Source organism: Macaca mulatta, chromosome 15, assembly GCF_049350105.2.
Source record: "Macaca mulatta isolate MMU2019108-1 chromosome 15, T2T-MMU8v2.0, whole genome shotgun sequence".
Lineage (NCBI taxonomy): Eukaryota > Metazoa > Chordata > Mammalia > Primates > Cercopithecidae > Macaca > Macaca mulatta.
In genome coordinates this window covers 47,812,455-48,898,174 of record NC_133420.1, presented here as the reverse complement: position 1 = coordinate 48,898,174, position 1,085,720 = coordinate 47,812,455, and the positions used below count along the sequence as shown (strand labels likewise).

Here is a 1,085,720-nt window from a genome sequence, read left to right as displayed (position 1 = left end):
ATTCTGGTTCTTCTCGCGTGGTGAACAAATAGACAAAAATTCTGTCCCCCCGTGGAGTTTGGGGAAAGAGGGACTGGTGACAGATAAACAGCAAATTAGCCAACTGTGCGTTATATTAGAAAGTGATAAGTTCTAAGAGGGAAAAAGAGCAGGGTCAGGAGGTTTGGGGGTGGAGGTAAGTAGTGAATTTTCAGTGAAGCAGTCGGATAGGGCCCTTGAGCTGATGGGCGGTCTGATCGGGTGACACTGAGAAGGTGATAGTAGTATTTCAGCCACGCAGATAAGCGGGTAAGAGCATTCCTGGCCGAGGGAACAGCCAGTGCAAAGACCCAAAAGGGCGCCGGACCGCTTAGGGAACGGCAAGGAGGCAGAGGAGCAGATGAGATCTGTCACTTTGGCTTTTCCTCCGATTTGTTTAATTCTCATGTTGTATTTCCCTCCTGAATGTCAGCTTTGGGGCTGTAGCTCTGCTTGTCTTTACTGCAGGGACCCCCCTGCGACACCGTCTGGCACACAGTAGGCGCTCAAACATTATTTGTTGAATATGTGAACGAAGGGATGCAGAGATGGCTGGAACCCTCCAGTCGGGCCTGGGTGCCAGGTCCTGGGGGCGGTCGTTCCAGGGATAGACTGAGGCCCCGGCAACCCCTAGAAGCTCATTTCGGTCCTTGTCCCCGAGCCGCATGTCCCGGGATAACGCCGCTGCAGCGGGTGCCGCCCGGGCGTCGCGTCGGGGGGAATTCCGACGGAGCCCGGAGTCCAGGGGCAGGACCGCCCGCGCCCCGCCCGGCCTCGAGTCGCCAGCAAAACCTGGAGCTGCGGCGCCCGCTCAGCACCATTCGGACCGGCGGGGAGCGCACTGGGCATGCTCGGAGCCGGGCGGGGCTGGAGCCCCCGGAAGGAGGAGCCCCCTGGAGGGGCAGGCGACGCCCCCCGCAGAGCTCCACCCAGCGCCCCGGGGCTCAGCGGGTGGCATTCTCTGTGCTTTCCCCGCTGCCTCATCCTCTGTGCTTCAACCATTGTGAATACCTACGCTTCAATCTGGGCCCCAAGTGGAAGTTGAATGAAATAAGGAACGTAAACGTGTTTAGACTACCTTAAAGATCCATTTGTTGAGTGGCTACCTAAATCAACAGTCATCCTCATGCCAGTTTGCCAACTGCTGAGATGAGGAAAACGAGGTCAACGGAGGATGTGTGAATTTTCGAAGTTGTCTTAATTTGCTGACCCCTAGACTGAAACTCCCTTTTCTTTTCTCACAGCTGACAGCCGTCAGCTTAAACGATGCCCTCAAATTCGAGCTAGAAACGTGCTTACACCTAAAGGAAAGACCTAAATATTTTTAATATCATGCATTTTAAATCACCATAACAGAAGCAGGAACAAAATGAAAGAATACTCCCCAAATTGGAAACAAAGTACTCAACAATAGAGGGATGATTAATTAGGTTATGGTATATTAGTTGAAATAATAGCTATCTTATACTAAGTTAAAAAGACCATGTTGCAACAGGGAAAACTTAGGGTACAATGTTAAATGAAAAAAAAAATGCAGAAACCAGGTCGGGTGAGGTGGTTCATGCCTGTAATCCCAGCACTTTGGGAGATCCAGGTGAGATGGTAGCTTGAGCCCAAGAGTTCAGGACCAGCCTGGGCAACAATAGAAACACCCCATCTTTGCAAAAAAAAAAAAAAAAAAAACTTATCCAGGTGTGGTGGCATGCACCTGTGGCCTCAGCTACATGGGAGGCTGAGGTGGGAGGATCTCTTGAGCCCAGAAGGTCAAGGCTGCAGTGAGTTGTGATGGCACCATTTGTACTTCAGCCTGTGTGACAGAGCGAGACTCTGTCTCAACAACAACAAAGCTAAAAACACAAATAGATTGTGTAAACATGGTGTTGACACATTCACCAACACTAGAAGGAAATATGGGAAAATATAACTGGTCATTTTTTTGAAGTAGTAAGGTTGGTTTTTTTCAAAGTTTATTAACGTCGCAATGACATGTTTGCAATAATAAGCATTCGAAAGATCAAATTAGGCCGGGCGCAGTGGCACACGCCTGTAATCCCAGCACTTTGGGAGGCCGAGGTGGGCGGATCACGAGGTCGGGAGATCGAGACCACGGTGAAACCCCGACTCCACTAAATATACAAAAAATTAGCCGGGCGTGGCGGCGGGCACCTATAGTCCCAGCTACTTGGGAGGCTGAGGCAGGAGAATGGCGTGAACCCGGGAGGCGGAGCTTGCAGTGAGCCGAGATCGCGCCACTGCACTCCAGCCTGGGCGAGAGAGCAAGACTCCGTCTCAAAAAGGAAAAAAAAAAAAAGATCAAATTAAAAATTCTTGTCTAGTTATAATAACTGCTATTATCAAGCTCAAGTATGATGAATATTTTATATATATTCTCTCTTTAATCCTTACCATCACTCTACAGAGTGAGTGTTTTAGCTCAGTTTTACAGAACAGAAAACAATCTAGGGGCTGTTCACAACTGGTAAGAGGGTGAGGATTTGAACACAAGTCAGTCTGATCTCAAAGCCAGGGTGTTAGGTTTTAGGACACACTACCTCTGTGTAGTAGATTACTATGTATTGATGATAAGAGAAGCCATATGTCATTTCATTTTGTGGCTTTTTTGCCTTGTTTTCTCTACCCTTTGATGTGTTTGTAGGCTACAGATTACCTTTAGATGTTCTAATCTCCTGTTACTGTTTTATTCTTGGGGCCAAAATGTTAAAGTCCATCCTTTTAAGCTGTTGCACCTGGAGTGACATAAGGTTATTACCAATGACAGTTGATCTTATATCATAAGCTCCCAAACCTTACGTAAATGGGGCTTTTGAATGGACACATAATCTTCTTTGTCTATCGTTGAACCCAGCCAAGTGTAGAGCAAATTAAGGCCCAGCTGGGAATTGAGCTGTACTCGGTCCCAGATCGGCTGGTCCAGAGAGGACCCACATAGATTACTGTCTCTGGGCAATCACGTTGGAGGCAGGATCACAACATGATGGAACCACCTGGTCCATGGACTCCTCAGGGACTTTTCTGTGATGAAATGACAGAGAGCTGACAGTCCTGATGATGTTTGCTGAGGGAAAGCCAGGACCCTAACAGCAGCCCTCCTCCTGCGAAGCTCAGAAATATAGTCAGCTCTCTCTATTAGTGCTGGTAGACTGTACCTGGCTCAAAAATCCAGAAACCATGAAAAACAATAACTAACAACAAAGAAAACAAAAGAGCATCATTTTAATGGAGAGTAAGATACACTACAAACTGAATATACCTCACAGGTAATGGACTATATTCGTACAAGAGGAACAAGAGATGAACATCTAAACATAGTTATTAGCAGCGTTCCCAGAAGCTGCCACCGGGGCAGAAAATCTGGTGCCAGGCACCGTATGCAGGCAATTGGCTAAGGGAATTTATAGGAAGAGTTTCCTGGAAGAATCACTGAGGATTGTCATTCGCATCAAGACTTGGGAAGTCTGCCCTACTTGTACTGCTCCAGTGATTTACAAAGCACGGCTCTGAGCTGAGATGCTAATACTCATCAATTATTTGTGCTGTTAATGCAAGCTTACGAAGAGCCCGATAATCCATAAATACATGGGCAAATGGTGCTGTTAGAATGACATGAAAAGAATATGATGTAAAAGGCCGGGCGCGGTGGCTCAAGCCTGTAATCCCAGCACTTTGGGAGGCCAAGACGGGCGGATCACGAGGTCAGGAGATCGAGACCATCCTGGCTAACATGGTGAAAATACTAAAAAATACAAAAAACTAGCCGGGCGAGGTGGCGGGCGCCTGTAGTCCCAGCTACTCGGGAGGCTGAGGCAGGAGAATGGTGTGAACATGAGAGGCGGAGCTTGCAGTGAGCTGAGAACTGGCCACTGCACTCCAGCCTGGGCGACAGAGCAAGACTCCGTCTCAAAAAAAAAAAAAAAAAAAAAAAAAAGAATATGATGTAAAATACACATGGTATGGTATGTGGGAATTAAGTAGATGGAACTATAAATTGCCAGGCAGGGTGCAGTGGCTCACACCGGTAATCCCTACACTTTGTGAGGCTGAGGTGGGAGGATTGCTTGAGATGGGAGTTCAAGACCAGTCTGGGCAATGTAGCAAGACCCTGTCTCCACAAATAAGAAAGAAATTAGCTGGGTGTGGTGGCACCCATGTGTGGTCCCAGCTACTTGGGAGGCTTAGGTGGGAGGATCACTTGAGTCAGGGCAGTTGAGGCTGCAGTGAGTCACAATTGTGCCACTGCACTCCAACCTGGACAACAGAGCGAGACTCTGTCTCAAATAAATAAATATAAAATTGCCATTTTATGGGTCAAAATGGTTGAACATTGACAACTTCCTATATTTCAAATTAATGCATACACATAGAACAAAAACTAGAAAAACTGCACCAAAATATTATTGGTGGTGTGTCTGAGTATTGCATTTATGTGCAGAGAGGCAAGCTACAGAAGTTATCTTTTACAAAGTAGGTGAATTTCAAGTCTTTGGGCATCTATTTTTTTGCATGTCTTTATAGTTCTCTAAATCTTATGTATGTTTCTTTCATAATCTGGAAAAATGAAACAAATTCAAAAGTTGGCTAGCTAAAGAAAATGATGTAAAGAGAGGGAAAATGGCTACTCCAGAATTGCACAAAAAAAGTGAGAGGCTCCTTTCATGGAGGGTGAAGCCCACCCTGCCTACCGACAAGGAAGAGTCACCAGGTGTGGCGAATGACAGCAAGATGTTTATTTCTGTCCCAGGAGCGAGAGGGTGGTCAGCCAGGAGCATGCTAGAGAAGTGTTAGTCAAATTCAGGACACTTCATCCCCTGTGCCTGTGTTCTGAGCTTCCTGGACTCGATGGAAGTCACTTTGAGAAACACAAACATTTCAGTCTAATGTTTTATCCATTGAAAAATGTCTTTCTCGGCTGGGCGAGGTGGCTCATGCTTGTAATCCCAGCAGTTTGGGATTCTGAGGCGGGCAGATCACAGGAGTTTGAGAACAGCCTGGCCAACATAGTGAAACCTGGTCTCTACTAAAAAAAATACAAAAATTAGCCAGGTGTGGTGGCACATGCCTGTAATCCCAGCTACTCGGGAGGCTGAGGCAGGAGAATCGCTTGAACCTGGGAGGCGGAGGTTTCAGTGAGCCAAGATCGCACCACTGACTGCACTCTAGCCTGGGTAACAGAGTGAGACTCCATCTCAAAAAAAAGAGTCTTTCCTCTGCAAATTATCACTGTAAAAGAGGAGTTTTGTCTGTAAAACTGATAAATTTAGTATGAGTACAGGAGCAGTAATGAAGGGATTGTTGTCAATTAGACATTGGAAAATTCATTCATTAAATATTTATTATGCACCTGTGATGTATCAGGCACTACTCTAAGTGCTTGGGAGACATCTGTGAACACAACAAAAATATCCCTGCTCTCATGGAGCATACGGTCTAATAGAGCAAGCTACAAGGAACAATAAACATCATAAATAAATGAATTGTAAAAAGAGTAGGGTAAGTGTAGTAGGGAGAGGGATGGTGGGCAGAAAGTTGTAATTTTAAATAGGATTGAGAAACAATCTCTTAAGCAAACACTTAAGCAAAGACCTGAAGGAGATGTGGGTGTTATTCTTGCCGGTATCTGGGGGAAGAATCTTCTGGTCAGAGAGAATAGGCTGGGCGGTAACAAGGCCCTTGAGGGAGCCTCTCTAGATTAAAGAAGCTGGTAGGCAAGGGAGAAAACTGCAGGAGATGGAGTCAGAGAGGTATCAGGCACCAGAACCCGCAGGGCCCTCCCTTCATCCTCCAGTCCCAAGAAGGACTCAGCCTTTCAGTCTCAGTGGGATAGGAAGCCAAGCCAACCTTATGGCTGCCAAATGTGCTTGTCAACTCATCAAAAATAAATCCTTTCCCTTGGGGTGGTCAGTTGATGCCAATTTGGTGGTAAACACAGATTCAAATAAGGGAACCAAAGTTATCTAGCAGTACTCCGCTATAAGGGGGTCAGCCAGACAGTCCAGATTATGCACATATTTTTAATATTATCATAGAGATGGAAAGATAACATTAAACAATAAACTCAGATGATTCCCAGACCTTCAAGGACACTTGTGGGAACTCTCAAGGATGGGGGGAGTTTGAAAAACACTCTTTGGGTGCCCACACTGTAAAACTGACAGAGACTCTAATGGACCCGTGGACCACCATGTGGGTTTGCTGTCACATGGGAAAACAGAAATGTTAAGTGTAGGGACTTTAAGATCCTGCTCTGGAAACTCAGAGCATTGAGGATGCTTCCATCGACAGAAGCTGAGACGATGAGACATGCAGAGTGGAAGTTGGTGTCCTGAACTGCAGCTGACCAAATTTAAACAGTGGCCTTCCCTGAAAGGGGTGGTGACATCTTACAAAACCCAGGGAAAATGGGTTTGTCAGGAGTCTCTCAATCACAACTTCAAAGTTCATATACTGAAAACAAAGAGAGAAAAACACCCAGGTAATGTAGAATAGTCATACAGTGGTCATGGCTTTGAAAAACCAGCAATGATGAAGGAAATACTCAGTAATCCCTACCAGAGGATTCTAGGGATAAGAGTCAGTAATAATAGTGAAGGCAGTGTTTCTGGAAGTGTGATCCAGGAGCCATGTAGATCACGGTCACCAGGTCACCGTGGGGAAGGAAGTCCATGTGGAAAACCAGACTCCTGGCCTGAGCCATGAACCTTCTGAATGTGGCACCCAAGCACCTGCATTTTATAATTTACTATGATAATTTTTTTGATACAAAGTCTTGCTCTGTCACCCAGGTTGGCACGTAGTGATGTGATCATGGGTCACTGCAGGTTCCACTTCCTGGGCTCAAGTGATCTTCCCGCCTCAGCCTCTGGAGTAGCTGGGACTAGAGACACACACCACCACACCTGGCTAATTTTTTGTTTGTTTCTTTGTTTAGATGAGGTCTTGCTATTTTGTCCAGGCTGGTCTCGAACTCCCGGGCTCAAACAATCCTACTGCCTTGGCCTCCCAAAGTGTTGGGGTTACAGGCGTGAGCCACTGCACCCAGCCTATAAGAATCTTAATGTACGCCGAAGTTTTATTAACTTCTGTCCTATGACCTCCAACATACTTACACCAAGAACACAGTCTGAGTAATAAACTAAAGGATGTGAAATTTTGCTAATGGTCTTCCAGGTATCGGTGATGCTTGGATGGATTGAACTGAGGATCAGAACATCAACTTTTTTTTTTTTTTTTTGAGACGGAGTCTCCTTCTGTTGCCCAGACTGGAGTGCAGTGGCGCAATCTCGGCTCACTGCAAGCTCCACCTCCTGGGTTCACGCCATTCTCCTGCCCCTGCCTCCCGAGTAGCTGGGACTACAGGTGCCCACCACCACGCCTGGCTAATTTTTTGTATTTTTTAGTAGAGACGGGGTTTCACGGTGTTAACCAGGATGGTCTCAATCTCCTGACCTCGTGATCCACCCGTCTCAGCCTCCCAAAGTGCTGAGATTACAGGCGTGAGCCACCGCACCCGGCCCAGAACATCAACTTTTTGAAGGAGGTGCACATAGAAAGGGTTAGAAGGAGAGGGGAAGAGGAGATGGAGAAAGGGCATGCCCCACCCACAATTAGGGACCCTCAGCTCTCAGGCTCTCTGCCCTTAACCTTGGGTCTCTGATGTCATCCACCATGCTCTCCTGGGACCAGAAGCAAGCTGACCATGTGACTGGAAAGGCAGCAGTAATAGGGATAGTAGTGGTGATGTTTGCTAAGAGCACTGGACCTTAAAATAAACACATCGAAGTATGCAGGATACACACAAAACTGAAACTGGAAAGGTCATCACCTCCTGAAGAGGAACTGTATGAGTGGGGCAGGGAGGGATGGAAGTTTACTGTCTGCCATAAACCTTTTTGTACCTTCTGAATTTTCTTCCTTTATTTTTCTTTCCCTCCCTCCCTCCCTCCCTCCCTCCCTCCCTCCCTCCCTCCCTCCCTTCCTTCCTTCCTTCCTTGCTTCCATCTTTCTTTCTTTTTGACAGGGTCTATCTCTGTCACCCAGGCAGGAGTGCAGAGGTGCAATCTCAGCTCACTGCAGCCTCAACCTCCCAGGCTTAAGCAATCCTCCCACTCCAGCCTCCCAAGTAGCTGGGACTATAGGCGCATGCCACCACTCTTGGCTGATTTTTGTATTTTTTGTAGAGATGGGGTTTTGCCTTTTTGCCCAGGCTAGTCTTGAACTCCTGAGCTCAGGCATTCCTCCCATCTTGGCTTCCCAAAGTGCTGGGATTATAGGCATGAGCCACAGTGCCCAGTCTGAATTTTCTACCATGTGATGTAAACCTATTTTAAATAAAAACATTCTCATTTGGAAAAAAGTAATGAAGCATGCCTAATATTTTTTCAAAATTATTTTGTTTCCCATCTTGGCTCCCTCCAGATTTTGCTGATCAAGTGTAAAACCCAGGTTTCTTAACAAGCCAAGGCTCTAACTATGACCAGGGCACAAGAATGCATACCTTGCTTGAAAGAAACAGCTGGAAGTCAAGAACTCTGACTACTACTGGAAATTCATACGGCTGAGGGATGGAACAGAAGGGAGCTTTTGGATAAGGATAAAAGAAAAGGAAAAATGGTTTCAGTGACCCAGGGATCAGGAATGATGCCTCCCTGATACAGGTGGTAACCGAATGGCCAGAGAAGTGAGATGGAGAATTCCAACTGCTTGGCGCTTTACTGGAAGTCACATCCATGAAAAGACGGTCATCTGAAAACCGATTCTTGCTTGGCTTACCATTTCATTGCTGAGAAACTGGAAACCTGTCCTGGGCCCAGGAGAACACTGTGCTCCGAATTCCTGGTGACATTTTAAGAAAGGGGGATGCTATTCAGCCTGCCCAGTGATCTGGTGCTTCTAGTGTTGCACGGATGACACACCACAGGATTTCCTCAACTGCGCCCTGGCATCCTGCTAGGATGTCTTTCTCATTTTTTCCATGGTACGCACAGTCATTGCATCACAGTCCAAATGGACTGTCCAGCGGTGCCTTTGTAAACATGAGTCATATGTGAAGTTAAAGGGATCCTTGTTCAGCCAGGGACAGCAGAGTTCCTAAGGCACATCATCTTCACATAAGAGGTGCAAATCGATAAGGGTCATAGGACTTCCTGCTGAGATGCCCAAGCAGTGCCCAGGGACTCACTTTGTGTAGCAGTCACTAAGGCCTCCATCCATAACACTCTTCTTCATCCCTATGAAGTTCTCCAGCTATCATATCAGAAAACATGACTCTTTCCCCATTTTTCACCTTCTTGGGTGTCTCTCAGTTTGGTCCTGAATGTTGCTCCCTGTCCAGCCTTGGTCATCCCAGCCCAAGCACAGGCACAAGCCTCTTTCTTGCTTCCCCTTGAAAAATGAAGATCGCCTATATCAGCCTCCCAAAACAACATATTTGACCGTCTCTGCTGTTGATATCCTGGTTAAGGTCCATCTCAGAAACTGCCTCTTCCCAGATTATCTCTGCTGGCTATGAGCTCTCTAATCCCTGCACCAGAGAGTATTTGGTCTGTTTTTCTTTTATACTTCTCATCACATTTTGACTTGCATTGAGTTATCAATGTGTGTGCCCCTTTTAGAAAGATCTTCCCGAAGCCACATAGTCTGTGACTATTATGTCTAAGCAAGATATGTAAAGGGCTATGTGCCCCTTACAAAAAATTGCTTGCTTTTCTGCAGTGAGCAAGAAGGGTGATGTTGTATCTAAAGGTTCTTTGTCAAAAGTCCTTCCAGAATTTTTCTTGCTAGCTTAATAATCAATCAGTAGATAGATAGAAAAGAGATACAGATAGATGTAGAAAAATGTGTCCAGTAGTGTCCCAAATAAGGTATAACTAATCTGTGATTGGATATCACTATGCACTCTAAATTTCTTCCCTATGTGAAACAATTAAGTGAGTTAGGATGTCCCCCCCACCCACCAACCTCCACACCCAAGAGTCATCTAGTTGTGTTAGAAAGTCTACAGGTGGGCAGTGGCTCATGCCTATAATCCCAGTGCTTTGGGAGGCTGAGGTGGGAGGATTGCTTGAGGCCAGGAATTTGAGACCAGTCTGGGTAACACAGTGAGACCCCATCTCTACTTTTTTTTTTTTTTTTTGAGACGGAGTCTCGCTCAGTCGCCCAGGCTGGGGTGCAGTGGCCGGATCTCAGCTCACTGCAAGCTCCGCCTCCCGGGTTCACGCTGTTCTCCTGCCTCAGCCTCCCGTGTAGCTGGGACTACAGGCGCCCGCCACCGCGCCCGGCTAAGTTTTGTATTTTTAATAGAGACGGGGTTTCACCGTGTTAGTCAGGATGGTCTCGATCTCCTGACCTCGTGATCCGCCCATCTCGGCCTCCCAAAGTGCTGGGATTACAGGTGTGAGCCACCGCACCCGGCCTATCTCTACTTTTTTAAAGGAAGATTTACAGGTGAAGGACACATTCCTTTGTTGTCTACCTGCATTGCTGAGTGAGCTAATTCCAAACCAGCTCTGGGGCCTGTGACCTCCATATTTGAGCAGAAGAATTCAAAAGTCAGTAAAATCCTTCATCAAAATTATCAGGAAGTAAAGGGAAGCTAAAACCCTCTTGGTGTCTCACGGTTTTGATTTCATTGCAATCTAGAATTGTATATAGTGCAATATCAATCATGGGAAGCTGCCCCAATGTTGTCAGCCTCTGTGACAATATTTTATTCTCACACTGTAGGGTAAATACATTGTGACAACCTTGATGTTTCTCTTAGTCTTGCACAATTTGCAGTAATCAGCTTTCTTTGATTACGTACGTAGGCTCGGGGGTCTCTCCCTCTGCATTATCTACTAGATTCTCACTTTAACACATTATATACAGTTGTTTAAGTCTGCTACTCCAACTGTTAACTGTCTAACATCTTTTCTTATGCTGGGCTCCTAGATAGAATCTAGCACTTACTGAGAGTGTGATGAGTGAGTGAATTAGTTGACATTGGACTGCCTTATTGATATGCCCGAGTCAGGCCAAGTTCCTTGACTTACCAAGGCCAGTGTATTATTTTCCATTACATTTAGTTCAGTGATATTTTTAAAATGTGCATAATACTAGCACATATTCAAATGCCAATTCACATGAGGGAATAATTTCCCGACAGTGTTATCTAGCTTCTTCTCAAGTTCCCTGGGTGGAGGTCAGTCTTTGTAGTTCATGTTGGGTTCCTGACCCAAACGCAGCTTGTGCCAGTTATGGAAAGAAAAAAAAAAAAAAAGGGCAGTTTTCCATGGTTTGGATAAAGAGGTGACCATGGGAACACGTACAGCTCTGTCTGTTGTTCTGGTAAAGTCACTGAAAACCCACCCCAGCCTGGCTCTCTTATGTACCTGCATGGAAATGGGGATAGACAAGGCCTGTCAAACAAGAGGAAATGGAGCAAAAGGAAAGAGACCCATTCTGCAGAGCCATATGGCATATACAGCAGAGGGAAGTGTTGGTCCCATTCAGGAGGGAAAATATCTTTTTAGCTATTTATTAGGAAACATTGAAGTAATCTTAAAAACTGTGTTATATAAAGAAAAGATATGAACCCAATCTATTCAATGGAAAAATCCAAATGCAGATAAAGGCTTATGAACAGAAATGAGTCATTATAGCACTGCTGATAATTGCTAAAAAATACAAAACAACCAGGCGTGGTGGCTCATACTTGTAATCCTAGCACTTTGGGAGGCCAAGGTGGAGAGATCACCTGAAGTTGGGAATTCGAGACCAACCTGACCAACATGGAGAAACCCTGTCTCTACTAAAAATACAAAATTAGCCAGATGTGGTGGTGTATGCCTGTAGTCCCAGCTACTTGGAAGGCTGAGGCAGGAGAATCACTTGAACCTTGAACCCGGGAGGCAGAGGTTGCATTGAGCCGAGATCATGCCATTGCACTCCAGCCTGGGCAACAAGAGTGAAACTTTGTCTCAAAAAAAAAAAAAAAAAAGGAATATATGAAACAAGCAACTGGATGATTATGAAATAGTATGTCTCACTGATTGTTATGTAATTCAAAATTATTTTACAAGGAGATTGTAATGACGTGGGAAAATGCTAGCACTAGTGATAATGCTAGTGATTCAACTCCTGTTGAATCACTGCATTATTTTAAGATAGTGGTTCTCAAACTCCAGCATTCAAAGAGTGTAAGACAGAAAGTTGTATTCCTGGCCTAACTCTGTAAAGAAAAACACATTTATGAGCAAAAATTTGAAAGCAAATGTGCTAAAAGATTTTTCTAGATAATGCTATGACTAGTGATTTTAATTTTCGTTTTTGTATTTTTAAAACTTCTACAACATATATGTGTTATTCCAAAAATAAAAAGAAAACATAGCAAAATCCATGTAATCAATATCAAACACAAAACTTTAACTTTCCTCCCAGCAACAAATACATAAAATATTTAGGGGCATATTTTTATGTCAAGGTGATTAAAGCACTGACCATGGGAATTTTATGACTCTCCTATGGGAGGTTTAGCCATGGTGCTTAAGATACCCATAGTGTCCTTCTCATCACCTTTACACGAGCTCTGCTTGCAATCCTGCTGAGTCCTAAAATCCCCATGAGTAAGGGTGACTGTGAGCCATCGACATGCTTAGCAAGACCAATTGGATTCCTTCACCTAGGAGTTTAAACTAGAGAACAGTGGGGAAGTGAGAAGATACACAAAGAGATGCCAGGTTCAAGGGGCAGCCACAGTAACTGTGACAGAATGCAGTGACCCCCAAAGAAGTGACTCTCTAGTGTCCACACTCCTGTGAATTCCCCTTTCACGCTGAGGCTGAGCATGGCCCTAGGACTTGGTTTTGCCAGTGTGCCAATGCCTATCAAATATCTACTTGTCATAGGACAGGTAGATATTTGATAGGCATTGGCACGTTGGGGTCGGCCCTCTTGGAAACCTGAAACCACCATGCCCTAAGAAGCCTGAGATGAACAACTTCATAGAGAGGGGCCTAGCCATGCCAGGTTTATCTCAGTCGAACCCAGAGCAGACCTGTAGGAGAATCACCCAGCCAACACATTGCATCATGAGGTGGGGGGGAAAATCATTGTCATTTTCAGCCACTAAGTTTTAGCAGTGGTTTGTTACCAGCAATGGATAACAGAGGCAGTCCCAGTAGGAACTCCAGTTGAATCCCTGTATTATTTTAAGATAGTGGTTCTCAAACTCCAGTATTCAAAGAGCTGAGTCAAAAAGGAAGTGTCTTTAGGGGAGAGACGTTGTTGGCCTCATTTGCCTTCACACCCCAGTGCCTGGAATGATGTTTATCACATAGTTAGACCTGAAGAAATATTTGTAAATAAATGAACAAATGGATCTTGGGAGTTTGTTTAAAATATGCCCACCTCTGGAGATTTCTAATTTGGTAGGTCTGGGTGAGGTCCAGGAAACTGCATCTGAATGATGCTGAGACAGGTGGCTTACAGACCACATTTTTCTCATCAGGGCCTCAAATCATCCTTGCAACCAAAAGAGGCAATTGACCAATCTTCCACCTGGCCATGCAACAGAATTACCTGAGGAGTTTCTTAACGATATTCCTTCTAGATTCTCACCCCTGACCTACCAAATCTGAAAACCTCTGGAGGGGGAGACTCACACTCTACATTATTAAGAAGCTCCTGGGTGCAGCTGGTCCAGCTGGTCCACAGATTGGAGGGCATTTTTTGCTGGCCTAACCAACACAAGTCTCCAAAAGCCATCTGGCAGCCAAACACACTTTTCTCCTGAGAACAAAGAACACACACCTACTCAGTTAAACATTATCACACTAATCTTTAAGGCGTTTTTTGAAAAACAGTTTTCCTTTTTACGTCGAGAAGTGTTTATTAGGGTCTCCTTCTAAATCTCAGTGTCTCATCTGTCAAACAAAACTTGGTAACACCTGCTTCCTGAATGCTATGAAGACTACATGAGTTAAGGTGTCTGACCACACATTGAAACCGGAAACACCAAGCACAGGATTTTTAAGACTTTAATCATAAGTGTGTCATACAGGAGATTAAAATAGTTTATCTATTTTTAGGTAATCATTCAGGGTTCTTTAGGAGGTACCTTGTTCCTCCCAAATCAGGGAGAGCCAGGCCTTTGGGACCTCCTACACAAAATGTTTCAGGGAGGGGAAACTGGACACATTTCTTGTTCCTGAACATGATGTTTAAAGCACTGTATGCTCTGAACTCTGCATTACCTTGTTCTTTCCTCCCCCTTGTCCTTTTTCCTCCCTCCTCCTGCCCCTAATGGTTAGCCCTTCCAAAACACTAATGCAGTATGCTGGTTCACATCTTTCACTAGTCCTGGCTCAAGTTGTGTACTATATCTGAAATGTTCTTAATTTATTAATTATTATTGAAACAGGGTCTCACTCTGTTGCCCAGGCTGGGGTGCAGTGGCACAAACACAGCTCACTGCAGCCTCAACCTCCTGGGTCTAAGCGACTCTCCCACCTCAGACTCCTGAGTAGCTGGGACTACACGTATGTGTACCACGTCTGGCTAATTTACCTTAAATTTTTTTTTTTTTTTTAGTAGAGACAAAGTCCTGCTGTGTTTCCCAGGCTGGTCTCAAACTCCTGGCCTCAAATGATCCTCCTGCCTTGGCCTCCCAAAGTGCTGGGATCACTGGCATGAGCCACAACATCCGGCCTGGAATGTTCTTTATTGTCCATCCCATCCACTTAGGCCTCTCCAGAGTCTTTAATGTCTGTTGCTATCTCCCACCCTCTGGTCAGATGAAATTGATTAGCCCCTGTTTTGAGCTCCCCTGGACATTTGTCCTGGCCCCCCGGAACACCTGGTTGCACTTACCTGAGTACATAACCTTTCCTTCTTCACTGAGTCCAAGCTCTTTGAGGGCAGGGGCTTTTCTTTACTCATCCCCAGGTCTCTAATCCTTAGCGTGCCTAATCCAGAGAATGGACTAGTAAATACTTATTAATTGAGTGTATGAAAGTTAGGGGTTGTCTTTGGTGAATTTAAACTTCTGAAAAAAGAAAGGTGTTTACTCCTGGACATAGTCATGTGTTTGTCTCTGATCCTGATTTCCTGAAGTTGGCCTTTGTCTTTTTCTGCTTTCTGTGCACAGACTTATGAAAATCAAACAACATGCAACAAGCTGCTTGCTTGATCTTTAGCTGGTGGGGGTATCTAGCAGGTTTGGAAGAGTTTGCATATGATATGTAAATATAATATTTGATGTAAATGGCTAATTAAGATATTAATGAGAAATCTCTTTTGAGGGCCAGTTCTGAATTTTTGTTGTTCCAGCTGGGTGTCCCACATGTGCTTCAGACTCAACAAGCCCCAAGCTAACAGATCAACTCCATCCTACAAGCCTGCTCCTTATCCATAACTATCCACCTAGTTGTCTGGACTCCAAGCCACATGTCCCAAGATCTCCCTCTCTCTTGCCAAACAAAGAAATGACACGTTCTCTCCATTCACCACCCGCCTCCCGCCCAAGTATTTCTCACATCCTTCCCAAGCCCCACTTTCTATTTCAGCACCTTCTTATCTCTCACTAGGGCTCTTGCAAATAGCCTCCCAATTGATCTGCAGACTCCTCTCATTTTTCCCCCCAAATACTGGTAACATTTGAATGTTATTAAAGCCTGGATTTGAATAAGCTATTCCTCTGCTTGAAAACTTGCAGTGGCTCTCCGCATGGCCTATGTACTGGTTAAAGTCCGAACTCCTTAGTCTGTGCCATATTTGAGGGTAACAAACCTATCTAATCAGAGGCCTTCTCTTGGGAAGTGAGAATGTGAAGAAGTGGTGAGGGGGTTTTCATTTATTCAAGAAATATTGATTAACACTAACTCTATGCCATGTACTATTCTAGGTTCTGGGAATACAGTGAAGACCTTGACTTTGTGGAGCTTATCATATGGAGGAAAAGCAAAATAGTGTCATTGATATCTGCTTCTAAGATGACCAGGTAACTAGAGCTCCTTCCTGAAAAATGAGGAGTGTGATAGATGCATAGACTGTGTTAATGGCTCAAGTTCTTTGCTCCTCTCTGTAACCATGTTCTTTGCCACGTGACTCTGCAGTTTCTTTCACTGGAGGTAGATGGATTTCCCCCTGCTTGACTTTGGGCTTGGCCATGTGACTTGCTTTGGCCAATGGGATGTTAGATGTGAAGTAATTAGAGGCTTGAAATATACTTATGGGATTAAGCTTAGATTTCTGCTTCTGCCATAAAAGACTGTACAGTAAACCACTGGTCCCAGAAGAATGAGAAAAAATGTGAAATAGAACCAAACTGTAAATAATGTTGTTGTTTTAAGACACTGAATTTTTCGGGTGGCTTGTAATGCAGCATTATTGGGGCAACAGCTGGCGATAGAAGAGAGTTTTCTTTTTTCTTTCTTTCTTTTTTTTTTTTTTTTGAGACAGAGTCTCACTTTATTGTCCGGGCTGAAGTGCAGTGGTGCCATCACTTCTCATTGCAGCCTCAACCTTCCAGGGCCAAGCCATCTTCCCACCTCAGCTTACCGAGTAGCTGGGACTACAGGTGCATGCCACTACGCCTACCTAATTTTTGAAATTTTTTTGTAGAAATGGGGTTTCACCATGTTGCCCAGGCTGGTCTTGAACTCCTGGGCTCAAGCAATCTGCCCACCTCGGCCTCACAAAGTGCTGGGATAGTAGGCATGAGCCACCATGCCTAGCACAAGAAGCTTTAATTCCATCCTCCATGAGATCTACCTGCCGTCCCTGCATTGGAGTTGCTGCTCCAGACGTATTGGGCTACTGCTGAGGGCAGGGAGGGTCTTATACTTCTCCATACAAGAAACATGATCTTAATCTAGCCATTTACATAATCACGTGAGAAACCTGAGTATGTCTTTTCCTTGTAGCCCAAAAGAGCCTAACTGTGTTAATCCATTTTGTGTTGCTATAAAGGAGTACCTGAGACTGGGTAATTTATAAAGAAAAAAGGTTTATTTGGCTCATGGTTCTGCAGGCTGTACAAGAAACATGAAGCCAGCATCTGCTCAGCTTCTGGTAAGGGCCTCAGGAAGCCTTCACTTATGGCAGAAGGGAAGAGGAGATGATGTGTCACATGGCAAGAGAGCGAGCAAGCAAGAGAAGAGGGGTGCCATGCCCTTTTTAACAACCAGCTCTTAGGTGAACCAATAGAGTGAAAACCCATTCGTTACCTTGGAGAAGGCACCAAGCCATTCATGAGGTATTCACCCACATGACCCAGACATCTCCCACTGGGCCCAACCTCCAACAATGAGGATCACATTTCAACATGAGATTTCAGGGAACACATATCCAAACTGTATCACTAATGAAGACAATGTCTCCTCTGTCTACCACGAATTCCTTAAGGGGTGGGTTTGCTCTTGATTACTATACTGGCACAGAACCTGGTGGGGTGTCCGGTGCACTCCACTAGCTGTGAAATAAAATATCACTTCTGTCAAAATTAGCAAATTTAATGAAGCCATCTGCCCTAGGTTCACTCTTGGAAGACACCTTTCCATGCAAGAGGCTCTTACTCATTCAATTGATAAACCAAATCTTCCCATGATGGGAAGATGCTTTGCCAGACACTGGGATACAAAGGCCAATTAGACATGGCTGATCCATTCCTTATAGAGATCATAGACTAAAAGAAGAGACATATCAACTATTACAAGGTGGTGAGATAAAAATTAAAGAAGTGCGAGTGAGATACTGAGGGAGTGGAGACTAATCCCATCTGGTGGGTTAGAGAAGCTTTCAAGGATAAGATGATACTAGAAATGGGTTTGACAGGCAAGGAGGAGTTGACCAGGTATAGAAAGGGGAGAACATTCTTGAAAGAAGGTGAACAAGCATATGCATTTAAGATCCATGGTGAGGGTGTAAGGGTGTGTGCAGGGGGATGGTGGGAAGTGGTAGAAAATGAGGTGGAAACTCAGGCATAGCCAGGTGTACAGAACTTGTATACTGCAACCAGGAGTCTGGACTTGGTTCCAAGGGCACTGGGGAGCATTGAAGATTTTAAGAAGGGGAGTAACACATTTGTATTTTGCATATTTAAAAGACCCTCTGGCAATAATGATTGTGGAGAAGGCAAGGACTCTTACTAGGTCATTGCACTAATAAAGGGGAACAATGAAGACCACCTGGCAGGCTGGTGGGAAACAAGAGACGTGAAGGGATGGGAGAGGTAGACCTGGCTACTGAAGAATGGGAGAGCTCCCAGGTTTCTACTTAAACTACTGGGCAGATGGTGACACCATTCATTGAGGTTAGGGTACTTGGGGGGGTGAGAAGGGATGAAACAGAGGTCCTCTTAGGCACACGTGGATCGGAGGGAACTGTGGAGCTGCCAAGCATATATTCTGTAGGCAGCTGAATACCCAGAACTCAGGAGACGTAGGTATTTGGGTGTCATAGTGTGTAGACAGTGGTTGAAGCCATGGGTTTGATTTGTTAATTTGGCTGTCCATCGCTAGTGCTTGCAGAGGCACTGAAAAGTCATCCTCACATGTTGAGGATGATCTTTGGAGCCCCAGAAGAATCCCTAGATGGCATCTAAGAGTTATCCTAGGAAATCCCAAGCAGGGACCATTTTTATTCACCTTTGTGTGGCCAGAACTCTCCACAGGGCTTGGAAGTCAATACATGCTCAGTAACATTGGATGAATGAATTGAAGTTCCCTGATCCTTTGAGGTCCCCCAGGCCTGGGGAACCAACATCATCAGGTTCCAAAACTTGGAGGTGATGCTATAGGTTCATATTATGAATTAACCAAGTTAAGAATTATTGTAATTCTGCACTTGCAGAGATCCTCTATCGGTACCCACTGCTATACCATCCAAAGCGCCTATTCAAGATAGTGGTTATCAAAAATGCATGTAAATTAGAATCAGCTGGGGAAATGTCCTACAAATATGGATTCTCAAGCCTCATAGGTATTTTGATTTAGTAGGTCTGGGTTGGAGCCCAGGAAGTCTGCTTTTGAAACAAGCTCCTGAAGTAGTTCTGATGCCCATGTGATGGAAGCCATAATTTGGGGAAAGCCTCTGGGGCTGGCTGTTCTCCCTTGCCCATCCAGATGTGCTCTCTACTTCTAATCACTCTGCCCTGTGCCTGCACAGCTGCCTTCTGTGGCCTGGGACATCTGGGCTTCTTTGGCCTCTGGCTTCCATTGGGTTCCACCAGTGGGAGACCCTAGCAGAAGCTGGGTAGGAGGAGAGACAGGGTGGATATTGAGTCTCCTGGCCCCTCTCTGCAGGCTGTGGTTTGGCAATGGCTGCATCCATGATGCCTATCAAGCAGGTCCTCTCTCCTGGCTGCAGCTCTTGCCAAATCCTTCACCAGCTCCCCTTCTTCTCCCCTGCAGGCCTAGGGGTGGTTATGGCTTCCTGCAGTGGCTGGTCTCTGGGTGTTTCGCTATGGTTTCCTTTAACCCTGCTCAGTTCTCTCTAAATAATCTCTTCATTACACACTCTCCAGTTACCTCTTTGTTCCCTCTGCTCCTGCCAAGACAGGAAAACAAAAACATTGACTGGAAAGAGTCAAGAATTCTGGGCTCAGTTCAATTCAATTCAGCAAACATTTACTGAGTGAGGTCCTCTCAGCCAGGCTCTGTGCCAGGAGCTGAGGTTACAGAAAAGAACTCAGACATGGCACCCACCTCCTGCAGAGTTCACAGCTTCATGGGAGGCTAGAGGCCCCCTGGTGTGGCTGCACTCAAGGAGGTAGAGGCTGGGATTGCCATGCCCAGTCCAGTGGGAGGCAGAGAGATGCAGAGAACTTTTGGCCATAGGATGCTCCCCTGGGACAGGTGCCAGTCAGTGTGACCCAGCCTCTAGGTGATCTGTGTGGTCTGGGTGCCTCCTGCCATCTCCCAAACACCATAATTAAGGCTTCCTTCCTTCTAAAGCAGGTTTAATTCACCAGCCTGCCAAGGCTCCCCTGCCTCCATCCAGAGGGGTGTTTGGGAGAAAAGAGGAAGACTTGTTGGATTAATGGGCTTGAGAGCCCCGAGGTTACAACTGAAGAAAAGCTCTAGCTGGTATGTGCCACAGACCTCCCATTCAGGGCTCATAATTCCACAAACCATCTGCATTGACTTTAAAGAAGGACATGATCTTGAGTAAGTTCCTTCTCTGCCCTGGGCCACAGTTTCCTCATTCCTCAAACAGGGATGATAAGGTCAGTGCAGGGAGGCTGACCAGTGCTGTTCAGCCAGGAGATTGAGAATAAGAAAAAGCACACTTTAAAGGAGTCTGGCAAACTCCTGTTCATCCTTCAAAAGCCAACTGAGCGTTTTACTTCCTCCAGGAACACTTCCTGGAGCCCCCTAACTTCTCCTTCTCTTGTATTCATCGTAGTCTCTGGTAACATGACCACCAGCCTGCCTAGTCTTCTTGACCTCTGGATTCCTCAAACATCTGTCTCTTTCTCTCCAGGACCCAGCACTGAGCCTAAGGCATATTAGGGCATCAGAAAATGTGTGTTGAACTGAGTCAAAAGGAATTCTTTCTGCAACGGAAGAAGTAGTGCAGAGGGTTCATGTTACAACTTTCGACTTTACAGTGGTGTGAAAGCAATACACATTCAGCTGAACATCAATAAGAGATACCAATACTTCATTATGAAACAAGCTTTGTGTTAGATGATTTTGCCCAACCGTAGGCTAATGTAAGTGTTTCAAGCACGTTTAAGGGAGACGGGGCTAAGCGATGATGTTCAGTAGGTTAGGTGTATTCAAAGTAGTTTTGGCTTAGTATATTTTCAACTTACGATGGGTTCGCTGGGATGTAACCGCATCATAGGTCGAGGAGCATCAGTAGTAATACTAGTGACCTTATCACTCTTGTTTGAAGAATGAGGAAACTGTGGCCCAGGGCAGAGAAGGAACTTGCTCAAGATCACACAGACTGTAAATGACATGGTAGCATTGGGACTTGAAACCAGACAAACTTGCTGACTGCAAGGGCTGGACTCCTCATAGTGCAGGGAGGCTGACCAGTGCAGGGAGGCTGACCAGTGCTGTTCAGCCAGGAGATTGAGAATAAGAGAACACTTTGATGGAGCAAGTGCTCCTTGCCAGGAACTGTTAAGAGCAAATTTGCATCAATGCACTTAATTGCATCAATGCACTTAACCCTGATGGCCTTGTGAGGTATATGTGTGAACAATTCCTAGTTTTACAGATTAAGATCCAGAGACTTGAGACGATTAAGAAATGCATCCAAGGGCGCAGTGGCTCACACCTATAATCCCAGCGCTTTGGGAGGCCGAGGCGGGTGGATCATGAGGTCAGGAGATCGAGATCATCCTGGCTAACACGGTGAAACCCCGTCTCTACTAAAAATACAAAAAATTAGTCGGGCGTGGTGGCAGGTGCCTGTAGTCCCAGCTACTCGGGAGGCTGAGGAAGGAGAATGGCGTGAACCCAGGAGGCAGAGTTTGCAGTGAGCCAAGATTGCGCCACTGCACTCCAGTCTGGGTGACAAAGCAAGACTCCGTCTCAAAAAAAAAAAAAAAAAAAAAAAAAAAAAAGCATCCTACATCATACCAAGAAGAGGCAAAACTTACATAGATTTATCCAGAGCCCATGCTCTTCACCATTGCATTTTCCCCAGGGATCTTGACTCCAATTTCAGATTTAGGAAGAAAGACAGCACACAGCTCAGTGTTATACTGTACTGTACTTGTAAGAGATTTATAAACAGAAATATGCCTCTACATCATGGCTCCCCTACCTCCCCAAATAAAAATAAAGAAAGAAATGGAAAGAAAAAATAAAAGGAAAAAGAATAGTGCTTCTAGAATCATTCTGGAGTACACGAATTTAGAATTTTGGAAAATTGACAGCATGACAGAGTAAACTGCAGGCGCCTGGCGGAACATGCTTGCTGTGCTGGGGATCAGCTGTGTGATCCTTCCCCTCTCCGGGCTTCAACTGTTTCCTCATCTTTCTTTCAGAGCCTTCTTGACAGTGTTTCCTTTTGGATTGGCAAGTATGGGACAGTTTATGTCAAGCACACAGTCTCTTTGTGCCCTCTACTGTTCAGTTATAGCACTGTCCGTGGCCTGGTTTGTTAAATTCACGTATGTTAAAGTAAGGGGATGGTGAGCCACAAAGTGCGTCCACAGAAGGCTACAATGTCACTAAGCAAAAGCCAGTCCTCTTCCATCCTAGCAAAGAGTCTAAAGTCCTGTTGATCCTGCCCACACAGTTTCAGTTATTTTCCTAAGTGCTTTTTCCTGAGTGCACTTGCACACACGCCCTCTACACCCACACCCAGTACCACCTGTGTTATTAGAGTTATCACATTGTATGGGAATTGCCAGCTGACACGTCTTTTTAAGCATGAGGCCTGGCGTTACTCACCTTGATAGTCTGTCCCTGCTCCGTAGGAGAGTGTGTGACATGTAGACCCTCTACTTAGTGCATGGAATGGAGAGAACAATGAATCAACAAAAGAAGAGATGGCAATCTGGAGAAAGGTTGGGGTAAAGAGTTGCAGTCAGAGGGGGAAGTTCTGAATTCAAAACTTTTTTTTTTTTTTTTTTTAAGGCAGGGTCTCACTCTGTCACCCAAGCTGGAGTGCAGTGGTGGAATCAGGGCTCACTGCAACCTCCACCTCCCAGGCTCGAGCAATCCTCCCACCTCAGCCTCCCAAGTAGCTGGGACCACAGGTGTGCGCCCCCATACCCAGCTAATTTTTTTGTATTTTTTGTGGAGATGAGGTATCACCATGTTGCCCAGGCTGGTTTCGAACTCCCTACCTCAGGTGATCCGCCTGCCTCAGCCTCCCAAAGTGCTAGGATTACAGGCGTGAGCCACCACGCCCAGCCTTGAGTTTGAAACTATTGCATCCCAGTTTCGGTAAGGTTCTCTCTGCCTGCAACATGTCCCAATTCCTTTGCCCAACTTCGCCTTCGTCACACCTCTCTTCCTTGGGGTGTCAGCTTAGGAACGATCCCTTTGGGAAGCCTTCTCTGATTCCCACTGGTCTGAGTGAGATCTGTTTTCATTTGCTTCCTCGCATCCTGAGGTTTTTCTACCAAAATACTTACCAAACTATATTCCAAGTCTGATTTAGCTGTCTTTCTCACTAGACTTGAATTTCCACAAAAGCAAGGACTAGGTCTAGCTTGCTCATCCTGGTACTCCCAGTGCTTACAAGGGTGCTTGTGTTCATCCTTTTATTTGTGGAATGAATATTACGTAGAACTAATATGAATGGGCTAACGAATTCCAAGATGGAAATGAAAATCACAGAAGGGACTCAGGGAGCATCTAGTCTTATCTCTTCATTTTACAGGTGAGGAAACCGAGACTTAAAGAGGGTATGACTGGACGAAGTTCCTAAAGCCTGTCAGTGGCAGAACTGGAATTAGTGAGTTATAACGGGGACTTTCTGGACTTTATTCGCTGTCTGATTTTTCTAAGGAATAAAGGTGTCTTAGGTTCTTGTTACTCAAAGTGTGAACGACAGACCATCAGCATTAACCACACCTGGGAATATGCTAAACTCTCAGGACCTACCCTAGACCAGGAGGGCAGCTATCTAGGCTTCTAAATCATTACAGTTCGCTGCAGGAAAGCCATCTGGTCAAGTGGAAAAGAAATCCTAGCCAATGTCTTGTGGCATTAAGTGCAGGCTATACACCAAAGGCCAAAAGTGTAGGCCCCTCACCTCTCAAAAGTTTCAGACAGTTTGGAAGTCCAGGGCCTGGCCTGATGGAGGATGATGGCCGAGATTCAGGTGAGCTGATGCTCTGAATAAAGAGGCCTCAAATAAAGAGGACCTCCCGGAAGCACAGCAAAAGCTGACTGGCACTCCTGATGCTGCACATTTCCAACCTGGTAGCTATTTCACTAAACAAATATTTTTATAAATGTATATTTATTTATACAAATAATTCCACCCACACTGCTCAAGGTGGTGGTGAAAGTAATATACACGTACCTGCTAGTGGCATTGTAAACTGCAGCCTGTTTGGAAAACACTACAACCACATGTAACAACAACTATAAAGTGATTTATCCCCTCAGACCAAGGAATGCCACTCACAGGAAACCATCCTAAGGAGATAATTCAACACAAGTGAAAAGTCACATGCGTGAGATGTTTATTAAAGTTAAAAGTGGAAAATACTAAATCAAAAGGGAATGGTTGAGCAAATTATGACATGGTATCTTCATGAAGACCATTCAACATTAATTATAATATAATTAATATGTCCCACTTCACCTGCTTGGGGTACAATAGTGATTAAGAACATGATCTGTGGGTTTTCAGTTCTGATTCTACCATTTATTGTATCACCTTGGACAAGTTTACTTAGCCTCAGTTTCCTTACGTGTAAAATGGGGATAATAGCAGTACTTATTTTATAGGATTGTTGTGAGGATTAAATTATTTAATTGTGTTCATTAAAGTGCCTGGAATAGTGCTTCTCTATAAATTTATATATATATATATATATATTTTTTTTTTTTTCTTTTTTGAGACGGAGTCTCTCTTTGTTGCCCAGGCTGGAGTGCAGTGGTGCGATCTTGGCTCACTGCAACTTCCACCTCGCAGGTTGAAGCGATTCCCCTGCCTCAGCCTCCCAAGTAGCTGGGACTACAGGCGTGTGCCACCACACCCGGCTTATTTTTTGTATTTTTAGCAGAGACAGGGTTTCACTGTGTTAGCCAGGATGGTTTCCATCTCCTGACCTTGTGATCTGCCTGCCTTGGCCTCCCAAAGTGCTGGGATTACAGGCAGAAGCCACTGCACGCAGCCTATATCATTTTTTTAAACAGTCAGATTAAATGGTTTGATAGTTGCATACCACCCGGTACAAGAATGCTTTTCTTTCGTCTTCAGAGTCTGACCTCCTGATAAGTCTTGGCCCTCCAGGCATATTTCCCAAGGACTCCTTTGAAGACTCAAGGAGAGAAAATAAGAGAATATCTTTAACTGGGCTCTACATTTCATTCTTTATGGCTCTTGTTGCTATGTTGTGTGGCCATTGAAACAGGTGACATGGGGACCCTCTGGAATTCTCCTTTTCCAGAATTATGCTCAAATGTGGTAACTTCACCCCATACATGCCTAGACTCCCGGATCTTTAGAGCTTACACAAATGTGTACACACACGCACAAACACACACATAGTGTATGCGGCCTTCTGCAAGTCTCTTCCTGAGTGTCCCTGAGTCCCAGTTGCTGAGCATGAATGAGATTCTTTCCTTCCTCTTTCAACCCCTTGGTCTGTTTGCAGTGACCTCTCTGGCTTGATAGTCGCGTACCACCTGGTACAAGAACGCTTTTTTCAGTGGATAACTACTTGGTCCAATGACAATAACAACTGCTGCTGGGCACGGTGGCTTACACCTGTAATCTCAGCACTTTGGGAGGCTGAGGTGGGAGGATTGCTTGAGCCCAGGAGTTCAAGACCAGCTTGGGTAACATAAAGAAACTCTTGTTTCTACAAAAAATGAAAATGTTAGCTGCGCCTGATGGTGTGCACCTGTGGTCCCAGCTACTCAGGAGACAAAGATGGGAGGATCACTTGAGCCCAGGAGGTCAAGGCTACAGTGAGCTATGATCGCACCACTGCACTCCAGCCTAGGAAACAGAGTGGGATCCTGTCTCAAAAAAACCAACAAACCAACCAACCCAGCTGCCATTCATTGAAAGCCCGAAGAGTGCCAGTTGTTTTGCTGCTGTGCCTTTACAAACATCCATCTTCAGAATGAACTTATGAAGGAGGTACTATTATTCCTATCTCACAGCTGGAGTCTCTGAAGTTCAGATACATTAAGGAGCTGGCTCAAGACTCACTACTCATATGTGAAATATCTGAGATTTTAACCTAAGCTTGTCTAACTCCACAGCCTACACTAAGAATCATGACCCTAAACTGCCTCCCTGTGTAGGGATATAAACAAGAAGTTTATAATAAATGGTAACTGAAAAAGTAAAAGCTAAGTTGCATTGCCACATGAATACAATTGTGTAAAAATATGTCGCATGTGGACAAACCCTTGAGAATATTTGCTGTGCAAGACTGATAGGATCATTACTGATTCTTTTCCTTTTGAGTAATTTCCTTTTATGACAGTTATATAGTGTTTTGGTTTTGGTTTTAGTTTGTTTTTGAGATGGAGTCTTGCTCTGTTTCCCAGGATGGAGCGCAGTGGCATGATCTTGGCTCCCTGCAACCTTTGCCTCCCTGATTCAAGTGATCCTCCTACCTCTGCCTCCCGAGTAGCTGGGACTACAGGCATGCACCACTACAGCTGGCTAATTTTTGTATTTTTAGTAGAGATGGGGTTTTGCTGTGTTGTCCAGTCTGGTCTCGAAATCCTGGTGTCCTGGCCTCAAGTGATCCGCCCACCTCGGCCTCCCAATGTGCTGGGATTACAGGTGTAAGCCACCTTGACCAGCCAGTTTATTTTTATTATTTTTTTACGGGGTCTTACTTTGTCACCCAGGCTGGGGTGCAGTGGCATGATCATGGCTCACTGCAACATTGACCCCTCTGGCTCAAGTGATCCTTCTGCTTCAGCTTCCTGTGTAGCTGGGACTACAGGCATGTGTACCACCACACCCAGATAATTAAACAAAAATGCTTCTTTTTTTTTAGAAATGGGGTTTCACAATGTTGCCCAGGCTGGTCTTGAATCCCTGAGCTCAAGCGATCCTCCTACCTCAGTCTCCCAAAGTGCTGGGGTTACAGGCATGAGCGACTGCACCTCGCTGTTACAGACTTTTTGCCATTTAAAAAAGCTACCCTCCACCTGCAAAAATTAACTTCCTCTGAAGTCGAATAGTTCTCAGCCTTGGTTGCACATGAGGATCATCTTGAGGGGCTTTTAAAAGATACCCAATGCCTGGGCTCCATCACAGATCAAGTAAATCAGACTCTCTAAGGGCTGGGCCCGGGGAGTGGTATTTTAAGAGAGTCTTCCCATTGGTTTTAGTATGCAACCAGGATTGGGAAAAAACTTCATGGAGAATCTTGGCCTGCCACCCTCCCTCTTCAGGAGAACCTAGCTGACCTATATTCTGCAACCTCGTGCTAATTAACTCAAGCTTTTCCCTCTGCGTTCAGGAAGGGGCTAGCAAGATGACTTTTTCTCTAGTCATTTTTGCAGAAAGGTACTAGCAGAACTTTTTGGGAGATAGAAATTTTCTATAGCTTGATTGTGGTGGTTACGTGACTGTACACCTTTGACAAAACTCCTTTAGCTGTATACTTAAAATTGGTGAAGTTTGTTATTTATACATTATACTTAATTGGGTTTTAAAAAGTTATGACTCTTGAAAAGGAAGAAATAAAACTTATTTGCAGATTATATGTTTTAATATGAAGAAAATGTGAAATTTATAAAGTATTTGATAAGTAAATTTAGCAAAGGAAGTGAATGCAAGGTCAATATACAAAATTCATTTGTACATGTATTATACACACTAGCAATAAAAAACTAGAAAATAAAATATTTTAAATACCATTTACATTTAAATACCATTTACAATACAAGAAGCCACAAAATATTTAGGAATAAATCTAATGAAAGATTTCAAAGACCAGTACACTGACAACCATCAAACATTGCTGAGAGAAAGTAAAGAAGACTAAAATAAATTGAGAGATAAATCATGTTCATGGATTGGAAGACACAATATTGATGAGATATTAATTTACTTTAAATTGATCTGCAGTTTTAATGCAAACTCAATAAAAATTTCAGCAAATTTTTTTAAAAAGTGGAATTGACAAGTTTATTTTAAAATATATGTGAAGCTGTGTGCAGTGGCTCATTCCTGTAATCCCAACATTTTGGGAGGCTGAGGTGGGAGGATTCTTGAGCCCAGGAGTTTGAGATCAGCCTGGGCAACAAAGTAGTACCTCATTTCCACACACAAAAAAAAGTAAAAAAATTAGCCAACCATAGTGGCACACACCTGTGGTCCCAGCTACATGGGAGGCTGAGGCAGGAGGATCCCTTGAGCCCAGTAGATTGAGGCTGCAGTGGGCTGTGTTCATGCCATTGCACTTCAGCATAGGTGACAGAGTGAGACCTTGTCTCAATAAATAAATAAATAAATAAATAAAATTTATGTGAAAGCAAAGGACCTAGAAGAGCCAAGGCAATAGAAGAAGATGAACAGCGGACTTCTAACATCTGATAACAACTTATAAAGCTATAGCAATTAAGATAGTTTGGTACGTGGATAAATGAGTAGACAAATGAAATAGAATAGAGAGTCCAGCAACGATACCAGCCATAAATGGTCATTGGATTTATGACAAATATCCTACAGCAAGTCAGTGGAGAAAGTGTCAACTTTTCACTAAATGGTGCTGGGTCAACTGGATATCCATAAAAAAAGAAAGAAGAAAGCTAGATCTTTCATACCATACACAAAAAGTCGTAATGACACATAGACATAAAAGGGATAAAATAGTGAAGATTCTAAAGGGCAACATAACAGGATATCCTCATGATCTTGAGGTAAGCAAAGATTTAAAAATAGAATACAAAGAAGTGTAAGTCATGAAGGAAAAGCTTGATAAGTTGGACTTCATTAAAATGGATAACTTCTGGCTGGGTGTGGTGGCACATGCCTGTAATTCCAGCACTTTGGGAGGCCAAGGTGAATGGATAACTTAAGGCCAGGAGTTCAAGACCAGCCCGGCCAACATTGCAAAATCCTGTCTCTACTAAAAATAGAAAAATGAGCCAGGCATGGTGGTGTACGCCTGTAATCCTGGCTACTTGGGAGGCTGAAGAATGAGAATTGCTTGAGCCGGGGGCGGAGGTTGCAGTGAGCAGAGATTGTGCCACTGCACTGCAGCTTGGGTAACAGAGCGAGACCCTGTCTCAATAAATAAATAAATAAATAAATAAATACATAAATAAATAAATAAAAATTATAAAATAAAATATAATGAATAACCTCTTATAGTTAAAGAGAAGGAATAAGTTCTAGTATTTGATAGTAAGTAGGGAAATTATAGTTAACAGTAGTTTCTTGTATAGTTTTCAGAATAGCTAGAAGAATTGTAATGTTCCCAACGGGAAGGAAAGATAAATATTTGATGTGATGGGTATCCTAATTACACTGGTTTGATCATATCACATTGTGTGCAGGTATGAAAATATCATATGTACCCTCAGAACATGTACAACTACTACATATCAATAAAAATAGATAAGTAAAATGAATAACTTCCATTCATCAAAAGGCACAATTAACAGAGTGAAAAGGCAAGCCACAGACTGATAAGGGCTATTAGCAATACACATATATCCGACAGAGGACTCATAATCAGAATATATAAAGAACTCTTACAAATCATTAGGAATACCATTTAATTCAAAAATAGGCCAAAAACTGTAAAGATTACTTCACAGAGGAGGACATCCAAATAGTTAATAAGCAAATGAAAAAGTGTTCAACATCATTATACATTAGGCTAAGCAATTTAAAAGCACATAATATCTCCCCCATTACTTGTCATTAAAAGCATTATAATATCTAGTGTTGGCAATATATAGAACAAACGGGGATCCTTAATGCCTTAATGGTGGATACAGCCATTTTGGTCAATTATTGGACAGCATTTACTAAAGTTTAGCAAAAATAAATCTTATGTCCAAACAATGTCACATGACAAATACCCAAGACAAAGAGTTCTAATGTTTGGCAAAATACATGTATTTGAACATTCTTAGCTGCATCATTTATAAGAGCCAAACTGGAAACAATGCAAATATCCATTAACAGTAGAGACAAAAGATAAACTGTGATATGCTCATCAATGGAATACTACATATCAATGAAAAAGGACAAACTCCTGCTATGCACAATAAAGAGGACCGATCTCACAGATGAGCAAAAGAAGCTAGACATGAAAGTGTACATGATCTCTGATTTCACTTATACGAGGTTCAAAAACAGGCAAAACAGATAAATGGTAAGGAAAGGCAAAATAGTGTCTATCTTCAGCAGTTTTTAATTGGGAAAAAAGCCTTTGGGAGGGCTGGATATATTCTTTATCTTGATTGGGATGGTCATGTCAAGGGTATATAGAGTATAAACAAACATTCACTGAGCTGTGTTGTTAATGTTAGTGCACATATATATATATGTTATGTCTAAAAAAATTCAAATCCGTGTGTGTGTATAACAGCCTCTTTTCCTTTTCCTTCTCCTCCTCCTCCTCCTTCTTCCTGTGTGTGTGTGTATATGTGTGCCTCTAGAGTCTGAAAGTATTAGTTGTACATATTTAATCATCTTAATTCTACTTCCTTGTGTGTTAATTTTCTTTCTTGATATTGGTGCTCTTCTCTGATGTTGACTTTCCTTAAATATTTGGCTACTCCTGGCTGCCTACTCTTCTTTGACTTTAGAAATCTCCGTTAAGCTTATGATTATTGTAGATATGGTCCAAGTAAATGCCTCCCATCATCATGGGGGAGGACAGGCTGCGTGTTGGTAGTTGTTCTCTGGTATGAGGATTCCTTGTCTTCTACCCCTTGAATTTTCTAGGAACCTGGGACCTCCGTATCTATACTCAGCACTTCCACCTGGGAGAGATGCTGCTCTCTGTCTCTCATGGCACATGAAGGAGAAAGAAGGGTTGCAGGTCCAGCAGCTTCTCAAAGTGGTTCTCAAATCTTGGTCTCCGAATCAGCTGCATCAGCACCACCAGGGAACTTATTAGAAATGCAAATTCTCAGGCTCCACCACAGACCAGCTGGATCAGAAACTCCGGGCTGGGGCACAGCAATCTGTGCTTTAACCATCCCTTCAGGTGATACTGATGCCCATTCAAGTCTGAGAACCACTGTCAGAGACTGTGCCCCAGTTAATTTCCCGGAAAATCACTCCTCCTCCTCCTTGATCCTTTTTCGCAGCAGAAATTCTTGTATTTCCAGCAAAGGCTCCTTTATTCCTGTTTCTCCTTCAGTCCATTCCTATCTGTTCTCTATCATTCAGAAACTCCTCATCATTTCCGGTGGGTTGGTAGCAATCGTTCTTGCTTTCTAGACTTCTAATGAGTTAAAACATTTTTTAATTGGTAAAATTCATGTAGTATAAAGTTTACCACCTTAAGCACTTAAGTGTATGGTTTAATAATGTCAAGTACATTCACATTGTTGTGCAGCCATCACCAATAACCATCCACAGAACTTTCATCTTGCAAAACTGAAACTATATACCTATTAAACAACAATGCATCATCTAATAGATTTTTAAAAAGCATATGAAATGGAATGTGTTGGGGGTGGGGATTTACAGTTACTGGATGCATATGCTCTGCATACCATCTTTTCTTATTTATTTATTTTTTGTAGAGATGGGCATCTCACTATGTTGCTCAAGCTGGTCTTGAACTCTGGCCTCAAGCATTTATCCTGCCTCAGCCTCCCAAAGCACTGGGATTATAGGTGCGAGCCACCATGTCTGGCCCGTTTTTCTTTATTTTATTGTGGTAAAATACTCATAACATAACATTTACTAGTGTAACCGTTTGTAAGTTATAGTCCAATGGCATTGAGTTCATTCACTTTGTGGTGCCACCATCACCACTAACCACTACCCATCTCCAGAACCTTATCATCCCAAACTAAAATTCTGTACCCATTAAACAACATTTCCTCATTCCCCAACTTCCATCAACCCTAGGCAACCACCATTCTACTTTCTGTCTCCATGAACTTGACTACTCACATAAGTGGAATCATATAATATTTGTCCTTTTGCGACTGCCTTATTTCACTTAGCATGTTTTCAAGGTTCATCCATGTTGAAGCACGTGTCAGAATTTCCTTCTCTTTTAAGGCTGAATACTTTTCCATTTATGAATATAGCATGTTTTCTTTATTTATTCATCTGTTAATAGGCACTCGGGTTGCTTCTATTTTTTGGGTATTGTGAATGGTGCTGCTATGAACATGTTGTATCAATATATCTTTCTTCTTTCAATTCTTTTGGGAATATAGCCAAAAGTGGAATTGTTGGATCATATGGCAATTCTGTTTTTAATTCCTTGAGGGAGTGCTGTACTATGTTCCATTGCACCTGCATCATTTTGCATTCCCACCAGCAATGCACAGGGGTTCTCATTTCTCCACATCCTTTTCCTAACGTGTCATTTTCTGGGTTTAAAACAATATCCATTCTAATGGGTGTGAAGTGATATCTCATTGTGATTTTGGTTTGTATTTTCCTAATAATTAGTAATGTTTAGGAGCATTTCATGTCCTTATTGGCTATTGATATATCTTCTTTGGAGAAACGTCTATTCTAGCACTTTGCCTATTTTTGAATTGGGTTGTTTTGTTGTTGTTGAGTTTTATGAGTTCTCTATAAATTCTGGATATTAATGCCTTATCAGATGTGTGATTTGCGGATATTTTATCCCATTGTCTGAGTTGCCTTTTTACTCTGTTGAGAGTGTCTTTCAATGCACAAAAGTTTTTCATTTTGACAAAGCCCAATTTGTCTATTTTGGCTTTTGTTGCCTGTGCCTTTTATGTCTTATCCAAGAAACCATTACCAAATCCAATGTCATGAAGCTTTTCTCCAACGTTTTCTTCTGTAGATGTCATCTCAATCCAACCCCTAACAGCAGTTTTCAAGTGTCCACTAGTTAAATCTCAATAATATCTAGCTTTTCCCACCCCCATCCTGCCCCTACCATAGCATAAATGTTGAAAACCTGGCAATTTTGCTGTCAGCTCAGGGTATAGATAGGGTGCTCTCTGATGAAGGGCTAAGACAAGCTGGGCTGAGGTCAGAAATCTGGATGGCCTTGATCTTATTAACCCTGATCATGCCAAAAGGTCATGGGAATAGCAGAAAAGGCAGAGCTGTTGGAATCAGTTGGTTCTTGCTCAAAATCTTTGTTTACACCCACTTGCTGTCACTATTAGCTGGGGGGTCTTGGGCAAGTTCTATAACCTCTTTGGGCTTCAGTTTTGGTTTTATTTTTAATCTTTAAAATGAGGATAGTAACACCTACCTTCAGGTGTAGTTTTGAGAATGAGAGATAATGCATGGTCAGGCTCCCAGAAGCTGGGAGCTCTACTTATATTAATTACATCATGTGAGATATGGTTGTTACCCAGTACATCCGCTCTGCTTGGCCTCTAGCCTGCGAGCATCTCCCCAGGCCAGGCTCGTACATTTTCATCTCTGGATCCCAACACTTGATCCTCAGTCTGGCACATGGTAGGACCTCACTAGACATTTGCCAAGTGATTGATTTGGAGGTTAAAAAAAAATCCCTTGCATTCTGCCTGAAAGCCACATTACTGTAATGGGACACAGGTTTGGAGTTGAGTATGAGAACTCAATTGAAACGTGTTCTACCTCTTGGAATGTATTTTGTTCCACATTATGGATACCAAAGAATGCCTGAGTTTCCCTCTTTCCTCTTCATTTCTGCTGTTAATTTTTACTTTCCAAATGAAATGAGTCTTATGTCTAAGAATTTTAGAAGGAATTTTGGTGGGAGTGAAACTGGGTACCCAAATGTTCCGATCTTAGCACTGAAAGTCCAGGAAACCCCTCCGTCCTAGGCTTTCTGTCAGTACAGTTGGCCATTCTCAAAAGACTAATGGAAGCTAGCTGGCAGATACATTAACTACAAGATGGAGATTTTTTGGAATCCCCTTTGAAGGGGTTTGATTTGATAGGTTCTGTATGGTTCTGGTCAGTTCCATTGAATTTGCTACTTCAGGAAGTATGGAACAGATTAGATTTTCATTCTGGTTTCATTCAGATTTTTATTCTCTGTACAAAGTAATCCCATTGGCTCTTTATTATTATTAGTTAAGACCTTTATTAACAGGTGCTTGCAGTTTGTTGACTTTTTTGAAAACATCAAGTTGTAAACTTTTATTACAAATTAAAAATGAGGCCGGGCACGGTGGCTCAAGCCTGTAATCCCAGCACTTTGGGAGGCTGAGGCGGGTGGATCACGAGGTCAGGAGATCGAGACCATCCTGGCTAACATGGTGAAACCCCATCTGTACTAAAAATACAAAAACTAGCCGGGCGTGGTGGCGGGCACCTGTAGTCCCAGCTACTCGGAGGCTGAGGCGGGAGAATGGCGTGAACCTGGGAGGCGGAGCTTGCAGTGAGCCGAGATCGCGCCACTGCACTCCAGCCTGGGTGACACAGCGAGACTCCGTCTCACAAACAAACAAACAAACAAACAAACAAATTAAAAATGAAGTTATTAAAAATCTCAACCTGACCAGACAGGAAACAATTTAAAAACCTTTAAAGGCATATTGAGAAAAAAAAACAGGCTTAAAAAAAAAACCACATTTGTTATGACCAAAAAGACACATCTTTAGGTAAAAATAATAAAAACCCCATGCTGCTTAGATAATACAGATAGTTCTATTTATCTGGTCAACGGGCAAAAAGCAAGCACTTAAGGTCTTCAGCTGCAATCTTTTGTTCATTTCCTATTGCTGGAATTTGATATTTCTTCTTGTTGGATGACTAAACTGGGTGATGGTAGAGATGGTAAGTCGGCATTTACTCAGCCCCGCCCTGCTCAGCCTCGGGAGCTGACGAATTCTCAGCTGGCAGATGGGCTGCTTTTGTCTCTTTGCCATCTTGTGGTTTAGGGTTTTCTTTTCTTTTCTGTTTTTCTTTTTCTTTTGAGACAGATCCTCGCTCTTGTCCCCCAGGCAGGAATGCGATGGCGCGACCTCTGCTCACTGCAACCTCTACCTCCCGAGTTCAGGCGATTCTCCTACCTCAGCCTTGAGAGTAGCTGGGACTACATACAGGGGCCTGTCACCATGCCTGGCTAATTTTTGTATTTTTAGTAGAGACAGGGTTTCACCATATTGGCCAGGCTGGTCTCGAATTCCTGACCCCAGGTCATCCACCCACCTCGGCCTCCCAAAGTGCTGGGATTACAGGCGTGAGCCACCACGCCCGGTCTGTTTAGGGTTTTCTGGGCGTCTGCATCTGTAATTGAAGTTGCGGCGGTACCGACGTTGAGGTGGCTGCTGACCTTGGGTCTCACCTCTTTGATTTTCTTTATCCTCTTCATTGCTGTCCTCTCTAGGCTGTCTTTGGCAAGGAGGGCCCCTGCAGAATCGTGGTTTATGTCCCTGATACATACTCTGCCGCATCGATCTACCTTGTTCTCCGGCACCCTGGTTGTCAGCATTCTCCATCACTTCTCCCTGCACAGGAGGGTTGGAATACCGTGGCCCACGCCCATAGGGTCTCCGCATCTAGGAAGGTGGGAACCTTCGCCTGCGGTAGGGCCAGCGTGGTGGGGCCTGGCCTTCGGGGGCACTCTCCTATCCCTCGTTCTTTCCCCCACTCTCACTATTCCTGTAATTTTGCTGGTAATTGGGTGGAGGACTCCTATGACGTGGATAGCATCTATAAGAGTTACGGTCTGCTGCATATTTACTACCTTGAACTGGAACACCACCAGGACCTATAATACGTGCTGCCTCCGCACCCTTTTCTCCTTCAACAAAATCAGACTCCACAGTCTCTCCATCTCCTACACTGCGAAGGTACCTCCTGGGGTTTATTCTTCTTTTTGGCAGTCTGGGGTACAAATATATCTTCCTTAATGTCATTCCTGTATGAAACCATATCCGTTCCTTATGTTGAACCATTTTACTGTTTCCAAAACCTTAGTTGCGGTGACCTGCTTGTCCCCGCCGGCAGGTGCCGCTGATGTGAAGCCGCCTGGGCCACCGCTTCCTGCGCCGCTGCCCATAGTGCCTGGTGTTGTGTCACCCGCGCTGAGGGCGGGGACGGCGGGCAGCTGCTAGGTCTCGGCCTTGCTGCTGAAGGTTGCGGCGATGGTGACTGGGGCCGGCTGCGGCAGCTGCGGCTCCTCCCGGGGTGTGATGGTAACTAGCGCCGGAGGCGGCGGTGGGGGCTGCTCAGGGATCTCTGGGGTCCACTCTCCGCTCAGGCTACCGATTGAACTCTTGGCTCTCTTAAAAAGTTAGTGTGGCCGGGCGCGGTAGCTCACCCCTGTAATCCCAGCACTTTGGGAGGCCGAGGCGGGTGGATCGCCTGAGGTCAGGAGTTTGAGACCAGCCTGACCAACGCGGTGAAACCACGTCTCTACTAAAAAAAAAAAAATGGCTGGGCGTAGAAGCTTGCGCCTGTAATCCCAGCTACTCGGGAGGCTGAGGCACTCGGGAGGCTGAGGCAGGAGAATCGCTTGAACCTGGGAGGCCGAGGTTGCAGTGAGCCAAGATGGCGCCACTGCACGCCAGCCTGGACGACAAGAACGAGACTCCGTCTCCAAAAAAAAAAAAAGGTTAGTGTGCAGTCGTTTTGGACATGCTGAAGTGACTAAAATTGAGACTGAGAAAAATAAGTGTATTAATCGTGGATCATAGCTCTTTTTCTAAACCTATTTTTGGACTGCCTTTTGCTCTAATAAAAAACAGGCTTACTTGGTGAAGTATTTGTTCAAAGACAGGTCTTTATGAGTAATCTTTGGAGGAAGATGAAGTGGGTTAATTTTACTTTAAAAGCTCTGTGGGATGCCAAAGCTGGTAGGATGTGCGAAAAGATGGGCTTATGGTATTTTAAAAATCAATTTGAAAAGAGTTGTGACTCGTATTTCTCATCCCAGTTAATATTCCTGAGTTTGAATTTTGTGAAAGATCGTTACAACGACTTAACTGAAACATGATCAGGCAGGTATTTCATATTCTGGTACATCCTTTATGATCATTCACTGGCTGACAGACTTCACATGTCGTTTCCCTGGGTCCAGGAACCTCCCTGCTGTTGTCAGCCTCCACTAAAAAATTTCAGTGTAAAATATAGACCTGATCCAGTCATGTTCCTGCTTAAAAATCCTTACTAGCTCTCCCACTTCTCCTAGAATAAATAAAGTCCAAAGACATTCCAGGCTTGCAAGAGCTGATCGTCAGTTGATCTGGTAAGCTTATTTTCTGGTTTTTTCACATCCTTTTTTTTTCTTTTTTTGAGACAGAATTTCCCTCTGTCGCTCAGGCTGGAGTGTAATCCCGTGATCTCAGCTCATTGCAGCCTCCGCCTCCAGGTTCAAGTGATTCTGGTGCCTTAGCCTCCTGAGTAGCTGGGACTATAGGCGCATGCCATCGAACCCAGCTAATTTTTGGATTTTTAGTAGAGACGGGGTTTCACCATGTTGGCCAGGCTGGTCTTGAACTCCTGGCCTCATGTGGTCTGCTTGCCTCAGCCTCTCAGAGTGCTGAGATTACAGGTATGAGCCACCACACCTGGACACACATCCTCTACTTCCTCTTTTTCTTTCTTTCTCTTTTTAAAATTAAGGTGAAATTCAATAACATAGAATTAACCACTTAAACAAGCAATTTGTGACGTTTAGTACATTTACAATGTTGTGCAACTGATACTACTATCTAGTTGCAGAGCACTTTCACCACCCCAGAAGGAAACCCTGTACCATGAAGCAGTCACTCCACATTCTCTACTCCCTTAGCCCTTGGCAACCACCAATCTGCTTTCTGTCTCTATGGATTTGCCTATTCTGGATATTTCATATACATGGAATAATAATAATATTTGACCTTTTGTCTGGCTTCTTTCACTTAACATAATGTTTTCAAGGTTCATCCACATGGTCACATTTATGAGAACTTTATTCCTTTTTATGGCTGAGTAATATTCTGTTGTATGGATATATCATACAACTTGTTTATCCATTCATCCATTCATGGACATTGGGTTGTTTCTACCTTTTGGCCATTGTGAATGGTGTATGCATATCCATGTATACCGATCTTCAATCCTTTTGGGTATAAACCTGCAAATGGAGTTACGGGGGTGCACAGTAATTCTGTTTCACATTTTGAAGAACCATCAAACCATTTCCCCTCCTTTCTCTTGTGTTCCAATAATACAGTACATTCAAGACAATTTTTGTCAAAGCACAATGATACGACGTCTTTAATTATAACAGGCTGTATAAGTACCCAAGGGCAAGGACTGTGTCATCTGTGAATCTCCAGCATCTGGCACACGGCTGCACAAAGGTGCTCAATAAATGTTTGTGGGATTGGATGGGTTACAGACAGCTTTATCCTTAGGGAAGATATGGTGTATGTAAGGCTTTGAATATGAGAAGAGCTAAGTGTGGGTAGGGGTAGGTAAGGCAGAAAAGACCTTGCCAACTCCTTTGAACAAAGGGAAAGGAAAAAGGTATGGTAGAACTAGTTCCCCTTAGACCTGGCTTCTCTTGCTGGCTTGCCTTTGATGAACTTATTGTAAATCTCTGGGAAGTTAAATTCCCCTCTGTCAATGAGAAGATTGAATATTTTAATGATATTTAATGTTTTTGTTTGCTTTAAGTTGTGGAAATATTCCCCGCCCCTCCCTTCCCCCCAACCCCAATATGAAGTCACAAATGAAAGATCAGTGTGGTTGGAGTGTGCGTTTGAGGGAAGGGAAGAGTGCAGGGCAGGGCATGGACCTGGCTCAACACCCTTCCTCTTTGTAGCCCCAAGGACCTTGGCAGGACTCCAAGACTCCAAGGTCCTGGCATTTTCTGAGCCCCCATCAATAGCCTACAAAGCTTCCATTCTAAAAAGATTAAGAAAGCATTAACAAACACAAGTACATATTATTGTACAAAAAAGTATTTTTCCAAGTAGTAGAGGGGTCTTTGAGGATTTACATAGCAACTTAAACAAGAAAAGAACCAAAAGGTCTTTCTAAAAAAATTATAGTGAGTAGTACCCTTGGCTGAAAAGGCAGTTTCCAACCCCCTCCTCAACTCCTTACACTTAAAAAGAAAAGATGTAGGGCAGATTACTTGAACAGAATTGTCAAACATTTTTATTTTCCTAGCTGAACGGATTCCTGCACCATGAGAGCATTTCCTCTGAAAATGTCCTGCTCTAAACCAAAGCTGAACATGTGAGTGGGCAGGTCGAGTCTTGTCTATATATTCCAGGTTTCCTTTTCTTTCTCTCTGTCTGCCTGGCTCTCTCTCTCCTGGTGAAATGACTTGGAATTATGACATCTACACTCTACTCTCACGTTGTCTTTTCTTTCTAGTTCTTTGCTTCTGAATTAATCTGAAAGATTAGGGCTTAGCCGAGTCCTCCAGATAACTTCCTGACACGCCAATTGTGTTGGCAAGCCTCACTGGTCCCTCAACAATGATCATTGCTGACACTTGACTTCCTTTGGTCCTGTTCAATTCTTTATTTCCACTGAAGCTCATTTGTAGGCAGCCCTTCTGCCCGAACTTCAAAATCTTCTATTTGTTCAGGTTGAGAGAAATTATTCAGGCAATGAGAGCGAGAGATGGTTTACACGGATGTCTGACTGAACCAAAACCACGTTGTTCTTATCATTATCGTTCCCACTTGCTGTCGTAGAAGTGTAGTTTAAGCCATGATAACCACAAACATTATTCATATTCTACCATTAGCCCTCTCATTCACTTTTTGTGAGACTTCCTGAAATTCCAGAATTTCTCCTAAAAGGGAGTTCCTATGCAATGGCTGCCTCTTTTTGTATTAGAGCCGTGTTATAAACATAGAAAGGAATTTCAATTTTAATATAATATTCCTCCGATTTTCCTTCCTTAATGTTGACTTTCACTTCAAAATGGGCATAAATGTAAGCACTGTAATATTTTCATCATTTCTTTAAATGCAGTTTTTGAAAGGAACTTACAGTTTTCCGGAGGATGCCCACAGGATAATCCCTCTTGCTCCCCCATGATGCTGTTGGACTACTGGAGAATCGAATGCTGTAATCCTTTACATAGCACTTAAAAAATGATTTAGAAAAGCTAAAGTCTGCCTTGAAAACCTCAGAACTTGTCTTAGAAATCTTGCCTCAATCGGCTTCCAAAGTGTAATGTAACATGATTATTTTCTTTTGGGGAAACCTGTGAAACAGGTCTTGGAGCTCCATTTAATGTGTCAGAGTTTTAATTGATTCTTTGCCGTGTCTGTCCACCCCATAATAGCAGCGCTAAGCGCAGGACGTGTTTTACAGGAATAGTCACCCCGAGCTTAGCTTGTTGTCACATAGCAGGCAGACAATTTCACAATGAAAATAAATCTGCTTCATGCCCTGAGAATTTCTTCCTGATGAAGTGTTCTTTGCTGATGTTGAGAGTGTGATCATTGATATCCGCCAGTTAACACTGATGTGATGTGGTTCCAGGGAAAACGTTGCTTTTCCTTGCCAGTTCTAGAAAAACAGTTTGGTTGACAAGAGGGGTACCATGGAACTCCGATCCTTGAGTTCATTTACTTTTCTCTTGCTTCTTGGACCACAAGATAGGAGTGATTCCCATGCCCTTATTATAATCTCATATAAAGTACCTTCACATATGTTATCTTACTTGATCCTCATGATAACATTGTAAGGAGGGCAGATCAGGTATCATTATCCCCACTTTACAAACCAGAAAACTGAAGTTCCAAGAAATTTGTAACCTACTCAAGGAACCACAGATAATAAGTGGCCCAGAAAGGACTAAAAAGTAGATGCTCTTTTTCGTAATTACCATTTTCCTTGGAGAGCAGCCGAGACTGCTCCACCAAGAGCTTGCTACAGCAGAACCTCCCTACCCACATTCATTCATTCATTCATTCATTCATTCAACAAACACTTGTAGTGAGTATGAATTTTGGGGTTCAGAATTCAGGTCTGTAAAACAAAGTTAGTTCTCTCTCTCTCTCTCTTTGTCTCTCTCTCTCTGTCTCTTTCTTTCTAGACGGAGTCTCGCTCTGTCACCTAGGCTGGAGTGCAGCGGCGCTATCTCAGCTCACTGCAATCTCTGCCTCCTGGGTTCAAGTGATTCTCCTGCCTCAGCCTCCTGAGTAGCTGGGACTACAGGTGCACACCACCACACCCGGCTAATTTTTGTTTTTTTTAGTAGGGACGGGGTTTCACCATATTGGTCAGGCTGGTCTCGAACTCCTAACCATGTGATCCACCTGCCTCGGCCTCCCAAAGTGCTGGGGGTACAGGCATGAGCCACTGCACCTGGTCATATTTTTCTGTAACTTTAATTAAACTCTTTCTTGGGCACTCATTCCTCCTGATGGCAGAAACTTAGTCAACTCCAGGTTTTCTCATGCAGCTTAGGGATCTGCCCCTCTTCCCTTTCACCCTAGGTTTGTATATAAGTTCAAGCCGTTGAGTATGTGTGTGTTTGTGTGAGAGAGAGAGTAAGAGTGAGACAGAGACAGAGACAGAAACAGACACAGAGAACATCTGTTAATGACTCGTAATATCCCAAATTTATTTACCTAGCATGTTTCAGATTCCTGTTGGGTGGGGGTACACAGAGATGAGCAGCAGCATCCCTTCCTTAAAATGTTCAGTCTAGTGAGAGAAGAAGAGAAAGGAGAGTTTGGCCTTACAGTGGAATGCAGGCTAAGAGAGATCCCATGATCAAAACCAATGCAGTAGGGCTTGACTGATTGAAAGATGTGTAAGGTGACACTTGTACCTTCCTCAAAGATCTAAGCAAAGACTGTATGATTCTACAATTTCCCTGTTACCCAAGCTATTTGGTGTTCACAACATCGGGTAACTTATCAGAGCTCAGATTCAACTGGAAAGCCAAAAGAAACTTAATAATAAAACAATTATAATTTTGTATCTATGATCTCATTGGACCTTCTCTACCTCTGTGAGAACTAAAAAGGTTATTCCTCTGAGGCCTATACAAAATTAGCATTACTCAGTGGCCTCTTCTAGGCACCATTGCATGCTGAGAAATGGCAATCTGGCATTGCAAAATAATTTGAACTTTTACTTCTGTCTCTTAAAAAGGACTGAAGAGAGTATATCATTACATAAACTCTCTCCTCTTTCTTCTTTTCTCTTTCCTTTCTCCTCCCTTTCCCTTCCTATTTGTTCTGTCTCTCATCTATCAACCATCCATTCATCCAATCACCTGTCTCACACCCAGCTTCTCTTTCCCCAGTCCAAACTCACAGTCCAAATCTTTCAAGCTAACTTGGTTTTAAAAAAATAAACATTCCTATTTCAGTTTCCTCTAAAATTCTTTTTTTCTTTTTCTTTTCTTTTTCTTTCTTTTCTTCTTTTTTTTCTTTTTTCTTTTTTTTTTTGAGACAGAATCTCACTCTGTCATCCAACCTGGAGTGCAGTGGCACTATCTCGGGTCACTGCAACCTCCGCCTCTCAGGTTCAAGTCATTCTCCTGCCTCAGCCTCCTGAGTAGCTGAGATTACAGGTGCCCACCATCACACCCAGCTAATTTTTGTATTTTTAGTAGAGATGGGATTTCACCATGTTGGCCAGGTTGAACTCCTGACCTCAGGTGATCTGCCTGCCTCAGCCTCCCAAAGTGCTGGGATTACAGGCGTAAGCCACTGCTCCCAGCTCTTCTTTTTCTTCTCCTTCTCCTTCTCCTTCCCCTTTCCCTTTCCTTTCCCCAAGGAAAGACAGAACTTTCCTTGGTGGATAGAGAAGGAGAAGAGGTATGACTACAGTGTTTGCAAGTGTATCATTTTAGTCTCTCTCCAATCATTTTACAGATGGGAAAACTGAGGCCCAGAGAATAAAATAAACTGCCCAAAGTCACACAGCTGGTAAGTGACCGGACTGTGATTTAAATCTGGATCTCTGACACAAAGTTCTGTGTTCTTTCTACTCACAAGTGGAGTACATTCCTGGTTTCTACATAATATAAACAAGAGGAAAATTCACATAACTGATTTCTCCCCAACCCAAAGCAGTAAAGGAGAAGTCAGTTAATGAAAAAAAAAATACATAAAGCCTAATATGAGAACCATGATTTTGGTTCTTGGTTTGGAGAAGGTGATGGCCACCTGCTGCCAGAAACGAGGCATGAACCAAGAGAGGCAGTGAGATGAAGGGAGCTGAGGGCACTGGATTTCTTGTTTTGATTCGTTTGTGTTTTTTTCTTTTTCTTTTTTTTGAGACAGGGTCTGGCTCTGTTGCCCAGGCTGGAGTGCAGTGGTGCGATCTCGGCTCACTGCAACTTCTGCCTCCCAGTTTCAAGCGATTCTCGTGCCTTGGCCTCCGAAGTAGCTGGGATTACAGGCACGCGCTACCACACCTGGCTAATTTTTGTATTTTTAGTACACTGTGTTGGCCAGCCTGGCCTTGAACTCCTGACCTCAGGTGATCCACCCGCTTTGGCCTCCCAAAGTGCTGGGATTACAGGTGTGAACTACTGCATCCGGCCTGTTTTTTTCTTTTAGATTCAGGGGGTACATGTGTAGGTTTGTTACCTGGATATATTGTATGATGCTGAGGTTTGGACTTCTAATGATTCAGGTAGTGAACATAGTACCCAATAGGTAGGTTTTCAACCCTTCCTCCCCTCCCCTTCCCTTTTTTGGAATCCCCATGTTTATTGTTTCCATCTTTGTGCTTGAGTGTACCCAAAGGGCATTGAGTTTTAACAGTACTGGAATCATGGGTCCCAATAGTCTAGTGAGTTAAGTGTTCCAAGCCAGTGGGAAACTTGAGAGATCTGGGTTACTGATGAAGAAAAACATATCTATACCTGTCAAGCAGTGAGAATAGAAAGCCCCCAGGACTATTTTCTGATTTCAAAATAATACATAGACCTTATTAACTATTGAAATACAAAAGTGTATAGCAGAAAGTAAATAGCTCCTCTAACACCCCAACCCACGTACCAATGAAGGTCATAAGAAATCTTCCATATTTTTTTCCTGTACAAATACAGATACTTCTGGACTTACAATGGGGGTATGTGCCAGTAAACCCATAATAAGTTGAAAACGCAGTAAGTTGAAAATGCGTTTAATACACCTAACCTACTGAGCATCATAGCTTAGCCTAGCCTAACTTAAACATGCTCAGGACACTTACATAGCCTATAGTTGGGCAAAATCATTTATGACATGGTTTGGATCTGCTTCCCTGCCCAAATTGCATGTCAAATTATAATCCCCAATGTTGGAGTTGGGGCCTGATAGGAAGTGATTGGATCATGGAGCTAAATTCTCATGAATGGTTTAGCACCATCCCCCCTTGGTGTTGTATATTGAGAGAGTTCTTGTGAGATCTGGTTGTTTAAAAGTGAGTGGCCCTTCCCCCTCTCTCCCCTCTCTCTTCCTGCTGCTCTGGCCATGTGACATGCAGGCTCCACTTTTGCCTTCCACCATGATTGTAAGTTTCCTGATGCTTCCCCTGAAGCTGAGCAGATGCCAGCATCATGCTTCCTGTACAGCCTGTGGAACCAAGAGCCAATTAAAACTCTTTTCTTTATATATTACTCAATCTCAGGTATTTCTTCATAGCAATGCAAGAATGGCCCAATGCAGTCTGGTAACACAGTTCATGGTTGAGAATCTGTTGTTTACCCTGGTGATTGCATGGCTGATTGGGAGCTGTGGCTTGCTGCCGCTGCCTTGCCTTGTGAGAAAATATTATGCTGCATATTGCTAGCCTGAAAAAAGATCAAAATTGCAAATTTAAAGGATGGTTTCTCCTAAATGCATATTGCTTTCACACTATTATGAAATTGAAAATCTTGAGTCAATCATTGGAAGTCAGTAACCATCTATACTAATATGGTAGTAGAATAGTAGAATATTATTCACAATTTGTCTGAATTCAACTCTTTTAAATTTGTTAATTTTATTCCATGGCCTAGAATATCAACTATCTTGTTGAATGTTCCATGTGAACTGAAAAACAATGTATATTCTTCTGTTGTTGGGTGGCATGTTCTTGGCATGTTCTAAAAATGTCAATCAGATTAAGTTGATTGAGGCCGGGCTTGGTGGCTCACGCTTGTAATCCCAACATTGGGAGGCCAAGGTGGGTGGATCACTTGAGGCCAGGAGTTTGAGACCAGCCTGGCCAACATGGTGAAACCCTATCTCTACAAAAAATACAAAAATTAGCTGGGCATGGTGGTAGGCACCTGTAATCCCAGCTACTCAGGAGGCTGAGGCAGGAGAATTGCTTGAACCCGGGAGACAGAGGTTACAGTGGGCCGAGGTCTCACCACTGCACTCCAGCCTGAGTGACAGAGTGAGACTTTGTCTCAAAACAAACAAACAAACAAACAAACAAACCCAAAATTAACTGGTTTGAGAGTGTTCAGTCTTACTACATCCTTACCAATCTTCTGTGCTTGTTCTATCAATTTCTGAGAGGGAAATGTGGAACCTTCCAAGTAGGATTGTAGATTCATCCATTTCTCCTTTCCATTCTATTATTATTTTTTTGCTTCATGTGTTTTCAGGATCTGTTTTAAATACATGTGCTTTTAGGATTGTGATGTCTTCCTTTTCCTGGTTAAAGTGACCAGTTGACACTTTTATTATTATGTAATGTCCCTCCTTTAGACCTGGTAATATTCTTTGTTCTGATGTCTACTCTATCTGATGTTAGCATAGCCATATTAGCTGTTTTTTGTTTGTTTGTTTGTTTTTGTTTTTGTTTTTTGAGACAGGGTCTTGCTCTCTTGCTCAGGCTGGAGTGCAGTGGTGTGATCACAGCTCACTATAGCCTTGGCCTCCTGGGCTCAAGTGATTTGCATAACAGACCTGGGGAAAAATCTAGTGAAGACAGAACCATTCTTTGCATGCTGGGCATGAGGGGTAGGGTGATGGGGAGGAAGAGGGGAGGAAGAGGTGTGCACCACTATGCCTGGCTCATTTTTAAATATTTTGTAGAGACAGGGTCTCACTACATTTTTCAGGCTGGTCTCAAACTGCTGGCCTCAAGAGATTCTCCCACCTCAGCCTCCCAAAGTGCTGGGATTACAGGTGTGAGCCACTGTGCCCTGCAGCTTTGTTTTGATTACTGTTCTGGTATATGTTTTCCTATTCTTTTACTTTTGACCTATCTATGTCTCTATGTTTAATTTTTTTTTTCTTTTCTGGGTGCTGTGGTGTGTGCCTGTAATCCCACCTACTTGAAAGGCAGAGGCAGGAGGATCCTTTGAGCCCTGGAGCTCAAGGCTAGCCTGAGCAAAATAGCAAGATTTGGTCTCTAAAAAATAAATAATTTAAGTCGGTTTCTTGTAGACAGTACATAGTTGGTTCTTTTTAAAAAATCCAGTCGGACGACCTCTTTTTTTTTTTTTTTTTTTTTTTGAGAGGGAGTCTTGCTCTTGTCTCTCAGGCTGGAGTGCAGTGGTGCAATCTCCGCTCACTGCAAGCTCTGCCTCCCGAGTTCAAGTGATTTTCCTGCTTCAGCCTCCCTAGTAGCTGGGATTACAGGCTCACGCCACCATGCCTGGCTAATTTTTGTATTTTTGGTAGAGACGGGGTTTCACCATGTTGGCCAGGCTGGTCTTGAACTTCTGACCTCAGGCGACCTGCCTGCCTCAGTCTCCCAAAGTGCTGGGATTACAGGTGTGAGCCACCATGCCCCATGACCTCTATTTTTTTTTTTTTTTTGAGACAGCGTCTCGCTCTGTCGCCCAAGCTGGAGTGCAGTGGCCAGATCTCAGCTCACTGCAAGCTCCGCCTCCCGGGTTTATGCCATTCTCCTGCCTCAGCCTCCAGAGTAGCTGGGACTACAGGCACCCGGCACCTCGCCCGGCTAGTTTTTTGTATTTTTTAGTAGAGACGGGGTTTCACCGTGCTGGCCAGGATGGTCTCGATCTCCTGACCTCGTGATCCGCCCATCTTGGCCTCGCAAAGTGCTGGGATTGCCGTGTTTAGACCATTTACATTTAGTATAATTATTGGTATATTTGGATTTAGGTCTGCTGTTTTATTACTTATTTTCTGTTTGCTCTTCTAGTTTTTTGCCCTGGGGTTCCCCTTTTCCTGCCCCCCCCCCTTTTTGGATTATTTAAGTATACTTAGTATTTTATTTCAATTTATCAATTGACTTTCTGGCTATATATATTTTTTGTATCTTATTTGTTTATTTACTTACCTTTTTTTTAGCATTTGCTCTAGGGAGTATAGTGTACATACCTGAACTTTTACAGTATATTTAGAATTAGTATTTTACTACTTTAGGTAAAATGTAGAAACCTTACAATCACATAGTTCTCTTTACCCTTCTCCTTTTATTTTATAGGTATCATATTTATTACATCTGCATATGTCAAAAACCCCACCAGACAATCCTATAATTTTTGCTTTCAATGGTCATGCATACTTTAAAAGATTAAGAGGAAAAAATAGTATTTTACATATCTTTATTTTTACCTTGTTTGTTGCTTTTCATTAATTCCTGAAGTTCCAAGTTTCCCGCTAGTATTATTTCCCTTTAGCCTGAAGAATTTCCTATAGCAAATGTTTTAAAGTCTATATGCTGATGATAACTTATTTTAGATTTCTTTCATCTGAGAATGTCTTTATTTCACTTTAATTCCTTTAAGATATTTTTACTGGAGGCCAGGCACATTGGCTCATACCTGTTATCCCAGCACTTTGGGAGGCCAAGGTGGGAGGATCTCTTGAGCCCAGGAATTAAAGACCAGCCCGGGCAACATAGTGAGACCCCAATTCCACAAAAAAGTAAAAAATTAGCCAGGTGTGGTGGTACACACATGTAGTTCAAGCTACTTGGGAGGCTGAGGCAGGAGGATAGGTTGAGCCCAGGAGTTTGAGGCTACCATGAGCTGTGATTGCTGCTGCACTCCAGCCTGGATGACAGAGTGAGACTCTGTCTCAAAAAAAGAAAAAAAGAGATTTTTCACTGGATATGCAATTTTTGGTTGAAAGTTATTTTCTTTTAGCACTTTAAAGATGTTAATATAGCCACTGTGGTTTATAATGAGAAATCAATAGTCATTTGAATCATTGTTCTTCTAGAAGTAATTTATTTTTTTTCTCTAGACTCTTAAGATTTTACAATATATATATTTTTGTTGGTACAGTAAGTCTTCACAATGTTTTCTTGGAGGTAGTTACTTATAGTGACTTTAAGCAAAATGACATATGACAACATTAATTTTACCGTAGGCTAACTGAAATAAGTGAGTTAGGTTCCTTTGGTATATTTCTGATCACAAAAACATCATCAAACTTCCAAATAAAGGTCAAAACATTTCTAACATTAAACCCTGAAGTAAGTGTGAGCTATACATACATTTAAGAAAGATTAAGTAAAGGGGCTGGGCATGATGACTCATGCCTGTAACCCCAGCACTTTGGGAGGCCAAAGTGAGAGGATTACTTGAGTCGAGAAGTTTGAGACTAGCCTGGGCAATATAGTGAGACATCTCTATTAAAAACTAAAAAAAATTTTGCTGGGTGTGTGGCACACACCTGTAGTCCCAGGTACTCAGGAGGCTGAGGTGAGAGGATTGCTTGAACCCAAGAGGTCGAGGCTACAGTGAGCTGTGATGTGCCACTGCATTCCAGCCTGGGTGACAGAACAAGACCCTGTCTCAAAACAAAAAACAAACAAATGAACAAACACACAAGTAAGATACTTATTTACCCAGTTATTCCAGCTCAGGGTTGCATGTGGTTGGAAATTAACCTGGCAGCTCAGAGTGCAAAGTGGGAGCTGACCCCAGATGGGGTGCCATTCCACTGGAGGGTATATTCATACACACCCACATTCACTCATACTGAGACTATTTAGATATGCCAGTTAACCTAATATGGACAGCTTTGGGATGTGGGAGGAAACTGGAGTACTGGATCAAAAAACCCTGCATATATGGGGAAAATGTATAGATTCCATACAGACAGTGGTCCCACCTGGAAATTAATTTTTTTTCTTTTCAACTTTATGACAAAATGACACTAAATGAAACATTATTTGAGGATGAACTGTATTTAGAAGTTTTATTATGATGTGTCTGGGCATGGTTTTCTTTGAATTTCTCTTGTTTGGAATTTACTGAGTTTCTTAAATCCGTAAATTTATGATTTTCAAGAAATTTGGGAAATTCTGGACATTATTTCTTTAAATGTTTTTTCTTTTCCAATCTCTTTTCTTCTTTTGGGAGTTCAATGACATGAACATTAAATCTTCTGGTATTGGCTTTTTTTGTTTTTTTGTTTTTTTGAGACAGGATCTTGCTCTGTTGCCCAGGCTGGTGTGCAGTGATGTCATCATGGTTCACTGCAGCCTTGAACTCCTAGGCTTAGGTGATCCTCCCACCTCAGTCTCCTGGGTAGCTGGGACTACAGGTGCATGCCACTAAGCCCAGCTAATTTTTTGTAATTTTTTTGCAGAGATTGGGATCTGCCATGTTGCCCAAGCTGGTCTTGAACTCATGGGCTCAAGAGATCCACCTGTCTTGGCTTCCTAAAGTGCTGGGATTACGAGGCATGAGGCACTATGTCTGTCCACCTTTCGATATTGTTTCACAAGTCTCTATGGCTCTGTCCATTATTTTTCAATCTTTATTTCTTCTATTATTCAGATTAGATAATTTCTATGCATCTGTTTTCACGTTCACTGACTTATTTCTGTCATCTCCATTCTGCTGTGGAATCTATCTAGTGAATCATCTGTTTCAGATTACATATTTTTAAATTTCAGCATTTCCATTTGGTTCTTTTTATAGGATTTATTTCTCTGCTGATAATTTTTACCTTGCTGTTAATTTCAAGAGTGTTCACCTTTATCTCATGGACTACGGTTATGATAGTTGCTTTAATATCTTTGTTTGATAATACAACATCTGGGTCATCTAAGGGTTGGTATCTTTTTTCTTTCTTTCTTTTTTTTATTGTAGAATACTCTAAAGTTTATTGTCTTTTATTTTTATTTTTTAAATATATATATATATTTATTATTATTATTATACTTTAAGTTCTAGGGTACATGTGCATAACGTGCAGGTTTGTTACATATGTATACTTGTGCCATGTTGGTGTGCTGCACCCATCAATTCGTCAGCACCCATCAACTCGTCATTTACATCAGGTATAACTCCCAATGCAATCCCTCCCCCCTGCCCCCTCCCCATGATAGGTATCTTTTTTCTTTCCGTTGAGAATTAGACATGTTTTTCTTCTTTTTTCTATACTGAGTAATTTTGGATTGTATTCTGGGCCATTTAAAAATATTATTTTATAAGACTCTGGGTCTCATTAAAATCTATAGAAAATGTTGATTTTTATGTTCCAGCAGATCCCATTAAGTTCAAATTGCAAGTTCTTCATCCCCTTCAATGGGTGGTTGTTCCAATGTAAATTTTTTTTTCAAACTTTGCTGCGGTGTTTTGGGTCTGTCTAATTAATCACTCAAGCCTCATATTAACCCCTAATTGTTTGTGCCACTTAAGGGTTAATATTAAACTTGGGATATTAAATAATAATTCAGTTCCCATAGCCTTTTCTGTGTTGCTCTGGGTCTTTCCTGTGTATGCACAGCTCAAGATTAAGCCTGGGACTTGTGCAGTCTCATACACAGAATTAGGGAATTCCTTTCCCCTTTGACCCAGCTCACAGAGGACCTTTTTTTTTTTTTTTTCTGATGCTCTGGCCAGTAAAATAGGGTTTTACTTAGGGTTTTAAATCCGTTATACCATTGCTGCTGTAACACGGCTCCATGACTGGACCCACAGTGTCAAGGCAAAGAAGCAAAAGGAGAAAGAGAGAAAAACAACAACAGGGATTCTTCTCACATATTTCGACTACAGGGGCCTCTTTCCCCAATTACGCTGGCCAGAGAAACATTTTGGGCTGCCTGCACTGCCACCACAACAGTTCTATGACTGGGCATAAGAGAAAAGAGAAAAGGGAGGGAAACTTGGGAAACATATTTTTGTTTGGTTTCCTGCTCCAAATTTGACTCCCATTCCCTATCTGTATGCTTTTGTTTAGTTTTCAGGTAACTGGTTTTTATATTTAGTTCATAATTTTTAGTTGTAACTAGAGATTAGGGAGAGATAGGATATAGTGGGCTTTCTTCATTTTGTCTGGTACCTGAAGTCCTCCTAATACTTTTCATGTTTCATCTTTTTACCTTTAAAACTTTGATCCTTCTGGAATTTATTTTGGTGCAAGTAGTAATGTAGTGTTATTATTATTAATGTGGTTCTTCTTATTGTTATAGGAAATATTTGGCAGAATAGTAAATTAGGAGCCTTAGTGGAAGGGCAGTTAGAGCAGTCTGGGTTCAAGTGGCTCTACTACTTGTAAGTTTATGACCTTGACCATAACCTCTCCTAATCTGTTTTTTCATTGAGATAGTGGGGATAATGATAATATCTGCCTCATGGAATTGCTGTATTAAGTGAGTATTAAGTGAGACAATGCTAGTAAAATATTTTTTACTGAATCTGGCACCCAGTAGGGGCTTAACAAGTGGCAGTTGTTATGGTCATGACATGGTGATAATTATTGTTATGCTGTGTAATAAGACCTAGTCACCACACTATGAGTCAGGCCACCACACTGAAGCCTTGGAAAGATGTTTCTTAGCTACAGTACATACTTGAAATAAGCCAGAAGCTGCTCTGTATCTCAAAATGTATGTGAAGTCTGAATCAATGAGATAAGTTTGAGTTTGTAGGATCAAGAAATATCACTGGGAAATGGAGGATGCTGTAGATAACACCATTCACACCTCACTCAGTAGATGTTAGTAGATAAGGAAAATGAAGACTCCTAAATTTTCTAAGATAGTGTTTTGCAAAGTGGGATCAGAATCAACTGGTATACTTGTTAAGATGCAGATTCTTGGGCCCTACTCCTGACCTAAGAAATCGTAACTGTGGGTAGAGCCGGGAGACCTGCATTTAATAGGCTTCCCAGGTAATTCTTTCGTGCATCAAAATGTGAGAAATACTTTTCTAGAAAGAAAAGGGAAAACAGTCGGTGTAGGGTGGGAAGAGGAAAAAGAAAGGAAAGAAAGAGACAAAGCAGGAGGAGAAAAAGAGGAGAGGAGGGCTACTACTGAATTAGAGTAGATGAGCATCCTACCTTTCTAAATCTTCATGGGCCCACTGTTAACTACCATAATAAAATATAACCTGAATCCCAGTTCTCCCGATTCACAGATCACTCAAAGATCCATTTAGTTAACCAAAAGTTTTTGAGTCTGGCTGTGTATCAGAATACTGGTGAGAGACAGAGGAAAAAGACACATCGTCTACTGTTGGAGAAGGACTCACACTCATACTCCACAGCCAACCAGAATTCAATATGGTGGTGCTGTGATAGAGATATGCATTGGGCACAAATGGAAGACTGAACTAGTGGCACCAAACTCAGACTGGGGGAGATCAAGAAATGGCTTCTAGGAGGAGAGGTGCCTGGGCTGAGTCTTATGGAGAGTAATCATTCATTAGGAAGAAGGGAAAATATTAGAAGCAAAAGAGGAGAGTGGGAGGTACTCACAGGGAGAAACAGCAGGATATGTCTAGGGAGATGTTGGCTCAGTGTGAGCGGGGAGGCTATATGGTGAGAATAGTGGTCAGTAGCCAACATTCCCATATTAGGAGCCACATCACAAATACCCTGTGGACTGTGTCAAGAAATTTGATCAATGAGGAACCATGAAAGAGCGGAAGCAAAGGGTGACTTGGTAAGCTTTTCATTGGGACTTAATTTTTTTTCAAAATGGAAAAATAGCTTTATTGATTGTTTTTTCTGATTATAAGGGTAACGGACGCCAATTGTAGAAATAAAAAGATAATATAGAAATATATAAAGAAGAAATTAAAAGTCACTTGGAATTCCAACAGCCAGAGAAAACCTGCAAACCTAAATAAGTTTGTTTATCCTTCCAGACATTTCTCTAGGTATATATCCAACCACATGCACATACACATACACATAACACATTAATTTTTTTTTTTTTTTTTTTTTTAGACAGTATCACTGTGTTGCCCAGGCTGGAGTGCAGTGGCTCAATCTCGGCTCACTGCAACCTCTGCCTCCTGGGTTCAAGTGATTCTCTGCCTCAGCATCCCAAGTAGCTGGGACTACAGGTACATGCCACCACACCTGGCTAATTTTTTTATTTTTTGTAGAGAAGGGGTTTCACTATGTTGGCCAGGCTGGTCTTGAACTCCTAGCCTCAAGTGATCGGCCTCTGAAAGCGCTGGAATTATAGGCATGATCCACTGTGCCTGGCCATATAACACATTTTTAAATGAAGTCATTTCACATGTGTTGTGAAATACTGCCTTTCAATCCTTTTTCACTTGACAATATTTAGTGGACATCTTTCCCTGTCAATAAATGTAGATTTAAACCTTAATCATAATTTCTGCTGTCTCTTTTGCTCACTTTTGACTTGCTCCTCATTCCTTTTCCAGGTGTGGGCTTTCCATTTGACCTCACTCCAAGTGTTAGCTTCCTGCTTTGTTCCTTTGTGTCTTCTTGCCCACCACCTCTTCAGTTCCCAAGTCCCTTGCTTTGTCTCCAAAGTCATAGCAATTTTGTTCTGAGTAATGCTCTTCCTGTCCTATTGCTCATCTGCTTAATGCTTCCTTTCTGTCCTAGGTGTTCAGGATGAAGTCTCAGCTTTCGTAGGCTGACCCTGGTAGCTCTCTTGTCAACCCCTCCAGCCTTCTCTCCCATCACCTGCAACCACCTCTCCCTGACTGTTGTCCCTGATTTATGGCACAGCAATGTCGAACTGCTTCTTTTTCCTATTTCTTGCTTCCCTGCTATTCCTCATGCTATTCCCGCTGCCTGCAATTCCTTCATTCCCCAAAGTATCTGGTTGACCTGACTAACTCTGATTCATCCTCTAAGACTCTACCAGAGGTATCCCTGACACAGTGTAGCCTGGATGATCTGCACCTCCTGTGTCCTCCAAGGATACTCTGTTTCTCTTTGTTGTTAGCAGGTTGTATTAGAATTATCTAGTGTGTGTCTGTCTTCCTTATTGGCTTGTAAGCTCCTTGACTCATTCAATTTTGTCTTCCTAGAGCCTCAAATGTAATTGGTATGTGTTTGTTGAATGAAGAAACTTGAGTCTTTGCGGAAGGGATTCTCTGGTGCCAGCTGTCAAACTCTTCCCATGCTACTGGCCCTGGTGGTTCAGATCTCTGTCCTGTGGTTTCTACTTAGACTTCTGCTGATTGCCTCTATCTCCTGCCTACATGGGCACCTGGATCTCGTACTTAGTTTGGATCTTGGCTTGTAATGCTCAGTTCCTGCCTCTTCCTTCGTTCTTGTGCGAATCTAGTAATTTAGTCTTATATGTCTAACCCCTCCCTGTAAACCGATTATCCCCTGTCATCTGGATCTGCCTGAATTTCAAAGCCCAGGACTCTCCATCCAGTCTACTTTGTCACCTCAAAAAAAACCTATCACCTCCAAATTCCCTGGTTATAATCTGCAGACATTAAACATTATTGTAAATTTTATATGAGTATAATAACACCTTGACAAAAACATCCTTCAACACAAAACAACAAATCTGTGCATTTGTGTGGTTATGTGACATTTACAAGATGCTGTTGTACAATTTATTTCATTCAATTCTCATAAAAACTTTGATAATAACTTTGTGAATTATTATCCCCATTTTACAGATGAGGAAACTGAGGCTTACTGCAGTTAAATGACTTGCTTGAGGCCTCCTGGTCAGGGAATGACAGAGCATGGACCTTAGTGGAGATCTTTGACTCTAGGACTTTGAACTCTTTGGAGTTCACCATGACAGTAAAGCATTTGACATATTTGATGAAAAACAGATGTATCTGATTGTGAAGCCTCAAACATGCCCTGTTTAACTTGATTCTCTCTATTACTGTGACACTGTGAGCACAGCTTTTTAAAATTTTTTATTATTTATTTATTTGTTTATTTATTTTTGAGATGGAGTCTTGCATTGTTGTCTGGGCTGGAGTGCAATGGCATGATCTCGGCTCACTGCAACCTCTGCCTCCTGGGTTCAAGTGATTCTCCTGCCTCAGCCTCCCGAGTAGCTGCAATTACAAGTGTGCACCACCACACCCAGCTAATTTTTTTTTTTTTTTTTTTTTTTACTAGAGATGGGGTTTCACTACATTGGCCAGGCTGATCTTGAACTCCTGGCTTCAAGTGATCCACCCACCTCAGCCTCCCAAAGTGCTGAGATTATAGACATGAGCCACCATGGCCTGCCTTGCAAACATCTTTTAACTCACAATCCAAAAGGAGATAGACAAAAATATCAGGGAAGGGCTTTGATTGGTCTCGTTCAGGTCGTGTGTCTGTGCCTGTAGCTGGAGGTCAGAGTACTGCAGTTGAGAGCCCCACGAGAATCCCAAGGAATGGGAAGGTGCATGTCCTCTATAAAGCAGGAGAGTCAGTTACCAAAATAAGGACACAAAGGACTCTGGTTAGACCCAAATAGGACATCTTCTGTAGCCAGAATTTCTCTTATCTTCATGCTTTAAATTTATTAAAACATGGGATTAGAGTGGGGCACAGACATTTACTATCCTAGTTTCTCCTTGGATGTGCTCAAATTTGTCAATATCCCTCTCATAATGTGACCCTCTACTCTGAATGTAATCTGCTGTTCCTCAAGTGGTCTGATATGCACACAGCATAACAGACCCATTGCTGTCCTTGTTCTCAACATGGCTATCATAGTGTTAGGCCCAGAGTAGGTGCCCAATAAATAGTGAATAAAAAGAAGGATAAACGTGATTCTCAGGCCAATCCTGCCTAAACACTTCTCTCAAAGGCAGATAAGGAGGCCTTTGTGAGATCAATAATATGCAGCAGAGGAGATGCGACCAGCTGGACTGAGAATGTGGGAGTGCTGTGGGAGGCTTCAGCTGGCATACCTCACCAGGTGTGCCTGGCATGACTGCTTCCAGGGAGTACTCTGCCCTCCTTTAAACTTTTGGTTCATCGGAATAAACTGTTCCTCCCTAAAGACAGCAACATTGGAAGACGAAGATATTTGTGAAACAAAATTAAAAAAATACATATCCTTTTCTTGTCTAGGACTTTGACTGCAAGTGACAAAAAACCTCAAATGACAGTAAACTAAATATGATAGATTACTTATCATTTGAACAAAGTTCAGAGGTAAGAAATCAAGGCTGGAATGGCAGCTCCACAATCACTGGGGAGCCAGGCTTGCTCTTTCTTGTTTCTCCCATCTTGTTGGTCTGTCCAAGGTGATGGCGTAAGTTCTGACCGTCATGCTAACATCCTTTTTAGTAGAAAACTCAGTTTACACCAGATAAATAAAAGGGATGAAAGAAGAAAGGGGGTGAAGACATGTTCCAGTGGTCTTTTAATACTTCCAGACAGCTTCACAATGCTCTCATTTACATTTCACAGCTGAAACTTAGCTTTAGGTAAGAGGGAGGCTGAGGAGTGTGGTCTTTATTCCAAGCAGCTTAGTGCTCTGCTAAAGTTGGAATCTGTATTACTATGCAAGAGACAGGAAATGGATATTGACCTAGGCAACTAGGATCTCTGTCAATGATTCCAGAAAGAAAAAGGCAATTTAAAAATGTAAAGGCAAAGGTGGGAAAACAGACGTGTCCTTCTGTGGTCTGTGTTACATTCCTGGTGGGGGTTTTGTGAAAGAAGGCTTCATTTCATCAGTCATGCTCCTGCCCAAGGCGTCTTCTACAAAGTTAACCTGATCAGATCCAGGATATGATCCTGGTTTCCTATAAGCGAGACTCCCCAGCATGGTATGCAAGGCATTCTGTGCGTGTCCCAGTTCTACCTCCCTAGCTTTAGCAATCGCCACTCTCCTGCACGACAGCCACACCCAGCTCCTTGTCATTTCAAAACATGCTCAGGCCAGTTGTTTCTCTCTGTATATACAGGCAGTTCCTGGTGCCTGGAATGTACTTTCCTCCCCTCTTTGAACCAAAATTCCCCAGCATCGAGTTTGCAAATTGAAATTTTTCTTATCAACTTGTAGGGGTTCTTTTTATAGTTAATAGAATAGGTGTGAATATAGGCTATCAATGTGTGACTCTTTAGCAAACGTTTACAAATACCTTTTCTTTCAGTCTGCCTTTCTTCCAAAATATTTTCCTCATCCAGCTGCTCTTCCTAGAGGCTCTTGGTCTGATTTTCAGGCAGGAAAACGGACTCTAGTGCCTACTCCTTGTGGTTCCAATGGCTTAAAGCATGTACCAACTTTCTAGTTGGCGAGAAAAGGACTAGAGTCACATGGAAAGAATTTCTTCCTTCAGACGATGTGTCCACTGGAAACCTCCTGTCTGAGTCTGATATGGAAGAGGCAAACCTAGAGGAAAGGAAAAGAGAAGATAACCATGAGGATCCCTCAACTGGCTGGTCACTGCAGCCTGCAGCCTGGAATTACCTGCTCAATGCTAGGTTAGGAAGAACTTTGGCATCTGGACTTCCACTTTATCATGGGCCATCTGGCTAGAAAGCAACTGAAAGCAGAGACAGCATCCTTTCTCCATACCTGGGCAGCGTTGGGGATTGTGGCTGTGAAGGCAGAGGCAACCCAGATTAAATGCCTTCTACATGGAAGACCAGCAGGCCATGTGCTGGGCAAATCCTTTCAGCAGTTTATTTATAGAAAGGAACCACATGATAGCTGATCAGAGAATGAAGGTGCTTTTCCAGACATAAGATTTGAGTGTAGAGAGGCCTTAGGAAAACTTGACCTTTGTTAACCTCTGCAACCCCAGAAGCTAGTAGAGGTCTTGTTTCCAGGGACAATTAGCCACAGCACAGCGTGGGGCCCAGGAGGACACTGATTCCTGAGAAACATCAGCCATGTCCAGGCTGAGACTGAGACAACCTGCCCCTTGGCTGGGGACCTCGCTCATGGCAGTTCTCCTGCTAGATAGCCAGTGTGCACGGGGAGGCCCAAGCCCACACAATCATGTTCTTAGCATGCAAATCTCATTTTTTACTTGTGTCAGTGGTGAGGGGTCCAGTCACACTCTTGGAGACTGGAGAAAGCTGGAAGCAAGGAAAGAAAAAGTCAGGGTAAGCGGCCCTGAAAAGCACAGTGTGCTACTTTAGTGAATGGATTGCGTAGGGGGAGGGCAGTGAGGCGAGGCAGCGGCCCAGTTCCTTGCCCAAGTGTATGAATAACAAGCTTCAGACTACAAGGCTGTTCCAGAAAATTTGCCCTGAGGGTGGAAATGTTTTAAGTCTACGTGCTCTGACGTGGGGGCCACTAGCTACTTATGGCTCTTGAGCTCCTGGAACGTGACTATGACAACGAGGAAGTGTATTTTACATTTTACTTAATGTTAATTAATTTAGACTTCAATATAAATAGCTACTGTAGTGGCTAGGGGCTGCCATACTGGACTGCAAAGTACCAGAGAACAGGGGACAGAAATTTGGGCTTTCGAGTAAAACAGAGAGTCTTGCCTCCCTCCCTAGCTACGCCTGTGAGCTCAGATAAGCCATTAGACCTCTTTGTGCTTTAGTTTTCTCTTATTTAAAACAGGGCTGATGGTACCAGTCTCTTTGCCCTAGTGCCTGCAGGTAGAGGTGCCCAATAGTAGATTGGCTCCTATTTACAGACACCTATTCAAATTCCTACGCACTCAACAACCATCATTTAGACAACTCTGTTCCAGTACTGAGAATCCCCAACTGTAGGTCAAGGTATAGCTGCCGGGAACTTTCCAGGTTCTATAGGAAGCCACTGGGGCTGGAGGCAGGAATGAGGAAATGGTTTCTGAAAAACCAGTCTCCTGTTTGGAAGGATCCAGGTTCATGGACTCCTGTATCTCTGATGATGGAAAAAAGGGTCCCAAGGAGCTTTCCCAGGAAGCAACCATCTTAGGATGCTCAGTTCTGGGCAGACTCCTTTCATGAGATTTGTCTCCAAGACCAAGTTGAGTGCTGCGCAAGAGACTTTGAGAAACTCTAATGAGACCTCAGGGGGCAATTGGACCGGGGGAGGTTGGAGAGGGAGGTGTTGGGATCCATGTCCAGTGAGTCTTACTTGAAGGAAAGGGGCCATGATACCATAGGTTGGAGATAGGTTCCTGCTTCCCAGGCCTGTGGCATTGTCCATGAAACAGGAAGGAAAGACTGATCACAGGCACCCAAGGCATCAGTGATGGTACTAGTCCCTGGCTTACAAAGTGAGCTTCCAGGGCAGAAGGCCTGTGCCCACTGGCTGCCAGGGAGGAGGTGGGTACAGAGGAGCCAAAAGCCTGGGAAGATTTCAAGGTCGAATCCAATTTCCTGCCTCTCACTGTGAACTGGAAAGCAAACGTCTAGCCTGGCTTATTCAGGAAAGATACAGAGAGAGGACAAGATTTCACAACTTAGTGTTTTCTCAAATTTCTGAACTCCAGCCTCATTGCCTGTAGGTGACCTTCAGTGTGTCCCCAGGGGCTGGGAGCTGGGTCCCGTGTTAGGCCCCCATGACTGTGGGAGGCAGTGATGTCACTGGTCTCCTGTTTCCGTATCTTCTCTAATCAGCATGCCTGGCGAGTTTGGTGTTCCCGGGAAGCCATTCCTCTCACGGCACTGCCTGGCAGCCTGCTGTCTCCTCTCGTCCTCATTCCAGGGCGCTCTGATGCTTACATTCCCATGGGGTCCCCAGCCACATATCATACCTCTCATCTCTCCCCTTAGGTCCTCATTCAGGATAATCTTTCATCTGCTATGTTCTCTGCTAAGAATGTCCTTCTTTCCTGAATGCTGTCCCTTTGCTGAAATACATCTCTCTGCTTTTCTGAAAACTTTTCCTACGCTCTGGCCTGAATTCCTCTCTCCTTCCTTGGACTTCTTCAACACTTGTATTTTGACCCTATATCACTCAGGAGGACATTTGGTTCTACATAAGGAAGCACCTCATTAGTCCTGCTGTCATAAAATCCTCCCCGTCCCCACTACCCGTCCACGTCCCCCACCAAATCCAGCCTCACTGAGGGGTGCTGAGAGCCTGCAGATTAGGTGCAGTTTCTTCTCAGGAAAGGGCTTAAAATGTTTCTCCTACATGCTCATGCAGGCTGCCCAGTGAAGCCTCCAGGGTTCTCAGGAAAGGGCTTAAAATGTTTCTCCTACATGCTCATGCAGGCTGCCCAGTGAAGCCTCCAGGGTTGATACCGGGGAGCAAGAAAATCAGAGCACCCTCAGGGGGTTGAGGCAGGAGACTGAGAACCCCCTATGTCTTACTAGATCCTCAGTGTGGCCCTCCAGGACATTGAATCCAGCCAATGCCATCAGGATAAAAGCCCAGACAGTGACAACACCTGGCAAAATTGGAGTCATTGCCTGCATTAGTATACCAAAGACATGGGTCAAAAATGGCAATTTCAGCTGCAAGTTTCTTCTTTTCTCTGGCAGCAGTGTACTACCAGGTTCAGTTGTTTCTTGATCCCAATCCTGGGCCTGAAGGGTAAAGCTACGTTGTCAACACAGAGAAGGGTGTCTGTCTGTTTTCATTAATAGGAGAGCATGCGTCTCATTCGTTAAAAAGTTGTTCACATGTAAGACATAGTATAGCCTAGATCAGGGAAAAGGTTCCCCTCTGCTTTATAATTGATTATGACGGGGTGAGGGTGGGAATAATAATTAGAATAACATTCAGGCTTGGGTTCAAATTTCTCCCCTATTATTTCCTAGTTGGGTGAGTGATTCCATGTCTCTGAGCCTCAATGTCCTCATCTGTAAAATGGGAATAATAATGGTAACTACCTTACAGAATGTTGCGAGGATTAAGTGAAATCATGCATTTCAGACACTACTGAGTACAGTTCTTGGGACAGGGTTAAATGCTCAGTAAGTATTAGCCACTATTGATATTATTGGGAGAGCAGTATCAATCATCAGATAAATCTATGGTATTAGAATATAGACACTTATTAGGTTTCAGCAGTAGGTACATGAAATGTACTTGGTTAGAAGACTGTGCGGTTTTGTCTTTCTTGTGACCACAGAAGTGAAATGAACCAAGGACACCAGTGGAATCTGACCTTAGGGTCTTTGATAAGGACAGATGGCCTGAGTGCCCCTTCTGGTTGCCTGTTTTTGAGTTTCTTCCTTGTGCTAATGACATCATGCAGAGCGAAGCCATGCACAGAGAAGTAAACAGCGGTCAGAGGCTGAGCACCAGGCGGCTCACAGGCCCCACCTGGAGGAAGGGGTTGGGTAGAGTTGGAAGTGGATGGAAGGGGCCAGTGACTGAAATTACCTGAGGAAGAATGTGAGTTCCAGATAAAGGGAAGCCCTGGGCCTGGAGTTTGAAAGCCTCTTAAACAGGTACCTGCCTGTACTTTCTCCTCCAGGCATGGCTGAGACCTGCGAAAATCAGCCTCATTCCCTGGTTCCTCCTGCTTGCCTGTGCTCTGGCGGAAAGAACACTCTTGAGTTGCGAGACGGTAGCAGTTACTGCTCTAGTGGCTCCTGTGAGAGGGCTTAGGTTGCCAGTGACCAGGGCAGTCTGCTGCCTTGTCATGTTCCCTGCCCTTTGCCAGTTCTAAAGAGGGAAAGGAAGCCAACAGTATTATTAGTGCGGCCATTGTTGTTACTGGCACCACCACCACTCTCAGTTGTAACCTGGGCAAGGGCATTGGCTAGATCATAAAACTACCTTCAAGTATTCATATTCGTCTAATTAGATCAAAGAAGAAAAGAGAAGAAAAAAAAACACGAATGAGCAATGAGAGACCGGAATGAACACTGAAGTCCATTTATTCAGAAGCAAAGGTCAGAGAAGGCAATGAGATGTGGTCAAGACAGGAAACTGCCCGGCAGGATACAATACTCCTTGTCTTCCTTGTTTCCTGCCTCCTGGCCTAAGACTATTGTCAATGGGCTACTGCATGGTAGAATTGTCTTATGTAATTCTAGGGACAACCCTATGACCTAGGGGTCATTGTACCTGTTTTACAGATAAGGCAAAGGAGGTTCAAAGAGTGTAGGGGATTTGTCTGTGTTGATTTAGCTAGTAAGTGAGAGAGTGGAAGTTGAACTCAGGTCTGTTTGCATCTGAAGTTCTCTAACTGGTAATTTGGATTTCACCTCCCATGGCTCCACTTTCCTTCTCAGTAAAATGGGAGAGTGAAACTGATTTTAAGGCCATGCTTCTAACCCCCAATGACCATAAGTGGCCATCAAGTATTGGAAAATGGGAAAGTATGGGAAAGAACCATTGTCATGAAGCAGCAGCTCTGTGACTGGGTAGTATAATCCATACGAGAGGTCTGTGACAGAGGCTTGCACTTGGCACCAGCAGTGTTAGGAGGGAGGAGGGAAGTTCTTAGGATGTAGGGATTGGGACATGTAAGACCATTTGGGTCCCAAAGGAAGGACAAGTCTCCTCTATGCCTCTCTACCTGTTTCTCCAGCCATGAATCTTGGGTTCTCACTCCTGTTTCCTCCCTAGGAGAGACTCAGTCCTGTCTAGCTAGCTTTGTGCTACCATACCAGACCCTTAGTTTTTAAAGTTATATCCTCCTTACCCAGGTATTTCTCTTTCCATCCCTCTTTATCACAGCATCAGCATCAGCACCAGGAGGTTCCTAGAAAAGTGGCTGAAGACATGGTCCCCTTGTCCATGTAACCAGGCAGGTCTGGCTTCTCTAAGAATTGTTGGAAATGACCCAAGTACAAAAGTATAAATCAAAGCTCTTCACATGCCTTGAGACCTTCACATTTTCACTGAACTGGCAATATCAGCAGCACTGCTCTATGACCACTATACTGGCATGACTGTTAGGATTTCAAACTATCATCAAAGTCCCAGCAGGAAGGCTTCTCTGACTTCACTGGTGATGCCAAAATATTCTGTGGTCCAGCTCACACTCATATCCAGCTACTATAAGACCCTCCAAAGACAATTCTTCTTCTTCTTCTTCTTTTTTTTTTTATAAAAACCCCCATGGTTCACTTTTGGAAAAAAAACAATTTTATTGAGGTATAATTTGCATATTAAAATGCACCCATTTTATGTGCACATTTGATGACTTTTGATATATTTATATCCTTTAATTTTTCACACAATATAATTGTGAAATAATCGATATTTATGGAACGTTTCTATCATCCTAAAAAGTTCCTTGCGCCCTTATTTAATTTTCCATGCACTTCTGGTCCTGAGCATCCACTGATGTGCTCTCTGTCATAATAGATTTTTCTTTTTTATACTTTCATATCAATGAAGTCGTCGTACATTATGTACTTTTTTGTGTCTGGTTCCTTTCAGAGCAGCATAAGAACGTTGAGATTCATTCATGTCGTTGCATGTAACATAGGTTATTTTATTGTTGTTGGTAGTTTCCAATCTTATGGATAAGCTACAATTTGTTTGGTCATTCCCTATTAATGGTCATTTGGATTATTTCCAGTATTGGGTTAGTATGAATAAAGCCACAATACTATGAATATTTGCATACAAGTCTTTGTGTAGACATGTTAGCATTTTCTTGGTAAATACTTAGGAGTGGAAATTGCTGTCTTGCTGTACATGTATGTTTAACTTTATAAGACATTTGGGTTGTGTCAAATAATTCTTCTGCATCTATTGAAAAAATCATATGAGTTATCTTGTTAAGTCTGTTAATATGGTGAATACAGTAGTTGAATGTCAAATGTTAAATATTCAACCACTTGGTCTGTGATATATTATCCTTTTTATACATTGCTGGATTTGATTTGTCAAGATTTTACAGATTTTTGCATTTATATCATGAAGGATATTGATCTCTGTTTTTTATTTCTTGTGATGTATTTGGGTTGGGTATCAGGGTAATGTTGGTCTTATAAAATGATTCGAAAGTGTTTCCTTCTCCTCTATATTCTGTGAGAATTTGTGTAGAATAGGTATTATTTCTCCTTTAAATGTTTTATAGAATTTGTCGGTAAAGGTAACTGGGCATGGAGATTTCTTTGTCAGAAGGTTTTAAATTATAAACTTACATTTTAAAACAGATATTGGGATACTAAGATTTGCTACTTCTTCCTGAGTCGTTTTTGGTAATTTGTTTCTTTTAAGGCATTTGTCTATTTCATCTAAGTTATTACATTTATAGGCAAAAATTTGTTAATAATATTCTCTTATTATCTTTTTAATCACTGTAAGCTTGACAGTAGCATCCCTCTTTCATTTCTAATATTGGAAATTTGTGCTTCCTTTTTTGTTTCTGATATTGGTAGTTGTATTTTCTCTTTTTAACTTAATCAGTCTAGTGGTGTATCAATTTTATTGATTTTTTTCTAGGAAATTAGTTTTTGCTTTAATAGATTTTTTGTTTGACTGTATTCTATTTTATTGATTTCTGCTTTTGTTTTTATTTTCTTCCTTCTACTTACATTGCATTTAATTTGTTTTTTTTCCCCCTAGGTTAAGGTGAAAGTGTAGACAATTAATTTAGACCTTTCTTATTTTATAATATAAGGAGATAATGCTTTAAATTTCCCTGTAATCATGGCTTTATTTGTATGTACAAATTTTTATATGTTGTGTTTTAATTTTCATTCAGTTCAAAATATTTTACAATTTTCCTTGTAATTTATCTTTTGAGCCATGTTTTCATTAGAAATGTGTTATTTAATTTCCAACTATTTGAATTTTTTTCAGATTTTTTTGTTATTGATTTCTAATTTACCTCCATTGCAATCAGAGAAGGGGCTCTGTAGTATTTAAATCTTCTGACGTCTATTGAGACTTGCCTTATGGTTGAACATGTGATATATTTTGGTGAATGTACCATGTGCACTTGAAAAGAATGTATGTTCTGCTGTTGTTGGGTTGAGTATTCTATAAATATCAACTAAGTCAAATTGATTGATAGTATTATTTAGTCTCCTATGTTCTACCTAATTTTGTGGCTACTTGTTTTAACAATTACTGAGGGAGGAATTTTGACATCTCCAGTTATAATTGCCAATTTATCTTTTCTTTTTTGTCAGTTTTTGCTTCATGCAACTTAAAGTGCTGTTATTGGGTGTATGCACAGTTAGTATTGTTATGTCTTCGTTATAATAAGATGTCCCTCGGTATCTCTTTATCCTGAATGTAACCCTTTCTTATGCTCAATATTAACATGATATTGTCTTTCTTATGCTCAGTGTTAACATGGCATTTTCTCCATAATTTAAATTTTAACCTACCTGTATCTATATTTAAAGTTGCTATTGTCTAGACAATATATAGTTAGCTCTAACATTTTTATCTCACCTGATAATCTCTGTTTTTCTAGACCAAGAATCTTGTAACAGGATTTTTTTCTTTCTTCCTTCCATCCTTTTTACTACTGGCATTATACATTTTACTTCTACATATGTAATAAATCCCACAATATATTATATTTGCTTTAAATAGTCAATCGTTTTAATTAAAAATGAAGAAAAATCTAATTTTATTCATATCATTACTATTTCGAGTGTGCTTAAATTTATTGTGTAGATCTAAGTTTTCATCTGATGTTATTTTCCTTCCCCTGGAAGATGTTCCTTTAAAAATATGTCTTGGCCGGGCACGGTGGCTCATGCCTGTAATCCTAGCACTTTGGGAGGCTGAGGCGGGCAGATCACCTGAGGTCAGGGGTTAAAGATCAGCCTGGCTCATGTGGTGAAACCCCATCTCTACTAAAAATACAAAAATTAGTCAGATGTGGTGGTGTGGGCCTGTAGTCCTAGCTACTTGGGAGGCTGAGGCAGGAGAATCGCTTGAACCCAGGAGGCAGAGGTTGCAGTGAACTGAGATGGCACCACTGCACTCCAGCCTGGACAACAGAGTGAGACTCTGCCTCAAACAAACAAACAAACAAAAACATGTCCTGTGGAACAGTTTAGCTGGTGATGAATTTCCTTATGCTCTGTTTTTTTTCTAAGGAGGTTTTAATTTGGCCACACTTTTGAAAGGTATTTTTACTGGACTTCGAATTCTAGGATTATAGTTGATTTTTCTTTCAGCATTTTAAAGATGGATTCCATTGTTTTCTGGCTGCTTTTATTTCTCATAAAAAGTTACTATCATATCTTTGCTCCCGTCTGTGAAATGTGCTTTTTCCTCCTTTAGCTGGTTTAAAGAGGGTTTTGTTGTTGTTGTCATTTCTTCTTTATTGCTAGTTTTCAACAATTTGATTATGCCTCGATGTGATTTTCTTTAAGTTTTCTCTGTTTGGTGTTTGTTGAGCTTCTTGGATCTGTGTGTTTATAGTTTTCATCAAATTTAGAAGCTATTTGACCACTATTTTCTTAAATATTTTTTCTGCTTATCTCTTGCCCTCCTGCCCCCTCCCCACACCCCATGTGTGACGTTTTTCACCTTTGTAGTTATAACTGGGTGATGCTACGCTTAATACTCTTAATTTGTTTTTCTTTTTATTGACAAGGGAAGCTGGTCAATTACAAAAGGACCCAAAGCTGGTCCTTTTATTGACAAAAGAACCTTCCTAGGTTTTGGACCTAGGAAGGGTAATACTAAAAATATTTAACAATCATTACAGTATGGGCAAAGAGCAAAAAGAATGGTCACTAGCCTAAAATAATAGGCAAGACTGCATGGGGGATCATTGTGAAAAACAGTCATGGACCAGGTTCTAGGAGGAGAGAGGGGTGGGATATACCACCTGTGATCATCCCTCCTCCAACAGCCAGCCAAGAGTTGTCTTCATTTCCATCCTCAGGAGCGGAAGTGGTGGGTGATAGGGCAACAAGTTCTTTTGGTAAAGAGGAGCTGGCTGTCATTCTTGATTGGCTGGTGAGCTGGGATTTTTTTTCTTTGGTATGAGATATTTGAGTATGATTTCTATGGTTGCACAGTTATACTTTTAAAAATCATTATCAGTTAATAAATTCCAATGCATCCTTGCTGCGTGGACATCCAGAGTTGCTCAGGGGTGTCACAGCTCAGTCACCCATTAATTACTCCTTACCACCTGCCTATAGTTACTTTTCCTTCTGCTCCCTTCCTCCTCTTCACCTCCATGTCATCCCCACTTCCAAATTTGATGAAAATGTATCCAGTGATTTTGTGGGATGTGATAGCATATAGAGAAAAATCTTATTTTCATTTATATAAATTAACTTTTAAAATAATTTAAAAAATTAGAAGTAACTCTGTTGTTTGCAGCTATGTATAATTTGTGAATATCCTTCCTTCCAGTAACAACTTCATTAAAAATTTGTCTTCTATTTTCTTTAGTTTGAAAAAAAAGTTATCTAAATAACTCCAGATTGTTGTAAGAGAAAACATTAAACTTTACAAGAATATATAACTCAAAACTGCAAATTCCTATAATCATCAGAGATAATTATTCTTACAGTTAGCTTATAATCTTTAATTTTTTAATGCTAACCTTTTTTCTATTGGTTTTTATGAATGGTTAATATAACAAAATTTATTTATAGTTTTCAGGGTGAAAGTCTTCCAAACTTTCCAGAGCTTTCAATGCCTTCTTTAGAAAAGCCTTTTAATTAACATTTTGCTTTTTTTTTTTCACAAATAAAACATCATTGTTAACCTTTGAAACTGATAGAAATATATACCTTAGGAAGTGAGAATTTCTGCCAATCCAGTTCCCCAAAGATAACTGCCTTTTAACCTACACCTTACCCACCAAAGACACACTAAAGAGCTTGACATTCTTCTAACACATCACATGCCTTTGAACCTGGCATTATGCTCATGGCATTCCTCCGGTCTGGAATACTCTGCCCAGTGTTGCTCACGTGGTAATTTCCTGCTCATTAAATTCCATCTCAAATGCTACCTCCCCCTTAAACCCTCCTTCAGTTCTTCCAATCACAGTTAGCTGTTTTATTCTTGTGTACATAACTCTCCTCTGTGTACATAACTCTCCTCTGGCGTTCATTGACTTGAAAGGATGGAATTTGAATATGATCCTTCTGTCCCAAAGTCTATACTTTTTATTGTGTGTACTCTGCTGCTTCCATGGAGCTTTTCTATTAGGATTTAGAATGGTTATTTGTGATTCTTGATTTGTCATACTCTTCTTTTTAAAAATTGAGAGATAATTTACTTACCATAAAGTTCTTCTTTCAAAAAGTACATAGTTAATTCTAATTATTATAGCTTTTAAATCCCAATTAGTTTTATGGAAAGAATTATACTTACCTTCATATTTCCAATTCCTAGGACAGAACTTAATATTCACTAGTAAAGCACTCAATAAATGTTTCCTGAATAAAAGTCTAAGTGTTTTACTATACACTCTTAGGTAGTACTTTGCAAACTTATAGTGCATACAAATCACCTGGGCAGTGTGATAAAAATGCAGATTCTGACTAGAAGATGGGACCTGAGATCTAAATTTCTAATGGAGAGGAACTAAAGTGGCTGACTAGATAGAGCCAGGAAAAGGATCTCTCACCGAGAGACCAAACCATTAATAAGACTGGCACACTCCAAGCAGATCTTCAGAAGGAAGGCAGTAAGGGTGGAGAGAGGGAGGAGGCAGATCTTGGGCTGGATGGGCAGGAAACTTGGAATCCTGCATAGGGCTGCCGAGCAGTAGGACTCATGCATGTCCCTTAGCAGCTCCTGGGAAGGGGTGAGTTAAATAGGTGAGGAGTGGCTCACTCTTGCCATAAAATCCTAGAATCCAGAATCCTAGAATTTTAGCTGCAGAAGACCCCACAGCCCTCATGGACATTTGGGCTGATAGGGAGAGCTACTTGGAGAGGTGGCAGGGACAAGACTCTAGCCTGTGCAGTGCCCAGTGGAGTGGTGTGGGAATAGCTGCAGCAAAGCACAGCCAGGGAGGCCTATCCCCCAAGGCTTACCATGCTCCATTAGGTGGTGTTGGCCTTTGTTGACTATCTGCTGGAAGTGCAGCCTTGGATGCCCAAACACGGCACTTCATGCGAGCTGCTACCATAGGTCCTTCACCAGCAGACCCTGCCTAACCATGGGAGAGCTCGATAGACAGGCCCACTGATGTGCATCCACCTGCAGCCTCCCCCTACTGCTTTGCCAGTGCACACACTTGCCTGCAGCCCCTGCCTAGTGCATTTGCCCATGTGCATGTGTGCACTCATGGACCTTACTGCCCTTTTGCCACTGGTGCATGTGCATGAACCCTGCTGCTGCCACCCTGTCCCCCACCGGTGTGCACACATGCTGTCTGGCAATACACACATTGCCAGGCAGCGTGTATGTATATGCCACCAGCCCAATGAAGTGCTTTTGCCAGCACCTCCTGCATTGGCATGCTGTTGCCAGTGGACTGGGAACACCTCTGCGTGAGGAGCCAGAGGACAAAGTCATAGGCCTGGTACCAGACCTCCAGGTTTAGAACATGCAACCCAGGAGTGCTGAGCTGAGACTTGCCCCGCTGATATTATCCAGAAACAAAGCCAGCAACTGAACCCAAACTATAGCACAGTCAAGCTTTCAAGCATATCAAGGAATATAAAAGCAAAAAACCCCATCCAAAGGATAGCAACTACAAAGGTTAAAGAAACATTAGCCTACACAGATAAGAAAGAACAACTGCAAAAACTCTGGCAACTCAAGAAGCCAAGTGTCTCCACTCCAAACAATCACACTAGCTCCCCAGCAATGGTTCTTAACCAGGCTGACATAGCTGAAATGACAGATATATCAATAGAATTCAGGGCCTGGATAGCAATGAAGATCATCAAGATTCAGAAGAAAGTCAAAACCCAATCCAAGGACTCTAATGAATCCGATAAAACAATACAAGAGGTGAAAGGTAAAATAGACATTTTAAGAAAGACCCAATCTGATCTGACAGAGCTGAAAAACTCACTACAAGAATTTCATAGTACAATCAGAAGTATTAATAGCAGAATAGACCAAGTCGAGAAAAGAATCTCAGAGCTTGAATACCAGTTCTTTGAATCAACTCAGTCAGATAAAAATAAAGAAAAAAGAATAAAAAAGAATGAGTAAAATCTCTGAGAAATGTGAGATTATATAAAGAGACCAAATCTATGACTCAATGGCATACCTGGAAGAGAGAGAGAGACAGAGAGCAAGCAACTTGGAAAACATATTTTAGGATATTGTCCACAAAAATATCCACAACTTCACTAGACAAGTCAACATTCAAATTCAGAAAATTCAGAGAACCCTGTGAGATACTATATAAGACGTCCATCCCCAAGACATGTAGTCGTCAGATTCTCCAAAGTCAACATGAAAGAAAAAATGTAAAAGCAGCTAGAAATGAGGGAAGGTCACCTACAAAGAGAACTCCATCAGGCAACCACCAGACCTTGCAACAGAAACCCTACAAGCCAGAAGAGATTGGGGGCCTATGTTTAGCATTCTTAAAGAAAAGAAATTCCCACTGAGAATTTCATATTCTGCCAAACTCAGCTTCATAAGTGAAAGAGAAATAAAATCCTTTTCAGACAAGCAAATGCTAAGGGCATTTGTTACCACCAGGCCTACCTTACAAGAGGTCTTTAAGGGAGTACTAAACATGCAAACAAAAGATTTACCAACCACCACAAAAACCCATATAAGTACATAAACCATTGACACTCTAAAGCAACTACATAATCAAGTCTGCAGAACAACTGGCTAACAACATGATGACAAGATCAAATCTACACATATCAATATTAACCTTGAACGTAAGTGGGCTAAACACCCCACTTAAAAGGAACACACACAGAATGGCAAGTTGGATAAAGAAGGAAGACCCAACTGTATGCTGTCTTCAAGAGACCCATCTTACATGCCATGACACCCACATACTCAACGTAAGGGGATGGAGAAAAATCTACCAAGCAAATGGAAAACAAAAAGAGCAGGGGTTGCTATTCTAATTTCAGACAAAACAGACTTTAAACCAGTAATGATCAAGAAAGACAATGAAGGGCATTACATAATAATAAAGAGTCCAATTCAACAAGAAGGCTTAACTATCCTAAATATATATGCATTCAACACTGGAGCACCCAGATACATAAAACAAGTTGTAGATACCAACGAAGAGATGTGGATAACCACACAATAATGGAGGAAAACTTCAACTCCCCAATGGCAATATTAGACAGATTATCAGGGCAGAAAACTAGCAAAGATATTTAGGACCCTAACTCAACATTTGACTAAATGGACCTAACAGACATCTACAGAACACTCCACCCAACGACAACAAAATATACATTATTCTCATCTGCATATGCTTATACTCTAAAATCGACCACATGTTAGTTTGGCCATAAAACAAATCTCAACAAATTACAAAACACCAAAATCATACCAACTACACTCTCAGACCCCGGCACAATAAAAATAGAAAATACTAAGCAGATCTCTCAAAACCATAGAATTACATGGCAATTAAACAACATACTCCTGAATGACTTTTGGGTAAACAATGAAGTTAAGGCAGAAATCAAGAAGTTATTTCAAATGAATAAAAACAAAGATAAAACATATCAGAATCCCTGGGACACAGCTAAAGCAGTGTTAAAGAGAAAAGTTTGTAGTGCTAAATACCCACATCAAAAAGTTAGAAAGATTCAAATTAACAACTTAACATCACACCTAGAGGAACTAGAAAAACAAAAGCAAACCAACCCAAAAGCTAACAGAACAAAAGAAATAATCACAATTAGAGGTGAACTAAAAAAAATTGAGACATGAAAAACCATACAAAAGATTAATGAAACTAAAAAGTTGGTCCTTTGAAAGGATAAATAAGATTGATAGACCATTAGCTAGCCTAATAAAGAAGAAAAGGAAGAAGATTCTAATAAACACAATAGAAATAACAAGGAGGACATTACCACTGACCCCACAGAAATACAAAAAAAAAAAGCCTCAGAGACTATTATGATCATCTCTATGCACACAAACTACATAGAAGAAATGGATAAATTCCTTGAAACATAGAGCTCCCAAGATTGAGCTAGGTAGGAATGGAAGCCCTCAACAGACTGATAATGATTTTCAAAATTGAATCAGTAATAGAAAGCTTACCAACCAGAGAAGGCCCTGGACCAGAAGGTTTCACAGTCGAATTCTACCAGATGTATAAAGAAGAGCTGGTACCAATCCTACTGAAACTATTCCAAAAACGTGAGGAGAAGGGACTCTTCCCTACCTTGTTCTGTGAAGGCAGCATCATTCTAATATGAAAACCTGGCAGAAACACAACAACAAAAAAAGAAGAATTCAGTCTAGTATCTCTGATAAACATAGATGCAAAATATCCTCAGTAAAATAACAGCAAACCAAATCCAGCAGCACATCAAAAAGCTAATCCACCATGATCAAGTAGGCTTTATTCCTGGGATGCAAGGTTGGTTCATCATATACAAATCAATAAATGTGATTTATTACATAAACAGAACTATAAACGGAAACTACATACTCATCTCAACAGACGCAGAAAAGGCTTTTGATAAAATTCAGCATCCCTTCATGTTAAAAACCCTCAACAAACTAGTTGTTGAAGGAACATATCTCAGAATAATGTGCCATCTATGAGAAACCCACAGCCAACATCATACTGAACAGGCAAAAGCTGGGAGCATTCCTCTTGAGAGCCAGAGAAAGACAAGGATGCTCATTCTCACCACTCCTATTTAACATAGTACTGAAAGTCCTAGCCAGAGCAATCAGATAAGAGACAGAAATAAAGGGCATCTTAGGCCAGGGGCTGTGGCTCATCTCTGTAATCCCAGCACTTTGGAAGGCTGAGGTGCAAGGGTGGCTTGAGCCCTGGATGCAGAGGTTGCAGTGAGGTAAGATCATGCCACTGCACTACAGCCTATGTGACAGAGCCAGACCCTGTCCCCAAAACAAACAAACAAAAACAAAAAGAAGGCATCCAAATAGGAAGAGAGGAAGTAAAACTGTCTTTGTTTGCAGACTATATGATTTTATACCTAGAAAACCTCATAGTCTCTTCCCAAAAGCTCCTAGAGCTGATAAACAACCTCAACAAAGTTTCAGGATACAAAATCAATGTATAAAAATCGGTAGCATTTCTATATGCCTACAATGTCCAAACTGAGAGCCAAATCAAGAATGCAATTCCATTCACAACAGTCATACACAAAAACAAAGTACCTAAGAATACCTAATGAGGGAGGTGAAAGATCTCTACAATGAGAATTACAAAATGCTGCTGAAAGAAATCAGAGACGACACAAATAGAAAAACATTCCAAGCTCATGGATAGGAAGAATCAATATTGTTAAAATAGCCATACTGCCCAAAGCAAGTTATAGATTCAGTGCTATTCCTATTAAACTAATATTGAGATTCTTCCCCAAACTAGAAAAAACTATTTTGAAATTCATATGGGACCAAAACAGAGCCCAAGTAGCCAAGGCAATCATAAGCAAAAAGAACAAAGCTGGAGGCATCACACTACCCAACTTTGAACTCTACCACAGGGCTATAGTAACCAAAACCGCATGATACTGGTACAAAAACAGACACACACACCAATGGAACAGAATACAGAACCCAGAACCCAGAAATAAGACTATACACCTACAACTATCTGATATTCAACAAACCTGACAAAACAAGCAATGAGGAAAGGAATCCCTATTCACAAATGATGCTGGGATAACTGGCCGACCATATGCAGAAGGTTGAAACTTGACCTGTTCCTTACACCATATACAAAAATTAATTCAAGATGGATTAAAGACAAATGTAAAACCCCACACCATAAAAACCCTAGAAGAAAACCTAAGAAATATCATTTTGGACATAGGCCCTGGCAAAGATATCATGATGAAGATGCCAAAAGCAATCACAACAAAACCAGAAATTGACAAATGGGGTCTAACTGAATTAAAGAGCTTATGCACCACAAAAACAAACAAAAGTCTATAAACAGAGTAAACAGACAACCTACAGAATGGGAGAAAATGTTTGCAAACTATGCATCTGACAAAGGTCTAATATCCAAAATCTATAAGAAACTTAAACAAATTAACAAGCAAAAGCAAACAACTCTATTAAAAAATGGGCAAAAGATATGAACAGACACGTCTCAGAAGAAGACATACACATGGCCAACAAGCATATGATAAAATGCTCAACATCACTAACCATCAGAGAAATGCAAGTCAAAACCACCATGAGATACCATCTCACAGCAGTCAGAATGGCTGTTTATTAAAAAGTCAAAAAGTAACAGATGCTGGAGAGGTTGTGGAGAAAAGAGAATGCGTACACACTGCTAGTGGAAGTGTAAATTAGTTCAGTCACTGTGGAAAGCAGTTTGGATATTTCTGGAAGTACTTAAAACAGAACTACTATTTGACCTAGCAATCTCCTTACTGGGTATATACCCAAAGGAATATAAATCATTCTATCATAAAGACAAATACATGCATATGTATTTTCATTGCAGCAATATTCACAATAGCAAAGACATGGAATCAACCGAAATGCCCATCAATGGTGGACTGAATAAAGAAAATGTTGTACATATACACCATGGAATATGATGCAGCCATAAAAAAGAGTGAGATCATGTCCTTTGCAGCAACATGGATGGAGCTAGAGGCCATTATCCTAAGTGAATTAACACACATGTTCCCATTATAAATGGGAGCTAACCACTGAGTACACATAGACACAAGGAAGGGAACAATAGACACTGGGGCCTACTTGAGAATGGAAGGTGGGAGGAGGGTGAGGAATGAAAAACTACCTATTCGATACTATGCTTATTAGCTGGGTGATACAATAATCTCTACACCAAATCCCTGCAACACACAATTTGCCAATGTAACAAACCTGAACATGTACCCCCGAACCTAAAATTAAAGAGAGAAAAATAAGTAAATAACTTTCTAACAATCATTTATGTGATGAACTAAGGACCAAACTTTGAATGACAAAGCTCAAAACCACCTACTCTCTTGAATAAAGGTAGTTACCTTGAGCTCTCACAAGGGGGTGCAATGGGCAAACAATTCTATTGCTATTCATAATGCGTTGAATAAATTCATGGGACATGCTTTTTTCCCCGCAGCTGCTTTGTTAATTATTATTTATTCCATGGAGGAGGCACAGTAGATGGCTCAGTGTGCTAAAAATAGATTTTCATTTAAGCCATATTTTCTAAGAATTCACCAAGATTATGCTCACAGAAAAGAAACATTTGATATCTCTGTGATTAAAAGTGTCAAGAATATCACTAAAATTATTAGATATGAAAGATCTGAAATATGTGAAAATAACAATAGTAATAATAAAAGCATAATGATAAGAGCAGTCATTTATTCATGCCTACTAAATGTGTGGTAGAGGACTAGCTGTTTTACTTAGATGGTTTCATTTAATCCTCATAACAACTTTATAAGATAGGTAATCTTGCCTTCATTTTACAGGTAAGAAAACTGATGCTTAGAGAAGTTAAATAAAATGCTCAAGTTCTGGAGGTAATAGTGTAAGGGAAGAATTTAAATATGCTCCATCTTTTCCCAAGTCTACACTCTTTTGTGTTGCTTCCAGGGAATTTTCTGTTGGGATATAGAGAAGTGATACAGAATTATTGATTTGCCATACTATTTTAAAAAATTGAGAGATGATTCACAAACAATAGTGTGCAATTTTGATGTTTTCAGAATAACTATGAGGCTGTGCAACCACCACCACTATCTAATTGCAGAATATTTCATCATCCCTCTTTTTGAGCTGGGACATCCATCTTCTGCTCTTAGATGTTTGAGTTCCTGGTTCTCAGGCCTTCAGAATTAGGACAATTACACAACTGGCTTTCTCAGTTCTCCAGCTTGCAGACAGCATATTGTGGGATTTCTCAGACTCCATAATTACATGAGCCAGTTCACATAATAAATTGCCCTATCTATCTATCTATCTATCTATCTATCTATCTATCTATATCAATCAATCATCTGTCTCCTATTAGCTCTGTTTCTCTAGATAATCCTGACTAATACAATCCCCAGAAAAAATCCCATACTCATTAGCAGCAACTCTCCATTCTTCCTCCTGCAGCCTTTAACAATTACTGATCTACTTTCTATTTCTAAAGATTTTCCCATTCCAGGCATTTCATATAAATGCAGTAATACAATACGTGGCCTTTTTGTGTTTGACTTCTTTCACTGAGTTCAGTGTTTTCGAAGTTTATCCATGTTGTAGTATATATCAGCACTGTACCCCTTTTTGTGTCTGAATAATATTCCATTGTATAGATATACCATATTTTGTTTGTTTCTCTATCAATTGATGGACATTTGGGTTGTTTCCATTTTTTAGCTATTATAATGCTGCTATGAATGTTCACATGCAAGTTATTGTAAGCATATGTTTTTAGTTTTCTTCAGGATATATTTAATAGTGGAATTGCTGGGTCCTATGTTTAGCTTTCTGAGGAACTGCTAGACTGTTTTCCACAAAGGCTGCACCATTCTACATTCCCACCAATGTCTGAGGGTTCCGATTACTCTGTATCCTTGCCAACACTTGTTATTGATTAATCATACTCTTTTTGTTTGTTTGAGACAGAGTCTTGCTCTGTCACCCAGGCTGGCATTCAGTGGCATGATCATAGCTCACTGCAGCCTCAAACTCCTGGGCTCAAGTGATCCTTCTGCCTCAGCTTTCTGAGTACCTGGGACTACAGGCCTGTGCCACTATGCCCAGTTAATTTTTTTATTTGTGTAGAGATTGGGTCTTGCTGTGTTATCCAGGGTGGCCTCAAACTTTTGGGCTCAAGCAATCCTCCTGCCTTAGCCTTCCAAAGGGCTGGGATTACAGATGTGAGCCACTGTGCCCAGCCTGTCATACCCCATTGATAATAAATTAATTAAAGAGAAAATCACCAAATTCTTAAAAACATTTCAAAATAAGATGCCCTTTAATTTTTTTTTTTTTTTTTGAGATAGAGTTTTACTCTGCGGCCCAGGCTGGAGTGCAGTGGTGCAATCTTGGCTCACTGCAACCTCCATCTTCCGGGTTCAAGTGAGTCTCTGGCCTCAGCCACCCTAGTAGCTGGGATTACAGGCGTGCACCACCATGCCCAGCTAATTTTTTGTATCTTTAGTAGAGATGGGGTTTCATCATGTTGGCCAGGCTGGTCTTAAACTCCTGACCTCAGGTGATCCACCTTCCTTGGCCTCCCAAAGTGCTGCAATTACAGGCGTGAGCCACCATGCCTGGCCTAATTTTTTAAAAACAGTGAAGGGACTTCTACATGCTTCTCTGTCTTTGACTATGTGTGGCTCTTTAGATTCTCAACTGTGTATTTGGGATAATAAAATATGATTTGCCTCCCTGGTGGTCCTGCCGTGAAGCGAACACAAAACAGCTAAGGCATGAGAAAGCACTTTCACAAATGAAAGAACTGTGAGTGCCGTCATTGCACGGGCCCTTTCCAAGACCCTGGCCTGGATCTGCTCTGTAACCTTTCTCCCTTTGCAGAGTGGCATGGGCGTGGCCAAGGGCATGTTGAATCAGAGCTAAGTTGAGTTGGCTTCTAAATGACTTGTTTCTAATAAGATGAGTCCTAGATATCAAGTACATCAGGGCAGTATTTCCATTTATTCAGTAACAAACTGTAATGCACCTAGTACCTGTACTAAGTGCTGGGAATACAATATTGAATAAGATAAGTGGAAATTTTAACAGTTTTCTTGGATACCAATGGATAGAGCAGACATAAAGTAAGCAAAGAAAGACACAGAATTAAATAACATTACTAATAAGCCTGAGATAATAGATATATATAATACTTTATATTCAACAAATTGAATATATACATTTTGGGCACACATTATATGTTTATTAAAATTGGCCATGTTCTAGGCCACAGAAAAGGCTCCAATTTATTCCAAAGATTCAGTATCATCATGCAGACTATATTCTGTGGTCGTAATGCAATAAAATTAAAAATCAATAACAATAAAAGATGGTGGCAGGGAATGTTCCAAAAGAGCTAAAATGTTTTCCATTTTCTGGAAACCAACCAACTAACCGACAAGAACCAAATGAAAACTAAAACTTATAAAACGTCCCTTAACTCCTTGGGTTAAAGAAATTATCACATGTCAAAATGCATGAGGCCCAACCAAAGCACTATTTACAGGGGAAATTAGAGTTTTCAATACACTGATCAGAAGACAGGAAACTTTGAAGGAAAATAAGCAACATATTCAACGACAATAGCTGGAAGAAGGCAACAAAAGAAACCTTACCAGAAGAGGATATAGATATTACAGCATAATTAATGCTCTGAATTATACACACACAGGATGCTGAAGGAGCCCACTGCAGGGGCAGTTAACCTGGGAGAGGTGACCCATGAGCTGAGTTTGATGAGTTTGATGAATTAGATGAGGATACGGTGGGAAATTTCTGGGAGAAACACAAACCAAGTACATGGAGGAGAGAAGCAGCTAGTTGTGCCCAGCTTCAGGGAAGGGTCCCTGTGGATGAGTGGTTGGGGAGAAGGCTGTGGCCATGCCAGAAAGCTTCGTTGTGAAATGAATGGTGAGGAATCAACACATTTTTTAAAAAGAATTAAGAAGATCAGCATAAGAAGTAGTTAAGGTGATGAACTCTAGAATTAGATCATGCTGGGTTCAAATCCCATTCTTCCACATATTAGCTGTATGCCCATGGGCAAGCCATTTAACCTCTCTAAACTTCAGTTTCCTCATCTGCAATTAGATAATAATAATAGCTACTGGATAAGTTTATTGGGTATGTAAAGCACTTAGCACAGTCCCTGGTATAAAGTGAGAGTTTGTTTGTTGTTCCAGTGTAATTACTCATAGCACACACCATTTCACTATCAGAGGTGTCTCAGTTTGGCTGATAAATGATATGGCCACATCTGGTTGGCACTGTATGTGATTTTTTTTTTTTTTTAAGAAAGGTCATTCTGAATGCATGTTGGAGAATGGAGTTAATAAAGGGACACTAGACTGGAGACAGAGAGGTCAGTAGGAAGGGCCTGAACCTGACTAGTGGAAACTAACTGGAGAGTTTCTGAACAGAATTTTTTTTAAAAAGGCTGGGCACAGTGGCTCACGCCTGTAATCCCAGCACTTTGGGAGGCCAAGATGGGTGGATGACCTGAAGTCAGGAGTTCGAGACCAGCCTGGCCAACATGGCAAAACCCTGTCTCTACTAAAAATACAAAAATTAGCCAGAAATGGTGGTGTGTGCCTGTAATCCCAGCTACTTGGGAGGCTGAAGCAGGAGAATTGCCTGAACCTGGGAGGCAGAGGTTGCAGTGAGCCGAGACTGTGCCTTTGCACTCTAGTCTGGGCAATAAGAGGTTTTTGTTTTTGTTTTTGTTTTTGTTTTTTTTAAAGAAGCAGCATTGATACAAGTGGTATCAGCACAATGCTTCTAAATGGATATGCCAGTGCTTCTGATTTAGGTGACTGAGGGGATGGTGACAGGGAATTTGCCAAAGTGAAGCCCACAGCACAGATTTGGGATGAAGTCATGTGGGATGGTGAATTTTGGACACATTGACTTTGATGTCTGAGGGATTGCAATGTGAGGAGTTCACTAGAGAATTGGAAAACAGAATCTGATGTTCAGGGAGAGGCTGGGTCTGGAGATGGAGACATGGATCTACCTGTGTGTGTGAGTGAATGAGATCACTCAGGGAGAGAACTGAAAAGTGAGAAGAGATAAGGACTCAAGACCAAGTCCTGAGGAAACTTGGGGCCAGGTAAGAGTCCATGAAGGATGTTGGTACCTGGGAGCTTGCGTAAACCAGGAGAAATGAGGGTCACAGAAACCAAGGAGGGAAGTGTCTTAAGAGGCAGCACATTGTCAATGGTGTCAACGCTACCAAGAGGGCATGCTGTTGGACTCGGCCATCTGCATACCATGGCCTCTTCGAAAAGAAAGCTTGTGTGACTTGGCAGGGCTGGAAGCAGATTGCAGAGGTTAGTTTGAAGGGAAGCCAAGGAGAAATGAAGAGTTGCATAAAGTTTCTCAGAATAGTGTAGGTTCAAGTCAAATCCATAAGTCTGATAATTAAAATAATCCATTAAAACATTTTGATATGGTTCACCTGGCTGACATATAAGCATCCCTAAACTGTTATTTATTGTGCCCTGATATTGTACCTGGCACTTTTGCACATATTGTCTTATATGATGCTCACAGTGACCGCCTGAGGAATGTGCTCCCTTGACAAACACAGAAACTGACAAAGACTCTAAGTGATCTGCTTAATATCATACCACTGCTGAGGGATAGAGCAGCAAGTTGCATTTATCGCTAACTCACTGCTAAGTCCATGTTCATTCCTCCGAACCTCAACTCCAACTTGCAAACGCCCCTCCTTTTTTAAGTATCTAAAAAAAAAGTTCAAAAGCACAAGCTACATGGTGATGATTTAAAAAATAAAAAATGCTGAAACTTCACTTAAGTATCAAAGAAGGCAATCACTTGTTTGTCACAGGACAACTTGGGGACCTCAGAAATATGAAAGGCATTTAAAAAAAAAGTCATTGTGCTTTCTTGTGCTGAGAGTGGACAGTGGAAAAAGACCTGCCATTTCCACCTGAGCCCCACTTTAGGGAAACAAGGAAACTTTGTGTATCTTTCAGTTCCAGAAAAGGGGAGCCTTGTTCCTGAGTTAAAGAGCAACTTTCATCTTAGCCTTCAAGAATGATGCCTGCCAAAACTCATGAGTGGAAAACCAGACCCAAATTACCCTGAGCAGTCTGTACTACTAGTCCCTGCCAAATATGAGGCTCCCTCAGGGGTGTTAGTACACCGTTGTCCTTGGGCCTTCGTACGTGTGTTATTCTTCACATTGCTTGCATGTTATATAGAGCCTTTTAGATGTACAGAACATTCATAATACTTTTCCAAATGCATACTTAAAAATATAAACAAGAAGGTAGGACCAATATTTTCAAAAGAAAAAGAGATAAATTTCCGTGGTAGAAGAATCGATAAAGAAATGGAGTTAATACATTTCATGCAATACTATAGAGTTAAAAGAATGGACAAGATCTGTTTGAACCTAATTGAGTAGATTTTTTTTTGAGACGAAGTCTCTCTCTGTCGCCCAGGCTGGAGTGCAGTGGTGCAATCTTGGCTCACTGCAAGCTCCGCCTCCTGGGTTCACACCATTCTCCTGCCTCAGCCTCCCGAGTAGCTGGGACTACAGGCACCCGCCACCTCACCCAGCTAATTTTTTGTGTATTTAGTACAGATGGTGTTTCACCGTGTTAGTCAGGATGGTCTCGATCTCCTGACCTCGTGATCCACCCGCCTTCGCCTCCCAAAGTGTTGGGATTACAGGCGTGAACCACCATGCCCGGCCCTAAAAAATACATTGTTATGTGAAAATGGCACATTGCAAAATAACATGTACACTATAATATTTACCTAAACGGAGAAAAAAAACTATGTATTTTCTATAGATATAGTCATATGTAAAAGTATGTATTAAGAATCTATGCCAATCTTGCATTTGTGGTTACTTGATGGCTGGGAGGCAGTAGTGGTGCTGGAGGAACTAGGGTTACTGGAGAATTAAGAGAAATTCACCTCGATCTATGACAGCTTTTTTTTTTTTTTTTTTTGAGGCGGAGTTTTTCCCTTGTCGCCCAGGCTGGAGTGCAGTGGTGTGATCTTGGCTCACTGCAACCTCCACCTCATGGGTTCAAACAATTCTGTCTCAGCCTCTCGAGTAGCTGGGATTACAGGTGCCTGCCACCATGCCTGGCTAATTTTTTGTATTTTTAGTAGAGACGGGGTTTCTCCATGTTGGGTAGGCTGGCCTCGAACCCCTGACCTCAGGTGATCTGCCCACCTCAGTCTCCCAAAGTGCTGGGATTACAGGTGTGAGCCACCATGCCCGGCCAACAGCTATTTTAAAAAAGTGTGGTCCCTGGACCTTTAGGAGTTCCTGTGACTCTTTCAGGGGATCTTCAAAGTAAAAACCATCTTAGTCCAGTTGGGCTGCTATAATAAAAGACCATTGATTGAGTAGCTTTGAAACAACAGAAATTTACATCTCATAGTTCTGGAGGTTGGGAAGTCCAAGATCAAGATGCTGGCGCATTCAGTATGTGGTGAGGACTTTCTGGTCCATAGATGGCACCTTTTCACTGTGTCTTCCCATGGTGGAAGTAGGAAGGCAACTCTTTGGGACTTCTTTATTAAGGGCACTCATCTCATTCAGGAGGGCTGCACGCTCATAATATAATCGCCCCTCAAAGCCCCACCTCCTAATATCATTACATGGCCTATTAGATTTCTGATATTTGAATTTTGGGGGAACACAACATTCAGTCTATAGCAAACACTAAGATGTCATTTGCCTTGTTCACTGGGTTGACATTTGCACTGAGTATGTGAAACCAGTGGTGTGTAGTACTGCTGGGGGCCTTAGCAGAAATCAGGCAATGGGGTCCAACTGTGCTGGTCATCACTGCCACAGCACTGCCACACAGTTGAAGTGAAAAAACAAGCCTGCCAATTTCACTTAAAAAGTGTTAAAAAAGTTGCTGGGCATGGTGGCTCACACCTGGTAATCCCAGCACTTTGGGAGGCTAAGGTGGGCAGATCACCTGATGTCAGGAGTTCAAGACCAGCCTGGCTAACATGACGAAACCCCATCTCTATTAAAAATACAAAAATTAGTTGGGCTTGGTGGTGGGTGCCTATAGTCCCAGTTACTTGGGAGGCTGAGGTAGGAGAAACGCTTGAACCTGGGAAGCGAAGGTTGCAATGAGCCGAGATTGTGCCCTTGCATTCCAGCCTGAGCAACAGAGTGAGACTCTGTCTCAAACAAACAAAAAAAAGTGGTAAGAAAATTATTACTTTTGTTAAATTTGGCCCTTGTGTACACATTTTAAAAGGATATTCCGGGTGATGAAGTATGCACAAAGTACTTTTGCTGCATTCCGAAGTACAATAATTGCCTTAAGAAAAAAGCACTTGTGTGTTGGAGTTGAGATTGTTTTTCCATAAAACACTATTTTTATCTGAAAGAACGACTGTCAGGCAAACTGTGGTTACTCAGACTAGGGTATTTGGCAGATATTTTCCTGAAAATGAGCAAAAGTAGCCTGTCACTTCAAGAAAAACAACTGACAGTATTTGTTACCGATGATAAAATACAAGTTTTCAGGCAAAAACTAGAATCTTGGAAAATTTGTTTCTGCCATCATGATCTTGACAACTCAAATACTTAAAGACTTTTCTGGTAAGATCAGTAGTAATATTGACAAATGGGATTCTTTTAATATTGTCTAATCAAATGAGCCAACATTTGGAAGATTTGAATAGCTGGTGAACCAATATTTTCCAAATGATCTATATGTTTTGTTACAAAACCATTTTTTTCTTTGTTTTACTGCATTTTCAACTTAAAGAAATTATTTGCTGCAAGCTTGCTGTTATGGACTGAATTATATCCTCCCCTCCACAATTCATATGTTGAAGCCCTAATCCCTAGAACCTCAAAGTATGACTGCAGTATTTGGAGATAGGGCCTTTAAGGAAGTGATTCAGTTAAAATGAAGCCATTACAGTGGGCCCTAACCAGATATTGCTGGTATCCCTGTAATAAGAGGAAGAGACACCATGGGCATTCCACACAGAGAAAAGGCCATGTGGGGACACAGTGAGAAGGCAGCCATCTGTAAGCCAAGGAGAGAGGCCTCAAAGGAAACCAACCCTGCTGGCACTTTGGTCTTTGACTTCCAGCTTCTGGCACTGTGAGAAATTAAACTTCTGTTGTTTGAGTCATCCAGTGTGTGGTATTTTGTTAGGGCAGCCCTAGCGAACTAACACAGTAGCTTATCATAAGGAACCTAGATTAATAGAACTAAAGTTATTGAGGAGTGGGGCAACAATTTGCAGTATATAAAGCTCCAAAGAAGTTTCTCTAACATTTCCCCCCAATTATTTTATACTTCATCTGCCGTTTCTGTCATTTCCCTCTTTTCCTATTTCCTTCCTGTATTTTTTAATGCCCCAAAGCCAAAATGACAAATCTAGCCAAGGGTTACTGCTGTTGCTGGTGTGTATGTGTGTTGTGTGCACGTGCACATGTGTGCAGGGAATGTAGAATTGGAGGGTGTCAAATAATTACTGTTTTTGTTTTCTTTTTCATGTCTTGGCATTAATACAAACCTTTTACTCTGACCTACTATTAAGAGAGCAACTTGGAGATGAGAGAGAAGAAATTTGATCGAAAGCTTTTGCCCCGAATGTCTCAGGCAGAGGTATTTGAGATTAACATGGAGACTCTTCAAGAAAACAAAGTAAAGAGAAAAATATGCCTCTAGAAAAATAAGGCCAGGGCTATTATTTCTCAAGGAGTGAGGGCAACATCAAATTAATGGGAAGAACATATATCCTTCTTGTAGCCTGATTGGGTGTCTTTGGAAGGATAATTAATTTTTTCTGTTTGCAAGTGTTGTTAGCCTTCTGGTATTTTCAGAAGAATAATTGCCACAGCATGGTAGGTGGAGAGAATTTTTTTTTTTTTTTTTTTGAGACAGAGTCTTACTCTGTCACTCTGTCACCCAGGCTGAAGTGCGGTGGCATGATCTTGGCTCATTGCAACCTCCACCTCCTGGCTTCAAGCAATTCTCCAGCCTCAGCTTCCTGAATAGCAGGGACTACAGGCATGTGCCACCATGCCCAAGTCATTTTTGTATTTTTAGTACAGATGAGGTTTCACTCTGTTGGCCAGGCTGCTCTGGAACTCCAGGCCTCGAATGATCCATCCACCTCGGCCTCCCCAAATGGTGGGATTACATACATGGGCCACCATGCCTGGCTGGTGGAAAGGAACTGCAATCAAAGCACTTACTATTTCTCTGCCTCTTCCTAACTTGGAACTAAACCCACTCCCTCCCTTGCCCAAGGGAAGTCAGCTGAATTGTGAGCTTTAGAGTTGGCCACCCAGAATCTTTTATGAGTGTTGTGGGGGTCCAAGCAAGACAGAGCTGCCCTCCCAAGCTTGGGACCCATGTCTGTCCTGGGACCCATATTCGCTCATGGCATCCCCAGCCAGTTCCCAGGGTCCTGTTGAGTTGCCCTTGTTGTAATAATATCAGCAGCAACTAGTGTCTATTAAATACTCACTGTACACCTGAACTACTTATTGCCTTTGTTAAGTCAACAACAATCCTATAAAGTTATCATCCCTTGGAAGGGACTGGGTAGCTTCTCCCAAACCTGTTTCCCATTGTGGGCACACAGCTAAACTCTATTTCCCAAACTCTTTTACCACTAAGCATGGCAACATGATTAAGTTTTAGCTATAGGCATGTGCGTGAAAGTATTGTGTGTTACTTCCAGGCCTGGGCTAAACAGTGCTCCCATATCTGACTCTCTACGTTCTTTTCTCCTCCTCCGTCTTGTGCAGACAGGCACCAGAATATTGGAAGCTGCAAGCTGGTTTTATAACCACATATTGGAAGACAGCTGCCACCCATTTTGGACTCTATGAGAGCAGCAAATAAACTCCTATTGTGTTAAGCCACTGAGATTTTTAGGGTTTATTCTAATAGGTTATTAGAGTAGCTCATAGTAATACTTAGTAAAATACATAGTAGTACTTAGAAATACATAGTAAAACTTACACTGTAATACATCCCATTTTACAGGTTACAAAGCTGAGGCAGGCTGGGCGTGACTCATGCCTATAATTCCAGCACTTTGGGAGGTCGAGGCAGGAGGATTATTTGAGGACAGGAGTTTGAGACCCCCGTCTCAAAAAAAGACTTAAAAATTAGCTGATGTGATGGCGTGTGCCTGTAGTCCCAGCTGCTTGGGAGGCTTAGGTGGGAGGATTTTGTTTGAGCTTAGGAGTTCGAGGTTGCAGTGAGCTATGATCATACCATTGCACTCTTGCTTGGGGCACAGGGCGGGACCCTGTCTCAAAAAGAAAAAAAAAAAACAAACAAGAATATGCTGAGCCTTGGAACATTTGTGTTGTCCAGACTCTTACAACTAATCAACAGCTGTATGTAACCTTGAATTGTTTGTATTTCCTTGAGTGTGTAAGTGTGTGTGTGTGTGCGTGTGTTGGTGTGTAGCACTGATCTATTAGTGTTTATGGGCACTATAAGGTCCCTCTCAATCTTAAACAGGGAATGAGAAATGTCAGTTTCAGGTACCATACTGTACCCTTGTTAAGCGATGGAGAGCTACACCATATGCTTCTGCTTCAGGGCACTGCTGAGCAAGAAGCAGTGACCCCAAAGTGACTAAAACTCCCTCCCCAGTGTGTCTGCAGCCATGGTGCTGACCGACAAGAGCCCAATTCTTATCTGCAATGTGGAGGGCCTGGCCAAGGATGACGCTGGCTTATGGGAGAATGTAACTCTCTAAGATGCCAGCCTTTCCCAGGGATATCAGTTTCAGGAGCCTGGCAGCATGTGGAAGGAAAACAATCTCAGGTTGTCTTACCGTGCTCAGGGAAGGTCCCCCTCCCGCCTTGCCATGTGGAATCTCTATTGGAGCAGAGCAGAAAACAAACCACCCCCATGCCCCACCATTCCACTTTTTTCTGAGAAATGTATCAGCATAAAATCACGTATTTCAGAAGCCTGGGCAGTGATGTGGCTGGTGTCTGTCTTCCAAGCCTATGCCCAGCTCTCTACTATTTGTAGATTTAGAAACTGTTAGAATGTTGGTGCTCAAAAGAATATTAGTGACTATTTTGGACTGATAACCTCACTATCAGTCCACTATCAGTTCAGAAAACTGAGACCAGAGAGAAGTAACTCAATGAAGGTCACAGAACTTGTCAGTGGCATATTTGAGCCCTTATTACATGCTTAGCATTATCTCATTGTTTCAGGATCGTGTTTCCAAGAAAAGAGACTCAGAGACTCTAAGACTTGTGTGTAAGAAAAGCATTTATTGGATAGCGCCCTTGGGAACACACCTGAGAAGGAGTGAAAGAGGCAGGACTGGACAGAAGGAGAAGTTGAACTGTGTGTAGTAGCAACAGATACCTCAGCTGATGCATGGGGAGCTCTGAAGCTGGAGTGGCCCTTCAGAGATATCCCAAGTTGAGGCAAGAAGGCTGGAGTTTCTACCCCACCTGGACCAGTCACTGCATGTGTGCTGCTCCCAGAAAGGGGTGGTAACCTTGGGTGAGGTAGCCCCCTTTGGGAGAGGACAGTTTCCAGGGCTAGTGGAGTGAGTGCCCCAGTCCTAGGTCCTGGAGAGGATCTGGATGGAAGACCGCAGCACTGGCTGTGTTCACATTTACACTCAGAGCTTAGGATAATAGAAACTGAAGTTTCGGTCACACAGCCACTAAGAGAAAAATTCAGGTCTCTGGGTCTCAGCCTTCAGCTTGAAGGCTCAAAGTCATAAGGAGGCACAACAGAAAGGACAAAAAAAAAAAAAAAAAAAAAGAAAAGAAAAAAAAGAAAAGAAAAGTTGCTCTTGAGGCTGATGGACTTCCAGTTTAGGGAAGCGGCCTCAGGGGGATGCCTGTTCAGGACTGGACTGATCGCTGAAGTGTATACTGGAGGAGAGAAGAGGTCGTGGGGCTGGAGAGGGGGTGTGTAAGAGAAGGAGCTTGGCAGCAGGGGCAAAGGGTGGGAGAGAAAAGATTGGTGCTGAATTCCAGAAATCCTGGTCTCCCAGGAGGAACTGAGGAATCCCTGTAACCACACAGGAATTTCTGTTTCCCTGATGTTAGGGTCTTGGGAGCAACATAGGTTGGGTGAGGTAGAGGTATCATCCTAATAGTTCTTGAAACTTGAAAGAGGTTGACCCCTCCCCAACCAGCAGACCACCACATCCCCTAGGAACATAGAGGCCTTAAGTAATATCTGCGGTAGTCTTAGCACCTGGGAGGCATATATTCTGCAGGGAAAAATTGTGAAAGACTTTGAAATGAGCAAAAAAAGACTACTGGGTGTCTTATCTAGGGCACCCTTCCTGGTTATCTGCATTACCCTGGAGTTTTATTTTGTCACTCTGCAATTTGTAGAACACTGAGAATAATACACATGATTCTTACCCATAGAAATGCAAATGAATTTTGTCCAGTGGAGATGCAGTTGGTTGTTGCACTGTGGGTAATTGACTAGTTTTACACTTATTTGTAGACTCATTTCAGCATTCCAGATTACTTAGATATGTGTGTTCTTGGAATGATCCTTTGACCTGGTTATAACATCTTACTGGCTCTCTTAACGAGTTAAATAAATCTTTGACCCATGCTTATTTAAAAAAAAGAAGGATAAATAAATCCAGGTTCTCTCTCTCTGTTTAGTTGCTCTAAAACCAAGGAAAGTTGAACCACACGATGCAGAGACCTCAGAGACTGCAGGAGGAAGGTGGTACCTAGAGGATGGACAGGGAGAGGTTTGAGAACATCCACTCCACACCCTCATGTCAACCAGAGAAGCTCTACCCTTGTCTACACTGTTCTCTTTTTTCCAGCAGGGGGCATCTGTGTAAGATTTCATTAGAACCAAGTTATCATGGGTTAAATTATGTCCCCACGAAAGTTGAAGCCCTACTTCTCAGTACCTGTGAATGCGGACCATATTTGGAAATAAGGTCTTTGCAGATGGTCAAGTTAAAATGAAGTCATTAGGGTAAGCTTTAATCCAACACAACTGTGTCCTTATAAAAAGGGGATATTTGGACATAGAGATAGGCATGCCCACAGGGAGAGCCATGTGAAGATAAAGGCAGAGTTTGTGATAATACATCTGCAAACCAAGGAATGCCACATTGCCAGAAAGCAACCAGGAGCTAGGAGATCAGCACAGAACAGATTCTCCCTCACAGCCTTCAGAAGGAATCAACCATGCTGACACCTTGATCTCAGACTTCTAGCCTCCATAACTTTAAGACAATAAGTTTCTGTGTTCTATTCACCACGTTTGTGACAGTTTGTTACAGCAGCCCTAGTAAGCTAATACACAAGGTTTCTGCATACACATACAGTGTAAACTGCCAGATTTTGGCTTCTACCCTCTCCTTACCATAAGAAGTGGAGTTAGGCCTGTAGAGTGTTACAGTGCTTCAAGTACCTTAAACATAGCCTCCATTCAAGTGGGGAGGCACTTTATCTTTTTGGTTGTAAAACTCTCCAGGAAAATATGAGATCCAAAATAGCACACCCAGCTGCAGTTTGACATGACATAATTACAGCTCTCCTGTTTGTTGTAGGCAAAAGAAGAGACCCTTGCTGTGTTTTAACAAAAGGAACAGATCGTTGCCTAAAAGGCACCCAGTTACTGTGTCCCCAATTTCCCAATCAGAACTGTCAGAGATTACACTTAATTAAGCCATCTTCTCCCAGCCTTGTGGGATCCGGTGGGTTCCAGTGATAATTACTAAGGCTTCACAGTAGGACTGACTTTCCTGTGCCTCTATGCACACTCTTATGGCAGGCAGGGGTAGTTTGGGCTGAGATGAGATCTTGGCTTTTTTCTCAGCATATTCTGCACCAAGCACTGACTGTTTTTAAACACTATTTTAGTTTAATCTAGGTTGATCTGTCTTTTCAACAAGCATGTAAATACTAAAGAGAACACACCAGGGCTTGAAGGGGGAGTGACCCGTGGGTAGGGCAGGGCCACTTTCTTTTTGCCTTACAAGGAGTTCTCTTGCTGTTCTTTAAGGTGCTTTGGGCAATGAACCTGGAGAATCAGCTTCATGCTTATCTTGGACTGAAGTGTTGTCAGCTGTTCAGTTATCCTCTCTGTTTACTGATCCATTTGATGCCTGTCAGGTGCCTGTGCATTGCTTGCATTCCCTGGGTTGATTATGCATTTGACTCTGATGGGAGATCCCATTACTTGTTTTTCTGCAGGAGATTAAGTAATGTCTAGAGCTGGAATAATGGAGAGGGCAATGAAGGTGAGGCAGGAATAGAGGGTTGAGATTCTGTTTTGCATCTTCCTTGCTTGCTACAGTACATTTGGCATAAAGGGATATATTTCTGTCTTCTGTATTCTGTCCCATTGGTTTATGTATCTTTTTTATGCCAGTACCATTCTGTTTTGATTATTATAGCTTTGTAGTATATTTTGAAGTCAGATAGCATGATACCTCCAGCTTTATTTTTGTTCAGGATTGCTTTGGCTATTTGGGGTCTTTTGTAGTTTCATACAAATTTTAGGACAGTTTTTTTCTATATCTGTGAAGAATGTCATTGGTATTTTGATAGGGATCATATTGAATCTGTAGATTGCTTTGGGTAGTGTGGTCATTTTGACAACATTAATTCTTCTAATCCAGCAATATGGAATGTCTTTCTGTTTTTTGTGTGTGTCTTCTTCAATTTTTTCATCAGTGTTTTGCAGTTTTCATCATAGAGATCTTTCACCTGCTTGGTTAAGTTTATTCTTAGGTATTTGTTTTGTAGCTATTGTAAATGGGATTGCTTTCTTGATTTCTTTTTTAGCTAGTTTGTTACGGGTATACAGAATTGCTACTGATTTATGCATGCTGATTTTGTAGCCTGCAACTTTGCTGAATTCATTTATGAGTTCTTTTTTTTTTTTTTTTTTTTTTTTGAAACAGAGACTCGCTCTATCACCCAGGCTGGAGTTGGAGTGCAGTGACTCAATCTTGGCTCACTGCAACCTCCACCTTCCAGGTTCAAGCGATTCTTGTGCCTCAGCCTCCCAAGTAGCTGGGACTACAGGCTCACGCCACCATGCCTGGTTAATTTTTTGTATTTTTAGTAGAGACAGGGTTTTGCCATGTTGGCCAGACTGGTCTTCAACTCCTGACCTCAAGTGATCTGCCCACCTCAGCCTCCCAAAGTGTTGGATTACAGGTGTGAACCACCACTCCCGACCTCATCTATCAGTTCTAAGAGGTATTTAGGTGGAGTCTTTAGGTTTTTCTATAGGAATGTTGTCTGCACACTGGGACAATTTGACTTTCTCTTTTCCAGTTTGGATGCTCTTTATTCTTTCTCTTGTTTAATTGCTCTGGTTAGGACTTCTAGTACTATATTGATTAAGAGTGGCGAACTGTAGTCTTCTATTTAAGCTTAGAGTTCCCACTCCATCTTTGAGACTTAGCACATGTTCACCAAATTAAAAAAACCCAGTCGCATCTTGTGTCCTGTAAGATCCAACACTTTGGCCTTCAGCTAGTGTTTAATTGAACCTCTCCCAAGTCAACTAACCTCCAGGGCACATCTCATGTGAGTTCCTCCATTGAACTGTCAGCACTTTTGGCCACCTCTGATCCTCTGCCGTGAGTTTCTCTCCTGCCTTCAGAGGAGTCTCTTGATCCCTTTGCCTATGAGGCTTCATAAAGTAGTGTCTCAACTCTGCCACTGCTGTGAGCACTCATGGTGGGATGCTGATGTTCACGGCAAGGGGTCTGTCTCCTAGGGCTGCTGAAGCTTCCAACTCTTGAAGTGCTCCTGTGTTGTCCCTGCACTGCCTGGCAGTGTTTTGGGCAGGAGTGGGGAAGAGGTTTCCTTCCCACTATGGGCCATACTTTGCCTCTGGTCTGATTTTTAGTTCAGGTTTAATCTACAAAGGAAATATGTGCTGGGCTGGCTCAGGCCCAAGCCAACACCAAAGTCTCCAGCCAATGCCACCACACAGTCACCAGGCCAGTGGCATGTTCATGTAGGGGCCTGGATCCCTGGCGGTGGAGTCCTATGACCACAGGGATAAAATGGGCTGAGATGACAGTGAGTGATGGCTCCACTAAGAGCTGTCTCCATCAGGATGTCTGCTCTTCTCATCACAAAAGAGTTAATACACAAGGTATTTGCTTTTCCTGACGCAAAGCAGAAACTATTACTTGAAACTTTCTGACATGCAAACTTAATGGTGCTAGTCACTTCATGGCTGCTTAGTAAATATTTATCCAAAAAATTGCAAGGCCAAAAAATATGTCTGTCTAGTTGCCTGTGTTCTCATAGCAGAAACTTCAATTGCATTTCTGCTTTTGACTGGGAAGAAGGTTTCAGAACAGACAGGCCCATCTCTAAGTAAATCTAGCAGGAAAAGGAGTAACTTAGACAGGGAAAGCTGAAATCACAATAAAAGAATCCATCCAACAGCAACTCATTAATTTTTGGGAGGAGCTAGAGGAGCTACTCTGAGGGAGATTTTCTCTTGTGTTTCAAACAACTTCTGACCCCTGACTTAGCTAATCATTATGTTTCAGTTACAAAAAAACGTTATCCAAGACTGTGGAGGTTGTCTACATCTGTGACTTCTCAGTCTAAGAGGAAATCCATCCTGCATGAAACATGGGACTTAGCGTTCATTCACCTTACCTGGCCCTTTGAACTGCCAATAGAATTTCACCCAAAAAGGAAGTTTACAGCTCCTTATTATGATAAGTGCCAACATATATCAATCAGGGTCCAGTCGGAGACAGAAACCACACCTGGTATTTAAACAGAAGGAATTATTATACTAACAATTCATATTTGCATAGAGCTTACAGTTTAGAGAGCACTTTTCTTATATTTTGCCCCATTTAAAATCATCACAAAATTGGAGTGACATAGACAGAACATTTTTTTCTTTATGTAACTAAGTAGATGTCTAATTATTCGAAAACTTTTTGCATGTGTATGAAAAGCTATACATATGCATGAGAAATATCAAATAGCACAAAAGGGTAAACAATAAAAAGAAACTCTCCCTGTTACCTGTGATCCCTAGTTCTTCTCTCCAAAATTTTGTTGTCTTCCAGCAATTTTCTTGGCATGTATGAGTTTATACACACACACATATCCACACATAAACATATATAATATATACATAGTTATATATAGTCTCCACTAAATAGTTAAAATTAATATAATTCCTTATAATATACACACTTATACTTTTGTATAAATACATCAAAGATTATGTCACATTAGTCTTTTTTACCTTTTTATTTATTTTTTTGTATGGCCTCCTCCGTTCCTCATTCATTCATTTGGAAACTATTTACTGAGAAGCTACTATGTTCCAGGCATTGTATTAGGATGTGGGGATACACCAGAGAGCAAAACAGCTCAACATCATGGTGCTGATGTCTCCTTTCCTTTTTCCAGGTCAGCATGTGGCATTTTCATGCCCCGATGGGGTATCTCAGGCAACCCTTCACAGTTCATGGTATGGCGTGTGTACTCCATTCTATCTTCCTTTTTTGCAAGAATGTGAGGCTTTGCCATGTGTCCCTGAGCCTCCCAGCCACTAGGGTCCAGGTCTAGTTACTATACTTCTATGAGCCATTTGGCTTTCATTTTTGCCCCTCCAGTTGAACTGGGCATCCTTCTTTCATTGTTGGTATCTGTGAATTTCTTTTCTTGCTTTCCAATTCATCTGTGTATTTTAAAACTTTATTTTGAGGAGTCTGTGCATTTTTATTTAGGATTTCTACATGCTGATGGCTGAGGTGGGAGTGAGGAGGTCCTTTAATGACAGGTCACTTTGTCATGGTGACCCAAAGTGCCCAGGAGTGTTTTGACAGATATTGGGAGAGACTGATAGTGAGAGAGGTATGCGAAGGGAATGGAAAGGTATTTTGCTGGGCACTAAAAATGTGATCCTCTACCTTCCACAGAGAATGATTTAAATTGTTTTAAAATTTATTTTATTTTTGTCAAGCTATATTTTAATACAGTTCCATGCACAAAATGGAGTCACACAGGGCTCCAGTTATATTTGAAATATGCCTTTAGATTTCCAGTGATGGAGATGGTGAGTTTATTCATCTCGGTGTTTGCCATGGAGTAGATCCTCAATGCATATTGTGGAACAAATGTATGAATTCATGGATGAATGAATGAGTGTTGATTTGTTAGGATAAAAATCCTGCTATTGAAGTCTTTCATCCTTAATAATTTGACAACTCTAATGATTGGAGGAGGTGCTATAACATTGACCATCAGCCCCAAATTCAGTTAGTGACAAACAATGGCATTCCTGATAGAGGGAGCACAGGAGAAATATGAACGGCAAAACTAGAAAGAGGGAGCTTGAAGAGAAAACATTTCTCCAAGTGTCTTAGTCCTTTTGTGTTCCTACAAAAGGATACCTGGGGCTGGATAATTTATAAAGGAAAGATGTTTATTTGGCCCGTGCTTCTACAGGTTCTACAAGAAGCATGGTACCGGCATCTATATCTGGTGAGGGCCTGAAGCTGCTTCCACTCATGGAGGAAGGCAAAGGGGAGTCTGCCACGTGGTGAGACCAGGAAGCCAAAGGAAAGGAGAGAGGTGTCAGGCCCTTTTAAACAGTCAGTTCCTCCAGGAACAAATAGAGCAGGAGTTCACTCATTACCACAAGGATAGCAATAAGCCATTTATGAGGGATCTGCCCCCATGACCCAAACACTTCCTGCCAGGCCCCACCTCCAACACTGGGGATCACATTTCAGTGTGAGACTGAGCAAGTCAAACAAACTATGGAAGTGATAAGCCATAACATCAAGGAAGTGACAAATGGAAGGCAAGTTAAAAAAAGAGAAACAAATGGCATCGATCACCTTATGGTATAAATGCTTCATTATCTTTGCGGAGAAAAATCAAGTAGAATTTTAAGAGTGTGAAGAAAGGAACCATGGGTTTCTCATTCCACATTGCCTACCAGGTGTAGTGACAGATTTGCCTCAGGGATGTTTTCATGAGGACAGGAAAAGGCACCATTACTAGGGAAGTCACATGCTAGCTGGGCAGCGGTTCTAATAGACTGAATAGCAGGTTCTTCAGAACATGAAACCAACTCAGAAGAAATTTAAACTTAAGTGTTGTGGGGAAATTAAGAAAGAGGCCTTTGATTCCAAAGAGGAGAGAGAGCTTGATAATCACATGAAGCTGGTGAGAATGAATGTCAATGAAGCAGATGTGAGATTAGAAGCTAAATCAATGACAGTTTTCAGTGCACTGCAATCAGAGAGCAAACCCTGGACAATGGACGGAGGAGATTAGTGGACCACACTTAGGAGGGGATGGGTGATATGGTTTGGCTGTGTCCCCAGCCAAATCTCATCTTGAATTGTAGCTCCCATTATTCCCACGTGTCATGGGAGGGACCCGGTGGGAGGTAATTGAATCATGGGGGTGGGTCTTTCCAGTGCTGTTCTCGTGAGAGTGAATAAGTCTCATGCGATCTGATGGTTTCATAAATGGGAGTTCCCCTGCACACATCCTCTTGTCTGCTGCCATGTAAGATGTGTCCTGCTTCCCCTTCACCTTCTGCCATGATTGTGAGGCCTCCCCAGCTATGTGGAACTGTGAGTCAATTAAACCTCTTTTGTTTATAAATTACCCATTCTCGAGTATGACTTTATTATCAGTGTGAGAACAGACTAAAATAGTGGGAAGAGGAAACTTGGGAAGAAGGGACCCCAAAGTGTATAAAAGAAGAAGAGAATGACAAGTCCACAGCTGGACCCAGAGGCTACTAACAAAGGAGGCAGAATGATTCCAATCTGTTCTTCTGTCCTCTCTCTCAAGGATATGGTCTTCAAACTGAAAAGGACAGAACAAAGAGTATGTGAAGAGGAAACTGCAGCCAAATAAAGTTCAGAAAATAGTGAGAACCAGGCCCAGATGAATTATCTTCCACAGATTACAGGAGCTAGAACTATATGAAGCTGTTGTCAATAATCTATGAGAAATTGTAGAAAACTGGTTCTGACCAGCAGATTGGAGCTGAGTCAACATGATTTTCAGCAGAGTGAAGTCTTTATGTGAATTAGAAAAAGGCGCCCCTTCATCAAGATGCTTTTCTTCCATCTGTTGGGAAATTATCATAATATACAGATTTTAAAGAATAGGATATTTCATGGCCACCTGCCGGAAGAGTCTTACAATAGTCAATGCGCAAATCTATGATATCTGCTATGCATATGGTCCCTCGTAATATGTGGGCACTCTTAAGTATATAGCACCTGCACACCCTGCTTGTGCCTCTGAGTTTCAGGACAGGAAAAGGGTGGGTTACAGAAATTATAGAATAAGGCTGGGTGTGTTGGAGGCCGAGGCAAGTGGATTTCCTGAGATCAAGGGTTTGAAACCAGCCTGGCCAACATGGTGAAACCCTGTCTCTACTAAAAATACAAAAGTTAGCCAGGCATGGTGGTGCATTCCTGTAATGCCAGCTACTCAGCAGGCTGAGGCAGGAGAATCACTTGAACCTGGGAGGCAGAGGTTGCAGTGAGCTGAGATTGCATCATTGAACTCCAGCCTGGGCAGCAGAGCAAGACTCCGTCTCAAAAAAAAAAAAAAAAAGAAGAAAAAAAAGAAATTATGGAATAAGAATGTGATGTTGATCCTTAGAAACACTGAACACTCCACAATCCTACTTGGGAACATTTAGAAAATAATGTGCCGATATGAGAATTCATCAAGAATGTTGATTAATGGAGAAGAGTTAACTTGGAGAGAGATTTCTAGGGCAGATTATAGTGCTCTTTGCTTAGTTCTGCCATCTTTAGCAATTTCTAGACAGCATGGGCCTTCAATTTTCAGATGCGATGCTGGGAGTGGGTAGAGGCTGGGTAATAGAACTGGGTGCATAGAACATTGACAGACTGAAATGATGGACTAATCTGTTAAAATTACATTTAATAGAGAAAACTTGTAGACCTCAGCCATTGTACAATGTCATAAGTATAGAACAGGGGAAGATATAGTTTAGTAGAAACATGAATAAGAGAATTCTGCTGCCAGGAACCTCAATATAAATAACTGGTGAAAAGTGATCCCTATAAAAGTTTTTGGGGTCCTAGACCACAACAATGAAAATAAAATTATTAGAATGATAGAGGTGAGGGCCCTATTCTACTTTTTTCAGCTCAGACCATGATTTTACATTTGATTCTGGGCCCCACACCTGAAGATAAATATAACTACCGGGAGTAAATTGAAATGTTTGTCTAAGAAAGTGAGAGAAATGGAAATTATGTTTATATAGTAGTCTAAGGAATTGGAGATACTAGCTTTTGTGACAGAGAAAATTATAAAAGAAAAAGTTACTCATAATTGATAACTTTCCCATTGAGTCATCATGGTTTAACACTCTTTTGTTTGTGGAAAGCAAAGTCATTCTTGGAATAATGGTCTCTGGCTTTCTGGGATTTGGGGAAAAAGCTAGACACCAAATAGAGAGCAGCCAAAGGGAAAGATGTGGAGGAGAAGGGATGGACTGGGTGGGGATTAGTGGACTGTGAATCTTCCTTCCACCACATCAGTAAAATCTTTGGTCAAGTTTACATCCTTTCTTTTGCTTGGTGGAAGGTATTTGTTGCTGCAGGCTGGGATGAAGTGTTGAGTTCTGCTTCAAGATGGATGAGCTTGGTCAGGTGTGGTGGTTCATGCCTATAATCCCAGCACTCTGGGAGGTGAGGGTGGGAGAATTGCTTGAGCACAGGAGCTTGGGACCAGCCTAAGCACCATGGCAAGAACTATCTCTACAAGAATTTTAAAAAATTAGCTAGGAGTGGTAGTGTGCACCTGTAGTCCCAGCCACATGGGAGGCTGAGGAAGGAGGATTGTTTGAGTCTAGGAGGTTGAAGCTGCAGTGGAGCACGACAGTGCCACTGCCCTCCAGCCCGTGTGACAGAACAAGACCCTCTCTCAATGCAAAAAAAAAAAAAAAAAAAAAAAAAAAAAAAGATGTTCCCTTCGGAAAGGAGAATTTTCATACGGCAATAACTTCAAAAGGCTTTAAGTTGAAAGAGTAAACAATCAATGTAAGCCAGTAGAGCCAAATTAAGACCAGTGAGCAAAAGTTCTAGAATGGCAGGGTTGTTCTGTGGCGAAAAGGATGCTTTCTGAGAGGTAATGAGCTCCCCATCCCTGAGGGGTACAAACAGGCTAGATGATTTTTTTTAGGAGATCATTTTGGGGAAGTATTAAGCTTGAGAAAGGAATTAAATTCTCATTTAAACCCTTAATATCTCTTCCCAACTTAAAATCACTGGAGTTGGTGGTTCTAATTTGCAGCAGAGATAGCCTGTGGTTCTAATTTGTTAGACTCCATAGCCATTCTTTTTTCCTTCTTCCATTTAGGCAGGTCAAACAAGCTCCACCCATTATGTTTGACTGATCTATCTTTTCCTCTATATTGAGATGAAATTCATATAACATAAAACCAATCATTTGAAAGTGAACGATTCAGTGGCATTTGATATATTCACAATGTTGTGCACCTCCCACCTCTATCAAGTTCCAAAACACTTGCATCACCCCAAAAGGAAACCCCACACCCGCTAAGCAGTTCCTCTTCTAAGTCTGTGAATCTACAAGTTTTCCTTTCATCTCCTTTGTCATGCCATTTATTTGTGAAAGAAATCTGGTCATTTCTACTGCAGAATTTTCTACATTCTGAATTTGGTTAGTTTCTTCCTATGGTGTTAACTTGTTTTTCTATTCCTCTCTGTCCTATATTTTCTATAGACTGGTGGTTATTTGGAGACCTGGTTGGATCCAGAGTCAGCAGTTACTTTGGCAAGGATAATTCACAGATTTTGCTGCATAGCTCCTAGGCCTCACACTGACACACACAGTGTCCTGATTTTCCAATTCTTTTTTTTTTTTTTTTTTGTTTTGAGACGGAGTCTTGCTCTGTCACCCAGGCTGGAGTGCAGTGGCGCAGTCTTGGCTTACTGCAACCTCTGCCTCTGGGGTTCAAGCAATTCTCCTGCTTCAATCTCCTGAGTAGCTGGGATTACAGGCACGTGCCGCCATGCCCGGCTAATTTTTGTATTTTTAATAGAGACAGGTTGGTATTTTTAGTAGAGAATGTGTTGGTCAGGTTGGTCTCAAACTCCTGACTTTGTGATCCACCCGCCTTGGCCTCCCAAAGTGCTGGGATTACAGGCGTGAGCCACCGTGCCTGGCCCCAATTTTTGCCTTATACTGAGATGAGCAGTGGGTTCAATAGCTATCAGCCTTATTCATTTACATAAGTTTTCCCACCCGCCACCTGTTTATTCAATGATTTTAGTGTCCACCAATGATTGCTTCAAGTTCTAGAGGGGAAGAAGGGACCCCAAATTGTGTAAAAGAAGAAGAGAATTAGTCTTAATGGTTATTCCATTAGGGATTGCTAAGTGTCATTTCTATCATTTCTTCTGCCCATATTATCTGGAATTCTATAAAAAAAAGTGTACCTTTGGCCGTGCGTGGTGGCTCATGCCTGTAGTCCAAGCACTTTGGGAGGCTGAGGTGGGCAGATCACGAGGTCAGGAGATCGAGACCATCCTGGCTAACAGGGTGAAGCCCCGTCTCTACTGAAACTACAAAAAATTAGCCGGGCGTGGTGGCGGGTGCCTGTAGTCCCAGCTACTCAGCAGGCTGAGGCAGGAGAATCACTTGAACCCGGGAGGCGGAGCTTGCAGTGAGCCGAGATCATGCCACTGCACTCCAGCCTGGGCAACAGAGCAAGACTCCATCCCCAAAACCAAAACAACAACAACAACAACAACAACAACAACATACCTTTATTGGCCCAGCACGGGGGCTCACACCTGTAATCCTAACACTTTGGTAGGCTGAGGCAGGTGGGTTGCCTGAGCTCAGGAGTTTGAGACCAGCCTGGGCAACATGGCGAAACCCCATCTCTACCAAAAATACAAAAAATTAGCTGGGCTTGGTGGTGCGCGTCTGTAATCCCAGCTACTCGGGAGGCTGAGGTATGAGAATTGCTTGAACTCGCAAGGAGGAGGTTGCAGTGAGCTGAGGTCAATCACTCCACTGCACTCTAGCCTGGGTGACAGAGCAAGACTTTGTCTCAAAACAAAGAAACAAAGAAACAAAGAAACAAACCAAAAGCATACCTTTATCAACTGTTTGGTTCATACAGTTCATACAGGAAAAACAGGCTAAATGCTTGATCCTAGCATGTCATCAGTTTTCTGAATAGTGAGTCAATGGCCTAGAAAGTTCCAAGAAATGAAGTGCATGCTACTATTGTTATTACTAATTTAAAAAATACCGTAGTGTAACCTGGGTAGCACTCTCAGGGGGTTTTACTATTTCTTTAATTATTGACCACATACCCTGTGGTGGTTTAATCTTAATTCACCAGGCTTCCACTGTTTATTCCTTCATAAAGCAGTTTGGAGTGGGACAGCTGATGGTGGAAGCATCTATTGGGGGTGGTTAAGTGGCCTGGCTTTGAGTTCTGGTCTATCTACATCCAAATTCTGGCTCCAGCACTTAGCAGGTGTGTGGTCTTGACTACACTGCCAAACTTTTCCAAGCTTTAGTTTCTCCTCTGTGAAAAACAGGATAATAGTATTCATGTTGAGTGTTTTGGTGTTAAATGAGATAATGTGTGTATGGTGCTTAACAAAGAGCCTGGCAGGTAGTAAGGTTAGAAAAATGGGAACTATTATCATGAGAAGCCTCTTGAAACAGTCTTTCACCCAATAGATCCATCCAGAAACACAGGAATCCCCGCCAAATGTTAATACTTCCTCACCACCAGTCACACGGGGACTTGGCTTGCTCAGTCTTGGATCTTAATTCAGCTGTAGCTTTATTCACCAGATCAGGCAGCTGAGCCCTCTAAACATGTCCCAAAAAGAACTCACTTTCCACCACCCACTGTGCTCACCAATATTATTGAAGTTATTTACCATCTACTTATCTTTCTTTAAACATAAGTTTTGATGAACTCTGTGCATAAAGATGAAAAATGTATCTAATGGTTGTGGCATATTTTCCCCTTCTGCCTTGCTCTCCATCGTTTACCTGCTCTGTGCTGGAAGGCTGACCATATGGGCCACATGAATGGGCTTCCGTGTCCTCAGGCTTCTGGCTGGGTTTGGCCGATGGGAGGCACAGGCAGGGGGCCTGGAGTAAGGCTGTGGTTTGATTCCTGCAGCTCCCTCCCTGCCAGGTCATTGTGGCTTGGCTGCATTCCCCTACTGCAGGCTGCAGCTTCTGTCTGGCAGCCCTCTCTCTTGCTCTCTGTAGTTTCCAGACATTTTGGCCTGCGGGAGGTAACAGCTCCCCAGCATTTCCAGCCACAGGATGGTGCATCATCTGAGGCTGCTTTTCCTAACTCCTCCCCTTGACTTTGTAAATGGTACTTTCACTAAACTCTGCTTAAAAGTCCCAATGTAAGTGTGCCACTGTGTCCTCCTGAGTGTTATATACAAAGTGTTTGTGATAGTAGAAGATCAAAACAACCTAAAATAATCAAAAATTATAGGGAACTAGCTTACCAAATTATAAGGAACTAGTTTACCAAATTATGATATAATTATCAGATACAGGAATATATAGATATCTGAATTCAAGTTTTATTTGTTTTTTTTTTTTTTTTTTTGGTGACAAGATCTTGCTTTGTTGCCCAGGCTGGAGTGCAGTGGTGAGATCATAGCTTACCGTAGCCTTGTAAATTCAAATTTTTGAAAAAATATTTAATGACAAATGTGTATAGCATAATATTCAGGTTCTCCAATTTTGTAAAATGTAGTGTGTGTCTATGTGTGTTAGCACATAGAAAAAGGTTAGAAGTTGACATTAGTTCTATATAAGATGTAGTTGAATTTAACTTAATTCATGCTTTTTTGTTTCTCAAATTAAAAAATGAAAAGGTAGTTGAGTTTTGTAAGAATAAAATCAATACATTTCATGATTTTTACAGTATTTAAATCAGTTTTCTAGTTACTGTTGTGAATGTCAATTATAGCAACATAGAATAGTTACTTTGGGCAGATGTTTGTTCCTATCTGTATATTGTTATGATATTATTATGATGTCTGTAATTTACTTTAAATTACTTTAGTGTAGATATGTGTATGTATGTGAATGTGAAGGTATGTAGGTGTGTGTGTGAATGTGGATGTGTGCGTGTGTGTGTGAGTGTGTATGTGTTAGTCTGAGCTACTCTCTAGAGGCTGTCACTTTGCCTTAATTAACAGTTCACACTCCAGGGGTGATCTGTGCATCCATACTCCAGAGGCAGCTGCTACTTCATTTCAGTTGTCTACATCTCAGTCACCATCAGAGACTTCATTAATTAACATATCAGCTGCCAGAAAAGCATTTTCATGGATAAAATTTATGTCTTGTTAATCTGTATAACAGATGTTAGATATAGGCTCATCTTATTGAAATTAAAGATTTTCCAGAGGTGTGGATTGGCCATAATATTTTAGAGACAGTCACCACCCCAGCAAGTCGTATAGCCTGTCCTTTTAGGGATAGCACTCGAGACTTAGTCCTCAAGTGGTTTTGAGTTGAGCCACAGTGTGGGATGATTCTCGTGCTTTCTTTGGACAATAAGGGTGACAAAATTCTGCCTCTGAATATTGCGGTGTCTGCTTCAGGCATGAAAGGTGGGGTCAGAGCACCTAAAAAACAAAAGATGTTGTATGATTGGTTTCATGCCTACTCACTAATAAAAATTTGTTTTATTGATATCTGTGGCAGATAGATACATGTGGTATGAGACTTATTTTATTTTTTTCTAATTAAAAAAAATTTTTTTTTGAGATAGGGTCTCACTCTGTTGCCCAGGCTGGAGTACAGTGAAGCGATCACAGCTCACTGAAGGCTCTACCTCCTGAGCTCAATTTATCCTCCCACCTCAGCCTCCTGAGTAGCTTGGACTACAGGCACATGCCACCACACCTGGATAATTTTTGCTTTTTTTTTTTTTTTTTAATAGCAGTGAGGTTTTGCCATGTTGCCCAGGCTGGTCTTGAACTCCTGGGCTTAAGTGACTCTCCTGTCCCGGCCTCTCAAAGTGCTGGGATTACAGGCATGAGCCACTGAGCCCTGGCTGAGACTTGCTTGCATAACAACCAGATAGCAAGGTTATGGGGATTGCTTACCATCTCCTTGACACCTAAACATTTTGGCCAAGACAATGATCCTGAAAGTCTTAGATGAACAAAAAAGCTTAAGTCCATTTGCAACATAGAATATTTGGACTCCAAAGCACAGACACTTTCTAGAAGGTGTTTGGAAGACTCTGAATTGTAAAAGAGCTATTTGAGGAACAAAACAGGATGGAAAGTCAGTCAAAAATGAAATAATTAAAGAGTATGGAGCAGAAATGAGATGTTCATCATAAGTCAAAAAGTTAATTTATTGCCCTTTGTGTCCTGTGACTTTGTAGAGTTCCTGGCACTTACCTGCTCTTAAGACCGGTATGTTGCAGGTAGAGAATAAAACAGAACAGAGCTTCAGTTGGGTAGGATCTGAAGCTTGAATGTGACCAGAAGAAGATGGCAGACCCTTCCAGGTCAGAGGAGGAGCAGAATACTTAGGAAAATAATTTCAGGGTGGGAAGGAAAAATGTGGTCCCTTCTGAGGATCCTTGAGTATCTTCAGGAGACAATAGATAGAAGTTAAATCCTCTAAGACATCAGTGCCTCCTGAAATTAAGAAATAAAATATCAGTAATGGTGGGCTTTTCAAGTCTGTTTGCAGGCTGAACTTGCTTATAATTTCTCCGCACTGTCTAAAGTCTCTCAATCCTTGTAATAAGCATGGAATATGAAGTCACATATAAGCAACATTTTTATTTGCTCAAACTCTGCCTTTGTTCTAAGACATTGAGACAGCTGAATAATATTGCCTATATTTGAGGATACATTTTGTGGGCTATCCTGATACACCTTTCAGATGCATTTCTATTCCAAAGGGTGTCATATGATCAGCTTATTAAACAAGCTCAAATTTTTTCTCACTATTATCCCTTTGAACTTCTCTGTTGACTCATCTTTTCCTGACCCTGGATAAAACTTTGGAAAGCTCCCTGAGCTTTTTCTGTCATGCTCAGGTTAGTATATTGTCTAATTTTCCAGGCATTAAGCCCAGACTGGTTGAATAGCAAACTTCAGTCTTTCATCCCCTCCTGCAGCTTGGACCCATATCAGGTGGGAGACCAGCAGTGGGGAAGGGGGTCGGGGTTGGATCGCTCTCTGTTTTCTCAGTCTTCCACTCTTTCTCTTCTGCTCTGTTTCTCTGGCTTCTCCAGTATTAGGGCTTGAAAGGCAAAGAGGGTGAGGGGCAGCAAATACCTCCTTTGACTGCTGCAGTTGTTATCTACATTGGTGTGTCTGGGGATAGGGCATTGGACAAATGCCAGTCCCTCCTCTCCAGGGCTCTTTCTTGGGTTCCTCAGAGGTCTCTTTCCTGGGGTCCTCCTACTGCAGTTCCCTAATGTAGCATGTTCCTAGGACAGCCTCTGGCCCTCAGTGGCTCCCTGTCATCCCCTCTGCTGGCATCACTTTGTCTCCTGGTAACCTGAGACCTCCTCCCTTCTGATGGAGCCATTCTAACACCTGGGAAGAACATATGCATTTTTGCCTCTCCACACTCTTCAGGTGCACGTCTTTCAAGGCAGCCTTCTTCAATCTGCCACCAATAGCCCCTCTGGCCAGACAGTCAGCATCTCACATTTTGACAATATCACATTTGGGGCAGTTCTAGATTCTGTTTTTCAAACGCTGAAGTATACCTATGAAGGTCTCTGAGACCTGAAACCCATGCTCATGTGGCTTAATATGAGAGTGACTTCCTACATCGGCAGCTGAAATAGCTTGGTTGGGGGAGCATTACACTGGAAAATGATTTCCTACTTTTCTCCCACTTCCCAGTGGGAAGGGAGGGAGAAATGCCACAGCACATCAAGTCTTTTTCTAAAAAGATCCCACTTCCCAATCTCTGTAACAAATCCTCAGGCTTGTCCCACTGTGATGAGTAAAGGACTGCAGCACCTGTCTCACAATGCTTAGCCCATCCTACATAGGTGGTCTCATCCTATTGTTCTCAGCTGAAACTCTGTGATGAAAGGAAAGATCACATTTAATATCCTGTAACTCTAACCACACACACCCATTTGGAGGTAGTTCTGTTCCAACTGAAACATTGCAGAGGAGTCATGATGATTAAGAGTCTACTACAATGGAAGTGGTGGGTAATGCCTGTCAAAATCTACTTGGCCAACGTCATCACACTCTCTGTAACTCACTGTGAAGAATTTGGAGACGTAAATCAAACACATTAAAGACTCAGGGTTACTTGTCTTTGGGAGCTCCCTAGTGACTTCCATTTTGCATTGACTGCCAAATAGTTTCTGTCAATATCCCTAACAAAGTTAGAGCTATGCCAACTGTCTCTCTGTTTGAGACTCAAAGCAGGCCAGAACAGGCAACTCACTGCATGGTCTTTATAGAATACGACCTAACTCCATGGCTTTGCTGGAGGGCCAGTGTGATGAACAACCATAAACAATTTCCTTTTAGCTATATGTAAAATGTCAGAAAAAAAAAAAGCAGGGCTAATGGAGAAATAGCCAGCTACCTTTAGTCTTCCTATAGACATCAAAGTTGTGAGATAAAACTGGCAATCCCAGAGACCAAAAGTAAAATTCATTACCTTACAACAACAACTGTGACAAGAAGAGAACATATAACAAGGAGACCCAAAACTGAAAATTGGCGCATTGCCAGTGATTGTTCTGCCTCATTTTAAGACAAATCCTATTACAAGTAGATAGCCAGACTTTTTTTTCCTGGAATTTGTGAAAATTGTATCTGAGCCAGAATGGAAGAAGAAACAATCAGAAATCTTTATTTTAAATGCCAAGAACAAGAATAGCAATTTAACAGCAGTAGAAAGTAGCCTTTGACTAAATTAGTCTTCCAGTCCCCCAGTCTTCCTCAAATTCTTCACAGCCTAGAGCAGTATTTCTCAACCTTTTATCTACTATAGCTGAATAAAGTGAATAAAGAGCTTGTTTAGACATTTTTCTAATCTCTTCCTGCCTATGAAATCTTAATAACATAGATATAGCTATATATAGATGTATGAGATTGATGTTTATATACTGTAGGTATATCTGTTCTTTATACATAAAAAGAGTAAGTTTTTTTCACCCCCTAGTAAAATTTCCTAGTTAATTTCCTAGGGCTGCCATAAGAATGTACAGGCACACCTTGTTTTATTGCACTTTATTACACTTTGTAGATATTGTGTTTTTTACAAATTAAAGGTTTCTGTCAACCCTCCATTCAGCAAGACTATAAGTGCATTTTCCCAGCAGTGTGTGCACACTTTGTGTCTCTGTCTCACATTTTGGCAATTCTTGCTATATTTCAAACTTTATTATTATTATAATCTGTGATCAGTGATCTTTGATGTTACTCTTATAATTGTTTTGGAGTGCCACAAGCCACATGCATATAAGACAGTGAACTTTATAGACAAATGTTGGTGTGTTCTGACTGCTCCACCAATCGGCCATTCTTCTTTCTCCCTTTTGTCAGTCCTCCTTATTCCCTGAGACACAATATTGAAATCAAGCCAATTAATAATCCTACAATGTTCAAGTGTAAAAAAGGTTTCACATCTCTCACTTTCAATCAAAAGCCAGAAATGATTAAGCTCAGTAAGCAAGTCATGTCAAAAGCTGAGATAGGCCAAGAGCTAGGCCTCTTGCACCAAAAAGTTAGCCAAGTGGTGAATGCAAAGGAAAAGTTCTCAAAGGAAATTAAAAGTGCTAATCCAGTAAACACACAGATGATAAGAAGGCAAAACAGCCTTATTGCAGATATGGAGAAAGCTTTAGTGGACTAGATAGAAGATCAAAGCAGCCACAACATTCCCTTAAGCCAAAGCCTAATCTATAGCAAGGCATTAACTCTCCTCAATTCTATGAAGGCTGAGAGAGGTGAAGAAGCTGCAGAAGAAAAGTTTGAAACTAACAGAGGTTGATTAATGAGGTTTAAGGAAAGTAGCTGTCTCTATAACAGGAAAGTGTAAGGTGAAACAGCAAGTGCTGATGTAGAAACTGCAGCATCGTCCAGAAGATCTAGCTAAGATCACTGATAGAAGTGGCTACACTAAACTACAGGTTTTCAATGCAGACAAAACAGCCTTCTATTGGAAGAAGATACCATGTAAGACTTTCATAGCTAGAGAAGAGAAGTCAACCATGTAAGACTTTCATAGCTACAGAAGAGAAGTCAATATCTGGCTTCAAATCTTCAAAGGGCAGGCTGACTCTTGTTAGGGGCTAATGCAGCTGGCATCTTTAAGTAGAAGCCAATGATCATTTACCATTCTGAAAGTCTCAGGGCCCTTAAGAATTATGCTAAATCTGCTCTGCCTGGGCTCTATAAATGGAACAATAAAACCTGATAATAGCACATCTGTTTAGAGCATGGTTTACTGAATATTTTAAGCCCACCATTGAGACTTACTGTTCAAAAAAAGATTCATTTCAAAATATTACAGCCCATTGACAATGTACCTAGTCACCTAAGAGCTCTGATGGAGATGTATGAGATTGATGTTGTTTTGATGCCTGATAACACAACATACATTCTGCAGCCCATAGATCCGAGAGTAATTTTTACTTTCAAGTCTTCTTATTTAAGAAATACACTTTATAAGGCTAGAGCTGCCACAGTGATTCCTCTGATGGATCTGGGCAAAGTAAATTGAGAACCTTCTGGAAAGAACTCACCATCCTAGATGCCATTAAGAGCATTTGTAATCCAGCCAGGCACAGTGGCTCATGCCTGCAATCCCAGCACTTTGGGAAGCCAAGGTGGGCAGATCACAAGGTCAAGAGATAGAGACCATCCTGGCCAACATGGTGAAACCCCATCTCTACTAAAAATAAAAAATTAGCTGGGCGTGGTGGCACGCGCCTGTAATCCCAGCTACTTGGAAGACTGAGGCAGGAGAATCACTTGAACCTGGGAGGTGGAGGTTGCAGTGAGCTGAGATCGCACCACTGCACTTCAGCCTGGCCACAGAGTGAGGCTCCATCTAAAAACAATAATAACAAAAAAACCCCAAAAACCAAAAAACAAACAAACAAACAAACAAAAGAACATTTGTAACCCATGGGAGGTCAAAATATCAACATCAGCAGGAGTTTGGAAGACGTTGATTATTCAACTCTCATAGATGACTTTGAGCAGTTCAAGACTTCAGTGGAGGAAGTCACTGTAGATGTGGTGGAAATGGTGAGAACTAAGAATTAGAAGTGGAGCCTAAAGGTGTGACTGAACTGCTGCAATCTCGTGATTAAAACCCGAATGGATAAGAAGTTGCTTCCTATGGATGAGCAAAGAAAGTGGTTTCTTGAGATAAAATATACTCCTGGTGAAGATGCTGTGAATGTTGTAGCAATGACAACAAAGGATTTAGAACATTACATAAACTTAGTTGATAAAGCAGCATCAGGATTTGAGAGGATTGACTCCAAGTTTGAAAAAATTTCTACTGTGTGTAAAATGCTATCAAGGAGCATTGCATGCTACATCTTTCATGAAGGAAGAATCAGTGTGGCAAACTTTATTGTTGTCTCATTTTAAGAAATTGCCACAATCACTTTAACCTTCAGCAACCACAGCCTTCAGCAACCACAACCAGAAGCCATGAACAAGACCCTCCACCAACAAAGATACTGCAAAGGTATTGTATGACTTGTTGAAGGCTCACATGATTAGTTTTTTTTTTTTTTTGTAGCAATAAGGCATGTTAAAATTAAGCTCTGTACTTTTAGCAAAGATAATTATATTACAAACTTAATAGACTACAGTATAGTATAAATATAACTTTTATATACACTGGAAAACCAAAAAATTAGTGTGACTTGCTTATTATGATAATCATTTTATTGTGGTGGTCTAGAACTGAACCCACAGTGTCTGCAAGGTGTGCCTGTATCACAAACTTCATGACTTAAGGTAACACAAATAAATTCTCTTATGAATCTAGAGATTAGAAGTCTGAAATCAAGATGTCAGCAGGGCCATGCTCCTTCCTCCCTCCCTCCCTCCCTCCCTCCCTCCCTCCCTCCCTCCCTCCTTCCTTCCTTCCTTCCTTCCTTCCTTCCTTCCTTCCTTCCTTCCTTCCTTCCTTCCTTCCTTCCTTCCTTCCTTTCCTCCTCCCTTTTTTCCTATTATTCAACAAATATTTGTCATATGCCAACTATGTGGCAGAGACTGAATTCGGAGAATTAGGGAGATATAGGCGGTAGCTTTTAGCTGTTTAAGAAAGGACTTTATAATGCTTAGATCTTCCCAGAGACAACAATTACCATCTGTGCTTACTTGTGTGCACATATGACCTTATTTTGCCTTCACAGCAATGTGCAGTGGTAGGCATTATTATTATCTTCATTAATCAAGAACCTGAGCTTGAACAAGAATTTTAGCCAGGATAACTTAGTCAATTTTGTGCTGCTGTAACAGAATACCTGAGACTGGGTAATTTATAAACAACAGAAATTTATTCTCTCACAATTCTAGAGGCTGAGAAATCCAAGATTAAGGCACCAGAAAGTTAGAGCCTGGTTTCTCTGTTTCCAAGATGACACCTTGAATGCTGTGTCCTTCAGAGGGGAGGAATGCCATGGTCTTAAATGGCAGAAAAGCAAAGAGAAAGAGAGAATGTCTACTCCCATGAGTTGTTTTTATAGCAGCATTAAACCATTAAAGAGAGCTCTGCCTAAACACTGCCCATTAGACCGTACCTCCCAATACTGTTGTTCTGGGGATTAAGTTTTCAACACATAAATTTTGGGGGATGTATTTAAATCATAGCAATAACTCAGCTGCTAAATGAGGATACGTGTTGTCTCATGTTTTTCTGGTTTTAAACCTTTTGTATGACCTTTCCATTACCTAATATGCCCCACCACCTATCCCTTCCCCATTCCCTGTGTGATGGGCATACCCTGTCTATCTGAATATGCTCCATTTCACTCAGACAAACTTTTTATTCAGAATGTGAATAACATTTCACATAGTGTCATTTCTATTTTTATTCTCTGTGACTTAAAAGCCAACAGCAATATGCCAAATATATTCCTGCTTTCATGCCTCAAAGGTTTGTTTCAGAAGACAGCATCTTGCATACAGGGACCACATGAATACTGGTTGGAAAACAGGTGGCTCAGTGTGGCAGTCCCTCAACACTGCATTAGATGCAACACAAAGTTTTTCAGTCACCACACACCACCAGACCTCTACCTGGGAGGTGAGCTCTAGTTTGCTTTTCATGTATGAGCATATTGTGTGTTGTCTTAGAGAAGGTAAAGCCACGTGTCCTGGAACAAAGCTAGTGCTTGTTACAGTGTGCCCCAGTAGCAACTATTCAGGCACTTCTTTCTCCAAAGCCAATATAAACTGGGAGAACTTTATTGATTGATTGATTGATTGATATGAAGTTCCACCCTTGTTGCCCAGGCTGGAGTGCAAAGGTATGACCTTGGCTCACCACAACCTCCACCTCCCAGGTTCAAGCGATTCTTCTGCCTCAGCCTCCCAAATAGCTGGGATTACAGGCAGGCGCCACAACGCCCAGCTGATTTTGTATTTTTAGTTGAGACAGGGTTTCTCCGTGTTGGTCAGGCTGGTCTCAAACTCCTAACCTCAGGTGGTCCACCTGCCTCGGCCTCCCAAAGTGCTGGGATTACAGGCATGAGCCACCGCGCCTGGCCATTATTATTTTTTGATGGTGGGGTTGGGGAGCTTCCTCACTATGTTCCTATTTAGCATGGAAAAATAAAAATGTCTAGGCATTAATTTATTTGAAGGTAACTTAAATCATCTCTTTTTTCCTTTCCTTAATCTCATCTTATCTTACTGAAATTCCTCAAAACTATGACTTGTGGATGACATTCTTCCTTAGCTTTCAGAGAGATGCAATTTCCTCCTATTTTAATGGTTCTTTTGTCATTACAAAATGTAAACCCCTGCATGTGGTGTATCAGTCATGGAAAATTAGGTTGTACTTGTGGTAATCTACCTCAATAAACAAAAGTTTACTTCTTGCCTGTGGGTCAACTAGTTGATTTGGTCCTCATTGTCTTTACTCCAAAACCCAAATGGATAGAGCAACTACAATCTAATAGGTGCAGGTTGCTGTGGCAGAGCGAAAAGGAATGTCACAAACTATGCACTGACCTTAAAACTTCAATTCACTGAAACAAATCACAGGACCACATCTAACTTCAGAGAGCAGGAAAGTGTAAGTCCATTGTATGCCCATGTGGAAAACTTGTACTGTCTGCTGAAGTGAATTAGATACCTGCGCTACACTCGAATCTTATCTGGAAATTTCAGCATATATAATTTTGGCAAAAACCATGGAAAGTTCTACTAGGATTTTGTAATCTGGAGACTTACAACACAGGGAGATTCCATCTCTACAAAAACAAAAAACAAAAAACAAAAAACAAAAATTAGCCAGGCATGGTGGCATGCACCTGTGGTCTCAGCTACTTGGGAGACTGAGGTGGGAAGATCACTTGGGTCCATATCTCCAAGTGGGTAGCATATTTGCCTCTCAAAAACTAGTCCTTTGTTATTATCATCTTTCATTCACTAAACACTAATTAAAAGCATCCAGCACTGTGCTAGTGACCAAGCTAGTATGGATGCAAGATTAATAAGACCAGCTTGCCCCTGAGCAGTTGACATCAAATGGAGGAGACCGTGATGCAAGTAACAATGCCATGTACATGTTAGAGATGTCTGAGAAGTATGTCTGAGTGTCCTGGCACTGTAGACAAGGGGAGCCTACTAGTCTTTGGAGGTCAGGAAGAGTTTCTAGTATGAGATAAAATGCACGTTGAATCTTGAGAATGACCAAATGGCTGTCAATACAGAGAAAAAGAATTAGGGGCAGAGAAATAGAACATATAAAGATCTAGAGCCTCAGAAGACTTTATGTTATGAAATTTGTGTAACTGGGGTCAGGATGCCCTGCAGAGCTAGAAGGGCAGGCAGGATTATCTGTGTGCCAGGGAGGCCCGAGTCTCACTCAGAACCAATTACCACCATCCTGAGGGGGAGGGTCAAACAAAAGTGTAATATATATGCATGACAGCTAGGGTTGCAGCACAGAGAACGCTTCCAAAATTTCCCTCCTTTTTTTCTCTACTGCTCCTCCGCCTCCTGCCCAGCCTCTAATTCCACTCCCTGGGCTCTGGTTCCATTGAGCTGCTACTCCTTACAGTGAAGCCCAGGACCTCTCTATTCCTTTGGTCTGAGGTTGCAGAATCTTGGGAAGATTAACAGTGGCTCCTTGCATCCTTCAGAACAGGGCACCAACCAGAAAAATTCATCTCTCTCTTGCTAATGCTCATTACCTTGAAAACTTAATTTTAATTCATTATTATGCTAAAGTAATTTATTCCCATAAGGGAAGAAGACAGGAAGAGACAAAGCACGCAAACAATGCAGAGAGCCACATCTGTTTACTTTCTGAGGAGGAGATGACAGTCTCAGACATCTTTGCAGCTACATCTTTGCATTTGCTCTGCTCATGGCCATCTCTGCCGACTTCCTCTTATCATGGTAAGACAGATGAGCCCTGCTCTTGGGACAGGGAGATACAAGTTCAAGAGCTTATTTAGCCAGCTCATTCCCAAGGACAAGATTTCTGTTAGACTCTTCCATGTAGTATAAACCAATGGTGTGGAACTCTGACTTGGGGTAGGCAGAATAAACCAAAGAAAAAGTCAGTTATAATGACTTGGCAAGGCATTTGGTGTTAGAACATTGGCAATTGTTCTTTGGAATGTTGAGAAAGGCTGCAGGACTAGTTACCCCTGGGCAAGGGTTCTGTTCTTTTGCTTAGCTCCAGTCCTAACTAACAAGTGTTAAAGGCTGAAATGATCCTAAATGATTCTCTGTATTTTTAGCCAGGTCCCAGCTGGTCATTTTCTGTCAGTTGTGCCTGCTGAAAATGAAAAAAAAAAAAAAAAAAAAAAAAAAAAAAAAAGTGCAGCTGACCCATATTACAAAGGCTGCTGTATTCTTAGAGATTTGTTGATCTGATTTTAAAGTCCCGGAAGCTAGCACTGCATTTTGAAATGGCACATTGCTTGACATGAGATTTAACTTCATTTTGGAGTGAACTCTTCACCTTCTGCCCAGGTTCTCACTGACATGTCCTTGAAGCAGGTATCAGAGTGAGTGCTGCTCACGTCTTTCCCCCATGATATGGTTTGGCTTTGTGTCCCCACCCAAATCTCATCTTGAAAATTGTAATCCCATAATCCGCACATGTTGTGGGAGGGACCTGGTAGGAGGTAATTGAATTATGGGAACGGTTTCCCCCCATACTGTTCTTGTGATAGTGAGTGAATTCTCATAAGAACTGATGGTTTTATAAGGGGCTTCCCCCTTCACTTGGCATTCACTTATTCTCTCTTCTGCTGCCCTGTGGAGAGGTGCTTTCTTCCATGATTGTAAGTTTCCTGAGGCCTCCCAAGCCATGTGGAACTGTGAGTCAATTAAACCTCTTTCCTTTATAAATTACCCAGTCTTGGGTATTTCTTCATAGCAGTGTAAGAATGGACTAATACCCCCGACATACCATTACATTGTCTTTCAACTTGCTACTTTGCACTGTGATCAAATTACGCAGTGATTATAACTGAATAATATCTGTTTTCAAATTTCTCCCCTCTATGCCAGCATTTAGGGCAGCCACTATGACTCCTTTGCTTACCAGTAGGTTTCTAATTCCACCACCATGCCTGGTACATAGTAGATGCTCAATAAACATTTGTTGAATGAATTTTATATAACGTCTCTGCTTAAAAATTTTCAATGGTTTCCCATAGACTTCCTGCTGACCTAGGCATAATTAAGAATCATTTTGTGTGGGGTGGGGCAGAGGGATTAAAAGGATTTCCTTTGACCCCCTTGGGTCATAGACCCAAGGCTTCCTTTATTACTCCTAAATACTTACAGGATCTAATAAAACTAGGAAGGCTACCCCACCTCAGGTCCTCTCTAGCTCTCACTTGAACTATTATTAAGCCTCCTTGCCTCCTGACTCTCCCTCATTTTACTCACTCAGCCTCCATTTCCTGAGTTAAGGAGCAGTCACATAATTTGCAGGGCCCAGTGCAAAATGAAGGGCCCCTTTTTCAAAAGTATTGAAGCTTTCAACACAACAGCAGTGTGTTAACCAAGCGCAAGGCCCTTCTGTGCGTAGGCTCTCTGTGTCTATATGACTGCACTGGTTGCATATCCATGAAGCCAGTCCTTTCAGAATTCAATTATTTTAAAGCACAGTTTTGGTCACGATAAGCCCTTGCTCAAAAACTTTCAATAGCTCCACATTGTCTAGGGTTCTAACTTTAGGGTCCTATGAATTCTGATCCCAGTCAACCTTCCTGCTTCCTCTCCTAGAAGTCCCTTTATATGCCTTATATGCCTTCCAAACAGAACTACTCAACCTTCCCCAGAGGTATCCTTTCCTGTATCTGTGTCTTTATTTGTACTATTCTATTACTTAGAATGTGGAGCCTCCCACTTCCCATCAACACAAATCCTTTACGAAGTCTTCCCCGATGCTTTCATTTTTCAGAAATCTTTTCTCCATTTGAATTTCTAATAGAATTTTAGCAGAGTTCTTTTTGTATTCATTCTTTCCCTAGTGAGCTCTCAAGATTGTGCTAGACACCGTGGGAGGTACTGAGACGAGTGCTGTCTATTCTGTTCTGTGACTTTGCTGCTAGACTCCTTTAAGCTCCCACGGGCAGGTTTTGCCTCGGTTCGCCTATGTTTGGCCTTCCAGTCAGTGGGTGCGTACTCACTAAATATTTGTCAATTCAATAAAAGAATGAATAAATCAATGGTTGCCAGATGACTTTCAAGGAAAAGGCATACCAAATCAAACCCACAATGAGATATCACCTCACATCTGTTAGAATGGGTATTATCCGAAAAAGTCAAAAGATAACAAGTATTGATGAGGGTGTGGAAAAAAGGGAGCCCAGTCCACTGTTGGTGGGAATGTAAGTTAGTACAGCCATTATGGAAAACAGTATGGAGGTTCCTCAAAAAATTAAAAATAGAACTACCACATGAACCAGCAATTCCTTCACTGAGTATATACCTAAAAGAAATGAAATTAGTGTCTCAAAGAGACATCTGCACCCTCATGAACATTGCAGCATTATTCACAATAACTAAGATATGGAAACAACCAAAATATCCATTGATGGAAAATGAGAGGAGAAAATGTGATACATGTATATATCACAATACGTATACAATGGAATACTGTTCAGCCTTAAAAAAGGAAAATGCTGCAATTTGCAACGACGTTGATGAACCTAAAGAACATTATGCTAAGTGAAATAAGCCAGACACAGTAAGACAAATACTACATGACCTCACTATATGTGGAATCTCAAAAAAAAAGGACACATAGAAACAGAGTAGAACTGTGGTTTCCAGGGATGGGGAGGGGAAGGAAATGGGAAGCTGAAGGTCAAAGGGTACAAACTTGCAGTTATATAGGGTAAGTCTAGAGATCTAATGTACAACACGAGGACTACAGTTAATAATATTGTATTATATATTAAAAGCTTGCAAGAGAGTAGATTTTATGTGCTTTTACCACACAAACACACATGTACAACCATACACACACACACACACACACACACAAAGTTTATTATGGAAGATGATGGATATGTTAAATTGCTTAGTTGTAGTAGTCATTTGAGTATGGACACATATCAAGACACCATATTGTACATCTTAAATTTAAACAATAAAAATAAATTTAAAAAGAAAATGGCATAATTCATTTGTTAAGTATTTATTGAGCACCTACTATGTGTTAGACTCTAAGTGTTGGGAATATAGAAATGAAAAAGGCAGATTGGTCCCTGTTTGCATGAAGCTTACATTTTTATGGGGGAGGCATAGAATAAACAGACAAAAAATCAAAGAAACAAACCAGAAAATATTAACTTCAAAAATAATCCAAGTGTGTTGGATGTCATTATGAATGGATAGTGTGTTTGAGGGTGTCTGAGAGATTCTTTTGGATTGAATTATCAGGGAGGTTGATACCACCAGGTGACATTTAAGCTGAGCTCTGAGTATCCAGAAGGAGAAGCTTTGGGAAAGTAAAGAGCAAAGGGTTTAATGCAGAGAATCTGGGCATTGAAAAGTCCTCAAGGTGAAGATTAGCTTAGGGTATCGAGGAGGAGAAAGGCCAGAGTGGTCAGAGCAAAGTGGACATAGCAAGAGAACTGAGATGAGCTGAGAGGCAGTCAGAGTGGGCACTTAGGGCTCTACAAGCCAGAAAACGAGTTTTGATTTTTATTCTAAGTGTGAGGGAATGCCTTTGTGGACTGGGAAGGTTGGGCTTAAGCACAGGATGAATGATTGGAATTCCATACTATGGCTTGTGAAGTGGCAAGAATGGAAACAAGGAGATTTTAGGATGAAATAGTCCAGGTGAGAATCACTCGTGGCTTGGACTAGGGTAGTAGCGACTTGATTACCCAGGTGTCTGTGCTGTTCTGGGAGATAGAGGAGATTAGGAGGGATGCTACAGAGAAGTTCCACCAAGCAGATGAGGAAAGTCTACATGGGTGTGGCATGCAATAAAGGATTAACCTTGCCCCCAGAGCAGGTCTGGTGTGTGTCCTTGGCCACTGGGAGGTAACCCCTAATGCCTTGGAATGTCCTACCTGATTTGTTTGCCTGGGAGCCTTGGGCCATGCTAGATAGTCCATGCTAACCATATGATTTATAGTGGGGGACCTTAGGCCATGCAGTATCAGCTCATCCTCTGGAAGGGCTGGAGACTAAGGTCAGTTAAGGGGGCAACCAACCATGTCCATGTTACTGAGCCCCAGTAAAAACTTTTGGACACCAAGATTCAGATGAGATTACCTGGTTGGCAATACTCTGTGTGCATTGTTATACATCACAGCTGTGAAAGTAAGCACTAGCTGCACAACTCCCCTGGGAGAGGACAACTGGAATCTCCATACTTGGAACTCTTCTGAACCCTGCCCTATGCCCCTCTCCCCATGGCTGCTTTTAATCTGTATCCCTCTGCTATGATAAATTGTTCTTGAGTGTAGTGGCTTTCAGTGGGTTTTACGGGTCTTTCTAGCAGATTATCAAACCTGAGGATGGTCTTGGAGCCCCCTGAACTTGCAGTTGGTATCATAAGTGAGGGTGGTCATGGGGATCCCCAAACTTTGCAATGGGGGTATGAAAACCTGAGAAAGGGAAGCCTTGAGTAACCAATGTCAGCTTGTATGTCATTGGTCAGCTGAGTCTTAGGAGGATTGAGGAATGAGAAGAGAGTAAAGAACCCTGCTGTCCCTTGGCAACTGTCTCAGGGAATTTTTTTCTCCTCTACACCCATGTTACATTGAGAATAATCTGAACTCTTCTGGCCAGAGAGCTGTCTATAGTGTGACCTGGAGAGATAGCAATGAAGGACAATGTCTTTAGTCATTGCCTATGTGGATATCTGTGGGCAGAAGTAGCATTTTTGATAAGCCAACCACCAACATGGTCTTCATCTAATTGAATTCATTCACTGCTACATTAAAAAAGAAGCTGACACAATTGAAGAATGAGTTCGATAAATCTATCCTGCCACAGAGACAGTTGCGTGTGTGTGTGTGTGTGTGTGTGTGTGTGTGTGTGTGTGTTGACATGGATCTCATCCTAAAGAAAAAATAAATCTTGGCTTCAATCAAATGAAGACTCATTTCACATGGCAGCCTCCTCGCATACAGCTGATGGTTGAAGCATGTGGAATTGTTTAAAATTGAAGCCTTTGAAAATGAGGATATGGCACTCAATTTATCATCCTCTTCTCTGAGGTTTAAAGGGTTCTTCAGAACATAAGCCAGGCCAGTTGCTATTTTAATAAAGCTGTAAGTATAATTTCATGGGCTTAATGAGGGTTTCTCCATTTGGCATCTCTCAGCATCCCCACAAACTTGACTGTAGAGGTTGCCATAGATGTGTTGGATAGAGGCTGCTTGGGAAAGTGTGTCTTGTTTCACAGGCTCTACCATAGACAAAGGCAGCAATAACAATTGTTCAGAACTTCGAAAACCAGATATTCCCTCCTGGATACCTCAGCTTGGATCAGGATTGTATTAGTTTTCTACTGCTCCTTAGTAAATCACCACAACATTAGTGGCTTAAGGCTTCTCTGGGTCAATAGTCTGGGCCCAGTGAGCTGAGTCCTCTGCTTGAGGGTTTCTCACAAGGCTGCAATCAAGTTGTCAACCAGGGCTGTGGTCTCATCTGAAAATTCAACTGCAGAAGAATCCATGATCCACTTCTCAGCCCATTCAGATTGGTAGAATTCAGTTCCTGGAGGACTGTTTGATTGAGAGCCTTAGATCCTTGCTGGCTATTTGCTATAAGCCACCTTCACATCTTTTCCATGTGGGCCTCTCCAACATGGCCATCTCCTTTATCAAAATACACAAGTGAGGAAGCAAGAAAGAAAGTCTGCTAGCCAGTATGGAAATTATAACCTCATCACATCCCATCACCTCTGCTGTATTCTATTGGCCAGCCCACACTCAAGGGGAGAGGATTGCACAAGGGAGTGATACCAGGACATAGAGATCACTGGGGACTATTTTAGCATCAGCCTGCTGTGAGGAGGCTGTCCCTGATTGGTGAAGTCACAGCAATATCCTCTTACAAAAAATATGCTGCATATTCCTGAGTTTCAAAAATATTCGTGCAGCAGGCAAATTGCACCTTTGAAGAAACTGTGATGTCCTGGTGGCAAACTTATGTCTCTATATTTTCATTTATCTTCTCATCTTTCTCATGAAATGCTATTTTCTATTCTATCCAGAATCTATTTCCTTTTATTCTTCTCCTTATCACTAACCTAGCTGGGGAAATAGCTGGTCAAATTAGAATCTGGAAAGAGCTCTGATTCCTCGAGGTTGAACAGAGTAGACTAGAACTTAGCTGGTGGGTGGTATTGTGTCTGGGAAGCTTCCTGACCTTGGATTTCACAGTTTCGCCATTTCTCTTTTATGCTTATGAGGCTCTGAATCAGACACCCACACAGTTCCAGAGCTGTTTCCTAGAGCTGTCTTCATGACGAAGCATTTGCAGGGAATTCCATGCTCTATCTTCTGTAGTTTTAAAACATATTGAATCTGTTCCTGCCAGTTTTCCTGGTGGATGTGACTTAAAGTTACAGATGATATTCAAATAGAAAGACCTACATGTCTTTTTCAAATGGTCAATTATATCAGGGATTAGAAAATTGTTGTTATTGTTTTGTTTGCCATAACAATCAAGCACTAGACTAATTCATTCAATCTCTCATTCACGCAGTCACCTTCTATTTATTCAAGAACAGCCATTGGCTGCCCACTGCAGCTGCTGAGAGTGACAAAATGTCAAAGTCAAAGTTACTGCCCTTACTGGTCCTTGCTCTCCCCATCCTCATGGTATTTCTTCTTAGTGCCCACAAACGTGTCTGCACACTGCTCTGCCCTTTCCTAGAGATAGTATTTTATCTCTAATGTCTGATATGGAATTAATATTTCCTTTGTCTGAACAGAGGGAGTCAAGGGCAATTCTTAGGCCCAATCAAATCAGCATCCCCTTCTGCAGGTTCTTCTGGGGACCCAGGTGCTATCAGGAGCCTGCCTGCACTGGGTCTGGATCTGACCCGAGAGTTTGCAAGGTTCCTCCTTTCATAACTGGTTGTGGGTAGAGGATGGAGAGGAGAGGGAAATGGGAGGGATGTTAGGATCTTGTAGGCTAGAGAGGGTATTAGAGCCTTTAGAAGACAAGACAAGATGGTGGATCCCTGAGCCTGTAGGGAGGCCTAGAGGTAGATCTCAAACACGTTAGTGCATGTTAGAATCCTTTGGGGGAAGGTTTTTGTGAAATGAAAATTATCTGTCTCCATTCACAGATATTTTGACTCAGGGACCCAAATATGGCCTAGGAGTCTGCATTTGCATTTTGCATTTCTCATAATTCAGATGCTGGAGGTCCATGTTTAGAAACAGTGGGACTTTGGCAAAATGGATAGATTACATGTAAACCATAAGAAGAAAGAATCCAAGGAATACATTTACTGCTTGTTTTTCCCTTCATTGATTTCAGATATATAATCCCAAACTCAATACAATCTACTTGTTTTTTGACCAGAGGTAGAGTGTCTGCAGTGCTTAATAGATGAGGGAAATCTGAAAGCTGAAATTAAACCAACTGGCTACTTAATTCAGTTATTCATCTACTCTGGGCAAGGAGCAGTCATTCACTTCCTTTCTTTTCTTTCATTCAAGAACGTAGTCACCTATACTTTATGAATGAAAGCCAGCAGCCTTTCACAGCTAGAAAAATAATGCTGGCTTTGGACAACCAGACAATGTCTCCTCTGTATTGATGTCTCTAAATCATGCCCTGAGTACCCACTAGCTGTTATTCTCTCTGAAAGAAAGCAAACCAAAGTTTTGGAATTGCAAAGACTGAGAGTGGGAATTCTATGGGCTACTAAAGAGAAAAAGAACAGGTTTAAGATGATAAATATAATACAATGTAATATAACACAATATAATCAAATATCCATCCATATATGTGTATACATGTTTGTAATATTTTACAACGTAAACTTGTGAGTTTTATCAAATATTATGATATAATATTTTTATGAGAAAAAAAGGTGGAAGAAAAACTCCATGTTGTTAATATTTTTTTTTAACCCTAATTGGGGGATTGGGGATGAAACTGGTTGTAGGAAAATATTACTACTTTTTATATCTTTGTAGCATTTTTCCTAAGGTAGAATCTATATTTTGTATTAAAAATTTTAACAATAGAATATTATATAATAATAATGAGGAATAGGTCCCAGGAATGTCAAAGTTAAAAGAAGAGCCCAAGTTCAAAGTAGATGCACTTCCTAGAGAAGATGTGTTTTTGTTTTGTTTGCAATTTCACTTGAAATCTGGGTTGTCTTGGCTTCCTTTAATTTAAGATTTTATTACCAGTGATTGTGTAGGACTTGGATTTTGTTTAAAAAAAGATTTTAATATGAATGAATAGTTCGAATAAGGAAATGGTGCAGACCAGGCTTAAGTACATAATGCAGAGGTGCTTGTTTTGATTGTGTCAGAGCTAACCCCTCAAGTCTTCTGGAGAATACACAGACAACTGAAATTTCTTCCCATTTGACTGCCCAAGGGCAGAAGCCTCAGACTGGCCTTTTTGCTAGCTTCCAGCTAAACAATGTTTTACCCAGAGCATGAAAATCTAAGTTTATGTTCCGAAGTGATTTGATTTTCCTTCTTCCTTTTCCTATATGTAAATGCTGTGGGTTTTTTTTTTTTTTTTTTTGCCTTGATTAGAGGAAATCAACCTATTATTATTTTCCATTGTATACAAATAAATAGTATGCTAATAATGTTACTGTGTGTTCTTGAGTTATTCTTTGTTATTCTGGAGGTTCTGCTGTGATATAGCCCTTTAGAGAAATGGGCAGATTAGAGGGCACCTGGTCTGAATCTGGTCTGTACCTGATCCTCTTGGATCATTGCCTCATCTTCTCTTGGCTCCTGTGATAAGTCTTGGGTGGTGACTGAGCTCTTTGGCTCTCACACGCTAAATCTGATTCTTGGTTACATCTGTTTCTGCTTCTGATTCTTGGTCTGCTTGAACAGAGCTGATTTAATCCATCATGGTGGCAACTATGGTGGAACCTGGGTTTTCATTGTATGACCAGACCATTGAATGACTTCTGTCAAGTGGCAGCTGACAGGAAATATGAAATCTGGTGTCCGTTAACTTTTTGTTATTTGGCTGAGAATTCTGATGATTCCTGGTCCTTAATAATATAGAGTTGTAAAGTTTTTGGAGTTTTTCTTACTATTGATAGAATTCTCTGTGTTTATATGTTTTGTTTTGTATCAATTTGGATTCCTCTATCTGATTCTAAACCTCAGAGCCTTTTTTCCTTATTCCAAAATTAAGTTTTCATGTGCATTTATTCTAAACCCAATAGTGCCAATGTCTGTAAAGCTGAAATTCTTGCACCAAAATTAAAAGGAAGTGGAACCCCTAGTATTCAATGATTCACTTTTATTTCTCTACACTGCTGAATAATTCCAAAATTCCTCTCTTCAGGACTTATAAAATAAGGCTTATGAAAGGACATTATCACTATTGTACAAATATGGACACTAGAAAAATAGAAAAAAATACCATTTTGGTAAATTTAGAAGAAAATTGCAAAAGCATATAGATTTATCAACAATGATGCTTCCCCAAAGGAATAGTGTTGATTAATTGCATATCTTATAGTATTTGAAATTGAGAATATTGTTTACTTGATCAATATCCTTAATACTGGTGCTCTATATTTCTGCCTTAAATTCTGCTGCTTCTAATTTATAGATTCAATGCTGTTTCTAAATTAAATTAAACTACCATTGGGATACTTCAGAGAACTAGAAAAAAACTATCTTAAAATTCATATGGAACCACAAAAGAGCTTGAATAGCCAAGGCAGTCCTAAGTAAAAGAAACAAGATAGAAACTAGACCCCTTTCTTACACCATATATAAAAATCAGCTCAAGATGGATTAAAGACTTAAATGTAAAACCCAAAAGTATAAAAACCTTGGAAGACAATCTAGGCAATACCATTCTGGACATAGGTATGGGGAAAGATTTCATGATGAAGATGCCAAAAGCAATTGCAACAAAAACAAAAATTGACAAATGAGATCTGATTAAACCTAAAGAGCTTCTGCATGGCAAAGGAAACTATCAACAGAATTGAGCAGACAACCTACAGAACAGAGAAAATTTTTGCAAACTATGCATCTACCAAAGATCTAATATGCAGCATCTATAAGGAACTTAAACAAATATACCAGAAAAAAACAAAAACAAAAACAAAATACCAACCCCATTAAGAAGTGGTCAAAGGACATGAACAGTCACTTTTCAAAAGAAGACATACATGCAGCCAACAATCATAAGAAAAAAAGCTCAACATCACCAATTATTCAAGAAATGCAAATCAAAATCACAATAAGGTACCATCTCACATCAGTCAGAATGGCTATTATTAAAAGTCAAAAAATAACATGCTGGTGAGCTTGTGGAGAAAAAAGAATGCTTATACATTGTTGAGGGGAGTGTAAATTAGTTCAACCATTGTGGAAGACAGTGTAGCGATTCCTCAAAGACCTAAAAACAGAAATACCATTGGACCCAGCAATCCCATTACTGGGTATATACCCAAAGAAATATGAACTGTTCTAAAGATACATGCACACATGTGTTCATTGCAGCACTATTCATAATAGCAAGGACATGGAATCAACCTATATGCCTATCAATGATAGACTGGGTAAAGAAAATGTGGTATATATACACCATGGAATACTATGCAGCCATAAAAAAAGAATGAGATCATGTCCTTAGCAGGAACATGGATGGAGCTTGAGGCCATTATCCTTAGTGAACTAATGCAGGAACAGAAAACCAAATACCACATGTTCTCACTTATGAGTGGGAGCTAAATGATGAGAACGCATGGACACATAGAGGAACAACACACAGTGGGGCCTATCAGAAGGTGGAGGATGGGAGGAGAAAGATGATCAGGAAAAATAACTAATGGGTGCTGGGCTTAATACCTGTGTGATGAAATAATCCATACAACAAACCCCTGAGACATGAGTATATAACAAACCTGCACATGTACCCCGAACTTAATATAAAAGTTTTAAAAATTCTGCTGCTTCTCATAATTAGTTTCTCTTAACTTGTATAAGAGTTGATAAAAATTCCCTCTTTATAAATATAAAATAGTGTCTGAGCAAATACATAGATATACTTTGTCTGCCTCTAGAGAGAGTTATTAGTAACAGATTATAAGAGCTTCTAATATCTAATGGAGCAAGTACCTTTTCCAGTTAGTTTTTATTAAAAATATCAAAGTATTAAGTGGTTATATAAATGTAAGGTAAGATAAATTTAAAATTCTAAATAGATTTACATATGTTGACTATAAAAACTTTTTCTTGCTAAAACTGTAACTCTGGGGGGAAAAAAGTTACACTATAAGTTTCATTAATGACCTGGTTACTAGGTTAGAATTTAAAATACAAATATTTGTTTTTAAACATGTTAGATGATTTAATATATGATAATTCAAAAGTATAGAAAACAGCTTTAAAAATATTCATAATCAAGATGACTGTGATAATTAGACTGATTTAATTAATTTACTTAAGGACAACTTTACCTCTTCCCTCCATGACAGCTTTGAATATATTTTTTCATGAAAAACTTAATCAATTTGATTTTCCTGAATTCTTTCTATTCATAGATAAACTAGCATCACTCTGTTAGATGCCAGATAAACTAACATCACTTTGTTTCAGATTGTAAAATTACAAAATTATGTGTTCAACTAAATTCAATTATAAAAGGTAATTGCTTTATAAAAAGAAATAATGTTACTGTGAACAAAAATAGCTATATAGTCCTTAGTTTTCTGCTTTCAGACTTTCTGTGGAGAAAATGTTGGTTTCTTTGGTTAAAAATAGCAATTAATAAAAATGCTGAGATTATACAGTGTAACACTTTAAAAAATAAATATATACAAAGATAATATGTTTTGTCTTTATCAAGGAAATTGTTACAGTTTATTATGGCAAATATATACAGTCTGATATATTACACAGATTAAACAATTACAAACTTACAGAAAAGTTGGAAATACTACAAAGACCCTTACCTTTTATTTTCTGAGCCATTTGAGAATAATTTATCAACCCAATACCCTATCACTCTGATTACTGTGTACACTATTTTCTACAAACAAAGCTATTCTTGCATAAAACCACAATACAACCATTAAAATTGGGAAATTAACCTTGATATATTATTACCATGAAATTATTACCATACAATCTTTGAATGGCATTCAAATTTCCTAATAATATCCTTGATAGCAAAAGGATCCAGTTCAGAATTACAAGTCACATTTAGCTGTCATTTCTCTCTTACCTCCTTCAATGTGGAACAGTTCTTCACTCTGCTTGATTTTCATGACCTTGACAATTATAGGTTAGTTATTTTATAGAACGTCCTTCAGTTTGACTTTGTCCAATGTTCCCTCTTGACTAACACCGGTTCTGAGCCTTTGGCAGGAATATCATAGAAGTGATGATGTGTTCTTCTCACTGCACTCCTCAGATGGTACATAATGTCAATGTGTCCTATCGCTGGTGATGTTCACTTTGGTCACTAGGTTAAGGTAGCATCTGCCTGCCTTCTCCACTGGAAAGATACCCGTAGTAGTCTGTTCTTAGGCTGCTAATAAAGACATACCTGAGACTGGGTAATTTATAAAGAAAAAGAGGTTAATGGACTCACAGTTCCACATGGCTAGGGAGGCCTCACCAGTCATGGTGGAAAGCAAAGGAGGAGCAAAGGCACATCTTACATGGTGACAGGCAAGAGGGTATGTGCAGGGGAACTGCCCTTTATAAAACCACCAGATCTCATGAGACCTATTCACTATCATGAGAACAGTGTGGGGAAAAAACCTGACCCCATGATTCAATTACCTCCCACTGGGTCCCTCCCATGATATGAGAGGATTATTACAATTCAAGGTGAGATTTGGGTGGGGACACAGAGCCAAACCATATCAGTACCCTTCTCCATAACCCATTTGTCATACAACTAAGCTTTATTCTCTCCCTCATTTCCTTCCTTCCTTCCTTCCTTCCTTCCTTCCTTCCTTCCTTCCTTCCTTCCTTCCTTCCTTCCCTCCCTCCCTCCCTCCCTCCCTCCCTCCTTCCCTCCTTTCCTTCTATTGACTCATGGATTTGTATTTTATTCAATGGTTCATAATCTGCTTCTGTCATTTTTTTTCTATTGCCCCTAATTTGACCCTTCAGAGCAGATCAGTTCAAGTGGGTCCCTATGTTCTTTTGAAATGTTCCATCATCCTTTGAGTACTTCTTTGCTTTCTGGCACAGCTGTTTCAGGCTCATCTTGCACTTTTCCAGTCCTAGTTCTGGAATGAGTCATTTCTCCAAGGAGCTTTGGTTCCTTTTTGTGGAGAATGATATCTGGAAACCCAGATTTGTGGGCCAAGTATCCTCATTTTTATTGGGATATTACTGCTCCTAGACCTTCTCTTAGTGGACAGAACTAGGGAATGTATGTTTGTATGTATATACTACATGTACATACAGATATGCCTACATTTGTTTCTATCTATCTATCTATCTATCTATCTATCTATCTATCTATCATCTATCAATCAATCAATCAATCATCTATCTATCACCATGTGTTGACACCAATACCACTAATTCCAATCCAACCCCACAGGTTTCATTCTAGTTTTTCCCTTTCTGTCTATATAACTCCCTTCTCTGACACTGAGAAACACAGCTCCCATATCCATAATGTATTCACTTATTTGCCCAATCTTCCTGTCAGTAACAAATCTCCCATCTGTGCCACCATCTTCATTTTGATTAGACTGATGTTCAAACTTGTTGATAATCCTAATGTGATATTGTTGGATAATGCTTCACATATGAAAATAAGCAAGGTGTACTTTGTTCTGATATACTATAAATTTGAAATACTTTATTATACATACATATATACATAAACATATTTTACTTATAGCTTATTCCATTCAGATAACCACATTACTAGAGGTTCAACAGTTAACATTTGTACCAATAGTGAATATGTCTTCAGGATTGGTTGTGACTTTGACATGGTGTAAAATTTTTTTATAAAAAGGTAATAACCTATTGAAGATACTTCAACATCTGAAGAAAATCTCAGTTATTAAGATTAAAGCTTCAATGAAAGAAAATGGTCCAAATGAGTGACATATGAACATCTAACCATTGTTCTTATGGACTCCAGGATTCTGTCAAGGCGGAATGAGCTACAGGTATGTAAAATCAAAACTATCTGGATTTCCAGAAAAGCTTATTCATTACATTTAGCTGTAATAATAACAATACAATTGACCCATGAAAACTCCGGTGTTCTCACCCTATAAATGCTTACAGGAGGACCTATTGGACTTCCTTGACTCTTCTAGTAACAAACTCTACCTCATTGGACTTCAATTATGCAACTAATAAGATTCAACATATTTCTTGGGTTTCTTGGGATTCTCACCTTGTACCTCCTCAAGTTTGCTGGTTGTGACTGCAGGCTCTTGCTAATTCTTGTGTCCTCCCTCAGCCCTGCTTAGATGTGGCTGACTGCTTTTGTTTCAGTCCCTGACTTGGCTCTGGAAGTGCTGACTGGGGCAGGGGCCTCTCTCTTTTTCACAAGGGAATGGAAGGCACGTGGCACAGAGCAAAACATATTCTGGAACGTTTTTACCTTGTAGCACAGAGAGTCAAAGCCCAGAAATATTCTAAAAAACATTTAATTTAGATGGGAGAGTCCTGTGATTTGTACAGTGTTAAATTCGATCTGGTCAACCTTGCTCCTTTATACTGTAATTTAATATTCATTTTAAAAAGTGATATTATTTGAGAGCCTTTCCTGGACCAAATTATTTCTCTTGAGCCCAGTCACAGTGTTTGACATCTGAACATCAGAGATTCATCTGATGAGAAAAGAGAGCTTTAAAATATTCTTGGTCCTTAATTTCCCTCCATGGAAATATTAATGTCCAAGGGAGTATTATGAGACTGAGAAAGGTTCTGGAGTTCTTGAGATAAATTTCATGTTTCAGAGCCAGACTGCCTCCTGCCCACTATTTTTGTTTTAACTTCTCAAATACTTTCTAATATTTTGGTTTAGGAGGGCAGTGGAAATGATGCTTACGAATATGAAAAATTAAAAGGGAAGCAGGACAAACACATTTAGTTCAAGTTCATCTTTTAAAGTCATTGGCAGAGAAGCATTTTATCTTAAGTTAAGGAATGCCCAGGAAAAAAAAATCTGTAATATTAAATAGAACCACATGTCAAGGCAGGGTGCCCAGAGAATAGGGGAGCAGTTTGGGGAGGCCTCAAGGATGACTCAGGAAGCAGAATTGCCACACTGAGCAGAGGGTCTAACCATTGGGACAAAGGGACTTCTGAGCACCATCTTGCACATCACACCTACAATCGACAGAGCAGCCTTCAGGGCAGTCATCTCATGGCAGAGGAGCTTCAAGGACTGCTGCCATCCTGAGTCCTGTGAGAAGCACCTCATTCCCCTCCTCTCCACTGATCGGCTCAGAGCCCAGAAAGTGGCATGTCCTGAAACCCTTGACTCTAACAAGCAAACTTGTGTGTGCCCTGAATGCTTTTACTTCCTAACAACTGACACCTTTTAAAGAAGCCCAGCACCTACCTCTTCTAATCCATCATTAAGTAGCCATGGAGTGTATGTAAACTGTGTGACTCTGCGGAAAGCTATGAAAATTGATGTCGTCTGTGAAATTCAAACCCATTGCAGCTGATCTCTTAAACCAGAGCTGACCCCTTAAACCAAAATGGCCACAGGATCCACTGGATTACTTTAAAATTTTTACTTTCTTGTCATTTTCTAGGGGGAGATTTTATATAAAGATAAAGATTTTTCTTATTTTTCTTATTTTCCTGGAGAAAATTCAGGGGATCCGGACACACCAGATCTGTCTATACTCCTGCATGGTGATAGTTGACTGGCCTGAGTAGAGGTACACTGTAGATGGTTTATAGTCTCCTTGTCACCACCGCCATCATTTCCTATGGTCCCTCTACCTGACCCACTTTACTCTTTTAAAATGCCTGACTTCTGTATGCTGAACTCTCAAAACTCATCCCGAATTATCCTGGCCAGGTTGGGGTAAGCTAAGAGAAAATAACTCAGAGGATGAAAAAGGGGTGGGGAGGACTCCAGAACAAAATTACCCTATTTCAAAATGTTTACGCAGGATATTCCCCTGCCTGCAGGCCACAGAACCTTAGCCTGATCTGACTTGGACCTTCTCACCAACCCGGGTTCACTGCCCAGATCTGTGTCAGTGTCACTGGGCGAATATTGGAGGTGGGGGTGGCAGCATCCTCTCTCATTCATTGGAAAGAGGCCAGGGTGTAGTTCATTTTCACAAAACAGCCTTAGAGTTCAGGGACCAAGAATATGGGGAAGCAAGGAGAGAAGCTGCCCTTGTTCCATACCTTCCATGTGCTTCTGCTCCACAAACCTGTGTCCCCAGGGACAGCTGACACATCAGGGGTGGCTGTGAGGGAGACAGCAAGTAGAGTGTGGGAGTGGTACTGCACTGTGCCTTTCCCAGGATTTGATCCTCAACCCAGGAGTACCCTCGCTATTTTCATGTTGCAGTAAGTTTGTAGGTCATGTTCACATTTGGCATGTGAACACGAAATCTGATGGGAGTAGTTGGCTAGAGTACAGTTTTTGAGGTTGAAGAGGTCAAGGAACTTTGAAGGAAGGTTTGCATAAGGCATTCACACGGGCGTTTAAGTCAGTGATATGAGGATGATATAGGCAGAAAGAAGAGTTCTTGGAGTGTTGATGAAGGTGGGCAACTGGAAAAGGAGGTGGGAGGGAAAAGTTGATATAATTCACTTGGTTAAAAGGAAGACATTTAAAAGCTTTATCTGAGAATGGAGGTATAATGGGAAGAAGTTGCAACCGGTAGCTAAAAAACGCCTAGCCCAATTGGCTGATCTTTCTAATGATAGAAAGTTTACTACCTGAAAGCCAAGTTATTTCTCATTGGGAGTGACTTACTTAGTTCTCTAGATTAACATATAACAGAAAATGCAATTTGTGAATAACCAGTTGCATTACTTATCTTCCCCCGAGTCCTCTGATACTATAAATTCACAGCTCTCCAGGAGAGTGTATTGCAGAAAATCAAGTTCAATCAATTCCTCAAACATTCCAGACTTCTTTGCACAGCTCTAATGCAAAAAGCTTGAGATATGTCATAGGTCACATGTAGAACACAAGGTGGTCCTAGTCCAGAGGAAAGTGATGATAAGCTGCTGTTCATTTGCTGAGGTCAGGATCCTCTAGTGGCACCTGTGGGCCTCTCTTGATGCTCTGCAGAGCTCAGTTGGTGCTATCGCCTTTCAAACTGAGTCATTTGAGCCGTGAGAATCAGGCTCAATGCCTTTCTCTTATCCACACATTCTGAGTCCTGGCATATTTCTTGATTCTCTTTCCTTTCCATGCCAACTTTCACTGCCCTAATTTAGGATCTCATCGTTGTTTGTCTAAACTATTGCAGCAGCCTTCTCACTAGCTTTCCTGCCTCCAGTCTTGTGTACACTAAAATTCACTATCTACACTGTACGCCAGTACCTTGTGGACATGACACAGAAGCCATAGCATAAGACTGAGTGGGAGATATGAGGTCCAACCTCCAGATGATACTTTCCTCTACATCACAATATACTGTCCCAGTTTCCCAGGAGGGAGAAAATCTAAACTACTTGAAATGAGGTAGAACATAAATTATGATTATAGATAAAACCAGCTATGGCAATCATGAAACATGGTTCTATTTGTTCTGTATGTGTCTCAAAAATTTCAAGGAAGTAAAAATTATAAACTAAGAAAGACTGTGAGTGTCTCCAGTTATGATAGTCTGCTTGTGATTTAGAGGTGAGCTTAGTTAAGCTTCTACATTCAAAGCCACTTAGTCTCATTTCCAGCGTTAGCTCCAGCCTCATCTTTAACCACTTCCTTCAGGACCACTGCATTGCACAACCCCAGGGGGCACTGTCACACTGTATTTTATGTTAATGGTGCCACTGGAATTGAGCAATCTGTGGTGCTTCTCTGTGCCTCACATCCAAGCAATTGCCAGAAATATGTAGACTTCATCCTACTGATTCTTGTTCCTTGGTCTTTGATTTTGCTGGTCTCTCTTGCATGAGAAAACATTCTCATGACTTTTTTCTAAATTCTTGGACACACAGGCACACAGAGACACACACACACACACACACAGAGACACACACGCAGACACATACACACACACACTCTCTCTCTCTCTTTCTCTCTGTCTTTCCTGATCAAGTATTAAAGTATAGTCTAAGTATCAGCCACTCCTACCTATTTCTCTACTTACCCTCATCTCTGTCATCACTAACAACCTTGAATTGCAATTTTAATCATACATGTAATCAGATGATTTTGATTATATAGATTTATTTAAAATATACATTTATATTTATAGATATATAAAAATATACTTATATTTATATTTATAGATATATAAATATATGTACTTCCCCCACTCAACCCTGAGTTTCTTAGGGGCATGTCTTATGCATCATTGCAGTCCCGTATTCTACTATAGGACCTGACACCATTTTTCCTTTAACCCGGTGCTAACATCCCTCTTGGCGGGTTTCCCAACCTGAAACTGACCCTTTCCCAGAATGAGAGCGACACCATCAACTCCCTTCACTGGAAACCCTGTCCTATCTATAGAGATATGATTTGGTCCTATGGGTTATACATTATACATAATACTTGTTCCCAAACATATTCCCAAAGTCTAGGTTAATTGAGTATTAATACCATAGGTGGAACATTAACAGTCTAGACCACGTCGTATTGCCTCAAATGTAGTTAAGTTCCTTTTCATAGGTTTCTCCAGCATCAAATGAAGAGAAGACAGATTTGCATGTTTTCCTGCATATTGTGCGTGCGTGTGTGTGTGTGTGTGTGTGTGTGTGTGTGTATTCACATGGGTCATGTTCTTGATCCCTTAGCTAGCAACATATACACACAAAACAGATAATACTATACAGGCATAAGGCAGTCAGTGCATGCTTAGAGAAAAAAACATTACTATGGAAACCATCAACTGTAATGACTTCGATTTGATTAAAGAAGCATCTAAGAAAGTACAACTTCTTGGGGTCTGGCTCGGGGAATTTTTTCATTATTTTATTCAACAAATATTTATTGAGATTCTACTATGTGATAGGTACTATTGTAGGGAACGTGTTAATAAATAAAATTGAAAAATAAATCCTTGCCCCCTCAGGGCTTACATTTGAATGGATCCTTGATTGTATTTATAGAAGATGTTCCACTCACATTTTTCCAACAGCTAAATAACATTCTGCCTTGGGGAAAAAACCCAATTTTCCACTTTCCGAAGGGAGAAATGAGTTTTAACTTTCATATTATCCTCCTCAAAAGAGTTTCCAAAAAAATTTGAGGTCCATCTCTGCCACAGCTGCTTTTCATATTGACACTTATCCCATGCGTGGTGGCTCACGCCTGTAATCACAGCACTTTGGGAGGCCGAGGTGGGCGGATCACAAGGTTGGGAGTTCAAGACCAGTCTGACCAACATGGCAAAACCCTGTCTCTACTAAAAATACAAAAATTAGCCAGGCGTGGTGGCAGCGCCTGTAATCCCAGCTACTCAGGAGGCTGAGGCAGGAGAATTGCTTGTACCCGGGAGGTGGAGGTTGCAGTGAGCCGAGATCGTGCCACTGCAATCTAGCTGGGGCAACAGAGTGAGACTCCATCTCAAAAAAAAATTGACATTTAATATTGTATTAGATGAAAGTATCTAACGATGATATATGTAAGCCTCCCTTCAAAGATACCACCAAGTAACCAAATAGCTTCTCCATCCTCATGCGGGATAGCGGAGTTGATAGGACTATCCTGAGTTAAGTATTAATGGCCTTATATCAATTAAACATCACCAATGTCTTCTGGCTCTCAGCTTAACCAATGTGCAGCATATCCGGGTGACACCGCACTTGCCTCTCTCTAATGTGTGGTTAAGGGGCAGCTATTTTCCTCGGCAAAGTCCCCTTGGTGAGTCCATGGTGTCACTGGGTTATCTCTGAGAGGTCATTGTTCCTCTTCCATCATAGGTCAGACTTGGCAGTGGTGAAAGAAATGTTCTTGCTACATCTGTACACACATAATCATGAGCTGTTCTGAACACATACGTCATTTTGTGGATGTGTGAGTGGATTCTCAAAACAAAAAACAAATAGGTCTTTTCAGCTTTCTGAGCTAGAAGAAAACAATAAGTATGCTGCAACAAAGAGGATGATTCCAGGTCAAGTGCAGAAATTTGTGTTGGCTGTGGGACTAAGTCACCCCCAGGATCCCTCCATCCTCAATAGACTATGATTCCAAGAATTACCCAGAGTCAGAAGCCAATGCTTCCAGTGTCTGGTCTGAGCATGCCCATAAATATATAGAGAAATCAATAGAAAGACCGTGAAGGGGAGAGATCAATTTTGCCCATGTTTAACCAAAGAAAAGACCAATTTACATTTTCCCAACATCCTGTTACAATCTATAGACCACTTTTACCTAACATCTGCAGAATTACAAGAGACCATTTGAGTGACGTATTTCAGAGAGAACTTATTAGTGGTAGAAGAATGAGACATTAAGGCTAACAGTGACTCCGTGATATTAACTCCAGCCCTATAACCAAGTGGGAAGTCTACAGATTAACAAAACTCCATCCACTATTTATTTACTTGTTGAGACAGGGTCGTGCTCTGTCGTCCAGGCTGGATGACAGTCACGTCAAGTACTCTAGTAATGTCAGGTAGATGAGAAGACTGCTTGTTTTTATATTTTAATTATTAATCTGATGGTTTGCTTTTGGTTTGTTAATATATTTATATTATAAAGTATTATAAATTTATTTATTTATTGTAACAGGGTCTTGCTCTGTCATCCAAGCTGCAGCGTAATGATTCTATCATAGCTCACTTCAGTCTCAAACTCCTGGACTCAAACAATCCTCCTGCTTCAGCCTCCTGAAGTGCTGGGATTGTAGGCATGAGCCACTGTGCCTGGAACCATGCATTATTGAATTACACCCTCTGACTCCCCTCCACTTTACAGAGCTAGATGAACAAATACCTAATTTCAGTTAGAGATGTTTCTTTTCTACACATCTCTAACAGTAACATTATGTACATGATAATATAAAAAGGCAAAACAGTACATGGTATAAAATGTAAAAAAGTACAGGAAGCTCCATAGGACATAATACTTCCTACTGTAGGAATACAACTGAAATCCACTAATACCTAGTAGATGAGAAGACTGATTGTTTTTATATTTTGATTATCAGTCTAGTGGTTTACTTTTGGTTTGTTAATACATCGGAAGGCTGCTTTGAGCTTGACAGTGGTTGTGCTGGTTTTTATTCCCGTCATCCTCAGATAGACATTTTAAATTATAGTAATATGTCCATTCATCCAACACTGACAAGGAACAAGAATGCCACTTGAACATGGAAATGAATACATTTTCCAAACAACTAAATTTTAGCCTAGTCAAATTGGAAATATTAAGAGCCTAATCTGAATGGAAAATTGCGACAGCCTGTTTGGTTAAACACGGGTGCTGAACGTTGTTACTACTTAATGTTCTCGGGAACTACTGAGATATGCAAGGCTGTGTATTCCACTTTTATTTTATTTTATTTTATTTTTTTGAGACGGAGTCTCCACTTTTAAACAACCTTCACACATGTTGAAGAATGGTCCAGAACTGACGTTTTGGTGGCTGTTGTTGCCTTGTGTGCATTTTCACAGTTTTCTTCCTTGTAGTGGTTACTGCCTGAAGTATCACTTTTCCTGTTTTTCTCCAACTCCTTCTCATGTGTGTTTCTATTTTTAGTAAACCAGAAAATCATTTAACCAAACATACTAAGTGTTATATCTAGTCATATATAGAGTTTTGTTTGTTTTGAATCAGGGAACACTGAGATTGTGGTGAGAGGTGTGGACCCTCTTCTCTATCCCCTACCTCCTCCTAAGCCATAATTCTGTCTATAATCCCAGCCAGATCCCTGATGCCCATCCATAGCCCCCAGTTTAAGAATTTCTGTTCTAGCATGGATATTCTTTAAAGAACTAAAAATAGAACTTCCATTCCATCCAGCAATGCCACTACTCGGTAACTATTTGAAGGAAAATAAGTCACTATATGAAAAAGACACATGCACACACGTTTATAGCAGCACAATTCACAATTGCAAAGATATAGAACTAACCTAGGTGCCCATCAACCAAAGAAAATATGGTGTATATATACACCATGAAATATTACTCAACCACAAAAAGGGACAAAATAATGTCTTTTGCAGCAACTTGGATGGAGCTAGAGGCCATTATTCTAAGTGAAGAAACTCACGAATGGAAAACCAAATATTGTATGTTCTCGCTTATAAGTGGAAGCTCAGCTATCAGGACGCAAAGGCATAAGAATGATATAATGTACTTTGGGAACTTGAGGGGGAAGGTTGGGAGGGAGGTGAGGGATAAAAGACTACATATTGGGTGTAGTGTACACTGGGTGATAGGTGCACTAAAATCTCTGAAATCACCATTAAAGAATTTATCCATGTAACCAAAAACCACCTGTACCCCCAAAACTATTAAAAACTTTTTAAGAAAGTGTTTCTATTGTAAAGCTCATGCATTTTACTTATGTGAAATCCCATTAGGTTTTGCTGTACAAGGTAACTTGTTCTTTGACAGATCAAGAGGTTGAACACTTCAGTTCTGTTGATGAATTTGACTCTTACTACTATGACTTGAACAAGTTTTTAACTACTCTGAACTTAAGTTTTTTTAATCTATAAAATGATGATAATAAATAACTGTCCTATAGGATCATTGCAGGATGAATATAAAACAACATATAGGCAAGGAAGTTGCAAATTTGAGACAAGTAGAACTTAGCCCAAGGTCCATGGACAAGGGATGGGCTTCAGAGCATCAGCAAACGCCCTGATATTCCCAGCAAAATGTAGGTTTGTGCCACCTGTGTGTTTTTCATCAGACATTTATGACCTCAAGAGAGTAAGAATAAGTGCTTCTAGCATGGACTTTGTGATATCATTGTTTTGCTTATTTCCCAATTCTAAACTACATTTCAGACAGGAAGAGCTGTTAATTTACTGACTTCCAGGTAGGAGAGGCATTAATATGTACTTGGTGTGCAAAGGGTCCTCAGTGAACTCAGCTTAATGACTTAACTATGATTTCATTAACCAGTTAATGAATTAACTATTAGAGAATGTGTACCAATGTATCTGCATAGTCATGTACTCTGCTACTTTGTAGCTGATATGGTCTGGATGTGTGTCCCCTCCAAATCTCATGTTAATATGTGATCCCTAGTGTTGGAGGTGGGGCCTAGTGGGAGATATTGGATCATGGAGGTGGATCCCTCATGAACGGCTTAGAGACATTTCCTTGGTGATGAGTGAGTTCTTGCTCTGTTAGTTCATGTGATATCTGGTTGTTTAAAAGAGTCTGGGACCGCTACTCTCTCTTGTTCCCTCTCTCTTGCTCCCACTCTCACCATGTGATATACTGGCTCCCCATTTGCTTTCTACCACAAGTGTCAGCTTCCTGAGACCTCACTAGGAGCAGATGCCAGCATCATGCTTCCTGTACAGTCTGTAGAACTGTGACCCAAAATAAGCCTCTTTTCTTGATAAATTACCCAATCTCAGGTATTCCTTTATAGCAATGCAAATAGACTAACACAGTTAGTGATAACATATAGTTCACAAATGGACTAATGGATATAGATAACTATGCTATATTTACCAACATAATCTATATTATTTTAAGTAAATAAATAGATTACTTGGGCTAACATTCTTACTTCATTAATGCAAATAAACAAATTGGTCTTCTCAGTGTCTTTTACCTGTACTGGTTTCCTTTCTTCAAAGGGATATCATGAAGATAAATAAAGATATAGCTATTAAAATGTTTGAAATTTCAGGGAAAATTGCAGTGTAATGAGAATGATGATGAGGATTAGCTAATTAGAGTTATTGTTTATTAAGTATCTACTAAGTACCAGACTCTGTTCTAGGCATTTAATACACTATGTGTTTAATTTTCAAAACAATCTTTAAAGATAGGTATTATTGCCCTCATTTTATACGTAAAGAAACCTGAGACTTAGGTTAAGTAATAGGTCCAAGTTCACAAAACTAGTAAATGTAAAGCTGGAATTTTAATCAAAGTCTGTTTGACTCTACAGTCTGTTATTTTTTTCCTACAGTTAATATGGCAGAAAATATATTTGTGACTCTTAATAAGGAATAACCCAGCCCTATAAAATGAATTTTTCTTATTTTCCTATTGCATTTGAAAATTGTAATAGTCAGTCTATTAACTTTAAAAAACTTAGGACGTACCTAAAACTCAATTTAACCTTTATATTAAAGTTAAGAAATACCCTTGAAAGGTTTCAGGCAAGGGAATGATATGATCAGATTAGTATTTTTGGAAGTTTGCTCTGGCTGTAGGGTTGAATGGGTTGGCACGGGATGTGACTGGGGGCAAGGAGGCCAAGATGGAGGCTGTTTCAACAATAGCAATGGGGTTGGAAGAAGTGAATGGGCATGATGACTATTTAGAGGATAGCCTGGATAAATCTTGTTCATTGACTGGATATGGGAGGTCAGGATGGTTAGAAACCAAGACAGACACCCAGATTTTTGAGTGAGGCCTTATGTCCTTTCCGGTATTAGGATAAGGGGCAGGTTATTAGGGAGAGATTTACAGGTGAAAATGACAAGTGCTTCTGGGACAGACTGGGTTTGAGGTATTCGTGAAGATGTTACAATGACCTTTGGGTATCGGTTTTGAAATTTAAGAGCATGATCTGGGCTACAAACTTAGTTTTGGAAGTCAGCATCATATTGGTGGTTAAGCCATAGAAGTAGATGAAATTGCTCAGGAAGGGTATGTATAGTGAGAAATGAAGAGAGTTTAGGTAAGAATCTTACAGAACACCAAGATTTAAGAGATAAGTAGATGGCATAGCTAGAGGTGTGGTACTGTATTGTCACAGAAGACTCTTTCAAGATGGAAGGGATGACCCTAAATACTTACCCAAAGAGAACACATTTATTCACATAAAGATCTGTACATGAATGTTTATAGCAGTTTTATTTCATAATTGCCATAAACTGAAAACAACAAATATCCCTCAAGTGGTGAATGGATAGACAAATTTTGGTGCAGCTGTACAACTGAAAGCTATACTTATCAATGAAAAGGACCTACCCACCTATACACACAACATGGATGGATCTCAAAAGCATTTGCAATGTGAAAGAAATTGAACATGAAAGGCTATATACTGTCTGATACCATTTATATGATATTCTAGAAAAAGCAAAATCTCTGAGAACAGAGATGAGACCAGTGGTTGCCAGAGGCTGGAGATAGGAGGAGTGGATCGACTATGAAGGGACTTAAAAGAACTGTTTGGGGGTGATGGTCATGTAATATATTGACTATGGTGGCAGTTACATGATAGCATAATGTATCTAAACTCATAGGCCTGTACACCTACAAAGGGTGAATTCCACTGCATATAAATTATACCTGAATAAACCTGACTTCAAGTAAAAAACCAAAAACAAAAGGGAGCTGTAAAAATGTTCAACATAGCTTAAAAATGACATAAGAAGAGGACTGAGACATGTCCATTTGGCATTGGGGACTTTACAGGGAGCAGTGGCAATGGCATGGGGGAGGCAGAAGCCAGAATGCTAAGCATTGAGGAGAATGGCAAAGATTACTGGTTGTCTGTCCCCCATACCCATTTTCCCCTTCTTACATGGGAATGGAGGCCTCAACTTTTGGATAGGCTCATGACTATGCAGAGTAAAGACTGCTTTGTCTAGTCTCCCTGGAAACTGAATGTAGCCATATGACTGAACTCTGGCCACAGTGTCCTGAGGCAGCTTCTGGGAGCCTTTCTTAAGAGGCAGTTGGCGTGCTTCCTTTACTTATTTTTCTTTCCTCTTTCCACATTTATGTTGGCTGGAATGCAGACATAAGGGCTACAGCCAGAGCAGCCAACTTGGACTGTGAAACAATTTTAGGAAAGGAGACCACATATGATAGAGCAACGTTTTGTAGGAGCCTGAATCTCTTTGCTCTTTCAGGAGTCGAGCTCATAAACTGGCCCAGGACAGCTTATCTCTGATCTTTTAAAAGACAGAAAAGCACATCTTTTTCCTGTTTAAGCCTCTTAATTATTCACACATGAACTTAATCCTATATGCAACTGGAAAGGGACATGGATTGGGGGGAGGGTTTTATGATCTCCAAATTCACATCCAATTTCTCTGTGAAGGGATACCTGGAGTTGGTCCAGAGTCTCCTTCCACAAAACAGCTTTTTGAATCTTCACTGGGTTTGACTTTGCAGCTCACTCTCCAGAGGAAAAGGAGGAGCAGTGAATCCACTGAGAACATTTTGCACGGTTCTCTTTCCAGCCCCTTGACATGTGGAGCTGTCTCCCATCTAGAGTCACCATACAGGCTGTTGGCTGGCCAGAAAGCCCTAGCCCTGTGGCTTGCGTATCTGAGTCCTCTCCCCTTTCAGTCCCAGTCCCTCAGGAAAGCTTTCCCTGAACATCTACCTACGCACATCCACTCCTCTTTTATTCTCCATCAAAGCATGTTTTAAAAGCACATCTTTAGTAAGACATAATTCATAGACCACAAAATTCACCCAGAGTGTATAATTCAATAGCTTTCAGTGTGTTCAGTTGCACAATCATCACCAGAAATTAATTCTAGAACATTCATCACAGCATCTTATTACTTAATTTTTATAGCAATATTTTCAGCCTGTGACGATATGTTTATTTTTGTCTTTATCTGTGTTTTGCCTTTCTACTTTAACCCGTGAGCTCCTGCAGGGCAGGGACTGTGATGGCTATGCCTATGCTTGGTGCTGTGTTTTCAGCACCTGGCAAACACCAACTCACAAAGGGACCCACCTGCAAGATACAAGAAAAGCCTGAAGCTGTCCCGTCGACTCTTCATTGTAGCAGGTGCAGGACACCTGGATGAGAACTAGGTTCTTGCTCTGGAAACCGTTAGGAGTAGAGGATTCTCAGAGGGGGTGGAGGCAGGGAATACGTACTCCAGGTGGCTTATTACTGCGGGGCCGGGGCCGTGGTAATTTGGGAAAACATAGTCAATATAGCTATTGTTTTCAAATAACAGACTAGGGAAACAGACCCTGGACAATATCTCCCTGGCAGGCGGGAACACGCAGAATTTGGAGTGAAACGGAAAGGGGCATGGGGTCACCAAGGTGGTGAAACGCCGCATTAAGGCGCTGCAAGACAGCTGGAGTTTTGCTTGGGAAACTCACAGGGATCTCGCCGGGCCGGCACAATGGCGTTTCCGAACCCATGCCCAGCCCACTGGGGGCAGTCCTTGCTGCTTGCAGAGGCCAGACGCTTCTTGCAACTTCTAAGCGGCGAGAGCTGCCACCTTGCCAGTGACTCACTCGTTTCCCTGTGCCCTTTGGGCTGTGCCACCCGCCGCAGCCTCTCTGCTCCCCCACCCACCCTTCTACCCAGGCTCCGCGCCGCGCCGTCAGTCCCAGGGGAGCCGCCAGCGCACCTGGCGCCTAGGGCGCGCAGCGCTGCTCGCTGGTGGCCACCTCACCCGACGCGCAGCTGCCAGCGCGCTCCCTCCCTGAAACCCTGAAGTGGGGTGGCTTGTCTAGCGCCCAGTGAACAACATTATCCAATTGCTTCCCGTTTTATTCGCAGGCTGGGAGCTGAGAGAGCCTGAGCATTCACTTTCAACCCTCCAGGGGAGGAGGGGGTGCGGGCGGGGAGAGGAGACGACTCCCAGCTCCACCTCGCGCTCAGCGCGGCCAGAGCACTCGGCTCCGGGAGAGGCGAGCAGCGCCGGTGAGCCCCGCAGCAGCGCGCCCGGCCGCCGAGCCCCGCGATGGAGTGAGTATCCCCGCACCGCGCCGGCCGCTGCCCTCCTCTTGGCATGTTGCCATGGTGACCGCGGCTGCAGGCAGATCCCGCTCGGGTCCACGTCCAGGATGGGTGTTTAATTTCAGCCCCATGTGTACGCCTGGTGTTTCTATAGCAGCCGCCGCGGCGGCAGGAGGCAAGGGGTAGGAACCCCGGGTGGCGTGGTTTTTGCGGCTGCCCCTTGGCCAGCAGTGCCTGGGGGGCGAGTGAGGGGAGTAGATGATGTTGCTAAGGACGGAGGCACGTTCTAGGCTTTCCCATCCCTGCCCCAAGCTTCCGCTTATCGGGGAGTTGGCCGCAATAGCCATGACTTCCGATTCCTAACCATGTCAGCATTATTGGACTGCAGTTAAAAAAAGAGGGAGGGGGTCACTGCGGATCGGAAGCAAACGCGGTTCGGTGTGAAGCGTGTAATGGAAGAATGATGAGTTAGTGGGTAGTATGAGCTAGGGCTGCAATGTCCTGGCTACTAGAAACCATCAGAAGACCCAAAAGAATTGATTTGTTCCTGGGGTATTGGAGAAATAAGACAGAAACATATTGGCGGCAGCCCAGAGTGGAATTACAACGTTTGGCACCGTGGACATGGCATGGATGGGTGGGGAAGAGAGGGCATGAAGACAAGAGGCGTTAACCAGAAGAGGCATAATAAAGGGCTCCGGTTGTGGGTCTGGTCTCGGATGCCTCTTTTCTCTGTGTTTTCATCCCTGCACTGCTTTTTGGACACTCTCTCGAGCTGCTGCCGCAGCAGGGCCGCTCTGACAGGCGACAGCCAGCCGCTCCAAGGAAGGGTCATTTTCTGAGCCAGCTATTAGATCCCGCTCACTTGGTCAGCTTCTCCTCTTCCGTTCTCTTCCCACACTACTCCTTGACATTGAGGCCGTCTGAAATCATATTTCAAGTTAGAGATAAAGTCATGTTTTCAGACATCAGGACCTTCATGCCAAACCCAAGAAACCCTAGATGCAGCCTTTATCCCTCTGCATATCTGATTGTGTAGATGCAATTTAATCCTCAGGAAGGCTGCTAAAGCAGAAGTGAGAGATGGTGTGGCATTGTAGGAGTCAGGAGTCATGGATTTCAGGCCCCACCTAGCCTGATACTGGTGTTATTGATTTCCTACTCCAGTAATTGAATGTCTCTGAGCCTCAGTTTCCCTATCTCTGCAATGGAAACAAAGATGTTCCTTACTCACTTTGAAGCATTGTTGAGAGGATCATGTAATATTTGTATCTCTTCCAAAGGGCTTTGTAAATTGTAAGATATGTACAAATTTAAGGTATAGTGTCACGATTAAGAGCTAGGTTCTGGAGTCAGATTGGCTGGTCTGGGCCTTCCGACACTTTGCTGAATGACATTAATCTCCCTGGGCCTCATTTTTCCCATCTGCAAAATGGGAATAATAATAGTAACTATTTCATGTACTTTTTGTGAACATTAAAGAAGTTAATGCATGTAAGTTGATACATATACATATAAGGTTCTTAGAGCCTGGCATAAAGTAAGCTCAATCAATGTCATCTATTATCTATTAATATTATCTATTATTATTAGGTTGATGCAACAGTAATTGCAATTTTTGCCATTACTTTCAATGGCAAAACTCAAAAATTACTATTGCATCAGCCTAATACTACAGTCTACAGCATTTCATGGGATTTCGGATTGGCACCAAGCTATTTTTTGTTTTAGATAGGGTCTCACTCTGTCACCCAGCCTGGAGTGCAATGGTGCTGTCATAGCTCATTGCAGTGTTGACTTCCTGGGCTCAAACAAGCCTCCCACCTCAGCCTCCTGATGGGACTACAGGCATGTACAACCATGCCCAGCTAATTTTTAATTTTTCATAGAGACAGGATTGCCCTATGTTGCTCAGGCTAGATTGCTCAGGCTAGTCTTGAACTCCTGGATTCAAGCAATCCCCCTGCCCCGGCCTTGCTGGGGATTAGGTGTGAGCCACCACGCTCAGTCTTTTTTTTTTTTTTTTAAATTTATAAAGAAATACATGGTGTGGTGGTTCATGGCTGCAAGCTCAGTGCTTTCAGGACAGAGGTGTTAGGAACTCTTGATGAGCCCAGGAGTTCGAGGATGCACTGAGCTATAATTGCATCACTGCACTGGGTGACAGAGCAAAACCTCGTCTCAAAAAAAGAAAGAAGGAAGGAAGGAAGGAAGGGAGGGAGGGAGGAAGGGAGGGAGGGAGGCAGGGAGGGAGGGAGGGAGGGAGGGAAGGAGGGAGGGAGGGAGGAAGGAGGGAAAGGAGGGAAGGAAGCAAGGAAGGGAAAGACAATGCCTGAAGGGCAATTGAAAATAACATAATTCCGAAGATACCACTGTAGATGTGAGAACCAGCAAGAAGCCACAGCAGGCTTGGGTATACAGAGCAGATTCGGCCTGATGCACACTTCATTCTTGTTCTTCACTGTCATTTTCTTAGGCATGGAGACTGTCCTTTACAAGAGACTGAACATAGATCTAGTCATCTCATGGGGTAGGGCTAAATGAGAGCCTGCTTGTTTGCCAAGGCAGCAACTTTCATCTTTATGTTCTCACATGAATAATCTAATGTTTGATGTATTTCTCCCAGACTTAGCACTTGGGTACTCAATAACTGGAACAGCACACAGGACTGATAAGTTTACAAAGGTCCTCAGCTCTTTCCCACATTCCCTCTGAGTCCTCTGGCTAAGGTTTCCTTCCAGGTGTGCTAAGTTCACACCTGGAACTCCTTGTGAACAAAGACCTTCCTCATCACATTCTTTTGGCTCCACAGGATCCAAATTGCTGCCTCAATTAGCCTCCTTCTCCCTAATCAACTTGGCCTCGGCTTTCCCATTCCCAAGTGACATTCCAAAGTTCTCACTTCTTGGTTAACCTTTCCAATTTCCAACTCTGTTTTCTGCCCTAATTCCTTGGCTTCCTTAATGTATTAGGCCGTTCCTGCATTGTTATAAAGAAATACTTGAGACTGGGTAATTTATAAAGAAAAGAGTTTTAATTGGCTGATGATTCTGCAGGCTGTATAGAAAGTGTGGTACAGGAGTCAGCTCAGCTTCCAGTGAGTCCTCAGGAAGCTTTCAGTCATGGAGAAAGGTGAAGCAGAAGCCTGGCAAGTTGTATGGTGGGAGCAGGAGCAAGAGCGGGGTGGGGGTGGGCGGGGGCAGTGTCACAGACTTTAAACAACCAGATCTCAGGAGAACTTATTCACTATTGCGAGTGAGCACCAAGGCCCCATCCCCAGGATTCACCCCCAGGACTGAAACACCTCCCACCAGGCCCCATGTACAACACTGGGGATTAAATCTCAATGTGATACCTGGAGGGGGACATCCAATCTACATCACTTGATATAATGAGCTTTTTCATCTCTCTTTTTTCCCTTTTAGAATATCACCTTTTCCTGTCCCTCCTTGGGTCTCACAACATTTCCCTTGTACCAAATACTGCTCCTTCCCTTCAATCTAAACACTACTCAAATTTCATCCCAGGTAGGAAAGCCCACTTTGAATATGAGTGAAATAGGGACTCCATTCCCCTTACTTTCTGTAACCAACTTTTAAACATTTATTAAAAGAGGGAATAAAATTCACTTATTTTATGTTTTATTTTAACCGACAAATATTTGTTGAGATATTTGTTGGCTTACTGGTCAAAAAAACAGTCATGATTCTCATTGCCTGATGAGAGATTGATGTTAAATCAGTGAACACATGTGTGTGTATACTGATTAAATTTCTCCTTAGAAAGGGGTTTTTCTTTTCTATCACATTGTCAGGCTGCAAATTTTCTGAACTTTTATGCTTTGCTTGCCTTATAAAACTGAATGCATTTAGCAGCACCCAAGTTACCTCTTGAATGCGTTGCTGCTTAGAAATTTCTTCCACCACATGGCCTAAATCATCTCTCTCAAGTTCAAAGTTCCATAAATCTCTAGGGCAAGGGAAAAATGCTGCCAGTTTCTTTGCTAAAACATAAAAAGAGTCACCTTTGCTCCAGTTCCTAACAAATTTTTCATTTCCATCTGAGACCTCCTCAGCCTGGATTTCATTGTCCATATCATTATCAGCATTTTGGTCAAGGACATTCAGCAAGTCTCTAGGGAGTTTCAAACTTTCCCACATTTTTCCTTTCTTCTTCTGAGCCCTCCGAACTGTTTCAACCTCTGCCTGTTACCCAATTTCAAAGTTGCTTCCATATTTTCAACTATTTTTTTAAGCAGCACCCCACTCTAGTGGCACCAATGTACTGTATTAGTCCATTTTCATGCTGCTGATTAAGACATACCTGAGACTGGGCAGTTTACAAAGGAAAGTGGTTTAATGGCAAACTTACAGTTCCAAGTGACTGGAGAAGCCTCACAATCATGGCAGAAGGCAAGGAGGAGCAAGTCACATCTTATGTGGATGTCAGCAGGCAGAAAGAGAGTTTGTGCAGAGAAACTTCCATTTAAAAAACCACCAGGTCTCATGAGACCCATACACTATCATGAGACCAGCACATGAAAGGCCTGCCCCCATGATTCAATCATCTCCCACTAGGTGCCTTCCACAATGCATGGGAATTGTGGGAGCTACAAGACAAGATTTGGGTGGGGACACATTTAGCAAGAAAAATGATTAAACCTCACAAAGTATCCATAATCACACAGACTAAACCGTAAGCTCCTTGAAGACAGGGTAAGGGATATTTTCATCACCATTTATCCCAAGTACCTGTCACAGTGCTTCGTACATAGAAAGTATTCAATAAATATTTGCTAACTAAATGAGTTACTGGATGAATGAATGAAGGCATATGTTAAGAACCTGAATTTATCTGTAACTTTATGTCCCTAATGCACTTATCCTTTCAAACCATATCACCAAGTTTCCCAATTTAAAATGAAACTTAGTGAAAATCAGGAAACATAGTCATTTTTTCGCAAGCATTATTGGTTTTAGTAAAATGAGAGCTTCTTAGTTTAAATAAGAAAAAAAAAAAACAGCCATAAAAGATAATGAAATAATGTCCTTTGCAGCAGTGTGGATGGAGCTGGATGCCATTATCCTAAGTGAGCTAATTCAGAAACAGAACGCCAAATATTGCATGTTCTCATTTATAAGTGAGAGCTAAATGGTATGTACACATGGACCTAAAGATGAAAATAATAGACACTGGGGACCTCAAAACGGGGAGGGTGGGAAGGGACAAGGGTTGAAAAATTACCTATTGGGGACAGTGTTCACTGTTTGGGTAATGGGTACATTAGAAGTCCAGTCCCCACCAGTATGCAATATACCCACGTAACAAACTTGCACATGTACTCCCCTGAATCTAAAGTAAAATAAAATTTACAAAGGGTCTATCTTGGAAAAGAAGAAAGGTCTAATTTCCACCTTAAGAGACTAGAAGAGCAACTAAATCCAAAGCAAGCAGAAAAAGAAATGAAAGAAAGAAAAATCTAGATAATAAACAAGAAAAGAGGGTATTAACTGATTGAAGTTAAAATTTTTCTTAGTGACATGCTCTGTACTGGATGGGTAGAGCAGAGAAGACCTACTGGAAAACCAGAAGGTGGGGTTGGTGTCATGTTCCATACCATGTCGGTGTTCTTGTGTGGTACACGAAACATCAGGCAAGGGCAGGTACATGCTGCCCTCCTGGGTGGGTTGGGTATGAGATCCATGTGTTTGCAGGAATGCACTTTAACACCTACAGTTATTAATTTGATGCCACACCTACAGATTTTGCCCCACACTTCTCTGGAATGGTCTTCAAAACAGTATGGGATTAAAAAGGCACAAATAACATAACACAAGAATCTAAGTTGTTGCCATCCCTGTAAGCCCTGAGGCGCTGACAATGTGGGTGACAGCCTCAGATCAGAAGTGGCATTCCCCATCACCAGTCAGATGCCTGTTCTCACATGGACTTAGGCTTATAACATCCAGGGTTGATCATAAAACATCTATAGTTTGATTTTGCAAATGAACAAATCTGGCTTCATGGAAGAATAAGTGTGGTAGGGACACTGAGTTACAGATAACTTCAGGTTCTTAACATATGCCTTCATTCATTCATCCAGTAACTCATTTAGTTAGCAAATATTTATTGAATACTTTCTATGTACAAAGCACTGTGATAGGTACTTGGGATAAATGGTGATGAAAATACCCCTTACCCTGTCTTCAAGGAGCTTACGGTTTAGTCTATGTGTGATTATGGATACTTTGTGAGGTTGAACTATGTTTCTTGCTAAATCCATCTTCTGATGACACAAAATGTGGCATTTTGTGGGTTCAGCTTATGGAGGACATCAAATAAATGTGTTTAGAAATGTGTAAGACTTTTAGAAGATAATTTCTCTGATGAAAGTAATGTATGCTTTTTAAAAATTCAAATATTATAGAAGTTTATGCAGTAAATATTCCTATTTTCCATTCTCTCCCTCATATCTCAGTTCCTAGGGGTGATTACCATGAACACATGGGAAGCTTCTTTCCAGATTTTTCCATGCAAACATCATAGAGTTGGAATCACTTATATATATAGGTTTAAATATTTATTTTACATAAATGAAATCATACCACATATGTTGTTCTACAGCTTGCTTTTTCCACTTCATATTACATTCTGTGTACTTTTACATATCAATATATGTTAGCATATATAGCTCAGTGGTAGAGCACATGCTTTGAATATCAATATTTACACATCTACTTCATTCGATTTATAAAACTGCTTAGTATTTACTTTTGGAATATCATTAACCAGTTCTTTATGATGAAGAGTTAGACTTGTTTCCACTTTTTGCTAATATTTTCAATACTACAGTGAACATCCTTGTCCACACTGCAAATGAGTCTGCATACAATTTTCTTAGAAATGAAATTACTTGGTGAGTGAATATGCACATTGTAAATTTTGCTATATATTGCCCAGGTGCCCCCAAAAGTGTTGTATCCCTTTACATTGCCATCCATCATGTTTGAGAGCCCCTGTTTCCCCAAATCCTTGACAACGCTAACCACATTATATATTCATATTTGAATATTTATGTTTGACTAGTCTAACTTGAAGTACATCATCACTGTCATTGGCCATGGTCTGTGCTCTTGCTCTCTCTACTTGTCACTTTCTCAGAGAGCCCTAGTAAGCCACAAGGTGCAAATGTTCAGAAGATGGTGAAAATCACTTACAATGACAAAGCTTAAAATATCTCATTGACTTTCAAAAGTGATCAAGTGATTGTTTTACAGTTTGTCAAATGTAGACTTTATTGATAGATTTCTTATTCTTAAAGTTGAGGAAATGAGCGCACATCACTTAGCCCCCCTTTTACCATTTGCTGCAGTTATAGTGTGATATAGTTTGGCTCTGTGTCCCCACCCAAATCTCATCTCAAACTGTAGTTCCCATGTGTTCAGGAAGGGACCTGGTGGGAGGTGACTGGATTATGGGGATGGTTTCCCCCATGCTGTTCTCATGATAGTGAGTGAGTTCTCACAAGATGTGATAGTTTAAAAGTGACAGTTTCCCCTGCTCTTTCTCTCTCTCCTGCTGCCATGTAAGACATGCCTGCTTCCCCTTCTGCCATGATTGTAAGTTTCCTAAGGCCTTTCCAGCCATGCAGAACTGTGAGTCAATAAAACCTCTTTGTTTACAAATTACCTAGTCTCAGGTAGTATCTTTACAGTAGTATGAAAATGGACTAATACATAGTGTTAGTTTTATGTTTTCAAAGTTTTTAGCATTTGCAAATTTGATCATAATTCCCTTAGTTCATTCAATCAACAGATAAATCTTTTTGAATGTCCTTTTCATCCCAGGTACTGCTCCAAGCACTGAGAATACAGCAGTAAATTGTCAAAGAGCAGATGAGCTTATATTGTGTTAGAGGAGACAGACAATACATATATTACATATATACTTTGTCAGGCAGCAATACATGTTAAAAAAATAAAGCACATTAGGAGACTGGAGAGTGATGGGAGGGTTATTTTTGATAGTGTCATCAGGGAACAGGTTTTTGAAGTCACGAGTTTGGACAGAGACTTGAACAAGGTGAGACATGCAGAAGAAGGAACAGCAGTTGCAAAGGTCCTGAGGCAGGGCCATGCTTTGTGGGCTGAGTGTTAGTCTTGGATCTAAATGCAGTCAGAACACCACTAGCCCTTTCATCAATGACCTCCTCTTTTTTGAGCATCTTACAGGTTGATTTAGTGTTTAGTTAAAAGGGTTTGTTTTCAAACAGGGCCAAAGTGTTTTAAATTCCAAATGCCTGTTGGTTGTTTCTATGAACAAATGAATGTGTATAAAATTATAGAATCATGTTTTTTTGCCCCTCATAATTCTCTAAGATATCATTCCATTGTGTTCTGGCATTGACCCTTGCTCTGGAAAAGTCTGAGCTAGACTGACTATTTCTTCTTTGTAGATGGCTTGCCTGCTTCCATCCCTCCCACTCCTGCAATTTTTTTTTTTTTTTTGACTTTGATGCTGATCAAGTTATTTTTAAGCACTGAAAGTTTGGTAACTTCTCTTTGATATTTCTCACTGTAAGTCATTGTGTTTTTTGTTTTTTGTTTTTTTTTTTAATGGAAAATGGTAGTTCCTTTGATCTGAAGAGTCATATTTTCCTTTATTTTTTTGTAAAGATATTTTCATTGTGGCTTTCAAATGCAGAACGTATTTGTTCTGTTATCTACTACAGGGACATCTATTACCTATTGCCCTCCATAACTATTAATTCTGAACATTTTTCATTTTTTCCTGATGTTCCTATGAGTTTCCTTACATTTAAAAGTCTGTCGTACAGATAGTTGACTCTCTTGTTAAGCAACAGTTTCTAAGTAGGCTTCACTTCTGAAATGGTTTTATGGTTGTCTTCAATTTATTTTCTGGCTTGGCTAGCTCATTTTGCACTTATTTTTTAAAAAGAGTTCATATATTCAATTTTTTGAATGTATGGAGAATAATTTATCAGAAAATTATCTGTATTTCTTGGGCTATTTTTCTGAACTGTATTTATCTGCCATTTGCTGATAAGTCTTTCCTTTATATAAAAATAATAACTGTGCACATAGAATCTATGCATGTTAATGGCTTTGCATTTATTATCCATTTCCAAATAGAGGTAATTCTATCCAAACCTACTATTTGCTCAAGAATAGGTAGAAGGGATGGAGACAGTGATTTGGGGGAGACATTAGCTTTAGATTGGATATTTTTTCTCATAAAAAATTCTTACAACTCTGCAATGTCTTCTGTTCAAAAAAGTTGTGTAGCAAGTGAGTAGATCATTCAGACAGATCACATATCCCAACTTACTGTGTGTGAGTTGCGGGAGGGTAGACAGATATTTGGTGCTTTACCACTACTTGTTGACTTGGTTTAGCATTTATGAAGAGTGGCAGGGCAAGTCAACTACAAAGGGAATTGCTCTTTTCCTTCTATTTTCCTACATCTCTTGCCTCAAGATTATTTCTCTATGTTAAGGTTTTCAGTTTTGTAGATAATAAACATGAAGGATTCACACAGTACTCCCATCGACTCCCATCGGTGTCACTTTCTCCATCAGTTCACTCTGGTAGGGAACCAGCCCCTTCACACAGATGTCCCCCACTTTTTGACAGTTCTCCCCACCCAGTGTTGGGCCTTTCTGTATTCTCTCCTTACGTAGAGAGAAATTTGAGAGCCAGTTAAGATCTGTGGAGAACTGTATCACCTTTTAGGGTTGTCCACTGATTTAATAAAAGTTATACTCTGTTTGACAGATAATTCTTATAGCCTGTGATCTGAGAATTGTAGCTCTTTGCTAGTTTCATAGATCAATTTTTTCATTTCTTTATTTTTTTTTTAGAGTTAAAGTCTTGCTCTGTCACCTAGGCTGGAGCATAGTGGTACAATCGTAGCTCACTGCAGCCTTGAATTCCTGGGCTCAAGAGATCTTGCTGCAGGGCCCCAAATAGCTGGGACTGTAGGCACACACCATCATGCCTGGCTAATTTTTAAATTATTTTCATTTTTAGTAGAGACAGGCTCTCACTTTATTGTCCAAGTTGGTCTCAAATTCCTGATTCTTAAGCAATCCTCCCACTTCAGCATTCCAAACTGCTGGGATTATAGATGTGAGCCACCATACCTAGCCTCACAGTAGATAAAATTTTCTTTCCAATTTTTCCTTCTTTTAATTCATTTCAGCAGCTTTGAAGGAGATACAGAGAAGACTTTACCATATCTTTAAGTTAATTAATCAATGAATCTTGTGTTTCTATGAAAATAATATTGTAACTACCAAATGTCATTGTTATTAAAAATCTGTTGTTATTATATATCTTAATTCTCTCTTAATTCTTAGGACTGTGTATGGCAAAAAAAAAAAAAAAAGAGTTCATGAATGAGATTTTAAATACTTTGCAGTATTTTGGAAAGGGTGTACCTGGCAATGTTCTCCATCTCATCCTTCAAATCCATTTTCTACCCTTCCCCTGCCTGTGTACCTCATGAGGCTGTGCTTTGTGCCCTATGAGGCTGACCTCTATGGACTCCCTCAGCTTGCCTCTCTTACTCTTTGACTTCCTGTTGAGTTGGATCAATGGAAGGCACCAGCAGGAGAACCATGGATGGGAGAGAGAAGAGTGAGGTCAGTGAACGGTTTAATCTATGGTTTCTCTTCCTACAGGGCAGTGGGTTGGCCAGGGCATCTTTCCTCTTCTGAAGGCCGCAGCAGCCCCTCCTACAGCTACAGCTATAGCTCTCTCCCACTGCTGGTAGCCACTTCCTTCCTTCGCTCCTCTGGGACTTGATGTGGTGATGGCTCCCTCATCACTTTGTTAGCCCCTGGGTGCTTCACCATTGCTGTGGGTTACTGTCAGCTCTGTCTTTGCCTTTGTAAAGCAGTCTCTTTATTAAGCTTATTTCAGTTATCCAGTTGGAGTATGCCATCTGCTTCCAGCTGGGATCCTAGCTCACACAGCATACGAAGGATAGAAGCACTGAAAGTCTTACAAGAACACGTCTTATTACTGGGATGGAATCTGGTGATTTCTGTTTGTTCATACATTCTGATCATTGGACCTCAAGGCTCCATTATAGGGAACATATATTGAGTGTTGTTATGTGCATACTCAAACATTTGAGAAGGAGACAATCCTATTCCACAGATATCAAAGTGCTCATTTACTTCCCATTGAAAAATGTCATTTTCTTATACATGACTTATAATAAAAATTCCCCAAATTTGATGCCTCAGAGGGAAGACCAATCTCAGTTACGAGTAGGCTTAATCAAAATTTTATTTCATTTAAAGAAATGAAATCTTATTTCTCTTCATTATAGGAAGGAACTTTCCTGGTCAAAATTCTGTTTTTGTAAATAGGTCTTTATAGTATTTGATGTACTATTTTAAAATGTGATAATTTAACCTATTAATAGTATATAAATGGATAGTACCTAAATTGCTGCCAAGTCAATTAAGTCTATACCATCATGTGTAATCTTCTTCACAGATAGTACAAAAACATAAAGTGTAGTCTAATGAAAATGCATGTTTTACAAGTTCTGAATAAATGGGCTATAAATTAAATATATTATACTCCACTGACTTTTATATAGTATTTTGATACACTCTGGATATTTACCGCCCCCCCCCCCAAGATCTCATGTTGAAATGTGATTCCCAGTGTTGGTGGTGAGGCCTGGTGAGAAGTGTTTGAGTCATGAGGGTGGATCCCTCATGAATGGCTTGCTGCCTTCCCTAAAGTAATAAATTAGTTCATGCCAGAGCTGACTGTTTAATGGAGCCTGCACCTCCTCCCCTCTCTCTTGCCATGTGACACTCCTGCTCCCCTTCACCTTCTGCCATGAGTGGAAGCTTCCTGAGGCCTCACCAGAAGCAGATGCTGGTGTTATACTTCTTGTACAGTCTGCAGAACTGTGAGCCAAATAAACCTGTGTTCCTTATAAATTACCTAGTCTCCAGTATTTCTTTATAGCAATGCAAAAACAGACTAATACATATTTCATACTTGAAAAGTAAGTTGTTGTTTAGACTGCTTGCCCTACTTTTAATACCTCAATTTCTATCAATTATGTTTATTTATCAATTCATTCAACTAGTAATTATTAAGTACCTAGTATGTGCCAGACACTTTTATGGGTATCTGTGATACAAATAGGAGTAAGACATTGTCTTTGCCTTCATAGGGGTCACAATCTAATGAGAAACAAACATAGTTGGCCAGGTAATTATAATAAAACATGGTAAGTGTTATGCAAAGGAAAGGTTTGATGGAATACTATCTGTCAGAGGCACATAGTATTGGGGCAGGAGCCTAAATGAAGTTTAGGAGTCCAGGGATTCTAAGATGAGGTCAAAATCCAAGCCTATTTCATAGTCCTTGAAATTAATTTAGCATAAAAAATCTTTAATGTCTGGACTAGTCATCTTACAACTGGTTAAGTCATTTTCTCAAAAAATCAGCAACCCAAATCCTATATTAAAGCTAGTTTGAATAATTGACTTAACCTTCAAATCTTTTTGTTTGCACTTACAAGTCTATGACTAATGCTGCCTCCGTGATCATGGGTGAGGCAGCATTGTGGAGAATGCCTGCCCCCTTGAGGAATCAGAAACTCAGCTTTCAGATGATGGTGCAAAGTGGGATCACAAAACAAAACAAAAAAACAAAGAACAAAAAGGAAACAACACAAAACCCAAAACAGAACAAACAAAATGATATGAAGATTTGGTGGGCCCTGCTATACCCTTTATAGATACTTGGTTTTAGTTACGTTTGCTGAGATCACATCAAAAGCCTCTGAACCTCTGAAAGGCATTCTAAGTTGCCCAACTGCACCTATGAGCCATCCAGAGAAGCATTAAATAAGTTGATCCAAAAACTCTTTTGAAGTCCTCCATCCTTTCAATACTTTTCTTATCTTCTTTGCTTCTGAGCAGGAGATGCAGCATTTAAAATCAAGAACATCAATAAGAAGATCTCATTTCCTAAGACAGCATCTTTCTCACTGTAATGTGCATGTAATCATTTGGGATCACGTTGAAAAGCAGATCCTGATTCTGTAGATAGGGGGTGTAGTTAGGGGGTTCCTGTGTTCCCAACAAGCTTCCCAGGAGGTGATGTTGATGCTGCTGGTCTGCAGACCACACTTTGAGTAGCAACATTCTCAGTGCAAAGATAGAGCCCAGGGCTTTATATAACACAAGAAGTGGGTTTGGAGATTCCTCATTTTTTTACACTTCCCATCCCAAGACAATCTCATAGTAGGTGAGTCTGATGATGAATTGGAGTTCAACAATCTGTGTGTGGAACAGGGAAATACACAGAACAAAACCTGGCTCTTCATTTTCATTGGCACAACTTAGCAGTTAAATGTGGATGGGCAAAGTCTCTATTTTTTGGGAAATCAGAATAGGCTAGGAGTTAGCCAAAAAGTGTATATGAGATATATAAATGCAATATTACCTTTTAAAATATGAATTTGAAAATTTTTGTGATCATAAATAATTTAAATTCTAAAAATATTTTTCTTTGGTCAGTTCTTTAATATTTTAAAAATAGTGAATCTAATTGTTCATGGCCTCATGTGACTGTAGGCCATAATATCTTGGTATAAATCTCCAGTTATGATTATATGAATATGATATGAATATGATGTGCTAGGCCCAAGAAGCTCATGGTATTCCATTTTCTGAACAAGATCAATAAACTCTGGGACCCTTATTATTAAAAGCAAGGGAAGAGTAACTTATTTTGTAAAAGATAATTCAAACATGTTAGTAAGTTGTGTTTTCATTTATGTGAGATGAGAATTATCCCCAAAACTCTTTCATTGTAATGGGAGCTAAGCGTTATAAAGACAATGCATATTTGATGATTAGACTGCACAGAACAAGGTTCAGTTATGGATTCTTGATTGCTTGGTAAAATGATGGCTCTTCAAACCTAATTACATTTCGGTGAGTTAAAGCACGGTTCCGAAGGACTCAATATGTTCACTCCCAGTCCTCATCAGCTGTACAATTTGCTTTCCTGTTAGTTTTACTCCAGATCTTGAAATTAAAAGCATTTTATTATATCAGGATGGTGTGTCTATGACTTCAGTGTGAGTAGAGGAGGAGTGTTCTACCATGGAATAACACAAATTAGAGGTGCATGTATGTATGTGTATGGGGGGTGTGTGTGTATTAAACTTTATACTTTTTAAAGCCTCCTTTTAAAATGCCATCTTTCAGATATGCCTGTGTCTCATTTTGGTAGTTTTTCTTTTCTTTCGTAATTTAACCATCTCTTGGGAATTAGAAAAGGATTCCTAAGATCAAAATCCCCAATTTTCTGGAAAAGCTTTGGCATTTATCACTCTCTCCCCACATTTGCCTGCTTCCTAAGATTGGTCAAGGGCATCCATAGGCCCTCTGGGTGACAAGGAACAGAGATTTATACAGTCCACCTTACAACATATGGATAAAGGGTCTCTTTCTTTCTATATATGTATTTTGTGTGTGTGGGAAAATATACATAGCATAAAATTTACCATTGTAACCATTTATAAGTGTATAATTCAGTGGCATTAACTACATTCATCATATTGTGCAATCATCACCATTTCCAGAACTTTTTCATCATCCCAGACTGAAACTCTCTACCCATAAAACATCAACTCCCTATTCTCCCCACCCGCTATCCCCCATTCTACTTTTGGTTTCTGTGAAACTGCCTACTCTAGGTGCCCCATATACATAGAATCAAACACCATTTATTCTTTTGTGTCTGGATAATTTCACTTTGTGTAATGCTTTGAAGGTTCATCCATGTTGTAGCCTGTATCAAAATTTCATTACTTTTTAAGGCTGAATATTATCCAATTATATGGCTATACCACATTTTATTATTCATTCATCTATTGATCGACATTTGGGTTGTTTCCACCTTTTGGGTATCATGAATAGTGCTGCCATGAACACTGGGGTACAAATATGTGTTTGAGCTTTATATTCTTTTGGGCATAAGTGTTAATAGATATTTATTGAAAGCCTATTATGAGCCGGTACAGTATTTTCTAAAAGTTGAGGCTATTGAGGAAATGAGCAGCATCCCAGCCCTTGTATAAACACAAGAATGATAAATATGTTATTCTAGACACCAATAAAATCCTACCAGAAAAAGAAAATTTAAAAATGCATTAGAGTATCTGAAGTTGGGGCAAAAAGTGGGTATGGGCAACCTCTCATAACATAAGAGGAAGGCGAGCTCCAGGCAAAAGGAACGGCTAGTGCGAAGCCTAAGCTAGAAAGGGCACGATGGTGGTGGAAGGGGATCAAGGGTGGTGACTGGGGTTGATGCTGGGGGAGAAGAGGTCAGCATCTAGGTCAGCCAGACCTTCTAGGCCACTTAGGTCCAGGTGTCACAAGGATCAAGTTTGAAGGCCCTTGCAGAGAAAGAATAAAAACGTATCTTCCTTTTGCAAACTTTACAAAAACATGCCCATTCCATGAAAACACATTACTAGGTCCCTTCCAGAGTTTTCAGGGGCTGTCCAAGTGAGGGCCGTGGTTCTTAAGCTTCAGTGGGTCTGCAGTGATCTGTCTCTGAGTCCTGTAGTAAGAGTCTGGCTTTTGTTTAGATGATGAAAGGAAACGTTTGGGGGATTTTGAGCAGAGAAGTTACAAGATCTGATATGTGGATTAGAAAGATGGTTAGGGTTGCTGTGTGAAGGACAGGCTGTAGAGGACAAAGAGGAATCAAGGAATGAGAGAAGGCTGGAGACCTGTTGCAGGTGAGAACTGATGGATGTGATTGAGGGCTATGCCAGTCCAGATGGTGAGAAGTGGTCAGATTTGACAACAGTCTCTGAGGAGAGAATTCAAAATTGGTACTGCTAATGATAGCCTGATAGACAAACACACTGTGATATTGATGAGAAAGATTCTTCCTTTTCTTTCGTCTTAGGCTCCTCAAGACCCTGGTCTCACCATTATATAGAAGCAATATTGTCAGTCATTTGAGTTTAGGAGCTAAGAGGTCCCTCCCAACTCTATTGAAGCTGTATGATGTTCACCTTGGCTACAGTCAACACCTATTTCTCAACTGAAGTTACACTGCCTTGTGACTAAAAGCTTTGACGTTGAAAAATGTATTCTCTGTAAAAGAGATGTCAGTGTATCACATTAAATGCTAGAGATGCCCCAGGGTCAGAATCTTTGTGGTCCTAGCCACATTTTGTAAGAAAAAAATTCTCAACCACTAGGAGATTGTTTCAGATTCAGGAGCAAAACAACCATTTGTCATTTGCAATTTATTGTTGTTTGTTTCTTCAGGCACCAGCCTGATGGCCTTTCATCTGGACCGTGAAATATCATGACTGATTGGTTTTTTGAGGAGGGAGAATGTTCATACTTTCCAAACCAGCACATCTAGGGGCTAAGAAGGAAGCTTTGCTTGGGAGGAATCAGCCTGTTGTTTAGTGTGGTGGCTTTATGTTTTCTGAGAACAAAAGCAATATGGTGTGTGTGTGTGTGTGTGTGTGTATAAAATCAATGGAGGGTCTTGGGAGCAGGGGAGACAGAGGGAGAGAAATACAGAGGAAGAGAGGATGACAGAGAGAGAGAGAGAGAGAGAGAGAGAGACAGAGACAGAGACAGAGAGACAGAGACAGAGACAGAGAGAGACAGAGAGACAGAGACAGAGAGAACATACCCATAGTGTGTTAACCCCTTTCTAGGAAACAGAAACAAAAAGACAGGTTGGTTGCCCTGGGGGAGGGAGTTGGTATAGTTAAATGGTAGGGTTTGGGTGTTTGAATCTTCAGAGAAGCTCAGGTAGAGGCAGTGATAGTTGGGTGTTTGCTGATGAGCAGAAGGCTAGGTAACTGAGTGCTAGAACCTAAGCTCTCCCTGCTCATAGCAGTTTTTCTTTGGGTCTCAGGAAGTCAGGCAAGAAGTGAGGATGGCTGGGAGCCAGGGAGTGGCATATCATCCCTGGGGAGATGAGAAAGGGTCATACTTGGCATAAGTTTTGGAGATTGAGCTCACAGATTTGTGTGTGTGTGTGTGTGTATGTGTATGTGTGTGTGTGGCAGGTTGTATGTATATTGTGGCAAAAAGAGAGGACTCACAGATGAGGCCAAGGTATTTTGGCTTGAGCAGTAGGTAAATGATGTGCAATTTGCTGAAATAGGGAACCCTTGTTTGGGGGTGGGAAAGTAAGATTTGGTTTGGGAGTGTGTTAAGTTTGAGATACTTTTTAGACAATCACATGGAAATGTTGAGAGGGTAGTTGGCTGTATGAGTCTTGTGTTCAGGGAGGTTCAGGAGTTCAACTGGAGAGTCATTAGTCCATGGATGGTGTTTAAGGCCATGGGATGAACGAGATCACTTTGGTATTGAGTGTAGATAGTATAGACAGAGACAAGATTCAAGTTGATAGGCAGAACTTTCTAGTATTCTGTAATCAGGTTTTCATTACCTGTATCAATAAAGCCAATTTTATAAGTATGTCTTCTGACTTCTCCCAAAATCTTATAAAGATGCATATGGCGTATATATAAATAATATGTGAATGTCTCAAGGGAATTTAGGAATAATGGGTTTAGTATATGAATGTCCATACATAATAAAAAACTCTTAGCAAACTAGAAATAGAAGAAAGTTATTTTATTAGTTCACTTTCATACTGCTGATAAAGACATACCTGAGACTGGGTAATTTATAAAGTAAAAGAGGTTTAATGGCCTCACAATTCCACATGGCTGGGGAGGCCTCACAGTCATGGTGGAAGGCAAAAGGCACATCTTACATGGCAGCAAGCAAGACGGACAATGAGAACCAAGTGAAAGGAGTTTCCCCTTATAAAACTATCAGATCGCATGAGACTTTAACATGGTTGCTAGATACATGATGAATATACAAAAAAAATTTCATTTCTACAGTCCCATAATAAGTAGAAAATCTAATTTTTAAGAAAAAATACAATTTCAACAATAACAAAACCTGAAAAGTATTTATAAATAAATATAGCACAAACATGCAGGAACTTTATGTGAAAAAATAAAGTTTAGTACATTTACAGATTGTTTAAGTCCATGTATCTCTACAGAAAGTTGTCCTTTGAGAGTAAGTAAAGCAAAGATCTTCCAAGCAAACATGAAATATGAATGAAAAAGATATTAATGCTCAATCTCTCTTCATTATGTCAACCTCCAAATACATATTTCATATCCTAAACATGGTAAAAATACTAGGTAATGGGATTTTTTTGTGTGAGAAGGTGGGATTGCTTCAGACAATAGGTTAAACTAAAATAAGCACAATTTTTAACAGATTTTTTTGAGAGATGATTTAAATACCACACAATTAATCTATTTATAAAGTGTATAATTCAATGGCTTTTAGTAGTGTATCCACAAAGTTGCCCAGAAAGTCCATCCACAAAGCCATGTTGCCCAGGCATCCTTCATCAAAATCAATTTTAGAACACTTTTTAAAGCCCAAGAATCCCCCCTACTCCCTTACCCATCACCTCCCAATACCCTATCTTTCCAGCCTTAGGCAGTGACTAATCTACTTTCTATCTATATAGATTTTAAAATTCTGGACATTTCATATAAATGGAATAATACAATACGTGGTCCTTTGTGACTGGCTTCTTTCACTTAGCATAATGTTTTCAAGGTCCTTCTACACCATAGTATATTATCAGTACACCAGGCCTTTTACTGCTGAGTGATATCTCAATGTATAGTAGAATTTTTATAAACATTTAACACTTTGCAAAGATGTGAGTCAGCTCTAAGTAAAACGATGTATCCATAATTATAAATTAGACAGATTGTATTCTAACTAAAATTCATATTGCTCCACTAAAAAACTTTTTATAGAAAATTCAGATAAAATGCTTACACAAAGCATACAACTGTGCATTAATACAATACAGTAAGTGCACTTAGAAAAAAACTTTTTAATTTTATTTATTTTTTTGAGACAGAGTCCTGCTCTGTTGCCCAGGCTAGAGTACAGTGGTGGGATCGTGGCTTACTGCATCCTTTACCTCTCAGGCTCAAGTGATCCTCCTGCCTCAGTCTCCCAAGTAGCTGGTACTACAGGTACACACTACTGCACCCAGCTAATTTTTTGTAGAGATGGGGTCTCGCCATGTTGCCCAGGCTGGTCTCAAACTCCTGGGCTCAAGCAGTCCTCCCACGTTGGCCTCCCAAAGTGCTGGAATTATAGGCATAAGCTACTGTGCCTTACCCAAAAACAACTCTTTTAGAAAAATGTGTGGCTTCTTGAGATACAAACCCCAGCAAAGTATCTTTTATTACTATTACTATTATTATTATTATACTTTAAGTTCTAGGATGAATTTTAAGTTCAACGTGCAGGTTTGATACATAGGTATACATGTGCCATGTTGGTTTGCTGCACCTATCAACCCATCATTTACATTAGGTTTTTCTCCTAATGCTATCCCTCCCCTAGTGCCCCAACAGACCCTGGTGTGTGATGTTCCCCACCCAGTGTCCAAGTGATCTCATTGTTCAGTTCCCACCTATGAGTGAGAACATGCAGTGTTTGGTTTTCTGTCCTTGTGATAGTTTGCTGAGAGTGATGGTTTCCAGCTTCATTCATGTCTCTGCAAAGGACATGAACTCATCCTTTTTTATGACTGCATAGTATTCCATGGTGTATATGTGCCACATTTTCTTAATTCAGTCTATCATTGATGGACATTTGGGTTGCTTCCAAGTCTTTGCTATTGTGAATAGTGCCGCAATAAACATATGTGTGCATGTGTCTTTATAGTAGCATGATTTATAATCCTTGTCAAATGGTAATTCTAATTCTAGATCCTTGAGGAAACCCCACACTGTCTTCCACAATGGTTGAACTAATTTACACTCCCAACAGTGTAAAAGTCTTCCTATTTCTCCACATCCTCTCCAGCATCTGTTGTTTCCTGACTTTTTAATGATTGCCATTCTAGCTGGCCTGAGATGGTATCTCATTGTGGTTTTGATTGGCATTTCTCTGATGACCAGTGATGATGAGCATTTTTTCCTGTGTCTGTTGGCTGTATGCATGTCTTCTTTTGAGAAGTGTCTGTTGATATCCTTTGCCCACTTTTTGATGGGGTTGTTTGTTTTTTTCTTGTAAATTTGTTTGAGTTCTTTGTAGATTCTGGATATTAGCCATTTGTTAGATGGGTAGATTGCAAAAATTTTCTCCCATTCTGTAGGTTGCCTGTTCACTCTGATGGTAGTTTCTTTTGCCATACAGAAGCTCTTTAGTTTAATTAGATCCCATTTGTCTATTTTGGCTCTTGTTGCCATTGTTTTTGGTGTTTTAGTCATGAAGTCCTTGCCCATGCCTATGTCCTGAATGGTATTTCCTAGGTTTTCTTCTGGGGTTTTTATGGTTTTAGGTCTAACATTTAAGTCTTTAATCTATCTTGAATTAATTTTTGTATAGGGTGTAAGGAAGGGATCCAGTTTCAGCTTTCTACATATGACTAGCCAGTTTTCCCAGCACCATTTATTTAATTGGGAATCCTTTCCCCATTTCTTGTTTTTCTCAGGTTTGTCAAAGATCAGATGGTTGTAGATGTGTGGTGTTATTTCTGAGGCCTCTGTTCTGTTGCATTGCTCTATATCTCTGTTTTGGTACCAGTACCATGCTGTTTTGGTTACTGTAGCCTTGTAGCATAGTTTGAAGTCAGGTAGCGTGATGCCTCCAGCTTTGTTCTTTTTGCTTAGGATTGTCTTAGCAATGTGGGTTCTTTTTTGGTTCCATATGAACTTTAAAGCAGTTTTTTCCAATTCTGTGAAGAAAGTCATTGGTAGCTTGAGGGGGATGGCATTGAATCTATAAATTGCCTTGGACAGTATGGACATTTTCATGATATTGACTTTTTCTATCCATGAGCATGGAATATTCTTCCATTTGTTTGTGTCCTCTTTTATTTTCTTGAGCAGTGGTTTGTAGTGTTTGAAGAGGTCCTTCACATCCCTTGTAAGTTGGATTCCTAGGTATTTCATTCTTTGTAGCAATTGCAAATGGAAGTTCACTCATGATTTGGCTCTCTGTTTGTCTGTTAATGGTGTATAGGAATGCTTGTGATTTTTTCACTTTGATTTTGTATCCTGAGACTTTGCTGAAGTTGCTTATCAGCTTGAGGAGATTTGGGGCTGAGATGACAGGGTTTTTTGAATATACAATCATGTAACCCTCCAAAAGGGACAATTTGACTTCCTCATTTCCTAATTGAATATGCTTTATTTCTTTCTCTTGCCTGATTGCCCTGGCCAGAACTTCCAATACTATGTTGGAGTGGTGAGAGAGGGCATCCCTGTCTTGTGCCAGTTTTGAAAGGGAATGTTCCCAGTTTTTGCCCATTCAGTATGATATTGGCTGTGGGCTTGTCATAAATAGTTCTTATTACTTTGAAATACGTTCCATCAATACCTAATTTATTGAGAGTTTTTAGCATGAAAGGCTGTTGAATTTTGTCAAAGGTCTTTTCTGCATCTATTGAGATAATCATGTGGTTTTTGTTGTTGGTTCTGTTTATGTGATGGATTGTATTTATTTTATTTATTTATTTATTTATTTATTTATTTTATTATTATACTTTAAGTTCTCAGGTACATGTGCTCGCGCTGGGAGCTAGAGACTGGAGCTGTTCCTATTCAGCGATCTTGCTCCAGGACCTACATTTATTGATTTGCGTATATTGAACTAGCATTGCATCCCAGGGATGAAGCCAACTTGATTGCGGTGGATAAGCTTTTTGATGTGCTACTGGATTCGGTTTGCCAGTATTTTATTGAGGATTTTTGCATTGATGTACATCAGGGATATTGGTCTAAAATTCTCTTTTTTTGTTGTGTCTGTACCAGGCTTTGTTATCAGGATGATGTTGGCCTCATCAAATGAGTTAGGGAGGATTCCCTCTTTTTCTATTGATTGGAATAGTTTCAGAAGGAATGGTACCAGCTCCTCTTTGTACCTCTGTTAGAATTCAGCTGTGAATCCATCTGGTCCTGGACTTTTTTTGGTTGGTAGGCTATTAATTATTGCCTCAATTTCAGAGCCTATTACTGGTCTATTCAGAAATTCAACTTCTTCCTGGTTTAGTCTTGGGAGGGTATATGTGTCCAGGAATTTATCCATTTCTTCTAGATTTTCTAGTTTATTTGTGTAGAGGTGTTTGTAGTATTCTCTGATGATAGCTGGTATTTCTGTGGGATTGGTGCTGATAACCCCTTTATCATTTTTTATTGCATCTATTTGATTCTTCTCTCTTTTATTAGTCTTGCTAGTGGTCTATCAATTTTGTTGATCTTTTCAGAAAGCAAGCTTCTAGATTCATTGATATTTTGAAGGATTTTTTGTGTCTCTATCTCTTTCAGTTCTGCTCTTATCTTAGTTATTTCTTGCCTTCTGCTAGCTTTTGAATTTGTTTGCTCTTGCTTCTCTAGTTCTTTTAATTGTGATGTTAGGGTGTGAATTTTAGATCTTTCCTGCTTTCTCTTGTGGGCATTTAGTGCTATAAATTTTCGTCTACACACTGCTTTAAATGTGTCCCAGAGATTCTGGTACGTTGTGTCTTTGTTCTCATTGGTTTCAAAGAACATCTTCATTTCTGCCTTCACTTTGTTATTTACCCAGTATTCATTCAGGAGCAAGTTGTTCAGTTTCCTTGTAGTTGTGCAGTTTTGAGTGAGTTGCTTAATCCAGAGTTCTAATTTGATTGCACTGTGGTCTGATAGACAGCTTGTTGTGATTTCTGTACTTTTATATTTGCTGAGGAATGCTTTACTTCCAATTATGTGGTCAATTTTAGAATAAGTACGATGTGGTGCTGAGAAGAATGTATATTCTGTTGATTTGGGGTGGAGAGTTCTATAGATGTCTATTAGGTCTGCTTGGTGCAGAGGTGAGTGCAGGTCCTGGATATCCTTGTTAACCTCTGTCTCATTGATCTGTCTGATATTGACAATGGGGTGTTAAACTCTCCCATTATTATTGTGTGGGAGTCCAAGTCTCTCTGTAGGTCTCTAAGGACTTGCTTTATGAATCTGTGGTCTCCTGTATTAGGTGCGTATATATTTAAGATAGTTAGCTCTTCTTGTTGAATTGATCCCTTTACCATTATGTAATGGCCTTCTTTGTCTCTTTTGATCTTTGTTGGTTTAAAGTCTGTTTTATCAGAGACTAGGATTGCAACCCCTGCCTTTTTTTTTTTTTTTTTTTTTTTCACTTTTCATTTGCTTGGTAGATCTTCCTCCATCCCTTTATTTTGAGCCTATGGGCGTCTTTGCACATGAGATGGGTCTCCTGATTACAGCATACTGATAGGTCTTGACTCTTTATCCAATTTGCCAGTCTGTGTCTTTTAATTGGGGCATTTAGCTCATTTACATTTAAGAGTAATATTGTTATATGTGAATTTGATCCTGTCATTATGATATTTGCTGGTTATTTTTCCCATTAATTGATGCAATTTCTTCATAGCATGTACGGTCTTTACAATTTGGTCTGTTTTTGCTGTTGCTGCTACTGGTTGTTTCTTTCCATGTTTAGTGCTTCCTCCAGGGGCTCTTGTAAGGCAGGCTTGGTGGTGACAAAATCTCTCAGCATTTGCTTGTCTGTAAAGGATTTTATTTCTCCTTCACTTATGAAGCTCAGTTTTGGCTGGATATGAAATTCTGGATTGAAAATTCTTTTCTTTAAGAATGTTGAATATTGACCCCCACTCTCTTCTGGCTTGTAGAGTTTCTGCTAAGAGATCTGCTGTTAGTCTGATGGGCTTCCCTTTGTGGGTAACTTGACCTTACTCTCTGGCTGCCCTTAACACTTTTTCCTTCATTTCAACCTTGGTGAATCTGACAACTATGTGTCTTGGGGTTGTTCTTCTCGAGGAGTATCTTTGTGGTATTCTCTGTATTTCCTGAATTTGAATGTTGGCCTGCCTTGCTATGTTGGGGAAGTTCTCCTGGATAATATACTGAAGAGTGTTTTCCAACTTGTTTCCATTCTCCCCATCACTTTCTGGTATGCCAATCAAATGTAGTTTAGTCTTTTCACATAGTCTCATATTTCTTGGAGGCTTTGTTTGTTTCTTTTTACTTTTTTCTCTAACCTTGTTGTCTTGCTTTATTTCATTAGTTTGTTCTTCAATCACTGATACCCTTTCTTCCATTTGATCATATCAGCTATTGAAGCTTGTGCATGCATCACGAAGTTCTCGTGCCATGGTTTTCAGCTCCATCAGGTCATTTAAGTTCTTCTCTACACTTTTTATTTTAGTTAGCCATTCATCTAATCTTTTTTCAGAGTTTTTAGCTTCCTTGTGATGGATTTGAACATCCTCCTTTAGCTTGGCAAAGTTTGTCATTACCAACCTTCTGAAGCCTCCTTCTGTCAACTTGTTAAAGTCATTCTCTGTCCAGCTTTGTTGCATTGCTGGCGAGGAGCTGCAATCCTTTGGAGGATAAGAGACATTCTGATTTTTAGAATTTTCAGCTTTTCTGCTCTGGTTTCTCCCCATCTTTGTGGTTTTATCTGCCTTTGGTCTTTGATGTTGGTGACCTACAGATGGGGTTTTGGTGTAGGTGGTCTTTTTTTTATGTTGATGCTATTCCTTTCTGTTTGTTAGTTTTCCTTCTAACAGTCAGGTCCCTTAGCTGCAGGTCTGTTGGAGTTTGCTGGAGTTCCACTGCAGATACTGTTTCCCTGGGTATCACCAGTGGAGGCTTCAGAACAGCAAATATTGCAGAACAGCAAATATTGCTGCCTGATCCTTCCTCTGGAAGGTTCGTCCCAGAGGGGTTGCCGCCTATGTGAGGTGTCTGTTGGCCCCTCCTGGGAGGTGTCTCCCAGTTAAGCTACATGGTGGTCAGGGACCCACTTGAGGAGGTAGTCTGTCCATTCTCGGAGTTCAAATGCTGTGCTGGGAGAACCACTGCTCTCTTCAGAGCTGTCAGACAGGGATGTTTAAGTCTGCAGAAGTTGTCTGCTGCCTTTTGTTAGCTATGCCCTACCCACAGAGGCTGAAGGTCTTGTTGAGCTGTGGTGGGCTCCACCCAGTTCAAGCTTCCTGGCTGCTTTGTTTACCTACTCAAGCCTCAGCAATGGCAGACACCCCTCCCCCAGCCACGCTGCCATCTGGCAGATCGATCTCAGACTGCTGTACTAGCAGTGAGCAAGGCTCCATGGGCATGGGATGTGCTGAGCCAGGCAAGAATCACCTTGTCTGCCAGTTGCTGAGACCTTGGGAACAGCACAGTATTTGGTGGGAGTGTCCCGTTTTTCCAGGTAGTCTGTCACAGCTTCCCTTGGCTAGGAAAGGGAAATCCCCTGACCTCTTGCACTTTCTGGGTGAGGTGATGCCCCGCCCTGCTTTGGCTTGCCCTCTGTGGGCTGCACCCACTCTCCAACCAGTCCCAATCAGATGAAACAGGTACCTCAGTTGGAAATGCAGAAATCACCTGTCTTCTGCATTGATCATGCTGGGAGCTGCAGACAGGAGCTGTTCCTATTTGGCCATCTTGGAACACCCTCACAAAGTATCTTTTTAAGTGCAGTTGGAGGTCCTTTGCGCCTCTTTTTGATGAATCTCAATTTGGAAAAACAACTCTTAAATGCTCTCTGTATTTTTCATTAAATGGAAGGATAGGCCCAGGTGAATGAATGAAAATGCTCTTATACTATTATTTTACACAGAAACCAGAGATGATATCACAGTTACGTGTATTTCACATTTGTTGGTTGTAGTAAATTTCACTTCTCTCCCACTCTCAGTTTTGGTGGGCTGACTCCATCCTTTATGCCATTGCTCTTGTTTCTAAATGTCCAGGCTCCCACTTGCTATTTGGATTTGCCATTATGGGTGTCTGCTTCTTTTGGGTCTGGCACCCTTGCTAGCAGAAGCCTTGGGAGTCAGCAGAAGTCTCCCAGTCAATAACCAGGCTGGATTACCAGAGGAAAAAATCATAGCAAAAGCTGGACAAAGGTGGTGACCCAGAGAAGAATCAGGCATAAGAGCCAGCCCACCAAAGAAGCACAACAGGAACAGAGGAGTGAGATGTGTTCTGTGTGTACAGGCAACAGAAGCAAGCAACAGAAACCAGATCTGCATAACTTGTGCAAAAAAGAAATGTTTAGAAAGGATGTTGGGGACCTAACAGCCCCCTTCCTAACAGAGGGAAGAGGCAAAGCATCAATCTTTGGGAAGGACAGAAGCCAAGGCAATGCCAGGTATCTAAGTACCAGGATTAAGTGGACAGTTCTTCAACAGCTGGAATGAACAACCTCCAACAATGTTCAGATTCTGAGCCACTCAATTCAAGATTCATAGACCCTCATCTGGAATCAGAGGGAGAGTGGAGGAGAGAGAGAAATAGGAGAACAAGGAAAATGTGAGCTATGTTGCTAGAAGAAAAGAGAATGATGATAGATAGATAAAAAGAACAACTATCCCCTAAAGGAAGACACAGACACCACCCTACTGACACCCAGAGATGACCTGAAGGAGTACCTAGCTGTAGGCTAGGCCAAGATGTCCTTCAAAAATTACTTTTGGATTTTTTTCCTAATACATAAAGACGGGACAGACCTAGGCCCAAAGATCTACACCAGAGATCATGGTTCAATAATTTTATTCTAAAAGCAAAACAAAACAAACAAACAAGCAAGACCTTTTAAACAAATATAACCCAGCTGGGCGTGGTGGCTCACGCCTGTAATCCCAGCACTTTGGGAGGTCAAGGCAGGTGTATCACTTGAGGTCAGGAGTTTGAGAACAGCCTGGCCAACATGGTGAAACCCCAACTCTACTAAAAAAAAAAAAAAAAAAAAAAAAAACCAAAATAAGCTGGGCGTGGTGGCACACACCTGCAATCCCAGCTACTCAGGAGGCTAAGGTGGGAGAATCACTTGAACCCCAGGAGGCAGAGGTTGCAGTGAGCCAAGATGGTGCCACTGCACTCCAGGCCTGGGCATTGGAATGAGACCCTGTCTCACACAAACAACAACAACAACAACAACAACAAAATAAATATAACCAGAAGCCTATAGCCCAGGATAGGTTAGCTGTAAAATATAAACAAATGGGGTAATATGCATGGAATTATTGTGAACACCTTTAAAAATGATGGCTTTGGTTTTAAAGTAATTGAGCTACATATCCTTCTGCCAACAACTAGAGAGAAAAGCTGGAAACTCACTACTAATCTGTTTATGAAACTGTCATTTTCATATAGAGGAAAACTTAATTTGCTGTTTGTTTCTAGCTGGAGAGCTTACAATTAGTTCATCCCAAAGAGAAAGGAACAAGACACATTCTTGTTTCATCCCATTGGAAAATATCATGCTCTCTATTAAGAAGCCTGTCAAAGCATAACTCAGACTTAGAGCACAGCTGAAGCTTAATCGTATGTATTGGGAGATTAATTATGTATAGATTGTGTCTCTGGGCAAAGGCAAAGTAGAGTGCAGGATACATAAAAGGAAAATGCATTGTTTGGGGAACATATCTGTCTGTCTCTATCTTTTTTCTTTGGTCTGTGGGCAAACTGATTAGCCAACCAACACTATCAAGAAGGTGTATGATGAGGGAAGCCAGTTTTAGTCATATGAGGGCTTCCAGAGAGTGTTGTGATTTCAGGTGTGGAGGGTATACGATGTCCAATGTCTGCTCTCCTTCCATTGGTGCCTCCACCTTGGTTAGACCAGGTCTGCACCATTTTCTGACTGTATCTTAAGCCCTGTCCCTAGACCTTGACTTTCTGGGTATCACTAAGGTGCAGATTCCATGTGAGCGTCAACAGCTGGGACCTATCTTGATACTCTCAAAGCTTAGGTCATCACTGATTTTCATTCCTAAAGTTCTATGGGGTGGAAAAGTATAAACCAGAGATCGTGGGTAATATCGTTGCCTCAAGTCTGCTTAGCACTGGAATGGAAGATTTGACTTGCAATTGATGAATAAAAGTCATCTATACTTCAGGGACATAGAAGTAAGCTTAAAAATCGGTCTACATTTGTGGAGGGTAAAAGATCTGCCCTTTTCACTATTACGTAGGATTTTAGTCGTAGGTTTTTCATAGGTACTTGGTATCATCTTCAGAATGTTCCCATTTATTCCTAGTATCCTGAAAGTGTTTTTTTGCTTTTCTTTTTTTTTTCAATGAATACATGTTACATTTGTCATGTACTTTTTTCTAGATCTAATGAGACAATCATATGGATTCCCTTTGCTAATATTCTGTTCAGGCTTCTGTATCTATGTTCATGAAAAAATATTGTAATTTTTTATTCTTATAATGCCTCTATCAAATTTTGGTTCAGAGTTATGTTGGCATCATAAAACTAGCTCGAATAGGGCGTCTTCCTGTTTTATTTTCTGAAAGAGTTTGAGTTGAAGTGCTATTGTTTCTTCCTTAAATGTTTAATAGAAATCACTAGTGAAATGATCTGGATTGAATTTTTCTTAGTTGAAAGGTTTCTAATTACAAATTCAATTTGTTTAATAGATACAGAACTACTCAGATACTTATATTTCTTTTGGTATTGTTTCAATAAGTTGCGTTTTTCAGGGAATTTTTGTTAATATCATCTACTTTGTTAAATTTATTGACATAAATTTTTCATAATATCCTCTTAATTTTTTATGTGCATAGGAATCTATACTGATGCCCCCTTTCATTCCTGATATTTGTTTTGTTTCTTTTCTATTAATTTTAAGATATTTATTAATTTTCTTAACTATTCCAAGGTACCAACTTTTGTTTTTATTGACTTTTTTATTGTTTATCTTCCATTTTCATTTTTTTCTTTTTTTCTTTTTCTTCTATGTATTTTGGGTTTAATTTTTTCTTTATCTAGCATCTTAAAAACTTAGGCCATTCAAACATCTTTCTCCTTTTCTAATATTAATATTTCAAGGAATACATTTCCTTTTAAGTGTATTAGATGCATGTCACAAATTTTGATTTGTTTTATTTTAGTTATCATTTAGCTTGAAATATTTGATTTTTTAAAAAAACTTTTAATTTCAGGGGTACATGTGCTGGTTTGTTACATAGGTAAACTTGCGACATGAGAGTTTATTGTACAGATTATTTCATCGCCCAGGTATTATGTCTAGTACTCATTAGTTGTTTTTCCTGATCCTTTCCCTCTTCCCACCCTCCACTATCCAATATGCCCCAGTGTGTGTTGTTCCCCTCTGTGTGTGCATGTGTTCTTATCATTTGGCTCCCACTTATAAATTAGAACATGAAGTATTAGGTTGTCTGTTCCTCTGTTAGTTTGCTATGGATAATGGCCTTCAGCTCCATCCATGTCCCTGCAAATGACATGATCTTGTTCTTTTTTATGGCTGCATAATATCCTGTCATGTATCTGTACCACATTTTCTTTATCCAGTCTACCACTGATGGATATTTAGGTTGATTCTGTTTCTTTGCTATTGTGAATAGTGCTGAAATGAACATATGCGTGCTTATGTTTTTATAATAGAATGATTTCTATTCCTTTGGGCATATACTCAGTAATGGGACTGCTGGGTCAAATGGTGTTTCTGTCTTTAGGTCTTTGAGGAATCGCCACACTGTCTTCCACAATGGTTGAACTAATTTACACTCCCACCAACAGTGTATAAGGATTCCTTTTTCTCCACAACCTCACCAGCATCTTTTATTTTTTGACTTTTTAGTAATAGCCATTCTGACTGGTGTGAGATGGTATCTCATAATGTTTTTGATTTGCACTTCTCTCATACTCAGTGATGTTGAGACTTTTTCCATATGATTGTTGGTCACGTGTATGTCTTCTTTTGAAACATGTCTGTCCATGTCCTTTGCCCACTTTTTAATTGGGTTGTTTGGTTTCTTTTCTTGCAAATTTGTTTAATTTACTTATTTATGCTGGATATTAGACCTTTGTCAGATGCATACTATGCAGAAATTTATCTGATTTTGTAGGTTGTCTGTTTACTCTGTTGATAGTTTCCTTTGCTATGCAGAAGCTCTTTAGGTTTAATTAGATCCCACATGTCATTTTTTGTTTTTGTTGTCTTCATCATAAAATCTTTGCCTGTGCCTATGTCCTGAATGTATTGCCCAGGTTGTCTTCTAGAGTTTTTATAGCTTTGGGTTTTACATTTGTCTTTAATCCATCTTGAGTTAATTTCTATATAGAGTATAAGGAAGGGATCAAGTTTTAATCTTCTGCATATGGCTGGCCAGTTATCCTAGCACCATTTATTGAATAGAGATTTCTTTCCTCATTGCTTGTTTTGTCAGGTTTGTTGAAGAACAGATAGTTGTAGGTGTACAGTCTTATTATTGGGTTCTGTATTCTGTTCCATTGGTCTATGTGTCTGTTTTTGTACCAGTACCATGTGGTTTTGGTTACTGTAGCCCTGTAGCATAGTTTGAAGTCAGGTAGTGTGATGCCTACAGCTTTGTTCTTTTTGCTTATGATTACCTTGGCATTTTTGGTTCCATATGAATTTTAAAATGGTTTTTTTCTAGTTCTGTGGAGAATCTCAATGGTAGTTTAATAGGAATAATATTGAATCTGTAAATTGCTTTGGGCAGTATGGCTATTTTAATGATATTGATTCTTCTTATCTATGAGCATGGAAGGTTTTCCCACATGTTTGCATCATCTCTGATTTCTTTGAGCAGTGTTTTGTAGTTCTCTTTGTAGAGATTTTTCACCTTAACACAGCTGTATTCTTAGGAATTTTATTTTTTGTGGCAATTGTGAATGGGAGTGCATTTCTGATTCGGCTCTCAGCTTGACTGTTGTTGGTGTATAAAATTGCTAGTGATTTTTGCACATTGATTTTGTATCTTGAGATTTTGCTGAAGTTGTTTATCAGCATCAGCTTCAGAAGCTTTTGGGCTGAGACTATGTGGTTTTCTAGCTATGGGATCATGTTATTTGCAAACAGGGATAGTTCAGCTTCCTCTCTTCCTATGTGGATGCTCTTTATTTCTTTCTCTTGCCTGATTACCCTGACAAGGACTTCCACTACTACGTTAAAGAGGAATGGTGAAAGAGGGCATCCTTGTCTTGTGCCAGTTTTCAAGGGGAATGCTTCCAGCTTTCACGCATTCAGTATGATATTGACTGTGAGTTTGTCATAGATGGCTCTTAAGATTTGAGTTATGTTCCTTCAATACCTATTTTACTGAGAGTTTTTAACGTGAATCGATGTCGAATTTTATCAAAAGCCTTTTCTGCATCTATTGAGATAATAATGCAGTTTTTGTCTTTAATTCTGTTTATGGGATGAATCATATTTATTAATTTGCATATGTTGAACCAACCTTGCACCCCAGGGATAAATCCTACTTGACCATGATGGATAAGCTTTTTGATATGCTGCTGGATTTGGCTTGCCAGTATCGTGCTGAGGATTTCTGCATTGATTTTCATCAAGAACATTGGCTTGAAGTTTCCTTTTTTTTTGTTGTATCTCTGCCAAATTCTGGTATCAGGATGATGCTGGCCTCATAGAAAGAGTTAGGGAGGAGTCTCTCCTGCTCACTTTTGGGGAATAGTTTTAGTAGGAGTGGTACCAGCTATTCTTTGTACATCTGGTAGAATTCGGGCTATGAATCCTTCTGGTCCTGGGTTTTTTTGGTTGGTAGGCTGTTTATTACTGCCTCAGTTTCAGAGCTCATTATTAGTTTGTTCAGGGATTCCATTTCTTCCTGGATCAGTCTTGGGAGGGTATATGTGTCCAGGAATTTATCCATTTCTTCTAGATTTTCTAGTATAGGTGAATAGAGGTATTCATAATATTCTCTGATGGTGGTTTGTATTTCTCTGAGGTCAGCGATAATATCCCCTTTGGTGTTTCTGATTGTGTTTATTTAAATCTTCTCTCTTCTTTATTAGTCTAGCTAGCAGTCTATCTATTAAGTTTTTCAAAAAAATTAACTCCTGGATTTGTTGATCTTTTGAATGCTGTGTGTGTGTGTGTGTGTGTGTGTGTGTGTGAATCTCTTTCAGTTCAGCTCTGATTTTGGTTATTTCTTGTCTTCTGCTAGATTTGGGATTTGTTTGCTCTTAGTTCTCTAATTCTTTTAGTTGTGATATTAGGTCGTTAACTTGGGATCTCTCTAACTTTTTAATGTGGGCCTTTAGTGCTATAAATTTCCTCCTAACACTGACTTAACTGTGTCCCAGAGATTCTGGCATGTTGTATCTTTGTTCTCATTAGTTTCAGAGATCTTGACTTCTGCCTAAATTTCATTATTTACCCAAAAGTCGTTCAGGAGGAGGTGATTCAATTTCCATGTAATTGTATGGTTTTGAGTACATTTCTTGGTTTTGATTTCAAATTTGATTGCTCTGTAGTCTGAGAGACTGTTATGATTTCAGTTCTATTGCATTTGCTGACGAGTGTTTTACTTCTGATTATGTGATTGATTTTAGAGTATGTGCCACTGGCAATGAGAAGAATATATATTCTGTTGTTTTTGATTGAAGAGCTCTGTAGATGTCTATCAGTTCCATTTGATCAAATGCTGAGTTTGGATCCTGAACATCTTTGTTAATTTTCTGTCTTGATGATCTGTCTAATATTGTCAGTGGGGTGTTAATAGTCTCCCACTACTATTGTGTGGGGACCTAAGTCTTTTTGTAGGTCTCTAAGAACTTGCTTTATAAATCTGAGTGCTCCTGTGTTGGGTGAATATATATTTAAAACAGTTACATTATCTTGTTGAATTGAACCCTTTACCATTATGTAATGCTCTTCTTTGTCTTTTTTGACCTTTGTTGGTTTAAAGTCTGTTTTGTCAGAAACTAGGATTGCAACCCCTGCTTTTTTCTGTTTTTCATTTGCTTGGTAGATTTTTCTCCATACCTTTATTTTGTGTCTGTGTCATTTCATGTGAGATGAGTCTCTTGAAGACAGAATACCAATGGTCTTCCATTTTGATAATTTCTTTTGACCTGTCTTTGAGTTCAGTAGTGTAATTTCATTCAATGAATTTTTGGTTCCAGATACTTTATTTTTCAGTTCTAGGGTTTCTTTTTTTTTTTTTTTTTGTTAGATTTCATATCTCTCCTAAGTTTTCTTATCTTTTCATTCACATATCCATATATGCCTATAGATTCCTTGACATACTTATTATAGTTATTCTAAAGCCCTTATTTGCTAATTTCAATATCTGGGTCATCTGTAAGTCTGTTTCAGTTTACTATTTTTTTCTTTGTGGCTACAGGTCACATTTTCCTTCTTTATATGTTTAGTGATTTTTAAATATATACTGTACATTAAAAATAATATATTGAAGAGACTCAGGATTTATCTTCCTCTGAATGCTGTTGAACTATCAGGCAGTTTAGTTACTGGTGGCCTCCCTTAACTTTGTGGAGGGTTGATTTTGGGCTTCATTAGACTGTCCTAGACTGATGTTGCTCTTAGGCTTAGGGTATGCTTTCTTCTAATGTGTGGCCCTTTTGGGGGTTTAATGGGAAGTCCAAGGTGTTCAACAAGTCCCTTTATAGAGGTCATTGGCAAGAACATATGTAATTATATTATGCGGGAGTCTTGCCACTTAGGCTACTTTCTGTTCCATTTAGGCTCTAGGCTTGGCTTGTTTATTTGTTTTAATCACATATGTTTTTAAGAAACATTTATGAGACTATGAATAAAATAAATATTACCTGAATAGAGGAGACCCCACATCTTAAAAATCAAATACAGATAGTCCTTGACTAATGGTTTGACTTATAATGTTTTTTTACTTTATTATGGTTCAAAAGCAATACTCATTCAGTAGATATCATACTACAAGTACACATATAACCACTCTGTTTTTCACTTTCAGTACGATATTCAATAAATTACACGAGATACTCAACATTTTGTTATAAAATATTCTTTGTATTAGATGATTTTGCCCAAATGTAGGCTAATGTAAGTATTCTGAGCATATTTGAAGCTAGCCTAAGCTATGATGCTTGAGAGGTTAGGTGTATTAAGTGCATTTTTGACTTACAGTATTTTCACTTATGATGGGTTTATTGGGATGAAACTCTGATGTAAGTCAAGGAGTGTCTGTATTTTCTAACCCAAATAGAAAACTTATCATGTTCAAATTTGGTGGGTGAATGCAAGCCCACTGCTCTTTCAATTGCTTTATGTTTTATTTGTAATATTCTCAAGCATCTTAAGCCTATTATCTATTAAAAGACAGTAAGATACTTAAATTTTCTTCTGAAAATATGCATATATCTTTCTAGCTGTTAATTACCAATTTTGATAACTATTGATAGGCTATATATTTATAGGCTAAATGCCAATCTAATATAATAATTGGAAAAGTTCTAAGTAGGCAAAAGTTGCCTCCATACTTGTTTGGCCATGGTTGGCATATGTATTTAGTTTTTTAATCATCTCTTTTTCTTTTTACTACATATTAACAAAATGTCTCTTCATTATGTTAGCAGAATCCTGCCTTTTATTTAGGCACAGAGTTATTCAGCTGTAACATTGCAGTCAACCAGGTGTATTTCTACTTTAGCATCCCAATGATCATTGTTTTAATTATGACATAGAAGAACAAAGATGTTCATATCTCTTTGACAGGAACATTTTCTCATCAGACTTTGCCTAGCCCATACTGTCTCCAATTATGCCTGGACGCAAGTGGGCATTTTGCATACCTCTTCTTCAGTTATGCTAGTCAACACTTACCTATGCCTTGTCCTCCTTTGATGACTCTTTACCTTTACCACGTTTATAGAAGTTTTTCGAATGATGATGGAAAACTGCTGCATTAAATGGTATCCTAAGAGTTCTTAAAGCATGCTAAATGTCTTAATAAAATATCGACAGATACCAAAAACAAAAATTTTCAACACCCCAAATTGAGACAAATGGCCTATTATTACTTTCTAGGAGGAATTTTCACTAATTGTAGTCAGTGGAGTTGGGTAGAGAAAAGCAGTCAGGGTCCTAACCATGCTCTGCTTCAGGAAAAGAGAATAGGTTCACATTCCTTAAAGAGGTGGAACAAGAGTTCCTCACTTCTTCACGCTCTGCTCCTTCATCTGTATTATTCAAAAAAATGGGCAACTTTATCTCTATTTATTTCAAGGCATGTATTCCATGATCTTACATTATACTAGAAGAAAATAGGGAGGAATTATTGTTTGTCCGCTGTAATCTTGGAGTGTAGGTAATGAGAAAAGTAGTCCCGGATAAGGAAAAGAGAGTAGGGTAGATGGAGGCACCTTAATGAAGATAGGGAACATGGGATGGAAGAACAAATTTGGATGAAACACGATTACTTCAGTTTTGTATATACTGTGTTTTATTGCGATCATTGAGACTTGAGGCACTTCACATTTTATCATCGTTGAGACCTTTCACATAGAATCAGGTGAAATAATCAGTAGGAACTTGGCCAGGTGAATAGACTTTAAGGTGGAAGTGATATGGATTTGGGAAACATGTCATAGTTGAAACCATGGATATGGATGAGTAAAGAGAAAAGGACTTGCGTAAATCCCCAAGATGCGCCAACTTTAAATTTAGGCAAAGGAAAAGGAGCAGGCTAAGTTAAGGAGGGACAGAAAGAGAGATGGAAACAAGTCAAAGAGAGACTGATCTCGATCTCTCAGAATCCAGGGGAGAAAAGTGTTTCAAGAAAGAAGGAATAGATCACAGTGTGAAATGCTTCAGATTAGGGTATGTAAGCTGTGTGTACACATTAAGCACGTATTAAATAAGAGTAAGTAAGATAATGGGAAGTGATTGCTGTAATTGAGTATTATTTAGTCATTGATTATCTTTGGCAAAAACATTTCAGAGGAATGGTGGAGGTAGAAGAGATTCCCATGAGTTGAGTGCATTAAAGGGCCGAAATAAGTGTCACAAAAGTCTTTCTAGAAATTTCATTTTTAAAGTAAAATAATGGGCAGTAGCTAGAAGCTTATGCAGGATCAAGGGAGGTTTTTATTGTTTGTGAGAAAGACTTGAATACATTTATATTTTTAAGGGAAGGAAGCAATGAGATTGATATGGGAGAGAGAATAAAGAGCATGTTCATTCTCTGAATCTAGAGAGGAACAAGTATATTTATTGGCAAAGAGACAACTTACTCTGCAATTCACGGGACCCAATTTAGAGATCTTTGGATCCTTGTGTTCTCAAGTGAAATTAGGTTGGTGCTAGGACTCATAGAGGGTTTTAATGTAAAGTTTGACTTGGCTATATAATTTTTGCCACACCAGGCTGGGCGCAGTGGCTCATGCCTGTAATTTCAGCACTTTGGGAGGCCGAGGCAGGTGGGTCACCCGAGCTCAGGAATTCAAGACCAACCTGGCCAAGATGGTGAAACCCTGTCTCTACTAAAAATACAAAAATTAGCCGGGCGCTCTGGTGGGCGCCTGTAAACCAAGCTACTCTGGAGGCTGAGGCAGGAGAATCAATTGAACCCAGGAGGCAAAGGTTGCAGTGAGCAGAGATCATGCCACTGCACTCCAGCCTGGGCAACAGAGCGGGACTCTGTCTCTAAAAAAAAAAAAAAAAAAAAAAAGAATTTTTGCTAAGCCAGAGTGGGGTTGACTTTGTCCTGCATTTTAAAACAGAGGTTTCTTCTGCCTCAAGCCCCTAACTTCAACATTCATCATGGTAGCAGAACCGAGTAGGAATTGTTTCCTTCTGAAAAGGCTTCGAGATTGTTAAAAGAAGCAATACAAATGGGTAAAAAGAAATAGGTGATAAAATCAAGACAAAAGGGAAATTATGTTTAGGAATATTGATTAAAGCTGGGCAAAATTAGAACCCAGTAAACTCATAGCACACTGTTCTGTTCAGCTGTTACAGGGAGTCTGCAAATTGCCTCTAAGCTTATTAGTGGCCTGAGCAAGGAGTGGGGAAAACAATTGGTTACAAGATTCAGAATGTCTAAATGACAAAATCAAACTAGTCATTAAGGAGGCCACACAGCTTTTTCTTAGTAGTGAGGCTTGAGAGAAGGGTTCTTTCGTGGATGTTCTACATTTCTACAATAAATACACATAAGGTTTTCTAGGGATTTTCTTACAATGCTTCTCCCTAAAAGTGGACGACAGCATGACTGGCCACATCACTTTTTGTAGAATGAAGTGCTAGCAAGGGCCATGTAATAGGTACTAAATACTTAAAAGATTCTAATCATTTTAATGGGTCTTATTACTTACACTGAATTGTTCCTCAAACAACATCTGTCCAGTGTTCCACTCTTTTTTTTTTTTTGATTATTCATTAACATATCTGTGCCACTGCAGCTATTTTCTCTTTTTTTTTTTAAATTTATTTATTATTATTATACTTTAAGTTGTAGGGTACATGTACATACTAAGTTGTAGGGTACATGTGCATAACGTGCAGGTTTGTTACCTGCACGTTTGTGTCCTTTGTAGGGACATGGATGCAGCTGGAAACCATCATTCTTAGCAAACTATCACAAGAACAGAAAACCAAACACCGCATGTTCTCACTCATAGGTGGGAACTGAACATCACATCAGTGTTCCACTCTTAATTTTCATTTTCTTTAAAACTCCTGAGATAAAGATGATTCCCATTTCACTTTAGAATGGATTTAAAAATTGTCTCAATTTCAGTTGCCTTTCTCATTGTTTACCATGCTTTACCTTCAAGGTGAGCGAAGCAAGGCACTTGTTACTAGGAGATAACAGCGTTGGATTTCATTTATAATCATTAAGATTTTCAGATAGATGCTGTCTTGGGGGGCACATCCTTATCTAGGAGAGGTGATCAATGGGCCTTTGCTAGTGCCCAGCAGAGGCCAGGTAGAGACAGAGGAAATTAAAATTCTGGGAAGAGGAAATCATTGTTAGCCCCAGTGTTATAGTGTTGTTTTCTTTTCTTTTCTTTTTTTTTTCTGGCTGGAGGTAAGCCAAAATTTAATTACACTCCTGATGGTTTGGGTTTGATAAGTGTAATGGATGATAAGTCATAGGTGGCTAAAAATCAATATGTTTTTTCAGCAAATAATAACATGTTTGCTTTGGAATATTTTATCTAAATGTGAGATACAATGTGCAAAGCCTTTCATATTCCTTTGAGGTGAGAGCTCTGAGAAATGCAATAGGGCAAAGGCAAACTCATGTTTAGGGCTTAGATATGCCCTGGTAGACCGTTGTCTTTGGATAATTATTTTAGAAATCTTCATGCACCAAGAGCTGTGCCTCTGGTTACTGGGGACAAGGTCTTTATGTGTCTGAAACTACGTTAGCTTTCTGCTTGTGCTGCTTCTCATGAGTTTTCCAGGCTGTGGCTGTGTTTCCTGTCAAGAGCACCAACTTAAATGAAAGTGTTTTTATTTTGGAGCTGTACCAGATTAGAGGGAAGGTATTCTCAAAACCAGCAGTTTGCGGAAGTAAGAAGAGCAAAGATTTACAAAGAGACAAGTGGTATGAGAACAAGAGCTGTCAATATGTAGAGCAAGAAGCCATCAGAAGAACTTGGATCTGGTTCCTTCCCTAGCCAGATGACTTTGTTCTCTTCTGTTCCATGGATATAGACCTTGCCCTTCACCAGGTGGGAGTAAATTGCTACTTCCCTTTTAAGACGAGAACCCATGTAAGCCTTAGATCCCAATCACTGAGTTTTGCCACTGAAAACTCTGACTTATAATATGATGTTTGGAAAGTAATTGAACTTCTGGGCTTCAGATGCCTCTTAAGTATGATCTAGACTAATAATATTGGGTTTTTATTACCCCAATGGGAGATGCAGAGCTACTCAAAGCATAGAATTCTAAAGCTCAAAAGTCATCTGGCTTAGTCTAGCCTCAGGTATGTGAGCTCAGAGGTAGGAGCTCTCCATCACAATTGGACCCACACTAAACCAAAAACAAACACAAAAAAACAAAACTCTCCTTTTCTCTCCTAGGGTAAAGAAACTTCCATGGTTGATTATTAGACGATTTTATTAGTCTTATGCAAGTATATTCTCTTTGTTATAAGAAATATGGTTACTGGAGCTGGAAGTAAGATAATATAGATAGTATCCTTTAGTTTGACAAGATGCTTCATTTATTACCCGTGTGACTTGGTAAATTACCTTGATCATTCTGAATTGTTCATCTGTATAATGGAATAATAATCCTACCTCTCTAGATTCATGCAAAAGGAGAGATTTTTTTCAACTCTTATGTGCTAATGTTAGTTTATATTTTGTTCACATTCATTTTGGGAACTAACCACTTTTCATCAATGACTCACATTTGCTTTGTGGTGCACCAAGATTCCCAGGTGTTTCTGGCTACATCTGGGGCCATCCAGTTAATTTCTTCCCACCTGGGATATATATGATTTGGTTTTGATTCAAATGGTACAGATTATGTTTAAACTTCTTTCTCAGAACGAAGCCCAGGCACACATGCAGACAGGCACAGAGATGTGTGCAGATGGGTCCATTTTATCTCACGGGTGGTCAGAGCAGGACAGTCACATGAGGTGCATAGATGTGCGATTTCTCACCTACTCCCAACACATGGCTGTTCCACAGCAGGTAACCCAAAGCTCAGCTCTGTCTTTGGACATTAGCTCAAAGAAAGATCTTAAATGTGTGTTAATAATTGAGAATACTACTCTCAGGGCATAAGAGTTCATAAACTTTTTCTGTGCCATGGATCTCTTTGGCAGTTTGGTGAAGCCTATGGACTCCTTGAATCCTATAAAATATCTAGGATTACGATTTTTTTAAAGAAGCAATTATATTGAAAATTAGTCATTAAAACATTTTAAAAACAAATCTGTGCTATTGTAAGGCATGTATTTTTTATTCACTAACTAAATATTAAGCCAAACAGCAAATAGAATAACTGATTTAAAAGTTGTGGTATGTGTAATAGTTATTTTAACATATCTACAAAAAGTATAATATAATATGAAAGTATCTGTGATTTGTGTTGGTGACAAGGTCACAGGTACTGCTAATCCTTCTGAGGTTTGTTATCTACAATTGCAATTGAGAGAAATGCTAAATTTCTGTTTGAGATTAATGAAAGTAAATATGTAATTTTTTCCTATCCAAGTTCATAGATTCCCCTGGACTCCATCCCAGGTAAAGATCCTAGAGTTAGACAATAATGAAAATAGAAGAAAAGGTAAGTATAAGGAAAATGGAAAGGTTTATTTTTCAATGTACAGTTATCTGACAGTTAATTATATTTCAAACCAATAACATTAAATGAGTTCCAGTTTAGTGATTAGCACAGCTTTTTGCACAGTCTTCTCTCAATAAATATCTATTGAAGAAATTAACAAAAACATTGCTTTGCACTGTAATTATCCATCTACGTGTCTTTTTCTTCCACTGGTCTATGAGCTCATTGAGGACACATTGACTGTCCCCACATCATTAGTTCGGCTTTTTAATATCCTGTTAGATAGGAAAGAGAGAGCTCTCACGAATTTCTGACAAAATTCTGTTCAATAGCTACCACTGGTCATTTATTATAAGTCAGAGATATAATATCATTTAATACTCACAATAAGCTTACAGGTATACATTATTCCAATTCAATGGTGCAATTCAAATGTTGTTGAGGGTTTCCGTGTAGTAAGCCATGGCAGGCATTGCACTAAGCACAATGTCACAATGAGGATGTAGAGATGAAAATGATATAGTTCCTGCCTGCAGATAACATACAATCCAGTAGGGTGGAAAGACTTGCATATGCCTAATTATGAGACAAGGTAAACAAGGGCAGGCTGGGGGATCAGCATGACAAAAGACACTAGGGCAGGATCGAGTATTCATTTTTACAATGGGTTTTTCAGAGAAAGCTGAATAGATAGGCTGAAATTTGAACTGAAGAGCTAAATATTTTAGACTTATTATATAGATAGTTCAAAAATATCACTGCTTCCTTCAAACCACATACCAATTCTATATCTCATTCCAAATCACTGTACACCAGATGATAATGATTTTGTAGGAGCCTCTGAGAAGACCATAATGAATTTTGATGTTTTCAGATTAAGTTTAATCAGCACCCCTCTCCCCATCCCTAATGTAAGTGTTGCTCAAAGCATTCAGGTGACTGGATTTCTCACAGGAACAGAAGTATTTAAATGCCATCTGTTACCAACTCAATAATGCTAATCTGCTTTGCTGTTGGACTCACTGGTTAAGCATCATAGTAGTGGTTCCTGGTAATTTTCCCAAATCAAAAGTTTAAGAGGATTAGTAACATGTAGTAATTTGATCCAACTGTATTCTCTCGGACCAGTCAAGACAATTAAGGAGCCACCATCCATGCTGTGCCTCTGTTTATCCTAATGAGAACTGCCTGGATTGATAATGAAGGCTGGCAGCTTAATGTAGCTCAAAACATAATTTGTAAACTCTAATGACCAGAGTGTTAGCCATAAGAATGGTATAAATGGAACTGCTTCTCAGAATATATGCTGTTTTGATGTTTCTGGATCACTTTGCTTCATTCACTCAAGGAAAAATATTGCCGTGTACATAATGCACTAGGTAATCATACAGTTGCATCTTCTACTGAAAATATGTTTCTCCTAGAATCATCTGTTTATGTACATATTTGGCTTTTGAATATGTAAAGTCATGCGATATTTGAGTAGAAAGGGCTTAAAAGCTCTCTCATCAAATTGCCTTATTTTGCAATTAAGATTCCAAGGCCCAGAGAGAAAGGACTTAACCAAGGCCATTTGACGCCTTACTACTAGACCTGGGATAGGACTCAGGCCCACACATTTGCTCCACACTGAGTAGTTTTTTGGGCACTTGATCTTTTATTATTATTATTATTATTTCTGAGTACCTTATGTTGCACGATAACATTTTTCCCCGTCAGGTTTCCAGAACTTTCTGGCCAAGTGCCATTTTGTATTTTGCACCAAGTGGAGAGATAACGTCATTGATGAAGCATCCTTTCCTCTCCTTTACTTCTCGCCTTTATTTCTGAATGTCCTTCTTGCAGTGGGTTGAATAGTGGCCCTCCACAAAACATACTTATGTCCTAATCCCTGAAACCTGTGAACATGACATTATTTGGAAAAAGAGTCTTTGCAGAGGTAATTATTGTAATCCCCAATATTGGAGGTAGGACCTGGTAGGAGGTGATTGGATCATGAGGGTGGATTTCTCATGAATGGTTTAGCACCATGTCCTTGGTGCTGTTCTCATGTTAGTGAGTGAGTTCTTTTGAGATCTGGTTGTTTAAAAGTGTGGCACCTACCCTCCCTTCTTGCTCCTGCTTTCACCATGTGAAGTGTCTGCTCTTTCTTCACCTTGCAACATGATTGTAAGTTTCCTGAGGCCTCCCCAGAAGCTGAGCAGATGCCACTATACTTTCTGTACAGCCTGCAGAATGGTGAGCCAATTAAACCTCTTTTCTTTATAAATTACCCAATTTCAGTTATTTCTTTATAGCATTGCAAGAATGGATTAATACAGATCTTGAGATGAGATCATTCTTGATTTAATCCAATGTCAGATATCCTTATAAGAGAAGCACAGAGGGAGATTTGAGACATATAAGAGAAGGTCATGTGGAAATGGAGGCAGAGATTGGAGTTCTCCTGCTACAAGCCAAAGGAGAGAAAGGATTGCTAACTTCCACCAGAAGCAAGGAGAGAAGGCAGGAATAGATTCTTCCTCATAACCTCCAAAAGGGCCAAACCTGCTGACACCCATATTTCAGACTTCGGCTTTCAGCACTGTAGGGAATACATCTTTGCTGTTTTAAGTCACCTGGTGTGTGGTGATTAGTTACAGCAGCCCTAGGAATCAAATATGCTTCATAAGCCATTTTCCTTGGGCCCCACTGAGGACTGGGCACTGTAGAGGCCACATGTGTGAGCACTGAGGGGAGCTGACTCATGTTCATGTTCTTGCTCCTACAATGACTGGAGCTATGATGCTGGTAGGTTAGATTACTGCTCTGTGACTCAGGTTTTTCAACTATAAAATGGGGATCATTATTGGTTATGATAATGTATGTTAATTATACATTATAATGTATAATATGCATTATATTATATATTGGTTATATTATAACTGATAATGATCCCCATTTGACAGTTGAAAAAAATGAGATAATGAGATAATATATATCTCATAATGAGACAATGTGTATTAGTGCTTAGCTTGGGTCCTGGAACACACCAAATGTTTAATAATGTGAGCTGATATTATTATAATGTCACCAGCCTCTTTTGCTTGCTTCTTTGCTTGTAGAAAGGGGATTGATAAGCATTTCCTAGCCTGATGAATGGAGTATATGCTGCTGCTTGTGGTGTGGCAAACTCTGTGTAGGAAGGTAGTCCTTTCTGATACATGAGATCTGCCCTCTTTTCTACCAGTGGGTACTCATGGCCCCAACGTGCCCTTGGCCCTGATGAACCTTCCTTGAGAAACTATCTTCCTGCAGCATCTAGGGCATCATACTCATCTCTGGCTATGCATTGGAACCACCTGTGGAGTTTCTAATGTGCTAATGCCCGGGTCCCACTCTAGACCCCTCTGAATCAGAGTGTTTTCAATAGAACAGACTCAGTGAGCACAGGGAGAAGGGCTCAGTTATGGTTCAGGTAACACACCTCATTGGAGTTTCTAATCTGAGAAACTGCAGGGGGCAGGCAAGGAAATAGGAGCTGTCACCTAGAGCAGAGTTTTTCTATCCGAGGTGAATTACCAACTTTAAGAAAATTTCTAATCCATCACAGCCAATGTTAGTAAAATACAATAAAAAGTGAATTACACAAATTCTACCAAATACCCGACCAGTACTCCTCATAAATGAATTACTTAAAAAATAAAATTTAAAACACACACAAAACAAAACCTCTTTTTGATTATTACATTAAACAGACATAAATCATTTTGTCAAATTGCTGAAAAGAGGGTAAGCCTATACTTACTATATGAACTAGCAATTCCATTATGGGTATTTACCTAAGAGAAATGAAAACATATAAGCATACAAAGAATTGTTCAGCTTCATTCTTAAGAATCCTAAACTGGAAATGATCAAAATGTCCATCAGCAGGTGAGTAGATAAGCAAATTATGGTACATCCATACAATAAAATGTGACTGAGCCACAAAAAGAAATAAATTACTGATACACACAAAACATGAATGAATCTCAAAGGATTATACTAAGTAGAGAAACCAGATTTCAAAGATTACAGTCTATATGATCCATTTATGTGCAATTCTAGACAATGCAAAATTATAGTGATAAAAAAGCAGATTAGTGATTACCTGGGTCTAAGGGGTGGTCATAGGAACGGAGTGCAAAGGGACAGAAGGGAGTATTTTGTGGTGGTAGAAATGTTCTGTGTCTGGACTGTAGTGGAAATCCCATGGCTGTGTATGTTTATACACATACTGTGTATGTCATTGAACTGGACACTTAAAATATATGAATTTCATTTTATGTAAATTAACCTTGGAAAAGCTGATTTTATACTTGCTTTAAAACTTTTTAAATATGTACAGTTATACGTCAGAGATATTGTAGGTTAAGTTCCAGACCACCACAATAAAGTGACTATTGCAATAAAGCAAGTCACACAAGTTTTTTTGGTTTCCCAGTGCATGTAAAATTTATGTTTACACTATACTATAACTATACTATACTAAAGTAGTTATAGTATACTATACTGTAACTACACTATACTCTAAAGACTATATAGCCTTTTAGGTGTGCAATAAAATTCTGTCATATATATTTACATATATATGTGTATATATATACACACACACACATTAATTTAAAAAAATACTTTATTGCTAAAAAATGTGGACAATTACTTGAACCCTCAGTGAATTATTACTTTTTTTGGTGGTAGGGTCTTGCCTTGATACTGATGGCTACTGACTGATGAGGGTGGTGGTTGCTAAACGTTGGGGTGGCTGTGGCAGTTTCTTAAAATAAGACAGCAGTGATGTTTGCTTCACTGATGGACTCTTCCTTTCATGAAAGATTTCTCTGTAGCATGCAATGCTGTTTGATAGCATTTTACACATGGTAAATTTTTTTTTCACAATTGGAGTCAATCTTCTCAAACCCTGCTACCGCCTTGTAAACTAAGTTTGTGTAATATTCTAAATCCTTTCTGTGATTTCAACAATGCTCACAGCATTTTCACCAGGAGTAGATTCCAAGGAACCAATTTCTTTGCTTATTTGTAAGAAGCAACTCCTTGTCCATTCAAGCTTGATAATGAGATTGCAGCAATTTAGTTATATCTTCAGCCTTCACTTATAATTTGAGTTCTCTTGCTATTTCCACCACATCTGCAGTTACTTCCTCCACTAAAGTCTTGAACTTCTCAAAGTCATTTATGAGGCTTGGAATCAACCTCTTCCAAACTCCCATTAGCGTTGATATTTTGACCTCTTCCCATGAATCATGAATGTTTTAATGGCATCCAGAATGGGTAATCCTTTCCAGAAGGTTTTTAATTTACTTTGACCAGATCCATCAAAGGAATCATTATCTATGACAGTTGTAGCCTTACAAAATGTATTTCTTAAACAACAAGACTTGAAAGTTGAAATTACTCTTTGATCCATGGACTGCAGAATGGACGTTGTGTTAGGAGGCATGAAAACAACATCAATCTCCTTGTACATCTCCATCAAAGTCTTGGGTGACCAGGTGCATTGCCAAGGAACATTAATATTTTGACAGGAATCTTTTCAGCAGTAGATCTTAACAGTGGACTTAAAATATTCAGTAAACCATGCTGTAGACAGCAGATGTGCTGTCATCCAGGCTTTGTTGTTCCATTTATAGAACACAGGCAGAGTAGATTTAGCGTAATTCTTTTTTTATATACTTTATGTTCTAGGGTACATGTGTACAACGTGCAGGTTTGTTACACTAGTTAGCCGTAAGTAGAAAGCTGAAACTGGATCCCTTCCTTACACCTTATACAAAATTTAATTCAAGATGGATTAGGGACTTTAAATGTTAGACCTAAAACCATTCTTAAAGGCTCTAGGATTTGGAGGATAGTCAATGAGCATTAGCCTCAGTTTAAAGTCACCAGCTACATTAGCCCCCCCAAAAGAGAGTCAGCCTGTCCTTTGAAATGTTGAAGTCATGCATTGACTTCTCCTCTCTAGCTGTGAAAGTGCTAGATGACCTTTTGTTCCATTAGAAGGCTGTTTTGTCCTTATAGTGAAAATCTGTTGTTTAGTGTAGCCACCTTCATTCATTATCTTAGCTAGATTGTCTGGATAACTTGCTGAAGCTTCTACAAGAGCACTTGCTGCTTTGTCTTGCACTTTTATGTTATGGAGACTGCTTCTTTCCTCAAACCTCATGAATGAACCTCTGCTAGCTTCCAACTTTTTTCCTGCAACTTTCTCACCTTTCTCGACCTTCATAGAATTGAAGAGAGTTACCTTGATCTTGATTAGGCTTTGGCTAAAGGAAATGTTGTGGCTGGTTTGACCACTAAATCTTTCTTGATATCAGCAATAAGACTGCTTCACTTTCTTATTATTCATGCATTCACTGGAGTAGCACTTTTAATTTCCCTCAAGAGCGTTTTCCTTTGCATTCACAACTTGGCTAACTGGCAAAAGAGGCCTAGTTTTCAGTCTATCTTGGCTTTCAACACGCCTTTGTCACTAAACTTAGTCATTTCTAGCTTTCGATTCAAAATGAGGGATGTTGTGACTCTTCCTTTCACTTGAACACCTAGAGACTATTGTAGGGTTATTAGTTGGCCTGATTTCAAAATTGCTGTATCTCAGGAAATAGAGAGGCTTAAGGAGAGGGATAGAGACAAAAGAATGGTTGGTCAGTGGAACAATCAGACAACACACAGCATTCATTAAGTTTGCCATCTTATATGTGAGAGGTTTGTAGCACACCAAAACAATTACAATGGTAATATCAAAGATCACGGATCACAGATCACCATAACAGAAAATAATAATGATGAAAAAGTTGAAATATTGCAAGAATGACCAAAATGCGACATAGAGACACGAAGTGTGCACAAGCTCTTGGAAGAATAGTGCTGATAGACTTACTCATCGCAGTGTTGCTGCAAACCTTCAATTTGTGAAAAATGTAATATTTGGGAAGCACAATACAATAAGGTATGCCTGCGTTCTTCATTTCTGTATGTATCCTATTGCAGATGAACAATAAATCATTTGTAAGCCCGTACTGGTCTGTGAACCAACTTTGAGAAGCATTGAACTAGATGATGGAGTGCCCATAGGGTGGCATTCAGAGCCTTGCTCTATCTTGAGGTCCAGTGTCTTAGGAAGTTATTGTCAAGGACTTGAGTGCAAGGACCAAGACAGCAGCCTGATCCTTCAGAATAGTCCTGCAAAGGGTTTGAAAGAGCTGCTCAGGCCCATATTTGGAAACACCAGGTTGGATGTCTGCTTGGCTGCAAATAAAACCCAAGAATAGACATTTAAGCTCCACTTGAATTATGATGGGGCCATCAGACCTCCAGTTTTAAGAAGATATTTAATTTTGACCTCCCTGAAAAGGGGCAGCAAGATTAAGCTTGTAGTATGAGCAGAGATATACTTTATGGAAAGTAGATGCTAATAAATAATTATAGGTTGAATGAAAGGCAAATAAATGCTTGCTTCTAAAAAGTACACAATGGTCCAATTCATCAGCCTGCCAAGAAATTAGGCCCTGCAGAGAAGATAATAAAAGGTTGAAACTCTCAAAGGAGAGGCAACTTCCGTTGTAACCTTTTTGATGCCAAATGTATTTTTCTGCCATAATCGGTTATGTAAGTTTGAGGCTCCAGTTGTTATCATCATCTGGGAAAGATCCCGCAGTTCTTCCATACTTCCCCACCATCAGTCAGTAGGAGGATTACTGTTTTTTTTTTTCAGGGGGGAGGTAGGCTCTGAAGGATCACATTCCCATAAGAGGGCTAGTGGTAATAAGAAGAACTAAGTGGTTCTTAGTGGTTGACTCTGGGTCTTTTAATAACTTCTGATCTTCAATTTTTCATCTGTAAAATGGAACAATACCTTCTTTTTTTTTTTTTTTTTTTTTTTTTTTTTAGACGGAGTCTTGCTCTGTCGCCCAGGCTGGAGTGCAATGGTGCAGTCTCGGCTTACTGCAACCTCCGCCTACCAGGTTCAAGTGATTCTCCTGCCTCAGCCTCCTGAGTGGTTGGGATTACAGGTGCCCACCATGCCCGACTAATGTTTGTGTTTTTAGTAGAGACTGGATTTCACCAAGTTGGTCAAGCTGGTCTCAAACTCCTGACCTCAGGTGATCCACCCGCCTCGGCCTCCCAAAGTGCTGGGATTACAGGTGTGAGCCACTGCTCCCGGCCAAAAACATACCTTCTTTAAAGCCTTGCTGAGATCCCAATGTGAGACGGGTATGATATATATTTCTAAGAGAACACAATAAATAGCACTCCATTACTTGTTACTTGCCTGAGTTCTGAACACATTGAGAAATAGAACAAAAGAATCAATAGGTGGAAAACGAAAGTATAATCTTCATGGTTAATAAAGGCTAAGATGAGCCCAGTGCGAGACTCACATGAGGCTGTAAATCCCAGCCTGGGGAGGACCTGTCTTTCTAGTCTCAGGCCACACTGGACCCTGCTGTGGGGAAGAGCCTGTCTCTGGAGGAGCTGGGTAAACTTCATGTTCTCTATGGTCTGGCCCACTTCCGAGAGGAAGAGGCAGGATTATGCATGTTAAATTTATGCCACCAAGTTCACCACCCAACTGAATGACTCCCAGGGGAGGAGTAAACTGGGAGTGGAACAAGGCTAGGAATGTCATGGAGATAGAGATTCTTCCATACAGAAAGAGACATCAAGAATGGGGAAGAGTTGTTGTTGTTGTTGTTGTTTTTCCTCTTAAACAATCAGGACTAACGCCTAAGGCTGTGCTTATCCATGGAGTGGTTTTCCCCCTGCCAGAGGGGATCAGTGGGTCAGCAGGGCTGTCCCATTCCCATCCTCAAGAGGCTGTTCCCCATACCAGCCACTGTTCACCAGCACAGCATCTTGCCTTGGTTTGTATACAAGATAATACTTGTAGTTTAGTTCACAATTTAGAAATATACACTTTGAAAAGTTCTAATAGTTGGTATAGATCTTGAAAAAAATCAGCTGTAGGTAAATATATCTTGATAATTATGAAGTTAGAGGAATAAATCTTTTTCTTTTCAGGATGTTGGCTAAAAAGGGAGGTTGAGAATTCTCTGTTTCTCTGTCTCTCTCTGTCTCTTTCTTTCCTTCCTCCAAAGGCCCATCTGTTTTCTGCTCCAAATTTATGTCTCTCAATCCCAAAAAATATAGTTGGCTTTAAAACTCTTTATAATTTTGAAATGGTCTTCTATTTTGCTGTAGTTGTTGTAGCTTAATACTCTGCAATCAGGAAGATTGCCTAATGTTCATAATTTGTAATAGATACACAATTGTAATTGATCTTGTATCCACGTTTATGATTTTTCCCTCTTCAAACTGAATTCAAGGATAAAATTAACCTAGGGTGCATGGAGACTTGGGATTAAATGTTTTGAAGTACTAAGTAAAGCTGAATTGGTATAGCTTACAAGTATATAAATTATAAAGACTCCCTTTATGTGCACCCGATACCCATGGGAACTGGTTATTAAGTTAGGATCACATCTTATATCTTTAAAGATGAAATAAGATCTCAGTTTTGCATGTTTTATGTTCTGTGACAGCAATTCTGCTTGTCTGTGATATGTCTCCTAACTTCAGCATATGCACACTGGTCACTTCTCAGCATGAGGAATGGATGTATATGTTTCAGAACAAAAGCTGTAAAAATGGATTTTTAGTGCCCTGTAAAGAAGCCTGGAAAATCTTGAAAGAAACGGAAGGGGGGAAGTTGAAGGGGTAGTGGAAGAATTTGCTATTGGCACTAAATCAGAGGAGGCTAAAACATAACCACAATATAAGATTTGCAAATGTTCTCTTTCAAAAGTGCTTCGATCTCTGAGAAGTACCAATGTTGCATTACTTTGAATTTTACACACACACACACATACACACACACGTGTACACACACAACTTCATATATCCTGCAGCGAACTGTGATCTGCCAGCACAATAGCTGGTATGGAGTGAGAATCAGTATCTGATTTAATAGTAAAGTAGAAAACTTCCTTCCTGTCTTTTTCTTTCCTCTTTGAATATTCTACCTATGTTTGTTTACAACATAGCCTCTTGGATCTTTGAGAGATAGAAGGGACCTTACTTAGAAAGACAGTCTAATTTCCCACCAAATTTAGGAATGCTGTCTCTAGCATTTCAAATTTTGGTCTTCCTACGTGTATTTGAACAGGTCTAGGAATGGGATGCTCCCAAATGCTAAGGACAATGGTGTTCTTTGTAGATGCTGCTAAAAATTAGAAAACTCTTATATCAAATTTGACCTTTCTCTCCCCATAATTTCTAGTCTATGGTCTTCATTCAGTCTTTTGGAAGTTAGGAACCAAAAAGACTAAATTTAGTTTCCCCCAACCTCTCCTCACAAGACTCTTAGATGTTGGAAGTAACCTGTCATATTACAGTAAGCCTGCCCCCACCCCACCCATACTTGTATTCAAATACTGCCCATAGCGAGAAGTGGCATTTCTAGGGGAGAATTAACATCTTAATATCAATTTTCCAATCCAGAAAGATTATACACACACACACACACACACACATATATATATATATATATATATCCCTCTCAGTGTTCATTAATTTGCTTCAGTAATGCTTTTTAATCATTTTAATGTGCAGGTTTGGCATAATTTAGTTAAATGTATCTCTAAGTATTTAATAAAATTTTTAAATTGAGATATATTTCACATATCATAAAATTTATCCCCATAAAGTATATGTCAATGGTTTTTACTATATTCATAAAGTTGTGCAAAATGACTATTTCATAGTTTAAAAATTTTATTGTAAATTTCAATTTCCAATTATTTTCATATAGTATCATAGTTGGCGCTATATAGATATACAATTGAGTTTTGCATTTTGACTTTGTATCTTGAGACCTTGCTAAACTCATGTATTAGTTCTAATAAGGTTTTTCTTTTACATGCCATAGGATTTTCTATACAATCATGTCATCATTGAAAAATAGTTTTAATTATTCTTTTCTTATATCTATCTTTTACTTCTTTACTTTGTATTATTATTAAACTTCCATTAAAATGGTAAATGGCAGTGGTGAGAGCAAGCATATTTGGCTTGTTTCTGATCTTAGGAGAAAGCATTTAGTTTTTCACCGTTAGGTATCATGTAGCTATAGATTGTTTATACATGCCCTTTATGAAATTGTAGTTTCCTTCAACTCTTAGTTTGCTGAGGGTTATTTTAATGAATGGATATTTAATTTTGTCAAATGGTTTTTCTGCACCTGTTGGTATTACCATATGGTTTTCCTTTTAAAATATGTTAATATGGTGAATTACATTAATAAATTAATTTGAAAATGTTAAATGAACCTTGCCTTTGGGGATGAACCTCACTTGGTCATGATGTATTATGCTTTTTGTATCTTGGTTTATTTGATTTTTTAAAAAATGTAAAAGTTTTGGATCTATGTGCAGAAGGAATATTGATCTGTGATTTCTTTCCCTTCCTCCCCTCCTCCCTCCCTCCCTCCGTCTCTCTTTTCCCTCCTTCCTTTCCTACCTTTCTTTTTCTTCTTTCTTTCGCTAACAAGGTAATGATGGCCTTATAAAATGAACTTGAAAGTGTTCGCTTTCGTTCTGTTTTCTGGAAGATTTGTGTAGAATTGGCATTGCACTCCTGTAAATGCTTAGTAGAAATTACCTAGAGAAATCTTTTGGGCTTGGTATTTCTTTGTGAGAATGTTTTCAATGCTGAACTCAATTTATTTAATAGATATAGGTCTATACAGGTTATTTATTTATTTCTGGAGTGCGTTTTGGTGGTTTATATCTTTTAAAAAATAGCCAATTTAATCTTTGTCAAATTTGTTGTCACAAAGTTTTCTTACAATTCTCTCATTATTCTGTCTGTAGGATCTCTGAGCAGTTTTCCTTCTTTCACTGCTAATGTTGGTAATTTGTCGGCTCTTTTCTGATCAGTCTACCTAGTGTTTTATCAATTTTGTTGCCTTTTTCAAAGAACTGTAATTGATTTGCTTTATTCTTTTTCTTGGTTTTTTATTTTACCAATTTCTGATCTTATCCTTATTACTTCTTTTCTTCCACTTACATTAGATTTAATTTACTTTTTAATTCTGGTCCCGCAAGGTGGAAGATTACATAATTTATTTATTTATTTATTTATTATTATTATTTTTTTTTGAGATGGAGTCTCACGCTGTTGCCCAGGCTGGAGTGCAGTGGCGCGATCTCGGCTCACTGCAAGCTCCGCCTCGCGGGTTCCCGCCATTCTCCTGCCTCAGCCTCCTGAGTAGCTGGGACTACAGGCGCCCGCCACCTCGCCCGGCTAATTTTTTGTATTTTTAGTAGAGACGGGGTTTCACTGTGGTCTCGATCTCCTGACCTTGTGATCCGCCCGCCTCGGCCTCCCAAAGTGCTGGGATTACAGGCTTGAGCCACCGCGCCTGGCCACATAATTTATTTTAAACTTATCTTCTCTAATATTGATATTCTATGCTATAAATTCTCTCTAGTCATTAGTTTAGCTGCCTCTCATAATTGTAACACACTGTGTTATCATTTTCATTCAGTTTTAAAGATTTTCCAAATTTCTTTGTGATTATTTTTTTTTGTTCATGCATTATTTAGAAATATGTTGTTTAATTTTTAAATATTTGGGTCTTTTTCAGATATTCTTCTAACATCGATTTCTAGTTAAATTCCACTGTGGTAAAATTTCAGTCCTTAAACTTATTGATACATGTTTTATGGACTAGACTGTAGTATCTTCGTAAATATTTCATGTATACTTGAAATGAATATGCACTCTGCCAGTACTGAGTAGTGTGTTCTTTACCACAACAGATTTCCTTTATTCGTTCCACATCACTTACCACCATAGGATATGATATTATAGACTTATTTCTTTACTTGGCTTGTTTTCTGTTCCCCCAATCTCCCCGTTCCCCACCGTACAACTGGAATGTATACTCCGTAAGGGCAGGAGCTTGACTGTTTTGTTTACTCCAGTATTCCCAGTTCCTGAATGACTAAATAAATGAGTGAATGAATTCATGAACTTTTCTCAAAACATCAAGAAAATGTATATACTAGAAGTTATGTACAGGCTAGACCATAGGACTCAGATGAATACTTTAAAACTTTTCCTCTTTGGTTAGAACAGAAAATGTGAAAATGTACATCATGTACATATTTACCTTAAAAAATCAGTTATTAAGAAAAATAATTTTTATGTGTCATACACAATTACTTCTTAAATTCAGAATTCAAGAAAATACTAACCCACTTCATTTATCAATATTTATTCATAGAATAAGATGGGAAATATAAGCAATAACCACTATAAAATATGATGGAAAATGATCCCATTTACATTAGCAACATTAAAGAAAATCTAGTGATACACTTAACAAAAATTTTTAAGATCTACATGAAGAAATCTCCAAAACACTATGAAGAGATACAAAAGTTTAAACAAATGTGTATTTCTTGGAAAGGAATACTCAATATTATCAGCTGTCTATTCATATTAAATTAATCTACAAAGTTAAAATAATGCCAAAAGAAATACTAAAGTTTTCTCAGGTGTATCAGGAAAAGTAAATCTGCCAGGGTAGAAAGGAAGATTCTGAAAAAGAAGACCAATAGTCAGTGGTGACTAGCCCTCCATGTGTTCAAGTTTATAACTGCTGCAATTTAAACTGTGTAGTACAGAATCAGACTTAGACAATGAATAGATCAATGAAAAAGAAAGGGAGTCTAGAAATACACCTAAATACTTACAGGAACTTACTCTATCCCAAAGACACCATTTCATTTTAGTGAAGAAATGATGACTTAATTAATGCATGGCATTAGGACAAGTGAGATGTCATCTGGAAAAAAAAGTATTATAAAAAGTTGGATTCCTACTTTACTCCTTATACTGCAATAAATTCCAGCTAGATCAAATATTTAAATGTAAACAATAAAGCCATAAATTTCAAGACAAAAATAACCGAATTTTTTTTGTAATCTTGGAGGCTTTGGAAGCATGACACAAAATTGAAATGCCATTAAAAAGAATAACACTTGACTATTAAAATGTTTTAAATTGTCTTATAAAATACCATAAGTAAAGTCAAAAGTCACTTTGGCTATGGTGAATAGTAGCTGCAAAATCATGGGGATGAAGGTGTCTCTTCTATAACTGATTTCCTTTCTTTTGGATGTATTCCCAGCAGTGGGATTGCTGGGTCATGTGGCAGTTCTATTTTTAGATTTTTGAGAAACCTCCATACTGTTTTCTATAGTGGCTGTACTACTTTACATTCCCACCAACAAATATATGAGCATGCTCCTTTCTCTGCATCCTCACCAGCATTGTCATTTTTTTGTCTTTTTGATAATAGTCATTTTAACTGGGGTGAGAGGGTATCTTACTGTGGTTTTGATTTGAGTTTCCCTGATGATTAGTGTTGTTTAACATTTTTCATATACCTGTTGGCCATTTGTATGTCTTCTTTTGAGTAATGTCTATTCAGGTCTTCCTACACGTCCATCAATGAATGAAGGAGTAAAGAAAATGTGTTATATGTACACAATGGAATATTATTCCATGTAAAAAAGAATGAAATACTGTAATTTTCAACAACATGCATAGAACTGGAGGTCATTATTTAAAGTGAAATGAGCCAGGCACAGAAAGACAAATATCGCAAGTTCTCACTCATATGTGGGAGCTAAAAATGTAGATCTCGTGGAGGTAGAGAGTAGAACAGTGGTTACCAGAGGTTGATAAGGGTGGGAGTGATGAAGAGAGGTTGGTTAAGGGGTACAAACATACAGTTAGAAGGAATAAGTTCTAGTGTTTGATAAAACAGTAGGGAGAATATAGTTCACAATAATTTATTGTATATTTCCAAATAACTGTAAGAGAAGAATTGCAATGTTTCCAACACAAAGAACAGATAAATATTTCAAGTAATAGAATCCCAGTTATCCTGATTTGATCATTACACATTGTATAAATGTATCAAAATATCAAATGTACCCCCAAAATACATACAACTATCGCATATACATAGAAAATTACTTTGAAAAAAAACTGTGAATATTTGTGACAAAGAAGGGCTAATGTCATTGATGTCAAGAGCACTCATGTTTCAGCAAGGAAAAAAAAACCCAGTAGCCAAATTTTAAAAATGGGCAAAGGACACAATCAGTTAATCGAAACGGAAATAAAAATAGCTTTTAAACATATTGAAAAATATTCAGAACTTCTCATAGTAAGAGAAATGTGAATTAAAGTTGCAACAAGATGCCATTTTCTGTGTATCAGATTGACAAAGATTAAAAAATTTAGTAGCATATGTTTTCAGCAAGGGTGTGAGGAGACAGAAACTCATGTGTTTTGGGTCAGAGTGTAAATTGGAGAGCAATTTGGCAATATCTATCAGAATTTTAAAGTTTATAGCTTTTGACCTGGTTATTTTGCTTCCAGTCAACACTCAATGTGCTGGCACACATATACAAAGGCATGTATCTACAAGGATATCAGCATTGCTTGTCCTTACAAAATTGGAAAGGACCGAATATCCAATGTGGTGTTCCACCTGCATCCCCTTCCCTGGGCCAGTGCATCTGTGTCCCGCCCCTGTGAGTGTTGGCTGCTGATGGCTCAGAGCTCACCCTTCTCCAGAGAATTACCCTCAACTGACCAGGACCTTCCTGACATGGAAGTAGCTGGGAGGTTACCCAGATGTCCATTTCTTTGTATACTGGCAATATACAAAGCCAATGTCTGTTGTGTATTGTGGTATAAAAACTCAACACCTTTTCCCGGCGCTATGCACGCTCCAGTGCTCCCCATGGGATCAGACTAAGGTTTGACTTGACTAAAACCACATCTTTGCTTAACTTCTTCCCCAGCCTATCTTTTCTCTCTGGTTTCTTTATAAAATTCTCTTGAAAGCATTTCTTGGTAAATCGCTTGCATGAGAGTCTCCCCCTTAGGCTGTGCTTTTAGAGAATCTCACCTAAGACATTCATCAACAGGGTCCTGGTTAAATAAATTACAGTATTCCATATAATGGAGTACCACCTAGACATTAAAAAGAGAGAAGCAACTATTCTCTATATACTGACATGGAAGTCTCAAAATAGAGTGAAAAAAGCAAGTTACAGATTAATATGAATAATATACTACCATTTATGTTAAAATAAAGGGCAATTTACAAATATAGTTGAATATTCATAGAATATCTCTGCATAACAGTGTTTGCTTGTTGCAGAGGGGAAGCCAATTTGGGTCTATGAAATTAGAAGAAAGAAGATAGAGTGTATTTTGCACTATATACTTTTTCTACCTTTTAAATATTCTACTATGTAAATAAATTATGTATTATATTATTTCAACAGTGGTAAAAAAGCATTAGTAGTATCAAATAACTTCAGTTTAGGATAATGTCATTTATCAGAAATCTTTTCCCCTGCCCTCAGGAATAAATTATATTTAAAAAATTAGCATGTCAATACTCTAAATGAAAAAATATGTTTTTGAAGTCCCTAGAGGTTGCAAAAAAACTATCTCATTATCTATATCTTAAGAATTCTCTCTGGAATTCTGTTAATTTTCTTAGTAAACACTTCCCTTATAGATAATGGCATTGCAACTTCCAGTTGGCCCTTTTAAAATGGTCACAAATTGCCATGTATCTTCATTTAAATGAATGTGCTTTTTCTTAATCTGAATTTAATTACCATTCATTTTACTGGTTTAATTATGATAGATTTCCTGCCTCCTTCATACCTGTGGCCACATAGACATTGCACCATTATTAGCGCTGTTGGCCTTTGGTTACAAATTATACACACACATCTGCTGTGAATTGTAGATTACATTAAGAATCAAACATACTGGATTTAGGGCTTCAACACAGAAAGTAGTGTCAATGCACAGTCCTGAAACATGAGACTACACGTTGTCTCTGCCTCATAGAACAGAGATCATGACTATATAAAAAACCATTTTGCAGCTGAGACATGGTTGAAGACATTTCATACATCTCTCACTGTCCATTTGATGAGACCAGGATGTATAACAGCCCCCAGGGGCCTTATCCTTCACCTGCATGTGTGCTACTTTTTCACTCTTTTTCTTTTTTTGAGATGGAGTTTCGTTCTTGTCGCCCAGACCTGGAGTGCAATGGCGCAATCTCGGCTTGCTGCAACCTCCGCCTTTTGGGTTCAAGCAATTCTTGTGCCCCAGCCTCTTTAGTAGCTGGGATTAAAGGCACAAGCCACCATGCCTGGCTAATATTTTGTATTTTTAGTAGAGATGGAGTTTTGGCATATTGGCCAGGCTGGTCTTGAACCCCTGAACTCACGTGATCCACCAGCCTCAGTCTCACAAAGTGTTGGGATTACAGGCGTGAGCCATCGCACCCAGCTGGGTGCTAATTTTTGAGGCAGGCAACACACATCCAAAATGCTTTACCCTGCCATCTCCCCTCCCTGCCTCTCTCTCCTGCCACATTGGTATATCCATTCAAAAACGGCACAGGAAATGCAGAGTGGGAAGGCTGGTACAAATGCTCTTGTGGCAGTGGTGGTCATTTGTTTGTTCATGTGTTCTTTCATTCAATAAACATTTAATGATCCCTGTGTTATGCCAGACACTGTGCTAAAGGAAAGGACAAGCCATGGTGAATATAGTATCTAGCCTTGAGGGGTAGAGATTTACTTTTGAGAGTCAGAGAGTAAATAAATGTCTTTTCAATGTACAAAAAGAAGAGAGGGAAACATTGTGAAATTTAATGCTATATGCATCTATAATTATATATGTAATTTGACTACTTAACATTTAAAAATTCTGTGCACAAGAAATAGAAGAAATAAAGTTGAAAGGCTAAAGATGATAACTTGATTGCAGCACATAGGACATTTTTACGGGCAAGTCGTGCTTAAAAATAACAGAAAGAAAAACGGGCCAAAAGAAAAAGTGGCAAAAGACACAAACAGATGATTCACAAAGAATGATCACATTAAATCAAACACAAGATACCACTTTCACCCACTGAACTGGCAAAATGTTGTAACCGTATTACCTTATGGAGCAAGAATGTAGTTGAAAAGATTCAACACAGCTGTTAGTAGAATTGGTACCCCCTTTCTGATGCCTGTCTGGTGGACAATCAGACAGTATAAATCAAAAGCTTGAAACTAGTTCTTGCCATTGGAATCATAATTCCACTTTTCAGAATTTTATATTGAGGGAATAATCAGAGATGTAAATAAAGATTTTTGTACAAGGATGTTTATTGTAGCATTATTTATAATTATGAAAAATTGCAAGCAATCTAGTCCAAAATTAGATGATTAAATTTACTGACAAAATTATAGGCCAGAACATTATTCCACCATTAAAATCCATATTTTCAGAGTAAAAATATGAGAAAGCACTTAAAGCATATTATTAAGTGAAGAAAGCATGACAACACAGTAAGAACCCAAATGGGCATAGAGAAGAGGAAGCCAAAATATTAAGAATGATTATTCAGAGGTGATTGAATAAGAAGTGATTTTTATTTCCATTTTGTTTTTTCCCCTATATTTTCCAATATCAACTGTCAGCAGCCATTACCTTATTTTTATATTTTTTATTTTTTATTTTTTTTGTCGCCCAGGGTGGAGTGCAGTGGGTGTGATCTTGGCTCACTACAACTGCCGCCTCCTAGGTTCAAGCAATTCTCCTGCCTCAGCCTACTGAGTAGCTGGGACTACAGGCATGTGCTGCCACACCTGGCTAATTTTTGTATTTTTAGTAGAGACAGAGTTTCACCATGTTGGCCAGGATAGTCTTGATCTCCTGACCTCATAATTCGCTCACCTCAGCCTCCCAAATTGCTGAGATTACAGGCGTGAGCCACTGCGCCTGGCCTACTTTTATAATACATTAAAATATTGTACCAAATGGGAAGGAAGAGATAGAAATACCACCAAATTCATTCTGCACTTGGTATGGTTTGGCTGTGTCCCCACCCAAATCTCATCTTGAATTGTAGCTCCCATAATCCCCACGTGTCATGGGAGGGACCCGGTGGAAGGTAATTGAATCATGGGAGTGGGTTTTTCTCATGCTGTTCTCATGATACTGAATAAGTTTCACGAGATCTGATGGTTTTATAAAGGGCAGTTCCCCTCCGCATACTCTCTTGCCTGCCATCATGTAAGATGTGACTTTGCTCCTCCTTCGCCTTCCACCATGATCATGAGGCCTCTCCAGTCATGTGGAACTGTGAGTCCGTTAAACATCTTTCCTTTATAAATTACCCAGTCTCGAGTATGTCTTTTTTAGCTTCATGAGAACAGACTAATACAGCACTCAATCCAATATTTTAAATGATTTTTTGCTCAAACTCTTTAATGATTTCTTATGTCCTTCTGAATACAGCTGCTCCATGACATCTCAAAATTCCTCTAGGATAGGTTCCTTGTTCACAATTACACTTTGTTGTCTCACTGGAAAGCTTGGGCTCTTTCTAAAAACTTACTCTAAAAAGTTCTTGGCATCCTCCCCAAATATTTATCTGAAAATTTTTGCTGGGCTGTCTCTGTCTTACCTGGGGCTCTTTGGAGGCTTCACATCCTTTTAATCCAGGAAAGCAGATGTATTATTTCTGTTTCCTTTTTCACCACTCTCTCATCTTATGTTTTCGAAGTGTGCATTTTAACACCAAATAAAATTAGCCTTTCATTGGAAAGTCAAACATAAGTGTAGCTGGCAAAATGTACATGTCAATAATATGACTGGAATTGTAACAAGAGCAAAGTATGGGATATTGCATAAGATAGGCACGGAAATAAAAGCTGAAATGCAATGTTTTATAGTTGGAGAAGAGGGAATATTTTAAATAATATTTTGCTTTAAGTATTACATTTTAAGAGATAATGTAAGGTTGGGGTATATAAATTATGGATAGAGACAACAAAACGATCTACAAGATACTATGGTTAGAAAATAAATCCTTGGGCATGATGATGTAAGGTTTTTTTTGGTTTTGTTTTGTTTTTTTGCCTTTTCTTTTCTTTCTTTCTTTTCTTTTCTATTTTTCTTTTTTTTCCTTTTTTTTGAGACAGAGTCTCACTTGGTCGCCTAGGCTGGAGGGCAGTGGTGTGATCTTGGCTCACTGCAACCTCCACTTCCCGGGTTCAAGCGATTTTCCTGCCTCAGCCTCCCAAGTAGCTGGGAGTACAGGCACATGCCACCACGCTCAGATAATTTTTGTATTTTTAGTAGAGATGGGGTTTCACCATGTTGGCCAGGTTGATCTTGAACTCCTGACTTCAAGTGATCCACCTGCCTCGGCTCTCAAAGTGCTGGGATTATAGGCATGAGCCACTGTGCCTGGCCTATTTTTTACCATTTCTAAAAGACATTTCCCATTTGGTTGAATTCAGAAATTCAAATGTACATATATATAACTTGGAGTTGTCTTTTGCAATGTTGCTGGTATTCAGGTCAGTATTCTCAGTAAAATGTATTCAGCATAATATAACTTAACATAAAAATATTTTCCAGGCTTTATCTGGCATGATTTCTGTTGTGACTAAAGAGAAGGATTTTTCTTACTATTTAAGTTTTCTATACATAAGATCCTAGAGTGGTTCTCATTCATTCAAAATATATTTATTGCATACTCAGTATGTTTCGGGAAATATGTTTTTATGATAATTCTATTATGTCCTGAAAATGTCTTACAGTGGTATTTTATAATGGCAAAATTTTTGGCAAGGTTCACAAGTATGTACTTTTTTTCAAAATAACTTCTTTATTCAATGCCAAAAAAATAGAAATTGGACAAATCCTCTTGTAAACTTTAATGACTAATTCGGAATCACCGAGAATACCTGTGCTTATTTATGAAAATCAGAAATAAACACATTCTCTAAAAGGCAGGGGGATGGTGTTAGTGTGAAAGATCCTGCAGTGTGGTTGTGTTTCATGAACATAAATAAACGTTAGATATATCAGTTTAATATTTATAAATGATGGGCAGGTACTGAGGTAAAGAAAATTAACCTACTTGAGAATATGTTAACTAATCTACAGAGGACATTAGTTAATGCAATCCTTGGATATAAGAAAATTTGTATTATTTTATTTCCTGAAATTATATTAGTCTCTCTGAGCCTCTACATCTGTCTGAAGGAAATTCAATTTTTGTTTTTTCAACAGTCTCCACTTCCCCGACTGAAGGTCATACAAAAATTAAGCGGTCTTTCATAGTCCAGACCCCTGGAGAAGGATCCACTTGCCTCATTCTGCACTGGTCACTTCTGAACGGCTCCTTGGCCGGGCTCTTGTATCTCGGACCTCACTCTGTGAGCCTTGCAGTTTTAGGACAGTGGCGAGGGGACATCTCTAAGAGAACAGATAGATGAGTTCCTGCACTGGGAGCTTGCGATGGAGTATAGAGCAGAAAAAGTAAGTACTCAAGGGCTGAAAGGAAGAACAGAAGATGCCCTTCTTGGAAAGAAACTTCAGGCCAGATATTTACCAGCTGGGCAGGTGGGCTGGTGCTCAGAGAAGCTCTCAACTATGACCATGAAGTCAGCAGATTCATGCGTCTTCCAAATTTCCCCACTTTTTAGCCTGTAAAGCCACAGCTAAGCCATTTCTGGCTCTGAATTACTTCCCTATGCACGATGTGTAAATGATTGAAATCAGATGAGCCATAGACTGTGAATTCACTTGTATAAATGTGTGAATTATTGACGTGAATCCAATTAAATGGGGAATGGTAGCAAGAAGTAGTCTTTGGTCCTGCATTGTAGGGAGAGAACGTTTTAGAGGGAGAATACTGCAGAATGGAGTTTCTGATGGAAAATGTTTCCGTCCTCACAGATTTTAAATAACTCTTCTTTAGAGAGGTCAGTGAGGCTACAGGGAGCCAGAGGGCGGCCCCTGCTGACTGTTCAAGGCTGTTCTTCTCCTCATCTCAGGCCTTTCACCCATTGGTGTCATTTCACACGTGTGTTAATCTTCAAACCCAGCTCTGCCACCATCTACCTTCCCCATTGCTTCCCTTCTGCCCCAAAGGATTTGAGAACAACATAAAACAATAAACACTCAGCTCCACATGAGCTGCCATTCACTTCAACTTGGCTCTCACCAGTGCTTGACACATCTTCTCTCCATTTCTCCCTGGCAGGTCTCCAAAAGGGCTGCCATAAACCATTCCTCTCTCCTTAGTCCGCAGTCCCACATGCTGGGAGTCAAGAGAACATGTGTGAGAATGTAGGTGTAGGCATCAGATCGAACTCAACACTCACCAGCTGCAGGACCTTGGTTGCATTTCGTAACTACATCTGGAAAACAAAGATGATCATAAATAGAACTTAACCTTTGAAGGTTTTATGAGCCTGAAAAGATGTCTGGAAAGAACTTAGCCCACTAGGACAGGGCTCTGTGAATGTCATCTGTGACTGTGGGTACCCTTCCTTCAAATGAGTGAACAATTCCCTTCTCATTGACTTGGAAAATGAAGTGCCCCTAGCATGCTCCTTCAACTACTTGATATTAATTTCCACACATCACTCACTATTTCCACTTAATCGCCTTTTCCAAAATGTACCTACACCCCTGTGTTATTGGATGCCATTGTTTGTGCCTCAGGCTCCTTGTTGTTATCATTATTCTACCTTCTCTGGGACCTTCCTTGGCTGTTAGGAAAACTTTATACTTTGAAACAAGTGGCCTGAAATGCTGTCTTCTCTTGGATGACCTGACACCATCACTACTATGTGTCACTTGTGTCCGCGACTTCTTCCTGTGTCATCCCCTGTGGTTCAGTTCTTAGTGTTTCAGTCTTTACTTTTGACCCATTCACTCCAAGGGCTTCCAGAGGATGTTGAATTGGACAAAATATTACTATGTGACCCACATTCTGAGAATAGCCAATGACAGTTGGAGCCAGACACCTCCCTATGACTTACCATTGGGAGACAGAACTACCCATTTAAGGAAAGTGGTATTTTTCCAAAGATAGTATAGTGGTTAAGCACACAGATATCTGGAGTCAGACTGCTTGGGTTTGAATCCAGCCTCTGCCACTTATTAACTGTATGCTTAGTTGAGTCACTTAACCTAGGTGAATTATTTAACTTCTCTGTGTCTCTGGTTTCTCATTTGTTAAATAGAGATAATAAAAGTTTCTTACTTCATAGGCCAACTGAATTAAATGAATCCACTATTAAGAACAGCAATGATATCACTATAATTCCCCAATCCTTCTGCCCTGCTCCAAGTCCCACTAAGGGAGGAGAGAAGAAAAGAAGGAGTGAACCATACTTCCCTCTAACTTCAGGTCTCCCCAGCAAGGGGTCAAAATCGTGTAGAAGGGAAGGGGAGGAGAAGAGGTGAGATTTCAATCACATTTAAGATAGAAACGTTTAACTGGTTTGAAATTTTAATGCCTTTTCAAAAAAAAAATGCCTGGAAAGCTATGAGATATGTTCAAGATGTAATTAAGAACTAAAAAGGCTTTATTGCAGTTTTTGAGAAAAATAAAAATGATTTCACATTTTTAAATTCACCAACTTGATTCCTCAGTAATACTCATAATAATGATGCTAATGGTAGCTAGCTGAATTCAGGATATGTTTTCTTGATATTCATTACCATGGCAAACTATCAAACTTAAAAATTCATTTGTAACTCATATCCACTAGGATGGATATTATGAAAAATGCAAATAATAAGTATTGGTAAGGATGTAGAGAAACCCAAATACTCTTACATTACTGGTGGGGTTATAAAGTGGTGCAGCCACTTTGGAAAAAAGTTTGACAGTTTCACAAAATGCTAAACATAGAATTACAATATGACCTGGAAATTCTACTACCTAGATATATTTCCAGGAGAAATGCAAACATATGTTCACACAAAAACTTGTCCACGAATGTTCATAGCAGCATTATCCATAATTGCCAAAAAAGTAGAAACAACACAAATGTCTGTCAATGGAAAAATTGATAAAGAAAATTTGGTATGTCCATAAATAAAATATTGTTTTGCCATGAAAAGAATGACATATTTATACATGCTACAACATGGATGTACCTTAACAAACATGCTAAATGAAAGAAGTAAGTCACAAAACCTGTATATTGTGTGATCCCATTTATTTGAAATGTCCAGAATAAGTAAATCTAGAGAGGCAGAAGTTAGATTAGTGGTTTCCTAGAGCTGAGTGTGGGCTGGGGTGGGAAGTGACAACTAAGGGTACAAGGTTTCGATTTTGGGTGATAAAAATATTCTAAATTTAGATTATGGTGATGGTTGCACAACTATTTTAATATGTTGAAAACCATTGACTAGTACACTGAGTGAGCTTTATAGAGTATATAAATTTATATCTCAGTAAGTTATTAAGAATCAGCTTACTATTCTCTAGTTTTTGAAAACAGAGTCACAGTTTCCCTGACCTTGGGCTTTAATCTTTAGAATAAATAACCTTTGCCTTCTCTCTCTGCATGGCCTCACTTTCCAGTCGGTGATGGCAATGGACATGTGTCATTTTTCTGGCTGCCAGCATTTGAATCCATTTATAAGTTTAGGGAACTGCCCCCGCTACCACCACAATTTATGAGTCTTGGTGGAGTGCATCAGCCGCCTCCCGTTATAAAATGGAAAATGCTGGTACCTGCTTGCTAAAGTTTAGAGGCCCCACCCTGCCCCATATTTGAAGTCAGACACTAGGGACAGATACAAAGAAGCGAGGACAGTGGGAAATCCATTCTGATGGCAGGTGAGCAGTGACAACAGCCAACTTGGTTTCCAGGGACAGTGTCCATGTCCAGTGCCAGGTAGTGCAAGGCAGGGCCCCACTGTGCTCAGCAGCAGTGATCTCACCGCATTGACTTTTGGCTTGATTTTGTCTGTGATAAATGCTACTTAGTCTTCTGGTCCTGCCTGTTTCCACACCTGTTTCTTTAACTTTCCCACTAATTGTGTGAGCTGATTAATAGCCTTCCAATCAGTTCCTTTCCTTCCATGCTCAGTTTCTCTGCTTGCTCCTAAGAAACCTGTTTGATATAGTCAGCAAGGCAGGATGATTTTCACCCCAGTCTCCAGGATCTTTCTCTTTAGATTCTGTAAGCATTTACTTATTCAGTGACTACTTTGTGCCATCCAATAAATGATCCCATAATTGCATAGTGGCACCATTACCAATAGCTCCCATTTCACAGATGAGGAAACAGGCTCATTGAAATGAATAGCTTGTAGATTTAAACCCAGGCCAAGCCCAGTGCCTTTCCCATTAGATATTTCCCATTAGATATATCCCCTTCTCCATTTTCACTGACACCACATCTCGCTTATTATTCACGGAACGAAAGATCCCACTCCTCTGCCTCCCTCTACTATCTTTCTTCTTTAAATCGCTGTGGGCATCATTGTCATATTTCATCATAAGAGTGTTGTTGATTCCTTTGTACAACAGCTGATGAAGACTCCCTATTGTTTAGGTGATCAGACCTCAGGAAGGTGTTTCCTGCTCACATCCAATGCCTCCTTTGTCTGTGGTCATATCTTTTACTAATTCTAAACAAGTCCATCGCATGCCACAAGAGTAAGTTCTGTTTTCTCTTAGTCTGGCTCAACTTACTATAGACAGCAGGACCTCAATCAATATCCTTAATCTGGAGGCAGACTAAAGACAAAATATTGAATTCACTCTTCATGTTTCCATCATAAACCCCAAATTCTATGACAATGATGATTTTGGAAACAATAAATTAAGCATCAAGCATCATATGGCAAAATCTATTGGAATGTGATATTTTTGGCAGGAAATCATTTCAGAGTGGAAAATGTTTGCTAAATATAAACACTGCAAAGCCATGTGTACTGCCAAGACTTTATTATTAGATTCTCAGGGATTTTTATTTAGAAGCTGAGGAACTTGTGAGGCTGTACAATTCCTGGAATGGAATTTAGGTTTGCTTTCTGAAATCAATCTGGGCAAGCCTTTTTGCACATGAGCATTCTTAGAAAGTATTTAAATGTCTATTCTTACTCACTTCTACGGGTGGCACAAAATCCAAAAATAAAACTACCATGAGGTTCTGCTTGCTTCCTGCTTTAGCGACACTGGAAATCCTCCAAGGATAGCTCATGTACTTTGAAAGTTCCCCTTTGCCTCTCTTATTGCCAGCATTGGGTAGTCGAAGCCTAGACTCAGGGCAAGGTCTGGGATGGTGTGAACGTCAGGAAGCTGCGCAGGAGAATTCAGAGGACTGGGCCACAACTGCTAAGGGTAGACTTGGAATGCAAGGGCAATTCACAAAGCGTTGGTCAGCAGGGATGGGGCCAGCCATAGTGGTACTTGAGCCTGTCAAGGCTGAGCAGAGAGGCCTGACCTGACTCCTACCTTGCACTACTCTTCTCTCAAGTGGGGATACTGGGGGATCAAAACAGATCCTGGCCATTAGCAGGAGAGATTGAAGAGACCACAGCCCACATTCTGGGGCACTGCAGCATGTTCCTTTTATTGCTGGATCTGGCTCTAACTTTGGGCCCTGAATGTGACACCCTGTGTAATTATCTTGTCAAATCCCCTTGTAAGGCCCAGCCTAGTGCTTGGATGCCTGACACTTGCGTCTTCTTTCTGTATGCTTCTTCCTGCCTCCCACGTGGCTTTCTCAAGATGTCTATCACTCCATCTTTGTTACTATGAGCTTTGAGCCCATTGGACAACTCCCCTGGATGCTGCTTGCTCACCTGGGCCACTGCCTGTTGTTCAGGCCATGACTTTCCATCAACACTATTTTTTACCATCTCTTGCTAAGTCAAGCCTATACCCTCAGGGCCAGTCTTCCTCCATACAACCCTGTGAACAGACCTAATTTCAGACCCTGACCATGTATTGACTTCACCAGGCTCTACTCCTTAGAGGGGTAGCAGGAGCTGAGGAGGCTGTCAGGGGCCCAGATGTGGGTTAAAGGCTTTGGTAGCATGAATAGAAAGAATGGATCAGAAGCCCAGACTGATGGACACAGGCATCAGGGAATGCACCGAGGATACCAGGGCTTCATCAACTCACAGGTCCCTGTGCTGAAGAGGAAAGCACACTCGCTTTGGGTAGAACAGTGAAAAAAAGCTGCTCTTCCTCCAAGTGTACACATCCTGTAGCAATTTGAATGTTGGCCCCAAAAAGATATGTGTAAGTCCTAACCCTTACTACCTGTGAATATGGTCTTATTTGGAAAAAGGATCTTTGCAGATGTAATTAAGGATCTTGAGATTGAGATCATCGTGGATTACCCAGATGGGCCCTAAATCCAATGACAGGTGTCTTTATAAGAAGAAAAGAAACAGTGAGAAGAAGGCCATGTGATGATGGAAGCAGAGATTGGAGTGGCATAACTACAATCCAAGGAATGCCAAGTATTGCTGGCAGCTGGCAGAAGCTAGGAGAAAGGCACAGAACAAATGCTTCCTCAGAGCCTATAGAAGGACCCAATCTTGCCAACACCTTAGGACTTCTGGCCTCCAGAACCGTGAGAGGATAAATTTCTGTTGTTTTAAGTCAGTGTGTAGTAATTTGTTAAAGCAAACTTTGGAAAGTAATGCACAGCCCCAGAAGGAGAAATGGCTTTTTGGGTAGAGCACAGGCTCACTTTCAGCCCTTCCTGTCCTGCAGTCTGATTTTTTTGTGCAAGGCACAGACTACACCACCATTTATCAAGGCTGTGATGGAGACTGAGGAACCAGAGCCCAAATCCACAGAAAGAATTAAAAGGAGTCAGCATTTGGTAACAGGAAAAGAATGAATTCTGTAGGCAGATAGAAGCCTGGGATTCTGACACTGTCGCAAGTTAGTATGACATTGAGCATCAGTTTTTTTTTTTTTCATCTGCAAGATAGGGGTAGGAAGGGAAGTAGCACTTATTGATCACCTTTTGGGAATGATGATTCCCTTGAATTCACTGGATGGCTCTCAGGATTGGATGACAGAGTATAGTGCTTGGTTTCCCATCTGTCCTCAATAGATATTTATTTCCTGCCCTCTCCTCTCCTTACTTGGGTAACTAGTATTAGCATTGCAGGAACAATAAGGACACTTGAACTCTGCTACAACTTTGCTTAAGCTCAGAAATATTTGGAGACCTTGAAATTGCAGCCAATGGTGTCTGCCATTGGCTCCATGGGCCTTGCAGGGAGAATGAAATTGATATACCTTCTGGAAAAGAAAGAGCAGGGAAAAAGCAGGAGCTACAGTTTATAAATACTGTTTCTCCAATGTGGCCACAATTTGAAATCTACACTGCATATTTATTCTGTTTGTAGCACTAAATACATGCAAAACTGCTTGAAAACAGTTTCCATGATGAACACAAGCATTGTAATTGCCGTGTTGATCTCCATAGGAATTCAAGTGGAAAAAGGGCTCTTTATTCCAGGATGCCCATATTTGGACATTGTTGCCTTTGCCAGACAAGAGAGAATGACTTTGTTTTTATTATTAAAAAAAAGGAAAGGTGGTGCTAGTAGCCTGGTAGTAGTCTTGGTTACAGGATTATGGGTTCACACTTTTCCACCAAGTGGAGTCTGTCTGGCTATTCTGAAGGATAGAGACATTCTATGTCTTCTGAACATAAACAGGAGAGTTTGTTGAAATACAATATTAATATGCACTACTGAGAAGATTTTGATGGTTCATAAAACTCTCATGAATCACAGATTAGAGAGTTACTGGAGTCTCACAGATCAATTAAGATGTACAAAGTGTATACATTTTTCATTTGATTATATTTTGGTGTTGTATTATAGATATTTGGTGGATAAAGTGAATCCACGTATTTATTTATTTATTTATTTAAAAAACTGCAAGACAACATTGGAGGGTGATTAGCGTGTCTGAGTTGAAGGATTATGAGGGCCCCAAGGCTGGTCTCGAGTGTGCTGGTTAAAGGGGTGCTCAGGCACCTGACATAACAGAGCTGGGAGTCCAGCAAGTAACAGGAGAGAGAAAAGGCAGCGTCCTTCTCCCTGTGAAAGTTGCCTTAAGAAAGCTTAGGCTCCACTTATGGCAGAGAGAGCTAAACATGCGTCGGCTTTTCCCTCCAGGGAAAGCCTTCAGGATACTCTGAACACATTTCTGTTGGATTCAACAGGGCCCTTAGTGAGATGGTGTTAGGCTGTCCAGTGACTGGGATCTTCCATTTCTTTCAGAGCAGGAGACAGCAAAATCATGGCTTTTGTTATCTATCTATATATACTTATTAATGAAGACATTCCAAATGAATGGTGACTTCCCGAGCTATCCTTGTGGCATGCGCCTGTCCCTGTGTGCATGCTTGTGTATATGTGCGTGTGCGTGTGTGTGTGTGTGTGTGTGTGTGTGTGTGTATGAGCAAGTCACCTAAAAGCAGGCTCTAAAGTAGGCTCTAAAGGACTTGGCTGTGCCTATTGAACCGACAGATACATGTACTTTATAGAACTGTGAACTTTTCCAACCAATAAAACAGGGGTAATACAAGAGTCTTCTGTATCTTTATATTTCATGTCAGTATTACCAGGAATTCTGAGGCCGAAGTTCATTGCTTACAGGGTAGTTAAATAAAGATGCTAAAGGATTAGCTAAAACATTATCCATGTATTATCCCAGAGTCAGTGGTAATATCTACTAACAAAAGAGATTAACTGCAGAGCTTTTTGCTAAACAGCAAGCTGATGCTCAAGTCACGTTTCAACATATTTCTTTGCAAGAAGGCTGTTTTATCTCTATCCAAGGTGATACTGATAGACTTATGGAATACGTTTTCCTGGTCTCCAGAAGTGTGTCAGCTTTCCAGTGACGTGTATTTTCCAATAATTCAACTCATTAGATCCATCTGAAATCAGTTATTTTGATGCCTTCTGTCTTTCATGTGGTGCCCTAATAAAGGCTGCAGAAGGAATATGGTTTGCAGAAAGATTAAGGCATCCCAGAGATGTATTTAATGCCCTGCTGGCATTCAAACAAGCCAATGGCTTTTTCTTTGGAAATGTAGGTGTTAGTAGAAGGAGGCACAGAGGCTTGGAGTTACAGAATGTTTGGCCCAGAGGAGCTTAGAGATCCCACACCCACCTCTCATTTGGGAGCCCTCTGTGGCTCCCCATTTAGGTGGTCTCCAGCCATAGTTTCTGCACATTCAAAGCAAAGAAAACTCACCACTTCCCCAAGGCAGTCTATTTCCACTGTTAAACCATGATAGCATAAGAAAATTACTTCTGAGCTGAGCTGAACTGAAATATGCTTATGTAACATTTGGTCCTAGTTCTGCTTTCTAAAGCAACAAAGAATAAATCTCTTTCACCTTGATGGGCCACACAGTCCAGACGAATGGATAGAGATATTGGGTTTGACCCCGCTCCATCACTTAAGTAACAGAGCATGTTAGAATCTCTCAGAACCTTGGCTTTCTGATCTCTTAGATGAAGATCAGGATCCCCATCACCTGTGCTATTGTGGAGTTTGGGCCAAATAATATATTTTAACCATCTATCATGGTACTTGGCACATGGCAGGCATTTGTTGAATGCTCCCTTCCTCCTTCTACTTGGCAGCTCTTCAAACACTTGGAGGCAGCAAGTCTATTTTCCTCTGGTTTTCTCTTTTCCCAGCCTTTATGTTGCAGATAAAAGGAATGGAGCTGAAAGTGGGGGCTGGAAAATATCTAAGTCAGTGTTTCCTAAAGTGTGGGCATCAACAGGTGGTAAGAAAGGTTATTTTTAGATAGCACATGCATGATCATTTTACAATTTAAATATAAATCTATCTATCTATCTAAATGATGTATTTCATAGCTGTCCTATATGATGTCAGGAAATACTATTTTTCTATATATGCTGGTGATATAAAGTCTCCTTTAAAATAAGATTATTTAGGAATAAAGGCAAATCAAGTACAGCAAAAGCTGTTATTATTACCTTGTTGAAAATCAAATGAGTTTCCACACAAATCAAAATCTATTTCAAAATCTCATTAGCAAGCAGATCTGAAGAAACGACATGGTGTGTGACTCCAACTATGTGATATTCTGGAAAAGGCAAAACTAGAAAGACAGTAAAAAGATCAGTGGTTGCCAGGAACCTGGAAGGAGGAAGGGATGAATAGGCAGAGCACAGGGGATTTTTAGGGCAGCAAAACTACTCTGTATGATACTGTAATGGTGGATATTTTTACATATCACATTTTTCAAAGCCCATAGAACGTACAACACAAAGAGTAGGTCTAGTAAACTATAAGATATTAATATTAGCTCATCAATTGTAGTACATGTATCATACTAATGCAAGATATTAATAATAGCCGAAACTTGAGGGTATATGGACACTCTCTGTACTTTCTGTTCAGTTTTTTTGTAAGCCTAATACTGCAGAAAGAGTCTATTAATTTAAAAAATTAATTAGCGAGACAACTTACCAGCCTGATTGTTTATTCACTGCCATTTCTCCATCTGTCTTGGGAACATTTCATGTCAAAAACCAAATTAGTCACCTTTCTCTACAGGAGAGTACTGCTATCTAGTTACTTCCAATTGCTAACCTCTGAGATCCTCCCAACCTTAGAGAATATTGTGCTCCTATTCCTCCTTAATTTACCACCTTAGGTTCATTACTAAATCTCTCTGTCCCTCTACACCCTCCCTCTACTGCCTCTGGAATCCTAAACCTTCACAATTTCCACAACTATTGCCATGGACTTGGAGCTCTCATCACTCCAAGCCTGGGCTACTCTGATTGCCTCTTGGGTGGTCTTCTTATCTTTAATTTCTCTTCCATTCCAAGATCATCCATGAACAGCTGTTAAAATCAGGTTTGAATACCAATTTCACCCCATTCCTTCTTTGCTTGAGAATTTGCAAACCTTTGTTTCCAACCATCCAAGTGGGTGGAATGGTCAAAGACCTGGATATTACCTGTGCCCACCAAGTCAGGACAATGACTTGGATAATCAGTTACTAGCTGATCCGACAAAGATAATTAACACAGATAATTATGACCATGTATTGAACACCAGTAGAGGATGCTGTGGTGCATGCCCAGGATGAGGTTCTCATTCCCCCACTCAGTAGCTGGCACTCTCAGGCGAACCCCTCTCTAGGAATTGCCCTCACCTGAAGGCAGCCACCTCCCAGGGCCAGCCCACACTCGATGACTGGTGGATGAGGAGGAATAAGGGCCCCACCTCCTAGTCGTGAAGCAAGACACCTCAGAAGGGTCAGCTGCACAAGAGCTCCCATGGGATGGGCTGCCTCTGTTGTGATGTGACTACATCGAAGTTTAGCTTTTCCCTAACTTTCTCATAGCTCTTGCATCCTAGTGTGCCACCCAATAATCTCCCTGCGCACAAATCCCATCTGGGCATCTGCTTTGTAGAGATTGAGCCTGCAACACCATCCAAAGTCAGTTGGACTCTGAGTTTGTGCTATGTCCACTGATCTACACTATTTTTCAAAAATAGGCATAATAATAGCTGTCTGCTGTCAAATACTTTCTCGGTTCCAGGTACTCTTCTAGGATATTTTTTAATACAAATTCTAATCTTCACATCAACCCTGTGACATAGGCCTGCTTTCCAGATGAGAATGCCTAAGAATTAGAGAATTTGGAAATGTGCAAAAGTGGTCCAGCCAAAAAGATTTTGGGGACTTAGGAAAGGCCAGTCCGTGGCACCAGGGAGGCATGAAATACAAGTGACTTGACATTGAATTATTCACTTAAGACTCATTTACTTCTCCCTACCCAGGGACAGATCCTGAGAGGGGTTAGGAGGGCTGGGCAGTCGTTCAACGTTCCCTACTCATCTCCGTTCTTCTTCCCAGGGATGCATCCTCATTAGCTCTTCTGACTACATGTGAGCGTTCCATTCCGATCCAGCCACTCAGCCTGCCATCTACTCCCTGCAGCGTAACCCAGTCCAGCCACTGCCTTATGTGTGTGCCCTGTTTTGTGTTCTGAAATGCTCATTCCTCAGCCCATGTTCCTTTCAGTTTGGTTAAAAAAGGATCTCCTTCTGAAAGGACTTTCTGGTGCTATTTCCAGAGAAAGAATTCACCTCCCAAGTACTTAAACACTCATTGTGGCCCCAGTTGTTCTACCCTCTTTCATATCCGTTGGAAGTTGTACTTAGAATTCAGACGACTTCTTCTTCTTCTTCTTCTTCTTCTTCTTCTTCTTCTTCTTCTTCTTCTTCTTCTTCTTCTTCTTCTTCTTCCTTCTTCTTCTTCTTCTTCTTCTTCTTCTTCTTCTTCTTCTTCTTCTTCTTCTTCTTCTTCTTCCTTCTTCCTTCTTCCTTCTTCCTTCTTCCTTCTTCCTTCTTCCTTCTTCCTTCTTCCTTCTTCCTTCTTCCTTCTTCCTTCTTCCTTCTTCCTTCTTCCTTCTTCTTCTTCTTCTTCTTCTTCTTCTTCTTCTTCTTCTTCTTCTTCTTCTTCTTCTTCTTCTTCTTTCTTTTCTTCTTCTTCTTTCTTTTCTTCTTCTTCTTTTTTTTTTTTTGATTCAGGGTCTTGCTCTGTCACCCAGGCTAGGCTCCTCACTGTAACTTCAACTTCCCTGGCTTAAGCGATTCTCCAGCCTCAGCCTCCTGAGTATCTGGGACTACAGGCATGCACCACCATGCCTGGCTCATTTCTTGTATTTTTTGCAGATGTGGGACTTTGTTCTCAACATGTTGGCCAGGCTGGTCTCGAACTCCTGGCCTTAAGTGATCAAGTGAACCTCCTGCCTTGGCCTCTCAAAGTGCTGGGATTACAGGTGTGAGCCACTGCACCTGGCCTTGGAAACCTTCTTTTGGTGAGGTTGAAGATTTAGTTGAGGAGAGGGCTCTCATCTGTATTCTGAATCAATTGAGAAAAGATACAAGAAGCTGACTGGAATACTAAATTTATGTTAAAATCCAGAGTTTCTGGATATTAATGTAGAGGAGTTGGCTCTGATCTCCTTTGCATTCCCTGAAATCTGGGACCTGATGCTGGCGTGGTTATCACAGAGGGTAGGAGCACAGCCAGAACCCAGACCCTGTTTGAGTTCTAGCGGGTCCAAAGACAATAAGAGCCAGATCAGTTTAATCTCACAGGCAGGCAGAGGAGCAAGTACAGTGAGGAGGGGTGCAAGTCTGAAATGTTCCTTCAATATTTTGTCCTCATGAGGACTGTAGGGGATGGTCTCTGTCTTCTACGGGAATAGAAAGAATGGGGTAAAATGTCCTCCCATCGCCCTGCTGAGCAGACGTGTGTTCTGACGAGCCAGCTAGAATGTAAGCTTCTGCTGGGCAGCTGATCTCCTCCTCCACTTCTCCTGAGCTCTCATTTGCTGCCTAGCCCAGAAGATTGGAAGTATCTCAAGGACATCACTATGTGTCACATTTCTGCAATGCTCCTTGGAATAACAGACCCTAGAATGCCAATTTTAACCAACTTTGTTAAGCAAATGTACTCTTCTCTATTTATTACCACTTCTATGGTGCCCGTGTGATTTTGAAGTGTTTTGCATATGCCATTAGACCTGGTCTTTTCTGCCAGATTGACTGGAACTGGTAGAACATTTTAGCAGCTGCAGCTGGGAAATCATAGAAGAAATGCCTGAATGTTTTCCTATGTGAGTGATTCTTATCTCAGCCAAAGCAGAAGTAAGATTTTAAATAAGCCAAAACTGTTCCATGATGCAATTCTAGGAGTGAGCCTTGTGTAAAAATCTGGAAAAATAAAAAGTCTAATTGTGATAACTGGAGTTTTATGTGGTAACTCTCTCCTCTTTATGTCGTGTTATACCCAAGAGAATCTTAATATATCTTCCTATGTTTATAACATTATTGAGGGTCAAAATTACATGATGAAGGCATAACTGTGCATGGTTCCTGTAGCCACTCAATCCAGATAAATAGACAGATAAACTCTATGTCCAGAACCAAGGAGTCTATTTTGGTTGTCTATTATCCGGATCCACTCATTAGGCTAGAGAAGGGTTGCCAGATAAAATACAGGATTCCCAGTTACAAGTGAGTTTCAGATAAACAGCAGTATAAGTGTTAAATATCACATGGGCTATACTTATACTGCTGTTTATCTGAATTTCAAACATAAATGGGCATTCTGTATTTCACTTGCTAAATCTGGCATCTGTAAGCTGGCAAGTACTTGGAAAGACTCCTCCTTCCAAGGAGGAAACCGGGTCATGGGTGAAGGCTTTAGTCAGGGATAGGGGGAAGGAATAATTTTTAGTGGTAGTCAAGTAGGTCAAAGTAATGCACATTGTCCCATCAAATGACTTTCTCCCTTAGAAAAACAGAAACAATTACAGGAAGGTGGGCCTAACCAATGATCTGTGAAAGTTGGAGGATGAGACAGTGGGCCCACATGTGTACATCTAGAAAACTGGTTGGGTGATGTGGATAGGTTTGGCTTTTGGTTATGTGGGTATCCTAGCAATATTATGAGTCAGGGAAGAAAATTAGGTTGTGGGGAATCAGAAGGGCAGCGCTGGCTTGCCGGAAGGACTAGCTCCTGATGGGATGTCTGTTTTTTTTAATATCTAGTATCGAAAGTTACAGGGTAAATTTGGCCTTGATTTGGGCAAGCTATACAATTCAGTGAGGTCCAATGTGGCAGGCTGGTTGTGGGAGAAACACTTGGCTCCCATGGAGAGTGCTGGCAAGAGTTAAGGTAAGTGTCACAACTCTTGACCCAGTATGGGCCTGGAGAACATAGAAGGTCATGATGAAAGAAGCTGAAGGCTGGAGAAGGGAGTTAATGAGGACACCAACTTAAAGCTCTTGGACTCCTAGGCTTCCCCCCATCACTCTAAGGATCCTTCTAGGGAAGTCTGTTTGATTCTAGGTCTAGCCTAGGGGTGGAGTTGAGGCAGTTCATGGCCTATCTGCTTTGGTCAGGCTGGTTGAGAGTTCAGGAGGTGGGAGGCCCATGAGATAGACCAAACAGTCAAGATCTGAGTAGCTCACAGGAAGCTAGAGGAACAGCTCCCAAATTGTCTTCATTTGCACCAGGAAGATGTGTGGGGTAGAGAGTAGGCAATGTACCAGACACCACATGAAGGAGCAGCAGAAACAGTTGAAGAGGCAAGACTGATTGAAACAGGAAAGTACAGGCCAAAGAGGCAGATGAGTCATCATATAAAGATAGCACTAGACGCCATACAAGGTCTTCTTCTTTTGAAAAGCAGAAACAATTATGAAAAGTTGGGGATAGTCTTTTGAAGGTTGTGTGTGATCTCTGGCTAGGCTCACAAACCCAGCAGGAGCCTGTCCTACAAAGCCTTTCCCTGAGAAGAGCTTGCAGGTTGGGCAGCCTAAGCCCTTGACAGAAAAGCACATGTTTCCATGAAGTCTGAAGTCTCAAATAATTGCATTTCATGCAGTTTGCCTTGTGAAAAGTCATAGAAATAAATCCAGGTGCACTGTAGGCACCAGAGCTAATAAAGAGGAGAATCTTGTAGACGTGAAAGCAGGAAAATAAGAGAGATAAAAGGAGATATGTGGAAAGAGAGAGAGAGGGAGGCCGTAAACTTTGATGGGTTTTGCCTTTAGTTTCACTGATGTAGGCCTTTTGACTAAAAATTCTGAAGATCAGTGTTTGCTAGACCTTCAGTTACCTTATTTTTCTTTTCTTTCTTTCTTTCTTTTTTTAAATTTTGTTGAGATAGGGTCTCATTCTCTCACCCAGGCTGGAGGGCAGTGGTGCGATCTTGGCTCACTGCAGCCTCAATTTCCCAGGCTCAAGTGATCCTCCCACCTCTGCTTCCCGAGTAACTGAGACTGCAGGTGCAATACCACCATACCTGCCTAATTTTTTTGTATTTGTAGAGGTGGGGTTTTGCCATGTTTCCCAGACTGGTCTCCAACTCCTGAGCTCAAGAGATCCGCCTGCCTTGGTCTCCCAAAGTGCTGGGATTAGAGGTGTGCACCACCATGCCTGGCCCCAGTTACCTTCTTTCTCAATATTTAAGTCCGATATTACACAAAAATGTTTGCAATGTAATTATCAACTTCTACAAGGCATTCCTTCCTTGTTTACTTTGCACTAAGTTGATTTATATTACATTGTTGAGAAGCTCACTGTCTGGATGTGAACTGTGCCAGCCCTGAACACTTGCTTGTCTAACTTCTTTTTTTTTTTTTTAACATTTAAAAAATAAGCTTTATTTTGGAGTAATACTAGATTTGCAGAAGAGTTGCAAAGGTAGTACAGAGAAGTCTCATATGCCCCTTACCTAGTTTCCCCATTGTTAACATCTTAACATTACCAAGTACATTTGTCACAACTGAGAAACTGGCTTGTCTAACTTCTAAATGTGCTTCTAAATGCCCAGGCTTTCAGGAGTGGAGAAATGCTCTACTCAGGTTGATGTTTTTTCTTGCTCCAGGAGCCTGAACTTTCCCACCCTTGGCTTTGGTATCAATGTGTGGTCCCTTTTCCAATGGTGTTTTCCTTTCTTAATTGATTTTTGTATATATCATATCTCCATTTACATTCCCAAATGTAAAATAAACTATTTCAAAATGATTTTTTCATACTTCTAGAGTTGAAACGGAGGCAAAAAATGCATTGTTCTGGCAAGGAAAAATATACTAACAAGAGTAAAATAAAAACAGTCACTTCATATTCAAGGCCAAACTCCGGAATTTAATCATCTCTTATAAAAATATAAACAATTTTTGAAGATTACTTAATCACTGATTGAGTCTGGAAATTAGATATCAAGGAGAAAAACAATAAAACTGTTAGCGTGAAAAGGCCAAAGCATGTTTAGTCTAAGTGTTTAGTCTAAGTGTTTAGACAAACACTGTGTGTTCACTCTAAAATAAGAGATCAGTTGTGAAAGAGGGCTCTAGTGAGTGGGTTAGGAAGGTACAATGCATGGGAGCACTGGGCAGAGAGTCTACTTCCATTTTCTCAGGCTAATTCTACCACAAATGCTTTGTATCCTCCAAGGTAAGTAACTTTATCTCAAGCCCTGATGTCTTCACTTGTAAATAAGAGATAGTTAGAGATAAAGAAGTGGCTCAAGATTTCCCCAAATTCTAGATTCTGATTCCATAACAAAATCCAATTCCCTAAACACTCAGGAGTTTAATTGAGTATTATTGGATGATTCACTTGGCAGTTAGGATCTTGCTGTGGAAGAGGGTCACCAGTATGAATGTTTATTACGGTGTTGACGAAATGTATAGGTGAGAATTCATGGATAGTTGGAGGATCAAACACAAGATCAATGCTTCCAAATCTGCTTTGTGATGTGGCACACATAGAAAACAGGGATAAACAGATGAGGATGCCTAGGCCTGGGGCATACTTAGATTCTCTAAACTATTCTCAGTTCCTCCATGGGCTCATACTTAGATTCCCTAAGCTCTTCCTAGATCCTCCAAGGACTGAGAGGATTGATTTCTTATACCCGGTAATGGCATAGCCTAGCCCCAATAGTCAGGAAGCTCTTGACTATGGACCAGAATTTGCTCTAGAATGGAGAGTGACATTTAACACAATATACACGATAGCTACTAAAGATAACATTCCTTTTATATTTTTATTCTTTTTTTTTTTTTTGAGACGGAGTCTCGCTCTGTCACCCAGGCTAGAGTGCAGTGGTGCTATCTCCGCATCTCTGTTCACTGCAACTTCTGCCTCCCGGGTTCAAGTGAGTCTTCTGCCTCACTCTCCTGAGCAGTTGAGTTTATGGGAACATGCCACTGCGCCCAGCTAATTTTTGTATTTTTAGTAGAAATGGGGTTTCATCATGTTGGCCAGGCTGGTCTCGAACTCCTGACCTCAGGTGATCCACCTGCCTTGGCCTCCCAAAGTGCTGGGATTACAGGCATGAGCTGTGCCTGGCCTATATTTTCATTCTTTAGTTCTTGTAAAAAACAAAATTCAGAATGAATGAGAGGGAACGGATGATGTGAAGGGGGTGGACAGTAAATTCAGTTGGTGACACACTGATTCTGAGATACCTCTGAAGCATCTGAATGTAGATATTGAGACGATTGGTAGATCCTCAGAGCTGGAAGTCATGAGGGAATTATGGGCTGCAGAGAGTTTTGGAAGCCATTAGCCTATATGGATGAGAGTTGAAGCCATGGATGAGGTTTCTCTGAAAGAGAGAAAATGAGAAGAAACTAAGGATAAAGCTCAGGGGAACACTAATATTTAAGGAGCTGGCAAAGAGAAGGAGCTGGCAAAATCTATAGGGCTCATTTGGAGCTACTTACAGAGTGATTTAAAGTCATTTCATGTGTGAAAAACATAAGACCAATGGATATCCACATATAGATATGATTTGTGTTGTGTAAGGATATACACAAAAGCAGGCAAAGGAACCCATATGATGTGGATTTGTTCACTCATTCATTCATTCACAGTGGATGCATTTATTCTTTCAGCCAATGTTTACTGAGTGCTTACTGTGTTCCTGGCATTATTCTAAACACTAGGGATAGAGCAGTAAGCAAAACAGGATAAGTTCCTTCCCTAGCAGAGTTTTGCAATGGCACATACCACCACACACACCACTAAATACTTTAGAGCTTGCTCTCCAAGAGGGAGAGCAGAATGTAGACAGGCCCTGTATTTTTACCTCTCAAGGATCCTGTGTCTTCCTAAAGGATTGCTTGTCATCACACCAACTCATAGCTTTGGTCCTGGTGCTGTATTTGACTTTTATTCACTTAAAAGGTTAACTGGATGGCTGAATTACGGTATTCTAGCCAAAGTATGCTCCCTAGAGGAGTTCCCAGCTAATCAGTCAGCTGAGCTGAGCTGACATCTGTCTTCCATTCCTAAGGAGCTGGGCATCTGCAGACTGAGCTCACACTGCGAAGGCTCAGCAAGAACTTGGTCTCCCTTCACAAGTCATGGCTGAGTGACAGGGAGCAGCAGAGGTCATGGTTCAAATCTGAGATGGCAGATTCTGAGGATAAAGCCTACAGAGACCACTTTCTATTGGAAACTCTCTCATTTTAATCCATTGTCAGAATATTCCAACTCCAGGCCTTCCAAATCCAAGGAAACTGAGGCAAAAATCTACCTTCTATCTTTTTATTTTCCCCAGATTAATATTTTTCTTAAAATTTTCTCAGATAATTAGTAGATCAGAGATTTTCTTTATTTTGGGGCTGGTATGTTTTGGGTTTTCTTTTTTTTTTCTTTTTTTTTTTTTTTTTGAGACTGAGTCTGGCTCTGTCACCCAGGCTGGAGTGCAGTGGCCGGATCTCAGCTCACTGCAAGCTCCGCCTCCCGGGTTTACGCCATTCTCCTGCCTCAGCCTCCGGAGTAGCTGGGACCACAGGCGCCCGCCACCTTGCCCGGCTAGTTTTTTGTATTTTTTAGTAGAGACGGGGTTTCACCGTGTTAGCCAGGATGGTCTCGATCTCTTGACCTTGTGATCCGCCCGTCTCAGCCTCCCAAAGTGCTGGGATTACAGGCTTGAGCCACCGTGCCCGGCTTGTTTTGGGTTTTCATTGGCTAATTAGCCAACTTCATCTCTAGAATTTTCTATCAATATCTATTCAAGGATGTCTCTAATTTCCCTGGTTCTTTAAAGTAATTCCCATGAAGCCCCCCACACCCACTTCTTTCTCCACTGTCTGGTTGAAATCTAGTGGAAAGCCTACATGGCAGTGGACATGGGAAAGTAGACAGTCTTTGGGTGAAAATAAACTCCATTATGGCTAACGAGTTGGCTGTGCCCGTCCTTTTAATTAATGAACTTAAAATAACCTTAGACTCCTTCCTCTTCCATCATCTGTCATATCTAATTAATTATATATGAATTAGATTTCTTAAAATGCTCTATGCACATGCATGCTTTGGCAAGTAACTTTTAATGCATCCCTATTACAGATTGGAACCCAAATTTATTAGCCTATTCTTTGACCTAGTGATGAGTGCTTTCAGGATTTATCTTATAAATAGAGCCATACATGCAAAATGACCTATTTGAAAAATTATTTATTGTAGCATTATATGTAATAGCAAAATACAGGAAGTGATTTAACTGTCCATTTATTGGTGACTGTTAATAAATTATGATTCATCTCTACAGTGGATTACTATGCAGCTGTTTAAAAGGAAATTCTTTATATACTGAAGATAATGACCTCTAAACTATACTGTAAAATGAAAAAAGCTAAAATTTGTGAAAAAAGAATACACACACATACACACATGCATATCCAATTTCTTGTAATATGCACTTAATATCCTTGGAAGCATGCATAAGAAACATCAGTTTCATCAGGAGTGGAGAGTTGGTTAACTGGGGAATAGGAGTGGGAGGGGAACTTTTCACTATAATATGCTATGGGAATTTTTGATTTTTGAGCCATGTAAATTATTACAGATAAATATACAAATAGGAGCTAGAAGAGGTGCCTCACACCTGTAATCCCAACACTTTGGTAGGCTTAGACAGGCGGATTGCCTGAGTCCAGGAGTTCGAGACCAGCCTGGGCAACATGGCAAAACCCAGTCTCTACAAAAAATACAAAAATTAGCCAGGCATGCACCTGTAGACCTAGCTTCTCGGGAGGCTGAGGTGGGGGATCGCTTGAATCCAGGAGGTTGAAGCTGTAGTGGGCCTTGGGTGCACCACTGCATTCCAGCCTGGTAGGCAGAGTGAGACCCTGTCTCATAAATAAATAAACAAACAAAAACACTTTAAATTTTAAAATTCTTCACCTGGCATTTGGAAGCCCCTCACAATCTGCCCTTGATTATATTATCAGGCATACTTCTAGAATATCACATTTTCCCTTGCACAAGCCCTTTGCTCTGCCCACCAAGCACCTCCTGTCTCATGTATGATTCTATTTAGGTCTTTTCAAAGCCAAGTTGCCAGGTTCTAGTTCCAACTCTACCCAACTCACATCTTGTACCTCCGTGAAAAGCACTGTGCCTGCAGCTGCAGGCTATACTCTCAGCTTAGCCTTTCCTCACTTTGTATTCCCTGGGCATGTAAAATCTGTTAGGGCAACATCTTTGATCTTAGACCCTTTTGTGGAGGGGAGGAAAATAAATGGGGTAGAAAGAGCTGACAAAAGCCTCAAACTATCTCCCCTAGGAAACCAGGCCTACCCATTCAACTATGGAGATCTCCCCGCTGACTCCTATAAGTCTAATTATCATGACCCATACCACTGCCCAGCACCGACCTTATGTAGCCATACATTGACACGTGTGATCATGGTGTCCACCCACCAACTCAATACATCTATGTCTTTACCAAATACTTAGTGAACACCACCATGCTACCATGTTACCAGGTAGCAAAAGATGACCAAGACCCCATTCCTGGCGATAATGGAACTCATAGGCCAATCAAGTAACAATTGTACTTGAAGAAATTGTCTCTAAGATAATGCAACATGGAAGTGAGACCTCTGCGCTCTGCATGGAAGACCCAAGAGGGCTGCTAAGAGGATACTGTCCTTGACATGAGTCATTATAACTTTTCAAGTGGAAACAACTGGAAAAAGAAAAAGGCATTTAACAAGAAGGTGTTTCAGGAGAATTCCAACTAATTCAGTTTGGCCGAAGTACACAGCACCTGCAAAGAAGCAAAGGAGGCGAGGGTGGATCCATAGGCATGAGCTAAAACAAATTCCTCCGTGTGTAGGCTCCTTAGTAGCAGAGATTTTTGTCTGTTTATTGATGGATCCTGGGTACTCCATAGTGCCTGGCACAGTACTAAATATATATTTGTTGTATGGGAAAACAAATCAATGTTGGAAATGGATTAATAAATGTATGTCAGGACCAGAAGTTTGGACTTTCACCTAGAGGGTTATTGAGGGTTTAGGCAGCTCAATGTGAGGTCATACATTCATTTCGGATAAGCGCGTAATCAACTGAAAAACAAATGAAAGTATATAAAGGGGCTCAATGTGAAGGCTTACAAAAAACATACAGACATCATCTCTTTATACATATATGTAATGTCCAATAGTGAAATAAATATCAATAAAAATTTAAAACACCAAGTAAAATTAAAATGTGCAAGATGTACATCTTTAAAAACTATAAAACTTAATAAAAGAGTAAAAAGAAGATTTGACTAAATAAAGGGAAACATCATGTTCTTGGGCAGGAAGACACATATTGTAAAAATGTCATGCTTCCCTAAAATAATATGTAAACGTAATACAGTTTAAATTAAAATCCCAGTGAGGTTTTGTGGTACTTGATGAGCTTTTAAAATTCATTTATATGTACAGATGAATGAAGACAGCCAAGAAAAACTTGAAAAACCAATAAAAGTGAGAAAGGGGCTTGCTTAACCAGATCAAAAGACACCAAATAAATTAATGGTAACTAAAACAGTAAGGTATTAGAGCAGGAACACAGAGAAATTGGACAGAATCAAGTATCTAAAAACAAAACTTGTGTGTAGTTAGCAGTGGTAATAGCTCACATTTATTGAGTGCTTACTATGTGCCTGGCATTTTTCTAAGCATTTTGTGTTACTCATTTTATTATCACAAAACCCTCTGAAGGGGGTCTTGTTATTATCCCCATTTTATATATGACAAAGCACACATAGGTTATGCTACGTGCCTGTGGTTTCAGAGCTGGTTAGTGACATCCAGGCTGTCTGACTGAAAAGCCTTCATTTTCAATCATATAAAATGGTCTTTCTTCAGGTAAAAAGCAGAGACATTCAAAACATAAGAGACAAATTTGGCTATATAAATATTTAAAGCATCGATCCTGAAAAAACAGTGTTAAATGAAAAAAGAAAAGCTAGGAAAATATTTGCAAAGTACATGATAGCAAAGGATTACTATTCTCAATATAAAATGAATTCTTACACATCAATAAAATATGAACACCTAAATAGAAAAAGTAAATCATTATGAACAAGACAATTTATACAAGAAAAATGCAAATGGCCAATAAACATATACGATGCTCAATCTCAATAGCAATCAAAAAAAGAAAATTAAAATGAGATGTCATTTTTCTCCCATCAGAATGATAAGAAAGAAAGGTAGGAGCCTAGGGTTGGCAAGAACATGGTGGGAATAGTGTCAAGTCAACAAATACTGGAGCTTGAGGTACAAGGAAAAATCAATAATATTGATTCTACCTTTATTTAAAATGTTGATATTTTGTTCATCATGGACTTTTCTTCCATGAATTTTGATTTAAAAATATTGTATCAAAATATTTGCTTTGATTACTGAGGTTTGTTTATGCCGCATTAAATTTTGTGTCCAAGGAAAAGTGCCTCACTCATGTCATCTTAGTCCCAACTCTGCATGGACAGTCTGCAAATATAAATCAAAATGTTTAGGTATGCTTAGCCACTACTAGTACAGCAATTCTTTTTCTAGGAATTTAACCTAAAGGAGTAACTCATCAAGTGCACAGAGATAAAAGTACAGAGATGCTCATTATTGGTACGACTCGTAAGAAAAAGTTGTAAACAATCATTAAGGGATTGGTTAAAGTATGATATATTTGTACACCAGAATACTATACAGGCATTAAAAATGATGTCATAGAGGTGTGCATATTTAAAGGAAAAGATATCTGTGTTTCATTAAAGAGTACATAAAAAGCAAGAATATGTACAATATGTACAGTAATTCCAATTATGCAACATACACATAACTCCAAAAAAGTCTTAAAAAATAATAAGCTTTTATTGGAGTGACATGAAAAAGTAGCAAAAGGGAATGTCATACTTTACAGTCTTTTTCATCATGGCAGCTGTTTTATTTTCTCTCACAAAACTCCCTTTTGCTAACATACCCTCATAATTTTTTGACATATTTTAATTTCCCCATGGTAGCATGTAGTGCCTCACATGCCAGCATTTAATCTGCCCCCATGTTTCCAATTCTGTAGCTCTGCCCATCACCCAGGAGGATAGTACCTTTAACACATTAGCCTTCTTTCCTACAAGGCAAGTGTAGCAGACATTTGTTTTTGTTAGAAGAATTCCTTGGCTTATGAGTCTGCCTCCCTCTATAGAAGCCAGACTCTTGTTATTCCAGCCTCACTTTCCACTTGAGCACAGACATATGACCTGGGGCCAGTCAATCAGCTGCCCCTGCCCAAGACTTGCAATCAGAAGCTAGTGACTAAAAGCAGCAGGTGCCACGTAGAATCCAGTCTGGTTGTGGTGGTGGCAGCCGATCCCTCCAGTTTTCAGAAGCAGCAATTGCAGGGTTCCCTGTGAAGGCAACCAGTGCCCAGCATCTGCCGGGTCAGCAGAGCATGCTCCTTTACTGTGTTTCTGTGTTGGGGCTGTTGTGTTTCCTTCAGACCAGCTCTGCAGTATGACTGGGACTTCTGTGGCCATGTAGCCTCCATGCCTGGGTAGCTGACCATTCCACAGATTCTGTGTATGACTTCACATTCTTTAACAAATCTCTTTCCTGCTTAAATTAAATGTTTGCTTTCCATTGTTTTCAACTAAGAATACTCACTAATACATAGTTATTTTTGGTACTGCCATATATATGTGTATATGTGTGTAGAAATCTGATTTCAATACCCGTTATAGCATACTCTCCCAAAGAAAAACAAGTGTATAGGTTAAATCAAGTTGATATGCTTGGGGAAGCTTCATTCATCTAGAACTGTGTAGTCAAATACAGTAGCTACTAGGCATGCATGGCTATTCAAATTTAAATTAATTAAAAGTAAATAAAATTTATATTTAGCTTCTCAGCAACACTAGCCACATTTCAAGTGTTGAAAGCCACATGTGGCTATTGGACAGTGAGATTTAGAACATTTTCATTATTGTAGAAAGTTCCACTAGACAGGACAATCTGGAGGGATCTTGAGATTTCACCAACACCTCACTGAACCATCACAGAGAGTGAGAAACCACTTTGGGATACATGCATTGCACTATCTGACCATATCATAGAAATTTTGTGTTAACAGACAAGTAGCCTTGCTAAATAGATTAGAGTGTGTTTTACTTCTCTATTTAAATTATTCTTGCTTTCTTGCTGTCTGCCTCCCAACCTCCTATTTTCTTGCTTTCCTTGCCAGGACTTTGTTGGTGAATTTTTTTCAGGTTACTTGGCCATATGCTATAAGTCTTCTATGATAGCATCTGCCCCACCAACTTTACAGGATTGTAGTGAGCCTAACAATATAATTTGGGAGGGAATTTCATATTCATGATTGGTCTGAAATGAGCCCTGACATTAGATGATTCTATGATTCTAGTCATCTGAATTTGAGCAAATCACTTAACTTCCCTTGACTCCTGTTTCCTCACTAGTTGATTGAAGAGTTGAGTAAGACAATTTCTAAGTTCCATTGACAACATTAAAAAATTATCTTATTTTATATAGAGCCCCAAATACTTTATTTATGATGTCTTCAGCGGAGCTGAGAATAGGAGTTCTGATGCTGGTGGCCAGTGATGAGGGATGTAGAGATGACAGTAATCAAGAATGAGTCTTTATTTAGGATTTGCTGGGCACTAGCCCATTTTACTAGAGGACAAACAGAATATAAAAGGCAGAATAGCAAAGTGAAAGCTTATACTACAACATCTTTCTCTCAAATCACTCAGTGGTCTTATTTTTCATGCACTGTAGTTAATGTTTAAATGCTCAGAAGAGCTTGAAATAAGTGAAGTTTTTAATCTCTTTCTTTTTGAGGTGCCCGGCTTCATGGTTGGCAGCACATTCCTTGCTATGGGAACACAGTCTACCTGAAAATGATTAAATTGTTGTTCTAACTAACTATATGTTCTTCTAAAAAATGTAAACACATATTTCAGAGTTACCCCTTTAGATCAGCACCAGGTCCATCCCAGAGAAAACCTCTTGAGCCTCTGCAAAGGGCTTTCTATTCAGGAATTCAAATACACATGACAGTGTCAAACCATCTTGAGTCTCCTCCACTAAAGTTTCTATTACCAGATTGAAATGTTAGGTCAAAGCTTCTTGACAAGCAAGGGTATTCTAGGTGAGAGTGTGTTAAGGTCTTGCAGGTTGGATAGCTTAGAATATCTTTTTAGAACTTTCTATCAGGAAAATGGATAGTCCTTATTGTTATTAGGGAATTGTGTTATGATAACAACATTCATTAAACATTTTCTCTGTGTTAAGCACTTCATATGCATTATAGCATTCCCATTTTACCGATGTAGAAACAGGGATGCAGAGTGGTTTGGCAACTTGCCTTGCCTTACATCTCATAGTTAATCGATGGTGTGAAGTTGAGAGGATTTGAAACTTGGAGCTGCTGCAACTATCTTGCTCCTACTTCCAGGTGGAAAGTGAGCACAACAAACAGAAGGAAGAAATTAAAGAAGCGAGCTGAGAAAAATCTCATCCTGATGCAACAAGGGAGCCCTAAAATCGGTTGTGCCTGAAGCCAGCTCTATCCCTGCACACTGAAGCTTTGAAGAATCAGTCCCAACCCTTTTCACTTAAGCTTTGGGTGTTAGTTCTCGAGAATTTTACTTGATCTAAACTTGTTTTAGTTAATGTTACCAGTGAAAATATACATAACCTTATCTAAGGGATAAGTTTTAATTCAGGAATGTGCAGAAAAATAATTCAATTTTTTTTATTGTGGTTGAATTTAAAACCACACCACCCCCATTCTGGCTCCCATAAGCTGGCTGGACATGGAGGTTTGTATATCAGACTCACCCCCTACTTCCTCATTCAGGAACCTAAGCCCTGAATTGCACTGGAGAAATCATTTAATGTGGCATTTTACTGAAACATCCTGTGGATATTTTAGGTATTTGCACAGAGAATTTTTTGACCTTTGAATAATGTATGTGCTGAGAAAGGTCTTGGGATATTTTAACAACATGTTAAACTGCGATAGTCCTGATGAGATTTATTTTGGTCTCTGTTGGCTGCTACGTTTCTTCAAATCCCATTGGAATTTTTAGTTTCTATGAGGCCACTTTCAAGATTTTTTTACTGCAGCATATTTCATGCCATTTAATGGCCCCTTTATCAAAAATGACAGGCAGGCGGTTAATAAGCTCTCCAGAGAGTGACTCCTCATAAGGCCTTTCCTCTATTAATGTGCTATAGGTACATTGCTACTGACCTCCCATGGCCACCTGAGCTTCCAGTAGGCCCCTCCAACTTGATGTGTCTTAAAGTGGGTGCTGGGTACTTAAAATGAATACACAATTTTCTAACACTTAAAACCACTGATTAATTCTCTGAAAACATAAGTGCAGGTGATCACAGGCATAAACTAGCCAGTATAGCCAAAGGCATCATGAGGATTGGATCTCTTCCACAGGACATTAGATGATTCTATGATTCTAGCCACCTGACTTTGAGCAAATCACTCAACTTTCCTCGATTCCTGTTTCCTCACCAGTTGATTGAAGAAGTAAATATTAATTAAATTAATTAATTGAAGAAATAAATATGATCAGACTTCCCCCATCAGCCCCTTGGTAGAGGAGGCCAGAAGTAATTCTGTCAGTGCAGTATGACAGACTACAGCTTAAACAGAGGATTATTTGAAGGTGCATGCATTTAGACCAATCTGCCAGAAACACAAGACGCATATTTTCCCAGAATGCAGGATGGTTCCTAGGCTAGGGTTTGGTATCTTTGAAGGACCTGTTTACATTTCTGTGCAATTAGGCTGTCAGGAAATACATTCCTGCCCCAGAGGACCCTTTGTCTCCTAAAGAAAGGAACCTGCATTGTGGAAATTTGTGGGTGAGAATGAAATAGGTTGGTCCTAAATTATGTCAACTGGATTTTCTTCCAGATTAATAAAAGAGCATGGACTGGACCTATTTGCTCATTGCTGAATTCCTGGAAACGATCACATTGTTTGCATACAACAAGCATGTACTAATTATTTCTTGAGTGAACAAATGTGCCAGAGTGGTGAACAACTGTCTTGAGGAGACAGAAGTTACCTTGCAAAGGAGACTTTTGGAACTGAGTGTTAAAGAATGAGTAGGGGCTCTCTTGATGAAAGGAAAGAGGAGTAATAGGAGAAAAAGAATTGTAGACAAGGAAACAGAATGCACAAAGGAATGGAGACATGGATTTCAAGCTTCTAGTAATTCATAGCAGGAATCTATAAGAAAAATCTCACACAAAGTTATGAATGACAAACCTTCACAATAAAAGTGCAAACAAAATCCCAATTCATAAATGTCCTGTGTGAACATTGGTCAGAAGCTGGACTTTAGCCAAAACATAAGCATTATACTAGGTCAATTACCTTTGTGAGGTGCTGAACCATTTCTAGAAGTTGGCAGGGTCCTCTATGCTGGTTTTTATAGGCTATTGAATAATGTCAACCTATTCTAGAATGTCGCCTGAGGCTGCATCACTAGGATTCAAGGATTGGTCAGGAATATACGTTAACCGTCTGTGTTTGATAAAGTGGGAAATTCTTCTACAATTGGTCTTTGGCTGATTGCTGTGTTATTACCAGTATTGTGCTTCTGACAGTTTGGATTTGGCTTAAGAAATCTAAGACAATTTTTAGAAATCACTGTGTCTTAGCAACCATTAAACACATTTATCTCCTTTTATAAGTTTAGGATATGAATAAGAAGAGTCCTTAAGGAATGATAATCACCCTTTCTCAGGCCAATGGGATGTGTCTCAAAAGAGAATGGGGATAATCTCCAAAGATGTTAGGCTGCTGGGCACACCAGAGCATATTCCTTACTCATGCAAGGGTGGAGATGTCTGCAATCTTTCTAACCAACAACATATCTTGAATAGCACTCATTTGCCAATGGAAAAAAAAAAAGGATAACGTAACATTCCTTATACTAATTAACAAACCATCTGGTGCATATTTAGATGACTATTCCTGAAGTGCTTGCTTTTGCTTTCCAACTAGGGACTGTCAAATGCTAACCAACCATTCTGAAGCATGAATTGTGTGAATTTCTTATTAGGAAATGCAGATGCTAAACTAATTACACCTGGAGTGTATCTTGAAGTTAACTTATATACACGTATACATACAGACACACACTGTCTATGCTGAACTATTCTGAAGTAGTTACAGAGGAGATTGTGTCTTAATTCCTGATTTTTTCCTAATGGTTCCATCTCTACCTCTACTGCCAGCAAATAATGGAATCAACAAGGCTGCATGAATGAACCAACTTACATTGGACATGATTTTGCTCTTTTCTGTGTCTAATGATGCAGTTGTCAAACATCTTATTATTGTAGTTTAGTTCTCAACAAATTTATTCATTGTCCTATTGATCTGATCTTCCTACTCTTCTGAAAATGAAGAAAAGTAAACTGAAGAAAAAAACTAGTCATGGCTCCAATACCCTAACATAATCACCTTTTGAATTCAGTAAAAAGAATGGTGAACTACAATGTTTAAATTGAAGTGAAATTGTAAATTAAAATATACTTTTCTTTGCATAGTCTGATTACCTGATTATCTTTTACCTCAGTGGACATTAGGGGTGAGTTATGTTACATCTAATTTATTGCCAATGCTATTATTATTAATAGTAGTATTTCCTGAGTATAAATATATAATTTATAAGTAAATAGTATTGTTTATGAAATGCTGAACATTGTGAAAAATTTTGTAAAATAAACTGGAATAGAATAAGCATGTTATACTCCTAAACCTGTTCTCAGGTGAGGAAATGTTGAAGTTAGCCATGGTGCAGGTTAATATTCATATGTGTGGCATGTGTGTCAGGGGAGAAGAGAGGGTAAGATCTGTGTCTTGTTTTGGCCTGAGATGCTTATGTATGAGATGACCTTGGCTTTGATTCTGCTCCAGCCACAGAGCTGGATGGGGATGGTGGATGGTGCCACAAATAACATCCTGGCCAGATTTCAGCCAGGTCTGCGATTTGAGAAGCTGGGTACTTTCATGCCTTCAGCAGAAGCCACTTTGGCAGGAAGGACAATGAGACAGGAAGACCCCAATGAGACCCATCTTCCTCAAAGCAAATTCAAATTACCTGCTTCATTATGTGCAAAGACCAATGTACAGATCAATGGAAGTGAAAGACATTGCATGTAAGAATAGCATTCCTTCCATGTGTACCTAGCTCTGTGGTTTCCCCAAAGCTCTCAGATATATTGCCTCAGAAGCCTGGGAAGGTACTGTGCTGTGATGGGAATAGCACTAGCTTTGGAGTCAAACAGTCTGAAAGCTCAATTGTGTCTTGACTGTGTCCCTGCATGTTCATTATTTATAATAACGTATCCATGACAAGGTTTCTGTGATGATTAATGAGGTATCTTTGGGGGAAAATAGCTTTTATTTATAATTGATTGCTGTCACCTAAGAAAGGGTGGATGACAGTAGTTGGAAGACTTTTGTTTGTTTATTAGATTGATGGGTGGTGGGCATGCAAGTTTAGACTAGTTAGGAAAGAGCTAAATTGTTTCCACTATTCATTCAACACATGGATATTTTGGATATAGATGAACAAGGCAGACAAAAACCCTGATGATACAGCGATTACCTTCTAGTTGGGGAAAGACAGATAATAAAGAAATAGTCAAATAGAAAAACCATATGTGGGTAATGATGAGTGCTATGGAGAAAAAGAAAGTCAGGGGAGGGGTTAGAGAATGACTATAATGGAAAGGGTAGCAGAGAGAAGGTGTCCATTTCAAGATGCTCAGAGAAGGCCTCTTTCTGAGATGGTGGAGAAAGTTGTGCAAAACTCAGGGTTGAAGAGTGTTCCTGGCAGAGGTTGCTGAGGTGTGAAGACCCTGCAGTGGGCATGGGGTGGGTATGTGTGACAAATTCCTCAGGGAGATCAAGGGATCAGGAATAGAGTGAGGGATACATGGTAAGAGGTAAGTTCTGAGAGGTATGCAGGGCCCAGATAATGTTGAGAGGCTCAGGTTAGGGGTTCAGATTATATCCTATAGGGGCTGGGAAGCCATTGAAATGATTTGAAAAGAATGATTCTGTTGATGTATATAAGAAAAGGGGAGGGATTCCGAGGCCTAGAAGGAAGAATGAGGGAACTAGAATGGGAAATAGAGTAATTTAGATGCATCCTGGAAAGGGGTTGAGGGAAAAATATTATTTTATCTTCCCACTGGCTTGGCCAAAGAGAGTTGTTGGGGAGAAGAGAAGTGACCAAGGAACATTTGTTACATTATTCAAAGTATGGTATATGATGAGAGCTCTTGCCTCTATCTCTTCTACAGAATCTTCAAGAAATGTCACACTGGTTAACAATACTTTAGGGTTAGTAGTTCCCGAATGGTGAGTGAGAGGAAGTGTTGTGTCTAGCTTAACGGCTCGGCAGAGTGAGAACAGAGGCTTGAACACACATGGAAATACCCCGGCATGGTACAAAGCAGAACTCATGAAGTGTCCCTTTCCCCTTCCATAGTCCTTGCTTTGTTTTCAATTTGTGTATAGGGCCACCTCCTTGTTTGTGGAATGACTTTCAACCAGCCTGAGTTCCTTTCGAGGCTGACAGTTTATAACCCTATGGCCTATGGCTTTTATTTCCCAGACAAGGGAACTCTCTAAATGTAACCCTTCCCTCAATTTTAATCACAGCATTTAATGTAATCATTTGGGGGGATCAATCTGAAAATCATCAGGGATTCTTTTTTCTTTTTAGCACTACCATGGATAGTGATTGTGAAACAGAGCTGGGGAAAGACTTTTGTTTTTGATGTTGCAATAGCAGGAAATAGAAAGTTGCTTCTGTCAGCCACTTGGTCAGAATTATATTTCTTTTGCGCCACAAAAGACTTGTAGGAGACTGGAATATGGTTCCAGGTAACCCAACTATACATCTAATGATGTATGTACCACTGCACAGGAGACGTGTGGCCATTGTTGAGTTGAAAGAACAACTAAAACAGATTCTAGATGATTTAACCTTGACTTAAAGGAAGCCGAAGGGGGAGACCATAATCATAACTAACTTCCATTTTTCTTGGCAGAGTCTACAGTCCATTTTGTTTTCATTTCATTTAAAGTATTCCCACTACTGGATTATCTCCATTTTAGATCAATAATCCCCTTCCTTTCCCTGCAGTGGCTTTAAATGTTTTAAGAATTTGTAGTCATTTTTTTTATTTCAGCTATCTCCTGAGGAATCAATCTAGACTACCACTTAGGAACAAGAAATGCATCATAACTGGCATCTTGCAGCTAGTATAAAGAGAATAAATTATGAATTAAATATTGAAACTAACATAGAACTATGCTAATAGGTAGCCAATGGGCACATTTGTCAATTTAAATTTAAATGAATTACAATTAAATAATATGAAAATTCAGTCCTTTATTTGTCACATTTCGCTCAAAATAGCCACATGTGTCTAGTGTCTACCACATTGATGTAATAGATATGGAATATTTCCCTCTTTGCAGACAATTCAATTGGACAGCCTGATTTAGGAATTTTAATAGTTGGAGTCAAGAGAACAGTTCTTTAGAGTGTATAAAGAGGCAGGAGAGTCTTATCAAACAGATTCCATGACATTTTAATTTCATTAAATATGACATCTTCAGCAATGGATCCATGTGTCAGAACCAATTAGCTATCCCAAAGGAAGAAAAGTGAAGATAACTTTCCCACAAGTTCCAATGTGTTAGTGTTGCCCAGATTGTAGGTTACTTTGCAAAATGGCAAAAAGCATTTGCAGTACGTGGAAAGAGGGTCCCTCTGACAAATAATCACAACGACCTTCCCCTCCCTGGATAAATAGATTGAAACCTCTTCCCCTCCCTGGAGAAGTAGATCGAAGCCACTCCACTGCCATCTTTTCAGACATATTTACATTGCTCAACTGACATGGGAAGAAAACAAATTTCCAGTATGAGACTCTGTGGTGGGCCAAGCTGTTTCTCGAGGAGCATTGAGAAATAATAGCAACTCCACATATTACCTTGGGCAAGACAAGGCAAATGATATCCTTAACCTTGTTATCCAAGCATAGTTTAAAGAGTATCTTTTTCCAGTTCTCTGTGTCTCTGACTCTGGCTAGACCCTCAGGGCCTGGCTACTGCCTTGAATACTAAATTCATGGGTATTTTCCTGAAGCTCCTTTGTAGCTCAAGCTGGGCCTGCTCTCCAGCAGCTCAAACTCAAGCAGAGCTTTGGGCCCACCATCTTTTATGATCTCCTGGCACTGTAGGGAAGGACACACTGCGTATATATGCACATTTGCCCACTTGGGAAACATGCTCTCTGAGGGGCTCTGGGAGGTCATGTTCCAAAGGCTTCCTGCATATGGGGAGACTGGGTTAAAGGCAGTTTCGTGGGACAGACTCTCAGCTCAAATCATGTCCTGTAGGGAGCTATGAGCCCTGAGTCCAGTAACTTTAATCTTTAATGCTATGGAATTGGGTAGAAAAAGGCTAAATGAAATGCCTGTAATCATACAGCAAGTTAATTATGGAATCAAAAACTGATTTTTTGGCTGAAATGTCTGTTGCATGATTAAGAAGTTTCCTCTTTTCATTTTGCAGTACTCTTTATAAAGGAGCTTTGTGTGCCCAGAGGGAAAAGGAAGATGGCGTAGATACTAATTTTCACTTAATAGAGTTTCCTTGGGATGTTTGTTAGTTTTGTTCCAAGCATTAATTGTGGTCTGCCTTCATGCATCTTTTCATTATGCTGATAGGAGGAAGAGAAACAGAAAAAAGGATCCTTCTTTCCCTGCTGTTTAAGACTGTAACTTGGGTTTGCCTTCTGTTTGTGTGCAACAGGTTTGGGAAGACAGGCCATCTCTCTGGTTCTCAGGACCAAATGAGAAGAAGAAAGCCAAGTAGGTGTTTCTCCCATGGTAGTTATCATTAGTCTATGCTGACATCATGTCCCAGCATAAGAAAGTTGCCTGCTTATGGGCTTGGGGCCAAATTCACACTAATTCTTGAAGTCTGGAAAATCACCAACCATTCCAGCATCTAGGATCAGACTTCTTCACAGGCACAAACAGGGTTAAAATCCCCTGTGTTTTTGTCTTGCCTTTGTATATTTGTATGTGGAAAATAGGTCCCGGGGGGCTAGTCTTGTACAAAAAAGTGAATTATTATAAATACTCATAATTTGCAAATATATACATGTATGTATAAACACACACTATAGAAGTCTTCTGTAGCAACAAAGTGAGAAAATTGATTATTTAAATTTAAATGGAATGAATTGATGATTTATTGGAAGACATGTTCCAAGAATGGTCTAGGTGTTATAAAAGCACTTAATCTTCCAAACCGAAAGTGAATTCAGATCACCATTTGGTCACTATTGGCCAAACAATAGTCTAAGCAAGATTAGTTATTCTTTCTTTAATTTTAGTAGAAGACTTTGACATAGAGCCAATTTTGCTTCATGACTGAAAACATTTGACTGCCATTTTCTTTTCTAACTTTTATTTTTATATATTTTAAAATTTAATTTATTTTTAAGTTTTTATGTACTTAGGGGGTACAAGTGCAGGTTTCTTAAATGTATCTATTGCGTAGTGGTGACATCTGGGCTTTTAGTGTACCCATCACGTGAATGGTAAACATTGTACCGATTAACAGGTGATTTTCAACGCTTACCCTAACATTCCACTCTGACACCGTCCCACCTTTTGTAGTCTCCAATGTTTATTATTCCAGTCTGTATTTGACTGCCATTTTCTGAAGGCTGGAGAAAGCATCTCTTCCCATGATCACAGCTAACATATGGTGTGAATGTGCAACCCAAGAGCGATTGACAGAAAATAGATAGCCTTAAGGAACTGAATCACTGCCAGTGTAGCCATCTCTTTTGTATATTAAGCTTAGCCATTCTAATCTTTAACATCATTGGGAACTAGAAAGCATTTGAAAATTGATTATAAGGACAGCATAGTATAAGATGATTTTCTCTCTAGGGAGGCATCATCAAGGAAGGTCTTTGCCAAGAAGCATTCTTTCTCATCCTAAATCCTAGGAGGCACAGGTGGAAAGCTAGGGATGAGTGTTCTGGATCAGAAGGCACCAAAGGGATCCCGGAAACCCTGTGATTACAGTGGCTTTCAGAGATGTGGTAGGAAAAATGTGAGCACCAGTGGTCAGCATGACCAACTTACAGGTCCAGCAAACTGGGTGACCTGAATGGTCATCATGATGGGAAAGAAGTGACCCATGGATCTGTTTGTTCTGTGACAGCACAGTTAGGACTGTGCCCTTTACAGTCACGGGAGGTGACTAATAAACTCACTCACTCCATGGCCATGTGGCCAAGGGTGAGGTTCAGCTTGACTGTACAAAGCATCACTCACTCTGCTGAGTGTGTATTTGGAAGGAGAAAGAGGCAAGTGAAATGTTAGAGACAGCAGCAGCCACTGTAAATGGAAATGAAGCATGCCAGGAGACCTGCCACAGATGAAAAGAAGCAAGCCAGGCACACAAGAACAAAAGGTTGAAGGAAAGCAGGACCAGGACTAGAACTAGGGCTTTGCTAATTTTAGCTAGGTGCATCTACTGACCTCATAGTAAGAGTAACTGATAGTCCAATGAGAACAACAACTGATTAGCACACAGTCAATTAATTATTTTTGATCCCACGTTGTTTAGCAAATCTGTAAGTAGTTCACTCATAGGGTTCCAAAGCTTGTGCTTTCAAAGAATCAAATTAAAGAACTATTCAAACATTATTACTAATCTGAAAATGGGCAGTTGCCATCCAGCTTGAAGGTTTTATTCCAACTGTGTTTTTTTGAAACCATCATAACGTTTGGGTGTTGGAAACAAAAGACATTAGGAGAATGGACACCAAAACTGACTTGTATGGCTTTGATGCCTTGGCATGGAAAAATCTTCATTGAGTCTTCCAGATGGCAAGAGGCACAGACAATCATTATATATTTGGCCTCTAAACTGAAAGTGTTCCTGATACCAATATTGAAAAAAAAAAAGAAGTGATATCATTTACTGAACACCAACTATATATAATCTATTGCCCTTGCTATGAATTTCTTTATATACTCTTATGTTTCCCTCACAGTATATCTGGGAGGTAGAATTACTATTCCTCTATTAAAGATAAGGAAACAGTGGTGTAAAGTTTCAAGTGAGATCTTCAACCCATTTTCTCATAGTTGCCCCCAGAGCCTGCCACTGAGAACTTAGAGTTTGGAGAAATGACAGCTGCCACCAGGGGCTTACTGATTGGTGTGCTCTTTTTGAAGAATGAACAGAAGTAAAAGTCACACAGTTAGGAAGAGAGAATAAAACTGTCTTTAGTCACAGAATAATGATTGTTTATGTAGAAAATTAAGAAATCTACAAAAAAATTACTAGAACTAATAAGTGAATTTAGCAAGTCTCAGGATAAAAAAATCAATATAAAAACATCTATTCTATTTCTATACACTAGCAATGGATGATTGAAAAATGACATTTAAAAACATTTCACTTACAGAATTCCTGGAAAGCATTAGGATCTGACTCATTTATCATTAAGGGAGTCTTCTATCCAGAAGAAAAAGGGAGTCAACAGAGAATAGTTGCCAGGAAAATCAAATGTCCACATTTTACATTCAAAGAGTTGAGAATCCTCAGACTCTTTACACCATGCCCAGAGATACTAAATAATTTGCCCAAGTCCACACAATTGATAGGCCCAAAAACTGGGATTTGAATTTTGGCCTCTTTGACTAAAAAAATCTCTAGTTTTTTTCCACAATGCACCTGCCATTAACTAAATTCTCTCCTTGTGTACTCCAAATGGTGGGATACATTATCTACTCTTTATTCCAAGTGTCCAAAGGTTCAAAAATTGTTTCTGAACTCTCAGAATTTCCATTTGGCTCTTGGTTGGCATTCGAAGTCCAATAGTATAATAATACTGTCTGATATTTGAACAATATAGTTTATTAAACTTTCCCACATATTACCTTGTTTGATTCTCACAATAACTTGTGGATAAGGAATGGGTAAAATAATTATCTCAGTTTTATAGCTGATGCATAGCTAGACCCAGATGAAAATCTACTTTGTAAACATCAATTCAGAAAGAGCACCAGACTTTGCTGACATAGACAGGGTTTTGTTAATTCAAGTAGTTCATTGACTTGGACAACATCTGAGCATTGGAGTTTATTTAAGAAAGTGCAGATTGTTATATCCATTTACTTAAAACAGTACTCTAAGAAGGATGGGGAAAAGGAAGTGAGGCCTCATGTTTTAGAGAATGCCATCAATTGTAAAAAGAAATAGGAAACTCATTTGTAATATGCCTATTTTTAAAAAATAGATGTCATGACTGAAGGCTTTACTCATCAAAAGCTGAACTACTCCTTGTTATATAGGTGTATTGATCACTGATTCAAAACATTCAAGAGTTAGAAAGGGATCTTAGAGGTCTCCTAGTTGAACCTGCTCTTTCCTAGTTGAGGGAACAGAAGCTCCAGGATTTTCAATGATTATTTCTGGTCACACCACTAATTAGTAGCAGAATCCAATTAGAGCCAGACTCCAGGCCGGTTCTATGGTACACCCCAAGCTCAGGAATTTCTTCCCATTCTTTTTAATTTCTATTAGACAGTTTTAATAATAACTTTGAGGTCTCTAGTTCTGAGTGGCCATAATTTTGTAATGCAAGTGATGCCAGCTCAGAAACTCCATGCCTGGCCCTCTGTAGACACCCAAAGGAAGGGCTGCAGAACATGGGCAACTCCCAGGGCTTTTCAGGCCCTGGAGCTTCCCACCCAAACGCAACATACACTATCATGTGTCATCTTGCTTTGTGACTTCTCATCTTAAGGACTTGTCAAAGCTGGCCACGTAGGCCTTTGAAAATATCATAGAGTTCTTTGAAGTAGGTTGTTTACTTTTCCTGAAACACATCTGCGATTCATCTTATTTGTATTTTAAAATGCAAGTGTTTTGGCCAGCAATTTGAAAGAGAAGTCCAACAGAAAATCAGTATACCAGTCCAATTTGACAGCTTTCATCTAGTCTATCATCACTTTCTATTCATTTGGTTCACTCATTCATTCAACAATTACCTAATGGGTATTTACTACATGCCAGGTACTGTTCTAGCTGCTTGGAAAACAGCAGTGAGCAAAGCAAGGTCAAGAAGGTTTCATTCCAGGGAAAAGAAACAGATAATAAACAAAGGTATAAATTTATTATGTGTCAGATGTTGATGAGTACTATAGCAAATAAGCAGGGTGAGTGAGGATAGGGAGTGTGGTGTGGATGGTGCTGATTGGGACGGGTAAAAAGGCTTCTTTGCTAAGGTGGCATTTTGTGCAGAGACCTGATGGAAGTGGAGAAACAAGCCATGTAGCCATTTGGGGTAAGAACTTGCAGACAGAGGCAACAGCAAGGACTGGCTCCTGAGGCTAGGAGACTGCTCGGCATGTCCAAGAAACAGCCAAGAAATACCAAGTGGAGTGAGTGAGGTCTGGAATGGTAGGAGATGAGGTCTGGGAGGTAGCAGGGACCAGGTTACATAGGGCTTTATAGAATAATATAAGGACTTTTTTTTTTTTTTCGAGACAGAGTCTCACTCTGTCATCAGGCTGGAGTGCAATGGCTCGATCTCGGCTCACTGCAGCCTCTGCCTGCCAGGTTCAAGCGATTCTCCTGCCTCAGCCTCCTGAGTAGCTGGGACTACAGGCGCCCGCCACCATGCCCAGCTAATTTTTGTATTTTTGGTAGAGATGGGGTTTCACCATGTTGGCCAGGATGGTCTCAATCTCTTGACCTCATGAGCTGCCCGCCTCAGCCTCCCAACTTGCTGGGATTACAGGTGTGAGCCACCGCACCCAGTCAGATTTTTGCTTTTTTAAAAAACTGGGTTTTTAAAATTGAGGTATGATTTACATCCAATGAAATGCACAGATCTCAAGTTATTTGTTTTGAAGGTATCTGGCAATTATATACTCTGTCTATCATGCAAACCCAGACATAGAGGATTTTCATCACCTCAGAAAGTTTATTTGTGGTGCTTTCTAGTCAATTCTCCCCACACTCCCAGCCCAGAGATAACCAGTGTTCTGATTTCTATCACTATTCTGGAACTTTGTAAAAATGAAATTATGCATGCTTTTGAGTCTGGCTTTCTTTCACTCAATGGAATGTTTTAGAGATTCACCCATGTTGTTGCAAACATCCATTGTTCATTGCTGGGTAGTACTCCATTGTGTAATTATATCACCACAAGTTTATTCATTTTCCTGTTGATGAGTAATTAGATTGTTTCTTGGTTTTGGCTATTTTCAATAAAGCTGCCGTGAATATCCTTGAACAGGTCTTATTGTGCATGTATGTTTTCATTTCTCTTGGGTACATACCTAGGATTGAAACTGCTGGGTCATAGGGTGACAGATGGTTTAACTTTACATGAAACTGCTGCACAGTTTTCCCAAGCGATGGAACCATTTTATGCTCCCACTGGCAAAGTGTAAGAGCTTCCATTGTTCCACATGCTCACTGACATTTGGGTATGTCTGGTGGGTTTGTTTGTTTTTGTTCTAATCATTCTGGACAGTGTTCTGTGTAAGAAATATCTGTCTACTCCAAGATCATGAAAGCATTTTATTGTAGAAACATTACAGGTCTTAGCATTTAGGTTTTAGCTCTAAGATCCACCTTAAATTAATTTTTGTGAATGCTGTAAGGTGGAGGAGAGATGCGGATATCCAAGTCCACATTATTTGTTAAAAACACTATATTTCCCATCGAATTGTCTCAGCAGAAGGAGTTTGCTTTTATTCCAAGTGAGGAGAAAGTTGCTGGGGTGTTTTAAATTTTCCTCAAGGCAATAATAGTTGTCTTGCATAATAGTGGTCTACTTTGCATATTAGTTGTCTATTGCACTTTTAATACACATATGCATGTACATTGCACACACTTTGAGAACAGGAACTACATCTCGCTTTTATTTTTATCCTCAACTTCAGTACCTAGAGCAGTGCTTGGCAAACCATAGATAATCAATGAAAGAATGAATGAATGAATTCCAGCAAATGACATAGCTTTTTACTTTCCTGTGTAGCCTGTGGATATACTCATTTGTCTGTGACGTACTCACATGGATGTACTCACTTGTACAAATGAGTATATGTGATGTATTCCTACACACACACACACACACACACACACACACACACACACACAGCCACTGGAATCAACTTAAGAGATCAGAGAAGAAAAGAAGTGAGGCAGCATTCACTCCAACCTAGAAGCCAAGCCTCAGAAGAAGTGAGAGCCTGGAACTATGAGCCTTATGTATGAGCAGCTCTTGTATAAAAGAGAAGTGATATAAAATGGGTCAGGAATCTAAAAGATGGCAATCCCAGTTTACCTTTGCTTTTATTCTACTTCGATCAAATAATGAGTACATGTGATGTACTCTGTCAAATGTACTCATTTGTCTGTGTTTTATATGGCTCCCACACAGACTATGACCATTTCCACTTGAGGTTGTTAGTCTCAGATTTATGGGTCATTGCTAATGTACATGCAGGATTATATATTTCTTATATATACCATATAAACATATGCTGGCCCCTTACATGGTTAACTTAGCTGCTATTTTTGTTTTCATTTCCAAATGCCATATTTGGAGTAGAGAAGATTAAAAAGCATATGTGGACAACACAGAAATGGCATCTGGAAAGCAGCCCTGTTGCAGCTCTCTCAACTTCCCTTGAAAATTTCCAGAAAGACAGAAACAAGAAAAAAAATCTCACCACAGCCACAAAAAGCATGCTTGTCAGACAGCCTATTGCCAAGACCCAGGAGCCGCCTCCCTGAGGGAGGCAGAGGTAGAGGGAGTGGAGAAAGGCTTTTATGCCTCCCTTGGAGTTTTCCATTTACAGAGCCCCTTGGTCTATTCCAGCCAGAAAGCTGAGTCTCCCTCCCATTTTCCAAGGAGCTGCTTCCTTTTAAGGCAGGCAAAAAGCTGCTTCCCATTCGCCCTTCCTTCTTTCTCTATTCACCCAACCTCCACAAATCCCCAAATCCAGTAGGATGAGAAAAGGGAGGGATCTTTTTCCCTCCCTTGAAGCATGTGTAAAGCTTAACTGCATCCTGGGAAGTGTAGTTCCATACGTTCAGCACTTAGGTGGATCCAAGAAGTAAAATTTATGGCAGAAGTATTCTATATACTGGGATTGTAGCGTTACATGCACAGCGTTTTGAGTCACCATCTCAAAGAATCAGACAATGACGTGTAGGAGCAATGCCCCCTCAGGGGTGCAGAGCTGCATTAGAATTTAGAGTTAGGTTAGAAGCTGCACAAACACCTGTTCTGCAGCTGCAGGTGTGAGATCATCATACAAATGCAGGGCTGGCATTGATGAGACCAACACCATACCATGTATGACTGCTGCCTCGAAGTCTCAAGAAAGCTCACCTTATTTAAATATTTATATTGAAGAAGTAAGTTATATGAGAGACTACTTGGAATTGGTGAAAAAATTGTTGCAGACCCCAGGATGTCTATTTCAGGAAGCAGGAGAAAATTTCAAAATTGTTCAAAATATCTTTTGAAATGTAAGCCTTCCTTAGGCAGGCAACACTTTCTACCTTGCATTATGGTTGTTTGTGTGCAACGTCTTAATACACATAGGCATAAACATCTACCCGCACACTTTGATAACAGGAGACACATGTTTCTTTTATTTATATTCCTAACATCAGAGCCCAGCACACTGCTTGGAATGTCATAGGAACTCAATGAATGAATAATGAATGAATTCCAGCAAGTGATGAAATTTGCTCTTATTTTTCTCATTGAGTATGTGGATATTCTCATTTGTCTATGTTCTATATGGCCTTTAAGAAAACAGAAATGGAAAACCACAAGGTCATAGGGATGGGGGTGGGAGTGAAATGAAAATGAAAATGTGAAATGGATAAAATCTGACTGAAAGCTAACAACTCAAGAGCAGAATTAAAATTCAACAAATAACTGAACTAAACCAGTGGAGAACTGAATAATGATTGGAGAGGAAAAACTGGAAATCTCTCTCAGAATGCAGAGAAAAAGGAAAAAGCTATGCATGTGATAGGAGAGATATTGTTAGATGTGGAGGGCAGAGAATGGAGTTCCAACCTCAAAATTATAGGTATTTTGAGTTAGTGAGAATAACTGAAACAGAAATCATTATAAAGACTTTGAAGAAACAATTCTCTGTATTAAAACAAAGAATATGGTTGTCATGCTCCAGGCAAAATGAATAACAATTTTTTTATGACAAAGATAAAGAAAAATATCTTGCAGATCTCAGCTGATATCATTTAGCTGCATGGTGTGGGCAATTTTTGGAGCCAAATTTTCTTCATCTTTAAAGGGGAAATTTTCCAGAGAGTCACTAGATCCCTGCTAGACATGACTGTTTTATGATTTCATAAATGTTTGGAGGACTAGAGGGTCTAAGACAGTGATTGACTATTTTAATATCTCATTTGAGATAAACCAAGCAAAGAATGATTGCAAGTCCTCCCAAACAAGGTTTTATTGCCCCTTAATATAATTTGCTCCAGTGCATTAACTGGGATACCAGGAATGTTCTAAGCACCCCCAGATGTTCTCAGAGTAACATCAGGACCTCACAGCCTCTGACAACACTACTTGTTTTTGACTTCATGTGGAGCAGAAACCTCCTGATCATGATGATATCCGTCAAATCCAGCATTAAGATTTTGATCACTAGGACCCTCCAACCTCCCAGCAGATTTTGGTGCACTTCTTGCTCTCTCCTCTCTTCCAGAAGACTCTAGGACTAAGGCATCTTCTCCATGAGCTCCCTCTAAGTCCATGCATGCCCTCAGCCCCAATAATTTTTGGCTACCAGAGCTCCTTCCTCTCAGCCCAGACACCAAGCAACTTTTCAGCATTTATTCAACGTTTAAATCAGCCTCAACAGTGAATGTAGGCTTCCTTTTTGCTCATTTTCAGAGACCAGCAGTTTCATAGAGTGGCAGGATGGCAGGTCCAGATCATTTAGACCACTGCCATGACCAGCGATAGATATGGGCTCCACTTAAAAATAAGGCTCATAGCCGGGCATGGTGGCACAAGTCTGTCATCCTAGCTACTCAGGAGGCTGAGGCAGGAGAATCGCTTGAACCTAGGAGGGAGAGGTTGCAGTTAGCTGAGATCGTGCCACTGCACTCCAGCCTGGGTGACAAAGTGAGACTCTGTCTCAAAAATAAAAATAAAAATAAGGCTCATAGTTCCAGGCTCTCACTTCTTCTGAGGCTTGGCTTCTAGGTTGGAGTGAATGCTGCCTCACTTCTTTTCTTCTCTGATCTCTTAAGTCGACTCTAGTGGCTGTGAGTGTGTGTGTGTGTGTGTGTGCGTGTGTGAGTGTAGGAATAGACATGAATTGCACTAGCCAGAATGTACACACTTACCCTTTCCTGTCTTGCCATGTCCTGTTTTAGTTATTCAGAATGTTATTCAGTGGCCACATTTGCAGTAATAATAAAAATAGGCAGAAGTCATCAACACTATGAATAGTAAACACGTTTAGAAAAAGGTGGCAGACAATAACGACAGCTGGGAAGTGTTTCAATGGAGTCTTTCCTCACATGAGCACACAGTGGTGTGGCTGCCAGAACTCCTTGGCTTCTGCACTTGATTTACACAATGGTCTGGGTTGCCCTAGTTGTAACCATGCAGTTGGCTCTGGGCTTCATAAATTCAGACCCCAGAATACAGTTTGTTTGTGTTATGGCTCCATCCAAAACGCTGCAAAGAAGCCAACTCCCCTCATCCCATTAAAAAGGTATAATACGTATTTTTACTAGCCCGCAGAGCTTGGCGTTCAGAGGTAACAATATGTGCTTTGTTACTCCACAAGTTTGCCATGAAGTGTGCTGTAATCTTTGCCAGGGGTGTGCTGCTCTCTCCCAAGAGGGTTCACAGCCCGGGAGGAACACTTCAGACTGCTTAACGACTTGCTCGGGCCTTGCCTTATATGGAATTTCTCCTTCTGCACAAGAGAATGACAACCACTTAGAGTGTCAGCCAGCAGGGAACAGATGACAGCCAAAAATCCACTCTGCTCTTGGTCCCAGGATGTCCTATCTGACTTGAACTTTTGCTCTTTAGGCTTGCTCTCTGATAATGAATTTGGGAATGCCAACAGGTTTGGAGGAATAGGAGTCACTTAGAAAAGCTAGCCAGACAACTCCACTTTAGATAGCCCAGGGGAATGTCTTTCCATTAATCCTGGTAAGTTAGTTAACAAGCACAGGGCATAAGACGTCCCCAAATAAATGGAAGAAATGGTGCAAAATGCAAGCTACAAAGTAGGTGTTTGATCATACACATTAATATTTCATCATTTAATTTAATTCAATCTTGAGGTCACAGCTAACAGAAAGAATTCTATTTATTATTGATCAATAATTATTAGAACCATAAAGAAGTATCCTCATACTCAGAGTCTAGTGTGCCAGCCCAGTAGAGAGAGACACCAATGATATCCCCCAGGAGGTTGAAGGGAGGATGGTGTGGATCTGGTTCAGGCACTGCTATAAGTGCTTTAGATCTACTGTCTCAGTGAATCATCACCACATCCCTATGAGGTAGTCCTATTTTATCTTCATTTTGCTGATGAGGAAACCAAGGCACAGAGAAACTAAGAAACTTGCCCAAAGTCACACAGCTAGTTGTGGCTTCTAGTTGGCAGCAGCCTAGAGTTCAAATACAGGCAGTCTGCTCTATGAGGATTTTAACAGGCACAGATGGAAGAGGGCAGTGGATGTGGCAGAGATGTCAGAAAGAACATGAGAAACACATGGAGTAGGGAACGGGGACATGTCCAGTTCAACTGGAGTATAGGCAAGAGGGTGGGGGGAAAATTACACCAGAAACACAAGCAACTGCCATATTGTGGAGCGCCATGAATGCTAATATGAATATACTCTAATAAATATTATTGCTAATAATAATAAAAGCCAATTTTTTATAGTTTTTTATTGTATGTAATATCTGTAATAGTCTAGCTCTGTTTTTACAGGTGCCCAAAAAGGCCACCAGCAGATGGATTTACCAGTCTCATTTCTCTTTGCCCTTGTCTTACAACTGGTTGATGTCAGGCCAGCCCCCAGGCCACCATGCTGATTTTCAGTTAAAAAGTCGCTGGTATTGAGTTTTTCTTTTTAAATTATAAATACCTTCTTAAACAGATGCTTTACTCTAGAAATGTTTTTAAAAATATATTCTATTCAACTTCTAGTAATGGTTAGCAAATTTACCTTGACGTTCTTGGGGTTCCTGTCTTGGCATTCGTGCAGAATTTGGTATAAAATTATAAACACTCATAAGAAGAACCAAAGAATCAAATAGTTCTTCTTGCCAGTCACTTGGAGATCACAGAACAGCATTTATGAGTAGAAGGCATAATCAAATATGATTTCATGGACTGATGCCTATATGAGTTAGAGGCCAAGAAATTTTGAATCATGAAGTAAGGTTCTTCTCATTTCTAAAATACTGTAACTTCAATTTTTTTTCCTTTTTTTGAGACAGAGGCTCACTTTGTCACCCAGGTTGGAGTGCAGTGGCATGATCTTGGCTCACTGCAACCTCCACATTCCAGACTCAATGGATCCTCCCGCCTCAGCCTCCCAAGTAGCTGGGATTACAGGTGCTCACCACCAGGCCTGGCTAATCTTTTGTATTTTTGGTAGAGACAGGGTTTTGCCATGTTGCCCAGGCTGGTCTCGAACTTCTGAGCTCAAACGATCTGCCTGCCTCAGCCTCCCAAAGTGCTAGGATTACAGGCATTAGCCACAGAGCCCAGCTGGCTATATCTCCATAATTTTAAAGATTACAAATGACTCTATCAAAAGTTACTCTGTTGACAGTTTCAACATAATATTTACCAGTTGAAACTGATTTTTATGCTGTTGGAAGCTGGTGGCCACATTCTTATATATATGTTTAGTTTATTTTAGGACACTTAGTTGATTAACCACTTGGAATGAAGTAGAACTGTGTTTTTTTTTTTTTTTTTTTTTTTTTTTTTAACTGTAGCAGAGTGACCAAGCATGCAAAGGAGGAAGAGAGAATATGATCCATGGCAAACACAGATACCCCCTATACTCTTTCCATCTGGACTTGGTGAATGGGCTGCCCTTCTGCAGTTGAAGACACATGAACAGCCCAGTTTCTCATTCCTGAAAGGACACTAGGGTTTGCAGGGAATGAGGCACTACAGGGGGTCCCAAGACAACTAGGGCATCAGCCTTAAACATGAGGCGATAGAAGCAGCTTTTGTACAGAAAAGGAGTGAGATAAAATGGTCAGGAGTCTAAAAGATGGCAATCCCAGTTTACTTTTGCTGATCAAATAATGTGTGACACTGACATCATTGTATTCGAAATAGAATCATGATGCTTCCTAAGTTAAATGGCAGATTGCATGTACTGTCATGTGTCCTGTCATGATGCTGACAGTTACACATTTTTGCTCTGGAAATTAGGACTTACAGTTTGATGTTGGGGTAGGGTGTTGTATTGGTTTGCTAGGCTGCCATAACTAAGTACCAGAGACTGGGTGGCTTAACCAACAGAACCTTCTTTGCTCACAATTCTGGAGGTTGGAAGGCTGAGATCAAAGTGTTGGCAGGATTAGTTTCTTCTGAGGCCTCTATCTTTGGCTTGTGGATGGCCATCTTCTCCCTATGTCTTTACCTGGTCCTCCCTCTGTGCAAGGCTATGTCTTAATTTCCTATTCTTATAAGGACACCAGCCATATTGGATTAAGGCCCACTCTGATGACCTCATTGTGACTTGATTGTGTCTTTAAAGACCTTATCTCCAAATACAGTCACATTCTGAGATACTGGGGATAAAGACATCAACAGATGAATTTGGGGAGGACATAATTCAGCCCATACCAGATGTGCTGTCCCAGAAGTGCCCAGGTCTCTTGCAGTATGTAGCAGGGCATCCCCAGGCTACTCCAACAGACTATGGAAATTAGTCATGTGCCCCACCATATTAGAACCACTTTCCTGGGCATAGGCAAGTCCCTAGTGCTGGGGAATAATCACTGGACCAATGATCAAGAGATCTCGTTCTTGTCTAGATTGCTGCTGGCTTGCTTTTGGGCAAGTCTTTTTCTCATCTGGGGCTGATTTCCTCACCTAAGAAATGTTGAGCCTTATGATTTCTGAGGTTGGCTATATGTGAATTTCCATAGTAAGTGCAAATGTGTTTTTATAGGTTAGAAAAAAAAAAAAAGCCTAAAAAGTATTTTCTAGGAATTGAGAGTTTTAAGCACCTACAATTCTAGAATATACTGTATTATAAAAGTTAAAATATGCAATCCTATAGAAAAATTCAGGACCATTTTGCTGTTGTCTAAAATTAGATGTGTGGTCTCCATCTTCTTAATTTGACAGACATTTGGTATGAGTCAATTCCACACAAGGCACAGTGCTCAGCTGTGTGAGAAGGATGTGGGAATTCAGAGGCTAATAAGTTCTGGTCCCCTGCTCCCAAGGAGTTCAATGTTAACCTGTTTTCATCATTGGATGTTTAGAAGCCTTGGATAATATCAAAGGTATCTATGTTGGAGACCATGGGCTTCAATTTCTGGCTGTCCTTTGGCATTTAGAACCTAAACCTCTCTGGGCTGGTAGACATCACTGACATGACTTTATTGCTCCCATGAGGGAAAATTATGCGTAAGATCAAGAGTAGTGATTTCAGTGTCATCACTATTGAAAAATACAGAAATTGAGATTGTAGGTAAACCCCTAGATCGTTATAGTTAAGGACAGAAAGACAAGGAGTGAAAAACTCCATGAAACAGGAAATGCCAAGAAAAGGCCTATAGCTTCCCTAACTTGAGACAAAGACTGTTGACTGGAATCTCTTGATTCTTAATCCAGTGATTATTGTCTAGCAACAGGGACTTGCTCAAGCACAGGAAAGTAGTTCCGATATGGTTAGGGCACAGGGCTAATTTCAATAGCCTGTTGGAATAGCCTGGAGATGCCCTGTTATATACTAGCATATTTGATTCCTTATTAAAGAAATATAATATATATAAAATTGCAAAATTCATATAACTCTGCAAAAGTAATATAATATAAAGAAAAAAGAGGAAAAATAGTTCTGCTACTATGTTAAAAAAATCATGCAAAACTAAGAATGATACCTGAATTAGAATTGTCAAGGGTGGCCAACCAATGGAGACAAAACTCATTTCCTTCTCATCCTCAGAGCTCTGCCCTAAGTTGTGTGTGTGTGTGTGTGTGTGTGTGTGTGTGTGTGTGTGAGAGAGAGAGAGAGAGAGAGAGTCTGTGTGTGTGTCTGTGTTTGTCTGTGTGTGTCTGTGTGTATACCAGGATGCTAGCCTGTATGAAATTTCTGTGCTAGATGAAAGGGAGGGGTTTGGATTGAGGCAAGTTCTGGAAAATAATTTGGTTTCTTCTAAGGCTACTTGGATCTAGCCAACTGTTACCATGAAGAAATTTTTAAAATGTTGGCAATCAACTTGAGACGTTCTTTTGTAAGATACAGTATGGTCCAAACAAAACCATGCCTTGGTCACTAATTTACAAGTTCTGTTCTACAGCATCTTCCAGATCTTTATGGTTACATTAATGATCTGAGGCAAAACGTACAACTCAGGACAAGTTTCTTTCCCAATGAAGAAATGTCAGATAGGACCTGATGCAGGCAAAGACCCTTGCATCCCACCCTCACCCCTGCTTCTGGCTTCCTAAGCAAACTGTACAATCTACTTAAGTGTGATGTCCATGTGAGTCTTTCACAATATACCTGAATCCACCCAGGCAACCCTAGATTTTCATAGTCAGTTCTGTTTTGTTTGCTTTCAAATGATTTTCTTTCAGTATTCCACTCAGAAAATGTCTAAACTGAGTGAGAAACTGCAGTTGAGTTGGGCATATACAAGGATATTCTCAGTTTGAATCTTCCCTAAATATCCAAAGGGAAAAAACCCCACCTTAATAATAAATTATTCAAATGTGCATTCATTCTTGAAACATTTTAAGGATGTTTACATTGAAACCAGATGCCTGCTCCACAGACAGCCCCCGTTTCTGTTGATTTTACAGCTCTCCTGCTCACTTCAGTTTTCTCAGTAGGGTCTTTGTTTTACTCACTAGTAAAAAGAATGTTTCTTTTGTTTGCTTTTCTTTGCCATCCGCGCTAGCCAGACTCTAGAGGGAACTCCGGCCATGCTGTGATTTGGCTAGCATCCCCTTCATTTTACTACTAAAAGTCATATGTGTACATAATAGTAAATCGTTTCTGAGACCTCATGTGCTTGGGCTTTTCCTAGCTCGTTCTTCTTCCATGTGGTTGGAGTTTTGCAGCAGTTTGAGTAACAGTTCGATCATGCTCTCAATTAAAGAAGTTGAGTCAGTTCAGGAGACCCATCTCACAGAGCAAGACGAAGCTAGGATTTCTAGGGAATTTCTCGCCCTTCAAAAATGTCATCTGAACCCAAAGCTTTTATTTCTAAGCTGAGCTGAATCCATCACCAAGTAAAGAGCAGGAGGGAAAACTCATTTGTTCAAATGCCTGCAGGTATTGGCCTGAGGGAATATGGGGAGAATAGCTATTTCCAAGAATACCCTTGTTCTTTCTTAGTGATTGGCCATTTAAAGTGTAGCAAGAACCAGAAAGGTGAGCTAAGTCTAAGTAAAAGTAAAAGTCATAAAGATAACTAAGCAAACCTTTTCTACTCACACTCTATTTGGCCTGATTGGTCCTTTCACGTATTCATTTGTTTATTCAAAAAACATTTATTGAGCACCTACTCTGTATTGCTAGGTCTGTGCTAGGTAGTGTAGTGCATATCTCTTGGTGGAGGTGGCAGAAGAGTCCAGAAAATTTTAATGTGGTAACTAATATGGAGAGAAACACATAGGATAATGGGACACTGGAGAAAGGCATTCAATGAAGACCAGTTAGAGTGAAGGTAGAATGCAAGAAGCCTTCTGGGAGGAGGTGGAGCCCAAAGTGACTATGAGTAGGACTTAGCAAGCCATAGTTTTCAAACTTTCACATGCACAGAAATCTCCTGGGAATCTTGCTATACTGCTGATTTTGACTCAGGTCTGGGGTGGGTCCAGAGAGTCTGCATTTCTAAGGAGCTCCCATGTGAGGCCAATGCTACTTTGGGTAGGAAGGAACTAAATGATGACTTGATATGGGAAGAGTGAAAGAGGGATTGAAGAAAACATTTCAGGTAGAGGGAATGGGTGTGTCAAAAAACCTAGAGGTGTAGGAGCAGGTGGAATGTTTGGTAAGTTGCAAATAATTCAGAATGGGAGAAGCCCAAGAGGATGAGGGGGAATGATGACCTTGAAGCTGGAAGCAGCCATCAGATTATGAAGGACCTTGAAGGTGGTGCTAAGGATTTGGGGCTTTTCCCTAAGAACAAGAGCAAAGCACTGAAGAGTTTTATATAAAGGAATGATTAGAAACACTTCATTTTGAAGAGGATTACTCCAAATGCAATGCAACAGATGGACTTTGGAAAATGCCACCTAGAGGCAGGAGATCAGTTACTGGGCAATCTTATTAATCCACTTGAGAAAAGATGAGGTCCTGAACATAAAGGGTAGCAGTAAGTAGAGAGAAAAAGCAATTGGCTTTGGAGTATTACAGAGGTTGAATGATGAGGAGTACTAGCTGGTCAAGAAGAGGAGAGGCAAGTTCAAGAACTGCCTGTTTTCTGGCTTTAGATGAAGTTCGCTCCATTTCAATCCTTATCATAGTGTCCCGCTTCCTCAAGATAATGACTGGTGAACCAAGATACCACTTGAAGTTTCCAAGAGAAAATACCAGAGCCAGGATTTGTACTCATGACTTCTTGATTCAAAGCCCATGTTCATTTGACCATACTCCATTGTTTCTCAGTGGCTTTCTCAAAGCCAGAGAGGAGAAATTAGGAAGTTCCCACCCAAGTTGAGTCTTAGAAATTTTACCACTGAGCGCTGAGGCACAGGGGAGGAATCAAGGCTTTAGGGAATCAGAGTGGCTGGGGTATTTAGTGGTTGTTTCCAAAACCATTCCAGTTCTGCTCTAATAATGGGGGAGGAGGGGAAAAGAGGGTGCCTCCTTCCTCAGTTTGTCATCTTCCTTTTCCAGCTTCCAAAAGCATACTTGAGGAAAGCCGTTGGAAACCTGTCAAGCAGTTCCCTATTATTGAAAGACAGTTTGTGACAAAACAGGCATTTCTGCCCTCTTAGGCTTTCTGTGAGTTTCTGAAGATGTTTGCAGTTGATGATCTGCCTGCAGCAAGCCACGTTGACAGTTTCTGACCTGTTTCCAGCACCTTTGCAAATGTGTGTGGAAGCACTGTTCAGATTCATTTTGGATGCTTTTCCGTATATCATGGGGAATTTGATCTGTATATCTCAGAGTCATTTAAAGTTAACTCATCAAGGCAGTAAGAGATTGTGCCCATCGTTTACTAAATTATAAAAAGGATTAACTAAGACTAAAAGCCATCCAGGCATTGGAGTTCTTGACTTATTAAAAGTAATTGAATTCAGCTCTTAACGTTTTAAAAATCAAGGATACTACATTTTTCTGATTTCGAAAATGATACAAGTTTATTGTAGAAAGTTTGAAAAAATACAGAAAAGACTAAAGAAGAGAAAAGAGTAATTATACTTTCACTGCCCTGGTATAACTACTGTTAACACCTTGGCATGTGACCTTTCCATCTTTTTTTTTTTTTTTTTTTTTTTGAGATGGAGTCTCACTCTGTCGCCCAGGCTGGAGTGCAGTGGTACAATCTCGGCTCACTGTAAGCGCCACCTCCCGGGTTCATGCCATTCTCCTACCTCAGCCTCCCGTGTAGCTGGCACTGCAGGCCCCCGCCAACACGCCCGGCTAATTTTTTTTTTGTATTTTTAGTAGAGACCGGGTTTCACCATGTTAGCCAGGATGGTCTCGATCTCCTGACCTCGTGATCTGCCCGTCTCAGCCTCCCAAAGTGCTGGGATTACAGGCGTGAGCCACCGCGCCCAGCCCCATCTTTTAAATAGACCTGCATATATACAACTTTTCAATGATTGATACTGTACTCTGTACATTGCTTCCTCATTTACTGTACATTAAAAGTTTTCCCTTGATTTTTCCTTTATTAGATTTTATCGGAGTGTCAAATACAAAACATGCGGCATGAAAGATAAAACAGAAAAAGTACCTTCTAAGGTATCCAAAGTAGCTTGGACTCTTAATTGTAAAATCAAAACCAGTTAAGCTACTTCTCTAAGACCACATTAGTTAGGAACTGAGCAGAACTACAAAGTAGAACTTATATTAAGTCCATTGTTTTGGTTACTATGAATCCTATAACAGAATCCAAAAGCTGAGAACTAGAAGTAATTTTAGAAATGATCAAATTCAACTTCTTCATTCTCTCTTTTTTGTCTTATTATGGTAAGAACACTTTATGGGAGATCTGCCCTCTTCACAGATTAAGTGTAGTATACAGTGTTGTTAATTATAGTCACAGTGTTCTATGGCAGATCTCTAGAACTTATTTATCTTGCATTTTGTCATTGACTTCCTCCTTCCCATCTGTCTTAGTCAGTTTGGGCTGCTACAACAAATTGCCATAGACTGAGTGGCTTAAACAAACAACAGAAATTTATTTCTCACAGTTGTGGAGGCTGGGAAGTCCTAGACCAGGGTGCCAGCTTGGTGAGGGTTCTCTTCCTAGTTGCCTGATGGCCTTCTGGCCACGTTCTTACATAACTGAGAGGAGAAGCAAGCTCTCTTGTGTCTCTTCTTATAAGGGCACTAATCTCATCATGAAGGCTCTACCCTCATGACCCAATTACTCCCCGCAGGCCTCAACTCCAAATGCCATTACATTAGGGATTAGTGTTTCCACATATGAATTTTGGGGAACACAACTATCAGGCCATAGCACCATCCTAATAAATGGCACCACCATCCAACCAGTTGCAGAGACTCCAAACCTAGGCATCATTGCTGCCTCTAGTTCCTCTTGCCCTATAGCCTGTATATAAGCAAGTCTGCTGGCTCTCCTGCCAACACCAAGGGCTCCTTAGCACCCCCACCTCTGCCACCTGAGTCTAAGCCACCATCACCTCTTAGCTGCACGTACTCATTGGCCTTCTACCTGGTTTCCCTGCTTCCTCTCTCACTCACCCATCCCCACTCCCACACACATAGCAGCCATGAGTATTTTTAAAATGTAAACCAGATGCTGCCACTTCCCTGCTCACACTCCTCCAACAGCTTCTCATTCAACTAAAATCCAAATTCCTTATCCTGGCCAACAAGGCTCTTTATAATTGGTCCTACCAGTTTCTCTTTCCTCACCTCCCACCACTCCCCCTCCATTCATGTTGTTCCAGCCACAGTGGCCTTCAGACACTTTCTGTAATGTTTCCAGCTGGTTCCCATCCCAGACTATTAGTCTCATTGTTCCCTCTGCCTGAAACCTCTTCCCCTTCATCTTTGCATGCCTCACACCTTGTCATTTGAGGATAGGAACATATTTCCTGACACCTCTATTGAAAACAGCCCACAGCCAGGTGCGGTGACTTGCACCTGTAAGGTGGGAAGATCACTTGAACCCAGAAATTCCAGGCTGCAGTGAGCTATGATCATGCCACTGCACTCCAGCCTGAGCAACAGAGTGAAAACTTGTCTTTCAAAACAAAAAATAGAAAAGCAAAATAATCTAGCCCTCAGCTCCCACCTCCACCCCCTCAGTATCCCTTTACCCTGCTTAACTTTTCCATAATGCCCTCATAACTATGTAACATTAAATATTCATTTATTATTTATTTATTATATGTGAGAAGAGCCTCACTAGAATGTAAACCTGATGAAGACCTCAAACCCCCTGGAACGGTGCTTTTGCACAGAGTAATCATCATCAGTACATACTTGGTGAAACACTGAAAAAATGGCAGCACAATCTTTCATCACAGGGATGTACCATGATAACCATGCAGATTGGTTTTGATTTTTCATCACTGCACATGATGGTTTGATGAGCTCCCTTATACATAAACCCTTGTTCCCATCTCTAGTTATTTTCATTACTGATATTCCAAGGGACAGAATCACCTAAATCAATGGGTGTATATAGTTATAACGCTTTTGATTCACATCACCAAATGGTTCGCCAGAAGACTGGAACCATTTATAAACATACGGATACCAACAGTATGTAAGTCTGTTCCTCAAACCTTCACTAATGCTGAGTGTGATTGCTTTTGAAATCTTGCCCATTTTGATAGTCAAAATAACAGCATCACATTTTGTGTTTCTTTAGATATCTGTGAAATGAACATTTCTCTCATGTCTGTTTGCCATATGCATTTATTTGTATGTGAATTTGTGATTGGACCCACGTTCCACTATTAATCTTCATCGTTTTTCTTATTGACTCGTAAGGGCTGAACTGTTGATCTGCTACAGACAGATGTTGTGGATATGTTTTCCTATGTCATAGTGTGCCTTTTGATTTTGATTGTGGTGCTATCTTTTACAGAAATTTTCATTGGCTTTTGGCCAATTTTATCAGTTTGCTCTTTTAGGATATGTCCTGTTCCTTTTATACCCAAAAGTCACTTTTCACCCCGAAATTAGGTGTTTGCTTTTTATGCTTAACTCTGTAATCCATATGGAGTTTATCTGAGTGTCAGTTGTGGGATATGAATTCTAACTGTAGTTGATTTTTCCCCAGAAGTTAACCAGATACTCTATGCACTTTACTGGATATCCCATTATTTCACCACCAGTTGGAATTTCAAGATTTATCATATACTGATTGCTTTCAATCATTTGAGATTGTTTCATGCCTGGTTAGCTTTCAGTAATTCTGACCATCTTTAATTTTTTATTGATGACTACATATTTATAGGGTACATATGATATTTTGAGTACATGCGTAGAAAACTTAATGATCAAATCTAGGTATTTAAGATATGTGTCACCTCAAGCATTTATCGTTTCTATGTTTTGACAATATTTCAAGTCCTCTTTCTAGCTATTTGGAAATGTACAATACATTGCTGTTAACCATAAGTGACCTATTCTTCTATTGAACATAATGTGTTCTTTCTATCTACCTGTATGTTTGTACCTATTCACCAACCACTCTTTGTTCTCACCCACCCTCACATACACCCTTCCCAGCTTCTGGTAACTATCATTCTAATCTCTACCTCCATGAGATTAACTTTTTTAGCTCCCAACATATGAGTGAGAAAATGCAAGATGTATCTTCCTGTGCCTGGCTAATTTTCTTTAACATAATAATCTCCAGGTCCATCCATGTTGCTTCAAAAAAACATTTAGTGGCAAAGAATACTTTATAAGAATCCCATACTATATATCCTTCCTTGATACCAATGCATGGTTTAATATATAATAACCTTGTTTGAAATAAGAGGCTCTGATGCCTGGTACCCTTACCACATATGAAGTAACCATTGGTTTCCACCACTAAAATCTCCTATGGTCACAAAGTCCTTTGTGAAAAAACCCAAAGGCAAAGAGAGAGGCAGGTCTGCCCCATCCAGAAGTTCAAGCTGTGCACTGCACAACTCCAAGGAGTGTCTATCACATAGCAAGTTATATAAGTGGTGCCCCTGAGTTTGATAGTTCACAATATGTACAGTTGTGTGCATTGATCATGAAGAGAGAATTTGTGTTCACATCCCAACTCAGCCCTCAAGAAAACCAACATGAGGTCTTCGAGAGCTTACTAGATCTTAGAGATCAACTTCATTTACAGCAAAGCATGCCAAGGTTCACCAAAAAGATATAGACTTGTCTATGGTCATAAGACTTAGTGATAGAATAGGGATATATACCAGATTTCTCTTTTTTTTTCATTGATTTATCTATGTAACTTTTTAGGTATTTCATTGCTTTATCTATTTCATTTTTTATTTATTTTCAAATAGGTAATATATTCATTCGCCTGGCCCAAAATTCAAAAGGCACAAAAGATTATATATCCACAAAAAGTGTTTTACCCATCCTAACCCCACCCCCAACCTCTCTGAGAGTTCCCATAAACAAACCCTAATACCAGTTGGTGACATATCTTTCCAGGGATAGTCCAGGTATATACAAGCAAACGCAGCCATGCATTCTCCAATCACTCCCCTTTTTAACCTAAATACTAACATACTGCACACTATTCTGCATTTTGACTTTTTGATTTATAATCTATCTTCATGCTTGCTCCTCACCAGTGCATAAAGAGTTTTTCCATCCTGTCTCACAGAGAAGTTGTGTATTATTTTATGATATATAACAATTCGTTTAACCCTATGGATGGACATTCATTTGCTATTAGAAATAGTATGACAGTGAATAATGTTGTTCTCATAACATTTTGAGCATAAATGATCTGTAGGATAAAACAGTGATCTTTAGGACAAAATTTGTGGAAGTGGGATTGCTGGGTCAAAGTACATTTGTAATTTTGATAGACATTGTCAAATGGTTCTCTATGAAGGTTGTTCCATCATTAGTTGATTTTCCTGTATCGTCATTATCACTGCTAGCAAACTTCATACATTTTGCCAGCCCAATGCATACAAGAGAGTGCAGTTTGTGTGTGTGTGTCAATGTAAAGACAAATATTTATTTAAAATAATGTATTTGTATTTTTTTGCAGTGGAATTGGAAATTTTCTCATAGTCCTATTCAGATGTGCAAAGAAGTAGTAGTTTATTTCTATAAGTGACCTAATCATCCACTGTGTACATTTGTCATTTAATGAAATCTCAGCTTCTCCCAGCTTTAGCATATATTCTCATTTAAAGATATAGAAAGATAAAGTAAAAGGATGGGGATCAGATTCTGCCCTTCCTCTATTCTTTCCTACAATTTGAGTCTCATGTTGGCTCTTTTGTTCGTTTTCTTTTCATTGACTCATGATAGTTGTACCTATTTATGAGGTACAATGTGAGATAGTGCAGCTTGCATTTGACTTTCTCTTATTATGAGTATGTTTAAGCATCTTTTCATGTGTTTCAAGCTATTTGTATTTTCTATTCTGTGAGCTGTCTATTTCGTTCCTTTGCTCGTTTTTTAAAAAACTGAGCTGTTGGTCTTTTTGCTTACTAATTAGTAGAAAGAGAAGTAACTCTTTCACTAATGATATTGAAATAGAACACCTTTTCATAGTTTGAGAGTCAGCGTATTTTCTCTCCTGACCTGGCTGTTGGTATACTTTTCCCCTCTCTTCTTTGGGGTATTAATCTTTTTCTTCTTGATGTATGGAGTCGTTTATGAATTATAGAACCCAGATTTTTGGAACCGCATTTCCAGCCTCTTACACTTAGATGTGCTGTATCCTCATTTCTTCATTGCACATTTCGTCATTTCATAGAATGGTAGAATGTATTGTAAGTGTATATTTAAAAGTTAATCAATTCCAGAATCACCACAAACTCAGAAAACATAGCATCAGAACTGTGATTCTTTAAGGTGAAGATAGTGTGAATCATTGAGTCTCTGGCAAATGCATCCATCATAATATAAGACCTTTTAGAATTAGAAAAATAATCAAACCTGTAACAAATTTTGCAAGCAATTTGTAAACAGGTACTAGAATCGAAGATATTGGTGATAGTAGAGAAGCAAACAAACAACCACCACCACCACTACCACCAACCGGTGATTAACTGCAATCTTTCAGGCCCATTTTAAATGCATCCTCCTCCGCGAAATATTTCTTGGTTTCTCTGGACGGATGTTGTTTCTCTTGCCTCTGAATTCCCAGAGAACTTTGTACCTCTCTTAGGGAATTTATCAATGACTGTTTTTTATTATAGTTAGTTATGTACATGAGTATTTCCAGGAGTACTGCCAATTTCCTATATTGATCATAGATTTTTCCTAATGAAAGGCTCAAAGGTCCCAAGGTGAAGTATTCTTTTTTGAAGTAAAGTTGATTGTGGTGTAATTTATATATGGTAAAATTCACTCTTTTCAAGTATACAGTTCAACGTGTTTTGACAAATGTATAATGCTTATAATTACCTCCAAAATGAAGATCCAGAACATTTCCGTCACCACAGTGTTCTCTTGGTGCTTTTGTTGTCAAGCCACCCTCTTCACCCTCAGCCCCTATTGATCACTGATTTGATTTTTGCCCCTATAGTTTTGCCTTTTCCAGAATGTTATATGAAAAGGATCATGCATTCTGTAGCTTTTTGTGTCTGTTTTTACTCTAAACCGCAGTACTTTGAAATTAAACACAGGGGAAATAATTTACTCATTGCTTTGTGGAATTTAGGCTAAGTAGACTTGCTCACCAAAATCATGTCAGTGGTTAGGCAGTGGTCAAAATGAAAGAACAAAGAGGAAAAGGGAAGGAGAACAGAAATTGAGAAAAACACAGAAGGAAAGTTTAATATTTATTATAATATTCTTTACTGTTTAGAAATTATTTTCTATAGAGCACATCCAATGTCTCCAGCATTTTGTGTCATCTTCACGATTACTTTACAAACTGTTATTATTCCCATTCTGCAGATGAGGACGCTGAGGTTCAAATTATTTGACTGACTTGTCCCCAGGCAGAACCATAGAAAAATGAAAAATCAGCATTGAATAAACTCTGATTTGAAGGACATTGTTTTGCGGACTCCTTCAGGCTTCCTCTTCCCCAAATTCTAGTAAAAGAGAGTTAACCAGAAGACCTGTCAGCTCTGGAAGGAAGAGCTTTTTGCTTTCACTCACCATTGTAAACCCAGAAACTAGCACTGTGTTAGCCCACTGTATAAGAGGTGTTCATTATATTGTTAAATGAAGTCACGAAGCAAATATCTATCCCTCAGATCCTTAGAGTACAAATGCACTCAATTGTCCTTCCCAAGAGCTCACTGGGAGTTTTTCTTAACTGTTGCATTTTTCCTCATTTTTTAAAGTTTCCTTTTTTACTCAAAGTAAAACACAAATGATTGCTCAATTCCTGTAACTGTGTGTCAGGGCACATTATCCCAACACAGCCATTGAAGGCACGTGAGTGAGTACCAACTTTTGGGTTGTCTGTCATTTGAATAAAGAATATGGTTTATGTTCATTAAGGACCACTCCAGAGGAAATCTTCAGCTAATCATTTCTTATGTTCTTCATCTAGACCAGTGGAGTAATGATCAAACATAAAGTGATCTATTTGAATGCAAAACAGGCTATACATAAAATGGTTTTAAAATGAAAAGAAAACCTAATCTTATGGCATTTTAAGATGCTGACAAATCAACAGGGTATGTGGAAAATTCCTTCCAAAATAATATGATTGCTTTCTTAAAACCACTCTGAATGTTTGGAGGCAGATAAATATGTCAGGAGTGGTGACAATACCTATCACTTTGTGGATGGTTATGATGTCTGAAAACAAAGATATAATTTTTTTTTTAATTTTACTTTAAGTTCTAGGATACATGTGCAGAACGTGCAGGTTTGTTACATAGGTACACGTGTGCCATGGTGGTTTGCTGCACCCATCAACCCGTCATCTGGGTTTTAAGCCCCGCTTACATTAGGTATTTGTCCTAATGCTCTCCCTCCCCTTGCCCCCTACCCCCCAACAGGCCCTGGTGGGTGATGTTCGTCTCCCTGTGTCCATGTGATCTCATTGTTCAACTCCCACTTATGAGTGAGAATATGCTGTGTTTGGTTTTCTGTTTCTGTGTTAGTTTGCTGAGAAGGATGGTTTCCAGCTTAATCCATGTCCCTGCAAAGGACATGAACTCATTCTTTTTTATGGCTACATAGTATTCCACGGTGTATATTTGCCACATTTTCTTTATCCAGTCTATCATTGATGGGCATTTGTATTGGTTCCAAGTACTTGCTATTGTAAATAGTGCTGCAATAAACATACATGTGCATGTGTCTTTATTGGAGAATGATTTATAATCCTTTGGATATATGTCCAGTAATGAGATAGAAGACATTTATGCTGTCAACAAACATATGAAAAAAATCTCATCATCACTGGTCATTAGAGAAATGCAAATCAAAACCACAATGAAATACCGTCTCATGCCAGTTAGAATGGTGATCATTAAAAAGTCAGGAAACAACAGATGCTGGAGAGGCTGTGGAAAAATAGGAATGCTTTTACACTGTTGGTGGGAGTGTAAATTAGTTCAACCATTGTGGAAGACAATGTGGCGATTCCTCAAGGATCTAGAAGGATAGAATTTTTTTTTAATGGTATTATATCATAGAAACCTATGTAGTTCCCAAAGAGGTCTTCAAGGTGTTTTAGGCCCCTGGAAAGTTTTTGATCTTTTGAATTTCTCCTTTTCTTTTTACATAATTATGTCTCCAAAATGGCTCCTCTTTTGGCAATAAACTTTGATCAATGGAAGATTAGTGGCACCTGGATTCTAGGTTTAAGTTTCCACTTTTAATTTAAATATTTGTCTATTTAACACCCTGGAACTTTCCAATGAAATTCCATCCTAGAGTGTAAGAAAAGTCTTTATTAATCTAGATATGTGGGGCAGTATAGATATTCACCTTTAAATTAATTGATCAATTATGCTTGCTGGCAAATTTGCCACCCCAGACCCAGAGAAGGGATTACCGGGGCTGGCAGTCTCTTGAAATAGCAATGTCCACATGGAAGTGGAGGTAATACAGCAGCCTCTGTGCTCTGTCATTGCAACCCAGGCCAATGTAAGTCACTCACTGTGAGGCAGGAAAGAAACCCTAAGTTATTATAAAGGAGCAAAAGCTACTTTTATGTACTTATAAGAAGTCTCTTGCCTTGGAGCTGAGAGAATGGGACATTTTAAAAAGGAAAATAGGAAAGTGACATAGAGGAAGTGACTTTTTGCCTTGGAAGACATGGCTTTCCTACCCTCCTTTTATCTCAATGCCCCTCCATCCCATTCCCCAGGGGGGTGGAGGGGAGGAAAGAGATGGGAATGCTGAGAACAGAAACCAGAGTAAACATTAGGATTTTAGGGTCAGGAAAGGGCTCAAAGATGTTAAGAGGATGTGGCTAGAGCTGGCCACATGATCAGAGCCAGGCACGTGCCTATGTGGACAGAGAAGGAAAGAGAGACCAGAGGGCAGCACTTTCAGGGAGTCAACAAGGGTAGAGTCCTTTCAAGGACATATGTGGAGAGAGCAAAGGACTCCTTGAGAAGCAGGTCCCAAAAGCAGGGCTAGAGAGTTGGACAGGTTAACATATCCTAGGGGTCACTGTCACATGAAAAACAGAAGCTGATGGAAACTCAGAGGGTGGAGGGACCACAAAAGCCTGAAACCCAGAAGGCTGGCCTTCTCCTGCCCACCCTCCATTGCCAGGCCCTATTCATCATCTCCACCTCTTTAAATCTGCCCTTTTCTCTCCATCCTCATAGAGCTGAGACCACGGGCCATATTCCCAGACTGTCGGTAGATAAGACCCTGCCCTGCCTCCTACTTGTTTTGCAACCTTAGGTCAAATACCTAACTTCTCTGTGCCTCAGTTTCTTCATCTGAAAGATGGTAATAGTACTACCAGTATCCACCTTAGGAATTGTTTGGGGTGCCAAATGAACTGACACTTGTGAAGCATTCACAGGGTACTTAACATTAGTTTGTTACCTATGTTAGTTTCCTAGGAATGCTGTAAGACCTGACCACTCACTGGGTGGCTTAAAACAAGAGAAATTCCTCTCTCATAGTTCTGGGAGTGGGAAGTCTGAAATCAAGGTGTCAGCAGGGTTGGTTCCTTCTGGAGGCCCTAAGGGAGAATCTGCTCCTTGCTTCTCTCCTAGCTTCTGGCAGCTGCTGGAATTTCAGGGATGCATAGGCCCTCAATGCAGTGTGGAAGGGAAGTAGTTGGAGTTCCTTGGCTCATGGACACATTGCTCCAATCTCTGCCTCTGTCTCCATGTGGCCTTCCCCTCTGGGTGTGTGTGTATCTTAAATCTCTTTTTCCTTTCTCTTATGAAGACATCAGTTATTGGGTTTAGGTCCCACCTTAAATTCAGGATGATTTATCTCAATATCCTTAACTAAATTATTTCTGCAAAGACTCTATTTCTAAGTAAGGTCACATTCACAAGTACAAGGGGTAGGACTTGGACAGATCTTTTGGACAACCACTGTTCACCCAGGTACAGTCATCATAATTATTACTTTCAATTCAGGTTCCTGTTGTCTCTTGACTATACTCTCACAATAGTCTCCCTGCCTGCAGTCTTCACACAGGAATCCATTCTCAGTAAAGTAGCCCCAGTGAGCTTTCCAAAACATCTTCCTTGTTTACACCCTAAAGTGGCTCCCTGTCACCTGCAAGGGAACATCTGACATGCTGAACCAGACTGTGACCTGGAGCTTACCTCATCTCCCAGGGCCATCTCTCACCCCCCTCCATTTTGCACATCCTTCTCCAAAACAGGGTGACTCCCAGAACTCTAAACACACTGCACTCTTTTACACCTCCTGGGCTTTGCACAGCTTGTTCCCTCTGCGTATATACTACCTCCCTCCTAACTCCCTTCGAAAGCCTATGCATCCTTGAAATTCAGTTCTTATTTCATCTCCTCTGAGATGCCTTCCTGGACCCTTCTCTGGCAGTTCCCTTAGATCCCAAGAACTGCCTCCTTATCCTCACTGATTCTTGAGCTCACCCCTGTCATCAGACTGTATCGACTGATTCCCAAAGGCCTGTTAATGTTTCTGTTGCCCCTTGAGAGTTGCACCTTATTCAACTCTACCTCACCGATGCCAGTGCAGTAGTGGAAGGTGTTGAATGATGAATGACTGGTGGATGGATGGATGAATGGATGGATGGATGGATGGGATGGGATGGATGGATAGAGGGATGCATGGGTAGATGAATCAATGGATAAAGGGATGAATATTTAAAAAAAAAAGAAGAAGAAAACTCTGAGTCAGGAATCATTTGGAACTACAAGGTGAAACCTGGACTAAAGCTAGGACCGTCTGTGATGAGAAGACCTGAGCAGTTATTAGTGAGGAAGGAATGTGGACACTCAGGATTCATATCTTTGTCATATAAATAATGAACAGCCATGTATCCGAACTGCTCCATAGATGATGCCAAGAGTAACTGCTGAGCAAACTCATTATAGCTCTGATTTTTTTAAATGTCTAAAGCCTTAAATTAAAGAAGCCTCTTTGGGAGTGGATAAAACATGGTTCTCACATCTTACATTTCAGTGTGAATTAGATTTACCTGGTGCATAAGTTTAAAATGTGGACACCTAAGCCCCACCCCCAGAAATTCTGGATGAAGTCAGTCTGAGGCAGGCTCAATGATTTATAGAGAGGTTAAAAGTGCAAATTCTGACTCTGCCACATCTGTGCTCTATGACCTGAGGCAGTTTCTTAATTTTTCATCTCTTAAGTGGAGACAATGCTAGTACTTCTTCACAGAATTGTGATGAGTTAAATAGTAGTAAGAAGAGTTCAGCACATGTAAGTGGGGTGGGAGGGAAGTAATGTTACCTGCAATCATTGCCATCTTCATCACCATCACCATCATCATCATCATCATCATCATCATCATCAGTGACATCTGTGGTTTTTAATCCTGGCTGCATAGTAAAATCACTTAGGAAATTTACAAATGGATCCTGATATAATTAGTCTGGAGTGGGCCTTGGGTAAGGGTATAATTTTAAATCATCCCACCTTTAAAAGTCTGATGTGCAGTCACAGTTGAGACCCAGTAGGCTCTCCATCTGTGCTTCTCAAACTTGAATTGTGCACAGATCACTAGGGCAGTTTGTAAAAATGCAGATTCTGATTCAGAAGGTCTCAGGGTGCTGATAATCTGCATTTCAAACAAACTCCAGGTAATGCTGCTGCTGCTGTCACAGACCACAGTATGAGTCATCCGGCTTTAGGGGATGAGTAAAACCCCCTGAGCCCAAGAGATGCAACCCACAACATGGTCGGGGAGTTGGTATCAACACAGTGACCAACTGTGATGGAGGCCACATGGTTCCTGGTTACGCCCAGGCCTGTCACATGCAAAGTGTCACATGCCTTCCTTCTGGAATTCCCCTGGCTCCTCACTAATGTCCCAGGGAGGAGAGGCAGGCAGGCTGTCTTGGGCTTCTCTGATAAGATATGTCAAGTGTACATGCATTACCCTCCCTACTGTCTGGGGAGTCCTTTCAGAAAGCGCTTAAAGGACATGCTATGCACCGAACACTTAGCTCTTTAGATTGTGGAGCTCAGGGTCATCGTTTTGCCCATAAAAGGGCCACTTGTGTAGGTCAAACTGCCGAGTCAATGACCCCGCCCAGTGGGAATAGTATTATCACCCCTGTTTTTGGCACAAATGATTTGAGTGTTTTTCAAACACCATTAAATGCCAAGGTTCCTGACCCTCAATGTGGTTCCGGTGTAGGGACTCAGAGGCCCACAGCTAGACTGGCAAGGGAGAGGTGGAAGATTAAAATGGGAACGACTGACAGGCATAGGCTATTAATTCTCCAAGGCTGGCTCTGCATCTTCTTGCAGACTCATTGCGATTTCCTCAAAGCAAAGGCCTTCACTGCCTGGTTGTGCATCATAGAGTTCACAGCATTGTGAAATCGCCCTTAAGGCAAAGCTGACAGCATCTTTATTTATTGTGCATGGATTTCATGTTAGCCTCATCCTCCTTTTGCTGCATGTTGATAAGGCAGAAATAGCGAGTCATTTAAATAGCTGATTACAAAGCTATCTGATGTAGTAAATCGACCCTCGAGGTTTTCATTTCATAACCTGTGTATTATTTATCATCCTCATCAGCAGAATAATAAAAGCCAATGCAGACCTTCTCATGAATCCCATAAGGTAGATGTTATTATCCTCAGTTTACCCAGGATAAAATTGAGGCACAGAGAGGTTAAGTACCTTGCCCAGGGCTCCCCCTTACTAATAAATATGGAGCTGGCATTGGAACCCGGAGCCTTGCAGTGCCAATGCTCTTAGCCACTGTCCCCGACCCCTTTTGTGAGAATGCTGCTGACTAGCATTTATGAGAGTGCTTAGTACCTGCCAGACACTGTGCCAGGGGATTTACATGAATTATCTACTTTTACCCTCAAAACACTGATATTAGTTAGGCACTATTAACTTCATTTTCTGATTGAGAAAGCTGATGTGAGAGAAATGCAGTGCTTTTCTCAAGTTTAAACTCACCCTGTAAGCTTCAAAGCTGTGATTGGAACCCGAGGGGTCCATGTTCCCCTTGCTCATGTGTTCTGGCCCCTCCTCAGCTGACTTTGGATTTTTGTCCCCTCCTACATCCCCCTCCAACCCCAGAGTGAAGGTCTCCTGGCTCTGTCCAAACATTAGTTCCATCAGGGCTGCCCCACCGGCCTGTGCCCACCCTAATACCACTTCCTCGGAGTCCCTTTTGCCATTGAAGATGATGTATTCACAGGTTCCAGGGATTAGGGTGTGGGCATCTTTGGGGGCTGTTGCCCCATCTACCCCTACGACACCATTCTGCAGGTCTCTCAGGAATCCTGCAGGATCCTCCTGGTTTCCCTTCCCACATCTTCTTCCCTGCCTCATCCCTGGCAGCTGGAGTGACCTTTTAAAATGTAAATACATCACTCTGCAGTTTGCTTAACCCCTCCCAAGGAGATCTGGTGGGGCCACTCTCTGGCCTCCTCTCCCCGAACCCCTCCCCTTGCTCCCTCTACCCTGGCACAACTCCATTCAGGGTTCTCTGATTGTCACTTCCTCCTCCCATACCTAAACCATCACCCCCATGCCACTCTGTCCCCTTAGTGTTGGCTTGTTTCAGAGCATTCCTAAGTTACAGTGTGCACTTCTCTACTCTTAATGTCTCTCTCCCTTCCCTGGATTCTAGGTGGAAAAAAGGCAGCTGATCTCTAGCACATGGGATAGTACCTGGTTCAAGATGTGGACCAATACATGTGGCAGGATGGAAGGAGGAAAGGTGGGATGGAAGGAAAAGAGGGAGAGAGGGAGAAAAGAAGGAAGGAGAAAGGAAGGAAGGAAGGAAGGAGGGAACAAAGGCAGGTAGGCAGGAAAGAAGGAAGAAAAGAACAAGAGTGAAGGAAGAAGGAAGGGAGGAAAAGAGGGAAGGCAGGCAGGAAGAAAGGTAAGAAGAAAGGAAGGAAAGAAAGAGAAAGAAATGGAAGGAAAGAAGGAAGGAAGAAGGAAGGGAGGGAGAGAGAAAGGAAGGAGAAAAGAAAGTAGGAGGGCAGGAGGGAGTAAAGCAGGCAGGCAGGAAGCAAGGAGGGAGAAGAAGGAAGGAAGGAAGGAAGTCGGCTTAGTTGATTGACCTTTTAATGTTTGTTATCTGAGGCCTTATTCCTTAGAGAAGATGACAGTCCAAGTACTTAAAAAAAAGTATCCCTTTTGTCTCTTTCAAACGCGTATTTTTTATTCTTAAATTTTTTATTGATACATAATATTTGTACATATGTATGCAGTATATGTGGTATATTGTTACATGCATAAAATATGTAATGATTAAGTTAGGATATGTGAGGTATCCAGTACCTCAAGCTTTTATGATTTTTATGTGTTGGGAACATTTCAAGTTCTCTCTTTTAGCTATTTGAAATATACAATTTTTTTTATAATACTGCTAAATGTTCCTGATACTTAAATACTTCCACACTGTCACATACGGTAAACAGTAAGCTCATCACCTGATATTATTACATCTGCCACTTAGAAGCTGTGTGACTGGAAGCACTCTGTGCCTCAGTTACCTCATCTGTAAAATTTGGATAATAATAGTGCTACCCTCATAGGCTGATATGAGGATTACATTAGTTAATATGTGTAAAGCACTTTGAATGAATTCAATAACACAGTCAGCACCATGTAAGTGTTTATTAAATTTAAAAATAGGCCAGGCAAGGTGGCTCATGCCTATGAGGCTTCAAGAGGCCGAGGTGGGAGGATTGCTTGCACCTAAGAGTTCGAGACCAGCCTGGGCAACATAGTGAGACCCTATCTCTATTTATAAAAAATAAATAAATAAATTTAAAAACAACTTAGGTTCAAGACTATCCTCTCCAATCCTCAATTCATACCTTTATTTAATTTAAAAAGACTGTTGGAAACTTTCAAGTTTTTACTCGCGTTAGTTTGTTTCTGCCTTATCAAATCTCAAAAATACTAGTTTTTACTCCTATGAAAGTAAAATGGCAAAAGTGTACCTTTGCCCTTTTTTTTTCCACCAGTGGTCATATTCTTAGCAAATAAACATTTTCTCTGTGGGCTGGGGCTGTTACAATGTTTTTTAAATAGTGGGATTATCAAGTTAAGGGTTTTATTGGCTCAGAGGGCAAGTGTGAAATCTTGAGTCTGTCTGGTGCTGGGGTTTGAAACCTGATGCCCATGTGTCGCTTGCTTTATTAGGTCACCACCTTGGAAGGGCTGCTTCCTCCTTATTAATGAAAAGCCTGCTTCATTTGTTTTGGCTTGCACCAACCTAACAGTGTCTTTAAATCAGCGACAGACTGTTTTCCTTGGAAGCCACAGAGTCCAATAGTTTTGGACTAAGCTCAGATTCTGGCTGGAACTTCCAAACTGGAAGTAAAATGACTTCACCTAACTGTGGTTGGGGGGAAAAGCCAGGCAGGCTTTTGGAAAGTGGATTTTGAATATTGTAGGATATTTGTGAAGGTGCCTGATGAGGTGGACTTAACACTGTTTGAGGGTGATGTGGACAAACCATTTTCTTATTCTATTTCAACACAGTGCTATGTTTTATTTAAATAAGTTTGCAACTTGGGGTCCTGAAATCTATTTTTGTTTTTGTTTCCACCTAGAATAGAAAGCACTTTCAAGCTTATCCTGGGAGGCAACAATAGATTGAAAGGGTAACTACTGTATGTAGATGCAAGGGAGGTACCTTCTTGGGGAGATTGGGTGAAGGCTGTTCTCCCTAGAAGAACTAAAGGCTGGGTAGACATGGAGTCAGAGGAAGCTTTGGTTGGAAGAAAGACAGTGGCGGTAACCCAAGCCCAGAGAGAGGATTCATTGGCATTTGTGCCTTTTCTGTGCCATCAACTGTGAGCAGAACTAGGGAAGGGCAGCTCTCAGAGTTCAGACAACCAATGGTTGGCTAGGTCAGAGGGGCTCTCAGGCTGGGTAGGAGTTGGCCAGAGTTCTTGTGCTCTTCCATTCATACCCAAAGGGAGCTTCCTGGGTCTTGAAGATAAACCCACTTTCTCTTGTTCCTTTCAGTTGCTCTGATATTCTAAGACCCAGAGCAGATTTTTTTTTTTAACCAGGAGTCCATGAGTCTTCTACGAATGTCCTTGGAAGAATTCAAGGAATTCCTGAAACCCCAGAAACTACACATAAAATGCTATATGCATGTGCACTGCTCTGAGCAGGAGTCTATAGTTTTTACCAGATTCTTGAAAGGATTCTGTGAACTCTTCTCCCCTAAAGCTTAGAATCACTGTTCTGGATGGTAGCAAAAACCACACAGTAGAACACTTTGGACTTTTGTCTTCCACCTCTCATAATAAATGCAGAATTTGGCATAGCCAAAATGTTACAAAAAGGTTTGTACAGCATCAAAAGACCTTGGAATGCACATTTTACAGGTAAGAGGCAATGACCAGGTTAGCAACCAGTCAGGAACATTCATGAGCAAATGCTGGTCTAGTCTGAAGGGCCATCTTGGGTACACTTGGGCACAACTGGTGCTGGGATGAACATGACACTCAGGAGTTTTTACTGGAACACAGGCACGTAGAAACACATCCAGAAGGATATAGGTGTCAACATCCAGAAGGATATAGGTGTCAACAGATAAATAGGATTATGCTCATAAATAGAAAATAGAATTCATTGAGCATCTGCAATATGCCAGGAGCTTTGTATACATTATCTCATTTGATTGTCAAAATAATATTGTGAAATGAATACTACTGTCTTTCCCATTTTACAGACAGAATAGCTTAAGCTCAGAGAAGTCAAGTAAATTTCTCAAGGTCATTAAGTGGTAAGAACTGGAAGATAAGTTCAGGTTTGTCCAATCTATGCTTCTTCCCAACTTAAGTAGCTTCATCACATGCAAACAATGATCATGGTGGCTTATGGGACATCAATTAATCTGACAAGAGCTCCTTCGAGGCTGTGACTTTATAATTTTTAGAATTAACTGAAAGAGTGACAAGTTGAGCATTCAATTTGCAAGTCACGCTATGTTTGGAATTAGGAGGGATAACCACTTATCCTTCCCAAAGGGACTGACAAGCATACCCAGAGGGGGTGGGATTTCTGGAACTCTGTGAAGTTAACAAGAAGGGACTTGGAAAGTTAGAAGAAGGAGGGGGAGCTGCATTCCAAGCATAGCTCATGGTATGAGAAAGCACCAAATTTGGAATGGGACGAACAGATGAAGAAGGTGTCAAGTTCTCTGGGGAGGAGTGGAGGGTACTAGACGCCAAATACAGGGTAAAGCTCTGGCAAGATGCGTGGTGACTTATCTGAGCCTAAAAAAAGGAGAACCATCCCAGAATCCTAGAAATCTCCCTTCCCCCAAATCAATGAAGGGAAGTTTCATAATGATGGACAGAGTCCCAGATGGCAATTGACTACTTGTTCTACAGAAAGGTCTTCAATTCTAACAGGGAAATCTCTGATCACAGGAAAAGCTATCTCAGTTTCAATGACTTGTCCACTGATAGAAGATAGTGTAAGAAGGGGTCATTTAGGGGGAGTGAGAAGTAAGGAATTAGAGGAGGAAAGATGGTAACTTTCTTTCCATCTGGGAAGAAAGAAAATCATGAAGGACCAGCAGGAGGTGCCTGGGTCGCAGCCCAGGGAGCATTAATGATCCTACCTCCAGTTATAGGGGCACAATACTTAATCCAACCCAGAAGGTGGAATGCAACAACCTCCCTCTCCTCCCCTCCCATCCCAGAGACATTACCCCAGCAGATAAACAACTGGCATGACCCTCCAATAGAAAGCAAGATCACCTTTGCAGCAGAAGTGGCCCTGCCAGCTGCCCTTCTTCTTTCCATGAGGACAGACACTGTTTTCCTTGGGAAGGCCCAGAGAGCTGCTGAGTCTTCATTTCCTGAAGGGTTGGGTCAGATTTGGGAGCTCATGGGAGTTATGCAATTGCTTTTGCTAATTTACAAGTTCTAAAGTCTTGTTCCTGGTCACTCTCTTCTCAAAAGCGAAGGGCGCAGAGGCTCCTGTGGAAACATCTTCTCTTGTCAAGTCTGCACAGGGTCCTCACAGAGCCTCCGGAGTGGCTACCTTCCATGTACTGGCTCCCACCGTCTTCTTCCAGGGAACTCCACAAGGCTCCTGGCTCCCAGTCAAGCAGCCGCCTTTGTGTCTGCTCTTTTTCCACCCCCACCTCCCTATGCCTTCTTCTCTAGTGGGATAAATTTAGCTCTGAATGAATGCAGAAAGAAGAACACATTAAAGTAAACACAGACCAAACAGCATTCAAATATAGGTTTGGCACACAAACACAACTGACAAAAGATCCAAGTTTTTCTGTTTCCTTCTCTTCTGCTTATCTCTGTTTCTCTCATCTCATCCTCCGACTGCTACACTCTTTTCTGCATGTATTTAAGCTAATTAGATATGTAGATCAGAATGTGGGGCTGTTGGTCTTCAGACCCCATGAAGGAGAAATCACTGAAGTGACTGAGAAACATCAAGGAGTGAATGAGAGCCCCAGGTGGTGCTGGCACTTTCATTTACTGGCTTGATTATCTTAGAAATCCATCCAAAAACTTGAAAGCATATTTTATCTCATGTGTTAGCACAGCCTTTTCTCCTGGTGCACTGAGTCTACAGTGGCTATAGAATGTTGCAAAGTCGGGCCAGGCGCAGTGGCTCATGCCTGTAATCCCAGCACTTTGGGAGGCTGGGCGGGTCATGAGATCAGGAGATCGAGACCATCCTAGCTAACATGGTGAAACCCCGTCTCTACTGAAAAGACAAAAAATTAGCCAGGTGTGGTGGCAGGCACCTGTAGTCCCAGCTACTTGGGAGGCCAAGGCAGGAGAATGAAATGAACTTGGGAGGCGGAGCTTGCAGTGAGCCAAGATCACGCCACTGCACTCCAGCCTGGGCGACAGAGCGAGACTCCATCTCAAAAAAAAAAAAAAAAAAAAAAAAAAAGAATGTTGCAAAATCTTTTTTTTTGATATGGAGTCATCCAAGTTGGAGTGCAGTGGCATAATCGGGATTTACTGCAGCCTCGATCTCCTGGGCTTAAGTGATCCTCCTGCCTCAGCCTCCTGAGTCGGTGGGACTACAACCATATGCTGCTGCACCTGGCTAATTTAATTTTTTTTTTTTTGTAGAGATGGGGGTCTCACTATGTTGCCCAGGCTGATCTTGAACTCCTGGCCTCAAGCTATCCTCCCATTTCAGCCTCCCAAAGTGCTGGGATTGTGGGCATGAGTCACTGCACCCAGCCTGCAAAATCTTCTAAACATCTTCCCACCAACCAGTCAGCATGTCCCTAAGCCCTGATTGTGAAGTATTTTATTTCACTGTAGTTCTTCACTCTCAGAGCATTTGTAGTTCTCAAAGCACTTTCTCATTCATGAACTTCAATCGTATGAGAATCGAATGGGGCTAGTTAGCTATCCCTGTTCCCAGTTTACAGATGGAAAACCTATTCCCATTTTACAAATAGAGAACCTCAGTTCAGAGCAGGCAAGTGACTTGTATGAAGTCACACAGTAAGTGGCAGAGTTAGGATTAGGACCTAGGTTTGATACTTTGTCTTATGTTCATTCCACTCTACCATGAGCTGCTTTGGGGGAAAGGCAATTTGTCCCAGAGGCCCTGGCTGGGAGGGTCACACATTAGTAATGAGCAATTTTTGAGACTGGCTGGCTACTTCTCAGCGAGACAGGCTCAGAGGGGTCCAGGATCCGTTTACTCAATATATGGAGGGTGTGCAAGGGGTGGGCAGGCAGTTGAGACCTCTGTCATTCCCAAAGGTATCAGGCAGGCACAGCATCCATAGGTGGTAGGAGCTGAAGCTAGGCTTTCCCAATTTCATTATTCATTCCCCAGACAGCAGGGTGGACAGGATTTAGTGGGCAGGCCACCATCCCTCCACTGCCAACCCCGCAGGAAATTTCTTTCTTGTCAGCAGTGCTGACTTGCAGAATGTACACGACATTATTGAAACATGGTTAACAATGAAAGTGTTGATGGCCACACTACAAAAAGGGATTCCAAGCTGACGGGGCACATCGTGGTCATTGTGCTAAGGTAAACTAGACTGGCCCCTAAGCTCTCTGAGAAGCCAATGACCCGACTGTGTCTACTGTCATCAAATAACCAGGCTGGGGTAGAACTTGGCCTTCCCAAAGACTTTCTAGTTTGTAGCTAATTCATAGCCAAACTTAGAATTGTTTCTACCACAGAGCACCTTCAATATGTAGGCGTATAACTCTCTTCCTAATACTCAAAAATTAACCTGTTCTTCCCATATTTTCCTAGGATTTAATCTATCTCTTCTTAAATTTTAAAATTCCTTCTTATTTATGATTGTTAGATTGACCCAGTATAAAAAATAAGACTGTAGATGTCTAAGAATCATTAAAAGTAGAGTCTAGTAAAGACATTTCTAGATAATAAATGACATAGGGCAGAATCCTCTTGTTTAAAAGATGGAAAATGAGAAGTATTGACTAATGGGAGGAATGTTAAGAATACCGATAGCTCACCCCTTAAAAAAAAGTCTACATAAAAGTGTGGAGAAAATCAAGTCATTCACTTAACTTGGTCTATGGCATTTTTAATGAAGCAATGATTGGGTTGAGTGATCGAGACCTACCATTTCCAGAGCACCTACCATGGCCAATCACAAGCCTTTTATATCTGTTATCCTTATTTATTACAACATCCCTGTGAGAGGGCTGAGATTCCTTATTTAATATAACATCCCTGTGAGAGAGCTGAGATTCCAACTTGTCTTCAAAGTTCCTGTCTTTTTTGTGTCATACCTACCTCCTACTTCCTAATCCCACTTTTCAAAACTTTTGTCATTAACAGGACTACTACTCTGGACCAACATCTGAATAACACAGTATTTAAACTCATCAGATATGACAACCCAGTGAGACTGGACATCACATATTTTCATTTCCATCTTAATGTAAGGAAACTGTCATTCCAATCTATTATGTAATTTGTCCATAGTACCACAACAAAGTAAATGTAGAATGATCTCTAACCATTTGGCTCTAATTGATTCCCACACACTCTCCTTATCTACCCAGTTTCCTCTAGGGACTCATGTGGATCAACTGACATTGCCAAACCTAACCAAGAGAAAAGGAAACCATCGCAGTGAAGTACTAATATTCATTTCTAGCCAGATTTCCAATTGCTCGTTTTCAATCTGCTCTGTAAAGACCTTAGTCAATATGTACCTTAAGCGGCATTCAGCCTAGTTTATTTTTCACATTGATGCTGTTTTCTGACTTCTTTCTCTGTCTTCTTGCTCCATGGGGACTCCCTATATGAATCTATCATTTGGATCCCATGGAGAAAAATAGCATATACTTGAAATCCCATCAACTTTCCCAAAGAGCTAGCAACCACAGGAGCCAAGAGGACCACAGGCAATGTTCTCCTTTTGATTCTGTGCAGCTATCACATATGTTTTAAATGACCATTTATTTTCAAAAGATCCCAGGCAAAAGAGAACTAACACAAATATAAACATTTGAGGGGATCCTGGCATTCCTTTCAAAATTACTTTTGTCCAAGGGAAGCTTCAGGTTGCTGGGAAATGTCACACTCGTAATGCTCGCTCAACAAGACTGACTTTTACACAACAGGCCTTGGCAAGTCATTTCCCTTTTGGTATACAGAGCTCTTATTTTCCCCACAAGGGAATCAGCTGTGATCATTTGTGATTCTCAAAGGACTCAGGTTCGAAAATAGATTCTGAAATTTTTATTAACAAAACATCTATTTTGCATATCTAGCATTCTGTATCCTTTTCATATAATGCTTTACAATGAAGTGTCTGTCATAAAAAACATTAAACTGTACAGATGGTGCTTATACAACATAATTTAATGTCCCAGCAAGAACTAGTGATTTGTTATATACATTACACACTATTGTGATGTATGCTTCCAGATTTTAAATCTTTGGAGGGCAAATAGTCACCAATATCGTTGTGGCACTAGACTATGATTTTTTTTTCTTGATACCAGGCTGTGTCCTAATGTCTAATATAAAATAATTATACAATATGTTTATTAAATAAATAGCATAGTTTGGGTTTTAAATGCCTGTGTTTGTAATGGGTTCAAAGATTTTAAAATACTAAAATTTAGAGAGTTGAAAGGAGAAGTGCTGGAAGAGGAGAAAAGATTTTCCCTCTGCTCCTTGGTCAACCATCAGGCAGTCATTTCATTTGCCTTCCTGTCTCACCTAGGGTTCTTGGTCCCAAGCAACAGAAATAGATTCTAGTTAATAGGAGCAGAAAAAGAATGAAATGAAATTGTATTAGATAGCTCACAGAAAAGATGGAACATCCAAAGAAGGAAGCTTGGGCAATGGGTACAACCAAAGGTGAGCTCCTAGCCTGAAGAAATTCTCTAAAATGCTGTGTCTCCAAATTTCTTGGCAGGTGCACATGCCTGACTGAGCCCAGATTGCGTACCATACCATGGCTTCAGGGGGATCTGGGGAATAAGTGTCTGAGACCTCCCAGCTTCTACCACAGGATGTGGCTCTGCCTCTCACTATGGCTATAATATGGGAATTTCCCAAAGATGGGAAGGAGTTCACAAATTGGCAAGCCCAAAAAAAAGAAAAAAAGAAAAATGTATATATGAACAAGTCTGTTACATTTCCTACCTGGCCAGAAGCATTTTGAATTTCCTCTCTTTGGCTTTTTGTGATACCTGCTTTGATAATCCTCAACACTGAATAAACACAAGCTTTTTTTTAAATTGTAGGTCTCAGGGCAGTTAAAAATCACTTAGGAAGTACACACAATTGGTCATGAGTCTGTAGTCTATTCCTAGGAAATTCAATTAATACAAAGGCTCTAAACCCATCCCTACCCCCCGCCTCACCCTATAGAAATGTAATTCTGTGCAGGTCTTCAGGAGATTCTGATGCATATTTCTGGTTAGAAATCATGTTTTAGTCTTTCTCATTTCCTACAGCTTCTTTACAAACTATTTCTATTTTTCTGAAGCCCCAACCCCACACCATCAGTCTTGATCAATGACTCTTTATTCAATTGGGAAAACCAGTTCATCTGATGCAAACTCACTTAACCTCTCTCCCGAGACTTCAACTCAAACTTTCTTCTTTTCTTTATCCATTTCATCCTCCTTTCCTGCTTCGTTCTTCCTTCTTCCCAAGGCTAACTGGCTAATGTGATGCTCATCTGAATGTCCTCTTGACTAATTAGAAACTTTGCCTAATATTCACCTGCCTTTTGGCTGTGTCTTTGGCCTCATTTCCCTGTTGTCTAATTTGCTTTGACCCCCAAGTGTCCAAGTCTTGCCTGACCTTAAAACCCTTTCCACTAGACCCTGCTTCCCATAGGCTATGTTCCTGTTCTCCACCTTCATCTTTCACATCCGAAGGGCTGAAAGAAGCAGTTTGTACTCATGGATGCTTCTCTCTGACCTCTCACTCATCCTCCTTTTTGTTTGTTTTATTTTCAACATTTACTTGGTAGCAGTCATTCCTCAACTCTTGTAAGTGCTTCCAAGCTCCTCTTCAGGACACAAGTCACTCATGGCTTCCTGACAGCCATCCAATGACCTCTTCTTCATCTCCATCCCCCATGACCTTTCAGAAGCATATGGCCCTATTGAAGACCTCTTTCCTTCTTTGTGGCTTTTGGTGTAAATCCCTTTGGATTTTTCCTTCTACTTCTCAGACGATGCTTAATCAGTCTTCTTTGCTGGGCTCTCTCCTCTTCTTGCTCTGTTTTCTCATGCTGGCTGTTCTCATTTCTTTAACTGTAACTGCAAAGTAGATGACACTTGGATGTGTGTCCCCAACCCTGATTCTTTTATTCAGAGTTCAGATCTTTCCAACTGTTCACTTCCAAAGGATGCCCAGGCCTTTTTCCTTCTCCACCTCCCCATTCCATTACTCCTTTTAAAAATTTATTGCAGTTAAATATAAAACACTTAAAATTTCAACCACGTTAAAGCATATGGTTTGATGACAATAAGTACATTCACACTGTTGTGCTCAATTATACTTTTTAAATATCTGTATAGCTGGGAGTAGAAGGACCATTTCTGGTTCAATTGTTTATTCCTGGGGCCTGCTTCTATCTCTATATCATTGGCCAAGCCTGGTGCTTAGTGGTTAAGAGCATGGACTCTGGTGAGTGTGATCTGAGTTTAAATCTCAGCTCTATAACTGTAGCTGAGTCGTTCAACCTCTTTGGTCCCATTTTCCTCATCTTGGTATTCTCTACAATCACTCTGCTGAAGCAATAACAACTTTGTTTATTTGTGAGCAAACTCCCTTTAAATAACTTGTCCTGTTGGGGCTTGTGCTGGAAATGAAGAAAAAAGGATGCATTTGAAGAAAAGGATGGTTCTTAGCCAGAAAGTAGGTTTCTGATAAACTGGAGTGGGATGTTGAATCTGGCACTGGCTGGATTTATGAAACGAACAGCTCCACCTACACTTGTTATGAAAAACATGGGAAAACAATCCATCAGTAAATGATTTCGGTGAGTGCTTCCATCCTTGGTCAGAGGAGTAATTGTTCATCAGTGACAGGTGAACTTCTGTGAAAACTGAAAGGGCAATTTAGTTGAAATGGAAGCATTTATTCAGGAAGCAGGTGATTTGGGAAAATTTGATGTACATATATATATATTTTTGAGACAGAGTTTCACTCTTGTTGCCCAGGCTGGAGTACAGTGGTGTGATCTCGGCTCACTGCAATCTCTGCCTCCCAGGTTCAAGTGATTCTCCTGCCTCAGCCTTCCAAGTAGCTGGGATTACAGGTGCCCGCCACCACGCCCAGCTAATTTTTTGTATTTTTAGTAGAAACGGGGTTTCACCACGTTGGCCAGGCTGGTCTCCTCACCTCAGGTGATCCACCCGCCTCAGCCTCCCAAAGTGCTGGGATTACCGGCGTAAGCCATCACATCAGGCCTGATGTGTTTATCTTTTAACACGCCTTTACATCCTGTGGATCTAAAGAGGCCACTTTAGTTATTTCAGTATTTATTTCATTTTATGAAGAAAAGTTTGCATATGAATGTTGGGAATTCTAGCAGGTCCTGCCTTAATGTGAAGAGGCATTTTGTTTGTCTTTGGCATTGATCTCCTTTTGGACCAGGCCTGATCCACTTCTCACATCCAGTCCAGGACCTGTCACAAAAGACTCACATTAGTACCACATGGTATCCTGTTTTAGTAAAGAATAGGTGAGGTATTTTAGTGAGTAGATCCTACTTTTCCTGTCAGATGCAGTGAACAGAAGACCCTGGAAGGATTTCTATCCAGAATGTCACAGGATAATGATAATAAGAGCAGATGTCTGTGATGCCCTTTACAAAGCACCTTTATATACTGTCTCTCATTCATCTCTAATGACACCTCCGTGATCCTCCATTTTTTTCAGATGAGGAAACTGAGGTTCAGAGTGGTTAAGCGAATTGCCCGAGATTTCACAGCTAATACATTGTGAAGCCTAGCCTAGCACCCAGGACTAAAAACTAGCGGCTTCTTTTAAGGCCACATATCGCCTCACCAGGAGGGTGGCCTCTCTGGAGATATACCCTACCCTCGGCTGACTTGATGTTGAGAACTTGGTCATCTTAAGCACGTGGGCCACGTGGGCAAGGCAGCCCTTCCCAAATTGTAAATGTCCCCACGTGGAGCCCAGGCGTCTGGCCGGAGCTAGAAGGTGCCCTGAACACTCAGTGGCCTCAGCCTCCCTGTAACGGCACGTGCTCAGGTCCCACATTCGGTCAGACGCCCCTCTCCACCTGCATCTGCCAGGTGGAGGCGCCACTGCGCTCTGCCTCCGCCCCAGCGAGCGCGTGTCCACCCGGGCGCGCCACGCCAGCCGTGCGCCCCAGCAGCTCGCCGTGCGCCCGCGCCCCAGGTGCCCACTAGCTCGCGCGCCGTCCGTCTGAGCCTTGGAGACCCGCGGCGGCGATCGCTCGGAGCCGCCCTGGACCGCGGCCTTGGGTCCACCACACTCCAGGGGCGGAGCGAGGCACCGAGACGTCAGGGCGGAGAACTAGCGCCGGGCGAGCGCGCCCTCCCGGCGGCTGCCCGCGTCCCACGTCCTCGGCTGGCGCGGCCGGCGGCAGCGGCGACCGGGAGATGCAGTGAGCGGCGGCGCTGGGGCGCAGCCAGGCGGCCGGGAGGGCGGGGGCCAGAGGCTGAGTCCGGGCGAGCCCGCCGTGCGCATAGCTCTGCCCGCCGACCCTGGAGAGGATCCCCAGCCGTCCCTCGGCGTTCTCCCGGGTTCTAGCAAAGCCCCCCGGGGTGCCCATCAGTTTCCTTGGGTGACTACAGCGTGTTTTTTCTTTCCTCTTTCCCCTGCCTGTGTGCCCTTCTCCAGGATGGCAGAGGCGGAATTGCACAAGGAAAGGCTGCAAGCCATAGCAGTAAGTCCACTTTCATTTTATTTTCTTGCTCTATTGTCTGGGGTGGAAGGGGGCCCCCCGAGGGTTTCGGGGCGAGCGGCATGCCAGCACAGTAGCCGCAGGTCGTATGTTCCGGGGACTAAAACTCTGTCAGGGCTCAGCTAGGCTGCCTTTTCTTTTCTATGTCTGTAGATGGAAACCCCCAAGGGCGGGCTTTGGACTGGGGATTTGAATGTGGAAGATTGGCTTAAAAATAAGATGCTTGCTGCTGGACTTTGGGGAAGGACTAAACAGAGGCTTGGGGTGGGGGGAGAACTCCAGGAATATTATCACCGAATGCTCAGACATACGTTGACTTCATATCCTGGAGAACCAAGAGAAGGGTGACCCAAAGGGTGGCTGCCATCCTCTCTGAGGAAGCCGTCCTTCTGTTAAGTGGAAAACCAGGAGTCAGCGACTCAGCCAGCCACGCGGTAGAATCTCCTCCCAGAAACCGGGAATGTTAGTTTTCCCTTCTCTGTTTGATATTGACAAGGGCACTGGCGCAAGCCACCTCCCTGGAGGTCTGGGGACTTCTTACCACTGGGTCCTGGTTATAATATTCCATGAGAGCCTCCTTATGGTGTGGAGTATCTGAAAACCTATTTTCAGCATACAAAGGAGCAGTCAGTTTTGGCAAAGTTCGCAGGCACTTTCAGAAAAGTGTACCCATGTGCATCTTGGGTTTAGAAAAGAACTCTCTGAGACTGCCTAGATTTGAGCAATCTTAACACAGTGTTGCCAATGATCCACAGATGTGGTATTTTTAGTGGAGCCACCACAGCTGGATTATATATTTCCTTTGAGGATGAGGGAATAATTACTGCTACCATATGAAATAGTAACAATTAAAAAAGAAGGTCCGTTAACATATTGGAATAAAAGAATCTCCAGACATTCTTCCACTTAAATACATTTTTTTTTCAGTTCGGAAGTTCTCTGGAAACACATATAAATTTGTTGGAGAAATAGTGTGTAATGTTTTAGAAGCAAAGTATATTAAAGTGTTTTCCAAAGTCTTTTTGGACAGATTCTTCATTGGGAAAATGCACACAGACCCTTCTTTTTTTAGAAGCATTTGACGTGGTCTCCATGGATCTGAGACTCTCTTTCTCAAACGCCTCAAATCTGAAGTGTCTTGGAGACTTCACCACTGAAGTGAGAGAGATGTTTGCTGGCAATATTGAAATGCCATGGTTTGCCTATTAGGTAATCTTTGAACGTGGTGCTCCGAACTCAGGAAGGTTGTTTTTTCTTCTTTCTCTTTCGCCCTGTGCATGTGTATTTTGATGATTTGTGAAGTTATTTGTGGTTTCTAAAGTTGGTGGCAAGGCAGCATGGCCAGTGTGTCATGAACTTGATAAGAATGGTGATATTGAGTTAATGGTGCCATGTAGCTGGTGGGTGTTTTGTGTGAACTGGATAATAGGCTGCTTTAACTGTTGATGCAGGGGCTGTTCCTACTGGCCGCTGCTGAAGGCTTCCAACAGTTGTTACATTTTCTGCCTTTGCACAACCAGCTTTACTGGATGCCTGAGGAACAGCTGAACTCCATGAAAGGACTTGCTTTCCAAACATGGAGCCAGTAGCTGCTAACACTGGGGCTACCCTTTTCCAAGTGCAGTTGAGTAATCCCAGCAGAAGCCAAGTCGATTTTCAAGAAAGATCTAGGCAAATCTTTGGGAATTCTCTTGAGTGTATAAGAATACACACAAATACTCACTCGTGCCTCTTCAGCTATTGAAGAATTGAGTTTATCCTGTGCATCGGGGAAGCTGTTGATTATTCTTATAAATGTGCACCTATACAGTCTGCCGTCCCTATCCATGGGTTCCATATCCACGCCTTCAGTCAACCTTGGATTGAAACTATTGGAAAAAATAATGGATAGCTGAGTCTGTACCGAACATGTACAGACTTTTTCTTGTCATCATTCCCTGAACAAATAAAATCAACTGTTTACATCGCATTTACAGTGTATTAGGTATTATAAATAATCTGAAAATGATTAATGTATGTGGGAGGATGTGAGTAGGTTATATGCAAATATCATGCTATTTTATAGGGACTTCAGCATCCTTTGATTTTGATATCCAAGGGGGGGTCCTGAAACCAATTCCCTGAGGATACTGAGGGATGTTGTCAGGACAGATTTGCTAAGAGTGTGTGTGTGTGTGTGTGTGTGTGTGTGTGTGTGTCTGAGAGAGAGAGAGAGAGAGAGAGAGAGACAGAGACAATTAAGAGACAGAGGGAGTTGGGTGGGGGGACTTATGGCCATATCGATAAATGGTTTTATGCTATGCTTTGGCCTAGTGCTCACTCTCTGAATTCTGCAAACCTGACTCTCTCACCACCTTCCTGGAGTTCTCAGGGGGCCCCGAGGAGCTCACAAGCCTGCCCCCAGAACCTAGCACTCCTGAAGTCTCTCTGGCAATGTGAGGGAAGAAGAGAATAGGTCCTCACATCTTCACCTACTTGGGCTTCTCTCTCAGAGGCAGAGCATCGACTGGGATTCCAGTCTGTGGGGCCTTGGGCAGTCTTTAATCTGGGTCTCAGCGCCTTCATCTGTAGAATGGGCTCATGAGTTCTACCTCCGGGGCTGGTTGTAAGGTTTAGTTAGGATGGAGGTGAAGCACCTGGCAGGTAGCTGCCATTGGATGATGTTGAGCAGAGCCCTTAGCTAGCTTTTGTCTGTATTGCTGTCTTGTCCTGTGGGGGGTCAGAAGCAACATCTCTGAAGTGGAATGTGTATCAATGGCTTTTATTTTTTCTTTAGACAGAGTCTCACTCTGTCACCCAGGCTGGAGTGCTGCCATGATGGCTCACTACATCCTGAAACCATCCTTCCATCTCAGCCTTACCAGTAGCTGGGATTACAGGCGTGTGCTACCATGCCCAGCTAATTTTAAAATTTTTTGTAGAGATGGGATTTTGCCTTGTTGCCCAGGCTGGTCTGGAACTCCTGGCCTCAAGTGATCCTCCCACCTCAGCCTCCTAAAGCACTGAGATTAAAGGTATTAGCCACTATACTTGGTCTGAACATTTTTTTTTTTTTTTTTGAGACGGAGTCTCGCTCTGTCACCCAGGCTGGGGTGCGGTGGCCGGATCTCTGCTCACTGCAAGCTCCGCCTCCCGGGTTTACGCCATTCTCCTGGCTCAGCCTCCCGAGTAGCTGGGACTACAGGCGCTCGCCACCTCGCCCGGCTAGTTTTTTGTACTTTTTAGTAGAGACGGGGTTTCACCGTGTTAGCCAGGATGGTCTCGATCTCCTGACCTCGTGATCCGCCCGTCTCGGCCTCCCAAAGTGCTGGGATTACAGGCTTGAGCCACCGCGCCCGGCCAGTTTTTTTTTTTAATCCCTTCCTTCAACTAACTGAAAGTCAGGGCCCTGATCAGCATCACTTTCTCTAAATGCTTTAGACCGAAGCAGAGATATGACTTGAGGATTCATTCATCCATTTGCTCAGTAGGTATTTACAGATTGCCTCCTCTGGGAAGGTATTGGCAACACTGAGAAGTTTGTGTCCCCAAGTTTCAGCCACCAGAGGCTGAAACCTTTGTTTCACCTTTTGCACATAATTTCTTGAAGGACAGATGTCCTGAGACCTAAGATGCTTGTCACACGAACATCTGTGGAATATCCCCCCCACAAAACTGAATTAAATACTTAGAAACTACAGTGCTTTAATGGAGTCTTCCATTTATGTCCAGGAACTAATCAATGAGAAAAGATGACTCTTATCCTATTTTCTGCCAAAAGAAGAGCAAGTCCATCTTTGACAATGATCTCTATGCTCTCATGCTCCTTTCATCTGTAGGGATACTCCCCAAACTTTACATTTAGAACACGGTAAAAAAGCCTGTGAAACAGCATAAATGAGAATGGTAATCCCAGGGACTAATAACAGCAATTGCCATTTATTTAATATTGTTCATTCAGCAAGGCATGGTGTGAAATACTTTTTGTTTTTCATCTAACGTTGTTTATAGTCTAATGGAAGAAACACAAAAGCACATAAGCAGCTACTATTCAGGAGTACTATGAAAATGAGTACCCAGGAGGAACATGTAAACCAGTCTCAGAGTTGTGACACCATTCCCCAAAGAGAAGACATTTGAGTAAGTCCTGAAAATTGGGTAAAATAAAATATAAAATAACATCATAACCTTCCCAATTACCAGGAGGCATTTGTTTATTTGTTATTTGATTGTTACTTATTCAGGACATTTAGTGTGAGAAAGGGAAAGGCAAAAGCATGAAGAAGTTAAGTCAGTAGCTAAAGACACAAACTCGGAATGAACACTGAAATGCTTTTCAGCATGTATTATCTCACTGAATCCTAAAAAGAAGCTTATGAGGTAGGCACTACAGTTTTACTCATATTTTATAGGCGAGGAGGTTCTAGAACTGGCCTAACATTAAGCTGATAGTATCAAAGCCAGGATTTGAACGCTGCCCACAGCAGGCCATTGGAGCCTTTGCTTTGACTGCTGCCCTGAGCTACCACCCAAGATGGCGGCAGCGTCTCACACTTTTCCCATGAGCACACTGTGCAGGTGGTCTCAGCAGCCTGAGTGTGAGCGCAGGAGGGAGCAGCAGACTGACTCCATTGCAATGAGAAAGCTTGAGACAAGCCAGGAGGCCCACCTGCTTTTGAGAGTCTTTCAAGCCTGGATTCAGTGCATAGAAACACCCAACATAAAATTTAATGGAAAGAGTAACATTCCCATGGGGAAGAAGCTGTTGTGTCTCAATAGAAACCAACCTTGGGGGAGGGTGCTGTTATGTCTGCACATTGGAGAGGAAGATAGTTTTCTTTGGGCATGAGTGAAAATAACTAAATGTTATAGAAATTGTCTTGGGTGAAACTCCTAAGAGCCACATGGACAAGGCTCAGGTTACACCAGGGACCAGCATAAGAATGTATATATATATGTGCAGAAATAGGAAATGCTAATCTAACCTATGCTGTTCTTTAGGGAATTTTGTCATTTAATTAGAACCCACTCTGTGAAGTAATAAAAATGATCTTTGCATTTGTGCAGTACTTTATGAAAACCTTTTTTTGCTACCTTCGTCCTGAGGTGTGTAGGGCAAATCTTATATGCTTCACAGATGAGTATTCAGAGCTATCTAAGCTTACACAGATAGAGGTGGAAGAGTTGTAGTAAATCCCAGCCTCTCCTGACTCCCAATTCTTGTATTAGTACGTTTTCACGCTGCTGATAAAGACATACCCGAGACTGGCTAATTTATAAGGAAAAAGAGGTTTAATGGACTTATAGTTCCACGTGGCTGGGGAGGCCTCACAATCATGGCGGAAGGTAAAAGGCACATCTCACATGGCGACAGACAAGAGAAGAGAGCTTGTGCAGGGAAATTCCCCTTTATAAAACAATCAGATCTCGTGAGACTGATTCACTGTCACAAGAACAGCACGGGAAAGACCCATCCCCATGATTCAATTACCTCCTACCATGACCCTCCCACAACACATGGGAATTCAAGATGAGATTGGGTGTGGACACAGCCAAACCATATCACTTGTGTTAGTGGTACATCCAGCCTTGGAAGGGTGCTTTGATGTGGGCTGAAACTGCCACTAAGATCCTGCTAGACTAAAATCTTCTGACTGGGAGGAGAGAAGTGAGCTTGGATGTGTCTCTTTGGAATATGCCCTTGTTAGGATTTCACTTTCGGCCTCTTTCATTCTTGAAACTCTCACCAAGGGGGCAGCTAATGAGTTTATGGCTTTCATCTGATTCTGTTCTCAGTCCTGCATAGACCTGAGTATACATTGTTGGCCTAGGCTGGCTGTGCCGTGGGCTTACAGAGAAGTGCTCATTGGCTTTTCGTTGGATTTGCCTCTCCATGCCTCTTCTTGCCTGGGAGCATTACAGCCTTGAGTACCAGGCTTGGAATGTGGTGCCAGTGGCTAAGGAGGCCACCAGCCTGTTTTTGATCCAGTCCCTTTAGGCTGGCCTGCCCAGTGTGGGCAAAAGTCCTTGCTATGATTTATATACTATTCAGTCCAGCTTCCCAAGGATCCCTCAGAGGATTTAGAGACCCAAACCCAAGCCCTGTAGAAACAGACACTGATTCATGTGGGGACCATCCCCGTCCATGTCCCTTGTGGACTTGTGTCATTGATATGCAGCTGTGAGAGAACTGGAGAATTTAAGATCCTGGTCGTTCATCTGTTATCTTCTGTCTCAGAGATGCAGATGACACCCTGCTTCTAAAATTCCATGTTAAGGCCTAAAAAATCATTTGCATGGGATATCGGTGCTGAGGAAGGGTTCAACTTGGCTGAGTCTGTGGAGCTGCCCACTGGATAGGTGACACTTTGGGCCCATCCAGGGTCATTGCTGTGTCTGGGAGTGCCAAGGCAGGCCTTACACAGCATGCATAAGGGTCACACACCTCCCTGCTATTTATTTGTACCTCTGAGTATTTCAGTCTTCAGCTTATTGGGACAAAGAGCAGCTGCTCTGACAAACTTTAAAATGCTCTGAGACATAGAGCAGTTATCATGAAAAAAATAAAAGTCATCATAGAAAAAGCTAAGCAAGGGGGGTTGTGGGTTATAGTTTGTCAATATTTAAAGGAAAACCAGGGCCCAGTAGAGTTGTTTCTGTATTTCTTTGGGGGCTACTCAATGCTTTGGGGTCACTGCTGTTGGTCCTTTGAACTCTCCACATTTCATCACTGATCCCATTTGGGAATGTTGATGAACTTACTTGGCAGTAAGAGTTAGTCATTCTGTGGTATGAAATTGACTGAGACAGCAGATGGACATTGATGCACAGAGACGGTGGTCCCAAGGGCTGTCAGTCTGGTAGAGTAGTTACCAGCATGGATTTTGGTGTCAGGAAGGCCTGGTGCGAGTCCTGGTCTTTCCATTAGTATCTGTATGATGTCATTACCTTGGTTTCCTCACCTGTAAGATAGGGTAATGATCATACCTACTTCATCGTCTTGTGATGGTTCTCTTAGAGGTTTCTTGGGAAATGCTCAGAGAAAGCATTCATTAAGCACTTACAAACTTTCCTATTTATAATAAGCAAATCAACAAATCATAACTCACGCATCTGTAAACAGAAAGTGGACACAAAGAGTGAAAGGAGAATTCTATTAGCCGCAACGTTTTTGCCAAACTAGGAAATTAGATAAATACTAGGAAATCAGGTAAATGTTGTAACTCCTGAGTTTTCAATGCATGAAGATAGTATTAATAATAATAAAATGGATTATTCTTCACGGGCAGGAATTGTCAACTTAACAGGCCAGGGGGCCAGCATGCAATGTAAATGAGGGACACAGATTGAGTCAAAAGTATTGGTCCCTAGAGAGCAGATGCCACCTCTCAGTTAAGATGCAGTTAATTTATGCCTTGTGAGAACGTGGGTCTTATGTTGTTACATAAACTCATTTTCAAGAGAAGCCGGAAATCTGATTTTTAAAATGTGAGATCTCCCACTTAAAAAAGAACAGTATTAACGAGTTTAAAAACTTTAAAAAGATTGGCGGTCACAACACAATTCCTTTGGATCAAGAGGCCGACATTTTGTGACCTTTAGATACAGATAGAGCTTTGAACTTTACAGTATGCTTTCCTTATGCATTGATTTATTTGGATTTCATAAGGATACTGTGAAGTAAACCTATCAGCACCCCTGAGATCTTTCATAATGTTGTAATATCTGGTTGCATTTTCACTAGAGCTTTGTGAGTTTGGTGTCCAGATGTTTGGATCATTGGATAAATAGTGCTTATTTGCGATATCTTTTGACATTAAATGAGCCCTTGCAATCACTGACATTATTGAAACTCAGAATACTCACATCCAGATAGTCCAGATAGGTACTTGCTCTCTAACTCAACCAAAAATTCTAAATGACATCAAGTCTTCACCTTAATTTGGGAAACTCCTGTTATTAGAAAAGAATCTTTAAGAACCTATACTCAAGGTAGGCAAATCTGAAATGCAAACCTGATATGAAGCCCAAGACTATCTCATGTCAGCCAGGATGTTTGAGTTGATCCTGATTTATTATTAGCCTCAAGTAATGGGCATTGGAGGGAGATTCTGCTGGCTCAGGTAGGACTCATAGTAGCAGCAACTGCCATTTGACCGATGTTTTTGTCATGTATGGTATAGAACAGTGATTCTCAAACGTTAGTGCATTAGGATCACCTGGAGGATTCCCTAAAACACAGATTGCAAGGGCACACTCCCAGAGTGTCTAATTCTGTAGGTCTAGGGTGATGTGGCCTGAGAATTTGTATTTCTAACAAGTTCCCAGCTGCAACTGCTATTCTGGGGAACACACTTTGAAAACCACTGGTGAAGTGTAGAAGATGAATAGTAAAGGAAGATTATGACCTGGGTCCTGATATGCGTCACATGCCCATTGTGATATGCCCAGGAGTTTGTGTGGTGTGTGTATTCTGAAGAGGTGAAATAGAATAAAAGGCCAAATTTAGTCTTGATTAATGAGAGCCTTAAACATAGCCCAGTTTGGAAGTCATGCAAGCTGAGTGCGGTGGCGCACTCCCATAGTCCCAGCTACTTGGGAGGCTGAGGTGGGAAGATCACTTAAGCCCAGGAGTTCAAGGCTGCAGTGAGCTGTGATCACTGCCACTGCACTCCAGACTGGGCAAGAGTGACACCCTGTGTAGCTGTGTCATTCTCACATTAGATTGGCTAATCAAGAAGAGGTATTTGCTTATCTCAGGAACTTGCTTTAATCTGTTTAAGTAAAGTGAGATATCTGTTGGTTACTTGACAACACCAGTTTGGAAGGTTTGCCCAGGATTGGAAGGGCAGGTTGAGAGAGTTTGCCTGGGATTGACTGACTGAAACTATGGACTACAGAATTCCCTTGGGGAGGCCTTAGAGGACACCTCAGTGAGATGAGAAGTCATGCGGTAGAGGAGATATCCAGCAGCACCATAACAGCCCCATTGAGAGAGGCGTGCCATACATATGATGGTGCTGTAGATGAAGACATCCCATAGCAGATCAGCCCATCAAGCCTAGTGGCCCCTTCTCCAGCCTGCAGGTGCTAATTCACGATGTGACTGCTTCTCACGTGGGCAACTCCAATAGGATGCCAGGAGAAGCAGCAACTGGTGTTTATTTATTTAATGATGGTTAATATTCTACGAAGCCAGTCTGTGTATATACGAGTATGACTTGTTATTGGCATATCAAGGACAAATTTATTCTTCCAAGGATATCATGCAGGCTTCCCTCACCTGTCTTTGTACCATGCGTTGTTTGAGCCAACGCTTCATTTTTGGAAGGATTCTGCCTCACCGGATCTCTTATATATCTTAAAACACAAAGCACAGAGGCTGCACTGTACAGGATGAGGCCTAAAAGAACGTGGAGACTGTAGGGGATGGGCCACACAGCACGGCGGAGTTTGTAGAGGAAAGGTTGCTCGTAAGTGCTCTGGATTTAGGAGAAGACCACACAGCTGAGATCTATTTCTGACAGGAAATGCCAACAGGAGCAGAGGGTGGTGTGGGGCAGTGCATGTTGGAGCTACAGTGCCCTTGGTTAATTATTATCTCAGTATTTTTCATTAGTCTCTTGTTGAATTAAAATGCTCAAAAGGAGATTACTAGATACACACAGAAAGGGAGGCAGACTGACAGACACAGAGACAAGACTATAGCCTATTTACATAATGCTTGAACATCTATTAAAAATACTTTGGGTTAATCTTTGACCCTAGTATCACTGTTTCTATAGGATCATATAAGTTTAGCTTGAAGAAAATAATAGGGAGTCTGTACCTTTCTTTTGCATAAGATCGAAGGGGAAAGAAAAGCCATGTGAGCCCCAAGATAAAAGCCCCAGCTGTAGATGAAAAGACTGTGGGCCAGACGTCAGAACACGTCTTCCTCCATCATTTCCCTTGTGGAAGCCTATTTCATTACCCTGCAGGCTTTTAGGCTCTAGACAGCCTGTGCAATACCAAATATCTTGAAGGCATTTGTAAAACCTACTCTTACTTTTTTCCTGGAAAAAATAAATTATACTGGTTTACTTACTATTCTAGGTGGGTGGGATATTTCCCCCCTCTGCTAAATTATAACCAGTCATCTAAGTATTAACTTTATTTTTAAATTCAGGGCTGAAACTTAAAACCTTGAGGTTACCAAAAAATGTTATTCTTAAGAGAAAAACATGCTTGAAAACTTAACCCCTTTGGTGGAGGGCAGGGGATTTTCTTTGTCTGTGTTTGAGTGCTAATGTCGACAACTTTGAGGCCAATAAATACCAGACAGGGCTCTAGGATTTGGGTAACTGTGATAGTGTGTGTGTCCTGCATGTGACATGAGAGAGAGAGAGAGGCCAGGATTTAAGAAAGGTGCCTCTTGGCTGGGTAGCATGAACTCAGTCTGGTGGCTCTCCCCAGGCACCTGATTGGTCTGGAACGCTGAGTTTTTGTGGCGTGACTTGACATAGATCTTGGGCTGATATCACGTGCTGTTTCTACTGGGGTGGGAAGTGCTTTGAAAATTTCCTTGCTCCAGGGGAACTGTGAGACATATCTAAAAAGCTCAAGGCTAATATGAGTGATGCTAAAAGGAAGCCCTACTTATCCAGGTAATCAAAAGTGTACTCTAGGATAGCAGTGCTCCTGTAACCTGCATGGCCCATTTTTCTTTTCTAGGTGGTATGCAGGCAGTCTTGTTCATGAACATTGATGTCTGAGCATATGTGTTCAAAATTCAGTGTTGTTAATCAAATAAAACTCACCACAAAACCCAAAGGATATTTAACAATAGATGGGATAGGTTTGGCAGGGATGGGTCAGAAGACAGAGGAGGTCCTGGAGGTGGCGGTAGAATGTACTTTCCAATCTTACTGATGACTAGAGATAAGACACTAGTAGCCTATTCACTCTCCATCCTTATTCATACTGGAGTGAGAATGATATATGTCAGGTCAGTATTGGATGCGATGAGGGAGAATGAAGAGAAAATATTGACTCTGAAAATACAGACAAGAGGAGGCGAAGGTGAAAGTAATGTAAACTCCTTAATTACCTGCCTTTCTCTCTTTCCACTGTCATCTCTCTCTACTTGACATATTCCTACTTTTGACTCTGGATGGTTCCATATCTCATCCCCTCTCAGCCTGGGTCCACAGAGAAAAGCAGGAAGCAGCCTGGCATGGCAGTGGAGGGAGTCTTCCAGACTTCCTCCAGCAGAAGTTGGCCCTCTCTCCTATAGGGAGACAGGGCACCCCAGGCTTCCGAAAGCAAGGGAAAGATGATACTTCATCACGTAGTTTTTCTTAAGGGGACGGAGGGAAGGGCTCCCAGTTCCGGAGATGGTCCATGTGCCAGCCACCCTGCTGAATACCTTACATTAGGGAGGTGAGATCTCAGATGTGCACAGGTACCAGGTTGACTTGGCTGAGCTTTTGGAACTGTGGTAGCCAAGAGAGGGCAGACTCCTGAGGGCACAGAGCACTCAACTCCAGCTGATGGGTACTGTGTGGGAATTTGAGCCCAGGGTCTGCTGCTTTTCCAAGAGAACCTGGAAATCCAATTTTGAAGGAAGTCTGTTGATGTTTAAATGCTCACAACAATTTAAATACTGTATGGGCCAAGCCAAGCATAACACAGATTTTAACATGGTGTGGGCTGGATTTGTTCCCTGTCTCAATGACCCCCACCAACCCACAGCCTGGGCCACCAGTTTTCCATGTCTGCCTTTCACAACCTATTTTATTTAATTACAAAGCCAATAGTATGTGGGAATAGGAGTTGGGGGGATGGTACAGCATAAAGCTATGTGAGATGTAGATACAGTTAAGTATGTTGGGCACCTCGGTGGGATGGGCCTGCCAGAAGGCCATTTGTAATAGCAGGGAAGGCCCTCTGGGATCCATACGCTGTAAGAAAACCATAGCCTTGGGTCAGTGTCAGTGCTGCTACTTATATCAGTTCCTTATTCAGCATGCTGGGTGAACTCATGAGTTCTCTGTAAGAAGTAAAAACTACAAGTACTCTTTAAAAAATGAAAATGAATGAAGAGAAAAATAGACTTACTAAATTTCTTTAATTTGGAGGACTGGGTCTCGCTGTGTTGCTCAGGCTGGTCCTGAACTCTTGGGCTCAAGCGATCCTTCCACCTCAGCTTCCTAAGTAGCTGGGAATATAGTTGTGTGCCATTGCTCCAAGCACTAAAATCGACTTTCTTGATGTGCACCTCTCTTCATTTGAACACATGCGTAGATTTGTGCAATCACCACTGCACTCAGGCAATGGAACAGTTCCATCGCCCCCAAAATTCTCCCAGGAAGCCTGATTTTAAAACTCTAACTGGAATCTAAGTAGTTCTGCTTGGTGCTACCTTGTCCCCTAACTTTGAAGACCCTAAGAATCAGTTGAGGGTGGGAGGATTGACCAGAACATGAAACTTTGGTTCCCAGCCATTGGTGGGGAGCTGTTTCATAATGAGCACCCTACCATACCTATATAACAAGTTTTTGCTTCTTCCCAGTAGATACCTTCTGCTCCAGCCTGGGTCATCTTTTCACTATCCCCTACTAGGGTTGTTCCATTTAGCAACTAAATACAAAGGATGCCTAGTGATTCCATGGGAACATATTTGTACTAAAACATTATTTGTTGTTGATCTGAAATTCACATTTAACAGGACATTCCATATTTTATCTGGCAAGCCCATCCTCTTCACATTCATGCCACATTCTAATGTAAGTTCAAAAGCTACTTTATCTATGTTTCACCAAAGGGCAAAAATACTCTTTGAAAATACTCTTTGATTTTATTACACTTAATCTTAGCCAAAAGGCTGAGAAGCGATTGTATGCTTTGATTTTAAATAGTAGCATGTTTATAGGGAGATAGGGCATGTGTTGGAAGGATAAGAGTGCTTTCTCTACACATAAATGGGTTTTCAAGAAATGTTTTGTGAGCAACTGGTTATATCCTTTCCGGAGAAGAAGAAATGATCTAATATGTACTCAAGGAAGGAGGACAACTGGATTTCAGAAATCGGTTCATTTTCCAGCCCCTCCTCTACCCTTTTCTCTGGCCCAACCTTTGAATAATATAAGTCTGAAAAGACTAAACAAAGAGATTGCTCAAACTGGATGAATTTAAAAATAACATTGGAATGCTAGCCTTCAGCAAGCCATATATCTTATACTGCACTGAGCAGGACAGTGCCTTGTGGTGGGTAGAAGATGAGTCACACAGTGATCACAACCAGATCTTTTCCAGCCTGGATACTTTGGTGGAGAGTGGTGTGATGGCTGATTTATTTGTCTTGTTTATTTGTTTTTTCATTTTCCCATTTTACTAGTGTGATTTCAGAATCACAAGGAGGCAAGAAGGAAAATTGATTTTAGATAGCAGTTTCAGAATGAAAAATGAGTGGAAATTCCAATTTTCGGTCTAGACCGGGGACCAGCAAACAATAGCCCGTGGGCCAAATTCAGCCTGCAGCCTCTTTTCATAAGACCTATGAGCAGTGCCTGGTTTTTACATTTTTACATGTTTGAAAAAATTCAAAAAAGGGTCTTTTATGACACATGAGATTTGTATGAAATTCAAATGTCAGCATCCATAAACTTTTACCAGAGTGTAACCATGCCCATTCATGTATGTGTTGTCTATGGCTGAGTTTGTGCTATAATAGCAGAGGTGAATAATTAAAACAGAGACTCTATGGCCTGTAAAGCCAAAAATATTTACTATCTGACCATTTGGAGCCAAACTTTGCCAACCCCTGCTTTCTACATGGCATGTTTCAATGGCTGTATTTGCAATGAAGGTTCCAGGAGTCTTTTATCTAAAGAAATCACTGTTGTCTCATTGCTTACAGTCCAGACCAATAAAGTATCTCAGATATCCTTTTCACTGTTTTCTGGGCTTACCATGATGAGAGATTTTGTTTACTGAAGCTGGCATGTGAGTTTTGCCACTGTGGAATTTTCTCATTATATCCTTTGCTCTCTAAGCCAAGTGCATGTTTTTGTTTTGTTTTTTTGAAAACCAGAAAATCAGATCTCTTAGAGGTAACAGTTTGGCCCATCTAAAATAAGTCCATACAATTAAAAAAATTTCTTTCTATTGACAGGAACTGAGGGTTGAGGGAAAGCACTGCAGATTTTCCAGGTGAATTTTTTTTTTTACTCCCTGGATTTTGCCTGAACCCTCACTTTTCTCTCTCAGGGAACTTTAAGCACACTTAGTGAAAGACTAAAGGTCAGAGAGCACACCAGCCACATTCCCTGAGTCCAAGCAGCGAGCCAGTGAGGAATGGTTTCTGGCCTTCCCTGTTCAGTTACCTCATGGAACCCTTGGGACCAGTGCCTTGATTTACAAATAAAGTGGCCACCAGGTAAAAGCTGCCCATGTCCAGTGGTGGCAGGGTCGACCCTGGTGTCTCTGAATCATTAAGTGCTTCCTTTCTGCCCCCTTCCATTTCTTATTCGAAAACACCAGCTACAATTTTAAGTCTGGTCTGCCTGGAAATTTCCAAAGGGACTTTGGCGCCTTAATAAATATTTTCAAATTGCTCAAGGTTTTGGAAGATAGCAGAGCCATAATTGTGAAATCGGGTTACAAAATGATTGCTGCAGTACTTGCACTGGCCCTGTGGACATGCTGAAGTGGACAGGATTGTGGGCACTCACAATTGCTCACTGCAGATGGACAACCTTTGCTTTTCTGGTCATACCTATGCTTGATCCTGAAATTCTCTAGATGGGCTACTTCTGAGCAGCTGCTTGGAGAATGGGAAGCCAACCCTACAGTGTAAAGTTTCTTTTTTCTTTTTCTTTTGTTTTTTAATTTAAGTTCTAGGGTACATGTGCACAATGTGCAGGTTTGTTACCTATGTATACATGTGCCATGTTGGTGTGCTGCACCCATTAACTCGTCATTTACATTAGGTATAACTCCTAATGCTATCCCTCCTCCCTCCCTCGACCCCACGACAGGCCCCGATGTGTGATGTTCCCCTTCCTGTGTCCAAGTGTTCTTATTGTTCAGTTCCCACCTATGACTGAGAACACGCAGTGTTTGGGTTTTTGTCCTTGCAATAGTTTGCTGAGGATGATGGTTTCCAGCTTCATCCATGTCCCTACAAAGGACACGAACTCATTCTTCTTTATGGCCGCATAGTAATCCATGGTGTATATGTGCCACATTTTCTTAATCCAGTCTATCATTGATGGACATTTGGGTTGATTCCAAGTCTTTGCTATTGTGAATAGTGCCGCAATAAACATACGTGTGTCTTTATAAACATGCATGTGTCTTTATAGCAGCATGATTTATAATCCTTTGGGTATATACCCAGTAATGGGATGACTGGGTCAAATGGTATTTCTAGTTATAGATCCTTGAGGAAGTGCCACACTGTCTTCCTTAACTGAAGTACTATGAACACTTTGGGATAGATAATTTTCTGCTGTCTGCGGAGCCAATCTTGTGCATTATAGGATGATAGTAGCATCTTTGGTCTCTATCCATTAAATGCTAGTAGCACCCCCAACTCTTCATTGTGACAAGAAGGTCTCCAGACATTGCCACATATCCTTTGGGGAACAAAATAACCTCTTTGAAAATCACTGATGTAGTATAACATAAAGGTTACCTGACCAAATGTACTTCCCATTCTTTTACCATTAGGGATTTATTCCTTTAAGTCTTCACTGTTGTCCTTAGGGACTCATTTCTTTAAATGTCAAAGACTTTTTTATTTTCTAGAATCCCTCAAGACAACATCAATTTCTCAAAAATGGTAAAGCCTTAAGCCTGGGATGGCACAAGGTTTTCAGCTCTTATGTGAACTCTAACTGATAGGAAGCGTCCATCTATAGTGCCGCCATGGGAAGATCTTTGAAGCTGCATTTTAGGTATTGGAGAAAGGACGTCAAGATAGATTAGAGCTATCTTCTATGGGCAAGACATGAGGGAGTTGGCATACATGTGTAAGGAACCTTCTTACCTAACATTTCTGTGGAGATTCACTATAGTCAGGCCTTAGGCTGGTTCTGTAGTTCAGCCTTATTGCTGAGCCCTGTGCCATGGCACTGTTCGTGCAAGGCCCCTGTAGCCTTGTGTATTTGTTAGGGCAACTTTCCATCAGGGTTTGAGGAAGGGGCACTTTTTCTAGATCACAGAATGCCATATGGGCAAGCAGAGGTGCCGTACTCTGTTGATGGGAATAGAAGTCAGGGAATAAAAAGAGAGGGGCAAAGAATATAACTTCCTGTCTCTCTCTCCTGCCTGACTGTAAACTTCTTGAGACCAGTAACTATGTCATATTAACCATTATCTACTCTCCACCTGTCACAACACATTTTGCATAGTGTCAAAACAAGTTTAGTGACTTTTAGCAGAGTTCTTGTTCTGTATCTTGGACTCCTTAGCAGCCTTGTAGAACCTATGGGTCCCTTTTCAGAATAACGCTGAAATGCACAAAATAAAATATTTAGGATTAAAAATATAACCAATGAAATTTATATATAGTCAGCAAAATATTAGAAAACTGTGATAGACAATGTGCTTTGATTGATTGATGTACAGTCAGCAAAATATTAGAAAACCATAATAGATAACATGGGTTTTGATTGATATACAGTCAACAAAATATTAGAAAAGTTATAGATAGCATGCTTTTTTATTAAGTAAAATCTAGTGGAAGTTCTAATACTTACTTTAATTGCAAATTATTGATGAATGTAAGTGATATTTTGAGCTGTCTCCAACAGCTGTAATGTTATATAAAAAGTCTGCAATTCCTACTCCTAATAAAGTCATGGCATATTAGTCTGATCTCACACTGCTATAAAGAACATCCCCTGAGACTGGGTAATTTATAAAGGAAAGAGGTTTAATTGACTCACAGTTCTGTATGTCTGGGGAGGCCTCAGGAAACTTACAATCATGGTGGAAGGGGAAGCAGGCACATCTTACATGGCAGCAGGTGAGAGCGATCATGTGTGTAGGAGGAACTGTCAAACACTTATAAAACCATCAGATTTCATGGGAACTCACTCACTATCATGAGAACAGCATGGGGGAAGCTGCTCCCATGATCCAATCATCTCCCACCAGGTCCTGCCCCTGACAGATGAGGATTATGGGGATTACAATTCAGGATGAGATCTGGGTGGGGACACAGAGCCAAACCATATCATATGGGTACTAATGATCTACCTGGGGCTTGTGCTTACATTCATAACTGAAGGCGGTGCTAAATGTTAGCTAGGGGGGTGGTGAAAATAACCTTTGGCTGGGTGCCCTAAATTCTGACTTTTCCCCAAATGCCCTGAATTCTCTCTTCTTTCTTTTGTAACTGGGCCCCTGCTCTGATGGCTTCCTCCTTTCCCTTGCCTGATGCTACCTCTGTCACCTTCTTGGGGTTCTTCCCCAGCAGATTTGTCTAGGTTCTTTTTTCTGCATTCACTTTCCATCTCTCCCAACTTGTTTGTGTCTTTTGGCCCCTTTCTAAGTTCTCACTTAGCTTAGCATGGGAAGGGAAGCTTTCAGGCCCAGCTTGGGGTTATCCTGAGCTTCAGAGGAGTGAGGGAAGTTGGCATATTACAGATACTCACTGAATGCTTTTTGAATTGAAACTGTTGCTTTGCCAACTTCACCTTTTTTATCAGGGGCTCTTCTTGGATGCTGGGACTGTCTTTGAGATCAGTTCACTCTTTATGTCTCCCCTCCGCATGGAAAGCATCCACAATTCCCAGCTAGAGCGTGAACTTGCCATTTGGTTTGCCCAGATCCTGGAAGCCTACAGAGTAAGAACCTTTCCTGGTTCTGAACTCAGAAGCAGCAGTGAGCATGGGACTGCTAGGACCTTTACCAGCAATCACCCACCACATGCACCAGCTCCAAGCAGCTCTGCAAAAGCCATCACCCTCCCCATTGCACACCTTGACTGTGAACCACCTGGGCAGCGGCATGTGTGGGAAGCAGGCGGCCTGCAGATTCATTATTGCTACAAGTGAGTTTTGTAATAAACAAAAACAGGTCATCTCTAGTTTAGTTCCCTTTGGGCATATAGACCATCAGGTCCCAAAATGTCCAGAGTTGGATTAGTATCTGTGGCTTTCACCAGATAAACAGATCAGTGTTCTTCCTAATTTGGACTGTTGTGGCTTCCCTAGTTCTTTTTTCCCTTGGATTGTTATAAAGGCTCTATATTAGTTTTCCAGGGCTGTTATAATAAAGTGACACAAATTGGGTGGTTTAAACAACAAAAATTTTATCATCTCATAGTTCTGGAGGCTAGAAGTCTGAAATCAAGATATCCAGCTAGATTGGTTTCTTCTCAGGGCTGTGAGGGAAGGATCTGTTCCAGGCCTCTCTCCTGGACTTGGGGATGGCCAGCTTCTCCCTGTGTCTCTTCACATCATCTTCCTTCTACATATGTCTGCCTGTGTGTCCAAATTTCCCCTTTTCATAAGGACAACAATCATATTGGAATAGGTCCTACCCTAATGACATAAGTTGATGACTTCTGAAAGGACCCTGTCTCAGAAATATCCTGAGGTACTGGGGGTTAGGACTTCAATATATCTTTTTGGGGACAGGGTCCCTGCATGCTGTCAGATGATACCTGCATCTCACAGTGATGGTCAAGTGCACCCTACTCTGCTTCTGGCTATGGCAGTAGAAATTGTGTCCCAGGGGAATGGCTAAGGGGCCTGTAAACAATGGGTGCCATTTGCCATTAATGGCTCAAACCTCTGCCTCCTCCACACACTCATGTATCCCATAACCCTCTGTCTCCCGTCAAAGCCTTTTATCAGGAAAGGCATGGAACCACATTTCACACTAAGACGTAATAAGTATTAAACATTCCCTCACCTAGCCAGTTGAAAAACATTGAGCAAAGCTGTAAACTACATCACAGGAGTTCAAAATGTCAACTGAGCCACCCCCAGTCCTGTCTGTGTTTTTGCTCAGGAACAAGTGTTGTGTCACTACTCCCCATTGGTAATAAACAAAACATTCCTCATATGTTCACAGCTATTTAAAGTTTACAGAATTCTCTCCTTCTATCAACTTGTTTGTGCCTAAAGGAGCAGGAAAGGTATTATTTTCTGCATTTTATTTCAGAGAAAACAGAAGCTCAGCTGAGTAATTTGTTCAAGTTCATCCAGGCTGTGGCTGGAGCCCACATCATCCATGTCTCTATGCCAGCTGTCTTTCCACTGCTCCAAGCCACCTGCCCTGCTGCCCTCCGTTTCCTCTCCAGGTCACTGTTGTGCAGACCATGCAACCTGAGTCTCAAAGACTCACAGTTCCCCTTGCTGTGCTCCAGGACCCAGTCCCAGCACCTCCTAACCTCCCCAAGAGGGCGAAAAGCAGGCTAGGTCCAGTAAGGGCAGCCAAGGACAAAGGATTATGTTAGTATGCAGGTCAAAGGAGGGGCATGGGCAAAGTGACAAGGTTTCTGATGGAGCAGAGCAGTGTCAGGAAGTGACGTGAAGCTCAGTGTGGTTCGTGGATGTTGAGAAGTAAGGTTGATGGGCCTGGGGTGCTGGATCACAGAAGACCAGTTCCAAGGGGGACAAAGATGTGGTCTGTGAGAGATTGAGAGCCACTGAAGGCCTGTGGTTTATCAGAGACTGCTGTGGTGGTAGAGTGGAGGCAGGATGAGGCAGGGAACCACTCCGGGTTCCTGACTGCCCATCCCTGCCAGTGTGGTACATTACTGAAGGCTTCTCAGTGGCTCTCCATTATTTCCATAGAGGGGTCACCTTTAGTTTTGGGGAGTTTATTTTTGAGATGGGGTCTTACTCTGTCACCCAGGCTGGAGTGCAGTGGCACGGCCATGGCTTACTGTAGTCTTGACCTCCTGCGTCAAGTGAACCTCTTACTTCAGCCTCTCAGGTAGCTGAGACGGTAGGCATGAAACACAATACCTGTTTTTTGTTTGTTTGCTTGTTTGTTTTTGTATTTTTTGTAGAGATGGGGTTTCACCATGTTCCCAGGCTGGTCTCAAACTCCTGGGCTCGAGCAATACACCTGCCTCAGACTCCCAAAGTGTTGGGATTACAGGCATGAACTACCACGTCAGCCACCATTAGTTTTTTAACTGTTTAAGGCATTCTCTTTATAGTGAACCCCAGAAGAAGCATCCTCCCCAGCTTCAGCGGAAAGCTTTAGAGCTGATGGAGAACCAATTTCGAGTTGGAATGTGGAGGCTATTTCTGGCCTTTGTGACATCCTGTTCAACTTTCAGAGGAGCCTGGGAAGAAGGGGGGTGACTCAGACTATAAGCTTATTTTTAGGGAAAGCTAAGAGTTCAGTCAGAGCCATTCAGAGTGGCCTGACATATCGAGTGTGCTGTTGGCGGAGAGATTGCTGGGCAGAAATCCTGTGTTTATAACCTGATTATTACCCAGCACCTCCCACATGCCGGTACAAGGTTTACTGATTTGAGAAGAGGATGGAGATCAATACAAACACACTTTTAAATCAGAGGAGCATATTTCAAGGCATTTATATTTAAAAACTAATTTTAGGGCCAAAGAACTAATATTGTAAGAGCTTCTGTGATTAGGTACTTAATATGCACTACATGTTATGGTAAGTGCTTTGCAAATACTACCGCATTTAATGGAAACAATAATACTCTGTTAGAGGCATTCTTATCACTGTTTTAACAGAAGAGGAACTGTTAACTTGAGGAGGTTTAACATTAGCCCAAGACCAGGTAGCTGAGTTTAGATTCGAACTCAGATCTGTCTGGTTCCAAACCCACGCAAATGACCCCTCCAGGTTTGGCAATTAAATGACTCACATGTTGCCACTCTTTGTTCCTGTGTAACACTAATTTATCATGGAATTATTTCTTACTCAACTCAGATTTGACTTCAGGATCCCTTTTAACACAATGCTACAGGTAGCCACTCCTCCCAACGGAGCAATGGTAGTACTTGAAGTAGCATCTACCTGCCATCTTAGCTTTGTCTTTCTCTGTACTTACTCAAAATAGAATCTTTAAATCTGCAGAGGTTTGTTGTTTTGTTTCTACAGATGTATTTGTAATCTTTTACAGATTAAACACTTGTAAGAAATGGAGTATTCAATACAATTTCCTTTTATGGTCACTGGAAACTCTGCGTGCTTTAATAGAGGATCCTAACTGCCTTGGAGGGAAGAATGACATCTTGGGACTCAAAGCCTTGATACAGGCAACTGGCTTATGTGTCAGTGTGGTGGTGATGAGTGGGAAATGGGGAATCAGCCTGAATAACTCAAGTTGTATAGCAGTAAAGCTTTCAATTAGCCCAGTCTGGTTAATTACAACTGGATGGTGAGGTGGGGTTGGGGGATGTGGTGGGAAGGCTAAAGAAATAAGATGACGGGGTAGATTCGGGGGTTGCATGCATACACGCCTTCAGTTGCTGTGAAGCATTTCAGCTCAGCAGACAGACCTATTGTCCTAAAAGTATAGCACCATGTGGGGCTGTGGGTGCCTCCAGGGAGAAAGGAGTTCCTTAAAGGCAAAGTCAGACAAGCGAATAGGAAAGATACCCCCAGGATGGTGGTGAAGGGGGAACCTAGAACCCAGCCATGCAGGAGGATGAGGTAGAAATTGGTCCAGGAGGAAGTCCATGGACAATATCTAAAACTGGAATGTCAAGAAATAGTAATAGAAATATGTTGCTTAGAAAGGTGGAGGTGATCATGATTTCATGATTCCAGATGATTGAGCTCAAATGGAGTTGGACAATTGCAATGTATGGAAGGTAGTGCAGGTGTATCACCAACACAGATTCATTTGATAAAATTAAAACGCTTTTGTTTTACTTTCAAAAAAAATAAATAGCAAAAAAGTAAGCTCAGGCCAGTAGTAGTCTGTCAGCATGGAGCATGGACCCTAGCCACAGGCCAGGACTTTAGAGCCAGGACTCCAGGACCTGGGAATGGGATGGATCATTCTGAAAGCTGATGATCCAAATGCTGAGGCCAGAGGCCAGGCCAGAGCTGGGCCAGCTGCCCAGGTGTTGATGTGGAATGTGTATGTATGTGTGTGTGTGTGTTTGAAGGGCTGAGAACTGCATCTACTAACATACCCTTTATGTGATGTTAGGGTTAGTGAATTGACCTATAGTAGTACTTGACCTGGAGGAAGGGGATAAAAGTGGGCATCATGGTAAGAAGTTGGGCCAGCAAGCAGCTCCAGTCTCACAAAGCCTTTTCCTGGACTGATGAGAGGGATCATGGGGAGGGATGATCCCACCAAAATCAACCAGATCAAGTTCCTGATGAACGGGCCATTTATGACTCACCAGCTGAACACAAAATGCCAATAAACAACCCAAATGAACACTTGTCAGTCAAAATGCTGCTTTGGAGAGTCTGTATATGCAAATATACCCCATATATTCTTCTCACTGTGGGAGGGAGCAAGAAGGCTCTGAGCGTGTTTCTCCAAAAATGCATAGTAATAATCCTAGTCTTAATTTTAGCCTCTTCTGGACATCTGTAATGGGGTTGCTACAGTTAAAATAATGCTATATAACTAACACGATATTGGGTGTTCAGGTCAGAGCAGTGCTGGCTTTATCAGCACGTGACCTCTGTAGTCACATAGGTTCCCCACTTTGTTAAATGTTCCACAGCCATATTGAAATTCTTAATAACTTTTGGACCAGGGACCCTGCATCTTCATTTTGCCCTGGGTCTGCAAATTATGTAACCAGCGGTGGGTTGTCACACCCCAGAGTCCTAGACACCAGACCTTTGCTGTGTTGAAATTATATAGGGGAAAAATGTAATTTAGAGCATAAATAAACCCCCATACTTTCAGCAATTTAACAGTCTAATGCAGGTATTCCTTGCCAGCGGACAGCTTTCCTCCATGTGGTTTCTACTATTTATGACTCTGCTATCTCCCAGGGTCTCAGAATCCTTTGCCTCCAGCCTGTCAAATGAGAGGGGATGAAGAGGTACACTCACTTCTTAATTGCCTTGGTCTGGAAGTGACTCACATCATTCCTCTTATAGTCTGGACAACTAATCATATGACCACACCTAGGTGCAAAGAAAGCTAGAAAACATGGTACCTGGCTGGATGGTTACTTTCCAGGGGTGCCTCCATCCTATGGGAGGAATAGCATAAATTTAGGTGAATCATTAGCCTTCTCTGCCGCATGGATTGTTCATGAAGGAACGCTGATACAAAAGCAGGCATCTCAGTGCAGACTACTGTGCATGGATCAGGAAAGGTAGGAATCCAGGTCTTTTTAACACAGAGGCCAGTCTCTTAGCCTCATCAGTTCATTATTATTAAGGATGCTTGCTAGTTCCAGAATAGGAAGAAACTAGAATCAGAATAGCCTGTGCTTGTTTGCTTGCTTGCTTATTTATTTATTTCCGAGAACAGGTTTTCAGGAAAATAATGAAATGCTAACACATTAAAATGTACACATTAACCGTAAGATGCATTTCTATTTCAGTAACATTATAATGCGAGGGGAAACACAATAGCATATCTTAGAATTAAGGAAATCTAGTAATTGTCACTGTGAATTATTGGTTTAGTAATTTTTCACAAATCCTTTTGCTAGCTTCATGAAGTCCTTTAATAGTGGTCATAGGGGATAGCCATGTGTTGGCACTAGGATCTGGTAGGTTCAGCCTGACTGTTTTAATCAAAATGCTGTTAGCCAGGATAGGCACCCCCTGTTCAACAGCACACCTTCTTGGTGAATTTGTCTCATGGAGCTTCATTTCTGGGTGTGTCTTATGCAAGCTAGGAGCCCTCAAGATCATCTAGACCCAAGCTGGAAAGAGGTCTACCTTGGAGATGCATTTACATTCCCCCCTGAGATGCTGGTGATTTTGCAAGTAGTGATCAGAGACCTGGAAAGCTTCAAGAACTCTGTAGGAAATATGTCCTGGTCAGTTCTCATCAGCCCAACAAACTGATGTGGCTCCTGAGGGAACCAGCTGCAGGAGGCAGGAAAGCAAGTTAGCATCAACACAAGTGGGCCGGCACCATAGTCCCAATTCTCCTCTTTCACCTGCTTCTCCACCACCTGAGTAGACACCTTGAGAAGACAAGGTAGAGACAGTTGCTTGAAATTCCTAGTGTCTGCCTTTGACAGGTAGGTGCTCCTACAGAGTTAAGGGAGTGGATGAGGTTAACTGTCATCTAAACAAAGGCAGTAGCTGTAAATATATTCCTTGGAGTTTGGGAGCCCCATGGCTATGTTCCAGGCCAGGGAGTCCAAAGAAAATCAAAGACTGCCACTTAACAGCTTTTTTGGCCATCCTGGAAGTCCCCACCTTCTCCCAGGCAGCTCCAGAGAAAGACAACTCCCAGCCAGGCTCTGACAGCTGAATCGAATGGCCCAGTAGTGGCACATTCCCCAAGGGGCTTCAGGTTCAGGATGCAGCCAAGTTTCCTGCTTTATCCTGAGTTAAGCAGAGATCATCACCTGCCTGGATGTTGTTTTGTCTGTGTCACCTCATCACTGGAGAAAACACATTACCACTTCCTGCAGTTTTTTTCACAAAACAGAGCATGGCATCGAGAAAATCAGATAGTCAGCATGGCATCTCGGTGGGTCAGAAATAATATCATCTGTCTACTTTGATTACATTTTAAAATTCAGTTTGCACACAATTGGGGTTCATTTAATTAACTTAACTCTAAGCCGTAATCTCAGTCTGGGTTTGAATGGATCTGCATTTTAATAGCTTCTTCCTCCAAAATATTATTTCTATGGCAAATAAGCAGCCCTTCCTTGTAATGCTGAAATCATAGAAGTTAGTTGTTTTCCCCTCATTTTTGGACAATCATTCTTTTTGCAGTAGTAACAAGATCAAGCAGTTGTCATTTGGCTTTTTGGTAGTTGAAATTAATTTGTCAATTTCCTGCCAGTCTTCTATTACGTGCACATTTTTCTGGTTAGCTGACAAATCAGAATGCTAATGATGGCAGGGCAAAGAAGACTGGCAAATTTTACTTCTGTGGGTTTTACCAAAATCATAAGTGGTTGATTTTTCCTTTAGATTTTCCAGGATAAAGGATTTTTTTTATTTTTAATAATATTTTCTTCATTCTAAAAAAAAAAGTGAAATGTATGAAATGATGGAAAGAATAAAATAACTTAAATGTGCCTGGCATGGGGCCTTACACTCAATCAGTATGTTAACATTTAAAAAAAAAATGCCCATAACCTCATCACCAAACACTTATGGGGGATTTTTTTGGCATAGATTTTACATATTTGTAGTTATACTCTATATAAATTTTGCATCGACCTTTTTTCATTTCACATTTTCATAAATAATTTCTCATGCTGTTATAAGCTCTTCACAAACATAATTTTAATTGGCTATGTAATTGTTTTTTAGAAGTACATTTGGCTGCAAAACCTGCAAACCGGGGAAGCATCAGCTTAAGGGTTTTTGTTTGTTTTTTTCATGGAAGAAGACATTGAGACAAGGCGATAAGGGGTCATTGAGGCCATCAGAGAACCTGCTCTTGCAGCTCTGTCTTTCTTAGTGATGGTGGCTGCAAGCGCCAAGCACAGGGCTCTCCCAGAGAAAACAGGGAATCACTCCTGTCTGCAGACGAAGCCATGTGATCACCCTAGCTCAAAAAATATCTGGGAAGGTGAGTTGATAACTTTCCAGCTTTTGTAGTGGAGGAATATGGGTTTCTTAAAATAAAATGACCTGAATTTGAATTACTGTGTCAAAGAGCAGTTTATTATTTTTTTCCCCGAAATTCCAGTCTGATTGCTTATTTGGTATTTGGTGAAGAGCAGGATTTAAAAACCTGTGCTCCATTTACTACCATCTCATTTGTCGCTGGAAACACAAATGTACAACTAGTCATAAAAATAGGATCAAGCCCAAAACCTGTGGCTATCAATTTCAGGGAGGCAGCTGTCAATGCAGGATAAGGAAAAATTCCTCAATATTTAGAGCTGCCCCAATTTGGAATTAACTACTCCATGGGATGGTGAGCAACCTTTCCCAAGATGCAGAGACTGAATAGATACTTGGTATATAGGCAGAAGAGGTAATTTACACATTTGGCAAAGTAGACTGGGTGACCTGTACCACCTAGGCATCTCCATGATTTTAAAATTAGGGTACATTTGCTAAAATATTTCCCCAAGCACCCAGGATATCCTTTGTATGGTGGAATCTTGTTCCAGTGTTGCTTCAGATCAAACGTAGTTTTAGCCTGAAGTGGGCTGGGCAGAGTAGTTGCATGAAATGGGAAGAATTCACCTCCCAGGCTCCTGACTGCAGGGCCAGGGAAAAGCTCTATATTGGGTTTGGGACCAGCCATTACCTAGGTCAGGCCCATATACCAGCCCCATCCAAGGTTACATATCCGATTTCCTCACTGCCTGTTAACATGACTTTATTATTTTTCCTGATGCCATGGATTTCTTCTTTTGTATCAATCAAATGTGCATGTTCCTTATGTAAAAGGTGGTATAAGTTCTATCTTTGACATTACCCAATTATAAAATGAAGTAAAACATAAAAACAATTTTCTTTTTGATTTATTTGCAAAAGTGGTCTTTCCAAAACAGTTTTACTAGTTTAACTCATTTTATCTGAACTCCAGCTTAAAGCTATGAAGTCATGTGTGATCAATAAACATGCATCTGAGTTTATGTAATTCAGTCAAGAAATATTTTTTGAACATTTTCTATGTTATAGATATATTTGTGAGTGCTGAGAATGTCATGGTAAATACAAGACAGTCTCTGCCCTCACAGAGCTTGCATTCTGGTGGGAAACTAGGGAGGAATAATTTACGAATAAACTATTGAACATATACTATGTTTGTATAGTTTGTAGTACAGAGACTAGGTTGTTCTGGGGAGGGGGATACCTTCATAGAATGTTTAAGAAAAACCTTACTAATAAGCTAGTGTTGGAGCTGTGATAAAAAACAAAGATGTGAGCCATGTGGATATCTGGGGGAAACACACTTCTGGTGGAAGGAACAGCAAGTGCTGTCCTGAGCTGAGCTCATACTCGGTGTGTTCAAGAAGCAAAAGGAAAGCCTAGTGTGGCAGGTGGGGAGTGGGTGAAGGAGAGTGGTAGGAGACGTGAACAAAGAGGTGGTGGCTGGGGCTGGATTATGAAGGCATCTATATACCGTGGTAAGGATGTTGGCCTTTACTTGACATGAGATCAGAATCCAGTGGAAGATTTGGAGCACAAGAATTGCACAATCTGACCTATTTTTTAAAAAGATTACTCTGGCTGATGTGGTGAGATGAGTTATAAGGAAGTGAGCAAGCATGGAAGCAGGGAGACCAGTTGGGAAGATATTGTGGTAATTCAGGGGGAAAAGAGATCTATGCAGGCCAAGCTAGCAGCAGAGGAGATGGTGAATCCTGGATTGATGTTGATAGTACAGTTCAGGGGATTTTTTCCATCAAGTAGATCTAAGTGGAATGTGAGAGAGAGAAAAAAAGTCCAGAATGTGCCAAAGGTTTTGAGGTAGCAACTAGAAGGATGGAGTTTCACTGGAATGAGATGGGGGTCAACGTGGAAGACCTGCTGTGAAGGGAAAATAGGAGTTCAGTTCTGGAGATGTTAAATTCAATTTTTGGAGATGCTGATCTGATACCTAGGTGGAAGTGTTGAGTGGGCAGTGTCTTAGTCTGTTAGTGCTGCTCTAACAAAATACCGTAGACTGGGTGGCTTATAAACAATGGAAACTTACTTCTCATAGTTCTGGAGGCTTGGAAGTCCAAGACCAAGGCATTAGTAGATCTGGTGCCTGGCGAGGGCCTATTTCCTGGTTCATAGATGGAACCTTCTCAATGTATCTTCACATGGTGGAAGGGGCAAGGCAGCTCTCTGGGACCTTTTTGTTTGTTTTGAGAGAATTCCAATATTGTGAGAAGGTAATATAGACAAAGGTAGTACTTTAATCTATTGGGAAAAGGATGAATGATGTAATCACTAGCAATGACATGGAGGGAGAAAATCAATATGAACCAATGGGGCCTCTTTTATAAAGGCACTAATTCCATTTATGAGGGCTCTGCCCTCATAATCTAATCACCCCCGATATGGTTTGGCTATGTCCTGACCCAAATCTCATCTTGAATTGTAGTTCCCATAATTCCTACGTATCGTGGAAGGGACTATGTGGGAGATGATTGAATCATGGGGGTGGTTACCCCTGTGCTACTGTTCTCATTATAGTGAGTGAGTTCTCACAAGATCTGATGATTTTATACCGTGCTTTTCCCCCTTTTGCTGGGCACTTCTCCTTCCTACCACCATATGAAGAAGGTCATGTTTGCTTTCCCTTCTGCTGTGATTGTGAGGCCTCCCCAGCCATGTGGAACTAACTGTGAGTCAATTAAACCTCTTTCCTTTATAAATTACCCAGTCTCAGGTATGTCTTTGTTAGCAGTGTGAGAACAAACTCATACAGTAAATTGGTACTGGTAGAGTGGGGTGCTGCTGTAAAGATACCTGAAAATGTGGAAGCAACTTTGGAACAGGGAAACAGGCAGAGACTGGAAGTTTGGAGGGCTCATAAGAAGACAGAAAGATATGGAAAAGTTTGGAACTTCTCAGAGACTTGTTGAATGGCTTTGACCAAAATGCTGATAGTGATATGGACAATAAAGTCCAGGCTGACGTGGTCTCAGATGGAGATGAGGAACTTGTTGGGAACTGGAGCAAAGGTGACTCTTGTTACGTTTTAGCAAAGAGACTGGTGGCATTTTGCCCCTGCCCTAGAGATTTGTGGAACTTTGAACTTGAGAGAGATGATTTTTGGGCATCTGGCAGAAGAACTTTCTAAGCAACTAAGTGTTCAAGATGTGACTTGGGTGCTGTTAAATGCATTCAGTTTTATATATTCACAAATATATGGTTTGGAATTAGAACTTATGTTTCAAAGGGAAGCAGAATAAAATTTCGGAAAATTTACAGCCTGATGATGCGATAGAAAAGAAAATCTCATTTTCTGAAGAGAAATTCAAGTCAGCTGCAGAAATTTGCATATGTAGGAAGGAGCCAAATATTAATCACCAAAACAATGGGGAAAATATCTCCACGGCATGTCAGAGGTCTTCATGGCAGCCCCTCCAATCACAGGCCCAGAGGGCCTATGAGGGAAAAGTGTTTTTTTTGGGCTGGGCCCAGGGCCTTGCTGCTTTGTGCAGTCTTGAGACTTGGTGCCCTATGTCCCAGCCATGGATAAAAGAGGCCAATGTAGAGTTCAGGCCATTGCTTCAGAGGATGCAAGCCCTAAGCCTTGGAGGCTTCCATGTGGTGTTGGGCCTGCAGGTGCACAGAAGTCAAGAATTGAGGTTTGGGAACCTCCTCCTGGATTTCAGAGGATGTATGGAAATGCCTGGATGTGCTGGCAGAGGTGTGCTGCAGGGGTGGGGCCCTCATGGAGAACCTCTGCTAGGGCAGTGTGGAAGGGAAATGTGGGATTGTAGCCCCCACACAGTGTCCTCACTAGGGCACTGCCTAGTGGAGCTGTGAGAAGAGGGCCATTGCCCTCCAGACTCCAGAATGGTAGATCTACTGACAGCTTTCATTGTGCAACTGGAAATGCCACAGACTTTCAAAAACAGCTGGAAGGGGTTACCCTGCAAAGCCACAGGAGCAGAGCTGCCCAAGGCCATGGGAACCTGCCTCTTGCATCAGCGTGACCTGGATATGAGACACGGAATAAAGGAGATAATTTTGGAACTTTAAGGTTTAATGACTGTCTGCTAGATTTTGGACTTGCATGGAGCCTGTAGCCCCTTGGTTTTGGCCAATTTCTCCCATTTGGAATGGGTATATTTACCTAATGCCTGTACCCCCATTGTATCTATGAAGTAACTAACTTGCTTTTGATTTTACATGTTCATAGGTGGAAGGGACTTGCCTTGTCTCAGATGAGACTTTGGACTGTGGACTTTCGAGTTAATGCTAAAATGAGTTAAGACTTTGGGGGACTGTTGGGAAGGCATGATTATGCTTTGAAATGTGAGGACATGAGATTTGGGAGAGGCCAGGGTGGAATGATATGGTTTGGCTGTGTCCCCACCTAAATCTCATCTTGAATTGTAGTTCCCATAATCCTTGTGTGGGATCATGTGGGAGATGATTGAATCACAGGGGTGGTTGCCGCCATGCTACTGTTCTCGTTATAGTGAGTTCTCACAAGATCTGATGGTTTTATAAGGGGCTTGTCCTCTTTTTGCTGGGCACTTCTTCCTGCCACCATATGAAGAAGGACATGTTTGCTTCCCCTTTTGCCATGATTGTGAGGCCTCCCCAGCCATGTGAAACTGTGAGTCAATTAAGCCTCTTTCCTTTTTAAATTACGCAGTCAGATATGTCTTTATTAGCAGTGGGAGAACGAACTAATACACCCCCAAAGGCCCTGCCTAATATAATCACATTGATAGTTAGGTTTTCAACATATAAATTTGGCTGGTGATGGTGGGGAGGTCATAAACATTCAGACCATAGCATGCAGATAAATTTCGGAGTCTAGAATTCAAAAGAGATGTCTGGGCTGGCTATATAAAGATGGGAATCGTCAATGTTTGGATGGTATTTCAAGCTAGGAGGTTGGATGAAATCATCATGGGAGTTACGGTAGGTAGAGAAGAGGTCTGAGAATAGAGTTCTGGACTGTTATAGGAGATGGTGAGGCACTAGGAAATGAAAATAAGAAGCACTGGCCAGTGAATTAGGAGAGGACTAAGAGAAGTAGGGACTTGGAATTTAAGAAAGTATGTCTAGAAAGGGGAAGTGACCATCCTTATGAAATGCTGCTGACATGCCAAGAAATCTGAGGTCAGAGAATTGTCCACTGGATTTAGTAGCAAGGAGGTTACTGGTGCCCTGGACTGGAGCTGTTTAGATGGAGAGGTAGAGGTGAACACTGGGAGGTCTGGATTTAAGTGAGAGTGAGTTGAGAGGAGGCAGCAGGAGTGTTGACTCCTTCAAGGAGTTTTGCTGTAAAGAGGAAGAAAAAAACAGAGTTGTAGATGAGGGAGAGTGTGGACTTGGAAGGAGATACTTTTAGAGATACGACAGTATGTTTGGCTGCAGAGAATGATCTAGAACCTGGGAAACATTGATGAGGGAGGAGAGAGATGAGACAACTGCTGGAAGGAAGTGCTTGAGTTGGGAAATAAGGAAGGCATTGCGTGCACAAATAGAGAGGCTGTTCCTGTGCAGGAGCTATAGCAGAGCCCACAGAATGAGTGCAGGTGTGCGGGAGCCCATGGTGGCTGGGTCTGTGGATGAACCTTCTGATTGCTTCCATTTTCTCAGTGAAATAGGAAGCAAGGTCATCAGTTGGCAGGGAGGGAGGGGGAAGAAGTGTTGTAAATTTGAGGAGAGAAGAGAAGGTGTGAAATAATCCTCTGGGACAGTTCAGGAGTAATTGATCTAAGGCAATGCAGTCAGATTTCTGGACACCTCCAACGACTCCCCCATGGTTAGGGATCTTGAATTTAAATAAGAGCAGACAGCAGAAATCAGGTCTTGGGTGTGTCTCCAGTGTTTTCAACCCAATAGGTGCAGGTACAGGTAGGCAAAGTATTGGATTTAATCTGAGCTGGGCTTTTGCCAGCTAAGTATGACAGAGAGAGGGGTGCAAGGGAATTGAGGGTGTGGACCATGGCATGATGATGGTTATTGATCATAGCATCTGAAAGCTGGTCAGAGAGGGACATGAGGTGGGTGTGGGGCAGTGAAGAGGTGGTAGAAAGAGTGCTATGCTTTATTTGATTTAACAAACTGGATTCCTTATTATAAATTCAATTACATTTCTAATGCATGGTGGAAAGTTAGTATGTTAAAAAAATCTATAGTACATTTTTATATGTTAAATATCCTATATAATAGTAATAATTATCTGCTGTGTTGCTGTTTATATTATATTCTTTATGTTTTTAGAGATGGAGTCTTGCTCTGTTGTCCAGGCTGGAATGCAGTGCCATGATCATAGCTCACTGCAGCCTTGAATTCCTGGGCTCAAGCAATCCTCTTGCCTCAGCCAACTAAGTAGCTATGACTATAGGTGTGTGCCACCATGCCTGGCTAATTAAAAATATGTATATTTTAGGGACAGTGGCTAGCTATGTTGCTGAAGCTGGTCTCAAATTCCTGGCCTTAAGCCATCCTTCTGCCTCACCCTCCCAAATAGCTGAGTTTATAGGCATGAGCCACTGCACCCAGGTATATTGTATTTTCTTAAAGCAAGTCATGGTATACCTGAAAGAAACCAAATATAAGGCACTGTAGATGAATCCCAGTGCAGTTGGCAGAAGGGACATGGAGGCCACATGTGAACCAGGGGTCACTGGCCCAGCCCCAAAGGCTGGACTTGAACATGCATTTGGTGCCACTGGCCAACAGAACCACAGTCTCGGTCACAATAATAGAACTGTTGACCTATGGGGTTTCTGGTCATAGGGGCAGAAACTGCCAACAGGGAGACAGGGAATGGCAGCTGGCCATCTGAAGCCAGGATCTGTCCAATCCAGGAAAGGAGAATTGGCAGGAGTTGGGGCATCGTGCCATGGGTGAACACTTCTCTGAGAAGGGAGCAGGGAGGAGGCTGCATACAGACAGAACCACGAAGGAGGGACAGCATGGAACCCAAAGCCCTCCTCCTGAGTTGCTGGGTCTGGATCTCGGGGTCAGGGTTGTTTGTGAGATTGGAGAGTCAGCAGAAGTAGCCCAGGTGAAAGAGAAGAACCTGGGTTGGTCTCTTTGCTAGGCAAACTCTTTGCACCACAGTCTGGGCTGCCTCAGGCATTGGATAGGAGTGAGCCTGAGGGTGGGGGTATTCACCCATCCAGTGGTGCAATTTGAGAAGGAAGGGGCAGAAGAAGCAAGGCACGGCTGATGAAGAACATCTGCTCTCTTCCCCCAGTGCAGATGGAAGGCCTAAATGCCAGCACACCGTTTATTTCACTGTGGCAAAATCCATGTTTATTTCATCCCTCACCTCATTGTCTAGACTTAACATAAATCAGGACAGTGTGAATGGAAACCCCAGGTCCTTCTCTTGGCCTTGTCAGCTTTATTCTTCCCTAGGGCAGGTGCACATGGTGCATTAGTGTCGTAAGGTGGCATGAGACTGTACCAGGCCAGTAGTCCTGATTCTAATCCAGCAGCATCACTGCCTTGCTCCGTGATCTCCCCGTGTTTGAGTCACCTCATCCTTGATATGGAAGTGGCAGTACCTGTTTTCTCAGTAGCATAAGACAAGAGATAGGGAAGTGCTTGGGAAAATGCAATAAAAGACGCCGCTGGAAGCCTTCAGCAGTAGGTTGGGATACAGAGGCCCTGGCCTTGCCAAATGAAGTGAGGTCAGCACAGATTAAGCAGACCAAATCAAATCTTTGATGGTTGAGTGATTTTTAAAAATGATTGCAGGTCTGCACAATTTAACAAGACTCCCCATAGCAGCTGAAAACATTTTTCCAGAGCAGATCAGATAAGGCCAAGTTAGAAATTGGTCATTGCTGTAAATCAAGTGGCAGACTATCAATGACCTAGATTACCCCAGTTTTCCCACAGGAAGCGAAAGGAAAACCTCTGTATGGCTGTCGAGGCTTGATTTGCCAAGAGCTAAGAGAGCTACACAACATTAAAAGATTGCCCATTTCTCAGCTTGCCCTAATGAATTGGGACTCATTTAATTCAGAAGCCAATGAGATGTGTAAATCACATCTATAGAATAAGTGGTCAGATTTAAGCTCCAGTTGCCAACAATCTGTAACAGCCTCTGGTTGCATTGTTCATCTCTTAGTTAATAAATGCTTGGCTTTTTGCTGAAGCTGCTGCTTTTTAATGTCTAACACCATGAGGTCAGCATTTTCCCCATTTTCTGCCCTTCCTTTAAGGAGGTAGGGATGAGAAATGATAAGAACATAGGGCTTGTTGTGGGCCTTGACTTGGAAGACCCAGAGTATGGGTCCTGAAGTACAGCCTCAATGGCTCTTTTCTGTCTGTGCTGCAGGTTTAGGGGCCTGCATTTAGACTGGCCCATAACTATGGGAGCTGCTCCCAGCCATCCTAGGCTTCTCAAGAAGCCCGTAACTCTTAGGAAGAACTAAGAGCCTAACTCGTCTTGTCCTGGACTTTTCAGGAAGCCGATAACTCCCAGGTAGAACCAGGAACCCAACTCTACTCATCTTTCCTATGTAGGGTCTACAAGGCAGTGTAACACACTGTGCCCTGCACCCTAACTGATCCTGGTCAGCCGTGGTGACCACAGGATGGTTCATCCTTCTTGCTGGTTCCCAGGGTACTCTTTTGGCACTTACCACTCCCGCATTCTAAACTCCTGGCCCTGCAGTTGACTTTGACCCTACTTTCGGCCCTTTGAATTTGTGCAAATACCATTGCTGAACTGACTTGACTCATTCTCCAGCTCCCACTACCCTTTGCAGTGGAGGTTTGTAATGCCCTTGCTGAAAGTGAAGCTCCCAGTTTCACATTGGGACACAGTGGGTAAGCAAATGCCACACAAAAGAAGGTACATAATGCACACTTATACCATTATCTAACGTCTACATGGTTCTATTGCAGGGCTATACTTTCTTATCGGTAGATACATGGAAATGGAAATTCATGTGCTTTTAAATATGTACTTAATGACAATGATATAGTTTTCACCTGAAGAACATCTAGAGACATCCAAATACAGAGCCAGGCACACTATATGAGCCTGAACGATTGTGGCAGGATTCTAAGAATCTGGATGATGAATCTGAAGAACTCTGTAACAAACAGATGCAAAGATGCCATATTTAGACCTCAGAGGAAGTGAGCCTCCTGTCACTGGAAGAATCCATTCATTCTCCTGATTCACTCATGTAGAATAAGTGTTGATGGCCTGCTGTGTGCTAGGGATTCAAGGATGGTGCAGTGGAAAAGATGGGCTAGTGCGGAGGATTTAGAAGGTGGTGTGGGACAATAAGTACTCTGAGAGAGAAGCATGTGGTGCTCTCAGAAGTAACTTGTCCACAATCACAAACCAGTAAGTGACAATTTAATTTTGAACACATGTATATCTGACACCAAGACTCACCTATCAACCATTAAGCTGTATCATTGCATAAGCAGTTCCCTGAAACTGGATTGGAAGGTTTGAGATAATGGTGAGAATGGTCAGAAAGGATGACGGAGAGATGGACTGTCTTATATGCCATTTTCGGTAGAGTTTGGATTTTATCCTGTGGGTCATGGGAATCTCTCAGGAAGTGATCTAGTTGGATATGCATTTTTGAGAGAGTACTCCACTGTAGTATATGAAGTCATTTGAATTGGGAGGGATGGGGAGTGGGCAGTAAGACCACTCAGAGGTGGCTATCCTAATACTGATCCAAGAATGAAATAGGGATAGCTGGACATGAGAGAGTGGTTGTGGAGATAGTGAAGAAGGCATGGATGTGATAGTTATGTGGTTGAATTGTTGGAACTTGGTACTGATTGAGTAAAGGGTGAGGGGTATGGAGAAATAAAACCGACAGCCATGTTTCCAGCATAGACGAGGAGATGGTTGATATTGAACATGGAAAGAGGGTCACATTTTGGGGAAAGGTGATGAGATTATTTTGGACATGTTGAGATCATAATACCTTTGGAATTATACATGTGAGATGCCTGATGGGAAATAACATGTAGGTATGGAATTCAGGGAGGAGATCTGGGGTTTTGGGACTTCAGAAAAGCTGCATCAAATAATAACTTTAGACATGGATGTGAATGAGGCTATCCAGGGAGAGAATGCAAAATGAAAGATCAACCTGGTGACTCACCGTGCTGAGGGCAGCCAGGGAAGCAGAAGGGGAGTCAGGGTAGGCAGAAACAGGGGGTGGGTGAAGATGAAAGAACTTTCCAGGAAGGAAGGAGTGATGCATGGTGCCAAATGCTGCTGACAGGCAATGGCACACATTCTAAAAAGTGGCCACTGAACATACTAACTAGAAGGTAACTGGTGGCCCTCACAAGAATGGAAAAGTAGGTTCAGTAAGGTGGAGGAGTGTGGAGTTGAGCTGAGAGGAAGTCGGGGGATTGAATTAAGGCTTTGGCTCCCTAAGTGGCATGGCTGTGAAGGAAAGAAGAGAAGTAAGTCTTAGCTAGAGAGGGCACAGGATTTGCATGGATTGTTTTAAGAAGAGGAAGTCTAAATTCTTAGGTGAAAGAGGAGAAAATAGAGAAAGAGGTGAAATGCAGGTGAGTGGAGGATAAATGATGATGTGGGGTCCCTGAGAGGTCAGGGTATGACAGAATTCAATGTACTGATTATTAGCCTTTTTATGTACAAACAAAGAAGATATTGATTTTCTATTTATGCTAAGTGTGGGCTTGTCCTGGGGAGGAAGTATCTTTTACTGAAGCTAGAGAGTTGGCAAGGAACATATACAAAGATCCCTGGACAGTGTTGAGAGCTCGGATAAGGTTGGAGACCACATATTTGTAGTGTCGTTCTCCTACACTCCAGGGCACCCTATGTAGGTGTTTGATCTTGGGAAATGTGATTGTGCTTAGCTCTCATTTGGGATTTTTGCCAGATACCTGGATGTAGCCAAAGGACGAGGAGGCAATATTATTGAGGATATAGGAAGACAGTGCAGTGATTGGAATGGATCGTTCACATCATCTTAGGTAAGAAGACATAAAAATGAAGACAGGAGGGCTATGATGGACTGGGATAAGATAGAGGAAGCTGGAGATTAGAAGATTTGAAAAGACCCAAGAGCAGAAGTCTGAGGACAAGCCAGTGAGAGACAGGGAAAGAGGCGAGGCTGTCGTTGGAGTCTGGGCCATTGCACCTGAACAGTTCCACATTTAGTGATGAGGCCAGATTTCAGCACTAAGTACAGATGGTTGAGGAGAGTGAAGATCAAGGTCATCAGAGTTGTGGTTTTCAGGAAACTGTGGGAATAGGGTTGAATGAGTCATGAACACAAACACTGAAGTCACCCCAGATGATGGTGGGATTTCATGTAGCTCCTGTGAGCCAAGGAATGAAGTCATCAGTGGATGTACGGAAGTGACCAGAAGATCAGCTGGGGACAGAGTTAAGGAAAGCGGGAACAAGGGAACAGATGAGACTTTTTCCATGAGAGCAGAGGAGTCATGGTCTGGAAATGACACGAAGGAGTAAGAAAAGTGCCAAACCCACTTCCTGATCCTAATGCCATCTGGCTTAAGAGCCCATATTCATTGAGTCTGAAATGCAATGGACAACCACCAGTTTGCCTGGAAGTGGTACCAATACTTTTCTAATATTTTTTTTAAAACTATAGGACGTAGTCTATTTTCAACTTTATTCAGCCAGATTTATTCACCCCTATTGAGTTTTCTAAGTCAGTGAATCAGTATTTTAAGGAATAAATCTTAGGCACATAAAATGATAACAATCAAATATGTATTATAAAGCTTCTTTAATCAATACAAGCTATTCTTATAAGTCTATTGGTTAACGTCTAGATTGCCATGCCTACTTAAAATGGGAAAACATTCCAGTTGGCACTTTGTGGACGTTGGGTTGCTACTTGGATACAGTTGCTGGCCTTTTGGTCTGATCTGAGGCCAATTTTGAGCTAGGAGTTTCCCACACATATGCATGATGTCCTACTATCTGTGATATATGCTGGGCATCTGAGCCTGCCTGGTATGCTAATTATCAGACCAGAGAAATACACATCACTGTGAATCACAAGGGTAGCACGTCTAATCTAAAACAATTCAAACCCCTATAATTAAAGAGTTCAGATGTCTTCATAGCTCTATTCCTCAGATTTTTTTTTATTTGAAAAATGAAAGCAAACAACAAACAATCATGTAAAAGGAGACAGTCTAGGCTTGTGTAAATTTGCAGTGGAAATCTGCCTCTCTGATGAGCTGTACAGTGTCTAGGGGTTGAAAAACGAAATTCAGAAAGCAAATAGTTGGTCACCTTGGAGCCCAGAGGGATGCTCAGAATTTCCTAACATCACAATGGTGACTACTGAAAGTTTCATTCTGTTTTGTGACTTGACTTGCAGTGAGGAAGGTAGTACAGCTGTAAACCAGCTGTATTTTATTTATGCTTGGAAACAGGGCCCCTTTGTCTGTTCCAAATGTTCCTGGCCCCCTCCCTCAATTTCATGGACTTAGGTTGTTAGTGGAAAAGTAGTTGTTGAAATATCAGTTCACTCTTGGAACCTGCCACTCACCAGGACTTCTGGCAACCCGTGAGCCTTTTTGTGATATGCAGCAAGGTAAAGAAGTCGTTAAGTGGATTTCCCACATGTTCCTCTGTGACTTCATTCATAGAAATGCGTTGATAACTGAGTTATATTAAACGCTGTCTTCCCAGCTGTCTGAGGACGTAAGGGATGTAGCGCCTCCTAGTGGAAGGAATTTCTTAGCATGCGTTCAACCCTGCATGTTTTTGGAATGAGGCAAGGTATTTAAAAATACTGTACGCTAATGAATGTATTTATTATATATGGGTAGCAGGAAACAAAAAAGGCATAAATAAGCCATTCGAAAAATTTACTTACTACACAATCTCTTTTTTTGACAAATCAGCCCTTGAATACAAATAATCTTTTAATGGTGAAAAAAATGACTGAATCATAGCATCTTATAACCACAGGAGCTATGGGTATTAATAACATGGAAACTGAAGCTGTGGTTATTTTTGAGTGGAAGAAGAGGGATTAAAATTGGCACAGGGCACATGGAGAGGCTTCTGGAAGTGGCTGGCAAGTTCTATTTATTTTTAACTGGGTGGTGATTACAAAGGTGTTTGCCTTATAAAAATTCGCTTAGCTAAACATTGATTTTATGATGTTTTCTGTATCTGTACTGATAGGAAGGTAGAAAAAAACTTTTCATTAACCATACTACCTGCTAAATTTGCTCTTTAAGGAAAAACCTCAAAAATGCTAAGCCATGTATAGTTTACTTTTTATTTTTAGAGATGGAGTCTCACTGTGTTGCCCAGGCTGAACTCAAACTCCTGGGATTAAAGGTTTCTCCTGAGTAGAGGGGACTACAGGCATGTCTGGCATGGTTTTGACATATTATTTCACCGTCCTTTCAAAATAATACTTAGGTACCAGTGAACACCTACACTGACAGGCCTTGTAATATCATTAAAACTTAAGCTTTTATGTTATCTGTGGCACAGGCTCTCTTCTTTCTAGTTCTTCAGAGAACTCCAAATTCAGTATTTCACTTGGAACATCCAGTTGCCGTAGAAATGACCATGTAGGTTACAAGTTCATTTTTGTAACCATTCAAAAGGAAAAACTAAGAATGACAGGAAGGCATCCTTCCTTGGAAAGAATCCTTTGCAGAGTCCCAATTTGAGAAAAATTACATTTTGCTTTAAAGGTGAGAGGCGAACAGATGCATTGGTAATGCTGAAATATTTGACTCCTTCCCCCACAGGGGAAAACTCCTGCAGAGCATCTTATAGGAAAAATTATTTTAGAGTAATATAGGTGATGGCAAATCAACGTTGGGTTGTAATGTTCTATCCAACATAGTTTAATTCTGAGTTATTCAATCATAACTAAATGTATTCAAGACATAGAATACATTTAAAATTCATCTTAAAGGAAATTTCACAATGGCTTTTACATTCATGTAATCCAGATGAGAAATGAAGAGGTGGGGGGAAGCAATAAAGTTGAAAGACCCAAATTGATTCTAGAAGGACTTGCCAAGTTTCTATAATGCCTCATTAGCTGCTTAGGTGGGAGGGAGAGCTGGGAAGAGCAAGAACTCTTTTCTAGGTTCTCAGGTTAGGAAGTGAGATTTTGACATGGCCAATTTGATCTTGTATGTCCATTCATGTCTTTTACCTTACCATGGACAGAGTGACCCCTCAGAAGCACAGGATGCAAGGACAACACACAATTCAGTGGCCGCTCCTTCTACATACATCACTGAGCTCTGCCAGCCACCCAGGGTTTGAACACACACACAGATAAATAATTATATGTGTGTGTATTATATGTATTAAGCTCTGTTTTCTTTCTCCATAACACTACATATATAAAGATCAGCAACCCTGAGTTGAAATAAACTGTCACGATCTGTTTGACATTGTGAGATCACCACTCACCAAAAAGTAAGCTTTTTGAAATGTTAAAATTGAAGCGAGAGCACGAGCACAAAGAAACAAGGACCAGAAGGTGTTTAGAATAAAGAAAAATTGGGAACAATTCAGTAGGAAAACAGGAAAATGGTTAAATATGATATGTCTGGAGTATGGAATACGATGCAGCAGTTAGAAACAGTAAAATAGATCAGTATGTACCGACATGAAGAAAATAGACTTACACATACCTTATGTAAAGGAAGTGAGGAAAAGGAACTTTGGTCTTTTCTGTATTACTAGAATTTGAATATCAAAATTGGATTCATATGTTACTTATATAATTAAAAAATTTAAGTTAGTCAGACTTAGAACTCTTTTAAATCTACTTTTTTCATTTTTTATGAAAAAAAATCTACTTTTTGAAACATGCCAATGTGATTGAAGTTTCAGTGGTAACCTGAATCCTCAGTCTTGTTGCACATTTACTCTGAAGACATTCTCAAAATAGAATTTGAGAGGAAATCCACCCAGCGAGTCCCCTCCTGTATGTCTGTCTGGGATGCTCTAGAGGTGAGATGCCATCCCCTCAGTCCATTGTGTTAGTTTATTGCAATGTTTTAGGGTTCAGTCTCAGCCCCATTCCTGCCAACTGTTAGCTTAAGGCCCTTGGGCAAAGGAGATGAAATTGTTCACGGCCAACAGATCTCAGAGTTTCTTGGAACCTTAAAAGGAGATGACCCCAACATTTCTTATTCAAGATGCCACCAGCTCTACACAGTCACTGAAAGTGACTTGCCACAGAGGCTGGTGATGTTAGCTGCTTCCTTGGCATCTGAATTCTGGCTCGTGAGCAGATCTTATGCCCAATACATCAGAAACCCCAAGTCTCCTTCAGTTGTAGTTGTTGGGAGAATCCATGGGTCGACTGGAGCCTAAGGAAAGCATCAAAAAGTCACTAGGGGCCAGTGGATCTGACCTTTTCCTTTGAACAGCAGTTTGCACAACATATACCAGTGGCTTTGTAGATCTGCTTTTCATTACTGAACTGTTCTATCCTGGGGCAGCCATGGAAGCCACCTGGATATTTCAATTAGTGCAGCAAGCTGGAACTCATTTACTTTATAGTCTACTGCCTGAAGATTCTCCCAGCTGGGCACCCAACTATGCCCAGGAACTTCTAGATATAACACAGCATCCTGATTTCAGTCTAATAAGTGGGTCTATTTTAGTCTTCTCAATTTCTAGTTATTTTGAAAATGCTCCCCTGTTCCCATATCAGGCATGGGCTCCACTCCCGACCTCTGTCACTGTCAGTGGAGGTGACAGCCTTGTGAGCTGCCAGGTGGGACCAGGTACAACCCACAGCAAGGCCACTCTGTGTCTCAGTCTGTAGAGTAGGTGCTTCATAACAGTCTTTGAGAGGCTGACTGAATGTGCATTCATATTATCTGGTCAAATGAATGCCCCCCCACCACCATAGAGCCTTTGTAACTGAGCTACTGGGGTCCACCTCATTTCAGAATCCCTCAGAGTCCATGGTATATCCATTCATGCATTCATTGAGCAATTATTATGTACCTGTTCTATGTTAGAGAATATTTGAAGTGGTGGGAATATAGTGGTGAGAAAGGCATGGTTCTGCCTTCAAGGCATCACCATACAAAAGATATTCTGGGATTGATGGAGGGTGTTGCAGAACCCTAGCAAATTGACAAGGCTGCTTCCCCTGTGTCCTCTGACTAGTCAGGGACTGGTGGCTCCATGAAACAGGAAGCTGCCCTGTGCTGCCCAAAGCTCCAGCCCTGCTTCCTCCTCCACTCCTCACTGGACGTGACTCTGCCTCATGGGGAGCCCATTCTCTTAGGGACCTTTGTAAAGTGATCTTCTCATGTTCAAAAACATAAAATGCCTCAGATTCCATTGCTTATAATAAGCACTTTGGGGCCAAAGGAATTTGTTTAATGAAAAAACCAGTTTTTCATAAGTTAATGTTTTTCCTTTGAGACCCAGATGCCCTTCTCTTATTCATCCACTGCCCATGCTGCTAATCAGATGTGAAGGGTAAAATAATACCGGACTCATCATTGCATGTTACATGAGAAATGTATTAGTTAGGAGTCTGGGGTTCTAAGGCATAGAGACAGCATGAGCTAGCTCAAGGAAAAGGGGAGGGATTGTTATAAGGGCACAGGGGTGCCCCACAGAATCAAAAACAGAAATGTGACTGGGCCTAAGGAAAGCGTCAAAAAATCACTAGGTTTTTTTTCTCTCCTCTCTCTTCCCATTTTCCCTATCCATCTATCCATCCATCCATCCATCCATCCATCCATCCATCCATCCATCTCTCCATCTCTCCATCTCTCTTTCCTTCTTTCCTTCCCAGCTCCTGCCTCTGTATTTCTTCCTCTTTTTTTTCTTCCAACTTTTATCTTAGTTTCAAGGGGTATATGTGTGTGTTTCTTATATGAATAAATTGCATGTGATGGGAGTTTGGTGTACAGATTATTTTGTCACCCAGGTAATAAGCATAGCACCCGAAGGTACTTCTTTGGACCTCACCCTTTTCCCACCCTCTACCCTCAAGTAGGTCCTGGTGTCTGTTGTTCCCTTCTTTTTGTCCATGGTATACTCAATGTTTAGGTCCCATTTATAAATGAGAACATGTTGGTATTGGTTTTCAGTTCCTGTGTTGGATCACTTAGGACAATGGCCTCCAGCTCCATCCATGTTGCTGCAAAGGACATGATCTCATTATTTTTTATGGCTGTGTAATATTTCATGGTGTGTATGTACCACATTGATGTCCACCACTGATGGGCATTTAGGTTGATTCCATGTTTTTGCTGTTGTGAACAGTGCTGTGATGAACATATGTGTGCATGGGTCTTTATGGTAGAATGATGTATATTCCTTTGGGTAGATACCCAGTAATGGAATTGCTGGGTTGAATGGTGCTCTGTTTTAACTTCTTTGAGAAATCTCCAAACTGCTTGCCATAGTCCACCTCTGTATTTCTTCTTCTACCTAGCTTCCTCTGCTTTCTGGTCCAGGAGGTCAATCAAATGGGGCTGCCCCACAGTGTCTAAGTTTTCATGTCACCAGCCCAGCCACATCAGAGAGACTCCCCTCACATCAGCTATGACCAGCGGCCATATTGTTCCACAGTGGCTCCTGGATGCAGATTAACTTCTAGCAAAAAGGGACACATTTTGAGCAGGACAGACATGGCCAAAGCTATCTAATATGCCCAAGTCTACACACACAGACACGTGCCCAAATCCCGCTCATGGCTACACATCTAACTAGAGATGGTCAAATGGACCCTGCCCTGAACCCACTTGGGAGGATGTGGTTCTGACTTGAGCTGCAGGATCCCAGGGCTTGTGTTGAGGTGGGAATAGCCCTGGAACTGAGCCAGAATACTTGGGCTCTAGTCATGGCTTCACCATTAAACAACTCTAGAGTTTTAAACAAGTTCTTAGCCTGTCTGAGTCTTTATTTTCTGCATAAATTGGGAGTCACAGAGGCAGCTTTCAATTATTTAAAAGACCACATTATGGGAGGGGGATAGGTGTGTTACCTGTCTGGTGTTGGAAGGTGAAACCACAGTGGAGACCACAGAGTGGCAGTTTGTGGCTGGAGATACAGAAGAACCTTCTCCCAATCAGGCTGCCCCCCTATGTTCAAGCTGTCTGCCTTGCAGAGAGCTGACTCTCCCTGTCACTGTGGGAAATCCGAGGGGTCTCAGAAAACATCTACAGAACGGAGATACTGGCCCATTTCCTAACAGGATTGTTTGTTTGTGTGGGGGTGGGGGGAGTAAAAACAAGTTTGAGTGCTACATACAAATGAGTATTTTTTTGCACTGTGATCTTAACAAAGAGAAAGAAGTATTTTGCTCCAGTTTGTATATTCTTTCAAAGCCTTTGAACATGCTTTATTTTTTTAGACAGGATCTCACTCTGGCACCCAGGCTGGGGTGCAGTGGTGTGATCACAGCTCACTGCAGCCTCAGCGCCCCGCCCCGCCAAGGTCAGGTGATCCTCCTGCCTCAGACTCCTGAGTATCTGGGACTACAGGCACACAAAACCATGCCTGGCTGATTTTTGTATTTTTGTAGAGATAGGGTCTCACTGTGTTACCCAGGCTGATCTCAAGCTCCTAGGCTCAAGTGATCCTCCCGCCTCCACCTTGCAAAGCCTTAGGATTACAGGTGTGAGCCACCGCACCTAGCTGAAGCACACTTTTTAGTGTGTCTGCCACAAGAGTTTCCAAGGCCACTAGCTGGCAGAAGGATAAGGTAGGAATGTAAATGACATGCCCCTCTCTTCATGAAAACAATGTCAGTTGTTCCTCCCAGTCCCCACCTTAATAGTTTCTGAACTTCTTTCTCCCTTCCTTCACTTATTTATCCTTTCTGCTCCCTATTAGACTGCTAGGGGTGGGGACAGGAGTGATGTCTGGTCACCACTGCCTCTGTGACCATAACCTCTGATACTGTCATTTCTTCTTTCCAAAGTCTTGGCTATCGTTCGAGGAGCTGAGAGAATAGGATAGCTCTGCTCTCACAGAGCATACTAGCAAATACCCTGTGTGAGGCCCTAATGACATATTTGGTCCTTTCCATCTTTGGGGCTGTAATATTCCCTACAGATGGACCCTTTGGTTAAGTCTCCTTCATTGCTTTTAGTTTTCATCAATCTCTGGTTGGTTTTCAGAACTACTAAACGGAGCCATTAGGTCATTCAAAAACAGGCAGATGTATGTATGTATGTTTGTGAGCCATAATAGGGATCCAGAAATATTTACAGAATTTTCATCTATTAAGAGATTTAACAGCTGTGTCTGCCATGTAGTTACTTTAAAATGGAAAATACAAGGTCAGATCTCTTGGGGATACTGTTTTGTTTTTCTTTTCTTATGATTGCTGTTAACGATGTCATGTTTAAGCAAGGAAAGAAGGTTTTGATATTCCTCTAAGAGTTGCCAGCCTGTGGAGGAGTTGTGCTCCAAGATGATCAATAGCTTAGAATTTAAATGTAAAAGTGTTTACCTTCTTAGGCCAGTCATCTGATCAACATGTAATGTAGCTGAATTAGTACACATTTCCAAAGAATTTACAAAACAAGACACCTTGCAAAACTAGCTGTCAAATAAAACAGAACTCTAAAATTGTATTTAAAATACAGTTTTGTTTTGTATCATGAATATTGTTGGTACTTGGGGAAAAACATGTTTAGTCAGACACTAAAGGGGCAGCTGAAGTGCTTGATGGTGATTCTCAAAGGGATTCTTGGACCCCTCAAGAGTTTTAGAAGATAATTATGCTAGTACTTTACTATGTATAATTATACTGGAAAATACATTTTTGATACGTTATAATTACTTCTGTTTATGATTTAGGTAGTTTTTGCCTTGCAAAAGGGCGGTAGGGAAACAAAGTTTACTTAAATAATCGGAAGAAAAGGGGGAATGAGGAGAAGCTAATGAAGATGTGAATATTTGTGAGGAAAATTGCCTGTAAGTGTGAATAGGGTGGGAATGGAGAGTGGGCGTGTCTGGCAGCACCTCTTCTTATGCTTATCGTCTTACTGAGGTGATTGAAGTTGAGAACACATAGTCCTTCACTTCTTTTGTAAATGGACATAATTGATTCAACACAGCATGATTGCATTCTAGTGTAGCAATTCTCAAAATACTGCCTTCTCAAAGATATGGTTCTCCTGATTTATTATGAAATGAGATAAAAATATAAGTCCTTGGTTTAATTAGTGACGAACAAGCCCATAAAATACTAGTTTTTTACTTTTGCTAGAGTAATCTCCTAAGTGAGTTATTAAGGGCCTTTCTGAACTCAAGTTACTGTGTCACCATAGACCCTAATTAGTCTAAGGACTCTAATTAGTTCTACTAAAAAGTCTCACTGCTATTCACTGACAAAGCTCCTAAAATGTGGCATGCATGTAGACAGTTGTAGTTTTCAAAAAAGAAGTAGGTGGAGCATAGGATGCCCAAAGTGGGCAATGATCAAAGACTCTTGAGAGTCATCAGTCTAGGAAAGTTATTCTCAACGCTGGCTGGGCATCAGAATTGTCTGTAGTGCTTCTAAGAATTATGAGTTGTGGCCAGGCACGGTGGCTCACGCCTATAATCCCAGTGCTTTGGGAGGCCAAGGCAGGTGGATTACAAGAAGCTCGAGACCAGCCTGCCCAATATGGTGAAACCCCATCTCTACTCAAAATACAAAAATTAGCCAGGCATGGTGGGGTGTGCCTGTAGTCCCAGCTACTCAGGAGGCTGAGGCAGAAGAATTGCTTGAACCCTGGAGGCAGAGGTTGCAGTGAGCTGAGATTGCACCAATGCACTCCAGCCTGGGTGATAGAATAAGACTGTGTCTCAAAAAAAAAAAAAAAAAATTATGAGTTGCTAGACTGCATGATGACCTACTGAATGATAATCCATTCTGTCCCCAGTAGACTTTTCCTTTATCTCATTGGCTAGCACTCATTCACAGATCCACTCAAGACAGTCACGGACAAAAGGAAACAGGATTGTGAGGATTTAGCCCCATGGGGCTAGAGTGCTGCTACTGAAAAAAACCACCATAACTATATTTCAGCTTTACAGTGTGTAAAACTTCAGTTTAAAAACAAAAGGGAAAAAAGGTCTCTGCCTTCAAATATATGCTATTCATTCAAAAAGCAAACATTGTAAGAAATAACTGGATAATTAATCCATAAACGGCAAGAGAAGTAGAGCCAGTCTTTACTGAGTACCTGCCTACCTGTGTGCTGTGTGCTGAGTACTTTATATATGTCACTTCCTTTAATCCTCATTTTAATCTTCAGAGGTCAGTAATATCACTGGCATTCTACAGATTAAAATACCGTAGTTGAGGGAATTTAGGGGATTTGAATTGCATTACCTCTCTGGAATGGGGTGAGACAGAAGAGGTGTCCTTCTCTCAGGCATCTAGGTTTGTTTCTTTGGCAAGTGTGTGTGTGTGTGTATGTTTTCATGTATGTGGCAGCTTACCAGGCTATCTCCCAATTAATAAGGAGATATATCATCCTCATTCCAGTTTTTCAAATGTGACTTGACCAAAATGCATTCTATTCCTATTCTTTGAGTTTATATGCCAGAAATGGAGTGGGTATGTGTGTCTTCTCAGGACTAATCTATGCATGAAACTCTTCGAATCAGCACAATATTGTACAACCTAGTTGTGTTCTGTTCATCAAGTGTCGGTCAATGATTTATTGACAATGCAAACAAGTGGTCTGTTCATGTGAGTTCATGATGATTTGTGAGTAACAGCATGCTTCCTGCCCATCTGCTCTCTCATTTTAAGTGTGCTCTGTAATGTAAAAATGATAGTCGTACAATAATTCTATTGGGGTAGATCTGTACCACTATCTAGAGATATTTGTTTGACTTTTACTATTATTTTACAAAATGGAAATTTATTTCACAAAGAAGATGAGTTCATTGCACTTTGGCTTTTTGTAAGAGAAAGTGAGTGTTGTGACACTGAGATGAATAAATGAGTTCGTGTTTTCTGATCCCATGGAAAGGAAAGAATACAATAGCAGCACATGGATCTCATAATGAAAGGAGAGTAAAGTGAGTCTTCAGAAACAGACTTAAAATAATCTCAATTCTTTGTAATTAGAAAATGGATCTTGAAAGGGCCTTGCCAAAAGGCAATGATGTGATGTTGGGGTATAGAGCTTTTTTGTTAGTGGACTCTTTTATCACAGAATGTGAGGTGAGGCAGAAGAAATATGATTCATGTTATAGGGCTTTAGTTATTGATTACATAGGAGTTTGCTTTCTCCAGCTCTTGTTCATAGCTGCTAACTGGCATTTAGAGGAAATATTGTTTACTTATTTAAATAATTTTTTAAGATAGTGAAAATTCTGTATGTTTGGTTAAATTAAACTTGGTTGTTTGCGTAGGCTATCTCTTCCTGAGCTGCCCACCTCACTTCTCTATGGGTCAGGGAAGCACATACCCTGTGGAATCACCCCCCTGTAAAACCCCATGGCAACCTCTTCTAAGAATTCATCCTTTGCATTCCATCCAAGTGTGTCTTGTTATATCCATAGCATTTAGTGCATTTATTGTTTCCTCTCCTGCTTTCCTCTACTAGATTGGGAGAGCCTTAAGGACTAGAGAGTGACTTATTTATCTTTGTTTCCCCAGCACCTTGGAGCAAAGAACCCAGCACATAGTAGGTGCTTGTGGTGAATGTAATTCAGGGTATCTTAGGACTATCCTGCTCATTGTGAATAGAGGATAAAAACAGGTTTCTAAGTTCTCCATCTGCCACAAAATTCTGGGAAGAAAAAGTATGAATTATTCCTTTCTGCACACACAGAAGTCTTCCATTTTGCAATTTTCCATCTAGTCTGCTGTCTTTTCTTTCTCTTCTTTATCAGGGCTACACATCCTCTGTCCTGGCCAGAGCATCATTTGAGCCATGCTTATGCAATTCTTGTTGTTTTCAATTAAGGTTCAGGACTGAGATTACCAGCTTGGCTTGGTAACCCTGTTCACTTTTTAAAAAATCAGTCAATCCTTCATTTTTATGAAAAGATGCAATACAAAATAACCTTGATTTAGAATTTAATGAGACTGACATTTGACCTGAGTTCAGTTAGGCAGACAAATGAAAAATGCAGACAAAATTGAGAGAAGGAAAATAATTACCTACTTAAATAGTGTGGGTGATTCTCCATCCTTATGCCCCAGGAGAATATGAAGTGGGAGATGCATGAATTACCTGAAATCTCTTTTAGCCTCTGTTTATGATATTAGCCTTTCAAGATGCAGGTATGTTTTTTATGCCTTGTGGTCCCTAACCACAAGCGAGCTTTCTTTATCTGATGGTCAAAAGAAGTGGTGACCCAATCCATAGTGGGAGAAGAATGTGCCTGCATGGACTCTGTGTGAGACAGTGTTGTTGGATACTTTATGAACACTTTAAGGGATTCTCATGAGTAATTTTGATTATAGATGATTTTTACTTTATGCATTGACTAGGAACCAAATGCGACTTTCTTAGAGAGACACAAAATTCATCGTCCAAATAGACCATAAGGTCAGCAGGCTTTGTAAACATGTTTTGTATGTGCCTAGGGGTTGAGAGCAGGGGCGGGAGAGGGTCTGATCAGTTCACCAAACCAGGGGCTGGTGCTGATGTTTGATCAACAAAACACATCTAGGCCTAGGGCTCTGATCTAGGTCCAACTGCCAACATAGGTTGAGTAAAGCGTTTTCATACCTGCCTTTCCTACTTCAGATAGAGAGAGGAGGAAAAAAAAAATCCTTTGAGGAAAAAAAGAAAGAATAATATTAGCCCAAGCAGTGGTTCTATTCACTTAAGGAGAATGGAGTATGTTTATTTAATTTTAACTGAAAAGTCTTGGCCAATATTTCTAAGCCTGGTTTGGGATAACAGAATGAATGGCCTTGGGGGAGAGGGAGGAGAAAGAGGATGTCTGGTTTTAGTGTCTGCTTTATGGTGTGTGCTGTGTTTAATCCTCGTAACAATCCTAAGTGGAAGGAAGAACTCCCCACATTACCAGTGATGCAGCAGAAGCCCAGGTGTTACTGAAGTTCATGCAGTCAGCATTGACGAAGTCTACACTAGAATCCAGGCCTGACCCAACCCAAAGTCTGTATTTTTTCCCTCTGCAGTCTCTTAAAATTGGCAAAAGGTAAACTTTCATGTGACCCTAGATTTGATTGAAGCAGCAGATTTAGGGGTCATGCAACAGGAGAATGAGTGGATTGTAAGTCTTTGAGTCTGCAGATCTTTGGGGAGAAAACCCAATTCTGTTGAAGTAGGAGCTGTTCAATTGGAGGTGAGATTTTTAGTAGGGGTTTCTAATGTATTCTTTTTTCCCCCCATTGATGGTTGTTAATACTTCCCCTACACACACACGTACACACACGCACACACATATATATAAATAGGACACGTTTTTCTCCCATGTAAGGGCTGCTCTCCCTTATCCCTCCCACTTACAGCAATGTGTGCCTCTCTGTAGCTGAAGGTTGCCTTGTATTAGGACAACTGACTGATGAGTACTCCCCACCAGGGTCCAGAGAGTGTGCTTCATTCACCTTTCAGCCTCTCACAGTTCTAGCACAGGGGAGATAAAGATGTTGATGGTTTGGGGTGCTTTTTGACAAATAACATAGGCAAACACTTGACACCCCTAGGCTACCACCTGTCCTGTTGTGTGGATACATATTCAGTGAAGCCAGATAAGTTTTACAAATCACAATGAATACATCCTTAGCAGAGCCAGTTGCCTGCGGGAGGTTACTGAATCTTCTGGTTGTCGTTTTCAGGTCTTTAGACACTGGGCTCCTTTCTGGACCACCCCCAAACTAGTGACAGATGCAGTCAGAGTAACAGAATAAGGAAGTCTAAAATCACGCAAGCCTCTTAGTTCTTGATAATTGACATGTCCAGCATTTCTTGATCATTAGTGGAAAATACTAAACTTTACAGTGCATAAAATAATCAATTCATTCCTCTGATGGGCCAAATATTTAAGTCAGTATGGAACTCTATCTTTCTGATTGCTGCATTAGAAAAGGTTCTTTGTGTTTATTTTGTTTCTTAGTAGAAAAAACAATCTAAAAGATTCTCATTTTAAGTGACTTGAGCCATCATTTAAATTTTAGAAGCCAAATATTTTGAAGCAGTAGAGCCTTACGAATTCTAAAGTCACACACTGGAAGCCAAACTATCCAGAGTATAAATATTTCCTTTTGAGGGGGATACTGACAGGTTCTTCTATTTCATTCCAATTCCAGTTCCTGCCCTCCACTCACAGACAGGGAGGCAAGGGGAAGGCTCACTAATTGGCAAGGCTGAACAAGCATAAAGGATTCAGTGTATAAAGAATCAAACTCTGATCCTCTCAAGAGGTCACATGCAGAGTGTCTGTGTGCTGGACAGCTTTGGCTGTACACATCAGAAGTGTTCCAGGCTTGAGGTTTTTGGCAAGTCTCGCTGCCTACGTTCAAGTCCTGGCTCAGTCGCTTACTAGTGTGTGAACATAGCTGAGCTATATAATGTTTCTGAGCCTCAGTTTCACTGTCTGTAAAATGGGGATGACAACAACTATACCCACCTCACAAGGATACTGTGTCGTGAGGTGTCAACGAGCCACTTGTGTCAGAACATAGTACAGTGCTGGGCTCACACTAAGCATTCCATTCATGTCAGCTACTAGCTCTTTAGAACTTTTCGACTTTGGTCCCTAGGGCTACATTAACCCCTCTTTCTTGCCAGACAATAATCTGAGGTTGATAGCTGCTTTCAGAAGAAACAGTGTTTGAAAGTTAAGAAAAATGTATCTAGAAATCTAATTTCTAATTTCATTGTCGTGCCTTAACAGGCATTTTAACCCAGATGCCTTAAAAGACTTTTACAAAATGCAAATTTCTGATCCAGAAAACTTCTCAGCCATAGTGCCAAAGAACATTACCAGCCCCAATTCCCTTTATCCCAACAAAACCACTCCCCAGTCACAAATTATCTGACACAATTTCATTGGGGTTCTCCAATTGGCAAGAGTTTGTTTAAAATGCAAACCTCTGAGCGCCACCCTTAGGCCAGCGGGGCCTAGGACTGTGCATTGAACACTTCTGGCGCTAACTCGGGTGCCAGTGGTTGCACTTGGACATATACTACTCTAGGCCTTTGGGCTCCTTTTGTCCCAGCAGCACCTGCTGTCCTCAAGACAGGGGCTCTCTTGTTTTCCTCATGTGAGAGCCGTTGCCCAGCTAGTCCATCCCATTGAAGACAAACTCTGACTCACCTTTTAAGATGTGGTTCTCTGGCCGGGCATGGTGGCTCACACCTGTAATCCCAGCACTTTGAGAGGCCGAGGCGGGTGGATCATGAAGTCAGGAATTTGAGACCAGCCTGACCAACATGGTGAAACCCTGTCTCTACTAAAAATACAAAAATTAGCCGGGTGTGGTGGTGTGCACCTGTAATCTCAGCTACTCAGGAAGCTGAAGCAGGAGAATTGCTTGAACCTGGGAGGCGGAAGTTGCAGCAAGCCGAGCTCACGCCACTGCACTCCAGCCTGGGTGACACAGTGAGACTCCGTCTCATATTAAAAAAAAAAAAAAAAAAAAAAAAAAAGAAAGAAAAAAGAAAAAAAAACCATGAAGTTCCCAACCATGTGCTGTGTAGAGATCACCATGGTGGCCCTGCAGTGTACAAAGGTGAATTGGCCATCGTGTGTGTTGGCATGAAGCTCCCAGTCCAGCTAAGAATACCTTTCAAGGCCAAGCTGGCTCCAACATCCTGTTTCCTAAGGCTCAGTCAGTGGTCCCAGCTTCTGGTCTGTGGGCTCACCTAGTTTAAAGATCCCCTTGAGCCTCAAAGGATGTTCCAAGCATGCTTCAGTTGGGGAATTATTGGCCAACATGGTGGGACAGTTCTTCACTGGGTGGGACTGCCCTACATAGTACAGCGTACTTAGCATGTCTGCCCTCCCAACGTTGAGTACCAAAGGTGCTCCAGAGTCATTGTGACAATCAAGAAAAGTAATGATTGCCACGTTTCTGAATACCCCCAACCTCTGTGGGATAATACTGCCCCAAGTTGAGAGCCTCTGTCCAGTTTAGGTCTTTCTCCTCCGTCCATGCCTCTGCTACCTCCTTAAGGGACCAGTTCCCTCCAAGGGGGATGCTTTCTTAGAAATGTCATTTGTTGGCCGGGCACAGTGGCTCACACCTATAATCCCAGCACTTCAGGAGGCCAAGGTGGGCAGATCACTTGAGGTCAGAAGTTCGAGACCAGCCTGACCAACATAGTGAAATCTCGTCTCTACTAAAAGTATAAAAATTAGCAGGGTGTGGTGGCATGCACCTGTAATCCCAGCTACTTGGCAGGCTGAGGCACGAGAATCGCTTGCACCAGGGAGGCGGAGGTTCCAGCGAGCCAAGATCGCGCCACTGCATTCCAGCCTAGGTGACAGAGTGAGACTCCATTTCAAACAAAACAAAACAAAAGAATGTCATTTGACAGTGTACAGAGTTTATATATTTTAATGTACAAATGAAGTTGACACGATATCAACCAAAGGGAAAGAAGGGCCATTTTGTAACAGGCAGAAACCAGTTGGGATTTAAGAAGCACTTTAATTACCCTTATTTTTTTTTTCTGTAAAGGAAAATACTTTTATTTCTTTCACTGATGTGCCGGTGACAGTCTTAGTAGGCTTGCCTTTGTAGGTAAATATGATGGCACTTCCCAATCAGCATGTGTTGGGATGTGAAGCTGTGTGGAGTCTGAGGCTGACGTCTGGTAGTGTGAGGACCTTGGGGGGTTGCCTTGGAGAATAGAGGGTCCAGCCCAAGGCCCCGGCTCTCAGGGTTGGGGGTTGAGATGAATTTGTCACAGCCCTGCCTGAGCTCACCACACTGGGAAGTCAAGCAGAGGCAACAGCTTCTGTTTGCTAAGTGTTACCACATGCTAGGCACTGTGTTGAGTATTGTGAAGGACCTCTTAAATCCTCAGAACAACCGTTTCAGCATTTTACAGCTGCAAAAACTGAGTCTTAGCAAACATGGTCTTAGAGCCATGAGAATAGACCTGGTACTTAAATCCCAAGTCTAGAGCCTGGACTCGTCCACGACACCATCCAGCTTCTCACCCATCTTTCGCTTAATTCATCCCTTTTATCGTTTATTTTAGGATTCAGTTTGATTCCCCCAAATCTCAAAACTTTCAAGGATGGCAATACTTCTCACACAAACACACTTTCTACTGAATGCCAGGAGGGGTCTGCACTTAGATTCCTCAGCTGTCACAGTGCCATTGAGTCTGAGGGTGCCTGACTGCTTGGTTGTGGTCTTTTGACACCTGGCATTTGTGTTTAACGGCCCCAGTGGTTGAGAAGCGGAGGGGAGCCACACTGGCAGAGATGGAGGGAAAGAGGAGAGGGTGGAGAGATAGAGGGGAGGGTGGAGAGATAGAGGGGAGGGTGAGGGGAAAGAAGGGAGGGTGGGGAGTTGGAGGGGAGGGTGGGGAGATGGAGGGGAGGGTGGAGGAATAAAGGAGAGGGTGGAGAGAAAGAGAGAGGGTGGAGAGGAAGAAGAGAGGGTGGAGAGATAGAGGGGAGGGTTGGGGATGCAGAAGAGGGTGGAGGGAAAGAGGAGAGAGTGGAGGGATAGAGGGGAGGGTGGAGGGAAAGAGGGGTAGGTGTGGGAGGGTGGAGAGAAAGGAGAGGGTGGGGAATGGAGGGGAGGGAAAGAGGGGAGGGTGGAAGGATAGAGAGGAGGGTGGGGGGAAAGAGGGGAGGGTGAGGGGATGGAGGGGAGCGTGGAGAGATAGAGGGGTGGGTGGAAGGATAGAAGGGAGGGTGGAAGGGTAGAGGGGAGGATGGAGGGAAAGAGGGGAGGGTGGGGGGGATGGAGGGGAAGTTGGAGGGATAGAGGGGAGGTGGGATAAAAAGAGGCCTGGAGCTGGTGTTAGGAGGCCAGGGTCTAAACCCCACTTGAAAACCTGCCTGCTGGATGACATGCACAGACTCTCTGGGCCTCAGTTTCCCATTCACATGTAAGATGGGGAGGCCTTCATCCACTTCCCTAAGAGGGTTGTTGTGACAATTCAGAGCAGTGTTAGAGTCCCAAGTGGGGTGAATGCCCCTGGGGAGTGTACAGGGCCATCCTTTGGAGTGTGAGTAGAAAGTCTTAGCATTTTTTATTTTTTACTCAACAAGAAATTAGGTTTTACAAATATTTGATGTAAGGATGGACCATGACATCCACAGTCAGCTGCATGTTCTGGGCATGTCCTCAAAGAAAGAAGGGACTTTGGAAACGGGAAGGGGTTGGGAGCTCTATCCTCATTCATTCCCTTTCAGCCTTTGTGATGCTTGATTGCAATTTGCCACTTCCGGTGAGGTGGGTACACAGAATACAGTATCCAGCTTAAACTCAACAAACCCTGTTTCAACAAACTGAAGAAGTGGCTTAAAAAGTTTTCATGAATTAAAAGCTAATTAAAATCTATAATGAACAATATCCACATAAACCAAAAAATGACAGAGTTAACACTTCACTGGGAAGAAATTCTTGTTGTCATCATTGTTGAATCGGCCCCAGTAAGATGTGGAAAAAAAAACAGACTAATGATATCTGACAAGAAGTTGGCCCCAGAAGTTCAGAATTATCAAGGTCAGGTGCAGTGGCTCATGCTTATAATCCCAGCTCTTTGGGAGGCCAAGGCAGGAGGATCACTTGAGGCCAGGAATTTGCGACCAGCCTGGGCAATATAGTGAGATTCCATCTCTACTAAAAATCAAACAATTAGCTGGACACTTGTAGTCTCAGCTACTCAGGAGGCTAAAGAGGATCACCTGAGCCCAGGACTTTGAGGCTGCAGTGAGCTATGATGGCACTACTGCACTCCAACCTGGGCCACAGAGTGAGACCCTGTCTCAAAAAAAAAAAAAAAAAAAAATGAAGACTTTTTGAATGAAAGATTTACATCTCCTCTCATTAATAGCACTACTGATTTTTATTTGATTTAGCACATTATTTCATTATGTTATTACAAATTATGTGATTTAAATGCCTATTTTGATACATATTCTATAATGTACACTTAGTTCAGTAGTACATGTGTATTGCTTGTATTTATCATGTGTGAATATATATACACACACATGGTATGTGCTCAAAATATTTTACAGATTAGAGGATGTGAAAAAAATTTGAAGACCACTCTGCATAATAAATGTGCGGAGGCTGGCCCATGAGACACGTTTCTCCCTGGAATAAAGTCGGTAGTGTGTGTGTGTGGACCTTGCTGATTAAAGGAGAGTGGCTGATTTGATTTCTGGAACAAGGTGCATCTCAAACTAGCTGGCAGCACTACCTAGGCCTGGCCCCATCCCAGCTGTTCACACCGAGTTCCAGACATTTGTAGGAGCCCGGACGAAGCCAGCTGGCTGCCTATCAGTGGCCTTCTTCTGTCAGCACTACACAGTTGTCACGGCTCACATCTAACCGCCAGACAGCCAAGAAGGAGATGCCAAGATTTACGTCTGCAGTTCCTGACCTTCACAACCACACCCGATTCTTTGGTTGGTCCTAGACAAAAACAACAGTTTTGCAGATTTGGGGTCTCTTCCTCAAACTGGCTTTTGATTATTTATTTATTGGCAAACCTAAATGTGGGATATGATTGCCCTCCTGCAAATCAGAGCTGGTTGCTGTAGCTAACATTTACTGAGAGAGTAGCATACCCAGAGTTCAGCTAAGTGCTTTCTGGAATTATTTTATTTTCACAGCAACCACGTAGAGTAAGATCTGCCACTAGCACCACTTTACAGATAAGCAAATGGAGACTTAGAAAGGTTAAGTAATTTTACTAGAGAAACGTAAACTAAGGGTGAAAGTGAGAAATCTGAGAGTCTCATTGGTCTGACAGCTATATAAGGAACTGAAAGGATGTACCATTGCAAATCTTCAAAATAGAAATACCTCAAGTGCAATGCAGGACTCTGGATTCCATTCTGGAACAAAGAAAGAACATTTGTGGGAAAAAAATAGTGCAACCCAGAGTCTTTAGATTAGTTAACAGTATTGTGTCAATGTTAATTTATTCATTGTGACAAATGCACCCTGGTTATGTAAGATGTTAGCATTATGGGAAGCTGGGTAACGGATAGATGGAGACTTTCTGCACTATGTCTGTAATGTTTTTGTAAATGTAAAATGATTCCAAAATAAAAGGTATATTTAAGAAACAGCAATGCCAAGCGTATGTGTGTGAGTACACATGGGCTTGCACATGTGCGTGTGTACAGTTGTGCATATGTAAGCCTTTGAAACCCATCCTGCCCCTTGCTGCACACCCCCTGCTGTTCTCTGTGTGCTACTCCACTCAAGCACCTGGGACTTACATGGATGTCAGCGAGAGGGAAGCCCACACAACTCACATGTGACATGCCCGCCGTGCTGTCATCATACCTCACCTGTGCTGTAGAACCCCTGGGTCACAGGTGGCAGTCTTGTCCCCCCATAACAAATGCTAGAAAATGATGTGTGTGTGTGTGTGTGTGTGTGTGTGTGCGCGCGCTGGTAGGGGGGTTTCAGGAAGTCATTCGTGAAGACACAGTGTAGCATCCAGAATAAAATAACCAATTTACACCTTAAACGCTCTTCTCCAGTAAGACCAGTACAGCCGCCTCTGCTTACCAAGTGCATTTGAGGAGTCCTCTGCTTTATCCATTCTTTATCCTCCTGAAAAGAGGCACTGACCTGAAAGGAAAGCTCAGGAGCTTCTGGGCCCAGACTTTTGCTTTGTTTCTCACCATGTGCTGTGTCAAAACTGAGAGAATATTTTGATCACCTTTTAGCTAAGAGCTATCTCCTGGGCAGTGGCTTAAGGCTGGAGTAAGGACATTTCACAGTTTAGGAGACAGCAGTCACTCCCCCAAATGACTCTGAGGTGGCCACAAAGTGCTTGACTTGCAAAAAATTAATCCATTAACTAGATTCAGGGATTTTCAGGATTTATGGGCTAGGCTGTGCAAATATTACTGTGGTGCTTCTCAGTATAATTGCTAGAGGCCTCCAGTGAGCAGAGGAATTGTGTGTTCAGTCTGCCCTGGGTGACACTTACTGTGTAGTCCCAGGGAGAGAAAGAAAACCCACTCAATCAAATCCAGGAGGCTACAGAAATAATGTTTGTGGAGATCTCAGTGGGTATCTAATCTGTAACCTCAGTGGGAGAACTCTAGCTGGGCTCAGTCTTTGCTGGAAACAGAACTTACTGGGTGTGTGTGTGTTTACTCACTCATTCATTTATTTGTTTATTTACTGTGACAGGGTCTTGCTATGTTATCCAGGCTGTTTTTGAACTCCTGAGCTCAGGTGATCCTCCCACCTCATCCTCCCAAGTAGCTGAGATTACAGGTGCATGCTACCACACCCAGCCATCATTCATTTACTTATTAAGTGTCCACCATGCACCAGATGCCCAGGTTAAGCATAAAGGATATAGAGCAGGACAATAAAAAAGTCTTAGATTCAGAAAGAAGAGATGGATAAAAACCAGCAAACATCTAAAGTAGATAATGTCAGATTGTGATAAGCACAAATAAGCAGGGAATACATTGATGTGATAGAGAGGGCCGTGTGGGGGGCAGCATGATTCCTTTAGATTGGGCGGATCAGGGTGATGGCTTTTCAGTTGAGATTGGAAGAATGAGAAGGAGGAAGGAGGAAGAATTGGCAGCCGGATAGGACAGCAGTTCTTCTCTGTCTCCTCAATTCTTCTGATGTCCTGCACAGAAACCTGACGGGTAGAGTAGCAAAGGAGAAATCCAAGCTCAGGCTGGGAAAGAAGCTCATGGCACCAAGGTTAGGGCTTGTGATAACAGGGACCTGCTTCAAGAGAAAGAGAGGTGGGGGCAGATTGGTCTCATGGCTGCCACCTACATAATTCTAAAAGGCTCCCAATGGGAGAACAGCCACCCTGGTAAGTGTCCAGCATCATACAAGGAGTCTCTGCCCATTGTGGCTCTTGCTCGAGCCCCCACACTTAACCCTCATCAAGCTTTGTGATTTAGGATTCAGGTGTTAGAACGGAGAAGGCACCAAGCCTACTGCCCCATATCACGGAAGCCTTTGCTTTGGGGGAAACAGAGCCAGGTACAAATACCAGTGCCACTCATTCTTCCCTCCATGCTCTGGACATTCAACCCATCTGAGCTTTAGTCTCTTCATCTGCAAAGTAAGGACCATGCAGTCTTCCTGGTGGTGTTGTAAGACTCAAATAGAATAACCAGACAGTTCCAGGTGCATATGGCACTCAGTGAGAATTCGCTCGCTTCATCCTCCCTCACCCCCTTCCTTCCTCTGGGAATAAAGAGTACACTAGTTGAAGAATATTCTTTTGCCTTCCTTCTTTAGCAGCTCCAATACCAGCCTAACAGCACAATGAGCAACAGATGTGCTTTTTTTGATGTTCGAAATTTGTAGTCTCTGTTGAATGTTGGCCAGGACAGCACTTCATCATTTGAACAATTTCCATTTTCCATAAGCTCTCTGTGATTGATGATCTAACCAGGCACATGGCATTCCAGTCTACCAGCAATGTGGCCAGTGGAGAGATGACTATGTCAGTAACACCTGTTTGTGGTAGACCAACAATGGCGCCCTAAAAGATATATCCACATCAAATCCCTAGAACCTATGTGTGTGACCTTATTTGGAAGAAGGGTTTTTTTGTTTTGTTTTGTTTTGTTTTGTTTTGCAGATGCAATTAGGAATCTTGAGATGCAGAAAACATCCTGTGCTATCCAGGTGGGCCTTAAATGCAATGACTACTGTCTTCATAAGAGATGTATGGTGAGATCTGACAGATAGAAGGGGAGAAGGCAATGTGACCACCACTAGGTAGAGGTTAGAGGGATGCACCCCTAAGTCAAGGAATGCCAACAGCTGCCAGAAGCTTAAAGAGGAAAAGAATGAATTGTCCCCTAGAGCCTCCAAAGGGAGTGTGGTCCTGCTTTTGCCTTGGTTTTGGACTTCTGGCCTCCAGAACTGTGAGAGAATAAATATCTGTTGTTTTAAGCCAACCAGTTCATGGTCATGTGTATAGCAGACCTAGAAATGAATACAGCCTACAAGCACCTTGCCCTACCTGGCTGTAGGTGACTTTTGGTGCCACCATTTTTGTCTCTTGTGGATAAACAGCAGGCTATATTCTTTTTATAAGTAAGTCCAGCTTTTACAAAAAAATTAATAGCCAGGATCATGGTTTTAGAACTCTTAGAATCCACTCCTCTCATCCTCTAGTTCTTTCTCCCACCCATTGGCTTATAAACTTGTTCCCATGAAATAAGTCAGATTAGTTGAGCTTGTAAATGTATCTTGAATAAATGTGTCAGGTGGGGTCACAAACATGCAGACACCTGCCTGTGAGTGTCACTGACCTGAAAGGCTCCCATATTGATGATACTTAACCCTCTGTGGCTCCTCTTCAGCCCTGGGAGCAGGGCAGTGCAGATTTTTGTTCAACCCCTTTTACAGATGTGCACACTGAGGTCCCAGTGTGTCCAGTGACTTGCCCAAGGTCATCAGCCCTTTCTGGTGGAGCTGGGACTCGAACCCAGTCCTCCTGCTCTCAGCTGTGGAAAATGGAGACAGCAGTTGCCCTGGAAGATGTTTCCTGTGCTGCGTGTTTGTGGTTGTCTGAGGATTTGTGAGACGTGCTGTTTTCTTGTGTCCCCTGTCCCTGTGACTTATCTTTGTGCCCACTCAGCCACCACCACTTCCAACACACACCCACACCTGTGGAGAGACTGCAGCCTCCTAGAGCTCGTGTCATGGCAGAGCTGAGGGTGGTAGTCAGTTCTTGGTGCTCTCTAGTAGGGCTCTGAACTGCAGCCTGGGCCCAGCCCATTCATTTATGTATTGTCTATAGCTGCTTCTCTGTAACAAGAATTGACAGAGACTGGGTGTGGTGGCTCACGCCTGTAATCCCAGCACTTTGGGAGACTGAGGCAGAAGGATCACTTGAGCCCAGGAATCTGAGATGAACCTGGGCAACATGATGACACCCCATCTCTACAAAAATAAAAATAAATAAAATTTAAAAAAAATAAAAAAAAAATAAATAAATAGTTGGGTGTCGTGATGGAGGCTGAGGTGGGAGGATTGCCTGAGCCTAGGGGGTCGAAGTTGCAGTGAGCTGTGATTGTGCCACTGTCTCAAAAAAAAAAAAAAATGACAGAACAAGTTGATTCAATTATAGACTTGAGTAGTTGTAACGGAGACTATAAAGCCTAAAATATTTATAGTGTAAACTTTGATAGGACAAGTCTGCCAGCTCCCACACTAGAGGATAAAGATTACGAGGATTGACTCCATACAGAGGAGAGGATAGGAGAGGAAGGAGCAGGGATGGAAGAAAGGAGGGAGAAGGGGCAGAGAGAAAGAAAGAGGGAGGGGGTCACTCAGAGACTTCACAAAGTGTGTTATTTCTTAAAAAGTATAATGCCCAGTATCTAGTGATTACCTGTGGCACTGTCAGTCTTCTGCCTGGGAACAGGAATCTTTCAAAGATCAAATGCAGGGCCTGGAGCCCCAGGACTCTGCATTGGCATTCATCAATAGGTTTTGAAGAAGGCAGACATCTCAAAACCAGCCTAAGCATAAGGCACCCAGCTGGTGATTTGAAGATAGGTATCTTCCCCATTACTAGTTGGCCTTGCTTTAAAAACTTTTGTTTCTTGGATAGCATTTTTCTTTCACAAGTTGGTTGGCTTTCACATGTCAAAAAACAAAATCAGGGCTGGGCGCAGTGGCTCACACCTGTAATCCCAGCAATTTGGGAGGTCAAGGTGGGCAGATCATCTGGGGTCAGGAGTTTGAGACCAGCCTGGCCAATGTGGTGAAACTCCGTCTCTACTAAAAAAAAAAAAATACAAAAATTAGCTGGGCATGGTGGTGTGCACCTGTAATCCCAGCTATTCAGGAGACCGAGGCAGGAGAATCGCATGAACCTGGGAGGCGAAGGTTGCAGTGAACCGAGATTGTGCCACTGCACTCCAGCCTAGGTGACAAGAGTGAAACTCTGTCTCAAAAAACAAAACAAAAAAACAAAAAACAAAACAAAACAAAAAAACCCAAAAAACGGAAAGAGAGAGAGAAAGAGAGAAACACATACCATTGGCCGTATTTGTGATTTCTCATTCTTGCACTATTTTTTAAACTTTTCATTATATTAGACCTTTATCAGATATTAGCATTGGTTCTTTAGTTTTCTCCCTGATCAGGAACTTGCCCTGAAATAAATGCTGGTAAGATCATGGAAAGTTCCCAGGAGAGGGATAGAACAGGCATACCCCAGGGAGGCTGAGCCAGTACAGAGAGACCTATGGGTCTCACATGCCCTCATTAGAACTGATTCCCTCTTCTTGTCTCAGGTTGTTATCAGCCACTGAGCGAGACCAAATAGGGGATCTCATGAGGCTTTGGAGGTGGATGCAGGATCTGTTGCCTGTGATTCAAAGCTGGTGGAGGACTTAGTTAGGTCATGCTAATTGGTTTTCCTCAGCTCTCACCAGATGTCATTCATGGAGGTTGCATAAAAGATACTCATTCTCAGGGATGAGCTTTTTCTTAAATATTATCTTTCTGAATTTTGAAATTTAGTGTAGCAATGAGGCATTTAAACACATTTTTGAAGCAAAAATTTATTTATCCTAGTTCAAAGCCAGATTTGGTTTGACCTGTCTTGCTGGCATTTTCTGTGGTTCTGAGATCCAACCCCCAACTTTGTCCCTTTTGACCTGGTTTATCACCCATGTCCTTGGGTTGAAAATAGTAGTCTAATCCTAAGAGAAGGGGCCTGAAAGGAAGGAAGGAGAAATCAGAGGTCAGCTGGTGAGGATGAGAAATACTGCAACAAGGGAGCAGCGTTGACCCTTGAGAGCTACATGCTAGGTAGGGTGAAGCTCTACCTGCCCTAGGTCAAAAATTTCGTTGACCTGTGGTTAAAGCCCAGACTTTGAAGAGCAAAGAAGGCAAGGATTTAACTGCAAAAAATAGAAAAGTGGCTGACCCAGTGCTGAGGCTTTTAACAAAATTTACCAAATAGTTTATTTCAGACTGAGGAAGAAAGAGCTCAAACAAGCTTAAGCAGCAGCAAATACTATTAGCCTGGACCATGAGATTGCATGTGCCCTGCAGTGATTTTCCACCTTGGCTGACATTAAAAGTGCCTGGTGGTGGCTGGGCACGGTGGCTCACACCTGTAATCCCAGCACTTTGGGAGGCCAAGGTGGGCGGATCACAAGGTCAGGAGATCGAGATCATCCTGGCGAACATGGTGAAACCTCATCTCTACTGAAAATACAAAAAATTAGCCAGGCATGGTGGCATACACCTGTAGTCCCAGCTACTCGGGAGGCTGAGGCAGGAGAATGGTGTGAACCCAGGAGGTGGAGCTTGCAGTGAGCCGAGATCGCGCCACTGCACTCCAGCCTGGGCAACAGAACAAGACTCCGTCTCAAAAACAGCAAAAAACAAAAATCAAAACCAAAAAAACCTACCTGGTGGTGTTTACAGCCTTGAGTGCCCAGACTAATAAGATCAAAATCTCTGAAGGTGGGGCCTGGGTTTAGTGCTTTTTAAATGATCCTCAGGTGATCTTAATGGTCTTCCAGGGTTGAGCACTGTGGGGAGAATTGAGATCAAGATGTGGAGGGATCCAGCTGGCTCATGCATGTTAAGAACTGGATGAGACGGGAAACCAGACATTAGAAATAATGGGGTCAGGGCACTACTTACATGATATTAATAGCCAGAGGTCTTGAATCTTCCTCCAGTCTACAGCCAAGATAGGTATATATGTGGGGCCCAAAGGGAAGCAAAGTTCCACATTATTCTGAGCCAGTCTTGGTATGGACCCCCACCGCCTGCCTGCCATCCTTTCCTCTCCACGGCCGATCTCCAGTTATCTGGGCTTGGGTGAGACTGTCCTCTGTCCTGAACCACTGCCAACTCAAACCTGAGTCTGACTACTGCAGCTACATGGGAAGACAGACAATTCAAATGGGAGAAGTACCTGGGTAGCTTGCTGTGCTGTGGCACAGGTGGAAGAGGAAGACCCAGAGAACCACGCTCATGGGTCTGCCCATTTGAAGGAGGGACCAATCCACCTTTGTGTGCAGGGAATACCCCAGTATGAGCAACTCCTCTCGGGAGTCCTGAGGGTTCAAGGAGGAGGTTGGGGAAAGATAGAAACACAGAGTTCCCCTCTCTTAGATCCCTACAATAAAGCTAAATTTTACAAGGAATTTCTACCAACTATCAACATACCTGAAGTCTGTGTGGGAGACCCTTGTCAGAAAATTCCTGTTCACCCAGACGGATCTGGAACATGGTAAAAGACTGGCAGAAAATTGGAGAGCATCTGGTCCATGGGCGGGAGCTCCTAATGAGAGGGAGGAGAATAGGAATGCATCTCACAGCATGGAGAGTGCTTCCCTCTTGGAGCTGGGCTGGTTTCTGCCATCTAAGAAGGTTCATGGAATGAGATAGGGCATAGTAGCTCCTCATTGCTTGCTCTGAGCAGGGCAGTACTGATGGGCAGACCTGGAAGGGAAAACTGTCAAGGAGACTAGATGGAGGAGGGGAAGAGCCCAAAGTCCAGTAGGAACTTCCTGGGAACTCTAGAGGTGGCTAGAGTGGGCCATATGCTGCAGAGACATGAGTGCCCAGACCAATAATATAAAAATCTCTGAAGGTGAGACCTGGGCTTGGTGCTTTTTAATAATCCTCCAGTGATCTTAATGGTCTTCCAGGGTTGACCACTGTGGGGAGAATTGAGGTCAAGATGTGGAGGGATCCAACTGGCTCATGCATGTTAAGAACTGGATGAGACTGGAAGTCAGATTTTAGAAATAATGGGGTCAGGGCATCACTTACATGGTATTAATAGCCAGAAGTATTGAATCTTCCTCCAGACTACAGCCAAGAGAGATACACATATGGGGCCCAAAAGGAAGCAAAGTACCACACTGAAGCAAAGTACCACATTGAAGCAAAGTACCATGGAAGAACTGATCCCTACCTTTGATGCATGCTAAAGACCAACCTGCCTGCATGGAGATGAAGGCACACTTCTCCTGAACTTCACCATTATGACGACAGTCAAAGCCAGAGCGACAATGGTGATAATCACACCAGTAAATGAAGTTCCCCTACTCTCTTCTGACTCACTTCTAAGTAGCCTGGACCCTGGTGGTTAAGAAAAGTAAACCCCCAAAGCAGTCAGTCATTGTCGGTTTGCTAACTTGAGCATCCTGAAATTAAAGGACTAAGTAACTGGGTCACCTCTATTAGTGGGTAAAAATCTGTGTGGTCTTCATTCACTTCCTCAAAATGCTCCTATACATAGTGGCAAGCAACAGAACTAGCCATGAGGAGGCAACATGGAAACCACTGAAGTCAAGATGTAATCCTACCTGGTTCCCCATCAGTAGGTAAAACAAAGTGGTTATGAGTACAAACTCTGAAGCCAGATGATCAGCTTTTTTTTTTTTTTAATAATTAAAGAGAGAGGGTGGGTTCCAAGGTGGCCGAATAGGAACAGCTCTACTCCACAGCTCCCAGCGCGAGCGACACAGAAGATGGGTGATTTCTGCATTTCCAACTGAGGTACCAGGTTCATCTCATTGGGGCTTGTTGGACAGTGGGTGCAGTCCAAGGAGTGAGAGCCGAAGCAGGGCGGTACATCGCCTCCCCCGGGAAATGCAAGGAGTTAGGAAATACCCTTTCCTAGCCAAGGGAAGCCGTGACAGACAGTACCTGGAAAATTGGGCCACTCTCACTCTAATACCGCACTTTTCCAAAGGTCTTAGCCAATGGCACACCAGGAGATTATACCCCGTGCTTGGTTCAGCGGGTCCCACGCCTATGGAGCCTCACTCACTGCTAGCACAGCCGTCTGAGATCGAACTGCAAGGTGGCAGCGAGGCTAGGGGAGGGGCGTCCACCATTGCTGAGGCTTGAGTAGGTAAACAAAGCAGCTGGGAAGCTCGAACTGGGTACAGCCCACTGCAGCTCAAGGAGGCCTGCCTGCCTCTGTAGACTCCACCTCTGGGGGCAGGGCATAGCTGAACAAAAGGCAGCAGAAACGTCTGCAGACTTAAACGTCCCTGTCTGACAGCTTTGAAGAGAGTAGTGGTTCTTCCACCACAGAGTTTGAGATCTGAGAACAGACAGATTGCCTCCTCAAGTAGGTCCCTGACCCCCGAGTAGCCTAACTGGGAGACACCTCCCAGTAGGGTCCAACTGACACTTCATACAGCCGGGTGCCCCTCTGAGATGAAGCTTCCAGAGGAAGGATCAGGCAGCAAAATTTGCCGTTCTGCAATAGTGGCTATTCTGCAGCCTCTGCTGGTGATACCCAGGCAAACAGGGTCTGGAGTGGACCTCCAGCAAACTCCAACAGACCTGCAGCTGAGGGTCCTGACTGTTAGAAGGAAAACTAACAAACAGAAAGGACATCCACACCAAAACCCCATCTGTATGACACCATCATCAAAGACCAATGGTAGATAAAACCACAAAGATGGGGAGAAACCACAGGGGAAAAGCTGAAAATTCCAAAAATCAGAGTGCCTCTTCTCCTCCAAAGGAACGCAGCACCTTGCCAGCAATGGAGCAAAGTTGGATGGAGAATGACTTTGATGAGTTGAGAGAAGAAGTCTTCAGACGATTGGTAATAACAAACTTCTCTGAGTTAAAGAAGGATGTTTGAACCCATCACAAAGAAGCTAAAAACCTTGAAAAAAAGATTAGATGAATGGCTAACTAGAACAAACAGCATGGAGAAAACCTTAAATGACCCAATGGAGCTGAAAACCATGGCACGAGAACTATGTGACGCATGCACAAGCTTCAGTAGCCGATTCGATCAACTGGAAGAAAGGGTATCAGTGATTGAAGATCAAATTAATGAAATGAAGCAAGAAGAGAAGTTTAGAGAAAAAAAGAGTGAAAAGAAATGGATAAAGCCTCCAAGAAATATGGGACTATGTGAAAAAACCAAATCTACGTCTGATTGGTGTACCTGAAAGTGACGGGGAGAATGGACCAAGTTGGAAAACACTCTTCAGGATATCATCCAGAAGAACTTCCCCAACTAGCAAGGCAGGCCAACTTTCAAATTCAGGAAATATGGAGAATGCCTCTAAGATAAATGTTGAGAAGAGCAACTCCAAGACGCATAATTGTCAGATTCACCAAAGTTGAAATGAAGGAAAAAATATTAAGGGCAGCCAGAGAGAAAGGTAGGGTTATCCACAAAGGGAAGCCCATCAGACTAACAGCGGATTTCCTGGCAGAAACTCTATAAGCCAGAAGAGAGTGGGGGCCAATATTCAACATTCTTAAAGAAAAGAATTTTTAACCCAGAATTTCATATCCAACCAAAACTAAGCTTCATAAGTGAAGGAGAAATAAAATCCTTTACAGAGAGGCAAATGCTGAGAGATTTTGTCACCACCAGGCCTGCCTTACAGGAGGTCCTGGAGGAAGCACTAAACATGGAAAAAAACAGCTGGTACCAGACACTGCAAAAACATGCCAAATTGTAAAGACCATCGATGCTAGGAAGAAACTGCATCAACTAACGAGCAAAATAACCACCTAACATCATAATGACAGGATCAGATTCACACATAACAATATTAACCTTAAATGTAAATGGGTTAATTGCTCCAATTAAAAGACACAGACTGGCAAATTGGATACAGAGTCAAGACCCATCAGTGTGCTGTATTCAGGAGACCCATCTCACGTGCAGAGACACACATAGGCTCAAAATAAAGGGATGGAGGAAGATCTACCAAGCAAGTGGAAAACAAAAAAAAGCAGGGGTTGCAACCCTATTCTCTGATAAAACAGACTTTAAACCAACAAAGATCAAAAGAGACAAAGAAGGTCATTACATAATGGTAAAGGGATCAATTCAACAAGAAGAGCTAACTATCCTAAATATATATGCACCCGATACAGGAGCACCCAGATTCATAAAGCAAGTCCTTAGACCTACAAAGAGACTTAGACTCCCACATAAATAATAATAATAAAAATAATAATAATAGGAGACTTTAACACCCCACTGTCAGTATCAGACAGATCAATGAGACAGAAAGTTAACAAGGATATCCAGGAATTGAACTCAGCTCTGCACCAAGCAGACCTAATGTTCATCTACAGAACTCTCCACCCAAAAACAACAGAATATACATTCTTTTCAGCACCACATCGCACTTATTCCAAAATTGACCACATAGTTGGAAGTAAAGCACTCCTCAGCAAATGTAAAAGAACAGAAATTATAACAAACTGTCTCTCAGACCACAGTGCAATCAAACTAGAATTCAGGTTAAGAAACTCACTCAGAACTGCTCAACTACATGGAAACTGAACAACTTGCTCCTGAATGACTACTGGGTACATAATAAAATGAAGGCAGAAATAAAGATGTTCTTTGAAACCAACGAGAACAAAGACACAACATACCAGAATCTCTGGGACACATTTAAAGCAGTATGTAGGGGAAAATTTATAGCACTAAATGTGCACAAGAGAAAGCAGGAAAGATGTAAAGTTGACCTCCTAACTTCACAATTTAAAGAACTACAGAAGCAAGAGCAAACACATTCAAAAGCTAGCAGAAGGCAAGAAATAACTAAGATCAGAGCATAACTGAGGGAGATAGAGACACAAAAAAAACCTTCAAAAAAATCAATGAATCCAGGAGCTGATTTTTTGAAAAGATCAAAAAAATTGATAGATTGCTAGCAAGACTAATAAAGAAGAAAAGAGAGAAGAATCAAATAGATGCAATAAAAAATGATAAAGGGGATATTACCACCAATCCCACAGAAATACAAACTACCATCAGAGAATACTGTAAACACCTCTACACAAATAAACTAGAAAATCTAGAAGAAATGGATAAATTCCTGGACACGTACACTCTTCCAAGACTAAACCAGGAAGAAGTTGAATCCCTGAATAGACCAATAACAAGCTCCCAAATTGAGGCAATAATTAATAGCCTACTAACCAAAAAAGTCCAGGACCAGATGGATTCACAGCCAAATTCTACCAGAGATACAAAGAGGAGCTGGCACCATTCCTTCTGAAACGATTCCAGTCAATAGAAAAAGAGGGAATCCTCCCTAACTCATTTTATGAGGCCAGCATCATCCTGATACCAAAGCTTGGCAGAGACACAACAAAAAAAGAGATTTTTAGGCCAATATCCCTGATGAACATTGATGCAAAAATCCTCATAATATAAAATACTGGCAAACCAAATCCAGCAGCACATCAAAAAGCTATCCACCATGATCAAGATGTCTTCATCCCTGAGATGCAAGGCTCATTCAACATACACAAATCAATAAACGTAATCCATCACATAGACAGAACCAAAGACAAAAACCACATGATTATCTCAGTAGATGCAGAAAAGGCCTTCGACAAAACAGCCCTTCATGCTAAAAACTCTCAATAAACTAGGTATTGATTGACATATCTCAAAATAATAAGAGCTATTTATGACAAACCCACAGCCAATATCATACTGAATGGACGAAAACTGGAAGCATTCCCTTTGAAAACTGGCACAAGACAGGGATGCCCTCTCTCACCACTCCTATTCAACATAGTGTTGGAAATTCTGGCAAACCGAATCCAGCAGCACATCAAAAAGCTTATCCACCATGATCAAGTGGGCTTCATCCCTGGGATGCAAGGCTTGTTCAACATACGCAAATCAATAAGTGTAATCCAGCATATAAACATAACCAAAGACAAAAACCACATGATTATCTCAATAGATGCAGAAAAGGCCTTTGACAAAATTCAACAGCCCTTCATGCTAAAAACTCTCAATAAATTCGGTATTGATGGAACGTATCTCAAAATAATAAGAGCTATTTATGACAAACCCACAGCCAATATCATACTGAATGGGCAAAAACTGGAAGCATTCCCTTTGAAAACTGGCAATAGACAGGGATGCCCTCTCTCACCACTCCTATTCGGCATAGTGTTGGAAGTTCTGGCTAGGGTGATCAGGCAAAAGAAAGAAATAAAGGGTATTCAATTAGGAAAAGAGGAAGTCAAATTGTCCCTGTTTGCAGATGACATGATTGTATTTTTAGAAAACCCTGTCATCTCAGTCCAAAATCTCCTTAAGCTGATAAGCAACTTCAGCAAAGTCTCAGGATACAAAATCAATGTGCAAAAATCACAAGCATTCCTATATACAAATAACAGACAAACAGAGAGCCAAATCATGAATGAATTCCCACTCACAGTTGCTTCAAAGAGAATAAAATACCTAGGAATCCAACTTGCAAGGGATGTGAAGGACCTCTTCAAGGAGAACTACAAACCACTGCTCAACGAAATAGAAGAGGACACAAACACATGGAAGAACATTCCATGCTCATGGATAGGAAGAATCAATATTGTGAAAATGGCCATACTGCCCAAGGTAATTTATAGATTCAATGCCATCCCCATCAACCTACCAATGACTTTCTTCACAGAATTGGAAAAAACTACTTTAAAGTTCATATGGAACCAAAAAAAAGGGCCCGCATTGCCAAGACAATCCTAAGCCAAAAGAACAAAGCTGGAGGCATCATGCTACCTGACTTCAAACTATACTATAAGGCTACAGTAACCAAAACAGCATGGTTCTGGTACCAAAACAGAGATATAGAGCAATGGAACAGAACAGAGCCCTCAGAAATAATACCACACTTCTACAACTATCTGATCTTTGATAAACCTGACAAAAACAAGAAATGGGGAAATGATTCCCTATTTAATAAATGGTGCTGGGAAAACTGGGAGCCATATGTAGGAAGCTGAAACTAGATCCCTTCCTTACATCTTATACAAAAATTAATTCAAGATGGATTAAAGACTTAAATGTTAGACCTAAAACCATAAAAACCCTAGAAGAAAACCTAGGCAATACCATTCAGGACATAGGCATGGGCAAGGACTTCATGTCTAAAACACCAAAAGCAATGGCAACAAAAGCCAAAATAGACAAATGAGATCTAATTAAACTAAAGAGCTTCTGCACAGCAAAAGAAACTACCATCAGAGTGAACAGGCAACCTACAGAATGGGAGAAAATTTTTACAATCTACCCATCTGACAAAGGGCTAATATCTGGAATCTACAAAGAACTTAAACAAATTTACAAGAAAAAATCAAACAACCCCATCAAATAGTGGGTGAAGGATATGAACAGACACTTCTCAAAAGAAGACATTTATGTAGCCAACAGACACATGAAAAAATGCTCATCATCACTGGCTATCAGAGAAATGCAAATCAAAACCACAATGAGATACCATCTCACACCAGTTAGAATAGCAATCATTAAAAAGTCAGGAAATGGCCGGGTGCGGTGGCTCAAGCCTGTAATCCCAGCACTTTGGGAGGCCGAGACGGGCGGATCACAAGGTCAGGAGATCGAGACCATCCTGGCTAATCCGGTGAAACCCCGTCTCTACTAAAAAATACAAAAATCTAGCCGGGCGAGGTGGCAGGCGCCTGTAGTTCCAGCTACTCCGGAGGCTGAGGCAGGAGAATGGCGTGAACCCGGGAGGCAGAGCTTGCAGTGAGCTGAGATCCGGCCACTGCACTCCAGCCTGGGTGACAGAGTGAGACTCCATCTCAAAAAAATAAATAAAGAAAGAAATAAAAAATAAAATAAAAAGTCAGGAAACAACAGGTGCTAGAGAGGATGTGGAGAAATAGGAACACTTTTACACTGTTGGTGGGACTGTAAACTAGTTCAACCATTGTGGAAGACAGTGTGGCAACTCCTCAAGGATCTAGAACTAGAAATACCACTTGATCCAGCCATCCCATTACTGGGTATATACCCAAAGGATTATAAATCATGCTGCTCTAAAGACACATGCACACATACGTTCATTGAGGCACTATTCACAATAGCAAAGACTTGGAACCAACCCAAATGTCCATCAGTGATAGACTGGATTAAGAAAATGTGGCACTTATACACCATGGAATACTGTGCAGCCATAAAAAAGGATGAGTTCATGTCCTTTGTAGGGACATGGATGATGCTGGAAACCATCATTCTGAGCCAACTATTGCAAGGACAGAAAACCAAACACTGCATGTTCTCATTCATAGGTGAGTGAACAATGAGAACACTTGGATGCAGGGTGGGAAACATCACACACCAGGGTCTGTCATAGGGTAGGGCAAGTGGGGAGGGATAGCATTAGGAGATATACCTAATGTAAATGACGAGTCAATGGGTGCAGCACATCAGCATGGCACATGTATACATATGTAACGAAGCTACATGTTGTGCACATGTACCCTAGAACTTAAACAAAAATAAATAATAATAAAGAATATTTATTTATTTATATTTTATTTTAGATTCAGGTGGTACATGTGCAGATTTGTTACATGGGTATATTGTTTGATGCTGAGGTTTAGGCTTCTAATGATCCTGTCACCCAAGCAGTGAACATAGTACCTCATAGGTAGGTTTTCAACCCTTGATCCCATCCCTCCCTCCCTCCTTTTGGAATGCCCAGTGTCTGTTGTTCCCACCTTAGTGTCTGTGTGTACCCAGTGTTTAGCTCCCACTTACAAGTCCATGTTGCTGCAAAGAACATGATTTCATTCATTTTATGGCTGTGTAGTATTCCACAGTATGTATGTACCACATTTTCTTTATCCAATACACTGTTGATGGGCACCCAGTTGATTTCATGTCTTTGCTCTTGTGAATGGTGCTGTGATGAACATATGAGTACATGCCCTTTTGTAGTATGATTTATTTTCCTTTGGATATATACCAGTAATAGGATTGCTGAGTCCAATGGCAATTCTGTTTTCAGTTCTTTGAGAAATCTCCAAGCTGCTTTCCACAGGGCCTGGACTAATTTGCACTCCCAGAAACAGTGTATAAATGTTCCCTTTTCTCTGCAACCTCACCAACATCTGTTGTTTTTTGATGTTTTAATAGTAGCCGTTCTGACTGGTGTTAGTTGGTATCTCATTGTGGTTTTGGTTTGCATCTCTCTGATGAATAGTGGTGTAGAGCATTTTTTAATATGTTTGTTGGCTGCTTGTATGTCTTTTGAAAAGTGTCTGTTCATGTCCTTTGCTCACTTTTTAGTGGGGTTGTTTTTTACTTGTCAATTTAAGTTCCTATAGGTTCTGGATATTAGTCTTTTGTCAGATGTGTAGTTTGCAAATATTTTCTCCCACTCTGTAGGTTGTCTGTTTACTCTGTTGTAGTTTCCTTTTGCTGTGCAAAAGCCCTTTGGTTTAATTAGGTCCCAGTTGCCAGACTGACAGCTTTGAATTCTGGTCTTAACACATCACAACTGGGGGATTTAGGGGCAATTTGCCTAACCTCTGTCAGCCTCAATGTCCTCATCTGTAATGGAGGGATAATAGAAGCTTTCCCCCAGGGTTACAGTGAGGGTTGATGAGGTAGTTCATGTAAAGCACTCAGAACTGTGCCTGGCACCTGTAAACACTCCCACCCCTAGTACCTTTTCACAATTAGTATTAGGATGATGCTGTTTAGCAGTAATTATCAGCACCTCTCAACTCAAGTTACATTGCTAGTGACAAAACCTTTGGCATTTCAGTGTATAACTTTCCAATCTTTTCCTTAACTGTATTTTTTCTTATAAAAGTGAGATTATACTGAGCATACTCTTTGCATTTTAAACTGACTATATTGAGAATATCTTTCTATTTCATGTAATCTTCTACAGCTTCATTTGTAATGACTGCATAATGGTGCAGATACATCATAGATTATTTAACCAAACACCTGTGGTTTAATGCTTAGGTCTCTCTTTCTCTTTTTTAAAAACAATGCCGCAGTAAATATCATTAAGCGAAAGCACTGCTCATTGGCATAATTTCTCCCTTTAGAATAAATTCCTAGAAGTGAAATGTCTTGTTCAAATAGCATACAAACTTGAAAGTGTTTGTTATTCTATATGACTGCCAAATTATCCTCCGGAAAGATTCTACCACCACCAGCAGGGAATAAAAAGCCAGTTTCCCCTCGCTATACTTGACACTGGGTATTCTAGTTTTTAAACTATAATCTTTTGTATTTGTTCTTGACCTAAAGCTGAACTCTGCTGTTTGGGACTTGGCTTCTCTGAACTTGGTTTAACTGGAGCTTCCTATTGGAGCATCTTAGGTGGGCCCTCACTAGCTCAAACAACCTTATGAAGCTCTTCTTAGTCTTCTAGGACTCGAGTAGGGCTCAGCCAAGCACATGGTGGTGGCAGGACCCTTGGAGCTGTCCCTATACCAGCAGCAATCTTTTGTCTTGCTTGTTTAATCACCCTATCCTAAAGTACGTCTTTGCTAGAAATTTGCTGTACTCAGTGAGAAGCAGTACCTTTTCCTTGTTCCTTGCTGAACCACCAAGGTCACCGTCAGCAGATTAGAGCCACTTCCCTGTCCCTGGGGGCATTGTCTTAGACTTTGGTCACCACCAAAGAGGAGACATAAGGAGAAAGGCGGGGAGAAGTAGCATTGAGAAAGAGCTCCAGATATGCCATCATCAGCTGAGGATTCTGAATTAGGACACATATCTATTTAGGTTTAAACTACAAAATATGCAAGGGTTCCTGTTCCCAGCCTCTCATGAACATCCCTCTGGCCACAGGCAACTGTCACTGGTGATGGTTCCTCTTGGCTTCCACTTATTCTCTCAGAAGATGCTCAGGATCAGGGTGTCTAAGGAGTGGTTCACATGGCTTTAGTTTAATCTGAGCTTGATATATTACATTTTCCATGTTAGCCTACCTAATAGGGTGGGTTCACATAGAAATACTAGAAAACACAGAAGGTTATAAAGAGCAAAGATGAAAACATTCCAAATCCTACCATCTAGATACAAACTATGTTGATATTTAGCATCTATTCAGAGGTAGAGCTGTAGTATGATCATTTATACGCAGGTACATACACATGCATTTACTTTTTATAAAAATGAGATAATACTGAACATGCTATTCTGTAGTCAGTTTTTTAAAGAATGTATCTTTTTTTTTTTTTTTTTTTGAGACGGAGTCTTGCTCCATCACCAGGCTGGAGTGCAGTGGCACAATCTCGGCTCACTGCAACCTCTGCCTCCTGGATTCAAGCGATTCCCCTACCTCAGTCTCCCAAGTAGCTGGGACCACAGGCACGTGCCACCACACCCGGCTAGTTTTTTGCATTTTAGTAGAGATGGGGTTTCACCCTGTTGGCCAGGATGGTCTCGATCTCCTGACTTTGTGACCTGCCTGCCTTGGCCTCCCAAAGTGTTGAGATTATGGACATGAGCCACCACACCGGGCGCCCCCCTCTTTTTGGTAGGGGGGAGAGAAACAGGATCTCACTGTGTCCCCAGGCTGGAGTGCAGTGGCCCAATCTCAGCTCACTTCTACCTTCACTTCCCAGGCTTAAGCAATCCTCCCATCTCAGCCTCCTGAGTAGTTGGGATTGCAGGCATATGCTACCATGACTGGCTAATTTTTGCATGTTTTGTAGAGATGAGGTTTCACCGTGTTGCCCAGGCTAGTCTCGAACTCCTGAGCTCAAGCTATCTGCCTGCCTTGGCCTCCCAAATTGCTGGGATTACAGGCATAAGCTACTGCTCCCAGACTTAAAAGCATTTATCTTGAATGGCTGTGTTTTATTTATACATTTTCAGTCATTCATTCATCAATAAATACTGATTCAGGCCCACTATGTGTTAGGCTTGATTCTAGGTAAGAGAGAGAAACCGTGAATGAGAGACATGGTCTCTGCCCTTGGGGAGGGTATAATGAAGTTGGTCAGTTTTATGCTTTGTGGTTTCTTTCTATGCTTTATGTTTTTAAAGTCCTCTTCCATCCTAAAGTCAGTGACTATATTTTCTCACGTTTTCAGTTTTTACATTGCCTGAGTCCATCTAGAAATTGTTTTGGTGGATAAAAAATTTTCTACTTTTAAACCATTGGAGGACAGCAATGACCACAAAAGGATTAAATCCTCTTTCCTTATAGATAGGTGGGCACAACTTGGCTATGTGATAATTCTAACATTAGCAGTGCAAAGAAGGGAAGTACAGCATTGATTCTTCATGGGAGACTGATGGAGTTATAATAGACTTCTATTCTTAAGGTAGCAAATTATCATTTTTTTTAACCTGAAAAGATAAAGTAATAGTCTATGATAAGGACAAATTACCCCAATATGTTTTTAAAACATTGCAATTATTAACCAAGTGGTAGATACTTTCTTTCATTTAAAACCCCCTTGGGCCCTAAAGATGTAGCTAACAAGAGGAAAAACTGTCAAAACTCTTATTAGTTGGTTGAGTTTATTTTCTGCTCACAATTGAATCATTTAAAATCCTGAGAAACTGTTTTGGAGAGCAATTTGTCCCTATTAGAGTTTTATGTGTTCAAATCCTTGACTTAGCAGTTCTGCTGGTAGAAATTCACCCTATGGATGGAATCACAGAAGTACATCTAAGAGGAACAGAGAGGAAGATTCATTGCAGTCCTGTCTGTAATTGCAAACAAAGCACTGGGAACACCTAAATTATCTGTTAGCAGCAGACTGGTAAAGTAAATTAAGCTACATCTGTGAATCGCCATGCCGTAGTTGCAAAGAATGTGGTGGGATTCCATGTGCTGAATGAAATAGCAAAATCTCTAAGATACATCACAAAGTGAAGAAAGTAAGCTGAAAGGCAGGTCTTTTGTGTTAAGAATAAAAGACCCCAACTTATACCATCTTGGTGTATCCATTTTTTCCGGTAGGATACATAAAGGACTAACAGGAATTGTTGCCTGAAGGAACACAGCTGGTAAGGATGAGGTGAAAAGAGAGTCAAATGTTCATCTTATTCCCGTGTGGATGGTGCAAATTTTTCCACCCTGCACATTTATTACTTTTATTTATATTTTGTAATGCTTACTCCATTTATCTAAGCAGGGAGATTATAGACAATTGGTGTTTCCTTCTTTATACCTTTCTATATTAAAAAATGAATATAGATCAGAAATGTTCACCAGATACTGGCATCTAAGAAACAAACAAAAACATGATTTGTCAAAGTCAGAAAAGGAGTGTATGTCTCTGTTTGGAATTATGCTAATTTCTTGGAGTTTGCGTTCCTTTGTTGTCATCAGAATGCTGCACATTGTGTTCTCTTTCTATTTTTGTGCACACTATTTTGTTTTGCATTTCCAACCACGACAGCTATGTTCAGTTGTACCCCATCCCCTCCCCTGTTCTGCGGCTTGCAGCTCTGAGAACCACGAGCAGCCAATGGGACTGCTGCTTACTGTGAGGTCCATGCAGTGTCCACCCCTACTTCCTGCCCTGAGACATTGCCTCCAGGCATGGCACGTCTTCCTATGACAGGCCTATCAACCCAGTGGATCCCTCTGCCTCTTCCTCCTCCTGTCCTCCAACTTTAGGGAACCATATTCTGATATCCAGAGATCCTGGATTTAGAGCATCTCCTCCGTTCTTGGTAAATTGAGAACCTTCCCAGCTGCTGCCTCATCTGCAATAGTTCCTTTCAGATGAAAAGTTCAAATGGGAGAGAAATATTTTGCATTTGCTCTTTTCATTAGACTATTCGATCCCCATGGAAATATCTTCTACAGGGATTGAAAGAAATGAATATATTGGTTCACCAGACATTGCTGAAGGTTCCAACACAGCCTTGACCTATTTTTGTTTGAAATTGAGAAACGCTCACAAATGTAAGAGACCTCCTTTTTTGGAGATTGGATTTGGAGATTTGGAAGACATCAAGATGTTTTGCGTTTTCAACAGCTCATTTGCTCTGGATGGTTTTTGGCAGATAAATGTGGAGGTGGCGGGGTAATAGGTTTCATGTGTCCTGAGTGGAATTCACTCAGAGCCAAACAAAAGCTAGTAGCACTGAACATGTCTCTTTTCATGGTAAAGTACTCTGGAGTGAGACTGTTTAAGTTTCAACTCCTGTTTGGTCACTTCTTAGCTCAAGGGCACTTCCCTTACAGTAGCTAAATTTTGGTTGTTTTATCCATAAAATGGAAGATATTAAAGTACCTACCTCAAAGTATGATGAGGATTAAGTGAAAAACTGCAGGGCAGTTCTTACTATAATGCCTGACATAGCACGGCATCAATAAACTCAGTTACCTTTATTATTCTTACCATTACGGTTTATACCACTACCATCATTGGGATTATTAGGTTCAACCACTACACAACTGAATTGTTGTTGCATGAGTAAATTGCAGTTGTTTAGACTAAATCCTAAGCCAAAAACTTGGTGTCAGGTAGAAAGGAAGCACCTTCATTTATTAAGTCCCAGCACTCTACCAAGTGATGTGCTTGGTTTCAATCCTGCAGTAGCATCTTGCAGGTAGTTCTATTTCAGTATTTCAGACTGAGTTCCAATTGTTTGATGCTTACTAGCCATGTGACCCTGTCTCTTTATCTTCCTGTGCCTCAGTTTTCTCCTCTGTAAAATGGGGATAATGATAGTACCTAGCTTATTAGGTTGTTGTGAAGATTAAACATGTTAATCACACAGAACAGTGCCTGGCACACAGTGACCACTATGTAAATGTTTGCTAGCATTACTTTATAACTCAGGAAGGGCACATGCAACAGTCTGGAACGTGTGATGTCATTGTTCTCCTTAGCACTGTGGAATGTTAGTGATGCTGGAGGAACCTTAGAGCTAAGCTGGCCCAACCTACTCATTTCACAGATGGGGAATCCAAGGCCCAGAAACAATAAGGGACTTGTCTAAGTCACTCAGGGAGTTAGTGGCAGTGCCCCTACCTGATATGAGATCTCCTGACGCCTAGTGCTCACGGGATTTCATGGTGGGAATAAGGCAAGAGGATGAGGAGAGGCGTGAGATAGAGATCACATTCTTCAGGAGAGTTTGATTCTGTTATTCCTGGCATTTGGGACTTTTTCAGGGTCCTCTACCATTCTGTGTATCTTGTGCTGGATTTTTCTACCACAAGGGGCTTATCAATGTGGTGTCATAAAGCAGGTCTTACTTTCTCATCAGAGCCCATATCAGACTGCTTCCCTTCTTGGTCTTCAGAGGAAACCAAAGGGAAGCACTCCTAGCAAAGAATTTGATGTTATGACCATCAAAGCAAAAGTATAGCTATGTGGTTAAATAATTATTTAAAGGGTCACACCGTGGGCAGACCTTAAAAATAGACTTAAGATATAACCCATATGGGCTATAAAGTATCTGCAAAAGACCCTAAATGGAAACTCTGCTGTGTTGTGCATTTGACTTGGCACTAATAGGCCAGATATATTAACTGTTGGGTGAAATTAATGATAATATTGCATCTAAATTCTATGGGATGTTTCTTAAGGTTTTGGGTGTTAAATTACCCCTTCTAAAAGCCAGTATTGAGGCTCGAACTAATCAGTGTCTTCTTTTTCTTTTAAAAATTCTCTTGACCGTATTGTTTCTATTACAAATGAAAGATGAAGGTAGAAAGTAGAATGATAAGTTATAAGAAGTAGAGAAGGGAGTGTATGTGGTGAAGGATGAGAGAGGTTGGTTAATGGGTACAAATATACGGTTAGGTAGAAGGAATAAGATCTAAGATTGGATAGCACGGTAAGGTGACTTTAGTTAACAACAATGTATTTTATATTTTAAAATAACTAGAAGAAAGGACTAAAAATATTCCCAACACAAAGAAATGATAAATACACGAGATGGTGGATGTCCTAAACACCCTGGTTGTTAGACATCCTATGCATGTAACAAAATATTACATGTACCCAACAAATGTGTACAAATATCATATGTCAATAAAAAATTTAAAAGTAAATAACTACAGAAACAATACAAAACTGGGAGTTCCCTCTTTTACAGATAGATGGCAAGCTCAAGGCCAAATAATCAGTTGAATAAAGGAGAAGTTATATAAATGGAAATGCTGGTCCAAACTAAGGGATGAGGAATAAATAGAGCTGTGGAATTATCCACTTCACATGATGATGTTGCAGGTTAAATGGGTACATGCCTAGGCAGAACAATGTAGAAAACCTACCTTACTTGTCCTTCTGACCAAGCCTTTTAAGGCTATCATTTAAACTGGCTCTGAGTTCTATTCCTTAGTTTTGTAGGATCAGAAAATCACATGCCAACTTAGCTTTCAGTCTATTTATCTACAAACCCAAGTGCCTGTTTATTCATTTTTCAGTGGATGGACACTGCAGGGGTCTTAGCAAGTACCATCTCTCCACTTAGCTAACTACGTAGGAAACCTGAATAGAAATCAGGGTTATGATTGGTGATCTTGAAGACAGAGCCAGGAGAGTGAGTTTTAATATCTGATGGTGTTGAGATGAGATAACTGATCTCGAATAGGGATGTGTCTGCTGAGCAAACTCAGCATTACTTGTTAGCTGAACAGACGATTGGACAAAGCTGAGTGAGCACCTCTTCGATTTTTATTTTAATGCTTGATTATTTAGGTTTTCAGTTTTTAGGCAGACCATTTTTCTTTTTTTTCCCCTCAGACATACAAATAGCATTGACTCTGCCGTAGCATTAAATAGGCAATTATAACCCAACCATGCCTGAGATAACATTGTGATTTCTTAATAGAAAATGCTTGTTGGGTCCCCACTTGCAAGTTGATTTTTCATAATTTAATTCTCAAAATGTCACCCTATTTCTTGGTGTAACCCAGATAAAACCTAGGCACCCTGGCAATCCAGTTTCAGCATGAAGTTATATTCAAAGAAACACAGGCTAGTTGGCCAAAGTAATTTCAGTATCCTTACTGGACTCTTCTGGAGAACATCAGAGGGGATTCATTTTATAAGCCACAGTAAAATATCTCAAGATTCTCTTTTCCTGATTCCCTGGCCTTAATATCTCAGCCTTTTCATTTTAAACTGTTGAACTTTAAACTGTCTCTGACCCCTTTCAGTGCTTTACTTCTTCATCTCTTCTTTCCTTTTCTCGATCATTTTTCCTTCTAAATAGCATCCCCCACCCATTCCCTTTCCAAGTGCAACTATATAAAACAGTCTGTTTCTCACAGTTTTTCAGTATTTTACCTCTTTCTCTGATTCTTCATTGCAAAAGCCTAGGAACCCGCTGGCAAAAAGTCACTTGAAAGGTTTGGGGCAGGGGCACAAGATTCCCTTTAGCTCACATGGAAGGAAGTCAAAGCTGAATTATCTTCATCTATCAATAGAAAGAATAAAGATTGCAATGTTTGCAATTTAATGTATTTTCTTTACCCTCCTCTTGTCTAAATTCTGTGATATCATGATGGCAACAGGGCCTTGAGTAGGTCTTCTGCTCCCTTCCCACTGCTGTGCCCTGGGGTGCTAGCTATCAGTGCAAATCAGAACAGGAGTTCAGTGGAGGAAAGGAAACACCCTATTTCTGCTTCTGACTACCTTCCCTGCTTAGCCTCTTTCCCTGTCTCCCTGTTTCTCACACACTCAGTTGGGACACCCACCTTGTCCGCAGTCACAGCCTGGCACCCCCTAGTGCTCCAGGTGCGGCACAGTCAGCAGGAGAAAAGAAGCAGTCTCAAGGAGCAAAAAGGTGGAAATAGGCTTTCCTAATGGCGGGTACTGATCATATCTGTCTTCTCATCGTATTTATTGAAGAGAGTGTGCTTCATTCTCTATGGGTGCTCTTTAACAATAGTTTATGTGTTCATCATGTTATAACTCTTCCAGAAGATACTTGCCAGGAAAATATATAATTTATAGAAAGCAAATGAAAGTGGCTTGTTAGGCTTCCCAGATAGTGGAGGAATCTGGAAATCTTTCTAATGCATTGAGATCACGTCATTCCAGATGTCTCTTGAGGCACACTGCCCCAAATGGTTGCTACTGTCAGCTCATAATGCTTTTCCCTGGAATTTCCACTTCCTCCAGCCTTTCTCCCCAGAATAAGCTTTCCATGATTCTTTCCCAGAATTAGCCTTTTCAACTCTTTCCTCATATGCATAGCAACAGTAATTTATTTTGTGTGGATTAATGTCTTTAGCATTAGGACACTTCTGGTCTTATGGACTGATGGCCAATGTGTTTTTAATAACGTATTTTGCTTCTATTGAAGTCATGAGTACAAATTCATAATTCATTTGAATGAGGGACATGGACAAACAGGAACACAAGTAGAAGAGAGAAAAAAGAGGATAGTATATTCAGAGATACTCAGTAAGCATGTATTACATGTATTCATCATGCAGTGTTCTAGGCTTTAGAAATGTGTCAGCCAAGATCCTTGTCCTCAAGGAGCCCATAGTTTATGTTAGACAGAGATGTGTAAGTAGTTAAGTATATAAAGTGCTACAGTGCTTGAGGTCTAATGTAGAAAAATCCACAGCCTGTGGGGAGGGGAGAGAAAGGAGGGAGTGATGCAATCTATTTGGAGGGAACAGAAAAATATTCTGTATTTGTCAGTACTCTTTGAGTTGTAAGTGGTAGAAACATCACTCAAACTAGCTTAAGAAAAAGGGAGATTTTTTAGTGTATGTAATTTAGGAAGCCCAGGGATGGTTCTGGCTTCATGCATGACTAGATCTGGGACTCAAACAATGTAGTAGGACCTGTTTTTTCTCTTTCAACTCTGCCTCCCTCTGCATGTTGACTTTATTTTCTTCAATGTGGATGCATTTATTTTATGTGACTTGGAAAAATTGCTACTCAGAAGTACATCATCTCAGCTTAATCCTAGTGGTATTTTTTTTTTCTTCTCTCCTGGTATCCATGTGTCTGTCCCTAGAAATGTCTCTAACTGGTGTTTCTCAGTTCACTCAGTCATCCCTTGGATCGATAGCTATTGCAAAGAAACAAGGTTAGCATGATTGGCCTAACCTGGCTCACATGCAAGTCCTGGTGGCAGGAATGAGCTAACCATGACTGGCATTTCCACCAGAGCCATTTACAGTGAGGGTAAATGTGTTTCCCCAAAGGAAAGAAGACTAGGCAGATCAAAATTGACAGATGTTCACTAAAGCTTCATGGATATTTAAATTGTGCCATCATAGATGAATTGTGTTTTGTCAAATGAAGCAGCAACGGACATCTATTATTGTTAGAGGAAGCAAAACTAAGAGGACATGAACCGGCCTGGAAGATCAGGAGACTGAAAGTAGTCTTTGAGGTTGGATCATGGTAGGGGGCCATGGCTTGAGATGAAGCTGTGAGATAGACAGGAGCCTCATTGGCCATGCTAGGGAACCTGCTCTTTGCACTGTAGGCAATAGGGAGACATTCTTGGTTTTAGGCAAGGGTCGGAGGTGGTCAGATTTCTGTTTTAGAATATCACTCTAGCAGCAGTGTGGAGATTGAGTTGGAGAAGCCAAGAATGGGTGTAGGGAGACTAATAAGGAAACCACTACAGTAAAGCAGCTGGATGTAAGTTCTGTAGTGTGCTAAAGATGCTAATATGGAACAGTCTCCATGTCCAGGTAGGAGATAGAGGAAGGAGTGTTAAGGCAATACTCAAGGTTATAGTGGGGAAGCAAAAGATGTGGAAACTGGCCGGCAGAATCAACATGACTTGGTCTTTCAAGAAAGTAAGTGTCTAGGATGACTTAGATTTCTGACTTGAGTAGTGTCATTTGCTGAGATGAAACATATAGAAGAAGGAACAGGCATGAAGGTAGAGGGTGGGGGATTGCTTGAGATGGTGACTGCATGTGTTTGAGTTTGGGGGAGTGACCATGAATAGTTGGCAGTTCAGTATAGGGATCTGCAGCTCAAAGGAGAGGTAGAGTTGTAGAGTTGATGAGAATGAAGGACCCAAGAGTTACTGGTTTTGCCCTGGTTAAGGGAAGGAGAAATCTGGAAACCAGTGGGCTAGCCAGGGGAGGAGCACAGCTCAGACCTCAGCCATCAAACAAGCGTCAGAAATTGCAAGTGAGTTCCTTAATGGTGTCCTATGCAAACTTGTCATTTGACTCATATCTAATTCTGAGCATAGGCTGGTTGCGTCTTTTCCACCTAGAAGTGACTTTAAGACCATCACTGTGGGCTGGGTTCGGTGGCTCACACCGAGCCGGTGGCTCAGTGGGAGACTGAGGTGGGCGGATCACCTGAGGTCAGGAATTTGAGACCAGCCTGGCCAACATGGCAAAACCCCATCTCTACTAAAAATACAAATATTAGCTGAGCGTGGTGGCATGCACCTGTAGTCCCAGCTACTCGGGAGGCTGAGACAGGACAATTACTTGAACTCAGGAAGCAGAGGTTGCAGTGAGCCGAGGCCGTGCCATTGCACTCCAGCCTGGGCAAATCACTGTGAAAGGGAGCTCAACTAGTCAAAGAATCCTGCAATAGCTATAGATGCACAGTGGGTCCTTGTCATGGGCCCAGGTCCAGGGTCATCAGTCAGAACGCGGATGTAAACATGCTAATGCCGCTGCCTGGTTGTATGTGCTAACAACTGTTCAGTTCCAAATTCTAACCCAATAAGGAGTTTCCTCAGGGGAAATATATGACTATAGCATAAATGGGCTCAGCCTTACTACTTTCCCACTGTTACCCCTTCCTGCACCAGCACTCTTCTGGTCCATGTGACTCAAAGCCAAAACACTGCTTTGCCTCACCCCCCAGATCCTATTAGTCTTGAGTCTCATCAATTCTGTTTCTTGCATTTGTCCTTCTCTTTCCATTTTGATTGGTACAACTCTAAGCTAGGAGGCTTGTTAGTTCATCCATCCTCACTGCACAACCAGGTGAATGGAACATCCTCTTAAGGCACTTAAATGATATTTGAATCCAGAGGTCAGCAAACTAGGACCCGTGGGCCAAATCTGGCCCACTACCTATGTTTGCAAATAAAGTTTTATTAGAACACAGCCACACTCATTCATTTAAATATTGTCCAGGACTGCTTTTGAACTACAATGGTAGCATTCAGTAGTTGCAACAGAGACTGTATGTCCCACAAAATCTAAAATATTTACTTTTGTTTTACAGGAAAAGTGTATCAGCTCCTATTAATCTGCCTTATACATGAATGCCAGATTAATGTTCCTAAAATGCCATTTCACCATATCATTCTGTAGCTTAGAACCCTGCAATGACATTGCATTGTCCATGCAATAAAATCTAAACTTCTTGGCCTGGTATTCATGGCCCTCCATGGTATAGTCCTAGTCAATCTTTTGAGTCATTGATCTCTGTTCCTAAAGGCAAGCCCTGCACCCAGTTAGATTTTCCCCCTCATTGTCCCTGGAATATGCAGTACATTTCTACCCTTGTTCACCTAGTTCCTTTTGCCTGGAATGTATTGCCCATTTGTAGCTACCTACATCCTACTCATTCTCTTTTTTTTTTTTTTTTTTTTTGAGGCAGAGTCTTACTCTGTCACCCAGGCTGGAGTACAGTGGCATGATCTTGGCTCATGGTAACCTCCACCTCCCAGGTTCAAGTGATTCTCCTGCCTTAGCCTCCCAAGTATCTGGGATTACAGGCATGCACCACCACGCCCAGCTAGTTTTTATATTTTTGGTAGGGACGGGGTTTCGCCATGTTGACCAGGCTAGTCTCAAACTCGTGACCTCAGGTGATCCACCCGCCTCAGCCTCCTAAAGTGCTGGGATTACAGGTGTGAGCCACTGTGTGCCCGGCCCTAAATCCTACCCATTCTTAAAGAACTAACTTGAACTCTACATCCTTCATGACCATGTCAGTTACAGCGATCACCAATAAGCCTGCTGCTTGAGCATGTAAAAGTCTACTTCCCATACTGCCTGGTAAGGTTTCTTCTGCTCAGAGAATGGTTCACCAACATGATGATGGGCAACTCTGGAGTGAGGACTTTCTGATGGAACAAAGTCATGGCTGTGGGAAAGCCTGGGAATGATTTGGAAATGACAAGACACGTAATGAGAGCACATGACACTCAATTAATATTTGTGGAAATCTTGAGTCATCAGCCTCTCATATCTATGACATACATCTTGGTTCTGTATTTAAACGTAGGACAACTACATATCTTGATAACCAGTGGGAATGACTGACAAAGTCCTGTAAATCTACTCTTGAGAGATTCTAGAATGTAGAGATAGCAGATGGTCCTGGAAGCCCTAGCTTTATCATGTGCTCTCTCTGAGATGCTGGATAGGTGGGCTGTTCCCACTGTGCCTCACTTTTCCCATCTACTGTCATATGTTATATGGTCTTACACACACTCTGGGATTAAGTAACATCAATTATGCACCATTGATTGGAGTTCTTTGGTAAATGGTACTATGTTTCTAAAATATTCATGCGTCTTACTTTGTCAGGGGGATTATATCCCTGATTTAGATTTTATATTCTAGTGGCTTAAGATTATGAGCTAATATTTTGTAAGGTCTGGGCATTGCACAGAAAACCTTGGTTGTAACACACATTATTATTACATTGATTTGAATAGCAATGGTACAATCATAGCCCCGGAAACATAGCAACTACATAAAATGAAAGCTTCCATTAACACTGAGCACAGCAGCCAGGCTTCCGCATTGTTGTTGTCCCCAGGATTTGGCTGTTGTATTGTCAAATGCCATTATGTCTTGTCTAACAAGTTTCTCTCTGCATATGTGAGTAAACGAAAGTGCTCCAGTATAATAAATGTCTCGGCAAACCACTCCTGTACACTTTGGAAACAGAACATTAACAAGGAAACTATCATGAGAGCAGACCTTTCTGTTCTCATGAATCACATTCATGTGATGTTTATTGTCTGCATTGGAGAAGTATAGAGGAGAAAAATATGGAGGGTACACTGTAATGGAAAGGTTATAGTGGAAATGCAAGGAAAATATATCCCTTTACAACCAGCTTCCAGGCATTACCTATAAGTAAACTTATGACAATAAGACTAAGAGCAAATAACATTGATTGAGCACTTACTCTGTGCCAGGTATTGTTCTAGGCCTTTTACATTACATCCTCTCATTTAATCCACTCCACAACCAAGTGGTTTGTGTGCAGTTATTATGTCCACTTTACGTACAAGAAGACCAAGACCCAGGGAGGTAGAAGAACTTGTCAGAAGTCAGACAGGTAGTGAGTGGTAGAGCTGGGAGTTGGACTCAGACAGACAGATTCCAGACTTCATATTTACCATAACCTCTGCTGCCCCACCCACATGAAATGCCACCCCAAGGCTAGTGGCAGCAAAGGTCACCCATTTCATTTGCATGGTTTGGTATGTCCAACTGGGTGATTTGTCCTACAAAATTTGAAACAATATCTGCTTATTTATGTCTATGATTTTGATCAAATAAATCTCACCCAGAATTTCCCACTGTTTCATTCTATGGTATTTGCAGTTTTAAGAACCTCTGTCTTTTGGATTGAGACATTTTTATTCTTTGTGTCCAAATTAACACTGCACAGAACATGGTTCTCTGTGTGTGTGTGTGTGTGTGTGTGTGTGTGTGTGTGTGTGTGTGTGTGTAGAAACAGCCTTTTCTTTTGGATTAAATTCTTGCAGCCTGGCTGAGTGAGGAGAATTTCTCCCACTCTTCGAGCCTACAGCAGACATGTTAGGAGAATGCTGCTGCTTGCAACACACCCAGAGACGGTGGGGCAGGTGACACTGCGTGTGTGCCCAGTGTCTCTGGAAGTATCTATACAGATGTGTGCTGCTGCTGCTGCTGCTTTCTGCCTTAAAATTTCTGGAGCCAACACCCACCCACTCTTACAGCCTCTCTCTCTTTATTTTCAAGGAAAAAAGAAAGAGGCAGACTGAAATAGAAGGCAAGCGACAACAGCTTGACGAGCAGATACTTCTGCTGCAGCATTCCAAGGTAAGCGGCTGATCCCAGGAACCTATTCCATTATTAGACATGCAGATCACACTCCGGAGAGCTGGGCAGTGCCTGCCCTGCCGTGAAGGCACTGCCGCCAACCAAACCAGCCTTTCTCATTCAATCAGGAAACCATCTCTTGGCTTTTCTTGTGAATTTCTCAAATTCAGGGCATTATTACAGCATTCCAATTTCTGCAAGCATAAGATTACAGTGTGCATGTGGATGGGGTGGAGGGTTTGTGCATGTGAAGTGTGTTGGCTATATATAGAAATTGGATGAGAATACTCCACAGGGTGGGTGAGGCAGCGTTTCAGGATTGTTTCTCCCATGCATAGGTGCTGGGTGTGTTTGCTCAGAGACCCCAAAAGATATATTTCACAGAATGTCCTTTTTCTCACTTAAAAATATTAGTGTTTCCTTTCTTGATCTGGAGAAAAGGGAGATTAAATAATGTAATCTGATAAAACAACAACACTGTGTATTTCAGATTATTCATTTATTTTACTTCTACTTTAACAATTTTGAAAGTGTTCTGTGAGAGCAAGCAGTTGGTCAAAGATGGCTTTGAAATGATTTGACTCAGACGGGTCTCCATGGTACCATCTAAAAAGAGAGAGAGAGAAAGGGAGACAGCACACAAGAGCTATTTATTTTTTCTTTAAAACATAATGCACTTAAGCATCGTAATTGATTACAGCTCAGGAGAAAGCTCTGTCACTGTCACAGGGACCCCACTGGTTGCAGAATGTTGCTTTTCACATGTTCAGAGAATAATGTGACCACATTCCGATGGCCAGCCGGGAGTTGCTGCTTGCCTTTGACTGCTCCTGGGCTTTTTGGTAGGAAAACCTTCTCCTGCTTACCTCATGTTGCTGTGCCGTTGCCTGCACAGAGCTGCATTGCTCAGAGGGCTGGGTGGGAAGGTGGTGCTGACTTTCGGGGTGATGCTCAGTATGAATTATTTGGATTTTTTTCAACAAGATAAACCTTTATGGCTGCTTTTCCTATCCTTTTCTAGAAAACAGGATTGTGCTAAATGAATTCCCAAAATGAGAGCCATCAGCAAGCGAGTTACTGATTGAAAATAGCAGCATGACCTATATCTGCTTAGCATGTTTATCAGTTTTTGCCATTAACCTTAACCAGAGAAATGTGCTTAAAAGGAAGAAAAGCAGCATGATACCGAGGATATTGCCTGTTTCTCTCTGTTTCATCATATAAATTCATTGACAGATCTTTCTTTGTAGGAGCTCACACTGTATCCCCTGTGCTGTTGCTGTTTCTCCACAACGCTCCTGAGGGAGGATGGAGGGCTAAAATTAGTATCCTCTTCTCACAGAGAGGGGGCCTTAAAAACACCTAATAGAACTGAGTGAATTGTTCAAGGTCAATCTGGACAGAGCTAGGTCTCTGGCTCAGGGTATAGTCCATCCAGTACGGTACTTGTAAGAGACCAACATGTACTAAAACCTCAGTGAATTCCTGGTTAAAGGTGAACTTTTAAATAAGAGGACTGAATGAAAAAAAAAGAGGCTGCTTTTGGCTAGACAGCCTCACTTTAAGCTCAATGTAGTCCTTTGCTTTTGTATTCCCTGAATCCAGTCAGGGAATAAACATATGTCAAAACATCAAGAGATTTTTTTTTTTTGGTCTCCCTTCTCATGATCCTGGATGCCAAATAAGATACCAAGGGCTCATTTATTGCCGATGTCCAGTGCAGTATTAGTATATTCTGTTCATTTTACATCTATTCATTTTTGTTTGTTTGCTTGTTTGAGACGGAGTCTCGCTCTGTCACTTGGGCTGGAGTGCAGTGGCGTGATCTCGGCTCACTGTGAGCTCCGCCTCCTGGGTTCATGCCATTCTCCCACCTCAGCCTCCCGAGTAGCTGGGACTACAGGCGCCTGCCACCATGCCCACCTAATTTTTTTTTTTATTTTTAGTAGAGACGGGGTTTCACCATGTTAGCCAGGATGGTCTCGATCTCCTGACCTCGTGATCTGCCTGCCTCAGCCTCCCAAAGTGCTGGGATTACATACTCATTTTTCATCTATGCATCTGTTCATCCATCTTTCCGTCCGCCCATCCATCCATCCATCCATCCATCCAATCAACAGAAACAACAGTAAAAATTAACTTGGTCTTGTATGGGGAAGCAGTGAGGTTTTTCTCAAGGACTTGGAAACAAGGGAATCAGCTAGTTCTTTATGGTTATCTTGGTAAAATTCTTGCACAGTTGATGAGATTGGTTATCTGAGGAATCACCTGACACTTGCACCATGGCAACCTTGCTATTGCAGGGCAGGAGGTGGGTGAGGTGGGGAGGACTGGAGGTGATGGTAACTTACTAAGTGGAGGTCAGGGCATTGTATGCCTCTCTCTGGGAAAGGCTTGTGTGGACAGAATGAGGGTGAGTTATTTGCCTTGAATACTGAAAAAGAAAAGCTCAGAGGTTCCAAAGGTGGCAGTAGTTGTCTGGTACTACATGCAGAAAGACCCCCAGCTTTGGGAGGTCCTGAATTTCTGTATGCTGGTGAGGTGGGGTCAGTGGTAAGGTGAGGAGGGTCCTCAGGCCACAGTGAGGCCCCGGTGAAACTTCCCTCAGGACCTTACCTCTCTTTGTTCTGAATTCATCCTCCCTATAATTATTCAGTTATTTTGATATGAGGAAGGGGTTGCCTGACTGAAAGATATGATCACTTTAGGCACTAGGAAGGCATATATTTCACTTTAAATCAATAAACTGGTGACTGAACTTGAATAGCATGAGACTTTTTCCCTGTAATCATCCAGTTTGCAGTCTCGTGGCCTCACCCCTGAATGGAAGTACATTCGCGGAGGTTGTATTTTCTCCTCTGTGAGCCTCTTCAAGGAGTCAGCCAGCTTTCTGCTACTAGCCTGTTAGCCACCGTCAGTAACAGTCACCATTTTTTTGAGTGCCTAACATGTGCCTGGTACTTTAAACACATGCCCTCAGTAATGACCACAAGACAGTTATTACTCTCTTTGTCTTATAGGTATGGGAACAAACTCATGAGGTCAAGTGATTTGCCCAAGACCATAGAGACTATAAGTGAGGGAGCCTGAGAGAAACTCCTGGGCTGTCTGCTTTCAAAGACTGAGCTCTTTCCAGGCCACTGTTCTCTTTGAAAGAAATGTTTCCTTTGGAGTAATTCATCTAGTGAGATGCCAGTTACTATCATTGCTGTCTCTCTTACTCTAAATATATTGTTATGGCCTCCAGAAAATTCAGATCATGTGGAGACATGCACTGTGATTATTGAAGTTCCTTGAAGTAGAGAATATTAGGAAATATGTCAGTAATCAATATTTATTTCACTAATTTGCAAAATCTCTAGAAAAAAATATTCTTACTGCATTAAAGTTAGTTGTCATGTTTATAAGATATAACTTTCATATTCTTTATATAATTCTCATATTCTATGTCTTAAGATATAATTCTCACATGTGGGAATTATCAAATAGCCTGTGGACCCTTATTCTCATGCAATGAGATGAATTATTTAGACAGATTCACTTGTCCCTGGTCAAAGCAAATAAATAATATGCAAGATAGTAGTTTTGGCATTCATAAATATTTTTAGAAGACTTACTCATTGCAATATTTAGGAACATATAGTGAGCAACTCTACAAAATGGAATATCATCACTTTGTATATGGACTTTGAGTAAATTCTATAATACAATAAAAGACCAAAGTATAAAATGGCAAAATACTAGCTGCTACATCCCAGTGATTAGGAAACCTCAAGACACTTTGAACTCCAGGCCAAATTAACCTCAGATTTATTTTTTAAAGCATCCTTAGCTATGTGTAGTGTGGCATAATAATTTCTAAGCATTACAAGTAGAACTAGTAAGCAATCTTTATAGCTATATTATTTTTGATGATTATAAAAGGAAAGAATGTGTAATCATTGCAAAAACTAAATTTAAAAGTACAGGAAAATATAAAGAAAAAACGTATATACTGTATACTTATCATTCAGATAGAACCCATACAGAGGTATATCCTTCTATACATTTTTCCCCAATGTATTTCTGTAGATTAAGATATGTAACCATCGTTCACAGGGCTCACCAACCTGTGGGTAAAATGAAATTATGTAACATTAGTATTGAAATAACATTAACCTTTACCTCTTTTTTATGTGGGTTCTTTTTAATTCCCATACAAAAATTTATAATTTTTATAAAATCCCATAGAACATTCTTTTACTTTAGGATAACTGACTTTGATGTCATCCTTGAAAAGAATGTCTCCATCTCAAACTGTTAGTTATGATGTTTCTTATACTTCAATAGCATTAATTCATCTAGAATTTATTTACAGATGAGTTATGCAGTAGGAATATAACTTTACTTTTTACTGATGCTGAGCTGCTTGTCTCAATGTGATTTATTGATTAATTCATCCTTTCCCTCGCTGATTTAAATGTCTTCTTTATCACCTACATATTTCAGACTTACATTTGAGTCCACCATTTATGGATTCTTTTTATTCCATTAATCTGCCCATTCCTGTGCCGGTATTGTTCTCATTTAATCCCTATAGCTTTTTAATATATTGTAATATTTCATAAGACAAGAACTATCACTATTCTTTTGAAAAATTGTCCTGGGTTTTTATTTCATGGAAACAATTATTTATTTTTATTGTTTTTATAATGAGACTTGTGATGATATGGACTTTTAAAAAATAAATCAGTTACTATATCATATGAGAGCAGAATGAATTTAATATTTCCTTCTGTCCCTTGGTTGAATTGCCAGAGATTCGTCTATTTTATTGGTCTGTTCAAAGCCCTGGCACAGAGTAGGTACTCAGTACCTACTGCAACATGAATTCCTTGGAGACTGTCAAATTTACAAAGGTTTGCCAGACAGAGTTGGCCCTGTCAGAATCAAATTGCTAATACCACATCTTCAATACATAAACTGCCTTTGAATTACTTATTCATGAGCAGGGAACCCTCTCTAGAGTTGTCTTCTAATCCAAGCTATAAAAATTGTCATTATATTTTGAAGACCACAACCTTTTCTTCCAAGAAAGCTGGATGAAAAAAGATGAAAGGCTGAATTGTGACCCTGTGAAATATTTATTGTCAACCCACTAAGGTCATTTGCTGAAGAGCCTGAAGGTATCAGAAGACTTGCTACAAAGATATTACAGTGTCTTTCCCGGTTTTGAAGACTTAGCACTAATTTTAGACTTTTCCTTGTTACTGGGATGTGTGAAAGGCTTATTTCAAATTTTAAAATATTGAACAGATAGGCATGGTACACAGTGTAAAGTAACTTTAGATCTCCTCCCTTGTTTCCATACACAGAGCTTGAATGGAAGTTAAAACCTGATTTCTTCTATCAGAAGTCTTGGGTTGGCTTCTCCCTGTGTGGACTGAAGCATATAGCAAAATCTCAAAACCTAACTAAGATCTTATTTACTGGGAGTCAGAAAGAGGAAGAAAAGAGTAGGAAGGATAGGGGAAGGGGAAGAGGGACAGGACACAGATGAATATCTGAAAACACAAACACAGCTGTTGCCTCACGCTGAGTTTAACCCATCTTCTGTTAGAAAACTGAATTTAGGCCAGGCACAGTGGCTCATGTCTGTAAACTCAACACTTTAGGAGGCCAAGATGAGGCAGATGATCTGAGGTCAGGAGTTCGAGACCAGCCTGGCCAACATGGTGAAACCCCGTCTCTACTAAAAATACAAAAATTAGCTGGGCTACTTGGGAGGCTGAGGCAGGAGAATCGCTTGAACCTGGGAGGTGGAGGTTGCAGTGAGTCGAGATCACGGCACTACACTCCAGCCTGGGTGACACAATGAGACTCCATCTCAAATAAAAAATAAAAATAAAAATAAAAGAAAATTGAATTTAGCCATATTCCAACCATCATCCACTAGAATAGCCAATATCAGCTTCAGCCAGATTACAAATGAATGAAAGATCGAGAGTAAAAAGTAAAATCATGAAAGTACACAAAGGAATCACAGGCGAATATTTTTATAGTGAGGGTAAGGAAGTCTTATCTAAGTATGACATCAAAGCCAGAATGTGCAAGTAAAAAGATTGCCAGATATGACTTTATAAAAATAACAAACATCTGACCAGGAAACAATTGGAGACTTATTACAAGTTCTGATTCACCTCCTACTTCCCCACTCTGCCTCACCCACCCTCTCCAGACATGCCTCACTATCTACCGGGGTCACCTCAAAAAGTGGTATCTAGGCTGGGCACAGTAGTTCATGCTTGTAATCCCAGTACTTGGGAGGCTGAGGTGGGAGGATCATTTGAACCTAGGAATTTGAGACCAGCCTGGGCAACATAGATTCCATCTCTACAAAAATAAAATAAAAAGTAAAAGAAAGTAAGAAAAGTGACTTCATTACAGTTACCTTAGCTGTAGATGAAAAAGATTGGGTTAGATTATCTCTGTGATCTTTTTTTTTAGCTTTAATGATCCAAGATTTTATATTTGCTAAAGTACAGTGTATGTGCATGATTTTCCAAGAATTCCTCACATGTCAGCCTCCGTGGATGAATAAAAGATATAGCCCTGACTGTGAGGACTCAGAGGCAAGTGGGGGAGAGAGAGCATCAATGTGGAACCCACCAGTAGAGGAGCTGAAAAATAGTTTTCCATGTTAGGAAGTGGATCAGCGGCACTTGATGATTTTGTAAATCCTATTTGAGCCAAAAAAGGATTCTTCAGTGATCTTACACAGAGGCAAGATAGCAGAGTGTACCTCTTGGCTTCAAATCCCAGATCCACAGCTCACTCGGTGTGATACCATGGATAAGTCAGTTAATGTTAGCACCTACCTCGTGGGATGCTTGTGAAAATTAAGTGGATTTACATGTAAAGCACATAAAGCAGTAAGAGTTCTATAAGAATGATCATATTATCACCATCATCACCCTGTACTATGGCTGCAAATACCATTTATATATCTATGACTCCCAAATTGACATCTCCAGCCAATGGCCCTTGAATCCCAGTCATCCACGTTCAACTGCTTTTCTGACATGTCCACTTAGATGGATGTCACTTTCATTTAGAAGCCTCTCAAACTTAACATGCCCCAAATGAAAGATTTTATTTTCTGCTTTTCTATCATTTGTTCTTCTACTATTCCCTGTCTCCAATTGATGATACCACTATTCACCCTTTCACTCAAACCAAATATCTATACGTCGCCGTAATCCTTCCCTTTTTCTCAGCCCACATCTAATCTATTACGGGTCACACTGATTTTACCTGCAGAATGTACCACCATGCCTTTTGATTCTTCTGTCTCTCTTCTGTTTCAAGCTAATATGCTCTGTCACTTGAACCATACAATAAACTCCCATCACTTGTACTTTGTAATCCTGCCCCTTGCAATGTGTTCTTCCTATTGTACTTAGAACACACAGCAAACTCCTTAATAAGGCTACAGAATCCTACCTAATCTGGCCCCAGCCTTCTTCTCCATCTTCAATTTGTTCTGCCCTCCTACCCCAACCTCACTTATTGTGGTCCAACCACTCGGGCATTTGTTCCGGTCCACAAACACACCAAACTCTGTCCTACTGCCAGGCTGGTACATTTGCCAGTCCCTCCACCTGGAACACCCCTCCGGATCTCAGATTTCAACTCGAATATTCAAGTCATCAGAGAGACCTTTCCCACTTTAAGTGTCCTCCCTTGGCCCCCATTTGTCACATTGTCCTATCTACCTCTTCCTAGGCAGCATCATAGTCTGAAATTATCTTGCATCCTTGTTTATTGGGATGAAGGCTTGGGTGAGAGTAGGGACTTGCCTGTCTTCCTGGGCTGTGACTTCAGGGACTGGCAGAGTTCTTGGCACCTAGGAAAGGGATAAGAGAGCCACTGCTCCTGAGTTGGAGACACAGAAGGAGAGGATGAGGAGTTCTTTTAGATTATGGTGTTTGGCCAGCCATTGAGAAAGCTTGTGTATTCTTCAAGCATTTGGATAGTCATAGGTCCTCATGCTGTGCTACTCAAATTGTGGTCCTCAGTCTGGCATTGCCAATGACAACATCACCTGGGAGCTTATTAAAATTCAAATTCCCAGGCCTTATGCCAGACTTAGAGGATCTGCGTCTCCATGGGTGGGTTCTGGAATCTGTCTTAGGAAGTTCTCCTGCTGGTTCTTATGCATACTAAAGTTTGGGAAACTCAGTTCTTGTTTTTGTTTTCCAAAGCTGGCCAGGCCAGTAGAGCAAGAAACAGATTTACTTTGGGAGTTCCCTCTGTCCTCCTTTCAGAAGCCCCTGTCAAGATCCCCTTTGTCCAGCTCCCAGCTCCCCATCTGCTCGTTCCTTGTACTGACTTGTCATGGTGACATTCATTTGACAAATGTGAAGTTTGACAGTCCTTAGCACCTTGGGAGGCCAACTCTGGCCTGAAGTCAGGAGTTTGAGACCAGCCTGGCCGACATGGTGAAACCCCATCTCTACTAAAGCTATGATACTATGTTAGATATGATACTTTTTTTTATGTAATTGGACAATAAAGGCCATAAACAGAAAAGTTTTTTTTTAATTTTAATTTTTTATTTCTATTGAGCTCTGCTTCCACTAAATTCTGAAACACTCGGGCAGCCAATATAAGCCAGCACAGTTTAGGGAACCTGTGCTTCGGATGGCACACTCAGTATACCCCATTCCATTTGGAGACATTTTGGAGACAACATGAGGGGGATCTGGAGTCAGTTAAGGAAGCCTTTTGAGTTGAGTTGGTGATTTCCCGACAGCATGACTTTGGAGCCAAGTGGAAAATCAACTATACATTTTTGGCTTCTTAAAAATATCTAAACACCTTTGTGAAACAGGATTCTGTGAGACCAGGCCTACTGCCTTTTCCAGGTTTTTTGTTTTGTTTTGTTTTGTTTCGTTTTGAGACAGAGTCATGCTCTGTCACCCAGATTGAAGTGCAGTGGCGTGATCTCGGCTCACTGCAACATCTGCTTCCTGAGTTCAAGCAATTCTCCTGCCTCAGCCTCCTGAGTAGCTGGGATTACAGGTGCTTGTCATCATACCCACCTAATTTTTGTATTTTTAGTAGAAATCGTGTTTCACCATGTTGACCAGGCTGGTCTCGAACTCCTGACCTCAGGTGATCCACCTGCCTTGGCCTCCCAAAGTGCTGGGATTACAGGCATGAGCCACCGCACCCAGCCCCACTACTGCCTTTTTCTGTTGGAGCCTCTCTTCCTGGCTTCTCCTGTGGGGATGTTCTTAATGATATCATGCCTGTATCAAGAAAAGAGATGGAAGTAGAGGGACATACACCTCTGGGTGACCAGAGTCACCAGGCTGCTCTGGCCAGAGCTACCTGCTGATGGTGGCAGCTAAATTGGTGAGCAGTAAGGGCCTAGAGCCTTCATGTGGTGGCAGGAGGCACTGTGTGAAGAAAAGGAGAGAGAACATTCCAAGAGCAGCCACTTACGTTGCAAGAAGATGTGGCTACAGAGCATCCCTGCTGGGGTAGAGACAGCCAGGACTGTCCACAGCTGCCTTTCCAGAAGGGTCCACACCAACGCCAAGGCTTCCAGGATATCTGTCCCACAGAATCCTAAGGTTTTTACTCTCTGTGGTTCGGACATCTTTAGCACAGGAAGCACCCTGAAAGTGTGGTCCCTATCCCTCCCAAATAATTAGAGTGAAGGAAAGTTGAGAATTTCCCAGTTCATCCATTTATTCATTCAGTCAAGGGAACTGTAGCCCAGTTCCCTTGAATGAATGAGTAAATGGATGAACTGGGAAATTCTGGGTGACACAGTGAATGCAAAGGTGGATAAAGGACAGTCCCAGCCTTCAAGGAACCGGCAGGCTACAGGGGGGAACAGATGTAAAAAGACAATTTGAGGATACTATGAAAGGGCCATGGAGTGTGTCTCAGAGCCAGTAGAGGTGGAAGGCTTCTCTGGTGGTATTTTACTTGTTCTTTCTTAGGTGAATAAAGCAGAGGCCACGGGAACAGGATGAACAACAATAATAGTAAACATTTCTATAGTACTAAGTGTGTGTGTGGCCCTTTTAGCCCATAAACAACTTCAATCCTCATAACAACCCTCTGAGATGGGCACTGCTATTGTCTCCATTTTACAGATGAGAAAACTGAGGCTCAGTGAGGCGGAGGAGCCTGTTCAAGCTCATTCAGCTGGTAAATGGCAGACTGGTTCCAGATCTCAGGCTGTTAGCCACTGTTCAGCATGGCCTCTTGCAGTCTCTACCCGATTCCTGAGAGTAAATTTTAGAGCCAAGTTATAGGTCAAGAAAAGCAAAGCAATAATCATTCTTCTACTTCAGAATTGCTACCAATTAACAATTTATTTTGTGCCTACACCAGATTAAATATCTGAATAAAAATATAAAAACATTAATTGATTAAAAAAATGGCCTCTCATAATGTGCAAACAGGGTCTGTCTGGGAAATTCTGAGAGGTTTATGTGGAGAACAATGGTTCTGAATTTTTTGTAGAAAGAGCAACCGATTTGCCACCCTTTCCCACTTTCCAATGGAAAAGAATCTCTGATAAAGCTTTGATAAGCAACCAATGTAAACAAATTGTACTGCACTCTTTTACACATGATTTTATATTATCAAACAATGCCCTATAATGTAAAAACTGTACATTTTAATACCTACCCTGGTGGTAGATGCACACTATTTATACAGAGCACATTCAACAGGCAGCATGTTACCAATGATGCATGACTGTTTACACATGTTGGGGTGTGGGGGTGACTCCTGTCTATAATTACTGTAAGAGTATAGTTAGGAATAATTCTATGTGAACAAACTCAAGTCTTTAAGCCTAATTATTAAAAAATTACAGGTCAAGTACCATAAACTTGCCTATGTGCTGCAAGAGTAATCAAACAGATCTCCACAAATAATGATTTGTAATGAAAAGGCAAGAATAACATCAATAAAAACCATGGTCACCTGAACCCACACTGATGATATATTGTCAACACAGAGTCTATCCTGGAAGTGGAGGAATTCCAGGCTGATTGAACTTGTTCCTGGGCATGGAGCAGGGTGTCTACAGCACCAAATGACCCCTGGACTTCTCAATAGAACGGTGAATCAGGACCATTAGTGAAGTCTAACTTACTAATACTAAGTGTTGGTAATTTTTTTTTTATTTTTTTTTTGAGGCGGAGTTTCACTCTCATTGCTCAGACTGGAGTGCAGTGGCATGATCTCAGCCCACTGCAACCTCTGCCTCCTGGGCTCAAGCAATTCTCCTGCCTCAGCTTCCCAAGTAGCTGGGATTATAGGCACATGCTACCACACTGGGCTAATTTTGTATTTTTAATAGAGACAGGGTTTCTCTATGTCGGTCAGGCTGGTCTCGAACTCCCGACCTCAGGTGATACACCCGCCTTGGCCTCCCAAAGTGCTGGGATTACAGGTGTGAGCCACCGCGCCCGGCCCAGTGTTGGCAATTTTTAAAGACTCATCTTGTAGGTTCATAATAAAATGCCCTTAATGCCGCATACAAATGAGAGTCTATGGATTTGTGCATCCTTTGCTCATAAGAGCTTCAGGGAGTCTGCTCCAAGCCTGCATTCCCTGGCTCTCAGTCGTTAGAAGAGTTCTTTCCTTTCGCCTCGCTCACCCTGCCTGATGAGATCAAATGAAATTCTGGACAGAGGTGATGCCAGTGAGCCAGGGAGCCAAAGAGCCAGGTCTTTATTCTGTGTTAGCTGGCTTCATAGCCGTCGCTCCTGCTCTTCCTTTGGTTGCTTACTGTTCCTGGGAAGAGTTGGTCATATGCCCTGCATCCTCACCATGGTCTCCTCTGGTGACCACTGACCTGCCCATGGTCATGCTCACTGGTCCTCAGCCATGAGGCACAGGGTCAGTAGCTGCTGCCGTCAGCCATCTAGGGACCATGTAAGTGGAACCTGAATCAAAATTATGCTCTCACATCTACCTCTCCTTGCTCTTCCTTTTAGGGAATTTCAACGTGCTTTTTTCCTGAACTGTTTTCATTTCCTCTCTTAAAGCAGTAATTGCTGCCTCCAAACCATTGACCTGAAACAAAAGCTTTTTATTCCGCTGTACCGTATTGTAGTATACTTGCAAATGTGGGATGTATAGTTTTTTTGTTTGGTTTTTTGTTTGTTTGTTTGTTTATGAGACAGGGTGTCGTTCTATCACCCAGGCTGGAATACAGTGGTATGATCACAACTCGCTGCAGCCTTGACCTACATGGCTTAGGCAATCCTCCCACCTCAGCCTTCCCAAGTAGCTGAGACTAAGGCATGCACCACCACACCCAGCTAATTGTTTAATTTTTCGTAGAGACAAGGTCTCACTATGTTGCCCAAGCTGGTCTCCAACTCCTGGACTCAATCCTCCTGCCTCCCAAAATTTTGGGATTACAGACATCAGCCACCATGCCCACCTAGGGGCATATGATTTTTATAGCATTTGGAGATTATTGCTGAAGATGATTGGGAGCCATTAAAGAAGGGAGTAACTGAAGAAGAGGCATGACCATCTTTTAAAAACACTTTAATATGGACCAGATGTTAGGTGGTCTTAGAAAGTTTTTTAATTAAATTGCAGTTGCATAGAAAAATGTTCTTAATTTTTAGAGACTCCTACTGACATATTGTTGGGTAAAATACGGTTGTTATTTACTTTAAAATCATTTGATGAAAAATATATGGTGAAATATGGCAAAATGTTCATAATTGTTAAATCTAGATGAGATTACATGGTCATTCATTATACAGTTCACTCTGTTTTTAAATTTTTTTAATAATAGAAAATGATGTAGATATAAATCTCTTTGGGTGTTGGTCTAGAGGGAAGTAGGGAGCCAAGTTAGTGAGGAGGCAAAGGCAGCGATTCAGGCAGCGCTGGTGAAGGGTGAAGCTAAAACAGCACCACTGCAGAGGGAGAGGAGAGTGTGGACTGAAAAGTATCATCTTGTCTGTTGTCTTCCCTCACTCCCACAGTCCAAAGTGCTTCGGGAGAAATGGCTGCTGCAGGGCATACCCGCTGGAACTGCAGAAGAGGAGGAAGCCAGGAGGCGGCAGTCTGAAGAGGATGAGTTCAGAGTCAAGCAACTCGAAGATAACATTCAGAGGTAGGTGGATTCCAGCCAGGGAACCCCTGCAACAGTTTTTTGGTGCAGTAACCACTGCTGTCCTCTAGGTGGCCTTCCTCAATACTGTTACCTTCTCCTGTACTCACAATTTTCTTGCTAAACAAAACACATTGATGTTGTTTAAACTTTTCCACATGACCCAGAGTTATGACACAGAGTACTAATTATTTTTTATTTTTATCTTTAACTTTTATTTTAAGTTTAGGGATACAAATACAGGTTTGTTACATAGGTAAACTTGTATCATGGGGATTTGTTGAACAAATTATTTCACCACCCAGGTATTAAGCCTAGTACCCGTTAGTTATTTTTCCTGATTCTCTCCCTCCTCCCTCCCTTCACCCTCTGAAAGGCCCCAGTGTGTATTGTTCCCTTCTATGTGTCTGTGCATTCTCATCATTAGTTCCCACTTGTAAGTGAGAATATGCAATATTTGGTTTTCTGTTCCTGCGTTAGTTTGCTAAGGATAATGGCCTCCACCTCTATCCATGTCCCTACAAAGGACATGATCTTATCCTTTTTTGTGGCTGCAAAGAATACTAATTATTGCATTGGGCTGTAATACAGCACAGTGATGGCTTCATGGGCCCATGAGGTGTTGTGAGCAGCTTGCCCCTTCAGGTGCTCCCTTTGAGTTCTTATATTAGCTTTCATCTTTTTCCTCCTTTGGGTCAGGTTGTTAGCTGTAATTGCTGCTGTAGTGAGTCTGTTTTCAACATTGCTATATTTGGTCAATTCGAAATGGGAAAACTGTAGTCAACAGTCTTGGGATTAAAACGAAGAGTGTGGATGTGCTGAGTGAGAGCTCGTGGTTATGTGCCCATGCTCTACAAATTCACTTTGCATTGTCTGCTTTCACTGCTCAGAGAGTGGTTTCTTTATGGTTCTCAACCAGGATCTGATCATTTCAATCTGGGAAATAAGCGACCTGTCTGTGGCCAATGACTGGCCAGGCTCACACAACAGCAATAATGTAGGTTTTTACTTGGGAGCTATAGCCACGCCAGGTCCCAGGATACCTAGCCAGAGAGATATGAGATAGGGATGGAAAGTGGTACACATAGATGCTTTAGAACCAAATGTATCCCTCCAACCCATCCCACCAAATTCTGCCTGAAATCTCACCATCTGGAGCTTCATCTCTGTCTTCTGAGCTTATGAGCTCTCTCTCTCTCTCTGTCTTTTTTTTTTTTTTTTGAAGGAATCTCACTCTGCCACCAGGCTGGAGTGCAGTGGCACGATCTCGGGTCACTGCAACCTCCGCCTCCTGAGTTCAAGCAATTCTCCTGCCTCAGCCTCCCGAGTAGCTGGGACTACAGGCACCCGCCACCACGCCCAGCTAATTTTTGTATTTTTAGTAGAGACAGGGTTTCACCATGTTGGCCAGGATGGTCTTGATCTCTTGACCTTGTGATCCGCCCGCCTCGGCCTCCCAAAGTGCTGGAATTATAGGCATGAACCACTGTACCCAGTATGAGCTCTTTTAAAATACAAAGGGTAATAGCTAAACTGCTACCAGCCACTTACAACCAACAGCAAATGAAGACTCTGAGAGCACCTGTAATAGTGTCACTAAAGGGAAAAGCAAGCTGAGTAAATCCCAAAGGCATACTTCAGACTATGTCCCTAATTTGCTTAGGTCCTCATGCATTTTAAAGAGCTTTCAGAGCAGCTTGGCTAAACATTGTTTGTGAAGGAAACCAGCCAAGCAAAAGTTTGGAGGGTTTGTATATACAAATACATATATATACTCACACACACCCATGTACATGCACGTGCTTTTTCTTAGAATACAAAGGATAAAGGCTAAACTGTTACCAACAATTTATATCATACATATGTATATTATATGCATATATATATAGAGAGAGTAGGTGTTATTATAGACAGAAGGCAGAAAGGATTTGGAAAATAGGATAAAGTTAGTTACATGACCTTTCCTATTTTTCTTTTTGTTTCTTTTTTTAAAGACATAAGGTCTCACTCTGCTGTCCAGGCTGGACTGCAGTGGTGCAATCATAGCTCACTGCAGCCTCAAACTCCTGGAATTAAGCTCTCCTCCCACCTCAGCCTCTCAAATAGCTGGGAATAAAAGCTCATGCCACTGTGCCTGGCTTTTTTTTTTTTTTTTTTTTTTTTTTTTTTTTTTTGGTAGAGAAAGAGTCTCACTATGTTGCTTAGGCTGGTCTTGAACTCCTGGCTTCACATGATTCTTCCCTCTCAGCCTCCCAAAGTGTTGGGATTACAGGTGTGAACCAAAGTGTCCATCCTTTTTTATTTTTCTTAAATGGCATTGGGAAACATGGTCTTCCAATCAAATTGGCAGTTTAACCTTGGCTTGAATGCAAATATGTTGTTATTATGGTCCAATAGGTGGTAACTTGCACTTGTAGAATGAGCCATTGCATGTGGAGGCTAGAGTTTTAAACTGAGACTCAGTTTTTGGCTAAATCGACCATTGGAATGAGGTGTTGCAAGTTAGGGGCTGGTTTATTGTTCAGGTGGTCATAATCATACTCAGAAAAAAATTAATAAAGGTCTTTTTATTCTTTAAGTCAATGGAATAAAGAGCTCACTCAATGTATGCAGGCAGTCTTGCCCATTAAGAGCTGGAATCCCAAGCCAGAGGAAGGAAATCACAATAGCCTACAGGGGTGTATGGTGAGGTCTGGATTCAGGGGCCATTTCTTCTGTCCTAGTCATGACTTTGGGCCAAATGGGCACTGGATGTGTGCTGGGATGAACTGTGCTCCCTGGAGCTGCTTTCTGTAGGAGCAGGACTGTGGTGAGCATCATTTCCTCTGCAGGGCCTCCTGAGGGAGGAGTTTCTTCCTACCCTGGAAGTCAGCTTCTGCTTCTCTTCGTCTTGCTGGCATCTTCTCTACCACAATGTTTATTAGTGTCTTTAATCTTCAATCCTATGGGAAGAAACAGCTGTTATCTCTCTTCCCATAAAGGACATTCAGTCACGTAAGACATTTCCCTGTAGTTGAACGTAGCTTAGTTCTCACTCACAGAATGACATTTGAATAGTTCTAAAGGCTCATTGCAAACATGAGTACCCCACAGTGTTACAAAGTCCCTGTGGATTGCCTGGCATGGCTCTGCTGATAGGGCTGAGCTCACCTAAGTGACTCCAAGCTGCATGTTGCCTGAGTCCACTCTTGTTTACCCTGCACTAACAGGCTAACCATGATGCTGTCTCTTTCTGGCAATGGGAGAGGTACAAGAGGACTGAACAGAAACAAGGCCGAGGCTCAGAACTGCCCACAAGCCATCTGCCAAACCAAGTCAATGAGCAAGCCCAAAACCAAGGGAGGAGACAGCCAGCCAACTTTTAGTGGAAGGAACACAGATCAGGGAAGGGTGAAGAATAGGGACGAATAATTCAGTCTTACAGAAGCATGATTGTTGAATTGAAAACTTCATGCATTTGGGAAAATGGACTGGCATTGGAGAACCTACAGAAAAGCCATTTAAAAAGAAAGAGGACTGGTTGGGCACGGTGGCTTATGCCTGTAATCCCAGCACTTTGGGAGGCTGAGGCAGCTGGATCACCTGAGATCAGGAGTTCAAGACCAGCCTGATCAACATGGCAAAACCCCATCTCTACTAAAAATACAAAAATTAGATCAGTGTGGTGATGGGCGCCTGTAATCCCAGCTACTCGGGAGGTTGAGGCACAAGAATCGCTTGAACCTGGGAAGCAGAGGTTGCAGTGAGCTGAGATCACGCCCCTGCACTCCAGCCTGGGCAACACAGTGATACTGCATCTCAAAAAATAAAAATAAAAATAAAGAGGACTAACTACAACAATGCAAGAATGCAGAGAGAAAGGAAGAAGGGAGTAAGAGAATATAAGTGACTTCAAGATGAAAGTTGCGATCTGATCTTTATATAATAGGAATCTTGAAAAGTATAAGATCAGATACAGAACCATTAAATAAAGGAATTTTAAGGGAAACCTTTACTCAAAGCAAAACATTAATCTGTAGATCTTTAGATTTGGGCCCACTAGTCTAAGTCACCCCCAGCAATCAATTAGATTTTCCTAAAGAGATACATCAACTGTTTGCAATCTATAAACTATATTAGTACAGTTGTGCCCTGAAGGTATTTTCATCCTTGTTGTTGAACTAAGAATAGCTTGAAGACACTGAAGGAGAAATAGAGAATGGTAACCAAAGAACAAGGAACATTTCTACAAAAAATGACTAAGGGAAATTGGGTCGTTTAGTTTAGATAACAAAAAAGATAATGGTACCATAACTCAGAACTTCAGGTGTAGGTAGGATCTAGGTCATTCTTTAATTCTTTATGTGTAGGCCATTTTGAATATGGCAAAGACTTCAAATAAAGCATGCAAATTTCTACTTAGACAGATGTCTATTTCCCTAGGTACCTCCTAGAAGAAAGAACATAATCACCTTTTAATTCTAATTCTGTGATTCTTTACAGTGCCAGTAACTGTACAAGAAGTTCCAGGTTTACAGACATGTTTTTTTTCCAAAATGTTATTTATAAATTGGTGGTGGTTTGGAAGGGTGAATGTTGTTTTTCTGCCAGAATTATTATATGTGGTGCTTAGCTTTTGAGGGCAGCCCACAAAGAAGGAAGGAATGGAGGAAGGAAGGATGGAAAAATGTAACTAGGATATTAAACCCTGGGCATTAGAATCACTTGGGAAGGTTTTAAAAAATAGGAATTACCAGGCCTCATTCTAGGAAATTTGGATTTAGTGACCCAAGTAAGGAGTCCTGTAATCTGTTTTTTAAAAGGGCATTCCAGATAATTCTGTTGTATAGTCAGGTTCAAGAATGATTGCTGTAAATGGAAAAATGGATAGATCATAAATGAAATCCCATTTTTAATACCTAGAAACCCCCCAGGAGAGGGGGAAGTAAATCATGTTTATGAGAAAACTGGCTTCACACACAAGGATAAAGGACATCCCAACCCTTGATTCAAACTGTTTCTGAGCCTTCCTACTTTGACCCAAGGAAATGTGAAACCTGCTTTGGGGATTCCTGTAGGTGAGAGTAGCTCTGGCTTAGAACTGAAATCTCTCCTCCATAGGCCCCACAGTAGAGCCAAGCTTTCATTTGAAGTGGATTAGAAACAGCCTTGGTTTATCAGGCTAAGGATGATCCAGGTCGGGAAAACTGTCCACTTTACCAAAGGCCAGAAAATTCTACCATTCTTCCAAGATTTCTTGCTAAAATTCAAAGTAATGTGGTCTTGAAGAGGTGATATCAAAGCAGCTGCAAAAGAAGAGGAAAACCTGGCTGCCACCATGGAGAAATAGGTAGTCATTCTTTTGCACAGCTTTTCCCTGGGTAATGTCAGGAGTATATTTTTGGCTCCCTGGAAACCAGAATTAAAATAGGCTAAATAACATTGGAATTGTTGAAAGCAAAATCTGTAGACGTTTCCTTTTTTGACTTTTTTGAATGTCCACATCTTCTGAATGCATTGCTTCTTGTTGGAGTGACATATTGAGAAAGCCCAAGAGATTGTTTCTGGCTTGGGCCCATTGCCAGCCATTGTCCATGCTGATACTGTGTGTGGTGGGTCCCTGGCGGCCACATGTGGACCTCAGATTGATACTCTTGGAGATTTTAGGTAGTTTGATCCACATAGCCCTGTTTACTTCATGTCTACCCCAAGTATCAAGTCTTGTTGCTTGCCTCGTCACTTTCCCACTTAAGATTCTCTTTCATTTCATTGGGTTTTACTAAAGTGTTTAAAATATAGGGTTTTTAACTTCCTTTTATTAGTGAGAAATATCGGGAAAATTTGTCTCCCAACCTTATCAGTTGGGGGCAGACCAACCTCAATGAAGATGAGAAACTTCATGAGTATTAAATGAAAATGGGATGAGCAGTCACAAAGCCAGGGTATTAATTCTAGCTCTGTTGATCATTTGCTGTGTGACCTTGGGCAAGTCTTTCACTCTCTCTGGTCTCAGTTTCCTCATATCTTCAGTGAGAGATCTCTTAGGATCTTCCAGCTCTGGTATTCTGAGTTTCTCTAATTTGAGGAGTTGGTTAGAGATCTCTTTTCTCAACAATGTACCTGTGCCAAGAAATGTTACTGTTATAGAAGGAAGTGATTTTGCAAACGGGTCAGAGTGGAGGAAAGAGGTTGAGTTCTCAAAAAGCAAAAGGCTAGGTCTAAGTAACTGATTCATCACAGAGATGACTAATTCATCAGAACAGCTGTCTGTTCTAAAATATGTCATATCAAATATTCATTGAATAAAATATTGAAGTCTCAGTTGCTAACCTAGAGAGAGCCAAGCAACTTTAAAAAAAAAATCAGGATACAAGTGTACTCTTCATTTCCACATTGGACCTATAATTCTCTGAGTACCTGTGTGGGTCTCTGGCAAATACCAGAATTCACTTAATTTCCCACATTGTTAGGAGGCTTAAAGCCAAAGACGTAGAGACATCAGGCATAAGCATGTGTATCTTATTAAGCATCTGTATGTTATGTGATGGGGTTTGGCAACCAAGAAGATGACAGTTACTTACAACTGTTCTAGAGAAGGCAACCACTGAAACGTTCATTGAAATCACAAAGGACACTTGCTTGGGATTCATTGTGTTCTTCACATTTGCTATTTTTAACTTGTGATTCACTGTTCTTTTGAGCAGGGAGGCGAGCACTCCACAGTGGCATTCCACATCTGTGCACTTCCAGCCTGGGTCCCCATCCCATGTTCAGCCACATTTGGCAATGCAGCCCAATTATTGTTTCCATTCTTTTGTTTCCTTCCAAAATAAAACTATATATGCTATGTATACAGTAAACTATATAGTAGTGTCACTATATTGTGTAATATTTCCTGGTTTGTCACTCCCTTCTGGATAGTGGCCTAGCTTTTCTACCTCCATGTAATTCATTAGTTTTCTAATTTAAGCCTCATAATACTCCCATGAGGTAGTGATGATGATGGTGATGATGATGATGAGAGAAGAGACGCACAGGAGGTGAAGTAACTTGTTGCCCCCCCCCAAAAACAATCAATGGAAGAAAATACAAGATGAATGAAAAATAATTAAAAAAAATAATAAGTGAAAGAGCAAGTATTTGAACTCAACTCTGCCTAATTCTAAAGCATGTTCTGAAAAATCTCAACAGAAGTTATCTTAAGCTAAAAATTTTTGAGACCTCTGATATTGAGTGAAATTACACTAACGTTCACCTCGTGATGTAGGAGGGACAGATAATGTGATTCTCCCTCCTCAACCTCCACACACACTTCTTCAGAAGACGGTGTGTCAGATGCACCACGACCCTGGAGGTGCCAGTCTTCAGCCTATTGTGATTGGTCATTGTGATGGTGAGACTGCCCCCTTCAGGTTCTTTCATGAAGTGCAGGTTTCATTTTAGGCTTGGCTCCCTTCTGTCTCTTTTGGAAGCCCTTTGTTCCTGATTGTACTTTCTAGCCTGTGTACAGTCTAAACCTCTGCTAGAAACAGTGTGTGCTTCTGAAAAGGGCTCCAGCATAGCAAACTCACGAGAAAGCCAGACCTCAGAGCTTGACCAAACTTGGTTGGAGTCCTAGTTCTGTATTTACAAGTTGTTTGATCTTGGGCAAGCCATGTAAACTCTCTGAACTTAAGTGTCCTCACCTGTACATTGGGGAAAACTATACCCACCTTCCAGTGCTGGTGTAATGTGTAGAGGTCAGATGTGTTTGTGAAGTGCCAAGAACAGCAGGCTGTCAGTAAGAACAGTGCTGTTGGCTGGGCACGGTGGCTCATGCCTGTAATCCCAGCACTTTGGGAGGCCGAGGCAGATGGATCACCTGAGGTCAGGAGTTCGAGACCAGCCTGGCCAACATGGTGAAACCTCGTCTCTACTAAAAATACAAAAAAATTAGCCAGGCATGGTTGCAAGAGCTTGTAATCCCAGTTACTTAGGAGGCTGAGGCAGGAGAATCACTTGAACCCAGGAGGCAGAGGTTGCAGTGAGCTGAGATCGTGCCATTGCACTACAGCCTGGGCATCAAAAGCAAAACTTCGCCTCTAAAAAAAAAGAATAGTGCTGTTGTTATTGTTGTTTCTTCCATCCCCCAGAACAGGGTTTCTTAACAGCTGTGCTATTGACATTTAGGGCTGGATAGTTATTTGTTGTGAGTGGCTGTCTTGAGTATTGCAAGATATTTAGTAGCATCCCTGGCCTCTACCCAATGGTTTCCAGGGGCACCATCACCCTTTCACAGTCATTATAATAAAACATGTCTCCAGACGTTGCTGAATGTTGCCTTGGGGGACAAAATCTCTCCGAATTGAGAACTACTGCTCAAAAGCCTGGCATTATGTGTATTGATACTAAGATGAAAATCTCACCACCAAGTAGTTTCATAATACACAACCCTAAAAAGATTTATGAAGATAACATTAGTGATTCTCAGTGCAAAATGACAAAGTGTTTCAGTTGCTTGAAAATATAGGGTTTCTCTTAAGCACTGAGCCATGAAAGTCTGTTCAGAGTTAAAAAGAAATAGTTGCTTTTTTGGTTTTTACATTCAATATTGTGCTGCTTTTGCAAAGGCAATAATTTTATGACAGTTCATAAAACCATAGAATCTTAGAGTATGCATAACTGACATGTTATGTGGATCAACTCCTATCTAATTCTTGAATTTGCAATGAACATAATGAGTGGGAGTCAAAAAACAGTCTCTCCCCAAAGCCTGAAAGTGACAGGAAACTCATTTACTTGCAAAATAAAACTCAAGTCTATACTGGAACAACTGTCATTATTACAGAGGATCCTTCTTTGGGATGAAAGTTTTGTTCCCTGCAGCTGCTATCCACTCTCTGATCCCTGCCCTATCCTCCAAGGACCACACAGTAAAAGCCCTCTTCGCTGACTGAAAAAAAATCTAGATGCTTATGGCTTGTGGTCAGCTTTGGAAGCTGGCACAGGTAAGGGAGGAAACACTCTTAAATTGCAGTCCAGCATATCAACATTTCATGTGTGTTACTTAGCAACAGTAGCAGAACGCCTGCCAGATGTACCAGAGTCATCGTGCCTCACTCAGGTTTTGTAGGATCCATTATAATCACCTCATTATTGGTCTGGTAAATTGGGTTTAAAGTGCCCAAAACTATGAAAACAGTAGGAGAATTTCTTCCATACACCAAGGCCATGTAAGAGCATTTTACAAATGCAAAAATGCATGCATTTTCCAGCCCTCAGAATAATTGCTGCAATGGAAGGAATGCTGCAAAGTCAACTTTTTTGGTAGCCAGTTCTAGGCTTTTTGGCCTATGATTGCCACACCCCAAGTTTTCTCTCTACAGAATGCTTTGATAATAGTCTTTTTCCAATTTTAGGTCACCTTGCATAGCCCCTTAGCTTGTAACGTGGTCATTTCCAACCCTTCTACATTCTTGATGGAATGAAAACATCAAGCCTCCTGCTGACATACTCTTCCACAGTTTTCATGAATTATGCATTTTGAAGGTAGCAGACAAGATGGTGTCTCAGTCCTTTCCAGCGATCTTCCAGCATGGAGGTCTTATTTGGTACCTCCATCACAAGGGCCCGGAGCCAAGATGATCTCTTGAGCACAATCCCCACTTCGTGTTTCCCCTTTTCACTGTGTAGATCACAGGGAAGAGTACTGTGGGACCTGAGGCTGCTTGATGCTCATCAAGGCCCGCTTCCTCCAGCCTTCCCAGCTTCTCTTTCCCTCAGGTCTAGGCGTGGAGCCCTCCAGGACAGCGAACAGGTGATAAAATACACAAGCCGTCTCTGATTATGCGATTTTGGCCCCTTAGCAAACGCATGCAAGGATGCTAGAAAAGATACTCATCTTCCTTCTGCTATCCTAAAAGCAACTTCCGACATCAAGAAATTTTTTGGATCTCTCACCCAAAGGTATAAACCTTAACAGTGGGAAATGCAGGCCAGGCGAGAGGAAAGGGTTATATACTAAGAGATGACTTAGATTTAGGTAGGTGGATCAGAAGTCTGCCTGCATCCTAGTTCCCGTCCTTATTTTGGGAAACTCTTTCTAGCATAGTTGGAGTACATGTTCAGTTAAACTTGCAAAGTAAAGAATCAGGGAATGGAGGCCTAAATGTGACTCGCCTGAGGCCACACACAGAGTGAGGAGATGCCAGTGTGATTCCTGCTGAAGCATCTCCCACATCTCTGCCAAGCTTTTTATCTCCTTTGAAACAGAATCTCTAATGGAATAAACCACTCCAGGGATCCTAGAGTCTTGTGTTTGTTCCTCTCATGCAGAAAGGCAAAGGAAAAAATTAAATAATATCCGAATACCGCCTAGTGCACAGAGAGTACCTGTGAAATTACAGGGACATTCGGCCAGCAAAGAATGCCCCCTGGACAGGATGCCTGGAGGAAGACTTTTAAGCGTTACCATGCTGTGCAGTATGGGGCTGCCAGCTTGACCAGATTCTAGCTGGAAGGATCAGGCATCTTTAAAGACCAGTAGCATTCAGGGCCATTGCTGGGCCACATGGCTCCTTTGTGCAATTAGAAAATGCAGTTCCACAGGGTAGGCACCACTTAGACAGCCACTGGCTGGACTTCAGCTCCTTTTGTTCCCTTGGCTGGCATCTTGGGCAACAACAATCTGTACAAGCATTCACCATGGCCCCCCTGGCTTCTTGGTCTCCATGTGCCTCCTTCTTGTTGGTCATTAAGGTTATGCCATTTTTCCCCCATTATTAAGTAATGTCAGGTAAGGCCTGAGGAGATGGAGATGAAGATTTTTACAGGTTGCAGGGGAACACTGACATGCCACTCATCATTTTGTGTGTGTGTGTGTGAGACAGAGTCTCACTCACTCTGTTGCCAGGCTGGAGTGCACTGGCACAATCTCAGTTCACTGCAACCTCCATCTCCTGGGTTCAAGCGATTCTCTCCTGTTTCAGCCTCCTGAATAATTGGGATTACAGGCACCTGCCACCATGCCAGGCTAATTTTTGTATTTTTAGTAGAGATGGGGTTCCACCATGTCGGCCAGGCTGGACTTGAACTCTTGACCGCAAGTGATCTGCCCACCTTGGCCTCCCAAAATGCTGGGATTACAGGTGTGAGTCCCTGTGCCTGGCCATCACCCATCAATTTTTAAATGGTGGAATGGCTCCCATGATGGATGTTATGAAAGGGTCTATGGGTGCATATGAAAGGAAGTGATCATTACTACTCAGTCCAGGTAAATCTCCCTGGATGGACGGTGAAGACAATGTGGTTTGAGTTGTTAGGTAAATGTTTCCTTATCATTTTTCATTATATGTTACATTTACATTCTGTTCATCCCTAAGATATAACTCCCTAAGATTACATCTCTCAGAAGTAAATTCCACCAGAGTAAGGACTGTCTTGGTTACCTACTGTAGTCATTTCCTGAGACTGGTGTAACACATTTCTACACACTGGGTGGCTTAAAAGAGTTCCAGAGGCCAGAAGTCCAAAATCAAGATACTGGCAGGGCTGTGCTTTCCCCAGAACGTCTACAGGCAAATCCTTCCTTGCCTGTCTCAGCTCAGTGGGTCCAGACATTCCTTGGCTTGTGGCTATGTCGCTTAAATCTCTGCCTTCGTCTTCACATGGGCTTCTCCTCTTCTCTCTGTGTCTTCTCCTTTGTCTCTTACAAAGACCCCTATCACTGGATTTAGGGCCCTCCTAAATAATTCAGGATGATCTCATCTCAAGATCCTTAAATTAATTACATCTACACAGACCCTTTTATCCACATTAGGTCATATTCATAGGTTCTGGGGGTTAGGATGTGGACATATCTTTTTGGGCTCATCATTCAGTGTACTATATCTGAGTGCCTAGATTACTGTTTGGCACCTATGAGGTTGCTCAAGAAATAGTTTTCAATTTAATGTATCTGTATCAGCCTTAGTTCATCGATAGGATTGCCATGAGGTTCAGAAACCACCATTTATATCCAGAGATGGTGTAAGGCAATGGTTAAGGGCATGAACATCCACATAATACTTGCTGAGTTCAAGTTCAGAATCTCTGCTGCCTGCATAATTTGAGGCAAGCCTCTCTCTACTTCAGTTTCTTCTTCTATAAAAAGAAATAATAATAATAATAAAGATCAACTTTATTGGGGGTGGTGACTATTAAGTCAATATATGCAAAGAGTACCTAGAACCATCTTAGACTTGGTGCCCAATAGGTTTTGACCTTTATTACAAATATAAAAGAATGATATGACAATGTACAATATATAAACAATCTCAAATTGTTTGATTTTATCAGACTCCCTCTCCACTTTCAGAAACAGCTGAGAGGGTTGTCACTGCCCTGAGATTAGCATGGCATTCCAGACCTCAACCTTGGCTGGGCATCCAGGTCCAAGGGTGCCTTGGAGGGGTACACCTCACCTTTGCAGTCCAGAGCAGAGGAAGGCAGGGAGGCTAGGAGTGCAGCACTGAGAGAGGAGTGGCCACTGCCTTACAAGGCCAAGAAGCATCCCATCTTCATGGCAGCTGTCAGGTTCCTTCCTGCCCTGGGAATAGCTCTAATCTGTCTGTTTACCACCTACCTGCCGGCCTTCAGCAGGAATTCCAAGACTGCTGGACCTATCAGCTAAAGTAGAGGATGAAAAAGAACAAATCCAAAGGCAGAAGAAATAGGATAATATGATTGATGGATTTGAGAAGAATCCAGACCAATTGTGGGCAGCCCAAGTTGAATAGGGTGAGAGGCTAGACTTATCTCAGCAGGAGTTTTGTTTTGTTTTTGAGACAGTCTCACTCTGTCACCCAGGCTAGAGTGCATTGGTGCGATCTCAGCTCACTGCAACCTCTGCCTCCTGGGTTCAAGTGATTCTCTCATGCCTTAGCCTCCAGAGTGGCTGGGATTACAGTTGTGTGCCACCACACCCAGCTAATTTTTGTATTAACACCATAGAGATGAGGTTTCACTATGTTGGCCAGGGTAGTCTTGAACTCCTGACCTCAAGTGATCCACCCACCTCAGCCTCCCAAAGTGCTGAGATTACAGGCGTGAGGACTGTACCCACCCACCTCAGCAGGTTATTAAAAAAAAAAATGTTTAGCCTTTGATGGGAACACATGGACACACGGTGGGGACAAACACTGGAGCCTGTCGAGGGGGCTGCAGGGAGGGAGATCATTAGGAAGAATAGCTAATACTTAAGTGGTGGGTTGATCTGTGCAGCAAACCACCATGGCACATGTTCACCTGTGTAACAAACCTGCACGGAATTTAAAATAAAAGTTAATAAGTTCACTTTTCTGCTTTCCAGTTGCTTATTATTAAAAAAAAAAAAAGCATCCAGCTCATGCCATGCCTATAATCCCAGTATTTTGGGAGGCTGAGGCGAGTGGATCGCCTAGGTCAGGAGTTTGAGACCAACCTGGCCAACATGGTGAAACTCCCTCTCTACTAAAAATACAAACAATTAGCTGGGCATGGTGGCCAGCATCTGTAATCCCAGCTACACGGGAGGCTGAGGCAGGAAGAATTGCTTGAACCCAGGAGGCAGAAGTTGCAGTCAGCCGAGATTGCACTCCAGCCTGGGCAACAGAGTGAGACTCTGTCTAAACAAACAAACAAATAAAAGCATCTCAGTTGTCTGAGTGATGCCCTGCTCAAGTCCATAGGGGACTTGCTTTATTACAGAAAAATGGCCAAACCCAGTAATACTCAAAGTATGGTCCAGGGACTGCTTCTGGTCAGACAACTGTTTATTATCAGTCTGTGACAAAGACAGAAATTGCCAGTAAGGTGTTTAGAAACTTTAACAGCAATATGATATCCCAGTGGGTGATCAGTGGACCCATCATACTGAGTAGGGTGGGGACAAGTTTGAGTGTCACTGCACTCACGTGGTGAGCTGCATGTGTCACAGGCTGAGTGCTAGTGTTGGTCTGTGATGGATTGGGATCAGACCCTTGTCCATGACCATAACATCTTGAGCAATATTGCAGCAAGCCAAATGGCAAAGATGACTATGTGCCCCAAGACCACACTTCTTTTGCCTACATTTTTTTTTAAGAGAAACATGGCCTCACTATGTTGCCCAGGCAGGTCTTGAACTCCTAGGCTCAAGCAATCCTCCCATCTTGGCTTCCCAAAGTGCTGGGATTATAAGCATGAGCCACTGCACCAAGCCTCCCTAAATGTTTAAATCTTGTCATTGCCACCATTTTGCAACGTTTACCTTTGGATCTAGAAAAGAATTTAGAGTCCTTCTACCAGGACTATCCCCACACCACTTCCCATTTTAGAAGTGAAGAACCTGTCAGGACAGGCCCCAGGACTCTCAGAATGATGCAGCCAGTCAGTAATTTTCCTGGCACAAAACCCAGTGTTCTTTCAAAGCTACCATTCGTTTCCTGTATCTAATGCAAAAGCAAATCTCAGCCCATGACAGGGAATCACAGATTCCAAATGAGTGCCCTCAGAATGATTGGTTTCCTTGAAAGTAGCTGTTTCATAAACATGACTTCGGGGGCATCTCAGGCCTTTCCATCCAGTGGAGTCTGCTGGTCTTGGGGCTGCTCTGTTAAGCAAAGGATGGGAAACTAAGGTACTGACATTTTAATATTAGCCACACAGATGTCTTGGTTTGTAATCTAGAGAAAATCAGTCAGTGTCCCAGCTGAATCTTTAAATACGAATGAGAATAAGATTTGCTCTCCCTCGGGACAGCCTAAGAATTTTTGTCAGGCTAGAAGAGGTGGCCTGGAGAGATTTATTTGATCTGGGAAAGCAGAAGTCAAACTTGGCTTTTCATTCTGTAAGATCTGCTATGGTTAAAATATGGTCAGAGGGCTCATTCAGCCTCCTACTTCAGGTTGAACTATACTTACTTTCTCTTACTTTTAAAGAAGGAAGGGAGATCCTATAAATGAGTGGCTTTTCTTTTAGTCAGTGCTGTCATATGCCATGATAATATTGTGTTAGTCTAATAAAGACATACCTGAGACTGGGTAATTTATAATGGAAAGAGGTTTAATTGACTCACAGTTTAGCATGGCTGGGGAGGTTTCAGGAAACTTACAATCATGGCAGAGGGGGAAGTAAACACGTCCTTCTTCACATGGCAGCAGCAAGGAGAAGCGCCGAGCATAAGGGGGAAAATGTCCTTATGGCTCATGCCTGTAATCCCAGCACTTTAGGAGGTTGAGGTGGTTGGATCACTTGAGGTCAGGAGTTCAAGACCAGCCTGGCCAACATGATGAAACCCTGTCTCTACTGGAAATACAAAAAATTAGCTGGGCATGGTGGCAGGCGCCTGTAATCGCAGCTACTTGGCAGGCTGAAGCAGGAGAATCGCTTGAACCTGGGAGGTGGAGGCTGCAGTGAGCTGAAATCGCACCATTGCACTCCAGCCTTGGCAACATGAGTGAAACTCCATCTCAAAAAAAAAAAAAAATTAAAAAAAAAAAGAAGAAGAAACCATCAGATCTCATGAGAACTCACTCACTATCACGAGAATAGCATGAGGGTAACCGCTCCCGTGATTCAATTACCTCCCCACCAGGTCCCTCCCATGATACATGGGGATTATGAGAACTATAATTCAAGATGAGATTTGGGTGGGGACGCAACAAAACCATATCAAATATTAATGGATTCTGGCAGGGAGGAAGCATGGCTTCATACTGGTGGTGAGTCAGAAGGGGCATCTTCATATTTCAAGGAAGGTGGCACTTAGATTCCAAGTGTGTCCTGTGTGCAGTAGAGTCAGATGCAACTCTAATAAAGAACATTATTCAGGCCAGCCATGGTGGCTCATGCCTGTAGTCCCAATGTGTTGGCAGCCTGAGGTGTGAAGATTGCTTGAGCCTAGGAGTTCAAGACCAGCCTAGGCAACATAGTGAGACTTCATCTCTACAAAAAATACAAAAATTAGCCGAGCATGGTGATGTGTGCCTGTCGTCCCAGCTACTCGGGAGGCTGAAGTGGGAGGATCACTTAAGCCCAGGAGTTTGAGTCTGCATTGAGCTATGATCACGCCAATGCACTCCAGCCTGGACAACAGAGCAAGACCCTGTCTCCAAAAAATAATTAATTATTTAATTAAAATGTTCAAAAGAACATTACTCAGATGCTCCTCAGGCTTCTCTTCAGATGGCAAAATCTCACTGGTTTTCAGATATCCTAACTGAAATGTTCAGTTCCAGCTATCTTTTGCTTCATCCAGTAATTAGTTCCAAGTTTTTTTGTTTTTGTTTGTTTGTTTGTTTGTTTGTTTTTGGGGGGGGTTGCCTCTCTTTAGATGTGAATCCCATGCTAGGTAACAAATTATAGTAACAGGAAAATGGGATTTTTCCACAAAGTTTAAATATTCACCACTCAACCTTTTAGAAGAAAGCTCTGGGACCAACCTAGTGTAAGTATAGGGTTAAGGGTTAAGAGCAAGCATTCTTCCCTTTGTCACTTATGTGGCCTTGAACTAATTAGTTACGATTTTATGCCTCATTTTCCTCAACTGCAAAATGGAAATAATCGTATACTTTGGGGGTTGCTGTCAGGGGCAAATGAATTAACATGCACAAATTGCTTAAAATAGTATTTGGCGGCTGGGCGTGGTGGCTCACGCCTGTAATCCTAGCACTTTGGGAGGCTGAGGCAGGTGAATCATGAGTTCTGGAGTTCAAGACCAGCCTGGCTAAGATGGTGAAACACCATCTCCACTACAAATACAAAAATTAGCAGGGCGTGGTGGCGGGCGCCTGTAATCCCAGCTACTTGGGAGGCTGAGGCAGAGAATTGCTTGAACCCCAGAGGTGAAGGTTGCAGTGAGCCAAGATTGTGCCACTGCATTCCAGCCTGGGTGACAGAGCGAGACTCTGTCTCAAAAAGAAAAAAAACAGTATTTGACAATGATGATAGCTGCTGTTATTATCATGACCCAAATCCTATATTTGCTTCAAGCAAATGGAATGATTCTCAGACCAAATATTTTCACTAGCCATTTATTAGAAGGAGGTTTAATGTAATTCTGAATTATACTCCGAATCATATTCACTTCGTTCAATATAAAAAGCAAGTATAGATTTACAGTTTAGTTGTTTTGAGACAGGGCAGGATTCCTAATCACACTTTTAGAAATGACTTTTGTGTCTCATATTGTTCATCACCTCACACCAAGATTCCACTGTGTTTCATACCAGCTTGTTCAGTTGGACGAGGTGTAGAAGCCCACTTACTGTTTGGATTAAATGTTTTTATCACCAGTGTATGAGGATTTGCATTAAATAAATTATAGGTAATTACATTAACAAACCAAGAAGACTTACAGTTGAAGAGGGCAAAAATATAATTTACTTAAGTGCTCTATGAAATCTATTTGTGGGTTTCTCTTTTCTCAAAGGAGAATTAATCAGAGAAAAACATTTTTGTTGTTGTTGTTGTTGTTTACGAAAAAAAAGAATTTGAATGAAAGATCACATAATAGCAGTGGTACCCTATTTGCCTTGCAACAGTTGTACTCTTCACACCTGCCCCAGGTGATAGCAACATCAAAGTCAAACTTCCAATATATCAAGTACAAATAAGACTTCACCTGTGCACAAACATGTGCTTACACACTTCTATCCTCCCAAATTTTCTCTCCAGACTGTTTTACAGATAAGGAAACAGCTCTCAAAAGACCTCTCTCAGCCATTTGAGAACACATTTTTTTCAGAGTGCTAAATTCATGCTTCTTATTTTATGTATGTTAGAAATAAACATATAAATAATAAACAGTCTTGCCTGGACTGGTTCATGTTCACTTTCATAGGGGCTGAATGTTCTTTATTAGGACATACTCACCATTGTTTGTTGAATTGTTGCACTTTTAAGAAATCAATCTGAAGATTAAACATTAGGAGTCTTGATAAAAAGCAAGTCTCTATACTTTATGAATATCTTAGGAATTTCTAACTGACTTTGGAACAGCCATTTGTTAAAAACCACTTTCCCATCCCAAACTCGACTGACTCCATTTTTCTTCTGCACTAACTCTCCCTTCCTCCTCCCCTATATTTGGATCAGCATCTCTACCACCCATTCAATCTCCTATACCTACCAAATCACCAGTGACTATTTAGGGGCTAAGTGCAAAGGATACTTCTAAATTCTCACTTTCATCAACTGTTGAGCAGCAATGGAAGCTGCTGAATGCTCCCTATTTCTTCTTGAAATACACTCTCTCCTTATTTACTTGAGATGACACTATCCTTTATCCATCTGGGAAATGTTGGTGCTTTGAGGTTCTTGACTAGGGGCTCTTTTCTTCACTTCTCCCATTCTCTGAGTGACATTTTCTGTTCCCATGGCTTCTGAAATATAGGTATTCTTTGATCTAATTTTTTCTGCAGACCTACCCATACAGCCAACTGCCCTGTAACCATATCCATTTGGATCCCCCAAGGCACCTAAAACTCAGCATGCTAAAAATTCATTAGTCATTACTTTCTCTGACTGCTTCCTTTTCATTGACTTAATCTCATTGAAAAGCATCACTGTGCACCCAGTTGCCCAAGTCTGAAATCAGGAATTTGTCCTTGATGCTTTTCACCCTTTCAACTCCTCTATCTAATCAGTAATTTTATATAATAAAAGGATTCTTGATTCCTTCTACACTTTTTCCTTTCCGCTTCCATGACACTAGTCTAAGTAACCATTATCTTTCATGGAGATTGACGCAAGAGCTTCTCACCTAGTCTCCCTTCCCCTAGTGTTGTGTCCTGACCTAACCTCTGCCACCCAGCAGAAGTATCTTTCAAAGTTCATATTTGATTATGCTACTCTCCAGCTTCAAACCCTTTACCTGTTTTCTTTGGACTGTAAGATAAAGTTCAACTTCCTTAATATAGCTTAGAGAACCTTTTATGATATGACCTCCTCTTACTTCTCTGGCCTTGTCTCTCATAATTGTGTCATCCCATTGCCTGCCACTCCGGCAACTCCCTGCAGTTCCTTGGATGTACCAAGCTCTTTCTGTATCCCATTCTTTGGATCTACTGTCCCTTCTCCAAGGAACATTCTTCAGCTGCTCTTTATGTGGTTAACTCCTACTGAACCATCAAGTCTCAGCTGAGATTCCACTTTCCCTGAGCCCTGAACCCTGGTTTAATGTTTCCTGTGGGCATTTTTACCTTAGAGCTTACTGTGTCATAGTACATAGGAAGCTGATTTCTTTCTCTATCCCCCTCTAGCCTCAGCTCCCTAGGAATAAAGACACTACAGTGTTCACCCTTGTATTCCCAGATCTTAGTACAGTGCCAGGCTTAATGGGTTTTCATACATATTTACATAAAGAAAGGAGAAAACAATGACAAAAGTACAGATGATATGCCCATGGGTACTCTAGACATAAATGCTTATAACATTTCTCTCTGTAAGCATTTCCAGTGGGAAGTTCAGCTTTTGCCTCAATTACTCTGATGGGCATGCAATCATGACAAGAAACTAAAGGAAGGAGATTGTTTTCTTGACATTTACCTAGAAATATAGACAAGTACTGCTATGAGCAAACATTCTTGCTAACAATTCTTGCTCTAATGTGGTTGATATAACGTCCACTTGAATCAAGATGATTAAGTAGGTATCCATTGAGTGTCATGCATAGCAATGGCAAAGTGTTGGAGTTACAGAAAATAAGTAAAATCTTCTCCCTTGCTCTTACAGATCTGACAGTCTAGGCACCCAACAGATGTGTACAACAAGTACTGAGAGATTTCATACTTGTCCTCAAGATAGTAGAAATTCAAGAAAGGAGTAACCATGGAGGACTTTGGGATTTGGGCTTTTACCCCAGTGGTGTTTGGCTGAGTTAATCTTTCTAAAATGTATTCAGCATTCAATCAAATGCTTCTTCTGGAGGCCAAGCATAATTAAAGATACAGAGATGAAAATAACAGTCATTACCCTCACGAGACCTATAATCTACCCAATAATAATGGGAGACAAGCCTTTAAGAGTTTTTTAATTTGGAGTTTTCAGAGATTTCCTGAAGCTTCTGGACTGATGTTTCTATTGTACTTGAGTCCCATCATTTGACATTAGAAGGTCTCCTTCCAAGAAATATTTCTTACCACCAAAAGACAGTTAACTTTGACTTCAGACAGAACATTCTGGTCTGCACCCAGAACTTTTAATACCTGAATCTTTTAAATCAGTGATGGTCCCACTTCTAAAAAGTAAAAGATAAATCAAATTCAGTATGTCTCAATTAATTGGAAGGGAGTTTCAAGCTCATAGGAAATGAACTACGAAGGCCATGTTGGGATATGAACTGAAGGTTGCCATTGAGGTGGAGCAAATGTACCTGGATATCATTAGGTGGAACCAGACTGGAAAATAAGGGTCCTTCCTTGACTTCATTGAGGCTTTGGCCCTTTCAGCCTCAAGCAGTATCCCAGCTCTAGAACTGGACCTGAGTTACTGGATAATGCTGTCATTAGGAATCTGTGACCACCTAGGAGTTGGACTGCTGAACAGGCAATGTCAGCAGGTTGTCACAGATACTCCATGCAGATCAAGCTCATTTGGCTTTTCCCAGCTCAGCCACCTGTTGTAAACAGCAGAGGGGGGCTTAGCTCCACGTGGAGGTTGTCACTATCTTTGGTATGTTGTCTCTCCCTGGGAACGGATATGGGTGTGGACACAGGGAGGACACAGTTGATTCCTGCTTTCACAGAGTCACTCTGTCCATTAGGAGAAACAGTCCAGGCATGGCCAGCCAATGGGTGGTTCTTCTTCGCAGGATCTTCTGTCTCTTTGAAGACGGGATAATCTCAGGCCTAACCACAAAAGCAGTTCTGGAGAAAAGTCAGAATATCAGGTTGGAAGCAGCTTGCGGAGGCCTTTGAATGCTAAGTGGAGGGACTTAGAATTTATCCTAGAGGCCATAGAACACTATTAGAAGTTTCAGAGGTGTAATAAAGGCGGTTGTGAAGTTAGGATGCTGGTTCAATGTCACAATTAGAGCAAGGTAGGAAGTAGAGAAGTTAAGGGTAGACTGGGAACCAACTGGGCAGGCCACTAGTTTTGGTTGAATTTGGCAGGACTGAGGAAGACAATCTACCAATAGATGATGGATCAGGACACCAGAAAGCAAATAAAACAAGTCATTCGAAAATCCCAAGATCATCATGGCTGGGTCAGAGAAAGAATCAGACAGAAGCAGTGCAGGGCTCTGGAGAGTTCCAGGGAGAGGCATTACTGCATCTGCTGTCTCCTTTTCTTTTTCTTTTTCTTTTTTTAAAAATATCAGCAATATCTTGCATTGAATAGAGTTCTACCATGAATTAGGGTTTCTCTTTCCCCAAGGTTCCCAAAGACTGAGCAGGATCTTATCACAGATGCAGCGAAAAGAGTATGTTTCTTAGTATCAGACTGACCTCATCTGAATCTCAGCCTCATATCTCATGAACTACATGGGACCTTGGGCAGGCTACTTCACCCATCTGCAAAGTGGGAATCAATGATATGTATCTCATTTGGCTGTTGTAAAGCTTAATCAAGTTAATATATGTGAAGTGTCTAATCAGTGCCTAGCACATAGTGAGTTCCCAGCTTCTATAGCACCCTTTCATCTTTCCCTCCTTACAGCATCAGAGAGCTTGTCCTCCATGGCTCCTGTTTCTCTCTGGCCAGAGGCAGAGCCTCCATGGGAGTGTGGGAGGGATGTAATCAGAACAGCAGCATTCTTTCGTTATGAAGTCAATTCAGCCATCCCTCAATTTACTGGGTCCCTGAAAGGCTGTACAGTGAGCCATCATTGTAATGAAGTAAAAGTAGCTGGATACTCCAGGAAGCCCTTGTAGTGGCACTTTGTTAGGTGAGATATGTCAGCATTGACTTCTTTTGTAAGTGCTACTTCTGTTGAGTTCAATGCATTAAAAGGTGGAATGCATTGATGAATGTATTCAGTGCCTTGGCCACTCCTCAGTTAGCTTTTAGAGTAGAGGACCTCACGGCCACATGCCAGAGTCTAACTGTCAGTTTCCAGACATTTACTGTGCCCTCGGCCCTGCTTGGACTTTGGAAATCCAAAGGTACATATGACCGATGCCTGCTCTGGGAGAAATTCCCCGTCCATATGGAACACAGCTATGCCCTTCTGGTCCAAGTGAGAAGAGAACATGAGGGAGCAAGTGTGCACACCCATAAAAGCCAGTCCCTACTCAGTTCCCACTCACTTCCACAGATACCCAGGTCTGCTTTATGCCGGTCCTTGTGTTGGTTTCTGGCATTGCTGAGATGACAGAGGCCCCGGTCTCTGGAGCCTCAGAGATTTCATGGACCTCTTTTTCTGCTTGAGCTCATGAGCCAGATATCACTCCTGGCCCAGATCACTGGGTTACCAGAGGCATGGGTGAAAAAGCTGCTCTTGAGCAAAGGGCCTGGGACACACGTGCTGGAGAAGCATGATGAGCCAGCCTCAGGGAAGAAGAGCACTTTGCAGGAGCATGCTGTGCGGGGTCTTGCTGCTGCTTTTCAGAAGCAGGAGAGCCATGAGCCTTGGGGTTCACATCAGCACCGAGACTGACCTTTGGTGGCAGGGAGGATATGTATACTGGGAGGGGTTGGCCATACTGGACCACAGGGCACCTGGTTGGGTTGTTCAAAATTGGTCTTTGGGGACACCTACTGTAACCCATTTATTAGGTGCCCCCTCTAAAGTAATTATCTCAATGAAGATGGTTCACATAGGCCCACTACTTCTAGAAGGCCGGACCTCTGGACCTTCCCAACCACTTATTCTCCCTGTTCCTGGGTTACATGGCTCAGCAGGATATTTTTGCACACAGCATTAAGGGCAAGTGCACCGTTCCTTTGAAAACAACAAGGAAACAAGGAGTTCAGTGTTGTGGACATTTAATGAAGTTTCTCCTCGTAAGTACACAATACCAAATCTGCAGAATCACAGCCAGACGTCTCCTTCCAGCTTTACCTAAATTCCCACACGTGCTACCTCAGGGAACTATGACTTCAGCTGCCACTAGATGGCCCTCCATGCGCACATAAGCCGTTCCCACATAGCGAACTTGCATCAAATTTTCTGGATTTTTTTTTTTTTTTTTTTTTTTTACATGTAGACACACATGTACATACACAATCTTAACTTTTACCATTCTTTAAGCCAATAATCAACACTTTAATTTTCCTTTTAGCATTCAAATGATAGAATGTATTCTCATTCTCTGGAAAATCACTTTAACATCAGAATCTACAGATATTCCTGAATATTGTGCACCACAAAGCACATATTAAGATGAATTTCACTTTATTCTATTAAATAGTATGTTTTGGTTTGTCTTATAAATGCTGTATTTAACAGACTGGTTTCTAAATTAAAATTTTTTAAAGCCCTGGAAGAGAAAGGAAGCACAAACATTTGAATAGGACTTGCTCCATGGAGCCAGGCAGTGTTCTGAGATATTTTAAACATTAGCTCATTTAAGCTTCATAACTTTGATATAGGTATTCCATATGCATCATTATAACCATTTTATAGATGAGGAGAAAATCAGATTGCAGCATGAAAGGTGTTTAGATTCCCTTTCTTCTTCCTGTCAATTTTCTTACCTATAACTTGGGAATAAAATAATCCCTAATTGCTATGAAAGGATGTTGTAAACTCTAAAGCATTACACAAATGTTATTATTATTATACCTTGGGTTTCATGGGAATATAATTTTCATATGTGCTCAGGAGGCTTGTGATCATTCATTCATTCACATGAAAACATATATGTGGGTCCCAGGTCATTGCCTCTGCGTGAGACGTCTCATGCTGAGATGCCTGTACTATTTCTAAAACAGATCTAGTCTGTCTTGAACTCTCTTATAGCTGAGGGTTCCAGGGAAGTTGCTTTGTGCTTTCAGCAGGTAATTCTGCCTTAGTCTCAGGATTTAGAAATGATGGATGTGGTAGGACAACTTCAGGGGTGGGGCCTCTGCTGAACACAGAGGTGGCTGGTGCTGATTTCACATAAGCCAAACCAGTGGGAAGCGGCAGGGCTGTTTTTTAAAATTATTATCCTGGAACACGATGTACTATCTCTGTATCCAAGAGTTCACATTTCAAGTGGCCTATCAGATCATCTCTTTGACAGAGGGCTTTAATTAAAAGCATGAGTCTCTGGATGGATTTTAAGTGGCATTGTTTTTCTTTGGACATTACGCAAGCCACTTCCATGCTATAAAAGGGCTTTTAAAATTTGGCTTAAGGAATGCTTTACCCCTCGGGCTTTGATCCCTACGTGTGAATCATTTTGTATCTGGAGGTTCCAATTTGCAATCTCCTGGTGTAAGGAAAATTCTACCCTCACAGAACATTTTGGATTTGAAAACCGAGAAATCTGCATCATTCTCAACTTAACAGCTGTTGTAAAATAGAATTAGGGCTGAGAAGTCTATAGGGATAAAGTTGACCAAAGACTATTTTAAACTTGATTTTTAGTTTCTAAAGTCTTTGTCTCCACCTCCCATAATAAATGTATTGGGACAGTGACCTGCCCACTCAACTCCTGAAGGTCAGTGTTCTCTGCACTCAGGCCAGGTGGACTCAGCCATCGAGGCCATTGTCCCTGTCCAGCCTCCCAGGGGGTACGCATGAGCCAGGGCCAGGATACGGATGCTTCTGCCTGAACACCGTATGTACCACCGGAAAAGGGCTCCAAAGGAGGCCCTTCTCACTGCCATTTGTAAGGCAAAATGTCTCTATTTTATCTAAGATAGGAAAATGGCAGGGAGATGCCAGAGAGAATGCAATGACTGTGCCCATGAGAAACCAACAGTGCAGGGTGGCGATCCACCCGCAGCACATGCAGGATGCAGCGTTAGATGTTGACTCAGTTTCTCAGCCGTATAGGAGAAAAGTTTCAGCATTTCTCAAACTCCATAACCATCCTTCATTTGGCTACTCCAGGCCCTGTTTTGCTGCAGCCGGGTGAGGGCAGTAATGCAGCTCAATAGGTTAAGGGGCTAGGTTGTCCTTGGGCTTGAGATGATTTCAGTCCCTGGAACATCTTAAATTAGGGCCTCGAGCTTCAGATTCATGCCCTGGCCAACACTTTACCATAAATGATCACAGGGAGAAGAAACAGGCCAGGGATGGTGGCTAGTTCCTGTAATCCCAGCATTTTGGGAGGCGGAGGCTGAGGATCACTTGAGGCCAGGAGTTCAAGACCAGCCTGGGAAACATAGTGAAACCCTGTCTCTACTAAAAATAAATAAATAAATAAACTTTTTTACAAAAGAGAGAAGAATGGTCAGTTTACGTTGCATTTCCTCCTTTTCCTCAAGAAGAGGTGCCCTGTGGTGCCTGGGACAGCTGGGTCATCACATGGAAGTGGCTGAGAGGTGTACTGGAAAGAAGAGGAAAATCCAGGGGTCCCACCAACCCCAGGCAATCTCTAGCCACTGGGCAACCTCAATCTACTTCTGGTCATAGTTTTACAATTTTTGGGGGGTAGGGGGATGGAATCTTGCTCTGTCATCCAGGCTGGAGTGCAGTGGTGCAATTTCAGCTCACTGCAACCTCCAACTCCTGGGTTCCAGCAATTCTCCTGCCTCAGTCTCCCCAGTAGCTGGGATTATAGGCCTGTGCCACGCTGCCTGGCTAATTTTTGTATTTTCAGTAGAGACGGGGTTTCATCATGTTGGCCAGGCTGGTCTTGAACTCCTGACTTCAAGTGATCCACCTGCCTCAGCCTCCCAAAGTGCTGAGATTACAGTCACGAGTCACTGTGCCCAGCAATCGTTTTACAATGTAACGTTGCCGACTTTTTTTCAGCCCAGCCTATGCAGCCACACGAACGCAAAAAGGTTAGCTTAGGAAGTTGTCAACGTCATTATGCTGTAAAAATCGATAAATTGAGCCTTCTTGCTTCCCACAATAGTTCATGCTCAGTTTGGCGTCACCATCCCTTGCTTGGACAACTCCTAATTGTTCTTTGTGATTTCACTCTGCACCCCTTCCACACATCCAAATCCGTTCTTTTCATAGCTGTCTACATGGTCTTTTTAGAACATAGCCAATCCTATCACTGCCTTAAAACATACACATAAAAAGGCAGACAGACAAACAAGAAACTCAAATGGCTTTCTGTGGCTTTCCGGATCAGACGCATTAGTGTGGCATTCAAGAACCGTCACATCCTGGACCTGATCCTCCCCGTCACTTTCTTTCCATCATGAGTGCACTCAGATAGGCCAGTCCTACAGAGGTCCTCATTCACTCACTTGAGCCTGACTTTCACATTTCTGCATCAAAGCCCTTTTGTCCATGTTATCACCCTAGCTTGAAATGCTGTCTGAGGCCGGGCGCGGTGGCTCACGCCTGTAATCCCAGCACTTTGGGAAGCCGAGGCGGGCGGATCACAAGGTCAGGAGATCGAGACCACGGTGAAACCCCGTCTCTACTAAAAATACAAAAAATTAGCCGGGCGCGGTTGTGGGCGCCTGTAGTCCCAGCTACTCGGGAGGCTGAGGCAGGAGAATGGCGTGAACCCGGGAGGCGGAGCTTGCAGTGAGCCGAGATCGCGCCACTGCACTCCAGCCTGGGCGACAGAGCGAGACTCCGTCTCAAAAAAAAAAAAAAAAAAAAAAAAGAAATGCTGTCTGAACACCTCTATGCCTTGATCATTTTTCTCATCATTCAAGATCCTACTGACATGTTCCAAGCCCCTGAAATCTTGCCCTGCCTCCCCACAAGCAGGGTTACTCAAACTCTTTTCTTTGAATTCTGCAGCATTTTGGTCTTGCAATTTGAGCTCCACTGTGCACTGCATTGTGACTGTTCATATAGCTTCCTCCCCCATGAGATGATGAATTTCTCAAAGTAGAGACTGGGCAGCTGTGACTGCATATAGTGCAACACCTGCTTGATAATGCTTGATAAACATGAATGAGTGACCCAGAACATTTCAAACTTCTCTTTCAAGACCAGAAAAACTCACATTTCTGGGTGTTTTAAGCTCTGTGATTTCCGCTCCGGTCCCCTGGGCCAGGAACTGCCTGCCTCTATTTTCATTTCAGGCCCGTCTCTCTCTGCCAGATGCCTTGATCTCTGAGCCGAGTATACCTTGACCCAAAGCCATGATGCAGCCCTCAGCTTCTGAGAGGAAGGGGTAGGGTTCAGTAGTTGTGCCTCTGAGAACATGACAGAGAACAATAGCAGGAAGAGGCCAAGCGGGAAACAATCAGCCCGGCACAACCCATGTGGAGGAGCTTCCTGATTGGCTTGATCTGGTGGGAGCAGGAACTCTTACAATAACTCTGGAATTATCCCAGTGGGATGATGAATTTCTCCACTGAGGAGAAGCTGTCACCTGGTAATGTCAAGCACGGAAAACACAGTTAGCAAAAAAACAAAACAAAACCCAAGACAAAGTTCTCTTAAGGAAGAGCAGTTTGGATCAGTTGGAAGCCTCCCAGCCACTGCCATAGCACCCCATGCCGACCTCCTTCCTAGTCTCTGTTTCAGGTACAAGTAAGTCGTCATCTCTACCTTCCGGATAGATATCACTCTCCCCTCCATGGCTCAAAGGTCAGAGGTGCTGTTTATTCTTTGGTGTCCTGTTGGGTAGTTTAGGGAAATCCATGCTGTAGGTGACCACAAGAGAGAATCTTCCGTTTTAGAACTATATTGATTGAGCACAGGCTGTGTACAAATACTCTAGGCACTGTGGAGGCCATAGCAATACATGCTGTTTCTGCTTTCATAGAGCAGTGATTTCCACATCCTGTGTATCCTATGGAAAGACCAAGCAAGGCAAGGGGTGGAGTGACAGGAGCTCCTAGTCAGCTCTCTCCTTAAACCACAGCAGCTCCCTTTGATCAAGATGTTGGAAATGAAAAATCTATACCAAAAAGAGGAAATGCTGAAAACATTTGGACTGGGAGTGGTTCTATTTGCTCTTAGGTAGGAGACAGCACAGGGTAGCAGTTAATATTCTAGGCTCTAGCTACAAGCAGACCTGGGTTTGAATCCCAGCCCTGCCACTTACTGGTGGAAGGTCGTAAGTTACTTGAACTCTCTCAACCTCCAGTTCTTCATCTGTCAAGTGCAAATAACAGTAGTAGATATTTTACCAAGTGCAAATAATTGAATAATGCTTACAAACCATTTAGTATATCATCTGGCGTTGTTTGTCACAGTAAATGTTCAATAAATGTGAGCTATTTTACCACTATTGCTTGACGTTAATTTTTTTTCAATGAATGACTCATTGAGATACTAACTCATGCGTCTTGAAAGCACTACCAGTCTCTCCAGAGTAACCTCCAATGTGGACAACAGGCAAAAATGTGATTATTCCCAGTTTGGACATTTGTGAAAGCTGTGGCTGAGGCTGTATGGATGTGTGCGCGCGCGCGCGCGCACACACACACACACACACACACACACACACACAGAGGCCGATGGGAAAATCTAACTCAGCAGGAAAGCTATCACAAAGCACTGGATTTAGGCACAGTGAGTAAACAGGGATTTGGAAGAGAGGAATGCACCACATAAACAATTTTCACAATCTGGTATGAAAGCCCAGATGCTTCCTGCATGAAGGGGTGAGCTCAGAGAGAGTCACAGGGCACAATGAAGTAAATGCTGAGACTGTCCATCATTCTGGCCCAATTCCTACATATCTGTGCATCTTCTACTTATGGTTTTATTTAGGTGAGAGTAAATAAGAGTACCCCATAGTAGATAAGAATAGTACATTACACACACATACCCACACCTGGGGTCAGATGAAATTGTATATTTGGGGAACTTGGGGTAAATAGTACAGAGCCACACAGAAGTTACCTTCTGCATCCTCCTGCTTCAGAGAAAGCAGATAAGACCAGTTTCTTTTTAATCTGTTGCTTTTACTGAGTCCAGAATTGATGTTAATTTGAATTTGTTCTTTGAAGATTCATTTTTGACTGAAAAAAATTGAGCCAGAGGGTCTACTTGAGGCTACTTCCAGTTGAGAAACAATTTATGTATTCACTGAGACAGTCATTTACTCAACCAACACTTACTGAGAACTTTCAATGAGGCAGGTTCCTTGCTAGATACAGAAGCAAGCTAGGTTCCTTCCTAGCTAGATGCTAGAAGCCATCATCAAAGAAAGATGAAAAAGAGATGGTAATTATCCTCTAGAGGTTTGTAAACTAGAGTTAGGGAAGGGAGCCCAAAATCCATGAATGAGTGATTAAAGTACAGTGGGATAAAGTTGGTGGTAGAAATATGTCCATGAGATATGGCAGCAAAGAGTAAGAGCACCTTCATGGGAAGGGTGCCAAAGAAGACTTCCATAAAGAGATGATACCTGAGCAGATGCTTTAAAAATAAGTAGTAATTACCCATGGGAAGGGGAAGAGAGAGCACAAGGGCAATCCAGGCAGAGGGGTGGTATGAGCAAAGGCGTTGAGCCAAACAAGGAAATCTTCATTTCTGCAGGTAAATGAGAGGCTGGGAGTGTGTCATATCCATGAGCTTTAGCAGAGAGCCCATGAGGGGTTTTCAGCAGGGGAGCGCTATTGTGGTGTGTCCAGACACATTCTGGATTTTAGGGTGATGGGGCTGGGTAGAAGCAGAGAGATTGGTTAGAAGGTTGTTGCAGGCATTTAGGGGAGAGCCTATACTAGGGCTGAAGAGAAGGAGCTACAAAAAGAGATTTGTGGGGCAAATTGGCTTAGTGGCTAATAAGACACTTAGTTGACTTCGTGACTAATAAGATACGTGTGTGGTGATGGTAAGCAAGGGGCAAGCCAGAGGTGAAGACAACATCCAGGTTTCCCTCCTAAGTAGAATGGATTAGTGGTGGTACCAGCATCTGAGCTAGAGAATAGGGAGGAGCTGCTCTGTGGAGAAAGATGAGTTTGGTCTTGTATAAGTTGTGTATGTGGACCATCCAGGTGGAGACATTCAAAATACAATTATGTGTAGAGGCTGGAGTTCAGGAGAGATGCTGAAGATACAGGTTGGATAGGTTTAAGCATGTTCGGTAGGAATTAAAGCATGAGGCTGGACATGAGTAGCCAAGAATTAAATGTTAATCAATAAGAACAATAAACCAAATAAACTTTTAGTGGTGGAGTAGAAGAAGAGGTGCCCATATGGAGAACATGGCGTCATGGTCTCTTCATCATGGAGGAACAGTGATCAACAGTGCCTTGAAAAATGAAGAAGTGGGCCGGGCGCGGTGGCTCAAGCCTGTAATCCCAGCACTTTGGGAGGCCGAGGCAGGTGGATCACGAGGTCAGGAGATCGAGTCCATCCTGGCTAACATGGTGAAACCCCGTTTCTACTAAAAATACAGAAAACTAGCCGGGCGTGGTGGCAGGTGCCTGTAATCCCAGCTACTCGGAGGCTGAGGCGGGAGAATGGCATGAACCCGGGGGGCGGAGCTTGCAGTGAGCCGAGATTGCGCCACTGCACTCCAGCCTGGGCGACAGAGCGAGACTCCGTCTCAAAAAAAAAATAAAATAAAATAAAATAAAATGAAGAGGTCAAACAGATCCACATCAAAGAGGGTTCGCTGGACGTGGCAGTCATAGACTTGACTAGCAGCAGACGCGGCAGGGTGGTGAGGGCAGAGGGACTGAGGCTGAGGCATGGACTTGACTAGGAGCAGATGCAGCAAGGCGGTGAGGGCAGAGGGACTGAGGCTGAGGAGGGGCCAGGATGTGAGGATGTTGAGGCAGTAAGAGACAACTGGCCTTAGGGAAGTCTGGAAGAGAGATTCAGCAGCAACTGGAACAGGATGCAGGGTCAAGAGAAGTTCACTTATTTTTAGTATGGAAAGAAATTATTCTTGTTTATTGACTAGCAGGAAGGAGGCATCTTGGAGAGAGGTGAAGACACTGAGGAGAGGGGGGTAGTTAATGGGATACCCTCCCAGATCAGTCTGCACAAGCTCAGGTGCACGGGTGGAGGTGCTGGCCTTCAACAGACAGTCTGAGTCAGAGGCTGGAGGTCAGAAGGTGTGGCTGGATGGGACTTTTTCTCTTCCTAGGAAAAAGGGACATTTCTGGGGGAAAAAAGGGGGGTTTAAGCTATTGAGAAAAGTGTTGCTTTGAAATGAAATAATCTCACTTTCCTGTAATCAAAACTCTTTATTTCTGATGAAACAGACTCAAATAAGAATCACAACAAAGAAGTCAGTGCTCAGTTCAAGCCTGGAAATGATTTCCTACACGGAAATCCACTTGCACAGATTCTGATAGTGAGAGTCATGTGATTCCAGATGGAGTAAATACACACAAAAAGGAGAGAAAAGCTGGTGTCTCCATGAGCTGAAGCACACTTAGAGAGAGAGAAATTTTCGTTTATTTGTATTTGGGCTTCAGTGTGATTACATCACCATCAATAATGAAGAGTGCTGCCATGTCCCAGCTGTGTACTTAGATCAAGATATAAATCAGTCCAATATCGATGTTCTTTTTTCTATCTAAATTTGTGTATTTGAGGGGAAAGTAGAAAAACCAAGCCAACATTTTAAAAATTACATTTATTATCACCATCTCCAAGTTACATTCACTATAGAATCTTTTAGAAACATGTTCTTGGGTAGCTTTGCTTTTTATGCACTCAACAAATATTTATTGAGCATCTGTATGTACAGGGAAGAATGTGAGGTACAGTAACACAAAATATATAGTCCTATCTCTTAATAAGTCTGCACTTGGGAGAGAGGAGGTACAGGTAGGTTTGGGAAGGATAAATATATTTTTAACACTTTATTACAAGGCAGAGTGTACCAAAAGTTAGAAATGCTGTGGATAATCAGAATGAATGAACATACCAGGCTGGGGGTGGGGGGGTGTGGCTGGAGGAATTAAGGAAAACATTCCTAAAGAGATGTAATTTGATTTGGTCTTTTATTATGATATCTGTTTCCAGACAATGGAGTTGAGAGTGGGGAGTCCTTCCTGGCTTTGTCAGGAGCAGTTTGAGGTCTTGGCTGAAGACAGGAAGGCATAAGGCTGGAAAGGTGGGGGAGCAGAACATGGAGGGTGTGAACTTCCAGCCTAAGAAGTTTGATGGGGTTTGGGAAGGAGGTGAGAGGGAGCCACCAGGAAAGGATGTGAGCTGGATCTTTGGAATTCTTAAAGGGATCCTTGTCTTCTCTGCCATGTTTCTGTCTCAGGGATGACGTGAGGAAAAAAAAAAAGAGGAGGAAATGGGCTTGAGTTTCCACTGACACCTTACAGTCAAGGAAGGCCCTGTTCTTTCACAAGGAAAAGTGGAAATCCTCTGTTTACTTAAGGGCCATTAACATGTTTTCATATGAAAATACCAAATGATCTGCCGTGACTCCAGATAGACTCATCTAAATAAAAGGAAGCTGGTTCCTTACAAATTGAGTCACAAAGGAAAAATATTTGGGGAGTGCCATAGAAACAAATGCACTGTCTGCCTGAATGTGGAAAATGAATTTTGTAGCATTGATTTGTGGGAAAATAATATTGTTCCCAGTGCTCTACCTAGAATATTGAAATGGGGATATTAAGATAGATGATAGATAGGACAGACAGATTGCTAGAGAGCCAGATTAGATAGATAGATAGATAGATAGATAGATAGATAGATAGATAGATAAGATAGATAGATTGACTGATGAGGCTAAATATTCTTAGGATGGAAGAAGTGGTCAGATAATCACGTCTCAGACAGATCTGGAATTCCAGGAAGCAGGAACTAATGAAGTGGTCTCTTCAGAGTTTTACTATGGGAAGAATTCCCCCCTGATTAGTTTTTATTCTTTGTCACTCCTCTCAAGACAAAGGTCTTTGGGCAAGAGTTCAATTGGCCTAGCTTAAACACATTTCTACTCCTTGGCCAGGGATGTGAGCCCTCTGACCAATAGTTTCACCAAATCTACAAGGAACCCCAGAGAGGCATTTTTCCCAGTGGAGGAGCTGGATGTTGTTTCTAAAAGAAAAGGGCAGAGGGACCCTAGGCAGGCAAAATTTTCAGCTGCCTGCCACCTTAACCTCTGTCCCCACACTTACTTCTGAACCACATGTGATCAGTCTTCTGTTCCCACCACATAACTGAAACTTCAAGGTCGTGGGTGAGCTCTATGTTGTTAAGTCTTATTTATAGGAGCGATCTGCTCACTGCACTGCAAGGCTAGAAAGGTGTTTAAAATGTATACCTAGCCATGTCTTGGCACTTTCTGATATAATTCAGCTGGCAAAGGCTCTGGCCAGAAGCCAGACGGACACAAATAGCACACCAAAGAGATGCTAAGACGTGGGTGATTATAATTGTGCAAGGAGTAGAAACTTCTCCGCTGAGACTTTGGATGTGGCAGGGATTTGGGGAGTAGAAGGGGGGCAAAGCACAGTTCTAGCCAACCCCATTTACAAGCGTTGATTAGCAGTAATGAATTCACAACCTTGCAATTGCTCATTTTTTTTCTTCTTCTGCTGAGTCATGGATAAGACTCTAAGCTCTGATTAGCTGTGGTCCCCAATTCTCAGCACAATTCTAAGAGCATTCATTCAAATTCAACAATATGTGGTAAGTGTCTTGGATGAATTAGGAGTCCATGTGGATGCAAGGAACAGAGACCCACAATAACAGTGACTTAAACAAGATGTTTATTTCTCCCTCCAACAAAAGTCCACAGGTATGCAGTTATGTAAACATCCAGTTTACATACAAACAGCATGTAAACATGCAGTGAAGAGCTGTTTGGTGGCTGTGCCCTGTGAATTCCTTAGGGACCCAGACCTGTTCCACTTTAACCCTAAAGATTGGTCCTTGTTGACAGTGACCAAGATGGCAGTTAGTGCCTCACCTGCATACATGTGCATTTCAGGCAAAGGATGAAGAGAGAACTGGAGAAGAAGGGCTAAAAGAAGATTCTAGGAGCTGACATATAGCACTTTCACTTACATCCCTTTGGCCAGAGCATGTGGCTACAAAGGATGCTGAGAGATGTGGCCTTTATCCTGTGTGGCCATATGCCCAGCTCAGCCACAGGAATGACATTGCTTTGAAAGAAGGGGAGGATGGACACTGAGCACCTTAGCAGTTCCCTTTCCACTTTTACTTGTGCTGAATTCGTAAACATGCAGGCAGCTTTCCTCTCCTCTGAGAGGAAGCAAACACTTCTCCTGAGGTTCTTGTTTTGGCAGGTTGGCCGGACAGGCACCCCACTTGACTGCTCAACTATGAAATTGCAGTTCCAGAGAAGAGAACAGGTCTGAATTAAGCACCCTCAGCCAGTCGGTCAGCATCTCCTTTTCTTCTGAGAGTAGCTGCTGAGATTCAGACCCATGCCAACTGAGTAGCAATGTGTTTGGCTATTGGGTAGGGCGTCCCTCGATAGTGAGGAATTTTGTAAAGGCTCAGCCCATCGTCAGGAACATGCTGGTCTTGCTTAGAGCTGTTCCAGAAGTGTTCACAGGGTCCTGAGAATTTTGTGAGCACTTCTTTACTGCTTCTCTTGCCTCCTCTTTTAGTTGGTGCTGAGTTCACTGCACGAAGGGTCCCAGGAGTCCTCTTTCCCCTTGGTTTTTCTACTCCTTTCCTTTTCTGCTCTTTCTACCACCTCCTACTACTGGGCCTCTTTGTATCTGTGCTCCACCATGGAAAATAAGTTTTGTTTGCCCGAGATCTTCCCATTTCCCAGAGTGGAGCCCTTATAATTTATGATGTTTACTGAACTTGATCTCTGCCCCTTCAAGGGATGGAACTCAGATAATGAAAGATATAGGGAGGGAAACATTGCTTAAATCTGTGAATGGGCATTAGGATGGGCCTAAGTGTCCTAAGAGGGATTAGCTCGCCATGGCAGGTTGTGAGCTCCCCATGTGTGGAGAAGTTCAAGCAGGTGTGAAATAATCATTGGGTGGAGGAGAGTTCAGGGACTTCATGTTTCTGGAGAGCAATTAAGTTCAATGGCTTCTACTCCCAGTCTGACCTGTGCTTCTGTGAGCATGAAAAATATATATTGTGTTGCAATGTGCATTCTTGAGGGAAAGAAGATAAAAGGGCAGGTGGTCATGGGCGGTTGTCAAGGGTAGCGGCAAAGAGTACTGGTTCCCCAGCTAGACCACCAGCATCCAAATTCTGGCTGCACATCATTTCAGCAACCCTGGACAAGTCAGTGCTTTTTCTGTGTACCCATCCATCTGTGTTGTGGGAGTTGCAGATATTTTACTTCATGGGATATTGTGAAGATTAAGTATTACAATGTATGTAAAACACTCATAACAGTTCCAAGCACACAGTAAGCACTCAATAATTCTAATTCTTATGATTATTATTGTTACATATATTAATGTATCTAGGAAAAACAATATTAGAATTGTTAGTATTATAATAATTATTGTCATCATTGATGGGGAAGGAAAAATGAAGCCCACTTGAGTTGACAGGCAAGACCCTCTCCAGACAGTAAAACGATTAAAAAACAAGTTGTATCTGTCTGTGCTCCTTTGGATTCAACTGACTAACACCCAGGCAAAGGAAAAATATATTGGCTTTTTTTTTTTTGAGATGGAATCTCACACTGTTGCCCAGGCTGGAGTGCAATGGCACGATCTCGGCTCACTGCAACCTCTGCCTCACAGCAGTTCTCCTGCCTCAGCCTCCCATGTAGCTGGGATTACGGGTGCCTGCCACCATGCCCAGCTAATTTTTATATTTTTAGTAGAGACGGGGTTTCACCACGTTGGCCAGGCTGGTCTCAAATTCCCAACCTCAAGTGATCCACCGGCTTTGGCCTCCCAATGTATTGGCTTTTGTAGGTAAGAAGGGCAAAGGAGTAGCCGAGGATCTGGGAAGCAGGAACTGGAGATTGAATGGCACGGTGTCCCCAGCAGCCAGCATGCTCTGTCTTCCCCTCTGTTTGTTTGGGCCTTGCAGGAAGATAGGCTCTCAGCAGAGCCTTGAAGGCCAGGTATTTGAGAGCCAGGCATGTAGAGCAGAGGGAGAGCATGAGTGAGCCACTGGGAGTGGGGACAGGAATGGCAAGAACCTATCCGAGGCACCATGCTGAGCTGTGAAGCTGGAGGGCAGAGTGGGTTGTGACCTGAAAAGGCCACCCAAGGCCACATGTTCCTGAGTGACAGGAAGGACATGTGATATGCTGGGCCTTGGCCCACGCTGTCTCCTCTGCCTGTCTCATTTTCTCCTCTTTTCCACCTGGTGAATGCATCCTTCAAGGCCCACTTAATGCATCATCTACTTTGTCAAGCGTTTCTCACCACCCATATCAGTTGAAAATTGCAATCGGCTATGATCACAACAGAGGCTTAAGCCCATAACAAGCAATCTGGAGCTGGACATTCCAGAAGTGGTGTAGTCTTTCCGTTGTGCCCCCTGGGACCCAGGCAATGTCTCTTTCTGCACACTCAGACATACTATTGCCCCTGTGGACACAGGATTACTGCTCTACCTATAGCATCATATACCTTGTGGTAGGTAGAATAATGTACCCCCAGAGATGTCCACACGCTAAGCCTCAGAACCTGTGAATATGGTAGGTTCCATGGCAAAGAGGAATTAAAATTACAGATGGAATTAAGGTTTCCAAACAGCTGACGTTAAAATAGGGAGATTGGTATCCTGGATTATCTGGGTGCATTTGTATAACCACAGGATCTTTAAAAGTGGAAGAGGGAGGCAGAAATCAGAAGGAGGGGTGGCTGCAGGGAAGGTCAGAGAGATGCAACAGTGCTGGCTTTGAAGATGGAGGAAGGGAGCCACAAGGCGCGGAATGTTGGTGACATCAGGGAGCTGAAAAAGGCAAAGAAATGCATTCTCCCCTAGAGCCTGTGTAAGGGAACACAACGCTGCCAGCACCTTGATTCTAGCCTGGCAACCCCCGTGTCAGACTGACATACAGAAATGTAAGATAATAAATTGAGACTGTTGTCAGCCACTAAGTTTGTTGTAGTTGTTACAGCAGGAATTGGAAATGAATGCATCTCTTTAGCACCAGGTCCCTGCACCTGGCAGGAAGGAGGGAAAGGCAAATGTTACTTAAGCCAATGTTCCTTTCCTTTTTTTTTGAGACAAGGTCTCGCTCTGTCACCCAGACTGGAGTACAGTGCTGTGATCATTGCTCACTGCAGTCTTGAACTCCCAGGCTCAGGTGATCTTCCCACCTTAGCCTCCAGAGTAGCTAGAACTAAGGGTATGTGTCACCATGCCCAGCTAATTTTTTATTATTTGTAGAGATGGGTGTCTTGTCTTGCCATGTTGCTCAGGCTGGTCTCGTTCCGCTGGGCTCAAGCAATCCTCCAGCCTCAGTCTCCCAAAGTGCTAAGATTACAGGCATGAGCCACCACACCCAGCCCTCCTTTCCCTTTTAGGGAGTTGTCTGGAAGTCCCTTCTGATCATTTTTACTTACATCTCATTGACCAGAGCTGTCCCGTGACCAGCTTTATCTTCAGTGGAAGTTAGGATACATAATTTTTTCAGGCGGGCACACTGCCATCCCCAACCAAATAAGGATTCTGTTAGTTTGGAAGAGTGGGAGAATTGATACTGAGAAGACCACTCGGCATCCCCACCACACACTCACAGGCAGAACCAACTATTCTACAGCATGTTGTTCTTTCCTCTATTACTGCTATTTTTGGTTTGTATTGTAATTTATGTGTTCACATGGCTGTTTGCATTACTTGACCAAAAAGTCTCATGAGCAGACACTGTGTCTGATTTATTTCTCCATCCCCAGTGCTCAGCACAGTGCCTGATACAGAGAAAGTGTTTGCATGAAGTTGGATGGATGAATGTCTAAATAAACTTTGAAATAAGAACATGATCGATGCACTTCCCAGAGCGAGAGGTCCTTTATATTTTCTTGTGAGGATGATCTATTGGCGTTAGATAGATTTTATAAGACCATTTGGCCATGATTGCAACCTCATCTCCCGTAAATTAAACCTACACAGCTGCAGTGTGTCACCTTTCCTTACGGCTTATTACGGTTTGCTTTTTGCTCAGAAGGAACTGAGCAAGCAGGTTAGAGACTGTTATGTGCACCTGCCACAGCCTACGGATCCTCGATTAACCTTGCGTATAAATTACACTTCCTGCCCAGTCTTTATTTTTAGCACAGCAATATCTATTTGGCTCTTCCAGAGAAGACTGCATTAGATTTCAGTCATGAAACTACAAAACGGTGGCATCTGCAACCTGGTTGGGATGACTGTTGTTAACCCCATGACACTCTGTTCCTTGGGAAGCTCCTTTGCCCCAGGACTCAGGTTTTCCTAAGAAAGAGAGCAGCCTGGACTGACCACACCCTCAGAGCCTGGCCCAAGACCACATGTGAACTTATAGAAAAATCTGCATTGGATCTGACATAAACTCTCCATTTCCTTCATTCATTCCATTTGGGTTGAAACTCGGTGGTTGTTATCACAAAGGTTTCATTTCGTTTCTTTCTTTTTTCTCTCTCTCTCCCTCTCTCTTCGTTCCTTCTCAGTTACACAGTATCATGACCCAAATCTTTAGCACTTGAACTAGATAGCTGAGAGCCTTGAAACCCATAGGGCCAGGGCACGTTGTGGAGACAGGCCAGCCAGTGGGCATCAGGTCGCAGAGAATTCTTCACCACTTGGGGTTGCTTCACTGGAAGAAGTGAGTTACTGAGAGACAGCCATCTTCGGCTTTCGTCAGCCATTTTTAACACGATCTGGTTTGTTTTAGAATCCCCTGTAGTGCCTAGCTCAGAGTCCAACCAAACAAGCTCCGTAAATGTTGGTTTTGAATTTAAATAGATGTTGGGGTGCTCCCATTTCCCCCTCACTAGACATGTGGGAAGATGAGGCCCTGGCCCCTCTTTCATGCCACAGCCTGGGAGATGCTGCCTTCTCAGCAGAAAGCCTCAGGAGGTATTTTGAAAAGGGAATTTATTGTTTTCATTCTGCTTAGACAAGTAATAAATGAATTTTTTAAATTGGGAAAATATTGAAAATTATTTTTTAAAAATGAAATCACCTTTAATTCCATTACTCAGAGACAACTATCACTGATATTTTTCTGTTTTTTCAATCTTAATCCTTTTGAAGGAGTGCCCTGTTTCCCTCCAGATTTCTCAGAGGATTGAGGATTAGGGAAGGGAGGAGAGGGTGCCTTATGTTCTTTCTAATCATTTAGCTTCAGGTATTATTGGGATATATAAAAATACATATAACACACATATAGATATATGTGTATAGGTATTATATAATTGGTATATACATTATTGGGATATATATTAGTAGGATATAAATATATATATATTATATAATGTACACACACTTATATTTGACCTGTACCAGTTCCTTATTACCACAATAATGCTAGATAACACACCCTCAAATTCAGTGGCTTAAACCTAAAGTTATTTATTCTTGCCCACACTTCTGTGAGTAGGCTGGGTATTTGCTGATTTGACTGGGCTTAGCTGAGTGGCTCTAATTTCAGGTGCATCTGAACTATATAGCTGAGAGCCCTGAAACCCACAGGGCCAGGGCACACTGTGCCTATCTGTGTGTTGTCCTCAGGTCTATCCCGTGTGTGTTCTTTCTGCAGTCCACGCTGACGGGGCAGCAGCTGCCCAGATAAGTTATTGTCTTGGCAATGGAAGGGGTGCAAGACGACAAGCTCAACTGGGCAAGCACTTTTCAAGCCTCTGCTTCTGTCTTATCTGCTCACATCCTATTGGCTAAAGCATGTCACATGGCTGCAGCCAGTATCAAGGGACTGGGAAGTGTGTCCCATCCACCATGAGCCTAGAGCAAATCACATGGTCAAGATTGACATCAGTGGCTTAGGGAAGCATGTACTTTTCCCATGGAAGTAAGGGAGGAAGGAAGGGAATATTTTTGAGAATAATGTAATCTTTTTTTTTTTTTTTTTTTTTTTGAGATGGAGTCTCACTCTGTTGCCCAGGCTGAAGTGCAATGGCACAATCTGTGCTCACTGCAGCCTCTGTCTCCTGGGTTCAAGCGATTCTCCGGCCTCAGCCTCCTGAGTAGTTGGGATTACCGGTGTGCACCACCATGCCCAACTAATTTTTGTATTTTTAGTAGAGATGGGCTTTCACCATGTTGGTGAGGCTGATCCCAAACTCCTAACCTCAGGTATCCACCCGCCTCGGCCTCCCAAAGTGCTGGATTACAGGCATGAGCCATTGCAACCGGCCCAAGAATAATATAATCTACTGCACACCCTAAATATCTGCTAAAGTACTCTGTTCTTTGAGATTTAAATCAAATTTACTGAGGCTAGGCGTGGTGGCTCACACCTGTAATCACACCTCAAATAAATAAATAAATAAGATAAAATCTGCTCAGAGCCCACCTGGTTGGTAGTATCATCCAGTCTACACAGGGAACCTCTAGTCCAGAGCTCCTCTACTCATTGAATTAATTCAGTTTATGGATAATTTGACTGTCTCGTGTGTTGTTCCTATTTCACACGCGTATCGCTTTACTTACTCCCCCCAAAATAATTTACACGGATGTGTGTAGAAGATTTTCTGAACATCTGGAATGGCAAAGAAGTTTTATATCTCTGTGTTTGTACCTCTAGATTGGTCAGCCCCACTCCGTAAATTCTCTTTGCGTCTCGCCCACACACAGCCTCTCAAGTCAAAGCTTGCTGAAAAATTCACTCTTGTCTCCAAAATTCTGAAAGTCTGATCTTGGCTGGGCCACACCTTTGTGCAACTTAGCTCAGCTTTTTAAATTCATTCAATGTAGGTGTATTGAGCATTTGTGCCCTCCGTCTGAGGAATTCATAATCTAGTAGGGGAAATTAGTAGTTTACATTACTATTTGGAGCCAGAAAATTCTTTGTTGTAGGGTGCCATCGGGTGCGTTGTGGGATGTTTACCAGCATCCCTGACCTCTACCCAGTAACACCAGTCCCATCCCCTTGAGCTTTGGACAACCAAATTATCTCTAGACATTGCCAAATATCCCCTGAGGGACAAGATTACCTCAGTTGAGAGTTACTGCTCTAGTATATAGTAGACTTGATAAGACTTCTAATAAAACAAAATGATATGCTAAGAAATGTTCAGAGGGGAGTGATGTTATTTCCTGGCAATGAAATCTGTGAACGCCTCATGACAGGTGGCGTCTGAGCTGAGACTTCAAGAATGGTTAGGAGTTTGAGTTGAGTTTCCTAGAGGAGGAAAAGACACAGGGTACATGTGGGCAAATAAGAGTGGTTCTATTTGACTAACGCATAAAGTGAAATAGGCACATTGGTAGAGTGGAGTTGATAGGTACTGGGAGGCTAGATACCATGGGGTCTTATAAGCTGTAGGACTTCTACTTTTACCCTGAGTGAAATGACAAATATATCAGAGCTGTGTTCACTGGGAGGGGGTTCATTTGGATATAGGGCTTGCCTTCATAATCCAAAGTAATTGCTGCAAAGACTTATCCCTCAGAGGTCATTTTTCTGACACCCAGGAAGGAAACAGAAAGGGCCTCTGAGGGGCACAGTATGTCACTAAATAAATTCATGCCTGGATCTTGGTGTTCCTTACCTTTCAGAAAACCCCACTCTGAATTCCTTATTTTACGTCTAAGTCTAATGGCCAGTTCCCAAGAGCAGATTAAAAGATGGAAAAAGAGGGCCAGGCATGGTGGCTCACACCTGTAGTCTCAGCACTTTGGGAGCCTGAGGCAGGAGGATCGCTTGAGCCCAGGAGTTTGAGACCCACCTGGGCAACATAGTGAGACCTCACCTCCACAAAAAAAAATTTAAAATTAGCTGGGCATGGTGGTGTGTGCCTTTAGTCCCAGCTCCTTGGGAAGCTGAGATGGGAGGATTGCTTGAGCCCAGGAGGTAGAGGCTGCAGTGAGCTATGATCGTTCCACTACACTCCAGCCTGGGTAACAGTGAGACCCTATCTCAAAAAAAAAAAAAAAGATGGAAAAGGAGGAAGGCAAGGGAGGGGGCTCATAGGCAGACACAGACTCAGCAGCAAAGCTTCTAGCATGACACGGTGGAAAGAGAACAAAAGAAAATATGAATGAATTAGTGATTGAATGAATGAACCAATGAATAAATTCAGATCAAATAATTCAAGAGGCACAGCAGTCTAGAGTTGTAGCAAGAGAACATTTATCCCTTCATTATTTCTGAAGACATTGCTGCATATCAGTGCCATCCTATGCCAATATATGCGATGTTTAACAAGGTGGGGGATGTGGGGAACACATGAGAACCCATGTGGTGAGAGTTGCTCAATGGTTAGGAGCAGGTCTAGAGTCAGAGCACCTGGCTTGAATCATTGCTTCAGGGCTCTGCGGCAGTAAAGCCTGCTTTACTAGGTTACTTCACCTTGCCAAGCCCTACTGATCTCATCAGTAAAATGGGGATTCCCTACTCATTCCCAGGGTCATTGGGAAGTTTGAATAAAATAATCCACATGAATTCTTAGCTAAGTTCCTGGCACAGAATAAGTGCTCAGTAAACACTGGTGGTAATTATTATCATTTCACTGAAAGAATATGGCTGTTGAGACTTTCCCCAAATCATAGCTGCAGCTGCTGTTCTGGAATATTTCCAGAGTCTCCTGGCAGTGCTGAAATTTCCCTTTTATAAAATACATAGGGTGGCTGTGAAAATTGAGGAAAGTTCCAGAAGGTAGGGGCAGTTGCATCTGTCTTCTTCATTTCTCCTCTTTTTGGCAGTAGAATCCAGGCCACAGACAGAGAGGACAGCAGGCTCCTAAGGGTACTGGCCACCAGCTATTTCTTGGCAACACAATTCCTTTGAGCAAGAATGGCCCTTTACCTTTTGGCCAACCTGAGAGAACAGTTATTATGAGCTGGCCAGGAGAATATGAAGCTATTTTCCTTTTGATGTTATGTCCTATGCTATGTAAATATAATCTCCCTCCAAATAAGAAAGGTGCGCATGCATAGAGTTGGCAGAGAGACATCGAAGCATGTTGCACAGTGGTGGCTGTGAACCAGGGGAGGCAGTGCTATGTTGCTTTCCCTTGACCAATATCTGCCCAGTGGCAGAGCTGGAAACACAGGATGCTATGTAATGGAAAACCTTGGCCTGGCTCCTCAGCGTAATGTAAAACGAAGGCTGCCAGGAAGGTACAAATCGCCCAACAGGAAGAAGCTGCTCTCTTGCCCGTGGATGGCAGGACAATAAAGTAACTTGTCCTTTGTTTGTGTGTTTTCCAGGCTGGAGCAAGAAATACAAACGCTAGAAAGTGAAGAGTCCCAGATATCTGCCAAAGAGCAAATCATCCTAGAGAAACTGAAGGAGACAGAAAAATCCTTCAAGGACTTTCAGAAGGTGAAAAAAACAAACACGATTTCTCGAAGTTATGTCCGTGGGGAAGTAAGGCCTAGCAAAATGGTGCCAACTGGGAAACAGGCCAGTTGGCATTGATGAGAAATCTGAGCCACAAACTCTATGAAATGAGAGGCAGATGTGTGAGGACCAGGGGCCTTCCTGAAGCTGAGCATGGCATATCTTTGGGTGTGGGACCATCTGGCCTGCTGCAAGGCATAGGGAATAGTCATTAGATTACCCCATCTGCCTACTGTCCAGATCCCTGATATACGTTGTGCCTGAAAAGCCTTCTCTTATTGGACTCTAGAATTCTAAAACCAATTCTGATGCAGCAGAATAAACATGCTCTTTGTGGCTATAATTATAGTTTGCTTATTGAGTCTTTCTTTCTAAAAAGGCCAGAAGCAATACCCTATGAAGTGGACAGGAATTCCAAATACAAAGAGTGTAAATACATGAAATTTTAATATATATAAAAACAGATGGTGCCGTGTATCAAAGAGTAGAGTTCGTAAAACCAGTAGGCTCTGAACAAACATCTCAGGACCTCCCTCCATTTTATAACTGTTTCTGCAGTACCTGAGTGAGAGAAAAGCAATCTAATGAAATCAATTTAGGATGGGATTTTCTGATATCATTCTCCAACATGACCAAGGATGTTTGCTAGGTCATTGAAATAAATCTCTATTGGGAGAAATTTAGTATAAGTTGGGAATGGTAATTTTGGAACTCTAAACAAATTGTCCAGAAGAAAAGAGATCATTGCGTTTTCCCAGCACAGTCAAATTCTGGGTCTGGGCATGGGAGAAAGAGGGGTTAAGTCTTTAAAGATGGGAAAAGATGGGCTTGTACCCCCATATGTAGAGTAACGCTCTGCCTTGTTTTTGTTCCTACAGGGTTTCTCCAGTACGGATGGAGGTAAGTGCTCTCTGCCCCAACTGTAGATGAATGTTTTTGTCCTGTTCAGCTTAGGGGGTTTCACTAACAGGGGCTTAGGGAAGATGTACTGTGTTGATTTGTAAAGGCATCAGAAGAAGTAGCAGCACTGGTTGCAGGCCACTGAGGAGGTCCACATTCCAAGCCTTCCCTGCCTCTCTTCTTCAGGAACTGTCTCTTGACTCACTGTTTCTCGTCTCACAAAATTGGCCTGGCTCTTCTCCTTCCCATTAGGTCCCAATGCTCACTGCTTAGGCCTCTCTTGAAAGGTACCCAGCAAAGAAGAGTACTAACATCAGGACCAGGTCCCTCGTAGGGATGAGCCCATTTGTCCTAGTGGTTAGGTCCTCAGGTTGAAACACACGTGAGAAGTTTAGGAAATTTTGGTGAAACATTTGGTGTTTGGGAAACCTTTCTACAGTCTCTGGATTTTCTTTGCTTTCTCTCTCTCTCTCTCTGATCAGACAACTGTAGTTTCTTCCATAGAAACAGGGCTGGGCAAAACTTCCCTCCCTGTGTGAGATAGTTGGTTCAGAGCATAGGAAGGTAGGAGCAGGGTCCTGGCTTCCTGGTGGCAAGAGCAGGTCTTTTGCCTTCTCTCCTTTCCCTACCTTTCCTCTGTCCTCTCCTCTCCTTACCTGGACTGTGGGGATGAACCTGAGATTGTGTATTTCTCACCCTTCACCTTGCTCCGTATCCTCAGCTGCAAACCCATGATTCCTACTTTCATTTGGCCCTCAGCTAGATCTGCTTTACAATGCAGGGACTTGTTGGAAAGACCAGATATTATCTGCTCACCTGGCTATGAGAAAGTCACACTCTAGGGCTGGGTGTGGTGGCTCAGGTCTGTAATCCCAGCACTTTGGGAGGCTGATGTGGGAGGATCCCTTGAGCCCAGAAGTTCAAGGCTGCAGTGAGCTATGGTCACACCAGTGCACTCCAGCCTGGGTGATAGCAAGGTCTTGTATTAAAAACAAACAAGAAAGTTCAGCCTCTAGACTAGGAAGATGATCAGGAGCCAGGATAAGAATTGGCGTCAGTGTTTTCCCAGTGCCATTTGGAAATATTTGGGGAAAAGTTAAAAAATGTGTTTTTCAGGCCAGGCGCAGTGACTCATGCCTGTAATCCCAGCACTTTGGGAGGCCGAAGCGGGTGGATCACAAGGTCAGGAGATCGAGACCATCCTGGCTGACACGGTGAAACCCTATCTCTACTAAAAATACAAAAAATTAGCCGGGCATGGTGGCGGGTGCCTGTAGTCCCAGCTACTTGGGAGGCTGAGGCAGAAGAATGGCGTGAACCTGGGAGGCAGAGCTTGCAGTGAGTGGAGATCATGCCACTGCACTCCAGCCTGGGCAACAGAGTGAGCCTCCATCTCAAAAAAAAAAAAAAAAAAAAAAAAAGTGTTTTTCTGGATTAGTCAAAAATATTTGCATGAAGGATAGTTCTGACTTTGGCAAAAAAAAAAAAAAAAAAAAAAACTGTGATTTTTAATTTTTTTTTCCCTAGCAGGAGACCTGGATTTTGTCTCCCCAGGTGATCTTTAGGAAGGTACTAAATTAAACTTCATGCACTGAGTGCAAGTAGGCAGGGCCAAATCATGTCCAAGCCAGCAAGGACTCCAGGAAAAGCGAACCTACCATAGTTCTAGGAAGTCTCTATGGTGTGACCAAGTCAGGGCACTTGTTCTGTGCTTTGGGGGTGGGGCACAGATTGAGGAAGTGGCCGTGGGGAATTGTGGGTACAACGTGGGGAGGATGGCAGGCTTCCCTGAGTCTGGGAAGACCTGAGACATGCCACACAATTAGCAATAACACAGTGCATGTCGGGCTGGGATGCGGTGTGGGACACCAACCCATGAACACCTACCCAAAGAGTGCATGTTGGCCTTTTACGCTTTCACTTCTTTTTTCCCTTCCCTTCTCAAATCAGGAATTTCCCTAGATGTCTCTCTGATAACTAGGGAAGGGAAAGAGCCTGTATGTCATGTGCCTGAGAAGTCTGTGTGGGGCATGGAGACCTGTCATACTCTATGACTTGTTAAGAAGCAAAAATGCAGCCGCATCATAAACTCTCACCACCTCTCTCATTTTTACCTCAAACTTCTTTCATTTTCTTCTGCATTGCTTCCCATTATTTTCACTCATCCACCTAAGCCGTTCGTAGAGGTGGTAAGAAGCCTAGTCATAACTGAAAAGAGCCTGCAGAGAAAGTTGCCCGCAGACTCCATCCTCCAGGATGGGTGAGCTCAGGCTTAAGAGGATGCAAAAGTCTTAGGGATCTCATTTCTTAGGAAATGGCCCAGGGAAGAGTTTCTGTGGTTTTACCTGTCACCCTGGATTATAATTCCTGCCATCTGTGGTTATCACCAAGCCTGGGTGACCTCTTTATCATACCACATCTATTAGCAAAGAAAGAAGTTTGAAGGTGGGAACACATACATCCCAGAATGTGATTGATGTAGATAGAGCGACACTGTGGTGAAGCACATTCCAGTTGAGGGACTTTGGGATGTCTCTTTATCTTCTCATTCTTCAATTCCAAGGCCCCGAGTTGCCAAGACCCTCTTAGAATCAACCAACTTGCTACAAAAAAACAACAAGATATTATTATAGAACAATGATGACTTAAGAAACACTGTTAATTTCTGATACATGCAGATTACAGAATCCAGGTCCGGTTAGGATTACATAACTATACAGACACTGCAGATAAGCAGCAAAAGCATCCCAACTTACGAGGTGCTGTGAGATACTTGCTGGTGTTTGTGTGTGTAATGACCCCATCTCAGGTACTCTAGGTGTGTCCCTCTATGCATGGCAGAGGAAATAGAGATACCGTACTGCTGGATCACCAGTGGCTTTTGATTACATGATAGCCTGGGCAATCAAGAGCAATTTATTCTACTCGTGAGTAGAATCTCCTGGTCATATACATTCTGACACTCCCTCTCTTCCCCTGCTAATACACATTGTTGTTATATAGCAGAACCCTCATCTATTGGGTGGGTTGTTTTCACTGTCTTAGGCATAATGTCTTGTACAACTATAAATTGAATATAGTATATCTTTGGTGCTAATTCTTCTCTTTACCCACTGAGGTGATGCAAAACTCTTGGCCAGAACAGGCAAAGGAAAATGTCTGTCCTGGGCCTATCTCAGTCCTTGGTGTATGATATTGATCTTCTTAGCTTCCGATCCCATACCAGTCTGTGGTAGCTTAGAGCCTTTCCCACATCAAAACCTTCATACCGGTTATTCACAAACCTCAGTCTTCAGTTGCCTATAAATTATGTGTGTGTGTGTTTGTTTTGAGATGGAGTTTCACTCTTGTCACCCAGGCTGGAGTGCAGTGGCGCAATCTCAGCTCACTGCAAGTTCCACCTCCCAGGTTCAAGCTATTCTACTGCCTCAGCCCTGCAAGTAGCTGGGATTACAGGCGTGAGCCACAGTATCCAGCCTAAGTTACGTTTTAAGAAGAGTTTTCATCAATCTTGTTTCTCTGGCTTTAGCCGTTTCGATTCTTCATAGCTACTGTAAATATTTCAGCAGGATTAGAGCTAAGAAGCAGCACTCATCTTTAATTTCTACTCTATGGTGACTGCTTTCCACCTTCTCTGGCAGCAGGGAGAATAGTGGAAGACTATTCTGACTGTGGCAGGAAGAGGGCAGCTTATTGATTGAGGCCACCTGAAGAAGTTTTTCCCATTGAAGGTTTGGCAGGCCTGTTTGTTACTCTTTATGCTGGTCTATCAGACACTTCCTGTCTCTAAAACCTTAGGGTTTAGTACTTAATGATATATTGAGGGGGCTGCTCTGTCCTCTTTCTGATGCCCCATTCTCCACTCCCTTGTCTCTCTCTCTCTCTTTTTTTTTTTTTTTTTTTTTTTTGAGTCAGGATCTCACTCTGTCACCCAGGCTGGAGTACAGTGGCGTGATCTCAGCTCACTGCAACCTCCGCCTCCAGGGTTCAAGCGATTCTGTCTCAGCCTCCCAAGTGGCTGGGACCACAGGCACACACCAGGCCTGACAAATTTTTGCATTTCAGCAAAGACAGGGTTTCGCCATGTTGGCTGTGCTGGTCTCAAACTCCTGACCTCAAGTGGTCTGCTTGCCTCGGCCTCCCAAAGTGCTGGGATTACAGGTGTGAGCTACTGTGCCCAGCCCATTCCCTTATCTCTTAACAGAAGCCATGTAGCCCAACTCTCCAAGTGCCGTAGACTTCAAGATTGTAGCCAGTAAACATCTGGCAAAGGTAACTCCATCATCCACTCCCATCTGGCAGGGAGCTGTCTCCTGGAGGAGGCTGAGACATAAGTCCTGGGAATCACATGTTCTTTCAGATGGAAAATTCTTTGTCTGTAAGTAGTTGTTTTTTGTTTTGTTTTGTTTTGTTTTTTCCTGCTAAAACATTGAGTATGCAGACACACATGTGACCAGTCCATGAGATCTCACTTGGGCTCCAGCCTCTATCTTATTTGAATGCAGAAAGTCAAATTCACCAAGATCCCATTCCACAGACTTCTGGAAATTATCAGTGAATCTTGGAAGTTCTACAGATCTGCTCTTGTCATCCCTCCTCTCCTAAACTGTCCCTGTAGTCCTAGATTACTGCTTTGGTCTTCCCACGGACAGTTGTTACCCACCTGCCCCTACCCCCTCAGGACCACTGGCCTCAAGCTGCTGCTCTTTCTCATTCTGCCTTGTGCTGGTTTGGGGCACAGACCCTTCCCACAGCCTCCCACAGTGGGAGTTAAAGGAAAGAGAAGACTGTGACCTAAGTTTAAGAATCATGGAGGTGGCTCACGCCTGTAATCCCAGGACTTTAGGAGGCCGAGGCAGGCAGATCACAAGATCAGGAGATCGAGACCATCCTGGCTAACACAGTGAAACCCCGTCTCTACTAAAAATACAAAAAATTAGCTGGGCATTGTGGCAGGTGCCTGTAGTCCCAGCTACTTGGGAGGCTGAGGCAGGAGAATGGCATGAACCAGGGAGGTGGAACTTGCAGTGAGCCGAGATAGCGCCACTGCACTCCAGCCTGGGTGACAGTGAGACTCTGTCTCAAAAAAAAAAAAGAGAGAATCATGGAGGTGCAGTTCAACATGGAGAATAATGCGCAACTTCAGACATGTGGCTACACTCACAGCCCCTGACTCAAATGCAAAACCATCTTCAGGGGGTCTCTGCAGGCTGCTTTCCAGCCATCTCCCAGCCTACCATCATCTCAAAGGCTCCGTTTCCTTCCTTGCAGTGAGTGGGGCCTTCAACCATGTCTGCCTTATCCGAGATCCAAGCTCCAACACATACAAAGCATCTGAGATGGAAAGCAACTTGAGCTTCATTCCACCCTAAGTCCTGCCATCCTAATCTTCCTTTCTCATTCCTTCTCCCCAAATGGCTAATATGGAAAAATCTCTCTTTTTTTTTTTTTGAAACAGAGTCTTACTCTGTTGCCCAGGCTGAAGTGCAGCGGCACAATCTTGGCTCACTGCAACCTCTGCCTCCTGGGTTCAAGTGATCCTCCTGCCTCAGCCCCTCTAGTAGCTGGGACTACAGGCGTGTGCCACCGTGCCCAGCTAATTTTTGTATTTTTAGTAGAGACGGGGTTTTGCTGTGTTGGCCAGTATGGTCTTGAACTCCTGACTTCAGGTGATCCACCTGCCTTGGCCTTCCAAAGTGATGGGATTGGATTACAGGCATGAGCCACCGCGCCCAGCAAAAAATCTATTTTCTTAGAGATACTCTACCTTTGCCTATGAACATAATGATCTGATGTCAATACATTCTGGACTGTTCAGAGTCACTTGCAAGTCAGCAAAAGGTCTGGTTGGTCTAGAAGTGAACTAAGCCTAGTCCAGTGTCTGTTTGCAATCCTCTTCAGCAAGAAATGAAAAAGAAAGCTGCTAGAACGGAAACAGTATGAGTGGGAATGCAGAGGAGGGGACAGTGGTGAGAAATGCGGAGGAGGCAGAGGCTATGGAACAGATTGGATACCAGGAGGGAGAAGAGTGAAGGGTGCTGCTGAGGATCCCAGGTGAACTGTGGTGCTCATGAGCCAAGATAGAGGACAGGAGAAGCAGCAGTTGAGCAGAGATACAAGGTCCATTTTGCACATGTTGAGTTTGAGGTGATTGTGGGATATTCAGTAGAGACATACGGTGAGCAGTTAGATGTAACCATCGATGACTGATGGACGTTCCAGGATTTTGTGATATGGTCGTGATGCAAGGAAGGAATCACATCTCATGGAGCCCAGCTTTCTGGAATTTTCCTGCTTTCACTTTCCCAGTTCTCTCTGGGGTGTACCCAGATTCGTCTTGTCTCACCTCAGGTGTTTCCTCCTTTCCTCTGATACCTTGGCATGCTTGCTAATGTTCATGCTCCCCGGGTCTCACCTCCCTAAAAAGGCTTGTCGAGGTATTTGCCCAAGCAAAGCTGATGGGCTCCTTCTTTTGCACAGCAACATTCCCTGCAACTGGGCTAATGGTGGGCTCAAGAGGTGTTGTCATTTAGAATCTCAGGACTTTATATCTGAAACACCAACCTGCAGTATTGAAAACATGAGATCAATTCTGAAGTCTGTTTATTTGTTGTAATGCATATAAAGTTGGTCTTTTGAATGAATCAGGCTCATAAAGCTATATTGCCAGTTCAGGGAATGAGCCCCATAATAATCAGACACAGAAAGCTTTATTTCTGGTATAATCAGACACAGAAAGCTTTATTTCCGGTTCAGAGAGTGGATCTGTTTTTCAGTACTGTTTAATGTACATTTCTAGTTTGATGTTTTCTATTTGGTCAATCCCACCAAATTGATAATGGCTCCCACAAGCCCATCTCTGAATCTTCCCCCCGTCCCTGAACTCATTGTCCTCCTAGAATCTAGAGATTTCTGATGACTCTTCTGAAACATAGAGCCATCCTGGGGCTTGAGCTCTCTGGCCAGGATCCCTCCTGCCTCAGCTACTCTGCTGAATACCAGTCACTGGGCAAATGCTAGTCTTTGTTTACCCTGATCCTCCTGTTCAGCGGTCCATTATGTAGGGCAGACAAGCTGCTGTCTCGGCAGTGAACCCATTGGGCCTCCCAACACTGTGACTAATTGTATTCCCTGTTCTCTGCTACCAGATGCAGTAAATTACATTTCCTCCCAGCTTCCCGACCTGCCAATCCTCTGTTCACGAACTGCAGAACCATCACCTGGGCAGGACGGGACCAGCAGAGCGGCTGGTAAGTCCTGGGGACCTTTGGATGCTAGGATGTTCCAAGGGGCTTGCATTTCAGTGAGCTTTATTAATGAGATTAGTGCCCTGCTATCCTTACATAGGGGGACAGCCTCAGCCCAGCCTCAGACGCAGCCTTCACAGTGGCCACACAAGGCAGGCACCGGCCCCAGATGGGTAATTGAGTACCAAATGGGAAGGAGTTCTGAGGAAATCATATGGCATTTCACCTCCGACTTCGGGGGAGTCTTTCTTTGGTGTTTGTGGTCCTTCTATCTGTGTTTATTCTCAAAGTTCATCTGTATTCTGCCTCTAGGGATTTTCATTTTCCTCATTGGAATTATACAAATTGAGAGAGCCATCCATGATGGAAGCTGGGTGGGAAATATTTTCAAAGCCTATGGTATCTTTACAGAATCCTTTGGGAGTTGAGCTATTTGTATATTATGAATACATATATTCCTAAGTCTTCCCATTTCTGGAGTTATTTCTTAGCCACTGTGGTATATTTGGGAGGAAAAGAAGCAATTTAAAGAACACATGTTTCTTGCTAATGTTTCTCACAATTGGAAATTTTACAAATACTACATTTATGAGTAAATTACATTTCCTCCCAGCTTCTGAGTGTTGAGTATAGGGAGAACCATGCTTTGCTCTGCTTAATGCAGACATGCCTCAGAAATCAGAACTGGAAGGATGCAAACAATAAATCTCTATACCAGCCCTTATGATCTACACAGAAGTGCTGAGGCCTGGGGGTTAAATGGAAAAATGAATTGCCCAAGGTTGCATGGTTAGTTACAACATAAGTGAATTCAAATATGAGTATCAGATTCTGCTTTGCATATTCTAGGTAAGTGTACGTTTAAAATAAATCACATAATGACAGATTTTATAAGCTAAAACAATCATGGATGTTTAAGCCAGAGGAAATATTTTATATAGGCCAACCTGGATATTTTATGAAGCAAAGAATCCCTCCTTATTTTAATACAAAAATAAAATAAAAGTCAAGTAAGAATTAACGTAGTTGTCATGTCCACTGGCTAATTGAAATATCTGTTGGGCATCTCAGTAAACAACTTAGCAGATTACTAAGTCCCTCCCCTCTGAATTGTACAGACTCAGAGTCCTAGAGATGGGTGGGACCGTCAGTGGTATCTGGTCAATCCAGAGCCAGTTCCCCGTCTTCCTGGACAGTGACAGGATGGATAAACAGGAACCTGAAGCCTGCAGTTATGCTTCAAAGGACTCACTGGCAGTCACTCTAACATTGAACTCTTTAAGTACTCCAGGGTGCACTTCTGAGGTCAACTTAGGTAAAATGTGTTTAAGAGTCACACACATTCCCTCTAGTTATTAGAGACTTGGGTGTTGATGATTCCTGATAGCTGTGGGTAAACAACTTCTCAGGTCCTCTGCACAAATTCCTGCACTTCAAAGGACACGGGATATGATCCAACATATGGATCAGCTCATGGGAGGGTAGGGACAGTGTATGAGAAATAATTTTAAGAGAGAGAAAAAGAATTTGAGCAGTGTGGGTAGTCAAAGAGTTTAAAGTTCAAGAGTAACACATGAATGTGATTGTAGTGATGTGTAAGTAGGAATGCACATTATTTCCACAACCCAGCTCCCTTTATCTTTGAAGATCCTGCAAAACGTAATGATTTTAAAAGCCAATGCATTTGTAAAAGTATAATGTGATCAGAATCTTTTTAAAAGTAAGTTTACATATGTTTCTGTTGATGACTTAAGAGTTAATTTGCGTAAATGCATCTACTGTGGGATTACATATAAGTGGAGCTATGGAAGGAATTGTATTTGTTATGATGAACTCCTTTGTCCAGGCTGTTTAGGGAATGGGATGTTCAGATTCATGATCAATTGTGGTTAACAGTGACTACACAGAGCATGTGTGGCTTACCAACCAAGAGAATTCACTAGAATTCTCCTAGATACAGTCCATCTTGCTTTAGGAATGTCCTTTTGGAAATTTATATAAGTTCAGGGACATTTTGACAAATGTCACTTGTCGTTACTAAGTAGTATAACAAATATCCTGGTTGTTTGGAGTTTGGAAGGTTTGGGACTCTGTATAAATGGGAATTTATTTAGAATCATTACTTTTCAGAATTAGGAGACATCTATTCCAATCCTTTATCCAAACATTGAATCCTTGACATAGCAGCCCTGTGAAGAAGTCCTCAAACCCCAGTCACACACCTCTGTGATCCAAGCTTAATCTTCCTCCAAGTTACCCATTCCATCTCTAGTTGGTTCTGACTATTGGGAAATTCTTCCTCTGATGGAGCTATCATTTGTCTGCCTTCATCTTCCACCCACTTTTCCTTATCCTGCCCCCTGGAGCTATTCAGAACACATCTAAGTTCTAATTTCCCTTCAAGTGTTAGAAAATCACTGTTATTTCCTGTTTTTCCCAGATCCTCACTCTAAATCCCCTTCATGCTCACAGCCCCAGTCTCTCCAGCTGGTATTGAGATGATGAGATTGCCTTTAGACACTCTCCAGCATTCCCGTTCCTCCCATCTGAACGCTCTTCACTTGGTTGCTAGTCTACTTGATGTGTCATGCTTAGAGCTACCCAATGCCTCCTGAGCTAGGCTCCTCACCCCCAAAATAGAGCATGACGCTGCAGACCATGTGGCTGACTTTGCTGGCAACACGTCCTTTCAGCTTCAGTTTTGAAAGGCCTCAAAGTCATTTCATGTGTGCCACATCAGCCTTGCTCCCTTTATCCATAGCATTGTTGTTTCTGAATCATTTCAGCTGAAATGTTCAGTCTGTTTCCCCTAGTTATACATATACTACTTCACCTGCTCATACATAGAAGGACCTACAGAATTCTTTCGTTTTTTAATCTCAAAAGGCAAAACTAAGCATGAGCTATGCACTTTTCTGTCCTTTGTAGATTTGCTATGACTATTAAATATCTTCTTGTTAGTTGTCTCTCAGGAATGTTCGGGGTTTCATGGAGGCACTGAGGAACCACAGCAGGAAGTCGGGGAGGGGAGTGATGTCATGGGATTTGACAGGGCTCTGACATTCCCTCCTATTTCAAACATGCGCAGTTCCTCCATCCTTGTGTTTACATATCATGTTTCCGCATCAGATTTCACTTGAATCTAGGGCTTAACAAGTTTTGAAAGTAGAAAACCCTCTTCTCTATTGTTAGGGTCTTTGTAGCTCATGATTATGGTATCCTCATAGCCTCACTTTGCTTCTCAGTTTAGTACCCCCTCAAACCTGAAAAAACAATCTTTTATTATTTTTTATCATCTCCCTGCTAAAAATGTTGCATGTTGGAACCAAAGTCAGAGCCCTGTGGCACACCATTAGAGATCTCTTGGGCCTTGATAACCCTAAATCGACATCTTTGGAGTATGATCATGCAACCACTAACAAGTTAATTGTCTTAACACCCAAGGCACAAATTTCTGTGTAGTCCACAGGAATATAAGGGATTTTGTGATGATCCAAATACGCTGGATCTTTTCAAATGCAATTTGCCTATTCTTTCCAGAGACCTTGAACAAAAAAGAAAATGAGATTAATCTGCATAGTTTCTGCTTGATGAGCCCATGCTGGCTCTTGGTCATCTCTGTTCTTTGAAGCACAACTTTAGAATTTAGCTAGCCTTGATGTCAAGCTCCTTCTATGTAGTTTAGAATCCCCTCATTTTCATTTTTGAAAATCAGACCTTTGAGTGTCAGCTTCCAGCAGCTTTCCTGGTATTCAAGATTCTTGAGACAAATTCAACATGAGAACCGGGACCCTGATCCCAAAGCACTGACAGCCTTTATATCCCTGCAGTGCTTTATTATTTTCTAAGATTCTCCGCTCGTCTGGGCTTCACTTCCCTTTCTGCCACTTTCTTTCCGGCACTTTACAGGCTGAAAGCTCTCCTTCTTGACCAAAAATAGAAGAAAAATCAGACATAAGAAATTGGCTTTCCTTTATTATCCATCAACATCACAACCTTGCTGACTTAGTTTTGTTACTACTAAGGTGTCTTGGAAAAACAATTGATTCACAGACATTTTTGATCACTTTTTTTTGGCGGGAGTTTTTTATTGATACATAATAATTGTACATATTTATGGGGTACATGTGGTATTTTGATACATTCATACAATGTGTAATGATCAAAAAAGGGTAGTGAGGATATCCATTATCTCAAACATTTATCATTTCTTTGTGTTGAGAGCATTCAAAAATCTTCTAGCTATTTTGAAGTAGACAATAAATTATTGTTGGCTTTAGTCACCCTACTCTGCTATTGAACATTATAACTTATTTCTTCTATCTAACTATATTTTTGAAGTTAGAGATTGCGCTTTGGGATGAGAGGAAGAAGCCAATCGAAATTAATTTCCTCATTTTTATTGTCATTGACATCACAATAGTCATCTTTACATTTCCAGCCCAAAGAGAATATGTGAACACATATGTATATGTATAACCATTTGCTCAGAGGGATAAGACTACCCATATGTATGTTCATTTAACAAGTCAAGCTTGTGTATTGCTTGTTTATCACATGCCAGGTGCAATGCCAGCTCCTGGATGTTTCTTTAACTGAGATGACCCTGACCCCCCATGGATGACACTTACGATCTGCTTCCTTCCTACTGTACTTTACACATCACTGACTGGTGAACCACGCAGGGTGTTCACAGCACCGTAAAATATCAAAGTTGGATACCTTTCATTGTACAAATGAGAAAATGAAGCCCCAAAATGGGGTGTGATCTGGATAGGAATTCTGATCCTATCTTTCTCCCTCCTCCCATCTCCCTGACTAATGACAGCAGAGCATGTGGTGCTTATATTTTGTATATGGGCTCTCAGCCTGTTCCTCCTCCCGTAATCACAGTGAATGAAAGGAACTGAGCTGGGAAAAGCCTGAATCAATGATTGAACTTTCCATCCTCCTGGAATAGTCTTGTTTTGTATACTCTTGGACCGATGCTCAAATGTATTCATGTCCATTGCTCTTCCCGCCTTGCTTGTGTCTGTTACTCTTGTTCCCTCCTCTAGGCTCCCTACAGCCCTTACCATTGCTTTCTCTCTGCCAAAGGTGAAGGCAGCAGGCAACACGGTCATGTGTAGGGCCAGGGGGATAAATCTGAATCAGAACCAAACATTCTGTGCTCCTCAGACCCATCTGTCTGGGCCCTGCAGAGCAATCGCTTCTCTGCTCAAAACTCCCACCTTGGTTTTTAGGTGGGCACCTTCCCCAGAGTCCTCACACTCCACTCCGCACCTGGGTGTTTTCAGAACCTAGAGACTGGAATTCTCAACCTCCACTTAATGTCTGTACTCCTTCAGGGCATTTCCCTACTGATGAAAGAATTATTAGGGAGCAAGAACCAAGAAAACCAAATGAGGAGGCCCAAAATCAAAGTATCCATGCAGTCATTCATCTGTATCCCTTTGAAGAAGCTAGCAACATTGGTTCTTATTCTCTTTAATAAAAAGGGCATATTAAAATAAAATAAAATAATTTTTAAAAAGAGCATATTACTCAGCTGTCTCACTGGCTTCTTGGAAGGAGTAGCAAACGTGTTTTATATACTCCAAGCTCATTGTCATCAATATATAAGGTTTGGAAATCAATAATTAAATACATAATTTAATAAAAGCATACTTCCAGATTTCAGCCAGCCTGTCAGTGAAACTTCCATTGAATTGTCTTCTATTTCTTGTCCTCCTTCTCCAGGTCCTTCATCCTGGAATATTTCAAGAGCTTTCCTTCAAATACTTTTCTGTATGTCCATGTATGTTTCAAGATTTCTTTCAGGGCTCCCTCAACCCTCCACAGCACTCCCTCCTCATTTTTTTAAAAAGATGAACAAAGGCACCCAGCCCTTTGACCCTCATCATTATACAAATTGTAGTGTACCTCTGACATGGAGAAGCTGGAGGGAAGACAGGGCAGGTTAGAGAGTATGCTTTGTGCTTTGTGGTTAGAGATGAAGGGATGATAAGCATGAGAGGCTGTTGGTATAAACATTTGGCAGCAATAGAAAGTAGAAGAGTTTTTAAAATTGTGTGCATCAAAAATAAGACATTGCACTGAAAACGTAAGTCTTATTTTCCTACTGGTTCATGTATACTCTAGTTCATGCTTTTGAATATTATTGGCTGACAGCTGAAGCAAAATATAAGTGCTTACTCATAAAGACGACATTTAAACATTCACACCTCTTGCATGGCTTTCTAAAAGGCCTAGATAACATTCTCATATATGTATCCATGAAGACTAAATATTGCCTTTGGGTTAAGCCAGAGCTTCTCAAAGTGTTCACCTTTGTTACCCTTACTGGAGGAAAGAGTGAATGCAGAAAGGAATGTAGAATCATACTCTTAAGTGTGATTTGTGGTTCCTCTGAAGCCTTATGTTTTATCTAGGAAAAAAATAGATATGCATTTTGTGACATAACATATCTAAGTTTATTTTATTATAAAATTATATAAAAATGCTTAAAATATTCTATGCTCATATTCTAGGAATATTGGAAGAATAGTGTACAACATGTAAATATAAATATGTAACCCTAATAAAACCATGTCACATGTGGTTCAGTCCCAGAGCCATGTCACATTTAAAGAAATACAGCTTAAAATCACACACCAAAAAACCATTAAGAAGGTGTTCTGTTCTTTAACTATTTCTCCTGAAGGATATTAAAAGGGACCTTGGCTGGGTACAGTAGCTCATGCCTGTAATCTCAGCACTTTGGGAGGCTGAGGATGGTGGATCACTTGAGGTCAGGAGTCTGAGACTGGCCTGGTCAACATGGTGAAACCCCATCTCTACTAAAAATACAAAAATTAGCCAGGCATGGTGGCATATACCTGTAATCCCAGCTATGTGGGAGGCTGAGGCAGGAGAATCGCTTGAACCCGGGAGGCAGAGGTTGCAGTGAGCCAAGGTCGCACCACTGCACTTCAGCCTGGGTGACAGAGTAAGACTTTGTCTCAAAAAATAATAAATAAATAAATAAATAAATAGGACCTAATTTATATCTCCACTAGGCAATACTTCTCATATTCGCTTTTCTTTCCTCCACATATCACCTGCTCTAAAACATCATTTACCACCACAAAATACTCCTTCTCTATCCGTATTTCACAGTTTTTACTCTCTCTCCCACGAAACTCCTTTCTCATCAGTGTATATGTGGATGTACTTAACCTTTCCAGCAAAGAACTTTTCATCATCCTCTCTCCTTTCTTCCAGTCTCTGATTCTAGAACAGGCAAAGATTAAAATGAGAGAAAATTGGACCAACAATGATCCCAGCATTCTCATTGGGTGGGCAGAGGGATAGGGACATCTGTAAACATCCCCTTGGTAATAATTTGTATTTTTATCCTATCACATATAGATATAAAAATAGAAATATTTTGTTATATATTCTGTATTGATTGCAGGCCAATGTGTGGATTTGATCACAGATTACTGAATGTTTGCAGAATAATTATCGTACCTACAAACTAACAATTATTACTTTCCTTATTTATAACTATGTCCCACGAGTGTTTGTTCATAGTGATAAGATATAATATTCGAATCCCAGACTGTGCTTTTTAAAATAAGTGTAATATTTCGAGAACAGGCTTTTGGAGTCCATGCAAATTTTAAATACCTATTCTATTCCTCTGATGGCACATTTTGTGAGAAATCAGGAACTAACTGAGATAAATGTTTATTTGGATACACTGTCATTGTGTGTGCCCATGCACCTCTATGACAAATATTGGTTGGCCTCCCATTGAGTCACTTGAAGAAACTTGAGATCTTTACGCTGAACAAGTGAAACTTTCAAAATGGATCTGATGAAAACCAAATATGGGATTTTGTTTAATAATCTTTTTAGTTAAGTGTTAACCAGGAACAGATTGTATCTTATTATGCAAGCAGATGGAACAATATCATCACTGTTATTATTTCAAACAAGTTCAAACATTAATTACTGTGTGTACCGTTTCATTGGTGTCATATTATACCAACTATTTGTTACTAGATTACAACAATCATATTAGACTCTTGAATTATTAGCCTTTGTTTCACAGATGTGTATATTAGGTACCTACTATACAAATGGCTCTAAGGTAGGTGCTGACAGGGAGGGGGCGTCATGGATAGGTGTTGGGCAAGAAACTAACCCTCAAAAGATCCTAAAAATCTATGAAGCTGATGAAACATTCCCACAAATAATTATACAGCTGAGTGGTAATTGTTAAGAGCCTTCAGAGAAGTTTAGAAAAAGTATTGAGAAAATTTTAAGAAGAGAAGGATGACTTAGAGATGGAAGGATCAAAGAAAGTGTATGGAAGAGGAGGCAGTTGACCTTGGCGTTAATCAATGGGTTATATTTGGATATGTAGAAACTCAAAACAAAGGCATTTCAGGAGAAGGGAATCTTAACAAAAGCAGGAGATATTTAAGTCTGGGATGGTGTTATTTGGTTGTGCTAAAGGGAAAACGAGCACTAGAACATATGGTTGAAAAGAGAGTTTGGATCTTCTTAACACAGGGAACTTATTCAGAAAGAGGTAGGGACTCAAGACAATGATAAGCAGACACGGGCTAGATCTCTAGGAGTCTAGAGGAGCAACAGGAGGCTATCTAGGCAGAGGGACAGCAGACACACGAATGAGCAGCCGTGGGAGGAAGTTGAGTGTCCTGGGAATAGTGAGAAGTTGTTATGGCCACAATGTGTTAAGAATGAGAGAGGCCGCAAGACAAGGCTAGAAAGGAAGGTTGCAGACACATCCTGAAGGGAACTATATGCCATGCTGGGGAGTTTGGTGTTTATTTTCTAAAGACACAAGAAACCAACAAAGGGTTTATGACTCAAGTAACTGTGGGCAGGATGGAGCACAGGCTGTCAGGGGTCGGCAAAATTTTTGTATAAATGGCCAGATTTTAACTATTTTAGACTTTGTGGACCATATAGTCTTTGTCGCACATTCGTTGTTTTCTTTCTCTTTTCTCTTTCCTTCCTCCATCTTTTCCTCCTTTTCTCCTCCTCCTTCTTTTTTTTTTTTTTTTTTTAAATAAACACAACCCTTTACAAATGTAAAACCACTCTTAGCTCCTCTGGCCATACAGAAACAGGGTCAGGCTGTCTTTGGCCCTCTGGCCACAGTTTGCAGTCTCCTGGACTAGAGCAAGAAGACAGAAGTGTTAGGTGAAATAAAAAACAAGGCTGTTGTGCAGAGAGCAGAGGAGAGCCTGAACTAAGGCCTTGGTGATAGAAATGGTGGTGAGGAGATGGATGAGATATATCTGAAGTAGAATTATTTACTGTCAGTGAGTGTTTGGCTGTAAGAAAGTAGGAAGAAAAGAACAAGTCAGACGTGATTCTCAGGCCTCTGGCTTGAGAGACTAGGTAGCAGTGCTGCTGTTATTTGGCACGGAGACTGTGGAATAGTTTTGACAGAAGAAGCTGGAGTCAGTTTGGAAGCTGCTGAGTTTGATGGGTTCATGGCACATCCAGATAAAGGGCACTTGGAGCCTGGTGGCTCTGTGGGCCTGGTGCACAGTTTCTTCCCATCCGGGAAGCCTATGAGAAACCAATTTGGAAGTATGAGGTGTCACAAGAGTCTATAGGACAGGAAAGAGCTGTCCTTAGCAACCCCAGACTGGCAGCAAGATTTGGGATGAATTAAAAAGGATACAAGACTGAGAGGCAGGGGCAAGGGGAGGGGGAGACCAGGTAGGAAGTTCTTCCAACAATCTAGGGAAGAGGAATTGAATGTCTTACATTGAGTAGTAGCAATGGAACAAAAAGAAGACAACAGATGGGAAAGCTATTATAGGCAGCAGGACTTGGCGCTCTGTGCATGGAAGATGAAAGAGGCCTTCTGCGATCATTGTCTTCAAATTCCAGTGTCCTATTGTGATGTTACTTCTGTCTTGTGCTTTTCTTAGTTCTTATGTTAGGTACCTAGCTTAGTGACTGAAGTACTCACCGGGCACATAATATGAATGCTCTCATGCCTTTTCAATTGTTGAAAATATTCTATTGTATAGTACAGTGGAGGATAGCCATTTCCCACCTTGAAAAACCTTTGTGGAAATGTAGAGAAAATGAAAACACTTGATGAAAGAGGTTTTTTTATTTATTTAAAATTTTGGAAGTGGAACACATTTAAACCAAGGGTTTGTAAATTGTCTGTCAGCTGGGGAAGGCCTCAATCAAGGTAATTTGCATGTTGCCAGCCTCCCTGAAATTCTTCACACCAAGATCTAAAGTCTCTTGTGCCCTTATTTTAGCAGATCTTCCTTAAATGTGTGAGTGCCATTGAGATATAGCAACTGTGCATCTGTCTTCCCAGTGCATTAAACTGCTGTGTTAAAATACAGATATAACCACCTTTGTTTACAGTGCGCACCTCACTCTAACACTCAAGATGCTTGGCAGTTAGAATAGAAAGGGCACAAAATCTTTTTTTTTTGTCTGTTTGGCAATTAACCATTCACTGGCTTTTTTTGTTGTAACATGCACTTCCTTTCTCTTGTTTTCATTCAAGCTGTGTACGCCATGGAAATTAATGTGGAGAAAGACAAACAAACAGGAGAGACCAAGATTCTCTCTACATCTACCATTGGTCCAGAGGGGGTTCATCAGAAAGGAGTCAAAGTCTATGATGATGGTACCAAAGTAGTGTATGAGGTGCACTCGGGAGGCACCGTAGTAGAAAATGGAGTGCACAAATTAAGCGCAAAGGATGTAGAAGAGCTTATTCAGAAGGCTGGACAATCAAGCTTAGGAGCAGGGCACGTGTCCGAAAGGACTGTGATTGCAGATGGGAGTCTGAGCCATCCCAAGGAACACATGCTCTGCAAAGAAGCCAAGTTAGAAATGGTACATAAGTCTAGGAAAGACCATTCTTCTGGGAACCCAGGGCAGCAGGCCCAAGCCCCCACCGCTGCAGGGCCAGATGCAAACTTGGATCAGCCAGTCACCATGATTTTTATGGGCTACCAAAATATCGAGGATGAAGAGGAGACAAAAAAGGTGCTAGGCTATGATGAAACCATCAAGGCAGAATTGGTCCTCATTGATGAAGATGATGAGAAGTCATTGAGGGAGAAGACAGTGACGGACGTGTCCACTATTGACGGGAACGCGGCTGAGCTTGTGTCCGGGAGGCCAGTCTCAGACACCACAGAGCCCTCATCCCCAGAAGGGAAGGAAGAGAGCCTAGCCACAGAGCCAGCCCCAGGTACCCAAAAGAAAAAGCGCTGTCAATGCTGTGTTGTCATGTGACCACTTCTTTCTTCTCCTTTCTTCTGGGCAGCCTGTACTCTCCATCACTCACGTAGACCTCACTGTACCACTAACTGCAATACTGTGAACTGGAAGCAAACACCTGCCTTGCCTTGCAGTTGGATTGCTTTGATCTCTCTCATTTTTTTCCTTTTCCTCACCTGAGAGACAACGTGCATGTGTGTGCTTCATTCTCTCCAAGAACTTGCTTTTCCTCTAAACCTTTCCTTGTGTCTTCAAGAGTGAATCACTTCCTTCCTGCTCGATTGGAATGGACTCTTCGTATCAGCCAGTGATATGGTAGCCTTAACTCACTTGACTGGAATTGAACCCATTGGCACTGGGGGTTTCATTTTGTAGTGTGTTCCTGTAACGTAGTCACACACTGCCATGTCCCTGGTTTCTCACTTGCCTCCTTTGCTGTGGATCTTTGTTTTTATATCTTGTGTGGCAAAATGCTGTTGGCTCTAGCCGGTTGCTAGTGTAGCCAAAAGTGGACCTTACTTAGTCTGTCTGATCTAGGGTGATGCTTTTTGCTGCCTTACATAAGCTTCCAGATTACAGTATTGTGCATTCGTGACTTTCTTTCTGTTAAAACTGAAATGAAGTCGATGTAGAAGAACCCAGAGCTTGTCACAGCTGAAATGTAGGGACTGATTCCATAACCTGCCCATCAGCGGTTGTCTCTCTTTCTATGGTTTAACCGATGAACCCTTTATATAAGAAGCACCATTTAAAAATTTCTAAGGACATGAAACAAACATTGTTTGAAGCATCAGTAGCAATTGATCTCCAAACTTAGGCAAATTCACAAGCCTTGTTTCTATTCTCTTAAAAAAATGTAAATTTTTATATTGTTTCTTTTTTCATGGACATTTTCTTGTCATGTTAATCTATTTTCAATGAGGGGATCATCTTGAGAAGTATCTTTGCAGTGACCATATTTTTAAAACAGTCTTTCCAACATACAGTGGTTGCCATGATGCTCCCACTTCATCATGGATGGTGCTGTAATGCATTAACTGTTCATCTCATGCCCGGTTGATTACAAAGCCTTGCATCTGTACTCTTTTCTTTCTGGCCCCATGAGAAAGAAAATGTTTTAGGTAACTTCAACTTGTAGGTTTATCTGCCCTTCAAAAAAAAAAAAAAAAAAAAACTTTAAAAAACTTATAAAAATTAGGAAAGACCTGTCTTTTCAATGTTAAACACTTAATTTCATAACAAATATTGAGTGGCACATAGCTGAGCTTATTAGGGCATTGTTTTTGTTTTTAGCTTCTGGAAATTCCAGAAGAGCAAAGAATATTTTTTATCTAGAACACAATGAACAGTTTTTGAAATACCTTCTCAGCACTCCCCCAAAGCAAAAAGCCACAAATGTAGTAAAACCAAAGGGAAACAACTTAATAAAGTAACAATAATATAGTAATGAAATAAAGATATAACATAACTGGTTTTAATAAGAGTTATCTTAACTTTATTTGCCCAAACATTTATAGCATTGTTATGAATTATTCATAAAGTTATGTCCCATAGTATATAGTTTTGAAAAAACATATGATATACTACATCAAGTCTAACTTCTGTGGAAAGTAGATCAGAAAAAAATAAGATAGTCTTGAGAGAATTTTATTATAGAAGCTGTCTAATTTGACCTATTTCGCTTATTCAGTGCTAAATATATATATTTTTAAAATTTCCTGGCTTGAAATTATATTTACTTCAATAGGAAAGGTAAAAACATCAGTTTTTACTTTTCAAAGTTAATTTTCTGAAATAATTGCATTTTAATGAGCACAAAATGGGTCGCTTTATTATACTCATTTTGTTTACACCTATATGTAAACAGAAAAAGTTAAAGAAGAGAAAAATAAAGGAGCTAAGTTCTGCTGTTGAAGATTATTTCATCCAAGGCTTGGTTTTGAATAACTGAGGGAAATATCTCTAAATCTCAAGTTCATCAAAACAGCTGCAATGGAATAAAACTGCTCTTTTATCGAGAAACCTGGTTTGGATGCCTATAAATTGCGCTACTCTCAGCTTCATTTTCCTGAGTACATGGTCGTTGAAGCATCATTTAGACATCACATAAAATGGCCTGCAGATAAACCTGTTTACATAGAGGGAGAACACAGTTTCAATGTCTTGGACAATCTGTTATTTTAATGATTTACTTAAGAAAGAAACAATCTAAAAGTTTACCATAGCTTATCTTTTTTACTCACTTGGGGATTCAAGCTATTCAATGTGAGTTTTAAAAATGTAAGCACAGTTAGTGAGTGAAATGGTAGAATGTAGAACCCTTGAGCTTGCTGGTTGATAAACAGAATCAATCTTCCAGAACAGATGATTCCCTGAAGGGACCTACCCTTGCCCAAGTGAACTAGTTATTCATAAAGAAAATGTTCTGCCCATCTTACTACAACACTACACACAAGAACTAAAAGATTAATGATTATCTGTATTCTCTTCACTAATTACTATTATGGGGGGATAATGATTAGCAAATTATATGAATTCGAGTTCTCTCTATACTTTTATTAGTAAAGCTTATGATTTAATGGACTTTGAAGTAAGATGTGTTACCTTTATTCAAGCTATTTGTAGCCACAGTAAATGAAGGTGTGTTTGAATATGGCATATATATTTGCATATATCCCATCATTTTCCTGTCATAATGGGGGATTCAGGCTTAGCCAGTACTTCTACGGGATGAGACCTAAAATCTCACCTATAGCAGCAAGTAACTACCCTTCGTGATGATAGTGTACATGGAGCTGTGATTGTGAACATGCTGCCTTTCCTGCTGCCGTTGGCATTCTCTCTATAAATTTTATTATGTGTGGTATCACACTCTCCAAAAATGCAGGGTATTTGGTTACATAACCAGACTGATGAAAATATCAGTAATGAAACTGCAAAACCACGATCTTTTTTGAGCTAATGTTTAGTTGGGCTTTCCTTTAAAATCATATAATCAGGCCGGGTGCAGTGGCTTACACCTGTAATTTCAGCACTTTGGGAGGCCGAGGCGGATGGATCACCTGAGGTCGGGAGTTCGAGACCAGCCTGACCAACATGGAAAAACCCCGTCTCTACTTAAAAAAATAAAATAAAAATACAAAATACAAAATTAGCCAGGCGTGATGGTGCATGCCTGTAATCCCAGCTACTCGGGAGGCTGAGGCAGGAGAATCACTTGAATCTGGGAGGCAGAGGTTGCGATGAGCCGAGATGTGCCATTGCACTCCATCCTGGGCAACAAGAGCGAAACTCCTTCTCAAAAAATAAACAAACAAATAAATAAATAATCAGTTCCCTTTAAATAGAAGGAGGAGAAAAAAATAAAAGGAGGGGTATCTCATTTGTATATAAATAGATTTTCAATGGCATTTAATGAAAGATTCTTTAATGGTTAAAATGATAAAGATTAATTCTACATATCTTGAAAAATCTTAATGACTTCTGTATTCTTAACTTCTTAAAAATATTTTCTTTCTTTTAGTGTGCAATAAGACAAACTAAGGGGAATTTTTTCAGCTTGTGTCTCTTTTACCCGTATTATTTTCCTTACATAAGCAAAAAAATAATAATTGCCTCTATAACTGATTTGACAATGTCTAGTGACATCATTTAATATTGGTGATAGGGAGGAAGAGAAGGTAGGGAATGCCCTTATGGCCAAACCTAAAACACAGTTTCCTTGAGCCTTCTGAGCAATCTTAGAATTATTCAAAACTTTCGGGAAACTCAAATTCTATTAATTTGATTTGGTTCCTTTCTGAAATGTTAATAGACATGTATTTGCTTAAAATGTCTACCTATTCCATTTAATTTCCTGCTGATAAATGTATTTTATCTACAAGCAAGTAGAATATTTTGTTTTGGTTAGGGTCAAGTTTTTATAAAAGGAGGGGAAGTATATAAAGAGAGTTTCCTAGAGATACAATATCATCTCTGGAGCAAAATGTTGAGGCCAAGTGTAAAAACAGACTATTTCTCTTTACTTCCTGCAGAATTTCATTTCAAGGGACCACTGCACACCCTTGAAAATTACCATTTATTTAATGCCAGTTGAACCAATGGTAGCAAAAGAGGAGGGAGGGAACATGGTCATAGAGACAAAATCTAACTACTATACCAGGTCTTCCTTTGTAAGAAATATTAGCCCTGTCAATATAAAACGCAGATGGACATAGACAGAATAAGCATCAAGGACTTTTTATTATTGACTTGAAATCTAGAAGCTCAGTTATCTCTGTTCATCCCTGGACCCACTGGAGAGTTTTACTCACTAACAGGTCCTTTCCTGGAACAAATAATCTCATCTCCTGCAATATTAGTTTACAACAAAAATCATTCCAAAGTGAGCCATTTCACATTGTATTTTTGCCATATGCACATTTGCTACTGAAACCATAGATTCTCGGCATATGTAAGACATAGGTGTTTCAGAAACTTCATAAATACACAATCTTTCGGGTGCTCCTCAATTTCTTAATCAAGGTGTATAGAACTCCAGTGATTAGGATAGAACCTGAAAACATCCTTTGTTCTATTGGATAGTACAACACAGCAAGAGCACAGAGTTATTTATATAATAAAACAAGTAATGAGGAAGATGGGATGTTTGATTCCTGCTACCACCAGTTCACTTCACAAAGGCCTTCTTCTGGTATTACCAGGAAAACTTTCCTGCATTTTCTAGGGAAAAAGAAAAGTCGTTTATTAGGAGCACAATGCAGATATGTATCTGTGTTTTCATAGCTTCGGCAAACTTCTTAATAAAATTCCCATTTCAACAGAAACCAAAATACTGATTGTTTGAATGTAGAAAGGTATAGAATAAAGACTACATCCTGAAAGTCGCAAAGGGGAATTTTACCAGGGCTCCTTAGACCAGCGCTCCCCGCATAATTTTTATATAACTTAAGTAAGCCTCTGCTTCCCCTCTCCCTTCTAGTCTACCATAAGAAGGTCGGAACTGTCGCACAAAAGAACTTGCTTTCAATATGAAAATATAATATGTAATTTTGGGGACTGCAGACTTTCTGCATCAAAGATCTGGACAGCCTTAACTTTTATAAAAATAATTTTTCAATGTTCTCTTTTACTAACCAGGAAAACAAGATGTTTTCTGAAATTAATGACTTTTTCTATTTTGTGTCTGTTTTCTAAGTTTTTACAGGTTGAGGTATAAAGGGTTGTCTTCTCCTCATATTGCCTCTTCATAATCACCTGGGGCTATTTTTTGCAAGTCACTGCATTTTTACAAAAAAATTAAATAAAAGGTATATCTCACAAATCATAAAATTCTCCCTAGACTTTAGACAGTCCTTCTGGAGTGAAAGAATAGAAATACAGAAAGAAAAGAATTACAGGGTGGCTTTCTTTTTATTTTCCTATGGTTAATGTACTGTATGGTATATATGTTTACAGAATGTATCTGCCTTGTGATGTTAACAAAATGAATGACAAAAAAATAGTACTGATGTGCCATTTGACAGTTTGCCTTAGCATCACTGTTTATGTTCTTCTTTTCTGTCCTTTTAAAAAAAACGCAGGTTGTATTCCAAAGCTGTATTAACACAACATTCTCTTCCCCACTCCTAGCCAGCCTTTTTCAGAGCTGTGAGTTTCATTACAGGAGCATTGAGGCAGAACCTTGCAGGTGTGGTCCAAAGGGGCTAAAGTGGGCATAGGTTGGGATTTACTTCTGCCTGTCTACCAACCAAACGCGTGTCTGTGTTCTCATACGAGCCTGCAAAATCACACCCTGCCTTTCAGGGAGACAGGCCACATGGAGCGCATGACCTCTTGCAGTCATCTCCTCACAGTCCTTCCCACTGTGAGAGAAGGAAACTTGCAGACACCCAACTGGGTCTGGGAGCATATTTTTAAGCACAGCTGGCATTGCTTGAAAAAGCAAGAGAGATGGACTCAAATTCTATGATTGAGCCATGACTGAGGAATGTGCCCATTCGTTATAGTCTAAGATGAGTAGGATGATATGGGTGGGAATAGGAGTGGCTGTAGAAATGGAATATTTTACATTTATGTATTTTTTTAAGGAATAGTATTTTTATAATGAAATCTATATGCATTATGGAGCTTGAGTTTGAAAACACCCTTGATTGACTGAGCTATTTCTTCATTCCATTAAAGGTAACATTCTGGGGAGTCCTATAGCACTAGGCCAAGCCTTGGGGGCATGAACAAAGGGCCTATCACTTGGCCTTGCACTGCCATTACATGAGATCCAGTGTTTCCAAATAGGCATTGGTTGGAAGATCGAGCTTTCTACACCTGCCATTAGGTAGATTAGATAGACGACTTGATAGCTCTGTGGGCTATACCTTTTAGTAATATATAATAATCTTTGGGAAGGAGATAGCTATTTTAAATGCAAGCAAAGCCCAGAAACTATCAAAGTCTAAATCTTTCACATATTTAAGGAGTAATTGCCACATTTGAGGTTAAGGGACCACTCACTCTGGTGCATTTGAGAAAATATATGAAACGGTGAGTCAGAGCCCTCTGACCGTCTTCAGTCTATACATAAGCAGATAAACCACCAACATAAATCTTACAGGAGCCAGACGTGGTGGCTCATGCCTGTAATCCCAGCAGTCTGGGAGGCCAAGGCAGGAGAATAGTGTGAGCCCAGAAGTTCAAGACCAGCCTAGGCAACATGGTGAGACCATGTTGTTTAGTCTCTACTAAAAAATACAAAAATCAGCCAGCATGGTGGCGCACACCTGTAGTCCCAGCTACTTGTGAGACTGAGGCAGGAGGATCGCTTGAGCCCAGGAGGTGGAGGCTGTAGGGGGCCGAGATCTCGCCACTCCATTCCAGCCTGGGCAACAGAGCAAGACTCTGTCTCAAAAAAAAAAAAAAACAAAAAACAAAAAAACAATTATCAGATATTATTGGCCTTCTACATAACACAGGGCTGCACCGTATTTTTAGAGTTAAGTAGATACAGGAAAAGATTGTCTTTATCCACAAAGGAGATTCTGAATTTTTAGAGTTCCTGAATATTTTCCCCCAAGTTTCTGTCAAATTCCTGAAGTCCCATCCCTATCACACTCAGTTTTCTGAAGCTCTTCCCCAACACCTGCTCCTCTGTCTCGCAGACAGAGTTGTCATGTCTCAGAAACTACTCACCACTCTTGTGAGACTCTCTTCCCAAGCATCATCCTTCCTCAGGATGAGGCCTTTTTCTACTACCCAAGAGATCAAGACCCTTTTTCTAACAAGACAAGGTTATATCTACTCCATTTTTCAAGAGAAATAACTCCTCTGGTTCCCATGCAAATCGTTTAAATTCCTTCATCACCAGAATCTCTCCAACAGGCCCAACTCCAGCCCAGCTGTGAACACTGCTGTCATGGAGACAACTCCAAAAATGAAAGAACTATGCAATTGCCTGAAGGTGCTAATGGAGAGCCAGTTTACTCTAATCTCTTATTACTAAGGAACCTCTCGGTTTTGAGATTAAGTGGGCAGGGAGACATCCAGTCACTTAGTTTTGCAATGACAGGTCTTGATATACACACAGGCCACCAGGCAATGCCTGATCCGAACTATTCTGTATGTAGCTCCAACTCCAATTCTGTGATACCCTATTCTGGCAGGTGGGAAGAGTTCTATTCTTTGCAGGGTTCTGGAACATTCTTTCCTCCTCTCAAGCTCCTGACTTAGGAGAGTCAAAATCATACAGGGGTTCCAGAAAATGTTGTGTCTGATGCAGCTTTTCAGTGAATGTAGGTTGTTGGTGAAATTTTCAGCTTTAGCATCTCACTCGGGGTGAGTGACGTCTCTGTAAATACTTTCATTTGTGGTTGGTTGGTGGGGGTGGGGTGGGAGCCTGTCGTGCTTACTCTGAATTAGCTTACTGGGCTAGCTGCTGTACTTTGTAACCTGAAGTGTACTTTGACTGTTCTGTTTCCTTCAGATGAAAAACAAAATAAAAACTGACTTCAGAAAAGACACTGCCAGCGACAGCTGATGCTGTACTTGTAGCTTCTCTCTGTTCCTCTGTACAGTATTAATAGACAATAAACTGCCTTTTCACTGCATCTACCTCTGTGTGTCTGTGCCCTGATTCTTTCCCCTTCTCACCTGCCACTAGCGGACTTCAGGCCAAACTGTGTTGGGAGCACCTTCTGCTGTTCACTAAAACTAAACACTAACCCAGTGCCTCTCAAACTCCAGCGTGCTTCAGAATCACCCGGGGGTACCTGTTAACAATGTGGAAGCTTAGTCGCACCTCTGGAACTCAGATTCCGATTCCCAGGTGGGGCCCAGTAGCATGCATTTGTAATAATGTCTCCAGGTGATTCTGATGCATTGGTACCTGGACCACCGGTTTGGGTGCCCCTTAGTGGGAATCCTCATGGCCCACCTGTTGTAGTTGGTTTCTACACTAATCCAATTTCCCAACATGTCCTCCCTCTAACCCCGTTTGCACGTCTCTCTCCACACCTGTCATCCTTTTCTTGTTCCTTGCAAGCCCCCAGCAGCAGCCCAGACCGTGATCAAACTTGGGCTGCCCCTTAGGCTAAGTGACAGGGTTCATCTGGTGCAGTCTGCTGTTTAAGAGCATCTGAAGACACATGGGGACTTTGTTTCTGTTGGTCACCTCTCTTTACTTGGAACAGGGTCAGCAAAGTTTTTCAATAAATGGCCAGATAGTTTTGGCTTTGTGGGCCAAATGATCTGTTACAACCACTCAGCTCTGCTGCAAAGCAGCCATACATGACATTTAAATGAATGAGTGTGGCCATGTTCCAATAAACTTTATTTACAAAAACAAAGGCTGGGTCCGATTTGGCCTATGGGCTTATAATTTGCCAACCCCTGGCCTCAAACAGGGCCTGGTCCATAGTAAGTGCTCAAAAAAAAGTTTCAAAAAAATTATCGCATGAAAGAATGAATGAAGAGTAAATGTGATGCCTACCACCTGCAGAGCTGTCACAGAAAATGGTTTTCTTTGAGGATATTAAGTAAATGAATCAGTTGGGAGTTCTCATCTGGTTGGGTTCTATGGTAGTTTTTTTAATGTCTTTATGCATGGAGGGTAACTTTAAAGATGGAAATATGAATGGTGTTTTATAGATTGCTCAAACTGCCAGGTTAAGATTGACAGGAGTTTCAACCAATAAAAAGTGGAGGAAATGCAAGAACATCTTGTCCTCGTAAAAAGTGCTGGGGATACCAGAACTGGGTGCTCCCTATGTACCTAAGCATTTGGTGCAGTTGTTTGTGGAGCTGTGTTTTGTCAGATTCATCTTACACAGTAAATGGCAGGGCTTTCTTTACATTATTCTCTTTGTTAATTGAAATACTTTTTAATGTGTAGGCATGTAGGCTGGAACCATGATAGCACATTACACATCCCAAAGTTCTAGAGCATACCAACGAGTTCAAATGTAGGAGCATATGGAAAGTCGTGTGCTTACATTCATCCCTAGTGTTGTTGTGAAGTTAAAGGAAATCATATTTTTAAAAGCACTTTGTAAGCTGGAAGTAGATGACAAATGTTAGTTTAGTTATAATGAGAAAGTGTCTGTTCCCCAACCAGAGGCCTCATCCTGCCCAAATATAGAGATTATAAGCTGTTCAGGTGTGTTTCAGAACTAGTATAGAAAGGGAAGCTTCTTTGCCCTCCTTTGGATTTGTGACTGCTGTTATAGTACATTCAACCTTATGAAATTGTCATTTTGTAGATCCATAATACTGACTATTGACAGTTCCATATAGTTCAACCTCATAATTCTATTCTGGGGAATTATTTCTCATCATGGTGGGCAAATGATTACCAGATGAACTCTAAATGTAGCAGGAGGAATTAGATGAGAAAATTAGAACTTTGGAAGGGAACATAGTTCAGTACTACCAAGTAGACCTAGGCATTTCACCTGATAGGGTAGGATTTCCTTTAATCTCACATCAACCTTGTAAGGTAGCCATTGAGATTATTGCCCTTTTATACATGACGAAACTGAGTTATAGGGATAGTAAGGACTTTGGCTAATGTAGCAGAGCTAAAAATCTGTGTGGGGTGGAGGAGGGCCAAGTTCCGATCTCAGCTGTCTTTACTTCCTCCCACACGGAAGGCTATGTTATGAAAGTGGTGTGGAGGCCAGATGCAGTGGCTCATGCCTGTAATCCCAGCACTTTGGGAGGCCGAGGCAGGTGGATCACGAGGTCAGAAGATCGAGACCATCCTGGTCAATATGGTGAAACCCCGTCTTTATTAAAAATACAAAAATTAATCAGGTGTGGTGGTGCATGCCTGTAATCGCCACTACTCAGGAGGCTGAGGCAGGAGAATTGCTTGAATCCAGGAGGTGGAGGCTGCAGTGAGCTGAGGCTGCACCACTGCACTCTAGCCTGGGTGATAGAGCAAGACTCTGTCTCAAAATAAATAAATAAATAAATAAATAAATAAAGTGGTGTGGAGATGACCCTGAGACTGGAGACAGAAAGATTTAGATAATGAGGTTATTTATGCAAGAAAGACCCAATGGCACCAGTTCTTATTTTGCACCTTTACCGACTCAAGCAAATGCTCTGTTAATTATACCACCCCTGGAGGCTGGGAGGTGTCTCTACAGCACTTCCTTACCAAAGGTGAAGCAGAGGGTAAAATCACCTTGTTTTCTTATCAGGAGTCCTGTTGTTCTATTTGACAGTTTTTCCTTCGCCATTCATAAAAAGGATTAACACAATTGACTGAAACAACTCTATAAAGTCTAGGAGTGGCACGTCAGTCTCTGAACAAGCAAAGGTAGTTTTGTTATTGTGGCTGATGATGGTATTATTATTTCACCACTGTCGTAACAGCTAAGAGGAACAGCTGCCCTATGGCGTTATGCAAATACCTTTTGATCTAGGCTATATCAGCCTTCTGCAGCTATTAATAGACTACTCCGTCTCCCCAGCAGCCCCCAAGCCCTAGCTCCTGTCCTGCTTTTCTCAAACAGTATCAAATCTTCCATTTTATCAACAGCACAAAAAAGCAAAGATTTGCTATTTAGAAGTTAAGGTTGCAAGATCTTAAGTGATCACATAGGGCAGAAGTCAGAAAATTGTTATGCAGATTCTGGGCTGAATCTGGCCTGTACTTAGGTTAATTTACCTGCACAGTATTTAAAAATCATTTTGAATTCATTGCCAATAATAATAAATTAAGAGAGTTCTTATTTTAAAAGTATATTTCCGACTTCTCTTGAGAATTCAGTCTCTGGCAATAATAGCCTGTTCTCCCCACTGGCAATTTTCTGGAGCTGATGGTGGTTGCTAACCTTAGCGGAGCCATACTCCGTTGTTCATCACCACCACCAGCACCAACACCACCACCTCCTATTATTCTTACCACCTTCTATTATTCTTTTTTTTTTTTTTTTTTTTTTTTTGAGACGGAGTCTTGCTCTGCCGCCCAGGCTGGGGTGCAGTGGCCGGATCTCAGCTCACTGCAAGCTCTGCCTCCCAGGTTTATGCCATTCTCCTGCCTCAGCCTCCCAAGTAGCTGGGACTACAGGCGCCCGCCACCTCACCCGGCTAGTTTTTTGTATTTTTTAGTAGAGACGGGGTTTCACCATGTTAGCCAGGATGGTCTCGATCTCCTGACCTCGTGATCCGCCCGTCTCGGCCTCCCAAAGTGCTGGGATTACAGGCTTGAGCCACCGCGCCTGGCCACACCTTCTATTATTCTTACTCCTGGCCCACTTCCTTTGTATCACCTGCCTGGCCCCTATTGGCATTTGAGCGTGTGACCCCTAATCTATCATCATTCACTCATTTTATGGCTGGGTCAAATAAATACTAGATGGAAATGGAACTTACCCTTAGCAAGATAACAGCAGAGTCAGAACTATAGTCCCCTGAACTCTTCAGAAGAATGAGCCTTTGTACTATGTTGGGATTTGAATCTTCTGAGGGCATTTTTAGTTTTGAACAGGCTACAAGCAGAAAGCTAATGCCAGAATCTAGTGCTTTTGCTATAGAAGAACCAATGTAACTTATATAATGATGAATTAACTTTAGGTTAAATGAACAATGTAAATTTTTAAGGAATTTTAGGGTATCCTGTGTTTCCTGGTAAAAAGTTTCATTCCCAGGAAAATAAACAGAAACTTTGTGGTCAACACCTCAATAGTTCTGGAGGCTTCATGTTCCTTCTTAGCAAAAATAACAAGAGGCAAAGCCCACACGTATTTAAATTGAAATGTGATCTTCCCTCCCTTCCTAATCCTTAGTCTTTGATTGTGTTCCTGAGGTCATGTAGTTATAGAATACTACTATTCTCTAATGTTCACTTTTTTATCTTCCTAAGAGCAATAATCCGCACAGAAGTTTAATGATTCAAAGGACTAGTGAAACAGAGATCTTACTCCCAGGGCTTGTCATAAATCCTGGTCAACATGGTGAAACCCTGTCTTTATTAAAAATACAACAAAATTAGCTGAGTGAGGTGGCGTGTACCTGTAGTCCCAGCAACTCGGGAGGCTGAGGCAGGAGAATCACTTGAATCTGGGAGGCGGAGGTTGCAGTGAGCCGAGATCGTGCCACTGCACTCCAGCCTAGACGACAGTGCGAGACTCCATCTCAAAAAAAAAAAAACAACAAAAAAACTGATACATGATTTAGTGTTTGTTTTTAGTAAAGACTAATTTTTTTTTTTTTTTTTCCTGAGACAGAGTCTCACTCTGTCACCCGGGCTAGAGTGCAGTGGCATGATCTCAGCCCACTGCAACCTCCGCCTCCCAGGTTCAAGCGATTCTCCTGCCTCGGCCTCTCGAGTAGCTGGGATTACAGGCGCACGCCACCATGCCAGGCTAATTTTTATAATTTTAGTAGAGATGGGGTTTTGCTATGTTGGCCAGGCTGGTATCAAACTCCTGACCTCAGGTGATCTGCCTGCCTCAGCCTCCCAAAGCGCTGGGATTACAAGCGTAAGCCACTGCATCTGGCCAAGGCTAATTACATTTAAGATGATAACTGTATTTCCCAACTTTAAAAAGAAATTTGCAAGTCACTGAATATTAAAAACACCAGCTGTGGGTCTATTCTCTTCAGGCCAGGTTTCTCAGGTCAACCTCAGACAACCTGAAAGTGAGATAAATTCTGCAGTCAGTGTGAATTATTCATACTTTCAGAATCTGCCAAATCAAATTCCATTTCTTCAAGAACTTATTTCCAATCAGAGTACAAAGATAGTGTCAGCATTTCTAGTTTTCCTGAAAGACTGCCTAAATTCTAACTATAGCTCAGAGACTCAGTGTGAGGTGCTGTCACACACCTTAACTCAGTTTTTCCTCAAACTTCAGACTTTTGGGTATCACATTAGTTATTTTTGTCCTGTGTGTACCATCTTGCTCCTGTTAAAAGAAGGAAATAGCCACGTTACAGAGGTGTCAAAAACATAGCTCCATCTCTTTAATATAATCAGATGGAAGTGAAAGAGAATCAAGATGGCAGTAACTTTCTTGCTATGTGAGTCAGTGTTATGTAATGCCATGCCCACTTACCCCCAAAATTTGGGAAATACTGTCTTGCCTCCATGCATTCTCTTAAAAAATCCCAATTCCTCCTTTCAAAGAGACTAGGGTTAGAAATAGAAAGTGACTTGCTCAAAGCCACAAGAAGAACAGAGACTCAGAGCTGGGATTCAGACCCAGGCAGGGTGACTTCAAATTCTTTCCGTTGCACCAGGTGCCTGTCATGCTGTTCCTTTTATAAGGATTGAATTGAGTACATCAGCAGCAAACTTAAACTCTCCAGTAAGATCACGATCGTTTAAACAAACAAAAGTAACATCTGTTCCAGCTAAAGAGCTGTCTCTGGCATAAGCAATTTTTCACTGATGGAGGCCAGATCTGATTGGGCTCCTGCTGAGTTATTTGAGCAAAGTTACGTGGCCAGATGTGAGTTTTCAGATAGAAGGGGGAGGGAATGCAATATACAAGCACGTGGGGAGACTGATGGACCCAATGGCTGGCTCCACTATAAAACACTCCAGCCTTTAGCCTTTATTCTGCCTCCTGAGCGTTAGCAAGCTGACTCCTGCACGGAAGACTTCTTGGCTGACTCTTGAAGAGTTGGGGATTTAGTCAATGCAAGCTGTAAACTGGTTCAGCACTAGAGAAGCAGCAGACATAAGTGGCAAAAGGTTCTCCCCAAAACAGCTCAGCTTCACTTTTCTCTTCTCTCTTAGCTCCTTTCTTCTCTCCTCTTTTCTATTGAATAAAATTAAATGTTCTTCAGCTGAGATGCATTCCCACTTGCAAGGTGAACTGAACTTTTAGAAACCTGTTAATTCTCCCAGGAAGCACCAGGCGGCAGCTCTCTGATTCTCATTGCTTGCTTGCTGTGTATTAGAACCTGGGACATTTTCTCCAAAATATAATGCTATGAGGGCCTCACTCCAGAGATCATGATTTAATTGGTAGGGTGAAACCTGGCGCATTTATTAAATGGTTCCAGGTGATTCTAATGGAGATTCAGCCAGTGTTGGAAACAGCAGCACACAGGTGCCCAGGGCAGGCCGCAGTGAGTCCAGGCTATGATTCTTGCCTCAACTCTGCAAGCCAAGAAAAATGGGCTTTGGATTCAGGAACGAGGTAAAAGCCCAAGTCTGTCATTGGCCAGCTGAGTAATCTTAGGCAACTAATTTCAATTCACCAAGCCTCAGTTTCCTCTTCTGTAGAATGGGAATAACACCTACCGTGCAAGGCTTCTGTTAGGGATGTTTTAAAGACTTTTCTTTCTGCTTTCCCCTTCTCCTTTCTTTCCCATTACAAAAGAAATATATTTGAGGCAGTTGATTGAAACACAGCAGAAAAAGAAAGATGGAAAAATTAGGTCAAGAGAAAAATAAGATGAAACTAGAGAACTCGGTCTAGCTTATATTACTGAATGTTTACTTCTCTCACTTGTTTGAGCAATTTGGTTTGTAAAATGTACCACATAATACTACTTTATCAACCAAACCACTTAATTCTAAGATCTTGGGTCTATTTTGAAAACAACAAAAACATGATGTGATAGAAGCAGCATTTTCGAGTGTAAAGGGACCCATGGGCTGAGCTTTGTCTCAGTTATGCCTTCATCATATGACTTAGAGGAAGTCGTGATTGTGGGTGACATTCTGGGTGGACACCAACCTCAAGAGTATCTTTCTATAATTTAAAAAGGAAGGAGAGAAGAAAAAGAGAAAGAAAGAAAGAAGAAGAAAAGGAAGGGGAGAGAGAGAAAGAAAAGAAGGAAGGAGGAACAGAAAGAAACAAAAGGAAGAAAGGAAGGATGAAAGAAGGGAAGGAGAGGAAGGAAGAAAGGAAGGGAGGGAGGGAGGGAAAGAGAAAGACATTAAGAGGAAAGGAGTTGTTCCTTGAAGGTGCTGAAGTCCTTGGCCTTTAGAAGCCATCACATCAGGCATCTGCTGTGCCTGGCCCTGTGGAGTCCCTAGTAAGCCGCCCACCACTGCCTTGTTCCAGGGTCTTGAAACCCTGTGGCTATTTTCCTGTGTATGAAATTCAGCGGGGGTAATACCCGCCTGACCAAAATTTGTAGTTCTCCTTGGTTGAAAATAAGAGTATGAATCTTCCTTTTAAAAATATAAACAGGATGGTCTTTGCCTGCCATCTTTGTGCCCCACTTTCTCCTTGGAGACTTGGCAACCCTCCCCCCACCTCGAGGGGGAATACTGCAGACACGTGCCACTGCTCACCTATTCTAGATGGTTTCTCCAAAGGAACGTTGAGTTTGTGAGCAACAGGCTGACAGTGCTTCTCTCCACAGACAGTGTTTAACTCTGGACAAAATACAGGCTCCTTCTCTTGTTCTCACTTGTGACTCCCTGCTCCATGAATGCCCAGTGTAACTGGATCTGAAAGCAGTAAGCCAGTTCTGCTCTTTAATAGCTCTGTGTCTTTGGGCCTGACACTTAGCCTTTTTGCTCTGTAGTATACCATAGACAGTTGTCTAAGTATAAAGATCCAAATATTTCCATTGATCCAAAGAGTTTTAGAAGTGGTAGATAGAAAGTTAGGCATAGAAGCTCCCAGTTGAATGGGGTTAGTTAGCTGCAGTTTGGCTGAAGAGAGTTTGTTTTCATGTCTTTTCACCTACCAGGAGAAAATTTTCCTCATTGAATGTTGGAAGGAGACATGGGAATTTTTAGATTATTTCTTGAGGCAGTGGCTGGGTAATGGAATCTCTCATTGTGAGTGTACAAGCATCCATCCTCATCACTAAGGCACTCTCCTACTCAGTAAAAACAGAGAATCACTGCTTTGTTCTCTGGAATTCAACATTTGCTAAAATGTGACAACTTCTTCTCCATCATCCCTCTCCAGCAAGCCTTAGTTCCCACTGATTGCCAACATAAATTTTTCTCTTTAATTAAGGATCCCACCCTGACCCTCACTGGCCATATTCACCCCTCCCCTACACTTGGCTCATGCTGTTCTGTGCACACTTGGAATCATGCCCCTCTTCACCTGGAGAAGACTTCATCCCGCTCAGCCCAGCTGCAAAGCTTTCATCTCATACTGCCCCCTGCACCCACCCTCTTTCGCTATCAGCCCTCCTCTGCATGCTGCACTCCTGCTGTCTTTACATATGGCTGACCCTTCAGTGGGGCCCCTCTGTATTCATGTGATATATTTTATCAAATATCTCTGAAGTAGTTGACTTTCACCCTGAGACACAGACTTATACACTATAGATGAAAAATGACAATCGAGATATAATGCACAAGTTGAGCACAGTGGTGTGTGCCTGTAAGTCCCAGCTACTCCGGAGGCTGAGGCAGGAGGATAGCTTGAGTACAGGAGTTTAAGTCTAGTTTGCACAACATAGCAGGACCCTATTTCTTTAAAAAGAAAAAAAAAAAAAAGATGTAATGCTATCTTTTGGTTCCCAAGAGTCAGTAGGAAGGAGGGGTTAGGAGCCTTTGCCAGAAAAGGAAATTGTAGCTTTATTTTCTCTCATGTGTCAAAAGAGAACAGATTGGTGTGGTGTGCAAGCAGCCGTGGGTCTTCTTTTACCAGGCCAGAGGAGAGGCTGAACTCCCCTCAGCAGTTCCCAAGCAAGTTTAGCAGCAGAAGCATAGATAGATTGTCTTCCTATGCCTTTCAGTGTGGGTGCTTGTTTACTATTTGAGGGAAAAGTGTTTAGGCAAACAGATATCCTGAGGGTGACCAGCTGCACAAGGATTAGGCTACTGAAGTACACCAGTTCTGGCTGGTGGGAATGGGACTGGAGCTCCCCAGCAGGGCTGCCAAATATGATTGTTCAGGTTGCATACTGCACAATCCTAGAAGGCTCCATTCACATCAAGGACAATGTGAATGGTGCCCTTAGAGTTCTTCAATACATAACATGCATACTATACCTGCTCAGGCAAAAGCAACCTATCAGTTCTTTGCAACATATAGCTAAAATTCAACCAGAAACTTACTTTATAATCGTAGCATTGCACATATATTAAACTTGCTGTAGCATGTCAAGTTGCAGGAATCAGTTTAAACCCTGAGGACTATGGACTTGACTTCTAGGAACCGCTAATGAAGACATACTTCCAGGGACCAGGCATATTCTTCCTTGATTTTCTCCCGTGAAGTTTAGCATGTTATAAATGCATGGTATGGGGTAGATATTTCATGATGTTGTAGCTGGGATCATGGAGCAGAACGAAACGGCAGAACCAGTTGCTCTTTTCTCAGGGGCAGCATTGCCCAGGCATGAACTGTTATTCAGTGGCCACTTAGAAAGATTTCTCTGACCGGGGTGACCATATGTCCCAGTTTGCACATGTTTTCCCAACCTAATTTTTAGTAATGATCAGTTGGGATGATGAACCATATGGTCAGGTGACCTCTGGCATGGAGATGGGCATCTCTGCTTTGTCAACTACTCCACATCTGCAAGCAGCCTTTCCTTTTATTGATGCCTTGGCAATTCTCCACGATACAGACACAATGCTGAGGGCACGGCAAGACTCCTATACACAAATAAACTGTTCTGAAGGATCAGAGTGTAGAGTGACATTCAGCCCCATCCAGATCAAATCCTTTTTTTCTTCACCATTTTGGTCAGTTTCATGTTCCTATGGGTACTAATGAAAAGGAACAGCAGAACCACTATCAAGTCCAGTACTTACTAGGCAGATAGAGACCCACTGGCTTCTGGCCTGTGCTACTTACTGCTGCCCACACTAATCAGTGGAAGAGAATTCCCTACTAAGTTTTCAGTAGTTACAATTGCCACCAACATTGCATGGGAGAGTGGAGCATGACTTGAAGTCCTTTGCAAATGTACGTTTATCCAACAACAGCCAAGAAGCATACCCAAGACTGTGCAGGTGCTGTCCAAGACCCGAACACATTACTGCACAGTTGCTCAGAGTTCTGGTTCAACTGCTACCTCTTTGTACCCCAGTTTCTTCATGTGTAGAGTGGCAATGAGGGTTAAATCTCTTACAAAGTGTTTTCGACACCGCCTGTTAAATACCGGCAGAACTAAAATATAGCTATTAGTAAGAATAGTAACAGCAGCTTTGAGAGCCAGGGAACAACCCCTAAGAATGGTATGAAGCAGGGGTCAGCAACTATGGCCTTTGGAGCAAATGTGGTCCTCTGCCTGTTTTGTAAATAAAGTTTTATTGGAACAGAATTATGTCCATTTATTTAAGTATTATTTATGTTTGCCTTATTGAGTAGTTGGGAAAAAAAACCATAGGGCCCATAAAGCTAAAATATTTATTGTCTGGTATTTTACCAAAAAAGTTTACTGGCCCCCAATTAAAGCATAAGTAAGATACTCAAAATCTCATTCCTATTCCACTAGCAGTTACTAAGCACTGATTAAATGTCCTGAACTGTACCAATTTTTTTTTCTTTTTTTTTTTTTTTTTGAGACAGTGTCTTACTCTGTCACCCAGGCTGGAGTGCAGTGGCACAATCTTGGCTCACTGTAACCTCTGCCTCCCGGGTTCAAGCGATTCCCCTGCCTCAGCCTCCTGAGTAGCTGGGATTACAGGTGCGCGCGACCAAGCCTGGACAACTTTTGTATTTTTAGTAGAGATGGGATTTTGCCATGTTGGCCAGGCTGGTCTCAAACTCCTGACCTCAGGTGATGCGCCCACCTCAGCCTCCCAACAAATGTTTTAACATATATTATCTTATTTAACTTTCACAAGAAGTGACTCTTCAAGGTTAATGGAAATATCATCCCATTTTACATGTGAGGTTCAGAGCACTTGTGCTTGTGTACAATTGCAGAGCTAGGATTCATACTCTGGTCTCCCGACTCTAAGTCTGGAATTTTAGGAGTTATGAGGACAGACATCCTGGAGGAGTTGGGTTTGCACTTGTTCTTGAAAAATGAGTATGCTTTTCAGTAAGCAAGGAGAAGACCCAGGGGAGGGTATTGCAGACAGAAGGAATTGACTGAGCGAAGGGCCTGAGGTAGGAAGCTTGGGCTATCTCTGGTTGTCTGATTTGTTCAGCCTGAAGGGACTGAAGGAGACGAGGTGAAAGAAGTGGCTCTATGCCAGGATGTAGAGAGACAGGTACTTCCTCGAGGAAGCAGCTATAAACTGAAAGTTCAAGGTCAAGCCCATAGACATATTGTGTTTGGCCTTTACTGTATTGATTCACACAAGGGTGTTTGCTTTGGTTTTCACTTGAATTTATGATAGCACATCCTACATTTCATCTTCTCTTAAAAGATTGGAAGATCTAGCCAGACTCAGCCACATTTCCAGGAGGTGGGAACTAGCTAGAGTTGAGTTTAACTGCCCTCTTTAGATGCAGCATCTGCTTTCCTATGGGCCTGATCAGTATCATCTTAGACCCAAGCAAGCACATCCCCCTTCCTGGGCCCTGGGCTTTACAGGGCCTTACTCTAGTCACACCCTTTTCTAAGGGGTGAGGAGTCTTTGGGCCAAGGCAACTTGCCTGCTCCCTACCCCTATCCCCTGACTGTGCTTCAGCTCCCAAGACTCTGAATTGTCTCCTGAACAGCCCCAGCTCACATCCAGAACTCACATAGGCCTCTTCTCTCCATCTGTCTTCCCAAGGGTGGGCCACACTGAAGGGTGTACCAAAGGGAAGCAGTTTGCCTTGAGGGTAGCGTATGTGTGGATGGAGCTTTGAGGTGCAGGCTAGGGTATCCACCATGGGGGTACAAGGCCTCTAGAGGTGCAGGACAGAGAGAGGGTATGAAGAGAAGGGAAGAAGGTAACAGGCCACAGAATCTCGCTCTGTACCACCAAATCTCAATATGGGACCCACAGGAATCCAAGAACTCACAATTTGAACTTGGCCTTCACAGTCAGTATGAAATATGTTTGCCAACTTAGTAAGAGAGAGAACATAAAGTATTTAATAATTTTTAGTTTGATTTCAGATATTAAGATATACTGTATGTCAGCATCTATTTGTGCACCTGCTCCAAGCCCCAAAGATGTTTGGCGTAGTCCCGGCTGCAGCCCTACCAGTTCCTATTGTCTTACCCCAGAGCTGTGTCTTTCATGGACATGACCTGTCTGGTGCTTACAGGAACGAGAGGTCTTGGCCCTCGCTAAGCTGGTTTAGTGGGGAAGAAAATTGAAGGTTTTTGATCAGGGCAAATTATGCCAAATGGGCTACTGCAGGCAGAGGCAGAGGCAGGAAGGCCAGCAAGGGAGCTACTGCAGGAGACCAGCTGGGAGGTCAGAGGTTTGAACCAGCGGGAATAACAGAAGAAGGGACAGATGCAAGATTAATTATTTCTTTTCCTTCCACAATGATCTTTAGGTTAAGGTGGCCAACTTATCCCAATTTGCCTGTAATTTTCTTGGTTTTTGCTCTGCAAGCTTCTGTCCCAGGAAACCTCTCGGGGTTTCACTGGTCACGCTGAGAAGGCTGGCCCCCCTACCTACCACCTAAACATCAGCCACCATCATATTGAGCTCTTACTATACCTCAGCTGGGAACTTGAGCTCAAGGCTTTGGACCTGAGTATAACTTTGCTTCTGGAAGCAAACTGTCTGGCTATTTCTAGTCCTTGACCCTAAATTTAAAAATGGCAAATAACCCTCAGGCCATGGAGGTTACCTTGGGTGTTACAGCTACAGTTTTTCAAGCCAAGTGTATGTTCAGGACCTAATTAGCTCATCCAGACATTTAGAATCTAGATTCACTCTGGAAGGGAAGAAGATGTCTCCGTGCCCACCTTTGCCGGACACAAGGACGTGTCTGTCATCTTTTCATCTGTTTCTTGCCATTGTCATTACCATCAACATTGACAGAGATAACACAGAACCTTGAACTATGGAATCCTTATTAAGTTAGATACTCATCTCTTCTAGAAAATAAAATGTTTATTAGTAAAAGCAGAATCCTCAGGAAAACAATATTTAAGCCCTAGACACACGGCCTTGGACAAGTCACTTAACTTCTCTGAACCTCATTTTCCTATGGAGTGGAACCAACAATCCCTACCACAGATTTGTTTGGAGAATAAAGTTTCAAATGCCTCGTGCACAAAAGAATTGAGAGCAAGGACTCGAACAGATATTTGTATACCAATGCTCACAGCAGCATTATTCCCAATAGCCAAAAGATGGAAAAAAACCCAAATGTCCATCCACAGATGGATGGATAAACAAAATGCGATATATCCATACAATGGAATATTATTCAGCCATGAAAAGGAATGAAAGTTTGATATATGTCACAACATGGATGGATCTTGAAACATAGTGCTGAGTTAAACAAGTCAGAGAGAAAAGGACAAACATTGTATTATCCCACTTACATGAGATATCTAGACTAGTCAAATTCGTAGTGACAGAAAGGTTACCAGGGGGCCTGGGGGAGAGAAGAAGGGAGAGTCATTGTTTAGTGGGTACAGAATTTCAGTTTGGGATGATGAAAAAGTTCTGGAAATGGCTGGTGGTGATGGTTGCACAACAACGTAAATGTACTTAATGCTACCGAACTGTAAACTTAAAATGGTAAATTTTATTATGTATGTTTTACCACAATAAAACAATAAATGCCTCATGCAGTACCTGGCCATTGAAGATGCGCAGGGGGAAAAAAAGAGCTAAAAAGAGATATTAAGATGTTACTAAATGTTACTGAGTTCAGAAGTGGGAGTTCATACTTTAAACTAAAAGTAGTCAAGGAAGGATTTGCCAAGGAGGTAGGATTTGAGATGGAACTTGTAGGACCAGGCAAGGGAAAAGGCAACCCAGCCAGGAGGAAATGTGTAAACAAACCATGAAGCTGCTGTGTGTGGTGATGGAGACCCGGTGATGATATTGCGATCTGTTCTGCTTTCTGTTGGAGACTAGAGTGGGGATGGGGTTTCAAGGGACTTGGAGTCCAAGTTGACCTGTTTAGGTACCAGGCAGAGCAGAGGCACTAAAACTATCTGGGCAGGGAGGATGATAAGATCAGTGTTGGCAGAAAGATTAATCTGGGGCATTGTAGAAAATGGATTGAATGGTGCCATACCAGAGGTTCAAGGCAGCCAGGGCAGCGTTGCACGAGTCCTAGACTAAACTAGGATGGTGGCTACGCAAAAGAAAGGAAGAGATGGAGACTAATTTCAAAGGAGCCTTGATAGACTTAAGATATCAAGGAAAAGGTGGCAAAGTGTTAAATGTTTAGCAGAATAGCTCACCCCTGGAGCCAGGTACCCTGCATTTAGTGCAGCTAATGTACTAATACCAGTACTGCTGATTATGACCTTGTGTGACCTTAAGTAAATGACTTAATCTTTCTGTCCTGTTTCTTCCTCTATCACAAAACAATGAATGACAAAGTAGTGCGTCTCTCACAAAGCTGTCATGAAGATTAAAGGAGTCAATATTTGTAAAGGTCTTACAATAGTATTCAGCACAGAATATATGCTTGCTATTTTTTATCTTTTAAATCTGGATGGTTGCTACATTGGTGTCTGTTATGTTATTTTTTGGTGTTTGAATATTTTAAAGCATGACCTTAAAATAATGTACTTTCAAAACTGTCTTGCTAAGCAGTGCTTCTTAAACTTTAACATGCATGTGAAATGTTTGGCAGTCTTATGAAAATGCAGGTTCTGGTTCAGTAGGTCTCAGGCAGTACTCAATGGTTGTGTTTGTAAAAGCTCCCGGGTGGTCTGGTGCCACTGGTCTGCCAGCCACTCCTTCAGTAGCAAAGTTGCTAAGGAACGGAGGTCCGTCACGGTGTTTCTAGGATTGTTCTGGTTGTCTTTTGCCACATAACAAATCATCCAAACCTAGAAGCTAAAACGAAAACGATTTATGTTCAATGCTGTTGTTATTATTACTATCATCTCTTGCAGCTCAGCTATGCAGTTGTTAGGATCCGTCATAAGCTGGTGGTTAGATGTAAGTGGGGCAAGAGTCAAAAGTCATCCCGAAGGCTTCCTCCCCTTCGTGTCTGGTGGTTGATGCTGGCTGGCTGTTGGGACCTCAGCTGGGGCTGTCAGCGAGAACATCTCCCCAGGGCATCTCCATGTGGCAAGGGACTCTTCACAGCTCAGCAGCTGTGTCTCAGGAGAGAGAGCCACGCAGAAGCTGTTAATACCTTTTCTAGCCCAGCCTCCAAGTCTCACAGCATTGCTTCTCTCACCTTCTGTGTATTAGAAGCAAGGCACTAAGGCCAGCCCAGATGCAAGGGGAGGGCAGTGAGACTCCATGTCTTTTTTATATTTTGAGACAGAGTCTCATTCTGTTGCTCAGGCTAGGGTGCAGTGGCACGATCTTGGCTCACTGCAACCTCCAGCTGCTGGATGCAAGTGATTCTTGTGCCTCAGACTCCCGAGTAACTGGGACTACAGGCAGGCGCCACCACGCCCAGCTAATTTCTGTATTTTTAGTGGAGGCAGGGTTTCACCATATTGGCCAGGCTGGTCTCAAACTCCTGAATTCAGGTGATCTGCCCACCTTGGCCTCCCGAAGTGTTGGGATTACAGGTGTGAGCCACCGCACTTGGCCGAGACTCCATGTCTTAAAGGGAGGAGTGTCAAAGAATTTTTAGACATGTCTCAAAACCACCACAAAGGCCTACTTAAGGAAGCTCTGGGCGGAGCAGAAAGTGGTGGATGAGTCAACCAGGGAAAGTTGACCTTGTTGTGTTTAAATTTGTGGGTTTGGGGTATCATGGAAGACCATGTGAAGTTATTCTCCAACAGGCAGGATGGTGTGTGAGTATCTCTGTCTCACACTAGATTATAAGCTTCTTGAAAGCAAGGACTTGGTCTTTTTCTCTGCAATAGTTCTAGTGTCTACCACAGTGCTTGGCACACAAAAGTGACCCAAACAATGTTTGTTTGATGAGGGAATGAATGAAGGGGAAGGGATTTAGGACTGAGGCTCTGTGGTCTCAAGAAGAAAGGATACTGGAATTCTGGGAATCTCTCCCAGAACGGGCCTCTCTGGCACTTGTCCCAGGGAGAGGGACTCCTGCATTTGCTCAGAGGCCACCACGGCCCTGGGGGTCTGGCCTGCCTGGTTTACAACTTGGGGCCCTCGCATACCCCATAGCCTGTGGGAGGCCTGGATCTGCTGGGAAACCTCCTTCTTAACTTCCACTAAATGGAAACTGGAATTCCAGGAGAAAGCGAAAATCAACAAGAGCTATTTTGATTATAATGATATCTCATTTCTAAGCAGCTCTGTCTATTTCCTGTTTATAGCCCAAACTGAGAGCAGAAGTGACTAGATCTCTCAGGGAAGGGTTTTCTCCAGAGACTTCTAGCTATATCATCAACAGGAAACAGTGAAGACTCTCCCAAGACAGAAGTCCCTGTCTCTGGCCATTCTGGTGGGTTTCATTGCACCCTACAAAGGGATGCGGGAAACCTGGGTTTCTGAAAGAGGCCCTGATTTTGTGTTCAGCCTTCAGCATCTACCACTTGTACCCAGCTCCCAGTCTCCCAAGTTTCTGGGGACTCCACGTGAAATCAGTGCACAGGAATTGTAGGGGGAGGCCCCAAGGAGTCCAGCCACGATTTTCAGCACTGACTGGGCAGCTACATTTCACTTCAAAACTCCCAGTAAGTCTGCCACTACGACCCCTGGAAAGGCTGGCTGTGTCAGCGCTCTGTCTTCATTAGAAGAATCTCAGGATTTCTTCCAGCAACAGAACATGATCCTCAGATTCCAGGGAGTGACCCCAAACCCAATTCCTCTCCGGGCTACAAAACTGTGGAGTGTGACACAGACAGAGAGTCTGTGGGAATTTAGACACTAAGAAAAAAACTGTGACTAGAAAGCAACTGAACAGCTGCAGGAATGTAAAATGCAAGGCCCTCTGATCTGACAGTCTTTTCCTGCACCTCTACAAATGTGCATGCACACACACACACACACACACACACACACGACTCCCAGAAAGGACCCTCTGAAGACCGGACATGTCAGCTGACATCCGAAAGATGAGGAAGGCAGCCACGCCAAGAGTATTCCAGAAGGAAGGAACAGGGGTTGCAAAGTCTCAGCAGCTCCACAGCTGCTGGTCTGGGCCAAAGAGGGACAGCCTGTGGCTCTCCCCACATCCTGTGCTTCCTTACTCAGCCACTGTGAGTCTCCTCTCGCCTGAAATAGCCTCCCGCCCTGTCCTAACCTTCCAGCATCTTTCTCATTCACTCTGTCTCCTGTCACCCACTAAGAGTAGCAGTATCAATCTTGGTGCACACACTTATGCAAGAAATGCCACTTTGTTTTCTTTAAATCAAATGATATCAGACTCTGTACCCCAAGGCTGCTAGTCTGGCAAGCAGTTCAAACTCAGTCATTCCTGGGACTCTCTCCCACCCAAGGTCATGCAAAGGTGCCATGCTCATCTTGGGGAAGGGCCACCATCACTGGTCCTCACTGGATTTATCCTTGGGTGTGCATTGTCCTGACCTTCAGAGTCCCTTCAGGGCTGAAGTCTGTGGCTTCTGAGCCAAGCTTGGGGACAGGAGCCTTGGCAGAGGCTGGGAGCCTGGAATCAGCATCCAGCTTCCCTGCCTACACCACAGTGTAGCACTCCTACATCCCCACCCCACCCCACGCCAAGTGCAGCCTACAGCCCCTCCGCTCTACTGCTTCTGGGAGAAAGTGCACCCCTCCCCATACTCCACCAGGATGCCTAGCTTAATTTCTTTAGTGAACTTTTGGCTTTTGCAAAAGACCTGAAGGCCCATTGACCAAAAGCAACCTCTGCCCAGGCAAGGGAGCACAAAACCCACTCATCTGCTAGAAATGGACAGGAGAGTACAACACAGGAAATGCCCACACAGATGTTTCCTAGACCTTGCCTTTCGGGTCCCTCTGTTCTCAGGGATGCAGTCCATCCAGCCCAGGGAACTTGGACTCTCTGAGAACAATGTCCCTCTCTATCTGTGGTAAAGGATTGAGTTTTGCTTTTTTTTCTTTTGAAGCTCCCAGTTCATCCCAGAACTGTATTTTTATAAAGTACAATGAAAATGAATGATGAGAAAAGTATACAGAATACAGGTACTAATTTTTTATTATTAGATTCAATAAATTGCTATTAAAGATTCTAAACATATTCTTTCCATTTCTGTACTCACCTGGTCACAGATTAGTAACCAACTGTGGGCCACTCACTTTGAGGAGCACTGCCTTAGAGCACTCAGGAGGGAGCAGGGAGTCCCTCTTCACCTCTAGAAACGTGGAGCTTAGTGAAGTGTAGAATCTTCAAGGGATTGGGGTAGAAGCTGGAAACAGGGACAGCCTTTAAGAAACTAAAATCCAGCCTCCTCTTACAACTACTTACAATGCAAAAAGAAGTACAGTGTACGGCTATGGAGCCTGCCTCTGGGGCAGGCTGCCTGGTGATACCTTCAGCCCTGCCACTTACTGCCTTGACTGAGGATGAGTTAACAGCTCACAGCCTCAGTTTACCCATCTGTCCAATTAGGATAGTAGTACTATCTCATAGAGTTTTTGTGAAGACTGAAGTTAATAAGTGCATAATCACATAGAGTTGCTCTTGGAAAATAGTAAGTGCTGCGAATATTAAAAATTTCCTGGCCGGGTGCTGTGCCTTATGCCCGTAATCCCAACACTTTGGGAGGCCACGGCAGAATTGCTTGAGTCCAGGAGTTTGAGACCATCCTGGGCAACATAGGGAGACCCTGTCTCTACAAAAAAATTTTTTTTAAATTATCTGGGCATGGTGGCATACACCTATAGTCCCAGCTACTCAGGAGGATAAGGTGGGAGGATTGCTTGAGCCCAGGAGGTTGATCACACCACTACACTGTAGCCTGGTCAACAGAACAAGACCCTGTCTCAAATAAAATAAAATAAAATAAAATAAAATAAAATAAAAAAGTTTCCTTAGAATGAAAGCTTCAGGAGGATAGGGATCTTTATTTCCTGATGTTTCCCAAATGCCTAGAACCATGCCTGGCACATAGAGGTGCTCAATAAATATCAGTGAATGAATCCATCTCCTTATCCATGCTGAACTTCAGACTTCCATGTTTATCCCACTCTTTGTCATTTTTTTTTTTTAAACAAAGAAAAGGGGTCTGTTTGCTCTTTGTGTTCATAGTGTTTCCAAGCCCCAGCCCATTCAGAGCTTTTGTCTCCAGTGCCCTACACATTCAAGAAAGACTTGAATTGCCTCTCAGGTGCCTCTCAGGTGCACAAAACACCTGTTTTGTGCAGGGTGTTTAAAACTGGATTCAAGATACATTCTTTTTTTTTTTTTTTTTTTTTTTTTTGAGATGGAGTTTCGCTCTTGTTGCCCAGGCTAGAGTGCAACGACTTGGTCTTGGCTCACTGCAACCTCCGCCTCCCAGGTTCAAGTGATTCTCCTATCTCAGCCTCCCAAGTAGCTGGAATTACATGCGCCTGCCACCAAACCTGGCTAATTTTTGTATTTTCAGTAGAGACAGGGTTTCACCATGTTGGTCAGGCTGATCTGAAACTCATGACCTCAGGCAATCCAACTGCCTCAGCCTCCCAAAGTGCTGGGATTACAGGCATGAGCCACCGCGCCCAGCCAAGATACATTCTTGCAGAGTGTAAAACCAGATCTTGTTGACCTGGCATTTAGACCTTCCAAAATCTGGTTTCCACCTGTGTTTCTAGGCATGTAACCCACTGCCCACTACACAGTCCCCACAGGGACCATTTCTCCCACCCTGAGCAAGCTGTTCCTCCAAGACACACTTCTTTGCAACTCCTGCCCATTGAAAGATGACTCACTCTACCAAGGCAGGCTTAAATGCTGCCTACTCTCTGAAGCTGTCTCTGATATTCTGCCAGAGTTTGTCTCTCATCTGTACATCTACTAATTCTCTGTTCTCGACTTCTGTTCAGAAGACCTTGTAATCAAGTTGACTGTTTGTACATCTGTCCCTTTACTAAGGTGGAACTCCTTAAGGCAAGGGACTATATCTTCAGCAGCTCTGAAGAGCATTGGTGCTTCATGCAGGGCCTCGCCGATAAATAAATCTTCACTGGGTGGGAGTTGTTGGTGGGTTCCCACCTGCAAGCATAAGTCAGCAGGCTTCACAGTGAGTGACCTAATGTAGGTGTGGATCAGAAGGAAGTGAAAGCTTCATTCTAGCTTCCCCAATACTACTTGTCTCTTACCATTCCTTTGTCTTGAGTATTCTCTGGGGAACCTGCTGGTATAGGAGGAACAGTGGCTTCAATCTGAAGGGCTGTGCCAGCATAGAGTGAGTATTACTCAGTCTGGAAGCAGAAGCAGAAGGGAATATGGTTTTGTGGATGAACGTGGGAGACAGCATGGCATGAGGTTAGTGCTCTGAGGTCTGGTGTGTCTGGCTTCCCGTCTAGTCTCTGCTGCTGACTGGCTGGATGACCTTTAGCACGTTCTTCATGCTTTGATGCCTGTTTCCCCATCTGTATACTATGCACAATGTTGGGACCTCCCCTAACCCCTGCCACTAGGGGCATAATTAAGAGGAAGCCACTCGGGGTGCATATGACCCCACCACCAGTCTGCAGGGAGTGCCACAAAGATGCTAGCCTTTGCAAATTCTGGTGCAGTGTTGGCGAGGAGAGAAAGTTCACAAGCATTACCTTGCCCCTGGGTACCACATGACTTGTGTCTCCCTATACCTCCTGCATAATTGCAAGGATTAAACAAGCTAATATTTATAAGGGACTTAGCACCCTGCTCTCCAATAATGGCTTAATAATACTCTGGTTTCTCTTCAGATCATATAAATCTTTCACCTTTTACCAATAATGGCTTAATATACCTTTTACCAATAATGGGTTAATACACATAAGCAAAAGGACTCAGTTAATGTAGGCTATAAGTTGGAATCAATAATCCATGAAAGAAACCCTGGATAGGGTTTTTAGGCCACAGGCACTGCTACACCCTAATAGAATGGATCAGCTTTCATTCAGTTAAAAAAATATCTACTTCTCTTTTATGCCACAAAGTGCCACCTTAAATTTATCTTAGTGATTGAATGTCATACCCAAAAGAATCAAAAGCACTGGAGCAGTTGATCTGGTAGAAACCTCAGGATGTGTTTGTTCATTCTACAAAGGTTTACTAAACCCTTGCTTTGTGACAGGCACTGTGTACCAGTTGGCCTTCTCTCTACATTATGCTGCTGCAACAAGCAACCCCAATAACGGTTTCTTTCTTGCTCATGTTGGGCACTGCATGCAGGGTGACTGGAGCTCTGTTCTATGTGTCTTCATTCCAGGACCCAGGCTGCAGGATCAGCCCCTGTATGGAACATGCCATTCTTATGACAGAGAGAAAAGGGTACTAGGAGAACCATAAAGTGGCTCTTAAAGTCATGCTTGGATGTGGCATGTGTAGCTTATATTCCATTGGCCAAGGCAAGTCACATGGCCAAGCCTGGCACCAATGGGGTAGGGAAGTATCCTCCTCCCATAGAGCAGCACTGCAGGTCTCTTGACAATGAGCGAGGACATATAATCCTCCCACAGGGAAGGCAGAAAAGAATTGAGAGTAATAATACTGTCTGCCACATGCTGTCATGAATGCTATCTAGTTTTAGTCTCTTGATAACTCTGTGAGGTAGGTATTATTATCCTCATTTTACAGAGTGGAAAATTGAGGTTTGGTGTGGCTAACTAACTTGACCAAGATGTTGCCAGTAATAAGCACGGCTGCCTGAATGGAAGCCAGTACCAATGGTATATAACCAGCCTTGGGCTTCTTGAGGACTCATTTTCAGATACATGTTGTCATTCAGTAGACATTGATAAAGCATCTACTATGTGCCTGGTGCTGTGCTGGGCATTGGAAACATAGTGATGTGCAAGAGAGACACTCTTCCTACTCTCATGGAGTTTAGAGTCCAAAGAAAGAGAAAGGCAGACAGGACACATGTAAAGTATGATTGGCATGTGCTTCTATGAGGGAGATGCAGAGTACAGCAAGAGTTCAGGGAGAGAGCATGCAACCAGACTCAGGGCACAAGAAATGGACACGTCTCTGATGACTGCACAGAAGCTGAGAGCTGGAGGACTGAGTCACATGGCTCTTATCAAGGCCCTGCGTGGCAGGGTGAGTGCCAAGGGCAGTTTCTGATTCAGAATTCTAAAGGGCACTCACAAGAGTTCAGTGCAGATGGGCATATGCCCAGCCTGCTGCTAACAGGACTGGACAAACCAGTGGCTGTGTGTCAGGAACCTACCATGTGCTTCCTACTAATAAGTCTGATCCAAAGCTCTTTTCTGGCTTCTTCTGGGAGCGTTGCCTCTGCCTTATCTATACTCAGAGCCATCCACGCTGAAAAAAACCAAAGACCCAAAGATGTCAACAACAACCTGAGAGAGAAAGAGAAACCCAGATTTGATCTGATTTTGAATCGGCAGAGTGACACACATTGCTTAGACTGCCAACGCACGCCGCTCTCACTTCCCTGAATGGTTTCCATTTTAGTGGCATGGTAATAAAAAGAAGAAGGAAAAAAATCCCCTGCCATGGTTTACAAAGTGCACCACAATAGTAAGATATACAATTTTGTCATCACTGCTGCTGCAGTCCCAGATTACGGGGCCCAGCATTAGACCTGTCTTTGCAAGCATGACCAATTACATAGTAAGTGATTGCCCCTCAAACAGAGATGGCATGCGTGCTGGGAAATAGGTCACTTCTTAATGAGGTGAAGCCCCAGCAAGAAGCAAGCACAGATGCAGACTGTTCCTCTTGGGATGCGAAAGGCATCTGAAAGGTGAGCCCATATGTCCAATAGGGGAGCCTCTGGCCAAATGTCACATCTCCAAGGAAATGTCTTTGAAACAGATGACTCTACTTCCAGCTTGGTTATGGACACGTACAACCTTGAAGATTTCAGAAAATATCAGAAAGCCAAATATATATGTATATGCAAGCACCCACACACATACACACACACATACATGTTTATGTATATTAGGATTCTTAAGAAAAGCAGAACCAATAAGACATGTGTAGACATAGAAAAATATTACGAGGGATTGGCTTGCTCAATTATGGAGGTTAAGTCCCACGATCTACTATCTATAAGCTGGAGGCCTAGGAAAGCCAATGATGTAATTCCAGTTCAACCCAGAAGGCCAGAAACCAGGGGAGTCAGTGGCATAAGTCCCGGTCCAGGTCCGATGGTCCAAGAACAAGGGGCACCAGAAGATGGACATCCCAGGTTAAGCAGAGAGAAAATTCACCCTTCCTCCACTTTTGTGTTCTATTCTGGCCTTCAACAAATCCGATGATTGCCCACCCACACTGATGAAAACCATCTTTTTACTCAGTCTACCAATTCAATGCTAATCTCTTTTGGAAAAACCCTCACAGACATACCAAGAAATAATGTTTTACCATCTATCTAGCCATTCCTTGACTCAGTCAAGTTGATACATACAATTAACCATCACAGTACATATACATATATATGTCTCTTCTTACCCTTGACTGTATCTGAAAACTACACATGGACACTAACGGGCTTTGAGTGTCGACTCACTTTAAAAATAGTCTTGGAGCTTGGAAAGGAGCCCTTCTTGGAGACACAAGCAAACTGACTCAGCCCAAGGTTTATGGACAGAGAACCTGCAAAAATTGTGCTTCACAGCCACCATCATACATTCCTCGCTAACTCTGACACAGGTGGTAAAGCGATGAAGAGCTACACGTTGCTGGGGAAGCACAGGGCCTGTGTATTCAGGGTCAGCCGGTGGGGAGGAGGAAGAGCAGGTTAAGCAATTATGTCCCATGCCCCATGCCTCAGTAATCAAGATAAATCATACTTTAATAATGCAGTATTTTAAAAAATCAAATTAGCAAACTATGGCCATGGGCCATCTGCCTGTGTTTATAAATAAAGATTTATTGGAACCATTTTTACTGAAACTATTCCAAGTTTTCCTGGAATGGAGTGTAGTGTGCCTACTTAAATTTTACACCCAAGCCAAGTCCTTACCACCTCATCTTAGTCCTGGCCCTGCCCCATATCCCATTCACTCATCGTTCCCCTCTCATCCAGCACTATGGAGTGCCAGGCACCAGGAGACAGAGCTGACAGTTGCTGAGCTCTTGATATATGCCAAGTACTATCATTAGCAGTTTACACATATTACCTCACTTAATCCCCACAACAATTTCATAGGTAAGTACAGTTATTCGTGCCACTTTACAAAGGAGGAACCTGAGGCATAGAAAGATGAAGAAGCTTTCCCAAGATCAAACAAGTAGGAAGAGGTAGAGTCAGGGTTCATATGAAGAAGCTTGAGGGCTTTGATGGAGATGGATGCCTGGAGGAAGGAAGGATTACTCAACTCTGAGAGGTCATCACAGAGGAGGTGACTTTGAGCAGGGTGTTGCAGGGTGAGTAGAAGTTTGCTAGGCAGAAATAATAAATCTAGGTTGCTGTAGTGTTTCAGAAGAGCAAATATATCTGGAGAGGTTTTCTCTGACTTCCCTAGGCCCAGGTGTTGCCCTAAAATCAGAACAGCAGCAAAATAATACAAATAACCAACATTTATTGAGTGCTTACCCTATGTGCTAGGTACTGAACTAAGTACTTTATATGTGTTATCTCATTAAATCCTCAAATAAACCTGCGAAATGGGTACTACTCTTATTTCTGTCTGACATATGAAGAGTCTGAGGCTCAAAGGAGTTAAGTAACTTGCCAAAGCTATACAGATAGTAATTGGTTGAGCCAGGATGCAAACACAGGGGATGCCACAATGTGAACCCCAGTGGGCACTGCTCATCTTGTAGTCTGTGCAAAACCCAAAAACTTGGTGCCAGAGCTTGAGGCTTAGCAAAAGCAATATGCCACTGGTGCTCAAACTTCACAATGCATCCAATTCACCTCAAGGGCTTGTTATAGAAAGAAAGAAAAAGAAAGAAAGAAAGAGAGAGAGAAAGAAAGAAAGAAAGAAAGAAAGAAAGAAAGAAAGAAAGAAAGATTTCTAGGTTACCTAGAATCAGAGATTCTGATTCAGCAGGTCTGAGGTGAGGCCAAGAAAGAAAAAGAAAGAAAGAAAGAAAGAGAGAGAGAGAGAGAGAGAGAGAGAGAGAGAGAGAGAGAGAGAGAGAAAGAAAGAAAGAAAGAAAGAAAGAAAGAAAGAAAGAAAGAAAGAAAGAAAGAAAGAAAGAAAGAAAGAAAGAAAGATTTCTAGGTTACCTAGAATCAGAGATTCTGATTCAGCAGGTCTGAGGTGAGGCCAAGAATTTTTATTTCTAATGCTACTGGTCCTGGGACCAGACATTAAGAACCACTGTATCACATTGACTCTCAGCAACAACAATAGTACTGTCCTAAGCTGCACCAGGGAATACAACTACAGGAGGTAGTTGAAAGAACATGCTGCTTCCTTCTTGGTATATAGACGATGATCAACCTACTGAGAAACATTCGGCCTCCCTTCTTTTTATTCCAGTTGTCCTTTTCTCTGATACTTGCATCAATTTTCTTGATTGCCTAGGCTCTTAATATTGCTTTCTGTTCGTGTGGGCTTTAATGATTTGCTCCACATGCTAGTGCTTTTGCAGAATTAGGCAGCCCATGTCCCACCACTCCTGCTCTGAGCCTGATGTGCCTCTTAAATTGACACAAACTCCAGCTATCAACGTTGAGAAGGAACACGTGTTTCCTGATGGTTCTCTAGGCTCCACAGGGGCCAAATTATAACAAATAGTAATTGGTTTCATGTATTAGTCCGGAGTCTTTGGGTTGCAAGTGACAAAACCCAATTTGAACTGATCTGGAAAAATTGACATTTACTGCCTTATATATTCTGATCGCAGGAAGAGCAAGGGTGCCACTGGTCTGCAAGCGTGACTCATCAGGGCTTTAAATGCCACTGGGACTCTGCCCTTCACCCCCTGCCTCTCTCTGGGTATCAGCAGCATCCTTTCAGGCAGGCTCCAAACAGCTGCCTTCGACTCCCAAGCTCTGTTTTCAGTCCCACCTTGAAGTAGGGACATAGAGACCTAGTTTCTGGATTCTGGGGAAGGGCTCTCAATGGCCTAGCTTAGATACTTGTCCATCCCTGGACCAGGACCTTGGCCATTTCGAATGTCTACCCATACCCAGTCTGAGATGGGGTGGGACAGGGTTTATAGAACATGGTAGCTTTCCCTCAAACCATAATGTCAGAATGAATGAAGAAGCATTTCCAGAAAAGAGAGGAAGAGATGTTGGGTAGGAAAATAAAGCCCCAGAGGTGAGTGGGTGAGTGGAAGGAGGGATCCATGCCTTCTCAGGACCAGGTGCTGAGTTACCAGAGGGGAGATGGAGAAAGGGGAGAAGGAAAGTCTCAGCCTTCCTGGAGCTCACAGTCTAGAAAGGCCAAGTCATGCCAGAGATGTCAGTGGAGCTTCACAGAAATTTCTGTGGACCGCAGCAGGAGGCATAGCAAATATTTCATCTCAAATATTTTGAGAAAACCTGAGTTCTTCTGGATGGGCTCATCTTTTCACCCCCACCCCCAACTAGTTTTTGAGTATCTAGTGTGTGTTAAACAACATGTCTGCACTCAAGGAGCTGAGCATTAATGGAATGGCATCAAACCTTGTCTCTAGTGGAGACCATCCACTCTGAGGTGGCATCAAACCTTGTCTCTAGTGGAGACCATCCACTCTGAGGTGGCATCAAACCTTGTCTCTAGTGGATCACTCACTCCCAAAGATGCATCTAAAGCTCCCTGAAAAGGAGCATCTGCATCTTCACTGGGTATTGTCCCCACCCTCCTTATGTTGCCTATAAGGACTCTCTTTCTACATCCACTCAGGCTTTCACAGGCCAAGGCTCTACCTCACTTTTGCAGGGTAATCTCACTGAGAAGGAAGAGTCCCCTCGCTGTGACCTTCTATTTTCTCACTCTGGGTCTGTAAGTGGAGATAGTCTTTCTATCCCTTTATGTCATTGCCTTTGATTTTCCTTGGGATTCTCCCTGAGATCCCTTGGCCACCTTAAGCTGTGGCTTCCAGAGCTTTTTATTAAAAAATGAAGCAATCATTGCAAACCGCCCTCAGCCATTCAATAGTGTCACTGGAGACACGCTTGACTCCATTTCTCTGACTGAGCTGGCAGATGTTGACCCTGAGAAAGGACAGGAGGCAGATGCCACTGGGCCCCTGTATCCCTTTCTGTCTTCTCCACATGCCTCTCTGCACCAGGCCTTCTTCTTCTTTCTTTCTTTTTTTTTTTTTTTTTTTTTTTTTGAGGCAGAGTGTTGCTCTATCACCTGGGCTGGAGTGAAGTGGTGCAATCTTGGCTTACTGCAACCTCCGCCTCCTGGGTCCAAGCAATCTTTCCACCTCAGCCTCCAGAGTAGCTAGGACTATACAGGCTCATGCCACAATGCCCAGCTAATTTTTGTATTTTTGGTAGAGATTTGATTTCACCATGTTGGCCAGGCTGGTCTCAAACTCCTGACTTCAAGTGATCCACCCACTTCCACCTCCCAAAGTGGTGGGATTACAGGTGTGAGCCATTGCACCCAGCTTCAGGTTTCCTCTGTCTAAGAGTCTAACCATGAGGGTGGAGGAAGAACACAGCCTTGCTCTGAAGCCCCACCTGTCTAAGAGTGTGAGGGGCAGTGTGGCCTGAGGAATTTATGTGTGGCAACATGGGGATACCAGTTCACTTACTCCACCGGGAATGCCAGTAGCCCCTGTCTCTACCTCTGCGGAAATGTAGTAAGCCAAGTTTAAAGGTGTCTTGCAGCATCTTTGTACTTTCCATATTGGGGATACCTTTCTCTCTGCCTGTCTGCCTGGGAGCTTCTTTTTGGCCTCTGTCTTTACTATCTTTGTTTCCTCAATGCCTAGCATAGTACTTAGAACACAACACGTGTCTAACAAATTACTGATCCCATTAATGGAACTAATTGGGGAACCAGTTCAACCATTCCCTTAAAAGTAAGGGATGAGGAGGAACAATATTGTGGGGGCTTCTGATGTTATTGTTGGATTTGATGAATGTTAATTAAGAGCACCCCTTAAGTTCCCTTAAAATTCGAAATAGATTAAAAAACGAGACAACATGAGCCTTTTTTTGTACAGCTGATTAGCGAATATGATTTATATCTGTGTGCTGAATACATCCTCAGCTTAATTAAACTCTCCCCCCAAGTCACAGACAGGCCTGGATGACACAGGCATCCTCTGGGAATAGGCTGATTTTCAAAGGACACAGGAAAGAAGTGTGCCCTCAGGATATTCCCAAAAAGGTAGAAAGGCCACCCCACACATGCCCATCCCTGTCATAGCTGGGCCTGCTCTGAGCTCCCTAATTCCTCCCTGTGCCCTGTGCCCATAATACGCCACTCCACCATCACTCTTCTTGGTTCTCAAGTTCCAGGAACTTTGCAAACAACAGGTGCTTCCCTGGCATAAAGGAAGGAACAAGTCTTTGGGCCATGGGTCCTCCTCTTCTCAGTGTCCCTGGACAGAGTCACTTAATTACCCTGAGCCTTGCTTTCCTCAGCGAAAGAATGGGGCTGATCTCAACCTTACCTGCCATTGAGGCTCAGATGACCTTCAAATGCGTCCTAAACTGCTCACATTCTTTTGCAAGGAGGGTTTTCTTTCTCAAAGTAAATGGGAGGACCAAGTAAGAGAATTTATACAAGGGCTTTGAAAAGAACTCTGCATGCTCCTTTTGGAAACTGAGGCAAGAGAGCGCTAAGTAACTTTCTGGAGGCCTCCTGGTACACCAGCTGGGATTCAACCTCAAGTTGTGCATGTTGGCCTCCAAAAGCCCTGACTTCTCGCTAGAAGGAGCCTTTTCAAAATGAATCCTATGACAACCTAATGCAGGCTCATAGGTCTCACTCCAGAATACTGAATCACAGCATCTGAGATCGGGGCCTGGAAACCTACAGGTTAACAGGTTCCTCGGGTGCTGCTTACTGCAGAAGCTCAAGCTGTCCCATGGTGATGGGCTGGAGCTGCCACATACAGGCCAATTGTTCTACTCAGTTACTCTCATCTCTGCCATTTCCATAATGACTTAGCATCTGTACCCATCTCTAAAATGTGAAGACACTTTGCCAAACATTGTTTTGTTTAATTGACAGAACCATAGAGTGGTTAAGAAACTAGTTTCTGGAGCTAAGCTGTTTGGTACCCAGTTGCAGCTGGGGCATCTGCTGGCTTCATGGTTTGTGTCTCCGTGTCCTTCTCTGTACCATGGGAATGTGCTTTGCATCCTACCTCATAAGAGTTGTTAGCAGTGAAGACTTCAGTACACTAAAGTACATAGAATAGTGCCTGCTGTGGAGTACGTGCTTAATAAATCTTCATTTATTATTCCTAATGAGGAAATGGAGGATACATTTGTGTAGGACACAGTAAAACGTGGACTGACCACAGCCCACACTCAGGTTTTCTGGTTCTACTTCTATACTTCCGTGAACTTAATCTTTGTTTGCCTTTCAAAGTCACTTAGAATTTAAAGCAGTAGTAAAAGTACCTCAAATGCAGTCAACCAACAAGTATTTATCGAGTTTTACTGGTATGTGCAGGATGCTGTAGGAAGATATGAATGGATGTTATTAGTACACCTAAGCTGCTTAGATGGGCTTGAAGGGTTGAGAGAGCAGAGAAGTAGCGGAATGAAAGCAGCTTTGAATGGCAGGAGCTTGTCTACGGAGCAGAGGCCTAGGTCTAGCTGAGCTGCTCACCTTGTCCCCATCACCCACAAAGGTTTAATCAAGATAAATGATCAGGCCAATGCCTCTGAACAGGCTAATAAGTCATTAACACATAAATGTCACTTAACAAACTCCCTAGCATGGAACTGAAACAGGGACAGTGCTGAGAAGGAGGTTTTGTTTTGTTTTGTTGCTGTTGTTGTTTTGTTTTTGTTTTTGAGATAGGGTCTCCAATGGCAAACAGGTATTTGAAAAGGTGCTCAACATCATTGATGATCCAAAAAATGCAAATCAAACTACAATGAGAATCATCTCACCCCAGTTAAAATGACTGTTATCTAAAAAACAGGCAATAACAAATGCCGACAAGGATGTAGAGAAATGGGAACACTGTTGGTGGGAATGTAAATTAGTACAACCACTATGGAGAACAGTTTAGAGGTTTCTCAAAAAACTAAAAATAGAGCTACAATACGATCCAGCAATCCCACTGATGGGTGTATACTCAAAAGAAAGGAAATTGGGATGTTGAAGAGATGCCTGCACTCCCATGTTTATTGCAGCATTATTCACAACAGCCAAGATTTGGAGCAACCTAAATGTCCATCAGCAGATGAATGGATAAAGAAAATGTAGTATGTGTACACAATGGAGTACTACTCAGCCATAGAAAAGAATGAGATTCTGTCATTTGCAACAATATGGATGGAACTGGAGGTCACTGCGTTAAGTGAAATAAGCTAGTCATAGAAAGACAAACTGTTTTCACTTGTTGTTGAGCACTGAAAACTAAAACAATTGAACTCATGGACATAGAGAGTAGAAGGATGATTACCAGAGGCTGGGAAGGGTAGTGGGGAGGGGGAAGTGGGGATGGTTAATGAGTACAAAAATATGATTAGATATATAACTAAAATGAATAAGATCTAGTATTTGATAGCACGACAGGGTAACTATAGTCAACAATAATTTATTGTGCATTTTAAAATAACTAAGAGTATATAATTGGATTGTTTGTAACACAGAGAAAGGATAAATGGATAAATGCTTGAGATGATAGATACCCCATCTAACCTGATGTGATTATTTTGCATCATATGCCGGTATCAAAACATCTAATGTGCTTCATATATTATACCTACTGTGCACCCACAAAAATTTAAAAATTAAAATTTTTTAGAAAGAGAGAGAGATTGAGAGAGAGGCAGGGTCTCATTCTGTCACCCAGGCAGGAGTGCAGTGCATGATCATAGTCCACAGCAGCCTAGAGCTTCAGGGCTCAAGAGATTCACCAGCCTCAGCCTCCCAAGTAGCTAGGGCTATTGGTGTGTGCCACCACGTCCAGCTATTTTAAATTTTTTGTAGAGATGGGGTCTCTGGTTGCATAGGTTGGTCTTGAACTCCTGATCTCAAGTGATCCTCTTGCTTTGGCCTCCCAAAGTGTTAAAAATATAGGTGTGAGCCACCACACCTGGTCTTTAGTCTGGTTTTTGACAAGAAAGAGCCAGCCAGCTGTCTGCCCATTGAAAGTCTTTGAACTACATGAAGATTAGATCCCATTAGTCTTGGAGAAGGGGCAATAAGAAATAGAAGAGGGCACAGAACTGCACGTAGCCTCACCTACTTCAAAAGTTTCCCCTAAAACTCCTTAAGCACTCAGGAATGGGTGAGAATTTCTATGAGAGTGGGGACTCCTCTATAAAATTTCTGGCTTTCAGGCTACATGACTCACATTAAAGTGTTAGGGGCTAGACTGGAAACCTAAATTGTTTTCCTTGACAAAATGTGCCATAGATGTGAATACCTGATTCTGGTTAAAGAGTTGGTTTTTGCTGACTATATAGTATAGAAAGGAATCTGTTTTCCTCTTTCCTTCTCTTCTACCATCCCTTTGCTTTTTCTATGCTCTCTCCTCTCTCACCATTTGTTCTATTCATGCTCTCTCTTCTTTTTCTTCTCCTTCTTTTTCCTTCTCACCCCCACTCCTCCTTTTTTCCTCCCTCTCTCTCCCTCTTCTTTTTCTCTCTATCTGTTCTTGTTTTCTTAACCCCATATTCCACAAAGCGTTTAGGGTGGCTTGCAGAAATGGAAACTAATAGAGTAAAATGTAAGTAAAACATATAAGATCTGGCTGGGTGCGGTCTCATGCCTGTAATCCCAGCACTTTGGGAGGTTGAAGCGGGTGGATCACTTGAGGCTAGGAGTTCAAGACCAGACTGACCAACATGGTAAAACCCCATCTCTACTAAAAATACCAAAATTAGCGGGCATGATGGCACATGCCTGTAATCCCAGCTACTTGGGAGGCTGAGGCATGAGAATCTCTTGAACCTGGGAGGCAGAGGTTGCAGTGAGCCGAGATCGTGCCACTGCACTCCAGCCTGGGCAATAGAGCCAGACCCTGACTTAAAAAAAAAAAAAAAAAAAGAAAAGAAAGAAAAAAAAATTGTGAGTCAGATGCTCAATGGCATCAAAGAGATAATTTATACAGAAAACAAGTATTCAGGAATGAATTTATTGAATAAATCATCATAATTAATGTATTTTTTCAGGATCAAGAGGTATAAAATAATTTAGGAACAAATAGTTCTGATGAGATGCTAAAAACTCACCTAATGTGTATATGACTTCATCTTTTTTCTTCAGTCTTGATCATTTTTTGGAGCTAACTTCTCCATTGACTTTGAGACCCCTAACCCTATATATTTTTAATAATACTATTGGGGTAGCTAAAATAAATTAGTGCAGTGAAGTATATCTCTAGTCTCTTAAATATATCTCTAAATAGCAAATATATTCCTGAAGATCTCTTCATATTTGTAATTATTGAAGATCAAATATTTTATTTCCATAGAAAACTGACCTTCTAAAGATGATACAAGGTGTCTCTCTTTAGTGTTAAAGAATTTATGCTTTAAAACTTTAGAGACTGGGTGTGGTGGCTCTTGCCTATAATCCCAGTTTTGTGGGAAGCTGAGGTGAGAGGATCACTTGAGGCCAGGAGTTGGAGACCAGCTTGAGCAACAAAGCAAGACCAGCTTGAGCAACAAAGTGAGGCCCTACAAAATAATTTTTTAAAAAGAAGTAAAAAATAAATAAATAAATAAATAAATAAATAAATAAATAAATAAATAAAATTTTAAAAACTTTTCCAGGTACAGCAGCTCATGTCTGTAATCCCAGCACTTTGGGAGGCCAAGGCAGGAGGATTACATGAGGCCAGGAGTTTGAGACCAACCTGGGCAACATAGGAAGTCCCTATCTCTATAATATTTTTTTTTTTAAAAAAAGAAAAATTAGCTGGGTGTGGTGGAGTGCCTTTAATCCCAGCTACTCAGGAGACTGAGGTGGGAGGATCACTTGACCCCAGGAGTTCGAGGTTTACAGAGCACTATGATTGTGCCACTGCCGCTCCAGCCAGGGCAACAGAGCCACACCCTGTCTCTTAGGAAAAAAGAAAAAAAAGACCGGGTGCAGTGGCTCAGGCCTGTAATCCCAGAACTTTGGGAGGCCAAGGCGGCCGGGTCACCTGAGGTCAGGAGTTCAAGACAAGCCTGGCCAACATGGTGAAACCCCATATCTAATGAAAAATACAAAAATTAGCCAGGCATGGTGGCACACGCCTGTAGTCCCAGCTACTTGGGAAGCTGAGGCAGGAGAATTGCTTGAACCCAGGTGGCAGAGGTTGCAGTGAGCCAAGATCACGCCATTGCACTCTAGCCTGGGTGACAGAGCGAGACTCCATCTCAAAAAAGCAAACAAACAACAACAAAAAAAACCAAACCAGAAATGTTGCATATTACCTTTTGTAAAAGCCTGACATATCTGTATGATAATCCCTGCACAAAACATTTGCTATCTATAATGAGGTAAGATGTGCTTGGGCTTTTTCCCCGATGTGAAATATGCTTAATTGTCTTGTAGAACTGTCTCGAGTTTTCTTTTTTTTAAAATTTCAAACAGAGTCTTGCTTTGTTGTCCAGGATGGAGTGCAGTGGTGTGATCTCTGCTCGCTGCAATCTTCGCCTCCTGGGTTTAAGCAATTCTCCTGCCTCAGCCACCCAAATAGCTGGGATTACAGGCACGTACCACCATGTCCAGCTAATTTTTGTATTTTTAATAGAGATGGGGTTTCACCATGTTGGCCAGTCTGGTCTTGAACTCCTGCCCTCAAGTGATCCACCCAACCTGGCCTCCCAAAGTGCTGGGATTACAAACATGAACGACTGAGCCCGGCCTTGAGTTTTCTTTTATTCCGGCTGCATACCTCCCAGTTAATCTGACATCTCTCTCACCTCATTAAACTGGCTCCAACTGGTAATACTTCATCAAATTCAAAAGAAATGCGACCCCCTACCAAAATCCAGATCTGAAAACATTTAACCTTAGGCTGTGGTTCAAGGTACAAAGAAAGCTAATATCTAATAAAGCCTTGGTATAGTGTGTTCCTTGAGTAAACGTTTGAGAAATTGAATGACATAGAGCTGCGTGAAAGCTTAAGGGGAAAAGTGTATTTGATTGAATGTTATTAATGTGTTTTTCTACATGATTTTCTTACATTTCATAGTGAACCTTCCAATTTTACAGTAATTTTCTTGGCCTTGATTTTCTGATGTCTTAATTTAGCTGTCAATACTATGAGTAACAGAATTCAGTTTCATTGATGATCCTTGAAAGAGAAATTCCAAAAATAAAGGGCTATAAGCACCTCCTACAAAATGATTCCTGCAGCTATTTCATCTAATATGGATCTGATAGGTTTCCTTTATGTCCAGTTCTTACTTTCTCAACATTTTCTCTGGTTTTCAGGCAGATGCAAATAGCTTTTTCAGTGCTACGGATTCTCTGACTTATATTTTCTATTTCCCTTGTGTTTGTGCCAATTAAAACAAGACTCAGTCTGTGCCTGTGACATATTTTTAGAAATTCTCATTGTGTAAGAAATATTGATGTTCTCTTGTAGTATTTTCCCTGAGTCTTTACCCACTTCATCACAATTCTTGCCTTTCTTTCTTTTCTTTGAAGTCTGTGTGTTTCGTATGTTTTGAAAACTTCTTTCACATATTTTAGTTATCATAATGGATAATTGCATTGAGGAGAAAGCTCTAAATCATAGGCTTGGAATGACTGGTTCTAGAAGCATTTCCGAAAGCACATGCCCCTCCTCAATAGACATTTCTCTGCCATTTATTTTGCACAGCAGTTTATATTTGTGGCCTGATGCTATCTCTTTTCTCAGACATTTCAATAAATATTTCAACTTGAGTAATCATTTATAGAAACATAATGTAGTGAACATTCAATAATAAACTATTGCCATGACATTGAATTGTTTTATGATCTTTGGTGGAAGCCGTGTGAATATTTACGTTGTCAGGATCATGCACCTGCCCTTTATGTTCTGTCTTCCTTTCTCTTGTCTTTTCTTTTTTTTTTTTTTTTTTTTTTTGAGACAGAGTCTTGCTCTGTTGCCCAGGCTGGAGTGCATTGGCACGGTCTCAGCTCACTACAACCTCCGCCTCCCAGGTTCAAGCGATTCTTCTGCCTCAGCCTCCCAAGTAGCTGGGACTACAGGCATGCACCGCCACGCCCGGCTAATTTTTGTGTTTTTAGTAGGGATGGGGTTTCACCATATTGGCCAGGCTGGTCTCGAACTCCTGACTTTGTGATTCGCCCACCTTGGCCTCCCAAAGTGCTGGTATTACAGGCATGAGCCACCACGCCCAGACTGTTTTCCTTTTTCATAATGTGATTTTCATGTACACATGTCTCTGCGTTTTTCAGCATGAGATAAAACTTGCTATCTTTTGGTCATTTCTTTGATATATCATCTCCAAAGTGACTTATTAAGCCAAAAATATAAACTATTTTATCATTTCCTGGAATGCTTTTGCTACAAGTAACAGAAAATTATATCTCAATTAGCTTGAACAACAAGAAAACAATATAATTGCCCATAACAAGAATTCCTGTGGTAGGGCTGCTAAGGAGATGTTTAATTTTACAACACAGTGACATCCTCAAGGGATGTCCATTTTTTTTGCTTCCATGTTTTTGTTCTACCATCTTTGGGGGAACATCTCTGTCATGAACAGATGTCTTCATGGTCACAAAATGGCTGCTGCAGCATAAGCATCACCATACCTCACAGATATGACAACGTTCAGTGGAAGAGAAGGAAGTTTCTTCACCTGTGTCTCTTTTAGTGAGCAAGGAAATATTAGAGATTCCTTATCAGTCTCTGTTTCATTGTTCATTCAACATTTCTTTGGCCAGTCCCTTTCCTAAACCAGTCCCTGGCAAGGGGCATAGGATTTCTACCATTAATTTAGTACAGGTTCTATTCTACAGAGCAAGGGTGCTTTCTGCTACATGCCTTTTGACATGTGGCCTAGGTTATTATCTCAAGAGGCAAAACCACTTTACAGTACCAACCTACAGTCTAATCAGTGTGTTTGTTTCCTGACAAAGCTAAGTTTCTACATGTTTTTGGTTATTGAAGAGTCCTTGTATAATGAAAATATTTTGTAATTTATGTTTCTTCAGTGATAACAAAGTCATATGCAGTCTTTTTAGAATGAGTTAGTTCATTTTCATTTCCTCTAGTGTTTTACCTCTACTGAATTTGAAAACTCCATTCTAACCAATTTTATATAGTCATTGTGCCAGGATATTTGCCACCACTCGTTATTCTGTAACATTTTTGATTCAGAGACCATATCTACTAAATAAGCCCAAATGCCAAAAGTCTTCCTTATAAGATATTAATATTTAATAGTAGGGGAAAATAAAAGAAAGGAAAGGAGGGAAGAAGGAAGGCAAGAAGGAAGAAAGGAAGGGAGGAGGGAGGAAGGAAGGAAGAAGGAAGGAACGAAGGAAGGAAGGAAGGGAGGGAAGGAGGGAGGGAGGGAGGAGGAAGGGAGGAAGGAAGGAAGAAAGGAAAAGAAAAAGCAAGCAAAGAGGTAAAGGGATAGTAATATGGTTTGGTTGTATCCCCACCCAAATTGTATCTTTGAATTGTAGCTCCCATAATTCCCACGTGTTGTGGGAGGGACCTGGTGGGAGATAATTGAATCGTGGGGGTGGTTTCCCCCACTGTTCTCGTGGTAGTGGATAAGTCTCACAAGATCTGGTGGTTTTATAAGGGGAAACCCCTTTTGCTTGGCTCTCATTCTCTCTTGTCAGCCACCATGTAAGATGTGCCTTTTGCCTTCTGACATGATTGTGAGGCCTCCCCAGCCAAGTGGAACTTTGAGTCCATTAAACCTCTTTTCCTTTATAAATTAGCCAGTCTCAGATATGTCTTTATCAGCAGTGTGAAAACAGACTAATACAGATGTGTCGAGAGGTCAAAAATTCTAGATACTTTGGGATTGAAAGACATATTGAATCTGGAGCAAAAAGGACACCCCTTTAACAAACTGCCAAGTGCCCCTCTCCCAAGGGCCCCTCCCTTCCCACCTTTATCTGAACATCAATTTGTGCCATCCTGTTGTCTTGCCCAACAATGATTGGAAAGGCAAGTGGCTGGGACTGTCTACTCGTAGCTTGTCACAAATGTGCTCCAACTCTACAGGATGGTGCAGTAATTTCTTCCCTTTTTCTTTCGAGTTGTGCTTTCTGCTACTCAAAAGTTCTGCTCTCCTGTGATCAAGATGGTAAGTCCTTTTTCATGCTGTTGCCCCTGTGGAATTGTGCCTCCAAATTCCATTTGCCTGGAACAGTAACATTCTTCAGAGTGATGGGCCTCAACCAAAAAACAGCAACAGCAAAAAACATTTTTCTCTAATATTTGTTACGCCAAATAGGTTATCTTCAATACGTTATTGTGGTAAGAGATTCTTCTCAGGAGTGTTTACTGCTGTCAGGGGTAACATGGTGAAGGATAGAGCGAGCTCTGCCATGCTACAGTCTCAGCTGGCTATGTGGATTCCACCCAGGAAAACCCTGTCAGCTTCTCCTAGTGTGGCTCCAACACAGTCTGTCCATTCTTGTACTGTCTAAGTTGTAAGTTGCCATGGATGGCTGCCCCCTCCACCATTTGCCACATGGCACATAGTCACAGCTCAGTATATCTCTAAAGATCCCCCTCCTAATCTAAATGCTGAACTTTCACTTCAGTTAAGGATTGTTTCTCTAAACACACACCCAAAGGGGAAAACATAGTTACTCCCTAAATTCTTATACTCAGAATGGAAATAATTTCAGGAATAACAAACTCCTTATGTTTACCATTGTTCCACTGTTTAAGTCACTGCCTTCCTTCCTTCCTTCCTTCCTTCCTTCCTTCCTTCCTTCCTTCCTTCCTTCCTTCCTTCCTTCCTCCTTCTCTCCCTCCCTCCCCCCCCGCCCCGCTTTCTTTCTTTCTTTGCAGGGTCTCACTGTGTCACCCAGGCTGGAGTGCAGTGGTATGATTTTGGCTCACTGCAACCTCTGCCTCCTGGGTTCAAGTGATTCTCGTGCCTCAGCCTCCTGAGTAACTGGGATTACAGAGCCCAGCTGATTTTTCTATTGTTGGTAGAGACAAGGTTCCAGCCATGTTGGCAAGGTTGGTCTCAAACTCCTGATCTCCAGTGATCTGACTGTCTTGGCCTCCCAAAGCACTGGGACTACAGGCGTGAGCCACCGTGCCTTGCATGAACGCATTGTTTTCTTAGGGGTTGGCTAGATGTCTTCATGAAGATGCAACAGGCTGCACTTCAGTGAGTCAGAACAGGTGTGGCACAGTGAGCCCACATATTTCTGTATAGTGTTGTCAAAGCTCTTTCCATTAGTGACCCTATGTAAGGGTACCCCAAGTTGATCCCAATCTAAAAAGCAGGGTCACAGGGTGGAGTTCAGAGCCAGGTGTTCAGATTCTTAGTCCTTGCTATAAGAGCTACCTTTAAAATGGCTCAAAAATTCAACTCTCTGTCAAAGTAAAAGTGAAGCCATCTGGCTAGGTGGAACAAAGGCAACTTCGCTTTATTGCAATAGGCATCAGACTAAAGCCACAGATCATTTGGGTATGGGAATGTAAAGCTGCGTCAGTGGCATTGCCAGAAAATGGCACATTTGCCAGAATACTTTGCCTTTTGTTCCTCGTGAGATGAGCATGAGCCCAGAATCCTGTAAATCTGTGGTAATATTTTTACTCTTGGAGAAAAAAAAATTAGAAGACAACGTTGAGAGGCTTTTCCCGCATTTTCCAAATTTCCTTTTGGTGCTGTTTTTTTTTGTTTTCAACTAGTGTAAGAGGGCTATCTTGGGCTAGTAGGGAATTCCTCTAAGTGAGGGCCCAGGGATACGGGCTCCCTAGGGCAATTACCCCTTACCTCTGTTTCTGACTGTTGGGGGATCTTGAAGCAGCTCGCCTGGGGTGGGACTGGTACAGAGAGCAACATTTCTGCATCCCTGGTGGGGAAGGGAGCCAGGTTTTTTTTAAGTGCTACCTGTGACAACACTTTCTCTATGTCTCACAGTTTTTCTTCTTCCTTTAAGAGCTTTTTATCAAAGCCTTAACCATCATCACTTTTTTTTTTTTTTTTTTTTTGAGACAGGGTCTCCCTCTGCCACTCAGACTGGAGTGTGGTGGCGTGATCACGGCTCACTGCAGCCTCAACTTCTAGGGCTCAAGGCATCCTCTTACCTCAGCCTCCCGAGTACCTGGGACTACAGGCAAGCACCGCTACACCCAGCTAATTAAAAAAAATTTTTTTTTTAATTTTTTTAGAGACAGGGCCTCCCTATGTTGCCTAGGCTGGTCTAGAACTCCTGGACTCAAGCAATCCTCCTATCTTGGCCTCCCAAGGTATAAGGATTACAGGCGTGAGCCAGCACACTTAGCCACCACATGTCTTTAAGATTATGAATAAAAAGGTGTCACTTCTGAAGATTCTCAGAGGGAGTAACTCCTCCCCCTAATGCTGAGCTGCAGTCCATCTTAAGCCTTGCTGGTGTACATCTCAAAGAAGAAGGTATCGAGGGTAGCTTGTGCAACGTAGCTCTGGTGGCTGCTAAGGAAAGAGCAAACAGCTCTATGGCTGCAGACACCAGGCTTTAAATGACACGAGGATGGTGAATGACCTAGGAACATAAACAAACGGATGTCTCAGCTGGGACATAATCACATCCTGGAATGCTTGAAGGCTGTTTTGTAGAGGAAGAATAGACATGTGTTTGACTCCAGAAGGCCACGCTAGGACCAGTAGTTACATAAAGTTAAATTCTAGCTCAGTATCAAGAAGAACATTCTGACCTGAAAGTTGCTAAAAATACAATGGGCTGTGTATTGGTTTCCTAGGACTGCCATAGCAAAATACCACATATTGGGTGGCTTGAAACAACCCTGTTTTTTTCTGGGTTGAGATTAATTTCTTCTCTCACAGTTCTGGAGCCTAAAAGTCCAAAATCAAGGGGTTGGCAGGGCTATACCCTCTCTGAAGGTCTAGGGGTGCTTCCTGGCCTCTCTCAGCTTCTACTCCCTGAAGCATTGCTTGGCTTGTGGTAGCATAACTGTCACCTCTGCCTCTGTCTTCATGTAGCCGTCTTCTTGGCTGTCTGTCTCTCTTCTTAGTAAGGACTCCCAGTTATATTGGATTAGGGCCCACCTTGATGACCTCATCTTAACTTGGCTACATCTGCAAAGATCCTGTTTCCACATAAGGTCATATTTTGAGGTACTAGGGGTTAAGATTTCAAAACATCTTTTTACTTTTATTTACTTTGTTTATTTATTTTGAGACAGGGTCTACTTCTGTTGCCCAGGCTGGAGTGCAGTGGTGTGATCACAACTCACTGCAGCCTTCTTGGGCTCAAGTGATCCTCCTATCTCAGCCTCCTGAGTAGCTGGGACTGCAGGCATGCATCACCACCACAACCAGCTAATTTTTGTATTCAAAGTGTCTTTTTGATGAACACAATTCAATCCATAACAGGCTGCCTCTATGAAAGTGAGTTCCTTATCCCTGGAAGGATGCAAATGTAATCAGAGTTTTTCAAAATACTTGAAGAGGTGTAAGCACTAGAGAGAATGCAACTAGATGACTTTAGCATCTCTTCTGACCATAGCATTTCCTAATGCTATGAGTCCTGTAGTAAATGACTCTACTAAATCCTGGGACCACACTTGGGAAGACCACACAGTCTTGGTGAAATGTCGCATGCACGGAAGCATAGTGTAGCTTCCAAAAACCATTCAAAGGAGTTTCAATCTTTTCTTTTAAATTCATATATATATATATATATATATATAGAGAGAGAGAGAGAGAGAGAGAGAGAGAGAGAGAGAGAGAGAGAGAGAGAGAGAGAGAGAGAGAGAGAGGAAGGGAGAGAGAGAAAGAGTTTATTTGGGCCAAGCCTGGGGACTGCAACCCAGGAGCATAGATTCAAGTTGCCCTAAATATACACTCCCTCCTTTTAATTATTGAAGAACATCAATGAAGATCCTTCTTCTGTCCCCTGCAGTTGCTCCTCTTGTTCAGTACTCTTTTGGTCACACATGACAGAATCCTAATTCAAAGTGCCTTTAAAAAAAAGAGAGAGAGAGAGAGAGAGAGAATATCTTCTTGCAAATTTGAAAAGTCCAGGAGTCATTGTTTTGGCTTGGACTCCATTTCCCAGCTTTGCCTTCCTCTCTGTGGACTTTCTCTTCTGGAAAGTGTTTCCCCTAAGAGGTGGCCACCAGAACTCCCAGGCATTATTTAGCAATTGAGCAATTTAGCAAACTCATTGAGAAAAGTTTCCTTTCCCTAGCATTCTAAGGGAAGTCCCAGGGCTAGCTCTCATTGGGTCAACTCTGTCACCTGCATTTATCACATGCCCATCCCCAAACTTGTCAGTGGGACTCTGACCACCTCCTGAGGAAGGAAACTTAGGAATGGAGGCACCTCTGTGTGAGCTGCATAAACTAGGAATAGAAGAGGGTAGCAGCCCAAAGGGAAATTGGAGTTCTATTAACATAATAAGCGGGAGTCAGAGTTGGGAGGGCCAAATGCCAAAACTATCACTGTCTACTCTGATTCCTCCCCTCAAACCACTGTTCTCTCTCTTCCTTCCTCTCCTCATTCTCCCTCCCCTTCCTCTCTCCCTTTCTTCTCTCCCTCTGTTTTTCTCTCTCTCCTTCCCTCTCTCTCCCTCTTCTTTTTCACTTTCTCTCTTCTCCCTTTCTTCTCCTCCTCTCTCTTTTACTCTCTCCCTCTCTCTTTCTCCCCTCACATCTCTCTTCTTCTCTCCCTCTCTCTCACCCTCTTCCTCCTCTCCCTCAAGTCTAGGCAGCTCAACCTCTGCCTTTTTTCTCCTTTCCTTTTCCTCCTGCCTCTCCAGCTTATCTCTTCCTACTTATTTTCCCAATTCAGTATTATAAATACCTAGCTACTGGGCTGGCAAATACTGAACTTTCCCTTAAGGGTAAGGAAGGGAAAGAAATGGAGCCTGCCAGAGCCAGGTTCCTTTAGCAGCTGAGGGGAGAGAGGAGAGGAGGAACTCCCATTAGTAACTTTTATTCCCATTATATATCAAATCATCAGAGTGATCCTGTGGTTATTTTGAGTTGTGAGTGCTTTAAAATTTTGCATTTGTGTCCAGGACAGAGATAGATGAATTTGCACATGACAGTGGAGGAAGACTTGGGGATGTATCCACTCTGATGCTAAGTTATGGATACATCCCAAAAGACTAGACAAACAGGATCTGTGTTTTACTTCCAGACTTCTGGAGTGGGTCCAGCCAAACTCCTCAATGGGATTTTAAACTTGAGAAACTTCAGGCTTTTTTGTTTCCCATCACACAAGCACTCTTGAATTGAAAGCAACACGGGGTCATAAAGCAATATGAAAACTACATAACTAATATCTTTATCCTTCTGCTTTCAGCACATTTAGCCCCACAGCAGTTTAGACTCAAACCCTCTAAACAAACCAACCCCCTCACCCCACTCACAAACAGCCTGCCAAGAGCATTGAGTGTCCTGGCCCTGGACTCCATCCTGACCACCTCCTACTCCCCTGTCCTGCATCACTGGTCTTGCTCTGGTCATCTGTGTTCTCCATTGTGCTGTCTCCCCTCTGCCACCCCACACCCACAGGCTTGGTGAGTTGTCCCCCAACACTCATCTTTAGACTCTCCCTTCCTCAAGCCCCCTTGCTGTCTGACTCTGCTGGGAGGCTCTGATCCCGAGCCCTGCCATGGACCTGGTTCTGGGAGTTGATCTTTGCTCCACACCCATCAGCTGCAAGTCAGGGGCTCTCTTGTTCTATGCCTTGACCTGGTGGTACCCAAGTATATTCATTTGCTAGAGCTGCCATAACAAAATACCGCAGCATGTCTACAAGCTACCAGGGCTTACATTTATAACTCTGGGTGGATGATTACCCTAAGACCCTTCTGGAACTTTCCAGAGAATTATTTTAAAAACATTCTCTTTTATGGCTTCTACTTGATTCAAGTGCGTTTCCTGAATGGCTGGGTGAGCTCCCATAGGTGACCTGACACTACCACAGCCCTCTCCCACCCAGGGACTGGAGAGGAAGCTCTGGCAGAACACCCAGAACTCAGGGTGGAAATGGAACATCCTGGCCACCTACCCAGGAGAGGCGTCATGTAGTAAGAAAAGGGAGAGGAAGGAGCAGTGCTGGAAATCAGATTACCCAGACAGAAAACCACCTCCAAGACTGCCTGATGGCAGGGACTGGGTCTTTCCATCTTAGTCTTTCCAGCCCAAGGACCATGCCTGCCACACAACAGAAATGCAAGGAATGCAGTTGAGGTGGTACATTAGTCTATTCTCACGCTGCAAAAAAAGACATACCCAAGACTGGGAGATTTATAAAGGAAAGAGATTTAATTGGCTCACAGTTCCACATGGCGAGGGAGGCCTCACAATCATGACAGAAGGCGAAGGAGGAGCAAAGTCACATCTTACAAGGCGTCAGGCAAAGAGAGTATGTGCAGGGGAACTCCCCTTTATAAAACCATCAGATCTCATGAGACTTATTCACTATCATACGAACAGCATGAGGAAGACCTGTCTTCATGACTCAGTTACCTCCCACCAGGTCCCTCCCATGACATGGGCATTATGGGAGCTACAATTTGAGATTTGGGTGGGGACACAGTCAAACCATATCAGGTGGGGAGTGATGTGAGCACAGCTACATTTCTGAAAAATAATGATGGTCACAGAATGGAAGACAGACCTGAGCTGAGGACCTTGGAGGCCTGAACTGGTGCACTTGCCATGAGGATGGGGAGGAAAGATGAGGCAGGAAAGATACTGCAGGTTCCAGCTTCTCCATGAATCCAAGGGCTTTGCTCTTCACTCTGCCTTCAGCCTACTGACACAATTAATACAGCAAGAGAAGGAATGTCACAGAACACCAGATGGGTAGCTGACCCTTCCAAGAGCCCAAAGACTCTAAATATGTCCCTATCACCACCTGCTGTTTTAATGATGTTCAATACATCTCCTCTGGATGGAAACTAGATCCAAGACAGTGACTTTGGGTTTTGTTTAATTTTATGTCACATTTTTAGGGAGCAAATGTTAAATATGTTTCCAGCCTAGTAAAATAAGGGTGGCAAACTTAATCATTAGTGTGTGTGGAGGATATAACAGGATCCTTTATTGGACCTCAAAAGGGACCCTACTGAATGGTAATATCTGTGAAATAACTGGAGAGTAAACCAAGTTTTAAGCTCTTAGTTCTCTAACCTTTGAGTAGGGAAAAGTAACAGTCCCTTGAACTTGCTGCAAGTCTCATAGTTGCCTAAAAAGGCTTTAACTTCTGAGGACTGGCACAGGCCAGCCAAAACAAACCATTTCCAAAATTAGTTTGGGCCTCAAGGGTCTTGTAAAACTCATTTTAAACAAAGTACCATGATCCTTTTTTGCTCTCATTTTCTGCAATTGGAGTCTGCTTCCTTCTTCATATATAGAAGGATGTTTAAAATGCACCTTTGAGAGTAGGGTGTTGAAACACCCAGTTTTCTGACCCACTCTCAGATGTTATGACAGAGAAAGGCTCTTTTCCTCCTTCAAGAGAGGTTCAAGCTCCTGAGTGTACTGTGGTAGCTGGAAAGCTATTGCAGCTTCATGCCCAGATATGCATATGTGTGTGCACATGCACATGGGTGTGTGCATGGGTTGTGCACATGTATGTTGTGTGGATTGGCATGTGTACACACAAGCATGCACATAAATGACTGAGAGTGCATGTGTGTGTGCATGTGTGTACATAAGAACATATGGGCCAGGTGTGGTAGCTCACGCCAGTAATCCCAGCACTTGGGGAGGCTGAGGCGAGTGGACCGCTTGAATCCAGGAGTTCAAGACCAGCCTGGCCAACATGGTGAAACCCTGTCTCTACTAGAAATACAAAATGTAACTGGGTGTGGTGGCGTGTACCTATAGTCTCAGCTACCCAGGAAGCTGAGGTGAAATGATCGCTCGAGCCCAGGAGGTTGAGTCTGCAAGTGAGTCATGATCATGCCACCGCATGCCAGCCTAGGTGACAGAGCGAGAACCTCTCTTGAAAAAATAAATAAATATATAATAAAGTAATAAATAAATAAATAAATAAATATTGATTCCATCTCTTGTTAGCTCGGTCATTTTAACTTTTGCAAGCCTGTTTTCTCATCTGCAGAGTGGGGATAATATTGTATCTATCTCATCGTGTTGTATGAGGATTAATACACGTAAAGGCTATAGTACGTCCTCTGGACAGTCTCGCTGTCATTACTGCTACTATTGCAGCCCCGCAGGCCAACAGAGCAAGGGGGTTGAGAAGACATGGGGGTACACTGGCAAGACATTGAGGGTTATATATTTGTGTGTGTGTATATATATATATATATATAAATATAAATATAAATATAAATATATGAGATCCTTTAACATCCACTCAGAGAGGACATCCCTAATCAAGGAGATATAGTTGGGGTTTCAGGAGGTTTCCAATGACCTATGGGTGAGTTTGAGAAAAAAAACTTATCCAAAAGATGGACCTTCCTGTTTCCCAGTGAGCTTTCCTCAGAGAGTGGAGCAGAGGGAGAGGGATTTACCCTCTAGCACTTTGGAGGCCCCAGAGCCTGGTCCTCACAGCTATCCCAAGGAAGAGAAAGCTCAGGACCAAGGAAGAGCCACTACCTGGAGTGGGGAGGGTGGGACGGGGTTGCATCCTGCCCTCCTCCTTCATATCCGGGGCAGAGCTTCCCATCCAGAGGAAGCAGGCCCCATCAGCTGATCCTGGGGTGAGGCTTCCTAAAGCCAAGTGTTTAAAGGCGAATCATTGTTCTGAAGTTCCGCTAAGTTTTAATGCCCACCCTGCTGAGAAATCCTCCAAGAACAAAGTGAGATTTAAAAAATCCACAGGGTTACTTGGAGCCAAGGCAATTAAGAGGAAGAGAAATAACTGGCCAAATCTCAATGTGATGGCTCTCTGTGCAGACACTCCGGTGAGGAAGAGAGCTAACTCCATTCTTTCTGTCATGATCAAGCAAGATGATTTCCCAGTGGGTCAATCTTTTGCCTATAAAATGGGGTTGATATGATTTTGTCCAAGAAGAAGTCTGGTTTAGGAAAAGCAGAGGCATTCTTGTCTCCTTCAGTCCCAGCTTAGTGGCTACTGACTGTGAGATCTTGACAACTTATTTTCCAACTCAGAGCTTCATGTCTCTCATTGAAACCTAAAAGGCCAGACTCCAGACTTCCTCAAAGTTCCTTGGCTGTGTCTCTGACAGTAGGCTGATGAGGGTAGAGGCAGGGGTGTGATGAGGAAGAGGATAACCAGGTTGGATAGGAAGGCTGGAAGGCTGAGAAGGGTCCACCAAAGTTCCAGCAAACAAAAATGAACACTCAATAGCCATGGAGGGCTCCTCACCATGTCTTCTCCATAAGCCAGGCTACATAGGTCATCATCTGTGATCTTTTTTTTTTTTTTTTTTCTGAATTGTTTGTTTGTGGCTCAGCTCTTCCTAATACAGTCCTTTCTGACCGGAGAAGGGGAGTGGAGGGTGGGTGGCATGTGCCTGTAGTCTCAACTACTCAGGAGACTAAGGTGGGAGGATTGCTCGAGCCCAGGCATTCAAGACTGCAGTGAGCTATGATTGCACCACTGCCCTCCAGCCTGCGTGACAGTGAGACCCTGTCTCAAAAAAAAAAAAAAAAAAAAAAAGAAAAAGAAAAAGATAGTCCATTCTAGCTGCCCAATATGCATGACCTTGTGAGGTAGTAAGAACCATGACCAGGAAAAGGCCATGTCATCCATCAGGTGACTTTGTAGAGGAGGCTTCTGCCCTGATGGGAGAGTAGCTTAGGCAGCCTCGAGGCCCCTTCCACTTCAATTTGGGAAATATTTAATGAGCTCCTACTATGTGCCAGCCCAGGCTGTGCTGACTAAGGCCTGGGGTGGGACAGCAGGGAGGGAGGACAGTCCTATCTTCAAAGTGCTCAGGGTCTGACTGGGCCCGGTGGCTCACGCCTATAATCTCAGCACTTTGGGAGGCTGAGGTGGGTCCATCACCTGAGATCAGGAGTTGGAGACCAGCCTGGCCAACATGGCAAAATCCCATCTCTACTAAAAATACAAAAATCGGCTGGGCTTGGTGGCATGTGCCTGTAATCCCAACTACATGAGAGGCTGGGGCAGGAGGATCACTTGAACCTGGGAGGTGGAGATTACAGAGAACCAAGATCGCACCAAGATCACACCACTACACCACTTGAGCCTGCGTGACAAAGCAAGATTCTGTCTCAAAAACAAAAAACCAAAACCAAAACAAAACAAGAAAAACGTGCTTGGGGTCTCACCACCCAGACATGGTCTAGTCTAGTGACCACATCCCCACGTGGTTCCCGCCTCTCCAGTTTAGGGGGATGGACTGAGGCCTGGGACCATCTGTTCCCAGTGCCCTCCGCCTTCTCTCTCGTAGCATTCTTCTTTTCTCCTTTGGCACTCTCTGAAGTTCCTGTCGCCCAAACCTGCCTGCCCAGAACTAACACTTCTCATTTAACAGACACTTGGATGAGACTAACTGTGTATAGGCTCAGTCCTGCCCACAGGTGCTTTGCCTGGAGAAGGGCCCGCTGAAGCAGTATTGACCAGGAAACACCGTAAGACACATGTCAGGGCTCTCCCTGCCCAGGCCCTAATTTGTGTTCCGCTAAATGGGGCCATCATGAGAATTGTGAGTTCCCAGCAGAGGGTGGAGATGGAGATGCCACACTGGGGCTGAACTAAGACACCACCATGGAGGAGCTGGCAGCAGAAGGCTGAGTCCCAGGATCCCCTGTGTACTTAGCTTATACAACTTTCAGTGTGGATTATTTCTTTTCTTTTCTTTTTTCTCTCTTTCTCTTTCTTTCCCCTCTTTTTCTCTCTCTCTCCTTCCTTCCTATTTTCTTTCTTTTTCTTTCTTTCTCTTTCCTTCTCTTTCTTTCTTTCTTTCTTTCTTTTTCTTTCTTTCTTTCTTTCTTTCTTCTTTCTTTCTTTCTTTCTTTCTTTCTTTCTTTCTTTCTTTCTTTCTTTCTTTCTTTCTTTCTTTCTTTCTTTCTTTCTTCTTTCTCTCTTTCTTTACAAGATCTTACTCTGTCATGCAGTGTTGCAAACACAGCTCACTGCAGCTTCTACCTCTTGGGCTCAAGTGATGATCCACCTGCCTCAGCCTCCCAAGCCTGGGAATACAGGCTTAGACCTGTGCCACCATGCTCAGCTAATTTTTTCTTTTTTTAGAGACAGGGTCTCGCCATGTTGCCCAGGCTGGTCTCGAATTCCTGGGCTCAAGTCAGCCTCCCAAACTGCTGAGTTTACAGGCATGAGCCACCATGCCTGGTCCTGAGTGTATGTTTCTAACTAAATTAATGAGAACAAGAGAGAAAAAATAGAAATTTATAAAATATAAGTGGTTCTGCCTGCCATTTCAATCTACATGTGCATCCTCTTGTGACAGACCAACTCTACTAGATGCTTAACTGAGGGCCACCTACCAAGCCCTGTCTTTCTTGCTGGTCAAGATCCTGTTTCCTTCCTTTGTTCATCCTCCAGGTGGCTATGTGCTCAGGGAAGGCTGAGACCTTCCTCAATCCAGGGGGTTAATCTCGGTTCATTAACTCCAAGCCAGTTTTGATGATTCTATTCCCTTTCCTTTATTGGTTTAAGAATGGGTTTATGCTGTATTTTTGATCAGTGAGTCTTTGGGGGTCAGCTTTGGTGAGGGCTAGGGGGTGTTTTGGGGAAGGCTTCTTTATTCTTTTTTTTTTTTTTTTTTTTTTTTTTTTTGAGACGGAGTCTCAGGCTGGAGTGCAGTGGCACTATCTCGGCTCACTGCAAGCTCCGCTTCCCAGGTTCACACCATTCTCCTGCCTCAGCCTCCCGAGTAGATGGGACTACAAGCGCCCGCCACCACGCCCAGCTAATTTTCTGTATTTTTAATAGAGATAGGGTTTCACCATATTAGCCAGGATGGTCTCAATCTCCTGATCTTGTGATCTGCCCGCCTCGGCCTCCCAAAGTGTTGGGATTACAGGCGTGAGCCACCGCGCCCCGGCAGCTTCTTTATTCTTAAAAAGGGAGGAGAGGAGAATCCTCCCTTTTCCTATCTCTGAACATTTTCATGACACATGGAACTGCTGTGTCCATCTTGGGACGTCAGAGGAAAGCCAAGAGAATTGCAGAGAGGTCAAACTGAAGCCATCAGGCCATTGAGCCACTGAATTAGCCACCTCTGGTGCCATACTACCTTGGGACTTGTTACATGAGCCAATGAATCCTCTGTTGTTTAACGCTCCATTAAATAATCTTTCTACTACCTGCCGGTGAAAGCATTCTAAATGACACAGCATGTATCTGTTGTTCCAGTACCAACTGTTCCCACAGTTGGTCTCAGCCTCTTGTATCTCTCAAAATCTGAGCATCAACAAATCCCAAGAAATTCTAGAATTTCAAGATATATATTTTTGTACAACATGATTCTTAGTACAAGCCAACAACATCATCTGGTATTTAACATAAGAAACGGAGGTCTGTTCCTAGGCTGGAACTTTGGAGTTTTAGTGAGGTATGACACTATATTGTACTTATTGGGAGATTTAAGGAGTTTTCAAGGGAAGTTTTGACTATGGGAACTTCTGCCTTTTCTCTTTAGAAGCTAATCCTTTACTAAGATGCTACTGTAGGGAACTGAAAGGAACTTTCCCTTTCACCCTGTGAAGGTTCACTGAAAGACCAACTCATGAAAGGCAGATTAATTGGAAAGATATATAAATTTATTTAACATGTGCATGGAAGCCTTCAGAAGGAATCCCCAAAGATATAGGGGAAATTGTCCATTTTTATACATAGGTTCAACAAAGTTTGGACAGCCATGTGGATCTAAAAAGGGTATGATCTAATGTTAATAGAGTGAGGAAACCCAGCAAGGCCTGTCTGTCTAGATTCTTCTTGAGCATGCATCCTCTGAGCATGCATTCCTTCCTTCCGAGTGTGAGGCAGGACCCCCTCTGGAATGGGGGTCTTATGACTTACAGTCAAATTAGGTAGGTCAGATAATTTCTTCATGGCCAGTTGTTACACAGAGAGCTGGTGGGAAATTTCAAGTTATACCTGTAGGTTTCATGGCTGGCTCTGGGGAGAAAGGGTTCTGGTTTCTATGACTCTGCCTTGGGGAACAGGAATTCTAGTTTCTATGGCTAGCCCTGGGGGAGAATGAGACTGAGAGGCAGGAGGACAGAAGAATGTCAGAGAAAAACTGTTGTTTCTGAGGTTTTCATTTTAGGATATGTTTTCTGAGTCGCAACACAACTAAACCATGCAACTGGGCACAGGGGAAACAGGGAGTGGCCCAAAAGAAGTAGAAAGTATGAGCCTTTTAAGACCAGCCTGGGCAACATGGTGAAACCTCATCTCTACAAAATTAATAATAGTACTAATAATTACATTTATTTAATAAAAAAAGAAAAAGAAAGTGTGGGCCATTATAACCTGGTTGAGGAGACAAAACTTAAATGGCAGGATTGATTTTGAGGCTAGAACACAGCAAATTTATGCAAAGGAGTCTCTATCATGGGACTTGGAGGTTGATGGGGAAAGTGAGTCTGAAAGGACTCCTTCTTCTCATGAGGCTGGGCTAGGCTATGCTGGTGTAATAAACAAACCCCAATCCTGTGGCTTCAAACAATAGCAGTTTAGTTCTCGTTCATACTACATGGCCAAGGTGGGTTGCTTGTGTCTCTGGGCTGCATTGCCCTTACACTGGGGCTCAGGCTGACAGAAATGCCACTATCTGGGATTGCCAGTTACTGTGGTAGAGGGGCAGGGTCATGTGACCAGTTCTGGCCAATGGGTGTGGACAGCAGAGACATCTATTACTTCTGGGCTGGAGCATTTAACTGCTGATGTAGGACACCTTGCTGCCCACACCCATTGGCCAGAACTGGTCACATGACTTCACCAACTCTAAGGAGGCCAGGAAGTGAAATCCTGTTACATGTCTGCAAGGAGAAAGAACTGGGAATATTTGCGTGAGCGGTATTAATGGCCACCAGTCACCCTGTTTGTCCAATGATCCATCTAAAATCTGTGTGGACAATGAGCAAGAACAAATTTCCACTCTCTTGCACATTCGGGTCCATTCACATGTCTTTCTTGCTTACTGTGTTTTCACCTGGTGGTGCCTGGTGATTCCAGGGAGTGTGGGTACAGTCAGTGTCCTTCCATGCAGTGCTACTCTCTCCCTCTGAGGCTCTGACCCTTTACTTTTACTTTTATTTAATTTTTAGTACTAACTAAGGTCAGAGCTAAGGAAGTCACCCAGTGATTTTTTCTGGAATGCCGTCCATTACTGCTTCACCAGGTCTCTTTAGCCGCCTGACACCTTCATTGCTTAGTGTCACATTGTCTCCCTGTGTTCAAAGATGCAAAGTTATTTTGTCTACAGATTACTCTACTCAAACCCTCGTGTCTTCCTGCTACCAGCCCAAATCCCTCTCCCTGCAGATCCTCATGTGTGTCCCTGGCTTCTCCAGCCGGGGCCTGAACTCAGCTCCTTTATTTTGGTGGCACACCCCTGTCTGCCCTCACATGTACTCTTCCCAACAGAAGTTAGTACAGAGAGGGCAGCCATGTAAGTCAACAGAGCACGCCCTGTGAATGGAGACACAGATGTTGGTGCTAGGGAATTGGAAGCCTGGGCTGATGGACTTATTCCTCTGACTATACAGCTAGGCGAGAAGGTGTGTAAAAAGCAATAAAAAAAATTTTATGGCAGTTGATTTCATTTATTCCTGAGAGGTCTTTATAAAACTGTCCCTGATGGACTATTTATAAACATTATATCAGCCACAAGTAGACAGATCTCAATTTCTCCTATCGCAGGGAAATGCATACTTATTCTCTTCTGGGTGAAAGATGCTATTTTTTCCCTCAAGGTTTGGTCTTGTATTTTAAAAATGGAATAAAAGCTGTAGTATGTTGCTAGGGATTATAGGAATAATATAAATCTAATTTCTCTTCTCAAAGACATTATAAAATAATTTCAGCAAAGGGAGAAGAGGAATGTAAGAGGAAAATGGTTGTTTGAAAGTACAGTATGTAGAAGTATAAAATATATATTTCCTTCTATATTTAGATAGAATATACAATTTATATATATTATACATACAATATGTATTATAATATATATTATATATAGAATATATAGTTAGTATAACAATATATATGGAATACTTAACAACAATATATATAAAACAACAATATATGGAAAACTTAAATTTATAAAACACTTAAATATATTTTAAAATACTGAAGTATATTTATAGAATATATAAATTCTATATTTCTCTCTATATATATTTCATATATCTCTATATAGAATATATAGATGTATATATGTATAGAATATGTATAATTTTATCTGTATAGAATGTATATGTGAATTTATGTATGGAGAGAATATATATAGGATTTATATATATTTTTATAATATGTATATACATTTTTCCCCAAGTTCTTAGGTCAGGTTCTTTATATAGTTTCTTCCCCTACAACCAGAGGAAACTATGTTTGTATAACTAATAATAGAAATGCATCAACCTAGAATATCTGTCTTTTACAATTGAACATCTAAGCTGTGCAAATGTTGGTACTATAGTTATAAACCATGGATCTTAGTCAAGGGGAACCTCTTCTCAGGAACTCAAACATGAAAGCAGATGTTAAAAGCCATTGCTAAAATTCTAGAGCTGAGAGGATTACAAATCAGCATTCTAAGCTATCCTCCTACCCACTGGTCCAATGCATTACATGTTGGTGGAATGGAAATCACCATTTTGGAAAAGGGAAGTGGCATTTTCAGATGCATAAACATCTTCCTATAAAGAAGTGTCTGCCATTTTCTATCTCCAAGTTCTCAAGATGACAGGGTCTCCTGCCCCTTGGTATCCAAATAAAATTGGCCTGTAGTCTACTGTGTGCAGTATGTGGGTTAAGTGCTTTCACCAAGATTCTTAGTGTTGAGTCCTTCTTAGACTCCACATTCTCAGGGAGCTCCCATGGGCACACAGCTGCTCTCTTCTTTCCATCCCCAAGTCCAAGTGTGGGACGACATTCAGCTTCCAACAGACAACTCTAGCACAAGATACTGGTGTAGAACAGATCTCCACTGTAGGTACGAGAGTGAGGGAAGAATTACATCATGACACAGCATAATAAATACTTTAAAATGAATTTGTAACCATTGCTGTTCTGAAAAGTCCTTTTTAGGCTGGGCATGGTGGCTCACGCCTGTAATCCCAACACTTTGGGAGGCTGAGGTGGTTGGATCACTGGCGTTCCGGAGTTCAAGACTGACCTGACCAACATGGCAAAACCCCATCTCTACTAAAAATACAAAAATTAGCCAGGCGTGGTGGCAGGTGCCCGCAATCCCAGCTACTTGGGAGGCTGAGACATGAGAATTGCTTATGCCTGAGAGATAGAGGTTGCACTGAGCTGAGATAGTGCCACTGCACTCCAGCCTGGGTGACAGAGTGAGCCTCTGTCTCAAAAAAAAGAAAGAAAGAAAAGGAAGGAAGGAAGGAAGGAAGGAAGGAAGAAAGAAAAGAAAAGAAAAGAAAAGAGAAAAGAAAAGAAAAAGTCTTTTTTATTACCCCCTGGGAATTTCATACTGCCAATTTTTGCCCTAACTTCTTTCAATTTCTTTCCCTCTTCTAACTGCACCTCTTCCTTCTTATCTTCCTCCTGTGATGTGGGACCCACATTTTCACACCCAAATGGTCCATAGAGTTGCTTTGTTCTCCAAAATACAGTTTTCTCCTTGGAAGGAATTTTACCTCTAGCTTTTATAATAACATTTCTGTTCTCACAAACTTATCATCAGGATTAATCACATTTTTAAATTAAGATGTTATTGCAAAAATATTTTAAATTAAAATGTTATTACTAAAAACTGCTAAACTAAAACATTTAGCAAAATTTGTAAGACAATAATATAAATTGCAATGACATGTTGGTGTTTTATTGGCTATTACTGCAATGACTGACAAAATAGCATTTTAAAACTAAAATGCTACATCTGTTTTCTCTCACTCTTGTTATGAAATGTTTTCTAATATGAAGTGTTTTCTTGATGGAAGACTAAAATATTGAGACAACATATATATTTATGTCTCACATCTCCTTCTTATGGCCATATAGCCTTTAATAAAGGTAGTGTTGCTTACAAAAGGAACGATTGTATAATGTAGAGAAAAAATACTTTCCAAACTGAAATAATACATAGAGATGAAAACCAACACTTGTAAATGAAACTTTTATATGCAGAATTATGTTTGCATAGTTAAGTGAAGGGGTGGCCTGCCCCTCCACACCTGTGGGCGTTTCTCGTTAGGTGGAACGAGAGACTTGAGAAAAGAAATGAGACACAAAGACAAAGTGTAGAGAAAGAAAAAGTTGGCCCAGGGGACCAGCGCTCAGCATACAGAGGACCCACGCCAGCACCGGTCTCTGAGTTCCCTCAGTATTTATTGATCATTATCTTTACTATCTTAGAAAAAGGAAAGTGGCAGGATAATAGGATCATCGTAGGGAGAAGGTCAGCAGTAAGACATATGAATAACGATCTCTGTGACATAAGTTTAAGGAAAAGTGCTGTGCCTTGATACGCATATGTAAACATCTCCATAAACCTTTTTAGTGCACAAAGAGCAGCATTGCACTAGCAAGTCCCACCTTTCGCCCTAAGGTGGTTTTCTCCCATCTTAGTAAATAGAACATACAATCGAGTTTTACACTGAGATGTTCCATTGCCCAGGGATGGGCAGGAGACAGATGCTTTTCTCTACCTCAACTGCCAAGAGGCCTTCTTTCCTCTTATATTAAGCTGAAACTGGATCCTTTCCTTACTCCTTATACGAAAATTAATTCAAGATGGATTAGAGACTTAAATGTTAGACCTAATACCATAAAAATCCTAGAAGAAAACCTAGGTAATACCATTCAGGACATAGGCATGGGCAAGGACTTCATGTCTAAAACACCAAAAGCAATGGCAACAAAAGCCAAAATTGACAAATGGGATCTAATTAAACTAAAGAGCTTCTGCACAACAAAAGAAACTACCATCAGAGTGAACAGGCAGCCTACAGAATGGGAGAAAATTTTTGCAATCTACTCATCTGACAAAGGGCTAATATCCAGAACCTACAAAGAACTCAAACAAATTTACAAGAAAAAAACAAACAACCCCATCAAAAAGTGGGCAAAGGATATGAATAGACATTTCTCAAAAGAAGACATTCATACAGCCAACAGACACATGAAAAAATGCTCATCATCACTGGCCATCAGAGAAATGCAAATCAAAACCACAATGAGACACCATCTCACACCAGTTAGAATGGCAATCATTAAAAAGTCAGGAAACAACAGGTACTGGAGAGGATGTGGAGAAATAGGAACACTTTTACACTGTTGGTGGGATTGTAAACTAGTTCAACCATTATGGAAAACAGTGTGGCGATTCCTCAAGGATCTAGAACTAGATGTACCATATGACCCAGCCATCCCATTACTGGGTATATACCCAAAGGATTATAAATCATGCTGCTATAAAGACACATGCACACGTATGTTTCTTGCGGCACTATTCACAATAGCAAAGACTTGGAATCAACCCAAATGTCCATCAGTGACAGAGTGGATTAAGAAAATGTGGCACATATACACCATGGAATACTATGCAGCCATAAAAAAGGATGAGTTTGTGTCCTTTGTAGGGACATGGATGCAGCTGGAAACCATCATTCTCAGCAAACTATCACAAGAACAGAAAACCAAACACCGCATGTTCTCACTCATAGGCGGGAACTGAACAATGAGATCACTTGGACTTGGGAAGGGGAACATCACACACCGGGGCCTATCATGGTGAGCGGGGAGCGGGGAGGGATTGCATTGGGAGTTATACCTGATGTAAATGATGAGTTGATGGGTGCTGACGAGTTGATGGGTGCTGACGAGTTGATGGGTGCAGCACACCAACATGGCACAAGTAGACATATGTAACAAACCTGCACATTATGCACATGTACCCTAGAACTTAAAGTATATAAAAAAAAATCCTCCTCAGCACAGATCCTTCACGGGTGTCAGGCTCAGGGACGATCAGGTCTTTCCCTTCCCACGAGGCTATAATTTCAGACTATCACATGGGGAGAAACCTTGGACAATACCTAGCTTTCCAAGGCAGAGGACCCTGTGACCTCTGTGTATGTGTCCCTGGGTACTTGAGATTAAGAGAATGGTGATGAATTTTCATGAGCTTACTGCCTTCAGGCACTTGTTTAACAAAGCGCACCCTGCACAGCCCAAAATCCTTTAAACCTTGAGTCGCCACAGCACATGTCTCTTGCAAGGACAAGGTTGGGGGTAGGGTCACAGATAAACAGCATCTCAAATACAGAACAAAATGGAGTCTCTTATGTCTACTTCTTTCTGTATAGACACAGTAACAGTCTGATCTCTCTTTCTTTTCCCCACAGTTAAAGGTAAAAATACTTGACCCATAATGATTTTCATTTATAATTTTGGTTATAGATTGTATCTATTAGCTATTGTTACAATAATACTGCTTGACAAACCATCCCAAGACTCATTGGCTTTCATTGTCATGCATATGCAGTTGGCTGGGGGTTGGTTGATCTAGACCTGGCTTGGTTTCCAGCTGCAGATTGGATCCAGATCTGCTCTCCAGGACTCTCATTCCCCTGCAGGCTGACTGAGGCTTGTCCTTCTCATGCTGTAGCAGAAGTGCAAGCCTCACCTCTCAAGCCCATTTCAAACCTTTGCTTGCATTATGCCCTCTAACATCCCTTTAGCCAAAGCAAACATCAGTGAGACAGGGAAGACCATTTCTCCCACAGCAGGAGAGGAGGAGAATGAATATTTGCTGAACAGTAACTCAGACTATTACATAAGTGAAATATCGTCTGATTGTCCATCATGCCCAACATCTGTGTCTCTCTGCCAGCCAAATCCAACAGGTATCAAAAGTGGCTTAAACCAGGAGGGGTTATTAGTCGGTTAAAAGCAAAGCATGTCAAGGAAATAACCTATTCATGTAAGAGAAAAGACTTTTCTTCTATAAACATGCATTTAAGATAAAGCTGACAATCTCCTTGCAGCAGTTTCTTGAGAAGAAAGTGTAGGTCAAGGCACAACATTCCTCTGACCCAATTCCTGCAACCTAGTCAGAGAGAACAACTATTTGCACCATGAAATGACTTATAACCCACAGGTCTTGAGTAATTCATTGTGCGTATATCCTATGAAATGAGGCTCTTAAGGACCCGGAATGTAAAATTAAAAAAGCAACCAGTGCTAATACATTAACATTTAATTAATTTCATTTTAGTTTATTTAAAGCATCATGTAATTTCAAGCAATTGTTATTCATTCATCACCTGTTGTTCAGTTGATTCTTACTAGAAATGCTGGAGTATAGCAATGTTACACATCTCTGGGTTCTTGATTTAGCACAGAGGCTGGTAGAGTACATGGGACAAACTAGCTCACTATCTGTTTTTGTAAATAAAGTTTTATTGGAACACACCCATGCCCATTTATTTCTATGTTGTCTGTAGCTGCTTTCACTCTACAAGGGCAGATTGAGAAGTTGCAACAGAAATGCTATGAACTCAAACCTAAAATATTTACTATGTGGCAAACAGAAGAAAAATGGCCAATCCTGATTGAACACAATGCTAGACAGTTGAAATTTTGGAATTTAGGTTATTCACACAGTTCTGGGATGAATATTTTCCTTGAGTTATCCTTAGATAACTCTCCAAATACTTAGAGAAAAGTATTTTTTAGGAAAATCCATAATGTAAACAAATATTACACAGATAATTTTAACCTCCTTAAGAAAATAATCTTTTTAATACGTTAGGTTATGAGCACTTATTTCCATACAGTTATTATACTAATCATAAAATTTGTATTTGCTTGTTAAAGGAGATCCTGAAAAACTCTATTAAATATTGCTTTATTAACCTTTAAGATTATTTTCCTTGCAATAAACCTATGTTTTTTAAAAATATATACTTGCCAGTTGGGCGCAGTGGCTCACTCCTGTAATCCTAGCACTTTGGGAGGCTGAGGTGGGCACATCACCTGAGGTCAGGAGTTCGAGACGAGCCTGGACAACATGGTGAAACCATCTCTACTAAAAATACAAAAACTAGCTGGGTGTGGTGGCACACACCTGTAATCCAAGCTACTTGGGAGGCTGAGGCCGGAGAATCACTTGAACCTAGGAGGTGGAGGTTGCAGTGAGCCAAGATTGTGCTACTATACTCCAGCCTGGGCAACAGAGCAAGACTTTGTCTCAAAAAAAAAAATATATATATATATATATAGCCATTTCTTCAAACTTTTCACCAATGTAGATCATTTTAACTCTATTCCACATACATAATTGCATCTGAATTAGTACAATTTTCCTATATTGTGTTTAAAAATATTTGAAAACATCACACTGGCCCCTGATCTTTTCTTTGATATTAGAAAAAACAAAATCTTGTGTCTTGCCAGGTGTCCACTCTTGGAGACAATTTGGTAGCTTTAGAAGAAAGAAACATTAGCATTTCTAAAGACTTGGAGTTATTTCCAGTAGATATGTGGAATTGAGAACACAGACAAATCTGGAGTCATATCTGTTCGGTATTGAATTAGATGTGTGTATTTCTGTGTTCTGGGATTCGCTTTAAAGCCCCAAATGAGACCTCAATATGAGGCCTGAACTGGAGAAAAAGAAGAGTTCATTCATGGCTGGATGTGGTGGATCACGCCTGTAATCCCAACACTGGGAGGCCAAGGCGGGCAGATCACCTGAGGTCAGGAGTTCGAGACCAGCCTGGGCAGCATGGTGAAACCCCATCTCTACTAAAAATAAAAAAATTAGCCAGGTATGGTGGCGGGCGCCTGTAATCCCATAATCCCAGCTACTTGAGAGGCTGAGGCAGGAGAATTGCTTGAACTCGGGAGGCAGAGGTTGCAGTGAGCCAAGATCATGCCATTGCACCCCAGCCTAGGCAACAAGAGTGTAACTTGGTCTCAAAAAAAAAAAAAAAACAAGACGAAGAAGACGAAGAGTTCATCCCAGCTTTTCTCCACCCTGGGCTAGGAATAGCTCTCTATAAGATATAGGACTTAGACTATGGATTCTAAGTTGGAGATTAGGTAAAAACAAAAGAAGTGCTACAGGACTACACTTCTGAAAGGAAGTTTTCCTGGTCCAGTAACTGCAAGATACTTCAAATGAATATTGTCCTTGAGTTATCCTTAGATAACTATCCAAATACTTAGAGAAAAGTATTCACTTTTTTTTTTTTTTTTTTTTTTTTTCAGGAGTCATTTGGGAGAACGTGCTGCTAAAGGGAGGTGAGTCAGCCTTGAATGCCAAAGAAACATCCGGCCCAGACATGACTATCAAGGTAAGGGATTCTCTTCAGGTTGATTCTCAAAGTGTATCTCTAGAGTAAAGGCAGCCTATGGCAGGTTTTTCTGGGGGCAAAATGAACACTACCAATCCACCTTCCTGGAGTTCTCTTTCTACTCACTGAGGTCTTAGGGAGGCAACATAAGATTTTCTGAAATTTGGGATCTGGTCTACAGCCATACCACCCTGAACACATCGATCTCGTCTGAAACTTGAGATCTGGATTAGGAAACTGCTTGAAAACCAGAATCTAAGATGTGATTTCCAATGGGCCTGTCGTAGGGTCTTCAGTGAATATCTACATGTAAGCTATTTGTAAATGGTAACCCCCATGGGCACAGTGGAGCAAATCTGAAAATTCTGAGCTGAGAATTCAGCCCCACTGTGCATTGTGAGGAAAGGTCAGAGAGGCATAAAGTAGCTTTGATCTTGGCTCAAGATTTCCACTGATGTCAGTGGGAAGGCAGCACATGGCCCACTCCAGCTGAAACGCTAATGGCCAAAGGTTTACAAAATGAGTCATCTGGAAATCCCCTTAACTATCACTGTTCAAATTAAATGCATCAATTTGTAATCATTGGCCTGATTAAGGAATCTGTAGCAAAAGTTATCAGAGGCTCAACCACTTCCCCTCTGTTATGGGATTAGACACAAAGGAATGGTCTTCCTCTCTTAGAACTCTGTTTACGTATTAGCAAAGGATGAAGGTGGGAGGGCTTTCTAACATTCTTGCTTGAATGATTATAATTTGAATATATGCAAATTGTGAATTTTTCTTTGAAAAATAAGAAGTAATGTCTTATTTTATATAGAGCTGTAACTGGAGATATTTCTCTCCTGGATCTATTAGTAGAAGTTGTACAAAAGAATATACAGCATGGATTTAACTGTTTTCTTTCATAATGTGAAGGTTAAACTGTGTTGTCTATGTTACAAATGGCAGAGAGAGCAAGCAAATGTTACCATAGTAAAGCTAAATGAAAGATAGAATAGTAGCCTGATTAGTCAAAAAGTCAACTAATCTAAGTGGTAACTATCCAGTGCTGAAAGAACTATAACTACGTTTAGCAGAATTTGTAAGACAATAATATAAATTGCAATGACATGTTGGTGTTATATTGGCTATTATTGCAATGATTGACAAGTTTGAGTCTATGACCACATCAGACAAAGGAGAATGGGTGCCAATAGTAAAACCTGATGGATTTAGATTTGTTACCTCAAAATCTGTTATCATCTTGAGTATTAGTTTTTGAGATGAGTTGCTAGTGGGAGAGGAGACAGTAAGTTGCCAGTGTAGCTGCAGATGTGGTATAGACAGACATTCAAGTAGTCAGAAAGACTGGAGTTTGTTTTTATAAAGCAAATGGCAATTCTTTTTTTTTTTTTTTTTCAGACGGAGTCTCACTCTGTCGCCAGGCTGGAGTGCAGTGGCGCGATCTCAGCTCACTGCAACCTCTACCTCCTGGGTTCAAACAATTCTGCTGTCTCAGCCTCCTGAGTAGCTGGGACTACAGGCACCTACCACCATGCCTGGCTAGTTTTTGTATTTTTAGTGTAGACAGGGTTTCACAATGTTGGCCAGGATGGTCTCCATCTCTTGACCTCATGATCCGCTCACCTTGGCCTCCCAAAGTGCTGGGATTACAGGCGTGAGCCACCATGCTGGACCACAAATGGCATATTCTAATAGAAGCAAGTCTTGTGCAAATCCAATTTGATATGATTGCTACTTAACCAGGCTACTCATCCGTGGTACCAGGATCTTGACTGAAGTTGTATTTGGGTCCCTCTAACTTAGACATCATTCTCAATCTCCCTTTCTTTTTCTTTTAATGAATACCTGAAAATTTCTCATAAGAACAGAAGATTTATTTTACCCCTGCCCTACCCCAGGAAGATTTTTCATCCATAAGAACTGAACTCATTCTGAGGAATAAATACCATACACTTTAAATAGTTGAGCAAAATAGAAATTTATTTATTTATTCATTTTGAGGCAGAGTCTTGCTCTGTCACCCAGGCTGGAGTGCAGTGGCATGATCGTGGCTCACTACAACCTTTACCTCCCAGGTTCAAGGGGTTCTCCCACTTCAGCCTCCCAAGTAGCTAGAATTACAGGCATGTGCCCCCATGCCTGGCAAATTTTCATATTTTTAGTAGAGATGAGGTTTCACCATGTTGACTAGTCTGGCCTCAAACTCCTGGCCTTAGGTTATCTGCCCACCTCGGCCTCCCAAAGTGCTGAGATTATAGGTGTGAGCCTCCACACCCAGCCAGCAAAATAGAAACATATTTAAATACATCAATAAACCCCTACAAATATTCTGTTGTTCCTCTCTTAATGCCAGTTCCTTCTCACTAAGGAATTTGTGAATTTTCTAGGTGGATATAACTACAGAAAATGCTTCTGTTTCTATTTTCTCCTTTAGGATTCCCAATTATGGAGCAGTCGTTCATTGACTTTTTTCCTTTGGGTATCATGTTGTTTCCCACCCTACATTGCCTTACATAACCATCATGTCTTTGTTTTTTGTTTGGTTTTTGGTTTTTTTGAGACGGAGTCTCACTCTGTCACCCAAGCTGGAGTGCAGTGGCGCGATCTCGGCTCACTGCAAGCTCCGCCTCCTGGGTTCACACTATTCTCCTGCCTCAGCCTTCTGAGTAGCTGGGACGACAGGCGCCCGCCACCACGCCCGGCTAATTTTTCTGTATTTTTAGTAGAGACGGGGTTTCACCATGTTAGCCAGGATGGTCTCAATCTCCTGACCTCGTGATCTGCCTGCCTCGGCCTCCCAAAGTGCTGGGATTACAGGCTGAGCCACCGCACCCGGCCACCATCATGTCTTTGTATCCAAATGAAAGTATTTTTTCTGCTCCACTCCACTAATCAGAGAAATGCAAATTAAAACCATGATGAGATACCATCTCGCGGCTCGGCGTGGTGGCTCACACCTGTAATCCTAGCACTTTGGGAGGTCAAGGCAGGAGTCACCTACTCCCACCTACTCGGGAGGCTGAGGCAGGAGAATCACTTGAACCCGGGAGGCAGAGATTGCAGTGAACCGAGATTGTGCCACTGCACTCCAGCCTGGCAAAAGAGCAAGACTCAAAAAAAAAAAAAAAAAAAAAAAAAAAGATAACATCTCATACCAGTCAGAATGGCCATTATTAAAAAGGCAAAAAGTAATCCTGGCTAACCCGGTGAAACCCCATCTCTACTAAAAAAAAATACAAAAAACTAGCCAGGCGAGGTGGCAGGCGCCTGTAGTCCCAGCTACTCGGGAGGCTGAGGCAGGAGAATGGCGTAAACCCGGGGGGCGGAGATTGCAGTGAGCTGAGATCCGGCCACTGCACTCCAGCCTGGGCGACAGAGCAAGACTCCGTCTCAAAAAAAAAAAAAAAAAAAAAAAAAAAAGGCAAAAAGTAACAGATGTTGGTGAGGATGCAGAGAAAAAGAAACAGTTATACACTGTTGGTGGCAATGTAAATTAGTTCAACCCCTATGGACAACAGTATGGAGATTTCTCAAAGAACAAAACTACTGTTTGACCCAGCAATGGATATCTACCCAAAGGAAAATAAATCATCTTATCAAAAAGACACCCACACTCATATGTTTTCTGTAGCACTATTCACAATTGGAAAATCATGAAATTAACCTAAGTGTTCATCAGCGGTAGATTGAATAAAGTAAATGTGGCATATATACACCATGGAATACTACATAGCCATATAAATAATGAAATCATGTCCTTTGTAGCAACATGGATGCAGAGGAAGGGCATTATCCTACATGAATTAATGCAGAAACAGAAAATCAAATACTGCATGTTCTCCCTATAAGTGGGAACTGCTACACATGGGCATAAAGATGGAAACAGTAGAGACTGGGGACTCTAAAAGAAGGGGCAAGAGAGAAAGGTGAAAGGGTTGAAAAACTACCTATTGGATACTATGTTCACTATTTGGGTGATGGGTTCAGTAGAAGTCCAAATCCCAGCATTGTGTAATATACCCTGTATCAAGCGTGTACATGAACCCCCTGAATCTATAATAAAAAAATTTAAATTAAATAAAAAGAAATTTTTTCTCTCTGTATGTAACTGCCTGAAGCTCATTAAGCACAGACTCCACCTCTTATATTTAGCTACAGCTATTCCTACTTCTAATAGCTACTTTATCCTCACAATATCAGCTATTCCTGCCTTTTGCCCGAGAAAACAAAATATTCTGTTAAAACAATAAAACCTGATACATTGACACTTTTCAAGGGAAATATCAGCAGAAATTACAAAGATAGTTGGGTTTTTTTACATATTGCTCTTATTGTGATATAAGTATCTATCTTAGTATTTAGAAATTTTCTTTCTGAAAAAGGAATACAATGTTTTGAAAGTGCTTGCTTCCCCTTTGCCTTCCATTTCCCTTGCCATGATTGTAAGTTTCCCGAGGCCTCCCAGTCATGCTTCCTGTTAAGCCTGTGGAACTGTGAGTCACTTAAACCTCTCTTCTGGCCTAGCATGATGGCTTATGCCTGTAATCCTAGCACTGTGGGAGGCTGAGGTGAGTGGATCACCTGAGGTCAGGAGTTCAAGACCAGCCTGGCCAACATGGCAACACCCCGTCTCGACTAAAAATACAAATATTACCTAGGCGTGGTGATGCATGCCTGTAATCCCAGCTACTCGGGAGGCTGAGGAAGGAGAATTGCTTGAACCCACGAGGTGGAGGCTGCAGTGAGCTGAGATCACGCCACTGCACTCCAGCCTGCATGACCAGAGCGAGACTCCATCTCAAAACAAAAAACAAAAACAAAAACAAAAAAACCTCTCTTCTTCATAAATTACCCAGTTTCACGTAACTCTTTACAGCTGTATGAAAATGGACTAATACACCTGTGAATGTGACTTATTTGGAAAAAAAGTCTTTGCAGATATAATTAACAATCTTGGCTGGGCACGGTGGCTCACGCCTATAATCTGAGCACTGGGAGGCTGAGGTGGGCAGATCAATTGAGGCCTGGAGTTCAAGACCAGCCTGGCCAACATGGTGAAACACTTTGTCTACTAAAAATACAAAAATATTAGCCAGGCATGGTGGCACACGCCTGTAATCCCAGCTACTCCAGAGGCTGAGGCATGGAATCATTTGAATCCAGGAGGCGGATATTGCAGTGAGCTGAGATCATGCCACTGCACTCCAGCCTGGGTGACAAAGTGAGACTCTGTCTCAGAAAATAATACTAATAATCTTGAGATGAGATCATCCTGGATTTACCAGATGGGCCCTAAATCCAATGACATATGTCCTTGTAAGAGACAAAAGAGGGTACTCATATACACAGAGAAGGCCATGTAAGGAGACAGAGGCAGAGGTTGAAGTTATGCAGCCCAAGTCAAGAAACACGTGGATCCACCAGTAGCTAGAAGAGGCAAGGAAGGAGTCTTCTCTAGAGCCTTTGGAGGGAGAGGAGAGCAACCCTCCTGACACCTTGAATTGGAACTTTTGGCCTCCAGAATTGTGAGAAAATAAATTTCTGTTGTTTTAAGCCACCAAGTGTGTGTGTGGTAGTTTGTTATGGCAACCCTGGGAAATGAATGCACGCAGATTCTGCCAAGAATCACACCTACGCTGCTTGAGTGCTAATGCCATAGAGGCTAATAAACCAATATTACACAGATCCATCATAATTTTCTTATTTTACTCTACTTACCCTTTACAAATTGTTTTTACCTATTCTTGTTTTAGGAAAACCACTAACTTTTTTCAGCCTGTGTTTATCATCCTTCACTAGAAGAAAAGGGTAGCTGTATCTCAGAATGGCTTCTATTTGATACCCTATTCTGTTTTGTTGCTTGTCCAGAGATTGAATTAAAAAAAGAAAGAAAGAAAACAGACATGGATCAGTATTTCTTAAAATGCCTGACCCTGAGAATCACCTGCAGCAATGTAGAAAACAACAATAACACAGCTTGCCAGATTTCTTTCAGAATTTAGATTCAGAAGACTTGGACTTGAGAATTAGCATTTTTAATAAGTGCTCCAAGCGACTTTCATGATTAGTTTCAGAAAATGTTGTCTTAGCACATCACTCATGCAGTATGGGGGTGGCCATGTGAGCCCTACCATTGCTCTTGGCTCTCCAGTTGTCCAACCAATCTGAGGCAGGATTTGGATACTTTCCTATTCAATGCCCTTTGATTACTTCCCATTTCAACACTGAATAAGGCTCAGGCTTCCTCTGGATTCCAGACTTCCTTACTCTTAACTTCAATTTCATTTCTAGCGTTGTCTTTCACTGTGTCTCTCTCTGTACGCATTCTTACCCTCTTTATCCAGTCTACCTGTAGCCTGGATACTGTAGCTTTCTTTTTAAAAGGCCAAGCTGAGCTGGGCGTGGTGGTGGGAAGATTGCTTGAGCCCAGGATTTCAAGCCTAGCCTGGGAAACATACTGAGACTCCATCTCTAAAAAAATAAATGAAAAGATCAAGCTGAGAATGTCCCTCTGCTAAAGCCCTGCTGGCCTTCCCATGGCTCCTGGAACAAAGACCAACTCTTGCAGGCACTGTGTTTTTTAAAAGCCCCTGGCTTTCGTTCACTTCTCCTTTGATCTTCCTGCTCTCCATCTCTCTTTATATTCACATCTTTGGCTCAAATATTCCTTCCTCCAGTGGCACTTTCTTTTCTTTTTGTGTTTCTTTTCTTTTTCTTTTTTTTTTTTTTTGAGACAGAGTTTCGCTCTTGTCACCCAGGCTGGATTGCAATGGCACCATCTCGGCTCACCACAACCTCCGCCTCCTGGATTCAATCAATTCTCTTGCCTCAGCCTCCTGAGTAGATGGCATTAACAGGCATGTGCCACCACAACTGGCTAATTTTTTTTTTTTTGAGAGGGAGTTTCACTCTGTCGGCACGATCTCGGCTCACTGTAAGCTCCGCCTCCCAGGTTCATGCCATTCTCCTGCCTCAGCCTCCCGAGTAGCTGGGACTACAGGTGCCCGCCACCTCGCCTGGCTAATTTTTTTTTGTTTATTGTTTATTGTTTTTTCTTTAAGACGGAGTCTCGCTCTGTTGCCCAGGCTGGAGTACAGTGGCCGGATCTCAGCTCACTGCAAGCTCCGCCTCCCGGGTTCACGCCATTCTCCTGCCTCAGCCTCTCGAGTAGCTGGGACTACAGGTGCCCGCCACCACCCCCGGCTAATTTTTTGTATTTTTTAGTAGAGACGGGGTTTCACTGTGTTAGCCAGGTTGGTCTCCATCTCCTGACTTTGTGATCCGCCCACCTCGGCCTCCCAGAGTGCTGGGATGATAGGCGTGAGCCACCGCGCCCGGCCTCCAATGGCACTTTCTAACAGGCATTGCTTGTTTCACATTCTCATGGGACCTAATAGCTCTCCTTCATAGCCAGTCACATCGATAACCAGAGGGCAGGTGTGGTGGCTCACACCTGTAATCCCAGCACTTTGGGAGGCCAAGGTGGATGGATTGCTTGAGACCAGGAGTTTGAGACCAGCCTGAGCAACGTGACAAAACCCAGTCTCTACCAAATACAAAAAAATTAGCGGAGTGTGGTGGCATATGCCTGTAGTGCTGGCTACTTGGGAGGCAAGAGTTGGGAAGATCGCTTGAGCCCAGGGAGACTGAGGCTGCAGTGACCTGTGATAAAATAAAAATAAAAATAACCATAATTTTCATTGTATAATATCCAGTTGCCCTTGCTACAATATCATTTCCCTCAGGGCCATTTTACTGTTTCATTTTTCACTTGTTAGAGGCTCTAAATTGTAGTTCTTTTTTTAAGAAAACACAACTTTATTAAGGATAAAATTTGCATGCCATATGGTTCCCCCCAGTAAGTGTACAGTTCAATAATGTTTCATATATTTACTCACCATCACACAATCCAGTTTTAGAACACACACAGTTTTAAATAATTTCCATCACTCCAATAAGATCCCTCATGCCCTCTTATAGTTAATCTCCATTCTATCCCACACCCAAACAACCACTCATTCCTTTCTGTTTCTATAAATTTGCCTGTTCTGGACATTTCATATAAATGGAGTCATACAACATGCAGTGTTTTGTGTCTGATTTAGGATGATGATTTTTTTTTTTTTTGAGGTTTATCCATGTTGTAACCTCAATCACTATCCTTTTCATTCTTTTTAATGCTGAATAATATTTCATTTAATCGATAAGCCAGGCTGGGCATGGTGGTTTACGCCTGTGATCCCAGCACTTTGGGAGGCCAAAATGGGTAGATTGCTTGAGCCCAGGAGTTGGAGACCAGCCTGCACAACATGGTGAAACTATGTATCTACAAAAAATACAAAACTTAGCTGAGCGTGGTGGCATGCATCTGCAGTCCCAGCTACATGGCAGGCTGAGGCAGGAGGCTCACCTGAGTCTAGGAGGTGGAGGCTGCAGTGAGCTGTGATTGTGTCACTGCACTCTATCCTGGGTGATAACAGAGTAAGACCCTGTCTTAGAAAAAAAACAAAAACAAAAAACAAAACAAAACAAAAACCACATATGCCAGTGTTTTGGTTTTTTTGTTTTTTGGGGTTTTTTGTTCGTTTGTTTTTTGTTGTTGTTGTTCATTCACAAGTTGATGGATTTTGAGGTTGTTTCTACTTTGTGGCAGTAAGTTTCTACTTTGTTGCTATGAGTAGTGGCAGTAAGTTTCTACTTTGTTGCTATGAGTAGTCAGTGCTATGAAAGAAAAGTCACATGTATCAGGAGATCGAGACCACGGTGAAACCCCGTTTCTACTAAAAATACAAAAAATTAGCCGGGCGCGGTGGCAGGCGCCTGTAGTCCCAGCTACTCAGGAGGCTGAGGCAGGAGAATGGCGTGAACCCGGGAGGCGGAGCTTGCAGTGAGCCGAGATTGCGCCACTGCACTCCAGCCTGGGCGACAGAGCGAGACTCTGTCTCAAAAAAAAAAAAAAAAAAAAAAAAAGAAAAGTCACATGTAAGCCTTTGTGTGGATGTAGGTCTTCCTTTGTCTTGGGATTGTACCTAGGAGTGGAATTGCTGGGTCATATGGTAAATCTGTGTTTAACTTTTTAAAAAGCTGTCAGACTCCTTTCCAAAGCATCTATACCACTTTACACCTCACCTGCAATGAATGAGGCTTCCAAGTTTTCTACATCCTAGCCAACACTTGCTACTGTCCATCTTTTGATTATAACCATCCTAGTGGGTGTGGAGTAGCATGTCATTGTGGTTTTGGTTTGCATTTTCCTGATGGCTAATGACACTGAGTTCTTTTCATGTGCTTATTGGCTATTTGTATGCAGTTAATTTTTAATGACTTGATTTCCTTTTTTGCTATAGTTTGTTCAATTATTAAATTGAAGCACTCTCTCACTGCAGATGACACTGCAGAAAACACCCAGTCAGTGTTTTCTGAGCGAGGGACCCTCTTCTTGACTGTGGCAGGAGGGTGCACTCAACACTCAACTTCCCCTTTAAGATCACTGCCCTCTCCATCACTACCTCCCTCTGCAGGGGTCGCATCAGTCTCTCTCCTTTCTTTCCTCTCCCTTCCCTCCTTCCTTCCTTCCTTCCTTCCTTCCTTCCTTCCTTCCTTCCTTCCTTCCTTCCTTCCTCCCTCCCTCCCTCCCTCCCTCCCTCCCTTCCTCCCTCCCTCCCTCTCTCTCTTTCTTTCCTTCTGACAGGGTCTCACTATGTCACCCAGGCTGGAGCACAGTGTGATCATGGCTCACTGCAGCCTCAACCTGCTGGGCCCAAGCAATCCTCCTACCTCAGCCTCCTGTGTAGCTGGGACTATAGGCATGCAGCACCACACTTGGCTACATTTTTATTTTTTATTTTTTGGGTTTTTTTGTTTTTTGTTTTTTGAGACAGAGTCTTGCTCTGTAGCCCGGGCTGGAGTGCAGTGGCCAGATCTCAGCTCACTGCAAGCTCCGCCTCCCGGGTTTACGCCATTCTCCTGCCTCAGCCTCCGGAGTAGCTGGGACTACAGGCACCCGCCACCTCGCCCGGCTAGTTTTTTGTATTTTTAGTAGAGACGGGGTTTTACCGTGTTAGCCAGGATGGTCTCGATCTCCTGACCTCGTGATCCGCCCGTCTCGGCCTCCCAAAGTGCTGGGATTACAGGCCTGAGCCACCGCGCCCGGCCCATTTTTATTTTTTGTACAGAAGGGGGACTCCCTATGTTGCCCAGGCCAATCTTGAACTCCTGGGCTCAAGCGATCCTCCTTCCTCAGCCTCCCAAGGTGCTGAGATTACAGTGTGAGCCACCACGCCCAGCCATTCTCTCTCTCTTTTCTATTTTCCCTTCACATCTTAGCCTTTTTTCTTTTAACCTAATCAATGCTAATTTTTTTTATTGTGGTAAAATATATATAACATAACATTTACATTTTAAGCACTTTTAAAGGGTACCCGTCTGTGGCGTTAGGTACATTCAAAGTGTTCTGCAACCATCATCATCATCATCCATCCTTCTCCAGAAGTTTTTCAACATCTTCTTCAACTAAAATTCTCTACCCATTAAATACCAGCCCCCCATTCTCACCTACTCCAGCTCCTGTCAACCACCTAAATGTTACATTTTACACCTAAAATGTATTACTATTTAATTTCCTTCTCAAAGGGATTTTTAATACATTATGTTAATAGTAAAAAGCCAGTAAGGCCGGTCATGGTGGCTCACTACTGTAATCACAGCACTTTGAGAGGCCAAGGCAGGTGGATCACTTGAGGTCAGGAATTCAAGACCAGGCTTGGTAACATGGTGAAACCCTGTCTCTACCAAAAATACAAAAATTAGCTGGGTGTGGTGGCACCCACCTGTAATCTCAGCCACTCTGGAGGCTGAGGCATGAGAATCGCTTGACCCCAGGAGGTAGAGGTTGCAGTGAGCTGAGATCGCACCACTGCACTCCAGCTTGGGCAATAGAGTGAGACGCACTCTCAAAAACAAAAACAAAAACAAAAACAGAAAAGCCAGTAAGATGGCTACTCCTCAGAAATAAAGTCGGAAGCTGCTACAAGCTAGATTTTAAAAGAAATTGCTGGTTACAGAAGTTCCTTTCTTCTGTGGCGTGAACTCCCCAGGGCCCTCGTACTGGAAATGTCTTGGCCTTATCCAGCTGATGCCTTGCTGCAAGTCTCAAGTCACACCTGCCTGGCTCTGCATCATTTTCTTGAATTTTGTTTATCCAATGACTAGATAAAATGACATCAAATAATCCATGTTAAAGAAATATCTCTAGGATAAAAATTTTGTGATTTGGGCCAGGCGCTGTGGCTCATGCCTGTAATCCCAGCACTTTGGGAGGCTGAGGCGGGTTTATCACCTGAGGTCAGGAGTTCAAGACCAGCCTGACCAACATGGAGAAACCTTGTCTCTACTAAAAATACAAAATTAGCCGGGCGTGGTGGAACATATCTGTAATCCCAGCTAATAGGGAGGCTGAGGCAGGAGAATCGCTTGAACCTGGGAGGCGGAGGTTGCTGTGAGCCGAGATGGTGCCATTGCACTCCAGCCTGGGCAACAAGAGCGAAACTCCGTCTCAAAAAAAAAAAAAAAAAAAATTGTGATTTGGCTGTCATTTTCATCAAATACATTAACTAAATCCTAAATGCTCTCATTACCTTGCCCTCTTGTCCACATATAGTAAGACTAAAAACTAAGTGTTTGCAAAAAGGATTACAAAAAATTTTAGCACAGCAGAATTTTCTTCAGAATGAAGTCCGATATTCTTATTTACATATGCAATGTTTCTCATTTACGCTTGAACAAGAAACAAGGTTGGTACCGCTTAGGCAAGCTAGAGATTCTGGCTGTAAAACCATTTGAAAAGGGTACAATTTCTATTCAAGGACATGGGAAAGCCACATTTTAGAAAGGATGTTGCTTCCCTACACTTAAAACTTGTTGGAAGACAGATTATCCTCCTAGAAGGGCAGATGTTCTCTATTACAAAAGAGGAAAAGCATTTAGACTCTTCCGGTGGTGAATAGAGGCCACAGGTTACAGCTTTCTTTGGCCTTTGCTTTAAAACAAAACATTCTGCTGAAGGCCTTTTGTTGCCAGTGGTGTCCAGCCAGTTGCCCTTTGTATTTGGTGATGACGACATTGAAAGGATTGTTTTGTGCAGGGACTCTGGACAAAAAAGAGACATTTGGGACAGAAAACCTTTCTACATTGTGTACATACATAAAGATCGCTCTAAATTTGGTTCCTTGCCAAAGGAAATATTTTTGAAGTTTTTTTTTTTTTTTTTTTTAAATCCTTGAAAATTTTCAGGGTAGTGGACCTCAGAGGCGGTTTGGCAGTGGTGGGCAGGAGGCATATCAATACTACATGGGTCAGTTTTTATAATACTTGCGTTTGAGAATCCTTGCCTTGAATTTTCTTGAAAATGAATATGAAGAGCTCTGTTGTAAACTGTAATAAACTATATCATTAATGGTTATTTATTGTTCCTGTGTGCTACTCCCTATTTGTCAAATAAAATAAATGTGAAAGAAATGAAGTCACAACCATTGACAGCTTTCTATAATCTATGTATAGATCAGGAATATTTGTGGCAAGTGAATAATCTCAGGTACCTTCTTCTTTGTCGTTTTATTTCTTTACCATGTTCTCTTGCAAACAATAATAGCTAACATGGGTTGGACATTTGCTTTGAGCTGAGTCCTGTGCTACCCATATACCATCTCATGTAATCCTCCAGCTGACCCTGCTAAGGAGAAACTGTTATTAACCCTATTCTACAGATGTGATGACTGTGGCACAGTAAAGTAACTTACCCAAGATCTCAAAGTGAGTGTGTGGTGGAGCCAGGCTTTGAACCCAGATGGAAGGACACTTTGTAGCCTCTCTGTTTGGGTTTTAATAAATGCAAAAAAATTTTTTTTAATTAGCTAAAGCAGGGGAGCTCCAAGGACAGGGCAAGGGTAGCTTAGCCAGATAAAATATTAGATGCCTGGTTCCATTTGAATTAAATTACATGAGACATACTTATATTAAAAAATTATTTGTTGTTTACCTGAAATTCAGATTTTACTGGTGTTCTGTATTTTTATTTGCCAAGTCCAGTGGCCCTAGGCAAGAGGAGTGTTGCAAAGGAGATGAAGGGAACCGCTTAATGTGTTTTGATTATTGTCCTTTGGGATTATTTGTGGTTTGGGTTGTTTTTTTTTGTTTGTTTGTTTGTTTTTACTTTTTTTCATTTTAAACATGATGATATATTTTATTAAGCTTTAAACCAGAAAGATGTATACTTTAAGGACCTATAATATGCTGATAACCTATCAAGCGACATCCATTGATACGCTTCTTTGCTAGGAATCCAAATCTAATTCATGCCAAGATTTGTACCTCATTGGTTTCTCTAAGAAGTGAAACTATGAGAAACACTACCCTCTGTTTGTTTGATTGTTTTTTCTTTTGAACAACAACAACAACAACAAACCCTTTACCTCAATCTGGGTATATCATGACTTTTTGGAAGCCTTATTCTAGGATCTTCTTTTTAGTTGGGATATCAGTGTTAGCCTAATTTCATTTTCTGCAGATAGCTTCATCATCCCAATTTTTAAAATGTTGATGAAATACTCTTGTGCTTTTACCAACTCCTACTTGGTAAAATCCCCTATCTCTGAGTGGAGTGGTCACCCTAAAATAGATGACAGGGGCATGGATATTCCGAGCAAAAGTTCTGACACATTCACAAATGTTTCCTGAGGACATCTGTCTGTTTCCTTCTATGCACATTTTGAACATTCCAGCAGCGGGAATGACTAATGATGCTAAAGCTCTAGAAATTGTCACTTGTTGCAGTTCAGTATGTCAGAGCCTGATTGCAGATAAGCCTCTTTTCTTAAGAATGATCTGTCCCAATCCAACTAGTTTTGCAGCAAGGCTCATTTGCAAGTACCAAAGTCTACGACTTGTGAAAGAATCAAGCCACACAAACCAAACACGGAACGCAGTGACAGAAACTATTGGTCTTAAGCAAGCCACACAAACCAAACACAGAACCCAGTGGCGGAAACTATTGGCCTTCAGTGCTACTGGAAAGTAGCCAACCTGGTTCCCATTTAGGCAGGGAACCAGTTTGTCTCTCCAGTTAATGTCTGAATAAATTACCATTCATGTCCCTGTGGGTTTGGAATGATTGCAAAATATTTCTGAAATCCTGGGTAGAACTCATGTGGCCACTTACAATAAGCCTTGTCCTTCTGCAACTGGTCAGGTATCAGAGAGGTCTCATAAATCAAGATCGTAGTTATCAGGAAAAGTTGTTGGATTCCTAGAGTAGGAACCAAGGGAAAACTTTCCCTTTGCCCTCTGAAATTTCGTTGAAAAATCAATTGACACTAGACAGATTAATAGGATAAATGGCATAGAAGTTTACTAGTATGCAAAGAGAGAAAATTACACACAATGGGGTACAGATGGTTATATACTTCCTTCTTCTTAAAGGAAATGGAGATAGGAAGTGTGGAGATAGGAAGCAGGGAGGGCAGTAAATGATTTTTAGGGAAATTCAATGGGCTTGAAGAACAAACAGTGACCTGGGACAAAGTCCGTTGGGCCCACAGAACAGACAACAATTTGTGACAAAATCTGTTCAGATTTGACAGACTTCAGTCTTTCTTCCTGCTACATGAGTTTCAGTTAATGAAAACTCGAGGAAGAGACCAGAGGTAATTGTTTTCTTCTCTGGAGGGTAAGATTTTAAGCAGATAAGGGAACTTCACAGAACCACTTCATCCTGTGCTTAGGGGAGAGACAGAGGATTGAGAGATAGGAGTGAGGGGAGGTCACAAAGACCTTGAGGCTTCTTCAGGTTCAGCATATCAAAGCATCACATTTGGGGATATAGGTTTCTGAGCCCTAACAATGGGAAAAATGATCTTTCTGTATCATATGAATACTGAAGATTGTTGAAGTGAGCATCTAGTTCTCCCATCTCGATAAATTATCCAATGCCTTTCCCATCTCTTTCTCCTACCCATTCACTAATGGCCTGCCCCCTTGCCCTTTTTGTTGTAGTGAAAACTTAGTAGTAAAAAACACACTTTGTAAAACTCATGACATACATGTAAATTGTATGTAAAAAGATGACATGCTCCTTGCAAGATGCTTGATTCATTGGCTAGCAGAGCAGGCCACTGATAGGTCTGCATACCACGAGCCGGTCTCTTTTGAGGTCACTTATGCTTACTATCATTGCAACAACTACTTCTTCCTCAGAAATGAGTCAGTGGAGATGTGACATTTATTTTATCTCAGCATTTTTACGTCTGTTTCTGAAAAGGAAAAGGTACCAGCCGCTGCAGGTCCCACTCCGTCTCCCAGAGGGATCTGGGCTAGAGGGTAGGGTATTGGATCTGTCATCATACTTTCCATCTGCTCATGGATTGTGAGGTTTATTTTTGTTTTTTGAGACAGGGTCTCACCTTGTTGCCCAGGCTGGAGAGCAGTGGCGCCATCTCAGCTCACTGCAACCTCCATCTCCCAGGTTCAAGTGTTTCTTGTGTCTCAGCCTCCTGGGTAGCTGGGATTACAGGTGTGCGCCACCATGCCTGGCTAATTTTTGTATTTTTAGTAGAGACGGGGTTTCACCATGTTGGCCAGGCTGGTCTCTAACTCCTGACCTCAACTGATCTGCACACCTCAGCTTCCCAATGTGCTGGGTTACAGGTGTGAGCCACTGCTCCCCACCAGATTATGAGTTTTGATCTCCAACAGTATGCATTTTCTAGTGAAATTCAGTTTAATAAAATGAACAATGAGATAGTAGCTCACATGTATTGAGAACTTCCCATGTGTCAGGTACTGCTCTGGGTGCTTAGGGTATTCTGTTATTTAATTCTTACCACAACCCTATGAGGTGGGTACTAGGATATCTCCATTTACAGAGAAAACAAGGTGCAGAGAGATTAAGTAACTTGTCTAAGGTCACACAGCCAAGGAGTGCTGGAGCCTAGGTCTCACCCAGGCAGCACTAGGTCTTCATGACTATGTCACAGTGCTTCACCTTGGAGAATAAAGAGATGATGCTGGTGTGGAGACATGCTAAGAAGGTCTTCCTTGCCTCACAGTCCTGATCAATATGGGGGCTTTCATGTAGTTCTGTTTGCATTCATTCTTCCAATGCAGAGCTGGAGTTTACCTAGTGGGATAAGATTTGATTTTCATCTCTGAGAATGAGTTGTTCTTCAGGCTTGTCCATGAGTCTTCATCCTGTTAGCATTCTGATTACGTTTCTCATTATCATTCTCCTGCTGTGATTCATGAATATGATAAAACCGAACAGCCTTTTCAGTAAATAAGGAAAGCTTAGCTTACAGTAAAAAAAAAAAAAAAAAGTAGAGCTTTCTTTGAATCTGGAGAAATTAAGGATACAAGTGTTCTGCAGTATTACTTAAGAGACTACTGCACCCATCATACTGGAGCTTAAGACAGTTTCTTCTTTTAGTTTTTTCTAAGATGTCTGCATGTCTGTGTTATGCCACTAATAATACAGCCTTTGTTAACTTTTGGATAAAAAAAAATCAGCTTATTGGCCAGGCGTGGTAGCTTACACCTATGATTGCGGCACTTTGGGAGCTGAGGCAGGAGGATTGCTTGAACTCAGGAGTTAGAGACCAGCCTGGGCAACTTGGCAAGACATCATCTCTACTTAAAGAAAAAAACAAACTAGCCAGGTGTGGTGGTGTGCGCCTGTAATCTCAGCTCCTCAGGAGACAAGTGGGAGAATCGCTTGAGCCTGGGAGGATGAGGCTGCAGTAAGCCCCAATCCTACCACTGCACTCTAGCCTGGGTGACAGAAGGAGACCCTATTTCTATTAAAAATAAATAAATAAATTGATTGATTGATTGATTGATTGAATGTTGTATTATATGTGGCATACCATATTTAAACAGGGTCAAATTTTTGGTCTGACTTTTCAAATTAATGTGAATAAGTCATTTTGAAATTTTGGAGACAAAACCTTATTTAAGTTGAGAAATAGACATTCATCCACTAAGAATTATTCTTTTTATTATTCTTAGTGTGTTTGAGTTGGTTCTTGCAAAGAAAATATAAACAAATCCCAAATATGAAAAAATTTCTAAGTTTATATTAAGTGTATTCCATGAGTGACATAGGAAATCCCTTTTAAGAGAAATGGCATTACAAAAGACACAACAAATCCTTTTCTCTTTTAAGTAAAAATATGCATTCTGTTTCTAAGCATTTTCCAAAGTATTTGACAGTTTACTAAAATGAACCTTTCTCCTTCGTGTGGCTTTTACTAAACTTTCTATCCTATAACAGTCATTGACTTCTTCCTATTTTCTGTTCCTCTCTTTCCTTCTCTCCCTTCACTTCCTTTCTTTTTCCCAGTGTTTACTGTGGGCTAGGCACTGTGTTAAATACTTTACCTGCATTACTCTCTTTAACACTCAAAATGACCCAATGAGATAGGTACCATTTTTTGTCCCATTGTGCAGATGAAGAAATCGACACTTTGAGAAGGTAAAGACTACATCAGGTCACAAATTCTGGAAGAGCAGAGTCAGAATTCAATTCCAGGTTTGTAATATTTCAGAGTCCACAGTTTATTGCTTCTCTGGGTAATGAGTAAATGTTTCTTTTATAATCAAAAATTATTTTAAATAAAATGTAATGAAATGTAATGACAGTAAAATAGTTATGATCCTGGGAGCAAGAATTAATCAAGAATGGACCTGATCTAGGACCACTCTAGTTTTTTGGACAGGCTGTGAACCAGTAGACTGGCACAGATTAATACAGCAGCACATAGCTGTTGAGAATCTAAAAGATATATTCTGTGGCCTTTATAAGCATGAACTTATCCAATGCGTTCCACGAACCCATGAGATAGATACTATACACTTGTTCTTATTTTAAAGACTAGGGATTTCAGGCACAGGGAGGTAAAGTAACCTGTGGAAGGTCCTGCTCAGAATCAGTGGAAGAACAAGGGTTCTGCCTTCATTCCTAGCATTCTTCATGTGGTTAGCATAGTCCCCTAACCACAGTGCCAGGATACCTCTTGTGTGTGGTCCCTAAGTGCTCTTCTGCATGTTTCTTTCTTTTCTTTTCTTTTCTTTTCTTTTGTTTTTTTGAGATGGAGTTTCGCTCCTGTTGCCCAGGCTGGAGTGCAATGGTGTGATCTTGGCTTACCACAACCTCTGCCTCCTGGGCTCAAGCTATTCTCCTGCCTTAGCCTTCCAAGTATCTGGGATTACACACATGCGCCACCACGCCCGGCTAATTTTGCAGTTTTAGTAGAAATGCGGTTTCTCCGTGTTGTTCAGGCTGGTCTCAAACTCCCGACCTCAGGTGATCCACCAACCTCGGCCTCCCAAAGTGCTGGGATTACAGGCATGAGTCACCGCACCCAGCCTCTTTTGCATGTTTCTTGGGGAATGCAGAGTCAGGTAACTTTACAACTAGCCATTTACTTGGAATTCAGATCCACAGCATAGAAAAGACCGTAGTGGATGCTTTCCCTATGGAGAGAATCCAATAACTATCAAGCCATATATTCTTTGTTTTTTTTTCTTTTTCTTTTTCTTTTTTTTTTTTTTTTTTTTTTTTTGAGATAGAGTTTTGTTGCCCAGGCTGGAGTGCAGTGACGCGATCTCAGCTCACTGCAACCTCTGCTTCCCAGGCTCAAGCGATTCTCCTGCCTCAGCCTCCTGAGTAGCTGGGATTACAGGTGCCCACCACCATGCCCGGCTAATTTTTGTATTTTTAGTAGAGATGGGGTTTCACCATGTTGGCCAGGCTGGTCTCAAACTCCTGACCTCGTGATCCGCCCGCCTCGGCCTCCCAAAGTGCTGGGATTACAGGCGTGAGCCACCACTCCCAGCCACCATATATTCTTTGTATAAGTGACATGTCTGAAAATAGCTGTGTTTATGATTACGGAGTTAAAGGGAAAAGAATGCCAAAGATAATAGGAGAGAAAAATGAAAGGCCAGTTGAATTCGCCGATGGCAAATGTTAGAAATTTAAGGGTCAATGTGATCCTTTCAAATGAAACACTAAATCGATTTATGGGAAAATCTAGTTTGTTTAGTGTTTTACAAGTGTATTTTTTTCTGCCTAAAATTTAAGAACTACTTTACCCAAAGGTGCCATATATATATATATAGCTTTGGTGAGTTGGTACTTTGTTTTTTAAAAGAAACTTCCTAGAAGCCCTGATCAAGGGAGTTTTTTTGAACTAGTTAATAAGAACACTTTATTGTAATGAAAATAAGAAGTATTTGGGCATGCACCTGATAATTATGTGTTGAATGCCTTCTAAGGCCAACGCTTTGTGCCATGTGTCATGGCCTGGTACAGCTTCCGCTTCCGGTTATGTCTGGAATCTGATTTCACCGTTGATGTCACCACTCCACCATTACCATTCTGCTTTCAGCCATTATCATCTCTTGCCCAGATTATTACAATAGCTTCTAAGTGGTCTCCTGGCCACTCCTTTCCCTTTCTGTAACAGACTCCACCCAGCAGCAGCCACAGTGATCTTTTAAACATCTAAACCAAATCAAGTCATTTATCTGCTTGAAATAATGCAGTGGTTTCTCATCTTATTTAGGAAAATAAAGAATCCAAAGTACTTATCAAGGTTTGCAAGGACCTTATGGTCTGGCTCACTGCCAGTCTTCTCTCACCCCTCCTTTCTCGGCTCTGAAGTCCTCCTGGCTGCTCCAAAGATGATTTCTCAGGGTCCCCACACCTGCTGTTCCCTGTGCTAGAATGCTTTTCCCCTTGATATCTCCCTGGCTCACTTCCTTCCTTTCTCCAGATCTCTGCTCAAATGTCGCCGCAGTAAAGAGTCTGTTCTTGACCACATTATATAAAATAGTACTCACCTCCTACTGCCATCAATATCTATCCCTTTACTCTGTTTTATTTTTCTTTATAACAATTACCATCTCCTGACACATAATGTATTTCATGTATCTGCATGAGTGAATTCAATTGGCCTTTGATTTTCTTTCCTGCTACCTATGACATTCTTCTCTTGCTTATTGTTTATCTTACCTCATTATCCATGCCATATTAGGATGTAAGCTACATGAACATGGGGATCTTCCAATTTTTTTTCAACAAATATTTTTTGTTTGTTTTTTTGAAATGGAGTTTCACTCTTCTTGCCCAGGCTGGAGTGCAATGGCATGATCTCAGCTCACCACAACCTCTGCCTCCCAAGTTCAAGCAATTCTCCTGCCTCAGTCTCCCGAGTAGCTGGGATTACAGGCATGCGCCTCCACGCCCAGCTAATTTTGTATTTTTAGTAGGGACGGGGTTACTCCACGTTGGTCAGGCTGGTCTCGAACTCCCGACCTCAGGTGATCCACCCACCTTGGCCTACCAAAGTGCTGGGATTACAGGCGTGAGCCACCGTGCCAAGCTTCAACAACAAATATTTAATGAGCACCTACTCTATGCCAAGCTCTAGGTATCTAGAAATTAATAAAAGAGACCAGGACTTGTACTCACGTAGATTACACGTTAGTAGGGTCAGACAGACAAGAAACAAGCAAGTAAATACTATCATATGAAAGATGGTGATTAGTGCTCTGGAGAAAAATCAGAATATTGTAGAATATGGGGTGATGTGGTTATGGCTAAAAGGATGACCTGTCTTTAACAAGGTGGGCAAGACTATAGGAGGAGGAGATTTTGAGAGGAAATCAGGAATCTGCAATATACTTGTAATTTAAAAATGCCTTCTAGGCATCCAGTGGAGAGGTTAAGTGTGAGTCTGGAGTTCCATGGAGAAAATAGGCTGACATATAAATTTGGGATTCACCTGTGCACAGCCATTGACTGGATGAGATCACAGAGAGAATGGCCTGAGGGATAGAAGGGATCAAGCCCAAGTTATTGCTCATCCCAAATTAAAGATTTGGAAACTGAGGAAGAACCCTAAAAGAGGACTAAGAAAGATGGTCAGTGAGACTGGGCACAGTCGCTCATGTCTATAATCCCAGCACTTTGGGAGGTCCTCAAGGTGGCAGGATCGCTTGAGCCCAGGAGTTTGAGACTAGCCTGGGCAGCATAGCAAGACCTCCCTCTCTACAAAGAATAAAAAAATTAGCCAGGTGAGGCAGCACACACCTGTCATCCAAGGCTGAGGTGGGAGGATTGCTTGAGCCCGGCAGGTCAAGGCTGCAGTAAGTTGTGATTGTACCATTGCACTCCAGCCTGGGTGACAGAGTGACCCTGTCTAAAAAAAAAAAAAAAAGAAAGAAAAAAAGGTCAGAGAGCTCTGAGGAGAATCAAGAAAGTGTTGTGGAAGCCAAATGAAGAAAGTAGTTCAGGCCGGGCGCGGTGGCTCAAGCCTGTAATCCCAGCACTTTGGGAGGCCGAGACGGGCGGATCACAAGGTCAGGAGATCGAGACCATCCTGGCTAACACGGCGAAACCCCATCTCTACTAAAAACACAAAAAATTAGCCGGGCGAGGTGGCGGCGCCTGTGGTCCCAGCTACTCGGGAGGCTGAGGCAGGAGAATGGCAGGAACCCGGGAGGTGGAGCTTGCAGTGAGCTGAGATCTGGCCACTGCACTCCAGCCTGGGCGACAGAGCGAGACTCCGTCTCAAAAAAAAAAAAAAAAAAAAAAAAAAGAAAGTAGTTCAAATGTTCAAATGTGACTGACTGACTGATGGCCTGTGTTAAATCCTGCTGAAAGATCAGGTCAGGTGAGTTGGGAGAAATGACCACTGGGTTTGGCAACCTCAAGGTCACTGATGACTTTGACAAGTGGTGTCTTGGTGAAAAACATCTCTTTTAAGAACTTTTGCTTTAAGGGGAAACAGAGAATTGAGGTGGTAGGATCAAGAGAATTTCTCTTAAAAAAAAATTATTGGAGGCTGGGTGCGGTGGCTCACACCTGTAATCCCAACACTTTGGGAGGCTGAGGCGGGTGGATTAGGACGTCAGGAGATGGAGACCATCCGGGCTAACACAGTGAAACCCCGTCTCTACTAAAGCATACAAAAAATTAGCCGGGCATAGTGGCTAGTGCCTATAGTCCCAGCTACTCGGGAGGCTGAGGCAGGAGAATGGCGTGAACCCAGGAGGCGGAGGTTGCAGTGAGCCAACATTGCGCCACTGCACTCCAGCCTGGGCGACAGAGTATGACTCCGTCTCAAAAAAAAAAAAAAAAAAAAAATTATAGACTAGGCGCAGTGGCTCATGCCTGTAATCCTAGCACTTTGGGAGGCCGAGGTGGGCAGATAACCTGAGGTCAGAAGTTCGAGACTGGCCTGCCCAACATGGTGAAACCCCGTCTCTACTAAAAATACAAAAAAATTATGCAGGCATGGTGGTGGGCGCCTGTAATCCCAGCTACTTGGGAGGCTGAGGCAGAAGAATCGCCTGAACCTGGGAGGCAGAGGGTGCAGTGAGCCGAGATCGTGCCACTGTACTCCAGCCTGGGCAACAAGAGTGAAACTCCATCTCAAAAAAAAAAAAAGAAAGAAAAATTATTGTAATAGAAAACACTAATCATTGGCTGGGTGTGGTGGCGGCTCACCTCTGTAACCCAGCAATTTGAGAAGCCAAGGCAGGGAATTGCTTGAGCCCAGGAGTTCAAGACCAGCCTGTGCAACATGGGGAAATCTTGTCTCTACAAAAGATATAAAAATTAGCCAGGCATGCTGGCACATGCCTGTAGACCCAGCTACTCAGGAGACTGAGGTGGGAAGATCACTTGAGCCCAGGAAGTTGAGGCTGCAGTGAGCCATGATCATGCTACTGCACTCCAGCCCTGGCGGCAGAGTGAGACCCTGTCTCAATAAATAAATAAATAATTTTAAGGAGAAAATGCATAATATACAATCTACCCTCTTAAAGTGTTCATTTAGTACAGTGTTGTTAACTGTGTGCACATGAAAATTTTTTTTTGATAGAAGAAATCATAGGATATTTGATAAGGTGAAAGAAAATTCATGTTTTGGGAAGCATAAAATTGCTGGAACAATGTCCTAGAGGAGATGAGAAGGGAGGGATGGCAAGGCTGAGCGATTTTCCTAAGGTCACACAGCCAGTAAGTGACAGGTCAGGATTCCAATCCAGGTCTTCTGGCTCTCTGTTTTTTACTGACATGTTGCTATACCGTAAAATGAGAAAAAAATGGCTTGACCAACATGTAACCTTCCTCCTAGTTCTAACTTTCATGTCTCTAACATTTTGATACGCCTTCACCCATCCCAAGGATGTAAAGAAAATTCCCAAGTCAAACATAGTAGCAGCAGCAACAGCAGTAGCACCTATCTGAACCCACAGTTCTCATCTAAGTGCTCACCCTTGTGCCACTGCACTCCAGCAGGGTGACAGAGTGAGACACTGTCTCCAAAAAAAAAAAAAAAAAAAAAAAAAAACAAACAAAAAAACGTAGTTTACGGATAAATAAGTACAACTGACCCTTGAACTTGTGAAGAGATACTCAAACTCTTCATATTAAAGAAGTGCAAGTGAAATATTGGGCTAATTTTTTTTTTTTTTTTTTTTTTTTGCCTACAACATGAGTAAATATATAAAATACAAATATATATTTTTGGCAAGGGAATGATGAAAATCAAGTGATTATACTTTATTGATGGGCATACAGATTGATAACAAATTGGTAAATCTGAAAGATAATTTGGTGCTAACTCTAGAGATAGAAAATGTTTATACACTTGAACCTGCAATTCATTTTTGGAATTCAGAAGTTTACAAAATCTCTCAAGTTGGATGAAAGACCAGAGTGGTGGAGAGGAGTCAGTAAAAAGAAATTCCAGATCACGGAGAGGGCCAAAAGAAAATATTTACTATACACTTTTAAAGTTGTTTCAGTGTTATGTTGTGATGTAAACACTTCTTGTAACCCCCTACACTTCTGATAACAGCATTTGTCTGGGGCAGCAAAGGCAAGGAAGGGGTTTGTGTGTGAGTTGGTGTGGGGTGAAGACCAGGCATAGGAGGCAAAATGAATGTAACAGTAGGAATTCAGAGGATGAACTCACGAGGACAGAGGGTAGAAGGATGGTTATCAGAGGCTGGGAAAGGTAGCGGGGAGGCAGGGGAGTAGGGATGATTAATGGATACAAAACCATAGCAAGAATGAATAAGACCTAGTATTTGCTAGCACAACAGGGTGATAATTTAATTTACATTTAAATTAAATTAATTGTCAAAAATACTTTAATTGTACGTTTAAAAATAACTAAAACTATAACTGGATTGTTTGTAATACAAAGGAAAAATACTGGGGAGGTGATGGATGCCCTATTTACTCTGATGTGATTATTTGTACATTACATGCCACCTACTATGTACCCACAAAAGTTAAAAAAAAATTTTTTTTAAAGAATTCAGAAGAAATAGGAAATCAGAACAACAAGTGTCTAGGAGAACTAATCCCAACCCATTGTGCCTCAAGATAAAAATCCATAAAAATAGTGGGGTGAGCATCAGACAACCTCCAATACTATGTTCGTAGGAGTGTAAGCAGGAGGATAGGGGATATTTAGTCTACTAATTCCTAGAATCTGCAAAGATCATTTGCTTACTCTAGCTCAACTAGTGGTTTTACACCATCCTTATGGATGATTTGTATGTTTACGGATTTCCAAAGTAAGACATTTCTCAATGATCTCTGGTTCTTACTTAATGGCAAAAAGGTCATCTCTGGATCATCATCCCACTAATTTTTTTATTTTTTGTAGAGACGGGGTCTCACCATGTTGCCCAGGCTGGTCTCAAATTTCTGGGCTCAAGTCATCCTCCCGCCTTGGCTTCCCAAAGTGTTGGGATTACAAGTGTGAGCCACCACACCCAGCCCAGGTTTTTTTTTTCTATTGAGCCAATCATCACTGGCTTTTCTATAGCAGGCATGATCCATCCATAGACTTTTTTTTTTTTCTTTTTTTTTGAGACGGAGTTTTGCTCTTATTGCCTAGGCTAGAGTGCAATGACACAATCTTGGCTCACCGAAACCTCTACCTCCTGGATTCAAGCAATTCTCCTCCCTCAGTCTCCTGAGTAGCTGGAATTACAGATATGTTCCACCACGCCCGGCTAATTTTGTATTTTTAGTAGAGACCGGGTTTCTCCATGTTGGTCAGGCTGGTCTCGAACTCCCAACCTCAGGTGATCTGCACGCCTCGGCCTCCCAAAGTGCTGTGATTACAGGCTTGAGCCACCGCATCCGGCTCCCATAAACTATTTTAACCATCAACTTTCGGAATGCATATGATCTAAGACTGGCATATGTTAGTCTATGGATTGTTTGCATTGACTTACAGTTGTGTTTTACATAATTAAAAACACCCTTCTAAACCATCTCTTCTCCAAGGGATTGGCCTCTCCCTAAGATAAGGTGGTCAGCTTTTAAGATGTAAATTAGTGGTTTCCAGGTTGACTTACATTGGGAGTAGCTGGAGAGCAAGAAAAGAAAATTTCCAGGTTCCTTTCTCTAGGTGATCCGGAGAGCAGGAATCTGTGTTTGCGTAAGCTTTCCATCTGATTCCATGACAGCCTGGTTTGGGAACCACCGGAGGTGGACACAGTCACCCTTACTTGAAGAAAGGACAGAGAAGCAAACACAGCAACATGGATGGTGTCATAAGAGAACACTTGGCTCTCAGACTGTGTTTACTGTGGTTCTTAGCCTAGTTTGTGGTTCCTGCTTTTCCTTTATTTCCTCTCCGGGGTCTCTGGCTTCCTGTGGCCAAGTAAGTTTCTTTTTTTTTTTTTTTTTTTTTTTTTTTGAGACAGAGTCTCGCTCTGCCGCCCAGGCTGGAGTGCAGTGGCGTGATTTTGGCTCACTGCAAGCTCCGCCTCCCGGGTTCACGCCATTCTCCTGCCTCAGCCTCCCGAGTAGCTGGGACTACAGGCGCCCGCCACCTCGCCCGGCTAGTTTTTTTGTATTTTTTAGTAGAGACGGGGTTTCACTGTGTCAGCCAGGATGGTCTCGATCTCCTGACCTCGTGATCCACCCGTCTCGGCCTCCCAAAGTGCTGGGATTACAGGCTTGAGCCACCGCGCCCGGCCTGGCCAAGTAAGTTTCTTTCCTGCCTGTTCCACATTTATTTCCTTTCCCTGCATCTTCACACTTGGCCTCTCCTCTGCCAAACCCTTTAACATAAGGAAATGGTGACCTGATTATATTCACTGCAGCTGCTTGAGGCTCTTTTTAAAAGACATTTAAAAACACCCATAAGAAACATTCCAAAACCCAGGCAACATTTCCCCATGGAATTGTTTACACTGTGTTCCAGACTGTAGCTGGGCTGTGCCTTCTCGACATTGACATAACATTGTACCACCCAAATTGGCCATTGTAATATACATGTAAATGGCACGAGTATACTAATTAAAAAAACACTATTCGAAACTAAAATCTTCAACAACAAAAAGCAGCATGGGCAGACCTGTGTTGGAAAGCGTGAAAAGTGGGTATCTATGTAGGAGAAAGACAGAGTTGGGAAATGAGAAAGAGCACAGAGGACAGAGTCCCTTGGTGAGGAAAGCAAGATGGTACCTTGATTCCAGAGGCCTCAAATCTTGTGGAATAATGACAAGAATGTAGCCATGTATTACTTTGATAATAAACAGGAGCAAAGTCCTATGAGATCCAAGTTCCTTGGTTCTTGGCTGAGACTTTTATCTCATTTAGCAACTGAAGCATTTAAAAAATCTAGTAAACACTCCAGAGTTCATGCCGTAATGGAGAGACAGCATACAACAAGGTACTCTTTAAGCATGGCACTGAAAACATAAAATATGCCTAATATACTTGGAATGTACACAGCTTGTTCATAGATAGAATGCTGGAAAACAGTGCCAATAGTGGTGTGGAGTCCCAGAAGACAGCTTTCAGTGAGTCAACCAAGTGAATTTCTTCTCATTAGGGACCTGCATTTTAAATGCAAATCTATTTTTCTTTTCCGGTGGTGCTTAACTTCTCTTCAATTTTAGATAAAACAGGAAATTATTTTTTAAAAATATTTTTTAAAAAATAGGACCGTAACATTTTTCTAGTAATTTGCAAGTGTTTCCCTCAGAACTTTTAAGCACAGGCTGTTAATTTAAGGGAAGAACCATAAGGATTTTTCAGTCATATTAGGGGGAAAAGGACCAAATCTTGAGATTTTAAATTTTAAGAATTCTGATTCTCTCATGGATGGTCTTTGTGCTAGTCTCTGATTTGCTTGTCAAATGTTTTAGTATTGAGAACTATCCAATGAGAAAATGGACTTTTTCCTTCTAGTATACTGAACAGATTAAATGACTTTCCTAGTGTTAAGAATAAGTTAATTACTTCTCTAAGTAACCATTACAATTATAAGGTGTTAAGATCATTTAAATACGGAGAATAATAATAGCTTCTATAGCATATTAAAAGCCTCTGTTAGATTGGGACCATGGCCAACATAAAATCACTTTAGAAACCACAATAGCTTATGATGCAATCAACTAAAGTACCCATACCCATATTGTTTTTGAAGATTTTCCAACTCATTAACACCTTCTTTATAGCTCCCTCTCCCTCTCCTCTCTTCTCCTCTCCTTCTTTCCTTCCTTCCTTTGTACTTCCTTTCTATGTATTCTCCTGTCTTCCTTCTCTCCTTCCTTCATTCCTTCCTTCCCTCCTTCCTTTCCTTTCTTCTCTTTTTAGACTACTGTCTAGTTAATTTTAGGAGCAAGCATTGCAAACTCAAATACCTTGGAAGCCAGACAGATAACATAAATGAGTAAAACTGCCAGGTATCAGAAACAGTTTGTGACTCCTATAAAGGGCTCAGGCATTGAGGAGTCCAAGTGCTGACTGCTAAGTAATTCATAGAGTTGTTGAATGGCTAATTGTAGCCTTGACCTCCTGGGTCCAAGCAATCCTCCCATCTCAGCCTCCCAAGCAGCTGGGACTACAAGCATGTCACCACACCCACTAACTTTTTTATTTTTTGTAGAGATGGGGTCTCACCATGTTGCCCAGGCTGGTCTCAAATTTCTGGGCTCAAGTCATCCTCCCACCTTGGCTTCCCAAAGTGTTGGGATTACAGGTGTGAGTCACCACACCCAGCCCAGGTTGTTTTTTTTTTTTTTTTTTTGAGACGGAGTCTCGCGCTGTGTCACCCAGGCTGGAGTGCAGTGGCGCGATCTCGGCTCACTGCAAGCTCCGCCTCCCAGGTTCACGCCATTCTCCTGCCTCAGCCTCTGAGTAGCTGGGACTACAGGCGCCCGCCACCACGCCCGGCTATTTTTTTGTATTTTTAGTAGAGATGGGGTTTCACCATGTTAGCCAGGATGGTCTCGATCTCCTGACCTCGTGATCCACCCGCCTCGGCCTCCCAAAGTGCTGGGATTACAGGCTTGAGCCACCGCGCCCGGCCGTTTTTTTCCTATTGAGTTGGTAGTTTTCTTCAGTTTTCTTATTGATTTGCAAAAACTCTTCACATATGAGGAATAGTAACTCACTGTCATATATGTTGCAAATATTTCCCCCAGTTTGTTTATTCTCTGAAATTTTCAGTGGTGCATCTGATCCTATGAGGATCCCACTGGGCTTGGGATTACTGCTAACTTTTCAGTGAACTCACCCGCTGTTTGGTGGGAAAGCCCTAGGGACATAGAGCTATTCATTTGGTGTGAGTCTTTTTGTTTCTGTTGTTCTTTGCTTTTCCTGCTTTTTCTTTTTTTTCTTTCTTTCTTTCTTTTTTTTTTTTTTGAGAGATGAAGTCTCATTCTGTCGCCCAGGCTGAAGTGTAGTTGCCTCATCTCAGCTCACTGCAACTTCTGCCTCCAGGGTTCAAGTGATTATCCTGCCTGAGCCTCCCAAGTAGCTGGGATTACAGGCACCTGTCACCACACCCAGGTAATTTTTGTATTTTCAGTAGAAATGGGGTTTCACCACGTTGGCCAGGCTGGTCTTGAACTACTGACTTCAGGTGATCCACCCACCTTGGCCTCCCAAAGTGTTGGGATTATAAGAGTGAGCCACTGCATCCAGCCTTCCCTCTTTTTCTTACTTATTTTTTTTTTTTTAAATTTTCTAGCCAACCTTTATTATCTGTGGGACACATGTAGCACTTGTGAATTACTCCCAACTTTTTGGTCTTTCGCCTTGCTAGGAGGCGGAAATAGTAAATTCCCTTTTATGATGCACTGTCTTGCCCCTACCTTCTTGTTTTCAGATCAGTTCTCTGAGACACTTATAAGTCTATTTTTCAGCTTCTACTGTTCTCTAAGTTTGGGGCATGTGTCTACTGCTAGATCATTATTATTTGCTGGATTTAGTTCATTTTGGTCAGTTTGGGGAGAGAGGGAGAAGAGCTTCTTTGAACCTGTATCTAGGCTAACTTCTTCCTCAGAAAACTATTCTTTGTGTGTTTTTCTAGAAAGAACATTCTACTTCTTGAGTCCCCTGGAGGCCACTCTTTCTCAGGGGTGTAGTTTAAAGTGGGCCAGCAGCATGGGAGAGGCAATGTGAGTAAAAATGTACACTTAGGCCACAATGAAAGAAATCTTGATTTCCTCTCCCCGCAAAAAAATTTCCATGGAAGATTTGGCGCCCTTGATGGTATAGGGCCTGCGGGAACATGTAATATTTACACGTTCGAGTTATATTTCTCTCACATAATTAATAGCCATTTATTTTATTCAAATATGCTCCTAAAGTACATCTAGGAGAGTAAATATGCTTCTTTTATTATAAAATATTTTCAGCTCTAATAATCGTTATTATGTTAACACACATATGACGTGATGAACCACGAGCAGGCAGTGGGTGATAAAGCTAACCTTGCCCATTGCCAGTGTTTCCCAAACTTTCTTTTTTTTTTTTTTGAGACGGAGTCTCGCTCTGTCGCCCAGGCTGGAGTGCAGTGGCGCGATCTCGGCTCACTGCAAGCTCCGCCTCCCGGGTTCACGCCATTCTCCTGCCTCAGCCTCCCGAGTAGCTGGGACTACAGGCGCCCACAACCGCGCCCGGCTAATTTTTTGTATTTTTAGTAGAGACGGGGTTTCACCGTGGTCTCGATCTCCTGACCTTGTGATCCGCCCGCCTCGGCCTCCCAAAGTGCTGGGATTACAGGCGTGAGCCACCGTGCCCGGCCTGTTTCCCAAACTTTCATGTTTTTTAAGAATCATCTGGCCGGGCGCGGTGGCTCAAGCCTGTAATCCCAGCACTTTGGGAGGCCGAGACGGGCGGATCACGAGGTCAGGAGATCAAGACCATCCTGGCTAACACGGTGAAACCCCATCTCTACTAAAAAATACAAAAAAAAAACTAGCCGGGCGCGGTGGCGGGCGCCTGTAGTCCCAACTACTCGGGAGGCTGAGGCAGGAGAATGGCGTAAACCCGGGAGGCGGAGCTTGCAGTGAGCTGGGATCCGGCCACTGCACTCCAGCCTGGGCGACAGAGCCAGACTCCCTCTCAAAAAAAAAAAAAAAAAAAAAAAAAAAAAAAAGAATCATCTGGGAGCTGTTAATGCAGTTTCATTGGCCCCGCCCCACACATCCAGGTTCAGTAAAGGTAGAGCCCAGGAATGTGCCTTTTTTTTTTTTTTTCTTTTTTTGTTTGAGACACAGCCTGTCTCTGTCGCCCAGGCTGGAGTGCAGTGGCATAATCTCAGCTCACTGCAACCTCTGCCGCCCGGGTTCAAGCGATTCTCCTGCCTCAGCCTCCCGAGTAGCTGGGATTACAGGCGCCTGCCACCGCGCCTGGCTAATTTTTAGATTTTTAGTAGAGATGGGGTTTCACCATCTTGGCCAGGCTGGTCTTGAACTCCTGACCTTGTGATCCACCCGCCTTGGCCTCCCAAAGTGCTGGGATTACAGGCGTGAGCCACTGCACCCGGCCGGATTCTGCCTTTTTAACAAGCACCAAGGTGGCCCTACTATCTGTGGTCTTTAGTACTGGCTTTGAAAAATTCTGGGGCAAGATATCTCAACCTCAGCATTACTGACATTTAGGGCTCAATAATTCTTTGTTGGTGGGGCGCTGTCCTGTAGATGCTGGTAGCAACCCCACTAATCGTGACAATAAGAAATGTCTCTAGACATTGCCAAAATGTCCCCTGGGGAGTTCAATCACCCTCAATTGGGAACCACTGGCCTAGGAGAAAATAAATGAGAAAATGTTAATTAAAAACAGTGTTTACTTTTGCATGCAGCCATTCATACTCTTGCATGGATTTCATTGAACAAATTAAACAACTATTTCTGAGCATCTGGTATGTACCAAGCCTTTTATATTAAAAATATTTAATCATGGCTACCTCTTTAATAATTTGGAAGATGGAAGAAAACAAATGTTCTTATAAATTAGTATCTATTGAGCATATATTTTCCTAAATTAGTATTCCTAATAGGTTTTGAATAATATTCTAGAACTTTAAAATTAATATTAATAAAGCATTGACATTGCTTTAGTAAAGAAGCAATTCAGAATAAAGTTGGTATCTTTTTTTTGTTGTTGTTGTTTTTGAGATGCAGTTTGCTCTTGTTGCCCAGGCTGGAGTGCAATGGCACGATCTTGGCTCACTGCAACCTCCTCCTCCCAGGTTCAAACGATTCTCCTGCCTCAGCCTCCCGAGAAGCTGGGATTGAAGGCATGTGCCACCACGCCCGGCTAATTTTGCATTTTTAGTAGAGACGGGGTTTCTCCATGTTGGTCAGCCTGGTCTCGAACTCCCGACCTCAGGTGATCCGCCCGCCTCGGCCTCCCAAAGTGCTGGGATTACAGGCATGGGCCACCATGCCCGGCCTTGCTTTACTCTTCCTAATAATGAAACTAATTTTGTTTGTAAATTTTACACTTATTCAAATTTAGGAAAATATGAGAAGAGAATGATGAAGTACCTGCCGTGATACTGTTTACAACATCTCACATCTGATGTAATTCTAAAATTCTTCCTTAGAGAGTCTATGGTCCATATAAATAAACAACTGTGATACCCAAGCACACTCATTTTAATGTGAGTTTTTCACATGATATTAAAATGTTAAAAATAGGTCAGTATGTAGGGCACCCAAGCATTTAATTCCTTAAATCGGAGACATGAGGAGAAAAAAATGAAAAGGAAGGAAGAAATAAGGAAAAGGAAGGAAGGAAGACAAAGTTGAGTCAAGGCTGAAGCTCTGTCATCTCTGAGCACTGGCTAGTAAATTCTGTTGAAATTCAACAGTATAAGAGACAAACAGGCGAAAAGGATGGTGAAACCATTTCCAAATATCGAGAAAAAAGAGCCTCTTGACATTCAGGAACCCTGAGAACAGCTGATGTCCCATTGTAGACTTCATCCTCTTGGGTGAAAGTGTGAATAGAGCTCAAGGCAGGGAAGAAGCCTTTTCTCTGGAGGTGCTATTTATGGTGCCCTTAGCCTGGATGGGCTTTCAGGGTAGTTCCCAAGGGTATCATTTCTTTGTATTGGAAATCAGGGACCTCAGTGGGTTAGGAAAGTAGAATCAGTCCATAGCTATTGTCTTTCCCTGCTGTGTTTGACATGTAAAATTGACTCCCAGAAGAGCAACCCAGGGCCTTGTCAAGGGGTAGGGAAAACAGCAGACTGCCCTAGGGTGGAAATCTAACTGAGAGTGCAAGGGCGACTTGCAAAGCTGGGGAGAGAGAATTGCTGGAAAAATCATGCCTAGGGCAAAGCTGAATTCAAGAAATCTAACTTTTGTGATCTTCCTCGGCTGAGAATGAACGCCGCCACCTACAGCAGAGTAAGTCCACAGCTTGCTTTTGAAAAGTGTTGCTCTCTAGGTGGGCTGTTTGTGTGTGCGTGTCCTCTCTGAGGATTTCCAGACGGTTCATTTTCAAAGGGTCATTAACATTATTTAAATATTCATGTGGGGGAGGGGATGAGAGACTGAAATTTCAGACATCTCAAGAGTGAGGGATGGCTGGCCACCCGCCTAATACAGCCCCAGTCTGTGGATCCGCTGCCTCCTTCCCCCTCGGCTGGCTTTGTTAGCACACGCGCTCTGACACCGGGCCACCGGCTGCCACTACACGGAGGGCAGCAGGAAGGCTCTCGCGAGCCAGTGAGTTGGAAGCATCTCTGTCCACACCTCAGCCTCTGAACCCCATCGGGGGAGTCCCCAAACACGCGGCGACACCATTACTGCCACAAAGACGCACTTCGCAACCAGTTTCGGGGTCGCTCTGACCCTAAGGGCAGTCGTGGTGCTAGGTAAGGGACAAGGGGCTCTCTCCCCGCCTGAGTGGGAACTCAGTAGCTCCTGGCATTTAAGCGCACACAGGCACTCACACGCTTCCACATACGCTCATGCGCACATATGTGTACACCAACACACACGTCCACGTGTACACACAGCGACACGCCACCCCGCCCCAAAGCCCCGTGCGCTAACAAGTATCCACATACCCAGACACAGCGCTCCCCTGAGTTAGGAAATACTCAGCTTTGCGCGCCTCATCCATCCCTCCGTCTTTCCCTCCCTCCAGTCTCTCCATTCATTCATTTCTTGGTTTGTCCATAGATTCCGCCGAAGTCGCTGAGAGGAGAAGATGTGGGTGGATGGGGAGGAGAGGGGAGGGGAAGAGAGAGGAGGGCGGCCCCTGGGCTGGGCGACTGGAGGGGAAGCGAGGGGGCGGGGAAGGGGCGGGCCCCGGGAGTAGGCGGGCGGGGCTCCCCGCCCTCCAGCGCGCCCTGAGGCCGCCACTCCCTGCAGATGCGCTGGCCCCAGCCCGGGGCTGCCGCTCGCCTTTCCTCGGAGTCTCCTGGACCCCTGGAGCGGGAGGCAGCGGCCGCGCGGCGCTGGAGCAGAGCCCCAGGACTGCGCCTCCGGGAGCCGGAGCCCAGAGGTGGGTGTCCAAGCTGGGGCGGGGCTGGAGTGTCCTCGGGTGTGAGGAAGGGGTGGTCGAGGAAGGGCTGGAGATCTGGGAGTCCTCGGAAGCACCGCGGGCTTTTAAAGGGCTTTTTGTGGCCCTTGTCGAGCGGAGCGTGTGCTGGGAGAGGGCCCGGGTGGAGGGGCTGTGGCCATGTGGATTTGAATTCCTAGGTTTGTGGGAGGGCCAAGCCTTTGGCTACTTTGTTCAATGCTTATCGCTTATATATGCTTTAAAAAATAAACGCAGGACTCCGCTTCCCCCTGCATACACACAGAGCTGGGCTGTGCGTGTCCTTTTCAGGAAAAGCAGTGAAATCAAATGTGGTCGTGGCCGCGTCTCCTGCCCCGGGAGCTCTGGGAGGTGCAGCCGTTCCTTCTAGCTCGCAAGGAAGGCGTGGGTCCTGCCTTTTGGGTGGCAGAGCCGGGGGCATTTTCGCAAGTCCTAAACTTTTCAGAGAGACTGAAGTCAGGAAGGACCCGGCCCCGGCCCCAGCCGGAGTCTTTCGGAATAGGGTCCAGGGAGCTGAACTCGGGAGATGATGCAGGAGGAGCCAGCAGCCTCTTCTGCCCTGGGAGGAAGAACGCGGTCCGGGTCCGAGCTGAGCCAGTTCGACCTGAGGCTAGGACCTCAGCAGTTAGAATGTGGTATCTTATCCGGGATAAAGCCGGAGTTTGCGTCTCTGTGGGCCCTTCTTGGGGACACTCTGGGGTATGGGAGGAGCAGACCGTGGGGGAGAGTATTGGATAAGCCGTGCCTGAAATGTCCGTAGAGGCGCGCCCGCAAGGGCCAGAGCAAGGAGGCACTGGTGGCCCCGAGAAATCCCAGAGAAACGGAGTGGACGGGAGGGGAGTAAAACGGAGCCCGGGAGAGCCGGAATCCCGCAGCAGGGAGCTGTGGCGCTGGTAGCCGGGTGAGGACTGAAGGCAAAGGGCGAGACGGCGTGCAGCCGGGCTGCCGAGCTCTCCAACCCGGATGCCAGGCGCTCACCAGCCCGAGGGATCCCTCCCGACCCACAAAGAGGGCGTCTGGGAGGTGACTTGTTTAGAGAGATGGTGGATTCCCCCTCTAGACCCAGGAAAGCCAGTTTCCCGTGTAGGGTAGCAGGGGTTTGGCTTTGATAGGCTGCGTGGTCAGATCAGACTTTGACATATCATTACCCTTCCCTGTAGCAGTTTTAAATGCAGCGCAGGTGATTTGGGAAGACTTCCTAAATGTATAATATTTCTCTTTGAAAAGAAACTTCACCTACTCATAAGTCTATACGCCTCTCTCTGTACTGCATCTTGGAATCTGTGAACAAGCCCGTGTCTCCCAGGAAGCGCTCTTCTATCTCAATTCGCGTTTCACAGGCTCCTGGAGACTGCATGAGTACAAACTCCTCTCACCATTGGGATCCCAGGGAATTTGCTTCCTTGTCTTTTGTTCTGATTAGAGTTCATTTAAGCATCACACTTTTCTTTCTGGAAACGTTCTTAATTTAAATTTAACTAAACTTCTCTTTCTTCCAGTCTGGCAGCTTCCCCAACATTCATGAATAAAATTTCATAATAACATGTCTAGAAATGAGGTGTATCCAGTAAGGAGTTTACTCTGTTTCTTTAAACATAAAGACTTGGCCTAAAGAGTGTTTCAAGCAATGCTCCGCTGCCAGCTGTCTCCTCCCCAGTTTTGATCCTTGGACCTTTCTTTTTCTTTCTTTCTTTCTTTTTTCTTTTTTTGAGACGAAATTTCACTCTTGTTGCCCAGGCTGGATGCAATGACGTGATCTCAGCTCACTGCAACTTCCCCTTCCTGGGTTCCAGCGATTCTCCTGCATCAGCCTCCCAGGTTCCTGGGATTACAGGCTCCCATCACCACACCCAGCTAATTTTTGTATTTTTAGTAGAGACGGGGTTTCGCCATGTTGGCCAGGCTGGTCTCCAACTCTTGACCTTAGGTAATTCACCTGCCTCGGCCTCCCAAAGTGCTGGGATTACAAGCATGAGCCACCACACCCAGCCTGGCCCTTTCCTTAAAGGACATCTTCTCCTTTGAGTGGAGGCACACCAAGTTTCCTGCAATTATCTTGGACAGCACCAACAAAATAGTCCTGGGCCAGGGACAACAAAAGTAATGCTGCCTGTCTCCCAGTCCTTTACTTAACAGACTCTGCTGGAGAGTTCATTTCACTTTCTTTTTTTGGGATGCTGAGATGCTAGGATGAGAGGAATAGCTGGGCTTTGAGATGGGACAAACATTTTGAAATACTCATTATCTCATAGTTTTGGCATGACAGTTGGCACCACTTCCTGCCTGCAGAGTTTGAAGTTATTTCACTTTCATAAGTGCCTTATTCTGACTCAGTAGCCTCAGGACCTCAGGCTAATAAAGTGAAGTAGGTTGTCTTAACTTCGTTATCAAATGAGGGAAGAATGAATCCACTGGATTTATTTCTATAAGTTTAAATATTTTCTTAAAGAACTAACATCAAATATTACTTCCAAAAATGTAAACACTTTGGACTTTCTAGTCATTGTAATTATTATCTAGATAATTACAATAATCTAAACAATAACCATTACAGATTTGGTGAGCTCTTAAAATACCCATGTCCCAGATTTCTATCATGGTTATTACCAGCCTCTGCTTATTAAGGTAATGAGAAATGTTTCAAATGAAGATGAAATTGAAATTGAATTTGGATGGAGGTTGTGTTGAGGGATTTTAACAGTTGAAACAGGAGCATGCTAAAAACTTACTTCTGAAGACTACGGATAGACTGTTTAGTTCTAGTCTTTAGTTTTATACACGACTCAGCACCAGTAGAATTGGTGCTTTATCTTGAATTAGCTTTTGGAATGATTGTTTTTGATCTTGCGAAACATAGAAATCACTGCTTAGATTGTTAATCAGGGATTCTGTGTCAGCTATTGGAAGTGTGGAGTAATTGATTAGCATCCTAATGAGCTTCAACAATTTCAGTAAGTTTGGGTAGCAAATTGCACCTTTTTAAAAATTTTTTTTGAAACGGAGTCTCGCTCTGTCGCTCGGGCTGGAATGCAGTGGCATGATCTCGGCTCACTGCAAGCTCCACTTCCTGGGTTCACGCCATTCTCCTGCCTCAGCCTCCCAAGTAGCTGGGACTACAGGTGCCTACTACCACGCCCGGCTAATTTATTGTATTTTTAGTAGAGACGGGGTTTCACCGTGTTAGCCAGGATGGTCTCGATCTCCTGACCTTGTGATCCATCTGCCTTGGCCTCCCAAAGTGCTGGGATTATAGGCATGAGCCATCGCGTCTGGCCCACCATTTTCTTTGTACTATGCAAACTCAACACCCAGAGGCAGAATTTCTGTAAAGCTAAAAATAAAGGAACAGCTTCAACTTCAGATTGTCTCACTGGCATGAGCCTCACCCAGCAGCACTTCGGGTGGCTTGGGCCTCAGGGAAGAATGTTACCATGGATCATGATGGGAGTTAAGGTAATCCATATACATGTGTATCTTACTTTGTAAAATAATCCCCTCTATGAACATGTAACATTACTGTTCACATTTTGGACATTTTCCCTTCAAACACATTTTTCATGAGTATATTATAGGAGAGTTAAAACCATCTCTCTTCTATTTATATATTTATTTATTTATTTTTTGAGATGGAGTCTCCCTCTCTCTCCCAGGCTGGAGTGCAGTGGTGCCATCTCGGCTCACTGCAAGCTCTGCCTCCCAGGTTCAACCCATTCTCCTGCCTCAGCCTCCGGAATAGCTGGGACTACAGGAGCTCCCCACCGTGCCCAGCTAATGTTTTTGTAATTTTGGTAGAAACGGTGTTTCACCGTGTTAGCTAGCATGGTCTCGATCTCCTGACCTTGTGATCCGCCCGCCTTGGCCTCCCAAAGTGCTGGGATTACAGGCATGAGCCACCGTGCCCGGGAAAGCCATCTCTATTCTAAAAGGAAAATCTACCATTTTGCTCAGAGAGAAAGTTACTGAGTTTGTCTATGTGATTTTAAGTAGTATTTGATTAGAGTATTAAAGAAATGGGATACTTCAAGTAACATAACACCTGATATTTAAATTTAAGTTTTAAAAATGTATTTTACCCATTGTTAATGTTGCTAATGAAAGTGTTTCTAAGTCGTAACCCCTGGTTAGCTATTCTGCCTTCTTGCCTTGATAAGTTGACTGGTGGTGAATGTGCTGTTGTCCTTCCAATGACAGCTCAGGATTTTGTGGTCATCTCAGCATAATATTAGCATAGATATGAGTTGTGATTTTATAGGATTATGAAACTATAATTGTGGAACTCCTGCACGGCAGACTCTGGAGGCTAGTTTTTTAGAAAACTAAAATCCCTGGTATAAGCTTAATTTCTGTCATTTGCCTCATTTTCTTGAAAGTTGAGTGCCAGAAGAGAAAAGGATCGAGTCTCTCTTTTCTTTCTACAATAAAACAGAATGTACTTTCTCCAGGGCTTGGTTCCTTTTTCCTGTTGAGGTGGATTCTGAGATTGAGGAGGGGCTGGAGAAAACAGAGCGTGAGGGAAAGAGACTGAGAACATACTCAGGGTGCCCTCGCCTCTTTTTCCCTTTTGTGCTCCTGTCTCCCATCTAGGAGCACCAGGGCTACCAGTCCTTGTGGGAACAAGTTTGAGTAGGATCAAGAGACATGTAACTGGACCAGGCGCGGTGGCTCACACCTGTAATCCTGGCACTTTAGGAGGCTGAGGCAGGTGGATCACTCAAGGTCAGGATTTCGAGACCAGCCTGGCCAACGTGGTGAAACCCCGCCTCTACTAAAAGAATACAAAAATTAGCCAGGTGTGGTGGCAGGTGCCTGTAATTCCAGCTACTTGAGAGTTTGAAGCAGGAGAATTGCTTGAACCTGGGAGGCAGAGGTTGTAGTGAGCCAAGGTGGAGCCACTGCACTCCAGCCTGGTGACAGAGCGAGAACTCTGTCTCAGAAAAAAAAAAAAAAAAGAAAGAAAGAGAGAGAAAAAAGAGTCATGTAATTGGAATTTGTTCCCATCTTGGTGATAGTCTCAGAGTGCCTCACATAGGCCATGCAACTGGAGAAGGTGCCCTGTGGAGGCAGAATGCTGCTGCTGGGGTCCTTAACCAGGCAGAGGGTGGGTATGAGGATGAGATGATGTAGCTTTTTTTGAGTAGGTTTGAGGGGTTGGGTTTTTTTGTTTGTTTTTTCTTCTAAGCCTTGGAAGCATGCATGAACTGGTTGAGGGGAGTGTGACATGAATGCCAGGGAAGGGGAGAGACCCGTAGAACTTACTGGGGAAGGCCACTATGCTTTGAACCCCCTTTTTTTTCTTAGATATGGGCAGGGGCTTTGTGGTTGTTTTTGATGCCTGATTGGAGCAGATGGGGTGGCAAGGCCAAATATGCAGATATTGTAGTGCCCCCTTTATCCAGAACCATGATGTGACCAAAGCACCCTAGTGCCTCAGCCAAGTTCTCTGTGAGATCTTGGTCTGTCACATAAACAAAATCTTAGTTCATTCATCTATACAAACGGAGATACCAAAACCTACCTGTTTCAAAACTTGTGTAAAATCAGATGGATATGGAAGCACCTTGTACATGTTGTATTCCCCCCAAAGTTGGTTGTTCTTAAATTAACCAAAGCCTTCTTTTATCTTCATTACAGATGCAAATGATAAGTAAACAGTTTTTAATTAATTAATTTATTTATTGAGACAGGGTCTCACTCTGTCACCCAGGCTGGAGTGCAGTTGTGCGATCATAGCTCACTGCAGTCTCGAACTTCTGGGCTCAAGCGATCCTCTGGTCTCAGCCTCTTGAGTAGCTGGGACTACAGGTGCATGCCACCATGCCTGGCTGTTTTTCTGTTGTTTGTAGAGACAGGGTCTCACTACATTGACCAAGCTGGTCTTGAACTTCGGGACTCAAGCAATCCTCCCACCTCGGCCTGCCAAGCAGTTCCACAATTACACTCCCAAAGTACTGGGATAACAGGCATGAACCACCATGTGCTGGCCTAAAGTTAATACTTAAAATGCTAGCAGTTGTGCAGCAGATCAATTGTTCATCCTTCACACGAATTAAGTAGCTTTGAACATGGAAATTCTCTAAGCCTGACTGCCCCCTCCCCCGCTTTGGGGGTTTCTAGCTGATATTCTCTTACCCCCGAAGCACTTGCACTATTGGTAATTCTTCCATTTTTCATTACTTGATCCTTCTGTAAACTTTGAGTAAGTCAGGAATTGGTCCTCATTGGGACGATGGACCGCAATTTTCAGAACGATAATCCTGGTTTTTAAATTTTTTTAAAAATTTTTATTTATTTATTTATTTGAGACAGAGTTTTGTTCTTGTTGCCCAGGCTGGAGTGTAATGGCGCAATCTCGGCTCCCAGCAACCTCCGCCTCCTGGGTTCAAGTCATTCTCCTAATGTCATGCCCAGCTAATTTTTGTATTTTTAGTAGAGATAGGGTTTCACATGTCCAGGCTGGTCTCAAATTCCTGACCTCAGGTGATCTGCCCACCTTGGCCTCCCAAAGTGTTGGGATTACAGGCGTGAGCTGCCACACCTGGGGAAGGGGCCTCTTTTAATGAAAAGGTGAGGGCACTACTCCTATTCATTAGTGCTCTACCCTTACGACCTAATCACCTCCCAGAGGCCCTACCTCCTCATTCCATTATATTGGGGGTTAGGCATCAATATGTGAATTTTGGGGAGACACAAACATTCAGACCCTAGCAGGGACCCTGGAAAGGATTCTCATTGTGCAGAGTATGGATAAACAGTGATGCTAGAGCAGTTTTTCCAGGGTTGTCAGAGAGGGCTGAACTAGAAGTTTCCCCACTGTGCCTGGAGTGCCCTGGGTTGGTTGAGTGTAGGGTTTAGAAGATAATTTTGTCAGGACTCTTAAGTTTTTAGTCTTTTATGAGTTAGAAGAGTGTGGATATGTAACTGCCACCACACCACAGCAAGTTCCCACAAGAGAGAGGATTCCTCAGGTGGCCATCCTATCCAGACTCCATGGCTCTTTCCAGGGCATTTGTGGGAAACCTGTGGGGCTAGGACTGAGCTAGACTTTTTCTGTAGCTGAGACTGGTCCTGCAGACCCATTAAAGGTACCATGCCATCCCCTAGTAGGGGACAGAGAGGGATCCTCATTTGCCCCTCTTCCCGCCCAACAGTTGCCTGACTTCAGCCTTAATGCATAGCTCATCCAGGGTCCTCCTGAGCTCCCACCTGGTGAGGCGTGTGTGGAAGGTGTGAGGAGGGCCAAACCACATTTTCCTGGCAGTGGTTAACTGACTGTTTTCAGCCCGCCTCCCAGTGCAGCTGACTGCATCAGCTTATATTATCAAGATGGCATTCCCATGGTGGGATAATACAGCATCTTACTTTGTCTGGAGTGATGCCTCCCGTAAGTTTTTTGATGCCTCCTACAAATAGAGAAAGACACCATTGTTTAGCCATTTTTATTTGGGTGGGTTGGAGGAATGACTTTCCCAAAGGAATAAATCTTAGTTAATATTCCAGAAATTCAAGTACTTCTCAACCCTAATTGAAAGGCACTTTCAATTAAATTAAAATCAAGGTGGAGTTCATGTGCCATGTGCTGTGTGATTCTAAAGCCATGTTTTAGCTTGGCAAATTAGTATTTTGCATCAGAACATTTTATACTTGCAAAGGTTAGCAAGAATTTTCCTCAGACACAATTACAGATGAGCAGAATGTATTCATTTTTGGGGAAAAAGTGAACAGACTGTATTTGGAAACTTAGATCCTATCCAAAGCGCTTGATGATTCCTGTTTGGGATCATTTTTCCTTCAGAGAATAGTTCAGATCAGTATTAAATGCAGGGCAGAGATGGACTCAAGAGTGGGACGCATTGCTTTTGACTGGAATCACAATGTGTATATCATTTTAAATATTCTTTCTGTGGTATGTTTCATTATCAAAACAATCTATAGCTTCCAAAGGATGAAAGGTGTTATAGTGTGAGTGGCATAGAGGGTGTTGAGATAGAGGAATGAAAAGAGAAGAAATCTTTCCCTCTCCACTCACCATTCATAGAGGAACTAAGTTTTACCTTCTAGGGAATTCCCTGTAATTCCCAGGGATGCCTTGTTCTTGAAGTTCCCACGCAGGGTGGTAGGAGGAGCTAAGTGGGAAGGAATGTATATTTCTTGAGTGTCAGCTGGTAAGTTGGTTGCTTTACCTCCAGTTTTTTAGAGACAGGGTCTCACCGTGTCACCCAGGCTGGAGTACAGTGGCGTGATCATAGCTCACTGCAACCTTGAACTCCTATCTCCGCTATTTTACTTAATCTTTAGAGTCATCATCATTTTTCAAATGGAGATACTGAGGCATTTGGAAGTCACGTAACCAGCCAGGTGTCCCACAGCTACATAATGTCAGGTCAGTTTTCCTACCCAGCTCTTTTTTTTTTTTTTTTTTAAGAGAGTCTCGCTCTGCCAGCCTGGAGTGCAGTGGTGCCATCTCAGCTTACTGCAATCTCTGCCTCCCGGGTTCAAGCGATTTTCCTGCCTCAGCCTCCTGAGTAGCTGGGACTACAGGCCCCTGCCACCACGCCCAGCTAATTTTTTGTATTTTTAGTAGAGACGGGGTTTCACCATGTTAGCCAGGGTGGTCTCGATCTCCTGACCTCGTGATCCACCTGCCTCGGCCTCCCAAAGTGCTGGGATTACAGGCGTGAGCCACCACGCCTGGCCCTCTCCTTCTCTTACTAAACCAGTGCTATAGGGGCTTGCTACTCCAAGTGTGGTCTGGGTACCTGCAGCATTCCTGTCATCCAGGAGCATGTTAAAACTAGAGTATCCTGAACCCCATCCCAGACCTACTTAATCAGAATCTGCATTTTAGCAAAATCCCTAATGATTCCTGAACATGTTACTGTGTGAGGAAGCTCTGCTTAGAGGAGGAAGGTCTGGCAATTACCACTATGCATCCTGGCCAAGACTCAGGACTTGAATCCATGGACTGGATCCGAAAGATTGGCCTATCTCAGTGAGGGAGGAAGGGTGCTACTAGAATCTAATAGAGACCAGGGATGCAGCTAAACACCCTACAACACACAGGACACCCCCTTCCACCAACAAAGAATTATCCTGCACAAGATATCAATGGTGCTGATGTTGAAAAACCCTGGTCTAATTGTCTAGATCTAGAATTCACGTCTTGTAGATATGTTTCGGTAGCCTCAGATGTATGCAAATCTCTAGGAAGTAGATCTTAAAGGAGTTGATACAAATTGCAGAGTGCTATGCAAATGGGAATCTTTTTATTGGGACTTGAAAAGAGAAAAAGAGCTTAAATTGAAGCATGAAAGATTTCCATTAGAGTTTTGAGAGTGTCAGACTCTCAAACAATAATATCAAGGATGCAGTGGAAAAGTTTCTAAGCATGTACTGAGTACCCACCACTGAGGGTGCTACAAGGCAACATTCCCTCCCATTCCCAATCCTGCCTGGCAACAGTGCCTTCTGTTTCTTTGTTTTATTCCTAAGACTTGCCCTGGCCTTTATCCTACCTTTCAGTTCTCAAGCAAGATATGCTGGGTCAGTTGTGCCACCTGGAGGCTGGGGGAGGAATGCAAATAAATGAATAATTGGTAAAGGGAGCCAAAGCCTACCATCTTTTCCTACCATCTTTTCCTCCCTGCCTGTGTGGATCCACGCCTCACTGTTTCTTACTCAACTCCTTCAATTCCACGACACTGTAGCCATTTCCACTGGTGGACACCTATCCTCTCTCCCTCCTTCTTTCCCGTGCTCTTTAGATCCTGGCCCAGAACATCTGAAAAGATCTGTCCTCCATCGCCTGTCTCTCTCCCTTTTTTTTTTCTCTTTCTTCCTTTTTTTGAGATGGAGTCTCACTCTGTTGCCCAGCTGGAGTGCATTGGTGCGATCTCACTGCAACCTCTACCCACTGGGTTCAAGTGATTCTGCTGCCTCAGCCTCCCTAGTAGCTGGGATTACAGGCATGTGCCACCACGCCCAGCTAATTTTTGTATTTTGGGTAGAGACAGGGTTTCACCATGTTGGCCAGGCTGGTCTCGAACTCCTGACCTCAAGTGATCCATCTGCCTCGACCTCCCAAAGTGCTGGGATTACAGGTGTGAGCCACTGCACCCAGCTGATGGGAAATGTTTTGAAGTGAAATTATATCCAATAAAGAGCTCCTGTCATTCATCCAGTTGTGAGAGTCCCTTTGAGAGTTGCCAAAAATGTCTACTATCTTGTTTTTACTCTTAAATTAACTTGCTCTTTCTTGAAGTACAGAATTCTAAAACAGAGTTGGTGTTTTTGTTGTTGTTCTATTATGTCTTCCTGCTTTCTTTAGTTGTTTGTACTAGAATAATCATTTTCTACTACTTTTTTGTGGACATTATCCTTGAAATAGGTTATTCTAGACAAATTTTGGAACCCAAACTGGGTTTAAGACCAAGGCATTCCAAGAAAAATAAAATCTTTTTGCAATTTCTATGCATCATCTTTTCATAACTTTCATTCTCCCTTGCAAAGGAAATGTGGGGCTGTGGATGTGAAAGGAGGTGTGGGCAGTGACTGGTCAGCTGCAGAACATTCAAGCCTGGCCTTGGGACTCAGAGGCTAGGGCAGAAGAAGTCAGCGTGCTCGGCTTCTGGCCAGAGTGGAATGTGTCTTCCCAGGACTGGGAAGCCTGTGTTTTTTCACTCACCATCTGATCTGCTCCAGAGGGCTATACATTAGAAAAATAGGGAGCTATGGGGAATGACTGGGGGGTGAGGATCATGAGAGCAGTGTCTATGAAGGATTATCATTTATGCTCAGAAAGGGAAAATTTGGCACCTGGTCATCGATTTTTAGTACAGTAATTGTCTTGAGAAAAGTGTTTGAAAATCAATGTTAGAAACAATTTTTAAAATACATCAGTCTTAAAGGTACATAAACGAGAGGAAGAAAATCAGAGATCAGGGTGTCTGCAAGATGGTCTACTAGGCTTTTTATTATTGTAATTTGTGATTGAATGCCCTCTGTGGGCCAGGTAATTTTTTTTTTTTTTTTGAGATGAGTCTTGCTCTGTTGCCCAGGCTGGAATGCAGTGGTGTGATTTCAGCTCACTGCAACCTCCGCCTCCTGTGTTCAAGTGATTCTGCTGGCTTGGCCTCCCAAGTAGCTGAGACTATAGGTGCGCACCATGATGTCCAGCAAATATTTGTATTTTTAATATTTACCATGTTGGCCAGGCTGGTCTCGAACTCCTGATCTCAAGTAATCTGCCCATCTTGGCCTCCCAAAGTGCTGGGATGGGCCAGGTAATTTTGTTTTAGCCTCACAACTACTCTTTGGGGTCCTTGGATAGTGTTTTTTTTTTTTTTTTTTTTTTTTTTTTTTTTTTTTGAGACGGAGTCTCGCTCTGTCGCCCAGGCTGGAGTGCAGTGGCCAGATCTCAGCTCACTGCAAGCTCCGCCTCCCGGGTTCACGCCATTCTCCTGCCTCAGCCTCCCGAGTAGTTGGGACTACAGGCGCCCGCCACCGCGCCCGGCTAGTTTTCTGTATTTTTTAGTAGAGACGGGGTTTCACCGTGTTAGCCAGGATGGTCTCGATCTCCTGACCTTGTGATCCGCCCTTCTTGGCCTCCCAAAGTGCTGGGATTACAGGCTTAAGCCACCGCGCCCGGCCCCTTGGATAGTTTTTAATTCCATTTTGAAGACGGAAAAGTGAGATGAATTGGTCAAGGTCAGGCCCACAGGCCCTATTTTTTTCCCCTTACATTGTTTCTGTGCTGGGTGAGAACTGGTGCTGAGACAGCTGCTGTCTCCATAACCTCTCATGAGAAAAGAGGGTCGATGGGTCCAGGAGTTTTTGTTTGTTTGTTTATTTTAGATGGAGTCTCGCTCTGTTGCCCAGGCTGGAGTGCAGTGGCACGATCTCGGCTCACCGCAACCTCCACCTCCCGGGTTTGAGCGATTCTCCTGCCTCAGCCTCCTGAGTAGCTGGTAATACAGGTGCCCGCCACCATGCCCAGTTAATTTTTGTATTTTTAGTAGAGATGGGATTTCGCCATGTTGGCCAGGATAGTCTCCATCTACTGACCTCGTGATTCACTTGCCTCAGCCTCCCAAAGTGCTGGGATTACAGCAGGAGTTTTTACTCTAAATATTAAGTTAAGCTTACAAGTTAAGCTACTTGTAAGCTGTCTGAAGGTCTGTTTCCCTGAATGTGCAGTTCCTTAATTTTAAAGGCAATCTCTGCTTGTATGTCTTCTTAGAGACATTTGTCCCATTAAGGTAACCTCCTCTCCCAGCCCACACCTTCTAAAGTACCTTGTCACATCTCATGAACTCCACAAGGGTCTCTTGGGCATGATAATGTGTGTCACCTCTTGCAAGATCCGCTAAACCCTCTTTGCCACATGTTATGCTTTTCAAAGCCTGCCTGGAAATATGCTAACAAGAATCATTGTACAACTAACTTGCAAATACTTGAACAAATACAAATTAACAATTACTGCAGCTTTATGAAGAATGCATCCAAACCAAGGACAGAGTGAACAGAGGAAGACATAATACAATGTATGGGTACAATTTAATAAAACCTTGAACCTTTAACATGGGCCCATTTTCATCCATGCATTGTGATCAAGTTTTGTTCAGAAGGGTGTAACTTAACTTTGAAAAAAACTACACATTTTTATGTGTTTTCAGTGAGTTTAATCTTCCATAAGCACAGATACTCTGTTATAAAAGTGAGTTTAAGCTGCTTATTGATAATGAATGTTGACTGAACGTCAGGCCCTATTTCCAGTGTCATATGTGGATTGTCATATTTAATCCCCATAACAGCGTTTGATAGAGATACCATTATTTTTTACATATATCTTTCTTTCTTTCTTTCTTTCTTGAGACGGGGTCTCACTCTGTTGCCCAGGGTGGAGAGCAGTGGCGTGATCTCGACTCACTGCAACCTGTCTCCTGGGTTCAAGTGATTCCCCTGCCTCAGCCTCCCAAGTATCTGGTACAACAGGTACACATCACCATGCCTGGCTAATTTTTGTATTTTAGTACAGACGGGGTTTCACCATGTGGGCCAGGCTGGTCTCAAACTCCTGACCTCAAGTGATCTGCCTGCCTTGGCCTCCCAAAGTGCTGGGATTACAGACGTGAGCCACCATGCCGGACAAATATTATTATAATTTTTTGTTACAGATGAAGAAACAGACACAAGGGTTTAGGGCAAGGGTACACAGCTAGTGGCAAAGTCAGGCTTGGAATCCCTGTAGGCTAGTGGTTAGAGACAGTCTCATAATCATTCCTGTTTTTATTATGCTGCCTTCTTAGTGCTTAATACAAACTAAGCTTGCTCTCTCCTTTTACTATGGTTGGGGGTATAAATCTCAGTCCATAAACAAAGCCTTACAAAAAATAGCATTTAAATAAAATTTTATTTTAAGTTCCAGGATACATGTGCAGGACCTACAGGTTTGTTACATAGGTAAACGTGTGCAATGGTGCTTTGCTGTACCTGTCAACCCATCACCTAGGTATTAAGCCCCACATGCATTAGGTATTTATCCTGATGCTGTCCCTCCCCACCCCTACCAAGAGGCCCCAGTGTGTATTGTTCCCTTCGCTGTGTCCATGTGTTCTCATTGTTCAGCTCCCACTTATAAGTGAGAACATGCGGTGTTTGGTTTTCTGTTCCTGCATTAGTTTGCTGAGGATAATGGCTTTGAGCTCTATTCATGTCTCTGCAAAGGACATGATCTTGTTCCTTTTTATGGCTGCATAGTATTCCATGGTATATATGTACCACATAAAAAATAGCATTTTAAAACTTATGTAAATTAATTTTATCTCCAAGCCTTCAATCTGTCCCATTACAAGAAAATGTAACCTATTATTTTTAGACACACCCACCCTAGGATTACATGCAGGGCCTAAGGTTTTAGAATGTGCTTGGTTGTGGGAAGTGGTCCATCCAACACCTGTCTACAATGGTTTCAACAGTGATTTCTAGCACATGTGTTATCTTAGTTTGCTAGGGCTGCCATAGCAAAGTACCACAGCCTGGGTAGTTTAAACAACAGAAATCTATTTTCTCATATAGTTTTGAAAGGGAATTAAATGTTGGGACCCCAAACTCATTTAGCCAAAGGGAAAAGTCAAGCTGAGAACTGGGTCACGCAAACCTGCCTCCCCTCTTTGGTTCCTAAATAAGATGGCTACAAGATGCAAAGATACCTGCCTTCCCCATATTTTGCCCAAAAGGAGATTCCTGGTGAGCTGTTAAAACTTCACCATGGCAACGCAAATTGATAACTTATCTTATACAGGTGGTCACCCAGGCCCTGCCAGACTCAAATGCATATCTGATTGTTCCCCTACCCCACTGTGTCTGTGCTATCTTATGTAAAACGCAGATTCTCCACGTTTTTTCCTCTGCCCCTTTTGTTTATGTGAAAACTGTGTGCTTCTCAATATCCCGCCTTTTCTCCTTTAAATTTGGAGTCCTCAAAATTATTTTTGGAGAAAGGCGTAGATCTGTCTCCCAGGCGTGTTCTTAACTTTGGCAAATAAATCTCCTAAAATGATTGAGATTTGTCTTGTCATTTTCTTCCATTGACAGAGGCTAGAAGACCAAGATCAAGGTGTTTGCAGGGCTGATTGCTTCTGAGGGCTGTGAGGAAAGGTTCTGTTCTAGGTCTTGGCTTGTAGATGGGTGTCTTCTCCCAGTGTTCTTCACGCTGTCTCTCCTCTGTGTCCAAATTTCCTCTTTTTTTTTTGGAGACACAGTTTTGCTCTTGTCGCCCAGGCTGGAGTGCAATGGCATGATCTCAGCTCACTGCAAACTCCGCCTCCTGGGTTCAAGTGATTCTCCTGCCTCAGCCTCCCGAGTAGTTGGGATTACAGGTGCTTACCACCACGCCCAGCTAATTTTTTTTTTTTTTTTTTTTTTTTTTGTATTTTTAGTAGAGACAGGGTTTCAGCATGTTGGCCAGGCTGGTCTTAAACTCCTGACCTCAAGTGATCCGCCCACCTCAGCCTCCCAAAGTGCTGGGATTACAGGTGTGAGCCACTGCGCCCGGCTCAAATTTCCTCTTCTTACAAGAACACCAGTCATATTAGAGTCATCCACTCTAAAGACTTCATTTTAATTTAATTACCTATTTAAAGACCCTGTCTCCAAATACCATCACATTCAGAAGTATTTGGGTTTAGGACTTCAACATAGGAAGTGGAGCAGGGGTTGGGGCAGGGGTGCACACAATTCATCCCATAACACGTCTCCACAGCTTTTGACTGTTTCTGTCCACGTGGTCAAGTTTGAGGCTGTCTACCAGTTCATGCAGGCATGGGACAGGTCAAGGAAATCCTTGGTAAGTCTGGGAACCTGGAGCCTGAGGCCTCTCTCTCTCTCTTTTTTTTTTTTTTTGAGACGGAGTCTCGCTCTGTCGCCCAGGCTGGAGTGCAGTGGCCGGATCTCAGCTCACTGCAAGCTCCGCCTCCCGGGTTTACGCCAGTCTCCTGCCTCAGCCTCCGGAGTAGCTGGGACTACAGGCGCCCGCCACCTCGCCCGCCTAAATTCCGGAGAATGTCATCACACGAGAGGCCTCTCTTCTTTGAAGCCTTGCAAGTTCCCTTAGGAGCTTCCAGGGACCAAAGTGAAACACCCAGGGGTGGAGGGGGTAAGGAGCCTTTCTAGAACACCTTGCAAATCTTGTTGATGGCTTAGATGTTTACAAAACCCTAGAAGAATCTTACCTCCTTGATATGAGATCCCGGAAGCAAGGAGTTAAAAGCCTGGCTGCCTACCTAAGGAGGAGAAGGGGGGAGTGGAAGTAAAAGACGACATTGATTATGATATAAAAAATGTTAATAGAAGGAGATTTTTGAAAGCTAAAGAGAAAATTCAACTTGAGTCCCCTAGTAGTGTGTGTGCTCATCTTCCCAAGATGGAAGTGCCTCTCCTATCTGACCTCCTAGCCCAGCCTCGGTCTGGAACACATTGGGTCCTAGGCAGCTAGTAGTGAATTGGCTCAGAAAGTGTTTGAGGGCTCAAGTGAGTCCAGGAATGATGGCTCACACCTGTAATCCCAGAATATTGGAAGGCTGAGATGCAAGGATTGATTGAAGCCAGGAGTTCAAGCCTGTATAGTTAGTGGTATGTCCTCAGCAGAGGCCACAGGACTGTGATTTGAAGAGAAGGATATGGGTTGAACTGCTTCCTACTGCCACAGCAGCTCTCTGGCCCCGGAACTGGGGCAGTTCCTTCATCATCCCACCTCTGTCATTGCAGGAATCCCAAGCTGTCACACTTCTCAGTATTGTTTCCTTTGCAATTTGATGTGGACTTGGCACATTTCCAAGGTGGAAACGACCCCTCATTCGTTATTTTTGGGACCTCGGTGGCCCCATGATAAGGGAAATGATGGATGCCTGGACTTGTGCTCTGGCACTGAGCACCAGATATCAGGGCCCTCTACAGGACCAGCCTGTGAGGCAGGAAGAGGCTGAGGTCTTAAAGACATACTTCCTTGGAGTTTGATGTTTCCTCTTGCTTTCACAGCTCTCAGAAAGGGCTTGTTCTGAGGGTGACCTGCAGATTGCAAGGCTGTGGAAACGCAACGGTGACAGTGTTGAATGGCTTGTCCCCGTCAGTGAGCTTTGGTGTCATACCAGTGGGATGACTTTCTGGTGGACGGCCAGCTTCCTGCACTTCCGTGACAGCAGGCTGACGGCCCCACAGAGGCATGGCTGTAGACAAGACATTTCTGTAGACATTTATTCTGGTTGTTGTCCTTTTTTGTCTGTTATTTATTATTTATTTATTTATCATTATTTATTTAGAACAAGGTCTCACTCTGTCACCAGGCTACAGTGCAGTGGTGCAATCGTGGTTTATTACAACCTTGATCTCCTGAGCCTAAGCGATACTCCCACCTCATCCTTCTGAGAGGCTGGGACCACAGGTGTGCACCACAATGCCTGGCTAATTTTTAAATTTTCTGTAGACAGGGTCTCACCATGTTGTCCAGGCTGGTCTCAAACTCCTGAGCTCGAGCGATTCTTCCACCTTGATGTTCCAGAGTATGGGGTCACAGGTGTGAGCCCTCGTGCCTGCCCTGTTTTTTATTTTAATTGTGGTAAATACATAAAATGTAAAATGTACCTTCTAAACCATTTTTTAGTGTCCAGTTTTCTGGTATTAAGTACATTCACATTATTGTGCAACCATCACCACCATCCATTCACAGAATTCTTTCAACTTGCAAAACTGAAACTATACGCATTTAACAATAACTATCCCTTCCTTCTTCCACCTTCCCCAGCTCTTGGCAACCACCATTCTACTTTCTGTCTCTATGAAGTTGTCTACTCTAGTAACCTCATATAAGTGAAATCACATATTTGTCTTTCTGTGACTGGCTTATTTCACTTAGCATAATGTCCTCAGTGTTTATCCATGTTATAGCATGTGTCACAATGTCCTTCCTTTAAAAAAATTGAGTAATGTCCCATTGTGTTTACATGCCACATTTTGTATATCCATTCATTCATTCATTCGATACGTGGGTTGCTTCCACCTTTTGTCTTGCCCTTGTTTTTGAGAGGTTAATCCATCTATGAGGTCCTCCAGGCATCAAAAGAATTCCCCAGTTCTCTGCTTTCAAGAAGTTCACTATCCCTAGCAAAGATGCAAAGAACAGATACATGAAAAAGTAAATCATGGAGCAAAAGGTGTATGAGACACCAGTTCAAGATGTATCCTATGAGCGTAGGTGTAGATTTGCAAAATGGCTGGCGTGGAGTTTTTGGAAGAGGATGGCTTAGAGAGAGTATGGACTTAAAGCAGAGTTAGGAAGCCCAAGCTCAAATCCTGGCTTTGTGACTTCCTATCCTTGTCGCTTTGAGTGAATTATTGAACCTGTGTAAGATTTAGTGTCCTCATCTGTCAAATGCAGATAATAGTACTTACCTCATAGAGTTGTTGAGAGGATTAAGTGAGTAAATGTAGGTAAAAGATGGGCATGGTGACTCATGCCTGTAATCCCAGCACTTTGGGAGGCTAAGGCAGGAGGATTACTTGAACCCAGAAGTTCTAGAGCAGCCTGGGCAGCATAGTGAGACCTTGTCTCTAAAAACAATTTAAAAACTCAACTGGTCATGGTGGTGCACACCTGTAGTCCTAGCTGCTTGGGAGGCTGAGGTGGGAAGATCCCTTGAGCCCAGTAGTTCTAAGGCGGCAATGAGGTGTGATCACAATATTGCACTCTAGCCTGGGGAAGAGACCAAGACATTGTCTCTTAAAAAAAAAAAATGTAGATAAAGATTGAAACAGCTTGGCACACGGTTAGAACTCAGTACTAAAATATAAAGGAGATAACATATTGCCCACTAACATTTTGGCTATTTTTAATATATTGTTCTTGTCTTTTTAATATGACGACAGATACTCTTTAGTATCTGTTTGCTGCAGTTTTTGCAAGTATTCATGGTCCCTATTATGCCTTTCCTATTTTACCTCCTTTTCAGATTATGATAGTTTTAGCAAAGATAGTATTCAGTTCTAGAGACTCATTATCAAGGAAAGAGAGAGCTCTTCATTTGGTTTTATCAGATAATAGATAATAATAAGTATGACCTGCCTTTCTTTGCACTGGGAAGATAGAGAATGGGGAAGGAGAATGACTATTAGTCATTCTAATGTTAGTCTGTTTTATCGAACTAACGAAGGAGTTAGCTTTCTCCAACTCTGGGCAGATTACCGAGAGTGGGATGCCAGGTTCCAGTCTGTTTTGGGAGAACGGTGCTATCGTGGCTGATCTCTCAATTAAGGACTTCATATTTAGATTATTTGAATCTCAAACATTGAAATACTCTCATTTTTCCAGCAATGATAATTAAGAAAACTTTGTAAAGTTACAAATAAAGTGAAATTGAAAAGGTTTGCTGAATGAAGTATTTCACTATTGAAAGGCCTTCTAGAATGTAGGTTTCAAACACATCGGCTGGCTGGTGCATTACTTACTCTATTCCTGTTTGGCTGCTGCTTGGTATTTCCCACCGAGGAGTTTATTGACTTCAAGGCAATTGAATCCATTATTAGCCAGGAGAAGAAAACATCTGAGTTTCCTTCACCCAACAATAGATTTTTTTAAATGCATTGTGCACAGTCCTCTTAAAAAAGGCATCAATGGGGGGTGGGTGTGAACAGAGGAATTTCCTCCTCCGCCCTGGCTGTTGCTAAGCTGTAAGCTAATATTGTGAGAGACAAAAAGTATCAAGGTCTCAGCTTTCTTTCAGATATTGCTTTGTGTTTCTGTTTACTAGTATTAATGAAAATTTCTCTGAAAATGCTGGTTAAAACTGAATGGTTTGTACTTTAATTTGCATACTTCTGAGCTTTGCTTAGATTAATGCAAGGTGCCTAGGCTTCCTAGACATCTCCTAGAGGTTCTTCTTTTTTTTTTGGTGTTGTCTTTCTAATGGAATTTCTGATCAACAGTTTCCTTTATGTGGACAATTCCTTAATCTGCTGAAGTAGGTAAGGTAGTTGTGCTGCCTTAAAATTTATTTTTATATTTGTCGTTAAAAACAAACATGAAACTTGGAGGTTTATTTTGTCTATTTAAATTTTGACACTTTCATTTTGACAAAATCTTTTAAGAATAATGATGAGGCAGCAGTGATTGAAATACAATTTGTGTGGCTTTTAGGGAAGTGAGCATTTAGCCAGTAAGAATTTCCCATATTGGGTTTAGAGTTGTATTTGCTTATATTCCAAACCCTCTTTTTTTTTTTTTTTCCTGGTAAGATGATAATTTTGAGTATCAGTAGAACTTGGGGCAGATAGAATTACAGAACATGGAATGTATAATCCTTTTGGGATTTGTATCTTAGTTAAGTAAACTTTCATGATAGGTTGGTTAAGGAGGACAAAGTCTCCAACAGATTTCACTTGGCTGATTTTGTTTTTCTGTTCTTTTTCTATTTTCCTGATGAGGCTTCTGTACTTCTTCCTTTAAGGAGGCAACTGAATAGCTTGAAAATAAGGGGTATGGGTGGTGGTAGTTGCTGAGGGGAATGACAATGGGTTTGGTAACACAGCATGCTAATATCATGCAAATAATGAGATATATAGGAATCTCTGCTGTAGTGGTGGGTCTGAGGTTTTCTCTAGTGAGGGCAAAATTGGAGCTTTAAAAAAAAATTAAGTAATTTTTTTTGAGACAGGATCTCTTTCTGTTGCCCAGGCTGGAGTGCAGTGGTGCCAACACAGCTCACTGCAGCTTCCACCTCCCCTGGGCTCAAGTGATCCTCCCACCTCATCCTCCCGAGTAGCTGGGACCACAGGTGTGTGCCACCACGCCTGGCTATTTTTAATTTTTTTTTGTAGAGAGAGAGTCTTGCCATGTTGCCCAGACTGGTCTCGAACTCCTGGCCTCAAGTGATCCTCCTGCCTCAGCCTCCCAAAGTGTTGAGATTATAGGCATGAGCCGCCACACGCGGCCTGGAGCTTTCTTAAAACAGAACTTTCTTGGTTTGCCACACCTCTGGGTTAACAAGGTGCCAGAGATAATTAACCCTTGGTTGGGAGAATGTGGGACTGTTCGCTGTGGAAGGATCTTACAGTAAAGAAACGAGACCCTAATGTAGGAAGGGAGCTAACGTTTTTCAGTGTCACCTTGACTTAATTTGCAAAATGTTTTATTTTCTGAAGCCGCAGTGAAATTCACATATGCACCAAGAACAAAGGTCTCTAAAGAGAAGAGGTTGTAGGGAAAGAGCCCAGCAGAGGTAGGGAGGCCAGAATGAACCACTGAGTTATTCCACCTGTCAAAACCTTGGTTTTGTAAACTGCAAAATAGGGCCAGTAATACCTAGGATTAGCCACTGCTGTTAAGAATTAAGTTCAGTAACAAGTCCGACATGGCTGGCACATGCTGTTTTCAATAAATAGAAATTCTGCTCCCAACCATTCAACATCAAATGAGCTGACCTGCAAAATGTGTTTTGAAAACTACAGATATTAATTTTCATTTGTGTATGCCTGTTAGTTGACTTCAAAGCATTTGTTTGTCCCAGGAACAGAAGAGAAATATCCTTTGATCATGAGACAGGTTCATTTTTAGTGTGTTGAGGCCACTCCATGTCATTCTTGTGGCTTGTTAATGTGGTTAATTTAAACCCTTCCGTATTCTTGATGGGGCAGGACCTTCAGCTGTTTTCATGTTCGTGTTCTGGGGTATAAATTTCTAGGCGATCTTGTGGGCCTCTGTCAGCTCTGAGATTAAATGACGTGTGCATTTGCTTATTGGATTCTTAACTCTAAAACCCTGCGATGAGGACTAGGAAGGAGAGCCAGGAGGCACTGAGGAAACAACAGCTTCCACATGGCCCATCTGCTTTGCAGAACCTGGGTCTTTGGGGCACAAGTGAGCTGGAGGTGGAGCTGCAACAGAGTGAGTCCTCGTGGCCACTCGCATGCACTGGCTTCCGCCTGGTCTGATTATCAGGAATGATGCAAACATGATTCAGAGATAGTTTTATAAGAATTTTTACTTTGGTTAAATCATAATCAGGCAGCTATTTCCGTTTTGCTAATGTCACTTGATTAGCTCAAGATGCCCAACCCTTATTGTCCTGACTAACGGAGGAAGGCTGCTTGCTAAGTAATTGTGAGACCCAGGAGAGGAAGAGGGTTGGCGGCCATCCCCACCCGAGGGGCATCCTGGAAAACTCCAGAGAGGGAAGCCTGTGACCATGACTCCTAGCAGAGCGGTACTGACAACCTAGCCCAAAACCCGTAGTGGAAACACTTTCACCTACTCTCATACATTCATCTTCCCCTGAGAGGAAGCGGAGCCAACATCGTCCAGTCCCATTCTGCACTCAAACGCAGTCTCAGGGAAGCTACGGGAATGGTTGAAGGTCACATGCTTGTATATGGCAAAATTCCAAATGCAGACAGACCGCTAAAATTAGGGGAGGGGGAGACCTTCTCTTCTCTTTCTACTTTAAACTATTTTATATTGTTTGGGTAGTTTCCAAAGAACAATGACTATCTTAAAAAGAATTTTAAAAAGTAAATTTAAAAACTAAAAAGTTTTAGGAACTAAATTTTAAAATCTCTGTTTATTTGTGATGACTCATTTTAGAAGATGATAAAAGAGCCTCATCAGTTCTTCAGTCAAATCCTCTCATTTTTGTAGACCAGAGGACTGAGAAAAGTATAAGTTGGTCAATTGTGATAAGCTGGGTAGCGGCAGAAAATCTGTTTTAAAACTTAGGCTCACTGGGATGATTGAAGCTCTGTGTTCTGCTTAATACATGTTTAACTGCCTGAACTAACTCAGATGACTCCATGCTGTACCATAGAGAGAGGCGCCTGACCTTTGGCTTTGGGGTCTATGAGACCCCAGTCAGAACATGGCACTTTTAATGTCTTCATGACCTTGAGTATGCTACTATTCCTCTTTGCATTTCTGTTTTTTTTTTTCGTCTGTAATTGGGTGTAATAATATCCATCTTGCAAGGTTCGAATTAGAAATCAGAGGCCAGGTGCGGTAGCTCATACCTGTAATTCCAGCACTTTGGGAGGCCGAGGCGGGTGGATCACTTGAAGTCAGGAGTTCAAGACCAGCCTGGCCAACGTGGTGAAACCCTGACTCTACTAAAAAAATACAAAAATTAGCCAGGCGTGGTGGTACGTGCCTGTAGCGTCAGCTATGTGGGAGGCTGAAGCAGGAGAATCGCTTGAACTCAGGAGGCATAGGCTGCAGGGAGCCCAGATTATGCCACTGCGCTCCAGCCTGGATGACAGAGCGAGACTCTGTTTAAAAAAAAAAAAAAAAAAAGAATTGGTAGAACCCATCTGAAATTGCCATTTTTATAAGTCAAATGGTCAAATATTAGGAATTTCATATAGTTCAACTCAATGTTTAGAGAATCTGATAGGTACTCAGTAATAGTTACTATTAGAGATGTAAAAGGGGATAAACATAAAATTCTTATGGCTGCTTTAGCGAGGTCCCAAATGTTACTTTCTCCTCTCTAGGAAATGACTAACAGGAATATAGCTTTTCACTTTTTTAAATTGGTAAAGATCTGTGACTTTGGAAAGCCTGCCATTTACTGAGGGGCCACCTCTACTCATGGCTCCCAGGATGTAGTCTATCTTATTGACATCTTTGACAGTTCACAGCTCAGTTCACTTTCTCCCTCTCTATGCTTAGTCACTTGGATGGATACATGTCCTCTGTAACTCCTCCTTCTTTCAGTTAGCTTTCAATGAAGATCAATTATTTTTCATTTAAGAATCTTTCTGTGCAATGATTGTTCTATGCCCTGATACATAGAAAATGGGCGTATTTTCTAATTACTTAGCACTGCCATTGTTTCTTGTGGGTAAATTTCAGCCAAAATTATGTCTATAAAATTCCCTCAGACTTAAGTAGTATTATTGAGTGATAGGAATCTGGGGGTAATTTGGGAGATGCCTCTGCTCTGCCCGTCACTGTGTTATTAACTAACCTTTTATAGTCTTCATAGGACTTTTTTATATATGTACAAGATCAGTAAGATCATTCTAAGTCAAACATTTGGTTATCTGTGATTTTCTCACCATTTCGTGTTTATAGATAGTGCAGATAGTGTTAGGGAAACAGTGAAAGATGAGTTATTAGTAGTTCATACTATTAACTCATTATATTGGAATTTCTAGTTTTTCCTTCTCAAAGTTTTTCTCTGAACCAATATAACCCTAAACCTAGGAAAGTACCTGCTTAAGCCTGTTGGTAAAATATAGAATCTTAACTACATTCCAATGTAAAGAAAACTGTTGATGTGGGCAGAAATGAGGGGGAGGAGAGGGAGAAAGAAGTGGCAGAGAAAATAAGAAATTCTAAATCTTCATCACTTTCCTTAGGACTTGGCCACGAGGACAAAAAAAGCCTCTCATAACCCAAAGTCAAACTGCCCACTGTTGCTAGGGATGGCGGGCTCTCTCTGGAGCAGCTCTGTGGCTGAGGCTGGCAAGGGGCCCATCAGAATGGAGCGGTCCCTGATCTATCAAAAGTCTCAAAAAACTGCCTGCTGCTAAGCTTGGGTCTTTCCAGAATCATGTGAATGATAGAATTTGCTTATAGTGTCATGCATGGGAAAGGAAGAGAAACTAAAGGCAGACTTTAAAGGAATTACTTATCTCTGCCCTCTAGCATCTCTGAGAATTGTGCTAAGGATTTGTTGCAAGGATGGGGGTAGATGAAGAAGCCATTGGTTTGAGTGAGATTTGGAGTTAGGTGTAGTAATCCTTGGGTGCTGGCGTAGTGTCTTGTTTGAGGGAGCAGTGTTCATAGGGTATAAATGCTATAGAGGTGTCTGAACCACTTGGAGCCACAATCTGTCCGCATGATCTTGCCCTTCAAATGCAGCCTGCATGCCCAGATAACCCACCTTGGGGAGTAGCCAAAACTCAGGCTACTCTGTCGGCTGGCATTCTTTGTCCCCTGACTTCTGCCCCGGCTCTACCTTGGTTGATACCCCAAATGCCCCTTCTCCTCTGGCCTACCTAGCCTGCTTTCTCCCCTTCTTACTTGGTTAACTTTGCATGTGACCATTTTGATTCTCTAAAGAGAATCATTCAATTAGAAAATGGAAACCTGAGGCAATGAGAGAGAGGAGACATGCATCACTGTTTATTTTTATATTTTATATTTTATTTTTATATTTCACACGCACCAAGCCCAAACTGTTAAGCATTGCCTTAGGAAAGGTTTCTACCATTGTGCTTGCCAGGTATAAGAAAGGAAAATTACAATTGATTCTGCAATTTCTTTTGTAATAATCATCATAAATTCCAAAACACAGAATGAGTCTTTAGTGCGAAGCCCTGAAGCCTCTGTCTGCAAGTCCATCTTAATGACAGTTTTTGTTCTGAGCAAGAATGCGTCATTGCTGGTCTTGTGTTTTCAGACAAACACAAAGCTTTTAGGAAATAAGAAGCTTAAGTAAAAAGACTACAGGTTGTTCTCTCTGGGGAGTTCCTGGACGCCCTCTCAACTGGGACACTTGAAGTGAGCCGCATGACCTGAGCTGAGAATTGCCTTGGCTGATACAGCGTTTATAGGGTGTTTTACATGGACACTTGACACTCTTTGGATCACTTTGTGCGTGATCCAGACTCAAGCCAGGGTTAGCCTAGCTTGTTGTTTTATCTCAGTTAAAAGCCTTTTGTTAAGAGAACAAACAAGAAAGTTCAGATAGGTCAAGAAAGCCAGCTCCAAGGATATATCTAGAGGGCAAATCATATTTATTTTTCAAAGTTTCCCCAGGGATTAAAGGTTGCACATCTAAATGTCACCACTTCTGTGACTTTGCAGATAAACATTAGATTTACCTTTGACAAACTGCAGTGACTACATTATGGGATTTCCCTCCCCAGCGTCTTTTCTCTGGGAAAGTTCTGAAAAAGTGTTTCCAGGATAGTATAGTTCTTAAATGTAACTAACTAACTTATTATGAAATTCTGTTAGTTTTTTTCTGGAGGCTGAACATTGATTGCTACTTAGTATACCTTTTTTAATGATTATATCGTCCCATCAGGATACTTATACAGCTGCATGTGTCTTCCCACAAAATACATATTGATGGCAAAGGGAATATAGTAACCTGGCAGTAGAGAAACTTGGCAGATGCCACCCTAATCAAATAATCAAATCTAACACCATCAGCAATTGGACAGATTGGCATTGTGCACCATTTGATGATACGCACAGAGAAAAACACAGCATCGCTTCTGTGATATTCCTGCACAAATGCTTAAGTTGGATCTAATCATGAGGAAATATCAGATAACCCCAAATTGCAGGATGTTCAACAAAATAACTTATCAATAATCTTTAGAAGCCCCAAATTAGCTGGGCATGATAGCTTGCGCCTATAATCCTAGCTACTTGGGAAACTGAAGTGGGAGGATCCCTTGAGGCCAGGAGTTTGAGGCTAGCCTAGGCAATATGGTGAGACCCCATCTCAAATAAATCATGAAAGATAAGTAAAGACCAAGAAAAAATCATGGTAAAGATAAGGAAAGATAAGGAAAGACCAAGAAAGTACCCCAAATTGAAGGAGACTAGAGACATGAGACATGGAAGCCTAAATTGGATCATTTTATTGGTAAGAAAAATCATTGGGACCAAGACTGAAATTTGCATGAGGTCTATGGTTTAGATGGTAGAATTCTATCAATGTTAATTGCAAGATTTTGAGGCTAGACTGTGGTTAGGTGGAAAAAGTCTTTGTTTTTAGGAAATGTACCCTGAAGTATTAGGAATAATGATGCATTATGTCTGCAACTGACTCCAATAGTTCACAAAAAAAATTATAAACACACACATGCACATACATACACCATGTAGTATTCTAATTTTCAGAACCAGAAATGGGTTTTTAAAATATCTCCATACGCCCGGTGTCATGGTTCATGCCTGTAATCCTAGCACATTGGGAGGCCGAGGCAAGTGGATCACCTAAGGTCAAGAGTTCGAGATCACCCTGGCCAACACGGCGAAACCCCGTCTAATAGAAAATACAAAAACTAGCTGAGTGTGGTGGTGCATGCCTGTAATCCCAGCTACTTGGGAGGCTGAGGCAGGAGAATCCCTTGAACCCAGGAGGCGGATATTGCAGTAAGCCAAGATCACACCACTGCACTACAGCCTGGGCAACAGAGTGAGACTCCATCTCAAAAAAAAAAAAAAAAAAAAAGAAGTCACTATAAGAGATGAATTAGAAGAATGGGTTCTTGAATGCAGGCACAATTATTTTTGTTGTCAATTGACAATCTTGAAAACATTCTGGCTGAATATTGGTGTGCCAGCTGTTTCTTGCACTAGACCTGTAGTTCACCCCTACTCTTCTGAGGCTTGAATGGAAAATAATTTCTAATGTGTTGTAAAATTTACCAATTTGGTATTGCTGCTGTAAACAGGATTTTATCTAGGGCTTAGATGCCTTATCTTCAAATTCCACTATCAAGCTAGTACATAAAATTGTTTGAAAACTGAATCAGATTTTTATGAATATTTAATTCATAAAAATGTATAATTTCCCTCTAATGCCTCATTTTTCCTGATTATGAAAATAACACATGCTTATTATAGAAATGTAGACATAAAAAAGTATAAAAAGAAGAAAAGAAAACTCAATCCGAATTTCACCACTCAGAAATGATGTGCCACTGGTAACATTTAGACTTATTTCCTCCGAATATGTATATTTTAAACTACACTCATTCTCTTTTTTTCTTTATTTTTTTTAACCTCTATAGTCACTCGTGTAAAAGCTACCCCTATTCTTGTGATATCATTCTACAATGAACTTTTGTATCCTAATGTTTTTACTCACTTTAGCATAAGCATTTTCCCATGTAGCAAAGTTTCAGATATTTTACTTTTTTATTTTAAAATAATTTTAAACTTACAAGAGTTGCAAGAGTAGTACACAAAGAATTTTTGTTTTCTCTTCACTAATTGTTAACATTTCTCATATTTGCTTGACGTATGTTATATAATTTATATGTCTATATTATATACAGATGTATAATTTTTAATATTTTTTCTGGACCTTCTAAAAATAAGTTGCAGGTATCATGGCCCTTTTTATTACTTTAGTCTCAAAAGTGTTTTAAAAATTCAGGAAATTTGACATTGATACAATACTATTACCTAATATAAACTTTATTTTCAAAATTTGCCAGTTTTTGCAAAGTGACCTCTAGCATTTTTTTTTTTTTTTACCCCCACACCAGGATCCAATCCTGGATCACACTTTGTATTTTGATATCGTCTCTTTATCACCCTCTAATCTGATAAAGCTCATCAGTCCTTTTTCTTTTTTTCTTTTTTGAGACGGAGTCTCGCTCTGTTGCCCAGGCTGGAGTGCAGTGGCGCGATCTTGGCTCACTGCAAGCTCTGCCTCTCGGGTTCCTGCCATTCTCCTGCCTCAGCCTCCCGAGTAGCTGGGATTACAGGCACCTGCCACCGCGCCTGGCTAATTTTTTGTATTTTTTAGTAGAGACGGGTTTTCACCATGTTAGCCAGGATGGTCTCGAACTCCTGACTTCGTGATCCGCCTGCCTCGGCCTCCCAAAGTGCTGGGATTACAGGTGTGAGCCACCACACCCGGCAGTTGAGCCATTTTTTTATGGGTTACTTGTTAATTTGAAATTGATCCTGGCATCTGTCAAGGTAACATTATAGTATCATTGCTTGGGGCTCCCTTTCACTTGCCTGTATGGATAAAGCTTTAATGTTTATTTTATGGGCAATTCATAACCTGTAGCACATGACGGAGGCTGTCACACAGTTTGTACTACCCCTGTGGTAGGCCCAGACTGGCGTTTGTCTCAAACAATTCCAGTAGGCCTTTTATTCAATGAAGTGGATAGATTTGGTGGATACCACTCAGTGAGTCAGAGTTTTGGAATCAATGTTCTCCATAGTTCATAGCATAAGCTCTGGAGCCTGACAATCCTGGGTGTGATTCTCAGGTTAACTACTTGCTGTGTGACAACAAGCAAATCCCTTAACCTGTCTGAGCTGTGGTTCCTTTATCTGTAAAAGGAAGACTGGAGTCGTACTCCTCTAACAGGGCGATACTCTATTAAATGTGGATGAAATACAGTAACACAAAGGAAGCCCTTGCATGGTACTTGGCACATGTGCAAGTACACATTCAGTGATAGCTTTCTAGTACATTCACTTCGAGGTTGTGCATTTACAGTAACCAAAACACTTTAACATCTTGTAATGTGGGCAAGTTCTCCCATTTGACAGATGAGAAACCCTAGACAGAAAGGGAGTTATCTGAACTAACAAAGCCATGTGTCAGGTAAATGGTGAGGCTGGGCATGAATCTGACGTCTCTGACTCATGGGTTAGGGGGTCAGGGCTCTCTTCAGGATATCCACTGACTATTCCATAACTGAGTACATGGCAGTCCAACACTGTTTGGACAAATTTTGAATAAACCCAACGGTTCTCCTTTAGATACATCTTGATTTAGAATAGGCATTAGCAAATGTTTTCTGCAAAGGGCCAGATAGAAAATATTGTAGGTCTTGGCCGGGTGCAGTGGCTCATGCCTGTAATCCCAGCACTTTGGGAGGCCGAGGCAGGCGGATCACGGGGTTAGGAGTTTGAGACCAGCCTAACCAACATGGTGAAATGCCATGTCTACTAAAAATACAAAAATTAGCTGGGCGTGGTGGTGGGCGCCTGTGATCCCAGCTACTCAGGAGGCTGAGACAGGAGAATCGCTTGAACCCAGGAGGCAGAGGTTGCAGTGAGCCCAGATGGCGCTACCGCACTCCAGCCTGGGCGACAGAGCGAGACTCAGTCTAAAAAAAAAAAAAAGAAAAGAAAAGAAAAGAAAAGAAAATGTTGTGGGCCTTGCAGACCGTATGGTCTCTGTTATAACTACACGACAACCTTCTTTTGAGTTCTTAGAGACAGTGAAGAACACTCCAGTACCTTGAGTCTGGCATATAATAGGTATTTGGTCACTGTTTGCTGAATACAGGGAAGCTTCTCTGTCTATATTTTCCTATGGTGAATTTTTCTGAATTTATGTATTCTTATCTATTTGTAAATAACTTTTATTTTAGCTCTTATGAATTTTTAAGTTTTGTTTTTGTTTCATACTGTTCTGAAAGGACATTAAAAGCAGATCGGGAAAAGAGCATTTAGCCCCAAATGTAGGTTTAAACATATTTTCAGATATTCTTAGTGTTTGTCATATATCAGTTTATTTTATTTTCATTCTCTTGCACTGAGGGTAGTTTCCAATAAAAACTCTGGAGAATTTAGACAGCTTTTGTTTTGATTAGGAAGATATTTCACTTGCACTCTTGTACTACTGTTGACTCAAATAATTAACAATCATGGCTGAGCAATTTGTTCTTTCAAAAGTAAACAACCTCCCTTTGTAATCTAGAAAAGAATCAGCTGGTGGATACACATGGAGTGTTTACTCCAAGAACATTTCTCTTGGTGTGGAAAATGGCAGTGGTAGCCTCCTGACTTTCAGGTCGAAATACATTTAGCTGATCTTCGTCAGCAAAGGTGTCAAAAAATAGCAGTTGGTTATGACAATTAATTTTAGGAAACGTGTGTAGTTAATTTGAAATATCGCCCCAGGCAGCTCAACCTTGGCTGAATAAGGATGTTTTCTTTTAAAATCAGTACTTTGCTGCCCTCAGTGATTATTCCCTATTAACCTGCCAAGAAATATTATTTCCCTTTTATATAATTTGATGAAGTGCCTCAAAAATCTCCTGGTTATGGTCAACATTTCATCTGATAGGAAGTGAATGTATCTTTCTGGTATGCAGTGAGGAGTGAGAACACACAGCTTATTTTACTCTTCAAGCTTGCCTGTAAATTCCAGCACTTTGAGAGGCCGAAGTGGGCAGATCACCTGAGGTCAGGGGTTCGAGATCAGCCTGGTCAACATGGCGAGGTCTACTAAAAATACAAAAATTAGCCAGGCATGGCGGTGCATGCCTGTAATCCCAGCTACTCAGGAGGCTGAGGCAGGAGAATCGCTTCAACCCAGGAGGCGGAGGTTGCAGTGAGCTGAGATCGTGCCACTGGACTCTGGCCTGGGTGACAGAGTGAGACTCTGTCTCCAAAAAGAAAAAAAAAAAAAATACTTGCAAGCTGAGATGTTAGGTTAATCTTCAGTCTCCCTAGGTTTTCCCACAGAAATAGTGTAGAAAAGACTCGGGGAAAAAAATCATCATGATTCAGCCAATAACCAGGGCAGGACTGCCATGTCTAGAAGGTACATACGGAGCATGATTCTATGTATCTGTCTTTCTGCGCTTGTTGCCTACTGAGAGAATACAGAGTTTTATTAGAAGGTTGCTGGGCACGATGGCTTACACCTGTAATCTCAGCACTTTGGGAGGCCAAGGCAGGCAGAAAACTGAGGTCAGGAGTTCAAGACCAGCCTGGCCAACCTGGTAAAACCTCATCTCTACTAAAAATACAAAAATTTGCTGGACGTGATGGCAGGAGCCTGTAATCCCAGCTACTCAGGAGGCTGAGGCAGGAGACTCATTTGAACCCGGGAGGTGGAGGTTGCAGTGAGCTGAGACTGTGCCATTGCACTCTAGCCTGGGTGACAGAGTAAGACTCTTGTCTTAAAAAAAAAAAAAAAAAAAGGAAGATTGAGGATCCCTATCTGAAAAATCAACTTTGTTCTTTCTCTTCATCAGTTTTGTCAGCGTACATTCAGCAGCTACTACACAGTAGGCATAGTGCCAGGCAGCCCTGACCGCTGTTAACCTTTCCATAACTATCATTGGTCTCCTGGTGATTTGAAGACTGCATCCCAGGAGACCAATGATAGTGATGAAAATTGGCAGGGAAGGTTGCTTTAAGGTCTTTAGTATCTTCTATTTTCCTAAGAGAAAGAGAACTTTTTGGAGAAGCCATACATTTTATCTCTTTTCATCTTTATGCCTTATGTTATCAGAAAAAGATTTAATAGGAGTTGCCAATAAGGTTGATAATTCTAGACCATCAAAACCATAGAGGTGTGATGTCAGGTGTAGTGAGAGATGGGAAACACGATGTAAAATGTCTGCATGACTCACATGTGCTTAGAGTGCTGTGGCAGAAGTAGAAGTTGCTGTTAGCTAACTGATTTTCTGTTTCTTCTGTCTATAAAAGCTGTGCCCATCGCTAATTTAGTTGATAAGTTGAATTTTTAAAGTTTTTATTTTATTTATTTATTTATTTATTTTTTGAGACGGAGTCTTACTCTGTTGCCCAGGCTGGAGTGCAGTGATGCGATCTCGGCTCACCACAACCTCGGCCTCTTGGGTTCACGCCATTGTCCTGTCTCAGCCTCCCAAGTAGCTGGGATTACAGGCACCCACCACCATGACCAGCTAATTTTTTGTATTTTTAGTAGAGACGAGGTTTCATCATGTTGGCCAGGATGGTCTCGAACCCCTGACCTCAGGTGATCAACCCGCCTTGGCCTCCCAAAGTGCTGGGATTACAGGCGTGAGCCACCGCGCCCGGCCAAATGTTAAAAGTTTTTTTGAGCTTCTCAGAGGAAACCAATGAACTGAAGTTCAATAATCCATAGTTTGTGTTATAGTGTCCTTCCGGAGACTGAATGAAAGATACATATTTAAAGTGAATGCAGTGAGTAGGAAGAGGCACTGCTTCAGCCTGGTAACATGCAGTTAACTGCTTTGAGGGTCTTGCAGAAAGAATATGCACATTTGAGTAAATAGGAGAAAGTGCTTCTTCTGACACTTTTTTGCTTAATTTTTTTACCACTTTCTATAAAGTGTGTATTTTGGAAAAATCAATCAACGTAGTTCAACTTGAAGGTTTTCCTCTCTGAAAAGTGATGTATCCAAAGATATTTTTTCTTAGGAGGAAAAAATTCACAACTCTCACCAGAGCATTTCATTGAGAATTACTGTTGTTTACGATTTGGAATTGACATTGTTAAAAAGAGAAATTTTGGAAAGGCAGGGGGAGGACTAGAATTGTGGCTTGCATGTTGCCTATAAACATACATTCCTTTTTTTAGATGTCTGTGTTTCTTAGTGGATTATGTTCTTAAAATAGAACATACCACATTACTCTCCGGCTTGGCAGGGTGTGGTGTTTTGTTTACTGCTTGGGTCAATGTTCTATGAACACGAATCTTTTCACAGAGAATCCCAGGGCTAAAATAATTCCTAGAGGTTAGCCAGTCGAGGCCCCAGCACCTGCTTCCCAAAGGGTCTTCCTGCCAGCCACCAGGCCTCATGCTCCATTGGCAGTCCAGCCCAAGTGACAGGAAACTCTCCCTTCTTTTAAACTGGAATCTCACACCCAGTGGCTTCTCTACCCGTACCAGGTCCCTGCTGGGGCTTCCCAGAATTCTGTGCAACTCCACTTTCCTGTGAGAGCCCTCATGGTATTAGAGATCTGGGATGGGGTTCTCATGCTCACTCCAAAGCCCTCAACTCACCAAACCTTCTTCACCATGCTAAATAGCCCTGGTTCCCCCATATGTGTTTTTATTTGATAGTTAAAGTTATTTGCCACTGACTTCAGCCTTTTAATGTGTGAAGTAAAGAGAGGAACCTGTGTTCTGGTCTAGAACATCACCTCTCTGTTTCTTTGGTTCATAGTTTTCTCAATATATCCCAAGATAGTGTAAGCAGTGGCTTTTTGTTTTGTATTGTTTCTTGAGAAGGAGTCTTGCTCTTGTTGCCCAGGCTGGAGTGCAGTGGTGCAATCTTAGCTCACTGCAACCTCTGCCTCCTGGATTCAAGTGGATTACAGCAGTGTGCCACCACACCTGGCTAATTTTGTATTTTTAGTAGACATGGGGTTTCACCATGTTGGCCAGGGTGGTCTCAAACTCCTGACCTCAGGTGATCCACCCACCTCAGCCTCCCAAAGTGCTGGAATTTACAGGCTTGAACCACTGCACCCAGCCAAGCAGTGGCATCTTAACATAAGAGGGCCAGGCTCTAAAACACCGTAGGAAGTGAAACCTGATGTGGTATAAAAATCACCCTTGAGATCACCTATAAAATAAAGTATACAAAAACAACCAGTAGTTTTGTGTCAGAACCCTTTGTAATAATTCTTATGTACCCTAAAGTTTAGAACTGCTGATCTGGCCTGAAGAGTAGAAATAAGGGGAAAAATCTCACTTACAAAAGACTTCTGCATAAAGATAGTGGATTGAACTATAAAGATAGTGGAGGCCCGCCTCGGCCTCCCAAAGTGCTGGGATTACAGGCGTGAGCCACCGCGCCCGGCCTTGTTTTTGGTTTTAAGTCTGCAAAGTTTTTTGTTTTTTGGTTTGGTTTGTTTTTTTTCCTACTTATTTGTCTGCTTTCTATCTTGCAAAACTTTGTTGAAAAAAATCCATTGGTTCAAAGAGAAGATCCTGTAAGCTTCCAGGGGGAGAAAATAGATCACATACAAAGAGTCAAGAATAGAAATGGGCTTGACTTCTTAATACCAACACTGGCTGCTAGAAGACAATTGGGGCAAGACCTTTGATAGCATGGAAGAGCATGATTTTAAAACTAGAACTGTATATTCCTTCAAACTCTTGTGAGGGTAGAATAATGCATTTCACACACAACAAGTTTTCGGAAAGCAACTGGAGAAGATGGTCCATTGAAATGAGGGCGTAAACCAGGAAAGAAAACTACCAGCGATAGAGCAAATGGGAGATCCAACCTGAGAGAGGCAGAGGAAATTTCTAGATGCTGAGGGCGGGAACTCCCAGCGTGACCGCTGTGCTCTCGAAGCATGCCAGAGGCCCAGGAAATGATTTCCTTTGTAAGGTGGATTGATAGAATATGTGAGGCATCTTGGTGTCGTGAGAAGAGATTTAGAAACATGATGGAAAAGTTTGGGCTTGAATTAGCAAGACCTATATAAAACACTAAGCAAAGGTGGGGAAATGCTGTTACTAACGCTGAAGAAAACAGTAAGATGTTCAGGAAAGGAAAATTGACCATCATTCACCATGTGGCTTAGCTGAAAGTAATGTTACATTATTATAGTATACTGATCTTTAAAAGTTTCCATATAATTATGTTGGGAAGAGTACCCTCATATGGTGAGGGCATAGATAGGAAAAACCATTAAATTATCATTCTCCATATTGAGAAGTTAATAAATAATGCCAACAATGGAAAGATCACAAAGCAGCAATGTAAATTGTTACCAAAAATCACCTAAAAGAGGTTAAAGTACCAAGGATACCCTTGGTAACTATGGGGGGTGGTTCCAGGAGCTTCCTCAGATACCAAAATCTACAGATGGTCCTTAATATAGAATGGTATAGTATTTGCATATAGCCTATGAATATCTATAGATTACTTATGATAGCTAATGCCATGTAAATGCTATGTAAATGGTTTTTATACTGTATTATTTAGGGAATCATGATGAAAAAAAGTCTGTGGATGTTCACTACAGGTGCAACCATACTTCTTTTGTTTGTTTATTTTTCTTTTTTTTTTTGAGACGGAGTCTCGCTGTGTCGCCCAGGCTGGAGTACAGTGGCGTGATCTTGGCTCACTGCAACCTCCGCCTCCCAGGTTCAAGTGATTCTCCTGTCTCAGCCTCCCAAGTAGCTGGAACTACAGGCATGTGCCACCACGCCTGGCTAATTTTTTTTGTATTTTTAGTAGAGATGGGATTTCACCATGTTAGTCAGGATGGTCTCGATCTCCTGACCTTGTAATCTGCCTGCCTCAGCCTCCCAAAGTACTGGTATTACAGGTGTGAGCCACCATGCCCAGCCTAGATGCAATCATACTTTAAAAAATATATTTTCCATCTGTGGTTGGTTGAGTCTAAGTGTGTAACCAGAGGCAGAGGGCCAATTGTACTTACTCTTGGGAGGAAAAATTGAAGGGAAGCAGACTGAGGTGGTGACCTGTAGGAATTGTTGTTTTCTGTAAAGTCCATAGAACTATTAGGCACTTTAAACTATGTACCTGTATATCTTTAATAAAAAAAATAGTAATTAAAATTAAAGAGAATGTAGATAAAGGAAAGGGAAAGGTACTGAAGGATGTGCTCCAGCAAGGTGAAGCGGTAAGTTGAAAAAGTATAAGAGATGGGATATGGGATGCAGGAAACCAATGATATAGAAACTCAAGAGACTATAAAGTCTAGCAGTCAACTAAGCAAGACTGGAGCAGGAAGACCCATGGCCGTGGGACAAAATGGAACAGGTGGATTTCTTGATGTACTGATGTAGAAAATGCTACTGTGATGTTTTACAGATCTGGAACTTTGGGTTGAGTTAACAGTATATAAATAGGAAACTAAGCAATTGGGGAGTATAGTTAACTTCAGAGGAAAAAACCCCCAAAAATTAGACGAGAAAACATAATATACTCTGTACGTCTTCAGTGCACAAAATTTATATGAACCTAATAATAAACACTGAAGAATTTGTGAAGTAAATAAAAATATTGGGAGGATAAGCTGAGGGGGATGCCAATGGATAATGCCTAAAACTGATAAATAGAAAGCAAGATAGCCTAAACTTCATATTTAGACAAGTGTGCAAGTACCATAAAAAAATAACTACAGGCCATGGGAAGTGGCTTACACCTGTAATCCCAGCACTTTGGGAGTCCGAGGCGGGCGGATCACCTGAGATCAGGAGTTCGAGACCAGACTGGCCAAAATGGTGAAACCCCCGTTTCTACTAAAAATACAAAAATTAGCTGGGCATGGTGGTGTGCACTTGTAATCCCGGCTACTCGTGAGGTTGAGGCAGGAGAGTTGCTTGAACCCGGGAGGCAGTGGTTGCAGTGAGCCGAGATTTCACCACTGTACTCCACCTGGGCAATAACAGTGAGACTCCATCTCAAAAAAAAAAAGAAAAAAGAAGTAACTACAAAGAGTTGCAAGTGGTATAAGACTGAGAAGTGGGAGGGAGTGGGGCACTTGTTTGACAATTTAACCCTTAAACTCTATTTGATTTTTAAAAACTATGTGCTTGCTATTTGCATTTTAATATAATGAAGGTAAAAATTGATTAAAATATTTAAAAAAGCCATCTACATGCAGATGTCTGGGCAGTATAAAGGGTCTAAGAGATGTGCTTAATACTATGATTATTGAAGAAGTTAATGTCTATGAGAGCGCCCAGCACATAGTAGGCACTAAATAAATGTTTGCTGGATTTGAATCTAAAGCATGCTTGATCAGACCTACATAGAGGCAGTTCCTTGAAAAGCTGCAGAGAATGACTTGTACCATTTGCTGACTTTCCAAGATGGGATTTCTTGCTGGCGCTCCACTGATTATTACTGTTGTACCTGTGGGCATTGGGCTCATGACTGCGTAGGTGTGTGTGTGTACATGCACATGCATTAAGTTGCAAAGCCAGTCTAAATTACATGACTATCAACCTGTCTTTAGCAGCCATATCACTTTTGGCCCAGTTGACACCATCAGGTTTCTGGACACAGAGGCAGTATTTTCCATCCCTGTCCTACAGAGTGTATTTGTCTCAAGTGTTATGTACTTTTTCATTTTCTTTGCCTCCAGTAAATCTTTAGGGTCATGAAGATCATTACAAAGCAGATAGTCATTTCATCTCTCTTCTTAAAGCCTCTCCCCATTTGCCCTAGGAAGAAGTCCCCAAACCCTTGGGATTCAAAGCCTATGTTGTCTATGATTTGACCCCGTACCCATTGCTCTGGTTTTATTTCTTGCCACTCCAGACCTCACTCTTTACACTGGAGTAAAACCAACGTAATTTCAATTCTCTGTAAACACTATGCCATTCCATGCCTCAGGTGACTTTGCTTTTGCTATCCTTCCTGCCTGGACTAACCATCTCCCATCTCCCTGTCACACCCAACCCCCAATTCTCTCCACCATGCTAGTCCTTCTCTACCCCACTTCAAGACTGAGAAGCCTTCCTTGATCACCTCAAGAGGAGAAAGGTGTCCCCTTTTGTGCTCTCCATCAACAGCGGCCCAGAACTAACGCATCATCTTAATACTATTAATGTGTCTGATGTGTCGGAGAGGCCCCAAAGGTTTGAGGACCGTATTTGTCTTGATCACTGTGCAGTATTTGACATAGCACATTCCCAGTAGGGCTGGGACCAATCTTGCGGGTCTTCACAGTTGCAGTTATTTGTTCAGAGGTGGCTCTTCCCTGCTCTATTAGAGAAGCCTCATGTCTATTCTTGGAGAGTCCCAAGACCATGGCCTCTAAGGTTCCAGCCTTATCATGGTTTGGAGGCTCCTTCACTTCCTTGTCATTTGAATGCAGAACTGGATGCTGTGAATGAGTTGTAGAACATGGTTCCATGAGTTCTGATTTTAAAAAAGCCATTTACTAACCAAGCTGCATGGATTTCTCTTTTCCCATTTCATCAAGGAGGCACCCTGGCTAGGTGAGCTGGTTCATTTCATTCATTGACTCAACAAATATTTACTAAGTGTCTGCCATACGCCAGTTACTGTTCTAGGCATGTAGGAGATAGTAGTGAGGCAGACGTATGAGGTTTCTGTCCTCAGGGACCTTACATCCTAGAGGAGGGAAGCAAACACAGAGCCATTTGGAGTAGTAATAAGTGCTGAGAGGGGAAGAAAGGGAATGTGGGATGAGGAGGCTGCTTAGATATGCTGATCAAGGGAGGATGTATCTGAGACAACAGCATTTGTATGCACGTTTCTGAATTGCAAAAATGAGCTGTTCAAATTGTTACCGGTGGAGGGTGTCCAGGTTCTTGGCATATTGAACAAAGAATTGGATAAAATGAACAAAGCAAGGAAAGAATGAAGCAACAAAAGTAGAGATTATTGAAAATGAAAGCACACGCCACAGGGCGTGCTCTCACAAGCAGCTCAAGGAAGCGGTTACAGAATTTTCTGAGGTTTAAATACCCTTTAGAGATTTACCATTGGTTACTTGGTGTATGCCCTATGTAAATGAAGTAGTGGCTCATGATTAGTCTGATTGGTTGCAGGAGGGGACCAATCAGAGGCTGAAGTTACAAAGCTACACCCTATGCAAACATCTGATTGGTTGTGTAAAGTGACCAATCAGAGGCTGCAGTGAAGTTACAAACTTATACTCCTTATATGCAAATGAAGATTTGGCCCACGGCCAGCCTGATTGGTTATGGGAAGGGAGCAATCAGAGGTACTTTCAATTTTTCATCTGCCACGCAAAAAAAGGGTGGGGGGTTTGCAAAGGGAGTAGCTCTGGTCCTTTTGTTACTTCGATGTGGAAAGTCGAGGTTTTCCTTTTGATTCAGTTCTAGGTAGTCAGCGTGAATCGGCTTTAGGTTCCCTGCCTGTAGACCCTATTCTCCTGCCTCAAAATAAAGAGCTATATAGCTGCACTCTGCAGCCACTGGCCACAAGTAGCTATTAAAGTTTGCATTTACCTTTTTTTTTTTTTTTTTTTGAAATGGAGTCTCGCTCTGTCACCCAGGCTGTAGTGCAGTGATGCGATTTCAGCTTACTAAAACCTCTGCCTCCCGGGTTCAAGCAATTCTCCTGTCTCAGTCTCCGGAGTAGCTGGGAGTACAGCTGCATGCCACCATGCCCAGCTAAGTTTTGTATTTTTAGTAGAGATGGGGTTTCACCATATTGATCAGGCTGGTCTGGAACTCCTGACCTCAGGTAATCCACCTGCCTTGGCCTCCCAAAAGTGCTTGCATTTCGGACATTAGCCACTGCGCCGGCCTACAGTTTGCATTTAAATTAACTATTAAATTAACTATTTTTAAAAATCAGATCCTCAGTCACACTGGTCACATTTCAAGTAGTCAGTAGCCAGCCTATGACTAGGAGCACCATAATGGGCAGTGCAGAGCAGTGGGGAGAAAGGACACTGGGGAGATGGATGAGAGAAGCAGTAAGAAATGGAAACTAGATCACTTGTTGGAGAGCACATGTATGCATTTCAAAGAACTGCCTCCTTTAATTCCACTTGTTGAAATTGGGGCTGAAGCCAAGACTAGCTATGTCTGATAGAATGTTTTAAAATGGAATGAAAATGATCTCTAGAGATAGTATAAAGCACGTAAAAACCAGCCATGAAAAGATCTTTATTAAGGAATACAGCATGGCTACAGCAAGTCCCGAGATGGAGATAAGTACTAGTTGATTCCAGGGGCCAGTGGATGAGGTCACAGTTACCCCTTGGCCTTAGAAGGAAGGAGCCAGACATCCTAACTGACACCAGGAGCATAATTTACCTAAAATCTTAAAAACAGGACAATGTTAAAAAAACAAAACAAAACAAAAAAACCCTTCTTAACACAATTCTTAACAAAAATAGGATTTTGACTTTTGTGTCTTAGGAGGCTAGAATTGTATTCTCATGCCATTACCAGGAGTGCCTGTGCCTTGACTTCGCTTTGTATCATGTTTCACAAGATGCTCATCCCTTTTTGCACCTGCCTCTTTGCTAAACAGGTTTTCTTCCTCTCTGTAAAGGTGCCTTTGTTTGAACCAATAGTGTTACTTCTCTTTACTGTAAACAGTGTCCAGTGACTCTTCCTTATCGTGGAGAGCCAGCAGCCTTTTACAGGAGGAGAAAAGTCTTGAAGGTCACTTTCTGATGTTTTATTATAAGTCATAATGACTTTACAAAATGAAAACAAAAACAAAAACAAAAAACCACAACTGCTTACTGCTTACCCAGGGCATGTTATCCTATTACATTTGAATTCAAGTAACAGCTAGTGTTTGTCAAATCATAATTGATCTGATAAAATGTAATCTGATCATTAGTAGCTGTGTAAAAATAAATACACTTGACTCCTGTTTCATTTGCCCTTGAAGGCTGTAACATGGTTCCAAAGTGTACCTTTGAATCGGAGAAGTCAGGCCGGTTCACGTTGCAGTCGGTGTGCTTCCTGGGGCAGTGTCCACCAGGTGCGTGCAGGCAGGTACGGGATGCGAGCTCAGTCCTGCTTCACCTGAAACTCTGTGACCTGGCAGAGGGCTGTGTTCCTGTGTCCTTACATCAGATGTCCTACTGAAGAAAGGGAAACCGGGGCGAAGCTGTAGGCACAGTGGGTTCTGAAGATCAGGTATAACTGCGGGAAAGTTAGATCATGATTGCCACCTGGATGCTGTTCTCTCTCTTCACGGTAGGTCTTGGTTACTTTTATTGTGGACTTTTGCTTGCTGCAGAGGGAACTTACACCTCTCATGCCTCAAGCTCATTAAGGCACATTTCTCTTTTATTCTTCAGGGACATTGCATTTATGAACTCAAGGCATTGAGTCACCCAGAGAGATTCCAAACATTTTAGGTTCTGGGAGTTCTAAACAGCTAATACTGTGTTCCCATGGCCAACATTTCTTTAAGAGAGCTAAACCAGAATTACTCAAGGTCTATAAAAATGCTATTCTGCTTCAAGTTCTAAATTTATTGTGAATTATTTCTTTTTCCCTAGTAATTACTGTAATACCTCAGTACCTTCAACTTATATAGCATTTTTCAAGGAGGCAAAGAAAGCATCAGTAGAAATGTTCTCTGGGATTTTTTTTTACCTGATGTTTTAATGCTATAATGATTTCTAAGCCCCTTAGTAATAATGCAGATACATTGTGGAGAAACTAGAGACATAGCTGTTAAGCTGGAAATGCATGAACGGTATACATGCTATGCTTTAAAATCTAGCTCAGTTTTTTTGCATTGACCCTGAACATGCTGACAAGGTAGGTCGGCATGGGTAAAGCTAAAGAATAGACTTAGGGTTTGAAAACAACTACATGAGCTCAGTTTCAGACCTGCTTCTAGTCGGGCAGTTGGCACTTTGCAGGGATTTGGGGCAGGTTTTGTATTTGTGTGCTTCTCTTAGAAGTCAAAGAGTTGGGGAGATAACTGCAATCCTGCCTATATCAGTGTAGTGATAATGCAGTAGTGGAATGAAGAATGGAGCTGCACGTGTGAGCTTTTTCAAGTCCACAAAGATCAGGTATTGTCCATGGTCAATAAAGATTGTTTTTAAAAACCCTCTTATCTAAAGAGAGGTAACTTCCTTTTCAAAACTCTGAAATTTACATGTGCTGACTTATAATGTATGTGATCCCTGTTGCTTTTCTGATCCTTGGTGGTTGGGGTGTGTGTGTGTCTGTGTGTGATAGACTTTTTAATCTTTACGATTTAATCTTTTTTTTTTTCTTTGAGACAGAGTCTCACTCTGTCGCCCAGGCTGGGGTGCAGTGGCATGATCTTGACTCACTGCAAGCTCTGCCTCCCGGGTTCATATCATTCTCCTGCCTCAGCCTCCCGAATAGCTGGGACTACAAGCGCCCGCCTCCACGCCCAGCTAATTTTTTGTATTTTTAGTAGAGACGGGGTTTCACCGTGTTAGCCAGGATGGTCTCGATCTCCTGACCTCGTGATCTGCCCGCCTCGGCCTCCCAAAGTGCTGGGATTACAGGCGTGAGCCACCGCGCCCGGCCAAGATTTATTTATTTTTTACTTACACATAGTGAAGTTCATTCTTTATACTGTACATCTCTGTGAGTTTAGATAAATGCTTACAGTTGAGGAAACATCACCACAATCAAGATAGAGAACAGTTCCATGATCCCCCAAATATATTTTGCTTCAAATTTCCATTGGCATGTTTGAGTAGCAAGTTTACTACCACTTCTGAAGATGGAGCCAAGCCCATTTGTAACAAATAGCACAGCTGTGTCTGACACTTTTCATGTGAAAGTTTGCCTGGAATGTCAGAAGTAAGATCTGGCCAGTTGCGGTGGCTCACACCTGTAATCCCAGCACTTTGGGAGGCCGAGGCAGGTGGATCACCTGAGGTCAGGAGTTCAAGACCAGCCTGGTCAACATAGTGAAACTCTGTATCTACTAAAAATAAAAAAATTAGCCAGGTGTGGTGGTGCATGCCTGTAGTCCCAGCTACTTGGGAGGCTGAGGCAGGAGAATTACTTGAACCCGGGAGGCGGAGGCTGTAGTGAGCTGAGATTGTGCCACTGCATTCCAGCCTGAGCGACACAGCGAGACTGCGTCTCAAAAAAAAAAAATGTAAGATCTGATTGACTTACCCTTTTCGCAAAGTTATAAATGGGAAAATTGCACAATCTGAATAGTTGTTTCTTTGTATTTTAATTAACGAATGTAGAATTGTGTGATGTATTATATGCTTTTTTAAACTCAAAGATACTGAAAGTGAAAAAGTCAATTTTTTGCACTTTAGATTTTTTTTTTTTTTTAAGTGAGCTTAGTTCTGTGTGGTTTTAAGGGCAGTGAAATGCTGTAGAAGGACTGCAAACTGCATAACTCAAACTGGCTTAATAAGGGAAATTTATTGGCTAATATCACTGAAAGGTACAGGGATAGCCTTGAGACGTTGTGGGATCCAGAAATTCAAAGGATGTTATCAGCCTCTCTCTTTCCCCATTCAGCTGTGTTTCCCTCTGTGTTGGTTCTATTCTCTGGTAGACTCTTTTGCTTGCTGTATCAAGGTGACTGACAGCAGCTTCTGGCTTTTATTCCAATTTCTCAATTCTGTACAGTTCCAGCAAGTCTCAGAATGGGGTCTCATGGGCCCTGATTGCTTCTCCTGCTCCTCATGGCCCCCAGGGATGGGGTGGGGGTGAGTGGCAGTGCTCTAATTGGCCAGATTTAGGTCACCTGCTTACCCCTAGAGCTGAAGGGGTGAGAGCTCCCCGTAGACCACAGCGCAGAATGAAGGTAGAGAGTGGCAAAAGAGGTGGTTCTTTAAGGGAAATCGAGGGACATGTATGTCAGATCAAGAAAACACATGTCCTCTGCAGGGACGTTCAGGCCATGTAGCCAGTTGTTGTCTTTGTTTTTAAATAATTTTTATAAACACCTACTCTAGGCTAACTTTCCAAATAAGCAAAAATTTCAGGATTGATGGTTGATTGACTGCTTTATGGCTTATGAGATGACAACTGTTTACTGGATGTGAGATGTAATATTTTGGGAGGAAAATAGTGGAAATTGAGTGACTGCGGAACTTGGCTAAGATGGGTTGATGAGGCACGAGGAGAACTGGTCCTGTGCCTGTCAGGGGATGAATGAGCAAGGGAACATGTCCTTCAAGGACAAAAAAGCCAGGACAAAAGAAAAAGAAGATACCAGTGATTGGCAATTGACCAAAAATTTAGCAACATTATCACTGCTGAAAGAGCTGAAATATTGTCTGAATAGAAATGCTATCAGGGACATTTAATGAGAATTCATGAAGATTCAAGACTGGCATAGCTGCTCTAATCATGTGAAGAGTGATTGCATCTAGAATAAAGTCCAGATTCCTGACATTTGTGATCTGGGGCCCATCTTCCTCTCCAGGCTCATCTCCCACGCTCCTGCCTTGCACTTTACACCAAGCTGTTTGTAGTCTGGAGGGCATCACATTACCCTGTTTTCTTCACTATTCATGCTCTCTCCTCTGCCTGGAATCCCTCTCCTGTTGACCAGACTCATCTTTTAAGACTCAGTTCAGATGACAGGTTCTCTGAGAAGCATTCTTTGATTATGCCTCTCTGGCTTAAGAATTCCTCTTCCGTACTCTCATGATACCTTGTATGTCTTTCCCAGTGGTCTCAACCGAGGGTTATTTCGTCTCCAAGGGCACATTTGGCAATGTTGGGATACATTTTTTATTCTCATGACAGGTGAGTGCTACTGGTTGGTGGAAGCCAGGGATGCTGCTAAATATCCTTCATACGGCACACAGGACAGCCCCAACAAAGAGTCACCTGGCCCCAAATGTCAGTAGTACCCTGGTTACCATCGCACTGGCAACATTGTTGGATGCATCTGTTTTTAGTCTTACCTTCACCACTAGACTGAGGACTATGTATGTGATCCGTGTCTTTGTATGTCTAATACCACAATGCCCACTGTAGGGTAGTTCCTCAGGAGAGAATAGTTTGAAGATGATTGTATACATTTTCTTAGGATAGTGACCAATGAAAAAGGCAACCGGAGGCCCTACTTACCTTTGCACTAGGTAGCCTTAAACTTGAGGCTCTCTGTATTAGTTAGTTCTCACATTGCTATGAAGAAATACCTGAAACTGGGTAATTTATAAATACCAGAGGTTTAACTGGCCACGATTCCACAGGCTGTATAGGAAGCATGATTCTGATATCTGCTCAGCTTCTGGGGAGGTCTCAGGAAACTTACAAACATGATGGAAGGCAAAGGGGGAGTGAGCACCTCACATAGCCAGGGCAGGAAGAAGAGGGGCGGGAGGTGCTACATACTTTTAAACAACAAGATCTTGTGAGAACTCTATCACCAGAATAGCACTACAGGGGGAAATCTGCCCTCATGAAGAATCACTTCTCACCAGGCCCCACCTCCAACACTGGGGAGTACAATCCAACATGAGATTTGGGTGGAGACACAGATCCAAACCATATCACTCTTTATCTTGCCATGCCTTTGTCTTTTCACTCTTCTGCAAAAGGAGCTTTGGGGTTTACTGTAGCAAATAATGGAAAACATTAAAGAAGTATTGTTAGTATAGTTCTTTTGCTTTCAATTTTTACCTGAATTATTGTCCAATTTTACATTCTGAATGGTGAACTGGGTGGCCTGGCCACATTATTTGACTGCCTCTGGCAAAAATTTCTGCCCTCACTTCTGACCATTACATTTTCCCCCTACCATATGTGTAGTACTCTGGATTGGTAACATTTGATGAGAAAGAAAACGAAATCAGAAAGCAATGATTCTGAGAGCAGGAATAAGGAATGTTAAGTCCCCTTTTTGGCTGCTGGGCTTTTTTTCTTATGCCAAGTATCAGTGTAAAGCAGCAGTTCCCTTGTGCCCTGGGACTTTTGCCTAGGAGCAAGGGACTGCCAGAAAATCTCAGAAAATCCCCATGGAGATCACTCTGAAAACCATGTAAATAGGGAGATTGTCTAAGTGGGTCATCCTGAATATATGATGCAAGATGGAAACCTATTTAGTTATTGAATATTTCTGATTAAGAGGACACTGCAGCCTTGCTTTGCACAATCTTGCTAGCTTTGTGAGTTTCATTGGGGATTGGAGGGGAGGCCCGCCTCTAACTTGAGCTTCTTGTGTTTTGGTTGGTGGTGATGCCTTAGAAACAGAAAGGAGCCAGCTCCCCTTCAGCCACCAGGCTTCTGCCTGGGTTTCCTTTTAACCCTGGAATTTCATGTGGACCCTCAGCTATGAAAGCAGATCACATATGTGGCCTGCTGTCAAGCATAAGAATTGCCTTTTTGTTCTTGGGGAATTGCACAAAGCAAGTAGGAGAGGGGGAAGAAGACCTTTTTAAGCAGGAAAATATATTACATTAATTCTTCCCTTCCATTTCCTTCTACCCATCTTGTGCTATTTTCTGGGCACCAGGACTTTTGCTTTCTTCTAGGCTGAATCACATTTGGCCATAGCAGAAGAAAAGTGATAGCTGTTAGGGGTCTTAGAAGGAAGGAGTATTGAGTTCCTAGAGTGGGACCATCTTGGCCAGGCCACTTCTTGTCCTCTTTTGGGGCTGGGACTGCCATGATGTTGAAGTAGCCCATCTCTAAGTCTTCCCCTCCTCCCTGCCAGCTTAATTGTACAACATTATTCAATCAAGTCACTGAATCATCAGCCCTGTGATATCTACAAGTGCTTGCATGTGTCTGATTTCTAATTAGAGTGAAATGAGCTGGGCAGTTCCATGATACCCTTTTCTGTGTATGGAGGGTGAAGTGCTTCTCCTTGGTTTATTGTGACCAATTTATTATTACTGCTCCAAAAAGGAAACTGCATGATTAATGTCAGATTCAGGTCCAAAGGCCTCTGGCTCTGATGATGGCTGATGTGATTTGGATCTAGATTCTGTTTAATAACCTGCCAAAGGCACTGGGCTCTTTCTTGTTTGTTATTGTTTTTTGTTTGTTTTGATTTTTGTCTTTATGAGACAGGGTCTTGCTCTGTTACCCAGGTTGGAGTACTGTGGCGGGTTCATGTGTCTCTGTAGCTTCAACCTCCTGGGCTCAAGCGATCCTCCCATCTCAGCTTCCCAAGTAGCTGTGACTACAGGCATGCACCATTATGCCTGAATTTATTTATTTGTTTATTTATTTTTTAAGATGGGGTCTTACCGTGTTGCCCAGAATGGTCTTAAACTCCTGGGCTCAAGTGATCTTCCCACCTCAGCCTCCCAAAATGTTGTGATTACAGGCATGAGCCATCACGCCTGATCTTGGCTCTTTCTTCTGTCCCCTTGGTGGGGATGTTGGGGTGGCCCATATATGGTGCATGGCAGGTAATGTTCTTTTCATACTAGCCAGTCATCTGTTGTGATTCCACTATGTGTAAGATGTGTCCAAAATGAGGAGATGCATCCCCGCACCTAGGGGTATACAGTCTAGTGGTCTTTCTGCTTTTCCTGCTTTTTTCTGGGAAGAGACTTTTTTTGGGGGGGAGTCCAGGACAGCAAGTTCATCATAAATGCAAATAGGAAGGCTATTGATATTTTTATTCATAGCATGAATGATGTAATAAATGAGGAACTTCATGATGTCAGCCTCTTTTAACAGAATCACAGAATTTTCAAACTGGTTTAGAATGCTGGCTCTGTGGCCAGACTGCCTGAGCTCAATCTCAGTTGACTTTTCTGTAAAATGGGATAATAATAGCACCAATTTCATAGATTTGTAGGAGATGTGAGATTACATTAATTCACTTATAAAAAGTGCCTGATACTTAAAGCCATGTTACCTTTAAACTTCTAATCTATTCATTCATTTATTCAACAAAAATTGCATACTGTGATGGTTGCACAAGCCTGTGAAAATACTGAAAACCAATGTATTGTATACTTTAAAAGGGTGAATTCAATGGTATATAAATTAAGTATATCTCAATGAAGCTGTTATAAAAACATTAATTGATTACCTATTATGTGCTGGACACAGCTCATTTAAACTGAGGCCTAGAGCAGGTGACTTGCTCAAGGTGAGTGAATGGCCGAGATAGTTGTAGAACTCAAGTCCTCTGACACATCAGCCAAGTTCTTTGCAAATTGTCAGGGATCCAAATGAAGATTGCAACCCAGATTGGAAACTAAAGTCACTTTCTGTCCTGGTATAGAACCAAAGTTTAGCTTAAGAAAGAATAGTGATGTGACCTAAGGACCTTGGCATTCTACTCCACCACCTCTTTCCCGCAGGTATGCTCATTTCCACACACCTCCACATTTTCCAAGACTTCAGATAAATATATCACAAATAACCTATATAAATTCACTATATGAAAAATAGGCCAACATTTCCACCCATCCCTCCTCTTTCCCCCAGCTCTGGATATAAAACACGTATTTTTCAGTTAAGTGATTACTTTCAATTCCCCTGTTTTCATTTAAGAATGTTCACTTCCTATTGCAAGACAGGGACAGTCTTTAAAGATTTTTCTGCTCACCACCACTACCAAAAACGAATGACAAATTTTGTCCTCACGGGGAAGAAAATCTTACTCGTTCTCGAGATTTCACAGCCATGTCTGAAGATCTAGGCTACATAAGAAGAGAGGAATGCCTTAGAAATGTAATGTTTTTCCTACAGAATCCATTTCTATAGTAATAGAAACCATGGTGCATCCAGAGTTGCCCTGCAGCCTTCTGTTCCTAGCAGCCTGCTGTGTGTTCTCTGCCACATGCTTGCTTCTGGGACTTCTTCCTTCTACTGACATCTGGTACTTAGGATAAGGGAAAAGGCTTTCCCTGAACCAGTGAAATTACTCTCAGGAAAAAATGACTCAAGTTTCCAGGCAGCTATGAATGGGGTGTTTTTCTGGGCGGTCTGAGCAACTATCTTTCGGAAGGATATGTAAGAAGGTGCAAGCTGTCAGCCCATCCATTCCCCTAAGATGAACTTGAAGCACGTTTTCTTTCAGCAGCCCAGACAGCACAGGCTTTTCCTAGCAGATGGGTGGCATTACCTCACTGACATTTAATGAATAGGTTGCCCCCAGGGGGTGGAATTGTAGCAAAGTCTATTATGAAATCTCATTTGCTTTGCATCAGTCAGTTTAGGAGTCCCGAGAAAACAAAATCGGAAAATTGAAAAGTGGCCACATAGCTTGCTCTCTAACTGCTTGGACATGGCAGGTAATAATCATAGTCAGTTTACGCTTTTATGATGGAGAGGGCTTTCACTTGATTTGTATTTCTTGTGAGTAGGAACAAAGCCAGTTGTAAATACCTTTTAGCTTTGTTCCCTCCTTTCTCATTTTCTAGGACTGTAGCATCTGGGGCATATAATTGAGCTCTGAAAGCCGAGAGCTGGAGGTAGAGGGGATGGTCAGAGGAAAATTATTCAATTCACACATATAACATGCCCATATATATGTGTGTGTGTCTGAAACATATATGCATATGTATGTGTATGTGTGTGTATATATATATATAAAAAACATAAATATTTTATCAAGTTGAGAATGGGAGAATAGATTTCTTTCAGCAAACAACCTCAAGCCTTTTATACATCTGAGTTACAAGGGTGAGAAATTCAACCTTAACCCACGCAAAGGTTTAAAAAGGCAGCATGGGTATTATTGGGCTTAGAAAAAGGTGAAGGCTGCCTTGCTGCTGTCCTGGAAGGTTGAGACCGTGGTAAGGACATGTGCAGCAACCCCCTGCACTTCTAGAAGGAAGCTGATACCTGTCTCCATGTTTCAGCGTTTGTCTCTGAACCTAGTCTTTTCTTGGTCACATAGGGGAAGAAACAGAGGTGGCTTAGTCATAACAATACAAAAGCCTTTAATGAAAAATGGGCTCAGGTTTTGGTTCCCATAAGATGGTGATCCATCCCTTCCCCCACAAAGGCCTTTTGTGTACATGGGGTGGGGTAGGGGTCTGAGAAAGGCCATTGGAAATGGGAAATGGAAGGCTTAACTGCCACTCCTCTGCTGTGTCCTGAACGGAAAGCTCCTTGTATCTAAGAAAGACAGGAAACCATGTCACCTGGCCTCTGATATGTAACAACGCCAAATTATTCCCCGACCCCTTGAAGGCCAGCTGGGCTCTTTTGCATTAGGGGGATTGTGTTTAGAATTTGTGTCAGGTGTCTTTGTAGAGATCCTTCTGGATGACTACTACAATTCTTGGGATGTTCTTATAGTGGGTACAAGACAATGACATGTGAGGCTGGCTCAAACCCCCCTCAGCTTGGAAAAGGAGTGGATTCCCCCAGCTGACTTGAAGATTCTGGTCTGTGGATTCAGCAAGAGACTGACGCCTCTGCTGAGTGAGCCAAGGGTGGTTTCCGGGGAGTGCCTGGAGGAGAACGTTCCCAGAGCCAAGATGGGATGCCTCCTGGTGTCAAAGTGATGTTCAGATTTTTTCCAGAAATCTAGAATAGGATAAATGTGAATAGAGATTAGAGTGAACATCTAGGATTTGAAGCTGTTGAGAGCTACCAAACCTCTGCAATGTGTCTGGGGTCTGTTGTGAAACCGTGTGTCTTTTTACCTGGTCTTATCCCTGCTTCAGCCTTTTCTCTCCTGTTAGGGATCAAAACTTGCTAAAACAGAAATTTTAAAAAGTAAGACACGCAGGATGTGGGGCTGCTCCTGGGAGGTTTGCTGTGTGTGTTTGGGGTCCTGCACCCTCTATTCCACTCCTGAGTGTCCAAGGGTGGATGTCTGGAAATTTAGCCACCTGTTACCATCAGTGTAGCCAGAACCTTTGCTGGGAGTTAATCTCTCTCTCTCCTCATCACTTTCTGATCTGCTTGAAAGACAAATAGAGGTTAGGGAAATATATTAATATCAGTATGTCTCCATGGATGGCCCAGGTCAAAGCAGACAAAGGTAGTCACACGCTTTCAGGGGCTGAAAGACAAGTAGAAGTTAGGGAAATATATCAGCATCTCTCCATGGATGACCCAGGCCAAGGCATACAAAGACAACCACGTGCTTTCAGGTGCAAACAGCTGCCGCCTTTTTTCACTGGAACTCAGTGGGCAGCTGCTGCTGTCATTTCCCATGGCCTCGCTGGAGGGGGAACACAGCTGGCTTCTGTGGGCCGGCCTGAAACCATCTGCAGCTGCTTGCGTGCTTTCAAATGTAATTAAAGGAATTTCAGCAGAGGTTAATCTGGGAAATCCTGTGTATGAAATATTTTCCTTTTCACTGTTCCCTTTCCTTTTGGATATAACATATGACCCACTTACGACTCACTGGTCCCCAAGGAGCTGTGGATGTCTTCCCAGGTTACTCCTGCTACCACCAATGTGTCTACCACCACGGGAGCTGCTGCTGATGGCCACTTCTCTGTGCATGTTGTATATATGATCTCATTTAGCACTGTGACACTCCAAGGACCACACTCTTGTCTCATTTTCGGATAAGGAAGCTGAGGCTCCAAGAGGTCCAGCAGCTTGTCTTACAGTGAACAGGTGCAAAACCAAGATTTGAAACCAGTTTTTGATCTTGATCTTGACGCCACATCCCAGCCTCTTTCTACCTCTGCAGGACAGTTTTGTGTCTCCTCCGCATTTTCAGCCTCCATTGCAAATCTGACACCATCTGAAAGCAGGAATATCCTTATTAATGGAATAGTGCTTAATGGGATCAGGCTTACTTCTGTATTCTAGACAATATTTACTGAGCTGTTAGATGTAATGTGTTCAGAAATAATACAGGGATTTATTAATATGTATTCAGCATTATAAACTTTATCAAGCAGAGAATATATTTGTCCTCCGGTGTTATTGACATTGTGTTTTTTGTTGGTGTTACCCCCAGGGCTGGATTTTGAAAGATTAAGCCAAGGAAAAAAGATCAGATATTCAAAAGTAAATAAATTAGTTTAGGCCTGCCTTTTCTGGAGCCATGGAGTTGTTATCCAAAGTCCTTGCTTGGACCTCTCCTCCTCCCCTCTCCTCTCCTCCCCTCCCCTCCCTTCCCCATTGGGTACTGCCAGGGCCCAATGCAAGTGAAACAGATGCTCGACTCCTAGACTTGTGGAGGCTTAGGCAGACCAGTAAGTCACTATTAGGACAGAAAATAAGACCATGTCATTCCCCAGCCCCATCCCTTATGCTTTCTTTCAGTGACACTTAAAATTTAAGACCCGAACCTACATGGTCAGGCCTCGTCTGCCTTTTCAGACACTTCTTCCCCCTTGAGCCCCTTACCCCATCCTAGCCGCCAAAGCCAGTGATGCCACATCCCAGTCTCTTTCTACCTCTGCAGGACAGTTTTGTGTCTCCTCTGTATTTTCAGCCTCAATTGCTAATTGCCCTCTCTTGTCCTCACTTATTTCACTCCCATCTCAGGGTCTCTGCATGCTGGTTCTCCTGCCTGGAACAGCCTTCTACCCACCCTTTGTGACTTAGTTCACTTCCCAGATTTCAGAGGGCAGCTCAGCTTTTACTGCCTCATGGAAACCTCCCCTGACCTCCCTGGGTAGCCCAAACTCTCCTATTGAAGGCACTGTCTTTCAAAGCGCTTATCATAGATGCGATTTTACATTTGTTTGTAATTCTGTTTTGTTTTTTCACAACAATAAATTTTGAGAGGACAGCTCTATGCCTAGTCCCCACCCTTGTGTCCCCGGTGCCCAGCACAATGCCTGAAGCACAGTAGGTGTTCAGTTGCCTGAGCGAATGAATAAAGTCAAGCCAAGTACAGTACTCAGATCTCAAGCTCATAGTCACTGCATAACTTGTGCTAACCTTGCAGCAAGTGAGACACTAAGCAAGTGAACAGCTTACATTTCTTAGTGGTGGTGTTAAATTTACAAGGAGAGCATGTCACCTCTGACTTGAAGTTTCCACACTTTTAAGCCATTCTTAGTGTTAATAGCCTATGGAGGACTCTTTGAGGAGAGAAAAGGGGAATTCCAAAGATTCAGCTTGATAAATCCTTCATCTTTGACCTCATATATATTCTGCTTAGGAATTAAAACGTAGAGTATGGCTGCTGCTACAAATCTTCTTTGCAGTTTTTCCTCTGGCTGATTTTTCTACTTTACCTGGAATTTTTATCCTGAATTTTTGTCCTTTTTTGAATCCATGTGGCACACATACATTGCCCTACCAGGTTTATTTGTGTTTGAGATCTGAGATGCTATCTGAAGCCAAGACCTCCAGAATTAGATGGGCCTTTGTTCCCAGAGCCCCTTTGAACAAAGAGAAATTCTTTGCTATGTTGGCAAAAGATCCTTCATATCTCTGTCTTTCTTGTTCAGACTTCTCTTTTGGCCACGTGAATGTGGATCCACCTGCCCCCTCTCCTTTCTGGCTTATGCTGTGATCCCTGGAACATTTCAGGTTTGAGTGTCAGCCACATCTTTTTTAGGACCATTCAAGGGTCTGCCTCCAGGAACAGTGGAGTCTATTGAGTGTCCCCCAGGGAGCTCCCCATATGCTGGTTTGTTTGTCACTTGGCCACATAGTTCTGCTTTTTCCTCTTTGTCTGCAACTGAACAGTCTAGGAAACTTACAAGAGTCCTGCTTTTTTGGGGGGGGGGGGATAAGGTGTCATATTTTGAGTTCAATCTGGTTTCAAACTGGATTCTGTGCAGATTTTTGTTGGGATTTCAGATGTTTAGCCCCAAACAAAGTGAGAGTTAAGTTGAAACTGGTCCAGATGAGGTCATGCTTAAGATTTCTCCCACAGCACAAATCGTACCTTACCGGAAGCTACTGTAAGTGCAGTTCTTGAATCTCTGCATTCCCAGTACATACTCATGGTGAAAACAGTTAACAATTAATTCGCTTGTGTTCCAGTGACTTGAAAAATAAGCATTAGCACCCTGGAGACCTCACCTTATCAAGTTCTGAAGGATGGTTTTTATAGCTAGCATAAGCCCTTAGTTTATCAGCTTCACTGGCCTAGAAACCCCTCAGACCTGAATATTTGGGGTCAGCAGAATGGGCCCAGCTTAGGAATTCCAAGAAGGCAGACTCAAGATAGAGGGCTGCCAAAGCTCACAGATGTGGAATGAAACCAGTTTCAAAACCTGATTCTTCTGCTCAGTTGGAATGTACTTTAAAACCCGGACTCACTTGAGATGTTTGCACCTGGTAAGAATGTTGCAAATCTTGAATTCTACTTTGTGTAATTGTCTGTGAAACATAATGATGATAGCTCCAAGCTATCTCATAAAGCTGCTGAAGTCTTCAATGCATTCATTATGTCTTCTAGAGTTACAGAAACACAAAATGGTAACAGGTGTGTCATATGCATCCAGTGACTACCTGGAACTTTTCTCTCTAGAACTCAAGCTCCAGACTTGAGATATTAGTTAATAGATTGATAAATGGACTCAGGTTAAGTGGTATTATTTCTTAGATTATATAGTGTCACCCTGCAGAGTAACCCCATTTTACAGGAGAAACAAAGTTGGGTGGAGGACGAGGCTAGAACCCCCTTCTAGACTGTCAATTCAGGCAGAGCTCTGTATACCTTTTAATGGTTAGTTTTCTAAAGAGTTTTACCTAGAGGCCTAACAAATCGGAAGCTCAAACACATATATTCTCTGCCTTCTTTTTAGATTGACTTGCAAGAAAGCCCTTGGGTTAATTTGTGCCAGAAAGGAGCATGCAGAGTGAACTTGTGACATAATGCATTACTTGAAGTTCCTACATTATAGTTTCCTGATAACATAGAGTTGTTTATATTATTGCTACTTAAAACTTGGTGCTTTGTAGATCTTACTTGGGAATTGAATTAACTTCAGTGAATTTGATAGAAGCTGCATCTTTCTCTAAAGTTTTTGGCAGGTTTTGTCATTGACATTAGGAGGTGATGATTTTAAAGGACTCCCATTACTTATCCAACATGTGCACGCATACTATATATGTGGCATCAGAAATAATTAGGAGTTAATTTTCAATAAGGTCCATTTGGTGTCTACAAATTAATCCATTTAAAACCCCTGATATTTGACCCGATTAATTATATCCTGCTGTTCATTGGTGCTTAACCCGCAGAGCTAATGAGATGCCTAAGTACCACTATTTTTCATTGCTCTTTACTGTAGGGAAGTAGGTCTCTCTTTTTCTTTTTAATGTGAGTGGACATAAAATTTATCAGCAGGCATATCCACAGAGAACTAACTTTATTACAAGTATCCTTTTAGACTTGCAAGCTCCCTCAGCTAGTTAATTTTGCATAAGTCTATGTGATTTTCATTCTAATGTCTTTTGGAATTAAATGTAATGCTGTAAGAAAAGAAGCGTCTGCTCAATAAAGCAAGGCAGTCTAGGCTGTTTTTTATATAAATGCACTATATCCTGTCTAGTCTAGTGCTCCTGTTTTCTTTTTCATATTCTTTCTGTTAGAGCCAAAGTCACTACTCTGACTTTGCATGATATAAATACAGAAATACTTGCTCATTAAGAGCCTGTGTTGTTTTAGAAATTAGTAAGTGGCTACATCTGCATATTTTTGCATTGGTGAGAGTTGGCTTCTTTGGCAAACATGACTTTGTATTTTTGGAGAGGAAAACCTTGGGCCCATCAGGTTAGCCTTTTCTGAGATGGAGACTCAAGTGGGACCACCCCGGATGGTCACAGCAACTCCCACACAATGAGAACTTGTGACTATAGCCTGGGAGAGCTAACTATGCAGGAGGCAAGAAATCCAGAGAGTTGGGTCCAGAGGTAGCTGGCAGAAAGAACATTCTATTACTATTGTAACCTCAGAAGAGCAGCTTCTAAATGTGTGAAATGAGTGCTGGCCTAGAGGGGAGGGGCCATACTCCTAACCACCTCAAGCTGGTCTTATCATTATTGCTGGGGGGATGTGTAAGGCTGCAACCTTCCCTTTTAGGGAGAAGGAAGAGAGGACTCCCTTGTGGGTGTGCACAAAGGAGTATGATGAGAAGAGGGTGGTGATGGGTGCTTGGTGCTTACCTTGTCCCAGCGCAGCTCCATGATTGTAGGTATCTTGAGAGGACTGATGTGCAGCAAGGTAGGAGGTTAGGAAAAGCAAAGAATGCCAGCCATGAGTGGATTTGAGGGTCTGAAGGACAAAGGCAATGTTGCTGTGTACGGGTGCACAAGTGGATGTGTGCATTTAATCCATCAACAGTCCAGAAATTGAATTGCCATTTCAGTTCCCAAACAAATGGCTTGTTTATTAAACTAAAAGCCCTTATCTCCATTAGGAAATATTCAATTCCAGCAATTAGCCCCAGGGTGAAAGAGGTCTCCCTCTCTCCAGTCTGTTTTTGCTGTGTTCCCAAACAATGCTTTGATGTGCAAGGCACTCCTAATGGAAGATAAGTCATCAATTAGCCCAATGGAAGGTTAAGCTGAAAACAGACTTTTCAGGGAAGGGATTATCACTGAGCTGTTAATCACTGATTGACGTTATCTATTGGGGATATATTCTTATGGGAGACTTAATCTCCACCCAGGCAGAAGGTAACAAAGATGCAGAAATATTCTAGTTGTTTGTTTTTTTTAAAAATGAGTGTTAGTGTTCTATAGCACTATAGAATAACTATAGTTAACAATAATATATAGTTTCAAATAGCTGGAAGATGGGCATTGAATGTTCTCCACACAAAGAAATGGCAAATGTTCAAGATGATGAATATGTTAATTGCCCTCATCTGATCACTGTACATTGTATGTATGGAAACATCACTATGTACCCCATAAATATGTACAATTAATACCTAATAAATAAATTTTAGAAATAAGAAAAAATGTGAGTTTAGAAATAGGATCTTAGATTAGTTGAGTCAGGGGTGGAGATGATAATAGTTTTCTTCTTCTTTTTTTTTTTTTTGAGATGGAGTCTTGCTCTGTCACCCAGGCTGGAGTGCAGTGGCGCAATCTTGGCGCATTGCAAGCTCCGCCCCCCGGGTTCACGCCATTCTCCTGCCTCAGCCTCCCGAGTAGCTGGGACTACAGGCACCCACCACCATGCCCGGCTAATTTTTTGTATTTTTAGTAGAGACAGAGTTTCACTATGTTAGCCAGGATGGTCTCGATCTCCTGACCTCATGATCCGCCCGTCTCAGCCTCCCAAAATGCTGGGATTACAGGCCTGAGCCACTGTGCCCAGCCAATAGTTTTCTTTCTAAACAAGTATCTTTTAATTTCTTTAAGAACTGTTGGTCATAATATGATTACATTGCTAATTTATGAAATAAAAGTAAGGAGAACCTCTAATTTTTTATTTTTATTTTTTTATTTTAGGGTGGGGAGACAGTGTCTCACTCTGTTGCCCAGGCTGGAGTGCAGTTGTGCCATCTCAGCTCACTGCAACTTCCACCTCCCAGGTTCAAGCGATTCTCATGCCTCAGCCTCCCGAGTAGCTGGGACTGCAGGTGCCTGCCACCACGACCAGCTAATTTTTGTGTTTTTAGTAGAGACGAGGTTTCACCATGTTAGCCAGGCTGGTCTCGAACTCCTGGCCTCAGGCAATCTGCCTGCCTTGGCCTTCCAAAGTGCTAAGGATTACAGGCATGAGCCACCATGCCCTACCAGAGCCTCTGTTTTTATAAGAGTAAGTTGATATGAACAATATTGTGAATGTAAGCACAGTGCACATGAGGCAAATTTGTAATTCTGTGCTTGAGATTTACAAGTGAAATAAGTTGATTTTTTTTTTTTTTAAACTCTAAGTAGTGGCAGATGAGTGTTAATTTACACACAACTTTTCAGGAAAATATCAGTTGCATACATTAAGCTATTTTGCTGTTATTTTTTTTCTGTATGCCTTTTTTTTTCTTTTTTTCTTTTTTTTTTTTTTGAGATTGAGTTTCTCTCTTGTCTCCCAGGCTAGAGTGTAATGGCACAATCCTGGCTCACTGCAACCTCCGCCTCCCGGGTTCAAGCAATTCTGTCTCATCCTCCTGAGTAGCTGGGATTACAGGTGCCTGCCACCATGCCCAGCTAAATTTTGTAGTTTTAGTAGAGATGGGGTTTCAACATGTTGGTCAAGCTGGTCCTGAACTCCTGACCTCAGGTGATCCACCCGCCTCGGCCTCCCGAAGTGCTGGGATTACAGGTGTGAGCCACCCTGCCTGGCCACCTTTCGTTTTTCTAGTATGCCGATGAGACCAAAAAGAAGATATAATAAAATTAATTGCTAAAATTTTATAAGTGGAATAGGGTAGTTATTCTACTACCCTAATATAATCAATAACTATTGTACTCCCTTCCACTCTTTTTTTTCCTGTTTGCTACAAAGGTGCAATCCATTTACCTAGATTCTGTTTCCTAATTAGCCTCATAGAATGTTTCAAAAATCATGACCCATATTGCTTAATGAGTACAGAGTTTCTGTCTAGGGGGTGATGAAAAATTTTGAAAATAGTGGTAGTGGTTATACAACATTGTGAATATAATTAACACTGCATTGTACACTTAAAATGGTTAAAATGGTAAAATTTAAGTTATATATTGCATGACAATAAAAGAAAGTGTATAAAAATTGTGCTCCTGCATTTAAAAAAATTTTTTTTTTGATGGGGGAAGTAAAGCATTGACAGATTTCAGAGTTTGTCGTGCTAGGAGAAAATTTTAGGGCAGAGTTATTCTCCATGGGGCTCAAAACCCAAAACTTTTCAATACTATTGAATCTTAGCAATAATAAGCCTGTAATTCGAAGTAGCAGGGTGGCACGTTGTTAAAACTTCAGTAACTAGTCTGGCGCGGTGACTCATGCCTGTAATCCCAGCACTTTGGGAGACCAAGGCAGGTGGATCACCTGAGGTCAGGAGTTCGAGACCTTACTTCAACCTTACTTACCAACATGGAGAAACCCGTCTCTACTAAAAATAGAAAATTAGCTGGGCATGGTGGCACATACCTGTAATCCCAACTAGTCGGAAGACTGAGGCAGGAGAATCGCTTGAACCCAGGAAGCGGAGGTTGAACCCGGAAGGCTTCAGAAGCCTTCTGAGGTTCAGAGGTCATGTTTCAGGGTGCGGTATTTGGAGCCCTCCTGGAGACATAAAAGCCTCCCTGGTGACATTCGTAGCCCCTAGGAAGGGCAGTAATGATAGCCCACGACTGACAGGTACTGATGAATAGTTGTTGAAGGCAAACCCTGCCCTCAGGGAGCTCTGACCATAGCCCGGGCATGTCTTCTAGAACTACGTGCATGTCTTCTAGAACTACGTGCAACGTGTCACAGAGCAGCTAATTCTGCCGCGGTGTGGGCAGTCACCAGCAAACTTCAAGGGGGAGCAGGTTTAACCTGAACCCTTGCTGAAAATAGATGAATTTGCCTGGGAGTGAGAGAGGGAAGGGCATGCCTATGTGGAGGTACCAGCAAGGGGACAGATACCAAAAAAGGGTGGCATGCCCCTTAATTCCAGGTTTAAGAGTTTCTTTAGAACAAAAAACCAAAAAAAAAGTTCAGGCTCAAAAAACTAAAAACAGAACTACCATATGACCTAGCAATCCCACTTCTGGGTATGGATCCAAAGGAAATGAGATCAGTATGTTGGAGAGAGGGACTGGCTGGAGGGGAGGGGGATTGGGGAGATATCGGTCAGTGGATACAAAATTTCAATTACACAGCAGGACTAAATTCAAGAGCTCTATTGTACAACATGGTGACTATAGTTAATAATGATGTATTATATATTGTACTTGAAAGTTGCTAAGAGGGTAGATTTTAAGTGTTCTCACAAATATGTGAGGTAACATGTAGTAATTAGCCTGATTTAGTCATTCCACAAAGCATACGTATTTCAAAATATCATGTTGCATACCATAAATGTATACACTTATTTTTTTCTCAATCAGAATAAATAAATAGTCCAAGGGACATTTATCGAGGGCCTAGTTGTTGGGCAGCATCCTAGTCTTCTTTTGGTCTCTGAATGGTGCCCTGGTCAGGGCTTGGTGAGTTTCAGACCCCCAGAAAAAGTCTGTTCTTAGCTTTGATGGGGGAAGGAAGACCCAGAGCAAATCACAGTGGCACCACTGATCTAGAGCACCCTTTAGGGTGGCTGGGGTTCAGATTGCAGACTGGATCACACTCCTAACTTTCTTTACCCCTGAGGCCTCTGGAGTCCTGGACGTGGACGTGGTGTTTATGGTGCATTCATGCTCCTGAATTCTTTTTTTTTTTTTTGAGATGGAGACTCACTGTCATCTAGCCTGGAATGCAGTGGTATGATCTTGGCTCACTGCAACCTCTGCCTCCCGGGTTCAAGTGATTCTCCTGCCTCGGCCTCCTGAGTAGCTGGTATTGCAGTCACCTGCCACCATCCCTGGCTAATTTTTGTATTTTTAGTAGAGTTGGGGTTTCACAATGTTGGCGAGGCTGGTCTCGAACTCACGCCCTCAAATGATCCACCTACCCCAGCCTCCCAAAGTGCTGGGATTACAGGCATGAGCCACCATGCCTGGCCTACGCTCCTGAATTCTTAAATACTGCAAATGATGCGATCTAGGCTTACAAGAGAGGAAGGAGAATTAGATCTATGAATCTAATTAGGCTAAATATTTTAAACAGCTCTTCTCTCAGGTTATTGTTTTTGTTCATATCCCAATTCTGAAATTCATTAGCCTTATAGAAATTTGTTAAACCTGAATTACAGAGTAAAATCAAGAAGCTTTTTTTTTTTTTTTTTGAGACAGAGTCTTGTTCTGTCACCCAGGCTGGAGTCCAGTGATCTCTGACCTCAGCCTCCTGAATAGCTGGGGTCACAGGCATGCCCCACCAAGCCCAGGTGTTTCTTTTTAATTATTTGTAGAGATGAGGTCTCATTATGTTGCCTAGGCTGGTCTTGAGCTCCTGGCCTCAAGCAATCCTCCTGCTTTGGCCTCCCAAAGTGCTGAAAATATAGGCATAACCCCCTACACCTGGCTTCAAGAAGTAATTTTAAATAATGTTTTTCATAAGAAGTTGAGCCACTTTACTGAAATGATGACATGCTGAATGGTGCATTTCAGCATTGCATAGTGAAACTGAGGGGACTTGACTAAGTTGGGAGCTGGCAAACCCCTTGCCACCACCACAGCCTTTGCAGATAAAGTCTTGCCTTGCTTCCCCATCCCCTAATGGCAAAATGAATTGCTAAGGTGAGAAAAAGGAATTTTGCACCATCTGCACCAATTCTGAGGTTTTGCAAGTGGTCACCAATGTAGAGAGCATGGTTCAGGGCTACATGTTTATTTTTATTTTCTTTATTTTTATTTTGCATCCAGCATGCTCAGAAAAACTAAAGAGAAAAAAAATGGAAGGATGAACATTTTAGAATACAACAAAGCTGCACCATCCTCCAGTCAACGTTTTGGTTCCAGCTTCCTTCTAGCATTGCACAGCTTGGGATGTTTGTTGCTTGTGTTCCTGCAGCATTGAAGCCCCCACTCCCACACCCAGCCCCTGTCATTTCCTGTTTTTAGATCCCCACCTTCTGTCCTGCATGTTGGGGAGGGGTCCATGGCCAGAACCGACTGGCAGCTCTCTGCTATTGTAGGATCCCTCCTATTGTGCTTGAACCTGATTATAAGACAGTCATTCTTGGAAGTGACCAGACATTATCTAGAGAATTCCAACCACTCAACTGAAGAGAAAGTCACTCACCTGGAGTATTTAGAGGAGAACTCCAGGCATCTTTAAGCAGATGCAGGTGGGAGACACAGCCCTTGAAGATTACCATCCGAGATGCAGCTAAGAGCTCAAAGTGAATTCTTAGATTCAGTAAGCCATGGCGCATCATGTGTTTTGGAAGAGCAAAAAAGCGTGTCAAGATGTGCTTCTTTATAGTGGGCTTTGGAGAGCTGGACAGGCCAGGGCTTGGCTCTCAGCTCTGCCCCTCCTTGTTTTGTGTCTTTGGGCAAATTACTTAAGCTCTGAGCTTCAATGTGTTCATCCACAAAATAGGGATTAACCCTATTTCACAGAGTTGCCATGAGGATTTATTGAGATAATGTATGTAAATGCCTACATATTGTAGGTATGCAATGACTAATTGTTATCATCATCCATATCATCTATATTTCCTGTCAAGGAAACTGGCATATCAGCTAAGCCAGCAAGCACGTGCAAATAGTTCTAGGACCCGTTTAGAGTATATGATAAAGTAGAAAAAGAATCTTGAAGCCAGTCTTCCTCGATAAGCTTCCAGCTGAGATTGTCCCAGTTTCTACCTTTGTATCTACAAGAGGCAAGATAGTGGTTAAAGGACCTGGGACAGACTGCCTCCAGTTCAATCCTTGCTTTAGCACTTACGGCTGGAGCCCTTGGGCAAGTCACTTAAAACTCTCTGAACCTTGGTTTCCTGACATGTAAACTAGAGCTCTCAAGAGTACTGACCTCCTACACTTGTTTTGAGGAATAAATGTAATTATGCATGAAAATCGCATGGCCTAATGCCTGGCATATCATAAATGCTCAACAAAGGTTATGAGCACCTCATCATCAACTAAAGTTGCTAATACCTTTGAGGACTCTCGGGCCCTGGGTTCCTTCTCCAATTTGACAAGGTACATTCCCATTGCCAGCTCTATGACAGGCTGTCTTTGTAACCTGGCTTCTGCGTACAACAACCTACACGTATGCTTCTGCTCCAGTTGGGCAGTCGATAAGCCTACAGCCTTTGCTACGCTGATATGCCTTTATTCCACAGGTATTCCTTTGCTGTTTCTGTTTTATCTACAGGTTTTTATTTATTTTTGAGACGGAATCTCACTCTGTCGCCAGGCTGGAGTGTAGTGGCGCAATCTTGGCTCACTGCAACCTCCGCCTCCCAGTTTCAAGAGATTCTCCTTACTTAGCCTCCCAAGTAGCTGGAACTACAGGCATGCACCACCACACCCAGCTAATTTTTGTAATTTTAGTAGAGATGGGGTTTCACCATGTTGGCCAGGATGGTTTTGATCTCTTGACCTTGTGATCCGCCTGCCTTGGCCTCCCAAAGTGCTGGGATTACAAGTGTGAGCCACTGCATCTGGCCTTTTTTCTTTTGAGACAGAGTTTTGCTCTTGTTGCTCAGGCTGGAGTATAGTGGCATGATGTTGGCTCACTGCAACCTCCGCCTCCTGGGTTCAAGCAATGATCCTGCCTTAGCCTCCCAAGTAGCTGGGATCATGGGATTATAAGCGCCCACCACCACAACAGGCTAATTTTTTGTATTTTTAGTAGAGACGGGATTTCATCATGTTGGCCAGGCTGGTCTCGAACTCCTGACCTCAGGTGATCCACCTGCCTCGGCCTCCCAAAGTGCTGGGATTACAGACGTGAACCACCATACCCGGCCCTGTCTACAAGTTTTAAAAAGCATGAATATCTTGGGGCAACCTGCCTCTGAGAAGGCTGAAAAAATGCTATTATTAGCCTGTGGCCAGAGTAGAGAGCAACAGTGAACTACCTGGCATTGAAGTCCCACCATGTTCCCATTGTGGGGCTGGCTGCCCTCACATGCTGTTTTTCCGGAAATCTTCATAACAGCCCCAGAAGGTAGGTGTATCCATTTCCTAGGGCAGCTGTAACAAATTCTCACAAATTATGTGGCTGAAAGCAGGAGTAATTTCTTCTCTCACCCTTCAGGAGGCCTGAAGTCTGAAATTACAGATGGCAGGGTTGGTTCCTTTTGGAGGCTTTGAGGGAGAATCCATTTCATGCCTTTCTCCTAGCTTCTCATGGTTGCTAGCAATGTTTAACATTCCTTGACTTGTAAATGAATCATTCCAATTTCTGCCTCCAGATTCACATGGAGTTTCCTCTGTGTATGTATCTGTATGTCCTCTCTTCCCCTTATAAAGACACCAGTCATTGGATTTGAGGCCCGCTCTCACCCAGTATGATCTCATCCTAACAAATTATATCCGTAAAGACTCTATTATTTCCAAATGTTCCATTCTGAGGTTCTGGGTGGACATGAATTTTGGGGCGGGACACTATTTGACTCCCTTCAGTACTTACTATATCCATTTAACAGATGAGGACCCTGAGTCTCAGGGAGGAGAAAATCCCTTGTATAAGCATCATACAATCAGTTTGTGATACCCAAGTATTCACAAACCCTGACCTTCTTTTCTCTAGATTTGTGTACTTCCCACCGTATCACATTACCACATACCACATATAAACAAATTGAGAACAAAGAGTCTAAAAACTATGGCAGCAAAATGGTCAACAGCAGGCAGCCCTGCGATCAAAGAGGGTCTCTGGAGGGTAAACAGGATGAAGCAGAGGCTTTGCAAGCAAATGGGGACCCCTTCCTTGTTGCTGGTTCTCAGATTTCATCCTGTTTCCATAATCAGTATTACTTATTGGCTCTCAACCACCCTGCTCTGCTCCTGGGATTCCACAGTCGGGCAGAGAGATTCTTCATAAATGAGAGAAGGTAGTAGTTGGTTTCGTTTGCATTAAGGGAAGGAGCACATTTCTTTGCTCAAAGCAAAATACCCTCCCGCGACTCCCCACTGCTCCCCGTATCCCTGCTGGCTTATGCTTATCATGCATCCCAGTGGTACGTGGAGAAATTCCACGCTTTCCTTCTCCTGCAGAGGTTCCTTCCTGGCATTCAGAGCCATAGAAGCAGTGGACGGAAACAGGTGGCCAGCCCTCGGCTGCCCCCAGAGTCTGGCTGCCTAAACTTTTCCCAGAGCGTGCTCTAGCAGTGCTGGCCCAGGGTGGGCTTGAGAGAGCAGAGCTGTGAGCAAGACAGGTGTGAGTCCATGTGGTCCCCCTGGTTCTGGCTAAAGGCCGGGGCTGGGGCAGAATCGCGGTCAGAACCAGGGTCAGGTCACTGAGGACCTGACAAGGCAAACTTGTCAAGGGCAAATATCTTGCTTTAAACCGCAAGTGCACCTCTGGTATCGTGCTCAGAATCCCTTGTAGACAGTGGCATCCGTTTGCCGCATGAGATGGGAGAAAAATTAGCAGCCCTGGCTTGAGTCTTCATTGCCCCTTGGCTGCCCGCTGTGTCCTGTTTCTCATCAGGTGACTGTCCCCAGTGCCTGTCCTGATCCAGAATTACCACTTAACCCTAGTGGAGCAGGACTCTCAGACTGATCATCTGGACTTTCCTGGAGTTCTTGTTTCCTGCCAGACTGTGTCAGAGTGAATTGGATTAGTGGTCTGTTTGCCGCACAGCCTGGCTTCACATGTGGCTTTGTGCTTTTGAAGAAACTTGAGACAAAACTGTTCATGAGTTCCTAGAGTGGGTGGCAATTCACAGTGATGCTGATATCCATGACGGTGGGATGGTTCTGTGCAGGGATCTCTGAACCTTTTAGAACTTTCCACCAGTTTCCCTGGAATCAATAGGTAGCTGATTCCATCAGCTCAAACCATTTTCCTGTTGGAAAGTGGTAGCTCCTTTTGTTAAGTGTTCTTAGAACTCACCAATGATTTCGTCGAAAAAGCATCTCTGATGGTTTTTCTTTCTCCTCTGGAATTGTGAACATTGTCTTGGAGAAGTGAAGCTTGCCATGTAACACCTGCTTTGAGCAGGGAAGAGCATGGTGGGTAAATGTACGAGAGACCTGTTCTGTTCCCTGGACTCAGCTCCCAGAGTCCACCACTGACCTTAGACCCTCAGGCTCCACCGGATGGATAGGAATTAAGTAACAGAAGGGTAAGAATCCCATACATAATCGGTATGGAATTTGGGATTGCCTAAGTGCAGAGTTACATTCTGTTCCAAACCCCAGCATTCACTTTAAACATTAATAAGAGATATGGTGCTTTTTGCCTATGGAAGACTAGATTGAACAAACCCAAAATATTATTTTTAAAACTTTACTTAAAATTTTAAAATACTAAAAGAAAAAATGGGACTCAAATTTAATGAACCCGTGTGTGTCTGTGTGTGTGTGTGCGCGCGCGCGTGCGTGCGCACCTTGTAGGTAGGTGAGGAGATTACTAGATTGACTCACCTGTACATTTAAATTAAATGGAATTTAAAAAATGACTATTGTTTAGAATAATGGATAAGCCGGCCTCCTATTTTTTGTTTTCCACTTGACTGATTAGTCCTTGGGAAATTCTTCAATGGGATTTTCCTATGACATATTCTGTCTGTGACATAGTTCACGAAATTCGAAGACATTTGATTCCCAAGGGGGAATCTGGTTACTCACAGTGTGTTTCAAAACTTTTCTGGGAATAGGCAGCTCTAGGAAGGAAAATGTCTATGTATAGCAGTAAGCCAATAACTTATCTTCAGTGAAAACGGAAGGCGATATTGTCATGCAGCTATGTAGAGTGACAGTACTCCTAAACAGATAATAAATCACAGCCAGAAAGCAAAACCTCCTCAAGAGACGGCCAAGTTTTGGTACACATTTGTTCATTGTGGCTGATTAAAGCCTTTTTAATATGTAGATGGAAAATGGAGATCAGAGGTGTTGTAAAACCTAACAAGTAGATGAGCCCTGGCAGTTTAAAAGTCTAAATGTATTTAAAGCTCGAATTTGTAACTTTTTAATTTATGTGTGATACTCTCAGTCCTTGCTTTTCCAATTACAATACTAGTACATGCACCATAATATGCATCTTTGTTTGTTTTTTTTTGTTGTTGTTGTTGTTTCTTGTTTGTTTTTTGAGACAGGGTCTCACTCTGTTGCCCAGACTGGAGTGCAGTGATGTGATCACAGCTCACTGCAGCCTCCACCTCCCAGGCTCATGTGATCCTCCCGCCTCAACCTCCCACGTAGCTGGGACTATAGGTTCATGCCACCATGCCCGGTTCATTTTTTAAAATTATTTTTTGTAGAAATGGGGTCCCACTATGTTGCCCAGGCTGGCCTTGAACTTCTGGGCTCAAGCTATCCTCCCACCTCAGCCTCCCGAAGTGCTGGGATTACAGACATGAGCTACTGTACCCTGCCAATAATTCACATCTCTATGAAATAAAAACTATGGACTCCACTTCAGCTTTTCATCACCCCTTTAGCACTGAGTTTCCCCCATTCCTATTCTCCAGGGTTAACCACACTGTCTTTGTCTAATTTCTGCTGCTAAAAGAGGATACCTGAGTCTGAGTAATTTATCAAGAACAGAGATTTAGTTCTTACATTTCTGGAGGCTGTCTCATCCCATAGAAGAAGGTGAGAGGGCAAAAGAGCATACAACCTGTGAGAGAAAAGAGAGGGCCAGCCTCACTTTGATAATGAATCCATTCCTGGGTTGACCATTCGTGAGGTCAGAGCCCTCATGACCTTATCTTCTCTTTAAGGTCCCACCTCTCAACACTGTTGTATTAGGGATTAAGTTTCCAACACAGGAATTTTGGGAGACACATTGAAACCACAGCAGCCGGCCGGGCGCGGTGGCTCAAGCCTGTAATCCCAGCACTTTGGGAGGCCGAGACGGGCGGATCACGAGGTCAGGAGATCGAGACCATCCTGGCTAACACGGTGAAACCCCGTCTCTATTAAGAAATACAAAAAAAAAACTAGCCGGGCGAGGTGGCGGGCGCCTGTAGTCCCAGCTACTCGGGAGGCTGAGGCCGGAGAATGGCGTGAACCCGGGAGGCGGAGCTTGCAGTGAGCTGAGATCCGGCCACTGCACTCCAGCCTGGGTGACAGAGCGAGACTCCGTCTCAAAAAAAAAAAAAAAAAAAGAAAAAAAAAAAAAGAAACCACAGCAGCCACAGATAAACTTTCTCTCTCTCTCCTTCCATATATATATATACACATATATATATACACACACATATATACACATATATATACATATATATGTACACACACACACACACATATATGAACTACAGAGAGAGGGCAAACTATATATATAGAATAAAGTGCATATATATGTGTGTGTATACATATATATGTGGTTGTGTGTGTGTGTGTGTGTGTGTGTGTGTGTGTGTGTGTGTAGTTCTACTTCCAAGAATTTATACTACAGCCATAGAGGCACATGTAGAAAATGATCTATATCCAAGGATCTCCAATGCCACAATGTTTGCAACAATAGAAGACCAGAAATAACCTAAATTAATAGGGAACTGATCTTTTCATAAAATGGAATATATCTTATATATATATATTCCACATATATATACACAAACATACATATACACAAATGATATCCTTTATTATTTAATTCAATTTAATTTTTGTTTTTGAGATGGAGTCCCACTCTATCAGCCAGGCTGGAGTGCAGTAGCACAATCTCGGCTCACTGCAACCTCTACCTTCCAGGTTCAAGTGATTCTCCTGCCTCAGCCTCCCGAGTAGCTGGGACTACAGGAGCCCACCACCACACCAATCTTGGCTCACTGCAACCTCTACCTTCCAGGTTCAAGCGATTCTTATACCTCAGCCTCCCAAGTAGCTGGGACTACAGGCTCACGCCACCATGCCTGGTTAATTTTTTGTATTTTTAGTAGAGACAGGATTTTGCGACATTGGCCAGGCTGGTCTCGAACTCCTGGCCTTAAGTGATCTGCCCGCCTTGGCTTCCCAATGTGCTGGGATTACAGGCATGAGCCACTGCGCCTGGCCTTCTTGACTTTTAGAGAGTGAATTTATCTCCTCCAGGTGCCTAATCACCCATCGGGGCACCATATTTCCTTTTAGTGCTTTCCCACCTGTCTGTCTCTATTTTTAAGTGCTTAATTCCTTTTTCCAGAAGTTAATATATACACATATTCTAACATTGAAAAGGTGTAGAAAAGAACACAGTGAATAGAAGCTTACCTACACCTGATGTCCAGTGACACCCTTCCCCATTCCAGAGAAAATCTTTGTGATCAGTTTCTTATGTGTCCTTCCAGGGATGGCTTATGAATATGCAAATATATATACACACATACCTACATATATACATATAAGATTATTCATATTCATGTTTGTTAACATCAAAGGTAACATGTTCTTTATAAAATGTTCCATAGCACTTGTTACTCAGTAGATTTTGAAGATTGCTATATATAAATTATTGTAGAGCTGGGAGTTCTTCTATTCTTTTAAAGTTGTATAATATTCCATTTAATGAAAACATCAGGCCAGGCGCAGTGGCTCACACCTGTAATCCCAGCACTTTGGAAGTCCTAAGTGGGCAAATCATGAGGTCAAGAAATCGAGACCATCCTGACCAACATGGTGAAAATCCATCTCTACTAAAAATACAAAAATTAGCTGGTCATGGTGGTGTACGCCTGTAGTCCCAGCTACTTGGGAGACTGAAGCAGGAGATTTGCCTGAACCCGGGAGGCGGAGGTTGCAGTGAGTCAAGATAGTGCCACTGCACTCTAGCCTGGAGACAGAGTGAGACTCTGTCTCAAAAAAAAAAAAGTAAAGGAAAATGTTAGTCCCTTATTAATTTAGGTTATTTCTAGTCTTTTATTATTGCAAACATTGTGGCATTGGAGATCCTTGTGTATACATCATTTTCTACATATGCCTCTATGTCTGTAGTATAAATTCTTGGAAGTATAACTACTGGGTCAAAAGCATTGTGTGTTTTTTGCCAAATTCCTATCCAAGTTTATGGAGTTGGATGAGGGTACCTCTTTCATTACATGCTGATAACTAATTGTATAGGTGGATAATTGATAACTAATTGTATATTGCTCCAATCAGGGATTCCTTCAGGGATTCCTTTGGGTAAACAAAATCCTGTCTTGAATTGTAAGTATTCCCATCTGATTCACATGTAAGTGCAAATTGTTTTAAAGACCTGACTGCATGCTGAGATGCAGGGTCTTTTGGTGACGGGGCTTGGAGGAGGAACCTATCTGAAGGGTAAGGAGGGAGAGGACAAGACTGGGCGTGTGAGGAGGAAGGGCAGTTGTGAGGCCCAGGCTTCCTTCTCTGTGTGCCTTGAATTGGGCCTTGGAGCAGCTTGAGAAGCTGCCCCAGCTTCCCTAAGCGCCAGGAAACGGGGAGGGGAACCTTCCCAGTGCCACCCTTTCCCCTGCACCTGCTACTTTGCAATTCCAGGCAATGGACTGGCTCTTAACTGTGTTTGAAGCCAGCCTCTCTACCCTGCGGGGCTCACTCCTTCCTGACCTCTTCAAACCTATTTTTGGAACTTTATGTCACACTAAGGTACTAGTGACTGGTGACTGTCACAAGTGGGATAGTTGCATTTAGCAGAATAAAATTCTTCCATTAAAGAGACAAAGTTCTGACAAGGGGATTGTCTATAAGCCGCGCCTCCTTCCGGGAACTCTTAAAATCCCTCTCGGCAAAAGTATCACCTGGTTTCCAAGGCAGCTGCTTCTTCTATCGTCTCGCAGGCTTTCTTGAGACTCTGCCCACTCAGAACGAGTTCACCTTTGCCCAAAGTTTATGCTAAAACCACAGAACTTACAGAGATTAGGAGAAGTGAATTGTGAGGGTTTACGTAGCTGGGATCTCATTTTACAGACCAGAAAACTAAGACTCAGAGGGGAAATGAGGCCTTCCCAAAACTCCTAGCAGCTGGCCTACAGTTTCAAAGTAGTCTCTTGCTGCCTTACATTACAGACACGTCTTAAGGTTTTTTGTTTTTTGATCATGGCTCACTGCAGCCTTGACCTCCCAGGCTCAAGTTCCTCCTGCTTCAGCCTCCAGAGTAGCTGGACTACAGGTGCATGCCACTGAGCCTGGCTAATTTTCAAATTTTGTAGAGACAAGGTCTCACTACGTTGTCCGGGTTGGTCTCAAACTCCTGGACTCAAGTGATTGATTCTCCCGCTTCAGCCTCCCAAGGTGCTGGGATTACAGGTGTGAGCCACTGGTCCTGGCCATAAGATTGTTTTCTTTTATTTGCATTGGCCCAAATGCTTCTTGGGTCTGCTCCTTCCTGAGCTGCCTGGTGTGGCTTCCATGAGCCCTGCTGCATTTTGGGGATTCATGGCTTCTAGCCAGAGCTCTGTTCCTAACCAGCAGAGTGACCCTAGGGAATAGGTGGCTGCCATTGGCTGGGGTCTGCCCCTCTGCAGAGTGCATGGTAATCCCCACTTTGCCATTAATGGGAGGATTAAATAGAAGCTATGGAAGGATATGTGGCACAGACAAGGCACACAGTAGGTGCACCACAGATGTTCACTGAATGATGATCATAATGGTATCAATTGTCTTTAAACCCCAGTGGCTAGACCCTTGTAAGTTGAAGTTTACTTCCCAATCAACCAGGACCAAGTTTCAAAATGGCTTCTTTTCCCCTAGGGCAAGGCACCCTCAGAGACTAATGAGATCAGGTTATGGCACCAGGAGAATTAAACCGGCAGTGCAAATTTATTTTCAGAAAACCCACCCCAAGCTCACGGTCTGCGCTTAGAGGGTGTAGAGGTGTGAGCTGCAGCTTCCTGTTACCTGATGGATTCCACACTGGTCATTTCTCTCTAGAGACTCCACTGTCATCAGGTGTAGGATGGCTCCGTTTATGCTTTTGCAGGCTGAGGCTAGCTTGCTGGTGGTTCATGTCTCCCTCTGCCTCTGAGTATAATCCACTTTTCTGGAGTACCTAACTGTGACTTTGCCACAGAGTATTTTTCTAACCTCAACCCTATTTTTGCAGCTTGGGGTTGAGGGAAGACTCAGGGAAGTGTGTGAATGTGTGTGTTTTTGTGTGCATGCACACATACAAATGCATGGGTGTGCATGTGTGAGTATATAGATTAGTTTGCTAGGGTTACCATGACAAGGTGCCACAAATTGGTGGGGGGAGGCTTAAACGACAGTCTCACAGTTGGCAGGCTAGAAATGCAAAATCCTCAGCAGAGTTGGTTCCTTCGGAGGGCTGTGAGGGAGGGATCTGTTCCAGGCCCCTCTCCTTGCCTTATAAATAGTTGTGTTCCCTCTATGCACATCTCTGTGTCTACATTTCCTCTTGTTCTAAAGATCCTAGTCATACTGGATTAGGGCCCACCCTGGTGACTTCACTTAAACGTGATTACCTCTGTAAAGTCTGATCTCCAAATAAGGTCACATTCTGAGGTCCTTGGTGTTAGGACTTCAACATAAGAATCTGTGGAGATGACTCAAGTCAACACACAACGGTGTGCCTGTGTGTGGGTGGAGCATATGTGTGTTGGTGTGTGTAGTGGACTCTGGTGTCTCTGAGATGCCAGGTCATATGCAAACCTACTCCTTGGAAAATAGTACTTTAAGAGCACATACAGTTGTCTTTTGTGGATAGGGCAGATTTAAAACCTTTTTTTTTAAACAAATCTTCCCACGGATGTGGAGGGGCAGGTGCGGTAATGGAGTGGGTCCCGGGTACCCCTTTTGCATCGCTGGTTGAGGGCACCTCATAATGGAAAGTCCTGCCCTGGTTCTTCCTTCTCAAGTGGAGCAATGCCATTGGCATGTGATTTCCCCGCCTCATTTTACTTTAGATGACTAAGTAGCATATTCAGGTGCCTTTGGCTACACAACAGAACATTCCAATTATTCCACAGGGCAGCATCAATTCAGAGTTCCCTTGGAGCTCCCTGGTGACTTGATACCACCAAGTCAGTCACTGAGGAATTCCTCAATATTTCTAAATAAATTTAGAGAATGTTTTTAGCATATGGAAAATGTTGTTTAGATGCTGTAAATATTTGTGAAGTCTACTTTTAGCTTCCTTTTCAAAAGAGCCTGCCTGGGCGCCATCTACTCTGATTATCCCTTCCTTGACTTGTGTGCTTGGGAGGGTCCCAGGAGGTCTGCTGTACTGGCTGGTGGGCAGACCACAGGTGAACCCTGTTCCATCTTTCGGCTTCTCGCCAGGACAAACTGCTCCAAAACTGACCGCAAATGAGCTAGCCCCACAGAACCATGTGTGGCCTTTGTCATCTTTCCCCCAGTTTACTGTAAATCTCAGTTCTCTTTGTCCTCTAAAATCTTACTGAAAAAGTGAGTACTTCATGGTACTGAACTGACCTGGAATTCTGACTGACTTTCTAGTTCCGCCTGTAAGTTATGCCCCAAATTTTCCAGGTCAACGTAGAGTTCCAGGGAACGAGGTGGACAGAATCTGGAGGCAGAGTTGAGCCAGCGGTGTTATCAGGCAGGGAGCACTGATAAACACGCCAACTCCCCGTTAGACTCAGTGTAGTGCTGGGGACCCTATTTTGAGGTGACGCTGATGTCTCTATCCAAGGCAAATGCGCATCTGTTTTCTTGATGGCAGAGGACTGTTGTTAGCCATGGGATGGTGCAGCTACTTACTCCAGACATTCCTTCAAATGAGAGCACTCATTTCAGACTTCAGATGCATCTGTCCACTTTGGCATGGACTGTAATGTAGCCACTTAAAATACATCTTACAAGGGCCGTTAAATAACGTAAAAAGTGCTTGTGAAATGATATGAGTAAAAAAAAACTTGGCACAGAATTGCATTTACTGTCTGGTCTCAATGATATTAAATATGTATTTCTGAGAAGACAATGGAATGAAATGAAATATTAACTTTTTTTTCTGAGCGGAGGGGAATGAATATTTTTTTTTCCAAATGTTCTGTGGTGAGCATTTGTTATCACACACACACGCACACATGCACATACCACATGCATGTACACACGCACAAGCACACACCACAAGCTGTCCTGAAAAGTCTAACTGGAGATTTCTCCAGGGTCTTTCAGATTTTTTGCTGCCTCAATACCCCTGGGATATCAATTCCCTGCTTGTCCCAGGGCCCACCTCTGAATTGCCGAGAAGACAGAGGTATCTGATTCACATCAATGCCACCAGCTCCTGCCTCTCTGTTCAGCCCTGAGTGTGACAGGAGCAGGCTGGGCCTGCTCTCGCTGGGAATGCCGCTGCCCTCCAGCTCCGGCCAGCCAGGGAGGGGCCAGGCTTCTCCGAAGGAGGTTAAAGTCCTTCTTTGTGTGAATGGCCTTTTAGGGAGCAGAGGGAGGGCCCACGGTGACATCACAGTCTTCCGTCAGGAGGCTCAGGAGGAATTTGTCCAGCTTGAGCCAGGGCGCACGCAGGAATCTGTCTGGAAAAAGGCAGTTCTCACTGAGGAGGTTTGAGGCGCACGCTCTGGGCAGGGTAAGCCAAGTCTGCTGACTTATCTTCTTGTCCTTTTCTTTCTAATTTGAAAGGACAGGGTCTTTTTTGAGGCCAGTGTCTTTATGGAGGAGGTTTTCTGAGTCTCTCATGTGTTGTGGAGAGTCCTTTCTTGCTGTAGAGTGGGCAGCCGAGCTCAGACTGGTGTCTTGCTTCTCCTCTCTCTCTCTCTTTTTTTTTTTTTTTTTTTTTTTTTTTTTTTGCAAATCTTATAAAACTCTCAGCTTTTGTGCTAAGAGGAAAAGAGGACACTCAGTCCTGCACATACAGTGCAAAGCTATATGAGTCGTCTGTGGCAGATCATGCTTTGAAGATGGTGTGAGTGTGTCTGAGAATCTGTGTGCCCTTTTCCAGAACAGAACCAAGTGACTGGGTGATTCTGGTGCCTCGTTTTCTAGCCATCCTCTAGTATTTGTTCAAGAGACCCAGTCCTATGGTCTACAGCCAGCCTTCTGTTTCCATGCTGTGGAACTCACCACATTCACAGGGTGGCTTGGGGGAATACGGTTTTTGGGGGAATGTGTGGTACCTGTCTCTTGGAGGTCTCATGGGGATGGAAGGAGACCCTCACCAGCTTCGTTTATAGGCACAGAATCGTCTGTAGACAGAGGGTTAACCACAAATGCGTCTGGCACCGTCTTTCCTTGGGGCTCGGCCTCAATATAGTGGATTCTGCTGGGTCCACAGTGGTGCTTGGCTTTTGATCCCTGCCATGACCTGCTCACCAGGCATGAACCCAAGATCCAGAACTATTTTTAAACCAAGAGGGACACAGCAAATTTATAAAGAATTGAAAAACGAGGCTTGCTTTTGTCTTTACCAGAATCAGTTACCCTAGAAATCTCAGCTTGCAGGAGCCAGAGTTCCCTCTGTGGCCTTGAGCTTGGTTTGTTCTGGGGTGGGGACTACCTTGCAAAATAATCTCACAGTGAAAAGGGCCTTTGGTGAGAAGAGCATCCGAGGGCTCCTTGATAGGGCCCTCCGTATTCCCCATTGAGGAAAACATGAAACTCACATCTCTCCTTATTCACGGGAAACCCGGAAGCCTCCCAGTCACTCCTGTAAGAAGTGGGTCTCCAAGTAACGGAAAGAAACAACCCTTTCATCCGCTGCTGCAGAAAAGGCAACAGCAGCTTCCTTCCTTTCCTCCCCTCCCCACTGCTGACCCCCACCACACACACCATCTTCAGTTTCTTTCACAGAAAGCCCAAGCTGTAAATGTATTCATCAAATAACACCTTAACATTTTCCAGATGTGATTGGAGCCACTGACTTTTCAGCAGGGCTAAGAGGATGTTATTAATAGGCTAAGCTGTGGTGCTGGGGGAGACTCCGTTCTATGAGAAATTGACCAGGTCTCCTTCACCAGGAATGTGGGTCAAGACACAGGCAAGCCTTGTTTCCAGTGAAGAGGTGGGGAGTTCCAGAAGTATTTTCATCCCGTCTTCATACCTGTACCTGAGGCATAAGACAGAGAGAATAGCAGAACGGCGAATTACTCTTTTGACCAATACCGTAGAAGCTTTCAGAAAAACAGGCTGGGCCTGCAGGAGCAGGACTAGGACTCCTGGCCTCCAAAGCGTTGAGTTTTCTTTTTAGAACTGCCCTAGTCACATTGAGCTGTAATGGCTTCATGGCAGGAGATCCATGGAGGCAAACCCAAGAAGTGGTTTTAGTATCTGCCCCTTTTAAGGGTCACAGCATTGACCCGAGCCTGTCGGGTCCAAATTTAGCCTGCGTTTGCCCCAGGAGTGCTTGAGGTCTGGAGTCTGGCCGGCTGTCTTCCATCAGCTAGGAGGGGAGGCTCTAGCCTCCTTAGGGAGTGGCTTGGTTCCCAGTTTCCCACAATCAACAGAGGCCCCTAGTTCCACAGGCCGGAAGAAGCTCTGCCGGGGGCATGGAAGAGGACAGCCTGCTCAGGACTGGAATGTGGCCCAAGTTATCACCCGGGGCCTCTCCTCTCCGCCACTTCCCGCTTCTAAGCTCAGCTTAGAAGCCCAAAGCCTAACTCATGCAGCAAGCAGTTCCCAGACTTTCCTGCTGTCTGTGCCTTCAGGGAAGGGTGGAACGGGTGGGCCCCCTCAGAGTTCCAGCTTCTTCTCCTTCCTGCCATCTTCAGCAGAGAGGGCCAGTGGAGGTGCAGCCAGCCTGCTTAGGAACTTTGGTACACGGCGCTTTCTTCAATTATTTTTGCCCGGCACGATTTGTGCCGTTGAAGAGGGTTGGAAGTTTATTTCCAGCTATTGCTGCAGCCCTTCCTTCCCCTGGTGCTATTTGTTCTTCTTATGGGAACTGGTACTCCCTCCAAGTCTGTTAGCTTCTTGCTGGGGATGGGGGATCACCTTGGAGCTCTGAGGACCTCGCATGGCCCAGGCTGAGAGCATATAGCTGTGCAGGGTCCCAGGGTATGCTTATGGATCCAAGGTAGTGTTGACCTCTTCAACTTCTGTTCCCCTTCCTTATGCCTCGGGTTCCCTCGGTTTGGGGAGTTAGCCTCCCCCAGACCTCCTGACTGTAGCTTTGCCTGGTTTGTCCAAAGCTGATGAGGTTCAGCTGATGTGGTCATCTTTTAGGTCTCTGGGCATCATCCACCAGCCAGGTGCACTTCCTTCTCCCCCCGCCCCCACCCCCACCCCTGCCTGCAGTCCCCACCCCACCCTACCCCTTCTGCATTTGCCTTAGTGCTGGAGACATCCTGACTTAGCCAGAAAGTTAAAAGTTTAGGAAGAACCTCTCTAAAGACAGCCACGCATAGCTCGTGGAACCAGTTCTTCATCATGATTGTCGTTGCGTCTTGTGTACTGAAAACGTGACTTACAAAAGAGAGGCAGGATGAGAAGCGAAAACGGAGATACTCTCTGATTTCACAGCTATGAAGAATTTTTGTTTTATAGCCATGCCTCTGTTCCTAGGCCAAGAGTGAGTTTGTATTTTTGGTGGAACTTATAAATAACTGGATTAAAGGATCGGGTCACCTATTATCTGGAGAAAAGCATTTCTAATTTAAATGTCATGGCTTTAGTAGGAAGTAATCTGGGTTATTCAGAGCAGAGAAACCTGGTTGTACAGCCTGGTGTTTGAGTAATTTGGGTCACACTGTGCATTTAGGCTAGGAGCCTGGGAGGTCGAGATGGGTTAGGGACACTGTCGAGCTTTAACAGCCTGAGGATGGTGGGGCAGAGCGGAGGCTGTGAACACAGTGAACATTGTCCTTGTGGTGAAGGACACCTTTCCGCTCTCTGCCTGGGCTCAGGCAGGCCTGCTAAGGAAAATGCACTTCCTTAAAGTTATCTCTGTTCATGACATGCCTAGCTGTAGGCCTAGGTACCCTGGGCAGAAAGAACACATGGGTGTCTATGCCCAGTGGGTCAGGGATCAGGGCCCTGCTGTTGTGTTTTCTGTGCAAATGTAAACAGGCTTCTAGAATCTCACTTGTGGTGTTGGTGAGGAGTTGCAACCTTTTCTCACAGTGTCCATCACAATGACATGGACATGGGATCTTAATATTTTACCTCTGGCAAGTGGCCAGAGGAAACAGAACCCCTTCAGAGCCCAGCCCAGAGGGTGAAACTCCCAGACTGTGCAAGAAGTCACATTTCTTTCTCTCTTTTTTTTTTTTTGAAATGGAGTCTCGCTCTGTCGCCCAGGCTGGAGTGCAGTGGCGCAATCTTGGCTCACTGCAAGCTCTGCCTCCCAGGTTCACGCCATTCTCCTGGCTCAGCCTCCTGAGTAGCTGGGACTACAGGTGCCCACCACCACGCCCGGCTAAGTTTTTCATATTTTTAGTAGAGACAGGGTTTCACCGTGTTAGCCAGGATGGTCTTGATCTCCTGACCTCATGATCCACCCGCCTCACCCTCCCAAAGTGCTGGGATTACAGGCCTGAGCTACCGCACCTGGCCCAAGAAGTCACATTTCTAGCTAACACATAGAGCAGCAGATATGTCTCCAGAGAGTTAAGTCTCGATGGAGTTCATCTGTCTCTGACCAAGACTGAATAAAGAAGGCAAAGAGATCATTGACTTTTAAAGCTAAATTGTGAGTCTCACATCATCTGTAGAGATTCAAGCAAGTAAAAGATCAACCAAAAAGCCAAGCTAACTCTCTTTTGATCCATCCACTTTTCTTAACATTTCCCATGTCATTTCAAAAGCCTCCTATTATTGAGAATGCATTTTGATATATCAGGATAGAATGAGAAGAACCCACCTTCAAATCCTGGCTAGGGGACTTACTAGCCAGATGATCTTGAGAAATGTCCCTTTATTTCTCTATACCTGTTATTCTGAAGTTTTAAGACTGAAATAAAATTCGTGCCTTTCCCACTTAACAGAGGGCCATGTTTCAAGCATCAGCTGACATATGTATGTGCATGTACTATGAAATGATAAGCTATTAGACATGTGTCAACTAGAAAATGGGGATGCCACGCTTACAGATGCCCACGGGACAGGCTTGTCAGGGCTGTCTCATTCACTCGTACGTTTACTTGGCTAGCTGAGTAATGGAGATGGACCAGGTTCTGTTTTATCCAGTGTGTGACCCCTCCTCTGCTTCTCATGTGACTGGAGCCCCAGGTCTGGTGGTTCTTGACTACTTATTCTACTTACTGCATTTCAGGGCTTAACTTTTAAGGACATTTTGTGAAATTATTCTCTCTGTTGCAGCACAACTGTATCTTCCTAGTTGTGTTCACCTTCAACTAAAATTCACATGTAAGGATCTGGGGTTAGGGAAAGATTAGGGAGATTAGAGCTGCCATAGGTTCTGACTTTGAGTCTTTCCTGGGCCTTTTTTCTTTAATCTTTTCTTGTTGATTTCTTTTCTTCTAAAAATCTCCTGCTCTTTTCCCAAAAGAAATTCAGTCTCCTGCCAGAAAGAATATAATATCAGTCATTTAAACCTCAGTGTAAAATGGCTTAATAATAGTGAACATTTGCATTAACCGTTTTACAGTTTACATAGTACTTTTAAGTACATTTTCTAACTTAATTCTCAAAACAGATTTGGGAGATATTATTAGTCCTGCTTACGAAGGAGTTCTATTCTCAGCAGAATTCCGTAATTATAGTACAAAAAGTCTGGTAGGACTTTTATAGGTAGAGCCAAGAAATGACCCCAGACTCTGGTCTTTGGACACCAAACTCTGAATTACCACATTTTCTGCATTATTTAGGTGGAGACATAGGCACCTGTGTTGTAAATTAAGCCATGTTAATTTGCTTTGCAAAACTATTAAACACTTTTTGGTAGATAAAGGTGACTTTAGTAGCAGCCTGGCTACCAGGTTATATTAAACACAGGTCTCTTGGACCAAATTCTGGCACTCATACAGACTTGTGTTAAATAAACATTTGTAAAAAATGGTATGAAGAACTCTCAGGTCCCTAAGTTTCTAGATGCTACCCCCCCACCTTGCCTGAAGACAGATGTGGGAACTTTATGAAGACAGGATTCTGTTACCATTTTAGTGGGTGTTAAGCAACCAAAGTCCCCTGAACCAAAGGCTAGAAACAAGAATAGTTAGTTCTCAAACCTCAAACACCATCCCTAAGGGTGTATAAACCAAAGGGCTCACTCTATTGGCATATCCCCTTCATGAAAGGGTGAGGAAGATCTCTAATCCACAAATGTGAACACCACCAATTTCACGGGTTTCTAACATTCATTATGCTAATTGACAGGCCACTAATTTCACTAATGAAAACCTATTTCTCACCTTAATTATGCCAATTAACAAAGCTTCAGGGGTTCTCCGGAGTTCAAGTGAGCTAAGTACTGGAGGAAGCCACCTGTGGGGTGTGGTATCTCTCATTAGATCCTAGGTCACCATTTCTTGAGTTTATGTTCCCAGTTAGGGTGGTTGTCAGACCCTGGAATGTAATTTAAACTGATTTCAGAAGCACACAGCTGTATTAAATTGCCCCGACCAAGTATTTGAAAGTAAATGGTAGACATCCTAACCAGCTGTTAACTAGTCTAGGAATTTAGTGGGAAAGGCAGGTTTCTGTGTCATGGTGTTAGAGCTCTACCTGTAGGGTGAGCTGGGCCCATCTAAAAAGCTCTCACAGCCCCTTTGCACCCTAGTTTTTCTCTGACCTTAGAAAACCCAGTTGAATGATTCTTTCATATCCTTCTGTTTTTTTGCATTGGGAAATAGTTCATTTCAAAAAGGACTTTCCTGTTGATTGAATGAATGTGCATCTTATCTAAATCTGGAATCACATTCACCTAATCTGAAGCATGGAGAAAATTCTGGACCTTCTTATCTTCAAAGAGAGCAATAAGCATTTGTTGGTTTAAACAAGACATCATCTGACGATACCAAGCCCAGATTCCTGCCCAATCCGGATAGGTTAGATTTCCAGCCCATTTTTATTTACCTGGTGTAGTTGCCAGTGGCTTTGATTCCATCAGGCCATCATGCATGAAGGCAAATTCTTACTGCTTACAGTGGAACTCAGGAATTCACTCTTTTGTTATCCTTGTTGTCTAACTTTACAAAACCTCAAGACCTCTGGTGCATGATTGTGAATCAGTAATTCAGAGTTGTTTATCTCTTTAAATACTTCCATACCAATTAGAGGTTAAACCTGCTGCTCCCTGAGTAGATGGAATTTAGTGTCAGGAAGAATTTTCTGAATTTATGGGAAAGGGGGACTGGATGCCATATAGCTCACAAGAAGGAGGGCCTCTTTCCTGTTTACACCCACCAGTGTCTAGAGGTTTAAAAAAATGTATTGGAAAGGATTCATCTCAAATTACCCTGGAACCCCCACTAACTTTGACTTTTAACAAGTAACTAGCCTTGTGTGTGTGTGTGTGTGTGTGTGTGTGTGTGTGTGTGTGTGATGGAGTTTCACTCTTATTGACCAGGCTGGAGTGCAGTGGCGTGATCTCGGCTCATTGTAACCTCCTTGTCCTAGGTTCAAGCGATTCTCCTGCCTCAGCCTCTCAAGTAGCTGGGATTACAGGGGCACTTGCCACCACGCCTGGCTAATTTTTTGTATTTTTAGTAGAGACGGGGTTTCACTGTGTTGGCCAGGCTGGTCTCAAACTCCTGACCTCACCTCAGGTAATCGGCCTGCCTTAGCCTCCCAAAGTTTTGGGATTACAGGGGTGAGCCACCGCGTGGGCTGCTGCTTCTTTTTTTTTTTCCTTTTTGAGACCGAGCCTCACTTCCTCACCCAGGCTGGAATGCTCCAACCTCCGCTCTCCGGGTTCAAGTGATTCTCTTGCCAAATAGCTGGGATTACAGGTGTACACCACCATGCCTGGTCAACTTTTGTATTTTTAGTGGAGACGAGGTTTCACCACCGTTGGTCAGGCTGTTCTCAAACTCCTGACCTCAAGTGATCCGCTCACATTGGCCTCCCAAAATGTTGGAATTACAGGCGTGAGCCACCACACCCAACCTTTTTTGAGACAGAGTCTCACTTCCTCGCCCAGACTGGAATGCAGTGGCACTCTCTTGGCTCACTGCAACCTCCGCTTTCCAGGTTCAAGCGATTCTCAAGCCAAGTAGCTGGGATTACAGGTGTACACCACCATGCCCAGCTAACTTTTGTATTTTTAGTGGAGAGGGGGTTTCACCATGTTGATCAAGCTGGTCTCAAACTCCTGACCTCAAGTGATCCACCCACCTTAGCCTCCCAAAGTGCTGGGATTTCAGACATGAGCTACTGCACTCTGCCAACTAACTAGCATATTTTAAAATCTGTTTGACCGATCACAGAAGACATAACTACTTGTAAATTAATTTCTGATTCAAAGATAATGGCAGTTTTATATATTTTTTTCAGACAGCTGCAAAAGTATATTGTCAAATTCTCGTCTTAGATTTTAAAAATTTGGTACCAAAACAACTATTCGTAGTTCAAAAAGAGTGCCTTAGAAAGAGCTGTTCAATTGTTGAGTCCTAAAAAGAAAACATGGAAAGGCATCTGCTCATTCATCATCGAGCACTTGATGTGTGAAACATTCAAGAGAAAGGGACAATGCTGATGTGAGGAGCAGAAAGGCTTCTTGGGAAATGGCTTTGGAGATAAGCCACATCACTCCTTCCTCTGATTAGCAACAAGAGACAAAGAGAGGCAAGTTCTTCATTTGCCTGATTCAGACTAAGAAAACTCTAAAATAGACTTAGGGCTTTCTTGGAAGTACAGGGAACTGGTTTTTTTTTTTTTTTTTTTAGAAAGGGTGTTGTCTTCTGGAGCTTATCGTTGCTGCTAATTTCATTGTGACCCTGCAGAATAAGTTCCCATCATGTTTAATGAAGATTAATTCATTAAACTATAGAACTAATTATTTGCCTTTTAGTTTCCTTTACTATTACGTTGCCCTTCTTCCTCTCCTCAAGTATTCTAAAGCATCTTGTGTTTCAGGAGAGCAGTGTTTTCTAACCATATTTCAGTCCTACCGGCTTCCTACTGTTTTCCCACTCCCCTCCGCCCACCTCGACCCCAAAGCCAAAAAGGATAGAAGGAGAGCTCTGTTGTTCCCATGCAGAATATCAGCAGTGAGTCATTAGCCAAAAGAAGCCAGGGGTAAGGGTGCCATAGGTAATCGGACTCATCTTAGCAGTACCATGAATCTCTCTTTGTCTTCTTATTCCAGTAATAATTTTCCATGGAGTAGGCTAATTTTGGCCTAGGTTTACTTGGAATTGAATGGCCGCCAGTAAGTTTCAGCATTCAGATTTTGTGTAATTCTTAATGATATATGAGTAGAAGTTACCGACAATGCCTTATCCAACAAAAAGTTTAGTTAACAGTTTTAAAAGGGCTGGCCCTGCAGGATGGCTCACGCTTGTAATCCCAGCACTTTGGGGAGGCCAAGGCTGGACTACTTGAGTCCAAGAGTTTGAGACTAGCCTGGGCAACACAGCGAGACTCTATCTCTACAAAAAATTTTAAAAATTAGCCAGGCATGGTGACACCCACCTGTAGTCCTAAGGGAAACTGAGGCAGGAGGATCCCATGAGCTCAGGAGTTGAAGGTTGCAGTGAGCTATGATCACATCACTGTGCTTCAGCCTGGGCAACAGAACAAGAGCCTGTCTCTTTAAAAAAAAAAAAAAAAAAAAAAAGGAAGGTAGCAGCAAAAACTACTATTTAATGATGGTCAAAAATAAAAAATAAAGATGTTAGCAATTATAAATATTGTGTTAAGTATCACTGTTTAACAAAGACCAGACCTAGACTGGAAGAAAATCAGAGAACAGAAGATGTTGACAAAAGAGGAATACTCATTATTCGTGCCTGTTAATGGAGAAGACATATACATTACTTGAATAATTTAAGTCTGAAAGGAAACGTGGGAAATGAAGATTGAAGGAAACCCCCCAGTTCATGGATAACCCGGAGAGTTTTTCAACATTTTGACAGCAATGTAGAGCACTTACGGTGAACTCCTGTGTTTTCTTAGGTCTTAAAAACAAATCCATAATTATCTACTTTTTGGGGAAGGATTTTGAAATTAATTTCCTGAGAATCATCCCAAGGTGGTGCTTTAATATTCTAAGCATTTAAAATTGTTGAAACCTTAGATAAATGAAAATTACACCCTCTTGCAATTTTGCATTGTCCTATGTCAATAATACAAGGCACATTATAAACTTGAGATAGGGAGACAAAGCCGACCTAGGTGTTAGTAAAGTCCTTGAGGGTAACTCTAATTAAATTTATACTTTACTGGAATTCTTTGAGATAAGCCAGAGTCCTTTGATATGAAAAAGAAAATCATCTTATAATTTGAAAATTAATGTTTCTAATGCCAAATAACAAAATTACATAGGCTAGATAACTGGTAGAAAAATAGGATAGATAAGTTGGGCATGGTGGCTCATGTCTGTAATCCCAGCACTTCGGGAGGCTGAGGCGGGCAGATTGCTTGAATACAGGAGTTCAAGACCAGCCTGGGTGACAGGGAGAAACTCTGTCTCTCCAAAAAAAAAAAAAAAAAAAATCAGCCAGGGGTGATGGCACACACCTGTGGTCCTGGGAGGTGGAGGTTGCAGTGAGCCAAGATGGCACTACTGCACTCCAGCCTGGGCCACAGAGCAAGACCCCATCTTAAAAAATAATATGTGTATATATATATATATATATGTGTGTGTGTGTGTGTGTGTGTGTGTGTGTGTGTGTGTATGTGTGTGTATATATGTATGTGTATATATATATGATGAATTTTAAAACATTAAGAAGATAGAGTTTTCTTATTGAATCACAAACTGAAGATATCACATATAAAGCAGTTAAGAAACTGGAGGAGAGGTACCATTGGCCATTAGTTTTTCAAAGCAATGCTGACTTCTTAACTAAAGAGTATTATTTTGATGCAATCCCAGAAAACAGCTGTGCAGTCAGTGGCTTTGGTGATGGTGTTTATAAGGCACATGGTCAGTAACAGCCGTGGCAGTGAGGCACTGTAGCCTATGTGCTGCCATTAAAGAGATCTACTGTTTTCCAGTATTTTTTTCTGGAAAGATTTTCCAAAAAGTTTCTTGTCTCCAGAATAACTGCATTACATCTGGCAGAGAGTCATATGTTTTAAAGATCTGTTCATACAAAAGGACCTTCTTTTTTCAATCCTATTAATAGTCCTATTGCATAGCCTGCAATCATTTCCTACAAAATACTTGGGAAGACTCTGGTACAATAATGATGTAATCCCTTCCACCTTAGTAGATAAAATTTAAAAATGGCACTAGCATGTAAACAAAATGGAATCTGTAAAATAGAGAGGGTTGGGCACCCGTTACTACAAGAAAATGAACATTTAAGGGATTATTAGGAAATTTCTATTCAAAAGAATTTGTCACTGTGGTTTCCATTTTCCTTCCTCTTAGTTATGAGTCAGTTTGTCAGCATTCACATCCATAAGAGATGCAGTATTTAACCCCGACTGTTGTTTTCTCTTTATTCCAGAAGCCTCCCCAGCTTTCTGAGGATGATATCCGGCTAAAAAGCGAGGGAGACGACTATAGTGCCACCCTCCTGGAGCCTGTTACCAGCTCTCTTTCCCCAGATCACAAGAACATGGAAATTGAGGTGTCTGTTGCAGAATGTAAAAGTGTTCCTGGAATCACCTCTACCCCACATCCCATGGACCACCCTTCCCCTTTCTATTCACCCCCACATAATGGCCTCCTCACTGATCACCACGAATCCCTGGATAACGATGTTGCCAGAGAGATCCGCTATCTAGATGAGGTGCTGGAGGCCAACTGCTGTGATTCTGCTGTGGACGGAACATTCAATGGAACATCCTCCCCAGAGCCTGGTGCAGTGGTCCTGGTGGGTGGCCTAAGCCCCGCTGTCCACGAGACGGCCCAACCAGAACCCACTGAGAGAACAGCTAGCCAGCAGGCACCGCCTCACATCGAGCTCAGTAATAGCAGCCCTGACCCCATGGCAGAGGCAGAAAGAACAAATGGCCATTCCCCTAGCCAGCCTAGAGATGCGCTGGGGGACAGCCTGCAGGCCCCTGTCAGCCCCAGCTCCTCAACCAGCTCATGGTGTTCTTCCCGAGACGGAGAGTTCACTCTCACCACACTGAAGAAGGAGGCCAAGTTTGAGCTGCGTGCCTTCCATGAGGACAAGAAGCCCTCCAAGCTCTTTGAGGATGACGAGCGTGAGAAAGAACAATACTGCGTTAGAAAAGTGAGGCCTTCGGAAGAGATGCTGGAGCTGGAAAAGGAGAGGAGGGAGCTCATCCGCAGCCAGGCCGTCAAGAAGAATCCTGGCATTGCAGCAAAATGGTGGAATCCCCCGCAGGAAAAAACCATCGAGGAGCAGCTGGACGAGGAACATCTGGAGTCGCACAAAAAGTACAAGGAGCGCAAGGAGAAAAGGGCACAGCAGGAACAGTTGCTGCTGCAGCAACAGTTACAGCAGCAGCAGCAGCAGCAGCAGCAGCAGCAGCAGCAGCAGCAGCAGCAGCCCCCATCACAGCTCTGCACAGCCCCTGCCTCTTCTCATGAATGCGCAAGCATGATTGACAAAGCAAAGGAGGACATTGTCACAGAGCAGATAGATTTCTCTGCTGCTCGCAAACAATTTCAGCTGATGGAGAATTCCAGGCAAGCAGTGGCCAAGGGCCAGAGTACACCCAGGCTGTTCTCCATCAAGCCTTTCTACAGGCCTCTGGGATCAGTCAACTCAGACAAGCCACTGACTAATCCGAGACCACCTTCTGTCGGGGGACCTCCAGAAGACAGTGGTGCCTCAGCCACCAAGGGACAGAAATCCCCCGGTGCCCTGGAGACCCCATCGGCAGCAGGAAGCCAGGGCAACACAGCCCCTCAGGGGAAGGAAGGGCCCTACAGCGAGCCTGCTAAACGTGGGCCCTTATCTAAACTGTGGGCAGAGGATGGAGAATTTACGAGCGCCCGGGCCGTCCTCACCGTGGTCAAGGATGATGACCATGGGATTTTGGATCATTTCTCAAAATCTGTCAATGTCTCCTTGACCCAAGAGGAGCTTGACTCTGGTCTTGATGAATTGTCAGTGAGGTCTCAGGATACCACAGTCCTGGAGACCCTATCCAATGATTTCAGCATGGACAACATCAGTGACAGTGGGGCCTCCAATGAGACAACCAATGCCCTCCAGGAAAATTCACTGGCTGATTTTTCTCTGCCGCAGACGCCACAAACTGACAACCCCTCAGAGGGCCGAGGAGAAGGCGTCTCCAAGTCATTTAGCGATCATGGTTTCTATTCCCCTTCCTCCACGCTGGGGGACTCTCCGTCGGTTGATGATCCCTTGGAGTATCAGGCTGGCCTCCTGGTGCAGAATGCCATTCAACAAGCCATAGCCGAGCAGGTGGATAAAGCTGTGTCTAAAACCAGCAGGGATGGAGCAGAGCAACAGGGACCTGAAGCAACTGTAGAGGAAGCTGAAGCTGGGGCTTTCGGCTCAGAAAAGCCTCAGAGCATGTTTGAGCCACCTCAGGTGTCTTCTCCTGTTCAAGAGAAAAGGGATGTATTACCAAAGATTCTGCCTGCTGAAGACAGGGCACTCAGGGAAAGGGGGCCCCCCCAGCCACTGCCAGCTGTGCAACCCAGTGGCCCGATTAACATGGAGGAGACCAGGCCCGAAGGAAGCTATTTCAGCAAGTACTCGGAGGCAGCTGAGCTGAGAAGCACAGCCTCCCTCCTGGCCACTCAAGAATCCGACGTGATGGTTGGACCCTTCAAGCTGAGGTCCAGGAAACAGCGGACTTTGTCCATGATTGAGGAAGAGATCCGAGCAGCTCAGGAAAGGGAAGAGGAGCTGAAGAGGCAGAGACAAGTCTTGCAGAGTACACAGAGCCCCAGGACAAAGAACGCCCCATCGCTGCCCTCCAGAACATGCTATAAAACTGCCCCAGGTAAGTGAGGTGCCTCACATGAGAGACATGCCACAGCAGTCTGTTGTTGTTGATTCCAGCTCATGGGTTTCTATGTGGAGCCTCCTCTGTGTGTGTCTGGAATAAGTGTTGGGGGGACACTAGCATGAGAATTCCAGCATACAGGAACATGCCACAAAAGTGTCAGTGTCCTCTAGAAGAACCCTGAGCTTGGATGGAGTTTGCCACTTTCCAGAGGATGCAATCGCTCCTTTTTTGTTGTTCTGCTTTGGACTTGGTTTGTTATAAAGAATTGTTCTCTTTTACTTGAAAGCCTGCCCTTGTATGAAGGAGAGGCTGTTTGTGGCATAGAACCAGAGTGGGCCCGTGTGTGGACTATGTTGGAATCAGTAGCTTGACCCTCAGTATCTGTAGTTAAGTCAAACCCATCTGATTTGGGAGCTGTCCTCTACTAACCCCTTCTGAATGCTGGTTCCCTTCCCAGCAATGATAGTCATGGCTTGGCATTGCAGACTGGTCCATGCAAAATGTTTTTGTTTATCTTCTGTGTAACTGGGTTTTTCTTCTGAAGTCACCACAAAGCAACTACTTTGGAATCAGGGGTGGGCACATCTTTTCTTGTCATGTGACCCCTTTCGAGAAGTTGAATGACTCTTCACAAAGGCAAGTGTTTAATCCCTTCATATTGCCTGGGCAGTCCCTTTTTTGAATACTTTGTGTAGATGGTTGATGTTAATTAGGGTGCTAATTATTATTGCTACCATTTGGATAACAGTATGACCAGTTGTTTTGATTTTCCATGTGGATTTGATGGCAATCAGGGATCCACGCATCTTCAACTGTGGATTTGATGGCAATCAGGGATCCACGCATCTTCAACTGTAGAAAACACTGCTCAAAGCGTGGTCCAAGCTAGTCCAGAAATCATTTGCTACTGGTTCATTCTAAGTTCAGACATTGAGAGTAAGCATTTGAAAACTCTTATTGCAATACGATATTGTCCTGAAATCCAAGCGTGGGATTTTTGCATTTTATAAAACTATTGCTTCATAATGGACTGGTGGGGAGAAACTGATGCTTCACTGGAGAAAATTTCAGAATCATTACCCTAAAGTATAATTGTTGACACTTATCTTGGTCCATACAGATCTTAATCTTATCTTGACACTTGGCTTCCATCAAATCTACAATAACACAAGGTCACTCTTCTCATTAACTTTTTTAAACTTTGAAAGAATCTCCAACCTAAAGAAAAGTTCCCAAGTACAGTACAAATGTCTTTCTATTTTGAATCATTTGAGAGTAAATTGCCAATATGATACCCCATCACCCCCAATTTTGTAGACTGCTCCCTAATGTGGGTCTCTGATGCTTTCATATGATTATTTTCAGGTTGTGCCTCTTTGGTAGGAATCCCACTAAGTTGATGCTGTGTTCTCACTGTATCCAAACAGGTAGCATGTGGTATTAGTTTGTCCCATTATGGGGACAGGTGTCAACTCTGATCACTTAATATTGATTATGATCACTCCATTGATGGAGTGTCTGCCAGGCTTCTGCACAGTAGTTACTTTTTTCTTTTGTAATTCGTATATATTTTGTAGGGCAATACTTTGGTATTATGCAATTTTCACCCCACTTCTTATCAAACTTCATTTATTTATGTTGGTATGATCTCATGGATTCCTGTGATATTCAATGGATTATAATTCATTTCTTTTATTATTTTTATCCTTAACTTGTTCAGTTACTGCTCACAGGAGCCCCTTTTGGCTAACTTATATGTCCTTTGGAGATGTCCCCGTTATCCTTTGAATGCTTCCTCAATTTCTGGCATCGCAAGATATTCCAGTTTCATCTTATACTTTCCCAACCCTGAAATCAGTCGTCTCTCCAAAGAGCACTAGTTTCTGATGATGGAGAATGGTATTTACAAACAAAGATCTGAGTGCGAGCTGTGCTCATTGTTATTGCATTGTCGCTGGCCCCGGGCACTCTCAGTGGACAGAATTAGAAATTATACACATCTCTCTTGAAAACCATGAGTTTGCCCCATTGCTTTTTAATTCTTATATAATAAAAGGCTCATTCATACTTTCTCCCTTTCCATATTTGTAACCACCTTCTTGACAACAAGGTTTTGTTTTTAATAAAAACTTAGTTTTTATTATCTGTAATATGTTTATTATTTAACTAGCCCTCCTTCCCCCTCACTCCAGTATAACCAGTCTCCTGTTTTCCTCACCAAACTTGGGCTCCAATATCATTTCTGGGTGGCCACTGCCACCCCCCTTCACCAACACCCTCCTTACCCTCCCTGGGCTCCAACACTACAGCAGGTACCATCTTATTCAGCCTGGCCTAGTGACTTTTGGACTGAATTGTTTGGGAAGGAAAGGAAAGGGAGGAAGAAGAGGAAGAGTGCAGTGACTTTCTTAATATATGCCATCAAGTTGGTGATAAAGTTTCAACAAATGAATAAGGTGGGGGGCGGGCACAAACATTCAGACCATAGCATTAGTATGTTCAGGTTTCTCTGGCTCTGTCTGTTAATCAAACCCCTCACCATATTACCTCCAACTTTATTTCCAGCACATAAACAATTGTCTAATATAAAGACATTTTAATGCTTTCTCCTGATTCCCCCACCGGCTGTTGTCCATCAGGCTTCCCCACCAGGACCAAGGCTGCCTTAAACAAGTCAGCATCCTAAGGCTTGCCAGTGGCATCTCAGCAACCCAGTATCAATCTCCCCAGTACTTCCCTCCATGCTGATACTGATCTGTTCTCCCATATCCTACCCTCATAGGACTGATTTCTGCTCCCTACAGGGGGATAGTAATTCATCCGTGCAAGTCTGCTCTAGTCTTGATGTCATATTGAGTAAAATCATGATAATGATATGCATGCATGTCATTTCTTCATGTTTATCTGTAGAACATTTAAAGCAGGCACCCGGGCTTCCCAGAATTACAACATGAGTTGAACGAAATGGAATGTAAAATACAATTTTCTTCCTGTTCATGCCTGGAAATCTTTGGAGTATTGCTTGGCTGGCCAACCTCCAAGTTCATGATCAGGGAGAAGGCTGACACATGACTCTGAGCAGCCAAACTAGACAATTCATGACTAGGGTCAGAACTCCTGGCTCCAATGGTTTTGTGAATGGAGATATTACCAAGTTCCTATGGCACATTTCATATTTTATGCCAGAAGAAGTGACTCCACTAGTTTGTTGTGTGACTCAGATTGATGATTGGATACTTGGTGATGAAAAATACAATTTTTAACTTCTCTGGTAGAAATCATGCTGGTGGCATGCTGGAATCCTAAAACCTTAAAGCAAATAAGATCCAAGCCAAGATGTGGTAAGGAAGGAGAAATCTTCTAATTCTTTCCATACAAAAGTCTAGACGGAAACCCCATCCCCCAGGTGTGGAAATGATGTTTGGTTTTGCTTTTAGTGTCTTTGCTTTTAAAAGATGGACAATGAATGATAGAAGTTCTGTTTTGAAAAGCATATAGTCATTGTTAATGACCAGGTATCTGGAAATTACCTTGTTGGTTCTTATTTGACCTTTTTTTTTTTTTTTTTTTGAGACAGAGTCTTGCTCTGTTGCCCAGGTTGGAGTGCAGTGGGGCAAACTCGACTCACTGCAACTTCCACCTCCCAGGTTCAAGTGATTCTCCTGCCTAAGCCTCCTGAGTAGCTGGGATTACAGGCACCCAACACCATGCCCAGCTAATTTTTTTGTTTGTTTGTTTTTTGTATTTTTAGTAGAGACAGGGTTTCATCATGTTGGCCAGGCTGGTCTCTAACTCCCGACCTCAGGTGATCCACCCGCCTTGGCCTTCCAAAGTGCTAGGATTACAGGCGTGAGCCACCATGCCTGGCCCTTATTTGACTTTTAAAGGAAGAAGCTCCACTTTAATAGAATTTGAATGACATTTGTTTATACAGAGGTGAACAAAAATGTGTAGTCCCTGCTCTCAGGGAACTTAATGGTTCAGTAAGAGAAACAACATTAAACAAATGAGGCAGTTTTATGACAGAGAAGCACAGAGACCTGTAGGAGCACAAAACAAGGAAGACCATGTCATTTGGAGGGTAAAGAAAGTCTTCCTTCCTTAGGAAATTACTGTCTAAGCTGAGAAATGAAGGGGTAAAGTTGGGCTCAGGGTGTAGGGGAGAAGGAAAGGCACCTAAGAGAGGCTCAAAAGGAATAGAGAACTTGGCACATTTGAGATGTTTAAGAGTAAGTTAAAGGAAGAGATTTAAAACAAAACAGAAACTGATTTGGAGTCAGACAACCAAGAGCTCTGTCAATCATATTAAAGGTTGTAGACTTTAGAGTTTACACTGTGGTCAGTGAGAAGCCTGTGAGAGTTTTTAAAGGAGTAATTATCTGAACACAACCCCGAGCTGTCCTGCCTTCACTGTGAGTTGATGGACTCGATGTCTTCCTGTTGTAATGAATCCATTTCACAGGCTTGGATTGAGCTCTTCCTGCTTATGAGCACTTTGGAAGGCTGGCGCCGTCTTGGTGAACACCCTGTATGTTATGTGAGGAGCCATGCTCCCAATAGTGTGTACATGTGTGCCCTCTGCTGATGGCACTTAGAGACTAAAAGGAGGAAGGCCGGGGTGGTGGTGCATGCCTGTGATCCCAGCACTTTGGGAGGTGGAGGCAAGGGGATTGCTTGAGCTCAGGAGTTTGAGACCAGCCTAGGCAACATAACAAGGCCCCATCTCTTAAAAAAAAAAAAAAAATTAGCTGAGTGTAGTGACACATGCCTGTAGTCCCAGCTACTTGGGAAGCTGAGGCAAGAAGGTTGCTTGAGCCCAGGTGTTCAAGGCTGCAGTGAGCTATGATTGAACCATTGTACTCCAACCTGGGCAGCAAAGTGAGATCATGTCTCAAAAAAAAAAAGAGAGAGAATAAAGGAAGCACCTTTGCAGGTACATGAGCCTGATTTGAAGGGGTAACTCACACACTGCTGTAAAACACCCTTGAGGAAAGAATTAGGGGGTGGGATATCCAAACATTGTATTGAAGTTGCAGTTTAAGACCTTTTCAAATGTCTTTTCATATTGGTGTTGCCAACAGTTCTCACTTTAGTATCTATGTCTATTATTAGATATCCTGGTTTCACTTCCAAGTTCTAAGCATGTCAGAGAAACACGGTTAGGTGATGATTTGTTTGGTTTTTTGAAAGTTTCTGTTTTCATGCCAGATGTTGAATTTATCTACCAAGTCAGATCATTCACCCCATGAGACCTACATTATGGAGAGTGGCAAAAGAGAAGGTGGTGTAGGTTGCTATTAAGTTCCACAGCTTGGGGTGTCTGTTCATGTCTTCTAATATGTGGAAAGATGTGACCGTTATAAATCTTACTTTCGTAAGATGTACAGGAAGTATTGACTTCTGCTGCTGTCTGTTTAAGATTCCACATGAGGTGATCATTATATTATTATAAAGATTCTTAACTGGGTCTTTGTTCTTTCCCCTTCATTATCTGCAAATATCACAAGGGAAAGTCTTAGGAAAAATATGTTTGTGAGTGTCCACACAGTCTTCATGAAGCAGAGCTTGGTGGAGTGTGCCATGCTAAATTAGAGCCAGATGAGGCACGGTTTTATTTGAGGTGCCCTCATTGCTCCATGGGGGAAGCCCCTTGTGTCGGCATCTGACGGAAGGATTGATGATGAGAGAGCTCTCCATCGGTAGTACTCAGTGCCTCTCTTTCCTGCAAGGCAGGCACCAACTGTGCAGCTTGTAGGAGCCCTGCCGGCTGTGTGAAGCTAGCTAAAGCTTACTGTGGCATGTCCACAGATGGTTATTGTCCACCACCATGTTTCTAGAACATTCTCTGGTGACACAAGTCTAATCATGGTAGTTACAATTTATCAAGGCCTTAAAGCTGCATATAATACTAGTTATTTCACACTTGACATTTCTTATTTTCTCACTGAATCCTCCCAACAGCCCTCTCAGATACAAATTAACCCTTGAGGCCAGATATATTTCTGGATTCAGTCTTTTTCTGATTTTAGAGAATTTATAAAGTACATACTATTATTTAGAAAAGTAATGCAATGAATATACTATTATTTAACACAACTGGCAGGTTCTGGGGCAACACCCTGTGATCAAATTAAATTTCTACTCTAAAACTTGAGAAGAAGAATTAGTTACATTAAGTGGGGAAAGACTAGGAGACCCTCATGTCAGCTCATGTCAGGTTTTGCTGCCAAATGAGTTATGAAAAATCTTTCTTTTCAGACTTTTTTGGATTTGGGAATTATGCATGAAGAGTTGTAGACCTGTAATATTATTCTTTTTCAAAGTATTACTACTAGAGCCCAGAGAGATTAAGTTGCCCAAGGTCGCTCAGCGTGAAAATGGGAGAGTCTGGTTTCAAACTCAGGCTCTCATTTGTCTCCAAAATCCATCTTCTTTCCCCTACCTTCTCCTTCCTGTCTGTTGAGCCTGCTCTGCAAGGTATGCAGTAATAGCTTCTCTCTCCAACCTGTAGCTCAGGTTCCCTCTACCCTTTCCCAGTCTCATGCCCAACCCCTGCATTTTCCTGGGTCCTTCCTGATCCTCCTTTTAGGAGCCACTATAGCTCTGCAATCCTTCTCTTGCAGTGGCCTGGGTATATAAATTTGACTCTCAGAGGCCATGAAACAGCGCTTCCCTAGTGACCCAGGATGATTCCTTTCTGCTTTCAGAACTCAATTCTAATGCCCCAGATTACAGTAGGCAAAATTACTCAGGCTGTCCAAAGATCTGAGCAGATAGCCAAGGGACTAACTTAGTCCACTTCAGCCATCTAGCCTAGCTGCTTTTGTGAGTTCTTTTTGAAAGTTTATTTCCCAGGAAGAAACTCTGCCATTTACTCCAGAAACAGGCTCATTCCTTGAAAACTTTGAAAGAACTGAGTACTCAAGCAAGGAAGCAATTTTTAAATTTGAGGATGAGCAGGGACAAGTGTTCATTATTCTGTTAACTAAACATGAACACTTTTGGTTCAGTGGGGTCAAAGTCAACTAAGTTAGTTGACTGGTGATCATTGAGCACCATTACTACGTACTGTTCTCCTTGCCTTTTAAAAATTGAGCTTTCTTCCTTGGACCATAACTTCCCTGTGTTCTCTTTACCTAAACCCAGCAAGTATGTTTTCTTGAAAAATGCATGCCATTTGGAAAGGAATTGGTAAGAAAAGACTATGTTGAAGCTGTGTTTGGCAAGGGGTGAAGGTGTGCAATGAAATCAGGACTTTTCAAAGTATAGAATTCCACATTCTCTTTAGACATTACCCTTAAAGTTTTGGAAAGGGCAACTGCCATGATTAAACCTGCCTGTCAGCCTCACTCTTGAGATGCTGTGGGCCCAGAAGTCTTTCTTCTGTAACAAGCCTGCGATCACAGCTTCTGGGCAGCAGAACTTTGGAAAAAGCAGAACGTTCCCCACCAGCTGAATTCCCTGGTGTAAGCAGGTTCCGCTGTTCCTGCTGATTGTGCTGGGTCTTCGGATATATCCACATGTCTGGGTTGACTCCTGCTGGTGCTGGGCCACCACGTGATGTCCTCATTGCCTACTTCTGCATGGCCTCTCCATGCCGCAAGTTAGGGGAGCATCTTCTGAGGAATCAAACTCAGCCATGTACAAAAACAGATGCATAGTTTTCAGGTGACAAAGAGGAGGTGAATCAAGAACCTAATTCTTGCAAGTTCCTTGGTAAGAAATAGGAAGTAATCAAAACCAGGCTTGGGAGCAGGATATCCTCTGTGACTGCTGGAGTTCAGGGCAGAATATGACTGTGTCTTTTACTAGCCATGGTTACTTGCTGTGTACTTTGCCAAGGAGATTGGCATTTCAGGTCTATTTGATCTTTGTGTGCTACATACATATGGGGTGGAAAACTAGGGGGTGAGGTGGGTCAGGCAGAGAGTTTGTGGACAGACCATTAGAGCACCGAAGAATACATGTGTAGTTCTTGTAACGAGATTTTCTTTCTCATGGCCTTGAAGGTAAAGTAAAAGGCTTCTCAAAACCTGTGTGTATCTAACTCGCAAGTATTACCAGTCTCTCTTTTATTTCCCATTACTCAAGTATACATTTATATGCGAAGGCCAAGCGAGGTGGCTTATGCCTGTAATCCCAGCACTTTGGGAGCCTGAGGTGGGTGGATCACTTGAGGTCAGGAGTTTAAGACCAGCCTGGTCAACACAGTAAAACCCCATGTCTGCCAAAAATACAAAAATGAGCCAGGTGTGGTGGCGCATGCCTGTAATCCCATCTACTCGGGAGGCTGAGGCAGGAGAATCGCCTGAACCCGGGAGGTTGTAGCGAGCTACAACCCCTACTGCACTCCAACCTGGGCAACAAAGCAAGACTCTGTCTCCAAAAAAAAAAAAAAAAAAAAAAAAAGTGTGATGTAAAAAAGCTGGTCAAGGAGAATACATGCTAAAATGTGACAGTCACTTCTCTGAATTCGTATCTCAAGCTTAATTCCTGACTCCACTGCTTGCTAGCTTTGTGACCAAGTTACTTCACCTCTGTAAACCTCAGTAAAATAGGAATAAAGTTATACCAGCCTCATAAAAGTTGAGACAGGGCCTGGTACATAAAAAGCTCCTAGTAAGAGTTATTATTGTTGTTATTACAACATTACAGTTGCTCTTTTGTTTTAAGAAAAAGCCTAGAGGCTGATCGCTTGAGACCAGAAGTTCAAGACCAACCTGGGCAACATAGTGAGACCCTGTTTCTATGGGAAAAAAAAAATAGCCGAATTTAGTGTTGTGTACCTGTAGTTCTAGCTATGCAGGAGGCGAGGCTGGAGGATTGCCTAAGCTTGAGTTCAACACTGCCATGAGCTATGGTCATGCCACTGAACTCCAGTCTGAGTAACAAAGCAAGACCCTGTCTCAAGAAAGAAAAGTCCAGAAAGCCTTAGTAGAATTATTTAGGAGTTGCTGTTTCGCACAGTTGTGAGCCTGAGATAAATAACAGAACACATATGATAAAATTGCTTTCTATTCTTAGCTGGGATTTTTTTTTCAGTTACTTCCTTAGAATTAACATTTCTGTTGGAAACTTGAGGTTAGGAATAATGAGTTTTCAGTAGTCCACTATGATTTCAAAAACTAAAGAGTAAAAAATCCATCATTAAATGTATTGAGTGACAATAAAATTACATGTATTACCATAAAAATGTTTTCCTTTTGGGAGGAGGTAATCTTCACACAGCCAAGCCTACCATGCTGGTAGAAAAGTATTTAACAAAAGGATCTTGGTGGAGAATTACTATTCACCATAATTTTCATTCTTACTGTTTTAATTAACTTTTTTCCTTTTTGGTCTTAAACTCTGCTTGCCCTGTAAGAGCAGAGCACTTTCTTTCCTTCTAGAGTTTTCATCCTCTTCCAGTTGTGTTCATAGGGATAAACCCTATATCAGCAACTCGTCCAACAACCCGACTTACCTTTAAGCAATAGTATTTGACAGTTTCTCAGACTTGTTTGCCAAGCAGGGGTATTTCTCATTTCTGAGCTAGGTTTATAATCTGAAGATTCATATCATCACATTCTCCCACCCCTGGGGCCTTCAAAGGAGGAGATGAAAGAAGAAGGGACCAGCTCTTGGTGTGCGGGTCACAGCTGGAACCGCACAAGTCCGTGCACTCTGGGGCTGACAAGCAGGATGCTCCCTTGTACTGAGAGGAAACGAAATTGAAATTGCAAGTCTGAGCTCATCTCTTTCTGGTGACTTGTGGGTCGCTTTAGATGTTTGCAACCTTATCCCAATGCTGTGTGAAGAAAGGAGGTCATTGAAGGAGGCCCTGGCTGAGGCGTGTCCTCTGGTGGGTGTTTTTGTTCGGTTCAGTTTGGTTTTTAAATATGAGTGGGTGATGGCTTTTTCTTTTCTTTTCAGAAATGTGGAAACAAAGGCTGTTTGATTTAAGACCTCAGACTTCATGCATAGAGAGAGTAATAATCACCCAAATCATCATATCTGACCAAAATTTTCAGAACTTTTGGAATCCTCATTCTTGGCTTTTTAAAAGTTAGACCTGAAATCCAGAAGGAGGATTTGGGCTGTCAGGGATGACAACAGCTGTATTCTGAGTGCATGCAGCCGTCTCTTGGGTTCTTTGGGTGGGAGGAATTGCAGATTCTTTTCTCTGCCCCCTGTCAGCACAGCTCGCTACAGATGCCCAAGGGAAATCCGTCTTGCTTGGAAAATCCAGAAGCACAGCCAAGGCATGGCTTGCTTTCTCTGGACCACAGTGGTATAACTATTCATGATGAATAAGCAGGAAACACCAATTTATGCTTTCCCACTCATGATGGGAGACACCACTAGCTAATTTGGAGTGAAACTCATTGGCTTTCCTTGCTCCTTAGTCTACCTTGCAATGCTACAGTCTCGTGAGCACCACCATTGCAGAGATGAACAGTTTTTTTCCTTCTGAGCTCCTCTGGGTATGCACTGCCTGGGATGATGGAAGGGCTTGTGGATCTGCCTAGTCCATAAAGGTTAAAACAAGCAGGTTTATCTGCTTTTCTCAGCATGGGCTAATAATATTTACAAGAAAAGTTTTCTGGTTTGTTTTATATTTTAAAATTAATGTGTGCTTATTGTAGAACAAATGTAAAAAGAATCAAGTGATTCATAATCCTACTCCCCCAGGAATAGCCACCTTTCTAGATTTTCTCCATGCCCATAGGTGCTTGGAAGGCAATATTGGGTTGATACTTGCATTTGTTTCTATTGTTGCTGTGACAAATTACCACAAATATAGTAGCATAAAAAATGCACATTTAGCCAGGCACAGTGGCTCATGCCCGTAATCCCAGCACTTTGGGGAGCTGAGGCTGGAGGATCTCTTGAGCCCAGGAGTTCAAGACTAGCCTGGGCAACATAGTGAGACCTTATCTCTAGTAATAATATTTTTAAAAATGCATTATCTTACACATGCATTATCTTACAGCTTTAGAAGGCAGAAGTCTGAAATTCATCTGCTATGGATGAATATCTGACCAAAATAATTTTCAGAACTTTTGGAATCCCCATTCTTGGCTTTTTAAAAGTTAGACCTTAAATCCAGAAGGAGGATTGAGACCCCCTCCCCCAAATTCATATACTGAAGTCTTAATCCTCAGTGTGGTGGTATTTGGAGGTGGGCCCTTTGGGATATAATTAGGTTTACATGAAATCACAGAGTGGAGCCCTCATGATAGGATTAATGCCTTTGAAAGAAGAGACATCAGACGGCTTCTCTCCCCACTGTGTGAGGACATAGCAAGAGGGCAGCTGTCTGCAATCCAGGGAGAGAGCCTTCAGCAGAAACCGACCATTCTGGCACCTTGATCTTGGACTTCCAGACTCTAGAACTGTGAGAAAATAAGTGTGTGTTGTTCAAACCATCCAGTCTATGGTATTTTATGGCAGCTCAAACAAACTAAGACTGGGCTAAAATCAATGTGTCAGCAGGCAGTGTTCCTTCCAGAGGCTCTGGGGAAGAGTTCACTTTCTTCCCTCTTTCATTCTGTTGTTGTTCCTCCATCTTCAAGGCCAGCAGTGCAGCATCTTCAGATCTCTCTCTCTCTCTCTCTCTGACCCTCCTACTTCCCTTCTGCAATTACATCAGACCCAACTGGATATTTCAGGATAGCTTTCCCATTTCAAGTACCTAAACTTAATCACAACTGCAAAGTTCTTTTTACCTGTAAAGCAACGTATTACAGGTTTGGGGGATTAGGACTTGGACATTGTTGGTGAGACCATTGTTCTGCCCACCATAGGAGGCAACATATAGTGTTCATCTTATGCTGATTGAGTGTCTGCCATGTGCCTTGTACTTTTGCCTTCTTTCACACAGTTAATAAGTGGTGAACTAGGATTTGAACCCAGGCAGTCTGGCTCTCCCACCTGCACTCTTGAACTCCTGCAATATCTCTACTTTTGCAATCTGCTTTTTCTCTTAATATATTTTGAATATTTTCTTGTGACCTTAACCATTCCTCTGAGAGTCTGAAACATGATTTATAATGGCTAAATAATACTTCATTGCCTAAATGAGCCATAGCTAACTTAACCATTCTTCAGTAGGAAGATATCTTGCTGTGGTTAAAAAAAGACAGTGCTGAACGTTCTTGTACATGAGCTTTGTGCCCATACTTAATTATTAAATGAACTTGGGCCAAAAAAGTTCCTTGGAAGCTGGTTAACTACTGCACACTAGACAACAGTATTTCCTAAACAGTTTTTCTCCCCCCCCCCTTCTGTATTCATTTACTTACTTTAAAATTTTTTAGAGATGAGGTCTCACTGTGTTAACCAGGCTGGTCTCAAACTCCTGAGCTCAAGTGATTCTCTGACCTAAGCCTCCCGAAGTGCTGGGATTACAGGCATGAGCCTCTGCACCTGGCTTTTTTTCTTGAGGTATTTAATAGATTCTATGAAGTGAGGTTTTCTGGTTAAATAAACTTGAGAAATGCTATACTCCCATTCCTGAATTAGAGCTTCCCAATCATATTAACACTAAAACCAAAAGTCCTCTGGTAAACAAATCCCTCTCTCCTTCCTTGTTTTCTTGAACCCAGTGTGTCCCAAGCTTAATTTGACCAAAGATTTTTTTATTTGTGGCGTCAAGTACTATCTTACAAAGCTAAGGTCACAGGACATAATGTTAGAAACACATCTTTGGAGTCAACCAAGTGAAGCCACTTACCCTCAAACACCTTCAAAAGCTTAAGTCTAAAGCTACTCCAGATGGAATAGTTTGAATATAATCACATTTACGAAATAAACTCAAATGTTTCCTATCCTCCACTCAGAATTTCAGTCTAACATTGTTCTGGTGGTTCCTTATGTTCATTTTAGAGGTCACATTATACCTGTTCCTGGCTCTGTAAATGTTAGGACTGGCCGTCAGCCAAGACCAATACAGGTCTGCCCTGAGGTCTACATGGCACTGTGTGTTCATGTTGTTGTTCAGGGATAGTGACTGAGGTCCTTGAGGAGAGCTGTTCTGGCCAGGCATGGTGGCTCATGCCTGTAATCCCAGCACTTTGGGTGGGCGAGGCAGACTGATCACCTGAGGTCAGAAGCTCGAGACCAGCCTCGCCAACAATGGTGAAACCCTGTCTCTAGTAAAAATACAAAAATTAGCCAGGCGTAGTGGAGGGTGCCTATAATCCCAGCTACTCAGGAGGCTGAGGTGGGAGAATCACTTGAACCCAGGAGGCAGAGGTTGCAGTGAACCAACATTACCGCACTCCAGCCTGGGCGACAGAGCAAGACTCCATTTCAAAAAAAATGAAAGAAAAAAAAGTGTTCTATAGAGTGTTCAGTGCAGGTGAGGAACTGGATGGCAGGATATGCTCATTGAAAATGGGGCAAATGTCAGGTGTCACAGGCTATTGAATCATTCATGAGGTGAATAAACCGATAGCAGAGCAAAGTTTGCGGGAGTAAGCAAAGCTGGACCTGGGGTTACTGGGGAAGTGCTGGGTGGGATGCACCCTGGAGCAGTGAAAAAGAAGTACCAAAGGTAACCATCATGGTTTGGGGAGTCTACTGGGGCATGTCCTCTGGGCCAAGGGACTTCAGGGGGCCTTATGAGGTCATGAAAAAGGATGTGATTGAGCTCCCAGGCCTGTGGCACAGACTATTTGTATCACACTCATGTAATGATCGAGACCCAGACAGTGGTGCTGTCTGCAGTGTCTACTATTGGGGGAAGAGCATCCGGAGTGCTGTCAGCATCCTAATGGAGAGGACCTCTGGCTGCAACTCTGGACCTCTGAGGAAGTTGTCAGGTGTGGAACAGGTTTCTCTCCAGCCTTTTAGTAGCCTGTGTGATTCCTAAGATGGCACCCAGAGTTCTGGTGCCTGGTTTGAACCATACTTGGAGAGGAGCATCAGAGATCACAGGGCCCAGCAGAGAAGCCTGGCTGAGCTAGCTTCCCTTCATACTGACCAGAATGATGGCCGGAAGTCTGGGGATGAGGCATAGTGTCTTCTCTCTCTGGGGACCTGTGATAGCCCCTCCTGAGTGGGTAGATAGAACCAGAACATGGGCTCAGTTATCCAAAGGGACCATTCTCAGCCCCCTTGTCCCTGGCAGCCCCTGCTCCAGAACTGCTAAGCCAGCATTTCTTTCCTGTTACTCCTCTGACCTCTAGTGGCTAGAACTGGAAAAACTTGCTCTAGGGATGAAATCATCAATAAGCAGGAAATGTCTTTAATGTTTAATGGCTGAGCACTTCTCTATAGTCGTCCTTCACCCTCTTTACAGCATTCTTTCTGCATACATCCCATAATTTAATTCAGCCATCATCAACACTGGGTTTGGGCTCCAGACTGTGACTGTTACTATTTCATGTAACTTGGGATGGAGTTGGCATCTGGGCCTCTGTGGTCATGACATCCACCCTAACTACATCCCAGGGTTGTTGCAAGGCTCAGATGACATGAAGCCTACAAAAGTAATGATATATAAATCCGCTTATTACTCCAAAGCCATTGAGCCTGTGATTCTGTAGACCTAAAATGTTTTAATTCATATATTTTGGTGAAGGCATTTAAGCCCTTTCCTCTAATTCTCTGTGGGAGATTCTGTCCCAATCCATAAGCATTTACTTGTGGTTGTTATGTATATTTCATAATGGACTTACTGATTACTCAACAAACATGAATTTCCTACCTCATGCCGTATACCACCGCTACTGCTGGGGTCTGGCAATGACCAGACAGGCAAAGCTCTACTCTAATGGAGTTTACATTCAGATGAATTAAAGGGATTCATAGACAGGTGAAACATACCCCCCTGTCCTCAGGATGACATTATAGCTTAATTGAGAAGACAAAAGCTTCAATAACCAGATAAGATTCAAGTCAGTATGTGAAAATGGCCTTCACAGAAATATAAACAGGAGTTCCACTGTGCTGTGTGTGAAAGGGAGAAGCTAGAAGCAATGAATATAGGCTGTGCTTTCTAGGTGTTTAATGCTGGAAGAATGGCTGCTGGGAAGTGATCCGGACACTTGAGAGGTCAACTGGAAAATGATGAAAATTAACCTGGTAACTGGTGTCTATTTCTGGTCCCAGAAGAGATGCAAAAATTGTATGCAGAATATGCATGAAATTGTTCATCTCACCCTACAGTCATATTATTCTTTGAGATTCCAATTAAATAGTAGCTAGATTCATTAATGCTTTCTGTTCTGAATATTAACCTTATAAATATTAACTTTGTCCTCATAAGAACTATCTGAGGTAGGTACCCCTATCATCATACTCATTTTACCGATGAGGAAACTAAGATATCAAAAGAGTAAATAACTTGCGCAAAGTGATTTGGCTGCCAAGTCATGGGTTCAAGCCCAAACCGGCTGGCTCCAGAGCTTGCATGCTCACCACTGACCTATATTGTTTCTTAAGCCTTCAATTAAAAAGTCAATCAGAATTTTCAGAGATGCATACTAAGTGTGCAGGAGTGAGGTGACCTGAATCTATGATTGGTTTAAAATAATTCAGCAAGTCTAAGGAAGGAAGGAAGAGCCAATTATACTAAAATCTTGATAAATGTTTACTCTGGGTGATGTTTATGTTTATAGGGGTCATTATAGTGTTCCCTAATTTCCATAATAAAAAATAGAAACCTTTTCCAGTGAATTTGGAGATCTCGAAATACTTATTATTGTACTGTTAATATCAAAAGACTTTTCAGTCATCCTGGTAATTTAGATCAAAGCAATGAATCTCACTTTTATTAATGTAATGTGGCTATGAAATGGAGTGCCCTTTTCTGTATATTAAAACCTATTTTCCACCTAATCCCCAAATATGACAGCTGAAAGCTAGGAGAATTTAAGTGATCAGCCCATGATTGAAGTGGGAATATGAAATGATATCTATAGTCAGTCACATAGCCAAGTACTGGAAGAGCAGGAGTTAAAAACCTGGGTTTCCTGGACTCCAGGCCTTTGTAGCTCTCATCAGAAGGAGGTTGCACCAGTAAAGGGCTAGCAGCCCACATAGAAACATGGACACCAGGCTTCACTTGTGATTCCTGCTACACCAGGCAGTTGCCAAGTTAGAAACCTGGGATGTAAGATGAAGAAAGGTGAGTCATCTTCGGCTTGGAACTGGAAGAGGTCAAATGGTCCTTTTCCCTCCCAAACGGGGCCATGCAAGCCCCATTTATCTTGTGTGTTTTCTCCACATCCCTTGTTCACAGATTCTAGCTGTGTCAACTACAAAGGGCATAATTGGAAAAATCCTAATTGTACTTGAAGATACTTCTCAGTAGTGCATTTGGGGCTCTGTGGCAATAAACCCACCCCTTGAAAAGCCAGAAGCCAGGGCCAGGCATTTCTTGGGAGGGAGGGATGGAAATGGTCTTGGTAAGGGTGCGTAGAGTCATCACACCACTGTTGAATTAATCACTGACCTCATCTCTCCATCCTGAGGATTCTTGGAGGACATTGCAAGAGCTAAAATCTCCCCATTCCTAAGGCTGGTGTGCACCTTTTCCACTGCCTTTGTTGGTATACACTTCTTAAGGTCTGGGATGCCTTAAACCCTCATGTTTCAGGACCCCAGCAGGTGAGGTAAATGAATGAAGCTGGCCAGTATAAGACTGGGGTGAACTGAGAAGAACAAGCCTTATCCTTATTCAAAGGTTTTATAACACTGAGCTGTCTGCACAAAATGCCTGGACAGGTCAGCAGACAACTGGCTTCCTCTGCTATAGAGGATAGACCCTGGTGAGGAAAGCAGGAGGCCTGAGTACCATCACTGGCTCCCTGTGACTTCAGTACAGCCTTCCCTTGGCAGAGCCTCAAGCTCTTTCATCTGTTAAGAAGTGGGTCTCTGAGTCTCCAAGGCGCCACCACCTCTGACAGTCTAATTCTATGATCTGTGATAGGATACATGTCTCAAAACAACTGTGTCTGTCTGTCCAACATATATTTGCATACTGTGTGCCGGGCCTGTTTGATCTAACTGACTTTTTGGAACTTGGTGTCCTTGAGATCTTTGGATGGGTTTGTGCATTAACCTTAAGTGCTTTGATCCTGTAATATAATAAAATGGCCTACACTTAACCATCATTCTGGTACCATTCTCTGTGTCAGAGGTTGTTGCTCTTTTATTTGCCAGTTTTCTCTTCTTTCTAAAAGCAGTCATGAGCAGACAAGCTTAGAAAGGGTGTTCTCTTCGTGTTGTTTCAGGGAAAATAGAGAAAGTCAAACCTCCTCCATCCCCCACCACTGAAGGCCCCAGCTTGCAGCCTGACTTAGCCCCTGAAGAGGCTGCCGGAACCCAGCGGCCCAAGAATCTGATGCAGACCCTCATGGAAGACTATGAGACACACAAATCTAAAAGGCGCGAGAGAATGGATGATAGTAGTGTAAGTTTTTCCTCCTTTCCTTTTTCACTTCTCTGAGCGCGGCCGTCGGTGTGGCGTGTGGCATTCCAGTCCAGGCACAAATGTGTATGTGGTTGTCTAGTCAGCATTAGGGTTCCAATATAGGTTTTCAAATATGTGGTTTCACATGCCTGGAACTGGGTTTGGGTTTTTGCCTGTTTCAAAAAAAAAAATGTTGATCATGCAGGGAGCTGGTTGTTTGCAGCCAAGTATAGCTGGAGTTGACCAGCAAGGCTAGTGTGTAAGATGTTTGGTGCATAGAAAGACAGCATGCAAGGGTCACACAGGGAGAGGGATGCAAGGGCCCTGAAATCATCCCTAAACACCTGGGAGCTGATTTCTACCATTGCCCAGTAGAGATTGTATTTCTCTAGAGAAGGATGAAGATGCTGTTCCTTCAAAGCTGACCCTCTAGGCAATCCCTAACAATGTTACACAGTGCTTAAAAGACCGAGTGTATTTGGGACTGTTAACAAGCCCATGTGCATAGCTTGACAGCAAAGAGCCAGTTAAAATGACAGTTGAAAACCACATGGCTACTTTGCTACCCCCAAACCCTAGGAACTTTGCACATAACGTTCACATTAACTGTGAAGGAAGTCATCTGCTCTGTGGTTTCTTTCTCCAGTTAGAGACGTAGGAACTGTTGCTCTACACAGTCCCAGGAGCCTGGAGATCAGCCTCAGGGTTCATGCCAGCCTCCTATGGGTCTTCTGGCACCAGCCTCTTAGCACATATTTAAGTCACCACCTCCTCCCCTGACTGCACTCAAGTCACAAATAGCTTGGGTTGGTTGAGGATCCTACCCAGTTTACCTGAGACAGTCCTGGCTTATGCCCCTTGTGATGCTGGGATTATTAATATCCCCTTTCACTCTTTTGTTGTTGTTGAGACAGGGTTTGTCTCTGTTACCCAGGCTGGAATGCAGTGATGTAATCATGGCTCATTGCAGCCTCGACCTCCTGGGTTCGGGCAATCCTCCTGCCTCAGCCTCCTGAATAGCTGGGACCACAGGCATATGTCAACACACCTGGCTTATTTTTTAACTTTTTTGTAGAAAGGAGGTCTCATTATGTTGCTCAGGCTGTTCTTCAACTCCTGAGCTCAAGGGTATATTCCCACCACAGCCTCCTAAAGTGCTGGGATTACAGGCATGAGCCCCTGCACCCAGCCTGCCTTTCCCCCTTGAAAGTGTCCCAGTTTGGGTGATAAACCATCTGGTCACCTTAAACTTGAATACTATGGGGTTCACAGTAAGAATTTCCTGCTGCTGGCCGGGCACGGTGGCTCACGCCTGTAATCCCAGTACTTTGGAAGGCCAAGGCAGGCGGATCACGAGGTCAGGAGATCGAGACCATCCTGGCTAACCCGGTGAAACCCTGTCTCTACTAAAAATACAAAAAATTAGCCGGGCGTGGCGGCGGGCGCCTGTAGTCCCAGCTACTCGGGAGGCTGAGGCAGGAGAATGGCGTGAGCCCGGGACGCGGAGCTTGCAGTGAGCCAAGATCGCGCCACTGCACTCCAGCCTGGGCAACTGAGCGAGACTCTGTCTCAAAAAAAAAAAAAAAAAAAAAAGAATTCCCTGCTGCTTTATTGCCTTTATATCCTAGCTGGCTAAGTTAAAGGATTTCTGGAGTTGAAGCCCAGATACTGAAAGTTGCTTTCAAAATATATGGTGGTAAAGAAAGGAAGAAAGCAATGGATATCTGGCAGCTGGCTACTCACTTGGCATCTCCCAGGCTTTCCTTTGTGTTTACACCTGAACTGCATGGAGTGCTGTCTCAGTTGCTGTATTAGGTTGCAGCTATTCTACTGGGCTGTTCACTGTATTAGACAGTGGGATGACGCCTGGCCCTGGGTAGCTGCTGCAGACATTTCCACTGCTGAACTTCACTGTAGGGGAGCCAGCAGCTCCGTTCGTGAGCCTGTAGGATTTTCCCCTGGCTCCTCAGTCACTTTCGCCAGCCCTTCTTTGAAGCCCCACTTCAAAGGATAAAGTTTACCTTAAGAATTTTCGGGAGGCTAGATCATTTTGAAGCTTGGTGCTCTAGGTGTCTGGTTTCTTTTCTCCCAGCGACTCTGCTCAATACATCAGCAGCTTTGGCAGAATTTAGCCAAGTGGATGCCCCACACTCTGATGTGGATGGGGAAGAACAAGTAGAACCACTTAGCATGTGACCCATGTGAGTGTTTGCTGAGCACACTCTACTTGTCACTTGTGTGTGTCTTTTGTGTTGGAGTGCAGATGATAGGGAAAAATACTCCATACAGACGGGTAGAGGCAGTTCTCACTCATTTCATAAAAGCAGAGGGCTGGAAACTCTTTCGTGCACACGCTGACACTCTGGCAGCCACCTAACAAATGCCAACCAGGTTGGATTTTTCCTTTGCGTGAATGAAGCTGCTTGGAATCAGTGTTTTAACATGCTGATTGCCCTTCACTTACGAAGTGAAGAGGCAGCCTCCTGTCTCTATATTTCCCAGTAAATAAACATTTTGAAAAAGGAAGAGACCTAACTAATTAAGCTGTTAATATCCCTGGATCTTGGATTCAAAGCCAAATGTTTTGCACTGTTATTGCTGTTACAACAGAACCAAGTTTGCTGTTGTTGAAAATTCTTAGGATCAGGACAAAATCTACCAATCCACTATATGCTCATTTAAGAGTTCAAATCTAAAACAACAAATTCAGATTGCTTCTAAAGCAAACATATGATCATCAGTCAGGCTTCAAATGAGAGCCCTCTCCTAGCCCTTCCAATTCAGGGGACCTTTTCTCCTTTATCTATGTCGATCACTGGTAAATGTGTTGAAGTTTACCTTTAGGGATGAACAAAGATTCATTTTTTTGCTAACTGATCTGTGGCCCCTTTTCCATTTTTTTTCTTTAATACCAGAAGGATAGTAATAGAGAGCAGATGGATTGCTGGGGGGTTGAGTTATGTAACTGGCTTACCTATCCGTAGAAGCGTAAAGTTAATTCTCTTAAAGGTAAAGTAATTCTGGTCTCTAGCCTCCATTTATATACACTATTCTCACGGAGAAACATGGCTTCTGAGACTCTCCACCCTCTAAGCACCTCAGTGGCTCACACCTACATACCCAGCATCTCCCCATGTTATGCAGCATCACCCCTGGTACCTCCATTTGCCAACATTCTTTCCAGTAAGCCACTTGGCAGCGTTTTGGCATGCCCTTTTGGAGATGATAAATCATACCTGAGAATCAGTACCTGTCATATGATTAGAATACAACCATGTGTTTGGCCATTGAAATTAGCAGTTCTTTGTGAATTAAGCAAAAATAATAATTATTTTTTATTCTTTCTAAGGAGAAGGCAGAGTTAAAAACAAGACAGGCACTGATCATTGGAATATGTATAAAGTGCGATATGTTAGACACAATGATATTGAGGAGAGTGAAAGACAGAAGGAGAAGAATAGAACGTAGCTATGGCGGAAGTTTTGCTGAGTGAGAAACACTGATCTTTGCCATCAAAACAACTTCAGTGTCCCCTGAGGCCCCGAGCCCCGAGCACCATCAGTGTTTTGGTGGCCTCTGGGGTCCTGTCCACTGGGACTCAGCTCAGGGCCCTGCTCTCTCCAGTTTTCCACTTTATAAAAAGTCATATGCAGAGAGGCCCCTGGCTTATGGGAGTCAGGGAGTGGTGTTATCCAAAGGTTATCCCCAACCAGCCATATTTGTTACTAACTCAGAACTTGAGCAAAGTACTCCCTTTAGTGGCCACAGTCTTCACCCACCTGGGCTGATTTCTTTGTCCTGCATATTGAAGTCACCAGTGAGTGTCTCCAGCCTCACTTATTAATGGACCTCTTGGCTAATTCTGGGGACAGGAGGATTACTATCCCCACCCCCACCCACTTACCCAGGGCTGTTTACCAACTTATGCAAGGCCTTTGTGTGAATTAGGAAAAAAGTCACCCTTGTTCCTCTATGAAGATGCAGCCCTGCACCAGCCACACATTTTGGGGGTAGAGTAGGAGACTGGGCTTTAGTACCATTCATCCCTTTAGTCTGATGCTTTTGTGCAGTGCACGCACCACACACGCAGATGCAGCAGTCCTATTCATATTGTGGGTTTCTCTTATCTGAAAATGTTCTCTTATGTGGAAATGTCCCCTTATCTGGGTCTCATGCCATTTCTGCTCAGTCATGCAATTCCTAATGGACGAGTGAATCCTAGTTTCCTAAAGGGCTTCTTGATGCCTTGCAAAGGGACTGCCTCCAAGGTGGGGTTGCCCACTCATGGATCTGGAAGACATTTGGATCAGTGGGCACAAATGATGGACTATTTGGATGTTTTTCCTTCAGGCATGAAGAATCCCTTTAGGAAACTATGACTCATCAGTCTGTCCTAAGTGACATGACTGTATTTAAGCAAACAGTATTTTTCCAGCCAATTATTTCCCTAACCTGACCTGAGCCTCAGAAAGTCAGTGATGCTCATAAACATCTCGAGGGTTTGCTTTGCCTTTCTCAGTTGGAGGGATGCTGACCAGAGTCCAAATCACAGCCTTCTGGATGTTCAGCCCCATCTTTACTTCTAGCACAGGATCTGCTCTCAGTGGGGTTTTCCTGTGTGCGCTCTCTCTCTCTTTCTCATCCCGTGACTTAATTACTGAGAGGTCATCCAACCACTCTGTCTTGTCTTAGAACAAGAGAAGACCTCGTCAGTTCTCCTGGGCTGCGTCAAAACTGAGAGTTCCTGCACACATTACCCTTCCAGACCAGGACATGCATTGAGAGTTCTGGCCATCGTCTCGCTCAGTGGGTGAAGGAAGCCCATCTGCCTCCTGTTCCCCCAGACTCTACAGGAAGCTCAGTGATGCCTTGTGCTTCCCTAACTCTCTCTTGGGTTTTCACTCATACCCTAGTGAAGGTGCAAAGGAGAGAGAAGAGCTCCTGACTTGTCAGCCGCCAGCCATTAGCCCAATCATGACAGAACTATAATTCCTAAGTGTTACATATAAGAAGCAGTCAGCGATCACAGATGTGGGATCCCACCTAACTAGTCTATGGCTATCAATGCCCCAAACCAATAAATGCTTTAAATGCCCCAAGCAGTGTAAATGTGTGCTCATTACCATAATTCTGGAGAGGGATGTCCCAAATCGGTCCTGCTATCTCATTTTCCATTGTCAGGCCATTTTTTTCTGTACTTTGCGGAAGACTTTTAGTCACCTATAGGAACAAAAGGATCATTTCAGTTCCTAAGTGCTCATACTAATAATCCTAAATAATCACCCGAAATTGCTATCAAAGGATGATCCCACTTTCAGGAACTTACCCAGGTCCCCAGGGTTCTGACGAGGGAGGCTGTGTGGTCTCCCTAGGCAGGACTACCCTTAGGCCAGTTTCAGAGAATCTGCCTCCACAAACCAACTCCTGTGATTAGGATCTTCTTTTAATGGAACAACAGGTTACACGACGGCTTTGGGGTTTAGAGAAACATATGGGAAGAGAAAGGCTATTTGGCTACAGATTCTAGCAAATCCAAAATGGCCCCCAACGACCTTGCTGGTGGGCAGCTGGTTGTGTGCAGAGGGGAAGGAATCTTGTTAATTCAAAGGGCAGAAAATGAAAGCAACATTTTGAATTAGCAAAGTACGGCTTATCTGATATTTTTATTAGTGAACAATAGGGTATCTAGTTGCTGCAAAGGAAAGACTTATAAACTAATATCAGTTGGAGAAAGTTTTGGCATGGGTGTAGAATGGCCTCCTGGTATTACTTCCCCTCCCATCCTCTTCTGGTGTGGTGCCTGTTCCCGGCTAGGGGGTGTTCTGTAAGTGTGTCACTGCCATGTACTAACCCTGGTCTTTTCCCTCTCTGCCAGTACACTTCTAAGTTACTGTCTTGCAAGGTGACTTCCGAGGTACTTTTCAATTTGTTTGTCTTGGTCTTACTGAATGCATGATCCAGCTGCATGCTGTTGTGGTTTGCCATTTCCTGATGAGTTAAATGAAAATGGCAAGAAAATGACTTGTCTCCATATGTATTTTTTTGTGCCTTTTCTGAACTATGGGACTGCCTCAAAATGTTGGAGTCCATGCAACAGTGATACACAATGGTGTGCTTTGCCGTGCTGTGCTGTGGGGGCGAGTGGGAGGGTACTGGGGAAGACCTTGCCTGCTCACGGATCTTGAAGACGTTTGGACCAGAGGACATAAGTGATGGGCTATTTTGGTTTTTAAAGTTTCTTTAGGCATTAATAGCAAGTATACTTGGTCTGGTTGGAAAACAGTGCAGCTCATGCAGATTGAGCTATTGATTTTCACCCATTCTTTGTTTACCTTAACATAAAGCTAGAAAGCTCCATTTATAGATTTAATATGAACCATCCTAATCTACAAATTTATCAAATGTGAACCATCCCAGGCCTCCCTCCCTCCAATCTTTAAACATGTATTTTTTAGAAACTCTAAGCCTTGATTTCTCCAAAAGCCTCCTTGTTTAAGAGACAAGGTCTTACTCTGTCGCCCAGGGTGGAGTACAGTGGTGCAGTCAGAGCTCACTGTAGCCTTGACCTCCTGGGCTGAAGCGATCCCCCAATCTCAGCCTCCCAAAGGGCTGGAACTACAGATGTGTGCCACCATGCCCAGCTAATTTTATATTATTTTATTTTATTTTATTTTATTTGTAGGGACAGGGTCTCTCTATGTTGCCCAGGCTGGTCTCAAACTCCTGGCCTCAAGTGATCCTCCTGCCTCAGCCTCCCAAAGCATTGAGGTTACAGGTGTGAGCCACTGTTCCCAGTCCCCAAAAGTCTTCTTCTTTCCTTTTACACAGATTTCACAAATATATGTGCTATGAGAAGGCATATTTTTCTCGTTTAATTTTTTTTCTATTTTGTCCAGTTTTTCTTTTTGCTGAGAAAGCACAATATTTTTCATATTTTTATTTCTGTATTTTATTTTGATTTTAAAATAATTATTTCAAATATACAGAATTGTAGAGAGAATCATTCGTTCATTCATTGAACAATTTTCGAGGCTGTACTATGTGTCAGGCATTGTTCTGGGTTCCATGAATACAGTGGTCAACAAAACGAGTTCCTGATATCATGGAACTGGCATTCAAAATAATGTAAGATAATAAAATAATAAAACCTACCCACCCAGCTTTGTCCATTCTTATCATTTCATGATATTTAATATTTTTAAAAGAATACAATTTAAGCCCTCTCGTTACTTCTCCCAGTTCCCTCCTCCCCTACAATCTCGCAGAGGTAACTATTTTTGAGCTTGTTGTTCATCATTTCCGTGCATGGTTTTATACTTATACTATACATGTGTATATACATAAACAACACCTTATTTTTGCATGTTTAAAGACATTCTATAAATGGTAAATCATGTTGCAGTATCTTCCGCTCCTGACTTTGTTCTGTCTGCATTGTTTTTAGATGTGTCCTTGTTGATCACTGTGGCTCTGGTTCATTCTTTATAACTGCTATATGGTATTCCATTGAATGAATATATCACTATTTATTCAATCTTCTATTATGGAAATGTAGACGATTTCCAGTTTTTCTTACCATTAGAAATAATGCTTTTATAAATGTTATTATACATGTCTCTTTATGTACCTATGGAAGAACCTCTTTCTATATCTCGGAGTAGAAGCACTGGCTACTAGCCCGATACATCCTAACATTTACTAGATATTGTAAATTATTTTTCAAGTTGGTTGCATTAACCTGTGGCATAATAAGTTTTTGGTCTCTCATTTAGCCAAAGAATTATATTTAAATATAGAGCTGACCTGCTGATTATCAGTAATTTTCTTTCATAAGATATCAAATGAATACTGAGAATGTCATTCTGTACTTTCTTTAATGTCTAATTGTGATTCTCATCTGGAAGACGGCAGTTTGAAAATTAGGACTTAGCCCGTCTCCCCTTTGAGTCCATTTAAAACAATGAAAATCTGGTCAAATAGATCCAAGGAAGGTAGAGTTGGGCCCACTCTGTCTTCAATTTAAAAGCAGATTGGAAGATGAAATATAAATATTAATATGAATAGGGTGATACTATTTAACATATCTGTCTTTTGTTTCATATGTCCAAATTAAAATTGTCTATATTGATTGCTATTCAAAGTTAAGCAGTTCACTTGAATTCCCTAAGCATTAGAGAGAAAAATTAATATTAAAGGGTTGTGGAGAGAGAATTGTTTTTTATTCCCCACCAGACCTGAATGTGAATTTGTGAAAGCAATAAAACTTTATTTATTGATTTATGTAGTTTACTTTTTTTTTTTTTTTTTTGAGACACAGTCTCACTCTGTTGCCCAGGCTGAATTACAGTGGTGTGATCTCAGCTTACTGCAGCCTCCACCTCCCATGCTCAAGCGAGTCTCGTGCCTCAACCTCCTAAGTAGCTAGGACTGCAGGTGCCAGCCACCATGCCCAGCTAATTTTTGTATTTTTAGTAGAGACAGGTTTTCACCATGTTGGCCGGGCTGGTCTCGAACTCCTGATCTCAAGCAATCTGCCCACCTTGGCCTCCCAAAGTGCCTGAGCCACTGAACCCGGCCACAATAAAACTTTAAATCAGATCCTTTTTTGTTTTCCCCTTTCCATTTCCATGGGGAGTGTTGATTGCTCCTCTCTGATGTGTCTCCTTCTGGACTCCTTACAGTCATTGGGCAGCAATGTAGTCTGGTGGCCTCAAGCATCAACTCTGCACCCAGAGTGCGGAGTTCAAATCTTGGTTTTGCCTTCTGCTAACTGGGTAATTCTGGGCAAGTTACTTAACCTCCCTGTGCTTCAGGTTCTTCATATAAAAAATGGGAGTAATAACAGCATAAATTTTGTAGACTAGTGGTGAGGATTCAAACAGTAACATAGAACTTAGGACGTGAGTATATCTATTATTAGAGCCCCAGAGACATGTGCCTTTTTGCCCAGAAAATAAAGGAATGAACTTTAGAAAGTAAAGTTAATATGCAGTAATAAACTAGTAATAAAAGCTCTAAATTTGCTAGAGATTCACACATGCGCGTGCACACACACACACACACGCACACACGCGTCTGAATTAATTACAGAACAGATGTTCATTCAAATACCTTGGTTTTTGAAACTTCTGAAGACCAGTTGTGGGGCAGCTGTACTCCCAGACAGCCCTGGGTCATAAGCCTTATGAACCCAAAGACAGCTTTATATCCAGGTTGCCAGGTATTTCAGTAATGATGTTTATTTTCTTGTCTGTGCCATTACTAGCGGCTTTAGATTTCACTAGAAATTTATTGTATGGCCATGGTAAGTGATCGTGTGACCATGGTAAGTGGGCATACAAACTAGGGGAATTAATTAAGAAAAGAGAGCTCATTGTTGGTGTAAGTGAATTATTTGAGCTCTTGACAAGTAGACGTCCAAACCCAAGCTATGTTAAACGTTTCCATAGTTATGAATATTATTTTTCTGCCCATTACACTTTTCATCGCTAAGCTCCATGAGGGAAGGGACTATTGTATCCTCAACAAGAAGCACTGTGCCTTATACTTGGTAGGAAACTAATAAATATGGGTAAATTGGATCGATAGATGGCTTGTAACAAGAGTTCCTAAAGAGTAGAGCAAACTCAATTTGCCCAAGTTGTTTGAGAATCAAAATAGGGTTTAAATAACAAGACGAAAAACATTCCAAGAGGATGGGGATCATAATTTTTACAACTTTAGATTTATTTTTAGCTTTGATGTAAACCTTTCTGTTTGTATCTGCAATCTGAAAGGCAAAGAGATGATCCCTTTATACAATGTAGAGTTCTTTATAAAATGCCCGATATTTGTATGCCGCTTCATAATGTATAAATCCCTTTCACGTGATGATAGAAATAATTATTCCATCATATTAGGCTCTATTTGAGAGCTTACTATGCACTGGGAACTATACTTTACATACATTGCCTCATTGATTTCTCTGTCCAAATTTATGCTGTAGTTTTATGATCCCCATTTTATATGGGGATACTGAGGCACAGGGGTAAGTGACTTTTCCAGGGTCACAAGGATTTGAAGTAGACCTGCTGGACTTCAGAGACCACAGTGCCTTCTGAGTAAGCCTGTGAAGTAGAGTAGCTGTGTTCTCCATGTTATAGATAAGAAATGTGAGATAAAAGATGAACAACAGAGGACAAAACTGGAAATAGAGCCCAGGACTTCCACGTGCAGTCCAGTGCTGTTTTTCAGTTCTGTGCTACCACACATTAGACTATTAGAAAATTTCTCTATTTAACTGTAGCAGATTTGGAAGCATGCTTTCCTCCTGCTAATTTCTTATTCTTAGATATCTGTGGATATTGAGTGAGTGACCATGATATGCTTATATGCAAAACACATTATGCAAAACACACATGGCTTATGTGCTTAACAGTGCATCATTCATTCAGCAAACATGACTGAGGAGGAATGGGGGAGGCTTCCCAGAGGAAAACACGTTGAAGCTCTTGGTGGTGCATTTATTTGGCAAAGGTGCAGAGAAGCAGGTTGAGATGGACCCCCTGATCTCCCATCTACCCAGAATCTGCTTATGTCTGGGCTCCCACCTCAGCCTGTAACTGCATCTCCTTGCTTCTCTGGAGTTGCCAACTGTATTCGTCAACTTTCATACTGCTATGAAGAAATAACCAAGACTGGGCAATTTATAAAGAAAAGGAGGTTTAATGGACTCACAGTTCCACATGGCTGGGGAGGCCTCACAGCAGAAGGCAAAGGAAGATCAAAGGCGTGTCTTAAATGGCAGCAGGCAAGACAGTGTGTGCAGGGGAACTGCCCTTTATAAAACCATCAGGTCTGGTGAGACTTACTCACTATCATGAGAACAGCATGGGAAAACTCACCCCCATATTCAGTTACCTCCCACGAGTCCCTCCTGCTACATGAGAGGATTATGGGAGCTATAATTCAAGATGAGATTTGGGTGGGGACACAGCCAATCCATGTCACCACCATCACTGTCCCTTGCCTAACTGATTATATTTAGAATAAGCAATGCCTTCGTTGCAGTTTGGATAACCAACCAATGTTGGCTCTATTGGACTTTTCTTTAAAATCAGAAACTATACGTCCTAAGCAAATGCCAGAGCAACTGGTAAGAATGCCTGGGCTTGTTTTTGCTGCAGTGTCATGATATAGAACCATTTTTCATATGTTGGCAACCTAAATGCCATTAATCTGGAATCTTTTCTTGATCAAACTGAAACTGGAGCAGATAGGCCGAAGTCTCTTCTCAGGAGTCCATGGACTGCTCTAGTGAATGGAAGGAAGGGAGGCTCTCCCTCAGTGGTAGTGAGCCTACTTGTCCTTAATGTTGTCACCTTTCATTTCATTGATTAGCATATGGGGTCTGAAGTTGCATCAGAATGCTGAGATTGCTTTTATTGATCCAATAACTTTTTTTTTTTCATGTAATGGCTTTTTTAGTTTAATTTTGCCCAAGTAGGTTTTGTACTATAAATATCATCATGGCTTATATAGATTTGCAAAGCTTGATGGACTGAATCCACACTGGTCTCATTGTTTGGAATTATTTTCTGGATTGCTTGTTTATGAAGAGACTGAGATCATCTATAGTGTGCTGTCCAATATGGTAATCACTAGTCACATGGAGCTATTCAAATTAAAATTAACTAAAATGAAATAAACGTAAATATTTAGGTTTTCAACCACACTGGCCCTATTTCAAGTGCTCAATAGCCACGTATGGCTAATGGCTACCATATTGGATAGCAGAGATACATTTTCATCATTGCACAAAGGTCAATTGGACAGCACTGATCTGTCGCGTGTAGAGATCTGCTTCATCTGAAAACTTGATGCAGAATCATAGCTAGTTCAAAAACGTGCAGAACATTGCATGAAAATTAAATCTCTCTATAGTGAAAACTAGGAGTCAAGTAGCAGATGAATTTTGGCTGTGAGACGAATGCGTACCCAGAACCACCCATTCCCCTTTTCCAGTGTCTCTCCTGTCTCCCGCGGTACTCATCACTTTCTCCTCTCAAGCTGATAAACAGAAAGGAAGAAGGAAACAAAGAAGTTGGTTTGTGTTCATAATTAACATCCATGAACTCTGCATAATTTTTTCCCCTCTCTTTACAGGTCCTTGAGGCCACACGGGTTAATCGAAGAAAGAGCGCACTAGCTTTGCGCTGGGAAGCAGGGATCTATGCCAACCAGGAGGAAGAAGACAATGAATAAACTTCCTGCAACCCAGGAAGCGTCTGTGGTGCTTGGGAGACCAAGAAACCAAGAAATTTAACAACTGAAAGCATTTTAATGGACTATTTATTAAAGTGCAAACAAACTCAGCAATCCTTATGTAGACCAGAAGCTGCAATACACAATGATGAAACAAAAAGGAAGTCCACCCATCAGACTCTGGACACCCAGGAGTCAAAAGAGAAAGGACTTTTTTTGGTGACTCAATCCCCGTGTCTGGTTTTGGGCCAATCCACAATGGATCCAAAAGGACAAACGATGTTACAAGCAAATCAACATAGTTGCTACAGGCAGAACTGAGACCAGCCTCTCCGGGTGATGAAGGACAATGGTGATGGGGCCACTTAGAGAGCAGTAGGGCCCAGGCTGGTGCAGCCTACATGGCACAGGATATTTCCCTGCACCAGTTTCCCACCTGTCGCTCACAGCATCGGAGGGTGTTGCATTAACTCCATTTTCTCCAGCAGCCATAAAATGAATGGCGTTTCTCTCCATATTTGCCCAGAAGAGGCAGTTATGATTCCACTTCTCTTACATTTAATTATTTTTAATTGAGAACAACTCATGATCACAATTCATAAAATCCATATTTTAAGACAATATTTCTTCATGTTGCAAACACAATCTATTCTACATGAGGAGGCTGAGAAAGGGGAAGAGAAAACCAAACCAAATGGATGATGTTAGCTTTAGGATCGTGTCTGCTTATAATATTCACTGATCTGCAGTTTATGAGAACACATTTTCACAGTTACGTTTCTTCGTAGGAAAACTATATTTAGTGGGCAACAACTATTTTTATGATGGGATGGGTGAATATATACATGTATAGAATCTGTACACATTGAACAACTTGGTTCAAGATGGTGGGGGCATTTTTAGAGTGGCAATAATTGAAAAAAAGGTGAACTCTGCCTTGGAGAGGTAGATGACAAGAAATAAAAAGGTGTTTATAACTATTTTGTTTTATAAAGTGGGCCTTAGAGATAGGAAGAAGAATGATGGATTCTTTTTGGATCAGTCAGAAAGGAAGCAGGAAAGAAAAGTCATGAAGGTAGAGAGAGAAAAAGGGAGGGAGGGAGGAAGAATGGGAACAAAATAGGAGGTAAGAGATACTATTTTTGCTGAGCAACCAGTGTTTTTCAGGATGCTACAAAGAAAAATATAGAATAGAAATTTAAGTACAGGCTTGGAATCAGCTACAGATCCTAAAGATGGGGTGAGTGTGTGTGTGTGTGTGTGTGTGTACACCATTGTGTGTTTGTGTAAAATGCGTATGTTCAGGAGTAAGGGTGTATGTGTGTATGTATGTGGATTAAAATTCCAGAGTGACCATGGCACTTGGGTGTACAGGTAATTCCTCCAAAGCTGTTTGCTGGCTTCAGGAGTGGAGTGAGAATTTCTTTTTTATGAAAAGGGATATAAAGGCACCGAGCTGATGCAGTATTTGTAATATTAAATTGACCTAACAAGGTATTTGCATGAGTCACAATTGCAAAGTTTTGAGCAGTTTTGTAATTTGACATTTAGGAAAGTCTCCTACTTATTCTCATGCTTTATATTCATGCTTAGTATACTATAGAGGATGCCAGCTTTAATCTTTCTGTCATTTAAAGCAATATGATAAGGGTATTCAATAATTGGGTGCCCTAAATTTCTGGATGAGAAAATTTTCAGTTCTGGCCTTGAGAAAAAAAAAAACAACCAGCCTTTTTTTTTTTTTTTCTTTTTTTCTCGTTTGTTTTAAAACTGTGGTTTTTAAAAAAAGCAATAATTAAGTCAGACCTCACTAAAAATCATTTTTGTTTTTATATTATGTCATAAGCTCTAGTGTGTTATTCTAACAAGTAGCAATTTCACAAAATTTGTATGTAGATGTTAATGCACATTTCCTTCTTTTATTAGACTAGTGTTGACTCTGGGGGGGACATGTATTCACAGATGAGAAGTAGGCACAAAGTGAAAAATGGAACCATCTACTAACAAGGATCCTTTAAAACTGCCAAGGGAACCAGTAACTTGAAGCCACATTCTACAGATGGCAGCCAAAAGAGCACATGGGCAATTGGCACCATCTTTATATGGTTCGTTCTCCTGAATATTTTGAATGAATTCTCAACAAAATGTGCTAGCCGCTGGGGTCACAAAACAAGTAAGATCCCTGTTGCAAGAAATTCATTTTATAGTGAGGGAGGCTGGCATGGAGACTAACATTCTCAGGAAAATGAGATCCCTGTTAGATTAGAAGTCCCGACATGAAATGGGAGGACCCAGGAAGGAGGATCGTCTTTACCTGAGGATTTCCAGCCAGAGGTCCCAGATGCCTGGGCTGAGAACCCAGCAATAGGGGGCATTCCCAAAGCAGACACAGGGATAAGAACAGAGGAGGCAGTAGCATTGCACAGCCCCAGGCACAGTGGCAGTTAGGATGGCTGGAGAGTAGGATAGTTCTATGGATTGCACAAAAAATGTGATGTGCTTCATGTTTTCTCTGATTCATGGATCTGGTAGAGACCATAGACATGATATAGACTAACTTCCCCGTTTTTCACAAGAGGAAACCATCCTTATGACTTACCTTAAAGTTTTTTGTTCTGTTTTGAAGGAAACCATGTGCTACATGAAACCTACATTTGACAAGAGAATGTACAGCTAAGAGAAAAGCTTAAGAGGCCACACTATTCATGGAATCGCTTTAGAGGCAGATGAAGTGGTCTTTGACCACAGTTGACTGAACCAGAGCACTTATTGCTTAAAGATACAGAGCTGGGGGTTCTTGGGCCATGCTCCGTGTGTGGATAAGGAAAGAAATGCTTTTTCTGGGACTTTCCCACAGTCACAAAGCTGTTTTCACTGTGGCCCCTACAACTCTTAACTTTTGCTAGTACTCCTGTGCTGCCTTCCGGATTACTGCTGTCTATTTTCTTGCTCCACTCACTGAAGATCCTAATATAATCCCATTAAAATGTAAATTACAGTTTACTTGGGAGAGCCAGATTTTCTCTGTGCTCTTGAGTTTTTTATTCATTCAAGAAACCTTGGGCCACCGCTTTGTACATAGCACCGTGCTAGGCTCTGGGATCCCAACTGGACCCTTTTAACTTTCTGAAGATGGGACCGTCCCCTGGAGGAAAGTCATTCCTGCCTAATCCATCGAGAGAAAGAGGCTTACGAAAAACTTTGCCTCTGATGCTCGGCCCCACCCCCAAATAGCACGCAAGCTTGTTAACCTCACCTCTTACAAAATGTTTAGATTCTGTAGATGTTAAAAGCCTTTCTGGAAGTATTGCATTCTGCCGTGTTTATAGGTGTTCACTTTCCTCCGGAGCTGATTAACTACTGACATGCCTTGGCTTTCTCATCCAGAAATTATGGAAACAGGGTCTGTCAGTGGCAGGAGGCCGGGCTGTGTTTTACTTGGATGACACAATGCAATTTACTTGCCTATTCATACCCATGCATGCTGCTCACCCTAGACAATGACATATAAGCCGTATATAGATCAATGTCCACATATATATACACACACACATATATATATAAAGCGTTACAAGGAACACTAAAACAGTGTTGATTCTTGTCTCTGAAGATGAGTAATTAAACCTTTTTTTTTTCCCAACTAAAGAATGGATTTAATTAAACTAGGTATTGAAAAAAAGTAGCCTAAGTGTTAGAGATGGTGAATATATTCCATTTTAGTTTAAAGAACCAATTTTCTGAATTTTAAGCATTCAGTAAGCTGCCAATTTTGATTTTGTGTTGCTCTTTACCCAAATTATGTTTTCTTTGTTTTTCTTTTTTGGGGGGAGGAGGGGGAAAAAAGCAGCAATACTGTGTTTGGAAATTATACTCTGTATCTGGCTTTCCTGTGTATGTTAACCACTTAAATGTTATTATCCTGCTTTGGTTTTATAGTGATTGTGAGGCATTCAATGCAAGTATACAGTTATTTTCTCATTAAAATCCAATGTGTGTTGAGTTTTTATAAATAATGGCTGCTTGTTTGACCGTGAGGGAGGGTGGAAGACTGGGCCAAACAGTGGCACGCCAGCGTCCTTGGCCGCTACTGTGTGACAGCTTCTGCTTCCTCATGTTTGGAACAAAGGAACCAATCCAAGCTGAGGGGACACTGCTGCACCAGGCTGTTCCCACAGTCCCCTTTTCAATGCTGTCCCCAGCCACCCTGGCTAGATGCCAAAAGCTGCAGGTGCCTCTTGAGGACATAGACTCGAAGTCACAGCAAGAGCTGGACAAACAGCAGGATGAACTGTAAATTCCAGCCTTGCCTGTAGCTTTGGGCTCTAACCTTTAGAATACATTCTGAGCACCTGTATTTGGCTCTCCTCTGCAAGGAATAGCTGATGGCTACATGTTGACATGAAGGACTCCTTTTGTTGTATTCAACATAAAGCCCCTTTCCCCAAACTCTTACTCTGGTTTCTTTATTTTCCTACTCTTCTACCCCCAACTCTTTTTCTTTTCTTTCTTTTTCTTTTTCTTTTTTTTCTAGAGCTTTATTATGGTATAATTTACTTAACAAAATTTACTCATTTCAAGAGCATGCGAAGACCACAGGTTTATCAGGAAGCATCCTCGCCACATTTCCGCCTGTCCTCCCTTCTACTTCCTCCCTCCCGCTTCAGTCTCTAGCTCCTCCATCCCATCACTCAGCCCTGGGCCCCTGGCCCCTGACCATCAGTTTCCTGGTCTTTCCCTCTGCCCCTCCTCTTCCTGGTACTTCCTTTCCAGCTGCCTTTTTCTCTCTCTCCCCATTTGTAACTCTTCCAGCCTTTTTCTCCCCAGGATTTCCAACCATATATTCCTGTTCTGAGCATCTGGGGGTGTTCTGTGGCACCTGTCGGGGCTGACATCTTTCGACCTCTAAGTGGTAAGAGTTCTGAATTTGGAAGTGGGGGCACCCCTTTAAAAATGTGATCAAAGTCTAGAAACAGTGGATAACACTTGTGAATGTCACTGAGAATGTGACAGGCACTCCAGGCTCTCCATGACTGTGATATATTTATATTGATTTCCATTTTACACAGTAGGAAACTGCAGCCCCAGGAGGTTAGTTTTTCAATGCATGGCTTGTAAATGGTAGTGCTTGCGTTTGAACCCGGGCTCTTAACCGCTCTTCCCACAGAAGCACACATTGACAACTTCACATACGAGGTTGAATAAGCCTGTTGATGTGTGTGAAGTCGAAATGGGCTTGTACCATCTCCCCGCACTGTACTGTACAGGAAAGGGGCTCTCAGGGATCAAAGCCAAGGCTGTGATAGGAGCCCAAGTCTAGGGGAAGAGTGGGGTTTTGGTGAGAGCAGCAAAGAACTTTCTTCCTTTGGATGAACTTTCTCTGGGTTCTTCTCTTTGAGATCATCTCTCCCAGGGGATGGTGACAGCAGACGGCCCAGGCATCCCAGTTGCCAAAAAAAGGACCCAAAATTGACTGCAAATAGGGTGATAAAAATGTGATAAAATTAAATTGTGGTGATGGTTGCACAATTTTCAATGTACTGAGAATCATACACTTGAGTAAATTTTGTCAAGTAAATTATACCACAATAAAGCTGTAGCAAAAAAGAAAAGAAAAGAAAAAGAAAGAAAGAAAGAAAAAGAGTTAGGGGTAGTAGAGGGAGCAGAAAAATAAAGAAACCAGAGTAAGAGTTTGGGGAAACGGGCTTTATGTTAAACACAACAAAAGGAGTCCTTCATGGCAACATGTGGACATCAGCTCACTTGCTGATGAAGAAGAAAACTTGCTCTCCAGGCTGCCTCCAAGAACCAGGGGCAGTGGTGCTGTGACCACCTATGGATTCAGTCCTGGTCCTGTTTCCATCCATCACTACTAACATCTGGAGGCTTCAGGCAGAGGTAGGGATGAGATTTGGCAGGCAGGCGTGCTGGGAAGGAAGGAACTCAGGCCATGTGTGAAGAAGCAAGTCTGCTGCAATGGTAGAGGAAGGTGCAACACTCACAATAGAAGTTATTTTTGGGGAGGCTCCAACCACAAAACTACCAATGTTAAAAGGCATTGGCCAGGCGCGGTGTCTCATGCCTGTAATCCCAGCACTTTGAGAAGCTGAGGCAGGCGGATCACCTGAGGTCGGTGTTCAAGTCTAGCCTGACCAACATGGAAAAACCCTGTCTCTACTAAAAATACAAAATTAGCCGGGCGTGCTGTTGCATGCCTGTAATCCCAGCTACTCGGGAGACTGAGGCAGGAGAATTGCTTGAACCCGGGAGGCAGAGGTTTCCGTGAACCCAGATTGTGCCATTGCACTCCCACCCAGGTAAGAAGAGTGAAACTCCGTCTCAAAAAAAAAAAAAAAAAGACATTAACCCTCTACCCAGTGAAGGGCAGTTATGCAGGCTCTTTGCTCTGTGATGTGTGTCTGTGGGAAGGGATGGGGGCCTGTGTCCATTATCTAGGCTCATCTCCCCTGTTCTGTATTTGTGGCAGAGACTGTAATTGTGAGACTACACAAGGCCATGAGGTTACTTTGGAGCACACTCATTTTAATTATGGGGTTCCTGGGCCATGAGAGGGTGGTGACTATATTCCTCTCTACACAGAACCCGCATCAAATTCAGAATTGAGCTGCTAGGGACATAGAGAACAAATGGGAAATTAAAAAGGAGAATGCAAAAGGTTTTAAATGTACAAGATGACACCAGATGAAAAAATGGGGACTCAGGAAATAACTGGAGATGCCACACCAGTAATTTCTAAGTGTCGCCCAAGCATTCACATGCTTTCTGCAGGAGAAAGAAGAGTATTTGCGTGGTGCACATTGTTTCATGTTGCGAAGACATGGTGATCTCGATGTCAGTTAACCTTGATGGGAGAGTTATCCAAACTCTGAATGGAGAGTTATCTTTGTTCTAAATTCAAAGTGGGTGGACTCTGAACAACTGGAATGAGACTACTGCTACCCGAGATAAGTAAAATCACAAATCAGTTTGGTTTTTCTCTGCCTGCTCATGTATGGAACATTCAGTGATCCACCTGCCTTGGTCTCCCATGCCACTGCACTCTAGCCTGGGTGAGAGAGTGAGACTCCCATCTCAAAAAAAAAAAAAAAAATATATATATATATATATATACACACACACACACACACACACACAGAGTGAAATAATTGATCAGCACATATCAAATACATATAAAATACATTAAATGAATGTTAATAGGTGGTGCCATAAAACAAAATATTTACAGAGATAATAATACAACCAAACAAATGTATGGTGGGTGGGTTGTTTGAGACAGAGTCTTCCTCTGTCGCCAGGCTGGAGTGCAATGGCATGGTCTCGGCTCACTGCAATCTCTGCCTCCCATGTTCAAGTGATTCTCCTGCCCCAGCCTCCCAAGTAGCTGGGACTACAGGCGTGTGCCACCACACCCAGCTAATTTTTTAATATTTTTAGTAGAGATGGGGTTTCACCATGTTGGCCAGGCTGGTCTTGAACTCCTGACCTCGTGATCTACCCACCTCATCCTCCCAAAGTGCTGGGATTACAGGCATGAGCTACCGCACCTGGCCATTTCTGTCTTTGTCTTTTATTTTATTTTCTTTCTTTCTTCTTCTTCTTTCTTCTCTCTCTCTCTTTCTTTCTTTCTTTCCGTCTTCCTTTCCTTCTTCCTTTCTTTTCCTTTCCTTTCCTTCCTTCCTTTCTCTCTCTCTCTTTCCTTCCTTCCTTTCTCTCTTTCTCTTTCTTTCTTTCTTTCTTTCTTTCTTTCTTTCTTTCTTTCTTTCTTTCTTTCTTTCTTTCTTTCCTCTTTCTCTCTTTCTTTTTTTTTTTTTTTTTTTTTTTTTGAGACGGAGTCTCGCTCTGTCGCCCAGGCTGGAGTGCAGTGGCGCGATCTCGGCTCACTGCAAGCTCCGCCTCCCGGGTTCACGCCATTCTCCTGCCTCAGCCTCCCGAGTAGCTGGGACTACAGGCGCCCACAACCGCGCCCGGCTAATTTTTTGTATTTTTAGTAGAGCCGGGGTTTCACCGTGGTCTCGATCTCCTGACCTTGTGATCCGCCCGCCTCGGCCTCCCAAAGTGCTGGGATTACAGGCGTGAGCCACCGCGCCCGGCCCTCTTTCTCTCTTTCTCTCATCTTTTTCTTTCTGTCTCACCTGGAAGCAGACAACTAGTTCCTGCACAAAGGTCTCTGGACAGGACCCTCAAATAGACTTTACTTTTGCAAATGTCTGCCCATCCTCACCCAACCCTCCAAATTCAGAGGAAGGATATTAGCTTTCCCTGAGGTTCCACAGGCCCAGGATGCATCCTTTGTTGCCCTATGATTGTTTGACTCATCTGTCACCTCCACACCTAAGAATGCTGGGCATTGGGAGGATGTGTACAGCCAAGGTTGGGTTTTTTCTGTGCCCGGCAGCCTCTGGTGTTTGCCAGTGGCCGACACACCACAGGTGGACCCAGCTTATTCAGAGGCAACTCTTGGGATGGATGCTGGTTGTCATGGAAACACTGAAGATTTCTTTTTGGAATCCTGGGCACCACAGTCATATTGCTCGTTGCTACACCCTTTCTGACAGTTTGAGTTAAAGTAGAATCATAAAAGGGACAATGCTAGGAGAAGCAATAAAAGAAGAGCATCACATGCCACCGTTTCTAAGGGTCTCACTTCTGAACATTTTATTATCTCTGCAATCAGAATGTGTCTTACAATCCCTGCTGCATGGGCACAGACGTGATGTACCTGGCCTGGCCTAAGCAAGGGGAAACTTGGCTGTAGCTGTTGCTATTGGGGTCACCATAATTGAGTTTTCAGCCTTGCTGGCCATGCATGTGTTGTTTATGTACTGACCCATGCAATGGAAGGCAAGAGGAATGGACAAGCCTTAGAATAGATTTTAAACATTTCAAAGAAATAGAAGCTATTGTAAATAATTTGTTCATCATTTGGATCATTTTTAGGATGGCAAGCATGAGTTTGATGGAAGCTGCCTGCTTATTTAACTATGAGCTTAGTCTAATAGGAAAGTGCCAGTCACCAAATTTACAGAATGGGTATGGCTGACTTGGAAGGAAATTCCAGATTCAATAGTGGAGTACCCCCTTAAGAAATACTGTGCTGGCAAAGCACAGTGGCTCATGCCTGTAATCCTAACAACTTTGGCAAGCTGAGGCAGAAGGATTGCTTGGGGCTAGGAGTTTGAAACTAGCCTGGGCAATAGAGTGAGACCCCATCTCTACAAAAGCAAAAAATTAGCCAGGCATGGTGGCACATACCTGTAGTCCCACTTGAAGGCTGAGGCAGGAGGATCACTTGAACCCAGGAGGTTAAGGGTACAGTGAGCTATGATCATGCCACCGCACTCCACCCCGGACAACAGAGCAAGATCCTGTCTCAAAGAAAAGAAATACTGCGCCAACACACATGGCCACAGGGGATGATCATGTGTATAAAAGTGTGGAAAAATAACTCAGGAGAGCTAGGCTTTAAACATAAAGATGTCTTAGGAATACCTTAGCCAATTTATTTTGTTTGTACTTTCCTTTTTTATGCATGCACAGAGTGATGTAACATAAAAATCTATATTTAATAAGCCCAAAGGAGCTATTCAATGGGTACAAAATAAACATTCTCAGTGATTAGAGGGTATTGGGTTGTCGTCTAAATGGCAGTACTTTTTCTTAATGGTTACATTTAGAAATTCAAATTCCAATTGATGGCGTCTGAGATGTGATGAAATGTGGTAATAAGGCAGCTACAATTCATTACAACTATATGCTAAGTCGTGTTATTCCTCCTTTTTCACTGTTGAGAAACTGAAGCACAAATAGTTGAAGTGATGACTCATGTAAAGTCATCCCTATCTAGGCAGTCTTACCAAAGTCAGAGTTCTTAACCACAGAACTAAAGAGAATTATCAGTGAGGTAAAGACATTTTAACTTTGTGATAAAGCTATAAATTCGAACAAGAGACTATATTCACCTCTCTTCTGTATTGTGTTGAGAACAACACAATTTCTCTTTATACTGAGAATGTGGTTTGGGGAAGAGCTTGAGCTTATTGCACCTGGAGCCTATTATCTCTCCAAAGGTAGTAAGGGGCCAGGTGCCATGGGTCATACCTGTAATCCAAACACTTTGGGAGAACGAGGTGGGTGGATAACTTGAGGTCACGAGTTTAAGACCAGCCTAGCTGGGTGTGGTGGTGGAGGCCTGTAATCCCAGCTACTCAGGAGGCTGAGGCAGGAGAATCACTTGAACCCAGGAGGTGGAGGTTGCAGTGAGCTGAGATCATGCCATTGCACTCCAGCCTGGGTGACAGAATGAGACTGTCTCAAAAAAAAAAAAAAAAAAAAAGGGTAGTAAGGGAGCTAGGATGCATAGGAAAACCCCTATGTCTTTGTAGAATCTGTAATTGCCTAACACATTCTTCCTGCCCAACGCAGAGAAAAAAATATTTCGCTGAGACCATGGTATTGCAGTAAAGAAAGAGTTTAATTAATGCAAGGCTGGCCATGCAGCAGACAGAGTTATTACTCAAATCAGTCTCCCCAAAGGCTTGGGTTTTTCAAGGATAGTTCGGCGGACAGGGGGCTAGGAAATGGGGAATGTTGATTGGTTGAGGATGAAATCATAGTGATGTGGAAAATGGTCCTTGTGCACTGAGTTCACCTCTGGGTGGGGGCCATAGGACCTATTGAGTCACAAGACACATGGATCCGGGTAGAGTTAGTCGGTTGCCAGAAATGCAAAAGTCTGAAAAACATCTCAAAGGCCAATCTTAGGTTCCACAAAAGTGATGTTACTTATGGGAGTGATTGGAGAAGTTACAGATCTTGTGGCTTCCAGAACAATGGCTGGTATAAGTTAATGGATGTGCTTTGGTCAAGGATAGGCCAAGGTAGGATGTTTACATTCTGCGTGACTCAGCGAGTTTGTAGTGCAGGTGCATAACTCCGCTTGTTATAATGTAAATACAGCTATGTAGCCATAATATGGGAAGGCCATCACTTGGCTCTATGCCACTATTGACTGTAAAAAGTATAACTGCCCTGCTGACATTGTACAGATACTCTCACCCCAAGAAAGAGAGAGAGTCAAAGTTGTCTTTGCAGATGGACAGAGGAGAGCCAGGACACCGCTCAACTTGCTTGTTCCCAGAGAGAGAAAGAGTTAAGCTGCTGACCCTGAAGGGAGAGCTGGCCATGCAGCTGTGCATGGGACCTGCCAGAGCAAGCAGCCAAGACAGAGCAGACATTGTAAGAGAGCTGCTGATGAGAGAGATGCTGAATAAAGCTGTATTTCACCTACCTACGGCCCCCCAAATATTCTTTCAGCTATCTGCCATTGATCCATGAACTCCCTTCGGACCTCAGCATGGGCTGGAAACTGACCCTGGACCTAACAGCTGGTTATCATTTAACCACACCTTTATCGTAGCAGAATTCAGGCCCCTCTCATAATCCTAATCTTGTGGACTTTCATTAGTTTTACAAAGATGGTTTAGTTTAGGGAAGGGCTATTATCATCCTTCCTTTAAACTATAAACTAAATTCTTCCCATGGTTAGGTTGGCCTACACCCAGGAATGAGTGATGACAGCTAGCCTGTGAGGCTAGAGGCAAGCTGGAGCCAGCCATGCTAGATTTCTCTCACTGTCATAATCTTTGCAAAAGTGTTTTCAAATCTCTATATCTTTTGACCCAAAACTGGTTAGGAACGACACAGAGCAAGTGTTTATGTGATCAGCTGGGTTCATTCTATTTTGTTTTTTTTTGTAAAGCTTTTTAGTAAAGGGTCAGATAGTGAATATTTTAGCCTTTGTGGGTCATACAGCCACCCAATTCTGCCACTGTCACCTGAAAGTGGCCACAGACAACATAGAAATGAACTAGTGTGGATGCGTTCCAGTAAAACTGTATTTATGAACATTAAAATTTTTATTTTATAGGCCGGGCGCGGTGGCTCAAGCCTGTAATCCCAGCACTTTGGGAGGCCGAGACGGGCGGATCACGAGGTCAGGAGATCGAGACCATCCTGGCTAACACGGTGAAACCCCGTCTCTACTAAAAAATACAAAAAACTAGCCGGGCGCGGTGGCGGGCGCCTGTAGTCCCAACTACTCGGGAGGCTGAGGCAGGAGAATGGCGTGAACCCGGGAGGCGGAGCTTGCAGTGGGCTGAGATCCGGCCACTGCACTCCAGCCTGGGCGGCAGAGCGAGACTCCGTCTCAAAAAAAAATAAAAAAATTAAAAAAAAAAATAAATAAATAAATAAAATTTTTATTTTATATAATTTTCACAAGTCACAAAATTTATTTCTTTGATCTCTGTCAAACATTAAAAAATGTAAAATCGGACTGGGTACAGCACTTTGGGAGGCTGAGGCACCGGATCACCTGAGGTCAGGAGTTCGAGACCAGCCTGACCACAGGTGAAACCCCACTTCTACTGAAAATAGCCAGGCGTGTTGGAGGGCACCTGTAGTAGTAGTCCCAGCTACTCGGGAGGCTGAGGCAGGAGAATTGCTTGAACCTGGGAGGCAGAGATTGCAGTGAGCCAAGATCACACCACTGCACTCCAGCCTGGGTGACAGAATGAGACTCTGTCTCAAAAAAAAAAAAACCCAAAACAACAACAGCAACAAAAAGTAAAATCCCTTCAGGATGTACAAAAGCAAGTGGCAGGCCAGATTTGGATCCCAACTTTAATTTTTCTGCCCCTGCTAGAGGGTCGATATCTTTTCTTACAAGGGTTCAACATTTGTGATCAGGCAAGGAACTCAAATTAGGGCCCTGACACGTTTTCCGTGGAATTGTTGACAGTTTGCTTATTTTAGATCAGATTTCTGACTTACAAAGTTGCCATGAGAATTGAACCATATGTCATATGCAAAGTGTTTGGTGAGAGGTTGATACAGATGTACTTAGAGTTCATTCTTTCTAAATTCCTACATTTAGGGATACTTATTTGAGTGCCTACTATGTGTCACGTTCTATGAATATAAAGAACAAATTTAAAAGGGGGATTCTTAGGATGGTTTCAACTGGAATTAGGGAAGTATGTTAAGTTCTCTCTTAGCACTGGGAATTTGGGAACATAGCAGGTGTGAGGTCAGGCAATGTTTTCACACCTGCATTTCCTTAACTATTAAATAGGCCATCCAGTGAGAACCTGCACTGTCTTAGCATACTTTTAATTTTTCCACTCACTATGGGATTCATATAATTATGTATTCTTCTGGACATGAGAGAGACTGCTAGGTGATAAGATGTTTAGTAAAAACGAGAAGGGTTTCAGAACTCATTAGTAGAGGATCACAAGGTTCCAGGAGCTCTAAAGGAGAAATTTAGGCACTTCCCAAGATAAGCATGAAGGTGGCAGAAGCTCCTTCATTGATCATGGAAAGGGTTAAAGATCAAATCAAAATTATTGAAAGTCTCAGGGAAAATGCTGGCTTCAAACCCAGGTGGCTACAATCCCTCTTTAATGAATTAAAATCTACAGGTACTTAAAGATAATGGAAAGGGTTCCTCACACTACTTTCAATGTTTTCAATTGACTCAAGATGCTCACCTTTACCTGCAAGTATAGAATGTGACCAGGAGGTGGCAGTGGTCCCTAAAGTAAAAGCAGCTTCTATAGCAGGAACTTGCCTAGGAGGCCAGGAGGACTTTTCTTACCCTTCACACTAACCAGGAATCCATGAGATGTACGTATAGGCATTCCCAAAACACTGCAATGAACACCCTAGTGTGTGCAGTCCCATCTGTAGATCAAATGTGGCACTTACACACATTTAAATAGAAAACTGACCTTGTCGCCAGATGGCAGAGGATACCTGCATGCTTCCATCAATCATGGCTCATCTTTCTTAAGGGCTAGCTCTGAACTAGGCACTGTGCTGTGCATCTGCTATGGATTATCCCATTAAATTCTTACAACACTCCTTTGAGATACATAAAACTAGTTTCACCTCCATTTTACAAAGGAAGAAACTCACTCAGAGAGTTTGATTAACTTGCATGAAAGGAGAGATCCAAACCTGGGCAGTCAGAGCCAAAGCCTGTGCTCTTAAACTTTCCTTCTCATCAACTTCATTCAATAGCAAACAAACTCCTATTCTTGGTCCTGGGCCAGGTCTGCTTTGTCTCAGACCAGTGGCGCCTACCTTCAGCACAGACCAGCGTCAAGAAGGGAGATGGTACAACTGAGTTGGAAATTAGGCTGTGTACAATGAAGTGGCTCAGGCATGGGGATAAGGGTGGGGTGCTGACAGTGTCTGATAAAAGCACCCACTGGGCCGGGGGCGGTGGCTCATGCCTGTAATCCTAGCACTTTGGGAGGCTGAGGTGGGCGGATTGCCTGAGCTCAGGAGTTTGAGACCAGCCTGGGCAACACAGTGATACCCCCTCTCTACTAAATTACAAAAAACAAACAAACAAACAAAAAAACAAATAGCTGGGCATGGCTGTGGGCGCCTGTAGTCCCAGCTACTTGGGAGGCTAAGGCAGGAGAATGGCGTGAACCTAGGAGGCAGAGCTTGCAGCGAGCCGAGATCACACCACTGCACTCCAACCTGGACGACAGAGCAAGACTCCATCTCCAAAAAAAAAAAAAAAAAAAAAAAAAGGCACCCACTGTCCCTAAGAGCGAACACATGCTAAAATTCTGGCTCTTCCCAGCTGCTGCCTGGAGAGCACATAGGCATGTGGCCTGCCTTCTAAGTTATCACAAATGTCTACTGAGTTATGCAAATATTCTGGCCTGTCATGAGAACAATCTCCAGCTCCCCGCCTTGCAGTTGCAGTGTCTGTTTGCTGACCTCCTGCTGTTCACAAGTACACACACACAAACACACACACACACATTTTACGGAATCACCCCAGTACTGAGGTGCCCATTTCTATATTGGGTAGGGTAAAGCTAAACAGCCAACAAAGAGACCCAGTAAATAATTCAGTGGCTGAAAGAAGATAGAAGTCTCTCTCTCACATTATAGCCCAAGAGGAGCATTTGAGGTCTGAAGGCGGATTTGTTCTAAGCAGTCATTTAGAGGCTCAAGTTCTTTCCACCCTGTTGCTCTGTTATCCCCAGGACCTTGTTGTCATGGGCATGGTCCAGCCTTATGAAAACTGTAAGGTACAGTAAAGCATTTACTGAAAATACAGGTGGTTCCATTCCCTGAATCCCCAGTAGCTCTAACTTCCTTGCCTTGATTGAGACAGACAGCTGACCAACTTCTGAAGATTAGGGAACAGCCATGCCAGGGTTCCTGCTGCTACCATAGATGCTGGCAAAAGAACGACTCAAACTAAGTGCAAGGTATAAGCTGTTAGAAGTTGATTAAGTGGCCAGGCGCGGTGGCTCAAGCCTGTAATCCCAGCACTTTGGGAGGCCGAGACGGGCGGATCACGAGGTCAGAAGATCGAGACCATCCTGGCTAATACGGTGAAACCCCGTCTCTACTAAAAAATGCAAAAAACTAGCCAGGTGAGGTGGCGGGCGCCTGTAGTCCCAGCTACTCGGGAGGCTGAGGCAGGAGAATGGGGTAAACCCGGGAGGCGGAGCTTGCAGTGAGCTGAGATCTGGACACTGCATTCCAGCCTGGGCGACAGAGCAAGACTCCGTCTCAAAAAAAAAAAAAAAAAAAAAAAAAAGGCCGGGCGCGGTGGCTCAAGCCTGTAATCCCAGCACTTTGGGAGGCCGAGACGGGCGGATCACGAGGTCAGGAGTTCGAGACCATCCTGGCTAACACGGTGAAACCCCGTCTCTACTAAAAAATACAAAAAAAAAAACTAGCCGGGCGAGGTGGCGGGCGCCTGTAGTCCCGGCTACTCGGGAGGCTGAGGCAGGAGAATGGCGTAAAAACCCGGGAGGCAGAGCTTGCAGTGAGCTGAGATCCGGCCACTGCACTCCAGCCTGGGCGACACAGCGAGACTCCGTCTCAAAAAAAAAAAAAAAAAAAGAAGTTGATTAAGGGTGCACATCTTCCCTCATTATTCAGTCCGCACCTAGTTTATTCCTTCCCATAGTTATAACAGCAAAAGCTATGAGGAGAATAGCTCCAAGGACGGATGGGAGAAACACAGATGAACTGCCCATTAATCCTGGAAAGGCCTCTGGGTTGATCAGGAGATCCTCTGTATGGTAACACAAAGGGTAATGCACACCAGACACCATTATCATCTGAATGCTCACAACCCACAAATCCTGCATCTCATGGGAGCAGTGTTCTTGTGCTTAAGAAGGCTCCATCACAGACACATAAAAATACATGTAAAAATAAAGTGACTATGTTCAGATGTCCCTTGGCCACATTACCTATGTCTCACTCCAGGGCAGATAAGGAGGGCTTTTCAGAGCCTCTCAGGGTCATGCGGGTATATGTACTTGTAGCAGTTTCTCTAACTCTGAGTTTGCAAGCCTTGCAGACTGACCTGAAGAAAATGGCTGTGACTGTCGAACACGTTTGCCATGTGGTTTAGTCTGGGTTCATTTCAGCTGGTCTGGATTGACTGCGTGCTTATCTCCAGAGCTGTCTAGTGCATGATAGTGACCTTAGCTAAAACTATGAAATGCATTCACTAAAGATAAACAACGTGTTTTAACCATGGGTTCATGAGTAGTTTCCCGAAAGGATGTACCAGTCTACCTGCAATGTTTAGTAATCATAATAATTATTATATGTATCTGATGTTGGTGAAGCCTGGGGGGTTTTGACCTTTAAGGCTGGCCATGTAGCTGAAATGGGCTAGGGGACCAGCTCACTAGAAGAGACCCTCACTACAAGTAGACCTGGGTTTCCAGTTCTCAGATTCTTTGTGTGAACACTGATGGTGTCTGAGACCTATAAACCAAGCATGTTGTGTGTGACTCACAATGGGAAGACAAAGAAGCTGTGCCTGAGATCTCCAGATCCCTTTTGATACTCTTCTCTCTCTTGCAGTTGCTGTATTGTACCCTTTACCTGTAATAAAGCTGTCTGAGTATAAACCCAGCACCTTAAGTATAACACTTAAGGTAATTAATGTGTAATTAATGCACATATTCTTCTTGATACACCTGAATACTCATATGTCACCCAGACCACTAAGTGATATACTTCGTCCTTGGCCATCAGTCTGGTACACTGGAAAGGTACAGGCTCATTATAAGGGTATGATGAGGGTTTTCTACTATAACTCTCTGGACTCCATAAATGTCACCAAATATAATTCAGGTTATCTTTTCTACCTGTGTGTGAGGTGTCACAGCACAAAGCTCACTCCAGGCAGCCAGAGGAAAGTGAGTGCTGGGCAGGTTGAGGCAAGTATGAATAATCTTCTGACATCAGATCCTTTCTTGGAAGCTTTATTATTGGTAGGCTTAATCCAGTTCCATCTGAGCCTACATCAAAAGTGGAGAAGAATCAGTTTGGGGAGCAAAAAAGTAGGAGTGAATTTGGTGCAAGGGGTGCACGTTAAAGCATAGCATTCCAGGAACCCATTTAAAATGGGTCCTGGGCTTCAAGAGAGTGAGCAGGGTAGGATATTCCCCAGGGAATCACCTGCGTAGGCGTGAGAGGTAGCACCATGGACCACCTCTCCAAGGAGGAATGCAGATGAAAAATGGGATGAGCACCTGGGACAGAGCCATGTGGATGGGACAGAAAGATTCAGGAGGAGAGGTCAGAGGGGCCAGAGGGCTTGCTGGGCAAGCATACATAACTTTAAAAAAAGCAATAACTTGGCCGGGGGAGGTGGCTCACGCCTGTAATCCCAGCACTTTGGGAGGCCGAGGTAGGTGGATCACCCGAGGTCAGGAGATTGAGACCAGCCTGCCCAACGTGGTGATACCCATCTCTGTATTTCTGTAAAAATACAAAAATTAGCTGGGTGCGTTGGCGGGCACCTGTAATCCCAGCTACTCGGGAGGCTGAGGCAGGAGAATTGCTTGAACTGAGGAGGCGGAGGCTGCAGTCCGCGGAGATCACGCCATTGCACTCTAGCCTGGGCAACAGAGCAAGACTGTCTCAAAAAACAGACAAACAAAAAAAAAGTAATAAATTATTAAGAGGAAATTCACATAACATTGACCATTGTAAAGCAGGCAATTCAGTACATTCACAATGTTATACAACCACCAGCTCTAGTTCCAAAACCTTCCCATTACCCCAGACAGAAATCCTGTGTCCTTTAAATGATCACTCTGCATTCCCCTCATTTCCAGCTTCTGGCAACCCCTAAGCTGCTTTCTGTCTATGAATTTGCCTATTGTGGACATTGCATATAAATAGAATCCTACAATATGTGCCCTTTTGTGAATGAGCTTCTTTCTCCTAGCATAATGCTTTCAAGGTTCATCCATGTTGTAACATGAATCAGTCCTTCATTCCTGTTGATGGCTGAATCATATTCTATCAGACTGATAGACCACATTTTGTTTCTCTGTGCATCTGTTGGTGGGCACTTGGGTTGTTTCCACCGTTTGGCTATCGTGAACAGTGCTGAAAACATGGGTCTACATGTGCTTGTTTGAGTTCCTTTTTTCCATTCTTTTGGGTGTATACCTAGGAATGGAATTGTGAGGTCATACGGTAATTTTCTGTTTAACTTCATACATAATTTTCAAGCTCACCCGCATCAGCGGTTGGCAATTAGAAGGTTGTTGGCGAGAACTGTCAGTCAGCTGAGAGTCCTATACCCATAAAGAGGGAGTAGTAGGGGATGCCTGCCTCATTTCAAGCTGTGGGAAAGCGGCTTCAAAGCGGCCCCTCAAGCAGCTTTTATTTGTTCCTTGTAAATTGGAGAACATGATACACCTGAGAGCTCCAAAGGGCTCCAGGTCATAGCGGATGGTGTCCCTAATGGCTGCTCGAGGTTGGCCTCCTCTCCTGAGATTGTGAGCACAAAGCATGCGTGGGACCCATGGAGCAGAGAGGGACTTCACATTTAAGAGGGATGGTGTAAGGTTTTATTAATCCTGGTTACAACCACTGCCTTGGAGAGGTGAGGTACGGAACAAGAGCACAACCAAGCTGGAGGTTGGCTCCTGCATGCAGAGGAGTTGCAGATGGATTCTAAGCAACCAGGAAAAGCAGAAGTGCCTCCTCCCATGCCCGGGGAGGATCCCATCCGCCAGAGGGTGAATTTCCAAAACCATGTATCTCATGACAGTATTACTCAGGTAAGGTCCTACCCCACCTCCCTCCCAGTTATTGTACACTCCCAACCCTGGAGAGGACAGAAACTTCTCTAAGTAACTTGGAATGAGAGCTAGAAGCTCAAGTTGGGAGAGCAGTTACCCAAGCTTCCCATTCTTCCTCACTGCAGACGTGCAGCCCAGAGCTCCTCAGAAAGACGCTGGAAGGCTTTTTTGTTTTTAAACTTGTGCTGGACAGGACTTATTAAGTTCTGAACTGGAACAAGTTGTTTTCATTTCTGTGAGTGACACACCCAGCCTTGAATTTCATCCAAGGCCTTGGAAGATAAAAATGAAGTTGTTGATAATTAATTATCTCCTGTTATGGAGTAAATGTTTGCATACCCCAAAATTCATATGTTGAAATCCTGAACCCCAATCTGGTGATATTAGGAGATGGGGTATTTGGGAGGTGACTGGGTCACAAGGATGGAGCCCTCATGAATGGCATTAGTGTTCTTATAGAAAAGACCTCAGAAAACAATAAATAAAATTAAAAAGGGACCGCAGAGAGATCTCTTCCTCCTTCCATCATATGAGGACACAGCCAGAAGATGGCCGTCTATGAACAGGAAGCAGGCCCCCATTAGACACCGAATTTACCAGTGCATTGATCTTAACACTCCCCAGCCTCTAGAACTTTCAGAAACATTTATTCTGTTTATAAGCTTCCCAGTCTATGGTATTCAATTATGGCAGCCTGAACTGACTCAGACGTATCCCAGAAGTTGTACCTGTTCCAAGTGGTTAAACTTTTGTTACTTACCCTCCTTAAGAACAAAGCTCGTGACTTTCTCCATATCTGTTGCTTTTGTACCAGAGTCTGGCATGCAGAGACACTGAGTACATGTTCTCTCTTTGTGTGTAAACTCTGTTTACTTCCGCATCATGCACTCCAGCCGGAACTCAGCAAGCAAACACAAGGTTGCTTCACAGCCCTAGGCCTGGAGGCTACTGCAGCAAAGGGTGAGACATTCTATGCCCTTCCTATGGGGACAGGTAGGGAGTGAATCTTTTACTCTGCCACCTCCTTTCCCCTGTCAGCAGAGACTAACAGAATGGACATTCTGTAGACTGGATAGGAAAATGGAGCTGAAAGTTACTTATCTTGCAAAAATGTCCTAATCTCCCCGAAACTAGTAAGCAATTCTCTGTGTCTCTGTCCAAACGCTTGGGATGCTAAGGTGGATTTTTTTTTTTTTTTTACTCAAAAAAAAAAAAAAAAAAAAAGTTTACAAGGGGAAATCTACCAAATGTGACTTCTCCATACTGATCACCCATTAAGGCAGGGGGTAGACTCTTATCACAAATAGTGGTTCTCAAAGTTGAGTGTGCATCAGAATCCTATGGAGGGCTTGCTACAACAGACTGCTGGCCCTTCCCTCTTGAGTTTCTGAGTCAACAGGGCTGAGTGTGGCCAAATAATTTTCATTTTGGACATATTTCCAGGTGACCCCGATGCTGCTGGCTTGCAGAATACACTTTAGAACCACTGAGTGAGACATAGGAGATTTGTTGGGATTCAAAATCACTCTGAAATTAACCACCCTAACATTTTCAAAGTGTCTGAAAAATACCCTGAAAATAACTCTTTGCCCACCCTCCTCACCTCTGGCTAAATACCTGAGAGAGGTTTCTCAGGAGTTTCTTGCCCAAATCATTCCAGGCCCTCGCCCTGAAGCCTGCCTCGTTATAATCACTGAGTCCTCTCTGATCTTCATATGACTTCCAGTTCATCTCAAGAATAATGCTGAAATTAGAGAAACTCCAAGACAGGAAGTCATCAGCACACTTCTGGTTCCATGTAATGATGAAAGGCAGACAGGTCTGCCCTAGTGAGGAAGCTCAGGGTTTTCCAAAGCTTTGGGATGAGGAAGCTGCATCCCAAAAGAGGGTCCTCTGAGATGGTTCTCAAGGATACAGCAGGGCCTCTTATCAGGACCTACCTGTTGGTAGGAGGGACAAAAAGGATCTTCTGGCCTACAGTCTTTTTCAGAGCCTCATCTGGGTGACTTCCTTGCCTTCTACTCACAGAGCTGGTGTGATAAAATACGCATGGGGCTGCCTCCCCCATAGGACCCTCGCCAACCCCTTCTCCCGATCATGGGAACTCAAGTGGAATATAAGAGTGGCACCCAAAGAAGGAGGGACATGAAGATTCCCACAATTCTGTGCTCAGCCTCACAGAGAAGCCTCTATCCATCGAGCAAATTTGTACCTCTGTTTATAATCAGTGTGGTCCTAAGGCAGTGGGTCTCAATGCTGAATCTTAGAATTCTAGAATCACCAGGGGGAGCTTTCAAAAAATACCCATGCTTGAAACCAGCTCACCCAGACAGGTATCTGTAAAAAAAGAGGGGTAGGGAGATTTAAAGAGAAATAGAAGCAAATGTCCACGAAAGGATGTGTAAAATGAAAAATGCTTGCTGTATGCATATGGCAAAAAGTAGAAACAGGAGAATGGAAAAATAAATTGTGGTTAATTACCAGGAAGAGATTGAAGGTGATTTTCTAGAATTCTCAAAATGTATATCTTGATCTGTGTCACACAGGTGTGTAGGTATCTGTATCTGTGAAAATAAGCAGATATAGATGTAGATATAGGCATAGACATGGTTTGACTGTGTCCTCACCCAAATGTCAACTTTTTTTTTTTTTTAGGTGGAGTCTTACTGTATCACTCTGTTGCCCAGGCTGGAGTGCAGTGGCATGATCTCGGTGCACTGCAACCTCTGCCTCCAGGGTTCAAGCAATTCTCCTGCCCCAGCCTCCTGAGTAGCTGGGACTACAGGTATAGGCCACCACGCCTGGCTAATTTTTGTATTTTTAGTAGAGACAGGGTTTCACCATGTTGGCCAGGCTGGTCTTGAACTCCTGATCTCAAGTGATCTGCCTGCCTTGGCCTCCCAAAGTGCTGGGATTACAGCTGTGAGCCACCATGCCCAGCCCCAAATCTCATCTTGAATTGTAGCTCCCATAATCCGCATGTGTCATGGAAGGGAGCCAGTGGGAGGTAATTAAATCATGGGGGCGGGTTTTTCTTGTGCTGTTCTCGTGATAGTAAGTAAGTCTCATGATATCTGATGGTTTTATAAAGGGCAGTTCCCCTCCACTTGCTGTCTTGCCTACTGCCATGTAAGATGTGCCTTTGCTCTTCCTTTACCTTTTGCCATGATTGTGAGGCCTCCCCAGCCATATGGTACTGTGAGTCTATTAAACCTCTTTTTCTTTATAAATTACCCATCTTGGGTATTTCTTCATAGCTGTATGAAAATGGACTAATACATACATAATACATAATAGCTAATACATAAGCTATATTCAAGATTAGCATACTTCCCACACTTTACATAGTTTATGCCTTGATCAACAGAAACAAAGAATGCCAATGCTCAAGCCCTACTTCAGAGATTGTCATTTAATTGAATATTTTCCAAGCTTCCTGATGATTCTCTTGTGCAATCACTGTTGAGAAACACCGTCTCAGAGCATAAGGCCACCTTGGTCTGGGCCCAAGGTTAGTAAAACAAAAAGAGGCCTTGTAGGCCATCTAAATCTGGCTCGACTCATCAGGGTTTTGCCACGTATTTCCTCTGCACACGTACCCTTTGGGGACTGGCAGTGTGCCTGACTGGTCGGGGTCTTCTCATTGATCTTGTTAATTTGTGGCAATGCTCAGTAGAGAGGATCCTGGGATTTGGGCAGGGGCATCCCCGCAGTCCTCAGGTTGTGAGTGCAGCCACTGGTATCGTGAGCAATGCTTTCAAAGGAGAGTAAGGCTCCTCCAGTCTTGGGGGAGAATCCAGCAAGTGGATTCTGAAACTGGCAGAGAAAGGGACCCATGGCAAGAGAGAGACAGGTCTTGCTCTCAGAACCCTCCCACCACAAGAGCACCTGCATTTCCTTTTTTTTTTTTTGAGGTGGAGTCCCACTCTGTTGCCCAGGCTGGAGTGCAGTGGCAAGATCTTGGCCCACTGTAACCTCCACCTCTCAGGTTCAAGCTATTTTCTTGCATTAGCCTCCCTAGTAGCTGGGATTACAGGTACACACCACCATACCTGGCTAATTTTGTATTTTTAGTAGTGACGGTGTTTCACCATGTTTGCTAGGCTGGTCTCGAACTCCTGACTTCAGGTGATCCGCCTGCCTCTGCCTCCCAAAATACTGGGATTACAGGTGTGAACCACCATGCCTGGCACACTTGCATTTCTTGTAAAGAGAAGCAGTTCCTGCATTGGGAGAAAATGTGCTAATCTGGATCTGGGGCTGATACTGATTTTGAGAGCCAGTTCAGCCCCCCTTAAAAACACCTGGGGTTTGGGTTGGCAGAAGACACAGCGTTTGCCACGACCAGCTTTTTCCTCCTTCTCCTATTTCTCAGCCAGGGCTCAGGGGCTGGTACGCTACCAAGTCTTAATTATGATCCTGGATTTGAGGAATTCAGGGGGTGGATTCACACAGGGTGGGAGAGTTATCAGCAAGCAGGCAGAGGGGAAATACAAGGATTAATAACACAGAATAAATCATAGTTAATTACTGGGAAGAGACGGAAGGCAACTTCAGTGGTTGTATCATCTTATTGGATGGAATCGGAGGGGGAAATTTAATGTAATTGTCACAAACACAAGGCCAAGAAAAAATGTAAAGTTCAGTTCCTTGAACTTTCTGTTTCTAGGAAGTGTGTTGTTCATTAGCTGTGGGAGAAACACAATCACAGCTGGCGAAAGCTTTCAGAATTTACGTGCAGACAGAAAATGCTGGAAGTCATGACTGAGTCTTTCTCAATAAGGAAGTGACCTGAAAGAATGTTTGTGAAGAATGTGGAGGGTCAACCAGCACCTCAAAGGCTGGGGAAAGGTGAGGTTTTATGAAGAAGAATTTAGGAAAAGTCTTAGGATTCTCTCTAGCCTCCAGTTAGAAGCAGCAATTTTACCATTGGCAGTTTCAATTCAAAAATATTTGGAGGGTAGATTTCCCAGCTATGATGTTATAAAAATAAGTGAAGGGAAGGAGTCAGGAGGAGATAGTTTAACATTGTTAAGAGTTTAGACTCTGAAAAAAAGAAAGAAAGAAAGAAAGAAAGAAAGGCTGGGTGCAGTGGTTCACACCTATAATCCCAGCACTTTGGGAAGCTGAGGCAGGCGGATCACCTGAGGTCAGGAGTTTGAGACCAGCTAGCCAACATGGTGAAACCCCGTCTCTACTAAAAATACAAAAATTAGCCGAGCATGGTAGCTCATACATGTAATCTCAGTTACTCAGGAGGCTGAGGCAGGAGAATCGCTTGAACCTGGGAGGAGGAAGTTGCAGTGAGCCAAGATCTTGCCACTGCACTCCAGCCTGGGCCACAAACCAGAGCAAGACTCCGTCTCAACAATAATAATAATAGTAAAAAAGAGTTTAGGCTCTGGTATGTGGCTTGTGGCTGCCTGAGTTTGCTGTTTCCTTGTGCAATTTGCTAGCTGTGCTACCTTAAGCAAGTGATATCACCTTGCTAGAATTTTTACCTTCAATATGGGGCACCCTACTCACAAGCTGGGGTGCAGGGATTTTTAAACAAATAAGATGAACAGAAGAAGCATCCTCTCAGGAAGAACCTGAGGCTGGAGGTGCCGCTGGAGAAGATTTATAATTTTTCCGGACTAAAAGAATTTCAGATGCTTCTCTCAAAACCCAAGAAAACCAAGTAAAAATTAATGTTTTTCAAATATGAAAGTTCAAAACAGGGACCAGACATAAAGTATTGCTCTGAGACAGGTCTGAAACAATTTATGAGTTAATTTTTCCAAGGTTAAGGATATGCCCAGAAGGAAAAATACGGAATCACAGACACAGTCTGTGTGGTCTGTGCCTTTCTCCAAAGATGACTCCCAGGACTTCACTATTTAAAGGGGAAGAGCAGCTGGAGGGGAAAGAGGGAGGGTCTGGAAATCTACAAGTTGCAAGGGAAAAGGACTAGGTAGGGGAATAGTCAATTATGGATTTGTCTCACAAAGAGTAAATCAGTGTTTACATAAGATAAGGTGAAAGCAGAGTAGCTGCCTGTGGAGATATTTAACATTTTATCTGTAGCTATCTGTTTAGGAACAAAAGGAAAGGCAGTTTCATGTATGACTCAGCTTTTAGCATTTTTTTTTTTTTTTTTCCTTCTGGCAGAGTGATTTGAGGTCCTGAGTTTTAATTTTCCTTTCACAGTATTAACTAGGGCCATGACCCAACCCCTCTCTGAGGCAGTTTCTCCCACCACTATGGGGACATGTCCTAGATGGGTGTGACATTCTGAGGGAGTTTGACTCTAGCTCCCCCAAGGACGGAAGGAGCTGGATTTTTTTTTTTTTTTGGGGGGGGACGGAGTCTCGCTCTGTCGCCCAGGCTGGAGTGCGGTGGCCAGATCTCAGCTCACTGCAAGCTCCGCTTCCCGGGTTCACGCCATTCTCCTGCCTCAGCCTCCAGAGTAGCTGGGACTACAGGCGCCCGCCACCACGTCCAACTAATTTTTTTGTATTTTTTTAGTAGAGACGGAGTTTCACCGTGTTAGCCAGGATGGTCTCGATCTCCTGACCTCGTGATCCACCCGCCTCAGCCTCCCAAAGTGCTGGGATTACAGGCTTGAGCCACCGCGCCCGGCCAGAGCTGGACTTCTTAGTTCCCTTCTCTCTACTCATCCCCACCAACCTCCCCCTTGGCCACTGTGGAGAATCTTCCTCCCCCACACACATGTGCACACAGAGGTACTAAGGAAGTCCTAGTTTGTGAGTGAGCAGGGACCTTGGAATAAGTCCTTTCCTAAGGTAGGGTCTTAAGTTGGTATCTCCCCAGGAGACTGAGTGCCTAGAGGGAGGGCGAGGAGACAGCTACAGGCAAGTTGCAATATTTTCTCTACATATCCTGCCTGGAATCAAGATGCCCAGGAAATAGCCGGGCATGGTGGCTCATACCTGTAATACCTGCACTTTGGGAGGCCAGGGTGGGCTGATCACGAGGCCAGGAATTCAAGACCAGCCTGGCCAACATGGTGAAACCCCGTCTCTACTAATACAAAAATTAGCCAGGCGTGGTGGCGCGTGCCTGTAGTCCCAGCTACTCAAGAGGCTGAGACAGGAGAATCGCTTGAACCTGGGAGGAGGCAGAGGTTACGGTGAGCCAAGATTGCGCCACTGAGGGAAAAAAAAAAAAATTTCAAAGGCCCAGGAAAGAACTTCTGGACTTAGAAAGTGGCTGGAGTTTTGTATTTTTTGTATTTTTAGTTGGGATGGGGTTATCACCATGCTGGCCAGGCTGCTCAAACTCCTGACCTCAGGTGATCCACCTACCTCAGCCTCCCAAAGTGCTGGGATTACAGGTGTGAGCCACCATACCAGGGCAGGGTTCTGCTTTCTATGACCCACCTTAGGGAAGAGGCATTCTAGTATCTATGGCTAGCCCGGGGGGAGAATGGCACTGAGAGACAGGAGGGCAGGAGAAGGTCAGAGAAAACCTTTTGCTTCTGAGGCCTTCTCTTGGGGGCACTGTTTTCTGAGCCACAATAGGGACATTCAGTGTTTGTATGGAGCTAATTCCCTCTTCTCCTCTCCATGGAATTAAACACCTGACTAAGGCCGGATGCTACGGCTCACGCCTGTAATCTCAGCTCTTTAAGAGGCTGAGACAGGTGGATCACTTGAGCTAAGGAGTTCGAGACCAGTCTGGGCAACATAATGAGACCCTGTCTCTACAAAAAATACAAACATTAGCTGGGCGTGGTGGCATGCACGGATAGTTCCAGCTACTCAGGAAGCTGAGGTGGGAGGATTGCTTGAGCCTGGGAGGTTGAGGCTGCAGTGAGTTGTGATCGCACCACTGCACTCCAGCCTGGGTAACAGAGTGAAACTCTGTCTCAAAAAAAAAAAAAAAAGAAAAAGAAAAAAAGAAAAACACATATACACATACACCCCACCTGACTATTCTTCTCAAAGCCAAAGGGGAAAGAGGGAGGGCAAAGAACATTTCTTTTTTTTGTTGAGACAGAGTCTCGCTCTGTCACCCAGGCTGGAGTGCAGTGGCAGGATCTTGACTCACCACAACCTCCGCCTCCCGGGTTCAAGTGATTCTCCTTGCCTCAGCCTCCTGAGTAGCTGGGATTACAGGCACAAGCAACTAAGCCCGGCTAATTTTTGTATTTTTGGTAGAGACAGGGTTTCACCATATTGGTCAGGCTGGTCTCGAACTCCTAACCTCAGGTGATCCACCTGCCTTGGCCCCCCGAAGTGCTGGGATTGCAGGCATGAGCCACTGCACCCAGCAGAACCTTTCTTTTAAAGATGGTACTGTCGGCCTGGAGAGGTGGCTCACACCTGTAATCCCAGGATTTTGGGAGGCCAAGGCAGGTGATCACCTGAGGTCAGGAGTTCAAGACCAGCCTGACCAACATGGCAAAACTCTGTCTCTACTGAAAATATGAAAAGTAGCCGGGCATGGTGGCGTGCACCTGTAATCCCAGTCACTCGGGTGGCTGAGGCAGGAGAATCGCTTGAACCCAGGAGTCGGAGGTTGCAGTGAGCCACGATAGTGCCATTGCACTCCGGCCTCGGGAACAAGAGCAAAACTCCACCTCAAAAATAAATAAATAAATAAAGTAGTGTCTGCAAGAATGAAGACTGACACATTACCCTCCCACTAGATGACTGGTCAGGAGAAAGGAGAGACTTCAGTGGAAACAGAAGAGTATAGAATGGCCAGAAAGAGAAGGTGCAGGGATGATCACCTCGCACAGGTGCAGAACATGCCTGCTGCCTATGAGTCTACAGGCTGAGCTGGGCTAGCAGAGGTAGATGAACTTGGGGCAAAGAGTAAAAAGAATGGTCTCCTGATGCAATGGGGTGGAGGCAGCTTGACCAGGCATAACCATCTTCCCAAGGGACCACCCCCCCCAAGCTAGCGGGCTGCTTGGGATAAGTCCCTCCTCAGCAGGAGCCCATTGGGGCCACCACGTATCCATACCAAACCTATAGATGACAAGCCAGGCCAGCGTAAATGGCCAAGGGAAGAGACCAAAACTACGCCATGGCCAGCCACGTAAAGGGCTATCTGTGCTTCTTCTCCATCCTTCCTATCCCCTTGTCAAAAATCTGTGTAAACAGAGAAAGAAGAATGTGGGAATGAGCCGCTCCCTCCAGCCTTAAAGGCATCAGTCAAGGCTGTGCTGGGAGGAGGTGGAGCTTGGTAGACTCTGACTTGACTATGCGATGAACTTTGACATTTGAACGGTTCCAAGTTTTACCAACTGAAATGAACGGCTTCAATGTCAGGGAGTGACTGAAAAGTTAGGGAATCCGACTGAGATAGTGTGAGGGCAGCCTATCCCCTAGTGAGGAAGAAGCTGTTAGACCCAGCTGAATTGGTAGCTGTTCTTGGAAAAAACCTTTTCTGTTTCTAGCTTAGGGAAAACGTCTGTCCTCCACATTCCTCACCACCCCAGGGAAGATTATCTCCTTCACTTAAACTGGTAAATCTGTGGCTCTGAGATTTGGCTCTGAAATCTCTGACTTTAATTCATCTAATAAAGGTCACACCTCTGCCAACAGCAGTGCCCAGACTGGACCCTGATCAGTCCTCCTCCTACTAGGGGAGACTGAAGCATGGTGCGTACCAGGCAGCCACATGGGGAGTCCTCACTGGGAAATGGAAGCCTGGGGGAACCCTAGGTAAAGGTGGCCTGCCTGATGCAGGACTTACAATGTGAGCTGGTTTTTTTCTACCTTAGGAAGAGAAGAGGAAAACCTTCTTTTGCTAATGTTATCGGTGGAGACCATCCCAGGCTCTTGGCATTTTGAACAAAGACTTGACCAGCCAGTGGCTGTGTGGCCTAATGGGTAAGGCATCTGACTTTGGATCAGAAGATTGCAGGTTTGAGTCACTGCCATGGTCATGGAGGGGTTATTTCTATCTTTTGCTGGGCGCGGTGTCTCATGCCTGTAATCCCAGTGCTTTGGGAGGCCGAGGAGGGCAGATTGAGGTCGGGAGTTCGAGGCCAGCCTGGCCAACATGGAGAAATTCCATCTCTACTAAAAATACAAATTAGCTGAGCATGGTGGTGCATGCCTGTAATCCCAGCTACACGGGAGGCTGAGGCAGGAGAAAAAAAAAAAAAAAAAGATGTAATTACTGGCCGGGTGCGGTGGCTCTCACCTGTAATCCCAGCGCTTTCGGAGGCCAAGGCAGGCAGATCACCCGAGGGAGGTCAGGAGTCCGAGACCAGCCTGGCCAACATGGTGAAACCCCGTTTCTACTAAAAATACAAAAAATTAGCTGGGGTAGTGGTGCATGCCCGTAATCCCAGCTACTTGGGAGGCTGAGGCAAGAGAATGGCTTGAACCCGGGAGGCAGAGTTTGCAGTGAGCCGAGATTGCACCACTGCACTCTATCCTGGGCAACAGAGCGAGACTCCATCTCCAAAAACAGGAAACAAAAGCAAACCTACAGAAAGATACATTTCTTGTGGGATACTTCTTTAAAAACAAAAACAAAGGACAAAGTTTTTTGAGAAAATGTCCTTTTTTATTAGAATATTTTAAAAACAACTGAATTGTATTAATTATTCACAAAAGGAATGACAATCCCCAAATTGGAGTGGATTTCTGGGTGGTTCAAGGAGGCACCTACATGTTTTTGACAGGTAATGACACTGCTAGTTAACAACTCTGGTTGTAGATGGGCAAGACTGGATGGCCATGGGGAGAAAAGAAAGGTGGGGGTGAAACTTTACAGAGAAAGCACCTGAGATGAGGGAAAGGCACCTTAGGTGTGTTTAAATAGCATTACTAAAGCTAAACATTAATCAGGAAAGACAAGCTTTTTTTCCTATCACCCAAGTAACACCTGGTTTGCTTTGCTTACGTTTAAAAATATGTATTTGATCCCAGGAAGGATCTGAGTGATCCAAGTTGGACTAAACAGGAGGCAGTCTCTAGGAAATGCATATTTTTCAAGCAGGAGAATTTCTTTGCCTCTTTTTGTTCAGGATCCCATCATTATATATCTTCAATGAGTGGCAGTTTTTAATAAGAAATTAACTTGCAGAGAGAGAGAGAAATAGACAGGAAGGAAGAGAGGAAGGAAAGAAGGAAGGAAGGAACGGAGGGAGAGACAGAAGGAGGGAGGGAGAGAAGGAAGGAAGGAGATAAATCTGTGATGATGTTGGAATGTACATGTCTCAGTGAGCAGTGACAGATGATCAGCCCTTTCTAAAGATTCCTTAAAGACACAAAATGGTAGGTAGCATTGATCTGACCTTCATACAGGGTAACCATACTTTGGGAAGCCCAAATTGAAATGATGTGATCACTGCCAATGAGTGTTGTGACTTCTAAGTGAGATGGCCCCCCAGACACAGCCACCAGAAGAAGCGTCTGAATTCTCAGAGCTGGTCTTCTCCAGAATATGTGAGAAATCATCAGAAGACATTGAAAACAAGAATGCCCATACCCATTGACCCCTGGGCATTGCTAAGGCATTCTATTGGCTAGAGTCCCTGGTTTATGTTTCAAAATTCTCCAGTTCCAGTGATGGAACAGATGTCTTACTGGTCTTCCCCAAGGAATGGATAGCCAGGACCTCATATCAATGTCAGAATGGGGCTGCACTGACCAGACAGTCCTCTTTATCCTAAACTGTGGGCCACTTGGCCTGGGAAGTTTCTTATTGAAGGGTAAACCCATGTTACCACTGTGAAGTTCATCTCCCACAATTCCTATAATTGGGTTAGTACAGTTCTTGCTCATAGCTAGAGACCTAGTCGTGGCTCTGCCTCATTGGTTCTTCCATGAGGCCATAGGTGGCCTCAAGGTCAAGACATCTGGCAGAATAGAAAGCTTCAGGGTGAGCCATATAAGCCCAGGTTCCGGGCAGCTTGGGAGATCCTGGGAGATTTCCTCCGGGGAAATGGATAGTAAGCTGGTTTGCCAGACCTGTGTGGGTTCTTTATGGAAAGAGGACATTGAGTGCTGAATTTTAAGCCAGATTCCACTGCCTTTGTTTGGGTATTGCCCACCTGGCATGGAAGCTGGGCAGCCTCTGGGATTCCGGTTGCTTGCTGAATCATCTGATTGGCTTCAAACAAGTGTGTGTCTCCTTCAGGAGGGAGCCTTTGGTCAGATTCCACAAGCTTGCCCCTATGATGTACTTGATGACTGGTGTCCTGGGGGAAGGTTTGAACCAAATGATGCATCTCCAGGTGCGTGTGCCACGGAGACTCGGGGGCCTGAAGACAGCCCTGGGCAGCCTCCTCCAGCCTCCCGTCCACCTTGGAATCTGCCTCTTCCAGGGACAGTGAGCTCCCTCTCTCCTTGTTAATCCAAACAGCATTGACTATCGATTCCGCAGGAGCAGGCGCGTTTCCTCCTGAAAAGAGAAAGCACCAGCAGGGTCATCACTGGATGGGACAGGGGCATCTCTCACTTAGGGGGTCTCATTACTTTCAAGCTGAAGGAAGGCCATCCCCAGAAGGTTCCTGGTACATTGCATGTGTGTACATGTGTACATACACAGGGTCTCACTTGTATGCTCACACACATGCCCTTTCACACCTCACCCATATATATTCACACACACACAATTATTCATTCGTTCGGCACATATTTATTGAGCACTTAATATGGGCCAGGCATTATTTATTCCAGGTCCTGGGAATACAGCAATGAACATTGAGACAAAACCCATACCTTCCTGGGTGTGTCCTAGTTGAGTAGAGAGACAAAAATGCATATTTATAATGCCTGGAAAATCTCAGGCATAACAGAGGGCCAAACACTGAAGTGAAGGAGGGAACTCTGGGAGGAGATAGGAAACTAGCATTTGGGGCTTAAAGAAAGGCAAAGAGCACACATAGACTCACACACATTTGGGTTCACATATGCTCACCAGTGGAAAACATTATTCTTAACTTATGGGGTTTTGTATTCTGGGATTCTTTTTTTTGTTTTGTTTTTCTTTGTTTGGGACGGAGTCTCACTCCATTGCCCAGGCTGGAGTGCAGTGGTGCAACCTCCGCCTCCTGGGTTCAAGCGATTCTCCTGCCTCAGCCTCCCAAGTAGCTGGGATTACAGGCACCCGCCACCCTGTCTGACTAATTTTTGTATTTTTAGTAGAGATGTGATTTTCACCATGTTGGCCAGGCTGGTTTTGAACCCCTGGCCTCAAGTGATCTGCCCGCTTCAGCCTCCCAAGTGTTGGGATTACAGGCGTGAGCCACTGCACCGGGCTGTGTCCTGGGATTCTGATAGTGGGTTTACAACCCAAGGCAAAAGAGAGGAGTTGTGTTTTGAAGCAGCTCCTTTTAGAGAACGAAACATTATCCTTCTAGTCCACAGGCACTGCTCTGGGAAGACATCTGCAGCATTTACTGCTCCTCAGAACTGGCTTTAGGTGGAAGAGGCAGACCAATGTCTCTTTTTTTTCTTGGGGACTTTTCTTTAAACCACCTAGTGGAATATGATAGTTCATTGTTAACTCTTGGTGGCAGTGACAGGGGTTGGAATGACTGAAAAGCATTTGCCTTATAGAAAGCAAGTGTGTGACCAGTTTGGAGCTCCTCAAAAGTGTCATTTAGGTTCACTTGTCTGTCCCATCACCTGTTATCACAGAAGACCCTGGAGGTGACAGAGCAAGAGTGGGGAGACGATGTCGGAAGAATAAAGTCAGAAGGAAGCCCCTGAGCTCCAATTCCAGGGATCCAAAAGAAACAGAAGACCAGCTGCAGCCATCTCAGCCAACAACTACTGTCCTGTCAACATTAACTCTAGTGTGAGGCTCTCAAGATTTGTTTCGGCTTTGTAACTGCATTAGTTCCTTAGTATTATTTTCCAGCATGAAATGAAGGAAACACTTTTGTTTTGTTTTGTTTTATTTTATTTTATTTTATTTTTGAGACAGAGTCTTGCTCTGTTGCCCAGGCTGAAGTGCAGTGGCGCGATCTTGGCTCACCGCACCCTCCGCCCTCCGCCTCCTGGGTTCAAGCGATTCTCCTGCCTCAGCCTCCTGAGTAGCTGGGTCTACAGGTGCCCGCCACCACACCTGGCTAATTTTTTTTTTTTTTTTTTTGTATTTTTAGTAGAGACGAGGTTTCACTGTGTTAGCCAGGATGGTCTCGATCTCCTGACCTTGTGATCCACCTGCCTCAGCCTCCCAAAGTGCTTGGATTGCAGGCATGAGTCGCTGCACCCGGCCGAAGGAAACTTTTATAAATATCCAACCTGTTATGTACCTATTTGAGAACAAGGAAGGAGGGAGACACAATGAGAGAACCTAGAAACTGGTATCCTCTCCCATCACGAGTTTAGAAGGAAAGGACTGAAGGTGGACAGTCTTGTTCAACTGTCAGTCCCAGCCTGCGGTTCAGAGGAAAGGAAAGAGAGTTCGGCTGGGAGGTACACAGGGATCCCACCCCAAAGCAGCCTCTGCTGAGAATCACCATGAGCCTTCTGTGGCAGTACCCTCCACATCTTGGGATGGTGCCTGCTCTTCACTGTACAAGAGAAAGAGAATTAGGGTAATTGCCTGAAGAGTACAGGGAAATTTTGTATCATGTTTTTTATCTGTTTTGTTTTGGTTTTGGTCAGTTAGGGACTGGCGATGAAGGAAATGTACTCGTTATCTATAATACTTTCTTCATTCTTCATCTTTGATTCACTTCGCTAGGAGATACAAATTGGAGAAGGGATATTTTGAGCCCCTCCTTGATTTCTCTCTTCAGTGGGGATGGAGGAAGTGGGTGGAGAGAATAACGAAGAGAGTGGTAGGGAGACTCAGGGAGGAAAGAAGAATCAAAATTCATCCTAACTGCCTGAGACCTTTGGTGGAGCTGCTCTCATCAAGCCAGAGTCAGGCAGACATGAGGTCTGGTCCTGAGTTCACCACTGACTCACTAGGAGACCCTAGGCCTCCATTTCCTCATCTATAAAATGGAGATCTTAAAAAGGGAGCTACCTTACAGGGCTGCTAGGAATGTTCAATGAAATGTAATATAAAACATCCAGCCCAGATATAAGTCCCGACCCTAATCCCTTTTTCTACATAAGGCGAGTCACACAGTGTCTGACTGCGACAAAAGCATATTCCTTTTGGATATCAATCACTGGGGGTAATTGGGGCTCCACAGACTTCTGAGAGTAGCTCAAGTTCCCCTGAGAACTTGCGTTGCATCAGGGAAGGCACACTGCTACTTGTAACTGAATTTCCAGAACCTGGATCCATCGCATAATGCTAAGACGGGGTGAAGAAAGCTAATTTTGGAGCCCTTCCTTTCATCGATCAGCTCCTAGAATTTCTGAGCTTCTAAATGCAAACCAATGTCTTGAGACATTGACTTCTAGCTTTCGCAGGAGCCCAATCTCAATGCTCACTCTGTCTTCCTGGGTCTCTCTGCTGCAATAGGCACTGAGGATCATGGTCCTCTAAAATCCCTCTACCAACTTGGCTTCATGACATTAATTGCTCTTGATTTTTTTCTACCACTTAAAATATGTTTAATTGTGGTAAAATATATAGAGCATAAAATGTACCATCTTAACCATTTTTAAGTGTACAGTTTAGTAGTGTTCAGTACATTCACGTTATTGTGGACCCAATCTCCAGAACTCTTCAGCTTCCCTAACTGACACTCTATAAGCATTAAACAATAACACCCCACTTCCCCGTGCCCCAGCCTCTGGCAACCACCATTCTGCTTTCTTTCTGTCTCTCTATATATGACTACTCCCATTTACTCATGTAAATAGGATTATATAGTATTTGTCTTTTTGGGACTGACTGACTTTACTCAGCATAATGTCCTCAAGTTTTATCCATGTTGTAGTATATGGCAGAATTTCTTTCCTTTTTATGGCTGAATGATATCCCTCTCCTCAAATTTTGACTGCTCTCTCCATCTTCCCTGGCTTCATTTCTTCCTCTTGTTCCTTAAATATTTGAGTATTCCAGAACTCTAACTTTCATCCCAGTTTCTTATTAATTTACACATGGATTTGCCACAATTTTATCCATGCCCATGGCTTCAGCTACCATCTATAGATGAATGACCCCAAATCTAGATCTCCAGCCCGACTGAGATCCAGGCTGGATGGAAGGTCTACAGGCAACTATCTCCAATGCAGTATATTCAAAAACAAGTTAATCTCTCTCTATTAAAAACCTTTTCTCCTGTATTCTCAAGGAAACATATCACCATCTATCCTGTTGCTAAAGTATAGGGGACAATTAATTGCTCTTTTGCCTCCTTAGTGTCATTTTCACCTTATTTTTGTCACCTTACCCTGATTTTTCCCTGGAGAATTACCTGCTCCTTCACATTCAGTGCCAGTGTTTCCAATGGCCTTCCTACTCAGATGCATGTGACATATTTGATCTTGTCCTCAGTCAATCAGTGCATAAAGCCTTGATGAGTTTTATACATATTAATTCATTTGATTCTTGCAATAACCCTATGATTTGGGTACTACAGTTATTCCCAATTGACAGGTGAGGAAACTGAGCCCCAGAAAATTTACGTAACTTGTTTAAAGCTGCATATTAAGTAAATGGCAGAACTGGAACTCAAACTCAGGCTGTGCTCCAAGACCCAGTACGTGACCACTCCATTATACAGTATGCTGCCTCTCACAGTTAGATAAAGAATGTGAAACTCAGCCGAGCATGGTGGCTCACGCCCAGCACCTTTGAAGGCTGAGGTGGGCGGATCACCTGAGGTCAGGAGTTCAAGACCAGCCTGGCCAACATGGCCATCAACCCCATCTCTACTAAAAAAAATATAAAAATTAACTGGCCATGGTGGCAGGTGCCTGTAATCCAGCTACTCAGGAGGCTGAGGCAGAGATAATTGCTTGAACCTGGGAGGCAGAGGTTTCAGTGAGCCGAGATTGCACCACACTGCACTCCAGCCTGGGTGACAGAGTGAGAATCTGTGTCAAAAAAAAAAAAAAAAAAAAGGTGGAACTGCAAACTGCTGAAAGTGCCCTGAATGACCCTGATGTAGCCGGAAGGTCAGAAGTCTTCTTGGAGAAAACCACACCTGGGCACTCCTTGCATGAACCATAATTTAGCACCTGGTAACGATGGGAAAGGGGGCACTGAGTTACCAAGAGCAGGAGAAAGGATGAGCACAGGGGATAGTGAATTCTCTGGGGGTGTGTTGAATTTGAGATGTCTTTGGATCACCCCCACTAAGCAATTAGATTTGTAAGTCTGAATTGCAGGTGTATTAAGCATGGTGTTTCCTTTTGAAGGGATTTAAATTAATAAATGTTTGTTGAATAACTGAATGAATAAACACCCTCCAGGGTGGGATAGAGCTTTAGGAACATTTCAGTTTATGCCCTGCAGAGATGGTGACTGGCTGTGCCAGTTCACTCCTGCCAGGAATGGGCAGGATCCCATTGGTTGGCAACAGCCCAGGTAATGGGAGATGGGCTCCTTCAGCTCAGAGGTGCCACTTTTGTTCCCAGAAAGCAGCACACTTCCTGCCTTAGACAGAGAGGTCCCTCTGGCCCCTGATTTTTGCCCAGTCTGTACTGGCAAAGGGCAGCCCAAAGAGTCTGCTGAACTCTACAAATAACCACAGAATCCCACAGAGCCCAGCTTTGACCTTTCAGGGCATCTTCCCTTCTCCCTCAACCTGTTCCTCTGTTAGAGGAGGAAGGGCTGGGATTTGACAAGCCCTTGGTTTCTGAGCCCTGTGCCTCTAACTTCCTCCTGGAATGAAATCTGAGTTCCCAAAGGGAGGAGGTTTCTCCCCATGAGTGGGGTAGGGGATTTCTGTGTCCAATCACACCTCCTTGCCTAATGTTTGAGGCTGGATGAGCCTGGGATGCCTCATGGGTCTCTGAGCCCTAGGCGTCCTCTGGCCCAGACAGTTCCCAGGCTGTTGGGAACGCCATGTCTTCTACCGCCAGAGTGAATTTCTCTGGTCTGTAGGAGGTGCCTTAGTTAGACCCAGCCAGGAAGCAGAGCTCCTATCACCATACCTGAGCTAGCAGGGGGGCCAAGCCTCCAGGCTGACCAGTCTAGCAAGATCAGAACATCAGAGCAGAGGCCAGGAACAGTGCTGGCAGCCAGGTGCTTGGCTGAGGCCCCTGGCTCCCTTAGCAGGTGGGACAGCTGAGCAGAGCTGCTCTGAGCCCGCCTCCCTTGCTCTTCCCCACTGGGAGGGAGGGCTGGCAAAGCCCTGGCTCTGCCTCCCTGCGGCTCTGCCACTCAGTCCTCCCACGGTCAGTCTCTCCTTCCCCAGCCCCTGTCCATTCCTACCTTTCGGAAGCACCAGGAGGTGGGCCTGGGTCCTCTGCTGCCTCTTCAAGCCTTCATACTGGGCTCGCAGGAAGTGGATGCTGAGTGGGGGCCCTTTCCCAGGGGCCTGAGTCCTGGAGCCCTCAGCCATGAAGCGAGATCCAAGCTGCCAGAAGTGGGGCAGGGCTGGGCATGGGCAGGGCAACCCCTCCATCCGGATCCGGGAGAAAAGCAAACAGAGCTGAGTGGGGCAGGACCCGGGGAGGAGGAGAGAGGGAGGGGGCAATGAGGGAGAAGGAGAAGTGACGGGCAAAAGGAGGGTGGAAAGGGGAGTGGGACTGAGGAAGGAGATAGAAAAATAAGGGGGAAGGAGAAAGATGAACAGGAGGAGGAGGTAGGGAGAGGGAGATATGGGGGGGAGGAGAAAGGTGGGAGACAGGGGCAGTAAGAGAAGGAAAGGTCGGAGGAAAGAAGGGGCAGCGAAGGGGGAAAGACTGGAGGGAGGAGGTGATAGTGACAAGGGGGGATTAATGGGGTGAGAGAAGAAAGGGAGGAAGAAGGAGACAGGCAGGAGGAGGCAAGGAAAGGAGTGATGGGGAGTAGGAGATTGAGAAGTAAGGGGAGAACTGGGGGAGCAAAGAGAAAGGCAAGCTCAGCTGCTCAGAGCCCTTCAGGGAGGTCAAGAAGGTATCTTACTCCAGGTCCTTTCATTGCTTGATCCTAAAGTTTAGAATCCAATTCCCAGTGCTACGGTGAAGTCTCCCATTTCTTGAGAGAGCTGGGACTGGGCCTGGGGAATGCTAAGCACCCTCTTGGCTCACACATTTTGGACTGGAACGTGGCGACTTTTCAGCAAACCTGCTGGTTGGGTTTGCAGTAGTTCAAAGAACACTCTCGGGAGCTTCACAAGGCCAGTGCTTCTGGATGTGTGCCCCGCGGCCACACCCTAAAGAAACCCAGTAGCAAAGATCTCCCCAAGATCTCCACTCAGACCCCAACACACACCCCAGGTGAAAATCCAGCCCCAAAGCCAGCCATGGGACAAAACCCAGGGAAATCTTGGCCTCTGGCCAGCCCCGCCCCTTGGACATTTGGTGTAGCCTCTGCCGTCTCAGCATTTTCCAACCGTCGTAAGTTAGGCATCCCCTCAACCTGTGCTTGCCAGCCCCAACATTTCCACATCACTTTTGAATCCCAGACCCTCTCCCTCTTACACCAGCTTTGACCTAGCCTTGCTGCATTTGGTCAACTAAGTGCCTTTCTATCTTCTCCTATCATGGTGCTTACTGATTACCCAATTACCCAATATGTCTACAGAGGCAATGGAAACAGAGTAGAACCTGAACCTACGAGACATTTTGGACATTAACCAGATACGATCTAGTTATTTGATGTGGGGGAGCAGTGGAAGATGGAGAGCAAATCTTCACTGGGTAGCATATGTTAGTTTTGCTAGGTCTGCCATAACGAAAACCCATAAACTGGATGTCTTAATCCACAAACATTATTGTCTCTTAGTTCTGGAGGTTAGAAGAGAAGGGTCAAGGTATGAGCAGGGTTGGTTTCTTCTTGGAGCTATGTGAGAGTATCTGTTCCATGCCTCTCATCTTGTTTCTGATGGTTTGCTGGCAATCTCTGGTATTCCTTGGCTTGCAAAAACATCGCCTAATCTCTGCCTTTATCTTCACATGATGTTCTTCCTATGTGGGTGTCTCTGTATCCAAATTTCCCTCTTTTATAAGTACAGTAATCGCATTGGATTAGAGCTCAATCTGTCTCAAAAAATACAGAGAGAGATAGCCAAAGCCTCCTCATACCTTTTTATCGGTAGGTCGCTCTATCATGAAGGCAAGAGCAACCCATCTGTGCTGGACCAGCTGCACTTGCCACGAAATCATGGTAGTAGACATCACGGCAGTAGGCTGGCCACAATGGCTCACAACTGTAATCCCAGTACTTTGGCAGGCTGAGGTGGGTGTGTTGATTATGCCCTGGAGTGCAGGACCAGCCTGGGCAACATGGTGAAACTGTATCTACAAAAATTAGCCAGGCATGGTGGCACATGCCTGTAGTCCAAGCTACTTGGGTGGCTGAGGTGGGATGATTGCTTGAGCCCAGAAGCTCAAGGCTGCAATGAGCCATGATTGCACCACTGCACTTCAGTCTGGGTAACAGAGTGAGCTCCTGTCTTAGAAAAGAAAAGAAAAGAAAAGAAAAGAAAGAGAAATAATGGCAGTAGAAATTGATTTCTACTATATTTTGGCATTTACTTGTCAGCCTTTTTCTTTTAGTATTAACAGTTTTTGTCTTTTTCTATATGTGCATATTTGTGGATATTTTGATGAGAAGTAAACAGGCTATCTGCTTCTGATTGAATGCTTTTTAGGAGTTTAAATTCTTTCTTTTAGTTAATATAATTCCTCTTTCTTTTAAAACTCAAATCTTTAATCCCTTTGAAATTTATTTTAGTGTTGTGTTAGGTATAAGGCAAGGATCTAGGAATTTTTTTCCTCCAAATAATTGCCCAGTTGTTTCAATAGCACTTACTGAATAAACTTTCCTTTCCCTTGGACTGTGATAACAATAACAATATTACAAGAAAAAATTGGCAACTTCATCTCATCCCAGGGAGTCTTCAGAAATAAACAAGAAAAGATGATCAAGCCTGGAGTTTGTTCTGAGTGGCTGCCACTAAACGGGTGACTTTTATTATCCAGGTAGATCCTCCAGAGGAACTGGAAATAAGCTTCAAAGTTGTTCAGGGCTTGAGACGCTGGAGTAGGAATAAGATGTCTTGTTATTCTAGGGAATATTTTGTTTTTCTGTATGTATGCAAACTGTATGGAACATGAAATGTCCCATTCTGGTGGAGAGGTAAGACTGTGCATAATGTAGCATGTTGGTTCATTACAGAAACAGGAACCAGCATCCCTACAGCCCTCCCTGGAGCTTCAAGTAAAATAACTTAAACCAGAGGTCCACTCCTGTCCAAGGGATCCAGCTATTCTGTGAGACTTGAGTGGCAGCAGGTATCACTTACAACTGGGGCACTACTCCAGAGAGAATGACTCAGACTGTAACCCTGTCCATGAAAAGGCCAGTCATTGGTGGGTAGAGATTCAGAGACTTGAAGAAGGCATCCCTTAGGGAGCTGGCTTGAGAGCAGTAGGCTGGGACAGCTCAGTATACACTGGGGGCGAGACAGGAGTGGTGGATCCTGTTCTTGTGAAGAACTTTTCAGTTTGGGGTTCTTTCCACTGGAGACTCCCAGAAAACTTGAGTTACCCTGTTCTTTCACTTTTCCTCTCCCCGATAATAAGTTCACTCTGAGATTATCCCACCGCTGAAGCCTAGTGATCTAGCCTTAGAGAGTCCAAGAGGGCAAGACTGCAAGGGATGGGAGGCCTCCCTGTGCTCTCTTCTCTCTGGTTCCAATGAGGAGGGGACCTCGTCCTATGGAGTGGACTGTGATTTGCAGGTGTATGAATGACAGTGTCCACAGGAGAGCCAAGTATGACCAGGAAGGACTCAGGTTGTCAAGAAGTGCTTCAGGGCAGACAGACCCAAAAACTCAAAACTCTCAGCCTTAAGAATAAGGGAGATTCTTCTCTGAAAAAAGAGAGGCTAGGCTAGACATATGAAAACAATAGTTATAACCATTGGGCTAAAACTGCAATGGGTCAGATATGTGCTAATTACTCTATGTAAATGATCAATTTTTTCATTATGGTAATATTTGTGTAAATGAAATTGACCATTTTAACAATTTTTCAGTGTACAGTTCAGTGGCATTGCATTCATTCACAGTGCCCTGCAACAATCACCATTATTTCCATTGTTTCCCTCATCACAAACAGAAAGTCTGTACCCATTAAATAATAACTGCCTACTCCCTACTTCCCTGCATCCCTGGCAACCTCTACTATACTTCCTGTCCCTGTGACTTTGGTACCCAATGTAATTGGAATCATACAATATTTGCAATATATGTGACTGACTTATTTCACTTAGCATGTTGTCAAGGCCCATTCATGTTATAAACATTCATCAGAACTTCATTCCTTTTTATGGCTGAATAATATTCCATTGTATGAATAGGCCACAGTTTGTTTACCCATTCATCTGTTGATGGACATTTTGGTTTTTTCCACCTTTTGGCTATTGAGAATAGTGCTGCTATGAACATTGGTATATAAGTGTGTGTTTGCGTTCCTGCTGTGAATTCTTTTGGAATAGTTGGTTTATATAATAATTCTATGTTTAGCTTTTTTGAGGAACCTGGACAAAATTTAATTTAATTTCTCATGAGAACACTATGAGAGAAGCAACATTACTATCCTTTCTCCTTCACCTTGTACACCCAAACCATCTCTAGGCCTGGGAGATACAAGCTCTAAAAGATACCTGAAATCTGGCCGGGTGCGGTGGCTGACACCTGTTATCCCAGCACTTTGGGAGGCCAAGGTGGGCGGATTGCCTGAGGTCAGGAGTTCAAGACCAGCCTGACCAACATGGTGAAACCCAGTCTCTACTAAAAATACACAAAATTAGCCAGACATGGTGGCAGGCACCTGTAATCCCAGCTACTGGGAGGCTGAGGCTGGAGAATCACTTGAACTGGGAGGCAGAAGTTGCAAAAAAAAAAAAAAAAGATACCTGAAATCCATGTATTTCTCTCCATCTCCACTGTCATCCACCTAGCCTATGCTGTCCTCATTTCTTTTTCTAAGACCACTGCAACAGCCTCTTACCTGTACCCTCTTTCCCACTTCCACACCTGTCCTCTCATCCATTGATCCATTGACCTCACCGCAGTTAGTGTTCTCCAAAAGACACAAAGCAAATCAGATCCCGTGGCTTCTCTCCCAGTTAAATCCTTCACTGGCTTCCCAATATACTCAAACTTGCATTCGAATCCTTCTTATGACCCAGGGGCTTGTGCCTGTCTTGGGTCTGTCTCACCTATCCAGTCTCTGTGCCAACGTTCCCCTTGCTCTCTACTTTCTAGAAAAGATTTCCTATAAGTGGGTTCCAGATATGCCTATGACTGAGACCCACAACTCCTGGGTCAGGTGTCTCCAGCCACAAATAGCTTCTGCATTTATTCCAGTGATCCATACAAATAGTGTCATTTTCTAGGTGTGCCATGATGTGAAAGAGGGGAGAAAAGTATTCTCACCGCTTTAGCCTTCTCTGAAGGAATTTCTTGAATTTCCCCAATGTCTTTCCCTCCTTGCGCTTTGGTATGTGCTGTTCTTTGTCTTCTAGAATACACCTTTACTTACTTTCACCTCAACCGTATCTTCATTATATTTCCATCCTTGGAAGCACCCACATGTCCCCTAGCTAACTTGTAAACACCTTCAGTTCTCAGCTTTAAAAAGTGGTACAATGTGAGGATTGAGAGCATGAACTACGAAGCTAGACTACGTGGGTTTGCGTCTTCTCTTCTCTATTCTTAGCTACTCTACCCTTGCTCTCTAGAGTCAAGTGTGCCTTTGGGCTAGTTAAGTAACTGGAGTCTTGCTCTGTCACCCAACCTGGAGTGAAGTGGCGTGATCTCGGCTCAATGCAAGCTCAGCCTCCTGGGTTCAAACGATTCTCCTGCCTCAGCCTCCTGAATAGCTGGGACTACAGGTGTGCGCTGCCACACCCGGCTAATTTTTGTATTTTTAGTAGAGATGGGGTTTCACTATGTTGGCCAGGTTGGTCTTGAACTCCTGACCTCAGGTGATCTGCCTGCCTTGGCCTCCCAAAGTGCTGGGATTACAGGCGTGAGCCACCACAGCCGGCCTAAGATGTCCTTTCTTAGCAGTATGCCTTTGGGCCAGTTACTTAACTTCACTGTGCCTGCAGATACAGCAATTACCAAAGAGAAGGAGGCGGCTTGAGCTGAGCAAACAAGCAAAACAGACTTCATCAAGCATTGCCTTCCAGGTGCCAGGCACGTGGAAATATTGCGCATGTGTTGACTCATTTAATCTGTTTAATTCTATAAGGTAGATGCCAAATTATTATTAGTATCATCCCCATTTTCCAGATGGGAAACTTGAAACTCAGCAAGGGACTTTCCAACTCCAAATGCTTTTTCTCTCCCGAGCATCACTGCTCTATGCCAGTTACATATAGAGTAATATATTGGAATGCTATTTGCCTGGGAACAGTAAAGACCTGGTCTCTAGCCTTGATCAGGATCCAGGTGTAGTCAGCAGATCCCAGTCTGGTTAATTTAAGCAGAAAGAGATTTCACATGGGGAATTGGTGCTAGTAAGATTATTAGGAAAGCAGAAAGAGCAACAGTAGGCCTCCAGACCACTCTTCCTCTACCCTTGTAGTTTTTCCAAAGATGGTATAAACACTATCTTTCATCTCATGCACCCTTTGGCAACTGAGCTTGCCATTCCTTCATCAAGAGGTAGAGCCTATATCACTTTCTTAAGTGTGAATTGGTTGAGTGGTATCATTTGGCCAACAGAATGTGGTAGAAATGACTCTGTGCCTGTACCTGGTGTAGCCCTAACTGCAGCTTCTGGCAGCTTCTGATTCCTGCTTTTTGGAATGTTGGGATGTGCCTCCTCTGAGCCTGGATACCAAGGTGTGGGCAGCCTGAACAACACGGTGAGGTGTGTCACGGTAGGTGTATCAGCCACCAAATTCTGCTGAATTCCCAGCCAATAGCTGGCTTCAACTGCCAGTGAGTGAGCCCCCAGGACATCCAGCCCAGTGTTGCCATAAAATAACTGTAGCCCAGTGCACATCTGAATGTAACTTCATAAGAGAGCCCGAGGGAAACTTACCTATTTGAGCCCAGTTTATGCTTAGACCAGGAGAAGTAATAATAAATTTTGTTTTAAGTCACTAAGTTTGGGGATTGTTCATTACACAGCAACAGATAACTGGACTATTTCTGATTATGAATGAATATAGTACCACTGCTGCTGAATCTGCTGAACAGGAAAACCACCTGCCAAACTGGGAAACTTCCAAGACAGCTCTTTGCCCCCAAATCACCCCACCTGGGCCATGAACCACACCTACAAAATGGGCGCCTGCATCCATCCTGCCTCTTTGCCCGTAAAATCTTAGGAAAGCACAGCTGATTGCTCAACCCAAAGCATGTCCAGAATCCTAGCTGCAAGGAAATCTGGGGAATGTAGCTTTTAAAAGCTCCCTAGCCTGTGTAAGATAAAATATTTAAATGGATATTGAAATAAGCAATCCACAGTACAGCCAACATCCTAATTCCTAAATAACCAAGTAATAGCAAGACTAAAAAAAATAGAGGGAATGTTTTAAAAAGTTATGCTGCATAATTCAGAGTTTTTTCACCCAAAATATGTTTTGCATTTATTACTCTATAGACCTTTGGGACACAGCTCAGCACACTCAGTTATTATCTTAGCTGTATCTAACTGAATTTCTATATCTCTTCTGAAAGTTCTTTGATCTTTGCTATCCACTTAGCAAATACACAAGGCAAAAGAAACAGATAACAGCACTTGGTGATTGGTTACATTTTAACCAAAAGGATGCAGAAATCTTTGTAGGTTGTCATTGTACATAAAAATGGAATATTTTATAGTCTTAAAATATAGATAAATTTTATTTTAAAATTGGTTGTAGGTTGAGTTTTTTATTTATGTGGGGTAAAATTCACCATTTTAACCACTTAAACAGTTCAGCAGCATTTAGTACACTCACAATATTGTACAATCACCACCTCTATCTACTTCTAAAACATTTTCATCACCCCAAAGAGAAACCTCATATCCATTAGGAAGTCATTCTCAGCCGGGCACAGTGGCTCACGCCTGTAATCCCAGCATTTTGGGAGGCCGAGGCGGGTGGATCACCTGAGGTCAGTAGTTCGAGACCAGCCTGGGTAACATGGAGAAACCCCGTCTCTACTGAAAATACAAAAGTTAGTGGGGTGTGGTGATGCACGCCTGTAATCCCAGCTACTGGGATTACTGAGGCACAAGAATCTCTTGAACCTGGGAGGCAGAGGTTGCAGTGAGCTGAGATGGAGACACTGCACTCCACACTGGGTGAAAGAGTGAGACTCAGAAAAAAAAAGTCATTCTCCCTTCCCTCTGTTCCCAGTCGCTGGTAATCACTCTGCTTTCTGCTTTCCTCCTTTAAACATTTGACTACTCTGGATATTTCAAATAAATGGAACCATACAGTATGTGACTTTTTGTGTCTGTTTTCTTTCTTTCTTTTTTTTTTTTTTTTTTTTGAGACGGAGTCTTGCTCTGTGCCCCAGGCTGGAGTGCAGTGGCGCGATCTCGGTTCACTGCAAGCTCCGCCTCCCGGGTTCACGCCATTCTCCTGCCTCAGCCTCCCAAGTAGCTGGGACTACAGGCACCCGCCACCTGGCCCGGCTAATTTTTTGTATTTTTTAGTAGAGACAGGGTTTCACCGTGTTAGCCAGGATGGTCTCGATCTCCTGACCTCGTGATCCGCCCGTCTCGGCCTCCCAAAGTGCTGGGATTACAGGCTTGAGCCACCGCGCCCGGCCATGTCTGTTTTCTTTCACTCATCATCATGTTTTCAAGGTTCATTCTATGTTGTAGCATATATCAGCACTTGACTCTTTCTTATGGTTGAACAATACTCCATTGTGTGGATATATCTTTTTTTGTTTATCTATTCATTCAGCGATAGACATTTGAGTTGTTTCCACCTTTTAGCTATTGTGGATTGTGCTGATACAAATACTCATGCTAAGTTTTTGTTTAAATACCTATTTTCTATTCTTTGGGGTATATACTCAGGAATGGGATTACTGGGTCATACGATTGTTGTGTGTTATTTTTATTGCAAAACTTACTTGGCTGAAATCGGGTTGCATTTTGATGATATTGAAAGATTTTTGCATTGTATGTTTTGGCTTTTCTGTTGATATTCCAAGAGCTCTGTGCTACAGCAGGCTGGCTTTTGTGTGTTAGTTGGCTAGTGTGTTTGGTCTTTTAGAAAGGGGATTCTAGTTTATAATTTTTCATCACATACTGGCAAAATAACTCCCTGGCTAGGTAGAAGATTTGGACAGGAAACGACAACTTCTGACCTATTTGTAATTCTTTTCCCATCCCTATTATTTCAAATGGATTGAAAGTCAATTAGAAAAAATGCACAGAAGTTCTCCCAGATTTATTTTTCTGTGTCCTATCAGAATCATTACCAGTGAAGCTACTGCTTTATGTAATAATTGTATAAAATCATTAAGTGAAATTTAGAGGCAGCGTAGCAATTATGTATTTGGAGTTTGCAGCCAGAATACCTGAGTTTGAATTCCAGCTGTTCAATTTACTACTTGTGATATATTGGGCAAGCTTCTTACTATTTCTGTGCCTCAGTTTCCTCATCCATAAAATGGAACTAATAATAGAAACTTTGTAAGGATGCAGTCTTTAGAACAGTGTCTGGCATGAGGTAAGCATTTGTTGAATATAAATCCACAAAGTCCTCCAGGTAATTACAATACCTATTACCAAGATAATAAATTAGCTCTTAATCTATAAGGAGGTCCTTATTTATTTTAGTTTGACAATGCCTATCAATTTTCTACAAAAGAACAGAGCTTTCCCCAATAGATATCATATAAAAGATATTGAAGGAACACTATGGGACAACCAAACTTAATAATTCATCTAAAATACCTAAGAACAGATATTACAAAATTTAAAAACAGTTTTACCAATGATAAAACACCATGTACTATAACAGCCGCCTGGGCGTGGTGGCTCATGCCTATAATCCCAGCACTTTGAGAGACCGAGGTAGGTGGATCACTTGAGCCCAGGAGTTTAAGAGCAACCTATGCAACATGGTAAAACCCCTCTCTACAAAAAATACAAAAATTAGTCAGACATGGTGGTGTGCACCTATAGTCTCAGCTGCTTGGGAGGATCACTTGAGCTCAGGAGGTTGAGGCTGCAGTGAGTCAGGATCATGCCACTGCCCTTCAGCCTGGGGGACAGAGTGAGACCCTGTCCCAAAAACTAAAAAAAAACCAAATAAATAAAAATAACAGCTCCTATCTTTTGGTTTTGAAGTCAGGATTCTTTTATTCATTCAACAAGTACTTATTCAGTCACTATAATATTCCAGACACAGTACTAAGTATAGAATAGCGAATACAACAGACACTATCCTCATGGAACTTCCAGTCCAGTGGTGGGGACAGAAGTGAAGAGCAAGTTAACTAATAATTGTATGGCTACAATTTATGGTAAGAACTAGATAAACAGAATACAGTAAATAACTTAAATACTATAATGCATATAAAGTGCTTAGAGGAGTGCCTGGATCTTAGAAAGTGTGCGACAATTGTTACCTATAACTATGATTCCAATAATCATTATAATTTATCCAGTTTATTAACCTTTAGAACATAAAATCCATCTTAAATGTAAGTTTCCTGCCCTCTAGTGGGGACTTTGAGTCATAGCCAGACAAAAAAACGGGTTTTTGACGTTTCAGCTGCCTTTTTGTTGTCCTTGTTTGAGACGGACGAGTCTCGTTCTGTTACCCAGGCTGGAGCTCAGTGGTGCGACCTCAGCTCACTGCAGCCTCCCCGGTTCAAGCGATTATTGTGTCTCAGCCTCCCGGGTAGCTGGGATTACAGGTGTGTGTCACCACGCCGGGCTAATTTTTGTATTTCTAGTAGAGACTGGGTTTCACCATGTTGGCCAGGCTGGTCTCGAACTCCTAGCCTCAAATGATCCGCCTGCTTGGCTTTCCAAAGTGTTGGGATTACAGGCATGAGCCACCACACCTGGCTTCTTTTTTTTCTTTTTAATTTTAATTTCCTTTTTTTTGAGACGGAGTCTTGCTCTGTCGCCCAGGCTAGAGTGTTGTGGTGAGATCTTGGCTCGCTACAACTTCCACTTCCTGGGTTAAAGTGATTCTTCTGCCTCAGCCTCCCGAATAGCTGGGACTACAGGTGCCCGCCACCGCGCCCTGCTAATTTTTGTATTTTTAGTAGAGATGGGGTTTCACCATGTTGGCCAGGCTGGTCTTGAACTCCTGACCTCGTGATCCACCCACCTCAGCCTCCCAAAGTGCTGGGATTACAGGTGTGAGTCACCATGCCTGGCCTAATTTTATTTTTTAATAGAGCTGAGGTTTCTCTGTTTCCCAACAGATATCATATAAAAGATACTGAAGGAACACTATGGAACAACCAAACTTAGTAATTCATCTAAAATACCTAAGAACAGATATTACAAAATTTAAAAACAGTTTTACCAATGATAAAACACAATGTACTATAACAGCCGCCTGGGCGTGGTGGCTCATGCCTATAATCCCAGCACTTTGAGAGACCGAGGTAGGTGGATCACTTGAGCTTTTTCCCATGCTGGTCTCAAATTCCTGGCCCTAAGCAATCCTCTGGACTCGGCCTCTAAAAGTGCTGGGACTACAGATGTGAGCCACTGCGCCTGGCCCAGCTGCTATTTAGTGAGCTCCTAAAGGCTGGAATATGCAGAACAGAACCAGACAGGCCAGACCAGACACTTGCCTGCTATCGACTCCCCTTCTGGGAAGCACAAAGGCTCCCCATGCAAGCTCGGTGCCATGTGACCTCACCACTCTCCTTGAGCAGCCATCTAGGGTCAGCCAGCGGCTGTGAAGTGGCCTGGGGTGGAAGCTCTAGTAAGCAGGGCTCCTCTACAGGAGGGTAAGCAGGTCCAGCTAGTTGGACTTCAGAATAAAACAGGAAAGAGGCCCTTCATCCACAGTCAAAGAAAAGACATGGAAAGCATATGAACCATGATTATGACAGAATGCCAGAATGAATGATGCCTGATGCGGAGGTGGCCAGGACTGCCTCCCATCCCAAAGATAGCACAGTGGCCCCAGGGAATTCCAGCTAGGGCTCATGACTGTTACTTTCCCTGAGCATCTCATCATAACCCCAAATTAACCCAGGTGGCTCCGACATCAAAGAGTCTAACCAACAAACGTGTTTTAAATACGCCATCCCATTTCATCCTTACAAGCTTCCTAAAAAACAGGTATTAACATCCCCATCTTACGGATGAGGTACTCCAGGCTCAAAAAGGTTCAGTGAGCCACCTCAGGTCCTGCAGCTAAAAACTGGCAGCACAGGTTTTACACCTACTTTGTTCTCTTCTCAAAGCTCATGTTTCTTTCACTCCCCCATACCTCATATCCCATGGTACTGAAGTCTGAGTTTATTGGAGTCATGAGATGTTCTCCCCACGTTTTATTATAACAACACCTTTAAAAAAATTACTAGGTTAAACAACTTTAGTCAAGTTGTCAGATAATGTTTTGTACAAGCTTTAAAGTAAGTGAACACCTAGAAACAACTTGATCTTTTGCTGCATAATCTTCAAGTATTCCTTTAATTAACTCACCCGGAATCTAATCATTGAAAAGTCTTTCCAGCAGTTTGGGCCCACACTCTTGGGGACTGTTCGCTCTTTAAGCTGTGGTCAGATGACTGCTGTCCTAAGGTGCTTAAATTAATTTGGGAGCTCTCAACCCAGACTGCACATTAAGAATTACTTGGGTAACTTAAAAAAATTACTTACACTGGGGCTTCATCCCACAGTAATTGAATCCAAATCACAGGAGCAGGTAGAGCCCAGACATCAATCAGTACTTTTGAAACTTGCTAGGGGTGCTGGGTACAGTGGCTCATGCCTGTAATCCTGGGACTTTGAGAGGCTGAGGCAGGAGGATCACCTGAACTCAGGAGTTTGAGACCAGCCTGGGCAACATGGTGAAACCCTGCTTCTATAAAAACTACAAAATTTAGCTGGGTGTGGTGGCACACATCTGAGATCCCAGACACTTGAGAGGCTGAGGTGGGGGGATCGCTTGAGCCTGGGAAGCAGAGGTTGCAGTGAGCCAAGATTGCATCACTGCACTTCAGCCTGGGCAACAGAGGGAGACCCTGTTTTGAAACTTGCCAGGGTGCAGCCAAGGTCAAGAACCACTGAGCTATTTAAACGGTTGCTTGTCAACCTCCTACTTTCAGAAAAACTTTTTTTTCCTTTCCTTTTTCTTTTCTTTTTTCTTTTTTTGGGACAGAGTCTCACTCTGTCACCCAGGCTGGAGTGCAGTGGCATGATCTTGGCCACTGCAACCTCCACCTCCCAATTCAAGTGATTCTCCTGCCTCAGCCTCCTGAGTAGCTGGGATTACAGGCACGTACCACGATGCCCAGCTAATTTTTGTATTTTTAGTAGAGGCGGGGTTTCAGCATGCTGACCAGGCTGGTCTTGAACTCCTGACCTCGTGATCCACCCACCTCGGCCTCCCAAAGTTCTGGGATCGTGAGCCACTGCTCCTGGCCCAGAAAAACTTTTTTTTCTGTTCATGGTCCTGGCTGGTCTGTTTGGAGAAATGCATTTATACTGGAGTAGCGGTGGGAGGGGAAGGGCTCTGCTTCCAGTCTCCATCTTTCTAGATTCCCAGCTCTGAGTTCTCTGCCCTGTTGTCCCATAGGTAGATGTGGACCCTCTGCACTGCTCCTTGAACTTTGAACCTGTCACACAGATTCAGAAAAGAATAGTGAATCCAGTTTCACAGATTTTCAGCCTGGACTTTACCCATAGCTATCTGAACTGTAAATTTTGCCCTGCCTTGTTACTCAGGCTGTGAGCTTCTGCCTAGGCTATTATCCCAGTTGTGGGCCTCTGCTGTTACTCACCTACACTGGAGGCATCTGAAGAGCATGTTAATTTGTGAACAAATCTACATGTGCGCCCTGCACTCCAGAGAAATTAAAAAGTCCTACTAGTTTCTGTTTTGGTTTTTACCAAAGATTTCAGCTGCGTCTCTGTCTTTTGGAGAATAACTTTTGGGTCCCAAGAGGTTTTGTTAATGACTCCTGGACTTACAGAAATTACCCAACCTGGTGGGCGCGGTGGCTCATGCCTGTAATCCCAGCACTTTGGGAGGCCAAGACAGGCGGATCATGAGGTCAGGAGATCTAGACCATCCTGGCTAACACGGTGAAACCCCATCTCTACTAAAACTACAAAAAAAAAAAAAAAAAAAAAAAAAAAAATTAGCCGGGCGTGGTGGCAGGCACCTGTAGTCCCAGCTACATGGGAGGGTGAGGCAGGAGAATGGCGTGAACCTGGGGGGCGGAGCTTGCAGTGAGCCGAGATCGCGCCACTGCACTCCAGCCTGGGCGACAGAGCGAGATTCAGTCTCAAAAAAAAAAAAAAGAAATTACCCAATCTGAACTAGTCAGGTAAAAGTTGTTCCTTTTGGTATACTTTCCCTCTTGAGTTTTGGCATTTAATTTGGCCCTTTTTGATATTCTAATTGGCTATATTTGTCTTTTGGTGGATTTGGGGATGTGGTAAGTCCAAGAACAAAAGGAACTTGGAGAATTAGAATTAAATTAGATGTTTGCTGGACTTTGAGCCTCATGGAAGTTTTGTCCTCAACTGCTGGGTTCCTCCCAGAAACTCTGGGTGGAGACAGACCTAGATGGCCTCCCCAGTTCCTCACTGGAAAATCACTAAGGAATAAGTCTTTATTTAAAAAAAAAAAAGGGGGGGGGTCTGGCTCCATTGCCCAGGCTAGTGTGCATTGGCACTATCACAGTTTATTATAACTTTGTACTCCTGGGCTCAAGCGATCCTCCCACCTCAGCCTACAGAGTTGCTGGGACCATAGGGATGCACCACCATGTCTGGCTACTTTTTTAAACTTTTTTTTTGTGTGTGTGTGTGGAGATAGGGGTGTCACCATTTAATCCAGGCTGGTCTTGAACTCCTGGCCTCAAGCAATCCTTCCATCTGGGACTCCCAAAGTGCTGAGATTATTATAGCATGAGCCACCATGCCTAGCCTAAGGAATAAGTCTTTTATGTGTCTCCATTTAGCTCCTGTGTCCCCAGCTTTAGCTCAACCCTCCTGAGAGAGTGGGTATTCTTTTGAATGGTCAAAGGAAAAAGAAGGTATCAATACAACCGTGACGAAAAGATAAGCAATTTGGGCCTTTAGGAAGTTTGTGAATATGGAAGACAAATAACCAACTAGAACAGTGCTGACATCCTCATAACTGCAGTCTGCAGAAGTAAAAAGGAATGAGGTAAGAGTTGAAAGAAAGTTCTGATCCATCCAGAAATTAGAATTTATACTTTACCTTGAAAGCTAATTGATATACTACGTGAAGACGCTCTCTGATGGTCTAGTGACAATAATTAAACCCCCAAACAGCTCCTGTATTGAATTCACATGGGGGCCTAAGGAGAGGGGGAATCTAAATCAATTTCAAGTCATGTACAAATTTATGTCAAAACAGAAAAATCCCTTGAAATAGAACAGCGTAATATGTTTATGACAAAGGTGGCACTTCAGAGCAATGAGGAAGGAAAAAATGACCTTTTCTTTTTTCTTTTTCCTTTGAGATCGGATCTCATGATGTTGCCCAGGCTTATCTTGAACTCCTGGACTCAAGCGATTCAACTGCCTTGGCCTCCAAAAGTGCTGGGATTACAGGCGTGAGTCCCCATGCCTAGCCAAGGTGATCTTTTCAACAAACAGTATTTAGCCTAATGGATACCCACATCTTGACCCCTACCTCACATTATACACAAAACTCAATTCTAAATAAATTGTAGTTCCACATCTAAAAAGACAATACATCCTCTAGAAGAAATCAGAATATTTTCATTTATTCAGGGAAGGAAAAGATGGTTTAAATGGGACAGAAAAACTGCCAATGAAAAAGGATATGATTGATTAAAATGAACTACATTAAAATTTTAAAATTCTGAATTTCTTATCAAAGATACTAAGACTAAAAATACAAGGCACTCAGTAGATATAAAAAGTCAGTTAACGGACTTGTACCTAGAATATATAAAGAACTAATCAATAAAAAATAGACATTCTAGGCTGGGCATGGTGGCTTACACCTGTTATCTCAGCACGTTGGGAGACAGAGCAGGAGAATTGCTTGAGCCCAGGTGTCTGGGACCAGCCTAGGCAACACAGTGAGACCCCATCTCTAAAAAAAAAAAAAAAAGAAAAAGAAGAAAAAAAAGAAAGAAATAGACATCGAATACAGAAATTGTCAGAAAAGAAGCAAGTACTTCAAAAAAAAAAAAATCGATAAGCATATGGAAAGGTGCTCAAACCCCCACATCACTAGAGACAATAACTATGCTTTTTGCAAAAGGTATAAAATGAATAAAATATTCTCGTCAACTTTCTTGTTTTCTTTTTCTGGTAGTTCAGCAATACATATAATAACTGTTAGTTGAAATGACATTTGTCTCTGATGATCAAATTGAACCAAATATAAATTTCTTTTTTGAAAATATTACAATCATTTCTTTTTTACCTACTTTGAATTTATAGGTAAAAAAAGATAGTAATATTTTTAATATTACAATCATTATTATCAATATTATCCATCCTAGATAATAATCATTTGCCTCCTTATTTTTATCTATTTGGCCATTCTAGCACCAAATTTCAAAAGTATTTATAGTACTTTCCATTGTTTTCTTTAGACATTGTGCAGTCAGTTAAGCAGATTGCTTAAAGAGGACACCAAAATGCTTGGCTTAATACTGTTGTTTTTCAAGAAACTTAAGCCAATATTCCTAGCCAGTATTGACTTGTTATTTTTCAATATCATCGTTTACTGTTTACTAACCTACTCACCTTCCCCCCCCCCCAGTTTTAGTAATTGCATATGTGCTTCCTTTTTATGTACATGTGATGTTTCATATTCCTTTAATGAAGAATCTAGATTACTAAATTCTAGTGCAGAATCTAGTTTAGGTAGTCATCAATACACACCTTGGTCAAAGATAATCCTGAAAACTAGGTTTGTCAAACACATCATGGGAACACAAAAATGCTTTTCCTTGGACTTAAAATATAAAAGCCAGTTTCTACAGGGTCTTTCTCTGTGCTTTAAAATGTGGGTTTTATTATTTGTGTATGCTAAGGCCAACAGATCAAAAGATGACTGCCATTGAAAAGATAGTTTGTTATTCACAGTTCCAAGAAGAGAGGTGATATGGTTTGGCTGTGTCCCTGCCCAAATCTCATCTTGAATTGTGGCTCCCATAATTCCCATGTGTTGTGGGATGGGCCCAGTGGGAAGTAATTGAATCATGGGGGTGAGTCTTTCCCATGCTGTTCTCATAGTGGTGAATAAGTCTCACGAGATCTGATGGTTTTATAAACGGGAGTTCCCCTGCACAAGCCCTCTTTGCCTGACACCATATAAGACTTCCTTTTGCTCTTCCTTCATCTTCTGCCATGATTGTGAGGCTTCCCCAGACATGTGGAACTGTGAGTCCATTAAACTTCTTTCCTTTGTAAATGACCCAGTCTCGAGTATGTCTTTATTAGCAGTATGACAACAGACTAATACATGAGGACATGCCTCACAGGTAAGCACCAGGGTTGGTCAAGAAGCAAAAGGAGTGAGGAGAAAACATATGCAAGAGCCTGTATTGTGGTTTCTACAGGAAGGAACAGATGAGGCAGGGTAAGCAGGTTTAGGATTGGCTAGTTTGAATAATTTCAGTGATCCCTAGGGGTATAGGGGCTGTCCCTAGTTGCCTGATACCTGGCTCTGGGGTGACCAGGGTTGGTGGATAGTGGCCTTGAGTGTAAGAGCACTATGTGGATATGGGCTAGGGATCAGTAGGTCTGCATATGAAAGACAGCTCACAGATGAGTCCTTTACTCTCCCTAGGAATCGGCTGGCTAGCCTGTGGAGGGCCAGTCTCCCAACAGTTAGTAAGACCCTAGATGTCAAAACAACAGAATAAATAGTAATGCTTAATACCCTCTTTTTAGAAGAACTAGTGTTAGATGATGATGTAGTTTGGCTCTGTGTCACCACCCAAATCTCATCTCAAATTGTCATCCCCATGTGTCAAGGGAGGGACTTATAATCCCCACTTGTACAGGGAGGGAGGGAAGTGATTGGATCATGAAGTTGGACTTCCCCATGCTGTTTTCGTGATGGTGAGTGAATCTTTATGAGAGCTGATGGTTTTATAAGCATCTGCCATCTCCCCTGCTTGCTCTCACTCCCTCCTGTCGCCTTGTGAGGAAGGTGCCTGCTTCTTCTGCACCTTCCACCATGATTGTGAGTTTCCTGAGGCCTTCCCAGCCATGCAAAACTGTGAGTCAATTCAACCTCTTTCCTTTACAAATTACCCAGTCTCAGGTATTTCTTTATAGCAGTGTGAAAACAGACAAATACAGATGAAATACCAAATTTTCTGTTTTGCTTATCTGAGGAAAAATCATAATCATTAATTTGAAGCACATTATGTTTTGCTACAAAGAATCTCATGCTATTTAAAGGAGTAGGATCAATTTCCAGAATCATTATCCAACAAACCTAGTGACACTCTGGAGGTTCTAACTTTTCAACCAATTTGCTGATTTCATGGATATAATTTTCTCTATCTTGCAAGGTGCAGCCGAGAGTTACATTTGTTCCTCCTGAATTATGTATTTGATATGAATAATTCTCTTTTCTATCTCACTTTTATAATCAGTAGCTGATATAGTTTGGCTCTGTGTACCCACCCAAATCTCCTGTTGAATTATAATTCCCAATGTTGAGGGAGGGACCTGGTTAAGAGGTGATTGGATCTTGGGGGTGGATTTCCCCCATGCTGTTCTCATGATAGTGAGTGAGTTTTCACAAGATCTGATGGCTTAGAAGTATGTGGCACCTCCCCTCCTCACTCTCCTTCTCTCTCTTTCCTGCCACCATGTGAACAAGGTGCTTGCTTCCCCTTCAACTTCCACCAGGATTGTAAGCTTCCTGAGGCCTCCCAGTCTTGCTTCCTGTTAAACCTGCGGAACTGTGAGTCAATTAAACTTCTTTTCTTCATAAATTACCCAGTCTCAGGTAGTTCTCTATAGCAATATGAGAATGGACTAATACAGTAGCTAAAGAATCATTTACCAAATAATTTGAAGTTGCTAAGATTGAATCTGACTTGAAGTTCAAGTTGCGAATTTGATAAGAATAAATACCTGTTTCATTTTCATGAGTAATCTTCATTCATAATTTATAATGCCCTATTTCTGAACTTTACATGAGTTACACTCAATAAAGTCTGCTAGTTTTTATTGTTGTCAGTGTTAAAATTTTAAATAGCCTCTTATTTGAAAATTTTCTGTTTTTCCCTTTCAGTTTGTTTCTCTTCTGATTCTATTTTATTTACTTATCTATTTATTTTCAAGATAGGGTCTCACTCTGTCACCCAGGCTATAGTGCAATGGCACAATTACAGCTCACCGCAGCCTCAATCTCCAAGCAATCCAAGCAATCCTCCCGCCTCAGCCTCCTGAGTAGCTGAGACTACGTGCCACCACACTTCGCTAATTTTTAACATTTTTTTTAAAGAGATAAAGTCTCCTTGTGTTGCCCAGGCTGGTCTTGAACTACTGGGCTCAAGGGATCCTCCCTTGTCAGCCTCCCAAAGTGCTGGGATTACAAGCATGAGCCACTATGCCTGGCCATGAACTTTACTTTTATATTACCTATTTCTGTTATGGTCTTGACCTGTACTCATTTCAAGGATCCTTTAGATCCTTATTAAGCCTTTAGCTTAAATAATGATGTGTAGTTGTTTTCAAATATTCAAACTTTGAATATATTTTTATCTAAAAATGTAAATTAAAAGTTTTATTTTCAAAAGTTACTTTTATCTTTAAATATCCAAAATTGTTTTAAATTAAAAAGTGAAAATGTGAAGAAATTATTCAATAAAGCCAAAGATTGTAATTTTTAAAAAACTAATCTTATGAAATATTTTAATAGAAAATAAAACTACTACATTCTAGTATTCAATGTATAGCTACTTTCCAATGGAGAGAATTATGATTAGTATCACTATTCACATTACCTCTAGGTCTATATATTTATGTACAAATTCAAGGGTAATATGAATTTTGTGATTTTTGCAAAGTGTTCCTCAGCTGCCATGTGCAACTGTTGCAACACTACACTAATTTGTGAGTATCTCAGAACTGAGGACTGAAACACAAAGAAAAGCAAGTAAGCGGATTCTCTGGTATTATAGGGAAATGATACTTTGTAATATGAGTATAAACTGCTGGTAGGCTAAGAAGAGTCAACAAGTTAATTATTCTTTGCTCTTACCTATTTGATATGGTTTGGCTATGTACCCACCCAAGTCTCATCTTGAATTATAGCTTCCACAACTCCCACATGTCATGGGAGGGACCCAGTGGGAGGTAATTGAATCACGGGGGCAGTCTTTCCTGTGCTGTTCTCATGATAGTGATTAAGTCTCACAAGATCTGATGGTTTTATAAGGAGGAGTTCTCCTGCACAAGTTCTCTCTCTCTCTGCCTGCTGCCATCCATGTAAGATGTGACTTGCTCATCCTTGTCTTCCGCCATGATTGTGAGGCCTCCCCAGCCATGTGAAACTGTGAGTCCATTAAACCTCTTTTCTGTTTAAATTACCCAGTCTTGGGTATGTCTTTATTAGCAGGGTGAAACCAGATGAATACAATATTGCTTCTTCCACTCAATTTCCTTCTGTACTCTGAAGTAATGCTCATCTTCCATATGGGCAGCAAATTGAATACCATTCAAAGCTATGTTAGTTATATATATTGCTATGTAACAAACAAGTTCAAAACCGTGGCTTATGAGAGCAATGATGTATTAATTTTCTGAAGGTTGGCCGGATATGTTCTTTTGCTAGTTTCACTGAAGCTTATTCTAAGACATGCTTTTTGGTGAATTATTCATGTATTTCATGTGGGTATATAACACTCCAGTGAATTCTTGAAGTCAGTTTTAAAAATCTTTTTATTATTACCTGTAGGTAATGATAGAATGGTGTAGGTTCTATCTGCAAAATATCTACCACGTTTCAAACATCAGTGTTCTAAGAATCACCTGGGGAGCTTATTTAAAATGCAGATCACTGGTTCCCACCCAAGACATTCTAATTATATTGATGAAGCCCAGGAACCTATATGTGTTAGAAGTTCGGACGACTACACTCTAAAAAAATACTGGTCTACATCAGCACTCCTGCTTCAACTTCGCAGACACAGTCCAGGTCCTCCAGTTTCTTACTTACTGCGTATGCTCCCCACTGATATCCCTGCCCTGGAGCACACTAATCTAGCAATTTTCGTGACCAATTGCTTATTTAAATCATCTGGAGAACTCTTAAAAAATTACTGATGCCTGACCAGGCAGGGTGGCACACACTTGTAATCCTAGCTACACAGGATGCTGAGGTTGGAGCACCACTTAAGCCCAGGAATTTGAGACTAGCCTGGACAACATAGCTAGACCCCATCTCAAAAAAATTTACTGATGTCTTTGCCTTACCCATAGCAATTAAATCAGACTCCCTGGAAGTGAGGCCCCAGCTACCAGGATAATTTTAAAGCAACTTGGTAGATTTGACTATGCAGCCACAATTGAGAACAGCTGTTCTCATTCATCCACTGCCTCCAGTGGTCTTTCTTACTATGTCCTAAAGTATTCTAAGGTTTCTTCTTTACTAGAGCATAGCTTCCCAGCCTGTATCCCAGGGAAGGGAAACAGGCTACAGGTGTGGTATAAAACATCAATTGACCAGTGATCCAGGCTGCTCCTGGGCCTATGAGCTTCAGGTAAAAGCAGCTTTCTCCTGAGGCTTCTTGGATGGTAGCCTGAGTTGGGCCAGGTTTGCCCATGTTCTCCACTGCCCACTGCAGACGTGACCCATAGAGATGCAGAAGGAGAATGTTGCCAGGTGTCCAGGAAGCTCAACCCAAGGTATGGCTGGTTGGGGAAGGGAGAATGCTGCAAACTGGCGTACTGGTCCAAATCTCTGTCTTCACATGTATTTGATTCTTTTGCTCAATAATCACTGATGTGCCCTCCGTGTGGCTACAGGGTGATTGCTCCAACAGTGCATGTGCATTTTTAGAATTAGTTGCATTATCATTTTGAACAATTTGATGCCGGGAGTGGCAGCTTATGCCTGTAATCCCAGCACTTTGGGAGGGCTGAGGTGCGTACCTGTAGCTCCAGCTACTGCAGGTTGGAGGGCCTGGCAGGGGAGTTTGAGGCAGGAGGATGGCTTGAGCCTGGAAGTTTCAGCCTGCAGTGAACCATGATCACGCCCCTGAATTCCAGCCAGGATGACAGAGCAAAACTGTGTCTCAAAATACAATTTAAAAAAAGAAATAAATAAAAATTTTATTGGAAGACATAAAATTGGATTTTAAATCTACCAGCATTATAACAGTAAATTTTAATACTACGTTGGACAAAGAAAGAACTCACGTTTCTTTTAAATAAAATTTTAGATGTTGGTTTAACAATCAGATGCTGGCTGTCAAAGTGTTTTAAATTTTTGTCACCTATTTGTGTGATTAAACTTTTCTTTTTAAAAAAATTATTATTGGGCCAGGTGCAGTGGCTCATGCCTGTAATCCCAGCACTTTGGGAGGCTGATCGAGTTCAGGAGTTTGAGACCAGCCTGGCCAACATAGTGAAACCCCGTCTCTACTAAAAATACCAAAAAACCCCCCAAACAAACAAACAAAAAAAAAAACTAGCAAGGCATGGTGGCACCTGCCTGTAGTCCCAGCTACTTGGGAGGCTGAGGCAGGAGAATTGCTTGAACCTGGGAGGCGGAGGTTGCAGTGAGCTGAGATCGTGCCGTTGCATTTCAGCTTGGGCAACAGAGTGAGACTTTGTCTCAAAAACAAACAAACAAAAATTAAATTATTATTTACTTATTTTAATTTAACTTTTTTTGAGATAGGGTCTCACTTTGTTGCCTAGGCTGGAGTGCAGTGGTATTATCTCAGCTCACTATAACCTCTCCCTCCCAGGTTCAAGTGATTCTCCTGCCTCAGCCTCGTGAGTAGCTGGATTGAAGTTTTCTTTTATTGGTTATTAGTGAAAATATGAAGATAAAATTTTAAAGTTTGATTAGGAATTGTATCTGGCATAAGTTATCATAAAAAATGTGTATCATAAAAAGTGTTTTCAATGTTAAAAGCAATTATCTACCTGACCTCAAAATGTCAACAATATCAAAATTCAGAACTTCTGTTTACTTAACTCCACACTGAGAATATATTTGCAACCAAAAAGCCCATGAAGAACTGGTATCTACAATGGATAAAGAATACCTACAAATCACCTAGTAAAGAATGGACAATTCAATAGGAAAGTGGGACAAAGACTTAAACAGGTCACAAAAGAGAAAATCTACAAAATCAATAGCGTACTGAAAATGTTCAGCATCATTAGTAGTTACAGAAATGCAAAATAAGGCTGGACACAGTGGCTCATGCCTGTAATCCCAGCACTTTGGGAGGCCAAGGCAGGAGGATGACTTGAACCTGGGAGGCGGAGATTGCAGTGAACCGAGATTGCACCACTGCACTCCAGCATAGATGACACAGTGAGACTGTCTCAAAAAAGTAAAAATAAAAAAAGAAAGAAATGCAAGATAAAACCAGGAAATATAATTACACATCTGCCAAATTTGATTTTATTTCATTTAAATTTAAGTCTAATGACACTATGGAGTATGTAGAATGGCAAGGACTCATCCCTATAAGTACTTGGGGAAAGTGGCATTATCTAATAAGATTGATCAAATTTGTACTCTGCTCACCGTATGTGGTTTCCGGACCAGCAGCATTGGCATCTCCTGAGTGCTTGTTAAAAATGTGGAATTGTGCGCCTGTAATCCCAGCTACTCAGGAGGCTGAGGCAGGAGAATCGCTTGAACCCTGGAGGTGGAGGTTGCAGTGAGCTGAGATCGTGTCACTGCACTCCAGCCTGGGCGACAGAGATTCTGTCTCAAAAAAAAAAAAAAAAAAAAAAAAAAAAAAAAAAAAAAAAAAAAAAAAAAAAAAGCGGAATTGCAGACCCTGCCTCAGACCTGCTGAATCAGAATGTCATGCACATGTTAATGTTTGAGAAGCACTGCTCCATGACCCAGAGATTTTACTCCAAATACACACCTTAAAGAACCTCTTTCACATGTGTTCTGATGATGTGTTTGAGTATATTTGTGGCAGCATTTTTTTGTAAATAAAAACTGAGGCTAGCTCCAGTCCATTAGCAGCAGAATGGACAAACAAATTATGGTGTAGCTATATAATGGAATACTATGGATCAGGAAAACAAATGAACTACAATTATGCATATTAGTGACACTTACAAGCATAATGTTGAGTGCAAGAAGCAGATCACGGGATGATACCACTTACATAGCATTCAAAACCAGGTGAATTATCTTGTTTAGGATATACAAATATGAAAAAAGCAAGGGTGCCGGGCGCGGTGGCTTACGCCCGTAATCTCAGCACTTTGGGAGGCTGAGGCAGGTGGATCATCTGAAGTCAAGAGTTCGAGACCAGCCTGACCAACATGGTGAAACCCTGTCTCTACTAAAAATACAAAATTAGCTGGGTGTGGTGGCGCATGGCTGTAATCCCAGCTACTCAGGAGGCTGAGGCAGGAGCATTGCTTGAATTCGGGAGGCAGAAGTTGCAGTAAGCCGAGATCGTGCCATTGCACTTCAGCCTGGGCAGCAAGAGTGCAACTTTGTTTCAGAAAAAAAAAAAAAAAAAAAGAAAAAAAAGAAAAAAGCAAGGGTATAATTATCACAAGAGCCACATGGGGTTATCCCTGGCAGGTGGAGGAAGAAGGTATGATCAGTATACTACACTGGGGACTTTCAAGACATTGGCAGTGTTCTATTTCATAACCTGGGTGATCACTGCACAGCTAGCCATTTTGCTGATAGTTCTGAAATAGTGCATATGTTTTATATATTCTTCTGTATTTCACAATTAAACATTTTTAAAGAAGTTACATTCATGAAAATGAGCTTGAAGTTTCACACTAAAAAATTAGGTAAGATATTTTTGTGGAAGTTTTATACAAATTCAGTAGTTAACAGTCTCTGCAATAGTTTCAATTTGGTTTTTGTGTTAAAATGATTTTAAGTAGAAATGTCATTTTTTCACTAAGCCACATATAGATGTTCCCAAATCCTTTCCACTCCAACCCAGTGGGGGGTTCAAATATTGTTTTCTTCGTATGCCATGACATAAAACACATTGTGATGCAGGGAACTAGAGACCAAATTATTTCCAAGGTGTTCAAGGCTCCAACCTTCCCTTGCAGCTTCATCTGTTGCTCTGCTTCAAATTCTAGCTGTTGGATTCCTTGCCTTCCTCCAAAGTAACTGCCATGCCATTAAGCTCATGCTTCTTCTGGATGACCATGAACAACTCCAGGGTAGTGTGCTATACTATACATTTTGGAGTATTCATGTAACAGAATACTGTATTTGCCTCTCCCCTCCCCTCCCCTCCTCTTCTTTTTGAGATGGAGTCTCACTCTGTCACCTACGCTGAAGTGCAGTGGTGCAATCTCAGCTCACTGCAACCTCCGCCTCCCGGGTCTAAGCAATTCTTTTGCCTCAGTCTCCTGAGTAGCTGGGATTACAGGTGCCCACCACCAAGCCCAGCTAATTTTTATATTTTTAGTGGAGACAGGGTTTCGCCATGTTGGTCAGGCTGGTCTCAAACCCCTGACCTCAGGTGATCTGCCCGCCTTGGCCTTCTAAAATGCTGGGATTACACGTGTGAGCCACTACACCCAGCCAATATTTGCCTTATTTTAATGACTAGTTATTCTATAGTCTATGGAACTATAAATCCTATATTTACCTTCATTACTATATTGACAAGAAGTAAAAATGTGCTCACTAATAATATTTCTAGATTTATTAATATTAGTAATCCATTTTGGGGACAATAGAATTTATGTGACATTGAATTGTGCTGTGCAAATACTGAGATTTTTATGAAGTATGGTCTTTAGTTAACTCTAATATCTTTAATATTTTAAATAGGTGATAATATATTCAAGTTTGAAGCATCTACTCTAAACACTTGTTCCGTAACAAAGCAACCAAGTTTAGCATCTGAATTTTTTGGAGGTTGGCAGTAAAGAGCTATGAAACGATATGAATGAGAAGAAACACTATGATATTTATGTTCATCTCTTAAACTGCTTTTGAATCATGAAATAAAAAGCATCTGTTAACTACCTTCTGCAACAATTAGGATGTTTGCCCATCTCATGCTAAGAGACTATCAATGAATTTCATTGTGTTGACCACAATCACTGTCAGAAATGAGAGATCAACTGGTCACCCATCATCTCCTGGCCATATTGTATCCCTTAAACTGCTGGTTCTCAACCTTGAATGCACATGAGATCATCAAAAGTGTCCAGGCAACACTCAAGACCATTTACAGCAAAATCTCTGGGAGTGGAATCCCAACATCCCTTTTGTCTTTGGAAAGCTCCCTAGTTGATTCTCAGTGCTGCCAAAATTTAGAGCCACGTCCTGAACCTGAACAAACCCTCCCTCCCAGTCCCTTTCACAGTACCTGCTGGAATCTTGCTTTGGATCACGAACTGTCTCTGTATCTTTTATGTGTTCTTGGAACATCAACTCCTTCCTTAACAGAAATCTCCTAAGGGCTCCTCCTCCCCAACACTTTACACTCCACATACCCAAGTCAGGTGACTGGATTTTTTGCTTGCCTCCCCACCTAAGGCCCCTTCCAAACCACTTCTTGCAAAATCTCCTACTCCTTTGAAACTCATTCATTAAGTTGTACCCACTTCCTACCTTCCTTATTGCTGCCATCTGCTATCAGCCTCACTCACTAAAGATGGTTCACCTCACAGACTTCTCTTTCCATCCCTATGCCCATTTTCTTTCCCTGAAACCCACGTATGCTCCTGGCCTCAAATCCTTGACCTGCTGAGTTCCAATCTTCCTCTATCCCACTTCACCATCTTCTTATGGTCACCCTAGTCTTTGTCTTCCCTGGAAATTTATTTCTCAAACCTGTTTTTAAATCTTGCTCTGCTCATCACCTCCTATCCTCTTAAAGTTTGCCTACTCAGTCACTCCCACTGCCACCTTTCTTTGACCTTGTCAAGACCTCTAATCCTCACCCCTTTCTCTCTGGCTTACCAGCCTTTTCCTCTCTACTTCTCCAGCCTTGATTCTATACTGCATCAGTATAATCAATCCCTCAAAAGTACTGTCAGCTTCTCTGCATCCCTACTCGCTACTGGACTCAACTACCAAGACCCAATCCTCCTCCAGCTTCAACTCTCCACCTTTGGTTGCCTGCACACACAGCAGGTCTCAGGTCCTAACAAACCTCATGTGGGCACTCAACTATGCCCAGAAACCATGCTCTGCTTTGCCACTGTGAAGATAACAATTTCATACCTTCTCCTCAAAACTGCCTGCTTGGAAAACACAAACTGTCAGATGGAAACACCATCTTCCCATCCCCAAATGGACAAGTTCTCTTCAACCTTGCGCTCACTTTCATCTCACTGGTTATGGTGGAGGAAAGACATAACCAACACCAATCTCTCCCATTGTGCTCTGAATCCATTCTTTTTCTTTTTTTTAAATTACCAGCTTTATTGAGGTATAATTGACAATTGCTTATATTTAAGGTGTACAATGTAATTATTTGATATATGAATGCACTGTGTAGTAATCACATTAATTAACATATCACCAGTTACCATTTGTGTCTGTGTGTGGGGGTGGGGTGGGGTGAACATACTTAAGACCTACTCTTAGCAAATTTCAAGTAAACAATACAGTATTACTAACTATAGTAACTATGCTGCACAGTAGCTTCCCAGAACTTATTCATTTTATAACTACAAATTTGGGCCAGGTACAGTGGTTCATGCCTGAAATCCCAGCACTTTGGGAGGCCGAGGTGGCCGGTTTGACAGATATGAGAAATGTGATTTCTGTTCCCACCAAACTGGCTTCCTTCCCCATCCCTCCATAGGAATTTTGTGTTGCAATCACCAACTTCCATTTTGTTTTCTCAATCTTACCTTTCTTAGCCCCAAGGGAATATGATAAATGACATTCCTTCCTCTTTGAAATGCTCTCCTCTGTTCTTCCAGGATGAAACCCTCTTCTGGTATTTCTCTTTCCCCTCTGGCCATCCTTCAGTCTCTTTTGTTGGTTCCTATTCTACTTGACCTCCAAATATTGAGTCCTTCAGTCTAACTTGAGCCCTCTTCACTCTGGACTCCTCCTGGGTGATGTCATGTTTGTTTATAAGTGCCATTCTACATGACAATGTCTTTCAAATTTCTATCCCAGTCCAGACCTGTCCTTGGAGCTCTAGGTGCCCAACAGACTGCACAGCACCTTCAGTGGGATGTGCACCACAGAAGCACCCAACTCAGAAGGGCCAGAGACTGACTCCCTCACCACCACCCTTTTCTCCCTCCCATCCTCACCTCACTCATGACATCACATCATACCCCAACCACCCAGGGCTTCCACCAGAAACCTGAGATTCACTCCTGGGTCCTCCTCTCACAAGCCCTTAAGACTGTTCCAGCTCTATCACCTCCCCACTGTCCTCCTAGTCACAGCCATCATTATCTCTGATCTAGATAATTGCAAAAGCCTAACTAGGGCTGGGCACGGTGGCTCATGCCTGTAATCTCAGCACTTTGGGAGGATGAGGTGGGTAGATCACCTGAGGTCAGGAGTTCGAGACCAGCTTGGTCAACATGGTGAAACCTCATCTCCACTAAAAATACAAAAATTAACTGGGCATGGTGGTGGGTGCCTGTAATCCTAGCTACTCGGGAGGCTGAGGCAGGAGAATGGCTTGACCCTGGGAGGCGGAGGTTGCAGTGAGCTGAGATTGCGCCATTGCATTCCAACCTGGGTGACAAGAGCGAAACTCCATCTCAAAAAACAACCTAAAAGCCTAACTGGTTTTCCAGTTTTTAGTTTCCATTTTCTATACAGGTGCCAAAATAACTCCTGTTATCAAAGCTTGTTACCCTGACTTACCCTACAATGGTTTCTCATCCCTTCTAGAACAAATAACACCTGGGCTGACCTGGCCCTGCCACTCTATCGAGCTTTATTTCATGCTCCTCTGATTATTCTACAAGGTACCAAGCTCTTTCTTGACTGTCCTTGACTCCTTTGTGTCTGTCATTCTCTCTGCTGGAAAGCTGATTCCCTGGCTCTCAGCAGGTTGAAGTCCTTTTCATCCATCAGCTCTCAGCTTACAGTCACCTCACAGAACCCAGGTCCAACCACCTGATGCAAAGCAGGTTCTCCTATTATTCTCAATTACTGCACCCAGTTCTTGGTTTTGCCTTGTAGAATATACTAGTCTATTATTCACTAGTTTGTCTCAGCTTCTAGAATGTTCGCTGTATGAGGACGAGGGTGTCTTAGTCACATCTTTATTCCAAGCCTAGCATGATGCCTGGCACGTAATAGGCATTCCATTCATATTTTGAGAGATCATCTGAGTTTGGCATCCTAATTTCACATGAGGAAAGAAACTCAACTAAGGGCCCATCATTTTCCTACTTATTCAGATTGTTGCACTGCAGGCAATGTAGTAGTTAAAAGCACATATTCTGGTACCAGACTTCTTTGGTTCAAATCCCAACTCCTCCACTGACTAGTTGTGATGCAGGGGAAATTACCACTCTGTTTCCTCACTGGTAAACGGGGATTACAGTATCTATAATAGGATTGTTGCAAAGATTACATGAATTAATAGAAAGATGATGCCTGACTTATGATAATTCTGCTCTTCATTATTACGTAAATTCAAAAATAGTTTCTTCAACCCCCCAACCCCTTACTGTGCTTAGAACACAAGAAACAATGTTCTTTGAATGATATAACTAATAATTTCCCACAACTTTTACTACTCAGGACAGAACCTATGTCTGGTCTATACAACTAGACTTTCTCAGATACTTCGAGGAGAATCAAGATCCTTGTGACAAAACAAACAAACAAAACAATTGCTTCATGGGTGGACATCTATTTTGGTCATGCTGATCTTTTGACGAGCGTAGAGGATTTACCTGCTAGAACAGAGAACACTATTTTCTCTGTCAAAAGTTAACAAATAACAACATACTACTTTATTACCTGCATTACCCCTAACAAGAGATTTTTGTAGCAATACATTAAGGTAGCAATAATAGTTTTTTAAATCTTAAAATAATCAGTGGCCTACAAGGTTACTAAGAAGTGATTGAGAATATAGGAAAATACATTAAATGATCATTTCGCATTTATTTTGAAAGCTATTCAGACACCAGTTTTAAAAAGTGTTAGAATTAATGTTTTATTGTCACACAGATGGCAACTGGGTTTATGTCTTCATATTTTATATTTTTGTAAATTAAAAAAATTACAAGTTTTAAATAGCCAATGGCTGGTTATGTTTTCAGAAAACATGATTAGACTAATTCATTAATGGTGGCTTCAAGCTTTTCCTTATTGGCTCCAGAAAATTCACCCACCTGTTAAAAGAATATTGAACTGATATTAGATGTAGTATTGTAGCACTGTTTTATACATAAAATATCAGCATAGAATGAAGGAAGAATAGGGGTGGAGGGAAGAAGAGGTATAATCTTATTTAAAATAAACTTCCTTGAATAACATACAGTTCATTTAAGTTATAAACAAAGAAAAAATATCAAAGAAAAGTCAAAAGGCTTAAGTACAAATTTTCTTTTACACAATACCTAACAACAACAAATGAACTGCCCAAGTCTAAGAAATGTGCTTTAAGATATAAATAGGAAACACCAATTAGAGGGATTTAGTGACTAGTTCTAGGAAAGATCAATTTTCAATTAGATGTCACATTATGTACTTAAGCCAATGAAGAATGACACATTTAAAAATTCTTGTGCAGCACACCAACATGGCACAAGTATACATATGTAACAAACCTGCACGTTATGCACATGTACCCTAGAACTTAAATAATAATAAAATAAATAAATAAAAATTCTTAAAAGCAGAACTTGGTGATATGCCTCAATCTTTGAAGGGAACATCACTCCAGTGGTTTATTCACTTATACTGGGTTTCCTATTGCCCAGTTAGAGTTTTAAAGGTCAGATATACGTACCTTTTGTCCCTTCTTAAAAAACTGGAATGTTGGCATGCATTTGACTTCACACTCTGAAGCAACATCCTGGTAGGGAAAGTAGCAGGGGAGAGGATTAAATACAAGACACTCAGTACTGAGCTTTGACAGAAGTAATCCAAAACCAGAACTTTTCCCTGTTATGTACCCCACATTTCAGCATGAGGACATTTTTCAGCATATGAAAATTAATATAATGAATATAATTGCAGTACAAAAGCCAAACCGGTTATATTCTCAATGAAAGTTTTATTAATATTTACTTCCTTTGATGGGCACATCAACAGGCAGAATGTTCAGAAGGTTACTAGCCTCAGATACTCCAGCAATCCAGTATGTTGTTTAATCCAATCAAATTCTCAACTATTTTCAGTATCATACAAAGAAGCAACAAAAAATTCTGCTACAATTGGACTCAGTATTATAATCTTAACTATTCCTTACAACTAGTACCTCTTGTTTCTTGCTCATAATTTTTCCAGTTTTATTATGAAGGCCGAGTACACAGAATGATTATATAAGGTCTAAAGTCTAAAAAAATGAAAAGCAATTGTTCAAGAACAAAATCATAGTAACCTCAAGGAAAACCCACACTGGGTTTACTGATTATTATTATTTTTGAGACAGGGTCTGGCTCTGTCACCCAGGCTGGATGGAATGCAGGGGCACAATCTCAACTCACTACAAACTTCACTTCCCAGACTCAAGCCATCCTCCCTCCTCAGCTTCCCCAGTAGTCGGGACTACAGGCACATGCCACCAACCTGGTTAATCTGTGTGTGTGTGTGTGTGTGTGTGTGTGTATATATTTTTTTTTTTTTGTAGAGACAAGATCTCTCCATGTTGCCCAGGCTGGTCTCAAACTCATGAACTCAAGTGATCTGCCTTCCTCAGGCTCCCAAAGTGCTGGGATTACAGGTATGAGCCACCACGCCCAGCCTCCTGCCTATTTTCAATTAAAAATTGATATGTGAGGCCAAGGCCAGTGGACTACCTGAGGTCAGGAGTTCGAGACTAGCCTGGCTAACATGGAGAAACCCCATCTCTACTAAAAATACAAAAATTAGCCAAGCGTGGTGGTGCACGTCTGTCATCCCAGCTACTTAGGAGGCTGAGACAGGACAACTGCTTGAACCTGGGAGGTGGAGGTTGCAGTGAGCTGAGATCACGCCACTGTACTCCAGCCTGGGCGAAAGAACGAGACTCTATCTCGGGAGGAAAAATAAAAAGACTTTGTGGATTCTCAAACCTTGCTGCAGTATCAGAATCACCTGAGGGGTACTACAAGTTTCCCCATCAACCTCCATCTTAAACCATTACAGTTAAGATTGAGCTTCAGGTGACTCTGACACTCTAACCTTTGAAAGCCATCTTACTTAGAAAATCCACAAATTCCTAACATTGCAAATTGGGCTAGTTGATTCATATTTTCTCCTCTCCTAGAAGTGGCTCTTGCTACAGCTAAAGATTTTTCTGCAGCTCAAAGGTAACTGAAGTAACAGACATTCCTCAACTATGGAATGCTAAATGAGAATTCTTGTAATACCCCACGCTCAACACATTGTTCATGCTGTAAGAGGGCAAGGTTTGGAGGACAATACCATGAAACTGGTTTGGTTTGGAACCCAATGGGGATTGAAAATGTCAGCCAGACACTTAAAAGAGGACTGGGAAAGAAATACAGAACTACTCGGCAACTAAGCAGCAAAAGCTATACAGGACAGCAAGCGAGCAGGCAGGACTGTTGAGAACCAAATCATGGAAACCAACAGAGAACTCTCAAGGGGAAGAAAGGCCAGCTACAAACACTATGACGACCTCTAGGATGGTGGTTGGCACTACTGTTAAGGAGTTCTTTCTAGGTAATCTTTACTTTTTCTTTTAACCCTGGACACCTGCTGAGAATGAAAGTACAGGTTCCAGTAAGAGGCACAAGGACAGTAAAGGCTGGAATAAAAATGGCGAGTGTTTATTGAATGCATACTATTGAAAACTCACTCAAAGTAAGGGTCAGAGGGAGGTCACCATTTATAAAATAAGTATCACAACCCTGTTGGCTGTCAGAGAAATAAGGTTGGTCTCTCATTTTCAAAAGGGCTACTGCTGATACTTTTCTGAGTCTATGGAGGCAAAGTTAAAGTTCCCCAGTTTGTCAGAGGGTCACTTCAAGGTTTTAAAAGACACTTTCAGGCCAGGCACGGTGGCTCATGCCTGTAATCCCAGTTCTTTGGGAGGCCAAAATGGGTGGATCACTTGAGGTAAGGAGTTCGAGAACAGCCTGTCCAGCAAAGTGAAACCCCGTCTCTACTAAAAACATGAAATTTAGCCCGGTGTGGTGGCAGACGCCTGTAGTCCCAGCTACTCGGGAGGCTGAGGCAGGAGAATTGCTTGAACCTGGGAGGTGGAGGTTGCAGTGAGCAGAGATGGCACCACTGCACTCCAGCCTGGGCGACAGAGTGAGACTCTGTCTCAAAAAAGAAAAAAGATACTTTCAGGGTGATGAGAGTGCCCCAAGCAGACATGAAGGAGGAGCTGTGTCATACGGAAGTCCTTGAGAGCTTTGCACACCTATAGTAATGCACCATTTAACATTTGGTCAATGACCAAATGTAATGTACCAATTAACATTAGGTTGATGACAGACTGCATATATGTGGTGGTCCCATAGGATTATAATTAAGTTGAAAAATTCCTCTCACCTAGTGATGGGTTAATGTCATAGCCCATCGCATTAGCTGGTGCAAGCAAATCTGTGCTGCAATTACATAAAAAGTATACCACTATAGACTGCTTTATCTATGGAGGAGACATTCTTTTGTTCCTTTACTTTCTTTTTTTTTTTTCTTTTTTGAGATGGAGTTTCGCTCTTGTTGCCCAGGCTGGAGTGCAATGGCGTGATCTCGGCTCTCCACAACCTCCGTCCCCTGGGTTCAAGTGATTCTCCTGCCTCAGCCACTCAAGTAGCTGGGATTACAGTCATGCACCACCACGCCCGGCTAATTTTGTATTTTTTTTTAGTAGAGACAGGGTTCCTCCAATGTCTGTCAGGCTAGTCCGGAACTCCCGACCTCAGGTGATCCGCCCACCTCGGCCTCCCAAAGTGCTAGGATTACAGGCGTGAGCCACCGCGCCTGGCCATTGTTCCTTTACTTTCTTAACAACCTTGCCTTCACTTAAAAAAGCATATCACTACAATTATGTACAGTATATACTACTTGATACTAAACAGCTAGGTTACTGGTTTTTGTATTTACTATACTTTCATCATTAATTTAGAGTGTATTCCTACTTATTTTTTTAAGAAGAAAGTTACTATGAAACAGCCTCAGCCAAGTCCTTCAGGAAGCATTCCAGAAGGCACTGTTATCATAGGAGATGAAAGGTCCATGCATATTACTGTCCCTGAAGACCTTTCCGTGAGACAAGCTGTGGGGATGGGAGACAGTGATACTGATGATCCTGACCGTGTCGGTCTAGGCTAATGTATGTGTTTGAATCTTAGTTTTTAACAAAAAGTTTAAAGTCTTTTTTTAAAAAGCTTATAGACTAAGGATATAAAGAAAATATTTTTGTAGAGCTGTACAATGCATTCGTGTTTTAAGCTAAGTGTTACTAGAAGAGTTAGAGTTAAAAAATAAAAAACTTATAAAGTAAAAAAGTTATAATAAATGTACTGCTGCAAAAAGAAATTTTAAAAATAAAATCTGTAAGCATACAGTGTTTATAATGTCTACGGGTTCTAGGCCTTCACATTCACTCACCACCCACTCACTGACTCACCCAGATCACCTCTCAGTCCTGCAAGTCCCGTTTATGGCAAGTACCTTATACAGGCATACCATTTTTTAATGTTCTATATATTTTCACCATATCTTTTCTAGGTTTAGATACACAAATACTTACTGTTGTGTTATAACTGCCTACAGTATTCAGTACAGTAACATGCCTTACATGTTTGTGGCCTAGGAGCAACAGGCTTTACCACATAGCCTAGGTGTACAGGAGGCTATGCCACCTAGGTTGTGTAAGTACACTCTATGTGTGCACAACCAAATTGCCTAACATTTCTCAGAAGGTATCCTCATCATCAAGTGACGCATGACTGTACTTCCCAAAGGCAGTAAGAACACCTGTCCTCAGTACAGTATGGTGCATTGCTCTGCCTCAAGAGGCTGACTTCACCTTCTGTGCTGCAGTCCCATTACCTGTTCAATGAGGGTGCTAATAAAAAATATTCTTATAGTTATTGTGAGGATTAAATGACATAGTGCATGCAAAGGGCTTATCATGGCATCTAGCACCTATTTACTTTCACATAAAAATCAAGGCTGGGCGTGGTGGCTCATGCCTGTAATCCCAGAACTTTGGGAGGCCAAGGTGGGTGGATCACCTGAAGTCAGGAGTTTGAGACCAGCCTGACCAACATGGTGAAACCGTCTCTACTAAAAATACAAAATTAGCCAGGCATGGTGGTGCATGCCTGTAATCCCAGCTACCCAGGAGGCTGAGGCAGAGAATTGCTTGGACCCGAGAGGCGGAAGTTGCAGTGAGCCGAGATCACGCCACTGCACTCCAGTCCAGGTGACAGAGCGAGAGTTATTATAACTGTTATTCTCAAATGTTAGTCTCAAAAAAAAAAAAAAAAGTCAAGTTGTTATCTGATAGGATCAGTGGCAGTTAGAATTTCTCTACTCCAGGTGCAATTTTCCCCTAGCTAAATTGACCTTAATAGAAGAAATAAGACTAAGTTTGATTAAAACAAGGAACAAGGATTTTTTTTTCCCCCCACAAAAGTGCAATTACGCTCTTTTAAAAAAAAAAACAACTCTGGGACACATCTAGAACAGTAACTTAACAACCATACCACATTCATCATTCATTCTACACCTATACTAAATGCAAGGCAGGTGTGCTAGGTGAAGGGGAAACCAAGGTGAATTAAGACAGGGTCCCACCCTGATCCTAGGAATCTACTGAGACTAATGGTAAAGGACAGACATAAAGATCATTATAATAATTGCCAAGATTCACTGAGTACTTAGGGCACACAAGGGGTAAGTGGAGAAGGGGTGAAGCTCATGACAAGGAGTTAGTCAGGTAGGAAAGAAAAGGACAGACCAGAGGGAGGAGACAGCACAAGCCAAGGCAGGGGTTGCCCAAGGCACAGAGTCAAAATTTGGCTGAGAATATGCAATCTGGGGTTGCTGCGCCCTCCCATGTTTAGAGAGCACTGCCATATGCCTGTTTTAAGTGACCCTTCAGCCTTTATTGGACATTCCATGTTTGCTCAATGAATAAGCAACCTTGGGTGATTGATGTGACAGGTCTTAAGGCTCAAGGAAGAGGAGTGACTGGCCTAAAAGCAGAAGCCAGTGAGCCAGGACTGGAAGTCAGGTCCAGCGCCTCTGTTGCCACACTGCACCCCTCCCCCATCGCCTTTCCTTCTCCACTGGGGCTAAGTGAAAATGCTAACTTATCTGCAAAGGGCCCCGAAGTGATACCTCTTCAACAGGCTCTCCTAGGTCAGTGGTCATGTGCTAAGCACCGGATCTATACCCACCATAAGACAGAGCATCCTCTAATGGGTAGTGCTTAAGGTCAAGAGCTGAGAAGCCAGACCACTTCATTTTAAATCCTAGCTCAGCCACATACTCACTGAAACTTCATGAACAACCTGTGTTTCAGTTTTCTCATCTATAAAATGGGGATGATAACAGCACTCAGGATTAAATGAACTGATACTTAAAAACTACCCAGAATAGTGCCTGGCATATACCTAGCGCAAAACAAGTATTCATTAAATAAAACCAAACCTGGAATTTCTTCCAAATTATTCTCTCAGGTACCTTGGTGTTTATCTGTTAAAACATTTGTGGTTTCTAATTGACTAAAATCAACCAAGACTAGAATAGGCTTGCAAATGCAGGGTCTCACGCTACTGCAAGTTCACGAAGAGCCCTACAAGCGGTCTCATAATTTGGTGACTCCATCAAGCCTATGGATGTAATGATCATAGCTAAATTCAATCTCTATTTATTGAGCATCTCAGAGTGTAAAGTAGAACGTAGGGTTTTAGAAAGGTGGGTGGCCGATAAGATTCAGAAGTCTCACTGATTTATTTTTGTTTACTTTAGGATGTGATATACAGCTCCTGATAGCTAGGATTAAGCTCCTAATTTACCTGCTCTTCTGAGATAGAACTTTTTAGATAGGATTACAGTTCTAGAATTATTTGACATATTTATGGAAAAAAGCACTGTGCAATTCAGAGGAAAAGGCCAACGTGAAAAGCTCAGTAGTATCTCGTATTTCCAGCTACGTACCTGACAGTCATCCACATCTACTTCAAGGAATACCACGTTGGAATACTTTTCAGAGAGGGACTGGAAAATTTTAAATGAAAAATCCAAAAAGATTTAGAACTAGGTAATGGCAATCAATGTACTCAAGCTTCTTAAATGGAAACTTAATAAAAGTAGAGACTAATTAAAGATCCAAATATTTAGATCTTTGGAGACATAGATCTAAGAGACATAAATTTTCTCTAAATCAAATTTTTCCTAGTATAAAACAGTTTGTCATATCAAACTCTGAGGCTGGGATTTCAAATAAGGCCCATGTTTCAATGTGGGAAAAAAAGAACTATTTAAGACAAAATTAACTTCTAAAATTTATTTTCAATGGGCTACATGTATCAAACCTAAATTATTTGTTATACTACTGCTTCTAGACCAATGATCCAGCCAAAGAAACCCCCCACCAAAACCAAAATCCTTTAACTGTCTTTCTTTTCTACCTTTGTGACCACCAACCCATAAACACAAATCTCTTACAAAGCAGACATTGTTTAATACTCACATGAAAGAAAGGCTTGATCATTTTGCAAGGCCCACACCACGTGGCTGAGAAGTCAACTACTACAAGTTTATCACCTGCGGTGTTCAAGGCTTCCTGAAAAGCAGCCTAACAGCAAAAAAAGCTTATATTAAATAAATAAATATTAAACCTTCAAAAGAAAGACTCGACACAATCACACAAAGTACATTTTGGAGGACCTCCTTTCAGGACCTACTTTTTAGCCAAAAAAAAAAAAAAAAAAAATAACCCAAACAAGCCAAATAAAACTCCATTTGAAGAAATTCTATATATTGTTGATAGTGTTACTTGATAAGATGAAACAAGATATAATGTGTAGAGCATACTGATATTCATGTCTTCATGACTATTTTATAAAATATTGTGAACTGGCTAATTTCTCTTTCCACCAAACAAAAGGAAAATAAAAATAGATATTTGTACTAAAAATGTTTCCATGTCAAGGCTAGGTATACGGTAGACATTCACTAAACACTTATGGATTATGAAGGGGTCACCTGAAGTCACAAAGACATAGGATTTTGCAATTGAAACATCACAAGTTACTTAAAAAAAAAAGTTGGCTGGGCATGGTGGCTTATGCCTGTAATCTTAGCACTTTGGGAGGCTGAGGTGGGCGGATCACTAGGTCAGAAGTTCGAGACCAGCCTGGCCAATATGGTGAAACCCTGTCTCTACTAAAAATACAAAAAAAACTAGCTGGGTGTGGTGGCTCATGCCTGTAGTCCCAGCCACTCAGGAGGCTGAGGCAGGAGAATAGCTTGAACCCAGAAGGTGGAGGTTGCAGTGAGTCAAGATTGTGCCACTGCACTCCATCCTGGGCAATAGAGGGAGACTCCATCTCAAAAAAAAAAAAAAAAAAAAGCTATGACTTTTGATTAAACTCATTTGTCTATGGTAGACCATACGAAAATCTAAAATTTTTTGAAAAGTCAAGGAAACTAACCTTCCCCAAACCTCAACACTCAGACATCACTGTTGACATAAGCATAATGGGGTTTCCAGAGTTGAGATTACACGTTTACCAACTTTTGATTTTTGCCCTTTATTTTAAAACTACACCCTCATCATTCATTAAATGAAAATTTTAGTTCCTTATGAAGGAAATTTTTCTTAGATATTGTTTTTCATAAGGAATGCTTGTTAAATAAAATTCTTAGTAGAAATGATGAAGAAATCTCTTACCAGTAACTTCCCTGAATTATTTACTATCTAGATACTGTAACCCTGGGAACCCAATATTCTAGTTACCAAGGACTCATTTTTGTTTTGTTTTGTTTTTGAGACAGAATTTCACTTGTTGCCCAGGCTAGAGTGCAAAGGCCTGATCTCAGCTCACTGCAACCTCTGCCCCGGGGGTTCAAGTGATTCTCGTGCCTCAGCCTCCCGAGTAGCTGGGATTACAAGCCTTTGCCACCAGGCCCAGCTTATTTTTGTATTTTTAGTAGAGATGGGGTTTTGCCATGTTGACCAGGCTGGTCTTGAACTCCTGACCTGAAGTGATCCACCCGCCTTGGCCTCCCCAAAACAAAGGACTCATTTTAACCACAATTAGTCTGTTAGTGCTGACCAAACCCGAAAACCAAACCAGAGCAATTAAGATAAATCAAAACATAAACATCTATTATCTGAAGTCTAGGTTTTCTTCAAGGAAACAACACTGGTCAAATAGGTTTAATAAAAAATGAACATTTCCCGCCTCTCACCACCACAAGAGGTCCTGTAAAGAAAGAAATCAAATAAAACACCATAAGATAAAAAACCAAATAAACAAGAAAACACTAATGTGACCTCAGGTAGTAATAGTTACTTCTCTAGATTTCTAATTTCTACCTCATGTTTTTGGGAAATTCACAATTGGTGTTCCTGAGAAAGGTAGGACAACACTTCCATAAATTTTTCAGTTATGCAAATCCCTCACCCCCACCCCTAGAGATGGAGACATGGGGAGGGCTGCAGCAGGGTACATTAGAAGTGTAGCAATTGTTTTTCCAAATCATCACTGATTGTTCCAGATCAATTTCATTCAAAGCCTTCCCTAATGTGATTTTCAAGAAAGTTAAACCAAGCATCCTTTACTGCAAGATCCAGGTGAGATAGGAAAAAAGGTCAAGAAATGCCAACGTCTGGAATAGACATTTTTGTTTTTTTAACATGATTGACCCTCATTGAAAACTTCAGATTACTTTCAAGAGGGAAGGTATTTCAAACATACTCAAGGCTTTTCCAAAACAGTTCTGAATCAAATTTAAACACAAGTACCTAAAATTCTGAAAAGAGGCATGCAACAGTAACTTTTAGCCTAAATGAACATGAGTTACACCCCAGGTATGTGCAGGCTTCATGTACAAGCTCTCTTCTGATACTTCCAAACGGGTATCAGCTTGAAAATTATTCAAGAGTATATTACTAAGAAGAAATCACAGAAACTAACAGTTACTATTAATAAATGTCTCCATCACTGACACCAATAATCTGGGGGAAGCAAAACAATGTAGTTGGGGTAAATAGGAGCAGAGTCTAAGATCTCTTTGCTTAAACATACCTACTCTGAAGGTAGTAAGTGTGAGTGGTTTCTGAAGTATTTAGCCAAGTGCCTTGTGGATGGGAGTTGAATAAATGGTAGGTGTCATTCTTCTTCTTCTTTTTTTTAAAGTTTATTTCTTCCTCATCACATTTACAATCAATTATTCCATTCCTCTCTGAAATAGATCCCAGTCGGCCCTAACGTACTAACAGACTACCTCAGAAACAGAATTGTTCTCAATGACCAATGATGCCAATTTAGTCCATTAGGATGAAAACGTAAGATATATTCAACATTTACAAATAACAGGCTGGGCGCGGTGGCTAACACCTGTAATCCTAGCACTTCGGGAAGCCGAGGTTGGTGGATCACCTTAAGTCAGGAGTTCGAGACAAACCTGACCAATATCGTGAAACCCCGTCTCTCCTAAAAATACAAAATTACCGGGCGTGGCGGCGCATGCCTGTAATCCCAGCTACTCAAGAGGCTGAGGCAAGAGAATCGCTTGAACTCGGGAGGTGGAGGTTGCAGTGGGCCAAGATCAAGCCACTGCACTCCAGCCAGGGCAACAAAAGCAAAACTCCGTCTCAAAAAACAAACTAACAAATAACAATCAAATTAGTGTAACTTTCGATCAATGACTTTGGATTGTTACTTTGAGGATTGATTATCAGGGCCTGTGGGCCCCAGGCTGTAGTGCTTTTTTTAAAGTTCCTGTCACCCTTGTACACCTTTGTCACTGGTAGAAGAGGAAGGTGCCACCATGCTCTGACAACTGGGAGGACTAAACTGTGCTCCAGAAATCCTAATCAACTTTCTGTTTGTAGTAACTGGATACTGTGACAACTAACATAGACCACTCAAAGGTCTTCTGGCTCCGTGGCGGGGGGTTCTCAGCAGTTCGGTTATACTGAGGTTGCCAGACCCTGGAGAACAGAATCCCAGCCCCACTCCCTTCCCCAGGAATGGACTAAAATTTGTCACACAATAGGTGCTTGGAAAAAAGTATATGAAAGACAATTCACTACTAAGGATCTTTTCAACACATGAGGGCTGCTAAAATGAGAATCCCACTAAGAAAATACTGATTAAGAGGAAGATAAAAGACTACAGTGGCAATCAACATACGAGGAAAAAAATACTGAGTCAATAACAATCAAAGGCACAAAAGGATCGGGGACACATTGCAGACACACTTCTGTTTCCGAAGCCCACCCGGCACCAAACAGGTCAGGGCACTCAAGGCGGGCGAGGATCCGCCCTCCCCTGCTTCCCGCGGGTGGGGAGGGGTCATCGCAGGGTAGGCGCTGGCGAGGGGTCTTCTACCGTTCGGGCAGTATCAATTTCCTCCACTCACTTTTCTGACGCTGCATTTAACAAATATTTCTGGAATGGCTACATTAGACACTGCGTGTTAGGCTCTGGGTTTCCCAGTCTAGAAGGTTTTAGGCTTGCAATAACTTTCAAACATGGGAAGTCTGTTTTGCCTTGGGCATTTTTAAAAGGACAAACATCGATCGGGATACCGATAGGTCGGCGAGCAGGCAGCAAGGCGCGGCTGCACCCAGGAGGAACCCTGGCTCCAGCAAAACCCACCGACTGAGGGTGAATCACGGACGGGCAGGGCAGCCGGGGCCCCCGGGCCCAACCTTGGGGACTGAGTCATTCCAAAGCCACTGCTGCCGGAAACACGCACTGAGCCACAGGAGTCCCGTGGGCGCGGCCCGGACCTCACTTCCTCGCGGTCACCTGGGGCCCTCTGGCCTCCTGGCCAGACCTGCACGTGCCAAGGGGTCTCCAGCCGCAATCCGCCTCCTTAGTGCGGATACAGCACGCGTCACCTTTGGGGCCGGGAATGGGTGGAAGCAGCTGAGGGTCTCCGGCCTAGACCAGCTCCCAAGGGAGATCACTACCCCCGCTGCGGGTGGATCACTTCGCATACGGAAAGGCAGCGGCGGCCAGCGACCCGTGCCTTCTGCAAGGGGCCCTCTCTATCCTTGCCTAGGGCCTGAATCTGGATACAGAAGGGGGCCAAGGGCGGACCCCTTCTATTCCCTCGCCTTCCTCCAGTCGGGGCTGCCCGGACGGGATGGTGCAGGAAGGGCAGCGTGGGGGCTCCTCACGCTGCCCGCGCTCTCACATCTCCCGGGCGCTCCCCGCGTGCGTGCAACCCCCCGGGGCACAGGGTGCGGGCAACGCTGGATACCGCCACTCCGCCCTCCAGGGGACCCTCGTCCCTCTCTTCCCTTCCACCAGGGCAGGCTCCACCGCCTTGGGCGCGCCCAGGCCGCCGCTTCCCTCAGTCCCAGGCCGAGACGCCGCGTCCCTTTCCCCCGGCGATGCAGAAGGGCGGCCTCCGCATCTCCCGCCACCGCCTTCCCCAGCTACAGAGGCCGCCCGCGGCGCCGGCGCCCCGGCCTTCCCCGGGAGCGCGTACCTTGCTCTCGATCTGCTTCACCATCTTTGCTGCTGGGGTCTGAGGAGCGGCTGTAAGGACCGATGGAAACGGATCCAAAGCACCAAACCGAGCTTGAGTCGCCGCTTGCTCTCCTTTTATAAACGGGCACGCCCGGCGTGCGTGTGGCGGGGGCGCGCGCGCCCGCCCGGACCTCCGCGCCCGCCGCTGCGCCCCGGCCACGCCCCGCCCCTGGAGCCTGCGAGCCGGGATCGGGGCGGGGCTGGCGCAAGCGTGGGGCGGAGCTCCAGGGCTTCGGCTCCTGCGCCTCCAAGCCTAGCTCGCGCCCCAGCTGGAAGTGGGGATCAGCACTGCGCGTGACGGTGGGAGGCAGGGAGACGGACAGTCACCCCCAGAGACACAAGGTCTTTCCCAGGTCACCTGGGGATGCGTCCGCCGCGCCTGAATCGAACGCGCCCACGCTCGAGATGGGGACAGTCCTGGGACCGCCCAGGCAGGGCTGGATTCCTCGAAAAGTCCCGCCACGCCCTGGCCATCCCCAGCCCCGTGAACCTCACAAAGTGCTGAGTAACGGTGACCAGGAAGTTTCTCGGTGTGTACGTCCTTGCCTCCTCTCCAGAATTTACCGTGACCGTTCTTTTCTCTAACCTCCTTCTGTTCTTTCATTTTCACTGCTGAACCCGCTGCTCCAGCTTGACACAGCGGTTTAGTGAGGTAGAAACGACCGGGGGACTGGTTGGGCTCTTGACCATCAGACAGCTGCCTGTGAGATGGAAGTGCCGCCGGATTGAGCTCTGCAGCTTAGTTACGCAGTTGTGACCCTAGAAAGGTCCTGACCTCCTAGAGTCTCAGTGTTCCCTTCTGTAGAACGCGAATCATGATGGTCTCAATCTCACGGTGGTGTTATTTTGAGGGTTAATAGTGCTTGCAAAGTGATCAGGACCGTGCTTGGCACATAGTAAACACTCCATAGATAGTTCTTATTCGGTGTCTTGCGGGGACTGATTGGGCCTGGCCATCTTATACAGCATTTACAGTGGGACAGCACGCAAATTTGTGTGAGTTTTTTCAAAGGAGGCAGACTCCTGGAACAGAAGTCGGAGTTTGCATTGATCCAGGAATGCCTGTTGCAGGTTATGTCTGGCAGGGCTGGGGATTGTGGAAGGTGGGTATGTTAGCTGACCTTGTGGCGCCAGGAAGGCCTGTCAGCGGCTCAAAGTGGAGGTTGAAAAGCTGCTCACAGGAACGAGAGCCGGAAGGCTGGGAGGGAGAGTCCCAGGTCTGTATTTTCAGAGCTGAGCTGTTCCCAATGAAGCTGCAACTAGGTGTGATTGCCTAGGGGTGGTGAAATTGCTGCCTGCCTGCCCCCTAGAACCCCTGGCTTCCTTCTTTTGCTCTTTCAGACAGAAGAAGGGAGGAAACCAGAGGTTTTGAACCTATTGTGCAAAGTTTCTAGGGGGCTGAGGAGCACGGAGCATGAATATGGATATAGGCAAGGGACACATTCTAAAGACAGCCCTAGAGGGAGGGAAGACAGACTGCCCTGAATGCAGCAACGTTCCCAAAGAGAGGGAGGTTATTGGGGCAGAGAGGAAGGAGCTGTATGGAGCACCCATAGCAGAATCTATAACCTGCTTTTCTGCTGCTGGTTTTCAGTTCAGCTGCATCCTAGCTTCCTGGCCTTTATCTGTTTGTTGGTGAATTTGCATAGGTGATGACAACAAATCATTGAGTTACAGGAAGGGGCAATGCAGGCCATCCTCAATGTTCAGTGACTCAGTGAAGGAGGTACTCCCTCTCCCTAACCTCCACAGAACCAACGCAGAGTAGATGTGGAGGATGGTACAGTTATAAGGAACTGGGAGGCCAGAGTATGTGTTAAGAGTCTGGACTCTGCAATTTGACTCCCTTGTCCTCATCCCTTCATGACTGGGTAACTCTAGGCAAGTCTAAATAGCCTTTTTGTGCATCAGTTTCCTTATCTGAGAAGTGGGCATAATAATAGCTTGTGCTATTATAAGGGTTGAGTGAACTAAAATGTATGTAAAATGCTTAGAACTGTGCCTGGTGTGTAGTGAATGCTACATGAACTATGATTATAGGCTATTAAATGAATGATGAGATCCATCTGGAATGATGGCAGAGCTAGGGTGGAAAGAGAGACAATAACAGGTGTCAGTCTTAAACGAATTAAGTAATGAAGACAGTAGTAATGAACAGTGGGCTCTGTAACATGAGCCTCAAAGGAAAAGGGCTTTTTTTTCCCTGCAAGGAAGAGAGAGAAGTGGGCTGGATCTGGTCCCAAGGAGCAGGTTCCCTGCAGTTGTGGCAAGGAGGTGATGTTCTTTGAGAAGAGTGAGGTACAGGGGAATTATTTGGGACTGCCCAGAGAGGAAGGGTTCATTTGTGCAGAGAAATGTAGAGGCTCTGTGTATTAGTTAGAATTTTCAGTTGCAAGGAGAAATTCTAGCTTAAACTGACGTAAAGCAAAAAGAGAATTAGTAACTCATTACCAAGAACCCCAGGGGCCTAACAGTGTCACAGGGCACCATCTCTCTAGTTTCATTCTCAAGTAGGCACTCTATGTAAGAGTGAAGTAGGCAGCTCCAGACTTAGGTTCCTAGTAGTTTAGTATCTCTGCAGGAAGAGTGTTCCTCTTTCTTGTTCTTGTAAATGTCTGAGAGGCTGACCTTCACTTTCATGGTGGGGAAAGGGATTAGCCTTGATTGAAACTTTGGACTAAGAGTAGGGAAAATCCAGGTGGTTACCAGAAAAATAAGAGACTGCTGCCGGACCAGCAAAAATGATGTTTTCATGTCACCCAAAAGGGCAGAAACATGTAACAAGGGTGATGGACTGACTTCAGGCCTGGGTCAGCTGAGTCCAGCCTCCACATGGGACTGGAGAACTAGGTCAGCTGTCTTTGTTTGGGTCTCAACTCAAATTTGAAGAAAATGCAGTTGTAGGATTTCTGAAACAAGTTTTTCTCACATCCCAGGTGTCTCTGAGTGGTCTTAACCACCTAATTCATCATAGCCAGAGGTGCTCAATGATACTGCACATTCCTGGACCACACCCAGACAGACATACAGAATCAGGTTTTTAAGGTAGGGCCTTGTAATCTGCATATTTATTTATTTATTTATTTATTTTCTTTTTCTTTTTTTTGTGTTCTAGGGTACATGTGCACAACGTGCAGGTTTGTTACATGTGTATACATGTGCCATGCTGGTGTGCTGCACCCATTAATACTCGTCATTTACATTAGGTATATCTCCTAATGCTATCCCTCCCACCTCCCCCCACCCCACAACAGGCCCTGGTGTGTGATGTTCCCCTTCCTGTGTCCAAGTGATCTCATTGTTCAATTCCCACCTATGAGTGAGAACATGCGGTGTTTGGTTTTCTGTTCTTGGGATAGTTTGCTGAAAATGATGGTTTCCAACTGCATCCATGTCCCTACAAAGGACACGAACTCATCCTTTTTTATGGCTACATAGTATTCCATGGTGTATATGTGCCACATTTTCTTAATCCAGTCTGTCATTGATGGACATATGGGTTGGTTCCAAGTCTTTGCTATTGTGAATAGTGCCGCAATAAACATACGTGTGCATGTGTCTTTATAGCAGCATGGTAATCTGCATTTTTAAAAGCATCTCAGGTGATTGGGTACACTAAGATTTGATGAGCTTTGCCATGGGATCTTCAGAGGGAGGCCAGCATTAGTTAAGCTTCAAGACTGTGTCTAGCAAGAGAGTTGAGATGGGGACTCAAAATTTTGAGAATGTGTTAAGTGACATAAAATCAGGAGCTGTAAGTACTACAGTAAAAAAAAAAAAAAAAAAAAGTGGTAGAAGGAAAAGGAACAAATTAACCTGGGTGGGGCAATCATTAAATGCCAAGCCTAGAGCTGGGTGTGTCATATCATTCCTCTCAATATCCCTTAGGAGATAGACATTATTTTTCCTATTTCACAGAGAAGGAAATTGAGATTCAAAGAAGTCACCTAGTCATATCCAGTGTTCACTAATTCTTATACTCTGTCCATGAAGGGGAAGTATCAGCACAGTTTTCAAGCCCATCTGCATGTATTAAGTGCCCCTCATTTCACCGGTGAAAAATATCTAACATCCCTTATGCTAATGTGCTGTATATTACATCAAATGTTAACTATTTAGATTGTAAAAATTAATTTACACACAAATATATATCACACTTTTCATTGCCAAGTATTTTAATGTAAATTTCAGATAATATAATAACCCCTGTGGATAACCTACCCTGCTCCTTTTAGCCCTTAATCTGCTCCAGTGGTCACCCTCACTGCCCCCTTGAGCCCTTTCTCCATGTAGCATGGAACCATCTGGATTCAGCAAGCACCACTGTATTCCCAGATATTTCTTTTAACCACAAGTTTTGCCCCCTCACTGTATATCATTGTATGACATACAATGTTCCATGTACGTCACGGCCAGGCAGTGAGGCAAGTGCTTCCCATTGCTGCGTCCAGATTCTTTCTCCTCCCAAAATCCCATGGATTTTTAGAAAGAAAAAAAAAAAATTGTTTTCAAAAGAAAAAGGAATTTGACCTTTACACCATACCATAAAATTACTTAAAATTTACCAAGGAACTACTGGAAGAAGACATTAGAGAGAATCTTTGCAACATTGCAGTAGGCAAATATTTCTTAGGCAGAACACAGAAATCACTAGCTATAAATGAAAAAGTTAATAAATTTGGCTTCTCACAACACACACACACACACACAAATATGCGAGGTGATGCATATGTTAATTAGCTTGATTTAGTGATTCCACATTGTATACATATATCAAAATATGTTGTACACCATCACTATGTACACGTTTCACTTGTCAATTAAAAAATAATTTTAAAAAATTGGGGAAGCTAGCAGTCTTGCATCCCCTGTGAAGGGATATATGCTCTAGTAGGTGGATTTTACTTTATATTAAGTAATGTTACAAGTAGTTAGATAGGCATGAGTGAGGCAGGAGAGGGCTCTCCACCCACCCACTAGGAATGTCAGGTGATGGCTGGACAATTATCTCACCACCTCTCTAAAAATGATAATGTGGTAGCCTACCCAGAGCACCAGGGAGGTGATCCACAGCTGTTAACATTAAAGTGTTAAATGAATCCAGATGCCAGGGAGAAGAAACTGCCTGGGCATGTACACTAAGAGACAAAATGGCAAAATTGACATTCCAGGCAGACTCCTCTGGAAAAAGGGAAGAAAGTTTCAGATGGGCATGCATATGACTTCCTAAAAGCACAGTGCATGCTCAATTCCCAAGGGTAAGGGGGCAGGCACTCCGCAGGCAGGCAGCCTACCCTGAGGGAAGAATCATGGGAAAGAGGCAAGCCTATAAAGTCCTGAGATCAAGTCGGATTCTTCTGAGGTGGCAAGGACGAAGTTGCTGCAGATGTGTACAGATTCGCTGCTGATGACTCAGGGTAACTTGGATCTCTTCCACTGGTAACAGAATCATCTAAAGAAAATAAAAATAAATAGAATAAATTATAAAAACTAAAAATCTCTGCTCTTTGAAAACCATTGCTTAAAAATAAATGAAAATGAATAAATAAATGTCTCCCAGTCTGTGACTGGGAGAAAGTATGCTCAATACGTACATCTAACAAAGGACCTACATTGAGAATGTATAGGGATCTGTTACAACTCGATAATGGGAAGACAACCAGTAAAAACATGGCAATGGATTTGAACACATACTTCATAAAAAAATATATATCGCGAGGCCGAGGCAGGAGAATTGCTTGAATGCGGAAGGCGGAGGTTACAGTGAGCTGAGATGGTGCCACTGCACTCCAGCCTGGGTCTCTGTCTCAAAAGAAAGAGAAGATTTCTAAATGACCAGTAAGCACATAAACAGATGGATTGCTCAACATCGGTGGTCATCAGCAAAATTCAAATGAAAACCATAATAAGATACCACTATGCAACCTCCAGGCTGGTAAAATTAAAAAAAAAAAAAAAAAAGAAAAGAAAACACACACAGACACTACAAAATGCTGGCAAGATTGTGGACTACTTGGAAATAATTCATACTTTACTGGTAGGATTATAAAATTGTACACCCACTTTGAAAAACAGTTTGACAAATTTTGTTTTTTGTTTTTGTTTTTAGTGAAATTAAACACACATTTACCATATGACCTAGTAATTCCACTTCTAGGCATTTCCCCTCCAAAAATTAAAACACATGTACACAAGGACTTGCATATGAATGTTGGTAGCAGCTTTATTCATAATACTTCTAAACTAAAAACAACCCAAATGTCACCAACAGGTGAAATAATAATAGATGTGATATGTCCATACAATAGAATACTTCTCAGCAACAAAAAGGAACAAAATGCTTATATACACAATAACATGAGTAAATATAAAAATCACTGCTGAGTGGAAGAAGCCAGACACTAAAGATTGTATGAACTCATTCGTATGAAGTTCTAGAACAGGTAAGTCTATAGTGACAGAAAGTAAATCAATGGTTTCTTGGTGTTGGGGTGGGCGGATTGCAGAAAGACACGGGAAACTTTTTAGTGATTACATAGGTCTGTACATTTTCTACACCTAAGGAAAAATGCACTAAAAAGAGGTATATTTTTTTATGGATACAAATAATACCCTCAATAAAGTTTATTTAAACTGAAAAAATGTGGTCTTTGAATAACCCTGTCTAGGCACAAAAACCATCCATAAAGACAAAGACATATATAAGGCAACAAGGATAAGTTGAAACAATTCAGCAGAGCTCTGACATGGGCCACAAAAATTCTAAGCATGGCTAACTGAAAGTGCATGCAAAAGTTGATAAGCCTTTTCTAGCAATGGTAACCTTCAAATAAGATACAGATGTTAAACACAGACAAGCTAATTGGGTGATCTGCCAAACTTACCTTAAATGCTGAGATGTGGAGAGCCATTGAGGGAAGCATAAAAATAAAAAGAACTTGGTGTCCTCTTTACAAATGAGACGTAGCCATTCACATAATGCTTCAAGAGCTACACATAACTAAGAAAGGTAGGGTCAGAATCCTCCTTATATGCTAGGATCAGGTAAAATACAGGGACGTCTGCTCTCATTACTTATACTCAATGTTGTACTACAACTTCTCAAAAGAGCAACTGGGCAAGAAAAATAAGGGAATCCTGGCGGGGCGCATTGGCTCACGCCTGTAATCCTAGCACTTTGGGAGGCCGAGGTGGTTGTATCACTTGAAGCCAGGAGTTTGAGACTAGCCTGGCCAACATGGTGAAACCCCGTCTCTGCCTAGCCACGCTTGGTGGCTCGCGCCTGTAGTCCCAGCTACTCAAGAGGCTGAGGCACGAGAATTGCTTGAACTGGGGAGGTGGGAGGTGGAGGTTGTAGTCAGCCAAGATTTGGCTTCACTGCACTCCAGACTGGGCGTGTCTAAAAAGAAAAAAATAAAATCCGATTAAAAAAAGAAATAAAAAGAATCCAGATTGGAAAAGTAGAAGCAAAACTGTCTCTAGTTGCAGATGACATGAGTGAAAGAAGCCAGACACTAAGGATTAAATGAATTCATTTATATGAAGTTCTAGAACAGGTAATCCTATAGTGACAGAAAGTAAATCAATGGTTTCCTGGTGTATATAGAAGATCTTAAGAAACTTGAAAACTATTAGAACTAATACGTTCAGCAAGGATGCAGGATATAAACTCAGAATGAAAGAATGAATCGTTTTGGTAGAAATTTAATAAAAGAAGTACAAGACTTGTACAGCAAAAGCTATAAAATGTTGTTGAAAGAAATAGAGTTCCTGGGCACAGTGGCTCACGCCTGCAATCCTAGCTTTTTGGGAGGCTGAGGAGAGTAGATTGCTTGAGCTCAGGAGTTTGAGACCAGCCTGAGCAACATGGTGAAACCCTGTCTCTACAAAAGCCTACAAAAATTAGCCGAGGCTGCCGGGCGCGGTGGCTCAAGCCTGTAATCCCAGCACTTTGGGAGGCCGAGACGGGCGGATCACGAGGTCAGGAGATCGAGACCATCCTGGCTAACACGGTGAAACCCCGTCTCTACTAAAAAATACAAAAAACTAGCCGGGCGAGGTGGCGGGCGCCTGTAGTCCCAGCTACTTGGGAGGCTGAGGCAGGAGAATGGCGTAAACCCGGGAGGCGGAGCTTGCAGTGAGCCGAGATCACGCCACTGCACTCCAGCCTGGGTGACAGAGCCAGACTCCGTCTCAAAAAAAAAAAAAAAAAAAAAAAAAAAAAAAAAAAAAAAATTAGCCGAGGGCAGGCGCGTGGCTCATTCCTGTAATTCTAGCACTTTGGGAGGCCAAGGCGGGTGGATTGTCTGAGCTCAGGAGTTCGAGACCAGCCTGGGCAAAATGGTGAAACCCTATCTCTATTAAAATAAAAAAAATTAGCTGGGCGTGGTGTTGTGCATCTGTAGTCCCAGCTACTCAGGAAGCTGAGGTAGGAGAATTGCTTGAACCAGGGAGGTGGAGGTTGCAGTGAGCCAAGATTGCGCCACTGCACTCCAGCCTGGGCGACAGAGCAAGACTCTCAGACTCTGTCTCAAAAAAAAAAAAAAAAAAAAGAAAAACATTAGCCAAGCATGGTAGTGGGTGCCTGAAGTCCCAGTTGCTAGGGAGGCAGAGGTTGCAGTGAGCCAAGATTGCACCACCGCACTCCAGCCTGGGACCCTGTGAGAGTGAGACCTTGTTTAATAAAAAAAAAGAAATTAAAGAGTTAAATAAATGAAAATATATCTCATGTTTATGGACTGGAAGACAATATTGTTAAGATGGCATTACTCTCCAAATTGACGTACAGATTCAACATAATTCTTATCAAAATCCCAGGTGCTTTTTTTTTTTTTTTGCTGAAGTTAACAAGTTGATTCTAAAATTTATATGGAAATGTAAGGGACACAGAATAGCCAAAAACAATCTTGAAGAAGAACGAAGTTGAAGAATTTATACTTCTTGATTTCAACACTTATTACAAAGCTACAGTAATGAAAACAGTATAGTATTAATGCACAACTATTATGTATCCATAAAAATAAAAAGAAACCAAACAACAAAACATAAACCACAGTATGGTACTAGCATAAGACAGACATAATAGAATTGAGAGTCCAGAAATAAACCCATAAATCTGTAGTCAATTGACCTTAACAAAGGTACAACATCATTCAGTAGGGAAAGCAGAGTCTTTTTCAGCAGGTGGTGCTGGGACAACTGTACATACACATGCAAGAGAATGAAATTGAGTCCTGCCTCACACCAGTAACAGAAATTAACTCAAAATGGATTAAAGACCTAAAACTAAAACTTTTTAAAAGGAAATACAGGTGTAAATTTTTATGACCTTGGATTAGGCAGTGATTTCTTAGATATGACACCAAAAGAACAACCATATAAAAAAATAGAATTCTTCAAAATAAAAAAAAATTGTGTTTCAAAAGACACCATCAAGAAAATAAAAAGATTGTTTCTGCTGCAGAAAAGTAAAAAAAGGAGTGGGCGCCGTGGCTTATGCCTGTAATCCCAGCACTCTGGGAGGCTGAGGCAGGCAGATCACGAGGTCATGAGTTCAAGACCAGCCTGGCTAATATAGTGAAACCCTGTCTCTACTAAAAATACAAAAATTATCTGGGTATGGTGATGTGCGCCTGTAGTCCTAGCTACTTGGGAGACTGAGGCAGGAGAATTGCTTGAACCTGGTAGGCGGAGGTTGTGGTGAGCTGAGATTGCACCACTGTACTCCAGTCTGGGCAACAGAGTGAGACTCCACCTCAAAAACAAAAACAAAAAAAAGAAAATGAAAAAATACCCACGGTGTGGGAGAACATATTTGTAAGTCATATCTGATAAGGGACTTGCATCTAGAATACATAGAGAACTCTTACAATTTAACAATAAAAAGATAACCCATCTTAAAAATGGGCAAAGGATTTGAATAGACATTTATCCAAAGAAGATATACAAATGGACAATAAGCACATGAAAATAAGGTCAACATTAATCATTAGGAAAATGCAAATAAAAACTACAGTGAGATCCTGTACATGTACCCTGGAACTTAAAAGTTGAAGGAAAGAAAAAAAAAATACAATGAGATATTTTGCACTCACTAAGATGGCTATAATAAAAAATACAGACTATAGCAAGTATCGGTAAGGACCTGGAGAAATTAGAGCTCTCGTGCATTGCTAGTGGGAATGAAGAATGGTGCAGCTCTGTGGAAAAGAGTTTATGGTTCCTCAATAAGTTAAACACAGTTACCATGTGATCTAACAATTCTGTTCATAGGTATATATCCAACAAAGTTGAACACACGTACACACAAACACTTGCATGTGAGTGTTCATAGGAGCATCATTCTTAACAGCCTTGATAGAAACAACCCAAATGTTTATTAACTAATGAATGGATAACAAAAGGTCATATATTTATATGATGGAATATTTTTCAGCCATAAAGTGGAATAAAGTTCCGACATGTGCCACGACATGATGAACCACACAGAAAAGGCCACATTTGTATGAAATGTCCAGAACAGGCAAATCCAGAGAGTCAGTAAATACATTAGTGGTCCAGAAACCTGGGGACGTGAGAATGGGTAGTGACTAGTAATGGTATGGTAGCAGATTCTTTTTGAAGCCTTGAAAATATTCTAGAATTGGGCCGGGTGCTCCCGTAATCCCAGCACTTTGGGAGTGCTCACGCCTGTAATCTAAGCACTCTGGGAGGCCAAGGCGGGCAGATCACAAGGTCAGGAGTTCGAGACCAGCCTGACCAACATGGTGAAACCCCGTCTCTACTAAAAATACAAAAATCAGCCCGGCTAAAAATACAAAAATTACTAAAATACAAAAATACTAAAACTACAAAAAATTAGCCGGGCATGGTGGCACACGCCTGTAATCCCAGCTACTCGGGAGGCTGGGGCAGGAGAATTGCTTGAACCAGGGAGGCAGAGGTTGCATGGAGCTGAGATCGCGCCACTACACTCCAGCCTGGGCAACAAGGCGAGACTCCATCTCAAAAAAAAAAAAAAAAAAAAAAAAAAAAAAAAAAATCCTAGAATTGGATAGTGGTGATAGTTGCATAACTTTGGGAATATGCTAAAACCTACTGAACTGTTAAAAATAAGGATAAGGATATCTATTCTGCCTTTACCAAATAATCTAATGTAAATAAATATGCTTTGCAAATAGTGATGAAAAAGGGAGAGAAAGAGAGAAGAGAAAAGGAAAAGGAAAAAGAAAGAGAAACCTTTCCCATGGAAGCCAGGTGAGACCAGTTCCTTGTAATCATACTTTGGAAACCTTATCACTCCTAAAGGAATGAATACCGGAAGAATATCTTTGCCCAATACCATTAACAACTGGTCTAAAGCCAAGAGACAGCCTGGCTCTGGTCGGGGGACAACTTCCTTATCTATGTCTATTAACCAGTAAATGTATATTTCTAATCTGCTCCTTACCCATATGGGTGTTGGTGTTCTGAATCATTGTGTGGCACTCTATGAACAATGCAACCGTGCACAATTATTCTTATGAATAGACAAACTTTAAGGAAAAGAGACTGATCCCATAAAAGACTTTTTACATGATTGAATCTTTTAGACATGAAAATGTAAAAGTTCCATTGAAATGCATGGTTGTCAAGGATATCTAACCTTAGAACCATTCAAAAATCACTTGACTGCAAAAAAGTCATTAAATGCTCCAAGTACATTCAAAATTTTTCTTGTTAAAAATTTATTATTATTATTTTTTGAGACAGGGTTTTGCTGTGCTGCTCAGGCTGGAGTGCAGTGGTGCAATCTCGGCTCACTGCAACCTCTGCCTCCCAGGCTCAAGCAATCCTCCTACCTTAACCTCTAGAGTAGCTGGGACCACAGGGGCACATCACAGTGTCCGGATAAGTTTTGTATTTTTTGTAGAGATTGGATTTCACTATTTGTCCAGGCTGATCTCAAACTCCTGGGCTTAGGAAATCCTCCTGCCTTGGCCTCTTGAAATGCTGGGAATACAGGTGTGTGCCACCAAAACTGTGCCTGGCTATCTCAAAATTGTTCTTGATGTTGGCAACTTTGAGGGTACAGTCCAAGGTGGCATATGCCAAGATGTAACATGTTATCACTGGATTTTTATGTTGTATTGGCCTTGAGCTTTTATCATTGTAAATTGGTATGCTGATAAAGCATATGTTCTATCATAACCCTCCTCCTAAGGAAACAGGGCCAGTGCTTAAATAAGACTCTTTATCAGCAAAGGGAAATAGAAGAGACAGCATGATTAAAAAATATAAGTAACTTTTGCCAGATATGAGGTCCTCTTTGCTTTGCTAATAAATGATGCCTTTACTCCAATAAAGCGCTTGGAAAGCCTGATTCATAAAAAGATGCTATAAATTTATTGAGCTAACAAAAGTGTTTCTGAGAGTTCACAATTGGTGGTTTGCAAAAACACTCTCCAGATGAAAAAATTAATGAATATTTAATAGGAAATATAAAGTTTTAATGGCACAAAGGAAGAACTTTTGATCAGTTGAAAGGATTCTAGCTAAAATGACTCTACAAAATCTGATATTATTTGAATTGTGTTTAAACCACCAATTTTGTTCTCCATCACAGCTTAACTTCTATAGTGATCAAACTCGACTGTAGTCAAATAGATAAGAAGCATAAATGCCCTAAAGATAAGGTATTTAAAGTAAGGAGAGGCCCAGTTCAGTGGTTCACATCTATAAGTAATCCCAGCTCTTTGGGAGGCTGAGGTGGAAGGATCATTTGAGCCTGGGAGGGGGAGGTTGCAGTGAGCTGCAATTGGGCCACTGCACTCCAACCTGGGCAACAGAGCAAGATGCTGAAACTAACAAGCAAATAAATAAATAAAGTAAAGAGAAAGGGGAAAAAATCAGTTTGGCAATTTTCAATCTTGATTTAGCTCTGGGTTGCTCTTCTTTTGATTTTTGGAAAAAAAAAGTTCAAATGTAAGAGCTTTTATATTGATTGATTCATTGTAAACTTCCAAGTCTGGTAACTTTTAAATAATAAAACCAGAAAATTGGCCGGGCACTTTGGCTCATGCCTGTAATGCCAGCACTTTGGGAGGCTGAGGTGGGTGGATCGCCTGAGGTCAGGAGTTCGAGACCAGCCTGACCGACATGGTGAAACCCTGTCTCTACTGAAAATACAAAAATCAGCCAGGTGTGGTGGCAGGCACCTGTAATCCCAGCTACTCAGGAGGTTGAGACAGGAGAATTGCTTGAACCTGGGAGGTGGAGGTTGTAGTGAGCCGAGATCATGCCATTGCACTCCAGCCTGGGCAACAAGAGCAAAACTCCTTCTCAAAAATAAATAAATAAATAAAACCAGAAAACTAAATTTACATTTTTAAAGGATCTAGTTTTGTATTTGGTGTAGTTCATGGTGGCTCCTGGCTGGGCACTTAGGTCTCCTCCACATGGCCTTTCATCCTCCAGTAGGTTAGACTGGGCTTATTTTCAGGGAAGTGTTTGAAGAGGGTGAGAATGGAAGCTACAAGCCTTCTTAGGGTCTAAATTTGTAAGTCCTACAATATTACTTCTGCTGTACCTACTGGTCAAAAAAGTCACAAGGCCTGTCCAGTTTCAAGGGATGGGGAAATAGACTACATTTCTTTATTCAAGAAGTATCACAGTTATATTGCAAAGGCACATGCCTATAAATATTAGATGAATCACTGGGACCATCTTTGTAAGCAATCTATTCTAGTCCTTATTTTCATGGCTCAGGAGACAGCTCTAGCCATAAAGCCCATGTTCTAAGCATCAGGATGGGGGAAGAGAAAAGAAGGGTATTCCCTCTCTCTTTAGGGATATGTCCCAGAAGTTGCACATATTATATCCCTATCATTGATTAAAACTTAAAGGCCAGGCACAGTGGCTCACTCCTGTAACACTTTGGGAGGCCTAGGCAGGTGGATCATGAGGTCAGGAGTTCAAGACCAGCCTGGCCAACATAGTGAAACCACATCTCTACTAAAAATGCAAAAGTTACCCAGGTGTGGTGGCAAGCACCTGTAGTCCCAGCTACCCAGGAGGCTGAGTTTGAAGAGTCTCTTGAACCCGGGAGACAGAGGTTGCAGTGAGCTGAGACCACTCCATTGCACTCCAGCCTGGGCAACAGAGTGAGACTCCATCTCAAACACACACACACACACACACACACACACACACACCACACACACACACACACACACACACACTTAATTACATGGCCACATCAAGATACAAGAGGCTGGGAAATATAATCTTCGTTCTGGGTAGCCAAGTGCCCAGGTAAAAAGGATGAGTTCTGTGTACTATAGAAAAAGAAGACTAGAATTTGGTGGGGCAAAAACCAATAGTATCTGCCAGACGTAATACATGAATATATTATACTAATTCAACTCCAAAAAATATTTTCACCTAATCCACATTTCTTAATTTCAAATTCCACTACTACCGCCCTGAGTCAGACTGGAACTGCCTTTGCAAAAATTATGCCAGTGAGAGAAATCTAACATGCCTGACTTAATCTTGCTTCTAACCTGACAAGATAACTGCCCTTGCTCATTCCTGAGCATAGGCCAAGCTAACTATGGGAGGAATTTAGTTTATAGTTTAACTTTAAAGCAAGGATGATAATAGCTGCCTCCCAAAACTATTCCCCTCCTTGTCTGGGGACCAGAACCACCTTTGTAAAACTAATGGAATACACAAAATTAGAATTTTGGGAGGGGCCTGAATTCTGTAACACCTATGCATAGTTAAATGATAACCAGTCATGGTTCCTAATGTGCTTGCTGCTCAGGAGTTATGTGGCTGGTGTTCAAAAGATTTCTGACTTTCCTACTTGCCCCTATAGATAACATCACTCTTGTAAAACCCAAAACTGGTGTTGGAGATATTTTTCAGAATTTGCATTCTGATGGAACAAATGATGCCACCTGACTGGTTACCCTCACCCAGGAATGAACTCAGTGCCTATGATTTCATTCCTGACCCAGCCAACCAGCATTTCCCATTTCCTAACCCTCTACCCACCAATCTATCCTTAAAAACCCTAGCCTCTGAGCTCTCAGGGAGGTGGATTTGGGAAACATCTCCTGTCCTCCTGCTCAGCTGCCTTGTAATAATTAAACTCCTTCTCTGCTATCTCAGTATACTGGCTTTATCTATGCGGTGGGCAAGAAGAACCCACTGGGCTTTAACAAGATTATCTCATCTCTTACCTGGACCACAGCCATACTCTGGTAACTCATCTCCCTTCTACTATGTTTGGTCCCCTATAAGCCTTTCTTTACACAAGTATATGAAAATCTTCCTATGTCACTCCTCTACTTGAAACCTTTCAATGTTTTTTTCATTGGCTCTGATTAAAACAAATACGTACCATGGCCACAAGACCATGTATGATCTGGTCTGCATCTATCCCATGAACTCATCTCATTCTGCTTTCCACCTGCACTCACTGTATCTCCAGGCATACCAGGCTTCCCTCAGGTCATCTCTCCAAGCACTTTCCCCCTTTCAGGGTGTTAGAAGAGGTAAGTGATCACACCCCAGTCTCCTTTCATGAGTTTGGAATCAACTAGGAAGAAAACACAAGAGTCAGAGATAAAGATATCAGCTTTATTCTTAAAATCACTGGGTTGTAGATGTACAGCTATAATCAGACCTTCTTGGGAGCCAACATTTTCTTGTAGAAATACAAGGACTGAGGAATAGAGTTTCATCTCTATTTACTTCAGGCCTTTTTCTGTTTGTTTGTTTGTTTGCTTTTTGATTTCACAAACTACTAAATACTTCATGTAATAATAAAAAGGGTTGTTTTATGATACCAGGCACGTTGTTAACACAATTCTTTTTTTTATTCTTTTTGAGACAGAGTCTCGCTCTGTCGCCCAAGCTGGAATGATCAGAATCCTGTCATACCGAGTGCTTTTCCCTACCTGCCCCTTGCACATTGCTATCCCCACTATGACCATGTGAGTCTCTAGGGCAAGCTCACTGCAACCTCCACCTTCCAGGTTCAAGTGATTCTGCCACCTCAGCCTCCCAAGTAGCTGGGATTACAGACGTGGGCTACCATGCCTGACTAATTTTTGTATTTTTGGTAGAGATAGAGTTTCACCATGTTGGCCAGGCTGGTCTTGAACTCCTGACCTCAAGTGATTCACTTGCCTCAGCCTCCCAAAGTACTGGGATTACAGGCATGAGCCACTGCATCTGGTCTTGTTAACACAATTGTTAAACAATTGTGAAGACACTGAGATTTTTCTCTCCTTCAATATCACCTTTGCAATTTATAGGATATTTATCACTTTTGTAATTTACAATGTATTGTAGTGTTATTCACGTTTAGTCATTTTTTCAAGAAACACATTTTGAAATTGTCAGCTTCTCTGGAGAAATATGATTAACCAAAACATGATCTAGCACTGCCCCTCCCTCCCAAGAAAAATGAACAACCAGCAGGTCAATTTAATCCTAAATTGAGGGTGGGGTTTTGTGAAATAACACTTGTTGAACATTAGTATCTAAATTATTCATAGAACCCAAACAGATATATTTAGCTTTTAACCATTCCTCCTTTCAAAACAAACCATGAGCTGTTAGTGGAAAACATGGTTTGACCACCAAAAACTTAAATATGAAGCAAAAAATGAACTTCAAGGTGAATGAATTCAAAGGTCATTTGTCTTGTAAACGCTCTGATTTTGGAACAAATCATGCCCTTCAGGAGAAATAAAAACAATGAAGTGTGGTTCCAGAGCTACTCCTTTTGGTAAAACTTCCCAGGCTGCTTGGGAAGCAAATACAAGAATACTACCTTAGAACAGAATCCTGTTGTACCGAGTGCTTTTCCCTACCTGCTCCTCGCACATTGCTATCCCTACTATGACCATGCGAGTCTCTAGGGCAAGTAGGAGTATTTCCTTTCACAGGGAAGGAGACAGAGACACTCATGTGAAGTGATTGCCTGAAATTATATGCTGCCTTAGCAGGGGATCCTAAATAAGACGGCTTAATCGTCATCCAGAAGTCTAAGGCCTTGACCCTGCGCCTGGCTGTGACTATTCATTCTGGACAGCCTCATCTTTACACGTGGGGGAAAGTCAGTGGTATCAGTTAGAACTCTCTTTTCCAAGACCAGAAACCAAACTGACCTAAACAAGGGGATTTCAAAAAGGGGATTACTGTCTGGCTTTAGTGATGGCTTGACGAAGTAGGTCATGTTACCAAGACCTAGTATTTCTTTTGTCTTTTTGTTCTACATTCTCTGATTTGTCCTGTTTTCAGCCACGCTTCTTCATTGTGGTAGCAGTTGGTTGCTGTAGTTCCAAACCTAACTTTCTATCACTTCAAATCCAGTGAGAAAAAAGAGCAAAAATGTTTTTTTTTTCCCAGAAGTCCCAGCCCAAGTTTTATTTGTGTCCCATTGACTCTAATTGAGTGGACCAGTCACTATGTTACTGGTGACATATGTCACTATGGCCACATGTTGTACCAGACCTTGGTCACTTGCTCCTCCACTTTGACTAGGCTGGAGGCAATTCTGCAGAATCAAAGATTCTGTAGCAACCTGCATAAAGAGGCTTCAGAGAAACCTGCAAAGGCAGGCTTTGGTTTTACTGTTCCTTTAAACTTTCCCATAGTTTGGGAGCAATACTTTTGTGTAAGGAAATCAAGCTGTGTGAGAAAAGAAGGATGGATGCTGGGTGGAAAAACAGCTCTCCACCCATATATACTGTTCATATTCGAAGTTCTCAGTTGGGAGAATCTTTGCCTCAGATTTGGCTTCTAGAGCCATGTCAGCAGCTCCAGCTGTGAGGAGATGAAGCTGGAAGAGTCTAGAGAGGCTGTGTCCACTCTAGAAGTACCACTCAATCTCAGCAAACCACCTTTATTTTCACTTAATAAGCCACTAGCTCAAGAGACCTACCACTCCCCGGCATGCATGCTAGGTGGCTAATTTCATGATCAAGAACCAACATGTTTCCTTCATGATCTAGAGAAGACGGAAGGACGGTATTTCCAGTCTGCCAGCCATTAGTTAATTAAACTGCTTAATCACACCATTCCATGACAACTGGTAAATTAGCATCATCCCTAGATCCAAAGGGAATTAAAACCACAAAGATATATTATTCTGGGGAAGTAAGACAGTTAATAGGAAGGCAGGATGATTTAGGAGCCAAAAATATAAACAATGCTTTTCACACTACAGGTTTTCAATGTATTCATAGTCTTAAACTTACGCCTGTAATTTCAAAACTTTGGGAGGCCGAGGCGGGCAGATGGCTTGAGCCCAGGATGTAAGAGACCAGCCTGGGCAACATGGTGAGACCCCTATCTCTATTTATAATATTAATAAGAAAAGAAATGATCTTCTCTTCCTCCAGATATTATGTGTAGTGGTGAGGTCTAGAAATTCCATAGCCATCCTGCTTCCAGCCAGAGATGAAGAATACAGAGAGAAAACAAGGACAGAAAGCATCCTGGTAGTTGCTCAGGTGTGGAGCTGGGACCACTGGATTAAGTTCCCTGAACGCTGTTCTCCATCTGGATATCCAGTTATGTGCATGGGTTCATTTTCATTTGGCTTAAGCAACTTCAAGTTGGGTGTTCTGGTACTTCCAACCAAAACCAACCCAACTAGAAAGAAGATTCATGAATATGTGAAGTGCTTTTGTAACCTTATCATTTGCTGAATTCTGAAAGTTTAGCATAATGTTGTTTTGGTTGAACTAGAAATTATTGATATTATGAAACTGTAAGGCAAAGATTAGTATTTAAATTAATGCAACATAAACAACCGGAGATCTGCTTCATTAGGCCAGAGAAAGCAATTTATGATGACTGCCAGATTCTTGCTCTTTTTGCATGAATGCCTGGAGGATGAGGAGGATGAGAGAGCCTCTCAGGGAGTACCCTCCGAGGACAGAGACATATTTAAATTTTTGGAAAGGCCCACAGTGCAAACATAAACAGGATTTTAGGGAACACTGCCCCCCCTCTGTTTTGCTTCATATGTTGGACAGCTGCTACTTTGGCCTGCCTAGCAACTTTCCCCACTTCCTTGAGAATAGCATTCTGCTTTTCCTTTGTATAACTCTGTCCTTTATGCCCTGCAATCTTGTTGGGACCAGTCACCCAGGTCCCACATCTGCTCTCATCCATTAGCCCCGGAGGTGGGCGTGTGATTTCTCACAGATTTTACATCTCCAGGGGAGTGATGCAAGAGGGAAAATCTTCTTGAGATTATTCCCAAAGGAACTCTCCATGGATGCCTATTCTTGAAATCCCCAGAAATGGAAATACTGGATTTCTCTTCTTGCTGTGTGGCTTCATTCCAGCCAGCCCCTCTAATGGCTTTGCTTAAGGTAGCCAGTGTGAGTTTCTGTCGTATGCCACCAAAGACCTTAGCCCGTACTCCATCAGAACAATCCATGAAAAAAATCAAGCCTTCATGTAGGAGGTACATTTATGTTTTTACTAGATGTGCAAATACAAGTCCAATATAAACCTGTTTATAGTAACTTCTATCACATGCCTAAACTATCATATAATCAATTGTCAACAAAAACTTTTTGGGAACCAAAGTGTATTTTGTTTATTTATTTATTTACCAGTTAAGTGACACTTAGTGTGTTGAAGGCATTGTTTATTTGTTTAATCCTCATTACAATCTATTAATGTAAGTACTATACTTATTCCTATTTTACAGATTCTGAAAGTGAAGCACAGAAAGGTTAAGTAATGTGCTCAATGTCACACAGCTAGTAAATTATGGAGCTGTGATTCAAGCTGTGAGAGCCTGACTTCGGTCTGTGTTTTTTATCCATTGTGTAAAACTGCATCATTAGAAGACTGAAACTTAAAATATAAAATCAACTTCTAATAAATAGCATTAGATATATGGAAAACCAGCTTAACAATAGAATATCTTCCAGGCCAGAAGTCAGAAAGAGAGAGGTGTCTGAAGCCCTTGGATTGCAGCTTTCAATTTCTGAGCCAAATAAAACTGCTTAGGATTTCCAGGGGTGAAAAAGAATCCTCATCTAATGAATGAGCAAGCATGAACTAAGTCCAAACACCTGCTACTTTTTTTTTTTTGGTCTTTCACTGTTGCCAGGTGATCCATGATGAGCCTTGGATCAATAAGTAATCATAATTGACATGCTATATAATTAATTATATAATTTCAACTTACTCAGTTTATTTCCAGTAAAACCGTCCCATAAAACTAGGATATTTTAAAGGCTTCCATGGAAAAGGAGAGACTAAAGATCAAAGCCTTTTTTACATTTGACTCAGCTGTGAGTCATATCTTCTACAGTGTAAATTATCTCAGCCCACAATTATTAACTCTAGCAAATGTTATGAAATTATTCCATCATTCCTTCAACTTCATGCAGTCAGTACCAAGTGCCAGCCACACTTCTGGGCACTGAGGATATGGCAGTGAATAAGCAGGTGAAAGTTCCTTCCTTGATGGTACCGATATTCTAGTGGGCAGTTGTAATCCCACCACTGCACAACTCAACAAGCCTGAATGTCTCCGGGCTCCAAATTGTTTCCATTACTATACAGAATGAAAGAATAGATTCATCTGGCCAGACATGATGGCTCATGTCATGCCTGTAATCTCAGCACTTTGGGAGGCTGAGGTGGGTGGATCACTTGAGGTCAGGAGTTCGAGACCAGCCTGGCAAACATGGTGAAACCTCTTCTCCACTAAAAACATGAGAATTAGTTGGTTGCGGTGGCACATACCTGTAATCCCAGCTACTTGGGAGGCTGAGGCAGGAGAATCACTTGAACCCTGGAGGCAGAGGTTGCAGTGAGTTGAGATAACACCACTGCATTCCAGCCTGGGTGACAGAGAGAGACTTTGTCTAAAAAAAAGAAAAAAGAGAACAGATTCCTCTGACAGCTGTGCTGAGTGTTTGGGGAGACATCAGTTGGTCTGGTCCTTCCAGAGGTGCCAAGGGAGAGGACACTTGGTAGAAGACTGCCTGGCAGAGGCAATAATGATTTATTTATTTATTTATTTTGAGACTGAGTTTCACCCTTGTTGCCCAGGCTGGAGTGCAATGGCACGAGATCGGCTCACCACAACCTCCGCCTCCCAGGTTCAAGCGATTCTCCTGCCTCAGCCTCCCGAGTAGCTGGGATTACAGGCATATGCCACAACGCCCGGCTAATTTTTGTATTTTTAGTAGAGATGGGGTTTCTCCATGTTGGTCAGGCTGGTCTTGCACTCCCGACCTCAGGTGATCCGCCCACCTCGGCCTCCCAAAGTTCTGGGATTACAGGCGTGAGCCACTGCGCCCTGCCTGATAATGATGATTTATTATTGCATGTTTAAGATTTCACAGGAACAGACTGCCCAAAAGAACTCTCCATGGATCCCAAATTTTGATATAAAATTTATATACGTTAATGTACTTAATTCTCACAACAACCTAAGATCTACCACAGTTCATAAATTTACCGACTAATCTATTTTCCTATCTTAACTTTTCTGAAACTGAGATGCATCTTACAAGCCATGATCTCATATTATTACTGTCAGTAGAGTGGAGGTGCTAATGGAGATACTGGGGGTGTTGCTGTTGGCTGGAGCTGTTCATATTTTCAACAGTTCAGGTGAATTATGAACATTGCTGATTCGGCATGTGTTGGGTTACTTGTTGTTTATATGTTCCTGGTTCTTGTCTGAAACCTTCTGTTGACACCTGCTGTTCAGATCACCTTGCAGAATGGGTGCCAACGGTGTGGAAGAAAGTCTCCAAGATGGAGCTGGGAGTTAGATGAGGCATGCACAGTGGAGCATTTCTCTAGGAAATGCAGCTTCACCAGTCCTGTTGCTGGAACAGATGATGGTTTTGTATGGAAAAAGTCTGAGTAAGCACTGGATTCTAATGTAACAGGATTGTTTTTCTTTATAGTACATGGTGTGTGTGGTAATCAAAGGCATCCTAGATTCAATGAAATACAGAACTATTACCTCACTTTACAGAGGAGGAAGCTGAGCCACTATAATGTGAATTAACTTGCCCCAAACCTCACAGCTTGGGATGGCAGAGCCAGGACATAATCCTGAATTGCATGGTTTCAGAGTTCACATACTCAGTAAACCATTGTACTATGCTGCCTGTCAGTATAAATGCAGCTGGTTGAGGGAGGTTACTACAGCCTGATTTACTTATTTAGTGAATCAGTATTCATTGCGCGCCCACCATGTGCCCAATATTGGCATATTATTGGGGACAGGTACAGTGATTAGCAAGAAATTAAAGCCTTGTGGAGTACATAGCTTAATAAAAGGGATTAGGTCTTACTCAAATAACAACAGGAGAGCCAGGCATGGTGGCTCATACCTGTAATCCTAGCACTTTGGAATGCTGAGGTGGGCAGATTGCCTGAGCTCAGGCATTCTAGACCACCCTGGGAAACATGGTGAAACCCCATCTGTACTAAAATACAAAAAAATTAGCCAGGCGTGGTGGTGCACACCTGTAATCCCAGCTACTCGGGAGACTGAGGCACAAGAATAGCTTGAACCCGGGAGGTGGAGGTTGCAGTGAGCCAAGATTGCACCATTGCACTCAAGCCTGGGCAACAGAATGAGACTCTGTCTAAAACAAATAAACAAACAAAAAAACAGGAATAAATGTGAAGTTGCAAATGTGCAGTAAGTGGCAGGAAAGCTACATTGTTCCATTAAAATGTAAAAGCAAGGGGCCCTTTTATAACCTGAGGAATCATGGAAGTCTTCCTGGAGGAAGAGTCCTTTGGGCTAAAGGTAAATAGTCAAACAGGGTACAGGGAGAAGCACACAAGAAGGGGGAAACAGCATGTAAAAAAGGCCCTGGGTAGGAAAGAACTTATTGCCTTTCTTTTATTTATTCAACTAAAAGATAGAGACAGGGTCTCACTATGTTGGCCAGGTTAGTCTTGAATTCCTGGCCTCAAGCAATCCTCCCACCTCTGCCTCCCAAAGTGCTAGGATTACAGGCATGAGCCACCATGCCCAACCAAACTTACCACCTTTCCATATTGGAAAGAAGCCAGTGTGGCATGTCTCTGTGTGTGCATGTGGGTGTGTGCGTGCGTGCATGTGTGTAGGTGGGAGTCAGAGGGTTATGAGATGAAGGTAGATAAGTAGATGGAGATAAGATCACATATGGCCCTGTAGCCATGTTAAAGATTATAGTCTCCATCCTGAAAGGAATGGGGGCCTTTTGTACCCCAAAATGAGTCATTGACTATAGATGCTTTTGGAAGCATCATAACCTTTTAGACAAAGCACTCCCATCAGACAAAGGTCATTCTTGGGAGAGCCAGTAGCAGCCAATAGCCACAGTAAGCTGTGGTTGAGAACTTCTACTTGGTACTGGGAATTTAGGGAACATTACACTATCCACTGTGGGAATCATGCTCAGCTTCATGGTTCATGGTGTCCACGAAGTAAAAACCAGCTACTCTGAAGAAGAAGAAGAATTCCTCTTGCTGAAACCAGGATAAATCTCTTCTGTTGTGGTGGGACTTGCAATGTTCTTAGTAATATCCCTAGAGTAGACTCAGGGCTCTTTCTTCCAGTTTTTCTGAGAACAGGGCAATCAGATGCTGTGAGAAGTCACAACTGCTGCAGGTACAGAGCTTTTTTGATCCGTATGTGGCAGATTTGGCTCCCAATGGAATCCACTGACTCCTCACTTCCAGGGGGTAGCCGAGAAGTGAAACTATAAAGTCAGTGGAGGGTATCTTCTCTGTCCCTGCCTCACCTTTCTGGAATCTTAATCACCCTCTCAGCATCCTTTTCTGTCCCTACTTCACTACTACCTTTCTTCCATTTGATCTCCAACTTTAAATTGTTTTCCAGATCTTTCTTTCTTTCTTTCTCTTTCTTTCTTTCTTTCTTTCTTTCTTTCTTTCTTTCTTTCTTTCTTTCTTTCTTTCTTTCTTTCTTTCTTTCTCTCTCTCTCTCTCTCTCTCTCTCTCTCTCTCTCTTTCTTTCTTTCTTTCTTTCTTTCTTTCTAAAGGAACTTAGCTTTAAAAAAGTGTTAGAGATTTATGGTACACGTAGGATGTTTGCATTTTAAAGACCACTGGGAACCGAGAGTGTTTATCATAGGGAAATGAATAACTATTCATATAATTTAAGGCATCTGGACCCCTTTAAATTATGTAAGATGACTAAGCTCCTCATACAAGCTACATACACAGGGTGATCGAATAAGTAAACAGCAGAGAAAAGTTGGGAAGCTCTAATTCTGCACTCTCACTTTGCATATAGAACAATCCAGGCCATTACTCTTGGCTAATCCTTTTTCCCCTCCCTTCCTGTGTCTTGGTTTTCTCTTCACCAAATAGAGAGAGTGGCAGGGTAGATGGCATTGCTGGGCCCAATCAAAGACAGAGACAAGGATGGAATAATTCTGATATATTCATTTTCCCCAAGGCAGTGATAACCAGTGCAACAGCAATGGCACAACCAACAATGACTGAATGTCTTCTAGCTGTCAAGTTCCTTTCAGTTTCCAAGGCTTGTAAAAAGGAAGATGTCAGTGGATTTTCTGGCTAATGAGAGCCAGACCTCAATCTTTCGTTCCTTCTTAGTTTTATCAGCTTGAGTACACATAGAGGCTGACCTAGAATGAGTGCTAAAATGGCTAGAAAAAAAATAGACCACTGTATTCTTTCCTAGACTTACACTTAGCACTGGGGAGAAGCTGGCTTAGTTAAAAATTTACCTTGCAGGCAAAGTAAACTGTCCAAAGCCACAGAGTTCCAAGAAGAGGCTATGGGGCAGGGGTGGCATTGCCAGGTGCCAATGAGGACTTTGCTAGGTTTAAGTTATTTTATTATGGAAAACCAAATGTGATGATAGCTGCAGTTAAATTAAGCGAGGAACGAATAAGGACTAAAACTGGAGACTAGCTTCTCCATGGTGAGTGTTCGTTTGCCTGGAGTAGACTATCAATCACTTTGAACTCTTTTCTTGAATGACTGGGCAACCATCATCTATTTTGAGATGTGTTCACAATAGTTGGTGCCTGTGGTTAGGGCATGTATCCAATAGAATGTCTTGGTGGGTAATGTGGGAAGAGGAGTTTTTATGCCAAAATCATCCTTCTCTATTTTAAGAAGTGCCTACTTCTTTATTTCTTTCATTTCTCTTATCTGCCCAAACTCAGTCTATCAATGATTTAGGAAAGACAATTTGCAGTCCACTTGTCACCTACAAAGGTTAATTCTTGTTCATACCTTACTCTACGGTGGTTAAATATTGTCAGCACTAAAACACTGAGAATTTTTTTTTTTCTTTTTTTGAGACAGAGTTTCGCTTTGTTGTCTAGGCTGGAGTGCAGTGGCACCATCTCAGCTCATTGCAACCTCCGCCTCCTGAGTTTGAGTGATTCTCCTTCCTCAGCATTCCAGGCAGCTGGGATTACAGGCATGTGCCACCATGCCTGGCTAATTTTTGTATTTTTAGTATAGACAAGGTTTCACCATGTTGGTCAGGCTGATCTCGAACTCCTGACCTCTCAAGTGGTCCATTGGCTCACACCTGAAATCCCAGCACTTTGGGAGGCTGAGGCAGGTGGAACACTGAGAATTTTCTAAACTTTGGTCTCTTTGGATGTATATAGGATAACTACTCTTCAGTGTATTTTACACTAGAGGTTTCTGGGAAATATAAAAAAGTAAAGGGCTGGGTGCAGTGGCTCATACTTGTAATCCCAGCACTTTGGGAGGCCAAGGCAGGAGGAGCTGCTAGGCCCAGGAATTCAAGACCAGCCTGGTCAATATGGTCAGACCTCATCTTTAGAAGAGATAAAAAAAAGTTAGCCAGGCATGGTGGCATGTCCTAGCCACCCAGGAGGCTGAGGTGAGAGGATTGCTTGAACCCAGGAAGTGGAGGCTGCAGTGAGCTATGATCACACCGTGGCACTCCAACCTGGGAGAGAGAGGGAGACCGTTTCTCAAAAAACAAAAGGAAGTAAAAAACAAATAAAGCAGTTAATATGTTAAGGGAGATTGTAAATCTAACTGGAAAAGTAGAAATGAAAATACAATCATCCTTATCACTATCATCATTACCACTCTTGAACACCTGCTATGGGCAGGGACCATACAAGACACTTCATGTACATTACCTCATTTAATACTCAAAGTGACCTCTTGGAGGTAGCCATTATAACCTGGCTTATAGGTAAGAAGGCTGAGCCCCAGAGAGGTCTTTAGCTTGGCAGTAGCTGAGTCATAACTGCAAACCTAGGTCTGTCCAATTTCACAGCCTATGATTGACTCTTCCGTTACTGCACTCTGCCCTCACAGGAAAGCTTTAAACTCAAACACAGTGATTAATTATCAGCCTGATTAATAGAGACAGAACCAGTCTCAATATGGAGTAGATTCGCTCCTGGCTGCTGTTGCTGTTTATTCTGTCTGGCTTTGGACTGAGTGTAAGTTCTCACCTTCATAATGCAATCTGTGTGGGAGCAGATTGTAGACTTGTAAAGTATAGGGAAACCATGCAGTGTGTGAGTTGTTATTCTATGTGTTAAAGATAAGATAGAGAATAATGCAGATACCTTTGCTCCTTCCTACAGGACCAGTCTATGGATTATGAGTGTGTTATATTTGAACACATGATCTTTCCCCCTTCCAAACCTGATTTCTAGATAGAAATAGAACTGTACTCACGATCTTAGTTGAAATCCTATGTTATCTCATAGGTCAGTTGGGTGCAGTCATTCATGCAATGATTCATAACCAAACCTTCACTAAGTCCCTGGTAATGTCCTAGGTACCTCACACACAAAGCTGGAATGCCACAGTCTTTGTCTTTAGGAAGCTGAATCTCATTGGAGAAAGGCATAGCATTGCTAGATTTAACAAGTAAAAAAATACAGGACACTCAGGTAATTATTACATGAGACATAGTAAAAAATTATCTCTAGTTTAACTGAAATTTAAATGTAACAAGCACCGTGTATTTTATCTGGCAACTCTTGGCAGTCATAAAAATCCACCACACTCGACAAAAAGATGGCTGCTCTCATGGGTGTGTACATGTCTCTGTAGCTACCCAAGGGAAGGAGCAGTTTTCCCTGCCTGGAAGTGCCAGCTTAGGCTTCATAGCACTGCGTGGGCTGACTAGTAGGAATTACAAGCTTCCTGGGTCATCTTGAAGGATGATTAAGATTTGACAGGCAGAGATAGGGGAAGAAAGTTCCAGACACAGGGAAGACCACAGAGTTTGGAAATAATGCCCGGAGTGTGTGGGCAATGGGAGGAGGGAAAAAATGAATGTGAGGGCCAGGTCGTGAAGGGATTTGGCAGGAAGGTGAATCATTCAACATTTCTTTCTGCCATCAATAGGAAACCATCCAAACAATGCCTTTTCTTTTCTCTTCTCCTTTCTCCTATTCTCTCTCCTCTCTTCTTTTTTCTCCTCTCTCCTCTCTTCTCTTCTCTTTTCTTTCTTTCAGTTTTTTTCTTGTTGCCCAGGTACAATGGGACAATCTCAGCTCACTACAACCTCCACCTCCCAAGTTCAAGCAATTCTCCTGCCTCAGCCTCCCAAGTAGCTGGGATTACAGGCGTGTGCCACCAAGCCCAGCTAATTTTTGTACTTTTAGCAGAGACGGGGTTTCACTATGTTGACCAGGCTGGTCTTGAACTCCTGACCTCAGGTGATCTGCCTTTCTCAGCCTCCCAAAGTGCTGAGATTACAGGCGTGAGCCACTGCGCTCGGTCTCTTATTTTTATTTTTATTGTATTTCTTCAAACTTCAACTAAGCAGATTTCACAAAATGTGGGCCATGGACTATTGTTACTGTTGGAGGTAATTTCAGGTAAATTTTGGTGATTTAGGGTAGTCTGGGGAATGTAGAGTTAAATCACCTTGATTTACCCAGGGAGAAGATTTATTTAAAAAAAATTTGAAAGTCTTTATTTTATTTCTACGTGTACACTTTTTAAAAATTAAGACTTTAATTTTTAGAAAAGTCTTAGTAAGTTTGCAGAAAAATTGAGAAAGTAAAGAGAGTTCTCATATAGACCCCTCTTGAATCCTTTTAATTCTCTTGCAAGGTCAGGCTTGGTGGCGCGTGCCTGTAATCCCAGCTACACAGGTAGCTGAGGCACTAGAATCGCTGGAACCTTGGAAGCAGAACGTTTAGTGAGCTGAGATCGTGCCACCACCACACTCCAGCCTGCGTGACAGAGTAAGACTGTCTCAAAAAAAAAAAAAAAAAAAAAAAAAAAAAAAAGCTGGGCATGGTGGTTCGCACCTGTAATTCTAGCACTTTGGGAGGCTGAGGCGGGAGGATCACCCAAGGTCAAGAGTTTGAGACCACCTTGGCCAACATTGGTGAACCTGTCTCTACTAAAAATACAAAAAATTAGCTGGGTGTGGTGGTGCATACATGTAATCCCAGCTACTCAGGAGGCTGAGGCAGGGGAATCGCTTGAGCCAGGGAGGCAGAGTTTGCAGTGAGCGGAGATCATGCCACCTCACTCCAGCCTGGGTGACAGAGTGAGACTCCGTCTCAGAAAAAAAAAAAAAAAAAAAAATCATCTTTCAATACTGATTGATTACTCAAGAAGAAAGTCTTAGTTGGCGCTGTTTTATCTTTAACATCTCTCTGATAATTGCTTATCCTACTGAAGGGGGCCAGGGAGGGAAAGAAAGAGAGAGGGAAGTAGAGAGGGAAGAAAAGAGAGAGAATGAACACTTATGTTTTGAGTCTTTGACAAGCCACATATCAAGTTAGAATTGAAAAAAAAGTCATTTTGTTTTCAGTGCACTCATGTTTGAAGTTTTCTTCGACTTCTGAGAGCAACACTCATTTTCTCCTGAAGGCGTGGTGATAAAAACTTTCATTGTAAAATAAATCTATTCATAAACAAAAAGTGAATAGGTGAAGTAAATGATGATAGAGGTGACTTGCTGATGACTAAAGCTTGAAAAGTTAAGGGCTAAGGAATTCTGGCAGAGGCTGCATTCTTACCTCATGGTAAATTGCCATCTGATCTTTCCAGGGTTGACGAAATTTTCTGGAGAAAAGCCCCACCTTCTTTAGTAAGAAGGAATAAAGATCGCCCCAGGGGAGCAGTGGCTTTATAAAAATACTGTACCGTATATTGCTTAAACCTTCTTTCCTTGGCTGCTCTTCTCTACCCTCTCATCCCCATCCAGTCTTTTCCCTTTTTAAAAATTTTATATTATTATTATTATTATTATTATTTTGAGAAAGGATTTCACTGTCGCCCAGGCTGGAGTGCAGTGGCACAATCACGGCTCACCGCAACCTCTACCTCCTGGCTCAAGCGATCCTTCTGCCTCAGCCTCCCAAGTAGTTGGGATTACAGGCACATGCCACGACACCCAGCTAATTTTTGTAGTTTTGGTAGAGACGAGGTCTCACTATGTTGCCCAGGCTGGTCTTGAACTCCTGGGCTCAAGTGATCCACCCACCTTGGCCTCCCACAGTACTGGGATGACAGGTATGAGCCACCATGCCTGGCCAGTCTTTTCTGTAAAGCCCTGATGAGGAATATTAAAATGAATGCTTCCTTTTAAGAGGACACCTAATGTGAACGACAACAATGGCAGGAAGACAGGCTCAGGATTTTTTTAAGAGTGAGCACACATAATACATTAAACATCTATCAGTGGCACACACAGATTTTCAGGAACGCTCCTGGGAGTGGGGAATATGCTAGCCAAGGCAATTTCTCTGAAATCCATTTCCTGTATCCTAGGGCACACGGAGCCAAGGGTGACACCAATAAAAGGATCGACTGAGGCAGTACATTTTCTTTGCTTTGAAAGAATCTTTGTCATATTAGTGTATCATGCTTTTAATTTTCTCTAGCATACCTAGGTTCACATCTACACTCAACCATTTACTGACTGTGTGACCTTGGACAAGCTACCTCAACCTGTAAACTTCTGTGCCTGTATAATGAGAAAAGTATTACTGATCTCTGGAGTTCAAGACCAGCCTGGGCAACATGGCAAAACCCCATCTCTACTAAAAAGATAAAAATATTACCCAGAAGTGGTGTTGCATGCCTGTAGTCCCAGCTACTCGGGAGGCTGAGGTGGGAAGATTGCTTCAGCCTGGGCCCGGTCAACATGCTGAAACCCCATCTCTACTAAAAATACAAAAAAATCAACCAGATGTGGTGGCTAATACAGATACATGCCTGTAGTCCCAGCCACCCAGGAGGCTGAGGTGGGAAGATTGCTTCAGCACGGGAGGCAAAGGTTGCACCACTGTACTCCAGCCTGGGCAACGGAGTGAGACTCTGTCTCAAGAAAACCCCAAAAACCAAAAAAAGTATTACTGATCTCATAGGGTTGTGTAAGGAATAAATGAAGTTGTGTTCGTGTGTGTGCGTCCCTTTTGGGGAAGGAAAAGTTACTGAGTAAATGGTGGATAACTGGAATTGCATCTGTTACAAAGGTAACTTGTGGTGACTTCAACTATATGAAGAGAGAGAAAATAATATAAACACCTCCTACTCCCAGCCACACACACATACTGGGAAATCAGTTTGTTTGCCCAGCTGGGTACCATCTCACTGCACAGAACCGATTCTAGTATTTTCAATTAATATTTGTGGAACAATATGGCCCTAGACACAAGCCAACTACTCCATCTGGCCCTCCATCAAGGAAATGATGATGGATTTCAGTGCAGAAGAGCAAAAATGACCACGTGGACCTCACTGGGACACAGGACTGACTGTACTTTATGGAGGATCTTGACTGATGTTACTTTTTTCTCACCCTCTATCTTTAGATCCTAGCCTTGTGTAAGATGCAACTCTATTAAAGAAATCTTACTAACCCTGGTAAGAGTTTTTTAGTTGTTTTTCTGGCTGTTTATTTGGGATTCTTGAGCCTCATTGTTTATCAAAGGGTTACAAATTGTTTTTGTCTTTATTCTTTTGTTTTAATGCCTCATTGATATTTTTAATCAGTCCTTTGGTGTACTTCACCAGGGTTGCTCAAAAGCGAGTGTGCATCAGAATCATCTCCATTTTCCTTGCATGTGTCCTCTGCCTCCACTTCCAACAGCTTCTGATTAGGGGCATCTGGAGTGGGGTCTGACATGTGCATTTCTAACATATTCCCAGGTGATGCTAACACTCCTGGTCCCAAACCTTCCCTTTGAGAATCCCTGAACTAGGTCATGGATAAAGATGGCCTAATGAAGTGAGGCCCCTACCACAGTGACTTTCAAACTTGACTACCAGAACCCACATTATTATAGTAGGTGCACTCTGATTTTTTTTTTTTTTGAGACAAGGTTTCACTCTGTCACCCAGGCTGGAGTGCAGTGACACAATCTCTGCTCGCTTCAACCTCTGCCTCCTAGGCTGAAGCAATTCTTTTACCTCAGCTTCCTGAGTATCTGGAACTACAGGCTTACGCCACCATGCCTGGCTAAATATTTTTTTTGTATTTTTAGTAGAGACAGGGTTTTGACATGTTGCCCAGGCTGATCTTGAACTCCTAGGCTCAAGTGATGCGTCTGCCTCAGCCTCCCAAAGTGCTGGGATTATAGGCCTGAGCCGCTACACATAGCCTCAGATGTTTTTTTTGTTTGTTGGATTTTAAGAAAATGCTGACCCACTGGTTGCATTTGATGAGCCATTATTGGGTCATGTTCCAGCATGAAAATACTGTTAGTGTTTGATAAATAAAAATTGCACTGGTAAAAATGCATGACTCTTCATTAGACAACAGGCAAAAATTAAGTTACATCTCTCTTTTCCTATTACAATAGAAGGACCATTATAAAAACACGGATCCTTCTACTTGTAAGCAAGTGAAGTCACATCGAGACTTTGGCTGCTGAAAGTGAGATGGAGAAGCCTTTGGTTTCCAGAGAATTCTCTTGGATTCTGACATTTGGCTTGTTTTATTGTTCCAATGTAAGGCAGAACTGAAATAATAGTGAAGAAAACTGAACATCCGCCTGCTCCAACATGTAGAGAGACGCTACAGAACGTAAAATGCCTGCGCTGCCAAAGGGATTCCGTGTGACATCTGCCACATGTACACGTGAAATTCATTCTCCATCCTCTTCTTCTCCTCTAAAGACATTTTCACAGCTGCTCTTTCCAGAGGGCCTGTGACTTGTGAGTGTTGGCTTGGGTTTACAGGTGGTTTTTGATTTTCATTTGTCTAACTTGCACATATTACACGTTGACATTAAACCTTCATGCACATAATTTGGCCTTTCTGTTGTCACTGGCTATGTAATGATTTTCCAGCCATCCTCACTACAGTGGCCTGTGCTCTGAAATGGTGGGGCCTGAGCCAAGGTGCCAGGCATATTCAGTCACTTTTACTAATACTAGTGCTGCTCTAGGTCCAGGGGCCTTGTTTTAGTCCACATCTCCTTGGTCACATTCTTTGCCCTTCAGCAGCCTGACTCTCTAGAGTGAGCTAGCTCCAGGCTTCCATCCTTGGCATGGAAATCTTGTCTGGCCCCACTTCCATCTGGTTCTCACTCCCGTATCACCTGGGCTTGGAAGTATGGCATGCATGGGGAATGGGTAAGGAGTGATAGGCTGCTTTGGTGGAGTGAAGAACACACTTCATTTGTCCTACTGAATGGACCCATCACGTCGGGGCCCAAATATTTAAAGATTATAGGCTGTAGAGTTTTCCACTCCTGTCTCTGGCAACATCAGGTTTGTGGGAAAGAGAAATGGCCTCAAAAGCAGTGCACAGTCTCCTCATCCCTGAAGGTTTCCATCTGCCTCACCGGGCAGAGGTCTGGGCTGAAAATGCACAATGCATAAGCAACAATACTTATGATCTTTACTTGAAAAACTTTCTCGGAAGCAAAATGCTTGTTTTGTGTGTGTGTGTGTGTGTGTGTGTGTGTGTGTGTGTGTGTGTGTGTGTATGTGTGTGTTTGAAGAGATGGGTCTTTCTATGTCACCCAGACTGGAGTGTAGTGGTTATTCACAGACACGATTGTAGTGCCTTGAACTCCTGACCTCAAGCAATCCTCCCTCCTCAGTATCCTGAGTAGCTGGGACTACAGATGCACACCACTGTGTATGGCCAAAATACTCTTGCAATGTCTAAGTATGAGTTTGTTTGACTTTGAGAACTGCGATTTTCAAAAATGCCCCCTCATTCTTAAGATCTCAGGTCTACAGTTATTTCATCAGGAAGCCATCTCTGACTTCTGGCAAGTTCAAAGTCCTTTCCTTAGGACATGCTCACAAAGCACGAGTGCTTCTCCTTCATAGCACATCTCCTTACAAATGCATTTTTTTAAAAAGTGAACTTTATTTGGATTTTTAAAAAAATTATTTATTTATTTATTTTTGAGACAGAGTCTTGCTCTATTGCCCATGCTGTATGCTGTAGTGCAGTGGTGTGACCTCAGCTCACTGAGGCCTCTGCCTCCCAGGTTCAAGCGATTCTCCTACTTCAGCCTCCTGAGTAGCTGGGACTAAAAGCACGTGCCACCACGCCCAAATTTTGTTTTGCATTTTTTTTTTTTTTTTTTTTTTTTTTAGTAGAGATGGGGTTTTGCCATGTTGGCCAGGCTGCTCTCAAACTCCTGACCTCAGATGATACACCCACCTCAGCGTCCCAAAGTGTTGGGATTACAGGTGTGAGCCACTGCGCCCAGCCTGGATTTATTTTTAAAAAGTTGCAGAGATGGTAGAGAGTATCTGTATATTCCTCACTCAGTCTCTTGATATTAACATTTTTTTTTTCTTGAGGCAGGGTCTTGCTCTGTTGTCCAGGCTGGAGTGTGGTGGCATGATCTCGGCTCACTGCAGCCTCGACCTCCTAGTCTCAAGCAATCCTCCCACCTCAGCCTCCTGAGTAGCTGGGACTACATGTGCATGCCACCACACTTCCCTAGTTTTTGTATATTTTTGTAGAGATGGGGTTTTGCCATGTTGCTCAGGCTGGTCTTGAACTCCTTAGCTCAGGTGATCCACCTGCATTTTGCCCAGGCTTGTCTTGAACTCCTTACCTCAGGCGATCCACCTGCCTTGGCCTCCCAAAGTGCTGGAATTATAGGCGTGAGTCACCGTGCCTGGCCCTGATGTTAGCATCTTAAGTTACCATGTTGTATTTGTCAAAACTAAGAAACCAACATTGTTACATTACATTAGACTAAACTCCAGACTTTATTTGCATTTTAAGTGTCCTTTCTTGTTTTAGGCTCCAATCCAGGTACCAAGTCTTCTTGGTCTTCTCCTCTGGTCTGTGCGCTGGTCTGGATACTGGGGAATTAGAGAGCAGTAAGAAGACATGCTCCTGCCCTGTGGGAGTGTCTCAGTCTAAATGCTCTAAAGGAAAGGATAGCCAACTCAAGATTAAACACAGATTAACAGACATGTTACCTGTGCTCCCTGCTGGAGTTTTCATTTTGGTTTTCCTTTCTGTAGTGGAAGTAAACACTGATTAAGTGATTCTTGGATTTCAAGGAACTAAGATCTATTTGTTTATCATTTAGAATAAGCCAAACTGCCTTTTAGTGACAGCTTGCTTAAGGATTTGAGTTCCCTAAATTTAATCTTCTGCTATTTGGCTAACATTGAATGGGAAGACCAAGGAGCCTGAATATAGTTGTCCATATTGTGATTAGTTTCACGACTCCCAGGACACCAAAATCTGTGAGTGTTCAAGTCTCTAACCTAAAGTGGCATAGTATTTGCAGAAAACCTATGCATATCCTGCTATATAGTTTACATAATCTCTAGATTATTTATGGTACCTAATACAATGTAAATGGTGTGTAAATAGTTGTCATACTGTATATTTTTTTATTTGTGTATTTTTTATTGTCATTTTAAAATTCTTTTTCTGAATGTTTTTGATTCATGGTTGGTTCAATCCACAGATGCGGAACCTGCAGATGCAGACGGCCGACTGTACTCAGTTTTCCATGAATACTGGGACAAGTTGGAAGGGAAATGTGTCCTAAATCAAAAGTTCTTCAGCCTTAAATGGGATTGATTCTAGAAAAGAAAGGAAACCTTTATTTGTCCCCTTAAGATCATTCATCTTCTCAACCTGGTCTACTTCCAAGAGGATGGAGAAGAAGCAAGAACCCGGCGAACAGCTTCAAACGTCGGGGACAAATTTCTTTCTTTTTTTTTTTTTTCCTTTTTTTTTGCAACCCATTCAGATTTTTACTGGACATTCATGGCAGAAAGAGGCGATGTGCGTCCAACCGCGTCGCACAGCCCATCCGCTGCCCAGTGCCGCTGACGAGCGCAGAAGCATTCTCTGCAGCGGCCCTTGTCGGCTCCGGGCCCTCAACCGCGCCGGGGCCCTCATCCACAGCACTGCACCTTCTTTGTAGAAGCAGAACCCGAGACTCAGAGCGCAGCTCGCCCTGATAACTGTGTTCCCAGCAGGCAGGCCCTCTAGAAGATGGGGGAAATGACACATTCCTGTCCCTCAGGCCCAGACACAAGCCACAGTCACCCTTCCCAAGGGCATCCACGGCCTGTGGGACCCGGCTCCATTCAACAGAGCCTCAGTGCTTGGGTCATCTCTACAACCCAGGGTCACAGCCCACGTGGCCCTGCCCATAGTCCCCCCCGCTGTCCACGCACTGCCGGGAGAACCAGCAGCAAATAGGTGGAAGAACCATCCAGTGCCTGCTGCCCAGGGCTGCAGCAAGCAAGGAGGAGCCAGGGACCACCACCAGGCAAGTGAGACCCAGTCCCGCTTCCACGTGGGCAAAGCTGCCGCCACCCTGGCCTGTCCAGGACGGCCGCAGAGGCCCCACTTCGTCCTGCAAAGGAGGGAGCCTGTGGCGCTCCCGGCTTTGCCAGATGCTCCTACCCGAGGGCCTGCATCCTGTAGTTCCCCAGTGAGGTCACCCGGTCTCCCACCAGGTGCCCGGTCGGTGGTAGGGGACAAATTTCTAACCAGCAGGTACCTACAGGAAATCTAGGAAACCTCGGAATGTAATTCTTTTAGGAAATACATCTCTCCTAACTGGCCACCAGCACCTTTTCATTTGTCCTCTTGAATAGTAAAAGTCAAATTCCAGAGGCAACTAATCGATTTCCCACCCCATTCCTTAAAAAGGCTCTTGGCCCCGTGTGGTGGCTCAGGCCTGTAATCCCAGCACTTTGGGAGGCCGAGGCGGGCGGATCATGAAGTCAGAAGATCGAGACCATCCTGGCTAACACGGTGAAACCTCATCTCTACTAAAAATATGAAAAATTAGCCGGGCATGGTGGCGGGTGCCTGTAGTCCCAGCTACTGGGGGGCTGAGGCAGGAGAATGGCGTGAACCGGGAGGCGGAGCTTGCAGTGAGCCGAGATCGCGACCGAGCAAGACTCGGTCTCAAAAAAAAAATAAAAAAAAGGTTCTTGTTAAGGTTGCCAGTGACCTCCATGTTGCTCAAGCTAATGGCCAATTCTTAGTCTGCATTGCACTTGATCCATTGTTTGGTATAGCTGGTCAATCCCTCTTCCTCTGTACCCTTTCTATACTCGGCTTCTAGGACACTACACTCTTATTTTCTTCCTACCTCACTTGTCATGAATTCTCAGTCTTCTTTGTAGGTTATTCTCTTCTTCCCACCCTCATAATGTGGAAGTGTCCAGGATCCTTCATCCTCATCTCAGTCTATATGCACTCCCTTGAAGGTCATATTCAGTCTTAGTGATTTTAAAAGATTTATGTGCTGACTACTTCTAAATTTATATCCCCAGCCGGGCGCGGTGGCTCACGCCTGTAATCCCAATTCTTTGGGAGGCCGAGGTGGGTGGATCACTTGAGGTCAGGGCTTCCAGACCAGCTTGGCTAATGTGGTGAAACTCCATCTCTACTAAAAATACAAAAAGAAGCCGAGTGTGGTGGTGTCCGTCTGGAATCCCAGCTACTTGGGAGACTGAGGCAGGAGAATCGCTAGAACCTGGGAGGTGGAGGTTGCAGTGAGCTGAGATTGTGCCATTGTGCTCCAGCCTGGGTGACAGAGCGAGACTCCAACTCAAAATTAATAAATAAATAAAAATTTATATCCCTAACCCAGGCTTCTCTCCTGCACTGCAGATGTATATATTCTACAGCTTACTCACTGACAGCACTTGGATGCCTAGTAGATGCCTCAAACTTAACATGTCCAAACCTGAACCCTGATCTTCCCCTAGAAACCTGCTCCACCCTCAGCCATCTCTGTCAGAGTGGTTGGCAACTCCACCTTTCAGAGTGCTCAGGAAAATCTTTGGTACTGTTCCTCTTTCTTTCTCTCAGGCCCCATATACAAACCATCAGGAAATCTAATCCCAATTTATTTATATGTATAAAAAATCCATTTCTCACCACCTCTGCTATTACCATCTTGGTCTCAGCTCCATTCTTTTTTTTTTTTTTTTTTTTTTGAGACAGAGTCTTGCTCTGTTGCCCAGGTTGGAGTGCAGTGGCACTGTTTTGGCTCACTGAAACGTCTGTCACCCAAGTTCAAGCAATTCTAGTGTCTCAGCCTTCCAAGTAGCTGGGAGTACAGGTGTGTGTCACCACGCCTGGCTAATTTTGGATTTTTAATAGAGACGGGGGCTTCACCATGTTGGCCAGGCTGGTCTTGAACTCCTGACCTCAAGTGATTCATCTGCCTCGGCCTCCCAAGTGCTGGGATTACAGGTGTGAGCCACTGTGCCTGGCCAGCTCCATTGATTTTTACCTGAGTTACTGAAACAGGCTCCTCCTGGTTTTCCCTTTGTCCTCCTGGACCAATGTCCCTCTGCTCAAAACTTCACCAGCCCCCATTCTGACATAGAATAAAAGCAAAGTTCTGACGATGTCCTGCAAAACCCTATATGATCTAGTCTTTTGAGATACTTCTGTGACCACCTCTCCCAGCCCTGTTTTCCTCACTCCTGCTTCGGCCAGCCCTCCTTGCTGTTTGTCACCGGCCGACTTGTCACATTTTATTATAATCTATTCTTTACCTACTTATTACTTTCTGTCTTTTTTCACTAGACTGTAAGCTCCTTAAGGTAGAGGATCTTCATTTTTCTTCACTGTTATATCCTTTCTCACACACACCAGGTACGCTCTGTCTTGGAGTCTTTGTTCCAGCTGCTCCTTTTGCTTCAATTTCTATTCTCTCCACAGAGTTTGGCTAATTTCCTTACCTCCTCAAAACCTTTGCTTAAGTCTTACCTTCCCACTTGTAACCACCCAACAGGTTCTCCTTGCCCGCTGCCTAGACAGAGCTGATTTATCAAGACAGGACAATTGCAATAAAGAGTGTAATTCACACAGAGCCAGCTGTACAGGGTTCTGGAGTTTTATTATTACTCAAATCGGTCTCACCAACAATTGGGGGATGGGGTTTTTAAGGATATTTTGGTGGGTAGGGGTCAGTGAGTTGAGAGTGCTGATTGGTTGGGTCAGAAATGAAATCAGAGAGAATCGAAGCTGTCCTCTTGCGTTGAGTCAGTTCCTGGGTGGGGGCCACGAGACTAGATGAGCTAGTTTATCAATCCGGGTGGTGCCAACTGATCCATCAAGTGCAGGGACTGCAAAACATCTCAAGCACTGACCTTAGGCTTTACAATAGTGATGTTATCCCCAGGAGCAATTTGAGGAGGATCAGAATCTTGTGACCTATAGTTGCATGACTCCTAAACCTAATTTCTAATCTTGTGGCTAACTTGTTAGTCCCGCAAAGGCAGACTAGTCCCCAGGCAGGAAAAGCGTTTGTTTTGGGAAAGGGATATTATGTCTTTGTTTCAAAGTTAAACTATAAATTATGTTTCTTCCAAAGTTAGTTTGGCCTACTCCCAGGAATGAACAAGGACAACTTGGAGGCTAGAAGCAAGATGGAGTCAGTTAGGTCAGATCTCTTTCACTGTATCATGGTAATAATCTTCACAGTTATAATTTTGCAACAGTGGTTTCACACTGAGGCCAACTGACATCTTATTTACCTGCCTCTTTCACCCCCTATTCCTGATCCTCCTTATCCCATCTTATGTTTTCATTTGTTTTGCAGGACTTGTCATCTTTTATCATAATCTGCTCTTATTTATTATTTTCCGTCTTTTTTCACTAGACTGTAAGCTCCTTAAGGTAGAGGATCTTTGTTTATTTTTTTCACTGTTATATCCTAAGAACTTTGATCCATGCCTGTTACATAATAGATGTTAAATATATGTTTACTGACTAAATGAATTAATCAAAACTGACCTGTTACATATACTGTGTCTTCAAAAATTTGCTCTATATTCTTTAAGCAAAACTACTACACTGTTAAAACTCATTCCTCCTCTACAAGAGACAGGAATCAGGAGAGGCTAGAGAGACTGAAGAGGTCTTTTGGAGAAAAGAGACATTTTTAAGTCTTCTTGAATCACCCAGTGTAGATGGCTACATATAGGAGTAACATTACGGTGCTATCGTAGCAGTATCTCAAGCGACTACTCCATCATTTACTAGCTGCAGAGAACTTAGACAAATTCTAAATCTTAGTTTCCTCAATCATGATAATATCAATTTCAGTCATTGTGAGACTTAGATGAGCAATCTAGATTGAGTCCGAGGTATATGGCTTGGTGCAGTGCTTGACATATAGCATGCTTAGAAGAAGAATGAACACTATTCTGCACAGAACCTTAATGGACATTGAATCTACAGCTCAGAGATGGGAAATGAAGGTCCAGAGACATGGGAAATGCATGTCTGTTTGTTTCAGTTTCCCAGGGTTGCTTGGGAGCCTTGAGAACACTACTGCCTAAGCAGAGTGCTCAAGTGGCGGTGTCTTCAGGAGCACCTTCTGCCCTTGCTGTATACACCAAGAATCAAGACTTCCCAGGTGGCAACAGTTCTGAGCTGGGCTAGCCTCAGGAAGACCTCCAAAGTGCTATTCAGAATATTAACGCATGGAGAAGGCCAACTGCCTTAGTCCACTGTTTTTTCTGGAGAGGAGTAGTTCTATCCAGGTATGTTGTCTGGAACTGTTCTTCCCCTTTCTCATTGGAAAGGATGTATGACTGGGGCTCAGTCATACAAATGTAGCGTGGGAAGTGATTCTGTTCCTCAAATGGGCTTTTACAAACTTGTTTGTTGGAGTAGTTCCTTCCTTCCTTCCTTCCTTCCTTCCTTCCTTCCTTCCTTCCTTCTCTTTTCCTTTCCTTTCCTTTCCTTTCCTTTCCTTTCCTTTCCTTTCCTTTCCTTTCCTTTCCTTTCCTTCCCTCCCTCCCTCCCTCCCTCCCTCCCTCCCTCCCTCCCTCCCTCCCTTCCTTCCTTCCTTCCTTCCTTCCTTCCTTCCTTCCTTCCTTCCTTCCTTCCTTCCTTCCTTCTCTTTTTCTTTCTTTCTCTTTCTTTCTTTCTTTTCTTTTCTTCTTTCTTCCCTCCCTTCCTTCCTTCCTTTTATTTTCCCCTCCCCTCTCTTCCCTTCCCTTTCTTTCTTCTTTTTTTCTTTCTTTCATTCTTTCTTTCCTTCCTTTCTTCCTTCCTTCTCTTTTTCTTTCTTTCTCTTTCTTTCTTTTCTTTTCTTCTTTCTTCCCTCCCTTCCTTCCTTCCTTCCTTTTATTTTCCCTTCCCCTCTCTTCCCTTCCCTTTCTTTCTTCTTTTTTTCTTTCTTTCATTCTTTCTTTCCTTCCTTCCTTCTTTCTTTCTTTTCTTTTTTCTTTTCTTTTCTCCTTTCTTCCCTCCCTTCCTTCCTTCCTTTTATTTTTCCCTCCCCTTCCCTCCCTTCCCTTTCTTTCTTCTTTCTTTCTCTCTCTCTTTCTTTCTCTTCTTTTTTCTTTCTTTGTGTCTTTCTTTCTCAGAGCTTCACTTGCTCTGTTGCCCACGCTGGAATTCAGTGACGCGATCTCGGTTCACTGCAAACTTCACCTCTCGGGCTCAAATGATTTTCCTGCCTCAGCCTCCTGAGTAGCTGGGATTACACCACCAAGCCTGGCTAATTTTCATATTTTTAGTAGAGACGGAGTTTCGTCATGTTGGCCAGGCTGGTCTCGAACTCCTGACCTCAGGTGATCCACCTACCTCAGCCTCCGTAAGTGTTGGGATTACAGGCATGGGCCACTGTGCCCAAAGTAGTTTCTTTTATTGAGCTCTATGTTTTCTTTTCTTTTCTTTTTTTTCTTTTTGAGTGTCTTACTCTGTCACCCAGGCTGGAGTGCAGTGGCATGGTAATGGCTCTCTGCAGCCTTGACCTCCCAGGCTCAGGTGATCCTCCTGCCTCAGCCTCCTGAGTAGCTGGGAGTACAGATGCACATCACCACACCTGGCTAATTATTCTAATTTTTGTAGAGACAGGGTCTCACTATTTTGCCTAGGCTGGTCTCATTCTCCTGACCTCAAGCAGCCTTCCCACCTCAGCCTCCTGAAGTGCTGGGATTACAGGCATGAGTCACCGCACCTGGGTGACAACTTTTAAAAGAACTTAGCCTACCCACTGTATGTTTGCTAGTACCCTATACAATTTTTTTTTTTCCTTTGACAATGTAAGGCAGGACCTACTTCAGATTTAGGCGGGCTAACTATGATTTTGGACAACAGCTAGATAAGTGGATCACACAGTAGTGCTTACTCGGGAGTGGGGTCTGAATCCCATGCTGAGCTTTCTCACAATCCACATATGAGGTCTCTTTTTTTTTTTTTTTTTTTGAGACGGAGTCTCGCTCTGTCGCCCAGGCTGGAGTGCAGTGGCTGGATCTCAGCTCACTGCAAGCTCCGCCTCCCAGGTTTACGCCATTCTCCTGCCTCAGCCTCCTGAGTAGCTGGGACTACAGGCGCCCGCCACCTCGCCCGTCTAGTTGTTTGTATTTTTTTTTAGTAGAGACGGGGTTTCACCGTGTTAGCCAGGATGGTCTCGATCTCCTGACCTCGTGATCTGCCCATCTCGGCCTCCAAAGTGCTGGGATTACAGGCTTGAGCCACCACGCCCGGCCCATATGAGGTTTCATAATAGACCCTGGAGGGTGCTGAGCTCCTGTGAAGTGTGGGGTTGAATAGGAGCATCACAAGCTGTGGAAAGCAGCACAGAGAACATTCTTTCTGAGCTCCAGCATCACTCCTCTGAAATAGTACCAAAAGTTCATCCACACTGAAGATGTGTTTTATTTATTTATTTATTTATTTATTTTTATTTAGAGATAGAGTTCCATTCTTGTTGTCCATGCTGGAGTGCAGTGGCACAATCTTGGCTCACTGTAACCTCCATCTCCCAGGTTCAAGCAATTCTCCTGCCTCAGCCTCCTGAGTAGCTGAGATTACAGGCACGTGCCACCACACCTGGCTAATTTTTTTGTGGGTGTTTTGAGCAGAGACAGGCTTTCACCATGCTGACCAGGCTGGTCTCAAACTCCTGACCTCAAGTGATCCACTAGCCTTGGCCTCCCAAAGTGCTGGGATTATAGGCATGAACCACTGTGCCTGGCCTGTAGATATATTTATGAGTGGGCCTTTTAGAGTCCTTACTCCAGCTTCTCCTCCTAAGCGTTTAAAAATCAAGCTTAGAGAGATTTACATACCTCAAACAACACAGCTGCTGATAGACTATGATGAGAACTTGTCTTCTGATGCCCAATCAAGCATGCTTTCTAACACTGAATGTTACTGTCCTAAACTTTGCTCCTATGCAAACAAATGCCTCTGAGAAGGAGACACTTTAAGCCTTTTGGGGGGGCCTAATGAGATTAGCTGCTTTTTTCCATTTTCCCCAAATTCCAATACTGCAGACTCTGCCACTGTCCCTCCGCCCTCCATTTTCAAATCACTATTTTGTCTGTGTTGTGTTATCAGCCTTTTCTTCTCTTGGGTATCTAACAGACTCCTCTTAGCCTTCAAGCCAGCCTAACTGTCAGCTCTTCCTAGAAGCCACTGAAATGCAATCCCATTCCCTGCCCTACCTCCAGGCAAATCAATCACACTTACCTGTTTATCTACGTCACTGTGCCTTTGCACAAATATTGATTAGAGCATCTCTTACTGTAATTCCTTTAGCTTTGTTTGCGCATGCCTGTCTCTCTTGCTGAAGTGTGAGCATCTCAAGGAGAATATTCATACTCTGTGCATCCCTAGGATGGGCCTGCTGCTAGCATCAAACCACCCCATTAATGACTATTGGATGAATGAGTGAATGAATCATGGGATAACCGGGTCTTAATAAGAGCAAGAAAGGCTTTGGGGAAATAAGACATAAAATGTGTGCTGGGTGGTGATAACAGATTAGGATGAGGAGAAAAACCTGGGTGAGAAGGTAGTGAAAGTGAGGAAGGCTCCAACTTGGTTTTTGACCCACCTCACACTTTTCCAGGACTAGTGGTGAGTATGCCTAATAGAAATGTTGGGGGAGGAAGATTTTAAATTTAGACTGAAATCTGTTAATCCTAGGTGAATAAATGTTAATGATAAGTCAGAACTTTCTTAGCATGTTAAAAGTGTGTTCATTGGAGACACAACAGCTAGGTAATTTTTTTTTTTTTCTTTGAGAGGAGGTTCTCACTCTGTTGCCCAGGCTGGAGTGCAGTGGCATAATCATGGCTCATTGCAGCCTCAATCTCCTTGATTCAAGCCATCCACCCACCCCAGCCTCCTGAGTAGCTGGGACTACAGGCGTGTGCTACCATGCCTGGCTAATTTTTAGGTTTTGTAGAGATGGGGTCTTGCTGCATTGCCCAGGCTGGTCTAAAACTCCTGGCCTCAAGTAGTCTTCCTGCCTCAGTCTCCCAAAGTGCTGGGATTATAGGCATGAGCCCCGATCCCTGGTCCTAGATAAAAGACTTTGTTGTGGTTAAGCAATGTTCTTAACTTTACTGGGAGGAAATGATGCAGTAAATCTGGATACATATTTTTTTTTTGCATTTTGTCATTAATGCAAACTTCGAGAGGTGAGAGAACTGTGCTTGGGAGCCAGGAGGTTGGGGCAGATATTGCTGAGTCGTTCGGTTTACATGGAAGAAATCAGGAGGCTGTCAGGAAAGATGGTGGGCTTGCTTCGGTGAATACTGCAGTGTACTACACTGGAGTAAAGCAGACTCCTGGCTTAAAGGGCCCATGGGCTCTGATGGAAGAACTGCTCTCTCTCTCTCTCTCTCTCTCTCTCTCTCTCTATATATATATATATATATATATATATGTTTTTATATATATATATGTTTTTATATATATATATGTTTATTTATTTTTTCAAGACAGAGTCTTGCTCTGTCGCCCAGGCTGGAGTGCAGTGGCTTGATCTCGGCTCACTGCAACCTTCACCTCCCAGGTTCAAGCAATTCTCCTGCTTCGGCCTCCCGCGTAGCTGGGATTACAGGCACCTGCCACCACGCCTGGCTAATTTGTGTATTTTTAATAGAGACTGGGTTTCACGATGTTGGCCAGGCTGGTCTTGAACTCCTGACCTCGTGATCCACCCGCCTCAGCCTCCCAAAGTGCTGGGATTACAGACATGAGCCACCACGCCCTGCAGAACTACAGTATTCTTTGTGGAGGTTAAAAAGAGGCCCCAGGCCAGGCACAGTGGCTCATGCCTGTAATGCTGGCACGTTGGGAGGTCAAGGAGGGCAGATCACTTGAGCCTGGGAGATCTAGACCAGCCTGGGCAACATGATGAAACCCCATTTCTACAAAAATTACCTGGGCATGGTGGCACATGCCTGTGGTTTCAGGTACTTGAGAGGCTGAGGTGGGAGGATCATTTGAGCCTGGGAGGTGGAGATTGCGGTGAGCTGTGATCGCATCACTGCATTGGAGCAGTGCCCTGGCTGAAGCCAGGACAACAGAGTGAGAACCTGTCTCAAAAAAAGAAAAAAAAAAAAAGAAAAGAAAAAAGAAAGAAAGAAAAAGGAGAGAGAGATGATCTAGATATAGTATGGTGCAAATAATTGGGTAGATCACAGTTATGGTTTAGAAACTTGGGCATTAGCCCTGCAAGTTCAAATTGATATGTGTTACTCTGAACCCCTCGAAATGAGGTCTTATTAAAATGAGGTCACCAGACAAGATGATCTGAAGTTTTTTGACAATTTTGTTAAGCAGTGAGTGTGACTGGTAGAATTTAAGCATGGCACCATTATATGCCATGCTTATATTATAAGCTTGACTATACAACTTTTCTTAAACTTTTAGTCTTAACTTTGGCATCACAGAGCTGGGGTCCAGTGCGGATTTTTCTGGGGAAATTTGGGCAAGTCTTTTAACTTCTTTGTGTCTGTTTGCTTCTGTGTAAGAAAACAGGGATAAAAGTAGTACCTCCACTGTAGGTACTGGTGTGCTACAGCTAAATCTTACCAGCTCATAAGGGCCTATTGTGTACATCTCTTCCCAACTGCATGCTCAGTGATGCCATTGTGTAGCTTGAAATCTGCCAAGTATTTACACCACAGAAATTGGCAACCACTTCAGAACAGGCAGTTTTTTTCTCCCAGAGAACCAGTTGTTAAACATTTTTCAATACAATTCCACTTACAGGATTGCTGCAAAAGTTAAATGAGGTGATGAATGCAAAGGGTTTAGGATATTGTCTAGCAAATACACTAAATAGATATGTGAGCATGGCATATACAGATTTTTTATCAGACAACTTTCGCTTTAAATTGTTATTTTAAAAGTTTATTTTTTTGCAGGGAACACAACATTTTAAGTCTTTTCAGCCTCTTGCTTTTCTGGGATTCCCACCATCTCTACCCCCATCCTTATAATAGGAGCAAAATTGCCTTTATGATTGTGATCCTGGCCCCTGGCTAGAGTTGTTCAGGAAGGAATAGTCTGGCTGGTCTCTTGGATGGAGGAGATAATAAATGCTTGGGAGTTATTGGCAGGGACTACTTTCCGGCACTAAGACTGGAAAATAAGGAACATCTATCTGTAGCAACATAAAGGATGATTCAGATGAAAAGCAGAGGACAGAAATACTTGGAAATATACTGAGTCCCCCATAGCTTTCCTCTCCCTCTTTCTAATCTTATGTGAAGGCTGACTGTATCTCTGCATTTGGATTCCATGAATCAAGTTTTATTTTAAGTGCCTATTCCAATGTTTGGCAGAGTAAGTGCTCAATGCTTATTTGTTCTCCTTTTCGCTTAAACTAATATGTGCTGGTTTCCTCTGTAGCCCAAAGAATTAATCTTTATTTATTTATTTATTTATTTAATTTTTTTATTTTCGAGACTGAGTCTCGCTCTATTATCCAGGCTGGAGTGCAGTGGCACGATCTCAGCTCACTGCAGCCTCCACCTCCCAGACTCAAGTGATCTTCCCACCTCAGCCTCCCAAGCAGCTGGGACTACAGGCATGAGCTACCATGCCTGGCTAATTTTTGTATTTTTTTTTTCTTTTTTATAGAGACAGAGTCTCACTGTGTTGCCCAGGCTGGTCTCAAACTCCTGGGCTCAAGCGATCCTCCCACTTCAGCCTCCCAAGCAGCTGGGACTACAGATGCAAGCCACCATGCCTGGCTACTTTTTCTGTTTTTTGTAGAGACAGGGTTTCACCATGTTGCCCAGGCTGGTCTCAAACTCCTGGGCTCAAGGATTCCACCTGCCTCGACCTCCCAAAGTATTAAGATTACAGGCATGAGCCACTGTGCTCTGCCTACACCAAAGAATTCTAAAAAAGCATATGGAGCCTATGCTTTGTCAAAATCTGTTATTAATGCCTAGGAAAGCCAGCTCTACTCTGTCTATGACTTAAGACTCCAGTGTTCGTCTGGTGGCAGCCTCAGCATAGGCACAATTAGTATAGTATAGAAGAAGCCATCTCTTCTGGGCTCTAAATGTCTGAGTTATCTCAGGTTTTTTTTTTTTTTTTTTACTGGCAGTAAAAGGACTTTCTGGTTTGTATGTGTGTGGGTCTGTGTGTGTGTCTGTGTTTATAGGAGGACTTTAGAAAGGGAGTGAGAGAGAGAGAAAAATGACACAGTTCAAACAAAATGATGGCTGGGCGTGGTGGTTCATGCCTGCAATCCTAGCATTTTGGGAGGCCGAGGCAGGAGGATCACTTGACATCAGGGGTTCGAGACTAGCCTGAACAACATAGTGAAACCCTGTTTCTACTAAAAACACAAAAATCAGCCAGGTGCGGTGGTGTCTGCCTGTAATCCTAACTATGCGGGAGGCTGAGGTGGGAGAATTACTTGAACCTGGTAGGGAGAGGTTGCAGTGAGCCGAGATCATGCCACTGTACTCCAGGCGGGGCAACAGAGCAAGACTGTCTCAAAAAAAAAAATGATACATTGGAGAAGGATTTTGTACCATAAAAAAATGGCTGAATTGGGGGAGGCTTTCATATACTCAAACTGCACAAAGGCGTTAAGGCATTTATTTATTCCTTGACCACTGGGAAGAATTGGATCTTTGCTAATCTCTGGAAAATCTTGACAACCTGGTATTACTTAGCTGTGCAGGACCTCTCCTGTGAAGGTCATAAAAACACCACCCACTGTAATCCCAGCACTTTGGGAGGCCGAGGCGGGCGGATCACAAGGTCAGGAGATCGAGACCACAGTGAAACCCCGTCTCTACTAAAAATACAAAAAATTAGCCGGGCGCGGTTGTGGGCGCCTGTAGTCCCAGCTACTCGGGAGGCTGAGGCAGGAGAATGGCGTGAACCCGGGAGGCGGAGCTTGCAGTGAGCCGAGATCGCGCCACTGCACTCCAGCCTGGGCCACAGAGCGAGACTCCGTCTCAAAAAAAAAAAAAAAAAAAAAAAAAACCACCACCCAAAGAGTGTGCTCAGAGCAAGTGGGAAGGTCAAGCTGGAGAATGGAAATGACACAATGTCTGATATTGCAACAGTTTTTAGCAATTGTACAGTGAGATTGCATTGTGGTATTCAACCGGTAATGCATTAGGAGAGAGACCAATAGAACATGACAATATTTGCTGGAAATAAAAACACAAACACATTTGCTCTTGCCTTTTAAAGTATCAGAAGTATATTTCATCTTGGAGATCAGCTTACATTAATTCTTGAATCTTGGCTTCCAGTTTTTTAGCATCAGCTCCACTGAATTGAAAAATCTGTTCACAAATGCACAAAGGTGAAACATGTATTGATTCAAGTACTGTGAAAATGTTGAGGCTTTAAGGAATTTTATTCCTGATTCAAAAGTTAAGCCTACTCATTTCCATCATTTGCAGGACACTTTAAATATAAATACACATTGAACACATTAAATTCATAATATTTTCATATTTGGCATCCATTCAAAATTACTTATGCTAAAACTTTGCCAGATCTCTATAATTCTCCATAATATTCCTTTAATCTAAGATCTAAAACATATAATGATGCTGGAAATAAACAAACTCCATCATTGGAACTTCTCAGAGCTCTTATATATTGGTATTGAGGATTTGTTAATTAATATACACAATCTCCTGAAATCAAGTGGCTTGGGATTTGTCATTCCCTGACTTCTCCCCATGAAAGAGTATTAGAATTCATTGATTCTAAGAAGCACATGTTTTTTTCAAACGTTTACATCTCTGAATCAGAATGCATTTCATAGTGGATGGTATGTTATATTTCACTTGGAACACTTTTTAGTGGTATATAAAATAATAATGCATCTTTCACAAGTGTCTTATGTTTGAAGAAAGATGGAATTCAAAGACTTTAGTACTAAATATATTACGTGGTTGAAGAGAAGGAAGAGTGTGAGGTTGGGATTAGGTGAAAACTTGAGTTCCCAGTAAGGGGGCGGTTGAGCCACCAGGAATGGTGTTAGGACTTTGGGGGGCAGGGGCTAGAAAAGTCTAGAACTAACTTTAGTGCCTAGTGTGCTGCAGGGCAAAACCATCCCCACATAGAAGGCTTCTGCTTCTCCAGGCAGCAGCATTCTGCCTGAGTGTGTCATTATATTTATTCCTTCAAAGTAAACCCCAGATTTGTAACTCTACCTTGATCCCATTTCACTTACCGGGTTGCTCATGAATTCACTTCTATAACAGCAAATTATTCTTTTGATTCTTGAGAACAGGGTTACCTAAGTGTGGAGGCAGAATTTCATAATTTATCTGAGTTGCCTGGTTTGTAACTATCTCCCCTATAACTAGTTTTTTTTTGGCCTTGGCCATGGGAGGCAGGTGTCAGAAAGGATCTGCAAAAGTTTCTCTTTGCTAAGAGTTAGGTGGCAGCTGGATGGTGGCTCTGGGGCGTGAAGGACAGTTCATAATCCTCTGCGAAATCTGAGGTCAGAGCTCGTGCAGAGATAAGAACTCCTGGTGGGAACATAGGCAGGGCTTGGCTACCTGAATGACCAGACTTGGCAGGAAGCATGATAAATTCATTTTGCCTGTTTTTGGACTTTTAAAGATGGACGGCCGGGTGTAGTGGCTCATGCCTATAATCCAAGCACCTTGGGAGGCTGAGGCTGGTGGGTCACTTGAGGTCAGGAGTTTGAAACCAACCTGGCCAACATGGCAAAACCCCATCTCTACTAAAAATACAAAAATTAGCCAGGCGTGGTGATGCGCACCTATAATCCCAGCTACGTGGGAGGCTGAGGTACGAGAATCATTTGAACCCAGGAGGTAGAGGTTGCAGTAAGCCACAATCACGCCACTGCATCCCAGCCTGGGTGACAAAGAGAGACTCTTGTCTCAAAAAAAAAAAAAAGAAAAAAAAAATGAGTATGGTGCACTGATTCAAATGTAATTGTTTTTAAAAAATAGAGAAAGGAAAGATGGAATTCTACAATATGTATTCTTCTGTGTCTGGCATCTTCCATTCAACAGGATGTTTATGAAACTTACCTGGATAGTGTCACTACAGTCATTTTTCAGTGTTTCTTTAGTATTCCATTGCATGAATGTAACACAGTTTATCCATTTTAGCTATGACAAATAGGGCCACTGTGGATGTTCTTGTCCATATCTTTGCAGGGATATCTTTGTGGGCACATAAGCACTAATTTCTGTTGTATAGCTAAAAGTGGGATTGTGGGTTCTGCTTCAGTAGAAGCTACCCTACAGTTTTTGAAATTATACTGCATGTATTTCCTTTTCTTTTCCTTCCTTCCTTCCTTCCTTCCTTCCTTCCTTCCTTCCTTCCTTCCTTCCTTCCTTCCTTCCTTCCTCCCTCCCTCCCTCCCTCCCTCTCTCCCTTCCTCTCTCTCTCCCTTTCTCTTTCTCTCTTTCTCTTTCTTTCTCTCTTTCTTTCTTTCTTTCTTTCTTCTTTCTTTTTCTTCCTTTCTTCTTCTTCTTTCTTTTTTGACAGTCTTTCTCTGTCACCCAGTTTGGAGTGCCACAATCTCAGCTCACTGCAACCTCAGCTCACTGCAACCTCCGCCTCCTGGGTTCAAGTGATTCTCCCACCTCAGCCTCCCGCCACCACTCCTGGTTAATTTTTATGTTTTAGTAGAGATGGGGTTTCACCATGTTGGCCAGGCTGGTCTCAGACTCCTGACCTCAAGTGATCTGCTCATCTCAGCCTCCCAAGGTGCTGGGATTACAGGCGTGAGCTACCATGCCTGGCCTGCATATATTTTCAATTTATACTCTACCAGCAGAGGATGAGTGTTTGAGCTCTAGCTCTGCATCCTTGATGACACTTGATATTGCCAGTCTTTTTCATGTTAACAATTCTGGTGGCTTTAGGTGACAAGTTTGCTACCAAATTCCATATGTTTTACATTGGTCAGCTTTCACCCGACTTTAATAATGGCTATATAACTTGTCTCTTTTGGTCTCCAGTCTTGTGCCACTTAGGTCCTTTCTCATCCCTGAATCTCAAAACCACAAATCCAGGCATTCCATCCTTCTTTGTAAACATCTTCAGTTTTTCCCCATCACCATACAATCCAAGCTTCTTCCAAGATCTTGGATTTTGTCCCGTCTCCCTCCCCATTGCTCCTTGCCATAAACCCTGTGCTCAGATCCATTTGTTCATTTAACAAATACTTAATAAGTGCCTACTGTGAGCCACACTTACTGTGAACAAAACTGACAAAATCCTCTCATGAGCTCCTCTGCTAGTGAAAACTTTTTACTGTTGTTATTATTCAAAGAATTCCTGACATATACCCGTTATTTTATAATATGGGTCATCTTTTCTCACTTGCTAATCTTAACCATCCCTCAAGATGGTTTAAGTAACTCATGGAGCCTTCCTTGAACCTTTTCTGTGTGATCCCATAGTACTCTGGGCATCCCAGTATTAATGACTTTTTGTCATCTTTCTTTCCCACTACACCAAGGATGAAGACTGTACCTGAAATTTTCCTCCATATATTATTTCTTTATGTATTTTAGAGAAGAGGTCTCGCTCTGTCACCCAGGCTGGAGTGCAGTGATGCGATCATAGTTCACTGCAGTCTTGAGCCCCAGGGCTCAAGTGATCCTCCCACCTCAGCTTCCTGAATAGTTAGGACTACAAGCAGGCACCAATACACTGGCCTTTTTTTTATTTTTTATTTTTTTTAAATTTTTTGTAAAATTTAAAGGTTTTGGCTTGGTGTGGTGGCTCATGCCTGTAATCCTAGCACTTTGCGAGGCCGAGATGGGCAGATCACGAGGTCAGGAGATTGAGACCATCCTGGCGAACACGGTGAAACCCCATCTCTACTAAAAATACAAAAAATTAGCCAGGCGTGGTGGCGGGCACCTGTAGTCCCAGCTACACAGGAGGCTGAGGCAGGAAAATGGCGTGAACCTGGGAGGCAGAGCTTGCAGTGAGCCGAGATTGCGCCACTGCACTCCAGCCTGGGCAACAGAGCGAGACTCAGTCTCAGAAAAAAAAAAAAAAAATTAAAGGTCTTGCTGTGTTACCTATGCTGGTCTCAAACTCCTGGCCTCAAAAGATCCTCCTGCTTCCCCTCCCAAAGTGCTGCATTTACAGGCATAAATCACTGTGCCTGGCTTTATTGTTTTAGTATCTAGTCTAGTAGATACTTTACACAGAGTGTACACCTTACACAGAGTAGGTGTACCATTGATGACTGTATGCCTGTGTTGAGCTAAGTTTCAGCAACTAGGTATTACCTGACTTATTCTGTCTTTATCTTGTTGCCAAAGAGAAACATTACATTCATGTCTCCCTATCCAGCACTGGGCTTTGCATATAGGAACTTAATAGATGGAATTAATGGATAAGGAGCAACTTACTGATAAGACCTTATTTCACAGATAGCTTTCTTTTGAAGAGAGATGTATGCAAGGCAAATAGTTTAATTTCTGCCTGAAGTGTTGTGAGAGGAAAATAAATAAATCTTGGGGTCCCCAAATCACTAAGCTAAAGGGAAAAGTCAAGCTGGTGACTGCTTAGGGAAAACCTGCCTCCCATTCTCTTCAATGTCATCTCTCCACTCACTGAGATAAATGCATATCTGATTGCTTCCTTTGGAAAGGCTAATCAGAAGCTCAAAATAATGCAACCATTTGTCTTTTATCTACCTATGACCTCAAAGCCCCCCTCCCCGCTTCAAGTTGTCCTGCCTTTCCGGACCAAACCAATGTTCATCTTATGTATGTTGATTGATGTCTCATATCTCCCTAAAATGTATAAAACCAAGCTGTGCTCTAACCACCTTGGGCACATATCATCAGGACCTCCTGAGGCTGTGTCATGGGCATATGTTCTGAACCTTGGCAAAATAAACTTTCTAAATTAACTGAGACCTATCTCAGATGTTTGGGGTTCATATTTGACAACCACAAAGGGATTCTGAGTGGAGGTACCCCTGACCTTTGGCAAATCTCCTATTGGTGCTTGATACCAGCATGAGCTAACTTTATGACTCAAACCAATAGGACAATTTGCTGAGGCCTGGGAGCACCCCACTCCAGAGAATCCCCAATCTCCCAACATTTGGTCAAGATCTAAAGTTTATTTTGCTGTACAACTCCCTCTTTTGGAGTTTTACTTGCTTCCAACAAGGAGGGCAAGATTTCCTGCTTTCATGATGGTGGAAGGCAGTGATCCTGAGTCTGAGGTTGCTCCCAATAAGGTAGGAGACCACCCCCATATCATCTTATGTCCAATTTCTGCCTCCAAAGAAAGAAGAGTAAAAACTAAAAGGCAGAAATGAAATCTACGGGCAGACAGCCCGGCGCCACACTCTGGGCCTGGTGATTAAAGACCGACCCCTGACCTAATCGGTTGTTATCTATAGATTACAGACATTGCATAGAAATGCACTGTGAAAATCCCTATCTTGTTTTGTTCCGATCTAATTACCGGTGCATGCAGCCCCCAGTCACGTAGCCCGTGTTTGCTCAATCGATCATGACCCTCTCACATGTATCCCCTTAGAGTTGTGAGCCCTTAAAAGGGACAGGAATTGCTTACTTAGGGGGCTCGGCTCTTGAGACAGGAGTCTTGCCGATGCCCCCGGCCAAATAAACCCCTTTCTTCTTTAACTCAGTGTCTGAGGAGTTTTGTCTGCCGCTCGTCCTGCTATACCAACAGGGAAGACAAGTTTGATTTTTTTCCTGCTTCTTTAGCCCAAGACTCAACCCTAGGTGAGTAGCTGAATTTGGGTTTTGTCTTGGCTAAAGTTAACAACCAACTGATCTTAATTTCTCTTTACCATTAGTGTGCTCAGAGATCACACTGTTGTTTTGTTGCTGTTGTTTGTTCTTTTCTTTCTCCCATCAGATTTGACCTACTCTACCTGACTTGTTCAAATCTGAGTGAGAATTCCAAATTATGGGTAACAAGGCCTCTCTAATTTGGCTAAAATTCCTCACAGCTGCAAAAGCGGGAAAACAAAACAGAAAACTATGCACTTGGTTTCTGTGTTTGCTTCCTGTCTTTAAAAAAAAAAAGGTTCTTTCATTTACTTTTCTTCTACCACATACCTCCTTCCTCTTTGCCACCTGCAGTACTAAAAAAATCTAGAGAAGGCTTCTAATGATTTGAACCTCTTTAAAGAGTTCAGAACAAAGGTGCCACTCACCCCTTTTGAGGTGTTCTATTTTCTTCATGGAGTTTCAAAAGTCATGGGCCGATTCTTCTTAGGTCTAAAGCTCTATTTTCCTGTATTGCATGACCCCACCTCTTTGACTTTGTGGGTACCAGAGATGACCTTGTACTGTGAGAGGTTTTAACCTTGGCGTGTGTAATGGCGAACGAGAACTACAAAGTTAGGGATGGCTGAGCACAGTTTATAGGAAGTGGTCTTGGCTGTTATTTTATTTTTTCTCCTAGGCAGTTGTTGTTTAAGGATCCTAATTCTAGTTCAGATATGCATTCTAAAGGATCTTCTCCATTGCTCTTTCTCTGAAAATTAATCTTGATTTGGCTTGTCTGTGTGTATTTGCATAAGAGACTGAATTTTCTTAGCTCTCAAGAGAAACAATATTTGCTCCTTCCAGCTGAAAGGTGCCCCCGGGTGACCGAGGTGTCTGGGGGCTTGACCTCCCCACAATGTGCAGCAACCTTACAGGAAAATCCCTAACAAAAATTACTTTTATTCATTTATTTCAGATGGAGTCTTGCTCTGTCAGCCAGGTTGGAGTACAGTGGCATGATCTCAGCTCACTGCAACCTCTGCCTCCCATGTTCAAGCAATTCTCCTGCCTCCGCCTCCCTAATAGCTGGAATGACAGGCATGCACCACCATGCCTGGCTAATTTTTGTATTTTTAGTAGAGACGGAGTTTTACCATGTTGACCAGGCTGGGCTTGAACGCCTGACCTCAGGTGATCTGCGCATCTCGACCTCCCAAGGTGCTGGGAGTATAGGCATGAGCCACTGCTCCTGGCCCAAAAATTAATTTTAAAAAAGGCTCGTCCAGGAAACACATGTAAGGGCTGATTACCCAGTGTTTGAGCCCTCTCAGAGATAATAGACCTCTGGAGAGACAAACTGAGGCATGTATGAGGGTAGAAACAACTCAGTGGTGACACACTGTAGAGTCCTGCTTACAAGCAACACACATCAACTCATCACACAAAAACTCTAGGCCACAGCTCTGTTCCTTTTATTAAGAAAAAGAAGTGGGAAACCAATAATCTAAGTTCCTTATTAATAATCTCAGTTCCTTTTATTAAGAAAAAGAAAGTGGGAAACCAGTAATCTAAGAATGAGAAGAAAATAAGAGAATGACTCCCCTTTCAAGCACTCCGTGGGTTTTATGGCACCTCTACTTGCCAGAATTTATGGGAAATGGAAGTAATATGGTCTTTGTGCACATTCACATTAAGGAAAAAAGAGTCGTAGGGTCTATCTGCAAACTATAGAGTTCCTAAGTTATAGGAAATTTGTCTGTGTGTGTGTGTGTGTGTGTGTGTGTGTGTGTGTGTGTGTGTATTGGAAAGGCCTTTATAATTTCTATAATTTGTTGCTTAATTGGTAATTAAATCCATTTTAATTTCCCTCTAGCACACCAGACATTTTCTCTCCATACTTTATGATGTAAATTTTGCTGATTTTCACCTGAGTTGTTTCCTTTACTATGCAAATTTAAGGCGATTTAGCTGACAATTGTCTAGGGTAGTGAAACAGGTTATCAAGAATTTGAAAGTCTAAGATTGGGAAAAAAAGGGTCTTTATGAATCTACAAGATGTACTTCTATTGGCATGCCTAATACATCTATGTATTTATGTGTTATGTTCCACAATGTTTCATTCATGAAAAAATATAAAAGAGCTCTAATTAATTGGCTTAAGAAAATAAAAGCGGTTGAATCAAATACTTGATCAGGAAAAAATAAAAGACTAGTCAAATGCTTTTTCAAGTTTATGTAACTTCAGTAAAATCTTTAATAAATAAGCCAGCTTTAAAATTATTGAAAACATAATATTAGAAATGTCTTAAGAATTGGCAGCATACATTTTTGTTTGCATTTATTAATCAAGCAATTTCATACTTATCCCTGCTAAACACTGTAAAGTGTCAAAAGTTGGCATAGGGTTTACAAAACTATAAACCCAGCCCAAAACAGAATGATCTTTGCTTGTGTAATTTTTAATAAATAAGACATTGATCTTGGTTTAATGAAAATAGTTACATCTTCAATTTAGTAACTTCTAATATTTTGGCTTCAGGCAGTCTAGTCCACAGGCAGTAAGGTTTGTTTTAGGAAAGGACTGTTACCATCTTTGTTTCAAAGCTAAACTATAAACTAAGTTCCTCCCAAAGTTAGTTCGGCCTCTGCCCAGGAATGAACAAAGACAACTTGGAGGTTAGAAGCACGATAGATTCAGTTAGGTCAGATCTTTTTCACTGTCTCAGTTATAATTTTGCAATGGTTGTTCCATAACTTTAAATGATGACTATCATAGTTTACATAAATAATCTAGGTAAATGATTAAAATAATTAGGTAAATACAATGGGAAAAATACTTGTAGACAAACTCATCATAATTTAGAATCTAAAGTTATATTAAATTAAATAATAGATATTTCATTATTTGGGTATTTTTCAATAAAAATATGTTGTAGGAAAACATTCTTTCTTAAAGAAAAGAAGTGTGTCCTTTTTAAAAAGGTGAACAAATTTTGTCTAATTCAAAGCTTATTTAAAGATTATGTATAAAACAAGGTAAAAGAAACCAGGAAATAAGAGCGATATAAAGAAAGTTACAAAAATAAAGACATATATATATATACACACACACACACACACCCCTGTTATATATATGTGTGTGTGTGTGTGTGTGTGTGTATATATATGGATATAGTAACCTAATGTAACATTTTTTTTGAGATGAAATTTCACTCTTGTTGCTCAGGCTGGAGTGCAATGGTGCTATCTCGGCTCACCGCAACCTCTGCCTCCCAGGTTCAAGCAGTTCTCCAGGGAGAGCTGAAATATTCATGAATATCAAGCAGAACAGGAGTTATCTGCATGGACTGAACTAAAAAAAAAAAACAAAAAAAACTGAAGTAATATTTTTGACTTTTTCTTAAAATGTTGCTGATCCTTTGTATTGTTTTAAGGCGTCAAGGAAACTTTTGCTCTATTGACAGCTTTTAACAATTTAGTATACTCCTATGAACAACATTTGGAGCATATTTGTTTTTCTCTACCTGATTTCTCCAGAATTTGAAAACTATTTGTGAGTATTCTTAACTTATGGCAATACAGTTATGGCATAAGTGCAATAAGAACCTGTTTTCATTTGTAACAGGCCACATTTGGAGAAACTGGTTATTTTACAAAGGCTTTGGAATGGTGTGCTTTCCCTTAAGGAATCAAATTTGACTTATGGAAACAATAAAAGTCTCTTGGGAAAACTGGCCTCATACCTTGTCAACACAGTTCCTGTACAGGATTACTGACCTGTGTAAGTAAAGAATGTCACCTTCTGACAGACCCAGGAGCCCCAAGTTTATCTTGGAACCTCAAGAGGAGAGGAATTCTCCCAACCCATAGGCATTTGATGGTACAAATCCATCTATGGCTGGGCTCAGCTTTTAGAAAGTCTTATCTGAGATTCTTTCTATGGAACAAAGTTCAATCAAAGTCAATTTAAAAGCCTATGTAAAAAAAATTATTCTTGCTGCACTGTATACAAATACTCAGTCCAAGTATAATAAAGAAAATCAGTTCTATCATGATTTGTCTTTAGTAAAAATGGGAACCTGGAGAGAGAAAATTATGTTTCAAAAAATATAGTACGATTGTTGTTAGATTCTAGTCTTGCCTAATGTTTTCCCATTTATACTGTTTTCTGCAGTTTGGACTGAATTCTAACTTCTGTTGGCTACAAGTCTTTTTATTTTGTTTTGTTTTGTTTTTGAGACAGAGTCTCGCTATTGTCCAAGCTGGAGTTCAGTGGCATGATCTTGCAGTCTCAGCTCATTGCAACCTCTACTTCCCGGATTCAAGCGATTCTACTGCCTCAACCTCCCAAGTAGCTAGGATTACAGGTGCCTGCCCCCTCATCCAGCTAATTTTTGTATTTTGGGTAGAGACAGGGTTTCACCATTATTGGCCAAGCTGATCTCGAACTCCTGACCTCAGGTGATCTGCTCGCTTTGGCCTCCCAAAGTGCTGGGATTACAGGTGTGAGCCACCATGCCTGGCCCTACAAGTCTTCAAAATAATGTTTCAATTTTTTTCTTCTCTTTTCCCCCCATTTTTCCTAATTTGGAGTCACTGAAAACTAAGCTGTGCTTTTTCAAAGCCCTGCAAACTGAAGCTAGACAATTTAAACTTCAGAAGAAAATAACAGCAATCTATTTACGTACATAAGCCACTTTCTGAAGTCCATGTGTGGACTTCAGAGTAATATGACTTAGGCTGGACACAGTGGTCATACCTGTAATCCCAGCACTTTGCGAGGCTGAGGTGGGCAGATCACCTGAGGTTAGGAATTCGAGACCAGACTGGCCAACATGGCAAAACCCTGTCTCTACTAAAAATACAAAAATTAGCTGGGTGTGGTGGCACATGCCTGTAATCCCAGCTACTTGGGAGGCTGAGGCAGGAGAATCACTTGTACCCAGGAGGTGGAGGTTGCAGTGAGCTGAAACCGTGCCACTGCACTCCAGCCTGGGTGACAAGAGCAAAACTCCATCTCAAAACAAACAAACAAACAAACAAACAACCCAAATGGAGTAATATGGCCTATACAAATTTTCCAGGATTGTTCTTCTCTTTGCTGTTGTTCTTCTCCCTTCTTCCCCCTATTTTCTTTTCATAGGATGTGAGACTTCACAAGCTGCTAAAAACAAACTTTCCTAATAACTTGGTACCTACCTGTCAAGCAGTAAACCATCCTAGCCATGAGATATCAGACGAAACTTGAGACCAGAGACTCATTTTCTTCTAAAATGATTTCTCCAAGAGATTTTTAAATAAAAAGGGGGTAAATGTGAAAGGAAAATAAATCTTGGGACCCCAAAATCACTAAGCTAAAGGGAAAAGTCAAGCTGGGAACTGCTTAGGGGCAAACTGCCTCCCATTCTATTCAAAGTCACCCCTCTGCTCACTGAGATAAATGCATATCTGATTGTCTCCCTTGGAGAGGCTAATCAGAAATTCAAATAATGCAACCATTTGTCTTTTATCTGCCTATGACCTGGAAGCCCCGTCCCCATTTTGAGTTGTCCTACCTTTCTGGACCGAACCAATATTCATCTTACATATGTTGATTGATGTCTCATGTCTCCCTAAAATGTAAAAAACCAAGCTGTGCTCTGACCACCTGGGCACATGTCATCAGGAACTCCTGAGACTGTGTCACAGGTGGGCATCCTCAAACTTGGCAAAATAAACTTTCTAAATTAACTGAGATGTGTCTCAGCTATTCAGGGTTCACATTGTTTTCTCATTTTATTCTGATGCCGGGTTATGCCTCTCAAAGGTGTGCTCCACTCTGAAGTATTAAGGCAGCGAGTTTACTTCTCTTTCCTCACTTCTCATGCACAACCCTAGTAATAACTGCTAATGAAGATTACAAGCTCTGGATTGCTGAGACCAAGAGAATGGGGTGTGGTTGTCCATATATAATAGAACCGGCTAAGCTCAGTGATCAGTTTCTAAGTCTTTTATTATGAACATTTTCAAACATCCACAAAAATAAAATAATAAAGTAAACCCTCCTATCCCCTGCATTTGCCCAGAGGCAGGTTTTGTTTTGTTTTGTTTTGTTTTGTTTTTGAGATGGAATTTTGCTCTTGTTGCTCAGGCTGGAGTACAATGGCATGATCTTGGCTCCCTGCAACCTCCGCCTGCTGGGTTCAAGTGATTCTCCTGCCTCAGCCTCTCGAGTAGCTGGGATTACAAGCACCTGCCACCATGCCCAGCTAATTTTTGTATTTTTAGTAGAGACGGGGTTTTGCCATGTTGGCCAGGCTAGTCTCGAACTCCTGACCTCAGGTGATCCACCCGCCTCAGCCTCCCAAAGTGCTGGGATTACAGGCGTGAGCCACTGCACCCGGCCCAGGGGCAATTTTTTTAATGCCAAAAACATTCATCACCTACAAAAATTCTAATATTGCTGCTGCAAAGTGCGAAGGGGCTGGAGACAGTGGTCCCCTCCTCACAAATGGACTTCTGAGAGTACCAATTAGACTTTAGAGTCTGACTAATGACACACTCAAAGGATAATTGTAACAAAATACCTTGGCCAGTTGATATGCAATTTTGGTTTTGATCCTCCTGCCTCAGCCTGCCAAGTAGCTGGGACTACAGAAGCCTGCCACTATGCAGGCTTTTTTTTGGCAGTGGGGAGGGGTTTGGGAGGGCAGGCTGTAGAAGTGTATGTACAATATAATTTTTTTTTTTTGAGACAGAGTCTTGCTCTGTCACTCAGGCTGGAGTGCAGTGGTACGATCTTGGTTCACTGCAACCTCCGCCTCCTGGGTCCAAGTGATTCTCCTGCCTCAGACTCCTGAGTAGCTGGGATTATAGACATATGCCACCACACTTGGCTATTTTTTTTTTGCATTTTTAGACGAGATGGGGTTTCACCATGTTGGCTAGGCTGGTCTCGAACACCTGACCTCAAGTGATCTGCCTGCCTCAGCCTCCCAAAGTGCTGAGATTATAGGTGTGAGCCATTGTGCCTGGCCTGTACAATATAATTTTATAATTTATAATGATATTCTCTGTTTTTTGAAAGAGGAGTTTATTAAAGCATTAAATGGTATGAATAAGATGGAAAGGATATGTCTAATAAAAATTTTTAAAATTCCTCTACCTTCTGTGGAGAGATGGGCAACGTTAATTACTGTTTGATCCTATCCGGGTCCCTTTCTCTGACTCCTCCCCACCCATCTGTTCCCCAGAGCCAGCTGCATCACGTTGCAGGTTATTTGGACACTTCCCCTTTGACTTTCACAAGACTCAAGGCAGGCTTTGCAACTGCAAGAGGCTTGATTAAAGTTTTTGGAGGAACCAAATAAAAATCAAGCAAGTAGCTTGAATTTATATGCACTTGAATTAAAGAACAAGAGCCTATAAAAACAATGTTAATTTTTTTCCTTATCTATACTGGCCTCCTCCTCAACTTGTTCTAATAGTGCGATATCAGAAAAATACAAATTTACTTTCATTTTCTTGTAGCTGATTTAGAAGCTATGCTTACAGATCTGATTCTTTGAGCATTGGTGGCATAAATAATGCAAGAGTGCTATTCTTCTGTGTTAGGGGTTGACAAGCTTTTTTTGTGAAGGGTCAGATAATACCAGTTTTAAGCTTTACAGGCCATTTGGTCTCCGTTGCAACTACTCAAACTTGCTGTTGTAACGCTAAAGCAGCTAGTGACAATTCATAAACAAATGGGCATGGCTGTGTTCCAGTGAAAGCTTATTTACAAAAACAAGTGGAGGGTCGGATTTGTCCCTTGGAATGTTCACCAACTCTTATTCTGTGCCATCAACTGAAGTTGTTGAGGCTTCATGCAACTGCCTAAGAGCCAGGTACTCAGTACAATGTGGCTTTCTGTGGAAGGGCAAAAGTGTGTGCATCTAATGTTGTAGGAATTCACCTCAAGCCACACCTTGAACAGGGAAACTGATTTTGGACTCTGGCCAGAGGAGATGTCATTTTTCCCGTTACTGGAAGTGTGAGGCGAAACTTTATTCTCAGGGATAAACATGGTTTGGGGGCCATTTCCTTTAGTGGCTCATATACTTGTTCTCATGTTTCCACGGGAAAATCTGCTCAAATGCTCAGTATTGAGAAAATATGCCTGTTTCCTATATCCCTTCACTTACTTCTCCCCATGTTTAGAGGTGAGCTTATCTGTTAAGCTGACACAAAGGAATGAACTTGTGCCTATCCTCTCTCCTTTTGGGGATGTTCTGCTCAAGGGACAGGTATGCTCTCTTCCCACTGTCTTTCTGCACAACACATGGGAAGTGGGCCCTAAACCTGCCCAGATAGATCTGGAAGGCCATCATACTCCATCCTCACTTTTGGGGCTTGACAGTTGTGCAAAGCAACAATACCTCTTTTACCTGCACAGGTAAGTTTCTGCTTTGTAGCCCCAGATTCTCCCACAGGTGGGCCAACTTAACATCTAGGCTTTAAGAGAATAGTAGGAAGTCTGTTGACATAGATCCCAGTCACATTCTTCAGTGAGCTTAGTGTAGAGGCATCGTGACTACTTATAATAAAGGTGTTATTGTGATTAGCCACATGACTCCTTGGGAGAAAAGAGTTAATGCAGGAGGTCTGGTTGTTTTCTTCTTGTGTGTCTCCAAGAGGACTATGTTTGACCCTTCACCACCCCCCCCAGAAATTTGGCACTGAAAGTGTTCTTTGTGTCAGTGATTGATGACTTTGTTATATATTCCTGGAGGGATGGACCATGCCATGCTGGCATGTCAACTTCCTTTGCATACACATCAATATTGATGATATGCCCCTGGTTTTATTGTTGGGGTTCTGAGTTTCTATTGCCATGTCCTGTTGTGTAGCAGTGGTTGCACAAGATATGTGTATGTGACAACTACTCCCCTATTTCCACAAAGAGCTCAAAGTGGTGTCCCTAAGTAGGGCCATACCACATAGGTACCTGAAGTTCATTGCTAGAGAGAGGGCATTCCTATGTGTCTGACAAGGAAACACATCAGAAGCCTCTGCTGGACCTATCTGGACTCCATCAATGCATATATATATATTTTTCCTTTTTTCTGCTGCTCTTACTCTGTATTCTTTGCTGTACTAAACCTTAGCTATGAATGTAACTTGTGGTTGGGTCTTGTAAGTCCTTCTGGTGAATGACCAAACAAATCACTCCTATATTTCAGCAACTTAAAATTCAGAGGAGAAGAACAGGGTAGGGACTGGGGTAAAAAATTTAAGGGGTAGCTGCCAAAAACTCAGTAATCAAGATAAATGTTATTTTATTTTATTTATTTATTTATTTATTTATTTATTTATTTATTTATTTTTGAGACGGAGTCTCGCTCTGTCGCCCAGGTTGGAGTGCAGTGGCCGGATCTCAGCTCACTGCAAGCTCCACCTCCCAGGTTTACGCCATTCTCCTGCCTCAGCCTCCTGAGTAGCTGGGACTACAGGCGCCCGCCACCTCGCCCGGCTAGTTTTTTTTTGTATTTTTAGTAGAGACGGGGTTTCACCGTGTTAGCCAGGATGGTCTCGATCTCCTGACCTCGTGATCCGCCCGTCTCGGCCTCCCAAAGTGCTGGGATTACAGGCTTGAGCCACCGCGCCTGGCCGATAAATGTTATTTTAATAAGTATTATATGAAAGTATTAAAACCCAATGCAAAACATCCATGATGAACAAAATATCAAAATCTTAAATATCAAAAATTTAAATAATGGTAAGATTTAATCATACACTTGTCATATCCTGACTTGCTTGCTGCACCCTAATCCCTGTCCAGGGGAAGAGACACACATAAGACTTTCAAATTATCAAATTGTCAAAGCAGAGAGCAGCATGTTTAGCAATGGTGCTAAAGGTTGCTAGATGTTTCTAAGTAGTCACTACACTTTGCCCACTTTTGTTCCATCTCACTTAGTTCTTGCCTCCCTCCAGTCAATCTCTACCAGTGCATCAGCTGTTTATGGAGCTGATAGGAACCCCTTTTAGGGATCTGCACCCTTCAGAGTCCTGTATGTGAGACGTTTCTTTTTTTTCTCATGCAGAACATCTCTGTGTGTAACACAGTCCTTGACAGGTTAAATATCATTGGGTAGGCAACTCCTGAATGCTAAGATGACTTAGCTTAAATGGATGTTGTAGTTATTCAAAGAGCCTTAGAGGTCTCTCATGAACTTTATTTCTAAATTTCTATTTATTTATACATTTTCAAAGAGATGGGTGTGCACAGCTAGATCCTGGGACTCTAATGATAGCTACATCTTCTAGTATTTACCAAATCCAGTGCTAGGCACTTTAGATACAATATCACAAATTTTCCCAACAGTCGTTTAAAGATAGGTGGTGTCCCCATTTCACAGAGAAGGAAACTAAGCAGGTGGTTATGATACATTGTCACTAATTAGAGGCAGACCTGGGGCTCAATCTGCAGTTGTCTGACTCTATAGATGCCAAAAACTTGCTGAAGATGCTCTTTTGGGACATGGATCAAACACTGTGTTTTATGAAGTTGAACAGAGAGAATTTGGGAACGTGATTCTCCAGGCACCAACGCCTTCCTCAAAAGTATCATTTCACCTTAATGTCCCTACTTGGCCCTTGAAGACACGGAGTGTGTGACCCTTGCTTCCAGTTCTTTGCTGTACTAAATCTTAGCCATAAATATAACTTGTGGTTGGGTCTTGTAAGTCCTTCTGGTGAATCACCAAACAAATCACTCCTATATTTCAACAACTTAAAATTCAGAGGAGAAGAACAGGGTAGGGACTGGGGTAAAAAATTTACTAGCATACCATGGTATCACCTACTTGAGACTCTTTTAATTCCTGTACCTACTTTAAGGAGCGTGCTGTTGAAATGACTTTCATAATCTCAGCAAGAGCCCTGGAGTTCATAAACATAAGGGCACAAGCTTCCTCCCACTTTATGTGATAGCTCAGTGTAGCAGATGGGTTTTTCTGAATTATTCATTTGTGACTAATTTGTTTAGTAGCATCTATGTGTCATATCCCATCTCTCTTACGAGTGAACCTAAGTGCTTTGGGAAACTATTTTATTCTATAATCAAAGAATGAAAGATGGAGTCAACTTTTGATGGCTGGCTTATATTTAAGCAGTTGCCCCAAACTTGCTAATTCTTGGTTTCTCTTTCCCTACTCCATAGACATACACCAGCCATGAGTGATATGGTTTGACTGTGCCCCCATCCAAATCTCATCTTGAATTGTAGCTCCCATAATTCCCATGTGTCATGCGAGGGACCCGGTGGGAGGTAATTGAATCATGCGGGCGGGTCTTTCCTGCGCTATTCTCGTGATAGTGAATAAGTCTTATGAGAGTCCAATGGTTTTATAAAGGGGAGTTCCCCTGAACACACCCTCTTGCCTGCCATCATATAAGACATCCCTTTGCTTCTCCTTTGCCTTCCACCATGATTGTGAGGCCTCCCTGGCCATGTGGAGCTGTGAATCAATTAAACCTCTTTCCTTTATAAATTACCTAGTCTCAGGTGTGTCTTTATTAGCAGCATGAGAACAGATTAATACAATGGGTCTACAACCAAAGTTATTCACTTTGAGGACCCACTGATAGGCTTCAGAGGGTCACTGAATATCCTAGTATTAGCTGCACATTTTAGTTTATGTGCCTATGTTCTTTTGTCTGGGTGGAGACAGTTCATAGCCTTTATTAGATTTTAAGAGGGTCTATAAATCCAATTTATGAACAACTTACAAGATAATACAGTTTAATATTCTGGTTACAAAAACCAGACAAAGTTTTGGGTCCCTCATCTGGAAGAAACCACAAGAATGATCTTATTCACCGCAATGAATCTTCCTGAAACATGGTGTGATGTCCTAGATAAAAACACTAAGGAGTACAGCAGGAAGGAACAAGCTCCCCTTATTTATTACGTGGAATTTGCTTAGGCTCTTCTTTGCCCTAGAACTATGACATAACTTCAGCCACTGCTTATATTGCATCCCTGCCAGATGTTCAATCTCTGCATGAAAACTTCAGCAACCAGGGAATGCCCATAATCTGCCATGGTCCTAGGTCATTGTATATAGCTTCATTTGTTTTAGTTTTTTCAAGTTCTATTTTATTGATGTTTTATATACTTTGAAAATAATTGAAATGAGCTAGAATCAAGGGCAAGAAAAACTAATGAAACCATTCAAGGATGTTGCAGTGTGGGGGTGGCTGATAGGGAGTGCCAGGAAACTGCTGGTAAGGGAGATTACTGTGTTTGAGCAGAGGAGGCAATCCTGAGATTCTTGGCAGCAATGGCAAAAAGAGAAGCCCAAGGGATTGCCTAATTTTTCTGATCCAATGAAGAGAAGAGAGCCATGTTTTCAAGGGAGGTGAGTATTCTCCTAACGCTTGTGTTCTAGGAGAAATTATTGTGAAGCTTTTTATACAATGTACATTTAAAAGGGTATAATGGACAAGTGGCTTTTTGCCAGATGTTTTACCAGAAATGTAAGACATTTCTTGTAAGAAGCCTTGGTAGGAACTGTACTCTAGGTTTTATTTTTTAAAATAATAAAATACACACAGTATTTAACTGCTTCAATAAGTCAGTTTTCAGTTGTGCTGTCCCAGATAAAAGAGAGGAGCACATTTATGGAGGTGCTCCTCAAAAAAGTGCATTTGATTTTTCTTGACCCATCAGGAAAACAGTGGATGTTCAGGGACACCTTCCTAGTCAGTTCTATGAAAAATAAAATAAAATAAAAATGTCTAAGAACATGTCTTTTTGGCTGGCTATCCAAACCTGCCTCCTCTGGTTCTAGTGACTTTCCTTGCAGGTCACTGTGAGGTAGGAGCAGGGGAGAGTTTCAGAGGTGTCATGGCATAACTGCAGCTCTGGAGGCAATGCAGAAGTGCTGCTCAGATACCAAATCCTGCAGGGTGAGTCACAAGAGGTAAACAATTTGTAATACTCTCTCTTTAGGATCTCTTCCTTGTTTTTGTGTCTTTTGCATAGAAAATTGATATTCTTTGTCAAATGGAGTCAGTATTACAAATTTTTCTGGAGGTTTTCTAATGATATCTAAATTGATCCAGGTATGAGTCTGTCAAAGATACGATTACAATGTACACAACGTTTAGAAGTAGACTCATTTGTATAATGTGACATAAATGGTCCAAGTTTCTTTTTTTTTTTAAACTTTATAACCAGGATGATAAGTTACTAATATTCAATGAGAAATTGAATCCTCAACAAAACTTCCTTAGATATGAGTATCCACATTATAATCAGAGGCTTGTTGGGTGACCCTGGAATTAGAATATGGAAGTGTAAATCATCTTAATGACAGTGCCAGCCATTCAGTTCAATTTGCTTTCTAATAGCTGCCTGGCAGAAAATTCAGATTTGAGATCTTTAGTGATCCCTGCAATGCAGGATCTATCAATTCAAAAGAGATATGTATCCATTAGAGACCAGTTAAGATATAATGTTTTATAAGTATCCTCTCTCCCCAGCTTATTGAGGGCACTTCCATCTCCATACAGAATTGAGACCAAGCAGGGCCATGCCCTTCCTTAAAAGCATAGCTTGGATTGGTTCAAGAGCTTAGACACATAATCAGTTGAGAACTCAGAGTCTCGTGTAATCATAGAATGGAGTAAAAACTGTTGAGTGGCAGCAGCCACTAAACAATATCAGTAGCAGAAGGAATAAAACCAGAAAATTATACTGAACTGGAGAGAAACTTGCCCTGAATCAGATTGGTACCAGGACAGAATCAGGAGGTGAGGCTGAGCTGGCAGTGGGATACAGGGAAAAAACAGAAGCATTAATTCATTCATTCATTCACTCATTCATCACACACATGATGAGTATTTTCTATCCACTTGGGATTCTTCTAGACACTGAGCTTTCAAATCAGACATGACCTCCTTCAGGTGCTTGGACTAGTATGAGAAAAATACATCAAGATCTGAGTTAAACAGAGAACAGCTTGGAGCAGTAGATTGGATCAAAATTATGGAGAAACTTGAATGCCAGCCTTAAATACAATGGTTTAGCTTTGATTATATAGACAATGGAGGGGGAGGGCATCACATGTTAAAAAAAGGGATGCTACACAGGAAACTGTGCACAAATCTGGAGACGAAAACAGAGCTATGGTGCTAAGTTGAGGGTAAGGAGAGGGCATTGCAATTGTCTCAGTAAAAAAGTATTTATAGCTGGAACTAGAAGTAGGAATGACATTGCTAAAGGATAGAGGTAGAATGGGAAATGGATTGAACCAAAAAGATAGATACCCAAAATGGATATATTTGACTGTTAACAGGAGGCAAGCCAGAGGAGAGCATAGGGAGGGATGAGATATAAAGTCAAAAGAGAAGAAAGTTTCCAGAATATAGAAGCTCGTTAGTTAATGGTACTTCTGTGTAACAAAGGAATCAAGAATTGAGAAATGGCTATTTAAATTAGGTGCAGGGAGATCCTTGGTGACTTTAGGAGGACAGATAGATAGATGAGGGAATGAGTGGAAAATGAGAATTAGAAACTGTAAATATATTCTACTCTTTTGACAATTACACCATGAAATGAAGGAGAGTAGCCTAGGAGAACACCAGATATATTCATCAGAATTTTTTTTGGTTGCAAGTGACAGAGAAACCAACCCAGAGTTTATATAGCTGAAGAATCTATGGGGTAGTGTAGGCTTCAGGCATGGATAGATTCAGGGTGCAGTCAATGCTATTAGTACCTCTTGGCTTGACTCTGTTTTCTTCTGTATGGTAGATTCATTTTCAGGTTTTATATGGTGACAAGCTGTTTGCTTTGGACTCATATCTTCCCAAATTCAAATCCAGTGATATCAAAAGAGAAGGTTATTTACCTAGCTGCTTAAGCAAAGTCCTGAAATTAGCTCTGGTTTGACTTGGATTGGCTTGACTGGAGTCAAGGGTCCATTTCTGATGGGGATGGAGTTCACTGGTTGGTGAAGGCCTGGAGATGGAGCCCTAAGGAAGCACGTGGGATAAGAATACGAAAGGCAGTGGTTCCTGGGAGGAAAATCAGAGTACTATTAATAGAGAATGGATGCTGGGTGCCAAAAAGAGGTGTCTAAACTCCAAGTTTTAAAGAGAGTAGCTGATGGATAGAGGCCTGAAGCAGAAGGTAGGGAACGCAATCAAGCTGCATGGATGAAACTGATTTTGAAAGGAAGAAGCATTCTCATTTCTGAGATGGGAGTGAAGGAGAATATAATAAAAGATGGTATGTAGACAATTGGACATCTAAGTCAGGTAAGTTGAGGGAGCATATGTTAAATAACTTTAGTTGTCAAGTAAAAATCCAATTGAGGGAATGTGTAGTGTTATTTAAAAAAATAATTTAAATATATTGCACTAGCTGTATTACAGAAAATTCTTAGACATTGAAAATAAAATTCTGCAGCTAGCATATCCAATGTTTTCATTCTTTACACTGCAGACATAATCTTTACAAAGCTTAAGCATGAATTTTCCTTTAAATTATTCTTTATAACTTTGTTTTACTTGCATCCTATTTCATGGAGTAGATGTATCAGAATTCACTTAATCTTTTTACTTAAAGACATTGAGATTGCTTTCATTTTTTAAAATTAGATATAGTGCTACAAATATTATTATATACTTAGCTGTTTTTTTTTCCTTGAGGTATTTCTGTAGCAAAAGTTCCCAGGAATGGGGTAATTGTGTAAAATGGAATAAACGTTTTGTGTCTCCTACATATGTTTGCAAAATCACCTTTCGAAAAGTATGGAAAATTGCCAATGGCCCTGGCCATATAAGAAAGTTCTAGTTTCCACCAGGCGCGGTGGCACATGCCTGTAATCCCAGCACTTTGGGAGGCCAAGGTGGGTGGATCACTTGAGGCCAGGAGTTTGAGACCAGCCTGGCCAACATGGTACAAAAATTAGCTGGACGTGGTGATTCTTGCCTGTAATCCCAGCTACTCGGGAGGCTGAAGTAGGAAAATAGCCTGAACCCAGGAGGTGGAGGTTGCAGTGAGCTGAGATCGCGAGATCATGCCACTGTTCTCCAGCCTGGGTGACCTTGCAAGACTCTGTCCCCCACCACCCTGCCAAAAAAAGAACAAAGTGCTAGTTTCATAACTTGCTGAGTATTTTAGACATTTTATTCCATTAATATTTTTAAGATAACTAACATAACACAGTAAGCATTTAATGCCAGGGTGGGTCTAAACACCTGTCATGTTAATTCATTTAATTATCACACCAACCCTATGAGGGGAAAATTTATTATGATCCATGTATAAATAGGGAAACTAAGATATAAACAGATTAAATACACTATTCGTGGCCCTACAGCTATGAAGTGCTAGAAGCAGTATGTGAACCATGGGAACCTGAATCCCGAGCCTGTGTGCTCAATCACTGGGCAATATTGCTTTGTGATAGCTTTTGGTTAGCATTTTCTCAAATGTTGTTTACAACTTGTATACATTTGTGTGAGAATTTCAGAATGTCTTTCTCTGAAAGAGTCTTGCTTGATAGTTTTGCCCCAGTGTAGAGATAGCAGTGGGAAAATACTTATGGACTTGGATACCTCAGATGGTCTGAATGGGGAGATTTATTAATAAGTCATACATGTTTTAACCCTTTGTAAAGTTGTATGTAAAGTTGTTGTATGTAAAGTACAACATACTTATATGCAAATAATTATATTGCTAAGCATTAAAAATAAATGTAGTTATTTCATCCACCTAGGATAGCCAGGCTTTTTTTGAGGGGTTCTGATGGTTCTATAATCTAACTCAACCCTGCTGGTTACCATGGAAACATACCTTCTGGCTTTTCTTGAACATCTGAAATGTGGGTATTGTTTTGATGTGACAAGTTTCAGCGAGCTCCTGGGAAAGCAAAGAAATGGCATGAAGTTACGGTATTTCTGTCCTCTCCCTGTACCAAGCATGTTATTTGGTAACTTCTCAGGAGGCATGTCTAAAATTCCAAGGACACCTGACACTTTACAGACTCTACTGCTGTGAACTTTCTAACATTCCTCCAGGAATGTCACAATGATTGACATGAAATGATTGATAGAAAATGGTTGTTACAGCATTCCTGGGCTTTTTCATCCCATAGAACCGGAAGGTGGGTAAGAGATGGAGGCCACAACAGAATAGATGCTTAATAACAAAATGAGGTGCGTTTGAAGGACCTTGTGAAAGAGTACAGAGGGGCCCCAGTGGAACTCAATATCAGAAAAGCTTATTGCAAAAATAGAAAAGAGTAAACAAATCTTTATAACTCTACTTGAAATGTGGAATGCATCCTGATCTAGCATTTTAAGTAAGGCTTATACATGTCTTTCTTTTAAGTCCTTCACTGCCCATCTTTGTGAAAGATTTGGAGCCAAAATATGATAAAATATGCCAGAATCCCAATTGTTTTAATCTATTCCAAACTACTTTCAAATGTTAGTTTTTGTTTTTCTTGTTTAGGAGTCAAAAGAAAATTAGTCACCCACAGGATCAACAGAACTGGACATCTCTCTCTAATATACCAATCATTTTACTGGCATTAAATCTCTTGCCCTGGTACTCACAGCACGTGCGCGCACACACACACACACGCACACACACCTGAACACACACTGTATTATAATTTTTCATGACCACACAATGATAACAACTGATACATAAATTACCATTAGACAATTATGCATTTTGTTTTACCTTAAAAGACAATGAGCTCTAATCAAAAAGCCAGACAATAATACAACTTGGCAAGGATGTGGAAAAATCAGAGCTCCCATACATTGCTGATGAGAATGTAAAATGGTGCAACTGCTTTAGAAAACAGTTTGTCAGTTCCTCAGAAAGTTAAACACAGAGTTACCATATTACCACAAAATTCTAATCCGGGATATAAACCCAAGGGAAATGGAAATTTTGTTTACACAAAAATTTGTACACTAATGTTTATACCATTTTTTGGGGGGGGGGGATGGAGTTTTGCTCTTGTTGCTCTGGCTGGAGTGCAATGGCACAATCTGGGCTCACTGCAACCTCTGCCTCCCGGGTTCAAGCGATTCTCCTGCCTCAGCCTCCCAAGTAGCTGGGATTACAGGCATGCATCATCACGACCGGCCAATTTTTGTATTTTTAATAGAGATGGGGGTTCACTACATTGGCCAGGCTGGTCTTGAACTCCTGGCCTCAAGCGATCCACCAATCTGGGCCTCCCAAAGTGCTGAAATTACAGATGTGAGCCACTGTGCCTGGCCAAAGTACTGATATATTCAATAACATGAATGCACCTTGAAAATGTATGCAGTGAAAGCAGCCAGTGATTAAAGACCACATATTCTATGATTCCCTTCATAGGAAATGTTCAGAATAGCAAATCTGTTTTGCTTACTGTGGATTTATGGTTGCCTAGGATTTGGGAGTGGGGGATGGAGGGAATTTGGTATAACTACTAAAGGGTACAGTGTTTCTTCTTGGAGTGATGAAATTGTTCTAAAATTGATTGTAGTGATGATTGCACAACTCTGTGAATATAGAAAAGGTAAAGAGATAGTCATCCTAGCTGCGTATTCTGAATTTATAGGTTATGGTTCATCCTAAAGGGCAATTAAACACTCACACTTTAATGAAGCTTGAAGGAAATGGAGAAAGGGAACTTCTATTATGCTCTGGGCACCATGTCATTTATTTAATGTATTTTATATCATTTTATCTTTGGTTAAGTATTATTATCCTGTTTTACAAATGAAGAAACTGAAGTTTATGCAGGTTGAACTACAGTGGGTCACAAAATCATTAAAGGGCAGAATGGTAGATATCACTTTTTTAATTCTAAAGCTCAAATGCATTCTAACATGTGGATAGGCCATCTGTTGGTATCTTTCATCATTATAAATTAACATGTTAAAAATAATAATTTTGTAGAGACATTGTGTGTATTAATAAGATACACTTTGAGGTCATAGGGTTGATTATTTTTTGGGGGGATGGGATGAGGAAGGATGTCTCCAGATACAAGAAGAAGGGATTTCTGGGAATTTCTTTTGATGCTTCAAAAAAACAAACAAACAAACAAAAAAACACAAAAAGCATAAGATATAGCAAGAGAAAAACAAAATATATTAAGATGTCTGTAAGGCACTGAGTTAGGTTTTAGAAATTGATTAACAAGGCCAGATGTGGTGGTTCACACCTGTAATCCCAGCACTTTGGGAGGCTGAGGTGGGCGGATCACCTGAGGTTGGGAGTTCAAGACCAGCCTGACCAACATGGGGAAACCCCATCTCTACTAAAAATACAAAATTAGCTGGGTGTGGTGGCACATGCCTGTAATCCCAGCTACTCGGGAGGCTGAGGCAGGAGAATTGCTTGAACCCAGTAGGCAGAGGTTATGGTGAGCCAAGATCGAGCCATTGCACTCCAGCCTGGGCAACAAGAGTGAAACTCCGTCCCCCAACACCCCACCCCCCAAAAAAAGAAATTGATGAACAATCCATCACAGGGATGAAAACCATCTTTCACCTCGAGCTCAACTTTACCAGATTTCTATTGTCTCCCTAGAGCAACTCTGCTGAGGAGGATTCTGCGGCAGAGCCCAGAGCAAGTGGTGAAGAAAGCTGGGATTGATTAGTGAGGCCTGCCACAGCATAAGAGGGGGAGAGGGGTATCAGGAGAGCTCACCGCTTTTTGCTAATTTTTTTTTTCTTTTAAGTAATACAAAACATGCAAGTGTAATGAGGAAGTTTACTGTAGCTTATCAGAAAAAATGTGAAATTCTACTTGATTTTAAATTGATCATGTATTAATAATTACTGAGACAGTGCTATTCATTACAATGCGTTTGGATTTTGAGTATGTGCATGGAAGATTTAAGATTCTTACCGGAGAATTGTTCACATCCACATTAGCAAAAAATACATTTTGGTATTTCACAGACATTGCCTTCAAAATAAAAAATAAATATTTCCCATTAGTTTGATGTTAATATTAAAATATACAATGGAAGTGTCTTTTCAGTAGAAATGAAGAAATGAACAAAAAAGCTGTTAAAGAGGACTAAGCATCATTCTGACATTTCACTACAGCCTAGAGCCTGAAGCATCAAGTCAAATACCAGATGATGCCAAGGTCAGATGATGTAAGGACCAGTGGCAGAAGCAGAGTCAAAGAACCAAACTGAAGATTAGAGTTTCAAGGTTGGCAAAGAAATAACAGAATGTGTGTGGTCGGTCCAGACTTACCTTGTGGGGTGCCGGAAGGGATAGTAGAGTGGCTTTCTCCTGGGAGAGCTGTCCGGGGAGTCTGTCTTCAGTGATCTTTGAGATATAGCTCTCTGAGCCAAACTCTACTTTCTCTTGCCTGGCATTTTGAGAGGTGCTGGTGCTACTGGTGGTAGAAGGCTGTTCTGCTTGAAGTGATGTTAACATTTTAATGCTGACCATTGGCCTAATTTCCTTCCACCCCTGTTGCCATCTCTCTGTGCTCTACTATGTATGGAAACTAGATTTTCCAGGTTCTATTGCTGGCTGACTTCCAATTAAGTTTTTCCAATGGGAAGTATTTGCAGGAAATGGAAGGGGAGGAGGGAAGAAGTAACTCCCTTCTACTTCTGTTTTGTTCTGGAATCGTCTTTGGCAGTGGTGGCGACCATGATGCTGGTAGTGGGTCTAGGGGAAGAGGAAGTGGCAGCAGCCACAGCAGCAGCAGTGACAACAGTGGCCCATAAATGTCAGCTCCTGGGTGTCTTTTCAGACAGCTGTGTTCATACCTTAAGGACACTTGATGGCATCTTGAATTGTTTGCTTAAAATCATAGCTCATGAATTTCTAGTCACTTATTTCTGTTGATCTAACTCTAAAATGTGTTTCCTGAATTTGATCTTTCCTTTTTCTCTAAAAGCCACGGCTCTAGCTTTGGAAAAACCTATCATTACTGACATTCACCCTGGGTTTCCTGCTTTTAGACTTTCCAACCTATTCTTGTGCAACCTCCAAAAATATTTTCTAAACGCCACATTTGATTGTGGCAAAATCCTCCTTAAAATTGTCCTATTTGACTCTCCACAGCAGTTTGTTGAGTTATAACACAAGATCCTACTTGATCTGGCCTCAGCTTCCTTTTTCATGCTCGTGTTTTGCCACTTCCATTGCACACTATATGTAAGCCTCTCAGACTACATATTGCCTTCCCCCAATCACACCATACAATTTCTCAATAAAATTATAGCCTCTCCTTTTCCAGAAATGTTCTTTTCAGGGATTTATGCCTAGTGGTCCTCTTAGCCCAGGATCCGCAAACTATGCCCTGTGGACCAAATCTAGCCCTCCACCTGTTCTTTTAAATAAAGTTTTATTGGAACTAGTTGCCCATCTGTTTTTGTGTTGTCATTGGATTTTGCACTACAGCAGCAAAGTTGAATAGTTGTGACAGAGATCATATGGCCTGCAAAGCTGAAAAGATTTTCCGTCTTGTCCTTTACAGGAAAAGTTTGTTGACCCCTGCTCTTGCATGATTTAAATCACTTCTTAAAACCCACATTTTCTTATGAGTCACTGGTTTTTTTCTTGTTGTAATACATCCATTAGCAATTTCTTCAGAGAGATTCTGTGGCTAGTAAACTTTTAGTTTTTGTGTGTCTGAAAATGTCTTGAACTCTTTCCCTCTCTTGAATAATGGTTTTGCTAACTAACTTCCATTTTACCATCCTGGAAAACCTGGAAGGGAAAAGTGGTGAAGATTTCTTTGCCTCCCTTGCAGCTAGAGTTCTGGATGCAAATTTCATTTTACCAGTTAGATGCATGCCAGTGAAATTTGAAAGGCAGAATGAGACAGAAGCTATTTTCTTCTTATTTTTTGGTGGAAAGCAAAGTTGTGGGTACTGGTTGTGCTAGAGGCAAGCAGTGGTAGCAGCCAGACTCAGGGTTCAGAAATCAACTTCTTAGATGTCCAGAGGCCATGGTGGCTGTAGTAGCTGCCTAATCCTGCTTCTGACTCTCTGACCACTGCTCTGTTGGTGGCTTTTTAACTCCCAATCATGGCCTCCCATTTCCTATGACTTCTGATGATGGCAAAGTTAGAATCTCCACAGGTGGGTCTGTGGTGTTCTGAAGACTGGTTCATGGAGTTTCTGTCCCAAATGCATTCACTCAGTCTCTGATGATTTTATGAGCATTTAATTCCTTGTATTAAAATCTTTTTCTAATTTGGTTCTAATGTGGTTTATGTTTCTTGCTTTGATCTCTAACTGATACAGTCATCTAACCTTTTTGATACCAGGGACTAGTTTCATGGAAGACTTTTTTTCCCCCACAGACTGGGGGTGGAGGGATGGTTTCAGGATGAAACTGTTCCACCTCAGATCATCAGGTATTCGATTCTCATAAGGAGTGTGCAACCTAGATCCCTCGCATGTGCAGTTCACAATAGGGTTTGTACTCCTATGAAAATGTAATGCTGCTGCTAATATAATAGGAGGTGGAGCTCAGGAGGTAATGCTTACTCGCTGGCCGCTCACCTCCTGCTGTGTGGCCAGTTCTGAATAGGCCACGGACCTGTGGAGCGGTACTGGTCCATGGCTTGGGGGCTGGGGATCCCTGATCTAGGGTAAGTGAAGCCTTCCTCCAACCCCCTCATATAATATGAGTTAAAAGAAAATTACACATATAATACAGGAATGTCTTCTCTTGCAAAAGTTCAAACATTACAAGAAAAATAAAGCAAAATATGAAACTCTCCCATTCACAATCTTCCAACAATTTCCACTCCTTTTCACAGAAAAAAAACTTGTTTGATGTGCATCTTTCTGCTTCTCATTTGTTTGCATATATAAATTATATATGTATATGTGTATATACATATGGTTATATACTCACAAATATACTTATATGTACATATATGTGTCTGTTTTATGTAAATGGGGCCATACTCTATACACTGCTTATACTGTGCTCTTTTTACTTAATAATATGTTGTCCTGGAGATGATTACATATTTACATGGATCTACTTAATCCTTTTAAACACCTGAAATATTTCACAGAGTGGAGCACCAAAATTTAAAAACTGTATTTGCATTAGCCTGGATTCCTGCAGAAAACGGATGGCACAATCAAATTAGGATAATTTGAGTTTTTTTTTTTTTTTTAACAAAGGGACTAACTATATCTATTAAGTTAGAATGGGCATAGGAGGGGCTGCAGAGCCTGGATGTAGCAAAAGCCAAGCTGTTACGGCCTGAAGATATGAGGGAGGCAGAGGTTACCAAGACATAGATTTCATTTTATTTCGTGACAATGCCTCTTATTGGTTATTGGAATTGCATCAGCTTTGACTCTGTGGCCTGTGAGTATGTAGTACATTTATATTTCTGAAACTGAACGCTAGCTATCCTGTGGCAAAGCCAAGGAGATCCTCTTTCCTAAGTCTTCAGTGTCAGCATGGTAGGGCCAGTCAGAAACTAAAATGTTCCCTCAGGATATTCTTTATTGTTTATTTTTGAATACAGACAGGGTTTCACTATGTTGGCCAGGGTGGTCTGAAACTCCCGGCCCCAAGCAATCCTCCCTCTTTGTCCTCCCAAAGTGCTAGGATTACAGGCATCAACCACCATGGCTGGCCTCCCTTCTGGATATTCTAAGAATTTTAGGCAGAGAAAGGATGTTGTGATGTTATGTAACCAGTTTCTCTATTGGAATATAAGTTCATTTTAAATTAAATATCAAAGATTGTGACTGTGGTTAAAATTAACTCAGGCCGTGACTGAGGCTCAGGTGGATTAAAAAAAGTTGAAATGTTAGAAACCTTGCTGAAAATAAACCAGAGTATTTTCAGCTGTGTAGAATATTCATTATATTTGAAGGAATAAACTTCACAAAATTGACCATAAAAACATGTAAAGTTGTATACAATAAGGAAAAATGAAAAAAGTGCCCTGAGATTCTTTCTGCAATATGTTATACCAAAAATAAATAAATAAAATGTTAAAAACTGTTAAGTAGGATGTTACAGAAATTAACCAGATAAAATATGGTATAGATAGTAAAAGATTCATTTGGAGACCATAAAAACATGAACCAATATGTATGTGGAAAAAAGACTTGAATATAAATATATGAGTACAACTCAGTAGAATATTTTACAAAGTAAATCAAGGACAAGAAAGGAACATGCAAGGCGTATTATTTGCCTCATTGCAACAACACGTGTGGACTTGGAGGACATCATGCTAAGTGAAACGAGTGAGTCACCATAGAATAAATACTGCATGATTCAATGTTTATGAAGTATGTAAAATATAGTCAACTTACAGAAGCAGAAAATATAATGGTGGATGCCAGGGAACAGGGAAGGAGTGAAAGAGTTGTTTAATGGGTATAAAGATACAATTGCACAGGACGATAAGTTCTAGAGATCTGATATAACCAGGGATCCTCAGTCCCAGGGCTGGTCTATGGCCTGTTAGGAACCAGGTTGCACAGCAGGAGGTGAGTGGTGGGTGAGTGATCATTACTGCCTGAGCTCTGCCTCCTGTCGGATCAGCGTGGAATTAGATCCTTATAGGAGCAAGAACCGTATTGTGAACTGCACATGTGAGGGAGCGAGGTTGCACTACTTACGAGAATCTAATACCTGATGATCTGAGGTGGAACAGTTTCTTCCTGAAACCATCCCCGCACCTCTACCCTAACCCGTAGTCCATGCAAATTGTCTTCCACAAAACTGGTCCCTGGTGTCAAAAAGTTGGGGGCCACTGTAATATACAACATAGTGCTTATAGTTAACATGAGGGAGTTGCACACTTAAAAATTTAGTATAGATTTCATGTTAAGTGTTCTTATCACACATACACGCACACACACAAAAGCAAATGTACACAAGATTTCATTTGGAGGTGATGGATTTTGATTGTGGTAATAATATCATGGGTGTATACATATGTCCCGACATCAGTTGTATACATTAAATAAACAGATTTTGTTTATTTAACAATTATACCTCAATAAAGATATTTAACAATTATACATCAATAAAGCTGTAGGATAAATAACATAAAGACATATGGTTTGTTCTGATAATAAGGTTGAAGAACTGGGAAAAATTTATTCTTTTATGTTTTATTTAAAAACAAATATTGTATTTATCTGTATTCTAATCCAGTGTTTGAAAGTTCTGAACTCCTGAAACTTTGGTAAAATGTCATTGCTATAATATGAAGAATCCATTAATTTGTACAACTGGACTCCTTTGCACATCTTGGGATGTTCCTTGCAGAATTACCCGTGGACAAGTAGTATTAATTTTCTGGTGTGTACACTCATTATCTAATTAGATCTCAGTAGATTATCTTCAAGTTAATCAGGGTGCTTCAAAAAACTATGTCTCCATAGTGGCTCATAAGTGCCAAACTTTTAAGAATTACTGGGAAAAATATTCTGGAACTTTAAATTTCTTCTAAAACTATGAGATAGGTACTGGTTGTACTTACATGGAAAACAGGTACCATCCTTTTGCAGGGACCACACCATTTTGAAGAAAATTCAACCACTGCGAGTTTGTGTCCGGCAGCTGTCAGAAATGTTTTAAATTCATTCTGAAACCAGAAAATAAATGAGGAAATGTCTCATGACATTTTGTAGAGAATAAGATGACAGGTTAGTTTTGCTTTTGTTTTTGGTTTTTTTAGAGCCAGGGTATCACTATGTTGCCCAGGCTGGTCTCAAACTCCTGGGCCCAAGTGATCCTCCTGCCTCAGCTTCCCAAAGTGCTGGGATTACAGGTGTGAGCCACCATATCTGGCCATGTTAGTTCTTAAAAACCTTAACCATGTATCCCATGCCATTGTTCTCCAGCTGACCCCACCTTATCTAAATGTCCCTCATGTCAAATATATTTCTTTTTGTAAGTACATATAAATCATGGAAGTCTATGCACCAAAAAGGTTGGTAATGGAAGTTGATAACGGTGGTTACCTCTGAGGAGAAACAGGTTGGCCAGGGAGGGATGGGGGCTGGAGGGTGGCGGTTAATTGCTGTTCAGGGTGGATATCTATAGTACTAGATTTTTATTAAACAAGGGCCTAAACATGCATGACTAGTGAACTTTCAAAGGAGACGAACTAATCTCACACCTTGATTCAGTTCTTGTTTTTTGGGGGGAAGTGATCAGTATTACAGCTACGGCTAAAACTATACATTTAAGGATTTGACATGCTTCTGGCTGAATGTCAAGTGAATTTCCCATCAACTGTTTGTATCATCTAAGTAAATCAAGGTTTCCCTTCCTGGGACTCAGATGACTGCATCTATATTTGCTTGCTTTATGAGAAGTGACTGGTCCTACACTAGTTATTTCATGCATGATTGATCTCCCCAAGTCCTTACAGGACTTAATCTTGATTCATTCCTGTACCCTCCCATGATCCCTAACTGACACATAAGTGCTTATAGAGTACTCATCGAGTAAATGCTCATGGAGTGTTTTCTTTAATTTAATTTAATTTTTTGGAGACAGGGTCTGGCTCTTCGTCCAGGCTAGGGTGTTGTGGTGCGATCTCAGCTTACTGCAGCCTCTGCCTCCTGGACTCAAGCCATCCTCCCACCTCAGTCTCCCAAAGTGCTGGGATTATAGGTGTGAGCCACCTTGCCCAGCCTGAGTGTCTTCTTGATGAATGAATGATTTGCCAATATATAGTACTCTGTTCAAGATTTTTTCTTTTCTCACTGGAATTGCAACAATTGTAACTAATTTACTCTGTGCCCTATATTCTCTACCATAATCTTTACAACAACACTATGATGTGTATACTATTATTATCTCCATTTTACAAATGAGAAAACTGAAGTTCATTAACTTTATCTGATCAATTAGCTGGTGAGTGGTGTAGTTGGCATTGGTATCCTAGGCAGCCTGACCCCAGTTCCTATTTCCTTAAGCACTACAGAAAATCCACTCCTGAGTTCATCATAGAATTAGAACTTATTCTCCCTTTCATTGGCCCTAATTGCACTGTGTGCTTATTCCCGGACCAAACATTGAGAGGAGGGGGATGGGATTGTTAATTGGATTAAGCCAAGCAAGGCCTATTCCCACTATGGATGGGTTTAATCCATACAAATGACATGTGATACGGTTTGGCTGTGTCTCCATCCAAATCTCACCTTAAACTGTAGCTCCCATAATCCCCACATTGCATGGGAGGGACCTGGTGGGAGGTAATTGAATCATGGGGCAGGTTTTTCCCATGCTGTTCTTGTGACAGTGAGTAAGTCTCAAAAGATCTGACAGTGAGTAAGTCTCAAAATATACTCTCTTGCCTGCCACCATGTAAGACATGCCTTTGCTCCTCCTTTGCCTTTGCCATGACTGTGAGGCCTTCCCAGCCATGTGGAACTGTGAGTTCATTAGATCTCTTTTTCTTTATAAATTACCAAGTCTTGGGCATTTCTTCATAGCAGTATGCAAATAGACTAATACAACATACCTGCTCTATGATAGCCTGGACAATTACGTGGCTACTTTGTTTAGTTTCAATCAGGTAGAAGAGACGACTCAAAGAAGATGCACTCTCTTTCTTTATCAATGTTCCTCTAGGATGGAGTAACTAACTTTTCAGAGCCATGCCAAGCCTTTATTTCTCACTTGCTTCTGAAGTTATAAGGTAGATGCCATCCTTACAAGCTCCCAGCACTCTTCACTTTCCAGTAGTTGTTGTTTGGGTGTGAGCTGGCCTAGTTGGACCCATGAACTTAACTTGACTAAATTATCTGAAGGAAATACTCTCACAGTATAGGTATTTATTTAACACATACCTATTGAGGCCTATACTATGCCAGGTACTGCACAAACTGCTAGGATACCACTGTGGCAAACAAAAGAAAACAAACAAAAACTATGCATTCTGTCTCCATGGAGTTTACATTTTAGAATGGGAAGCTTACTGTAAGGTCAATAGGTAATATATGTAGTATATTAGTGATGATTGCTAATGAAGAAAACAAAAAGAAAATGAAGTAGGAAGGAAGAATGGGGGTTGGATTACAACTGTAGTCCGGATGGCCAAGGTCAACCTCAAAGAGAAGGTGGCATCTGAATAAAGATAGGATGGAGAGCAGGGCCTCCGAAAAGGTCCCTGGAGAGGAAAGGAAAGGTCTTCTGAGGGAATAAGGCTCTGGGCTATTCTGTGACATCCCCAGAACATTAAAAAAATAAGTGCCAAAAGCATTAGCAAATGTGTGATGTTTCAAAATATGTTCTTATATCAAGGTTATAGGGCAGTGCTCTCTTAATCTGGTCAGTGTCATTTTTGTGATCTGTATAGCAACCTTTGGGGAAAATGTCAGAAGTCTAAATCTGCGGGTGCGGGTGGACATGAGGCTCAGGCCCTAAACCCTCTCCCCTCCTCCAGCTCTTGACTTCCTGTAATGAGGGCAGGCATCAGAAGGTCTGGGTTCTAATGCCCACACTACCTCTTAAATGAAGTAGCCCTGAACCTCTCTTTTAGAGGCAATTTTCTCCTTTATAAATCAAGAATTATCTCTGTCCTGTACATGAATTTAGATTTGTTGTGACAGCAACATTGGGCAATGAGTAGAAGGTGGCACTACAAAGTACCTACCTAAGGGATTCTTGATACTATTGGTCATAATGTTCCCACTCCAGTCCACATATGGGGTTTCTATTCTCTTTCCTAGGATAAGAGAAAAGGTGTGGGATCCCTTACTTCCATGGAATTTTCCAGGCACAACTGAGGTAGGATCCATGGAATCAGATACAGGATGAGATATACTAAGAGCTGGTCTAGAATTCATCTGAAGTCAAGCAGGAAATAAGAGTCCAGGAGGAAGAAAGCCCTTCTTTATCAATTTGCCCCTTGGCTGCTTTTCTAGATAGTGCCATCCCTCAAGGAACAAGATACAGAGCAAGAATTTAAAACTCTCCCCTTGCTACAATGCAATGATGGAATACTGGATAGAGAGAATACATTCTTAAAGTTTTTCAAATCTGTTCCCAAGATGGCCACATTTGAAATATTCAGTGAAGCCAAATAAATACCTACCATGTCGTTAATAATCTGCACCATGATCACACCAGGGAAGTGCTGATGAAAATCCCCTGTTGGTTTAGTTGGATCACTGTAGCTGTCTCCTATTTATTACAGTATCCTGCCCAGAATACATGGGTAACTTCTCTATGACATCATTAAACATGTCATCTCAGAACCCGGAACTTTGACAGACTTTGGATCTTATTTCACTTCTATGCCATGACTAGTTCACTTGTGGACAGCCAAGAATCAGAAAACTGAGGGCCTTATATGCAGAATCAGTAATGTGTTTGTCTTATTTTCATCTTTTATAACCTATTTCTACATATTCTTCTCCCATCTCCAATCCTTCCATCCCATCACCAAATGAGAAGTAAGCAGAGTAATATTAAATAGATGAGATTTTCACTTAAGAATTTAAAGACACGATTGTGCTGTTGAGAAAAATACTAAAGTCTTAACCCTATAATAATGAGTTTCCTGTAAGTTTGATTTAATGAGTCATAAATTCCCATTCACTTTGTTATTTTGCTCTAATTATTTAGAGAGTAAAGAAATGACACTTTTATGCACTAGATCAAGGGTTGGCAAATGTTTTCTCTAAAGGAACAGATACTATTTTAGCTTTATGGGCCACCCACAGTCTTTGTTGCATGTTCCTCATTTCTTTTGCCATTCTCAGCTAGTAGGATGTGCAAAAAACAGCAGCAGTTTGCTGACCCCTGCACCTGATGATTTGTCACTTTCAGAAACTGATGTCAGAAAAAATCCTGAACATGGCCATGGCCAATGTTCCTCAAATCTACAGAGCAACAAGAACAACGAAAATGAGAAATTGTAGATTCTATAATAAAACAAAAATAGCAAAATCTCTCTTTCTGTTTTTTTAATATATCCAGCTCTGGGCCTTGAGTCATGTGTTGCATGAAAACTGTCAGATGGAGACAATGGCTGCCTCTGTACAGGTATTTGAAGTAGGCATGTAACAAAATGTCACATGTACCCCATAAATACGTAGAAGTTTTATGTATTGGTATGATTTGGCTGTGTCCCCACTCAGATCTCGTCTCGAATTGTAGCTCCCATAATTCCCAAGGGTTGTGGGAGGGACCGGTGGGAGATAATTGAATAATGGGGGCAGTTCCTCCATACTGTTCTCATGGTAGTGAATGCATCTCATGAGAGCTGATGGTTTTATAAGGAGTTTCCCCATTTGCTTGACTCTCATTCTCTCTTGCTTGCTGCCATGTAAGACATGACTTTTGCCTTCTGCCAGAATTGTGAGGCCTCCCCAGTCACATGGAACTATGAATCTATTAAACCTCTTTTTCTTTATAAATTACGCAGTCTTGGGTATGTCTTTATCTGCAACGTGAAAACAGACTAATACATGTATTAACAAAAATTTTTTAAAAATTAAAAAAGGTATTTGAAGTATTTTCAATGACTTCGTTCATTGCTTATTCTCTCTCTCTCTCTTTTTCATTGGGATGCATCCTCCATCACAGCCAGAAATTTTATTCATGCTTATATATTTTAGATCTTATCCTCATCTATTTCTCCTCTATCTTTTGTCTCATTTTCATTCAAGAAGGAAAAATGGATGTTGACACAAACTGAACATCTTCCAAGCAAGGTTTCTTAACCACAGCATTCCTGATGCTTTGGGCCAATAAGGCTTTGTTATAGGGGGCTGTCCTATGCATTGTAGGCTGTTTAGCAGCATCCCTGACTTCTACCCACTAGATGTCAGTAGCACCTCCAAGTGGTAATAACCACAAGTGGCTCCCAGAGGGGCAAAATTGTCCCCACTGGAAAACCACTGCTTCAAAGCGTGAGCTCCATTGTAAGCATTATTTTCATACATGTTATCTTGTAAGTGCCCAGTTAGCTAAGGTAATGGTATCCATCTACAGGTAAGATAGTCCAGGTACAACAAGTTTAGATAACTTATGATAGCTGGAATTAATTTAGAATCCAGCCCAGGTTGCTTCTCATGTAGGAAGGAACACAGGGTCAGCTGAAATATGTAGGTCTCTCAGAAAGCTGTTTAGCACTGGATGGTCTGAATTCAGAGGGAATTCCTTTTTTCTCTGCACCAGGAAGACATCTACCATTTCCATTCTCCTTTTCCTTGTGAAATTAACTCTTCTTGAACTTCTCTCCACAGCATTTGAAAAGAAGATGGTTCATAATGAACGCTCAGACACAGCTACTACACCAACAAACTCCGGCCATGTCCTTGGGGTTTCCGGAAGTCAAGCAAGGCTGGGTCAGTACCTCTGTCTTTCAGTGCTAGGGCTTGTAGACTTTTTTGTGGAATTTGCTGCTAAGAAGCTTGCCTAGCCCAAGGACAGGGAGAGTACAAGCTGATGGCTCACAGAGGTTTATTTTTCTCAACTAGAATAAGCACTCCTACAATCCAGAAAATGGCCAAATTCACTCATCGACTTTTTTAATGTTTTGCGGAGAGAGAGCTAGTCAGTAAGCATGGCAAGTTTCTAGTCCTGGAAAGAAGCTCCTGGCATAGTATTTTCTAGAAAAGAGCCATCTGGGCTTTCCCTTTGCATTTGACTGCCTTCTTTGTTTCCCTAGACTAATTTCTTACCTCATTGTTGGACTCATGAAGCTCCAAGACAGTCTGGGTGGAGTCTCTTTTTGAGAAGTCAGGGTTGCATTTTTTTTTTTTTTTTTTGAGGTGGAGTCTGGCTCTGTTGCCCAGGCTGGAGTGCAGTGGTGCGATCTCGGCTCACTGCAAGCTCCGCCTCCTGGGTTCACGCCATTCTCCTGCCTCAGCCTCCCGAGTAGCTGGGACTACAGGTGCCTGCCACCACACCCGGCTAATTTTTTGTACTTTTTTTTTTTTTTTTAGCACAGACTGGGTTTCACCGTGTTAGCCAGGAAGGTCTTGATCTCCTGACCTTGTGATCCACCCGCCTCAGCCTCCCAAAGTGCTGGGATTACAGGCGTGATCCACCGCGCCCGGCCTGTTTTTGTTTTTATTTTGTTTTTTCAAAAAAATTAACCAGGAAGAGAATCCTGAGAATGGGTTGGGAATTTTAAATCTTGAAAAATCTACAAGAAAAACAGACTGGAAAGAAAAGAAGTAAAAAGAGAAGGGAAAGGAAGAGAAGAAAACTGGTAAGAGGAAAAGGGAGAAAAGAAGAGCAAAAGAAGGCAAAGCAAAAAAAAAAAAAGTTTAAAAAGTAAATGAAAGAAGGGTGAACAAGTAATTATAGACAGAGAGGATAAAGAACTTATAATTAGGGGTTGGGCGCGGTGGCTCACACCTGTAATACCAACGCTTTGGGAGGCCGAGGTGGGTGGATCACTTGAGGTCAGGAGTTCGAGACCAGCCTGACCAGCATGGTGAAACCCCGTCTCATTATACCAAAAATACAAAAATTAGCCAGGCATGGTGGTGCGCACCTGTAATCCCAGCCACTCAGGAGGCTGAGGCAAGAGAATCACTTGAACCCAGGAGGCGGAGGCTTCAGTGAGTTGAGATCGCACCACTGCACTCTAGCCTAGGTGAAAGAGTGACACTCTGTCTCAAAAACAAAACCAAAACAAAACAAAACCAAAAAACATAAGTAGGACTTTCATTGTGTGGTCATACATAGACATTAGCATCACCTGGGAGCTTAATAGAACTATAGAACTTCCAGTTCCACCCCAGATGCATTGAATTATAATCTGTGTGATTCTTGTTAACATTGACGTTTGAGAAGCACAGTTCTGGAGACAGAATTTCTAACAGAGAACTGTTCTGAGGACCTGTGTACCAGCAGCATCAGCACCACTTGAGAACTGTGAGAAATGCCAATTCCCAGGCCCCACCCTGTACCTGCTGACTCAGAATCTCTGAGGGTAGGGCTGACAGTGAAGTTTTAACAAGCTCCCCAGATAACGCTGCTGCATGCTCAGGTTTGAGAACCGCTGGGCTAGATTTTTTTTTTTTTTAAACCACTGGATGGGTTTATGTTGCTCAGGTGTATCATGTCTTTGACACCATGATGGCTCAGGATTATGATTCAAAATATTTAACAATTTGAGTGGCTTGGATGCTGATCAGTCAGAATGAGCAACAGCTATGCATCTGCTCAGCTAATTGCTTTGCCAGCATAAACTCTTTTAGTTTCTGGATTTGGGGGAGAGCCAGGGTGTCCTAGGAAACAGATTAAGTCAGTCTCAGTGAGGTAGGACGTGGGAATAGGGTGGGGGGGCAGAACCTATTTATCAACCATTATGTATTTCAATAATTTAACAACTGCTATGATCATTCCTGTGTGTGCCAGCTAAACATTAGCCTTGTGATATTGATGATAAATTCACTAACTGCTTTTCCTAAATGCCAAGTAGTCAACTACAACAAAGTGATTTATTTATCAGGAAAAAAATGTTTATTCAAAATTAGTGGCTGGGCGCAGTGGCTCACGACTGTAATCTCAGGATTTTGGGAAGCAGAGGTGGGCAGATTGCTTGAGCCCAGGAGTTTGAGACCAGCCTGGGCAATGAGGCGAGATACCATCTCCACAAAAAATAAAAAAAATTAGCTGGGTGTGGTGGTGCATGCCTGTAGTCCCAGCTACTCAGGAGGCTGAGGTGGGAGTATCATTCAAGCTTGGGAGGTCGAGGCTACAGAGAGCCATGGTCATACTACTGCACTCCAGCTTGGGTGAAAGAACAAGATCCTGTCTCAAAACAACAACAACAAAATCCCAAAAAACAAAATTAGTAAGTATGCTTGGAATCTCAACATGAACGTGGGGCTCTTTGATACGTTTATAAACTTCAGTGACTCCCCCTTATTGTTAGGAAGCAAAACTCTGCTAGGTCCCTGGGCCAATAGCTGATCTCAGAGACAGGACCGGAAAAAGCTCTATTAATTGAAGGGCACTCAGTGCTGGCTCCAGGTTATTGAGCAGGAGTTGAGGGGATAGATACCATGGATAGCACACATCTTGAAAAGTGTCGAGAAAAAGAAACCCACGAGGCCAAGAACTGAACAAAATTCCAACACAGAAAAGACCATTCTCACTCTTCATTCAACCCCTGCAATGTGCATGAAGGGCCGTGAATGAATTTACATGTGCAAAAACTGTGCCAAGGACAGAATGTTCCATAAAAGTGAGTTATGTAGTATTACGGCAATTAGCGCCAGCATGGGGCAAACTCATGCCTCTGGCTTTTGTAGGCTGTGTCTTTGTGTGCTGCTGTGAGATATGCAGAAATTGATCATAGTGAGGACTAGTATGTATATTATTATCTAAAACTTTGTAGATTCTGATCTTAAAAGTCCTTGGATTTTCCTTTAGGCATGAAAAGATCTGGAACACAGAGACTGAGGTCAGGGAAATGCTTGCCTCTCTATAGTAAACAAGCACTTAGAGTAAGGGAGCTGTTAACGTGCTGGGTCAGTTTAGAAAAATGATTCAGCAGGCCGGGCACGGTGGTGCACTTTGGGAGGCCGAGGTGGGTGGATCACGAGGTCAGGAGTTCAAGACCAGCCTGACTAACATGGGGAAACCCTGTCTCTACTAAAAATGCAAAAATTAGCCAGGTGTGGTGGCGTGCCCCTAGAATCCCAGCTACTCAGGAGGCTGAGGCAGGAGAATTGCTTGAACCCAGGAGGTGGAGGTTGCAGTGAGCTGAGATTGTGCCATTGCACTCCAGCCTGGGCAACAGAGCGAGACTCCATCTAAAAAAAAAATGATTCAGTGAACATATTCCATGAAAACGGAAATGAACCTCAGTGTGTCCTTGCATAAACCAAGGAATAGGGACAAGAACGTTAAGAAAGAATATTAAGTTTTAATGTTTTAGCAAGAAAAAAAGTCACTGTGATAAATTCAGGAAAACTGCCTCATTGGAGTAGCCTACTATTGGGAAAGGATAGAAAAAGGTGAGATGGTATTATTTTATTTTTTATTTTATTTATTTTATTTGACAGGGTCTTGCTCTGTCACTCATGCTGGTGTGCAGTGGCGCCATCATTCTGCAGTGGTGCTGATATGCAGGTTGCCCCATCACTGCAGCCTCAATCTCCCAGGCTCAAGCCATCCTCCCACCTCACCCTCCTGAGTAGCTGGAACTACAGGCATGCACCACCACGCCAGGCTAAGAGATGGCATTATTAAAGAGGGTTCCCAAATGCATATTGCTTGTAGACAGAACTTATAATGTGTTATCAGTGTAAGAGTCTATTCCTGCGAAATTCTATATCTCATATCTGTCTTGTGCCACAGTAATGTGGCTTAGTGTTATTATACCATCTTATAAAAAAAACTTAGCAGTAGCAGAAAAGGCTCTGGAGGGAAGTAATTTTAAAGTGTTTATTTTTTCTTCAAGAATTTCACAAAATAGTTTTAAAAATAACATGTATTTGATTAAAAGATGAATATATATTTTTGAAGAAAATTTGGTTCATCAGGGATAAACCAAATATATGATAATGGTCTCATAGGATTAGAATTCCTGTCATCTATTAACACTTTACTCGCGTGTTTGTGGCAATGCTGTTGTGAACACGTTGTGCTGCCAGATCTGCAAAATATAGCTCATACAATTATGTATAGCACAGAATACTCAATACTGGTAACAAAAACTATGCTACTGATGAATGTATTTATTATACAGTTGACCCTCGAACAAAATGGGTTTGAAATTTATGGGTCTACTTATATGTGGATTTTTTTTTGATAAACATTTTAGAAAAATTTTGGACATTTGTGACATTTTGAAAAAACTTGAAGCCAAGCTGCGCAGCCTGGGAATATAAAAAGAATTAAGAAAAAGGTGTGTCATGAATGCAAGAAACACACATAAATATCAATTTTATAATTTACTACCATAAAATAGACACAAGTCTTTTTTTTTTTTTTTTTTTTAAGACAGATTCTCGCTCTTGTCACCCAGGCTGGAGGGCAGTGGCATGATCTTGGCTAACTGCAACCTCCACCTCTCAGAGAATCAAGTGATTCTCCTGCCTCAGCCTCATGTGTAGCTGGGATTACATGTGCCTATCAACACACCCAGCTAATTTTTGTATTTTCAGTAGAGACAGGGTTTTGCCATGTTGGCTAGGCTGGTCTTGAACTCCTGACCTCAAGTGATCCACCCACCTTGGCCTCCCAAAGTGTTGGGATTACAGGCATGAGCCACCGCACCGGGTTGACACAAAACTGTTATAAAAACTTAAAATTTATGAAAACTTACATACACAAACAGATCGCACATGGTACGTTTCATAGTCGAGAGAAATATGAACAAATGCAAAGATGCAGTATTAGATCATAACTACATAAAATCAATTTAGTACAACTGTACAACTGTAATAATTCTGTAACCATCTCCTGTTGCCATTGTGGTGAGCTTAAGTATTGCAAGTGTTCTCTTAAAACACTGTGAGATGCTCATCATCTCTGAGTGAGCCGTTGTCACTCCAGTAAAGTGTGTCTCACCATAAGATGTGATCTCTGGCAGTTCTTGCGTATTTTTCATGGTGTTTATGCAATACTATAAAGCTCAAATAACACTATGGGACCCATATGAAGTGTCGTTAGAGATGCTGGAAGTACTCCCAAGAAGCAGAGAAAAGTTATGACATTACAAGAAAAAACAGAATTGCTTGATATGTACCATAGATTGAGGTCTGCAGCTACAGTTGCCTGCCATTTCAGGATAAATAAATCCAGCATAAGGACTATTATAAAAAAAGAAAACAAAATTTCTTTTTTTGGGGGGGGTGGATTATAGCTCTCTTTTATTAGTTATTTTGGCCAATCCCTATAGAGGATATCATTTTTTTTTCCTCTTTTAAAATTTTCTTTTCTTCTTTTTTCTTTAATACTTTAAGTTCTAGGGTACATGTGCACAACATACAGTTTTGTTACATATGTATACCTGTGCCATGTTGGTGTGCTGCACCCATTAACTTGTCATTTTCATTAGGTATATCTCCTAATGCTATCCCTCCCTGCTCCCCTAACCCCAAGACAGGCCCTGGTGTGTGATGTTCCCCTTCCTGTGTCCAAGTGTTCTCATTGTTCCATTCCCACCTATGAGTGAGAACATGTGGTGTTTGGTTTTCTGTCCTTGCGATAGTTTGCTGAGAATGATGGTTTCTAGCTTCGTCCATGTCCCTACAAGGGACAGGAACTCATCCTTTTTTATAGCTACATAGTATTCCATGGTGTATAGGTGCCACATTTTCTTAATCCAGTCTGTCATTTATGGACATTTGGGTTGGTTTCAAGTCTTTGCTATTGTGAATAGTGCCACAATAAACATATGTGTGCATGTGTCTTTATAGCAGCATGATTTATAATCCTTTGGGTATATACCCAGTAATGGGATGGCTGGGTCAAATGGTATTTCTAGTTCTAGATCCTTGAGGAATTGCACACTGTTTTCCACAATGGTTCAACTAGTTTACAGTCCCACCAACAATGTAAAAGTGTTCCTATTTCTCCACATCCTCTCCAACACCTGTTGTTTCCTGAATTTTTAATGATCGCCATTCTAACTGGTGTGAGATGGTATCTCATCGTGGTTTTGATTTGCATTTCTCTGATGGTCAGTGATGATGTGCATTTTTTCATGTGTCTGTTGGCTGCATAAGCATCTTCTTTTGAGAAGTGTCTGTTCATATCCTTCGCTCACTTTTTGATGGGGTTTGTTTTTTTCTTGTAAGTTTGTTTGAGTTCTTTGTAGATTCTGGATATTAGCCCTTTTTCAGATGAGTAGATTGCAAACATTTTCTCCCATTCTGTAGGTTGCCTGTTCACTCTGATGGTAGTTTCTTCTGCTGTGCAGAAACTCTTTAGTTTAATTAGATCCCATTTGTCAATTTTGGCTTTTGTTGCCATTGCTTTTGGTGTTTTAGACATGAAGTCCTTGCCCATGCCTATGTCCCGAATGGTATTACCTAAGTTTTCTTCTAGGGTTTTTATGGTTTTAAGTCTAACATTTAAGTCTTTAATCCATCTTGAATTAATTTTTGTATAAGGTGTAAGGAAAGGATCCAGTTTCAGCTTTCTACATATGGCTAGCCAGTTTTCCCAACACCATTTATTAAATTGGGAATCCTTTCCCCATTTCTTGTTTTTGTCAGGTTTGTCAAAAATCGGATGGCTGTAGACGTGTGGTATTATTTCTGAGGGCTCTGTTCTGTTCCATTGGTCTATATCTCTGTTTTGGTACCAGTACCATGCTGTTTTGGTTACTGTAGTCTTGTAGTATAGTTTCAAGTCAGGTAGCATGATGCCTCCAGCTTTGTTCTTTTGACTTAGGATTGTCTTGGCAATGTGGGCTTTTTTTTGGTTCCATATGAACTTTAAAGTAGTTTTTTCCAATTCTGTGAAGAAAGTCATTGGTAGCTTGATGGGGATGGCATTGAATCTATAAATTACTTTGGGCAGTATGGCCATATAAGACAAAATTTCTGAAGTCATCACTGCAGCTATGCCAGCAATCATTAAAACTTTACACTTTTTGCAAACTCCCTTTTTATGTCATATTAAAAATGCAGCTTTTATATGTATGTAGGATTGCTGTAAGAAAGGCATACCTGTAGACTCTAATATGATTAGAGAAAAAGTAAAATAATTGTATGACAACTGTGGTCAGCAAACTTTTTCTGTGAGGGACCAGATAGTCACACAAAAGTGGCCATAGATAATAGATAAATAACAGGCATGGCTGTGTTCCAATAAAACTTTATTTACAAAATAGGCACTGGGCTGAATTTAGCCCACAGGCCTTTGTTTCATGGTCCAAGTCCTAGATTAAAATGGAGTCTAATCATGCTGGGCATGGTGGCTCATGCCTATAAACCCAGCACTTTGGGAGGCTGAGGCTGGAGGATTGCTTGAGGCCAGGAGTTTGAGACCAGCCTGGATAACATAGCTAGACCCTGTCTCTATTTAATATATATATATGTAGTTAATCAAAGAGAACAAAAATACCGAGAGACTTAAATAAGTATGCGAATCACTAAATATCAAGTTAGACACAGTGGTTCATCATAAGGTGACACAATCATATCTGAGCACCTTCCAATCATTCCAGATTGGGAAGAATTGTGTGTGATTCTGTAGGTAAGAGGGGGATGGGTTAGATGGCTTCTGCTGTGAAAGTTCTAGAGCCATTCGAACTTCAATCACTTTTCTTTTATATATCCTAGATTATTAATCGATCTTTAAGATTTTCATGCTAGCCAGGTGCAGTGGCTCATGCCTGTAATCCCAGCACTTTGGGAGGCTGAGGCAAGCCGATCACTTGAGGTCAGGAGTTCGAGATCAGCCTGGCCAACATGGTGAAACTCCATCTCTACTAAAATACAAAAATTAGCCAGACATGGTGGCAGGCGCCTATAGTCCCAGCTACTCAGGAGTCTGAGGCATGAGGATTGCTTGAACCCGGGAGATGGAGGTTGCAGTAAGCTGAGATCGCACCACTGAACTGCAGCCTGGGTGAGAGTGAGACTCTGTCTCAAAAAAACAAAAAAAAAAAAGGGGGATTTTCATGCTAACTAAATTTCAAAAGGCTACTTGGTCTCATGGAAAAAGGATTGAACTCTGACTATGTTACTGATTACTTGTGTGACAGTGAGAAAGCCACTTAATCCCTTATGAATAGGTATTTTCACTTATAGGCGTTGGTCTCAAACCATGCTTCTCCAGAGCACAGGTGTTTCTTTAATTGAATTGAGCTGTTCTGCTGCTAAAATGCCCAGATTAAATATCGTTTCTAGGCGTGTCTGTGAAGGTGTTTCTGGATGAGATAGACATTTCACTCTGCGGACTCAGTCGAGTAGATTGCCTTTCCCAATTGATTGGACACCATCTATTCCATTGAGTGCCTGAATAGAAAAAAAGGCAGAAGGAGGAGTTCACCCTTTTTTTCCTGTCTCACTGCTACAACTGAATATCTCATCTAATCTTCTTCTCTTCTGGGACCAGGATTTATACCATCAGCTCCTCTGGTTTTTAGCCTTTGGACTTGGACTGAATTATATCACTGGCTTTTCTGAGCCTATAGCTTGAGACGGTAGATCATGGAACTTCCATCATCTTATGAGCCAATTCCTTATAATAAACACACACACACACACACACACACAATCAGTTCTGTTTGTCCAGAGAACTTTGACTAATATACCCACCAATAGTCTGCATGGTTTCTGCCTGACCTGTCATCAGACACTGCCTGCCCCAGAATCTACAATTTAAGTTAATATCTAATTTAAAGTGCCAGTAGATCATGCTGTTCCTCAAAGGATACCATGACCTCTTATCGCTTTAAACCTAAACACTGTGATTTATAAAAATAGGGATAGGGTCGCACTGTGGCTCACGCCTGTAATTCCTAGCACTTTGGGAGGCCGAGGAGGGTGGATTACAAGGTCAGGAGATCGAGACCATCCTGGCCAACATGGTGAAACCCCATCTCTACTAAAATACAAAAAAATTAGCCAGGCGTGGTAGCGGGTGCCTGTAGTCCCAGTTACTCAGGAGGCTGAGGCAGGGAAATTGCTTGAACCCAGGAAGTGAATGTTGCAGGGAGCTGAGATCGCGCCACTGCACTTCAGCCTGGCAACAGAGCAAGACTACATCTCAAAAAAAAAAAAAAAAAAAAAAAAAAAAAGTGGGGATTAGATGACTTGGCCTACCTACCTTACTGAGTTGTTGTGAGGTAAAAATAAAGGGAGATTGTAAAAGGAAACTGGCTTTGAAAGCAATGAAGTGCTCCACAAATGCATGAGATTATGATTCTCATTCATTTAATACTAAGGCAACTGTCACTGTGTACCTATACTAGGGCCTAAAGGTGAATGACAGAGTTAAGACATTTAGAACCTAGGTCTTAAGTTTACTGAAACAGAGTTTCCCTTTGGCCTGTCTAGGAAAAATCCTCTTCTGGATTTTGATAATGCCATTTCATGATAAAAGCAAAACAACTCAAATAGAAGATTTAGAGCACACAGCTCCTTAGCTAGGCTACCTTCTCTTTTTTGGTGGGAGGGTCTCAATCCACACTTTTTCACATGTGATGTGACAAGTAAAATAAGTGTTTGGGTCATAGAAGAGGTAGATTTTAGTGTATGCAAGTCCATTTTTCTAGAAGCTCTTTGATGATCAGGTATGTAGCTCAATCGCTTGTGACTTTCTACACTTTTACCACTGTTACTTTCTGAATGATGCTCCTTGGGACATTTTCTGTAATCGAGAATTCTACCAGAGTGTACTGCATGTGCTGCAGGATGTGGGAAAGGCACAGGGCCTCTGATTCCTGGCTTGCCTAATATGAATTCTGGAATACAAATACCTTGTATGAGCTGCTGTTGGCCCTGTAGTTGGTGCTTAATCACCCAGCCCTGTCATTTGGAAAGTTTGGTGCTTGATCAAAATCTTTTGCACTCCTTTCCCTCTATCCCTTCCCCAGTTGCTTTCCTTTCTTTCTCCCCTCCATCCTCCTCCCCCAAGAGAAAAGACAAAACAAGGAGCAAAGCCAATGCAGACATGCGGAGGAGATTATATTACCACCTTTTCCTTTTTTGAGATGGAGTCTCACTCTGTTGCCCACTCTGGAGTGCAGTGGCATGACCATGGCTCACTGTAGCCTCGACTGCCTGGACTTGAGCAATCTCTCCAACTCAGCCTTCTGAGTCGCTGTGACAACAGGTACATGCCACCATGCCCGGCTAGTTTTTTAAAAAATTTATTACTTGCAGAGATGGGGGCCTCATTATGTTGCCTAGGCTGGTCTTGAACTCCTGGGCTCAAATGATCCTCTGGTCTCAGCCTCCCAAAGTGCTGGGATTCCAGGTATAAGCCACTGCACCCTCCCCACACACACTCTTCATAAGATGTTGGGAATGTGGCCGGGCGCGGTGGCTCAAGCCTGTAATCCCAGCACTTTGGGAGGCCGAGACGGGCGGATCACGAGGTCAGGAGATCGAGACCATCCTGGCTAACATGGTGAAACCCCATCTCTACTAAAAAATACAAAAAACTAGCCGGGCGAGGTGGCGGGCGCCTGTAGTCCCAGCTACAGCTACTCGGGAGGCTGAGGCAGGAGAATGGCGGGAACCCGGGAGGCGGAGCTTGCAGTGAGCTGAGATCCGGCCACTGCACTCCAGCCTGGGCGACAGAGCGAGACTCCGTCTCAAAAAAAAAAAAAAAAAAAAAGATGTTGGGAATGTGAGCAGTGCTCCTTGGTGATCATCGTGCTACACTGCCGCAACAATGAGTGGATGGGTAAAGGGCTTCTGTTTCCTTAGTAGCATGTCATAAGCCAGTGTGTTGAGCACAGGACAACTGCAGGGACATGGATTCCTGGCAGGGAAGGGCAGTGACAACAAGTGTCGAAAGTCACTTCACAACATAGATTGCAGAGATGTCTCATGTTAAGGATCCAGAGCTGAAGAGGAGTGGAGACTTCTGGAGGAAAAGAAATGTTGAAAGGAAAGTGAGAAGAGGAGAGAAGGGGGGATTTGGACTGGGCCTCTCTCCTTGATGTTAGGGAACATCTACGAGGGAACATCAAGAACGTCTGGGCAGGGAGGCCTCCTACTTTTCTGGAGAACAAGAGGACTAAGTTGGAATAAGAGGGGAAATGCTGGATTCTTTTTACTCCCAACTATTACTAAGTCTGTTAAGTTTTGGTTTCTTGCCTTTATTTGAGACAAAATTATTGAAACTTCTTTGGATTGTGTGTGTGTGTGTGTGTGTGTGTGTGTGTGTTCCCATGTGTTTTTGTTCAAAAAGGAATGCAGCCAAGATGTTTGCTAGCATGGGAAAGGCAAGTTCATCCCCAAGTCAATGTCATATAATTTTACCATAAAGAATGGATGATAAAGGGACCTAGTCAGGGAAGATCCCCAAATGGGGAAGGTATCCAAAGGGTCAAAGATGAGGAACCTATTGCCTGGTTGAGTGAGGATGCCAAGGACATAGGTTGGGTCTTGCTGTTACCCTTTCCACATACCCTCTGTGCTTCAATACGGACAACCGATTCTTTCTTAATCTTAAATAAAGTCATATGCACATGTACCTTCAAGTTCCACTTCCAAGCACACTGCTACACTTATAGAGCCTCCACCTTTTGTATTAGAACAGTGACGTCCAGTGCATTCTCATACCCTTTTATTATAATCCAGAAAGATTACAAATAGCATGATAGCTGCAGGATTGCAATTTATCTGCTATTTTTGAGACTGTGATTGGGGAGAATCTAAACTGAGGGAAGACGCACATCTTCCTGAAGGAAGGGCTGGAGGCGATGGCCAAGGTTCTGTTCTTCACTCTCTTATAAGTGATGGTGTCACTCTGGGTAAGTCCCTCACTCTCTGAGCCTCATTTGTAAAACATGAAAATCAAGAGAGACCCTGGTCCTTAAGGATCTTAAGGACTTTGCCAATGCCTTTCTCCCTCTGGTTACAACATAGCAGAGACTTGTGCTGTCGAGGATACTGACTAGTTAAGATTCCTGCTGCTGAAGCTGCTTTGGGGAAGGACACATTTCCTGGGAGAGCCTGTGAAGCTGAAGGTCACCATACCAGGAAAAAAGGGAGAAATGATCAAATCAGCAATAGGAAGGCAAAGTAAGGGTGTAGGGTGTAGCCTAGATATTACTGCCAAAAAAGACAGGCCTCCAGTGCCTGTTGATGTGAATCATCAGGGAGCTTGATGACAAGGCCAATACTGGGCGGAGAAGGAAGTTTAAATGTATGAAAGCGAAAGACTCTATTATAAGAAGCATCTTAGTGGGGAAGAAGCTAGATCTAGCCAACTCCTCCTTTTCATATTCTCTGCTCAGCTATTAGGGAAACCAGTGGGGTGGGGGTTGGAGAGGACTTGTTAAGATCTAGAGTGGTATTCTACAATGACTCATACAAACAAAAACAACGACACTTAGGAAAGAGCCTTTCTCAAATCAAGGCGCAGGTTTTCAAAGAGCTTCTATGTTGTTTTTTAATTTTATCTTGATGTTCATTTTTTGTTGGAAACAGACATAGCCCTAGAGAAAAACACCATAAGGCTTTTCAGAGACCTGGAAAATCCCTCTATTTCTGGGTAGAGACAAAACCTCTGAGTCTTTGACCAGTAATTTGCCTAAGCCTGTAGGTTTCCATATACCAAATATTATATTGATGCAATGCCAGATTCTGAAGATTTAATCTTTTTTTCTTTTTTTTTTTTTTGTTTCTTTTTCCTTTGAGGCAGAGTTTCACTCTTGTTGCTGAGGCTAGAGTGCAATGGTGCGATCTCAGCTCACTGCAGCCTCCGCCTCCCGGGTTCAAGCGATTCTCCTGCCTCAGCCTCCTGAGTAGCTGGGATTACAGGCACCTGCCACCACGCCCAGCTAACTTTTTGTATTTTTAGTAGAGACAGGGTTTCACTATGTTGGCCAGACTCGTCTCGAACTCCTGACCTCAGGTAATCCACCCGCCTTGGCCTCCCAAAGTGCTGGGATTACAGGCATAAGCCACCTCGCCTGGTGAAGATTTAATCTTATCAGTTCTTGTTGAACCTAAAATAACGTGTTTGTAAGATAAATCGTTAAATTGCCAATCATACTATGCCATGCTATTGTAAGATGCATTCCCATTTCAGAGATGTTAAGATATGTAAAATACATATTATATTTATATTGGATGAATAAAACATGTTAAATAGCTTAACTCTGTTGAATTTTGTGATTTATGTTTAAGTCTAACTGCTACCTAGACACTGTTCTGAAAATATGGTGAGGTGACTCTGCCAAGAGTTTATTAATCCCCAAGGCTTCATTTTAATACCTGAGTCAGAATCCTGAACACCAAGCCTGTAAAATTCCACTGGGAGAGTCACTGGTATTGTGTTGGCAGCAAGGACACCAGGTGGGTAAGTTATAGGAAAACAGATTGTCTTGGCAAATTGATAGCACAGCACAGCAGACCAACGACAAGAGTATTTTACAAGTTCAGTTCCAAGGGCTTGACAGAGTACATCTCTCAATACTGGCCTTTCTTTTAAGGACACTAAAGCATAAAATTCATAGGCTTGTATGTGTACTTATTGTTTGCGAGACCCCTTAATCCTTACAGCAACATCAATAAGGGTGGGCCCTATTATTGCTTCTATTACACAGCTAAAGCGAGAGGCATCCAAATCACGTGGCTAGTAAAGGGAAGGACCAGGGTTTGAATATGAGTGGTCGATTTCCAGAGCTTGGGCTTTTAATCACTGCACCCATCTATGAGAAATAAACCTTCTATCAAAGCAATTCAGACACGGAAACTAGCCATGGTATAAAGAAAAAAAGTGCTTTGATAGAGATGTGTGTAAAGTGATGCAGAGCCTGAAGGACAAAGCAACTAAGTTCAGGGATCTTACATATTAATAAAAGCCCTGAGGCTGGGCACGGTGGCTCACGCCTGTAATCCCAGCACTTTGGGAGTCGAGGAGTCGAGGTGGGTGGATCATTTGAGGTCAGAAGTTTGAGACCAGCCTGGCCAACATGGCAAAACCCCATCTCTACTAAAAATACAAAAATTGGCCGGGCGTGATGGCACTTGCTTGTAATCCCAACTACTCAGGAGGCTGAGGCAGGAGAATCATTTGAACCTGGAAGGCAGAGGTTGTGGTGAGCCGAGATCACGCCATTGCACTCCAGCTTGGGCAACAGAGTGAGATTCTGTCTCAAAAAAAAAAAAAAAAAAAAAGAGCAAGTCAGCTACTTTGTCTTTTTAAGAGGGGATTCATCTTAATATTCTGTAATTTCAGACCATGGGTTTCCTAGATGCCATGTATTTGCATATTTGTAGACTGAATAGTCAACGTATTTACTCCAAGATTCATGAATATTGACATAAGGCTCATTACCTCATAGTCAGTAAATGTGGTTTAAACAAATTTTTTGGTTGTAGAAAATTTCCAACATACGCAGAAGTAGAGAGGAGCGTATGCTGAACCCCATCTACTCCTCACTCAGCTATTAACAATATTTTGCTTGCTTGCTTTAGCTGTATTCACCTTCCCCATCTCCTTATACACTTCTTTCTTTTGGGGGAATTTGAAAGCAAATCCAAGCATTTACATAATCTCACTAGTAAATACTTCAGTATAGTTATCTAACATACAAGATCTTAAAAAATAATCAAAATTATTCCAACCAATGGCATTAGCAATAATTCCAAATATTCATCTAATACCCAGTCTTTGTTCAGTTTTTCCTGATTAATAAATGATTTAACAGAAAACCTTTCACTTCTTCTGTGTTGACTAGAAGTAGATAGTCCTTCCTCTCAGACCTATTTAGGCCATATTTGCAAAAATGCAAAACCTTTCTGATGAGCAATTTAGGCTGTTAGGAAATATAAATAAAATGAATAGGTTTTATAAACAGCACATGGAGTATAACTTTATTTTTAAGGTTAAAGACCCAAAGTAGATTTTAAAACAAACACCTGACAGTGATAGAGAGGAACCAGCATGTGCCCAGGTGAGTCCTGTTGAGGAAGTGCCCTGTAAAAATTCACAAATTGAGGGGTGAGATGGTCATTTTGCTCAGGAAGGCTGAGCAAGTAACTCTTGAATTCTGTTTCATGCTTTTTCTTTGATCAACGTCATTTGTCATTACTGAATGCCTTCCAAAACCTCATTTGGATGTCGTATGTGCTAAACTTTTCTCAGGCGTCCTCTGGACCAACCCAGTCTTCAAGGTAACCATCCTCATTTTATCTTTCGGCTTTTTTCTGTCTTTGACTTTAGAAAGGCAAATGACGAAAACAGAATTGAAAACCTAGGTCATTTTCCTCTGTGAAAAAATGTATGTATATGTGTATAGGTACATGTACACAAACTATGTAAAATATTGTATGTTTTTTATGACACTGTATTCCTGGGACCTTCCCTAAGTACCTTTTTCTTTCTTTTTTTTTTTTTTTTTTTTAGACAGAGTTTTGCTCTTGTTGCCCAGGCTGGAGTTTAATGGAGTGGTCTCGGCTCACTGCAACCTCCACCTGTCAGGTTCAAACCATTCTCCTGCCTTAACCTCCCAAGTAGCTGGGATTACAGGCACCAGCCACCACGCTGGGATAAATTGTATTTTTAGTAGCGATGGGGTTTCACCATGTTGGACAGGCTGTTCGCAAACTCCTGACCTCAGGTGATCTGCCTACCTCGCCCTCCCAAAGTGCTGGGATTATAGGCGTGAGCCATTGCACCTGGCCTCCTAAATGCTTTTTGAAATTGTATAAAAGCTTTTCTTCTCCCATTAGTCTCTATTATTTCATTGTTTCCTCAGCATTTATTGGGCACTTACTATATGTCAAGTATTACCAAGTATACATTGTTGAAAAAATAAAATGCTTGTCTTCAAGGAGGAAGAGAGATAGGTAAATGATAAATGTCTGCCACGGGCTAACCCTGGAACCATTGTGGAAGGGCAACTATTAGTCAGGGGGAGATCAGAAGAAAGGCTTACTATACAGGAGGAGGGAAAGGCAGCAGGAAGGAAAGGAAGCAAGTTGGTGAGTTCAGGTGTGCCATATATCAGAAGGCGCAATGAGGTGAGAAACCAGATGGAACTATTCAGAATGGTTTGCAATTTTTTTTTAGTACAAGAGGGATGGGGACAAGAAATAACAATAGGTTTCTGTAGAGTTCAGTGTCCCATTCTATTCCTCCTTGGGGCACTTTTATACTCCTGGTTGTCTTATAGAAACTGTAAGTGATAAGAACTGTATTCAACTGTCTTAAAATGTAAAGCATAAAGTAAATATACAGTCTGAAGAACAACTATCTGTGGTCTAGTTAGCTTCACCTTGCAGGTGGGTATGGTTTGTAATGCTAGACTAGTTCAGCTGGACCAGACCACAAAGATTGGTGCTGCTTCTTAAATTAGGGAGAAGGAAGACTGACTTGTATAGATTTGCTTTTCCTTTAGTTTACTATCACACTAGCAAAATATTAGAGTAGTGATTTACATGAGATCAAGAATACAAATGAGTGGGTGTGTCTTCCTGTTGCCTCTCTAGTTCTGCCTGGTGGGGTTATCAAAGTTTGATGATTTGGGCAGCCTGTGTAGAGTGAAGAATCAACCACAGCTGTTGTGCCTTTCATTCTTTCTGGAGACACCTTAGCACCCAATCATCTATTCTATTAACATATAAGCATCATCTTGCACCATAATGAGAGGTTTCTGGGTTTTATTTCAGTATTTCTGGACCTACTCAAGGTTCAAGTATAGCAAGCTGGGTAGAGGCTTTACACCAAAGTCAAACTATTTTGACAGGGACAAAATGTTTGTGGCGTGTGTGTGTGTTTGGGTTTAAGAGTGCTTCTGGATATATCTGATCTGTCACTTTTGGATCTCAACGTCTCTCTGTCTCTCTCTCTCTCTCTGTCTCTCTGTCTCTCTCTCTCTCTCTCTCTCTCACACACACACACACACACACACACACACACACACACACACAGAGTATATTCATTCTATAGTTCAATGTCCACATTGGCTTCTGATATGGTTTGGATTTGTGTCTCCACCCAAATCTCACGTCAAATTGTAATCCCAGTGTTGGAGAAGCGGCCTGGTGGAAGGTAACTGGATCATGGAGGCAAGCTTCCCACTCGCTGTTCTTGGGCTAGTGAGTTCTCATGAGAGTTAGTTGTTTAAGTTTTGTAGCCCCTCCCCCTTCTCGCTCTTCCTCCTTCTCCAGTTATATAAGATGTGCCTGCTTCCCCTTTGCCTTCTGCCATGATTGTAAATTTCCCGAGGCCTCCCCAACCATGCTTCCTGTACAGCCTACAGAACCGTAAGTCAATTAAACCTCTTTTTTTTTTTAATAAATTACCCAGTCTCAGGTAGTTCTTTTATTTTTATTTTTTTGGAGACAGAGCCTCTGTTGCCCAGACTGGAGTGCAGTGACACAATCTCAGTTCACTGCAACCTCCACCTCCCAGGTTCAAGTGATTCTCCTGCCTCAGCATTCTGAGTAGCTGAGATTACAGGCACATGCCACCATGCCTGGCTAATTTTTGTATTTTTAGTAGAGATGGGGTTTCATCATCTTGGCTAGGCTGGTCTCGAACTCCTGACCTTGTGATCCTCCTGCCTCGGGCTGCCAAAGTGCTAGGATTACAGGTGTGAGTCACCTTTCCCGGTCTCGGGTAGTTCTTTATAGCAATGTGAGAACAGACTAATACAGCTTCTTGGTTCTACTCATTGGCAATGTTGACTCAAAGGAACCCTGGAATGGGAAAGAGCAGAGTGCATTCTCCCAGTACCCTATAAAAGTTGGACTTGGAGTAGGGATGGGAGGTTTAGGGCAAAGTCAACAGCATCTGAGAACTCAAGAACAAATGGTAGAAAAAATAGGGTGGGAGATGGTGAGTATGATGGTAGGGTTAGGTGAGAACTGGGAGTAAAGGGAAGTGGCAGTGGTAAAGGAGATAATTTGTGCAAAGGCCTCAAGAAGAGAACACGGTGTATTCAGAGAACTAAAAGCTGTTCATCATGAGGTCTTCTCAATGTTGTAATTACGACTTAAGGAACATTTTGTGCTGTTTTTAAAACATAGCCTAAAGTTATTTGGTGGAATTCTCACATAAACCAATGCTACTTTGTGATTAGGAACACTTTTTTTTTTTTTTCCAAACATCAGAAACATAGACTGTAATCATAAACCACCATAGTTATAAAGCTTACATGGTGTTGAAAATGCCAGGGATATGGCCTAGCTAAGGTTCATTCTCTGGAAACGGTGTTATGACTGACTGCTCTGAGCACCAGCCTGGGGTCTCAGGTGTTAGGCTGTAATTTCCAGATCATTGCTTCTCTGTACCTCAGGTTTCTTAAATGGAAAGAAGAGGAAGCTTTGCAGAATTCACTGAGACAGGTTGAAGAAGGGTTGAGCAGAGAAAGGTGACACCATTATTATATATTAGGCATCCACATAGTTTTTAGTTCCCACAATTTATGAGATAGTGTAAGAGAAAATACATTTTAAATTACAAAGCAGAATGCAAACTATAAAGTGGGTAATAAAGATTTGGAAGTATTTCCTCATTTGAACCTATGTTCCATAGATTCTCAGTAATTGCTCTTGTGAAGAATGTGGTATGATTGAGAAATGCATGTGGGAAGCTTTTGCTACTTTTTTGTGGTCTTTACCTTAATCCATTCTTGCGGGTTTTTTTAGTTTGTCAGTTCTCTCTTTATTGCCCTTGCCGATAGGATACACTTTAACTTACAGAAACATTAACTAGCTTGACCACTGCTGGGAAAGTAAAAAGATCCAGGGGGACATAATGAAAGGCGGAATGTGCATGATTCAGAAGGGTGAGGATTGGGCATTGTAATTAGACAGGTCAGGACTTAGGAGGGTGGAGTGAATTCACTTGAAAGTGATGTCTGCAACGAATGGGTGTGAACAGCATTTCCTCCAGAGAGAGAGCAGTTTGTACTGTAACTCTTACAAACACCTAGACAGCCTATATCTTTGTGTCTTTTTTGTTTTTGTTTTACAGATTATTTTTAATATATATATATAGAGAGATGAGGGCTCACTGTGTTGTCCAGGCTGGTCTCAAACTCTTGGGCTCAACCGATCCACTCACCTTGGCCGCCCAAAGTGCTGGACTTATAGGTGTGAGCTACTGTATCCAGCTTGTTTCCCAGATTTTTTTTAATTTTAATTTTTTATTTTTCATTATACTTTAAGTTCTAGGGTACGTGTGCACAACGTACAGGTTTGTTACATATGTATACATGTGCCATGTTGGTGTGCTGCACCCATTAACTCGTCATTTACATTAGGTATATCTCCTAATGCTATCCCTCCCCGCTCCCCCCAACCCCAAGACAGGCCCCGGTGTGTGATGTTCCCCTTTCTGTATCCAAGTGTTCTCATTGTTCAATTCCCACCTATGAGTGAGAACATGCGGTGTCTGTTTTTTTTGTCCTTGTGATAGTTTGCTGAGAATGATGGTTTCCAGCTTCATCCATATCCCTACAAAGGACATGAACTCATCCTTTTTTATGGCTGCATAGTATTCCATGGTGTATATGTGCCACATTTTCTTAATCTAGTCTGTCATTGATGGACGTTTGGGTTGGTTCCAAGTCTTTGCTGTTGTGAATAGTGCTGCAATAAACATACATGTGCATGTGTCTTCATAGCAGCATGATTTATGATTCTTTGGGTATATACCCAGTAATGGGATGGCTGGGTCAAATGATATTTCTAGTTCTAGATCCTTGAGGAATTGCCACACTGTCTTCCACAATGGTTCAACTAGTTTACAGTCCCACCAACAGTGAAAAAGTGTTCCTATGTCTCCACATCCTCTCCAACACCTGTTGTTTCCTGACTTTTTAATGATTGCCATTGTAACTGCTGTGAGATGGTATCTCATTGTGGTTTTGATTTGCATTTCTCTAATGGCCAATGATGATGAGCATTTTTTCATGTGTCTGTTGGCTGCATAAATGTCTTCTTTTGAGACGTGTCTGTTCATAACCTTTACCCACTTTTTGATGGGGTTGGGTTTGCTTTTTTTTTTTCTGTAAATTTGTTTGAGTTCTTTGTAGGCTCTGGATATTAGCCCTTTTTCAGATGAGTAGATTGCAAAAATTTTCTCCAATTCTGTAGGTTGTCTGTTCACTCTGATGGTAGTTTCTTTTTCTGTGCAGAAGCTCTTTAATTAGATCCCATCTGTTAATTTTGGCTTTTGTTGCCATTGCTTTTGTTGTTTTAGACATGAAGTCCTTACCCATGCCTGTGTCCTGAATAGTATTGCCTAGGTTTTCTTCTAGGGTTTTTTATGGTTTTAGGTCTAACATTTAAGTCTTTAATCCATCTTGAATTAATTTTTGTGTAAGATGTAAGGAAGGGATCCCAGTTTCAGCTTTCTACATATGGCTAGCCAGTTTTCCCAGCACTGTTTATTAAATCAGGAATCCTTTTGCCATTTCTTGTTTTTGTCAGGTTTGTCAAAGATCAAATGGTTGTAGATGTGTGGTATTACTTCTGAGGGCTCTGTTCTGTTCCATTGGTCTATATCTCTGTTTTGGTACCAGTACCATGCTGTTTTGGTTACTGTAGCCTTGTAGTATAGTTTCAAGTCAGGTAGCATGATGCCTCCACCTTTGTTCTTTTGGCTTAGTATTGTCTTGGCAATGCGGGCTCTTTTTTGGTTTCTTTAAAGTAGTTTTTTCCAATTCTGTGAAGAAAGTCATTGGTAGTTTGATGGGGATGGCATTGAATCTATAAATTACCTTGGGCAGTATGACCATTTTCACGATATTGATTCTTCCTATCCATGAGCATGGAATATTCTTCCATTTGGTTGTGTCCTCCTTTATTTCACTGAGCAGTGGTTTGTAGCTCTCCTTGAAGAGGTCCTTCACATCCCTTGTAAGTTGGATTCCTAGGTATTTTATTCTCTTTGAAGCTATTGTGAATGGGAGTTCACTCATAATTTGGCTCTCTGTTTGTCTGTTATTGGTGTGTAGGAATGCTCATGATTTTTGCACGTTGATTTTGTATCCTGAGACTTTACTCAAGTTGCTTATCAGCTTAAGGAGATTTTGGGCTGAGATGATGGGGTTTTCTAAATATACAATCATGTCATCTGCAAACAGGGACAATTTGACTTCATCTTTTCCTAATTGAATACCCTTTATTCCTTTCTCCTGCCTGATTGCCTTGGCCAGAACTTGCAACACTATGTTGAATAGGAGTGGTGAGAGAGGGCATCCCTGTCTTGTGCCAGTTTTCAAAGGGAATGCTTCCAGTTTCTGCCCACTCAGTATGATATTGACAATGGGTTTGTCATAAATAGCTCTTATTATTTTGAGATACGTTCCATCAATACCTAGTTTATTGAGAGTTTTTAACATAAAGGGTGTTGAATTTTATTGAAGGCCTTTTCTGCATGTATTATCATGTGGTTTTTGTCTTTGTTTTTGTTTACATGCTGGATTATGTTTATTGATTTGTGTATGTTGAACCAGCCTTGCATCCCAGGGATGAAGCCTACTTGATCATGGTGGATAAGCTTTTTGATGTGCTGCGGATTCAGTTTGCCAGTATTTTATTGAGAATTTTTACATCAATGTTCATCAGGTATATTGGTTTAAAATTCTCTTTTTTTGTGTGTGTGTCTCTGCCAGACTTTGGTATCAGGATGATGCTGGCCTCATAAAATGAGTTAGGGAGGATTCCCTCTTTTTCTATTGATTGGAATGGTTTCAGAAGAAATGGTACCAGCTCCTCCTTGTACCTCTGGTCGAATTCGGCTGTGAATCCGTCTGGTTCTGGACTTTTTTTGGTTGGTAGGCTATTAGGTCTCTAAGGACTTGCATTATGAATCTGGGTGCTCCTGTATAGGGTACATACATATTTAGGATAGTTAGCTCGTCTTGTTGAATTGATACCTTTACCATTATGTAATGGTCTTCTTTGTCTCTTTTGATCGTTTTTGGTTTAAAGTCTGTTTTATCAGAGACTAGGATTGCAACCCCTGCCTTTTTTTGTTTTCCATTTACTTGGTAAATCTTCCTCCATCCCTTTATTTTGAGCCTATGTGTGTCTCTGCACGTGAGATGGGTCTCCTGAATACAGCACGCTGATGAGTCTTGACTCTTTATCTGATTTGTCAGTCTGTGTCTTTTAATTGGAGCATTTAGCCCATTTACATTTAAGGTTAATACTCTTATGTGTGAATTTGATCCTATCATTTTGATGTTAGCTGGTTATTTTGCTCATTAGTTGATGCAGTTTCTTCCTAGCATCGATAGTCTTTACAATTTGGCATGTTTTTGCAGTGACTGGTAGCAGTTGTTCCTTTCCATGTTTAGTGCTTCTTTCAGGAGCTCTTGTAGGGCAGGCCTCATGGTGGCATAATCTCTCAGCATTTGCTGGTCTGTAAAGGATTTTATTTCTCCTTCACTTATGAAGCTTAGTTTGCCTGGATATGAAATTCTGGGTTGAAAATTCTTTTCTTTAAGAATGCTGAATATTGGCCCCTACTCTCTTCTGGCTTGTAGAGTTTCTGCTGAGAGATCCTCTGCTAGTCCGATGGGCTTCCCTTTGTGGGCAACCCGATCTTTCTCTCTGGCTGCCCTTAAGATTTTTTCCTTCATTTCAACTTTGGTGAATCTGACAATTATGTGTTTTGGAGTTGCTCTTTTCGAGGATTATCTTTGTGGCGTTCTCCGTATTTCCTGAATTTGAATTTGGCTTGCCTCACTATGTTGGGGAAGTTCTCCTGGATAATATCCTGCAGAGTGTTTTCCAACTTGGTTTCATTCTCCACATCACTTTCAGGTACACTAATCAGACGTAGATTTGGTCTTTTTACATAGTCCCATATTTCTTGGAGGCTTTGTTTCTTTCTTTTTACCCTTTTTTTTCTCTAAACTTCTCTTCTTGCTTCATTTCATTCATTTGATCTCCAATCATTGATACTCTTTCTTCCAGTTGATCGAATCGGCTACTGAAGCTTGTACATGTGTCACATAGTTCTCATGCCATGGTTTTCAGCTCCATCAAGTCATTTAAGGACTTCTCTACATTGGTTATTCTAGTTAGACATTCGTCTAATCTTTTTTCAAGGTTTTGAACTTCTTTGAGATGGGTTCAAACTTCCTCCTTTAGCTTGGAGAAGTTTGATCGTCTGAAGCCTTCTTCTCTCAACTTGTCAAAGTCATTTTCCTTTCAGCTTTGTTCCGCTGCTGGAGAGGAGCTGCCTTCCTTTGAAGGGGGAAAGTGGCTCTGATTTTTAGAGTTTTCAGCTTTTCTGCTCTGTTTTTTCCCCATCTTTGTTGTTTTATCTACCTTTAGTCTCTGATGTTGGTGACGTACAGATGGGGTTTTCATGTGGATGTCTGTTCTGTTTGTTAGTTTTCCTTCTAACAGTCAGGATCTTCAGCTGCAGGTCTGGAGTTTGCTGGAGGTCCACTCCAGACCCTGTTTGCCTGGGTATCCACAGCAGAGGCAGCAGAACAGCGAATATTGCTGAACAGCAAATGATGCTGCCTGATCGTTCCTCTGGAAGCTTCGTCTCAGAGGTGTACCCGGCTGTGTGAGGTGTCAGTTTGTCCCTACTGGGGGGTGCCTCCCAGTTAGGCTACTTGAGGGTCAGGGACCCACTTGAGGATACAGTCTGTCCATTCTCAGATCTCAAACTCCGTACTGGGAGAACCACTACTCTCTTCAATCTGTCAGACAGGGACATTTAAGTCTGCAGAGTTTTCTGCTGCCTTTTGTTCAGCTATGCCCTGCCCCCAGAGGTGGAGTCTACAGAGGCAGGCAGACAGGCCTCCTTGAGCTGTGGTGGGCTCCACCCAGTTCGAGCTTCCTGGCCACTTTGTTTACCTACTCAAGTCTCAGCAATGGCGGACACCCCCATCCCACCCCAGCCTCGCTGCCACCTTGCAGTTTGATCTCAGACTGGTGTACTAGCAATGAGTGAGGCTCTGTGGGTGTGGGACCCTCCGAACCAAGCACGGGATATAATCTCCTGGTGTGCCATTTGCTAAGACTGTTGGAAAAGCACAGTAGTAGGGTGGGAGTGACCCCATTTTCCAGGTGCTGTCTGTCACAGCTTTCTTTGGCTAGGGACGGGAATTTCCTGACCCTTTGCACTTCCTGGGTGAGGCGATGCCTCGCCCTACTTTGGCTCACACTTGGTAGGCTCCACCCACTGTCCTGTACCCACTGTCCAACAAGCCCCAGTGAGATGAACCTGGTACCTCAGTTGGAAATGCAGAAATCACCTGTCTTCTGTGTCGCTCACACTGGGAGCTGTAGACTGGAGCTGTTTCTATTCCACCATCTTGGAACCGTCCTCTTGTGTGTCTTTTTAAAGTTGGTTGGCTTGCTTCACAAAACTTAAGAGCCTGGAAATGTTGCACCCAGCAGCATGTGTTTTAAGTGGCTTTACCTGCTGATTCTTGCAACTGGGGACATGTAGCTGCAGTGCAATGTGTTTGCTCTTTTTTGTTTTGATTTGTATAAATTTATGCAGTACAAGTATAATTTTGTAATATGCATAGATTATATGTAGTGGTGGAGCTCAGGGCTTTTAGGGTATCCATTACCTGAATAGCATACACTATACCCATTAAGCAATTTATCATCATCCAGCCCCCTTCCATTCCCCTCCCGAATCTCCCTTGTCTGTCAGTCTACATTCTATGTCCATGGGTGTACATTATTAAGATCCCACTTGTGAGAAAATGTGGTATTTGACTTTCTGTGTCTCAGTTCTTTCAATTAAGATAATGGCCCCTAATTTCATCCATGTTGCTGCAAAAGACATAATTTCATTCTTTTATATGACTGAATAGTATTCCTTGTACATTTTCTTTATCCAATCATTTGCTGATGAACACTTAGGTTGATTCCATATCTCTGCTGTTGTGAATAGTGCTACAATAAATATGAGTGCAGCTATCTTTTTAAAAATAATGATTTATTTCTCTTTGGGTAGATACCCAGTAGAGGGATTGCTGGATTGAATTGTAGTTCTATTTTTAATTCTTTGAGAACTCTCCATACTGTTTTCTATGGAGGTTGTATTTATTTACATTCTCACTAATGGTATATAAGCATCCCCTTTTCTCGGAATCCTTGCCATCTGTTATTTCTTGTCTTTTTAATAATAACCATTCTGACTGGCTGCTTTTCATTATTTTCAAATTACTCAATTTCTTTCGAGTTCCATCCAAACCTACACTTTCGGCCCAGGTCACCTTGAATGGTGGCTTATAAGATAATTAGGGAAAAAAATGAATGTACCTGGCTTAAGGTCAGAGTTAGGAGAAAATCATGAGTAATTAAATATGATCTTTTCAAAGAAATGAGTGTTGCTGCTGCTATGCTCATTGTTGAGGAAGTATAAGAAAGTGATTCTGATGTAACTTTGCTGGCAAACTTGAGATATTATAAGTGTGTCCACCTCTTTGGACATCTCTTACCTGGAGAACCCATAAAGTACGAGGATATGTTGTAAAAATGTACTGATAATTTTAATAATTGATTTTTTAAAAAATCCCTTAACTTGATTACAAGCAAATATTTTCCTCCTACATATACAAGTGGCTCAAAATTTATCAGTATTTTCTCTTGGTAATAGCTTCTATTTCTATATTAAACTAATCATCATATTGATCTGAACTCTTCACTAGAGACTCCTAAAGTTGTGTTTAAACAAAACTAAACAGAGACAAGATCTTTACATTTATAGAATAGATGCCAATGTACTTGTCAGGTTAATTAGAGTAAATAGAAAAATTATGTACACATATACACATTAATGTGGGACTTTTACTTCAATTAATTTTTATGAAGATGATTACTTTTGTGGATATTAAAACATATTTACAAATATAAAAATGGAAAAGGAAAATGTGGTACACACACACACATACACACAGTGGAATACTATTAAGCCATAAAAGGAAGGAAATCCTGACATTTGCAATAACATGAATGAATCTGAAGGACATTATGCTACACGAAATAAGCCAGACACAGAGAGACACATAATGAATGATTTCACTTATATATGGAATCTAAAATAGTCAAACTCACAGAAGTGGAGAATGTAATGGTGGTTGCCAGGGGCTAGAAAGGGGAGGAGTGGGGGAAATGGGTAGATGTTGGTCAAAGGGTTATAAGTTATAAGATGAACAAGTTTGGGGAATCTAATCTACAGCATGGTGACTATAGTTAACAATACTGTATTGTATACTTAAAATTTGCTAAGAGAATAGATCTTAAATGTCCTCACTACCACCTCACTCCTCCAACAATGGTAACTACGTATGGTGCTGAATATGTTTATGAATTTGATTATGCTAATCATTTCACAATGTATACACGTATCAAATCCATCACATTGTACATTCTTGAATATATATAATTTTTTGTCAATGATACCTCAATAAAGCTGGAAAAAATAAAATAGCCACTCTCACTGACAATGCATACAATTTTCTATTTCATCCCACATTTGCTAGCATTAGTTATTAACATTAAAAATAAATCTCTGCTAATCTGAAAAGCAAACGGGTTTCCACTGTTGTTTGAATTTGTGTGCTGTGTTTGTGAGGTGGAATAGTTTCTCAAATACATATGAAAAGAAGTTGATTGCATTTCTCTGGTGGGTTGTCTGTGTTCTTGAGCTTTATTAAGTTTTTTTTTCCCCTTTATATGATAAAGGTAGTATAAACATGATTCCTTGGTCTGTCATAAGAAATTTGACAACATTTTGATTATAATTTTTTGAATGACATCCAGAACTCTCAATTTACTTATGCTGTCAACTCGGCTCACCATTCCCACAGTGATTTTACTGGAACGTCTAGGTCTTTAATCCTTCAAATGTTTGAGAAAATTAACTCTAAAGACAATTTTAATGGTTTTCATATCAGTGTTTACTTCACAATCCACCTTGAATTTATTTTTATGTGCTAAGAATTCAAACAAAAGATTTTCAAATTTTTACTAATTGTCTAATACCAGTCACTCAATATTTTTCTCTCTTGCTTTCTAATATTTTATGATAAACATTTGACTGACTATTGAGGCTTCATTTTTTTTGGAAGGTTTTCTTGGTCAGTTACGAGGTTTTTTTTTGTTTGTTTTTGAGACAAAGTCTTGTCCTGTCACCCAGGCTGGAGTGCAATGGCAAGATCTCGGCTCACTGCAACCTCTGCCTCCTGGGTTCAAGTCATTTTCCTGTCTCAGCCTCCCGAGTAGCTGGGATTACAGGCGTGTGCCACCAAGCCCAGCAAATTTTTTTGTATTTTTAGTAGAGAAGGGGTTTCACCATGTTGGCCAGGCTGGTCTTGAACTCCTGACCTCAAGTGATTCACCTGCCTCAGCTTCCCAAAGTGCCATAATTACAGGCGTGAGCAACTGTGCCTGGCCACTTGTGAGTTTTTAAATAAAATATTTGAATTCATATGTAGAGATTATCACATTGATGCTTTTGTGACTCTTGTTTCAGCATATACTATTTTAATTACTATAGCTTTTTATTATGTGTTAATTTTTAAAAAGATATTTTTCATTGTTTTTCTCTAAAATATTTTAATTTTCCACTTTGCTTTTGTTTGTAATAAACATTAGAATAAACTGGTCATGATCTCCCCAAAAACCCAATATGGCAAATATAATTGGAACTATATGAAGCTTGTAACTTTATTTGGAAAAAAATCACACCTTTAGGACATACAGTTATCTCATCCAAGAAATGGCATGCTTCTCCATGAGCTGAGCATTGATAAATGTTTATAGGTATATTTTTCTAATTTTCTTCCTTGAGACTACATACATTTCTTATTTGTATAATCCATATGTATATATTTGCTGATGTTGTGAGTAGAAGATTTTTACTATATTCTGTTTATAATTAATATGCAGGGAAGTCCTTTTTTTTGGTATGTTTATCTGGTTCTCATCGTTTACTGGACTCAGTGCTTCTAATGGATTTTCATGCCTTTGAGTTTTCATTCTACAAGATATATTATTATATCTCCTGCCAAAATGAAACTGTGACAATTTTCTCATTTCTATACTCTTTATTTCATATATTATAGCTCTGGCTAGAACTGAAGAATAATACTCAAGGTGAATGGGAATAGCTATTTTGCTTTGTTTCTGATTTTAAAGTGAGGCATGTAGTGGTTCATAATAAGATTGATTATAATTGAAACATAAACTTCAGTATGCTGGACACTTACTGCTTTTTTAGAAATTTAAGAATGTGCTGAATTTTATCAAATGCCTTTTCCATTTTTATTGCTCTTATGCATTTCATATGGTATTATTGTAAAATACCATCTGCCTGTCAAGTATTTTAAAACATTAAATTTGCTAAATATTACCTAGTGTTAGATGTAGGTCAAAAATGCAGAAACAGAGTAGGAAGTTCATGAGTTCTAGAGTAAATCAGGCTTGGGGTTCATTTGGCTTTGCCATTTATTTTAGATCAGTTATTTGACTTCTCAGAGTTTCACTTTCCTCATCTATAAAATAAAGATAATAATACATATCTCAGAATTGTTGTGAAGATTCAAAGAACTAATCTCTTTAAAACACCTACTGCAGTGTGTAGCATGTATTATTAGTTGTTCAAAAACTAGTTTGAAAGTTAAATTATATGATTTACAGTTCATTTTCATCTTTGTTAGGTTTTTGCATCAGAGTGGTATTTGGTAAGTATCTGGCAAATATTACTCAATGTTTGTCATCTTTTCCAGCTTGTGGGATAGTTTATATAGCATGGTGAATGGCTCCCCCTTCAAAAATTCACTACAAGATATATCTGTATGAAAGATTTTTAAATTTCTTTTTAAAATTTTTGTTTTCCTACACTGGTCTTCTCTGCATAGTATGGAAGATTAAAAAATAATATTCTTCAACTATTCTTAGTATCATTACTCTGTGACTCACATTTCTAAATAGTATTATTTCCACACCTCACTTGTATGGTGCTTTACTTCCTTATATTCTCTATATGCCAGGACTACTTTGACTTACTGTGAAGATATGAACCTTTCAGCCTATTCAAAGTAACCCAATACAACCTCCACTTTGAAGGTATACTTATTTAGTAGGTACTTTCAGAACTAAGTGTTGTTTCCAATTGTTTTCTTCGCTTAATTTTTTCTGGTACTATTTTTCTTATTACTCAGATTTGGGGCTGTATTTTCTCTTCTTTTCTTTTTGAAATAGGGTCTCACTTTGTCACCCAGGCTGGAGTGAAGTGGTGCGATCTCGGCTCAGTGCAGCCTCGACCTCCCAGGTTCAAGCAATCCTCCTGCATCAGCCTCCCCAAGTAGCTGGAACTAGAGGTATGCATCACCATGCCCAGCTCATTTTTGTATTTTTTTTTTGTATTTATTTTTTTTTAGAGATGGGGTTTCTCCATGGTGCTCAGGCTAGTCTCGAACTACTGAGCTCAAGCTATCTGCCCACCTCAGTCTTCCAAAGTGCTAGGATTATAGGTGCAAGCCATTGCACCCAGCCTTTTTGACTGTATTTTTATGTTTTTATGATTATAAATGACAAAGGTCAACATGGTTTGGAAGTTAATGGACTATGAGTAAATTTATTGGAAGGCAGACTCATAAGCGTGTAAGACTGGTCAAGAAAGTGAATGTCAAGAGAAAGAAGGAGTCGTCAATGGCTGAGGGATGCCTATGGTAGTGAAGAGAACCACTAGGAGAATCAAAATCTTTTTCATCTTTCTGCATTCCTCCATGGTGCTACAACGCACTCCAAGGCCTGTATGGGAGCAGTTTTCCCAGAGGATGGAGGCAAGTTGATTGAGTTTCCTATTTTAAAACAAAATCTAGGGTTTGAGTTTATTTTCTGAAGTCTGGGGAAGTCTTCATCTTGGTACAAGTATTGTGATAGAGGTAGGTGACAGTGAGGACTGAGGGGCAGCTCAGCTTTCTCTTAGGTGGCTGCAATTCTCTTTTGCAGGTGGGACCAGGAGTACAGCTCTGGGGGACGTTTCCCATTTGCCTTTTTCCTTCTCTTTCCCTGTCTTCCCTTTCCTACCTCCTTTCTCCCAAAATAGTGAGTTGTGGCATTACCAGTCCAGGTATCAGCTCTCTGTTAATCTTCCAGTTCTTGCATTTCTTATTCCAGCCATGAGAAAGAAGGCTAGCACTTTCATTGTGAACCAATGTCATTATGCTGTTTCTCCACATCCACGAAGTTAATGCCTACAGCTTTTCAAATGTTGAGAAAAGAATTAGCCAGGCTACCCTAAGTACCAGGACATAATTATGTGGTGGAGAGTACTAGGTCCAACAGTTACTGTCTGATTCAGTGAAAGAAAAAACTTTATTACACATATTGTAAAGAAGATGGAACCAGAATGAAGGGGTCTCCTTTATTGTAAGGGTTCTCCCATGTGGTGCCAGTGGCACAGATGAAAGATCATGAGTCCTCTCTATGAATCCCTTGGCCACCTCATAAAATGGTACTATCCAGCAAAATATTATTTAGTAGCAAAATATATTTTAATTGAAAAATCATTTTAAGTAACTGAATAAAAACGTGTACCAGGAACTTTCCCAATAGACAGCAGAATATGTACATTTTGTGAGGGTAGAGCAGCATCTATTTAATATAATTTTTATATAGAAAATACAGGCATATTTAAAAATGGAAAACATGTAAGAAAGTATGTCACAAGGAATAACAAAATATATCACAAAATTAAAAAAGTAACCCCAAGTAACAAGTTTACTAAACAAGACCCAGCACCATGTTGGACTTTCTTTGCATAAGTTCCAGGATGCCCAGGAACTACCAAGGAGAGATGATCCTGCTTTTGGGAGAGCCAGCTGGTCGTGCAGTGGTTAAAACCCAGTCCTCCTTTTCCTGGAAAAAAAAAAAAGCAACCAAATAGATTCTAAAGAAGAAATTGAACTGAAGAGCTAACATCTCTTTAGGGGTTGATGAAAACAGGATTGAAAGTCCCAGATACCTGGGCATTATCTGTGATGTTTATAGGGATGGGGGTCATTCTTTGAGATAACTAAGAGGCATGCAGTGCTAACTTATGGAAAGATCTGAGAAGCATCAGACCTGAGTTTTAGTCTTGATTCTGCCACTAGTTTTCTATCTTAAAATTCTCTCTTCTGTAAAATGAGAGGTTTGGACATAATGAACTTAAAGGTCTCTTAGTCCACTAAGAATCTATGGTTTTTAGTTATGGTATTTGCTTCGGATCAGTTTTCTGAAGATGTGCAGAGGTCAGAGGAAACACAATTTCCTTCTGAACCACTGAATTATCTGGGAAAAAGGTCAGGTCAGTCTTATTTATTAGTACAGAAGGTTAAACATTGAGGGATTTAATGGATGCCATAAGGCATTTCTCTACCAGCTGACAATCATGCCAGGAAATTGCTCCATCTGTTAACAAGCCTTTACTGAGCAGTGATTATTGTGCCTGTAGAAGGCACTAGGCATGTGTTTTTGTTTTTTAAAACAAGATCTTACTCTGTTGCCCAGGCTGGAGTGCAGTGGCACAGTCTTGGCTCACTGCAACCTCCGCCTCCTGGGTTCAAGCAATCCTCCCACCTCAGCCTCCTGAGTTAGCTGAGACTACAGGCGTATGCCACCATGCCTGGCTAATTTTTCTGGGTATTTTTTGTAGAGACGGGATCTTCCTATGTTGCTCAGGCTGGTCTTGAACTCCTGGATCCAAGTGATCTGCTTGCCTTGGCTTCCCAAATTGCTGGGATTACAGGTGTGAGCCATCACAGTCGGCCCAGCATACAAACTTTAAGGCACTCAGTCTCATAGGAGAGAAGGAAAAAATTATACGGTAACATTTATTGTTTCTTTCTCAGAAAAGCATTCTCCCCCTCCCACTCTCCTTTCTTCTGGGAATTGCCAGACTCTCTTCCCTTTTACCCAGTTTTTTGACAAAATTACCCTTTATGTTGGTACAACATAATCCAACCTAGGACAGTTCATTGATTCATGCTTGGCCATTGAATCAGTCTGGACCAACCATAGTACACTGGGACAGTGTACTATGTCTCTGGATACTGTATGGTGACATGTAAAAAATTCTGTAAGAAATTTTGTCCTGGCCGGGCATGGTGGCTCATGCCTGTGATCCCAGCATTTTGGGAGGCCAAGGTGGGTAAATCACCCGAGGTCAGGAGTTCGAGACCAGCCTGGCCAACATAGTGAAATCCCATCTCTACTAAAAATACAAAAATTAGCTGGGTGTGGTGGCGCATGCCTGTAGTCCCAGCTACTCAGGAGGCTGAGACAGAATTGCTTGAACCCAGGAGGAGGAGGTTGCAGTAAGCCGAGATTGCACACTGCACTCCAGCCTGGGCATCCGAGTAAGACTCTGTCTTTAAGAAAAAAAAAAAAAAAAAAAGAGAGAGAAATTCTGTCCTTCCCTTCCATGTGAACCAAACAGAAGAAAACCACTCTGCAGCAAGACAGAGGATGGAGCAGACCCTGGAAGAGGTGGTAACATGGGAGGTGGAGAGGCACACTTGGCTTTCACGTCCCTAGTCTGGTCCTCCTGATGCTCAACCACTCCTTTGTCTTTGGGTTCCATACAAGGTCCCTCTATTGGGATGATAAATCCTCTTCTTTGCTTAAACTGGTTAGAGTTTTAACAAGGATTACAGTATACGGAGGAGGAACCTGCCTGGTCCTCTGGGTTGCTAGTTAGCCTTCCCTTGAATGTGGGCTACACCTCTCAGCTTAATTTGCCATTATTTTTCTTGGATGCCTACATCAAACTTTTGCATAAAAATCTAGATCTTGTTTTTCTTATTAATGTACAATATTTTCATACAAGCTAATAATTATCCTTTCCTCGATCAAGAAAGAACTCCTATGGACAGGTTTTAAATCACGCAAACTCTCTCTGGACTTCCTCTTCTTTATCTCAAAAATGAAGAGGTTGAAATATAAAATCTAATATTTATAAGAAAGTACTAAATACTTTTTTTGAGTCACTGTTTTGTTTTTTTTCTCTTTTTTTCCTCTTTATTTGGCTCTCATTTTCTTAAATTCAACTCTGCTGTCAGGTAAAGGTATAATCTTGGCAGCGTCTTAATATATTTGTCCATTTCAAATTTGCTGTTTAGGGTTCAGTTTATTTTTTCTCTTTTTGCAGAGATGGCATACACTTGAGATGATGTGAGGAAATTCACTGGCATTACTGTAATTGCTTTTTTTATATTTGCAAGTTGACTTTGACATTCCAATCAAAATAATAAACCAGGAAATGAAAAATAAAAGTTGTTTTCAGTTAACTGAATTTTTCTCACTTTAAGAAATGAATATGAAAATACCCATTTGTTTTTAATGAGTCCTATATGATGGGGGTAAGTGTACATAATACAAATCTAAGTGCAGGGATGTATATTGAAAGTCTTAAAATAGCTGATAATATTTCAACATTGCAACATTGGTGAGGACAATGTTTGAATGTTGAAAATATTTTATCTATGGTATGGCACAATATGGCTGATGATTTTACTGATGTTTAAAAATATATAAATGATCTTTTAACTATTTTTCCCTTTGACTTATTTTTGTGATAGTATTTTTAAACTATAATATGTATCTGGTCAGAAATGAGAAACCAATGAAAAAACATATTTTTACATAATCATTTTGTAGTCAATGAAATGCTACGTATATAAACACTAAAATATAAAACAAAAATATTTTACTTTAAAACAAACATTTCCTATCAATTTAATATGATTTTTATTGTAATGAAGAACTTAAACATCCATTGGGTCATTTTCAATAAAATATATTGTCTATTTATTTTACATCCTTGCATCTGTAGGATGCAATCTTCTGTTCAAGAAGATGATTTATTTATTTATATAGCCCATTTTTTCTTTTTTTTAATTGCAAAAAATGTGGAATGCTTCAAAAATTTGTGTGTCATCCTCTAGCATGGGTCATACTAATCCTCTCTATGAAGTTCCAGTTTTAGTATATGTGCTGCTGAAGTCAGCACAAGACTGCTTAAGTTTGAGACATTCTTGTTTTATTTGTCGATACTGAACTAATATTTCTTAGCTTTGGTTTTAGTTCAAATTTAGAGAGCATGTCTCAAAATGGATATTTTCACATACAAAATACTTACAGTCAAACTAGATAGAGATAACTTCTGGCTCTTATGACAATTTACTTGAATTTTAGAGTCTTCATGTTACAGGTGAACATTAGTTTTTGGTTATCTTACCTGGAACAGTTATGTCCTGTCCAAGAAGAAAGACAATGACATCGGTTTGGTCTTACACATTTTCCACCGTTTAAGCAGGGAGACTGGCAAACAGCTGGAATAAAAAGCCCACACATTTATTTAATACTTAGCAATCCTGACAATATCCATAAAGGCACATAGGATAAGATTTGCCTCTACTTCCTGCAGCAGCCACTGCTGGTCTTCATATACCGTTAGCATTATCCATTTCTGCTGCTCTGCTTGACCTCACATCCTTATGTGGTACTACCTCCCTTTTTCCTTCCAAGCTGGTCAGTTTTCATATTTAAGTCCCAGATTAAGTTCTATATACTTATTGAAGGCTTTGCTGATCACTCCAAGTCCACTGATTTTCCTCTTCTCTAATCTTTTTTTATTTATGCCACCAATCTGACACTTTGAGCATTTTGAAGTATAAATTTTGTTTGTTCAATTAGCTTGTACATTTCTTCCTTTTTTTAAAATTTCTTGCCACCGACTTGAAGCTCAAGACTGTAAATTCCTCAAGGGAGTTAGCATTGAACTCTATGATTGAGTGGGTGATTAAGTCAGATGTCAACTTTTATGACAATAAATTAGGCACAAGGATTGTCTAAAATAACAGATGATTCAACATCCCTTTGTGTTTGGCAAGGAGACACATTTCACAGTGTCAGCTTTAACTGGAATTACAGAAACTGGTTAGCCACAGATAAAACCCTGAGAGGACACCGAAAGATTTACTATCTAGGTGCCTTTCTCACAAATCCATAATCTCATAACCAAACTCTTCATCTGCATACCTTTGTTAAAAAACCTGAAGATGCTGAAAATTCATCATGACCTAATACCAGCAAGTGTAACATATCAAAGAGAAAGGAGAACTCCTTGTAGGAAGGAAATAAAATGTCTGTTGGGAGAAAGCTGGAAATAAGAACCATTCCAATCTCTGTAGCACAGAAAGGCAGGCTCTTTCCTGGATGAAAAACTCCTTTTTGGTGAAATATAAGTAAATGTCATTTCTTCAGTCATTCATTCATAAAATATGGAGAAAATGTCTGCTAAGCAAGTAGCAGGCACTCGATAAGCACTGGTCCTTGTCCAGACAGAACAGGAGAGAGGACAAGAAGTAAAATACGCCCTTCCCCTTGGGGAGCTCTCTTGGTAAGATTAAGAGCTGGCCAGCAGAATGCACTTATTAGCAATCTCATGGGAAAGAAAATTAGGAAACAAAGCAGGATTAAAACAAGCAAAAATAAAACTCAGTAACTGAAAACAAACTCTTCATAGTTTCTGCTTGATGATATAAGAACACATTACTCCTTTTCAGGACTATGCTGATTTAGCAGTGCCTGACTGCACTACCAAACTAGTCGTTACTTTTACTTCTTTGTCTAAAAACTTAATCCTCCTTCCCTATCACATCGGTGGTCCCAGTGTTCATTCAGGGCCACCTTTTCATGTCGTGTGTCTTCTGCAGTCTTATTTTTCCCCCCATGAGTATCTTTCAGTGATGACTTATAAATCTCTATCTTCATCTAAATGAATTTTCTGAGAACCTAAACTATCATCCAACTGCCTATCACTCCCCTTGTATGTTTCACAGTCCCCTCAAACTCAGTGTGTCCATACTTAACTCCTTATGGCTTCTCCTGGCTTCTCTATCTCAGTAAATGGCATCATCTTCCACTCCAATGCCCAAGCTGGAAACAGCTTTTACTCTTCCAAGTAGTTTTGATTCTACATGGATTCTACCCCTCACAATAGATCTGTAACCAAGTAGCATTGATTCTTACTCTTTACTGTCTCTCAAATCTGCTCTTTTGTGGTTGTTTCTCCTGACTTCATTAATTCTTGCCAATTCTGTTTTTACAACCCCCTCAACGAATCTCTCTATAGTAAGTCTTGCTTTCTTCCACTTTTCATACTGCTGCCAAAATCAGTTTTCTAAAAGAAAATCTGATCACATGATTCTCCTGCTTAAGATCCTTCAGTGGCTTCTGTTGCTCTCAACGCATAATTCAGCATCTTGCACTTGGCATGCGATGCGTTTCCTGATCTGGTGCTGCCCATCTTTAGAGCTTCATTCCAGCCACTCCCCTGCATTTCCTCTATGGCTTTGGTTATCCTTTGCTGAACACACCTGTGTATTTTGTGATTCATGCTTTTAGCTGCCACGATTTTCTTCTGGTGACTCCTTTTGTTTCTCCTCAGATTCTATGCTTGCGAAACTTTTTCTGAACCTTGACATTTGGTTAGTTTACCCATTTTCACTGTTGTCATAGCCCATTTTATAGATTTTAATTAGCCTCTATCTTAACATATCCTAGTTATCTATTTACAGGCCATTCCGTATCCCTTCCCCTTTCCTAGATTGAAATTCTGGAGAGCAGGAGCCCCTGTTTTATATGCTTATGATATGGTTAGTACTTAGGGGTATAAATAGGATCTATGCTGAGGTAGCTGCTGTAAGATTTGGAAAAACAAAGACCATAGTCAGTGTCATTAAGGAGCATATTCTTATTAGAGAGCTAAGGTGCAAAAGAAAGCCACATAAATCAGATCCATTTATTAGCTTTAAACTGCATGATTATAACTAGTTGTGTAACATTTATAGAAATGGAATGTTAGAAAGTAGATTATTGTGATATTGAACAAGTTTTGAGATCAGAGGAAACTTAGGCAGGACTTGGGGGTTGAGTGAGGCTAGAATAGGTGGAGGAAAGAGGCAGATCATGTGCACATGTAAGGAGACTGGGGAGAACAGGCTGCTTGCAGGGGTAGTGAGAAAACTGTCACTGCAGGGCACAGTGTGTAATGGTAGGATAAGAAGTGAGTTGTGCTTCAGGTGTGCTGAAGCTGGCTTATGCAGTACCTTGGAAGTCAAAAGAATTCAGGGTGGATGTGGAGACTAAAATAGAGAACCATTTTAGGCTCTTAAACCAGGGCAAAGACATGCCAAAGTAGTACACTGATGATGTTCAGTCTGGAGGGACATGGTGACGAGAAGGTCAACTGGGCCATGATCCAGAATCTTTTACTGGCTGGAGACAGTGGTGTGGAGTAGAATGAGGGATGCTGAGCAGGAATGAACAAAAATAGTGATGGTGCTGTAACCTCAGATGAAAGGGAGGGTGAGTCAAGAGTAATTCATTCATTACTTGCACCAGTAAGGTACCCGGATAAAAGCAAAGCTTGTTTATAGATGAGCAGGAGAAACGTGGGTAAATATCAAAGTTGATTTGTTATAAACAAACACTGTATAGACTGCTTTCAGAGTCTCAAATAAGGCCTTCAAATTCAGCCTCAGAACATTTTTCCTTCTCTACCTTCATGAATGGCTCAATTTTGGCTTTAAGTGGGTTGATGACTGCCTGTCTGCTTTTGTCTATAACGGTACTTTTCAGTCTCATTTTTCTGGTTTACTTATTAATAGTGCCTCTTTTACTCTCAAAAATGTCCTGGTTTAGACGCTAAGTTATATGGTCTTCCCAGTCTTAGGGTTCATGACAAGCTCTGGTGTCAGAAAGCCCTGTCTATACTTTACATGCCATTTACATTTTACTCCACTGAGGAAGTGGTATAAACATTGTTTATAGGCAGAATAGTGGTATGTCAGAATTAATACTTAATAAATATAGCAAGTCCTATTTTTTAAATGGTGGCTTAAAATTTTAGGACATTAGAAAGATAGTTTGTCATTTTAAATTGAGTTATTTGATATTTACTAAAAATACCTACTATATTTGGGCACTATGCTAAGCACTGGGGATATAAAGATGATAAAATCCTTGCCCTTAGGTGGTGTATAATCTAGTGGGGGAAGGGATAGATAATCAAGCAAATGAACAGATGTCAAAGTAAGTGGGCCAAATGCTGTATTTGAGGTCCGCAAGAGGTGCTAAGAGAATGTTTGTTACGAATCAATCAACTATCATTTGTTACTGTTGTCCATGATAAGAAACCATCTCTTTGATGAGTTTTGTAATTTTTTTCCTTTTTTCTTTAAACTTTTTTTTAACTTATAGGTTCAAGGTCTGTTGTATAAGTACACTTGTGTCACGGGAGTTTGCTGTACAGATTATTTCATCACTCAGGTACTAAGTCTAGTTCCCAATAGTTATTTTTTCTGATCCTCTCCTTCCTCCCACCCTCTACCCTCAAAAGTAGGCTTCAGTGTCTATTGTTCCTCTCTCTGTGTTCATATGTTCTGATCATTTAGCTCCCACCATTTAGCTCCCACTTATAAGTGAGAACGTGTGGTATTTGGTTTTCTGTTCCTGCGTTAGTTTTCTAAGGATGATGGCCTCCAGCTCCATCCATATCCCATGATCTCGTTCTTTTTTATGGCTGCAGGGCTGTTACTAAAAAGTAAAAAGGCTGGATGCAGTGGCTCATGCCTGTAATCTCAACACTTTGGGAGGTCAAGGTGGGTGGATCACTTGAGGTCAGGAGTTCAAGATCAGCCTGGCCAACGTGATTAAACTCTGTCTCTACTAAAAATAGAAAAATTAGCAGGGTGTGACAGAAGGTGCCTGTAATCCTATCTACTTTGGAGGCTGAGGCAGGAGAATCACTTGAACCTGGGAGGTGGAGGTTTCAGTGAGTCAAGATCACGCCACCGCACTCCAGCCTGGGTGACCAGAGTGAAACTCTGTCTCGAAAAACAACAAAACAAAACAAAACAAAACAGATGCTGGCGAGGTTGTGGAGAAAAGGGAACACTTATACACTGTTGGTAAGAGTATAAATTAGTTCAACCATTGAGGAAAGCAGTATGGCGATTCCTCAAAGACCTAAAAACAGAACTACCATTCAACCCAGCAATCCCATTACTGGGTATATACCCAAGGGAATAGAAATCATTCTACCATAAAGACACATGCATGTGTATTGCAGCACCATGCACAATAGCAAAGACATGGAATCAATCTAAATACTCATCAATGGTAGACTGGATAAAGTGATTTTTAAAAAAATTTTAACTTAAATTGTATTTATGTATAACCTTGTTCTTTCTAAAGAGTAAGCATGAATTTAGTAATTTAGCTTCTCAGAGATTAAAATAAATATTCTGAACCTCTGTGTAATGTCTTCTCTATGCTCTGCAAAATGAAGCAGATGACATAAAGAAGACAGATAATTGAGTCGACTTAGATGTTATTCTTTGGCACATGACTGGCAAACGTGTTTAGGCAACCATAAAATTCAGTATTGAGACACCAACTGCGGGATCATCTTGAGGAATTTTTGAGAAACATCAGTACTTTTTCACTTTACCACCACTTCTGAGTCTGAGTCATACTCTTTAATGTCCTCTGGAGTTTCATGGGATTGAGCCACCAAGAAAACAAACCATGAAAGAGGCCTACCTATATGACAGCGAGACCCCGTCCAGCCAGGTGGGCAGTCACACTGGTAAGGGGCCACACAGCGACCTCCGTTCAGACAGGGAAGAATGCAGATTGCTAAAAAAAAAAAAAAAAAAAAAAAAGGGAGTGGGGTTGAAATGGCATTGATCAAAATACACATCTCAGATAGGTTCAAGAGTTCAGAAAACATTTTGCAGGAGTGAAACCTTATATGACTCACTAAATAACTTTCCTGCATGTGCTCTGCTTATTAATGAGTATCACTGGGAAAACACAATCAGGAAAGTAAGCCTGGATTCTTAGCCAGATAAATGACTCTAAGGCCAAATCCTCTTTCAGTGAAGACACTCGGTAATCAGTGTCTGCAAAGTGCTTTGCTTTAACTCTTCACAAAATAAGCAGAACGGTCTCCATTTATTATAGTTTCAAATTTCCATTACAAATTACACAAAATGTTCTAAGAGGATTTGGCTGCCTTGAGGCTCTCTTCCTGTCTTGAACTAAATGTGAGAATGGGAATCAGATGGGCTATAACATAGGGTTGGAGTTTGCAACATTTTGGTAGCAATGGGACAACACACCCTTGATTTCTGAGAAGCTGAAGCCTGATGGTGGCTGAATGATGTGTCCCCTACACTGTCCGTGACTATCATTCTTCCTCCTAGAAACAATTGAAATCTTTAAAGAGGCATAGTCTGTTTAAAAGATGTGAGATTATTGCCTTACTCCTCAAAATCAAGTTCCCTAACCAATAGTCTTGGCATCACCTAGGAGTTGGTTAGCAACGCAGATGTCAGGTACCAACCCAGATCTGCTGATCTCCCAGATGATCTGTATGCACAGCAAAGCTTGGGAAGCCCTGGTGTAATGAAGGAGGGCAGGCATACGCTCAGTGAGCCAGGCCAGCTAAGCCAGCCAAGCCAGGCCTGTCATGAGGTACCCCAAAGTCAAAGCTTACTAAGTCTTTGGACTCTTGACACAGGAACAGGTTAAGTCTGTGAGCTCTAGGTGAAATGGAATGATTGGGGTGAGCTGGAAGAGAAAAGTGTGATTTCTGCTTTTTAATCACTTGAGAATACTTGTTTTGGTGAGTTGTTAGCAGCCTAAATTTATTTCCATCATACATTTTCCTTTATAGATTAGTTGAAAAAGTCACACTTAAAACATTTTAGTCTCTTACAAAATTTCTGCCCTTTAGGAAAAACTGGTATAGACCAATGGCCATCACATGAATCACTCTTAATGGTTTACATACACTGCTCCCATTGAAATATGAAACCATTTTATCTTTATATATATTTTAAGATTGAAATAAAGTGTAGTTGAGATATCTAAAAAATTTAACATCACTATCTATACCTCTCTGGAATTTCAAATTCAAATGTGTTTCTATAAGGATCAAAATTCTATATTAATTTACCAAGTATGGATATAGGAGTGCCAGCTTTCCTTATTTTCTTAATTAGTATAAACCGTTCTTAACAACAAAGAGGAAATGGTGAGCCACAAATATTACCTGCAAAGTACATGTTTTGCAGTGGTGCCCGTTTACACCAACTGTAGCAATGACTGACATAGCACATAGTAGACCCTGAGTTAAGGGAAGAGGATGGCTTGGAGACTTTACAACAAGCACCTTCTCAAGAAGACTTTTGCAAATTTGTGCCAGGGAGCATGTGAAGATGACTTTAGATGGATCTTAATAACAGTATTTTCAAAGTCATGAATATTTTAGATCTTCTGCAACCTATTGACACATATGTGCACTGTTTGGTGTGGACAAGGACTTCTTCCCAACCCTACAAATGAATTCTTCCCAACACTACAACCATTTCCTGGTAACTCCCCTCAGGTGGGAGCATCCATGCAATTTGTCAGGACACAAAGTTAAGATCTGAAGAGTAACTCACGTTCTTCACAGAGGCGCCCCATCCAGCCCTCTGGACAGGAACAAGCATTTGGGCGTTGGCAGATGCCCCCATTCTGACATGGGAATCGACAGACAGCTGGAAAAGAAGCAGGATGGGTCACAAATGTAGGGAATTATGGAAGGAGTCAGAAAATAGGATTGCTCCTTTATATTTCATACTATTTCCTTGAGTCAAGTTTTCAGGAAGAGAAACAAAAATCGAATCTCAAGAGGAAATTTCAGTATGTGGAGAAATACAGCATTATATTGGCTGCTATTATTGCAGTTTTCCCTGTAGCTTTATTAAGGTACAACAAATAAAAATTATATATGTTTAAGGTTTACGACCTGATGTTTTGACTTATGTATAGATTGTGAAATAATCACCACAAGTGAGCTAATTAGCACATTCATCCCCTCACATAGTTATTATTTTCTATCTTTCTTCTTTTGTGGTGAGAACACAAGATCTATCCTTTCAGCAAATTTTCAGTATGCAATACAGTATTGTTAACTACAGTCACATTGCTGGATGTTAGAACTCTAGAACTTATTCATCTTGCATAACTGAAACTTTGATACTTTGACTAACATCTCCCTATCCTTACCGCCCTCCCAGCTCCTGGGAACCACCATCTACTCTCTGCTTCTATGAGGTTGACTATTTTAGATTGCACCTATCAGCAAAATCGGGCGGTGTATGTCATTCTGTGTCTGGCTTATTTTATGTAGCATGATGTCCTCCAGGTTAATCTATGTGTTGTAAATGGCAGGATTTTCTTCTTTTGTAAAGCTGAATAATACTTCACCATGTCTACCTATTTTTATCTACATGTCTATGTAATCTATCTTCTTATCCTTCTATCAACACGTACTTTTTTTTTATCCATTTATCTGTCAACAGACATTTATGTTGTTTCAATATCACACACACAACACTCATTCTGACTTTAGAATTTAATTGAAGTCTGGGATATTCCTTTAAGATGTCCCCCCTCAACAACTCTCTCAAAAGGCTCTACATTCTCTTACATCCCATGTATCGATGATCTCACTTCTTATTGTTGCTGTCAGACAATGAATCCTCTTTCTCGTGCGATAGCCCCTGTTTCTTTTGAGGCTCATGCCATTCATCCATTGACTTCCTCAATATTTCTTGCCTCACCAGTTATTAAAGTCCAAATCTGAACACTGTTTATGTGGTCAACTCATCCAACAACTCAATTATTCTTGTAGTTCCTTGGTTATATCTGTGTATACTAGCGTACTTCTTGACTTTTAGCAAATATTTGTAGAATGAATGAAATTATTATGATGTATAAAAACTATATTTTATTAGAAAAGTGTAAGTTTTAGAAGGACATAATACTAGGGTGCCTCATTACCTCTTTCTGTTTTGCAGAATTTCAAGCACAGAACCTCAGAGTTCTGTGTGCTTTTAAAACTCAAACCATAACATTAAAAGAAAATGACACAGCTGCTAAAAGAAATTTTAAAGCCAAGGAAAAATAAAGCAGCATGCATATTAATTGTTGAACAAATCAGATTTCTATACACATTTCCCCGCAGTTTCACTAAGAAATAACCATGCAAATATTTCCTTACCTCTGCAAATAGGAGGTGATGTCCATGTTCCATTTTCTAAACAAACACTCCTTAGGGAACCCTCCAACATGTATCCACTGTAACATGAGTAGGTGATCATGTCTCCGTATTGATAATGTACACCTCGAGCAATTGCATTTTCTACATGAGCTGGTGGACCACACGAGATTTCTACAGGAAAACAAAACAACAATTAAGCTTGTGCTATTAACACAGACTGAGAACACAGTCTCATCTCGCAGAATGAATTTAAAGAGCAAAAATAAAATACATAAGGGAAACATTTTCACCTACTTCTCTAGAATAGTAAGAACTAAAGAATTAACTGCTGCTGGTGAGAAAAATTAGACATACAAAGATAAAAGGTTTTTTGTCTTCTGATTCAAATGTTGAAGGACAGCCTATTTTAAACCTAAGGAAAGCAGTCTGTAGGACACCAAGAATTAGCTCTTGTACCTTGTCAGATAACTGGCTGCAAGAGACTTTCAAAACAGGATGCTTATTAAATGAGGAGAGAAAGCATGATGATTGTAGTCTACTGTTCCAGAGTAAAGATCATTAATTGTAGTACTACATATTGTATCAGGGCTATTTTGTTAATGCCTAGAACAGTGCCTAGCATGCAACATGCTCTTGAAAATGAGTCATTGAATGAATATTGTCTCTAGTCTATAGATGCTCAATGAATACAACTTGATCAGGTTTATGAAATTCAAGGTTTCATGTTACTTTCCTCTTTTCAATACTGTAAAAGAGTGACTTTTGGCTGGGCGCAGTGGCTGAAGCTTGTAATCCCAGCACTTTGGGAGGCCGAGACGGGCGGATCACGAGGTCAGGAGATCGAGACCATCCTGGCTAACACGGTGAAACCCTGTCTCTACTAAAAAATACAAAAAACTAGCCGGGCGAGGTGGCGGGCGCCTGTAGTCCCAGCTACTCTGGAGGCTGAGGCAGGAGAATGGCATAAACCCGGGAGGCAGGGCTTACAGTGAGCTGAGATCCGGCCACTACACTCCAGCCTGGGTGACAGAGCGAGACTCCGTCTCAAAAAAAAAAAAAAAAAAAAAGAAAAAAAAAAAAAAGAGTGACTTTCTGCTTTTGGGATCTGTGTTAGATTGGATGATAATCCTCTCTTTTTGAAAGGGACATGTGATATATATTTAAATAGAAATTTTTATAACTGATACTGTTTTGAGAATTTTACAAGAAGCCTTAAGATAATTAGAATTATTCTATGGTGGGGCACAAGGCAAGGGCTAGATTGGTGTCAGGATTCTAATCAGAATCTAGTTTGTTCAACTTTTGAATGAAGAGTCCTTATAAGCTGGCTTCTAAAAGGTCACTTTGTTGTCATAATACTACCAAAAACTTGTTAGGGGAGATAATGAATTTGTATGATTTTTCTAAAATTTTTTCCCCTCTAAGGTGGACAAAATACCTACTATGCAACAGAAATCAGAAGGAAATAAATGAATTATGTTTACTGATTTGCATATGTTGAACCAGCCTTGCATCCAGGGGAAGAAGGCAACTTGATTTTTTTTTTTTTTTTTTTTTTTTGATGTGCTGCTGGATTTGGTTCTCCAGTATTTTATTGAGGATTTTTGTATTGATGTTCATCGGGGAAATTGGCCTAAAGTTTTTTTTCTTGTATTTCTGCCAGGTTTTGGTATCAGGATGATGCTGGCTTCATAAAATGAGTTAGGCAGGAGTCCCTCCTTTTCAATTGTTTGGAATAGTTTCTGAAGGAATGGTAGCAGCTACTCTTTGTACCACTGGGAGAATTCAGCTGTAAATCTGTCTGGTCCTTGGCTTCTTTTGGTTGGTAGTCTATTTAGTACTGCGTCAATTTCAGAACTGGTTATTGGCCTATTCAGGAATTCAACTTTTTCCTGCTTCAGTCTTGCAAGGGTGCATATGTCCAGGAATTTATCCATTTCTTCTAGATTTTCTAGTTTATGTGCATAGAGGTATTTATACTATTCTCTCATGGTTGTTTGTATTTCTGTGGTGTCAGTGGTGATATCCCCTTTATCATTTTTTATTGTGTTTGATTCTTCTCTCTTTTCTTATTAGTCTAGCTAGCGGTCTATTTTATTACTTTTTTCAAAAAAACAGCTCCTTGATTAATTCGTTGTTTTGAAGGGTTTTTTGTGTCTGTATCTCCTTCAGTTCTGCTCTGATCTTGGTTATTTCTTGTCTTCTGCTAGCTTTAGGGTTTGCTCTTGATTCTCTAGTTCTTTTAGTTGTGATGTTAGGGTGTCAATTTGAGATCTTTCTACCTTTTTGATGTAGGCATTTAGTGCTATAAATTTCTCTTTTAACACTGCTTTAACTGTGTCCCAGAGATTCTGTTACATTGTCTCATTGTTCTCATTGCTTTCAAAGAACTTGATTTCTTCCTTAATTTCATTATGTACCCAGGAGTCATTCAGAAGCAGATTGTTCAATTTCCACGTAGTTGTGTGGTTTTGAGTTTCTTAATCCTGAGTTCAAATTTGATTGAGCTGTGGTCTGAGAGAATGTTACGATTTCAGTTGTTTTGCCTTTGCTGAGGAGTGTTTTACTTCCAATTATGTGATAAATTTTAGAGTAAGTGCTGTGTAGCAATGAGAAGAATGTATATTCTGTTGTTTGGGGGTGGAGAGTTCTGTAGATGTCTATCAAGACCACTTGATCCAGAGCTGAGTTCAAGTCCTGAATATCCTTGTTAATTTTCTGTCTTGATGATCTAATATTGACAGTGGGGTGTTAAAGTCTCCCACTATTATTGTGTAAATGTCAAAGTCTATTTGTAGGTCTCTAAGAACTTGATTTATGAATTTGGGTGCTCCTGTACTGGGTGCATGTATATTTAGGATAGTTAGTTCTTCTTGTTGAACACTTTACCATTATGAAATGCCCTTCTTTGTCTTTTTTGATCTTTGCTGGTTTAAAGTCTGTTTTGTTAGAAACTAGAATTACAACCCCTGTTTTTTTCTGCTTTTCATATGCTTGGCATTTTGTGTCTTTCAACTCATTTACATTTAAGGTTAGCATTGTTATGTGTGAATTTGATCCTGTCATCATGATGCTAGGTGGTTATTTTGCAGACTTGTTAATGTAGTTGCTTCATCTTGTTATGATCTTTGTACTTCAGTGTGTTTTCTTTAATACTTTATGTTCTAGGGTACATGTGCACAACGGGCAGGTTTGTTACATATGTATACATGTGCCATGTTGGTGTGCTGCACCCATTAACTTGTCATTTTCATTAGGTATATCTCCTAACGCTATCCCTCCCCCTCCCCACTCCCCACAATAGGCCCTGATGTGTGATGTTCCCCTTCCAGAGTCCAGGTGATCTCATTGTTCAATTCCCACGTATGAGTGAGAACATTCAGTGTTTGGTTTTCTGTTCTTCTGATAGTTTGCTGAGAATGATGGTTTCCAGCTACATCCATGTCGCTGCAAAGGACACGAACTCATCCTTTTGTAGGGCTGCATAGTATTCCATGGTGTATATGTGCCACACTTTCTTAATCCATTCTGTCACTGATGGACATTTGGGTTGATTCCAAGTCTTCACTATTGTGAATAGTGCCGCAATAAACATATGTGTGCATGTGTCTTTATAGCAGCATGATTTATAATCCTTGGGGTATATACCCAGTAATGGGATGGCTGGATCAAATGGCATTTCTAGTTCTAGACCCTTGAGGAATCGCCACACTGTTTTCCATAATGGTTGAACTAGTTTACAGTCCCCCCCAACAGTGTAAAAGTGTTCCTATTTCTCTACATCCTCTCCAGCACCTGTTGTTTCCTGACTTTTTAATGATGGCCATTCTAACTAGTGTGAGATGGTATCTCATGGTGGTTTTGTTTTGTTTCATTTTTTTGATTACTTTTTATTTTTTTATTATTATACTTTAAGTTCTAGGGTACATGTGCACAATGTGCAAGTTTGTTACATACGTATACATGTGCTATGTTGGTGTGCTGCACCCATTAACTCGTCATTTGCATTAGGTATATCTCCTAATGCTATCCCTCCCCCCTCCCCCTTCCCACAATAGGCCCCGGTGTGTGATGTTCCCCTTCCTGTGTCCAAGTGATCTCATTGTTCAGTTCCCACCTATGACTGAGAATATGCGGTGTTTGGTTTTCTGTTCTTGTGATAGTTTGCTGAGAATGATGGATTCCAGCTTCATCCATGTCCCTAAAAAGGACATGAACTCATCCTTTTTTATGGTTGCATAGTATTCCATGGTGTATATGTGCCACATTTTCTTAATCCAGTCTGTCACCGATGGACATTTGGGTTGATTCTAAATTTTTGTTATTGTGAATAGTGCCACAATAAACATATGTGTGCGTGTGTCTTTATAGCAACATGATTTATAATCCTTTGGGTATATACCCAGTAATGGGATGGCTGGGTCAAATGGTATTTCTAGTTCTAGATCCTTGAGGAATCACCGCACTGTTTTCCACAATGGTTGAAGTAGTTTACAGTCCCACTAATAGTCTAAAAGTGTTCCTATTTCTCCACATCCTCTCCAGCACCTGTTGTTTCCTGATTTTTTAATGATTGCCATTCTAAGTGGTGTGAGATGGTATCTCATTGTGGTTTTGATTTGCATTTCTCTGATGGCGAGTGATGATGAGCATTTTTTCATGTGTCTGTTGGCTGCATAAATGTCTTCTTTTGAGAAGTGTCTGTTCATATCCTTTGCCCACTTTTTGATGGGGTTATTTTTTCTTGTAAATTGGTTTCAGTTCTTTGTAGGCTCTGGATATTAGCCTTTTGTCAGATGAGTAGATTGCAAACATTTTCTCCCATTCTGTAGGTTGCCTGTTCACTCTGATGGTAGTTTCTTTTGCTGTGCAGAAGCTCTTTAGTTTAATTAGATCCCATTTGTCAATTTTGGCTTTTGTTGCCGTTGCTTTTAGTGTTTTAGACATGAAGTCCTTGCCCATGATTATGTCCTCAATGGTATTACCTAGGTTTTCTTCTAGGGTTTTTATGGTTTTAGGTCTAACACTTAAGTCTCTAATCCATCTTGAATTAATTTTCGTATAAGGAGTGAGGAAAGGATCCAGTTTCAGCTTTCTCCTTATGGCTAGCCAATTTTCCCAGCGCCATTTATTAAATAGGGAATCCTTTGCCCATTTCTTGTTTTTGTTAGGTTTGTCAAAGATCAGATGGCTGTAGATGTGTGGTATTATTTCTGAGGTCTCTGTTCTGTTCCATTGGTCTATATCTCTGTTTTGGTACCAGTACCATGCTGTTTTGGTTACTGTAGCCTTGTAGTATAGTTTCAAGTCAGGTAGCATGATGCCTCCAGCTTGTTCTTTTGGCTTAGGATTGTCTTGGCAATGTGGGCTCTTTTTTGGTTCCCTATGAACTTTAAAGTAGTTTTTTCCAATTGTGTGAAGAAAGTCATTGATAGCTTGATGGGGATGGCATTGAATCTATAAATGACCTTGGGCAGTATGGCCATTTTCACGATATTGATTCTTCCTATCCATGAGTTTGGAATGTTCTTCCATTTGTTTGTGTCCTCTTTTATTTCCTTGAGCAGTGGTTTGCAGTTGTCCTTGAAGAGGTCCTTCACATCCCTTGTAAGTTGGATTCCTAGGTATTTTATTCTCTTTGAAGCAATTGTGAATGGGAATTCACTCATGATTTGGCTCTGTTTGTCTGTTATCAGTGTATAAGAATGCTTGTGATTTTTGCACATTGATTTTGTATCCTGAGACTTTACTCAAGTTGCTTATCAGCTTAAGGAGATTTTGGGCTGAGATGATGGGGTTTTCTACATATACAATCATGTCATCTGCAAACAGGGACAATTTGACTTCCTCTTTTCCTAATGAAATATGCTTTATATCTCTCTCCTGCCTGATTGCCTTGGCCAGAACTTCCAACACTATGTTGAATAGGAGTGGTGAGAGAGGGCATTCCTGTCTTCTGCCAGTTTTCAAAGGGAATGCTTCCAGTTTTTGCCCATTCAGTATGATATTGGCTGTGGATTTGTCATACATAGCTCTTATTATTTTGAGATATGTTCCATCAATACCTAGTTTATTGAGAGTTTTTAGCATGAAGGGCTGTTGAATTTTGTCAAAGACCTTTTCTGCATCTATTGAGATAATCATGTGGTTTTTGTCTTTGGTTCTGTTTATATGCTAGATTATGTTTATTGATTTGTGTATGTTGAACCAGCCTTGCATCCCAGGGATGAAGCCCACTTGATCATGGTGGTAAGCTTTTTGATGTGCTGCTGGATTCAGTTTGCCAGTATTTTATTGAGGATTTTTGCATTGATGTTCATCAGGGATATTGGTCTAAAATTCTCTTTTTTTGTTGTCTCTCTGCCAGGCTTTGGTATCAGGATGATGCTGGACTCATGAAAAGAGCTAGTGAGGATTCCCTCTTTTTCTATTGATTGGAATAGTTTCAAAAGGAATGGTACTAGCTTCTTCTTGTAGCTCTTGTAGAATTAGGCTCTGAATCCATCTGGTCCTGGACTTTTTTTGGTTGGTAGAATATTAATTATTGCCTCAATTTCAGAGCATGTTATTGGTCTATTCAGGGATTCAACTTCTTCCTGTTCAGTGTTGGGAGGGTGTATGTGTTCAGGAATTTATCCATTTCTTCTAGGTTTTCTAGTTTATTTGCATAGAGGTGTTTATAGTATTCTCTGATGGTAGTTTGTATTTCTGTGGGGTCGAAATACATTCGACCTTTATCATTTATTGTGTTTATTTGATTCTTCTCTCTTTTCTTTATTAGTCTTGCTAGCAGTCTACCAATTTTGTTGATCTTTTCAAAAAACTAGCTCCTGGATTCATTGATTTTTTGAAGGGATTTTGTGTCTCTATCTCCTTCAGTTCTGCTCTGATCTTAGTTATTTCTTGCCTTCTGCTAGCTTTTGAATGTGTTTTCTCTTGCTTCTCTAGTTCTTTTAATTGTGATGTTAGGGTATCAATTTTAGATCTCTCCTGCTTTCTCTTGTGGGCATTTAGTGCTATAAATTTCCCTCTACACACTGCTTTACATATGTCCCAGAGATTCTGGTATGTTATATCTTTTTTCTCATTGGCTTCAAAAAAATCTTTATTTCTGCCTTCATTTCATTATGTACCCAGTAGTCATTCAGGAGCAGGTTGTTCAGTTTCCATGTAGTTGAGCGGTTTTGATTGAGTTTCTTAGTCCTGAGTTCTAGTTTGATTGCACTGTGGTCTGAGAGACAGTTTGTTATAATTTCTGTTCTTTTACATTTGCTGAGGAGTGCTTTACTTCCAACTATGTGGTCAATTTTGGAATAAGTGCAATGTGGTGCTGAGTAGAATGTATATTCTGTTGATTTGGGTTGGAGAATTCTGTAGACGTCTATTAGGTCTGCTTCGTGGAGAGTTGAGTTCATTTCCTGGATATCCTTGTTAACTTTCTGTCTCATTGATCTGTCTGATATTGACAGTGGGGTTTTAAAGTCTCTGATTATTATTGTGTGGGAGTCTAAGTCTCTTTGCAAGTCTCTAAGGACTTGCTTTATGAATCTGGGCGCTCCTGGATTGGGTGCATATCGATTTGGGTTAGCTCTTCTTGTTGAATTGATCCCTTTACCATTATGTAAATACCCTCTCTGTCTCTTTTGATGTTTGTTGGTTTAGAGTCTGTTTTATCAGAGACTAGGATTGCAACCCCTGCCTTTTTTGTGTTCCATTTGCTTGGTAGATCTTCCTTCATCCCTCATTTTGAGCCTATGTGTGTTTCTGCATGTGAGATGGGTCTCCTGAATACAGCAGACTGATGGGTCTTGACTCTATCCAGTTTGCCAGTCTGTGTCTTTTAATTGGAGCATTTAGCCCATTTACATTTAAGGTTAATACTGTTCTGTGTGAAGCTGATCCTGTCATTATGATGTAGTTGGTTATTTTGCTCATTAGTTGATGCAGTTTCTTCCTAGCATCGATGGTCTTTACATTTTGGCATGTTTTAGCAGTGGTTGGTACCAGTTGTTCCTTTCCATGTTTAGTTCTTCCTTCAGGATCTCTTGTAAGGCAGGCCTGGTAATGACAAAATCTCTCAGCCTTTGTAAAGGATTTTATTTCTGCTTCACTTATGAAGCTTAATTTGGCTGGATATGAAATTCTGGGTTGAAAATTCTTTTCTTTAAAATGTTGAATATTGGCCCCCACTCTCTTCTGGCTTGTAGAGATCTGCCGTTAGTCCGATGGGCTTCCCTTTGAGGGTAACCCGACCTTTCTCTCTGACTGCCCTTAATATTTTTTCCTTCATTTCAACTTCGGTGAATCTGACAATTATGTGTCTTAGAGTTGCTCTTCTGGAGGAGTATCTTTGTGGCATTCTCTGTATTTCTTGAATTTGAATGTTGGCCTGCCTTGCTAGGTTGGGAAAGTTCTCCTGGATAATATCCTGCAGAGTGTTTTCCAACTTGGTTCCATTCTCCCCGTCACTTTCAGGTACACCAGACATAGATTTGGTCTCTTCACATAGTCCCATATTTCTTGGAGGCTTTGTTCATTTCTTTTTACTCTTTTTTCTCTAAACTTCTCTTCTTGCTTCATTTCATTAATTTGATCTTCAATCACTGATACCCTTTCTTCCAGTGATCCAGTCAGTTACCGAAGCTTGTACATTTGTCACGTAGGTCGTATGTCATGGTTTTCATCTCTATCAGGTCATTTAAGGACTTCTCTACATTGGTTATTCTAGTTAGTCATTTGTCAAATCTTTTTTCAAGGTTTTTAGCTTCTTTGCGCTGGGTTCGTACTTCCTCCTTTAGCTCAGAGAAGTTTGATCGTCTGAAGCCTTCTCTCAACTTGTCAAAGTCATTCTCTGTCTAGCTTTGTTCCATTGCTGGTGAGGAGGTGCATTCCTTTGGAAGGGGAGAGGCGCTCTGATTTTTAGAATTTTGAGGTTTTCTGCACTGCTTTTTCCCCATCTTTGTGGTTTTATCTACCTTTGGTCTTTGATCATAGTGACATACAGATGGGGTTTTGGTGTGGATGTGCTTTCTGTTTGTTAGTTTTCCTTCTAGCAGTGAGGACCCTCAGCTGCAGGTCTGTTGGAGTTTGCTCGAGGTCCACTCCAGACCCTGTTTGCCTGGGTATCAGCAGTGGAGGCTGCAGAAGAGGAATATTGCTGAACAGCATATGTTGCTGCCTGATCATTCCTCTGGAAACTTCATCTCAGAGGTGTACCTGGCTGTGTGAGGTGTCAGTCTGCCCCTAGTGGGGTATGTCTCCCAGTTAGGCTACTTGGGGGTCAGGGACCCACTTGAGCAAGCAGTCTGTGCGGTCTCAGATCTCAAACTCTGTGCTGGGAGAACCACTACCCTCTTCAAAGCTGTCAGACAGGGACATTTAAGTCTGCAGAGGTTTCTGCTGCCTTTTGTTTGGCTATGCCCTTTCCCCAGAGGTGTGGTACACAGAGGCAGGCAGACAGGCCTCCTTGAGCTGTGGTGGGCTCCACCCAGTTCGAGCTTCCTGGCTGCTTTGTTTACCTACTTAAGCCTCAGCAATGGTGGGTGCCCCTCCCCCAGCCTACCTGCCGCCTTGCAGTTAGATCTGTGGCTGCTGTGCTAGCAATGAGGGAGGCTCTGTGGGCGTGGGACCCTCCGAGCTAGGCGAGGGATATATTCTCCTAGTGTGCCGTTCGCTAAGACCGTTGGTAAAGCACAGTATTAGGGTGGGAGTGACCCGATTTTCCAGGTGTTATATGTCATGGTTTCCCTTGACTAGGAAAGGCAATTCCCTTCCCCCTTGTGCTTCCCAGGTGAGGCAATGCCTCACCCTGCTTTGGCTTTTGCTCGTTGGGCTGCACCCACTGTCCTGCACCCACTGTCCAACATGCCCCAGTGAGATGAACCTGGTATCTCAGTTGGAAATGCAGAAATCACCCGTCTTCTGTGTTGCTCACACTGGGAGCTGGAGGCTGGAGCTGTTCCTATTTGGCCATCTTGGATTCAGGGTGTTTTTTTAGTGGCTAGTAACAATTTTTCCTCTCCATATTTAATGCTTCCTTCATGAGCTCTTGCAAGGCAGGCCTGGTGGTGATGAATTCCCTCAGCATTTTCTTGTCTGAAAAGGATTTTATTTCTCTTTCACTTATGAAACTTAGTTTGGCTGGCTATGAAATTCTGGGTTGGAAATTCTTTTAAGAATGTTGAATATTGGGCCCCAATCTCTTCTGGTTTTTAGGGCTTCTGCAGAGAGGTCTGCTGTTAGTCTGATAGGCTTCCCTTTGTAGGTCACCTGGCCTTTCTCTGTGGCTGCCCTTGACATTTTTTCCTTCAGTTTTACCTTGGAGAACCTGAGGATTATGTGTCTTGGGGTTGATCTTCTCATGGAGTATCTTACTGGGGTTCTCTGGATTTCCTGAACTGGAACGTTGGCCTTGTCTTGCTAGGTTGCGGAAGTTCTCCTGGATGATATCCTGAAGTATGTTTTCCAAGTTGGTTCTATACTCATCTCTTTCAGATACCTCAATCAATCATAGGTTTGGTTTTTTTTACCTAATTTCATAGTTCTCAGAGGAATTCTTTGTTCTCTAATCTTGTCTGCTTGTCTTATTTCAGCAAGATAGTCTTCAAACTCTAAAATTCTTTCCTCCACTTAGTCCATTCAGGTATTGATACTTGTTGCATTGTGAAGTTCTCGTGTTGTGTTTTTCAGCTCCATCAGGTCATTTACATTCCTTTCTAAACTGGTTATTCTGGTTAACAGCTCCTGCATTGTTTTATCCTGGTTCTTAGCGTCTTTGCATTGGGTTAGAACATGTTCCTTTAGCTCAGTGAACTTCATTATTACCCACTTTCTGAAGCCTACTTCTTTCAATTCATCAATCTCAGCCTCTGCCCAGTTCTGTGCTTTTCCTGGAGAAGTGTTGCAATCATTTGGATGAGAAGAGGAACTCTGGCTTTTTGAGTTTTCAGTGTTTTCTTCATTGATTTTTTTTCTCATATTCCTGAGTTCTCCAGTTTTGATCTCTGAGGTTGCTGACCTTTGGATGAGGCTTTTGTGAGGGCTTTTTTGTTGATGGCTGTTGTTGCTTTCTCTGTTTTTCTTTTAACAGTCAGGCCCCTCTTTTGTAGGGCTGCTGTGGTTTGCTGGGGGTCCAGTCCAGACCCTATTTGCCTGGGTCCCACTTGCACCTGAAGGTGTTACCAGCAGAGGCTGCAGAACAGCAAAGATGGCTGCCTGCTCCTTCCTCTGGGAGTTCTGTCCCAGAGGGGCACTGACCTGATGCCAGTGGGAATATCCTTGTATAAGGTGTCTGGTGACCCCTGTTGTAGGGGGGATCTCATCCTATCAGGAGGCATGGGATCAGGGACTCGCTTAACAAAGCACTCTAGCTGCCCCTTGGCAGAGCAGGTGCACTGTGCTGTGGGGAATCCCACTAGTACAGCCTGCCTGGATTCCTCAGAGCCAGCAGGGGAAGGACTAAGCCTGCTGATCTGTGGAGACCATGGCCACGTGGAGCCCCAGGGGCTCCATCTTAGGGAGATCAGAGTTCTGTTCATAAACCCCTGGCTGGAGTTGCTGAAATTCCCGCAGGGAGGCCCTGCTCAGTGAGGAAGGGAGGGGGTAGGGTCCAGCCTAAGGAGGCAGTCTGGCCACAATCTGTCACAGCTGCTGTGCTACGCTGTGGGGGAATTCCTCCTCTGTCCAAATTGCCCAGTCTCCCTGGCATTAGCAGGGAAAAAAAATGGCAGACTGCAGCTGCAGTGACGGTGGCTGCCTCTTCCCCCAGGAGCTCGTCATCTTAGGCAGCAGGCAGCCACAGTAATGGTGGTTGCTCCTCCCTCCGATAACTTGGTAGTCTTAAGAAGTTTTCAGTGGCCACCAAGAATCTGCACAGCTCTATGCTTGCGACCCAAGGCCCTGGTGATGTGGGCTCATGAGGGGGATCTCCTGATCTGCAGGTTGCACAGATCCATGGAAAAAGTGTGGTTTCCTGAGTGGGGTAGCACAATCACTCATCACCTCCTTTGGCTGGGGGTGGGAGCTCCCCTTGCCCCATGTGTCTCCCAGGTGAGCCGTTGTACCACCTTGCTTTTTCCCACTTTCTGTGGATTGTGCCAACTGCCTGGTCAGTCCCAATGAGAGAACCTGGATACCTCAGTTGCAGGTGCAGGATTCACTCACTGTTTTCTTTCTTCTCGGTGGGAGGCTCCGGCCACAGCATTTCTGCTTGGCCATCTTGACCCCTCCCCACAAAATAAACATTCTAAAGCTGCAATAGGCTGCTAGCTGAAAATTCAGGGACTTGGGCTATTGTATATATCTTCCTATTAAGAGATAGTGCCAATATGCACCAATTCATTTATTCTTCAAAACAAATCTATAGGATATCTATAATAATTACAAGATAGGTATAACTGAGACTGTTTCTGATTCCAGAATCCCCATTACTTTCACAGGCATATTTCTTATCTCAAAGTGGGAGTGCAAGTGTTCTGAAGATGAAGACCATTGCAGGCATGATACATTCCTATACTATGTAGCCTTGTGCCTTGCATCTGGTCGGACTCAATGAATATTTTAATTGATTACTGTAGAGGAAGTAGCTCAGACAACAAATGAGTCTGGAGGGCAGGACGTTGGCAGGGGATTTTTTTTTTTTTTTTTAGACAGAGTCTCACTCTGTCTCCCAGGCTGGAGTGCAGTAGTGCAATCTTGGCTCACTGCAACCTCTGCCTTCCAGGTTCAAGCGATTCTACCTCGGCCTCCCAAGTAGCTGGGATTACAGGTGTGTGCCATCACACCCAGCTAATTTTTGTATTTTTAGTAGAGACGGGTTTTTGCCATCTTGGCCAGGCTGGTCTGGAACTCCTGAACTCAGATGATCTGCCCACCTCAGCCTCCCACAGTGCTGGTATTACAGGTGTGAACCACCATGCCCAGCCGGCAGGGAGATGTTTTAAATGGAGTTAGAAAGTGTGTGTTAAAAAACCTTGCGTTATTACAAGGCAGCAAAAGATGCCTCTGGATTGCATAAATGCAGCAACAAAGTGCTAACACAAAGTGCTAACCCATAGTGCTAGTGGTTCTCAGATTATGTTTCCTGGGTCAGCAGCATCCTCACCAGGAACATCTAGAACTGTGTTTTAACAGGTTCTCTAGGTGGTTCTGATGCAGGCTCAAGTTTGAGAACCACTGTGGAATAATTTTTCTATTGCAAAACATTCGTAGTATGTTAAATGATAGGTTGGGGACTCTGACAGTATGGAGAAAAAGATGTATTTTGAATTTAATATCTTGCTCATTCTTAGGGGAACACATTTTGAAAATCTGTTCAGTGAATCCTAGTCAGGTGGGTTTTAGTTTAGTTCTGGAAAGCTTTTTTTTTTTTGTTTGAAATTCAAAGATTAAAAAAAATTTGCAAACATTAATGAGGAACATGATTGGGATAGCACAGAGATCCAAATATCTACAACTAAGTGACTTGATTGAAAACAACGTTACAAGGATGGGAAAACATTTCACACTAGCGGCATGAACTGGCTTCCACCTGCTGACTTACTTTCACATTTGGCGCTTGTCTGTGTCCACGTCTCGTCAGGGTTGCAGGTAATGATGCCTTGACCCTGCAGCAGAAAGCCTTCCCTACATTTGATGGACACATTCTGATCAACATAAAACTCCTTTTCAGACAGCAGAGCATTCTCAGGAATCACAAAAGGAACAGGGCATGGATTTGCTGTCAAAAAGAAAAGAAAATGCTTACTGATATTTTCCCTCTTTTCCTAACGTATTTCTTTGAAGGCAGAGTAGTAGTCCTATAGGAGATAAGTTCTCAGTAATGATCATATGAGGTTTAAAAATATGGAACTTCAAACATTAGACACAGCCTGGTTTTGTGTCCTCATGAAATTATGTGTCAAGATAACGCCAGGTAAGATCAGAAAACATGAAGTTATTCAACCACTAATGCAAGGTCCTAAAAGTTGAAGATGACAAATTATTTAAATGACTGACTTTTTGATCAGCATTGTGAAAATAAAAGGCATACTAGAAATCAAGGGGTATATCATGTATTCCCTTATTATTTGAAGAATATCAAATACTTCTCATTGTCACTTTACTTTTTTTTTTTTGAGACGGAGTCTCGATCTGTCGCCCAGGCTGGAGTGCAGTGGCGCGATCTCGGCTCACTGCAAGCTCCGCCTCCCGGGCCGACGCCATTCTCCTGCCTCAGCCTCCCGAGTAGCTGGGACCACAGGCGCCCGCCTCCACGCCCGGCTAATTTTTTGTATTTTTAGTAGAGACAGGGTTTCACCGTTTTAGCCAGGATGGTCTCGATCTCCTGACCTTGTGATCCACCCGCCTCAGCCTCCCAAAGTGCTGGGATTACATACGTGAGCCACTGCGCCCGGCCCACTTTACTTTCTTTAGAAACCATCAGACATTTCCATGTGAGCTGAATATGACTTTAGACTCATACTGCTATGGGCAGGACATTAGAACTAGTGGAATTAGAACTAGTGGAGTCTGCATGCCTTATTGATAAAGATGGATTCCTTTTTATAGGCCCGAGGGAAACACAGGAAATGATGATGGCATTATGCGTGCTTAGTGCAAGTGTGTGACACACATATCAACACATATTTCAAGCAATTTCAGGTTTTCTGATTTTTAAATGGGCACGAAGTATTTGAGTGAGGTATACTTCTGCTGTTACTGCATTATGAAGGTACTTCAAACAGTAACAAGAGCAATCTCAACTTATACCTTGCTTGTGAATATTGTTTTCATTTGAATGGTTATAACTCATTATCTTAATTTATCATATTGATATATGCTTCATTATATTAACATCACATATTAAATGTATTTTCTTTCTTTCCTATCCCCAGTAGAATTCATGATGCATGTATGTCAAAATTTTTTCATTAAATTGCATTTTCTCTTAGTAATCAAGGAATCTGACAAAAGCTGATTCTCAGACAGGACTTAGATAACACAAATAGATTTTTAAAATATCCCAGAGAATTCAGAATTGCTTTCTCTGGGCCCATATCCCTTATAAGTGGAGTTTCCTCTGTGTTTTGGATATGTGGGAAGCTAATTGTGAAGCTGAATCTGACTAAAATCTCTCCTAAAGTCAACACACACGTTTGCAGAGAGGGACTGGGTGGCTCCAGGTTCCATTTTCTGTGCAGTGTGCCTCAGATAGCCCTTCAAGACTGTAGCCTCTGTTGCAGGAATATACCACGTTCGGTCCAGTCGTCGTGTTTTCAATGTCAGCTTTCCCATTGAGAAATTCAAGTGGAGCTTCACACCTGGTCTCTAAAAACAAGAATAAAAGCCTCATATTAATTGCTTCCCCAATTCCTCTTTCCTTCTTTTCCTACGATTGCCAAATATACTTCATGGAATATATAAAATACTATGGCCTATTCATGTGTGAAGCACAGTGATATTCACTGAAGGAGAAAAATATAGCATACCTAAGTATTGGATTAATACACGTATGCAGTTAAAGATTGGGATTTAGTCCTATTGACTCCAGCTGTCTATGTATTATTAATAATGCTGGGGACAGGGGGTGTGGATGGGCAGGTGGGTAAAATAAAACAATCTCATTGTAAGTTGCTAACAATGGTCAAGAACTTTTCAAACAATACAAAATTTATTTCTTACAACCCTTAAGTTGTAAGCCCAAATAAAATACAGGATGCCCTGTTAAATTTCAATATCAGATAAATAACAAATACATTTTTAGTATAAGCATGTCTCAAATATTGCATATTTATAAATTTACATTTATTTTTCATCTGGAATTTAAATATAACTGCATGTCCTGTATTTTTGTTTATTCTAAATCTGGCAACCTTACTTATAGCAACTCTGAGATTATCTCGTAACATTTGCCAAAAAGTGAGGCTTAGAGAAGTTAAATAATTTGGTCAAGGTCAGACACTGCTTGTAAGAAGAGATAAAATATAAAATTATCAGAAGGTAAAAGATAATAGGAAAGCATAAAGAACAGGGACCCATGAGCTTGGGGGGAATTAGAATAAATGACATTTTATATGACTTTTAAGGAATATGCCAACTTCATAAACTGGTGGGTATTACAGTAAAGTTATAAGGAATGATTTTGCATTACTGTGAGAAATGTTATTAGCAGGGATGCTATGAGGAAAATAGGATCACCCTTTCAAGAATCTCAAAAAATGGGCTTGAGTCTTAATTTTATAATTTTTGTGAAGGCAGAGAAGTTGGTTCTAGACTAGTGGTTATCAAGTTTGACTGTACTTTAGAGAACCTGGGAATCATTTATGGCCTATCACAGACCAAATGAGTCCAAATCTTTATATTGAGGGCTACCTTTCAGTATTATATTAAAAATTCCCCAAACATTGCAAATGTGAACTCAGAGTTGTAAGTCCCTGGACTAGATGCTAATGGACTTCTTTCAGTCCAAAGTTGAGTACACTGGGATCACGGATCTTAACATTGGCTGCACTTTGAAACCACCTAGGGAGCTTTAAAATGCTATTGATGCTGTGCCGGGCATGGTGGCTCATGCCTGTAGCCCCACCTACTCAGGAGGCTGAGGCATGAGAGTCGCTTGAGCCCGGGAAGTGGAGGTTGCAGTGAGCCGAGGTTGCACTACTGCACTCCACCCCGGGTTACAGAGTGAGACTCTATTTAAAAATAAAAATAAAATAAGTACATACATACATTGTCCTTTGGCAGAGAAGGGAATACTGGGGATAAAGTTATGTGTATTAACCCACATTTTGCCAAATAAACTTGGTTGTTCTCATAAAATGAGTTAATGTAAAATTCTATGCAAAATATTAATATTAATTTATTTGACAGATGGACCAACAGCACGTTAAAAGCATTGGCTAGTATTGTCACCAACAAAACAACAGCTCTAAGCCTTCTAATTCATAATTATTTGAGAAAACCCCCCACAAAATGCTAATAAACTCAATAGTTAACTAGTTTTTAAACAAAATGTTTGCCATTGCAGAGTCAGTAATCTTGTGTCCTATTGCAGTTAATTGTTAATCCATACTACAGTTTTTGACCCTTTTACTGGTTTACTGCCCTTGAGAAAAAGCCCATTAAAAGGTTCTCATACAGTTAGTTGGCTTACATTTTTTTAAAATTACAAACCTAACCTATAAAGAAAATGTAGCCACACTGTTATTTTGTGTCCTCGGTGTCATTTTGGGGGCTGCTAAGTGTCATTCAACTCACCTTTGCATATTGCCACCCCTCCACTCCACTGTCTGTTCTCCTGGCAGACACGTTCCCTGTTCCCCTGTGAAACAATGGAGAAAGGTCATCAACAAGATCATAACTCTATAATAGAAAAATAATAAGGAAATGCAAAGTAATCTTAGCTATGGCCTCGAATAGCTCAGCACTGGAATGCTAAATAAACACATTAAATAAATACAGTTTAAGGGAGTAGGTTTAGACTTTCAAAAATGTTTTTATCAAATTGCTTCAAAATTCATACCCTGGCAGACCGGTATAATTAAGGTACAGACTTTGCTTCACCTTTTATTTTAAATGGCAACTAATTATAATCTGTAGCTAAGACTGACAAAGAATGCATTAGAAATGGTCAAATAGTATTCTATTGTGTATGTATGTGTACATATATGTGTATGCATTCTTAGAAATATATGAATCATAGTGCATCATAATATATGTATGTACACATACATACACAATAGAGTACTATTTGGCCATAAAAACAGATGCGATATATACCCATAAGTAGATACATATATATCTCAAATTTGCTTTATCCATTCGTCCATCGATGACACCCAACACTTAGGTTGACTCCATATATATCTTGGTAATTGTGTATTCCAAAAATGTATACAATTATGATTTGACAATCAGAAATAATATTAAACATATATTCTAAAAATGCAATCCCCCAGAAACTATTTGGTTCAGATGACCTTGGCCTAGCAACATCTACTCTTTTTATAACTTCTCAGGTGATTCTCAAGCAGATGGTAATGAACTACACTAATTATAAGAGCAGCAATTTATCAGTGATTCTCAGTCCTGGTTGCACACAGGAATCACCGAGGGAACTCTGAAAAAGTTACCGCCACCCCAGACTCAACCCACAGAGATACTGAATTAGTCTGACGTGAGAACAGGTATTTGCATTTTAAAAAATGATGTCTGATGGAAAAATTCAAACATATGAGAAATACCAATAGTAGAAAGAACAGTATAAGAAACTCTCATGCAGACCACCCAGTTTACCCAATTGACTCAAGGCCAACCTTGTTTCATGTAAGCCCCACCCCTTCAATGAACTCACATTATTTTGAAGCAAATTCCAGACTTCAAATCATTTAACAATAATTATTTCAGTATGAATCTCTAAAAGAACTCTTAAAAATTATAATCACAGTAACATTATCACACCTTAAAAGGGTAACAATTCCTTAATATTAATAAAATGTCCAGTTTTCAAATTTCCAATTGTTGCATATATTTCATAATTTATTCTTTAAATAGTTCTGTTGAATTAGTACCACATAAGATCCACACACTGAGACTAGTTTGTTTTTGTGATGATTAATTTTATGAACAAATGTACAGCAAACTGATGGATCATTACTTTTTTTTTTTTTGAGACAGAGTTGACTCTGTTGCCCAGGCTGGAGTGCAGTGGTGTGATCTCAGCTCGCTGCAACCTCCACCTCCCATGTTCAAGCGATTCTCTTGCCTCAGTTTCCCAAGTAGCTGAGACTACAGGTGCCCGCCACCACACCCAGCTAATTTTTGTATTTTTTAGTAAAGATGGGGTTTCACCACGTTGGACAGGCTGGTCTCAAACTCGTGACCTCAGGTGACCTACCTGCCTCACCCTCCCAAAGTGCTGAGTTTATAGGCATGAGCCACCATGCCCGGCCTTGATGGGTCGTTACATTTGAAGAAGTATTAATAGATAATTCACCTTTAAACTTTTGGAAACATCCTGGTATTAACTACAAAATGGAGAGAGTGGTAATAGTGATTGCTCTCACTCTGAGCTCCATGTTAGAATCACCTGAGAAACTCTTTACAAATACTGACGTGCAGCAACTTGAGTGGGCCAGGAGGTGCCCAGCTTAAACACTGCTTCTGGAGGTGTCTGTGAGGATGTTGCTAGATGAAATTAGCATTTAAACTAGTAGACCATGTAAAGTAGATTGCCCTCCCCAGTGTGGGGGGCAGGGGGGCACATCTTCCAAAACACTGAGGGACCAAATAGAACAAATCATGGAAGGAGGAGGAAATGGCCCTTTTTTTCTTCCTCACTACTTGAGTTGGGACTCAATCTCCTCCTCTATCTTCAGACTGGGGTTTACATCATCACCTCACCTAGTTCTCAGACCTTTGGACTTAAACTGAATTACACCACCAGCTTCTCAGGGTCTCCAGTTTGCAGACAGAAGATCCTGGGATTCAGCCTCCATTAATGTGTGAGCCAGTTCCTCATAATATCTCTCTCTCCTCTCTCTCTCTCTCTCTCTCCTATTGGTTTTCTTTCTTTGGAGAATCGTGACTATGCAGTATCTCTTATGTCTCTCTAAACTTAGGTTCCTTCTCTATTTACTCCCTCTGCCCTGTCAATTTATTTGTCTTGGACACTGAAAAACCGGGTCATTGGTCCTGTATCTGTTCCCACAGATAGAATTTTGCCAGTTGCTTCACTGCGGTGTCTCTGACACTGTTTGTTGGATTTAGAGGCTTGATAAGTTCCAAGTTTAATTTTTTTTTGTGTGTGTGTGTGGTGGAGGTGGGAGAGCACAAAATGTTTTCATAGATGGGATTGTTCACTCATCCAGAGACTCATAATGTCTGTATCCATTTTTTTGTGACTTCAGCAGCCATGGTTGATCATAACCTAAATCCATTAATTCTTAGAAGTTGCAAATTCTGCTATTTAAATTCTATTTTATCATTATGAAATAGAACTTCCCCTCATCTACTATTTGGTTATCTAGTCAAACAAGTAGCATTGGAAAGACAATTTTTCCTCTTGAGTTGTCTGTTTTTAAAATAATGAGTTTGTTCATAAGCATCCTTTAAGAGTTTCTAACTAATTATTTAAAGTATCAGTGTAAGCCTAGTGTCATTTATGACCTATTTGATGTGTTTCAGTCAATTGAAGTTATTACCCTTATTAATGCTAAAATGGTCTCATCTTGACCTGTGGGAGCCTTGTCCAGTGTCTTCTGAATCCTTTGGACATGTAGTCTTTGATAGGGTCCCTGCTATTTCATGTGACAAGAGTTTCCAGGTAATCTTTTACATTTCTTGCCCCAGACCTGGAATTGGTAGTTTCTCCAAGTAACTGAACATCAAGATTTTTAAAAAGTTTCTCAAGTGATTCTAACATGTCTAATAGCTTGGAGTGAAAATTCTAACATGTATAATAGCTTGGAGTGAGAACAATCACTATAGCACCTTTCTCAATTTTTTAGTTAACATATGTTTCCACAAATTTTTAAGTTATCCGCTTCAAATTTAATGAGTTTGCTGTATATTTGTTCATAATTTTATATTACTTTTCTTCTTAATAAATTGCAAGATTAATATTCTTGCATGAAAAACGAGGTTTCAAAAACAGGAAAACACTCCAAATGTAATCACCATTACATTATCATCTTTAGAGGAAAGAAGATACATACAAGCCTGGTCCCAGATTGCATATACCTATTTTATGATAATTCTTGTACTGCATGGTCAGAAAATGATAGGACATGCAAAACATGTAACAGAAAACTGGCGATGAATACCTTTTTTTTTTTTGAGACAGGGTTTCACTCCTGTTACCCATGCTGGAGTGCAATGTTGCAATCTTGGCTCACTGCAACCTCTGCCTCCTGGGCTTAAGTGATCCTCCTCCCTCAGGCTCCTGAGTAGCTGGGACTATAGTCACACGCCATCGCGCCTGGCTATTTTCTGTATTTTTTGTAGAGACTGGGTCTTACTGTGTTGCCCAGGCTGGTCTTGAACTCCTGAGCTCAAGTGATCCACCCTCCTTGGCTTCCCAAAGTGCTGGGATTATAGGCGTGAGCCACGACACCCAGCCAAAACCTACCTTTAAATACCGTTATAACAATAAAAATAAAAAAGAAGAGTTTCCTGAAAAACTAAATGACAACATTCTGTAATGTAAAATAGGCCTCTTAAGTTTCAAGTTTAGTGATATGGTAATGCTTTCAGCAGAACTGATTGATTACCTAGCTCTCCCACTAAAGTAAACAGAGACCTAGGTTTTGCAGAGGGATTTTAATATTACAAAGCAAGAGTTGTCTCAAGAATGAAGCTGGTATCAGTCAAAACTGCTCTGAGGTTTTTTCAAGCCAGATTTGCATATGGGAACTTGGCATCTCAATGCCAAGGTATATGAGCCCACTGTTTGAGGAAATCCTGGCTTTGCATACCTAAATCCTTGTGGTTACCTCTCCATGGTGACTGCTGGTAATATGATTACCAGCAAGCTGAAACACAGGTTTAAATGGTCAGTTGAAGTCACAGTATCTGTCTTGTGGTTTGCAAACTTACTTTTTTTCTTTCTTATCATGGCTTTCATGTTTTTTATTTGAGACTTATTTTGCTTTTCTTTTCTTTGAGATGGTCTCACTCTTGCCGCCCAGGCTGGAATGTAGCGGCGCGATCTCAGCTTACTGCAACCTACACCTCTGGGTTCAAGTGATTCTCCTGCCTCAGTCTCCCAAGTAGCTGGAATTACAGGCACCTGCCACCATGCCCAGCTAAGTTTTGTATTTTTAGTAGAGACAGGGTTTCAACATGTTGGCCAGACTGGTCTTGAACTTCTGACCTCAAGTGATCCACCCACCTCGGCCTCCTGAAGTGCTGGGAATACAGGCGTGAGCCACTGTGGCCGGGCTTATTTTGCTTTTTAAAACTCTAAGTTGCCTTAAATATTTATTGGAAAATGTTAAAGTATAAGGGAACAAAGTATAATAGAATCTTTTGAGACCAAAGTCAGTAAAACAAATTTGTGCTAATACTGAAAGTATCCCCAAGCATATTGAAAAAAACAAATTAGCCGGGCGTGGTGGCTCACACCTGTAATCCCAGCACTTTGGGAGGCCGAGGCAGGCGGATCACGAGGTCAGGAGATCGAGACCATCCTGGCTAACATGGTGAAACCCCATCTCTACTAAAAAATACAAAAAATCAGCCGGGTGCGGTGACGGGCGCCTGTAGTCCCAGCTACTCGGGAGGCTGAGGCAGGAGAATAGCGTGAACCTGGGAGGTGGAGCTTGCAGTGAGCCGAGATCGCGCTACTGCACTCCAGCCTGGGCGACAGAGCGAGACTCCATCTCAAAAAAAAAAAAAAAAAAGAAAAAAAAAAAGAAAAAACAAATTAATTCTAGTTAAACAATTTGTTTACTTACCTCTAGTTCATAGCCAGGCTCACACTGATAAATAATTGTGCTTTCAAAGGTGTATTTACTGCCAATCACAAATCCATGTTCTGGACTTTCAGGTTTCCCACAAGAAACTGGACTGCAAGATTCATCAGAAAATGGTGGCTCCCAGGTTCCATCAAGCTAAGTAACAAATAACAAAATGTAAGTTATATTTAGAAGTTAATACATATGAATGAATAAATTTGCAAATATTGATTATTTGTAGGATAATCTCCAAAATGAGTCAAAAGCACCTAGAGTTTGGTCCTACTTTTGCTACTTATTATCTGTGGACTTAAAAAACACACTTTAATTATTAGATGGCCTTAATAATCACCCATAGACAATTTTAGACACTTCTTAAGCCCATAAAACAAGCATTTTCTTCCTAATAGAATCTATTCAAAAATCACGAACAAGAAATATGTATTCATTAAAATGCATGAGAACTGGAGGTTAATACAAATATTCTATGACTTATACGAATGCACTCTTACATTTCACATAATTCTATATTTTATAATAAAGTTTATGAGAAACAGCAAATTTTAGGCATACTACTCAAAGTTTAAGAAAATCAGCTTCCTTTTCTCCATTCCAATGAGAATACCTGAAAACATTTTATCACATATTTTTGAAGGGGTCATGTAGAAAAAAATTTATATATATCTATAAAATTTTATATCTATGTAAAGAAATCCTTAATGATTAAAAATAACCAAAATAAATTCCAGATACAGCAAAAGAAAACAATAATATGTAGCTTTTAACAGATACTAGTGTTATAATACCAAGAAAGATTTCTGCAAAAAAAAAAAATTAAGGCATTCCTTACAGTATGGAAAAATTAAACGCAACATATATACCAGGAAAATGGTTAATCTTAAAATGTTAACATATATATGAGAGTTAACATTTTTCAGCCTGTTAATTGGGTAAGGTGAGGCACACACAGATATATCTCTTGAAGATTGTTATTCTATTGCTAATATTTTTCTGTTTTCTTTGAGGAAATATATATGAACTGGATAACAGTTTTAAATAGGATTTGAGACTAAGCCCTCATTCTACATATAAACCAAAAGTAATTTTGTATATATGCATGCATCATGATTAACCATTTTCCTAGTATATATGTTGCATTTAATTTTTCAATACTGTAAGTAATGCCTTAATAATTTTTTATTTTGCAGACATCTTTCTAAGTATTATAACACCAGTAACTGTTAAAAGCGACATATTATTGTTTTACTATATCTGAAATTTGTTTTGGTTATTTTTAATCACTTATTAATGATTTCCTTTTTCTCCAGAGACTTGTGATGACTCCTTTATCAGAATCAGCTTCTGACTCATTACTTTTGTTCCGTTTATTTTTACTCCTATGTAATTTTATATGAATACTACACTAAGAGTTTCATAATTCTGTGATATGTTTTAGTTTCTGGAGAGACCGGCCCTCCTTCAGTATTCATTTTTCAAAATTTATATTGATCTCCTTATCCATTTATTTATATTATGAACTACAGAATCATTTTGTCACATTACAATAAAATACTCCTAGGCGCTGAACATAGTTTTACACAATTTATGCTTTTTAACATTTAAATAGTGTCTATTCTACTTTTCAGACCAAAAATTTAAACCAAAACCCACTTGAGCAAAAGAGAGGGGTCATACTATGTGTGAAGAAACTAATGAAGGTTGTCAAAAATAAATTATTGACTAAAAAAAAAAAAAGAGCTTAGTATCTTTTTAAGCCAGTATCAGAGTCCTCCAGGGCTTACAAGGGGACCCAGTTGTCTACACACCCAGCCTGGAGAACAACAATTTGATTCCCTTAATTATGGCAGAACTCTGCATCAGACAGCTCAGAGTCTTAGACAAAGTTTCCTCTAAAACTTCTTCAGCTCTATATCTAAAAGGACCATCTGGAACCACACAAATATTGAGGGCATGGTAACTTTGGCAGTTATTTTAACTTGTTCCCCCGAATGCTTCTGCTTTTAGGTTTGACATTGACCAATCATTGAGTGTGCATGATTTATAAATGGAAAACTGGGAGAAGGGAATCGTTCCTGAGTCCCTACTATATGTCAGGCAAGTACTAGCCATTTTATATACATTAAGTAGTTTAATCCTTTCAGTTATCACAGATTCACAAATAAAAAAATAAGCTGAAGGAATATAAGGTCATAGAACCTATAAATATTTGAGATGGAATTTAAACAAAAAAGTATGCTTGAAGTGAAAGTTTGCTATACTATGCCACATTTCTCTGCTTTTAATCCCCCAACACTGACTCCCAACTCCAGCAAGAGTGCATCAATGACACATTTTAATTTTCTTCCCCTGGTATATCTTATGGAAGTTAGGAGAAGGGGATGTGCTAGGGAAATCTGCTATCTATGGTGCTGATACCCCCAACTCCCAATTTTTTTTTTTTTTTTTTAGACGGAGTCTCGCTCTGTCACCAGGCTGAAATGCAGTGGTGCAATCTCAGTTCACTGCAACCTCTGCATCCTGGGTTCAAGCAATTCTCCTGCTTCAGCCTCCCAAGTAGCTGGGACTACAGGCACGCACCACCATGTCTGGCTAATTTTTGTATTTTTAGTAGAGGCAGGGTTTCACCGTGTTGGCCAGGATGGTCTCCATCTCTCGACCTCATGATCCACCCGCCTTGGCAGCCCAAAGTGCTGGGATTACAGGTGTGAGCCACGGCGCCTGGCCCAATTCCCATTTCTAAACTAAAAGTGCCAAAATTAGGTAAAATGTTAAAATATCTACAATAAGATATTCATGACAAATTGATCATAAATATTATGTGCAAAAGAATGTCTATGCATAGAAATCATAGAAATCAGCATGGGTTATGTCCAATATGTTTCCAGTTTTAGTGGAAAGACCAAGGTTGTAGAAGCAGGAACTTTCCTCCATTATTTACCTCGTTTCTCACGAACAATACAAGATACATGTAATAATACACTTTTTTTTTTTTTTTTTTTTACAAATAAGGAAACAAAGCTCAGAAATTTTAAGCAACTTTCTTAAAATTACGACTTACAAGTAGCAAATAGCAGAAGATTTGACACCAATTATCTGTCTGCTTCTGCAAACTTTCGTCTTTCCACTAAAACTGGAAACATATGGGGCATAGTCCATGGCTGATTTCTACACAAAGACCCTCTTTTAATAATAAGATTTATGGTTAATTTGTTATAAATATATTGTTAAAGAAATCTTAATATTTTACCTAACCATGGCACTTTCTTAAAGTGGGAATATTGCAGAAAAAACATACATTTGATTATATTTCTAGCAAGAAATTTCTCAGATCCTTTGACATGAGTGAAAACTTGAGACTTCTTTTCTTTTTGGGATTACTATTATAGATGCTGTTCACTTGGCAATATATGTATATACAGGCGTCACACATTCTAATTAAGACAGAATCTTACCTGACATACTGATATGTTAACTCCCTCAAAGGTATACCCTTCTGCACATGACACAGAAACTTGCCTATTCACACTGAAATCGTCCCCATGAACAAGTATATGTGTGATGTTTTCCGGCAGAGGACATTTTTTAGGACTGCAGGAGATTCTGTCAGGGAACCAGCGACCATCTTTCTGACAGGTGAATGTATCTATGTCTGTATCCATCGTATAACCTTCCAGACATCTGCAATGGAAATACAAAAATGAGTGCCTTAAAGGAAGTACAATATAGTTTCTGACCTATTCTTGGACTTAGGAAGCTGTTACAAGGCTCAGTAGACATTTTGTGCAACATACCAAAATTGATTGTACAGTCAGGTGGATGGCATTGCCATGCAAAAACACCAATATAACAATAACAACCAGTTAAGCTGGGTGTGGTGGCTCATGCCTGTAATCCCTGCACTTTGGGAGCTGAGGCAGGAGGATCACTTGAGTCCAGGAGCTTGAGACTAGGCTGGGCAACATAGTGAGACTTAATCTCTATAAAAAATAAACAAAATTAGCTGGGCATGGTGGCACATGCCTGTAGTCTCAGCTACTTGGGAGGCAGAGGTGGGAGGATTGCTTGAACCAAGGAGGTTGAGGCTGCAGTGAGCCAAGTACATGCCACTACACTCCAGCCTGGGTGACAGAGCGAGACTTTGTCTCAAAAACCAAAAAAACAGTAATAACCAGATCAGTTCTCAGTGATCCATATGAAAGGTTAGCCAAGACTAAAGGTACTGTATTTACCTTATTGTGGACAATATAATTATTGAATTCATTTTTATTCCATAAACAGCTAATAGTTCAGGAAATTCTAGACAAAGTCCAAAATGGACTCAGATATGAGTAGGAATACAGTATAATTATTAATACCTACTTTGTGCCAAGTACTGTTCTAGGTCCTTTACATATTTCTTTTAATCCTGATTATTTGGCATGATCATGGCCTGAATTATTCAGTTTTTTGCCTTAGGTCCCCAATATTTGCATGTGTAAATATAACCACAAAGTTATGATCAGAAAATTTACTATCATGATGTTTAAAAAACAGCTTCATGATGCCAGAGCTTTTCAAGCTAGCTAGAGGATCTTGCTGTTTCATGAAGCTCAACAGAATGATAGTCATGATAATTACATTAGAAACATGTCTGAAAAAAGTATCAATTTATTTTTATACTCAGTAGATTTCTACATAATTGTAGGTAGAATAAAGCCAAGTGTTAAAAGCACCAGTGTTTGGAGAGCAGTTCAGAGATGATGTTTTCTTCCCAATCAGCAAAATTTTTTATCTATCACATTTCATTTTATAATCCTCCTGCCTGCACCCCTTAGAGACTCTAGAGCCATGGTCTTACCTGAGTTGCACTTTACTTTCATAGGTGTGTGCCTCTCCAGTTGCTACTGCGTTGGCGACAGATGGTGGGGGCCCACAGGACAAGGGCTCACAGACTGGATAAGGCTGGCTCCATACCCCTTTCTCTGTGCAAATCAGATCTGAACTGCCTTGTATGACATATCCAGACCTGCAGCTGTAAGTTATCACATTTTCCTTCCAAGAGCTGCTCTCACTGATGAACGCATTTGGTATCAGTGGAAGAGAACCACAAGAAGTGTGTTCACAGTGGGGGAACCCAGAGCTCCACTGGCCATTGGCTTCACAGGTGATTTCAGAAAGTCCTAGGAGCTTGAAGCCTTTGAAGCACTGAATCCGGGCTGCCTTTCCACAGTCAAAATCTGTCCCATTGACAGTTCCATATTCAATTACTGGTGTGGAACACCTGCAAGGCAGGCAGGAAGGTGAGCTGCCACTCCAGGAGCCATTGGAAAGGCACCTTCTTGACGAATTTCCATGAAGCTTATAACCAGGAAAGCACTGATACTGTATATGGCCCCCATGAATAAAGGAAAAACCATTTGGGAAGCCATGGGCAAGATCTTCAGGAGGTCCACAGTTGACTGGTTTACAGAGAGGAACCTCTGCATCCCAGTTGCCATCTGACTGACAGGTGAGTTTTGAAGCACCGTGCAACATGTAGCCCTCATGACAGTGGAATGCCACTTCCTTCATGAAGCCATAGTCCAGGCCTTCCATCACCCCATTGGCCAGTTGTGGTGGGGTGGCACATCTGACAGGTACACAGTCAGGAGTGGCTCCACTCCAACTTCCATTGGCAAGACAAGCCTGACTCCTGGCTCCCTCAAGCAAGAACCCTTCATTGCAAGTGTATTCAATCTCTTTTTGGAATGTGTACTCGTCTCCTCTTACCTGGCCATTGGCTAAGACTGGGGGTGAACCACAGTCGACGGGAATGCAAATGGGCTCATCTTCATCCCAGTTTTTGTCATCCTGGCATATTCTCCTCTCGGTGCCATTCAGCACATATCCGGGGTCACACTCATAGTACAACATGCTCAGGTATGTATAGTTGCTTCCTTTGATGGATCCATTCATGATTGGATTTGGCTTTTTGCATGAAATGGCTTCACAGCGTGGGGAAGCACCACTCCACTCTCTGTTCTGTAGACAAAGCCTTAAGTCGGAGCCCACTAGAATGTGTCCAGGTTTACAGCTATACTGCACAGCACTTCCCATGCTACTCTCTGTAAAACGCAAAAAGCCATTTTCAGGAGCAATAGGCAAGTCACAGTCAATTGAAATGCAGGAAGGTGCACTGCCATTCCAAGTTCCATCTTCCTGGCAGATCAGCACGGGGTTCCCCAGAAGTTCATATCCTGGATTACAGATGTATGAAACCATGGTGCCATACAGAAAGTTTGATGAATGTGTAGCAGGAGACTCCTTTGTATTTTCCCAGGTTTTAGCCACTGCTCCCAATTGATAAGGAGGTTGAGGAGTCAGGTATGGAACTTCCATCATGTCGTCTTCTTGCTCAAAATATCCCTGGTCATCTTTGACTTTAGTACAGTCTCCAAAATCTATATGTGGAGGGAGGCCACAGTCTATGGGCACACATGTTGGGATGGAACTTGACCATCCTGACTCTTCACAGGTCTGCATGGCATGACCCGCCACCTGAAACCCAGGGAAGCAACTGTAGATGATCATGGCACCATAGCTGTAATCTGCACCTTCTACAAAACCATTTTCAATGGGTTGTGGGGAATCACAGTGGATGGCATTGCAAGACGGGGCATCTACATCCCAATCACCTGTCTCTAAACAGGTCAAGACACTGGGACCTTCGAGCTGAAAGCCTCGGTTGCAAGAGTAAGTAACGGTCTGTCCATAGTGTAGGTTTGTGTAAGAGAATTTGCCATTCAAAATCTCCTTGGGTTTCAGGCATTCAATGGGTTTACATGTTGGTTTTCCTCCAAGCCAGTGACCATTTTCTCCACAAAGGGTGGTGGTATTTCCCACCAATTCAAAGCCTGGCTTGCAGGTATAGAGAGCTGTGCTGAGATAGGCAAGGCCTTGCACATCAATGATTCCATTGGCGATTTCCTCAGGTTGGGGACATTCTACTGGAATACATTCTGGCAGTGGAGAGCTCCAGGTGCCATCAGGTTGGCAGAGGGTGGTAGAATTTCCTCTTAGGAAAAACCCACCTACACAAGAATACTTGACAGTACTTCCAAAATGAAGAGCAGACGAAGGAACAGGGACACCGAAGGAAATTAGGGGAGGTGGGGTGCAAAGAACCATCTTACAAACAGGGAAAGAGTCATTCCATTGCTGGGATGGCAAGCATTTCAGGACAGAGGGACCTTGTAGGACATGCCCTTCTTTACAGGAAAATGTCACGACTCCTACCTCAGTGGTCAACTCCTTCAATACTAGCTGGTTTTCCAAGAGGGGTGGCTCTGGGCACTTGGCAGGCACACACTTTGGGTTTAGCTTCTTATCCCATTTGCCAGATTTCTGACATGTCCAAGAACTGTCCCCAACAAGCTCGTAACCCTCATTACAGAAAAACTGAACCTTGGACCCTACTTCAAAAATTTCTCCTTTCATGAAGCCATTCTGGATGGGGGGAGGTTTTCCACAGTCGAGAGGAATGCACATCAGAGGGGATTCGCTGTGCCAGTGGCGATTGGCTTGGCAGACAAATACAGGACTTCCAATTGACTTATAGCCCGGGTTACACTGATACCTCACTTCACTCTCAAAGATCCTGCCAGTTGTATTCTGTGTAATAGGAAGAAAGCAAGTGAGTGCGATTTGTATAACAGATGATGGCGTTAACTAAATCCTTGGATAGTGAAAAAGAACTAAACTAAAAGGTCTATGTTACAATGAATCAATTAGGATGTAAGCAAATGATTTACAGTTTTTCCAATAGGTCCATTCTATTTTTTTTTAAATAAGCGAAAGTGATAGTAGAAAGTCAAATGAGGCTGGGCATGATGATTCATGCCTACAATCCCAGCACTTTGGGAGGTCAAGGTGGGAGGATAACTTGAGATTAGGAGTTTGAGACCAGCCTGGCCAACATGGTGAAACCTGTACAAAAATTAGCTAGGCAATGGTGGTGTGTGCCTGTAATCCCAGCTATTTGGGAAGCTGAGGCAGGAGAATTGCTTGAACCCAGGAGGCAGAGGTTGCAGTGAGCCAAGATCGTGCCACTGCACTCCAGCCTGGGAGACAGAGCGAGACTCTGTCTAAAGGGAAGAAAGAAAAAAAAAAAATCAAATTAAGTAATCCCCACTGCAGAAATGTTTACTACAGTGTTGAGCCCATAACAAGTGAAAGATCAGTAATCTATATGTTGATTGGTGAAGTGTAATCTATATGTTGATTGGTGAAGTGATGAGGCAATACTAAAAATGATAAATTACTCAGTAATTTAAAAAAAAAAAAACTTTCTGCCCAAAGAAATGCTAGTAAAGAAGCACATAAACAATGAACATGTATTTGTTAATGTTGTTAGATCATAAATAGGCAAATAAAATGTTTTTATGGGTATGTCTTAAGAATACTATCAAAGTTTTGTTTATATTCTTAACACTTTTCTTAAAAATTGCTGCTGTAATGCAATAGAAAATAAACATTCTTTAAAAAAAAAGTTAACATTCATGATCTCAAAATTCAAACACGTGTAATATAACAGGTCATAAATAAACCAAGTTACTCATTTTGTTTATGCATTGCTTGTGTGTCTCCCATGCATGTAAGCACCATGCCATTACACATGTATCCTGTGTTGTTAAATGCTAGGTCGCCGATTCTCAGAACTGTACCAAGTAGGAGCTCTAGAAATATTCGTTAAATTTATAAATGAACACCTCTTTACTTATACTGTATACCCTCTTCCAATGAAAAGCTACTAAATGTAAGCAAAAGCCTTAAATAAAAGGCTTTTACTGTTGTTTTGCTATTTTGAATATAACGGAGAAAAGGTTGTACCATGTATATATATGTGGGTTTTAAAAAACTGTTTAATTAGAATATGGTCAGTTTCAAATGGCCCTTGATTTGGGGGAATAGATTCTCATTCCTATTTTCTTGGTAGGCTTATTGAGAAGACAGACATTAGTGTGAAAGCAGGACATATTTGGGTTAGACTGAATTCTTTTGTCCATCACAGTGAAATTACCTTTAGGTTTACCAAAACAGAATTGTAAAAACTACATTATTTGGTTTACTCTTTTGTCTAAACATTTAAAATTATATTTATCTAGGTTCCATTTAGACCTTGCTTTCCATAAAATAAAGCATATATCCATCCTGAAAAACCTCTATAAAACAAAATAATATTATATTAAAATTGGTTTATTCTAACTTCCTATTTAGGGCTAAGCTGTTGCCACAAAGCACTTGAAATGCCTATACACTAGTAAAATGCAGAAAGTTTTAAAGATTCATAATCATCTTTATTAATTTTTTCTAGTCTTCACTACCTGTAGATTTTAGCTATTTCTGTTTTTCAATAATTAATGTGTTCATTGCCCCCGCTTCTGAATAGTGGGTTCATCACAGTGGGCTGGCCCTGTAAGTGATGAAAGCCACAGACTATTTGCTAATCAGTCTCTTACCTCCAGAAAGTGATTCACAACCTTAGGCAGATGAATTAATTCATCGAGAGATGTTAAATGTTAAAAAGATTATCATGATTCTTTGTTAGTGATAATAGTAAATTCCAGTTTCCATGCCTTAGTGAACTTGGCAGTGTTTGGACTCAATTATTTGTTTTGTTTATATATTGATGGGCCCAGTGACAAAAGCCATGAACCATTTGCTTATTGGTCTCTTACCTCCAGAAAGCCATTTTCAATCTTAGGTGGTTCACCGCAAGATACTGGGTGGCATGTCGGTATAGGACTACTCCACTGCCCTGTGGCTTCACAGGTGCTCTTCTTTTCCCCTTTGATGTAGAACCCCTTGTTGCAGCTATAAGCCACCATGGCTCCAAAACTGTAGTTTGATCCACTTGCATAGCCATTCATGATGCCTGGTGGCTCTCCACACCGCACAGGGATGCACTGGATGGACATGGGGGAAGGGTTCCACTGCCCACCTCTCATACATTCAATCTTTGCTGAGGTGTTCAGTACAAAGCCTTCCAAGCATTTAAAGCTCACAACTGAGCCAGCTGCAAATTTTGCTTTGCTCACAGATTCCAAGATGCTATAGGAAACCGATGGAGGTTTTTCACAGAAATGAGCTATACAACGGGGCATGTCTTGACCCTCTGGTGGCACCCACTTGCCCTGGGCATTGCAGAGAAGCTGGGAATTGTCTGCTAGGCTGTAACCATCAGAGCAGTAGTAGAATGCAATGTCTCCAAAGAGCCGATGGGCAGTCTCTGGAGAGGCATGGTCCACGTTGGGTGGCTCATCACAGGAGACAGCTAGGCACTGCTGGTCACTTCTACTCCACTTGCCGTTGGCCAGGCATTCAATGGTGTCAGGACCAGCAAGAGTATAGCTGTGAGATTGGGAAGAAAGAATAAGCATAATATTTAAGAAAAAGTGTTTGTGTCTTCTTACTCTTTTTTTTTTTAATTTTTCCCACAATGACTTTAAATTTATCTTTAAAGTAATATTTCCTCTTTGAATACTGAGCTTATTGATCCAATGACTTTCATTTGAGATATGTCAATACATTGTGATATTAATACTATTCATTCACAAGGGAAATGGATTTAGTAAGATTTTTTGCTATTTAAGAAACTAATAATTGCTATACATTAAAAAAAAATTGAGGAGTAAGCTTTATGGTGTTATTTGACTCAACTCAAATATGGAATTCTATCTGCCTTTAGATAGTTTTTACTTGTTGATTTTAGCACTTGTCTGTTCTTAAGCCATAACGTACAATGCCACATTTAGCCTACCTATAGCTCATTGTTAAGTACTGATATTTAGAGAATTTTAAAACAGTGATTATAATTTCAGTCTCCAATGTCTCCTAAACCTTTACGCTGTGTGGTTAGAGTTAAAAGGTGTCTTCTGCATATGGCTCTGCTATTCGATCAGTATGAATAATTTTTCTTAGTAAACCCCAGTCTTTCTTTATGCAGAGGTGTTTGCCCATATATAATGATGGATTGGTGACTTACAAAAATCTAAAATTACTCTCAAGTACTCTGTCAATGAGATAGAACAAAAGACTAGGATATGCAGTATTAGAATAATTATATTTGAGTCATGCTTATTTTCATCATTGCTCTCTTACTGAACAGAAAATTGATGGAGTTTTGAAAAAATCTCTAACACCTGATTAGCCTGTCATTTTGATACTAATTAATGGTAAGGGAAATAAAATAATTGAGTACCTAGTTTAATCCTGCTTGGACATATTAATTTCTTCATTGTAAGAAAATAAAGTGAATGGTGGTTCAGACAGGCTTAGAAACTTGCCTGAAGTCACACAGCTGTAAGCAGCAGAGTTGGGATCGGAATTTGGTTGATCAGATGCCAACACCTACACTTTTTCCACAACACTACTCTGTCTCTGTCTCTGTTTTGAAAATGAAGCAGGTTGGATCATACTTTCTGGGTGTCCTGGGCAAACTGTATTGCAGTGTCACTAATACAAATTATTTGACCCACCCATTAGCAAAGATTAAGTCATTAGTTATCAAATATTTCTCCTGAGATCTCTTTTAGTTTTATAAAGCATCAGCTATTACAGAGAGGTTGAAATTCCTTCATCCTAACTGGCAATATTTATGAAATCTACAAGTGACAGAGAAATCAGGAAAAAATAACAGTGAATCAGCAGAGCTATATGAATCCACCTTACCTAAGTTCACACATCATGCTATGGATGGAAGTGGTCCCAAAATGAATACTCAGACATCCCCGATAGTACAGCCCCTAGTTAGGGCCTGCTGCATTTCATTGCTTTAGATAGTCTCAGTTCTTTGTATGAAGATCTGAACTTAACTTGTAGATGGCTTCTATCTAAGATAATTCAGGAAGGTATATACAGAAAATATACTAAGAGCATAAGTTTATTATTAAAAAAATCTATCCTGGTCTGAGTACCTAGATTCTACAATTCTTGTGTAGGATGTGCTTTGGGTAGAAGTTCCTTTTGTTGAGGCTTCTGATGTTTTGTAGCACAGTTGACATCATGTGCACACTTTGAACCATGCATCATTATTTTCATGAATTCCTTGATGTTGCTAGCATATTTCATTGGCTGAAGTTCCCAGACATGGCCTTAACCATCCCTGATTTATAAGGGTTCATTGTGCCATCTATAAAATTCTTCCTTTATTTCATGGGATCAGCTGCTTTGAGGGAGAAGTATCTGCCTCCAGAACCTTTTAGACTCCTCAAAGTCTCTTGAAAACACAAGAATTTGTGTTTTGTAATTTGGCAACACTTTTTTAGGCCTCTGACCCCTGAGCTTCTGGAAAATCGCCACCAACGACTTATCCCTAGTGGAAAATCACAGCAAAGCTGTTCTACGATTTAAGGGAAGATTACCACTAAATACGTAATTTTTGAATAAATGAATTTAATGTATGCATTTTTGACACTACCCATAATTTCTTAGGACCTACAATAGCTTGTAATCTAACCTAAGACCTTGACTTTTCTTGATGACTCTCAATTAACATTTAGTTCTTCTTAAATAATTCTGAAGAGCCCTGCTATGTGCCAGAGTTACTTGCTTAGTGCACAGACGCAAAGCCAAAAATGAATTTACTTGTTTACACTTCTGTTGTTCTCTTCACCCCATCAACTATCTGGTGCGTTGTAGGTCTCTTCGCATCTATAGGGGTTGCTTAAAGGAGAAGTGACTGATTCTGAAGAATGGGAAGGGGAGGAAAGGCCTCACAGATAAAATGACTCTTGAGGGGAGTTATGAGAGAACAGAAGTGGAAGAGGAATCATTCAAGACAGAAAAGTAGCATTAGCCAATGGGAGTGTGATACAGCCAGGCAACATATTGGGAATTTACATATAATTAGGAATGGCATACAGGCACCTGGAAAAGCAAGTGGCAAAAACTAGGATCTTGTGTATTTTTTGACTGGGTTACTGTCATGTTTGATGGATGAAGAGGTGGCAGGAATAGATTAACTGTGTCACATCATAAGAAATACATGTTTTATCTCTGTCCCCAGTACCTGACACAGAGCTCCTAAAGCCCTCGTAATCTCCTGAGTGATAGGGACACCAGTGCTTTAGATAACTAGATAACTGATCGCATGAAAATGAGGACAGGAGTTTATTAAAAATAAATATCTTCTAAAATAGATCAGCAAGTCTTTTAAGATGCTAAAGACAGGGCGTGTTGGCTCACGCTTGTAATCCCAGCACTTTGGGAGGCCAAGGTGGGCGGGCCACCTGAGGTCAGGAGTTCGAAACCAGCCTGGCCAATATGGCAAAACCCTGTCTCTACTAAAAAATACAAAAATTAGCCGGGCATGGTGGCAGGTGCCTGTAATCCCAGCTACTTGGGAGGCTGAGGCAGAAGAATCACTTGAACCTGGGAGGTAGAGGTTGCAGTGAGTCAAGATCATGCCATTGTACTCCAGCCTGGGCAACAGAGTGAGACTCTGTCTCAAAAAAAAAAAAAAGATGCTAAAGGAGGGTATAGTTTCCACACAACAAAAAATGAGAAATTAATTGTTAGCTATTTTATAGATAGCACTATAAGTGGTCTCTAATAAAACTGCTATACTATTTCATGATGTTAAAAGTCTGAATGTGTATTAAAATTTACAGGGGACATATTTTACCCACTTATTTTATTAAAGAATCACTTAGAGAATAAAGTTTTCTGCAAAGAACGAGATATGCTCTTTAAATATTGCCTACAAAAGGAGGAAAAATTGGAACTGGTATAAATCTAAAACGATGGAATATTTAATTAAATTCTGTGTAGCATTTGGTATTCTCATTCAAGAGGCACTGGGGACACTCTTGCAGATGTTTACTAAAAACCATGCCATACACATTATAAAATAAATTGTTTTACTCTATACTTCCAAGGAATAATAGTCCATCAATATCACAGTGATGCTTTAGAAGAACACATCTTAGGATAAACTGGCTGGAACAAATTTGCATTTTTCTGGAATCATAACAAAAAAAATCCTTTGAAAATGGGCAGAATAATTTTCAGATGCAATTTGCAGTGAATTGATTGACACACTGGGTAGAAGCTTACTAATGAGCATGTGCCTGGAGAGCTTTATGAGAGAGCTCCCAAATGCATTATTAGCTCTTCCGTCTTAGCAAAAGAGCCTTAAAAGAGCAGCCTACTAGATATTTAAACAGCTGCAATTTAATAAGAACAATATGAAGCATAAATCAGCATCAGTAATTATGTTTTCAATTAATAATCATCAAAGATTTGTCTGCACATATCTAATAATTGCATTTAGAAGTTTGTATTTGAGAAGAATCAAAAGGAAAAATTTAATTAGGATTTTAGGGTGGCAATAACCCTTTCTTCCCTCTGAGTTTCTCACCAAGGAGTATAAACATGAGCATGAAAAGGAAAATGAGAAACAAACGACCACTTACGTATTTGAGCAAACAACTGAAAACCCCCTATGTTTGAGGGATATGTATTGATAAAAGATGAATTTGAAAGGCCAAGTTTAGGGTAGGACACAGAAATGAGACTTCTTGCTCCTTTCTTTCCCTGGCGATCATTATATCACTTAAGTCTCTGAAAGTCTCTGTGTTTTTGTCCTAAGCTTGAGAGTGGACCTTGCCCTTATAATTCAAGAAAAGGTCAATGAAAAGCACAACACGGGTATAGGAGGAAAACACGGTGAGACAGATGCAAAAATGTGTGTATGTACACACAGTAAGCATGTGGCTGATATAAGACCCAGGAGGCTTACACTGTGTGCAGGGCAATGGTCTGTGCTAGGCAGCCCCAAGGGAGGAGACAGAGTTAAGAGGGACTGGAGAAGGAAATTAATATTCTAATAAGGCCAACAGCATCTTGAGAAGTAGAAGAAGACAGTAAGACAGGTCACATTTTACAAAGGCCATGACTTGAACAGAGCAATGCCATCCTTGACTGGAACAAGACACATGGCATGTAGACCTATGCCAATCATACTCCTTGGGGGAAAAAAATAGAAAATAAGTAAAGAGAGATAAGATGAGTGCTGACTTCTTGTTCTGCTATACAATAGTCTGAAAACCCTCCCTCTATAATACTTGATGAATTATAACACAAATTATTTTAAATGCATAGCTGAGCTGACAAGAAAGGAAATTTCCATGTGCCAGAAATGAAGAGGAAATTACAAACAGAAAAGTAAACTTGTGAATGGATGCTATGGTTGACCTTGGATTAGACAAAGAAGGGAAGTCGAGAGGATAGAAAATACAGCTTCGGAGTTAAAATAGCAATAGCAAAGTCTGTACCTCATGTGGATTGGAGTTTAGAATTCACACCATTCACTTTGTATGGAAAACCTTCAAATTGATAAATTAATGTAAAACTAGGTTCTTGGCTGGTGATACTCCTGAGACACCTGGTAGAAAAAAATCTACATACTTAGAAAATAAGGGGTTGCCATAGATAAAACAAGCGCTGTTTACTATAAGGGCACAATCTGAAATCATAACACACACAAACATGTTTTCTATCACAAATGGGTCAGCAGACAGAAAAAACTGCAAAGTTAGAGCACCGATAAATGAGATAATAGAAATAAGTTCTAAAATATAAAAAATAGTATGAAATAAGTATGTTGAAATAAGGACAAAAGAAAGACTCAAAATTCTATTAAAAGTGACTATAAAAAAAGAAATGTTTGAAAAAGTAAATAGAAATTCTGGAAATAAAAATGTGGAACATAAAAATTAAAAACAATGGACATATTCAAAAACAGACTACAGATATTAGAAGAAAAATCAGTGAACTGGAAGAGATATGTGAGGAAATTATCCAAATGTAATAGGTTTTGAAAGAGATGAAAAATGTGACAGATTAACACAAAAAATATAATGAAAAGGCCGAACATATATCTAATAAAACATCCATAAAGATAGAAAACAGAAAGCGAGAAACAAAATATTTGCAGTGAAAATGACTGAGAATATTCTAAAATTGGTGAAAGATATAAATTCTCAGATGTAAGAAGTACAATGAGTCCCAAACAGGATGAATGACAATAAATACACTGTAGTCATCTCATAGCGAAACACTAAAACAACAAAGACAAGTTTTAAAAAAGTAACCAAAGAGAAAACATATTACTTATACAGAAACAAGAATTTGACCAGAGTTTCTCAATCTCAGCACTACTGACATTGTGAACCAGATAATTCTTAGTTGTGGAGGACTGTTCTGTGCATTGTAGGATATTTAGCATTTTTCCTGGATTCTAACCATCAGATGCTAGTAGCATCTTCCCCCCAGTTGTGACAACCCAAAATATCTCCAGACATTGTCAAATACCCTTGGACAGCAATATTGTCCTTGCCTGAGGATCTCTAAATTAGACTCATAACTGAATTCTCAATAGCAACATTAGAATCATAAGGCAATGGAATAATAGCTTCAAAATACTTATGGAAAAAATTGTCAGTGTAGATTTGTACACTCAGCTAAACTACAATTCAAGAGCAAGGGCAAAATACTATTAGTTTCTGACAAAGACTGTATAATTCATGACTCTTGCTAGAAAAGATGCAAAGAGCATCTTCAGTAAGTAGAAACATTAAACCCAAATGGAAGGAGTGTGATGCAAAAAGAAACAGTGGTGAAAAAATTAATAGACATGTAAATGAATATAAATAAGCAGTGACTGAATTTAAAAAGTGATTTGGGCCCCCTCTGCCAAGATGACCGAATAGGAACAGCTCCAGCCTCCAGCTCCCAGTGTGAGCGACACAGAAGATGGGTGATATTTCTGCATTTTCAACTGAGGTACCGGGTTCATCTCACTGGGGCGTGTCGGACAGTTGATGCTGGTCCACAGGTGCAGCCGGACCAGCGAGAGCTGAAGCAAGGCAAGGCATCGCCTCACTTGGGAAGTGCAAGGGGGAAGGGAATTCCTTTTCCTAGCCAAGGGAAATTGAGACAAACAACACCTAGAAAATCAGGTAACTCCCACCCTAATACTGTGCTTTACCAAGGGTCTTAGCAAACGACACACTAGGAGATTATATCCCACACCTGGCCCAGAGGGTCCCACGCCCATGGAGCCTCCCTCATTACTAGCACAACAGCTGGAGATCTAACTTCAAGGTGGTAGCGAGGCTGGGGGAGGAGCGCCTGCCATTGCTGAGGCTTAAGTAGATAAACAAAGCTGCCGGGAAGCTCAAATTGGGTGGAGCCCACCAAAGCTCAAGGAGGCCTGCCTGACTCTGTAGACTCCACCTCTGGGGACAGGGCATAGCTAAACAAAAAGCAGCAGAAACCTCTGCAGATGTAAAAGCCCCTGTCTGATAGCTTTGAAGAAAGCAGTGGTTCTCCCAACATGGAGGTTGAGATCTGAGAACGGACAGACTGCCTGCTCAAGTGGGTCCCTGACCCCTGAGTAGCCTAACTTGGAGACATCCCCCACTACTAGGTGCAGACCAACACATCACACCTCATATAGCTGGGTACACCCTGAGACAAAGCTTCCAGAGCAAGAATCAGCAAAACTCACTGTTCAGCAATATTCTATCTTCTGCAGCCTCCATTGCTGATACCCAGGCAAACAGGGTCTGGAGTAGACCTCAATCAAACTCCAACAGACCTGCAGCGGAGGGTCCTGACTGTTAGAAGGAAAACTAACAAACAGAAAGGACACCCACACCAAAACCCATCAGTACATCACCATCATCAAAGATCAAAGGCAGATAAAACCACAAAGATGGGGAAAAAGCAGTGCAGAAAAGCTGGAAATTCAAAAACTCAGAGTGTATCTCCCCCTCCAAAGGAACGCAGCTCATCATCAGCAACAGAACAAAGCTGGATGGAGAATGACTTTGATGAGTTGAGAGAGGTCTTCAGTCAATCAAACTTCTCAGAGCTAAAGGAGGAACTATGTAAGCAGCGCAAAGACACTAAAAACCTTGAAAAAAGAATGGATGAATGGATAACTAGAATAATCAATGCAGAGAAGATCTTTTTTTAAAAATTTATTTATTATTATTATACTTTAAGTTGTAGGGTACATGTGCATAACGTGCAGGTTTGTTACATATGTATACTTGTGCCATGTTGGTGTGCTGCACCCTTCAACTCGTCATTTACATCAGGTATAACTCCCAATGCAATCCCTCCCCCCTCTCCCCTCCCCATGATAGGCCCCAGTGTGTGATGTTCCCCTTCCTGAGTCCAAGTGATCCCATTGTTCAGTTCCCAACTATGAGTGAGAACATGTGGTGTTTGGTTTTCTGTTCTTGTGATAGTTTGCTGAGAATGATGGTTTCCAGCTGCATCCATGTCCCTACAAAGGACACAAACTCATCCTTTTTTATGGCTGCATAGTATTCCATGGTGTATATGTGCCACATTTTCTTAATCCAATCTGTCACTGATGGACATTTGGGTTGATTCCAAGTCTTTGCTATTGTGAATAGTGCTGCAATAAACATACGTGTGCATGTGTCTTTATAGCAGCATAATTTATAATCCTTTGGGTATAAACCCAGTAATGGGATGGCTGGATCATATGGTACATCTAGTTCTAGATCCTTGAGGAATCGCCATACTGTTTTCCATAATGGTTGAACTAGTTTACAATCCCACCAACAGTGTAAAAGTGTTCCTATTTCTCCACATCCTCTCCAGCACCTGTTGTTTCCTGACTTTTTAATGATCGCCATTCTAACTGGTGTGAGATGGTATCTCATTGTGGTTTTGATTTGCATTTCTCTGATGGCCAGTGATGATGAGCATTTTTTCATGTGTCTGTTGGCTGTATGAATGTCTTCTTTTGAGAAATGTCTGTTCATATCCTATGCCCACTTTTTGATGGGGTTGTTTGTTTTTTTCTTGTAAATTTGTTTGAGTTCTTTGTAGGTTCTGGATATTAGCCCTTTGTCAGATGAGTAGATTGCAAACATTTTCTCCCAATCTGTAGGTTGCCTGTTCACTCTGATGGTAGTTTCTTTTGCTGTGCAGAAGCTCTTTAGTTTAATTAGATCCCATTTGTCAATTTTGGCTTTTGCTGCTGTTGCTTTTGGTGTTTTAGACATGAAGTCTTTGCCCATGCCTATGTCCTGAATGGTACTACCTAGGTTTTCCTCTAGGATTTTTATGGTATTAGGTCTAACATTTAAGTCTCTAATCCATCTTGAATTAATTTTCGTATAAGGAGTAAGGAAAGGATCCAGTTTCAGCTTTCTCCTTATGGCTAGCCAATTTTCCCAGCACCATTTATTAAATAGGGAATCCTTTCCCCATTTCTTGTTTGTCTCAGGTTTGTCAAAGATCAGATGGCTGTAGATGTGTGGTATTCTTTCTGAGGACTCTGTTCTGTTCCATTGGTCTATATCTCTGTTTTGGTACCAGTACCATGCTGTTTTGGTTACTGTAGCCTTGTAGTATAGTTTGAAGTCAGGTAGCGTGATGCCTCCAGCTTTGTTCTTTTGACTTAGGATTGTCTTGGAGATGTGGGGTCTTTTTTGGTTCCATATGAACTTTAAAGCAGTTTTTTCCAATTCTGTGAGAGAAGATCTTAAAAGAACAGATAGAGATGAAAATCATGACACGAGAACTACGTGACAAATGCACAACTTCAGTAACTGACTCGATCAATGGAAGAAAGATTATCAGTGGTTGAAGATCAAATGAATGAAATGAAGTGAGAAGAGAAATGTAGAGAAAAAAGAGCAAAAAGAAATGAACAAAGCCTCCAAGATATATGGAATTATGTGAAAAGACCAAATCTATGTCTGATTGGTGTGCCTGAAAGTGATGGGGAAAATGGAACCAAGTTGGAAAACACTCTGCAGGATATCATCCAGGAGAACTTCCCCAACCCAGTAAGGCAGGCAAACATTCAAATTCGGAAAATACAGAGAACGACACAAAGATACTCCTCGAGAAGAGCAACTCCAAGACACATAATTGTCAGATTCACCAAGGTTCAAATGAAGGAAAAAATGTTAAGGGTAGCCAGAGAGAAAGGTCAGGTTACCCACAAAGGGAAGCCCATCAGACTAACAGCAGATCTCTCAGCAGAAACTCTCCAAGCCAAAAGAGAGTGGGGGCCAATATTCAACATTCTTAAAGAAAAGAATTTTCAACCCAGAATTTCATATCCAGCCAAACTAAGCTTCATAAGTGAAAGAGAAATAAAATCCTTTACAGACAAGCAAATGCTTAGAGATTTTGTCACCACCAGGCCTGCCCTACAAGAGATCCTGAAGGAAGCACTAAACATGGAAAGGAACAACTGGTACCAACCACTGCTAAAACATGCCAAAATGTAAAGACCATCGATGCTAGGAAGAAACTGCATCAACTAACGAGCAAAATAACCAGCTAATATCATAATGACAGGATCAAGTTCACACATAACAATATTAACCTTAAATATAAATAGACTAAATGGTCCAATTAAAAGACACAGACTGGCAAACTGGATAAAGAGTCAAGATCCCTCAGTTTGCTGTATTCAGGAGACCCATCTCACATGCAGAGACATACATAGGCTCAAAATAATGGGATGGAGGAAGATCTACCAAGCAAATGGAAAACAAAAAAAGGCAGGGGTTGCAATCCTAGTCTCTGATAAAACAGACTTTAAACCATCAAAGATCAAAAGAGACAAAGAAGGCCATTACATAATGGTAAAGGGATCAATTCATCAGGAAGAGCTAACTATCCTAAATATATATGCATCCGATACCGGAGCACCCAGATTCATAAAGCAAGTGCTTAGAGACTTACAAGGAGACTTAGACTCCCATACAATAATAATGGGAGACTTTAACACCCCACTGTCAACATTAGACAGATCAACGAGACAGAAAGTTAACAAGGATATCCAGGAAATGAACTCAACTCTGCACCAAGCAGACCTAATAGATATCTACAGAACTCTCCAACCCAAATCAACAGAATATACATTCTACTCAGTACCACATCGCAGTTATTCCAAAATTGACCACATAGTTGGAAGTAAAGCACTCCTCAGCAAATGTACAAGAACAGAAATTATAACAAACTGTCTCTCAGACCACAGTGCAATCAAACTGGAACTCAGGACTAAGAAACTCACTCAAAACCGCTCAACTACATGGAAACTGAACAACCTGCTCCTGAATGACTACTGGGTACATAATGAAATGAAGGCAGAAATAAAGATGTTCTTTGAAACCAATGAGAACAAAGATACAACATACTAGAATCTCTGGGACATATTTAAAGCAGTGTGTAGAAGGAAATTTACAGCACTAAATGCCCACAAGAGAAAGCAGGAGAGATCTATAATTGACACCCTAACATCACAATTAAAAGAACTAGAGAAGCAAGAGAAAACACATTCAAAAGCTAGCAGAAGGCAAGAAATAACTAAGATCAGAGCAGAACTGAAGGAGATAGAGATGCAAAAAATCCTCCAAAAAATCAATGAATCCAGGAGCTAGTTTTTTGAAAAGATCAACAAAATTGATAGACTGCTAGCAAGACTAATAAAGAAGAAAAGAGAGAAGAATCAAATAGACACAATTAAAAATGATAAAGGGGATATCACCACTGACCCTACAGAAATACAAACTACCATCAGAGAATACTGTAAACACCTCTATGCAAATAAACCAGAAAACCTAGAAGAAATGGATAATTTCCTGGACACTTACACCTCTCCCAAGACTAAACCAGGAAGAAGCTGAATCCCTGAATAGACCAATAGCAGGCTCTGAAATTGAGGCACTAATTGATAGCCTACCAACCAAAAAAGTCCAGGACCAGAAGGATTCACAGCCGAATTCTACCAGAGGTACAAGGAGGATTTGGTACCATTCTTTCTGAAACTATTCCAATCAATAGAAAAAGAGGGAATCCTCCCTAACTCATTTTATGAGGCCAGCATCATCCTGATACCAAAGCCTGACAGAGATACAACAAAAAAAGAGAATTTTAGACCAACATCCCTGATGAACACCGATGCAAAAGTCCTCAATAAAATACTGGCAAACCAAATCCAGCAGCACATCAAAAAGCTTATCCACCATGATCAAGTGGGCTTCATCCCTGGGATGCAAGGCTGGTTCAACATATGCAAATCAATAAACATAATCCAGCATATAAAAAGAACCAAAGGCAAAAACCACATGATTATCTCAATAGATGCAGAAAAGGCCTTTGACAGAATTCTACAGCCCTTTAGCTAAAAACTCTCAATAAATTCGGTATTGATGGAACATATCTCAAAATAATAAGAGCTATTTATGACAAACCCAGAGGCAATATTCTGAATGGGGAAAAAACTGGAAGCATTCCCTTTGAAAACTGGCACATGACAGGGATGCCTTCTTTCACCACTCCTATTCAACATAGTGTTGGAAGTTCTGGCTAGGGCAATCAGGCAAGAGAAAGAAATCAAGGGTATTCAGTTAGGAAAAGAAGAAGTCAAATTGTCCCTCTTTGCAGATGACATGATTGTATATTTAGAAAACCCCATTGTCTCAGCCCCAAATCTCCTTAAGCTGATTAGCAACTTCAGCAAAGTCTCAGGATACAAAATCAATGTGCAAAAATCACAAGCATTCTTACACACCAGTAACAGACAAACAGAGAGCCAAATCCTGAATGAACTCCCATTCACAATAGCTTCAAAGAGAATAAAATACCTTGGAATCCAACTTACAAGGGATGTAAAGGACCTCTTCCAGGAGAATTACAAACCACTGCTCAGTGAAATAAACGAGGACACAAACAAATGGAAGAATATTCCATGCTCATGGATAGGAAGAATCAATATCATGAAAATGGCCATACTGCCCAAGGTAATTTATAGATTCAATGCCATCCCCATTAAGCTACCAATGACTTTCTTCACAGAATTGCAAAAAACTGCTTTAAAGTTCATATGGAACCAAAAAAGAGCCCTCATTGCCAAGACAATCCTAAGTCAAAAGAACAAAGCTGGAGGCATCACTCTACCTGATTTCAAACTATACTACAAGGCTACAGTAACCAAAACAGCATGGTACTGGTACCAAAACAGAGATCTAGAGCAATGGAACAGAACAGAGCCCTCAGAAATAATACCACACATCTACAGCCATCTGATCTTTGACAAACCTGAGAAAAACAAGAAATGGGGAAAGGATTCCCTATTTAATAAATGGTGCTGGGAAAATTGGCTAGCCATAAGGAGAAAGCTGAAACTGGATCCTTTCCTTACTCCTTATACGAAAATTAATTCAAGATGGATTAGAGACTTAAATGTTAGACCTAAAACCATAAAAACCCTAGAAGAAAACCTAGGTAATACCATTCAGGACATAGGCATGGGCAAGGACTTCATGTCTAAAACACCAAAAGCAACAGCAGCAAAAGCCAAAATTGACAAATGCGATCTAATTAAACCAAAGAGCTTCTGCACAGCAAAAGAAACTACCATCAGAGTGAACAGGCAACCTACAGATTGGGAGAAAATGTTTGCAATCTACTCATCTGACAAAGGGCTAATATCCAGAACCTACAAAGAACTCAAACAAATTTACCAAAAAAAAAGCAAACAACCCCATCAAAAAGTGGGCATAGGATATGAACAGACACTTCTCAAAAGAAGACATTCATACAGCCAACAGACACATGAAAAAATGCTCATCATCACTCGCCATCAAAGAAATGCAAATCAAAACCACAATGAGATACCATCTCACACCACTTAGAATGGCAATCATTAAAAAATCAGGAAACATGTGCTGGAGAGGATATGGAGAAATAGGAACATTTTTACACTGTTGGTGGGAGTGTAAACTAGTTCAACCATTGTGGAAAACAGTGTGGTGATTCCTCAAGGATCTAGAACTAGAAATACCATTTGACCCAGCCATCCCATTACTGCGTATATACCCAAAGGATTATAAATCATGCGGCTATAAAGACACATGCACACGTATGTTTATTGCAGCACACAAACAAAGACTTAGCATCAACCCAAATGTCCATCAGTGACAGACTGGATTAAGACAGTGTGGCACATATACACCATGGAATACTATGCAGCCATAAAAAAGGATGAGTCTGTGTCCTTTGTAGGGACTTGGATGCATCTGGAGACCATCATTCTCAGCAAACTATTGCAAGAACAGAAAACCAAACACCACATATTCTCACTCATAGGTCGGAATTGAACAATGAGATCACTTGGACACAGGAAAGGGAACATCACACACCAGGCCCTATTGTGGGGAGGGGACAGGGCGAGGGATTGCATTAGGAGATATACCTAATATAAATGACGATTTAATGGGTACAGCACACCAACATGGCACATGTATACACATGTAACAAACCTGCACATTGTGCACATGTACCCCAGAACTTAAGGTATAATAATATTAAAAATAAATAAATAAATAAATAAATAATAAAAAGTGATTTGGAAAGCTGTAAGATAAAAGGGAAATAAAATGTAGATAGTGATAAGACATTTAAGATGGGAGTGCTCATAGAAGTTAATGCTTTCTAAAGTCTTCAATTTGTTCAGGAAGAACGCAGAAATATTATGATCTTAGGGTATGGAAAAATGTCTTAAACCTGATAAAAAACCCTAAAGGATTCTAAAGGAAACAACTGATAAATTGGCTTATTAAAATAAAAAAATTCCATGACAAAAGACACCATAGAGCGAAAAGGAAGCCACAGATAAGGAGAATATCTCTGCAACTCATGTAATAAAAAAGGGATTGGTTTCCTGAAAATATAAGTCAATATGAAAAACAAAATGGGAAAGAGACACAAAAAATTCATTCCTAGAATAAGAAACATGTACTTTCAATAACCTTTTGGAAGGTTGTATACCCAGTTAAATTACAATTTGAGAAGTGTTTATAGTGTTAAAGTAATTTTTGGGAAGAAACAATGGAACAACCTTAGAATGATGAAATTGGAAAGAAGAATCAACTGTGATAAACACCATTGTAGGCAAAGATGTGGAGCTAGGGAAGCTCTCGCACACATTACTTTTTAGAGTGTCAACTGGTATGGTCACTTCTGGGAGCATTTGGTACTATCCTGTAATGTTAAAAATGTGCATCTTCCATGACTGGAGAATTCCAACTCTTCGTGTCTAGGTCAGAGATATTCTTTTATATGTGTGCCAGGAAACATATACAAGAATATTTACTTCGGTACTTGTATTCAAACAAAGTAAATAAATTAACCCTCTACCAGTAAGGTAGATGGTAGTTTAGAGACAGCTCGTTCTCACAAGAAAATACTATGTATCAGTGAAAATAAATTCAGTTGATTTACATGTATTGAGAGGGATAAATGTAAAAAAAGATAAGATTAAGTGAAAATCAAAGCTTCAAAAGGATGTTTAGAATATGAAGTAATATATGCAAAAATTAAAATACATGAATCAATAGGATATTTGTTTATGGGGGAATATGTATTTAATAAAGACAAATATCCACATTTGTTACTTTGAGAAGCGCAGAAGAGTGATGGGAATGGCTTCTAATTATATTTGTAATATTTTGTTTCTTTTATAAATAGAGATCTAAGGTAATGATGACAAGAATTTAATATGCACTTTTATCTCAGCAGTGGATACATGGGCAATTTTAAATAGAGAGAATTTTATTTTTTGCATTTTTGTTTTGTTTTTAGACAGTTTTATTCTTGTTGCCTAGGCTGGAATGCAATGGTGTGATCTCAGCTAACTGCAACCTCCACCTCCCAGGTTCAAGCAATTCTCCTGCCTCAGCCTCCCAAGTAGCTGGGATTACATGCATGCACCACCACACCCAGCTAATTTTGCCTTTCTAGTGGAGACAGGATTTCACCATGTTGGTCAGGCTGGTCTTGAATTCCTGACCTCAAGTGATCCACCTGCCTTGGCCTCCCAAAGTGTTGGGATTACAGGCATGAGCCACTGTGTCCAGCCTTATTTTTGCATTTCTATATATTTCAAATGTTTTGTTAAAAATTTGACCAGAAGACGTGAACAAGACAGAGGCTTTCCTTCCAGTCTGGCCACTTTCAGAGCACCCCAAAAAGGGCAAAATGCATATTAAAGAGGCATCATTTTTCTTCTCATCAAAAGTTTTAATTTCAGAAAAATGAAACTGTCTCCTAATAGTTATTGACTTTTTTTCCTTTCAGAAAAAGATGACATGTGGTAGTAATTTGTGACTATGTGTACTTCATATTAATTTGATTAGCTAGCTCAGATAGCTTCCCCATATATTATTGAAATGTCATCACTTTATATGCTAATAATGACACAGAAAACAATAATAAAGCCATATTTACATCATACTTCATATATATATAAAACACAGTTTTATAAAAATGGTCTCATACCCTTTAACAATTACATAATTTAGATGGGCAGATTTGATTCCATCTTTTCAATGACAGAAAAAGGTTCTGCAGACTATGAACTCGCATAGAACAAATAGGCCTGTAAGAGAATGTGACCCGGAGTGGTTCCAAGACGGCCAAATAGGAACAGCTCCAGTCTACAGCTCTCAGTGTGAGCGATGCAGAAGATGGGTGATTTCTGCATTTCCAACTGAGGTACCAGGTTCATCTCACTGGGGTTTGTCCACGGATTGTGAGCCAAAGCAGGGCGGGGCATCACCTCACCTGGGAAGTGCAAGGGGTTGGGGAATTCCCTTTTCTAGCCAAGGGAAGCTGTGACAGACTGTACCTCGAAAACTGGGACACTCCCACCCTAATACTGTGCTTTTCCAATGGTCTTAGCAAACGGCACACCAGGAGATTATATCCCATGCCTGGCTGGGAGGGTCCCACACCCACGGAGCCTCGCTCACTGCTAGCACAGCAGTCTGAGATTGAACTGCAAGGTGGCAGCGAGGTTGGGGGACGGGCACCTGCCATTGCTGAAGCTTGAGGAGGTACACAAAGCGATCAGGAAGCTCAAACTGGGTGGAGCCCATCACAGCTCAAGGAAGACTGCCTGCCTCTGTAGACTCCACCTCTGGGGACAGGGCATAGCTGAACAAAAGGCAGCAGAAACCTCTGCAGACTTAAACATCCCTGTCTGACAGCTTTGAAGAGAGGAGTGGCTCTCCCAGCATGGAGTTTGAGATCTGAGAATGGACAGACTGCCTCCTCAAGTGGTTCCCTGACCCCTGAGTAGCCTAACTGGGAGACACCTCCCAGTAGGGGCCAACTGACACCTCATACAGCCAGGTGCCCCTCTGAGACGAAGCTTCCAGAGGGAAGGATCAGGCAGCAACATTTACCGTTCTGCAATATTTGCTATTCTGCAGCCTCCGCTAGTGATACCCAGGCAAACAGTGTCTGGAGTGGACCTCCAGCAAACTCCAACAGACCTGCAGCTGAGGGTCCTCACTGTTAGAAGGAAAACAAACAAACAGAAAGCACATCCACACCAAAACCCCATCTGTATGTCACTATGATCAAAGACCAAAGGTAGATAAAACCACAAAGATGGGGAGAAACCAGAGCAGAAAAGATGAAAATTCTAAAAATCTGAGCATCTCTTCCCCTCCCAAGGAACACAGCTCCTCGCTAGCAACAGTACAAAGCTGGATGGAGAATGACTTTGATAAGTTGAGAGAAGAAGACTTCAGACAATCGGTAATAACGAACTTCTCTGAGCTAAAGGAGGATGCTCGAACCCATTGCAAAGAAGCTAAAAACCTTGAAAAAAGATTAGACGAATGGCTAACTAGAATAAACAGCATAGAGAAGACCTAAAATGACATGATGGAGTTTAAAACCCTGGCATGAGAACTACATGACAAATGCACAAGCTTCAGTAGCTGATTCAATCAAGTGGAAGAAAGGGTATCAGTGATTGAAGATCAAATGAATGAAATGAAGCAATAAGAGAAGTTTAGAGAAAAAAGAGTAAAAAGAAATGAATAAAGTCTCCAAGAAATATGGGACTATGTGAAAGGACCAAATCTATGTCTAATTGGTGTACTTCAAAGTCATGGGGAGAATGGAACCAAGTTGGAAAACACTCTGCAGGATATTATCCAGGAGAACTTCCCCAACCTGGCAAGGCAGGCCAACATTCAAATTCAGGAAATACAGAGAATGCCACAAAGATACTCCTCGAGAAGAGCAACTCCAAGACACATAATTGTCAGATTCACCAAGGTTCAAATGAAGGAAAAAATCTTAAGGGCAGCCAGAGAGAAAGGTCAGGTTACCCACAAAGGGAAGCCCGTCAGACTAACAGCAGATCTCTTGGCAGAAGCTCTCCAAGCCAGAAGAGAGTGGGGGCCAATATTCAACATTCTTAAAGAAAAGAATTTTCACCCAGAATTTCATATCCAGCCAAATTAAGCTTCATAAGTGAAGCAGAAATAAAATCCTTTACAGACAAACAAAGGCTGAGAGATTTTGTCACTACCAGGCCTGCCTTACAAGAGCTCCTGAAGGAAGCACTAAACATGGAAAGGAACAACCTTTCCTTTAGCAGTAGTAGTAGCCACTGCTAAAACATGCCAAATTGTAAAGACCATTGATGCTAGGAAGAAACTGCATCAACTAACAAGCAAAATAACCAGGTAACATCAAAATGATAGGCTCAAATTCACACATAACAATATTAACCTTAAATATAAATGGGCTAAATGTGCCAATTAAAAGACACAAACTGGCAAATTGGATAAAGAGTCAAGACCCATCAGTGTGCTGTATTCAGGAGACCCATCTCACACGCAGAGACATACATAGGCTCAAAAAAAAAAAAAATAAAAATAAAAATAAAAGGATGGAGGAAGATCTACCAAGCAAATGGAAAACAAAAAAAAAGCAGGGGTTGCAATCCTAGTCTCTGATAAAACAGACTTTAAACCATCAAAGATCAAAAGAGACAAAGAAGGCCATTACATAATGGTAAAGGGATCAATTCAACAATTCATAAATATATATGCACCCAATACAGGAGCACCCCGATTCATAAAGCAAGTGCTTAGAGACTTACAAAGAGACTTAGACTCCCACACAATAATAATAGAGACTTTAACACCCCACTGTCAGCATTAGACAGATCAACGAGACAGAAAGTTAACAAGGATATCCAAGAATTGAACTCAGCTCTACACCAAGTGGACCTAATAGACATCTATAGAACTCTCCAACCCAAATCAACAGAATATACATTCTTCTCAGTACTACATTGCACTTAGTCCAAAATTGACCACATAGTTGGAAGTAAAGCACTCCTCAGCAAATGTACAAGAACAGAAATTATAACAAACTGTCTCTCAGACCACAGTGCAATCAAACTGGAACTCAGGATTAAGAAACTCACTCAAAACCGCTCAACTACATGGAAGCTCAACAACCTGCTCCTGAATGACTACTGGGTACACAACGAAATGAAGGCAGAAATAAAGATGTTCTTTGAAACCAATGAGAACAAAGACACAATATACCAGAATCTCTGGGACACATTTAAAGCAGTGTGTACAGGGAAATTTATCTCACTAAATGCCCACAAGAGAAATCAGGTAAGATCTAAAACTGACACCCTAACATCACAGTTAAAAAACTAGGGAAGAGCAAACACATTCAAAATCTAGCAGAAGGCAAGAAATAACGAAGATCAGAGTAGAACTGATGGAGATAGAGACATAAAAAACCCTTAAAAAAATCAGTGAATCCAGGAGCTGGTTTTTTGAAAAGATCAACAAAATTGACAGATGGCCAGGAAGACTAATAAAGAAGAAAAGAGAGAAGAATCAAATAGATGCAATAAAAAATGACAAAGGGGATATTACAATCAATCCCACAGAAATACAAACTACCATCAGAGAATACTATAAACACTTCTACAAAAATAAACTAGAAAATCTAGAAGAAATGGATAAATTCCTGGACACATACACCCTCCCAAGTCTAAACCAGGAAGAAGTTGAATCCCTGAATAGACCAATAACAGGCTCTGAAATTGAGGCAGTAATTAATGGCCTACTGAGCAAAAAAAAAAAAAAAAAAAAAAAACAAAAAAAAAACCAAAAAAACCCAGGAGCAGACAGATTCACAGTCAAATTCTACCAGAGGTATAAAGAGGAGCTGATACCATTCCTTCTGAAACTATTCCCAACAATAGAAAAAGAGGGAGCTGATACCATTCCTTCTGAAACTATTCCCAACAATAGAAAAAGAGGGAATCCTCCCTAACTCATTTTATGAGGCCAGCATCATCCTGATACCAAAGCCTGGCAGAGACACAACAAAAAAAGAGAATTTTAGAGCAACATCCCTGATGAATATCGATGCAAAAATCCTCAATAAAATACTGGGAAACCGAATCCAGCAGCATATCAAAAAGCTTATCCACCATGATCAAGTGGGCTTCATCCCTGGGATGCAAGGCTGGTTCAACATATGCAAATCAATAAATGTAATCCATCACCTAAACAGAACCAAAGACAAAAACCACATGATTATCTCAATAGATGCAGAAAAGGCCTTCAATAAAATTCAACACCCCTTTATGCTAAAAACTCTCAATAAGCTAGGTATTGATGGAACATATCTCAAAATAATAAGAGCTATTTATGACAAACCCACAGCCAATATCATACTGAATGGGCAAAAACTGGAAGCATTCCCTCTGAAAACTGGCACAAGACAGGAATGCCCTCTCTTACCACTCCTATTCAATATAGTGTTGGAAGTTCTGGCCAGGGCAATCAGGCAGGAGAAAGAAATAAAAGGTATTCAATGAGGAGAAGAAGAAGACAAATTGTCCCTGTCTGCAGATGACATGATTGTATATTTAGAAAACCCCATTGTCTCAGTCCAAAATCTCCTTAAGCTGATAAGCAACTTCAGCAAAGTCTCAGGATACAAAATCAATGTGCAAAAATCACAAGCATTCCTATACACCAGTAACAGACAGAGAGCAAAATCCTGAATGAACTCCCATTCACAATAGCTTCAAAGAGAATAAAATACCTAGGAATCCAACTTACAAGGGATGTGAAGGACCTCTTCAAGGAGAACTACAAACCACTGCTCAACGAAATAATAGAGGACACAAACAAATGGAAGAATATTCCATGCTCATGGATAGGAAGAATCAATATCCTGAAAATGGCCATACTGCCCAAGGTACTTTATAGATTCAATGCCATCCCCCATCAAGCTACCAATGACTTTCTTCACAGAATTGGAAAAAAGTGCTTTAAAGTTCATATGGAGCCAAAAAAGAGCCCACATTGGTAAGACAATCCTAAGTCAAAAGAACAAAGCTGGAGGCATCACTCTGCCTGACTACAAACTACACTACAAGGCTACAGTAACCAAAACAGCATGGTACTGGTACCAAAACAGAGATATAGACCAATGGAACAGAACAGAGCCCTCAGAAATAATACCACACATCTACAGCCATCTGATTGTTGACAAACCTGACAAAAACAAGGAATGGCTAAAGGATTCCCTATTTAATAAATGGTGCTGGGAAAACTGGGAGCCATATGTAGAAAGCTGAAACTGGATCCCTTCCTTACACGTTATACAAAAATTAATTCAAGATGGATTAAAGACTTAAATGTTAGACCTAAAACCATAAAAACCCTAGAAGAAAACTTAGGCAATATCATTTGGGACATAGGCATGGGCAAGGACTTCATGTCTAAAACAACGAAAGCAATGGCAACAAAAGCCAAAATTAACAAATGGGTTCTAATTAAACTAAAGAGCTTCTGCACAGCAAAAGAAACTACCATCAGAGTGAACAGGCAACCTACAGAATGAGAGAAAATTTTTGCAATCTACCCATCTGACAAAGGGCTAATATCCAGAATCTACAAAGAACTTAAATTTACAAGAAAAAATCAAACAACCCCAAAAAGTCAGCAAAGAATAGGAAGAGACACTTCTCAAAAGAAGATATTTATGCAGCCAACAGACACATGAAAAAATGCTCATCATCACTCGCCATCAGAGAAATGCAAATCAAAACCACAATGAGATACCATCTCACAGCAGTTGGAATGGCTATCATGAAAAAGTCAGGAAACAACAGGTGTTGGAGAGGATGTGGAGAAATAGGAACACTTTTACATTGCTGGTGGGACTGTAAACTAGTTGAATCATTGTGGAAAACAGTGTGGTGATTCCTTAAGGATCTAGAACTAGAAATAGCATTTGACCCAGACATCTCATTACTCGGTATATGCCAAAAGGATTATAAATCATGCTGCTATAAAGACACATGCACACATATGTTTATTGTGGCACTATTCACAATAGCAATGACTTGGAACCAACCCAAATGTCCATCAATGACAGACTGGATTAAGAAAATGTGGCACTAAATGCCCACAAGAGAAATCAGGTAAGATCTAAAACTGACACCCTAACATCACAATTAGGGTGGAATATTATGCAGCCATAAAAAAGGATGAGGGCATGTCCTTTGTAGGGACATGGATGAAGCTGGAAACCACCATTCTGAGCAAACTATCGCAAGGACAGAAAACCAATCACTGCATGTTCTCACTCATAGGTGGGAATTGAACAATGAGAACACTTGGACACAGGATGGGGAACATCACACACTGGGGCCTGTTGTGGGGTGGGGGTAGGAGGGGAGCAATAGCATTAGGAGATATTCCTAACGTAAATGACGAGTTAATGGGTGCAGCACACCAACATGGCACATGTATATATATGTAACAAATCTGTATTTTGTGCACATGTACCCTGGAACTTAAAGTATATTAAAGAGAGAGAGAGAGAGAGAGAGAGAGAGAGAGAGAGAGAGAGAGAGAGAATGTGACCCATCACCTTCGTGTCTTAGCTATAAAGTGGGAATAATATTTCTTCTGCCACACTCTATCTTTGTAAAAGGAAGTACATGAGATGATTCACATAGAATTCCTTTAAACAAAAAAATCCTATTCAAATAAAAAGATTTTTTAAATCATTTTCATAATTGTCTTAATTGATTCTTCAAATAAATCACTTTTAGATAAACAACATTAGCCAGACATAAGACTCTTCTTACTATATCTTCTAAGTGAACAATTTGTGCAGATGTATATGATTTGTGAAGGCAAGAGGAAAAAGTATTAATCTGTATATGTAGCATCATCTTTAATATTCAAAAATACATGCAAAGACAGAAATCTAGGAAAAATGAAGTAAAATATTACCAATATTTGTCTTTGGGTAATAAAATCATGGGTGACTTTTAAGTATAGATTTTGTATTTTCTAGTTTTATATGATGATCACGCATTACTTTTTAAATCAGAAAATGCTCCAGCGGTAGTCAATATCAAGATATTGTTTGGAACATGTATATTTGCTAAGATTTCACCAAATTTTAAATGACTAATTTTAAATAGTCCTATGCAGTTCATTAGGGGCAGTTCTTATGTGAGTGAGTCCACCGGGGTAGATGGGACCATCCAAAGCCATTTCTGCACTGACATTTTGATATTAAAGATTCCTTTTTCACTTAAAGATGTTAGTATTTGGGCTTCAGTTATTCATGCAAGTCTTTAACTCTTACTATCTTTTCGCAAGGAAATATTGTTGCCACCTGCTGGCAGTCACGTATTAGTGGAATGGTTTTCTATTCCCGTGAAGTAAAATCCAACTTCCATGAAAATACAGAAACTGCACCAATCATCATAATAATGGCTAAGTTTGTTGGGTTCGTTGATTTTTTTTCTAGTTAGGCCATGTATTATATCATTTTATTTCTCACAATATCTGTAAGTATGAACTCATTTTATGCAGGAGCACAATCAAGGCAGAGAAGTCACACTATTTCCCCAAGGCCCCACAGTTAGTGAACAACAGAGTTGAGATACAAATCCAGATAATGGCAACTTCTCTGCTGTGGCAGCTTGTGAAAAACAACTGTAGTAAACCTGGAGTGTGAAAGCCCTATTGATCAAAGTATTTATTGAGGATGCATAGGGAAAAAAACAATGATTGCAATGAAATGCAACTCAGACGACCTGAGATTTAGTCACCCCTCCATACTGTATTGGCTCCATTGAGACCCTAAATTGATCATCCCAAAGGGAGCCTTTCCCTTCTCAGTCCCTCACAGGGCTTTTGTGAAGATCAAATGAGACAATGAGTCTGAAAGCCCTTTGTAATTTGTTTCCTGGTTTCCAAAGATTATCTCTGAATTAAATACGATCATTAGAAATGTAAAAACCTGAACTTTATTATCTTTTTTCCTCCCTGTAGATATGTCATCTTTATGTTATGACTTAAGTCTTGCCTTTGGTTTGGCAGAATATAAATACACAAAAGCCCACTTAAATGTACTTTTTGCATCTTTAATAGTACAATATAAGGCCAGGCACGGTGGCTCATGTCTGTAATTCCAGCACTTTGGGTGGCTGAGGCGAGTGGATCACCTGAGGTCAGGAGTTCAAGACCAGCCTGGGCAACATGGTGAAATCCCGTCTCTATTAAAATACAAAAAGTAGCCAGGTGTGGTGGTGGGCACCTGTAGTCCCAGCTATTTGGGAGGCTGAGGCATGAGAATTGCTTGCGCCTGGGAAGTGGAGACTGCAGTTAGCCAAGCTTGTACCAATGCACTCCAGCCTGGGCAAGGTGATAGAGCAAGACTCTGTCTCAAAAAAAAAAAAAAAAAAAAAAGTTAAATTAAAAAAAATTATAAAGATTTTTTTTCACTGCATTGCCCAATGTCCATTATTGAGAGTCTAATTTGATATACTACTCAAATTCCAGGAAAACATTATTTCCACAGGAGAATATACTCTGTCTCTGCAAGTAGGAAATAAAAACATAAGGCTCTCTTTGTCTTTGGCTGCCAGGAAATTAAATTTCGTGTCCAATGGAGCCCATCTCTGCAGTTGGGAGCATTCACTTCCCTGGCTCTCAGTGATCCTTTCCTTCATAGGCTCTACTCACCCTTCTTTGCAAGTGTAAGTGACGGTGTTCTTGAAAGTGAAGTTACTCCCCGTAATGACAGCATCTTTGATGGCAGGCGGCTCTCCACAGAAGACGAGGTGACAGGCAGGTGGCGCTCTGTCCCAGATGCCAGAAGCCATGCATTCAATAATGGAAGGGCCCTGTAAGCTACAGGAAAGAATGATGTTACTCTTTCATTGGCTATAGATTTGCTGCTATAGAGATAAAACAGGAAGAACTCAGAGTAAGGGACATTTGAGGAATTTGAGTACACAAAAATAGCATTTCTTCATATTAGATTGCTTTATATGAAAGCAAGAGAAATCTAAACAAGTTATATACCATTTGAAACAATGAATGGGTGAAAACAATGTAACAACAATAATCACTTGGTGCATAGTAAAATATTGAATCTGCTTGTGGGCAGTTGTGTAAGGCACTCCAGACCTGTGAAGAGCAGACTACTTGGATGAGAAGGGGTTCATTAGACTGGTTAGAATCCAGCAGGAAGAAAGCCACTCACCTAAGTAGCCAGGAAATCAGGGCAACTAAGGTCAAAGGGAACTGTCCAGGCCATGAGCCTGGGCATTTGAACCATGCTGCCCCTGACTCTGACCTCTGGTCTTCCTTTGACTGAAACCTCACATCCCTATGCCATGGCTTATCTGCCTTTCTTTTCAACCTGATTCTGATAGCACGCTTTAATTCACTCCACTTTCTGTTCAGTCGATCTGTTCCACTTCAGATCCTGTTGATCATGTTTCTGATCACAGCCTTTCCCCATTGTCCCTTCTGTTTAAACACACACACACACACACACACACACACACACACACACCCCTCCTACAGTATTAAGAACCTAGCCCCTTATCTTGACATGCTTTTTCGTAACATTCCATGCAATGTTGAGTATAAGCTTGGTAAGCTGTTTATAAAGAAATCCATCACAAAAGCATTTATTTGGTATTTTGTTTATGTTTCACAAAAAATTTTTGCTTTCATGTTTTGAAGTCTGAATGCTTATAGCAATTGAACTAGGACTCCCAGAGTCATAGTTAGATTGAATATTTCCTTGGGCATTTACCATTAGCTAGGTAGGCCTCAGGAAGCATACAGATTTGAGAACATCCTCATATTTATAGATTTGTTTTTAGAGTCAGCCAGTCACATATAAATGAAACCTATTGAGTAAAGAATACAGGCACGGTGGCTCACACCTGTAAGCACTTTGGGAGGCTGAGGCAGGTGGACTGCTTGAGCTCAAGAGTTCAAGACTAGTCTGGGAAACATGGTGAAACCCCCATCTCTACAAAATACAAAAATTAGCTGAGCATAGTGATGCACAACTGTAGTCTGTGCATTTGGGAGGCTGAAGTGGGAGGATCGCTTGAGCCTGGGAGGTGGAGATTGCAGTGAGCTGAGATTGTGCCCCTGCACTCTAGCCTGAGTGACACAGTGAGACCATGTATCAAAAAAATTAAAATAGGGAGCGAGTAATACAGTATTGTAGAAAGCTTGGTTGGTGTCTACAAACATTACCTGTATCCTGTATCGCATGAATATGATGCAGTAGAAAGGTAGGTGAGCCCACTCAAAACATATTTTCCATTATTTATGTTTTCTGGACTAGAACACTTCACTGGTTCACACACAGGAGAGGAATGACTCCAAGAACCGTTAGCAAGACAGGACGATTCCTTATCACCAGCCAGAGTATATCCTTTATTACACCTAAAGAAGATAGAGGAAAATTACAGGATATAATTTGCTTTATTTTGCATACTTTTATCTGTGCCAGAAACCTCTAAAAAATATTAAGAATTTATACATATTGGAAAAGTTGATTTTTTTCCTACTGAAATAATGCTTTTAAATTAATTTTTTTTTCAAGATTGAATACTGTATATCTTCCCCACAGGGAAGTAGGATAGATTTAAGAATTTGGCTTGCCTTCAGTTTGTATCATGGGTTAGTAACTACAAACAGGGAATCCTTGCCTTGAGAGTGGTGTGGTCTGGTCTGTTTCTGAGACATCAAGAGTATTCATTAGCTAGGAGCATTCACTCTCAGCGTGCCTCAGGGGGGCGCTGGAGGTAATGATAGGTTATTGGTCAGGTTATTTAAGGATTCTAGCTATAACTACCATTAAATTATTGGATTAAGATTTGTTCACATTACATATCATTCAATTAATTACATATTAATTCAAAAATGTCCTCTGGAATTATTTTCCCATTCCCTTTCTTTCAGTGTTATATCACTACCAGCATGCCATCAACATCTTCTATAATACAGTTTTAATATTAGACACTTACCTATATGTCACTTTGCTGCCAAAGGTAAATGCTAACTCCTCAATGCAACCATTTTCCGGAATAGCCGGTTTACCACAGGAAACAGCTTAATGAAGGAAAAACAAACGTGACTTTTTTGAGACTGTTTGTGCAAAAATCTCTGAAATCTCAAGGGGCAGTTCAAGATCTTTTTTTGTTTGTTTTCTTTTTTTTTTTTTTTTTTGGAGTGTGTGTGGGGTCATGTTTAAACATGAGCCTAATACTTCAGTTCAAATACAAAGAACATTGATATAACACTTTATATGTCTACATCTTACCTTTCTATGATTGCCAAACATAATAAACATGGTAACATTACTAAACATACCTTTACAATATGGTATTAGATGATTCCATTCTCCAGACTCCAAACATGTGATTTTAGTTACTCCCATCAACTGGTATCCTTCCTGACATGAAAATGTGACTTCGGCACCTACTGTATAAATGTCACCTGAGGAGTAGCCATTTTCTGGATTTCCTGGAGCCTTACATTTTATAGGTTCTAGAAACAAACAGTTTTGGTGGAACAATAAGTGGCTTTCACACAACCATGCAAAGTCTCACAGTAAAAGAATTCCACTATAGTTAAGAGACCTGTTAAAATCACAAGAGAAAACCTCGTGAAGGGAAATGCATGAGGACGCAGAGACACATTGGACATTAGACCAGAACATACATTTAATAAGCATTGAAGCAACAATAATTTGAAACAGCAATGCCTAACAACAATATACATAATTTTTCTGGCCCGAAAAGGTAGGCTCTCATTGGGAAAGTAGCGGTGGTGCTAGGGCGTGGCTTAGAAGGGCATTAGCCTCTTTCATCTGTTCCCTCTTCATACCGTTTTTCAGAGCAATTGACTTGGTGTCAGGTTGATGGAAAGGCTGAATAAAGCAGAATTAGGAATGTTTCCAGCCTCCCTTCCCAAATAGTGTGGGCTCTGGGCTCTCCCTATCTACAGATTCAGGGTCAGTCACCACTGCTATAATAGGAAGGAGAAAAGGCTAAAGCAAGGTTTGGGCCAGCGTTGAGCAAGAAAAGTGAATATAATAGTTGATTTCTCAAAAAGGGAAGATATATTGCATCAATCTTTTCAAAGGCCATTTGGGCTACATAAGTCAAGGAGTTTAAATAAATTCTTAAAGTAAATGCAATTATGAGCTGATTTTGAGGAAAACGGCCAGAGGTAAGCACAAAGATGTATGTCCAAAGATGCTTATTAAACTGTTTTCCATAGTGAATATCACCTGATATTAACATACAGAGAAAAGTTACTTATGGAAAATCCATAAAGCAAATTATAAAACAGGAATTAAAATCCTGCTCTCAAACTATTTTGTGACATCAAAAAATTTGCCAGATATAATATTACATGAAATAACTAAAATAAAGAACTGTTTATATGGTGTGTTTATATAGACATCTTATTGTTTTCTGGGAGTTACTCCTCACAGCAAATGAAGAAATACAACAATGGGTTGAGAGATGATCTAGTATTATCAACGCTATTTCAAAATATCGTAATGCAAGATGTCTTGGGGAGGCAAGATATCTATTTTTTTTCAATGATACAATTTTGTGCGACCGAGGCAGAGGAAAGATATTGATAGTGAAGACGGGATAAAGCATCTTCCTTGCTCTGATTGAGGCAGAGAGGTCACTGATTATATTTCTATATCAACTCTATTATTCTTGTACTATGTAGACATTTCAACATTCTAGCAGCATAGTCGGCTATCAGTTTTGTTTCTCAGAAATTGGGAATTTGGGGGAGGCACAATGCTACTTTAAAGCACTTTTAGTTGTTACTGATGTGTCTTTTATAAGATCTTTATCAGGCCCTTCGAAGTTGAAACTATTATCTTACTTAGAAATAACATACACTTAAAACATGTGCTTGAATAAAAGACTGGAATGAGGAACTTCTAGTTCTACATATATTAGTTACCTGCACAGTTTTTCCCATCTCCTGTGTATGGTGGAATACATGAACATATGTAGGATCCATCTATATTCAGGCAAGAAGCATGCTCACTACAATCTGATCCAACTGCACACTCATCGACATCTAAAATGAAGACAGCTTATAAATTTTAAAGCTGATTCCTTTTCCTTATGTATCGAACATCTGTTTTTACTTTTAAATCATTACATATCACGTAATGCACAACACTTCATATATTTGTATAGAATTTAAATATAACAGTCATAATCACATTGCAGATATACAATAAAAGCTATTATTTCCCTAGTTTATAGGTGGGCAAGTATAAGACAGGGATATATAAATATAGTTTTAATATGGAGCCTGATAAAAATTTAAAACATTTCTGGCACCTCTACATACAGCTGCTTTGTCACCATGGGTTGGCCACAGCTTACTGGGATGAGATAAAATTAACAAAGCAATGCCTCAAGAACCTCAGGAATTTGGGATGATTGTCATCTACAGAGCTAGAATAATCTCGTATAGTAGTTGCCAACATTTATCTCACCAAGGCAGGATGGTGAAACGCCGTTCCAGCTCCCATTATCTGTACAGAACATCCTTGAATCACCCAATAGATAGTAGCCATTGTTGCACTGGTAGGTTACTGTGCTGCCAGCATAAAAGTCATCGGCTGAATGGAAGCCATTCTCCAAAGGAGGTGGCACCCCACAGCTAATGCCTGTAAGGTGACCAGGAAGAAGACAACGACATTAAGAGCAAAATACTCAAAGAACACTTTATATTAAACTAGCAGTTCTGTTAAGCATGACATTTTTACTGTATGCAAACATCAGACTGAGTGTGTCCTAGGGATAGCAGCAGCCTGAACCCTCAGCATCTAGCACACTGCCTGGCTCATAGTAGGCATGCAATTCATTTATTCAAAAAACATTTACCCACTAGACGCTGATAAAGTTTGGATATTTGTCCCTGCCCAAATCTCATGTTGAAATGTGATCCCCAATGTTGGAATCAGGGTCTTGTGGGAGGTGTTTGGGTCATAGGGGCAGATCCCTCATGGCTTGGTGCTGTCCTTGCAATAGTGAGTGAGTTCTCACGAGATCTGGTTAAGTGTGTGGCAACTCTTCCTCCACTGTCTCTCTTGCTCCTGCTCCTGCTCCTGTCATGTGATGTGCCTACTCTTGATGCCTTCTGCCATGAGGAAAAGCTCCGTGAGGCCTCCCCAGAAGCTGAGCAGATGCCAGTACCATGCTTCCTGTACAGCCAACAGGACTGTGAGCCAATTAAATTCTCCTTTCTTTATATATTACCTAGTCTTAGGTGTTTCTTTATAGCAATGCAAAATGACCTAACACATAGACACTGTTCTAGGTGCTGTAGTTACAACAGTGAGCCAAACAAACAAAATCCCTGCCTTATGGAGCTTTTTATCTAGTGGGGTAGATAGGCAAAACAAACAAGCAAAGAAACAAAACAGGTGAATATATCAGGTGATAACAGGTGCTTATCTAAAATAGCAGTCTAGCTTCCACCCAACCCTCATTTTTGTATTACTTTTTTTTTAAGACAGGGTCAAGCTCTGTCACCTACACTGGAGAGCGGTGGTGCAATCTCGATTCACTGCAACCTCTGCCTCCTGGGCTTGGTGACCCTCCCATTTCAGCCTACTGAGGAGCTGGAATTATCAGCACACATCACAATGCCTGGCTAATTTTTGTATCTTTTGTGGAGATAGGGTTTCGTCATGTGCCCAGGCTGGTCTTGAACTCCTGGGCTCAAGCGATCCACCCGCCTCGGCCTCCCAAAGTGCTGGGATTACAGGTGTGAGCCACCGTGCCTGGCCACACTGTATTTTCCTGGCCTCTTTTGTCTTTCTTCACAGCTCTTACTTCTAGCCCTTACCTTTATTATTTACTATAAATACATATTATATTTACTTATTTATTTTCCTGTTAGAATCCTAAACTATTAGAATCTAAACTACATAAGAATAGGGGCTTTTCCCCCCCAACTGCTGCATCTCGAGGACCTAGATCAGTGCCTAGCACATAATAGGTACTTTAAAAGTTGCTGAATAAATGAATGAATGAATGAATGCACTCGACTGAAGACGTCTCTCCCTGTTTTCCCCTCCAGCAATGACCCGTCTATCTCTGGGCCTCCACCTATAGGGTGTGTCTTTCCATCACTTTCAGTTCCTCGTATCACCTTGGATGCATCCACAAATGGTCCCTTTGGATCCTAATCACCCATCTCCTTCACGACGCCCAGCACAGTTCATTAAACAAAGAAAAGGTTCAATGAATATTTGGTATATTTGCTACTGTGAAGTATTCACCCTTTGTCTAGCATTCCTGAAAAGAGTTCTTATGTTTTCAGTATTTTTCAAAAGTCACCGAAATGGCCTGAAGAAAGGCAGCTCACGTTCACAGTGAGGAAGTGGTTGTGTCCACTGTCCTTGATTCAGACAGTACTGCACAGGGTTCCCGACCAGCTGGAAGCCTGGATCACAGAACAGACTGATTTTGGAACCTGGCTTTAAATCTTCTGATGCAGTTCTCAGATGAGGCACTGACCCTCCTAAGCGTGGGCAATCTGAGGGCAAAGAACACAGGTGCAGAGCTTGTCAGCAACATAGTGGCAGCATCACCAAGTCAATGATTTCAAACTGTATTCCGTATCAGCGTTTGAGAGCCACCTTACTGATGTGAAAACAAGTTAACATATAACCAGATCACTGGCAAGCAAAATTACTTTAAAAAAACATTTGAATCAACAACTCTCCCTCTTTTAAAATATTTTAGGAATGTTAATGAAATGTTCTTATAAGTTATCAAAAGCCATAAATTCTAGGACAGTCTAAGAAACTCATTTAAATACATTTAATTTCATGATACAGTTTTGATAATTCAGTTTTAGTGTGTGGATTGCAGCATCCATTGCTTTTTGCCCTGTGCTATCTGTTCCTAGATACCTTCTACAAATTATGGAACCAAGAGAGTACCCCATCTCAAACAGGTGCATAGTATGTTGGTGCGCACTGAAAAAAATAACCTAATCTCTTCTCTAATCTCATTTTCCTGATTTTATTTTACTTTCATCCAAATTTCCTCCCTAATTATATCTTCTTATACAGAATATATTTTAGCATTAAAGAAAACAAATCCTTTGGATGAAAATAGGGTAAGTATGAATTACTGGTTACAAAAAGTAGATTGACAGGCACATACAATTTGACTGATAGAGAATTCTGAATTGTCTCCTTTTGCTAGACAGTCCCAGGGTGGTCAAGAGATAGTGGAGTCTAGGGAAGAAGGAAATTCTCACCAGAACAAAATATGCTCTTTGAATCGATCTTCACTTTCCCCATAATTCCCGACAAGAAATCGGGCCATGCTAACACGTTTCCTCTACTGAGTTCCTCTGGGCAGGAGGTAGCCAGTGACTTCACCTGAAAGTTTAATAACACTTTAGATAAGCCTTACTTGTTCCATTAAGATTACGTTATTATATGTTATTTTAGTCCTATTGAAAACATTCACAGATTTTTTAGAGGTGGGGGTGGAGGGAAGCAGGTATGATTTCAGGGGCAGCAGGAAATTCTCTTCCATTTCCCTCCCCCCCAGCTCTATCATTCCCTCTCCCAGCTACTTCTCCCACTAGACTCATAGTTGCCTGAAATTTTGAAATCCTACACCTAGAATTCCCTGTGTAAAGCCATGTGGTTTGTTAAGGGGTTGTAGAGGCTCTCCCCTTCTTCATTCTATGTCTTTGACCTCTGACATAGAAGTGAGGAAGCTGAGGCTTAAAGAAGTTCAGCCTCTGTAGTAATAAGAGCGAACATTTATCAAGCCTTTACTATGGATCAAATAATACCACAAATGCATACGTAGTATTTTGTTCAATCTTGTCAAAACTCTGCTATGTAGTTCTATTTATCTATCTTTTATAGATAAGAGAAATGAAACTTAGTGAGATGGAATAACATGTTCAAAATCATCACAGTGAGTTTGGTGTAAGACTGGGATTTGAACCCCAGCTGTTTGACTCTAGGCTGGTTTTAGCTACTAGGTCGTATGTTGCTCTCTATGGATGATCTTGTGCCAGCCTTAAAGTTCTGCATCTTTAGTCGGAGAGATTTGAAGCATTATTCTTTATGATTTCTCCTGCTCTCCTTGGTGATATTCTTAAATTTTATTGGAAACATTATTTTGCAAAATCTAAAATAATTCCAATAAAATTTAAGAATATCACCAAGAAACTAAAAAGGGTATTCACTGCAAATTACTGTAACTTCTGCCTAACTTCTTCTATAACCACAGCATCAAATGATACTGGTGATAAATTCTGATAACCAAGAGCTTACAATAAGTTATGTCATCATTAGGCTGTTCACATTTTTACTAGGTTTGTACCTTTGCATCTCATTACTGTCATACACTGAAAATGGAATTGACCTGCTGTGGAGACAGGACATAGTCCCAGAGGTTGAGCTGGCTTATGGAGCCCACAAAAGACTCAGCTGGGCTGAATCCCTCTCCTTTTTTGTCTTGCTCTTGCCCCAGAACTAATGCACCACCACCTAGAGAGAAAGAGAAAGAAAAGGAGGAAAACTGGCCTGATGGTCTGTTATTCCTAAATCCAAATTTAATGAAAGCATGACTGATACAAATAAATGAAAGAAAATTACTGAAAAGCAAAATTCTATAAATTTACTGCAGGTTTTATCAATAAGAACAAATTCAATGTTTTATATAGCAACTTAAAAATAGACAGGATTTAGAATGTTGATTTATAAACCTGTAACTACAAAAACTATATTCAATACATATATATGCATATAATATTTTATGTTGACAAATTAAGTATTATTTTGCTTACTTTCTTGTAGAAAATCACCCTCCATGGAAGTGACTGCTATTTTTCTTATTCCTTAAGCTACAAAGATGTAATTTCTATCACCAAATCCAGGGAACTTTCTAAAGTTGCCAAGGGTCTCCTAATTGCCAAATTCAATAGAAATTTCAGTATTCATCTCTGTGACTTCTCTGTATCATCTGTTTTGGCTAAGCATTTCATCCTATTCAACTTGCCTTTCTGGGTGCGCCGGACAGCCTGTGTCTGCACTGCCAGACCTACCCTCCACCCTTCTCCACTCAGCTTTGTGTCCCAAAGGTTGTCCCGTGAGCTGCATCACCTGGCTTCCTTGTCTCCTGGCTTCTCTTTGTTTCTGGCCAATGAAGAGCCAGCATGAGATAAGAAAATCAGATGAGAGAGAAGTTGAATCTCCGGTATCCTCTCCTGCCAGGCAACCAACTAGGAGTGGCTTTTCCTTCTATTTCTGAAGAGATTAGGGGATTCTCTCCAGCGCTGCAGGTTCCTAAGTTCTGGCAACAATGCCTAACCCTTGTTACTTCAGGCCCATCCCCTTACAACCACCTGTTGTTGCTAGTCATGTGTTTTACTGTCATATTTTGGTCTTCTTCACCACGTTCACACCTTTGAAAACAGTCCTTCATTAAACTCACTTTAGTGACTACCTGTTTCCTGCCGGGAGCCAGACTTGATTACACTATGCTTGATTTCTATCAGAGCATCCTCTCCTGGTTTTCTTTGAACTTTTCTGCTCATTCTCAGTCTCCCTTCTCTGCCTGCCTCTTAGAAGTGATCCCAAGATTCTACCCCGTGACTTTCTTCCTTCAACTACTCTTTTTTATTTCAGTAGTTTTTGGGGAACAGGTGGTTTTGGGTTACACAGATCACTTCTTTACTGGTGATTTCTGAGATTTTGATGCATCCATCACCCGAGCTGTATAAACTGTACCCAACGTGTAGTCTTTTATCCCTCACCCACTTCTTACCCTTCCCTCAAGTCCCCAAAGTCAACTACTGTTTCAATTTGATCTCACTTGTTGGTTAATCTGTCCATTGATCCCTCCTTCATGATTTCCCAATCTACATGTTTTTAAATTGTATTAATAATTTTAAAGTTAATACATGTACAGAAGAAAATTTTTAAATTATAAAGAACTCTTCTTACCTAGAAATAATTATTTAATAGTTTTTTGTATTTCTTTCCAGGTTTTTAATTTTGTTCTAGTATATGTATATGTATGTGTGAGGTATTTTAAAACACATAACTCGGTATCATACTATACAGAATGTTTGAATATTGTTCAAGGTGTTGTGAGACCATCTTGAACATGTTCCCATTTCATGAGTTTTAGTAGCTATCCTTTTTTTTTTTTTTTTTTGTTTTTTGAGACAGAATCTTACTCCCTTACCCAGGCTAGAGTGCAGTGGTGCGATCTCAGCTCAACACAACCTCTACCTCCCAGATTCAGGTGATTCTCATAGCTCAGCCTCCCGGATAGCTGGGATTACAGGTATGCACCACCACATCTGGCTAATTTTTTGTATTTTTAGCAGAGATGGGATTTCACCCACCCTCACCACCCATGTTGATCAGGCTGGTCTCCAACTCCTGGTCTCAAGTGATCCAGCCACCTCAGTCTCCCAAAGTACTGGGATTACAGATGTGAGCTACCACGCCTGGCCTAGCTATGCTGTTTTAACAACACATGAATGGACAACAAAACATAATTTGCTTAATTAATTAAACAGCCCCTTATTACTGGATGTTGGCCTTGTTTCTAAGTTTAATATTAAAAAATAACACTGAGATAAACATGTTTATTTATACATACTTATATATATGTTCAAACTATTGATGATTTCCATAGATTTATTTCTAGTAAACTGATGGTTGCAGGCAAAGAATTTCTCTGAGGCTTTTGATGCAAGTTTCTAAATCGCTTCCCAGAAAAATTGTATCAACTTACATACTTGCTGGTGCTCTATACACAGGTTTGCTATGCTGAATCCTAGCCAATTTTATGGTGGCACTAAAAACAACTTTGCCAATTTGATATAAAGCAGTATCAGACCTATATCTTTAGCTGTATGTATTTTTTGTGACTAGAAATTCAACAGACCTCAAACTCAATATGTCTAAAACCATATACATAATCTTTTCCCCCATCACCAACTCCTTTTCTTAGAATTCTTACCTTAGCCAACAGACTCTTCAATAAACTTGGTCAAACTGAAGCCAGTCATTCACTGTTATGCACTGAACTGTGTCCCCACCAAATTCATATGTTGAAGCCCTAACTCCCACCATGGTGGTATTTAGAGATGGAGCCTTTGGGAGGTGATTGGATTTAGATGAGTTCATGAGGGTAGGGCCCACATGATGGGACTAGGGCCTGTATAAGAAGAGACACCAGAAAGTTTACTCTCTCTCCCCCTGCCATATGAGGATACAGTGAGAAGGTGGCTGTCTACAAGCCAGGAAGGGGGCTCTCACCAGGAACGAACCATACTGGTACCCTGATCTCAGACTTCTAGCCTGCAGGACTACAAGAACATTAATTTCAGTTATTTTTATTTTTTTATTTTTGAGGTAGAGTTTCACTCTTGTTGCCCAGGCTGGAGTGCAGTGGCGCGATCTCACCTCACTGCAACCTCTGCCTCCTGGGTTCAAGCAATTCTCTTGCCTCAGCCTCCCAAGTAGCTGGGGGCCCGCCACTATGCCCGGCTAATTTTTTATTTTTTTATTTTTAGTAGAGATGGGGTTTCACCATGTTGGCCAAGCTGGTCTCAAACTCCTGACCTCAGGTGATCCACTTGTCTTGGACTCCCAACGTGCTGGGATTACAGGTGTGAGCCACTGCACTTGGCCAATTTCAGTTATTTAAGCCACTTTGTGTATGTTTTTTTTTTTTATGGTAACCTAAGTGGACTAAGACAGCCATGAAGGGTGTCAGTTGGAACTCTGCAATGTTTATGGATTCTCAATCATCCTGGCCATCCTTATGCCTCTGGTCAGTAAACTATTTCCTTAGGTGGTTACTGTAAGAGTTTCTTGGTTTTATTTTGCTGTTCCTTCAATCTACGTTTTACTCTTCCATCATTGTTGATATTTTAAAGATAAAAATGTTTTTTTAACCAGAAAAGAAATATACATTCATTATGAAAATATCATAAAATAAAGAAGAAAATAAAAATCACCTGTAATCGCGCCACTTAGAGGAGATAGTTGAAAACAAGAACACACTAAATTAAACCAACACAAAAAAACCACTGCCCCACCTCACTTGATAATGCCATTTCCTTTTGAAATACCTTAACGTCTTTTAATTCAACTGAAGGAGAAAGTGTGCATTTCTTGGGGGACATAAACAGGCTCATTACAGCCCAACACTATGTTATGTTTTAGCTTCTTTCTCTATCACGTCTTCCTTTTCTTCTCCTCTATATACATTGTGCTACTGCTTTGGGGATCAGTCAACCATTCCTCCTCACACAAAACCCATTCATGGCTCCGTGCCCTCTGTACGCAGAGCTCCTTCTGTCTGAGCTGCCTTTCCCTGTTCTTCTGACACATCCTTCAAGACACAGGCTGGTAAATTCAGCAGATGTTTATGAAGCTACCAATAATGTGCTGTCTACAATACCAGGCACTGGACTTACACTGATGAAAAAGGATTTCTTCTTCTAAGAGATAATTCTAAGGGAAAATTCATACATAAATACTTTCCAATATAGTGTGGTTAATGCAGCAGTGGAGGCATGCAGAGTGAGAGAAGAACTGAAAGAAAAAGCTCAATGAGAATGGGCTGGGCTCAGGGAAATCTTTCAGATATGGATCTTGAGGATTTAGAGTTAATCTCATGCAGAAGGAAGATATGGAGAGTTTCTAGGCAAAGGAGTGGGTAGACTGCAAGAAAGAATTCTATAGCGCGATGTGTATGGTAGATACTAAGGGTGTCCATCCACATCCCCAGAGGTTCCCTCTACCATTGTGAGTGCTACAGTTCCTAATGGTCCCACACCTACTCCATGTATGGACATGTATCAATAGGCTAATCTAAGTGGAAAAGGCAGAAGGGGACATGAAGAGGGCACAGCCATAAATTAAAAGAGTTAGGCTCTAGGAATGCAATTTGAGAGACTCGTTTTAACTCTTCTGGAATTCTCTGTTTCTTCATTTCTAAAATAGTAGCATAACTACTCTATTAAATTCACATGATCATTGTGACAAAAACATTGAGTAAATTTTGTAAAAATATTTGGGTAATTAGGCATAAATGGTATTACAAGGAAGTTTTGGTTTTGGCACTGGCTTCCTGTTCAAGTATATTTTACAAAGAGGCAAAGGATGATAGACCACGTTTTAAATTTATCCAGAGTGATTTCATCAAAATCATCTTATTAGATATTGTCCTAGTATTATAAAATAATTACATGATTTTCAAAAGCAACCTCTATATTAATCTCCCAATACTCTCATCTTACAACAACCTGTCTAAAGTTTCTAATTTGTCTCTGTTTCTCTTTCCTTCCCCTCCAAATTAATCTCCCCAATCCATTTCTTTATAAATCACCCTTGCTCCCTAAATTCATTAAATGTCCTAAGCCTCCTTCTCTGCCTTCTCCTCATAGCAAAATACGTGTGTCCTTGACTCTACAGCTCTGTCCTTTGGGTCTTCCATTTCTGGAACCTCAACACTCAGATGGTGCCTTACTGGCTGGATTGGCACTTGGCAAATGCTCAGTGTGTGGATACACATCCAAGGATCTGTCTGTATGTTTCATTCATCTCTTCAGTTATTCTGGGGTTTAAGGAAGAGTGGGCTTTCACTCTTATTTTTCATTTGTCCCAAGTTTTTCTCCCAGGAGAAGCATAATAAATGCTTCTTAGATATTAACTCAGATATTAACTTTCAGTGCTGTCCCTGCACTTGGGAGTCCTTTTGTCCTCTGATTAGAGACCTCTTTATTGTTTAGGAATTTTCATATACACCCTATTACTTCTTTCTGCTCATGCCCAGAACCACTTAAGCTGCCCTTCCTGCCATCTCCCCCTGCCATCTTAAAATCCATCAGTGACTCCCTATTGATTTTAGGGTGAAAACCTCAATCCTTAACCCACACTACATGGCTTTATGTGATTTGGCTATGTCTGCCCTCTCTACCTGATTGCCTTGCCTTCCCTATTTCAGCCTGCATTTCAGATATAGCAATCTTTTTCTAGCTCTTTCAACAAGGCCCAGTCCCCTTCGCTAATTCGTGCCTGATCATCCTTGAGAGTTAGGGACATCTCCACAAGCCTCCCTGGACTCCCCATTCTACATCAGCTCACTGGTTACAGGCTTTCATAGAATGATGTTCCTTTCCTCCATAGTGCTTGCCTCAGTGTGAAATTACACATCATTTAGTGTGATTATGTGATGAACACCTCACTCCCTGGCCACAATAAAAGCTTCTGGAGAGCAGGGAGCACATGACTTTTGCTCACCATTGGGTTTCTGGTGCCTTGCATAGGTGCCTGGCCTTCCTAGTGAGTGCTTAGGACGGATTCTTTAAATTCACAAGTAGATCAATTTTGGTTTGATCCACATGGATCTTCATAGTATTAAAAGTGAAACAATGTGTGGACAATTTTTTTTTTTTTTTTTTTGAGACAGAGTCTCTCTCTGTTGCCCAGGCTGGAGTGCAGTGGTGTGATCTTGGCTCACTGCAACCTTTACCTCCTGGGTTTTCAAGCAATTCTCCTGCCTCAGCCTCCCAAGTAGCTGGGATTACAGGCACCTGTCACCACACCTGGATAATTTTTTTTTTTTGCGTGTTTTTAGCAGAGATAGGGTTTCACCATATTGGCCAGGGTGGTCTCAAACTCCTGACCTCGTGATCCACTTGCCTCAGCCTCCCAAAATGCTGGGATTACAGGCCTGAGCTACTGCACCTGGCCAATAATTTCTAATAAATAAAATAAGTATTGTATTTGAGGCTTTGCAAAGGCATCTCATCACATTTTTATGAAGTTTAGTATTTTTGTGCTATATTTATTAGTATACTTATCCTAGTTTCATATAACTTACTCCTAGAATATATTAGTTTCTAATACTTTAATTCATTTTTGTCTATTTAATTTTCTTTTATCTAGGCACCATTTTGTATACCTGAAACAAATGAGCAAAGTAAAAAGTAATGTCATATGCATATATTTCTATAGATGTATCCAGATGGAACAAGCTTATTGCCATGTACAATGCTGAGAACCTGGGTCACCTAATGAAATTTAGTTTGCAATTCTTCAAACTAAAACTCCTGGGATATTTATTAAAAAGTATTTTTTAGAAGACAGCTCAAGATCTATTTGAAAAGGTCCATAAAAGATGGATAGCCGTGGTCTTGCTTATATACTGATTACAAAACAAAACAAAACAATCCTTAAACAAAAATACCAGTAATTAATCTCCTTGGAAGACAGTTTAGCAACCAGCTGTTAGTTCAGCATGCTTCTTGGTAGTCTTAATGTAGATCTTCAAAGGCATTTCTCACACAGAGAGGCAAACAGCTTACCTAGGAAAAAAGCTTCTAATAACCCAGTTAGGATAATCAGGGAGTAGGAAATGAGAGAGAGAGAGAGAGCCGTTAATCTTTGTTTGAAACCAAGGACAAAAATGCTAGCAAACCTGATGTCCATTTAAGGAGCATCACCTCTACAGTTCAACAGAATTATACTCATTTTGTTAAAACATACCAGGTATGGGCAAACCAACAGAGAGGCCAGCACCACCGTCAGATAATTTCCCATCGATGTAGACTTTCCAGACGCCATTGGCACTTGTCCAAGTGATTGCAATATGATGCCATCTGCCATCATTCACTGAGGGACAATTTGTTATCTTTTCCTTGCCATTCACATAAAGAACCCAGCTGTGGAGAGAAAGATTCCAGGGAATGTAGTCATTAGCCATATGTTGCAATCCTTACTGTGGGGCATGTTACTATTTTTCCTCTTTTCCTTTTCTTTGTGCGTAAAGTACTTTGTGTAAACCCATTACTCTTTTTTTTTCTCCACTTGGTCACATTTTGTAAAAGCAGATTTGATTTACTAATTATACTTGATTGCAGCTCACTGAAAATTGGTTTGTGTTCTTAAACACTGAGGGGTAGGAAAAAGTCTTAGGATGAGCCAGGAGAAGTTGCTCCAATTTGAGACAGTTTACCAACTGGCTGTTTTGGAGAGAATGAATCAAGAAAGGAAAGGGTGAGAATTGTGTAAAATGCCAGACTGACATCCTTCTTCCAGAATGTAAGTTTCTTAAGACCAAGAACAAATTTCAGATGTTTCGTAGATGCTTCATCAAACAAACAATAAGTCTGTTTGATGGTTGCTGCTATGGTATGAATATTTGTATGCTGTCTTGTGTGCTCTCAAAATTTATGTATTGAAATGTAATCACCAATGTGATTAGGAGGTGGAGTCTTTGGGAAGTGATTAGGTCATGAAGGCTCTGACGAGACCACTTGCACCTTCACCGTGTGAAAACATAGTAAGAAGGTGCCATCTGTGGACAGGAAAGTAGGGCCTCCCCAGACACTTACTATGCTGGCACCTTGATCTTGAAGCCTCCAGAACTGTGAGAAATACATTTCTGTTCTTTACAAGCTACCAAGTCTATGCTATTTATTGTAGCAGCCTGAATGGACTAAGACAGTTGCTCATGCAGTCATATGTCAGACAAAGTATGCCGATCCAAAGAAAAGAATATTTGAAACAACAAGGATGGCCAGCCAGAAGATGTTTCCAACAACTGTGTCATTCAGGGAAATAACAAAGGTAATAAGCAGTTTAAAGTGAAAAATCTTCAAAATCAAATGGAGAAAAAGAAACGATTAGAGAAAGCTGATGATGAAGATAAAAATTCATTGACTACTTCTCCCAGCATCTTATCAGATCTTGTTTACAGATGTTTATGAAAAAATATTTTTTGCGATATTAATGGTTTCCTTTCTGCATTTTTCCAGTTTCTCTCCTTATTCAAGGAGGCAACAGGTTCTCTCTTTATATATATTTTTTTCAAAGGAGGGTTTTTACAAACTTCTTGGATTTTTGTTTTTTAACAGATCTAGTAAATTAAGAAGAATAGTATTTGAGGATGGGAGATTTCTACTAGAATAGTGAGATTCCCCTGGATTGGGGATAGAAAAAAAAGCTCAGTGGGTTTTGAACACCAACAACCTGCTCATAAGTAGAATTTCGGCAGATCTGAGAGGAAAAGACCATGTGGTGCACCGCAGAATCTAACCACATTGAAGTTATGAACCTGAAGTTTTGCCAAGGATTTCATATGTTTAAAAAGCAGTGGTTTTAAAGGGACCATAAAGCCTGGGTCAGTGGACAGCTCAGTGATAAATAATGTGGACAGTTGACCAGTGATGGAAGTTCTGCTTAAGTCTGTGGCTCTTTGGCAAGACTCTGTGTACAACTAAGGTTGGCTCTCCTGACAACCCAGGGGGATGGGGCCCTGAAGTTGGAATTAATGGATTCTAAAAAAATATGCACCCTGAGTTTGTATACTGATTCGTATGCAATACACTTGTCTCCCAAGGGTCAATGATGTCACTGAAATCCCTTAACTTTTAGAGGTCCTATTATATAAAAGAAAGAGCATCAGTATTTGAGTCAGAGTTTGAGACTTAGCCCTGCTACTTCCAAGGTGTGAGATTTGGGGCAAGTCATTTAGACTTTCTGAAACTTTATTCTACTGTCTGTAAAATGGGCACAGTTCCTCAGGTCATTGTGAATATTAGAAGAAGTAATACATATGAAAATACTTAGTAAACAGCAAAACACAATACATGTTTGAGGTATTATCACTAAAATTTTACCTTCTTACAGAACTTGTTCAGATGCTCCATTTGATTATTGATACCCTGCTGTTTTCTGGGAACAACTGACCCTCTACTTTCCCATTTCCCATCCTCAATGTCAGTTCTAATTTGGCTCCAAGATAAGGTCTTAAGCACAGCCTTCCCGACACTTCCGCTTACCCATTATAATCAGTCAGGAGCAAAGTATTGTCGCTGCCATTATCAACTGCATAAGAGATTGGTGTTCCATAGTTCATGTCATCAGAGGATTTCATCCAGAAGGTACAGGTTAGAGCATGGAGAGATGGGAGGACACCATCTAGCATGACGTATCCATAAATGCCAGAAACTTCAAAATCCAGGTTAAAGCCTATAGACTGTTCTGTAATGAATAAGAAAAGTGTGCAGATGGTGGCACTTGGAAGATATTTCCAATTGTCAAAGGAAGCAGTGCTATTGTCAAAGAAGCTCATTTCAGTGAATATGATTATTTACCTAAGAAGCAGTTTCAAAATTAAATTAATATTATTTACAAAATACATAGTGCATTCTTTTAAATAAAATAACCAGTGAGTATACAAGATAGGAAAAGCATTCAATAGTGAAAGGAAGCAGAGAAACAGGAAGTAGTTGGAAGGAGAGGTGGACCTGAAATGCTACTAAAGCCAGGAGATACTAAAGCATGTCTGTATGCTAATGAGAATGACTCAGTAGAGAGGAAGTAATTGATGTCACAGGAGAGAAGGAGGAGGATCTGCAAGGGTAACATGCTACCCTATTTAGAACTCTGGCTTTTCCCTATTTCATGAGCAATTCAGCTCTGCCCCAAACCGGCATAGCCCACTCAATAAAACAAGTCTTACAGCTAAAAGACTCCAGTCTCCTGAGAAAGTATTTAGAGTTGATCTGCTGATTCTCAAACATGTTCATGGATTCTCACCTCTGAAGTCAAGTGGCTTATCAAAGTATCCTTTTTATTATAAATAAGTAGAACGTGAAGAGCTCTACTAAATTCAATTTTCTCTATTTCCTCCCTAGTTTTTAAGCTTTAATTTTATCATCTGTGCCACTGAGGATAATAGTAGTAGTACCTAGTTTGTTGGATGGCTGTGAAGATTAAATGAGTACAAAGTGTTTGGCATAGTTTTTGGCCTATGGGCAGTGCTTGGTGCAGGCAAAATTGGTATTGTTATTACAGTACTATTTTTAGTATTGTTATTAATAACACTGAGTTGATATATACCTGTTTCACACCTGTTGCCTGAAAATCCTGGTTGACATTTACAACTGTATGAATTTAATTCATCCACACAGGTGGCCTGATTTCTACATGGGTTAGACTGACATTCATTGATGTTCAATTCACAGTGTGAACCTGTGAAGCCGGCTGCACATAGGCATCTGAAAACAAAATGTTGTAACAATTAGAACAGTTGTAGGAAGTCTCCCATTTATGACAATGTTATCTGAAAAGACTTTGAAAATCAAAATGCTGGAATATATTTTCAACATCAAAATGCTTTAACTGTAGATTACTTTTTCCAGTTCACCTGATTAAACCTATATAAGATAAGATGTATTAGAAACGTTGTAGTAGCAAAAATAAAGTAGAAAGTAGTTCTGGTCCAGGTGAAATATAATTCACACATTGTGGTTTCTCTCCTCATAGGAGTTCTCAGAAAAATATGAAAAGTTCAGATGCTGTTCTAAAGGCTTTTATATGTTAAGCCTATTTTCATAACAATGAGGCAATACTAGTATTATTCCCATTTTACAGATTAGCTAAACTGTGGCTCAGAGAGGCTAAAGAATTTGCCCAAGTTCTATTGCTACCAAGTGGTGGAGTGGGATTTTGAATCAACCTATATCCTTTTTCTTAATCAGGATGCTATACAGTTTCTGTGCTATGCAACAAACCATTTTAAACTCATCAGAATGGAAAGTATATCTGGTAATGTCAAATGTTGACAGCAGTGTCATAAAATCGGAAGTCCCATATAGTGAGTAGGACTACAATTTGGCAATGTCCTGAGAAGTTGAGAGTTTGTGTTCCCAGAGCCCTATAAATCCATTTCTTGTTTTCTGCTCTAGGAGATAATTCCACAAGGTGCACAGGGACCCATATAACAAATGTTCATAGCAGCATCATTCTAAATGTCTATGGAGAGGAGACTGAGAAAATGAATCATAGCGTAATTAAGTCCATCATGTAATGGAATACTAAGGAGCAATTGAAATGAACAAACCAGAGCCAAATGTAACCACCTTGATAATACTTGAAAATATGCTGAGTGGAAAAAAAAATTGCAAAAAGAGTATGTATGTTATGATGCCACTTATGTAATATGTAAGTTATATACTGTTTATAGAAGTCATATATGTAGCAAAATATAAAACCCGAATAAGAAAGATATATTCAGACTTCAGGACAGTGATTACTGCTGGGGGAAGAAGGTGAATATGTGTGTGTGTACGTGCACGCATGTGTATGCGTGTGTGTGTTGAAGGGAATCCAGCCCTACCTTTAGAACTTATGTCTTTAAAACAAAAGATGTGAATCAAATATGGCAAAATACTAAGGTTTGATAATCACAGTGATCAGTACATGACTTTTATTATTATTTGTAATTTTCCGTGTGACTGAAATAGTTTGTAATTTAAAAGGACTGGTCCAATAAATGCGAGTTAATGTTATCATTACTAGCATGTTCGTATGAAGACCTCTTTGATACTGACCTAACAGTGACTAGCAGGAATAACTGGTGGTTGGCGGATTTAAGCAAAACTCTCAGTTGGAATTGGGAGATCTTTACTGGGTCTCTGCATTTGATGGTAAATCTATTTTGACTATAATTTCACTCACCTTTGTCCTCCTGTGTTTGGTGTCATTACAACACTATCATATCCTCATCTATGAAATAGATTCACTTTGTCAACAACCTACATTCCTTCTGAATTGGGAGCGTGTACCTTCACCTTTCTTCTAGTTAGGATTTAGACAACTTTGGTATTCATCAATCGTTTTAAACCCAGGAAAGAGTTTGGAACTCTTGTTGTTCATCTGGAAACTTCTCATTGCCTACAGTTAGGTATATGCCAGAAAATGTCAAACACCCATAAGAAAGCAGTGCTACATGATAAGACCTCATTTCCATATTGAAGGTGAGGATATTGTGGGAGGATGGTAATGGAAGGGGGCTGAACTAGAAGGAAGGGGATTGGGAAATGTTGCAATTGGGCTAGACCTCTTTTGTTCTTTTGTTTTTACTTTTGTAAACTTATAAAACCAGCAGCACCTTAAGGACAATACAGTTTTCTAAAATTCTGCAAGCAAGAGAAATCTGTCTTGTGTACTACAGACGTGCTGTCTCTGTACTCCCCTGCAAAGAGTGGGGGATGGAACAGGATAGTCTTGATAATGACAACAGGAGAAGGTTTTCAAACTGTATTCTACTGACACTTAGAGCTGCCTCAGGGAGATACAGTCTTTCTCCCCCTCAAACACTACTATTTGCAGCCACAAAAGCTTAGCTTTTATTATTTTACTTTTTTATATTCATGTTAGATTTCTTTTAACAAAAGATTACTAAAAAAGTTTCAAAATTGTGGACATAGAATATAGATGAGCACTATCACAATATGACTGCAGATTCCATTTTGATTTTATCTGGTATAAAAACTTCAGCTAAAGCACGGGTGGATCACCTGAGGTCAGGAGTTCGAGACCAGCCTGGCCAACACGGTGAAACCCCATTTCTGCTAAAAATACAAAAGTTAGCCAGGCCTGGTGGCGGGCACCTGTAATCCCAGCTACTTGGGAAGTTGAGGCAGGAGAATCGCTTAAACCCGGGAGAAGGAGGTTACAGTGAGCCGAGATCCCGCCATTGCACTCCAGCCTGGGCAACAAGAGCAAAACTTCGTCTCAAAAATATAAAAATAAATAAATAAATAAAATATGGGCTTTGTCTAGTGCTACTGTGTTTGCTTCTGAGTAATTATATTTCATCTTTTATGACTTCCCCAGTATAGAACATTAGTTCCCAAACATGGCTGTGCATCAGAATCATCGGGAAACTTAAGCCATAACAGGTTGCCTATTTTAAAGTGGTAGGCTCTACTCCGGGCTTAGTGAAGCAGAAATGGCAGTGGGAATATTCAACTGTAGCCTATCCTTGGGCCAGCATTTGAAAATGGCTGACTTGAGACTCAAAGCAATACTCCATAAAGGCTGCAGAAACACTGACTAGTTTAGAAAAATAAAAAAAAAGTGAAAAGAATCAGCCTTTACCTGAAGCTATTGGCACCGTCTTTACAGGTAGCTCCATTTTTGCATGGCCGACTGAGACACTCATCCACGTTCTTTCCACATCGGGTACCCAAAAATCCAGGTGGGCATTTGCACAAGAATCCCCCAACCTGGTCTTCACAGACTGCATTATTTAAGCATGGGTTTGACTGGCATTCATTGACTTCTGTTTCACAATGCAGGCCTGAGGATGGAGAAGGAAGAGAAACAGCCCAAATGATTAATTCCCTGGGAACACTGTAATTAAAGTGTTGACTCCCTGGAGGATGCTGCTTCTAGAGGCTTGGAATGGAGGCTGTGGAGCCACTGGCCCATCAAACTGGTTTGAGATCCATTCTGTAATGGGCTCTGGCTTTTGCAAGTCATTTTTTAATGGACTCTGAGGTTTTTTTTTTCTTTTTTTTTCTTGAGACAGAGTCTCGCTCTGTCTCCCAGGCTGGAGTACAGTGGCGCGATCTCGGCTCACTGCAAACTTCACCTCCTGGGTTCAAGCAATTTTCCTGCCTCAGTCTCCTGAGTAACTGGGACTACAGGCACCCATCACCACACCTGGCTAATTTTTGTATTTTTTTAGTAGAGACAGGGTTTCACCATTTTGGCCAAGATGGTCTTGAAATCCTGAGCTCAAGTAATCCACCTGCCTCGGCCTCCCAAAATGCTGGGATTACAGGCATGAACCACCATGCCCAGCTGATAATCTGCTTTTTTTAAATCTTATTTTTTTTTGAAATTAAGTTTGGTAATAGACATCTAATTGAGATGATGTTAAGAAATAAAGCTAGTAAATTCCATTCAAAACTTGCCTGTTTCTTTGATCTTGCCATTTTCCTTTACTGGCCACTTTCTTCCTTGGATTTACCCTTTAGCAATTAAGCATACACTTTTAAACCATATTATTGTGCATCTGTCTGCAATATGATATTACATGATATGTCTCCAGTTCCTTCTTGAAAGTTTGCCTTAACACACACACACCCCACATACACAAATTATTTTTTGCTGAACCATTTGAGAGTAAATTGCAGACCTGCATGCCCTTTCACCCCAAACATCTCAGCATATATTTCCTCAAAAAATGAAGACTTTCTCTTACATAATCACCATGCAGTCATAAAATCCAAAAATTCACATTAATATATATCATGTCAAGAAATATACCAATTTGTGGTGGTTTACAAGATTTTAAGACAACTTGGGAACACTGGAAACATCTTACCTACATATCCTTTCACACATGTGCAACGATAGCCAGCCACACCATCAACACAGATTCCTTTATTTAAACAAGGACTGGAGCTACACTCATTTATATTTTCTTCACACCGCAGACCTGCAAAGAATTATTAATCTTTGAACTACAGAAAACTTGAAAGGACTTTAAGACCAATAGTTTCCAAGCAAGTTGTTCAGGCATTGGAATAGGGAAATTGGAAGTCATGGCTAACATGTTTGTGACAAATTTAACTCTTTGCCAAACGTTGAAATAAAATGTTTCTTCTATTCTGTGAACTGCAATTTTTTTCTAGCAAGAATCCTAACATATTCAGCATGCAATGGAAAATGATAACTATGAATATCTGGCCATATTTTTTTAGTTAAAAAGATGTGTGATTTTGTTTTAAAATTATCCTCCTTATTTGTTTGCAAGTTGTTCTCTTTTTGAGTTTATTCCTTTTAGAGTTAAGTGGTAACAGTTACAGCATTACAGTTACAAAGTTGGCAAAAATTATGGGAGAAATCTATTGAATGAAGAAAATAACTCATTTTCTTCTGCAAATTAGGGAAACACAGCCAAATTTCTGTGCAGCTGTCCCATGTTTTGTGTGAACGTAATTTGAGAACAACTGATGTAATTCATATCCTTTATTTTATACATCTAGAATTAGATCCAAAGAGGTCTGTGACATCGCCAAGGACAGGCACAGAAATGAGCCTAGAACCATAAATCTTCACATTCAAGAACATACGTACAAAGACTCCTTGGGTTGAAGAGTTCAGGATGCTTAAATTTATACCTCATGGAATTATGTAACACATATCTAATAATTTATGTACCTTGACATTAAAATATGCTAAAAGGAAATTTCACAATGAAAGTTGTTTTTATGAGAATAGTAAATCTAACATAAAATCTACACTTTCATATGGACCATAATGAACACTTTTTTTCACAGTAAATCCACACAATAAATGTAATGTCTAATAAATAATATACATAATGCATTTCACATCTAGTAAATATATATTTATTTTATTTAGAAACTTGGTTCTACTTTTCTCATAGTATGTGTCTACCATTCTGGTCACAAGTTTTTACTATGATTCAACTCCAGGTGTCACTAACATGAGATTTGGAATTTTAAATAAAGAAATGTAGGATACAGGTGCATAATTTTAATACGGTCTATGGAAATGCAACCATAGGCAGACAGTGGAGAGGAAAGAGCATGAGAAAGAAAATGGGAACCAGGCCAGCAATCTGGATGTGGTTCCAGCTGTTGAATACACACCCTTGGTTAGGGGTGATGAGTTTGCTGGTCTGCAGTTGGTCTCACATCATGTGGGCTTCTTAGAGTATAAGCTGAGAGCAATTTGTTTCAAGATACATGGGATGTGGCCCCTAAACATAGGCCTGGGATAACCAGTGTTGCATGGATTTGAGATACAGAAAATATGTGAGTTGTTCCAAATGATTACTACTGTAAATTATGTTAAACATTTTCATGTCTCTATGGAAATTGTTTTTAGATACACATAAAGTTATGGTTCCTTTGAAATGTTATCAGGATTTCACTAAACTTTTTAAGATATAGAAAATTATATACCCACATGTATTAAAATATATATTCAGATATCTTTTTAGTATAATAATGATTTTATGAGTTAGGTACAATGCTGGATGATTTATTTGACCTCAGTACTCTCCATAATAATATTATGGGGTCATTGCTATTTATAAAGTAGTAAATCCTAGTCTATTTTATTAGAATATATCATCAGTATTATAATAATTATAATGTGGGTTAACAAGGGAATTGAGAATAAGATCACTGTTTCTAAACTATTTTTGTGAGAAGGTGCTGAAAACTGCGACTCTTGACTTAAGATATACACTTACAGAAATCTCCAAACTGCTTTCCACAGTGGCTGAACTAATTGACATTCCTAAAAAAGTGTATAAGCATGCTGTGTTTTTCTATAACCTTGCCAGCATGTGTTATTTTTTGACTCTTTAATAACAGCCATTCTGGCCGAAGGCAGTGACTCAGGCCTGTAATCCCAGCACTTTGGGAGGCTGGGGCAGGTGGATTACCGGAGGTCAGGAGTTTGAGACCAGCCTGACCAATATGGTGAAACCCCGTCTCTACTAAAAATACAAAAAATTAGCCGGGCACGGTGGCATGCGCCTGTAGTCTCAGCTACTTGGGAGGCTGAGACAGGAGAATTGTTTGAACCTGGGAGACAGAGGTGGTAGTGAGCTGAGCTCATGCCACTGCACTCCAGCCTGGGCGACAGAGTGAGACTCCATCTCAAAAAATACAAAAATTAAAAAAAAAAAGCCATTCTGACTGGTGTGAGATGGTATCTCATTGTCGTTTTGATTGGCCTTTTCTGATGATTAGTGATGATGAGGTTTTTTTCGTGTTTGTTGGTTGCTATTGTCTTCTTAGAGAAGTGTCTGTTCGTGTCCTTTGCCCACTATTTAATGAGGTTATTTGTGTTTTGCTTGTTGATTTGTTTAAGCTCCTTATAGATTCTGAGTACTAGGCCTTTGTCAGATGCATAGTTTTCAAGTATTTTCTCCCATTTTGCAGGTTGCCTGTTTACTCCATTGATGCTTTCTTTTGCAGTGCAGAAGCTCTTCAATTTAATTAGGTCCGACTTGTTAATTTTTGTTTTTGTTGCAATTGCTTTTGGGAACTCAGCCATAAATCCTTTGCCAAGGCCGATGTCAAGAAGGGTATTTCCTGGGTTTTCTTATAGGATTTTTATAGTTTAAAGTTTTACATTTAAATCTTTAATGCATCTCAAATTAATTTTTGTATACGGTAAAAGGTTGGGGTCCAGCTTCATTCTTCTGCATATGGTTGGCCAGTAATCCCAGCAATCCCATTACTGGGTATACATCCAGAGAAAAATAAATCATTCTACCAAAAAGACACACGCACTTGTGTGTTCATCCCAGTGCTATTTACAATAGCAAAGACATGGAATACACCTACATGCCCATCAATGGTGGATTAAAGAAAATGTGGTACTTATAGATCATGGAATATTATGCAGTCATAAAAACCCCACAAAATCATGTCCTTTGCAGCAACACGGATGCAGCTGCAGGCCATTATTCTAAGTGAATTAAAGCAGGAACAGAAAGCCAAATACTGCATGTTCTCTCTTAAAGTGGGAGCTAAACATTGAGTATGCATGGAATAAAAATAGGAACAATAGATGCTAGGTACTATTAGAGGGGAGAAGAAAGGCGGTGTGGGCTGAAAAACTAGCTATTAGGTACTATTCTCACTACCTGGGTGACGGAATTATCTGTCCTCCAAACCTCAGCATCTTGCAATATATCCGTGTAACAAAACTGCACTTGTACTCTCTGAATTAATAAAAGTTGAAATTATTTAAGTCATAAATAAAAAGATTTTGAATGCTAAAAAATAACACTTAAATATGTATTTATTTAAGTAAAAAGGAGAGGCATAGTGGTCCATAATAATTTCAAGGATACATGTGCCTAAAGTCCACAGTTAGTAATAATTATACACACACATATTCACACACACACATGAAAATCCACAGAAGATAGCATATACACTTCATAAATTCAGTAAAATATTAGTAAAAAGCTTGGGGAGGACCTTGTATTTGTAGTAGGCTTTACATATTTTCTGTCATTTCCTCACCTCTATTTATAAAAATGAAGAAACAGGTTCAGTGAAGTTAAATGTCTTGTCCAAAGTCACACATAGCTGGCGAAGATGGGAACACGCCTGCCTGTTTTATAAAGCAATTACATACTGCCATATTGATATCTTGTTCTCCTTACATAACAGGATAAGGACAAGAACACTTTCCCAATGCATATAAGTAATATTAGAAAATTTGCTTCTTCAATATGTTTATAATATCCTATAAATGTATCTTTGACACATTCCAAATTTATCTCGGTGATGATATCGTAATGATTCAAAGTTTCATATTGTTAAAAACAAGAAACCTTCCCCTTACCTGTGTAACCTGATGGGCACTCACAAATGAATTCCCCAACTAGGTCTTTACAAACTCCATTGTTGAGGCAAGGCAGTGGGCTGCACTCATCGATGTCTGTTTCACACTTTAAGCCTACAATGTAAACCACATACTGAGGGACAATCCAAGGATGGGATTAACCGAAACAGAACTATGATCATTTAAAGGTAATTATCTCAATAATCAGAATTTTTAAGTGGGTAGCGGTAAAGAAAAGGGCAATATTCATTAAGTGCTACCATCTATTAAGTATTTAATGAATGTACTACCTCTTTCTAAGCAAACAAATTTAAGATTTTCTTACTTTTTTTTTTTTTTTTTAAGGAGTCTCTATCATCCAGGCTGGAGTGCAGTGGCGTGATCTCGGCTCACTGCAAGCTCTGCCTCCCGGGTTCACGCCATTCTCCACCTCAGCCTCTGGAGTTGCTGGGACTACAGGTGCCCGCCACCGTGCCCGGCTAATTTTGTTTTTGTATTTTTAGTAGAGATGGGGTTTCACCGTGTTAGCCAGGATGGTCTCGATCTCCTGACCTCGTGATCCACCCACCTCGGCCTCCCAAAATGCTGGGATAACAGGTGTGAGCCATCGTTCCGGGCCAAGATACTCTTATAAAGATACATAGAAGATAGCAAAAGATCCCAAATTGGAAGTGGGTTGGGGGCACTTGGAAGCATAAAATGGAGCCGGGAATTACGCTAATTTCAAAGTGAAAGCTACAATATAATCTGTACTTGCTACCAAGGTCACCTGGCTGAGGGGTGGAGGTAGGGCTAAAGCCTGCCAGATCGCAGCTCACATGCCAGGTGTCCCAGAGTGGCTGCATCTTCCCACAGGGAGCACATGGGCTTTCTAGGGGCTAGCTGTGCTGGAAACCCATTTTATTTCTCAGGGGCCTCCTCACTAGCATCAGCATTACCTGGGAACACAATAAAAATACAAATTCTCAGGCTGTACTCCAGACCTACTGAATCAGAAATTCTGGGGCTGGGGTCCAGCAATCTGTGTTTTTAACAAGCCTTCCAGATGATTCTGATGCACATGACTATTTGAGAACCACTGTTCTATATTATGCCCTCTCTCAACCACCACTAATTTACAGAATTCCCAAACAAGATCCTTTATTTCTTATGGAACATCAAGGTAAATATTTTTATAAAAATTCACAAGACACACACGCACACAACACGAGCCAGCTATACTGGAATGCCAATATTCTAGATAGATCTCGACTATACTTTGTTTTTTGACTTTCATTTTGCTTATCTTGTGGTGAATTCCTTTACTTAAATACTATTTCTCATTACAAACTTTCAAGTTGGTTGTATAACATTGAAAAAAAAACTGTCTACAATAAAACGATTATTTTAAATTAATTGCAATTTTAAGGTATATTTCATTTCCCCTCAAAAATTATGTTTCTGGACTCAAGTCGACTGTGAACCAAACTGTTAAAAACCCCCATAATTCTTACATAATTCCTACATAATAAAGTCCAAAGCCAAATTGTTTTTCTAAGCACAGCTTCCAGAAAGCTAGAAACAAAGCAACAAATCATAGCTATTCACAAGAACTTCTATTAGTGTGTAGCATATGAGAGAAACTGCCAGTTCATTTAAAAATGTTTATACTGGACAATCTGTTCTATGTGGAGTATCACGCATATAATTTTTGACAGAATGAAACTTTGAACATGACCCCTGGAATTGTATTTCAATTTAAATTGTAGGTTATGATAAAGACTCATAGGGAAGATGAGTCGTTATTCTTTATCCAAAATGGGCAAAGAAAACCGTCATTTGTGAAGTATGTATAATTTTTTTCTCCTATTATCTTGTTCAACAAATTTTGGCACATAATGTATCTTACCAGATATATTTAATATACTAAAGTTTGATACTGCAAGTCATAATGATTTCATATAAAAATATTAAAATCTACATTCCTCTCTGTTATTTACCTGTATATCCAAGTGGACAGAGACAAACATAACCACGCCCAAGTTGTTGGCAGGTTCCACTATTGTGGCAAGGGTTTAAGAAGCATTCATGGAAAACCTACCAGTAGCATAAAAAAATCAATCAGAGACAAAGCACTCTATGTATTTCAAAGCAGTCCTGATTAGAGTCAGAGGGTTTGCAACATTAGACAGCTCGTTCCTGTTTCCAGGTAAGTTCATTCAAGCTAGCTGGGTTGCTGCCTGAATAACACTGGTGCCTGCCATATAGGGGAGCAAATGATATATATCATTCTTGGGTGATGTTCTGGTAAACCTAAGGAGCATTTCTAAATGCTGGCTGCATGCTAGAATACAACTGATATTTTAAAAGTATACTAAGGTCAGGGCCTCAACTCCGATCAGCTAAATCAGGATCTCTGGGAGTGAAGTCTATACATTACTGTCTTAAAAACGTGGCCAGGATTCTGTTATGCCTCCATGTGACAGCCACTGCTTTAGGAGATCCTACAAACTCCTATGTCCACTAGGCTCAGTTTGAAATATGACTTCTAGAGTCCTAACAAGTCACTATGTTTGGACTGGGCTGTAGGAAGTTGAAATCAGAAATATATCCCCATTATCCATGAAAATACTAAAAGGCAAGGAATTCATGACATTGGGCAAGGTGAATTCGGAGTAATGACTGAATCTATTAAAGTAATCAAGACTTAAAAACTAGTCTTTTAAAAAAATACAGATTTGGTTTAGCTATATTAATTTATGTTTAATTTTTAAGAATTCATACCTTTTCCCAAGAAATCTTTTTTTTTTTTCCCGCTGGCGAAGAAATTTAAATAATTTTCATGAAAGTTGGGTAACTCTTCCTGCCAATTAGAAAAGCCCTTTCGTTAAACCAAATTCCCTTACTCAAATGATGGGTTGTGCTTGTGGTAAGTGTTTATAGTGAATCAAAAGGCTCCCCGTATCTACTCATTCTTATTGCCAGGCATTTCTGGGAAAAACTCTCATTTTTGGTACTTAGAACATCTAATGTTGCATTTTGGGAATGTTCTAAATAGGAGTCATTGTAAATACAATTATTCATTTATAAAATTCATAGATCTTGATTACCTAAAATTTCAATCCTGGTCCTTTTCCTGTGTGTGACATGTAAAATGACAAATTGCTTTCCAAGCATTCCACTAGAGAAAATTTTATGGAAAATGAACTTGCCTGACTGCTGATTTCATGTCTCTTTTTAATATGTCCAAGAGAGGCAGGGGGAACCACACTTTCCTCTGCTGCTGAGAAAGTTGAACTGAAACCTAATCAATTAATAGAAAAACATGTCAGTGTGGTACATATGGCAGTAAGTGGACTACATCTAACACTATAGTCAAGATTCTGGTTGTTAGAGTCGGTAAAGCCACATATATTTTGTTTGACTTATATTTTAAAAAAGAAAACAGAGATGGATGGCATACATCATTACATCCTAGACTCTTAGAAAGAAATTTAGAAATTATCAAGTTCAGTGTTTCCAAAACAAGACTCTTTGTGCCATGGTCATCAAAAATACCTCAGAAGGACAATTTAACAAGTCCAGACGCCCAAATTCACCGAAAATAGTAGTATTCAGAACTGAAGCTACAACAGAGATAGGGAAAAGTAAGAGTCCAACATAGGATTCCATAAGAAATGAAGTTTACTTACTTGAACATTCTGTGATGGATCTGGAACCAGCAAACGGGGTAGTTCCATAAAAGGGACAGGCCAGGCAGAAGGCCTTCCCTGCATCAGGTTGGTAATAGTCGCGAGGACATGGATGACAGGGCATTAACCCAGAACGTGAGAATTTTCCCTCTGGACAAGGAACTGCGGAGGTAAAAACAAATCGTATGTGCATATAAAGTAACACACTCTACCTTTGAAAGAAGTGATTTAATCTTTGCATATAAGAAACCTACTGAATTACCTATATAATCTCTTCCATATATTTAATACCCTTGTCATCTTATCACCCAGGTAAATGTTTTGTTGGGTTTCCTTCCTGTCTTTAATCACACACATTAATTTAATGAGGTTTAGAATTGGCCATATTATTCTGATTTTTCCACCTAAAACAATATCGTGTTTCCCAAATCATTCCCCCAGATCATTATATAGATTTTAATAAAAGAAAAATGTTGCATCTCATTGACAGACCATGATTGATTTAACGTTTTTTCTACTATTGGATATTTAGATTGTTTTCATTTGTTTGCCGTTATAAATAATGATGAAGTAAATTTTTTACATAATCTTTGTATTTAGCTCTGATTATTTCCTTGGGATAACAGTTGACTTTGAGTGGTTGAATTAGAATAATTGGATTTGAGTAGTTGAATAGTTAGGTCTAAAGATTTGAAAAGAATAAAGCCATTGATATATAGTGCCAAATCATTAAATAAGTAGTTCCAATTTATACTCCCATTAGTAGTGTATGAAATCACTCTTTTCACTGCATGCTCTTCAGCACTGGCATTATTAATTTTTTTCCAATTTGGGATGAAAATGGAATTATAGTTATTTTAATTTGCATTTTGATAAATGAAGTTGCTTTCTTCTACTTATTAGAAATTTTATTTCTCCTGAATAGTCTATTATTTATGGAGGATTTTTAATGTTTCTATATATTAAGAATATGAATCCTTTGACATACTTAGACTAATTATTTTTGCCAGTTTGTGTTTTGCCTGTTAATTTTGTTTAACTGCTTTCATGAGCAAGTAATTATTACTCCTCCTTATTTAATACTAAAATAATGTAAGGTAATATATTTAACTATGCAAGTAGCTTTAGTGAAATCGGTAGTTTTATCATTAGTATTTTTGTTTGCTATTTTCTAAGTAATAAGAATTGTAATTTGATTTTTTGACACAATTATTTTCAGAAAGATGGCTTAAAATGTATAAATATTTGAAATTTGTATATGAGTTTTTATTAATTTGTTTTTAATCATCTTATGGTCAGAGAATTTATGTTGCATAACTGCTACCTTTTGAATTTTGAGATTTTTTTGTTCACTATATCTAATTAAAAATAATAAATACTTCATTGAAAGTGTTATCACCATAGAGTAAAAAGTATAATGCGTATTATTAGTTCAGCCTTATCAATCATGTACTATAAGTTCTCTGTGTCTTTACTGATTGCCTACTTGATCTTTATAAATTCAAGGGAGTGGCGGGGCATGGTGGCTCAGGCCTGTAATCCCCAGCACCTTGGGAAGCTGTGGTGGGCAAATCACTTGAGGTCAGGAGTTCCAAACCAGCCTGGCCAACATGGCGAAACACCATCTCTACTAAAAGTACAAAAATTAGCCAGTGTGGTGGCAGGCACCTGTAATCCCAGCTACTCAGGAGGCTAAGGCAGGAGAATTGCTTGAACCCGGGAGGCAGAGGTTGCAGTGAGATGAGATGGCACCACTGCACTCCAGCCTGAGCAACGGAGCAAGACTCCGTCTAAAAAAATAAAAATAAAAAATAAAAAAAAAATTCAAGGAAGGTATTAAAATCTTCCATGAAAATTTTATTTTTACAATTTATCATTGTGAGACATACAGATTTTGTTGTATTTTGCTGCTGTTATTTGATGACAAAGCTTTATTATGACTAACTTATACTGCTTGTGAATTTCGTAAAAATAACTCTTTTCCTCATGTGATGCTATTGGGCTTTGAATTGAACTTTTTCATAAACTCACTTTACCACCCCACTACTTGCTTGTTTTTTTGTATTCATTGGTCTGGAAATCTTATTTTTAACCTTTCACTGTCATTTGTGTTAAGCTTTTTGTAAAGAACATTCATTTGAGAATTGTCATTTAACCAAATCTGAAATTCTCTTGCCAAATAATGAGTGGAATATTAACCAAATTAAAAATGGCCTCAAACATAAAACAAACTTGGATTTTCTTCCATGATGTTTTGTTGCATTTGGCAGAGGGTAGGGGGACAGAGTACTCATGATTTAATTCTTTGGTTGGGGTTTTAGACAGCAACCCAAGTATGAATTCAGATTGGGTGTGCCCTTTCCTTGGATGAACTGGCATCATATGGGTAGATATTAAAGCTATTATAAACTAAGAAAACTATCAAAAATACTAAGACTTGTCTGCATAAATGTAAGTATGGAAGACAGAACACAAAAAGTAGCTGCTCAGGATGTCAGCATTCTTATCATTTAGGGTTTGGTGTCCTTACAATAAAAATAGTACAGCAGAGATAATTAGCAGTATGGTTGAAAAATTTAGAGATGGACTGAGGTTCAAGGGAGCAGGGTATGTCATGTCGTAGCATCGCTTTTTTACTGACTTGAGAAAAAAAACAAAGCAGTTGTGATAATCTCAAGACATTTAGATGGGAAATTTAAAACAAAAATAGCCAGACAAATTTTTTGCTAAAGACTCTTTTACACAATTAACAAAAGAGCTCAATGAAGAGATGGTAATTCAATCAAGAGATGGCAGAAAATATCATAGATTTTAATGCAAATTTAGAAAAAAATATTTCTTGCAGGTTTGGTCTTTACATGCATAAAATTTACATTTTTAAACTATTTTTATTTCACTAAGAACAAGCTAATTTACTGTTTGATTGATCTCAGAGTGCTAGGTAGCGCTCTGTTATTCACACAAACTGTAAACTTGCTTAGTTTAAAATGGGTTTCCTCAATCTTCAGTTTCTAAAAGTGATTGCCTATTTGGAAAAGGTAAGTCACACACAGCTAATTAGTTAACTGAAAGCATCAATCTTCTGCTGGTAAAAGTACAAAATTTTGTTTGGGAGAGTATCTCTGAGTATGTATGAAATGTTGAAAAGATAAATTCCATCAGCAAAACTCAGGATGCTGTAATGAATTAAACCTTTTTTTACATATAATTTTCAGCACAAAGATGCTCAAAAAGATGTTTATGCCCCTAGAAACTGACAGAAGGTAAAAAATTATACTAAGATGCAATAGTAATAAAATACTAACATTTCAAATAAATCTATTAACTTCTAAAAACACCTAACTCATCATTGTAATGTCTATACCTTTTAGCATAGAAAATACAAAATAAATTTGCATGTGCAATTAGTTTAAGTTATTGTCCAAGGGCAGACATTGTCATCAGAAATATATTTTCCTGCAGTGGTCAATGAGCATTTAATAGAGTATGTATATATGCAGTAAACATATATTCACACACACATATATATGTATAAACATACACATGTACATAATAGTGGCACTATCTAGTACGTAATACAGTACTAAACACATACGCATACACACACCCATAAATACACAATTCCTAATGAACTGGTGTCATGAGAAAAGAGGGGTGAATGTTTCATTTTGATTCTTGGCCAAAGAAACTAGTCTCCCAGTCAAGAAAAATGGAACAAAACCCTCTTTTCACCTCCTCTATTGGAGAGAGAGAGAAAAAAATAATCTAAGTATACCAAAATGATATTAAAATCAAATCACAAACAGTGCATGGAAATGACCAGGAAAAAAATGTCATATCACTTGTGCTGCTCTCTGACAGTGTTAAGGGCAACACATACAGACCTGGAGCCAAGTGGATTTTGCCTTTTCAATGGGTTTTCTGACTACAATTAATAATACTACATTGTATTTGCTAAGAAATTTGCTAAGAGAATTTCAGCTTCTCTTACCACACACACACACAAAGAAGGGCAACTATGTGAGATGATGTATATGTTCATAAGAATATCATAATATCATTTTGTACACCTTAATTGTAGATCATTTTAAATAAATAAACCAGTTTCCTAAGATGAGGTCAGAGATCAATGACTTCCTGAGCCTCCTTTTAACTTCATTCTGGAGAGTCAGGGTAAAAGGTGGTGTCACCCAGTCTAAACATCATCTTTTCTTCTCCTACAGGATCATATATTAACAACAACAACAACAACAACAAGTCACCTGTGGAATTCTTCAGATAAAAATTATTTTTAATGAATGAAAAATTTCAGACTCTTGAGTGTGTACCTACAAACACAAGAATATGTAATAACCTAAGAAGTTATAAAAAGCAAAATGTACAAATACATTACTTTAACAAACTAATATACTTTGTGATACTTAAACATGATTGCTGTCTTGAATAATAATATTTTAAGTTCCACATGATAGAGAAATACAAAACCAATGTCTTGGCAAAAAATAAGGTAAATGGTACACTATAAAAATAAATCAATACTGAAAGATAGAAAATAAATCAATAACAAAAATAATAAATCAATACCAAAAGAGAAAATAAAGAAAAAGGAAGGAAAGAAAGAAAGAAAAAGGCAGAAAGAAAGGCAGATAATTGAAAGAAAGAAGGAAAAGCAGGTGAAAGGAAAAGAAAAAGGCAAAAAGAAAGAGAAAGGGAAAGAAGGAAAGAGAAAGGCAAAAGCAAGCAAACAAGAAAGAGAGAGAAAGGAGTTAAAAACTAAGAAAAAATATATATAAGGGACCGTTTTAGAACTTATACATATTTAAGCTTAAAATAAAATGTTTATCCAGCACCGCAGAAGAATGTTAACTTTTGTCATTTGTAATTCCCACTCATGAGAAGCAGAATGTGGTTAAACTTATGCTAGGAATATTAGGAGAGTAGGGCCAGAAATTTAGAGACTTTCTGGGAATTATAACGCCTTAATTATAATAATTTAGTATTACACAAACCTCAAGGTTTATTTAGAAAGCTAAGAGAAAAAAAATGTCAAATATGAACTTGATTCACTATAAAAATCCTAGTTGCTTTTGTGGTTGGAGGAAGTGGGCAGGAAGAGAGAATTTTTTACTGTGGACTTTCTGCCAAAATTAGTTCTTATATTGACAAAATAAAAGAGTCTCTAGCAGATCTGTTTCAATCAGAATGTGAAGGTTTGAGAGACTTTTAATTAAAAGATTAAAAGATTGGGGGGCACGCAAGCTGGCCGAATAGGAACAGCTCCAGCGACACAAAAGACGGGGGACTTCTGCATTTTCAACTGAGGAACGCAGCTCATCGCCAGCAATGGAACAAAGCTGTACGGAGAACGACTTTGACGAGCTGAGAGAAGAAGGCTTCAGTCGATCAAACTTCTCAGAGCTAAAGGAGGAACTATGTACCCAGCGCAAAGAAACTAAAAACCTTGAAAAAAGAATGCAAGAATGGATAACTAGAATAACCAATGCAGAGACATCCACAAACGAACTGATCGAGATGAAAACCATGACAAGAAAACTACGTGACAAATGCACAAACTTCAGAAACTGACACGATCAACTGGAAGAAAGAGTATCAGCAATTGAAGATCAAATGAATGAAATGAAGCGAAAAGAGAAGTTTACAGTAAAAAGAAATGAACAAAGCCTCCAAGAAATATGGGATTATGTGAAAAGACCAAATCTATGTCTGATTGGTGTGCCTGAAAGTGACAGGGAGAATGGAACCAAGTTGGAAAACACTCTGCAGGATATTATCCAGGAGAACTTCCCCAACCTAGCAAGGCAGGCCAACATTCAAATTCAGGAAATACAGAGAATGCCACAAAGATACTCCTCGAGAAGGGCAACTCCAAGACACATAATTGTCAGATTCGCCAAAGTTGAAATGAAGGAAAAAATGTTCAGGGCAGCCAGAGAGAAAGGTAGGGTTACCCCCAAAGGGAAGCCCATCAGACTAACAGCAGATCTCTCAGCAGAAACTCTCCAAGCCAGAAGAGAGTGGGGGCCAATATTCAACATTCTTAAAGAAAAGAATTTTCAACCCAGAATTTCATATCCAGCCAAACTAAGTTTCATAAGTGAAGGAGAAATAAAATCCTTTACAGAAAAGCAAATGCTTAGAGATTTTGTTACCACCAGGCCTGCCCTATAAGAGATCCTGAAGGAAGCACTAAACATGGAAAGGAACAACCAGTACCAGCCATTGCAAACACATGCCAAAATGTAAAGACCATCAATGCTAGGAGGAAACTGCATCAACTAACTAGCAAAATAACCAGCTAATATCATGATGACAGGATCAAGTTCACACATAACAATATTAACCTTAAATGTAAATGGACTAAAGGGTCCAATTAAAAGACACAGACTGGCAAATTGGATAAAGAGTCAAGACCCCTCAGTTTGCTGCATTCAGGAGACCCATTCTCACATGCAGAGACACACATAGGCTCAAAAGAAAGGGATGGAGGAAGATCTACCAAGCAAATGGAAAACAAAAAAAGGCAGGGGTTACAATCCTAGTCTCTGATAAAACAGACTTTAAACCATCAAGGATCAAAAGAGACAAAGAAGGCCATTACAGAATGGCACAGAGATCAATTCAACAAGAAGAGCTAACTATCCTAAATATATATGTACCCAATACAGGAGCACCCAGATTCATAAAGCAAGTCCTTAGAGACTTACAAAGAGACTTAGACTCCCACACAGTAATAATCAGAGACTTTAACACCCCACTGTCAACATGAGACAGATGAATAAGACAGAAAGTTAACAAGGATATCCAGGAATTGAACTCATCTCTGCACCAAGCAGACCTAATAGACATCTACAGAAATCTCCACCCCAAATCAACAGAATATACATTCTCAGCCCCACATCGCAGTTTTTCCAAAATTGACCACATAGTTGGAAGTAAAGCACTCCTCAGCAAATGTACAAGAACAGAAATTATAACAAACTGTCTCTCAGACCACAGTGCAATCAAACTAGAACTCAGGACTAAGAAACTCAATCAAAACTGATCAACTACATGGAAATTGAACAACCTGCTCCTGAATGACTGCTGGGTGCATAATGAAATGAAGGGAGAAATAAAGACGTTCTTTGAAACCAATGAGAACAAAAATACAACATACCAGAATCTCTGGGACACATTTAAAGCAGTGTGTAGAGGGAAATTTATAGCACTAAATGCCCACAAGAGAAAGCAGGAAAGATCTAAAATTGACACCCTAACATCACAATTAAAAGAACTAGAGAAGCAAGAGCAAACACATTCAAAAGCTAGCAGAAGGCAAGAAATACTAAGATCAGAGCAGAACTGAAGGAGATACAGACACAAAAACCCTTAAAAAAAAAAAAATCAATGAATCCAGGAGCTGGTTTTTTTGAAAAGATCAACATAATTGATAGACCGCTAGCAAGACTAATAAAGAAGAAAAGAGAGAAGAATCAAATAGTCACAACAAAAAATGAGAAAGGGGATATCACCACTGACCCCACAGAAATACAAACTACCATCAGAGAATACTATAAACACCTCTACGCAAATGAACTAGAAAACCTAGAAGAAATGAATAATTTCCTGGACACTTACACTCTCCCAAGACTAAACCAGGAAGAAGCTGAATCCCTGAATAGACCAATAGCAGGCTGTGAAATAGGCAATGATTAATAGCCTACCAACCAAAAAAAGTCCAGGACCAGATGGATTCACAGCTGAATTCTACCAGAGGTACAAGGAGGAGCTGGTACCATTCCTTCTGAAACTATTCCAATCAATAGAAAAAGAGGGAATCCTCCCTAACTCATTTTATGAGGCCAGCATCATCCTGATACCAAAACCTGGCAGAGATACAACAAAAAAAGAGAATTTTAGACCAATATACCTGATGAACATCAATGCAAAAGTCCTCAGTAAAATACTGGCAAACCAAATCCAGCAGCACATCAAAAAGCTTATCCACCATGATCAAGTGGGCTTCATCCCTGGGATGCAAGGCTGGTTCAACATACGCAAATCAATAAATGTAATCCAGCATATAAACATAACCAAAGACAAAAACCACATGATTATCTCAATAGATGCAGAAAAGGCCTTTGACAAAATTCAACAGACCTTCCTGCTAAAAACTCTCAATAAACTAGGTATTGATGGAATGTATCTCAAAATCATAAGAGCTATGTATGACAAACCCACAGCCAATATCATACTGAATGGGCAAAAACTGGAAGCATTCTCTTTGAAAACTGGCACAAGACAAGGATGCCCTCTCTTACCACTCCTATTCAATATAATGTTGGAAGTTCTGGCTAGGGCAACCAGGCAAGAGAAAGAAATAAAGGGTATTCAGTTAGGAAAAGAAGAAGTCAAATTGTCCCTGTTTGCAGATGACATGATTGTATATGTAGAAAACCCCATTGTCTCAGCCCAAAATCTCCTTAAGCTGATTAGCAACTTCAGCAAAGTCTCAGGATACAAAATCAATGTGCAAAAATCACAAGCATTCGTATACACCAGTAACAGACAAACAGAGAGCCAAATCATGAATGAACTTCCATTCACAATAGCTTCAAAGAGAATACAATACCTAGGAATCCAACTTACAAGGGATGTAAAGGACCTCTTCAAGGAGAATTACAAACCACCGCTCAGTGAAATAAAAGAGGACACAAACAAATGGAAGAACATACCATGCTCATGGATAGGAAGAATCAATATTGTGAAAATGGCCATACTGCCCAAGGTAATTTATAGATTCAATGCCATCCCTATTAAGCTACCAATGACTTTCTTCACAGAATTGGAAAAAAAAACTGCTTTAAAGTTCATATGGAACCAAAAAAGAGCCCACATTGCCAAGACAATCCTAAGCCAAAAGAACAAAGCTAGAGGCATCATGCTACCTGACTTTCAACTATACTACAAGGCTACAGTAATCAAAACAGTATGGTACTGGTACCAAAACAGAGATATAGACCAATGGAACAGAACAGAGCCCTCAGAAATAATACCACACATCTATAGCCATCTGATCTTTGACAAACCTGACAAAAACAAGAAATGGGGAAAGGATTCCCTATTTAATAAATGGTGCTGGGAAAACTGGCTAGCCATAAATAGAAAGCTGAAACTGGATCCTTTCCTTACTCCTTATGTGAAAATTAATTCAAGATGGATTAGAGACTTAAATGTTAGACCTAATACCATAAAAACCCTAGAAGAAAACCTAGGTAATACCATTCAGGTCATAGGCATGGGTAAGGACTTCATGTCTAAAACACCAAAAGCAATGGCAACAAAAGCCAAAATTGACAAATGGGATCTAATTAAACCAAAGAGCTTCTGCACAATAAAAGAAACTACCATCAGAGTGAACAGGCAACCCACAGAATGGGAGAAAATGTTTGCAATATACTCATCTGAGAAAGGGCTAATATCCAGAACCTACAAGGAACTCAAACAAATTTACAAAAAAAAAAAAAAAAAAAAAAGCAAACAACCCCATCAAAAAGTGGGCAAAGGATATGAACAGACACTTCTCAAAAGAAGACATTCATACAGCAAACAGACACATGAAAAAATGCTCATCATCACTCGCCATCAGAGAAATGCAAATCAAAACCACAATGAGATACCATCTCACACCAGTTAGAATGGCAATCATTAAAAAGTCAGGAAACAACAGGTGCTGGAGAGGATGTGGAGAAATAGGAACACTTTTACACTGTTGGTGGGACTGTAAACTAGTTCAACCATTGTGGAAAACAGTATGGCGATTCCTCAAGGATCTAGAACTAGAAATTCCAATTGACCCAGCCATGCCATTACTGGGTATATACCCAAAAGATTGTAAATCATGCTGCTATAGAGACACATGCACACATATGTTTATTGCGGCACTATTTACAATAGCAAAGACTTGGAATCGACCTAAATGTCCATCAGTGACAGACTGGATCAAGAAAATGTGGCACATATATACCATGGAATACTATGCAGCCATAAAAAAGGATGAGTTCATGTCCTTTGCAGGGACATGGATGCAGCTGGAAACCATCATTCTCAGCAAACTATCACAAGAACAGAAAACCAAACACCACATGTTTTCACTCATAGGTGGGAACTGAACAATGAGATCACTTGGACACAGGAAGCAGAACATCACACACCTGGGCCTATTGTGGGGAGGGGGCAGGGGGAAGGGATAGCATTAGGAGATAACCTAATGTAAATTACGAGTTAATGGGTGCAGCACACCAACATGGCACATGTATACATATGTAACAAACCTGCATGTTGTGCATATGTTCCCTAGAACTTAAATTAAAAAAACCAAAAAAGATCCAAATATGGTATTATCCAACAGACATGGTTTATGAGTTTCAGTTAGGCCCTAAATTTTCTTCTCTTCAGTGAAACTATTAGGTTGATATTACTTGCCCAATGCCTCAAGTCTCACAGACTTGTATCTACCTTGATTCCACTAGACTGAGATAATTTAAACATATGAAGTATATATGAACATATCATTCAGAATGTGTTTTGCCTGTTTCCTTTTGTCCCAATGCACTTAACTTATAAGGACTACAACTTCCAAGATGCAATGCTGGAAACGCCCCTTCCTGCCCTTGCACATTAACTTTTCCTAGCTCTTGTTTACTGGTAATCTCTAACTGGGTGAAGTCAAGCATGGCTAGTGTGCAGTGCGAGTAGGAAGGGTGCCTATGTGTCTCTGTGTTGTCTGAGAGAAGTAGGGAACCAGTAGGTTGGCTTCTTAAAAACACCATTCATTCAATATGGGTACAGCTTCTTCATTTCTTAGTTGCCATAGACTTTAGGTTTTTAAATGAAACTGTAGAGGTAGGATACACAATTTTTTTAAAAAAATCTTTCATCAAGGCATGTTTGTTCGGTTCCCAGTGAGTAGCAGAGGTAGGCCAACCACCTTTTATTTTTAGTCCGGTTCTATTGACTTTGCTAATTACAGTAGTTGCAATTTTTTGGAATTTCTGGAAGTAGGCTGATCTTGACTGTCAGTCCTAGTTTCATTGTCATTCTAAGTTTTCATCTTTTGTTTTTGTTTACGTGTTCATGAGTATTTTGCTGGAAAGCATCCCTCAGTACGGATGTTAGTCAGAAATACTTAAAAATTGGAACTCTCATCTTTTTATTTCTATTTAAACCAGTGGTTCTCAATCTGTGGTCCCTGAACCAGCAGAATCAGCATTACTTGAAAACTAGTTGTTAATAGAAATGCAAATTCTCAGACCCCTCCCCAGACCTACCTAATCAAAGACCCTGGAGGTAGGGCCTCGCAATCTGTCTTAAAAAGCTCTCCAGGCTGACATTTGAGAACCAAAATTAGTGGCTCTCAGATTTTCCTAATCACCTCAAATAATCACCTGGGGAAACTTAAGAAAACCAATTCCCAGCCTCCACTCAGATAAGTTAAGTCAGAATCTCTGGAAGAGAAGATCAGGTTTCAGTACTTTAAAAATACTCACGTAAATGTGAAGATGATTCTAATGTGCTGCTCGAGTGAATAACCAGTCATGAAAACCTTCAACTCATAGGGAGTGAAATGTAATAACCCACAGAATAAAATACGTTTAGAGTTTCAAGAAATACTAGACAGAACTTCACTTTATAAAGGAGGGAATGAAGTTCCTAGCTTAGATATATTTCTACCATATCACGAAGCCACATGCTTATTACTGTTTGAGGCCTGAGACAAAGTCTTGTACTTCTTTAGTGTTCCTAACCCAGCCCAGTGTTTACACAGCAGGTATTTATACCTAAGTGTTAACTGGCTAAGAAACTAAACAAAAAAACCCTTTTTATGAAGAGACAGTTATTTCCATTCTGTGCATAGAGTAGATGTATGGTTTTGCTGAAAATATGCCACTCCTTCATGCATAGAACCTAGTAGGTTTAAAGAAATATCAGTGCCTAAGGCTTTGATAACCTCCACATGAAGAAATGTTCACGGCTCCTCTTTTCACGGTTGAGGTGTTTTCTGGACATGAGAGGCAGCTCCGGGAACCAAATTTTGGCTGGTAAGTGCCCAGTGGACACGATTCACAAGTCTCAAGTCCGCTGTATGAGTAGGTGCCTTGTTTACACTGAGCTGAAAAGAAAAAGGTAATATTATTATCAACAATGATATTAAGCCGCACAAAATTAGCACTGTGTGGGATAGAGTTTTCTGCAACTTAGGACAGAATGAGGAACCCAGAGGGCTCTTTCTCCTGCTAGCTAAGCATATGCATATTGTGGCACCACCATGCTTCTCTATACTAAGTTTTAGACTATTTCCATTTACTTGCATTATGACCTTTTACAGCGTTTGATGCATAGAACATGTTCAATAAATAGCTGTCAAATGAAGTTAGAAATACATAGCACAGAAGGACACTATGATAGGAACAAGTTGTACACTGGGAATTTGTTCATGTAGAAGTTCTCAATATGTACACTGTTATCCTGAGTGGCGGAAACAAAGCCCCAAACCCAGCTAGCGCCTTATAAACTACTCTGACATCTCTGCTTTAAAAAAGAACTGGCTGCTCTAAATAAGAGCTAGCTCTGCTACCTCCTCTTACCTAGAGACGCCATTTCATGCAAGGGCTGGTGAGGAGTAGAACATAAAAGTAGACATACCTTCAGGCCCAGAGAGGTGAAGCAACTTTCTAAATTCATAAGGATGATTTGTAGAAGAAGAGGACTTTGGCCAGATGCCCTGACTCCCAGAGTACTGACCTTTCTTTCTGCTTTTGACCGCCAAACAACTCTCCTTTTCACCATTGCTAACATGTTTAGTGCATTTCCAATTATGCAGCACTGCTCTAGAGTTTATATCAGTCATTAATCACCCACACCTGCATTCAGAACTATGGCAAAGAAGCACGCTTCTGAAATTCCTTATTTTAGGCATGTCTTGCTGCAACCTTAATTATGAGAGAAAATGTTTCCATCAGGAACTCCTATTAAGAATAATAGTTAAAATATTTTGAAAATATTGAATATTTTAGTAGCAAGAATATGTGCGTATGTGCTTGTAGTTATTCATTTCCAAGTAAACGGAGAACTGATCTCATCACATCAGACACTATTCTAACAAAAAGCAATCCAATAATTGCAAAGTGTCATGAAACTTCTTTCCATTAATTAATGTGAGATTCAAGAAAAGAATCCAGGTGATAGATACAGTTTGGATGTGGGTGTCTGCCCAAATCTCATGCTGAAATATAATCCCCAGTGTTGGAGGTAGGGCCTGGTGGAGGTGACTGGATCATGCGGGTGGATTTCTCAGGGCTGGCTTAGCATCATACCCTTGGTGCTGTTCCAGTGCTAGTGAGTGAGTTCTTGTGATACCTTATTGTATAAAAGTATGTGGCACCTCCCCTGTCTCTCTTTTTTACTTTTTTTTTTTTTTTTTTGAGACAGGGTCTTGCTCTGTCCCTCAGGCTGGAGTACAGTGGTGTGATCATAGCTCACTGCAGCCTCCACCTCCCGGGCTCAAGCAATCCTCCCACCTCAGCCTTCCGAGTAACCGGGACTACAGGTGCACACCACCATGCCTGCTAATTTTGGTATTTTTTGTAGAGACAGGATTTTGCCATGTTGCCCAGGCTGGTCTTGAACTCCTTGGCTCAAACTGCCTGCCTGCCTCAGCCTCCCAAAGTTCTGGGATTACAGGTGTGAGCCACCACACATTCCCCTCGCCCTGACTCCCTGCCTTGCTCCTACTTTCTCCGTGTGACATGCCTGCTCCTTATTTGCCATGATTGGAAGCTTCCTGAGGCCACCCCAGAAGCAGATGCTGCTATGCTTCCTGTATAGCCTGCAAAACTATGAGCCAATTAAAACTCTTTTCTTTATAAATTACTCAGTCTCAAGTATTCCTTTATAGCAATGTCAGAATGGCCTAATACACCAGGCTAACTGATGAATGCAGATTGGAGTTTAACTTAGAGCAATGGAATATTTCCAAAAGAAAAGCTAAATGGACTTCGTTAAAGTGGGGGAAACACTCAGGTAATATTTTATGTTTAAAAGAAAGAAAAAATAAATAACATTGCTTTCTGTACACTATTATTTCATTTTATTTGCCATTTAGATTTCAGGACTGTGATGGGGCTTAGGACATCCTACCTGCAAATATTGTACCTTGCCTTGGCATACTGAATATTTCAAGCTAAAGGAAATTTGAGAAAACCATAGAAGCAGGAAAGCGTCTCTGAACTTCTGCCTTTCTTTCCTTTAGGAGATTGTAAAACCTAGAAATAATTCTCTCACCTTCCCCTTTGAAGCAGACTGTAAAACCCTCATGTGAGGAATGCCCACCCTATAACAGGTGGGCAAGAGGAAAAAAATATTCCTATCCCCGAAGACACAGGGACACACTGAAGAATCTGAACAATCAAGACTTGCTAAGCTCCACTTAACTTATTCTCAATAGATCATTCTTCTCCACAAGTATCCTCTTCATCAAATTTAGCGTAAAAATACACAGGTTTTTCTGGTTCATTTCTGAAGGCTCCCATTTCACCTAAAACTTACATTGAATAAATGTGTATGCTTTTCTCTTGCAAATCTATCTTTTGCCATAGGGGCCTCAGACAAGAGCCTAGTATTGGGTGAAGAAAATAAATCTTTCTTTCCTCCAAAAGGGAAACAAAAATTGAGCTTCTTTAGTTGAAATGTCCAGTAAGCCTCTACCTTTACAATCAGAGATGTTTCTTGAATGGATATATTCTGTGTACATCCCAGAGGGGCAAGGCTTGCACTCAAGTTGCCCTTCTTCATCTTGATAGGATCCGATCCGGCAGCTTTCACAGGTGAAATGTTCCAGAGAATAATAGGTTCCCAAAGGGCAATTGACTGCAGAAAAAGCAAACAGGAAACAGCGAATAAACTACAATGGTGGAACACACTGGGCTCTTTTTTCCTAAGACATGTAAGTAATAAAGCATGCTTGCAGGTGCTATTGTTTATAGGTTAAATTTTATGGCCAGAGGTTTATTCACAAGGTAAACCTTTCAGAAATATGTTCCCAGAAACCAACAGGAAGACATTCTTTTATTTTTTAAAGAAAAAGCAAATTCTTACTGACCAAGCTTAAGGCTTATATAACAGGGGTTTAAAAGTGTGGGTTAAAGCTATGATAAGCCAGATTATCATGAGAAGACAGTTAACAAAGAAAAAGCCGAGGGACAAAAAGGAAAAAACAGTTTGGTTCCCTTGAGGATTTCAGACACTACAAACATTTTCTTAGTTGTTTTTCTGAATGCTTCCCCATTGAAACTGACTGCTTGTCAGTTAGCACCCTCATTTTTTTGAGATTTGATAGGTTTGGAGTGGCTCAGAAATTCTGAGACAAAAATAGAACATTAAACATTAAACTGAAAAGGCTGCTACCAAAATTAATATCCTTAATGGGGAAGACACTTGAAATTAGCCCCTACGTGATTCTGAGATCGAGTGTGTAATAATTACCCATGTATTCGTTAAACATGCAGATTTCAAGACCCCACCTCCAAATGCATTAGTCCTAGGATAGGGCCTGAGTCAAGATGCATTTTAGGTGATGCGAGATCACACTGAGAAATGAGAAACACCGGTCAATGGGATTACTGATTTTTACTCACAAGTGGGGAGGAAACACGTGCAGGCTTAGAACAACAATTTTAATGTGCTTTTGATGGGCTGAATTTGTCACACTATAAAAAACCCAGCTGAGCTCTTGGACTAGCAATAAGAACTGTGGAAGAAGGACACAAGAACCCATGTTTACGGAGAGATGAACATAAGACTCATGCCATTCGGTTCAGCTGAGTGTACACAGTTCCATTACAGGAGATTTCCTTACCTATAAATGATGATTTCTTTGGGGGAACAGGCTGGAATTGATCCAGATTGTGGCAGTCTAGAATAGGGGTTAAAAGTTAAGGGGTTGGGAGTGGAGAGGGAGAATAGGGAGTGACTGTTTAATGGGCATAGAGTCTCCTCTGAGGGTGATGAAAATGTTTTGGGAATAGAGGTGATGGTTGCACACGATTGTGAATGTACTTCATGCCATTGAATTATACACTTTAAAATGGTTAATTTTATGTTATGTGAACTTCACCTCAATTAAAAAAAAGACTGGTGTTGGCTGCCTCGATGGAATTTTTTGCCACACTACTTACTGTCTTTTATTTTATTTTTATTTTTAAGACAGTATCACACTCTGTTGCCCAGGCTGGCGTGCAGTGGTGCAATCATAGCTCACTGCAGCCTTGACTTCCGGAGCTCAAGTAATGCTCCCACCTCAGCCTCCTGAGTAGCTGGGACTGCAGGCACGCGCCATCATGCTTGGCTAATTTTTAGGGTATTTTTTTTTTTGTAGAGATAGGGTTTTGCCATGTTGCCCAGGCTGGTCTCGAACTCCTGGGCTCAAGTGATCCTCCCACCTTGGCCAAAGTGCTGGGATTACAGGCATGAGCTACTGCACCTGGCCTCCACTTACTGTCTTAATGGGTAAGTCTTATGGGCAAATTCTTAGCCTCTCTGGCTTCAGTTTTCTCATCTGTAAAATGTGCTTAATAAAAATGGTACCTCACAGAGGTGCTAAACAGGATTAAACATGACATGTGCTCAGCTGGAATACAGAAGTGGTCACAAAGTATTCGTTATTATTATTGGAGCTGTTACTGAAAGCTGTGAAGTCTAAAAATCTTTAAATAAAAATCAGATTTGAGTCCCTACCTGAACTAGATTTCTTTTCCTTACCAACAGTAGTTCCTTAGACTCTTGAGACAAAATAGTAATAATAACAACCACACAACAAGAGCAAAATATGTTTCATTTCAATATCCCTTCATAGTTGTAAAATGGCTACACCCATCTTATTTGACCCAGTATGCACCAAATATTTTTGATCACAGGGAACAGTCTTACCACACATACGCCCTCTCAGCACTGAGCCTGGTCTGCAGAAGGGGGAAGCCTTTTTTGTTTCTAATGAATTGCTGTCAGCTATAAGTATTTCTGATGCAAGCTGAAAGGAATACATGGGGTCTTTACTGAGAGTCCTTTTCAGTTTATTTGTGATAGTTTCCAATGTCTGAAGGAGTCGTTGCTGATTTTCCCATTCAAGGGTATCATTTCTTTCATCGGGTAATGGCACACTAGCTGAGATAAAAACAAAACAAAATAAAACATAACACAAACACATGGTGTTTCAGAAAGTCATTTGTAGTTAATTTTTTTACCAAATAGAAATGGCATATTTAAAATCTTTTAGTACTAATAACTGGTCTATAGAAAAAAAATAAAAATCTTTCAGGAAAAATTAATTCAAAGTAAATTTAACCACTATTCACTGAACAACTAAGTAAATACATGGATAAGACTAAGAACCATACAATTTGTTTCAATCCTTCTCTCATTGCTAAATCTATATCACCTTTTTTGGGAGTTCTTTATTATAACATAATAAATTCTTGTAAATTCTTGCATTTTAAAAGTATGCCTTAATCATGCCAAGATGAGAATGAAGTAGGGTGCTTGTCGCCGTGAGACCTACAAAAGACACCTATGATATTGACAGCAAAAGATTGCAAGACTTAGTTAACTGTGCTTTCCCTAATTCTCAATTCCAGAGTCATTTCCTAATAATGATAACAAATGGAAGATTTGAGAAGCAAGTTTCCAACCAAGAATTTTCCATAATATTACTTTTTCAGACAGTTTATCCTTACCTGTGATGTTAAAAATTAACTTAATTTTATAGTCAGATAATGGGGCACTTCTTTTAATCCGTGAAGACCTGGCATTGCCAATGCTTGTTGGTGTTTCTTGCATAGTGTCCAAGAAGTCATCGTAAGAGTAATCCAGCCTATTAGCTGCACCCCAGCCACCTGGTCCTGGAGAGTTGGGGCAGAGACACAAATGATCACACAGTTGCTTTTTCATCAGCATTTAGGTTCTAATGTTAAGCCACAAGTGAAATTACACTTGACTATTTCCTCAAATGCTCATAATATACTCCATACAGGGTTTGGTCTACAATGTTACATACATTGTAATTTCTGGTCACTTCATATTTAATATAGATTACCAATGAAATACACTAAAAGAAGAAAGAAAAATCTCTATGGAGCTACCAGGGCATTTATACCACTCTATCTTTGAGTTAATAGTTAATTATTTTAGCTTTAGAGGTAAATTTTAGAGGTAAATAAGAGCTGGGTGCAAAATTCTAATCCATTTCTACTCCTTTGCAAGGCTTTTCCCAAATCCTTTTTTTCTGTTTCTAAAATTGACCTTATAAACTATTAATATACATAAACAGATCTCCTCTTGTGAAGATAACTCAAGATGCTTTCATCATATTTTAAAGGTAAGGGTAGTTTACAAAGGCAGCAGATAAGTTAAATGACTCCATGATACAACCACACTGGAGGCAACAACGGTACGTGGAATTCTCTAGATACCCTTGATATCACTGTGATTAACTGCATGGGTTCAGATTGTGGCTTCTCGATGTATGCTGCTGTATAATCTTAGTCAAGTTACTTTTATCTTTCTGAGCCTCAGTTTCTTCATTTATAAATTGAGATGATTCTTACCTGATAGATTTGTCTGTGGATTAAATGAGACAAAATATATAAGCTGTCAAACTCAGCATTTGACTTATTATAAAACTATATTAATATTATTCTGGCCATACTATTGTTATGTACTTTAGACAATAATTTATATTTATATAGGCCTCTCCACTTAAGTAAATTGTTTTCTGAACTTTTTGACTTTATTTATGCTTTTGGCTATTAAAATTAACTGGGATTAATATTATCTTTTTACTTAAGCCTTTTCTCCACAAGCATTAGGTAGGTGTTAAGAAAAAAATGAGCAAAGAGAAAAGTATTAAAAATGACTATAATTCTAGAAACCACATAGAAATAATCACCACGAACATTTTAGGCAAGCTTTTTTCCCACTATGAATGTATAAATATACACACGGATATACATTTATGCATACGTACATACATACATATACACACACACAAACCTGGAATAAAAACAACACACTTTTAACAAAACAAGATTATACTATGTATGTATTATTTAGTAATCTTTTTCAAATTTTATGGCATTTCTATGTGAAATGGCGGCATAATACTCTCTTGTATGATACAACACAAACCTGCAGTTTCTATTTTTAGACTTTTAGGTTATTTCAAATTTTTAGGACATCCTTACACATACAGTATTTAATCAAATCTAAGATACCATTGGTTAGAAGATACATCCCAATTTCAGGTCTAAAGGAAAAATACGCATCTCAAAATTTATGAAATGTGGTACATATTTGCACAATGGCATGATTTTTACCTTGAGAAATATTCTTAGAAATGAAATTTCTGGGTCTAAGTGCATGGGCATTTAAAATCCTTTAGATACATATTGTCAAATGCCCTCTTAATTTCTCCTTTCTACACAACGTATGAATATGATTTTTTCCCCATAATTCTTGTTTGTTAATCTGACAGATCAAAAATTGCATTTCACTTTATTTATTTTATTTATTTTATTTTAAGATGGAGTTTTGCTCTTTTTGCCCAGGCTAGAGTACAATGGCATGATCTCGGCTCACTGCAACTTCCACCTCCCAGGTTCAAGTGATTCTCCTGCCTCAGCCTCTCGAGTAGCTGGGATTACAAGCACGTGCCACCACGCTCAGCTAATTTTGTGTATTTAGTAGAGATGGGTTTCACCAGGTTGACCAAGTTGGTCTCTAACTCCTGACCTCAGGTGATTTGCCCACCTCAGCCTCCCAATGTGCTGGGATTACAGGCGTGAGCCACCTTGCCTGGCCTAGTTTTAATTTTGATTACATGATTATTATGAAGTCAAATCAATTTTATTATATTTATTGGTTGTTTATTTTTCATACATTATGACCTGCCAAGGCATGGTTATAAATGTTATACCGATCTTGTGACTACTGGGAATACATTTAGGGAGGAATGCTTGTTTTTTAGTATCACAGGATCATGTGTGCCACCTGCCCATGCCTTTCTCTCAAGAACTGCCATTTGGACCCTTATTAGATGACAAATACTGCTCATCTCATAGACTTGTGATGACAACTGACTCTAGGTGTAATCTTGTGCCCCCACAACCTACCCCAACAATCTGGGAGGGGAAACCTGGATGGTGTTTAACAGAAGAGGGTTGATTATTCTAGATATGTTACTGACAATGCCACCTTACTTTTTCCTATCTAAAACCTTAATTTCCAAAATGTTTACTAAAGTGTTGTACATAATAGTAAACAACTGAAAATAACCCAAAATCTACCAATGGGAACTATTTCTATAAATTATGGTAAACTGATCAATGGGATAATATGTGGCTATTCAAACTGTATTGAAGTAGGATATTTAGTGAATAAAAATGTCCTCAATACAATGTTAATTAAGAATTTGTGTTCAAAATAGTGTCAGTGTATATACAATAAACAGTTATATATATGTAGTAATATGTATATATCATAGTATGGTATGTATACAGTATATATAGTATGGTGTATATATATGTATATCTACATATATATAGTTATAAATATATACATGTATTAACAGGCTTTTTCTGGGGTTGTGGATTATCTTCATTTCATTTTTTGTTTTTAAGCATTTTAAAAATTGTCTAATAAACATATATGCACAAATGATATTTAAAAGTATTTAAAAATCGAAAGCAACAGTCAACATCACTCTTAATGCTAAATCACCAAAAATATTACAAACATGATTAGTATTTGAAATGGAAAAGATGTCTGCTGTAATGCAAATTAATACTTACCATCTCATAACCTTCTAAGCACATGACTTGTACTTGTTCATTCAACGCTTAAAATGGTCACATGAGGTGAGTACTCTTATATAGGTGAGGAAACTGAGGCACAGAGTGTGTTGATAGCTTGCTCAAGATCACACAGCTAGTAGGTAGTGAGGCCAGGATTTTGACTTAAGTAGTTGGTTGTAGAGTCCGCGTATTTAACCACTACACTACTTTGATAACACTATTATTATTATTATCTTTTTTTTTTTTTTTGATACCTAGTCTCACTTTGTTGCCCAGGCTGGAGTGCAGTGGCATAATCACAGCTCACTGCAGCCTCGAACTCCTGGGCTCAAGGGATCCTCCCACCTCATCCCCATAAATAGCTGGGACTACAGGTGTGTGCCACCATGCCTGGCAAAAAATAATCTTAATAAAAATGTTCAGAGTAAACATAGTAACATATGTTTCTCACAGTAAACATAGAGAAAACATCACAATTCCACTTAAAGATATATTAGACTTGAATAAATGAAATCTTAACATATTTTTGGTGAGGAATCTGAATATTTTACATGTGTAACTATTTTATGTTAATGACTTCATTGTAACTTACATTGAATGCCATATCAAAGTTGCTGTTAGGACTTTATTACTATTCTCTTTTAGGATACACCAACATTTGAATTTTACCAGCATACGTGACTTGGTTTTCTTAGTTTTTGTCATTTTTAAGAATCCTGGTAAATAATTTTAAATAATTTATTTGTTACTAAAATTTGATATATCCTTAGTGATCATTCAGCACATTATCAAATTATTTAGCCAACTTAAAATGCTTGATGAATACATTAACAAAAGTTAACGTTTCTAGTTTGCCTCACTTTTCTGGAATTATTCTTATTTTGCAGATTAGTCTTGCCAACTACCGATGCCACAGAATTTAATTACCAATTGCAAAGCCATTTTCATAGTCATAATTATATTCTAGGCAATATTTTTTGGTCAGGTTCTCCTCCAGTCTGCAATCAATGTCCTCTGCATCACTACAAAATGATGGGACCTGCAAGTAAAAAATGAAGAGGATAAAGTGTAAGTCACTTTCCTGCATGCCTTGGATAAAAACTTTGCTCCCCCGGCCTTCACATCTCCATCAGCAGGAGGGAAGGGAGGGCCCCAGAGCTCTGCACATTCCTCAAAGGGATTCTGACCCTCCTCCCCTGCGGCCTCTAACTGTCTGTTGGTCACCAGGATTAGTTTCACACCTTTTATCTCTGTTTATGTCACTCACCATGAGAAACCCAGGGCTCCTGGGATATCTCCTGGCTCTAAATCTTCATCCTATATGGCTCCTTGGAACCCTTTCTCTGACCCCATCTTCCACTCCTCTTCCCCAATCCCCCAAGCCTTCCTCTATGCCCTCTGAAGCTCAGTCAGTAATTAGCAAATCTGTTAGTTTCTACCTCTTCTCTTTATGTTCTCTTCACCTTTGCCCTAAAACCTTTCCAATTTTCTGGAACTTTTCCCAGAAAATATTCTAGAAATACTAGAAATTCCAGAATCCTGGAATTGGTGGCAGGACTGGAAGTGGAGGAAGGTCCTTCTCACTATTTATTGCTGTTTCCAGATCACTCCCTCACATCTCCTTAAAGGCTCACAGTTCTGAAGCTCATGCCATCAACTCTACCATTCATTGACCCTTCTGGTGACAGTCACCTGCAGCATTTACCCTCTGTGTCACTCCCTCATTCCAAGAACATTTGGTAACTGTCCTGTTATAGTTCTTGGTGATTTCTATAGACACCAAGCAAATCCTTCCATCTCCTTGGATTCTCAGTTCCTTTCCCTCTTCTTTCTTGTATTATAGCTTTACTCTGTCACTCTCTCCCGTAGTCATACCCTCAGACCTTGTCATTGTCAGAAACTGCACCTTCTCCTCTTCTCAGGAATCCAACAGTTCCTTGACTTCATCAGAATGTATAATCCATTGACCCTAGTGCCTCTCCTTTAGCCCCTCATGTCTTCATGTCTTTGTTTACTCATCTAAAATTCCATAGTCCATCACCATGGAATGTCTCCTCCCTTGCAAGCCTCTTCCTCAATTTGTTTGTCTGGACAACACTTACCCTTGGTTAAATTAATCATTCTGCTTTCCCACACCTGTACTACATGGTCAACTAAGGCTTGAGAAAAAATGTAACCTTGCTGGCTGCCAATCTTACCACAATTCTTTAGCATACTTATTCATCCTTTCTTAGAAAATTATTTTACACCACCTTCTCTCTTCTTAAGCCTCCAACAACTCCTCCCCATTCTTACTCTCAGATGATCATCTTTTTACGCTGATCAAAATTGAACTCAGAAAAGAGACTTCGTTCACACACTTCCATCCTCATGAGTACCCAGACCTATGCCCTTTTACACTCTGCCTCCTTGACTCTTCTTTTTATCCCACAATCTACCTCCAATGTATCAGCAAGTCCTACTGAATCTACTTTCAGAAGATATAAAAAAATCCAATAACTTCTCACCACCTCCAGTGCCGCCCAAGCCACCATCATCTCTTGCTTTCCTTTCCTATGTGGTTTTTTTACTTTCTTCTCTTACCTTTTGCTTCTCCTAGAGCCCAAAGTCATCAGTAAGTTGTTCCCTCAGATGGCTTTCCATCTCAATCAGAGTAAAAGGCAAAGATTTACAGTGACTTTCAAGGCTCTCCACAGTCTGATTTCTCCTCTTACTCCCATCTCCTCTTCCACATGTGATTTCTGTGACCATGTATCACTCAGCCCTTCATCCTCTCTACCTTTGCCACTCTGACGTCTTTATGGTGGTTCAAACTCCGAAACACACTCCTGCCTCTGGGCCTTTGCACTTGCTGCTCCCTCTGCCTGGAACGCTTTTCCCCTAGATATGCTCATGGCTCACTGCCTCACTCCTTCAGGCCTCTTCTCAAATAGGAACCTAGCGAGGCTTTACCATCTTCTGTTTTATTTTATTCCATAGCATACGCCATCTGACATGCTACATATTTTCCTTGTAATTTGTTTATTGTTGGTGTATTTATCAACACGTAAATTCTGTGAGCACAGGGAGTTTTGCCTGTTTATTCAGATCTAAATCCCTAGTGTCTACAATAGGATATACTTACTAAATATTTATTAAATGAACAAATAAGCATTTAATAGTACATTCTAATCCCTTATAGCATCTTTAACCTGCTATAATTTAGTGTCTGGTAGACACTGAGTCTAACACATACAAAAATATTTAATATTTTAAAGATTTCTTTACCACTTTGGGGTGGAGTATAATTAGCGTGAGTGTATTGTTGCCTTTCAAGTATAGGTCTATAGTAACAGAGGCCTAATGGGTGTAATATTTTCTTGGTTTGCTAGCAACAGTGACAACATTATTTCTCTTTTTGGAATTTGGTTTTATTGAATAGATTTAAATATAACATTTTTAATAAGTGTTTTTGAATGGACATTCGTTAATATGTTAGGTGTATTGTATGCTTGGCATACAGTAAGCAGCACAATAAAATGTTAGCAAATAAATAAAGTGCTACCCAGTCTACAAGGCATACAAATATGTATCTAGCATGGTTCCTGCCTTGAAGATGTTCAATACAGTTATATATATTGCTCTGCTTTCTTTTCTTTTTGCTTTTCTTTCTTCTTTTTTTTGGGGGGGGGTGGGGGAGGCAGTCTTGCTCTGTTGCCCAGGCTGGAGTACATGGCGCGATTTGGCTCACTGCAACCTCCACCTCCCAGGTTCAAGTGATTCTCCTGCCTCAGCCTCCTGAGTAGCCGGGATTACAGGCACACATCACCACACCTGGCTAGTTTTTTTTTGTATTTTTAGTAGAGACGGGGTTTCACCATATTAGCCAGGCTGGTCTCAAACTCCTGACCTCGTGATCCACTCACCTCGGCCTCCCAAAGTGCTGGGATTACAGGCGTGAGCCACTGCACCTGGTCTGTTTTTTAATAATTGTTGTAAGAGTCCTTTCTAAACAAAAATGCATCTTTTAAATCTTTTAAATGTATAATTATCTTTTAAGTGTCCAATTATCTTCTTATCATAAACAAAATACCACCTACTATGTTAGGCATTTTTGTCAGACTTTAAATAATAAAGACATTCTCAAACCATCCAGATCTTAAGCTTCTCTGACTTCCTAAGGATGTTTTAAAAGATTCAAAAACGTTTTAATGCATATTTACTTCTAAGTCATTCTAGAAGTTCAAAATCTATGAATAATTTTAAATATTAGGTACATGTCTGGATCACAAAGAAGAGGGAAATAGGATGAGAAATTGCAGTTGTAAATGACTCAGAAAGGCTATGAAAGCCTTAATAACGTCCTTTATAAAAGGACAATCAATGACTATTATTGATGTACCATTTTTCCCAAGGTAGTCTCAAATGCTTCAGAAAACTTCTTCATCAGATCTGTGTCATCACAACGTGCTGCTTTGTAGAACATCTCAAAGGACTTGAACCCGTGGTTTGCAAAACGTTTTTCTAGAAAATGTTGGACAAAACAGCTTCAGTTGGTTAGTGTTTTTAAAACAAAGATTTTACTTTCTATGAAATAATTGAAACTTAATGTTTTGATTCTAACATAATTTGTGGGATTGTTATAAAAACAAGAGATGGCAGTTAAGGAGAGTTTCTAGGCATTAACTGATCATAATAAACCATGCACCAAGCAGCACTGGACTCGGTTATCCAGTGAAGAGTTTGCTTTTGATATATTATTCTTTATCTTCCACTCATACAAAAAAGTGAGTATTTAAGGGAAGAAGATATATAAAAATTGTTTTCATTATATTCCTGGGAATTTTTGAAAAATCCTGGCTGGCTCAAAGTTATTATATCTTAGATAGCATACATATTATATTTTCAAAAATTAGGCATTGAAATATTTCTAAATATTACTTTTCTGCAACCATATTCCTTGAAAGTGTAATTGTCATAAAGATAAATTTCTCCCTGGATCAAAAGCTTGCACGGTAGACTTTGCAAAATGCCCCTGAAGAATTCAGGGACAGTGTCCTACTAGCATCCCACTGTCTCAATCTATGAAAGAAGTGAATGGTATTGTTTCTATTTACTACTGCAGTCTGGAGGGAAAATAGCTCTGTTAAGTGGGTTTCATATTTTTTTCCAAGACACTGGTATTTAAATTCCATCTATGGTAGTGAATCAAAGATTCACTTCAGAGAATATTTATTTCCACTAAATGAATGCATTAGATTATTTTTATAATGATGTTTATTTAATATTATAGAATGGTTTAAAATCTAAGTCAAATATGAAAGACTGTGATTGACGTATTTTATTCCATCACATATGTTAGATTTTATTTTAAAGTCAGCTCTTCTGCAGACTATAAGAATTTTTTCTCTATTTTTTTGTGCAACAGGGTCTCATTCTGTTTTAGGCATTAACTGATCATAATAAAACACGTACCAAGCAGCACTGGACTCAGTTATCCAGTGAAGAGTTTGCTTTTGATATATTATTCTTTATCTTCCATTCATAGCTGAAGTACAGTGACGTGAATCAAAGTTCACTGCAGCCTCCTTGAACTCCAGGGCTCAAGCGATTTTCCCACCTCAGCCTCCTGAATAGCTGGGACCACAGGAGCACACCACCATGCCCAACCAATTTTTTTTTTTTTTTTTTTTAGAGATGGTAGTCTGGTCTTGAACTCTTGGGCTCAAGTGATCCACCCACCTCAGCCTTCCAAAGTGCTGGGATTACAGGTATAAGTCACCATGCCTGGCCACTATGAAGCTTGAAATTCATGTTTACAGGTTCAGAATTACACATTAGTCAAGTCTCTAGATATTTCTAATAAATAACGAGAAGGCTCAGATGGTTCTGCCTTAAACTGAATCTTGTCCTACAGCAATACAATTTATAACAAGACTCTAGTGGCTAATATTTTAAATCCAGGAAAGAGTAATTCTCTTATTCACAAACATTTCAAATTCATGGCACCATTTTCCACTAATTCCTATTATAAGGCAATTTTCTTCTTTAACATTTAGAAATGTACACACATTCACACACATTAAAGAAGTCTAGAATAAAATTAAAACTTACTGGCACAGTCTGGCCATTCAGTGGTATATGTTGGTTTCCAGACACCATCTTCATAAGCACAATAATACTTGTCAGTAGACCCTTCTGTAAAATCATAGCCCTCCAAGCAAGTTAACGTACAGTTGACTCCAGTACTATCTTGAGCACATATAAAATCCCCATTTATAGGTGTGAATGGAATTTCACAGGGAGAACCTGTGTTAAAAAAATTGTATTATTCATATATAGTGGTACAAGAAGCATAAATTAAATTCCAGGAACTTAAGTGGAATTTTGAAAAGGACTCCTTCTGTCTACCACTATTTCTAGAAAAGCTTTTACCATATGTCTTTAGTGCAAGAGAAGGACAACGCCTGCTTTTTGGTCCTAGATTGACATACATTGAAAAGCTGTACCTATGTGTAATTAGAGGTTGTGCATAGTTTTATAAAAAGGTAAAGTACTTCTGACTTGGAGTTATTATCATTATTATTATTATTATTTTGAGACAGTCTTGCTCTGTCGCCCAGGCTGGAGTGCAGTGGTGCTATCTCGACTCACTACAGCCTCCACCTCCTGGGTTCAAGCAATTCTTATGCCTTGGCCTCCTGAGTAGCTGGGACCACAGTCACACGCCACCATGCCTGGCTAATTTTTTTATTTTTAGTAGAGACAGGGTTTTACTAATGTTGGCCAGGCTGGTCTCAAATTCCTGATCTCAAGTGATCCACCCGCCTCAGCCTCCCAAAGCACTGGGATTACAGGCATGAGTCACCATGCCCTGCCCTTATTTTTGACATTCCTTTAATAAAAGCAAAAACCAGATAACATTATACAGCAAATATATTTTCAGAATCTGTTTTCTCAAACATTTAAAATAGGATTATGTCAATAATACATTGTAACCTTAGAGAAAATGTTAACGAAATGTTAACTAAAGACTATTCTGGGAGAAAATATTTTTATCTATCACAAGGTCAAGGAATGACAATGGAAAACCTAAATAAAACCTGTCGGTCTTCTAACTGTAAAAATCTAATGCTCATAGCCTATTTTCTTTCATAAAACAGAGCACTATAGCAATGACATGTATCAAATGTCAACTAGAATTCTGGGAGCTTATGAAGACAATACCTTTTATGACAATATGGATATCACATGTCCTGTTATTGCCCGAGGGGTCAGTGGCTGTATACTGTACTATAGTCTCCCCTTGAGGGAAAAGGTCTCCTTGTGTATGACTTCTCGTAATGACCAATTCAGCCCCTGGAAAGGAAAGAAGGCAGCCAATTTTTGGGTTGTATTCACATTATTTTACTTTATTTTTTTTTTGAAACAGTCTTACTCTGTTGTCCAGGTTGGAGTGCAATGGCATGATCTCAGCTTACTGCAACCTGGGATTATAGGCGCTTGCCACCACGCCCAGCTAATTTTTGTATTTTTAGTGGAGACAGGGTTTCACCATGTTGGCCAGGCTGGTCTTGAACTCCTGACCTCAGGTTATCTGCCCACTTTGGCCTCCCAAAGTCCTGGGATTACAGATGTGAGTCACTGCGCCCAGCCTGTAGTCACTTTATTAGTCTCTTATTTGATTTGAAGTTTCATGTCCTACTTATGCAAATCAGTTGGGCATTCCGTGTTGCTTTGCCCACTAGTAGAAAATAAAAGATTTAATATTTATACAGTAACATAGAAATAGTAGATTCAACAACCCCATTAAATTAAGGCTTTCTTTGATAAACAACTGATTTTCTCAAAGTCCTTTGAGATGTCCTACAAAGCAACTAGGCAATAGGTAAGTCTGCTACAACATTGGGATTTTAATTAAGAAATTACTTAATTTGCATTTTTTGTTGTTCTCTGGGTTTTACTGAAACCCTTAAAATAAACTTCAGTTGTATTTGCTTAGTTTTTTTCTACTATCTTATGATCTTTTATAATTTTATTTGTCAAGTATTTAAGAACTGAGTCTGAATATATAGACCTGCAGTAGAGATGCTGATAAAATGCATGGTTTCTGCCTCTAGAACCACATAAGCTTGGAGACTCAAGAAATTCATTAGAACCCTGCTAGGTACAACACCTAGTGCAGGTTCAACAAATGCCCATGGAATACTGAATTAGGAAAACCCTCATGGATAGGTAAGTTTAATAACGTTAACTTATAATTATCCTAGCATTAAAACATGTTAACTTATATAATTATTGATTCTCCTTAGACAGTTTTTATTTGCCTTTTCTCTTTTATCCTATTAAAAAGCTTTTTAAAATAAAAAAGAATTCAGTGCTACTATGCTGACGACAAAGTCCTTGTCACCTCACCTGAGTTGTCTGAGAATTGAGGCTCATCCCAGCTTGCAGCATACACCTTCTCTGAGACCTGGATGGGAGGTGGAGATCTGCACCAGTCTATGACAGGTGGTTCTACATCTGAAGAACGTGAAATCAAAGAAGTTACAACTGATATTCATAAATGATGAGGAGGTTTTCAAAAGAGAACTGAAGTCAGTTTGTGCTGGCAGACAGCCTTGAGCTTGTAAGAAACAAGGCTGACCCTGTGGCTCCTTTGATGTCTTTTCCCTGATCTCCAACATCAAAGGAAAGAGCTGCTTTTGCTATACTGCCCCCTATCTGTTGAAGAAAAAAATGCCACCTTCCTAAAATTATCTTGGGCACAAGTGTGTGAAAGGCAATTCCTGACGTGGTGGGCATTTAAATTGTGAGTTCTGTCCACAGTCATTGAGCTGACCCAACTGGAAGTGAAGAGAACCATTCCAGACAAGCTGAAGGAATGAAATGACCACACCTGTCATTCCCATGATGTTCCTCTTATCTGAAGGGTCAAGACAAGGGCTAATAGATGGCTAAATGGAAGGACCATGGGCCAGAGATCCGAGTCATGCTGCAAAATAAGCATGATGTCAGTGTGGGTGGGCTACTGCTGGGAGGCCAGGAGATTATTTCCAGAGGTGGAACATTGGAGCTAAAGATTTCTAAGGTTGGCAAATTCTAGGTGAAGACAAAGAACAAAGTGGGAACCTGGAAGTGGGGAAAGGAGACAGAGGATGAAAACCATGGTAGAAGTTAAAGCACTGGGAGTCTGTGTTGTTGAGCACTGGAACCCAGGCTGAAGGGTGGATGTGAGGTGGGGTGAGTGAGCCAGGTTTCAAAGCCATGATTCAATGTGGTGGAGTTTTTAGGATGTCAATAAAGAACAATAAAGTGGGTGTATAATCTAGGCAAGACCATTGAGGACATAGGCATGGGCAAAGATTTTATGACAAAAACATCAAAACCAATTGCAACAAAAGCAAAAATTGACAAATGGGATCTAATTAAACCAAAGAGCTTCTGCACAGCAAAATAAACTATTATCAGACTGAACAGACAACCTACAGAATGGGAGAACATTTTTGCAATCTATCCATCTGATGAATATCTAACATCCAGAATCTATAAGGAACTTACATTTACAAGAAAAAAACAACCCCCATTAAAAAGTGGGCAAAGGGCATGAACAGACACTTTTTTAAAAAAGACATTTATGCAGCCAACAAACATATGAAAAAAAGCTCAACATCACTGATCAATAGAGAAATGCAAATCAAAACCACACTGAGATACCATCTCACGTCAGTTGGAATGGCAATTATTAAACAGTCAAGAAACAACAGATGCTAACAAGGCTGTGGAGAAATAAGAACGCTTGTACACTGTTGGTAGGAATGTAAATTAGTTCAACCATTGTGGATGACAGTGTGGTGACTCCTCAAAGACCTAGAACAAGAAATACCATTTGAACCAGCAATCCCATTACTGGGTATATACCCAAAAGAATATAAATCCTTCTATTACAAAGATACATGCACGTGTATATTCATTACAGCACTACTCACAATAGCAAAGACATGGAATCAACCCAAATGCCCTCCAATGATAAACTGGATAAAGAAATTGTGGTACATACACACCATGGAATACTATGCAGTCATAAAAAGGAACAAGATCAGGTCCTTTGCAGAGACATGGATGGAGTTGGAAGCCATTATCCTCAGCAAACTAACGCAGGAAGAAAACCAAACACCGTATGTTCTCACTTATAAGTGGGAGTTCAACAATGAGAACACTTGGACACAGGGAGGGGAACAACACACCCTGGGGCCTTTTAGGGGTTGGAGGAGAAGGGGAGCATCAGGATAAACAGCTAATGCATGCGGGGCTCAATACCTAGGTGATGGGTTGATAGGTACAGCAAACCAACATGGCACACATTTACCTATGTAACAAACTTGCACATCCTGCACTTGTATCCTGACTTAAAATTAAATTAAAAAGGAGGGTGTATAGGAAATAATTTTATTTTAATTTAATTATGCATTTTATACATCTGAAATATTCTTATTACATGCCTTTGAGGTTTGAGGGAGATAGCAAAAACATCATTTTTCTAATTATGTAGGTGAGGAATGTTAGACGAGGCAAACTTAAGAAACTTGCTTGAGGTCAGTAAGCTATTAAATTGTAGCCACAAGCATTAAGACCAAGTATTCCTATCCAAGAAACATGCAAATAAATACTCTGAAATTAACTGAACTGCACCTGTGAGAATATATGGATTCCCATTTTCAGCTAAGTCTCGTGAACATATGTTCAATTTTTGTCTTTTCCTCATGTTTGTTATTTCATTAGTGCAGACCTTAGGTTTATTACTTTACTACACTGTACACTCTGTAGACCAGTGATGCAGTCCCTTTTGTTCAGATCTCCACTAGATAGCACAGCATCTGTTCTATAACAGGTGCTCAAAACAAGTTGCTGAATAAAGGATAAAGCAATGCTCATAGCAGGTCAGTGTACTTTGAGAATGCTGAATCAAGTCAATTCATAGCTAAATTTACAAATCCGGTAGTATTTACTATTTTGCCAAAAGAAATGACAATTGAATATTCAAAGATTTTCTGAGCATATCTGATTTTATTCAGATGTTTTAAAGTTAAATCACAGGTGCAAGAGGGCAGTAAGGCTCGGTCAATCACTTTCAAAAGAATTGGAGGTGCCAGCAGATGTACTGTCTCCAAAGGAGAGGGACAGCCCACTTCAAAGCAAGTGAGACAGCACTCTGTGGCAGCCAAGGAGAAGCATTCCTGGCTTGCGTCTCATTTATCAGGGTGACACCAACACCCTGAAGAAAATAAGAAAAATGTAAGCTTTGGTGTATTTTCTTTCTCTCTCTGTCTCTCTGTCCCTTTCTGTCTGTTTCTGTCTGTCTCTCTCTCTCTCTTTCTCTCTCTCTCCCTCTCTCTCCCTATATCCCTCTCTGCTTCTGCTTCCATCTTCCCCTGCTTCATCTTCCTTCTCCTTCTTTCTCTTTCTTTCTCTCTCTTTTTTTTTTTTTTTTTTTTTTTTTAGATGGAGTCTCTCTCTGTCCCCCAGGCTGGAGAGCAGTGGCGTGATCTTGGCTTACTGCAACCTCCGTCTCCCAGATTCAAGCAATTCTCCTGCTTCATTCTCCCAAATAGCTGAGAATACAGTCATGTGTCACCACACCCAGCTGATTTTCGTACTTTTAGTAGAGACAGGGTTTCAACATGTTGGCCAGGCTGGTCTCGAATTCCTGACCTCAGGTGATTCATCTGCCTCGGCCTCCCAATGTCCTGTGATTACAGGTGTGAGCACCACGCCTGGACCTTCTCTCTCTTTTTCTCTCTCTCTCTCTCTTTTTGAGATGGAGTTTTGCTCTTGTTGCCCAGGCTGGAGTGCAAGGGTGCGATCTTGGCTCACTGCAACCTCCACCTCCTAGGTTTAAGCAATTCTCCTGCCTCAGTCTCCCAAGTAGCTGGGACTACAGTCATGTGCCACCACACCTGGCTAATTTTGTATTTTTAGTAGAGATGGGGTCTCTCCACATTGGTCAGGCTGGTCTGGAACTCCCCACCTCAGGTGATCCGCCTGCCTCGGCCTCCCAAAGTGCTGGTATTACAGGGTGAGCCACCACGCCCGGCCCTCTCTCTTTTATAATTTGGGAATTCAGTTAAAGTCTAGTAGCCACTCGAGTACACATTTCACATTTCACTATGTTGACTCTTCATTATGAAAAATTAAAACTTGGCAAACTTTTGACCACATTTCCAAGTCTAAAATCACTGTGTCAGATTTTTGAGAATCCAACATATTTTTCATGCAAATGGAAATGCTCATGTTTAAAACAACATGGAAAAAGGAATTTTTAAAAACTAAGCCTTATGAAATAGTCGGATTTTTACTGGATTTCTTTCATCTACTTTTACCAAAACCTGTAATGTATAGGGTAAGGAACCAGTTTAATATATGTTAGTTATTTCAATAAGTTATGTAACATTTTTAAAACAAAATGAATTTAACATAATGAATTTTAAAATAAACATAAGAAAAATAGACCTGAGATAAATATTGCAAAATGTCGGTATGTTGTCATCTAGCTTTCACGCAGAGCTTAAAGTATGGCAGGCACTAGATCAAGTGGTTTATATATTATCACAAATTTAAAATCTTACAATGAGGTAATACATTCGTTAATTTTATTTTTGGATAAAGAAATTGAGGTATGGAGCAGCAACCCTTGACTTCAAGTGGTGCAGATGAACACGAACCTAAGCAGCTTGGGTTCAGAGTCCATGCTCTTGCCCACTACAGATTGCTACGTAGCCTACCTCTCCATGTATTTTGTTTTGGTAATGCGCAGAAGACCAATTGAGAGATGATACGGTAAACCAGGCTCAAAAGATTTAAAAGGACTGATCCGCCATGGTGGCTCTGAGGATGGAGAGATTGGGACAAATTTCAGAGATATCAAGTAAGTGAAACCAATAGCACCTGATACCGTCTTGGATATTGGTGAGAGGGCAAGGAGTCAAGCATGACTTCCAATGTTTTTGCTTGGTAGCTAGGTGGTTGGTTGCATCCTTTTCTGAGCTAGGAAATAATTTGGGTGAGTTTGAAATGCCTGTGAGGCATTAATATGGGGAAAGTCCACGAGGCTTTCAGAGTCCAGTTTGGATTCCAGAAAAGAGATTTGAACTGGAAATAGGAATATGGGAGTTGTCAGTGAACAGAATCACTCAGGAAAACTGCAAAGAGAGAAAGAGAAGGCCAGGGCTGAAACCCTAGAGATGATCAACATTTGAGAATTAGCCTGAGGAAGAGAAACCCACAAAAGAAATAAAGAAGGTTAGATAAAAATAACGGAGGAAAAAAAAGAAGATGGGAAAGACTAACATCAAAGAAGCTAAGGGAAGGAAAAAGTTTTGATAAGAAGTGTGTGGTTAATAATGTACAATGTAGCTGAGTGTAGTGGCTCACACCTATAATCCCAGCATTTTGGGAGGCCAAGGTGAGAGGATCACTTGAGGCCAGGTGTTTGAGACCAGCCTGGGAACACAGTGAGACCTCGTCTCTACAAAAAAATAAAAAATAAAAAAATTAGCTGGGTGTGCTGGCACATGCCTGTAGTCCCAGCTATTTGGGAGGCTAAGGCAGGAGGATTGCTTGAGCCTAGGAGTTTGAGGCTGCAGTGAGCTATGATTGTGGCACAGCACTCACTCCAGCCTGGAGGACAGAGTGAGACCCTGTCTCTGAAAAAATTAAATAAATGTAAAATATGAGGAAAGATTATGTAAAATGAGGACCAAAAAGTACAGAGTAACACTAGAGATCACTGGTGACTTTGATGACGGTAGTTTACACGAGTGAAGGGGACAGAAGCCAGACTTGGGTGACTCAGAATAAATGGCAATTAAGCAGAAAGACATGGCAAGCATTGGGAACTTTCATGTGGGTTCATATGGGAAGAAATCAGAAAGAAGCGGTGATAGTTAAAGGGTATGTAGGTTTCAAACAGGGAGTGGTTTCAGCAAGTTTCAATGCCAGTTGGAAGAATCGGTGACAAGGGAGTTGTTGATCATATAGGAGAAGTGGTCTCTGGGGTTCTGGATTGCTTTCACAAAACTGCCCAATGATTCGATGAAAACTTACTGTATTAGTCTGTTCTCATGCTGCTAACAAAGACATACCTGAGACTGGGTAATTTATCAAGGAAAGAGGTTTAATAGACTCACAGTTCCACATGGCTGGGGAGGCCTCACAATCATGGCAGAAAGCAAAGAAGGAGCAAAGCCACGTCTTGCACGGTGGCAGGCAAGAGAGCATGTGCAGGGGAACTCCCCTTTATAAAGCCGTCAGATCTTGTGACAGTTATTCACTATCATGAGGACAGCATGGGAAAGACCCACTTCTATGATTCAATTACCTCCCACTGGGTCCTTCCTATGGCACATGGGAATTATGGGAGACACAATTCAAGATGACACTTGGATGGGGAAACAACCAAACTATATCACTTACCAATAACCTTGATATGGAAAACGCAGCTGGCTTGGTTGCCGGATAGGTCAGTTGCTGTGTATACGATAGCAACATCTCCAATTGGGAAAAGGTAAGGTGGGGTGAAAGCTGGATGAACATGGATTGACACCTTTTGGAGATACATAAATATTTTGAAAGTTAACGTCAAAAGTGCGTTTATTGTTTTTTGATTTATATATTATTAGTAATGTTAACAATGATACAATATTTCACATAGAGGAAAGGAAAAAGGCAGAGTTTTCTGGCATATTTCTTTCCAGATTATCCTATTTAAATGATTTATAGAATTGGCACACAACAAAATGTTGCTCCTTGTTTTTTAAATGTCTTTTATGTTTTAAAACGTCTTTTACATTCTTATGCGGTCTTTACAACTTAAAATGACTCTTAAATATTTCCATAATGTTCTGTAGAATAAATATATGATAATTTAAGAAAAATCTGTTGAAGGACATTAGTTTGACCCAAACATTTCCATTGTAAACAGTTTTGAACAGATAATTTAAAATTATTTTTCTTCTTATTTTCTTTATTGATGCATAATAGATATACATAGTTTCAGGGTACATGTGATAATTTCACACATTCATATAATTTATGAAGATCAATCACTATACTTCAGATATCCATCACCTTAAATATTTATCTTTTCTTTATGCTGGAATCATTAAAATTCTTCCCTTCTAGTTATTTTGGAATATACAATCGATTATTGCAAACTATAGTCAACCTACTGATCTAAGTAAGACGAGGTCTTATGACTTCTATCAAAACATATATTCGTACTCATTAATTAACTTCTCTTATCTCTCCCTCCCCCACCTTTCTTGGCCTCTGATAACCACCAGTCTACTCTCTATCTTCATGAGATACACTTTTTTTTAGCTCTCACCTGAGATATTTGTCTTTCTGTGCTTGGCTTATTTTGCTTATTTATTATTTCCTTATAATAGAGTTCCATGAACAGAATTATTAAACCCAAATGTTAACATTTTATTAGTAGATAATATAAAATTTATTTCCAAATGAATGGTAACAATTCATATTCCCACTGTCAACCAGTGTCAAAGTTCCCCACATTTTCTGATCTATATTAAATATTATCAATTTTTGGTTAAGTCAAAAATTTGGCACCAGGTAATTGCTTTAATGAGCTGTTTCTTAATGCTATATGCTAAGATTATATTCTCAAGTTTGCATGTATTATATTTTTTACTTCCTGAATTGTATGTTTATTTTTTCATCCATTGAAAAATTAATAAATTTCTTCTTCACTGCAGTTTTAAAAATATTTCAAATAAGATTAGAAAGCTATTTATGAAATGATTTGATAAGCATCCAAATATATTTGATGGTAGCTTTTTAAATGATTTAAAGTATAATTTGGAAATATATTTTCTGTGTGGTATGATTTGAGAGTATAACTTTACATCTTAAAAATCACTCACTGTATTTTTAAATTATCACCCTTTATGATATTTTAAAATCCATCTTTATGGAATAGTACTGCATCATTCTGTTTATTTTTATTTTATTAAATGTTTTGATTTCTGATGGATCCAGTTGTTTCTTATTATTCTTTTTGATACTTTAATCTAGGTATTCTTCTACTTTCCATTGCAGAATCACTTTTCATGCTCAAAAATATGCTGAATGCCTTTGAAATATATTTATTCGATAAATATTTTGCTTTTTAATTTTTTTCTTTCAGAAAAGCTAGAACGAAACATTTTGTTTTTTAATCTACAAATATGGCATGTATTTCCATTTGATTTCATTATTTCACCTGCCAACGTTTTATATTTTCCTTTAGGGTGCCATTCACCCTTCTTTTTAAATAGAAACCTAAATATTTTATATTTTATCTTGCATTGTAAGTAGAATCCCTTTTTAACCTACTTAAGTAACCTATTACTATATATAGCATTACATATTTTATAGAATGGTGTGTGTGTGTGTGTGTGTGTGTGTGTGAATTTATCTGTATCTTGGTAGTCAAATAGTTATTTTGCTCTAGGAAATTAAATCAGGGATGCAAAGGGTAAGTTTAAAAGTCTCATTCAGGACACAGAGGAAAACTTAGAGTACAAATCATGGAATTTTTGTATAGACACACAGAACAGAAATTAGAGATATAACTTATGAATCATCAGTGTTCCTTAAGAAAACAGAATGAATGGAATAGGAAAAATGTTCTAAGATATAGAAGAAAACTTTGATTTGAAGAAAGCTATGACTCTGTACATAAAAAGGACTCTCGATGTACCAAAATTGATAAACAACAAGCATCACTTAAACAAATCTCAGATAACTTGATGTACAATTAAAAATTCCCACAGCATTCAGGCAGAAAAAAAAGGAGATTTTCAGAAAAAAAGATAGTAATCAGCCTATATTACCTTTCTCTTAGTCATTAAATGCTCATCTGGAAATAAAAGATGTTCTTGTACATGCAAAGGCTTAGTAAATATACGACCTGTTTATACTTTTTCTGAAAGAATGGATTTTGAACCTACCTGAACCTACCAAATGAGGTGAATCACAACAAATCACAACAAATGAGGTGAATCACAACAAATCCCTCATAAGAGAGAAAAGTCATGGTGTGAAGAACTGACAGCAAACACCAAAACTATGTAAACACATACTCAGTATGAAAAATTGTGGTTGTTAGGGTTCATGTGTTATCAAAGGTTATGACTTTTTGAAGGGAATATGCATAATGTAAAAAACTATATTAATTAATCTATAATAAATTAAAATAAGAATCCCAGATTATATCAACAAACTATAAGCTGCTGAAAAGTTAAACTGATAATTTGCTCATTTTACTTGAGTGAAATGCAATAGACACTCTTATATTTTTGCCACAGATAATTGGGTAATGAAAGGCTTATGCATGTTTTTAAAACTTTATTTAAAAAGACTATATTGCTTCCACATATAATTGCAGCTACAGCCCTAAAGCTGAAGAGTATAAAGGGTAAGTAATCACATATTCTAAAGAGAGCTCCTAAGAATGGAAAAATTGCCAGGAGGCTGACACAGCAGTGGCTGAACTGGTCCTGTGCCCCTTGCACTTACCACCAGCCCACATTACAAGATATATCTAGATCTATATCTATAGCTATAGCTATATCTATATCTATCTATAGCTATAGCTATATCTATATCTATCTATATATCTATATATAGAATATAGAATACACACACACACACACAAACACACATATATATGAAATAGGAGAATTCACTTGGGTAGAGTGTTGGGATATTTCCCCTGTCTTCTCCATGGGAGAAGGAATGGGGAGGAATACTGCCTTAAACCAAGTGGCTGGGCTTCAGACAACCACTCATAGAACATTGGCAGGGGGCAGGGAGTGCCTACAGAAAAGGGAGACCCGCATCCCATTCCCAGGCTGGATGCTTGCTGGGCAGTAGAAACCCATAGATTCACCCCAATGTGAGGGGTGCTGGATGAGACCGACACCCACACCTTGGAGTTTAGGGGCATATATGAATGTTGACAGGTGGCTGCATCTCTCCTGGTGAATGCTGAAGTCAGGAGGCTTATTTGAGCAATATGGACAGACTGGGAGGAAGGCTGTTCTGAACATGGGTCAGCCTGCACTAACAGTTGTTGGCATGGTGAAGACACATAGGCTGAAAGGGGAGATGGCAGTGCTTGAGTTGTTCTGCCCTATACCCTGCTCTAGGGGTTTTGAGAGGTTGTGGGATGTATGACAGGGCCTGGAGCTAAGGGGAAGGGCAGAAGGGGTCCTGCCAGAATGCACCTTCATGGCAGGTAACTATAAGGGGTTGGGGAGGGGGTGGTGCTCCTACAGGGCCTCCTGCCAAATCTGCACATGGACTACATAAGAGAAACAATGGTTTTCTTTTTTTCTTTTTTTTTTTTTCTTCTCACAGTGCATCAGCAATACAGAGAGTGCCACACAGCCTTAAACAAATGAAAGACTTTTGAAGCTTTCCTCAAAAACACTCCTTTCCCAGCTGTGTTCATTTCCTATTGTTTCCATAGCAAATTCCTTAAAACTTGGCAGCTTAAAACAAAAGAAATGGGCTAGGCACAGTGGCTCACACCTGTAATCCCAGCACTTTAGGAGGCCGAGGCAGGAGGATCACTAGATCAGGAGTTCAAGACCAGTCTGGCCAACATGGCGGAAACCTGTCTCTACTAAAAATACAAAAAATAGCCAGGTGTGGTGGCGCTTGCCTGTAATCCCGGCTACTTGGGAGGCTGAGGTAGGAGAATCACTTGAACCTGGGAGGTGGAGCTGCAGTGAGCCGAGATCATGCCACTGCATTCCAGCCTGGAGACAGAGTAAGACTCTGTCTCAAACAAACAAACAAAAAGCAAAAAACAAACAAACACAACAAAAATGTATTATCTTGGGGTCTTATAGGTTAGAGACACTAATGGATCTTACAGGGTTGAAATGAAAGTGTTAGTAGGGCTGAGTTCCTTTCTGGAGGCTCTGAGGGAGAATCTGTTTCCTTGCCTCTTCTAGCTTACAGAGGCTGTCTACACGGTCCTCCTCCTCTAACTTCAAAGCCACTGATGGCAGATTGAGTCCTTCTCACTGCACATCTCTCAAATCCTTCTTCTGTTATAGCATCGCTCTGTAACCACAGCTGGGAAAAGTACTTCTCTTTTAAGGACTCATGTGATTAAGTTGGATTCACCTGGATAATCCACGATCATCCTCCCATCTCACAGTCCTTACTTTCATCACATCTACAAAGATCCTTTGCTATGTAAGGAAACATATTCATGGGTTCTAAGGATTATGACAAGGATATCTTTGAGGTAGCCATTTTTCTGTTTATCCCACCAGCCGTGACCCTAGAGAGGCCACAAACAGAGATGGGGAGGCATAGAAGGAGGAAAAGAATATCCATTGCTCCTCCGTTCTCAAGTCAGTCAGGCCACCTCTGAGCTGCAAGAGGAAAAAGCTTTGAAGTGGATACATGATTCAAGTTTTTATTTAGACAGCAAGACTCTTCTTTCTAATCCTTGAAAGTGGTTTTTAATTATGGAAAGAACTATTGGTATACCCTAGAGTAACCAAAGCTTGTGACTGTAGAAAAATAGTTATTTTTCCACTGGTGCCTCCTCTAGTTCAGACTATTCAATATCAGTTACACAATTATAGTTTTGATTGCACTGTACATATAATTTAGCATCCTACTTTTCTACCAAGAAATTTCTCTTTTTGGAAATTTTCTGGGGGAATAATCAGAGACAAAAGACAAAGACTTAGTACAAGGATGTTCATGACAGCATCATAAGTTCTTTCTTTTTATTCTTTCTTACCCTGCTTTGAGTTCATGTTCTATTATTACAACAAATGTAGTGGGGTTTTTTCCCCAATTGTCTAAACTGCCTTGTTTCTCTGTCTTTTTTTCTTTCAAAACTCTACATTATAAAGAAACCCAATTATTTACTTTCTTCATGCCTGTGTTGGAGAGTCACATCAATTTCAGAGAAATTCACACAATAGTGCAGATTAATCTCTATGAGTTCATGATCACAAAACTCAAATGGACCCTCAATAGTAGCCAAATAATCCTAGTATATTTCTCTGGTTTGCTCACTCTCCTCCTCAGAATGAGTTTTTAAAAACTTCTCAGTTCTCCTAAAACTTCAAAACTCTCTCATTCCCTTTAGTTAAGCTTCAGGTCTGACCACTTTCTGAAGAGAAGCCATTCACAATGAATTGCCCCCTCTTTTCCTTGTATATTCAACTTCTTCATCTCAATTGGTTCTCTTCCTTTCTATTTTTATTCTTTTAAGCACATTCAAGTTCTTCTCCCATGTGGTAGGCTGAATAACAGCCCCCACAAAGATCATCCATATTCTAATCCCTGGAACCTGTGAATACATTACCTTCCATGGCAAAAAGGACTTAGCAGACATGACTAAATTAAGAATCTTAAAATTAAGAGATTCTCCTGAATTATCCAGATGGGCTCAATGTAGTCTCAAGAGTCCTTATAAGGGGAAGGCAGGAGGGTCAGGGTGAAAAGAAAAAGATGTGGTGGAAATATCACACATGAGACACTGCTCAACACACAAATCCCCTAAAGTACATTCAGCCCTAGAAATCACATTTGCTCTTTTCAAATCAGATTTAAAAGCTACCTTGATTGTAAGTATATTAAACACAATGATCAGAACAGTTATTTTTTCCATGTTGAGCTCTACATTCCCCCGGCACCAATGTATCCTGATTGGTACAACTTATATATATTTACAGATAACTGTAGAAATAACATAGTATTTAAGTGCATCTTAATGTATGTGAATACTAACCATGTACATATAAGAGGAAGTAAAATTCCTAAATGAACTATTTTTCTAACATCTGATGGATGATTATTTCAAGCTACTATACAAAGAAAATTAAAATACTGTGTTATGAATAATGCTGGATTTAGACAAGCTTGAATAAGAAACACCAATGCTATCTCTTTCTGACTGAAAAATACACAATCATTTTGGACCCATATTTTAAAAGATAGTTTCATAAATAGGAATTATAGTTGATTCTACATTTTTTCTTTTCTTCTCTTAAAGATCCTCAGAACCTAGTAAAGGGCAAAGAATTCTTAGTCAAGTAATCTTAGTGGCTACAATAATACAACAAATCCATAGAATGAAAAGTTTCTGGTTTTTAGGATTTTATCTGAGATTTCTAATTAAAAATTCAGGGTTGATCATTATTCTATCAGATGCAGCATTCACATTTATGAGTAGAATTTATACACAAAGAGTATTGTGATGGTTAATATTGAACATCAACTTGATTGGATTGAAGGATACAAAGTATTGTTCCTGGGTGTGTCTGTGAGGGTGTTGCCAAAGATTAACATTTGAGTTGGAGGATTGGGAGAGGCAGACCCAGCCTCAGTCTGGGTAGGCACCATCTGATCAGCTGCCAGTTCAGCTAGAATAAAGCAGGCAGAGGAAAGCAAGGAGAGCAGACCCGCTGAGTCTTCCGGCCTTCATCTTTCTCCTGTGCTGGATGCTTCCTGCCCTTGAACATTTGACTTCAAGTTCTTCAGCTTTTGGACTCTTGTACTTATACCAGTGGTTTGCCAGGGGTTCTTGGGCCTTTGGCCACTAACTGAAGGCTGCACTATTGGCTTCCCCACTTTTGAGGTTTTGGGACTTGGACTGGCTTCCTTGCTCCTCAGCTTGCAGATGGCCTATTGTGGAACTTCACCTTGTGATGGTGTGAGTCAACAGTCCTTAATAAACTCCCTTTCATATATACCTCTATCCTATTAGTTCTGTCCCTATAGATAACCCTAATACAAGTATTATCATGAGCATATTAGTAAGTCTTCAACACACATATCTGTAGTATATTTAGAATTCATTTGAAAAAGGATGTACATCATTGTGCAAACCTTACCTTTTCACCAGAGTTGTCTTTAGCTGTTGGAATCTGCCAGGTAACATTGGCAGAATCTTGCTGTTCCAGAGTCTTAGCCTCTATGTCCTTAGGACAGGTGATTTGGGGAGCCTCCACATCTAACTCAGAAAATACACAAGTCGATTAATACACTGACATGTAGTCCTAGATCATTTAAGGAAGAGGTAAAAATCTAGTTTATTTTAATACATTGTGACACATTTGTACATCCCAGTTACTGATTGTTCAGAATCTGCACCTGCTTTCCTGATCATTTATCTCAGCATGGCTTACGAACCCAATCCTGAACTGGCACCTATTGACCTCGTAGCCTCATTTCTTCCTTTTCTCCTACTGGAACTCATTTTCCACGTTGAGTTACTGTCAGGCCATGGCCTTTCTTTTACTTGGGCCTTTGCCCATGTTCTTTTATTTGCGTGAATTAGTGCCCTCTTCTCTCTTTACGTGGATGTCTAGTACTTATCCTCGAACTCTCAGCTTAGACCCAGCTCCTCAGGAAGCTCTTGCTGATTCTCCAGGCCCTTTTGAGGTGCCCACTCCACAAGATCCTATAAACCTCTGGACTTCCCAACAATAAAACTCAACAAGCTATTTTGAAATGGAATTTTCTCCCCTAGTAGAATTTCAGTTATTTGAAGGTCAGGATGTCTTGCCCCACTGTCTTATAGGGTCCCTGGCATATAATAGGAGCTTGAGAAATATTTTTTGAACGAAATAATTTAAAAATGAATGTTGACTGTGACAGGTAGAAACTACACTTGAAAATGAGGCTGTCAAGTAGAATTAACTAGCAGAAACTGAAACGTACTGTCAAAGCAAACAACAAATTTAAGCCAATTATATTTTTTACTTCATACTATGGTGCTGAATTAGACGTGCTAACATTACACAGATGCACACCAGTCATGGTAGTGCTAAGTTTTTGTTATATGATAAAATACATCTTTTATTTTAATTTATGTTAAATTATGTCTTCTGTAACTTCTGGCTGAATATATCTGAATTGATTTCATTAAGTCTCATGTCTTCTTGTTTCTTCAAAATTTTATTCAATTTATATCTTCTTTTTCTCAAAGGGGCTTATACTTCAACAACGTTCTCCCACGGGAACACATAGTAGCATATTAGCTCTGAAAAATTTTTTTTAAGTATTTGATTTTTCATTCATGCTTAAACAATAGCTTGACTGGACCTGGAATCTAAAGTTCATATTTATTTGCTCTCTATATCCTGTACACATTGCTACATTTCCTTGTGGCATTTAAAGTTGTAAATGAGATACGTAACGTGAATCTAATTCTCGTTTCTTTTGTGCAATTTCTTTCTTTCGCCAGGGAAAATTATTTAAGATTTTTCCATTAACTCTGGAACTCGGAAATTTCACTACGAGTAGTCAAAGTATGCCAACCCAATACTCAGGAGTTATTTGTGGTCTAAAGGATTAAGCCATTCTCTAGCTCAGAGAAATTTTCTTCTCTTGGTAGAAAAATTCTTCTCCATCTCTTCTCCTCTCTGCCTCTCTCCTTCTGGAACTCCTTATTAAATGGACATTGGTTTTTTGTTGTTGTTGTTGTTGTTTTTTTCCCTTCTGTCACTGGCATCCCTCAACTTCCATCTTTTTGGTTTGATCAATTGGGAAATTCAAGTGCTTTCTTTGTTTACTCATTCAGTTCTCCATTGTGAGGAAACTCTCAGTTTGGTCTTTTAAATTACCAACAGCAATCATTCCATTCATTTGCCCTTCTCCTTCTCTTAGAGATAGTCAGGACATTTTTTTACTTCTAAGAACTCTTTTATGTTTTCAATAACTCTTTTTTTTCATAGTGGTCTGCTCCTGTTGCAGAGAAAATGGCAATGTCCTCTTGTGAATGGAATGTGATGCCAGGTTTCAAAGTGCTGATAGCTTTTTTTTTTTAAAAATCAATTCCGTCTCACCTGTTTTATATAGACCAAGACTTCCCTAAAGATTTTAGTCTTATGGAAAACTTACCTGATTTTCAGTTCTACTATTTTCCTTATTTGTGTATTTCTTATGTCATTGTCTGGCATTTTGTAATTGGATTTTGTAAATTCACCACTTTGAATCAGAAATCCTCATAGTGGATATTGGGGTAGCACCTACCATATTATCATGGGTTTGCAGCAAAAGTTGCAAAGAAGGATTGTCCTATACTGCACCTATATGGCATTATTAACACATTTGATTTTTAACCTGACCAGTGTAGAGACCTACCTTTACACACAGCTGTCTGAACTCCGACATTCCATTTTCCAGAAGTGGTACATCTCAGCATTTCTTTGATTCCAGATAAAATGAACCCTTGGCGGCAACTTACATAGCAGATTGTCCCAAATTTGGCTGGCTGCTTGCCACAGTTGTGGGGGGATATGATGACATCTTTGGGCGTCTGAAAGGTGGAGCAGTGGCGCTCTACAGTAGGGAAATGAGAGAGAATGTTACTCGTGTTCCCACAAATTGGAAATGCCACAGATTCTTTTTTACCCAAGAAAAATACAATTATGCTGCCCTGGGATTTATGTAAATTGCTAAATGATAACTATATATGACACTGAATGTATAATGTATTGTAAATAATGCTAACCTATACCTCTTTAGTTATCTTTTACTATTTTTGCCAGTGCATCAAAACTTTCAAAATCTTCTGATATTTTAATTAACACTGATTGTGACTTTTATCATTTGCTTGGAGCACATTCATTTGGTTTGCAGAATATTATTTTATGGCTTAGAAGTAGAAAGTCATAAATTGAGTTCTATATTTCATGGTTTAAGTGATATATTCAGCAATCTCTATTTTATGAGCTTTTTGGTGCTATTTTTAAGCAAGCATATAATGAGAAAAGTTTCTAATAGCCTTCCTAAAATCACTGTGTTGTATTTAGGGCCTTGACCTTGAATGCTATATTTAGCACAGAAAAAGAATAGCAGATGAATTAGGCAGAATGCAGATAGAATGAAAAATCAAGGCTAGGACTTAATACAGGGAGTGTATGTGAGGGGGGCAGCACGTGCTCACACCCATATGCACATTTGTTTTTTGTAGTAGAGAATCTACTGGCAGCGTTACTCACATCTTTAGTCTGTATTTTCCATGTTATTAGAATAGTTGAATAAATGGCTAACATTTATTCACTACCTACTATGTGCCAGGCATTATTCTAAGCACTTTGCATGTATTGACTTATTTAATTATATGTTGTAAGAAGTATTCCAACTTACACACAAAAACTGAGCACACTAGTAACTTTCCTAAGGTCACCACGCAAGTAAGTGGCAAAACTTACTTGCTACTAAACACTCCACTATCATACTTCCCCCGTGAAATAATTTCCTTCCGAACTGTGCCAGCAAAAGCCATTTTTTCCTGAGAAATGGTTTGTCTCTTTATTTCTGCACAGTGTGAACTGCATGCCTGCCCAGAGCTCCTAGTCTACTTGGATCAACAGGAAAATCAAAGCCAAGTTTGTGGTTCGAATATAATGACAATGTGACACTCAGTATCCTTTATTTAGGGCCGGCCCTATATAAAGCAAGAAAATTATCCTTTTGGCTGTCAAAGTTGTTGAAGATTTTATTCTTTTTTTATTGCTTGTTTATGGTACTTTTCAGTGAACACGTCTTAAACTTTTATATAGTCTAATCTACTGAGTTTTTTTCTTTTTGAAGTATTTCCATTGCTTTTATGCTTAGTAAGTTCTGAGATTGGTCAGCATTCACTTACATATGTTAAATAGATTCTCTTCTAGGTTTTAAAGGTTTTACTTTTACTTTATCTTTTAAAATCTATGAAGATATTTTTTCAGTGTTCAGTGTGAATTGCAAACATACAGAAAACTTTATTTTGTTCTGTTTTTCACAAGGAGCTAGTCAATTTTCCCTTATGATCAGTTAAAGAAATCATTTTTTCCCTCAACTGACCTGTGATGCTTCCTTCATTGTGATCTGTATGGTAATCCTTGCATATTCTTAATCTTTGCAGATTAAAAAAGATTTGAAAACCTGCTAGAGCTACTTTCTATTTACTATTCCTATTAATCTTCCTTTTCAAACTGATTTTAGTGATTTTTTTCACTATAACAGCTTTCTAGATGAATCCTAGAATCAATCCCTAATTCCAAAAGAAGGGCAAAAAAGAAAATCCCTTTTAGGCTATTGAATGAGTTTGCATTCAATGTATTACATGTATATGCAATACATATATATGTAATGTGTTCTTTCCTTATGTTAATTTGGAAAGAACTTAACATAAATGTTACTAGATATTAATATAATTAATATAACTATATAAATTATAGAATTATAATATATAATATATAAATTATGTAGTAATATAAATAAATATATACAAATTAATATAAATAATTTATATATAAATACATAATTTGGAAAGAACTTAACATTTTGAAAACATTTTATATAAATATTAAAATATTTTTTTCATCTCTCAGTAACATTTTTCTGGTTTGCTTAATACAGGTTCCACACATTTCTATTTAAGGTTATTCTGACATATTTTATATTTTCCATAGATCTTTTGAATCTCATATTTTACCATATGTTCTGCTTATCATTGTATATAGAAAAGCTGTTTGTTTTATTTTTATTTATTTATTTTTTCAAATCTCTGCTGGCAGATATATTTGCTATTCTTGTGACTTTAATGACCTCTCATTGATTAGTAGATTCATTCTATTTCTTAGAGGGGGGAGGGGGGCAGGCTTGTAGTCTACAAATGATGACGATTTTGAATCCCAGTATCTCTAATCTCATAATTTCTTACAATAGCTAAAGATTTAAGAATAGTACTAAACAATGTGAGTACATTTTTCTTTTGCCAGATTTGATAAGACTGTCTATATTGTTTCTCCATAAGTGGCTGCAGATTTCAGATTGACATTTTTTATTAAGTGAGTTATATCAATATGAGCTTTTAAAAATTTTACTGAAAATGTGTCTTAAATAATGAATTTTTATCTTCTGCTAAGCAACTGTACAATTTTTTTCCAATTTGCTATAATGAAGTAATGTATTATACTGATAGATTACTTAATGTTAACTCCTTTTTGCAATCTTAGAATAAACTTTACTTGTTTTGGCTGACTATTCTTTTTTCAATGTGGGTTGCTAGTATATTTGCTTTTACAGTTATATGTAAGGTTGGTCTATAATTTTCTATCTTTTTTTGGTAATAATTGTCAGGTTGACAATGAAATAATAGTTCAAGAATATGAATTGGCTGGCTTTCCATTATTTGGGCCAAACTATATGGTATGGAAACTTCTTAGAAAAATTCTATTTTTTAAATTTTTTATTTTTTTGAGACAGTCTTGCACTGTCGCTGAGGCTGGAGTGCAGTGGCGCGATCTCGGCTCACTGCAACCTCCGCCTCCCGGGTTCAAGAGATTCTCCTGCCTCAGCCTCCCGAGTAGCTGGGATTATAGGCCCCTGCCACCACACCTAGCTCATTTTTTGTATTTTTAGTAGAGACAGGGTTTCACCATGTTGGCCAGGCTGGTCTCCGACTCTGACCTCATGATTCGTTCACCTCAGCCTCCCAAAGTGCTGGGATTACAGGCGTGAGCCACCTTGCCCGGCCAGAAAAATTCTATTTTTGAATTTTTCTTACTTATAATTTAAATTCTATTTTATTACTTTATTTAAAGTTTTGCTTCTTAACTATTCTACTGCATCCATTCTCCCTTTATAGTTCTTTTTCATTTACTTAAACAATTCTGATAGTTCTTTTTCATTTACCTAAACAATTCTGATAGTTCTTTTTCATTTACCTAAACAATTCTGAGAGTTCTTTTTCATTTACTTAAACAATTCTGGTTATATCCTTCTTTCAATTTTCCTTGCAGTTGTTTTATTTTCCCAACTTTTCAGTTGAATGTTCAGTTATTTTTATTTGTTCTTGTGTAATAATAAAGCAATTTTAAAGATTCACCAGTTCCTAATTTTGTCCTTCCATTAATAACATAAATGTAAAACATGTTTAACAAAGCAAGGGAATGATGAGGCATTTGCGTTTTTAAAAAATCCATCCAAATTGGCCTCAATTAAAACTAAGAAAAAAGACATGGTCATTTGAAGGTATAAACTTCTGTGAGTTGGACAACAGAATTCATTGTAGAAGTTCCTTGACTAGGGGAGAGGAGTAAGACAACACATTTGTTTTTGTATCTATAACACCTACACCTGTACATGTGGATGTGTATTTATACTCATTACCAGCTAGTGTTTAGTTCTAGGTCTTCACAGAATACTGGAGAAATCAGAGCAGAGGAAATGAATCACCCAAGGCATTATACCTTCTAGAAACTTACCCACACACCGGGGTTCTGGCCCATCCCAATGGCTGTTTCCTTGACAAGTAAGCTTATCATTGCCTTCTAGTCTGTACCCTTCATCACAGGCAATGAAACATGTTGTCTTATATAACATTTCCCTTGTAGAACAGCTGATGTGGCCATGTTTGGGCTGGCGGAGATGAGGACATGTTCTTACTACATAAAATGAAAGCAATTAGATCAAATTTTACTAAATAAGAATAAAGATAATAATTACAAGTTTAGCAATGCCTGCACAGTATAAACAAGACAATTTTCTTTTCTTAAAATAGCAAACGATACATAATACACCACCATTTTTTGAGTTCTTACGGGACAATTGAAAGTTCATGTTTTACCAAATGCATTGCCCAAATAGTATCACAGCATGCAGCCCCTCTGCCCATAGGTGGGAAACTTAACCTGTCTGAAGGGCCTGGCCCTACATGGAAGATGGTAACTGTAGATTGGAGGTGATCACAAAAGGGAGGTACCTGATACTCTTAGGTGGGCCTTTCCTGTGATTTTTCAGGCAACATTCCAACAAAGGAAGTGGTCTTTTCCAGGACAGAGTTTTCAGGTTCATGATCAACTTGGTTCTTAGACCTCATGGGCATATCCTAGGCCTCCCAATAGTGTTAGTTTCTGCAAAGCTGCCCAACTTTTGCAATCTTCAGTTGCAGTATTCTACTGTCCAACCCCAACTCTTGTTCTTCTAGCTTTTTTACTTCTCATTCCCACAAATATTCCTGCCAATCATAGCTCATGATGCAAATCTCGAATTATGCATTAACATCCGTTTGTTTATTTTTACTGCTGTGGTAGAGGCTTATAGTTGCCCACCCAATAGCCATTCTCACCAGTTTTATTAAGCTTAGTAATATGCCCAGCTAGAAGACTACAACTGTCCACCTCCGCCTCAACTAATGAAAGCCAATAAGAAAAAGCTGAGATTGAGCAGGGCTTCTTGGAAAGCTTTTTAAAGGGGGCTGTCTCAATTGAGAGAGTACTTCTTTCCCTTTCTTGCTCCCTTCTCCTTTTCTTCCACAATACAGACATGAGGAATGGTAGCCCAGCATACTGGAGTATAAGTATATGATACTATGGGAACATATCATGCACCATGATGGTATAGCAAAAAGCATAGGAAGTCTGGGTCTCTGATGACAGTGGAGCTATTACACCAACTTTGGATTACCTACTTCTGTCCTTTTAGTTAAAAGAAAAATGAACCCTTAATTGGCTTAAGACATTGTTATTTAGGTCCTTGATACCAGCTATACACAATTTCTAATTCCATCTGCCCAGCATCCATTAACTTTTCCTTTGTTAATTTTTTAGGGAAAGATCTTTCCCCTCTCTTGGATCATGGGATGTGTGTATGCTCCAAATGTGCTCGGGGTAGAGCATGTATCTAGGAGCACATTCCCCTGGCCAGAGAAGTGAGCAGGCATAACTGGTGACATGGTTTTCTTCATCTTCTTTGAATTCACCATGAGAAAACAGTAGGAAGGATATTGGCTAAACTGTGGATGCTGAAAACGCCCCCATACCTCAGCCAGCCTCAACATCACCATCAGAAAAAGTGCCACGAGTTATCCAGAGAAATCTGCATTTCCGCGGTTCTCCCACCTTTGAGTCTCTGTCCTCAACACTACATCAGAGAAGCTACCGGAGAGCGCTCACGCTGCTCCAGCCTCTGCAGGTTCCCAAACGATGTCTGTGCTCTGAGTTTTCCTGGTAAGAGTCTCCAACTGCCCACTCAAACCCAACAATGTATGTTAGAGTCCAATTCCATTGATTCCATCATTTCCTATATTCCTGTTGATGGCAATCTCTTAGAAAGTCCAAGGCTCCCTAGTTATCCCTCATCCACCAGGGTTATCCACATACAGCTGTGTTCCAAATCTATCCCCACAGACCCTTGGACCTGCCTTCTGGAATAACGGTGGGTTTCAGTAAATCAATTCATATCCTAAACTTCCCTTTGAGCTACTTTTCCTTCACTTGATTGCCTTAATAAAAATCGTGTTGTCTTCTATAACAGGGACTGGAGGTGAGGAGGTGTCTCTGTTGCTCCTAATTGTCTTCCCACATCATTCTCTCTCCTTCTTTCCTAAAAACTTCCAGGTCCTTTGAAGTATCATATTATATATCCAATATCCTTTTTTAAATTCTCTGTCTCTCTCTCTCCTCTCTCCTTTCTCTCTCTCTCCTTCTCTCTCACACACATACATACACACCTTAGTGACTTCCTTATCTATGTAAATGATCATTCCAGTATCCTGGAGTTATATTCCCGATCTCTTCTTTTCTTTTCTCTCTCTTTTTTTTTTTTTATTACACTTTAAGTTCTGGGGTACATGTGCAGAACATGCAGGTTTGTTACATAAGTATACACGTGCCATGGTGGTTTGCTGCACCCATCAACCCATCATCTACATTAAGTATTTCTTCTAATGTTATCTCTCCCCTAGCTCTCCTACCCCCCGACAGGCTCTGGTGTGTGATATTCCCCTCCCTGTGTCCACGTGTTCTCATTGTTTAACTCCCACTTATGAGTGAGAACATGCGGAGTTTGGTTTTCTGTTCTTGTGTTAGTTTGCTGAGAATGATGGTTTCCAGCTTCATCTATGTCCCTTGAACTCATCTTTTCCTATGGCTGCATAGTATTTCATGATGCATATGTGCCACATTTTCTTTATCCAGTCTATCATTAGTAGGCATTTGGGTTGGTTCCAAGTCTTTGCTATGTGAACCCTAGAAGAAAACCTAGGCAGTACCATTCAGGACACAGGCATGGGCAAAGACTTCAGGACTAAAACACCAAAAGCAATGGCAACAAAAGTCAAAATTGACAAATGGGATCTAATTAAACTAAAGAGCTTCTGCACAGCACAAGAAACTATCATCAGAGTGAACAGGCAGCCTACAGAATGATCTCTTTTCTAACGATCATATCCTTCACCTTATCTCAGCTTCTACCATTGCCATGCCCCCTAGACCTCGCTGTCACCAATCCAAGTTTCCTAGTCTCTGACAATCACCTATCTTCTGGGATAACTCCTTCAAGTGCTTTAACTCCATCAGTTCCCATACTCTCCAGGAGCCTCTGATATATCACGTTCCGTGTTCTCCTCTTTAGAGAAAACCCTCTAGAAAGAGTTTATAATCTTGTCCTACACTTCTCCTCTAGTTCTAACTTAGATTCTCTCCATTCAGGGTTTCCAAGCAGGAGAAGGAGGGAGGAGTGTAAAGGAGAAAGGAAAAGCCATGAAGAAGGGAGGGGAGAAGAAAGGAAAGAGAAAGGGAGGGGAAACATAGGTGGAGGAGATGAAGAGGAGAGGAGAAGAGGAAGAGCAGGGTGAGGGGAAGGGGAAGTCAGAGTAGGAAAGGAGGGTAGGGGAGGGGGAGGGGAAAGAATAAACAGGGAAAAAGAAAGAGGAAGATGGGGGAGCTGTCAAGACCCATGGAAAATGCACCCTCTCAGTCAGAAGACATGCACATTCCAGTCATGAACAGAGATTGGAGAGGAAAAAAGAGTCGGTGCCTGTTGAATATGCCAAATGATGGGGACATATATTAATCTTGATAGATTATAGATAGAATCCTACAAACATCGGGCATTGTACAAAAGACAGAAATAACCCCTGCAAAAGAATAAAGTTTGGTTTCCTCTCAGAGAGCTCTTACAACAATCTCTAAAGATTTTTGAACAAAACATTTGGGACTCAAGAATTTTGTTGAGACTCCGGGTGGGATATATTTTTTCTTCTTCTACTTTTCTGCATTTGCCAATTGTTCATACCATGTATATATTTAGTTACATTGAAGACAACCTTAAAATATCAGGAAAGGAAGCTGGGGGCAAAATGTTCAAGTGCATATTCAACTGAAGTCATTGTTTGAATTTATCCTACAATGAACCCATTCAAATTATATTAATCAGCAGAGCATCAATATTATGTGCATTAAATAAAAGTTTAGGATTGATTACTCCTTAGAGAAAATGCAAGAGTTAGATTAGAGATTAAATAATAAGTCCTAGCCTCTTTTATCCCTGGAATAGTTTGGACCAAAGTCAAGTATTAATAAAAAATGATCAGAAACATTTTGCCTTCCATGTTTTAATTTTTCCTGAATGTGTCCATTATACAAATAGAATCTTTATTGTGTCTACCAAGTGCATGGAAACATCTTGTCTTCCGCATTTTGACTTTTATTGAGTGTGTCCTTCATGTGTATCACAATGCCAAGTGTAAGATAGGATTAAAAGGTGAATCAGATAAATTCTGATGTATAAAATTTGGAAAACCATATTAAACAATATTTTGGCTTCAACAAACTGCCAAGATGACTCCAGCTTTCCTAATCTGAGAACAAATAATAAATTAGAGTCGGTGCCTCATACAGATGCAAATTATACTGCTTCTCAGATGTTGGTATTAATAAACTTCCATTGCTCCCCAGTGTAAACAAAGCATATACAATGATTCCTATTTAGTCCTTAAACATTTCACTCAAGAATGAACACTTAATATCATTTTAATAGGAACACACTTCTTAAAGAATTTTCAACTTTTTTTTTTCATTTCAACAAGCTGAAAAATCTTACAATTAATATTTCTTGACTTATATTTATGTTATCACAATCCCTAAATATTTATCCGGTCTTTTTAGAAAACAGCAACTTAGACTTTTAAGAGAACAGTCTACTTGTAGTAGATAATGTAAGAAGCTACTCTGATTCCCATCTTAAAGAGTAATCAGATTTTTTTTCCAGGCACGTGCTTCCTGTTAGTCTCCAAATTGTGATAGTATCTATTACTGAACCTTCATTGGTTGAACGTTTTTTCTCAGGTTTATTTAGTTAAGACTGAGAAACCACAAAAGAATCCTTTCCTGTTTAGAAAGAAATGCAGAATTCAGATACAACTGAAAATGAGTATAAGTGCTTTATGAAAAGTGCATAGGAGAAATGAGAATCAAGCTTACCAATTATTAGTCAACATCCACAAAGACATTAACAATGTAACATGACATTTGTAAAAGTCTTTAGATTTTATGCAGGTCTTCCATTTCTGCCTCAATCTTACAGATATTTTTAAGAAGGTGTAATATAAATAAAATTATTCACTGTTCTTATAATTAAATCTGTAAAAATATACTACTTTCCATACTAACCACCATGAAACAGAAATGAATTCCTACCTAACCGCCATATTTCACTGAATCCCCCATTGTAAGACACAATATTATTTTATGTGCCACTAACAAAGAAACAGTAATGCCAATTAAAGGGTTTGCTGCCACTGATTTTAAGATGCATCTCCATTTTAGAGATGTTAAAATGTTTTTAAAAATATGTTTCAGATTTAGTGAAATATGGTATGTGTTTCATAGAACAATATCTGATGTAACTAAATACATTGAGCATTAGTGAAAGTGTAAGGACCTGGGTAAGTACCTTCATTCAGTACAACTTTGCATACTGGTAGGTTAGCAGTAACTTTGGTGGTGAAGTTGAATTGTAGCATCTCTCCTTACTCTGCTTTAAATTATTTTATTTATATTGGAATTGCAATTGAAATTACATGAAAGAGAACAAGCATGCTTTTTTGTAGACAGGGTCTCAATCTGTCACCCAGGCTGGAGACAGTTGTGCAATGATAGCTCACTGCAGCCTCCAACTCCTGTGTTCAAGTGACCCTCCTGCCTCGGCCTCCTAAGTAGCTGGGATTACAAGCTTGTGCCATCACACCCATGCATGGTTTTTAATATGAATGACAGAAGCAGGTCATCAATGTATATACTGTATTTATCAATGTACATTAATGTATACCTTTATCGATATCTGTATTTTTTAAATTCAAGTTTCCATTCATTCACCAGAGGTATCATCAATGATTGAGGGCCAAAAGTACATTCTGTGCTCATAATGAATTCAGTTTAGCAGAGGGGGTAGACAAGTTAATTACCAATAAAAGTGTGGCACTTTGTATTGTGACAAATTAGTTACATTGGGAAATATGTCTGCCAGAATCCCTTTACTGTGGTTCCAAGTTAAGGTTGATCAAAAGAGGAACTTGGACTTGATTTTGGAAGGCAGAAGTGAGGAAGTGGTCATTGTCATCAGTCAGTGATAGAAAAATGGAGTAACACCCAGGGGGTTCCAGCTTGCCCTTGTTTGCCTTCATTCCACGTCCCCACTGCTGATCCCATGACCAGTGGTGGCCCCATGTTCATTGCAAGGTTCTTGGCTGCAGAGCCACAGAAACATAACTACACAGAAGTAAAGCTTCTCTTAGGCCTTCCATGAGTTTCTCCTTAGCAATTCCACTTCAAAAGCTGGGCAGGCTCTCAAGTTGACTTGTCAAGAACTCCTCTGATCCTCCCACTCCTCTTCTGTTTCCAAGCTCCTTCTAAAATTGTGTAAGCTCCATTTCCTGAAATAAATTTCTCATCCCATAACGTGCATGGTGACTGTGCTTCCTTGACTGACCCTGACACATAGCATAAGAAACACAATGAGGGGTGGGGGTAGGTCTGCATATGCAGATGCACGTGTAGAGGTCATCCCATTCAGGAGGAGGAGGTTGGCAGCAGTGGAGGTTGAGAGGACCCAGAGCAAAGGCAGAACCAGGCTGTGGGAACAGCTTCAAAGGGCCGGCTTCCTGAGAGAGCATGGCTATTTCTTACAGCTTTAGGGTCACACACACAAGGGTTGGTGATGGAGGGTGGAGGCTCGACAGGCAGGGGCCAGACCTTATCCTGAAAGGGCAGTCTTCTCTGATTTTCTTACTTCTCTTTGGAAGGTTACTGAGTGGCAAGTTAAAATGTAGTATTTCCCATGCTCCACCATAAGGTATTTGGAAGAAGGGGTAAAGATTTTACACAGAACTTAGAACTATTGACTTCACAAAAATGTATTTTACAAGTTTTCAAGGATTCATTTTTTCAGTAATGGTATGTGGCTTTTTACCATTTGAGGCTGCATGACTGAAAATGTCTTTCCTTTGCCTTCACACATGAACAGTAGCTTGCTTGAGTTTAGAAATCTAGGGTCTATTCTTTTCCCTCAGAATCCTGGCAACATAGTCTTATTTTCTAACATTGAGAATGGCCAACAAAGGGGCCTAAGGCTAATCTGATTCTTTCTCCTTGGTAGGTAGTGTTGTTTCTAACTATGAAAGGGACACAGTTTTCTGTTTTTCTAGGGCATTCAGAAAGTTCACTAAGATTATTTCCACACATAAATCTGTTTTTAATATTTTTTTGTGGCACTTACTAAGTAATGTTAAATTGAATATCCAAGATTTGGGTTGTGAATATTTTCAAAATTTCAGTTCGGGGATATATCTTTAGATCTTCTACTGGTGCATCTCCTCCATTCTATTCTCTCTCTGGATTCCTCATGTGAAAAGAGTCTACTTCCTGTGACTATTCTCATGTTACTTTATTCTTTCATATTTTTATCTCTGAATTTTTTTGATGGACTTTCAAATGAATTTCTTGAGTTGGTTTTCTAATTTATTAATTTGACTTCTGACTAGGTCCATTCATCGTGTCAGTAACTTTTTTTTTTTTACTTCGAATACATATTTTTACTCTCAAATTTCTTTCATTGCTTGGAATCCTGGCCTTATTTTAGCAATGTAGTTGCCTTTGAATCTCAGTGATTGCGTTTTTCTTTCTTTTCTGTCAGGTCTCCTTTGTTCAATCTGCCGATTCTTTTCAGTTTTCCTTGTCTTTTGGGGATACCATGTAGGCCAATTTACATTTATAGATGAGTTCAGTATTGGTACCTAATAAATTGGTACCAACACAGATGTCTCCTGGGATTCACAAATGATCTTGGAGTCATGAGTAGGTGGTTCTACTTTATGGATATGGATGCCAAGAAAAGACCAGAAGACAGAACTACTTATCTTAAACCAGTGATCCAGCTGATTTGTAGGGTTTTGGAGCAGTCAAATCCTCAGCAAAGTGTTCTGCCAAAAAATGACTAGGGGATGTGGTGGGAGTAAGGTTGCCAGATTTAGCAACAAACAAACCGATGAACCAGGACGCCCAGTTAAATTTAAATTTCAGAAAATCAACAAATAATTTTTTAGTATAAGTTGGTTCCAAATCTTGAAGGGGACCTACATGTACTAAAATATTATTTGTTTATCAAAAATTCAAATTTAACTGGCATCCCGTGTTTCACCTGGCAACTGTAGGTAGGGAGCAGATACTATACCGAGAAGCTTCGTGGTCAGGGATTCTGATGGAGGTCCTCAAGTCCCTTGGCTTGCCCCCCTCTTACCTTTTCTTAAATATCCTCCTCTTCCAACCCTACTTGTAAAACCCTAGGAAGTTGGTTGTGTGACAGTTGTAAGAAGTAGGAAAGTAGGTCCTGGAGATGGCAAGTGGAGGCAGATTGAGGCACTACATATCTTTATTATTATTATTATTGCTTCTCTGTATTTGACACGGGAGCCTCAGATTCTATTGGTGGTGCCCACTTTCTATTGGCCTGAATAGGCTCCTTGGGCTCTTACGTTGACAAATTCTCTACTTTCTATAACAGGTCGACCAGCCAAAGTAAAGGCTGGAGATTACAAGTTGGCTAACTGCTCTTGTTGCAGGATGCTTATGTGATTCCTTAAGTCCTACGATTCCAGGAGGCATTAAAGTTTCCACTCCGATTATTCTAAACTCTCCTTTATACCATGTCTTGGAGGCTTGAAATTTGAGGTTTGGGGTAACCCGTCCATTTACTTCTCAGGCAAACTTTTTCTTTGCTTGTTCATAAAAGGGATATAAAAGGCGTAGTTTACAATTATGTGGTCGATTGAACTTGGTAGGTCTGATTTCAAATTTCCTATAATTTTTCTCTTTCTGTAGTGTGAGGTCTATGAAATCCAAAAAGAAATGAAGAACTGACTGGTTTACTAGAGCTTAAATCAAGAAAATCAAGCAAGACAATAAATAAACAATGTAAATTGGCAGTTTGCATACCTCTGCAGTAGCTCTCTGAACCGGACCACAAACCATTGGGTAGACACAAGATGATGCTGCTTCCCACAAGGTCAAATCCAGGGTGACATCGGACCCCACAGGCTGCATTGAAGTGGTTGTTGCAAGTGTTTTGGATAAAGTAACCATTTTCAGGAGGCTTCAGGGCAGGGCAGTGGACAACTAACATTTACAAAAATAAAATTGAAAAGCAAAGTTAGACTTTCGTCTATGACATATCCTGTATTTTTCTTTTTCTTTCAAGGGGACATTTATGCATATGTGTCAACCTACAGCATTTCCATTTACTGCATATGGATTTTCAAGTACATATTTGGAAGAAGAACCCTTATATCTGATTCCTATTAGGTACTAACTCCCAATTAAATTTTAAATATAAACTAAATATTATTTTTTAAGCTTTAAAAAAATTATTTTATAGTTCTTTACCTTTATATGTCATTAGATACTTTTCTTCTTGACTAAGGTAGAACAAAATAAAAAACAAATAAGGCAGCAAAGTATATTTGCTACAAACCCCAAGAGCCACAGCTTCTTGTATGTGGTATATGCTATTTCAATATTTTTAATTTTTGGTATGAATAATACTGAGACCCTTTACTTATACAAATATATTATTTCAAAGATAAATGTGACTAAGATGAGCTCATTTTTATTCAAATTTGTTGTTAAAATTGTGGCTTTTCTTTTTTTGATTCATTTTAAATGTTTTCCAGGTACTAAGCCTTTCTGATCTCAAGGTGATGTTACTCCCAGCATCTGAGTTCCCCTTTCACTGGAGCAGGACAGGGATGTGTTCTGTGATAAGAATGTTATAAAAGCAAATCATCCCACTCCCCCAAAAAATATGATTACAGAAGAGAACATTAAAGATCATTCTAAATGAATTGGATGCAAACACAAGCACTATTTCTCTCAAAGAAATCAGCTTTTATATTTCCTATTTTCCAACAGTGGGAGACTCACGTTCACAGGTCTGGCCAGATGCCCTATATCCCTCTTTGCAGACACAGTCTTCAGGGGACGTGCTTCCAGGTGGAGAGGTGTGATTTTCATCAGGACATGGAATGCAACTGCTGATTCCTCCTGGTGAACCTTCAGGTTTGTATGTCCCTGAGGGGCAAGCTGTGGGCAGACAAGCCAAAGTCCATGTTATGTGGCACCTTAGCTGGTAGTTAACAAAACGTTTGAAATTAACACGGGAGAGAAAGCCACAGAATAGCTTTCCATAGAAATAGTGATGTAGGCTGGGCACGGTGGCTCACGCCTGTAATTCCTACACTTTGGGAAGCTGAGGTGGGTGGATCGCCTGAGGTCAGGAGTTCAAGACCAGCCTGGCCAACATGACGAAACCCCATCTCTACTAAAAATACAAAAGTTAGCTGGGCATGGTGGTGCGCACCTATAATCCTAGCTACTCAGGAGGCCGAGGCAGGAGAATCACTTGAACCCAGGAGGCAGAGGTTGCAGTGAGCTGAGATTGTACCACTGCACTCCAGCCTGGGCAACAATAGCAAAACTCCATGTCAAAAAGAAAAAAAAAAAAAAAAGAAGAAACTAATATAATTCAAGCAAAGAGAGAAACCAACATTTTTGTTTTTTAAAGAATGATGTTATTTGTTATTTGCAAGGTATGAAGTGACCTCTTATATACCACAATTAGTTTCAAATACAACACAACACAGCATGAAATGTCTGGGCTGATTTGTGGGAAAATTCAAAATAGCAACTTACATTAAGTCTTTAGGAGGAATCAATGATCCTCAACAGATTAAAGAAACCTTGATAAGTATGATGTCCCCTACAGCCCATCTCCTCCATCCTATGCAGCTCACCTCTACCACTGAGGCCCAGCCCCTCTCTTAGCAAAGGAGAATAACTGCAGATATGCAAAAAGCCCCATTGTTTCTGTTCAAAGACCTTGAGAAAGGATGGGGAAAAAGTGAAGGACTTGAGGAACATAATCCAACTGACAGGAACTAGGCCCTTTGTACAAAAAAGAATTAAAGACCCTGCTTTTCCCAGGCTCATGGAAAAAAAGGATTAAAAGCAGAATCTAATTGACCTTGCTTCAAATCTTTCTCCACACAGACAATGTAGCTTTGAATTTGTAACTTAATCCCTCTGGAATTATGCATCTGTAAAATAATTTAAATTTCAGAAATTTAATAATAGAGAAATTATGGAATCAAGAGACTTGCAATGCTCAGTTAAGCCAGTTAAATGTGGCATAGTCCCAGGTTGCATTTTACTATTAAATAACAGTTGCAACCAAGCAGTGTGCATTTATGTGGGGATATTTTACATAAATTATCTCATTTAATCCTCACGGTATGAATAAGCAGCATTACAAGATTAATATTAACATTTACATTAATCTTATTAGTATTATTATATCAATTTTAAAGATCAGAAAATGGAGGCTTAGAGACATTCAATGACGACTAAAGTTACTCAGTTAGTGGGTGACAGAGATAGAATTTCAAAGCAAATATATGTATACCATTCACTAAGTCCTAGGGACTGGTCTATGTATATTATCTTGTTAACTTCCTAATACCTTATGAAGTAACTAATGTTATTAATCCCACTCGTAGATGGGAAAACAAAGCCACTAAGAGTTTAAATAACTTGTCATAGTTACACAGTGAGTTAAGTGGCAGAGCTAGGATTTGAATCCAGACAATTCAGATCCAGAGTCCATGTTCTTTACCACCACACGTGCTGTGACTCAAACCCAGGCCCCTTGGATACTAAAGCTAAATCATTGTAATATACTAAAACTATAAAAATCATATTGAAAGGTGGGATTCATAATATGTCATTATTTGAAAAGCCATGCTTCTAAAATTCTTGACTTTCTTTAAAAACAAAAGATACCATTTTCTCATGATATATAGTAGCGAATTCTAGATCTGGCTAGATTTGTGACTATGAATAAAGGAAACACTTAAAAATAGTAACAATGATATAAGACATGAAAAATAATTTAGCATAAAGGAAACATTACTTTGAAGCATTGTATTAGCAATACCGAATTATTGAATTATTTATATTACTGAATATTAATAGGATAATATTTCTTTCTATAAAAATATCAGTAAATATCTGATCAGGATCCTCAAAAAGATGAAAGACAACATGGTTTCCTTTAAACAGAAGTCAGCAGCTGTAGAAGAAAATGATCTAGATAAGTAGAGAGATAGAAAAGAAAGTTTAAAATGTAAATGTAAAATTAGAATTGTCATTGGGCCAGTAAAAAGAAGCCACATAACTCCAGAACAAGAGAATTGTGTAGACAGACGTAGGAGAAGTAATGGTTGTGATATTAATGCAAGGATATATTCCTAACCTGGAGCTTTAATGCAAAAGTACTCATTAAATTCCAGGCAAAATTAACAGAAGTCATATCCAGGATGAAAGAAAAATGTTGCAAACTTATAGGAAAGAAAATTAAGATACTCATAAAGGGGAAAATCAAACTGATATTTCATTTTTTCTTTGCAAAAACAAATGCCAGGAAAAAACTGAATATGATATATAGCTTTGTGAAAAAAATTATGAACCCCAAATTTTATTATGTGGGCAAGCCATTGGTAAGTAAGTGGGAAGAGAAAGACATTCGAGGATGTGCATGGCTTTAGAAAACAAAGCCATTTTATTTTATGTCCAGGCATGGTGGCTCATGGCTATAATTCCAGCACTTTGGAAGGCTGAGGCAGGAGGATTACCTGGGCCCAGGAGTTTCAATACCAGCCTGGGCAACACAGCTATACCCGTCTCTTAAAAATATTTTTAAAATTAGGCCGGGCGTGGGTGGCTCATGCGTGTAATCCCAGCACTTTTGGAGGTCAAGGTGGGCGGATCATCTGAGGTCAGGAGTTTAAGACTGACCTGGCCAACCAACATGGCGAAACCCCATCTCTATTAAAAATACAAAAGTTAGCTGGACGTGGTGGCAGGTGCCTGTAATCCCAGCTACTTGGGAGGCTGAGGCAGGAGAATCGTTTGAACTCACAAGGCAGAGGTTGCAGTGAGCCAAGATCACACCATTGCACTCCAGCCTGGGTGACAGAGCAAGACTCCATCTCAAAAAGAAAAAAAAAAAAGTAAACGCAGTTATTTATAAAAGAGAGTATTGTCTCAAATCATATATTTTGTTTGTTTGTTTGTAGACCCCATCTTGCTCTTTATCCAGGCTGCGCTCAAACTCTCGAACCTCCCACCTCAGCCTCCCAAATAGCTAGGACAACAGGCACATACCACCATGCCCAGCTTCAAATCATAGATTTCATTTCATGATTATTGGCTCTCTGACCTTGGAGACCACTTTGATTCTTCATTCCTCCTCTATCTCCTTCAATATATGTTCTTTGGTTCTTATTCCCTAAAAATCTTCTACATTACTTTTATCTTAGATGTGACCTCATTATCTCTCTTCTGGTTTTTACATCCTCCTTACTAGTACCTCGGCCTTACCTCTACCCTTCAATCCATTTGAGATGTGGCGACCTGAACATTTTTCAAAACTATAAATTTAGTCAAATCATTTTCCACCTAAAAGTTGTACCAACCAGATAAGACCCTTTCTCTTTAGCCTGGAATATAAAGATATCTTTGATCTGTCTGTAACCTTCCTACCTCTGCAGCTGCAATGAACCAGTGCATATCATAAGCTGGTTAGAACCTGCTTCCAGATCAACCAGTGCCTAGTTTTATACTGTCCCCCCTCCCCTGACTCCCACCACATTTTCGGGGAGTTTGAGCAATTTACTTCATTTCTCTGTGACTTGGTTTCTTCATGTGTAATAGGAGTAGTACTTCCCTTGTACATTTTTGTTGTTGTTGTTAGGATTAATTGAAATCATGTGAGTAAAGCAACAATGCCTGGCATGTTGTTGGCATTTGGGAAATGTTAGAATAATGTCCCCAACCCTTCATTTTCTCAACCATAAAAGAGGTAATTATACTACTTTTACAGATTCGTTGTGCCAGATAGATGCTCTGGCGCTTGGTAAATATTACCTTCCTTTCTTTCCCTTTCCTATCTTCCACTTCTGCATTTCTGCCCTCGTGCCTCTGAGTGAATCTCCAGCATCCTTCAAGACTCTAACTCATTCTTTAAAGGTTCTCTAACTTCTTTAGACAGATTTTGTTGCCTTCTCGCGGAACCCACAGAATACACTGCCCATTCCTCTGCACTGGCACACATCACACTCTTTGTAACACACAGGTTTCTCATTCCCTCGGTGGGAAGTATGCTCCTGTATGTTCAAAGAGTCTTCCAAGTACCTGACCCGGCCATTGTCCAGCCAATTGCCTGAGCTGGCAGTCACTCAATCAAAGAAGAGCAAAGAAAACAAGCCCTGCTAGAGAGCGGAGGGTGGGTTTGGTGTGCAAAGAGAGTAGTAAAGTCAGGAAGACTAACAACAGAATGAAGTGAAAGGACAGTAGACTTGGAGTCAAGACAACTGAGTTGCAATCTTGGCTCTTCCACTAACAAGCTATGGGGCCACTGGCAAGTGACTTTTTTTCTTTCATGATAATATACAGAAGTTACAAGTAAGGATGTCTATGATCTTTCCAAGGCTAACATAAGATGATTCCATAAATAGAATAATACTAAAAAGCAACTTAAAAAATCCTCCATATGAATGGTCAGATTCTGGCTACAGATTTTATTAATTATTTTTTAAAATAATACTGCATGAAAAGGACCTAATCTTATAGTACTACTCTCCAAAATCTTTTGAATAATCAAGAGTTTAAAACACTGGAGAACAGAGTTTTGAATAAAAATATCCAAAAGTACATTTGGAAATGTATTGTGAAATTCATAATGATAATGAAAAACAGACTTTAGGAGAACTATTTAAAGGCATTGCACAATTCTAGTGGGAGAGGTGTAATCAACTTCCTTGATTCCCAAGGGGGAAAATTCCTCATCCCAAACTAAGCAAAAGTTGAAAAAAATGAAATACATCTTTGGTTTGAATAAGTTTCACATGTCTTCGTAAAGGGCTATGAATTGTTTTCCCTTTTTAATATGAGATGTTTCCTTCCTGGAAATGTACCAAATATTATTTCTTAATTGTTCTTTTTGTTGTTGTTAAAATAAGCACTTTCTCTTTTCAGAAATATCTTGGCGGTTATCAGCTACTATTACTGGAAGTGTGAATTCTTGAAGTTATCACATTGTACTAACATTAGATTTTTCTTCAGCTGACCATGCAATTCTTTGACTGAAGTAAATAAAAATGCCAATCAGTTTGGAATTTGTAAAACACAAAAAAATCTCCACTCTTTCTAATATATCTTACCCATTAAATATCAATTCCTTAGATGACTATTTTAGTATTAATAACATATACTAGACAGTGACTTACACTTTACAAAATTTCTCCTCATACATGTCTTAGGTTAACTTTTAAAACTCCTGATAAATATTAGGAGCCTTCCTCGCACAATTCATCTTTAAAAGTTAACAAATCACTTTAAAGAGTTTTAGGGCAGTTGCATGAGCTGCATTTAGGCTGTGCACTCCACAACTTCAAGGGTGCCTGTTTATGTGAATAATAATGGCATTCCTTGGAGTTGTACAACACCAAGGCTCTACTTTCTGCTACAAATAGGTAAGAAACCAAGCAAAAATCTGGGCCCGCATTCTCTTTTTGACTTAATGGATTTGATCTGAATAAGGAATCTGTTCCTACAAAGAGTTGTGCTAAGATTTTCAACGTAGGAATACACTGCTCTAGAAGAGAACGTGTTTTCTCCATGTCGAACCAATGTTTTCAAAAATAAGACAAGGACCCAGGTGTGCCTATAGGGACTTTCTTTTTATGAGGCAGCCAAGATCCTTTCTATTTTTCTCAATGAATTAGATGAGGAGACTTTCAACTGCCCTGAATTCTATACATCCATACCTGTGTAGAATGCACTAGCAGCCTGTCATTCTCCCTGTGACTGGTCAGCTTATTTGGCTGGAGTACAGACTATTTGGACAAAGTTGTGCACTTGAACCCTGGTGTGGTGCCATGGCAGGAAATGGCACCCTAACTACAGGATGCCATATTGCAAATGTAAGCACATGCTCAGACTTGCCAGGAGATTAGTGATGAATCAGGACAAGTCTATCAAAAAACAAAACCCTCAAAGGACTGTGTACAAAAGAGGTTACATCAGCAAAGTAATTTTCATATGTTGGGGATCAATATATGTATATTCAGAAATACACACTCAAAAATACACACTTATATTCACACATCAAAACCGGCTGTGTAGAGAACATTTAAATGAATCCTTTGTTGTTGAAAACTCTGTATTCTTTATTGTCTTAAAGTGTTTACCATCTGGATGAGAAAGGTGACATCATCCTGATTTTTATAATTAAAATTTCATTGGCAAGTACTTTTAGGAGAAGCCCTCTGGAGATTTTTTAGAATTATCTTTAACCTTATTTTTCTTTTCTAAAATAGCTAATAACTCAGAATCATGTAAGAAAGAGAAAAAAATTACTAAACAAGTTTGGTTTAACTACTCTTTTAATGTTTGACACTTAGGTTGATTCTAATTTTTTACAAACTTAAACAGCTTTTCTCTAAACATTTTGTTCCCTTAAATATTTGATCCATTTTTTAAAAATTTTCTTAGGCAAAAGAATATTAACTTTTTAAACCCACGAGTCTCTTGTTAAACTATTTTATATTCCCATTATCAGGATTGAAAGTACATGACTTATTGTACTCTTCATTTTCACTGGGTATTAACAGTTTTAAAAATTACCAATAGATAATTATTTAAATATGAAGGTCTGTGAACTTCAGTGCAACAGGGTTTCAACTTGAACCTAGAGTAGATCTATCCCTGGGATTCAGACTTGTGTAGGTCCAACAGAAGTTGATTTGCGTGAATAATTTGAGAGCCTTCTGGGAGAAAACTCCATCCGTGGCAGGGATAACATTTAAAAAGCTACAATTCAGAATGGCATGATTGTTGATCACTGAGATCAGACATCCTCTGCAGCAGGAAAGCAAGGTTCTGCATACCAACTTATCTGCCAGATGTTACCTTTATAGATGCTGGATTGTGGGATAGGCCAGTGGGCCTGCAAAGGGGATCAGATCAGCAAAGAGGCACTCAAGGGACTTGAACAATAGCAATTTACCAACCAGTACGTAAGTATTTCGGGATTTTAACAACTTTTACAACTTTATTGTTGCATACTTGCTGAATGTTAGCCTGTCCTAAGGAAAAAGAGAATTGGCATATGTCAGCCCTAATGACCCTTGATCTTAGCAGCTAGGAAGGAGAAAAGATTCTGAGTGTAGTTTGGTGTTTATTGTCAAACGTGTTTCCCTTTGGGTCCTATAAAGAGTGGTAACTTATGAGTAATAGTCAGGCCATAGTTGGCTTTCATTTTTTTCTTTCTTTACTCTCTACTTCACATTCAATAAGAAATTAAGGTCTGTGGGGGTTTGGAAATATGGATTATATCAGTTGTTATCCATTTCCATTATTGGTACACTAATTTAAAAGCCTTTTTATTTTAGGCCTTGATTGTCTCTAACCTCCATACATACGTTGCCTTTTCTACTTTGCTTCACACTCAGTGATTTTCAGCCACAGGTGCCAAATTAATATTCCTATAACACTGCTTTTATCTTGCCACTTTCCTGCCCTAAGATCTTCAATAGCTTGCTATTGCCAGTTAACCAAAGGCCGTGTCTTCAGCCTGAAATTCAAGTCCCAGTACAATTTAGAATATAGTCCTTACTATTACTTGTCTTGCCTTGAATCCCACTTTATCCATAGAGTTTTCCTACCTTCCCACCCATGCAAGCTACCTCCAGTCCCCATCACAGGCTTATACTTTTCATTCTCTGCAAGTCTTCATTTCTAACTGTTCAAATCCTATCATTCAAACCAAGTTCAAGTCCTGTCACCCCCACAACTAATGGGAAACATTTTTGAATGCCTATAGCATTTTGTATATGATTTATGTCACATTATTTTTATTTTCATTCAATCATAAAATTCTAAAAAACATTCAGTTTACCCACAGGAAGAAAGAAAAAAAAATGGAGAAACAAAAATCAGAGATAATAAACAGAAAACAAAAAATAAACTGGCAGACCTAAGCCCTAACATATCAATAATTACATCAAATATAAGTAGTCTAACTATACCAATTAAGTGATAGGGATTGGTAATAGGTTGAAAAACATGATCCAGCTCCATGCTATCTACAAGAAACTCACTTAAACATAATATAGGCAAGTTCAAAGTAAAATTATAGAAAAAGATACATTGTGCAAACATTAATGAAAAGAAAGAAGGAATGTATGTTATATCAGATGAAGCAAGTTGAAGGGGAAATTTATAGTGCTAAATGCATAAATTAGAAAAGAAGAAGTCTTAAATTGATAATCTAAGTTCCCACCTAAAGAACCTTGAAAAAGAAGAGCAAAATAAACCCAAATTAAACAGAGGGAAGGAAATAATAAACATAAGAGCAGAAATCAATAAAATTGAAAACAGAAAAAAGAGAAAATTAATAGAATAATGATTCGAAAAGATAAAAAAATTGATCTAGGAAAACTGATACAGAGAAAAAGAGAGAAGACACAAATTACCAATATCAGGTAAGCAGACTCCATGGACATGGAAAAGATACTATATACTATGCACAGCTCTACTTACATATCTGACAACCCAAATGAAACAGACCAATTCATCAAAAATTATAAACTATGATAATTCATATAGTATTAAAAATGATTTGAATAGCCCTATAGTTAAGAAAGTTGAACTCATAATTTAAAAATGTCCAAAAAATATCCAGGTCTAGATGATTTCAGTGGAAAACTCTACCAAACATTTGCCAAATATCTACCGAAAAAAATCAGCACCAATTCTACACAATTTCTTCCAAAAAACAGAAGAGGGAACATGTCCAAATTCATTTTATCTAGCTAGTGTTACCCTGATACCTAAGTGAGATGCAGAGTATAAATGAAAAAAAAAACTGCAGAACAATATCTTATAAATATAGACACAAAAAATCTTAACAAAATATTAGCAAACGGAATTCAGCCATATGTAAAAAGAATTATACATCATGATTAAGTCAGGTTTACTGCAGGGAGGCAAGGCTGGTTCAATATTTGGAAATCAATCAATGTAATCATATTAACAATATTAACAGGCTAAAGAAGAAAATGCACAAGGTCATGACAATTGATGAAGAAAAATTTCTGCAAACAAAATTGTCACCAATTTATGATAAAAACTCTCAGAAAAGTAGTAATAGAAGAGAATTTACTCAACTCAATGAAGAGAAACCTCAAAATCATACAATTGTTATTATTATTATTATTATTTAAGCAGGGTCTCACTCTGTCACTCAGGCTGGAGTGCAGTGGCACAATCATGGCTCACTGCAACCTTGACGTCCCAGGCCCAAGTGATCCTCTCACCTTCGCTGCCATAGCTAGGACTACCAGTGTGTACCACCATGCTTGACTAACTTTTGTACTTTTTGTAGAGATGGGGTTTTACCATGTTGCTCAGCCTGGTCTCAAACTCCTGGACCTAGGCAATCTGCCTGCCTCGGCTTCCCAAAGTGCTGGGACTTCAGGTGTGAGCCACAAATAATATTATTCTTAATAATGAAAGTCTGAATGTTTTTCCCTTATGGTTGGAAATAAAGCAATTCTCTGTTAAAACAGTAGTGGAAGTTCAACCAGAACAGTAAGGGAAGAAAATGAAATAAAAGATATTCAGATTAGAAAGGAAGAAATAAAACTAAACCTATTTATAAGTGATGTGATTCTCCCTATAAGAAATTACAAGGACTCTACCAAAAGCAAAAAACCAAAACCCTCCTAGAACAGGTAAGTTAAACAAGGTTACAGCATACAAGGGAAACAAACACAAATCAATTGTTTCTATGTACTAGCAGTGAACATGTGGGCACTGAAATTAAAAATATGTTTACAATTATTTAAAATTGCTCAAAAATAATAAAGCATTTAGGGAGAAATGTAACAATGTACAAATCTTATATACTATACAATGCTGAAAAGGAAATCAAATATCTAAATTAGTATATCATGTTTGTGGATTAGAAAGTTCAACATAGTAAAAATGTTAATTCTTCCATAATTAATATACAGATATAATAAAACTCCTAGGAAAATCCCAAGAAGATTTTTTAAAATGTAGACAATATTACTCTAAAATTTGTATAGGAAGGTAAAGAAGTTAAAATTAGCTAAGACAATTATCATAAAGAAGAATACAGTAGAAGGAATTAGTCTACTTGCTTTCAAGACTTATTATATAGCTATAATAATCAAGACTATGTGGTATTGACAGATCAACAGAAGACAAGAGCAATCCAGAAATAGAGCTAAACTAATGTACCTGGCTGATTTTTTTTTTTTACTTTTTTAAAAAATTATACTTTAAGTTCTGGGATACATGTGCAGAATGTGCAGGTTTGTTACATAAGTATACATGTGCCATGATGGTTTGCTGCACCCATCAACCTGTCATCTACACCTGGCTGATTTTTAACCAAAGTGCAAAAACAATTTAATAGAGGAAAGATAGTCTTTTCAAGAAATGGTTTTGAAACAATCAGACATCTATAAGTACAATAATTAACCTTAACCTAAGTCTCAAACCTTATACAAAAATTAAGTCAAAATATCATGGATTTAAGTATAAAATATAAAACTATAAAACTTTTAGAAACAAACATAGGAGAAAATCTTCAGGAACCAATAATAGCCAAAGAGTTCTTAGACTTCACACCAAAAGCACAATTCATAGAAATAAAATTGATAAATGTACTTCAAACTTAAAAATGTTTGCTCCGTAAAAGCCTCTCATAGAAGAACTAAAAGTCAACCCACAGAATGGAAGAAAATATTTTCAACCTACATATCTGACACAGGACTAGTATACAGACTATATAAAGAACTCTCATAACTTAAAAGTAGAAAAACAAAAACAACAATTAGACAATGAACAAAAGACATGAGGAGACAGTTCACTGAAGAAAAGATATAGATGGCAAATAAACATATAAAAAGATTTTAACATCATTAGTCACTGGAGACATGCAATTTAAAACCAAAATGTGTCATCACAACCACCTATCAGAATAGCTAAAATAAAAAATAGTGACAACACCAGGTGCTGTCAAGGAGGCAGAGAAACTGGATCACTCATACACTTCTGATGTACACTTCTGATGGAAATGTATAGTAGTTCAGCCACTCTGGAACACATTTCGGCAGGTTCTTAAACAAAAATATGCAACTACTGTGCAATCCCACAATTACATTCCTGGGCATTTAGCCCAGTGAATTAAAGACTTATGTTCACATTAAAACCTATACACGAATGTTTATAGCAGCTTTATTCATAAAAGCCAAAACCTGGAAACAATCCAGATGTCCTTCAACAGGCAAACGGTTAAACTGTGGTACATTTATACTTTGAAATACTACTCAGCAATAAAAAGAAATGAATTATTGGTACACACAACCATCTGGGAAAATCTCTAGAGAATTATGCCATGAGAAAAAAGCCAGGCTCAAAATGTCACATTCTGCATGGCTCCATTTATATAACATTCGTGAAATGACACAATTATAGAAATAGAGAATACATTAGTGGTTGCAATAGGTTAAAAGTGGCTATGGGTTGGCAGGAAGTGACTGTGGCTCTAAAAGAGCAACAAAAGGATTCTTGTGGTGGTAGAAATGTTCTGTATTGTAACCATATCAATATCAATATTCTGTTTGAGATACTGTACTGTATTATCTCAAGATGTTACCATTGGGGAAAAGGATATAGAGGATATCCTTTAAAGCAGGAAAGGATATACAGGATCTCTGTATATTACATCTTAAAATTGCATGTGACTCTATAATTATTTCAAAAGAAAAAATGTAATGAAAAAAACATTTTTTAAAAGCAGAAGACAGGGAAGGAAAATTTCAAGTTACATCCAGAAATATTCAAAGTAGAGAAACTGTATTTTTAAAGGATTTTATTTTTTCTTTAATGATTGATTCCTAAAAATTAATGAGGTGAATAGTATGAATATTTAATATTTTGATAAAAATGTAAAAATTGTGCTCCATAAAGGATTCACTAATTTATACTTCCATCATCATTGTATGAAACTTCCTATTTACCTACAGCCTTAATTAGAGGAAAGTATCAATTAATGTTTGCCAATATTATGGCTCAGAAATATTTTCATTTTAATTTGTATTTGTCCATTATTAGTGAGATTGTGCATATTTACTTATGTTTATTGCCCATTGGTAATTTTCTTATGTGAATTTCACAAAAAAATTTTTTTTCAGTAGCTTTAGGGGTACAAGTGAGTTTTTGTTCCATGGATGAATTGTATTAAGTCTAGGGTTTTAGTGTACACATCACTAAAATAGTGTATATCATACACGATTATAAAAAACTACTAGGCATTTTTTTATCCCTCACTTCCCTCCCACTCTCCCCACTTCTGACTCTTCAATGTCCATTATACCACACTGTATGCTTTTGCATACCCACAGTTTAGCTCCCGCTTATAAGTGAGAACATGTGGTATTTGGTTTTCCATTCCTGAGTTACTTCACTTAGGATAATGGTCTCCAGTTTCATCAAAGTTGCTGCAAAAGACATTATTTCATTCATTTTATGGCTGAATAGTATTCCGTGGTGTGTGTGGGGTGTGTGTGTGTGTGTGTATACATTTTCCATGGTGTGTGTGTGTATATGTGTGTGTATATATATATACACACACATATACATATTTTCTTTAGCCACTCATCAATTGATGGGCACTTAGGTTGATTCTGTATCTTTGCAATTGTGAATTATGCTGTAATAAACATACACATTTATCTTCTTTATGTAATGGCTTCCTTTCCTTTGTGTAGATACCCAGTAGTGGCACTGAATGGTAGATCCACTTTTAGCTTTTTGAGAAATCTCCATACTGTTTTCCATAGGGTTTTACTACTTCACATTTCCACTGGCAGCATATAAGTATTCCTTTTCACCATATCCATGACAACATCTTTTGTGTTTTGACTTTTTAATAATGGCCGTTCTGGCTGGAGTAAACTGGTATCTCATTGTGGTTTTCATCTGTATTTCCCTCATAATTAGTGATTTTGAGCATTTTTCATATGTTTGTTGGCCATTTGTATATCTTCCTTGAGAAATATCTAAGTTGATTGTCTACTTTTTAATGAGATTATTTGTTTGTTTGTTTGTTTTCCTTGCTGATTTGTTTGAATTCCTTGTGCATTCTGGATATTAGTCCTTTGTCAGGTCCATAGTTTGCAAATATTTTCTCCCATTCTGTAGGTTGTTTACTGTGATTATTATTATAATTATTATGGCTATACAGAAGCTTAAAAATCAACTTATTAAATTAAATGTATTAATTTTTAAATTAAAATTTAAATTACATTTATTAATTTTAAAAATTAATTTTAATTTTTAATTTATTAATTTTCATTTTTGTTGCATCTGCTTTTGGAGTCTTAGTCATAAATTCTTTGCGTAGGTCAATGTTCAGGAGAGTTTTTCCTAGGTTTAACTGTGGAATTTTCATGGTTTTAGATCTTATATTTAAGTCTTTAATCCATTTTGAGTTAATATTTTTACATGGTGAGAGACAGGGATCCAATTTCATTCTTCTACATGTGGCTATCCAATTTTCCCAGCACCAGTTATTGAATAGGGTGTCCTTTCCCCAGTGTGTATATTTTTGTCTGCTTTGTTGAACATCAGTTGGTTGTATTTAGCTTTATTCCTGGGTTCTCTATTCTGTTACATTGGTCTATATATATACTTTTATATCAGTACCATGCTGTTTTGGTTACTATAGCTTTGTAGTATAATTTGAAGTTGAGTAATGTGATGCCTCTATATTTGTTCTTTTTGCTTTGGCTCTTTGGGCTCTTGTTTGGTTCTGTATGAATTTTAAGATTTTTTTTATTCTGTGAAAAATGACATTGTTATTTTGATAGGAATTGCATTGAATCTGTACATTACATTGAGCAGTATGGTCATTTTTCTTATGTTGATTCTTCCAATTAATAGGCATGGGATGTTTTTCCATTTGTTTGTGTCATCTATGGTTTCTTTTATCAATGTTTTGTAGTTATCCTTGTAGAGATGGTTCACCTACTTGGTTAAGTATATTCCTAGGTTTGTTTTTTTGTTACTATTGTAAAAGAGATTGAGTTATTGATTTGATTTTCAGCTTGATTGTTGTTGGTGGTATATAGCAGTGCTATTGATTTGTGTATATTGATTTTTGTAATCTGAGACTTTACTAAATTCATTGATCAAATCTAGGATGCTTTTGGAGGAGTCTTTAGTGTTTTTAGGTATAAAATCATATCATCAGCAGAGTTAGTTTGACTTCCACTTTTTCAGTTTAGATGCTCTTTAGTTCTTCTTTCTGATGGCTCTGGCAAGGACTTCCAGTACTATGCTGAATAAAGTGTTGAAAGTGGGCATCTTTGTCCTGCTCCAGTTCTTAAGGGGAAGGTTTTAAATTTTTTCCCACCTAGTATGACATTGGCTGCAAGTTTGTCATACTTGGCTTTTATATTTTGAGGTATGTTCCTTCTATGCCTAGTTTGCTGAGGGTTATTATTATAAAGAGATGCTAGATTTTTATCAAATGCTTTTTCTCCATCTATTGAGATGATCACGTGGTTTTTGTTTTTAATTTTGTATATGTACTGAATCACATTTGTTGAATTATGTATGTTGAACCATCCCCACATCCCTGGGATGAAACCCACTTGATTAAAGTGAATTATCTTTTTGATGTGCAGTTGGCTTTGATTTACTGGTATTTTGGTAAGGATTTTTGCATCTATGTTCATCAGAGATATTGGTCTGTAAGAAACTACATTTTGGAAATTGGTATATCCTGGTCACTACAGAGACATGCTTGGTTGGACTTTAGGGATATGTCTTCATGATTACCCATTGCTTTATGGCCACTTTGATAGATGGAATAGAATATGATGAAAAGTATACATAATTATTATAATAACTGGAAAGAGCAATTCCTCCTGCATAAATTCATAAATTGGTATTCGTATTCATACATCAGTTTTTTGTTTTTGTTTCTTTTTTGTTTTGTTTTGAGACAGGGTCTTGCTCTGTTGCTCAGGTTGGAGTGCAGTGATATGATCTTGGCTTGATATAACCTCCACCTCCTGGGTTCAAGTGATTCTCCTGCCTCAGCCACCCATGTAGCTGGGCCCACAGAGGCACACCACCATGACCAGCTAATTTTTGTATTTTTTGTAGAGATGGGGTCTCACCATGTTTCCCAGGCTGGTCTCAAACTCCTAGGCTCAAGCAATTCTCAGACCTCAGCCTCCCAAACAGCTGAGATTACAGGCGTGAGCCACCATGCCCAGCCCTTATTAATATATCAGTATCAATAAAATTTTACAGCTTTTTACAGCTTCTCATGAAGGTCACACAATTTTCTTTCAAATTATTCTTAGAAAATATATTTTTTTCCTGTTAGTATAAATGAAATGTTATCACATTTTAAATAGTGTAACGTTTCTCCATAACAAATTTTATTGATTTTAAATTATCTTGCCACCTTGCAAATCTATTCTATTAATGTTAGCATTTTTCAGTTGATTCCTTTGGATTTTCCAAGTGAACAATGATATGGCATGCAAATCATAAAGCAACTTTCTTTGTTTTGAATATTAAATTATAGAATAGAGTAACTTTGCTTTATTAGTATTTATGATTTTGTCTTAAATATTTCATATATAATGTGATTTGATTTTTTTATAACTTGTTCTATAGTTCATGATTTACTTTCACTTAACTGCTTCCATATTTTGACAATATTTGTAAACCTCAGGTTTTATTGGAAAACATTATGCCACTGATATGGTTTGGCTGTGTTCCCACCCAAATCTCATCTTGAATTGTAGTTCCCATAATCCCTACATGTCATGGGAGGGGCCCGGTGGAAGGTAATTTAATCCTGGGGGCAGTTACCCTCATGCTGTTCTCATGACAGTGAGGGAGTTCGCATGAGATCTGATGGTTTTATAAGAGGAATTCCCTGCTTTTGCTCAGCACTTGTCCTTGCTGCCACTACATGAAGAAGGATGTGTTTGTTTCCCCTTCTGCCATGATTGTAAGTTTCCTGAGGCCTCCCAACCCCTGCAGAACGGTGAGTCAATTAAACCTTTTTCCTTTGTAAATTACCCAGTCTCAGGTATATCATTATTAGCAGTGTCAGAACAGACTAATAAAGCCACCTATGGCAGTGATGGTTTGATTTATGCATTTGTTAAATAACTTGTTTAAATAGTAAAAATCCACAGTACCCTGAATGCTGTGTCTTGCATTGTTCATGAATTAAAACACTACCCCAAACCATCAATATATGCAAATAGCTTTAGACACACACGTGCACTACTGTGGTTTTAGAAATAAATTTGGAAACAATCTTAGTAACCAGATAACATAAAAGAGATAAACGTGTGATTAGCCACTTCCTATTGTTGAACTCAGCCTTCCAGATGGCTTATTTTGATAAGCAGCCAGTGCTTCCCAGGGTCAGTAGACTTGTTCACCTTCACTTCTCCAAAAAAGGAATGGAAAATTCCCAGGAAGTTGGGAGCCAAGCAGAGTTCCCATATGCTGTGTTCTAGTATCTAAACATGCAGCTCACTTTATTTATTTACTCCTTCATTCATTCACCGAAAATTTATTAATGCTTACTCCAAGTTCATATGTTGTTTAGCAGAGGCTATAAAAAATAAAGGAGGCATAATCTTGCCCCAAAGGAATTCATAGAATATTAAAGAAAACCTACCAAACATTATAATACTGTATGGTAAGTGGGAACAGAGAGAAAATATTTATGACCCCCAAATTTCAGGTCTAGCTGTGTCAGGGCCATAAATCTAAGGGAGAAGGGATGAGAGGAAAGGTGTCACAGAAGTGAGTTTGTTGAAAATCGTGAAGGACTAGTAAGAAATGGACACACAAGGCATGGGGTATTCTAGGCAAAGGGAACAAAACTGCACAAGCATGGATCCATGAAAGGGCTTGAAGTGACTGAGGAGCCACTAGCAGCTTGGGGTATCTGGAACATAAGATGCTGCAATGATCATGCCCAGGAGATCATTCAACCCTTGTAAAATCACAGAATTTGATATTTCTTCTAAAAGTTTTTTAAAAGAACTGTAATTCCAGTAGTGTTTTTCGAATCATATTTTAATGAACTAATCCAATCTGTTACTATAGAACAGGGCTGGGTTTTTTTGGTTTGTTTGTTTATTGTTTTGTTTTGTTTTGTTTTTTGAGATGGAGTCTCACTCTGTCACCCAGGCTGGAGTGCAGTGGCGCCATCTCGGCTCACTGCAAGCTCCGCCTCCCAGGTTCAAACCATTCTCTCGTCTCAGCCTCCCGAGTAGCTGGGACTACAGGCGACTGCCACCATGCCTGGCTAATTTTGTTTTTGCATTTTTAGTAGATATGGGGTTTCACTGTGTTAGCCAGGATGGTCTCGATCTCCTGATCTCGTGATCCACCTGCCTCGGCCTCCCAAAGTGCTGGGATTACAGGTGTAAGCCACTGCGCCTGGCCAGAACAGGGTTTCTTAACCTAGTATTATTGATGTTTGTAGCTTATCCGGACAGTGTGGGGCATTGTAGGATGTCTAGCAGCATCCCTGGCTGCTATCCATTGGATAATAGTAGCTCTTTTCAGCTATGACATCAAAAATTTCCTCCAGACATTGCCAAATGTCCCCTGGGGAGGGGGAAAAATTGTTTCCTGTAGAGCAACAGTCCCCACCCTCTTTGGTACCAGGGGCTGGTTTCACGGAAGATAATTTTTCCACTGACTAGGGTACAGGATGGTTTCAGAATGAAACTGTTCCACTTCAGATCATTTGGCATTAGATTCTTATAAGAAGCATGCAAACTAGATGTCTCACACGTGCAGTTCACAATAGGGTTCACTCTCCTATGAGAATCTAATGCTGCCACTGATCCGACAGGAGGCAGAGCTCAGGCGGTAAGGTTTACTCACCTGCCGCTCACCTCCTGCTATGCAGCCCTGTTCCTAACAGGTCACAGATCAGTACCAGTCCATGGCCCAGAGGTTGGGAATTCCTGCTGTAGAGAACTACCACTGATGGAGCACAGTAATTTATGCCAATCAGCACTTACTCTATGCCTGGCAATTTAGCAAGCTTTTATTCACATCTTATTTAATGTTCCTCATGAGCCTACTATTAATAATAATACTAATAGTAATAAAACTATTAATAATAGTAGGCTCATGAGGAACACTATATAGACTAGGAAACTCATGTCATAGAGATCAAAAACTTCCCAGAAAAATACAGTAGGTGACAGAATCAGGATTCATGCCATTAACTGGTATCAATAACTATATATGATATGAGCACACAGTTGCATAATGACTGAATCATTCACAAACCACATGAAAGGGAACTGAACATCCTTGAATTTTAGTATCCTCAAACCAATCTATTGTGGATACCTGGGGTTACTCTCTCTCTCTGTGTGTGTGTGTGTGTGTGTGTGTATGTGTGTGTGTGTGTCTGTGTGTGTATTTTGGCACCACTAGCACTTAGCACACTATAAGGCAGACCATGTTTTCAATGAGTTCGGAATGATGGGCAATTTGAACAAGCATAGCCTGATTTCCTCTAGCTTGGGCTATCATTTTCAAATCGCTAACACTGCCTATCATCCAAACTTGGCTAATCATGTAACATTTAGTGAACAACAACCCCATGCAGGCCCTGTGGAACCAAACACTGGGAATACTAAACTACAATTTAGAAGCAACTGTTTATTAAAAATATAACCTGGAAATAGCAGCAAAATACTTCCGGATCATTTCTTTGATGGATAATGACTGAGCAATGAGTGCTATGGATGAATTGCAAGTAACAGCATGAACTCTGGGGTCAGAGATCTGGGTCTGCAGGCTAACTCTTCCACTTTTTTAAACTTTTACTTTAGATTCAGGGGTACATGTGCAAGTTTGTTATATAGGTAAATTCATGTCGTGGGGGTTTATTATACAAATTATTTCATCACCCAGGTACTGAGCCTAGTACCCAATAGTTATTTTTTCTGATCCTCTCCTTCCCCCTACCCTCCACCCTCAAGTAGGCCCCAGTATCTATTGTTTCCTTCTTTGTCTTCATGACTTCTCATCATTTAGCTCCCACTTATAAGTAAGAACATGTGGCGTTTGCTTTTCTGTTCCTGCATTAGTTTGCTCAGGATAATGGCTTCCAACTCCACCTATGTTCCTGCAAAGGACATGATCTCATTCCTTTTATGGCTGCATAGTATTCCATGGTGTACATGCACCACATTTTCTTTATCCAGTCTGTCATTGATGGGCATTTAGGTTAACTCCACGTTGTTGTTATTTTGAATAGTGCTGCAATAAACATTTGCATGCATGTGTCTTTATGGTAGACTGATTTATATTCCATTGGGTATGTACCCAGTAACAGGATTGCTGGGTCCAGTGGTAGTTCTATTTTTAGCTCTTTGAGGAATCATCACACTGCTTTCCACAATGGTTGAACTAATTTACATTCCCACCCCCAGTGTGTAAGTGTTCCCTTTTCTCAGTAATCTCATCAGTATCTGTTGTTTTTGACTTTTTAATAATAGCTATTCTGACTGTTATGAGGTAATATCTCATTGTGGTTCTGATTTGCATTTCACTAATGATCTGTGGTATTCAGCATTTTTTCATATGCTCATTGGCTGCATGTATGCCTTTGAAAAGTGTCTGTTCATGTCTTTTGCCCATGTTTTAATGGGGTTGCTTTTTTTCTTGTAAATGTATTTGTAAAAGTTCCTTATAGGTGCTGGATAGTAGGCCTTTGTCACATGCAGCATTTGCAAATATTTTCTCCCATCCTGTAGGCTGTCTATTTACTCTGTTGATAGTTTCCTTTGCTGTGCAGAAGCTCTTAAGTTTTATTAGATTCCATTTGACAGTTTTTGCTTTTGTTGAAATTGCTTTTGGTGTCTTTGTCATGAAACCCTTGCCCATTCCTATGTCTGGAATGGTATTGCTTAGGTTGTCTTCCAGGGTTTTTACAGTTTTGGGTTTTACATTTAAGTCTTTAATCTTTCTTGAGTTGAATTTTGTATATAGTGTAAGAAAGGGGTTCAGTTTCAGTCTTCTGCATATGGCTAGAAAATTATCCCAGCATAATTTATTGAGAAGGAAGTCCTTTCCCCATATCTTGTTTTTGTTCATTTTGTCAAAGATCAGATTGTTGTGGGTGTGTGACCTTATTTCTGGGCTCTTTATTCTGTTCCATTGGTCTATGTGTTTGCTTTTGTACCAGTACTATGCTATTTTGGTCACTGTAGCCTCATAGTATAGTTTCAAGTTGGGTAACATGATGCCTCCACCTTTTTTCTTTTTTCTTAGGATTGTCTTTGCTATTCTGGATCCTTTTTGGTTCCGTATGAATTTAAAATTGTATTTTCTAGTTCTGTGAAGAATGTTATTGGTAGTTTGATAGGAAAAGGATTGAATCTGTAAATTGCTTCGGGAGGTATGGCCATAGTAATAATACTGATTCTTCCTATCTATGAGCATGTAATGTTTTCCCATTTGTTTGTGTCATCTCTGATTTCTTTGAGCAGTGTGTTGTCATTCTCATTGTAGAGATCTTTCACCTCCCTGGTTAGCCGTATTCCTAGGTATTTTATTCTTTTTGTGGCAATTGTGAAATTACATTCCTGATTTTTGTACATTGATTTTGTATTCTGAAACTTTGCTGGAGTTGTTTATCAGCTGAATGAGTTTTTGGGCAGAGACTATAGGATTTTCTAGATATAGAATCATGACATCTGCAAATAGAGATAGTTTGACTTCCTCTCTTCCTATTTGGATGCTCTTTATTTCTTTCTGTTGCCTGAACGCTCTGGTCAGGACTTCCAATACTATGTTTAATAGGAGTGGTGAGAGAAAGCATCCTTGTCTTAAGCCAGTTTTCAAGTATTTTCCCCATTCAGTATGATGCTGGCTGTGGATATATCATAGATGGCTCTTATTACTTTGAGGTATGCTTCTTCAATACCAAGTTCATTAAGAGTTTTTAACATGAAGGAATGTTGAATTTCATCAAAAGCCTTTTCTGCATCTATTGAGATAATCATGTGGTTTTTGTCTTTAATTCTGTTTATGTGATGAGTAACATTTATTGATTTGCTTTTGTTGAACCAAACTTGCATCCCAGGGATGAAGCCTACTTGGTCACAGTGAATTCTACCTCTTTATAGTTGAATGACATTAGAAAAACTACTTAAATTATTCAAAACTGTTTCCTCTTCTGCAAATGAGAAATGCATGTAAGGCAAAGACTTCGCAAGTGGCATGTGAATGTTACATGCATCATTTTAAAAGAACCAATTTCCAGAACCTCAACATAAATATATAACTAAATTAGTATGCTGGAGAAAGTATCTATGACACCTTTTCACAATTGCCTGTCTTTCACTTTTCAAAATAAATGTGTACTTCTCACCCCTTCAAATCTTACTAGATTACATTGCCCCGAGGTAAAAAATCTTCATCATGATTCAAAATCTAGACATTTGGAAACCCTTCTTTAATCAAGAAATAATAAGCAGGGTCTTTCTTTAAGAAGCTTTTCTTAACTACAGGCACTGTTTTACAGCATATCTCCAGAACTTATTCATCTTGCATGACTAAAACTAACAGATAGTCATTTAACAAGTCCTAGTAAAGTATTTTTGGAGGGCATCCCAGAAATTGAGAAAGTGAATGATTGTAATGATTGTGTAACAACTCCTTGTGCATGTCCAAATGTTTCAAATACTTCAATTTCAATAAAGATGTAAAGGACCTAAGGGACTTGTAAGCTAATAAATCATTTACAATACTTTTTTGACGATAGATAACTGATGTTATTTTTGGCATGCAATGCAGGAGGAACTCCAAGAATTGAGTGACATCAATTTAATACAACTTATTCAAGTCCCATGTACATACTCATATGAAGAAGGTTTTCAGCACTAAAATCCATAAAAGTGAAAAAAGGAAACAAAATTGATGTTGTATGCTCTCTTAACCTAACAATGAATAATACAAATCCATGGATATATGAACTAATTAACAATGCATCTTATTAAGAGATGAATTTTCAACAGTATTTTTATGTGTAAGAAAGCATCAAAATGTATAACATGCATGACAAATTATAGACAAATAGCAATTGTGATAATAACTCAGTCTAGTAGCAACTTTGGTCACAGAACATTTAAAAATTAATTTCAATTTTTATCCACAATTTTTTTAGTGGAAAAGTACAATTCTGTGATCAACAGAAGGCTTTGGAAAAAAATATATTGCATTAGAATAGAATCATGTAGTGGAAGCAGAATAGAAGAGGACTAAAATAAGAAGCCACCAAAATTTCTGTAATGAAAAAGGTGCTTGTTAACAAATGGATACTAAAAACATTTGCGATAATATTTAGATTTTAGTGGGTATATTTGAAACTGATACAATGATTTTATTTTAAAATGTCAATACAGTATTATGAATTACCATCTTTTAAAGTCTTGACAAAACAATTTAGATAGCCATTTAAAAATCAACGAGGGATTCGTAAATTTTCCTTTTTTTTTTTTTTTTTAGGGGTTAAATGAGCAACAGTGTTTGAAGATCATGATTCAGTTAGTAGATGTTAAATGTTTTCCCTTTGTTCACATATCATTTGTATTGGAGAGAGTATCTTATAATAGGGCTAGGGAAAGGAAGAAAAGAAAGATAAGATCTTATAACAATAAGCAGATATTGATCACAATCCTTATCTTGAGAATTATTGGCTACTGTCTACATTTTTTGAGTGTTTCTAAGGAACACAACACACTGACTTTGGGGGTTTGTGATGCTTCACACCAGTAGTCTAATTTTATGTGTGTTACAATCATGATAGACTGGAAAATGCACTATCAGGGCTGAATACCTATCTCATTCAAAAGAAAATGGAACAAACTAGCCTAATTTAGGCAACAGTTACAAATTCTCCAGCTTAAGTTGATGGAACCAGTGTCAACATGCTAGCAATATTCCTTCATAAAAAGCAAATGGGAATACATTGTACAAATTCCTTATACCTTACAAATCCATTATTACGTACCACTGAGGATATTTTGGGGGGAAAATCAGCCAAACTCTGCTTACAGAACAAGATTTCCAAATGTTTTGGTTTTCATTCAAGAATTTCTAGAGCTCATTGTCCTCTCTCTTTCCAAATAAATGATATAATATTTACACAGGAAAATGTGTGTATGTGTGCAGGGTAGGGGTGGGGATTTGTGTGCATATATTTACATGTATAATAAGATACTCCCAAATAAATATTCCAGTGTTTCTATTTCGAAAGTGTTTCCTCCTTGTATGAAAATAACATAGCTGGAGCTTTGGCTCAAGTTATCTGGCCCTCAGCCTTGGCCTCTATCCAGCTATAATGTTCAATCTGCCAATCATGCCTAACTCATTGAAATATAGTCAATCTCTGCAAAAGAGCACTGTCCTCAAGATGCCTGTTGTCTCTATACTTTGTGTCTCTCAAATTCCTCCGGGGAAATTCAGAAATCCAAGCAACTGCTTGGATTTACAAGAGTTCACCGACTACTCTCAATGTGATTTGATGATCTGTGCATCTTAAAATGACTAATCTAGGAAAGCAACCACATGGTTTATTTGATTTGTTGTTAGCAAAGGTTAATCAAATGTAAATATTTTGGTTTTAAATAAATTAAAAGCATTTTTAAAATTTCTTACCTAGCACCTTTGTGCTAGGAATTTTGTGGTGCTCAAGGCAAATGTGAAAATCTTGCAATTGCCTAAGATTTCAGTAATGAGTTCTGTTCCATTTAAAATTCGGATATTAAAGTTTGCTTCTTACTGACATCCTTTTTCTTGAGCACTTACTTATTACGGGCTCTGAAGACAAGCAGTGGGGACACCAAATGAATTAGAAAGTCACTGCCTGTTAGCAACATTTATGAAGTAGGAACAAAGACAATAGCTAGGTGTGATGGGAAAGGGAGCCAGAAAAAGCATGAAGAAAGATCCAAGGAATGAAATAGCGTAAGAGCTGCAGAAAACTAGAACAAGTTCAAGCTCTCAGCTCAAAGAATAAAGGAGAGATCAAGTCATGCAAAGCCTTTATACCATGCAAAGGAGCCTGAACTTTATTGTATGAGTGGGTCATAATTCAGAAACATTAAATAGAGTACAGTATGACCAGATTTAAATTTTATATAACTCATTCTGTTCTTTTCTTTCTGAGTATTATGTTGAACAATATGAAGATGCTACTTTGAAAGTTTAAAATGATCAAATATTGATAATAAATATTGATGATATTATAAGGGACAAACTAATACTTAACAGATTTTGAAAGTATATATATATTTAAATATACATATAAACGTATTTAAATTTAAATACATATTTAAATAAAAAATGCTTCATGAATTTGCTAGTCACCCTTGCAAGAGGGGCCATGCTAATTTTCCCTGTATCATGCCAATTTTAGCATATCTGCTGCCAATGCAAGCATAAAAATTATATTCTTAATTGTGAGTCTGTTTGTTAAATTTCTATCCCTATGGTTAGACTACAGATTGTGCAGCCAGAAAACTCGAGCTCATATCCCAGCTTTATTAGCTGTATGACCCCTGGACAAATTGCTTAAGTTCTCAGACTTTTAGTTACCTTACCTATAAATGAAAAAATACTCCAGAGAGTTATTGTAAAGATTATGTGAGTTAATATAATCAATGCTTAGAAAACTGTCTGGCATATAGTAAGCACTATTTAATATTAGCTACTACTATTATTAATATCAGTTATTGCTATCATCATCATCATCCTCATCCTCAGTATCCAAATGCCTAGGTGAAAGATAAAGGATGAAGAAAGTCATACTAGTAACAGAAGTAGAAATGTAAGTAACACCTTCTTTTCATTAGATCCACAGTTTTGCAATACTATTCCCTTAGCTGAAGTTTAATAACTAAACCCAGAATAATATTTTCTCCATCCTCTAAATCTAATTATGTGGTGTTAAAATACCAGACCTGCATTCCTGAATCATCCAAAATATTTGCAGTAAATGAAACTGAGTTATGTACGGTTTTCTTTTTAAAGAAAACACAGCAAAATACCAACACTTTTGTAAAACATTGATTGATTTACCACAAGAAAAGTATTGATATCCAGTATTCCTGTTTTTCTCCATTTCTGGTTTCTTAAGGAGTAATGTAACATCAAGATAAAAGAACAAGAACGACAAGACCACCAGATAAAAGCACATGATTAATCTGAAACTAATTCATTGAAGTTTTGAGTCAAGAGAAATTATAAACCAGTTCAAATATATCATGTATTATAAAACCGAACTCTTTGACAGACTATTACTTGTCAGTGATTTCTAACAAGTACCTGTAACAAGGACTTGTATTCAAGTTAAGATTTTCATGACATGGAACAGATCTACAATTATTATAATCTTTTTTGTGCATCAGGATCTTCTCCATGAAGTAGCTGCTAACTGTGACAGTGGCATTCATTTCAAGGGAAGCCACTGCCTCGGCCACAGATTTGAGAGGTCATTATTAGAAGACAAAGTTAACCCAGACCACCAATCTCCCAGAACAATGAGAAAGAAAGAGAAGACCACAGTAATATCATGATGGTCAGCTTTCTTTGGTCTCAAGGGTACCCTGTGAGATAGCCTTGGCCTGGAAATTGAGAGACTTTAATTCTACTTCAGCTCTGTCACAAATTTACTATATGATGATGGGATGGGATTTCCTCATCTTTCGAACGAATGATGGGAAAAAACCCTTATGGCCATTTCTAATATTCTACTTGTCCATGAAACTAACAAATATAACTCGTCTCAGCATCTGTCCTTATCCTAATCAAGGCAAATAACCTCTACTTTTTGTCTTAATTTATTATTATTTTTTAAACTTGTCATTGACTTGAAGCTTAATAACGTCTGCTTTCTTCAACATTCTATGGCACATTATTCCTCTGCTTTCTCCCATCTAATATTCTTGCTTTTCACTGGATACTCATCAGATTAAAAGTGTATTCCACCTTTAGCAGGTGCAAGAGCTCTTTGCTAGGTGCAAGGCCTGTGCACCAGTATGCACTGATGAATGCATAGCATAATACTCCTAGTCTAGCCTATAACAGAATTCATAAGATACATGGTTGTCACTTACTTCATACTTGAAGTAATTATCTTAATGCTCATTCTTTAGCTTTCTCATGACATTTATATTATCTCAAAATAATGGTTAATAATAAAATCCACCCCTGGTTGAGAATTGATATGCTACATACCATCCTATGTATTCTAAGTATATTCTCTATTAACCCAACCAGTTTTGCATACACATACACACATGCAATCTATATACATATCTACATATATCTATATACATAGATACCTACATATTACATTGACATATATCTATGTCCATAGACATGCATATATATGCATGTATACATGTACAAAATTATACTATAATTTAAGCCCATTTTACAGAAAAACTCAGAACAGAAGAAATTAAGTTGCTCATAGCCATGTGGTTTGTAATTGGCAGAGGCTGAATTTAAGCCAGCTCTGTCTGTGTTGTGAAACATTTTGAACACAGTTCAGTGTCTGTTGTCTCTGAGAAGCAATGTATATAAGATGTTATTTTCAAACATGGGGGAAAACAGCAGTGTGATATCTTGAAAATAATATAGGACTTAGAGAAAAGTGTCTGGGGTTCTTCCCGGGGTTCTGCTGATGGTTGGATGTGTTATCTTGAGCAACATACTCATCTTTCCTGAGGCCTCAATTTCCTCTTGTAGAATGAGGGGTTTAGAGCAGATAATCTCTAGGGTTACTTCTGGATCTAAAAAGGAATGATTTCCTTCTGAAAGGCATTGTTTCTGCAATGAGGATAAATACTCAGAATTCCAACTATTCAGAATGAAATTTAACGTCCTCTCCTTAAGTAATAAAACAGCTATGGTCTAGTCATCCTTCAGATCTCAGCTGTCTAATTTGAAATTTCTGTGTCATCTGTTCTTCATACTATGGGCATTTTAAAATAAAATTTAATAACACATAACATTATTAGCAATTACAAACTGATTTTTGCAGTAGACTGTAAGTCCCAAGAAGGGAGTGACCATATCTGTCTCCTCACTATTAAATACCTACCTCATGCCTAGCAGCAGACTTGGTGTAGAGAACATCCTCATCATTTATTTACCAAATGGATTTTAAAGGGGCTCGCTGCTTCCAGGTTTTTGGTCCTGGATGACGTATAGCTAAGATTTCTTTCTGCCTTTCTGAAAGGAGAGTCTGGTCATGAGTCCTTCATGCCATAGGAATGATATAATTTCTTTTCTCTTAGCTCCTACTATTCCAGAGAAGCCAGTGATCAGTACTGCCTCCTACAGCTACACAAAGACACAGGCACCTCTTGGAGTTCCAGTTCCACTTTTCCTAATCTCTTAGAAATATTGAAGATGACCGTATGAAAATTTGTGTTGATGCAACTCTATATAATTTAAATCTTGTATGTAAGAAAGCATCACTGAGTATCAGTAAGCTAAGGCTTACTAATTTAAGGGCAGGGATGGATAAACTAATCCTTATGTGCCTGGTGTTCTTGGCTAGAACCAACAGCAGAAGTGCTCCAATCCCCTCTACTGATGCACTAATGACAGGCCCACCCAACTACATACATTTCACGGACTGCTGCGCCTTTCATCCTGTAATGTGTTACTGGTAGTAGACAAGGCTACTTGGGTAACTGGGGGCAGTGGTTTTGTGAACTGCCCCTTCTTTCTTCCTGCTGCTTGTCCCCTGGGATGCAAAGTTCTAGTGCTGTGGAACAGCAAGAGACACAGCACAGAGTGGCTGAGGCTGTAGGCAGCCACAGGCCAGTGGCTGGCTGGCAAGGAGTAGTTCAGTCTAGGACCACACGGAAAGCAGACATGCTGACTACAGCATCCAGCAAGGAAAATGAGCTCTTCTGCCTGGGTTTGGTGGGCTAGGATGGGGGAGTAAGGAAGGGGGGTTGGAGAGAGTGCCAAGCTGGGCTGTTGATGAGAGTGTGGGAAGATTCAAAGGGAAGGAAAAACAAGGGGAGGCACTTTGCCAACTCAGAGGCAGTTGAGCTGATCCCCTCCCAACCCCCCACCCTTTTTCTGCTTAAGTGAGAAGTCCTGCTGGGTGGGGTGGGAGCAGGGCCAAGAAAGGAGTGATTCTGCTGGGTGAGCATGGATGGTTGGACCCAGGAAGGAGGTTTCTGCCAGCTGGGATCAAGGCCAGAGGAAGCAAGAAAAATTAAGGGAAAGGAGATGAGAGGCAACAAGAATAAAAAAGAGTAAAAGAAAGACACAAGAGGAAATGTCCCAAGGGAAGAGGGAAAGAAGAAGGAAAAAAGAAAGGAGAAAAGAAGAGAGAACCTTTCAGACAGAGAAACTCATTTCTGTGTGGAGAGCAGACCCATCTACAAAATGCCAGAATAAAATAATGTTCACATGAAACAAGCAATGAATGACCACATGGTACAAAGTACAGGAAACCTAGCTTTCCTAAATTTTCCTTGTGGGTGTTAATTTCCATGGGAATACAGTTTTCCTAAACAGCAAATCATGAAAGAACTGCAAACTATAAACAAAAGTTGCTCTTTAGGTAAAAAAAAGATCCAACAAATGCTATTCAACACAGAAAAACTATGTACTACTTCAAAATATTAGATTTTCTTAAAATATAATGTAGAGCACAAGATTCCTAAGTTTCCCTTCTTGCCTCTCTAATAAGATATAAAAATATAAAGATCTTCTTATAAGAAAACCTAGAGAGGGAATGTCAATGAAGTAAATCCCATTCATTATTATTTTTTAATTGATGTATAATAACTATCCATATGCATAGGATACAGTACATTTTAAAAATATGTATATAATGTGTAATGGTCATATTATGACAATGACCATATCTGTCACCTCAATTATCATTTCTTTGTGTTGGGAACATTCGAAATCCTCTCTTCTAGCTATTTGAAGATGTACAATAAATTATTGTTAACTATAGTCACCCTACAGTGTTACAGAACATTATAACTTATTTCTCCTATCTAGTAGTAATTTTGTATCTTTTACCCAACGTCTCTCCATCCCCCATACCTCCTACCATTCCCAGCCTCTAGTAAGCACTCTTTTCTTTTCTACTTCTGTGAGATCAACTGTTAAAAATTTCCACATATGAGTGAGAACATGTGGTATTTGTCTTTCTGTACCTGACTTATTTCACTTAACCACTCCAGACTCATCCATGTTGCCAAGAATGACAGGATTTCATTCTTTTTTTATGGCTGAGTAGTCTTCCATTGTGTATACAGACCACATTGTCTTTATCTGTTCTTCCATTGAATAGACCCTGAGGTTGATGTCGTATCTTGGCTATTGTGAATAGTGGCACAAGAAACATGGATGTGCAGATGTCTCTTTGACATACTGATTTCCTTTCCTTTGAATATCTGCCCAGTAGTGGGATTGCTGGATCATATGGTAGTTCTCTTTTTAATTTTTTGAGGAACCTCCATATTGTTTTCCATAATGGCTATGCTAATTCACATTCCCACCAACAGTGTTTAAGAGTTCCTCTTTCTCTCCATCCTTGCCATCATTTGTAATTTTCTGTCTTTTTGATAATAGCCATTCCAATTCCATTTTGAAGTGATGGCAGTTTTAGAACTTTCTGATGCACTTTGGTGGAGGCTCCTGAAGAGTTTAAAAAGCCATCAAGTGAATGATGCATTTTTTTGTGTGTGACAATCTTGCCAGTTACATGTGGCATGGTGGCAAGAATTCCACTGGTTTTGATCTCATAGAGACACTGAGGCATATTTTGGTTTATGTGCCTAGAGGACAGATTTGGCTGTTTTATTAGACTAATTACAAAGACTTCAAATCTTTCTCCTCCCAGTTCTGAACCTAGGCTTCAAGGGGCCTTACAAGCCTCCATTCTTCTTCTTGGAACCCTGCCGTCCCCACCTGAACAAGCCTGGGCTAGTCTGATGGAGCATAAAGGACAGCCTTGTTGTCCTAGACAAAGCCATTTTAGATCAGACTATTGTCAGACACCCAAACACATAAGAGAATCCAGCTGAGATCAGCCAGCAGCCTACTCACCTCACCACTGACAGCAAATAAATGAGTCAGCACAGCTGAAGCCCCAAGAGCTGCCCCACTGACCCCACACACTTATGAGCAATAACAAGCATGTATTCCTTACAGCCATTGCATTTTAGAATCGTTTGTCACACAGCAACAGACACTGTTATACATAGATTGGAGACTCACCTGTGCATTCATACTGCAGACCTTTCCCGTAATACCCCTTTTCACAGATGCACTCAAAATGGCCTGTGTGTGTCCCACACTTGCAGCTTGCCATTCGGTCACAGCAGTCCTTGCCTTCGTCACAAAGATATGAGCAGTGGACCATGTCATCTTGAATAAAACTCCCAGAAGGTAAATCTACAAATAACATGACAGAGGGCGATAAAAAAATGCGTCACAGTTGAATGTTACATTCTCTAGTCATTAAAATTTAAGTGCAAGCTGGAGAAAATATCTTTCCATATCCGTCTAATTCCCAACTGCTTCCTGCTCCCACCCAAATATGAATGTGTGTTATTTCTACTAGCGCACTCTGGGAATTCATTGCAGCCAGTTAAGTTATTCCAGTCTGGGACCTCATCATAAGTTCTCAAGGCCATGCAGGGTCAGGCAGAAATTAAGTACTTTAGTGAGGAATCTCCAGATGCTGCAGGAAGCAGTGCAGTCAGTTCTGCAGGTCATTCCCCCGGCTTCCAAAGCAGCAGCATTCCACTGCCTCTGGGTGAGGTCAGGCCCCAGCAACCAGATTCCCCAAATCCTTGTTCCAATGAGAAACAAAGCCACCATCCTGATCACTGCACAAAGATGTTAATTGTGAGCCACCAACTTCGGAATAAACACCATCACTTCTATGGTATTTGAGTAGGTAAATAAAGACCATTCTTATTACTTGAGCTGTGCTCTGAAGTGAGGCATCCTGGAAATGCAATAACTCAGGCAGACCTGTTTAGAAAGTGACTCGACAGGGTGGGGTAAGGTTGAATATGATTGACCCAGAATGGATGGCCTAAAATCAGACAAACAGTATGTCCTTTATCCTTTTCAAGAAGTTTGAAAGTTGTAGACTAAATTCCAATACTAGGTCCATGGGGCTCTAAGCCCAGATATGATGGGCTCATAGTAGGAATTTAAGTGAAGTTCTAGCAAGACACATGGGCTGCAATTGGACACCTGGGAAGGAGATTGGTGGTAAACTCAAATATAGAACATCTGTCTCATCTAGATAGGGGCAAAGCAAAGGGAAGACTACAGCCCCAACGGAAAGAACCCAGCGCAACCAGGTACCCTGGTGAGCTCCTTCAAATAGACTGTGGTGTAGGTAAAAGATCTGTAACACAGGCCCCCAGGACTTAGCTCTGAGACACTGGACTACAGGTTTCTTTGGCAGTAAAGCAAGTCAGGGAGCAAGGAAAACCTAGTTGTCCAACCTAGGTAACATAGTGAGACCCTGTCTCTACAAAAACAATAACAATTAAAAAAAAAATTAGCTGGGCATGGTGGTACACGCCTGTTGTCCCAGATACTTGGAAGACTGAGGTGGAGGATCCCTTGAGCCTGGGAGGTGGAGGCTGCAGTGAGCTGTGATCACACCACTGCACTACAGCCTGTGTGACAGAATGAGACCCTGTCTCAAAAAGGGTGAGAAGAAGAGAAAAACATAGCTGTCAAGACTAGTGTACTAGTATTCAGGTCTGAAAGGGAGATAAGTGGAGGAGGTACAAACGGGGAAAGTTATTATTCTATAACCTATGTCTATTGAGAATGGCCAGAAACATGAACAGTAGTGAAACCCAAAGTGGATCCATCAAAATTGAAAGTAGCTACAGAGAACACAGAGGCAGGGGAAACGAGGCTCATTTCCTTTCATCTGATCATGTGTTTCCAGTAAAAACAGGGTTTTACTTACTAAACCTAGAAACTCAACTAAAGTATTACACATTTTAGATATTAGTTTAGTGTAATAAATGTGGTGTCTTCTAAAACCTTATTGCATTATGGCAACCAAAACCCTTTCGTTGTTGACCCTAGTTTTCTGGGTCAACTTCCATCAGGACAGAAGTCCCCAGTCCTAGAAGACAGAGGGACGACAGGAGTTGAAATTTATTGATAGCACTCATAATTTTATAATCCCATCTGGCAACACCCACTATCTCCAACTGCAACCCCCCTGTTTTCCCACTTAACATATCACTTTCCTTGGAGAAAAGGAGAAACAAAGGTAGTCAGTTACTGAACTTCTTCCGTGTGCTAGATACTATATTGGTGATGTTGTAAATATTTTATTTAATCCTCCTGAAAACCTCTGTGATACATATAATAATATTTTCCATTCTTAATGGAGAGAAAAATTGAAGTTCATAGTTGTTAAATAAATTGCCTAGGGTAATTAATAACAAATAATAATTTATGTTAAGAAATAATAAATATCAGTAATAGTAGACAGTTTATTGAGTGCTGAGTATAATAAGCCATCAGGAACTTTCTCATCACTTTATATGTATTAACCCATTTAATCCTTGTAATAATTCTATGAAGTAGGTACTATTCTCATTTCCTATTCTATTTACAAGAAACCTAAGGAATATAAAAGATAAATGATACGTAAAAACAAAACAAACAAAAAAACAAAAAAACTCAGCTAGTAGGTAACAAAATTGGGATTTAAATCCAGACATTCTGGATTTTTAAGGCTTAGTTGTTAAAAATTAGATTTCATTAAGTTGCAGGCCCAGAACTTAAATCTAAACCTGTTTAAACCCAAATCCATACTTTATTTCCCATACTCAGTTTCTTGCTGCTTCTAAGCCCTGTCCTAAGTCCTTGCTCACTTCACTAAAATCCTAGCCTCCAAAAACTTTGGCTAGCATCATCCCTCAGAGAGATCAATCTTTTTTGCTTTAAGCATGGTGGCTCATGTCTATAATTCTAGCACTTTGGGAGGCCCAGGTGGGAGAACTGCTTGAGCCCAGGAGTTTGAGACCAGCCTGAGCAACATAGCAAGACACCATCTTTATTACTTTTTTTTTAAAAAGAAACTCCAGTAGAGCTAACCTACCTATTATGAACATCACTAATTTCCTAGAACTCATGTTGCCATGGTTTTCCCCTCAAACCGATTCTTTAACACGGATACCTGCAAGGATCAAGCCTAATTTGCCACATCACTTTAATCTGAGGCTAGATTTTCTGTGATCTCTTCCTAGTCTGTGTTTTCTTCTCCTAGCTCACTAAGACATAAACCTATATTCTAATAGGAAGTTTAGCTTAAATTACATAGCTAACTTAATATAATGTATAATTATGATATAATTGATAAATTAAAATTTATAATTAAATTATGAGTGATGCACAAAAAGCTCTAATAATGATGCATTTGCTGATTTTCTTCCCTTTTAGGGTTAATGCTCTTAAGTTTTTACATAAGCATATTTATCTTCAAATTGTCAGGGCAAGAAGTACGTGTTAAGTATTTATTGTTCCTATATCTTCATGTGTATTTCTGGAAACATTCTGGTGAGTTTCACTGAGCATGTCTCTGAATGTTTACTTCCTCTGTCCAGATAACTGTAAAGAGATCTAAGTCAAGGCTTCCCACTCTGTGTGTGGCCTCAAAACACACCTAAATTATTCCATTGATTCTAAGGTGGGAGCATATGGATATTTTAGTGAAAACACATAACAGCTGCTAAGAAAAAAACAAAAGGACCTCTCTTGTTGCAGGGTCAGAATGTTATCTCTGTGAAGTTTAGCACATTTCATGATGCCCAAAGGACACATGGGCATCATATTCAGCAAAGACCTTGTGAGGGTTTGATATTACCCTCCTGTGGGTTTCAAGCAGTGAGGGAAGAAAACCTCATTTAAAAGTACCTTTGTGATGCCATTAGGTTTCCATTACCTTCATGCAATGCTCGGCGAGCTAAAGCCTCAAATTCTTCAAAACTGTGTAGCAGGTAACAGTGCTCCTCCTTTGGGGCGGAAGCCATGTCATTCAGCTCTCGAATGTTCCCTTGCCATATGCCAAAAGTGAAGATCTCCACTCCTGAATCTCGCAGTGATGCCGCAATTGGTCTAGGGTCTCCCCCATTGGAATATCCATCAGTAATGAGAAATACAACTTTTGTTGAGTTTTCTCTAGCATGAAGAAGAATTTGCTGTAATGAAATGGGGAAAGTTAGTATGAATTTGTACTGTCTTGCCCTACTGTGTGCTTCTCTTCTTATGTAAGGCAGTACTTGCAAAGATCGTCAGTATTTCACAGGCATGAGGGATGGAAGCCCTAGTCAGAGAGTAAAACAGAAATAGGCCCTGATGAGAGCCTACAATGGTCTTCTCACAGAGCCACAACAAACCTCAAAAGCATTTAAAAACTATCATCATCATCATCATCATTACTGCTGATGGAGCTTGCTAATGAAGTACAACAAACACTTATGGAATGAATTTTTAATCAATATTATCACTTAGTATTACATGATTTTTATTGATTCTCAGGCTCTCAAAATATGAACCAAATCTGAGTCCAAATTCCACAAATTATCTGTCTGTCTATCTATCTATCTATCTATCTATCTATCTATCTATCTATCTATCTATCTTTATCTATCTATCTGTATCCAAACCACTGCACAATCATATGCTAAAATCCTAAAGGGAAGGAAATTTAACAGAAGATGTCTTTTCCAGAGTCATTAATGGCTGACCTGTTTCCTATATTTGTTTTTCCACTGCTCCTCCAAAAAACGTAGAATTGATTCAATACTTCGTCTTTTTGGACCACCCAGTACTAGCATAAAAACAGCTAGTTTTGGTGGTATCCAGAAATACTGATTCACTAAATCTGACACTGGGACTTTATTATTTTAGGACAAGTGAATTCTGTTTTACAATGATATATGCTCTTCCTTCTCTACAGATAGAATTTTTAGAAAATGAAAACTTTTAAAAAGACATTTATGTATTGCCATTGATGCTTTGTAACACCAGACCATAAAGGCACAAGAACTCCAGTGGTGAATCTCGCATTTAATTCAATTTGCTGTTGTTGCTTTTCACTACAGATGGGTAGAAAAGATAAAGAAGCACCAGGGTATATTTTCTGGTAAGTTCTTAGAAAAAATTCCCGTTAAAAAATAAATTAATTTTTTAAAAAGAACTTAATGTTTATTAGGCAAGAATTCAATAAACACTGCATGTTTTTCAGAAGGTAGGCAGGAAGAGTGACAGTTGCATCCTACGTTGTGTTAAAGTGAAAAGGAGATACTGTGATTTTTTAAATGTTTGATACAATTCACTTTAGGGTGCAGACTCACTATAAGATCCAGATTCTCAGACTATGAGATTCATGTCTGTAGAAAGCAATCTTCATTAGTATATAATCAGTGGGTATTGATGGCAATTCAATAATTATTACCTAAATTTAGTTAGTGTTTGTGAATCAAAGCTAAAGCTGTTAAACCTGAATTTAAGGAAAATTAAGCGAAACTAACGATGCCTCCAGAAATATCTGGAAAGCCAGCAGTTAGAGAAGGGGTATTCAAACACTTCACCACACTCCTTCTCAAAAACCAAATGAGATCAAGGAAAATCACACAGATGGGATCACACCAAAGACAGGCACAGAGGGTGGCTTCTGCGACAGAGTAGCATTCGGGACGTTACCGGAGACATTCCCCAAATACTCACACCAAGGGGCCCAATCAACACTCTTGAAATTCTTGGCTCTTAAAGTTTAAAAAGCTGCCCTCTTGATGAATGACAGGAAGATTTGGAATGAATGCTTGGTAAGTGTGAAATTTTTCCACTCTAGAGAAGAAAAAACCTCTGAGGAGAGGAAGAGGGAAAGAGTTAGGGGAGAGTAAGAAATGTGAGATGTTGCTGTGAGACCCTGAACTCTCCACACTCTCTCCATACCCCTAACTCTGTCACAGAAGAAGAGATGATTGACAAGCCTCCCTTTAGACCCAGAGGTCCCCAGGTCCTCTTTCCATCTGGATATCTGGGATGGTGGTATATCCTAAAGAAGTGCCCTTGGTCCCAATGACGGGACAATAGAGCAGTGGTACCCAACCTTTTTTTTTTTTTTTTTTTTTTTTTTTGAGTCAGAGTCTCAATCTGTTGCCCAGGCTGTAGTGCAGTGGTGTGATCTTGGCTCACTGAAACCTCTGCCTCCCAAGTTCAAGCTATTCTCCTGCCTTAGCCTCCTGAGTAGCTGGGACTACAGGCTCATACCACCACGCCCGGCTAATTTTTTTATTTTCAGTAGAAACAAAGTTTCACTATTTTGGCCAGGATGGTCTTGATCTCCTGACCTTGTGATCCACCTGCCTCAGTCTCCCAAAGTGCTGGCATTACAGGCGTGAGCCACCATGCCCTGCCGCAGGAGCCACCACGTCCAGCCAGTCCCCAACCTTTTTGGCATCTGCGACCAGTTTCCTGGAAGACAATTTTTCCACGAACTGGGATGGGGCTGGAGGACAGTTTCAGGATGATTCAAGCACATTATATTTATTATGCATTTTATTTCTATTATTTTTACATTATAATATAAAATAAAATAATTATACAAGTCACTATAACGTAGAATCAGTTGGAGCACTGAACTTGTTTTCCCACAACTAGATGGTCCCATCTGGGGGTGATGGGAGACAGTGACAGATCATTAGGCATTAGATTCTCATAAGGAGCGCACAATTTAGATCCCTCGCATACAGTTCACAATAGTGTTCATGCTCCTATGAGAATCTAATGCTGCCGCTGATCTGACAGGAGGCAGAGCTCAGGTGGTAATGCTCGCTTGCCCACTGCTCACTCCTGTTGTGTGGCCCAGTTCCTAACAGGTCACGGATCAGCATCAGTCCACAGCCTGGGTGTTGGGGCCCCCTGCAATAGAGTAAAACTACTCTAATGGGTGGTGAAGGAGAGGGCACCTGATGAAGCTTATGTATTCCAGAGAGGTGTAGCAGAGAGAGAGTCAATGCAATTTTAAGACTCTTGAAGGAGTCTTGCAATAATAAAGGTACGGCAGTAGATGACACCATAGACCTCGTGAGCCAACAAGAGATGTGTCTCTCTCGGGCAATATCCATGGGAAGAGATCCTGGAAGCCCCAGGAGATAGCTGCATCAAAGGTGACAAAACTAACCAATAGACATGCGGATGACCAACAAAGATCATCATGACTATTGATGAAACAACTGGGCATCTCAGAGGATGGGAGCACAGGACGTGTCAGAGCTGAGAGGTGAATCTCTCTTCCTTTGCTGTAACTTTGCCCAAGTCCCAGAGCTTCAAGTCAACTACAGGGAGGAAGGGAAGAGGTAATATTTCTCAACGTGACTTTGTTTTCAAAAATGCAGTGCTTGAGAGACTTCTGATTTTGAGTTTGCTTAGATGTGCCTACATGAAGTTTCTGTCATCAGGAGAATTGGGGTCACAAAATGTAAATTAAATTTAGTATTGGGGAAATAGAGGTTAAAACATTTAAATCAGCAGATAGTGAATTTATTTATCTTTTACATACACAGTTTCTCTTCCTGATGAAACCTTGTGATATCTTGGAAAATAGAGAAAACTTTTTGGAATCCTGCCATCACCACCTATTTAGAAGGAGAGGCAAGGGCTAGAAATGAAGGCCAAGGCTGGAAGAGAAGGAGGTCACTTTGACCCCTCTACAACACAGTTCAAAGATATCTAGGGCAGACAGGCCCAGTATTTCAAGGCCAAGGGTGGCTTCAAACAGAAGCCTAGTCTTCTTCCTAAATGTAACTTTCTTGAAGGCAGGTATTTTTGTGTATTTTTTAAAGTCATCAAAACCCAGAGACTAGAACAGTGCTTGGCAAATGATACGCACTCAATAAATATTTGTCAATAAGGAGTGGCCCATCGTGCAGCAATTCTTCCAGATGCTCAAACAAAAACCTTGGAATCATCCTTATCTCCTGTGTCTTCCCGTGTCTTGCTTTAAAAAGTTTCCCCACCGCAAGCCTATTAAATATTCTCACATACTTTTCATTAATGCTTGTATTTTTAAAATATTTAAGTCCAAATAGATATCTTTTGTCTTTACTGTGACATGGAGACTACTTTTATTTTTATTAAACAGAATAAGCAATTTTCCTGCAAATCATTTACTGATTAAACTGTTCTTTCCCTGAGTCTAGTCTCTCCATCCAGGTTTATCGCTTTACTTGTTTATTCTTGGCCTACACCATCCTGTCTCGGCTGCTATAGCTTTATACTTTTTTTTTTTTGTATCTGGTAAGGAAAGTCTACCACGTTTTCTTCTCTCTATTAAAATGTTTGTGTTTAACCTTGAATTTTTCTTTTCCAATAGAGCTTGAGAGTCTGCTTATGACATTCTTCATTAAAATGTGTCTATCTAATCATTTGATCCAGTAATCCCACATCTAGGAATCTATCTCAAAGATACACTAGCAGATACACAAAAACAGACAGAACCAAGGACCAGCCCCAGTAGAAATGGGCATCTCTAAAGCCCCCACTGTGGTCTCCAAATATTATTACCCACTAAAAGGAACCAGGAATTGGTGAAGAAATGGTTGCTTTCAGGTCTATGGCAGGGAATGTTCAAAATGAGCTTGCAACATCCTCTCAAGTAGGAAAACAAAGATGCTATTCAAGATCCCTAAAAACATGCCCAGAAGAAACAGGAGCCAGCTTAAAGAGGCTCCTTCTGGCTAAATAAAGGTCCATTTGAGTATCAATAAAAAAAAATTGAAGTGGATTTAAATGTATCAAGTATAATATAGACATTTATGTGTATGTACAGGGGGGTGTGTGTGTGTGCGTGTATTTACATTTTCAGTTAGTACACATTCCAGGGGAAAAGTGTTATTGACATAAATAATTGGAACAAAGTGAAATATGTATACACAAATACACACTTTTTGTTGTTGTTCAGAACCACCTTTGAGGAAAAGTCCAATTATCTGTTATGTATGAGATGAAATGAGACATTTTAATTTGTCTTTAAAATTATACTTTTCCATATTTGAAGGGTAACTCCTAGTTCTAGTATGCCAAGATGTGGCAAGTTGCGTTTAAACTATCCTTGCTCTTTGCCAAGTAATAACTCGCTTTCTGTCTGATTGTTCCCCTCTGAAGTCACCGTCTCACTTCCACAGACACCCGCCCTAACCTTTGCGCATTTTGATTACTGTTTCTTCTACAAGGCCACAGCAGTTAACTGTAAGCAAGACATTAAAAACGTGAGAATTTTCCTAGAAAGGAGGAGAAGTGAAAAAAAAAAAAAAAGAAGGAGATTGTCTTTTCAGTGTGGTATTCTCAGTAGTGTCTGGCACAAAGTATTTGTTCATAACTATTTCTTCAATGAATGAATGGATGAATGAGTGCAGTGGATAAACTACAGGATACTCTGGAGCAGAGCTACTTGAGTGAGTCGGTCTTGAGTGAGTAGTTAGTGTGTCTGGGCACATGCACTGTGTATGTTCTGTATAGTTTTGTACAACAAAGATAAACTTATGTGCGCCTTGATTGTCCTTCTGAAACAAACGAATGCTATTTCATAATATCAATCTAGCTCCTGTCAATAACGTTCTTTAACATCCACATTAGGATTTAGCAGTGATTTCTTGCTGTACTACTCATTACACACAAAACACTTCAAGCCATGATTCTATTTTTCTTCTCTTTTTACAGAGAACTGGCGAATATTTACAGGAACCATTGCATCTGTTGACAAGACAATATATTAAGCTTAAAATAGCAAGAATAGCAGGACTAGTAGTCCAAGCAAAGAATTACACAAGATCTGGGTTTGGAATGTACTTTAAGGATAGAGGAGGGGTGGGGATTTACTGAAAATAATTTACCCCTCGCCCCAATCTTTGTGCTTCATCGTACTTGAATAAAAACATTATTTCCATCAAAACATTTTTATACCCCAGATTTAAGAAGTAAATAGATTTGTGGTAATGTTTGTGGAACGTACTAGAAGCCCAGCACTTGATTCTCTTTTCAATGTTCCTGAAATAGTTTACATCATCTGTTAGCCTTTGTGAGGCATTTAAGAAACAGAATTTTTGGGTCCAGAATACTGAATGAGACAAACCCTCTGCTGCCAAAGAAAAACTCAACATGGACTTTGTATGGCAAAAGGTTATCACCATCTGTATTATATCAAGCCTCTGATTAGCTTGTTTAAATATCTGGCAGGAAAGTAAGCTTCCCTTGTCCAGCAGTAGTCATTAGAATGACAAAAATGCAGGGTTGTGTAACATTGTTCTAACACCCGAGATCCATCACCATTACACAAGACTGCACCCCCACTCCATGTCAGGCTGCAAGAGAACTGTTTTGAAAAATTGTCTTGAAAGCAAAAGAGAGGTCACAGCAGATCTGGCATGGGGACAGTGTTTGCTCTTGGGCTTCATTAATTAAACTATGTGCCAATATTATACCAACTGCAACACAACCTTAGTTGCAATTATCCATTGTGACCAGCCTTGACTAAGAATACTAACTAGAGAAGCTAATAAAGTCTCTTTTTGTTATTGTTATTGTTTTGTTTTGTTTGCGGGGACAAAGTCTCACTCTGTCGCCCAGGCTGGAGTGCAGTGGTGTGATCTTGGCTCACTGCAACCTCTGCCTCCTGGGTTCAAGCAATTGTCCTGCCTCAGCCTCCCAAGTAGCTGGGATTACAGGCATGTGCCAGCATGCCCAGCTCATTTTTTGTATTTAGTAGAGTTGGGGTTTTGCCATGTTGATCAGGCTGGTCTTGAACTCCTGACCTCAGGTGACCCACCCACCTCAGCCTCCCAAAGTGCTGAGATTACAAGTGTGAGCAACCGCTCCCAGCCATAAAGTCATGTTTTAAAGAACTTGATCAATCTTGATGAGCCAATAGAAAAAAATATAAATAAATAAATAAATAACTGGATACAATGAACTAATACCTACTATGACTATATGACACCTATTCTCCAAGGGGCAGAAAATTAGTAAATTATGTCAGTGTTTCAATCTGTTTTCTCCATATATTGTTTCTGTGTTAAGAAACATTTAGTCCAAACAATGCACCATAAGCTACTTGTAATACTTCGCCCTTCAAAGTCTAAAATTTCACCACACTTTGTCTGTTATTTAGTTAATATTTCTAATTTGAATCTCAGGTGTTCTTCAGTTCAAAGGATGTTAACGGTTTTATATTTAACATTATTTACGTGAAGAGAAGCTATTCTGTTCATTGTTTTCTGGATTTAATATATTCTAGTATGTTTTTGTTTTTATCTCATCCTACTTCCAAGCTTTTCTTCTATATCACTGTTTCGCAGTGTTGTTCTCTTCTCTATTTCTAATTGAGATTGAATCTCGGCATTGCATTTATTTTCCTTATTACAATATTTCTGTCTTTTATACAGTTTTTGCTTTATTCTTTTCAGTTTCTTGGCCAGTTTAGTTTGAACTTTAGTCTGTTGTTTATTTTCTCTTTTCTCATCTCCATTTCAAAGTTTTATTAATTTATGTTAAGCACATGTAACCCCTTCATTTGTTCATTCATTCATTCCTTCCTTCCTTCCTTCCCTCTCTTCCTCCTTCCTTTCTTTTCTTTCGTTCCTTTCCTTCCTTTCCTTTCTTCCTTTCTTTCTTCCTTTACTTCTTTCCTTCTTTCGTAGGGAATTCTTATACTTTATATCTTACATATCTTACATTCTACCTTTATTTTATTTAGCAGAAAATTTTCAAAGAAGCCAGATACAGTTGTGGGTTTTTATTCTGCTTTTTCACCATCCATGAATGAAGATGTATATTCAGTCATAGTGTTTGCAACAAACAATAAACCATTAACTGGGTAAAAGTAAAATGAGTGTTGGAATTTATGGCTGTAAATTTTGCTATCTATTATTATTAATATTATTAAAACAAGCTGATAACCTACCCAAATGATCAGCGAAGAGGTTAACCCTCTTATTTTTAACAAATAAGCCACAGCCTGTGTCTGAAAATGGATGGCCTAGATCACCAATCCCCAGTAGAACTTTCTGTGATGCTTGATGTATCATTTGTTCCGTTTCATACAGTAGCGACATATGGCTATTGAGCACTTGAAATGAGGCTACTGTAACTGAGAAATTGAATTAGTGACTTTGCATAACTTTAATCAACTTAAATTTAAATAGACACATGTGTCTAGTGGCTACAATACAGGACAGTGTAAAGCAAGATAGATACATCCTCATCCCAGGATGAAAAAACAAAACATCCAGAGAAGGCCTATGAAAATATTCTGTAAATCCAAGATATACAAAATCAACTGGAGGATTTGGAAGAGTATGTAATTTAATACTAAAATAAGAAAATAAGCATAATTACAGCTGTGGCTCACACCTGTAATCCCAGCACTTTGGGAGTCTGAGGCAGGCAGATTGATTGAGCCCAGGAGTTCAACACCAGGCTGGGCAACGTGGAGAAACCGTGTCTCAAAAAAAAAAAAAAAAAAAAAAAAGCAAAAAATAGGCTGGGCATGGTGGTGCACACCTATAGTCCCAGCTACTCGGCTGGCTGAGTGGGACAATTACTTGGGCCCAGGAGGTGAATGTTGCAGTAAGTCAAGATGGTGCCACTGCACTCCAGCCTGGGTGACAGAATGAGACCCTGTCTCAAAAAAAAAAAAAAAAAAAAAAAAAAGAAAGGAGAAGCAGCATAATAAACTGGTGCTTGTATTACTAGGATTTAGAAAGTCAAAGCCTCTATAAAAACAAGAAGAACTGAAAGCCATGGAAAGAGAATACACTAAAATGAAAAGAGAGATGTGTAAGAGAGGAATTTGATAAGAAACTAATGCATGAAAACTCAAAATAATGAAAGACAGAGATCCACATTGTCACATTGTTCATAGTGAGATAAAAATGTCAGAAATTCAAATTGATAAAGTTTAGTACAAATTTTAGTGTAGAAAGCTGCTGACTAGTCTCAAATAACCACAAAATTTTATATAAATACTACCAAACTGAATTCAAATAACATTCAAAGAAACTTTCTTGTTCATGTGATAAGGCTTATTCCTCAAATATAAATATATATTAAAATTAGAAAGTCTTTTGCTCCAATGCAACACAATTACTATCCCAATTAAAAGGAAATAATAATCCAATATGCTGAAAAGACATTTAATAAAATTATTTTTTGCTTTGCTTATCAATAAAAATTAGGAATAAAAATATGCCTCATTAGTATGATAGATTATCTATCTCAAAACAATAATGGAAACCATGTTCAACTATAAAAGAACAGCAGATTTCCCAAGTAGATAAGAAATAAATCAGTAGTATTAAGTATTTAAAATCCTTTTGAAATTTCTAGCTAATATAAGAAGACACAAAACCATAGAAAGTGTTATACTTTTTAAAGCTTCTGCTCCTTCTCAAAAAATCAGAAAGAAAACAACAAGCTGGAAAATACATATATTATGCTTGTCAAATATAGTATTAATGTCTTTAAAATATAAATAATTTTTATAGATCTCTAAGGAGGAGAAAAGAGAAAAAATAACAGAAATACAGTTGAGCATTTTTGACCAAACAAAACAAAGACCAAAAAAAGAAATTGTATTTGCCAGAAAATATAAAAAATGTTTAACTTCACTAATACCAAAATAACATAAGTTTAAAAATAGTAACACTGTTTTTTTTAACTTCTCAAATGGCCAAGGTTTTCTTTAAATTTCAAAATTGCAAAATATGTAGGAAAACAGATATTTTTGTTGGGAATGCCACCTGTCCTGGTAATATTTGGGAGACGGTTTGACAAAGTGATCAAAGCCTTAACATTTTCACATGATTTGAACTTAAATTCTACAGTTAAGAGTATCTTAAGGAAATAACCATGGATACACACACAAAATGATCAAAAGGATGTATGTGTATCCCAGAATAATTTGCAATGATAAAAAATTAGAAACAATATAAAGTTCCAACAATAGGACACGTACACTAGTTAAGTAAATTATAGGTAATCACGTAATATTATTACAATGTCATTATTGAACACTATTAATTTTAAGAAGTAGCTAACCAAACACCATGATTTCATTACCTATATGTACCTTACATTAGTGTGCATGTATGTGGAAATGTACAGTGTGTCTGTGTGTGTATGTATAAGCGTGACTGACTCATACAGTATATACTTATGTATACACACATAACGATGTTTTGGTCAATGACAGACCACATATACAACCGTGATCTCATAAGATTATATTGCCATATCTTTACTCTGCCTTTTCTATAGCTATGTTTAAATACACAAATATTTAACATACTGTTACAACTGTCCACAGTATTCAGTACTGTAACATACCGTAAGGGTTTATAGCCTAGAAGTAATAGGCTATACCATCTAGCCTAGGTGTATAGTAGGCTATCCCACCCAGGTTTGCATAAATACAGTCTCTGATGTTCACACAATAACAAAATTGCCTAATGATGCTTTTCTCAGAGGGGTATCCCCATTGTTAAGTGATGTATGACTGTACATCAAAACGTTGACTGTCTCCTAGTAGTGTCTTTAGGGTTTTTAATTTACTTCTATGTTATAGTTTGTTGTTTTTGTTTGCCATTTCCAAATTTTCTCTTCTATGCTTCCTTTGGACAGTATCATGTAAACTCAGAACTTTTGAGTCTCACTTATAGTCTAATGGCTCCTAAATCAATGTCAAACTCTTCAACTTCCAACGTGAAGTTCCAGTGGCCCAGTATACACCTCTGTCTGAACGCACCATGAGGTTCCTCAAACTCAACATACCCTCTCCACACACAAATATGGGTTCCCTCCTCCTGTTTTCAAGATATATCAAATATCTTTCAAGTCTGAAATCTGGGAGTAATCTATGGTGCCTTCTTTCTGACCTATCACATTTAGTAACCATCCAGATGTGTACATTTCCAAATTATCTATCTAATTCACAATCTAATTGCCCCAGTCATGGTTCAGGAATCTGAAATCTGGCTTCTTGAAAATCAAGAGTTGCTTTAAACATCTGTAGCTGAAGCTGTTCTTCTTTCAAATCCATTTTCTGACCTGCCATCAAAGCTATCTTTCTGAAATACTGATCTGATTGTGTCTTTAAACTTCTAATGTTTTCCCTCTGTCTACAAAATAAAGTCTAAACTTCTTTACGTGTCCTTTTACTATCTAGTCCTAGATAATGCTTCCAACCGCAACCCTTACCACACCCTTGTCTCCGGTCTACCCTCTCCCCAACCCCATTTTTGCACTCTATTTTAGCTATATCAATCTATCTGGAGGTTCTGAAATATACCATGCATTCTTGATGTTTGCTCTGCTTGGAAATTCTTAACAACCCTTTCATCTCCCAATATGTCCACCTCTGATTCTTACTAGTTCTTCAAATTTTAGATCAAAGTTTCCTCCTTTAAACTTTCCCAAATTCTTCTGTTATGCATAAAATCAGTGCCCCCACTCACATTCCATTATATTAATCCCATCGTAATAAATTCTTATAGGTCTGACTACATCCCAAGCCAGAAGGCAAGATACTCTATGGCAGGAATTGAATCTTATATTCTTACTCTATTGATAACAAAGATTAACTATGAAGTAAGAGAATGAAAGCAATTGCCTTAATTTATGCTAGCTGTATGTCCACCATGCAGAATAAATTAACACATTCTAGGCCAAAATGTTTTTAGTAAATTCCATCCTGCAATCATGAAATGAAAATTCATGTAAGTATCATATGTAAACTTATTTTACCAGATCCATAGTGAGCATCTATCATATACCAGGCACTATGCTAGGGATTTACCAATTGTAATATTTGATGATACAACCATTAACCAAAAACAAACAAAATAAGTAAATAAATAGATAAAACAATGACAAAAGTATAAACTGGAAGCAGTATTCCGCAGTAATTGAGCTTTCCTATTTATACTGTAATTTTAAGTCAATCATTTTTAGCCAATCACAAATGCTTCATTTATTTTAAGTATTTACTTGGGCTTCACAGACTGAGAGTCTAGAAAGAAAGAAAAAAGTTGGTTGGCCCTATAACATTTAGGCTATTTATTACAGCCTAGCCAAATCACAGACGAACCAGAGGGTCAAAGAAGAACTAAATCTCAAATTTATGGTCATGAGGTTTTCCACCCACATACATGTTTTAGTTATTGAACACGGATACAAATCATTTTGAAATGGACCCATAGGGACAGTATATCAAATTGTGAAATGATATGCACAGGAGTTGATGAGTAGCAGACTTAATTAAATGGTTTAAAAAAAAAAACATGCAGAAGACCAAACAAATTTCTAATAATGACAAATTCTACCATTTGGAATAAAGGCACATAGGGAATAAAGAAAATCTGAATAGAAAAAAAAAAAAAGTCATCAGAATCCAAATGAAAATTGGAGGCTAAATGACCTATTATTCTTAAACAAATTGCTAATTGATTACAGGATAAAAAAATCAAATTGGCTGGGTGCGGTGGGTCATGCCTGTAATCCCAGCACTTTGGGAGGCCGAGACGGGTGGATCATGAGGTCAGGAGATCTAGACCATCCTGGCTAACACGGTGAAACCCTGTCTCTACTAAAAAATACAAAAAATTAGCCGGGCATGGTGGCGGGTGCCTGTAGTCCCAGCTACTTGGGAGGTTGAGGCAGGAGAATGGCGTGAACCTGGGAGGTGGAGCTTGCAGCAAGCCAATATCACGCCACTGCACTCTAGCCTGGGTGACAGAGCGAGTCTCCATCTCACAAAAAAAAAAAAAAAAAAAAAAAAAAATTCAAACTTAATTTTATTATCAATATTGTTATGAGTAACTCTATCATTTCAGTTGAGATGTTAAATTCCTATACAATATGATCAAGTAGCACTTAGCCCAAACATCAAAGATATTAGAGAAATTATATCACATGCTAATGTCAAGAGGTCAAAGGAGAAAGTAAGATAATCTCAAATGGCCCAAGTATTACATATGGTATTTGGGCATCAGTGTATGATTCCACAAACAAATTAGGGAAAGAACAGAGAGGTGCTTACTTAATATGACCAACAGAGCTATTGTAAACCGATGGCCAAAATCATGCCTGAAGCATTGTCATTAAATTCAAGAACAAGGCAAGAATGCCTCATCACTTTTTTTTTTTTTTTTTTTTTTTTGAGACAGAGTTTTGCTCTTGTTGCCCAGGCTGGAGTGCAATGGCATGATCTCAGCTCACTGCAACCTCCACCTCCCAGGTTCAAATGATTCTCCCCACCTCAGTCTCTCAAGTAGTTGGGATTACAGGTGCCTGCCACCACACCCGGCCAATTTTCTGTATTTTTAGTATAGATGGGGTTTCATCATGTTAGCCAGGTTGTTCTCGAACTCCTAACCTAAGGTGATCCACCCGCCTCGGCCTCCAACAGTGCCTCATCACTTTTATGTGAGAAGTTTAGCTGTTGTAACAAGGCAAGAAATATAAATGTGTAAAAAAAACTTAATCATATTTCAGATGAAAGAGAATACATTGAAAGACAATATTGAGAAGTACTGAGAAAGATTGATATACAAGAATAACTATTTCAACTGCAAAATTTTGCAGTAACAACTGATCAGCAATAGGAGATTTCTAAATTCCAATTGTGGTATATCTACATGAAAAAATATACTTGAAAGGTAATTTTAGAGGAATCTATTATATGGAAAAATTTTCATTATGCAATCTTAAAAACGAAAATTATAGCATGTGCCTTTACTACATATGTCATATAATTAGGTATGCCCATACATATATAAAAAGAGTGAGAGACAAAAACTGTAATTATTATTATGTTTTCCTGCTTTATCTAAGCTATTAATTTGTATATTATTTCCATAAGGAAAATAAGCAAAAATTATTTTAGAGAAACATGCAAAAAGAAGAAGAAAGTTAGTAAAGACTTTTAATGGTTACCCTCAAATTAAATGTATTCACAAGTGTGTAAAGAAATTTTGCAATTTATAGAGGCTTTGCAAATTTATTTGGCAAATTCACAAAGAATGAGGGCAACCACACTCTGTTGTGTGGGAGGATAATCACTTAATTAGCTTAAACAAAGATTTACTGGATGCATATAGGAATATTTTTTCCAATCCGAAAGTAGGGAGAAGAGCTGGGTCTCAAGAGGGATTGAAACCAGGAACAAGCAAGCCACTAGAAGCTATGGTGGCTATTTCCTCTAACCTTACATTTATTTCCTCTGGAGTTACACAGTATGTTGTCACCACTTTTCTTTGTATATCTTCTTCACTTACTCTTCCTTATGTTGATGAGATTTCTATGGTTCTCTGTGCAGTCTTAACTCTGTATTACCTGTCTACTGGTAACAAAACCAAAAAACACCTACTCTTTCAGGGCTCTTTGTGCCCTAATTCAGATTCCCAGAAAAAAGAATATAAATGAACTATCTCAATCTCTGGATTGCCACCTGCTATCCAAACAGAAAGGGACAACCCTTATAGGTAGGCAGTGGACTGAAGGGGGTGGGCACGGTCCTCAGTGAAAGTGGCTGTTGATTGACTGGACTGCAAAAAATATGAGCTATGAAGAGAAGAAATAATTTAATGCTATGCTTAGGCTTAGCCAGTAGAACAATTATTTTGGAAATGTATCAGGTCAAACTGTTCTTCCAAAAGAGCACCAAATGTCAGGAAGCATGTGTAGACATTAGGAGAATTTAAGTGTAAAAATATTACTGAGAAAGAAGAAAAATATGATGTATGATTCAAAGCTGTTAGAAAACAAATAATGTCTTCTTACCAGGTATTTTAACACTTACCATAAACAAAAAGTTTAGCAGGAATTTAGAACACATGAAAGACATGGAAAATCTAACCATTATCTTGCAAATACTTAGACTTCAGCAACAAGCCAACTCTGGAATGCTTCAAAAAGCCAAATATATTTCAAATCAAATCTGACACAAGGGGGATGCAAATGAGTGGAGGTTGAAGAGAGACTTTTTAAGTTCATGAACTTACTGTGTACTTTCTTTGTTATAATTATCTTAAATTCATAAAAAAATATTTAATTTGTGACATTTATTAGCATTCCAAATAAATGACATTTGGAAGTTTGTTTCATTTTTTTATTTGTTTGTATGATTGACCACATGACCACATAAATAAACCAGGATGGAGCAAAATATTCTGTTTCTTATCTTTAAAAAACTGAAATTAAACCCCAAATGATTTGGGGTTGACTTTTATTCATAGATTAGAAGATTAATTATCTGTATTTAAATGATCAATCAATGACAGTAGTCATATTTATATACATTATCTTTCAAATGTGTTGATTTTTAAAATTATTCTGAATAAAATGTAGTCTCTGGTGGATTAAACTATCCTTACAATTCAGTTATATGCTTCCTCTTACAACGGGGGCAGTGTTCTTTAAATATGCACTGGATATATAAATGAATCTAATTTATTACCTACCATACTTGAAGAAAGATTTTAGTAAGCATTGATGATCATGGAGCTAATTGCTACAGCAAGGTTTTGGGGTTTTGTTTTGTTTTGTTTTGTTTTGTTTTTTACCTGAGGAAAGTACTAAAATAGTCAAAAGGAGTTGGGTTTTTTCTTTTGTGAAATGGGTAGTGTATGAAAAGAATAGAAATGTTATGATGCAGGGGAATGCTGAGTATCTCAGATTAGGATAAATTGAATTTAGCTGGAAGACCAAGTCTTGTACTAAGGTTTGGTATATACGTTTACAAACTTAAGAGTAGGCTGAATGATTGTTTGAGAGTAATACTTAAGGTCATTTAGGACTAAAAGAAAATTTGATTTTTGCTTGGGTTACATTTTATTTCAATAAAGGGCATGAGGTGGAGTGCTGACCTTGGATTAAAGGAACCTAAGACTTCAGAAAGCTATATAAATAAAAAGGGCAGAGGCAGATACCTTGCAGCTAAAAGATATGATCTCCTACTGCCTCAGTGGCTTGGTCTCTGCAAGGACTGGTAGAAATATCTGTTAAAGTATGTGAGGTGGGAGATGTTAGCTGATATGATTATATCATGTAAGAATGGCATCTGAGAGAGGATGAAGTGGGTGTGAGATAAGGGTGGTAAGCTGGGATTATCAGGCAATTTAGAGAGTGCCCATTCAAATGACAATCTCCAAACATCCCCTTCTCTTAGACCTGTATCTGCTCCAGCCTACCTTCCGCTTGGTCATAGGCATACCCAAGTCCCTTTCACGGCTGCCCTCTCTGCCTCCTGACTTTGCAATGAACTTCATTGGTGAGTATGTATCAGTGTGTCCTGTATCTACTAGATCTTCTGACAACATGACATAGAGGTAGTTTTGCATGGTGGTTAAGAATTTAGACTTTGGCCCAGACTACCTGGATTTGAATCCTAGTTCCTCAACTTAACCAGTTCATAATTACATAGAGAATGTAATTACATAGAGAATTACATTCTCTAAGGTTCAGTTTCTTCATCTGCATTTTGGTAATAATAATAACAACCTAACTAGCCAGGTCCGATGGCTGACACTTGTAATCCTAGCACTTTGGGAGGCTGAGGCAGGTAGATTGCTTGAGCCAGGAGTTTGAGACCAGCCTGGGCAACATGGCAAAACCACGTCTCTACAAAAAATACAAAAAGAATTAGCCAGGTGCGGTGGCTTACACCTGTAGTCCCAGCTATTCCGGAGGCTGATATGGAAGAATCACCTGAACCTAGGAAGTTAAGGCTATAGTGAGCCATGATAGTGCCACTGCATGCCAGCCTGGGCAACAGAGCAAGACCCAGTCTCCAAAATAATAATAATAATAAATGATAACAACCTCAGTAAGAAAGCTTGCTATTGTGAATATTTAATAAATTCATATGGGCAAAGTGCTTAAAGTGGTGCCTGACAAGTACTAATCATTCATTATTACATACCGTGATTCATCCAAGGAACTTTGAACATGTTGCTAGAATACATCTGTCAAGTAGATAAACCAATTACAATGCAACCATCATTTTATGCAGAACAGTGAATGAAAACCAGTAATCATGCTTATTACTGATAGGACATGGGATTAGGGAAAATTGTGACTGTATAACCAATAACCACCCAACTCCACCTGAGCCAAAAAGTAGGTGGTAACGCTTTTGGCAGAAGAGCCGAAAAATAACTATTTGAATCTGTGCAATAGTGAGGAGAACATTACAGGAGTGGTTAAAGGGCAGTTGTGACAGTGATATGGAGAGGGGACATGAATTTAAAAGCCCAGAGCCTGCAGATTCCCTCTGAACTCACTGGATGAGCTTGTCTCTCCAGAGGTGCTGTAAAGTTTACCTCCTCGATCACATTTTGTGGAAAAACAGGTAGGAGTCCACATCTGTCTGAGATCCTTCTAAACACTTTATATTGCTCTCTCAGGAAAGTGATCTGAATTTGCTAAAATTATCCTATCATTTCAAAAGTCAAGCATCCACTGAATAGTCCTTTGAGATGTTGTAACTGTTTTGTTTCAGTTATTTGCAACAGAAACAAATTCAGGAAAACATAATATAATGCTTGATATACTAAAATGAAATGCACTAAAGATATATCTTTTCAAGAATTCTAAAGTTTTAATGAATATCATTTTCTAGGTCTTGTAGGAGGTACAAAGTCAACTAAGATGGGATCTTTGTCCTAAGCAAGCAGAGGGAAGACAACAAACGCAACAAGGGAGTTATAAGCCATGTATAGACATCTCTGTAATTTGCTTATCTAATGTCTCTCTACAGTATTTCCCCACATTTTGGGAAAATATCAAATTGGTGAATACAGATTCCTCTGAAAAATTCCCACAAGAACCATATTGCTGTGACTTCAGTCACCTTTGCCTACTAAATTTTGATACTCGGTCTCATCTCATGAAACAACAGGAGAAAGAGGAAATATCGAAAGAGAAAATGTGAAAGGAAATAAAGAAAAAGGCACTGGTGCTTTCTGTGTTTGTGGACTCTCAAATGCTGGCCCATGTGTGAGTTCTTTGAAGAATGCTCTACATTTTCTCAGATCCCACTTCCAGTACTGTACCTAGTAATTTCTTACTGCTGGAGTACTCTGCTTAGTGGGCAATAAAGTGATTTCAGTTGAGCTATTTTCCACAGTTCTTCACCTGCGGAAATGTCAGATACCCTTGCTTTGCCAAAGGTTGATAGTGCAGGCTGGTCCTCAGCCTCCCTCTCGAGCTGCCACAGAGGACCCTGCTGTGGTCCACCCAGACCTCCCAGCCTTCCCCTGCCAGCGTCTGCATCTCTGCCTGAGGGCTTTCTTGGGTGCCTGGAGATGACTTTGCCTACTTGCAGTGGACAGAAAAGTGACAGAGAATTATTGCCCTGCAGGGAGCAACCCTCCGCAGTGACTGACACGAGGTAGTCTCTAAATACCTGAGACCTATCACCCTTAAGTTGTGATACTTCTAAGGCCTGAATTCTACACTGGCTCCCAGTGTTCCCTAGTGGAATTAAGAACAACTACTGCTCTATGGTGCTGTTGGCTGGCTTCCCTTCCTTGTCTCATTTCCCCACTCTCACATCAATATTTACTAGGACCAACTCCCCAATAAGCTACTTACACTAGAATCCGCATCTTAGGTTGTGCTTCTGGCAGAGCCTAGATGGAGACATCGGATGTGTCTCCAGCTCACTTCTTCTTCCATAAGTAGGCACAGGGGCAAGTCAAGGCTCCCGCTCAAGTTCTAAGAGTGCACATAGTTTGTGAAATTGAACTTACATTATATAGAGAGTTTCATATACTCATGGTAAACACACACAGTGTGCAATGAACATTCTTTTATAGGGAACTTTATCTCAGATTATTTTCTCATGGGAAATTCCTTGATTGGTAAATATTTCGTTTTAGGATTTATACTTTTATTGCAAACATATTGACAATTTACCATATTGCTCTGGAAACATGATGCCAGTTTCTTAAATATGTAGACAAATCGTGAATGCTCTATCTTCAGAGAAAAAGGCCTGTGAAGAGTAAGATCTTGAATGCCCAAGAAAGAAGGGAAAACGCTTGGTGAAAGTTCTACCTTGCTAAGGGAAGAGACCTTACTCTGATAAATATAAGAAAATAAGGATGATTACAAATGCTCAAGTTTATGGGTTGAACTAGTGAAAATTTAAGAGTTTATATCTAATAAAATTAGAAGTGTTGGTATTTTAACCATGTACATACACAAATATACATTTCAAACACTATCTTTGAAATTAGAAAGGTAGGCCAGGAGTGATGGCTCCTGCCTATAATCCCAGCACTTTGGGAGGCCGAGGTGGGAGGATTGCTTGAGCCCAGGAGTTCAAGACCAGCCTGGGCAACATGACAAAACCCTGTCACTATAAAAAATACAAAAATTAGCCAGGCATAATTTGCGACCCTGTAGTCCCAGCTATTTGGGAGGCTGAGGTGGGAGGATACCCCAGGAGGTTGAGGCTGCAGTGAGCCATGATCATGCCATTGCCCTCCGGCCTGGGAGACAGAGTGAGACCCTGTTTCAAAAAATAAAATAAAAATTATATTAAATTAGAAAACAAACAAACACACTTCGCATTAGCAACTGGTACATCCTACCCACTGGTGTTGTAGGATGGGCAATTTAAAAATTGAGGCTTCGGGAGGCTGAGGTGGGCAGATCACCTGAGGTCGGGAGTTTGAGACCAGCCTGACCAACAAGGAGAAACCCCATCTCTACTAAAAATACAAAATTAGCTAAGTGTGGTGGTGCATGCCTATAATCCCAGTTAATTGGGAGGCTGAGCCAGAAGGATCACTTGAACCCAGGAGGTGGAGTTGTGGTGAGCCAAGATTGCGCCATTGCATTCCAGCCTGGGCAACAAGAGTGAAACTCAGTCTCAAAACAAACAAACAAACAAAAAAAAAAACAAAAAAAAAAACCAAAAACAAACAAAAAAAAAAGATTGAGGCTATTGGGACTGTTTCAGAGGAATTAAGAAAATAGTTCATCAAACTCATGTCCTCAAAATATACTTTATGTACTCTGGCAGTAGCTTACAACTGGAAAAATACTTAACTTGGTGTTACTACTTTTTCTTAGTAAATAACTCAATTATGCAATAAGTCCTACTAAGAACTCCCTTAAATTTTTTTCTCTATCTTGTAGGAATTAAAATTTTTCTTATTAATTTCAAATTATATTTATTCACATAAAACAAGGTAGTTATCACTATTTCAATAGATGTAGTAATTAGAATCTATCTTCAAATTTACAGCTTACACATTTAGTGCATCTATGAAATAACTATGTGCTCTGAACTTGAAAAATCTTTATTGCTTCACCCTTTACAGAAATAAACTATTAACTTCCTGAATGACCCCATGAGAAAGACACATAGGGGAGAAGATGAATACTTTAAAAATCTTTTCATATAGATGGATAAGGGAAAATGCATCTACTGATGGTTCACATATTGCATTTTCTGAGTGCTATCATTTATTTCAAGCGAAGCACTGTAACAACATTCATGCTAAAAAACAACTTTCACAGAGTTTTTCCTATCCACAGCTGACCTCTAAACCGAAGCAGGTTACTGGATGGAAGCGAACACTGACTCTATGCCGGAAATCCAGTCTTCATATGGCCTGGAGAGATTTAGAGAACAGTCTTTAAAATCTATGGGAAATGCAGAGACAATCCATAACAGGAAATTCCTTTCAATGTAGACATGTCTTCACCTGGCAGCTTACTAGAGAAAAGCTGAAGAAGAACTATATCTTCCTGAGAAATGTTCATTTGTATTTATCAAATTAACATTAAAGTATTAATTTTATTTTGTAGTATACAATTTTCCCTGTCTCTATCAGTATCATCTTTTATTTGTGAGTGAATTTCATATTATTTAGAAGCTTCTGACTTCTGGGAAACTAAGATAAAAAGTTTCTGTTGCACGTGTGTGTGTGTGTGTGTGTGTGTGTGTAGACAGTCTTGATCTGTCGTGCAGGCTGGAGTGCAGTGGCGCAATCTCAGCTAACTGCAACTTCTGCCTCCTGGATTCAAGCGATTCTCCTGCCTCTGCCTCCCAAGTAGCTGGGATTACAGGTGTGCAGCACCACTCCTGGCTAATTTTTGTAGTTTTAGTAGAGATGGGGTTTCACCATGTTGGCCAGGCTGGTCTTGACCTCAGGTGATCCACTGCCTCAGCCTCCCAAAGTGCTGGGATTATAGGCACGAGCCACCACACCTAGCTAAGCTTAGCATCCACATTTTCCTTCTTTTTCAGCAATAAAGCTCCATAAAACTAAAGGTAAGCATGAAACCAAGTGTTCCCCAATGAGATCTATGTGGAAGTACTGCACGGACTGCCACAGAGTCTCCTTAAGATTGTGACTGTCTCTGTCCTTTTCTCCTTCTTGGCATTTGGAATGAGTCCCCGATGGTAGGAGCTCCAGTTGCCATCTGAGACCATGAGGTGACCTGAAGATGATGGAGCAGAGCTGAAAAGAGGGAACTGGATCCCAGAAGACTTTTCAGACCTGTCATTTTCCCTCTGAATTTTCTACTCAAGGCTTAATTTAAGAAAGAAAGAGGCCGGGCGCGGTGGCTCACGCCTGTAATCCCAGCACTTTGGGAGGCCGAGGCGGGCGGATCACAAGGTCAGGAGATCGAGACCATGGTGAAACCCCGTCTCTACTAAAAATAGAAAAAATTAGCCGGGCACAGTGGCGGGCGCCTGTAGTCCCAGCTAATCGGGAGGCTGAGGCTGGAGAATGGCGTGAACCCGGGAGTCGGAGCTTGCAGTGAGCCGAGATTGTGCCACTGCACTCTAGCCTGGGCGACAGAGCGAGACTCCATCTCAAAAAAAAAAAAAAAAAAAAAAAAAAAAAAAAAAAGAAAGAAAGAAATGTCCATTATGTTTAAGCTAGTGGTACCTCAGATTTTCTATTAGATCCAGCTAAGCTACTCCTAGCCACTTCATTCATTCTAGTTTATATCATCTAGGGGGTTAACATCATCTCAACCTCTGCCATTGATTGTTCCATGTCAGGCCATGAAATAGCAATCAAGGACCACAAAATGAAACTCCAAGTGCCAAGGTGGGGACTCCAATGAGCTGAAAGAATACACACCCAGAATTGCTACAATTTGCTAAGAGTAAGCCAAAAAGCCAGAGTTTTGAAAACATGCTATCTCCTGATTTTAAAATGTGTGATTAAATTAGACACACACACACACACACACACACACACACACACACACACACGCCAAGTGAAATGCACCCTTGGAATGAATATGACTTTACAGCCATGGTTTACATTCTCTGGGTTACACTGTTTGGCTTTACGTCTTGTGTAACAGTTTAGCAACCCTGGACATGGAATCCCCTACCTCTCCCTAGCTTTTGATACCTACCTCCAGATGTAATATAGTAAGATACAGAGAAAGAGGGGTTACAAAAAGACCAGGTGATAAATCAGAAGACTGGATAGACAGTCTTTGGCATTTACTTAGCTATGTGATTTGTGTGTAATTATGGTCATTGTTAAGAGAAATTCTCTCTATGCACATTTGTATCATTAGGTCATTGGTGGAGAATTTTCCTACCCTTTGGCCACAGCTGTGAGGGAGGACAAAGCAGTTGGCTCTCTCCACTTGTCTAAGCATTCACAGTCTTTGACCAAGCATTTTCATGATGTATTTCAACCAAACAGAATATAACACTGGCAGCCAATAATAAGAAGTGCCTTTAACAGTAGCAGTAGGTACACATTCTTATTACATACCAGTGTCGTATATGCAGGAAATAACAAAACTAATAAACAAAATACATGTAATGCGAGATTAAGAAAAAAATTGAATTCGACATTTAAGAATTATTCACTCTCTCTTGAAATTAAAAATTTTAGGCCAGGCACAGGGACACACACTCGTAATCCCAGCGCTTTGGGAGGTCGAGGTGGGCATATCACTTGAGCCCAGGAGTTCGAGACCAGCTTGGAAAACATGGCAAAACCTCATCTTTACTAAAAATACAAAATTTAGCCAGGTGTGATGCTGAGATGGCGCCACTGCACTCCAGCCTGGGTGACAGAGGGAGACCCTCTCTCTCTCTCTCATAAAAAACCCCAAAAAACAAAAAATGAGTACTACTTTTTTGCCTGGGAAATACATGTGAGGTCTGGAATTGTTGTAGGTACTGAGGATTTATTTATTCATTATTCATTCATTCCATTCCATTCTATTCCATTCCATTTATACTTCTAAAATTCTGATAAGGTTGAAAAAGAGATTCCTATGTAATACTAGAGATGATTTGAGAATTGTTCAAAAGCTTAGAAGCACAAAAGAGAGAACATTTCCAGACGTACATTTGGAAATATATCTTTTCAGCATAAAGAACTTAGCTGCTGCAACAGTGAGCGATTCTTGATGTTAAAACTATCCTCTGAGTGTGGAACAACTGAGTCCACTGCAGATTACATAAGTGCCCCCACCCCTTCCTATAGAAAAGAAGAACCCAAACTTTCCTTATTGCTTCAGCACTGGGGCCATCAGAGACCACTGCAAAACATACAAAGGCTATTATCAGCCTATTGTATGAACAAACTCTAGTGGCATCTCACAGATCTTCAGGGTTTGTTAGAAAACATAAAAGGAGACACTTTCTTCCCATAAGCCTGGGAGAGAAGATTAATCTCTAGGTAAAGGTATGAATATCTACCAGTGTGGACACATCATGGATGAGGCTCTTTCCCTGAGCTAGGAAGCACTTCTGCCCATGTATTCCCAGTCCTCTGACCATCTAAAGCTTGGATGTTTGGCGAGACAGCACATTCTCCACCAGAGGATCACATTTCTGGAATTCTGGAACAATGAGGAAAGCAGATTTTTTTTTTTTTTTTTTCTCAAAGGAAGCTTCATGCTATGTTTGTTTAACGGATATTTCGCAAAAGCAAAGTGGAAAATGAGGGGCTCTGGTTTTATTTTGATGTGAAATATGTAGGATTAAGAAGAGCCTGGCATTCACAGTGGGGCCAATCCAAACATACTTACTTTAGGAAAGGTAAGTTATAAACACATGGCAGGAAGTAAAACCAAGAAGAAGGTCGTTATGAGGTAATTACTCCCCTGCAACAAACAGTTGAAGAGCTTTTTGTTAATTCTGTAAAAGGATTTCATGTAATTAAGTTCAAGGTGCTAAACTTTCCCGCAGGCTATTGATTGTGTACTAATTACAGAATTCACTGCTTTAGTCCTTGTGCTCTTTGAAGAGTGCTATGGGGTGGTGTCTGAAGAGAAAACGTCTACACTGCATTTTACCCATTCAAATCAGGTGTGATAATCGTGAGTACCCATTCATATACTACCCCTCGAGTTGTCCAATTCTGACACCAAATAATAATCATTTAAAAAGTGAAGCAACACTGTTATCCTTTTTGTCTGGTCAGTCCCATCTGCTGAGAAATAACAGCAAGTTTCATGTTGTTCAAGAAAATTCTACATCTCCCAGTTTTTACATAAGAGGAATCAGATGTCTCCCTGAGGGGTAACTGTGTGCTTGCGAGGTGTGCCTATGCACCATACATGTTTATGTGTTTGCCTGTGATTGTGTCAGGACACAGTTGTGTGAGCATTCAGTTTCAAACAGAAAAGCTTTGAAAAACTAATTTTTCCAGGGAGTAATTAATAAACTCAAAAATATCCCTGTGATTTTCAATTTCACACAAAGGCTAGGTCACAATCAGTTATAATATTACCATTCTGCTCACATGCGGGAATCTGATGAATGATCTCATTTCCATGGTGAAATGTACAAAGTTTCAGGTCAAAACTCACACAAGACAGCTTATCATTTTCAAACTAACTTGGTCGCTAAATGCTTCTGCCTGATCCCTATGCAAAAATTCAAGCCTCAACCAACACCATTTCTAAACGTTGGTCGTCTTCTACCAATTTTCTCTAAATCTTATATTTTAGTTATATCTAAGAATGCTCATCAGAGGCTTGGAAAAGTTACAATGAAGACATGTAAGCTTCCAGTTTAGACAGGGACTGAGCCAGCTGACCTTCTTTTGTACCTTCTTATAGCCCAACCAAAATGAGAAAAAATAAAAATAAAAATGAAGTCAAAGGGAAGACCAGCTAATACAAACTTTTGAGAAATCCCTGCTTGTTAGATTACAAATGGATCCAGGTTGAAGAGCAGCACTGGGAACCTTGTTGGCAATTTCACTTTCCAAGACAGGATGTAGTACTTGGAAGGGGAAAGCTGAAGACAGAGTAGGTCTTGAGGGGAGCACTGTGTACTCGACTCATTACCCATTTTACTGTTTTGGATCAACATTCTCAGAGGCCCTGGGCAAGTCTGGCCAAGCCAAACAGAGGAGCTGGTACCTGGCAGGTTTTTCCCTGATGCAGCAGGGTTCTTCCTTGATGGAGTAGACCATGGCATTAGGAATAAGGCCAGCCTTCAGGACCTCATGAGTATTTAGAGCGGAGACCAGGTCCAACAGGGAACAAGAGCTGCAAAACTATACCCTGCATGGCGTGACTGCTTCAACACACAGAGAGCATTTTTAGGGTAGCTATTTCATCTCTTAAAGGCAAAAGTCTTTAAACCTTCATAAACGATGAAAACAGCACAAATGAAAAGAAAAATAGATCCAACAGACTAACAAAACATTTGTTGCTATCACCTTAAACAAAATTAAAGCACTGAGAAAAAATATTTGCCACATACTTGGGTCACTGACAGCTCAGGGTTAATACCATTAAGATTTAAAGAGCATTTGCAAATCAATAAGAAAGAGAGCCATCCCCAGTTAAAAACTGGATAATAATCCTCAAATATCTTAATGGGCATTCAAAAAAAAGGAGCTATATGTGGACAATAACATATTTTTTCAATATTCAGCCTCACTAATAGGGAAATGCAATTTAAAATGGGACTCCATTTCTCACTTAGAAAGTCGGGGGGTTGGGGGTGGAATCTTCAAATGATATTAGCCTGCACTGGCTGGTCTGCACCCCAGGTCCTGACACTGTCACTGCATGTGGAGGGCAGGTTGGCACCATTTTCTGCAGAGCAACTTGACACATGTATTAAATGCCTTAAAAAACATGAATATTCTTTGGTGCAATAATGGCACTTCAAGAATCTGCATTAAGGAAATGATTAGAGATATGGGCAAAGATTTAGTTATACAATGTTTGTAACAGTGTAAATATATAATAATAGGTAGTCTCTCTCTCTCTCACACGCACACACACACACACACACACACACACGAAAGCACATTCTACAGTGGAAAACTGTATGACCATGAAAAATAATGATAGTAGAAATACGTTCCTTATTTTGGAAAGAAGACTGAAATATATGGTGGGAATACAAAGTCAAATTACAAGAGGATGTACAATTGAATCCTTTTTTCTGGGTAAACATAATTTATGCATAATATATGTATGAAAACATGTCTGTTACCTAGACAACTGAATAAAGTCAAGGAAGCTATGTACCAAACTATGACAGTGTATTTCCAGGAAATAGTTTTCCTGATTATTTTATTTTCTACAATAAGCATTTATTATCAGCAAAATAAAATGTATATAAAAAGAAAAAAAAAGAATCAAAGAGGCTTCAACAAGAATCCAAACATAGAAGGCATATTTTTAAAAATAAATGTTTCTATACATCAAGAAAAGTTGTGTGAAATTTAATTTTAAAAGATGCTATTCATGACAGTAATATTGAACAAAATATATTTGTATATAAATATGAAAAATACATACAGGACTTAATTTCTAAAAATCTACAACTTTGTTAAGGATTATGCATAAATGTATATGTATAAAGAATATGCATAAATGCTATTAAGCAAATTATATGAACCAAATAGTGCTGGGTCAACTGCTAATTTATTTGAAAAATAAAATTAGACATCTTTGTCATACTATGCACAAAAGTAAGTTCCAGATGGATTAAACTGTTAAATAGAACACTATTTCTCTGATTTGGGAAATGAGAAGGCTATTCTAAGACTCTGAGAAAATATAAGGTCTTACACTTTTGAAATGGAAGAATTATTACTATAAAATATAAATAATCCCCAAGTTAATTAAATATTTTCTATATTGAAATCAAAATCCTTATTGACTTCATTGGTAATATGTAAAAATGAATTTAAAATTCATATTAAATAATAAGTGGGTATTAACTAGAAAAAGAAGAGATGTTTAAAAAGGAGAATTTGCACTACCAGATACTTAAATATGTTGTAAAGTTACAATAGTTAAATCATTTTAGCAATGATACAAATGACATAGAAAATGGGAGGAAATAGAAAGCCAGGAAGAGATCAAATACCCATAAGCATTTACCACATGTAAAACATGACATTCAGTTAAATTGGAAAAGGACAGATGGCTATTAAGCAAGTAGTGCTGGAACAACTGGTTAACTATTTATTGTTAAAAATTAAATTAGACCTCTTTGTCATACCATACACAAAAATAAATTCCAGATGGATTAAGCTGCTACATGGAAAACTATTTCTCTGATTTGGGAAATGAGAGAGCTATTCTAAAACTATGAATATAGGATCTTAAGGAAAATGTTTGATAGATTTGAGTGTATAAAAATGTAAACCATTCATCTAACAACATTTCCATAAACAAAAATAAAAGGCAGTGAACTGGAAAAACATTTGCAGCATATACACAAAAGAATTACTGGCCTCATATATAAAGAGCTTTGGCAAATCATTAAGAAAAAAAATAAGCCAATGTGCACTATAATGGCAAAATGGGCAAAAACTATGATAATTATCAAAGGACAAAATACAAATGTCCAGTAGATGTACTGGAAAATGTTCATCCTCAAAAATCAAAAATGTGTATTTGCTAAAACGATGCCTCTATCACATCTTAAATTGACAAAGATATTAAAAGATAGTATATGATATTGGTGAATATGTGACAAATTTACTGCTGATATACTCTGCTGATGAGAATATAAATTTATACAACCCTCCAAGGGAGAAATGGACAATATGTATCAAGAAGTTACAAATGTTCCTAACCTTTAGTTCGAGAACTCTTAGAGAAATTCTTCCTAAAGATGTAAACAAAAGAGTCCACAAATATTTATGTTCACGATAACTTAGTAAGGAAAAATCCTAAGTGTCCAACAATAGATGATTGTTGCATGCAATGGAATAGTATGCAGCTAATGTAGAACATTTTAATTAGGATATAACAAATGAAAAATGTAGGCTACAAAACAGCAAGATACCAATTTGGTTAAAAGTATGAATGGATGCACATACTGGGCAACTGTTCAACAACCTGCAAACAATGGCTTTTTTAAAATGATGAAATTTTAGGTTTTTCTTTTTTCCCTTTCCCTCCTTTTTGTTTAATTCATTCTACAAACACTGGTTTGCTATATGTGTTAGAATTTCTATATGTTCCTTTTTTCCCCACTGAATATGAATTAATTTGTAACCAGAAAAACAGACACATTTTATAAAAGTCCGACGTCCCAAACTGACTTCCTCTTCCAGATGTTAAAAATCTAATAGAGGATTGGAGCAAAAATAGGAAGGGCAAGAATCTTACATTGAAAGCATAACATAACTTTAAAAAGAATTGGGGTTACGCTCAGATCACTCCATGTCCTACCTTTAGAAACACTTTGTAAACCATACTCACCTGTTTCAGCTTGGATGCCTCTGCTCCTACAAATATGAATGTGATTAGCGTCTCAAGGATCCCTTCCTAACAGGTCCTCAAAGCCAACTATTTAAGGAACCTGACATCTCTCTAAGCGTTTAAAAATCCGTTATCCCATTGGAGCCCCCACAATAATAACAGGGGGGTTAGCTATGACTCTAGTTTTGTGGATGGGGACGCCGGACTTGGGGAGGTTATGCCTTGCCCAGGACTGAACCCCGGGTTAGAGACGGGCAGGCAGCGGTGAGTGGGAAGGGCCTGGGGACTAGGGCCGGGGCCGGGAGGGGCGGGCACCTTACCGCGGCTTGCTGGAAGGCGCCCTTGGTGTAGGTGCCGCCACCCCGGTAGGAGATGGCAGGGATCTCTTGGAGGAGCAGCGCGCACTTGTGCTGGCGCGCGCGGCGGGTGGAGATGTAATCGACGCGCGGCACCACGTAGTTCTTGGACGAGAAGGTCACGATGGCCACGCGCGTGGCCGTGGGCACCACGGGGAAGTCGGACAGCAGCTTGCGGACGAACATGAGCTCGCTGCGGAAGTTGACTTCGCCCACGCTGGACGAATCATCCACCAGGAAGACGAGCTCCAGGCGCTCGCTGAGCTCCCGCAGCCGCCGCACGCGTCGCCGGAACGCCTGGCCCAGCCGCTCCACTCTGCTCCCCGCCGCTTCGTCTCCAGGAGCCGGCGGCGCTGGGAGACTCCCGGGGGCCCCCGGCGCGGTCTCGGGGAAGAGGCGGAAGCTGAAATTGCGCGACGGGGACATCTGCTGAAAGGTCGCCCAGCCCGAAACGAGCGCCAGACCCCAGCAACAAAAGGCCAGGCGAGGCCACATCGCGCTGGAGACAGAGCGGCTGCCCCGGAGCGCAGGCGTCGGCTCCGGCGGGAAGAGGCGCCCTGCGGCCCGACTCGCAGAGGGGCGTGCGCGGAGCGGGGCGCGGGGCAGCGGCCAAGAGCCTCAGCGCCCTTTCATCTGACACTGGGGACAGACACAATCCAGACTCCTCAGCAGCTCGGAAACTCCGGAGGGAACGCCGCGCGCTCTCTACCCCTCTCGCTCTCCTCTTTTTTTCTTCCCTCTCTCCTCCTCCTCTCTCTCCCTGAAGCCTATAAAATGTTTGAAGGAAAGGGGGCAGTCAAGAAAAATCTCCCGCTTCCCTCCTTCTCTCCCTCTCTCCCTCTCCCCGCTCCTGACTCCTTTCTGTATCTCTGACTCTATCTCCCTCCTCCCCCTCTCATTCTCCTCCCGGGATCAAGCCAAAGGCTCGGAGATTCCATGACACCAGAACCCCGCGTCTGTCAGGCTGTCAACATTCCCGCAGCAAGCGCACCAGCGCCGAAGCCCTGATTGATCCCATATGTCTGGCAGGAGCTGCAGAGGAATTCACTGGAGATGGATCCAGATACCGAGAGTGCCACAGTAATTGGAAACACTTTGTAGACGAAAACATAGACGCGGGCTGGCCAGGGAGTTGAAAGCATCCTTTGAAAACTGCTTGCTCACCTTTTGTGTTTCTCTTCCCCCATTCAGTGTCCCAAAGCCCTCACCAAATAGATGATTGTACAATTTTCCTGATGGGGATTTCTAATCAGTGGTGTGTGTGAGCGTGCAGACCCTTGAGGGCCCCCTCAGATCACACCATAAAGGGGTTGCATCTAACCTTATGCATTCCATAGGGATGATTTGTCATGGTGCTTCAGTCGTGAATTTATTCATTCTTTCCTGATTTTAACAAATACTTTTTGAATGCCCATTGTGTGCCAGGAGCTATGTGAGGCACTGTAAATATAAGGAACAAAAATTGACACGGATTCTATCCTTAAGGAACTTAAACGGTAACAAGTCAGGTGACCATTAACCAGATAGTAACATACAAAATATATGTAATGACAACTGACCATGCTAAATAAAGGAGAGTTTAGGTAGACAGACTTGACCTTGGAGAGGCCGGAGAAGCCTTCTCTGAGGACGGAAAGTTTGTGCTGAAATCTGAAGCATGAGTAGGGGGTCCCTGTGCTGTTGATCTATTTCAACAGATAAGATCGACCTGGCTTTGAATGATACCGGGCATATATCTGCTTTGAAACAAGTTGCTACCTGGGGTGGTTTTTCCCAAAGCAGGACCCCCAAAGGGGATAGCGCACGGGTAAAGGAAAGGTGCACTTTGCATGAGGGTGGGACCTTTGGTTAAAAGATTCCAGCTAGGAGTCAGGAATCCTGTGTAGATCAGCCTACAGTTATGTAAACCACCTGAACTGAGTCACTTCCAATCCTTGGCTCAGCATCAGTATCTATTTCATGATGGAATTCAGTGATCTCAGTTTCCTCTGTTTCTAATAGTGAAAGATTTAACTCCATCTGTACTTACCAAAATACTTTCAGTGACAAGCATCACAATGTATTGGTTAATACGTTAGGGCTCTGGCATCAGTTTTCCTGGGCGAAATCATGACTCTGCCATTTACTAGTTGTATAGCCTTGATTCAGTTTGTTCATTTGTAAAATGGAGTAATAACGGTAACATATTAAGGGCTGTCGTAAGGATTAAGTCATAAAAAAGTAAAATTCTTAGGACAGTGCTTGGAACATAGGAGGTACTCAATAAATGCTGGCTGGTTGCTCTTATTGCCACCTTTAATCATGAATGTTCTTCAAATTATTTTCCTAACAATACTTTATTGACCACCTACTATGTCCCAGCATGTAAGATACTGAGGATTTAAAGGTGAAAAAGACTGAGTTCCAGTCCTCCAGAAGTTAAAAGAACATTAGAAAAGAACATAGATTTGCAAACAATTACAAAGCAGTAGGATGATTGCAAAAGCAGAGAAGAAGGAGCAAGGAGGAGAAAGATCTCATTCTTCCTGGGAAATGAGTAAGACCTCATTTGAGTTGGGACTTTTTTTTAAAAAAAGAGAATGGTTTTCCAAATTTCGTCTACTCTGTGTTATTTAAAACACATCATCAAGCCCTTTATGTGCAAAGCACCGTGGCATCTGCAATGTGTGCCATCTCCTGTGTTCCCCGCACAAACCAAGGAGGTATGCAATTGCTTTAGAACTCTTGCTGCAAGTAAGTGGCACCCAGTGTCTCCTCATTTAAACAAAAAGGGGTTTCTTTGTTCCTATAACTAAACTAGGGAAAGAGCAGAGGGTAGAGCTGGTCTCAAAAAGGCTTGGAAAAGTAAATTAAAAATAGGTCTTTAATTTTTCTCTCACTTTGGCTTCTCTTTGGATGCCACATTTAGTCTCTTCTTCAGATTTATAACCTGAGAAAGACTTTTACCCCACAAACTCAAGTTAATAGTATTTTGAGAGGTCTGCCATAGGCCTAGGCACATTCAAAGCTCTCTGGATAATTCTGACACATGCCCTGAGGGTGAATGCCTAAGAACAGCACTCTGGCATTGTGTACCTCCAACAAGATGAACAGTCAGGCCTATGTTACTTATCCTCATGGTAAGAGAATGGGGACACATCAATTAGAGAAGTCCTGCCTGAGTGTTATTAAGACTGCTGCTCCAACTCTTGCCACTGCTTCCCAGTGCTCTGTAGTCCCTTCTACTCTCTAGTCTAAAGCAGTGGTTCCCAGCAGGAGGAATTTGCATGTCTCACTCCCAGGAATCTTAGGCAATGTCTGGAGACATTTGGCGGATGAGGCAGTACTACTGGCATCTAGTGTATAGGGGTAAGGGGTGCAACTAAACCTCCTACAATGCACTAGCAGCCCCCACAACAAAGAATCATCTAGCCCCAAATGACAATAGTGGTGAAGTTGAGAAACTTGGGCCTATACCACAGTAATAGATGCAGAAGATGATAAAAACTTGTTAGACTAAAAATTAAGATTAGAAAGGCTGGGCACAGTGGCTCACACCTATAATCCCAGCACTTTGGGAGGCTGAGGTGGGTGGATCATTTGAGGTCAGCAGTTGGACACCAGCCTGACCAATATGGTGAAACCCTGTCTCTACTAAAAATACAAAAAAAAAAAAAAAAAAAAAAATAGCTGGGCATGGTGACACATGCCTGAAGTTCCAGCTACTCGGGAGGCTGAGACAGGATGATCACTTGAACCCAGGAGGTGGCAGTTGCAGTGAGCCGAGATCGCACTACTGCACTCCAGCCTGGGCGACAGAGTGAAACTCTGACTCAAAAAAAAAAAAAAAAAAAAAAAAGAAAGAAAGAAAGAAAGAAAAAGCAACTTAAAGGTATAGAAATGACAACATGGACCTGAAGTG

The 1,085,720-nt window shown here is 41.2% G+C and overlaps 5 protein-coding genes, 2 long non-coding RNA genes, 3 other non-coding genes and 1 pseudogene across 25 annotated transcripts; 3 read left to right on the top strand and 8 right to left on the bottom strand.

Annotated features, from left to right (window-relative positions):
* Positions 1–34,347: 34,347 nt before the first annotated feature.
* LOC106993663 (Y-box-binding protein 1 pseudogene) lies at positions 34,348–36,018 on the bottom strand (annotated as a pseudogene).
* Positions 36,019–140,260: 104,242 nt separating this feature from the next.
* PALM2AKAP2 (PALM2 and AKAP2 fusion) lies at positions 140,261–666,058 on the top strand. Of its 12 annotated transcripts, none has more exons than XM_077965341.1 (12): positions 140,261–140,340; positions 280,061–280,106; positions 367,615–367,695; positions 380,718–380,848; positions 424,029–424,143; positions 425,040–425,061; positions 432,210–432,311; positions 511,641–511,726; positions 629,953–632,398; positions 649,627–649,805; positions 655,681–655,719; positions 661,950–666,058. In XM_077965341.1, the coding sequence occupies exons 1-12, from the start codon at positions 140,336–140,338 to the stop codon at positions 662,046–662,048; spliced, it is 3,351 nt and encodes a 1,116-aa protein (XP_077821467.1). In that variant the 5' UTR covers positions 140,261–140,335; the 3' UTR covers positions 662,049–666,058.
* Positions 259,911–265,089, bottom strand: LOC114672745 (uncharacterized). Its single transcript, XR_003723178.2, has 2 exons — positions 264,989–265,089; positions 259,911–260,181 (listed from the first exon to the last, which is right to left on the bottom strand). It is a non-coding gene; the product is annotated as an uncharacterized LOC114672745 (long non-coding RNA).
* Positions 666,059–681,859: 15,801 nt separating the features above from the next.
* On the bottom strand, positions 681,860–700,327 carry C15H9orf152 (chromosome 15 C9orf152 homolog). 4 transcript variants are annotated; one of them, XM_077965317.1, is made up of 4 exons: positions 699,497–700,255; positions 693,252–693,601; positions 683,711–683,793; positions 681,860–683,566 (listed from the first exon to the last, which is right to left on the bottom strand). In XM_077965317.1, coding segments are annotated over exons 1-4 (627 nt in total). In that variant the 5' UTR covers positions 699,690–700,255; the 3' UTR covers positions 681,860–683,565.
* Positions 691,057–691,130, top strand: TRNAQ-UUG (transfer RNA glutamine (anticodon UUG)). The gene has a single exon. It is a non-coding gene; the product is annotated as a tRNA-Gln (tRNA).
* A 26,643-nt stretch (positions 700,328–726,970) lies between the features above and the next one.
* Positions 726,971–742,506, bottom strand: TXN (thioredoxin). Of its 2 annotated transcripts, NM_001042732.2 has the most exon segments (5): positions 729,697–729,900; positions 730,521–730,586; positions 736,862–736,921; positions 737,397–737,501; positions 742,379–742,506. In NM_001042732.2, coding segments are annotated over 5 exon segments (318 nt in total). In that variant the 5' UTR covers positions 742,403–742,506; the 3' UTR covers positions 729,697–729,837.
* A 156-nt stretch (positions 742,507–742,662) lies between these two features.
* Positions 742,663–745,988, top strand: LOC144335164 (uncharacterized). The gene is made up of 2 exons (XR_013405655.1): positions 742,663–742,949; positions 745,535–745,988. It is a non-coding gene; the product is annotated as an uncharacterized LOC144335164 (long non-coding RNA).
* Positions 745,989–808,563: 62,575 nt separating this feature from the next.
* Positions 808,564–825,029, bottom strand: TXNDC8 (thioredoxin domain containing 8). Its single transcript, XM_015117121.3, has 4 exons — positions 824,939–825,029; positions 821,369–821,473; positions 812,699–812,764; positions 808,564–810,870 (listed from the first exon to the last, which is right to left on the bottom strand). Exons 1-4 carry the CDS (start codon positions 824,960–824,962, stop codon positions 810,739–810,741), a joined length of 327 nt encoding a protein of 108 aa, XP_014972607.1. The 5' UTR covers positions 824,963–825,029; the 3' UTR covers positions 808,564–810,738.
* Positions 825,030–857,946: 32,917 nt separating this feature from the next.
* On the bottom strand, positions 857,947–1,085,485 carry SVEP1 (sushi, von Willebrand factor type A, EGF and pentraxin domain containing 1). The gene is made up of 48 exons (XM_015117116.3): positions 1,081,784–1,085,485; positions 1,052,653–1,052,908; positions 1,048,935–1,049,111; positions 1,018,356–1,018,514; positions 1,017,372–1,017,551; positions 1,008,366–1,008,545; positions 1,004,251–1,004,448; positions 1,001,997–1,002,115; positions 994,537–994,666; positions 988,480–988,587; positions 987,292–987,423; positions 986,179–986,373; positions 984,467–984,588; positions 981,013–981,124; positions 976,972–977,136; positions 976,169–976,402; positions 973,949–974,110; positions 971,193–971,354; positions 959,183–959,344; positions 958,703–958,794; positions 957,491–957,587; positions 955,512–955,625; positions 951,493–951,606; positions 950,259–950,460; positions 947,214–947,371; positions 946,151–946,352; positions 943,854–944,029; positions 936,700–936,824; positions 935,570–935,693; positions 934,667–934,837; positions 932,787–932,960; positions 932,240–932,359; positions 930,617–930,793; positions 930,271–930,355; positions 929,495–929,686; positions 927,956–928,123; positions 902,726–903,398; positions 897,868–900,659; positions 896,483–896,708; positions 893,010–893,165; positions 887,812–887,875; positions 885,709–885,882; positions 884,117–884,293; positions 870,577–870,747; positions 868,973–869,068; positions 867,063–867,158; positions 861,691–861,784; positions 857,947–858,329 (listed from the first exon to the last, which is right to left on the bottom strand). The coding sequence occupies exons 1-48, from the start codon at positions 1,082,312–1,082,314 to the stop codon at positions 858,308–858,310; spliced, it is 10,716 nt and encodes a 3,571-aa protein (XP_014972602.3). The 5' UTR covers positions 1,082,315–1,085,485; the 3' UTR covers positions 857,947–858,307.
* LOC114672968 (U6 spliceosomal RNA) lies at positions 861,356–861,462 on the bottom strand. The gene has a single exon (XR_003723482.1). It is a non-coding gene; the product is annotated as a U6 spliceosomal RNA (small nuclear RNA).
* Positions 1,043,002–1,043,105, bottom strand: LOC114672976 (U6 spliceosomal RNA). Its single transcript, XR_003723488.2, has one exon. It is a non-coding gene; the product is annotated as a U6 spliceosomal RNA (small nuclear RNA).
* Positions 1,085,486–1,085,720: the final 235 nt, after the last annotated feature.

Excerpts from the sequence above, each read along its gene's own strand:
- PALM2AKAP2 (XM_077965339.1), top strand. Across the intron at positions 280,107-367,614 it reads AAAGGCTGCAAGCCATAGCA|GAAAAAAGAAAGAGGCAGAC; the intron begins GTAAGTCCACTT and ends TTTATTTTCAAG. Across the intron at positions 511,727-629,952 it reads GCCCAGACATGACTATCAAG|AAGCCTCCCCAGCTTTCTGA; the intron begins GTAAGGGATTCT and ends TCTTTATTCCAG.
- C15H9orf152 (XM_077965316.1), bottom strand. Across the intron at positions 693,602-699,496 it reads CCTCCTGGTGCTTCCGAAAG|GAGGAAACGCGCCTGCTCCT; the intron begins GTAGGAATGGAC and ends TTCTCTTTTCAG.
- TXN (XM_077965414.1), bottom strand. The coding sequence starts at position 742,402 with ATGGTGAAGCAGATCGAGAGCAAG. Across the intron at positions 730,587-737,396 it reads TGATCAAGCCTTTCTTTCAT|GATGTTGCTTCAGAGTGTGA; the intron begins GTGAGTATTAAA and ends TTTCCCTACCAG. Across the intron at positions 729,901-730,520 it reads TTTTTAAGAAGGGACAAAAG|GTGGGTGAATTTTCTGGAGC; the intron begins GTACGTATATCT and ends TTCTTTTAACAG.
- TXNDC8 (XM_015117121.3), bottom strand. The coding sequence starts at position 824,962 with ATGGTGCAGATTATTAACGACATG. Across the intron at positions 812,765-821,368 it reads GGATGGTACCTGTTTTCCAT|GAGCTCGCTGAAACTTGTCA; the intron begins GTAAGTACAACC and ends TTGCTTTCCCAG. Across the intron at positions 810,871-812,698 it reads TGTTCAAGAAAAGCCAGAAG|GGCTCCATCTCCAGGCCTTC; the intron begins GTATGTTTCCAT and ends GTGCTTCCTTAG.
- SVEP1 (XM_015117116.3), bottom strand. The coding sequence starts at position 1,082,314 with ATGTGGCCTCGCCTGGCCTTTTGTTGCTGGGGTCTGGCGCTCGTTTCG. Across the intron at positions 977,137-981,012 it reads TGAAAATGGCTTTGCAATTG|GACCAGGTGGCTGGGGTGCA; the intron begins GTAATTAAATTC and ends CCAACTCTCCAG. Across the intron at positions 858,330-861,690 it reads ACAGGACATAACTGTTCCAG|GAAAAGGAGGACTGGGTTTT; the intron begins GTAAGATAACCA and ends TTTTTTTTCCAG.